The sequence below is a fragment of the Balaenoptera musculus genome, chromosome 9 (assembly GCF_009873245.2).
Source record: "Balaenoptera musculus isolate JJ_BM4_2016_0621 chromosome 9, mBalMus1.pri.v3, whole genome shotgun sequence".
Taxonomy (NCBI): Eukaryota; Metazoa; Chordata; class Mammalia; order Artiodactyla; family Balaenopteridae; genus Balaenoptera; species Balaenoptera musculus.
In genome coordinates, this window is record NC_045793.1 from 21,732,846 (window position 1) to 22,881,151 (window position 1,148,306).

Below are 1,148,306 nucleotides of genomic sequence, written 5' to 3' on the forward strand. Positions count from 1 at the left end.
GGCCAAGGGTGGAGTTCCAAGCTCCTTGCTAGGTACAAATGCTGATATATTTCAGGAGAGACGGATGGGGATGCTGAGGTGGGGTTATTCCCGAGCCCCTCCTGTATACTGTGCTGGCCAAAGCTAGCCCTGCCCACCCCAGCATTTTAGGACTGCAGTGCTTATGCAAACATGAGTTCAAGGACATCTGTGTGCCCTGTGATGGAACCAGCCTAAATGGCCCCAGAGTAAGGGCTGTCTACCTCTGAAGAGCTTGCGTCTAAGTCTGCACACTACCCACATGAACATAATTCTTCCTCCGGGTGAACTGGAACAGCTCTTTGGGTTTCCGTTGTTCTGGGCTCATTAAGCTAAAGCAGCTGCTACCACGTGTGGGGTGGCAGCCTACAGTACATCCAAGGGGGGGTCATGCCAGCTCCCAGCCTACTGGCCTGCGGGCTGGCCAAAGGTCACTGGGTCAGAGGGGTGGCTGGGCAGGCCGGGCAGTCACCCTGCATCCAAAGGAGGAAGGGAAGTTGTATCTCTAGCCTCAGGGCCCAAGGGGTGTCTGAACAGGACAGTGTCAGAGACCAGGGGATTAATACAGCCCTGCGCTCTGTAGGCTGTGGACACAGCAAGATGTGGTTCTCAGCTGGAATGCACTGACAGCAGCCTGAGGGCTTCTGTTGCCGGTTTCTTTCTTTTTTTTTTTTTTTTTAAGCTATAGCACCCACTGCCTGCCTTCCAGCCCCTGCCTGGCTAGCTGGCTGGCCGGCCGGTCCTGGGGATTGAAAGGGACTTGCTGGGACAGGAACAGGTACCAATCGTGATCAGGGCCCTTGGGAACACAGGTTCCCAAACTTACCAGGACTTTTAAAAAATCACCCTGGTGTTTGTGTAAACGTGCACTGCCAGATCCTGTCCTCAGAGATCAGAATTCAGTAGGTCTGGAGCAGGGCCAAGGCATTTGCATGTTAACAAATATGCCAGGTGATTCTGATGCAGGCAGTCTGGGGACTCTGGAGGCAGCCTGTCGAGCGAAGGAGAGGTCCCTCACTCCTCAAACGTGACCCGTGTACAAGCAGCATCTGCATCAGTTCTAAAGCCCCGGTCCCACTCCCGTCCTACCGAATCTGTATCTCTGCTTTAGCATGATTCACAGGCACACTGCTGTTTGAGAAGCACAGCTCTGGAGCAGCGGCTCTCAAACGAGTATGAATCAGAATCACCCACAGGGCCTGTTAAAATGCAGATTGCTGGGCCTCACCCCCATGGTTTCTGATTCAGAAGGTCTGGGGCGGAGCACAGTAATTTGCATTTTTCCCAGTTTCCCGGGGGATGCTGATGGCTCGGGGAACCACACTCTGAAAACCACTGGCCAGTCTAGAGCAGTTTTTCTCAACCTTGTTGCACACTGCCATCATCTGAAGACCTTTCAAAGCTACTGCTGCCTGGGTCCCACCCCCAGAAGCTCTGGTTTCATTGGGCTAGGGCCCTGCCCGGGCATCTGGACATGTAGTAGCTCTCTAGGTGACTTTAATTGGCAGACAACGTCGAGAACCATGGTTCTGGAGTCAGACAACCTGGATAAAAATCCCAGCTCCACCACTAACCAGCCGGTGACCCGAGAAAACTCACCTAGCCTCTTCCGCTGCCCACAGCCCTGCCCCCACTCAGTGGTCTGCCTGGAGACGAGCCTCATTACTCTGCCCACGAACCTAGTGGATGGGGATGGCATGGACATTTAATGCACATGCTTCAAAGGGTATCAAACAAGATAACAGCAGGTGAATCTTTTTCCAGGTCCAGTTCATGAATATCTGGTGTCCTGCCTTCTACTTGTATATCCGCCTGTTTTTCTCGCCAAATTTTAACTCTGCGTATCAAGATAAAAGTGACCCTTGAGCGAGTGCTCACCATGTGGCAAGTGCCTTAAGTGTATCATCTCATTTAATTTAATCTTTACAACAGCCTTACAGGGTTGATACCATTATGTCCATTTTCCTGGTGAGAAAATTGAGGCTCAAAGAGGTCAAGTGACTTACCCAAGCCAACACGTCTAGAAAGTGGAGTGTCAGAATGTGCATTTCAGATAGTTAGACTCTAGGGTTGCCTCTGCTGACCATTTACTACACTGTCTCCCCTCCCCAGGGGGTCTGCTTCTTCTCCACCTAGAAGCTTCTGCAAGGGATTGGGCCAGGGAGGTGGAGGTCACCCCCAAGGACACATTCTCGCCTCCCAGGTGAACCTGATGTTTTGAGCACCACCAGCATGCTTGAGACTTGAGTTGACTTATCATCTTTACCGGCCCAGGGACACAGTCCCAGACACAAATAAGGTTGCATTTCCCGGCAGATATAAATGGATTTTTTTTTTAAGACATCAGAACAAAGCTGCTCTGCTAAGTCTTCCATGAAGGTGCAAATTGCTAAGCTGATCTGAATGTGTCACTGGTTTGCTTGGGCTTCATCAAAAGGTTTTGATACAAGAGTCAAGGAATAATAAATAAAAGCTTCTGATATGAGTTCTACTCATACTTGAGCTTGAGATGAATTCTTAGTTGTCTGTTATGGGAGCCAATTTCTGTTTTAAAATGGGGTTGGCAAGCAAGACAAGGACAAGACAGAAATGAACCAATAAAATCAAGAGGAGGAATTAATTAAGGTCCTGGAGTTTGCCGCAGAAGAGGGACAAAGGAAAGATGGTAACAGTGCTTCTTCTAAGAAAGACAAGTTGGATTTTTTTAAATATAAAAGTTTCTGGAGAAATAATTTAATTCTGAGACCATCTCCACAAATCGACTGGGCTTATCTTTCTCCCATGGAGAGGAAAGACTGCCCTTTTTCTGGCCAGAGGGGAATCTCATTTCCCCTCTCCTTATCATTTATTAGAAATCAAAATATTGTTTCAAAATGGATGTGTTTAATATTTCAGACTATATAATGTGTCCAGAACAAAAGGGCAACATTGGTAGGCAGGTGACAGAGAGTAGAGAGGAGATGAAAAAGGATTCCGAATTGCATGGCCAAAGATTTCTCTCCAATCTCTCCCACCTCATTCTATGAGGCTTGGCTCTTTGGCCATCTCCTTATTCTTGAACTTCCTTAATCCTGAAAATGGAAAAAATAACATGAGGATTTCCTTCCCCTACTCTACAGTATAGATGTGGTCCAGCAACATTGATTTTTAACATTTCCTGCATAAAGCAAATTTCCAATGACTCCAAATGATTTTGGTTGTATAGAAACCAAGATGTTTCCCACTGAAAACCCCCATAAGATAGGTTGAAAATTCTGACAACAAAAACTTAGGACCTTGGTCATATCTATGAGCAGTATGGTCCACCTGAGTGGCTTATTTGTCCTTTGTGGCCCTGTCTGTATCTCAGAGGTCCCCTTGCCCATCAGCTGACACCTTCCCTCACCTCCTCTCATATCTAAACATCTGACGGCACGTCCCCCTAGAGCAGCTCCCCCATGTGTTCTTTCTGGGTATTAAAAATGCCTGATGGAGCCACCCCCCAGTTTTGTGCTTCACAGGTACTGTCGCCACTGAACACCTGATGAGCCCCAGACTCTGCGATCAGTAAAAATGTCATTCCTCCATGTCAGCAACATGGCAAGTTTAAAACCCAGTGCATCAAGCTAACGTATAATGAGAGACACCTTCACTGACCCGCATGACGGGGTCAGCATGAGGAATAGTGACGAAGCAGCCAACTCAATTACAGGTGTCCTTAGCATGTGAAGTGCTATGTGAACGCTAAGTAATAATGTTATGGCTTCATCTGAAAAATGTGCGTGTCACCCAGGAGCGTCCGTAAGTCAGTAACGTCATTTGCAATAAGTCATCATTAATTAACGCTAAATGACTAGACCCTGACTGGGGAAGCAGCGTATTAAATTGACATCAGTATGTGAAGAGTTCATTATGCTTAATGTTACGAGAACACAAACTAAAGGACTTAATAGTGGATTAGAAGGTGTTCATGGGGCTTCCCTGGTGGTGCAGTGGTTAAGAATCCACCTGCCAATGCAGGGGACACGGGTTCGAGCCCTGGTCCGGGGAGATCCCACATGCTGCAGAGCAACTAAGCCCGTGCGCCACAACTACTGAGCCTGCACGCCACAACTACTGAAGTCCGCGTGCCTAGAGCCTGTGCTCCACAACAAGAGAAGCCACCACAGTGAGAAGCCCGTGCATCGCAATGAAGAGCAGCCCCTGCTCGCCGCAACTAGAGAAAGCCCGCGCACAGCAACGAAGACCCAACACAACCAAAAATAAATAAATTAATTAAAAAAAAAAAAAAAGAAGGTGTTTATGTCCAAACACCTCAGTGTGGGCTCCACAGCTGCCACACACTAGCAAAGATACTGGCTTGTTGCTAAGGAGGAGGATGGGAGACTCGGAGACTTAAGAAGAGGCTCTCCCAGCATGGGATCAAGGGGTATTTAAAGTGCTGAAAAAAAAAAGAGGAGAGGGAGAGAGCTCACCCACCCTTCTCCTCATCCTTTCTGTCTTTCACACTGTTTCCACCAGAGCCTGGGAGAATGAGACGGAAACAACGAGCAAAGAGATGCAAGTGGCAAGTGGCACCTAGGGCAAGTGTCACCTAGGGAACAAGATGGGCATGGGTTTCAGGTGAAGGTGGGAGATGGGATATTCGGAAAACTCTTCAGGTGGGTCAGTTTTGCCACCCTACTTGCCTACCTCTCCTCCCCTACCCCACCTACTGCCATACAGTGGTCTTGCCATGTTTAGTTATTGCTGCAAATTTTAAGGCAAAATGATCCTAACTAACGAAAATGTTTGAGGCACATGATCATAAATCAACACTGCCGTACCTAATATAATCACGAATCTACAGATGCATTATCATAAAATAAAATGAAAGATTGTACGCGACACAAATGCTGACTCTCCACACTTCAGTAGCCATAAGAGGAATGGCAAGAAAAGAGCTCCTGAGCCGCACAGCAGGACGCTGCACACTGTGGCTGCAGCCTTGGGGTCCTCCCCTTAATCCCCCAAAGTGAAAGAACCTAGTGGCAAGTGCAGTTTATTCCCAAGTCTCTTTATTCAACCATAATATAAGTGTTTATTTAAAAAGAGGATCATTTCTTTTGCTACTACAAAACATGAGCATAAAGACAAAATTTACAAAGCCTTTGTTTGAGATCTATTGCTTTTCATGCATTCATTCACTCACAGGCGTTTGAAGGGCACTTTGCTAGCTTTCAAGATATACAAAGGAGAGAGACAAAAGGCTTGCCCTCAAGGCACTTGCATGCTAGAAGGACACAGAGTCTAGGGCACAAATAAGCAAACAGTAACAATGGAGGAGAAGAGGGATCAACAGGTTGTGCAGAGCAGGTAGGGGTGGAAGAGGTGAGGGAAGTGGCGAGGGATGGCCTCTCAGAGAAAGATACATGTGGGCTGAGGATCCCCTGGGGAGTCAAGGCCAAGGTCATTCCAAGCAAAGGGAACAACCTAGGAGGAAATACAAAGGCACAAATCCTACTACACCCTGGAGGAGGAGGCCCTTTCTACCACCAGAAATGACTGGACCGGGTGGACTCCAGTCTAGGCAACAAGGGGAGCCAATCGGTTTCCTCTTCTAGGATAACCAGACTAAAGGAACTGCCCGCCCTGAACCTGGTATCTCAAGTGTCAGTGCTGCCATCTGGGGACATGCATCCAGAGACACAATCAGAGAAAGGGGTCTCTAGAGAGAAACAGTAGTAGGAAATAAGTGCACAGAGACAGGGAGCCCCAGGGAACTGTGTGATCTGAGAGAGAGAGACGGAGAGAGAGAGAGAAGATGTGTTTCCAGGACCCAGTTCCAGACCTTTGTGAAGTTCAGCCATTCTTATGAGTCTTGAATTCTGTGAAGTACTCTCAATTCCTCTGAATAAAGTCCCTTTAATTTAAGACTGCGGGAGTGGGATTGTGGACAGGGCACATGTGAACAAGAGACACTGACGGTCCTGGGTGGAAGCGGACTACCCTGCCCCCTGGTCTACAGCACTGCCAGGGTGATCGCACACCCACTCGTGTCAGTCATCATCACCAGAAGGAAGTCAGAGGACTGTTGGCAAAGGGCTCGGATTAGGGACAGAGGGGCTGAGTTCACCAGAAGGTCTTCACACCTACTCATCAGCTTTTTATAAAGATAAAATCTCTGAAGCACTTGCAGGTTCTCTGAAGAAAGACATGAGATAAATACAACTTATTGTTAACAAAAGGGTCTCTCTTCTTTATTATAAAGCCATCAGAAAGGAATTGCTTTTCCAGGCCACAAGGGAGCTGCAGTGCTATCTCATCAGGTAACCTTGAAAATCAGACACAATAGCTGTCCCTTTGCTCAGTTCTTTCTTCCCTTACCCACCATCCCTCCAAAAGCACACTTCCCCATTAATAGCCTTTTTCCTGTAATGAGACTGATAACACCGCATCCTCTGCAGACAGAGCAATCACGGCTGCCAGCTGGGCTGCACCCTGCCCTGCTGCCGGCTCAGAGCCCCGCCTGTCCCAGGCTGCTGCTGGATTCTGGGTGGGAGCACGTGTGGCAGAGAAAGTGAGATTTCTCACCTGTTCTTCCACAAGGACCAGCCTCCTGAGCTAAAGGTTACCTATAGCAGCTTAAGGAATTCTGCTTTTGAAAGCACAGAGGGAAAGTCCCTCCTGTGTCGTATCATTTCTTCACAATTCTTTCTGTGGGAACAGGACGTTGGTGTCAATAAAACTGCACTTAAGTATTTCAACTGTATACTGTCAACCTGTAGACCTACAGATGGACACAGATGAAGAAGAAGAAAACATCTGGTGTGAGGCAGAGGAGGGTGCCTAAGAGGAAGGCATTGGATACTTGGGCTTCAGAGCTGAGGCCAAAGTTCAGGGAGCAGGGAATGGAGACCTGAATTGAAGAGCCCAGCAAGCATGTTCTTGGTATTCAAGGATGCTTAGAGAAAACTCCACCCTGGGGGCTGCAGCAGCAAGAAACTATCCTCTTGGGACATATTCTCTGACTGTCGACCTGCTCCCCAGTAGGAGAACCTCCTAATAGTTCTGTGGAATCTATTGGGAAACAGGATTTTGAGGAGTCTTGGTTCATGGAGACCTGCGGAGATGCCCTCCCTGTGAAATAGTTTCAGGGAGTGGCTGGGCCACCTGAATGCTCTCCGGATCTCTAAGCCTAATCTTGCCTGCAGTGAGACTCTGTGATGTTGTTAACAGTCTCCCGTGTCTGACTTTTCATCCCACGGATATTCCAGAAGACTGAGATATTCCTGAGGATATTCCTCCGGTCCACAGCAGCCATATGGGGCACCAGCCATAGGGGCCTGACGTCCACGGCACATACTCAGATTCATTGCCATTTGGAGTTGAGAAGGCCACCCAGATTCTCCAAGTGCAACCCTCTACACATCTTAGATATGACAGCACAGGTTGAAACATTTGGCTGTCACCTGTGGTTCTCCACAATGGAGTCCTCCCTGTTTGCATTTTATACAGTTAGGCTGTCACTGTTAGAACCTAACTTCTGCCCAGCTGGCCACATGGGAGACATTGCACTACTGAACTTGAACTTGCCCACCATGCTGGAGGAAGCTTGGCCTAAACAAGTTCTCCAGAAGAGCTCCTTGGGTCACATCACCTCTTACAATTTGTTTTGAGGTGAGTCTGGGTTCTGTGCTTCAAAAACAGCATTATTTAGGAGACCATGTACATATTTATTACCTATTGTTGCCAAATTACCCCCAAACTGCATGGCTTCAAACCGTATCTCACAGCGTGTGGGGGTCAGGAATCCAGGCATGGCTTCGCTGGCTGTTTCTGCCTCAAAGTGTCTCACAGGTTATAGTCAAGGTGTCACCAGGGCTGTTCTCAAGGCTCAGCCAGGGAGTATCCCCAGCTTCCCAAGTTGACTCATGTGGTTGGTGGCAAGACTCATTTCCTCCAGACGGTTGGACGGATGCCTCAGTCCCTTGTTGGCTATTGGCCAGAGGCCTCCCCTAGTTTTGAGGCAGGAGATAGATGGGCCCCGGGCTGAACAGCTGGAGTTTGTCCCCTGTGGACAGATACTCCAAGATGAAGAGGAGGAGGAGCTAAGCCCTTTCCAGATAAGAGACCACATATTTCTCATTCTCGAGGTCAAGGAGAACTTCCCAACTATATACATGCACAGAAAGGCTACTTGGAGGTCAAAAAGGGAGTGATGTCAACCTACCCATAGGCCTCTTCGCTAGAATTCATCTTGGCTAAGAGATGTGCACGCACACATGAGAGTACCCTGAGATAAACCAAATGTGGACTCAGGACCAGGCAAACCAAGATGACTGGCCACAGGAAACCTGGAAGAAATGCCCCGTATAAGTGATTCAAACTACCACGAGGGTGCGACTCTCTCTGAGTCCGCCCATGTGTCTATCCAGTAAACATTTTACTTGCTTCACTACTTTCTGTCTTTGTGGGAATTCATTTCTGCAAAGCCGTATGGGCCAGGGCCTGGTCACCGGCCATTGGTTCCTGGTGGTCTAGTGGCTGGGATTCAGCACCCTCACTGCTGTAGACTGACTTCAGTCTCTGGCCGGGAACCAAAATCCTGCTTCAAGCCGCTTCAGGCCGAGGCCACCCGAGATCAGTTTCTTGCCAACGGGGCCCCCACCAGAGGGCTGCTCACAACGTAGCATTATTTCCATCAGAGCAAGCAAATGACAGCCTCGGAGAGGATTCGGGAAATGGAAACCACAGCCTTTGGTAACCTAACTCAGAAGTGACATCCCATTAGCTGTGTTGTAGCCTGTTCATTAGAAGTGAATTGCTAAGTCCCTCCATGCTCGAGGGGAGGGGATTCAGAAGAACATGAATCCCGGGAGACAGGGATCATTATGGGGCCACCATGGAGGGGGTTTACCACGGACCACCTTACATTATACCATCTCCACTTACATGTCTCAGTTATGGGGATTGGCCAAAAAAAGAAACAAAAATACGTCTGACCAGATTCTGTCTATCTTTGAAGTATTCAACCACCTCCACTAAGCTTGTGCTCAAGGGGTAGGTAGGCCCTGGTGGCCATGTCTGTATACTTGGCCTCCCTTCACACCACGTCCGCTAGGAAATCTGACCAAAGCTGGGCCAATCAGATTCCTCTCCAGGGAATGAGTCATTTAGATACAGTATGAAGTTAAACTGAATGGTCAAGCAGAAGTAAGGCCAGAGCCAGCAGGACGTACTGAACAAAGCCACACTCAGACTGCAGTTACAAGAGGGTGGAGGCCAGGCATGGGCAGGAGCCGGCCTGCAAAGGAGAGGCCAGAGAGACGCATGTGCAGATAGACAAGGGCAAGAGGTCATGAGGCCCAAGGCAGAGACAGAAGCAGGGAAACTGCCTCAAGCCTGGCCTCCTTTCACTGTTTCCTATTTATTCAGTCCCTACAGTGTACCCCCGTCCACCCTCTACTGGGCCAGCCCGAGTGGGTTTTGTTTCTGAGCAATCAATCTCTGCCTCAGCCAAGTCCTCACCAGTCTGTTGCTTCTTCTGGAAAATGGTTAATATCATCAGTTCAACTTCACCCCAGAAACTGACCTTTGAGATATGAAACTGTGTGCAGATTCCAAGCAAAACACATTTTTGTTCAAAGCACAGATGTGATTCAATTCATTCCCATAGGCCTGTATTGAGATGGGGGTTAGAGTTGTCTATGGGAATTAAGGGGGAAACGTAACTACAGGAATGGGAATTTGACTTCTCCATCCAACTGCACAGGGGTCATTGAACTAGAACTAGAGAGCCATTGCACTTAGCCCTCAACACTCACAGTACTTTACCATGTGAAAATATGCCACATGCTTATACAACTGTGCATCTGTGTGCTCACATACATACCTGGCCACAAACACACTTTATAAACTAGGAAATGATTCCCAAGCACATAGCAACCTCTCTTCACTTTTTGTGATGTATCACAAGACAATGTGCACCCCTTGAGTCAACTCCCATATGGATTTGCTTTCCAGGGCACATTTTCGAAGAATTCAACGGTCTGTCAATAGAGAAACCAACTCATACAGTAGTTTACAGGACTCCCCCAGGCAATGCACGTAAATATTGCAAACAGCAAGCTTATACTGCCAACTCACTACAGAAACCCAGAAGAGTAAGATTTTACACACTCTCTTCCCAAAGGAAATCAGACTGAAAACAGAGTGTTAGTAGCTGCTATGGTACTGCCCCCCTCCACAGATGTAGCCTGAAGAAATGTCTTTTATTTTTTTCATACAAATCGTGATTTTTTTTAATTCCAAAGATAATATGTGCTCACTGTGGGGAATTCTGAAATTCCAGAAAGTACAGAAGAGAAAATAAAGCTGCTTACCACCAAGAGACAACTGAGGTTTCTTTTTATATATTTCCTTCTAGTCTTTTTTTTCATACATATATGGAAATATACATATTTGAATAATATTTTTTGTTTTGCTTTTTTTTCCCTAGTATCATACTGCATGAGAGGCATGCTAACGGGTACAAGATTCCTTTTGGTGAGATAAAAATATTCTAAAATTAGATTACGTTGATGGTTCCACAAATCTCTAAATATACTAAAAAACACTGAACTATATACTTTAAACAGGTGAACATCATGGTATGTAAACTACGTGTCAATAAAGCTGTTTTTTAAAAGACCATAATGAGTTACCACTACATACCAATTAGAATGGCTAGTATTAAAAACAAAAAATAAATGAATTTTTTTAAAACCTGAAAATTCCAAATACTAGAAAGGATGTGGCATAACTGCAATTCTCCTGGGAATGTAAAATGGTGCAGCCACTTTGGAAAAGAGTTTGACAGTTTCTTGCAAAGTTAAATGTGTACCTACTATAAGACCTGACAATCCTACTCCTAGGCATTTACCCCGAAGAACGGACAGCGCACACAAAAACCTGTACACAAATGTTCATAACAGCTTCATTAATTTTAACCCCAAACCAACAAGAACACAAAAGTCCATCAATAGGAGAATGGATAAACAAATTTGAAATGCTTACTCAATAGAATACTCTGTAGCAATGTAAAGAGCTACCAATAGCAGCAAGAGCATAGAGGAATCTCAAAACCATTATACTGAGTGAAAGAAGCTCTACAGAAAAGACAAAATACTGGATTGTTCCATGTATATGAAATCCTAGAAAAAGGAAATCTAATCTATCATGACAGAAAACAGATCGGAGGTTGCCTGGGCCTAAGAATAAGGAAAAGCAATGGAGGGCAAAGAAGCATGAGGGCATTTGGGGGAGTAATGGAAATATTCTGCATCACGACTGTGGTGGTGGTTACATGACTGTACACGTTTTTCCAAACTCATCAAATTGTACTTAACATCGTTAAATCTTATTTTTAAAATGAAATTTTATTTCTTTTTAAAAAGAGAAAACTCATCAAACTGTACACTTATTTTTAAGTGCACTTTTTTCTATGTAAATTGTACCTCAATAAAGTTGAGGGGCTTTTTTTTTTTTTTTTTTGGCCATGCGGCATGTGGGATCTTAGTTCCCCGACCAGGGACGGAACCTGCACCCACTGCATTGGAAGTGTGGAGTCTTAACCACTGGACCACCAGGGAAGTCCCAAAGTTGAGTTTTTAAAATAGAAAAAAAATGTATTGTGCTCATTTTCATGGGTCATTAAGTACTTTTCAAAAGTACCTTAGTTCTAGTATTATGCAGCGATACTATTCAATGTTATAGACATGCCACAATTCAATTAGCCAGTCCACTGTAGCTGAATACTTCAGCTATTTTCTTTTCTTTTTGCCACTGAAAAGAACATCAAACATTGGTGTGCATGAAACTTTGTCTGTGTTTTAGATTCCTAGAGAAGGAACGATTGGGTCAAAGAGCAGGAATATTTTCAATGCATTTGGAAGAACGTCTTCTTAAATTTGATTCCCTTAACTGTCGGGGTAGGAAGTCACAGTGATGCAGAGGTTGGTCACTTTTTCTACAGCTCCTCTATCAGTGAAGAGAACTCTACATGGATTCCCAGTGCAAGGAGCATGGGGCTGAAGAGGCCATGGGTCTTTGTCCTGGTCCGGTCACTTGATGTGTAACCTTTGAGTCATCTTCCCTCTTTGGATACTGTTGATTTAATCTCCAAAATGAGTGTAGTGACTTATGGTAGGTAAATATTTCCTAAACAAAGCAAAAAGAGCACTAACCATAAAATAAATAATTGGTAATTGAAAATAAGAACTTGTGTTCATCAAAAGACATTATTAAAAGAAAAGACAAACCACAGACTGGAAAAGGTACTCACAAAACATATATTCAACTAAGGACTCGTATCTAGACTTCCTAAAAGCAAGAAGAAAACAAACGAACAGAAAAAAAGTGGACAGAAGACGTGAACGTGCACTTCACACACACACACAGACAAGGATACATAAATATTCAAATAGCAACTCATGCAGATGAAAACGTGCTCAATACTGTTAGTCATATGGGAAATGCAAATTAACACCACACTAGATACCACTATATATCTAATAAAATGGGTAAAATTAAAAAGACTGACGACACCAATGTGTGTGAGGAGGTGGAGCAACTAGCGCTCTTTTCCATTGCTGGGGGGAGTGTAAAATGGTACAATCACTTTGGAAAACCAGAAGTACCTGCTAAAATTAAACATCTATACCCTTGAACTCAGCACTCCTACTCCTAAATATGCATTTACTCTAGAGAAATCGGTAAATATGTCACTACAATGCATGTACAAGAAATTTCATAGCAGTTTGATTTCTAATAGCCAAAAACTTGAGAAACCCAAATGTCCATCAACAGGATAACAGATCAACTGCGGCATACCTGTATAACAGAATACTACACAGCAAGAAAAAACAAACTTCTGCTTAGTGCAATGACATGGGTAAAGCTCTCAGACACAATGCCAATTGAAAGAAGCCAGACTCCAAAGGACACATATCGACTGATGAGATTTGTATAAAGTCCAACAGGCAAAACTAATCTCTGCTGGTAAAGTCAGAACACTGGTTACTTCTGGTATGGATGGTGATGGTATGGACTAAGAAGGGGCGCAAGGGAACCTTCTGCGGTCAGGATACGTTCTGTGTCCTGCTCCTGGTGGTTGTTACAAAGGTGTAGACATGTATAAAACTTCATTGAGCTGTCTACCTAAGGTGTGTGCACCTTCCTGTGAGTATGCTATAAGCCCCATAAAAATAAATAAATGCAAATTAAATAAAATGAAAGCATTGGACTAGATGACAGCTAAGGTTTTTCCAACCTTGTAGGGTCTCCTCACACCCTAATCTCTTTCCCTTTTTCCTTCTATTTCCCTCTTTCCCAAACTCCCCTACTCTAAAAGCTTCATCACTCCACCTGGCGAGCCCATGTGTTTGCATTTCTCTAGCAGAGCTCGGGGCAGTTCATTTCCTCAGGACGTGTGTGTCCTGCGCCTCACCCACACCACAACTTAGCCAAAACAAAACTTAGCCTCGTCCTCCTCCTCAGCCCTCACCAGAGTGGGCGTCAAGCAGTGTGGCTCCCTGGCTCACACTATGTCCCCTTCTCCGGGAACAGCCCTAACATTCAGGGCTGGGCCACCAGAAAGCAAGTCTGTAAGCCATAAATCGAACCCCAGCCCACAGCTCCTGGCCCAGGAGGAGGCATCTCTGCCAAGCTGGGCCAGATCCTCTCTCCTGTGATTTAAAATCTGCACTGACAGGGCTTCCCTGGTGGCGCAGTGGTTAAGAATCCGCCTGCCAATGCAAGGGACACAGGTTCGAGCCCTGGTCCGGGAAGATCCCACATGCCACGGAGCAACTAAGCCCGTGCGCCACAACTACTGAGCCTGAGTGCCACAACTACTGAAGCCCACGTGCCACAACTACTGAAGCCCACGTGCCTAGAGCCCATGTTCCACAACAAGAGAAGCTACTGCAATGAGAAGCCCGCATACCACAACAAAGAATAGCCCCCGCTCACCGCAACTAGAGAAAGCCTGCTCACAGCAGCAAAGACCCAACGCAGCCATAAATAAATAAATAAATAAAATCTGCACTGACAGCCTAGAGGTTGCTGAGGCATTGAAGACAATGTCACAAAAGAAAGGTCTGCAAGTTCCTTTCGCTGATGTGTCAGAAGCTTCCCTTGGTTGTCCTCTTGCAAATGCAGCTCTTCCTGGTGGTTTGAAGGATTCCTACTCTATATTCTTGCATTAAATATTCCTTTTTACTTCAACTAGCTAGTGTCAGTTTCTGTTGCTTGCAATCCAAAGAATTTAACTATATACCCTCCCCAAAGCCAACCCTTGTCCTCAGGATTTATTCATGACTTTGCCTTCCTCCTGTTTACCTAGTTGTCAACTTGATTTCCCTCTGTTTCCATTGAGTCCTATCTGACCCAACCTGAAACCTTTCTCAATTGGTCCTCTCCTTTCCAGGCCTCAAGACTGATGCCTACATTCAGGGCCCTGTCGTTGCTAATCTGAGCTAGTCTGAAGCACGCTCCTCTCTGCTCACCCTGCAATCCCTGACCTCTCCAATGCATCGTTCACAGTTCTGTTAGAGGGAGCTTCTAAAGCCCAGCTCTGACCATGCCATTTCCTGTTCATCAACCTTGCCAGCTCCCCATCATATACTAGAGAGCACGCGTGTAGGCTCCTTAGTGTGTGGCACAAGCTCTCCACAACAGCCGCCCCAACTTGCCTTTCTAGTCTCATCTCAGGCTCTGTTATTCCTCCCAAGCCATATGTGCCACCTTCCAATTGAACTAGACACTCACATACTCCCAACATGCAAATTCACACCTCTGGGCCTTTGCTAACTCCGTTCCCTTAGTTTCAATGTCCTAGTGCACCCTTCCTACCCTCACATCCTCTGTGATGGTTGAAACCCCACCCCTTCTTTGAGGCCCAGATAAAATGCAGCATGTATATGAAGCGTGCCCTTCGTAGACGTCATTATCCAAAGTGCTTTATTCGTTCCTCTGTTGTGAGTGTGTAATTCCTGACTTGGAGTGACAGCGATTTGCATCTGTGTTTGTCTGTCCCCTCCAGCAGACTTGCTTCTTGTGAGCAAGGACCAGACCTGTTTCCTACTGTAACTCTCCTACCCACCACAGTCCCTGGCATGGAGTCAGTGCTCAGTAAATGGGTGTGGAACTGAATTTTCTGAATCTGTGGTGAAAAACAAATGAAAATGGGAGAGGAGGGATATGGGCAGAGGTGTAGGGGACACAACAACCTGAGAGAATGAAACAACAGGAGCAGAGGGAGAAAATCCTTTGGAAATGGATCTCTCCTCCAGGACAATTTTATGATCAAAGGAGACTAATGCTGCCCAACTCATCTAGCTCCACCCTGACACGTGTACTAACGGGAGATGAGACAAGGTACAGATGCCAAAGCTGAAAACAAAAGCACAGAAGAGAGGCAACAGGCTCCTGTTTCCCTAAGCCTGCCTCAGAAACACCAGGGCCCTGAGGCTAGAAGCACCACTTCAGCTGCTACCTGTCCTGAGGGACTGGTTTGCTCTCCTACGCCCAGTGGCATATCAACCAGCTCTTTTAAAAATCGGCAGGATAAAGCAGAAAGAAATCTTTCCATGGTGTTGCTACCCCTGGCAGAAAAATGATGGAGATAAAAGAAAGAAGAATGGGATGGTAAAGCTAATCTGAATCTCGATAAAATGCCCACGAGGCCTAAGACTTCCAGGTGATGAAGAGTCAGCAAGCACAGTACCAGTCTCCCTGGGAAAGGGGTTACAAAGGGAGAATTAAGAGGGGAGGGAATCGAATGGCTTTTTATAGCCCCTAGTATCTCTTCTGACAGCAGCCCTCACGGCTTCTATGTGCCAGGACGCTGGGAAGATGAATGGATTTGTCTTTCCGTTAAATACCATTACCCGGAGCACTGGGGAAAATGAAGAACGGGTTGCAGACTCACATCCCACCTTCCATCTCTTTTCTTCTAATTAAGGAAAAACTACCAAAACAACTCCCACATGTCCTCCCCAACCCATCCCTGCTACCTACAACACACATAACCTCAGAGGAAATAGGTAGCCCACGGAGCTACAAAGTTCGCCTCCCAGTACCAATGCGCAGCACATAGCTGGTCCTGAGGAGCTGAAGTTCAAATCCAGCAAATCAGCATGGTCAGGTCCACACTAGGTCAATAACATACTTCAAGATCCATTAAGTCCCTTTTAGGAGCCTGTTATCTTTAGAGCCCAATAGCACTTTCCGTTAAGACAAATCGCAAGCCTTCCACTTTGCCACAGGTGCAAATGATTCTGCTTGTTGAGGGGACTCTCAGTTACTTGAGTGATCTGAGCCATCCACATGCATCACAACAAAGGAAGAAAAACAAATACCATTAGTGGTCCCACCTCCAGCAGGGTTCATGATCAGTCTCCGGACCAGTGGTTCTCAGCCTCAGCTACACTAATCAAATTACCTGAGAAGCTGAAAAAAACACTGATGCCTGAGCAAAAAATAATTGGAAAAGAAAATGATTTTAAAAGATTATTTACAGTAGCTTAAACAAAAAATACTTAAGGATAAATTTAAAATATGTGCAAGATCTGTACATCGAAAACTATAAATTTCTCACTGCTGTGAGGAATGTAGAAATATCTCATGTCAGGTAACGGAAGTAATAATGTGAATTTAGCAAGGTCATAAAATACAAGGTTAATATAAAAAATCAATTGTATTCTTTTATATTAGCAGCAATCAACTGGAAAATGAAATTTTAAAATAATCCCATGTAAACAGCACCAAAAACATAAAATACTAGGAATAAATCTAGTAAAAGTCATCTAACCACCCCCCCAACTGAAAATTATAAAACATTGCAAAATAAATTAAATAAGACCTAAATAAATGGAGATGACCCACACTCAGTTTGGAACACTCAATGTTGTTTAAGATATCAATTCTCCCCAAACTAGTCTGTAGCATCAATGCAATCTCAATAAAAATCCCAGCAGGCTTATTTTGTGGAAATTGTCAAGCTGATCCTAAAATTCATATAGAAATGCAAAGGATCTAAAATAGCCGAAACAATTTGAAAAAGAAGAATAAACTTAGAGGTTTTATGCTGACTGATTTCAAGATTTCCCATAAGGCTACAATAATCAAAGCGATGTTTATTAGTGTAAGTATAGATAAAGAGATCAGTGGACCAGAAAAGTAAATCCAGAAACAGACCCAGATATATCTGGTCAATTGATTTTTTTTTTTTTTTACAAAGGTAACAACCTAATTTAATAGAGAAAGGATAGTCTTTTCATAAATGGCTTGGGACAATTGGATATCCATAGAAAAAATAAATAAACCTTGACTTGTCCCTCACACCATACACAACCTTGACTTGAAAAGTTAAACTATAAAACATCTAGAAGAAAATATAGGTTAAAACCTTTATGGTTTGGGATAGGAAAAGATTCCTTAGGACACAAAAAGCATGAATCTCAAAAGAAAAAATTGGCAAATTAAACATTATCAAGGTTTTTAACTTCTGCTCTTCGACACTGTTAAGAAAATAACAAGGCAAGCCATAGGAGAAAATATTTGGGGGTTGTGTGTGTGTGTAAGTGTAAATAGAAATATATACCAGACAAAGAATAATCAAGAATATGAAAAGAACTCTTGGTACTCAATAATACCAAAACAATTCCATTAAAAGAAAGACATGCCACAAAAGAAGATATATAAATAGGCAATAAGCATATTAAAAGATGCTCAATATCATTAGTCATCAGAGAAATGCAAATTAAAACCAAAATGTGCTACCACCCCACACCCACTAGAATGGCTAAAATTTTAAAAGCCTGAAAACATGAACTATTGGCAAGAATGTAGAGTACTCTCAGACAGTGCAGGTGAGAATGTAAAATGAATTAACTACTTTGGAAAATAGTTAGGCAGTTTCTTATCAAGTTAAACTTGTATTTTACTATATCACCTGTCAAGTCCATTCCAAAATACCCAAGAAAACTGAAAATCAATGTTCCCACAAGGTCTAAACAAATGTTGATAGGAGTATATTCATAATAGCTAAAAACTGGGGAAAACCCCAAATGGCCAACAACAGGTAACTAGCAAACACATCCATACAATGAATATTACTCATCAAGAAGGAGGAATGAACACAGTGAATCTCAAAAACATTTCGCTATACAAAAGAAGACAAAGTAAGATTTCATTTACACGGAGTTCTAACAAAGGCAAAACCAATCTAAGCGACAGACAATGGATCAGAGGTTTCCTGGGAGAGGAAGAAGGCGGCCCGGCTGCAAAGGGGCATGACGGAATTTTCTGGGGTGATGGAAATGTTCTATCTTGACCATAGTGGTGATGCTTTCACGAGTATATATATTCGTCAAAAGCCATCAAATCACATGCTTAAAAGGATACATTATATCGTATGTAAATTATACCTCAATGAATTAGATTTTTTTTTAAATATTGATATGTGAGTCCCGGTCCCATAGGTATTAATTGGTCTGAAATGTGTCCTGGGCATCAAGATTTCTGAAACTTTCCCCCAAAGATTCCAAAGTATAGCCAAAGTTGAGAACCACCATTCTGTGGGCTAAGGAGAAAAATGAATGACCTAGTGTTCTGGGACTTAGTATGAGCCAACGTTGGCTGGAAGTCACAGACTACCTGCCACTGTCACAGGCCACCACCAGAGGACCTGTGGCTCCCTTTGCTTTACTGCTGGATAACACAACACTCTCTGCAGAGCCAGGTCGTGCAGTGGCATGGATCCACGGCAGATACTGCCTTCAAAAACCCCTTGTCTTGCCTAAGAAGGCACCCAGGCAACCATCATTCCAGGCACTGGCTAGCAGTGTACATGCAGGCATTAACACTGGGCTCCCAGTATGATACCAAACACAGACCGACAAGAAAACATTGGGAGGGCCTCTCAAGTAATGTGCACTGGGGTTCCCTCCTCTCTGACCTGGCAGACAAAGGAAAAAGGACTCCCAGAAGAAACCGGTGTTCTGAGTGCTGTATTCGGGTCAACAGTCAGAGGCCAAGCTGGAATCTCCAGGCTGGAGCTCACAGAAGGGGCTTTCCCACGCCTCACTTTGCCATCTCTAAAATTAATAGAAATGTCAGTGGCAAGTTCTGGATATTTTGTTTGTAAACGATCAGTGGCCTCTCTAAGGAGGATGCCCCTTTTCTCCCGGTGCAGTGGAGACCATCTCAGACTAGAGCCATGGAACTCAGAATGAATCCTTTCTCTCCCTGCAACATTATAATTTACCCACCTGTTGACAAAGCCAGAGCTTTTCACCCGTCCACCACTCTCTCTGGAACCATCCAGGTTTGCAGTGGGCCACTTGAGACACTTTAGCCCAATGTCCCACCCCGTATCCCCAAAATGGGCCACCTGTTACTCAGGATGCTTGAGTTAGAATGGGCTTTCTGACTCCTGCTAAAAAAAAAAGTCACCAGGTTGGTAAAACCAGATGCTGAGCTTCAGTACCAGCTAAGGAGTGAGCACTATGAAGAAGATCCAAAAATGAATACAGTCAGCTGCCTGCCCTCAAGAAGCTCACAGTCTTGTAAGGGAACTGTGAGAAACAGACGAACCTTGTGCCGTTGAGTGGATCGAGGTGGCGTGCGTGAGACATTTAGGCCTGAGGGGAAAGCGTGCACATCTACGTCGGGGGCCTCACCTCCTTTGGTGGGGCCCTATGTCTCGTAGGGTAAAGCCCAGGTTCTTTAGCATGTGACCCAAGGCACTTTGCGACCCTAAGCTTGCTACCCCTCTCTAGGCATGCCACCCCAAACCACCCCCAGGCACCTGGAAATGGCACTCCCTTCCCTCCAGGACTTCGCATACGCCTTCTCTCTCCATAAAGTATTATCAGCCTTCTTCCCATCTCTTCTGCGTCACTCTGAGATGAAACACAGGAGTATCTCACTTGTGAAGTCTGCCCCGATTCTCCCCTCACAGCCCTGCACAGAATCAGGCATTCCCTTCCCTCACTCCCATAACACACATACCTTCTTCTGTTAGGGCAGCCAGTGATCTGGTGCCTTCTAACACATCAGCCACCCCCACCAGACTGCCACCTTCCAATGGCAGGAACTAGGGTTGTCATCCATGCAGTTATTCACTTAGCTACTATTCACCAAATAGTTAGTGAGGACCTGCAATGTGCCAGGCACAGTTCCAAGCTCTCAAGAGACCACAAGGTCCTTGTTTCTATGGAGCCTATATTATTGGAGGAGATGAAGATAGGCAGCAGACTTCCAAAAATAAGTTAGTTCTTAAGAAGCATCAGAGTGATGAGTACTATGTGGAATATTATTCACAAATACGGTAACCTGACAGAGAGTGACAGTATGGCTACTTTGTATGGGGTGGTTATGGAAAACTCTCTGAGCAGAGGTGTGAATGATGAGGAGTCACTCATTGGGAGAACTGGGGAAAGAGCTTTCTGGATAGAGAGAACAGCCAGTGCAAAGGCCCTGCTGTGGACTGAGTTGTATCTCCCCTAAATCATATGTTGAAGTCCTAACCCCCATTATGGCTGTATTTGGAGTAAGGAAGTAATTAAGTTTAAATGAGGTCATAAGGGCGGAACCCTGACCTGATGAGATTAGTGTCCTTAAGAGGAGAGTACCAATCTCCCATGATGTGCTAGTTCTCTGGCTCCGTTTATAGAGCAGAGAACGGAGTGGAGACTTGGCCTGAAAAAGAAAATGTAAATCATCTCTTTGTATGAGAGGATGATCCCTCCAGTAGCAGGTGCTCAGGGCTGTTTTCCCAGTAAATTCCCATAGCACTCCACCTGGCTCGCTCTGCGGCCAGTGTTCCACATTCCAAATCCCAGAATTTCAGAGGGAGCATCAGCCTAAGAGGTCTTCTCACCCAATTTCTCTGTCTTGTAGATGAGAACCCTGAGGCCTAGAGCTCCTAGTAGGAAGCAAAGCCTGTACTTGAAAACAAGGCTCCTAAATTCTGGTCCATTACTGTTCTACGGAACACGTGGATCCTTTTTTTGCTTTAAGTACATTCCCATTGTTGTGCAACCATCACCACCATCCATTTCCAGAACCTCTTTCGTCTTGTAAAACTGAAACTATGGACCCATTAAATAAGAACTCCCCATTACCCCTTACACCTGGTGCCTGGCAACCATAGTTCTTCTTTCTGTCTCTATGAATGTGAATTGCTCTAAGTCCTCATATAAAAGGAATCATACAATATTTTTCTTTTTTTTTTTTTTTTGACTGGCTTATTTCACTTAGCATAATGTCCTCAAGGTTCACTCATGTTGTAGCATTTGTCAGAATTTCCTGCCTTTTTAAGGTTGAATGATATTCCATTACAAGTAGAGACCACATTTTGTTTATCCATTCACTTATCGATGGACACTTGGGCTGCTTGCATGTTTTGGCTATTGTGAATAATGCTGCTATGAATATGGGTGCAAAAAATGAAAAATAGGTAATTCCCTGGCAGTCCAGTGGTTAAGACTATGTGCTTTCACTGCCGAGGGCCCGGGTTCGATCCCTGGTAGGGGAACTAAGATCCCACAAGCAAACAGGATGCACTGAGGAGGAGAGGAGGTGGCTGTGAGACTTGAAAAGGGTGGTGAATTTAATACTATTTCAAGAGTCCAAGTAAGAAGGTCTAAGACCTTGAACTCTTCCAAGAGCAGTGGAGAGGATGGAAAAGAGGATTCGAGAGAAACTGACATGATTCATAACTGAATGGAATAAAGGGGAGAATATAAAACAACACCCACATTTCTGGCTTAAGTTTGTTTACTAGTTGCCACAGCCAAGGCAAAGAATGTAGGAAGTGGAAAAGATGTGAAGAGAAGATGGTGAGTCCGATTTTAGTCATGGAGTCTAAGGTGTGTATAGGACATACAGAAGGAGATGCACAATATGCAATTAGAAATATGAATCTGGAGCTAAGGAAAGAAAAATAAATCAGAAAAATAACATGGTAGTAAAAGATATGGGAAAGGAAAAGCTCACTGGAAGAGGCTGGTTTGAATGAGAAGGAAGGAAAGCTGATAAAAGAACCTCCATTTAAAACGGGAAGTAGGGGACAGGATGAAGCCCCAGTAAGGGAGACTTTGAATATGAATGGCCAGGGGTTTACCCAAAGTATGCCAACATTTAGTCAGAATGATCAGACAGTGGATAGGGCAACAGAACCCTTGCGGTCCAAGCCTTTCAGGGGAACAGTGAACTAGAATTTCCTTTACACTTTCTGTAAAGGTAGAAAATTCAGAAGTTCCAATTCTCAGCTCCTAGGGATTTTGTGAACATGAATCAAGCCTCAAGAATCTTTTTGGGGAAAGGCCGACATGCGATGGATATGAATGATCCCAGGAGACAGAAGCCCAGAGGACCCCCAACTGTCTACATTTCAGCACAAGACCCCAGAGACTCAAACACAGAAATGTTTCCCCTTTAATTCAGGATCAATACTCACTTTTCCCTCATGGGCCAAATTTCTGTGTATTTTTATTAAAAAGGAAGAAAACGCAGCCCTGAGAATTGTGATTCACCTAAGTGTGAGCTCTGAAGCTTCAGAACCAAGACTAGGAAATCGCCACCTCACACATCTTGAGGCTTGATCACTGGGGCCGCGCAGTGTCAGCATTACCGAGATAGTGACAATACCCGATGACCTGTAAAGTGTTGTAAGAATCAAAGTGTGTCCCCCAATCGGTTATTTTATCTCCTGAATCAGAGAGCAACCTGGTTAAAGTTTTTAGGAAGGGACAAACAGGCCATTTTTCAAATGAATGACAGGGCTCCTCTTCTGAACAACTCAATTAAGAGGGCCAGGGAAACAAATGGGAAAAGCGATGAACATGAAACCCTCCTTGGTCCTGATCCAGGTCCTTGAAGGTACTGAGAAACCCCCATGCGCACATCACCATGACTGACCTGTCAGAAACATCAGAAGCTGAAATGAAGCAGAATAGATGGGCTTCCAAAAAGAAAAATGGTAATAATAATAACAACCTCACACTTTATAAATCTGGAGTTAGGCTTTCAAGGAATAATGTGTGGAGATGATTATTTCACTGAAAAAAATGCACATGGCATATAGCTGGCCAGACTGGCATTGACATGGATATGATGTGGGATTACATATTTATTTGCAAAACACAATATAATAGAAATGGGCATCATACTTTGCATTTATATAGCAACTATTTCTCCAAGGACCTCAAAGGATTCTGCAGCCATTACTGGATTCATCCTTGTTACACGCTTGTAAAATGAAGGAGAGGCAAGGATTACTCATCCCATTTTATTAAAGAGGAAGCGGATGCCCCAAGAGGATACATGGGCTGGCCAAGGGCATACTGTGACTCATTTATTTGCTCAGAACCACATAGGGACTGAAATTAGTCCCAAATTGTCCTTGTACTTGCTGATTTCTCCCTATAGAATCCTGAAGAGGAAATGATTCTGTTTCTCTGCCTTATGATTGTGACTCAGACCATCAAATGGACAGTGGGGTATGAACTGGGGAAGGGAAGAGGTTAGTGAGCGTTTGACATCCCTCTTTTCTTCACTGGGCTGCTGCTGGCCATGTTCTTATGGACAGACCCACAGTCCTTGAAACAAAGAGGGGGAAATCTTCCTGCTGTCATTGCGCTGGAACCAAAAGACATGGCTCCGTATAGTTGACACTTAATGACTGCCCGCTATGCACATTTTTAATGTCCACTCCAATAGATTTTGTCATTTATCGTACAACTGCTATGTCAGCTAGGTATTATATCCTTGTAAAGGTGAGAAACGGGCTCAGAGAGATTGAATGACTTGTCCATGGTCCTATAACAAGTTTAGGCTCGGAATTTGAGCACATTTGTACTAATTTGAATGGCTGTGCACTTCCACCATGTTTTACCGACGTGACTTCACTACTGCACACAATAGGGGTCCTAGACCCATAGCCTAGAGACCTTTAAGAAAACTAGGGCCAACCTGGGGCTCCAGCTCCTCCCACAAATATTCCAAAGGACAGCCCAGGGTGAGTCCTGGTGTCACTCCATTCTCCCTGGACAGATCCATTGGATATGGCCCGGTCTTGGCCACTCTGAGCCCAAGATAGTTTGGGCCTCTCTGGTCCCAGATTCACACCTGTGTCTGCCCCAGACCTGAGCTAGTAGCAGAGCAGGCTGGGTTCCATGAGCAGGAGAAGGATGGGAAGACGGTAACCTGAAGGCTGCCCCAGCGCACCCTTTTCCCACCCGCCCTGAGCACGGCTACTTGGCATCTGAGAGTTCCGACCAGCGCTGGGCAGCGTGAGCAGGGTCTGTCTTTCAGGGGCCTCACCTTCTTCACACAGAGAGAAACTGAGGCACAGACTTGTCCCAAGTTACCAAGGAAATCAGAAAGTAAAAAAGCAGCAGGGACCATTTTCCCTGATGTTTTTCTCTAGGTTTTGGTCACTAGAACAAGATGTTGTAAGTGGTAGAAAAAGCCAGCCTCTGATGACAGGGGTTGGAAGCGAGAGGACCAGTGGCTTTAGTGGGACCTCACTCTGCTGTACGTACTTCATATGCATCATCTCATTTATCCCCACAACTCAAGAGCACAGGCATTATTATTATTCCCTTTCCACGAGAAGCTCAAAGTTTAAATAGTGGAACTAATACATAACAACAAAGCCAGGATTCAAACGTGGATCTATGGGGCTCGTGCCCTTTCCATTAAGCCTTACTAACCTCTCAGGAGTTTCATGGTGTGCCCTTCCCCCGATGGTGGCAGGGAAGGTTCTGGCTCAACACGAGCAAAAATGTGAGTCACAGATGCAGACAAAGCCAAGTGTGGGTGAGATGCCCTCTCTACAAGGCACTGCAGTCACTGGGGCTGTGACTGAGATGCAGCCTCAATAGCACTGAGACACTCAAGTCTGCTTTCCAGCTGGCAACTGATGGTATAGAACAGTGCAGTTCACAAATACAGGTCACATATACAATGTTAAATATAATGTGAGCCACAGACGCAAGCCACACAGGTAATCCTACAATCCCGGCAGTTACCAAAAAATGAGTAAAAAAAAAAAGATGAAGTTAATTACAATTATATATTTTATTTAAACCAATACATCCAACAGATTATCATTTCAACATGTAATCAATACAAAAATAATAATGAGATATCTCACATTATTTTACTTTTTTGGATTAGGGCTTTGAAACCCAGAGTGTATTTTACACTTACAACACACCTCCAGTTGGACAAGCCACACTTCAGGTGCTCAATAGCCACATGTGGTTGGTGGCTACCATACTGGACCTAACACACTGGTCTAAAAGGAGAATGCATGGATGAAGGCTTGGAATGCTTAGATGGTGGGTCCTGATTCTGACCAAACTACCAGGGTTGGACCCTGGAGTCAGGCTTGCCTGGCTCTGAATGCCAGTTTCACCACATGCCAGCTATATGTCCTTGGCCAAGTGACTTAGCCTCTACTGCCTCAGTTTCCTCCTCTGTAACATGGAGATGATAACAAGGCCTACCTCACAGAGTTCTGTGAGGATGGAATAGGAAGTCCTTACAACAGTAATGGGCACACAGTAAACAACATAAAGGCACTGGCTATTATTATTATTATTATGCCCACTGGGACTCACTTTCCGTATCTGTAAAATAAGGATGTTGAAAGCAGATGATTATTGCAGTCCCTTCTTGCTCTGTTGTTTAATGGAAAAGTGGGGTGGGAATCCAATGCCATGTCTTATCTCTGAGCGTCAGTTCTGAAGCCTGCACTGGGCGGGGCCTCAGGTCCAGATTGTTTCTATAGGGGAGACTTGTAAGATGCTCCTATGGCTGCCAGGGGATGGGGTGGGTAGAAAGACTTGCCACCTCATTTGTCATCAGCATTAGAAACTTGATCCCTCCACCCTGGGCTCATGCTGACTTGCTCTCTGGACATACTCCACACTCTCCCAGGTGTCCTCCACAGACACAAAGTCCCCAGTTATAATCCCTCAGCAACTTGAACCTCTGAGCTAGAAGAAATCCAAGTTGGGCTTGCAGTTTGGAGCAAAGCCCATCCTTTACCAAGTGCCTCCAGCACCAGCTAATAGAAAAGGATCCCCCAGGGGATGATGACCCCACAGCTTTGCACCCCAGCTGTCCTTGGGGCTGAGAGATGAATGGGAAGCTGGGTGGTCAAAAGGCCAAACGTTTGAAAAGCTGTGAATGAAGATGCCAAAATCGTAGCAGTAGCTACAGCTCAGGGAATCCTAGCTGTCTGGCTTCTTTCCCCTAGAGACCAAACTTAGGAGTTGTAGAAATTCAAGGTAGAAACAGCCCAGTAGGTCAGACACCTCATGCCCAGGGAGGCTGGCAGCGGAGAGCACGTCCCCACACTCATCTCCAGGGATGGTACCAATGCCTCCTGGAGGGACTTGAAAGCTGGCACCTCTGCTACGTCTCCTGGGGGCGGGAATCTGCAGCCTAAACGTTATCAGCACCAGGAATTCGTCCTCCCCCGGATATCCAACGGAAGGATGACAGGGCTGCTCATTTCAGAGAAAGAAGCACAACAACCAAACCACAGCCCCTCCTGTCGCACAGCGGTTCCTGGCCAGCCGTGCCTGTGGATTTGCTGAGAGTCGCATTCTCCCACGTCAGCAAGCCCTCACCAAGACCTCAGTCCGGAAAGAGACACGCCGAAGAAGTGGGAATCACAGGCCCACCCGTGGGGAAGGAGTCAAGCACAGTCACTGGGCAGCGTAATGAGGACAAAACACCATCCTCAGCCCCAGAGGAAGCAGGAATAGCCCTCCGAGACCCTCACACTCAGACACCTTCGGCTACTGGGAGCACCAGGTCCTGGTCCTCTTCCTTCTCCAGGCTGGACTGAAGGGATTCTTTTGCACCTCCCAGACACATGGACCGAGTCTGAAATATTTCAATATCCTGGGCTGGTTGAGTGCCCTCGACACCCATGGCTAAGGGGCCACGCTCTCCCTTTGTGACCTGCTGAGAGCTCTGTAGCGGCTGAGTTGCACCTGTTAAGACCCCAGAATCCCACCATCTGGATCAGAGGGGCTGGTTCTGGGCTAACAGAGTGGAGTTGCCACCAGGCCTGGATCATGGGCATCACCATCTCACACCCATCGACTTGGACCCACCTGGAGCATCTCCCAGATGAGCCAGACAGACAGGGCTTCTCAACGGCCACGGTTAAACAACGTTACCCCAAACCGGGCCAAAGGGAGTTTCCTGTCTGCCCCATGAAAGAAAATGAAGATTCTACGGGACCTGGACCAGGGAGAACGGGAACATGGAGAAAGACCACATGGGATTTTTCCACATGGCAAGAAGAGCAAGAGTTTTCCGTTCCGAGGCCACCTGTGGACCCCAGCTTCAGTGCCTCTCCAAGCCTGTTCCCTCAACTCATTAGGTAAATGCACCAACGCAAGGCAAGACATCAAGGACGGCTTAGCTTTCCCCACTGGCCCTGTCAATCATTCCAATGAAGACCATTCCTGCCACACAGTCAAGAAACGGGCCCCAACGGGCCAAGGAACAGCTCTGTCCCATAAACGTATTTACACAGCACGATGCTCGTTCTGCACGTTTCGCCAGGAGCTCCCCTCTCCCGAGTGCCCCGGGGAAGTTTTATCACCTGAGAAGGCTCTCAGCTGCTGCTCTCACCAAGTCCCTCCTTGATCATCAGAACAGACAGATAGTCTGGCTGTGCGGAGATGCCGCCTCCCCTGGTGAGCCATCTCCGTGGCTGACAGAAGGTTCTCCAGCCGGCAGGGGCAGGCTGGGAAAGGCGGCCCCCGCAGAACATCCTCTGAACACTCTCTGTGCTCCCCTGGCTGGGCTGCTTCCTCAGGCTGTCTGAGATGCTCTCCTCAAGATGGAGGAAGAAGACGAAAGCTCAGATTACAACAAAGACTTTGTAGAAGGAAAGAGTGAACGAAGGAAGAGCTGCTCTGGGTGGGCCCTGCACTGCCCATAGCTTCCCTCGGTGCCTGTGGGTTTAGAGGTTAAATTCCTCTTCCTCTCTCTGATTACAGCAGATGTGAGCAACACTGAGATGACACCTTTGTAAATCAATGTGCAAGTCAAACTGTGTCTCTTCTGCTCCAAACCCTCCAAAGATGGCCCATTTCTTGCACAGTAAAAGCCGAAGTCCTTCCTGCTGAGCCAGCAGGCCCTAGACAATCTTTAGCTTCACTTTCCTTCACCCCTTCCCCCTCACTCAACTCTTCTCCTGGTGCGACAGCCTCCTTGCTGCTCCTCAAACATGCCAGGCAATTTCAACCTCAGGGCCTTTGCACCTGCTGTCCTCTTACCTGGAATGCTCTTTCCTCAGGTATTCAATTGGCTCCTCCCTCACCTCCTGCAAGCCTTTGTTTAAGCATCACTTTCTCAATGAAGCCTACACTGGCCACTCTATTTAAAATGGTACCCACCTCGGCACTCCCAACTGTCACCCTCTTCAACCCCCGCATAGTATGCATCACCTTCTAACCTACCATGCTCTTCATTTACTTATTACGTTTGTCATGTTGCCACATTATTTATTTCTTGTATTTATTTGTTTATGTATATGGTGAGGGCAGGGATTTGGGTCTGTTTTGTTCACCTAGAACAGAGCCTGACTCACACAGTGAATGCCTCATAAATATTTGTTGAATAAATGTACATGTTAATGTAGCTCTGTCTTGGGGCAAATTAGAATTGCCAATTAGGAAAGGCAGTTGACAGGAAAGGAATAGGATAAGAGTCTAAAGTAACCAGCAATAAAGACAGAAGCATCCATGTAAAGTCGGATCAAGAAAACAGGCATTCTGAGAGAAGACAGAAAATTAATGATCTAAATTTATGCTACACATTTCCCAGCCAGATGAGTAGACACATTCTCTATCTGTTCTATAGGCAAGTGTCATCATCCCAGTCAGTGGACGGGGAAACTAATTCCCAGGAATGGTGAGTCCAATATCTCATATGGTCTTACTAAATGACTCAGAACTTGGCTCTGGCTCAAGGTCTCACAGCCTAAAAGAAGGCTTGTCTTCCAAACCAGCCACCACTGGGGTGATTGCCAATATTCTTCGACCTACAACTTTCTTTGACTGTGTACCTTCTCCTGAGCTGCTCTTTTGCTACCCTTTCACCTATGGGTGGGCACTTTTCAAAATAAGACCACCATGCTGTTGAAAGCAGGAGAAAGGACGTAATATGAACGTGAATGGTCAGGTCCAGGCAATGTTCCCTTCCACTTATATGCCTCAACACCCACAACGAAGGGATGTCTAGGCGACAACGGAATCGATTCTCTGTCCCTAAATCAGCTGGAAATGGTCTTTTTCCTCTCCTGCTGAATAATTTGGAAGTGATTTTGAAAATGAAATACAAGGAGGGCAGTCTTTTTCCTTTCTTCTCGCCTTGAAAGTACACACTGCTTCCCAGAGCCTGATTAATGTTAAATACGACCTTTTGCAAAGTTTCTTGGCAGGTTAATTTATGATACTTCCAGATCCTAATGTATCAGGCAGTGGCTGTTTATGTGTTTGATGAAGTATTCTTTGTCTGGAGTTGATATGTTTTACCAGAACTTCTGTAGCTCACTCCCCCTTTCTCTCTCTTGCTCTTTCCATCTCTCTTTTAGTCTAACTTTGGGTTTGGGTATTTAATCAATCTTACTGGGAAGAAAACATGAATATATTTATGAATTCTCAGTCCCTGAGTTGCCATGCACACTGTATTAGCTTATTACTCTGTCTCCAAGATAATTCTTCCCTCTCATCTCGCTACACCTGTGCTTTTGAGTTCAGGGAGATCTCAGCTCAACCAAAATTACTTTTAATGTTTGGTTTGCTACAAGAGCTGCTTTGAGGGTCTCTGTCTTGAACAGGTGTATCTTCTCCTTACATCCTTATTGTCTTTGCCTTTGTTCTTCCCTGTCTCAGAAAGAGAAATCTAGTGAATTAGATGGGAGTCCCAAGACATTGATTCAGCCCAAGAATATAACTAAGCTTAATGAGCATGTAAATACATTCGTGTGTACCAGGGATGGAGGGGACTCGGGAGGCACTCCACCCCTAGAATGTATGTCATGGATGTCAACTATGACTTACGTGGAAGTTCCAGGATATCAAAGATTTTAGCCTTCCTCCTACAGAGCCTAGAACAATGCTCAGCACACAGTAGGTACTCGACTTTCATTGAAAGAAAGAAGGAAGGTGAGATAGCAAGGGAGCAAAGAAGGCAAGAAGACGACGCTCTCTAATACAAAGACCTCAAATCCTTTATCAGAGGAGTAGGAACAAGAATTTGAGCCCATAAGGCAAGTTTTAGATTTTTATGATAGAGGACCAGGGAGCTGCTAGCACCTCCTTGACTGTCACCACCTGAGAAGCTATTATTGATGCTGAGAACGTCTTTCCCCCAGACCTGCAGCTTCCTCTAAGCTGTCAAAGCCAGCATGTGTATTTGGACCAGCATTTCTGAACACATCATGGATGTCTTAACTACAACAGTGAAGATGGGAAGGAGTTGGCAACCAGAGCAGAACAAAAGGACCATGGAGCTGCATCAAAGGCCCAGATGAGGCAAGAGGACATGGATTGTGTGTTTTCTCCAGAAATATTCTGCTGCCTGGGGAACGAGTAAGAGAAAGGGGAATGGTTGAGTCTGTCTAAGGTCAAGAGTCAGCCAAGTAAGTGCAACACGGGCTCAAGAGGACAAGGAGTGGCTGCAGCTAGATTGAACACGGGTCCAGGCTGCACAGAGGGGGCAGAAAGCAGGGGCTCATGGTCTCAACATATCATTCGGTCCACAAGTTTTAGATTTCGGGATGTACAAATCATGGATGGGAGTTTATTTTCTAGCCATTTTGGCATCAATTACATACATCCAACTTCTTCTCCTCCCAAGGAGAAAATGAAATAGAGCTGGGCCAAGCTTCCATTCACACTACGGACCTTTGGAGGCTGCTTATCCCGTGTGACAGTTCCATTCCAGGACCCTAGAGCCGATGAGCCTCACTTGTAAGAGAAAGAGACAGATGTCACCTCTATCGTGTGATTTGAAGGGCAAGGGGAAAGCTGCAGGGCCTCCCTACCCCATGCCTTCTGTCAGCCTGCCACAGTGCCTGAAATTTCCCTGTTATTCACTGCTTAGGTTTACTGTACAGAAACACTAATAAGGTGCAAATTTTATCTGAAGGGAGTCATGCAGCTGAGATGGTACAAAAAAAACTTGAGAAACAGACAAAGCTGGGTTCAGATCCCAGTTCTCTCTCTATAGCAGTGTGATATTCTGGCAAACTGCTTAGAATCCAAAGACCCTCTATCCTTATTTATAAAAATGTGAATTCTATCAACCTTGTAGGGATGTTATAAGGATGGACTGACATAGAGAGCAACTAGCATGGAGGGTGACACACAGTGGGGACTCATTCTCTTTACCTTTATTGCTGTGAAGGTATCGTAGGAAAAGCCCTGGACGAGAGTCAGAAGCCATGGGTTCTACTCCCTGCTTTTCCATTAATGAGCTCTGTGACCTCTTCAGGGTCACTTTACTTCTCTAGGCTTCGGTTTCCAGAGGAGCTTGAATGGATTCATTCATTCAACATTGTTATTGAGCTCCTGACATGTGGCAGGTACTGTTCATCTGCTTGCATGATCAATAAATAAATAAATATGTACGTGACATAGTGGTAGTAATAAGCAGATCATTAAAATGTAGTCTTATGATGGAGAGGTACGAGTACTTTAGATTAAGTACTCAAGGAAGACCCACACAAGGAGGTGATTTTTATACTGAGACTTCCGACAAGAAGGAGTCAGCCATGGGAAGATCAAGGGGAGATGCTGAACAAGCAGAAGAAACACAAAATGTAAAGGCTCCTCCAAAGAAGCAAGCTTAGATGGCTTCTAAAGTTCTTTTTAGGTCCAATCGTCTTTACCTTATGTTCTCTATGACTTTTGTGTATGACACTGGGGTAAGTCAAATGACAGTTCTGTGATGGGTTGATTACTGTCATTAAGAGGTAGAGAGTGATACAGTTAGACTAGTTCTGCTAGGGCCCAATTGAGCAATGGGAAAATCAGAGCCAAGACTGCAAAGAGAAAAGCATGGCTAAAAAGGCAAAGACATAATTGGGTGGTGGGCTAAAGGGGGTCTTGTGGAGACTGGGGCCAGCTCCTTCAGAAGCGGCCTGCAAGTCCTTATCATAAGACCTAGAAAAACAATGACAGAAGCTGGTTGCTTGGACAGTTGCTTTTTTGAAGCCCCTTCACTAAAGCTGAAGGAAGATGGAACTCAGTGAGGAAGAAACTCCTTGGATGAACCTAGAAGTAAAGGCCTAGGCTAGGGAAACTGGTCTCAGATGACAGACTAGAGATATTCATTCATTCACTTACTCATTCATTCATTCAACAAATATTTACTGAGCGTTCACTCCTTTAGGCCTTGTTCTAGCTGCTGGGGCTACATCATTGAACAAAGCAGACCAAAATCTCTAGCCTGCATTCCAGTGGGGGAGATAGATGGGTACTGAGAGGCCAAGATCTTTAACATGAACAAATCTGTGCCTAGTGCCAGGTTAGTTGCTGGGCTCTCTGTGGGCATGTGAACACATCATAACATACATTTATAGAGAGTTTCACTGCTCTCAAAGCACTGATCTCCTTTCATCCTCGTACCACCCTACAAACTCACAAAGGTAAATGGGCCTGCTCAGGCTCAGCTCACAGAGAGTCTGGACTCCAACCCGAGTCATCTTGTCTGGTGGTCTTCCAGTTCTACCCTTTCTTACTTAGGACAGCAGATGTCTCATTCTGTTGAACTAGCCTATATGATGCCTCCCAGACTCTAAACTGGAAGCAAGGACTGTGAAGAGGCAGGAGCTGAGAGACCCAATTCTGTTCGCGTATGGCAGCAGCTATTTCCAGTTTCCCAAGGCAGCACCCAGTGCTGGTGATACCTGCAGGGCAATCACCAGTGGCAGCGCCACCAGTGGCATCTTTGCTGCCTTACTTTTGTTGCATGAACTGGAACATTATTCCCAAGTGTGTAGCCTACAATCCAGGTACTACAGGTCTGAAGTTATTTTGAACTACCCGATGTTCTTTTTAATAAATTCCCTTTCTGCTTAAATTAACGAGATTTGATCCCTGTTGCCTAAAACTAAGAGCTATGACTGCTACACTTACAAAAAGCTTTGCCCCCATTTACCTACAAGATAGGCTAATTTTCCTACAGTTGAAATAAAACCCTTAGTGACTTAAAACAACAGTGTTTTCTATCTTGATCACACTTCTTGTGCATCAAGTTGGCTGGATTTTCCCAAGAGAATTTTTAAAATATTTTGAACTGAATGAAGATACAGTAATTTATCAAAATTTGTGGAAAGAAGCAAAAGCAAGGTTTAGAAAGAAAATTATAACATTGAACGTATATATCAGAAGAGAATAAAGACCTAAAATCAATCACCAAGCTTCCACTTTAGGAAATTTGAGAAAAAAAATAACATAAACCTAAAGAAACAAAATAAAAGAAATAATAAAATTAGAGCAGAAATCAATAAAATTGTAAATAAAAAAACAATAGAGAAAATCAACAAAACCAAAAGCTGGTTCTTCAAAAGATCAATAAAACTGATAAACCTCTAGTCAGGCTAACCAAGAAAAATAGAAAGAAGACAAGAAGTATTAATATCAGAAATGAAAGAGGTGTTATCTCTACTGATCCTAATAACATTTAAAGCATAATAAAGGAATATTATGAACAATTCTATGCCCACAAATTTGATAACTTATATGAAATGGACCAATTCCTTCAAAGATATAAACTATCAAAACTCATACAAGGAGAAACAGATAACATGAATAGACCTATATATATCAAATAAATTGAATAATCTTCCAAAAAGGAAACTACCAGGACCAGATGGTTTCACTGATGAATTCTACCAAATATTTAAGGAAGAAGTGATACCAGTTCTCTATTATCTCTTCCAGAAAATAAGAGCAGAGGGAAAAATTTCCAACTCATACTATGAGGTCAGCATTGCCCTAATACCAAAACCAAAGATAAACATTACATGAACGGAAAACTACAGACAAATATTACTCATGAACACAGATACAAAAATATTAGAAAATCAAATCCAACAATGTAAGAAAGAATTATACAGAATGATCAAATGGAACTTATTCCAGATATGTAAGCCTGGTTCAACATTTGAAAATCAATTAATGTAATCAACTAATGTAAATATCAACAGGCTAAAGAAGAAAAATTATATGATCATATCAATAGACGTAAAAAAAAGCATTTGACAAAAATCCAACACCCACTCATAATAGAAATCCTCAGCAAATTAAGAATAGAGGACAACTTCCTTAACTTGATAAAGAACATCTACAAACACCTACAGTTAATATTATACTTAATAGTGAGAAACTAGATGCTTTCCCCCTAAGATCAGGAACAAGGAAAGGATATCTCCTCTCACCACTCTATTCAGCATCATACTAGAAGTCCTAGCTAATGAAATAAGACAATAAAAGGACATCAAATTTACAGATATAGGAAAGGAAAAAATAAAACTGTCTTTGTTTGCAGATGACATGATTGTCTATGTATAAAATTCCAAAGAATTGACCCAAAAAACAAAAAACACCTCTGGAACTAGTAAGCAACCACAGCAAGGTTTCAGAATACCATGTTAATACACAAAAATTGCTTTCCTATATACCAGCAATGAACAATTGAAATTTGAAATTAAAAACAGAATATCATCTAAATAAGCATCAAAAACTTTAAATACTTAGATATAAATCTAACAAAATAAGCACAGAACCCATATGAGGGAAACTATAAAATCCTGATGAAATAAATCAAAGATCTAAATAAATGGAGATATACTCCACGTTCACGGTTTGGAAGACTCAATATTGTTAAGATGTCAATTCTTCCCAACTTGATCACAGATTTAATGCAATCCTAATCAAAAGTCTAGAAAGTTATTTTGTGGATATCAACAAAATAATTATCAGCAAAATGATTCTAAAGTTTATACAGAAAGCAAAAGACACAGAATAGTCAACACAATACTAAAGAAGAACAAAGTCAAAAGACTGGTGTTACCTTACTTCAAGACTACTCTAAAGTTACAGTAATCAAGAAAGTGTAGTCCTGGAAGAAAAACAGACAAATAAATCAATGAAATGTAACAGAGTTCAGATATACATCCACACAAATATAGGCCACTGGTCTTTGACAAAGAGCAAAGGAAATTCGATGAAGAAATGATAGTCTTTTCAACAAATGGTACTGGAACAATTAGACATCCTTATGCAAAAATTTAATCTAGATACAGACTTTCTACCTTTCACAAAAATTAATTCAAAATGGATCATAGACCTAAATGTAAAAGGCAAAACTATAAAAGTTCTAGAAGATAACACAGAAGAAAATCTAGGTGACCCTGGGTTTGGATATGAGTTTTCAGATACAACACCAAATGTACAATGCATGAAAGAAAAAAAATTGATGAGTTGGACTTTGTTAATATTAAGAGCTTCTGATCTGCAAAAGACACTGTTAAGAAATGGAAAGACAAGCCACAGATGGGGAGTATATATTTGCAAAACACCATCTGATAAAGGTCTTGTATCTCAAATGGAAAAAAAGCTCTTAAAACTCAACAGTAAGAAAGCAAGCAACCCAATTTAAAAATGGGTGAAAGATCTAAACAGACATCTTACCAAAGAAGATACACAGATGACAAACAAGTATATGAATACATGTTCAACATTATATGTCATTAGGGAACTGCAAGTTAAAACAATGAGATCCCAGTACACACCTATTGGAATGGCTAAAATCTAAAACAAACCGGAACAGGGAACTGTATTCAACATCTTGTAATAAAGTATAATGGAAAAGAATCTGAAAAAGAATATATATACGTATATATACATATATGTGTGTGTGTGTGTGTGTATATATATATATGTGTGTGTGTGTGTGTGTGTATATATATATATATATATATATATATAATTGAATCGCTTTTCTGTACACCAGAAACTAACACAACATTGTAAATCAACTACACTTCAATAAAATTTTTTTTAAAAATCACAATGTAACTTACAAAAGAAAATAAATAAAGGTTAGTTTGCTTATCCACACTGCCCCCCCCCCAAAAAAATAGTACAGACAATCTGATTGACAGGTTAGCAGTTTCTTACAAAGCTGAACATAGTTTTACCATATGATCCAGCAATTGCACTCCCAGGGATTTACCCAATCAAATTGAAAACTTATGTCCAGGGACTTCCCTGGTGGCACGGTGGTTAAGATTCCGCCTGCCAGTGCAGGGGACATAGGTTTGATCCCTGGTCCAGGAAGATTCTACATGCCGCGGAGCAACTAAGCCCGTGCACCACAACTACTGATCCTGCACTCTAGAGCCCGCGAGCCACAACTACTGAAGCCCGCGCACCTAGAGCCCATGCTCTGCAACAAGAGAAGCCACCGCAGTGAGAAGCCCACGCATTGCAACGAAGAGTAGCCCCTGCTCGCCGCAACTAGAGAAAGCCCGCATGCAGCAACAAAGACCCAACACAGCCAAAAATTAATTAATTAAAAAAAAAAACTTATGTCCACACAACACCTGCGCAAGAATGTTTATTTACATTTGCCAAAAACTGAAAGCAACCCCGATGTTCTTCAATAGCTGAATGGATAAGCAAACTGCATTCCATATGACGAAATATTACTCAGTGATAAAAAATAAGTGAGCTATCAAGCCATGAAAAGACATGAAGGAAAGTTAAATGCATAGTGCTAACTGCAAGAAGCTAGTCTGAAAAGGCCACATACTGTATGATTCCAACTACATGACATTCTGGAAAAGGAAAAACCACAGAGACATTAAAAATATCAAGGACTTCCAGGAGTTCAGGGAAAGGGAGCTAGGATAAATAGCTGAAGTATAGGGTTTTTAGGGCTTTAGGAAACTATTCTATATGATAGTATAATGATGGATGCATGACATGCATTTGTCAAAACCCGTAAAACTGCACAACACGAAGAGTGAATCTTAAGGTAAACTAATAAGATATCAGTATTGGTTCATTAATTGTAACAAATATACTACACTAATGTATGGTGTTAATAACAGAGGAAACTGTGAAGGGGTGAGGTATATAGAATTCTCTGAACTATCTTCTCAGTTGTTTAAATCTAAAACCGTGCTAAGAAATAAAGTCAATTGATTTTTTTAAAATACCTTAGTGGCTAAAACAACAATGGTTCCCTTCTTGCTCCCACTTCATGTCCATATCAAGTTGGCTGCCCTTTTCTCACTGGGGATGGCCTGTTTGGTGGAGCCTGCCCATCTTGAATATCACCAGGTACCATGGCAAGAATAATGCAAAAAATCATGCAATGGCTTTCAGTGCTTTGCCCCAGAATGGGTGCATCAATTCTGCTCATATTTCACTGTGATCAAGTAATTTAGCCACACTCACCTTCAAGGGGTGGGTAATAAACTCTTACCATGTGCCCAGAAAAAGAAAAGTCAGAATACCAGTCATTAGTCCTACTGACTACCATTTCCTGCTTCCTATTCCTGTCCCCGCCCGATGTCATCAAAGGACACAGGGCAAGACCCCTGTGCACAGGGAACTTCAGGCCAGTGTGCAAGAAAACACTGGTGCTCTGAGACAGAGGCTACGCCAGCCCTCTCATCCCTGCTGGTGGCATCACTCTACTTCAAGCAGGCTCCACCCGCTTAATAGCTCCTTCACTCTGAAACTCCTCCTGAAAAACCTAGGCCTTTATTACAAAGATCTCCCTCAGCTTCATATCCTCTGTGTCAATTTACAAGAGGGAAAAAGTCCAAAGAGAGACAGAAGGGAGGCTGAGAAAAGTGTGTGTTTCAAAAGCCTTTGTAGGTGAGGAGATCAAGGACCTTGGCCCCAGACTTCACTCCACTGAGTACTGCTCAGCAAGCGGCTTGACCTGTCTCTTCACCTGCCACCACCAAAGCAGATGCCAGGTGACAAAAGGACACATTAGTTGTAAAGAATTGTAAAGTTTTGTTCTGTTCATGGTGGCCAAGAATGCCTTAAGCAGTCTAAAGCCGAGATAGGTAGAAGAAAGGGTATTGCTAAGGACTACTCGATGTGCATGTGACAAAAATTTAATTCCAGCCACTTGAAACGAAAAAAGAATGAGCTGGTCTATGTAACCAGGAAGTCCAAAGGACAGGCCTCATTTCAGATATGTCTAGATTCAGGAATTGATTTGAACAATGTCATCAGATTTCTCTCTCTCTCTGTCTACTAACTTTGCTTTTCTGTGTTTATTTCATTCTCAGGTAATTTTCCCCCATATGCTACAGAATTGGCCACCTGCACCTCTAAACTTAGGGAGTTCAATCTATCTCAGACAGTTCTGTCAGGACAAGAGAGAAACAGAGACAGAGACAGAGAGACAGGGAAAATATTTCTGCCACTGGTTCCAGCAAAAGTACAAGAAGGATGTTGACTGATCCAGCCTAGGTCATGTGGCCATCCTTGAACCAATTACCATAGCCACTGTATTTTTTTTTTTAGATTTAATTCTATTTTTATTGTTTTGGCTGCGTTGGGTCTTTTTTGCTGCAAGTGGGCTTTCTCTAGTTGTGGCAAGCGGGGGCTACTCTTCGTTGCGGTGAGAGGGCTTCTCATTGTGGTGGCTTCTCTTATTGCAGAACACAGGCTCTAGGCCGGCGGACTTCAGCAGTTGTGGCACTCAGACTTCAACAGTTGTGGCTTAAGGACTCTAGAGTGCAGGCTTCGTAGTTGTGGCCCACGGGCTTGGTTGCTCCGCAGCATGTGGGATCTTTCCGGACCAGGGCTCGAACCCGTGTCCCCTGCATTGGCAGGCAGATTCTTATCCATGGCACCACAAGGAAAGTCCCACGGCCACTGTATTTTGATCTCACTGGATTAACATGGACTAGACTTCTTGTTAGAAAAAGGATTTCACTATCCATAGGAAAGGCCAAAGGGAAGAGACTAATGCTACAGCTACCTGAGCCTACCACAGTGGGGAGACAGGCTCAAGAAACACACACACACACACACACACACACACACACACACGCACACACATTCAGGCAGCCCTTCCATCCTCAAACTGCCCACCTTGAAAATGGGTGATGGCTCCAGAATCACCTAAGGCTGAAAAAGACAGAATGGCTCCTCCAGAGCTGCAGCCCTGCCCCCATCCTCCAAGAAGGTGGGACTAGCTGTGGACACACTTTCAGCCTTTCCTTGGTTTAAGAGCTTTGCCATATGCATACCCACCCCATGCCCCACCAAGAGCCTGTGAGTATCTTGAGGAAAATGCTGGTCTCTATTTTTCTTTGCATTCCATCAGGTGGCTCAGGAATAGTCATTCAACCAGTGTTGAATGGATGCCTGGATCTACGGATCCACGGATATACAGAATAAGGAGTTTCTAAGAAAGTAGAAGACATGATCCCTGACTCTGATAATTTTTACTTTGTCAAGGACAATTAGAATACCTTTTAACATAACAGAACAGATTTACAAATAAAAGCAGCAACAAGTGTAAATTAACTCCATGTGATTTGAGTCAGAGAGTGATCAGAGGATGCCAAGTAACAGAGTAAACAAAGTTGGGTTTCCAGAGTTATGGAGTTCACTAAGAGACAGATTTTGCTTCTTGTCATTTGTGCGCAAAACTTAATCACCTTCAGTAATGTGATCCTCAAGTGAGAGGGACACATGGTGGATGCAGAGAGCAGCTTGGATTGGAAGGGCCCACAGCGCTTTGATTAGTACAGAGGAACAAGCCCTAGGGCTCTAATTCCTGCCCAAGTCTAGAAAACTCTACGGCTATCTCCCTTCCTTGGCCGCTGGTGCCCCACTCATCTTAACCATCTTCCATCTGGGATTAAGTAACTTCTCCATTTGCAGGGAGTCGAAGTCCCTCCAATCCTCTCCTCCTCTGACATATGCAGTCTGCACATTAGCATGGTAATGCCTCATGCCATTAGTGAGTAACGTGCTGAATAATTAGGCTATGGAAATCTAACAGCAGGGATTTTTGTTTTATTAGCAATTTTCCATCCTATTGTGTTAATTTCATCTCATGTCAGCTGGCTTTCTGAGTAAACAATGATCACAGGCAGACATCATTTCCCAGCACATTGTGCTGCCATGGGTGACTTAACAGATCAGAAAATGGCTTAAGTTGCCTTTTGTCTTGCAGTCTCTGCCTTCTGTTGATGTCACAATATCCGTAGCCCCTGGTTTCTTAGGCCCTGGAATATTCATTTCCTTTTCATCAGTGTGTGTCTGCCTCTGCCTGTCTGTTCTCAGTCTATCTCCATGTCCCTCCTTGTTTTTCTTCTTCCTCTTTCTGCCATCTCCTCTCCCGTACCTCTGTATGCCTACCTGTAATGATATTCCACTTGTCTGGAATCTTATTCTATTTAAAGAGTTTTCACATCCATCTTGCATTCTCTCCCTTCCCCCTTCATTTTTTCCATACACCTTCTTTCATTTCTTTCACTTTCCTCCCCAATTCATCTGCTATCTTCTCATCATTCCCTCCTCCTCATCCCCCCTTCCACTCCTCGTTCTACCTAGCTCCTGAAATGCTATCTCTCAGCCTCTCACCCCCTCCCGAACTCATTCTCTCCTTCCTGCTCGCTGAGATTGCTGGGTGACAGATGATTAATATTTGGCCCAGCCATGTTGGAAAGTTTAATGCTTTTTTCTGTGATATCCCCACAGTCATCAAACATCTGCAAGTTTCTCCCAGAGCTGAGAAAAAGTTCTGTTACTGAGGACGTCGCTGCTGTCCAAGTTACAAAAGCAGCGGCCAAGTCCCTGAGAAAGATGGTGGAGAAAGAGAAGGGCAGCATTTACCTGGGTCACCATGTGGGACGGACCTGATAGGGGAGGGGTCGTGCTGATCGGGAGCCCTTCCGCTCTGCTCCTTTGTCTCTGACTCCAGGAGGGTATAAATCTGAATTCCTCCAAGGCAGCATAGTGCTTACTGGCTCTACTCAAATATCCAGGTCAAAGAACTAAAACAATGAGGTAATATCTACTTTCTTTTTAATATGTATTGGAGTATAGTTGATTTAAAATGTTGTGTTAGTTTCTGCTGTACAGCAAAGTGAATCGGTTATACATATACATATATCCACTCTTTTTTAGATTCTTTTCCCATAGAGGTCATTACAGAGTACTGAGTAGACTGCCCTGTGCTGTACAGTAGGCCCTTATTAGTTATCTATTTTGTACACAGTAGTGTGTATATGTCAATCCCAATCTACTTTTTTAAAAGATATGGCTAAATGCCAGTTATTCAAGTGCCTGACCTACACATCCATAGAATACCAATAACCTGACAGGCTGCCATCTGGGACAGCAGTTTGAGACAAGCCAAAGTAATTCATGGTTTTCATAATTAACCCACAAAATGAAACGCAGTTATTCTCCCTGCTAAGAAGCACAAATACTATCCTTTTTGTTTTGCCCACCCTTGAATCCTCATCATTCAGCCACATTTTTTTATCCCTCCTCTATAATGCCCAATACATACATGGCTATTTGACTTCTTAAAAAATCAACTGGCTTAACAGATGAGATTTTAGCCCTACAAAGCATGGCATGACTCTTGTGCAAAAGAAATCCAGGAAAGTACAAGGAGCTTTTGAAAGACACCAAGACCAAAAAGGATCTAATATTTTCGTGAACCCATCATATACCCAGAACTGTGCAGTGAAGGTACAAAAGATATGAAGAATAACTTCTGTGGCCTCAAGAAAATGTCGATTAGACAATAGACTAGGAATAGGTGACTGTTAGACTGTGTGACATAAGCTACACATATAATTGTACTTCAAAAGGGAAATAGGTAATGTGTTTTCAAGAAGTCAACCGTTATTTAAGTCAGGTTTTAAACATTCCTGGATGGAAAAACGAAACAATCAAAGCCAAAGGTGGAAAGGTACATGGTCTGGGATCACAGAAAAAGTAGCTTTGCTGATGGGAACAGTAGTCACTACTGGGCAGTAGGAGGCTGGTGGGTGCTCCCAGGTGTGATCCTGCCCAGCCACCTAGCAACCGTCCGACCAGGACTGGACCACTAAGACAATTATGTTTAGTTCACCGTGGACCAATCTTAGAATCAGAAGTGGGCTAGCCACCCCTTACTCCTGCCACACCTTCTTTCTTTCAGCTCTCACCACCTGTCCACATCAATATCCTGCGTCAGGCCCACAAACACCCCCTACGCTGACCGCTGCCCTAGCTAAAAACCGCCAGCCACCGACTTCTCCCTGTGCTCAGCGCATCAGCATTCAGCACCACGGCCAGCGCCTGAGGCAGGAGAAGGGAGAGAAACCCAGAGGGGCAGCCAGGAAACTATAATCATTCTCTTGCAGTCGGCCATGGGGCCCTTGGTTTCTTCTCCCTTTGTCTCTGATGCTTCTTCCCTAGTGTCCACTCTGGACCACTGTGTTGGAGTGTCCATAAAGACCGTGTTATACTAACATATGCACTGATTAACCAGTAGAGGAAGAGAAGAGAAATCTACGTGTATACATAGATCCCTCCCCTCCCTAAGAAGCTGATCGCATTGGGGAAGAGCGGCAAAACCCTCCCCATCCTCTTCCATTTGGTGACCAAGAGAGCAGGCCCTGGAGTCAAGCTGTCTGGACTGAGCTCCTCCACCTAGCAGCTGTATAACCTTGGGCAAGTTACACAGCCTCCTTCAAGTGCAAAATGGAGATGATAATAGTATCTACTTCACTGGATAGGGTGTCTGCAAACCACTTAGCAGGGTTTCAGGAACATAAACAGTACCCCATAAATGGCTTTGCTGTTATTATTGTTCCTCTTGTTGCTATTATCTGGCCACACTGGTCTCCTTGCTCTTGGATAAGCATACTTCTGCCTCAGAGCCCTTTCAGTTGCTGTTTCCTAGGCTTCGAAACTTTCTCCCAAAATCTCCGCACGGCTTGCTTCCTCACTTCATCAGGTCATCCGTGAGGCCTTCGCTGATCACACCCTACAAAACAGCCCCTCCCTCTCTGCTAGGCCCTACCTTCCATTCCTGCTTTGTTCCTCTAACTAAAACATATCACATTCTGACATAGTAAATATTATTTTTATGTTTTTTACTTTCTCCTTCCCCTCCCTTTGTGGAGGCTATAAGCTCCACAAAGGCATGGATTCTGTTCATTTCTGTATCTTAGAGCCATTGAAGAGTACTGGCATGTCACTGGTGCTCACAACGACTTGTTGAAAGCATTATTATTATTAATATCAAGATGATTATTTAGAGATTTTTTTTCTATTTTACATGGGCGCAAACTGAGACGTAAAGAGAATGTGGTCCACCTACTAAATACAAGTCAGTAGAAGACCAGAAGATAATGACTTGAGAGCCAACCCTTCAATCTATTTCACCAGAACAATCCATAAGCCGACGTGGTGTTCAGACACAGCCCTAGAGGGAGGGCCCCTTATCTCCAGGAGAGTCCTTGGGTAACAGTTCCTCATCTCCATGCGCACCCAGAGACCAGCCCAGGACTCCAGGGAGACTGCAGAAGGCTAGCAAAGCTCTAAGGACATCCTGGGAGGCACACTTAAGAATCCCTGCATTGCATGGGTCTGCCTGGCTTCAGACCTTTGACATGGAGACTTGGCTAAAGCTAGACAGGGCTCGGCACCAAGAAGGCCGTGCCAGCAGGGTTCTGATACATCAGGGCTCATCCTCTCCTCTTCTCCTGCAGCAGACAGCGTCTCCATGATCCACCGTGTCCGTGAACCGAGGTGCTACCCTTCTGCCCTTCTGCCCTCCAAGGAGGAACCGTGGATGTGAGACCTATGCTCCTCCCTCAGCCAGCAGGTTATCAACACGGAAGGCATAGGGCGGGGATCATTCTGAATCTCCTGCAAAGGAGTTTGCTTCCCAAATGGCCAGAGTCTTCAATGTAACCTGTTTATGTAGTAAGCCCTTGTGTCAGAGCCAAGACGAAAGAGGAGACAGGCCTGACAGGGAGGAACTGTCCCAGCTAACAAGGGACTCAGTGCGGACAGAAAAATCCAAATTTGGGCTGCTATAGCCAGCCTGGGCAGTTACTTTTTCCAAACTCTGAGCCTGGGGGTGAGATAAGAGCACTCAGGTCAGGACAGGTCGGGGAAGAGATGAGTGACAGAAGCCCTGGTTCTGCTACTGGAAGGCCTTTAAAACCAGGCACAATCCAGAAAAACTGAGTCCTATGAGAAGCAGGAAGACAAAGTCACAACCCACATCCCTCCCCCCATGCCAGGCACGAAGGACACCTTCCACTAATGAGGAAGTCAAAGGAGAAGCCCCACGGTCCCAAAGCCAGGGGCTCCATATCACAGGAAGGAATGGCACGCTGTGAATTGCATAGCACCAACTGGAGAGCTTGTTCAAAACGCAGACCAGCTGAATCAGAATCTCTGGGGATGGGCCCAGGAATGTGCATTTGGACACTGCTCAAACAATTCTCATTCTCTGAGTTTTGGAAGCACTGCCATAAATGGTTTGCCCTGTTGAAGCGGAGCAATTCAAATTACCCAGTCAACTCTTTGTGAGGTCTTCCATGCTCTGGACTCTGTGCTAGCAGCTGACCTTCTTGGTATATGCAGTTTGGGAAGCTGGGGGGATGACTTGTGTGGCCTCCTATCCATACAGTGGTAGGGAGTAGACCCTAATCCATGAAGCATCAGCTGAGAAGCTGTTGCTTAGTCCAGCAGAGCTGACTTCCGAGTTAGAAACTGGCCTTGGCCTTTGCATCAGACTGGAGCTCATCTTCAGTGCGCTGTGGGGGAGGCAGGTGGGTGAGAGGGAAAGGCCGGGTCACCCTGGGAACCTGGTACTGTCCCGCTCCCACATCTCACTGCATACATCACTTTCATATTTACCTCTCTCTTCCTTCCTACTCAACTTTTTTACAGATTCCCAGAAGCACAGATGCTCATGTGTAGAAGAAATAGTAGAGGTCATCCAGCTTAGGTCCCACCTGATACAGTCCTGTCATTCATTTCTCTGCTGTCTTCTTCTCCCTGCTAAATTGTGAGGTCTGCCCAGGGTCATCCCCAAAAGGCACATGCTTGTCTGCGTTACATGGCAGCTAAAAGGTTGTTGATCTATATCCCAGAGCCAGTAAAAGCCACACTGAGGATCTCGTATATCCAAAATCTGGCACTTAAATGGCTGGTAGAACTGCCTCTACTTCCCCAGGAAGGCCTAAAAAGACTATATGGAAGTCCAGCCTCCCCCAGAGCATACTGGGGGCATGTTGCATTCCCTTACACTATGTTGATGGCATTCGATCTTGCTTTCAAACTTTGCTTCCCAAAAGGCACTAATACTGGAAGTAGAGTTACTTCTGATTTCAGCTCATCACCTCTAACCACCCTCAGGAACCATGGTGTCATAGAAAAGTCACTGCTCATGGTCCTGTTGGGGGGAGGTGCGTGGAGAGGGAGTGGTCAGAGATCAAAGCCCGGCCACCTAGTCAACCTTGGCTTTCATCCCTGCAGGTATGTCTGATGTCCAAGTCATGTGCTCTTTTGTTCAGAGCACCCACTCATCAAGGGCAGGGCCATATCTGTTTAGGCCATGGTTGGATCCTTTACAAATACTCAAAGAAGCCAATATGCAAGAGCCTAAGAGGCAGAACTTGGCAGGCAGGCTCAGCAAACAGTGCAGAAGCCATAGCTTAGACCAATTTCCCACCTGAGCCATGGAGGAAAGACTGTGAGCCACCATAGTTGCTTCCACGACCCTCACAGACAACATCACCATCATCTGGCACCATCAGTAGTTTAGCTCCCACCATGAATAAGAACCATCTGCTGTGCATGTCCTGGTGAAACAGGGCCTCTTGAAAGAGGTTTAATTCAAGATTCTATTGAGTTAAGGAATTGCAGTGCAAGAGCAATGGCTTGCAACCAGAAACCTGATTTAGCCATTAACATGCTGTGATCTCCCTGGATTCTGTGTCTGAATCTGAAAAGTGGGGGGCTTAGTAGTGAGGATAAATGAAGTCATGCCTTTACTGCTATCAGAGCTTCCTGAAGAAGAACCTGCATGCAAGGCTGTGATATTAATGACATACTCAGGTGCTCCCTAAAGTTTGGAACGAATATTAAAGGGCTGGCTGTTTCAACTCCTCAAGATTACATCAAGCAGAATGTCCTGGCATTAAAGGAATGCCCTGCTCTCATCTTTACCTGGATTTTCACCATTTGCATTGGCTTCCTGATGGCAGGAGATATTGCTAAGTCACTTGGTCCCAAGGATATTAATTGACTTCCCAGTTTGGTGATGTTCACTTGCTCACTTGCGCTCTCTCTCTCTCTCCCTGTCCCTCTCCCTCCCCTTCTCCCTCTCCCCCTCCACTTTGTGGAGTTGACACAGACAACACCCTCAACAGCTACTGCCTCAACTGCCACAGCAGCAACAGACAACTGCAGCCTCAACAGCGGAAGAGGCAGCGGTGAGCAGAGCATCAGAAGCTTTCCCTTCTCTTCACTTCAGGAAGCGAGAAAAGCTATGCCAAGGGATGGGGAGGCGGCTGGCTGCTCTACTATCTCAGCTCTCCTCCAGGAGCCCGGCACCGGGCACGGAGTTGCCATGAACACACACACCAGTGGGGCGGCTTCCCGCTGGCGCGGGGAGTGGCACCCTCAGCATTGCTGGGAGGAGCCAGGAAGGAAGGGGCCAGAGCCGGCTTCCGGCTGGAGCTGAGAAGCAGCCATGACAAGAGGGGCGGGGGATCTCAAAGCCATGAGGTCGCACCGTGGAGTTGAACACAACCCCTAACAAGGAAATCCATCTGTCTCTGAGACTCAGGGAGGGAGAATCCTTTCCTGAAGGTCACAGGGTAATGGAAAGGCCAAACTTTTCCAAAGGACCCAGGCTCTGCTTCAGAGAGTTGGAAACAGAGACGGTCGGTAAATAAACACAAGACACCCAAGTAAACAGGTTCTCTCAGCCCTCTGAGCAATGCCAACCTGAGCCATGCTTCTGAACAAAGCACCCAGCCAATAATCCATGTCCTCATAGTACATAACATTTGGGTGAGACATTAGGTTTGCAAACACCTTTTAGACGAGGCTTTACGTGTCAGTACGTTTGCTCAGGACTGCAGACCCTGCTCTCCACGGAAGCATCTCCTGTCAGTGGAAGCCCCAGTATCTCTTTGGATCAAACTGCTTCTCCATTCCTTTCCCCTACATCACACCCCTGGGACTTTGGGCTCCAAGAGTGGGAGCCCAGCCCCTCCCCTAACCCAATCCAGACCAAGAGGCCTCCTCTCCTCTCCCAGCAGGCACTCGGCTAAAACATCTGAGAAGCCAGCACCCAGAGCAAGTGCAGGAAGGAGAACAGTGAACGCTGTCTCTGATAAACAAGCAAGGGGACCAACGCAGGCAGGAGTTAAAGCAAGCTCTGGAACCAGATGGCCTGGATTCAGAACTGACTCCGTTCCTACCAGCTACATATTCCTGCACGTGTTTTTAACCTCTGTGCCTCAACTTCCCCATCCAGGAAACAAAGATGGTTACAGCAGCACTCATGCCACTGTTGAGGGACTCGGGCAAAAGAGTACAGGGCAGGGCCTAGCACGTTCCTGGCCCCTAGTGAACGTGTAGTAACAAATGGTACTATAATGGGGCGGTGGGGTCAGGGCGGGTGGCATTTCCACAGGACAGGTGGAGACGTGCAGTCAAGGAGGCAATCTGGAACTGCACGAGGTACAGGAGACACGCCCTTCCTATGCCACTTGGTAAATTTCCTACAAAGAAATCTGCCTGTGGACACACAACTTGCACTGACTCGAGGTTCCCATTACCTTATTGAAATGTCCCTCCTTCCTCTGGTCACCTTTTTTAAAGTCCCTGAATCCTAGCCCAGAGGGGCCCTCTGGGAGCCCTTGACCTCTGGGCTCCTTGGTGAAATCAGACTCCAAGAAGAGCAAGCGGGAAAGGCAGGTGAGTCTCTCCTCTCCCTCACCCCTCCTCCCTCCGCATCTTCCTCCCCCAGGTCCCTGACACCTGTTGGGGTGAGTGCCAAGTCTTCCCCAGCGCGCCCCTCCCTCCATCCTGGGATTCCCCCTCCCGAGCCCACACCTGTATTTGTTAATCAAGCCGAGGAGGACGCAGTAATTGCCCAGCAGAAAACACGGGTGCAGATGTTAGGATGCGCCAGGGCAAAAGCACTAAATGAGATTCTTGTTTTCCAAACAGAGCCCGACATTTAATTACAGCCTTTCCCACTGCTTATTAAAAACCCTTATTTTTTTTCCTTATTGTTTTCCTGCATGGCGCATATTGAATCAGCCACTGCTGTTGTCTTGTTTTAGGAACGTTCATAAAAAGAACTGATGTGGAAAATTGCAAACACAGATTGTACCCAAACAATATCTTCTCCCTTTGCTTTTCTTTCTGGTCTTTCTTCCTCTGAATAACAACACCGGAGGTTGTATGCAGCGCACATCCAGGCTCTTTCCCAACAGCCAACAGCCAAACGGGGTCTTTTCGACACGCAGACACCACCCCTGCACCTGCCTGAGAAGAGTGTGGAGGCGACTGAGCCTCGCTCTGAGACCAGGAGGGGCAGGAACACACATCCTGTGGGAAAGGGGAGGAGACAGGTGAGAGGGGGGCCTGGAATCACAGACCATCAAAGCCAAAAGGGCGGAGCTGGAGGAATCAGGCTCCCTGACTTCAGACTTTATTACAAAGCTACAGTAATCAAGACAGTTTGGTACTGGCACAAAAACAGAAATATAGATCAATGGAACAGGATAGAAAGCCCAGAGATAAACCCACGCACATATGGTCACCTTATCTTTGATAAAGGAGGCAAGCATATACAGTGGAGAAAAGACAGCCTCTTCAATAACTGGTGCTGGGAAAACTGGACAGGTACATGTAAAAGGATGAAGTTACAACACTCTCTAACACCATACACAAAAATAAACTCAAAATGGATTAAAGACCTAAACGTAAGGCCAGACACTATAAAACTCTTAGAGGAAAATACAGGCAGAACACTCTATGACATAAATCACAGCAAGATTCTTTTTGACCCAGCTCCTAGAGAAATGGAAATAAAAACACAAATAAACAAATGGGACCTAATGAAACTTAAAAGCTTTTGCACAGCAAAGGAAACCATAAACGAGACCAAAAGACAACCCTCAGAATGGGAGAAAATATTTGCAAATGAAGCAACTGACAAAGGATTAATCTCCAAGATTTACAAGCAGCTCATGCAGCTCAATAACAAAAAAACAAACAACCCAATCCAAAAATGGGCAGAAGCCCTAAATAGACATTTCTCCAAACAAGATATACAGATTGCCAACAGACACATGAAAGAATGCTCAACATCATTAATCATTAGAGAAATGCAAATCAAAACTACAATGAGATATCATCTCACACCGGTCAGAATGGCCATCATCAAAAAATCTAGAAACAATAAATGCTGGAGAGAGTGTGGAGGAAAGGGAACCCTCTTGCACTGTTGGTGGGAATGTAAATTGATACAGCCACTATGGAGAACAGTAGGGAGGTTCCTTAAATAACTACAAATTGAACTACCATACGACCCAGCAATCCCACTACTGGGCATATACCCTGAGAAAACCATAGTTCAAAAAGAGTCATGTACCAAAATGTTCATTGCAGCTCTATTTACAATAGCCAGGACATGGAAGCAACCTAAGTGTCCATCATCAGATGAATGGATAAAGAAGATGTGGCACATGTATACAATGGAGTATTACTCAGCCATAAAAAGAAATGAAATGGAGGTATTTGTAATGAGGTGGATGGAGTTAGAGTCTGTCATACAGAGTGAAGGAAGTCAGAAAGAGAAAAACAAATACAGTATGCTAACACATATATATGGAATCTAAGGAAAAAAAAAAAAAAAGGCCATGAAGAACCTAGTGGCAAGACGGGAATAAAGACACAGACCTACTAGAGAATGGACTTGAGGATATGGGGAGGGGGAGGGGTGAGATGTGACAGGGTGAGAGTGTGTCATGGACATATATACACTACCAGATGTAAAATAGATAGCTAGTGGGAAGCAGCCGCATAGCACAGGGAGATCAGCTCGGTGCTTTGTGACCACCTAGAGGGGTGGGACAGGGAGGGTGGGAGGGAGGGAGACATAAGAGGGAAGAGATATGGGGATATATGTATACGTATAGCTGATTCACTTTGTTATAAAGCAGAAACTAACACACCATTGTAAAGCAATTAAACTTCAATAAAGATGTTTAAAAAAAAAAAAAAAAAAGCCAAAAGGGCCCTCAGCAGGAGTGGCCATTAAGTCCCCAGTCAGGTGTGCAAACAGCTGGCCCAGAGAGGGGAAGTGATGGGACGAGGACAAAACCAGTTCTCCTGCCCAAATGGACTGGAGAACTTTCCACTAAAATACACAGCCCCCTCTTGCTTCTTGGGAGACTTGTATCCAGAAAGACCCTTGGACTCTTCTTTCTAACCCATAAAGTTCCACATCAGAAAAGCGGGGGTGGTTTCTGGATGCCTTCTCAAGTGGAACATCCCACCTTGGGAACCAGCAGCGCTTCCTGCAAGTCCCATCACTGTTCCAAGGGGACCAGGTCCAGGTCACAGCCAGATATAGTGCCACCCAGGCGCTCAAAAGCTTAATGGCCCACTCACCACTGAATGCTGCCGCCTTTTGAAAAACTAGCCTGTTTCCCAGGCCCTTCTGCAAAAGTTTCCAGGGACAAAGTCCTAAGGACACACTGGGGAAAGAGACTGGATCCCCTGGGGTGTCCCCAGGTCTCCACCGGAGCCACCCCTGCCACCTTCTCCTGCTTTCCCCACTCGCCGCCACCAACTGGATGAGGAGCCCAGCTTTTGAAGGAGCAGCGTCTCCTCACTCCCTGGCATCTTCCCTCCCTGCTGCTCTCCTGACAGGCGTGGGGAGGGAGGGCACAATTAGTGCCAATTTAGAGGAGCGATGTAGGCACGGGGGGGTTTCTCACTGAACAAGGAATAAAATTCTCTTCCTTCTCCTGTCCCCTGCTCCCCATAACCCACCAGCAGCAGCTAGCCTCCCATCCTCCATTCTGCTCAATATCCCTTTCCTGGTCAGGAACGCAGGGGAGAGCAGGGGAATGGAGCTGGTGCCCGCTGTCCCTGCTCCAGGCAGAACCCTGCTGAACTCAGACTCTGCCACACTCTGCCCACCAGGACCCTCCCAGCTGAGGAGGGGGCTGTCTGTCCTTAGATGATGGGGCCGAGGCCTTAGCCACGTGACTACAGAAGAGGACTCTTGATTTCCTCCTGAAGTTCCTCCTAAACTTCTTGGTCCTCCAAATCCAATTTTTCAACCTCACACGAGGAGAACAGGAGTTGGGGCAGAAGGAACCACGGAAAGAGAAGGCAACTGGCACTTTCCTCCCTGACCCTCCCACCCCCACGGAGAGGGGAGGTCAGAAGTAGACCTCAAGGGGCATCCGAACCCAGTGCCCTGGTGTGCACGGCATCTCGTCCCTTTGGGGCTGGGGGCCACCCAGGAGCCCGCGTGAAGTGTGGCAAAGCCAAGAACAACTTTAACAATCTGGTGTCTCTGCTGATAATCTCGCCAGCAGAATCATGAACTTTGGAGCAAAAGGGCTGGGCCAGATGCTCTAATTGATTCTCCATTTCACCTTCTTTCTCCAGAGCTGGCAAAGCTAGAAACTACACTTCCCAGACCATCTTGTAGCTCAGTTCACTTTCAGCCAATTAGATGCATTCCTGCCAGATTTAGAGAGAGGTGCCCGGGGGTCGGCATGTCTCTGCAGAGCTGTGGTCAGACAAGCAGGGCCAGGCAGACACAAGGGCTGGTGATGCCTGGGCTCGAGGGTCCAGGGTCACATGACTGGCTTCGTGGAGGAGGCAGGGTGGCCGTGATGGTGATAGCAGAGGAAACCGTGATGGGGCAGTTTCCCTACCCGTAGCCTTCAACTTCATTTAGCTCTTCCAGGGATTTTGTAAAGTCCTCATTCTCTGTATAAAATCCCTTTCTGCTTGAAATACCTAGAGTGGTTTCTGTTTCCTGCCTCAAAGACTGACTACAACATTACATACACATAGGGTCTATAGAGATCTTCGTATCCATTTTGCATCTGAAGCCCAGAGAAGAGAAGTGACTTCCCCAAGGACCCACAGCAACTTAGAAGCAGATCTGGGACTGGACTCAACCTTCCCCACTCTAACCCAGAGCTCATTTCAGCAGCAGGTGACGAGGAAAATAACTGTCCCTTTAAAACTGCCTTTCTTCTCTCCCCTAAGCCGTGTCCTCCCAGCCCCCATGGGTGTGTACATGTGAGTCCATGTGTAAATTCACAGGCATAGCCACGTGTGTGCCCCGGCACACATTAACGTACCACACACCAATACTGAGGTGTTTTGTCCCTGGTGCCACCAAAAGTCCAAGTGGCTCAGCTGCAACCTCTGGGCTGTGGTTCTATTAAAGTTCTTTCAGGGAACAAGCTTTCATTTCATGGACAATTCAGAATCTCCATTCAGAGGAAATGATGTTTTGCCAGGCATTTTCCCACTTGAGAGATGGTCAGAATTCACGGTAAGAGCTGATAAAGGCAATGTAAGTCAGCAGCTTAGAACAACAAATAAAAATGCTGAACCAATAAGAAAAGTCTCTGAAAGTGATGCAGCTGAAAACGTGTCTCTCCCTGGGGAATCTACTAACAGCCTGTCACCTGGGGCCCAGAGCAGAGATCCACCAGCCAAAGACACACTTACAGACAGGGTTCACGTCAACCGGCTCCCCGGAGCTGTGGGCGTGGGTTTTTCAGTAGGGCTCCACTGGGACTTTAGGAAGTTGTGGCCACGCCTTTGGCTTGGGCAGAGCTTCCTTCCAAGAATGGAAAACTCTTGGACCTCAGGGAGATGACAGTGGCCATTGGAACAGCAAACACGGGAAGGGCATGTGGAGGAGGAGGAGGGGGAATGGAAAGAGATCCCCCCGGGGAGCAGTGTATTTGAACTTCAGAGGGTCCATTATTATTCTCCCCCTCTTCCAGTTCTCCTTTCCTGAGTCCAAGATGAGTTGCATTATAAGAATCACTGTGGCCTGCTTGGAGAAGATTCCCCAGCTCCACCAGCCCCCGGGGGCTAGGGCAGGCCAAGGGGTGCCTTCCTGTCGCAGCCCTCCCCATCCTTCTCTACACCCCACAGCTCGGTGAGCCACAGAGTCCTTTGCCCCAAAGCTGGTCCACAGACCTGGCCCACCCATGGGAAATGCTTTTATCAGGCTTTATCAAAACGAAAAAATAAAAAGGATCATGCAGGATATGTGCGTGTGCGTGTGTGTGTGTGCGTGTGTGTGTGTGTGTGCAAGGTTGCCAACTGTCCTTTCTTGGGCAGAGTTACCCTTCGTTCTGAGATTATTCCCTTCCTGGGAAGAGTCCCTTTTTCATGTTAAAACATCCTTTCTTTTACGTATTGATAATAATAGTAACAGTAGTTCTGTTGTTGTTGTTGTTAAGTCAGTGTTTCTTTTCCTTTTCTTTTTTAACATTCTTGCTTGACAAAAGAAGTCAGCTCCCTCATGTTAGCTCTGGTTGGTTGGTTTTTCTTTTTTACTGGTCTGTGCAGTACAGAGGCCAACACCTCACCCCTTCCCTCCCCGTCACCTTTGCAAGACTCAGGCACAGAGGCCGAGCGTAGGTTCTGCCCTTCTCTCCTCTCAGGGGCCCCCCTTCCAATGCAGCCAAATGAGTATGCAAAATAAGCCAAAGAGAGAACCATTCTTCGGGCGCACGCACACACATACACACATACACACCCATCTCATCATAAACTGCAGCCCCTATCTCTGCAGGCCTCCACTCAGATTGCGCTCCCCCATCACCCCAGGCCACAGGAATGGGCTCTCCATACAGAGGGGCCCCGACTAACCGAGTTTCTTCCACCTTCACCCTGCAGCCAACCACCCCAGCAAGCTGCAAGCTCACCCACTACAAAAGGAGGAGAGTGAGGAATGAGGTGGGTTCCCTGTGGGTTGGGAGTGGGAAGAGATTCGGGGACTTTTTTGGGGGTTCTAGCCACTGTCTGCTTCTTTTCCCCAGGCACTGGGGGGAGCCTTCCCACCAGGATGTCAGCATAGCCAGACAAGGGCCTGATGACCAACGGGGGCGACAAGGGAGAACGACACGGGGAGAAATCCAGCTTCACTAGCAACCATCACTGTTGGAGCAGAGCAGAGTCGTGCACAAGAACAAACGGAGACATGGAGGCTGAGGAGGGAGGGCAGGGAGGACAGCTTCGCCAGGACTCCATCCCGGAAGTTTACTAGGGAAGCAGCAGACGATCTGAGGAGACCCCACGGAGTCAGGGGCCCAGGGTGTTACGATGACATGACCAGTGGGCAGCACTGGGGTGCCCCTCACAAACTCCCCAGCCCCTCCCAGAACACTCTCTCCTGGCTCCAGAGACAATGCCTCATCGGTCTATCACCCGTCTGCTGCCCATCCCTGGGCACCTTCAGATCTCAGACCACAGGCCGCCCTAATGTACCCACAGGTCAGGGAGGGCCTGGGCTCACTCTCCACGGAGTCATGCACTTCCGGTTACCATAGTTACCACAACCCCTCCCGACGCCTCCCACGGGTCAGAACTCAGACCTGGCTTCCCTTCCCGGGCAGCCTGGCCTCCCTGTGGAGCCTGGCAGGTTGTCCTCAGGCATACAGAACAGCTCCCTTCTCCTCGGCCTGTTAGGGCAGACTCGGAGCCAAAACTCCTTCGCTCGTCACACCATTTTTGCCTCCATCCCTCACCTTCAATCTGCCAGGCCAAACCCAAACTTGCTCTGGGTTGCCATGGCAACTCATCTCATAATCACATATGCCCTGACCCCAGAGCTAAGGGACTAGCATCTGTGCTTATAAATCTTTGGGGTGGCCATGGAAGAGGACAGTAGGCATGGGGACACCGAGGTGAGAGCACAGATGGAGGGGCTCTTTCTACAGGAAAAAATGAGCATACACAGATAAGAAACAAGACGTTTCTTGAATCTGCCTACTTTTTCTCTGGTCTTGACTGGCCTTAGCCCAATCCAGGCCACCAACTTCTCTCCCCTGAACTAAACTAGTAGCAAACAGGACCAGAGAAACATGAGAGCAGCCTCCTAGCTGGTCTCCCTGACTCCGGGAGAGGCCCCTATAACCCACTCTCTGCCCGCAGCCAAGGGTTGTTTTGTAACTAGGAAACAGGTTGTTATCAGCCCCTACAAGACAACCTCCAGGGACTGCCTCTTGCCCTCAGGATAAAGTCCCCTCCTGCAGCCAGGCCCTTTGTGATCAGGCTCCAGCCACCACTCTGGTCCCAGCTATCGCTTCATCCCTGGGCCCTCAAACCCTGCCCTGCTCTCTATGATCCAGTCACCCTGAACTGCCTGTAATTCCCCAAATGGACCTTTCTCTGCCCTCTGAGCCTTTGCATATGCTGTTCCCTCTGTAGACTGCCGATCCCCTTTGTCTAGCTAATACCTGTTCAGTCTTCATGGCATACCTTAGTTACCACCTACTCCAGAAAGCCTCCCCTGATACCCGCACCAACTAAGCTGGGAGCCCCCGCATGTTCTCTCATGGCCCTCCCTCTCTTTGAGGATTATCGTATGTATGAGCCAGTCTACCTCCCCACCCAACTAGAAGCTTTCCAAAGGCAGATGATTGTCTTTACTCATATCTATATCCCTAACACTAAGCCCCTTGCACAACACAAGAGCCAAGGAATTCAATGTGAATGAATGAATGAACAAATGAATGACATGAAGATGGGAGGGGAGCTCCTGTGTGTACTGTCAATATATCACTTCAATTACAGAAAGCTAATGTAAGATATGCTGAACGATACCTCTCCAGTTGCCCTGGCTTGCAGAATCAGAGCTAAGGCCTCAAACCTGAAAATAACAGGCATGAAGTTACTTCCTACCTTCTTACAGAAGCTTCCAGAAACTTATGAGAAGGCTCTAACTACTCTCACATCTTCTTCCCCAAACACAGTTTATATGAGCAGAAGACAAGAGAGAAGTCAAGATAATTTTCAGAAATCCAGAGTTAAAAGCCCTGGGGCAAAGAACACTGTGGACTTTTCCTCCCTTTCCCGTGGGGAGGGGAGGAAGATGCTTCCCTGAATCTGAGTCAAGAGAAGGCAGCTCCAACAGAATCAACTGTAGATGCCAGAAGTGCCTGCAAGAAGGAGATGCTGGATCTCATTCAAGCCTAGCAGAAGGGTTGGGTCTGCCCCTGGTCCATTTGGACACCTCTTGCCTCTCCTCCCCAGCCCCCAGGGCACGGACAGCCCAGAGCGTACTCCTACTGCACTGCTAAGGACGAAGACTTCTGCTCCTAAGAGAGCAGCTAGCCCCTGACACTGCACAGAAGCATCTGGAGGAGAGCAGAGGAGCACTGACTCCGATGGGTAGTGGAGATGAATGGTACACCAGACCGGACCAGGAGCCCTTTATTTCCTCAGGGGGCCGGAAAGCCAGGGCTCTGAGATGTCACTAGGGGATGGGAAGGGAGACTCGTCCTGTATCCCTCTTTGTACCCCTCTCAGTTCAGACTGTTCAATGACCCAGTTTCATCAGGAGAGAGAGTAATTTGTGCATCATTTGGGTCTGGAGAAATAAGGGCACTGGGGAGTATAACCACGGAAGAGTTCTCCCCCAGGGCTGGAGATGAGCTTCCAGGCTCCCCATTCCCGTTATTTCGATTATAAAATATTCAGTTTCTGGATGAAGGTTGGCATTAAGGTCAGTCATGTACATGCTGAATCTACACCAAATGCTGCTTCCAGACAACCAGAGAAGAAGACAAGATGGGTGCAGCATGGGGCTAAGACGTTTCCTCCATCATTCATTGAAATGTGTGCTTTGGCATCCTGAAGCAAATGCAAAACAAGCCCAACTCAGCCAGCACACATGGCACCCCTGGCTCTACTCAGCTTTGGACAAGAACAGAACTCACACCTCTGAATCTTGAAATCGCATTTCTTCCCAGCCAGCCCCCATCCAAGAGGAAAATTTCACCCCTTTTGGTTCCTAAAATGATCTGTTCTCCTCTCCCCTCCCCTCTTCCCTGCCTCCAGCTCCTTCGGTCTAAATATTCATGACGTCATGAGTCATTAACATGCCTCCCAGGATATCTTTAATGAATACGCTGAGGGGGAAAGGCTCCTGCTTGAATATTAGGTATGAAATTTATAACACAAATAATTCTCCTAATTAAGTTGAATTTAGTCTTGTGCATTAGATTAAAAGAAAGAGAAAGAGAGAGTAAAAAGGGAACAGTGGCCACCAAAAAGCCCAGGGACCCGGCAGCAGAGCTGAGCTCAGCCATTTTAAATTCTAGCAGTTCATCCTCTGCTCCTTGGGACAGACAGCTCTGCAGCATCTCTGGGGCCAGAGCCAGGTAACCAGGCAGGGCTCAGAAAGTATTCCTTCTTTTACCCCATCCCCGGTCCCTGCACAGAGGCCAGACTACAACGCTTGATGTCCATCCAGAGAAATGGGACCTCTAGAGCATTCTAGCGGGCCTGGCCTTGCAACCCCCAGCCCAAGGGTGAGGTCCCCAGCCCCTCGGCCAAGCCATCCTATCCAAGAGCCATCCTCCAGGACACTCATTCTCCATGTTTCCTTCCCACGGGGGTCCTGGGGTGCCTGTGAGTTTCTGTAGCTCTGGGTTGATTTCACGATGAAATGTGCCCAAAGCATTTTCACTGCTGTTAAGGCCTGTTCCCCCCTGGCCTGTTCATTATCCACTAAAAAATAGTCCCTCCCGGGACTTCCCTGGTGGCGCAGTGGTTAAGAATCTGCCTGCCAATGCAGGGCACACGGGTTCGAGCCCTGGTCTGGGAAGATTCCACATGCCACGGGGCAACTGGGCCCGTGAGCCACAATTACTGAGCCTGTGCTCTAGAGCCCACGAGCCACAACTACTGAAGCCCGTGCGCCACAACTACTGAGCCTGTGCTCTAGAGCCCACGAGCCACAACTACTGAAGCCCGCGCGCCTAGAGCCCGTGCTCCACAACAAGGGAAGTCACTACAATGAGAAACCTGCGCACCGCAACGAAGAGTAGCCCCCGCTCGCCGCAACTAGAGAAAGCCCGTGCACAGCAACCAAAACCCAACGCAGCCAAACAAACAAACAAAAATTCCCTCCCACGGTACCCCTTCCCACCTCTCACACCTCCTGGGACAGCCTGTGCCACCTGCCTTTCTTCGTAGAAAGGCTCACACCCTGAGCATCACTCTCTTACTCAGTATTTTTTTTTTTCAAAAAAAATTTTTTTTTTTTTTTTTTTTGCCTGCATTGGGCCTTCATTGCTGCACACGGGCTTTCTCTAGTTGTGGCGAGCGGGGGCCACTCTTCGTTGTAGTGCACGGACTTCTCATTTCTCATTGTGGTGGCTTCTCTTGTTGCTGAGCAGGGGCTCTACGCGCGGGCTTCAGTAGTTGCAGCACACGGGCTCCGTAGTTGTGGCAAGCAGGCTCAGTATTGTGGCTCACGGGCTCTAGAGCGCAGGCTCAGTAGTTGTGGCGCACGGGCTTAGTTGCTCTGCAGCATGTGGGATCTTCCCGGACCAGGGATCGAACCCGTGTCCCCTGCAATGGCAGGCGGATTCTTAACCACTGCGCCACCAGGGAAGCCCTCACTCAGTATTTACTGAGGCCCCACACATGCCCAGTCATCGTTCAAATTCTACAAGGAATAAAGTGGGTCCTGAGAGCTGACTGTCTACAGGCTGCCTCCAGAGTTGAAAAAAAATGGGCGACCAGCACTGTGGCCTACTGTGTGCCCTGTGGAAGCATCATGGCCAGGGAGGACGAGAGAGAAGCCTTCTGAGGCAAGGCCCAGAGCAGGGGCCCTGGTTACCTGGCTCCCAGGGTGGTGCCGTGTGGGCTGGCTGTGCTGAAGGAATTCAGAGCAAAGGGTCAGCAGTAGTTAGGGGCAGGCTGCTAGAGGGAGGGGGCAGCTGAGCAGAGTGTGCGTGGGGCGGGGGGACGCGGTAGGACCTAGAGAGACAAAGAGGACAGAGGGATTCCAAATGGGGTCAGCTGGCGCAGAGGGAGAAATCTTATGCTGACATGCCACAGTCAGCTCACTCAAGGGGAGGCTTATATTCCACGTTAGGCAGTACCATGGGGCCAAGGAGTGGGGCAGATGCCTTCCTTCTGCATCTTCCAGCACTTCAGTCACTGCCGGAGAAGAGACTGACTCTGTAAAGAAAAGCCCTTGCCTACCTGGGCCCTCGTGTGACACTGCTGGGCTGGCGGCTGCTTTCCTTGTAATCGATGGGAAGTGGCTGCTAGTGTAAGCTAGCTTTCACTGGTAATGGGAGAGAAAACAGCCTCTGGCCCTTTCCGAAAAGGAGAGAAAAGCAGAAAAGTGCTCTGAATTCCAAATGGAAAAACAGATCAAAAGAAGGTGGGGCATCCCTAAGACCAGGAAGAGGATCTGCCTCTGCTCCCGGGGACACGGGATCCAGGAGATCCTCGCTGCTCAAAGCCAGGCGGGGACAACGCTGCTGCACTCGGAATAAAGCCAGGGAACAGAAGCGCGACAGCCCTCCTGGGGGCAAGCGAGTGCAGGCAGAGCTCGGCCCAGGTAAGGGCCTGAAGATGATGAAGCCCAAAGAAAATACAGATTTCTCAGTGCAGCAGAGTGACGGGCAGGATCTGGTCTGGGATGGGGCTGCCTTAGAAGAGCTGGACCAATGTTCCAGGAGCTGAGGCTTCTCCGCACAAGGATGCTTCTCGTGCACCTGTAATGCCCACCCAAAAGCAGCCTGGGTGAAAAGTGAAATCAAGAGTATATGATCACAGCAAGGCTTTATAAATATGCACAGAACAAACTGGAAGGAAACACAGCTAAGTGTTCACAGTGGTTATCTCTAGGTCATAGAATTGTGTGTGATTTTTATGCATCTTCCCCATCAGCCTTCCCCCTTAATTACTCTATTATTCTTAAGCATCTGTATGCTATAAATCCTTAAGCCTGCGGGCTCTTGTTGCATTTTAAATAACCAGTCTGAAAGCATGTTGTCAGTAACTTCCTACAAGAGAGTAAGGAGCAGACAGACACAGGCTGCGACCGCAGGTAGCAGCTCCAGACAGACCCACAGGAGACAAGAGGCTGGTGGCTGGACACGGGGCCAGCTGGTCAATACCCTTGGAGCCGGGCCCAGAGCTCTATACCTGGAGGATCGCAGGTGGAAATCACATCAAGAACGAGAACGGGGAGGAGCCAAGAAGGCCAAGAAAGCAAAACACTGATCTTAAGAAATTCTGCTTGAGGAGCTGAGCTCAGTCTAGAAAGGGAATCTGGTTTGGGAGGGAGGTGAGCAGAGGGTAGAGAATTAAAGGGGCACATGCAGAAGAGTGGGGTGCACCTGGCCTTGGTGGGGTGCCCAGTAATTAACCCTGGGAAAGGAGAGCAGAATATGGGGGTGGGAAGGCCTGAGGCAGAGCTGGGCCATTCTCAGGTTCATCCATCAGGGTCAGGGACGTGCTCATTTGAGCTGGGCTGCGTGGGGGGCTGGAGAAGCCAACCCGAGCCCTTCTGGCATTTCCTCTGGCCTCCGCATCCATTATGTTTGCTGGTGTTCTCAGGAATTGGATTTTAGACTCCTGGGAGGGAAAGGACAGGGATAACAGGATTACAGCACTTCCTGGGCTTTCAACACACACACGCCACACAGAGACTCACAGCAGGAAGGTGAGCTCCGGAAGGAGCTGGCTCAGGGCAGCAGCTGAGCCCCCTCCCCCAGAGTGACTCCACCGGGGACATGTGAGTGGCCACCCTCCGAAGCTGCTGTGGCCTCTGCAGTCATCCTGCAGGACTTCTGGTTCCTCTCAGCGCCCCCCCTCCCAACTTCCACACCCAGGAAGCAGCTTCAACATACATACAATGGAAGGGGATGGGGGGATGCCAGAGTGCACCACCCACATCAACTCAGGACTGCAGGTCTGGCTTGGCTTGGATCCGTGGCACCCAAGTAGGCAAGCTTGCCAGCTCCCCCTTCACCATCAGAGATCACATGGCGGGTATAAAGCTTTGCATTCCTTCATCCTACAGATTTTTACTGAGTAGCTAGTACTGGGCCACAGACACAAAATGTCACTACCCTCACTGAGCTTGCATTCCAGTGGAAGATGGAAAAAAACGGAACAAGCACAGACATGCACAAAATCTTATCTCCCCAACCTCTTAAGTTTAGAGTGCCCCAGGGCTCAGTCCTTGGACGTCTTCTGTCCTCTCCCATCCCCTCCTCTCCTCTTCCCTTGTCCTGTCCTCTTCTCCGCTCTCCTCCATCTATACCCACTGATGACTCGCATATGTACATGTCTAGCCTAGGTGTCTCCCCTGAACTCACACCTATATCCAAATGTCTACTCGATATCTCCACTTGGATACACACGTATAACCTTAAATTTAATATATTCAGGACTGAACTTCCAATCTTCCTCTCCCCAACTCCAAATTTGCTCCCCGCTAAATCCCCCATCCCAGTTCATGACAACACAATCCTTTGCACTTGCACAATCCTTGCACAATCCTTGCCCAGGCCTAAAATCTTGAAGTCACCCTTGACTACTCTTCTTTCTCACACCCCATATCCAGTTTGTCAAGAAATCCTACAGGCTCTGGGCTTCCCTGGTGGCGCAGTGGTTGAGAATCTGCCTGCCAATGCAGGGGACACGGGTTCGAGCCCTGGTCTGGGAAGATCCCACATGCCACGGAGCAACTGGGCCCGTGAGCCACAATTACTGAGCCTGCGCGTCTGGAGCCTGTGCTCCGCAACAAGAGAGGCCGCGATGGTGAGAGGCCCGCGCACCGCGATGAAGAGTGGTCCCCACTTGCCGCAACTAGAGAAAGTCCTCACACAGAAACGAAGACTCAACACAGTCATAAATAAATAAATAAAAGAACGTGAATTTCTTTAAAAAAAAAAAAAAAGAAATCCTACAGGCTCTACCTACAGAATTTACTCAGAATCCAGCTGTTTCTCCCTTTACCTCTACCATCTGAGGTGAACCACCACCACCCTTTCTCACCTGGATCATTGCAATGGACCCTCAGATGGTCTCTGCTTCCAGCCCTGGCCCTAGAGTCAGTTCTCAACTCAGCACCCAGAGGGATCCTAGGTGGTGGGCATCACACCTCTGGCATTTCCCAGGCATGGACAGTCACCTGCAGATGGCCAGACAAACCAGGAGGGCTCAGGATCTAACACTAAATCCATCTAATGGGGCAGAGCAGTCCCAGGGAAAGTGCTCCCTGTTTTAGGGACCAACAGAAAGAGTTCTTGTGTCCACAGGCAAGCTCCGTATCTCAGGGACAAAACAACCTCTGGCAGAAATCCAAATAATAGTAAGCAAAGGAAAGTCTGAGACAAAGATATGGGATGTTCTAGGGGAAAGAAAGGTACAACAATGGGACACTTGCTCGGCTGATTCTCAGCGGACAGAAAGCAGCCTGGAGTGGAAGAGGGTCCTCCAGAAAACCATTAGCCTGAGATTGGAGCTCCTAAGGAAATCCTCTGGGTCTCTTTAATACTGACTTACTCAACCCTGAAGGGGAACCAAGATGCTCCTTCTGCCTCTGTCTCAAGGAACCATAATCCAGACTGAGACCAACGACACCATCAGGCCAAGGGGCTGTCGGGGGGCGGGGTGGGAATGTGATGTGGGAGGAGGTAAAAGGCTGGCACCTGAAATTCTGACACTCATTCTTGAGCGCACGAGGGTCTGAGCCTCTTGGCCTTTCCTTTAAGATGGTTACCTGCACCTGCTCTTCCCTCAGCCCACCAAGAGGGCTGGTGCCATGCAATGGGCCCAGGACTTCCCCCAACTCCTATTCCCATGCCCCACTCCCTAAAAAACTAAACAGGAACCAAGGTGGGCCCAAGAGAAAGGAGGCGTGAGCAGGAAAGCCTGGGCTTGGATATGAGGGAACCGACACCCACCTATGGTCGGACTTGATTTCCTAGGACCTGGAGTTCTACAGAGGGGTTTAGGGCCAAATCCCTGTCATAGTGACCAACAGTCTGTACTTGTGGGTTATACAGTCAACGTAGCTTTCCCTACTGAACCTGACATCCAGCTAGCTCTCTCTAGAGTTACAACTCATGCTTGCAGTATAAGGCATGGAGTGTATCTGGTGTGCCAACAATCTGATTAGAAAACTAGATGATGGAGAATGAGTCTGCGGTCTCTCACTGTCTGACAGTCAAGGCCACATGCATTTGCATTGGTTTAAACTCCCCTCTGAAGCACCAAACGCAAATATAGAGACCCTGGAAACCACAGCTCCCAGGAGTCTGTCTGCCTCTGTGTTAGCAGTAGCCTCCGCATGTCCACACCCAGCACCACCCACAGAGAAAATGCAGTGTCCCTTTGCTCCTACTCTCAGCTCCAAGGTTCACCTCCCCTAACCGCCCCCCCCAATCTCACCATCCTCTAGTTGCTGCTTCTTGGGTTGCCCAGAGCGACACCATCGCATCCAGAAGCTGCCTCAAAATCTCCACCTCTCGAGCATCCTAGAGAGGACAGGTGGGTAGGGGATTACATCTGGCAGCTGCTTGCTCTGTTTTCTCTCAAATCTCCGCTCTGGCTGTCTTGGAAATCTCTGATTAAACTCCCACAGTGGTTGGCAATTAACCAGTGAGGCCTGGCAGAGCCTCAGTACTGGATGTCGCCTTGCTCTGCTTGGTGGGGGAGGGAACCCCATAGGAGGAGGTTGCAGGAGGGCAGGATGTCATGCAAGTGCCCATTTCCCAAGGCCTGTGTACACAGCAATGCCTTCCTTCTGGGCACGCAAATGCCTAAAGACAGCTGTAATTATGTTCCCAGAGGGGGAGCACGTGTCTAATATACTCTGTGTGTGATCAAATATGTAAGCTCAAGGGTAGAGGAGGGGGTGTGGAACACTGTTGTTAATACTGTTTGCCATAATCACGTTGCACTGGTATCCAGTCTACAAACAATAATGGAATTCGAATGTCCACATGGAGACTTGGCCCAGGAAAGAGGTCACCAAAATGGAGGGAAACAGCCTTGCTAGCCACCTGATTTTTTACCTATATGCCAACATTAGTTTGGATGTAAGGAAAGCCTTCACACTCACAAAGTCAGAAGAAACTTTTTTGTGGACAAATAAGAGCACTCTAATCAGATGTCTGCTTAAGAAGTTTTTAGATTGGTTGAGACATTTTATTTATCGATGTTCAGAAGTGAGCACAGTCTTGAAAGAATAGCTAATGACATGCTCTAGATAAACTTCCTATTTCCTCATTTTTGAAACAATTATTGGCACTTTATACCCAGGCATGAGAAATACAAAGATAAATATGATGAGGTCCTTGCCTTCACTATTTTCAGCCTTCAAAAATATCAGTGAAAACTTTTTTTAAAAAGTATTCAAATGAGATATTGGACATCATATAGATGCTCCCTAAAAAGATGACTGAATTAACATCAATTTCCAGCAACGTGAGAGATGAGATAGCTGAAAAGCCTCCTGTTAACCAACTACTTAGAAATGCTGGATAAAACAAAACAAACAGTGTTTAAATGCTTGGCTGATCTCTTAAGAAAGCAAGAAAAATCTCTAGAGGGGAAAAAAAAAAAAAAAAAAAGGAAGAGGAAGCTGAAAACCAGAGTGGGGGAGTGGGACGTGGTGCTGAGGCTGTGTCTGCACTCGGAGCACTTTCTGGTCTTGATTAAAAGAAAAATAAGAATCCTGGGCTTGAATAGCCATCCAGGTACAAGAGACCAAAGCCATGGGCCGGGATGAAATGGGGAATCACATCTGAAAAACCATAACACTTTGAGGGCTATGGTCTTTGTGCAAGGGTGAACTAGAAAAAAAAAAAAAATCTATGCACTGTCAAAGGAAAGTGGCACAGAAGCCCATCTCTCAGGGCCTGGGGGCTGGGTAGCCAAAAAATGTCTTCTTAAAATTTCATAACCACAGGCCCACCTTACACTAACTGCATAGTCTCAGAACCTCTCAACTGAGAAAGTCACATAGAAGTGGCCGCTCTGGCAATGCTCTGAGCCCGTGATGGAAACAAATGTAAACACCCTTCTCTAGAAGGGTACACTCTGATAAACACTGCACTGAATACCACTGACAAAGCTCCATTACATAAAAGCTGATAGCCCAAATTACAAAACATGTGAGGAAACAGGATAAAGCAAACAAGAATCATTGGAAACAACCACCAGCAGAATCTGACCCACAGGAGTTTTAGTTCATAGAATTATTCAATACAGGCTGTAAAATCAAAAATTCAAATTCATTTGTAATATAAAATAAAGTGTCAGAAACAAGAAAGGAATAAGATAATGTTTTTAAATGGTGTGGAATTTCTATAAATAAATTTTGCAGTCATTAAATTTTAAAACTCAATAAAGTCTACTGTTTCCAGTATAAGAACTTGCAGGATGGTTGGATAGATTTTCCTTCTGAAAAGGAAAAAATGCTAGATAAGATATTTAAATTTTTCTTTAAGAATCTCAAAGAGCTGACAACTAAGAAACAATCAGGTCAAAAAGCTATGTGACAAAGGGAATCAAGAATCCTGAAGTTACATTTGTCCTGAAGGCATTTGCCAAAGTAAAAGAACTTGAACCTTAAGTTTGCTCAGCCTCAGGAGGCTTACAAGATAAAAGACAAAGCCCAAGACCTGCCCAACATGGAAAGTCCAAGAGTGAACCTCCTCCCATAAGTGTGGGAACCCGAAAGGCTATACCCTCAAGATAAGGAGGCATAAGCCCAGCCCACCCTCACGCTCCCAGGAACTACAAAGAAAGTGGCCTTGGGACAAAGGAAAGCAGGAAGGAAAAAAAAAAAAAAACTATCACTGAAAAACTGTAACCACAAGTCAGATTTGTAGCCCACTTGGATTGTCTAAATAAACTCAAACAATTAATTCAGCTTAACTAGGTTAGGACCAGTAGAGCCCAAAGGCATATGGAAGAACTAAACAAAATCTTCTCTGGAAGGATGGATCTTTATCCTAGGACTCAAGAGAAATGTCACAAATAAGTACCCATAAAAATATTGCAGCTTGCAGTCAAAAATAACCAAGTAGGGCTTCCCTGGTGGCGCTGTGGTTGGGAACCCACCTGTCAATGCAAGGGACGTGGGTTCGAGCCCTGGTCCGGGAAGATCCCACATGCCGCGGAGCTACTGGGCCCGTGTGCCACGGCTGCTGAGCCTGCGCTCTAGAGCCCGTGAGCCACAACTACTGAGCCCTCGCGCCTGGGGCCCGAGCTCCACAACGGAAGAAGCCACCACGGTAAGCCCGCACACCACAACGAAAGAGTAGCCCCTGCTTGTCGTGACTGGAGGGGGCCCGAACGCAGCAACGAGGACCCAACGCAACCAAAAATAAATAATAAGTAAAGAAACAAAAATGGTATAAAAATTAAAAAAATTAAAAAATAACCAAGTACACAAGGGAGCAAAGCACCATGAATAAAAATAAGCAGAAACAAAATGCAGCAGAAACAGACCTGCAAAGGCATCATATATTGAAATTATAGTGTTACATTATAGAAGAAATATGTATTCTTTAATAAAAGCAAGCTTGAAAAAACCTGCAGGCTAACAGAAAACTATTTTCCAAATGACCAAGCAGATTTGAGAAAGAACCACATTGGGAGTCTAGAATTAAAGGTAAATTAGAATTAAAAACTCAGTGGATGGATTTAACAGCAGTGTAGACAAGCTGAAAAGGGAATGAGTAAAGCAGAAGATACATTAGAAGAAAGCAACTCCATGGAAAAATGGGACCAAGATATAAACAGTTTACAGAGAAAAAAACAGAAGGACTTCAGACTTCTGCCTAGGATACAGAAAGTTGGAAAAAAAGCATCATTCCCACATTTACAATCAAAAATCACCATGCAGGGCTACCCTGGTGGCGTAGTGGTTAAGAATCCGTCTGCCAATGCAGGGGACATGGGTTCGAGCCCTGGTCCGGGAAGATCCCACATGCCGCGGAGCAACTAAGCCCGTGTGCCACAACTACTGAGCCTGCGTGCCTAGAGCCCACGCTCCACAATAAGAGAAGCCACAGCAATGAGAAGCCCATGCAATTTTTTTAAAAAAAATCTGAAAATTGACTACTTTTGTTGAGTCCATCAGAGAGTTGAGGTCACAGGGTACAGGAGGCCGTAGGAAATAGGAAGAGCCTGACAAAAGGGTACAAATTTTCAGTTATAAACATGAATAAGATCAGAAGAGCTAATGCATAACATGATGACTATAATTGATAATACTGTACTGTGTAACTGAAATTTGCTAAGAAAGGAGAACTTAAGTATTCTCACCAAAAAAAAAAAAAAAAGATAAACGTGAAGTGATAAATTTAGTAATTCACTCAAATGTGAGAATCCTGTCACAATGTATACATAATAATTTTATTTGTCGATCATATCTCAGTAAAGCTGAAAAAACAAAATATTTTTAAATAAAATAATTTAAAGTGAAACTTTTTTTGACAATGAGAACACTACAAATCAAAAGTCCTGGAAACTGTGCCAGGGGGACATTTCTAGACTTAAATGCATGTATCAGATAAGAAGAGAGGATGAAAATTTTATAACCACAAAATTGAAAGTCTAATAAATAAAATGAACAATTTTTTAGCAAAACGTATAAAAACTGACCCAAGAAAAATAGAATATACACTAATTGTCAAAGTAATTAAATCAGTGGTTAAAACCCATTTTGGGGGTGAGTGAATCCCCGGGCCAGATTGTCTTATAAGCATATTCTACCAAACCCTCAAGAATAAATAATTTCAACCTTATTCAAAAGGTTTCAAACAAGAGAAAAAGGAATAAAACTCATCAACTTATGAGGCTTCCAAAACTTTGATTCCAATATCAAACAAGGATAATACAAGAAGGAAACAAAAAGAGATGTAAAAATGTTGAATAAAATTTTTTTAACAAACTGAATCAAATAATGTTTAAAATCATAATACATCACAACCGTGTAAGATTTATCTCACAAAGGCAAGGAAAATTCAATACTAGAATATCTACCAACATAATAAATCACATTAAGAAAAGGTAGAAAAAGTACATAATGAACAAAATAGAGACATAAATCTTTTGATTAAAAAAGCATTAGAAAAAAAAAAAAAGCATTAGGTACTTCAAAAATCTTATCAAGTGGAAATACAAGGGACCTTCTTAATAGCCACCAAAAACTTTATCAAACATTGTTCTTACGGTGAAATAGAAGTATTTCTTTTTAAAATCAGGAACAAGGTAAGAATACCACCTTCATTGTCTCTATTAAGCATTTTACTAGAAGTATAAAACTGTGATTATCCACAAATAATATGATTTCCATACAGAAGATCCAAGACATTTTAAAAATAATTAAAATTAATAAGAGAATTCAGTTAAGTTGTGGGATATAAAATTATTATACAAAAATCAATCATAATCCTACACATCAACATCCAACAGCTAGAACATTTAATTTTAAAAATACAATTTACAGGGCTTCCCTGGTGGTGCAGTGGTTGAGAATCTGCCTGCCAATGCAGAGGACACGGGTTCGAGCCCTGGTCTGGGAAGATCCCACATGCCGCGGAGCAACTAGGCCCGTGAGCCACAACTACTGAGCCTGCGCGTCTGGAGCCTGTGCTCCACAAGAAGAGAGGCCGCAATAGTGAGAGGCCCGCGCACCGCGATGAAGAGTGGACCCCGCTCGCCGCAACTAGAGAAAGCCCTCGCACAGAAACAAAGACCCAACACAGCCAAAAATAAATAAACTAATTAATTAATTTTTAAAAAAAATACAATTTACAACAGCAAATAAAACTACAATGTATCTAAGACTAAATCTAAGAAGGTGTGCAAGATCCTTATAGATAAATTATAAAACACTATTTCATGCCATTAAAGATGATCTAAAAAACTGAAAAGTATTCAATGTTAAAGGATAGGAAGACTAAATATCATAAAGATACTGATTTTCCCCAAACAAAAGTATAATTTAGTGAAATTCCAATCAAAAGTCCATAGAAACTGATAACTTCTAGGAGAAGTAAATGACCAAAAATAGCCAAAAATTTGAAAAAGAGAAATCAAGTGGATAGACTTGCCCTCCCTAAAATCAAGACTACTAATAAGGTTATAAGGTTATAGTAATCAAGGTTATAGTAATAAGGTTACAGTAATCAAGACAATGTTGGCATAGGGAGAAACATTAGATTAATTAGGGAGAAGCAAGGGTCCAAAGAGAGACTTACGCATATAAAAATAACTTGATATATGACAGAGGTGGCACTGCAGATCAGCAGGGGTAAGAATGGAATATTCAATCAGTGGTCCTGGGACAACTATCCATATGGAAATATAATTGATATAGTTGCTACCTCACATCTTACACATCTTACGTGCTTTTCACGTGTAGGTCTTAATCCACTTGCCGCAACTGGAGAAAGCCCTCACACAGAAACGAAGACCCAACACAGCCAAAAATAAATAAATAAAGTGTAAAATTAAAAAAAAAAAAAAAATAGAAGAGTGGTCACTTTAAGGAAGTGAGCAGAGGAAGGGGAATGTGATCTGGCGGCTGGGGGGTATCCACAGGGAGCTCTGTAATGTTTGGGGGTCTCTTTCATGCTGGGTAGCGGGCACACAGCGTTTTTTGTACTGTTCTCTATATCTTTTAGCATGGCTGAAATAACTTTTTAGGTTTGCTTTTCTTTAACTTTTAATCTAGAAATAATTACAGCTTCACAGGATATTGCAAACATGGTACAGAGTGGTCCCTTGTATTCTATGCTCAGTTTCCCCCGAATGGTTACATGTTACGTAACTAAAATGCAATATCAAAATAAGGATACTGACATTAGTACACGTGTGTTACAGTTCTTTGTCTTACCACATGTGTAGATTCAGGTAACCACCACTGGAATCAAGATACAAAACTATATTATAATCACAAAGATCTCCCTCACACTATCCCTTTAGAATCACACCTTCCCTCCCCACCCTAATCCCCAACATCCCTAACCCCTGACAACCACCAATTTGTTCTCCAATGCCTTACTTTTGTCACTTAGAAATGGTATACGAATATACATTTTGAAATTGGCTTTTTTCACTCAAAATAAATGCCCTTGAGATCCACCCAAGTTTTTGTGTGTATAAATGGTTCCTTTTCATTTCTGAGTATGATTCCATGGTATATATGTCCACGGTTCATTTAACCATTAGCCTATTGTAGTGTATTTTGGCTGTTTCCAGCTTGGGGCTATTACAAACAAGCTGCTATAAGCAATCATACAGAGGGTTTGTAGGGACATAAGTTTTTCATTTCTCTGGGATAAATGCCTAGAAGTGTAAGTGCTGGGTTATATGGTAAGTGCATATTTTTTTTCTTTTTTTTATTATTTTCCATTATGGATTATTACAGGATATTGAATATAGTTCCCTGTGCTATATAATAGGACCTTATTATTTATCCATTCTATATATAATAGTTTGCATCTGCTAACCCCAAACTCCCAATCCAGGCTTCCAAGCCCCCCTACCATCCCCCGCTTGGCAACCACAAGTCTGTTCTCTATGTCTGTGAGCCCGTTTCTATTTCGTAGATAAGTTTATTTGTGTCATATTTTAGATTCCACATATGAGTGATATCACACGATATTTGTCTCTCTACTTCACTTACTATGATAATCTCTAGGTCCATCCATGTTGCTGCCAATGGCATTATTTCATTTCTTTTTATGGCTGAGTAATATTCCATTGCATATATACACTATATCTTCTTTTTTTTTTTTTGGAATTCCTTTATTTTTATTATTTATTTATTTTTATTTTTGGCTGTGTTGGGTCTCCGTTTCTGTGCGAGGGCTTTCTCTAGTTGCGGCAAGCGGGGGCCGCTCTTCATCGCGGTGCGCGGGCCTCTCACTATTGCGGCCTCTCTTCTTGTGGAGCACAGGCTCCAGACGCGCAGGCTCAGTAGTTGTGGCTCACGGGCCTAGTTGCTCCGCGGCATGTGGGATCTTCCCAGACCAGGGCTCGAACCCGTGTCCCCTGCATTGGCAGGCAGATTCTCAACCGCTGCGCCACCAAGGAAGCCCACACTATATCTTCTTTATCCATTCATCTGTTGATGGACATTTAGTTTGTTTCCATGTCTTGGCTGTTGTGAATAGTGCTGCTATAAACACAGGGGTGCATGTATCTTTTCAAGTTACAGTTTTTTTCCAGACATATGCCCAGGAATGGGGTTGCTGGATCATATGGCAACTCTAGTTTTTTTGAGGAACCTCCATACTGTTTTCCATAGTGGCTGCACCAACATATTTACTTTTTTAAGAAATTGTCAAATTTATAAATTGACAATTTATAAATTGTCAAATTTATATTCCAGAGTGGCCATTTTCCTTTCTCATCATTAATGTATGAAAGACCCAGGTTCTCCACACCCTCAGCAGCGTCTGACCCTGTCATTATTTTTTATTTTAGCTGTCCTGATGGATGTGTAGTGATATATCATCATGGTCTTAACTGCATTTCCCTGACAACTACTGATGTTGAACATTTTTTCATGTGCTTCTTTGCCATCTCTGCATCCTCTTTGGTGAAATGTCTCTCCGTGTCTTTTGTCCATTTTCTAATTCTATTGTTTGGTTTTTTTAGTGTTAAGTTTTAAGATTTCTTTATATAGTCTAGATATAAGTTATCTGTCAGACATGGGGTTTGCAAATATTTTCTCCCAGTCTGTAACTTATCTTTTCATTCTCTTAACAGGATCTTACACAAAGCATAAGATTTTAATTTTGATGAAGTTCAATTTATCAATTTTTTTCTTTTATGTATAATGCTTTTGGTGTCACGTCTAAGAAGTCTTCACCAGGTCCTATATTTTCTTCTAAATGTTTTATAGTTTTATCTTTTACATTTAAATCTGTATATTCCACTTTCAGTTAATTTTTGTATAAGGTGTAAGATTAAGTCAAGGTTCTATTTTTTTTTTTTTTGCTTGCCTATGGCTATCCAATTACCCCAGCACCAGTTGTTGAAAAGACTATACTTCTTCCATTGAAATATTTTTGCACCTTTATCAAAAATCAGTTGGCCATACTTGTGTGGGGCTATTTCTGCGTTCTCTATTCTATTCCATTGATCTATGTGTCTATCCTTCTCCCAACACCACACTGCCTTGGTTACTGTACTATATAGTAAGTCTAAATATTGGGTTGGCCAAAAAAGTTCGTTTGGGTTTTTCTGCAACATCTTACAGAAAAACACAAATGAACTTTTTAGCCAACCCAATATACGCAAGAGTGGTTCAAAATTTAAAAGTCAATCAGTCAATGTAAATAATTCACATACAAACAGACTAAAGAAGGAAAATCACATGATCATATACATTGATTCACGAAAGACGGTGACAAATTCAACACCTGTTTATGATTAAAAACTTTCAGAAAACTAGGAAGAGAGGGCAATTCCCTTGACATCTACAAAAAAGATACAAATAATGTACATAATAATGAAAAACTGAATGCTTTCCTTCTAAGATCAGGATCAAAGCAAGGCTGACCACTCGCACCACTGCTATTCAACATAATACTGAAATTTTAACCAGCACACTAAGGCAAGAAAAGGAAATAAAAGCCATGCAGACCAGAAAGAAAAAAATTCAGCTGTCCCTATGTGCAGATGACATGATCATCTGGGCAGAAAATTACAGAATCTACCAAAAAACAACAACAACAACAACTAGAACTAATGAGTTCAGTAAGGTCAGAGGATACAAGATCAACATATGAAAATCAACTGTATTTCTATATACCAGCAATGAACACATGGAAACCAAAATTAAAATTACAATGCCATTTACAATGACTCAAAAAGAAATGAAATACTTAGGTATAAATCTTTTAAAAACGTACAAAATTGTATGCTGTAAACTACAAAACACTAGCGAAAGAAATCAAAGAAGATCTAATTAAGTGAAGAGACACATTGTGTTCATGGATTGGAAGACTCAATATACTAAAGATGTCGACTCTCCCCAAATTGATATTCAGGTTTAATACAATTTCTACCAAAATCCCAGCAAGATTTTTTGTCCACGTTTTATAATTTTTAAAATCTTAGATCAACCAGTTTTTATGGATTTCAACTGAAAGAATGAATATCTGTGTGCATGTGTGCACATGTATGTGTATGTGTGTGATTAGGCCTTAATTCAATTAGCGCAATACAACACATTGCTGTGCTTGGATATTTATGAAGGGCAGGTGGGAGTGGGAGTCGAAAATGTCCTCCCCAATTAAGTTCAAGTTATATGAAATACAAAATAGAACCACAGGTAAAACAAAAAAGTACATGGACCACTGGATGTTACAGCTTTAGTCCAAAAACACTTTTACTTTGCCTTTTCTTTCTTCACTCTCATCTTAGGCCAAAATGGGAGATATTTCTCTCCCTCTTGGCTGCCTTTCAGAACAAAGCTGAGCATGACAAGGGCCTCAATAAATTCCAGATTTGACTCTTCCTATAGCCACTTTACTGCATCACTTTCCTCTTGGCCTCTGCCAAGCTAAGAGAGATCCAAAATCTACTTGGGCCATTTTAGACCCACATAGCCCTCTTCCTTGCCTGCATCTTGCCCAGCCAACAATGCCATGTGTTCTCTTACCTTCCTCTAACTGTTGTTCTCTGCCTCTACTTTCCCACTGGCACACAGGTGTGCCGGTCTCATTATGGAACGCTCATTAATATTCACCACGGGTACCCTTGTGGGTGTCCTCCCTACCCACAGATGTGTCTAGACTTTCATGAATATCAGCACTGAGAAAGCAGATTAAAAATCAGTGGTGAGGGGACTTCCCTGATGGCACAGTGGTTAAGAATCCGCCTGCCAATGCAGGGCACACGGGTTCGAGCCCTGGTCTGGGAAGATCCCGCACGCCACGGAGCAACTAAGCCCACGCGCCACAACTACTGAGCCTGCGCTCTAGAGCCCACAAGCCACAACTACTGAGCCCGTGTGCCACAACTACTGAAGCCTGCGTGCCTAGAGCCTGTGCTCCTCAACAAGAGAAGCCACCGCAGTGAGAAGCCTGCGCACCGCAATGAAGAGCAGCCCCCGCTTGCCGCAACTAGAGAAAGACCGCACGCAGCAACTAAGACCCAATGCAGCCATAAATAAATAAATAAATAAATTTATTTTTTTAAAAAATCAGTGGTAAATCAACAGGGAAGGCACAGAGCTCTGAGGTGGGGCCCAGAGCGATGGGGCTGAGGGGGCACCTGTTGTGGCTTGACTATTATGCCACTCACAAATCAGTTTGACAGAAGATCCTACGAGAAAGTCAAATGACATTAAACAACTGCTCTTGGTAGTGCCTGGGAATTTGGTTGGTTGATAATCCAAACATAACTCAGCAGACTTCACTGTTCACACGTCAATCCAGACATCTTGATGCTATATAAACTTAGCCCTGATTGGACCTCACTGAGTTCAACAACTCTGCCAAATTCAGGGCAAGCTGAAATGCTCTGCAATTGTTCACATGGCATTCGTGGCCGAAACACTGGCTATGGCTTCACTGCCAGTGGTGGGCAGGGTGGCCTACAATTAACAAATCAATGAGTATTTGCTGCCTGAGCACCCTCTAAGTGCCAGGCGCCATACTAAGCACATTGGCTGGTAAATGTCAAACCAGCTACGGCCTCTGCTTTCCAGGATCTTACAGTCTAACGGCAGGGGAGAAGAGCCATCACATACGAAACTGAGACCTCTTCAATACGGTATTGATGACTAATTTGCAGGCAGATTAAAAGGGGAGTGGTCAGAATAAACAGAAACATCAAGGAAGAATTCACGGCCAGGAGGAGATTTTTTTCTGGGTCTTGAAGGATGGCTAGTGATTCGGTGTGTGGAGAAGAAAACAGAAGCTATTTGAAGCAGAAGGAACTCACCAGCCCCACAGAGGGAGCCGGCCAACCAGCTGCTGTGCCCACAGCCAGAGCTACTTTGGGTTACCCTTCCACAGTGAGCGGGAAGTACCTGGAAATGACAGCCACCAAGACTGACCCAGACGGATGCCCACCTCACCAGTTCTCCCTGGAACTTAAGGGGACCAGCCACTGACACTTCAGAAAAGCACAACTGAGAGAAACAAAGTCTTGGTCGTAAGACCGACTCAAGTTCAAGCAAACTACTTTTACTCTCTAAACCTCAGTTTCCTTGTGTTCCAAATGGAAACCAAACTCACAGGATTGTTGTGAAGAATAAAAGAATGCGTGCACATTGCCTGAAACATAATACACACTTCATAAAAAGTAACTCTTGTGATTGTTTTAGTTTTATATGGTCAGTATTCATGTAGATTTATTTACCTACCCCCTCACTCTTCATTCCTTCCTATATCCCTGTGCTTCCTTCTGGAATCCTTTTCCTTCTGTCCTAGGAATTTTTTTAGTATTTCTTTTAGGGTAGGCCTGCATGTGAAGAATTCTCTGTTTTTGTTTGCCCAAAGATGCTCTATTTCACTTTAACTTTTGAAGGGTGTCTTCAATTGGGTGTTGAATGCTAGATTAGCAATTATTTTCTTTTAGCACTTTAAAGATAGCCTTACACTGTCTTCTGGCTTTCATCATTTCTGGTGAGAAGCCAGCTGTGGATCTTATTGCTGTTTGTTTGAAGGTCACGTATATTTTCCCCTCTTTGGCTGCCTTTAAGGGTTTTCTCTTTGTCTTTGTTTCTGCCCATTTTACTCCAAGGAGCCCAGATACATGGGTTTTCTTTGTATTTATCCTGCTTGAGGTTTGTGGTGCTTCTTGGGCCCATAGCTTGATGTCTTTCATCACTTTCATAAAATTCCTGGTTATTACTTCTTTAGATATTGTTTGTGTCCCATTATCTCTCTCCTCTCTTTCTGGGATTCCCAATGCATATATGTTAAACCTTTTCACCATATTCTTTCTCTTATACTCTTTTCTGAATTTTACATTTTTTTCTTTAGTCTGGATATTTTCTTCTACTTCCAGATCGCTATTCTCTTCAGGTGTGCCAAACCTACTGTTAAACCCATCCTATGGTGCGTTTTTCACTTCCAGAATTTTTCTCTTTTCTGTTCATAGATTCCAGTTTTCTCTTGAAGTTCTCCATCTTCTCATGTAACTTCCTTTTAATGTCCATTTCTACTCATTCTAAGATCTGTATCTTCTATGGGTTTATTTCTATTATCTCTTTTTTCCTCCATGTTTTTGGTCATGTGGTCTTGCTTCTTGAGATGACTCAATTACTTGAAGCCCCACAACTGCACAGTTATCTTCCAAACAAGGCCCTCAACTCTACCCATTTCTCTGAATTTGGTTCTTAACCTCTCTCTCTCCTTACCAAGTGGTTCTAGAATTCTAGCAAGTTTATGTCCTGATCCTTTAAACATAGAATAACAGTGCTATACTTATTTCCTCAGAGCATCCAAAATAGTATTTGAGGACCTCACAAATCAACCTAACTTTCCACCCTTCCCCTCATACATCCTACAGTCCAATGAAGTAGAACCAGTTACCACTGCTGTTTCTTTGTTTTTTCTACCCCAGTGCACATTTCAGCTATTTCCAGCAGGATGCCCCTTCGTTCATATCCAACTATCCAAACCCTATTATCTAAGTCCCAGATTAAATGGCATCTCCCATAATTAAACCTTGAATCCTCAGAATCTGTATTAATCTCATCCTCCTCTGAACTCCCAGCGCCTTCTACTGGAGTGTTATTTATGCCCAGGTCCTATTTGCAGCACCAGCTAACTGAGGGTGGTAGACAGTCCGTGTCTGTCTTCTGAGGATCCACTCTCCCTCCCCGTGGCACAGTCACAGGCCCCTCTGACTCTCCTCTCAGCAGCCACCTCTCCCCACTCTCAGACCAGGCGGCTCCAGCAGAACTACCTCCCACCTCTGACTCCCAGGACCTGCCAACTTCAGCCAGGGAACTGGTGTGGAATTTGGGGGTGGCTAAGCTGAAAAGATGTCACGTGATGTCATTTCTCTGCCTCAAACCCTGAGAAGGCTCCCGTTTCACTTAGAGGACAAGCCGAGAAGGCTCTAGATAGAGCGTGCCCTCCCCTCGTCCTCTTTGACCTTTTCTCCTGCTGTTCTTCTCCTCGTGTCCACTTCAGCCACACCGGCTACTCTGATACTCCTCAATCACGCCAGGCTTAATCCCGCCTTAATTCCTTTGTTCCATCTGGTCCTTCCACCCTGCCCACAGACATCAATTTGGCCGACCTCAGATGGAGACCTGAAGGAGGCTGTGCAAATCTCACTTTCCTGGCAAGGCTCATCCTGACCCCCATTTACAAGTAGCCCCCACCATCCAGCACTCCTGATGCCCCTCTCTCTGCTTACTCTCTCCTTTCTCTCTTTCTAACAGACTCTATATTTTGTTTATTCACACCTTTACTTATGTTTACACCTCATGTATGTAACACTGGAATCCAAGCTCCCAAGGGCAGGAATCTGTGTCTGCTGGGCTCGTTGGTATCTCTCAAGCCCTAGAGCAGCGTCTGGCTCAGAGCAGGCACTGCGTACCTATCCGCTGACTGCTGCATCAACTTGGTATCGTCTCGTTTCCATAAGCAGCATCCCTGCATGGCATGCTCCACCTGGACACCCGAAAGATGCTGATGCTCAGGTAGGGTGAGTGTTCTGTGAAAATGCCAACTTCAGGGGCGGCTGTGTCGGCCCTCATGGGCGGAGACACCCCCCTGCCCTGCAGCCACCCGTGCCCCCCTCCCTCACTTGGAGGGAAATTCTATTAATCAGGCAGAGAAATCAAGTCAGGGAAACACAGACTTCATTTGGACCCTGGGAAGCGGAGATGGGGCTAAATAGAAACTCTTCGTAAAATAAATCTGTGGAAGCGTAGTAAAATAAATCTAGGGCCAGAGTAAATCAGAGGCTCAGTGCAGCTCAAATGGCCTCCTGATGTCAAAATGTAAACACTCACCAAGCATGTCATGCTTTTGCACTTCGCAGACCCTCTCGTATCTATTATTTTACATTCTCTTCAAAACGACTCTCAGAAACAAATCATTCCTATCTTAGAAGTTGAGGAACTGGTGCTCCAGGAGAAAAGATACCTATAAAGCTGTCCAGCTATGTGGTGATGCTAGAAGACAGGTCTCAGGACTCAGAGAACAGAAATTTCCCTCTGGGGTGTTTGAAGCCCAAAGGTGCATGGGGGTGTGCCCTGGGGACCTGAGGCCACAACGTAGACATGGCATGTCTCCCCAGAGCATCAATTCTATCCTGAGGTTCATCGAAATAAAAAGTGTTATTCTTACATTAAAACAACTGTGGGTTTTGTATAAAGCAAAATGCAAAATATTTGCATGAATTATTAAGGTTTTTTAAATTAGACTTAGAACAAATTTCCATATTTACAAAAGTCAGCTTCGAGCTCTGTAGCACCCTCCCCCAACCCCTACCTGGCTCTTACATTAACTAGTGTGTGACTTTGGACAAATGACTTCAACTTATCTGAGCCTAGTTTTTCTCATCTGTAAAATGGAATCATAATGCCTTCCTCATAGGCCAGCTGTTACGAAGATTAAATTAAGATACATACAAGAAGCCCTGCAAACAGAGCCTGACACAGGAGGAAAAATGAAAACATTCACTTCTTTATTATGTTGGAATATTAGATAAGAAGCAAGGAGCCATCACCCCATTAAAACTCCCCAAACTCCTAATGTGTCCAATTTAAGGTTTCACTTGAGAAGCAAGAACTGGAAAAGATTTAGAGGACAGAAACTGCAGAAATGATTAGGGATTAAAGAGCAAGAAGCTTGAGGAAAGGTTAAAGGAACCGGATTTTCTTTGAACTTGAGGAGAAAAGAGCTGAAAGAGAGAATCAGAAAGAACCTTCACAAAATAAAGAAAAAAGCTCAGCTGCTGTCCACCTTCACCGGGGCTGGAAGAGGATGCCGCTCAGACCTCAGCTGGGGCGGAGGAGTGGCGGAGGGGGAGGGCCTTTAGGCATCAGGGCATCTGTGCGGTTATTAGGAACCTTAGAACCAATGAGAGAAGAGTAGAACCCACTTCCCCAGAGATTTCCTTGGACATCGTAAAAATGGGGTACTGATGTATGGATAAGGAGGAGCTGGTCCTCTAAGCAGATAGCCTGGCCATCTACAGGGTGGGGTTTGATGCCCCTTGAGTCCAGATTTCCCCCATTATCCTCCCACTGGCTCTGCCTGGCTGCCTGTGGTCCTGTTTTACTATGTTGCCTTAAGCTATTTATGGCTCCAAAGAATAAACGCTACCTGGAAGGCATCATCCATTGAGTCAGTAAGAGTCTTTAACCCCATAACTTATTAAAGTTGCTCCTGACAACCAGGAGAACAGTCAGGAAAGGGACACAGAGCTAGTATGTTTTGAAACTTAGATGACAGACAGGCAGACACAGCCTAGCTGAGGACCACCAGGGGACGGGGCTGGCAGCACTGTGGAGAGCTCTGCTGGGAGCTCGGAGGGGCCAGAGGACAAACCGCATCTCGTCACCAACCCCGCACTCATTCTGCTTTTAGCTGGCTCTGGCCACGCAGCGGGAGCTCCCTGAAGGCAGGGGCTTTGCCTGTTGACGCCACTATTCCCAGAGCACCTGGTCACCCACCCCTGCACAGCACACGGACGAGCTGGCTGCCAGGGATGCACCCCTCACCCCCCGACGCGGGCTGCCAGCCACCGGTGGCCAGCTCTGCGGCTGCAGCTGTGTGACCTCTAGGCCCCCGGAACCTGGGTCTGAACTGTGCCCCATCACTTCCTGCTCAGGGATTCCAGTCCCAAACCTGAACTGCAGACTCTCTCCTGAGACCATGCCATCCTCTCACCCCACCCCCGGGGCCCCTCTGCCCAGTGTTCCTCACTGCCTCTCCCCAAGCCGTGCCCCTTGCCCCCTCCTCCCCGCTCCTGTCTCTTTCCCTCTCCCTGTCCCCAGATCGGCCAACCCATCCATCTTGTCTCCTTCCCCAGTCTGTCCTGCCTCCTACCCTGATCTGTCCTCTTCTCCCCCAACATCTGTCACATCTCTTCTCCCTCCCAGTTCTGCTTCGCTACATACGTGCCCAGCTCTTTCCCCCGGCTCCGTCCTGCTCACCCCTCTATCCCCACATCTGGAGCCACAGCTGCGTTTCATTAGAAGAGGGTTGGGTGAGACTATTCACGGGGCCTGAAATGGGATCTCAATCCCCCTCCCTAACTTTAAAAAAAAAAAAAAGGCACTTGGTGCATAGTAGGTGCTCAATAAATACCAATAAACCAGTGAGTGAGTGAATGAATGTTACCGAATGAATAATTTAATAACAGCAACACTGGAAAACATCAGAGTGGAGAAAACAAGACACCGTGACACCCTCATATCAGAATACTCCACGGCACCGAGTATTTCTCAGGTGTAAGTAGACAGTGTGTGATTCCTGCTTTCTGGGGAGATGGGTCCTGAGAGAGAGATTCCCCCATCACCCACGGGAAGCCAAGTGATTGCCAAGGGTCAGGACGTGACTGGCTCTTGTTTCAGATGGAGGCGGGAACAATAACAATGGGAAACACTGACACTCTACCTGCCTTAAGGCCCACCCCCCCCCCCAGCCCTCAAAAACTCCCTATGGGCAAAACACAATAGATACACAAGATCCGTGTTATTCTTCTTCCCTCAGAGGCCAGGAGTCCCTAGAAACCCTGGAACAAGTCCCCTGTGCTCAGTAAGCATCATCCTGCGACATCATCCAGATGTTGGGTGAGGGGGGGTAACTGCTGGGAAAGGAACCTGGTACCCACCTTCCACCTCAATGCAGCGGTGCCAGGGATGCAGAGGAGAGGAGGAGGCTGAGTGCAGGAACCGGGCCCCAGGAGCTGGGCCAGGAGGCGCCGGGGCTCATGTCAGGAGCGGCGGCTGAGGGCAGAGGTCCGGGCAGAGGGCAGGGGTCCAGGCCAGGGGACCTGCCTCAAGGCCTGCTGGGGTGGGCGCACCCTCGCTGCCATCACCACTTAGGCTCAGCAGGGTGCCCCGGAGGGTGCCACCAAATGACCCACCTGCCTGCTCCCAGCCCATCCTCTGTGCTCATCGGAGCCAACCCTGCGGCCCCTCCCTCGGTGGACACAAGCAGCCGCTGAGGACGGCGCTGGGGGCCTCACCACTGGTCAGCATCACCCAGGACATCACACCCGAAGCTCCTGGTCCCACAAGAAAGTCAGCGCTTGGTGCCACGTCTGGCTCTCAGTGGCCCTGCCACACCCATCGCACGCAGCCCAGGTCAGTGACTCACTCCTGACCTGCCTGCCGCACACACCGCTCGCTGAGGTGGCCTTCTGGCCTCAGTGGGGAAGCACAGGTGAGGGTCAAGGTGTGGGGTGCTACTGCCCCCTGCTGGCAGCTTCCAGAACATTCCAGGCTGATGTCAAAGAAGACAGCACAGGCCGGAAGGGCGTCCTCCCTTCCTCCACTGGGCGCCACACCACGGAGCCCGCTGGGTGGGTGGCTCCCACGGGGGCCGTGGGACTGGCCGCATCCGGGGGGTGGGGGGGCGGGCAGCTCGCAGGGCGGGAACAGGCAGCACAGAAATGAGAGGGGGAAGCAGAGCAGAGAGAGAGAGCTCGCCAACCTCCCCCAAAGAATAACCATAACAGCAACTCCACTGACACCCTCCTTCACGGGACACAGAGAGACTCACGTACACTAAACGTCACCTCGAATCCAAACAACCTGAAGGGCGTGACAGGGCAGCTATGGGTTTCCTGCCACTTTGCAGATGAGAAAGGACGAGGCCCAGGGAGCTGTGACCCTCACCCATGTCACACAGCCAGGTGGGAAATGAGACCCCCAACAGGGGGTCTGCCTTCCTTGCCCAGGACTCTGATAGATAATATTAAACAACTGTTTCTGGGCCCCTGTGACAGGTCCCAGAACATCTGCTATCACGAGAGCTCACTGTGACAAAAACACATGCCCAGCAACACCAAGACCTGGCTTGTGATCTGGCGACAGCCAGGCGTGGTCTGGCCACGGTCTGTGTTCTCTGTAAGAGGCTGAAAAGTACATTAAACAGGGATGAGCAAATACCAGAGAAAACAGAAGCATCTTAGAGCCTGGAGACGCCCCCCAGCGTAGCAGGCAGACGGCCCGTAGGATGCAGACACGCCAGGCTAGCGGCTGCAAGGCCAGAGCTCCAACGGTTTGCTTGCTAGACATGATGCTACTGTAACAAGTGACCAGCATGGCCATCACCAAGGAGGAGCCGAGCTCCTTAGGTAAAGGTAGCCAGAGCTCTGGGCTCTCCGCAGGCCCATATCCTCTTTGATTTGGGAACCTTCTTCCTCTCCTCCCCTGGGGGGCAGAGCATCCCCTGGTCAGTGTCCCCAACCTTCTATCCCCTCTCCCCCCTCCTCCCTGCTTTTGTCTGGTCTCCTATGGCCCCTGCCTGAGCCACTGCCCCGCACGGCCCTCCCCCTCCTCCTGCATCTCTCCCAGCTGCGACCAGGCCAGGGTCAAGGGCAGAGCTGGCCCTTCCAAGCAGGATTAAACCAACTGGAAAGAAACAAGCACACCCTTCATCCTTGTTTCCCTGAGTTGGCCACAAGCAACAGCAAAATGTGTCCCCTGGTCTGGATGGAGGAGCCGGTGACAGATGGGTGACTTGTTCTTCCTCTGGGTTTTTTCTTTTAGTGCTCAGAGAGGAGAGGAGGAATATTTATTAGTAAGGAAATGGGACTTGTCGGAGCCTGTGAATGCCCCACACACATCTGCTCTCCAGAAAGAAGGAAGACAAGTTAAGGAATCCAGGACCCTTGTGAGCTATGGAGCGGTCTCTCCTGTGCACCCAAGGGGCTGCGATCAAAAGCTCTCGCCAGCTAGAAAGGGGAGCGGCCAGAGAAGAAAAGGCAGCCCAGCTCCCAGCGCCAACGGCACTGGGGCTCGTTTCCAGCCCTCGACCTTGCCTGCCTGGCCTACTTCTGCCATCCCTGACCCCTCCCTGCCACCCTGGGCCACGTGGCGTTACATCAGCTTGCAAATGCGCCCAATCTGCTCTAGGAAAGCTTCCTGTGGGAGGCGCCACCTCCATGGGGACTCTGGAATCTTTAGCCCCTGTCCTCAGAGCATCCACCGTCTCAGAACAGGTCGGGCCTGGGCAGCAGCCTCTTGGCCTCATCCACTGCCCCATCGCGCCCTGTCCTATAAGGAGCCGGTGCTGACCAGGACGGCACTCACTGCCCACCCCTTCCTCAGGGACCGGCTTTCCATCCACAAAAACAGTGCTCAGCCCCACAGAGGCAGAGGGATGGATAAGACCCCCTCCTCGTCCTCACAGAACCTTCATGCCTGAAACAGGTGATCAATGACAAAAAATCACATTTCTGTATCTCTTAACTATTCAGAAGAGGGTTTATGCAATTACCTCATTTCAGATTCCTAACAGCGCTGGGTAAGAGCTGGTTTTCAAATCTCTGCTTCTCGGAAGCGAAAACTGAGTCTCAGAGAGATGAGGGGAGGTCCCAGCCAGAGCCTGACCCCAAGACTTCGGCTCAAAGCTCTCCCACTTGACTGCCCACAACTGGACGGCAGGACGGGGTCCTTCCGCGGTTTCCAGGGATGGGGAAGGGTTTGATTGATGCCGTGACAGAGACACGACCCCCCCTGAGGTCTTGAGGTGTGGAACTGAGGATGCGGGGACGTCCACCCACACAAGCCTCTCTCACAAACCAGATGTCCTGACGCAGGAGCAACACAGGCCAAGGAGAGGGGACAGGTCATGCCCGCTTCTGAACCGTGGGCTAGGAGCAGAGCGGACAGGCGAGGAAGCCCGAACCAGAAGTTCAGAGCCAGGTCCTGGCGGGTGCTGCCTGGGGTCACCTTCTAAATGAACCCTCTGCACGGGCCACCCCGTGTCACAACTTCCGCCCAGCTCTGTAGAAACCAGGGGCTGGGAAATGTCCGCCTAGAGAGTCTTTCTTGGAAAGAAGACTTGGGCCTAGCTTTTCCTCCCCATCCTTTCTCCCGATCTTCCTGACCTCCCAGCCCCTGCAGCCCATGCTGTCCGAGCCTCATGCGCGGGCCTCTCCTGCCCTCTGCTGGACAAGCTGCAGCAGTATGACCACATCCCTGTGCAACCCAAACGCAAAAATCGCCTTTCCTCCCATCACCTCTCCAGTCTTTGCTCTTTTCCCACAGGATGCTGTGTCTGGGCCCTACACCAGGGCCAGACTGATGGGAGGAGGGAGCCTTTCTCTCTGTTCCCTCATTCCTATTCCACTTTCCTCCTCCTGCAAATGAGGATCCCTCCTTTCTGACCCCAGCACTCAGGGATTGCCGGGCTAGCGTCCAGCGCCTTCCACGGGGCTCTGATACGGGTGGGCTTCCCCCGCACCGTGACCCCTTCTCCCCCGGTCTCCCTGCCTGGATCTCATCTCTTCCATCTGCCTGCCAGTCTGGTCTCCTCACCCACCAAAGGCTCTGACCTCAGGTAAGAGTTGACTTGGCCCCAGATGCCCAGCTGTGAGCACCAGCTCCAAGGCTCTGGGATGCCTGTTTCTGAGCCTCTGCTCCTCTGGGTTTGTGTGACTTGCTTCTTGGCCCCGGTTCAACCCACTTCAGGTTAACCGACACTGACCTCTGCTTTAGCAGGCAGCGTGCTGCAAGCAGTGGGGACCACAGAGTTCAGTCTGCCAGGGAAGGTGGATGTGGGTAAAAATCATCGCAGTAGAGGGCACGGGGTGCTGAACCAAGACCTTACGAGGACAGTGACATGGGAACCCCTAGAGGGAGGCTCTGTGGGGAAAGGATCAGAGTCACAAGCTGATGGGGGAGCAGTTTCACCTGAGGGGAGCGGGGCGAGGAGGTTGGCTGTAATGACTGACATCTACTAGGCACTGTCTTTACCTACATTATCTTCTACCCTCGCCCTCAAGTTAAATTATTATCCAAATTGTACAGACGACAGAGCCTCAGAGCTAGAATAGCTTACACCTGATTCCAGAGGCACAGAGTTATTTGACTCTGGTCTCACGTGCCTTGCACCATATTCTGTTGCTTCTCCAGCAGAAGGCAGAGCCCGAGCAAACTTGTGGAGCCTGGAGACTCACTCAGGAGTGAGCATGTTCCCAGACAGGTGGAGACAGAGCTGAGTGAGTGTGGTTTTGTAGTAGATGGGGTACTATGACCTACACCTTCAGAGCTTTGCAAACAGCTGGCAAAGAGGGCAAGACTAGGGGTGGGTGACCAGATGTCCCTCAATAACCCTTCTCTCCTTTCTCTATGGCACTTGAACCCTTGGTTTATTGCTTAGTTTTTGGTCACCCTAAATAAAAACTACATTTCTTGGCTCTCCTTGCTGATAGATGGGACCATATGGCTAGGGAAATGTGAGCATAACCTATGTAAACAACTTCTAGGTGATGCTTTTAAAGGAAGGAGCATGCCTTCCCTTCCTCTTTTGCTTCTTCCACTGACTGGACTGCAGCTGAGCTGCTGCAGTACGTGGGATCCTGCAAACAAGGGCAAGAGCACAGGAACATCAAAGCAAGGACCCAGAAGACACTTGTGTCCCAGGCACCACGGAGCTGCTGTGCTGTCCCAGCAGTTACTTGTGAAAGAGAAATGAACTTCTCTGGTGTTCAAGCTGTTATTTGTGGTCCCTCTATGAGGGGGGTCTCAGCCAGAGAGGATGAAGTCCGAGGCCATGGCAGTGAACATGAAGAGGAGGGGTGAGGGTGGGTTCTAGGGGCATCATGGAGGCAACTCCAACAGGACTTGGTATCTGATTGAACGTGGGGGTGTGAGGATGGAGGACCAGCCTGGCACTGAGTTGACAGCACAACAGAGGAATTTGAGATAGGCTGTCCTTTTCTGTTTCTGTCATTTCACTTCTGCATCTAACTTCCTCCTCAGACATCTCCTGTTCTTCAGGACCTCTCCTTTCCCTGGATCCAAAATCACTTTGCCATGACCCCTCCTGCCTCTATCCCTCACACATGCTTCTCTCTTTGCTGGAACAACACCTCCAGCCCGCATCACCTTTGCCTGACTAAATCATAGCATCTTTTATAGACTCAATGCCAACACGCCTCCCCAGGAAGCTTCCCTGACTCCCCTGAACTGGATAAGGTCCCCGCCCTCTGTACTTTCACTATGTCCAACACTCCCTTCTGTGTCACCATGGACCTCTCTGTGCTGGAAGCATTTGCTTCCTGGTCCATTTCCCTCATTTAACCAGGAGTTCCTTGGGGACAGAGACCATATTCATCTTTGGATTCCCACTGCCTGGTACAGTGTCTGGCATAGGATGGGTCTCCAGGAAATGTCACTGTGCAGGATTTTCCTTTATCCTTGCTCCCCAAAACCACCCTCTGGCTCCCCCCTACCATCGCCCCACGCAGGTTCCACTGTCTGGGTTGCAGCCGTTAAATGAATCAAAAGCAAAACAAGCCAGCGATGTCAGGCAGCTTCCTGCAGCCGCCCCTCCCCATGCTCTGACTCAGAAGTGCCATTATCAAGAGGTAACCGGTTTCTATATTCTCACTCCCCATTTGGGCAGAAAACAACATGAAGCAAGCTTTCTCAAGGATGGTTAAGTTGAAATGTTCTGCGCCTTAAAATTTAGGTCTCCATTTCACAAATGATTCAGCCTTAGATGAAAGAAGACAAATGTCGCTGTTTGATGGAGAGAAAGTTATGAAACACCACACACGTCAAATCTCCATATCCCTTTTCCTCCTAATGCAGCAAAATGATACCTGTATCGCCGTTCAATCAAAGGCTTACCAAGGGAGATGGGGCTGCAGCGGTAATCATCTGATGTTTCTGGCAACCCCTCGCACCAATCTACTGCACAGCATCGCCATTATAAACCCATGAAAGGCTTCCTCAATTTCACTCCCCGTCCTCATCAGCCACAACAGATATTTATTGACTGCCTGTTATACTCAGGACACTTTGCTAGGTGCAGGAAAGGAAAAGCTGAGGAGAGACTTCTGGAGGATTTTGAAAAGGGGCACATCTGTACCTCAGAAGTAAGTTATCTGCCTCTGAGATGAGTTGCACGTAAAAGGAGACAAACGCAGTGGCTTTTACGAAGAAAAATGGTCTAGACCAATGGGCACCGTCAGACTGCTCTGTGAGCAGTTTTGACCGAATGCAGAAAAATGATGCCATCATAATTATTCAGTTGCACGGTAACCAGGTCGATACGCTGCATCCATTTACCTCCTGCAGCCTTGCGCCGGCACTGCCAATGCAAGCCAGTGGGCAAAACGGTTTCCGCGATCCTGTTCTCCATTTGGTCATGAAAATGTGAAGACTGAATCTATCACTGTTTTGAAGTCAAGATGATCTGCACTCTTGAAAAGGGCTGCCTGTCTCCAAAATCAGTCACGCTGAGAATTAAAACAAATGCGACGCTTTTAGGGAGAAAAGACAGAACTCTGTGGACCCAGAATCTCCACATGCCTTTTTTAATGAGCATGAGAAAATGACAGAAACATCATTGTCCTACAAATGCTCACTGAGTCACTCAGCTATATGAAGCCTTTATCTGTCTTTTCTGAGCATTTCTTAAAATCTCTTTCCACATTCCAATCACCTAGCGTCATTATTAGCAAAATATTAAAATTCAACTGTTACTCATTTGTGCAAGAAAATTTGAAGGAAAATTATTCAATATTTTGAACCACGGGAGTTTATATATTTGACATATACCATGTGTATATCAAGAGTCTGTGTGGGAGACTAGAGGGAGGTAGGTCTGTCCCCATTGAGAATGCAGAGCCTGAGACAGACCAAAAAGCAACGTCATCTCACTCCAAAAGATGAGACGACTGAGGCCCAGGAAGGGGCACGGCATCACAGTCACAAAATGGGATGCAAGGGGCAGGACTGTCATACAGTGACCCCAAGACCCCACTCTGGGTTTCCTGGGCACCAAGCCAGCTGGAAAACCCCCTCCCTAACTTCTCCCAGTGCAAAGTGCTGCACTCAAGCCCACTTCTCATTGGAATGGTGGGTATCCTCCCTCTCTACCCTCACCCTCTGCAGAGGAGCTGCCACTCCCGAGGGGCCCCAGATCTCCAGGGGCTGAGCAGCTGGTGCTCCCAGAAAACTCTCAGCAACAGCTGGAGCTGGAACCCAGACGCCCTGTGCCAGGCAGTGAGGGCTCCCTTCCCTGGTATCAAGTCACTCTCACACTTGCCCCCAAAATGAGGCAGACCGCTGCCACTGGAATGCAAACCCACACTGCGCATCCAGCAAAGCCCTGCCCTGGCATGGCTCTCTGGAGGGATGACGGGAGGGTAATGCCAACTCTGCTCTGGTAGGCTCCCTTTCCCCCCACCACCCACAGGGAAGTCTGGTTCTTAACCTATGCCACGTGACACTGTGGGATGTGTACCAGTCCTGTTGCATAACAGGTGGGTGCCTAGATGGGACCTCTCTGTGTGACCATGGTTGATACTCACAGGACCACTTTGTGGCATGCAGAAGCAGTTGGCAGCAATAGTTGGGAAGAAAACCTAGCACCCATCTCCCAATCTGCTACCTTGTTATAACTTACTTCACAATACTTCTGCACAGATGATAGTACATACATACCTGTATTGGGGCTCTCCAGACAACCAGAACCAGTAGGAGATATATACATACATAGAAAGAGATAGAGAGAGACAGATATTTATTACAAGGAATAGGCCCACACGATTATGGGGGCTAAGAAATCCCTAGATCTGCAGGCAAACTGGAGACCCAGCAGATCCTATGGTGTAAGTTCCAGTCAAAAGCCAGCAGCCTCAAGACCCAAGAAGAGCCCATTTTTCAGTTCCAGTCTGAAGGCAGGAAAAAAATCAATGTCTCAGTTCAAATAGTCAGAAGTTCCCTCTTAGTCAGCCTTTTTGTTCTACTCAGATCCACAACAGATTGCATGAGGCCCACCCACCTTATGGAGGGCAATCTGCTTCACTCAGTCTACTAATTAAATATTAACCTCATCCAGAAACACCCTCATGGACACACCCAGACATAACGTTCAACCAAATATCTGGGCACCCTGTGGCCCAGTCCAGCTGGCACATAAAATTAACCCCCACAGTAACATATAGCATTGTTATCCATGGATAGCCCAGAGGAGGTTATTTAACATTTGAAGTTCCTTAATGGGGATACACAGCCCAGGCACAGGCAGTTAGTTAGCATTTGGAATACTCTCATGAAAATCCCACACCCAACAGGCAGCTACTGACAAGCATTCCAGCCAACTTTAATCTCTGATCCACACTAACCACTTCTGTTAATTAGCAGAATGGATGTTAGAAAATATTTTTGTTGCTGAACTGAATGCTGTTCAAGATTCATGGATTGGCTAAAAGATTTCACAGGCATTCTCACCCATGTGTGAACGGAGTGGAAAAATCCACCGAGCCTGTAGCCCACGCCTTTCGGAGTAGCTCCCAGGCCTTAGGATTCTACGAGTGTTTGTGGAGGTTTGTCACCTGGTTCCAGTTAGATAGTTAGCTGAATCCTCTGCTCAAGCATTACTTCATCTACCCCGAGTATGCAAAGTGCAGAGAAGAATGCCCAAGGGACAGTTAGCTGGGACATCATGGAACTTACAAGAGTGCATTTAGTAGGGGGGCAGGGAAACATATCCTTCACCTATCTCTCAATAATAGAAGGGATTGCTATCAAAGAGAAAGAACCTAAAATAGTGATGACCCAATTGGCTTGGACGTCTGCAACACCATTCATGCACGGCTCTTTCTCCTAAGCCACTCTGTTCACCTTGCACCATCATGCGTTGTGCTCTCCTCCTCAATGAACAGAATCAGGATTCAAAACCACTTGGACAAGCTAGAATATGGACTGTGGGCAACAAAATGAAATTTCACAGAGGTAAATGTAAAGTCCCGTGTTCAAGGTTACAAACTGTCCCCTGCAACATTGTAAGATGGGACGAGAGATGGGGTTTGCAGCCGACTTGCATCCTAATCTGTGGATGGTGACTTAACAGAAGTTTACCGAGTCAACAGTGAGGACGCTTAGGAAAAATCATTAAGTGTTTAGATGACATCTAAAGATCCAGGGAAAGAGCAATTTCACAGCATTCTGCCCCAGTCAAACCACATCTGGAATATGGCGATAAAATCTGGGTACCATATTTTTAAAGTCATTTTGACAAATGAGAATATATCCAGAGGAGAGTGACCAGGAAAATAAGGAGTCTTAAAATTATAACTTCCATTTAGACAAAGGACTCATGAGATTTATCCTGGAGAAGAGACAACGAAGGGAATAGGTATTTAAACAGCAAATAGCTGAAAGCTTGTTATGAGAAAAGTGTTTTGTAGATGAGGGGATGGAAGACAGATGTTTGCCTAAACTAAGAAAGAGCTAAGTGTCCAGCAGTGGCAGGTACTGACTATGAGATAACTGCTCCCTTATGCAGTAGGAATCGCTGCCACCCTCATCATCCCCATCCTCATCATCATCATCCCCATCACCATCCCCATCACCATCATCATCCCCATCATCCCCATCACCATCATCATCACTATCTTCATCATCATCATCCCCATCACCATCCCCATCACCATCATCATCCCCATCATCCCCATCACCATCATCATCACTATCTTCATCATCATCATCCCCATCACCATCCCCATCACCATCATCATCCCCATCATCCCCATCACCATCATCATCACTATCTTCATCATCATCATCCCCATCACCATCATCATCACTATCTTCATCATCATCATCCCCATCACCATCATCATCCCCATCATCCCCATCCCCATCATCCCCATCACCATCATCCCCATCACCATCATCATCCCCATCATCCCCATCACCATCATCATCAACATCACATGCCTGTTTTACACATGAGGTACTAGGACTGAGAAGAGCTAACTCACCCCATAGCAGGTTGCTCATTTAAAAAGCCATTTCCAACACTACCATTCTATTATTTTTAATTATCCAAGAAGCAATCTCTTCTCTTCTCTCCCTGACTGGAGAGAAGGGAAGGGGAGTCAGGGGGCCACCCTGAGGCCTCACTTTGCTGCTTTGATATTAGACAGACTCTTTAGGATTGAGGCCCTAGTTCTACTATGTACCACTCAGGCACCTTTAGAATGTTCTCTGCCCATCTGGTCTTCAGCACCTCACGTGTGAGATGGAATCAGCGAGAACGAACTCCTCACGGACTCACGTGTGGATTGACTGAGCTAAGGGAGGTGCCAATGTGACGGTAAACACACAGTAAATGTTAGCTTATTTATCGTCCACCTTGAACTTGCCGAGCACCACCCAGACACAGATGTGGTCCCTCTTCACAGAACTTACAATCCAGCTGCAAAGCCCTCTTCTTCCAGGAAGACCTCCCTCAAACAAATGACTGAGGGTGTGGAAAACTCTCCAGGGGGTGCTCAGGCCTGGCAGTCTCAAGGGGAACTGTTTTCCATTCCAGATCCTCAACTTCCAAAAGCCCTCCCCACTAAAGCTGATCTACCTGAAAACACCTGCAGCAGAAGCCTCCCACTCAATTTCTGTCCTCCGACTTTACGAAAGAAAGGCACACCTCCCACCCACCCAGAATCTCAATGTGCCACTTGATTCCAGGTGTGAAAATCTCTGGGGCGCCAGACCAAAGAGCAAGTTTCCAACATTGGTTTACGTGGTGAGAAAATAAGTGACTCCATTCACTTTTTGCAAGTCATGGTTTTTCAGTTCTTTGCTTGCTAGAAAATCCGAAGGGAGCCTAATCAAACTGTTGACTGATAGGTTGCGAAAAAAAATTTTTGATGCTAGATCACCATGTGACCATGTGATCTGGGGCTTAAAAAATTAAAAGAAAATTAAAGAACTGAATAACAGGTAGAACAAAACTCCTTCTTTTCCAAATCCTCTTATTTATGTGAGCAAAGCTGTTCAGTGCTCATATCGATAAAAATCAAAATAAGAGTGGGGCTTCCCTGGTGGCTCAGTGGTTAAGAATCCGCCTGCCAATTCAGGGGACATGGGTTCAAGCCCTGGTCCGGGAAGATCCCACATGCCACGGAGCAACTAAGCCCATGCACCACAACTACTGAGCCTGCGCTCTAGAGCCCGTGAGCCACAACTACCGAGCCCGTGTGCCACAACTACTGAAGCCCACATGCCTAGAGACCTTGCTCCACAACAAGAGAAGCCACCGCAATGAGAAGCCCATGCACCGCAACGAAGAGTAGCCCCCGCTCGCCGCAACTAGAGAAAGCCCGCGTGCAGCAACAAAGACCCAATGCAGCCAAGAATAAATTAAAAATAAAATAAATAAATTTTTTTTTAATTAAAATAAGAGTGAAATATACTGACTCCTGTCTCATTTAAGCAATAGTAGTATTTGCCCAGAGAGACTTAATCATCCCATCCACCTCATGAAATATTTCTATTTTTTAAGTATTTAAGTATTTATCAAATTTTGTAATGTATTTATGTTATTTTGAGCCATAGCATATTCATAATAATTGCAAAAATAACTCAATCCAGAGAAATGTGTTCAACGCTTAAGGACTTACGATCAAAAAAAATAAAATTTAACTTTATGTTGCTTTGTGTTGCTGAGAAGTATAAGAAGACAATTTAAAATACTTTTAAAGGCAAAACATTACATCATAAAATTATTTAAAATGAGTTCAAAGAGAAAATGATGTAAAGTTTCAAACATTTAAAAAAAAGCTGTAGGGGAATTCCCTGGCGGTCCAGTGGTTAGGACTCCGAGCTCTCACCGCCAAGGGCCCGGGTTCAATCCCTGCTCGGGGAACTGTAAAATCCCACAAGCCACGTGGTGCAGCCAAAAAAAAAAAAAACTTGTATGTGCATTTTGAATAAATGATGGTAGGTATCAAGTCACTAACATTTTAAAAAGTGATATAACTATTTTTTTAAATGAAAATATTTCAAATACACTGGAGGTTATATCTTTTGCAATTATTTCAACTTAATTTGAAATTACTCGTAAGGGAACTTAAAAATGTGCTACAAGGCACATTGGTTTTCAAAATTCTTTTTTAAGTAAAAGAGGGTAAAGACCACTGGAGTAGATGATATTCACCTGTTCCAAAAAGGCTACTAACACATTAAAACAACCAATCTGGTCCTCTCTTCCCTTCTCTCTTATTCAAGAAGCATAACTCCTATTCGGTAGACAGGAGGGCCTAGGAGATTCAGATTCCAGCAAGACCAGTAACCAGGACCATCATCTATCCAAGCATAGGAAATGAGACTTAATCTGGTACAAGGCAGGGATTTGGAACCAAGATCCCTACATAAAGCCAGAACTCTCAAAGAGATGCAACCTCAATAAAGGGGTGGATGAGAAAAATTCATTCACTAGTACAGGGAGACTGCAAGGAAACTTATCTGCTCCTTCCTACTTTATTAGAATAAAGAAGTCTCTGCTGAGAATTCTAGGCACCAGGGCTATGACTCACAAGGGTTTGGGATCTGAAATTACACTATGGATCTGGGACCCTCCAAGAAGAGAAATTAACATGAAATGGATCCATGACAAGAGATAACCCAGGAAGTCCGGAAGAAGCAAATGCAAAACTTCCCAGAAGGAACGGGTACTTAACCCACAGATAAAGCCCCCCGAAGATGAGAGCTCACAATCCAAAATTACAATTCCAAATTATAAGGAAACAGTCACCTCCAGCAAGAACCAGCAGACAAAACAAACAAGAATACTAGAAAAAAAAAAAATTTAAGATAAAGGAAAAACTGACAATAAAATCAGAATATTTAAAATAATGAGACATAAACAAAATAGTTAAAAGTATAAAGGCAACACACACCACAAAAGAAAAACGAGAATGAGCTATTTTGGAAAAGATTCCAAAGAAAACTCATGCCAGAGTGATGGGAAGTGCCTGTACACTGCCTGGCAACTGTTAGGGCCCCCAGTCGGATAAGACCTGCAGAGGGTCTAGAGAATGTCCAGCCAGGCAAGGGAAAAGCCAAATTGTTGCAAGCCTGCTTGTGTCGTGTAGATGCCAGGGTGCACCAAGGCTGCCCCCCGGAGTGCACCCCTCACCCTGCACTTTGGAGCAAAGCCTGGTTCCATCTAATGACCCGTCAGCAGTCCCTTCCTAGGTTACCTCTGTTGTTTGCAGAGTTAATAAGAAAAGCCATGGCTTGTTGTTTTGCCTTGTTTTTAAGATCAATTGTGGGACGCAGATTAGTTTTCAGAATAGAGAGCCGCAGTGCTGAGCCAGCAAAACACCGAGACTGAGAAAACTGTTCTGCAGTGCAGAATCTGCAGAGAAAACGTACAGACTCACCACGCGACAAGGGATCTTGGAGATCACCTTCTTCAACCTTTGTTTTCCATGAAAGGAAACAGGCCCAGAAAGAAGTAACTTTCTCCAGGCTCTGCACCCAGTTTGTGAAAGAGCTGAAGCTCAGACTTGGGCTTTCCATCTCCGAGGCCACAGCAGAGCTGGCCGAGAGCAGTCTTGTGCCAATGGCCAACTTGCCCTTTCTGCTGGCTCCCTCTGGTGAAGCCCCTCCTTGACCTCTCTCAACTCAGAGCCCTGATGCTCTCTTCCTCCATCAGTGCAGCCATCTAAGGGGGGAGGAGCGGGTGACATGGGCAGGAGGGAAGAATTACCCTACATCGTAGTAGAATCATATGAGAATTCTGTGTGCATTTTTCAAATATGCTGTCTTCAGGGGGAAATCTGAAAAACTGTACTGATAAGACTTTACTTCAAGTTGCATTCCAGTAAAAGAATTAACCTCTAATGGTAAAACTTCCTAGGGACAAGAAGAGACGAAAGAGAAATCTGAGCACCCACCACCACCATCTTTCAGCCCACATTTAGGCCACTCCATCTAGCCTCTCAGCAAGCTAGCTCTAGCGAAAGAACCTACGAGGGAGGACCGGAAAGGGGAGAAAGGGACAAAACAACACCTAGGAGATGAGCCAGGCAGCCTGCAGCAAGCCCACAGAAGATCTGGAAAAGAACAAGGCTAATTTAGGCTCTGAACATGACTCGGAGCCACCAGGAGCAGCTGTTATCCTGCTCTGCTCCCTCCTCCTCCCCTGCCTTGCCTATCATTCACTCCCCCAGGGTCTGCAAAAGATTCTGTCTGCACCACGGGACCTGCTGGCTCCCGAGTAAGGGAGCTGCTCCTCTTCCCTTGGTGACACTTCCATGTGGGTCGCTAATCATTCGTTTAAACATGCCATGCAGTACTGGGAAAAAAGAGGGTAAGGCTTGTTCCACGAGGACTGTGGTCCCACCTGAGGGAGCAGGTGAACCAGAAACTGGACCAGCGGTAGGTCCCGCCCTATGCAAATGATCTAGGGATTGCAAAGGGGACTTGAAGGGCAATGACGTGAGATGGAAGGACACCCGTTCACTAACGAGAACAGATGCAGTGCCGAGAACAGATGCAGTGCCGTGGTTAGCAGCAAGGGCTCGACAGACAGACAGACTTTCTGCTCATGTGGTCTCAGGTAAATGAATCATCTCTCTAAGCCCCAGGTTTCTATCATCCATAAAACAGGAATACTAACAGCCATCCCAAAGGGGTACTAAGAAGATTAAATCAGATAGTGCCTATAAAGCACCCAGAGTGCCTGCATGCAGTAGGTACTTCATAAATGTTACTTCCCTTCCCTTTCCTTCTCCCCCAGGGGCCAGGTACCAGTGAAGATTTAAAGAATAAAAAAATGGTGACTGCAGAGAAAAGTTATCTGCAGAGGAGAAACGCTGCAGCCCCAAATGAGGATTGGACCAGATGGGTCAAAGAAGGAATAGCAGCTAGACAGGACCGATCTCAGCCCCTTTCACTAAAGCCTGGAGAAACCTCAAAAGCATAACTGCAAGTGAAAAGGGCAATTTGCAGAATACACGATGCTATTTGTGTAAATTTTTAAACATATACCGCATTATTATATACTGTTGATGGAAGTATACGTAACTGCTGAGTTGGACGAGCAGGGCACATGGGTATGACCAGAGAGCAACTTTATTGTTGTCTATTAATGTTCCTTTAAGTTTAGTTGGTTAGGCATGGTCTTCTCCCACCCCAGAATGAACTCTAGGCAGTTCTAGTCAATAAAGAAGGTCCTCCAGTCAACAAGTAATGTCTACCTTAGTGTAATCATCACAGTTCTCAACTTTATTTGGTAACTTCTTATGTCAACTGTTGTCATAATAATGCCACATAATAAACCACCCCAAAGCTCTGTGACACACAGAAATAGGCATGTGTTTCTAGCTCGTAAGTAGGGGGTGGTTTGCTGATCCCAGTCAGGCTTGCTCCAGGCTGTGAGCACTGTTTGGGACTGTTCCACGTCTTTCATTCTTTAGGAAGTGCACTCTACCTGGGCCATGTTCTCCTGATGAGGACAGAAATGCAAGAGGAAAGTCCTCAGTGCAAGCATACTGCAAGCCTTTATTCACGTAACATCTGCTAACATCCCACTGGCAAGTCACGTGGCCGAGCCCAATACCAGCCCAGTGGGGAAATACACTCCACCACTGTGGGCAGGTGGCAGGTGGCAGAGGGATGTTTACAGAATCAGAGCCACTCTCCCCAGTGCCACAGCCGAGCCACCCAGTGGGGAACAAGGCTGGCTTCTTCCCCCCATCCCCCCCTGGTACTTTTGCCCCTCCTCCCCCACTTTGCCAACCATGGTTCCTGACCCCTCCAGGTCCAAGAAAAGGGAAACAGGAGGAGAAAGGGGCAGGAGAGTTCTCAATTTATACGGGCATCACAGTCTCTGAGCCAAGAAACATTCCAAGGTGACCTTCACGAACACTCCCCAGAGTTCAGGGATCTAGAGTTCTAGGGCTCCTGGTGACAGCCAACACATGTCTCATCTGGCTGTCACTTGCTCCTTCTTCGGCCTCTGGGCATCTGGAGATGTCCCAGCTTCTATCTGCAGAAGACTCTTCCCCCGCTTCTCCCCCAGGCTCTCCTCTTGGCAGGTTTGGAGGAGCCCATGCACCTCTCCTGCACTTGCAGCTCCAACTGGTCTCATGTTCTTCACACCAACAAACTACGGGAGTGCAGGTAGCCCCCAGTGAAGCCACCTCTCCTTTGCTCCAACTTCAAAGCAACTGGTCATCACTACCTCCCTCACACCCTTTAGATTTCTCAAGTGAGAGGCTGTCACCAGTCTACCAAGCACCCCAAAGTGCAGAGGACGCTCATCAAAGCTTGAGGTGAGATGCAGGCACCTCCCACCCCTCCCCTTGGAGTAGGGGAATGACTAGATGAGATTAACATGTGAATCAAGAGACTCTGAGGAAAGCAGATTGCCCTCCATAGGGTGGGTGGGTCTTGTCCAATCAGTTGAAGACCTTAATAGAAAAACAGTGCCCTCCCACTATGAAGAGGGAATTCTGCTAGCCAACTGCCTTTGGACTTGAACTACAACATCGGCTCTGCCGTGGGTCTCCAGCCCGCTGGCCCACCCTGCACATTTTGGACTTGCCAAACCTCCACAATTGCATGAGTCAATTCCTTAATATAAATAAATAAATAAATACATACATACACATCCTGTTTTTTCTGTTTCTCTGGAGAACCCCAATACCAGGACTTCTCTGGAGATGGGCGAGATGAGCATCGTAGTTGGGGGGAGTTTTCTCTTTTTCTTTGAAAACCTGCCGGGGCAGTTCCTGCCTTTTGCCACAGTGCATTTTATCTCGGGGTCAAGTTATGTTGCTTTTGGCCAAAGACCGCTTGGAGACAAATGCATTCCTGGAAACTACGTTGTAAATCCAATTGTCAAAAAGCAAACTGGACTTTCCCATGGAAACAATGTTACACTGAATAGTAACTGTAGGGATAATACTCTGCACTCGTGTAGAACTTTGCAGCTTGGAAAGGCTTTCCTACATCACATACCCCGCTGCATTCAGTCATGGAAGGCAGGCTCTGTGTTCTCTTCATCGCACAGATGGGTAAATGAGACTCAGAGAAGTGTTTTGCTCAGGGTCACAGACTATTAGGGACAGAGCTGGGACTTGATCCTAATTCAGTAGCCTCTCCAGCATCTCCTTAACCAAGTAAGGTCTCAGGCTCAACCGAATCATACACACAACAAAAAGTCCTCCAAATGCAAAGATTCCAGAACTCTAGCCTCCACAATTGTTTAAAATTATAAAATGTTGCTCTGAAGTCACATAAAACAGGCAAATGGGGGCTTCCCTGGAGGTGCAGTGGTTAAGAATCCACCTGCCAAAGCAGGGAACACAGGTTCGAGCCCTGGTCCGGGAAGATCCCACATGCCATGGAGCAAATAAGCCCGTGCGCCACAACTCCTGAGCCTGCGCTCTAGAGCCCGCGAGCCACAACTACTGAAGCCCACATGCCACAACTACTAAGCCCGCACGCCTAGAGCCCGTGCTCCACAACAAGAGAAGCCACTGCAATGAGAAGCCCGTGTACCGCAACAAAGAGTAGCCCCCGCTCTCAGCAACTAGAGAAAGCCCGTGTGCAGCAGCAAAGACCCAATGCAGCCAAAAATTAAATAAATGAATAAATTAATTAATTTTTTAAAAAAACAGGTAAATGAGCATATGGATTACCCAAGAGACCCCCAAACTTTAAAGCGACATGTAACATGTAAATAATCATCACTACCCATGCCAAGCTGCTAACCCGAGACTCCCACGCATCGCCATTCACGGAAACACCTCCTGAGCGATCATTCACGTAACTGAACAAATGTAACGAAATGCAAGACTGCACGGGGGCCACCTGAATCTATTTTTTCCAGTCCCTTCTTAGTGCCCTTTGTGTTACTTTGATCTTCCTGAAAACAGAATTAAAATTCGCAAACGGTGTGGCATGTGTCTGTCCAGGTTGGGGGTGGAGCCAGCAGGGGCCAACCTGGTTAGATAAGGGCTGGGCTAAAGGCACCATCAAGTAGAGGCAGAGAGGATGTGGCCGGTGGAGCTGGGAAGAGGGGAAGGCCAGGCGGACCCCTCCCCGCTGGGGCTGGAGGGCTCCTGGCTTCCACCTCTAGCACTGCTTCCAGCCCCTTCAGGAAACATCCCTGAGGCCTCGGTCTGCTCTGCCCTGCCTCAGCAGGGCTGCTTTGCTGACTACAGGACCTGCCTGGCTTCCTCCCATCACCCCTCCCTGGGCCCCTTGCCACGTCTGCAGATTCGGCCAGGTGCCAAGCTCTGGAGCACCCCTGTCCCTGGTGGGCCGGAAATAAACGAGACCCTCTGGAGGCTCAGCGTCAATCAGTCTTGCCCTGCCTTGTTCCCCTACCACTTCCCTCTGCAGGCTCCACGCCCAGTTCCTGCTCTATCTCCGTGTGGAAGGAATGGCTGGGGAAACCAGCTGGGCTCTGGTGCTCCCAGACCTGGGGCCAGTGGCTCTCACTGCCTGGGGGAGCCTATAGTGGCCCTCAGCCTGCCGCCTCCTGCAGAGACCATCAGCCACGGGACCGGGACGCCAGCTCATCCGTGTTCCTGGTCCGGGAGCTGCCCAGGCTCTCTGCAGCCCCAGCTCCGGATGGCCCCCCTGAAGCTAACTGCCTACGGGCCTTAAGCCATCGGCACCCCCTCAGGCCACTGGGCTCACCCCCATGGGCTCCTTCCATCCTCACCTCCCTGTGACCCCGGGGCTGCCAGCAGAGGCTGAGGGGTCAGGCACGGAGCCCCACACGTCATACTCTGAGGACATCTCAGACCCAAAATGCCTGGGCAGTGACTCAGGAAAGCAGCAAGAAGGGAAGGAGGGACTCCAGTGGCTGGAGCTGCAGAAGACCTAAAAGGGATGCACGTAAAAATTAGATTTAAACCACCAGCCCCCAACCCAAGCCCACGGCTAAGGGAATAGAACTGCCTGGACTCTCAAATGGCCTCAGATTTTTGTCCTTGTGTCTACGTGAATTTCATACATCCTGACACATGGAAGGGGGAACTCAGCACCTAGCGAAGGGGGTCACCTGGATGATCTCCTCCAGCCCTGGACCGTGAGGGCTAATTCCAGCATGTCTGGGATTCACCTGACCTGTGCCTGTGAAATCAGCAATGTCCTCAGGACTGACCCTGGTCGAGGCATGAAGCACACTGATTAATGGTGTTGCTTTGTAACAACGCCCTGGAGGAGTTGGGGTGGTGTGTAGCAGCTTGTCGACTTTGTGCTTTGGTAGCAATGAGATTGATGGTTTGCACCTGGTCTCGGGGAGACCCTGGAGGCTGTGCCACTGGGGGAGGTTGTGGAGTGAGGATTCTTAACCACTGCGCCACCAGGGAAGCCCGTGACTGTCATCTTTATAAAAAGGGACATTTGAATACAGGGAGAACTCCATGTAAAGACTGGAGCTAGGCTGCCACAACCAAGGAATTATCAGAAGCTTGGAGAAAGGCCTGGAGCAGATCCTTCTCTAGTGCCTTCAGAGGGAACATCGTCCCATACACCTTGATCTCAGGCGTCTAGCCTCCAAATAAATTTCTGTTGTTTAAGTCACCCAGTCCGTGATGCTTTGTGATGGCAGCCTTAGCAACCCAGTACACCTCTGAAAGGCTTTATTCCCTCCCTCTCCCACCTGCAACAAACGCTGTAGTCAACTCAGTTGCCCCAAGATCTTCCCCGTCCATATGGGACCTTAAGACTTTCATTCTCTTACCCCTAAGCAAATGTGTTCTCTTTTTAGCCACAGGATAGAAGGAGTTTGTCCATAACATGGGGGAGTGCTTGCCCGGAGCCTTGCATGCTCTGCTCTCCAACAAGACATGAGGGCCAGGTTCAGAATCAAAGTTTCAGGGGGCTTCCCTGGTGGCGCAGTGGTTAAGAATCTGCCTGCCAATGCAGGGGACACGGGTTCGAGCCCTGGTCCGGGAAGATCCCACATGCCGCGGAGCAACTAAGCCCAGTGCGCCACAACTACTGAGCCTGCACTCTAGAGCCCATGAGTCACAACTACTGAGCCCGTGTGCTGCAACTACTGAAGCCCACGCGCCTAGAGCCTGTGCTCCGCAACGAGAAGCCACCGCAATGAGAAGCCCACGCACCTCAATGAAGAGGAGCCCCCGCTCACCACAACTAGAGAAAGCCCACGTGTAGCAACGAAAACCCAATGCAGCCAAAAATAAATAAATAAATTAAAATAAGTAAATTTATTTAAAAAAAAAAAAAAAGAATCAAAGTTTCAGACGAGCCAGGGGCCTTAGGAGTCAGGTCATAAGCCTTAGAATTTACAGGTGAGGATGAGGAGAGAAGAGTAATTTTGGGTCTCACACACTGCTCATTACTAGAAGTGTTGTGACAACAGCCCAGGAATTCTGATGTTCAATCCAGTGCACTTTTCGTCAGTTCAATCCTAGATTTCTTCCCCAGGGATGACTTTTGTCACCAGTTGCCCTACACTGTGGCTGTCTTGCTCATTAGACGTTAACTGCATTTAGAAGAGGGACCTTGATTGAGTCATCTTGGTAACCCCTTCTGTCCTCCAGTGTGAAGGTGTTGAATAAATATTTTGATTGGACTGATCAGAACACACTTTTCTGGGAACTCCCTGGCGGTCCAGTGGTTAGGACTCCACGCTTCCACTGCACGGGGCACGGGTTCGATCCCTGGTCTAGGGTCTAAGATCCCGCAAGCCGAGGCCTCTGCTGACTTAGCTTTAAGTGATGCATTTGCAGCCTCCACTGCAGACGGAGCACTGAGGATTTCTGGGGGTGAGGCCGGAAGGGCTTTAAAATCCAAGATGCCTCGGCCCCGCCCTGAGAGTCTAAGTTACTGGGTCTGAGGGCAGCTTAGGCCTGGGGATTTTTAAGAACTCCCCCAGGTGATGCCCTGTGCGGGGAGGCTTGCACCCATGGTTCTAAAGCTGTAAGAGACTTAAGCATCTTGTGTTAAGGAGAGGGTGACCCGATAGTGAGAGGCCCGCGCACCGCGATTAAGAGTGGCCCCCGCTTGCCGCAACTAGAGAAGGCCCTCGCACAGAAACGAAGACCCAACACGGCAAAAAAATAATAATAAAAATGAATAAAAATAAACAAAAATAAAGGAATTCCTTTAAAAAAAAAAAGAGGGTGACCGACTAGTGAGTTTGCATAGGACTTGCCCACTTTGAAAACTCGAAGTTCCGTGCCCCCTTCAGTTCCCGAAACACTGGGACTGCTGGTCACCCTAATAAAGACTTGCATGTGCGTGCAACTGGAGATCAACGGGGCACAGAGACGCTGTATTAAGCCTAAAGCAAAGCAGCGAGGCTAGTGTTCCCCAGTTAGGCGCCCCCTCCCCACCCCACCCGAACTCCAGCTTCCCCAGCCAGTTCCTTCCACGGAGAGGCCTCACGGGAGCTGTAGTACTGCTGCAGGGTGTGGCTGCCCCCGACGCTAGTCCTGGTTTCCTGATAACTCAGAAAGCATTTCCCTGTTGGCCTGCACTTTCTGTTTCCTGTTCTCTCCCACACTATTTTTAGGCGCAGCAGACAGTTCCTGCCTGGGCCCGCCCCACCCACCTCGGTGTCTATCCCAGCCCCTGGTGTCCAGCGGGGGGGGGGCCTGCAAGATGAAGGCTCTGATCCTGGGGCTCTGGGGCCCTGCTGTCCAGGGGGGCAGTGGAGTGCCCAGCAGGTGGTACTGCAGCCACCCCCATGGCCGGCTCTGACTTGGTGGGGTGCCCCCAGGCTAAACTGCTTTTTTTTGTTGGTCTTACAAGCTTTAAAATAGCATTTTCCCATTTCCCTTTCCTTAGGACTGGCTGTTGCAAGCTTCACGTATCTTTAGGCATCAGTCTACAGCCTAAAGGCAGAGAAACCTTACAGGAGGGCATACGGGCTAACCCTGCTGCAGTCACCCAGGCTGGAGAGCAAAGTTTCAGGCCTGAAGGGCTGTCTTTAGTCTCCGTTTGTCAAACACTTCCTGTGTGTTAGGCACTGTACTCATCTTCTTAGAGTTCACAGCAATCTCATGAGATGGTAAGAATCTCTATTTCTGGGTCAGGAACCTGAGGTTCAGAGAGGTAGACAACTTACTGCAGGTCACACAGTGGCAGAACTGTCACCTGACTCCAGTTTGACTGACTGACAGTCTGCATGCCAGCATTTCCCAAACTTTTTTTCATTACTGCCCTTCTAAGGAGACTTTTTAGTCATTTTTTTTCCCTAATCACTCCCATGAAATTTTAATACCACAGATATACTGTATATCTGTTTATGTACTATGTGGCTATCTGTGCATAGTACACAGAGGAAGATTTGTTTTCCTCTTCAAGAACCATTTCATCCCCTCGGCGGTGATATCACTCCTGTAAGAACACCAGCAGGGGGACTTCCCTGGCGGTCCAGTGGTTAAGACTTGCTTCTACTGCATGGGGTGTGGGCTCGATCCCTGGTAGGGGAGCTAAGATCCCACATGCCTGGGGTCAAAAAAACAAAACATAAAACAGAAGCAATATTGTAATAAATTCAATAAAGACTTAAAAAAAAAAAAAAAGAATACCAGCAGGGTCTCAGGTCTGACTGATTCGTTCCCTTAGTATTGGATGTAGGTGGAGAAGAAGAAGGGTAAACCGGTAAAGAGGGTTCTCCCAAACTAATGTTCCCCAGAACTCTAGTGTGAAGAGAAGAGCTGGTTCACAAAAAGAGCTCGATGCCAAACACGTCTGGAAAAGGCTGAACGCAGCATCACTCCACCTCCTGGAAAGTCATCTTATCAAAATCTGAGTAGCTACTTAAAAAAACACCAGTTTAATTATTTTTACACCAATACACATTAACTTAAAGTTGATCACAAACGTCTCCTCTCTCTCTCTGCATTTGAAATTCATCTTTACACATTAATATTTATAAATTTTTTTGTGTGTGCTTCAATTTTCTTTTTTTCCTTTGGCCGTGCTGCGCAGCCTGTGGGATCTTATATGCCCAACCAGGGACTGAACCTGGGCCCTCAGCAGTGAAAGCGCAGAGTCCTAACCACTGGACCTCCAGGGAATTCCCTTATAAATTATTTTGAATTCATATTTCTAGAACATACTTTTGGAAATGCTGCCATAGATGCAGAGTTGCATTCTTTCCTGTAGTGACTCTTTCTGGTGATGTTTGGCCCAGAAGGTCAACAAACAGCTTTTTCTGTGATTCAGTCAAGCCAGGACAGCCGGTCCACAGAGCTCTGACCGTCAGTTCCGAGAACACACAGCGCAGACCCAGACCTCTGTGCTGGATTCCAGGCAGGAGCAGGCAACAGAAAGACATTATGATGAGGTCATCAAATCCTCGTTTATTTGACACAAACATGCAGCCCACTCACTTTGTGCCAGAGGACAGAGCTGCCATGGGCGGGGGCCCCACCATCTGTGTGGTGGTGGCTGCGTCCTGGTGTCACAGTGCCTGGCGCATGGCGTGGGCACACTGAGCCTCCCAGAGGCAGGTCCAGCTCTGCATCACTGAGCTACCAAATCTGGAATGCCACCGCCCATGCCAGAACCCTACGGGGATCACAGCAGGGCTACAGCCTGGTCGGAGCACTTCTCCTCAAGTGGCCGCTCGGCTTGCTGGTCAAGACCCTCGGGGGCAGGTGTGTGTTTATTTATCTTGTTGTTCCCTGTGTCTAGCATGGTGCCAAGTGTGTTCTGAGCACTTACTTAAATACTTGTTGCATCAGTAACCAGATGCGCACATGAGTGAAAGAATCACCACCTGAGCAGGGCAGACACCAAGCCATTCAGCCGGCTGTGTCCAAAGGACCAGCCTGTGTCCAAAGGACCAGGACAGCTCTGTAGTGAGCAGGGAGCAGTAGTTAAAACCAGAACAACACCTGTATAGCACACCTGCCGTTAGTCACAGTGTTTAATTGTCTAGTAAATCTGCACTAGGTAATTTTGTTAGTCTCGAATAATTCCGTTGTTTTTAAAATCCTTATCAGGAAAAATAAAGCAGCTGGGCATGGAAATGTCTGCACCCCGTGACCCCTGTCACCCAGGCAATGCCCGAAGTGATGGAAATTCCACTGGGGTCCTGGAGAGACTGTTCCACAAACGGCCACTGGGAACGCCAGGTCGCACGCTGGTGTCGCACTGATTCACCCGGGGCCCCTCCGTCCACAAAGTCCTTTCACAGCACCCACCCCCCATCATCCGTCTCATCCTCACATGGCGCTGGGAAGCAGGCAGCTTTGGAGTTATCACCCTCACTTACGCTTGAGAAGTTTGGGAAACCTGGGGAGAAACCCAGACGCCTTGGGTACAGAGGCGGGGGAAGAGGAAGGAGAGGAGGTAGAGAACAGAGGCCGGCAGAGCAGAGCAAGAACGGGGTGGGGGGGGCAGCGTGCCCGAACCACAGCCCGTCACCCTGCCACGCTCAGCCACCAGGGGGCAGGCCCAGGCCGACTGAGCTGACACCATGCCGGGCGGCCGCCCACCCAGAGGGCAGCCTGAGCAGAGGCAGAGGGAAAGGGGTGGGGAAGAGGTCAAAGGACACACCACACACATCACACACACACACACCACACTCTGTGTACACATACACACACACACACACCACACACACCACACTCTGTGTACATATACACACACACACCCCACACCTACACAACATGCACACACCACACACAGCACACATACACCACACTGTGTACACACACACACACCCCTACACACACACACACACACACCCCACACAGCATACATACACCACACTCTGTGTACACCTACACACACACACCACACTCTGTGTACACATACACACACACCCCCCACACCTACACAACACGCACATACCACACACAGCACACATACACCACAGTGTACACACACACACTCCCACACCTACACACACACACAGCACACACAGCACACATACACCACACTGTGTACACACACACACACACCACACCTACACACACACAACCACACACAGCACACATACACCACACTGTGTACACACAAACACACCCCACACCTACACACACACACCACACACACCACTGTGTACACACACACCCCCCACACCTACACACACACACACCACACATACACCACACTGTGTACACCTACACAGACACACACCACACACACAGCACACATACACCACACTCTGTGTACACCTACACACACACAGCACACACAGCACACATACACCACACTGTGGACACACACACACCCCACACCTACACACACACACCACACATACACCACACTGTGTACACCTACACAGACACACACCACACACACAGCACACATACACCACACTGTACACGTACACACACCTACACACACACACACCACACTCTGTACACACACAAACACACCGCACACCTACACACACACACACCACACACAGCACACATACACCACACTCTGTGTACACACACACACACCCCTATACAACACACACCACACACAGCACACATGCACCACACTCTGTGTACACCTACACACACGTGCCTATACAACACACACACACTACACACACTGCATACATACCACACATGCACACACCACTTAGCACACACACGCATACACATACCACACACACACACCACACAACACCTATACAACACACACACTACACACACCACACATGCATACACCCCTTGCCACACACTATACCACATACCACCTACACAACACACACACTGACGACACACTGTGCGCACATGCACACACCACTGCTCACGCCATTTTGGTAGGTGCTAGCGTCTACTTTTTCCAGCTTTTCTACCCTCTTCTCCTCCCCCTTTCTCCTCAGTGTCTACAAATTCCAAACTTCTCGTCATTATCTTTTCCCAAACACTCCTGTCTTGTGCCTTTCTCTCCCCCATCCGCTCCCCAAATAGCAACATTTTCTTTCTCTCCACCACCCATTCCTCAGAGGTAAAATCAAACCTCCCACCAGCAGAACATTTTCTGCTTTGTCAAATGCTTTCTCACCTGCTTTCTCCTCTGTCTCAACACTCCTACGAGCTAATTATTATTATTACCATTTCAGAACCAGGAAAGAGAGCCTCGAGGGCCAACTGCTCAAACTCCCCGGGTGTCCCGTGGCCTCTGCAACTCCCACAGCTGACACCCCATATTCTCACCTACCCCCCCACCCACCTCCTGACACCCGGAAAGCCTGCCCTCCATGCGGAGATGGAGGGTCTCTGCCCCGCAGGACGCCGTTCATTCGCGGGACAGGAGGCTCCACTGAGAGAGGCCAAGAGAGGTCAGGCCTGCTGCTCCAGAGCCTGCACCCTCCGAAGGGCCGAGCTCAACTCTCTGGGGCCCATCATGGACGGAAGTAGAGAAGACCGAGAAGGTCACCTGAAACTTCAAATATGGGTGTTGCTGTTGAAACGTGTCCCGTGTGTTTATGCCTCAGCACAGAGGTCCCAGGCACCAGAGGTCCCGGCGCACCCTGGCCACACAGCACAGAGGCCGAGACCTCCACCCACAATTCCTGGCTTCAAGCTGCTGTCAATGCAACGGAGGGGCCCAAGCCTCCTTTTGGAAGCACGAGGCATCTGCATAAGCCCTGCCTGGACACGGGTTTCTTCATCTGCATCTGTAGACCTTCAGGTGGCACCTCGCAGGGAGGCTGAGAAGCAGGAATCCACACTGAACACCTGAGACGCGGACAGGCAGAGAATGGGGACGACAGGTGACACTGCAGGTCCCAGGGCTCTGCCTCTCTCAGGAAGCCCGGCTTTCCAGGCGCCCGGCCTCCAGGGGCTTCCCCACTTCCAACCCAAGCCCCTCGCAGGGTGAGCCCCTTCAGGGTGGCTCTCAGACCTTAGAGTGTAGACGGCTGCTCCTGGCCTTGGGGAGGCCTCTCTCAGGCTAGGCCTTCATCCCAGGGCCGGGGCTAGAGTGGGATGAGCAAGGCACCCAGGGCACAAACATAGGGGGGGCTCCCTCTGGGTGGGTGCTCACTTCGGGCACCTCTCTAATGTCACCCTAGTCCCAGACGAGCCCCAGCCACACGGCCACCCTCCCGCCTTCCCGACCTTCATCCTCCTGCTCTGGATCTTACTACTTCTATTTCCGTCTGAAAAATAGGAGGCACAAATTTCACACAGTTGGTACGATGACCAAATGAGACAAAGCTGAAGTTTCCAAGCCTTTTTTGGCTATAAAATTCATTGTTTGTTTTTTATTATTTTTATCTTTTGGAACATTTATCAAAGCCCTACAGGTTCATGGCTGAATCCTTTGAGAGGCTGCTCTGGTGACACAATAGGGTTCTTAAGGGTCAGGAAAGTGAGAAAGAACAAAGACCCTACTTGTGTCCCTCTTCAGGGGACGTTCCCCAAAGTGAGTGAGAACTTCTTAATGATGGGCATCCCAGATGCTAAAAGAGCCCTCAGCATAGGGTGGGCACTCAGTAATGGCCAGTTAGATCAGAATCAGAATCTGAGCTGAACACGCCAGTGACAGAGGAATGGATAAACAAAATGTGGTATATCCATACGACAGAGTATTATTCAGCCTCTTAAAATGGACAACCAGTCATACACAGCAATGTGGGTGAAACCTGAGGACATCATACTAAGTGAAATAAGCCAGTCACAAGAAGACAAATACTGCCTGAGTCCACTGGTAAGAGGTCCCTGGAGTAGTCAAGTTCACGGAGAAAGAGAGCAGAATGGTGGCTGCCAGGGGCTGGGAGGAGGGGGCAGTGGGAAGTTGATGTTTAATGGGTACAGAGTCTCAGTTCTGCAAGACGAAAACGTTCTAGAGACCTGTTGCACAGCAATGCGGAGATGCTTACTACCGAAGTGTACGGCTAAAACGGTCAATTTTATGTGGTTTTTTAACCACAATTAAAAATAAACAAATAAAAATAAAAGAATCCAAGTCAAACAGGGACCAAGAGAGTGCTGGGTTAGAAATCTAAGACAGTGCAGCCAGAAGCATACCCCCATGCCCATCCCACAGTCTCACCCAGCAGAAACCAAATTTCTAGAAACCACCACGCCAGCTTCAAAGGGAAAAGGAAGTCACAGAGCGCACTGTGGAGGAGGTGGAAGGGAGTTCGCTCACGGGATGCTTGAGAGAATTTATGAGTTAACGGTCTGTTATGTGGGTTGAAGGCCAGTTTAAATATCAGCTGAGCAAGTCCCTCCTTCCCAGCCTCCAAACTGCAGACATCAGCTCGGTGCTGGGCAGACCTTCATCTAATGATTGTCTGGATCCCTGGTTCCTTGGCCTGTGCAAGCCTGGGGTGCACAGCCAGGGCTCCCCAACACACTTCCAGGGCCAGAGCTCCCCCCGCAGCAGCTACCCAGGGAGCCCCAGACTGTTGGCAGCCAGATGGCGCCCCCTGGTGACTGCACGGTTTCTGCCTGCAAGAAGCTACTGCCCTCAAACGTGAGCACCGTGACCTGGCTTTGGGAGAGCAAGTACCCTGGCCAGGTGGGAGCAGAGTGGACCTATCGGGGAGACAAGTGGTAAAGACATTTCTGACCCCTTGGGCAAAGAGCCCATGCATAAGCTTGGAGAGGCGAGCCCATCACGGTAGTCAGGGTCTGGAGATGGAAGCCAAGCACCATCACCAGCAGTCCCGGTTCTACCACTTAAGAAGGAAATGCTTCCTGAGCTCATGACGTATGGCAGACACTTGACTCAGCTGATCTTAGTTAGACCTCATAACACCCTAACAGGTGGGTACCAATACTCCATCTCATAGAAATGGAGACAAAGGCTCCAAGACATTGAGAGTCATATGGTCAAGGGGGCACGGAGGAGGGACTGGAAATCAAGTCTGCCTCTGAAGTCTCAGCACTGTGGTCTCCCACTCCCCACCTCGAACTTGGGCAACCAGCCGCCATGGTGATCCACAGCCTCAACACAGTGACTTCACCAACTTGGCTTCTCCGACCAGGTAAGGCTCGGCTCAGGAAAAGCATCCTCCAACCACTGAGCAGAAGAAAGTGTTAAGGTGAGAGGGTGGCGACCAGGCTCTCTAACACCTGCTCCCTAACTCCCTACCTTTCCCAAAGGCCAGCTGGTTTCCAAACCTTTTCTTCCTGCCTTTCTAACCTCAGATTCCCCCGCCCCCCTAACCCCCCCTAACCCCGGGTCTTAGGGGAAAAATGACCCCACACATTGTGTCCTGACCAGCTGGCCTGTCTCTTCTGCTCCAGCCCTGTTTTCTCAATCCTCCCTCGTTTCTTCCCTTCGCCAGCCTCTCCTTACCAAACTGTAGGACTATTTTGTAATCCTGCTCAATTTTCCTACTAGGGACATATTTATCCTCCTCCATCTCTCATTTTCACAGAAGAAAAACACAAAACAAAGCAGCACAACTACCACAAACAGAGACAGAGGATTCCTGGGCTGGAATCCTCCCAGAGGTGGGCTTGGGTGAGGTAAGGAGACATTCCTGGGTTGGGGGCAGGGAGTCGAGGGGTTATCTCTGAGCTGATTGCACTTAAAAGTGGTGCCTCACTTCAAAGGGGCTTTTAGTGCTAGTTGTGGGTTCTGGCAATCAGAGCCTGTCCCCTGAGTGGGCAGAAAATCTGTGAGAAGGAACAGAGCCTGAGGCCCCGACACACCAGCCAATGCAGATCCCACGCACAGAAATGAGGCCTTCGGGACAGATTTCAGAGCTATTTCCAGTCATGACAGGTAATCTGTCCTCTTCCCAGGGTAGCCCCTTATGTGACAAAGGGAGAAACTGAGGCAGAGGACAGGTGGTGCCCAGTGCTCACGGAGCAATGAGGAGACCCCTGGGACACCTGGGCCTATCGCCCTGCTCTTCCCACCCCCAAGGTCCCTGCCTCCTTTGCAGGCTCTCGCCTCCCTGGCCAGAGGGACAGTGTTGATAGAGAGTGTTACCGGGGGTACCAAGCATCCAACAGGGATACGAGCAGCACACGTGGTCCTTCACACATGCCTCCTCAGGACCTGCACTTTGGGCCCATTCTCTAGGATAAATTAGAAAGAATAATAATTGATGGCCTTTACTGAGCACTTACACCAAGGATTTTCCATACATTTTTCTCCTTTAATCCTCCTAGCCACCCTGTGAGGTCGGAGTTACACCCATCTAAAAATGAGGAAAATGTCTCAACATCACTAATCATTAGGGAAATACTAATCAAAACCACAACGACATACCATTTCACGCCCTTAGGATGGCTACTATCAAAACAAAACAGAAAATAAGTGTTGGAAAGAATGCAGAGAAATTGGGACCCTTCGGCACTATTGGTGGGAATGTGAAATGGTACCGCCACTGAAAGAAAACAGTACCGTGGTTCCTCAAACAGCTAAAAATAGAATTACCATATGATCCAGCAATCCCACTTCTGGGCATATACCCAAAAGAACTGAAAGCAGGGTCCTGAAGAGATATTTGTACAGCCATGTTCATAGCAGCATTAACAACAGCCAAAAAGTAGAAGCGATCCAAGTGTCCATCAACAGATGAATGGATAAATCATGGTATACACATACAATAGAATATTATTCAGCCATTAGAAGGGAGGAAATTCTGACATCTCCTACAACAGTCACAAAAAGATAAATATTGTTGGTCAATTAATCTACAACAAAGGAGGCAAAAATATACAAGGGGAAAAGACAATCTCTTCAACAAGTGGTGCTGAGAAAACTGAACAGCTACATGTAAAACTATGAGATTAGAACATTTCCTCACACTATATACAAAAATAAGCTCAAAATGGATTAAAGACCTAAATGTAAGACATAAAACCATAAAACTCCTGAGAGAGAACATAGGCAAAACACTCTTTGACATAAATTGTAGCAATATTTTTTTTGATCTGTCCCCTAAGGTAAAAGAAATAAAAGCAAAAATAAACAAATAGGACCTAATTAAACTTAAAACCTTTTGCACAGCAAGAGAAACCACTGACAAAACGAAAAGACAACCTACAGAACGGGAGAAAATATTTGCAGGCGATATGACCAGCAAGGCATTAATCTCCAAAAATCTATGAACAGCTCATACAACTCAATATCAAAAAGCCAAACAACCCAAATGAAAAATGGGCAGAAGACCTGAATAGAAATTTTTCCAAAGAAGACATACAGATGGCCAACAGGCACATGAAAAGATTCTCAACATCACTAATTATTAGAGAAATGCAAGTCAAAACAACAGTGAGATATCACCTCACATCTATCAGAATGGCCATCATCAAAAAATGTACAAAGAATAAATGCTGGAGAGGGTGTGGAGAAAAGGGAACACTTGTGCACTGTTGATGAGAATGTGAATTAACACAGCCACTATGGAAAACAGTATGGAGGCTCCTCAAACAACTAAAAATAGAACTACTGTATGATTCAGCAATTCCACTCCTGGGTATAAATCCAAAAAAAAACAAAAACACTAATTTGAAAAGATACATGCAACCCAATGTTCACAGCAGCACTATTTTACAATAGCCAAGACATGGAAGCAACCTACGTGTTCATCAACAGATGAATGGATAAAGAAGGTGTGGTATATATACACACATACATACATATTAGGAATTCCCTGGCGGTCCAGTGGTTAGGACTCCATGCTTTCACTGCAGAGGGTGCGGGGTCGATCCCTGGTCAGAGAACTAAGATCCCGCAAGCCACACTGTGTGGCAAAAAAAAAAAAAATTAAGTTTAAAAATGAGGAAAATGAAGTATCCAGAATTAGGAGACTCTCCCAAGAGGCAAACTGAGATTTTGAGCTCACATCTACCAGGGACCAAAACTTGTGCTTTTAACCACCCAACCTCCTAAAGCCAAAGGCTTCTATAGCGTCAGCCACACTCTCTTGCTTGGGCCCTCGGTGACCACAAGCACTCTTGTCCTAGGTGATACCCCTGCTCATGACACAGTCAGTGTCGGGCATATGCGCCAGTAATGAGCACGTCTTTGCTGAGCGCCTGTGCTCCAGGCTCTGTACCGGGCACAAGGGCATAATGGTGAATAAGACAGTCCCCATCTATCGCTTACATCCTAGGGAGGGGAGCCAGACGGTAGGTACATAAACAGATAAATGTCTGAGAAAATTACAGACAGTGGTAAGAACTGCTAAGGAAATAACCATGAATATGAAGGAAAATAATTAGGGATAGGAGGAAAGAATGGGTGGCCTGAGTTAGATTTGTCAGGGAAGGACTCCCAGGGGAGGGGACATCTTAGCTGGGTCCTACAGATTGACCTGGGGCGGGGGGATATTCCAACCAGAGGACACAGTTTATACAAAGACCTTGAGCCGGGAACAAGCTGCAAAGTTGAGAAACGGATGGCCAGAGTGGCTGGCACAGAGGGAAAGAGGACAAAGGAGTCAGAGACAGGGGTGGAGAGGGCAGGGCTGGGTCACCAGGGCCCCCGTAGGACTTGCTGCACAGCTTGGGTTATCTAAGGGCCAGAGGAAGCAACTGGAGGGTTGCAAGCAGCGGGGTGAGGGGGTTTGATTTTTTGCTTTAGAAATAACTCACGGGTGTCTTCTACGGAAGTTAACTTTTCCTTGGGGTCATCTAGCCTCTGCTCCATCAACCAGCAGAGCTCAGGGCTCAGACCAGGACCTCTCAGAGTGACGTGCTCACACTGCCCGGCTCCTCTGCACATCTGCCCCCTGAGGGCAAAGTGACACTTCTTTCCATTTTCTCTTGGAAAGAAGAGGGGCTTGGACACGGCACCACCACCCCAGAGCAGCTGAGAACGGCTCTGAGCCAGCACTGCAGGGTCCTCATTCTGTCTGCTCCCAGCCTTGGCTTCCTCTGTCTATAGTACGGAGTCAGCGTGAATGAATTCTCCGGATTGCTCATCTCTGACCAATTATGATTTAAGAAGGGACACGGGCATTGATTTCCCTGAGCTACAAGGTGCTCTTTCACTGAAATGCAGAGTTTTCAGCATCGTCAGCTTGAGTTTCCTAAGAAGCTCAGGAGAGTCGGGAGCTGTTTACATACAGAGAGCCAGCAGGTGCGCAGAGATGAAGTTTCTGAAGACCCTGACCACTGACAGGATCACAGAGAGACCCCAAGGGTGTCAGCCCGGGGTCCCCTGTGCCCACCTCGTCCGTGGGCAGGAGCCTGGACTCCCAGGATCCGAAGACTCGTGATTATCACACCTGCTGCCTTCTGAGGCCCATCTAGGACTTTCTGAACTCTTTACCAGCTCCTAGGCCTGACATAACACCTCTCTCCATCTGCCCAAAAGGTCAGAACTCCATGGGGAGAAGCGATGCTTCCAGTCAGGGGGCGTTGATCAAGCTCCCTGTGTGCTCGGACTGGGCCAATCCTTCACTCTTCTCTGAGCCTCAGGGACCCCGTCTGGGCTCTCCTCTCTTTGAGTCCCCCAGCCCTCCTGCCAACCCCATTCTCTGGTTCCTACAATGGCTGCCCTTAAAAGCTGGCGTATGGAAGGCCGCCTCTTCAGCCCACCGGTCCCCTCGCCCTACACTCCCCTCGGGTGTAACCCTCACCCCTCTGCTGACGGAGCCCAGAACACACCTCCAGCCCTCATCTAGCTCCTCCTGGTCAGGGAAAGTCCTACAGACACCTCAAGCTTGACTGACATGAAAGTAATCATTTCCCGGGAATTCCCTGACCGTCCAGTGGTTAGGACTCTGCCCTTCCACTGCAGGGGGCACGGGTTCTACCCTGGTCGGGGAACAAGGGTCCCGCAAGCCGTGAGGTGCAGCCAACAAAAAAAGAAAGTAATTATTTCCTTCCCCAAACTGGCTCCTCCTCCTGGGTTCCCTATCTCCCTGAAAAACCACATCAGGTGGCAGCCAGACATCCAACATCTTGGACTTCACCCCTGCTCACCTCCCGTGAGACATTATCAGTTTCACTTCCAATATGTCTCTCACCTCTTTCCTTTCCTCACCATCCCCACCACCATGACCTATTCTCAGGTTTTCATCATCTGTCACCTGGATTACTACAGTATATCCCAAATGGCCCCTAAACTCCCAAGCCCCCCCGAACACCTACCACCAGAGGTATTCTTCCAAAACACAGGTCTGGTCATGTTACTCCCTTACTCCAAAATCATTCCTGGTTTCCCATAGCCTTCAGGCCCTTCCTAATCCAACCTCAACCACCATTCAGCGTCCTCTCTCACCACTCTCCAAAAGCACCCTACTCTTCAGCAAGTCCACACTAGTCTTTCCCTAAACATGCCATGCACTTTTCAGGCATGTTTTTCATGCTGTTACTCTGCCTAGAATCCTCCTCCATCCTTTTTCCACTAGGCACAGTCTACACTCCATTCAAATGCCTTCTCCTCTGAGGTGCTTTCTCTGCCCCTTCCAGCTCCATTCTGAGTGGTCCCTCTTTCCTCTGGACTCTCTTCACCTTGTCCCTGCCTTTCAGCAGACTCGGTCCTGGTCCCTTTGTGGTGGCCTGCTCCACCAGCCTGGGAGCTCCTTAACAAGGCAGGTCCCGCCTCTGCACCCCTAGCCCCTCTCACGGTGTTGAGCGCATCGGATGTTCAAACAACGACAGAATTCGATTGATTCATTCATACACTCACTTATTCAGTCAATAAATGTTTATTTAGACTTAGCTCTGGGCAAAGCACAGTTTAAAGCCCTGGGAGGAGGGAGGCGTGCAAGGACGCTTGACCCGGAATATACCTGGCAGCTAGGATGTGTACGCTCGTACCTGTGCTTCCGGACAACACGTGAGAAGGGCCGTGGGAAGGCTGCAAAGAGCACAGGGGCTCCCTAGAGGGAAACGTCCCAGCACAGGTGCAGCCTTCACCCTAACAATCCAAGTGGCCCACTGGGACCCAGGCAGGGGCTGCTGGCAGCCAGTGCTGAATACCAGGCATCATCAAGCTTTCCAGTTCAATTCTGTTGAATTCGCTGGGCACTGTGCTGGGAGCCTCACAAAGTTGCCTCAGTTCCCACCACCCAGGTCCCAGATCCCGTGACCTTTGAGAATTCCTCCCTGCCGGCCCCAGGCCACATGAACTCTCACTCCCCCAGACTCCTAGGCGCACACACTCTTCTGCCTCAGGTACAACTCTGCTCCACTGGTTATTTTCTATCTATTGGTGCTGCTATTTGTATAGGTCAGCATCCCGGCAGGAAACAAAAGCATGCTCTCACTAGGATAACTGTGGGAGAGTTTTTTAAATAAAGGTTCTATTTACAAAGGTGTGGGCAGGTTCGAGAGGAGCCAGAAGAGATAGGGCTCTACCCCAGGGCCACCAAAGGACACCTGTCACACCCCTACCTGAAGTGGGGAGGGGAATGACCATCACTGCACCCTGGAAGAAGAAGGTCAAATAGGGTCCCACACAGGCAGAGCTGGCTTTCCTAGCCAGCACCCAGGCTCTACTGCCACCGTCTTCCCCTCACCTTCCACCCCCCAGAGCATCTATCTGTGTCCAATGTCCTGCACCTTCGGAGCCAGAGAGGTGACCTGGGGCTGGAGCTACTTCCTGCGAACGCCAGTGCTGACCCAGACCCTGATGCTCATCGAGAGGGGCCCGGCCGCCCAGTGCCAAGACCCAGTGCTGGCCACGCAGATGTGTTTGAATTCATCGTCTTCATCCCCTAACTCACGTAGACACTCTGGGGTCTCCCCCCAGCACTGCCCCAATGCCTGGCTGTGGAATACAGGGGCCATGTTCTCCCTTTCTGGGGGTGCCCGTGTTTCTTTTTCCACGAGAGTACATCACTTACTTGGCTTGTATATGTCCAGAGAGGGAGGCTGGGGGAAAGGGGCCGCCGGAATTCCAGGGCTCCTTACCAACACCATTTGACATCACTCCCCAGGTTGTACCAGGAACGGGGAAGCCCGTAAGTCCACTTGAAGCTTCTCTAAACAGCAGAGTTCTGGATGCAAGGCAGCTCTGGCCGCAGCCCTCACATGGGATCTTGCAAGGGGCCTGGAGCTTTGCCCTTCATCATCATGTCAGCCTGCTGAGAGCCCGGCCTCAGCAGAACCATAATCAGGGAGCGGGAGTGGAGGTGGAGGGGGTGATGGACTGCTTTTTCGGCAGCACAGCCAATTAATAAGGAAGTTTAAAGGGTCATTGTGTTATTCCACTTATGAAAAGAATGTGACCTGGGGCCACGGTTCCAGGTACCTGCTCTCAGCGGCTCTGGTGTTGCTCTGGGTGATAAGGGCGGCTCTGGGGGAGTGAGCATCTGTCTGGCCTCCTGTGAATGGTTATGCTAAGCAGCCCGCGGAGCCCACGACAAGGAAACTGTAGTCAGCAGGTTCATCTGAGGCTCTCCCCAAGCCCTCTGCTATTCCCCACAAGCCCCAGGCTGCCCCTTACAGGTCAAGCCCCCTGCCCCAGCAGGATTCCCAGGCCTCTGTGGCACGTCGCCTCCTGTCTACTCTGGGTCCTGTTCTCTGTCCTCTAAGATACGACCAAGCCCCATCTGGTTCCCAGCCTGTGCAGATATGGCCATGCCAGGCATGAGGTTTGAATGGATGGGCTACACTACACCAGCATCAGCACCTGTGCCAACATCAGTACAGAAGCCCAGGACTAGGCAGTTGCTTGAAGGCACCGGAGAAAGAACACTCTCACATATGGGCCAACGCCTGAAATTCCACCCTTAGACATTCATTCCTTTAACTTAAACACCGAATCTACAGGAGTCTCTGTTCTGGGAGAGAGGAGTGACCCTGCCACCCCTTCCTGCCAGGTGGCCACACGTTCATTCCAATGGCAGTTTTCCAGAGACAATGGCCTTGTCCTTGCCTGGAGTACCTGAGTCCAGGCAGAGAGGGGGTGTGGCCTGCTAAGGAGGAAATGCTGCCATAGGCTGGCCCTGTCAAGACCAAATGATTCTGCGGAAAGAGCAGTGGCCCGAGGATCAGCAACTGTGGATCCTCAGCTATGTGAGCTTGAGAAGGTCACTTCTCTCCGAGTCTCAGTTTTCTCAACTCTAAAATGAGGAGGAGGATGAGTGGTCCCCAAGCTTCCTCCCAGCTCAGAAATACTCGGCCGTGCGTGGGCCCGATGCCCCAGGACTAGCAGGAAGCCCAGCCCTGGCAGGCCCCGCGACAGGCTGAAGGCTGCTCTCCTGAGCAGCTCAGGTTTAAAGTATCCATCAGCTGCTTCCAGGCTTCTCCCCAACTCTTCCCTCCGGCCCCCAGCCTTGGGTTCCATTCCTCCTTCTGGACCACGCTGATTTGGCCCTCATCCCAAATGAGGTCTTCCAGCCTTCTGAGTTCAGACAGGAGCAAGGTCTTTTGCCACCGGGGTCTGTCTTTTGCCTTGAGGTTGGACCTGACCTTCCCAGGAGCCCCCTCTAACACCTGTGGCGAGCCGACCCCTGAGCGTTACCCCAGAGCCACGGCGGCTCTGCCCCTCAACTCTGCGCTCTCGTCTTCTCTCCGGCAGCCACTCCTGAGGCTGAGGCCTCCTTGCAGCCCCTCCCGGCACTCCCGTGGGCTTTACCTCTAGCAACTCCAAACCCCAAGCCCTGGGGCTGTAAGAACATTGCCTCCTCTGGGTGGGAGAGCCCCACTTCCCATGTGCTCCTCGACCATCACCATCCCCCCCCTTCTGGTAGTTCAAGGTCACATCAGTCAGGACCTTGAAATATGACGTTTGTTTCCTCATGCTGGTCAACAGCTCTGACCACTTTGGATCCCTGTTCCACTCCCATAAAAGCTCCTGACTCACAGGAGAGAACGATGTCGACCCAAAGCCACCCTAAGCTCTCTACGTGAAAAGGCTCAAGGACAGCCCTTGGGCACACCATCAAGGTCCTCCAATCACCCCCCGTCCAGAGGCAGCTACCATCAACCTCAAACCCCAGGACATCCCAGGAAAACCCTAAAAGCCAGCCTTTCTCAAGCACATCTGGCCCCATCCCCCCGGCACTCTTTCATCTAGAATCACTTTGGCAAAGGGGAGGCCAGCGGGTTCTTTTTTCTTCATGACTTCCGTGGTCTTGCTGTGTCCTGGGTTGCGTCCTGTCCCTTTGCCACACGTTGAGGTAGTGGGTGGAGGTGACTGTCATTCAGGGGAGGGACGCTGAGCAAGGCTGATGTCTGGGAGCCGTGTCTGCAGGTGTGTCCCCCGCAGAAACCATCGTGCGCAGGTGTGCCAGCGACACAACACGGTTGTGATTTTGTGTTTACCAGTGATTCATAACTGAGCGTAATTTAGCTCTTCTAAAGGACTTAACGCTTAAACAAAATTACTTCTCCAATGCCACCTCAGCTAGAACCCTCTCCCCAGGACGAAGGGAAGCGGCTTGACCCCAGGTGTAAAGTATCTACATTTAAAACACAGATGCGATGCCTCTTAATCAAATATATATATTTATTTAGATCTTTCTTCCTTCCCTCCTTCCTTCTTCCCTTCCTTCCTTCCTTCCTTATTTAATCTGTCCAAACAAGGAGGCTATGATCAACAACCCAGCTAGCTGGTTCTCCAAATTCCAGAGCACCAGCAGGAAGCTTAGAAAGAGGTAAGAACAGGAAAGAAAACACCACTTGAGTCACCACTACTCTGAAGAGACAGTTCCAGGTAGTTATATAAATTGGTACCAAAAGTTTAGGATAAAATCATAGATAGTCTATCCACGGTGGGATATTAAGAACAAAATGGCCCGTGGAGGCTAAGTGCCTGATCTTAAGGGTGACATCGGGGAGAACGATCACCCACAAACCCAGGGCGCTCCTCATCGGACACACAGCCCCTCAGCTCAGCGGACCACAGACCCAAGCCAGGGCGGTCTTTCCTACGTCCTCAAGGACACCTAGAGACCCTCCAGCCTGACGCAGTCAGAAATCCCCTCTTCCAAACAGCTGAATATCCACCAAATGCCTCTGCCTGGGCCTGACAGTCAAAGCACAGAGCGTGGTATTTTTTCATCTCGTTGCTTTTCCGTCTCTTTGTTCTTCCCTATGCCTCATTATCTTGAGACATCTTTAATAACTGAGGAGGCCTGGAACAATCCTCCTCCCCTTCTCCCACATGGGTTTTTGCCACCCCCTCTGTGGAGGAGGACTGCCGGAGTCCCAAGCTGCCCTGAGTATCTCCTGCCAGGGCAGCTGGCTCACGGCCCCCGGTCGAGAACTGGGAAGAGGGGGTCCTGGAGCGTCCACAGAATCCATCAGCCACAGGAAATGAGATTTTAGCAGAAAACAAGGTCTGTCCGCCAACACTTCTGTCCTGCCCTGTGCAGGCAAGCACACACATACACACACGTACACACACATGTGCATACATACATACACAAGTACACCCATGAGTCCTCCAGCTAGCGATGCCTGAGTCATTGTGTCCCACAAGTTGCTGAGGGGTTTTGAGAGAGGCATTCTAGGTTGGAACACGCCAAATCAGGCGTTTTTTCCTACAGCTCAGGATGACGCTAGGAACACATCCCCACGAACAGGATATTACTTATGCGAACAGAGAGTCCCCAGCTGGTCAACGTTCAAGTGGCAACTATAGCATAGAACATTCCAGATCTCCCGAATGCTTCTCAAACCATCAGGTTTCCTGTCAGTCCAGGTGCAGGGAAGGGAGGTTGGTATGGTTGAGCCCACAGGTGGGACACTGTGCTGGGAGGGCGGCACCAAGGAGGAAGCTGGGCCCGACCCCAAGGGGCCCCCATACTTTCAGAGGGGCTACTGCATACTCAGCAGGCTGCCAGCGGGGCCCTAACAAACTAAATCCTGTGAGAGCACCAACAAGGGGCTGGGGGGGGGGGGCATCCCAAAGGAGGTGGCACTGGAGTGGAGCCTTAAACTCGGAGCGGCATCTAAGTTCTCTTCTACTGCGGCAGGCACAGGAGTGCAAGCCCAGGGTATGACTGGCCTGGCTGGGAGCGGGCCAGAGCAGCTGGACCGCAACTACTCGAGGGCTGATGAGGCTAGAAGAAAAAAGCAGGGCCGGGTCACAGAAGACTTGAACGTTGTGGTGAGAGTTTGAATTTCATCTGCTCTAGGAAATGGGTTTTCAGCAAAGGCTTTCTAGGAAAGCACAGACCCCAGAGGCTGACTGCCTGGGCTCAAGTCCCAGCTCCGCCACTTACTAGGTATGTGACCTTGGGAAAGATGTTTAACCTCTCTGTGCCTCGGTTTTCTCATCTGTCAGATGGGATGACATACTTCATCAATTACAAATGCACCTTTTTTTTCACATTTTAAAACATCTAAAAATCATCTTAGAGTCATTGGCTAGGTGGCAATAATGGCACAGTTGTCTTCAGCTATGTGTGCATATCAAATATTGCAGAATCTACGTCAGTCATTTGAAAGAAAATCCACACTTTTAAGAAATCCTGCCTCACTCTTAATGGCACGGAGAAATTATGTGAGAAAAAAACATAGATACTGATGACTCTGAGTTTAAAAACAATTCAGAAGGGTGGAACTCTGAAGATGTGGAATTTTTAAGAATATCTAATTTATTTCACTTATAAACTTCTTAAGTATGCACAGGAGCTCCTTCATTAAACACAAAAGAAAAACTCTAAGTGATAAGAACACACTGCATCGTAATTTTTCTTTTTTGGTGCTACAGAAAGAAGATGCATCTTACAGTTAATGGCATCTTCAAGTCTGTGAGATACGGTTGTAACCATACATACCTCATAAGACTGTTTGGAGGATAAAATGAGTTAATATTTATAAAGCACTTAGAATGGTGCCTGGTCCATAATGATTCCAATATACATGCTGTCCAGTAAATAATCTGATTTGTGTTTTAGAAACGTTCCTGGCAGGTCTGTACTTTAAAGGAGGACACCAGGAGCACAGGGCAGGAGACCCCTGCAGTGGTCTGGGAGAGAGATGGTGGGAGCCCGTGTTCATCATGGCCATGTGGGTAGAGAGAAGTGATGGGCGGACTGGGAAGAGTTTTGGAGGTGGTCCTCACACATCCTTTACTGGACGTGTGTATATGAGGAAGACGGAGGAAGTTAAAACAACACCAGAGGTTTCTGGCTGGGGCCACGGAGCGATGCTTTCATCTGAGATGGGAAATTAAGAGAAGCAGGTATGGGGACGAAAAGACTGAGGTGTGGGGGACATGTTGGGCGGGGACAGCCAGGTGGAAGTATCTGGCAAGAAGCTGGAAATTAAGGCTCAGTGCCCAAAGGGCAAATCCAAGACCGTGGAAAGAGCGAAGGAAGGGAGGGAGGTAAGGCGAGAGGGAAGAAAGGAGGAAGGGAGAGAGGGAGGGAGGAAGGAACAAACCAGTGAACGTGCCAACCAACCAACCAACCAAAAAACCGAAGGAAAGAAGCGGAGCTGAGCCAAGTCCCTCCCACCATACGCGGCTTAGGTCACCGTCACGGTTGGAGCCCTCACCCCATTCTCTTTAATACCCGAGTTACTTGTACAGTCCTCAGTCTCCCCCACGCAACAGTGAGCTGAGCGCAGGGACCACGTCTCCTCCTGGCTGTAACTCAGCGCTCAGCCCGGCCCTAGCACACGCTGGCTCTGCCATGGGTATCTGTGGGTACCACACCCTTCAAGGGGAGAAGCCTTGAAGCCTCGTCCCCTGGTTCATTTGCCCTTCACTCTGCTCCCTCAAACCGTGCTTGGCGACTACGAGACAAAACTGGTTGGGAACCAGAATGGATCAGGAGGAAAAATGCAGGCTTCTTGCCAGCATCCATGCCCAACAGGACGAGGAGGCAGGAGAGAGACCCAACCAGCGAGGAGAAGACAACACAAGACAAGTTGGGTGAACACAGATGACGAGAGAGAAATAAGAACATTCCAAGGGCAGGCCAGTCCATCCATCTGCCACGAGTCCCTAATTGCTGTCCCCTGCGGTGATCTCAGTGTCCCAACACCAGGAAACCCCACCTCCCGGCTCCCAGCTCAAGTGCTTCACCCCCCAGGCACTGTCTCAAGGTGGGTGGAAAGAGCCATGACCAGGAGCTTAGCTGCAGGGCCGCTGGCCCCCCGTGCGGCTGGGGCATAAGACCCGAGCCCCTCTCCTCGCCGGGTGGGCTCGGTTTCCTCGTCTGGGCAGCGAGGGGTGGGCGGAGTGGATGCCGGCTCCTCCGTGACTCGGAGTCTCTGCTTCTCTCTGCCCGCTCCTCTGCATCCCTCCAGCACTCAGGGGGAGCTGGCTGCACCTCACCAAGTCGCCTTCCCCCAGGTGCTTTGCCAGCACTTTCCAGAGGTGCCCTGTGGTTGGGGACTGGCCATCCTCTCCCGGCCACTGTGTCTCTAATGTGTTTCTTTTGTATCCGCCGCCCCCCTCTAGGCTCAGCAGCCCAAACCTCAGCTCGGCCTCACAGGGTGGGTCTCAGCCAGTCATCGGGGTCAACACGCTGAGGCCTTTCCTGAGAGCTCCAGGGCACCCCCCCACCCCATGACCCAGAGGCCTGGCCGTCAGCCCCAGGCATGCCCCTGTGATCACGTCATTGCTCTGGGTGAATCACTACCCAGTTCAAGGAGAAGGTCTGAAAGGGAAGTTGGAGGCCACCCCCTGGTACACACCCTCCAGCAGAATGGGCTTTCTGACGAGCCCCTGCTCTCAGGGGAAGGTCCAGCCTGCCCTGCCTGCACCCTGGGGCTCAGGTTGACAACACAGGCAGAGAAAGGGGCAGCCCGCAGCAGGAAGTGAGCCCTGATAAACGCTCAATGACAAAAAGCGCGGCTGGGGCGGCCCTGAACCAGGGGAGGCAAAGGAAAACAGACGCTGGATGAGATCAGGGAAATGGCGTCCCACTCTGCTCCACACCAGCACTTTCCGTGGGTGCCCCAGGACGGATCCAGGTCTATTTTTGGTCACTGCCCACCCCCTTCCCGTCCCAGGCCCATTCCAGAAATGCTGGGTCTGCTCCCCAGGCGGGCACTCCACCCCTGCCCCCCAGAGCAGCGAGACCTTCCAGAACGCCGTGGAGTGTTCCACGGCCCCCCTCCATGCTTTGCTAGCCCCCGCCAGCTGAGAGGGTGCAAAGCCACCTTCCTTCATCAGAGCTGGAAAGGAGGAGCCAAGAGGCTGAAAAGTAGGGGACACCTGAGGTCACTGGAAGCCCACGGAAGGCCGGGGCCTGGGAAGCATGGGGTTGGGCCTGGAAAATAGTGGCCGCTGGCAGCCGTGACAGTCCCCAGAGAACTAAGGGGCTTTACAAAGAGACCATGGAGCAGAATTCGAGTTGGAGGGACGTTCATAGCAGGGTGGAGCAGGCCGGAAGTTCCACAGAGACATTCAGGAAGCCAAAGGTTGTAACACAAAGTTTCCTAGGGAGGTGGAGGGGAACAGCATGAATGGTGGGTCTGAGGAATGAAAACCCCACAAGGCCCTGAGATTTGCGAGAAGGGCTCCTTGCAGAGCAAAGGTGGGCAAGCCAGCCCAAGCACCAGTTACTCTGAGGTGAAAACCCTGGGGAGACCCAGAAGAAATGAAAGAAAGACAGTCCAGACTTTGGAAATGGGGCAGAGGGACTAAGCAACATGTGGGTTCAGCTCGGGGAGATAAACATTAGCGGAAGTTGTTTTCATGCACTTTATGTCTTGGCGCTTGGTTTATCCAGTGGCCAAAACTTCACCCTCACCCAGGCACGCTCCTTGAGGGCAGAGAACATCTTCTGTTCATCCTTGTTTCTAGCAGTGTGATAACTTGAAATACGTAGAAACCCCCGTCAGAACAGCTATCAGCCAGCACACCACACCCAGGACCACCAGCTGGGTCTGTATCCTAATCAGCACCCGGTCCCAGGAAAGGATGCGTGTGAGCATCAGGTTCATGAAAGAAAAGGGCAGTTTCGTCAAGTCACGGGATTGACTTGGGGACGCAAGTGACTTTCTTCTCCCCGGATTATGGTCCTAACGAGGGCTCTGGGCTGGCACCCAGGTGGAGGGCACTGTCCTGGCTGCCGGCTGTTTCCTGCCCACTGGAGAGCTGACTCTCCACGGGGGAGGCCCAAGGGGAGCAGCTGGGCCCCGCTGTGTTTTCAGAACTCAGGATGGCCTCCAGCGTCAGCAAATAACACCAGAAGGTTTCATCAGAAAATCAGAAACCAGGGACTAAATAAAGCAAGCAAGCAAGCAGCAACAGCTGCCTGCCATCACTCTAATTAAAAAAAATACGCAGCCCACCCTGGTCAGCTTTCTGCTGCTCCCAAATGTCCCTACACTCACAGGGACACACACACACACACACGTGTACACCCACACACACACACACGTGCGCACACACAGGCCACCTGCATAGGGACAGAGGTCATAGCCTGGGGCCAGGGGAGGCTCCTCAGCCCCAAGTGTGGCCACAGCTCCTATGCACCCTCTCCCCCTTCACCCCATCAGCACTGGTTTTCATGCTCTTTCTAGAACCTGCCAGACTGGGTCTCTACCTCGGAGCCTCCACGCCCGCTGTTCTCAGTGGCTGGAAAGCTCTCCTGTCGCGTGTTCTCACCGGTCACTCCTTGACTCCATTCAAACGCTGCTCAAAGATCATCCCTTAGAAAGGCCTCCCCTACAGGCCCAATCTAAAATAGCACCCGTGCGGCCTGTCACCATCTCTTCATTCTATTCTCATTTTCTTCAAAGCGCCCGTCTCTATGTGAAGTTATATTCTCCTGTTTGGCTGGCTTGTTATCTGTTCCCACCCAGCCCCCCAACTCATCCCCACCCCCACCTTCACCCCCGAGCCCTGCGCATCTGAACACCCTAAGGACAGGGACTCCCTTGCTCACTGCTGTCTACCAAGCTGCTTGAACAGTATCTGGTACACAGCAAGCTTTCAACAAACAGGTATTTACTGAGTGCACTGGTATTCCTTCCATGCCAAGATGCCCCAGCTGACTTACCATCAGAGTTTGAGCTGCTGTTTCCAGTGAAGAGAGTTCCTACCCACTGTTGTCACAAGGCCACCTACCAGACGGCAGCACTGGAAGAAACATCATGCTAGTTTCCTTGTGCCAGGCCCTCTGCTAGCTTCTCTATGTGTATGAGATCTTTTATTCCTCACGATAACCTCACGCATTCAGCATTTTTAGCTCCATTTAACAGGTGAGAAACCCAGGGCTCAGAGAAGGAACTTGAAGTTGCCCAAGCTCACTGGGGTAACTCCATGAAACAGCCTGGACTTAAACTCAGATCTGCTGGACTCCAAAGCTCAGCCACAAAGAAGCTTTTTCCTGGGACAAAACGAGAGCAACTGAAACACCCCTACTGAAACTGCTCCCTCCCTCTAGCCCTGCATCCATGAGTTATCAGCCTGCCCAGGCCCAAAGAAGAGCACTTTTCCACCTTCCCTCCCCACAGCACCCAGGGCGCTGAACGGGTTAATGAGGCTTGTCCAGCTTCATACCCAAACTCCCAACAAGTGGAGGTTAAATGATCTCTTGTCTAAGAATTGTGTGCCAGATATCCCGGGGCAGGGGGCCTCGGCTCAGACCCTCCACCCTTTCCCTGAAGCCGATAGGCATCTCCTGAACTTATCTAAGTCAGAGGAGGAAACTGTCAGCCCAACGTCAGCCCAGCACAGCTGGGCTCCACAGAGCCCGCCGCCTAGGACAATGGGGCGGGGTTTCCGGCCAGGGCGGCTGCAAGATGGGGGGGAAGCAGGGCCCCAGGCCGGCCAGAGGAAGGCAGACACTCAGTGCACCGGCAGGGAGACGGCCTGGCCTTCGAGGGCTGAGCTGTGGACTCACTGCAGGTCTCAGGGACAAGTCACTTCCCCCAGGGGGCACCTTTGTCTCAAAGGGAAGGAGCCAGGAAAGGTGGTTTCTCAGCCTTAATGAGTTTCCCGTGCCCAGCGCTCTCTCGGGGCACTTCTTAAATATCATCTCAGCAAGACCTTCACCACACTCTGTGAAGTAGGTACTGCTCTTGTTCCCATTTTACAGATGAGGAAACTAAGGCTCAGAGGGGTCAGACAACTCACCCCCACCCCCGGTCACTTCTATGCTGCGCTTTTTTTTTTTTTTTTTTTGCATTTCTAATTTTAAGGAGCATGAGTTCAGTTCTGCCATCTCACATCCTTTCCCCTTCCCACCAACACAACCAGGGGCCCCGAGCTCTCCAGAACCTTCCCCGGGAGAATGAGGATATCTGTGTTGTCTACAAGGCCCACTCGGCCACGTGCAGCACAGCACCCGCACAAACATATGGAGATGTTGTCCTTTCCAACCCTAGTTATACACTTCGTGCTTTACACAATCTCCCGTTTCTGGAGATTCTGGAGTCTTTGGGCACGGCCATCTCACCACCCACATCTCACTCCGCGGGGATGGATGGGCTGGGGATCTGGAGATTTGAATTTCAGGCTCAGCTCTGCTGCTCCCAGTGGTGCGATCTCTATGTGTCGGATGTTGGGAAACCTGCTCACTTAGGGGTCCTGAAAAGGCCCACGGTGAGCTAGAGACCCCGACCCCCCCACCAGGGCCACTGTGTGTAAGGTGCCCAGTGCTGAGTTGCTGGAAGGGCAGTAGAAAGAAGAACACTCTCCAGAGGGTGAGGGAGGACACGTGTGATGTCAACACTGGCTCACCATCATCCTACTGGGGACGCTGAGGCAGAACAAGTTCCCTGAAAGGCCCCAGGTTGAATCCGGCCAGAACAAGTCATCCTGGGGTCCAACCTACCCAAACATAAGTTATGCCATCAATTCCTTGCTCCCTGTGGTACACTCTCCTTGACCAAGCAGACACTTTATTTGAACTTCATATGCCCCAGAATCTAGCTTATCAGCCAAAGAAGCTCAGAAAACACAGAGAAACCTCTAGCACTGCTTCCAGCAGAAGGAACAAAATCACCTTCCTGTAAGACAACATCACCTTCAGAACCCTGTCTGTCAAGAACCTGTGCGGACAGATTCCAGGGGTCATTGCTGAGGCTGAAAGTTCAAGTGTTGGTGCATCCAGACCAAAGATCCAGTTGATTTTTGTAGGTGCGACCCTGGTACCCCAGCAGACCCTCTGAGGTTCCTGTCAACTCTATTTTTGTCCCTGTGTCTGGGAAAACTGACTAAATTTCCTTTTATTTGGAACCAAGCCCAACTCTGAAGTTGGGTGGATGTAACCACACTTCCGCACCCAAGTTTCCGTAGGTTTGAAAACAACGCTGGGTGTTGCAGGGAACAGCTGTGCTAACAAGCACAGCTCTTATCTGTCCCAGCCTAGTCCTGCCGGGGTGTCCTGGAGAGCCAGGGCACTGACTGAAGAGCGGCCAGCCACACCCGCCGGGGCCAGAGTTACAAAGAGGCTGGGTCATCAGATAAGGGCCTCAGAGAAAACCCTTAGAAAATGACCACAAGAGCCACTTCACCAGTGGGAGGGACTCTCCCCCCAAAACTGCCTCCAGAACGACCGGCCTGATTATCCTCATGCCACCCAGATCACGTCCCTCCTCAGCATTTCAACACCCAGGTCTGAACTGGCACAGGTTGGACACGGTGGGCTTCACTCTCAGTGTCCCTGTCCCTCTGGGCACAGGTTCTGGCTTTCTCATCAACTACAAGCCCCCGGAGGGCAGGCACCTATCAGCTGCGTGTCCTCCTCCATAGCGTCTAGTACAAATCCACGCTGGCCCCCTTTGTCAACGCTGGGGCCTCTCTGCCTCTGCCCGGCTGCCCCAGTGGTCCTCGACCCTGGCTGCACATCAGAGCATCTGGGGAGCCATAGAAACTACCCCTGCTATGGGCTCCCCCCAGAGGTTCTGATGCAACTGGGGCAGGACGCAACTCAGACCCTGGCATTTTTTAAGTGTGCAGCCAGGGCTGAGGCTCTCCCCTCTAGAGTGTGGACACCGACTTGAGAGTGTGGACACCGACTTGAGAGTGTGGACACCGACTTGAGAGTGTGGACACCGACTTGGAGGGAGAGATTGCTAACTCTACAGGCTGGGAGGCTGAAACAGAGAATCCAGGAGGGAAGTGAGAGAACCTCCTCACGTAGCATCTTCGGAGGAGCAAAGAGATTGATAGAGTCGATCATCAGACTGGCGCTGCTGGCTTGGGGAAGGGTATTGGTCCCACATTAGAATCTTCCTCCCTTGCAAGGAAGAGATTATGACTTCTGGGCGGGGAGAGATTAAACTATTTATCAGTGCATGTGGCATTAGAACTGATCAGTCAAAACAGGTCACTGACCACCAGGATGGACGCCTGCTGAAAGCCAGCCCAGCTCTGAGCCTTGTGTACTCATCCTTTCAAACTCTTCTCCACAGTCACTGCTCAACAAAATAGTCAGTAAACATTTGATTTTTTCTTCTTTTTTGAGAATGTAAAAGTAATGTTTGCTCGTGGTAGGAAACCATGGAAGCAGGAAAGCATAACAAGAAAACCAAAATTGTCCATAGTCCACTGTCTGGAGACAATCACCATGAACACACAGGGTGCCTCTCTCCCCTTGTGCTCAGGAAGCCCACCTATGTCTCCCTCTGCTCAGCTCTGGCGGGTGCCTCCACTGACAGGCCAAGCGTCCTACCTGCAGTCAGAGGAGGAAAGTCCCGATGGCCCCCGAAGCCTCTCCAGGTCACTCCCCATCACTCATTCCTCCTGAGGAAGTAGGAAAGGGCAGGAAATCTCAGCGCCCTTTGAAGAGAAAGGGAAAAGTGAGTAACCGGGGTGGGATGGGACCGCCCAAGGGCAGACTGAGTCAATCAGCAAATATTCCCGGAGGGCAAGGAATCTGGGGGATACAAAGACATGACACCCCAGTCCACGCCCTTGAGAACAGTACCTAGAACACAGTAAGTGCTCTCTAAATGTTTGCTTAGAGTCTTATTTTTATTACCCAGGAAGTTTGGCATGTAGGTTCCAAGACAGTGATAAAGATCAAAAGGGCTCTTTGTTTGGAGGGAAGAAAGACTACTGAGGGTTTGCGGGGGCGGGGATGGATTCCCAGATCCTGAGAGTGGACAAAGACCCCAGCCCTGAGCTTCCCTGGTGGCGCAGTGGTTAAGAATCTGCCTGCCAATGCAAGGGACAAGGGTTCGAGCCCTGGTCCGGGAAGATCCCACATGCCGCGGAGCAACTAAGCCTGTGCGTCACAACTACTGAGCCTGCGCTCTAGAGCCCGCGAGCCACAACTACTACTGAAGCCCGCACACCTAGAGCCCGTGCTCTGCAACGAGAAGCCACTGCAATGAGACGCCCGCGCACCGCAACGAAGAGTAGCCCGCGCTCGCCGCAACTAGAGTAAGCCCGCGCAGCAACGAAGACCCAACGCAGCCAAAAATAAAATAAATAAAACAAATGAATTAAAAAAAAAAAAAAAGACCCCAGCCCTGAGCTTTGGAAACACCCTAGGAGCAGAGCCAGGGCGCACAAGAACTTGGGCAACCTACAACCGGTCTCTCTTCCTCAAGCTCTTTTCTTCTTCAGCAGTGGCGGGATGAAGCAGGCAGGATGCACCCAGGCAGGTTTAAGAAACTACAGGCAGTCACAGAACCCCTTGTTTGCTGGGTGAAAGCTGCTGTCTGCACACTGAAGGGGAATCCGCAGGAGGCCTGCGGGGAGGATCTGGGAAAGGCCCCACTGCCCTGGAGAGCAGAGGGGTTTTTAAGAGTCTGAACAAGGAGCAGCAAGGGAAGCGGGCACTGGCAGCCCGGGGCCCGGGAACAGGGATGCAGAGAGGGCCAGGATGTCTACTGGGCAGGGAAGCCTGACGCTGTTTTGCTGGGTGATTGGTGCGTGACCTCTAGAGAACCTCCAGGAGAATCCACACTTCCCCCAGGGCTCAGGGGCTGGATCAGAGGCTGTGACGAAGTGCCAGCTGACCCCAAGCCTGGCATGGGCGGCCACAGGTCCCCCAGGGCTCTTACTGAGGCTCACGGAAGCTGCTCTTGGTGTTCATTTCAAGCCAATCTGGGCTCCAAGGGATAAACCAGCAGAGGAAGCAGAACCAGCCTGACAGGATGGCCTGCGGGGTGTAAGACCCAACACCAGTGGGGTAAGGGGGCTATGCAGCCGAGGTACTCGGGCTGGTTCACACACAAGATGTTTATGCAAAGGACTTCAAAAGGAAACAAAAAATCCCCTCTATGTACATATATTATCTCTCTTGTCACTCCAGCCACTCGCTGGGTGGTGGATCCTGGAAATTGTGCTGAATGAGGGATGGGCCTACAAGCAGTGCCTTTGATCAGTCCTTATCTACCCTGGAGGGACGTGAGGCCCAGGGCCCCCTGCTCAGCCCCTCACCTATAATTAATACACTCTGGCCTCCTGGCTTTGGAGGGGCTTTGGTGGTGAAACCACAGTCCTAGCCTGTACCAGCCCCGCCCTCCAGCCAGGCCCTGGGGATTAGGGCATGGGGGACTCCTGCATTCCTGTGGACCACCTCCCCTCCAATCCCCTGCCTGTGGGGGGCCTCTTGGGCTTCTAGGCGCCCTGATGGCCCCCAAAGCAGGTCGCATAGCATTTCAGCTAGAGAAGTGAGGAAGTGAGATTGTTTCTCCCCTGGAACCTCAGGCCTTCTTCCTCTGAGACAAGCCCTTTCCCGGGGCATCCACCTGGTACAGCTGTGAGTCAACCCCAGTGCCTGCAGCCAGGAAGCACCCTCCTCAGTGCCTGGCAGACCTGCCGCAGCAGCTCCAGGAGAAAAAGAGCCAGGCAGCAGCCCTGGGACAGGCCTGCCACCCACTCCCTGTGTCCCCAACAAACCTCAGCTATCACTGCTCCCTAGCGAGGCAGGGTCCTCGCCCAGAATAAGGGAATCCACTCTATCTCTGGTTCAACCCTAAGTTCAACTAAAAGCTGTGCCTTTAGTCCTTATATCCCCAGCTTGGGCAAAGGTGTCTGCAGGGAAGGGACATGAGCATTGCCAGGCTGCTTTCTGCTCAGGACCTATCTCTTTCATTTGTTGTTGGCCGAAGGAGAACCTGTCCTGGGACCAGAGCTGATCTGGGAATCGCAATTCCTGGGTCTAACCCGTCCCGCCCTCTGCATCACCTGCCCCCTGGGCCAACCCCACAGTGGGGATAGTGGTGGGAGATGGGCTGGCCCCTCGGCTGCCCAACACACCCCACACCTGCTGGAGGCGCTGCTTTCCGAAGCCGAGGAGACAGGCCAGCTCCACAGTCAAAGGGCTGCCTCCCTTGAAGCGGATCCCAGTTAACATTTCCTCTCTCTAGGAGACGGACTGGGCTGGCGACATCAGTGTGGCCAGCCAGGGCTCAGAGCTAGGGCTGCTCAGGGCGCCTCTGAATTCCGGTTTGTGCTTTGGTGCTTCTCTATCAGTAACATCAATGCTCCCCTCCACTACAACCTGGAGAGGTGGAAAGGGCAGGTACTACTGTCTCTATTTCGTCCACGAGAAGATGGGAGACGGAGAAAAGTTTCGTGGTTTCCCCGAGCTCACAGGGCCACCAGGTGACAGCCAAATTAACCTGCCAGCTCCCAGCTCCTGTCTGTGAACGGCATGCGCTAGGGAAGTGAGGTTGCCGGGCACAGGTCTCTTCTCTGGCCCCCCGGGCCTCTTTGGGCAGGAGGGAGGGCCCAGCTGCTCCATGGACCCTCGAGGATGCGGAGGCACCCCACACCCACACCTCCCGACAACTGTCAGCCGTTCGTTCACTCATCGAACACTTACTAAGCACCTACCTGGTACCAAGTACTGTGCCAGGAGCTGGCGCCGGAGACGCTGCTACTTTCGAGAGGGACGTGTGAAAACATTTCCACCTAAAATGGAACCGGAGGATAGAAAATGGCGAACCTCACGCGTGCGCACTCGGAAAAAACAATACTTGAGAGCTGGGAAATCGTAAATGCCTGATTTACCAAAACACGAGGCTTATCTCCTGACCAATGAGCATCCGCCACGAATCTCTCCCCGTCCTCAAGCCAATGAACTCGCTGCTGGGACTCTGGCTGGACCTCCCCCTTTTTGTGCTCCTTGCCTATGAATAAAGTCCTCCGAACCCTCCACTGATTGCCAGTAATTTGCTGCAGACGGCGTTTTGCAGATTGCAAGTCCTCTGCTATTCCCGAGTAGCACAAACTCACTTTCTAGTCATTTGAGCTTGCCTCAGTTTACTTCTTTATTTAGACTGATGGAAGAGATAGACGTCAAATAGCTAATGCCAATAAAGCCTTTGCTATGGGAATCTGGTCTAGGAGCCCGGGAAGGATTCTGGGAAGAAGTCCATTTCAAGAGACACCTGAAGGATGAATAAGAGTTACCAGCCCAGGGCTTCCCTTCCCTGGTGGCGCAGTGGTTGAGAATCTGCCTGCCAATGCAGGAGACACGGGTTCGAGCCCTGGTCTGGGAAGATCCCACATGCTGGGGAGCAACTAGGCCCGTGAGCCACAACTACTGAGCCTGCGCGTCTGGAGCCTGTGCTCCGCAACAAGAGAGGCCGCGATGGTGAGAGGCCCGCGCACCGCGATGAAGAATGGCCCCAACTTGCCGCAACTGGAGAAAGCCCTTGCACAGAAACGAAGACCCAACACAGCCATAAATAAATAAATAAATAGATAAATAAATAAATTTTTTAAAAAAGATATTCAATAAATATTTAAAAAAAAAAAAAGTTACCAGCCCATGAGGAAGAGTACAAAGTACACAGTATTCATCATCCAGGTGGAGATCTTTCACAGACAGTTGGATGGGAGAGGGGTCTAGACTGCATATAGAGACTTGAAAATTATTAGCCTAGTGATAGATGACATTAGCCTTTCCATGCCCCAAATCCAACAATCTCCCCGAAGAAACGGACCCTAAGTAAGAGTAGCATGCAAACAGTTTTTTAATAAGTTCCCTGTTTCCGTTACTGACCTGGGTTCTTGGACTCCTTAATCAATAGAAATTGATAAGAGGCCAGACAAGAAATTGAGGAAAGGCTTTATTTGGACTCCTGCTGCAGCACGAGGGGGTGAAAACAAGTAACAGTTTCCCTTGCTCACTTCCTGAGGGGACGGCAAGCTGGTCCTTTAAGTAGGGTGAGGGTAGGGGTGGGTTCATGGGTCAGGCCGGAGGGGTGGCTTGGGTGGTGGTCTGCCCACCCCCTTGGTGGTGCTGTGTGCAGGGATCATGCGCAGGTCCCTGCTTTTGCTCCTGGCACCTGAGAAGTGGCAGTTGGGTTTTAGCCTTTTTGTATCTTGTTCATAATTTGTCCTGTGTATGCATGCAGTTATTTTCAGTCCCTTATAGTTTCTTTTTTTTTTAATTTTTTATTTTATATTGGAGTATAGTTGATTAACAGTGTTGTGTTAGTTTCAGGTGTACAGCAAAGTGATTCAGCTATACGTATACGTGTATATCTATTCTTTTTCAAATTCTTTTCCCATTTAGGTTATTACAGAATGCTGAGCAACATTCCCTGCGCTAAACAGTAGGTCCTTGTTGGTTATCTATTTTAAATATAGCAGTGTGTGCATGTCAATCCCAAACTCCCAATCTATCCCTCCTCCTGGTAACCATTAGTTCCTTCTCTAAATCTGTGAGTCTGTTCTGTTTTATAAATAAGTTCATTTGTATCTTTTTTTTTTTCTTTTTAAGTTTCTTTGTATTCTGTTGCTTGAGGAGACCTTTGTCCAGGTACAAGCACTGCAGCAAAGGGTCCCAGGTCCCAGCCTATCTCATTTCTCGTTCCGATCAGCTGGCCCTACTAAGCCCTTTCCATAGGGAAATTCTAGATCCAGTGGCCCCTATCTCCAAGGCCAACATTCTGCCTGGAGTCCACCGTCTCCCCCTGCTGCCCTTATCTCCACCCAGACTGGGTTTGCCTCTGTCATCCTCTGCTTTACCCTCACATCAGTATAAGAACCTCCCGTCGTAAGCCGACTTTTCTCATCCTTGTGGCTCCCTTGAGCCAGCATCCAGGTTCTCTCCTTCCTTTTCTGAGCCAGGCACGTGCCTGTTGCTCTCAGATCCACGTGTAGCCTTCCCTGCTCTCCTCTGCTCTGTGTTGCAGTAGGACTGAGTCCTGCAAACTATGTTTTCCAAGGTCTGTTAAGAACTTCCGGACCTGGTTGTCCAGTGAAATTGGAGAACAAGACAGAAGAAAGAAAGAAACAAGGGCATTTCTCGCGCCTTCTCTCTCCTCTGGGTGGGGTGTCCAGCAGGGGCTGTGCCTTATTATTATTTTCAGCTCCCATCAGGCAGTCCTGTTACCCAAAAAAGCCGGGTTTGCCTCTTGATGGGTGTCTAAAGACACAACCAAGTCAAAGATCAGAAGGATGGATTTATTACTTGCAGCAAGTAAGGAGAACACCGGGATCTTTCCCAAAGCAGTGTCCCCCTAAGCAGCAAAATTAGGGAAGTTTTAAGCTAAGAGTACAGGCATATCCATGAAGGGGCTTAAGCAGAGGAGAATTCAGCATAGAATCAGGACAAAGATCCACAGAGTCCAAGCTTTAGTCGGTTGTTGAAGTCACGAGGGTCAGAAAAGGTCAACATCATCATCCCTTAGGTTCCAGTAAATCTGGTGGTTAAGCTCTTCAGACTAATCTTTACCATTGAAACAGAACTGGGAGTCTTGAAAACTGATACATTATCTTTGCTATTGTTACCTCTCTTGCCTGATAACAGTCAGTTTGTTCCTGCATTCTTTTGTTCCGTTAAGATCATTAATTACTGAGACTATTCAAGAGCAAGCATTGTGGCCAGACTCAGATCACAAAATGGCTTAGGCCCAAAATGGCTTCTCTTATGTCAAGAAAGCCCATGCCTGGCTCCTTTTCTCCAGGGACCCCCTTGCATAACTGCTTACGGCCCCTGACATGATTCCAGTTCCCACTGGAACTGACTCTGGTATTGGTATCCCTGACTCTGTGCTCTAATTCTGCCAGATGGTCCTCCTTCATGATGTGGGGTCCCAAAAGGAAGCTCTGGCTCATGGCCGCTGGAACACCACCCCCGTGCCTGTTCTTGCGGTCTCCAGGGCAGGAGCAGCTCCCAGTGAAGCCACCCTCCGGCTTCCTCACCACCGACTGCTTGGCCTTTCTGCAATTCCAGCAACCTTGTGACTGGCTACCTGCGTTATGTTCCTTCTGTTGCAGTGTTTCTCAAACTTTTTGGTTTTAGGATCTCTTTACATTCTTTTTTTTTTTTTTTTAATAAATTTATTTATTTATTTATTTTTGGCTGTGTTGGGTCTTCGTTGCTGTGCGCGGGCTTTCTCTAGTTGCGGCGAGCGGGGGCTACTCTTCATTGCGGTGCATGGGCTTCTCATCATGGTGGCTTCTCTTGTTGCGGAGCACGGGCTCTAGGCGCGCAGGCTTCGGTAGTTGTGGCACGTGGGCTCAGTAGTTGTGGCTCGCGGGCTCTAGAGCGCAGGTTCAGTAGCTGTGGTGCACGGGCTTAGTTGCTCCGCGGCATGTGGGATCTTCCCGGCCCAGGGCTCGAACCCGTGTCCCCTGTATTGGCAGGCAGATTCCTAACCACTGTACCACCAGGGAACCTCTGATGTCTTTACATTCTTAAATATCTTTTGTGATCTTGTACTTTATAATAAATATATATTTGTTTTTCATTCCCAATCCGGGCAAAGAGCTTGGAATTTCCTACGTGAAGAGAGTGCTAAAGGTATCTTTTGTTATGGTAATGAGATGACTTTTGGAAAACCCCTAAGGATGGGGGCTGGTTGCTAAGTTTTGCTAGCGGTCCAGGTAGGTAGGCTATGCCAAATCATAAATACCACGCACAGCCTAATGAGCATCAGGGGGTTCTACTTGGCACTTCTAGGCTACTTCCAACTTGTGAGGCTGTCACCTTAAATATGATCTAAGAGGATGGAGCATGGACAATACCACATCAATTCTGCCCACATCCCATTGATCACTCCTATGGCCCAAACCTAGCAGCAAGGGTGTCTGGGAAACGTAGTCTGGCTATAAGCCTAGGAAGAGAAGCCTTAGCAAGACCGTGAACACATTGTATTGTCTCTACCTCGCCAATATATAAGTGTTCCCACTGAGGTACTAGGCTATTTGCTCCTTACAGATATGGGTTGTTTAGTATATCTCTATCCCTCTCCTAGAAAGCACTAATCACATTTTAACTGACTCTTCAATTCTGGACCCACAGGAAAAGACCATCCTCTGTGACTGCATGCTCCAGGGTGACTAGCACATGATATCATCTCTCTTTCCCGGTCTCCTCTCTAATGTTGTAATATGTTTCCTAGACCCAAGAAAGGATTGGGTCATCTACTGACTTTAGACTTTACATGTGGGTACAAACTTTGACCTTTAAACAGCAGATGCTCTTCAGACAGAGAACGGAGCTACGGGGAAGTCTGAGAGGCAGAAGAGTAGAGCAGAACTAGTCCTGGACTGGGAGGCAAGACAGAGGTCTCCTAATTTAGGGAGCCGAGATGTATCGCAGTAGCCAGAAACACAGGGCGTGGAATCAGCGTCTTATTAGCTGAGCAGACGTCACCTGAAAAATGAAGACTCACTTCATAGGTTTGTTGTAAGGGTTAAATTAAATAGTATAAATAAAGCACTTAGTACAATACGTGTTGCAATGTGGAAGACTAACATATGGTAGTTATTTTAGTGGTTAATTCTGTTATATTGATTTAATTGTCCTGTTGTTTTTTACAGTGATGTACCGCCAATGCCTTGGAAAAGTGCTGGCACGTAGTAGGGACTCAATAAATACGTGTCCAATGAATGAATAAATGAACTCTCAGCCCTGTCAAGGACGGACAGTGTGATCTTGAACAAATGACTTCATTTGTTCTGTCTGGGCCTCAGCCTGTCCTGCCGTAAATAAGGGCATGAGCAGGGCACCATGTGGTCCCTCCCAGGACCAGCTACCATGTCAGCAGAGGAGTCCTGCCCACCAAACAGGCAGCACTGAGGGACAGAAGGAGAAATGAACTCAGTGCTCCGGACCAGAGGAGGGTGGGCATTGGTGGAGGACTCGAGAGACAATGCCAAGACTGCGGCAAGAGGGTCTGCACGTCTCTCCTTAGAAGGTAAGGCAAGCGTTAGGGCCTGACCCCAGTGCTTTGTACCCCCAAACCTCCTTCTGCGGCTCCCCCAGGCTTAAAAGAAGTGGTTGCAGAACTGCAGTGGGCTTTCCCCAGCCCCAGGTTCCTGGCTGTCTGTCCAGGAACCTTCCAAACACAGAGCTTGGGCACTGCCCAGCGCTAAGTCACCAGAGCCTGGGGCATGGGACCGAATATGTGACCTCATTCATTCACTCATTAACTATGATGCACTGGGCACCCTTCTAAGTGCTGGGGCATAATTAGCCGTGAACATAATAGTCTGTGCCCTCATTCCATTCAAGTCTGGGAAACAAGCACAAACCAGGTGATTAATTTCAGGTGGGAATAACTACCACAAAGAAAAACAAAGCAGCTGCGGTAGTTAAGGGAGACTTGTCCGCCAGCTCGTCATCCTCTCCTGGGCTAAGATTCAGGGAGGGACGGGACGGGACGGCCAACTGGGGAGGAGAGAGAAGGAAGGGGAAAAGGCAGAGAGAAAGTGGTTCGCAGAGTGGGGCGGGGGGAGGCCGTGGGGTCCCAGCACGGGCAGCGTCAGCCTGCTCTGGTTAGCTGAGCCCTGTCCCAGGCCAGGAGCTGCTGCTTCCCTGGGGCTCACCTGGGGGTCATCCCCTCTGCCTCCTGGCTTTTATCCAGGGGGCCTCCTGCCCTGAGCCTGTGACCTTGTGAGAGGCTGCCGGCTGCCTCAGAGGCCTGGGGAGGCCTCTGAAGGAGAGAGATGGACGCCCCAAGGGTGACAGCTGAACCTGAACCCACCAGTGTCCCAAGATGACCTGGTTGGGATTATTGGTTTGCTTCTGATGAAAGAGTGAAAAGACAACAGCATTTTCCCTGGAAATCAAGCCCCCGCCTCCACCCCCCGGTCATTTTGAGAGGACTCAGCATGCGAGGCCCCCAGGGCTGCTCCCCGACTCTCCCGGGCCTGCCTGTCAATGAGCTCAGGGAGAGACCTGAACTCCAGGGGTCGGTGAGTCACCACTGCATGACACCAGCCCTGAGAGAGCAGACATGGAGGAGGACTGACGCAGGGCTGCTCTGGAGACGGGGCGGGTGGGGTGGGGAGGAGGGACGGAGGCCAGAAGGAATGGGCCGTGGCTCTAGCTGGGGTCCCAGAAGGCCACCTGCTGCTGCATCTCCACCTCACAGTACCTAAGTCAACCTTTTAGGCTCCTTTGTCTTCGAAGTCTTCCCAGATTCTCTCACCTGGATGGGAATAATTTGCTCTTTTGTTCATTGAACCTTCCATGTAGCAATGGATACAGAAAACTAAAACAATCCTTTCTTTAAGAGGATCACATTCTAGTGGAGCAGGTAAGGAAAAGAGCTTGAAGAGCGTTATATGCACGTACGTATGTATGTCTATACGTCTCACATATGATGTTGGGAGCACACGGGAGGCCACGTCATGCAGCCTGGGCTGTTTTGAGAAATGATGGGACCTCCAGGCAGAGGGCAAGAATCCTTACAAAGGAACAAAGAGACAGGGACGAGCGTGTCCACAAGAGCGAAAATGGAGAAAGCATGGCCACCTCCTCAATCTAATGTGTCCTAAATAAACCATCAGCCATAACTTGCTTCCCCATTTTATCTTAACCAAGGGCTTCAACATACCCACCATACCCACATCCAATACACCATTAACCATGATTGCATGTGGCAAAATAGAGGCCTAGCCCCTTGTTTTCAGTCTCCATCTTATTATCAAATTTAGTGGGGGAGATAAGTATAAGAAGCATTTTTTTTTTTTGGCTGTGTTGGGTCTTCGTTGCTGCATACGGGCTTTCTCTAGTTGTGGCATACAGAGGCTACTCTTCGTTGCAGTGCACGAGCTTCTACTGTGGTCGCTTCTCTTGTTGCAGTGGCTTCTCTTGTTGCGGAGCATGGGCTCTAGGCACGCGGGCTCAGTAGTTGTGGCTCACGAGCTCTAGAGCGCAGGCTCAGTTGTTGTGGCTCACGGGCCTAGTTGCTCCGCAGCATGTGGGATCTTCCCGGACCAGGGCTCGAACCCGTGTCCCCTGCATTGGCAAGCAGACTCTTAACCACTGGGCCACAAAGGAGGTCCCAGAAGTTTCAAATGTAGTAGAAGGTATCAAAGATGGAAGTAGGGTGACCAACTGTCCCAGTTTTAGCCCTGAAAGTCCCACATCCCCGGAAACCCTTTGGTCCTGAGTAAACCAGGACAGTTGGTCACGCTAGAAAAGGAGACAGGAGAAGAGAGGAGAGAAAGCCAGGGCGAACTGATGTACTAAGCTCCTTGTTGAGGTGAAGGTCAGCTGTAGGTGGACAGAGAGAGGGTGTGTTTATATATGGGGAGGGAGACTCTTCTCCTTTGGAAGCATTAAACCCACCATGCCCCCAGCCCCACTGTCACCCCCATCCTGATTCCTCCTGGGCAATTGTCATCTGTCACTGACTTGTAGCCTCCAAACAGCCCCCCAGCAAGGCTGCACTTCTTCCTTACCTCCCACTGACCCCTTGGAGGGCACGCTGGGATTCCACGCCCCTTGGACTGATAGAGTGCCTCTGGCATCTCCTCCCCGTTCTTGTAGCACAGGTCCCTGTGGAGTTGTCTCCAAGCAGCTGTCTTTAACCCGTTCCCGTTCAGCACGCCAGCCCACTCTCTGCACGCAGCGCCCCCTTTGCTCACCTCCTGCCCCGCCCCTCACTGCAGCCTTGAACGCTGAGAGGGGTGCAGGGCGGCTTACACTACGGACAACGTGACTCTGCGTCTTCCCCTCTGAGAGGAGACCTCTAACAGCCCACACCCCACCCCAGCCAAGGCAGGGGCAGGAGGAGCGGCAATGTTGTTCCACTGATGCCACGCGTCCGCCAGACCCCACGTCTGCCCGCGAGCCACCAGTCACGCTCAATGCCGCCTCTGTTGCGAGGTTGCTCGTGAAAAGCCCCTGTGTTGTGGCTCCCGGCTCCAGCGAGGTCCCCGATACAAGGTCTCCATTCATGTCAGGCTGGCCCTCCTTGGCCACACAGGCAGCCCCTGCTCCTTGAGGAAAGCTGCCCGGGGTAGGGGTACAGGGTGCATCTTCCCCCCCCCCCCACACTGTTTCCACAAAGGCCCAGCGCACACCGCCCAGGTTCCCTCCCTCCCTCTGGTGCTGCCTGCCGTCCTCCACCTGGGAAATCCTCAGGGCAGCAGGGCCCAGGAGCACACGCCAGCCAGTGGGCCTCTGGGGAGCCCATCCCTCTCTGTCAGCAGCCATCCAAACTCCGGGCGGCCATGACATGTCAAGGAAAGGATGGGCACAGCAGAGCATACAGAAGCAACTTCCTTGTTTCCTCTTCCAATGAGCAAAGGGAAGAAAAACTGCTGTCTGCAAGGTACCTACCCCTACAGACTGAATGGAGTCAGTCAGATCTAAGGGATGGGGTTGCTGGCCGGGGCCATATCAGTTAGGGAGCCAGCTGATGGGTTTTTGAAGCTCATGCAGCGTGGTGAATCCCCTACTACTGAAACCAAGCAGAGGCTGTGAGGCCCTCTAGGGTACAAAAGCCTTTCCGTGTCCCCTGTTTCTTGTTTGTAGGAAAAAAGCTTCAGCTTCCTAGACTTTCCCTGAATTGCAAAAGGCAGATTCAAACAGTTACTAATTAGGGGAGGGAAGGAATGCAGAAACAAAGGAAAAGTTGTCAAGAAACAATCATGCAGCTTGGGGCAGGGTCCTGGTTCCTCCTCAAGAGATAGACAGGATGATCTAATGCAAATATCTCTGAGTTCTTCTACAGGAACTAAGGCCCCCAACCAGGTGGAGGAGGGTAACTTTAGGCTGAGCGCAAGCACATGGACCCCAGACTAGTCGGAACCAGAAGGCTGATGATGAGATTCCTGGAGCATCACCCTGTTACCTACCCACCAACCAATCTGCAGAAAGTCACACAACCTGCAGCCCTCATTCCAAATTTGTCTTTAAAAACTCTTCCCTGAAACCCATGAGGGAGTTTGGGTCTTCGGGGCATGAGCTGCCCGTTCTCCTTGCTTGGTCCTTGAAATAAACCTTTCTCTGCTCCAAATTCTGACTTTTTGGTGGGCCTCACTCACTGTGTGTCAGGCACATGAACTTGGGTTCCACAACACTACTCTGCAGAGCATTCATGCAATGGTTCTCAAACTGGAGTGTGCATCAGAATTATCTAGAGGGCATGTTATAACACAGATTGCCAGGCCGGCCTCCGGTCACTGGTGCGTTAGGATGGGGGTGGGGCCTGGGCATCTGCATTCCTAACAAGTTCCCAGGCAATGCTGATGCTATGGTCAGGGACCTCACTTTGAGAACTATTGGGAGAGGGTTTCCCCTGACCTCAAGGAAGTTACCCATCATTTGAGGCCAATATACACCTGAGTTCCCAAAGACAATCCAAAGCCAAAACTACCATGAATACAATGCAGGGCTCTGAGGCGGGGTCTGTCTGACACCAATGGGGAGGTGGGGCTGGTCAAAGAAGCTTCCTAGGGAAAAGGGACTCAAGCGAGAAGGTGAATGTGATAGCGGGGAAGAAGGAGCAGGGAGTCTGTGAAGTCCCATATTGAAATGGGAGTTGGGGGGAGGAGAGGAAGGGAGGTGTCCTCCATGTTGGATGGGATAAGAGTCAAGGGGTGAGAACACTGTTTAGGGCGCCAGGTGGGATAAAGGGTGGGCGAGGGCGGCCATGTTGAAGGACAATGGGCGGGGTGCGTTGTAGAGGCTAGGAAGAGGGGACCCTTGAGTGCCACGCCAAGACCCCTGGGCCAGATACCGTGGCCAGAGAGTGCTGCTGTGCGTTTTAAAGTTGCCATTGGCATGACCAAGCCAGTGCTTGAGGAAAGTTATTCCGGCAGCCAGCAGGGAGCATGGAGAGCCTGGGCAAGTCTACCAAGTTGGAAGGTCAAGGCAAGCAATGAGCGAGGTAATTTCGCTTATCGTGTCATGTGATAATTGGTGTGGTCCTACGTGGGTTGTGTAATCCAAAGTGTTATCACTACCAACCCCTCCTGCAACAGTTATCTGTAGGTTGTTATTTTTTCTGTTTTTTTTCTCACTTTCTGAGGGATCGCAGTGACCCCCAAAGAACCCAGCATCCTACCGGGGAGGGAGGCGAGGTTGGTGTTAAATAAACAGGTAGTGAGGGCTGGCAGGCGGTCGCCCAAACTGCCAGGGGCCCCAGAGCATTGACTATCACTCTCTGTCTCAAAGATGTTTTAAAGTGAGAACTCCCTGGGCTCTTTCCCAGTTTTCTTTACTCCCTGTAATGTTCTGGAAGCTTATTCCCATTCATTCAGCCTCCAGAGAGGAAGGAGAAAAGAACCCTGAGCCAAATGAGGGTTCCTCTTAAAGGCCTCGGTCAGAAAGTGAAAATGTTCCCATTGCCCTGGAGTGGGTGGGGTGCGTCCGTCTCTTCGACCCGCCATTACAGCGGCTATGGACGAGGGGGGCGGCCAGGCAGAGACTGGTCTGCCCAGTGGAAGCCACTCCCCAGGCCCATCCTACCATCTGGGTTCACAGAGATGTCTTCTTACAGGAGCATGAGAGCAGAACGCTGAGCGGGGAGATTCCTAATTTCCTTTCTCCTCAGATACGAGCTTTTAGCGAGTGGGCCGCAGGCCAGGAGAAGAAAGCCGCCATCCCCATCAGCAGTGCCCGTGGAGCTGAGCCAGAGGGTGGGGGAGATGCTGTTTGAAGGAGGCGCTTTGGAAATTCCTCGCATTTTTTTGGCCTTTGTCTCTGGGCATTGAGATGAAGATCCATGTTTGACTCTGAAAGAGCTCCCAGTCTCTCCTTTGCATTCAAAAGGAAGATCCTAGCCGAGAGCAGAAAGAATTCGGTGGCTGTTTTCTCATCTCAAAGACCAACTGAGTCATTTGGGGGTAGGGGGTACAGCGGGGGAGACCGGTTTTCTTTTGCTCCTTCTTCACCTCATTTTCCTCTCTCACCTCTGGCCCCGGCCCCAAGCCCAGGTCATCAGTGATGTCAGTATGGTGCTGCTTTCTGAGAAGAGCTGTCCTCCAGTACTCTCTGGGTTCTCAGGGAGCATCAAAGGCACCTGTGTGCTGGCAGAGACGACTGGGAGACAGGATGCCCGGGTCCTGACGGCTCTGTAAGACCTCAAGCCAACCACTGTGGACCTGATGTCACGTTTCTCCCACCTCCCAACACAGAGACGAGTTTGGCCTTGTCCTCCCACTTCCCATCCCCGGAGTGGTGAGGGCACCAAAGGGGACAGTCAGACCATGTTCAGTGCAAGAACAGCATTCGCAGGGGACAGGGACACGATGGCTAGGTTCCATCAAGAGCTTAGCCGGAAGCCCCCTTTGGCCGGTGATTTCAGACTCCAGGTACGGAGGTCCAGCACGGCTTTGGCAGTTGTGAACAAGATCCCTCCGTTACCAATTTCAGATCTGTGTCCTCTCATTCCTCCACTGAACTGGCGCCCCTCTCCCACCAGATGCCATTTTGCATCCAAATCAACTGATTCACAAGCAGCTGGGGAGGAGAGGAAATTGGGGGGCTCCAGGCTGTGACTAATCCCAGCCTGCCCCTGAATACCATCAGTTGCCTTTCGGTGCTCACTCCTTTCCTGATTCCAGGACTCCAGATCGCCTATGCTCTGAAGCACTTGAGTTACCGTACCCCTTTTGTGACCAAAATGAAGTCTTCATCAAGGGACAGCTGGCCCAGAAAGAGGGGAGATTCTGCAGATAAAATGAAGCAGAGGGGGCTTCCCTGGTGGTGCAGTGGTTGAGAGTCTGCCTGCCAATGCAGGGGACACGGGTTTGAGCCCTGGTCTGGGAAGATCCCACATGCCGCGGAGCAGCTGGGCCCGTGAGCCACAACTACTGAGCCTGCGCGTCTGGAGCCTGTGCTCCGCAACAAGAGAGGCCGCGATAGTGAGAGGCCCGCGCACCGCGATGAAGAGTGGCCCCCACTTGCCGCAACTGGAGAAAGCCCTCGCACAGAAACGAAGACCCAACACAGCCAAAAATAAATAAATAAAATAAAGAATTTTTTAAAAAAATAAAAAAGCATGTCCTTTAAAAAAAAAAAATGAAGCAGAAATTTCTTTGACAGCATTTTCTCAACCAACCCCTCTCAGAGACCCTTGGACCTGTTGTCAGGTTTTGTCCTCACCAGCCCTCCCCCACAGACCTGATCTTCCTCTAAGAGGGAAAAAACAAAAACAAAACCTAAGTTAAGGGCAGCAGCTGTTGGTAAATGAGTTTGTCAGGTCACCACCAACTCATTGCATGACCCCAGGCAAATCAATTAATCTCTGAGCTTGCATTTTCTCCTCTAAAAAACAAAGGGTTGGACAAGAAGACCTCCGAGGTCCCTTCCAGACATGACAGCCCAACTGGGAGCTCCACATCTTACCACAGGGGCAACTCATCATCCTCCCCCTTGTGCTGTTCAGGGGCTGGGCCTCCCTCCAGGACTGGCTGCGGCTGGAACCCAGTATCCAGTTCCTTCATGATCTCAGTCCCTGTGTGGGCGGCTGCACAGTGAGAAGCACGGGCAGAGGACAGCCATCCTTCCGTGCAGCGTGGGCTCCCTAACCAAACTGACAGTTTCTCCAGACCCTGACGGTATCACAGTGTTCCCCAAGGGGGTCCCTTTCTGAGTGCTGGGGCCACAGGCTAAACAGACACTTGGAACCCATCTGGATTCTGGCAACTTCTCCAAAAGCCTGTCTACACCTGCTTTTGGGGGTTTTGTTTTTTTTTGCTTTTCAACTTTGAGGGACATATCTTCCTATGAAAAGGGATTATATTGAATCACCCAGCCATACCACTCACCCTGTCCTCTCCTGAAGATGAGTTCAGCGACTACTTTACCATGACCTCCTGAGCGTCCAGAAAGATGGTTCTTTTCTTCTTTTTGTGCTAGACAGCCCCGCCCTCCTGTATGCAGTGTTCACTTCCACCACACTTGAGCCGTAAGCTGTCTTCAGAGCTCTCCTTGTTTCGGTGGGTGTGAGTGTGCCGCTATATGGCTATATGTGTTGTGTCTCTCTGGGTATGTGTCTTTTGGAGATCTCTATCTCTGTCTCACTGTGTCTGTCCGTGTGTACGGATGATCCTGATACTTCAGTAGATTGATCCTATTTTCTCCTTCCATTGGCTGCCGAACTTCTCACGTTTTTCTATAGGTAACAGATTGTGGCTGGGCCCCTGGGGGGCAGCTTCTGTTCTATATCTGTCTTCCTGGAGGTCAGAGTGAGCACAGCCAACCTTCAAAAACACATGTCTAGTGGGTGAGGGGGAGGAATTGGGAGCTTGGGACTCACACACATGCACTATTGATACTATGTATAAAATAGATAACTAAATGAGAACATACTGTAGAGCACAGGGAACTCTAGTTACCGTACTGTGGTGACCTAAATGGGAAGGAAATCCAAAAAAGAGGGGATATATATATATACGTATAGCTGACTCATTTTGCTGTACGGTTGAAACTAACACAACATTGTAAAGCAACTACACTCCAATAAGAATTAATTAAAAAAAAAACAACGCATGTCTAACACCAGAAGCATTGGTGAGCAATGTACATTTCACCAAAGTCTCAGTGGGATGACAGAGAGATTATATCATACACCACAACACACCACAAAATTCGATCAAGCCTCCTCATTAGATATCTTGCTTTCTCCCCAGAACTCTTCTGAAAGCATCACTTTATCGTGTAGCTCACACTGGGCGGATAAACAGGCCTCCGAAGACCTCCTATAACTGCAGCTCCCTTTAAAGACGCCATGCTGCACCACATGAGCTATGGTAGGTGGGCCACAGCTGATTGGACCCAAGGGTGAGCACCTGACCAGGGGCTGCCTCTCTATTGGTCAGCCAGGTGTCTTATGAGACAGCTTAGGCTTAGAGTTAGTGATACTTGAACCAATCAAATTCATCAGCTTAGGGAGTTTGGATGCGACACAGAGGGGGAGCCAAGTGGTTGTCCGTGAGAGAAGCGGAATGACAAAGAAAAGCAAGGACCGAGAGAGAAATCATTCCGTCAGTGGCAGCAGAGCAGAGTCGGATCAATGCTCCTGCTGGTAAGAAGCTGCAGATCCAGGGCTATGCACACTGTGTCCCCAGTACCTACCTCACAGGCCCTCAAGCCACAGTGGTTTCCTGATAAAGCTCGTTAAATGGGGCTGTATGTGCTCCTGAAACACCTCTGCGCCCTGAACCACATCCTATGTGTTTTCACACAGGTTAGGTGTGCTGCTCGTGGGATTTCAGGTACCCTTCCTAGAGTCACAGTCTGTGAAATCGAGGCCCCGAGGGAAGTGTGATTTCCAGATCTGAGGCTGGGAGGGAACATAGCTGAGAGGCTTTCCTTTCCCACCATGCCCATCTCAGACCCTCAGTGAGGACAGTTATCGCCCCTGGTGCCCCGTCAAGAGAAATCCCAGCTCTCTCTTTCTCTCTCGTGGGTGATGAGGACCATTCTCAAGCACCCATTATTTTGTTGGGTCCCATGAGTCCACTCCACCCAATGTGCTCCGCTCTGACTGGGCCATACAGTTCGAGGGGAGTGAAACTGGAGAAGAATGTGTGGAAGTTTGTGGCTTTCATCTCTTAAACAAATAGCAAATTCCTTGGGCTGCTGCTGCTGGAATTAAACAATGATGTATTGGGGGGAGGCTCTACAGCGTTACCTTAGCAACGCCCAGGCTGTTTTCAGGCAAGGTCTAGTAAAAGAGGAAAGAGAACAAAAATAATAAAGGGACGAGTCTGGATGGGGTCCAGGAATGGGGGTCTTTTGGCTGAATGTGTTTTGTGCTCTGCGGTGTTTACAGGCCTCCTTTCAGCTAAGTTTCCTCTGGGCTCCCCCAGTGCATTCCACCATCAGTGAGGCCGTCCACTAGAATACTAATGTGAGGCTAAGAAAAGACAGCGTGCCATGTGAGGAACGGGTTAGGTAGGGAAAGACATCACAGCTGGGACCACCTAAGTGGGAAGTGACACGTGTGAAGCCTTCCAGGCTGGCTCTTGAAATCATGAAGGTCATGGGAGAAAGAGGGCGAGGTTCTTCAAAGGTGACCAATGCTTGGGCCTTAGGCAGAGCAGAGGCCTGTATGGTGGCAATCCATCAGACCCTTGCTACTCACGGCGTGGTCCACGGACCAGCGGTAGAGGCGTCACCTGGGAGTTTGACAGAAATGCAGAATATAGGGCTGCCCCAGGCCTACTGACAGGGGTCTGCATTTTTACAAGCCCCAGGTGGTTCATGTGTGCACTGCTGTTTGAGAAGCGCCAAGCGGGACCTAAGTCTTGTCTCTCCCAGGTTCCTGCAAATCTGTCACTGCCTTTATCATGTCACAGCAGACTACCACCCACACAAAAACAGGCATATCCAGTTTGCTGATAATGCATTTTGGTGTTTTTTTTTTTTCATGACAGATCTACTTGAGATCTAGAAAGCACTTTAATACTCTATCCTTCTTCAAATGATCAAGAGAAATAGCAAGTCCTGTATTTAAAAAACCGATGAAAATCACCATGTAATAATCAGTGGGTGCAGAACAACCCCACAGATCTGTCTTTCCAACTTTTTCCACCATGATTCTCCATCAAGGTAAAAAAAGATTTGTACAAATCCCAGAAGGACGTAGAGGTGGCAGCACAACTGCCAAAGATGGTACAATGACTTACTACTGAAGCTGGTGATGGGACACAAGGGGAAGGAGGGGCAGAGTCCTCGAGAAAAGAACTCTATTTAACACAGGCGGCTCTAGTCCGTGGTCGACCTCTGGTACCAAAACCGCGCCCCGAAGTCGTTGCTGCAGGTCACAAAGCCGGGGTTGGTGGGCGAGTGCACGATACAGTGCACGATGTTGTTGTGGCCCAGGGAGAGCAGGTTCCGGCTCTCGGCCGTTCTTGAGTCCCAGCAGCAGAGGCTGATGGTCCTCTAGTCAGGCAGCAGCACGCAGTCCTCCGTGTGGTTGAAGACGGACTACGTCCGGTGCACCTGCCGTCCGCTCAAGCCAGCACCTGTGTATCTGACCAGGGGTCGCCCTGTTGATATTTCTCAAAGTTTAGCTACAGTCTTCTTCACTTGACAGAATGTATTTTGAATTTTTGGAAAAAATGGCAAAACAAACTTCAGCATCATCGTGTGCTTTCTCAAAAGTTGTGATGCATCGATTTGAAACACCATCCCATAATTTGATGCAGCTGTCCTTGCTACCAGTCACATACATATTGGCACTAGGATTGTAATTAACGGAACATATGGCATCAGTATATTGATCTTGAGGACTGCAAGAGACAAAGCACTGAAATATGTTGATATCATAAAGTCGAAGAGTAGGCTGCTGAGTCCCAACAAGTATAAAGTCTCTAGAAGGATGAAAAGAGATGGAGCGTAACATTTCAGCCTCCTGAATGGATTTGAAGCCTCTTTTTGCAGATGGTTTGGAATAATCAAATAATTTAAGAGTATAATCACTTTCACTAGAGGCGAGGATCTGTTCTGTTGGGTGGAAAGCGAGACACGTGACTTCATCCACGTGGTCGTAAAGAGTTGGAATCACTGGGTGGTTTTCCATGTTCTGCTGTGCAGTCTCGTTCATCATGACCTCTACTGGCATGGCACTTTTGGCCAACATTCTTTCTGTGTCAAGTATTTTTATGGAAGCATCAGCAGATCCAGTAGCTATTAATTGCCCGTCTCTATTATAGGTAGCTACACGACATGGTCCTTTATGAGATGTGACATAGCATGTTTTGTACTCTTGAAGCCTCTGGGGACATAGTCTGGACATCTGCATCAAACTCCAGGTCAATTCCTGTGCCAGGGGCAACTGTATCTGACGGACCAATTGCATAGTGAACTGCAGTATCATCGTTTTCCATTCCTTGTATTATATCACCTAGAGATACTGTTAACATGGTGGTATGAATTCTTCTGGACCTTTCTCCGTGCACACAGTTGTTTCATTTCTAGTTTGATGAATGCAGGAGCTGCTCCGAGGGTGCACAGACAGACTGAGGCTTGATTTCATTGATGAGGCCATTAGCAATGTTGATGTAGCCGTCATAGAGCAGCTGCTAACGATCAGCTTGTAGAGCTGCTGGCGATCCTTCAAGCCCACTTTGGTTCTGTGCATCGGGGAGAAGAGGAAGATAATTTCCCTGCCAGGGGCGCGTTCTAGAGATTCGTTCACCTCCTCCGACTTTATCTCCTACGCGACAACACAGACGCCAAGGAACTGCTGCCTCACGGACAAATGTCAGATCCGGAGAGCACCGCAGGAGTGGCGGCAGGTGGACTCCACCACTTCAGGGGCCTTACGGAGCAAGTGCGCCTGCGCACCGTCTCCGCTGGGGCGTGACCCAAGCCCTGGTGTTTGTTTGTTTGTTTGTTTGTTTGTTTTTCTGGTGTTTGTTTTTTAACACTGATTTTTTTCGTGATGATTATGACAATGATGATGCTGATGATGAAGATGACATTAGATACTGTTCGGGGTTGAATTGTGTCCCCCGAAAAGGATATATTCAAGTCCTAACCCCCAGTACCTGTGACTATGACCTTATTTGGAAATAGGGTCTTTGCAGATGAGATCAAGTTAAGATGAGGGCATTAGGGTTGCCTTAACCCAGTGACTAGAGGAACAGATTCTTCCTCTGAGCCCCTAAGGAGGAACCAACCTACTAACACCTTGATTTCAGACTTCAGGCCTCCAGAACTGTGAGACACGAAATTTCTACTGTTTTAAGCCACCCAGTTTGTGATACTTTGTTACAGCAGACCTAGAAAACAGAGAGAATTTTCTCTCTTTTTTTTTTTTTTTTTCTGAAACTTTCCTTCCTTCAAGCCCTTTCACATACAGTATCTTGTGAAAGCAGAGGCAGGCTAGGCATTTTATTCAGTTTTTCAAAGAAGAAAGTCCATTTGTTACGTGAAGAGGTCACAGGAGTGAGGCGGTACTACAGCTGCGCCTGGCGGGCCTGTGAAAAAGGGCTCAGCAACAGGGGATGTGGGCCTCTGCATCTGTCCCTGGGCCTGGACAGCTGCCACCGCCCCTGAGGACACTGAATAAGAGGGAAGACTAGCGCCACGGGGCTCACCCATCACCATCTCCACCATCTCCATCCCATGGGCTCAAAGGTGCCATCAGCAGGGTGTGTCCCAGCCCCACACTGGACATGGCCCAAGTATGCATCTTTCTTATTATCCTGAAGTTTGTATCTGAGTTGTCAAATGTCACCTCCTTTCTCAAACCCCCCCAGTTTTATTTTCCTCACAACACTTAACATCATCCATAATGCTGCTGCTTATTTATTTAATTACTTTTATATCTCCTGTCTCCTTTACTAGAATGTACATTCTGGTCCCCAGAATATAGCCTTGCCCGTGACAGTTTCTCAATAAATAATGGGAAGAGAACTTGTTCAAAATATTACATCACGTGCACGTACTGACATTTAAAAGAATGAGTCGGGTCCATACACAGTCCACGGAAAGGTGGCCGTGATATTATTGAGGTGAGGGAGCAATTTGCACAGGGATACACATCGTATGCTTCTGGTTTTGAATATATATCACAAATACATACCGCTGTTAGCCGTGGCTACCTGTTGGAGGTGGGGTTGGAGGGCAGGGGTGAGAGCCAGGAGCCTGGGACCAGGGCCGGCTGAAGGAGGTGGGCCATAAGGCAGTTGCTTGTGGGGACAGAGAATTTGCTGAAGTCACAGGAGGGACACGCAGGAGGGAGACCAAGGACAAATCATACCTCCAACGCCAAAGGCCAAGGGCCAACCAGGCCACAGGTCAGGGGCTATCTCCTCTCTTCCATTCCTGGTGCCATTGAATTGTGAGAGCCCCGGGAGGGTGGCAGCTGGTAGGAATCTACAGAGAGAACAACCCTTCCGCTCCTACGTGACGCCATAGAGGAGTCCCCAAGGACTGTTAGGCTCTTTGCTGAAAACCAATAATGGAAGTGATGGCAAGTGGGTGGAGCTGCCCCTTGAGCTGTGGGGTGAGGGTAGTCTGGTGGGTGGGTTAGGATAGGAGAGAGAGTGTAACCAGGGGATATGCTGAAAGGGCCAGCCAGGAGTGGCCACCACCCCGGCTTATCTTTCCACCCACCACGTCCATGATGAAGGGCACACACACACACCCATGCACACGGCCGGGAGTGGGCAGGGTGTGGGGGGAGGCGTCTCTCTGCTTCTCTGTCACACAAAGAAGGAGAAGCAGGGGTTCCTGCCCTCAAGGAGACTGCAGTGTGACAGGGGTTTTAAAAGTCCAACACAAGCTCCCCCACCCACTGCCAACTAGTTGTAGAAAAAAAAATCACCCCTGCTGCCACGTCCTCCCCTCACCCCTCTCCAAACGGCAACTCTTTTAGGAGTGCCACCCACAAATTTTCGACACTTAGCCAAACTGCTCTTCCTTATACAAGCCCAGGCTCTCCTGCCTCTGGGCCTTTGTTCAGCTTCTAGCTGTTTCCTCTGAGTAAAGGACGCCTCCCTCCTGCTTCCCGCTGGTCTCCGTGGTCCAGACAGAAGCAGCTGGGGCTCCCCCTTCAGCCAGCCCTGAGGAGGCTCTGGGCCCCTGTACAGCGCCAGCCTGGATTCTGACCTTAGCTCTGTTGCACTGGTCCCTAAACCCCTTAGCCTCGATGTCATCATGTGTAAAGCGTTAGCACAGGGCTCCCACTCGGATTAAAGGCATCGGCACACGTAGAGACCACCCCTGGTGCCAGGAGCAGAAAAGGCGGGGTTGTTATAGCAGCACACTGGGCATCGTGGAGGAAATAAAGACTAATGAGCCGAGGTTGCACCCACCTACCAGAGGCCAGCTGTCTGCTTGGAGAAGAAGTGAGACAGGCCTGCAGGGAGAGAAACTAGGAGCGAAGTGCCAATGGTAACGACTCCGGGCAGCACCTTGACCTCACGTGCTCTCCGCCCAGACCCAACCTTGGCTGCAGCACCAGCCTTGCCCAGGTGGCATCTGACAGCACCTGTCAGAGGCACCTGTGACCATTCTGCCCCAGGGCTCCTCTGTGACCAGGGCAGGCCCTCCGGACACTCACACAGGTGATAAGATAAGCTTTGCCACAATGGGGGAGGGGAGCTGCTTGATAAATGCTGTCCTTTTGTTCCTGGGGATAATTCGGAGACCCATTCTGTGTGCTTCTCAGAGGCTCCCAGCAGGACGGAGCCCCGGCTGCCACAGCAGCGACCAGCCTGAAAACTCATCCTTGGATTGGCCTGTCCTCCTTCCCCATTCACTCTTTTCAATCCCCTCCTCCTGTGCTCTGGGATCACTTCCCAAAATGCACCACCCAGCTCCAGGTCTCAGGCTTTCCCAGAGGGACTGAGGTTAAGACAACAGTGCAGTGGCTCAGGGCACAGCTTGGGGCTGCGAGCTGGGGCAGGTGCTCCCCTTTCCCCAGGCGTGGCCCCCTGCTCATCTTCTCTCAGTGTATTAGTCAGGATGTCCAGAGAAATGGAACCAATAGGATATATAATGTATATGGAAGAGGAGATTTATTCTAGGAATTGGCTCATGCCATGATGGAGGTCGAGAAGCCCCATGATCTTCTGTCTGCAAACTGCAGAACCAGGAAAGCTGGTGGGTAATTTAGCCTGAGGCCGAAGGTCTGAGAATGGGGGTGGGCGGGTGCAGATGGCCCAAGTCCTGGTCTTAGTCTGAAAGCCTGAGAAGTGGGAGCACCCGTGTCCTGTGTCCAAGGGCAGGAGAAGATTGATGTCTCAGCTCGAGCAGAGACAGCAAATTCGCCACCTTTTTGCTCTCTCCAGGCCCTCAGATGGATTGGGTGATCTCCACCCACACTGGTGAAGGCATTTTCTTTTACTGAGTCTACTGACTCAAATACTAACCTGCCACTCTCTTCCAGAGACATCCTCACAGACACACACAGAAATACAGTTTTACTAGCTCTCTGAGCACGCCTCAGCCCAGTCACTTTGGTACATAAAATTAACTACCACGCTAGGGGTTGCTGTGAAGGTCACATTAGAGAGATGGGTTAGCGTAGAGGTTGAGGACACAGTCTCTGGAGCTAGGCTCTCAGGTTCTTCAACTTGTGTGTTACTTAGAAGTTACTTAACCTCTCAGTACCTCAGTCTCCTCAAATGTAACATGAGGATGGTAATAATAGTGCTGACCTCCTAGGGTTGTTGTGAGGATCCAAGGAAGTAATACATGCAAAGTACCTAAAAGAGTCTCCACCTATTAAGATAGTGTCTGCAAAGCACTTTGCAGAGTGCCTGTCACTTTGGAAAATGCTAGATAAAGATAAGTATAAGGTTAGTACAAGAAAACCTAGGAAAATGTTTTTGCGACTTAGAAACCGGAAAGGACATCTTAACACTTCAAAAGCACGCACCAGAATTTAAAAGATTGGTTTTGATCTTGACGACATCAAAATGAAGGATTCATTGCCATTGAAGGATACCAGGAACAAAATTAGTAGATGGAGGACAGTGGGAGGAGGTCTAAAACCGACATAGATTTTATTCTAATTCTAGGTATCCTCTGATGTCAACAATATACAAAGGACTTCTAGAAATCAGTGAGGAGGGGGCTGCAGTCCCACCAGGAAACAGGCAAAAGTGAGGACAAACTATACAGAAGAGGAAACCCCCAAAGTTCAGAAGGACGTGAAGCATGCAGAGGTGGGTAACAGAGATGCACAAGCTGGGAATTCGAGTGGTGCCGCCCTTCTGGAGAGCAGTGTGGCAGGCCGGCAGGCCCTGGGCTCGGGCTGCTGGGAATCCAGCCCAAAGGAGATCTCACCCAGGTCTGTGGGGTGCCACGCTGACCACTCTCTTCAGTGTCCTCTCCTGCAGGGCGAAGGGGCGGGAGGGGCTGGATTGATCCCCCTTCTGACTCTAAGTCTATACTATGCTTTGTCAGTATTTGCTGCTGCTACTGCAGTCTAATCCAGAGGCAAAAAAAAAAAACCTGCAGAGGGGAGGGAGGGGGAAGGAGCAGAATGAACGAGGTCGGTGCCTGGGGGCAGGGCAGCTGGAGGAGGCCCGGTTTTGAAGCCCGGGTGCAGGGAGCATGGCGCTGCCCTCAGGAAAGTCGAGAACCGGGGCACGAGGCCTGGTGTGACCATGGGGGTGTTGTGAGGTCCCGTCAAGACAGCGGTAGAGGACTGCGTGATGACTGGGGTCAGCAACACTCTAGCGCATACTTGAAAGCTGCCAGGAGAGTGAATCCTAAAAGTTAACTCGCTAAGGTGATGGATGGTAACTAGACTTACTGTGGTGATCATTTCACAATGTATACAAATATCTGAATTGTTACCTTGGACACCTGAAACCAATATAACATTATATGTCAATTACACCTCAATTAAAACGTTAAAAAAGACAGTCCTAGGAAAATGTGCCTGCAGCAGTACAGACCAGGGAGAGAGGGCCCTGCGGGATGGAGCTCAGGCCTCTGGGGGAGCCCAGAGAGGACTCCGAGGGTGAGCGTGCAGAGCCTGGGCCCGGCTCCCCATCCGCGTCCTTGGGGCGTTTCAGGGCGATGGTGGCAGCCCAGACCGCACCTGCCTCCTCCCACGACGAGCTGTGAGGGGGCATCCGTGCACGGTGGGCAGCTCTGGGGCGCGAGCTGGTGGAGGGCAGCGGGTAGCGGGCATGGGCGAGGATGGCTCCAGCCATACGTCCTGCTCAGTGTCTGGGAGCTGATCCTTCAAGGACGAACGTACTTTCTGAGGTGGGGAGGATGGGCAGGCCCTTCCACAGAGAGGAAACTGTCTGAACGGGGACTCAGAGACAGGAAAACCCACGCCTGTCAGAAGAGACGGGAGGTCCCTGGGAGGGCAGGCTGGCCAAGGGGGCTCGAAGGGCTTGAGCTGAACCCTGAAGGCCTCCCGGGACATCTTGAGGAGTCTGGACCACGTCCCACGGAGCTGAGAGCCTCTGCCCCCACAGGGCGGTGAAGGCTCAGCTGCGCTTTCAGGAGGATGGGGGGGCAAGGCCGGGCCGGGAGACGGCTCCACTCACACCTCGAGCACGCGCTGCGGCACACCCGTGCACTGCACACACCACCCCTGGACCCGCACTGGACACACACACACACATGCATCACACCCACCCGTCACGCACACTCCACACCCACAGCCACCAACCCCACACACAGCACCCACACGTGCACGTACCCACCACATCACACGCACCCACATGACACACCACGCGGGCATCGTGCCTCCAGTAAATGCAGGTGGGCACCTGACTCTTGAACAGCCTGAAGGAGTAAAACGTAAAAAGCCTGCCGTCTCCGGGGCTGTTGTCGGGCATTCAGACCCTGAATAAGGTCTGGAGCTCCTGAATTTGGGGTGACCTCAGGGAACTCCGGTCTCCATCTCCCATCTGAGCCAGAGGGACTTCTGTCTGCCGCCCAGGGAGAGACTGGGCCGGGCCGTGAGGTGCCCCCTCCCCAGCTGGAGCCACAGCCGCTGGTCCTGCTCCCACCCCCTGTTCTCCCTCTGATGCACTTTGGCACCTTCCCGTCTCAGAGGACACGGTCCCCAGAGGGCCCTCTCTCGCCAGTCTCTCAGATAAGCCAGGTTATCTGTCCATCTGCTGGCCACTGACCTCTTTATCTTCTTAGGGCTCTCTTCCTGAAATAACCCGGGGTTATCTTGGCTGCCGGAGCACGCAGGCCTCCTGACAGCCCCCCTCCCAGGGAGAGTGGCCGCTCGTCACGGGCAGCTTTCAACGCCCTTCATCCAGGCCTGAATTCCACACACTACTAGGCCAGACTGCAGACCTTCTGGGAAGGGCTGGCACCTCCACCCCCATCAGATACCACGACTGCAGCCCGGGCTCACGAGAGCACAGGTGGCCTCTCCCTCCCCCCAGGGGAGGGGGTGGTCTGCTGCTCCCTGGTTCTCTCACCCCAGCCCCGGGCAGCTGGACCCTTGTACTTGTAACCCCAGTCATCTGTTCAGAATTGGCAGACCCAAAGCCAAGCTCATCCTCTGCCTAATTCCAAACCTCCCATCTCTGCCACATTTCCATCCACTCAGTCATGTCAAAACTTTCCGAGACTCCTGGATTAAAATCTCAGGCACAGTCCAGCACCCTTCCCATCCTGGTGGCGCACCTCACCAGCACCACAGCCCAAGCCCCAGCCCGCTGCCCTCGCAGGCTGGAGTCCTCGGACAGCTCCCCTGGGTTCTGGATCCCAAGCCCCCTCCACGCAGCTGCCAGACTAACAGTCTTCAATTAACATTTCACCCTGGCACTGCCCTGCTCAAGATCCTTCCATGGCTCCCTAGTAATGGCTGCCTCAAATCTAAACATATTTGTCTGGCTCAAGGTACACCTCCACTTACCTAACATCACAGCCCACTACTCCGGTTAGGGTTGTCTCTGCTCCTGAGAGGAGGCCAGCCCCCTCTCAGCCCCCTCACACACAGGCTCTTTTGGGCCTCCATGCCTCTACCCGAGCGGACCTGCTGACCAGCAACACCCTTCCGTATCTCCTCCCCCTCGGCAAGACCCTCCCAGTCCCATTTTTTGCTAAGTCCTCTTCAGTGCTTTCCAGTCATTCATTTATTCAGCCAATGTTAATTGAGCCCTTACCTCAAACAAGGCTTTCGCTGACCGGTCTCCCCTCTGAGCTCTAACAGCACAAGTAACATCTGCCCCAAACCTCTGCACAGAATCCCTTGAGATCTTGCAGGGCATCACCATTACAGGCCTGTAACCCTCCACCAAGTCGCGGGCTCCTTGAAGGCAATGCCCAGTCTCCTGCTCCTTGCATGTGCCCTAGACCATGGCTCATAGACTTGGGAACATTACAAGCTGCAGGTGGTGGTTTTTTTGTTTCTGTTTGGAGGGCTAGCACAGGATTGTCAGCTTTTTGTTTCATCAGATAAAAATGTCTTTTAATCACCGTGATGTCATAAACAAAAGCACATTTTAACACTCACAAAGTAGCACTAGGAAAGTAGGAAGAATGCCATTCCAGAATAAAGGACAATCCTAGCAGTATGGAAAAATTCACCGCATTTTTCTTCTTCATTTCAGAAATAATCTCAGAATAAAAGGACAGTCCTTTCAAAGGAAGAAATTTAGCAAGCTGAAAAATTCATTGTTTCTTTTTCTTCAGTTCACAGGGGACGGGTGACTACTTTATCAATGTCCGTTCCAGTGTTTGGGAGCCCCTGTCTACAGCCCCTCGCCAGGTGAGCACAGCTCAAGTGAGTGGAGTGAGGGGTTGATGTCTTTGCTTGGTTGTTGCCTGGGGAAGCCTCCGTGAGTCTCCTCTCACAAGATCCAGCCTGGGAGCCAGGGACATGGCTGGCCGGGCAGTGGTGACCCCACGCCCTCAGCTCTGTCTCAGACACAGTGCCTGAATTTTTGCTCCTCTCTAGGCAGCCAGGTATTGTTGACACTGATTGCATCCCATTCTTGGGCAGTAAAATCCTGGAACCTCAGGGGAGGCAGGTGGGATGGGAGCACCTGGGGTGCTGGATAGGAGAAAAAACAAATAGGTCACAGAAACAGTCACCCACCCAATGGCCTCATGGTTCCAAGCTGGTCAGGAGCAGGGCTGGGGTGAGGCCCCAGAGCCTCTGGCCTCACAGGCCTGGGATCCTGACCTCTCCCTGCCCTGTCCGAGCTGGGCTTCTTCAAGAGAGAAATACAACCGAAACTTTCCATTTCTCAGCCCGGGACCCTCCCACTCCCACCCCAGCCATTTCCATAAAAAGCCACTGCGGCCTCAAGGGGAGAGAGAGAGAATTTTTCCAAAGGATGCATGTGTGTATTGTTGGGAGCAGCAAGCATTTCGGTGAACTCCAGGTCACGGCACAGCCTGACAAATGGCAGGAAGTTCGGGACTTGGGCCTGACATTTTTCGCACAAAGGCCCTACGGCCCAGCCAGGTGAGCTGGGCCTGGGGACGGACACGGGGCCACCGCCCAGCATTTCCTGCCCTTTGTTGGCCCATGTGACAGCCTTCCCGGCGCTTGAAACGGCCTTTCTTTTGTGCCTGACTCCTGTTCTTTATTTATGGAGAGGAGCGTCTCGATATAGAAACGGGTGGGCCCCGAGTCGGCAGCAGGATGTGGGAATGCAGACTGGCAGCATGCCCACCAACAGGGGCAGGATCGTCGAGTTAAAATAACGTGGCCGTACACTCCTGGTAATAAGCCTGGCTGGCATTTATCTGCCTGAGGAGACGCTGCACAGGCTCCGCTGGGATCAGGAGGATCCCAGGGGATCCGTTTCGGGGGATCAGGAGTCTGCCCGTCCACTAGCCCGCCTGTCGGCACCACACTCTGTCTCTCCTGCCTGGGCTGCCTTCGCTGATCGTGAGTCAGTTCTGCCCGGCCCGACCCTCCAAGTCAGTGTGGGCTCCTAGAAGGAAGGGACCCTTCCTTCTCCCCACAGGGAAACCTTTCCTGTCAGCTTCATCGGGATTAGACTCCTCTCCAGACAGCTGGCAGTGTGTCTGTGGGCATCGGTTCCCCAGGGGACCTCCGTAAGCTCCCGACCTTTTCTTCATGGTCATCGTTTAAGATGGAATTCTTTCTAAAAGGAATCACACACTCCTGGTGCTTCAGAAGACTTGGAACAGAATTTGAGTTTTTCTTGGGAACTCGGGGTCTTGGTTAGGAACCCTGTGTGAGCAGTAGAAAGGACCCCGGGCCAGGTAGCACCAGGAGAGCTGGGTGCCATTCCTCACCCTGCCTGGCTAGCTGTGCAACCTTAAGCAAGTTCCTTCACCTCTCTGGCTCTCGGAGGTTGGCCTGATGACACCGAGTGTTCATCTTAATTCTCATGCTCTGTGGTTCCATTTGTTTTGTACCATGCGGTCATACAGTGATGTCAATACAAAAGTTACTGAGGTACATAAGGCCGTTTATCCCACACAGGAAATCAGAGCTGACTTTGAGTTCTCGTCACCATTTTTGGTAGATTTCTTTCTGGTCTACCTTGTTTGAAAAAAAAAAAAGGAGGGGACTTCCCTGGCGGTCCAGTGGTTAAGACTCCACGCTTCCACTGCAGGGGGCATGGGTTCGATCCCTGGTTGGGGAACTAAGATCCGACATCCTGCGCGGGGTGGCCAAAAAAAAAAAAAAAAGGTAGCCTAAAGGCTAATTTTAGACCACTGTTTACAGACCCACCAGTAGCAGCAACTCTTAGCCTTTCAAGTTCATGACTTCTTAATCTGCTAGAACTATGTGTAAATGAAGAATTAAGAGGCTCAGAGTAAATATACAAATGCATATGTGTACTTTATGACATATTTCTGATAATCAGTGAATTTTTTTTCCTTCCTTGACTATTCCAGAGGGATGACGTTATCAGAAAGGTGAAACCTGGAACAGTGAGGTACTTCTGTGCCTTTCTGTATATTCCTATGGTGCCTTCAGGGAACATAGCAGAAGTTCAATATATTCTTGTTGAACAAGATAACCTCCCCTTCTACTCAAAATTCACCTAGAATAAAAGTCTGCCTCATCCAAGTTTATTTCTGAGCTAAAGTGTGGGGGGCAAACTGGCCTGGCCTGGCCTGCATGTTTGTTTGACAAAATCCTACTCCTCCTGCTTCCTACAAAACAGAGTGTCCCCTCTCTTCCTCATGGCCTCCTTCTTCCTCTTACATGGACCCCATCCCATCACTCCCCCAGAAGGAAAGGCATGAGGCACTAATTAGATTTTGCCCCTCCTCAGAGTGAGATTTGGAAAATCTGGACATTTCTAGAGGCCACACAGAGAACCTCTAGGGAGGCAGAGCTCTAAAAATGATAATTAACATTTGCATAGACTTCAAAATGTACAGAGCACTTTTCCTTACTATATTTCACTTAGTCAGCCCTCCAGTCCTGAGGTGGTATCACCTGCACGTGGCAGATTAACTGAGACCAGCTGCAGCTGAGTGATTTTGCAGGATTAATTTGGAAGCCCGGGGCTTTTCCCAGTGTATCCAAACTTTTTGGTGGAAGGGCTACAGGGATGGTGAGAGTTGGCGTTGGGGGTCACCTTCTTCCAAAGGGGAAAGACAGTTATCTTTGAGTAGAGAGGGAGGTGAGGAGGAGGCGGGAGGGGGTGAGCACATGTCCCAAAGAAGACAAGAGCTTCCCCACTAGAATAAGGCAGTTTCTGGTGGATTCAGCACATTTCTTTGCCCTCAGGGTACGCTGGGAAGAACCCGGGCTTTGGGATCAGAAGATCAGAAGACATGGGCAGGACCTTGAACTCTTCCCTTCATGGGAAAAATTAAACTCTCTGATCTCCCTGTCAATTCTGTCCTCTGCCAAAGGAGAATGATAACAGTAACACCACCACCCCTACCGATGCAACAGCAGCGGCGAGAATAGCTGCTCCCGGCCCTCCTCACAAGGTATACGTGAGGATCGAGGTGAGCTGAGCACGTGGAGATGCTCTTACAACACAAACCATAATATTCTGGCGGGTTGTCTTGTTTTCATTCATTCCACAGATACTTATTGAACATCTACCATGCTCTGGGCTCTGAGGTAGGCCCTGAGGATTCAATGATGAAAAAAAAAAAAATGGTACCCATGACACGTGTCCCTGTGGGTCTGTCTACTGTACCCCTTACTGCCCCTGCTTTGGTCCTGCTAGCTATGGAACAGTGCAGGCCACCTCTTTAGGCATCAGGGTCCTTATCTGATGTAGGAATTAAGTGACTTCATTTATATGAAGCGTCTACATCTAACACCGTGCCTGTCACAGAAGGAGCGGACACTCTATAATCATTTTCTCCAGAAGTGCCCTTTAATGTCACATCTCTCTCTAAACAAGATTAGGATTCTTGTGCCCTGAGCTTAGTCACCAGCTAAAAGACCTCCCTTTGCCCGCACCACCACCCCCAACCCCATCAATGCAAGTGAAGGCAGCCGTCTGAACTCTGATGCATTCGTTCAGTCTTGGGTGTGTGTGTGTGTGTATGTGTGTTCTTTGTGCCTTACATCTCCAAATAGAACACGGTTCCTGGCAGGTAGACACTCACTCAACCAGCCTCTTCTCCTCCCCCCGGGGAACCGGAAGGGACAGGCAAGCTGTCCATCTTACCAAGTCAGTGAGAAATCCCTCCCAACTCTAGTTCTATCGACTTTCTTTCTGGCTCACTACTGAAGTGTGAAGTGTTCTGACAGCACAGCAAGGAAGTGTCAGGAAGTTCCTGCGACACTGAAGGTGAACGCAGGATAATTTAATAATCTAAGGAACATCCGCTACTCTGTTTTCTCAGACACAACGAGTCCAGGGGTAAAAATGGGCCACAGGGACTATAAACGGGCCAGTATTTTCCTGGCTCCCTGCTCCCAGGACCCACCCTCCTGGAGTCCCAGTCTATAACTAGGGAGCCTGCCATGTAAGAACACAGCTCTCCAGTCTGGCCGCCCGACGTCCTTACCACCTGCCCTGGTGCCGGCCCAGATGGCACCTTTGTGCTAATTAGGAGAGGGCCCTCATGTTCCGGGCAGGTCACGCCCACACCGGCTTAACTTCCCAGGCTACACGGTAGCCCTCCAGGTTCCTGCCGGGATGGCCGCTACTCCATGCTGTTGATGCTGCCGCCGACCGTGCTGTTCTCTGCCCCGATGGAGCCTCTGGCCATCGCAGCCTGGCCCACTGATGCTTCCTGCTCTCTCGGTGCCTATGTCTCTTTGCCTTTATTTTCTTTGTGATTCAGCCCCCTCTGTATGGGAGCTGGGCCACCGCACAGCCTTGGAAACAGATATTTGCTGGCCTCAGAATTGAAACTTCTCTCTGGCCTTGGCCTGTTGTTCTAGAACCTGAGAGATGTGCATGATTCTATCCTTCCTTAGGACCAGTTTCCTGCCAGGAGGCTCCTGGACTCTCACGCCGGTAAAGGCCTCTCTTTATTAGACCTGGGTCCTAGTGGAGACACAGTCTGACTACCGGCAAAGCCAGGCTCGGAGTCTCTAGGGCTTTAGTCTAACTGCCTTCCATGCCTGCAGACCCACTTGTAGTGCCTCTGTTGAATCCCTACTGTGATAGATAGGTCCTCCTGGGGGCATCCATATGATCTTTTAAATTGCTTTCACTGCTAGAAAGTTCTTCCTATGTTCATTTGACAAATCTTTATAGAAGCCATTCCTAAGTCCCAGACCCAGCCCTTTATTCTGGGGACAGGCCAAATGGGGTCTCTGCTCACACAGAGCTTAAGTTTAAGTTGGGCTGCGGGGCGGGGTTGGGGGGGGGGAGGTAGAAAACACAGAGCATACAAATGATAATGAGATGGTTGAAGAAAACCCGAGCTGCACAATGAGGAAACTCCAGGGGGCAGAGGGTGGTGCCTCTGAGTATCTCCAGGGTGGAGACCTGGGGACCAGAGGGGTCAGCCATGGAGATGGTGAGGGCAGAGGCTCCCAGGGCAGAAGAGCAAGGCTGGGAAAGAAGGCCAGTGGGGCTGGAGCAGGCACTGGGAATGGACCTCTGCCTCCACTACACGAAGGAGGTAGGAGAGGTGGAAGGAAAGAAATGGGGACTCAGTCCTCACTTTACAAGGAATCCTTCCTTTTTAGAGCAAAAGCTGCCACCACCTCTACCAGCAACACAAACCTTCCGTCATCACCCCCACTCCCTCACGTGCAGCCACTTCTCACCTCTCACCTGCGGATCCTTCTGCCCAGCACGCCCTTCCACCCCACCCTTCAGGCCCTGGAAAACTCCTCCTCAACCGATGAGATCCCGCTCAAAATTTCCTTCCTCTGAGAAGCTTTCCCAGACTCCCGCCTGCAGGCCGGGGTGACCGCTCTTCCCTGTCCTCCGAGGAGCTTTGTCCCCTCTGCGGGATGCTGAGAGAGTGGGCTCAGGAGGCAGACCCAGCCAGGTTCCACCGCACCAGCTGTGTGATGTAGGGTATTCATTTCCTAGGGCTGCTCTAACAGAGGACCACAAACTGGGTGGCTTATTTTTATTTCTTGTCTCACAGTTCTGGAGGCCGGAAGTCTGAAATCAGGGTGTTGGCAATGCTGATTCTTTCTGGGGACTCTAGGGAAAACCTGTCCATGCCTCTCAGGTAGCTTCTGGTGATGGCTGGTGGCCTTGGCCTTCCTTGACTGGTAGACACATGACTCCAATCTCTGCCTCCGCCTTCACCTGCAGTCTTCTCCCTGTGTGTCTATCTTCACCTGGTGCTCTTCTCTCTCTCTCCTCTTCTTAAAAGTATATCAGCCATATGGGATTAAGGGCCCACCTATTCCAGTGTGAACTCATTTTAACTTACCTACATCTGCAACGACCCTATTTCCAAATAAGGTTGCATTCTCAGATACTGGGGATTAGGACTTCAACATAGCTTTTTGGAGAACACAATTCAACTTACAGCACCTGGGTTAAGTTTAAACTGTTTCCTCCTCTCTAAAACACATTAAAAAAGGATCTTCTGGGGCTTCCCTGGTGGCGCAGTGGTTAAGAATCCACCTGCCAATGCAGGGCATACGGGTTCGAGCCCTGGTCTGGGAAGATCCCACTATGCCACGGAGCAACTGAGCCCGTGTGCCACAACTACTGAAGTCCACGTGCCTAGAGCCCGTGCTCCGCAACAAGAGAAGCCACTGAAATGAGAAGCCCGTGCACTGCAATAAAGAGTAGCCCCTGCTCGCCGCAACTAGAGAAAGCCCGTGCGCAGCAGCAAAGACCCAATGCAGCCAAAAATAAATAAATAAAATAAATAAATTTATTTAAAAAAAAAGAAAAGGATCTTCCTTCTAACACGAAGATTAAATGAGCTAATGGGTATCTAAGGCTTGCCATGGCACATAATAAACCTTCAAAAAGGTAGCTGCTAATGTTAATAATAGCTGGCCAGTCCATTATGAGTTCTTCCAGGTAGACATCATGTCTTATCCCTTTTTCTTTTTAATCCTCAGTATCTAGCACAAAGTTTGTGGCTCAAAAATTTTTGCTGTCTGAATGAGCTGCTGCCATTTTAAAGGCAAGGTTAAGGTCAAGGGAGTGATTTTGAACATCTCTGTCCCCATCAAAGAAAATGTATTGGGAGCATTAGGCAATGGTTCAAACTTTCTTGGATGAGTGTTCAATGAGCTCTGGATGCCTAAAAGTCATCTCAAAATTTATTATATTATTAAATCAAAAAAATGCCTCCAAATGATTATCTCAGAATATCTTCAAATTATTCTCAAAAAGCCTTTTTAAAAAAATTCTATGAGGGGCAGAAAGAAATATTGTTAATTAATCTTTTAATTAGTGCTTATCATACACAATATATGTCCTAGGGAAACCTTATGAGGTGGCAATGCTGTGTTTTTCATGTGCTGCCTGTACATTTTATGATTCACTGGGGCCCTCTGTGTAATCGATACGATCGGTACATTTACGTACACTTGTAAAACGCTTTGGAGCATAATGTTATTGTTTTAAGTGATTATAAAGGTTTATGGTTCTTTGCTCTTATGACATCTCCAGTCATATCTGTGTCTTTTGAGGCCAAGTCTTTATTTCAGAATGTAACCTCCAACTGCAGCATTATTTTTATGGAGAAAATGTGATCTGCTTCACAATGACTCACTTTATGGTTAGTTTCCAGGGACAGAAAGTAGAGAAAAGTGATGAATTCTCTTTTAAAACTTAAGTCCACCCCACCTGCTCCCTTTACCTCCCTATCCCTCACTCCCCACCCCAGCCTGTCTCTGGGTGCAGGCTGGATTAAGTGAAATAGGATGCATCTCAACCCTAGGCCAAGTGGGAGCTCTTTTTGAGCAGGATTCAAGGTTTCCGTTATGTTCATCTTGAGGTCCAGTTCCTATCATATAGTGGGCTTAGTAAATGTTGGATTTTAATTTATGGCCTGCTATATTATTGAATATCCCGGGCAAAGTCAATCCATAAAAAATATATATAATACATATTAGGCATATATTACATAATTTACCTATGATATATATATATAGCTAATATATTTGTATAGCTAATATATACTTAACGCATATACACATATATGTAATATATATTATAGCGAAAACATGTTATTTTTTTCTTGCATAAGATATCTCTGGAAAAATACAAAAGAAAGGAATAACATTGGTGGCCTGTGGGGAGGAGTATGAGTGGCTGGGGGACTGGGTGAGGGGAGTAGTCACTATACTCCATTTAGACTTTTTGAATCATGTGAATTGTTACCTATTCCAAAAAATGTTTTAAGTTCATCTATGTCCAGAATCGATAGCTAGATATGCATTAAATATATATATATATATATATATATATATATATATATATATATATATATATATATATATATATATATATATATATATATATATATATATATATATATATATATATATATTTGGCTGCCCCGGGTCTTAGTTGCGGCATGCAGGATATTTGTTGCCACATGTGGGATCTTTGTTGCTGCGGGCGGGATCTTTAGTTGCGGCATGCATGCGGGATCTAGTTCCCTGACCAGGGATTGAACCCAGGCCCCCTGCATTGGGAGCGTGGAGTCTTAACCACTGGACCACCAGGGAAGTCCATAGATACGCATTTTTTGCCCTTGCTGATGTGTCTCTTCATAAAGCCATATGTTAAGGGTGCACAGAGGATTTCCCAGTTATATCATAAACTTCTAAAACTCTAGGATTACCACTTTCACTCATTCTTTACCCTCCAAGAACCCAACTAAGTGTGCTTCTTGCCCTGGTCCCCAGAATTTCTTCAGACAGACGCCACCACCTTAGTGTTCATCATTGTTTCAATCAGTGAACATTAGTGGAGGCTCTTCTAGGAGATGGGGAGGCGGCAATGGATATAAGGTGACATCCTCCCTCTAAAGCAAGGGCAGAGGTGCGGGCGTAGGTGGGACGGACTCAGGTGCCACCATTTATCATAGTTTGGCAAAAACCCAACGATGGTACGAATAAAGTGCCACAGGGGAGAAAAACTCAGAACACAGACTTCATAGATGGGGCGCTTTTGAGCTGAGCCTTGAAGAATAGAGGATGGTCCGGTAGAAACAGCTTTCACTGGAGGGGCGCATCTCTTCCCACTAGCTGAGCAGAATGGTTAAGAGCACGTGCAGTTGACTGCTCGGGGTTTTGAAGCCAAGCCCTGCCACTTACTAGCTGTCCGCCTCTGGGCAAGTTATTAATGTTGTTTTCTTAAATGTAAAATAGGAAGAAAATAGTTCCCTCCTCACAGGTTTGTTGCAAAACATTAAATTAGAGGCTGCTTGCAAAGTACTTCAAACACGGCCTGGCACAAAGTAAGTGCTCAGCGAACCTTAGCTATATAATTATAATTACTGAGTTTACCTGGCGCAGGAAGGAGACATCTTCAAGGACTGAGTCCCGGGTTAGAAATCTGGGCAGTTCCAGGCTCGCTGACTCCCAATGGCCAGAGGAGTCCCCATGTGTTCAGTGTCTTATAGTTCCCAAGGAAAACCTCGCTGCCTTGGGGGGATTTTTGGTTTCAAAAGTGGAGAGGGAAACGCTGATGGGTTACTGGAGGGAAATGAGGAGACCGAGCTTGGGGGTGGTCCTCAGTGTTGAGGCCTGGGGCTTGGGAATGTGGGGCATTGGGCAGAAGGGGGAAGCCTAGGAACCTAGGTCTGTGTATTCAGTAACAGTTGGAAGACAGCACTCAACAGCTGCAGAGACAATGCAGTCTTTTGGTGCTGCACGAGGTGATTGCTATAGAAAGGCACCCTTAGTCATCAGAAGGTGAAAGGGTATGATTTTTGTGAAAGATGGACCCCAGGGAGATGTTCTGACTAACCTTGGGCCCAGGCTTTCCTCTGAAGAGTCTGAACTATTTTACCCAGTAAGCTCACAGCCTAGATAGAGCTCAGAGGCCAGGACTCCTTGGACACAGCGACTGTTGAGAGCCTTCCTGAGAGGAGAGGGAAGCTGTGAAATTCACTCTCCCGGGGCTCCCTATGAAAGGGAGGGGAGAAAGCTGCTTCATTCAGAAGCAACTAGGTACAGTCCTACCTTGAGACAGAGGGACGAACCTCTGGGTCTTGGCCCTCACACCCTCCTACATCTGTCACTGTCTCTGGGTCTAGGGGTTGGACCCAGGGCTCTGCTAAAAACAGCACAGAAAGTGCATCTATAAACTGTCCCCCAAAGGTTCAAAGGTTTAAAACAATCTTGAGGCGCTCCATGATATAACATGGGGTGTTCATTCCTGGAGTTAAAATGATTTGCCACATCAACCTGTGCAAAGTCCAGGAGAGACTGATTGAATAATAATAATGAGAAATAGCTACAGAGAGGTTTGTATTTTAATGAGAAGTAGCTACAAAGGTTTGTATTTTTCAAACTGCAACAACTTTTGCCTCCAGAGTTTCGAAGCAACTCTGAAAAGGAGTTAGGGCTGATATTTTCCTCCCATTTTGCAGATAAGGAAACTCACACTTCCTGATCAGAGAGTTTCCTGATATCATGAGCTAGTTGATGATAAAACAAAGAATAGAAATACAATTTTTGTTTTAAAATTATCTCTGGAATTTGATTCATTTATCCAACCAGTCTTTATTGAGTACCTACTGTGGCCAGGCACCGTGCTCGGCGCTGGGATGTAAGAGTGATCACAGAGAGTGCAGCTGGGGAGCCCAGAACTGCACACAGAGACATAAATCTAGAAGTGCACGAAGCACCCCTGCTATGAAGGAAGAGGACTCAGGAGAGCACTCTTTAAACTCTAGGATTCTCTGAACCTGGGATGTTATTCAAGCCTCCGAATAAATGATTGTCAGGATTCTTTCCAATTTGAGCAGAGGGGTTTGCACTGTCTCCCTGCTGCACGGGGCAGACCCTACAACCCCGGCTGTGCACTCTGAGTGTGTAAGTGTTATCAGAATGCTCTGGTAACAGGGGGAGAACAATGCTTCAGAGGTTGATGAGGTCATGGGAACCTCCAGAGCTACATCCCAGCCCCGCCGTTCGTCCATATCTGGCCAGCTTGTTTATCTTTGCAGGTCTCCAACCGTGCCCCTGTAGTCTTAGTCACCTCTTTAGCAAGGAAGAAGGACACCTGGGCTAGATACCTTCCCCCTAGACCTACGTCCCTGTAAATGGAGTGTGTCCCCCAAGAGCAGAAGTAATAATGGGGTTGGATAAACCTGGGTTTTATGAATCAAGCTACCAGGAAGAGTGAATAAAAACCTTTAACAAATACCAACCAGTTAAAGCAGTTTAGAAGATCCTTCGGAATGAGAAATAGAGAGTTGGGGAGCAGTGGTATAAAAACACTGTGGGTGGTACAGCAATTCTGACTTTTGCAGATGGAGCAAGCAGCCCAGAGACGTGAAGAATCTGGTGATTAAATGAAAAGTTCTTGCACGTGTTTAACTTAAATGCAGGGCGTGGTCTACGGCTCATGTGTATTGTATAATGAGGTTTCAGTAACTGAAAACTGTAAGGCTAAATCCATGCCAATTTTTATTTGAATTGGGCAGGCTTTCTGGGGGTACAGGGAGTGTGGGTTTTGACAAGTGTAGGAGGGGTCGCGTGGTGAACCAATCATTTCCTGAATTGAGGAAAACACTAGTCGCCTGCTACATCTGCACTGTATGTTTTAGATTGCTCCTAGGGAGAGCTATTTCATCTTAACAATGTTTATGAGACACAGCAGGCAAAATTATAGTGCAATAAATATCACTATTCATTCACGTATTTATTCACTCTCTGAATAGTGTGATGATTTTAGGAGTCAGGCTGCTGGATTTGAATCCTGACTCCACTACTTAATATCTGTGTGATTTTAGGCCAGTTACTTAATTTCTATGAATGCCTCAGTTTCCTTGTCAATAAAATGGGATACATAACGGCACCTCACGAGGTTGCTGAAAAGACTAAATGAGGCTGTGCACGTAAAACCCCTAGCTCAGTGCTAGCACATGTGGTAAGGATCAACAAACTCTAGATATTACTCACATTGTTTTTGTTATCAAAAGCCAACTTCAGCCATGCTGAGTATAGAATTGACACACAAATAAAGTGAGGTTCTTGCCCTCAAAGAAAGAACTCATTGTGTTTGTGTATATAACTAACAAATAACATGTGAAATTAGACAGCGAATTAAGGTACTAACTCTAGGCCAGGGGAACAAAGAGGAGGAAGTGATTATGACCTGAGAGGTGGGGAACAGATCTGAATAGCCTGCACCAAATCTGAGCCTTCAAACACTGACAGGTGGAAAGTAGGTTAATCCAGGCACAAGGAGAAGCAAAGGCAAAGACTTGAGCATGACAGTGAGTGTCACAGTTGAATCTAAAGAGCCTTCTCCCTCTCGGTGGGAGAAGATGAAAAGGTTAGTTGGGGCCAGAATTTGGAAGCCTTGAATGCTGGGTTTAGGAATTTGGGCAACAGGGAAGCAGACAAGAGCTTGAACAGGTGAGGGACAGGATCTATCACATCTGATTCCAAGGATAACACTCTGGTGGCAGGTGGAGGGAAGGCAGGAGAGGAGGGAGGAGACAAGATGCTGAACCAGGGACCGCCAAGGGTACAAAGCAGAACTAGACACAGCTCCTTCCTCAAGGAGCTCGGGGCTTACGGGGGAAATTAGACACACACAGGTCAACATCCTGAGAGGAGGGACATGAAAAAAGCGACATCTACCTTCAGGTGGATGCAGGGAAATAAGGTGTTTATTTCCTCATCTGCAAAATGGATTAACGGTAATATATTTACCTCTCCGCATTGTATGAGGATTAAATCATGTGAGGAAAGTAGTGTTTAGCACATGCCCAGAATACAGGCAAAGCTCCAAGCAATCCTACTCAAGCACACATTCTGGTCCTGGTCGGCCTCCAGGTAGAAGAAGTTAACTGCGTGCTGTTTTATTGCACCGAGCAGAGGACTTAGCAGGAGGGGGAAGGATGGTCAGGGGTTAAGTGGGAGATGAGACTGGAAAGCAGATTGGGCACACGGATCAGGAAGACTGAACCAAAACCCATGCCCTGGGCTTCTTTTATTTCAACTTAATTAGGAATTGATTGTTATCTCCCTCCCCCAGCCCCATCTCCACTGCACATCACCTTTTGTTCCTGCCGTGGGACCTGTGGCTTTTTGACCCAGCTGCGTGAGTGTGGATACTTCATGCCCAGGCCATGGGCTATGTTAGAACAGTGGCTGGAGTTCTAGACAGGATCTGGAACCAATGCTGTTTACCAGCTGTGTGAGCGGGAACACGTGAGTTCAACTCTCCAGGCCTCAGTTTCCTTCCCATGCGATGAGGGTGTTGGGCCCATGATCTGGACCATCCACTGAGCCCCGGGCTGTCTCTGAATCTGAGGTGTTTGGGAATCCCGCAGATCATGGTTAAGTGCTAAGCCCTGTCTCGAGGGCCCTCGTACAAGCAGCTCCATTGCATTTGATGAGGAGAGACACCCTGATTTTGTAACCCCCAGCCCTGGCCTGCGTGGAGGCAGCCATGGTGGGAAAACCTGCCGTTCTGGGGCACGACCTGCTTTTCTGATCCAGAATGAGGGCTTCTGGGAGGGGAAATGTCTGCTGAGGAGCAGCAACAGGAAAGAGCACAGAGTAATTGTCCTGTTGCCCCTGCTTCTCACAGGAGAGGCGGGCAGTGGATCAGTTCTTTCGTGGACACAAGACTACGACCCTCCACTTATTGAGTGTCAGTGAGGCATTTATGCACTCCCTCACATTCTCACGGTGATTCTGCAAGATTCATGCTGTTATTTGTTTTATAGAGGAGGCGCCTCCGGCTCAGAGAGGTTAAGTAAAAGCCCAAGGTCACACAGCTATTAAATCACAGAACAAAGATTCAAATTCCAGCTGACTCACTCCAAGGCCATTCCTCATCTGCTGTGACAGAGAGTGTCCCAATCCCCCAGCTTCAGCAACGAAGTTCCTTTGCCTGAGATCAGTCCTTCCATCTCTGCTTCACATCCCATCTCCTGTAACTTCTCCCTTTTGACGGCTTCTTCTCTCGGTTCGCACTCATGGGCATCTCTCCAATTCTACAGTGAACCAATACACACAAACCTTTCCCTCGACCTTATGTGTTCCCTCCTTCCTTTCACACCCACACTCAATGCCTCTCTTTCCTCATCTCCATAGACTCCCCCAAGTTATTGCACGTCATTAAAATCACTCCGGGTGAAATTCCCAGTGACCCTCTCATTGCCAGATTCAATCAGTAGATTTCAGTTTTCGCAGCAGGTGACACCAGACCGCCTTCTTCTTACTAAAACCCTCCCTCTGTTTCCATGGCGCCCTTCTCTCTTGGTTACCTCCTAGGCAGCTCCTCAGTCCCCGTCTCCACTTCCTCAGCCCCTTCCGTGAATGTTGAAAGGCTCTGCCTCCAGCCTCTTCTCACTGCCCAGCATCCCAGGCTAATCATGCTCTGCCATGGCTCCAACCCCGGCCTGCACATGGATGGCTCTCCAATCTCTATTTCTTGTCCTGACCTCAGATCTGAGCTTCAATGTCACAGATATAACTTCTAGACCTGGCCCCGGAGTGCCCCATGGGTCTTCAGAGTCAACATGTTCAAAGTAGGATTCATCATTTTCTACTTCCAAACTTTCTTCTATGTTCTCCATCTCAGTTAGTGACATTCAACCTTGGCACTCAGATAATCCACGCGGTAACCCAAGTGGGAAGCTTAGAATCCTAGACTCCTAGACTCCTTCCATGGCTCCATGCCCTCAACACACCACACACGCCACATGACACACCACGTCCACATCCAGTGTGTCACTAAGTCCTATCCATTCTGACCCCCAAATACCTCTTGTATCAGGCCCTGTAACTGAACGCACAACAGCCAATAAATTGAGGGGCAAGCTTCGCAGAGAAGAAAGATGCTTTATTCAGAAAAGCCGGCAATCTGGGGAGAAAGTGGACTTGTATCTAGAGACCAACTCCAAAGATTCTGTTCAGCCATGACAATTTTTAAAGGGGAAACAATCTCAGTTAATCATTAAGGCAGGAGGTCAGATTCTCCGTCATCTTTCCATTACATGCAGGCCTGATGACTTCTCCCCATCTTCCTTGGGACTCTGTCTTGCTCACGTGATCCGTCTGCAATTGGAAGTTCTCTTGCCCTCGTGGTCCACCTGCAAATTTACTAAGGGGAAGCTGGGGGTAGAGAGTCAGTCATTCTTTTTTTTTTTTTTTTTAGTCATTCTTTAACTACTTAATTCTTCATTCTTATTCCTTCTAATCCAGGAAAGGAATCAACAGGTTAGGTAAGGCCTTGTGTATGTTTAGAAAAGCAGAAATCAGGAACTTAGTTAAATGTTGCCTAACGATCTCATCTTTATGGTTAAGGTCTAACGAAAATAGGGATGAACAAACAAAAAACAGGCAAAGGAGCTGCTTACAGCCCCTCCTCTTTTTTCCCACCGCCATTGTCTGAGCTCAGGCCCTTCAGGGACAGGAGCCTTAGCCTCCCAAAGCACTGTGCTCACCTCCAGTCTCGCATCTGACCCCCGAGCCTTCAGTCCACTGCAGCTAGAATGATCTTGCTCACTGGAAAGCTGGTCTTGTCTCCTCCAGCTTATGACCCTTTGGGGATTCTCCACTGTCTAAGGATCTCACCCCACCCGCCTCTCCGGCCTCATCTTCCATCCCTGCCTGCAAACCCTGCACTCTACTTAGGGCAAAACACCTGCCTACAGTTCTCAGGTCCCCTCTTCACTTTCACATGTTGCTCCACCTGCCCGGAGTGCTGTTGCTTTTGTTCTTCCCCCGGTGAAGTCCTACTCCTTCTCCGAGACCCTGTTTCCTCCTCAGGAGCCAGCCCTGACCTCCCCAGGTGAAGCTGAGCCTACCCTGCTCTCTGCCTCCCCGTGCCTGCTCATGACACTTGTTACAGCCTCTACGGCACCTCAGTTATGTTTGTGTACAGGTGTGGCTTCTCCCCTGAGAGGGTGGAAGCTGTATCATCCGCGTCTGCATTCTCAGCACCGTGTACAGGGCCTGGCATTCTATGCTGTCAGAGTAGATGCTGTTGAATAATAATAGGTAAGTGTATGACTTTGGGGAGAGGTGCCCAATTTGAACCTCAGCTGATATTCATAGAATCACAAAGCTTGGCAGTCAGAGATAAAGCCCAGCCTTGGAGATAAAATTCAACCACTTCTTTATCTATTCAGCCTTTGGGTATTGAGCACCTTCTTGGGGGCGGGCACCACTGTACTGGGCACTGAGATTCCAAGATGAAAGAAATGCCATCCTGGGCCCCCAAGGAACTCAGAGGTCAGAGATTAGAAAGCCAAAGTAAGAGCATCCTTGGCACCTTATGAACAGTGATGTGGCCCCAGGATGGATACGTGGGCTTTTATTTTTTATTGGGGGATGTGGTGCTTGGAGGCTCTGTCCCACCCCTAGATGTAGATGTTGTGGATGGAGATTAAAGTTATTAAGGATGCGGATCAGGAGGACTTTATCACATCTGCATTTAAGGATGAGTCAGCAACATCACCAGATTGCAGGTGAGGCCAAGTATCATGACTGCTCGCTTTGACTGACAGCGACCAGGGGAAAAACCATGGATTTTTAAACCTGTGCCATAGATTCCTGTGTAATACCTACCAGTTGGCATTCATGTTTGCATTCAGTATCTACATCTGTATCTGTATCTATATGATGTGACGTGCTGTTCCGGGTGGTTTGAGGAAGTAGGTGAATGAGAGAGACCCCACATTAAGAAGTTGAAAGCATCTGTCAATGTCATAAAAGACAGAGACTGAGGAACTGTCATCAACTGTAGAAGAAATTGGACAGGAAAACTAGATGCAATGTGGATCCTGGATGACTTCCTGGGCTGGAAAAAGTACGTGAGAAAAAAAGGTTACAAAATTTGATTGAGGTCTTAAATTAGTAAATAGTATTGAATTGATGTTAATTTTTAAAATTTTGGTCATTGTGCCATGTTTTCTTCAGATGCTAACCTTAAAGGAAGCCATGTAAAGGGTATACAGGAACTCTCGTAGTCTTCTTGCAACTCTCTGTAAATCTAAAATTATTTCAAAATAATATGTTAATAAATATAATTGTCTAAAGCAAAAAAAAGTTGAAAGTCTCCTAGGGGAGCTAATGCATGCATACATATAAACAAAGTGTAATAAATCTCAGAAGGATTATGGACTAGCATCTACAAAGTGCTACGAGTTTTGACTATAAACTCAGGTGTTCTGGGCCAGTGAACTAGCTAGTGGGAGTGCTGTGTTAAAGGGGGTCCAGGGCACAGGCCAGGTACCTGGGGCAGTTCTGCTCACTGACCACAGGTGATCTCTCAGCCTGGCCAGCCTCATTCCTGAAAGCTCCATCTGCAGCAGGTGGGAGGATGATGGGGTGCTGCTGGCTACGGGGGAGGGTCCAGGGCATCTCTGATTCTGCTAAGTCTTCAGCTACAAAGAGCTGCCCCTTTCCTACGCTTGGATGTCTGCCCTCATTTTAATTTTGCACAATCTGGTAATGGGACCAACCCCAAATCATGTGAATTTGAAGTGTACACTCTCCCTTTGCAAAGTTAACACGATCATTTCTAGATTTTTGGAGCAGTTGATTGAGTGCAAAACACTTGAAATCAGAGAGCACACAATACAAAAACTTTTAAATCCCAATTTTTAAAGCGTATTGCTTGGTTTCAGAAAGAGAAACAAGCCCTCTTGTTGGCACGGATATTTAGAACAGTACCAAAAAATATAAAAGATAGTCACACACACACACATCCCACAGTATTTATAGGGAACACACTGTCTTTCCCATATGCGGCACGGAAAACGGGGCCAGAATGATCCTGCAGAAACTTCCTGATGAAAACAGGCAAGTCAGCCATTCCCAAGCCTGAGCCTGCCGCCGCGGAACCCCAGCCAGGGCACCAGCGCTTCCTTCGCTGCTCCAAAGATGCTGTGCCTTTCCGGCAGCGCCAGCGTGTAGCCCACTTAAGGGGCTCAAGGAGTCCACGGCCTCTGACACGGAGCTGAGTCCTGGGGACACCCCTTCATTCTCCCACCCCTCGACCAGAAAGACTCCAAATTATCAACGCAGGAGTCACGTGAGCCAAACCTGGCGCCCCCCGCCCAAGAGTTAATCCCCCCTCCCCCCTCCGGGTCTGCTTCCCTTTCCCCGGCGCCACCCGTGCGCCTCCTCCGCAGGGGGTTCCAGGATCTGCATCCTCCCAGCAGCTTTTGAAAAACAAAACAAAACGAAAAACAGAGGGGTACTTCTTTGTTCTTTCACCGGGTTTCCTCGGTTTACGGAATTCAATTCCCACCCCCATCTCAGGTCGGCAAATTTCTCCTTCCAGTACTGGGAGCGCCGGCCGCTTCATTCCCGGACACTTTCTATGTTCCTGGTCCTGTGCTAAGCGCTCGTCCTGCATTTTATCTTAGTTAAGTCTCATAGCAACCCTCTGAGGTAGGTGTTGTTATCCCTATTGTACAGACGGAAAGAGCTGAGGTACATGGAGTCACTTGCCCAGAGTTTTACAACTAATACATGAGCACAGCTAGGTTTTGAGCTCAAGTCGGTTTTGATCCCGAAGCCCTAAATCTTTATGGCTGTTCTTGATAGAGTGAGAGTCAGAACAACAGCTAATACTTACTGAGCAATTACTACACGCCAGGCACTGCGCCAAGTGTCTCCAAACTTGATACTTTCAGAAGCAGGCCTGACAGTTACCAGTTATGTGATCTCTAGCAAGTTTCTTAAACCTCTTTTTCAGTCAGTTCCCTGCCTGCAAAATGAAGCCGAAAACATGGCTGTTGCGGAGAGTAAATGAATTAATATATGCAAAGCACTTAGAACACAAAGTGGCACATATTAAATCCCTCAAAAATTTGTCTTGTCTTTTTTTTAACGACCACCTCCATTCACAGGTGAGGTCGGTTCAGAGAGGTTAAGCCACTAATTAGTCCAGATTGCCGGGTGCAGACCCTACGGCGCAGACCTGCTCAGAAGGCCCGCCCGCAGGTGAGTTGCACCTGGCAAGTGGGAGACGTGCTTCTCAGGCTTTGCAGCAAAACGCGCTGCAGCTGGGAGGCCTGGAATGCTCCTTAGCGAACACACAGCCCTGGGGGCCTCCTAGCTCCGGATCTGGGCGAAGAGGACCCCGGCAGTGAGGGGGGTCCCGCCAGACCCCCTCAGAAGCACCGCGGGCGACACCTGCGCTCCCGGGCGGGCGGCCCCGCGGGCAGGGGGCAGTCCGGCGCCTGGAGCCCCCCGGCTACCCCTCCTCCCGGCGCTCACGCTCACACCCCCGCCCGCGCGGGGGCCGCCCGCCGGGAGCCCGGAGCCCGCCGCCCGCCGCGCTCCCCCGCCCGCCGCGCGCCAGGGCGGAGTTTCCTCCTCTGCTCATTGTTCTCCGCCCAGCACCGCCCCGCCCGGCCCCGCCGCCCCGCCCGCGCGGTCCTGGGGGAGGGGAGGGGGCGGGGGCCGGCGCGGACGGGACCGGAGTCGCAGCAGCCGCCGGCAGGGCCGCAGCCGCGCAGACGCCGCCCGCGACGCAGCCGCCCGCCGCTCCTCTGCCGCCTGGCTCCGCGCCTCGGCCCGGCTCTGCCGCAGCGGCCACGAGGAGGGGCCTGCGGAGCGCGACTCGGGAGTCTCGGGTCAGCGCCCGGCCGTCCGAGCCACCGCCAGGCCTCCCCGAGAGGCGCCCACGCTCCTGCCGCCCGGCCGCCCGGACCCTCCGCCAAGCCCGCAGCCACCTGCTCCGGGTCTGAGGCCAGGACACGATGCGCTCCGCGCTGGTGCTCTCGGCGTTTCTGCTGCTGCTGCCGCTGTCGCTCTCCCAGGATGGTGAGTGGTGGCTCGGGCTCCGCCGGGACCTGCGTCGTGCCCATGCGCCCCCGGCCGGGCCCGCCGCTGGGAAACCCGCCGCTCCTCGTGGCGGGACCGGGAGCAGCCCCTACGCGCACCACTGGCTGGGGCCACACGCGGAGCCCTGACCTTGCACCATCCAAGTCCCTTCCCACCCCGAGAACGCCGCAGGTGCCGGGCTCCGAGCGTGGGTCGTCCGGGGCTCCACCGGGGTGGAGTGGCCGTGGATTGTGTTGGGGCAAACAGGGGCGCGCGGGCGCTGATTGGGTTTGCGGTCCTAGAGCGGGGAATTAGGGCACCGCGAGGCTCCACGCTTCCTCTGGACCCCCAGGGTCTGATCGCTCTTTTTCTCCGTGTTTGTCCCCGAAGCAGGTGACAAGCCTCCAGTAACAGCCCTCGTGGCTATGTGTTTCGCGTTCGCAGAGAGGTTTTTCCAAGCATTGTGTGCCGGCTTAGCTCACCCGAGCCTGTGCTGGAGCGGGTGGAGAGGGGGAGGGAGTAAGGGGGTCATCCACAATCCCAGACTCACCTGAGTGGGGGCTCTGCCTCCATGTCACCAAAGGAACAGCTCCCTTCTCAGTGCCTGGCCAGGAAGGTGAGATTCCCTTCCAGCCCCTTTGTAGAAGCAAGAACTTCTCTCATGAAACAGGCTTGGGCTGTGCCTTAGAAACATCTCCCATATTTCTTTTAAAGGTGAAAATCTGGGGGGACAGGTAGCGTCCCAAAGCGCCTAGGAACAGCTGGAGTCTCAGCCCCAGGAGAGAGATGCATTTCTTTCTTGCCCACCTGAGCAGGTGTCTGCAGGGAGAAAGAGTGATGTTTCCACTCTAGGGTCAGGAGGACTGTGGTGACAGCCCAGACAGGGAAGGGACCCTGCTCCTGGTAGGTGCTGCTGTTTGGGACTGAAGTCTTAGGGGAAGGATGGGGTGGGATGGCAGTACAGTCTCTTCTCTGCGTCACAGGGAACTTTGCTGATGGGAAGGGGCTGGCGCTCAGAGAGTGAGTAGGTTTGGGCATCCTCCGGTGGGCGGCCCTGTTACTTCACAGCCTGGTCTGAAAGGGATGGGCACAGCCAGTGGGTGAAGGGTGTGCACCCCTGGAGGAGGGGTCGCAGTGTGGGGATCGGTCGGGACAGCTCTGAGGATGGCAGCCACCGCGGATTTGCACAACCTGCAGGGCTGAGAAGATGCTTGATTGTGGCCGCTCTCCTCAGCCCTGCTCCCAGGAGGGCAGACTTCAATTTGGGCTCTGAGCACCATCCAGAAGGGAGGTGGGCTGTGTCAGGAGGGATGCGCTATAGTTCCCAGTGCTTCTGAGATTCAAAAGGCTGAGCTTGGAGGAGAGGGTGGAGGTTGTGGGACAGGAGTCCTGCTGTTCTGTCCTAAGAGGAGAGACTCCGGAGCCACCCACGGGAAAAGCTCCAAGCCCATCTCCCTGCTGGCTTCAAGGCTGGGACTGTCTTCCCTGGCATCTGCGTACTGCCCCCAAACCCCGTCTCTTCCAAAATCCCTCCTCAAGACTAGCATGGGGCATGGCGCATGGTAGGAGCTTCGTATGTAGTAAACAAATACAGTAAAGAAAAAAGGAACCATAACCCTGCTTCTGCCCCCACCAGCAAGTCACCTGAGCCCAGGTGCCCAGTTTCTAAAATGCTATTACAATATGTTGTGATAAAGGGAAGTGCTTTGAAAAGTGTAAACCGGCAAGGGAGTATTACTGTTATAATTATTTGCATATATTGTGGCCAGAAAAGGCTGAAGGGCACAGGCTCGGTGTTTAGTGGCTATGGTAGATTTCACACTCTGCTATAGGGACTCAGTAAGGACTGCTCCATCTCTGCCCTTCTGTAGGTTGTCATCTGGGATGACGAACCCCCAAACTGCTGGAATCCTGTGATTTAGTTCTAAGCAAGGTTTATAGTGGAACAAAGGAATTACCCCCGACGGGGCCCTGGGAGCTTACTTTCTCATATAGGTGGATCACACAGCCTACAGCGTCAGCAGCGTTCAAACCAGGGCCAACAGCTCATTAGACCCCTTTTCAGTGCTTTTTGGTTTGATATACATTTGGTCAAACCATATGGCAAGTTGCACCTCTGAACCTGTTTCCTTATCTGTAAGATAGAAAGGGCAGAGGGACCTCTAGTTTCACTGTTATAACATTTCTGGGCTTTTGCTCGAAAGGACAGGCTGACTGAGTACTCTGTCTTCTATGGGTCTGATTGAGTCATTTGATGGATGAATCCTAGGCAAGGGAAAGGCAGCTTGAGGTGGTGGAAAACACTCAAACTTTGGATCAGACAGACCTGCATGACTGTAGACCAGATAGTGAACCTCTCTGAGTCTGTAAAAAATGACAACAAATCTCCACCTTGCAGGCTGCTCTGAAAATGAGAGATAACATATTAATGAGTTTGCCATTGTGCACAACTCATAGTCAGAGCTCAGAAAATCCTAGCTATTATGATTAGTAAGCCATATGTGTTGAGCACTTGATCGGTTTAAGGTGCCCCCAGCATCAGGATTCTGCTAACGTTTGTGGGTGTCAATTAATTGCTAGGTAGTAATAAAAACTGAAGCTTAAGTGCCACACAATGGGGGAAAGGGAGGCACATGTGAGAAAGCGGTAAGATTTGGGAAGGGGCGATCTGGGCGAGGTGAGGTGGGGTTATACAGGGATTTTAAAATAAAAGGGTCAGTGTGGAGTAGGAGACCCTTCCTCGGGTGGCCGAGGCGGAATGAATTCCAGGGTGTAGCAAAGACAGAGATCATAAGCTGGGGGCGTGATGGGGGTTCTTCAGATGGGATCAGTGAGCTGCAGGGGGGCTTTGGGGAGGAGGTGAACTTTCAGAGCCTGGAAAGAACATTCTGTGGGATGGGGTTAGGGGATGGTGGGTGTTCCTAGTGTGGTGCTGCTTGGGCTTGGCTTTGAGGCAGGAGTGAGCAAGACATAGTGGGGCGGTACCAGGAGGAGACTGGTTTAAGCAGGCTGAGAAGAGGAGGAGAGGACGGGCTGGGGCTGGGAAGGATGAGCGAAGACTCCGAGGGACACCAGGTGGCAGCTTGGCCCAGAGCTGCAGGGTGTGGCCACCCAGGGAGGGGCAGAGGAGCGGAGCTTGGTGAGCCCAGGAGGGTCCTCTGGGGGTCGCCCTGGACCTAGAGAAGGCAGGGCGCAGAGGTAGGGGACAGGCAGCCCCACGCATCTGCTCTTCCCTCAGGAATCTAGGTTTAAAGGGAGAGGAGGGGCTCCTGCTGAGTGCGGTTTGGATATCTCTGCCCTTTGGAAGCTGAGAGAGGAAGGGGACTCCACCTGGTTTGAATTCCCCTGGGCCGGCGGGGGCGGGGAGCTGGAGAGTTAACTCTATCCGTCCTCAGGTATCTTCTCTGCTGAGAAGCCTTCCCAGGTTTCCTAGATGGAACCCAGTTCTGTTCCACAGTCTGTGTGGGTGTCTCCCCGGCTGCTGAGTGGTAAGCCCCTCGGGGCAGGGCCAGCGCAGCTCAGGAGATGTTATCTGGACTGCGGTTCTCTGGGGGAACTGGCCCTAGCCCCTGGCTTCAGGCTGTCCGGAAGTGGGGCACGAGGCCAGCTCACACCCTGGCAGTGATGCTGGCCACTGGGCTCTTTCTACAGCAGCCAAGAGCCGGTAGGAGCACTGCGGAGGGTCGGGGCTTCTGGGCTTGGGAGTCTGGACCAGACTGGCGGCTGCTGTGAGGACAGCTCAGCTCCTCGCCCTCGGCTCCTAAGGGAAGTGGGAGGAGCCCTTCGGACAGCTCTCTGCACTTGCTGGGAGGAGCGTCGGGATTTAGATGACCCCTACCCCGGGAAGGGCCGGCTTCTTCACACCCCGGGGGCCCTCTGCAGGTCTGCTGAGTGCAAGCTGGAGCTCAGGCCGGAACGGACATCCTCCCGCATCACTGGAGAATGGGAGTGACCGGCCTCTGCTCACCCCCTGCCCAGCAGCCCGAGCCTGCCTGGAGGCTTCATCAGGAGAGGCCGGGAGCTCCGTCCTCAGCTCTGGGCGCACTTCCTATCTGTGCCCATGGGGTACGATGCAGGGCAGGGAGCTCGGCTGGGTGTGTTGTGTGTCCTGTGTTGTCCCATTCCCAGGAACACCGGTGCAGTTGTGCGGGTCTCTCCTTGTCTTGTGTCCTTGCACTTTGTGGGGCTGTTAGAAGATCAGATCAGGTGGCAGATCTGGGACTGTGGCTCTTCGGGCCATACTAGCCTCACGAGTGTAGGCGTTCTCTTTAAGGCAAGCCTTCGAGAAAATCTACACAAAACATCCACTATAAGTAGCCTCTTTATATTTGCAACAGCGTTGACCATAAGATTCATTTAAGTAGGCAGCCGCTGGCTGTTCAAAACAGAATTCAGTTGACAAAGGGTAGTTTCCACACCACTTCTAAATAACCCGGAAAATCAGAGAACACAGAATTTTAGAGCTGGGAGTGTTCTGGAAATCATCTTCTACACCGCCCCCCCATTTTTCAGATGAGGGGATGCAGACCAGGGGGTTCACTTGCTCAGGTTCTCGGGGACTCCCGTTGGCGGCTTCCCGGGGATGTGTGTGCACGTGTCCGCAGCCGTGGTACTAGTAACTGGACTCAGCCTCAAGGCTCATTCTTCCCTGGGCATCAAAGAAACTCACTCCAACCCTGTTAAGAAAGGGTTGCATGGTGGTGATAACTCTGTAGTGTGCCCAGATTCTCTCCCCACCCCTCCACCGTCAGGGTAAACTGAGGCTTGGAGCCACTTTGTTACTCAAGAGTTAGGCTCCCCGAGTACCATGTCACAGCGCTGGCCCCGTGCGTCGTGACCGTGTGTCTTGTCTGCCATTGCCTGTGAGCCTCTGGTGTCCACAGCCTGCAGTCAGAATCTGGACAAAGGGCTGGTGCGAACCTCTTGTTGGAGGACCAGTGCACAAAGGCAGCATCATCTGCAGGTTCAGGAGCGGCCCCTCCCCACGTGTCCCCACCCCATGCCCTCATATGGCGCTGAGCCCCGCCCTGGACCACTCCAGCGGCGGCCATCGTCCTCCCAGCCACCCATCCTCCCGCCGGCCCCTCCCCTCTCCCTGAGCGCACCACCACCACCACCCTCTCTTCCTTTGTAGCCTTATCCCCCTCGGGTCAGCCACCTCCAGCTTCCCTAGGGCCAGGGCGCAGGGTGGCACCCCGTCCGCCAATTGTCACGGCCGGAAGGCTGTGGGCCTCAGCCCAGGGGGAAGAGAATGCGGAGGAACGGCTGCGCAGGGCTTGCCATGCAGTTCCGGGTTGGGGTGCAGGGAGCCTCCCAGAGCCAGGCCCCTGGAGGCGCGTGGGCTGACCCAGGAGCCATCAGCTGTCTGACCCCTAACCTTCCAGCTCCCTGATCCAGGTCAGCGTGGAAGGGACAGTGGGAAGGTAAGGAAATAGGGACACTTTTTAATTCTTCAACTAAGAGTAAGCTAGGTGTGAGCCGAAGCCACGCCCCCTTCGTAGCAGAAATTCGCGAGCTCTGTCCGAGGGGTTCCTCTGTCCCCATCCGGTCGGACTCCTGTGCTGACCTGCTCTGAACGTGCTGCTTGGGGCCAGTGTCTCCAGCCAGGGTAGCACGAGGTTACCTGTGGACAGCCTTTATCTCACAGACCATTCCAGAGAGGGGGAGACGGAGGCCTGGGCGCCAAGGGCCACGGTAAAGAGCAGTTCTTCTCCCAGATGTCCCCATGCCTCACTCCTCATTTCCTGCGGCTCTCCGCTGGAATGCCACCTTCTCAGAGAGGCTTTCTGGGCCTCCACACCCTGGACCCGTCTCCCCCTATCATTTTCTCTGTAGCATGTATCCCCTGATGGGCACTCATTTCTTTGTCTCGCTCTCAAGTGGATTGTAAGCTCCACGAGGGCAGGGACTTCTGTTGGTCAGTGCTGTAGCCGCAGCACCTAGAACAGTACCTGGCACACAGTAGATGGTCCATAAATATTTGCTGAATGAGTGAATGAGCAAGTAGGTGGCAGAGCAAGCTGGTTTAGAATCCGAAGTCTTGTCTGCCAGTTCTGGGCTCTCCAACTGCAAGGCTCCAAATCTGATTCCAGAAGAGAGGCAAGTGGCAGGGGGGCTGGGCCTGTGCGTGGAGGAGTGGACACAGAGGCATGAGGGGGAGCTGCCTTGTGGTCCGAGGTGGCTACTCAAGCTCCAGCTGTCAGCAAAAAAGAACAAGAAGCCTGCAGCTCCTCTTCTGAGGTTACCTGCCAGAAACCACACACACCTGTCCGGTTACGTTTTGTTGAATGGAACTTAGTCCTGTGGCCACACATAGCTGCAAGAGAAGCAGGGAGGAGTACTTCCTTAGGGAAGAGTGATCTTTATTTCAGGCACTCATATGCCTAACCAAAAAAGAGTGGTTCGGTTTTGAAGAAGTGAAGGATGGATATTGGAATAGGTCCCTGGCACATGCTACCGTAGTCCTGGTCCCTGGTTTTCTCTGTCCTCAGTTCTCACCTTGCCAGTAAGATCGACTTTGCATCTGCACGAGTGAAACAAGGAGTTGTCCCCCGTGGCCTGAGGCTCTGCCACCTTCTGGCTCAGCCAGGTCCAGCTTGACCCTTGTTTTTTTGTGGCTCCAGCCTTTTGGCGCTGATGGAGCAGCTCCTTGTGATGCTCAGGGAAACTGGGGTCCCTCCCTTTCCGGTCCCTCAGCCGTGAGCTGCACCAGTGAGCCAGGTGCCCAGGAGACTTCCCATGAGCAGGGCCTCAGCCAGGGCAGGCATAGGGGAACCTGCTGTCCCCCACTTGTTTCTGGATGGGAAGGAAGAATTTCTGCACCCCATCTTCCTCTTCGCACCTCAGCAGGGCAAGTACAGGGCAGGGGGAGATACTGTTCTTAGGAGTTTGGTCCATGGACACTTGTGAGAGCAGCAGCTGGAGGCCAGTGGCTTTTAAACCCAGTGGAGATGTTCTGTGAGCTGTCTTAGGGGCCACCGAGAGCTTGGGGTGGGTGCACACCTGGAGGGGAAAACTAAGAGTAGGCCAATTTTGGGGGGGGGCAATTCACATCCCCTGCACTTCGTGCCACTCTGCTTTTACCTGTTCTGTATGGCAGGTAGGTCTCCACAAAAGAATTCCTTTGAGAGGAAAGTTCTTCTGTCAAAGAGGAGGGAAGAAAAATTGAAATCTCTTGGCACGATGCCCCAGGCTTCAAAATTAGAAGCTTGGGTTTTGGTTCAAGCTTTGTCACTTACTACCCTTGTGATTTCAGACTTGTTCCCTGGCCTCTGTTTCCCCAGCTGTAAAATGGGCATCATGCCTTCCTCAACAGTGAGGGTTAACTATGAGCATGTAGGTGGTGTGCCTGACACATTTCAGTTTTATTTCTTTGATTGGCTTCAGTTCTAGCCCAGTACGAGGTGTGATGAAACCGACCCTGCTACTGCCCCCTCCCACGCTGCTGCTCCTTGCCGGCCTGAGCTTCCTCCTCCATGGCCCTCTCCCCTTCAGTCACTGCCCCACAGCCAGGCCGCTCGGGATGAGGGCCCTAGTTCTGGGAGGTTAGTTCTACACCATAGCCCTGGATGAGGGTGGTTAGGGTGGGCTCAGCTAAGGAGGGGCTCCGATGGCCAGGCCCACACCTTCCTGGTTCCCACCCAGGTGCTTCTCACCCCACCCGCTAGGGGCACTGCCCTTCGCTTTGGGGCTTCAAGTCAAAACAGGCTTTCCTGAAGCCACCTCCAGACCCTGACCCTGGCAGCCCCTGAGGTTCTGCCCATCACACTGGGAAATGGAGTTTCCCCATCCCACAGCTCTTTCTCTTTTTCTTCTTCTTTTTTTAAAAACATTATTTAACTATAGTTGATTTACAATATTGTGTTAGTTTCAGGTGTACAGCTTCAGAGTCTTTTCCATTATAGGTTATTATAGAATACTGAATATAGTTCCCTGTGCTATATATAGTAAATCCTTGTTGTTTATCTATTTTATATATAGTAGTGTGTACCTGTTGATCCCAAACTCCTAATTTATCCTCTCCTCCCTGCCTCCTTCCCCTTTGGTAACCATAAGTTTGTTTTCTATGTCTTTGAGGCTGTTTTGTAAATAAGTTGATTTGTATTATTTTTTTAGATTCCACATATAAGTGGTGTCATATAGTAATTGTCTTTCTCTTTCTGACTGACTTAGTATGATAATCTCTAGGTCCATCCATGTTGCTGCAAATGGCGTTATTTCATTCTTTTTTTGTGGCTGAGTAGTATTCCATTGTGTGTGTACGTGTATGTGTGTGTATATATATATATACACACACACACACGCACATACAGTGTGTATGTGTGTATATATATATATATATATACACACACACATACACACACACATACACACACACACCACATTTCCTTTATCCATTCGTCTGTTGATGGAAGTTTAGGTTGCTTCCATGTCTTGGTTTTTGTGAATAGTCCACAGCTCTTTTCTACCTGGATAAGTGCCCCTCTGGCCACCGCTGCGCCACTGGCCACCCCTGCTGCGCTGCCCCTGTCCAGCATGTGGGTCTGAGTCTCCCCCTCTAAATAGCTTCCTTTCTCCTCATCCAACCTCACCCTGAGTCTGCACCAAATTCCCAGTGACACCGTCCAAGCCGGGCAGCGAAGCATGCTGCTGGTCTTTTCACAGCCACCTCTACATTTTCTTTCTCCGAGAAGGAAGGAGGGGAGAGGAGGCACATGAGGTTACAATCCAGCGTCTAACGTAAACCAGGGAACTGAATATTTCCTCCCGAAGTGAGATGTAGGAGGAAGATAGGAACTCCTCACAGAGCTGCCTTTGGTTTTCTGCACCATAAACGCCAGTGGGGCATTGCCCTGTGCCTCAGTTTACCCAAATGATAAATTTGGACTAGCACCATATGGGTTTTTTTTCTTTTACAACTCAGTGAAATGAGCTGTGTCCCCAACAGTCCAAAGAGAACACGAGTAGTCCTCAAGATATTAATAGCTTTGCTCTCAGTAAATGTATGATAAATGAATAAAAAATTGTTTTATGAATAAAAGGGAACCATGATCCAAAAAGTTTGGGAAATGCTACCTACTTTTTTCCCCTTCTTGGAAAGTCAGCACATGTTAGGATTTTCAGTGGTCCGAGATGGCCTTCATTACCTTTGTCCACGCCCGCATTGCCCAGATGTACTTTAACTGTGGAACCTTTTCCTTTTCTCTTTTTGGTAGAACAATCTATTGGGGAGCTGCTGATGTAAACATAATGACCAACTGTCCCAGTTTGCCCAGGACTGAGAGATAGTCAGGGATGTGTGACTTTCAGAACTAAAACCCAGACAGTCCTGTGGAAGGACCTGGACCAGGATGAAAAAACACCCAACGTAAAAATACAACCGGATGCATCTGCAGCGTTGCTAAGCGAGATCTTCTTGATGTGGTGATGTAGCTGTAGCAGGCCCTCCTTCCTTAGGGGCTTCATAGGAAACTGCCTGGAAGGTTGTGGCCACTAGGAAAGCTGCTTGTACCTGAGTGTGGGCAGGAATGAGTGACATTCAAGGCTAGTGGCCCCTCTTGGGTGCTTAACAATAAAAGTGCTTCTCCGATGGAAGTTGGAGCCATCATGAGGAGAACTGCAGCTGTGTGTGTGTTTCTGACGGTTGATCTTTCGGCTCCGATGGGAGCAAACATGGTTTGCCGGTTGCTTCTGGCTTCTTTCCTGTTGTGCCTCCGCCCCTGCTGCTTTGAGCCCCTGATCCTGACGGCATTGCATGTCTGTTTTAAATTCAGTCTGAGTCTGTCATTCTGCCCCAGGCCTTAGAGAAGGGGATTCCAGAGCCAGCACCCTGCAATGGCTCACCAGACGCAGTGGTGTTTGGGGCTTTCTCCTTAGCGCTAGATAAGCAGGGTGCGCTGAGATACATGGATCTCATCCACCCTCAGGCTGTCATTTTCCTGGGATTCAGGGAGCCAGATGGCAAAAGGGGTGCATCTTGTTTGCTGAGTCACCAGCTTGCCTGTGCTTCCCAAGCTGTCACTGGTAGGTAAGGCACCTACCTTCTCCCAGGCAGGTCCATGAGCCGGGGTCCCCTTGCTCAGGGAGACATAGTCCTGCACCCCAGCTCTAGGGGACACTGCCTGCCAGCTGCCCTGTGCTGTCAGCCCACTCCCCAATATGCCGCTTCACCAGAAGACCCCCAGAACACCACACAAGGTTGCTTTCCCGCCCTCAGGTCATCCTGGTGTCAACTTCTCTGCGGCTACAGTGGGCCAGGGCACTAGAGAGCTTGTGCCATGGACAGCTGGCTCTGGGGAGAGGCAGGTGGGAGCTGGTCCGCAGGCTCTTGTTCCCCCCTTGGCATCCTGGGAGGTTGCAAGTAGGTGGAGAAACACTTTGGCTTTGCTCCCCAGCCTGGGGGGAATCTGGCTCCAATCCCCTGTATATAGTAAATCCTTACTATATATAGTAAGTCCGATCCTGACCACACAGATTTGCATCTGTGGATTCCCTGGGCACTTCTGGGCAATTGTTTCTACACACCAGCTATACCTGGCCCTGGGGTCTCCTGATAATTAAGCTTTGGGTCTCTGTGTGTGTGTGTATGAGTATGGGGGCGGGGGGCGGCAGGCGTGGAGCACATGCCCAGGAGGCTGTGTCTGAGTTCGGTGTTGAATGAAGAGCAGGGAGGAAAAGAAAACAGGTTTGCAAGGGGAAGATGCTCCATCCACTCGGGGCCAGCCATCCTCCCCGTGGGCCTCACTTTTCTCATCTGTGAGGGAGGGGCTGCTACTGAGTATTTCTCAGTGGTCTGAAAGGCCTGACTTGCCTGATGATCTCGGCCCCAGAACTGCCGGCCTAATGGGAATGGATTCAAGTTTGTGGATCCATCCAGGAGGGCCTAGGGGAGTGGGGAGACTGGGGGGAGCCTAGACTTGACAGCGTGATGCTTTGAGCCAGCAGGGATGGCTGGGCGCGGGGGATGCTGTTCTCATCCCAGCTGGCTGCTGTGGACAGCCAGTGACACCTTGAATTCCTGGAAAATGTGAGCCCCTCTCTGCTCTTCATCTCACCGCAGGTCAGACGCCTCCCCCTCCCTATCTAAAGGCAAGGGGGGGAAGCAGGTGCTGGAGCCAGGAGCGTATGGGCACATACCCCCCAGGATAGAGAGCCGCACTGGGAGTTGGACCACAGAGTCCTAGATACCAAAGGAGGTGTGACCTGGTGCCCGGGACTCTGACCATCTGTTTGCCCGTCTCTCCCTTGTTGGAGGGGGATCCACGATGTCTAGGGTCCTTCTGGTTCTGACATTATGATCCAGGGATGCAGAGGAAAGTGATGTCTGCCTGGCTTCTAGAACAGGGGACATACCCAGACTAGTCATGGAGGGCTGTGTACTGAGCCACATCTGGTTCTGGCTGCTCAGTAGCTCTCTGCCTCTCTCTGACCCCTGCTTCCCCAGCCTAAGGGGTGGGCATCAGCTCCTCTTCTGGCTGCATCTTTAGGCATGATGCTACCACTATAAAAGCAAAGACCAGTCTGTAAGGGACCAGCATCTTTGAAATCCTGTGGCCCTGGGTCCAGAGCACTGCACCCACTTTGCAGATGGGAAATCCAAGGCAGGAGGATCGTGGTGGTTTACGCAGAGTCTAGTCTTCCACTTGAGCACTTCCACCTCAGTGCTCGGAGCATAGGGGTGGCCAGGTACACTTGGCCCAGATATCTGGGCTTCTGCACCCACTCGGAGGGTAGTGAGATGCAGTGAAGAGAGTGGGGAAAGGTAGGGACAGGAGCATGTGAGGCCGAGGACAAGAGGTGGTGCCTCCCCTTCTCCAGCCAGGAGAAGGAGCCCTGGGTCTGACTTCAGAATCAATCTTGTGTGATCCAAGCAACACTGACAACCTGTCCTGACCTGCAGAACCTCAGAGGGAAACATTTCATTTTGCTTCTAGTTTCTTCTGAAGAGCTGTGAAATCACTGCGTGTGTGCGTGTGTGTGTTTTCACACCTTCTGTTGCCCACTTCAGGTGACATGGAGCCTCCTCGACTACTTTTCGGGGGTGACTTTTCAGCCGTTTGGACACCTGGCTCCGGCCGGGCCTGGCCCTGGGATTCCTGATTCACTTCCCTAGGCGGAGCCCGTAGGAAACTGAGCTTCCTCCACTGGCTCTGAGGTACCAAACATGAGGACCACTTAGCTTTGTTTAAAAGGAACATGGCTTTTAACTTTCCCTGCAGGCCTTCGGGAGGGGGGACAAGGGAGCCAGCCCTCAATTGTTTGTCCATATTCATTTAGGAGGTTTGTTTGTTCTTTTTAAGCAACACCCTGACGAGACCCCCACTCCCCACCAGCAAGCAGAGCTCCCCTGTCCTCAAACACCAAAGAAATCCAGATTCCCTGCTCTGCAGGGAGCAGGCTGACAGCCTCAGTTCCCACCCGTCCCCCTCCCCGAGCGCACACACATTTAGTCTCCTAAGGTGGATTATTCTGCAGCAAGAAGGATGCAGGTGTTATTCCTGGAAGGGGAGACTTCTCTCCAGGACAGAAAAAAAAAAATGTTTGGAAATTTGGAAAGCTGAGCTTGGGGCCTTAACTCAGCTTCCAGCAGGCGGAAACCGGTCATCGCCTGGGAAAATCGCAGGCCGCGTTTCACAGAGCTCTCTCCCGGCAGCCACCATCCCACCGTCTGTGCGGGACTTCCCTCTGGCTCCTGGCCCTTGTTTGTTTTCGGCCGGGAGTGGCGACTGGTCCCTGGCGGAGGTTTCTAGGGGCAGCCGAGAAACCCGTACACATCTGGCGATTTTCACGGCTTCGGGAGGGGAAGGGTGGCGTGGGAGTGACAACGTGCTCCTGCGGAAAAATATTTACCGAGGCTGTTTTTGAACTGGCTGCTAAGGGAGGAGCGGGAGGCCAGACGTGCTCCCGCGTTGGCTGCAGCTGTGCGTGCTTCCCGGGACTTCCCAGCGGCAGGTGCGCCTGGGGGAGGGACGCGGCCGCCAGGAGCTGTGCCGGCAGGTGGTTGGTTGGTGCTGGGAGTGGGGCAGCCGCCTCCACCGACAGCCCCCCCCAACTAAAGTCCTGCCCCCCGGTCTGTGCCTGTGTCTCCCCAGCCCAGCGTCACGAGGGCACCTCCCCCCAGAGGGTGTGGGAGACCCACATGCGACCCTGGGTAAAGCTGGCAGCTCAGTGTCTGGCCGACGGGACAGGCCTCAGTAGTGCTACTTATAAGCTTAAGAGTAATGAGGATAAACTGTTTCTGATCGGTGGTTGGTGGAAAACTGCACCGTGAGAAGAGAGAGGAAACACATACCCACCTGTGCCCTTGGCCTCAGACCTGACACAGGCACAGCGGGACACGCAGCGCCTGCCCTCCTTTCCGCAGCCCTTGGCCCAGACATTGGCGTCTCCAGCTCACAGCAGGGTGTTGGCAAGGTTGTCAGCCCGCCTTCCCATGGGCCAGACCTGCCCCTCGGAAGATTTGGAGTATTTTGACATTTTCCCCCAACGCTTACACATTTTAAACAATGTTCATTTTGTTCTAAGGTAGATATTTCTCTTTCCCCTGACTCACAGGGAGACCAAGGCCCCAGGAGGCCCCAGGCTCATGCAGGACCCAGGTCTCCCACCCCCAAAGCTCGTTCTTCCTGTGGAGGCTGCCTGTACATCACACAGGTGGTCCTTGAAACAGAGCGAAGGCTCTCTGCCTCCTTCCCAGGGTGCTGTCCTGTCGCCCTGACCTTTGCACAGGAGTCCTTCCCGGCGGGTGAGGTGAGTCCAGTCAGCCGGGCATCACCCCGCCCACCCGTAGGCCAGGGGCTTGGCCGCTGCTGGGCTCACTGCCGGCTCAGACAGATCCGGATTCACATGGTCAGCAGCAGGCGGAAGGATTAGGAGGCCCGGGGAGGGTGTTGTTTCAAGGGGGTTAGTCGTCTTTCCAGTACGGGGAGCGCGACACACCCGACACACCCGTCCCCAACCTCAGGTCAGCATGTGCACGCGCCTCTCATTAGGCACAGCGGCGACAGGTGGCTCAGAGGCAGGAGGCTGGTCCAGGACTGGCACGTCCTTGTGGGTGGGGGGAGGAACCAGGACAGGGGCCGCAGGGGGCTCGGGTAGAGGCAGGACCGAGATTCTGGGTGGCTCAGTTGATGAATTCCAAGCTCTCCTCTTACCTCTCTGCCTTCAGCAACAGAATTATGATAATGAGTAATCCAAAGAATGTATTTAGAAGCTTCCTGTTTCAGGGTAGGGCGGGGTTCTGCCCTCTGACCCCACCTGGAGAGCTGGTGGGGGGCAGTGTGTCGCCAGTCTGGCCGGTGACTGTCACTAGGAGGGATTGCAGAGCTCCTTGGAGCCCCTTGTGAAGGCCCCCCCCCCCCCCGCCCCTGCAGGCCCGGGGGAGGGGGTGGGGCAGGGCTGGCGAGCGCAGCCCTTCCACCTCTTCCAGGTATGTCTTCTTTGGAGAAATGTCTATTTAGGTCTTCTGGTCAGTACTTTTTGTTTTAATTTTTAATTTAATTTTATTTATTTATTGTTTCTGGTTGTGTCGGGTCTTCGTTGCTGCACGTGGGCTTTCTGTAGTTGCGGCGAGCGGGGGCTACTCTTCGTTGCGGTGCGAGGGCTTCTTATTGCGGTGGCTTCTCTTGTTGTGGAGCACGGGCTCTAGGTGCGCGGGCTTCAGTAGTTGTAGCACGTGGGCTCAGTAGTTGTGGCTCGCAGGCTCTAGAGCACAGGCTCAGTAGTTGTGGCGCAGGGGCTTAGTTACTCCGTGGCATGTGGGATCTTCCTGGACCAAGGGCTTGAACCCGTGTCCCCTGCACTGCCGGGTGGATTCTTAACCACTGCGCCACCAGGGCAGCCCTGGTCAGTACATTTCAATACAAGAGTTTCCCCACCTTCTTCACCCAGAGTCAGACACTTAATCAGATCCTTTCATCTTCACCCACACCCCGCAGGGTGGGATGGGGAAGGACGCAGAAGTGAGGTAGCTTCAGTTCACCGAGGAGGAAGCCCAGACTGAGAGGGAGGGGCGCATACCCAGCATCCCCTCCCGGGTCCCCGCCCCCCCCCCCATGTGGTCCCTAACACCAGGCCCTGGTCGCGGAGCCCAGCGCGGGCCTTAAGCAGCTCTCACAGAAGGGAAGCTCAGGCTGCCCAGGCTTTCCCTGCTGACACGGAGGTCTGGGGTCACTGGGCTGCCCCCAGGAAAGCCCCTCCCTCCCTCCCTCCTCTCCGCGTCTCTGCCCCACCTCTCCCCCGGGCTTCTCCCAGTTGGTGAGGAAACACTTCCTGGAGCCAGGATCCACCCAGGCCTCCGGTTCCTCTTCCTTCCCCAGGAAGATTCTGGCTTACCCCCTTGTCTGGGAATTCGCTTGGCCACAGTCACCCTGGTGCTGATCTCCCCCACCCTCCCCTATGAGGCCATGCCTCACCGGGGAACCTGGGAAGAGCCTCGTGTGCCCCCTCCCCTGCATCAAGGCCTGTACAGATGTGAGCATCCCAGGGGAAGAGGCGAGTTTCCGCATGGCTCTGTGATGGGGAAGATGCGGCAGGGACCCGACTCGGGGCTGGCGTGGAGGAACCCTTCCCCCTCTCCCTTGGAATATAATCGTGGGTGACGTTACCTGAGCACTTTCTGTGTGCGCTCACTGCTCTGAGTGCTTAAAGGTGTGAGTTAGTTACTGTTATTACCCACCTCTTCACTTTTGACGGAAGCGGAAACTGAGGCATAGAGTGAAGAGCCTTGCCTGGCACGTGACCAGCGCGTGGTGGAACGGGGCTTGAACCCAGGTGGTTGGGCTCCCGAGTGCGCGCTCTTAACCCCTACCCTGTCCTGCTTTCGTGGAGAGGGATGGGGGTGGGGCGGGAGAAGGGGTCACACGTGGGACTGGGCAGGGGTGTGTGCACATCAGATCCGCGTACCTCGGGCTCTGGGCCACACTCCAGGTGTAGGGGACAGGAAGGAAGGAAGAATTGCTGGCCTGGAGAAGAAGAGGTGGGGCAAGGTCCTCTGGCCACAGCCCCCTCCCCCGTGGGGAGGAAGGTGCCCAGGTGAAGCCTGCCTTTCTCCGTGGCTGGGAGATACCCGTGCTGGACAGTGGCAGCCCTCTCCCGCCCAGGGAAACCGCCAGACAGGGCCCTGCCCTGGGAGCAAGTGTCGGGCAGACCAGCTGAAACAAGCTGATAAGGGCAGAACAATTCCAGATTTGAAGAATGCCCAGAATGATCTCCCCCGAGGGGGCAGCTCTGGGCTCCTCTGGGAGAGGCAATGCCCAGGAGCTGGGCCTGATAACCCCCTGGGGTGCTGTTCTCCTGTCCAGAGGCACCAGGAGGGCAGAGCTGCCAGGCCCTGGGGAAGCGACAGGGCGGCTGGAGCAGGACCAGAGCCTGTGGCCACACTCGTCCGCCTGACCGCGCGGCCTGACGGGCGGCGGTGAGGGCAGCTTGGGACCCTGCCCTCCCGCAGACACTGGAGCTGTCCTTCCTGCCATTTCTCTTCTCGTTATTAACCTCCACCTTGGGTCCCTCAGTCAGCTCGAGCTGCTACAACAAAATACCACAGACGGGGTGGCCTAAACAGCAGAAGTTCCTGTCTCACAGTTCCAGGGGCTGAGAGTTCTGAGATCAGGGCGGCAGCAGGGTCGGGTTCTGGTGACCCTCTGCCATCTTCCCGTGTGTCCTCACGTGGCTGAGAGAGAGAGGAAGCTCTGGGGACTCTTCCTCTTCTTCTAAGGACACTAATCCCATCACGGGGCCCCAGCTCCTAACACTATCACGCTGGGGGCTAGAGCTTCAACACATGAATTGGTGGGGATACAAACTTTCAGTCCATAACTCCCCTTATGCCAGGAAAGTTGACCAGGCGCATCTTTGGGGCCCTCGGCCCAAGCAGGGGGCCGTTTGGAGAGGTATAGAGAGCAGTCCCAGAGGTCATAATCCCCGTTTTTTCAGATGTGGACCATGGCAGGCTGAAATATCCACCCTTCCCCCAGCCCAAAGATATGTACAGTAAATCCCTGAAACTGATTATCCCCTTATTTGGACAGAGGGTCTTTGCCAGTGTAACTAAGCCAAGGATCTTGAGATGAGGTCATCCTGGATTATCTGGATGGGCCCTAAATTCAATGACAAGTTTCCTCATAGGAAACACAGAGAGGAGGCAGCAATGTGGCCCCTGGTGCCAGAGATGGGAGAGATGCTGCTGCCATCTAAGGAATGCCAACCGCCGCCAGAAGCCGGAAGAGGCAAGGATGGGTTCCCCTTGGAGCCTCCAAATGGAGTGTAGGCCTGCCACACTTTGATTTCAGACTTCTGGCCTCTGGAGCTGTGAGAGAATCAGTTTCTGTGGTTGTAAGTCACCCAGTTTTTGTTATGGCAGCCTGAGGACATAGGACATAGGACCCAAGGCACAGCGAGGGTCCAGGCTTTACCCAAGCCCAGGGCAGCCCTGGGAGAGCGCCGTAGCCGGCTGGTAGCGGTGACGCGAGTCGGCCTCCCTGTCCCTCTCCCCAGGCGCCCAGCCCTGACCCCTTTCCCCAGCTGCTGTCCTTTGATGCTGTCCGCCCAGGTCAGGCTCCCCCAGCCTCCCTGCCCGCACCGGTGCCTGCTTAGGACCTTTTTTTGGGGGTGGGGTGAGGGCAGCTGGCTTTCTTAAAGCCACAAGGGACAGGCATTTACAAGGGATGGGTATAGGACTAGTGAGGTACCCAGAGCAGAACCCCAGAGCAAACAGCCTCCAAGGACAGGACCCACAGTGAGGCAGAGGGGGGTCCAGAAGGGCCTCTTGGTGGAAGGCCTGGAGTGCTCAGCTGTGCAGGAGAGAGGTAGGTGGGGAGGATGGCCAGACTCTGCTGGGGTGTGGGACTTGTAAAGACCCACCTGGAATGAGGGGTGCGGCTCTTTTCCTGGGAGGGAAGAGGCTCAAGAAGCAGATGTCACGTACTGGGAAAATGAGTTTCAAGGTCGGGCGGCTGATTTAATAAAACCCAAGAAGCACGGAGGTGGGGACATTACATGGGGCGGGGGGGGGGGGCATCAGATTTTTCAGAATGAAGGGAAGAGGGCGAGTGAGGGGGCTGAATGCAGGGTAAAGAGAGGACATCTGATGAACTGGCCCTGGGGAAGAGTCCTGGCCAGGCCAGCAGTGGGCCTGCAGCCCCTCTCTTCCTGGGCAGCCCCAGTTCCCTTGCTGACCCAGGAGTTTGGGGCGTGCATCCTTCCACAGCTCCCCCATCCTGCCCTGCCCTACTGTAATTAATTCCCAGCTGCCATCCAGAAGCCTGGCAATAAACGGACCAGTTTGAGATGGGCAACAGGATGTGGGGGCTGAGAAGGGTGGGCCCTAGAGAGCTGGGAGGGGCTCAGATTTCCACCAGGCTGAACCTGAGGCAGCATCACCTGGCACCCTTCCCCATGACGCGCGGAACCTGCTCTCGGGAGGTAAGAGGCTCTTGAAGCGGATGTCACATGCTGGGAGAATGAGTTTCAAGGTCGGTCAGCTCTTGGAAAGGAGGTCCAGAGCAAGGCCTCTGAAGTGACTGTTGTCACAGCAAAAGCAGACTTAGCTGTGTTCACGGCGTCATGCTTGGGAAAGTGCCAGTACACCCTCGGGGACCTTAGAAGTCACCTAGCCCATTTCGCAGATGTTTCGAGAGGACCAAGGACTTGGCCGAGCCCTGGGGGATTAGAGGCAGAACCAGGACTCGAAGGCTCCTCTGTGTCTCCTCGCCTGCCTTTATCACACCCTTGCACGAAGACGGCATCTCATCCTGCCTGACTTCTGCCCTTTCACCGCCCATCCCCCGCCCGCCCCCGGCCCGAGCTTCTTGGTTCCAGCTACACTGGAGGGTGGTGAGCTGGGGGTAACCAAGGAAGAAGAGGTGGACACTGGTGTCCAGGCCTGGATGCTCCCATCTCGTGGCCTTCCTTCCACATGCCCTCTTCCTGGGGCATTCTTTAAAGAGTCTCCTTTCCCACTATGAATAGTCAAGAGTCAATCCCAAGCCTGAAAACGGCCAGGAGCAGGAGGAAGCAGGCCCTCACTGAAGGCTGAGGGCAGCGTTCTTCTCATCCCAGGGGAGAAGAGCGAAGGCACCCTTCTCCTCTCGCTCCCCTCCAGTCCCCCCACTGGAGGTCAGCGTGTGGAGGAACTGGCACCTTGCTGGTGGGGCCCCCTGCAGCAGCTCCCTTCAGCGCAGCCTGCAGGACCAGCCTCGGTCTCACCTCCTCACTGCTGCTGTCTGTTCACCTCTTCACTGCCTATCACTCACTGAAGACTTTCTTTTTTTTTTTTTTTTTTTAAATTTATTTATTTATTTTTGGGCTGCACTGGGTCTTTGTTGCTGTGCGCAGGCTTTCTCTAGTTGCGGCGAGCAGGGGCTACTTTTCGTTGTGGTGCGCGGGCTTCTCATTGTGGTGGCTTCTCTTGTGGAGCTTGGGCTCTAGGCACGTGGGCTTCAGTAGTTGTGGCATGCAGGCTCAGTAGTTGTGGCTCGTGGGCTCTAGAGCGCAGGCTCAGTCGTTTTGGCACACGGGCTTAGTTGCTCCGCGGCATGTGGGATCTTCCCAGACCAGGGCTCGAACCCATGTCCCCTGCATTGGCAGGCGGATTCTTAACCACTGCGCCACCAAGGAAGCCCACACTGAAGACTTTCACTCCTTCCTCACCATCTCGATTTCCGTCCTCGTTCCTGGTGAGCTCAGTACCCATTTGGATACTAAATACCCTGGCCTCCCATTTTCTTGACCTTTTTCCATCTCTGCCTCATTCAGTTATTCCCATTTCACACCCTGAACTTTATCACCCACATACCATGCACCCCCTCTGCAATCTAAGTATTTCATTCCTTGATCACTGTTTCTCCACCTTCCAATTCATTTGCTCAAGTACACCTAGACCATACTGCTTGAACTCAAGGCAGCCAGTCTAATGACCCATCACTTCACTGTTGCATATCAGCCCCCCGTCTGTCTTTATCTGTCCTATACTTCACTATCTACCATTATAACCCCGACCTTACAAGTATCCTCACGTCTCTTGCACCCTCTCCCACCATCATAACTCACCTAGCAAAACCCTTTCCTCAGGTGAACGCTGCCTCCACTGTGCTCCCATGCCTACCGGCAAGCAGCAGAAAGGAACACTGCTAAGGTAAAATCACACACTGGCTGATTGGGTTAATTTTAAATTCATGATTTCTGGCCCAGTTTGGCACCAAATACTAATTGGCAGTCATCCTTTATCTCTCTAGTAGAGGACCGACAGCATCAGAGTCATTTGGGAACTTGTTAGAAATGCAAATTCTCATGCTCCATCCCAGACCTGCTGAATCAGAAACTTGGGCTGAGTTCGTAAATGGTGTTTTAACAAGCCCCCCAGGTGATTCTGATGCTTGCTAGAGTTTGAGAACCACTTTTCTAGTAGGCTCCCTTTCCCGTTTCCAAGATGAGTATTTCATACGTTCGCCTTCCACATAACTCCTCCTCTCTTATTTCATCTCTGTAGGGTATAGCTGATTTCATCTAGACTCGGCTGAGGGAACTGAGGCTGTCAAATGGAAACTTGTCTTCCCGTTACCACTGTTACCAATGTACCAATGTCGGTGTCCACCTTCTTCCTTCCAGTTTCAGAGGCAGCTGTATCCTACCGTCTCACATGGGTTGTCTCCCTCTGTATCTTAAGGAGAGGGAACAAAACAAAAGGAGCATTCTTACCAGCTCTAGCATCTCCCACCTTCGGAAAGAAAAGCAAAACTTTCTTGACTACGGCCGCTCCCTCCAGCGACTGCCATATTTCCTCTGCTTCTTTTTATAGCTAATATTTGAAAAAGTTATTTACACACACAAGCTCACTTCCCAACCATTCACTCATCTTCTATCAGCCTGAGTTAGGCTTCCACCTGCACTGTTCCCATGGAAACTGCGAGTTGAGGTTGCTGGGAACGTCATTGTTGCCAATCTCATCATCTAGCACCATCAGCCACTCCCTCCTTGGGGGAAAGAAAAATCAGAAGGCCCTGTTGCATCTCCCTATTTCCCCCTAGAAGTAGCTGTTATCCTAAACTTAGTATTAAATTCTCTATATAATGTGAATAGTGTTTTCTATGTTTCTATCTCTAAAACTATATTGTTTAGTTTTGTAGATTTTTAAACCCTGTAAATAAAACCATATAAACTTTTGGTTTTGTTTTTTTTTTAGCATTTTTTTTTTTTTTTTAATTTATTTTTGGCTGTGTTGGGTCTTCGTTTCTGTGCGAGGGCTTTCTCTAGTTGCGGCAAGTGGGGGCCACTCTTCATCACGGCGCGCAGGCCTCTCACTGTCGCGGCCTCTCTTGCTGCGGAGCACAGGCTCCAGACGCGCAGGCTCAGTAATTGTGGCTCATGGGCCCAGTTGCTCCGCGGCATGTGGGATCTTCCCAGACCAGGGCTCGAACCCGTGTCCCCTGCATTAGCAGGCAGATTCTCAACCACTGCGCCACCAGGGAAGCCCTGGTTTTGTTTTTATTGTTCAGTATTATTTTTAGATGAATTCATGTTAATACGTGTATTATAATACATAATATGTATATTACATACATACAAATATATATAACAATATAAAACTTGTTCATTGATTTTCAGTGCTGTGTGGTATTCTAGTACGTGAATATACCATAACTTATTTATCACGTCAGTTTTTTTTTAAATTAATTAATTAATTTATTTTTATGGCTGTGTTGGGTCTTTGTTTCTGTGCGAGGGCCTTCTCCAGTTGCGGCAAGTGGGGGCCACTCTTCATCGCGGTGCGCGGGCCTCTCACTATCGCGGCCTCTCTTGTTGCGGAGCACAGGCTCCAGACGCGCAGGCTCAGTAGTTGTGGCTCACGGGCCTAGTTGCTCCGCGGCATGTGGGATCTTCCCAGACCAGGGCTCGAACCCGTGTCCCCTGCATTGGCAGGCAGATTCTCAACCACTGTGCCACCAGGGAAGCCTATCACATCAGTTTTAACAGACATTTGCTTGTTACCTATACTAACCCATGTATGCACACAAATCTATACATTTCTTTATATGTCTGTGTATGTGTATATTTATACACATACACACACATGAATTCATACTGATGTCTCTCTAATCAAGCATCACAGGGTTCATTTAGCCTCATCCCCACGCACCTTATTTATTTGTAACTTCTTTCTCCAACAGTGAGAACTCTGGCTCATGTTATTTATAATTTATTTACTTATTTGACCAACCTTAGTACACAAGTAAAGTAGATTTAAAATTGATAACCCGTACCCTTGTGAGAAACAAATTTACCACTTGGAGTACACTGTTTATTATATAGAGTTCTTTTTTTGTTGTTACCCTTACAGTATCCAGTCAGAAAACTCTTTTCCAGTTACTTTGGTCAACTTCTTTCCCCCACCCCTCCAGTGAGGTATGTTATACATTTGTAACATAGTTTATTTTCATAGTCCCTGTTACATCCTGGGATTTTTCTGAACATCTCAGTTTTTTTTTTTTATTTCTAAGTTTGCAAAAAATAAAGTTAATTCTTTGGTGGGGGGGTACTGTGGGTTTCAACAAACGCGGGGTCTTGTATCCATCACCCCAGCACCGTATATAACAGTTCCATTGTCCTAAAAGTCAATTCCTCCTCCTTCCCTCAACCCCTGGTAACCACTGATCTGTTTTCTATCCCTATAGTTTTGCCTTTTCCATAAAATCATATAAATGAAATAAAATACTATGTATAGCCTTCTGGCTTTTTTCACCTAAAATCTCTTTAAGATTCATCCATGTTACATGAATCAGTAGTTCATTCCTTTTTATTTCTTAGTCACTGTATGGATATATAACAGTTTGTTTATCCGTTCACTTGTTGAAGGATATCTTGGTTGTTTTCAGTTTTTGGTGATTATGAATAAAGCTGCTATAGACATTTGCATATCGGTTTTTGTATGACCACAAGTTTTCAGTTGTTTTGGGTAAATATACAAGAATGGAATTATTGGATTATATGGTATTGTAATGCTTAACTTTAAACTGCTAAACTGTTTTCCAAAGTAAAGTGACTGTACTCTTTTGCATTCCCACTAGCAATGTATGAGAGTTTCTGTTTAGCATTTGCTATTGCAGGTGGTTTTGGGCCATTGTAATAGATGGGTATTGATATTGCATTGTAGCTTTAATTTGCATTTGCCTAATGACTAAAGATGTTGAGTATCTTTTCACATACTTTTTAGCCATCTGTATATTTTCTTTGGCAATTCTTCCTTGTAGATCTTTTGCCTATTTTAACAAATTGGGTTATCTTTTTCTGTTTTTTCTTTTTTTTAAATTATTTATCTATTTATTTATTCATTTATGGCTGTGCTGGGTCCCCGCCTCCGCGCGAGGGCCCTCCCCAGGCGCGGCAAGCGGGGGCCACCCCCCACCGCGGCGCGCAGGCCTCCCACCATCGCGGCCCCTCCCGCTGCAGAGCACAGGCTCCAGACGCGCAGGCCCAGCAACCGTGGCCCACGGGCCCAGCCGCCCCGCAGCACGCGGGGTCCTCCCAGACCAGGGCCCGAACCCGCGCCCCCCGCACCAGCAGGCGGACTCCCAACCACTGCGCCACCAGGGAAGCCCCTGGGTTATCTTTTTATTGTTGTTTTAAGAAATGTTTTTCCCTCCTTAATGAGCTGGCTAGAATTTCTAGTACAATGTTCAATAGGAGTGGTGAGAGAGGACATCCTTGCTGTGTTCTCAAAATTAATGGCAACACATTCAATCTCTATTACGTATGATGTTAGCTGTAGATTTATTTGGAGATATCATTTATTAGGTTAGGAAAATTCCCTCTATTCCAAGTTTGCTGAGAACATTTTTAAAATCATGAATGAATGATGAATTTTGTCAAGTGAGTTTTCTGCATATATTGAGATGATTGTATGTTTTTTCTTATTTCACTGTTAAGATGAATTGCATCGATTGATTTTCAAATACAGAACTAGCCATAAGATGAACCTCACTTGATCATGATGTATTACTCTTTTTTATATTTTATATATATATATTTCATTCGTCATTAAGGAAATGCAAATTAAACCACAGTGAGATACTTCATGCCCACTAAATAACTGTAATGAAAGAGACAATAACACTTGTTGGTGAGGATGTAGAGAAATTGGAAGCCTTATACACTGCTGGTGGGCATGTAATATGGTACAGCTGCTTTGGAAAACAGTTTGGCAATTAATTCCTCAAAATGCTAAATACAGAGTTACCATGTGACCCAGAAATTCCACTCCTAGGTATATACTCAAGAGAAATGAAAGCTATCCACACAAAAACTTGTACACAGGTGTTCACAGCAGCACTATTTATAATAGTTAAAAAGTGGAAACAGCCTGAATGTTCATCAGCTGGATGTGTGTATAAACAAAATGTGGTCTATCCCTACAATAGAATATCATTCAGCAATAAAAAGAAATAAAGAACTGACACGTGCCACAACATGAATGAACCCTTAAAAATATTTAAATTAAGTGAAAGAAGCCACACATTGTATGATTCCATTTATGTGAAATGTCCAGAATAGGCAAAATCCGTATCACGACAGAGATTAGATCAGTGGTTGCCTAAAGCATGGCTTTTCTTCTGCTGCGTCTTCATTGTGAGGATTTGTGTTAATCTAGCCAAGAGCTGGTCAGGGTTTAAAACTTGATGCTGCACCGGGGGCTGCAGATTTCTCAGCTGAGACCTTTGTGTCCCTGCTTGCCTGTGGGTCTTGCCTTTCTGCTGCTCCCAGTGAGCCAGTCTTTGGCAGCCGCTACCCCCAGCTATATTCCACTTATTTTTCCTTCACACTTGCTAGCATTTTGAGTTAAAGGCAGGGTAGAAGGACATTCTCTGATGTTTTGCACAGGCACTGGAACCTGGGGCTTGGGGGTGTGGCCTTCGCTAGTGTTCCTGTCTCTTTTCTAGAAGTTACGCTGGACTTAGCGCATATTCCTGCCCTCTGCCAGGGGTAAAGAGCTTTTTTATTTGTCTGTTCCCTTTCCCAGCTGCAATGGATTTCCACCACTTCCTTCAGGCTATCCTTTTTTACCTTTCTCCTGCAGCTGAATGCTTTTGTTTCCTAGCAGAAGTAGGGGAGATGGATCTAGGCAACATTTCACTGCTGTTTCATTGGTGGCTGTCGTTTTCCTTCCTCAGCTGTGGTGGGGTTTCTACCAGTGCCCTCAGGCTATGGATTTTGTTGACTTCCACTGAAAAGTCAGGCTTTTTTTCCAGGGGAGATGAGGCTATGTAGAGTTTCAGCAGTCACTGCTGTTTCCTTCCCCCAGCCAGCCACACGGGGGAAACTTTCTCAAGGCTCTCCCCAGGCATCCTTAGGAACCACAGGTGGGGTTCCTGGGGGGAAAGGTCTACACAGGGGTCTGAACCTTTCAATTTCCGCAGTTTTCAGGTCTCCACGCTTTCACATTAGCCCATGCTCAGCCTTTAGCAATTCACTGAACATTTTAACTTTAATCTTCTTACCGAACTCTGTCCCATGTAAGCAAATGCTTGAGTCCAGTTTCTCCTTGTGGTTGACTGTCTCCAGTTTTCAGGCGAGTTGTTTGCTCATGACCTCAGTTCTCCAGTGGGTTCAAGAAAAGTCATCAATTTTCCGTTTCTCCAGCTTTTTTCTTGCTGTGAGGGTAGGACATATATTCTTTCCAGCTCTTTATTCCCATTGGCTGAAACTAGAAGTCCTATGGTTTCTTTTGATAAACATATTCTTAATTTTGATGGAACCAAATCTATCAGTCTTTTTCTTTGGTTTGTACTTTTCATGTTTTGTTGATTGACAATTGCATATGAACTGATTTTTTTTTTTTTTTTTTTTTTGGCTGCGTTGGGTCTTCATTGCTGCGTGCGGGCTTTCTCTAGTTGCAGCGAGCGGGGGGCTTCTCATCGCGGTGCCTTCCCTTGCTGCGGAGCGCGGGCTCCAGTAGTTGCAGCACACGGGCTTCAGTAGTTGTGGCTCGCGGGCTCTAGAGCGCAGGCTTAGTAGTTGTGGCGCACGGGCTTAGCTGCTCTGTGGCATGTGGGATCTTCCCGGATCAGGGATCGAACCCGTGTCCCCTACGTTGGCAGGCGGATTCTTAACCACTTCGCTGCCAGGGAAGTCCCGAACTAATTCTTTTTACAGACACATATTACGGCAGAACAGACTATGCTATATAGAAAGTTCATGTAAAGCTAGAATTATTTGATCCTTGAATCCATGTTTGGATTTTCTTTATGAGAAAAGTATTAACGACTAATTCAATTTCTTTATATGAATGTGGGACAAATTATTATTTCTATTTCTTCTTGAGTCACTCTGTTAAGTTGTATTTTCTTAGGAATTTGTCCATCTCATCAGCTTCAAATTTATTAGCATTTGCTCATATGGCCTATGTTATAACTATCTGTTATTGTTTTTATACCTCATATTTTACATTTATGCCTTCTGGGTTGTTTTTCCCTTTGGTCATCCTCACTTAAGGCTTTACTATTTTATTAGCCTTTTTGAAATATCAATTTTTGCCTTTGTTGATATTTGCTATTGTCCTTTGGTTTCTATTTCATTGATTTCTGCTTTTATCTTTATTATTTCATTCCTCCTATTTTTCTTTGGGTTTATTTCGCAGCTTTCCATTATCAAATTGAAGAGTATATAGAGAACCAGATCTGAGCAGATCCTAAAGAGAGATGCATGTCAATTGCAATGTGGCTCACACCCTCAGCACACCTATTCACACCACACCACCACCTTCCAGCCAGCTCATACCTAAAGGGCTTCAAGTGAGTTAGTTCTCTGTGATCTGTTGTCTGAGGAATGAAAAACCCAAGTTATGTTCATGTATATAACATGCTGGAGCCAGGCCAGAGTGGACTGCTGTGGGATAATAGCCCTTTTTAGGGGGAGACCCTGAAGGATAGTATAGAAAGAAAGTTCTTCCAATGAGCAGAACTTGAATAGTACCTTTCATGGTCTTCTTTGTGTGTGTGTGGCGGGGGAAGGTGAGCTACACAGAGGTGAGGCTCTGACCAGATTCTTAGGCAGTAGCTAATGATTTTTAGGAACTTAGAAGAAACAGGAATGAAGAATCAGTGCAAGGAATTTTATGGAAGAGGCATGTGGATGAGCTTCTTGGGATGATCTGGAGTATGAGAATTTTTGTCTCACTCTCATTAATCAGGTGGACAAAATGACCCATTGTGCCCATCAGTTAGTTTCTCTCTCCCTCCACCTAGTGACTGCTCTGTGGGCTCATGAGCAAGTGGCCATGGTGTAGGCAGGGAGCTAAAACAGACACATTCTGGGTTTGAATGTGTTTTCTCAGCTGCCCTGATCTGTCAGCAACTCTACTCATGGACTTATATAGAATGCCTTCTTCACCATGATGATATTCCACAGAGCACAGGGCTGCACCAAGGAACTCACTCGAAGGCAGAATAAATAGAGCATTAACCTTAAAAGATTTACGCATCTTACTGTGATGCCTACATGCCGCTACATAATGAGGCAGGGAGGAAGATGGACAGAACCTAGCGATTCCCTGTGGTGCCTCCTACTACTCTTATGTCCAGTTGTAAAAGTAGATGCAAGGACCTCTCACTGACAGCATCCCTAAGGCCTCAGATCTCTCAGAAATGAAATCCAATATCCAGGACTAATGGTGTCAGTGGTGCAAAGTGAAGCAACCCTTGCTCATTGGTGGTGGAAACGATGTACTCATCAGAGGGGTTCAGGAGAAGGGTTCTGGGTGCTGTTTCTGACTTAAACCTGATTCTCTAGCCATCTCAAGTGATTTTACTAGCTACCTGATTATCTTTTTAATAAATTCACTTCCTGTTTAAAGCAGAGAGGATTGATTTCTAGTATTTGACAAGAAGAACCCTCGTTTTTATAGTGGAACAAGTGGAGGCGGGGGAGCAGATTAGGAGGTTGAATTGTGTCCTCCTCACAAGACGTGTTCCGGTCTTAATCCCCAATACCTGGTACTTGTGGATGTGACCTTATTTGGAAATAAGGTCTTTGCAGATGTAATCAAGTTAAGATGAGATCATACTGGATTAGGGTGGGCCCTCAGTCCAAGGACTAGTGTCCTCATAAGAGAAGAGACACAGAGACACACCGGGAAGAAGGCCATGTGATGATGGAGCCAGAGACTGCAGTGATTATAACTACAAGCCAAGGAACACTATGATTGCTAGGAAGAAGCAAAGAAAAATTCTTCCTTAGTACCTTCAGAGGGAGTATGCCTCTGCAGATTTCAGATTTCTAGCCTCTGGAACCATGAGAGAATAATACAATTATGTTGTTTGAAGCTACACAGTCTGTGGTCATCTGTTATAGCCACCTTGGGAAACTAATACACACTTCATTCAAGGTACCCTGAGTCTGTGAAAAGATTCGGTCCTGGGAATTGGATGAGTGGCTGGCTGTGTTCTCTACTGTGGTGATTCAGCCCAGGTCTCAGTTTGCCGGGCTTGTAGGTAAGGCTTCAGTGGACCACCCATCAATTTTGATCCTAAAAAACACATGATTATTAGCCAGTGTCCAGAATTACCCTCGTTAGACTATTTGATTACCATGCTGCTCCTGCTGCCTAGGGTATCGTACCCACCTTTTTTCCTGGAAATGGAATTCTGCTCATGCCCTACTACCCAACGAACCTGCTGTCCATTCCCCCTGAAATCGGCAGCATCTCTTACCAGCACACCTGGCTGATGAAGAACAGCCAGAACAGTCTCTTAGAACACGCTCCTAGTCCCCTCAACAACATGCCAAATAATCCAAAATAAGATGCACTATTATTTTATGAACCACTTGGGGGAAAAAAAAAAACACTGTCAAAATGTGACTTATGATAATTTATAATACATCCTCATCTCAGAGACCTGAAAAGATGTGCATCTTAGAACTCCTGAAATATAGTATTTCTCAAAGCCTTGGTGAAGGGAGTGTCATTTGAGCTTTCTTTCTTTTTTTTTTAAAAATAAATTTATTTATTTATTTATTTTTGGCTGTGTTGGGTCTTCGTTGCTGCATGCGGGCTTTCTCTAGTTGCGGTGAGTGGGGGCTACTCTTCGTTGTGGTACACAGGCTTCTCATTGTGGTGGCTTCTCTTGTTGCGGAGCACGGGCTCTAGGCACATGGGCTTCAGTAGCTGTGGCTCGCGGGCTCTAGAGCACGGGCTCAGTAGTTGTGGCACATGGGCTTAGTTGCTCTGTGGCATGTGGGATCTTCCCGGATCAGGGATCGAACCCGTGTCCCCTGCATTGGCAGGTGGATTCTTAACTACTGCGCCACCAGGGAAGTCCCTGAGCTTTCTTAAGGAACAAAGAGTGTGAACAAGCAGACCGTACGTGATAAACCACTCGGACACTTCTATCTCTCTAAGACTTTGGATTTCTTCCAAGGAATTTCTGGCAACTTAACTTTATTTAATATGCGGACTACCACTGAGTCCAGGTTTCAGTCAACCAACTAAGAAAACAATTAGAACGACTTCTAGCTGCTTGAGTCAGCATATTGATCCAAATCCCTGGTATGCATACCCATATTGATAAATTCAACCTGATAGAAAACTATGATTATCTCTCTTTGATCTAGCACCCTCATATTCTGTTAACCATACATATTTGCTAGAGTTTTTGCAGATATTTTTTAGGGTGGAAGCCTTCTTCTGGGTCAGACTCAATTGTATTTGACCTCGTGGGCATCTGTTATTACAGGTTTGAAAAAAATGAAGAGTGGTGGAGGTGATGAAGGGAAGGGATATGGCTTTCTGTGTCACCGAGCTCCAGTGAGGTTATTGAGAGTTTTCAAGCAAGGTGGGAACTGCGTCATCAGACAGGAGAAGAGTGGTTGAGTCTTCCGACAAGCGAGTTCTATTGCAGATTGAGCTTTATCAATACTCTGACTCATCTGCACCTTCTCATATGTAACCGCTACACTTCTCAAGGTCCTATTTTCAAATAAGAGACCTGGTGAGGCTATGAATTACACTAACGCTTTAATTTGGCAACTCCTGGGATCAAACCTGTAAGTTTGTCTTTTGGTCTTCTCAGCATTTTAGCTGCAAGCAATAAAGAGATTCCTTTACTGTAGCCTTAGAAAATCTCTGATTTTCCAGTCTCTGCTTTGATAGGAGGATTGAGGAATTAGAATTTGTTATTGTCTCCCTTTAAGCCAGTAGTTTTCACTGGTAGTGATTTTTGTCTCTCTCAGGGGGACATTTGGCAATATCTAGAGACATTTTTGGTTGTCACAACTGGGAGGCATGTATGTGTCTTACTTGGATTTAGTGGATAGAGACCAGGGGTGTTGTTAAACGTCCCGTAATGCATAGGACAATCTCCCGTAACAAAGAAGTATCCAGCCCAAAATGTCAGCAGTTTTGGGGTTGAGAAACCCCGTTTTCAGCTCTTCGCCATATTAAGAAGTAACCACCCCACCCAACCTCCCTTGCTGATATTCCCCTCTGCAATCTCATTTTTTACCAGAAAGATACTCTGACATGATCAGTTATAAGAAGCACCATTATTTTATGAACTACTAAGAAGGAAAAACCACCATCAAATTGATTTTTAACACACGTCCTTTTCTGTGTGCTCTTCATATTCTTCTATGGCAGTAGCCACTCCGTCCTGCCAAAGCCACTTTATGGGCACTTCATTCTAGATGGTAGGTGCTACTGTGACTGCTTCTCCATGAGATGCTGTAGGATAGTAAAGTCATTTCCCTTCATACTTGCAGAATTCCAGTTACCTTTTTAAAAAATATTTATTTATTTATTTATTTATTTTTGGCTGCTTTGGGTCTTCGTTTCTGTGCGAGGGCTTTCTCTAGTTGCGGCGAGCGGGGGCCACTCTTCATCGCGGTGCGCGGGTCTCTCACTGTCGCGGCCTCTCTTGTTGCAGAGCACAGGCTCCAGACGCACAGGCTCAGTAGTTGTGGCTCACGGGCCTAGTTGTTCCGCGGCATGTGGGATCTTCCCAGACCAGGGCTCGAACCCGTGTCCCCTGCATTGGCAGGCAGATTCTCAACCACTGCGCCACCAGGGAAGCCCCTTCCAGTTACCTTTAACTGCAATAAGGTCCAATAACTAACCCTCGAATTTCTGTTGCCTTCAATCATGCCTGATTCTCATTAGCAAAATGTGTGTGTGCGTGTGTGTGTGTGTGTGTGTGCGCGCGCGCGCGTGCGTGCACACACATGTGAAAGATATTGGGACACTGTCTAGCTTATGGAGGAGCTGGGATTGCTGAAGTCCACATTTAGGGCTACCTTTAATATCATCCGAGTCAGGCTTATGGAACTTGTGTGAAGAGGCCAGTGCTGCTCACCAATGCCAAGCTCCAGGTGCTGTAGCTTTGGCTGTGGACACTCGCTCTCGCATCACCTCCATGGCTGCTCACTCGTGAGCGTGGTTCCACTGCTCCTGCCTCAGCGTTCCCCATAGTCTGCTGCCTCTTCACTCACTGGCTGGGGTGGAGGTGTCTCATTCACGGCAGCTTAGTGCATGCTTGTGCTCCGGTCACAAGGGAGGCTGGCATTTTCAGCATCTCTAATAAGAGGCAAATCCTGCTTCCATCAGTCTTGCTGTGTGGGGAATTCCCCAAGCATAGAACGATGTTACAGATTCTGATTGGCTACGAAGAATGGCCAAAGTCCCCTACGCCGATTCCCACCATTCTCTCCCTTCTGCTCGAAACAGAAAACCAGGAACTATCCTGGCTTCTCCTCTTCCCCTCCCTTAGTACATCAGCAAGTAGTTGATTCTACCTCCAAAACATAGTCTTGAATCCATCCTCTTTTTGGCTCTTGTGTCAATGACTTAATACAGCTGACTATTATCCACTTCATCTGGATTACTGTAACAGCCTCTTTTCTTCCCATCTCCATATCCATGTTCCCCAAAGCAGCAAGAGTATGTTTCTTCGTAAATCACCCTATAAAACTTGTTTGCTTTAAAGCCTTCAGTGGCTTCAGTGGCTTTTTTTTTTTTTCCCCACTTAAAATAAAATCCCCTATCCTTATTTCGGTCTAAGGAGGGTGATCTTTTATCTCGTTTTACATAGGATACAATTTTTAAGAGCGCTTCCTTTTTATTCTCAAAAGGGTATGGTTTAGACAGCACGTTAGTGTCAGTTTACCTATGAGGCCCTGAGTTTTCTGAGCCCTGCTCCTTCCCCCCATCACTCACTGAACTGCTCTCAGACTTGTCTTCTCTGAGCTCTTGTCCCTCCTTTGGGGACTTGCAGGTTCTTTCCTTCTTCCTGGTACACTTTTCCTCACATTCTTCACACAGCTCTCACCTCGTTGTCCTTCAAGTCTTAGCTAAGTGGTCATCTCTGAGAAGTCCTTCCTTACCTCTCTCTCTAACAGCCCTCTCCCCCTGTTCTCTGTATCATTTCCTTCTTCATTTCCTCCATAGAGTCACCAGAATTTGACATTGAGTTGTCTGTCTATTGTTTAATCTCTGTCTCTCGCACTAGAATGTAAGCTCCCTGAGGGTATGGATTACATGTGTCTTACCGTTGTATCGCAGGGCCCGAACCTGTCACTTAATGGTTCCTTCAATCAGTCAATAAAAGGCCTTCCTTCCCCGACCCCTTGACAAGGTTTGAGCTCCCATGCTAGGCGCAGTCAGGGCGCTGTGTACTTTTCTTCCTCAGCGCGTCTCACAGTTGTACTTAAATGGTAATTTGTGTAATTTCACTTTACCAGTTTCTCCTTCTAGATACACGTCCAGGGGAACAGAGGCATGTTCCTCTTGCCATGCTGAGAACAGGGCACTTCAGTACGCGTGGGTCTGTTGAGTCTTCTGCAAGCTCATGGGTCTGGGAGAAGGAGGTGATGATGGTTCTCTGCTGGGGTAGGGAAGCCTTGAAGGGCGAGTGCCTGGGGCCGGATGGGAGAGCAGAGCATTCAGTGCAGGCTCCCACACGCAGCCGGACTAGCTGCTTAGTCTTTCTCTTGAGCGGAATTTCCCTTGACTTCCTCTGCTTCCCTCTCAGTCTCCCTCTTAGAGGCTTCTTGAACCCCAGAAAAATCTGGGCACATCAAGGACCCAGACCCTTCAGCCAAGACAAATGGCAGCGATGGGAGCAAGGCCTCTGGATCCTGGGGAAGAGTTGGAGAAACGGGGAGAGAAAGACTTCCAGCTAATACCCTAGTTGATTCTGTGTTGTCTTTGTAAACAGAAGTCAAGCCTGTTGGTGAAACAGCTGCTGAAGAAAGCAAGCCAGACACACTTCCACCATCCAGTGCTCAAAGCACAGTCAAACAAAGCACAGTCCCACCATCCACCGATAAAAGTGTGACTGCATTGGAGACCAAGGGAGGCACACCCACAACGCCTAACACCTCAAGGGCAGCGCCACCCTCAGCCCAGCAAAGCACAACTGCAGCAGCCAGTGGCAAAGATGAGAAACCAGCCACAGGCAACTCTGCTGTAACTACTAAAGACTCGAAGGATTCTACAACCACACCAACCACTGTCTCGACAAAGCCTGAAACCACAAGCAGCCAGAGTGGAATTAAAAGCAATTCAGCTAAATCTGGAACCCAGAGTAGCCACAGTGTGACCACAAGCAGTGTGATCACTAAGGAAGGAAATCCGGCAGCCTCTGACCTTCCAAATGTGGGTACCACCTCAGTCATCACGCCTGCTCTTCCTTCCTTGCCCACCCCAGCAAGCACTCACCAGCCCAGCACGGTCCCTGTGACTTCGGTCCCTGTGACTTCGGAGCCCGCAGGGAGCTCCTCCGAGGGACCAAACAAAATTACAGCAGCTACAAGTTTAGGCACAATGGCGGGCCCCACCTTCACGACGCAGGGGACGCTGACCACACTAAGTAAGTAATGCCTTTCTTTTTTCAAGCAAAAAGAAACTTTCAAATGCTTATGTTCTGTACAGTCGCTGGAGGTTCATGCATATTCATATTCATGAATATGCGCCACCTTCACTCAGCCGGTTTCCCGTTTCGGTGATGAGCACTGGCCAGTGGCCGGCACAGCTGTGTGTTCTGATGAGAGCTCAGGGTTCTGACCTGCCTAGTGGAGCATTTACTTTTTTTTTTCTTAAGTGCTGGTCTTAATCCAGTAAATTAATTTCAAAACTCTCTGATGGATCGTGAGCCTCAAGATCATGACCCAGGTCAGATCTATTGAATCAGAATTTCTAGGTGTGAACCTGAGCATCTGCGTTTTGAGGGAACCTCCACCCCCCACCCCCGCAGGTAATTTGGGTGTGTGGTGAAGTAACTAGATAGCCACACCACAAGAGCGCGGTCGCCTCCTGCGTAAGAGCCGGGGCTCTGAGTTGGATAAACCTGGATGCCAGTCTCTGCTCTGCCACTTGTTAGCGTGTGACGTTGGGCAATTCATCGAGTTCCTCTGAGACTCAGTTTCCTTGTTTATAGAATAGGGATAATTACAGTACCTTCCTCATAGAGTTGTTGTGAGGATTGAAAAAGAAAGTACCTTTGAAGCACTTAGGAGCCTCGCAGAAGTAAGTACTCAGTTAACGTTAGCTTTGCCGCTGGCATTGTCACTGCTGTTGATACTTCTGTCGGGTTCCTACACTGGCTCATCCAATCTGCTCATCCTGTATGTAATAGGTTACGGGAATTGACTTCATCTGCCTGCCTCTTCCTCCTCATAGTCTGCCTCCTTCTGCTTGTGGTCTAGGTGGGGGGATAAGACCAAAGAACCTCAGAAAACTAGGAACAAGAAAGCCTATCTTTTTGTGTTAAAGGTACCACTCACCTTTTCTCATAAACTTTGTTTTACCAATTATAGCACCATGGGTTACCTCACAAGGAACTCAACACACCTCCAGCAAGACGCCAGCTGTCACTGGCACCTCTGGGGCTCTGCAGCCTACAGGCTCTTCATCAGGACCTGGGACCACATCTCCTGCCAGGGGACCCACAAGCTCCATCACTCATTTGGAGTCAACTGCCCCCCAAGGCTCCAGTATCCCTTCTCCCACCTCAGTAATTCCAGCAGGTGTGGGACAGGTGAGAGAGCCCAGAGTCGGAGAGAAGGGACTCCAGGAAGAGCATTTCTACTCTTCCCTTCCCAGGGCACCTGCGGGGGGGGGGCGCTGTGAGGAGCCATCATCATTCACTCACCCTCTCTGGCTTTGCTGGACTCTGGCTTAGACGGCAGGATAGCCAGTAACACACCTGGCTCTCAAACTCCAGCCAGCCGCACTCCCAGCTTGCCCCCAACTCCTTATTTGATGTCACCCACCCAAGGGAGGGAGGGAGAAGGCAAAGACAAGACCTCGTCAGGCTCAGCCTGACCCTTAATCCCAGTGGCTTCTTCCAGATACAGTGCGATTCTCCCGAAAAGCTGAATGAGAAGATGCTCGTCCTGAACATCTCGAAAACTGATGTCTCGAAAACCAACATCTGTGTGAGTACCTTGCTCATCTGAGCCCCACTGTGATCTACGTCCCCAAAATGCGGTTTAGCAGCAGGGTCACGGAAGGTGGAAGGGAATGAAGTGTTCCTTCTAGAAAGGAGCAGAGAGATGTTTTCATTTTCCTGCTCTTGTTTTTTCCTAGTAGGACAGGACGTGGTCCCTTCCCATCTTATGGAGGGTCAGAGCCAGGTTCAGACTTCTCTAAGGGAAGCCCCGCCCTCAGGGCTGCTGCAGGGCCAGGAATCTGGGCTTTCACTTCTGAGAGTCTGGAGACCCCAATCCTGGTTCCTGTTTGCTTCTAGTTCAGGATGTGACTTTGTTAAGTCGATCTCTTTGGGCTTCAGAGGCCTCAGTGGAAAATGAGAGGCTTAGTCTGCCTAACTCTCCCTCTTCTAATAGTCTGTGGTTTTATATTTCCTGGTCCATGTGTTACCTGATGGCCACCCTCTAACCTAGGGGAGCTGTTGCCCACAGTTGTCCTTCCCCTCAGCGGGGGTTGTTTGTGTATTGTTTGCGGGAGATGATGTCAGCACGTGTGTGAGTAAGTTTGCATGTGTAGCAGTGTGTCCACTGCCTTCAGACTGCCAGTCTCCCTAGGGTTAAGGGCTTTAGTCTGGGGATGTCTGCCGCAGAGCTTACTCAGTCAGTAGCTGAGGCCCGAGTGAGTGCTGGTCATGGATGGCTCACTGCTGCCCTCTCCTGGTCAGTGGCTATTTTGGCAAACACCCCTGGGAACTAGAATAGGATGGAAAACTTGAGTTTACAGTACTCTTATACCACCTATTTTCTGCAGTTGTTTCCTTTTGGGTGTCCATTTTGCTGGAATTTTCCAAGTGAACTATAGAAGAGCTGGAGTTTTAAAAGGGAGCAGTGTTCCCCTAGGGTTGGGCTTATTGGACAAGGCAAGAATCACACTGATGCTTGCTCAGCCTTTCCCCCGGCTCTCTTTTTGGCTGAAACTTGGCAGGGGCGTGTTTGGTGGTAAGAAGCGTTCTTTTCCTTTGCTGTGAATGGAAAGGGGAAAGCCCTGGATCTTTACCTGGTAGCAGGTTGGGGAATTAGTAAGCCTAAGGAAATTCCAGGTAGAAACCCAAGGGATGGTTTGTGGGACAAGCCATATGGAGTCCTTTTCTTCATCTCGGTACCCTTATTCCAAACTCTGGTCAGAGACACATCAGTTTGGGGTGTCTCTGGATGATGTGGCAGGGCTGGGTAAAAGCTGCCCACACTTTGCTTCCTCACCCTCAGCCCTAAAGCCAGCCAGCCACACTCTTTCTGCTGAGAAATACAGAAGACTCCCGTCTAAGACGTCCTCGTGCATCTTTAAGATACTCCCAATTTCCCCTGTGCAGTGATGGCCTCGCCTTTCTCCCGTCAGCCTATTTATGGTTTCAGGGTCTTAGCCTAGGGAACGGGCACATGTGTTTCGACTTTGGGATGGATAACCTTGAGCTGAGAGCCAGGGCTTCCCCTCCTGAGGTCTTTGAACTCAGCATCAAGGGCTGGTAAATGGTAGGTTCAGAGAGGACTGGCATCTTCCCCACTGGCAGTGCCTCCTCAGGTCCTTCTGGGGAGATAGATGATGAGGGGCAGGAGGTCGTGATCCTTAAGGAGCTCTGAGGGAGAAAGCAGCACTAGGGCGAACGGTATTATTCAACCACGATGAGATAAACAGGATAAGGAGACTAGGGGGAGAGCTCCACGTGAGGCAGAGAAGGCAGGGGCTGGCCCAGGAGGACAGCACATAACTCACCACTCCTGGCAGGCCTGGGAATGGCACCAGCTGTGGCGGGAGAAGGGAGTAAGTTCACAGCCGGCAACAGCGTTCTCCTGACCTTAGCTTCCAAGGGTGGCCCCACAAGCCTAGGCTGCTGTCATGATCCCTGAGGAATTACCTGTGCTCTCTCCACAACAGAATGCGACCGCTTCGAATGACAAACTGGTCACACTTTTGTGCCGAGCAGCAAAAGCCTCCTTCAACCCAGCTCAAGATCAGTGCCATATACAGCTGGCACCTGTTCCAGAAATCCAGGCAGTGGCAATCAAACAAATCACTATCTGCAGTGAGTTGAGGGCCGGGGGGGCGTTGAGGCCTGTGTGGGGTGGGAATGGGGCAGGAGGTGCAGGAGCACAAGGATGGGTCAGTTGTCAGCCCCTGGCCACCCGAGAGAGACACCACTCAGGAGACTGAGATTCAGGATGTCCTCCTTTGTCCCTTACCACGTCACTCTGAGCTAGACCACTGAAGCGGCATCTCTCCCTCTCCCCCCCAGCAAACCTCTTTCCCACGGACGTTTATGAATTGCTGAAAGACAAATGGGATGACCTAAAAGAGGTAAGTGGATGCCCCCCATGTGCTGGGACAGACTGGGTCAGGAGCCTGTCCCTTGGAAGTCCACGGTTCCCTGGGTCCACTGTCTCTCATTGTCAAGGAACCTCTAATTTGCAAGCATTTAGAAGATAGGAGGATAAGAGGGGACAGCAGGGCGGTAGAATGGGTTCCCCTCCAAACCCCAAGTGGATGAGCTCATAAGTGAATGGGAGTTCTGAGAGAGGGTGACCCGGAACCTGTTTTCTGCCATGTAACTTTCTCCTTCCTGGCCAGGTGGGAGTCAATGACATGCAGTTTGAGGGTCAAGGACCACCAGAAGAGACCGAGGACCGGTTCAGCATGCCCCTCATCATCACTATTGTCTGCATGGCATCCTTCTTGCTCCTGGTCGCGGCCCTTTACGGCTGCTGCCACCAGCGCCTCTCCCAGAGGAAGGACCAGGTGAGGACTTCGTTCCACTAGCCAGGAAGCAGTCCAGTTCACTGGATGACTCTCACCCCGTTATTCCTATATTAGAGAAAAGCGAGGGGGCCATGGGCCCTTTCTGATAGGCAGAGGTCATCCCTTATAGGAAATGGAAACTTGCCTGGAAAATTAAAGAGGCAGCGTGGTGGAAGGGAAGAGCATGGGCTTTGGAGTCAGGAAGACTTGGGTTAAGCCCTAGCTCTGCCTCCCATTATCTGGGTGACCTTGAGCAAGTCATAATCTCTGAGCTTCAGGTTTCTCATCTGCATAGTGGGCATAATATCCACGTTGCAGAGTTGCTCTGAGGATCCATTGCTATAAATGGGCTGAGGCATACCTGTCTAACCAGAAGTTCTTTCATTTTCCTTACTAGAATGCCCTCATTACAGTTCCACCCTGACCCATGGTTCTCAACCCCGGCTGCACACTGTGGAGAGCTTAAGGAAAAAAAAAACCCCATGCTTAGCTTCCTCACATACCAATTGAAACAGAATTTCTGGATCAGTATATTTGTCAAAAGCTTCCTGGGGGACTGTCCTGTGCCACCTAGATTGTATCTTAGGTAAAAATGGAGAGAAAGTACTCTCTCTAGATAGTTCCCATCTGTAGCAGAGATGGCTAGAAGTTGTGCTGTACCCATCTTGCTCAGACTTAGGAGGTCCTCAGTCACTCGGCCAGATGAAAGTGATTTTCTTACAGTTCGTTCCAGTTCAATGCTGCAGGGTGAGGAGGGTCCTGGAGAGGAAGGTTTGGTGGGGAAGGAATGGAGGAAAGAGGAGATTGGAAGACTCTGGAGGACAAAGTCCATCTCCACTGATGTCACGGATTTGCCACCAGGGCAAAGGTGAAGCGAGATGGGCATTTTAGGATGTGGGGCAAGTTCTTATCTCAGACTAGCCCCGAGGCAGGCCAGTAGTCAGGAAGGCCTCCAGGACCACCTATGGTTCACCTTAGCCAAATCGGGGTTCCTGGATTATAGGGGTACAGGTGTAATATTAAGGCTAGAGCAAGGCTAACAGCCCTCAAATATTACCCCTTTTTCTTGGGTCATCTCCCTCACTCTAGCAACGACTAACAGAGGAGCTACAGACGGTGGAGAATGGTTACCACGACAATCCAACCCTGGAAGTGATGGAGACCTCATCAGAGATGCAGGAGAAAAAGGCCGTCAACCTGAATGGAGAGCTGGGGGACAGCTGGATCGTCCCTCTGGACAACCTGACCAAGGATGACCTAGATGAGGAGGAAGACACACACCTCTAATCAGGTCTGCTGGCGGCCTCCGACGGTGCACAGAGCTCCAGCCCAACCACCTCAAGTGCCATTTGGACAGGGGAGGAAAATCCTTCCCCTTCGAGGGAAAGACTGGGGAGGGAGAGCAGACTCGGAGGGTTCCCTCCTCCCAATCCCCACAGGCCTTAATTTTTCCCTTTTCAAGCTGAACAAATCACATTCTGTGTAGAATCCTCTTGTAAAATAACCCACTAGTGCCTGAGCTCAGTGCTGCTGGGAGATCAGGAAAGAGCCATATAAGGGACTTCAGAGACCATCTAATAGAATCCCTTCATTTCACAGATGAGATGACTGAGGCCTAAAGAGGGTAAAGTCAAGGTCACACAGCCACTGGGTGACAGAGTCAGGATGAAAACAGAGATCCTTCACTCAGTGCAGTGCCCATTGCCACCATGCCACGCTGCTGTGATCACCTATGCCCTCCCTCCAGAGCTGCCCTGGGCAGGGGGGACGAAGCTGCCAGTCAGTGGATGGGATGGAGGGGAAAGCAGGGCCAGACCCTGTCGCAGTGGGATCTGATTACTTGAAAGGGTAGGTCCCGTTTTCTATCTCCTACGCCAGCCTTGTCTGCCAGTGTTCCTGTCCTCTTTGTTCTCCCCCCTCCCTTCACTCAGTTTTCACTCCCACTCTGTCCCAGGGCCCCTGGGACTAACACAGGTCATTCATGATCTTGAACCCCTTGTTCTGGAGTCTAGTTTCCTGGCATTTGCTTATGAGATTGGGACTGACACAGCACACAAGCCTCCCAGTGTGAACAGGTCTGCACATGGGTCCATCTATAGGTGAAGAGAGAAAGGGAAGCCTTTCCTCCCAGGATGGGTCCCGGCCCACCACCAAGGCACTCCTTGAAGAGGCTCCCCGAGTGCTGCTTTGGTCTCCCATTCCCACCGGGGACTAAGGTCTGCAGCAGCTATTGAAGGCAAGGTGTTTCTATTTCGTTGTCACTGCTCAGCCAATGCGATGGGGTCTTTACCCCCCAGCTCGGTCATCCCCGAGATCCAGCGTGAAAGAGCAGCTTTAGGACAGAGCTTCCTGGTGCTCTGGTGCCCAGTCAGCAGAGAGGTGTCTGAATAGACAATCGATTGAAACAGCAGGAAGGATAGGCTTCACTTCCCATATCATAGGAAATTCAGGGGCTTTGCAAGTTGCTGAGAGTTTTTGTCTTCTGTGTTTTTTAATCCAGAACTCTGCTGCCAAAGGCCAAAGCTCACATCGTTGAGACATTTTCAGTTAGATTCCATTCTTCTGTGCACAGGGCAAGAAAGGCCTAGACGCATGGTGCACTGCAAGGTGCATAAGGGGCAGCCCGGGGTCCTGGCCTTCTATTCCCAGTGACCTCTCACTGTCGGGGCACGGAGCTAGCACTTGCTGTGTCCCCTCCTCTGTATTCCTAGTGGGGCTGGCTGCCCAGCGCTCCTGTAGGTTCTGGTGGCATCTCAGGGAAACAAAATGCCGACTGTTGCCCAGTGGAGGGGTTTTGAGGGAGCTCAGCAGGTAGCTGCTACGTAGACGGCAACTGAGGACTGGGCATAGCGAGGTTTCATCTGATTTTCTGAGAAGGAATCCTGTGTGGAATTTTGAACTCTGCCCATGTTCTCTATTGTTCCTGGGCATAAATTCCCTGGAACCTACTAGGAAGATGCTTAGGAGAATGAAAATGGTCACTTCAGGGCAAAAAGCCAGACCCCTAGAACCTAGGGGCAGTCTAAGCTGCAACAGTTCTGATAAAATAGGCTATCTGGTTTGGGATAGGTTATTTTTTTAAAGGAGAGGATCTCAAGAGGAAGATCTATGTCCTTCCTTTGCTGCCTAATTCCCTCTTCATAGCCTTTAGCCATTTGATACCTAGGAGAAAAGGAAGGCCAGAGGTTCAAGTAGGACCCCTGAGTTTCCCAAGAGCTAGAAAGATGCTAAGCTAACAAGGATCCTAAAGTATTTGCCCTGATTCTCTACTATTTGGAGGTTGGCAGGATGGAGGATACCAGTTTGAGAGAAAAGAGAAGAAATACTGTTTCACTGGGAAAAGATCTGTTTGCTTCTTTCCTACCCAGCATTTGGTTCTTTCTACCCATTCTATCGTGGCCACTGTGGGAGAGGCCAGACTAGATTACTCCTTTGCTGATTCTGGGTCACATTCCAGCAGCTAGGTTTAGACAGAGAGAGCAAATACGTCTCTGCAAACCAATCAAAAGCCACAACCCCCAGGCTACTTGGGGAGAGAGATGGTGACTGGCAAGGACCAGAGAGTAAAAATTATGCTTGGTCAAGAGGAATTAATGTGGCTCTGTCCAGAGAGAACCTTGAAAAGCTTTGGGCTGGTTCAAAGGTTCCTTCTTTAGATGCATCCAAATTGTATTGCTCCAGCCTTTTAGGACAACTTGCTTTGGCTTGCTCTTGACGCTAGACACCTATATCAAAGACCGTTATCACCATGTATCTGTAAAGGTCATCTTCTTCCCACATCTTTACTGGGTTCTGATGCTATCTGGTAATTCAGATTCTGGGGCTGAGAAGAAGAGAAGAGAAGAGAACCAGGAACTCAGCATGACTTGAAACAAGTTATGCCATAGAGAGATTATAAACTCTATCTCAGTGGCACACTGGTTTCCCTAAGCTTCATAAAAGACCAGAAGCTATGAATCTGATGACTGGACAAAATCCAGTGGGAAGCACACTGTTACGTGAGTGGGGAGAGACGCAGCAATGCTTATGAATGGGGTACAGAATATTCTTTGCATCGTAGGACAAAATACAGGTTTAATCTAGTCTAGACACAAGATTCTTCTTTCTCCTCTTGATAAGGAAAGCTAGCAGAAAATTTATTTAAACCACTTCTTGAGCTTTATCTTTTAGACAATATACTGGAGAAACTTTGGAAAGCAAGTTCAAGCTGATACACATATACGTATTTTTTGATAATGTAAATACAACAGCCAAATGTTAATCCACCCGGCACTGCTCTGAGTGAATATACTTTGAAAAACCATTTGTTAGCTAAGAGAGAAGGCTTTTTTTTTTTTCCTCTAAACAGGAATGTAAATGTCTATTTTACTGGAAATAAATTTTTGTTTTTCTTTGATGAAGAATGAAATATAAGACAGGCTGATGACAAAGTGTCTGTCTTGCAGATTGGGCATTTTTATTTTTAAATATGATCCTCATCCCCTCTCCGTAAAGTCCCAGCATGTTACAGTAAGGGTTGGAGTCAATACGCACTGGTTGGAAAGTGACTCTCTAGTCATAGGGAGAGGGTTTTAGAACCCAGTCCAATCTTCTTTTTTTAAAGAAAAAACAGAAAAAGAGCCTGAAGCCCAGAAAAGTAAAGTGACTTGGCCAAAATCACATTTAGTGACAGAAACAGGCTTAAAACCTGGGTTGGAAGACCGTCCAGTGCTGTGTGCCTCAGGAAAAATCAACAAATTAAGGACTGCTAATTAAGGGCAGGCACCAGAATGACACAAAGGACAGAATTCCCTTCTGGAATCTGCAGCAAGGCTAGGGAGAGCATGAAGACAAAAATAGGAACCTTCCTGGTCTTCTGTACTTCTGAGTTATTTAGGTCTAAGACTTAAATGAACAATTCTTTTCTGCTAAGAAATAAGTTTTGAATGAGCTTTTACATATAGATCTTCTGAGTAGGACTAAGGATCAAAGGGAACAAGACGGGAAGGCAAGGGGGCAAAAGTAAAGCAATGTCTTTCATCACTGTCATTAGCTGATTCACTCAGGTTTGGTGAAAACCCAACACTGAGTGAAAGGAGGGGATTACTATTTGCTCTGGGTCTTTTTTAAAATTAGTGAATGTTAAACAGTTTGCCCAGGAGACTGGGGGAGCATGTGTCTTAGTGGACAGGGGTCTAAAGTACACTGGAATTTACTGAGAAACTTGTTTGTAAAGACTGTACTTAATTATTGCCGTTTTCTTACAAAAATATATTTTGGAAAATTGTATACTGTCAATTAAAGTGCTTTTGTCTAAGCTGGTTCAAGTCCTAGTATTTTGCTCTGATTGGCTTCCATTCTGCACTTGTGCACGAGGCTCATCATTGAAGCCCCTGAGGACATAGTGCAGCAACCTCTGCTCTTGGTTATGCCTCTTAACTAGGCAGGTCCAGACACAAAAAGAGAAGGACGGAAGCTGAAAGGAAAAAGGGGATCCACAAGTTCTCCAGATTATCTCAGGCTGCTCTAGTGATCGTAACTGAAAGGGCCTCATTTTCCCTCACAACAGTTTTACCAATGCTTTACCCTCTTCCTTCCCTCTATTTTGGCCTCAGATAAAATTGTGACTCACCCACCACCAAAGATCCCAAGGGGGCTGCTGAACCCTGGTCAGGTATGAAAACACTGGTGTAGAGACAAGGCAAATAAAAATACAAAAAATAAACAAACGATTCTGTTCTGGCCCTGTTACGCCAATAAAAGGATCTGTTTACTTGTCAGAAGAAGCCTCTGCCTGTCCCTTACCTGCAGACATAGTGAAGATGAAGGAGGTTCAGGAAAGGAATCGCTCAAAGACGATTCTGATTCTCTTCATCTCCTGGGGTGGTATTATCTATTTACATGTTTCTGCACTGCAAGAAGAAAACTTTATCATTCCCGACCTGCAGAAGGGAAACTGTCAGGTGAATCTGGTTCACATTCATAATTGGTATACAACAGTCTCTTCTTGCCTGGCATCTTACAGTTCACAAAACATTTTTACACGTCTTATTTAGGAACTGTCACCACTCTACCAATAGGGGAATTGGGTACAGAGATTAAGGATTCTCTTTGAGATCACACAGCTACTTAAATGGTACTGCTAGGCCTTGAATCTACATCTTTTCCCTCTTGAGTCCTACATTCTTTTCTCAACACCACATTAATGCTCGAGTTCCAATAACAACAAAGTACGTTTCTAGAATGCAACTACTGTTACAATATGATTTTCCCTTTATACAGCAGTTCTGAAAGCAGTTAACATCCTTAAGGGTGGGCCAGAGGTATTTTGAGGTTAACTTCAAGAGTGTGCCAAGGATACAGAAAGGAGTACAAGCACCAGGAACTCAGGCAGGCCTCTGGCCATGCTCGAGGCACACTGTTCTGAGAATGACTCATAGTTTATCATGGTCACAAAGACCTAAGACTCCATTCTTTTCCTGAATAGGTCATTCCCCCTGCTCCCTGCCCTGCCAACCAAGAGGCACTCTCAGTTGTCATTTTTAATTTGTTATGCCTCTGTCACTCATAACCCCCCATTTTACAAGCTCCCTCCCAAACCACACATTTATTTTGAACCCCAAGGGAAAAAGATAAAGAACAGGACTGGCTACTATAATGAAAAGGAATGACACTGAGATGGCTAGTTATTTTTCAATGACCTTGGCATTTTATAGATTAAAGTCACTGGGATCCTAGCAAACAGGATCTGCTGCCAACACTTGCTTAAAACTAAGAGAGAAAGGCAAAGGGGTTGAGACTGTGCCCAATGCTACACAGAAGTCACTGGTGGATCTGGAAATAAGCCTAGGATTCCTGACTCCTGCCCTGGGTTACCCATCCTTATAGCCCAAGTTCAGACGGCAGGTATACAACATGTGCTACAGACATTACCAAGTGTCCTAATCTCCCCTTTTAGGTTTTGCCAAACATCAAACTTACTAGCACAGTGGTGGCCAGACCACTTCTACTATAGCTTTTCTCTCTTTCTTCCTTGTAATGTTTCTGGAAAGGATATAACTGAAAGCCTTTGCTTTTCCTAGGTGAGAGCCCAATGGGAGGAAAGTCCCCTGTAGGTCTCGACACTCACTTGACGTGGGAGCAGCTGGCATCTCAACTGTGTTAAATACAAAGCCCTCTTTCCTTATTGCTCCCTTCCCACCAGATGACAAATACATCAAGGGAGAGGAGGTGATGACCCACATTTCCATCCTTTTGAGTTAGTTCTCTGGAGGATTAACCCAGGAAAGGCCAATTCCTTACCTTATCACTGCACATCGTTTTCCTGTTTTGAACACAAAGAAATGTTACTTATGGGCCATGCTCAAAGCACACTCTAGAAATGAAAGCTATGCAGTAAGATGGATTATTTGATTTGTAAAGTGAGAAAACGTAATCCCTACTTTGAATAAAATCACTTGACAACTAACTTACTGCAGAATGCAGGGTCACACACAAAGCCAAGAATATGTAAATCAGATCAGGAGATGAAAAGGGCCAAGAGGAGAGCTCCTTGTTATTGAGAGTCCGTCTGGAAAGCTCACACAACTCAACCCGGACAATCAATTATCTTTGTTTGGCATATTTCTGAGTTTATTTTTTTTCAAGGTTCAGCCCTTAAAATTTCTTTCCCCTTCTTTGGGGACAGGGATCCAGAATTTTCCCAATCTCTGCAACACCTCCAGGTTCTCTCTCTTTACTATCTTTTCTACAATTAATTTTCTATTTCAGTTCAGTTTTTTCTTCTAGTTCCTATCCTGTACAAGGTATGCCCCCCCTCAAAGAATATCTGGGAAACACAAGTCCAAATTTACAAAACAGATGAAATAGGACTGGTCATTAATAGCAGATTAAGAAAACACCATTTTATGAAATCACTTACCAGTGCTCTTTTTTTTTTTTTGATTGATTGATTGATTGCTATGTTGGGTCTTCGTTTCTGTGCTAGGGCTTTCTCTAGTTGCGGCAAGCGGGGGCCACTCTTCATCGCGGTGCGCAGGCCTCTCACTATCGCGGCCTCTCTTGTTGCGGAGCACAGGTCCCAGATGCGCAGGCTCAGTAGTTGTGGCTCACGGGCCCAGTCGCTTCCGCGGCATGTGGGAGCTTCCCAGACCAGGGCTCGAACCCGTGTCCCCCGCATTAGCAGGCAGACCCTCAACCACTGCGCCACCAGGGAAGCCCACCAGTACTCTTTAAAAATGGAAACTTCCCCTAGAAACTTTGTAAGATCCACCAGAACTTCTTTATTTCAACACTGTCTCAAAGAAAACAAGGTCTTTCTACAGTACATATTGTTTGCCTGAATAAAAGTCACCTTTTTGAGGGAAAAATATTAACTGCAAAGTATGTAAACATTTAAAAAGCTGACTTCAAAAGTAGTTTTATGAAACACAAGAGACATCTTGTAGTGTCCATATATAACTTTTTATTAAGAAAATGAACAAAATACATTCTTTCTCCATATGTACATTACATACAACATAATTCTACAACTGCAATTGTTCAGCAGATCACTTATTTATTCACATAGCAGTGTTAACACATTCACCAAACCTGGGATCAGAACATTACTTGTACTAAGAAACAAAACAAACAAAACCCTAAAAAGTCCATACAGATAGGGCAAAAGTAAGATAAAACAGAGAGGATGATGAGCGGAATGGGGAAGATTACGGAACACACTCCACACAGCCCAACGACGACTTAGAACAATAATGATGTTAGGGGACACCTGATGCCCAAAAACATTTCTGTTTAAAAACTACAACTAGCTTATACCAGCTGTTTCAGATTTCCCTCATGATTTCCTTTCTGATTTAGGTACTTGAGGATACAGAAGAGGAGGGTAAAGGAAGGAGTAGAACCCTGAAAGGCTGCAGTTTTTTCCTTCACATATTAAGAAAAGGATTCTCATGAAATATAAAACTCTAAATCTTAGCTGGTAACCAGAGAAATACATTTTTTGGAGAGACATTTGCTAAGCACAGTAAGGGAACTCTTGTTTCAAGGACTCCTTATTTATATACTTACGTTCATTTCATCTGTTTTGCTTTGCTCTTCTCTGCTTTTCCTTTGGCCTTTGAAAAGTACCTCATCCTTTTTAGGTGTGAGTTTAATTATGGTTATATTAAAAAGTCCATCTAAACAGAAAGCTCTTCATGGGTATGAATATGCTCCAAATGTCTATCATGGTGCATAAAGGGCTTAAAAATTCAAATTAATCGTAGAGATAAAACTTCCAATGACCTGAACAAGGCAGACCCCTACAGCTTTTGGGTAGTATCTTACATCTACAGTTTAGGCTTAAAAGATACATATCAACAGAATTATTTTCAGACTGTTTGTCTAGAAAAGGGCAATGCTTTAAAGGAATATAGTAAGGGTAGAGAAAAATGCTTGCGGACAATGAGGAATGGCTGTCAAAATTTTTTTTTTTTTTTTTTTTTTTTTTACTTTTTCTGGCCTTTACCATGTTGGATAACAGAAGGAAGTCAGGAAAAATAAAATAAGTAAGTCTCACCGGTTAAATACTAGTGGCTTTCCTTCTTCACACTTAGTAATTTCCTAAATTTCTATGATAAACATTTTCATAACTACAAAAATCAATAAATGTTATTATTTATTTAAAAGTCCCATAAAAGATGTTTAACACTCTCCAACTTTCAGATGAGCTGGATGCTGTGACACCATGTTTCCAGTCCAGGAGATGCTCTAACAGAGAAGGAGCTATCCATAGCGTTAATAAGCAGACCCAGAAGGACAGACAGAGTCTACTGGCTATGGATGGAGCTGTACCTTCCTCCTCAACCTAATTTGCAGTCCAACTTTGGTTTTGAGGATCTATCTCTACCTAAAGGGATCTCAATTTCAGGCCAATAAGTATACACACACACACACATACACACAGACCCACCCCATCTTTCCATTGAAAAGGTGGAATCATGTTTGTTGCCAAGAACAACACAAGAAAAGGAGGCCCTAAGCTTTCCTGTACTCTTCTTCTGAGGCTGCAGACTCAGCTGTACATAGATTTTGAAGTGGTGACAGGGAAGAAATCTCATTAAAAAGAAAAACCTATCTCCATAAAAGAATCTGCTCATAGAAAAATGTCTCATTATTTTGCAATTTCTAAATTGAGCTATACCTAAAAGAAAATTAATACTATACTATTTAATTCATTCAATTCAAAAGACATTTTATGACAAGTCAAAAAAGCAAGCTGGCTTGAAGAATAACACAATCACAGCATATCTTGGTCAGGCTAAATGTAATGCTTAAGAAAGTGAGTCCACTTTTATTTCTCTAAATGGGTGGTTTACAATTGAGGGAGAAATCAGTTTACAACTGGTCACCAAAATCATTTTTCTGGGAAAGGAAAAAATATCTCAAAAAGGAGACCATGTGCATGACTTTTAAAAACATATACCTTCCCCATAGAAGACTACTTGCATTTAAACTTTTGGACTTTGATATCCTACTATCAAATTTGGGGTTGGGTAGACAATTACTTTAATATGTCTTATAACTTTCTATTCAGTGCTCTTACAAGTATAGCTAATCTGTATGTGTAAAATTAAGCTAAGCCTTTATAAAGGTGCAAGTACCCTAAGACTTCTAAAGTAGACAATTAAAAAAATGTAAAGTTAGTATGCTAACACATATATATGGAATCTAAAAAAAAAAAATGGTTCTGATGAACCTAAGGACAGGACAGGAATAAGGACGCAGATGTAGAGAGTGGACTTGAGGACACAGGGAGGGGGAAGGGGAAGCTGGGACGAAGTGAGAGAGTAGCACTGACATATATACACTACCAAATGTACAGTACATAGCTAGTGGGAAGCAGCTGCATAGCACAGGGAAATCAGCTTGGTGCTCTGTGACCACCTAGAGGGGTGGGATAGGGAGGGTGGGAGGGAGACACAAGAGGGAGGAGATATGGGGATACATGTACACATATAGCTGATTCGCTTTGTTATACAGCAGAAACTAACATAACATTGTAAAGCAATTATACTCCAATAAAGATGTTAAACACAAATAAAAAAATAAATATAAAAAATAAAAAATGTAAAGTTATACATCTCTGTCCTCAGTTTTCCCTTTTATCTTAAGAAGGAAAAAATAGCAAACTACAAGGCAATGTGATAAAACAGTCACTTGCCAAAATCTGATGGCATGGTCCTGATGGTATAAGATCCTCTCCTTTGTTGCAAAATGAATTTATACAGCTCTGCCAGTTGCAATGGAATTGAACTTATTCTAAATACCTTCTCTAATTTAATTAATCACTTCACAGATGTGGAGGAAACCTAAAGAATAAACCAAAATTATTAAATACTTCTACTGCCAAGCCCAGAACTCATGTATTTCCTGGAAAAGTAGAATAAACAGAGACCCTTTGGATTATGTATAATTAATTTATTTTAAAACATGGAAACTAAATTGATGTCAGTTCAATTCTGTATGGGTTAGAAGTTAAACACGAAATGACAATTTTCTTCCTATTTTAAAGGGTTAGAAAATGAACACCAACCAAATGACACTAGCTAAATTGTAACAAAGCCTTTCTTGAGATTTGTTAACAAAGGAGAGAAATTAAGCTCAAAATTGGCTACTTGAGTAACTCCTTAATCATGCACACAGGCCTGTTCCTATATCACACAGTGTTTTTCCTTCCTGCCAATTAATTTGGCATTCATTAAGCACTGAATGAAACTGAAGAATGATGATCTCCTTGGGCTGGTATTTGCATGGCAGACAGCTCAGATATCCAAACTAACCGCTGTGAATGCTAGCATCCCAGATGGTACAGAGCTGTGTTGCAGCAAGAGCTTAAACTCCATGAAAAAGCAAGTCCCCTGGGAGCCCCAAAACTGCATGTTAAAATGTTTTATTGCTGGTTTTCCCTCTGAATCCTTATCAAGGAATTGGCTGTACATAAGAAACTGCTCACCTAGTTTAAGAGCTAGAGCCCATCACACTGGGTTTTCTGTTTTGAGATCTCTATCAGCTACTTGGGAGACAGCGAGGAAAGCAACTAACCAAGAAATGCTGCTTTCCAAAGACTATTCAGAACTGAGCTTTGATCCCTCTTGATAGTCTTCTTCTCAGCACTGCATTAAATTAATTTAGGGTTAGAAATGAAGAGCTTTCTTTCTCATTTAGATCTGTGGACCTTCAAATCCATGAGCAAAAAGCTCCTATTTTTCCTTCTTTAACATACCCTCATTCTCCTCTCTAGCTCTGTTCCTGAGGTTCAATACCTCCAAGTGAAAATGCCACAGACAGGCAAAACAGAACATTGTGTACAAATGTCTAACATTGTGTACAATAATTCATTGAGACTAAACAGCAGATAAAAAGGTAAAAAAGAAGACAAATTAGTTCATAATTACAAGTGATGCCTTACAACTGGTCTACTTCCCTACTAAACATTTCTCCCTTTTTGTTGTTGACCCTATAGCTCTCAGATAACATCCACATAACATTCTGTTTTCAATCAAGCTAGGCAGTGTTTGAGGACATGATAGTATATATTTGTAAAAATTATTTCCAAATAATGACTATTGTGGAAGATAAACTAGAACTACCCTTTGATTTTCAGGTTTTTAAGTTCTGAATCGGGATCCAGTTCAAGATCTATAACTTTAGAGTTCTACCTAACAGAAAAGACATAGTGATATGGTTTCCCACAAGGGCATCTCTCTCTGCCCCATGAGAAAATCTGGTTTACTATAACCTCTAATGACTCCTTAGGTTAAGTGCTATAAATCTATTGTCAGAGGATTTAGCTAAGAAAAATAATGGAAACAATTCACAGTATTTGTGGGATAGGAAGAAATCAAGGTTTAAAAATTATGTATAAATAAAATCTCTTAAGATAGCGGGTTTTTTGAAAGATAAAAAGAGCATCTGGTGAAGAAATCAATAAACTACAATCATGAGTCCTCCCCATCAAAACAAATGGTGGTGACATCATTCAGCTGATCTAGGTGGCTCCTAATTAATTATTTCAACAAACTTTGAAACTTCCATCTTCAACTGAAATACCTCTAGACTAGAAGTTTTGGGCAGCCAATGTCATTTCAGCAATAATACAAATCACAGGGACATGTAGGCCATAGTCAAAAATCACAAAAGAATAATGTTATTTGACTAATAAGGAATACAAAAATTTTGAGTGGAAGAACGCAAAGATCTAAACTACAACTACTGTCATATGCAGACCCTCTATGATTACCCCTCTAATAACTATGAACTTTTTCTGAGGGAGCCTGCATATCTTAGATTAAGGACTATCTTAAGAATTTAAAAGTTAGTGAAAGTTCAGGCCAGAATTTCTGCAAAAGGATGAAATTACATATGAACATGTATTTTTTCAGAAAAGAAGGGTTACAAAGGGAATATTTTTTACAGCTAGATGACGTTGTTTAAAGTACACATTGTAATGATCCTCTCTCACAGAAATCACTTCAAACCATAATTCTCAACTGCTTTGCAACATTCAATCAGCTAGAGAGTTAACACAACATTCACCCAGGAAAAAATTAAATGACCCACAATTATCCAATGAATTTCATATTGTGTTAAGAATAATTATAGGGTAACTCCTTCCATGACACTGAGTTTAATTCAGAAAATAAAATCAGAAACATACTCCTTTCTAAGTGCTTTCTGATTCATTAAGCATCATTCTCAATCTCTCACCAATGATTAAGTACCTCAAACTAGTTTTTGTTTATAAATTAGATTTTAAAACTGTTTTATTACATGAAACTCTGCTAATGTATCTCTAGATAGCACTTTTAAGGCAGATGTGAAAAGATCCACTAGAAAGATAAGCTAGCAAACCATTTATATTCAAGACATATTTCACCAAAGAATGCAGTTTACAATCTTAAACAAATCACTGAGCTCTAAAGCCAACAAGCTTTTCTGTGATAAATCAGTGTATTAACTTTCTAATGTTTTCTATCAGTTTTTACTTATTAGACATGGATAAGTCAGTTTTAATGAAAACCAGGTCTGAAAAGACAATCTTGCTAAAGGTTAATACTGTCTGCTTTAGCACAGAGTTAGGCACCCAAATCTGAATTCCTTTGCTTCACAGGAGATTGATATATGTGAATTAATCAAGCTGGCCACATGAGGTCTCTGTCATTCCACAAAATGCAACTGCATTTTGAAAGTATCTTGCAAATCAGATAATTAATTTCTCATGACGTATAAGCACTGAAAATGTTAGAGATCTAGTTTATTTCTAGTTAAATTATTTCTAGTTTATTATTCTGGAATAATATATTCCATGGAAAAAGGAGAAATGGGGATGAAACTGAAGCTAGGGATAGTGACACTGAGCAAACTGTACCCTAACTAATGCACTAACTAATGTTTCAATCTGGGGCTAAGCTAGAATGAAAGAATTTTTAAGTAGTAAAGCATAGATATTTGGCTAAACAATGTATATAAATACCAAATTAGATTATTTAAATTATAATATAGTGCTGGAATACTTGGAAATACATGTAGCTCCTCACTAAATATATAAACAAGTTTCATATCAGGGTTCTGATGTCGAAAGTGAGCAATGTGTCAATCTTGGTCACGGATATAATGAAGCCTGCATTCTCCTGCAATCATTACCAGCAGTGCCTCATTAAAGCCCCAGGGTACAAATTTTGACTTACCTAGTCAGTAACTTCCTAAATACAGTCTATGTCACTTAAGCAACACTGAACAGTTTGCTATGACTCAACCCCATTTAAACATGTTAGTGAAAAAAAAAATTCTGTTAAGTGAAGAAAAGGGAAAAGGTTCCACTTCAAGTGAGGAAAGATGAAATTAGAACAAGCATGTTTAGAAAACAACCAGTAGAGAGTCAGAGAAAAATAAGAACAAACAAAATCACTGAGTTCAAGAACTGAGTTTCCTCCAAATATGGAATCTAAGGAATGGAAAAAAATGACCAAAAAAAGCACTATAAAAATAAATGGTGGAGGGAAGCAGAATTTCATTTGGTTAGGGTTTTTGAAGTGCCAGAATTCACAGTGAGCAAAACTAGAGCTTTTACATTTAGAAATTCTTATCAAGTTCTTTCCTATCAACCTGTTTCCATGAAATGAGTTCAACAGGCTACAATATTAGCAATATTAATATTTTATGTTCTTGACTGTCAGGGAAATCTTTTAATGAAACTGCATAAGTATGTAGGCAGATTCTATTTGCTCACCTGTAAAGTCAACTGGTTATTCTGCAGCTACACAACTTGGTACTTACTGAATTATGTACTGTATCTTTCACAAGGTAAGGAACAAATCTAATTGTTTAATAAATCACTACTGATTGCTTTGGGATGCTTGGAAAGCCAAGCAGTCCAAGATTCAAGCCTAGAACTAGGACAAATATACTTCTGTCCTTCCCCCAAAGACGTGAAACCATGCAATAATGACAGACTGAAGAGGGACCTCAAAGTCTCATTCCTATACATGAGACTTTTCAAAAGTGCAATTCAATTTCTTCTTTCTTTGGTGAAGCCTAATCTTGCTATTCGGGGACACAGTAAATTCTCTAAAGTCATTCACTTGGAAGAGCCACTGGACTGATGGACATTTATTACACTTAGCCTGCTTTAAGCATGGTGGGTATCAGTTGCATACAGCACACTTTTTGAGCAAATGTAAGCACTGGCCAGGTTTAAATTTCCTATGTTGCATTCCACAGCACCTCATGGAACAATACATACCACCACTCCTCACAAAAAAAGGAACAGTGGAAAAGCCCATCTGCCTTTTAGTTTAATAAAAAATATTTGCACCATTATTTTTCTTTTTCTCCATTAAAAAAGCCTGGTCTATGTGTTTAATGAAATGCCTGTCAGCTGTATTCCACTGGACAATTACAAACCATTATTCTTTAAAATATCAGTATATAGAAGCAGATGTAGGGAGCTAATGTGTATGAAAATAAACAAAAACGTAGCTCTGGAACCCATCCTCCCAAATGAAAATGCTATAAAGAGATAGCACAAGGAAGAAATCGAAGCCCTGGTCCTGCACAGCTCTACCAGGGGAATGAGTCATTTTCTTCCAAAATTACTACAGAGATATCAATGAACATGCTAATCACAACTAGAATCCTCCTGCTGGTAATTTTGAGAATGGCTCTTAAAGGTTCTGAACTATATTCTCTCCTCAGTTTAAGGTTTCTGTGACTCAAAGCTTTGTAATACCCACTATAAAATATATCATTATAGAAATACTATATACCAATCTCAGATAAGTGTGTGGATCAATCTCAGGTTTCACTTTTTAGTTCTATGACAAGGAGCGTAAATTAGAGCCCTCTGTTCCTCCTACTGTTTAATGTAATACAAGACTCTAGTCAACGGAGACACATATATCACTTAAACATACATCAATTGCCCTACAGAACTATATACTGTTAAGAATGAAGAGGTAAACAAATGATACATATCACTTACAAGCAGCTGTGTGATTCAAGGTAAAGTGAAATGGGAAGGAGAAAGAAGAAAGGCCAAACAACCCAACAACAAAATTCCAATTCTTGTAGCACTGAGTCTGTGAACAGTGCTTACTTGCCCCAATTTTATAAAAATGAAATAAAAATCAGAAAAGGGTATACTGCCTGATTTTTTCTTTTATACTCATGAATTCTTAAAAGTTAAAGTAATAAAATATATATATATATATTTAAATGGAAAGTATACCGATTTCACTTTATTAGCCTAATTTAGGAATGGGATGAGGACTATGGGGTTGAGGTCAGGTGTGAAGGAAGAGGGTTAAAATTTGTGACAGCAAAGATCCCTTCAAAATTCTGGTGCAGTCCTCAGTCACTGCAGCCTAATTGTCAGTCAATAGAGTTGAAATCCAGAATACTGAAAGCAGACTCCTGTGCTCCATTTCTGTCCAGGTACTCTTCAGTCACAGTGTGATGAGGTCCACCAGGTTGCCTTTAGGAGGAGTCATGCTGTCAGGAAAGAAATTTACTAAGGTGTCAAAGAGCTGAGTTCTTTGAGCATAGGTGTGATCCACATCGGAAAAGCCTGGTGAAGGAGAGATATAAAGAAACTCATCCACTGTGTTTAAAACTCAACATGTAACAGAAAAGCTAGTTGAGAAAAGCAGCAATGTATAATGGAAAAACCAAAACCAAATCAGGCTTTGAAACCAGACAGACATGGGTCCTGATCCCAGTTCTACTACCTAGCACTGGTATGATCTCAGGTAAGGTAATCAGCCTTTCTTCAACTGTTTCCTCAGCTATAAATCTGTGATAATCCTGTTTATGTCGTAGGTTTACAGTGCAGATTAAATGCAATTATGTGACAATCACCTAGCAGAATGACTAGTACTTTAGTAACTAATATTGATTTCTCTTCTTTTCCTTATAAGCATTTTCCTCTTCTAGTCCACTAAGGAATTTTCATTCCTCTTTTCTGACTTTTTAATGCTTTTGAGCACTAAAAATTTTTTGATAATAAAAATATAATCAGAATGAAAGGGGTCTTTAGAAAGTAGTGTAAAATCATTAAGCCCCGGAGAGCTGCAAGAAGTCTCAGAGAACTGAGTGAAAATACAGACAGCTGAGGTTAAGAAATATATCTATAACACACAGAACGATACCTGGCACATAGGAAATACCATGTATTTATGGTACTATGCATCAGGCTCTATGCTAGGCACACATCATGTGAAAAATAGAGAGCAATGAACTTTTATCTAGATGAATGTTCTAGTGAAAGACATTCTAAAAAGGCTAAGATCACTGAACCATAAGATTTTTTCCCCCTTAATATCTAGTAAACACTTAATTTTCAAGTTTACTCCAGCCAAGGAAATATTCAGTGAGATGACTCTTTCCTTTAGTCAGCCAGTAATAGTATTGCTCCCCCAGCTGTTTCAAATTTCTTATGCACATATGAAGAATGAAAATGAAAAAATAAAGTAGTCTATTGATTGTCCCCATTCCTGAGATGGCTAACTGAATATGAGAGGCCTACTGAATGCCATCAGAAACAGAAATAGTGCCAGAAAGTTCTTTATGCCATGATAATCAGTGAAGACTATTTCAAATTGGACTGATTTTCAGTTAACTTAGAATACAGTTTTAGATGCAATCTGCCTTTTAATCTTGTAAAGACCATGAACAGAACAGAAAGAACATTGCCAAGGATACCAGTTTCCTGGAAGGAAAATAAACAATGTCTCAAGAAAGGTACATTCCTCCTTATTTAAAAAAAAAAAATTATTACTATTTTAAGTGTGAGGGCAAATGTTTACTTCTTTGAGATGAGTTTTAGATTTAACAAAGCCTACTACTATATCACAGAAATGAATGGAAGGAAGTAGTCCAAAATGTAAGCAAAGGTTACCCCTGAATGGTGAGATTGTATTTTTTCTATTTTAAGTTTTTCTGAGTTTTCTAAATTGCTTTATTTTCGACTTATTTTGAAAAATTTCAAACTCACAGAAAAGTTTCAAGAATAGTACAACAAACATTCATATACATATATCCTTACCTAGATTAACCAACTGTTAACATTTTGCCACATATTTTTTCATTCTCTCCTGTTCTCTATGTGTGTTTGTATACCCCACTCATACTTTTTTTGTGGAACTACTTGGGAGTAAAGTGTAGACATCGTCACCCCTAAATACTTGAGTTCATTTCACCTAAGAACAAGAACATTCACTTAAATAACTACTATATATTAAATTTAGGAAATTTAACATTTATGTCCTGAAAATCTTTATAGTCATTTTCCCCACTAATCTAAAATTCAAGATCAAACACTATATTTAGTTATCCAATCTCTTTAGCTGGAATAGTTCCTCAACCTCTCTGTTTTTTTTTTGTTTGTTTGTGACACTGTTATAAAAAAACCAAAGAGCAGTAATGTAGTAGAATGTATTAAATTTGAGGTGTCTGATTGCTTCCTTATGATCAGATTCAGTTTATGAAGTTGGCAAGAACACTACACAGAGATGCTGTTTCCTTCCCAATGCATCATCTTAGGAGGCATGTGGTATCAGTTTGTCCCAATACTGAGGATGTTAACTATGATCATCTGGTTAAACTGGTGTATGACAGATTTCTCCAATGTAAATGTGTACTTTTCTACCTTTGCAGTTAATAAAATATTGATGAGAAGATAGTTTGAAACTGTGCAAATATCCTGTTCTCCAACAGATCTGCACCCAATGATTTTAGCATTAACTGATGATTCTTGCTAAAACAATTATCATGCATATGATGGTGATTTCCTAACTCGACAATTCCTTCTAGATTCATTGGATGACATTAATTGCAAAGAAGAGTTTTCCTTTTCCTTCCTTCATTTTATTTCTCTATTTGCATTAGTATATACTCATGAGTCATTTTCTTGTTCAAAAGGTTATATCCATTCCTGTCATTATTCATTTTAATACTCATATGTTCTCCCTCTGTATCTTTTTGAAATATCCCCATTACTTTTTGAGTACCTCCTTACTTTCTGGCACAGTAAGATCTCCAAGCTTATATTTACACAGCTCTGGAGTCCGCCATTTTCCCCAGGAACCCTAATTCCTTTCAGTGGCGAATGATATTTAGAAACCAAGATCAGTTGTGCTAATTGCCAGGGGTGGTGTTGTTTCTAGGTCTATACATATATTCACACATATTATACACACATCTCTTTAAAAATACCCAAAATCATTAGTCCATGCTTTTACTGCTAATTCAGTTTTTTAAGAACCTCACAGAGTTCTTCCTCTCCTTATTCCATTCCATGTTTATAGCTCCTTTCTCCTACTAGGAAAACCTACTCCCAGCAATATCATCATACTTATTCATTTGTTAAACCTAAAACACACAAAACAAGTTCCAGAATTACTATACCCAAACCATTACCAGCAAAATTCAAGATTTCCTTGCTTTTATCGTCTTTAGAATATACGTCACTGATAGTATATAGTCTAAGCTGTATTTAAAAAGGTTTAATTCTTTTTTCCCCTACTGTGCAATTATGTTACCAACTTGATAAACATGTTTGTTTCTGTTCCTATTCAACTTTAGGGCTTCTCACATCTTTTATTTTATTTTCTTTATTTGTAAAAATGCTGTGGTACATTATATTTTTAAGAGAAGCTACTGATTCTGTGATAGTACTCTGTAAAATAATACCATTTTCATGAGATCAAATGATTTAGGAGGGAAGGCAACAAACACCGAGTCTCTACTACATGCTAGTTTATTTATGTATGACATTTCATTGTCACAAAAATAACCCAACAAAGCAGTTACCATAAACTCCAATTTCAGATGAAACACTTAGAGAGTCAGTCATTTAATAAGGCATCACAGTTGGTGAGGAAAGCGAATGGAGTGTGAACCCAGGTCTATCTGACTCCAAAGCCCATTTATTTTTATTAACTGAGTGCTTATTAAATTGTAGGCAATGTGCTAAATTCATTTAATCCTCAAAAGAACCTTTTATTTTTATTCACCTTTTACCAGTAAGGAACTTGAAATTTACACTCTCATTAGATGAATGGTTAAATTATGGTAGAGCCCTATTATGGGATATTGTGTATCACTTACAAATACAATAAATCTAGTATAGTTTCATGTAAGCACCTCCAAGCCACATCATTAAATTTTAAAGTTATGTGGAGAATACATGTTTTTATATTGTGTAATAAATAAAACCAGAAAACATAAAACCATACGTGTGTGTGTGTGTGTGTGTACATATATACCGTTGATCCTCATTATTCACAGATTCCATATTTGTACATTTGCTTACGTGCTAAAATTTGTAACCCCCAAATCAGTATTTGTGCCACTTTTGTGGTCACTCACAGACATACACAGAGTGGCAAAAATTTGAGTCACCACATGTAAATATATGTTCTCAACTGAGGTCAGCTAGGTAATGCTCTGCCTTCTTGTTTCAGCTCTCATACTATAAACAAGTGTCCTTTTCACAGTCTACTTGGTGTCACGTTCTTCACAGTCTGTGTTTTTTGTTGGTGACTTCACTGCTTAAAATGGCCCCCAAGTGTGGTGTTGAAGTGATGGCTAGTGTTCCTAAGGCAAGAAGGCTGCAACGTGCCTTATGAGGAACATACACGTTAGATAAGCTTCGTTCAGGAATGAGTTACAGTGCTGTTGGTGTGAGTTCAATATTAATGAATCAACAGTATAAATACCCAAGTAAGGTGTGTTCCTGTTGAAAGAAAGCAACATTATGTTATTAATCAATTGACAAAAAGTCTGTGACAAGAGGCTTACAGGAACCTATCTCTGTATTTTCCATAGGAGCAAAGGGTCAGTATTCACCAATTCAGTGTTATAGGTGACTTCATAGACTATTACTGTGAATAATGGGAATCAACTCTACCTGTATGTTGGTGTATAAAGATCTGCCAAATACAAGTGGTTACATTTGAGGGGAGCAGGCAGGCACTGAGGGAAGTTGTTCAAACAGAATCTTAATATTTAAAAAAAAATACATTAAAAATGGGTAGGGCACCAGGAAACTCATCAACAGCAACATGACTACTTAAATGGTAGAGACAGGACAAAAAAGGTTGCATTGATTTTAAATCTCATGCTCCTAACTACTGTTTCTCTCACTTCATTTTCACCATACAGTGGAATGAGGAACTTATCGCTCAGAGTAGTGGAAACTGGTAAAGCTCAATGAGAGGTAGTACAGTTAGTGATTTAGTTCTGAAGCCAAACTACTAAGGTGTGAATCCTGGTTTTGCTACTCACTAGCACTTTTCCTGGGCAACTTACTTTAGCCTCTCTGTGTCCCAGTTTCTTCACATATAATAAAAGGGGATCATACTAGTGCTACTTCATAGGGTTATTATGAAGATTAAGTGAGTTATGACATGTAAAGTGTTTAGAATAGTACCTGGTCCCACAGTAAGTGCTCAATAAATATTAGCTATCACTTTATCATTACTACTGTGACTGAAGACAATGACTGCTCTAAAAGAAAGTGACCTATTAGGAATATACTTTTTAAAAAATTTATTTAAAAAATTAATTTATTTTATTTATTCTTTTTTTTGGCTGCGTTGGGTCTTCATTGCTGTGCGCAGGCTTCCTCTAGCTGTGGCAAGCGAGGTCTAATCTTCGTTGCAGTGCATGGGCTCTAGGTGCTTGGGCTTCGGCAGTTATGGCACGTGGGCTCAGTAGTTGTGGCTTGCAGGCTCTAGAGCACAGGCTCAGTAGTTGTGGTGCACGGGCTTAGTTGCTCTGCGGCATGTGGGATCTTCCCGGCCCAGGGCTTGAACCCGTGTCCCCTGTGTTCGCAGGTGGATTCTTAACCACTGCGCCACCAGGGAAGCCCCAGGAATATACTTTTTTGTTTGTTTGTTTGTTTTTGTTTAACAGATTTTTTTTTTAATTAATTAATTTATTTTTGGCTGTGTTGGGTCTTCGTTTCTGTGAGAGGGCTTTCTCTAGTTGCGGCAAGCGGGGGCCACTCTTCATCACGGTGCGCGGGCCTCTCACTATCGCGGCCTCTCTTATTGCGGAGCACAGGCTCCAGGCGCGCAGGCTCAGTAATTGTGGCTCACGGGCCCAGTTGCTCCGTGGCATGTGGGATCTTCCCAGACCAGGGCTCGAACCCGTGTCCCCTGCATTGGCAGGCAGATTCTCAAACACTGCGCCACCAGGGAAGCCCCAGGAATATACTTTTAAGTTAACATCCTATACAGGCTAGGTAGCTTTTCCTATTTATGGTAATAAGGAAGAAATAGCAAGAATTCTCATTTTTCTCCTAGATAGAAGTTTCTTTGTGTTTACATTTCTTATTTCTAAAATAAACTCATTATTATATAAAAATCACCTGTAAACATGTGGGCTAAAGACAGGAGGCTGAAGAAAGTCTCTTGGTGGATTTAGTACAAGTATACAGGTTAAAAGGGCACAGTAAATGCTGTGAAACCCCTAAGGTTCCTCATTCACGAATGTCAACACACTGCCAAAGAGCACTGCACTTTAGACATAAAATATTTTAAACAGTTGCCTGAATTCATACTTGCACATCACATACGGACTATAAAACTTCTAAAGAAAGGTGTGAAGACCAAGAAAGGCAATATGCTTCTACAGACCAGATTTTCCCTGTCACATACCTTGCTGAAAATATGCTCTTAAAATTAGCAGAAAGCCCAAGTTCAAGCTTCAAAGTGCCCACAGCCACAGACACAGACACAGTAGCTCTAAGCTAAAGATCCCCAAAGGTTATTTTTCTCCGAAGTCAGTCATTTTTCAAAACTAAGATAATGCCAGCTGTTTGCAAATCATTTTCCATCTTTCTAAATCTTTAAATTACATATAACATTAGTAAATACTTTAATTCTAAGAGGTTAAGATAAACTGGATGAATTCTGAAGGAAGTCAGACAGTTTGGTTGAGCCAAATTTGGCAGGACATAATTTAGAAAACAAAATATTCAGTTATCTATACATGAAAAGTGTATACATCTATACATAAAATAACCCATTAGATTTCAATTCTAAGTGGCATAAAGGTAAAACAATCAGACAGAAAATGAATGAGAATAAGAACCAGGAACTCTAAATAGGCATGAAACCTTTTGAAAGGTACTTTTTGTTTATAAATAATATATCAAATTTCTCCTTATTAAAATTAGCATATAACCTGAATTTGCTCCTCATCCAAATTCACCAATGTTACAAAGATTACATTTATAAAGAAGGTAGTAATACTAGTACCTGAATGGAGCACTTACTAAGTATTTCATTTTGTTGTTTTTCATAATTACTTAATTCTCTCAACAACTTGAGGTAAGTACTCTGCTTACCTCCATTTTATAGATGAAGAACTTAATGCTTAGAAAGGTGAATTGTTCAAAGTCACTTTTAAAATTAGCAAGTGGCAGAGCTGATATCTAAACCTAGATTCTGACCCTTAACCACTATACTACACTCTTATCTCTTAACTACTAAACTGCCTCCCTTCAGACAGGTAGGAAACAAAACCCCACAGAAAATTTCCCTTTTTGTATTTTTTTCTGTTGTGTTTGTACGGATCTCAGTGTAGCTGAAGTTTAGAATCCAACTAAAACAAACTGTTCCTGACAAAATATATTAGCTGACAGTGAATAGGGCAGAGAAAGAAGAAGAGAGTTAATAAGCTAAAAGTAAAACATTTGCTGACACCAGTCTAACATATTCAAATGACTGCCAAAAAATTCTTGTTCTAAAGGCTAAATATAAGTCAGCCAGAGATATTTCAGTGCTGTCCACCATTAAAATAAAAATAATGGCTCTGGGCTGCAGTATCCATACTTAACAAGGCACACATTTATTCAAACTGAGTATCTATATGCCAGGCTCTCAGTTCCTGTATCACTAAACCTGTTACAAATGATAAAATTCAAAAGGGTGTGAACTTTCTAAAATAATGCCTATAACTAGACTCTCCATCTCAGGGTTGAGATTTCTAACAACCTGAAAACATTTTTTAAAAGCCCTTTGAGTGTATGGAATAGTGGTAAACAATTATATAAATTTTTAGGAGAACCTACTGGAGTTACGTTTTATAGCAGTCCTCTTGCCCTGTGGAAACCTGCATATTCTGGAATTAGAACTCAGGACTGCAGTTGCCTTGATCAGTAGAGTAGCCTCAATTACTCATTAAGAAAAAACAAAACAAAGGGCAAGACCCCAAGAGACACTGCTACTATTTCCCATCCCAGTGAGAAACACCATCACTGTATGTCTCTTTTTTTTTCCTTTGAGGTATGTTTCACCTTTAAGAGACAAAAGGTCAAACAATGAAGAAATTAAACTGATATTCCAAAGTGTTATTTAATTCCAAAGATAAAGAGAAGTACTTATATTACATATGCTGGAAAATTTCGGTACTATTGCTCGACTCTAAGGCAAACTAAAAATAGCACCAGCATTAATGAGATTAATATGCATTCACTGTGTGACTGCATAATGACAAGAGGAAAGCTGGAAATTCCCATACTTCAAAAGGCTACTATCTTGTTGAAAAACTGAAGCTATAATGACTTATCCTAACTAAAAGATCCTTGAAAATTCACCTGACTAAAGCTCTGGATTCTGGAACTTCTACAGACTCCCCACTTTACTACAATCTAGTTTAACTACTTTAATAATTCATTAATACTAAATGAGAGTACTACAAAGTGAAAACTGATGCCCATATCTGGGATGCTTGAGAAACACTTGAACAATTAAGATACCAACATACAAAAATACCCATTATCAGGAAAGAGGTAATTCGTTCCTCTGCTCCCAAACATTTATTTCATTGCCCACTCCATCACCATTCTGTTGACACCACACAATTTCACAAAGAACAAACTGAGAGGAAAACCATTCAACCAACAAGTGTTAATTCATGGTAAGTATATCAGTAATACAGTCTGCATTCCAAAACAACATTATACACATTAATTTATTTTGATCAGGCTTCTATTGCCATCTGTTTGCATAATAACCCAGCAATTGGTGTAATAGGAACTGCAAACTGATCCATGACCTGGTGACTGATGCCTGGAAAATAACCTTGTAGCAGGTTATTAGAAATTTTGCATGCTACCTTGAAACTTGCATCATTTGTTTGGATGACATCTCATCTGATGTTTCATTTAAAAGAAATCAAAATCCAACCTCCCAAATTCTAGGGCATATGGCCGGATAAATTACACTGGAATACTTACCTAGAGCTGTGAAATCTGAACCAGATTTAAACAGAGCTGAAGCTAGGAGCTGAAACTGTGGAGGGGAAGAGAAAAAAGCAAATTAGCTAGGTAAGCACATTGGAGAAAAAACTCCTATAATTTCGACCATTCATTAGCCACTGGATGTCTCCGCACATGTGTTGCATAAGTCTATTCACCAAAAAGTGGCTAGAACAACACCGTATTTAGATTAAACAACATGCTGACTTTTCTAGTGGACTGCTATTATCATTTTCCAAAATACTAGACCAAGTCCTGGAATTACTTTATTTTAAAAATATATTAAAGTATGTATTTATTAAGGAACAATAGGTCAACTGAAATATAAAATATTACTCACTACCATATGATCCAGCAATTCCACTCTTGAGTATACATCCAAAGAAAATGAAAACACTAATTTGAAAAGATACATGCACTCCAATGTTCACAGCAGCATGATTTACAATAGTCTGATATGGAAGCAACCTAACTGTCCATCAACAGATGAATGGATAAAGAAGATGTGGTATATATATATACAATGGAATACTACTCAGCCATAAAAAAGAATGAAATAATGCCATTTGCAACAACATGGATGGACCTAGAGGGTATTATGCTAAGTGAAATAAGTCAGACAGAGAAAGACAAATACTAGATGTTACCACTTATACGTGGAACCTAAAGAATAAATGAATGAATAAAACAAAACAGAAAGACTCACAGATAGAGAGAACAAACTAGTGGTTACCAATGGGAAGATGGAAAGGGGTAGGGGCAGGACAGAGATAAGATTAAGAGGTACAAACTACTATGTATAAAATAAATAAGCTACAAAGATACATTGTACAGCACAGGGAATATAGCCAGTATTTCATAATAACTTTAAATGGGATATAATCTATAAAAGTATTGAATCACTATTTTACACACCTGAAACTAATATAATATTGTAAATCAACTATACTTCGATTAAAGAAAAAGAAAATTACTCATTTGGGAATCTATCACATATAGAGAGACTGATGCCCTGTGTACACAGTTATTGAACTTCTAGTAAATATGAATTCTCACTTCAAAAATAAATGCATGCTGCTGTAAAACACCTGATGTCTCTGTGTAAATCAAACTCTGAGAAAAAAAGCATGGTTATTATGCATAAGCCACCCCTAAATTACAACTTAGATTGGTATTCCATGGTCATATATAATTGTATTATTATATAATTATAAAGGCTCAAAGGTCTTTTTTACATTGAAAAAATGTTGTGTTGATTAGATTCCCAGGCTAGCCAGAGTTAGTTTAAATCAGACAATGCAACTGAACAATGACAAAATAAGATAAAACTATTGCATCACTGGTACTTTAACAAATTGGTAAAGAAATAAAAATTTAGGAGAACTATTCATATTTATCTTGAATGAGGATATTGGAAAACAGGTCAGTTAAAGGAAGGAATAAGAGTATACAAATGAGTAGAATCTCAATGGAGTTTACTTGGCACTTTGCGAGGCTTGAGCAGTTGATACCACTGATTCTTCAGGACGTATTTGACACTTAATACTTGTAGCCTTTAAAATTTCAGGTATCAGTCACCTGATTAATGATCCTTTGAATGTAAGAAACTGGACAAATTAGTTAGGAAAAAATGGGATAAAAGGAAGAGTTAAAAATGTATGAAACTACTTCATATATTCTGGGTATCAGTCCTCTGTCAGACGTATCTACTGCAGATATTATTTAGTCTGAGGCTTGTCTATTTTTATTTTTATTTTTTACTTGTGGCCACATAGTGTGGCCTGTGGGATCTCAGTTCCCCGACCAGGGATCGAACCCAGGCCCTCTGCTGTGAAACCCTGAAGTCCCAATCACTGGACCACCAGAGAATTCCCTCATCTATTTTTTTTGATAGTGTCTTTTAATGAGTAGAAATTTTAATTTTGTTGAAGTCCAATTTGTCAACTTTTTATGATTAGTGCCTTTTGTGTCATGTCCAAGAAAGCTTTGCTTATCCCAAGGTTGTGAAGATAATCTGTTTTCTTCTTAAAGTTTCATTGTTTTGGGTTTTATACTTAGATCCATAATCCATCTTAATTTTTGTGTTAAGAGTGAAATAGGGGATGGAGTAGAAGGACGTGCTCTCACTCCCTCTTGCGAGAGCACCAGAATCACAACTGGCTGCTGGACAATCATTGACAGGAAGACCCTGGACTTCACCAAGGAGGATACCCCACGTCCAAGGACAGAGGAGAAGCCACAGTGAGACGGTAGGAGGGGCGCAATCAGAGTAAAATCAAATCCCATAACTGCTGGGTGGGTGACTCACAGACTGGCGAACACTTATACCACAGAAGTCCACCCACTGGAGTGAAGGTTCTGAGCCCCACGTCAGGCTTCCCAACCTGGGGGTCCGGCAATGGGAGGAGGAATTCCTAGAGAATCCGACTTTGAAGCCTAGTGGGAATTGATTGCAGGACTTTGGCAGGACTGGGGGAAACAGAGACCCCACTCTTGGAGGGCACACACAAAGTAATGTGTGCATCGGGACCCAGGGGAAGGAGCAGTGACCCTGGGGGAGACTGAACCAGACCTACCTGCTGGTGTTGGGGGGTCTCCTGCAGAGGCGAGTGGTGGCTGTGTTTCACCGTGGGGATAAGGACACTGGCAGCAGAGGTTCTGAGAAGTTCTCCTTGGCGTGAGCCCTCTCAGAGTCTGCCATTAACCCCACCAAAGAGCACGGGTAGGCTCCAGTGTTGGGTTGCCTCAGGCAAAACAACCAACAGGGAGGGAACCCAGCCCCACCCATCAACAGTCAAGTGGATTAAGGTTTTACTGAGCTCTGAGGCCACAGCAACAGGGAGGGAACCCAGCCCCACCCATCAACAGTCAAGTGGATTAAGGTTTTACTGAGCTCTGACCGCCACAGCAACAGTCAGCTCTACCCACCACCAGAGCCTCCCATCAAGCCTCTTAGATAGCCTCAACCACCAGAGGGCAGACAACAGAAGCAAGAAAAACTACAATCCTGCAGCCTGTGGACCAAAAACCACAGTTACAGAAAGATAGAGAAGATGAAAAGGCAGAGGGCTATGTACCAGATGAAGGAACAAGAAAAAAACCCAGAAAAACAACTAAATGAAGTGGAGATAGGCAACCTTCCAGAAAAAGAATTCAGAATAATGATAGTGAAGATGATCCAGGACCTCGGAATAAGAATGGAGGCAAAGATTGAGAAGATGCAAGAAATGATTAACAAAGACCTAGAAGAATTAAAGAACAAACAGAGATGACCAATACAATAACTGAAATGAAAACTACACTAGAAGGAATCAATAGCAGAATAACTGAGGCAGAAGAACGGATAAGTGACCTGGAAGACAGAATGGTGGAATTCACTGCTGCGGAACAGACTAAAGAAAAAAGAATGAAAAGAAATGAAGACAGCCTAAGAGACCTCTGGGACAACATTAAACGCAACAACATTCGCAATATAGGGGTCCCAGAAGGAGAAGAGGGAGAGAAAGGACCAGAGAAAATATTTGAAGAGATTATAGTCGAAAACTTCCCTAACATGGGAAAGGAAATAGCCACCCAAGTCCAGGAAGCGCAGAGAGTCCCATACAGAATAAACCCAAGGAGAAACACGCCGAGACACATAGTAATCAAAGTGGCAAAAATTAAAGACAAAGAAAAATTATTGAAAGCAACAAGGGAAAAACAACAAATAACATACAAGGGAACTCCCATAAGGTTAACAGCTGATTTCTCAGCAGAAACTCTGCAAGCCAGAAGGGAGTGGCATGATATACTTAAAGTGATGAAAGGGAATAACCTACAACCAAGATTACTCTACCCAGCAAGGATCTCATTTAGATTTGATGGAGAAATCAAAAGCTTTACAGACAAGCAAAAGCTAAGAGAATTCAGCACCACCAAACCAGCTCTACGACAAATGCTAAAGGAACTTCTCTAAGTGGGAAACACAAGAGAAGAAAAGGACCTACAAAAACAAACCCAAAACAATTAAGAAAATGGTCATAGGAACATACATATCGATAATTACCTTAAACGTGAATGCATTAAATGCCCCAACCAAAAGACATAGACTGGCTGAATGGATACAAAAACAAGACCCATATATATGCTGTCTACAAGAGACCCACTTTAGACCTAGGGACACATACAGACTGAAAGTGAGGGGATGGAAAAAGATATTCCATGCAATGGAAATCAAAAGAAAGCTGGAGTAGCTATACTCATATCAGATAAAATAGACTTTAAAATAAAGAATGTTACAAGAGACAAGGAAGGACACTACATAATGATCCAGGGATCAATCCAAGAAGAAGATATAACAATTATAAATATATATGCACCCAACATAGGAGCACCTCAATACATAAGGCAACTGCTAACAGCTATAAAAGAGGAAATCGACAGTAACACAATAATAGTGGGGGACTTTAACACCTCACTTACACCAATGGACAGATCATCCAAAATGAAAATAAATAAGGAAACAGAAGCTTTAAATGACACAATAGACCAGATAGATTTAATTGATATATATAGGACATTCCATCCAAAAACAGCAGATTACACGTTCTTCTCAAGTGCGCACGGAACATTCTCCAGGATAGATCACATCTTGGGTCACAAATCAAGCCTCAGTAAATTTAAGAAAATTGAAATCATATCAAGCATCTTTTCTGACCACAACGCTATGAGATTAGAAATGAATTACAGGGAAAAAAACGTAAAAAAGACAAACACATGGAGGCTAAACAATACGTTACTAAATAACCAAGAGATCACTGAAGAAATCAAAGAGGAAATCAAAAAATACCTAGAGACAAATGACAATGAAAACACGACGACCCAAAACCTATGGGATGCAGCAAAAGCAGTTCTAAGAGGGAAGTTTATAGCTATACAAGCCTACCTCAAGAAACAAGAAAAATCTCAAGTAAACAATCTAACCTTACACCTAAAGAAACTAGAGAAAGAAGAACAAACAAAACCCAAAGTTAGCAGAAGGAAAGAAATCATAAAGATCAGAGCAGAAATAAATGAAATAGAAACAAAGAAAACAATAGCAAAGATCAATAAAACTAAAAGTTGGTTCTTTGAGAAGATAAACAAAATTGATAAGCCATTAGCCAGACTCATCAAGAAAAAGAGGGAGAGGACTCAAATTAATAAAATCAGAAATGAAAAAGGAGAAGTTACAACAGACACCGCAGAAATACAAAGCATCCTAAGAGACTACTACAAGCAACTTTATGCCAATAAAATGGACAACCTGGAAGAAATGGACAAATTCTTAGACAGGTATAACCTTCCAAGACTGAACCAGGAAGAAACAGAAAATATGAACAGACCAATCACAAGTAATGAAATTGAAACTGTGATTAAAAATCTTCCAACAAACAAAAGTCCAGGACCAGATGGCTTCACAGGTGAATTCTATCAAACATTTAGAGAAGAGCTAACACCCATCCTTCTCAAACTCTTCCAAAAAATTGCAGAGGAAGGAACACTCCCAAACTCATTCTGTGAGGCCACCATCACCCTGATACCAAAACCAGACAAAGACACTACAAAAAAAGAAAATTACAGACCAATATCACTGATGAATATAGATGCAAAAATCCTCAACAAAATACTAGCAAACAGAATCCAACAACACATTAAAAGGATCATACACCACGATAAAGTGGGATTTATCCCAGGGATGCAAGGATTCTTCAATGTACGCAAATCAATCAATGTGATACACCATATTAACAAATTGAAGAATAAAAACCATATGATCATCTCAATAGATGCAGAAAAAGCTTTTGACAAAATTCAACACCCATTTCTGATAAAAACTCTCCAGAAAGTGGGCATAGAGGGAACCTACCTCAACATAATAAAGGCCATATATGACAAACCCACAGCAAACATCATTCTCAATGGTGAAAAACTGAAAGCATTTCCTCTAAGATCAGGAACGAGACAAGGATGTCCACTCTCACCACTATTATTCAACATAGTTCTGGAAGTCCTAGCCACGGCAATCAGAGAAGAAAAAGAAATAAAAGGAATACAAATTGGAAAGAAGAAGTAAAACTGTCACTGTTTGCGGATGACATGATACTATACATAGAGAATCCTAAAACTGCCACCAGAAAACTGCTAGAGCTAATTAATGAATATGGTAAAGTTGCAGGATACAAAATTAATGCACAGAAATCTCTTGCATTCCTATACACTAATGACGAAAAATCTGAAAGAGAAATTATGGAAACACTCCCATTTACCATTGCAACAAAAAGAATAAAATACCTAGGAATAAACCTACCTAGGGAGACAAAAGACCTGTATGCAGAAAACTATAAGACACTGATGAAAGAAATTAAAGATGATACCAACAGATGGAGAGATATACCATGTTCTTGGATTGGAAGAATCAACATTGTGAAAATGACTATACTACCCAAAGCAATCTACAGATTCAATGCAATCCCTATCAAATTACCAATGGCATTTTTTACGGAGCTAGAACAAATCATCTTAAAATTTGTATGGAGACACAAAAGACCCCGAATAGCCAAAGCAGTCTTGAGGCAAAAAAATGGAGCTGGAGGAATCAGACTCCCTGACTTCAGACTATACTACAAAGCTACAGTAATCAAGGCAATATGGTACTGGCACAAAAACAGAAACATAGATCAATGGAACAAGATAGAAAGCCCAGAGATTAACCCACGAACCTATGATCAACTTATCTATGACAAAGGAGGCAAAGATATACAATGGAGAAAAGACAGTCTCTTCAATAAGTGGTGCTGGGAAAACTGGACAGCTACATGTAAAAGAATGAAATTAGAATACTCCCTAACACCATACACAAAAATAAACTCAAAATGGATTAGAGACCTAAATATAAGACCGGACACTATAAAACTCTTAGAGGAAAACATAGGAAGAACACTCTTTGACATAAATCACAGCAAGATCTTTTTTGATCCACCTCCTAGAGTAATGGAAATAAAAACAAAAATAAACAAGTGGGACCTAATGAAACTTCAAAGCTTTTGCACAGCAAAGGAAACCATAAAGAAGACGAAAAGACAACCCTCAGAATGGGAGAAAATATTTGCAAATGAATCAACGGACAAAGGATTAATCTCCAAAATATATAAACAGCTCATTCAGCTCAATATCAAAGAAACAAACACCCCAATCCAAAAATGGGCAGAAGACCTAAATAGACATTTCTCCAAAGAAGACATACAGACGGCCACGAAGCACATGAAAAGATGCTCAACATCACTAATTATTAGAGAAATGCAAATCAAAACTACAATGAGGTATCACCTCACTCCTGTTAGAATGGGCATCATCAGAAAATCTACAAACAACAAATGCTGGAGAGGGTGTGGAGAAAAGGGAAACCTCTTGCACTGTTGGTGGGAATGTAAATTGATACAGCCACTATGGAGAACAATATGGAGGTTCCTTAAAAAACTAAAAATAGAATTACCATATGACCCAGCAATCCCACTACTGGGCATATATCCAGAGAAAACCGTAATTCAGAAAGACACATGCACCCGAATGTTCATTGCAGCACTATTTACAATAGCCAGGTCATGGAAGCAACCTAAATGCCCATCAACAGACGAATGGATAAAGAAGTTGTGGTACATATATACAATGGAATATTACTCAGCCATAAAAAGGAACGAAATTGAGTCATTTGTTGAGACGTGGATGGATCTAGAGACTGTCATACAGAGTGAAGTAAGTCAGAAAGAGAAAAACAAATATCGTATATTAATGCATGTGTGTGGAACCTAGAAAAATGGTACAGATGAGCCAGTTTGCAGGGCAGAAGTTGAGACACAGATGTAGAGAATGGACATATGGACACCAAGGGGGGAAAACTGCGGTGAGATGGGGATGGTGGTGTGCTGAATTGGGCGATTGGGATTGACATGTATACACTGATGTGTATAAAATTGATGCCTAATAAGAACCTGCAGTATAAAAAAACAAACAAAACAACTAATACTAAACTTTCATTGGGTTATTTGTATGGAAATATGTTAATATAAATGTTTCAGACATTACATGAAATTTCTAAAAATCCTATATTTGTATGGAAATATGTATGGAAATATGTTAATATAAATGTTTCAGACATTACATGAAATTTCTAAAAATCTTATATTTGTATTTGTATGGAAATATGTATGGAAATATGTTAATATAAATGTTTCAGACATTACATGAAATTTCTAAAAATCTTACATATTCTGGTATAATGTTATAAGTAATAATCCTAGTTATTACTTTAAAATGTATATCTCAGAAATAACTAATTTTCTTGTCAACTGCATTATTATGAACTTTCATCAAATCTTTAACCGTGGTCATTTTTAAGTCTTTTGTCATTTACAGACAGTTCTGGGTGTACTCTGATGATTTTGCAAATATGTTCCTATAAAAGGCTTTCATCTTCAAGAAATTCATGGAAAAGACTCTGACAAGTACAGGTTTCTGGTAACTGACTGTACTGCTGAACTGAATGAATAAGCATTTTCAGAACTCTAATGAAAAACTGATGAACTCATAAAAGTGCTAACAAAAGATCAAGATGAAAAAAAAATTAATTACATGGGACTGAGTGAGCTGATGAGGATGAGCATAATTTTTGTGACTTTCTGTCTGAATTAAAAAAAAAAAAAAATCCCCACAAGGACTCAGAGGCAAAGAATATACAAATCAATTTTCACTGCAAAGTAAAGGAGCTGTTACAGTGGAGGATTACTGGACTGCATGTCAATATTATGACATAGTATGAGTGTGTTTCATGTTTGGTAATTGCAATCATTGTTGCTTTTGTTGTGGTCATCCATGTACAATGCTTGGTGTCAGTCTATTTATCTCTTGTAAAAATAAAATACAGTGTGTGTGTGTGAAAAAATAAAAAAATAAAAAGAAAAGAAAAGAAAAAAAAAAGAGTGAAATAGGGGTTGAGATATCCAGTTATTTAGCACTATTTGTTAAAAAAAGCTTTCCTTATTGGACTTGGTGCTCTGGTCAAAAAAATAAACTGACTGCATATATATGAGTCTGTTTCTGAACTCTATTCTGTTCTATTGATCTATTTGTCTATCCTTAAGGCAGTACCACACCACCTTGATTACTATGGCTCTATACAGAGTCCTGAAATCAGGTAGTATGAGACCTCCAACTTTTTCTTTTTTCAAGATTGTTTTAGCTAGTCCAGAGCCGTTGCATTTCGACTAAATTTTAGAATAAGTTTGTCTATCTCCTCAACAACAACAAAGAAACCCAAACTGGCTGGAATATTGAAAGGAACTGCATTAAATTATAAACCAATTTGGGGAGAATGGGCATCTCAACACTTTTTAGTCTTTCAAACCACAACTGTGATTTATTTCTCCATTTATTTAGCTATTCTTTAATTTCTTTGTCATCTAAAAATGCAAACAATTTTACTTCCTCCTTTCAAATCTATATGCTGTTTCTTTTTCTTACCATATCGTACAAGCTAGGACTTCTGGCACAATGCTAAATAGAGGTGTTGAAGCAGACAACCTTTCCTTGTCATAATCTTAGGGGAAAGGGTTTAATGTTTTACAATTAACTATGGTACTAGCTGTATGTTTTTCACAGATGTCCTTTATGAGATTTATGATGTCTCCTTTTATTCCTGGTTTGTTAAGAATTTTTATCATCAATGGGTTTTGCATTCTGTCAAATGCTTTTCTTCACTTATTGAGATGATCTGTGGTTTTTCTCTTTCATTCTGCCTATGTGGTGAAATATACTGATTTTCAAATGTGAAACCAACCTTGTACTCCTAGCATAAACCCCCTCTTGGCTACTGTGCATTAACCTTTTTATATATTGCTGGATTCAATTAACTAAAATTTTCTTAAGAATTTTGTATCTACATTCACAGGGGTATTGGTCTGTAATTTTCTTTGCTTGTAATGTCTTTTTTGGGTTTTTACATCAGAGTTAAGCTGCTTCATAAAAGGATTTAGAAGGTGTTCTGTCTTATTCTGATTTCTACGAATCTATACCAAATTGGCATTTTTTTCTTCCTTAAAGGGTTGATAGAATTTACTGATATAGCCATCCAGGCCTAGTATTTTCTCTCTTGGAAAGTTTTGAATTACAAATTCAATCTCTGTAATTGATATGGAGTTCCTTAAGATTTTCTAATTCTTCTTGTGTTAGTTTTGGTAAGTTGTATCTTTCAAGAAATTTGTCCATTTCATCAAGTTGCTGAATTTGTTGACAAACTTGTTCATATTATCTCCTTAGTACACTTTTAATGTAGGTAGGGCTGTAATGATCTCCCCTTTTCATTTGTGATGTTGATAATTTATGTTTTCATTATTTGTTTCCTTGGTAAGTCTTGCTAGAGGTTGACCAATTTTAGCCACTTTTTCAAAGAACAAACTTCACTTTTTACATTTTTTCTACTGTTTCCTATTTTACTAATTTCCTATATTCTAGTGAATACTTATTTGGGGTTAATTTGTTGCTCTTTTCTAACTTCTAAGATGAAAGATAAACTTCATTGGCTCTAAACAGAAGGATGGGGAGAAAACTGTTATTTTAACCATCCAATTAAATAAGTGGCATTGCGATGTACTGGCCTAGAGTTTCAACAGGTACTGAGTAATAGCACACAATCTGAATAAAGTCAGTCCTCTCTCCCCAGCTTCAGACTTGAATATCCAACTATCACTTCAACATCTCAAGCTGGCTGTTTCACAGGCATCTCAAACTGAACATATGCAAAATTAAACTCCTGATTCCAGTCAGGAGGCTCCACCTTCTCATTTCAGTTGACAGTAACTCCATCCTTCTAGTTTTTCAGGCTCAAAACTTTGGAGTAATTTCTTTCAAACCCTACATCCAATCATAAAATTCCGTTGGTTCTACCTTTAAAATACATTGAGGGGACTTCCTTGGTGGTGGAGTGGTTAAGAATCCGCCTGTCAATGCAGGGGACACGGGTTCCATCCCTGGTCCAGGAAGATCCCACATGCCTCAGAGCAAGTAAAAGCCTGTGTGCCACAACTGCTGAGCCTGCACTCTAGAGCCCGCGTGCCACAACTACTGAGTTCACGCACCGCAACTACTGAAGCCCGTGTGCCTAGAGCCCGTGCTCCACAAGAGAAGCCACCCAATGAGAAGCCTGCGCACCGCAACGAAGAGTATCTCCCGCTCGCTGCAACTAGAGAAAGCCCACGCGCAGCAACGAAGACCCAATGCAGCCAAAAAAGTATATACATACATACAAACATATATATATGTGTGTATATATATGTATGTGTGTGTATATATATATATAGAGAGAGAGAGAGAGAGAGAGAGGGAGGGAGGGAGGGAGGGAGGGAGAGAGAATCTGATCTATTTTACTTCTCACCATTTCTATTGCTACTACTTTGCTCTGAGCAACAATCCCCCTTGCTTAGATTTCTACACCTCCCTCATAGTTCTCTTTGCCCCCATCCTTGTTCCCTTTTAGTCTATTCTCAATAGTCAGAGTGACCAAATTAAAACATAAAGCAGATGATATCACTCCTCTGCATGGACAATACCCTGAACCGGCTCCCTATTCAGAGTAAAAGCCAAAGTCCTAATAATGACTTACAAAGTCATTCATAACCTGTTCTGCCAATCCCTGCTCTTACCTCTTGGACCTCATCTCTGACTACTTTCACTCTCCTTACCTCTACTCCAGCCACAAGTATCTCCTTGCTGTTCTAAACAAAGCCAAATATTCTCATCCCAGGGTCTCTGTTCTAGCCCTCCCTTTGCTAGGAATTATCTTCCCCAAATTATCTACTTAGATCACTCCCTCATATTCTTCAAGTCTTTGTGCAAATCTGATTTCCAAATGAGGTCTATTATGATTATTCTATTTAATACTGCAACTGCCCAATTCTTACCCCTTATATATATATATATATATATTTTTTTTTTTAAACGTAGATTTTATTTATTTATTTTTGGCTGCGTTGGGTCTTCGTTGCTGCGCGCGGGCTTTCTCTAGTCGCGGCAAGCGGGGGCTACTCTTCATTGCGGTGCGCGGGCTTCTCATTGTGGTGGCTTCTCTTGTCACAGAGCACGGGCTCTAGGCACGCGGGCTTCCATAGCTGTGGCTCGAGGGCTTCAGTAGTTGTGGCTCGCGGGCTCTAGAGCGCAGGCTCAGTAGTTGTGGTGCATGGGCTTAGTTGCTCCGCGGCATGTGGGATCTTCCCGGACCAGGGCTTGAACCCGGGTCCCCTGCGTTGGCAGGCGGATTCTGAATCACTGCGCCACCAGGGAAGTCCCCTTATATTTTTGATCTCTTTTTAACTTTCCTATAATACTTATCAAATTCTAATGCATGGTATAATTTATTTAATATGTTTATTGTTCCTCCCCACTAGTATGTAAGTACCTCCTGGGCAAGTATCTTGTTTGGTTCACTGGTATATCTCTTGTACCTAGAAGAATGCCTGGCATATTGTAGGAACTCTACACAATCTGTTAAATAAATGACACCGGTACTTTGGAAGCTCAGTAGAAAGATAATTAATACAAAGTGTGCAATACTGGCTGAAAACTTGTTTTTCTTGTTCCTTCTCTATTACAGAATCCTCTCTGAAAATGGTAGAATCAGTTTAGGCATCCTTTTCTTGGCCCTTTTCTAGAAAAAAATATAATGTTCATAAACTTTATTATAAGCTCATCACCAATTTAGAACCCATGCTCTGGAGACTGGAAGAAAGCAAAGAACCATTATTAGTTGATAGTCCACCAGCATTTTGTGACTAACAGACACAATGATGACGCAAAAAAGGGGGAGAAAAATCTAAAAACCACTTCTGGTTGCTGACAAAATCATTTAATATGATGAAAAATTTGTAAAACATACATAGAGAACAAAACCAAGCTACTACAGAAAATGAAGAGCAGTAAGGCCTTTCTCAAAAAGGGGAATGATTTCTTACAATGAAAAGCGAAGCTCTATATGCCTCACTAACAGATACTGTAAGTACATATATATACTGGCGCTGTCACCAAGGGATTTCTTTCCCAAAACGAAATCTGTTCACACATTTTTAAACAAAAGAATAACCTTACAGACCAGTAATTCTCAATTTTTTAGGTGTGTTTTCAGTTTTCCATTGTAAAAGAGCAGACAGAGGAGAATCTTAGGGTGAGGGTACTGTTCTAAAAAAGTTTCTAAAGTGATTCTGATACTGACATGCACATGAATAACATCATTTTTACTAACTTCTACTAGGGTTAAACAACTCTTGATAGATACAGCTTTTCAGAAATGGAGTGGAAGTCTGTGGCATACAAAATCACAATTTGATACTCTTCAGGAAAAGAGAAACCCACTACCAAAATTCTTAAAATGACTGTTTGAACTTGAGATACTTCCCTGTCCTGGACTTTCCTACTAGCTTAGCTTTAACAGCAAACTGTTTTCTTTGGCCTACTTGCAACTCACACAGCTGAAATTATTTACTTTGAAATATTTTGTTTTGGTTTGGTTTTAAAAAATAAAAGAAAAATGAATGTTCCCGGATTATAGCCATTTTAGACAGACTATGGTGAAAACACAAGAAAATCCATTTATAACTCTCAAATGCATGGTCTAACAAAATGAACATTAATGGACTCTTCACAACTATGTTCAGTTTATAAGCCATAACAGATTAAACCAAATATATTCTGCTACTTGGCAAAATCGTGACAATTCTCCCTATTTCAAATAGTATCATGAACTGACTGAAGACTCAAGAAAAGACAATTAACTGTCCTTTTTCAGGGGGTTTTAAAGTGTGTTCTGCTGATTCTCCACCTACTGAAGGGTTGTAACCAATACTGAGTAAGAGAACTAGGGCTTATTTTCACAGTAGGCAACTATGAAAGAGTATTTCTTTGTTTTGGTGCCAAGGACATACAGGCTCTTCTGCTTGAAAGTACAATGAACCTGGTGCCTGAAAGTCATTCAGTCTGATACCTGTGTCAATGCTGAACAGAGAAAAACACTGCTTGATGTTGCTATTACAAGGCCAAAGCACAGCAACAGCTAACAGGGAAATAGATGTAAGGAACAGAACTACATATAATCACCAATTCTGAGAATGGAAGGTAAAATGGATTGCAGTTCAGATGTTGCTAGATGAACTATGAACAAGAATAGTTGGCAAAAGGAAGAAGTGACAAAAGGAATCTTAGAAGTTGGAAGAGAGGTTGTAAGACCATGAAACTCATTGCAGGTACATTCACACACTGTGGATATGCAAATATGCCCTAAGAATATTAAATCTTAGAAACAGTTGCTTCCATCCCATGTTATGTATCAAAAAAACTGAAAAGTAATGATCTGTTACTAAGTTCTCAAGCTTAGGGGCTACAGATGAACAAAGTTAGTAGCCTATGGTAAAACTGTACTGCTACAACATTCATATAACTAAATATCAAGCCAGCAAAGATTCTACTCCCACCAACCTCTCTTCACTTTCTCCTTACAATAAAGGAGAGTTTTCTTTCTTCTTTTAGGGGATTTTGGAGTATCAGTAGAAAAAGTTTATACTGAACTTTATGTAACCCTTAAGTAAAAGAAGTATGGAACTATGGTAGAAGTAAAATTTTCTATTTCCTTCCCAATACAAAATCTAATGACTACTTAAAACTTTATACCTGAGAATCCTTTTGAGTGGATCACAGGTTTTTGTGTGACCTGAATCTTAGATTACCACATGCAAATATGTCTACTCAATTTTTATTTCATCTGCTCTGTACCATTTTTAAGATTTTTAGTGTCATCATATTTTCCTCACTTTCCTTTAAACACCCAAGAGCAAAGTCAACAAATATAAGTTAGAAAGACATTTTTTTAAACGTTCAATTTCTGAAGTTTATTACCACCTTTACCTCTTTTGTCTCTTCTGGGTCTGAATGATCCACAGTTATATAAAGATCATTTTGTAGATATTTCAGAGCACTAAGGGGATCCATTTGGGCCTTCTCTTCAAACCTAGAAAATGTAGACAAGAATAATAATTGTCTAGAGTTATGAAAAAACATCAGAAATGTCTTTTAAACCCAGAGTGGAATACTCTGTATCTGAGAAGATATTGTGGATATCTAAAAAACCTGTGTTTAACAATCCAGAAGTAAGAATACTGACACATATATAAATAGTGTACACGTGGAGTCCCTGGAGATGTAATGGTAATGTCAGGCTGTGGTGCTAGAGACTGGATAAGAGCATTTCCGACCCTCCTCTTAGAACTATAAGCTAAGATTAAATCAACTACAAAACATAGTGAATATGTCAAATATTTTATATAACAGAAGTGCAAAATAGCCAAATATGTTTCATAAAAAAACAAGTAGAGATAAAATAAAAATACTTTCCTAGATTTGTGTCATATACTTTCCACTGGAGGTGTTTAACAGATACGTCAGAAAGTGAAATGAGTATAGTTTCTTTTAATGAGTATCATTAACACTGATTAGATATTTTTAATGAGACTATTTCCATGTCTCAGTCAGTAATAACAATAACAACTGTAGCAATGATTTATCAATCATTTGTTTTGTGCTAGACACTGTATCAAGTATCTTACATATATCATTTCATTTATCCTCCCATAACTCTATGATGACAAGTTTATCATCATTTAAAAAAAAAAACAGATGAGGAACTGAGCCTAGTAAATGAACTTGGCCAAGCTAAGACCTAGTAAGTGGCAGAAGTAGAACTAAACATGAGTCTCTCTGATTCCAAAGCTGAAAGGAAACAATGAATTTTCTTAAATTAAAAAAGTCTGCTTGGGACTATATATCTATTTAAATAATGATAATTCCTTTTGTAACAGCATAATTATATATGTATTTATTTCTAATAAACTGGTATGCTTTTCAAAATATTATACAGAAAGAAGACATTTAATTTCATTTGGGAAAGGAAAATAGTGAAGAGCCTTTCACAACTGTGTTCAGCTGATGGCATCAATAATTTCCTATCTTTAGAGCTAATCTCAGTGATAGGGTACCTGGAGGGGCAAAGACTGGCAAAATATTACAGTTTTCTTGTACCAGATAGTACCCTGATTGTCAGCCAGCCTTACAACCCTCAGATGAGAGTCTTAGGTGCATGTTACTCTACCATCTTGTCCAATATGAATTAGACCAGAGTTTTGGCACCTGAGCCAAAAGCAATCGTCTTGAGCTTGATGAGCAATTTATAAAGTGGCCTGGCAGAATTCTTTCCAATAGGGATACTCTCTCTAGGGAACTCTCTCTAAGAAGATACATTTAGAGAATCTGAATGTGAGATACACAAGGACACAAAAAACATGCAAAACACAGAAGGCAATAAGCAGAAGATATGAGATGACAGATTCCTTCTCTTCCTATCCTTCTCTCCCTTCCTTCCTACTACCTAGCTACCTAGCCACCTACCGAAGCCGTTAAGGGAAAGCAGAGTCAGGAAGTAGAACAGGAAAAACAGACAGAAAGAAGCAGAAAGAGAGAGGCTCAGTTACAAGGAAAGCTACTTCAGTAGCTCCTAGCTATCAGAATTGTCTCAGTATCCTAAACAATTCTCCACCAGGCCTCACTGTTCAAGTGCTGAGGAAGCACCTTAATTCTCTGGATAGTCTCATAATAAATTCTTTTTCAGTGAGCTATCCTAAGTATGTCTTTATCCTTGTAACCTGACAACTTAACCAACACACACCTACTGTACTATTAAATAAATCCAGCAAAGGGATCCATTTTCCTGGAAAGTGTGTTCTCTCTTTTCTTTTTTAAGCTTTTTTGTTAGCCTGCAAAAACTTATTACTGGACTTGTGTCTGCAGTCTAGAATTATATTTCAGCCAACAATTCTGCCCTCTACCTAAAGGAACAAGGAACTAATCGTATTAAAATTTTTTTCTTTTGCCCCTTTCCACCCCCAAATCATCAATATATTTGGAAACTTGAATGCTATAGGAAAAAACAGTGGCACTTTATTTTCTGTATTATGTGGCACCATTAAGAACAAAGACACTTTCTTGGCATTCAATATACTTCTCTCCCTCCAAATTTATATTTTAACTAAAATTTATACTTTAAAATTTATATTTTAACTAAATAGTAGCAAATTTCAAAGGTCGATTATTTGCCCAATCACAGAAACTTGCTGCCTTTCAACTTCAGTCACTTTATTTCATGAATCATTCTCACACTCACAAGATTTGCTAGAGTCTTTCATAATGTAATTAAAAATTTAAATAATTTGTTACTGATTATTATTTTCCTTATCCACTTTCATTCTTCACTTTGTGCCTTTACTAGCACAAGTCACTAATGATGTTTTGTACTTGAAACTTAAAACATGCCGTAATATATATTTCAGATTCCTATAAATTGTCATTTCACCTGTCCACTGATAGATTTTTTTTTTTTTTTTTAATAAATTTATTTATTTATTTTTGGCTGTGTTGGGTCTTCGTTTCTGTGCAAGGGCTTTCTCCAGTTGCGGCAAGCGGGGGCCACTCTTCATCGCGGTGCGCGGGCCTTTCACTGTCACGGCCTCTCCCGTTGTGGAGCACAGGCTCCAGACACGCCAGCTCAGTAGTTGTGGCTCACGGGCCTAGCCGCTCCGCGGCATGTGGGATCTTCCCGGACCGGGGCACGAACCCGTGTCCCCTGCATTGGCAGGCGGATTCCCAACCACTGCGCCACCAGGGAAGCCCCACTGATAGATTTTTAAAGGAGAAAAATGACTGCCAAAGATCAAAAATAATAATACTTCTTAGGATGGGTTGGTTGTGGGAAAATGAATAATTCTACTTACTTCCAGAAGGAATGAAAATTAACTTTCTGGAGGGCAACGTATAATTCATCAATTCTATCGTTATCCTACAGAAATTTTGGATAGGGGTGCATATGGAAGTATATAACATTAACTACAGTGTTACTTATAATTGCAAATAAGTTGGAAATAATCTAAATATTCAACAAAAGGAGACTAGTTAAGTAACTTACACAGAGTAGAACACTATGTAGCCATTATAATTATGATTTGTATTTTTATTTTTTACTATGGTAATAAGATGTTTATAATACATCACTCATTAAAAGACATAAGATTCAAAGCAAGATGATTCTTATTTTTTAAACAAACAAAAATTCTGTTTGTGCACATACAATTCAAGGGATACACACCAAAATATTATTTCTGAATGGTGCGATGAGGGATGATTCAATTCTTTGTGGTGGGGAGAGAGGACTTTTTTTTTTCCTTTACTAACCATGGATTACTTTTCTAATTAAAAGCCAGAGGAAAGTGTTTACAAGTAAGTTCGAATTCTTTACATACAGCACTAGACAACCTTCTTTAATCTCTAGTGGGCTTTTGGTCAGGAAATTTCTTTTAAAAGCTCAACTCAACATTCTAACTATAGTTGTTGTATCTGAAGTAGGAAAAAAAAACCATTATGATTGAGAATAATATGCAGGATCTAGCACACAAAATTGCTCATAAATGGTACCTATTATCATCATTAAAAGATAAACTTCTCTCCCTCCAAATTGTAAATTTTTATTACGATCTAACACTACCAGTAACCAAAGGGATAGATGTATTTTTCTACATTTTTCAGCTTATCACCTGCTAAGGCTAAAAAGCAAACATGACCGAGGAGATATATGAAAATGTTTGATTACGTGATTTTGCAATTAAATGGCAAAAGTAATGATGTAAAGCTATAATCATATTTGAAGTTGCATTCTGAAATATCAAATTATAAAGAGATTATTTACTCAACTATATCATCACATTCACTGTTAAGAGAGTTATCAATAGGTCAGTCACATGCCAATAATCTAGAACTGATATAATCTGTAGTGGTTAGGCCTTGAGTTACTTGAAGGTAGGTTCATCACGTTCATAGAAACTTTTTCCATTAACAGCTGCAAAATATCCTTGCTCTATCTTTAATAATTTTTAGCATCAAGATCTATCTTCACTTTGTACCGTCCTTTGAAAGAAGAAAGCAAAAATAAGGAGAACAGGGCATTTACAAAAGTCATGATCTTCACAGTACTTACAGTGTCATGTCACTAAATTTCCAAAGACAAAGTCACACCTCCAAAGCTTAGGTAATACCAACAATAGCTGATAATGCTAAATAAAAGTTTTCAGTGATTTATTTTTATACCTGTGTTTTCTTATGAGGTACTTGCAATGCCTCAGTAAGTAATCTTTTGAAGGCCTACACAATTTCAGTGACCAGAAGTCATCTAATCTCATCTTTGGGGAGCAAGATTTTCCTGGATTCCCACCAAATAAATAATGAACCTGTAATAAATAAAACAAACCAGATTTTTAAAAAATGCATGCATACTCAAGAAACTACGAAAGTCAAAGTAAAATTTCTTCATTTTGGTAGTAGTGTGTAACAAGTAACTTCTTTAGCTTTACTAAAGACTAAAACATTATTACATGTCTACTAAAGGCTGCTTCTGCTTTTCCTCAAGTTTCCATTTTACTTTAAAGTACTGTGACTACTTCCTTAAATTACATTTTCTATTAAAATAAGTTGTATCACCACAGTTACACTGACAATGGAAGACATAAAACAAAAGCAATGATAGTAAGAAGCTATTCCAAGATACTGAGTTTGCTTAGGGCAACAAATAATGGGGATTATCAAGTTAATCAAGTGTTGATCATAATAAAAAAATGATATCTTTTAAAAAACTGACACACAAGTTGAATCACTGAAGGTCAACAGTAACTAGAAACTTTAAAAATTTTAGCATCTTACTTTTGCTTTAGCCTTAATGCTGAATATTTTTAAATGGCATATATGATTTGTGAAATAACTTTTAAAATATTTTTCTATTATTCAATTAATATCAAATAAGAAATGTAAAAGGAATACTATAATGATTTCACTATTATAATTACAGCTTTAGTAATATTCTGTACTCCAAGTGTTAAAGCAGTTCTTGAAATTTTGAAAACATTTATAACCAGTAGTGTTATACAACAAAGATATTATTTATTTCTGTCCTATAGATGGAAATTCACTTATCCTTTAATTTGGGAGACTCTCAGAGAAAGGGCTTTTATTTACTCCCATGGTATCTTTTACCTAAAGTTCTCAAATGATAGAGGATTTAAATAATCATCTATGGCCTAAACAGAAAGAATACAGGTTCTGTCAGTAATTTACTATGTAATCTGAGCCCAATCATTATACAACATGTAAAATTTAAGGAAGAAATAGCTTAAGAAACCACTCTGAACACTTAGGGACACTAAAACTTCAGAATTCAGGACTGTTTTCATAGGCTGATGGAACAGATTATGTCAATCATAGATAGGAAAAATAAAGATAAAAAGACTTCTTACACAATGGGAAAATCTAAAATCAGGAAGTTATATATACCTTTTCATATCATGGAAAAAGGTATACAAGTGCTGAAAACTGTACATCTTCTACTTGAATATTCATATTGTATTGACAGAAACAGTAGGCCATGCTACGTATCAGATCTATGCAGCTAAGAAGCAGCAACCACTGACCATTTTCATAACAAGAAAAGTGTCAGGAACTGTGGACTATGCAAAAATGTTTATTCTCTTAAGGAATTTTAGGGACAGTGATATCAAATGTCTGCTACGTATTCTAGTAAATGTCAGTAATTTTTATTCAAATCTACTTAAAAATAATCAGAAACATATATTTTGAGATTCTTTCCAATTGTACATCACAGAAAGTTTACAGGTCAATGTAGTTAGTATACCTTGTGTAACTCATCGTATACAAGCTGATGGGCAAATCTTGGACATGGTTCTTCCTCCTGAAGACTTTTACTTGGATTATCCTTTGCAGCTTGATCATTCTTATAGACGCAAGACCTGAAAGACATTGCTTTTTAGGCATTCTATCTTAGAAAATTAGCAGCAAACATAATGTTAATACAATTGTAGCAAGGAAATTAACACAATGTCTAATTACCAACAGAAAATTATAAATTTGTTCACATCAAATCTTAAAGTTCTGGTCACCCTCATAAAATAATCTGAATTTGTTAGAACTGAGTTCTGAAGTTCTTTAATGTCCATCAAAAATCTCACTTAAGAACAACCTACTTCGTGTTATAAAACAGGTTCAGCATATATGAAGGCTTAAATCAACGGCTGAAAGAGATACCACATTTATCTATTCACAATAAAAAAGCTCACAACAGACTTCTTTCATTCTTACTGTAAATAAATGTCTTATTTAGAAAATAATAAATTCCTTAGCTGCTGAGCACCACCCTCCATTACTGAATGGAGGAAGTTCTCTGAAGTTCCTGTTTTGGAGAATATTCACTTATGTAGTAATCACAGAACATTAGAACTGGATCCTCTATGTCAGTGTTTTTCAAAGCAAAATATGCAGCAGTTCTGTGAGATACTCTGTGACAAAAGGGTCCTAGTTTGAAAATGCTAAATAATAATGCTCCCCACCTTGCTCTAGTCAAACTGCTTCATTTTATTAAAAACTAAGAAAAGACCTGGGAACATTAAAAATACATTGTTCTCAAGTTTACAAGTAGCAAGTTTTACTTGGTAGCAAAAGCTAGAATAAAATACAATTCTCTTGACTCTCAGACCAAGAAACATCTACTAATTGAAATAATTCAGCGGTAAAATCCATTTGCTGAACATCGCTGTATACACAGGCACCAGTACTGACTTTTCCACTCCCCAATATTGATATTAAAATGTCTGACATCACAAATTAACATAAGCTTTCCATCTCTCTCTTCTTTTGAATAAACCAACAACCTCAAATAAATGTTACACTGTGATTGCAGCACAGACAAGAGTTACTTACCAACTATTCCTTACAATGTCATAAATCCAGAATGAATTTCTGACATTCTCTTCCCTCTTTTCCTTGTCTTTGCTGAGTCCAGATAAGACATGTATTTCATTCAGTTCTGGATCAATGGTTGCTCTCTGTGTGAATCCTGTCATTGGAACTATAAATTGAAAGAGAAAATAAGATGACAGTATTAACATTAGTTAACAGATTAGTACTACTCTATAAAAGATTACTACATCCTTACCCTGCTCTACTTGTGTCCACAGCACTTACCTTCTAACAGACTACATAACTTTTATATTCAACAATAATCAATTGTTTATTGCCTTCTCCCCACTCGAACATAAGCTCTATAAGGGCAAAGGTTGTTTAGTTCACTGTTTTGTTCCCAGTGCCTAAAACAATTGCCTGGCATATAATAGTTACCCAACTATTTGCTGAAATAAATGAATGCTAACTACCAGAATGGAGTTAGAAGGAGGGAAGAGATAGAAAGAGGTATGCAATGTAATCATTTTTATTGAGGAAAAGGGCAATGCTTTATTTAACTGATTTATTACCTGGGTCAGCTCTAATTTAATAGCAGAGACAAAATATTCAAATCTCGACTGAGAAAAACAAAAATTTGATACACAGGTTTCTTCAATAAGGTCAAAGTCATCTAAAATACCTGTTCAAGACCTACAATGAAATGACATAATTTCCAAGAAAAATAAAATAAAATAAAACATTTGGGGCTAAAATATGCCATTTTGTTTTCCTGAGTGGCTCGAATTCCCCAGAGTTAATTTTCTGAGAAAATATTTTATTTCCTGAGAAATCCATTAAATGAGTGATGGTCACTCGGCATTATCCAGTAATTTGTAAAGCACTGATATAGCAAAGGCAAATTTTCTCACTATTATTACTTGGAAATATTAGTTGAAATATAATTTTATGATTCACAACATACTTGCCACAGATCTAAAAACAATGCCACTGTTTCAACACTACATTTGTTTTATACACAATTATCATATGCTGAAAAAGCTAAACAAACATCAGATTGAAGTAAAACATTTCAATCAATCCAGAATACTATGGGAGGAGATGCTAACCACATTGATATTTATTCATCTTTAACTACTTTCGCAGGGCCAAATGATACAATATGTATTTTTTCCTAGTTTAATTCATGGGTCCTTTTACATTCATATTCAATAAATTTGTTTGGAACATTTTAGAGACTATCCAAATGCATCTCACAGTAAATATATTAAAAAATTATACACACATATATAACACAATACATAATTTGTATGCATCCATACACAAATACATTTATCTTTATACACACACATCAACCTAATCTTAACAATAACCTCAACCCTCACAATACATAGTCTTTAGTGGTTATGTAAAACCTGGTATTTTCTAATTAAGCCTTGATAAACTTTCAAAAGTGCCCAGGTTCTGACCTCTGTTCCTCAGATAACCTTGGAAGAAAGATAAAACAGTAAAGAAATGAAATCATTTTCATTAGTGGTAGAAGTAGAGGACATAACTGCCTAAATTTATTGCACTTAAATTTCTTCATCCCGTGTAGAATTCTATAACATGGGTTGACAAACTATGGATTGATCTGACCTGCCTAGGGTCAAATCAGGCCTCAGTCATTCATTTACATTTTGTCTGTGGCTGATTTCACCCCACAATAGCAAGGCTGAGTAGTTGCAAGGGCAATATTACATCTGGCTCTTCATAGAAAAAATTTGCTAACCCCTATTCTATAATCTTTTAAAATGCAAATATCAGAGATGTATGACTTATTATAAATGAATGCAACAAACTGCTTACCTAAAATAAGGACCCACTTAAATATCTTAAATAAGGAAACGGAAATTTCTGAGTGGAATGGAAATCAGTGCAGAGGGAAAGAGATTCCGAATTCTATAAAACGGGGCTGGGTCACCGAGAGGAGAATAAAAGAGTACTGGGCTAGGGGAGGCATGTAAGAATGTTACATGCTTTCTCTTCCATACTGTCACATTTTACCTAGAAGCAGCTTTGTAGCAGAAGAGAAAAATGACAAGTGTTGCTTCTCAAAAATGAAAGCAGTGGGCAGGTTTACAATACTCAGGGAGGTAAGACTACCATGTTTATAACATCTGTACTATAAGTATTATAAAAAATTACTTTGATTATAAAGCGGATTAGAAAGTATACACTTCCCATTTCTTTGATCTTTCATATACAATATGCCTTTTATTCTGCATAATGTTGACTTTTGCCTCAAAGTTATACATTTAAATCTTTTATTGGCTTTTCAAACAGCTTTACAGAATATCATTCACATACCATATAATTCACCTATTTAAAGCATACGGCTTGGGTTTTTTTTTTAGTATATCCACTATAAAACCATCATCACAATCTAATTTTAGAATATTTTCATTACTCCAGAAAGAAACCCTGTACCCATTAGCAGTCATTCCCCATCCCCTTTCACATCTCCCCACAGGGTCACTGCATCATTTGACATGTCTATCAACAATCAGTGTGCAGCACAGACAGGCAAAGTGAGAGGCTCGTGAGATACAAAGATCAATTAGGAGGCTGTTAACAGTACAATGGTGTGGACTGGACGAAGGCAGTAAGGAAATATTAATAAAGAAGCACGGTTTCTATCAGCAAAAAAAGGGAGGAGATGTTATGTCAAAAGTACAAAAATCTCTGGACTGGCTTAACAGAGACCAAGCTTGGAGCAGAAACTTGTGAAAAATAAGAGTAAAAATGTTTCACTGAAACTTTTTCGAGGTATCCAAATATTTTACTCTAAGAATATTCAAATGTAAAAATCTCTCAAGGACAGAATTTCTATTACTCCTTAAGTTTACATACCCTTACAAATATAATTTTTATTGCATACTAATGACAAGGAAAAATGTTTATATATATGTGTGTACGTGAATTGAAGAAACATAAAAGAACATACACCAAAAGATAAATAATAGTTATTGGAGAGGGGGAAGTTAGAACATTTTAACTTTCTATTACAGAATATGAAAAGTTTCAATATATATTGCTTTTATAGTTATAAGAAAAGAAGAAAAATCTAAACCAAAACACAGAAAAAAAAATACATCTGGGTATAAATACTGGGGACTATTAGTAATAAGTGAAAAACTCTCACACATCCTCCCAAATTTCTCATGAACAAAATTTTACATTAATATTTGGAATGCTGTTATTTAGATGGAAAGGGAATTCATAAAATTGTCAAAAGACAGTTTTACTGACACTAAAAACACCAATGTTTTTAAATCATTTAGTTGCAAAACTAAAACTAGGTATTAAAAAGTATTTTTGATTTTTTAATCTAAAATATAAAAATGAAAACTTACATCTGAAGAGTTCCTAAAGATCAGGTGGTTAATTCAAACTTACACTGAATGTATCCATGTTAATGGCTTTTTGCGTAAATTTTACAAATTGTACTGAAGTTTAATTCCTATTTCCACTCCATTTCACATACAGTAACAATTCAAAAAACATTTCAATAAAAAAACGAATAAAAATAATTTTTTCCTCTGATTTGAAAAGATAGATGCACCCCAATGTTCACAGCAGCACTATTTACAATAGTGAAGACATGGAAGCAACCTAAATGTCCATCAACAGACGGAAGGATAAAGAAGACATGGTGTGTGTGTGTATGTGTGTGTGTGTATAAAATGGAATACTACTCAGCCATAAAAAAGAATGAAATAATGTCATTTACAGCAACATGGATGGACCTAGATATTACCACTAAGTGAAGTCAGAAAGAGGAAGACAAATATCATACATCATCGCTTATACGTGGAATCTAAAATATGATACAAATGAACTTATTTACAGAACAGAAACAGACTCACAGACATAGAAAACAAACTTATGGTTACCAAAGGAGAAGGTGGGTGTGGATAAATTAGGCGCTTGGGATTTGCAGATACAAACTACTATATACAAAATAAACAACAAGGTCCTACTGTATGGCACAGGAAACTATATTCAGTATCTTATAATAATCTATAATGGAAAAGAATATAATGGAATCACTTTGCTGTACCAGAAACTAACACAACATTGTAAATCAACAATACTTCAATAAAAAAATAATAAAGTTTTTCATATCTACCTTCAAAAGCAGTCTGGATTTCTCCAAGAAACTATTAAAAATGTCCATTTTCTGTAATACTCTAAATCTAATTTGTTATCTCCTTTGTAAACAGAAGGAAAAAACCCATTTTTCATTTTAAATGAAGATTTTATGCACTTATTAAAGAAAATTAAAATGTAAAAAATTACATGTACACATGCATCAAAGAATTATGGTCTAGCCCTAGTAAGCATTTTAGACTTGAATTTTTACTACTGACAGAAGCTGCTTATGAAATCTAAAGGTTGGGGCTTTTGGTTTTAGACAGAAAACTAAACATTAACTACATTATCCCTCTTTCCCATCATCCCGCTTGAATTGGCAGAAACAATATTCTAGCAAAAAGAAAAACAAAAAAACAGGTCTAGCTAGAGAAGAAGAAAGTATGTCAAGAATGTATCAATAGATAAGAAATTTTGAGGAATCTTGAGAAATAGAAGTTGGGGTTATATGACAGGAAATCACAGCCAAGGAAAGAGAGCCCAACTCACCAGAGATAAAAGATGGAAAATTTCAGAGTAAGTCATCAAATACAAAAAGCAGGAGTAGACCTTGAGAAGCACTCCTGTGGGAGAGCTTCTAATAAGGACACAGGGGTCTAGTCTCAGTTTACGCATCCTATAAAAAAGCCTGCATGTACCATGCATTTATACAAAACCCTCAGTCAGTGTCTGATTTAAGGGAGAAGGCTACTGGGAGAAAAAGACATACAATGCACAGGAAACCACTATCAACTACCTTTCTTAACTGATACAGTCCTTTATTCATAAATTTTAATGTTTAGACAGGAATCACGTGACAATATGAGAAAAAAATCAGCAATGTAAGGAGAGGGACCTAGATGAACAAACAGAACAACAGGAAAAGATAAATCACAGAAAAGAACAGAACTTAGAAGAAAAAACGCAAACTCATTATCCTTGTACAGAGTGAAGAGAACATTACATGTGTAAAACAAAAAGAAGCAGAGTATGAAAAGATATTAAAAAGTAAAACTATGACAAAAAAATGAAATAACAGAATGAAAATAAAATGTGCATAGTTAAAAACAAAGTCAGTCATCTCAAGATAAAATTGATAAATTACCAGAATATATAGCATAAAGATATAGAAATTATGACAGAAATGTTAAGAGATACAGAGGATAAAGCCACTGAAGTAAAAACTTTGTCTGAAAAGAGCACCAGAAGGAGAAATGAAATAATGTAGAAGAAGGAAATAAAGAAAATTTTCCTGAATGGAAGAAAAAAAGTGGGCGTCCTGTTTGAAAGAGCCCGGGGCACTAAGCACATTTTATTAAAAAAAAAAAAAAAAAAAAAAAAAAAAAAAAAAAAAAGGGCTTCCCTGGTGGCGCAGTGGTTGAGAATCTGCCTGCCAATGCAGGGGACACGGGTTTGAGCCCTGGTCTGGGAAGATCCCACATGCCACGGAGCAACTAGGCCCGTGTGCCACAACTACTGAGCCTGCAGGTCAGGAGCCTGTGCCCCGCAACAAGAGAGGCTGAGACAGTGAAAGGCCCACGCACCGCGATGAAGAGTGGCCCCCGCTTGCCGCAACTAGAGAAAGCCCTTGCACAGAAACGAAGACCCAACGCAGCCAAAAATAAATAAATAATAAATAAATTAAAAAAACAAAAACAAAAAAAACTAGCTTGGCTATTAAAAAAAAAAGACTTTATATACATATCTCCTAGTGAAACTTCAAAAATTCAGGAATTAAAAGAAAATTCTAAAAGCTTCTAGAGAGGGGAAAAGTAGGTTATTATATACAGAGGAATAAGTATCAAACTAACATTAGACCTTTTATCAATAACAAAGAATGCTAGAATACAAAATGGAGTAATAACTAAAATTCCTTGGAATATAAAAAGATATGGAACTAAAATTCTATTTCCTGTTAAACTAGCAACCCCAACAATGAGGGCAACATAAAAGAACTTTTGGATCAGCAGAAATATTAAAGTTCATATCAATGACTGCAACTGAAAAGATTCTTTCAGAGCTATTCCAACAAAACAAAAATGAATCCAAGGTAAAGAATGACGTGGGATATAAGAAACCCTGGCAGTGATATATGACACAGGAAAAAGGAAGCTTGAAAGAAAATAAAGACCCATTAGGTCTTAAGCCTTGTATAAGACATTTTGGAATAAAAGTTTTAATAATACAGAACATGTTCTTCCCTGTAAGTCCAATCACAACACCTGAATTTATACGGTGCCCCATTCCCCTCCCCCATCATATTTTCACTGCTTAGAATCGTCTTCAGTCAACAATAAATTTCCTCAAGATAATTTGATCACCACCTCTCACTTCTAGATTTCTCATGAATCTTGCTTTCAAATGGGTTTCAAATATGGGTTTTCATATGTAAAGCTTTGAGGCAAAAATACCTGATAATATTTTATTTTATCCTTGTATGAAAGTTAGGAGGATATAAATTGCTTGGTTCAAAGACATTTTCCTTGAGTATTTTAAAAATTTACTATTTTCTTCCATTCACTATTGCTGTTGAGCTGATACCTAGCTCTCTATCTTCTTGTTCCCTGCAGGTGATCTGCTCTTTCTCTCTGAAATCTTTCAGAATTTCCTTTATGTCTTTAATATTCTTAATTTTACTTTAATAAATATGCCTAGGTATGTGTTCCCCCTTACTTTTCCCATTTAGCATACTATAAGCCCTTTCACCAATCTGAAGCCTTTCATCTTTTCTGAATTCTAGGAAATTTACCTCTTATTTCATCAATTATTTCAACTTCTTATATTTTCATTTTTGTCTTCTCCTGGAATTGCTGTTAAGTTGTTGGTACTTGTACAACTCTTCTCCATATCCTTTGTTTTTCTTTTTTTTACATATACAAGTATCTATTCTCTTTCAAATTCTTTTCCCATTTAGTTTATTACAGAATATTGAGTAGAGTTCCCTGTGCTAAACAGTAGGTACTTGTCGGTTATCTATTTTAAATATAGCAGTGTGTACATGTCAATCCTAAACTCCTCACCTATCCCTCCCCACCACCCTTCCCCCCTGGTAACCGTAAGTTCGTTCTCTAAGTTTGTGAGTCTGTTTCTGTTTTGTAAATAAGTTCATTTGCATCCTTTTTTTTAGATTCCGCACATAAGCAACATCATATATTTGTCTTTCTCTGTCTGACTTACTTCACTTAGTATGATAATCTCCAGGTCCATCCATGTTGCTACAAATGGCATTATTTCATTCTTTGTAATGGCTGAGTAACATTTCATTGTATACATGTACCACATCTTCTTTATCCATTCATCTGTCGATGGACATTTAGGTTGTTAGACATTCCACATCTTGGCTATTGTAAACAGTGCTGCAATGAACACTGGGGTGTTGCTCTATTTTCCATCTCTTCATCTTTTGTTTTTCTTTCCTGTTTCTTCCTGGAAGAGTGCTCATTCTAATCTTTCAACTGATTCCACTAATTCATTTATATCTATTCTATTTATAATATTTGTTGCATTCCTCATTTCAAACATATTTTTCATTTCTAATATTTCCATTTGGTTTTTATGAATTTTAGATCTTATTTCATATTACTAATATGTTCCCTTATATCTTTAACTATACTGATCATGGTTGTTTTAAATTCTTGGTTCATCTACTGTAATAATGCTGCTTTAGATCATGTATGTTGTCAGTTTATTGATTTCTTTTGAGATGTAGTCCTCAAATGTTTAGTTATATTGGTCTGTGAGGTAATGTTTTTCAGGTATCAGCAAGTCCTTCTATCGAGATATGTATTAGGGGACACCAAAGGCCAGGCCTTAACTACCATCAGCACCAATGAGTTTAAGAAAACTGGAGGGGAAGAGTCATCAGGTAGATAGCGAAGCCTAGAACAGAGAACCGGTTTATCACTTCCATTTACTACCACACCTCTATGCAAGGGTTTCCTAGCTTTAAACCCTTTGGAGGAAGTAGAAGGTAGTCTCCCTGGACTTGAAGGGAGAGGAGAGGAAGAAATGAATTACTGAGATGATTACTGAGATCTACCATGTAGATGGTCAGTCCACATCTGTTTTCATCAATCCTTAACTCCACTAGAGTTTCTGCACTGCCATAATGTTGTTCTTTGGATTCTGGTGTAAGTGGTATGGGCTACTATTGCTAGTTTCTACAGTGAAGGAGCAAGAATTAACTCAAGGTATTTTAGTGGAGAGACAGCCTGTATCTCAAACAGTTCCTGGAGGCAGCTGCCTCTCATTTTATTTTTTCAGGATTGATTTTGGGGAAGGGAATCAGTAGCCTGTGTCAGTTTGCCACTTTGCCAGAAATACTTTTCACTTCATAGCATTTTATACTGTTTGAATTCTGCTTTATTAATTATGCACATTGCACTACTTTTGTAATACTTTTATAAAATAAAAACTGGTTGAACAAAAATGGCATTATCAAAAACTAAAAAGACCTAAAGGTCAAAACCAAGAAAGAAACATGTCATATGTCCAACATGTCATAATGATGAATACAGTTTTCTGTATTAATTCTCTTCCCAATAAGAAAACAAGCCTATCTTTTCAATTTAATAGTTTCTAATGGGCAGTATCCACAGGAGGGGGAAAGGATAGAAGATTTGCAACATAGAATATTTTAAAACATTCCAGATTCAACTGCCAAAAAGCTTGACTGAATGCCAAGAATCTTAACCAGTCTTTATAAACTGACTCACCAAGAAAAATTAAGCAAACAGATCAGTAAACAAGATCATATGTTAATCAGGAACACATTTTGAAAGGACAAAATGTCTGAGAAAATAGAGAGTAAGAATCGTACAACAAACACTATTACTGCCAACCTGTTATTTTTATAGTTTTTCCAGGAAATTACAATGATAATCGTTCAACTCTCCTATTTTTTCTTCAGCATCTTTACAACTTGAAATAGGACAGGTAAAAGGGAAATTAAGTAAAATATTTTATCTGACAGTCTGAATCACATTTTTTTTTCCCCTCCTTTTTTGATTTACCTAATAGGAGGAGATTACAAGAATTTGTAACATAAGGAAACCCTATTGGGAGGATAAAAACGTAACAGAAATATATATATATATATATATATATTTTTTTTAATAAATTTATTTATGGCTGCGTTGGGTCTTTGTTGCTGCATGCAGGCTTTCTCTAGTTGTGGCAAGTGGGGGCTACTCTTTGTTGCAGTGCATGGGCTTCTCATTGCGGTGGCTTCTCTTGATGCGGAGCATGGGCCCTAGGCACGTGGGCTTCAGTAGTTGCGACATGCGGGCTCAGTAGTTGTGGCTCACGGGCTCTAGAGCGCAGGCTCAGTAGCTGTGGCTCACAGGCTTAGTTGCTCTGCGGCATGTGGATCTTCCCAGACCAGGGCTCCAACCCGTGTCCCCTGCAGTGGCAGGCGGTTTCTTAACCACTGCGCCACCAGGGAAGCCCAAGAGAAATATTTTTGAAGGCATTTCAATTCCTGAGGAAGATACCTTTTTGCATTAATTCATGAACTAATCTGAACTCTATTTCTGCTTCATGATCCAGTGGACATACATATTCATTATTATGACTTTAATTAAGATAGAGGAAAAAATAATTTTTAGAACTCACAGAAATATGAAATTTAATAAAAACAGATTTCCACAAATTCTCTATTTGTTAGGATATTTTCAGCTTCAAGTAATGGAAAACCTGAATAATGGTAGATTAATTAGCAAATAAAACAAATTTTTGCAAGTAGACAGTTCCAGCATGGTTTCAGCAATTCAACCAAATAACAGTGATAGGTGAACAGCCCTACAATTCTCTTGGCCTTCCACTCATTTCTGAAAGTTGCCAGTACCAGCTCTAAGCATCACATTGTTTTGTAGAGTATTCAAACCAGGGAGGGAAAGGACTCTTTCAGCATCTATTTTCTTAGGGAAGATATTTTCCTCAAATGTCCTCCAGGATACTTTCCTTATGTCTCATTGGCCAGAACTATGTCACATGGGAGGCAGGGAAAGTGAAATAATCTGGCAAAGGATAACAATGACTGTTTTAGACTAATCACTATTCGACCCCTGGGGCTGGGCAACTTGCCAGTAAACAAAATCATGGTTTGGTTAACAAGAAAGAGCTAATGATTATAGGGTAGTAACTGATAGTGTCTGCCACATTCTTATCTTCTAATCTGGGACATTTTAAATGTTGAATGAGATCCTACTCAGCTCTAGCAGTAACTCTAGTTTGGAACTCCTACTATTTATTTTCACTGAAATATAGTTGATTTACAATATTGTGTTAGCTGCAGGTGTACAGCATAGTGATTCTTTTCTTTGCAGATTATATTCCATTATAGGTTATTATAAGATATTGGGTATAATTCCTTGTGTTATACAGTAAATCCCTGTTGTTTATCTAATTTATGTACAGTAGTTTGTATCTGTTAATCCCATATTCCTAATTTGTCCCTCCTCCCCCCTCCCTTTTGGTAACCAGAAGTTTTTTTCTACGTCTGTGAGTCTGTTTCTGTTTTGCATATAGATTCATTTGTATTATTTTTTAGATTCCACATATAAGTGATATCATATAGTATTTGTCTTTTTCTGACATTTCACTAATCATTATATTCTCTAAGTCCATCCATGTTGCTGCAAATGGCAGTAATTCATTCTTTTTTATGGCTGAGTAATACACACACACACACACACACCGCCCGCACCTTCTTAGGCCAATCATATGTTGACAGGCACCTGGGTTGCTTCTATGTCTTGACTATTATAAATAGTGTTGCTATGAACATTGGGGTACATGTATCTTTTCAAATTAAAGTTTTTGTTTTTTCCAGATATATACCCAGGAGTGGGATTGCTGGATCATATGACAGTCCTATTTTTAGTTTTTTAAGGAATCTCCATACTGTTTTACATAGTGGCTGCACCAGTTTACATTTCACCAACAGTGCATGAGGGTTCCCTTTTCTCCACATCCCCTCCAACGTTTGTTATTTGTAGACTTTTTGATGATAGCCATTCTGACGGGTGTGAGGGGATACCTCACTGTGGTTTTGATTTGCATTTCTCTAATAATTAGCAATGCTGAGCATCTTCTCATGTGCCTGTTAGCCATCAGTATGTCTTCTTTGGAAAAATGTCCATTCAGGTCTTCTGCCCATTTTTTGATTGTTTGTTTTTTGATATTGAGTTGTATGAGCTGTTTGTATGCTTTGGATATTAACCTCTTGTTGGTTGCATCATTTGCAAATGTTTTCTCCCATTCCGTAGGTCGTCTTTTCGTTTTGTTGATGGTTTCCTTTGCTGTGCAAAAGCTTTTAAGCTTGATTAGGTCCCATTTGCTTATTTTTGCTTTTATTTCTTTTGCCTTGGGAGACTGATCTAAGAAAATATTGCTACGATTTATGTCAAAGAGTGTTCCACCTATGTTTTCTTCTTGGAGTTTTATGGTGTCCTCTTACATTTAGGTCTTCAAACCATTTTGAGCTTATTTTTGTATATGGATGAGTTTGAGTTTATTTTTGTTTATTTTTGTATGAGGCAATGTTCTAATGCCATTGTTTTACATGTAGCTGTCCAACTTTCCCAACATCACTTGTTGAAGAGACTGTTTTTCCTCCATTGTATATTCTTGCCTCTTTTGTTGTAGATTAATTGACCATTAAGTACGTGGGTTTATTTCCGGGCTCCCTATTCTGTTCCATTGATCTATATGTCTGTTTTGTGCCAATACCATGCTCTTCTGATTACTGCAGCTTTGTAGTATAGTCTGAGGTCTGGAAGGGTTATACCCTCCAGCTTTGTCCTTCTTTCTCAGTATTGCTTTTGCAATTCTGGGTCTTCTGTGGTTCCATATAAATTTTAGGATTATTTTAGAACTTCTATTATTTTACCTGAACCTGGGTTTCTACCACTCATTATTTGCTTTTTGTAAAATTCCAACTAGCTTTTGACATTCAGTGATGTAGTACTTACTGATCTATCTCAGTTGCATTAAGCTACAAAGAATTCATCTCACTGAATAGATCAACCACAATTTATTTAACTGATTACCTATTGGTGGATAATTAAAGTTGTTTCCAGATTTTTTAACTTTTGCAAACAATACCACAATAAGTATCTCTGTACAACTTATTTTTTATGCGTCTGTACAAGTATGTAAGTAGGATAAATTCCTTGAAAAAAATGCTTGGTCAAAGAGTATATGTATTTTGGGCTTCCCTGGTGGTGCAGTGGTTGACAGTCTGCCTGCCAATGCAGGGGACGTGGGTTTGAGCCCTGGTCTGGGGAGATCCCACATGCCGCAGAGCGACTGGGCCCGTGAGCCACAACTGCTGAGCCTGCGCATCTGGAGCCTATGCTCTGCAACGGGAGCGGCCGCGATAGTGGGAGGCCCACGCACCACGATGAAGAGTGGCCCCCGCTTGCCGCAGCTGGGGAGGGCCCTCACACAGAAACGAAGACCCAACACAGCCAAAAATAAATAAATAAATAAATAAAATTTTTAAAAAGAGTATATGCATTTTATATTTTACTAGATATCAACATTCAATAAGTGATCTTTTAATTTACATTTAAAAATTTTTTAAAACGAATGAAGCTGAGCATCTATATAGAAGTAAGTTTGCCAGCTATTTGAATTATTTTTTTCTTTGAACTACCTAGTTATGTCGTTTGCCATTGTTCTACTAGAAAATTACTCCTTTTTTTATTGATTTGTAAGAGTCTTTTGTTTATATAGTAGGATATTAACCTTTGTCTCAGTTGCTAGTTTGTCATTTATTATTTGACATTTAAGTATTTTTCCATATATAATCTTTTAATTTGCAAAAAATCAAACTGAATCTCTTTCTTTATAACTTCTGGGTTTTGTGTCATGTTTGGAAAGGTCTCCCAATCCTAAATTATTAAAAACAATTAGACTTATATTTTTATTTCTTAAGTATAAAACTTGAGTCTACCTAGCATTTTTTGTGATAAATATACATCAATTAGAGTCAGGGTTTTACTTTTTGCTTATTGCCAGGTCTTAAGTGACATTTCAGTGTCATTTATTGCATAATCTGTTTTCCTTCTCTGACTGGAAATGCCACTTTACCATACACTAAATTCTCATATGTACTTAGGGATATTTTATATTATCTGTTGTATTCCATTCCATTAATCTGTACAAAATTGTAGCTTTATAAATATTTGGTAGTATTACATTACCTTTCATTTTCAAAATTGTCTTTAGTGTTCTCAAATGTTTGCTTTTACAGGTGAACTTTAATTCACATTTACTATCGAATAACCTAAATTTTATATTAAAAATGAGATACTTTTATAGGCTTATAACTAGCAAAAACACCCCTGTGAGAGTGAAAGGGGGAAGTTACGGAAAGTTATTATTACCAGTAATGTTGAGAAGAAAAAAAGTACATAATCCAATTTATCAGAATAATGGCACACCTAATATAAAAGATTCTAAATAGAAAGCAATGAAGCCTAGTTACATTAAAAATAAGCACTACCATTTCCTAGCTCAGTAACTAATCTATGTTAATGATAGCAAATTATTAGCTTCCGAGTCTTCTATGTACTGCTGAATTGGCCTTATTTAGTTAATTTGTAGAAGTCTAAAAGGGTCAAAAACATAAGAACTTATCTCTCTCTCTCTCTCTCTCACACACACACACACACGCACACACAGATTAAGAAAAAGAAAAACAAAAAAACCCCAATGTCAATAAGCACAATAAGCACATTCCCAGGGCTGAAATGAAAATCAGTAAGATTTTGCTTTTAAGGTTTTCATGAAAATATGTTTATAGATAAATCCTATCTTGCAGACATAACTAACATAGCCCTCATTTGTTATTTTCACAGCCTGATAACAGCAAAAAGGAATGAAATTTAACTGTCAAAATTCTGGAGCCAGATGAGGCCTTAAGATCAACTGGTCCAATCCCCTCATTTTCAGATGAATAATCAAGTCCAGAGAAGTTATACAACTTTGCCAAAGCTACAGAAGGATGAGTGGCAGACCCAGATGAAGAGAGACCAAATCTTCTGACTCTGAATTCACTATTCTTTCAATTATACCAATCTGCCACTATGCTCAGGACAGAATGGAATAAACAGTGGCAGATGTGGGAAAATACAGTCCACAGGATTTAAGAAACACAACAAGTAAACACATTAACTACTACAGAACAGGGATTAGACTGTAAGAGCTCTGTATTATCACTGCCCAACTTAGTATCTGGCAAATGTTGAAGACACAATATATGTTTGTTACCTTGAATAATACAGATATGAGAAAATAATCCCAGTATAATAGACTGAGTATAATAGACTGAGTTTCTTTAGCAAACCACAAAGTTCTGGTGGTGTGACAGACCTTCTAAACATAATTTTCAACTAGTATTAAACAGAGCTTACATATGGGGAGTGTGCTAAACCCCTTGTGTTCACATACTTATTGCCAAAAGTTATTCAGAAATAAACCCAAATTTTAGATGTGCTGAATTTTGATGTAATTATGTATGTGTCAGACGCAATACTAATAAATCCCTTCTTTCCAAGCAGCTGTCAATCCACTGATTTAAATTATAGTTTGCTTCTGAGGGGAACATAAAACTGTTACACTCTAGTTAAAAAAATAAGAGTTGAAAAAAAAAAAAGAGTTGATGTTTCTTCGGATCTTAAAATGTTAAATCTGAGATAATTCATTTAAGTAATTATGAAGAGCAATCATTTAAGATTTTACAGTATCTGACTCAATAAAAAATTATAACAAGCAGCAGCAATTTTATAATTAGATATACCGTCTCTAATTGGTGGTCTCAACAGTTCACACAAATTTCTTCTAAGATTGCAAACAATCCAATTTGAAACTCACATAAAAGCAGTTTTAATCAAGTAACCCACATTACTGAACTGCAGATAAACACAGTAATTATGTGTTAAGTCCATTTCAAATTATAGTAATTAACTGTAATAAAACAGATTTAGAAGAACAGTTAATAAATAGAATGTTTAAATAAGCTACAGAGCATCCATATAATAAAATTGGTATTTTCTAAGAATACTTAATAATGTAGAGGTTTAAATAGTACCGTCTTGTCCTTAAAAGGATTTTGAATGGCTTACAAAATAAGTAATAATCTAGTAAGATAAAATTAAAATTTAAACAGACTTTTAAAAATCAGGTAAAAGTAACTCTATGGGAAGACAATACATATACCATAGTTCTGACATGAGGTTTTCTGATTTGTCTAACTTAATCCAGTGAAAAAACTTTTAGATCTAAAGTACTGAAAAGACTGAATGTTCTTTAGAAATCCTAAATAAAGTCTGTGTATTTCAGCTGAGTTTTTTTTTACAGGTTTTGAAAAGCAGAGTCAAAATTATACTGCCAGATGAATATTCAGAATCGTGCTAACAATTAAGGTTAGAACCATATGCTCTGATTCCTAACTTGGGTTTGAGGAGTTAAACAATTTCAGGAGACAATGATCTATAAGCTAAGATCTGAAAGATGAGCGCAAGTTAGCTACATTTTGGAGGTAGGAGGAAAGAGTGATTCAGGTAGGGAAAAGAGTATGGGCAAAAACCCAAAGGCCTGAAAAAATATGCTATCGATAGAGAATTAATATTCAGTGGTCATAAAACAAAGAACTGGTGGCAAGCTGAGGGTGGACACCAAGAATGGGGAACTACCTAAGCTGAGGCATATCATAAAGGAATCTGAGTCAGGCTGAGTTTAGACTTAATCGTGAGGGCAAAGAGGAACAATAAAAAGATTTTAAGCAAGGGAGAAGAAAAATCATCAGGTTTATATTTTTTAAAAGATATTTTCTGGGAATTCCCTGGCAGTCCAGTGGTTAGGACTTGGTGCTTTCACTGCTGGAGGTCTGGGTTTGATCCCTGGTTGGGGAACTAAGATCACATAAGCCTCGTGGCATGGTCAAGAAAAAATTTTTTTTTCTTATCTTATTAGTACTAAATCAAAAGGTAAGGTGTCAATCTACTTCTTTTTCCTCCCTATACACAACTGTAAGATCCATGAAGTTAGAGCTTTTATTCACAGTTGTAACCCTAGTGCTTAGATTATTATCTGGCACCTAGTAGGTGACCAAAAAGTATCTGTTGAATAAATGTTGAAGTGTATGGTTCTGTACTTAATTGGTAACACGGAACACCTGTATTCTGCTCAAAGTGTGGAGAATGGGTTGGGGGAGGGATGGGGTACACAGGAAGAAGACGACTAGAAACAGAGGCCAAACAGGTGTTGGCCGTCCAAACTAGTGAAATAGCAATGGGAATAGAGAGAAGATAGGAAGTAAAATTAACATGACTTGATTACTGGATAGATCAACCTGTAGGCAGTATTGTCATATACTTGTGAAAACTGACATACCCAACAATGACACCAGCCCAAACTAGAGAGTCAAACCATCTCTACTCCTAGAGTAGCCATAAGTGAGATACTATTTTACTTAAAATATAATTTGGGTCACTTACAGACATGCAAAATAAGGTGAGACATTAAGTAACTTGCCGTGGGTTATTTGATCAAGGACTGAGATAGGCTCTGGAGAGCTAGAACAGTGATCCTCAATCCTGGCCACTGTTCAGAAACCCGTGGGGTAGGAGTGGAGGGTGCACAGGAAAGACAGACAGAGAGAGAAAAGGAGGCTTAAGGAAGAGAGCAGAGAAGGGAAAAATGGGAACGAAGAGAGGGAGGAAGAGAGAAGAGTAAAGGAAGGAGGGATGGAAGGGACTTAGGGGAAGGAGAGAGGGAGAGAGAAAAAAATAGGAAAGAAAAATGAAAAGAAAGTAATTTCAGTTTCACTCTAATATGCCAACAGAGCCACTGAGGTTTCACAATTCTAAGTAATAATGGCAACATTTTTAGGCAGGAAAATTTTCCAAGTAGTTCTAACCAGATACTCAATTCTGCCATAAAAATCCTCAGTTAAAGGACTGGTTGTACATATAGGCTTTAGACAATGCAACTTACAGGCATACTGTCAAAATTAACCACTTGGAAAATGTACATTTAGACAAAAGTGATACTTTCAAATTTTAATCAGATCAAAACCCTAGCATTCATTTGCAGCAACATGGATGGACATTCTAAGTGAAGTAAGTCAGACAGAGAAAGACAAATATCATACGATACCACTTACATGTGGAATCTCATGTAACAGACTCACAGACATAGAAAACAAACTTATGGTTACCAAAGGGGAAGGGGGGTCAGAGGGATAAATTAAGAATTTGGGATTATCAGATACAAACTACTATATATAAAATAGATAAACAACAAGGTCCTACTGTATAGCACAGCATACTTTATTCAATATCTTGTAATAAAGTACAATGGAAAAGAATCTGAAAAACAGTATATATACACATATATATGTATTGGGTTGGCCAAAAGGTTCGTTCGTTTTTTCCCATATGATGCCTCTAGCAGCAGTTAGCTGTCTTTAACTTCATTTGAAACAATTTTGTTAGACTGTGACAGCTGTCATCTCAGTGTGCATTTAAAAAAAGACTTATCAAAACTGGTGAATTTCTGTGTAGCCATTTTAATATTAAAGATGGAAGAAAAAAAGCACCATCTTCACCATATTATTTCAAGAAAGGTAAAAACACAATTGGAACGCAAAAAAAGACTTGTGCAGCGTATGGAGAAGGTGCTGTGACTGATGGAACATGTCAAAAGTGGTTTGCGAAGTTTCGTGCTGCAGATTCTCACTGGATGATGCTCCACAGTCGGGTAGACCAGTTGAAGTTGACAGCAATCAAATCGAGACATTAATTGAGAACAATCAATGTTATACCACACAGGAGATAGCCGACATATTCAAAATATCCAAATCAAGCACTGAAACTCATTTGCACCAGCTTGGTTATGTTCATCGCTTTGATGTTTGGGTTCCACATAAGTTAAGTGGAAAAAGCCTTCTTGACTGTATTTCCGCGCGCGATTCTCTACTTAAATGTAATGAAAACGTTCCGTTTTTAAAACAAATTGTGATGGGAGATGAAAAGTAATAATATGGAAGGGAAGAGATGGTGGGGCAAGCGAAATGAACCACTACCAACCACACCAAAGGCCGGTCTTCATCCAAAGAAGGTGATGTTGTGTATGTGGTGGGATTGGAAGGGAGTCCTCTATTATGAGCTCCTTCCGGAAAACCAAATGATTAATTCCAATAAGTACTGCTCCCAATTAGACCAACTTGAAAGCAGCACTCGATGAAAAGCGTCCAGAATTAGTCAACAGAAAAGGCATAATCTTCCATCAGGATAACGTTAAGACCTCATGTTTCTTTGATGACCAGGCAAAAGTTGTTACAGCTTGGCTGGGAAGTTCTGATTCATCCACCGTATTCACCAGACATTGCACATCTGATTTCCATCTATTTCGGTCTTTACAAAATTCTCTTAATGGAAAATATTTCAATTCCCTGGAAGACTGTAAAAGGCACCTGGAAGAATTCTTTGCTCAAAAAGATAAAAAGTTTTGGCAAGATGGAATTACAAAGTTGCCTGAAAGATGGCAGAAGGTAGTGGAACAAAAGGGTGACTACATTGTTCAATAAAGTTCTTGGTGAAAGTGAAAAATGTGTTTTTTATTTTTACTTAAAAACCTAAGGCACTTTTTGGCCAACCCAATATATACACATACTACAGAAAACTGAATCACTTTGCTGTACACCAGAAACCTACACAACATTGTAAATCAATTATACTTCAATTGAAAAAAAAGAAAAGAAAAGAAAAGAAAAAACCACCTAGCATTAAACCTTTCAATAACCTTCTATGTTATTCAGGGGGGAAAAAAAATCCAAATTTCTTGTATTTGTATTGTACAAAGCACTGAATAATCAGACTTAACTATTTCTCTAACCTCATTTCACATCAACTTGCCTCACCCTCGATCTGTACTAGCCCCCCCTCTGTTCCTGGAACACATTAAATTCTTTCCTGCTTTGAAATCTTTGTACATTCATTTCTCTCAGTTTTTAACATGGTTCTTCCTAATTCTCTACTTCTTTTCTTAAATCTTAAAGATTATGTCCTCAGAGATGGTTTCCCAACCTGCTCTACCTAAATGGGACCTTCCATGATACTCATTATTACAGCATCCAATTTTTTTTCTTCACAGTACTTAGAAGGCAAGTGCAGGTCTCTCTGCATTAGAATGAGTCCTTTGAGAGAAGGGATCTTGTCCCCTAGGTCCATAGCTATGGACCTAAACATACTTGGCATATACAAGGCGCTGAAATATATTGGGAGAAAGGAAGGGAGAAGGTCAAACTTAGATGCTAGTAGGTGACCAACAAATACTATTAACCAAGGAACTTGTCTGCATTGTGGGATAAATTACGATATCAATTAAAAATTTAAAAACACATAGCAAAATTGGTGATTCTGATTTTATAAAAGTTGATTATAGCAGTAATTAAGGAATGAATCCACTTGTCTTAGTAATAAAACCATAGTGATAAAAAAATTACCGCAATTTAAGTTTAAAAATAGCAGAATATAAAATTGTGCTAAATTTTATAAAATAAATACGTTTAAAAGACTAGAAGGAAATACATTAAAATGTTAACAGATTATGTCTGGATGGTTTGATATATTTTCTTTTTTGCATCTTTCTGTATTTTTCAAATTCTCTACAATGAGCATATTATTACTCTTATAATCAAAACAAAACTGAACAAAAAGAACAATTATCATACTATGCTGGCTCTAAAGCTATCCATAGCCATGAATGAAATATACTGACCAATTTTGCAAATTACTAAATAATAATATCTCATTTTAAAAAAATCTTCAAATGACAGTCATTAAAGTCTACTTATTATTATGGTGCATTTTTTGCTAAATCTTTACCACTATCACTCTGCCACTTTTTCCTTTTAAGTCTTGGAAGTAGTTTAGTATGGTCAAAAACAAAGCAAACCAAAAAAACCCTTCTTTGCACTCCAACTTCTAAATCTCAGCTCTATCATTATCTAGTTGTGTATTACTGAGATACTACTTCACTGAGTTCAATTTTTCTCATCTGGTAAATGAGAATAATACCACCAATTAGAACTATTTCTAAAGCTCCATGCCTAGTGACTGGCTTTTAGTAGGGTCTAAATAAAGAACAGCTACTATAATCCATCAGAATATTACCTAGTAGATAGATTATAAGCACTCTGAGAGACCATGACCATCTAGTTCCACTGTATCCCTCCCTAGTCTAGCACTGAGCCAGTATGTAGGAGTTTTCAACACATACTTGTCAAACCAATTACTATCTTCACTACCTTTTTCAGATAGAGCTGCATTAGGATTGTAGGGGATTATTACCTCCATCTGCCTAGTTATTTTAATGGAAAATTAGACTAAATCTTAAAAACTAGAGGAAATCAAAGATTAAATCATATACCTCCACATTATCCTATGGTAGTAGAAAATAAATGAGTAAACAAATAAGACAGACAATTTTAGATAGGATAAGTAATGTTATTAGTCATTTCTTATAATATTTCTTTCCATATTTTTACATAACATCACCACCTACTGACCTCCTGTTATAGTAGATGAAGAACTTTATCAATACCACATTGACGCTATCCTCCCACTAAATTTTATCCCAAATTTTGGTTAAATTGATTGTAGTTTTTGCATTATTATGATTAGGAAAATACTGCTCACTGTAGAGCCAAGAAATGTATTATGATGATGCCTGCTTTCTAAAAATTTTTCTTCTTTTCCTACTATGTTCATATCCTTACTCTTTTACATCAGGTATTATTTACTGATTAACACCTTTTTATTCCAATTGCTCAAACATATCTATTTAGTCTACTTTTATCTGGAAACCTCACTTTTGGTGAGGAAGAGAGGTCTACTTTCCTGTGTCCTCCTGCTCCAATTTGAACTGGATGCTCATAGCTTTGCTGTGCAGGTATCATCTTGGGATGGTCCTTCACTGCTTTCCTGTGTTAGATTCTCTTTTCCTCAGCTCTCAGCATGTTTTCTTTTTAACTACTTTTACTCCCTTTTGTTAGTGTATATGGTGTACTAACTTCCTAAAAAAAGAGTGCATAAAAGATCTATCATTTTTTTAATCTTGTGTGGCAGACACTCTTAATTACACGATCCAACAGCCATTTCCAAACCCCTTCCCCTATGTACTATATAAAGGCTGGAAAAGCTAATTGCTTGCTTTCCCAGACTCTCTTGAAGCCAGGTTTCACAGTTCTAGTCAACGAAATATAAGTAGGGAGCTTTCTGGGTATGTTTTGCTCTCCTTCCTTTTTTTCCTATCTGGAATGAAGACATGATGTTTGAGGTACTTCAGCCAACTTGCCACCATGAGGCTACAGCGAGTTAAAAATAGAAAAACAAAGATTAAAAAGAACCTGAGGGCCTTCATGACATTTCTTGAGTCACTACATCAGTCCCAGATTATCTACATCTGGATTTCTTGTCCAGTGAGAGAAAAGATTCCCTAATTTTTAAGCCATTCTTCTCTTGGTTTTCTATTACTTGCAAAGAAACACATACCCCACCAATAAACCTGTTATATCTGAAAATACTATTTCTTCCCTCTTGGCTAGGAATAGAATTCCAGGTTGATGATAATTTTCCTTCAGAATTTTTAAGACCTTGTCTCCCCTTATCGCTTCCAATGTTGCTGAAAATTCCTATCATTCTAAGACCTGTTCCTTTGAATCTAACCTTATTTTACAGTGGCAGCTTTTTAGGTATTCTTTTTATGGCTGATACGTAAAATTCCACGGTGAACAATGATGCGCTTTCTGATGGAGAAGGTTTTTTTTTTTTTTCCTAAATTCAATGTACTGACTTCCAAAGGGGGCCATTTATAATTTGCAGACCAATACTTTCCAGTTTAGGAAAATTTTCTGTTAATTCTTTGTTTTATAATCTAGTCTCCTCCATTTCCTTGTTCTCCATAGTTGGAGAAACTGTTATGAGTTCAACACTGGACCTCCTATATTGATTTTCTAATATCCTTATTTTCTCCAATTTCCATCTCTGTCTCTTTGTCTATTTTTAGGGAGACAGATGTCTTACAACTCTTCTACTTTTTATTTTAACAAAATTTATTTCCAAAAGTCTCTGATCTTTCATTACATCCTATTATTGTTTTATGGATGCAGTATCCTTTTCTCTACCAAAAGTGATCTTGATCATTATTATTTTCATGTACTTGTGTTCAGTGCATTAGTCCAGATTTCTGTTTTCAGGTTTGATTTTTTTGTCTCTCTCTTTCATAGGGAAGGTCCTAATACAGAAGATACTTAACTGACAGTTCATTAAGAGTGAAGAAATAAAATTTAATTGAAAACAATATGTGTACAACTGTAGGCAACACAGTAGGGGGACTGGGCCATGAACGTAGCCACTGTACTGGTGGCCAGCCAGCAAGATTAGACATTTTATTGGAGGGGGGAGGGTATCCCCAAACAACAGTATCTGGAAATCTTTTTTATGAGGCCATATTTTTCTCCAGAGAAAGTGATACTAACCTTTTGTAGGAGACACATGCCTAGCATCATGAGAGCAGGGAAATGGTTAGAAGTTCCACTGTTCAGTACCTGGACTTAATTCTATTTTCTACCCTGTTCCCTCTGCCTCAACAGAGCCTCTATTTCCCTCAAAAAATAAAGCTCTAGCCTCTGCCTAGTAGGAAGTATGGGCGAAAGATCCTGAGGGTCAAACTACTTCACATGCACTTTTTTACGATGGTGCTATCTTTTGTTTTTTAAAAAAAATTCCGCCTAAATATAAACAACTATTTTTAAAAATATACATATTTTTATAAATAATAGATAAAAGGAAAAGCAAGCTGATCTAATTTCTCACCCTATTGCTCTAATTAGGCATTTTAAACCATTGGGTCTTAAACAAATACCATTCTTCTGTGTATACCAATCACAGGCAAAGTGACTACTAAGCAGGGTAACTATGTAAATTATCCAAAATAAGACACTTTTGAGAGCGAATGGGGCACTATTAATAATTATACATAAACTGGGATTATCTCAGGCAAACTAGTTACCCTATCACCAGGAGAATAACTTCCTGGATGCAGAGCTTGTAAAGCTATATGGCATTACCAATGAATTATGTGAAGTCTTCCCTCAGAACAAAGACATACTCTACTATATGTGCCTAATATACAAGTCACTTTAGTGAGGTGGAAAGAATTAGCAAATACAGGATAATACAGTTTTTAAGTTATTAATTCTTGCAATCACCCATCACAAGCACACACGTAATTCCTTTAGAAATTCACATATTGTCTTTCTGCTCAAAGGAAATCACAATAATAATAATTCATATAGTATTTTTAAACAGGTTGAATTAAATAGTTTAGCTGGTAGAGGGTTTTCTTCCTCTTAGAATCACTTTAGTTAAACAAATGGGAAAAGGATAAAGAATGGTTAGAAAGAAAAGAAAATGGGCTATAGTCTTCTACCTAAAGTAATTAAGACAAGAGAGAAGAATCACTAAATGCCTTTACCCATTCCAGAGTCTTTCTTGGTACCATCTGATATTATGTCTACATGATCAGAATCCACATCATAACTAAAGAAATCATTCAAATAGGTCTTTGATCGCTGGCCACCAAATACATATAAGCAACGATTTTTCTGAAAAATAAGAAAAAAAGGGCAAAGAAGAAAAAAAAATAGTCATTTCCACGAAGAATTCAGAATGATCCTTTTAAAATTTAAACCTCTAAAAAAGTAATTTCATGAGAGATTCCATGCAATGGAGTACTATACTGGTACAAAGCAGAATGAGGAAGCTCTCTATATACTGCTAAGAGGTAATCTCTAGGATATCCTATTAAAGTAGAAAAAAGCAAGGTGCAGAATAATGGCTATAGGGTGCTGCCTTTGTGTAAGAAAGGAGAAAAAGTAATGTGTGTTGTGTTTGTTTCTTTCTTCAAAAAGAAACAAAGGAAACTAATACAGGACAGCTATAGGGGAAGGGACAGAACAGGAAGACAGGGATAAAAACCATATATCTCCAAAAGGATACTGACTTACGGTTTTGCCTTTAGAACTATGTATATGTTTTTACTTAATTAGAAAACAAAATTAACTTAAAAGAAAAAATAATCTTTGAAAAAAAGTGAAACAAGCCTACATACAAAGCCTGTATACAAAGATATGATCACACAGAGAGACATGATCACACAGAGAAGTAGTATTTCTAGTGATTTTAATTCTTGTTTTTGACTCCCATCCTTAGTGGGCTATATCCTAAACAGAAAAATAATCAGAAAGCAATCTTAAACAGCACTCAGTGATTTTGTTGTTAGTTTTGCTATTCTGTAAACTATTATAGAAAGAGCAAGTAACATATCGTCACTAGGAAGCAGGATTTTAACCTTAAAAGATACACAAAAACAAAATCAAAGATATTAAATTTTAAAACTCTATGATCTTAAATTTGACTTGGACATATCAGTATGAACTCATGATTTTTCTCTTACTAAAAAGGACATATATACATATATGCGTGTGTCCATATATGCAAAGGTATACTGGGAGGTGGGCACTCCCACTGGCCAAAGATAGAGAAAAATTAGGGGATCAAAAAGAATAATGACAGCATTGGATTAAACACATCAAGTAAATAAAAATCCACAAGTTCATAATAATACTTAAAACAAAAAAAAAACCATTGGTAAACTCTGGAGCTTCAGCTCATTAACATGAAAAGGTGATAGAGGAAAAGAATCAAACATTTATATTACCTATCCTGTGTGTTTTACATATTAGGGTAGCCAATTAGTTAACGAGGATAAGCTTTTACAGTACAATCACAGTTAATAAATGAAGAAATGATGTAATTAGAAAAATGACCATTTTTCAAACCCTACTAAAATCTATGACTATAGACTAGTCTATGACTATAGTCACTATAGTCTATGCCTATCAGCGGCTGCTAAACTCATCAGATAACAAGTTGACAGGAAACTTTATAATTGATCAATCAGGCTGTTAACACCTAAACCCACCAGAACAATTTTAACATCACCAAAAGTATGACAACTACACATTAAATGTCTCTTTATATCTTGCAATCAGACCAGCTGTGAAGTATTCTTGCAACTCCCCTTTTGGACCACCCTAAAAAGGAGAGTGAATCTAAATTCTAGCCTCTGGATCTAAATACCAGCTCACAGGAAATACCGAAGATAGAGGATCATGTTAAATGACACCATGAGTATAAAATCGGTCAAACTAAGAAAATGGGAAATTCTAGATTTACTTGCTTTAACAAATAAGTGGTATACAGAGAAAAAAAAAATAGGAGAGGGGAGTACTGTTTTGGATTAGAAGAAATTTAAGAGCTATAACAACCAAATGCAATACATAGACCTTTTCTGGATCCTGACTTGGATAAACCAACTATGAAAAGGTATTTTTCAGTATTTTAGGGAAAAAATGAATGCAATATTAAATGATATAAAGAAATCGTTTTTGTCAATACTTTGGTTGGGTTTTATAATGATACTATAATTATGTTTTTTAAAAGCCCTTACCTGTTAGTGATACAATACGGTATTTATAGGTGTAATGATACAATGTCTGGAATTTGCTTCAAAATACCCCAACACAATAAAATTTAAGAATAAACTTAAAAATCAAAGAAACATTAAAAAAAATATATAAGTGGGTTAGATATATGAAAAATGAATAGTCAAATAATGATAACTGTTGAAACTGATAAATAAGCACACGGGAATTTATTATACTCTTCTCTCTACTTCGGTATATGTTAAAAATATTCCACAGTATATTTTTAAAGTTATGTTCACAGCAAGAAGCCCAAGTTTTCACTATAGCACATAAAAAGGTTAAAGAAATGTCTGTATGCTGGTTTTTGCTGATAAATTTTAATTCTAATTCTATTAAGTCAATTCTTAATTCTTTGCACTTAATGGAGAGTAGCAGAGGGGAAAATAAGAACAGATTAGAAAACTGATCTTCTAGACACTAAGAGAAAACAGTAAGTAGAAAGGTATATAAGAAAGAGAAATAGCTACTACATATAAGCAGTGAAGTGAGTCATAAAAGTGCCTAGATTAGTACTCAGCTGATAACTACTTAGGAATTATTAGGTTGACAGAAGAATCTTATAATTAGCAAACAGTTCTGTGTTAAAGGTAGCTTTGTTTTTGTCTATCATTGCCAACACATCATTTATTTCTAATGAAAAATTTTGCTCTCTTACTGAAGAATTAGATTTCACCACTTCTTTTCCTATTGAGAGATACATGACACAGTAACATAAGACAATGTACAGAATATTCTTACTGAGTGGAATAGCATGCAGTGTCCTATACGAGACTGGATGTCCTCAGGCCCAGCATTACAGGAGTCCTCTCGAAGAAGTTTCCAGGTTTGACACTGACAGTTGAAAGCAAACAATCCACTGAATTGTGGTTCACTGGCTCTGCTGTCGTCTACACTGCCATTACATGTCAAAATTCTACCACCAAAGGTGTAGATCATATGTTTTTCTGAGTCCATACACATCTACAGAACAAGGCAACAGATTGAATAGTTTTAGATTGTTCCTATCATATATGCTAAAATGAAACCAATGCGTGCGGTTTTGGAATCTCAAAGAAACTGAACATTGTCTTAATAACACCAAATACCATCCCTGATTATCATAGGCACTTATTAAAATACTGCTCAACACCTGGCAGAGATTCAGTATGGATTTCTAAATACCTTTTCAGGTTTCCATTTTTTTTCCAGTGAGAATAAAATATGCTGGGTTAAGGAGCTTTATGCTTTCTTGAAGCTGCATAATTTTTACCAAATCAACCAATAATACATTAGGTACCGACTTACACCTAAGAGTAAATACTGATCATACTCTGTGGGCAAACAGTGATCACACCCTCCTTATAAAAACTCCCTTCTCTCCATTCTAGGCAAGCATTCTATTCCTCTTGCTACCATTTAATAAGAGAGAAGATATGTGAATAAGAGTGATGCAGCTTAATTCAACTCTCTGCATTTATTTTACAAAATTCTTCAAATTATGTTGTTACCAAATAGCAAAACAAACACAAGACATTTGCAGCAATCAGTCTCCAGGTGAAACAAATTCTATTTCGAAGAATACGTAAGTCCAAGTTGGTAATTAGATGCTGAATACAAGTGGCATTTATGTTTAAAGAATAAAGTGTACGTAAAACACCTATTTTTTTATTGTTGTTGCTAAAGCACAAATACTAGCCATTATATGTTCAATTCTCTCCTCGCATCAAATTACTCCTGCTATTTATCTATTTTTTGTATTGTTTTTAATAAAAAACTATTAAAATAATTGCAAAGCTTATTTTAAAATTAATATTTAATATTAAAAAGAAAGGATTCTAGCGCCTCCTAATCTTTACCTACCACTAAAAAGATTCACTCACTTGCCATTTCCCAGGTTTCTGGCAGACTTCCATAAATTAAGATGAAAACCTACAATTCCTTAAGGGTGAAATCTTTGGGAACATGGTTGAAAAACTGAGATGTCAAAGTTTTCATGTCCCTGGTACTACAAAGAAAAGTGATCCTACCCTTTAATCTTAAATGATTATATCATGAAAAGCAATCCATACATTGTTGAGGGACACACATAATGTGAGTCTCTTTACATTTTCCTAAATTCACAGATTCATACTAATTTGGTTCAATCTCTGTTATCTAGCCCCTATGGTTCTACTTCATATGGCTACAAAGGGAGTTTCTCTTTCCTTTTGGGGATATTTAAATTTCATTTTGATATAGCTATGCTCATTTGTTATCAGGGGAGAGGCATAAACATCTTCATCTTAGTAGCTCTTTCTTGCATAGGGGACCAAACCAACCCAAAAAGGGAGGAAGATACTCTTTAGCTTGATTCTTTCCCATATCTTAGAACAATGACACAAAACAGAAACAATTTTATTCCTTCAGCTTGGTTCTTCCCTGGATAAGATAGGTAGTTTCAATGAGGCTCAATTATCAAATAACAAGTTTTAATCACTCTAGGAAACTTTATGTTGTTCATAACAAGTTTTAATCACTCTGGGAAACTTTATGTTGTTCGTCAGTTTATGGTTTCCTTTTAATTTTTAATCTCTGAAAAATGTTTGAAAATCCAATGGCTTATTAAACTCTGTGTGATCATAGAATCTTTTCCCTCAAGACTTGAAGAAATCTTTTAAGTCTACTCTGTCAGGTTAGGTATTTAATTTCTAAAAGCAAATAAACAGGACTTCCCTGGTGGCGCAGCAGTTAAGAATCCGCCTGCCAATGCAGGGGACACAGGTTCCAGCCCTGGTCGGGGAAGATCCCACATGCTGCGGAGCAACTAAGCCCCTGGGCCACAACTACGAAGCCTGCGCTCTAGAGCCCGCAAGCCACTACTGAAGCCTGCGCGCCTAGAGCCCGTGCTCCGCAACGAGAGAAGCCACCACAATGAGACACCCATGCACCTCAACAAAAGAGTAACAAAAGAGTAGCCCCGCTCACCGCAACTAAAAAAAGCCCGCGCAGCAAGAAAGACCCAACACAGCCTTAAATAAATAAACAAATAAATAAAAATAAAATAAAAGCAAATAAATAATGGATAGCCACTTATTCCCCACCCCATCCCCAACTGTTTTTTAATTTGAAACCGTCTTTTTATTTTATCACATGAACACAAAATTGGCTAGGGTTAGGTTGGGTTCATGATAATTTCCTACTCACAAAATTTGAAGCTATTGCTATAAAGCCTTCTAAGTAGTATTGTCCAACCCACTACCCTACCTCCCGCCAACCTCCAAAAATGCCTCATGTTAATCTGATCCTTGCTTACCTACAAAGGTAACCAGTTTTTGCTGTAGCTTTTAGGATTTTCTCTTCTTCCTTGGTTCTGAAATTTCATTAAGGAAGTATCTAGGTAGGGATATTCTTTTTTCATTCATTCTGATCTGCACTTGGAATTTCTTTCATTCTGAAAACGATCTTTCTTCAGCTCTGAGAATTTTCTTCATTTTTACCTTGAGTGGTTTGTTCTTGTTGTTGTTTTGGCCTCCATTCTCTTTCTAGAACTCCTATAAGGTGGATGTTGGAACTTCGGATCCTTTTCTCTGTTTAACTTTTCTCTCATAATCTTACCTCACTAATTTAGTGGCCATTTAGAGGTATGTCCACACTGCTTTTTTTTTTTTTTTTTTTTTAAGGAAAGGTTGTATTTTTAATTTATTTTATTTATTTTTGGCTGTGTTGAGTCTTCGTTTCTGTGCGAGGGCTTTCTCCAGTTGCGGTGAGTGGGGGCCACTCTTCATCGCGGTGCGCGGGCCTCTCACTGTCGTGGCCTCTCCCGTTGCGAAGCACAGGCTCCAGACTCGCAGGCTCAGTAGTTGTGGCTCACAGGCTTAGTTGCTCCGCGGCATGTGGGATCTTCCCAGACCAGGGCTCGAACCCGTGTCCCCTGCATTGGCAGGCAGATTCTCAACCACTGCGCCACCAGGGAAGCCCCCACACTGCTTTTTAATCTATTTACTGAGATTTTAATTTCACTATCAAATCTTTAATTTATAATTTTTCTATGTATTTCCTTTTCATGAATGCAATAGCCTCCTGAATTGCTCTAAGAAATCACTTAAATTTATCTTAAAGACTTCTTCAATTCACACTACAAACTGTTCTTCTTTGTTGATTCTTAATCTGTTGAGTTCAGTACCTCATATCTCATAGTATTAATTATCTTCAAATATTTGGATTTGGGGGTTATTGTTTTAGTCTTCTTTGTATCTGAGAATCCCTATTCATCTGCCTGTTGCATATACAGTAGTCTACCTCAGGGGATTGGGTAAGGCAAGATGAGACATGATGCTGTGAAAGGTTCTGCAGCAGCTCTCCAGTGCCTCTTAGGAGTATTGCTCTATCTGTCCAGCTCCAATGACCACACTGAACACTTGACCTATTAATAATTATCACAGCTCAGTGCTACTCAGTCAAACTGGAAAATGTCCTGCTGTTTCATCTCCAACTGATAATCTACTGTTTGCCCCAACTACATACTTTGAGACTCAAGTTGCTGCTATCTTACAGGATGTGGTTTCTTCTGGTTGGATCTGATCTTACCTGCTTTCTATTTGAGAAATTCCCTCAAATATTTTAAATTCCCTAAGGGCATTCTTTCTTGTTTTTCTACACTATTACTAATGTATTCTCTTGTCATTTCACAGGATGTTGGGCAGGAGGAGGGTAAAAATATATGTTCAGCCTGCCAATGATCCACACTGACCCAGGGAGAATGTCAATGAGCTGAGATCTCCAATACGGTGATTAAAGTTTCTCCTGTCATTTCTTGATTAGCTCACATTCCATTTTCTAGCAATTTCCTCAAAATGTGCTTATATTTGAAGGACAGTTTGGCTAGATATAAAATCCTTGGCTCACACTGTCTTTTCTTTGAATACCTTCTAGATACTGCTCTATTGTCTCTTGGCACTGAATACAGCTGTAGAGAAATCTGTTATCAGTCTCATTTTACTTCTGGATCATTTCATCTAGTTGCCCACCAAATGGCCTCTTTATCTTTGAAATTCAGTGACAGTAATATATATCTTAGAGTTGAATGCCTAGGTCAATTTTCCCTGAATTTATCAATATCAGGTCCTCTTATACTACGTGCAATAGGCTTCCTTCTTGAGGAAAGTCTTCTTGAATTTTATGTATAAATATTTCTTCTGTTCCATTGTTTTGGTTTTCTTCTTTAATGTCTCCAATTACATGTATGTTGGCTCTCTTTTGCCTGCCTTCTCTAGCTATAATTTTCTGGCTAGCCCTTATATCTATATTTGTTTTCTTTACCTGCCTTTCTTATTTCTTATGACCCTAACTTATTCTTCTTTATGCTCCTTGTAAACTAGTCTTCATTTTTTGAAGTGTTACTATATTTTTCTTCAATTTCTTTCTTGAGATCTACCAGGTCCAGTTACACCTGCTCCTATTATTTGGCCATCTCATCTGCATTCTTGAATGTACGCCTTGTAGTTTTCTTCAGAGTTTCAAGCTTCATTAAGTCAATTAATTTATGTTAGAATATTGGAATATAATTTTCATCTGCTGTTGCATGAAAGAAAGTTTTTGCTATTCTTTTTCCTTTTATTATTTTTCTTTAGAGTACTTCTCTAAAGATTTGGTGTTTACTGCTTTTTAGTTTTTCATATTTAAATGAGCTGAATTCCCCTGGACCAGATAATACAAGGTCCCTATGGAAGTGTGACATTCTTGCTCAAGGACTTCCTCCTCTATTGCTACTGAACTGAATGGCTTCTTCAAAATATGGCGCTTCTGTGAAGCCATCTTCTCTAACTATGAACCTCATCTGGTTTAGGGGGCTTCTATCTCGAGCCTTGAGCTCCCCCAGTTCCTTCAATGGACATGCAAAAAGAGCTACTGTCCCCACTTGTCATAGTGTTTCCTTTACTTTTGGAAGATGGTGCTTTCTGATATCTACCACTTATGGGCCTTGCTAGGCACCTTCCACATGTTATTTAACTGACTCCCCCAGTGGCTGCACTGGGTTCAATTTCTGCTCTGCTCATGACACTTTCATTATGATGTACCTCTGCTAAGCTTCCTCTACATTCCCAGTTCTCTCCATTACACTGCTGTGAGTTTCAATACAGGTTCTGGGTATTCCAGTTGTTTTTGGCTAAACTTACAAGGAATTGGGAGTTGTGGGTTTTCTTTGGCTTCTGGTTTTGCTGAATATGTGACTTGTGTTTTGTTAAAATCTTTTTGTTTGGTTCTCATTGTTCCTGAAAGATCACACAAAGCAACAACATGGAAAGCTTCAGAACTAAGCTGCCACTATGTCCTTAGGAAATACAAATGTCTTTGAATTTTAATTTTTTTAATATGTTAAAATTCAAAATGGCAAAGTAACTTTTAACCATATCTTCAGGCCTCTAACTTTCTCATGTTCCTCTCAAATTTGAATGTTAAGTGTCAAATCTTAAAGTGTCACAAACAACTCCAAGTAATTTTTGGAGTAGGTTCCAACTTATAACTTTATCTGCATGAAACAGAACAGAAAATGGAGGCTTATACATTGTGTTAATTGTTCAAGGTAACAGAAGCAGCTGTTGGCTGAATTAGCACTGAAATCCTGGCTTCTTCACCCCTAGTGTTCTGTTAATAACACCTAATGAGTTGAAAACCAAGCATTATTTAACAGAACCTAGGCTTCAGGGAACATTCTGTTTTACCAAAGTCAAGAGAAACAAAGGCCCCACACAAGGACAGCATATGTGCTATACTCAGACTACCCCTAAGTTATTCTTTTTTTCAACCCATAAAAACATAAGTCTCTTTTGGAAAAGAAATTTGTAACCAGTTGGAGGCAAGAAAATAAATTGTTTCCCTAACAACGTTATCTGCTGATGTTCTGTTTTTAAAAGATCAGAAGAAGTCTAACCTTTTTTGGAGTTCTTATTTTCCACATGAACAACACCGAGGATGTCAGCAGAGAAGTGCAAAGCTTTACAGAGCTCAGTTATGTACAGCCAGCACAAGTTCCAAATTCAATCTAGGGAGTACTCTGAAGACTAATGTTTTTGATTTTCCACCCACCACATACTCAACAGGCATATAAGCCACTCCTCTTTCCCTTACCATTCTCCTATAAAAACTACTTGTTAGTATAAATATGGCAGGAGGAAAGTTTTAAAGCAAAGAATTAACAAAAACTGGTAAAGAAACAATAAATACAGAGGGGTTTTAATGCCTAGATATTAGGTATAAGCTAGATTCTGTCATAAATTCTAGCACTACCCCCCATTTCTCAAGTAATACATAATGCTTTGTTCATCAATAGTGTTACAGATTTTTTATAAGTCTTTTTCTTCCCCATACTCCAAAAACCTTTGGACATGGGTTAAGCCAAGCAAAACTGCCTACAGAATTCAAAGTGGCTACTCTTTTGTTTGAGGTAGTACTAACCTGTACTGAACTGATATAAAATAAGTTTTCAAAGACAGATAACAATAATAATGGGGATGATGAGATGACAGCTACATACATATTAATATTTAAATCGTTTAAGAGATTGCTGTATGTAGTCTTCTTGTCTACAACATCATTCTATGACTTCTATTGGTGCTGAATTTAAACTTCATCTAGTACATGCCAAATTCTCATCTGTTTTATACTAAGTTTGTGATTATATACAAAAGTAAATATATTTCACTCACATTGGAAGAAAAACTCTACATTTCAAATTCTTGAACTCATTATAAAATAATTTAAAATTTTCCAGGAATGTAGAATAAAAAGTTTTAAAAGGGCAAGTTGTTATTGGTATGATTTATGAATATCGTAAAACTAAATTTGTTTTTCCTAATATGTACTGCTCCATCTACTCTCTATAAATTTTTTATAAATTAACAACCGTGTTTTGAGATCTTAGTATTTTATTCTGCACCAAACAGGAGAAAAAAATTTTTAAAGAATAACTTTATACCTACTGAAACAGTAATTCTTTTTATTATCTGTCATAGGTATTTGTAGTAGAAATCACTAATAGAAAACTCAGCATAACATGTGAAATAAACTCTAAGAGCAAGAGTCACTGAGCACTAATTAATTCCACCATACAGTTATCTGTGCACCAAACCTGATGATCAAACACCAGTTTCGGTCCTCCATCAGCAGCAGTATCCTCACTGAGTAACATCCATGTGTTTGTGTCAATGTCATAACGATAGAAATCACTTTTCAGAGATTTGCTGTTCCTCACAGAGGAATCCAAATAACGCCCCAGTGTGTAGATTTGCCTCCGTTGAATGTCAATGCACATTTTATGACATGATCTAGCACTAGGACCATTCTGTGGAGAGCAAAAAAAAGAATGAAAAGAAAAAAATTCAAAGAATAAATAACAGAAGACAAAATTAAATGCCCTTTTTTGTTTCCTTTCACGAAAAGGTTTGCTCAGAATCTTATATCAAGTCCAACTAATATGTATGTCCAATACTAGGCTTAAATCTCTAGGGGAAAATAAAAGAAGCAGTAGGAGACACAAATCTTACCTTAGAAAAGCTTAAACTCTACCAGGAAAGATGAGATGAACTATTCTCTATTCTATGGCACTCTGTTTATAACACTTATATGGCTTTTACTGTATACTCCATTACATTTTAGTCATTTGTGTATAGACCTTAACTCTTTTGTACATGTCAATCTACTTAAAGACACATTTGGTTTTTCAAAATAATTTTGTACGCTTCATCAGAATCTAGCATAAAACAGGCACTCCAAGAATATTTAGAATTTCATAATTGGTAGGAACCTTAATAAAAGTGTAGTTTAATGATCTCCTTTTAAAGATGAGGAGATATAAGCTCAAAGAGGAATGATATCATCCTGAAAGCTAGTAAGCTAGTGACAGAAGCAGAATGAGAATCCAAGTCTTAACTTCTTCATCCAGCCTTTACATTATATAAAATTGACTCTCCTGACAGAATGACTCGGCTGCATTAAACAACTAGGGAACAAGATGAAGAACAATATATTATCAATAAAAATTAATTAGTTGAGATCACTTGTATCACAGGACAGAATAAAAGGTAAAAAAAACAACAACAAAAAACTGTAGTATAAGGCCCAAAAAAGGAGTTCATGAAAAAAAAAAAAAAGGAACTTCAATTGGGTAGGACTGGATTAGCTGAAAGAGAGGAAAGGAAGAGATATTTGTTAAATATCTACTAAATTCTGTCTATATTATTACTATGTATGTGTGTATATATTTCATTTATCCTTGTAACAATTCCATAAGGAAATAATATCACCATTTCACAAAGCCTAAGTAATCTGCCTATAGTCACAAAACTAAGATAGAGAATCTAAGCCCCAGTGTAACCAAGCCAAACACTGTGTTCTTTCCACTCTTCCAGATTGCTTTCTCCCGAAGATAAGAGAAACAAAAGCAAAAATACACTAAATACAACGTGTGGGGTTATGACTGAGATAAAGAATTCCTGCCACAGAAATAACAGAGTTGAAGTATAAGGTAGAAATAGAAAGCCTGTGAATGACTGACAGAGGAGAACTGAATGTAATCTTGCAAGCATTAAAGAACTATTATAGGTTTCTAGAGAAGGATATAAAATAAAAAAGCAGTATTATAGGAAGAGTAATCCAGCGTTATTTAGATTAAATGAAGGAATAAAAATATTAGACAGGAAGAACAGTTTGACATTAGTGTTATTAATCCAGATATTAAGTTGATTTGAATCTGCAATTTAGTGTTCACACTAATTACTATTTTAAAAATTATTTTTAGAGATTTTTGTCAAGGAAAATCTTCAGCAGATAAGGTAGAAATGTTACTTAAGAAAGAATTTCCGCTCTAGCTCCCATCTTGTGTCCCTGTGTGTGTGCTCCTAATCTCAGCTGGTCTGCCCGAGAACCCCTAAGTGCCAACCCTAGCCCCCTACACGGCCCCATTTCCACTGCAACAAGATGAAAGAAACTATCATGAACCAGGAGAAACCTCGCCAAACTGCAGGCACAAGTGCACACTGGTGGGAAAGGAACTGCTCGCAGAAAGAAGGTGGTTCATAGAACAGCCACAGCAGACGACAAAAAACTTCAGTTCTCCTTAAAGAAGTTAGGGGTAAACAATATCTCTGGTATTGAAGAAGTGAATATGTTCACAAACCAAGGGACAGTGATCCACTTTAACAAACCTAAAGTTCAGGCATCTCTGGCAGCAAACATTTTCACCATTACAGGCCATGCTGAGACAAAGCAGCTGACAGAAATGCTACCCAGCACCTTAAACCACCTTGGTGCAGACAGTCCGACCAGTTTAAGGAGACTGGCTGAAGCTCTGCCCAAATAACCTGTGGATGGAAAAGCACCACTTGCCACTGGAGAGGATGACGATGATGAAGTTCCAGATCTTGTGGAGAATTTTGATGAGGCTTCCAAGAATGAAGTAAACTGAATTGAGTTAACTTCTGAAGAAGATAAATCTTGAAGAAGTTACTGGGAGCTGCTATTTTATATGACTGTTTTTTAAAATTTTGTTTATGGATCTGATAAAATCTAGATCTCTAATATTTTTAAGCCCAAGCCCCTGGACACTGCGGCTCTTTTCGGTTTTTGCTTATATACAACTCATTCTTTGCAGCTAATTAAGTTGAAGAAGCCTGGGAATAAAGTTTAAAACCAAGGTTAATAAAGTTCTTTGCCTAGTAAAAAAAAAAAAAAAAAAAAAAAGAAAAAAGAAAGAGTTTCCTCTGCAATTAAATAACCTGAAAGACAAATATCAGGTAAGATATAATGTATCTATGCCATATTTCCTACAGTGTGAAATCTGAAGTTTTAATAGGAGAATAACAGAATTTCTTGCTTCAGCTTAATAAGCACAAGTGCTATTAAAATGATGAGCAAATTACTTCCTAACTAAGGAGAAAAAAGGGAATAAAGATAAGACTAGAAACCAAGAGACTACAGAACAGACAAAAAATAGAGAAAATTAATAAAGTTGTTTTTTTGAAACATTTATAGAATTATAAACTACTAGCAAGACTAATTTTTTTTAAAAGGGAGAAAATACAAATTGCCAGTATCAGAAGTGAAAGCAGTACTATCAACATAGGGTCACTAGAAATTAAAAAGAAAATAAGGAACTATCATGAAAAACATAGTAAAATTTGACCATGTAGATAAAATGGACATATTCCTTGGAAAAAATATAACTTACTAAAATTGACATAAGATGAAAGAGAAAATCTGAAAACTTGGATTCATAATTTTAAATCTTTCCACAAAGAGACGGCCAGCCACAGATACCTACACTCGTAAATTTTATCAAATACTTAAGGAAAAAATAGTATCAATTTTACACAAAATTTTTCAGGAAACAGAGGAAGAAAAAGACCTCCTTTTTCAAACCTGTATTCTATTCATTCCTAACTTACATATTTTATGAGGACAACATAACATTGAAACCAAATAACAATATTACAAAGGAGGAAGAGCAGAAGTAACATACAGGTAGCTAGTATACCTCATGAATACAGACATAAAACTAATCTTTAACAAAATATCAAACAGAATACAGCAATATATAAAAATAATATTTCATAACTAAAAGGGTTTTATTTCACAAATGCAAAGTCAATTTTACATTTGAAAATCAATCAAGGTAATTTGCCACATTAAAAGAGTAAAGGGGGAATTCCCTGGTGGTCCAGTAGTTAGGACCCTGCGCTTTCACTGCCGGGGCCTGGGTTCAATCCCTGGTCAGGGAACTAAGATCCTGCAAGCCACGTGGCGTGGCCAAAAAAAAAGGTAAAAGAATAAAGGGGAAAAATACATGATCTTATCAATATATATATTGTAGAACAAGCACTTGATAAACTCAACAAATATTCATGAGGAAGAACTCACAGCAAACTAGGAATAGAAATGAACTTCCTCAATCTGATAAAGAATGTATGAAAATCCTAAAATCTAATTTTCCCTTTAATGGTGAAATACAGAATGCTTTCCTGCTAAGATGTGAAACAAAATAAGGATGTCTGTTCTCATCTCTTCTATTTAATACTGTACTGGAAGTGCAATAAGGCATTAAAAAATAAAATTAAAAGTTATGACAGAAAAAGAGAGTGGAAAGAAAGAAGTTAAAATTGTCTCTATTCACAGATGACAGGACTATTTGTTTAAAACATCCTAAGAAATCAACATAGAACAGAAGAGAAACCGTTAGAAATAATAAGTGGACTTAGAAAAGTGACACGATACAAACAAGTTGAAAATTAAAAATGTTTAAGTTTCATTTACAATAGCATGGAAAAATAAAATACACTGGGATCCATTTAATAAAAATAAAAAAGACCTCTAATCTGCAAACTCCGAGTGCTGGGAGGTAATGAATAAGACTGAAATAAATGGAAATTTAACCCTGTTCATGGATTAGAAGGCTCAGTATCATTAAGACATCAATTATCTCCAGATTGATTTATAGACTGAACACATTTCCAATCATAAGTCCAATAGTTTTAGAAATTGACAATATGATTCTAAAATTTATATGAAGATGTAAAGGACCTAGAAGAGTCAAAATAATTTTTAAAAAGAAGAACAAAAATGTCTTACATTACTTGACCTGAAGGAGTGTCATACTGGAATATGAATAGACCAAAAGATCATGGAGCAGATTAGAGTGTCCAAAGAGAGACATATACTTATATGCTCAATTGATTTTTGAGAAAGGTGCCAAAGCAGTTCAACAGGGAAAGAAGACAGGGAGCGACCAGAACTCTCATACATTTCTGGAAGGAATATAAAATAGTACAACCACTTTGGGAAAAGCTTTAACAGTTGCATCAATGGATGCTAAAAGGGCAAAAGTTTGATGAGTAACAGAATATTTTCATAGTCTCAAAATGTCTCCCCACAAATTACTTATTAATTATGGAGTGGGAAATCTGGTGAGCATCCTTCTTAAGCAAGTGATCAAAGCTAACATCAGACAAACTGACATGATGTGCCTGTCTCCTGAAAGGACATACTTAGGAGGACCCGATGTCCTCCACATGGCATTCCTGCTAAAAATGCTTAACCTATATCCAATGCTGGGGAAACACCAGACAGACCACATTGAAGGATAGTCTACAAAACAATTGCCCTGTATTCTTCAAAAATGCCAAGGTCAAGAAAGACAAAGAGAAGTCAAGGAACTGTTCCAGACTAAAGGACACTAAAGAAACATGACACTGAAATGTACTGCATGACCATGAATTGAGTCCTGGGTCAGGGACAGAGGTTTGGGGTAACAGTAAGATACCTATAAAGGACATTACTAAGGCATTATTTGGGTAACTGTTTATATGTGAAAAGGGAATGTGGATTAAAGCAGCAGTTCTCAGTGCAGTCTGGGGTCTTCAGGGATTCTACAAAGTCAAAGTTATATTCATAACAATACTAAGATAAAAAAATGTGTCTTTGCACTCTTACTCTCTTATAAGTGTATGTGATATTTTCCAGAGGCTACATGACTTTTGATATAGCAACTGAATGCAGAAGCAGGTATGAATCTGGCTGCCTTCTATTAAGTCACAATTAAAGAGATTCAGAAAACTATAAAACAGTGCTACTTGATATATGATGGTTGTCTCAAGGAAAAGCATCTATGCAGTTGTTTGAGTTGCAAGCTGACGTAGCTGCCTTTTCCAGGAAACATGATAATTTACTCAAAAGAAAACTAACAATCCAAGTATGGTTATTCAGACATTTTCTGAAAAATAAATGAAGTAAGTATGTTATTTTTGAAGAAAAACAACTGATAAAATTTGTTGCCAATAATAAAATGCACATTTTTAAGCAAATTTAGAATTTTAGAAAACTTCTACCTGACACTGTGATCTTGACACCTTCACAACACTTAAAAGATTTTTCTAATAAGAGTGATCAAATGTGGTTTGGGGGATACTGTATAATAATATGTCAACATTTGAAGACCTGCATAACTCAGGGAACCAGTATTTTTCAGGTGACCAACACACTGAGCAAAAAAACAAGCATGGGTAAAAGATCCATTCAAAGAGCAACACAGATCAGTGGATTTTAATGTAACAGAATTACAAAACATTAGCTGATATAGTTTCAGAGACTACAGTGCAATTATTTTTAAGAAGCAAACAACAACTTGTCAATTTGGGGTATAAGATCAAAAAAGAACATGTGCTATTATATAAAAAGGCTACTATTAAAATAATAGTTTCCTTTCCAAGAATGTATCAATATGAGGTCCAATCTTCTTCATATATCTCACATAAAACAACACGTTGCAAAAGATTAAATGCAAAAGCACATATGAGAATCTAGCTGTCTTCCACTAAGCTAGATATTAAAGAGATTTATAAAAATGCAAATCTAAAAATACAATTTGTTTTGAACTGATAAAAACTTACATGCATATCTACATGAACATTTAAAATAATTATTCTAAAAACTGAGCCATTCTATTATCTTTCAATCTACTACATGAGCTATTAGATACATTATTTAGTCTAAGTAAATTAAAGTGAATTAAATTAATTTTGGTTTTTCTGTGTGATTCGATATTTTTATAGATTATACTCCATTTAAAGTGAGTATCAAATAACGGTTGTATTTCCCTGTGCTGTACAATATATCCTTGTTGCTTAATTATTTTATACATAGTAATTTTGCTTTTTAATTGCATATCATACTTTTAAAACATATGCACTGGGGTATCATCAAACAATAAAACTTGTACTTACTGGTGTAAAAAACAAAATGAAACTCTGTTCAATTTTGGAAGGAATGAGCATTTTGCTGGAGCCATATATCCTCATTCACTTCACTGCTGGATCAACAAAAGGTTTTTAGGTGTTTAAATGAAGAAAGTAGTAATAAATTATAATAAATCTGAATTCCAGGACTGGATCACCACTTTACTTATCTCTATGGACTTCAAAATAACAGAAAAAAAGTGTTCTCATCAAAATAATTTCTGTATTTTCCCAGTACTAGTTTTAAATAATTAATTGCATTCTAAATATAACTTAGAATATTACATTAACATTACTTTTGAGGACCCCTGTAATCCATCGCCCTTTCCTGCCAAAAGAGCCACTCTCCTGAATTCTGTATTTGTCATTCCTTTGCTTTTCTCCAGCATTAATTTTTTATTTAACTTATCTGAACTATTTACTCACTAAAGAGTAAGCATATGATCCACGCCTTAAGGAATTCAGAGTCTCCACAGGGAAACAGAAATGTAAACCAATGATTACAGTAACCCATTCAAGGAATGTAAGGGGTTAAGTGTTCACACCAAAGGAAGCTTCTAATTCTGGTTAGGGAAGTCAAGAAAGGCTTCACAGAGGAACTGAAGTCTGAACTGTGTTTTAAAGAGTAAGTAGGCATACACTACATAAAAGCTGGGTGCATGGGAGGAGCAGCCTCTGTTAATTCCAAACTGGGAAAACACTATTACAAAGAACACAGGTGAGAACGTTGAATAATTCTAGCAACTATAAGTATGGCTAGCACATAACGTCAAACAATGAGGCTAGAAAAGTAGATGGGGACCAAATTATGATGAGAAATTTGAAGTTCTTACTCTAAGCAAAAGGAACTAAGGTAGATAAACTTCTTTATTATTGTTGTTGCTGTTATTACTCACACTTCCCTGTATCTATGCCCTTGGACAGTGCTGCCCATCACCCAATAACTGTGGATTTGGTCCCATGACTTCTTTTGGGAAAATGGGACAATAACAAATCTAATTGAGCGCTCATGTCTACTTCATCCTCCTTGCAGCCCTGCCCCTACATGAGAATAAGACTCATGCTAGCCAAGAGGAAGGTGAGTGGCTATGTAGAACAGAGCCAAGTAGTCTCAGAAGCTAATCTAGACTAGCTGACAGTCAGCTGACTCCTAGCACATGAGTGAGCACACCAATCTACAGACTTGTGAACAAAATAAATGCTTATTACTATATGCCACTAAAGTTTTGTGGGTGCTTGTAATGTAATATATGGAATGCAGTAGATAACAGAAACAGGGACTGAGGCTAACCATAGGGTTTAAGCAGAGGCGTCACATGGCCAAATTTTTTTTTTTTTAAAGACTGTGGTAATGAATGGACAATAGATCTGGAGATCAACAATGGAAGCAAAAAAGTTTAAGAAAGAAACCACAAAGTTGGAATTAGTGCCAAAAGGAATAGAGAGGAAGAAACATCTGAAACGCAATATTGAGTGCTAGAACCAGTGGAACTTTAGGCCCTAATTAGATACCCTCAATGAAGAAGAGGGAGGATTTCAGGATGAATTGTAGGCTTCTTGCAAGAAAAATTACAAATACAATTAACTCAGATTTAAAATAGTTTAAGAGAAATCAGATATGTATTCTTTTAAGATCTGTCTTTATTTTTGTTGAGGATAAAAATAATCATTTCAGAAAATGGTACTTTAATATTGAAAAGGCAAAGGCCATTTTCACAGGGATAATAAATAGAAATCAGAATTTTAAGATCTCTTTAAAAAGATAAAAACTACCCAAATGATTAACAAAGGAACACACCAAGTAAACAAGGATCTAATTTCCTAAGATTAAAGACATAGCACCAGATTTTTTAAAAATGGCCTTCCTAGATTAAAATCAGTGGTTTTGAATTACGTCTTTTCCTCCCCTTTTCATTGCTGCTATTACTGTTTTGTTTTAGTTTATTTTTCACCTTGTAATCTGAAACTGCTTAGAGGGAAAAAAGTACAATAAAAAATTCTATAATGATTAAAAAAATAATATATGAATATGTGCTTTATATCAGGGTATAATTAATTATGCACTTATTTAATTCAAAAAGTTAAATAAAAGAACGCCGTAAATCCAAGACATCCTATTCACTATGGAAAAGCTTTATGTATATATGTCTCAACAGACAGACTCACATATGAATACATAAATACAATTTTAGTTAAAAATAAAATATACATCATTTGTGAAAACTGATAAGATAGTCAAATAGTGAGGGGCCAAAATAGTAAGATAGTGAAGAATCAAAAGCACATTTTTCCAGAGGAAATAAAAATAAGATAAATGTTCAAAATAAGAGTAGAGGTGACAAGAACATGAGAAAAAAAAATAGTTACACAGTTACATTTTAACTAAAGTGGTTAAAAACTAAATTATATTAGATACCCATTTCTATTTATCTCTATAAAACAGATTTGTTCATGAACCAATAGTTGAAGAACCAGGTATAGAAGCTGGAATGCAAGAATACTTAAACCAAACTTGTCACCACAAATTATTCTGCTACCACTGCTGATAGACATTTACAAAGAATACAAATCATTCAGAAAAAGAAGTGTACGACCACACCCCTATCGTAATACAGATGGATGAAAAGTCTGAGAACTTGCCTCTTTCTCAGTGTCTCTAGAGATACATGTCCATTGGTTCTCTTTCACACTGTATGCCCAGAAGTCAGCAAGATCTTGTGTTCCATCCCAGCCACCAAACAAATAAACAGTCTCTGTGAAAATTAGAAAAATACGTGCAAAAAAAATAAACTTAAGAACAAAATTTAAGTACAGGCACACAAATCAAGCCATTGCTTCTAAGATCATTTAAGAAGGTACATCTAAGTAAACTTAAAAATGAGATTTTTAAACTGGTTAACATTCCAAAATAAATACTAGTATTTCCTAAATATAGGCATACGGAAGGGCTGCTGCAGAACCACTATCTTGAGAGATTTATAAATATAAAGATAACTAGGAGGCATCCCCTAAGATTCGGATTCCATAGGTCTTCAGTGGGTAAAAAGATTCAGTACTTTTAAAGTGTCCAGGGGGAATCCTGATGTGCAGCCAGTTTAGGAGTTTCTGTGTCAGGCCACAAAAAATTTACATTTACCAGCTTCTTAACAAAGCAGCTTCAGATAGTTAAAAAAAGGGAAAAGAAAAAAAAGAAATCCCAGAGGAATATACAGTGCAAAATATAACATAAAGCTATCTAGCTACTTCTGAAAAAACTTCACATTAAAACTGTTTTCTATTACAATACAAAAAACAATGGTTAAAACTAGCTGTGAGTTAAAGTTAGATATCTTTTTTTTTTTTTTTTTTAAATTATGAGTTTAAATTTATTTCTTTATTTCTTTTTGGGTGTGTTGGGTCTTCGTTTCTGTGCGAGGGCTTTCTCCAGTTGCGGCAAGCGGGTGCCACTCTTCATCGCGGTGTGCGGGCCTCTCACTATTGCGGCCTCTCCTGTTGCGGAGCACAGGCTCCAGACGCGCAGGCTCAGTAATTGTGGCTCACGGGCCCAGTTGCTCCGCGGCATGTGGGATCCTCCCAGACCAGGGCTCGAACCAGTGTCCCCTGCATTGGCAGGCGGACTCCCAACCACTGCGCCACCAGGGAAGCCCAAAGTTAGATATCTTAAGAATAAAGTGATGCATAGCCTTGATATTCCCATGGAAACTGGGGGAAATTTTTCCGAATATATTGTGGTAGATTTAAATCCTCAGAAATCAACTTTTAAGTCATTCCAGGTATCTTGAGAATTTGGTTTCTTCTAATTCTGAAATGTCTATTATACCTATGGACTTTATCACGTGATAAAACATTTCTTGCTCCGTGACCAGTGAAAATTTTTACCTTGCTTTATAAAATAATAGTGCCTTTCCTTTCTTCAAATATTTCTTCCCTTTGTAAATATCTTATGTCTACTGGTTATACATGCCTACCATTTTTTTAAGTTAAATATAATACATTACAGGAAAACTATAAAGCCATCTACTCTCTGACATGCCCTAGGCCAATATATGCGGAGACTGTCATCTAAATTACATCCCATCATGAAGGGTTGAAATGCACCTGGAAATATTGTAACACTACTTAAGAAAATTCTTGCCATTCATAGAGATGTCTTATAAGAGATTTTTGTCATATTTTCATATAATTTCAAACTCTAAGTGAATTGTCTAAGTGAAAGAACCTAGGGGAAATTAAAACAATGCTTCCGGATAAGAACAGACCACTGGAACAGTTCTAGTGCTAAATGGGTAATCAGGTATAGGTCACTTAACTTGCCTGGGTCCTGATTTTTTCATTTACAAACTCTCAGTGTGGTGGTAAAGTTCTTCAGATATAAGTTACATGAAAACATTCTGAAGGCTGTCAAGCATGAACAGCATTTCTACCTTTAAAACATGCACATATACACAAAATACTTTGTAGTTACTAAGTACCACTGACGCAATGAAAACAGTGTCATTGTATGTTTCCATGTCTAACCCAGTACCTTGAACACTTTTGGCTCTGTACAAATGTGAAATAATGGAAACTATTAAAAAACTGCCATCTCTCAGAAGTATAAAACAATCCATTATCATTAGTTAAGTAACATTCTGTTTCCCAAGTGGCACACAGTAATACCCAGATACTGAGAATTCTACGGAAAAAAATTAAAGAATTTTCATCTGACTTAAAAATTATTTGCCAAGGCCTCACTATAAATGCAATTAACCCCATTAAATTCTGAAGCCTGGAGAGGGAAGGGGTATATAACTGAAATAGCAATAGCAATTGACCTTTTGTTTTACAGTGTTTCTGGGCACCCTTTGGATAAGGTTACCCTGGTTCACTAACTTTAATAACCCTTCCTCTTGGGATCTGGGTTCTCAATGTTCTTTCTGAAAAGCAGGTCTCTTTGTACGCATAAATTCTCACAGCAAAGAAAACCCACATTTCCACAACAGCCTCATTGATAGCTGAGCAAAATAAAATCTGGCACAGAGCAAGCATCCCAATGGAATTAATCCAAGATGTCATTCTTGTTCGTGAATGCTTTGTGGTCCCAGTTAAAGTTTAATAGTAAAACTGAATGAATCAGATGGTAACAGGACCTTTTGACATACCTGAATGAAATGTATAACAAAATTTTAATTAAATCATCTAATCATTTAAGTTAAATCATTCAGGAATGAAATATTATCTAGAAACAAACACCAGCAAAAATATTATTTAATGCATAAAGGATACCAAAAACTTTTAAAGATTATAGAAATAATCAGACAAAACTGTAGTGAGAAGAAAGTAGAAAAAAGAAAATGCTATTATTTGCAACATGGCAGTAGCCTGGTTTACTGGATGTCCACTCTCATGCTTATAGGTTATATAACAATTCATGTACATCCCTAGGGCAGTACAATCCTCCTCATGCAGCAGCCCTTTCTCTGTATTTTTTCTTAAAGGAGCACAGGCTACAGAGGCTATTTCTCCCAGACTCACTGAAATGTTCACTCAACATTTTTTGAGTACTAATCTGAATTGGCAAGGCACTTTAGAGAATAAAAATAAAGAAGACATCATCCCTACCCTCAAGGAGCTTACAATTTAGTGAAGAATATAAAACAAGTACATTAATCACCATAATGCAATGTAGACTAAGTGCCATAAGAAAGGTAAAAAGCACCACAGGGGTTCAAAAAAGGGAAAGGAATATACCAGATTGAGGGGACTCAGGAAGATTTCATGGTGACAGTGGTATCTGACCTATGCATCAGAAAGTGTCTTTGTTGGTAGAATGAAGGAAAGAGAAGAGGACTTTTCAAGCAGAGTAAAAAGTAAAACAAGGGTACAGAGACAGAAAAACACACAGAAAGTGTTTTAAAAGACACAGAATCTAAAGTCAGGCAGATCTTGGATGGAACTGCAGCTCTATCACCACAGCTGTGTGACCAACACCAAATTCCTTAACCACTGGTTTCCTCAGCTCTAAAATGGCACAGAGTACCTATCTCCTAAAGCTACCATGAGAATTAAATAATGCATGCACAGTGGTGAAAACTGTGTGATGAATAAACACACTGTTCATTTTAAAAGAACAAAAAAAAGTAGTGGAGTGGAGATAAGTTAAAAAGACAGGTAGTGGCCACATCATGAAATGGGTTAAATGACAATATAAAGGTTTTGAACTTGACTCCACAGACAGTATAGTATTAAATAGCAACAGAAGATTTTAAGCAGAGATGTGACATGGTCAGATCTGAACTTGCAGCATATAGGACTTACTGAAAAGGAGGAGCCAGGGAAACAGAAAGATCGGAAATAAAGTGACCAATAATAGCCTATGTTCAAGATATCAAACCAATTTCATTCTCAGAGACTAAATGAATCAATCACCAATCAATCAATCAGTTATTACTCAGGCCACAAAAGCTAAAATGCAACCAGTCTTTTTTACAGGTCTTTTTTTGTATCAGTATTAAATAACCCCTACAACTACTTACTACCAATAGTACTAATCTATAGATCTTAAATACACTAAGAAAAAGGTAGAAATGTTAACACATCAGTTTCTTCACACCATTTTGCACAAAGAAGCAGGCTTTTTATTTTATGAGCCCAACTGCAATATCTATCCTCCTCCTCTGATTCTTAGGGGTAAATCAGACTATGCTGATTGCATAATCCTCCACAAGATGGCACACTATTTTCGTAATTAAATCCATCTTTCCACTTTGAAACAGTATAGAATGCATATACTATGCACTGACATAGCATGGGCCCAACCTTATATAAAATTCAAGTGTCAAAAAGAAGAGGTAGGTGGAGGGTTACTAGGCTTGTAACAGAGGTTAGCTTAATTCCTAGTTTAATGTAGACACGAAGAGAAAAACAAATGAAATTAAAAAAAAAAAACTTTTAAGAAACACAAATTTATATTCAAAATAAAAATGAACCCTGTCAGGACATTTAGTTTAAGAGTTTAATCCTTCTGAAAGTGTAGTTAATAGGACATTAGATTGAAATTAGAATTTTTGAAGGGAAGAATAAATTAGAAGGGGAAAGATATTTTATATGCTCTTTAACCTTACCTTCCTTAGCCATTCCCTTGAACTCTCAAGACCCAGCGGATTATCAACTGGATTCATCTGTCTCTCTTTTTAAAAAGAGCTATATTTCTTTTTTTTTTTTTTAATTGGTGAATTTTTGTGTAGCCTTTTTTTTTTAAATTTATTTATTTTATTTATTTATTTTTGGCTGCATTGGGTCTTTGTTGCTGCGCGTGGGCTTTCTCTAGTTGCCCTGAGTGGGGGCTACTCTTCCTTGTGGCGCACGTGTTTCTCATCGCCGTGGCTTCTCTTGTTGTGGAGCACGGGCTCTAGGTGTGCGGCACGCAAGCTCAGTAGTTGTGGCTCATGGGCTCTAGAGCGCAGGCTCAGTAGTTGTAGCACACGGGCTTAGTTGCTCCATGGCATGTGCGATCTTCCTGGACCAGGGCTCGAACCTGTGTCCCCTGCATTGGCAGGCGTATTCTTAACCACTGTGCCACCAGGGAAGTCCCGAGAGCTATATTTCTTACATAAGGCTATGATTACAAAACTAGAGACTGATCTTTTGGGTGAATTCAACATATGGCTGTAATTTCCCTGCTAAAAGGTTGTATTTTCTGCCTATGACAATATACTTTGTATTAGGGCTATATTTTAGAATTCCTTTCTGATAACTGTATGAAAGAAAAAGATTCGTGTCATACGTAGCTACAAAAATAGTCATATGAATATATTTGTATTTAAAAACCAAAACCCATGTTTACCTACTTTCTTCAATAGCTTCTTTAAAGAATATCAAGGAAAACCATTATGTGGCATTAAAAAAAAATATGAAAGCACTTTACATATAATTGGTACAGTCAGAGAGGTTCAGATTTCCACAGAACAGTTCTTTCAAGTGACAAGCAACTTCTTTTATAGATACCAAATACTGGGGTTTTGCCTAAATCTTACTACCTATTCTGCTTGAGAGAGGGAAAAAGGCTGGTACCGTAGGTTCTTAAAATTCAATGAGAGTTGAACAAAGAATTGCCTGGTACCATGGATATTTTAAGTTTTCATCTGGACAGACTTCCACACTGAAGCAAAACAGACATGCCTTTTTCTCTTTCTATTTGCCTTATTTTACCCAGAGTTGAAACCCAATTCAGAGTTGAATAACCTAAGTAGAGAAATGCCAGGTATAGGAATTATGATCAATAAAATTGACATATATTCCCAAGTAGGACAAAATACTACATTCCTTCTCTACTACATTCAATACAATACTACATTCTTCTCTGGTAAGAATAATAGAATTCACTTAGGATAGAAGAAAGCTTTGAAAAATCAGAGTAAAATTTATGCCACCATGTACTTTTTAAAATGGTGAGTCTATCCTTAGAGCTGTAGCAAAATGAAAAAAATATCTACAGACTGAAAAAGGAAAAGAAAATTCAGGGACTATTAATTTTTTAATATTTAAGAAAACAAGATAAATGAAACACTGGGAAGCAGTAATTGCTTCGAAATACAAGTCACTTTAAAGAAGCTGAAACAAGCTCTATGAAGTTTTAGTCTAGTGAAATACCTGGCACATTGGAAGCACCCAATAAATGTTAGCAATTATTAGGTCAGCTATTGTTCCTTACTCTTTATATCTGCAATAGCTTTTAATAAGGATGTAAAGGAATCAACTATGTTTTTCAATTTCACTTTATGGTATTTTATAAGTGAAGTGATATGCTTTATTAGTATTTATGTATTTAAAATTTGCTGAGGTCTCAGGACTTACCTCACAATCTACTGTATTTTCTGTTTTCACCCATCACACCTGAGATTTTCACTGTATCTTCAGCATTAGAAAACTAAGGACCACTATAGTAACAGCAGCAAAAACATGGGCTTTAGAGCCAGACAGTCCTACAGACCTGTGTTCAAATCCTAGCTCCACAGTCCTGGACACAGCACCACCTATTCTGTAAAATGAAGGTATCTACCTTTTCAGTTGTAAATGAAACGTATAAACATATAAAAGTGCTAATCCCAATCTCTACATGTATTAGGTATTTAATAAATATTACTCCTCAGGTAAAAAAAAAAGTTCTAGTCTAGTGAAGATGTTCTTAACTCGTTGATGATCTGAATTCATGGATTCTCTTCCAGAAAAATGTACATACAAACAAAATTTTGTATATAACTTCAACAGATTAAGAGTCCTTGCTTAGGAAACCTTCAAATAGCATATTTAAAATAAGGAGTGGGCTTCTCTAAACTATATTTCACTACTTAGGCACCAACCTTATAAAGACATAACTTCTAGTTTCTTCAAATTCTACTTGGGGAAAGTCACTCTACTACTAAATCAACCTAATCCTTAACGAAAAAGTTCTTAAAATGAGTTTTAATATTTTTTCCTAAAAATCTAAAAGTGTATTTATCCTTTCCTTTCTAAAACATCAATAAGGGCAATATATACAAAAGATGAAACAATTATACCAAAATAATATTGGTTAGTTAGAACGTGGAATTATGGGTGAGATTTTTTTTTCCTCAACACAGCACTGCTTTTCATGTTGTTTTAAATTGCTTTTCAAAAATTTTTAAATTGTTTAAAAATATTTCCACTGTGAGATTCTGTCAAAAAAACAAACACAAAAGAAAGATCTCTAAATTTACATCAAATTCTCTCAGTGGAACTAATCAGTATACATTTGTAGATTAATATGTTGCATATAAAAATACATATTATATAAATAATATATATCGATACTTACATATAAGACATTATTTCATTTAACTCTCACAGCAACTTAATTTATTATTCCTGTTTTTATTGTCATTATAACTCATTCAAGATCAAACAAAAAGTCGGTGGTAAAGTCAGGATTGAAATCCAGATATGTCTCTCTCTCTTTCTAACACACACACACACACACACACACACACACACACACACACACACACTTCCTTACCACACACTCAACCTCCAACCACTATATTTAATTGTTATATCAGTAAGACTGGACTAGAAAAGGTTCTTTCAGAGACTTAACAAGAAATACAACTTTGAAGATGATTAAAATCAACCTGATGATAGCAGTTATAAGACTCTGGTGCATAAATGATGAAATAAAAGTATATGAAACCACCTTGGTAAATTATGCTATTAATAATTTTACAACAGAAGTAGAATTTCTAGAGAAAAAAATCCCAAAGATATCCCAGATTCTGCTCCTACACCCAAATTAAATTCAGAAAGCACCAACTGTTACCCTAAAAAAATGCAAAGTCTACATAACATTTAATTTTTCTACCTAGGTCCCAAGGTAATAAGAACTACAGCTTTAAGGAAATATAGTCTATATACTAGAAAAGAACAAACAGAATCACCAGAAAATTTAAATATATTAGAGTATAACCAATAACATAAATTCACCTCAGAAAAATATCAGCATATTACAACAAATGACATCATGACACAATCCACCCATCAAGGTTTAAAGCAATATCAGAGTGTAGTTTCCAAGTAAATATTTTTCAACTTGAAGGAAAATGGATTTTAAAATTTTGATTCAGTTCAACAAATATTTAGTACACACTTACTCCATACCAGGCTTTGCGGCCATAAAAATAAATAATGCAAGATTCTTGTCTTTCTCCCATCAATAAGAATATTGGGTATGGGAGGTAGAAAGGAGAAAGCTGAATAGAGAGGAATGGGATACATAACACCTACACAAGCAACTCTAAAACAATTTGGAAATCATTATAGTAAAAACCATAGTATGAACAAAGTGCTATGTAAATACAGAAAGGGAAATGCTTATTCTGCCTGGACCTGTCTCCTGAACCCCAAACAATATATCTAACCACTTACTTGACATATCTATATACGTGAATGTCTAACTGGCATCTCAACCTGTCTAAAAACAAGTTGCTGAACAACCCACCATATTTAATCCACTTGTTTTACCTATCTTAGGGAATGGCTATACTATTTTCCCAACTACTCAGGTCAAAACCTTGAGTCATTCATTACTCGTTTCGCTCACACCTCATATCCAATCCATCAGTAAATCCTGTCAGCTGTATGTGACATCTTCAAAATACATCCCAAATCTGACCAATTCTCAACACTGTGATCACCACTCTAGTAAAAGCCAATGCTATCATCACTTCTCTGGTAAGGAACTGCCTCCTAAAAGGTCGCTCTGCTTCTGCCCTTCACCCAATTTGTTTTGTTAAAATGCAAAGTCAGTAACATTTCTCAAAACCCAACAATATTTTCCTTTAATCATCTCACTATGAGTAAAGGTTAAAGTTCTTACAAAAGAACTCAACACAATTGCCCCTCACTATCTCTCTGACTTTATCGCCTTTACTCTCTTCCTCACCCACCTTATATCTAGCAACAAATAATCTGGAAAAAAAACAAGAGTAGAGGAAAGGTGGGCAAGAGTTTACTTTGGAAACACTATTATTTTAACAATGAATACCACTTACACAGAGCAAGGAATTTCATTTGAAATTTTATATGAATACCAGCAGTATTTACTTACCATGTAATGTCAAAACTTAATAGAAATATTTAACCCTTTAAAAAATACATAGGTAATGAATCTTCCCAGTAAACTCCACAAAGGCAGATAAAAATATTACATACCATTTCACGAGTATCATGGGCCTCCTAAAAGCCCATTCATGAAGCCTCATCTAAGAAAACAAGGAAATACTAAGAGGATAGAGCATGGTGATAGAAAGGAATATAGACAGCAATGGTTAGCTGAAACAAAAGAGTGGGAATGCCAGGGTATGGCAGTTACTAGACTTTTGAATGGCATTTTTAAAATTCCTTTTGTTTTCTCTTGATATAGCAGATTCCTGGATTACCCACCCTCACAACCAGATACCTGTTTAAACGTAACCTAAACCACTATTCTAGAGTCTTATGAAAGTTCAAAGCTTTTTCTGACTTGGTTGAGTCCTAGGGCATCTTTCCTTACATTTCTCTCTGCTTCCAGACACCTGAATCCTCAGAAGCTGCATTTCTCCTCTATCTCAATCTGGATCCCAACCCTAATTGCATCACCAGTTCATTTATATATATTTATAAAGAATTCCATACCAATATGTTTTACACACCATCCCTATAACTCATACTCCCTATTACTCATACAAAGGATCATCTGAATGTGGTTAAACCCCTTCAACTTCACCGTTCACATAGTTATTAGTGTTTCCACACTATAAGTGGTAATGGTAACATATTGACCATCAAGCTCACTTGAGTTATGGACAACTTTATATTAACTATCATGATTATTTAGTTTTACCAGACTTTAAATTTTTGGTTCCTGTTAAAGGCTCAAAATCTCGTTTAATCATCACACATGAACCTAAATAAAGCTTGACCCAGCATTAAGAAAGTTTGGGGGGGGTGGGAAAAAAGCACTGAAACAGATACAAAATGGCTCTAAATAAAAATCCCTCTATTGGGGGGCTTTCCTAGTGGCGCAGTGGTTGAGAATCTGCCTGCCAATGCAGGGGACAGGGGTTCGAGCCCTGGTCTGGGAAGATCCCACATGCCACGGAGCAACTAGGCCCATGAGCTACAACTACTGAGCCTGCGCGTCTGGAGCCTGTGCCCCGCAACAAGAGAGGCCGCCACAGTAAAAGGCCCGCACACCGCGATGAAGAGTGGCCCCCGCTTGCCGCAACTAGAGAAAGCCCTCGCACAGAAATGAAGACCCAACACAGCCAAAAATAAATAAATAAATTAATTAATGGAAAAAAAAATCCCTCTATTGATGGCTAAGCCCCTAAATTTCCTATAGTAGAAATATTTGCTTAAAAATATATTCACAAAGTACTTTTATTACATTTTTATCAACTAGTGCTCATACAGAAGTATGGATACTGATCAATTTTTCATTGTAGACCTTTGTCAACCTATAATAAATCCTCAGAAACTATGAGAGATTATGCCTTTAAAGATTCCATCTGGAATATATCCCATGCCTATAATAAGTCATTCTTACTTAGTTACAATGACTTACTTTAAGTCATTGCTTTCTTATAATTATTGTTTCTAAAGCAAACCAAGTAAATACTGAAACAACTCTTTTCCTCTCCTTGAAATATTTTTTTAAAGGGAATGGGGATAAGGACCTTGAGTCTGCTGAAACCCTGCCCTTAATGCATAAAACCAAGATATTACAGAAAAATATGTGGACCTTTATCACTATATGCTGTAAGTATTTTACTTCAAGGATCTCTGACCTGAAAAGTCAGCATTTAATCGTCAATGACTCTGCTCACACAAAGTTCTGTCAGGATATTTGCCTATCATTTGAATCTTCTCATTTTCCATTCTCAAATATCATGGATTACAAAAAAAGAGAAAAACTTTCTCTTTCCTTACACATTTATTTTACCTATTTTATACAGTCCATATTCCACAATAAGCAACACAGTAAGCACTATGAAAATTCCTTCTGCTCCCTGATAAGGTGAACTTTAAATGTTAAAGTAAACCACATTACTTTCGCATTTAAAGAAAAGAGCATTTTGTCTAGAAAATTAAAGGAGCTTTTCAACACTCTTTTTTAGTATTTTATTAGCAATTTTTAAAAAAAGAATTTAATAATATTTTCATCATGACTGAGAAAAAGAAGAACAGCATTATAAATTCCACTGTATGTTCAAAAGAGGAGAAAAGCTACTGTAGACGATCTAAACACAAATTTTCAACTGTTTTTTTATACTGTATTTAATTTTGGATTAAAAAAAATTTCTGTATAGATCTGGTTCTTTGAGAAATAAGCATGTGCGTATTTACTGAACTCTCAGGTAGAAAAAAAGACGCTTAAGACTCTACAGCTGAGTCAAGCCTATTTTTGTGGGAAGGAAGGGGTCTGGGAAGAGGGGCCAAGATTAGGAAAGCAAATTCCTATGCCTCAAAATGAACCTTTTCCAAAGAGACCCTAATAATACTCCCAAACAAACTCACAGGTTACTACACAAATTTAGCAGTTAATTTTAAATATTATAATTCCTCCTTTTACTTATAAAACATTTGTGAAAATACATTAATGCCTAGATGATTATCTGCATTGCAATAATCTTAGTAATTATAATGAGTCAAAAAAACTTTATTCCTGAAGCACTACTGTCAGCATAATACAATAATAGAACAGAGTTTTTATTACACTTGGAAAAAGTAAAATATTATTTGGGTGGATACTGGCATTGTATGTGGTAAAGTTTTCTAAAACCAAATAATAAAATAAAATTATACAAAATTCTTGGTATTATTTGCTTTTCAAGACGGTAGTTTGAAACCTATTATAATTTTAGCATTAACCTCTAAATATAACGGTATTTAAGCTGTTCTAGGCTGTAGAAACCTAAGGAAAATTTTCAGTATCAAGTTGCAGAATAAAATTAAAAAGGCAGCAAAGAAGACTAACTAAAACAAATTACTTATAGGCTTGTGGACAGTGTTTAGCAATTTATGCATCTACCAACACTTAGGCTACTTAATTTTACATTCTCTCCCTCTAAAATATATCTTAATTCTCTTTTACTGCAACAATTCCCATATTATGGCATTAAAATATAAATGCACTAAAAATCCAGAAATACTCCACAGTATACTATGGAAATCAAACACATATAAAACTACACACACACACACACACACACGGCTCTAAAGGGCTGCACGTTACATTTCTTTTAGGTCATCTAATTTCATTTGTGCAGCAGCCTCCCCTCCCTGACGTGCCATTGCTTAGTTTAGGTTATACCTGTAGATAATGCCTATTTTCTTTGCTACTTGGTTATGGCCAATGACACTTAACTTGGTAAGGAATGGAAAGAAGCACATTTATGAGTACCTGATATTTAATAATGTATAGTTTTTTAAAGAATTTGCTTTCCATTCCAAGTAGTCCTCACCTGTTTGAACATCAATAACCATCTGATGGCCTCCTCTCATTCCTGGTCGGTTATCTTCTCCATCACCTGAAGTAGAAACAATATTTTCTTTAAATGAATACCATAGAACAACTGCATATCCAGAGTAACTTCATTCATAAGTCTGTAATGAGTAGTGAAAATAACACACACTTATTCTTTCAATATTAAGAATAAGAGGACTCGTAAGAGACATAATATGACATAACTAAGTTTATAATAATTATCTTGCTCCTTTTTTCTAATTGCTTTCAGGCTCTTAATGCAACTGGAAGCTACTTTCAACTTATTTAGGACCAATGCCATAAATCAGCAAAGACACAGGATATTCCACAAAAATGTAAAATCTCTAAACTAGTGAAGTGACAAAGTGAAGATGGAAAACAATCACAGAACTAGATCACAGGTCTATAACTCCAGGCATGGTTTATTAGTATAATGAGCATAAAACTAGCTACTGAAAACTAAGATGCTAGCAAGTTTTACATTAATGATAATTTCCTCACTGTATTAATTTTGTGCCAATATTTCAGAAATCATCTCCCACATAATCTACCAACTATTTTATTTGAGTAGTACTGTCTGACAAAATGTAAGATTTGCTTCCCTTTGATTCTTATTTACATCACAAAGCTTAATAGGCAGGTTTAAATATAATCAGTGAAAATTTTAAACCTCTGAAGGAGAAAACTATTGTTTAACTTATATTTATCTTACTTTATATCAGATCTTTTATATATGAAGATATAACAATTTCAACGGTTCAAAAGGTTACAGGATTCTAATGCCTTACTTGATGTAAACCAGAAAACCTGAGGTTTTCTTTGTAACTCTCCCATTAATTGAAATACTTTACTTTAGGTAATAACTTTCCCTGTATCAGCTTTCTCCTATGTAAAATAGGGAACATCCAAATTTTTTTTTTAATTGTGTTTTTTAGGTAAAGGGCATTTTTATTTTTATTTTTTATTTATGTATTTTTTGGCCACGCCCTGCGGCATGCGGGATCTTAGTTCCCCAGCCAGGGATCAAACCCATGCCCCCTGCACTGGGAGCCCAGAGTCTTAACCACTGGACTGCCAGCAAAGTGCCGGGAACATCCAAATTTTTACTAATTCCACAGGGGTATTATGAAAAAGACTGAAATGTCAGTTCTTGTATACTATAAATAAGATGCAAAACTGAAGCTGTATTCAAGCACTAAACATTCAGAAGTTTCCTGCAAATTCTTTCTCCTTTTTAATAGCTAGGTTTAGAATTTACAGCTCATTATTATTGAAGTTTCACCCTTTTCTTCCTTCTTCCCCCAATTAGTAAAGTCAGTATTACCACTTTCAAGAACAGATTAAGAGGGACTTCCCTGGTGGCACAGTGGTTAAGAATCCGCCTGCCAATGCAGGGGACACGGGTTCGAGCCCTGGTCTGGGAAGATCCCACATGCCGCAGAGCAATTAAGCCCGTGCACCGCAACTACTGAAGCCCGCGTGCTCTAGGGCCCGCATGCTGCAACTACTGAAGCCTGAGCGCCTAGAGCCCATGCTATGCAACAAGAGAAGCTACCGCAATGAGAAGCCCGTGCACTGCAACGAAGAGTAGCCCCTGCTCACTGCAACTAGAGAAAGCCCGCATGCAGCAACGAAGACCCAATGCAGCCAAAAAAAAAAAAAAAAAAAATTAAAAAGTAGGGACTTCCCTGGTGGTGCAGTGGTTAAGAATCCAGCTGCCAATGCGGGGGACACGGGTTTGAGCCCTGGTCTGGGAAGATCCCACATGCCGCAGAGCAACTAAGCCCGTGTGCCACAACTGCTGAGCCTGCTGCGCTCTAGAGCCTGCAAGCCACAACTACTGAGCCCATGTGCCGCAACTACTGAAGCCCGCGCATCTAGAGCCTGTGCTGCGCAACGAGAGAAGCCACCGCAATGCAACAAAGAGGAGCCCCCACTTGCCGCAACTAGAGAAAGCCCGCACGCAGCAAGGAAGACCTAACGCAGCCAAAAATACGTAAAATAAATTTTTAAAATAAATAAATAAAAAATAAATAAAGAAGACAGATATTTGATCATTAAAAAAAGAACAGACTGTCAGTATGTTTGCCTTTTATATATTTAATTAATCCATTAGTTTTCAAATATACTAGTCTGTTTGCTACAACATGCACTTCTGAAGAAAATTACCTCATATATGACTGATAAAGCAGGAAAATGATGCTTATATAACTCAGAAATTATGGAGGTTCATAAGCAATTTTCTCCAGTATATTAATGTTTAACACTATTTGAGGAAAGCTTTCTCACACTTAAAATGAAGGCTTTAGCAATGTATGAAGACCACAGGAAAAAAGCTGACCATCCACAGAACTGCCTTCCTTTAATGCAAATAGTTGCATTAAAGAACTGCTACTCTTTCCACTGTATTAACCATCTGACAAAGCAGTGAGTGCAGATGAAGACGTGACAAAAACTTCCCCCATATGAAAAGAAAGATTAATGAAGAATACCACACCCTAGGTCAGATTTTAAGTTTTGATAAAAATAGTCTTCATCAGAAGCAAATGTCCTTGAGGGTCTATAGCTCAAAGAAAGAAGAATGAGCCCCAGGGTTTAAAGCTCCAAAATCACTGTGATGCTCAATATAAATGCCTATAAAGATTTAACTGTACTAGTATTTATTTTTATTAGAATTGTTATTTTTTATTATTAGTATCTGGTTATATTAGTTTTTATCATTAGTATCTGACTATAAAGTTCCACAGATTTAGAATGGTATGTCCCATTTCTACTTCTCTCATAAGCCCTATTAACTTTTGTGAGCAATTTTGCAGAACTTTAGGTTTTTCAGGGACATGTTTGGGATTACAACACAATAGCCTATAATTTTATAGTGTCTCTATAAAAGCAGTTTATGATGGTATTCTGTGTAAAAAATGCCCAACCTTCTGTTATAGCAATAAAACAAAAAGGTTTAAAAGAAAAATTTAATATAATAAACTTCCTCTGCCATCTAGTTGAGGAACCTATGTCTTGTTTTAAACACCTGCTTTTCATTAATAGGGTACAGTTAAACTTGAGCTACCTTCGGATACATGAAACTGGGACATTAAAGGAAAAGCACCCACAACCTAGAAGGTAGGACTTGCCTTTGGTGCTTTTGGGAATGATTTGACTCCATCGTGGCTTATATTCCTGTTGACTGATATACTGATTGAACAAGCCATCTGCAAATACAAAAGAATGAGAGAGAATTACACCTTAACAGCTTACACTTTTTATTACAGCAAAAAAGACCAAAATGTAGACGCCTGCATTAAAGAAAATTACTAATATGTCACTAATACAATAGCACATTTTCATAAAATGTGTCCGTTCAGTTTTTATGCTACCTCAAATATAAATAGCAAAGTATCAGTTGACACAACCATGTAAACGAATTGTTTTAGTGGCAGCTCATACTAAACTTACTAAGTTTCCCCCATTTTTGTACTACTATACAAAAAAGCTAGAGAAGGAAATGGGAGCTCCAACAACTTTGGTCGAGGCCCTTGTCTTCAGGAAAAAAAACAACTAATCCTTTAAAGTGAAAATACCATTTTTAGAGTTTTCTTTGAGTACAAAACTACATAAAGATAAAAGTACCAGTAATAGTAATAGTATATTTATTGAATACTATATGTTAGAATCTGTGCTATCTTACTTATCTGATTTAATTCTAAAAACAGCCTTATGAATTGGGCATTATCATCTTCATTTTACAGATGTGGAAATGCATATTTAGAGAAATTAATGAATTTAACCCAAATCACACAGCTCTTGAGTGGTGGGGCTGGGACTCATGTTTCACTATGCTTTACTTACTTCATTAATAAATTCTAAATCTCCTTCTTAAGAGGAGTTGTTACAGTACAGTAACTAGTTGTTACACTAGGTACTACGATGGTCATGGAGACTGAACTCCCCACATACATCCATTCTACCCCAAATTATTATCAAGTCCTAATCCTGTGCCCCTCAACAAAGATTAGTTTAAGAATGGTATGAAACCCAATTCTGGCTAATGAAACATGAGGATCTCTGGCGGGGGGTCCGGGGGCCTTCAAGGAAATGTTTCCTTACTTTTAAATGACTCTACAGAGAAGAAAAATGTACTTTTGTTCCCCTGGAAATGTTCAGAATCTGTATGCAAATATACATCCCTGCTATAGCCCATTTGTAGAGGTCTGATAATGAAATCAACTCTATAATGATGACAGGGCAGAGAGAGATGAAGAAACTGGATCACTGAATTGACTAACCATGAAATTTACCTTATCTCTGGACTTCTTGTTATATGATAAAATAACATTTCCTTACTTTTTAAACTAGGGTTTGCTTTTACATGAACCCAAACAGATTATAATTTATAAAGTTACCTTTACTATAAATTGTCACTTTACTCTGATTTCAATCTGAATAAAGGATTCCCTTTTGCTTCATTTAGTCACTGAAAGCAAATACTTTTCCAAAGATTTTAGAAGTAAAACTGTCTGTTCTCTGTGACTTGTGTACTTGCCAGAGACTGTGTAATTTACAAAAACCTCCCTAATCTCTTTCTTTTCTGGGTAATTATGAAACTCAGTCTTAACCACACCCTTCAGCTTTCAAGTCTTTCCAGATGGCTTTAACTGAAAACCTCTATCCCATAAACTCATCTAGTTTCTTTTTTTCTTTGCCTGTGGGACTTTAAAAAATTCTTGCAAAAAGAAAGTTCTCTCCTTCTTAAATTAGCACTCACAAATTAGCATTTATGTTTTAATTGTTAAAGTAAGGGGAACAAGTGGATTCACAACTTATTTTTGTGAGAGTGTTTCTATCATATCACCTACTCCCCCATGGGCTTTTCTGACAATTCTTGCCCCATCCAGCCTACTCTGGCCAATACTGGTTTACCATTACAAGAGCTGGAAATCTTTTCTTTTTTCAGATAAAATGTTGTGGGGCTCCTATTACTAGTAATGATAAGATGATAATAAAATATTAATCATAAATTTAGTATTATATAGAAGTAAAACACAGTAATTAAATTTCATTCCATTTTGTGAAAGGCACATAAAAGTTAAATGATCCTTTTTAAAAACCTTAAACAGAGAAGATAAAATTAATCAATATAAACAATGATTTTAAAATATTAATTCCACATAATGGCTAACTGAAGAGGAGAGAGAGAAAAAAGTAAAGATGGGAGTATATGGAGATGAGTAGAAAACTGAGGGAGATAAGAAAACTCAAGACATGAAAAATACAAAGCAAAAATAGAGACAATTAGAAAAGTAATAAATTTCATACTTTTTAATAGTGCCCAATTGCCATATTACCAAAGTGTCCCATACTAGTTAGTTACATGACTTTTGATAAGTTAAGCAAGTTCCTCATCTGCAAAACTGGTGTTTAAGAGTTGGATAGCGCCTGAGGTTCCTTCCAAATTGTGGCATACTAGGGTCCCACCACTGTTAGAACCAATATATTTACTCGAACTGTGTGTGTCTGGCTGATTCCACCTTATGTTCATCTTAGAAAAGTCTCCATCTCCTCTTTCCCCTTAAGTCTTCTGTGACTATTCTGAAAAAGAAATCACAATCCACTGGGGGAAATTCTTCTAAGAGCTCCTAAGGCAGTAATCACAGGAACAGTTACAATCTGATGAATGACCCCATTCCTAATCTTTAAAGTCATTCTGAACACTGCAGGTAAAATTAAATTCTCTAACTGTTTCTTCAACTAATCCTTCTATCCCCACTCTTAACTAACCTGAAAAACTTACAAATACTCTACCCATCAAGAGCGTCACAGTTTCTCTTCTAACAAACACAACTGTCCTATGAAAATATTGTCAGGAATTTTCAAGTAAAAAAAGCAAACTCTCAAACATTATACAATTTTTGTAAAATCATTTTGTAAACACACACACACAGATGAAAAGAAAAAACACTGACATACATCAAAAAGTTAAAAGTGATTTTCTTTGGTTGGCAGGATTAGGATGATTGTGATTTTTGGTTTTGGTTTTTGCCTTTGTACTTTTTTGTTTTCCCAATTTTTTTGCATTGAACTCTATTATTACTGGAAGAAAGGTCACAAAATAACTAGATATGTGGAATTCTTTTCTAAACTTTGGAAAAACTTTGTAACATATTGTTATTACCAATATAAACCATTTTCACATACTTTGTTACCCCTGAAATGTCTCTTCTTCAAGGGTCACTAGACACATTCACGTTTCTACAAGCAGTGCTTTGTACACTGACATTAGCTTGTTTTAACAAGGACAAAGAGAGCTAAATATGCACAAAGGATTTATGATCAAGCATGCAGAGGAAATTACTTCCAAAATTTAAACATTAAGTAATCCAAACTTAAAATATTAGAAATTATGATGATTTTACACTAGATACAATTAATCTTCTCTTGAATAATGACAGTTAATAGCATAACATCAGAGATGCTCAGTATATAATAAATGTTTAGATTGGAAAAAAGAGCAGGGGGTGGAGGGACTTTCCTAGCCACATGGTTGACATTTCCTTTGAGTCATCTTAATGTTACTAAGTTCCTTACATTACAACAAACTGTACATAAAACTCCTACCTCCAATAAAGCATATTCCTCGTACATAATGGCACCCTGACAAGTCACACCAATCTTGTACAGTAGTCAAGCAAACATTAAAAAAAAATTGCTTGGGGAACTTTTTGCCTCCTTCTGTCTCAAGTAAATTCCTTTTCTCTTCACTAGTCTAAAGTTCACACAATTCTCTTTGATATCTCTTACTTTTCCTTGGAGACTATTAGAAAACCTGAAGAAAATTATTTCAATATAGCATTATCAAATCTGGAAGTAACTCTCTAAAAAGATCTCACCAAAGAAGAAACAGTTGACTTTTACTGCATACTTACTGTGTGCAAGACATCACAAAGGTTAACTCATTTACTCCTTAAAATAAATCTACACAATGGTCATTATTAATTATTGCAAAGATTAGAAAATCAAGGTTCAGAGAAATTAATATCATGCCCAAAGACTCTAAACAAAAAGGTATAAAGCCCAATTCCAAAGTCTAAAATCTTTTCAACTCTTCATAGAATGCATGTAAATAAATATAAACACACACATATAACTAACACACAAATAATAGGTTTTAAATTACAATCTAAGATTACACACTATAATAACAGATATAGCAAAATTTACCTATTCAATAGCACTTCAATAGACAGCAAAATTTACCTATTCAAAAGGAAGACTGGGAAACATAACTCACCATACCAGATCATTCTACTGCAATATTAAACTGATTATAATAAAAGAGGGATAAAACTAAAACAGTTGAAATATATCAGAGTTTATTATAATTTAAAGGAAAAAAATGTAATCTCCCTCTTAAATAAAGACCTACTGGTAACTGTGGCTAAAGTTTACTTTTTATGTTTCGTTTCTTCTCTGGAACACTGGTTTGTCACTACTCTAGATCACTTTCTTACCTTAAGTATTCATGTCATCTGGAAGTTGTTCCAGACAACAAATGGCTAGTTTGAGAAGCTAGCTGTTCTACCAAAAACCAAAATAAAAACAAAAACAAAACAAAACACCTCTTTTGGAGAAATCCTGGCTTACCTTAAGACACAAAAGCTAGAAACATAAATTCCAGCCTTCTCACACCTCTCTACACCACTATTCAACTCTATTTAATTAACTTCTTGATACTTTCATTTTATAATATTAAACCATCTAATCACTCAAAATAAAAAATGACTTAAAAAACTATGTTGCACTTTGCAGAGAAACATGATAAATTAAAGATTACCCTCATTTAATCTATTACAATACATGTTATTGCCTCTTGCCAGGGAAACTGGGTTGTCAATAAATAGTCCAGATCAGATCTGGAGCAAGTTATATTTAGTAGCTATTTTCAATGAAATAACATGCTTAAGAATCTACTTTCATGCTCTCAAACAGAAAAGTAGTAATATAATGTTTATTAATATAATGTTTTCTTGGTGAACAGTCATTTCAAGTGCTAAAGAAACTTTATTTTTTAATAGAACAAATTAAATTTTTCAAAATCAAACAGTCATAAGCTTGAAATCCTTGAGGTGATCAATAAAAATGCTACAAACATTAAAGCAGGGTAAAGATTTTTTCAAAATACATTGCTTTCAGTTCCTTGTTTTAATGTTAAAGAACTCCCTTTCAAGGCCTAAAAACAAATGAAAAGCTGACACCTCTGCAGCCCAAATAGTCTCCCCATGTTCCCTATATTTCTAATTCTTGAAAGGTCGCCTTTTGTTTGGTATGCTTACTTCCATATATTCTATATGATTCAGCAAAAAAACTGAGCTTTCTATTGAAACAATGACATTCTCATCTACAAAAATATGAAAACACCTCTTACATTGTTTTAAAAGTCTCAAAAGCAAAAAAGTAAGGCATTTAAATGTTTATGAACTATTTAAAAAAATTACTTCTGTATTTTAAGAACTCAGGCAGTTGCTAATATTTCTGTATGTCTACTTTTGACAAAAATCTAAAGCAGAAAATCAGAAGGGTCTGCCAAAGTAAAACCATCCAAAAGAACTGAAAATATGACTTAGGAGAAATCACACTAAGACCTAGTTGCTAAGAATTTTCAAACTACTTAAAAGTCTCCCAGTCCAATACCATCTCATTTTTCCCCTATGATTATGACTATAATAACTAAACACGTTTCATACAGTCCTAATTAGGCACAAGCTGTTCTTGTCTCTAATGGTGAAAGTACATGATTTTTTTAAAGAAAAAAAATATATTCAAGCCTCATCCAAGATTAAAAAAAAAAAAACAGCACAGAATACAGTACTGCTGCCTACATCGAAACTTTTATCAAACTGATTTTTCACCAACACAGAGATTTTTTTTTAAAGAAAAAACTAAAAATTCACTTACAGGTACAGCATAAAAAAGTTTTTTATAATTCAAGAATAATAATGGCTGGGTAAAAAAGATTTTTTTAAAAATTATGCATTTCAGCAGTTTGATTAAATTCTGAAAAGAGAAATACATGAATTATAACAATTTACATTACAACAATAAATATTGGGGAAACTGAACCAGTAAATATTTACTTGGATGGTAAAGCATGGTGGTAAGATGAACAGATTCAAATTTTAGCTCTGCCACTTACCAGCTATGCTGTCTTAGGCAAATTACTTAATCACTGACATTTATTAAATTGAAATAACAATAATATTTACCTAGAAAGTAGGTACAAGAATTAAATTAATTCATATATAGTGTTTATTAGAGTAGATGGCATATTGCCTTTGAATATATGAATAGTTATAATAATAAAGTAATATTTGGAACTATACTTGCCAAAAAACTAATAATTTTTTACGCACAAAATGAGAAATATGGTACAAAGGCAAACAGGAATTAAGAGAAGGAGGAGCAACTGAGGGGCAGGAATAATTTTTAAAAACTAGCTTGAAAGAGCTAGCCTTGAAGAATGAGTTGTAAGTGAATGGTGATAAAAAGGAAAAGTAATCAGGGAAGGGAATACAACATAAACAAAAGCACAAAGCCATGACCTAAATGGGAAGGAAATCCAAAAAAGAGGGGATATATGTATATGTATAGCTGATGCACTTTGCTGTACAGCAGAAACTAAAACAACATTGTTAGGCAACTATACTCCAATTAAAGAAAAGAAAGAAGCACAAAGGCATGAATGAACAGGAATTAGGGAAAGAAGCCATCTTTCAGGAAGCAGTCTGGTGAAAAAAAAAAAAAAAGAGAGAGATTTTGCATTAGGAGTACTGCTGAGAAGAAACGGTGTCCCAAGAGAAAAGCAATACCATAAGGAAAAATCTTGCTGTTCTAGAACACAGTCTTAAGAACCTATTTAAAACAGGAAAACCTCATTTCATTCAAAGATTAATAAAACTCAAAAACAACCAACTCAGAATTTATATAAAGATATAAAAAGGAAAAGAAAAAAAAATTTAAGTGGCAAAAGAATCTGATTCAACAGAAAAATGTAGTCATGTAATTGATGAAAATGGCCAAATACTTTTCCATGAATATAAAAGTTAAGTAAGAAACTCCCTTTATAAAACATGAGCACAAATTAGAGATATAAACAGAAAACAGAGATATAAATAGTTGGAAGAGATATGGTATGACAACAAAGATAAATAAAACATGAATGTCAGAGTTGAAGGAAAAGAGGAAGAAAAACAAAACGAATACATAACAGAAATGAAGACCAAGATAAGAAGGAAAGAGAACACTATTAACAATATAGTAATGGAAAAGAGAGAAAGAATTTAGAGAAGGTTGAAAAATTAAACATAAATGTGCAATTAAAATGAGAAAATAAAAGATATACATCTAACTGAAAGAAAACAAAAATACATAATAGTTAACAGGGTCACCACACTGGAGTTGCCCTGTTTATAGAACTATAAAATAATCTAAAACGAAGATATGTTTAATATATTTAAATATTTAAGCAGCCATAGGCAAAAAGAGAGATTGCATTCAAAAGAGCAATAGTTGAAACTCGCAACAATGGAAACTGGTTAACAGTGAAATGACATCCAAAATGTATTTGGGGAAGATAACTGTCAATCTAGAATTCTATACCCAGCGAAAATATCCTTCAAGAAAAGAGACAAATTTTCAAGCAAACAAAAACTGAGAGAATTAATCTGCATTAGAAGAAATGCTAAAGGATGTGCTTAAGGCAGAAGGAATATGATCTTAGGTATAAAATCAAAGATTCAAATAGTAGTGAAGAGCAAAAAAATTAGTAAATATTTGGGTAAAATTAATGGACACTGTATAAAACAAGAATAGTAATATCTTCTAGGGTCTTTGAATATGGTATCAAAATAAAGAACAACAATAGCATATGAGTTGGAAGGTAAGTAGATGGGAGTTCAAAGTCCGCTAAGTCCTTGTACTGATAAATTTTGTTAAGTATGTATATTTGTGGTTATTTATAGACTCACCATAAGTAAAATACAGAGTGTGTTACTTCCAAATAAATAAAGAAAAAAATGAAAAGATTAAAAAGTTTAAAAAGGTAAGAGACAACAACCAAAAATAAGAAATAAAGGACATGACAAAATATATTAAGTAAGATGGTAGGTTTGAACCCATATATTTACCAGTAATTCAATCATGTAAATGAAATAAATGTTCAAATCAAAAGAAGCAGAGTTTTTAAAAAACAACTAAATTTACAAGAGACACTTCTTCAAAAAAAGGATACAGAAAGCTTGAAATTAAAAGATGGAAAAAGATATGTTATGTAAATACCAAATGAAAGCAGATATATTAATGTAAGATAATTTACAACTTAAGGCAACAACATTAGTAGAGATAAAAACACACTTAAAGATAAAAGATTTCATTCAAAATAAAAGAATTTAAAATTTGTATGCATCTAGAAACATAGCTTCAAAATATACGAAGCAAAAACTGACAGAATTATAAGAAGAGAAAATTCCATAATCATAGTAGGAAGTGTTAACACATTTTTCTTAGTAATTGAGAGAATGACAGAAAACATTATTGGTAAAGCAGATTTATGCAACATGATTAGCAAACCGGACCAACTGGACATATATAGAACATTGCAGTAACAACTAAAGAACTGGATTTCTGTCTAAGTGTACCTAATATGTTTATAAAAATTGACCAAAGTGGGCCATATGGTAAGTCTTATCAAATTTCAAAGAATTGGAATAGTACAAAATATGTACTCTGACCACTATGCATTTGTGCCAGAAATTAGTAATGAGGAAAAGAGCCAGAAAATCTTTATGTATTTGGAAATTAAAAACTATATTTCTATATAACTATGACTCACAAAAGAGCAATATCATTTCCTAGTGAAATTACTGAACTGGACAAAAATGAAAACACTTCATAGCACAACTGAAAAATAAGAAGAAGGAAATTTATATCCTTTAATGCATATATGGGGAAATAACAAAGTCTGAAAATTAATAAGCTAAGCATCAATCTCAATAAATTATAAAACACATATTAATCTCAAAGAGAGAAAGAAGACAACATCAAATACAGAGCATAAGCCAAGGACATAAAAGTTAACATAAAGAATCAACAAACCAGAAGTTGGTTCCCTCAAAAGATCACTGAACTTGCTAAGCTTATGGTGAAAGCAATAGACTGGGGGGACTTCCCTGGTGGAGCAGTGGTTAAGAATCCGCCTGCCAATGCAGGGGACACGGGTTCAATCCCTGGTCCTGGAAGATCCCACATGCCGCGGAGCAACTAAGCCCATGTGCCACAACTACTGAGCCTGCACTCTAGAGCCTGCGAGCCACAACTACTGAAGCCCGCGTGCCTAGAGCCCGTGCTCCGCAACAAGAGAAGCCACCGCAATGAGAAGCCCGTGCACCGCAACAAAGAGTAGCCCCGCTCGCCGCAACGACACCCAACACAGCCAAAAATAAATAAATAAAATAAATAAATTTATTAAAAAAAAAAAAAGAAAGTAATGGATTGGGGAGGGAGAAAGAATTCATAAATAACCAATATAAGGAATGAAAAAAAGACACATCTCAAGAAATTCTACAAACATTAAACAGATAATAAGGGGATATTAGGTACAGTTTCACATCCATAAGTTTGAAATTTTAGATGAAACTGAAACAAACTACTAGAAAACTGTAATTTGTTAAAGCTCAATCAACCAACCAAACAACTCTGAATAGTCCTACGAAGTTTAAAGAAACTGAATTGGTAAGCTAAAAATATTTCTGAAAGCAAATCTCAAGCACAGATAGCTCAATGGTAAATTCAACCAAGCATTTAAGAAAGAAATAATTCACATTTTACATTTATTCAGAAAATAGGAAGAAAAGGTTAACTCCTCAACACATTATGTGAAATTAGCCTAATAATGATACTAAACCTGAACAGGAAGGTATGAGAAAGAAAAGCCACAAGGTCAACCTTACTAACAAAAATACTTGGAAGAATTCTAACAAAACATTAGTCAATCTAAACCCAAAATAAATTTTTAAAATACATAACAAAGTTAAGTATATATGGGGTTTAACATTAGAAAATCAATTACTATGATTTCATATATTAATAGGGTAGGAAAATCATATCACAAAAGGTAGAGAAAAAGTGGCAAAATCCAATATCCATTCATGACACAAACTCTTAGGAATCTTGGAATCTGATACAGAATCTCCAAAAACCCCAGATCAAAAATATATTTAACAATGAAATGTAAAAAGCATTTCTTCTGGGATCATGAACTACACAGGGTTATCCACTATAATTATGCCATGGCAATCTTTTACTAAAGATCCTGGCAGAGATTAAACACAAGGGGGAAAAAGGCATCAGGGTTGGAAAGAAAAATGTGTCATTATGCCTAAGTACAGCTGACCCTTGAACAAGACAGGTTTGAACCGCACATGTCCACCTATATGTGGATGTTTTTTCCAATAAATATATTAGAAAATTTTTTGGAGATTTGCAACAGTTTGAAAAAACTCGCAGATGAACCACACAGCCTAGAAATGTCAAGAAAATTAAGAAAAGGTGAGGTAAGTCATGAATGCATAAAATATGTAGGTACTACTCTATCCATATTTATACAGGCATAAGGTGAGTGCTATTTAATATAAAATTAATAACGTGTTGGTTTTCCTACTGGTTTATAACTTTGTTTTCAAAGAATTACGTTACTGTACAGTATGCCTCCCTCCCACCCTCTCTCAACTGGAGAAACTATCAGCCTATCATCAGAGGTAAATAGTTTTTAGAAAATATAACAATGTTTCCAATACTGTATTATAAATATGACTAATACTGTATGCCATAAAAATTTTACAATTCATTCATTAGCATAAAGACTAAGCTATTGTGAAGCAATTGTATCAATTACACTAGACTACAGTAAAGCAATCATATTGCTGCTGCTTCATTACCAATGCATGAATTGTTAGACCTGTAAACAAATATGAATTTCTTTTTCCACATTAAAACTTTCATCTTTGATGTCTAGTGTTAGTAATACATATAATACTTACACAGTGTTCTGTATCATTAAGACAATATTGACAGAAGTACTGACAATTTATCTTGTAAACAGATAGTGTAAACTTATGATATTAATAAACATAGTACATACTGTAAATGTTTTCTCTTCCTTATGATTTTCTTAATAACATTTTCTTTACTCTAGCTTATTTTATTGTCAGAATACAGTATATGTATGTAACATATAAAATATGTGTTAATTGACTGTTCATGTTATCGGTAAGGCTTTCAGTCAACAGTAGGCTATAGTAGTTAAGTTCTGGGGGAATCAGTTACACGTGGATTTTCAACTGTGCAAGCAGTAGGACGGGGGAGGGAGAGCTGGTGCCCCTAACCCCCACGCTGTTTAAGGGTCAACTGTATTTTAAACTGAATGAAAATGAAAACAACGTAGCAAAATTTGTGAGATACAACTAAAGCAGTGCTTAAGGGAAATTCTTAACACCAAATGCTTACATTAGAAAAGAAGAATCTCTAATGGCTTCAGCTTTCATATTAAGAAACTAGGAAAAGAAGAGCAAATTAAAACCAAAGTATGTGGAAAAAAGGAAATAATAAAGATACAGAAATCAATTAAATAGAGAGAAAAGATAAAACAAAGAAACCAAGAGCTGTTTTCTTAAAATAAAACTGATAGATCTCTAGCCAGACTACCAAGAAATGAAAGACAAAAATTACCAGTATCAAGAAGATGATATGACATAAAGGACAATAATGGAATATAAACAACTTTATGCCAGTAGATTCATCAATTTAGGTGAAATGGGCACATTCCTCAAAAGACACAAACTACCAATATTCCCTTAATAAGAAACAGAATATAAATAGCCCGATATCTATTAACAATACTAAATTTGTAGTTAAAAACCTTGCCACAAAGGTAACTCCAACAAGATTTGAGATCTCAGAAAGATTCTAAGGAGAGGGAAATAGGCCTACCATATAATTAACAACTATGGCATAAAGCAAGGTATGGGAAGGGAGAGATACAGGGTGGGGTGGGGGTGGGCAGGAGTGTGGGGTGGAGTAGAGAAAAAAGAAAGGAGGAGGGGAAGAGGGAAGAAGGGAGGGAGGGAGAGAGATAAAGACCTCAAGTTTAAACTTTAGGACTACTTTATTAAACTTCAAACTTTATCTCCCCCTTGTCTCACAAAAGCAAACTTTTATTTCATTAACAAATAAGATAAACACTGCAAAGGGAGGTTTTCTTTAAGTATTTTCTGTTCCTGGGTGATTACTTTTGCCTATCATCACTGGATTCTACCTTTTTTCCCTGGCATTGTCAAAGAGGAAGTAGCAATGATTGGTTCAGGCATCACCTCTAATGAAATTAAACGTAAATGTAGGGATGCTTCTAGGCAAATAGGAAGCATATTAGAGAAATAAATACAGCCCAACACTTTCTTAAAATATAGACCATACTTGAAGAAGAGCACACTAATATACCAAATACACTAAAAGTAGTTTTTGTTTCCTCCACTGTAAGAAATTAGAAAGATGCTTCTGATTCCCTAGACTTTCTTATTTACCAGGCAGGAACTTCTTACCCTTCTCTTCTATGTTTTTAATGGAGCAAAAGCCAAAAAACTTTGTAGTGTTTACTTCCTTATTTGTTCAACAAATCATCATCAGTGCAGTCAGCAGCAAACTGAACAACCCTGGAAGGAATGTTTATTAACTAAACACTGTTCCAAGCCAGTGAGGAGTATAAAAAGTATGACTTGGCTGTTAAGTCTCAAGAATAGTTACTATCAATTTTCCTAAACTTGGTTTCTTCCTAGAGTCAGAAGGATAAGTTAAGTCTCTGCAGTAGCAGAGCTGCACATGATGTTAACAGCTTCTCGTAAATGAGTATATTGCTAAAGAGACAGTTTTAAAACCTGTTTTTAGCTAACTAATTACACAAAGTTGCTGATGGTTCTGTTCTTTACTTTACCTTAACAAAATATTAAATGCCTTAAAGATTTAAAACAAAACAAAAAAACCATAAAATTACTTGTGCCTTCTTCATCCTATAGTTAAAAAATACAGAATTCATGCTCAGAAATGGCACACACAAACATATATACTTTCATTAGTGGCATTTTGATGGTTTGGTAAGAGATTATTATATATGTTCTATTTGGGTATACTCCAAAGTATATTCTATTTCAAACACAGTAATCATTTATTTGCAAGTATCATCATCAATTAAATAAACAGTAACAATATACAAGGCTGAGAGGCAGGTTTGTTATTATAACACAATGGAGCTGCAAGCAATTCATTTTGAGTTAACTTTAAATTTATAAACTCAAAGAAGGCAGTACTGGTTCTGTTTTCTCTAGCTGTAAAATATTCAACCAATATCTGATAAATGAGTAACTAATACTAATAAATGATAGTGATAAGACTAAAATATATGAAAACAGAGCACTGAGAAAGTCTATTATTCTTTCTTTCTATAAAAAGAATAGAATTTCTATACAACTTTGTATCATTCTACAAGTTTCATAATTCAGCATTAAGCTGTTTTCACTCACAATGCTTCTGACACCAAATGTGTGGGTCTTCTCCTTACACCAACCATTTCTCCAATTCTCTGACTCCAACTTGGTATCCAACCGAGAATCAATTCAATTCTGACACTGTCTACCTGGAGTCAGTGTCAGATCTCACAAGTTAAAGGGCTCAGTTCCACAAGACTATCCCCACTTCAGATGCTAATCGCAAACCCCGAGCCACTGGTACTTCTGACCTACCAGCTATAAATTGGGGGTTCCCACAACCCCCACTCAGGTTCGATAATGCTAGAGTAACCACAGATTTCAGGAAAGCACTTTACTTACTATCACTGGTTTATTATAAAGGATACAAGTCTGAAACAGCCAAATGGAAGAAAGATGTAGGGCAAGGTACAGGGTGTGCATGTGTGTGTGTGTGTGTGTGTGTGTGTGTGTGTGTGTGTGTAGGGCAAGGTACAGGGTGTGTGTGTGTGTGTGTGTGTGTGTGTGTGTGTAGGGCAAGGTACAGGGTGTGTGTGTGTGTGTGTGTGTGTGTGTGTGTGTAGGGCAAGGTACAGGGTGTGTGTGTGTGTGTGTGTGTGTGTGTAGGGCAAGGTACAGGGTGTGTGTGTGTGTGTGTGTGTGTGTGTGTGTGTGTGTGTGTGTGTGTGTGTGTGTGTGTAGCTTCCATGACCTCTTGGGGCAAGCTCTCTGAGCTTAAGTTCTCAAAAAGCCCTCGGTTTAGGGCTTTCTTAGAGGTTCCATTATGTAGGCATGATTAAGACATGGTTTTAGGTGATTGAACACCATCTCTGACCCTGCTCCTCTCCCCAGAGGTCAGGGGTGGGGTTGAAAGTTTCAGCCCTCTAATCACATGGTTTGATCTTTCTGGAGATCTGAAGCTATCTAGGGACTCCAGCCACCAGTCATCTCAGCATACAAAAGACACTCATCACCCGGCAGATCCCAAGGGTTCTAGGAGCTGTGTGCCAGGAAAGAGAAAAGACCAAATATTTACTTTTTATTATACCACAGCACCTATTCTGTTCTTTGTTACTATGAAAGTGTAGATTTTTTTAAAAGGATGCTACTCTATACAGCAACAACAGAGTTCCTTATTTTAAATAACAAAACATACCAGACCTTAATTATTCAATTGGTGTCATCCTCCAAAACAATTACTTTGGGAGATTATATTATGTTCCAATATTCACATTTCTTTCAGAGCCAGAATACAGGCTACCCAAGAAAATCAGCAATTATGTAGCATCCACATCACACAGACGATGTTTCCAATACAAATCTCCTCATTCATTAACTGTACACTAATAAAATTTTTTGGCTTATCCAAGCACTCCTCACCCCCAAATTACACTATTAAAAAAAATGACAATTTGCTATCAACAAAAATATGTAAAGGAATAGGTCACTGATACTGAAGGCAACATTAAAGGACTTTTTCTAAGTGGTTCAGTGCTAATCAATGTTAGCATTTGTAAGTGCATGGTTTTCCAAGATGACAACTTAAATTTAGATATGTGAGTTCAAGTATGTTACTTTCTTATTTTTCAAGTCTCATTATTACATTATGGACCTGTCTTACATAAAGTAAGTCCTTAAATCAAGGAGCTAACATCTTTACAGAGTAAAAAGATGGGGGGGAAAAAAAGAAAGAAAGAAACTAAGAACTGGCATAAACCTATATTCTTTTAAAACACCTGTTTCTTGTATATACTTAAAATCACCCTAATAACCAATCTAAGTTTACATGTTTATGACATACCATTTACAGCTTTTTCAATCAATTCTTCACAAGCATCAAAATCACCCTTCAGTACCAACTTATCGTGCAGATCTGTTAACATGGGATGTTCCAGGGCAATCTTGGTTTTCTTTTGCAGTGATTCAAAGGCCTCTGTATAGTTATGTTGTCTGAAGTGTTTTAGGCAAAGGCGAATAGCTTCCTGTTCACGGTACTACTGGAACACAAGAGAAGGTATGAAAAGAAGAGATTTGGTTAGTTATTACCGTAGGAAACAGTAAGTGATAATTACTAACGTAAAGTGAGCATTTACTAAGCATTAACTAAGTATACTAAGCATAACTAAGCACTGTACTAACCCTATTCATTAGTATCATTATTATTTCCACTATTAAATGGCAAAACTGAAGCTTAGTCAATTGTAATAACTCACCAAAGGTCACAAAGTATATAGCAGAAAGATATTAAAGAGATGAACGTATACAGATATATCAGGCATATATTTCATGAAGATAAAAGATATTAAAAGATGAAACCAGGCCTAATTCTAGAGCCTGAACTTTCAAGAAAAGAACCAGAAAAACTATTTATCAAAGCTTACTTAAGATGGTAAAAATGATAACTTCCAAGGCTTTTACTAATCAGATAACAATGTTGGTACTGAATGCACAGAAACCACTAAATAATATACGTAAATGTTTATGCTCTTTGTTCTTGGTTCTTAGTAATAAGTTATTACTTGAATGACAAATATTACAAATGTTCATGTATTTCAAATTCACAAACAGGTTTTATGATTCAAAATCATCAGAAAGAGACTATTTAAAGTTTTATAATTTTTTTTCTAAACCTGGGCTACGTCATCGATTAAACAGCTATAAAGTAAAAATCTCAGTTAATTACAATCCCAAAAGAAATATTCAATTTACTAAATCTCCCCCCTAAAAGGACGAATGCCAAAAAACAAGCTCATATAAAGAATTTAAAAGAAAATTTAATTCAAGAATATGTTATGAGATTTCTACAATTTCCTAAGAATTAATAAAATAAACTGATGACACAGAAGCAGTGCAAAATAACCAAGCAAAAATACAATTTACTTGTAAGCCTTACTCTTTAATAGGCAGGAAAATTTACAAGACTTGAAACACTAATCACTTTATAGTCTCTGATTTTTTTATTAATAAAAGGTCATCAAAACATTTTTCCTTAAACACTCTAGTTAACTAATATTTTCCCTCATCAAATAACAAAAGAATGATTCTATATCCAAACTGACTTCACATTAATAGTTTCTTATGCTTGGCCTCTAAATAAAGATTTATCCTAACTATCTGGAACCATATTAAACAATAATACCTTTTTATCATGTTGACTTTAGGAGTATGAATCACATCCGCATTTTAAATTTTCTATCAGGCTGCATACAGATACATAGTAGGAGAGGATTTATGAAACGAAATTATAATGCTTTGAAAAAGGGTTGAAATTCAAAGAGGGTGAAGACTTTAATTTCTAGAGGTTCACAATAAATAGAGAGAACTTGACAAGTGAATGATTGAACAATTTTAAGTTCTCAAATATAATCTGTCCACAATATTGGGGGGAAAAGGTGAAATTTGCAGCTTCCTACAATATCAAGAGATTTGTGAGTATATTAAAGAAAACACATGTACACATCATAGACTAAAGAGAAAAAAAATCTTTAAGTATCAGAAAAGCTTACTCATTATTTTTTTAAGAAGAAACAATAGAATTTAGAATATTATAAGTATATACTAAGCACTATTATGTGTATAACACTGTAAAGGTGATTTTTAATGTTTAAAAATATCATCTCTACCTTGAAAGAATTTACAATATTACAGGTAATCCAAGAATATATATAAAACATATAGAAAATACAAAAAGCCAGCATCTATTTTAAATTGAATATAACCGAATGCCAAAAATAAATCAGTCAAACAGAAAGTTCCTCAATTAAGCTGACCAGAAAAGGGCTGAAATTCTATACAAAAAAAATCTTAGGAAGAACCTATATTGCTTCTCAATTGCCTATGAGTTGACAATTCAGCCCTATCTGCTAATAAAGATATCAGGAACTAGTGATTACACTAAAGCTTTATCATTCCCCTAACAAGAAATAGTCCTCCCCCCAGAAACACATAGCCAAAAGAGTCAAATAGATATACGTCAGAAACACAGGTGAAGCATTAAAGGTGTTCAAAAAAATCAAAGACCTATTTCTCAATAATTTAAATTCACATTTTTCAGGCTGCATTTATTGTATAAAATGACCTATGAATAAAATTATTAAATATCACCTTTATACTCCCTGTAAGAATAAGATCATAATATTTATAGAAACTATTTCAAATTTTAGTTAAAAGGAAAAGTAAATATTCCTATTTTACTCAACACAAACACAATGGAGGAATATATAATAAAAGCAATCCGGAACCAAAACTATCCCACTAAAAACTATCTTTAAATGTTTCTATCAATATAGGTTAAAAACAAAATTCAGAGACAGATGGGTATAATAATGTAATAGCAGACTCTGGTGCCAGACTGCCTCAGTTGATATACTGCCCTGAGCACTTTACAACTGTGTGGCCTTAGGCAAAATACTTAACCTGTGTTCCACTTCATCACCTGTAATATATGGATAATAACTGTACCTATCTCATAGAGTAGCAATGAGTAAATAAGTGATAAAGAAGCTTAGAACCTGGAAAACGTAAATGCTTAATAAATGTTGATTAATCTTTATAACTATTATTACTATTCTCAATATTTTAAATTATTCTCAATTAAGACAAGAGAGTGACACAATTCTCTCTTTATTATAGGCACTTGAAGCATGAAATCAGGATTTTAAAATACAGTCCTACCTTACTATACCAGTTGAGACAGGGTTGTACTACATCGGGATCATCAATGCCACTAAGTTCAACATACCAGATGCTAAAGTTAAAGCTGGGTCCCCACGATAAGAGTGGAACTTTGAGGAGAAAAAAAAGAAAGAAAAAGAAAAAAAATTAACATAGTTCAAATAAAACTTTAGCAAAGTAAAATCACTATTCAAACTTATTAGGATTCATTCAACAAATTTACTGAATACTTTCTCTATCCCCAGCACTGCACTATTGGGCACTGGGGCCACAGTAGCAAAAAGAAACATATGATCCATGCCATCATGAGGTTGCTTTAATTATAAAAACACTGAAGATAAATTCAAAGTGGTCATTTATCTATCCCCCAAAAAACAGGACCAGGGTTAGATGATTTAGCAGGTAAATTTTACCAAACCCACAAGAAACAAATAATTACTATATAATTTAAACTGTATCACAGCACAGAAAGAGACTGAAAGGTCAATTACTTATCAAAGTGGCATAACCTGGAAAACAAAACCAGAAGAGAAAGGTTTTAAGGACAATCTCAGCTATGAGTATATATTCAAAATTTTAAAAAATAATAATTTTTTTAAAAGGCTGCAAAAAAATTCTATCAGATTTTCACTGTAACTAAATAGAGTTCATTCCAGGAATGGACGGTTGGTTCAACAGGAGCAACATTAATGTAATTCACTATGTTAACAAAGTAAAAGAGAAACACATTTGATTACTTCAACAGATGCTAAGAGCAAACTAAAAAAATTTACTTAAAAAAAAAAAACTCAATATATAAGGAATAGAAGGCAAAAGAAAACTTTGTTACCTAGATTTTTTTTTAAGTATCAAAAACCTCAAAAAAACCCAAAAAACCAAAAACAAAACTAATGGAGAAACATTAAGTATTCGCACTCAAGTCAGGAACAAGACAAAGAGGCCCAATATCTGTATTACCCAACGCTATGTGGGAGATCCTAGCTAATGCAATCAGGAAAAAAATTTGCAAATTAAGAAAAAATATTATCACTTGAAGATGGTATAGCTTATCTACCTAAAAGATTCAAGAGATTTAACTGAAAAACTTTTAAAGTTTGTATGCAAGGTAAACATGAAAATCAACTTTCCCTGTATCTAGAAAACCCAACTAGAAAAGGTAATGAAAAAAGTCTCCTTTGTAATAGCAAAAAAAGCTTAAAATATCTTAGAATAAAGTTTAAAATACACAAGAAAATAAAATTTTAAAACATAAAAATTTTACTTAATATGTTCCTAGATGGGAAAACTCAGTTGTAAACATATTAATTCCCCTCAAATTAATTATAAATTTAATGTAGTCTCATAATCCTAATGGTATATATCCAACTTTTTTCTTGACATGTAACCAGACAAGCTGATCTGAAAAAAATCAGTAACACAAAATACCTAAAATAATATAAATAATAAGAAAATAAACATACTAAAAGATACAGTAATTATAAGTTTGATATTAGCAAAGGAAAACAAAGTAAAATCACTGGAGCAGAAGAGTGTATCCAAAAATCTCTCAAGGATCCAGAGGAATTTAACATAGGATGAAGATAACATTTCATATCAGTAATGACAGGATAGAGTAGAGGTTTTTAACCTGTGATCCATGGGCTCCTGGGGATCCCCACAACCCTTTAAGGAGGTCCCATGTGGTCAAAACTATTTTTCATAATAAGACTAGGGCTTTACAGCCTTTTTTTTTTTTTAAACTGTACTGACATTTGCACTCATGGTGCAAAGGCAATGCTGAATAAAACTGTTGGCATCTTGGTAGTGCCACAAAAAGTAGCATGAAAGTGTCCCAGTATTTCTTAATACAGTATGAATTGAACTGTATTCCTTACCATCACACACCTGCAGTTAAAAAACAAAAAGACAATTCATTTAAGAATGTCTCTGATGATGTGTAAGAATTAATTTTAGTAAATTCCTATCATTAAGTACACATCACTTTAATATTCTGTGTGATACAACGGAAAGTACACATAAAGTACTTTTGCTGCATACCAAACCATGAAGGCTGTCTCAAGAAAAAGAACCTGTATAAGCTGAGTTGTGAGCTGAATTAGCCACTGAAATAGCCCTTAAAAGAAAAACTGACAATCTATGATTATTTAGATTTGGGTATTTGACAGATGTTTACCTGTCATTTCAAGGATAACAAATGACAGTTTTGTTGCCAAGGATAAAATTCAAACCTTTGAGGAAAAATTAGAATTTTGGAAAATTAGTATTCACCATTGTGAACTTAGCTACTACCCAGTACTTTTCTGATGAGATTGGTGGTGATAATAACATGTGATTTTTAAAAAAATATTATATAATGAAATGTTCCAACATCTGAAAGATGTGCATAACTTAGGGAATCATATTGTCTAAATGACCAACGAATGATTTTACAAAGCCATGCATGGATGAAAGACTGATTCTAAGTACAAGACAGGCCAATGGATTTTAATATGACATTGACATGGTTCAGGCTGAGAAATGCAACTACGTTTAAGAAACTAACACTTGCCAATTTTTGATTAAGTATCAAAACAGAATATCCACAATATCTGATATCAGGTCTACTTATTTCCAAGTCCAATGCTCTTTTCTAGCATATCAGACTCAGTGAAGAGCTAAGATGTACTAAGTCAGATGCTTTCCTATTCTGTCCTCTAAAGGAAGCTGTGTGAGTCAAGACAGAAGCAACAGGAACCAGTCATTAGGATATATGCAGGACTCCTGGGATGTTTAATATGGCCTTCAGTTTATATGTGCAAACAACACAAATTTCAAAAAGGTTTACACCAACGAATACTGAATTATCATCACTGTTTTGGTGTTCATTTCTTCATGTAGCAGTACCATTTAAAAAGTGTACTACTATATCACAGCAATAACCATTAAGTAATATAAAAGTCAGAATAAAACAGGATTCGAAACCCAAGGCCCCAAGAACACAGTCTGTAACTGTGACCAGAGACATATAATATTAGTTAGTGATCTGAAATCCATTCTCAAGTTCCAGGTCCAAGTTCAATAAAATTAGGAGGAAAAAAAATCTTCCTACTATATCTATTCAAGTCAGTAAAACGTTCATTTATTAAATCCTTTGAAGCAACTGTGGGAGGGACGTTAAGTAGGCAGTCATCTCACAATATCATATATTAGATGAATGAAGAGTATAGTTAATTTTTAACAGACTGAAGGCATATATACAGAATGAGCAGAATGATATACACCCATTTCAAATTTTACCAATGATTTTTGATGGCATTAACAACACTAATACTGCATATTAGACATACTCCATATTATGTATCAGAAACCTAAATGTGAATTGGAGCTCCAAGCACACCTTCTTCGCTCCCTAATGAAAGATGCCTTTGCTCTCACCTCAAAAAAAAGATTAGAAACTCTTAATACACATCCCAAGGCTAAGAGTTTGTATCCTAAGAATTCAACCATCAGTTTTTCCAATGGGATAATCAGACAAGGACACGATCAGGATCAGTGCCTCTCATACGTTTTCCATAAAATGGCATGCATAGAAAATGATAAGATATTTAGTACACAAGCATACTAGGCTGCAGGATTTGGCAACTGTACGATTGGTGGGGGTCAACATCTCAACACAATTAAACATATATGTGGTACATTCAATATGCTTTGGTATTATCACTTGGGACGCTACTGTCTAGACAGCTAAACAGCTCTTAGAAGATGCTAGTACTTTTAAGATCAGCTTCTGGAAGATCTTAAAAATTTAAGATTAACCACTCTGAAAGAGTGCATCTATTCTACTTACAGATTAATAAGTACACAAAGCACTTAGCACAGTAACTGGCACATGGTAAGTACTCAATAAATGTTAGCTATTATTATTAGCTCTTATTACTATATTAATTTTCTTCCTTTTTAAATTTATTTTTTTATTGGAGTATAACTGCTTTACAATGTTGTGTTAGTTTCTGCTGTACAATGAATACACTGTATGTATACCTATATCCCCTCCCTCTTGGACCTCCCTCCCTGCCCCCCATCCCACCCATCTAGGTCATCACAGAGCACTCAGCTGAGCTTCCTGTGCTATATATTTATAGCATGTTCCCACTAGCTATACTTTTAAAATGTTACCTTTCCACATGCTCTCATGAAGGCCACCATCAGGGCACCTTCCCGCTGCCCCTCCCCACCCCACCCCCCCACCCCCAGAAGATACGGTACTCATCCAGCCAAAGCTAAAGCTTCTCTGAAGCTCCCACACCCATCCAGGCTGCAAAAATCCAAAAAATTCATAGAAATCCAAGTCATCCCTCTACCAAAAACCAGGACTCCTCCAGAATCCTTCCAAGAATCAGTACCTCCTTCTGCCTTCAAATCACCTTCTTATTTCCTGATATAACTTTTATCTTGGCTATGAATCAAGATATAAACCTTCCTAGTCATCTATAACCAATACTCTCATCCCAGTCAACTTTATGTTTTCAGTCATCTGATCTAATCTCCCACTGAGGTTTTCCCTTCCAAACCTTTAACTTGCTCTCTTGAATCTGGTCTCCCAATCAAAACCCTCCTTCTTTACTAAGTTTTCTTTTTACTTACAAACCTTACCCGAAACCAAGCTTCTTCCTAAGGCCAACTCTCAACTTCCACACTAAGCCCTATCAAAGATTTCACTCCAACATGGGCTCTTTGGCTTTTTTGTGTGGTGAACCCCCCTTGGCTATTCAGTGAACCCTGTGACCCAATCCCTCTAAGATTTAAATGTAAAATGAAAAATACATAAGATTACAGAGTAAGCAAACTGTATTGAAATATACTTATAAAAATAATGAAGATACAAAATTATGATATAGAAATATATATGCTTTTTCATTAACACATTAGATAAGAAGATCTAGTGGCAGGTCTAATAATTATCATAATTTCAAAGTTATGATGATATTTGCCACAGTGTAATGTGATGGGAAATATTTATAACTTCTATCTGTGACAAGTCACAGGTATTGCTGATACTATGAGTTATTGCCTATATTCATAATTGAAGAAAATGCAAAGTACATTTGTTAGAGGTTAGACACCATAAAGATGTAACTTTTCCTCCATTAAGTTCACACAGCCACTGATTAATCCCTATAAATTTCTGTACAATAAACTCAAAAAGTATATATACGATGTCTCTAATGAAGCAAGCAGTTTGTTTTTTGCTTCTGAAATCTGAGGAGTCTGAAGGCAGTTGCTATCCCCTAGGATTTTACAATCTACCTGAGGAAACAAAACTTACATATATCACACAGTAAAAGAACTCAACATTCGTAAAAAGACAGACTTAAGTTTGTATACCATCTCTACGTTCTACTACCTGTAAGGTCTTGGCCTAATCATTTAATTTACCTCTAAACTTCAGTTTCCTCATCTGTAAAGTGAGGGTAATAATACCTATTTCACAGAGTGTTAGGCAGATGCTTCATAAACAATATCTATTATACTACTTTAAAGCAATACAAGCACATATCCAAAAGCATATACCAAATGCTATGTCTCTGATCCATCACTTACTAGCTATGTACCCTGGGACACATCATTTGACTTCTACTCTCATTTTCCTTAACCAAAAAAGGAAAGATTTCTTTTTTTTTTTTTTTTTTAAAGATTTATTGATTTATTGATTGATTGAGTGATTGCTATGTTGGGTCTTCGTCTCTGTGCTAGGGCTTTCTCCAGTTGCGGCAAGTGGGGGCCACTCTTCATCGCGGTGCGCGGGCCTCTCACTATCGTGGCCTCTCTTGTTGCGGAGCAGAGGCTCCAGACGCGCAGGCTCAGTAATTGTGGCTCACGGGCCTGGTTGCTCCACGGCATGTGGGATCTTCCCAGACCAGGGCTCGAACCCGTGTCCCCTGCATTGGCAGGCAGACTCTCAACCACTGCGCCACCAGGGAAGCCCCAAAAGGAAAGATTTCTATCTTACAGTATAGTGCTCAAATGAGATACCACATGTGAAAGCACTTACAAATGCAAAAACAATAAAAACATATAAGAAGTTCTAAATAATGATTGCTGAAATGACATGATGGTTCAAATTATATTTGTGCATGTACTTTTTCTATAGTACTTAAAATACTACATGTAAGAAGGCATGTAATCAAGAGCTCTATGAATATAAATATATAAAAGAGACATTCAAAATGAAAATATTTCCTTCATAAATATGATCTTAAATTAAAATTCATAAGACTACCACTCATCCACAAACTACAAAAGAACTCAAGAAAATGTCCAATATAGCTACCTATCCTATCATTAGACAGAGGAAGTATTATCATACTCATTTTATACAAAAGGTAACTTAAGAAAGGAAAGTAAAATTTACTTAAAGGTCAGTTCAGCTATGCTGGCACTGTGGATTATCCACAACAGATCTTAAAAACCTAACCCCTGCCATGCAGTAAAAATGAAGGCTTACTTTCCTTGTTAATTTGTAAACAAACTTACTTAAATTGGGTCTAAGCCAAATTTAATGAATAAGCTATACTCTTTATAAATGCAAATTATCATATTTAGATGTCAGTGCATGATTTGGAGATTATCCGCCATTGAGTTAAGCCTTGCTTCTGTTCCCCTCCATTACTATGAATAACTGAAGGTTGACTATATTTAGAAAGTGTTGTTTAAGAATAAACTTTTTTTAAAAAATAAAGCAAGATCTTTCAAACATATCATTATAGAACATAAATGTGAAGTATTCAAAAACATTTTTTCTTTTAAGAAGAATTCCAACAATTTATCCCAGCCAGGTAAACAAGTATCTGTGTGAATCACCACCAAAAGAAAGCTACACATCACTTAAGTGTTTTATCGAAATTATTTTTAAAGAAAACATCAAACTAAAAAAACTAGTTTAAAAATATCAAACTAAAAAAAGCCTAACACAGGCTTTAAGTTTCACATTTTCCTTATCTCATTTTAAAAAAACAAAACTTATCAAGAGAATGTGGGGAAAAGGTTGAAAAGCAAAAACACTGCAGACCACTATTAACATTTTTTAACAGAAAAGTGAGAAATATGAAGTTATCTAACTATTAATACCCTAAATATCAAATGAGTTAATAAGTGTCTTCAATTATTTGGAAAGCTCTAGTTAACATTTTGCCTGAATACCATAAAACTAACCCACCAGGGTCAAGTAAAAAACATCATCATGCCCTACAACTAGAAGGCTGATAGAAAGGGCCGGAAAGAGGTCCAACTTCTTGTTTTCAGGCAGCTGAATGTCTAACTGATCCATAAGAGACCTCTGTTCTCTTATAAATTTTTAAAGGGAAGAAACTATTCAAAATCCTTAAACAGACTTTTATTCATAGTTCTAATGAATAATATTAGAGGATTAAGAACTTTAGAAGCAGTAGTAGTAGATATTTTCCTTCAAAGAAAACTAATGACTATAGGAAATGTACCCAAAAAGTTCAAATAAAAGAACTTAAAAAAAAAAAAGAGAACATTTCATTTTGCATGACTAAGCAATTAGAGGTTGAATAAGTACTTTAAAATTATAAAATCTAAACTTATTACATGAAAATATAAGATATTTTCACTGCTTCTCCATTTGGAATGTTAAGACCATAGAATTGTTCAAGCTATGCAAGAATCTATAAGAAATGGGTGGTCTGCATACTGAGGAAAGAATTACTCATTAGCATGAAAGAAGAAACAATCAAGAATTTATTTTAAAAATCTGCTTGTTCCTAAATTCTCATAGGTAAACAGGATACAGGTTTTTTATTTATAATTAATTATAACAAAAGCTATATTTATAAAAGAAAGTAACACACCAAACAGCCCAATGATTCTAAAAATAGTTTCCCCTCTATAAGTAGTCTTCATTAAGATCTCAGATATTCTTTTTGTCTAATGGAACTATTTGACTCAATGAAATGAACAGGCCAACTCTTGATAGACTGGCAAACAATGACTATGGAGCTGGTCCTTCCAAATGAGGAATTTTTCTCCCAAATCAAAACATGGGATTCTGGCTTTTATTATAATTCTTAAAGGGATATGACTCACCTTAATCTCAATTTTAACATAATATTTTCAAAGGTATGAAATATAGATGGAAACTAAAAGAGTCAAGTTCTCAACCTTCCTACCTTCTAACTAATCCATCTTATAGATAAACAAAAAAATCCTAAAAACACTAGTTTTGAGGAGGCATTACACATACTTTCTTAACCTAAAACACTTGCTAAATAAACACAATAAATGCTTAGGTAGCATTTTTCAAACATTACTTTGAAACTTATTAATGGGTTATGAAATTAGTTTTATGAGTTTGACCAACATTACCACACACACACAAAATGAAATATAAAAGAAAAGAATAGAAAATAACCATAATATATGGTCTTAAGGAATACGTCAATATTTGGTTTTAGAATGATATAACTTCAGAACTGACAAACCTTCCATAAAACAATAAAGGCAATCAAATCCATATATCTCATAAAATGAGAAAGTATTTAGAAAAGGTTCTAAGAAACTTTCAAATGAGAAAGTAGAAAAGGTTCCATTTGAAATAACTGTCACTTAGTTATAGATTTATAAAGTAGGGGGTCAGCCAAATAGTAAACATTTTGGGCTTTGTGGGCTAGGTGGTCTCTTGCAACTACTCAACTTTGCCATGCAGTGCAAAAGCAGACAAAGACACTATGTGAACAACTGGCATGGCAGTGTTGCCATAAAATTTTATTAAAAAAAAAACAGGGAACCTGCAGGATTTGGCCCACAGGCTGTAGTTTGATGACTGATGGTATAAAGAATTTATTTCTACTCCAGAATGCTGAAAACCTTACCTATTTTAATGAATCGACAAGGAAACATCTGTTCATCAATTTTATGCTTCAAGGTAAATGTTTCTTTGTTATAATCATTCTTTAAGCCACTGTGAAAAAAAATAAGGTTATCAAATCTGATTTCATAATTTAGTAAATGCACTAAAACAGAGATTAATATCATACTCCGATTTTAAGGTCAACGAATGCTTAGAATATATGACAGGGACAATGTAACAAAGTAGTTGAACATGAGAATATAGGACAAAACTTGTACATTCACATCAACTGCACTATACTGTATTCTCTTAATTAAATGAGGACTAATGAAAAAATGTTCAGTGTTAATTAAAGAATGTGACTACAATACATGAAAATGTGTGACAAGACCTAGTGTCCCTAATGTATAACTGAATACAATATAAAATATTCAAGCAGTAAGAAGAAAATTTAAAAACAATTCATACTCATATCTTACAACTTAAACAGAGCCAAATATTAGAATCTGTCAAAGAATTAAGTTATTAAATTCTGACTAAGATGCCAATGTTCCTTTTATAGCTCAATAAATTTTCAAAGACAACCTTACTCTGTTGGTTTAATAGCATCCGCTTTATCCTACACAAAAATAAACCCATATCACTTCTCTACTTAAACAACTTGGGCTGACTCAAGTATTTATGGGAAAGTCACTTACCGTCAGGTTGCCTTATATTCTGATATACTTTCATGACTTAAATCAAATGCAGTCTAGACGTAATACATACTTATATAAAATATTGTACTAAAGGGACATACTATGTCACAAATATATTCTAAAACTGCATGGCTTTATTTGTCCACTCCATTTTCTATCCCATTTTTCATCATCTAGAGGGCAAATTAACATTCATTCCTGGTGATCTATGTTGTCAAAACTCAAATTTACTGAGCTCCTTCCAAGAGGTAGGCACTGCAGTAGGTGCAGTCACATACTTTTACTCTGTTTAGTTTCCAATTTATACTAAACTCCCAGAATATTACTTCCAGATTAGGGCACTCAATCTTAATGTTCTGGACAGATTCTATATTTTTACATCAAGGATTACAGCAAAGATTTTTATTATAGCTGACAAGCATATGTGAAGTCATTAACAATTCAAAAATAAGATTGAAAAATAAGAAGTAGAAAAATACCCCCAAATTTTATTCTTTCTGCTTTGGTAACAATATTAATTAGTATCTGGTGGGAAAAAGCTAACTAAAGCACAATATTAAAATGAGGCACTAGAAATAAAATAGTAGAAATACTCTTTTCTCCTTTGCAAGAAAAAACAAACCACGCAGATTTAGCTACAAAGAGACTAAACTAAGACTGCAGATTGTTTAGAAACTCTCTCCTCCCCATAATCATAACCCACCTGGACAATAGCTCTGTCATGTTTTCTTCATTCATTCCACCAAAGACTTTAAATTTCTTCAAATTGCAGACATGAGTTTTCTCATATTTTCCAAATGTGATATTCTGGACTATAGCAGGCCTTTCAAGCTTCAGAATCAAGTACTACAAAAAGGAACAACCAAATTATATCCTCCTCCATTTAAAACAAATCGTTAGACAACATGAATAGTTAAAATTTTGGACAGTTAACTCAAGAACGTATAATGTTCATCCTGTCCATCCTACACTGACAGATTTTTTTATTTTTATTTTTTATGCTAAAGAATAGTACGCAACCGTCAGGCTACCATAACATCACCACTTTCTCCCAGGAAACTACATCATTCTCAACAATGTAGATGGAGGGAAAAAAGGACTAGTGAGATAGCTTCTAATCAAGGAATGACATTCAGTAAGATATAACAGACTATGAATAATGAAATAAAACAAAATTAGAATGCAAAAGTAACAATTACATATTCTCACTGACTACACTTCAATAATAAATGCAATGTTCAAAATCAGTGGTAAAATTTTAAACCTAGAAAAAAACAGATTTACTATTCACCCCTGCCAATTTTATAAATTAAAAAACTCAGACCTACCATAGATATATCTAATATAGCTCAAGTTTTGCTACTATACACAGGATAAAATGGCGCCAGTTCATTAGGGAACACATTTTACATTATGCAGACTGTCTTCAATTATAAAAATTAAGACGGAAACTACTACTTGTCAAATACATAGGGAAAAAGCTATTTAGAAAACAACTCATGTTACATGTTGGAGTGGCTTCATGCTTCATAATAATGGGTAATACTCATGATAAAGGAGAATAGAATGAAGTTGGTGGTCCCACTTTGTACCATACCATACACAAAAATTAACTCAAAATGTATCAAAAGTGATCCAAAATCGAACCAATACAATCAAATGTAAGACATAAAAGTAAGAGGTAAAACTATAAAACTCTTAAGATGAAAATAGGGGTATATCTTCATGACTCTGGATTTGGCAATGGATTCTTAGATATGACTTCAAAGTACAAGCAACAAAATATAAAATAAACTGGACTTCATCAAAATTAAAGTTTTGTGCATCAAAGGACACTATCAAGAAAGTGAAAAGACAACCTACAGAGTGGGAGAAAATACTTGCAGAAATGTATCTGATGAGGGTTTAGTACCTAGAATATATAAGGGATTTGTACAACAAGAAAAAGACAACCTAATTTAAAAATGGGCAAAGGACCTCAATAGCCCTTTCTCCAAAGAAGATTAAACAAATGGCCATCAGGCACATGAAAAGATGTTCAACATCATTAGTCATCAGGAAAATGCAAATCAAAACTACAATGAAATATAACTTCACACACACTAGGATGGCTATAACCAAAAAAAAACAAAATAACAAGTGTTGGCAAGGATGTGAGGAAACCAGAACTCTTATACATGGTGCAGACAAAGTGGAACACAGTTTGGTAGTTCCTCAAAAAGTTAAACATAGAATTACTACATGACCCAAAAGTTCTACTCCTAGTTAGTTATATAATAAAAATAAATGAAAAAGGTATTCAAACAAACACTTGTACATGAATGTTTCGAGCAGAACTATTCACAATGGCCAAAAGATAGATACAACCCAAATGTCCATCAACTGATGAATGGACAAACAAAAAGAGAGTATGTCTGCACAATGAAATATTATTTAGCCATGAAAAGGAATGCAGTACTGATACATAGATAGATAAACCTCAAAAACGTGTTAAGTGAAAGAGGTCAAATGCAAAAGTCCATATATTGTTATGACTCTATTTACATAAGATATTCAGGTAAATTCACAGACGCAGAAAGCAGGTAAATTCATAGAGGCAGAAAGCAGATTACTGGTTGCCAGGAGCTGGGTTAAGGGTGAAAGGAGAGACTGCTTAATTGGTACCAGGTTTTCTTATGGGGTAATGAAATAACTAGATAGAAGTGATGGCTGTACAACATTGTGAACGTACTAAATGACACTTAATTGTACACTTTAAAATGGTTAATTTTATGATATGTGAATTTTACCTCAATAAAATAAAAGAATGAAGCTGGTGGTAACATAAAAGATGATGATATAATTAATATCTTGTGAGTACTAATGCCCTTGTCTGACAAATTACTCAGATTTTTATGTGTATTATCTCATTTTAATAGGAGTAGGAGGAACAGGAGTAGTATTTTAATAACAATAATCATCCTCTTCATCCTCATTTTAAAAATTCTGGCTTAGAAAGGCTAAATAACTTACTACAGTTACACAGCTAAAAAACGGCAGAGTTTAGATTAAAAATCAGTCAATCTGCAAAGGAGGCAAGAATATACAATGGAGAAAAAAGACAGTCTCTTCAATAAGTGGTGCTGGGAAAACTGGACGGCTATATGTAAAAGAACAAAATTAGAACATTCTCTAACACCATATACAAAAATAAACTCAAAATGGATTAAAGACCTAAATTTAAGACCAGATACTATAAAACTCCTGAAGGAAAACATAGGCAGCACAGTCTTTGACATAAATCACAGCAGTATCTTTTTTGGATCAATCTCCTAGAGTAATGGAAATAAAAACAAAAATAAACAAATGGGAGCTAATGAAACTTAAAAGCTTTGCACAGCAAAGGAAACCATAAACAAAACAAAAAGACAATCTACAGAAGGGGAAAAAATATTTACAAACAATGAGACCAACAAGGGGTTAATTTCCAAAATATACAAACAGCTCACATAGCTCAACATAAAAAACCAAACAACCAGATCAAAAACTGGGCAGAAGATCTAAATAGACATTTCTCCAAAGAAGACATACAGATGGCCAACAGGCACATGAAAAAATGCTCAACATCGCTAATTACTAGAGAAATGCAAATCAAAACTGCAATGAGGTATCACCTCACACTAGTCAGAATGGCCAACATCAAAAAGTCTACAAATAATAAATGCTAGAGAGGGTATGGAGAAAAAGGAATGTTGGTGGGAATGTAAATTGGTACAGCCACTACGAAGAACAGTATGGCAGTTCATTACAAAAAATAAAATTAGAGTTACCATATGATCTAGAAATCCCACTCCTGGGCATACATCCGGCCGGAGAAAACTATAATTTGAAAAGATACATGCACCTCAGTGTTCACAGCAGCACTATTTACAATAGACAAGACATGGAAGCAACCTAAATGTCCATCGACAGATGAATGGATAAAGAAGATGTGGGGTGTGTGTGTGTGTGTGTGTGTGTGTGTGTATATATATGTAATGAAATATTACACATCCATAATAAAGAATGAAATAATGCCATTTGCAGCAACATGGACAGACCTAGAGATTATCATAAAGTGAAGTAAGCCAGACAAAGACAAATAACATATGTTATCCCTTATATGTGGAATCTTAAAAAAAAATGATACAAATGAACTTATTTACAAAACAGAAATTGACCCACAGACATAGAAAACAAACTTATGGTTACCAAAGGGGAAAGGATGGGGAGGGATAAATTAGGAGTTTGGGATTAACATATACACACTACTATATATAAAATACATAAACAACAAGGACCTACTGTATAGCACAGGGAACTACACTCAATATTTTGTAATAATCTATTAAGGGAAAAGAATCTGAAAAAGAATATATATATATATATATATATATATATATATATATATATATATAAATAAAACTGAATCACTGTGCTCTACATCTGAAACTAACACAACACTGTAAATCAACTATAGTTCAATTAAAAAAAATTTTTTAATCAGTCAATCTGATTTTGTCTGATACTGTTGGTTGGCTGACCCAAACTCCATTCTCAATCCAGTTCTTCCTAGCCACCTTCCGGCCAAAAATAGATACATGGCAAAATTCTGGTCAATGAGATATTAAGCAGAAGTTTGTTGTGGGATAAGTTTTGCTTTTTGAAACAAATGCTACCTCTTTACTATCTGAACAATTACAGCTGTAACATCCACTGTGCAACAATGAAGAAAAAGATTAAGAGAACCTCACAGACAGCCATCCCTGAGCCACTCAACTTTCACCAGTAACTGCCTAACTCTAGTTTCCTAGTGTGTGGCAGGGACAGAGATGGGGTGATGGCGGAAAAGAAACTCTATTTGTTTAACCCACTGTTATAGGACCTTCTATTATTTGGTGCTAAAAGCATTCCTACTGATTCACTAACCCCACAGTCGAAACTTTATTTAACGACTACACAGTAACAACTGTTTAGGTTTATATGAGGTTTACATTCTAAGCAGCTATTAAGATTTCTTTATTATAGAAATTGCCATAGGAAAATTGAGATTGCTATTCTTAAGTTATTAATCCTTTTTATCTATATCAAATTAATAGGTGTGGTAATATGATTTTTGGTAACTGAGTTTCTTAAGAATACAGCTGTACATTAGAGAACAGACTACACAGCTAGGCAAGGGACTATTTACATCTCTTTGTCTTTCTCATGAACTCCCACTTCCTCCCATCCCTTCCTCCTTCTTTCTCTCTTTGGTCATTCTTTAAAGTCTCAGTTTACAAGTCAGTTTTCTCTGATAACTGGTTAGTTAGATACAATGTTGTAACTAGTAAAAATGGATCTTTATACAATCTGTTGTATACCATCCATCATCCCACATACAACACCTCTGAATACAACAGAAAGCATTTGTCTATATAAAATTTTATTTATAACCAAATAGGATTTTGTTATTAAAAATTACATAAGTAAAATGTAAATTCTCTAACTGAAGTAAAGCACAATGATCTGACAAATACGTTTTAGGTAAAATTTTTAATGTTTAACCACATTATTGATAAATTTTATAACTTCATTTTTCAAACTCTTGGGCATCAATGCTGAGTACTGTTACTATTAAACAGTGTTATCCCATAGTTAAAGAGGTTTCCATTACTTTTAATTTGGAGAAATAACTGCTGTAGATTTAGTAATAGAAACTGTAAAAAAAAAAAGTCATTAAGAATGAACATTTTAGAAAAACTATTTTAGATCCTCTATTATCAACCTTTAAATTCTGTATATGTGAATATTAATAAATTAATTTTAAAATAAAACATAATGACTCACAATCTCTTTATCAAAGCAGAGGGTAAGCTCATAGAGGATCAAAGAACTATCTATCACATGGTTCTTAACTTAGCCACAGAATTAAGAAAACAATGAAAAAAATTTAATGTTCAAAACTGTTCACAATTTCAGCCCAAAGAGAATTTTTTCAGCATGAAAAACAATTTAAAAATCATTTTTAATCATATGGATGTTAACAATTTATAAGAAATAAAGATGATATAAAGGAGAAATGGATGATCTATCAGCATGCATTAGATTAGATGGATCTATCAGCAAAAGTATATCCCAGGAGGTGAGTGTTAAAGGATGAGACAGAGTGCATTAGTTTCCTCAGGCTGCCATAACGTATTACCACAAACTTGGTGGCTTAAAACAACGGAAATTTATTCTCTCACAGTTCTGGAGGCCAGAAGTCTGAAATCAAGATGTTAGCAGGACCATGTTCCCTCCAAAGGCTCTAAGAGAGGATCCTTCTTTGTCACTACCCGTATCCAGTGGCTCCTGGTGTTCCTTGCTTGTGGCAGCATAACTCCAATCTCTGCCTCCATCTTCACATGACCTTCTTGTGTCCCTCTGTATTTTCTCCTTTTCTGTGTCTAATAAAAACACTTGTCATTGGATTTAGGGCTCACCCTAATCCAGGATGATCTCACTCTAAGATCTTTATCTTAATCACATCTGTTAAAACCTTTATTTCAAATAAGGTTACATTCTGAGGTTGCACATATCTTTTTTGGGAGGGAGGGGCACTAATAAGCTACTACACAGAGCTAGCCAGGCAAAAAAGCTTATGAAAAATGAGTTCTAAAAGCTGTTAAGAGGCCAGCATGGTTGGAGCCTAGTAAGCAAGGTGGAGAATGGTAATGTTGAGATTGAAGAGGTAAGCAGTTACCATATCATGCATTATAAATGCAATGGAATCCATTAAGCACAATGGAAAGCCAAGATCTGATTAACATCACACACACACACACACACACACACACATGCACACACAGAGTCTGCCTTGTAGAGAATGGCTTGGAGGGACTGGCAGATGAGTTAGGATAGTTACAATAATTCTGACAAGAGATGACATGAAGGAGACGTGAACTAAGGTGGTGCAGAGATAGAGAGGATTAGACAGTTTTGACATATATTTTGGAGATAGAATGAATGGGGTTAAGTGATAGCTGGATATAGGGAGGGGAGAAGGAGGTATCAAGATGATTTAGTTTCTGACTTGAATAACAGGGTAGTTGAAATATCATTTACTCTGATGTGAAGGACTGACAAAGAAACAGGCAGCATTAGAACAGGAAATGACACTAGAAAAGTCCAGACTGTATATCTATGTAAATCTCAGACTGTGTAATAAATCACCCAGTGTCTTAAAACAATAGTGATTTATGATTTCTCATGATTCTGTGGGTTCAATGGATAGTTCTTCCACGATATCTTCTGGACTTATTCATGTAGCTTTAACAGCTGGTGGGACTGGACCTAGTTGGGGTAGAGAGTGGGGAAGCTGGACTTAGCTGGGATGACTGGGTCCCTCCATATAGGCTTTTATCCTCAAGGAGGCTAGATGGGCTCTCTTCAGAGCAAGTGGTCTCAGAGTTCAAGACAGAGAGAAGAGAAGCTACAAGGCCTCTTGAGGCCTTGCTTAGAAGTTGCAATAACAATTCCATAGAATTTTCTGTTGGTTAAAGCAAGTGACAAGGCCAGCCAAGATTTATAAGGTAGGGGAACAGACTGCACCTCTTACTGGAAGGAGCTGTAATATGTGACCATATTAAGAAATTTGGACTCTATCCTAGGAGAAGTAGAGAAACATAAAAGTGTCTTAAGATGTGGGAAACAATAAAATTCAATACCCATTCAGGATTAGAAATTCTCAGAAAACTACAAATAGAAGAAAATTTTCTCAAACTGACATAGGACATCTATAAAATATCCATAGCTAGCACCATACTTAATGAAAATTCCCCCTAGTATTGGGACATAAGAAAAGTTGAGGCTGGGGAGTCACAGAAGGGGAGGAAATATTTGCAAACCATGTATCTGATAAAGGACTTAACAAAGGCTCTCAAAATTCAATAATAAGAAAGTAAACAAACAAATGCTAAAATGGACAAACCTTTTGAATAGACATGTCACCAAAGAACATTGAGAGGCAAACAAGCATATGAAAAGATGGTCAACATCAATAATCATTTTTAAAATGCAAATTAAAACCACAAAGACTTGTTCATTAATTTTCAATGCATCTTTATTTGTAATTGCCAAAAGCTGGAAAACAATCCAGTGTCCATCAACAGATAAGTACATAAACAAACTGTGATATGCCCATATGAGAGCATTCAGTTGGGCAACAAAAATGAATGAATTATTGACGCAAACTACAACATGGATGAATCTCAAAGTAATCACTTTGAGTGAAATAAGTCAGACAAAAAATGCATACCATATTTCTCCATTTATATAAAACCCTAGAAAATGCAAATGAATCTACAGTGAAAGAAGCGTGGTACCTAGAGATGGGGGATGGAGGTGAGTGGAAGGGATTAAAAGAAGACATGGAAAACTCTGGTGGTAACAGACATGTTTAGTATTGCAGGAGTGGTGGTTATTTTCAAGAGTGTACACAGATGTTCAAACGTATCAAATTGTACACTAAAAATATAGTTTATTGTATGTCCATTATACTTTAACAGATGTTTAAAAATAATAAAGTTAGTGTTAAAGAAGTGAATAAGCAAGTCACAGACTGGGAGAAAATATTCACAATACATAACTTACAAGGAACTTATACCCAGAATATATATAAACAACTTCTACAACTCAGTAATAAAAAAAGAAAACAACCCCACTTTTTTAAAGGAGTAAAAGAATTCACAAGAAAGATAAATGAACAGCCAGTAAGCAAATGGAAAGAAGTGCTTAATATAAAGAGTCATCAGGGAATTATAAATTAAAACCATTTTACACCACCAATAAACACTAAAATTAAAATGTGTGTCAATGCCAAATGTTGGTGAGGCTATGAAGCAACTAGCAGTCTGATAATTTCATACAAAGTAATGTACAGCTGACCCTAAACAACATGGGTTTGAACTGCACAGGTCCACGTACATGCAACATTTTTGCAGTAAATACCTTGGAAAATTTTTTGGAGATTTGCAACAATCTGAAAAAACCTAGAAATTTGAAAAAAACTGAAAAACAGACAACTTGGAAAAAGCCTAGAAATATCAAAAAAATTAAGAAAAAGGTATGCAATGAATGCATAAAATATATGTAGATACTAGTCTATTTTATCATTTACTACCATAAAATATATACAAATCTATTATAAAAAGTTAAAATTTATCAAAACTTACACACACAAACCCTTACAAACTGTATATGCTGCCATTTGCAGTGAAGGGAAATGTAAACAAAGTTGCAATATTAAATCATAACTGCATAAAATTAACTGCAATATATACTATACTACTGTAATAATTTCATAGCCACCTCCTGTTGCTATTGTCGTGAGCTCAAGTGTTGAGAGCATCTGCCTAAAATGCCATGTGATGCTTATCATCTCCATGTGAGCAGTTGTGATAAATTGCATATCACAATAAGAAGTGATCTCTCGCAGTTCTCACGTATTTTTCACTGTTTAGTGCAATACTGTGAACCATGAAATAAAACCATGAGACCCACACAAAGCGCCACTAGTAATGCTGGAAGTGCTCCCGAGAAACAAAGAAAAGTCATGACATTACAAGAAAAAGTTGAATTACTTAATATCTACCACAGATTGGTGTCCGCAGCTGCAGATGCCCACCATTTCAAGATAAATGAATCTCAAGTAAGGCCCATTGTAATAAAAGAAAAAGAAATCCATGAAGCCATTGCTACAGCTATGCCAGAAGGCACAAAAACCTTGCAGTTTTCGTGAAATACCTTTTAATCTTATTTTGAAAATGTAGCTTTTATGTGGATGCAGGATTGCTATAAGAAAGGCACTACCTACAGACTCCAATGATTCGAGAAAAAGCAAAGTCATTATATGACAACTTAAAGCAAAAGGAAGGTGAAAGATCTAAAGCTGGAGAATTTAATGCTAGCAAAGGACGGTTTGATAATTTTACAATAGAAAAAGGTTTGGCTTAAAAAATGTCAAGGTAGGGCCTCCCTGGTGGCACAGTGGTTAAGAATCTGCCTGCCAATGCAAGCGACAAGAGTTCGAGCCCTGGCCCAGGAAGATCCCACATGCCACGGAGCAACTAAGCCCATGAGCCACAACTACTGAGCCTGAGCTCTAGAGCCCGCAAGCCACAACTACTGAGCCCACGTGCCACAACTACTGAAGCCTGCGCACCTAGAGCCCGTGCTCCACAACGAGAAACCACGACAATGAGAAGCCCGTACACCACAACGAAGAGTAGCCCCAGCTCGCCACAACTAGAGAAAGCCTGCGCACAGCAATGAAGACCCAACGCAGCCAAAAATAAATAAATAAATTTTTAAAAAATGTCAAGGTATCAGGGGAATCAGTGCACCAGCCAACCTAGAGGCAGCATATGAGTTTCCAAATGCCATTAACAAAATCACTGAGGAGAAAGAATAGCTGCCTGAACAAGTTTTTAATGTGCCATATCCTGGGGAAAAAATGCCACAAAGGATATTTAAGGAAGGAAGTGAGCACCAGGATTTAAGGCAGGAAGGGATAGGCTGACTCCACTATTTTGTGTAAATGCACTCGGGTTTATGATCAGGACTGCCCTTATCTATAAGGTTGTAAAACAAGAAGGCTTGGGCGAAAACCCTTTTTCTGGATTGGTTCCATTGATGCTTTGTCCTAGAAGACAGGAAGCGCTTTGCCAGTAAGGGACTGCCTTTTAAAGTTCTTTTGATATTGGACAATACCTCTGGCTACTCAGAACCCCATGAGTGCAATGTCAAAGGCATCAAAGTGGTCTACTTGCCCCCAAACACAATGTCTCTAACTCAACCTCTAGATTAGGGAGTCATAAGGACCTTTAAGGCTCATTACACACGGTACTCCATGGGAAGGATTGCCAACGCTATGGAAGAAAACTCTGATAGAACATCATGGAAGTCTGGAAGGATTTCAACACTGAATATGCCATGGTTATTGTAGAAAAAGCTGTGAAAGTCATTAAGCCCAAAACAATAAATTCCTGCTGAGGAAAACTGTGTCTAGATTTGTATATAATTTCACAGGATTTATGACAGTCCATCAAGGAAATCCTGAAAGAGATAGTTGATATGGCAAAAAAGGTAGGGGGTGAAGGGTTTCAAAATATGGATCTTGGAGAAATTCAAGAGCTAACAGACACCACACCAGAGGAATTAACAGAAGATAACTTGATGGAGATGAGTGCTTCCAAACCAGTGCCAGACGATGAGGAAGAAGACACAGAAGAAGCAGTGCCAGAAAACAAACTGACATTAGACAATCTGGCAGAAAGAAGGGTTCCAATTATTCAATACTGCTTTTGACTTCTTTTACAACATGGACCCTTCTATGACATGGGCACTAAAACTAAAGCAAACAGTGGAAGAAGGATTGGTACTGTATAGAAACATTTTTAGAGGAATGGAAAAGCAAAAAAGTCAGAAATTACAGTGTATTTACGTAAGGTTACACCAAGTGTGCCTGCCTCTCCTGCCTCCTCTTGGAACTCCTCTACCTCTTCCACCGAGGCCACTCCTGAGACAGCAAGACCAACCCCTCATCTTCCTCCTCCTCAGCCTACTCAACATGAAGACAACAAGGATGAAGACCTTTATGATGACCCACTTCCACTTAATGAATAGTAAATAATCATCATGCTGTACAATTAATAAACCTCTCTGTTGTATATATGTGTGAGTCTTCATGTGAAAATTTAGTAAGAGTACAGCAAGAACTATATGAAACGTTTCTGTGTCATCATCATTGCCTAAGTATTCATTGTGTAGAACACCGTGTATAAGACTTGTATTGAAGTGGATAGCCTATCCTTACATAGGCATAAGGTGACTGACATTTCATACAAAATTAACAATGTTAGTTTTCTTACTGTTTGATAACTTTGTTTTCAAATAATTACATTATCATACAGTATGCTCCCCTCTCTCTAGTAATTGGAAAAACTACGTGTCAGCCTATCATCACAGGTAAGTAGTTTTTGAGAAAATGTTAACAATGTTTCCAAAACTGTATTATGAATATGACTACAATACTGTATACCATAAAAATTTTATAACAACTCATTCATTAGTGTATAGGGTAGGGTACTGTGAAGCAACTGTATCAATTACACTAGGCTACCAGAAATCAACCATATTGCTGCTTCTTCATTACCAATGCATGAATAGCTATACCTGTAAATAAATATGAATTTCTTTTCCACATTTTACCTTTTCATTTTTAGTGTCTAGTGTTAGTAATACATATAACATCTACAGTGTTTTGTATCATGTGTGACGATATTGATGTAGGTACCGACACACAATTCATCTTGTACACAGACAACATACACTTATGATATTGATAAACATAGTACAGTACAGTAAATGTACTTTCTCTTCCTTATGATTTTCTTAATAACATTTTCTTTTCTCTAGCTTACTTTATTGTAAGATATAGTGTATAATACATATAACATACAAAATACGTGTTAACCGACTATTTATGTTATCAATAAGGCTTTGGATCAACAGTAGGCTATTAGTAATATTTGGGGGAGTCAAAAGTTACATGCAGATTTTCAACTGCATGGGGGTTGCCACCTCGTCACATTGTTAAAGGGTCAACTGCATCTCTACCTTATGATGCAGCAATTCTATCTCTAGATATTTACCCCAAATAAGCGAAAGTATGTATTATTTTTTAAATCTTATAAAAGAATGTTTATATAAGCTTTATTCATAATCACCCAAAACTGAAATATTGCAAATGTCCATAAACAGGAAAATGGATAAACAAATTGCAGCATGTCCATAGAACAGAATGGTATTCTGTAATGAAAAGATATGAAATATTGATGCACATAAGACATGGACAAGCATCCCCCCACCCCAAAATTCTGAGTATAAAAAGCCATATACAAAAGAATATATATATACTCATTTCTATTGAATTTTAGAACTGGTAAAACTGATCTACAGCAAAAGAAATCCAAACAGTGGTTGCCTCTGGGTAGAGGGTGAGAGAGTTAAGGATTCACTGGTAAGGGACAGAAAGGATCTTCCTGACCCGATGAAAACATTTTTTATCTTGATAGGGGTGTAAATTATATTAGTGTGTGCATTTTTCAAAATAGATACTATACACTTAAGGTTCATGCATTTCACTATATGGAAATCATATTAAATAAAAATGTATTATTCAAAACATACAATGCTCTTTTCACACACTTGGGCAAAATACCATAAAGAAACTTCATAAATTTACTGGTATCCTGTTTCCACAGATAGAAATTACATTGAAATGCATATATTTTCTACTTTTTTCCTTACTTTGCAAGTAACTCTTATTCCTATAATATTCTTGTTATGGTTCATCAAACAGAGAAAGAATAACGTAAGTGTACTGCAAAAGCTGTAACACACACACACATACACCCAACTGTATTAAGTAATCACTAAAGTTTTTTTTGACCTGCAAAATCAGAATGCCTGCAGTTTGTTAAACAACTTTAACTGCTCTCTCTCTAGCCCCAGAATACAAAGAATATTACCTAATACCATACTTTTATTTAAACTACCTTAGAAGGAACTTATAATTGTAGTAGAATTATGATCTAATCTTTCTTAAAGCAATTATCAAGACATACGTAACTGCCTGTACATTTCAACCAACCCTAGGGTATTCCCCAGTCACCTTGAAAGACATATTTTCCATGGCAGTATCAGTAACTTCTATAAAACATATCTGATGTGGGAGAAGGGTGAAATTACTGTCTTAAAGTATTTATAGGGTTTTCATTCATGCTACATTTACTCCCTCCCAGTACAGAAAGAGAATCCAGAATCAACAGCAATGTTTTCTCATTAGGTCTAAAAATATTTGCTCCCTACCACAATGAAAATGGCTTTCATTTTTTTCTGTTTATATAAATTATAAATATAAATTGAAAATGAGAATCAAAAGAGATAAAAGTATAAGAATAAAATTGAAAAGAAATTTAAAATTACCTAAATTCCATTATCCTGACACAACCACCACCATTTTGATGATGATTCATTTGAACTCTATGCACACACTCACACAGACACATACTTTACATAAGTCGAATATCAAATACGTTGTTTTTGACGGGAATAACTTTTTAAAATAATTGTTTTATCTCTTTTTCCTATCTCATCTCCTCCTCTCTTAAATAACCAATGCCAACAACCAGATGTATATCCTATCATATCTTTATCTGGGCTCACTGTATCAAATAAAAATATACACATGTACATACACATATAGTGGTGAGGGAGGGAGAGTTATTATTCAGGTAACAACAGTAGGATCTTATTATAGATGTTTCTCTGCATCATGCTTTTCTCATTTTATAGTGGAAATTCCTCCAAGTCATCTGGTATGAAGCCAGTTCATTTTATTTAAATGGCTGACAATATTCCATGAAAAATGTATTCAAGCATTCCCCAGTAGATGGGTTCTCTTTTTTTCTCCTGCGTCAAAATCTGACCCTCACTAACAGGGTGAAATAATAAATGTTTGTTTTTAACTGCTCATTTCTGTGGTCATTTGTTACACAGCAATTGATGACTAATACAGCACCCAAGGTCAAAAGAAATATCAACAGTTCTATTTCTTAAGTAGTTAGGTCCAAACAACTTAATAGGTATAATACTTATGCCCTGACAATTTAGTAACCATCCAAAAAAAAATAATCAACATATATTACAAGAAAAATATTTGTATTTTTACCTACCCCACTCATAACCCAACGCAAGCTTTAGAGAGAAGTGTTTAGGGTTCATTCACTCTCAAAACATGCCATACATCCTAGCATTCATGTACACACTTATAGTCCTTCCTCATTATGGGAAAAAAAGGAGTAGCTGAGAGGCTTTGATTCTGTTTTCCACCCCTCTCTAGATAACTGCACCATTAACTTCCTTATCTGCTTAAGCTGCATATACTAAACATAATTAAAATTTCTTACTGACAGAATCAAGCACTGTGAGCATCAAACAGTATATCCTAATAACAGCGATGCCTTAGATCTGTGCAGTCTAATACATAGCCACTAGCCACCTGGGGCTATTTAATCTAAAATAATTAAAATTAAGTAAAATTTAAAATTGCATTCCTTAGATACACTAGCCTCATTTCAAGTACTCAATAGCCACCTGTGGTTAGCAGCTGCCGTATTATACAGTGCAGATTACAGAGTATTTTCATCACTGCAGAAAGTTTACTAGAAACACTATCCTAGAGGTTAATGAAATAGAGTATTCTTGCACTAAAGACCCCCTAAATGTTATACTTTTGGTCTTCTATTTGTTACTTAGATTTTTCTGTCTTCTCCCTTATGACACTTTGTCAGTTGTCAACTTGCTGTTAATGTGCCTATCTTTCACAGCTATGCCCCCCATGCACAAAGCTGCTTCCAGTTGCTGAAACCGAAAGAAACAATCAACCAATCAGAATAACATTATATCCGAAGTGGATTCTTAAGAAAAGGCCCTTAGAACCTAAAATCTCATCACAATGCTTTTGATTTTTCAGAGTCCTCTTTTCCTTTCTTTCTAATTCTCAGACCTGTTCAAGATATGGTAAATGAATGGTTAGTTACAGTATAGTTGCTCCTCACTATTCATGGGTTTTGCACTTGCAAATTCATCTACTCACTAAAATTTATTTTATTTGTCACATCAAATTAATACTCTCAGTCATTCCTGGACATGCACAGAACAGCAAAAAATTTAAGTTGCCGGAAGCACACTCTCCCAGCTAAGGTCAAACAATGGACCCTATACCTTCTTGTTTTAGCTCTCTTACTACAAATAAGTTTCCTTTTCATGGTCTATTTAGGCACATTTTAAAATATTTTTGTGTTTTCTGTTGGTGTTTCACTGTCTAAAATGATCCCCAAGTATAGTGCTGAAGTGCTGTCTAGTGTTTCTAAATGCAAGAAGGTTGCAGTGTGCCTTACAGAGAAAATATGTGTATTAGATAAGCTTCATTCAGGCAAGAGTTATAGTGCTAATGGCTGTGAGTCCAATGCTAATGAATAAACAATATACACAAAGTAAGGTGTCTTTAAACAGAAATGCATATAAAGCAACATTATGTATTGACTGGTTGATGAAAATCTGTAACAAGAGGCTAGCAGGAACTTAACTCTGAGTTACAGTGAAAGATCCACCAGACTGGTAAAATCTAAAAATCATCCATAGAAGTGATGGGAAGAACACAATGCACAACAACTTTCATACAGTGCCAGTCAGAGTATAAATTATACACCCATTTTGTAAAAACAGTTTTGCATTACCAGATAAAAGTTGAACACACATATCCTCTATGATCCAGCAATTGTACACCAAGGTATATACCCTAAAGAAACTCTTGTATGTGTGTACCAGGAAAAAACATAGAAGAATATTCATACCATCTTGTTCCTAAGAGCAAAAACTATAAAAAACTCAAAAGCGTATCAACTGAAAAATGGATAGATATATTTTGGCATACTTATATACTGGAATACTAAACAGTAGTGAAAACTAACAAACTATAATTATACTTGGCAACATTAATATCATAATGTTAAGCAAACAAACAAAAACCTAGCCACAGAAGATGTATAATGAGTGATTCAATATATATTATATTTATATAAAGCCAAAGCCAGACAAAACTCAAATCACAGGAATTTATAAACATATACATATATAATACTGTGCGAATATGCTTAACAAATACGAAATAATAATTACTGGGGTGGGATTAGAGGATAGATATAAGATGGCGCTCACAGGAAGCTTCAAAGGTTGTAGCAGTTTTCCATTTCTAAAGATGGTTAGCAAGTAAACAGGTATTTGCTTTATTATTCTTTATATTTTATATATAAGTGTGTGTGTATGTGTGTGTATTCTTTGGATATATATTTTGCAATTAAACACTTAAACACCAGGTGATCCAAAAAGGTTTGTAAACAGTAAAAAAACAATTAAAAAGGAAAAAGAAGTACAGAGACTAGGTTTCCAAGAATTACACTAGAATAAAAAAAAATAAAGTAAGTTTTATTTACCCATCTTCTTTACCTATCAGAGCATTAATTTCCTCAAGGATATGGACATAAGTGCTAATGCTGAAAGTGTAATATAACTGAAAAATGATTATTTTTTTAATTCAGATGACATCGGACACCACTTGTCAAGGAAACAATTTAGCTCATGGTCCTGATGTCATCTAAATATACTAGTTTAGTAAAATAACAAACTGTATTAAGCTTATTTTCCCTAAAAGGCAGTTACTGAATCACTGAGTCAAAGTTGAATTTACTAACATATCCTTAAATATTTATAGAATGACTTGAGTTTAAGTGCAGTAGAAGTCACAACCTCTGCTCAGATCAGTACTCTGATCAGTTTCTACTCAGAACACTAACAGCACCTTAACCAGTTCTTTTTAGTTAACATTTTCCTCAAAACGTAACAAGAAACTTAGTTTTGCATCATTAGTAATCCAGAAAAAACATAAATTAGATTTTAAATGTTCCAGTAGAGAGAAGTATAAAGTCTATGCTTCATCAAATTCCACACTGTATTTGCCTATGAAATAAAAATTCTTCTAAAATGTAAACAAACAAAAAAAGAGGAAATAAAAATTTACCTCTGGGACTTCCCTGGTGGTCCAGTGGTTAAGACTCTGCGCTCCCAATGCAGGGGGCCCGGGTTTGATCCCTGGTCAGGGAACTATATTCTGCATGCTGCAACTAAAAGAGCCCAAGAGCCCGCATGCCACAACTAAGATCTCACACAGCCAGATAAATAAATTAAAAAAAAAAAAATTTACCTCACAATTTCAAAGACTGAATAAACTATTAATGGAATCTAGATAACTGATATCAGTTAAGTGCCTATTTAAAATCTGACTTCTGAATGGTATCAAGAGCTACACATAATCTTACCTGGGGAGGGTAGTTGCTCTCTGAAGACCACCTTGAAGACTGGTCATTTGGCTTATCCACTAAAATGTTCCTGAAATAAAGAAACGAAAATTATAGCAATTAATTAAAAGAATAAGTGAACAGGAATATGCAAAAAGAGGAATAATCTACCAGATGCTAAAATTATCACAAAGTTATATAATGTCTGGAACTTGAATAAGAAGAGAAAATTAAACAGAATAAGAAACACAAAAAATGTCTAGTAATTTAAAAATTTTAAAATATGATAAAAGTAGCATTTTAAACAATTGAAAAAAGTACTATATATATATGCATATATGTGTGTGTGTGTGTGTGTGTGTGTGTGTATAGCTCTACTTCACATCAAGTGACAAAATGAACTATAGCTGTATTTAGGAATTTAAGGTAAATAAAGTAATAAAATATCTAATAATTAATAAAATACTCTCTCTCTCTCCCTCTCTCTCTCTCTCTCCCTCCCTCTCTCTCTCTCTCCCTCCCTCCCTCTCTCTCCCTCCCTCCCTCTCTCTCTATATATATATAAAATCAATCTTTGGATCAAAAAGGTCTTTTAAGCCCAACACCAAAAACAGAACTGTGAAAAAAGGAACTGATATAAGTAACTTTGGAAGACAGTGCTCTCACTGGGAACTGTAAAGCTAAAGACAAATAGAACCATACACAAAAACTGTATTTTAAGGACTCCCCTGGTGGCGCAGTGGTTAAGAATCCGCCTGCCAATGCACGGGACACGGGTTCGAGCCCTAGTCCAGGAAGATCCCACATGCCGTGGAGCAGCTAAACCTGTGCACCACAACTATGGAGCCCACGCTCTAGAGCCTGTGTGCCACAACTACTGAGCCCACGTGCTGCAACTACTGAAGCCCAAACGCCTAGAGCCCGTGCTCCGCAACAAGAGAAGCCACCACAATGAGAAGCCCGCACACTGCAATGAAGAGTAGCCCTCACTCACCGCTACTACAGAAAAGCCCGCACACAGCAACAAAGACCCAACGCAGCCAAAATTAAATTAATTAATTTAAAAATACTGTACTTTATTTGATAAAGTTATTTCTCAGAGGAATATCGGTTAATTCTGAAACACTTTATATGTATACTGGGGTCAAACAAATAAGTAAATGAACGGTAGATGATGGGAGTCAAGCTTCTCACTTCGGAGTGGGAAGCTACAGAAAAGCAAGGGCAGGGAGATTGGAATGATCCTGATGGTACTGAAATAGAGTCAGAGACATCAGTGTGAACTCATATTTAGGTTTATATAGATACAGGTTCAGAAGTAATTGTATGTGAATGTGCGTACATATACCTATGCACACTGACACAAATAGTATTCCTAGCTCTGTTCACTAATAGAGACTAGAAGCAGTGACACCCCCAGTAGCAGTGAGTACACCAATGCCAAATCTTGGTTTCTACATACCACAGTCCAATAGAAGGAAACAGGGATTCTTGGGGAAGTAGCTGATTCTAGGGTTAGAGCAGGGAATTCAGAAGATTAGCCTAGAGCATGTTGTAGTGCTCAAAACAACAACAGCAAAAGGAAGGCGGGGGCATGTCAAAGGGACACAGAGGAGCCAACATGAAAGAATGAATGGCCAAAGCTAAAATAAACAACAAAATAAATAACGTAGTATTGGATTAGAACCCAAAGTATAAATACCCCTGAGTCCATACTGATATAAATAACCCCAGCCTAACAATCAGAAAAACATCAGATCCAAATTGAGGAATATTCAACAAAATACATGACCAGTACTCCTCAAAACTCTCAATATATTGAAAAACAAGGAAGGACTGAAAAACTGTCACAGACCAGAGGAGAGTAAAGAGACAAGACAACTAAAAGTAATGGTATCTTGGATGGGATCCTGGATGAGAAAGAAGACGGTGGAAAAACTAATGAAATCCAAATAAAATGTGGCATTTAGGTAATAGTAATGTATCAGTGTTGGTATCTTGGTTAGGACAAATGTACCATGGTAATATAAGATGTTAGCAATAGGAGAAACTAGGTGAGGGGCATATGGGAACTTTGTACTATCTCTGCAACTTTTCTGTAAATCTAAAATCATTCTAAAATAATGGGCCTTCTCAAAGGCCCATTTATTTATCTATCTTAAAATATAGATCTATACCTGTCACAGAGAAAGTACTTAATAAATGTCAAAAAAGAATAACTTTTTTTAAAAGGCAATACTATAAGGAAAAGAATTTTCTTTACATATACATCTCACAAAGGTAAAACATTAATACATAAAATAACCTCAAACAATACTAAAAGGTAAAAACCAACTAGAAAAATATAGGCAACATAAAACACAAAAGGCTAATTAAAATTTGAATGAAGAGCACTTAAACATAAATAACCCATATGAAAGCAGGCAAAACCCAAACATTCAAAATCAATAATAACCAAAAATTAGAGATTAAAACAAAGATATATATTAACCCTATAAAATTGGGCCTACTCTCAAAACAACATGTGTTTTAATCATAATTGCAGCTGTTGGCCAGAGCTGGTAAAATGGCACTCTCATATTTTGCTGGTAGAAACGCAAATTGATACAACTTTTCAAGAGAGAATTTTAATGTAATATATATAAAAAACATTTCAAATAGGCATATCCTTTTAAATAAAAACGATGATGACATCAGCCACAATGACAGTGATGATGTTTGCATCTAATATTTCTAACCTTTTATGACATCTCAGACACTGGTCTAAGTGCTTTCCATACATAAACTATTACCGTCAAAGCACAGATTAAGAAACTGAGAGAGATAAATTAATTTGCCTAAGCATACACACCTAAGAAATAACAATTTGAACCCAAGGCAATCTGACTCTAAAGCCAACACTCCTAATCACCATACTATACAGCCTCAGAATTATTCCACTTCTTGGAACTTAACCTAAAAAATAATCCAGGGGATTTAAATCATCCGCATTCATCACAGTACAATTTATAATAACAAACTGTGAACAACCTAATTGTCTAACAACAGAGGATGCGTTAAACCAAATTATGAAATATCTATGTTATAAAATACCATGTAATCATAATGTATTCTACAGCCTGACTTTAATATTGTTGGAAAATATCCATTACATAGTGAGTGAAGGGAAAAGGTAGTTTACAGTACATATACTGTAAATCAAGTGTTGTAAGTAATAATAATATTCATGCATGAAGAGAAAAGACAAAGAAGATATAATAAATTGTTAATGTAGTTCTCAATGGTGAGATTTCAGTGACTTTTTTCCTTCTTTGTGCTTTTTTGTACTTTTCAAATATTCTAAAATTAACGCATCTGACACATTATCAGAAAAAAAGGTGTGTTTTATTAAGAATGAATTACAAAGCAAAGATGAGAACTCTATGAAAAGACTGCAGTACAGTTAAAAGCTAAAGCTAAAAAACTAGGAAAAAAATCACTCTGACATGAATGTTATAAAGCATGAAAGAAAACCTAATATATTATAACTATGATAAATTGGGACCACAAAAATCACAAAGTATAATAAATTGGAGGAGGGGAGATCAAATGACATGTAAGTGAGTTAATTTCATCATTTTTCATAGCTCCTAAGAATAATGTTTCTGAAATTGATAAAAAGAAAGAGACTCAAGCATACTTAAGTTTAGAATAAAAACATACTACATATCTTATAAATTATTTGAGACAGAATATCAACAACAAAAAATAGCAAAAAGAAGGAAATAAAAGATTAAATGAAAGCAGGACACATTAAAAACAGAAAATTTTAAATAAAGTGACAATATTAATACCAGGCATCTAGTACAGTCAAACATATAAATGGTCTAAAATAACGTAGTAAGATATCCTTTGGACTGGGTGAATAGTAGTAACGTTACTATTACACGAAGGCACATACACAATAACAGTGACTCATGACAGATAAAAGTTATATAAGGCAGACACAATCTTTGTAAAACTAGGAGGAAGTTAAAGAAAAAGTATTAACTGGGATTAAAGGGGTCAAAGGTAGAGATAAAAAATACAATTTAAAAAAGTATGAACTGGATGAAAACAATAACTATAAAATTAATAGTTCAAGCCAAGATTGTGAGTCTTAACGAATTAAATGAAAACAAAAATAAAGCAAAACACAGTTAATATCAGAAGAAACTGATAAAAAAGAGTAGCAGGAGATTAAAGTCTCTCAGCAACTAAAAAATTAATAAACAAACAACTATATAATGTCAAAGTAGTGGTAAGGATTAATAGCACTATGAAGAAAAATAAAGCAAAGTAGAAGAGAAACAGACCTGAACGATATGAGGGAGCTAGCCATATCATAATCTGAAAAATGAGCAGATGGATCACTAAATGCAAAGTCAAGGGGGCAAACAGTTACAATATGTTATGGTCTTGTGAATTTTGAAATGCCTATTAAACAGCCCATTAGAGATCGAGCAGTGGGATCATCTGAGGCTGAAATTCAAGGAAAATGCCAGAGCTGAAAAAAATATAGAGAAACATCAGTGTATCAAATGCTAAAATATTTAGAGCTATGACACTGAGTGAAACAACTCAGGGGATAAAAGAGAGCTAGAAGAGAAGCTGAAGGACTGATTAAGCTCTGGGGGTCCATTATTTAGGGGGTCCAGAAGAGAAAGATCAAGCAAAGGAGACTGAGAAGGGCCAAAGGTGAAGAAGATGAAAACCTAGAAACTGTAGATGCCAACTGAAGAAAGTATTTTGAGAACAAAGACGTGAAAACTATGTAAAATGCTGCGAAGAAGACAGGGGCTGGGTGGTATTCACCCTCATATGCCTAACTCGAAACTTAAATGCTGCCAAACAGAAAGTGCCTAATAAATATTTGATAGATATGAACAAATAAATAAACAGTACTAAAAGGAAAATAATTAAAGTGGTTCCATCAAAACATAGAGTATATTAATCCTTACTTATTATCTGTAATTTAAAGCTTATACTAAGATAAAAGAGAAATATGTATACTGGAAACTAATATAATATTGTACATCAACTATACAATTTAAAAAAAAGATAAAAGAGAAATATGATACAGACCAGAAACAAGGCGCAGCCTAAGGGGGCTTGGAAAGATGGAAGCTTGAAGATATTCCTGATGATCTCCAGGCCAACACTAAGTCAACTACTAAGTACCTCTCTTAAGCCCAGAAGGTGACAGAGGCCAGAACCAGAACTTTAAGAATTACCACAAAAGCTTAGCCCTAGGAGGACCATGAGATCCATGGATGCCTCTTTCCCCAAGAAAAAGGCATTAACCAAACGAGCATTCCTGGGACAACAGGCTGTCTCCCTGGCCCACAAAGATCTTCAGGAGAGCTTTAGCCCTGAAGATGAGAATGTACTTGCCCTCTTAGCTGAGGACATCTAGTTGCTGAGAGGTGTCTCCTGGTGACCTACAGAGAACTAACAATATAGGAAATGGTATATCAAAAGCCACAAGACAAAGACTGCCAGACTGCCCACTCTCTCTGAGGTATCAGAAGCCTCGCCCAAAGAGTACACAATACAAAAAAGTTTGTATAGAAAATTGTACAAAAAGAGCCAAGAAAATTTATGAAAAAGAATAGTGAGAAGAGATCATTTTATCAGCTTTTAAAACACTTCAAATCCTCTATAATTGGGGTTTCCCTGGTGGCGCAGTGGTTGATAATCTGCCTGCCAATGCAGGGGACATGGGTTCGAGCCCTGATCCGGGAAGATCCCACGTGCCACGGAGCAGCTGGGCCTGTGAGCCACAATTACTGAGCCTGCGCGTCTGGAGCCTGTGGTCCGCAACAAGAGAGGCCACGACAGTGAGAGGCCCGCGCACTGCGATGAAGAGTGGCCCCCGCTTGCCACAACTAGAGAAAGCCCTCGCACAGAAATGAAGACCCAACACAGCCATAAATAAATAAATTTTAAAAAAAAATCCTCTATAATTAAAAACAGGAGGGATTGGTATAGGAACAGATCAATAGCTAAGAAACAAAAATCCAGAAATTGAGCGCTGTGTGGATGAGAATTTAATATTTGATGAAGGTGATATTTTATTTCAATGGGAAATGACAGTTCATATTTAAGAGACGCTTATACAACTGAATATCCACTGGAAGAAAATAAGTTAACCCCTATCTAATATCATATACAAAATTCCAATTAAAGATTTAAACATACATACATACATACATAAACATATTAGAAAAAAATGTGAGGGCCAATATGTAAAACCAAAAGCATTAGTGAGATCTTTTTGCCAAGAAACACAGAAGCTTTAAAACGAAAAAGTTATTTGATTACAAAAAACTTTTGAATTTTGTATTGTAAAAAAACACCATAAAGAAAGATAGGAAACAAGCAATAGTTTAGGGAAAAGTGTTTGCAACCCATATGACTAATAAAGTATTCATACCTAAGATATGCAAAACACTGTTTCACATTGAGAATAAGATGAACAACAAAATGAAAAATGAGCAGAATGCATGTCACTGAAGAGTCATTAAAATGGCTAGTAAACAGCAACAAAATTTTTTTTTCCTAAATCCCTGTGTATTGTTTGTGTCAGGGAAAACAAATTAACATAGTAAGATATCTTTTTTCACCCATCAAATTGATGAAATTAAATCTCTACTTAACAGGAAATCAGGGAGAAACTGTGGACATGTCCATTACTCCAACCTTGATGGAAAGTCAATTTGCAACATCTATCAAAATTCTAAATGTACATATTCTTTCACCTAGCACTCTCAGAATATATCCCATAAAAATAAGACCATCAGTACATAAAGATCTATGTATAGAGACTCATAAATGAGTCTGTCTAATGCAGCATTTTTTGTAGTAGCAGGGAAATGATTAAATAAATCATAAAACACATATATCATGGAACACTATACTGCCATTATAAAGAATACTTCAGATCTACACCAGGTAACTTGGAGGGATTTTTGCAATATAAGATACAAAGAAGCATGTATGATTTCATTGTTAAAAAAAAAAACTATTATTTATATATATATTTGTATACAATTATATTAACAAGCATGTGTAATATGATCTAATTTATATTCAATTATATAAAGCAAGCACACATATAAGCCAAAAATGAAGCATAAATATCATTAAGGGGTTTAGCTTATCTTCTTCTATTTGTCGTATTCAGATTTTTATAATAAACATTATTTATATAAACATTAAATTATTGTAAAAATATTACGGTTGAGATGACAACAAGCTTTCCATATTTATGGCAAACTGACTACATTATCATCAGATGATCAAATCAGGCTCAACTTTTCTTTCTTTTTAAAGACATAGGAGATGGAGAAGCAATTAATAAAGGCTTATCGCCTCTTAAAATTTTTAAATGACAGATGATCTCTCAAAGCTTAGTCAGCTGTAGACTGTTTTTAATTCTCCCTCCCAGATGTTCCTTCCTGAAATCCATTTCCATTCTCCTGGAAAGCAAATGAGAAACTAGTTGAGGGCAGAGACTATTAACGTTAGCCCTTCATCAACAGAAACACAGCCACTATGGTAGCATTCTATAAAACATGTTCTTCTTTATTATCCTTCCTCATACTTCCCAAAGAGATATAAAGCCCACCATCGTTACTGGTATAGCTTTTCCTTCTTCTCTCAGGAGAGACATTAACCTCTTTTACTACACATTGTTAATCAAGATACTAGTTCACTATCCCTGACCTCTAGTTCACTATCCCTGATCTCTAAAAGGGGAAATATCCCATCCACAGCCTCTGCTGAAGGAGCAATCATAGACACTGATGTTTTGTACTTGTGACTCTCCCTTACAACTATCTCAATGACAGCTAACCTAGGCTAGCTAATGACCTATGATGGGAGATGGAATGGGCCAGTACGAGAATAAAATTATAAGACAGAAAAATGTATAAGTGAATAGAACCAATGAAACAGAGAAAAGATATACAAAATAAGTATAAGAGATACAAGAGAAAGAATAAGCCGGTCAGTAGTAAGATAAGACTGTAGGAGACATAAAACAGCAGAGACTCCAAGGAATAACAGAGAATAGAAATTAATGGCTTTTTAGTTCTAGCTGCCAGGAGGCTCTGTTTCTGGCAACCAAAAGAATGTGATCAAAATACCCCTGTAGGTACTCCATGACTAATTTTAACATTTTAACTATTGTCTGGGAAAATAAATAAATGATAAGCAAAAAAAAAAATGTCATACAAGACACAATTCATATAGTTTCATATAGAAACTATATGATCCAAATAACAAAGATTAATCTACTAAGATTAAGCTCAATATATGCCATTGTAAGATATATTTAAAATGCAAAATGCAAAATGCAAATAATAACTAATGGAGAACTGGTCAAGAAGAACTAATAAAAGAGATGGGCTGGGCTTCCCTGGTTGCGCAGTGGTTGAGAATCTGCCTGCTAATGCAGGGGACATGGGTTCGAGCCCTGGTCTGGGAAGATCCCACATGCCACGGAGCACCTAGGCCCGTGAGCCACAACTACTGAGCCTGCGCGTCTGGAGCCTCTGCTCCGCAACAAGAGAGGCCACGATAGTGAGAGGCCCACGCACCGCGATGAAGAGTGGCCCCCGCTTGCCACAACTAGAGAAAGCCCTCACACAGAAACGAAGACCCAACACAGCCAAAAATAAAAAAAATTTAAAAAAAAAAAGCTTCTTTAAAAAAAAAAAAAAAGAGATGGGCTGAGGAGTAAAACGGTTTCCTTTTTTCATCAGGGTTAATTTAATTTTAAAAAGGTACATTTTTATTCCTACCAATGCAGTATAAAAACTGAAGGTAATAAAAATGAGCCACATTAAGTCTCTTGAACATAGACAGACTACAAAGGCAAGGCTGTGAGTAATTAATTTTTTCAATTAGGACTATAAAAATTTATAGTGAAACACATGGACGACTGAAATATGGAATACAATGTTAACTTTTTCCAAGTTACATGTCTGTATTTTGCCAAATTTTTAATGTAGTATATCTACATAAACTACCAACTGTCAGGAACAAACGATTAAAATTCATCATGAGAAGAGAATTTATTGGACATTTTGGGTTCAAGTCAGCAAATTAAAAATCTTTTTTTTTATTAAACATGCTCAAATCCCAAGTCTGCTTGGCAATATCTTTTAAATTGCTGCTCTTAAGAATACTTAAAATAAACATAAAAAGCAGCACTTAAGCAAAAAAATGGAGCACTTCACGTTTTTTTCTGCTAATGGATGCTCAGGATACTTAACAGTAAATCCAGTCAATTTTAAATCGAGAGTTTTGGATACTCAAAAGCTACCTCTAATTCTGATGTGAAGAAGTCAGTCAAGCAGAGTATGTAAAAGAGTGTGGAAGGATTCAATCTGTGAATATCTTCCTTTTGGTAGTTTTAAAACACCCTACTAAAACCTGTGCCCTTCTGTTGAATGATGTGATAAAATGCATCTAGAAGAAATCAGCTTTGACTAGGAATCATAAGACCCTGGAGCTTGGCCACTAATTGGTTGGATAACCTTAAGCACATCATGTAATCTCGCAGGACTTTAATTCCTTTATCTGTAGTGTAAAAGGAAAAGTTGAATTCCTTGATCTCAAGTTTCTTCCAGCTCTAATCAGGGCAGTGCATTGCACAACTCTGGAAAACACCATTCATGAGGCCATGTTAACATTCTACAATTCCATGAAAAGATTTCACATCCTTCATTCAACGTATCATGTAAAATCCTCCTCCTACACAGCAGTCAATAACAACACACAAGCCATTGATTATAATACAGCTTCCATTATGTGTAAACACTCTGCTGGGGTAACACCACAGAAGTACAAGAATGGGTACCTGTGGCCAAGGGGATTATGATCTATTTTTTAATAAGTAATAAATGTACTTAGCATAAAATTTATGACACAAAAACATATACAATAAAAAGCCAATTCAAAATGCAAAATAGAAATCAACTCAAATCAATTCTGAATAGCCACAGCTGTACAGTGTTAAAGAGTATACTATAAAAAGTATAGCTTCTCCAAAAATCACTTGTACACTCACTTTCAAATACTTCCCAATTTCCACTCCAAATACTTCCAAATTTTCACACAGGAGCATGGTAAAGAGGGGGCCCTACCATAAGCTGGAGTTATTCAACAAATATTTACTGATCCCTATATGCCAGACATTGTGCTAGGCTCTGGGAGTACACTGATATTTAAGATAGAAAAGATCCCCACTTGCGATGCTAACATTCAAATGAGAAGCAGCAGAAAGTTAACAGGTACAGCTGCAAACGAGGTAATTACAGATTGTGATAAAAGCTATAAAAGAAATAAACAGGGATCTGCACTAGGACAGGGGAGTTCTTTCACTTGAGGTGGTCCCCAAAATGCTAATTATGCTAATTAGAAGGATGCACTCATGGAAAAATGAAGGAAAAGTCAATTCTTCACAAAGAAACCAACATGCTCAAAATCACAGCAACAGGAAATAATCTGACCATGGAAATCTGCGAACTGGATAAAGTCAGATAATGTCCTCACAGGTCCCAAGATAAGGTAAATGCAAAGAAATCATGAAATCTCTAAGGGGGCCTGAGAACATTCATAAAATGCTGAGTCTAGACCCTAAGAGGATTTCAGAACTATCCTGCAGATATTTTCTTACTTTTAGAAGGACAGAAACCCACTCTGAAGAGAAACTGCAGGGAATAGAAAATAAATTAAGCAAAGCATAAAGAATGACAACCCCCAGGAAAGGTAAGATTCATATTCTAGGTGGGCAAAGGTCCAAGCGATACAGAACTCAAAACATATCACACGGCAAAATACATTTAAAGGTTCCTCTCCAGAAAGCAAAATACTTGCAAAGCATAGATATAAAGACAAAAAGCTTTACTACATCTCAGAAGTCCAAATTTAAAAAATATTTCACAAAGTAGAGAGATTTTGAGCCCCAAAGCTCAGAACTACACTTGTCCATCTCTTCTGCCTACAGTTCTTCCTTCTAAAACTACTGGAAGGGAATTCCCTGGCAGTCCAGTGGTTAGGACTCCTCGCTTTCACTGCTGAGGCTGCAGGTTCAATCCCTGGTCGGGGAACTAAATCCCGCAAACCACACTGTGCGGCCAAATAAATAAATAAATAAAATAAAACTACTGGAAACCCGTACTTGCTTAAACACTAGAAACTTAAAATGAAAGCACACACTAAGAAATTACAGGAAAAATAATATATGTGAAATAAATAACATTCTAACAGATAATAAAAACGCATGAGAAAAATGTGGCCACAAAAAAAGATGAACATTATTAACTATTATTTCAACATGAACTAAAAGAAATTACGAAAATAGCTGAAGCTTTATTAAGCAGTAATAAATCAAAATTACAACAGTTCAGAAATAATATGACTAGACAGTAGGAAGAGCTAGTAAGACTCACAAATGAGGGAAAATAGGTTTCTTCAGAGAACAGACTACATTAGAAAGAACTAATTAGACGAGACTGTTAACTAGACTTATTGTGGTAACCATTACACAATATATACAAATATCAAACATGTTGCACACCTGAAATTAATATAATGTTGTATGTCAACTGTACCTCAACTAAAACACACACACACAAAGAATATACTCCCTCCTCCCCCAACCCTGCCCAAAAAAGCCCAATGAAGAAAAAACAGATTAGAAAGTGAGTAAAAATAATGAAACAGATACAAAAGAAAGCAACAGTAAGTAGGTGATCCAATAAATATGTAATTGGAACCAGACGGTATTTCAAACTGTGCTGCAAGCAAATCTTCCTAAAATAAGACCTGAATCTACATACTGAAAGGATACATGGTATATTAGGGAAATTCAACTGAGAATATTCCTACCATAAACTATTAGATTTTAAAGACTTTAAGCATCCAGGTAGAAAGACCAAGTCTCTTATAAGAAAAAGAAAATTATAGTTTCAAGAAACTTCACAACAGCTGTTTTGTACACAAAACAATGAAACAAAAAGTTGTAAGATCCTCAAGCACAAAAAGATGTGAGCCTGGGACTTTATATACGGTCAAACTGTCCTTCAAGTTTACAGGCATAGATAGTTAACAACATATAAAAGTTCCTTGAGCCCTTCCTGAGACCTACTAAAGAACAAACCATACATATTCAAGAAATGACTTGAAAAGCTTCAAAGTAAAATCAACTACAGAACTAAAACTAACCATGAAGATAAGGATGACCTAACAATATGTATGTTCTACAGCAATGTAGAAAGGATAGATCTATGAAAAATGGGAGAAGAATGTAGAGAATAAGTAGAAGTCCGAATAGACTTGTTAACTGCTTCACAAATACTAACCCTTAGAAGGAAAGATCATCATTTACAATTAGATGCTGGGATAGAGGGAAGAAAGAAGAGGAGGTTCCCAGCTAAGTTCTTCAGCGAGACTTAAGTGTTACACTAAAAGACACTGGATTGAAGGAAACCAAAAAACAAAAATGCAAGCCACCCTAAATGCCAAAAGAAACTTGTTTTAATAAGAAAAAGATCAAAGAAAAAAGACAACATAGTGAAAGATTCTGCGTGTGCGCACATTTGTGTAAAATATGCCACAAAACATCAGAATTGACATCAAACGTATCAATAAACATAAATGGCCTTAACACAACGTGTTTTCTTAATTTTTAAGATCAGTTAACAAGGCAAAAATCTAATTCTGTAACATATACAAGAGACATAAGTAAAACAAAGTGATTCCAGAAGTTATATATTTTAAAAGGATTAGCAAAGACACATCAAGCAAATGCAAGTAATAATAAAGCAGGGTTCAAATTTAATTTCACATAAGATGAAATTCAGAGCCTTAAGCAAAAATAAAAGAGTACTTTATCATAAAATACTATATTTTATAATACACATTAATGGTAGATATTACTAACAAAAATTTTTTAAAAACACTGAAATCAAAAAACACCACTTCAACTGAAAATAAAATTTCTATTAAAAATTATTGGGTCAATGGGACTTCTCTAGCGGTCCAGTGGTTAAGACTCCATGCTTCCACTGCAAGGGGCATGGGTTTGATCCCTGGTCAGGGAACTAAGATCCTGCATGCTGTGAGAAGCGGCCAAAAAAAAAAAAAAAAAAAAAATTATTGGGTCAAAGGAGAAATACAAAGCAAACTACAAAATTTCTACAAAATAATGCTAATAGCAATGTGACAGATAGTATAGCAGCAGTTTCCAAGAGAACTTTCTGTGATGATGGAAATATTCTATATCTGCACTGTCCCATACAATAGCCACTAGACACGTGGCTATTGAGTACTTAAAATGTGGCTAATGTGACTAAGGAATTGAATTTTTAAATTTAATTTAAAATCCATTTTAAGTTGCTACACATATCTAGTAATTATCATACGGAATAGTGTAGCTCTCTACAGTACACCAAAAATTCATAAAATTTATTAACTCTGTCAATATAAACTAAAAATTAAATATTTGAAAAAATTAAAGTGAAAAAAACAGGGAGTAAAATCCAAGTATCAAAAAAAATAAAAATAAAAAAACCCTGCTAGGCAGAGACTATTTTAAGAATCACACAGCTATTTTGCAAAAGTCTATGGAGATAAATTTGAAAACTTAGATGAAATGTATAACTCTCTGTGGAAAAAAAATGTACCAACCGACCCTAGTAGACACAGAAATGTGAAACAGAGAAATTTCCCTAGAAGAAAAAAAAGTTATCAGAACCGAACCATCAAAAAACACTAGGGGGCTTCCCTGGTGGCGCAGTGGTTGAGAATCTGCCTGCCAATGCAGGGGACACGGGTTCGAGCCCTGGTCTGGGAAGATCCCACATGCCGCGGAACAGCTGGGCCCGTGAGCCACAAGTACTGAGCCTGCGCTCCGCAACAAGAGAGGCCGCGATAGTGAGAGGCCCGCGCACCGCGATGAAGAGTGGCCCCCACTTGCCACAACTAGAGAAAGCCCTCGCACAGAAACGAAGACCCAACACAGCCAAAAATAAAAAAAAAAAAAAAAAAACACTAGGTAGGTACAAATGGTCCCAGCAAGGAAATCTTACGAAAACATTTAATAAAGAATGTACTCGCCAGTACGATTTGAAAAAGGAAAGCAAAGGGACTTCCAGATTCAGCTCCAAAATGTTAAGAGCTTAGAAGCTGTCTCTCACTCTCATCTAGACAACAAGATGAAAGCTGAACAAAGTGAAAATCAACAAGTTTCCTTATATCCCTCAAAGAGCTGAGGTTACTGGAGAAACAATCACCCTGTAATCTGGAGAGATGGGCAAAAGACAGAGAATCACAGCTGAGGTCATCTTACCTGAGGCAGAAACCACTAGAGCCAATAATTGGTAGGAAAAATTACAAGGTCATTTTGACAAATTTCTGGAGACTGAAAGTGGACTAGCTTGAGAGTTAGATACTCCTGGGGGCATAGTTTTAGGGATCCCCCATATTATTGTGGGTTTTATTTCCAGTAAAAGAAGATGAAAGGAAAAAACCCTGCCTGAAACAGGGTAGGGGAAAAGCAACCATTTTTCAATATCCACAGAGCGTTCTTCATAATGAAAGCCAGCCTTCTAAAGGCAACTTCTTTACCAGAGCCTTATCCTACCTGGGAAGTAATAAGCCAACCCCAGCCCCGTGTAGCCTTCCTTTCTCACATTAGAGGAGAAAAAGAAAGGCTAAAAAACACTCTGCAAAGTAAGAGTACAGGGACTCAGACCCAGTAAAAACTGAGATTTAATCATAAGATTAAAGAATGCTTCCCCTCCTTCACATCTAGCCACCACAACTGGGGTAATGTATAATTACAGTAGACTACAACTGAGAGCTTCAAGACACAAACTATTTAAGAACTTCTTAGGGACCAGCCCGCCAGCCCAAAAAAATGGAGAGAGAGAAAAAACATGGACACTAAAGGAAATGAAGCCTCTGGCACCTTGGGCTACATCAAACACTAAACAGCCCAACTTCTAACCTGATGAACATAAAACTTCAAACTGAAAAGCCTAATTGATTACCTCTCTTCCTATTACCTAATACATCCTAGCTGGCTTCCAACAAAAAACTTCAGCATGCTGAAAAACAAGAAAAAACACAGTCTGAAGAGACAAAGCAAGCATCAAAAGCAGACTCAAATACGAAACAGATTTTGGAATTATCAGATAGGGAACTTAAAATAACTATGATTAACATATTAAGGACACTAATGCAAGATGGATGGGTGATGTACCAGGGAAAGAATCAGGGAGCTTGAAGTTAAGTTAGCAGACAGTTCCCAAAGTGAAAGAGAAAAAAAATTTTAAGGAAAAGAATATCAAACAACTGTGAGAAAATTACAAAAGCTATTACATATGCATAATTGTAATAACAGAAGGAGAAGAGAGTAAGGAGCAGAAGAAATATTTGAAGTAATAATGACTGGAAATTTTCCAAAATTAATGACAAACACCAAACCACAAATCCAGGAAGCTCAGACAAAACCAAACAGGATATATGTCAAAAAATCTACACAGAGGTATTATCATATTCAAACTCCAGAAAACCAAAAAAAAAAAAAAAAAAAATTTAAGCAATGCCAGTGGGAAAAACTCCTTACCTACAGAAGAACAAGGATAAGAATTATGTCAGGGTTCTCACCAGAAACCATACAGTCAAGAAAGAGTAGAACAAAATACTTCGAAATGTTGAAAGAAGAAAAACTACCAACCTAAAATTCTGTATCCAATGAAAGTATTTTTCAAATGTGAAGGAAAAATAAAATACCTCCTAAAACAAAAACTGAGAAAATCTGCCACCAGTAGATCTGCCTTACATTAATGTTAATTTATTTGAAGGAAAATGACACAGGTCAGAAACACAAAGAGGAACAGAAAAGGACTATATGAAGCCAACATAAAAACCTGTATTTTCTTATTCCTAACTGAGCTAACAGATATGTGTTCAGAGAAATAAAAGCAGTAATGTATTGGGTGATTACAGCATATGGAAAAGCGAAATGAATGAGAGCAACGTTATAAGGGAGGGAGGAATTAGAAATACTTTGGTATAAAGTACTTGAACCACCCATCAAGCAGTATACTGTCATTTAAAGCTGGACTAAATTAGTTGTAAATATAGTATTGCAAACTTTGGGACAACTACTAAAAACATGTTTAAAAGAAGTAAAGCTGACATGCTAAAAAGGAGAGAAAATAAAAGCATACTGAATGTTCATTTCAAATCAGAGAAGGCAGAGAAAAAGGAGAAAATAAGAAAACTAAAGAACAAGTGCAAAGAATGGAAAACACAAACATGGTAGATGTCAATAATCAATTTAAATGTGAATGATCTTAATAACCCAATTGGAAGACTGAGACTGTCAGAATGGATTAAAAAAACAAGGCCTGAATATGTTGTCTACAAGAAACCCACCATAAATATAAAGACACAGATAGATGAAAAGTAAAGAAATAGAGAAACATATACCATGCTTTCAAAAGAAAGCTGAGGAAGCTATATTAACATCTAGCAAAAGATTTAAGAACAATGAAAATCATCAGGGATAAGGAAGGGCATTACATAATGAAAAAAGTGTCAATTCTCCTAGACATAACAATCTTTAATGTGTCTGTACCCAAAAAAAAAAGAGTGTCAAAATACTTGAGGGAAAAACTGACAGAAATGCAGGAAGAAAAAGACAAATCCACTATTATAATTGAAGACATCAACATCTCTCTATTAGTAATTGACAGATCCAGGAGGCAGAAACTCAGCAAGAATACATTTCAATTGAACAGTTCCATCAATCAACTGGACCTAATTAACATTTATAGACTATTTTATCCAACACAGCAGAATACACATTCTCCTCAAACTCACATTGGAACATTCACCAAGATAGACCATAAAATACATGTTAATAAATGTAAAAGAAGAAAAAATTATACAAAGTATGCTCTCAGGCCACAATGGAATTAAACTTAATTGAACTTAATGAGTAAAATTAAACTTAGTAACAGAAAAATAGGTGGACAATCCCAAAATATTTGGAGTAAACAACACTATTCTAAATAATACATGGGTCAAGTCACAATATAAATTTTAAATTATAGTGAACTAAATAAAAATGGAAACAAAAAACCAAAATTTGTATGACACAGCCAAATCGAAGCATTGAATATAGCACTGAATGCACATATTAGAAGAGAAGATAGATCTAAAATCAATCACCTAAGCTTCCACTTAAGGAAACTAGAGAAAGAAGAACAATTTAAGTATAAAGCAAACAGAGAAGATAAATAATAAAAAAGCAAAAATTAATGAAACTGAAAACAGGAAATGAAAAGAGAAAAATCTATAAAACCAAAAGCTGGCTATTTGAAAAAACAGTACAAGTGACAGACTTCTAGCTATGCAATCCAGAAAAAGAACAGAGAGACACAAATTACTAACATCAGATGTGAAAGAGGGGTCATCACTACTGATCACCTGGATACTAAAAGGTTAATACAGTAAATATCATACACCATTCTATTTCTACAACTTTGTAAGAGATGAAATGCGCCAATTCCTTGCAAGACACAAACTACCAACACTCAAGGAAAAATAGATCTTCTGAATAGGCTGACAGCTACTAATGAAATTAAATCAATAATTAATAATCCTCCAAAAAAGAAAGCACCAGGTTCAGATGGTTTCACTGGTGAATTCCACCAAACATTTAAAGAAAACCACTTTAAATACCACTTCTCTGCGACTTCTTCCAGAAACTAAAAGCAAAGTGAAAACTTCCTAACTCTGTATGAGGCCAGCATTACTCAAATATCAAAACCAGATAATGACATTACAAGAAAGAAAAACTCCAGCCCATCTTATGAATATACATGCAAAAATTCCCAACAAAATATCAGCAAGTCAAATCTAACAATGTGTAAGACTAATTACACACCACAATCAAATGGTATTTATTCTACATAAGCAAGGGTAGTTCAACATTCAAAAATCAATTAATGAGACTCCCTCTTGTGAGAGCACTGAAATCACAACTAACTGCTGAACAATCATCGACAGGAAGACACTGGAACTCACCAAAACAGATACCCCACATCCAAAGACAAAAGAGAAGCTGCAGTGAGATAACGGCTGGGTGGGTGACTCACAAACTGGAGAACACTTATACCACAGACGTCCACCCACTGGAGTGAAGGTTCTGAGCCCCACGTCAGGCTTCCCAAACTGGGGGTCCAGCAACAGGAGGAGGAATTCCCAGAGAATCAGACTTTGAAGGCTAGCGGGGTGTGACTGCAGGACTTCGACAGGACAGGGGGAAACAGAGATTCTACTCTTGAAGGGCACACACAAAGTAGTGTGTGCATCAGGACCCAGGGGAAAGGAGAAGTGACCCCATAGGACACTGAACCAGACCTACCCACTAGCGTAGGAGGGTCTCCTGCAGAAGCGGGGGATGGCTGTGGCTCACTGTGGGGACAAGGACACTGGCAGCAGAAGTTCTGGGAAGTACTCCTTGGCATGAGCCCTCCCAGAGTCCGCCATTAGCCCCACCAAAGAGCCTGTAGCCTCCAGTGCTGGATCGCCTCAGGCCAAACAACCAACAGGGAGGGAACACAGCCCCACCCATCAGCAGACAAGAGGATTAAAGTTTTACTGAGCTCTGCGCACCAAAGCAACACTCAGCTCTACCCACCACCAGTCCCTCCCACCAGGAAGCTGGCACAAGCCTCTTACATACTCTCATCCACCAGAGGACAGACAGCAGAAACAAGAAGAACTACAGTCCTGCAGCCTGTGGAACGAAAACCACATTCACAGAAAGATAAGACAAAATGAAAAGGCAGAGGACTATGTACCAGATGAAGGAACAAGATAAAACCCCAGAAAAACAACCAAATGAAGTGGAGATAGGCAACCTTCCAGAAAAAGAATTCAGAATGATGATAGTGAAGACGATCCAGGACCTCAGAAAAAGAATGGAGGCAAAAACTGAGAAGATGCAAGAAATATTTAACGAAGACCTAGAAGAAAGAAAAAACAAACAAAGATGAACAATACAATAATTGAAATGAAAAATACACTAGAAGGAATCAATAGCAGAATAACTGAGGCAGAAGAACCGATAAGTGACCTGGAACAGAATGGTGGAATTCACTGCCGCGGAACAGAATAAAGAAAAAAGAATGAAAAGAAATGAAGACAGCCTAAGAGAACTCTGTGGACCTTCTCTAAGTGGGAAACGCGAGAAGAAAAGGACCTACAAAAAAACCCAAAACAATTAAGAAAACGGTAATAGGAACATACATATCGATAATTACCTTAAATGTGAAAGGATTAAATGCTCCAACCAAAAGACACAGGCTCACTGAGTGAACACAGAAACAAGACCCATATATATGCTGTCTACAAGAGACCCACTTCAGACCTAGGGACACATACAGACTGAAAGTGAGGGGATGGAAAAAGATATTCCATGCAAATGGAAATCAAAAGAAAGCTGGAGTAGCAATACTCGTATCAGATAAAATAGACTTTAAAATAAAGAATGTTACAAGAGACAAGGAAGGACACTACATAATGATCAAGGGAGCAATCCAAGAAGAAGATATAGCAATTATAAATATATATGCACCCAACATAAGAGCACCTCAATACATACAGCAAATGCTAACAGCTATAAAAGATGAAATCGATAGTAACACAATAATAGTGGGGGACTTTAACACCTCACTCACACCAATGGAAAGATCATCCAGACAGAAACTTAATAAGGAAACACAAAATTTAAATGACAGCATAGACCAAATAGATTTAATTAAAATTTATTGGATAGTCCATCCAAAAACAGCAGATTACACTTTCTTCTCAAGTGCACATGGAACATTCTCCAGGATAGATGACATCTTGGGTCACATATCGAGCCTCAGAAAATTTAAGAAAATTGAAATCATATCAAGGATCTTTTCCGACCACAACGCTATCAGATTAGAAATAAATTACACGGGAAAAAAACGTAAGGAACACAAACACATGGAGGCTAAACAATACATTACTAAATAACCAGGAGATCACGGAGAAATCAAAGAGGAAATCAAAAAATACCTAGAGACAAATAACAATCAAAACATAATGATCCAAAACCTATGGGATGCAGCAAAAGCAGTTCTAAGAGGGAAGTTTATAGCAGTACAATCCTACCTCAAGAAATAAGAAAAATCTCAAACAATCTAACCTTACACCTAAAGGAACTAGAGAAAAAAGAACAAAGTTAGTAGAAGGAAAGAAATCATAAAGATCAAAGCAGAAAAAAATGAAATAGAAACAAAGAAAACAATAGCAAAGATCAATAAAACTAAAAGCCGGTTCTTTGAGAAGATAAACAAAACTGATAAACCTTTAGCCAGACTCATCAAGAAAAAGAGGGAGAGGACTCATATCAAAATTAGAAATGAAGAAGTAACAATGGACACTGCAGAGATACAAAGAATCATAAGAGACTACTACAAGCAACTCTATGCCAATAAAATGGACAACCTGGAAAAAATGGACAAATTCTTAGAAAGGTATAACCTTCCAAGACTGAACCAAGAGGAAATAAAAAATATGAGCAGACCAATCACAAGTAATGAAATTGAAACTGTGATTAAAAATGTTCCAACAAACCAAAGTCCAGGACCAGATGGCTTCACAGGCGAATTCTATCAAACATTTAGAGAAGAGTTAACACCCATCCTTCTCAAACTCTTCCAAAAAATTGCAGAGTAAGGAAAACTCCCAAACTCATTCTACGAGGCCACCATCACCCTGATACCAAAACCAGACAAAGATACTACAAAAAAAGAAAATTACAGACCAATATCACTGATGAATATAGATGCAAAAATCCTCAATAAAATACTAGCAATCAGAATCCAACAACACATTAAAAGGATCATACACCATGATCAAGTGGGATTTATCCCAGGGATGCAAGCATTCTTCAATATATGCAAATCAGTCAATGTGATACACCATATTAACAAAATGAAGAATAAAAACCATCTCAACAGATGCAGAAAAAGCTTTTGACAAAATTCAACACCCATTTATGATAAAAACTCTCCAGAAAGTGGGCATAGAGGGAACCTACCTCAACATAATAAAGGCCATATATGACAAACCCATATACAGCAAACGTCATTCTCAATGGTGAAAAACTGAAAGCATTTCCTCTAAGATCAGAAACAAGACAAGGATGTCCACTCTCACCACTATTATTCAACATAGTTTTGGAAGTCCTAGCCACAGCAATCAGAGAAGAAAAAGAAATAAAAGAACTACAAATTGGAAAAGATAAAGTAAAACTGTCACTGTTTGCAGATGACAAGATACTACACAAATATAATCCTAAAAATGCCACCAGAAAACTACTAGAGCTAATCAATGAATTTGGTAAGGTTGCAGGATACAAAATCAATGTACAGAAATCTCTTGCATTCTTATACACTAACAATGAAAGATCAGAAAGAGAAATTAAGGAAACAATCCCATTCACCACTGCAACAAAAAGAATAAAATACCTGGAAATAAACCTACCTAAGGAGGTCAAAGACCTGTACTCAGAAAACTATAAGACCTGATGAAAGAAATCAAAGATGACACAAACAGATGGAGAGATACACCATGTTCTTGGATTGGAAGAATCAATATTGTGAAAATGACTATACTACCCAAAGCAATCTACAGATTCAATGCAATCCCCGTCAAATTACCAATGGCATTTTTTTAAAGAACTAGAACAAAAAGTCTTAAAATTTGTATGGAGACACAAAAGACCCTGAATAGCCAAAGTGGTCTTGGGGGAAAAAAAGGGAGCTGGAGGAATCAGACTCCCTGACTTCAGATTATACTACAAAGCTGCAGTAATGAAGACAATATGGTACTGGCACAAAAACAGAAATATAGATCAATGGAACAGGATAGAAAGCCCAGAGATAAACCCACACAACTATGGTCAACTAATCTATGACAAAGGAGACAAGGATATACAATGGAGAAAAGACAGTCTCTTCAATAAATGGTGCTGGGAAAACTGGACAGCTACATGTAAAAGAATGAAATTAGAACACTCCCTAACACCATACACAAAAATAAACTCAAAATGGATTAAAGACCTAAATGTAAGACTGGACACTATAAAACTCTTAGAGGAAAACATAGGACAGAACACTCTGACATAAATCACAGCAAGGTCTTTTTTGACCCACTTCCTAGAGTAATGGAAATAAAAACAAAAATAAACAAATGGGACCTAATGAAACTTCAAAGCTTTTGCACAGCAAAGGAAACCATAAACAAGAAGAAAAGACAACCCTCAGAATGGGAGAAAATATTTGCAAACAAATCAACCAACAAAGGATTAATCTCCAAAATATATAAACAGCTCATGCAGCTCAATATTAAAAAAACCAACAACCCAATCCAAAAATGGGCAGAAGACCTAAATAGACATTTCTCCAAAGAAGACATACAGATGGCCAAGAAGCACATGAAAAGCTGCTCAACATCACTAATTATTAGAGAAATGCAAATCAAAACTACAACGAGGTATCACCTCACACTGGTTAGCATGGGCATCATCAGAAAATCTCCAAACAACAAATGCTGGAGAGAGTGTGGAGAAAAGGGAACCCTCTTGCACTGTTGGTGGGAATGTAAATTGATACAGCCACTATGGAGAACAGTATGGAGGTTCCTTAAAAACCTAAAAATAGAATTACCATATGACCCAGCAACCCCACTACTGGGCATATACCCAGAGAAAACCATAATTCAAAAAGACACATGCACCCCAATGTTCACTGCAGCACTATTTACAATAGCCAGGTCATGGAAGCAACCTAAATGCCCATCCACAGACGAATGGATAAAGAAGATGTGGTACATATATACAATGGAATATTACTCAGCCATTAAAAAAGAACGAAATTGGGTCACTTGTAGAGACGTGGATGGACCTAGAGACTATCATACAGAGTGAAGTAAGCCAGAAAGAGAAAAACAAATATCGTATATTAACGCATATATATGGAATCTACAAAAATGGTACAGATGAACCAGTTCGCAGGGCAGAAATAGAGACACAGATGTAGAGAACAAACATATGGACACCAAGGGGGGAAGTAGCAGGGCGGGGGGCGGTTGGTGGTGGTGGGATGAATTGGGAAATTGGGATTGACATATATACACTAATATGTATAAAACAGATAACTAGTAAGAAGCTGCTGTATAAAAAATAAATTTTAAAAAATCAATGAAATCCATCACATCAACAAGCAAAAGAAGAAAAGTCATGTATCAACAGATGGAGAAAAAGCATTTCACGAAATCCAACACCCATTCAAAATTAAAAATCTCTGCAAACCAGAAGTAGAAAGGACCGTCCTCAAATTGATAAAGAACATCTAAAAACACCTATGGCTAACATAATGGTGAGAAATTATATGCTTTCTCCTTAACATCAGGAAGAAAGCACTCCTATTCAACATCATACTGGAAGTTCTAGCTAATGCAATTAAACTAAAAAAGGAAATAAAAGGTATACAGATTGAAAAGAAAGAAAGAAAACTGGCATTGTTCACAGATGACATGATTGTCTACCAAAGAATCAACAAAAAACCTCCTGAAACTAATATGCAATTATAGCAAGGTTGCAGGACAGAAGGTTAATATACAAAAGTCAACTGATTCCCTATATCCCAGCAATAAGCAATTGGAATTTAAAAGTAAAAACACAATACCATTTATATTACCACTTAGAATAATAAAATACTTAAGAATAAGTCTAACAAAATATGTATAAGATTTACATAAGGAAAACTATAACTACTAATGAAAGAAATCAAAGAAAATCTAAATAAATAATGGAGAGATAGTCCATGTTCATGGATATAGGGCTCAATATTGTTAAGACACTAGTTTTTCCATGTTGATCTATACATTCAATCCAATCCCAAACAAATCCCAGCAAGTTATTTTGTGGATATCAACAAACTGATTCTAAAGTTTATATAGAAAGACAAAAGACCCAGAATAGCCAACACAATACTAAAGAAGCACAAAGTTGAGGAATGACATTACCTGCCTTCAGGACTTACTTAGAGCTACAGTAACCAAGAAAGTGTGGTAATGGTGAAAGAACATAGATCAATGGCAAAGAATATAGAGTTCAGAAATAAACCCAAACAAATAATCAACTATCTTTGACAAAAGAGCAAAGGCAATTCAGTGGAGAAAAGAGAATCCTTTCAACAAAAGGTGCTATAACAAATGGGCATCCACATAGTAAAAAAAAAAAAAATGAAGACCACACACCATTCACAAAAATTAACTCAAAATGAATCTTAGAGCTAAATGTGAAACACAAAACTATAAAACTCCTAGAAGATAATACGAGACAATTAGGTGACTTGGGTTTGACCATGACCTTAAACACCAAAAGCACAATCCATGAAAGAAAAATATTGGTTAAGTCGGACTTTATTAAAATTAAAAACTTCTGCTCTGCAAAAGACACTGTTAAGAGAAATAAACAACAGACCACAGATGGGGAGAAAATATTTGTAAAACCCGCATATGGTAGAGGTCTGTATCCAAAACCTACAAAGAACTCTTAAAACTCAGCAATAAGAAAACAAACAACCGAATTTAAAAACAGACAAAAGATGTGAGCAGACATCTGTATATAGATGGAAAATAAACATATGAAAAGATGCTCAACATCACATACCATTAGAGAATTACATATTAAAACAGTAATGAGGGACCCTAGCAGTCCAGTGGTTAAGACTGCAATCCCAATGCAGGGGGCACGGGTGCGATCGCTGGTCAGGGAACTACAACCCGCATGCTGCAACTAAAAGAGCCCTCAAGATCTGCATGCCGCATGGCGCGGCCCCCCCAAAAAAACCCAAAAAACAGTAATGAGATTATCACTACACACCTACTGGAATGCTAAAATCAAAAAAAACCTGACAGTACTCGCTCATATGTGGAATCTAGAAAAATGATAGAGATGAACTTATTTGCAAAGCCGAAAGAGACACAAAGACATAGAGAACGGACGTACATATGGATACCAGGGAGGGAAGGGGGAGTGTGGGATGAATTGGGAGATTGGGATTGACACATATACACTACTATGTATAAAACAGATAACTAATGAGAACCTGCCGTATAGCACAGGGAACTCTACTCAATGTTCTATGGTGACCTAACGGGAAGGAAATCCAAAAAAGAGGGAATATATGTATACGTATAGCTGATTCACTTTGCTGTACAGCAGAAACTAACACAACATTGTAAAACAACTATACTCCAATAAAACTTTTTTTAAAAACCTGAGAGTACCAAATAGAATTGAGGATTCAATTCCCACAGCTGGTGGCAATGCCAAATGGTAGAGTGATCATATCTTACCATACGATCCAGCAATCAGACTCCTAGGTATTTACTCAAATGAGTTGAAAACTTACGTCCAAACCAAAACATTCACGTGAATGTTTATAGCAGCTTTTACTCATAACTGCCCAAAACTGAAAGCAATCAGTATGTCCTTCAATAGGTGAAAGGATAAACTGTGGTATGTCCATAAAATGGAATATTATTCATAAATAAAAAGAAATGAGCCATCAAGCCATGAAAAGACATGAAGGAATCATAAATGAATGTTGCTAAATTAAAAAATTATATGAACATCTGGAAAAGACAAAACTATAGGCAGTAAAAAGATCAGTTTGCCAAGGGTTAAGGGGGAGAGGGGAAGGAACGAACAGGTGAGACAGAGGATTTTTTTAGGGTGGTGAAACTATTCTGAATGGTTCTGTAAATGGCAGATATATAACATTATACATTTGTCAAAACCTATGGAACTCTACAACATTAAGAATAAACCTTGGGCTTCCCTGGTGGCGCAGTGATTGAGAATCTGCCTGCCAATGCAGGGGACACGGGTTTGAGCCCTGGTCTGGGAAGATCCCACATGCCACGGAGCAACTAGGCCTGTGAGCCACAACTACTGAGCCTGCGCGTCTGGAGCCTGTGTTCCGCAACAGGAGAGGCCGCGATAATGAGAGGCCCGCGCACCGCGATGAAGAGTGGCCCCCACTTGCCGCAACTAGAGAAAGCCCTCGCACAGAAACGAAAACCCAACACAGCCATAAATAAATAAATAAATAAATAAATAAATAAATCCAAAGTTTAAAAAAAAAAAAAGTATAAACCTTAACGCATACAAGTTAAAAAAAAAATTAGGAAGTTAGAGGCTTCCATGAAAGAATGCAAACTGTGACAAGAAAATCTAACTATATTACAAATGTATGAAACAACGCCACTTAAGGCAATGGGGAAAAGGTACTGACCTAAGTAACTCTGTAAATGAATGGAGTATGTAAGACTAAAGGCAGAAGAAACTGTACATGAGTTCTGTACTCTAGTTAATAAACCTGAGTCCTACAAGGTACAGATAAACAATTCTGATACTGGTATACATGTATACTAAAACTGAAAAATTAAGATGCTTTGCAAATGGTTAGAGCCAGGTTTATAACTACTGGAGTGGAAATTTACAGATCAGCAAAGGGAGGAATCTAGAATTATCCATGTAGTAATGGAATAGAGTAGGAGACATCAGTAGAAACTCATGTTTAATTTAATATAGATACAAATGGTTACACATAGAAATATTTTTAGATATGTGCATATAAATTTATTTCTATACATAAATTTATATTACTATACATAAATTTATTGCTTCACTTTGTCAGCTGAGAGTTACTAAAATAAACAACACCCCAGAAGCAAGGAGCTTACCTAATACCCAAATCTTAGTTTCTGATATCATTTTCCAATAAAAGGAACCAGGGCTCCATGAAGAAATGGGGCAGGAAATACACAAGATGAGTCTGGAGCATCTTGTAGTACCAGAAAGTAAAGAAGTGCTTAAAAAGAAATCAATTGATGTAGGTTATGTCAAACGGGCACAAGAGCCAAATCTGGAACAATTTGAGCCACAAAATAAACTAGTATTAGATTATAACCCAAAGGACAAAATAAGTATACATGAAGTCCAAATTGATATAACTTACTGAATAAATTAATAAATAGCAGAGACTAATCTCCCATGCAGAATTCTGAATAAATTACATAGGTATTCTACCCTAAAGGAGGAGAGCATAATTCCCCATTCTATGTGTGGGCTCTACAGTGGGTTACACATAGTAATTTCCTTCCAAAGAGTACAGTATGCAAAGAAGAAAAAGAAATAACTTTACAGTAGAGAAACTTGACGAACACTATCTCGACCAGGTAATCAAAGTCAAAATCAATAGTGAAAAATCATGATAATAGTTATGTACATAAAGTGATGAAAGTGGCACTTTATCTCTTTGATCTTTCTCCCAAAACACCATAACCCATCTTAATCAGGAGGGGGAAAAAAAAAATCACACAAACTCCAAGAGAGGGGCACCCTGCAATACACCTGACCAGTCCTCCTCAAACTATAAAAGTCATCAAAAACAAAGTCTGAGAAATTGTCACAGCCAAGAGGAGCCTGGGAGACACGACAATTAAATACAATCCTGGATGAGATCCTGGAACAGAAAAAGCACATTAGGCAAAAACTAATGAAATCTGAATAAACTATAGACTATAGTAATAATAATGTATCAATGTTGGTTTATCAATTGTAATAATATAGTACGTAATCATAATCTTAGTTATATAATTAATAATAGTAAAGACTGCTGGGGAGTATATGGGAACTCTCTGTACTATCTGCTTCATATTTCTGTAAATCTAAAACTGCTCTAAAAAATAAGTTTATAACTTAGTAAAAAAGAGGCAAAGTGATTACAGCATACATATTAGAAAGGAAAATGAAAAATTACTTGCTTGCAGATAAGATTACATTATTTAGATAACACCAAAGAATCAACAGAAAAAAAATATAAACTTAGTTTGAAAAAAATATATCAAGTTAAAATACAGAAACCAGAGCCTTCAAACTTAAAAGCAAAAAGCAGTTAGAAGATATAATGGAAGAAAAGACCCCACTTACAACAGGAACAAAATAAAATATTAGGCATAAACTTAAAAAAGAAATGTGTAAAACCTATGAAGAAAAACTTTAAACAATCCTAAAAGGTACATAAGTAAGCCTAAAATAAACTCAAAGGCATAGTATGTCCCTATACAAGAAGACTCATCATCATAAGGATGTCAATTCTCTCCACATTAATTTATAATTTAATTATACCCAAAAATAAGAACAAGTATTTCCCTGAAACTAGACAATAAATAAAGGTGATTCATGCAGCTCGATATCAAAAAAAACCCCAAATAACTCATTCAAAAAATGGGCAGAAGATCTAAATAGACATTTCTCCAAAGAAGACAAACACATGGCCAAAAAGCACATGAAAAGATGCTCATCATCACTAATCAGTAGAGAAATATAAATCAAAACTACAATGAGGTATCACCTCATACCGGTCAAAATGGCCATCATCAAAAAATCTACAAACAATAAATGCTGGAGAGGTTGTGGAGAAAAGGGAACTCTTCTACACTGTTCGTGGGAATGTAAATTGGTACAGCCACTATGGAGAACGGTATGGAGGTTCCTTAAAAAACTAAAAATAGGAGCTTCTCTGGTGGTGCAGTGGCTGAGAATCTGCCTGCCAATGCGGGGGACACGGGTTCGAGTCCTGGTCTGGGAAGATCCCACATGCCGCGGAGCAAATAGGCCCGTGAGCCACAATTACTGAGCCTGCGCATCTGGAGCCTGTGCTCCGCAACAAGAGAGGCCGCGATAGTGAGAGGCCCGCGCACCGTGATGAAGAGTGGCCCCCACTTGCCGCAACTAGAGAAAGCCCTCACACAGAAACGAAGACCTAACACAGCCATAAATAAATAAATAAATAAATAAATTAATTAATTAAAATAAAAAGAACAGAAGGAAAAAAAAAAACTAAAAATAGAACTACCATATGACCCAGCAATCCCACTCTTGGGCATATACCCAGAGAAAACCATAATTCAAAAAGATACATGCACCCCAATGTTCACTGCAACACTATTTACAATAGCCAGGACATGAAAGCAACCTAAATGTCCATCAACAGACGAATGGATAAAGACGTGGTACACATATACAATGGAATATTACTCAGCCATAAAAAAGAACAAAATAATGCCATTTGCATCAACATGGATGGACCTAGAGACTGTAATACTGAGTGAAGTAAGTCAGACACAGAAAACAAATATATGATATCACTTATATGTAGAATCTAAAAAAAAAGGGTACAAATGAACTTATTTACAAAACAGAAGTAGAGTCACAGATGTAGAAAACAAACTTATGGTTACCAGGGGATAAGTGGGGGGAGGGATAAATTGGGAGACTGGCATTGACATACACACACTACTATATATAAAATAGTTAACTAACAAGTAATGGCCAAAAGAATCTTAAAAAAAAAAGTTGATATATGTATATGTATAACTGATTCACGTTGCTGTACGCCTGAAACTAACACAACATTGTAAATCAACTATACTCTAATAAAAATTTTTTAAAAAGGTGATATAATTCACATAAAGTTTATATAAAAAATCAAGCCAGCCCCAAAACCCTGAAAAAGAACAAAAGAGCAACAAGGGAGGACTAGACCCTACGAGATGTTAAAGCAGATTATGAAGTCTTTATGATTAAAACAGTGGAGGATTTTATACATAAGTAGACATTTGGGAACAAAAGAGAATTATCAAAATAAACATTCATAAAAGTCAATAAATAAGCAAGGTAGCACCACAAGTCAGTGGGGAAAATATGAAATTCATAATAAGTGATGTTGAAATAACTGGACAGCCATTTGGAAACATGATTAAATTTATACCTCACTTTTGTATATCAGATTAAATTTCAAATGGATCAGAAAATTAAATATAAAGTACAAAAAACATATAAGTACTAGAAGACAACACATGTAAATCCATTACAACTTGACACTGAGAACACATCCCCTATATATAAATTCAAAATCCAGAAAAAAAAGAAAATAAAAGTAAAACCTGACAATTCAACTAAATAGAAATACAACTTTCAGAAAAGAAAAAATGAAACTGTCCATATTTGCAGATGGCATAATTTGTCACATGGAAAATCCCAAGGAATTTACCAAAAACAAACAACAAACAGAAAAAACTTCCTAGAACTTGAGTTCAGCAACGTCACAGGATACAAGATCAACAACAACAGTCAACTGCATTTCTACATTCTAACAATAAATAATTAATAAATAAGTGGAACCCAAAATTAAAACCACAAAACCATTTACAATGGCTTCAAAGGAAATAAATATAAATATAACAAAACATGTACGGAGGCTCTCTGCCCTAAAAATTACAAAATGCTAATGAAAGAAAGACAACCTAAATAAATGGAAAGATATATCGTATTCATGGACTGAAAGACTCAACGTAGTAAAGATGACATAGGAAAAAATAATAGAATTGTAAAATTATGGAAGTTACAATCCATCCCATAAATCAAATTTGAACTGGAAATAGCAGTATGAACTCAAAATATTTTTCTCTTAAAAAAATATTTATTTCCTAGCTATGTCCCCTAAAAGGGTCTAAAAGAAATGACAATCCAGTAACAACAAGCATTCCTAGTTTCCAGTTGTGAACTCTAAACATCATTCCCTCATCAGGGCATGATAAACAAAGGATACCTTGCCATACCAAAAAGCAAGAAAACAAATAAAGATTAATGAGGTCATGTCAAAGGAACACAGGAGCAGCAAGCCTGAAGGGGCTCCCATTTGCCAAAGACGGAACAATCTGGCACCAAAAAGAATGACTACTGAAATTTAAAAAAACACAATGAATACATAAAAAGCCTAAGGTTCATAAATGCTTTTCTTTTTAAAAAAGAAAAAGTCAGACACCTGGAGGTATATATCAACACATTACTTTGAAAATTGGTCATGAAAAGGAATAAAACATTTATCTTGCTTTTCCAATAAAACTATTTCAGAGCAACCAAAAAGCTCTGATGAATGAAGGAGAATTCTATACAAAAAAAATTCCAGCTAATAAATGTGAAAGGAATGACAGACTCAGAAAAATCGAATATTGGTAACTTTAACAAACTAGCTTATTCTAACAATGGTTATCTTTGGAGATTAAAACCATTAATGAAAGGTGGATGGGAAACTCTACCATAAAGGGATCAAGTTGTCACCCCCAGACTTTGTGTCTCTTGAAGTGATACAAAAACAAAGTACGTGGCACCACCTAGGGAAGAGTCTTTAAAAAAAGAAAAAATTGATCCAAAATCTAAGGAAGTCCTTCCGTATAACTCCCAATCTATACAAAGTATGACAGAGGAATTAGTCAAATGCTACTACAAAGAAGCAACTGGACATATCCAGAATGTGGGAGCCTGTTCAGAACAAACGACCTGGTTTCTTCAACAAATCAATGGATGAAAGAAAAATGGTTGGAGAATAGTAAGAATAGTTAAGACTATTCTTGATGAAAATAACTTTAAAAGGCTACAGCAACAGATACAATGAGTGTTTGGATCCTGATTCAGATAAACTATAAGAAGGCATTTTTTTAACAGAGAAAACTGAAAATGGACTAGGTATTAGGTATTACTAAAGAACTACTGCTAAATGTGTTAGGTAAAATAAAGGCATTGTGGTTCTAAGAAAAATTGTCTCTAGCAGGGAAATTCAAAGATGGCCCCAAATGACCCCTACCTCTTGGTATTCCATGCCCTTGTGTAATCCCTAGTAACTTGCTTCTAACCAACAGAATATACAGCAAAAGTAATGGGATATCATTTCTGGGACTAGGCTACAGAAAATTGTGACTTTCATCTGTTAGCATACTCTTCCTACTCTCTCCCTTGCTGGCTTTGATGAAGCAAAACACCACATGCAGAGGCCCACATGGCAATGAAAAGAGGCAGCCTCTGGCCAACTGTTTTCAAGAAAATGAATTCTGCCAATAATCACATAAACTTGGAAACAGATTCTTCCCCACTCAAGACAACAGATGAAACCCCAACCCTGGTCAACACTTTGACTTAGGAGCCATATAAGAAACCTGAAGCAGAGGGTTCATCTAAGCTATTACTGAAATCTTGACCCTATAAACTATGAAATAATAAATGTATTGTTTGAAGCTGCTAAGTTTGTTGTACTTTGTTAGGGAGCAATCGATAACTAACATAATGTCCTCTTTTTAATGCACACCAAAATGTTTAAGAACTAAATGACATAACTTATATTTATCATAAAATATACCAGAAGAAAGAAAAAGAGGTGGTGGAAAGAGACTGAAGAAAAAAAAAAAGGCAAGCAAAATGTTGGTAATTGTTGAAGGTGGAAACATTAGAATTCACTTTTCTCTACTGCTGAGTATGCTGGGGAAACGTTCATTAAAAGGTTTTTTGAAAGAATGAATAAGTGAGGTAGCCATGACAGCATATATACCCAACTCTTTGGAGTTTAGCTGTGTAGAGAAGCAGATAAATGGGAGACGTGGGGTTAACACAAAGTTTTTAAAAGATTGGTGAAAGTTGGTCTGATGGACACTGAATGATGGGCAGGGGTAGGAACTGAGTGGTTGATAATATAGGAAAGAAGAGTTAACTGAATGAACAAAATGAGAACAGGATCTAAAGTATAAGAGAGAAAACTAATCTAAAATGATCTCTCCCATTTTAACAGATAAAAAGATGGAGAAAATGACAACAGATCAATTTTATAGCACTAAGTATAACCTGGACATATAACAATTTCACTTTCATTGACAACAAATTTATATTAAGTCTAAATGAGATCTAAAATTGTCTCACATTGTTAATATGCTCTAGTCATGTAGAGAATATGACTGAATTTATAAAGATGTGGATTCTAAACTCAGCTCTAATGCTTACTTCATAAATGACCTTGATTAAGCTATTATACTCTTATTGGCCTTAGTGTGCATTTATAAATTAATACCTACACTACACTTTGAAGAGTCGTTGTTGAGAATTATAGGATGTCAATGATCTAGTAAATGGTAGGCCATCTGCTTACCATCACCCAGAGAAAAACTCTACTCTGCTTATTACCAAGCACTCGAAAATGTCTGAGACTATAGTAGTTATCTCTAAGGACTCAAAGCACATAGGGAACATATACCTACATACATGCTCTACACAAAGAAATGCGGCAACCATGGGGGAAAAGAGAACGGCAACAAAATAAACATTCCTATATGGAAGAATGGTAAACTAGGAAACTCTCACTAGCCAAAAATTAACTTGGAAAGCTAGCAAATATGGTTTGGTGTCTGCACCCAGCCCCCAAAACAAAAAAATTTGCTGATACATTCATATAAAAATAGTTCTCGGGCTTCCCTGGTGGCGCAGTGGTTGAGAATCTGCCTGCCAATGCAGGGGACACGGGTTCGAGCCCTGGTCTGGGAAGATCCCACATGCCGCGGAGCAACTAGGCCCGTGAGCCACAACTACTGAGCCTGCGCGTCTGGAGCCTGTGCTCCGCAACAAGAGAGGCCACGATAGTGAGAGGCCCGAGCACCGCGATGAAGAGTGGACCCCGCTTGCCGCAACTAGAGAAAGCCCTCGCACAGAAACAAAGACCCAACACAGCCAAAAATAAATAAATTAATTAATAATAAAAAAAAATAGTTCTCATTTGTTGAATATCTGAGAAGGCTGACTCATCAATTGTTTCTGAAATTAAACATTAGCACCTTCAGAATACATTTCAAGACTAAGAACGGCTCCTTTCTACCTAAAGCAAAGACTATTAAAGTTGGACACGATCTGGGAAAGGTTTACTGCTGCTTAATATGCACACTCTTCAAACCTCAAACAAAATAACAATATACCCACAAAGGAATCAGAAAGATGTAAGATATCAAACTGTTTGCAAGCACCTTCAAAGGTTTCATTTATATGTAAATAATTTTATGGAAATAATCACTATCATCTTCTGATAAATGAAGTCCTCAAAATAGCTTTGCTGGGCAACAATTTAGCTTAATTTGAGTCACTACATGTGTCATTTATTTTTAAAAACTATTCTGTAATATTCCATGCTATCCTGTGCAAAAAAGACCTTAAGCATCTGATCCTCTTGGTTTGTATGAAAATAAATAAAAGGCTAGAGAAACTAATGACTGATCCAAAAATACCAATTAATTGATGACAGAACTGGGATTAGAGCCCCAATCTCCTGTCCTTGTCCACTGTTCTCTCTATACTACACAATTTCAATTTTTTTCATGTTTTCCTTTGTACCAGATCTAACTTTCTCCCCCCAGCTTAATGTAGTGATTTAAACTGTACTAATGGTGAGAGGTCAAACCAATATTAACTAATCCAAAACTGTCCGTTTTGTGAGAATTCTCCCCTCTCCTCGTAACAGGTTAACTTTGACCAAGGCCTAAGTCCTATGGCACAGCATTTTTCAAACTCTGTTCCTCAGAGAGACTCCACAGGATCTGAGCTTTAAAAAAATATTTTTAAAATATTTTATACTAATCTTAAAACTATGAAAAAATTCAAAAATATTATAGGCCAAATATTACTACAATGGATACCACCCTCCACAAAAACTTGTCTACCTTGTTTTTGTGCCAACTTTAGAGTAAAATTTCTCCTGACATCTCTGTATCTCTAGAACTTTTCAAAGTACGTCACTTATTAATACTGCTGTAATTGTATGCCAGTATTTTAAAAATTCAGTTCTACGTATGTCTGTTATGTAAAATTCACAAATAAATTAACAACTATAACATAATTAATAATTGAACAAGGTTCAGAACTGACTGGTTTTTATGCTTTCCTCAAGGATTAGTAAGATGTCATATGGCAAGTCACATTACAGACCACTGTAGCACAGAATGTGAATTAGAATGCTGTTCTTTTTAAAATTATTATATGGAATGTGAGCAGTTTGGTGGTATTAACTTTGAAAACAAGTTTATTGGGCTTCCCTCGTGGCGCAGTGGTTAAGAGTCCGCCTGCCAATGCAGGGGACGCGGGTTCGAGCCCTGGTCCAGGAAGATCCCGCATGCCGCGGAGCAGCTAAGCCCGTGCGCCACAACTACTGAAGCCCGTGTGCCACAACTGCTGAAACCCACGCGCCTAGAGCCTGTGCTCCGCAGCGGGAGAGGCCACTGTAATGAGAAGCCGGTGTACCGCAGCGAAGAGTAGCCCCCACTCGTCGCAACTAGAGAGTCTGCGTGCAGCAACGAAGACCCAACGCAGCCAAAAACAAATAAATAAAATAAATAAATTTATTTAAAAAAAAAGAAAACAAGTTTATTACAGGTGATAACCAACTTTCCTCATTTAATTTTCAGACGACCCACACTTTTGTATCTTATATGCTTAGAGCTCTGTCTCTCCTTTATCAAATTCAGAATGCTCATCAGTTGATCCAACCAATAGTTCAAGCTATTGTGCCAGCCGATATAATGCATGCCGACATGCCCTGTATGCCAGCCAGCATTTGTTTCCAAAGCACTGCCATCTTTATAGTTCAGTGTCCATTTTTACAATCTTTAAAATATTTTATTGCGTTTCTCCTATTATAAGAATGGAAAATGAAAATACAAAAGCCTACTAGTAACATTAATTCAACTGAAATGATAATGGGCATCATAAGGTAATCCAAATGAAGAAAACTTCAGACACTAAGTAGACACAACTAGCTTAAAAATAAAGGCAATGCTGAGAACAATAGTTAAAAGATCATATCAAAAGCTAAAGTATAGGTGTGCCAATTATGGATTTACTCACTCTCACTTCTAAACTCATCCTTTTTGCCTTTTCTTGGAAATGGATATGGGCTCTTTAAGTATTTTTCCTTGGCCAGCTGGCACAATGTTAAGTTTTGTAAGTAGAGGGGGGGCAGGAGAGTCATCTCAGGACACAGTGGGTATCTTTGCTTCCTCCCTAATGAACTGAGGGGTGTTTCTGTTTCCTAGTTCAAGTATCCTTGCCCAAAAGACTCCCTCAGCACATGTAGCTTCTCCAGCTCTCAGTTTCTACAGTACAGATGCTTCTCTAGCATCCTACTCCTAGAGTATACACGGCTCCCCCAAAGCCCAGCTGATGTGTGCATGCAAGCAGCTTCTCTAGCAGCAAGTTCCTACATCAGAATGTATATTACTTGTGGGTACTTTTTTTAGTCTCTTCACATTTAGTAGGCCTTTTCAAACTAATGAATGACTTGAACCTTTCTTGAGCTCAGAAATTTTTTCTTTTCTTTTTTTTAATTTCTCCTCTATTTTTTCTGGTATCTTTCTAGACTTATTAGGTAGAGGTGCTGGGCTGCTGTATCACGTTGTACTTTGCACAAGATCCCACTGAGGAGTAAAAGCTGAAATCCAGCCTGAGTCCCATTTACCAAGTCCTGCATCCTGATTAAAAACCATCACTTTCTCACTAAGCCATGTGTTGTGAAAATGAGCAAGTGGACCTTCTGGATCAAGGCTAACCTCCACGTCTCAAATTTTAACTTATTTTCCTTATCTTTTTCCTTTTGTTCTACATTTCAGATCACTTGCTATCTGTATGTATGTAATTACTGAAAAAACACAGATGTGTATGTACATAACTATAGAAAAATTACCATTTTTGTGGGAGCTTCATCCTAAGTCTAGTATCTTGGGCCTAGGCCCAAAAGAATAGATTGTTTTATGACCTGAGGGCATCAGGATTTTTTAAAGCTCCCCAAGTAATTTGAATGTGCAAACAAGATTGGGATCTACTGCTGTCAGTTAATGGTACTCAAGCTTTTTTGCTCAAATATTCCCTAAAATAATTTTGAAAATCTACTCATATTCTTACCATTTTTAAGTTGGCAAGCAAAATTTTTCATAGCTTATGATTGTAAAACTTGTATTTTCCAGTGTACTCTAAATATTGTCATTTTAAATAAAGCTGTTATGTTTGTTCTTTCAAAAGTACCAATAGAATATCATCTATTTTTTAAAAGTACAGCTTCTTCCCATACAGTCAAAAATTTATATTATTCTTGCTTTTCCTTAAACTTTCCCTATAGAATTTTAACTAATGTAATAATTCTTTTATGCTGCAGGGTCTTTTATATTTCACTCTATATGACCTCTCTGGAAAAAAAAGAGTATAAATTAATTAAACTTTTTTGGCTTTGATCAAGAAATTTAAAAAATTTCTTTTGGATGCTATTAGAAGTACACTATTGACCAAAACAATATGAACATATTATGCACTTTGACAGATAATGATTAAATATGGAGCAAAATGGTATTAATAGTGATTCTCAAAGATATGGGCAGGATTTTTTCTGTTTTTTACAATTATTTCATGTATATACAGATGAATATCACTGCTAGAATAAAAATGAGATTCAGCATCAAGTCTGTATCTGTTTTTATAGATGTATGCATTGAAAACCTTGCTTATACAAATACATGGGAACAGAAGGAATTTCTGCTAGTACTATTTATTTTTTGACTACCTTCTGAATTGTATGTCAAAAAATCACATAATGAGCTATCATTAAAAATTACTTTTTATGATCTACCAACAGACAAGTTGATTACGTCTTCCTTCTGTTTTCTTTAAAAAGAAAGAATTGAGGACGTCCCTGGTGGTCCAGTGGTTAAGACTCCGTGCTTCCAATGCAAGAGGCACAGGTTCAATCCCTGGTTGGGGAACTGGGATCCCACATGCCGTGTGGTGTGGCCAAAAAAATAAATAAAAATAAAAAAGAACTTGAGAGCCACCTATTTTATAAGAGGATTTTTGTTTTTCCAGTCATTCACTTTCTCAATTTCAATATCAACTTTTACAACAGTCCTTTGCACTCTGAAGATTTTTTTTTTTTTTGGCACTCTGAAGATTTTTACACTCCATGGAATAGATGAGAGGCATGCCTCTTTTGCAATCATGAAGTAGGATATGGGACAGCTAGAAGTCTTCAAAGTGCAGGCAAATCACCTGGGGTTCTTGTTAAAAATGCAGATTATGACTCAGTAGGTCTGGGGTGGGTCTGAGATTCTGCATTTCTAACAAGCACCTAGTAAAGGCAATGCTGCTGGTGAGTGGACCACACTTTTGAGTAGCAAGGGCCTAAACCACAGGCAAGTTCTCAGGCTGATCAATTTTTAAGAGAGAATACACAATAACAATAGATCAGGAAATCGAATCCTTCAAAACTATTTTTGCCTATGTATCCCTTGGAAAGTGTACATGTACTCCCAGGGATAAGCATGCCCCAATTTGAAGACTGCTGCTCAAAATTAGCTACTAAAAATGGAAATTACTGGCTCTTAAGAGTGTTTAAAAAATATTTTTTTAGTTTAATTGAAGTATAGTTGATTTACAATGTTGTGTTTAATTTCTGCTGTAGAGTAACTCAGTTATACATATATATATATATATTCTTTTTCATATTCTCTTCCATTATGGTTTATCACAGGATACTGAATATAGTTCCCTGTGCTATACAGTAGGCCCTTGTTGTTTATCAAGAGTGTTTAAATTTTTAAATTTTAAACCACTGACTTTAGTCACATCACTTTTCCACTTAAAATTGTTTGATGGCTCCTCAGTTTCCAAAAAATAAAATTCAAACTCACTAACATGGGATTAAGATCCTTTAATTTGTGTTTATAATCGAACAAGCAAATCATATACACTCACACACAACCTCTACTTTTTTTGTTGTTCTTTAAATGTATTATTTATTTGTTAAAATAAAACAAAATTTAAAACTTTGGGCAATGTCCAAAGAAAAGGCATTAAAAAATAGAAATCAACACAATTACTACATCCCAGAGATAATCACTGTTATGACTTTAGTAAATTTCTTTGCAGTCTTTTCTATATGCATAAGCATACAAAAGGGGGTGGGTGTGTGTGTTTAAAGATAAATCGGAGCAAGCCATTTAATAAGGCATTGTTGTTCTTTTTTTTGATCTGTGGGTCTTTTATATGCTATTATATCTGGAAGATTTTCTCTACATAATTAAAAAACATTCTAAAACTTACTTTTTAATAGCAGCCTAATAGCCCATCATAATTCAAGGACATCTCAAAAAAATTGTTCTATTAAATCTAGTAAATCTAAAGGCAATAGTAACATTTCTATCAATAGTATTAGATACTTGCTAGAGGATTAATTTGCAATCCATGCATTACATTTTAGATAAATATAAACATAATTACTGCCCTAAATGCCCTGGAAAAGCAGGTTAGAATACCGTAAAAAATTCATAATATCTTACTAAATTTCCTCAAAAGAATAAAATAAAATTCAAAGAGTTTTGTTTTCATTACACTTAAATTTCTGCAATAGGGAGCGGCAAGTCTCCTAAATGTACATTGATAAGTTAATGCTTATTTCTCCTAATATGCAAAATCATAAAGTATAAATAAATAGAGCAGAGGAGTTCACTGTCAAATAATGGGTAGGATAAATGTTAGCTGTTCAGAGGGGAATAGAATATAGCAAGTGAGTTTGGAACACCATCAGCCAAGCCACCTTCAGTAAATAGTACCTTTTGTAACTGTATATATGAAACAAACCTGAATAAAAAGAAAAAGATTTACTTAAATTACTAAAAACTGGTGATTCTGGAGAGAAATATGGGCAGGGACACCAGTCCACATATATAATATATAAGGAAGAAGTACCTGACCAATGATCCAGACTGTATCAACTGCCCTGTATACTGTCTGGGAAAAGTCTACCTCCAAGCATCTTCCTGGTTCTGATATGCTACACTAACAAATGCCAAATGTTAACCTGATTTCCCAAATAGGAGTTGTTGAATATGCACAAGGGTAAAGATAAATTCCTGCGTTCAAGAAACATGAAGGATGGTAAAATAAATTAGATCTGTACACAAAGGAAATCATAGCTCATTTACCTCTTCCAAGAAGTCTCTCCTCAAGCCCATGCCAACAGTAGAAGCTCCATTCTCTGAATCTCACCTCTAATTTCTATAGCATTTACTGCTTTTATCACTCATCTGAACTCAGCTTTTCATACCTTCTATTGTACTATTATAGGTACAGATAGTTCATCACCAGAAATTCTCTCTCATAACTTCAAATAGGCTTGGCTATTATTCAGGAGTTAGAGGCACCCAATAATTTGTTTATGGCACAGATAGCCAAAAATGTGAAAAGCCATAATTGTGACTCAAATACCACAATGTAGCAATAAAAATAAAAAACAAAGTTTTCTTTAACCTGTCACCCATAGTAGCATTTTAGGTTGTAGAAAATGGAGATGATAGATGTCAAAGACTTAAACTTTCAGACCTAGATATGTGAATTTTCTAATCATCTAAAATTCTAAATTCTAGAAGAAACTATTCTGTCAAACTTGAAGTTATTTTCAGCTCTTTTAAAATCTATGCCTCAGTTTGTTTAAGGAAAGAATTCATAAACAAGTTTCATAAATATCTTCCAGTCAATATTTCACATGTTAACTATACAAATTTTAGGAAAAAAAATACCAACTTTCAACTAACATCCCCACCATGAACTACTTACCAAAGTATGTGTGAATGTATGTATGTCTCCATGTAAGTATGTACACTGATAGGTAGGTAAATAACTTAAAAAATGAAGACATGGAGCCAGTCCATATACATGCATTCTGAACAAAAATAAAAGAAGATAAAGGACTAGCTCAACTGTCACAGAAAGTTCTCAGAGTAAAAGACTTGAAGTCAAGTGATTTGCTATCTAATTCCAGATGGTCACTTTCCTTACAGGGCTTCAATTCACATGCACTAATCAGTTTGACACTACCTCAATAACAGAGGGGGGAAAAAAAAAATCAACCAAGAACAGCCTGGCAGTTCCTTAAACAGTTAAACATAGAATTACTATACGACCCAGAAATTCCACTCCTAGGCATTTACCCAAAAGATATCAAAACATATAACCACACAAAAAACTTGTACACAAATGTTTACGGCAGCCAAAAAAGGGGATACAACCTAAATGCCCATCTACTAATGAATGGATAAAAATGTGGTATACCCATACAATAGAATATTACCTGCCATAAAAAGGATGTAGTACTGCCAAATGCTACAACATAAATGAACCTTGAAAACACTACGCTAAATGAAAGGAGCCAATCACAAAGATTACATATTCTATGACTTCATTTATATGAAACGTCCAGAATCTATAGAGACAGAAAGTAAATCAGTGGTTGCTCAGGGATAAGAAAGTAAGCAGATCATAACAAAGGGTATAGTTTCTTTTTGAGATTATGAAAATGTTCTAAAATTGACTGCAGTGATGGTTGCACATATCCATGAACATACTAAAAACCACTGAACTACACTTTTTAAGTAGCTGAATGCATGGGATGCAAATTACCAGACCAAAAACATTACTATGTTAAAAAGTCAACCAACTTTTTATATTACTTTTCCTATTTTCTATTAAATACTTATATTTAAGGAATTGGAGGAAATGATCCTTATCCTAAAATTAATCAAAATATTGGCAATATATTCTAAAACTATTAAAAGCTATTAGCCAAATCAGATTCTGTAATAAACTAAGCTTTAAAGTTCTCAAGGTCTCATTAGAAAAACTGCCCATAATAATATAAATAACCTTAATAATAAAAACTTTTTAAAATAGCAAGATAGATAAGAAGCTTTCTCTTCCAAGTTCTTCCAAATGCAATATCCCCACCCCAAGATAACCAATTTCACTTAAAATATTCTCTGAAATTGCTAAAAATTATGAAAACCATGAAAGTTTATAGCACGGATTTAAAACTTATTATTAAAACTAAATATTTTAATATTTTTAACATAGCCAGTGTATGACTCCATCTAACCCAAGAACAAAACTCTATTAAAAGAAGAAAAGTAGTCTAAATGCTTAATTAACTCATGTATGCATTTAATAAACACTATGCTGGATTACAATGATGAGGGGGGAAATTTTCATAGTCTTTATGGAGTTTGTGGTCTAGCTGGGGAACAGCTATTAATCAAACAATTATACAAATAAATGCATAATTATAAACTATATAAAGTGATATATGAGAAGGGTATACATTTGTATGAAAGCATTTAACTGTAGGGGTGGGGAAGGGGTGTCAGACTTCTTTGGTTGGACAGGGGTAAGTCAGACTTTGCTGTGAGAGTGACATTCTAGCTGACAGCTGAAGAATAAGTAGGAATTAGGTTTTAGGGCTCTTTTGATCAAACTACTTAGATCAAAAGGGAAGAAAGGGGACAATGAGAGGAAGGGGAAAGGAGACATACTCAAGGATACTTAAAATAACTTAACATTTCTATTTATATAAAACAACATGCCTTAACAAGTACATAGGTGATAACTATAATAAATATCAGTCATATTGAAGACATGTAAGGATATTTAAAAAGTATTAAATACTAACAATATTTACAAACCAAAAAATTTACATTACACCCAAGTATCTTCCTTCTGAACAATGCCTTCACATAAATATTCCCATGAAAGTTATAAAAAAAAAAAAAGGTAAATAATATAAAAATCACATTATAGGAAGGGAAAATAACTATATACTATGACAAAGATAAAACTCAATTTCTGGACCTCATAAACAAGTCTCAAAAGAGAATTATGAATCATCAATAAAACCAAGAATAAATCTCATTTTAGTAAGTATTTAAAACAATTGCTAACAAATATTGTTATTCATAGTCCCTAATTTTTCCCATCAGATATTAGGAATAAGCAGTTAAGGTGTCAAAAGGCAAAATGAAGGAAAACACTGTGCAAAAAAATCTGGGGCCCAAGTGTTAGGACAGTACATTAACATAACCATGAGTAATTCATAAGCCTAGAAAATATAAGTCTATTTCATAAGAACTAAACACAGAAAGATTTCTGCGTTTTCTGCGATTTGACAGAATAGCCTGCAGCAGACCAATACATTACCTCCTACAACTAGAAAAGCTGTATAAAATAGAAAAAAAAAAGTTCTTAAGGTATCAGAGACTTTCTGTGGCAGTTAGGATTTGAGATGCCAAAGAACTTTGTTAAAGGGAGCCCCACATTCTGGGCAGCTTTCCCTCTCAGGACGTTCCACCTATTTCTTTAATGGTACAGGAAAGGAGCTGAGAAGCCAGGAAAAGACAGCTACTAAAGGGCAGAAAAGTCAGCAGAGCTTTTGGCAATTTCAAGGGGGTAGGGGGACAAAACTTGGTAACTGGGTCTTGCCATGACATCCAAGACCTGAGGGGTTAAGATGCTATAGAAAAGGTAGGTACAGAAGAACAAACCTGACACTGCATACTGATTTTCCTCTTAAAGCATCTGTCGATTCTTAAACTACAAAAAGCAAGAGGCTAAAAAGCCAGCAGAAAGCAACTGAAAGCAAGGAGCTCCTCCTTTTAGGAGTCTCATGCTGCTGGAAAGGCAAAAATAGGAGAGGCCCTAGAAACACCTCGTCTCTCAGTTGGGTTCCCTGGAGGGCTACCAAAGTTGTGCAAACTAGATGTTCACAAAACCCAAAACTCAGCCTCAAGTCAGCTCAGTTCCTGACTGTTGAGGTGATCTACCTCTATTTTATCTGCCTCACAGAAGATGGGTGAATCCTCTCTAGAGAAATGCTATAACATTAAGCAACTAACTGTAATTTGTAATTGTATCTAAAATTCTAAATATAATGTGTGGTATTCAGTCAAAAGTTACTCCCCAAAATAATGGTAATAATGATAATAATAATAATTATTATTATTATCATTATTACCAGACACACCAAGATAAAATGTGTGTTAAAAGACAAGAGAAAGAGACCTACAAGAGATCCAGATATTGCAGTTTTCAGACACAGACTTTTAAGCAACTTGATTGATGTCACAATGTGTAGATTTTCACCAGAGAATTAGAATCTACTTTTAAAAAGAGAGAGAGAAATGCAAAGTCTAGTCTAGTCTAAAAAATACTAAAAAATAGCTGAACCCAAGAATAAAATGGATGGAATTAAAAGCTGACTGGACATACCAGAATAGAGAATCAGTGAACTGGAACACAGGCAAGTAAAGCCTATCCAGAATGAAATAAGGAGAGGAAAAAAAATGATTAAAAAAGACAGAAAAAAGCATAAAGGACATATGGGACAGGACAAAAGGTAGAGTATGGATTTAATTGAAGTCAGAGAGGAAAGGAGAAAAAGAAGGGTGTAGAAAGAATATTTGAAGACTCTCAAAAATTTTTCAGAACTGATGGGAGTCATGCTATAAATTCGAGAGGTGCCAGAAATCCCAAACAGAGTAAATACAAAGAAAACCATTCTTAGGTGCTAACAGCTACATCTCTAAAATTAAAATCTAGAAAATCTCTCATATTTCCAAAGATGACTTCTGAATGACTGACATATAGCAAAGTCAGATCACCACAAACAGCTGAAATGCATCTTATCAATAGTAGAACATCACACAGTCCCTGTATCAGTCTCAAAAAAAGTTAATGCAAATAATAGAGCTATCTGCCTATCTGCCAAAAAAAAAAAAGAAAGAAAAATTAAACATAATATTAAACCTCCCAACATTTGATCAAGATAAAAAGTATTTCTACACAGAAGGAAAGTGATGATGCTCAGAGAAGAATCACAACTTGGTAAAGTTCACAAAGATCCAACCCTAGGAGCCAGCTCCACAGCTTCAATCTCTAGTCCTAGACCCACCTCAAACTCTTCCTCTATCCCGGGTATCTTTATTTTCCTAAAGTTCTAATATCACCAGACTGAAAATATCAGTCTTAGAACTTTCACTGGCCAGTAAGGTTCCCAAGCCAAGCCAGTACTAACCTTAGTTTAGGGAAAGGGAAAAAAGGGAAGGAAAGAAACAGCATGACAGTCTCCAGTCTCCAGGGCGTTGAATACCTCCAACTAGTGAAACTAGTGACTCACAACTCCTGGGTTTCAGATGCCTTTGGGATTGTAAAAAATCCTCAAATTCATATGCATAGTAATCACTGTCTACACACCAAATAAATAATAAATCTCACAAATGTGTTCTATTTTTCAAATGTATGTGATTAATAAAATAAAAATCCATTTAAAAGCTAAAATTGGGGGCGAGGAAAAGAAATGATAAGGAACGTCACTTTTGAATTATGTAAGCACTCTCCAGACATCTCTAAGGACCCATCTGACCAAAACCACATTCTTAATCCCAAATTACTAAGGATAATACCAAAGTAAACCCAGGGTACATAGAAACAGAGTTCCCTACACAGACAGTAGGAAAATAAATTGATACCTTTAATCAAACAATTCAGCATCTCAGAACTCATCATAAATGAGTTCAAGATTTGTTTCTGTAAGGCAGAATGTCTCATTACTAATGAGACATTAGTATACTTGTCAAATTATATCACTTTTACTCCATGTTGTTCTAATGGCCGAAGAACAACAAAAACAAAACAAACCCAGAAAGACTAAATGTCCCAAAATAGGGGGCCGATTAAATAAAATGCCATAAAATCATTATATGGATTATAATGTATCCATAACAAGTGATAATGTAGAAAAATATTTAATAACATGAGGAAATATTTATCATATATTAAGAAGGAAAAAGACTACAGAACAGCAAACAGGACAATATCAAATTGGAAAATAGATATAGACACAACAGAATATCTGGAATGATATATATCACAGGATGATTAGTTATCTTTGGGTGGTGGGATTAAGGGTAATTTAAATTTTGCTTCTGTGGGTCTATATTTTGCAAATATTCCTCAAGTAACTTAGGGTGGGGTTTTTTTGGCAATTAGAAAAGATATATATTCACTTTTAAATGTGGAATTTTAGAATAGTTGAAATAGGTTCACCTCCTAACCTACTTGTCAAATTATATCACTTTTACTCTGAACCATGAATCACATATTCACAAAGGTACAGTTTTAATTACTGTCTGATTTTAAGTAATAAAGTAGACTAACAGGAAAAAGGTAAACACTTAAAAATGCATCCAATTTTACTATCTAAACTAATGAAGTCTTTCACTAACATGTAAACAAAAGAAGGATAGTTCTACAACAATAAAATTACCTGATGCATAAATATACTTTCAAAGGTCCTCCCAATTTTTATATTAATACATTAAAACCTTAAATGTTGAGATAAAATATATCTAAATATCTTTCCCTCTCTCCGTTCTCACCTTATAGCACTTTTTATCTGTATTCCCAATTAGGAACATATTACAGCCATGTAAAATACTGAAGCAGCAGTATTCTTTGATAACAGAAGTCAGGAGGTCCAAGATCAGAGTCCTATCTCCTACCCTTTCAACTCTTAGACCTGGACAATTTAACTTAACCTCTCTGAACCTCAGTTTCCCTAGCTGTAACAGAGAATGATAATATTTATCATAGAGTTTTTATAAATACGAAATCAAAAGAACACAAGCTAAGTCCTAAGCATGGTGCCTGACAAATAGAAGGTACCCAAGTGGTGGTTGTTACTAGAGGCACACGCAAGAGTTTTTAAGTCCGAGAACTTGCCAAGCCTCCTGAAAACTATATGACCTTGGGTAAGTTACTTAACCTATATGGACCTCAGTTTCCTCGTATGCAAAATAGATACAATACCTATCTTGCAGGTTTGTTGTAAGGATTAGGTAAAACTATATACAAAAATCATCTTGCACACAGTAGGTGCTCCATAAATTGTAGTTAGTATCACTATTAGCTAGAGCAATAAACATTTGAGTATAGAGATTAGCAGTTTATAAAATATTTTTACATATAAGAGTGCATGTAGGACTTCCCTGGTGGTGCAGTGGTTAAGAATCCGCCTGCCAATGCAGAGGACACGGGTTCGAGCCCTGGTCCGGGAAGATCCCACATGCCGCGAAGCAACTAAGCCCGTGCGCCACAACTACTGAGCCTGCACTCTAGAGCCCGCGAGCTACAACTATTGAGCCCACGTGCCACAACTACTGAAGCCCTCGCACCTAGAGCCCGTGCTCTGCAACAAGGAAAGCCACCACAATGAGAAGCCCGCACACTACAATGAAGAGTAGCCCCCTGCTCGCCGCAACTAGAGAAAGCCCGTGCACAGCAACGAAGACCAAACACAGCCAAAAATAAATTAATTAATTAATTTTAAAAAAAAAAGAGTGCATGTAATTCTAAGAATTAATCATCATTTAAATAGACACATTTCTCTTAATTCCCAAATTAGTTGTAAACTTCAGAAAAAAGTAAAATACAAGCAAACTTTTTTAAGCACACTTAAAAATAAAAGGCCACTTCATTAGTTTCAAAATAAAAATGTGTTATCTGTAACTTGATCTGCTTTAACATTTTTAAAGTCCAAATAAATCTAAAAGGGTTAGAAGGGAAAATGTTCTTTTCTGACTTTGAGAAGGAAAACGTTTTTTTAAGTCTGCAGGAAAAAAAAATAGAGATCTGAATTTTTCTTTTTTTCATGACTTCATGTCTTTCACAACTAAAATGTAAGTGCCTTTAACACAAGAACTCTTTCAAATCTCTGAATTCCTGTCTCTACCTTTGTGCAGAAGCAGAGCAGCTCTACAGTTAAGACCATAGAATCTGGAGTCAGACTACCTGGGTTCAAATCCTGATTCCATCCAGCAGTGTGACCTGAGGTAAGTTTTAACATCTCCCTGTCTCTTCAGCTGGAAAATGAAGATTCCTCATATAATTGTTTTGAGAATTAAATGAGATAATACACTTAAGTGTTCATAAGAGAGCCTAGCAAATGGAAGGCACATTATAAATGTTTCCCATTGTTGTTACTGCTTTATTATTATCCCCTCAAAATGCCTTGATCAGTGACTTGTAATCAATAAATATTTGCTATTCTGTAGATAATTTCAACAAAAGGCTTTACTTAAAATTACGCCTGTTTAAGAAGTACTTTAAGGACTTCCCTGGTGGCGCAGTGGTTAAGAATCCGCCTGCCAATGAAGGGGATACGGGTTCGATCTCTGGTCCTGGAAGATCCCACATGCCATGGAGCAACTAGGCCCTTGCGCCACAATTACCGAAGCCCGCGCCTAGAGCCTGTGCTCCACAACAAGAGAAGCCACCGCAAGAGAAGCCCGCGCACCGAAACGAAGCATAGACCCCGCTCGGCGCAACTAGAGAAAGCCCGTGCACAGCAACAAAGACCCAACGCAGCCAAAAATAAATTTAAAAAAAAAAAGTACTTTAACATGACTGTCGCTGCCAGTAAAGATACAGCAATTGCTGTTAGGATTTTAGGGCAAAACTAAGTAAAGTCAATCCCTTTCTCACACTTCCTATTATACAAAGTTATAACATCCTCACTTCCTAATAGAAGTTCAGTGCCATCCTTACTTGCAATTAGAAGTCCAGGCATGGCACACACCAATCCAGCAGACACAAAACTCTCAAACTCAAGCTCCATAATACTCAACTATACTCCTTTAAAGAAAAAGTTCAGATTACTCCTCTGTTATAATAGTTTAGTGCTTTAAAATAAAAACTATACTGGATAAGTGAACAGAATATTATAAAGACTAAAAACACTGTAAATGAAAGTGTTTGAGAGTTAAATATGCACTAAATACTAGTTTACAAATATACTTGAGAAAACCGTAACAACAGATTTCTCCTATTTCAAACGGCTGCCTTCTAACTCCAAAACTAGAATGCTGCCCACTTCAAATCTGGCGCCAGGATAACGAGACATAAGTCAAAGTAAAGTTGCCTCTTTATTCCTGTCCTGCCCCTAGGTTCATCAGAACTCTTTTTTGTTTGTTTGTTTGTTTTTTTAGATTCCATATATATGTGTTAGCGTACGGTATTTGTTTTTCTCTTTCTGACTTACTTCACTCTGTATGACAGACTCTAGGTCCATCCACCTCACTACAAATAACTCAATTTCATTTCTTTTTATGGCTGAGTAATATTCCATTGTATATATGTGCCACATCTTCTTTATCCATTCATCTGTCAATGGAGGACACGGGGAGGGGGAAGGGGAACCTGGGATGAAGTGAGAGAGTGGCATGGACATATATACACTACCAAACGTAAAACAGACAGCTAGTGGGAAGCAGCCGCATAGCACAGGGAGATCAGCTCGGTGCTTTGTGACCACCTAGAGGGGTGGGATGGGGGGGGTGGGAGGGAAACGCAAGAGGGAGGAGATATGGGGATACATGTATACATATAGCTGATTCACTTTGTTATACAGCAAAAACTAACACAACATTGTAAAGCAATTATACTCCGATAAAGATGTTAAAAAAAAAAGTAAAGTTGCCATCCCACTAAATCATTTCCTGCTTGAAATGTACTCTTTCTTTTTTATTCATAACTCGGATGGGACTTGTGATATCCAAGTCTCACCCCTACGACAGAAATTTAAGGAGTGAAACCCTGGAAGTAGTCTAACTTAAGACCAGGAAAATATCTCCAGAGTTATTAGATCAAACAATGCCCTTCCAGTTCCCAACTATCTGTAATCCTAACCTGGGTATAGAAAAATGTTGATTACCTTCAGACTCAACAACTTGTTAAGCCCTGAAAATCAGAAGTCAAGTACCTAGGGCCACATTTCAACTCCAGCTGAGGGCTAGAATGTTTACCTGGTTCACTCTCACATTAAAAGCTGGATGCCAGCATCAATCAGGGACACAGCCATACAGCCGCCATCAGCAGGCCACACAGGCCAGATTAGGCCACAGATCACCTGGCACCCGTCACTGAACCACATCCTACTGAAGGCCTGACTGCCAACCCTTGACCTGGAGAATAGGACAATGGGCTGGCAGTCAAGAGAGTTAGATTCTCCTGGTCACAGCTCCATTTTTAGATTTTTGACTGATTTGACCAGAGAAATCAAATTGGAGAAAATGTGAAGAATTTTTGAAATATAGGTGGAAAACTTTTGAGTATGCGTCACATATCTAGTCACTTTGTTCAGTAACAAAAATATATTATTTGTAACTTGTTTTGTTCATAAAATCATTCCTGGACTTGTAAAATGACGGTCCGGGGGACAGCTAGCACTTTTCTTCAGGGTCTGCACAGATCTTAAAACTCTACTAAGCCAGTTTCTCTATCAGTATGTAAAAGTGGAGTTCGATCTGCTCCTTCTCTCAGACATAAGCAAATACTGAATGAAAGTACTGTCAGCATTTCAGAAGCAATTTGCTACAGAAAAACGCACGGTTTTTCTGTAACGCACTGGAACTCTTTTTAACACCTAAATTGGGGATCCAGACCAAACGAGTGTTGGAAGTCAAATTCATTAAAGTCATACTTTTCTGTCTATATCTGAGTTTCCGGGCTGGGAAACTGGTCTGTGTCTACATAAATCCATGCTCTGAGCCATCATATAATGGAACTCCTCTGTAATGTCCCTCCTGCTCTCTCTCTATCCTTTTTCAGAACTACCAGCCGGAAAAGATACCCTCCGCAAATCCTACAACGTCTCCCCACTTGCACAGATAGGTTCCACAACTCCTCAGCCGTCGGTGACTTTTACCACTCCCCTGGAGCTAATCGCTTTTAATGACCACCACCCCCCTCCCCCAGGAACAGTCACTCTTCCTCAGCTTTACACTTTGTCCCGGCAGCAATCGACTGAACCGTCCCCCGTCTCCCACCACCTCGGACGCCCTTAGACATCTTCACCAGTTTGCCCGCCGTCCAGTCCCGAAAGCCCCAACTCCTGCTCCACCTCCCTGAGCCGCCCGCCCCCAAGCCCTTCTCAACCCCCAAACCCGGCCGCCGCATCACCTGGCTCCCCGTTGTCCTACGCGCCTCGGCCCCGCCACACACCTTGCCCCTTCCACCCGAATCTCGCACTCTGTATCCTAACCCCTCCCGGAGGCGGGGGCGGGCAACGCTCTCGGCGGCTGGACTGAGACTCCGGAGGCCGCGCGTCCCCTCTCACCAGGCCCTGCCTGGGCCTCTCGACGCGGCTGCCCTCCACGGCCCCCCTGGCCCAGCCGTGTTTACGCCGAGGAGTAGGGCAGCCCGAGCCCAGGGCCAGGCACTTACTCGGGAAGGTAGGTGGAGGAGAAGGAGCTCCACTTGTGTAGCGCGTAGGGCAGAAGCCGGCACTCGGGCGCCGCAGCAAGAGCCCCGCCAGCCGCCATCTTGTCAGCACCGTAGCGGCCGCCGCCGACCGCCAGCCGCGCCGGGAGGGGGAGGGGCGGGGCCTGCTCTTAAAGGAGCCACGGCCCGCCTGGGCCGTCAGCTCTCCCGGTCTCGCGTCGTTACTCCTGCGTGAAGCGGTGAGTCGCGCGCGGGTCGGCGACTCACTCTGGGGGTCTCCACCGCTGAACCCTCTTGAAAGACTGACTGGCGGAAACTGGGACTGGAGTGTGAGCATCTGAGGGGCTCTCCAGTGGGGCTTGGAGAGGAATGTCTCAAATGACTTTTCTTGAAAGCTGAGGTAAGGGGAAAGCCAAAAACATTATGAAAAAAATAAATTGTAGTTATGGGCCAGGAAGGGAAAATGAGAAGAAGTTGGAGAAGGGACGCCTTTGAGACTTTGGAAACCACTGCTCTCTCCAGTTTCTAAATTGTGTAAGGAAACAGCACTGAAGGGAATGGCAGTGGAATAGCTAATGGCCTTTCCTTCTGGAGTTGTCCTGGTTTTAAACGTCTTGTCCCCCCCCCCCCGCCCCGTTCCAGAGTCACATGGAGACAGGAAAAGGAAATGCTCGTGTGTCCTCTCGTCCTGTTCAGTTTTCAGTCTGTGATGCCCTTCGTTGTAAGCATTTGTTGTGAGCCCTCTCATACGCATCTCGCGCAATTGGTTTGCTCAGTCATGACATTCACCCACAGACCAGAAAAATCCTAAAGGAGTTGGGAAGCTGGGTGTCATCATTCTTACAGCTGGTAAATCTACCTACTTTTAACTGACTGATATTTAGCCCCCAAATTCTGAAAGAGCAAGGGACAGAGAGTTTCAAGAAAATGACCACAGAGGGAATAACAGCCCATGTGCTCTGAATGCCATATGGGCATCATACCAGCTCCTTATCTAAAAATGAACACTTGCTCTAAATATCTAGCAGCTTTAGATAATGTTCCCATCAAATACCTGTTGGTCAGCATTGTGCATGTTTATTCCTTGGCTTAGCCACTGCATTACCAAAGTACCCTTCTCTCGCTAAGTGGTTCTACCCCTGGAAGCCTGCACAGCGTCTTCATCTCCACCTGACCAACGGAAAAACTCAAGCAAAGGGTTTTTTTAGTGAATGACCAAGTGAGTTGAAACACCTCAGTCCTATAATTGTATTCTTTTTCCCGTTATAATCATTAACCTGCCCAAACTTCCTCAGATCCTTTCCTGACTTCCTGTTTCCACAGAGAAAAACTTAGTAGTAGCCTCCACTAGCATGTCAGATGGAGAATGCCAAATAGAAAGCCCACAATATGTTAACCTTTAAAATCACATGTGCTTTTTGTGTTCCAGCATGCTGGGAAAGTATTTGTTCCTTGAGGGAATGCTATAATCCCAGCAATGAAGTTAGGAGTCCAGAGACAGTGGAAGAGGCCAGAGAAGGCTGATTAGTTCCAAAGATGATTAGTGGTTATTTGGGGGGGGAAAGAGATACTTTTAAGGGGAAGAGATTAAGATGGTGACTCGGTTCAATTAGTTTGGGGCTCCAAATTTGCTAATTACACCTCTTACCCTAATGTAAGTCGAGTCCTTGTTCTTTTCCAGACACAGAATTATGGTCCCTGAGTGATCTTTTTTAGAAACACACATAAGTCAGTTCTTCCTAAGATGACTCTCTCGGACTTTCAGTGACTTTCTGTTCCCTTTGGGTAACACTGCAAGTCCTTAGCATAGGCCTTTCATATCCTGCCTTGATTACCTCTCTAGCTTCTCTCTTCTCTTTCTCCTCTGCACTCCCTACTCCAGCCACACTAAACTAACACACTGAATTGGCTCCTATAAATTCTGTGCTCTCTCTGGTCTCCAGGGCTTAGTCTAAACCAAGCCAGGAATACTCTCCCCCATTCTTCACCTGGCTAACTTCTGCTTGTTTTTCAGATTATTTCATTCTGGAAAATCAGTCCTCATCACCTATTTCGGGGTTAGGTGCCATTTTTTTTACATTTCCCTTGTCCCCCTGAGTTTCCTTCCTTATCTTAGCAAACATCACAATATATGTTTTCTAATTTTTTTTTTTTTTTTTTAGATTTTATTTATTTTTGGCTGCGTTGGGTCTTTGTTGCTGCGTGCAGACTTTCTCTAGTTGCGGCCATTGGGGGCTACTCTTCGTTGCGGTGCGTGGGCTTCTCATCGCGGTGGCTTCTCTTGTTGCGGAGCACAGGCTCTAGGCGCATGGGCTTCAGTAGCTGCAGCACGCGGGCTCAGTATTTGTGGCTCGCGGGCTCTAGAGCACAGGCTCAGTAGTTGTGGCTCACGGGCTCTAGAGCACAGGCTCAGTAGTTGTGGCTCGTGGGCTCTAGAGCGCAGGCTCAGTAGTTGTGGTGCACGGGCTTAGTTGCTCCACGGCATGTGGTCTCTTCCCAGACCAGGGCTTAAACCTGTGTCCCCTGCATTGGCAGGCAGATTCTTAACCACTGCGCCACCAGGGAAGTCCCACAATATATTTTTATTTCCTGTTTATTTCTCATTCTCTCTCCCTAAACTGTAACTCCCATGAAGGTAGGAGTCATGCATATCTTGTTCACAGTTGTATCCTTAGTCCTTTTAGAGTGTCTTGCATATAGTGGATGTTCAATAAATATTTACTGAAGAATGAATTAATTGTGCTAAAAGAGTACTTGGGTTGCAAAGGAAAAAAAATGCCAGAACTTCTCAGACGACAAAAATGTATCCCTGAGGTATGATTGCCACAGAGAATGTAAAGACCCAGGATAGCGTGGCTTTCCTGCAGCACAGATTTTACAAATGGTAAAATAATTTAAAGCATTCGTATGTTAACATAAATACAGATAGATATGTTAACATACAAATGCTTTAAATTCGTAGATATATTATGATACTGAACCCCAAATTTGTATAAATGTTAAGATAAAATAGAAGACTAAAGAAATTTTAAAATCTTCAGGAGTCTGCCGTACCTCAGATCTCCTACGGGTACACATTTACCTCCACTGCCTCTGGGGCATTGCCTTAGTCTATGGGGTTTATTGTAAGGATACATGGGGAAGGTCTGGAAACTGTCAGCAGCCATTTAATGTCTCTAGTTCCCCTACATTAATATATTGATGGCCTCATGGAGAACTGGACAATGGATCATCATTTTTCGGGGATCAACAGCTCTAGTAATCCAGTTATCTTGTCATCTAAAAGAAACCACCTTTTACTCTCTGATGATGTCTCAACATGCTTCTCCTAGTAAACACTTCCCAGAGAGAGTAACTGATTATATTCGGTTTGTCCCCATTCACTATCTTTTCCTGCAATAAAAGATTTATTGAGAGGCTGTGACATGCCAGGCCCTGTCCTAGATGCTAGGGAGGCAGGGACAAACAGAAAAGCCAGACAAGGGCCCTGCTTTCAGGGAGCTTACATTCTGGCAGGGCAACATATAATAAATATAATAAGTCAACTAGATAATTTTGGTCTGTGCATTTTAGGTGCTAGGAAGAGACTACACTGGAGTAATATTTAGATTGGATGGTAAAGGAAAGTGTCTCTAAGAAGGTAATATTTGCGCTGATACCTGTTCAGTGAAAAAGTGCCAACCATGCAAAGGCTGGACAAAAAACATTCTGGGAAGAGAGAATAAGCAAGTGCAATGGGCCTGAGGCAGGGAAGGGGTTGTTAAAGAAAAGAAAGAAGAGAGTGTGGTGGGAGCGTAGTGATGAAGAGGGAGACGGGAGTCAGAACAAGTAGGGCCCTAAGAGTCACGGTAAGGAGTCGTGACGTGGAAATGTGAAGGGGAGACCTGTGCGGGGATTCAAGCCAAGGAGTAGCGTGATCCATTTTACATTTTGTAAAGATCACTCTGCAAAACAGAAAATGGGTTGGAGAGAGGGAAGAGTGGAAGGGAGGAGACTCGACAGGAGGTTAAGCCAGGCAAGAAATGATGGTGGCTTGCACTAACAGGAGATGGAGAGGAATGGTTGAATTGGGCTGTATTTTGGAAGTAAAGTCAACTAGACTTGCTGATGAGGGAGGGAAGGCAGGAAGAAACGGAAAGAATTAAGGATAACTCCTGGGTTTTGTATTTGCACCACTGAGTAGCTAGTGGTGCTTTTATTGAAAGGGGAAGATTTGGGGTTAGAACAGTTTTGAGGTAGGAGAAATCAAGAATTCCGACTTCAATGTGGTATATAGGGGATACCTAATAGATATCCAGGTGATTGTCAAGCATCTGATATGGGGATCTATATTGGTCAGAGACTTATATCAAACCACCTCATAGGCATTTGACCTTCTTCATATATACCCAATCAGTGCTTTTTTTTTTTGGCTTACTCACTGATTCCTGGGTCAATCAGTTTTCCCCTAAACAGCAGAGTCAGCATAGCTCTGAGTATAGCAGCTCTAGAAAGAAGAAACCATCTGTGGCAGCCTTCTGCAGAAGGGGATCAAGGGGTACAGAACAGTCTAGTGAAAGAAACCCAGAGTATACTCAAAAATCTTGTTTGCAGTCCCAGTTCTGATACTTTTCTAGCTATGAGACTTGGGAAAGTCACTTAACTTCTCAGCGTCTCATTTTCCACAACTCTAAAGTGGTTTTAATAAAATCTGTCTACTTCACAGGGAGGTTTTGAAGATCAAGTGAAGGAAGAGGGCCTAGCTCGTCTACTGTAAGTTCTCATTTAATTCTCACAAAAACTCTGAGAAATATTATTATGCCCTTTTTCACAAATGAGAAATATAAGACTCAGAAAGGTTAAATAATTGTTTGTTATCTTTGGTTTGTCCCTCCAGATACATGGGAGGGAAGAGCGTGAGGTTGGGGTATCCCTTCCTCTGACTCCCTGCCTGTATACACAGTGGGCTGACTGGCCCTTTCAACCAAAGGTCACAAGTCCTCCCAAGTGGCCTCTCCACACTACTCTCTCTGGTTCTGGGTTCCAGTAACCACCCCCTCCCCTGCTCCCTGTGGTTTCCCAGTATGTTCTCACATCTTTATAAATAGTCCCTTTATTAAACCTCTCAAATTACCCAATTTGAGAATGCCATCTGTTTCCAGCTGGGACCCTAACTGTTACAGTAACTTATCCAAGGCAATATAGCTAGTCAGTAACAGAGCCAGAATCTCTCTGTTTCAAAAGCCCATCCTGTTGGATTGCATCCCATTCCTCTCAGGTGGGAACAGACTTAGTAAACTGCAAAGTGCTATTCAAATATAAGATATGGTCAAATAAAAAATTAAAAAAAAAAAGATATGGTCAAATAATAGTTAAAAAGCAAAGCAAATCCAGCCGATTTTATTTATTTCCAGGCAAAGGAACATACCAGTTGACTGAGGGGGAAAAGAAGGTGTTTTTAATTTTTAGGAAGGGGTATCATGGTGTGTTACACTAATTAAAGATTAAACAAATACTCTAAATAGGCTGGAATATATCCACAGCTTTGTACATGATTGCTTAAAACAAGCCCCATACTTCATTGGTCAGGAAAAAAAGTCCTCAGATAGGTCCTGTAAGGGTCTTGCTTTAGCTCATTCAAAGGATCATTCAAAGTTCATGGTTTCTTTAACAACTTCCAGCTGGTTAGGAGAGTTGACGCACAACGCAGTACTCAATGTGCTATGTCCTAGGCAAGTTCTGCTGTAAAAAGAAGAATTTCCCTTCACAATATTATTATGCAACAGATGAAGAAACTAATATCCAAATATGTCCGATGTCACATCTAAGGTCATTTGTACAACTGGGCTGTTTGCAGATCTGAATCTAGAACCCAAGTACCTAATTCTCAGTCACTTTTTTCCCTAACATAATTAATGGAAACTTTTTAGGTCTATACCTACATCATTCTTCTTTAAATCCTCTATAACTAGCACATAGTAAATACTCCAGAAATATTTCCTGAATTGAATCTCTTAGTTCCTCCTGAATTTCTTCTCACTCACTGTCTTATCCAGTTTAGGTTGTTATAACAAAAATACCATAGACTGGGTGGCTTAAACCACACACATTTATTTCTCACAGTTCTGGAGGCTGGGAAGTCCAAGATCAAGACATCAGTAGATTTGGTATCTGGTGAGGGCCCTCTTCCTTGTTTGTAGACAGCCAACTTCTTACTTTCACCCCTGGCCCCCAAAATGCATGTCCTCACAGACAAAATACATACAAAATACATACATAGTAACCCTAACCCATTCCATCCCAACAGCCCCAAATGTCTTAACTTATTCCAGCATCAACTCTAAAGTCTAGAGTCTCATCTAAATCAGATATGAGTGAGACTCATTCTGAGGCAAAATTCCTCTCTAGCTATGAACCTGTAAACCAAACAGACTAGGATAGACATTCCCATTTCAAAAGGGAGAAAGAGGAAAGAAGGAAGGAATAATGAATCCCAAGCAAGTCTAAAACCTAGCAAAGGAAACTCCATGAGATCTTAAGGCTAGAGAATAATCCCTTTGGCATGATGCTCTGCCTTCTGGACCCCCCTGGAGTAGTCCTGCCCCAGGAGCTCTGCCAGGCCAGAGACACACCCACCCAGGGCTCTACCAGGTGGTGGTCACAGCTTGTAGGCTCCAGGTGGCCTCACTCCCAGGACTTTGGTTGGAGGCTGTCTGGCCTGTTGAAACTGAGGTGATTCCTCCCCACACACCTCACCTTTTGAAACCCTGATTGCTGAATTGCCTTCAGTGTCATTCTTTCCTTGTCTTGAAGAATAGCTTATGTGCCAACTGAATAGCTCTGTGTAAAATCCAAGAAGTCCGTCAGTCATGCTTTCTCATTTTTAGTAGTATGGACAGGCTGAGAATTTTCCAGATCTTTAAGTTCTGGTTTCTTTTTGCTCAACAGTTCCAATTCATTTCTCTCTTCTTACATTTTGCTATGCAAGCAGTCAGGAGGAACCAAACAGCTCCTTCAACACTTTGCTTAGGAATCTCCTCAGCTAGATATCCAATTTCATCACTTGCAAGTTCTTACCTTCCACAAAATGCTAGAACATGAACATAATTCAGCCAAGTTTTCGACACTTTATAACAAGAATCATCTTGCCTCCACTTTCCAATAACATGTTCCTCTTTTCTGTCTGAGACCAAAATGGCCTTTATTGTCCATATTTCTACCAACATTCTGTTCATGGTTATTTTTATTTTCTGAGGAGATGGAAGCAGTCTCTCCAGCTCTCCTCTTTCTGAGATCTCACCAGAATTGCCTCTAGGAGTCCCTTCATAGCAATACTGACTTTGTGTAGCAGGCACCTCAGAAATCTTCCGCCTCTGCTCGTTACCCAGTTCCAAGGCTGCTTCCATAGTTTTAGGTGTTTGTTACAGCAGCACCGCCACTCCTACGTACCAATTTGTGTCTTAGTCAACTTGGACCGCTCTAACAAAAATATCATAAACTGGGCAGTTTAAACAACAGACATTTATTCCTCACACTATTCCTCAGGTGAACACTGAGACTAGCTTCAGGTATGAAGCTCAGGTCTGTCTTCTCCCAGAAGGTGGCAGCAGCAGCCTCAGCTTGCTGGAGAAATCAGAATTCATCCTTTTGCCTGTTGGCATCCAAACCTAGAAATTCCTGGTTCCAGAGACCACTTTATCCCTCCCTTGGTTTGCTGAGCTTGGTTGAAGCCAGGGCACAGGGAGTGCAGGAACTGGCAATGAATCCTCTCATAAGTGCCTAGTTTTTTTGTAAACACTTTGATCTGGGCTGTGACCTTGAAGCATGTGTGAAGGAGGACCAGGAAGTCTCTGGTCAGGGAAAAGAGCTTCAGAAAGAAACAAATAGTAACTTAAACACTTACATCCACACAGGCGTAAATCCAGAGGACCCCAGCTCACAGTTTGGTGCCACACAAAGAAACAGATTCTAGACCTGGCCTCCCAGCTACCAGCAACTGACCTTGTCATTGAATCTGTCAGAGCTGCAATTTCCTCTTCCACCAAGTGTGGACTAGATGATCTTTAAGCACCTGCTAATTTTTAAATTATGAGTTAGTATACTTCCATTTTTTGGATTAAGTAGGGTTGGGCCTTCACCCTTTCAGAGTTTTAAAAATCCCAGACACAAGAAAGCACTACTGGCTCCAAGTTAATCCCAGGTGAGCACAGATCCTGGCGAACACTGCCAGCTGCCTAGGCGGTGGGCAGGAATCCCAGGAAATGTCTGAACACCACACAGCTATGGATGAACTGTCAACTGCTGGGGGTTGCTTTGCAAATTACCACATCTAAACGAAGCTGACAAAATAATATTCCAAAAAGCAATTAACACTGATTCCTAGTGTATTTGGAACCAAAAGGCCTTTTGCGGAAAGTGAAAGTGGCTCAAAAAAGAAGTATCCCAGCCCTCTGGGTAGAAACGTTTGAAGTTAAGGGGATTCATCAAGTCAGAATCTTTCAGTGCATTTGTCCCATCACCACTGTCGGGGCTCAACCTGGTCTTTGTAAAGGAGGAGACAGAACTTGCTCCTCTCATTTTCCCCCTGCTTCGTCCTGCCTGCTCTCACTTTCATTGCCTGTACTGCTTAAACTTTCATCCATCCATTCAGTAAACACTTGTTGGGCACCTCCTATGTGCCAGGTGCTGGCATACACCTAGCTATTAAGGAGCTCACAACCAAGTAGTCAGATATTAAACAGGTTAATCCACAAAGCATTCAGAAAGAATTAGCCTATAAAATATAAGGTCATAATGATGGTCATAGTCGTGGTTAGCAGTAGCATTATCTCCGTAAGGCCAAAGGCCAAATACCGTATTTCCTTATTAAAGCTATCTCCAGAACATAGTAGAATCATCTAGAGATAATCCCATAGGTCTAAAGGCGTTGGCTCCTGTGGGTTTTCTTTCTATTTCACGTGAAAGTCATCCTGTTAGGATCCCTTCCTAGGTTAGAAAGCTTTGGCTCCAGAAGGACACTGTAAATGGAAATATAACTATGTTACCTGGCATGAAAGGATGGGGCTGATTGGGGACGTCCAGCTTCCTCTACCTTTTCTTTTTTTTAATACATTTATTTATTTATTTTATTTTTGGCTGCGTTGGGTCTGTTGTTGCGTGCTGGCTTTCTCTAGTTGCAGTGAGCGGGGGCTACTCTTCGTTGCAGTGAGCGGGGGCTACTCTTCGTTGCAGTGCACGGGCTTCTCATAGTGGTGGCTTGTCTTTGTTGTGGAGCACAGGCTGTAGGCACACAGGCTTCAATAGCTGCGGCATGCGGGGGCTCAGTAGTTGTGGCTCGCGAGCTCTAGAGCGCAGGCTCAGTAGTTGTGGCTCACAGGCTTAGTTGCTCCGCGGCATGTGGGATCTTCCCGGACCAGGGCTCGAACCCGTGTCCCCTGCATTGGCAGGTGGATTCTTTGCCACTGTGCCACCAGGGAAGTCCCTACCTTTTCTCCTTAAGAATATTAACATAGGTGATGGGCAGGTTAAATAAGTTCTAGTGTTACTGAAACAAAGAGAACTGGACAGAGGGAACTGGGGAATAACAGAAATAAGAGAACATGGTGATAGCAAATTCTAGGTGGCTGCACACTAGAAAAGAGAACCCGAACAAGCCAAAAAGTAAGGGAGCACAGGGATGTCCAGCGGGACAAGGGACTGAACTGAGCTATATCATAGAACAAATGAGCAGAAAAGAAGCAAACTATTTCTCCTGGTTCCCCATCTGAGATCCATCTGAGGATATCAACTGAAGTTTGTCTTCAAAGAGACACCAGCTGTTGGAATCAGGTCAAAGTATTTATCAAATGTAAATTTTTATAGAGACTTTCTTACCATGTTGATCATTTTGATTTATTTTCTTCCAGTATATTTCCAAATAAGTTCAAAATGATCTCCTTCTCCCCCCACTTCCACAACCAATTTTTAGCAATGCCACTTACTAAATATATAGTACAAAGTTTGAGAACCTCTGGCCTTTGGCCTAATTTTATCTGATTTATTGTTGGAGACACTGCTCTCATAGCCCAAAAAATAACCAGCCTTACAATGGGATTCTCTGATGAGCACATTTCTATGGTTGAGAACTTTTTCCCCTTAAATCTTAGGAGAGTGGCAGGCAAGAAGCTGCCTATAACTGACAGCTGAGCTCTCCTCCTCCCTTTGGAATTTCTCCTGAGAAGTCAGTCTCCAAAAATCAGATACTGCAATGGCAGCTAGCTTGGACATCCACTTTGTAACGTTTCCATTTCAACTTTCCCACCTTATCCACCAGGTCTACAATTAAAATGATTTTAGTGCTTAGAGTTGTGAACAATAGTGAATCAGCATTTCAAAGAGAATTGGTAACAGGTGATGGTGGTATAAATGCCACATTCTAGAGGTCCCACATTCATTTTAAAAACAAATCTAAATGCTTTTTTCAAAACCCCCTACACTACTCAGTCTGTCGTCCCCTTTGTTTATTCATCTTTCTCCTCCCCTTCCTCTCTCTTCCTGCCTAGCTATCTCCTTCACCTGTTCTCCCACCTTATTACTGTCTTTCTGTCTTATTCCTCTTACCCCTTGTTTATCTGTCTTGGCCCTCTGCATCTTCCTGTTCCTTCTCCATCTGATTCCATTTTTTTTACTCTGTACTGTCTCCTGCTTACCCACAACACATACTTCTCTCCTCTATTTCACCATCTTTCCCACTCCTGGCTCCTTAGTTGACTACGCTATAGAACAAAACCATTGTCAGCTATTTATAATTATTAAATAAGATATTTTGTTAATTTTAAAAGCAGATAAGTTCTGAAAATGCTATATTTTTTTCCTCCAAGGAGAAAAAAATTCTTGCTCACGGTTAGCAGTCCTTACATGCTAACTATAATAATTATTTTTCTTATAACTTCCTGTGTTGGCCCCGGATTACTTTTTTCTTGTAGTTCGGTGACCCTCAATAGAAAAATGGTTCTCTGTTCTTCAATAATCCTGACAACAGCAGCTGACATCAATGTAGAAAGAAAAGCAAGCTAAAAACAGTAGTTGAGTGTATGCATCCTGAATTGCATATTCAGTTGCAAAATCATCATCATCATTATTATTATAATTGCAGAGGGGAGGCATTTAAATAATTGTTCAAAGTGTCTTCTTGAGGAAATAACTAAATCAGGGCCAGCTGTCACAAACCAACCTACAATAATAATCCCGTATGTGCATCTTCAGTATTCATGGCAACTGTTCAATAACAAATTTAAGCATTCATCTAATGTCCTTAAACAACCTAGAAAATAACAAACAAACCTTGATCAGACCCAGTGTCTCACTTGGTAGTGACCTGTGTTTTTAAGCAGTGTCCCAGAACAACCTTAGAGTCATAAACCACAAAAGAAAAAAATGCACCATCTATTCAATGGCAAACTGGGGCGGGGGTGGGTGGGTGGGCCCAGCATCCACCTGCTATGTTACAGCAATAAATCTAGGCACACAAGTAGAGTGGAAATCAGGTAGGTACATCAGCAGAGAAATATCCACAAAGGTAGACATGTTTTATTGACTTGAAATTTGTAAACAAATGGGAACTGTGAGAAAAGAGGGATGGTTTTTTTAGTTTACTTGTGAAATCACCCAAAAGTATTTGAGATTTTTCTCTTCCTAAGATACAGCTATGAAATGACTAATAGGAATTAAGTGAGCCTGCACCAGGAACTGAATGTGCCACTTCACTGGGAACAGAAAATGTTCCCCTGATAGAGGCTGTCCTCTCAGATTAGTACCTGGGGTGTTTTAAAAAGAGACTCAGCCAGTCGCAAATGTGGAGCATTTATAAAGAGCAAGAATCATCCAAATGCCTTTGCAAATTTTCCCCATATCTTAGTACTTTTGAGTCATGTTTATATCTTAACTTGTACGTTCCTGAAAAAACTCAGGAGAGAGGGAGAAAGAAAATTTCCTGTCACACTGTTTTTTTCTTGCTGGCTATGGTGGCTTTCCAACAGGAGTCTTGCTAATGGCTTGGCCTGAGCAATTTTAGAAAGGTGAATGACCCAAGACGGCCTAAGAAAGTTGCTAACTGCTCTGATCCAGCCTAACTAGGTTCTAAAAATCATATACCTAGTTGCAGTGGTTCAATACTATTTGCATATTTGCATCCCCAGCTAAAATCAACTTGCCTATACACGGCCTCATCCTGTTTCAGTAATTTAAATATTTTCTACAGAAGTATCAGAAGGGGCACTGATTGACATTTTAAAAGTTGTTTCAAGGCGCAATCTGTGTATGTTTTTTTAATTGTAAAAGTAAAACACCACCATAATGAAAATAAATTCGAACTTCAAAAAGGCTTAAAATGGAAAGAAAAATCTTTCCACTTTTATCCCAAGGTAAGCACTGTTAACTATTTCTTGTATATTTTTTCCACATAGGGATATATAATATATATACACCATTTTTCCACAAAGCAGATCATATACTATACAGTGTCCTATTGTGAGATAATAGAAAATAAATACATTGAACTGTGTATTTTAGGAGCTCTGTGCCACAGTTCCAGCACAGAGCTCCTAAAACCCTTGTAAAGCCTAAGTGATAAGAACACTGGGAGCATCTTTTGTTCTAATATTTGGTCTTTGACCCTGCTTCCTGACACAGAGTTTCTAAATCTCTGAATTTCCTGGGGGTTTGTAGCCTCTTTTGTTCTAGTGAGGTGAGCGATTGGATGGCTCCTCGATGAGGGCTGGCCCCAGAAAGACCAAGCCAGGATTAGAAGCTTGGAATTTTCAGCCCCACCACCCATTCTCCAGAGAGGGAAAAAGGAATAGCAATAGTATTAATAATCGATCATGTCTATGTGATGAAGCCTCTATAAAAATCCCAGGGGCTTCCCTGATGGCACAGTGGTTAAGAATCCGCCTGCCAATGTAGGGGACATGGGTTCGAGCCCTGGTCCGGGAAGATCCCACATGCCACGGAGCAACTAAGCCCATGGGCCACAACTACTGAAGCCTGCACTCTAGAGCCCGCGTGCCACAACTACTGAGCCCACGTGCCACAACTACTGAAGCCTGCGTACCTAGAGCCTGTGCTCTGCAACGAGAAGCCACCGCAATGAGAAGCCCGCACACTGCAACAAAGAGTAGCCCCTGCTCGCCACAACTAGAGAAACCCCACGCGCAGCAACAAAGACCCAATGCAGCCAAAAATAAAAATAAATAAATAACTTTAAAAAAATCCCAATAGTATGGGGTTTGGAGAGCTTCCAGATAGGTGAACACAATCACGTAATTGGAGGGTGAAGCACTCCTGCCCTCGGACCCTCCGAGACTTTGCCCTGTGTATCTCTTCATCTGGCTGTTCATCCGTATCCTTTACGTTGCACTTTATTAGATAATAAACTGATAAACATAGTGTTTCTCTGAGTTCTGTGAGCTGTTTTAGCAAACAATTCAATCCAAGGGGTAGGAAGTCATGGGACCCTCCAGTTTGTAGCCAAGTCAGACAGAAGTTGTGGGTGAGCTGGGAACCTACTACTTGAGACTGGCATCTGAAGTGGCAGGGGGTGGCAATCTTGTGGGACTGAGCCCTTAACCTGTGGGATAGTGTCCAGGTAGATAGTGTCAAGATTGAATTAAATTGTAGGACACCCAGCTGATGTCACAGAGAATAGCTTGGTTTGGGGAAAACTCCCATATCTGGTGTCAGAAATGTTGTAAGTGTGGTAGTGTGAGAGTGAAGGAGAGACACACAGGAGGAAGAGTGAGTTTTTCCTAAACACCTATACCTTGCTTTATTCATTTAATAATATTCAGAAGTATTTCCATGTCAGCATATGTAGATCTTCCGAGATCTTTTAATCATTGGATGTGCCATAATTTATTTAACCATTGCCCCATTGATGAACATTTAAATCATTTCCACTTGTTATGATAAACAGTGTTTCCATGAACATCTTTATATGTGTCATTGGGAATTTGTATGGCTCTATCTTAGGATAAATTCCTATAAATGAAATTGCTGGGTCAAAATATATATATATATATATATATATATATATATATATATATATATATATATATATATATATATATTTAAAAATCAGGTTAGATGTCGCCAAATTGTAATCTCCAAATAGCTGTTCCATTTCTGTCAACAGTATGAGTTCACTTATACCCTTGTCAAAACTGAGTTTTATCAAACTTTCAACCTTTTGTCAATCTGATAGATAAAAATGGTATCACATTGTTACGATTTGCATTTTTCTAAGCACTAATGAAGTTGTATTTTTTCCCACGTAGTTCTTGCCATTCTTATTTTCTTTATGAAATATCTGTTCATATTCTTTGCCCTTTTTTCTGTTTATTTTTTTCCTTGTAAAACTGCAAGATCTCTTTATATAATAAACACTTTTTCTGTTGGGTTACAACTAATTTTTTTCTTCTGTGCCATTTGTCTTTTAGCTCAGTTTATGGTATTTTCTTGTTGTTGTTGTCATATTTGTTTTTACCATTAAAAAGTTTTAAGTGTTTTACACTAAAGCATTTATCAGCATTTTCCTTTTTGGTTTCTGAGTTTTGTCTATGTTTTAAATATTAGCTCTCTTACAAGATGGGTCTCTTTACAGTTGCCTAAACTTTAATGCACCAGGGCATGATTTGAATTTCACTACATCATAGGTACAGGTTCAAAAATTTAGATTTTACTTTGGAAAAACTTACAAAGTGAAGGTCTTTAAGAGAAGGGAGGGCTGAGAGACCCTTTCCTCTTAGTGTCCCTGGCTGACCTGTTGGCCTTACAGAATGGTCTTCTAGAGAAGGGAATTCTGCCCCTCCTTTGGTCTCCTTCTAGTATACAGCAAGTTTGAGAGTAGCCTTATCAGTGAAAGGAATAACCAGACTGTCTTGGCACCAGGCAGCCTGGATTTTGGTGCCAGCCGTTTACCAAAGTTGTCTGGGAAACACACACAAGCTGCCCACCACCTAGACTTTTGGTTCCATGGGATGTTACACAAGAGAAAGGAAGCCAGTGGTCCCATGAGAAGCTGAGCTTGTGTACAGTTCCTCAGGCTAGGAGAAGCCCCCTTCCTCAGCTTCAACCCCTCATGCCCTGGTTTGAGCTAACTCATTGTCCAGGCAACACAAAATGAGCACCCAGATTCATTTAGAACAAGCCTGCTCTTTGTATCATATTAAGTCAGTAAAGAGTCAGGCAGTGGAGGTGATACTAACACTTTTCACCCTCAACGTTTTATTTAGAAAAATTTCAAACCTACAAAGCTTAAAAGAATGATACAATAAATGCCCGTATACTCTTCATCTAGATTCACAAATTGTTAACATTTTGTCACCTTTGATTTATCTCTCTAAAAATACATTTTTATCCATTGAAGCATTTGAAAGTAAGTTGAATACTTTATGAAGTTTCACTCAGATTAATTAAGCGTACATCTCCTAAGGATAAAGGCATTCTCCTACATAACTGCAATACTATTTTTAGATCTGGGAAAATTAATGATTCAATATCTTTAATTCCACATTCAAATTCTTATAATCATCCAAAATGTCTTTTATAAACATCTTTTTTTGTTTGATCCAAGATCTTAACAAGGTCCATACATTGCATTTGATTCTGTCTCTCAAGTCCAGTGCCCCAAGGTGGACATTTAGCAATGCCTGGAGATATTTTTGATTGTCATAACTATGGGTGCTACCGGCATCAAGTGGACAGAGGCCAGGGATGCTACTAAACATCCTAAAATACACAGGACAACCCCCCACAACAAAGAAATATTTATTCCAAAATGTCAGTCAGTGCTGAGATTGAAAACCCTTGTTCTAGTCTACCTAGGACAGTCTCCTCACTTTCTTGTTGTTTTTCATGATACTGACTTGTAGTATTCAGACCAGTTGTAACGTAGAATGTTCCACACTCTAGGTTTTTCTGATTCTTTCCTCATGATTAGTTTTCCATTTAAACATATTTAGCAAGGATATAACATAGATCATTGTAACAGTTAGTTACTACCGCATAGCAACCCACCCCCAAACTCAGTGGCATAGGTAGTTCAGCTGATCTGGGCTGGGCTGGGCTCAGCTGATTTTGGTTAGACTCATTCATGGATCTGCAGGCATTTGACAGATTGACTGGGGGCTGCTGGTCTAAGATGACCTTAGCTGGGATGACTGGGCCTAGCCCCATTCATCTGTCACACTTAGCAGGCTAGCACTGGCCTGTTCTCATGGAAGAGGCAAGGGTCTGAAAGAGAGTGGAAGTGTGCAAGGTCTTTTGAGGCTTAGAACTGGCACTCTATCACTTCAATGGCATTATGTTGGCCAAAGAAGGTAACAAAGCCAGCCTAGACTCAAGTGGTAGAGAAATAAACTCTACCTCTTCATGGGAGTTGCTGCAAAGTCACATTGCAAGGGATGTGCCTGTTGCACTCAGTTTATCAAATTGATATTGTGTACATTGTGTACCTCTAATTGCATGATATCAGGAGGTATATACGTCAGGTTGTCCCACTGGTAGTGATGTTAAGTTTGATACTCGATGTTAAGTTTGATACTCGATTAAGTGGTAACTGACAGAGTTCTCCTTTGGACAGCTCTATTTTTCATATATGCAAGGTGATACTTTGGTGCACTGTGTCTATCCTGCTTGCCATTGTATTAGTTTCCTAGGGCTGCTATAACAAAGTACCCACAAATTGGCTAGCTTAAACCAACAGGAATTTATTCTCACAGTCTGGAGACTAGAAGTATGAAAACAATGTGTTGGTATGCTCCCTCTGAAACCTTAGGGGAGAATTCTTCCTTGCCTCTTCCAGTTTCTGTTAGCCCAGACATTCCTTGGCTTGTAGCTGCAGCACTTCAATTCAGCCTCCATCTTCACATGGCATTCTCCATATGTATCTGTATCTTCACATGACTATCTTCTTACAAGGACACCAGCCATATTGGATTAGGATCCCACCCTTCTGCAGTATGACCTCATCTTAACTAATTACATCTGCAATGAACCTATTTCCAAATAAGATCACATTCTGGGAGCCTGGGGGGGAGGCTCCATTTTTTGAGAAACATAATTCAACCCTTGACACCCATCAACCCTTCACCAAAAGGTTTTATCATCCACTGATAGTCCTTGATTGAATCAGTTATTACATTGAAGATTGTACAACAGTGTTTCTCTTAAGCCTCATCATTTATTCAACGTTTATTAGCTGACATTTTTCTGTAAAGAAGGTTTAGTTTTCCTGTTTCTCCCCTATCTCTTCTTTCCTCCCTCCCACTTTTTAAATCACTTTCAATGTGTGACTTTTTCTTTTTTTACAACCATCATTTTTATACAACCATACAAACAATATTTTGGTGATCGAATTGTCTCAGATTTGGCTAATTAGAGCCCATAAAGTCAACTCTTAACAAATAAAAGTACAATATTTAAACTTGTATTAAATTTTAAATTCTTCTTTTTTAAAATGTGGCTACTCCCACTAATCTATCCCATAGGACCTACTTCTGATGTCCAAATAAATCGGGGCTCATATTTTTCTCCGTGGAGAGGCTATATGATTGTTCTCCATGGGAAAAGTCTCATCATTATTCCCAAAGTATAACCATTTTAAAAAGCTGTCATTTATTGAGTGCCTTGCTTTACATATGTTATTTTCATTGTCATAATAACTGTGCCTTAGTGATGTTACTACATATTACAAATGAGAAATCTGAGGTTCAAAGTGAGATACTAGAAAGAGCATGGATTTTGCAAGCTCGTCGTTTGAATGCTGGCTCTATTGCCTATTAGGTATGTGATCTGGGGCCTCTGTAGGCCTTGGTTTGTTTATCTATACTATGGGGATGATGATATTTTACTCACAGATTTGACCCAGCAGCTCATCTAACCTAGAGCAGGTGTTTATTAGTTCTCTTCTTTCCATATCCTGATGATAGGCCATGACTTCTAGGTCATGTTGGATAAATGACTGTGCCACAGAGTCCACTGGCAATTAATCAGGAGTTGATCAATTTTATTAATTCAGAATATGGTCATTACTTATTAGATAGCTTTACCTAAGTTCCAGCTAAAGTTTACCTTTAAATATCTTTGGGGGGGGGGAATACAATTTCTTAAATAATATTGTGGGAAGGAGATCATATCTATATCATAACTTAAGAGAACAACTTTGGGGGAGATCTTTTGCATTTGCATAGGAATCTTATTTACAAATCAGTTTCATTTACAAATCAATTTTCAAACTATGTAGGCTCAACTTTCTTTTTGAAAACAGTGCATTCGTTCATTCCACAAATAGTATTGAGCATCTACTATGGCCCATGCAATGGTCTAGGCATTTGGGATACATCAAAGAATAAAATAAATATTTCTGCCCTTGTTTACCTTCGATTTGGGGGAGATAGGTGAAAAACAAATAAATTTGAAAATTGTACAGAGTATTAAAAGTAGGTAAGTGCTAATGAGAAAAATAAAGCAGGGGTGTACAGGAGGGGATTGCTATGTTAAGTAGGGTTGTCATCATTTAAAAGGTGAGAGCTGAGCGAAGACTTGAAGGAGGTGAGGAAATTGGGCATGTGGCCATCTGGGAGAACAACAAATGCAAAGGTCCTGAGCAGGAGTGCGCTTGGCCTGCTGGAGGCACAGTAAAGAGGCCAGTGCGGCCAGAGTGCAGTGAATGAGAGGAAGTATTTTATGCAGCTAACACTTAGATAGCCCTTACTCGTAGCACTATGTTAAGCACTTAAAAATATTAACTAATCCTCAACAACTATGTGATGTGGGTACTGTTTTTTCTCTTTTCCAGATGAGGAAACTGAGGCACAGGAGGGTTAAATAACTGCCTCCAAATCACATAACTAGCAAATGATAGAGGTGCAACTGGAGCTCAGGTAGTAGGTCTCTAGAGACTTTTGGTGCTCTTGAGTACCCAAGTATGCTATCCTGCCTCCTGGTTCCTAAGAGGTGAGGTCCAATAACTGGAGACTAGATCCCCTAGGTCATTAAAGGCCATTGAGGATTTGAATTTTTATTCTGAGTGATACAGGTTTTGAACAAAAGAGTGATATGTCTGTTTTTGTCGTCGTTCCAGGAATTTCTGAAGTAGTTACCTACTTTAGGTATGTGTTACTCTGGGCATTTAATATGCCTATGTAAAGTCAAAAGGATTTCAATTTATGGGAAGAAAGAAATTTTGATATGTATAATTTAGAGATGATGTCCCATCAAATACCATTTGTGTAAGAGTGATCTCTTCTGTTTTTAAAGTCTTACAGGAACCTCTTTATTGTGTGGATCTAGCAATACTTATGTATTTGGCTGTGCTTTCTTGGGGCACCAAGGCAAAATTTTGACCAAAAAGCTTTGTTTTTCTATTTTGAAGGGAAAAAAAATGTATAGGAGCAAATGGTTATTTAAGATATGTCCTATCTACATACCAAAGGTGATGGGTTAGTGGTGCTGCCTTCGGGGACTTAATGGGTCAGCACCCTGTAAGGGGCCACCCACCTTCTTTGGGGCTTCATGACCTCAAGTGTGGAGGACTCTAGAGGCAACTGCCCCTGAGAGTAACTACAGGACGCAGGCTCGAGCCACCCAACCTGCTCAAGATAGATTTAGGAGCAGCACATGGCAGAGTCAGCCTGGAGAAAAGAAAGCATTGGGAAGTTTACACAGTCATCCAAGAATGATATTAATGGTGGTAATTGCCATAATGTATTTAGCATTTACTGTATGCCTAGCGTCATGCCAAATGCTTTACAAACATGAGCTATATAGTATCATCATCCCCATGTTGTGCATAAAGAAGCTAAGGCTTAAAGGGATTAAGTAAATTGCCTAAAATCATATACAGCTGTGACTTAAGCGCAGCTCTGCCTGTCTCCAAAGCCCATGTTCATACTCATTTATTCTATGCTGTGTAGGAATATAATTCTCTATGGTTATTCCTTCTGTAACCCTCAGAACACTATCTTCCTGGAGGTGGTTCTGTCTCTGCCACTACTGCAACTGACTTGCTTTGTTTGGGCACATGTAGTCCTGCTACCTGGGGCTGGAGCTTATCTACCACTTTCCCAGCCTGGCCTTCCCCCTGATTGCCACTGAGCAACTAGGCTCATCAGCAACACTCCATGAATTTCTGGCTTCTCTCTCTACTCCCCAACTAGGACTGAAGGCTATACCATAGAGCACTGGCTGTGGCTTGCTAAGAAACTAACAATGGGAACATATGATGACATAATGTAGAAGTATGAGGAAAGAAACTACTGGTGTGGTAAATTTTGATCAGTGGGAAATAGGAGATGGGAGAGAACCATGAAGATGGATTACTTTTCCTTTCTCCTTCCCAAGAACTTACCTGAGCATGTTTTCGCCATGCAGCATGTCTGGAGATATTCTGCATGCACATGCAGGTGTACCTACTGTCTCTGTAGACTGTTCAAACATCACCTTGCATTGCTTCACCTCTTTCTCGGTCTCTCTTCCCTTTTTCTCTCACTCTTACTGCCCTGGGATTACATCTCCTAAATAAAATATTAGCCTTAATTCTTGGTTTGAGTTCTATTTTTCCAGAAAACATAGGCTAAGACAGGGGTCCCTAACCCCATCCCTCCCACCCCGGGCCACACAGCAGGAGGTGAGCGGCAGGCAGGTGAGTGAGGGAAGCTTCATCTGCCGCCCCCCATCGCTCACAGTACCGTCTGAACCACAATCAGCTCCCCCGCCCCCCACTTCCGTGGAAAAACTGTCTTCCACGAAACTGGTCCCTGGTGCCAAAAAGGTTGGGGACCACTCGGCTAAGATATTCAGACCCAATTTCTCTCAATGGAACCACCACTTCCTACATTCCCTTGGCTCAGAGCCAAGCTTCCAAAAATGTATTCCAAAAGATAATAGCTGGAAATAGTATTGTCAGTCTTATTAGTATGCCTGATAGAATTCATGTATTCCTCCAAAAAGGTGTCATTTATTTGGAAGAAAATAAAAAATAATTAAAAGGATCCTTGGTGGTAAAAAGTTTCTAAACCAGTAGCTCAAAACTAGCCTCAATCCTAAATCCACTTATGCTCTGAGGTTCTCACAACTAGCTTTCCCTTCTAGTCTTGCCCTGGATTGGGTCCCCATTATCCTCTCTTAGACTATTATAACACCTTCCTAATTTGTCTTTCTGTTTCCACATTTTCCTACTTCTGATCCAATCTGAATACCACTGCCATCAGTTAAATAGCCCTAAAAGCTGATTTTATCTTGCTCTTCCATGTTCAAAAACCTTCAGTAACTTCTCACTGCCCATAAAATAATGTCTAAAGTTCCTTCTAAAACAAATCTTCACTCAAGGCCCTCCACAAACTGTTGTGACCTACATTTCCAGCTTTAATACCAATGTTAGTGTTTCTCTATTTGAATTATACCACCAGCTACACTGGGCTGCTTGCTTTTCCCAAACATGTGTTGTGCTTTTCTGAGACCACCATGCCTCTGCAATTGAACTGGACAACAGAAGTACTTGTGGGTTTTGATAACCCCCCTGGGAAGTATCAGAATGCTTGCCACACCCATAACCACTTCCCAGGAATTTCTAATTGACAGGACACCAAATTATGTATCAACTTATTCTGCCATTCCAAACAAAACCATTTAGTCCAGGAGCAGGCACCTACCCTAGGCCATAAACTTAGGCTCATATGATGACTTGTCAAAGGAAGCTCTGCCTAATTGCCTATACTTGATGGTGAGCAGCCAAACCAGTCAGGCCCTTTGGAGGGGTTGGATATGAAATACAGAAAGATAGTCAGGAGTTAGCAATGGGGAGAAAACTGAAAGATCCACAGAGGGAAGAAAGCTGACATCACATAGCAGAAACCATGAAGCAACAGAAGCTGTGAGATAGAGAAAAGAATAGAAAATACTTAGTAGGAAGGGCAACAGAAGCAGAGTCACAATAACAGCAGATAATTAGAGTACAAAGCAACAGATACTTACTGCCAAGAGCCCACAAGATAACCCAGCTGCTATGGCTGTACTGTGTGCTGAATCACCTTCCCATCCCCACTGGTCATTACTTAAACTTAGATCGAGGCAACCTGAGTCTATCTCTGTTCTGGAAATTAAATTTTTGCCTCTCAGTGTCTGTATCAGTCAAGATTGTGGCTGGAAACTGAAGGCACACTCAGCTGGAATTTTGAACATAATTTGATGAAGACACTATTTACAAGGATGTAGGCAGGGTTTCTGGAACTTAAAAAGTATCGAGGCACCCAAGGACTAGCAAGAATGGAAGCCCAGGGCTGAAGAGACAAGGCACGGAAATGGTGTTATGGGAGTCCCGAAGGAGCTCGAGCTGTGAAAGGGCATAGCTACTGCCAGAACCCGGCGCTAAAGCAGAAAAGTAAGAAGAAATACCCCAAACTCTTTTTTCTCCTGCCCTCTGATACTTGCTGATGCCTCCCATTGGCCAAACCCAACAGTAAGCCAGAGGGCAGTGGGCCCAGGTGAGTCATCTGTGGATAACAGCCTCACAGGGCACAGAGCAGGGCAGAGCAGGATAGGAGGCTGTCGTGGACTACCTAGTGGCACCTCAAAAAAAAATATGTCCACAGGCTACTGCCTGGAACCTGAGAAAATTATATTATATGGCAAAAGATGTGATTAAGTTCAGGATCTTGAGTGGAGGAGCATATCCTAGTTTATGTGGGTGGGCCCTAAATGCAATCACATGTATCCTAATAAAAGAGAAGCAGGGGGAGTTCTGAGCGAGAAGAGGAGAAAGCAATGTGTCCATAGAATCAGGATTGGAGTGAAGTGGCCACAAGTCAGGGAAGCCTGGAGCCATCAGAAGCTGGAAGAGACAAGGAACAGATTCACCCCTAGCGCTTTCGGAGGGATCCTGGCCCTGCCAAAACCTTCATTTCAGACTTCTGGCCTCCAGAACTTTGAGAAAATAAAATTCTGTTGTTTTAAGCCACCCAGTTTCGTAATTTGTTACAGCAGTCACAGGAAACAAATACAGGAGCCAAATGGAGAATAACCAGCACAAAATCTATTCATCTCAAATGCCATGTTGACCACAATGATATCCCTGATCACCTTGGCTGAAAATTCTTTTGCCTACCTTCTGTATTCCCTATGGTACTTCTTTTTGGACCACTCAAATAATTCAAATAAAATGCTCCCAAGTTATAGTTACTTTTGCATACAAATATCTTTTCCTCCTAACCAGATTATAACATTCTCCTTTAGAACACGAAACTTGTCTTGCACATCTTTGTATCCCTTGAAAATCCTAGCACAGTACTTTGAACAGAGTGCACATTCTGTAATTGGTAAATGAGCAAGAAAGCTTCCATTTGTCCATCTGTAAGTGGAAAATAACAATTTCCACTGACTTGCCTTTCAGAGATAATAATGGCAGTGTTCCCTGGAAACAATTTTTGTACCTGTAACAGAATGATATATCTGAAACACCCATTCCTGCTGGAGCAATTCCTTTAAAAAAAAAAAATTTTGGTTTTAGCGTGTCCTCTGTTCCATGTGGAGCTAAAAATGCTTGCAGTTTCACCCCAAGGAGGAAAAGGCAGGGGATAATTAAGAAAATATAAAAGCTCAGTATTGGTGTTTTCTCAGGAACTTTGATTCCTCCAGTAAATATCGAAGGACTATTATGTTTGGGGCTTCCCTGGTGGCGCAGTGGTTAAGGGACACGGGTTCGAGCCCTGGTCCGGGAAGATCCCACATGCCGCGGAGCAACAAAGCCTGTGTGCCACAACTACTGAGCCTGCGCTCTAGAGCCCGCGAGCCACAGCTACTGAGCCCGCGTACCACAACTACTGAAGCCTGCGCGCCTAGAGTCCGTGCTCCGCAACAAGAGAAGCCACCGCAATGAGAAGCCCGCGCACCGCAACGAAGAGTAGCCCCTGCTCTCCGCAACTAGAGAAAGCCCATGCGCAACAGCAAAGACCCAACGCGGCCAAAAAAAAAAAAAAGGACTATTATGTTAAAGTACAGTCCATAAATGGCTGGGGAGACACACACACACACACACACACACACACACACACACACAAACACATAGAATAAGATGTAATTCCAAGTTAGTAGTTATCACACAACATGATGAGTGCTTTTTATAAAAACTTGATGCTATGGGACCAGAAGGAAGGGAATGATTAACTCTATTGATAGAAGGTTTCACCAAAAAACGTCACATTCAAGCTGGTCTTTTAAGACTTTATCAGGCAGAGCAAAGTCAAGAGCATTTGGGGACCAGGAGAAATAACTTTGCTTGAGCTGTTGCCAGGCAAACCACACCCTCAGTTCAGCCCTATTGTATCCACAAAGACCTATTTTTATTCATTATCCTCATAGCTACTTTTTAAGAGAGGAAGAGAATGCCGAGTACTTCCCTATTTTGCACCTAGATATTTTTTGTAATAATTTAATTTAATTTATTTAATTTTTGGCTGCGTCGGGTCTTCATTGTTGTGTGCCAGCTTTTCTCTCTAGTTGCCATGAGCGAGGGCTACTGTTGGTTGTGGTGCGCGGGCTTCTCATTGCAGTGGCTTCTCTTATTGCGGAGCACGGGCTCTAGGTGCGTGGGCTTCAGTAGTTGAAGCACATGGGCTCAGTAGTTGTGGCTCACGGGCTCTAGAGTACAGGCTCAGTGGTTGTGGTGCATGGGCTTACTTGTTCCGCGGCATGTGGGATCTTCCCGGACCAGGCGGGTTCTTAACCACTGCACCACCAGGGAAGTCCCACACCTAGATATTTTATATGTCACTGACAGGAGATTATCAGGAGGGAAAGCAGAGGTTGACTTCTGACAGGCCCAATAATGATGAGTCCAAGTAGCCATCCAATAATTAGTTAATGAAAACTCTTACCTTTCCTGAGCTTCTCCCTCATTTCTGAAAATTGCGGCAGGCTATGCTGTGAGAGTGTGTGATACCAGGGCATGAATAGCTCTGAGGAAAGCAGGTGAGGAGTGAGAGCACTCCCTGGTCTTACTGCCCCAAACCAGGAGGCACTTCTTTGTGGCAAAGCCCCGTTGAATGGGGATTATGGCTGAAGCCCTTTGTCCTCCCCTAGGCTGACCTTCAGATGGCTCCTTGAGGAACAGCTCTGTCTGGGGCATGGCCCAACTTCTCTCCCAGCCCAGCCCTGTTGGGCCTCTGAGACCAGAACAGTGCTGCTTTGAGTAGGAGGAGAAAACTCAGGAAAGCAGCCAGGAGAGAGGGAAAGACCAGCCTAAACCCACCAAGGGGCAGCAGGTTCCCCATCCTCACCCTGCAGCTTCCACTGGAAAATTAGGAAGCTGGGCAACCAGAAGTACACATCACTTGTCCTTGTTTTCTCAAGAAGCCTTCACCTTCCAGACCTTGCCAGGAAGCTGGCGGCATTTTCATGAAGCAGTAATAACAAGGACAGAGCGTTCTAGCCTGCTGGAGCCTGCTGGCTGGTCACTCTTTCCACTGTCTTTTGTTTTCATGCAGCATTCCCTCACTTGCTTCTCAGATTCCTCAGGGCTTTGAAAAAGCCACAAGTTCTCCATACAGTGACACCACCCAGCGGGCTGGCAGACATCGCTGACCCGCACCCTGCCCTAAGCAATGGCACATAGGCAAGTCCCGACAACTGGCACCCAGCCATGCACCTAGGAAGAGGCAAGACAGCTCCCAGAAAGCCAACATTGTCCCCCATCAGCCCAGCTCGCAAAGGTGGGACTTTAGATTAAGTATCAGCCAGTGGACTGGTCAATCACATACCCCTGTTTGATTCAAAACACATCTGCAATGTATGTTAGGAGGTTGGTACTTCTCTACCTATCTTCAAGGATCTAAATGCAGCCAACATAGATGTTACCAACAAAGTGCTAGGGCACTTTCACCATACCAACTCACATACCAATGTATTAGATTGTGTATACATACATACGAGCTGATGCTCTCAATGATATGAAGTCATTCATAATCCCCATTCATTTGTGTTTCAGTATCACCTGTGGCCTGTTTCAAAACCACACTCCAGAGCTACCCTAACAGAATCTATGAAAATAGGACCTAGATATGTGTATTTTTTAAAAAACCTGACAGTGAAAAAAAAAAAACAAAAAACTTGACAGTGTTGGTTAGAATATAGGACGAGAGAAATTCTCACATATCATTGATGGGAGTAAAAAGTAGTTCAGCTACTGTGGAGAGTAGAGAGCAATCTAGTGAAGTTGAGAATGTGCACATTCTATTCCCTAACAATTTCTGTTCTAGATATATTCCCTAGAAGAACTCTCACACATGCGCCCAAGGAAGCATACACCAGAAATTTAATTACATCATGATTTGAAATAGCAAAGAACTAGACATAACAACTATCCATCCATAGAATAGATTCTAGAATATTTATGCAATTGGTCTATATTGCAGTACTATATAGTATACTATTACTATCTTATAGAATGGACTAGCTCTACAAGTGTCACATGGATAAATCTTAAAAACATGATGTTGAAAAAAAAAGTTTCAGAAAAATATGTACACTATTTATATACATGCTCAAACATCCAAAACATATTGTCTAGTAAAAATATAAAAGCATATGTGGGGGGCTTCCCTGGTGGCGCAGTGGTTGAGAATCTGCCTGCCAATGCAGGGGACACAGGTTCCAGCCCTGGTCTGGGAAGATCCCACATGCCGCAGAGCAACTAGGCCCGTGAGCCACAACTACTGAGCCTGCGCGTCTGGAGCCTGTGCTCCGCAACAAGAGAGGCCACGATAGTGAGAGGCCCGCGCACCGCGATGAAGAGTGGCCCCCACTTGCCGCAACTAGAGAAAGCCCTCACACAGAAACGAAGACCCAACACAGCCAAAAATAAATAATAAATAAATAATAAATTTAAAAAGTATATGTGGGAAGGATTTCCACCATCTTCAAGAGATCGGTTATCTCTGAGGAAAGATGGGATGGAAGGGCCTTTTTTTGTAACTAAAATGTTTTACCGACAGTCCCCTACATATGAACGAGTTCCGTTCCAAGAGTGTGTTTGTAAGTCCAATTTGTTCGTAAACCCAACAAAGTTAGCCTAGGTACTCAACGAACACAATCGGCTATATAGTACTGTACTGTAATAGGTTTATAATACTTTTCACACAAATAATACATTAAAAAAAACACAAAAAATATAGAAAACATTTTTAATCTTATAGTACAGTACCTTGAAAAGAACAGTAGTACAGTACAACAGCTGGCACACGGGCTGGCATCGAGTGAACAGGCAAGGAGAGTTACTGACTGGAGGAGGGAGAGGAGGGGGGAGATGGCAGAGCTGAAGGATCGTCAGCAATAGGAGACGGAGGGCAAGCTGCAATTTCACTCACTCCTGACGTTGATAGCACAGGTTCTGGTTCCTTGCTGGATTCAATTCTCTCTTGAAAAAACAATCCAGTGACGTCTGGGTCGTAGCTCTTTTTTTCTCATCATAGATGACATGGTAGCATTCTGATGACTGGATTGCATTCTGAACGGCTGCTACAACCTTCTTGTCCCGTTCTACGTTCCAGTCCTGTGCCTCAAAAATTAACATTGCCTCCTCAAATAAAGACCCTTGCCATTTCCTGTGCCATGAATCTCTTCAGTTCTTCAGTTACTTCTTCTTCCTCTTGTCTCTCTTCATCCTTTCTCTGGGCCTCCAATTTCTGGCTCTTCTTAGCAGTATGAGCTACATCACTGCTGCTTTTACGGTTGCTCCCGGACATCCTGGGCTTGAAATAAAGATACTGTACTACTGTACACTATACAATACTGTACAGTAAAGTACACAAAAGCACAACCACTTGTAGAGGATGCACACACATGACAATGTACGCCAGACATGTGAACTAACTTACGTGATAGCAGTACGAGCTATATCACTGCTGCTTTTACGCTTGCTCCCAGACATCCTGGGCTTGAAATAAAGATACTGTACTACTGTACACTATACAATACTGTACAGTAAAGTACACAAAAGCACAACCACTTGTAGAGGATGCACACACATGACAATGTATGCCAGACACATGAACTAACTTACGTGATCGGACATGTGAATGCATGATCGCGTCTTTGAAAGTTCGCAACTTGAAGGTTCGTACGTAGGGGACTTACTGTATTTATAGTTTAATTTAAGCAAATATGGCAAGTTGTTATAATTTATTAAATCTGGATAATGCATATATGTTCCACTGGTAACTCAGAGGGTCATCCATAGCAGAAGGATCTCTTGAGATTTTTAGGATTACTGAAATTAAAAGTTTGTTTATGGGAATGGCTCATATCAGTGAGCCTTCAGATCCTTTCTACTCTGTTTTTCCCAGACCTCTCCAACTTTTAATTGTCTCTCTACCCCCGAACTTTGCTAGAGCTCTAATTATCTGTAGTGTTCACTTGCCAATTCTGTACTTTCCTGTACATTGCTGAAACAGGCTATTATTCACTCAATAGGTTTATGTCTTATTTCTTGAATTAGGCTATAAGCTTCTTCAGAACAGGGACCATATCTTGTTCATTTTTGTATTTTCTATAATATCTAACACACAGAGTAAGCAGTAAAGCATCGTGATTAAGAAAATAAGATAAAACGAGTTCAGAAATGTGGCAGGATATAAGAGCAATATACAAAAATCAGTTGTATTTCTATACACTAGCAATGAATAATCAGAAAATGAAATTCAAGGCAATCCTATCCAGATCCTAGCACTCTTTCTATCTTTCTTTTTTGCATAAATTGACAAGCTGATGCTACATTTTATATAGAAATGTAACCCAGAATAACCAAAACACTTATGAAGAGGAAGAACAAATTTGGAAGATGCTCATTTCCTGATTTCATAATCTACAATGAAACTACAATAATCAAGATCTAAGGCATAAGGATACATGTTTAGACCACTGGAATAGAATTGAATGTCCAGAAGTAAACCCTCACGTATATGGTCAGTTGATTTTTTGACAAGGGACCCAAGACAATTCAATAGGGAAAGAGTAGTTTTTTCAATAAATGGTGCTGAGACAACTGGCTATCCACATGCAAAAGAATGAAGTTGGGCTACACCTTACACCATACAAATAAATTAACTCAAAATGGATCATAGACCTAAATTAAGAGCTAAAACTACAAAACTCCTAGGAGAAAACATAGTAAATGTTTATGACCTTGGATATGGCAATGGTTTCTTAGATATGTTGCCAAAAGCAGATGTGACAAAAGAAAAAAATAGATAAATTGGACTTTAAAATTAAAAACTTTTGTGCTTCATAGGACACCATCAAGAAAGTAAGAAGACTACCCACAGAATGGGAGAAAATCTTTGCAAATTGTATATTGACAAGGAACTTATATCCAGAATATATAAAAAGATATTACAACTCAATAATAAAAAGACAACACAGTTAAATCATGGGCAAGGAATTTGAATAAACATTCCTCAAAAAAATTTATACAAATTGCCAATATGCACAAGAAGAGATACTCAACATCACTAGTCATTAGGGAAATGCAAATCAAAGCTATGATGAGATACCTCTTCACACCCACAAGGATGGCTATAATAAAAACAGACAATAACAAGTGTTGGTAAGGATATAGAGAAATTGGAACCCTCATATATTGTTGGTGGGCATGTAAAATGACGCATGTAAAACTTTGGAAAATAGTTTTGTAGTTTCTCAAAATGCTAAACATGGAATTAACATAATACTCATCAATTCCACCCCTAGGCATCTACTCAAGAGAAATGAAAACATACCTCCACACAAAAGCTTATACATGAACATTCATAGCAGTATTATTTACAGCAGTTAAAAGTGGAGACAACCCATGTCCATAAGTTGATGAATGGATAAACAAAACGTGGTATATCCATACAGTGGAATATTTTCAGCCATGAAAAAGAATGAAGTACTGATGTATGCTACAACGTGGATGAACCTTGAAAACATTATGCTAAGTGAAAGAAGCTGTTCATGAAAGACTATATATTATAGATAAGGTCTTTAAAGAGGTTTAGTTAAAATGAGGTCTTTAAGGTGGGCCCTAATTCAATATACCCAGTGAGACACCAGGATCAGCCATGCCCAGAGAAAAGAACATCTGAGGACACAGCAAGAAGGCAGCCACATGCAAGCTAAGGAGAGAGGCCTCAGGAGAAAGCAGACCTGCTGACACCTTGATCTTGGACTTTTAGCCTCCAGCACTGTGAGAAAATAAATTTCTGTTGTTTAAACCACCCAGTCTGTGGTATTTTGTTATGGCAGCCATAGCAAAATAATACAGTGGTTCTTTTGAGTGTGTAACAATGATGTGTTGTATAAGAAAGGCCTATGCTTTGAATTATTGTATTTTGCAGGGTGGCATCTTCTCATCAATCCTGTCATCAATTGCTAGAAATATGAGAACTCTCCAGAAGATCAAGTACCGTGTAGTAGTTACCATGCACAGGCCCCATAGAGCCCTGGCCTTTGAGAATGCCCTATTCCCCAACCCAAAAGAAGGTAAACATTTAGAAGATTTCTCCAGACCCACGGGATTTTCATAAATTGGTAGAGATTGATCCAGATGTGCTTAAAACCAGGGAAAATGTCATTTTAAATGATGTTAATTACTGAGAACTTTTAATAACATGGGGAAATGATTATATTATAATATTGTTAAAAATTCTGCATGCAAATTTAACAAGTATAGATAAAATCACCTTATCTGTATAATGATATGCATAGAAGAGAGACTGAATAGAAATATAGCTAAAGTTAATATTAGTTCTTCTTTGTGATGAGATTTGGGGTTATTTTTGTTTTTTTCTTTATACCTCTCTGTATTTCTGAATTTTCCAAATTGAGCATGTATTGGTTTTATAATCACAAAATATGCTTATATTTTAAAGATTAAAAATTGAGGTAGAGGGTATATAACCCAATGCTAGGATTGAGAGTCATCTCCAGGAGATGTGGTTCCAGGACTCAGAGGTCAGATATGTTGGAACCCTGATGCCTACTTGTCCTCTTGGGATCTGGCCACAGTGTGCTGCCCCACGCCTAGAAATTCTGATTATGCTCCTACAGTGCCCTCCTGTCTAGTTCAGGTCTCTGAACACTGATCCTCCCTCCCCTCAGACCTCTAACTCCTGACTCTGAACTTAGACTTTTCTTTCTGGATTTATGTGGCCACCCCTCTTTCTCTACTAATGACTCAACACAACCTCTCCCTCCCTCTCCCACACCTTTCTCCCAACCTTTTGTATTCTGAGGCTACCCACAGTACTGACAGCTGTGTCCTTCATGAGCAGGGTGGCTAAAAAGTAGCGGCACAAAATGAGAGGAGGGGGACAAGAGAAGGGAAATGCTGAGGGAGATGCTTCTGAGGTTTCCTTCCTTGTGGGCGTTTGACACTCCTGGCGTCTGTCTACTTCTCTTACTCCTCCTCCTTAGCGGAGGGGCTTAATCTGCTTTGAGAATTGAGAAGTACACAGGGCAGGCTCAGCTTAGCTCCTTCTTTCTTCCACTTAGGCATCACCTGCCCACAGTGAGGATGTCACCTTGGTCTGCTCCTCTGGGAGCAGGGTCCCCTTCCTACTCCCACTCCTACTCCCAGCGTGAGAAGTCCTGTCCTGGTCAAATGTTACTTGTGACTGGGTGAACAAGTCGACCTAATTCTGAAACTCATTTAGTATTTAGTATCCCGTTATCTCTCACAATAAACAGACTTTATCAGCAATCAACGTGGTTTTTCGGTCTCCATCTGCTCACTCTTTTGTTTCATTTCACATCTTGACCAGAACCCAGGATAGGGATTGAGGAAAAGAATAGGAACTTCTCAGAGACCTGAAAAGGAAATAACACTTGTTAAGAGCCAACTGTGTGCCCAGCACCAAGACAGAAGCTTTATGTATGTTCATTCATTTAACCACCCTCATAGTTTGCATTATTTTCCCATTTCACATAAAAGGAAACTGAAGCTCAGAGACGTTAAGAACTTGCCCAAAGTCTCACAGTTAGAGAGTGGCTGATGTCTCTTTGACTTCAAAGCCCAAGCACTTTCCACTGCATAAGACGTTGTCTTTGGGTGCCACCAAGGCACTCCTCAGGGACTGAGGCAGCATCTCATCTTTGTTAATACTTCATCCCAACCATCTGCGCTATCAGTTGAGCAGCATGCAAGGGAGAAAACCAGGATACATCCAAAGGATAAGGAGTGAGGAGATTATAAAATGCTAGACCAAAAAACATCAAGGAATGTATTTTTCCCCAGATTTCTTGGGGACTTTTGGACAAATGACCTCCCCTGCCCCCCAACCTGTGCTCTGGCTTCCTCAGTTGTAAAATAATTCAATAATACCGAGTCCTCCTTAAGTCAGACCACATGTCATGCTTTCCTGAGACTGGCCTCAGCACAGTTGTCCTTTTGCCCCCACTTGCTATTAAAAAACAAATGTATGTCATATTGCTCTGGGTGGCACATGGAGTAAAAATAATGATAATGAATAATGAATCAGCTTAACAATATATGAAAACCAGAAGTAATGAACTGATGAACAGAAAATGATATTAAAATGCCAGCCATAGGGGCTGACCCTTTAAAGAGACAAGCTGACGAAGATGTTTTGATGTGACCCCTGAAGGACAGTCAGCTGGCAGGCTAAACCACAGTCACTGAGAGGGCCAACAACTCCCCAGATGCCTAGGGACCAGGAACATTTCCAGGAGCTCAAACCACTGCTACCTTCTTCTCCTCCTCCCCCAAAAAGCTCAGAAAGTGCAAGGGCACCCCACAGGCCACTAAGCACATTCCCAATTGTCCTCTAGGGAAATCTGATGCTGAAAAATGGACCTTGTCCAAAATAGTGGTTCAAGCCAGATGAGGAATTACAGAGAAGACAACCTTCCATGGTAAATACCCTGCCTCCAAATCCCCAATGTCTTCATTAGGGAACTGAAAACACAGGCACACCAGCTGGTCTCAACTGCTTTGAAGCACTGTGGCACAGTGGAAAGAGCAATGCTGTAGGGCTGGCAATAAGAGACTAGCCTTCTAGTCCCCACCTCTGCCCAATTCTAGCTGGGTGACCTTGGCAAAGGTACTTAACTTCTCTGGACCTCACTTTCCTCATTTGTTAAGTGAGGTTTGATTAAACCATGATGTCTTCTGGTTCTGAAATCCTATCTTTCATCTTTGGATTCACATCTTACATTTAAAGAAAATTAAAGCAGGTTCTTGGGTGTTGTGTTTCTCAGAGATCTTGCCTCTCACCTTTTAAATTTTCTTCATTGGCTTTCCTATCACAAGATTAAACCTAAATTCTTCAGCGTGACATTCAAGGTTCTTTGAGATCAGCCCATGCCTATCTATTGTGCCACCCTCCTCTCACTCCCACCAATCATGTATTTTATACTCTGGCTATAATGGACTATTTGTACTCCCCCATAACACTTTTCCTGCAATTTCAAATACTTACTGAGCATGTACTCTGTGCTAGACCTTACATCAGTAAGCCTTTGCACATAATGTTCACTTTGCTTGAACTGCCTTATATTAATTAAGGTAGAGCTCACTGTTGTAACAAACGAGTTATATAATATCAGTACATTAAAGCGCTAGAATGTTATTTCTTAGTCATATAACAGATCAGTCTGGCAAGCCACCTTCCACCCAGGGTCCTTCTATTTTGCAGCTCTGCCATCCTCTAAGCTTTAGAGTCCTTTATTTCCAGAGCTAACAGCTGGGAAAGAGAAGGAAGAAAAGGCACACCTACTTCTTTTTTTTGGCTGCGTTAGGTCTTCGTTGCTACGCGCAGGCTTTCTCTAGTTGCGGTGAGCGGGGTCTACTCTTCATTGCGCTGCGCAGGCTTCTCATTTCGGTGGCTTCTCTTGTTGTGGAGCACGGGCTCTCAGTGCGTGGGCTTCAGTAGTTGTGGCTCACAGGCTCTAGAGCGCAGGCTCAGTAGTTGTGGTGCACAGGCTTAGTTGCTTTGCAGCACGTGGGATCTTCCAGGACCAGGGCTCGAACCCGTGTCCCCTGCATTGGCAGGCAGATTCTTAACCACTGCACCACCAGGGAAGTCAAAGGCATACCTACTTCTTAACCTGGTCTAGAAATGATGTACATCACTTCTGCTCACATCCCATTAATGAGAATGGATCACCTAGTTCCACCTAGTTGTATAGGGGATTGGAAATTGGTTGGGCCAATTCCCAGAAAAAGTTGATGCTATGGAAGGAGAGAATGAGTCTCTGATGGTCAACTAGCCATCTCATGCCCTTCCTTCATTTGTCTTCTTAGCAAAGTCTTATTCACCTTTAAACCTCAGTCCAAGTGCTACCTCCTTTGTGAAGTCTTCTCTGACCTATGTAGGCAGATCTAGGTCCTCCTCTTCCTATGCCTCACTGCACTTTTCACATTTCCATTAAGTGAATTATGACAATTAACATAGTGTTCTGTGTGGTTTGCATGTCAGTCTGGACTATGAGCCTTGAGGGCATGTATTTGGAAATCTTAGCATAGTGCCTGGTAAATAGTAGTTTTACAATAATATTTAATGAATTGATGAATATTATCAGTGAATGAATGACTGTTACCCTAAGGAAAAGAAGCTGGTTTTTACAGAGGAACAAAGACCTCAGTTTAAAAAAAAAAACAAACAAAAATTATTGGTGATTCAAGATTATCCATAATGCTAAAAGGAAAATAAGCTTTCCATACAAATGTTACAATTATAATTAATATTTTGCATTATTATTTACTTAGAGTCTGTCTCTTGCATAAGCTCCGTGAGAGTAGGGACCTTATACGTATTGTTCTTTGCTCTGACTCCAGCATCTATCACACTATCTGGCACACAGTAGGTACTCAGTAATTATTTCAGAAAGAATGAATGGATAAATAAATGAATGAAGACTGCACCCTTAATCCCATGAGCCATATAATAAGTGCATGTCTTACATTACAAGAGGAAAGTGTCGATGGGGTGGTGAAAACTTACACTACAACTAGAAAAGCAGAACAGAATCAGGACTTTACCATTATTACCTTGTACAATCTATGTCATCATCCTCTTTATATAAAAAGATGAACAGGGCTTCCCTGGTGGCACAGTGGTTAAGAATCCGCCTACCAATGCCGGGGACACGGGTTCGAGCCCTGGTCCGGGAAGATCCCACATGCCACGGAGCAACTAAGCCCGTGCACCACAACTACCGAGCCTGTGGTCTAGAACCTGCGAGCCGCAACTACAGAAGCCCGTACACCTAGAGCCTGTGCTCCACAACAAGAGAAGCCACTGCAATGGGAAGCCCATGCACCGCAACGAAGAGTAGCCCCTGCTCGCTGCAACTAGAGAAAGCCCATGTGCAGCAACGAAGACCCAACACAGCCAAAAATAAAAATAAAATAAAATAAATAAATTTATTTTTAAAAAAAAGGTGAACAAACAATATTGGAGGAAACTAAAATCTCAATGGCAATAGTTGCCTGTGAGTAAATGAGGACAAATGGATGTCTCCAAAATGGTTGCACTATGAAATAGCCTTTGTAAATTGGTTAATGAGAGAAGCAGGAAGCAAGAGTGCAGACAATTACAGAGTTGTGACAACTGAAAAATACACTGATTGAGAAGAGACAAAAACATGTTTTTCATAGTTTTTGAAGAGGTATGGAGACACTTTTTCAAATGTTTATAACACATTTATTCTCCTCATAGGTCCCATGTGACAAAGTTTGGATTAGACATTACAAATGGCTTCCAATGGACTACTTGCCAGACTTTGTCATGGGAACCATCTGACGAGCAGAACAAAGTGCAAGTGCATAAGCAACTTCCAATGAGAACCTATGTATGGGCTTGGTCCAGGTATCTTGAAACCCTGGGAAGACCTAAATATAAACAAGTAAGTTTGCAGTGTGGACTGATTTGTGGTGGTACCAAGGTTGATGCTGATCTTGACAGGTGGACTTTTTCCAGGTACTGACCAAGATGTTAATGGTAGGTATAGGCATTAAGTGACCTAAAAATAGGACAGTACACTTATTTTGCAGACCTCTGATGATATACAAGCATGGAACCATTGGCCTGCCCTGAGGAGCTATCTGTCTCCCCTTGTGGCAGAAACTGCTATGAGCTCAGCTCATAGCTAGACTAAACTTCTTAGCCTCTCTTGAAGTTGGGCAGAGCCATGTGCCAGAGTTCTGGCTAACAGGATGTGGATGGAAGTGATGGGTGCCAGTTCCAGGTCTGGTGCATGAAAAGCCTCCTGTGCAATACACGGCAGGCTCTTTCCCCACCCACTGGCTGAATGGAGAGGATTCTGAGAACCTAGAGGAAGCTAGAGCATGCCTTGGAAGAAGACCGTGAAATACTGCATAGGATTGACCACTACATTCCATACATCCCCACCCCTCCCAATCTATATTGTACTATGACCAGAGCGATATATTTTTATTGGGCCAAACTGTTATATTGAAGTCATTTGTTATAACAATTAGCCTATCTTGACTAACACAACCCTATTTCCCAACTTTTTTCCTGGTCACAAGTAGGAAGAGAGACTAGGGTGAATTTTGGGAGTCTCAGTCCACAGCTACAGAGGATCAAGACAAAAGAAGGTATCAGAGACAAAGCTCAACATCAGGGAATATCACATTTAGTGGGATTCTGGAGTTAATTTTAAAGCTTAGGCATTCCCACAGAGCTGAAGCCATGCATGTGAGCCTCTGCTTATCTAACCAGTCCCTTCTGGACGTTTTCAAACTCTTGGGAGAACAGTGAATAACCATTTCCCGACCATAGTTATCATATGAACCCCCAATATAGTCTGTTCGATTTTATATGCTTAGGGTCTAGTCAGATAATACCACATTTAAAACCTGTTTTACTTTTGCTTTTTGCTAAACATGGTAATTAAGAAGAAAAAGAAAAAATCAATTAGTAAGTAACTGTGTTTGAAGGTATATTTTTTATGTGATTATGCAAGGTTTGGTTGAGCCCAGTACTAATGGACAATTATGGGGGAGCCAACCAAGCACTGTGGCAAAAAATGAGGTCTTTTGGTGCTTGCCTGAAGATGTTATTGGGAAACTTTTGTTTACTTATCAGACTTTGGAAATTAAATCCTTCTTCAAGTAGCCTCGGGTCTTAAGGACAATAAATAAAGATGTGCTGACTGAAAACATTTTAAAAAACAACTTGTTATAGCTTTTAAAATAACAAGGGATAAATTCAGCTTAAAACAGGATATTCCAAAGTCATTTGGCCTGCTCAACAGAAACACCAAGCTTAAAAGCTGGATTCTATAGTTCATCTTTGTGCAGATGCTCTACCAAGTGAAATTTAGCAGGGGCCTGGGACAAGAGTCCTAGAAAATGCTAGATAGCTTCTACCTGTAAACCTGATCCCATTATAGGAAAGAGGCAATTGATCTCCCTATCCTGGGAGTGCAGAGAGAGAGGGATGAACTGGGAGAGAGTTAGGGCCCAGGGGGATGAAGAAGTAAGAGATTTAGGAGAAAGTCTCATTTTTTGTAAGAGTCCCTTAGGGCTGAGATGAAAGAGTCAGTCTTGGGATAGTACTTTTCTTTTCAAGAAATATATTCTACTGCCCTATTTTCAAGGGGTGCAAACTAAGCTATGATGATCCTTATCTCCTCCTGAAACTTCATCTTCTATCCATCTTCCCAAGGCGCTCCATTCCTTTGTCTTCCCACCTAAAATCCCTGGCTACAGTTAGATAGCCATGAGCAGACCTGGTACTTCTTGAAGCTCATCACCAGAGCTGTGTCAAAATCACGTAGGAATCCAGCAGACAAACAGGTGGGCTTAAGGAAATGTTGCTAAGGTATGGTTAGGCAACTGAGTATCCCCCTCAAGATAGGATCTGTTGATTAACACAGAGGATGTGCAACCTCCTTGTATATCCCCTAATCAGAGCCCTCAGGACTTGGCAGGAGTTCTTAAGGGATCTGTGTGGCCATGTAGAACTATGTTATATGAGTGCTTCCCAGCCTCTTCTCTCAATGATCTCATTTTTTCCCCCAAAGCTATATGCTTTGAAAGATTTTTAACTACTAAATAAATCACATTCATAAAGAAAATATATTAACTATTTATTAGGTACCAGGAATTGTATTAATGAGTGCTTTACATAGATCATCTAAAATCCTCAAGGAGTCTGAAAAATAGAAATGAATAGCCCCATTTTACAGATGAGTAAACTGAGGTTCAGAGATGTTAAATAAATAGCTCAGGTCTTATTGCTAGACACTCAAATTTTTTTTGGCCATACTGCATGGCTTGTGGGACCTCAGTTCCCTGACCAGGGACTGAACCTGGGCCATGGCAGTGAAAGCCTGGAATCCTAACCAATAGGCCACCAGGGAACTCCCTAGAGACTAAACTTTGATTGGCCTTACCTCCATACCCACATTCTTTCCAACAGACTTTCTCTACCTTATAGACAACACACACACCAACCAGAACTTCTTACTGTGAAGATACAGTCTTTACAATGAGTTTGTGTGGCATAATCTCCCCCCATCTTCCAGCCCCCTGCTCCCCCCAAGAATAAAGTAGCTTTGCATTACTTAGTCAATCTGTTCAGGCTTTATTGTGAATAAATATACAATGTCTTCAGACTTCCCTGGTGGTCCAGTGGTTAAGAATCCACCTTCCAATGCAGGGGATGTGGGTTTGATCCCTGGTCGGGGAACTAAGATCCCACATGCTGCAGGGCAACTAAGCCCACAGGCCACAATTACTGAGCCCTCACGCTCTGGAGCCCATGGGCCACAACTAAAGAGCACACAAGCTGCAATGAAGACCCAGCGTAGCCAAAAATAAATAAATTTTTTAAAAAAAGTATATATACATATATATATATATATATATATGTATATATATCTTCTAGGCTTTTTTTTTTTTTTTTAATGTATTTATTTATTTATTTTGGCTGCGTTGGGTCTTTGTTGCTGCGCACAGGCTTTCTCTGGTTGCGACGGGCGGGGGTTACTCTTCGTTGAGGTGCGCGGGCTGCTCATTGCAGTGGCTTCTCTTGCTGCAGAGCACGGGCTCTAGGTGCACTGGCTTCAGTAGTTGCAGCACACGGGCTCAGTAGTTGTGGCTCGCAGGCTCTAGAGCGCAGGGTCAGTAGTTGTGGCGCACGGGCTTAGTTGCTCCGCGGCATGTGGGATCTTCCCGGACCAGGGCTTGAACCCATGTCCCCTGCGTTGGCAGGCGGATTCCCAACCACTGTGCCACCAGGGAAGCCCTAGGCTTTTTTGATGTATTGGACATGGTTCAAGTAATTTCATTACTATCCTTATAGAACTCTGAGATCCCAGAAAACCAGAATGGAAACTGGCAGTTCAAAACAAATGGAAATTGGACAGAGGGAGTTCCGAACACAGATCCAGGCACAGACCTCCTCTTCTGGGATTCTCCCACCCCTTTGATTCTATTGAGTATTCAGTGACATACCACTGGCTGGTGTGAAGCAGGGAATCCTTCGGGAACACAAAATTTGGTGGGAACTGGGGAGTCATTAAAGTATGCCAATCTAGAATGAGTGGCAAAAGAAGGGAAGAAAAATGAAGAATGAGTGAAGAGGGACAGGAACATGGAGAGAGGCAGAAGGAGGAGGAGGAAGGAAGAGAAAAGAAGAAAAGAAGGGAGGATATGTATAAAGAGGGGGGAAAAAAAAAGAAGAGAAAAGGAAAAGAATGGATGACCGTTCACATTGTCTTTTCTTGTAACTACTGGTGAGGTCTTCATCACCAAATATAGTAACCCCCAATGGAGGTAATAGGCAAGTGTTGCTAGGTCCACCAGTAGTGCTATTGTGGAAGAACTATTTCCTCAAAGGGACCTTTACCACCTCCCCTACCCAACTGGTAACTTGGAAGCCAGAATCTTTGAAAATTACAGTATAAATGGAGAAAAAGGATATTACTAATTCCAGTAGTAAAATGAAAACTGTTAGTCCAGTATCCTAAGGTTAAGTTCTGTCCTGCTATGCAGAAAATTCACAACAACTCCCTTGTCTTTGTGCTAGCTGAAAAACAAAATAACAAAAACAAACAAGCAATAATAACAAAAAAACCCCTCTGGGTATCCAGAAATACAGGGCAACCTTGAGCAAAGTTTAACTGACTTGGGTGCTTAATTGCTGTAAAATGAGAGTGTTTATTTGGAGATTTAAAAAATAACTCATTTTCCTTAGAAACCCAAATTCTTATTTTTAATAATGAAATCCTTTAACCTAGTTGCTTATATTTTCAACGGATTATTTAGTTTATGATAGCTAAAAGATAAGAGGTAAACATCAACCAAAGAGAATAGATGCATACTTTTTCCTCACTCTAGAATTTAAACAGTACTCAAGAAACATCTAAAGATCCGTCTATTCTGCATCCAAAGAAAATGCTCTTCCTTAATTTTTTACTCTAAGAGTTTAAAGTGGGGTTTTTTTTGGCGGGGGGCGGGGAAGAATAGAAGGTGAAGGGAGAGTTATTTTAAAATGCCATAAAAGAGTCTTCTGTATTTGAACTCTCAAAATGTTCTGACTGTCTTTAAGAAGTGTTAGCAAAAAGATCTATTTATTCATAGTTAAATTCTGGCTAATGACCAGTTTCAGAGTACCTTCTTCAGGGCCCAGTCTCTGCTAGACTTCATATTCCAGAACGTTCTGCCCTGATTGACCACCCTCAGAGATAAACATGAACTCCTGCATCTACTCCATAAAGAGGACAAAGCCTCAGTCTTAATCCTCTTATCCTTTACTCAGGATAAATGCTGTCTCCTAGGTGCCAGGCAACAACTCAGAGCCCCTTTATCTGAACATTCAAAGTAGGGATAATCATTTTAAAACAGTGCAAGTAGTCAAGCTCCCATTTTAAAAAACCCATTTTTAAATAGGCTGTCATCACCTTCACCCAGTGATCAGTATTAACTTCATTAGTAGTGAGACAACCAGACATTACGTAGGGCCTAATACGAGGCAGTAGGAAGTATACAGCATTACCCTATGAAGAATTCTTACCAAAATGTTTAACCTGATTCTTATCAAGCCTTGATCTAACTTTGAGCTTACAAGAAATACAGAGGACAGAAGAACAAGTTTAACAACACCATGAGAAAACAGACAAATCCCGCAGGTGGGACACCGTGCAGAACAATTAGCCCAGAATCGTCAAAAACTCAATGTCAGTGGGGGGTGGGGGGGTGGGAGGTGGTGGGATGAACTGGGAGATTGGGATTGACATATATACACTAATACGTACAAAATAGATAACTAATAAGAACCTGCTGTATAAAAAAATAAATAAAATTCAAAAATCAAAAAAAAAAAAAACAAGATTACTTAGAGATAATGGAGATAAATCCAAAATACAGTCAGCTAAAAGAGTTGAAAATGGATGCCTCTGCGAAAGTGGAAATGGGGGAAAAGGTAGTGGACTGCCTTCTGTTTTCATAGAAAACCTTATAATACCTGTTATTTCTTTAAACCATGCATATGTATAACTTTTGTTTTTAAAAGAATATGTTTCCTGATGGCAGGGACCATGAGAGTCTTGTTCTATTAAAATCTCCAGTGCTCCACCTGAAGTAGGTGTTCAAAAAGTATTTGTTATTCAAGTAACTGAAGTCACTGTTCTTGAAGCTCTAAATGGCTCCTCGTAAGGCACAGCATTAAGATCACAATGCTTGTGATGCCTCCAGGGACTGCAGGCAGGGTCTGGCCCCTGCAAACTCCTCTCCCCGACTCTTCCTCTAGTGCCTCTTTCAGGTGCTCACATGCACATTGTTCCTTCCTGCCTCAGGAAATTTGCACATGGTGTTCCTTCTACCTAAAAAAGCTCTTCACTACCATCACCTAGTTCTCTCCATAAATCGGTTAGACTTCAGCTCAGATGTCACTTCCTCCAGGGGATCCTCCCTGTCTCCTCTCTCCCTCTCTTCACCAGCCTGATGGGGCCATGGTAGGCCTATCCCAGGATCCCCAAGGACCTTGTAGGTTATGTTAAGGCATTTACTCTTCTATCTAGAAGAGAATAGGAAGCCACCAAAGTGTTGCCAGCCAGGAAAGATAAGATCCAATATGCTGGTAGGTCTGGGGCTCAGAGAATTATGAACAGCAGCAAGCAGCTTACCTGGGACACAGATGACCCTTGCTCAACAAGCAGTGGCCTCATCCTACCTCCCCAGGGTACCCCAGTAATTCCCTATGGTAGTGTTTTCCAGAATGGGGCATGACTATCACCGGGGGCTCTAGGGATAATTTTAGTGGCATATAACCAAATATTTTTCAAAGATTAACATATTTATTTCAATGGGGATTCAAAAATAAAACTTGCATTCTAACCACCACCCCCCCCAAAAAAAGAAGTCAATGTCATAAAAATAAAATGCATGTGGGTATGGTGTGAGGAGACAGGTCTAGATTAGGAGCCTTAAGAAACATAACAACCAGATAAAATATGTTTGAATTAACCATCTTTAAAAGTCATTTGGGAGGAGGGGGAAATGGAGAGTTATTCTTAAAGGATATAGAGTTTGTTTGGCATAATGAAAAAGTTCTGGAAATAGCGGTGGTGATTACACAATATTGTGAATAGACAATGCCACTGAATTGGACACTTAAAATGGAAAATTTTACAATATGCATATTTTGCCACATATTTTTTAAAAAGACATTTTGGGAACAAGTAGGGAATATTTGAATGTGGGTGGGTATTACATGCTATTGAGAAATTATAGGAATCATGTGAAGTGTGAGAATGGAACTGTGTTTACCTGATAAAGATGTGTTTATTATTTAGAGATAAATGTTGAAATATTTAGGAGGGAAACATATATGTTTCTATAACTTGCTTTAAATTACTTCAGCAAAAAAAAAAAAAAAGAAAAAGGAAAAATGGAGAATATATGGAAAAATTTTAGCAATTGTTTGATCTAGATGGTAGATATTGGATGTTCATTATATTATTCTGATTCCTTCTATGTATTAGAATTTTGCAAAGGAGAAGGGAATCGTGAACAAATCACCTTTCTATAAGACACCACAAACGATGACTGGAGATCTGAATTGGAAATGTAAGTTACTCTAAGGTGATGCTCTCTGGAAGGCCAGACTTTCCAGAGTAAGGAGGTGGGTGGCACAGGAAGAGTGTTGGTGGTCAGAGTCACATAACCCTAATAGAGGTGTTACATATGAAAGGCAGCTGAAGAGAAAGTTCAAAAAGATGAAGAAAAAGTTTCAACCCAAAATGGGAGGGCAGGAAGTCTGTACAGAGAATCATTGCTCTCAGCTGTAACTGGTTTTCCTGTTACCCCTGTGTCCTTCTTTGGGGTTTGGGCTGCTTAATTTCACTGAAAGGTCAAACTGTTGCAGTTATGGGAGCTAAACAGAGAGGAAAAGGATTGTTTTCACCAAAGACACTGCAGGTCATTTTCCTTCTACAAAACTATGCACCATAAAGCAAGTCACTAGGTTGTATCTCTTCTGTACAGTTTTGAAGTTCATCTCCATCCTCATTCTTCTTCGTGAACAGAACTTTAGTGTACCCTGACTAGAAATGCATTCAGAAGAGAAGGGAAGAAGACTTTGAAAAAAGAACCACCCAAGGCACTAATACAGTAAATGCATGGCTTCCCCTGCCTAAGATACCTGATAACATCTGCAAAGCACTTCATTTATACCAACAATTGTAACCTTGCCATAAAACACAAATTGCTTTAATAACTCTGCAATTTCTTTATGGGTTAAAATCTTACTCAGCTTCTTCTAATGGGTCTTTGATTTTCATGGAACTGTGAAACATTCTTACTCACCAAGGCATTCTGCTCAGGTTTGGTTTGACCCTGTCTTCTCCACTACCTGCATCTCTATACATATCTCTGTCAGGAATCTTCCTCCAACTACAAGCTTAAAGGAGAGGAACATCAACCTTCTCTCTATCCTCTCCTTCCTATTCTGCAAGAGGAGACAGTACTCTAATTGCAGGCAGAGATCCACATTTACGGTGAGTAGGGTCACCGGGCCTTCTGCATCGCCCTTCTTCTCGCCCATCCCTTTCCTCCTTCGTGGTGGCCTCAGTGTTAGGAGGGCAATTCTCCCTCAGACCATGAAGTTCAGCTATTTGGTTCTCCTACATTCTCTCAGATGCTCTCGACTGCTCTCTTATTACACACCCAGTGGAGGGTGATAAAATTGCAAGACTCAGGTTTGGGCTTAGGGCAAGGAAAAATGCCCCCTAATCTTCTATCTTGGCTATGAGATCTAGGCCAGTTTAACAGAGAGCTCTGCATTAGCATTTTAGGTGCAACCCGATTAACAAAATGTTACATTATTATTGACTCAACTGTCAGGGCTAACAGTGGTACCTGGGCTAAGCCTGGGTTTAGGCATTCTTTTATCCCTTGTCCTAATAATACCTTTATCTATCTATCTATCTATCCATCCATCCATCCATTTATCCATCTATCTATCATCCATCTTTCTATATATATCTAACAGCTTTATTGACATATACATCACATACTATACAATTCACCAATTTAAAGTATACAGCTCAATATTTTTTAGTATTTTTACAGAGTTGTGCAAACATAACCACAGTCAATTTTAGAATATTTTATCACCCCCAAAAAGAAACCTTGTACCCATTAGCAGCCACTCCGCATTTCCTCCTAACCTCCTCCATCAAACCTCAGCAATTAGGCAATTGCTACTCTATTTTCTGTCTCTATAGATTTGCTTTTCTGGACATTTCATATAAATGGAATCAGGCCTTTTTCACATAGCATAATGTTTTCAAGGTTTATATCCATGTTGCAGTACTTCATTCCTTTTCATCGCCAAATAACATCTATTGTATGGATATACCATATTTTATTTAACCAGTCATTAGCTGAGAGACATTTGGGTTGTTTTCTCTCTTTCTCTCTCTCTCTTTTTTTTTTTTTGAGACTGGAACAGCACAATCTGTATTCAATGGCCAAAGAATGGAGAAGCAGGAACGTAGTTTGCAAATCAACTTCTCCAGATTGTTTCTAATTTTAGACTATTATGACTACTGCTGCTATGACCATTCATGTGCAGTTTTTGTGTGGACATATATTTTCATTTCTTTTGGTTGTATATGTAGGAGAGGAGTTGCTGGGTTATATAGTAACTCTATGTTATAGTCTTTTGAGGAGCTGCCAGACAGATTTCCAAAGTGGTGTATCATTTTACATTCCTACGAGGAATGTATGAAGATTCCAATTTCTCCACATCTTCATCAACCCTTAATACTATCTGTCTTTTTGACTATAGCTATCCTAGGGGGTATTAAGAGGTATCTCATTTTAGTTTTGATTTGTATTTCCTTGACAGCTAATGATGTTGAGCACCTGTTCATGTGCTTATTGACTGGCCTTTTGTATATCTTCCTTGAAGGAATGTTTATTCAAATTCTTTGTCCATTTTATTTTTTAGGGTATCAAATGTGATTGGCTTTAATTGTTTTTATAAGCAATTTAGGGTCTTCAGGATATATCCATTTTGGGAGGAAACCAGGTTGCTTTTGTAGAGCATGCCTGGTGTGGTCCTAAGATCGGTTCACATGGCTTTATTTACTTATTTTTTTAAAATTTTTACTGGAGTATAGTTGATTTTCAATGTTTTGTTAGTTTCAGGGGTGTGTGTGTGTGTGTGTGTGTGTGTGTGTGTATATATCTCCATTCTTTTTCAGATTCGTTTCCCATATAGGTTATTACAGAATATTGAGTAGAGTTCTCTGTGCTATACAGTAGGTCCTTGTTAGTTATCTATTTTATATATAGTAGTGTGTATATGTTAATCCCAATCTCCTAATTTATCACTTCCCCCATGTTTCCCTTTTGGTAACCATAAGTTTGATTTCAAGATCTGTGAGTCTGTTTCTGTTTTGTAAAAAAGTTCATTTATATCATTTTTTATTAGATTCCACACATAAGTGATATCATATGATATTTGTCTTTCTGTCTGACTTACTTCACTTAGTATGGTAATATCTAGGTCCATCCGTGTTGCTGCAAATGGCATTATTTTGTTATTTTTTATAGCTGAGTAATTCCATTGTATGTATGTGCCACATCTTCTTTATCCATTCATCTGTCGATGGACATTTAGGTTGCTTCCATGTCTTGGCTATTGTAAACAGCGCTGCAGTGAACACTGGGGTGCATGTATCTTTTTGAATTATAGTTTTCTCTGTATATATGCCCAGGAGTGGGATTGCTGGATCATATATGGTAGTCCTGTATTTAGTTTTTTAAGGAACCTCCATACTGTTCTCCATAATGGTTATACCAATTTACATTCCCACCAACAGTGTAGGAGGGTTCCCTGTCCATTTTAAAATTGGGTTATTTGTCTTATTATTGAGTTGTAAGTGTTCTTTCTATATTTCTAGACATAATCTATTTTTTCTTTCGTTACCTATGCCTTTGGTATCATATCCAAGAGATCACTGCCAAATCCAATGTTGTAAAGCTCTGTCCTGTTTTCTTCTAAGTGTATAGTCACTTTTATATGTTGCTGGATTCAGTTTGCTAGTATAATGTTGACAATTTTTATTCATAAGAGATATTGTTCTGTACTTTTCCTGTGATGTCTGGCTTTGGTATCAGGGTAATACCAGCCTCAAAGAATGAGTTGGGGGCTTCCCTGGTGGCGCAGTGGTTGAGAATCTGCCTGCTAATGCGGGGGACACGGGTTCGAGCCCTGGTCTGGGAGTATCCCACATGCCGTGGAGCAGCTGGGCCCGTGAGCCACAACTACTGAGCCTGCGCGTCTGGAGCCTGTGCTCCGCAACAAGAGAGGCCACGATAGTGAGAGGCCCGCGCACCGCGATGAAGAGTGGCCCCCGCTTGCCACAACTGGAGAAAGCCCTCGCACAGAAACGAAGACCCAACACAGTCAAAAATAAATAAATTAATTAATTAATTTAAAAAAAAATTAAAAAAAAAAAAAAAGAATGAGTTGGAAGTGTTACTTCCTCTTCTATTTTTTGGAAGAGTTTGTGAAAATTTTGTATTAATTCTTTAAATTTTGGTAAAATTCAACAGTGACCTCATCTGGGCCTGACCTCTTCTTTGTGGGAAGTCTTAAATTCCTAACTCAATCAGTTTATTTGTTACAGATTTATTATGATTTTCCGTTCTTCTTGCATAGTTTGTGTAGTTTTTTTTTTTTTCAATTTATTTATTTTAGGCTGCATTGGGTCTTCGTTGCTGGCACAGGCTCTAGGCATGCGGGCTTCAGTAGTTGTGGCTCATGGGCTCCAGAGCGCAGGCTCAGTAGTTGTGGCACATGGGCTTAGTTGCTCCGCGGCATGTGGAATCTTCCCGGACCAGGGCTCGAACCCGTGTCCCCTACATTGGCAGGTGGATTCTTAACCACTGTGCCACCAGGGAAGTCTGTAGTTGCTGTCTTTCAAAGAATTGGTCCATTTTATACAAGTTATCTAATTTATTGGCATACAATTGTTCATAGTATTCGCTTTTTTATCCTTTTTATTTTTGTGGAGTTGGTAGTAGTGTCCTCTTTTATTTCTTTTTTTTTTTTAATTAATAGCTACTTTATTTATTTATTTATTTATGGCTGTGTTGGGTCTTCTTTTTGTGTGAGGGCTTTCTCTAGTTGCGGCAAGCGGGGGCCACTCTTCATCGTGGTGCGGGGGCCACTCTTCATCGCGGTGCATGGGCCTCTCACTATCGCGGCCTCTTTTGTTGCGGGGCACAGGCTCCAGATGCGCAGGCTCAGTAGTTGTGGCTCACGGGCCTAGTTGCTCTGCGGCATGTGGGATCTTCCCAGACCAGGGCTTGAACCCGTGTCCCCTGCATTGGCAGGCAGATTCTCAACCACTGCGCCACCAGGGAAGCCCCTCTTTTATTTCTGATTTTAGTAATTTGAATCTTCTCTCTTTTGTTTCTTGGTCAGTCTAGCTAAAGGTTTGTCATTTTGTAGATCTTTTCAAAGAACCGGCTTTTGGTTTTGTTCATTTTCTCTATTGTTTTTCCTATCCTTTGTTCCATTAATTTCCACTCTAATCTATTTCCTTCCATCTGCTTGATTTGGGTTTAGTTAGCTCTTCTTTTTCTAGTTTCTGAAAATGGAAGAATAGGTTATTGATTTGAGATCTTTTTTCTTTTTTTTTTTTCTTCAATATAGGCATCTACAGCTATACAGTTCTTTCTAGGTACTGCTTTGGTACATTCCATAAGTTTTGATATGTTTTGCTTCCATTTTCATTCATCTCAAAGTATGTTCTAATTTCCTTTGTAATTTCTTTTTTGACCTATCGGTTATTTAGGAGTGAATTGTTTAATATCCACATATTTGTGAATTTACCAAATTTCCTTGTCTTACTGATTCTAATTTATTTCCATTGTGGTCAGAAGTCATGTTTTGTATAACTTCAAATCTTTTAAATTTATTAGGGCTTGTTTTATAATCTAGAATATAATCTATCCTGGAGAATAGTCCATATTCATCTGAGAAGAATGTGTATTTTGCTGTTGGTGGTTGGAGCATTTTATAGATGTCTGTTAGGTCTAACTGGTTTATAGTTTTGTTACAAACCGAATAATACACTGTCATAATTATTCATTAATATAATTTTATGTCATTTTTTAAGGTTGAGAAAAGAAACGAAAGCAAGTTATATTTAGAGTTTTTTATGTCACCTTCTTATTTACCAATTATTGTTCTCTTCATTTGTTCCTGCAGATTTGAGTTACCATCTTGTAACTCATTTCTTATTCCACTACAGCTTTGTTCCCACCCACCTCCATTGTACTGTCATTATCAAATATGTTCTTTTATACAACTGCTTTCTAGATCATTTAAGAGAAAAAAGGGAGAAAAATATATACTGATATACTGTCTTTTATAATTACATAATTATATTTACTAGTGCTCTTTGTTTTTTTGTGTGGATTTGAGTCAGCTTGAAGAACTTCCTTGTTTCTTGTAACTCTAGCTAGCAGTGAATTCTCTCAGATTTTGTTTATCTGGGATTGTCTCTGTTTCACTTTCATTTTTGAGAAATAGTTTACTGGATAAAAGATTCCTATTTGACAGGGATTTTCCCCTCAGCATTTTGAATATGGCATCTCACTGGTTTCTAGCCTCCATTGTTTCTGGTGAGAAGTCAATTATTAATCTTATTTGGGTTCCCTTGTTTGTAATGTGTTGGGTTTTTTTCTTGCTGTTTTCTAGATATTCACTTTCAACGTTTTTACTATGATGTGTCTGAATGTGGATCTCTTTGTGTTTATTCTACTTGGGATTAGTTGAGCTTCTTGGATGTGTAGATTAATGTTTTTCATCAAATTTCAGAAGTTTTCAGCCATTATTTCTTTAAATACTTTTCTGCTACTCTCTTTCTCTTTCTCCTTCTGGTACTCACATTGTGCATGTGTTGATGTGCTTAATGATTCTCACATTCCTCTGAAGTTCTGTTCATATTTCTTCATCCTCTTTTCTCTCTGTTTTTGAGATCAAATAATATCTATCTATCATCTATCTATCTATCTTCAAGTTTGCTGATTCTTTCTTATACCAGTTCAAATATACTGCTGAGCCCCTCTAGTGAATTTTTTTTCTATTATCACAGTTTTCAAGTTCAGGATATCCATTAGGTTCTTTTAAAAACAATAATAATTTCCATCTCTTTATTGATTATCTTATGAGAGATTGTTACTCTACCTTCTTTTGATTCATTTTTTTTTTTAATTATTAGCACCTTTAATTATTTATTTATTTATTTATTTATTCATTCGGCTGTGTTGGGTCTTCGTTTCTGTGTGAGGGCTTCCTCTAGCTGCGGCAAGCGGGGGCCACTCTTCATCACGGTGCGCGGGCCTCTCACTATCGTGGCCTCTCTTGCTGCGGAGCACAGGCTCCAGATGCGCAGGCTCAGCAGTTGTGGCTCACGGGCCTAGTTGCTCCGCGGCATGTGGGATCTTCCCAGACCAGGGCTCGAACCCGTGTCCCCTGCATTAGCAGGCAGATTCTCAACCACTGCGCCACCAGGGAAGCCCTCTTTTGATTCTTTAAGCATGGTTTTCTTCAGTTCTTTCAATATATTTATGATAGCTGCTTTGAAGTCTTTGTCTGCTAAGTTGGATATCTGGGCCCTCTCACAGGGAGTTTCTGTTGATGGCTTTTTTCCTCCCGTGTATGGGTCACATCATACTTTCCTGTTTCTTTGCATGTCTCATAATTTTTTTGTTGAACACTGGACATTTTAGATAATATATTGTAGCAGGTCTGGATACTGATCCCCTCATTTTTCTGAACTGTTCAGAATTTGGGTTCTGAACCAAGTATGATATGAAGACTAAATTGGAGGTGAATTTGAGGTAAAGGTACTGATAGATCACTCCTGACCAGATGAAAACTTCACAGAGAATCTCTGAGAACCATCTCCCTTATGCACTCCAAGCACAGAATACCAGCAGATACTAATAAAAATAAACCACTAAACCAGGTATCAGGAAACAAGTGTACTAAATCTTAGCTCTCTTCTTGGATTTCTAGGTGATGCAGAGTAAGCCAGTCAACCTCTTCTGAGCTCCAGTTCCCTGGAATAGCATATTGTGTTCAAGTATTTGTCTCACCGCTGGTCCCCAAATAGGGCATGTAGTTTAGCTTGTATTTATGGTGGAGTGATTTTCACGAAATCTTCCCTATTCTTTTTCCATCCTCCTATTTCTTGTGACTGACATCATGCATCTGGGAAGTATCTGCCTGGGCTTTGAGAGTTATTGCTGCTTTGGATTTGTGAACTGCAGATTGAGTCTTGTCTAATAAGCATCATGTTGTAAACACCTTGAACTTGTTGGATGAAGAAAGGAAATCACAAAGTTTATCCCTACCCTCACTAAATGTTTTAATTTGTGAAAGAAAAGGCAGTAGGAAACTTGGAATTTCCGGTTCTGATCTTTTGGTCCTAGTCTACTGTTCCAAGCCAGAATCATGTCTCATCCTCCCCAGGCACTATTATTTTTGGTCACTTAAAATGAAGTTGTTCCTAGACAGTTCATCTTCCAGCTATCTTTGGAACAAAGTTTGCCTCCAGTAACATCTTTACAAGGGCCTGTGGCCCTGACTTACTTTTTACTGACTTCTTAATAAGCACTGCCACAAGCCATTTGAATACCTTGGAGATCAAGATTAGTAAGTCCTATCAGTCATTAAGGTGGTTAAAATCGGTCTCCCTCCAGAGATTAGGTTTAAGAAGCTCATCCACAGGGCGAGGACTCTTTGGCCAAAAAACCCCAGATCTAAATTGAAAGCGACTGACCAAACCAAGATCGAGCTAGTTTTCTTACTTGCAGCAGCCAAACTATTGTCCTGACTGGTAGGCAGAGTTTTCACAGCACAATAAAGTTGTTAAAAAACATTTGGGGCCCAATAGGGAATCATTGCTTAATGGTTATAGAGTTTTTGTTTTGGATGATGGTAAAGTTTTGGAAAGAGATAGTGGTAACGGTTACACAAGATTATGTATATACTTAATGCCACTAAATTGTACATTTAAAAATGGTCAAAATAGTCAATTTCATGTTATGTATATTCTACCACACACACACACACACACACACACACACACACACACACACTCCTTGGGGCCCCACTGCTGCTGGCTCTCTGTCCAGAATGTTCCTCAAATTGTTTAATAATAACATCTAATCTGAGGCTTTGCCAGCACCTGAGGTTCCTGAAGAGCTCCAAAGATTTCCTGAGTATTACTGCCAACAGCATGGCAAACGGAAAAAAAATTAACTTCCCATATCTCTGCCTGTTTCCCCAGAAACTTGGAAATAATATGTAGCTACTTAGAGTCCAGGGGTGCAGAAAGGCTTAAGAAGGGTGTATGTACATTTGGAGTTAGTCTGAGTTGGCATCCACTTCTGTGTACCCTTATTAAGTGGTACCTGAAATAACTAGCAGGATCATTAAGTGGCTTACGCTAATCCTTCTAAATTGTTAGACTTAATCTAGAATTATGATGATATAACCCCAGTTAACTGCCAATAGTTTTGAACATCCTTTTCTGATTGACTATGTCTTTTTCCTGTTCATCTGTTAGGCCACTGCAGCCCTGTGACCCAAGGCTCTGGAATGGATCAGCCCTCCTACTCACTCCCTCCTGCACACACCGCGTCTCCATGGAAACAGCTTGTCAGGCCCTGTTTGGCTGCAGGTTCTGAAGACCTCTCATCAGCAGCCCCAGTCCTGCACAGATTCAGTCTTAATAAGCCAGGCTTCTAAGGAGGAACTTGTACTAGGAGGCCCATCCTCTCTAGCTGGTGAGGTCTGGAATTGTCCTTAAGTCTCCTTTGGGGTATACCTGGGGAGTCCTGAATGTCACTGAGTTGCCCTGACCTTCCAACACTGATATTCAGGTCAATGGCAGGGTTTCCATCCTAGGTTCCTGCTTCAACCTGAACTCATCATCTCCTTCCAGCAAGCCTTCTGCTCCCATCATCTCTCCCCACCCACCAAAGGTGAAAGTCATTCTGAGCTCTACAGGCCCCACCTGTGGCTGATCACCAAGGTCAGTTGGTAACTACTTTTGTATCACTCAGCCTCATCTTTCTTGCATCCCTATTGCCTCTGCTATAGTTCAGGCCCACATTATTTTTTTCTTCAATTACTGCAAGATCCTCCAACCTGGTCCTCCTACTTCTATACTTGCTTTCCTTACATCCAATCTCCATATTACAACCAGTGAGAAAACTTCCTAAAAAAACAGATCTGACACGTCCTTCTCCCACAGAAAGTCAGTGGTTCCCATTGCCCTCAGGATAGAACTTAGGCCCTCTTACATACACACAAGATTACACCTTTAATCTGACCCCTGCTCACCTCTCCAGGATCATCTCTTGCCCCTTCCCCTGCATATTCTGATGTTGGCCACACCAAACCACTTACCTTCTCCAATGAACCACCTGTTCTCTCTTGCCTCTGTGACTTTTCACTGTTGCCTCCTTCACCTGGAGTGTCCCTTCTCCATGCCCCACCCCCCCCCATAAACCTTTCACATTCTTGGGGAAGCTTTTCCAACTGTCAAATCTTAAGTGCCTCTTCTATGTTCTCTTAGAGCTCCTATGTTTACTCCCTTTCTGCTGAACTGTCAACTCCCTGAGGGCAAGGAATATGCCAACCTCTAGTTCAGTGCCTAATATATTCACTCAAATGTCTGTTGTATATGTGAAAGAATAAAGACTAAACCTCTGGAATAAAAATGCCACCACATGCTAATTACAAGTATCCTTTTCCAGAGTCTTCTGTTGTCGGGCATCATTCATCCATCAGATCGGATCAGGCATTTGCTACACTGCCAGGACACTGCGACTTGGACTGCTGGCCACTGTCCTTGGGGGTACATCTACAAATGGGTCAGTTGCCCCAGTTCACTCTGGCTAGTTCTGGTTGCCTCTTTTTTGTTAGTCACTGGGGAGGTCCCTGCCGGCCTCGTGGCTGAACCCTTGTGGCCTCAGTCAGCAGCTGGAGAGCCATTCCTAAGAGCTGAGATAGTGACTCAGCCCTTCTCTCATTACCGAGGGAAGATTCCTTTCTCACTGGTTATGCAATGTCACCCAGGCTATGTTTTCATTAGTGGAGTCCAAAATTTGGAATCATGGTAAGAGGAGAAAATAGCAGTTAATCTCAGGAATAGATAAGATCTGTCATGTTTCTGCAGGAGAGATTTTCTTTTTTTCTCTTTTTGTTTTTGGTGGGTCATGGGTGGGTGAAGGAGGTGGTAAGGAACCTGTGTTCATATATAAAGAAATAAATCAAAGGAGGAGTTGGATGTATATGATGCTTTTGCTCGGAGAGTTCAATGGATTATCTGGGAAAGAAGCCAGAAAAAGAGAGACTTCTCATCAGAGGTAGGTACCCACCCATGTATGTAAAAGAACATTTAGCCCTAAGCCCTGTTCCATTCATTTTTTCCTAAATCAACACATCTCTCATCTCCCAGAAATGAGAAACCAGTCAACTTTTTGCTGTGGACCTGGATGAAATGAAAAAAAAGAATGGATTTTGCTTCAAACTGGGTTCCCTTGATTGCAGTGTAAGGCTTACACAGAAGAGTAAGGACGCTAGGAAGAGGAAGTAGCAAAGCAAAGGCACAATCTCACCTTCTCCCCTGCAGTAAGAAAGTAAAAGATCCATTAGATGAGAAAATGTATGTGAAAGCACTTAGCACAGTGCTTGGCAAATGGATGGGATTCAATAATATTGACTCTTTATTTTATCTATGCTCAGTGTAGAGACTCATAAGGCAGATTTTGTGTAGGAAGAATATAGGGGGAACCAGTGGGAGTGTGGGAGTATGCTCTACCTGGATGATAGTTAAAATTTTGCTGTTAGAGTTTCTTTCCTTTGACTGTATCAAAAAACAAACACCAACTAGAGGCAAAAGACATTGTCTTCAGACATTTCTATTTCTGTTTTACTATTAATGGTTCATTATATTCTTTCTGTCTTGTCTGTCTTTTTTTTTTTTTTCAGGCAGTAATGGAGAGAACTTAAAGGCATTAAACATCATAGATGAGGGTGGAAGTACACGTTTTCTGTTTCTTTAAGCTAGACAAAAACCTAACAGTCTGAATTGGAATACTATCACTCATAACTTCTACTATATAGATTAATAATTTTAACACGTATAACGTTCTAGTGGACATGAGACAGTTAATGTAGAGACCAAGGAACAACTGGGTCATTTGCCTCAGTACTGAGGTAGTTTCTTAATTGGACGTGTTAGGAGTGGTAGAAGATCTCGTCTGCTGACAACTTAGAAAGTTGCAGTTGAGGAGGCAAAAGGAAAACAGAAATCATAAGCACTTTTACACATATGAAGTTGTTAATAGGCAGCTTCTAACTCTATGTATGTTCGTGTTACTAAAACCTAGAACAGCACTCAAAGTACTTGTAAGTGCTCAACAACTGTTTGTTTAACCAAAACCAAACTAAAAGCAAAACAAAATGAAACAAACAAAACTGGTACTTGTTAACATCAGTCAGCTATGTCCTACTCTAGGTTCAATAATACTATCAGATTAATATAAACTCTGAAACCAAAGTAACCATGTCCTATGATTGTATAGCATCATCCCACATGTATTTCCTTTTCATACTCAACAGTTCTATACTCAACATATACTCAGTATGTAGTCTTTATTGCCTCCATTTACAAGTAAAGGAACCATGTCATAACAGGTAAAGGGGCTTGCTCAGATAAGCAAGAAAATTAATGTTAACCTAGAGTCTAAGATTCTTAACTCCAAAATGAATAGACAAAATTAAAAGACAAAAAAAATCCTTTATTAGGGGCAAAGAGATCCTCCTTAATATTTTAATAAAGAACTATCACAACTCAATAATGAAAAGACAAAGACCCTAATAGAAAAATTGGCAAAGTACACAAACTAACAAATCATAAAAGGAGATCTCTGTAGTAATCAAAGAAATACTTTATTGTTAATCAGGCTCTGCTTAAAATGTGAGTTCAGAGATCGCTGGTAAAATGGCCTAGACTAGATTTCAGAACAAAGGTTAAAGATAAATGGGCCTTGGGGCTTCCCTGGTGGCGCAGTGGTTAAGAACCTGCCTGCCAACGCAGGGGACATGGGTTCGAGCCCTGGTCCGGGAAGATCCCACATGCTGCAGAGCAACTAAGCCAGTGCACTACAACTACTGAGCCTGCGCTCTAGAGCCCGCAAGCCACAACTACTGAAGCCCGCGTGCCTAGAGCCCATGCTCCGCAACAAGAGAAGCCACTGCAACGAGAAGCATGTGCACTGCAACAAAGAGTAGCCCCCGCTCACCACAACTAGAGAAAGCCTGCGTGCGCAGCAACGAAGACTCAATGCAGCCAAAAATAAATAAATAAAATAAATAAATTTATAATAAATAAATAAATGGGCCTTGGACTTTCCTGGTGGTGCAGTGGTTAAGAATCCGCCTGCCAATGCAGGGGACACGGGTTCGAGCCCTGGTCCGGGAAGATCCCACATGCTGCAGAGCCACTAAGCCCGTGCACCACAACTACTGAGCCTGAGCTCTAGAGCCCACAAGCCACAACTGCTGAGCCCGTGTGCTACAACTACTGAAGCCCGTGCTCCTAGAGCCCATGCTCCACAACAAGAGAAGCCACCACGATGAAAAGCCCATGCACCGCAACGAAGAGTAGCCCCCGCTCGCTGCAAGTAGAGAAAGCCCACACGTAGCAACAAAAACCCAACACAGCCAAAAATAAATAAATAAAATAAATAAATTTATAATAAATAAATAAATAAATGAGCCTTTTCCTTGCCCTAATCCCAATTTGAGTTTTGCAGTTTTAATACCTTCCACTGGGAGTGAGGACATGAGAAAGCCAAAAGCATTGGGAAGAACAGATCAGCATTGTCTGGGCCTCACAGATAATTATCAGCAGCTGAGGAGAAGGAATTCATAGGGCAGCATCCCAGAGCCTGTGGGCCCCCGATGTTCCTCAGGGACAGAGTCAAGCCTTGTCTGGTTCTATGAAGAGCCCTGTAGTCTTGCTCCTCAAACTGTGGTTCGTGGGCAGCAGCGGGGACATCTCCCCGGAGCTTACGGAAATGCCGAACCTCGAGCCCTGACTCCAGGCCTCTTGAATCAGAATCTGCATTTTAGCAAGTTTCCCAGGTAACATACACACACAGTGAAGCTTGAAAAGCATTGCCCTGGGGGGCGTGGCTCAGGGTCTGCTCATTGCAGGTGCTCAGTAAATGCATGCCCACTGAATGAAAGACTGGACAGGGTGATCTCTGCGGTCCCTTTCAAAAGTAAATTCATCTGATTTACTGAAAACTAGTCACTATCCAGTTGAGTAAAGTATCAACCATTTTACAAAGGGCTTTAAGTAGATTAATGAATTAATACTGGTGTTTTGGTGTTGACGTTTTCTACCGTGAATTCAGAGTTTATTATCAGTATCATTTTACTAGGCTTCTTTATATGCCCAGGAGGCACCAACAAGGCATAAATCCTTCTCTTTTGTCCTCTCTGGTCTACCTCTCACAAAAAGGAAAGAATTGGGAATGTAAAATAGAATGAGTAGAAATGAGAGCAAGTCTGAAAATGCTGGAGAAGAGAATGCCCACCAATGTAAGGACATTGCTCTTTTATCTGCCTTTCCAGTGAGTGGAATCTCTAAGCTTTCACCTTGTACCATATGGGCATGTGTGTGGAGGAAGTGGTGGTGAGGAGGGAAAGAAGAGACAAGGAAGAGAAAGAAGGGACCAAGAATTAAGGACCCCTGTGCTGTCCAATGAGCTGACACAGGCAAAGGTACCAAATCTGGCCATTAAAGTGCATCTGAAGCAACTGTGTGCACCATCATCATTATCGTCATTATCATCATTTTTAGTTCTACTTGCTGTCTGCCAACCTCTTCACAGAGCAGACCATCTTAATAGTGACCCAGCCTATAGCTTCAAGGTTGTCCACAGACCTGATGCTGCCAGAAAACCAGTTACAAGAAGGGAGACGAAAGGGATCCAGAGAATGGAGAGGAATTCTGAGTTCCATTAATGAGTGAGGTGACTCACGGCTGACTCAGACAAACGAAGACAAGCCTGGAGAGGGGAGACGGTGGGGGGCAGACCTCAAAGGAGCCCTGCCAAAATGTTCAAATGGGAGCTAGGAGGCCAGGGACACGGTGTTATTTAGAGAGCAGCCTGCAGCTCTGGTGTTGAAGGGAGGAGCGGATCTGAAAACAGAGGGAGAAAATTGCATTTGAGGCCAAAAACTGAGTTGTGACTCTGTAGCTTTCTGTGCTTTGACAAATGTGTAACATTCTCTGGTGACATTGACCTGCTCCTTGGCAAATCTTAGAATACTAACTCAATAGGAATTAATTGTCATCAGTTTCCTGGGAAGTAGAGGTAAATCAGGTACCACTCTAATTTTTCTAATGATCTCAGTGAGAAAAATAAGCCTCTTTCTTTAGTATTTTACATTTGGAGAACACTGTGATCCAACCTGTGCTTATAGATGATAGATTTTTTTAAAAACTTGAACATACGACTAAAGCATCTTCTCTCTGATTAATGGCTAATTGAGGTTTCAGTTTGAAGATTCCAAAGTTAAATACCGTTATGAAGGTTCACAACTGCATTTTCCTATATGGACTGTACTGAAATGACATGTCTCACCACACACTATATCTAGGTCCCCTAAAGCAGGCGTCCCCAACCCTGCCAGTACTGGTCTGCAGCCTGCTAGGAACTGGGCCACACAGCGGGAGGTAAGTGGCGGGCAAGCAAGCGAAGCTTCATCTGCCGCTCCCCATTGCTCCCCATCACTCACATTACCACCTGAAACATCCGCCCCTCCGTCTGTCGAAAAATTGTCTTCCACGAAACCGGTCCCTGGTGCCAAAAATGTTTGGGACCATTGCCCTAAAGATCATGCATTTGCGAGATGGCTAGATGTAGGTATAGACTACTTGGGTGACATGGTTTTTCTCTGTGTACTAAAAAACCCACACAGAGGTCAAACCCATGACCTCAGCCTCATTAAGACAATGCAAACCAACTGAGCTATCTAAAATTAATTTTGGTCGATTACATATTTATGTATGATTTGATGACTACTGTGTCAAATGTACTTCACCAGAATTGCACGATGGTGGAAGAGACAGGGGTTCTTTGCCAGCTTGGCCACCCGTGAACTTTCACTAAGGTGAAAAATAAGTTGCTCCAAACGCAGAATTTTTCAACTTTGCCTGCCCCCAACAGGCGGCAATGGCAGTTGGACGCAGTTGTTTTAGTCTTGGCCAACTAGTTTTCTACTATCAGCAGGTTTACTGTATTTAATTTGGGGTGTTTTGCAACATTATTAAGCCCAGTATGTCTGACAAGTGCAAAAGCAATAAGAATGTTGAATGTGCTATTAAGAAGAGGCTTATGATTATGATGAAAACAAAAAATGAAAATGAAAGAGATTAACAAAATGAATATTAGGAATGGTAAGAAAAATCACCAGTGTTGCATGTGGGTAAGAGTTAGATCATTAGTCAATAGGGGTGATTCTGAAAGACAAAGAGAGCTTCAAAACATGTGAAAAATGCTGGCTGGGTCAATGCAATGAACATCACAGTCAGCAAGAAATGAGGAAAAGTAATCCAAGAAATGGAAACAATTTGGAGTTTGTGATTAGAGACCTGGCATCAGTTTTGAATGCCTATAATCCAAATATTAATTCAGGTAAGGGCTAAAAAATATGTTCAAGCATTTAAAAGCCAGGTGTGGTAAAAGTTCTCATTCTGGATCCTTTGCTGAAAACCAGTGATAGTTCCATAGATTCAAGATCTGTTAGATCTACACAACATTAAATTCCCTATGGAAGCTGAGAAGGAGTTTTATGACACTTGGCAAAGCCCACCAAAGGCTGCCTTGACCGCCTTTCAATTTATATGGACGGGTCTATTTTGGATAAAGAAGCCCAGTAGGATGGCTATCAGCAAGGAGATTAGAATGCTCTCTAGTCTTAAAGCTTTGAAGGACCATCAAGCCCCTTTTTGGTAGAGACATGTCTTCCTAAGCTTAATCACTAATAGCCAGTTTTGTCTTACTACAGTTTTTCAGAATTCACCTGTTTATAAGATATATAAATGTGTGTATACATTCCTCTGTACACTTTTTGGATCTTGCTTCTTTATTTAACATTGGACAGTGGGATTTTCCTTTAGCTTTTAGCTAATTGTTTAACATGGTCTTTCAATGGAAGCTTGGTATTCCATTTCCTTACTGTCATTTGATCCACCTTTTGCTGAGTTCATAAGAATGCTATGATATTAATATCATTTGGCATAAATTGTTACATTTCTCTGATTATTTCATGAGGATAAATTAGTAGACTAAAGTTACTAGGTCATAGTGTTATGAATATGTTTAAAGTTTTAATATATTTCTAAATTTTCCTTCAAAAAGATTTTGCCAACTGATATCCCTTCAAGAAAAATATCAATTGTTCCTGTTTCCATGTACCTTTGTCAGTATTAGATACTATTTTTCTTTTGCCTCTACTTATTTTGAGGAGAAAACATTTTTTAATGTTTATTTATTTGTTATTGAGACCTCTTTCTAAGATTTTTAACGCATGTCCTTTGCCAATTTTTCTACTGGAACACTTTCCTTTAATTATTGATTTGTAATCATTCTTTATATATTAACCAATTTTTTATTTGCCTTTTAACTTTATTTTTAATAGTCACCACCATTGTTTTTCATCTCTAAAGGTAATACCAACTGCAGTTAATTCACATGGCTGATGGGAAAACTGAATGAGAAAATATTTGTGAAAATGCTATAAAACATAAAGGATTTTAATCACATACTTCTAGTGTTGATGCTATCCAGAAATCAAGAGGACTGGACTACAAATCTAACATGAATTTGTAGACAAATAAACTCCTATTCTTGACTCTGACAGTATCTTACGAAATAAGAATTATATGTTTTGTATCATAGTTATTAGGAATGCCATAAAAATAAACACAGATATCAGGTATCAAAACACTCTGAGGGACTTCCCTGGTGGCGTAGTGGTTAAGAATCCACCTGCCAAAGCAGGGGACATGGGTTTGAGCCCTGGTCTGGGAAGATCCCACATGCTGCGGAGCAACTAAGCCCATGCGCCACAACTATTGAGCCTGCGCTCTAGAGCCTGCAAGCCACAACTACTGAGCCCACGTGCCACAACTACTGAAGCCTGCGCACCTAGAGCCCGTGCTCCGCAACAAGAGAAGCCACTGCAATGAGAAGCCCACCCACCGCAATGAGAAGCCTGCGCACCGCAACAAAGAGTAGCCCCCGCTCGCGGCAACTAGAGAAACCCACTTGCGGCAACAAAGACCCAATGCAGCCAAAAATAAATAAATGAAGTAATTTTTTTAAAAAAAGAACAACACTCTGAGACTTTTAGATGAATCCATAAAACCAAGCTGTTGCACTATTTTACTTTCTTTTGAAAAAGTTAATTAATCCAGTATAGGCCCACTGTAACAGGAAAGACACCATAGTCATCCCTATTGTTACCTCAGGTTCATAAGTTATGCCTGCTCACCTTTCCAAACAGTCCTTTTCTCAAGTTTTTTTTTTTTTTTTAATATTTATTTATTTATTTGGTTGCACCAGGTGTTAGTTGCAGAAGGTGGGCTCCTTAGTTGTGGCACATGGGCTCCTTAGTTGCGGTAGGTGGGCTTTTTAGCATGTAGCTTGAGGGCTCATTAGTTGTGGCATGCGAACTCTTGGTTGCGGCATGCACGTGGGATCTATTTCCTGACCAGGGATCGAACCCGGGCCCCCCTGCATTGGGAATGCAGAGGCTTAACCACTGCACCACCAGGGAAGTCCCTCAAGTTTTTTTTTTAACTTGAAAACAAAAAGAGATTACTCAGAGAAAAACTCTTCTCCAACAGAAAGAAAGATTTTAAAAAAGTATATAGTTTTATAATTAATGAATTAAACAATATTTAAAGGCACACACGAAGAAGCTCGCTCCCAATGATGTCACCATCCTCCCTCTGCCCACACCCTCGTCCTTATGGCTTCTTGTGTATCCTGCCAGTGTTTCTGTATACATATGCAAGCAAATACAAATAAATATTGTCATTATAATTCCTCTTTTCATTCACAAAAGTAGCATACCATATACATTGCTCTCTACCTTGCTTTTTAACTTAATATATTTTGAATAGGAGCCCTCAATAGGAAGACATTTAATGTAAACATGAGACATGATATTGGCATTAAACAAGAAAATTTTTAAATTCCTGTCTTGGTTCTGTCACCATAATTATATAAGCTCAGAGTTGGACAGTGTGCTGGAAGATTTGCTAGTCAGTCATCAAACCATTTTCCTCTTTTTCCTGGGCACAGGACTGCCTCCCCTGCAGTTAGGTGTGGCCATGTGACTGAATTCTACTGGATAGAAAGAATGCGAGCAGAGCTGATGTGTACCACTTCTAGGTCCATCCCCTAAAAACCTCCCCACACAATCCTCCACAGTCTTTCCCTGTCTGTCAGCAGGATGTCAACACCTAAAGCAACCTTATAACAGCATGTTGAAGATGGCAGAATTATGAGATGGAAGGGCCTGGTTCTTTGAACTACCACTTGGAAGAGAGCCACCCACCATCAGGATCACCCATTTTAGATGTTATATGAGTGAGAAATAAATTTCCTGTCATGTCTGAGCCATGAGACAGTTTTAGGTTTGATATACAGATTTAATACAGCAGCTAGTATTGCCTTAATTAACCCAGATAACAACCTCAAAGTCCTTCTAGTCCAATGACTGGCATATAGCAGGCACTCAGTAAATGTATTTGGATGCATGAATGAACATTTGAACACTCTGGAGATAGAGAATTAATTCGCTATCCCATTGGTCAGTTTAATACATTTGGATCAGCTTGAATGATTGGAAAATTACTTATATGAAGCTAAAACCTATCACCTTCTAACTTGTACCAATTTGTAACTGCCCTTCGCAATCACACAAAATAAGTCTGAGCCCTCTTCAAAACAGCCTTTCAACTATTTGACAATACCTCCTTCTATGCTCTCTGTGACAAACCCTCTGGTCTCCAAGCTGAGGAACCTAATGTTTTAAGTTTTTCTTCTTAGGTTATACAGTAGTTACTAAAGCTCTTAATACCATCTTTACCCTCCTCTGGGCACATTAGGGTTTGTCATTCTTCCCCATTCAATGGGTACTCAGGACAGAATGTCATATTCTTGGCAACACTGACCAGCCTGTGTGGGTACCAATTGCCCCTTTTAGTCAGGACTCCGTACCTCAATTAATGCAGCTTAATATTATAACAGTCTCTTAGGTGGCCATATCACCTATTGACTCATTTGAGCTTGTGGTCAAGCTTCCCACCTCTCTTCTCTCCTCTTCCTGGCCCCCAACATACACATTAATTCACTAGATGACCTTAAACAAATCACCTCTCTGGGACTTATTTCTCACGTGAAAAATGAGGGGGTTGGACCAGGTGATTTCTGAGTTGTTTTTCTTTCCTGTTCTAATATTCTTTGAGTCTAAAACAGGAAGTTCCAGGAGAGCTCACGTTGTACTTTTATGTAGACTCTTTCACCCATAGCAGTATGAGAGTGTAAGTCTGCCTGGAAACATTAAGCTTGTCAAACAACTTGAAGCTCCACAGGTACTTTTTCTCAGCTGCATTAAGCTTATATTCATATGCTTATATAAGATATGTGGACAGTGTGTGGTAGATTGTATTTATACACTAAGGCAATGGACTGTGCTGAACTATAGTAGTGAAGGAGGGAGAAAATAAGGCTCAGGCAGAAAAAAAACAGTGAGAGCATGAGGGCAAACAAGGTGTGGTTTTCTCTGATGGAACTCTCCATAACTATTTTAAGGGAGAGAGACCATGATAAAGAGGATATACATTTCACTCAGCTGAAAGCCTGGTGTGATGTCTTGTCAGTTTCCTCATCTCACTTCACACACTGTCCTAACGTACAAAAAAAAAAAAAAAAAAAATTACTCTCAGCCAACTGGCAAATAAATGCGTTTGCTGTTTGGGGTAATCAAACCATATCTCCATACCCCTTGTCCTTGGCCAATTTCTTATAAAGCAGACATTTTTCATGATTTTAGCTGACTAATTCCTCCTGGTATTTCTGCCTGACAGTCCTCTATCCATGCCTAAGAGTCTGGATCCACTTCCTACCCTAGACTAAGATTCTACCCATTATTATTTGACCTCTTTTGAAAAACTCATTGCCAGCTTTATAACCTGATCTGGGCATACTCCCCATTGGGGCCTGCATTTCCTGTGGATGATGCATTGGTTTCCTAGGTGACGGCAGGAAGGAACAGACCTGTTAGCTTGTGGCTTCTGACTCACTCGCTGCAATGGACGTCACAGAATCGTGGCTGAACAAGTGGATGCTGATAAAAGCATGTGCTTAAGCGGGGCACTGGTGGTTAAAAACCATCCCATTGTACCAGCTCTCCCTCCCACTAAGCAAGCCGACAGACTGACATAAATACCAGATGTGAAAAAACAGTCAACAGATTCGCAACCTCTCTGAACTCCCAGTCCTATAAAAGTGCACAGTGGAGACCTATTTACAACCCCAATGTTTTGTTCCTTTCCCTGTTTAGAATTTCCTCTTCTTTTCTGGAATGTGTAAGTACCAGGATTCTCTAATGAAATGTCTGATGGAGGCTGAAGAGGGGGAGGTGGAGACAAGCCAGAAACTCACCAGAAGCCTGTTTACTAAGGTGACATCTCCTTTTGATCTTTCACATTTGTTCCCTGAGAGGGGAAGTAAACTCACAGTGGACTAACAAATTATCAGAGTCCAGAATAAAAAACACGTTCTGTTGGGCAAATTTCATGAAGCCTAGAGACAAGGAGAGACACGCATGCGCGTGCACACATACACACAGACACACACGCACACACACACAGAGATTAACTTTCTAGTTACCTCTTTTGCTATCAACTGATCCCAGCAACGTACAAGTCAAAGAAGACTGCCTGGGATAAAAACCACAAAGAGCTCCTTTGTCCTTCACATCTGAACTACTGAAGACTGAATGGATTCTTTCGATTCTTGAATTCCTTAAATGACCAACAAACCTAAAGTTTCCCTACTGGGAATAATGCCTCTTGTTTTCCACGGAGCCTTAAGGGATGCTTTAAATAGCATCAGCAAGCATCCGAATGAATTAAGACAGCAAATGTAGGTTAGCTTTATTTAGACAGATAAAGACAAGCAGAGAAAGTTGTCTGGTTCAAGGGCAGTGCAGCCTTGCTGACAGGACAGCATTTCTCAGAGGAGGGGAAATTGCTTTGGGAGAGAGAGAGATTTTGGGCAAAGAGCAAAGTTCCTTGGATCACCATGGGAAGTGATGCTAAATTCTTCCATAAAGAGGAGCAGGAATCAAGAATGTCCTGCCACTCGTTGAAGGAAAGATCTATGGATTTAAAATGTAAAACAGAACTTGGCATCCTCCTCTCTCTTTCCCATTTCTTAGGCAGACCATCAGAAAGGACATGTTTCCCAGAACATAAGCTGGGGTAGGGAGTTTAGGAGACTACTTCAGACTGGGATTTGAGAGCCTCAGCAAGTTCTGAGTCAGAAAATGCATCCAGTTGGAGGGGTCCCTGGAGATGTGGAAGCCCAGAAAGCAGGGAAACTGGCAGATATGGGGGCATTCACTCACTAAACAAAAATGTAGATGCTTGGAAAAAAGTTGCAGTCAATAGCCATTATCTTGTAATAACTTTTAAAGGAGTATAATCTGTACACTGAATCATAATGCAGTATACCTGAAACTAATATAATATTGTAAATCAACTATACTTCGCTTAAAAAAAAGTTGCAGTCAGTGAGTTTTGTTTATTTTATTCTTCCTTTGCCCACAACCCTTAGATTATTTCCTGAAAATGAACTCCTTATGGAAAGAAGTGGGTCTAGAAAAATATATAAGTTTCTGTGATGTTTATGGTTTCTTCACTTTCTAAATATTTGCTGGTTTCTTCTCAACTGAAAAAGCCAAATGAGGGACTTCCCTGGTGGTCCAGTGGTTGGGACTTTGCCTTCCAATGTGGGATGGAACCCACACCCCTGGTCGGGGAGCTCAGATCCCACATGCCTTGAAGCAAAAAAAAAAATCCCAAAAGCGTAAAACAGAAGCAATATTGCTTTGTGAATAAACCAGTTTATACATAATATATTATTATGTTCCTAAAGTAACACTGAATTTAGACTTGTAAAAAATATTCAGAAAATCTAAAAGTTTAGATATGCATTGATTTCTATTTCCCCCAAATCTAATTTTTAGAAGTTTTCTTTCTCAAGGGTCTCAGAACTTCTAAAAATTATACACCTTTATATATCACCAAGGCACGTATCATAGGGGAAATATGTTATAACCCTGTCACAAAGCAAAATTTAAATTTCATTTTGGATTAGGTGTTTATGCCACTTTCTTTATACTTACTATTCATTCACTCATTTCATTCTTTCCGTCCTTCAGCAATTATTTACTGACTACCTACTATGTGCAAACAGAGTGAGCATCAGACTTACTTGCTTTGCTTCTTCTTCACCAGGTACTTTTCTTTCCCTAGTCAATTATTCTCAACTCTGTCCGCCCCAAATCCATTCACTAGTTACCTGGTAAAACAGCATATGGACTAATAGTTCATCCAGTTGGGAAGTACTGTTTCACACTATAACCAAAGCACACACAATTTCCCTAGTTCACTGCCCAAAACGGCACATGCTTTTTTTTTTTTTTGAGGTTGAGGTATGGTTGATGTTTGATATTATCAAAGTTTCAGGTGTACAACATAGTGAGTCACAATTTTTAAATATTATATTCCATTTATAGTTATTATAAAATGTTGGCTATATTCTCTGTGTTGTACAATATATCCTTGTAGCTTATTTATTTTATACATAGTAGTTTGTTCCTCTCCATATGCTTTTAACTCTTTGTGAGATTGGAAAATCAATCATTTGAAGCCATTATAATTCTAGAAGGTGATGGAAAGCCAATTCCTTTATTTATAAAGTAATAAATTCAAAAGACTCATACGAGATCTGATGCCAAGCTTATTTCAGTATTATATTAACTTCTTATAAAACCCCCTCACCTAAAGCCAATTCTATAAATTTTTCATTTGTGTGGTTACAAGAATCTAATCAAAAGGAAAACTACTCTTTCACTTCTTTTTGGTAAAGAGACTAACATGAATGGAAACGAAAAACTTAACATCTCTGGGATCTACATTTATTGCTCTGACACCTTTAGTCACTTAACTATTATTAGAGTATCTTTATCAAAATAGTGTGATTTGTGCTAATAATGAGACTTTTAAAATGTTCTTCAGTAAGTCAATCTCAGAACTTGTTTTTAATATTTTTTAAGTGCTAAAGGAAAAAACCAACTTGTATATGGAGGTAGAAGGCAAAGTTATAAGCAATCACTGATCCAAATAAATAAGATACTATGAATATAACTTTAAAAAATTACAGCAATTTGTGTTTTTCTGTGTTCTCCATGTTTGCTGCACTAAATATTACTATTTCTGTAATTTTAATAATGCGCTATAAAGAAGAAAACATTGTAATAGTATTTGACTAAGTAAAATAAGAATCCCACATTTTATTTTTATTTTGTGACATTTGTGGCTCTTCAGCATGACGCTGGCATTTTTCCTCTTCTGATGTAACTTCCTTCTCTGTTTCGTTTTGTTTTGGTCGGGGTTATTTCAACCTCTCCCTTCTCTGAGCAGTCTTTCAGCTGTCTGTGAGATCCCAAGCTGTCACTTTGCTTCCTGAATATCCACTTCTGTTTTCTGTGGCAACACCTGCAGATAAACATCTAGCCGGCCATCCAGATGGACACACACCTCCACACTCTCAAACTCATACATACACAGACACAGGTATACGCATTCATGCTCAACTTCTCCACCCGCCCCCAGGGAGCTCAAACTACTCCAGCTGTTTTTTGGCATTGGCAACAAAAGCAGCAGCAAAGCTTCTAATGTCAGTTCTCTGATCAGAACCAGCACTAATAATGTTGTTTCTGCCAAGGAAGAACTTAAGTCCCCTAGACCAAGAAGAAGACAACTGTATAGGGTAAAGATGGTAGAGCCAGATGAGTCAGGCTGCATACAGTGATCAGAGGGAGAGGAACAAGAGTTGGGGTTCCTCTACCTGAAGTGCTCTGCCTTCATTGTCTGTTGACAGCCATGTACTGATTTTTCAAGACTCGGCTGAAGTATCACCTCTTTCTGAAGCTTTTCCTGACTGGTTGACTGTCCTTTCCTCTGTTCCCATACAATCCTTGTTTGGTTAGATGCTTATCTCCTCCCCCACTCCCCCAAAACCCATTAAATTGAAACCTTTAAAGGCATGGACCTTGGCTGATTCATCCCAGTACCTGACACACAGCAGGCATTCAATAAATGCTGTATGGATGAACAGAGTCCACTGCTCCCCTCCCATGGGTGAAAGTAGCAACTGACTTTTGGTGGAGGGGGAAAGAGAAGGGTGTCCTAATGGTGTGTGTTCTCCTCTTTAAAGTTAACATTGGAAGTAAAGAGGGCAGCGTGATGCTGTGAGGATGACCCTCCACGTGTGAAAATAACTGAGCAACGAGCAGAGCAGCTGTCTCATCATTGTCCCTATCACTGGGATTTCTTCAGGTGACCAATAGATAAGTCCTATTCTACTTACAAGGTAAGCCTTTGGAAAACCTGCAAGTGTGAATGAGGAGAAAGTGTTGTATCAAGGAAGGTTGTATTAGGAATGGGAAAATATGGCCCATATATGTTAAATTGATGAATATGATTCATGTTCCAGAGTGAAATGTTGGAACATTTTAAATGTTTTAACATCAAGGGAGGGTAAGGATAAGACAGAACTGTGGGGCTTCCCTGGTGGCGCAGTGGTTGAGAATCTGCCTGCTAATGCAGGGGACACGGGTTCGAGCCGTGGTCTGGGAGGATCCCACATGCCGCGGAGCAACTAGGCCCGTGAGCCACAACTACTGAGCCTGCACGTCTGGAGCCTGTGCTCCGCAACAAGAGAGGCCACGATAGTGAGAGGCCCGCGCACCGCGATGAAGAGTGGCCCCCACTTGCCGCAACTAGAGAAAGCCCTCGCACAGAAACAAAGACTCAACACAGCCAAAAATAAAAAAATAAATTAATTAATTAATTAATTAAAATAAAAAAAGACAGAACTGTGTTGGGTTCTTTACTTGCCTGATCTCATTTTAATCCTCACAAAGAGATCTTATTGTCTTTGTTTTATAAGTGAAGAAAGTGAGGCTTGGAATGGATTAAAATTGGGAAGCCACCTTAGTACTAATACTTAGCAGAGCTTAGATTAGAACCCAAATTTGTCTGACTCCAAAATCCTTCTTACTGTTGGTTCCTCTCAAGAGCTATTTTTTTTTAAAATTTTTTTTTAATTAAAAAAAATTTCTTTTTCTTTCTAACTAAATTTTTTTAAATTATTTATTTATTTATTTTTGGCTGCGTTGCTGTGTGTGGGCTTTTTCTCTAGTTGCGGAGAGCGGGGGCTACTCTTCATTGTGGTGCACGGCCTTCTCATTGAGGTGGCTTCTCTTGCTGCAGAGTACGGCCTCTAGGTGCGTGGGCTTCAGTAGTTGTGGCACTTGGGCTCTAGAGTGTGCGGGCTTCAGTAGTTGTGGCACACAGGCTTAGTTACTTCGAGGCATGTGGGATCTTCCCGGACCAGGGGTCGAACCCATGTCCCCTGCATTGGCAGGTGGATTCTTTTTTATTTTCTTTTTTCAATGATCAGACATTGAGGATTCTTTATTTTTTTAAAATTAATTAATTTATTTATTTTTGGCTGTGTTGGGTCTTCATTTCTGTGCGAGGGCTTTCGCTAGTTGTGGCAAGCGGGGGCCACTCTTCATCGCGGTGCGCGGGCCTCTCACTATCGCGGCCTCTCTTGTTGTGGAGCACAGGCTCCAGACGCGCAGTCTCAGTAGTTGTGGCTCATGGGCCTAGTTGCTCCGCGGCATGTGGGATCCTCCCAGACCACGGCTCGAACCCATGTCCCCTGCATTAGCAGGCAGATTCTCAACCACTGCGCCACCAGGGAAGCCCCAGCAGGTGGATTCTTAACCACTGTACCACCAGGGAAGTCCCTCAAGAGCTATTTTTAAAATGTTGACTTTAAGTTTTCAGAGAGGTTGAAAAATATATGTATTGAGCACTGACGATAGGCCACACACAAGGCAGGGCAGCATGGGGGTATAATAAACCATCCTCCGCTCAAGGAGCTGAGTAGCTAGTGCAGGAAGCTGACACATAAACATGGGCTGAACAATAGATGATGAAATCAGGGCTACTGTGAAGGGAGGTGTCACGAGCTGCTTGAGAACTGAAGGAAGGAGTGGTTGGTCCTGGTCATGCGTGGAGGGCGAGGAATGTTCCACAAAACACAGGAAGATGGCATTTTGAGGAGGCCAGGGAGGACTCAGCAAGCGTTGGGGTGCTGCAGAGTAAGGAAGGGAACACATAACAGGAGTGGAGTGACAAGTTCAGTGAGGTCGGTGTACAGGGGTGTATGGTTGGAATAGTGGAGGGTGAAGGTTGGTTGGACCCAGACCATGGAAGGCTTTGAATAGGAGTCTGAACTTGAAATGAGGAGTTACTGAAGGTTTTTAAATAGGGGAAGCCAAGGATCCAACCAAATCCTTGACTAAAACATCCGAAAGTATTGCTGAATCCATCCTGACACCTAATCACAAGTATACAAAGTACACAAAACAGAAAAATATAGAAAATCAATATTCTTATCAAGACTCAACAAAGTGGCCTGCTTACTTCTGAGGAAACAGCAAATGAAGGGATATGTGAGCAAATCACCAGCTCAAACCCCACCTGCCCTCTTCCTTCTGCTTTGGCCAAAGGTGGTCCCGTTCTCTTGATTCCTAGAACTACCTCATCAACAAGAAGACCTGGGGCAACAAATACAATCCCTTCCTCCCCCCCAAAGGAAAAATTCCCACAGGGAAATGAAAATTCCCTTCACTTCCTTCCTTTCTTCAGAAGCCAGCCCATGAAGATTGCTTAACTGTTCTGTCCCCTCAATACACCAGACAAACATCCTAGAATGGGAACTGGATCCTGATGGCTTAATTGAGTTAAAAGAAAAAGGGTAGATCTTCTAAAAGCCTGTCAATGGTTTCAGAGTGCCTCTCACGTCTCTGAAAGCCTAGTGGCGGTTCTCAGTTCCTTGGTGAGAGTGAATGAATTTCCTAGCACAGAATTCAAAAGCACTGGAAGTCAGCAGTTCTGAAAGACTGCAGAAAGGTCTTGTTTACATTTTTCTCTTGGGCTGAAACCCATCTATTTAAACTTTAACCAGAGGCAATTATAAAACCGTGGTGAGGGACTTCCCTGGTGGTGCAGTGGTTAAGAATCCGCCTGCCAATGCAGGGGACCTGGGTTCGAGCCCTGGCCCGGGAAGATCCCACATGCCACAGAGCAATGAAGCCCATGTGCCACAACTACTCAGCCTGCGCTCTAGAGCCCAAGAGCCACGACTACTGAGCCCGTGTGCCACAACTACTGAAGCCCGCGTGCCTAGAGCCCGTGCTACTCGACAAGAGAAGCCACCGCAATGAGATGCCCGCGCACCGCAACAAAGAGTAGCCCCCACTCACCGCAACTAGAGAAAGCCCGCGCACAGCAATGAAGACCCAATGCAGCCAAAAAATTAATTAATTAATTAAAAAATAAAAATAAAACCTTGGTGAGCCAGAGATGGGCAGCCTGCACAAGATGGGGAGACAGATGCCAACAGGCTGGCATTGAAGGAGGAAAGAGAAGGAATATGTTGAGAAAGGAGTCAAGGAAGAACTACAAAGAAGGTTTTGGAAACAAAAGATATCACCTAGGAAGCTGCTTTTCAGGAGAATAGGGAGAGAAGTAGTGGGCGAGGGGAGGGAAGAAGGCAGGAGAGTGGGCAGGGAAGAGAGGTAGGTGGGTAGGACTAAGGTTGTCACGATCCCACCGGTTCACAAGTGCCACCCTGTAAGAGCTGACTGCTGTAGCTCCTACTGTTTATACCGTTTTTTTCCCTCTTGGGTCAAAAGTACATTAACCCAGGGCATCAGTGGCTCTGAGAGGCCTGCCTGGAGCAGACACACCCGGCTGCCAGGACACAGGCTCTCTTCCCCGAAGGCCAAGCCTCCTCTTCGATTCAGGTTTTCCTGGCAAAGACCCACCTTGGAGCTGATGAGCAGTCCAATGACGTCAGAGGAAATACCCCACTTGACAAAGGACCCTGCTGCCAATAAACTGAACTCATTAGCATGCCCTGATCTGGGCCCTAAGATTTGGTGAGTCCTAAGAACAAACTCAGAGAGAAATAGCTGTTGCTCCAAAGTGAATGTTTTTATTCTGGATTTGAGGATGTCTGTGGACCTGACATTGACACTAGGGCCAGTTTTAGATGCATACACAAATATGGGGAGATCTACAAGACACAAGCACCCCCACCCCCCACCGCATCAAGCTCTCTGTGTAGAGGAGCCTGACATTCTACCCCTAGATAGTCACTCCTTTGAGTTTCTTAACTTTTTGGTTTTGAATGTCCTTATTAATATGCAAACGCAGTACACAGAGGAGAGCCCTTGTCTGAGATGTAATCAGCTAATTTTTTAGCAGGAATTCACTTTCTATCGATTCCATCCAGATTAGAACTAGGGCTCTGTGGGAGGAAGATCCAGACAAGCTTTGTGGAGATGGAGAATGGGCAGAGCCTCGGAAATTATAAGCAGGGAAGCTGGCAGGCGTCACAGAAGATGCCAGAGACAACTGAGACCAGCACCTCAACATAAGTCAGCAGCTGAAAGCCAAGCTCATCCTAACTTTTTGTGAAACTTTCTGCTCTGCTAACCCAGCTCTTAGCAGGGAAAGCCATTTGGGGCACAGCCAGAGGATGACAGGGAAGGTCAGAGGATTTGCAGATATTCAGGGCCAGGGCCATGGTCTCCCAGGGCAAAGAGGCCAAGGTCGTGGGCTTCTCTCCAGACTAGCTTGCTACTCTCACAAGAAGATCTGTCCTACAGCTCTGAGCTGCACTCCCAAGTCCAGCCAACCATCTAAAAAATTCATGATGCTGTTTGTAAGGGCCTGGGTGGAGAATGTGGGGATGGCCCCCTGCAAGCTCCCTCTGATTCAGGACAGACAGATCCCAGAGTAAGATTCTTGCTTATGTGTGTGTGGGTATGAGGGGAAACTTCATAAGAGGACTACTGATATTTTATTTGTATTAAACATACACTGAAATTTTATTTCTTAAAATTTGTATGAGTAGAAATTGCTTTTTTGCACCCTTATCCCTAGAGAGAGAGAAGGTCTGCTTCTGATGTCTTGTTCAGGAGGTAACCTGTGAACACACGACTGCTAGCAGATATCCCAAGAGCTGCACAGAAATTTCAAAGGGATACACACCTTGCCCAGCACCTACCAGAGGGTGTTATACCTTGGAGAAGATATTTTGTAAAATCACACATGAGATTTTCAAGGGAAATCCTGGGGGACCGTACATAAAACCAGACAGGAAACATAGTATAGTGGTAAAAAACACAGATTCAGGAGCCAGGCTGGCTGGGTTCAGATCCTGCCACTACCACTTAGCTCTGTGACCTTGGGCAAGTCACTTAACCTCTGTGGGCCTTAGTTTTCTCATCCATAAAATTCAGATAATAGTAGTTCTCAGTTCACAGGGTTGTTATAAGGATTAAATGAGTTAATATTTAAAGGGTTAAATGAGTTAATATTTAAAAGCACTTAGAACAGTGTTTGTCATAGCAAGAACTATTTAAGTGTTACATGTGAAAAGTAACAAATCAAATCTCCAGGCCTGGAAACCTCACTTGGTTCTATGATTGACCCTGTCTCCAAGAAGGGCTTTGGTTGGCTCTGGCCTGCACTTACCCTCCCACCATACCAGCATGAGGAGACAGAAGAAAGATACCCTGGAACCTTTCACCTCTGGGCTTCCCCTCAAGCACTAGGCAAGGCACTTGTGTTCTACTCTGAAGCCTCGCAATGTGCATGCCCAGGGCTGAGGCCAAGCCAGAACCACCAACGGGGAGCTCTGTCTGGTGCCTGGGCCAGAAATGGGAGCTCCTCATTGCAAACCCCTCAAGCCCTTGGCAGGCTCCTTGCTTGTGCTGTCACTAAATGCTGCCCCAAGCCAGGGTTACAGAACACAAGGAAAAGCCCTAATTGAGAAAGATAAGAAAAGCAGAGAAACAAGCAGGTGGAAGGAAGAAGGATCAGGGCAAGAGGAGACCTAACACACACGGAAAAAAGTAGAAAAGCTATAGTAAGTGCAAGGAAACTTTTTTTGTCTATTTTTGATCAAGTGAAAAACATAAACACAAGAGAATAAACTGAGCAACTAGAATCAGACTGAGCCAGTGCAGGGAGGGAAGAGGCAGCAGAACTGCAAATACATGCTAATTACTTCACCCTTCCTCTGGGACCTGCAAGCATGGCCCCAGAGCCATTTGTACCACAGCCTAATAATGATTTCATTTCACGGACTTGCTTCCACTTTTTTTCTTAACAAAGTCCATCACAACTCTGTTTTGGGAAGTAGAAACAGTATCTATCTTTAGGAAACTTAACTGCCAAAAAAGCTCAGATAAGCATAATTAAGAAGTAAAGAATAGTTGGATCGTTGGTGTGACTAGGACAAATACCAAATCACAAATATTTTAAATTCTTCCCCTTCCGGGCCCTAAGTAGAGAGGTGCCTTTGTTTGCTGAATTGGCTCACAGATGACTTGGCTTTTGTGTGTTGTGTAGGATGTTGAATGGGGAGGAGAAACCAGAGGAAGGTCAAATATTTGTCAAGTGCCTACTATGTGTCAGGCATTCTGCTAGGTGCTAGAAATTCAAGAGTGAACAAAACAGACAGGCCCCTGTCCTCATGAAGCTAACACTTTTTTTTTAATCGTAGTAAATTATACATAACATGAAATTTACCATTCTAGCTCTTTTTAAGTGTATAGTTCAATAGTGTTAAGTATGTTTACACTGTGGTGCAAATACTCTCTAGAATTTTTCCATCTTGCAAAACTAAGACTCTATGCCCATTAAACAATCCCATTTCCCCTTCCCCCTAGGCTGGGGCGGCCAACATTCTTTTTTTTTTTTTTTAACAATTTGGGGTGTTTTTAACATTTATTTATTTATTTATTTATGGCTGCGTTGGGTCTTCGTTGCTGCACGCAGGCTTTCTCTAGTTGCATTGAGCGGGGGCTACTATTCATTGCGGTATGCGGGCTTCTCATTGCGGTGGCTTCTCTTGTTGCAGAGCATGGGCTCTAGGCGAGCCGGCTCAGTAGCTCTGGCTCTCAGGCTCTAGAGCGCAGGCTCAGTAGTTGTGGCGCACGGGCTTAGTTGCTCCGCGGCATGTGGGATCTTCCCAGAACAGGGATCGAACCTGTGTCCCCTGCATTGGCAGGCAGATTCTTAACCACTGCACCACCAGGGAAGCCCCGACCAACATTCTACTTACTGTTTCTATGAATTTGATTACCCTAGATTCCTCATATAAGTGGAATCATATAACATTTGCCTTTTTGTGACTGGCTTATTTCATAATATCCTCAAGGTTCATCCATGTTTAGCATGTGTTGAAATTTCATTCCTTTTTAAGGCTGAATAATATTCCATTGTATGTATAGACCACATTTTGTTTATTCATTCATCTGTTGATGGACACTTGGATTGCTTCCACCTCTTGGCTATTGTGAATAATGCTGCTATGAACATGGGTGTAAAATATGTCTTTGAACTAACATTCTTTTAAGGAGCTTATCCCATCATATTTGGATTATTTATTTGCCCATTAGTTGGGCCAACTAGATGGGTAGCTGCACAAGGACCTGTGTTATTTATCTTTGCATTCTAACTTCCTGTATAGTGCTGGCACATAGTAGGAACTCAATAAATATTTCTTGAACACAATAATTTATTTTTACACTTCTTAGTCACTACTGCGGCAGCTGTTTTACATATCTTAATAAATAAGTTTTGCAATTTTAATGAATGCTATTTTGATTATATTTACGTACTAAGCTAGTTTATGTAAGGGGATTAGTATTAAAGAAATCTAAATCTCAATCAAAATTCACTTTTTAGATGAAATGCTACTGACAGTTCCTTCCCATTCACTTTGGTTAAAATCAACTCTTGCTGCTCTTATTTTTCTCCTTCCTTTTCTTTCTTTTCCTCAAGTCATAGCATTGCATAGATCTTGAGGACTTCATTATGGGTCTCCTTAATTCGGGGGACATCCTGTTGAATAGAGCTAGGCATGGGCCTAGAGTTTGGTTTTCTCAGCTCAAAACGTTGCACTGAGGGTCATTTTCTACAAGGCACAGCATGAACAAAGCACAGCCCTACCTCTGGAGGAATCTATCTTATTCTTGGCCACAATTAAGTAAGAGGCCTCAGTTTTCTCGGGTGTAGAAAATAGTGTTTACCTCCATTCCCCATTACCCACGTGACAAACACAGACACAGCTCTAACATTTACAAAACACAAGGAGCTGAAAGACACTGTGAAAATTCTGAGTAGCACTGTATTTGATGATAATTACTATAAATAGTATCATCAGTTTTAGAAGCTAGCTCTGTAAATCCTTTACAAAATAGACATTTAGAATTATGATTTCTGGTCAAGGTAGCATTGTTGTACAAATCTTTGGGGTACTTGTTCAGCTCCAAACATAAAGCAATGGTTTTTAAAATGTAAAAGAGAAAAACGAAAGACACAGTTGGCCCCAAGTATAAACTTTTCTATGGACCAGAAATGCAAAGCAGCGAATGAGAGGAAAGACATGGGCCTGTTGGCCTCCAGGTATGAAAGGAGGTAGAAAATGCTCTAAAGGGGCTTCTGCAGGGGAAGGGAGACTAAAAGTGATCTTCATGGGGTGAGGGAAGTGGGTAGGAACCAGACAGATTCACTGCTTGAAACTATGGACTACACTGTGAACCCTCATTCCCATACTCACAAACTAGCTTGTTAAAGAACTGACCACTGCCTAATGATGGGCCTTTCATGAGGGAATGATGAGGCAGGAGGACAGGACACATGATAGGAAACTGGATCAAGCAACCACAGACCTCCATGACTGACCTATGACATCTCCATCAACACAGTAAGGGAAAAGAATAGATAAACTCTTTTTATAGATAATATGATTGTCTATAAAGAAAATCAAACAGACTATACTGAAAAAAATATTATAACTAAAAAGACAATTCAGCAAGGTTGCTGGGTATAAGATCAACATACAAAATTCAATTGCAATCCTATACCTCAGTATTTATCCAAGACAATATTTAATAGCAAAAAAAGACACCATTCTTAATACTAATAAACAATAAAGTGCTTAGGAATAACAAAAACGTAAAATGTGGATTTATGTATAAAAAACTTTTACGGAAAAAGTTAACTAAGATTTAAATAAGTAGAAATGTACCATATTCATGAATTCAAATATTCATTATAATGAAGATGTCAGTTATCCTAAAGTTAACATTTAATTTCAATGCAAACCCAATTTTAAAAATCCCAGGGACTTCCCTGGTGGCATAGTGGTTAAGAATCCACCTGCCAAGGCAGGGGACACGGGTTCGAGCCCTGGTCTAGGAAGATCCCACACGCTGCAGAGCAACTAAGCCCATGCACCACAACTACTGAGCCTGTGCTCTAGAGCCTGCGAGCCACAACTACTGAAGCCCGCGTGCTTACAGCCCATGCTCCCCAACAAGAGAAGCCACCACAATGAGAAGCCCGCGCACCGCAATGAAGAGTAGCCCCCGCTCGCCACAGCTAGAGAAAGGCCGCACACAGCAACGAAGACCCAGCGCAGCCAAAAATAAATAAATAAAATAAAATAAATACATTTATAAAAAAAAAAAATCCCAACCTGCTTAAGTAACATGGAACAATGATCACAAAATTCATGTGGAAGAGTAAAGGGTCAAACTTATTATAGTAGTTGGGGATTCCTTTGACTGCAAGTAAAAGAATGTAAAACTTAAAGTGGCTTAAATAATAAGAGGTTTATTATTTTACATCACAGGATGTCCGCTGATAAGTGGTTTCAGTATTGGATAATTCAGCAGCACAATGACATCATGGGAATCTGGGACCTTTTCATCTGTCTGCTTAGCCATTCTTGGTGTGCTGCACTACACTCCTCCCTTCAGAGTGGCAAGATGGCTGCCACAGTTGCAGACATTACATTTTCCTCCAAATCTATATAAAGAGATGCAGGGCAAGTCTGTTCCTTATGTACATTTTTAAAATACTTATTTATTTATTTATTTATTTATTTATTTTTGGCTGCGTTGGGTCTTCGTTGCCATGTGCGGGCTCTCTCTAGTTGCAGCGAGCGGGGGCTCCTCTTCGTTGTGGTGCGCGGGCTTCTCATTGCGGTGGCTTCTCTTGTTGCAGAGCACGGGCTCTAGGTGCGTGGGCTTCAGTAGTTGTGGCTCGCGGGCTCAGTAGTTGTGGTGCATGAGCTTAGTTGCCCCACAGCATGTGGGATCTTCCCAGACCAGGGATCGAACCATGTCCCCTGCATTGGCAGGCGGATTCTTAACCACCGTGCCACCAGGGAAGTCCTCTTATGTACATTTTTAAGTGAGAAGAAAAGTTACCTATCCCATCCCATCTCCACTCTAGCGCAATTCCACTTAGGTCTCATTGGCAAGAAATGCAACATATGCTTATGGCCAAACCAATCCCAGTGGAATGAAATTACTTTAATGGGCTTAGACTGAGTACTATAAGATAAGTTTCATGGACACCTGAAAACAATTTAGGTTCAAGTTAGAAAGGAGAAAGAGACAATATTCTTTGGTCAGATAACCAACCGCAATACCCAAGGCAATTTTGAAAAGGAATAAGTCGGGGGTTGCCTTACCAAATATCAAAGTTTTAAGAAAAAATTTTTATTGGAATATAGTTACTTTAAACGTTGTGTTAGTTTCTGCTGTACAGCAAAGTGAATCAGTTATATGTATACATATATCCCCTCCCCTCTTTTTTAGATTTCCTTCCCATTCAGGTCACCACAGAGCATTGAGTAGAGCTCCCTGTGCTATATAGTAGGTTCTCATTAGTTATCTATTTTATACATAGTACTCTATATATGTCAATCCCAATCTCCCAGTTCAACTCCCCTTCCCCCTCAAATATCAAAATTTAAAACCAGAGGTGGTATAACAAACCAGGAGTGAAAAGATGAACTATTTAGGAAATATGTATTGGAATAATTTTATGTGTATTTTCTCTTTCATATCACAAGAAGTTTAAGTTGGTTTAAAGACCTAAATGTGAATTGTCAATTTTTATACTTCTAGAAAAAATATAAGAGATTATCTTTACGCCCTTGGGATAGAAAAATTTATTAAACAAAGCATAAAAGATAAAGGAAAAGATTGATACATTTTACTGATTTAAAATAAGAAGAATTCATCAGCAAAGTGAAAAGACAGTCTTAGACTGGGAAAACATATTTTCCCAGACATAAAACAATCAAGGTATTAGTATTTAAAAATTATAAAGAACTCCTACAAAGCAAAAAGAAAAAGAAAAAGAAAAAAAACACCTAGAAAGAAAAATTGGCAAAGGATATGAATAGGCCAATTAACAGAAGAAAAACCCTAATGGTCAACAGACATACAAGAAGATGTGAAATCTCAGTAGAAATTAAGGGAAAATGAAATAAAATAATAAAAAGTTACTATTTCATATCCATAAGTAGGCAAAAATTTTAATTCTGAAAATACCAAAAGTTAGCGTGATGTGGGAAAACAATACTCTTAGAAAGCAAAATGATGATACATGTTAGTAGAAATTGTAAGACCCAGCTGTTCCTCTTAGGTATATTGCCTAGATTAGTGCTTCTCAGCCAGCAGCGATTTTGCAGTGTTTGAGGATGTTTCTGTTTTTCACACCTGTGGCGGGGTTGGGGGGGGGGGTGTTACTAGTAACTAGTGGGTAGAGGTGGGGGAAGCTGCTTAATATCCTACTCCACAACATAGAATTATTCAGCCTAAGAGTTCAATAATGCCAAGGTTGAAAAATCCTGGCCTAGAAAAACTTTCATATGGTGTTTGTACACCAGCAGGCTGCTATTTAAGCGTTAACTCCAGCATTGTTTGTTACAGCAAACAACAATAACAAACTAAAAACAACCTACATGTCAATAATGCAGGAGGATGGATAAGGCACTTGTGCATATTCTAACAAGGGAATAATGTACAACAGTTATAATTAATGAGTTAGTTCTTCAGGTTGCAACATGAGTAAATCTAAAAAATAATGATAACTAAAAAAGCATTGCAGAATGTTATGTACAGCATGATATAGTATTCCTTTACATTTTACAAATACAAAGCAATACCATGTTTGTTTATGAATATATACATATAACAGAAAAGTATAAAAACATGCATAGGAATGATTTATAGTAACTTCATGATAGTGATTACTTTGGGGAAAAGAGGAAAGGAGAAAAACAGAGAAATGAATGGGATCAGGCTTCAAGTTGTACTTAAACCTTTTACAAAAAAGCAAACAAAAAACCCTAAAGCAAATAAGTCAAATATTGATTTGTTAAGTGTTGTATACTCAGATGTTTGTTAAACTATGTTCACTATTTTTCTGTTTGTTTGAAATATTTTATAATGACAACATTTTAAAATATTTTATGAGCTGCATTTGCAAGAATGAGTATTCTTTGTGTGTTTCAGGAGCATGGAGATGGTAGAGGGAACCAGTGTTTCCAGAAGAAACTGTGTCGCTCCAAAGGAAAATTAGAGAAGGGGAAAGTGACCCTTGAATAAAAAAGAGTCTATTCATCTAAAGACCCCTCCCAGGGATTCTTGGCAGGATGAGAGCTGGCTTTCCTGCTGTGCCAGTGATTGGTAGGCTATACCTCTGTCCATGGTCCTATTCCTCTCTCTCAAACAACCTTAGAAGAATTTAGAGGGAGGTTCAAATTTGCCTTGTAGGAAGACATTAAAGTGTTCTAGATAAAGCTAAGAAGCTGAGAGAAGAGGAAATATTGTGGGTACAGCAGATCTTGAGTATTTGGAAAAAAGTTCTGACAGTCTGCCATAGACGCTACCAGCAGAGGGAATCCTGCTAGACAGCCATTCTTTGTAACAATGATGAAAAGCATCTATCAGAGGGGTGAGCTCCGCTCACGCTGAGGTCTGCTCAATAAGGGTGATACTGTCATCTCCCTAGCATTTCATATTTTTAAAGAAAGTTTCTTATTCCTAACGCTTTTCGTAATTTCTTTCCAATACTACTGTAAGACCGGTCGATATCCACCTCTTGCTTTTACAGAGATGGGGAGAGACTAGAAAAGCTTCTCCAAAGACTTAGGTTCTTTCTATTAACCAATATTTTTACCTAAGCCACTAGGGATAAATAAACAGTGAGAGTAACTCAACTGAGAAAGATATTTTATGGGCATCCCAGAGTAATCACCTATCTTTCAAAAAGAAACAAGATTTCTTGAGATCCCAGGAGGTGTCTGGCACTACACAAAGTGATATGAGCGTGAGAGTGCAGAACATAATGTTTGGGAACATAATGTTCCTCTGGGGACTTAAAAATTAATGCAGATCCAAAACCGTTAAAAAATACAAGGGTTGGTTGTAATAAATTATGGAAAAACAAAATGAAAGGTGTAGGGGCAAAAATCCCAAGCACAGTGATAAACTAGGGAACATGAAAGCAGAATATGATGAGCCAATTAACCTCAGGAGAACACAGACTCCCAATATGGGCAGAGTAGAAGATACCCTGTGAAGTCCATTTTGCAGACTCAGTTACTTGTCCATACACACAAAATCAATAGCTGTTTCTGATGGGCCACTGGCAAAAAAAAAATGTACTCTTCTCTTCTATAGATGGGAGTCCAAACCATCCAGCATACAGTAAAATGTTTAGGAAAAAAAATATGTGGGTTGGTAAACTTTTAATCTACAAAACTATATGTCTAGTGGTGGATGATAGCGCCAATGGAAATATGTGCAATTGGGTTTGTAGATGCTGATTTTTAGCAGCAACTAGAAACTGTGCTAAAAGCTCAATTTGGCCTACTTTTACATTCCCTGGGTAAGTGAGTGGGGAAATTTTCATGAGGCTATTTGTTATATTCAGAAGAGGGAATAAAGAAATACATGAACACTGTGATACAGAGGTAAGAAAGTATCTTAATAGAAATATGTACTCTAGTCTAGGACGTTTCTCCACCAAAGTGATGGAAAGTACTTGGAAATGCAGGGACCTAACTGGTCCTGAAACTGAGCTTTCTCCATCACCCCAGCTTTCCTGTTTTAACAACTTCTACCTTGCTAACCTATCAATGCTAGGAGTCAGTTTTATATATTGATGGTCAGCTTTTGATTTGAGCTCCCACATGGTCACTGCAACTTTTTTCACTTTTATACTTATCCTTTCACATTTTCTAGTATTACAGTAATATGAAAAGATAAAAATGTCTAGAAATTTTTATCCCTTGTATTAGGCAAGAAATTACACAGTCACATCCACATGGATATCTAATAGACATCTCAAACTGAAAATGGCCAAAAGAGAACTCTTGATTTTTTTCCCTTAATCTTCTTATATCAAATAACAAGAGGCTTAAACAGAATTTTACTTTTCTCATAAACAAGATGTCTGGCACTAGATGATTGCTGGTGTTGGTTCAGCTGCTCAACTCTACCATCAAGGACCCAGGCAATTTCTATTTTTTTCCTGCTTCACCATCTTTAACATCATCAGGTCTTCTGTCTTGTACTCATAAGAAGCCTGCTGTGACTCCAGGCATTGTGATGGTGTTCAAGATAGCCATATCTATTCCCAGAAGGCTTTCACTTAGGTCTCATTAGCCAGAAGTGAATCACCCCTAGCTGCAAAGAAGATGGGGGAACTGAATATCTAGCAAAAGAAAATGTGATTATTACGATTGAATTACACCACTCATGATTCATCACTTGGGGCTGGACATCTTGTCTCCTCAACCAAGTCAGGGCTCTGTTAGCAAAGAGGAAGAGAGGAATGGCTATTGGGGAGGGAATTAACAGTCTGCCACACTTCTCATTCCCAGCCTACCTGTCTCACTAAATAGCATCACCATCCACCCAGTGCCCAAGCCAATAATGGAGGAGAGAACTTTGATTCTTTCTTTGATGTGCCACGTACAAACCACCAGAAAGCTCTGTTGACTCCACCTCCCATATATACCCCCAATCCACTGTATTCTCCCGTTCACTGATACCATCCTAGTCCAAGTCACCACTGTTCACCTGAATTATTGCAGTTGCCTCCTAAAGATCTCTGTGCTTTCATTCTTGCCCTGTACAATTCATTGCCCATACAGAACAACACTGCCTTGCTTGAAACCTCCTATTGGCTTCCCATCTCACCTAAAACTCCAGATTCCTTCCTTTGATCTTCCGTGCCTAAAAGGTCTAAGCTCTACCTGTCCAACTGCATCTTGTAACCACTTTTCTGTCTGCCACTAAGTTCCAGCCACTTAAGCTTTCTTTCTCTTCCTCAAACTCAAATTCGTTACCATCTTGGGGACTTCTGAACCAACTATTCTCTCCATCTAGGATGCTCTTCATTCTGATCTTTTCACCACCAGTTCCTCCCTGTCATTTATTATTTTTTATTCTTTTTTTTTTTTTGGCCACACAGTATGTGGAACTTCCTCAACCAGGGATGGAACCTGTGCCCCCCGCATTGGAAGCACGGAGTCTTAACCACTGGACCACCAGGGAAGTCCTCCTCCTTGTCATTTAGATCACTGTTCAAATGTCATCTTTTCAGAGAAGTCTTCCCTGGACATCAAAACTAAAATAGTCCTCTAGTCATCCATCACTTCATCCTATTTTGTTTCTCTGTAATGCACCTATCACTGTCTAACATTATCTTGTTTATCTCTTTATGTATCATGTCATGAAATACAACTATTTCTTTATTTTCCAACTCCTCCACACTAGAATATAAGCTTTATGAGAGCAGACACCTTGTCTATTGTGTTCACTGCTATAGTCCTAGCACCTAGATCAAGGTACATGGTAGACTCTCATTGACTATTTCTGAATGAATGAATAAATGAAGGGAAAGATTTATAAGTGGAAACTTTAGCAATGAAAACAACATCTGTAACATATTATCAACATCCTGAGAGTTATCCTTTATAGAGCAAAATCACTTTGTTAGTTAAAGAACATAAAATGTGTTATGCTTTAAAGAGATCACAATTAATAAGCAACACTAATTTCTCCCACCCAGCCTCTTTCCTCCTGTGTCTTCCTTTCAAAAGCTAAACACACCACATGTACTCTTAACTTAGCACTCTTATCAATGCAGTTATTGAATACCTTCTCCCCTGACTTCTTTCCTTTTGCCTAATAATATGATTACATTTTCTCACTATTTTCTGAAAGTCTGGGACAATTTAAAAGAAACATTTGGGGAACATCCTTCTCTCCTTTAATTTTGGCCAGGATTTCAAGAAGGGAAAAACCCAAATGTTCTTGGAAAAAGAGAGAAATACTTAGCATCTGAAATTTCTGCCTTCTTCTGATGTTTTTACATTTCTATATGTGTTCTTTCTAAAGGCTAAAATCATTTCCACTCCCTTCACCAGAAGACCAGATTTTTCATCAGGCTGTCCTCCAGGTAAAATGCTAAAGTCAGAGAAATTAATATGCAATCCTCCTTCATCTCCCTTTCTATGATCCACTCAGCCCTTTCCACACCATCTCAATCCCAAGGTGACCCTCTGCATGTGTAGGCTTCTGGATCAGCAGCTGGCTGGGCCCAAGGCTCAGCCTGCATTCTAAGCCTCCTGTGCATCTGGCAGGCCATGGCACATTGAAATTGTGCAACAAAAACTTTGGGACATTCACATTTACACTAGGGACACAGCATCCTAGTGATGCTGATCCAGTATATTCCAAAATGCACCTGTGTTTAGAAATATCTTCAAATACTGCTCATAAATTACACACAAAGAATCCCTGGGTTTTTGAACTTCCAGACTTGCCAACAGAAAATAACAAAAGGATTCTCATCTTCAAAGTTCTTCAGTGAATATATTAAAAACAGGAATAGGGACTTCCCTGGTGGTCCAGTGGTTAAGAATTGGTCCTGCAACTCATGGGACACCAGTTGGATCCCTGGTGGGGGAACTAAGATCCCACATGCCGCGGGGCAACTAAGCCCACGCACTGCAACTACAGAGCCCACGTGCTCTGGAGCCCACATGCCACAACCAGAGAGCCCGTGGGCCGCAACTAATGACCCTGTGCGCCACAATTAGAGGGAAGCCCGCACACTGCAACAAAAGATCCCGAGTGCCGCAACTAAGACCCGATGCAGCCAAAAAATAAATATTTTTTTAAAAAAACAGGAATAAACTGGTCCTCTGTACTCACTGCAGCCTCAGCCCCACCCGCTTCCTCACCTACCATCACCATCTCCCACCCCACACCCATGTCCAGCTCCACGTCTACACATTACAATCTCTTGAACATTGACAGGCTCCTGAAACACATGTCCCCAAACAGCCTGGCAACATTTTTGATCATAAATCAGTAAAAACTGTGGGGATGTGTAGCACCAAAATATGTACATTAAAAAATAAACCACATTCATATATATATTTTTTTTAAAGAAGGAATAAAATAGAAAATAAATTCTTTGATTCGATACTGTTGGGAACCTATATCCAGATCATATCTCAGGTTAACTGGGAAACTCTATTTCCTCATGGTTATCTGAATTCTAAAGATATCTTCCCAAGATTACCAGGCCTGGTTATTCAGTCAAACACTAATCTAAGTACTGCTGTGAAGAGATTTTGCAGATGTAAAGTCCCAAGTCAGTTTACTTTAAGATATGATAATCCAGGTGGGCCTGGCCCAATGAGGTGAGCCCTTTAAGAGAACTGTTTTCCTCAGTTGGTAGCAGAAGAGGAAGTCAAAGAGATCTGAAACATGAGAAAGATTCCAAGGTGATCGTTGGCTTTGAAGACAGAGCAAACCAGTGAGAAGGAATGTGTGGGGCCTCTAGGGGCCAGAGGAAACAGGGACCTCAGTGCTCCAGGCATAAGAAACTGGGTTCTGCCAGCCGTCTGAGTGAGCTTGAAATCAGACTCTTCCCCAGAGCCTCCAGATAAGAGTCCAGCCTGACTAACACCTTGACTTCCGCCCCATGGGACCCCAGGCAGAGAACCCAGCCAAACCTACCAGGTCTTCTGACCTACAGCTGTTGTTCCAACCCTGAAGTTTCTGGTAATTTTCTACAGAGCAGTAGAAAGCTAACACATCCCTTTGGTTTTCACATCTCTAAATAAAAGTAATAACGTCTGGCTAGTCCAAGAAGCACTCAGAAAACAAATATTAATAAGATTAATATGTTTTAAGTTGAAAAGAAATATATTGAATTATTTCCAAGAGGCTATGATTTTTTAACTAATTATAATACCCACTGAGGTTCAATCCAGGGCAGTTGGACTCTTTAATAGTAGTTAGGTTTGTTTTCTCATATTCATTGCAGTTGCAGGACAGGGCTAACTTTAGAAGCCATGTCATATGGGTTTAGAGCTTGGAATTGTTGCTTCAGGGGGACAAGATTGAACCTGCAGTGTTTTCATTTCACAGAACAAAGTGCTGCATTTTATAGATGCTCTACTGGATACCACATCTACATGTCAAATATAGGGATTTTTTTTTTTTTTTTTTTTTTAGCTGTAGTTCCCTTTCTAAAAATCTTGACCTCCACCTTGACAAATACGATGAAATTCAGCAAGCTATATTCTGATCTTGAGAAAATTATAAGAGAAGAGGCAAATGATGATCATACTTGTTTTAATAAAATTGATCACTGAGATAAAAGAAAACCAAAAAGTGGGGCAAGAACATTCTGACCACATAATCATGCCCTAAGTAAACAGAGATACAAATGGTGCTAAGCCTGCTAACCCAGATTTCTCCTCTTGAGAATCACAGGTAACCGTGGCGTTCTCTGATGAGCACAGCCCCACAACCAGATCTAATTTAAACAAAGTGATCTGGAGAAGAGGAAGAGGAAGGGGGTCATAGTTAAGTAAGTGAGAGGCTGTGTACAGGGTAAGGACATTCCAATTTGGGGGGGAGACTTTATATACAAAATGAGAAGTATAGCTTGGTAATTAAAAGCCAGTATAGCTTGATAATTAAAAGCTGCACAACCCTAGGCAAGTTACTTAAATTCCCTGAGCCTCAGGTTCCTCATGTCTAGGTCAGGATAGTTTTTCAATGTTCTTAGCACCTGGCCTAGGACATGAAGTCCTCAATAAATGATGGCTGCATTAAGATCATGCAATCTCATCTTTCCGCCCTTGTCCAAAAATCCTGGATAATCATCTCTATTCTAATGGATGCTAATAGCCCTGCTGGCTAGTCCGAAACATCACATTCAAAGGGAAAGACTATAGGCCAATGTCCAGGCCAGAAGTCTAATGCAAACACTCCCTTAGGGCAGGGAGGGACAGAGAGAGTGGGTCTGGCTAGGGGAAGCTGATTACCCAGGCAAGGGCAGGGTACTTATTAGAGCCACAGAAGGAAGGACCGGTAGGCAAATATCCACAAATACAAATCTTTTTCTAAAACAATTTTCTGGCCAATCAGTTGACAATGACTTGGCCATTGAAGATCATATTTTTCCAACATGGTCCATTCTCTTGGGTTTCCTAAGTCATTAATTATGACCATTTTCCCCAGTGTGGAAATTCCCCTTGTACAGATGCCGCTGCTGGCCAATCCTTCTTTCCTGAGAAGTCTCCACAGTACAAAAATATTTTTGTTTTCCCCATTTGCCCACAGGGAAAATTTCCTCACTCTTTTTTTCTCTCCTCCCTTAAAGCCCTCTGGCAATTTCCCGGAATCTAAGTAAACCAGAATCACTTAGATCACAAGAGAGCCTTTGAGATGTTCTACTTCCAGCATAGAAAAAAAAAAATCCTGAACTTTAAATTTAACATTATTAAACCAATCTTAAATTAAGAGTTTTGTCTTTTTTTTTTTTGGTTTTAATAACCAAAGCGATGCCACTGAAATCAAAATACCTCCCACTCCTGCCTGAGAATATGTTCTGGGACATGGAAGCTTGAATTATAAACAGAGGTGATTATTTTTGTATCTGGATCAAATGCCATTATGTAAAATGTGCTTCATACACATTAAAGCCCTATACAAATGTAGGCATTTGGCACCAAAGTGGGGATATGTGAATAGGGAGTGATTATTCAAATAATAAAAATTCGTTAGATGATTTGCGCTGGTTACCTATTCATCTTCTGGGTTTACCAAAGTGCTTTGTGCAGGGCTGACAACAGTATAGGTACTCCGGAGATATTTTGTTCTTTACAGAACATTCATCAGGAAGCATTTCTGTGCCAGAAACTAAATTTAGTTGGTGGGGAGAGGGCGGTAGAGTGGTGAATCAGACTGGGTCTCTGCCCTCAAGGTCTTTATAATCTAGTAAAGAAGGTATAAAGTACATACTAGCTCAATGGTTCTCAACCAGGGACAATGTTGCCTTCCCCCTCCACCCCAAACCCCACCCCTGGGACATGTGGCAATGTCTGGAGACGTTTTTGATAACCAGAACTAGAAATGGGGGTGCTACTGGCATCTAATGAAAAGAGGCAAAGGGTGCTGCTAAACATCCTACAATGCACAGGACAACCTCACACCACAAGAATTATCTGATCCAAAATGCTAACAGTGCCAAGCTTGAGAAACTCTCAACTAGCTAAATTACCTAGAACAAAGGGCTGGTTGATTGACTGATTGATTGATTGATTGATGAGTGTTGGTGTTGGTCCACATGGTAAATGACTTTCACCCTAACAACCCCAGTCATTTTGAATTTGTGCCTGTGCCTAACCCATTATAACTGTTCAATGTCTTTTGAATGAATGAGTAAATTTAGACAGGTGGTGAATAAAGCATGAGATACAGTGTCACTAGGCAAAATGAATGATAATTTAGAGTGAATTGTTAACTCAAGAGGACAAAATTTTTCTAGCATGACGCCAAGCATATAGTAACTGCTCAGTGAATGTGAACTGAACATATTCAGATAACCTAGCAACACTCATTTGCTTAAAGCTTAAAGTGCACAATATTGAGGAATCTTATCATTAAAGCAGTCCTAGCAGTAGCTTTTCTTCTTGGAAATACTTCACTACAGACGGCTTGAGTGGCATATTGTACCATAAAGGGATAAAAGTATGTATTTTTATAGTGCAGCATTCAAATTTTTCACTAATTCAAACTGGTCCTTTCTCTAATCAGCTAATGTTAATGAAGTATGAAATTTCAAACATCCAAACATTGAGGAGACCACTTAATGAATTTAGGGAAGGAGGAAGAGTTCTGAAATACGGCCTTAACTCCTTTACATAGAATGTGGCTCCTGCTCTTTAGATACAATAAAAGTAAAAACGAGTGGCACAGGCATGGACTTTGAGCCTACTGCCTGATTTACACAAGTATCAATAGTAAAAGAATGGTGAAGTGCCACTCTCAATTAAAATGAAATTATATCTTTAAATTAGAATATGTCAGTGAAAAACATATTTAATTTACTAAAACTGCTGATACTTTTTTTTCTGGAAAATGGATCAGGTAGTCTTATATTCTAGTGTTTATGAGATAAACAGAGCTATTACTAGATGAAAAAATCTGTACTTTTGATTAAGCAATTACCTTCAATTGTGATATGCGGGTTACCAAGGAAATATATTGGCTTTCCTCTTCCACCTATTTGACCTGCATTTTCTCAATGTAAGTTGGTGAGTAAGTCAGGAAATGGCATCTAATTTTGTATTAGCATTAGTCAAATGTAAGTAGGAGGGCAGTGCTAGCATAAAAATTTTAAATAAAAATACCTGGGATAATCTGCCATTTGGATAATCAGCATCAATGTTCCCTGAATTTAACGCACATAATGGAGACCACAATGTCCCTGATTTTTTGCAACATAAAGGAACAAAATTTCCTTCAAATTTGAAAATTTCCAGCTAAGTCTTTGCCCAAATGTGAGTTTAATGAGGTAGTTTAGGAGTAGGGGAGGAGGAATTTTACTCCTCCCTTTCCATAAAGAAACAATTAAATAAAAATTACTTCACCTCTGCAAGAGAAGGAATCTTATGGGATACGCTCACTAATAGATAAAGTTAACAGTGACACATTTTAAAAAATAATCAAAGATGAGACAATTAAAAGAATAAACCTTGGCTGAGGGAAATATTTAGTACGCTCAGAAAAAGAGGCATAACCAGTAAAAATGGGCCTTGATGTGACATATAAAGGCCTCCCCATTATTGAATAGTTTTACTTATAATGAAAAGCAATCCCTTCTTTATTCTTCCTGTAGGGGAAGGAGGGTTGGCTAAGCAAGAATAATATTCTTAGAAGGGTTCTAGATCAAGACGGCAGAGGAGGATATTGAGCTCACCTTCTCCCTTGGACACACAAAAACTACAACTATAAAGACCAACTATCTCTGAAAATGACCTGAAAACTAGAAGAACAGATTTTCTAAAACTAAGGATATAAAGAAAAGGCCACACTAAGATGGGTAGGAGGGACAGAGACGCACTCTAGTCAGAATCCACTCCCCTCGTATGGCGACCCACCATCAGGAGGGAAATCACAGAGCTCCCTCCCTGAGGAGGGAGGGAGCCAAGCCCCCAGGGGACCTCCACCAGGAAGATGAGCCCCCATAATGTCTGGCTTTGAAAACCAGCGGGGCTTAATCTGGGAGAGGCAGAGGGCTGTGGCTCTATAATACATGACTATTATTATTATCCAGCTATAAAAAAAAGATGAAATCTTGCCATTTGCAACAACTTGAATGGACCTAGAGAGTATTTTACTAAGTGAAACAAGTCAGACAGAGAAAGACAAATACCATTTGATTTCACTTATATGTGGAATCTAAAAAACAAAACAAATGAACAAACAAAACAAAAGAGAAACAGACTCATAGATACAGACAACAAACTAGTAGTTGTCAGAGGGCAGGCAGGTAGGGGGTTGGGTGAAAAAGGTGAAGGGGATTAAAAGGTACAGACTTCCAGTTAAAAAACAAATGAGGGGTGGAGTGATTGGGAATCCCTGGTGGCGCAGTGATTGGGAATCCGCCTGCCAGTGAAGGGGACACGGGTTCGAGCCTTGGTCTGGGAAGATCCCACATGCCGCGGAGCAACCAAGCCCGTGCGCCACAACTACTGAGCCTGCGCTCTAGAGCCCGCGTGCCGCAACTACTGAAGCCCGCGCGCCTAGAGCCCGTGCTCCGCAACAAGAGAAGCCACCGCAATGAGAAGAGAAGCTTGCGCACCGCAACGAAGAGTAGCCCCTGCTCGCCACAACTAGAGAAAGCCCGCGAGCAGCAATGAAGACGTAACACAGCCAAAAAAAAAGAGTCATGGGGATGTAACGTACAACATAGGGAATATAGTCAATAATATTGTAGTAACTTTGCATGGTGACAGATGGTTAACTAGGCTTATCGTGGTGATCAATTCGCAATGTTTATAAATGTTGAACCCCTATGTTGTATACCTGAAACTAATATAATATTGTTTGTCAACTGTATTTCAATTAAAAAAAAATATTCTCAGGTGAATATTGAAGTGGTGGGTTTGGATTGAAGAGTGTGTATGTGTATTTGCCTTTACTGATGAGCAGGAACTTAACTATAAGAGCAGGCAGAATCTCCTGTGCCAGGAATAATGTGATTTCCATAAATCCTGGCACCTGCTGGACTGAGCTCCTGCTACAGCCTTTCTGGCCTGAAGCAAAGGCAAAATGACTGGTCCCTCACCTGGGAAGACCAAGGTACTGTGCATCTGCCTTTTCTTTTCCCCACCCCTGCCTCATGGAAAGCTGTTTTCATGGGAATGAAATATATTGCCAAGATATGGAAATATATTTGTGTATTCAAAGAACCACAAGTAGATGGTTTTGCTGGAGTACTTGCTACAAGGGAAAGAATGGTGAGAATGTAGGCATCAGATGATAAATAAGTAGAAGTGTTTTTCAAACTAAAAAGTGCTAGACAAGATTTTAGGTTTGCCTATCATTTCCTATTCCAAAGGTGATGTACAAAATTTTTAATAACTGGTAGACCGCCAGCGCTGGACAATCAAAATAGATGTCCAATTAAGCAGAATGGACACTTCGCCATAAACAACTGGAATGGCCAAACTAGTACATACCAGCTTAGTATCAACTCTGATTATTTTATATGGTCATGAGAGTCAGCGTAATGTTGATTTGTAAACTGAAAGCATTATGGAAACCTATCTTGTTGTAATATGTTTTAGATGCAGCCAGATTGAGGGTCAGATCACAGATATATAGATGAAATAAAAGTATCTGCTTATTTCTATTGAACTCACATTCTTATAATTGCTTATGGACTGATCATTCTTCCTCTCTTCACTTCTCATCACTTTTCAGATGAACTAGACATTTTTAAAAATCAGGTTTGGGGTCTTTTTAGACCATCATTAATAAGATCATGTTTAGCTGCCTGAGTGCAAGTTGCTTTTTAAAATTCTAAGATATCTCTTATTCCCATGTCTGGAAAAATATTCCTGTAACATTTGTGACAGTTATTTTTAGGTGGTGGGATGTGGGGTGGTTTTTGTTTTCTTTCTTGTATTTTTTTGTGTGGTTTGAATTTTTTAATAGTTTTTCTTTACAATTCATTAAAATAATAATCATTAAAAGAAACCTATCCATTCTATTTACTTAGCCAAAATTATAGTTCACAGTCTTCTATCCTGTCTATTAGCTAATTGATTTTCTAAATTTGCTTCCCTAAAACTCAACAGCATTTTCACCATTGCAATTCAGCTTAAAAGACTCGCATATGGCCAATGTAAAAAGGCAGGATATCTGTTTCTGGAGGGCACACTATCTTTGAAGGATTTTCTTTTGTTATTTTTGTTCTTTGTGTTGTCACACCTAGTTGTTTCAAAATACTGCTGAACTCTCCAATTTCCTTTGAAAAGAATACCATTATATGGTACAATTTAGGCAACTTGGGAACACATTTCTCAACTTAGATAGTAGTTGTAAATTTTGGAAAAATCTCTCAGTAAGGTAATCTGAGGAATTTTCTTTTGTTGTATGGGTGTCAGAGTGACAAAAGGGGATGAATTAGGAAGAGACTCGGGAAACACTGTGCTACTGAGGCTTATACATTTTTTTTTTAATTGGGGTATAGTTGTGAGGCTTATAAATTCTTTACACAATTTTCCTTTTCAAGGTCTGACTCTTATGGTGTGATTGATACCGTGGACAAATAAAATCTCCAAAATGTCTTTAAGCCAAATGGTTCAGCCTCTCTTTACATTCCTTGTGGACCCTGAAGGGTTATATTTACTTGAGACTGGGGGGTCCTGGATCAGTAACAGAAATTTTAAAATAGTTGATTTTTTTTTTTTTAATAGTTGATATTTTAAAGGGTGGCAGGATTAGGAATAATTCTTTTTCTTTTTTTCCTTTTTGGCCTTGTGGTTGAACGCTTTTTGTGCTCTAACTACTCGTCTATTGGTATAAAAATGAAAAAAGTAAGACATTTTCGATATTGGAAAATTTCAAGGTCAGGCTGGATGACTATCAGTTATGCTCTGCAAGAGACACATACATTTAAAGAAAACTTGATTAATGTGTCCTCTTAAGTTCCTTTCATCTTTAAATTCTGTGCTCTGAACTTCACCCTTTAAACTTAGGGTGGTGATGCGCCATATGGAAAGGACAGGAGTCTCTTCCGGCCACCTTCCTCACTTTGTCTTGAACCAGCAGCTTCTCAGAAGGTGGCAGCTCCGAGAATTAAACAGGAGATGAAGTGGGTGGGAAAGTATTCCTAGGAGACTCGGAGCTGTCCAGCAGTCAAAGGACCAACTAATGAGGCTTAACGGCAATTTGGAGCAGAGATTCAGCTACGTGTACATGTATTCAGTATGCTTACATGTATGTAGAAGTATATGCTTACCCAGCTCCATCCTGAGGAGATTTTTCCTGCTTTCTATATTGCTTTTCATTTTAGATGAGGTCGGTTGTCTTTTAAATTGTGTAGGAAAAAGGAAAGTAATAATGTACAGGGCAAGATAGAAGAAGAGTTGAAGAGGAAGGCAGGCAAAAATAAGACTATTACACTGTACAAGCAGTCTTTCAGCTTGTTAATTTAAGCTCTTTAGACACACACACACACACACACACAATATGTAAACATGCCTTATAAGTATTGAACCCAATAGATGGGTTCAATTCTATAGCAGCTTCATTATTTATATTTTGCAATCAGTAATACAGTCATTGTATCACACCATTTGAAAAAAAAAAAAAAAAAAGAATATGTCGAGTTTTAGCTTACAAAGACTTTCCAGAGTGTATAACTTAAAAAAAATCTTAAATAAAGTAAATTTGGCCTAAAAAGGTTGCCGTCTTTTTCCCTTTGCAAGTGGCAGATGCGTTCACTTTGATGAATTCCCACTTGATGGAGGTTTTGAAGACATAAAAATCTTTAAGCATGTTTATCATTTTCTTATAAGTGGCTGGATACTATTCCTCTTTTTCTTATATTTTCTTCTGAAAGGAGGAATCAGTGTTTCCACAGACATCCCAGATTTGAGAAGAAAGGGTGTTGGGAAAACATCTCATCCGATTCCCATATGTTAGGCAATTAAAAAGTAACCCAATTTTATAGGTAAAATAACTGAATGTGGAGAGGCTAACTGCTCCGCAATAATTTGTAATAATTTTAAAATTTACAGAGTAATACATATTCATTGTAGAAGATTTGAGAAATACAAAACAAAAAAAGAAAATCAAAATCATCCTGGCGTAACTATTCAGATTCTGATGTACAGCCTCCTAAATACATATGTATGGTCATATACATATTTCATGCTCAGTATCTCTTTAAGAGAAAAAAGAAAAGGCAAAGTGAAAGAGCTGTTTGTCCATCTGATCCTAACCTGAAATTATCCTCCACATATTCTAACCATCTTCTTGATCATGTCTCCTCTACCCTTGGGCTCAATCTGACATTAGATTTAAATCAAGTGCCAGATTTCCTATTTAGAAAATAGCAGTAGGCTTGTAGGCAACTCCTTACCTTTCTTTTCCTGAATAGAGACCCAAGAAATTGTAAAGGAAATATGATACTGCAAAAATGACTTTATTTTTGTGAGGTAACATTGGAGGTCCCCAGGTTGACAGCTGCAAAGGCAGTCACATGTTTAACAGAGAGAAGAGCCCTGCAAGGGAAAAGTTAACTTTAGCTTTAAAAATCCTTTTATCCTCCATGATTTCGATGGCTTTAAATTTGTCACCTGAATGCGATATTAACATAATCGTCTGCATTTCAGCTAATGAATGCACCTGCTTTTAAGACTTTATTTTAGCAGTTTTAATGAGCTCTTCAAAAGAGTTTGCCTGGACTTACTGCACTACTAGAGAAATAGCAGCTGTAAGCAACTAACAACACATTCAGTATCTGAATCAAGCTCTGTGAAGTTGTTAAACTTGAGAAGGAGTATCTATCCATCTGTCTGTGATAAGGGAAATGAAGCTGAGATGTAGCTGTGGCATTTGGAAAAAAGCACTAGAGTAAGTGGGTTTGGCCAGGGACCCTGTTTGGCCATAATGTATGGATCCCAAGCAATTCATTTAAGCTCTCTAAATCCCAGTTTCTCATCTATATAACAATGGTACCCATCTTATAAGCTTGTTGTAAGGATCAAATGCCTCACTTGTTGTAAGCACTCCATAATATTAAATTTTATTATAATTATTGTGTTTGTTAAGTGGATGTGACTTTAGGTGGATCAAGCAAGTTCTATTTGATTGGCTATAGGTTGTAAGATGACTCTTAGGTGAATAATTGCTCATTGAGACCTATAGTAAGAAAAAATCAAAACTGATCTCTTTTGCTTAATTAGGAAATCTATTTCAATGCTGAACCATCATACCTTAACCCCACAGTGAAGATTTTTTAAAATCTCCTAGAAATTCTAAAAGTCCAAATCCCTAAATAATCCTATAAGCCATTTAGAATATATAAATATTATGTAATGATAGGATACTAGCATAGGTATTACTTTTAATATATATTTTAATACTTTTTAATATCAAATTCATTTCATGCTTGTTACACTCTGATTTCAACACTACATTTTCATGATGGTAATCTCCCTCCTCTTTTTTCCCCATATGCTCCTGTGTACTTTATTTGAAAAGTAAGTAGTAATAACCCATCCAAAACTCAATTGAATGGAAAATGAAAAATAGGACAAATGTTGCTTTAAAGATACACACAGCGGGTACATTACAGCTCAACTGGAGGTAACACCCTGGAATAAAGATTCCAGATCTCTCTCTCTCTCAGTCTCTCTCTCGGTCTCTCTTTCTCTGGCTCTTTCTGGAAAATAGGTAGCACAAAGGTGAAAATTCTCCTATTCCCACTTTATTTTATTTCAATTAAAAGTGAGACAATTACTCTGGCTGGGATGGATGTAATTTATTTTACAGATTCCTTTCCCCCATTATACCCTTCTGGCCAACAGTATTCCCTCAGTAATTGCAGCTAGTTCATCTATGTTTCACCCCATATGCCACAGTGCTGGAGAATCACTCAGGAGACAGGACCAGCTTAGGGATCTTAACCAACTTCTTATAGGGATTTCTCTGGAAAGGCACTGAGTTCCAGAAACCACCAACTTGAACCTGCTGGAGTAAGTAGGTTTCTGGTAACTGCTTGCATCCCCACACTTTCAAAATATCCACTTTATCCAGACTTGCATGAAGCATCTTTCCAGAAGACATTCAGTTCTTCTCTTAGACCGTAGCTTTGTAATCTGAGAAAACAACCCCAAGGGAGCTCACTTCCAGCTGTCCTTTGACTGTGTTTTGCTACGGAAGGCAAGCTGGCCTCACACTGATGAGGACCTGTTGTCTATGGTCTGGCTACTCACAGAGTGGTCCTTAGAAGGGCACCACTGAAGGGCAGCAACAGCATCACCTGGGAACCAGTTAGAACCATAGAGTCTCAGGTCCCATCCCAAATCTACTGAATCAGAATCTATAGCTTAACGAGATTTCCAGGTGATTCATATGCACTTTTAGGTTTAAGAACCAGTGGTCGAAGAGATCTGCCTGAGATTGTTTTTTTCAGCAACAGGACTCACCATCTCCTGTTCAAAGCTCTTTCCATTCACTTTCCACTTCCAGTCTCTAAACAGATTTCTCTGCAGTGCTACTGGGCAAACTATCTCTATTTTGGATGAGTTCCCAACCAGTGGGTCTTGTAGCAATCTGCATTTCTATGGTTCAGGTGGTCAAACGCCTATATAGCACAGCCTCCCACTAACCAAACCATATCCATTCCCCTCCAAGTCATCTTGCCCTCCCTATTCCCACAGCTGTAGTGTTACCATGTTCATAAATTATTGTTAAAGAAGGAAATTACCAAAAGAAAAAAACTGTCTCTATAAACCTGCATAGTTTAGAGCTAAAGAATATGTTAAAATTTTCCATTGTGGAAATTTCCCAGCTACTGGGCTCTTTAGATTTTTTTTTTTTTTTTTTTTTTCAGAGCTGCAAGCAAAGAATGGAAATTTCCAATTGCAGCATCAAGGGCTGCTGTTCTGCTGACTGTCTTGCTCAGTCGGGGTCATCTGTTTCTCTAAGACATCAAGGAATGCCAAGGTAGGTCTGAGAGAACACACACACTTCCTCTGCAGGAAGGAAGGAATGTCTTTGTGCTGCCTCCAGGCTGTGATGAGGAGAGGGGTAGGAAAGGTGACATGCTCTGCTCCGTCTACCTGAGTGTGAATTTTGTTGATTGTTAACCGCCTATCAGCAGTTTATCCTATTGTTCCAATGGCAGCTGGCTGGCAGGTCTTTTTTAAGAAATCTCTCAGGTGGAGGGGAGATACAGAGAGAGCAAAGGAACCAACATTTGTTGAGATCTACTTTTCTAAGTACCCTGCCAGGTATTTAATATGTTATATCACTTAACCTTTCTGTGGCCCGCCCAAGGTTAACTTCTGATTTTCTGCACACCAAATTTTGAAAGCTTCATCTGTCGTTCCTGAGACAGCCTTACCTCTCCCAGACCCGCCCAGAGGCTGGTTATCTTCAAGCATGCTGAAAGTTTCGTCCCCATCTCTTCAATAATGTCAACAGCTCGGTTCTTTTTCACTGTATCTAAGTTGAAATAGATTTCCCTTCACAGCTGGTCCTGATGTCTGAGTCAACAGGCATCTAATAGTTCCCTAAATTCTGTCATGTACCTCCCCATGCACTACTGCTGCTGCAACAGAAGTCTGATGGTGGCAGCTCCATGGAAGGCCACATGTAAAGGTGTCAGCTTCTTGTGAACAAGGCTTAAGCACGCTGACTGGCTCTAGGCCAGAGAGGATATTCTCAAACCTAGGTTGTGTGGCTTTGTCTGAAAGGGTTTGGGAGTTTGAGTTTTGTTTTTAAGGCTTTGCCTTTTATTTTTTTTGGAGCTTTGGGATATTATGAGTAGAGTCTAAATAGACTCTAAGGAACGAGGGTTACCTATGTTCTCTTCTTACTGACAGCCCATGGTACCAGGAAAAGAACCATTAAGGAAGATTCCTGACATCATTGTTGCTATTTATATTTAACATTATTTATTAAGGCAACTTTGGTAATAATGAAGATATTCCAGCAATAAATTTTTAAAAATCAACACATGGCTAGTGAGATATTTTTTATTTTTATTTTTTCCTTTTTTTTAATTAAAAAAAATTTTTTATATCTTTATTGGAGTGTAATTGCTTTACAATGTTGTGTTAGTTTCTGCTGTACAACATAGTGAACCAGCTATATGCATACATATATCCCCATATCTCCTCCCTCTTGAGCCTCCCTCCCACCCTTCCTATCCCACCCCTCTAGGTCGTCACAAAGCATGAAGCTGATCTCCCTGTGCTATGCAGCAGCTTCCCAGGGTAGTAAGTTTTTAAAAGACTGTTTATTCCATCTTTTCAATCACATCCATATCCATAGATAGCAATGTTGCCTTTGACAGTGACCAATTTTAAAACCACCTGATAATGGAAGTGGAGGGGCATAGGAATGGTCAGCAAGAATACTGTAGGTCTGCAGTCTCAAAGGCTAACGTTTGGTTTAGCCATTGGTTACTTCTGTGATAACGATTTTCCTTATCCCCTTAACTTATTAAAACTGAGTCTGATTCCCTGGTGAAATTCATCAAGATGGTATTTTAATATGGGCCTGGGTCTCATATGGTATGTGCCACATTTCTGACAAGCTTCTTTCCACTCCTCTGCATCTGTCATTAGCAAGAAGATATTGGTCCTCTTAGTTAAAGACAATGATGATTCATATCTGTGGGTGGGGCTGAAGAGACATATGATGAATACTCCTTTCCACTTTAGACCACAGAGACAACTTTGTCTTTTTTTAATTTATGGTTGGAATACATGCGGGCTAAGATGCCGATCAATTTTAATCATGGCCTCAGTTCTCTCCCTCCTGTTCCCCTGCCCCTTGCAACGTGACTTTGCAGCCCCTCCCTTCAAGAGTTAGAGTCTATTTCCCCACCCCTTGAATCTGGGCCGTTTGACTTGCTTTGGCCTCTGGAATGCAACACCAGTTACAATGTGCCAGTTCCTGGCTAAGCCTCAAGTGTGCAGTACTATTTTCTTTCTTTCTTGGAAACTGCCACTGCTGTGTGAAGAAGCCCCAGCTAGGCTGCTGGAGGATGAGAGATCATGTGGGGTAGAGAGGAGTCATCCTACCTGAGGCCATCCCAGACCAGCCAGTCCAGAGCTAACACTAGCTGATCTCAAATGCATGAGCAAGCCCACCAGGATCAGCCAGGCCCATGCTAGATTAACAGAACCATTCAGCCAACCCACAGTCTCATGAGAAATAGTAAATGGTAGCTATTTTAAGCCACTAAGTCTTAAGCAATAAGTTATGAAGCAGTAAGTAACTAATACAGATAACCAATTCCATTCTTTTTTGTTTTTTTTCCTTACTGCCAGGAAGCTCAGAGTCAAATTTGAAGACCAGTCACAGAATCTATGTTCATTGATTTATTCATGTTTATTGTACCCTTTATGGCTAACATATTTGCAATCTTCTCTCTTCTTGGTAGTGAATTTAAAAAATTTAATAACCTATTGTTTGCCATGTTGGTTCTAAATCCAAATCAATCCCCTGTTTTAAATATTTAGGTGGTTTTTATTTATCAGATTAGAAGAGATGACTCTAGAGCAGGACTGGCAAACATTTTCTGTAAAGAGCCAACTAGTAAATATTTTAGGCTTTGCAGGCCATGCAGTCTCTGTCACAACGACAACTCTGCCGTGCAGTGCTAAAGCAGCTCTAGACTACATGTAAACAAACGGGCATGGCTGTGTTCCAAAAAAGCTTAATTATAAAAACAGGCAGTGGATAGGATTTGACCCTTAGGCCACAGTTTGTTAACCCCTGATCTAGAGCAATCTATGCTACTATGAAAAAACATCTTCACCTACACCATGATCCCATCAACTTTATTGTAATTCATCTCAACTACTTTGAAAAAAACAGGTAAATTAAGTGACTTTACTTCCTCTATCAGAAGACAAGAAGGGGCTGACAATAAAGCAATGCTGTATAGACTAACAGCATTTGTACCAGGGGAAGGACTATACTGAACAACTTAAAATTCCCTAGCCACTTAGTCCATAACTGGTTATTTAGTTAATGCTAAAGGCCAGGGTGACACAAGTGATGTCTCATTTGTTTTGTTTCATTTCCCAGCCTCTAATCTCAAATACTCGATTAACAAATGCACACTGTATGGGGCTCCAGTCGTACTTGCCTACTCGGAGCTCCCTGAATGTATTGTGCTATTTCACGCCTCTCTAGCTCTGCACACAATGTTCCTTCTGCCGGGAACACACTTAGCCCTCTTCTCTTACTGGCTAACACCCACTCACTGATCAAAACTCAGCTCAATGATACTGCCTCTTGGAAGACTTCCCTGAGTGCACCTCCACCTCCTCACCCTCAGCCTCCAGTCCGCACACTCAGTCTCAGCATTTATTCTACTAAATTAATAATTAAAATAGTTTATAATGCATATATGTTACCAGGCACTTTCTATGTGCCAGACACTGTTAAATAAAGTCACTTAACTGAAATTAGTGGTATTCTTGCCTGTTTCCCCAATCCAATCACACATTCAAAAACATATTGAGTACCTCACAGCTCTTGTGCTAGGCACAAAAAGATAAATAAAACACAAGCCTATACTATAGAGTAGAAGCCCACTAAAAGCACACTGTGTCTTATTTGTTTTTACTTCTCAACACCTAACAGTGTCCAGAGCAGAGATTTTAAATTAATATTAGATGAACGAATGAAAATAGCTAACACTTATGCAGTAGCTAATATGTGCCAGGCAATGTTCTAGGCTCTTTACATGTCTAAACTCATTTAATTTTTATAACGACTTATGGGGTGGCTAGTATAATTACCACCCTTTCACACATGGGGAATTGGAGTCATAGAGAATTTTTAAGTAACTTGCCCAAGGTCACACAGCTAGCACGTGACAGAGCTGGTTCCAGAGTCCACGCTCACAACCACTGGATGAAATGAAAGCTTGAGTGACTCAGCATAAATCCATTGCCACTCCTGGAAAAGGAATTCAAAGGGTACATGTTTGATGACATGGATGATCCGGTGGTAGCAGTTATGTGCTTGGACCTAGGAGTCAGATAGAATTGTGTTCACATTTGCCCCCAGGTGCTCAGTGTAAGTGACCAGTGCTGTTGGAGGTGCTGGTGGTGCCTCCAAAGCACACCCTCACGTTCACACACAAAACGTTACAGCTGCATCCTGAACTCAAAGCTGATTTCTCCCACCGCCTCTCCTCCTCTGAGTGGGCAAGCGTTGATGCTTGAGGGACGACTCCAGTACAGCTCTGCCAGCACGTGACTGCTGTTTTGACTTTCCCTGTGGCAAGCAGGATTATAAAGTATACAGTTGGCCAAAAAAGTCCCTTTGGTTTTTAAGTAAAGCAAAGACACATTTTTCATTTCACCAAGAAATTTATTGACCAATATATTCACCCCTTGTTCCACTACCTTCTGCCATTTTTCAGGCAACTCCATATTCTGTCTTCCCAAAACTTTTTATCTTTTTGAGCAAAGAACTGTTCCAGGTGCCTTTTACAGTCTTCTAGGGAATTGAAATTTTTTCCATTAAGAGAATTTTGTAAAGACAGAAACAAATGGAAATCCGAAGGTGCAATGTCTGGTGAATACAGTGGATGAATCAGAACTTCCCAGCCAAGCTGTAATAGTTTTCGCCCGGTCATCAAAGAAACATGCGGTCTTGCATTACCTGATGGAAGATTATGCATTTTCTGTTGACTAATTCCGGATGCTTTTTGTCGAGTGCTGCTTTCAGTTGGTCTAATTGGGAGCAGTACTTGTTGGAATTAGTCGTTTGGTTTTCCAGAAGGGGCTTATGATAGAGGACTTCCTTCCAATCCCACCATATACACGTCACCTTCTTTGGATGAAGACCGGCCTTTGGTGTGGTTGGTGGTGGTTCATTTCACTTGCCCCACGATCTCTTCCATTCCACATTATTGTACAGTATCCACTTCTCATCACCCATCACAATTTGTTTTAAAAATGGAACGTTTTTGTTACATTTCAGTAGAGAATCACATACGGAAATACGGTCAAGAAGGTTTTTTCGCTTAACTTATGTGGAACCCAAACATCAAAGCGATTAACATAACCAAGATGGTACAAATGATTTTTCAATGCTTGATTTGGATATTTTGAGTATGTTGGCTATCTCGCACGTGGTATAACGTTGATTGTTCTCAGTTAATGTCTCGATCTGATTGCTATCAACTTCAACTGGTCTACCCAACCGTGGAGCATCGTCCAGTGAGAAATCGCCAGCACGAAACTTCACAAACCACTTTTGACACATTCAGTTGGTCACAGCACCTTCTCCATACACTGCACAAATCTTTTTTTGCGTTTCAGTTGCATTTTTACCTTCTTGAAATAATAAAGCATAATATGCCGAAAATGTTGCTTTTCTTCTTCCATCTTCAATATTAAAGTGGCTACACAAAAATTCGCCGATTTTGATGAGTTGTTTTTTTAATGCACATGATATGGCAGCTGTCACAATACAATCTAACAAAATTGTTTCAAATGAAGTTGAAGACAACTAAGGGCTACTAGAGCCAGTTTATGGGAAAAAAAATGAATGAATTTTAAGCCAACCCAATAGATCCATCTATGCTGGCCTACTCCAACGGACACTTAAGCAAATTAGCATTTTTAGGAAGACTGCAGAGGAATGTCCAGAATTCTGGTAAATCTGAATTCTGTTTACCAGAATGCCATGCGCATTTTTTCTAAAGGATTGCTGCCAGTCACTCACTGATGCTTTTGGAAGTCCCCATAGGGCCTCCCAGGCAATACACCCCTCAATGGGGAAGACATAGACAGGGACTGGCCTGCAGCTGTCTCTGAGGACAGCCTTGCTCTGCTGAAAAAGAAAGAATAGGTATTTCCAATAGAATTTTGCTTCTGAAACAAACATAGGTTTGGAAAGTTTTAGGTTTGAACATTAGGACATTAGAAAGTAAAAGTGATCACAGAGTCCCTGCAGACCCTTGATGTCCATGGTCCCTCTGAGTGTAGAACAAATGTGCCCCTTCTCCTGCCTCCAGGCAGTTTTCTTCAAAATATAAGACTCTCCCCCTTTACTTCCTTTGCAGTCAGGTAAATAGGAGGAGGCAAAGAGGCAATTTGCTGGTGGCCTCCACTGATGGCTTAGAGGGCCTACAGAGATATGCCAGGGCCAGGACTAGCTCTCACAAGCCTCCAGTTCTCAGTCTGAGGCACAACAGAGGCCTGAAAGAATTTGACAGTTTAAGAATCGTCTCTTACAAACAACCATGTGACACTGCAGAGCTCTGCAAAGATTGTACCCACAAGTACATGATAGGTATGAGAAGATATTCCTCTACCCCTTTCTCCTCTACAGGCTTTCCTCCCAGTTAGGAATTAATTATGGGACTTCTCCAGAAAAACTGGAAGACTTGAGAAACATCTAGTTGACCGGTGTTCTTGGGCACTCACAAACACATTTTTCAGGGCTTGGGTAGAATTTATAGCATCTTATTTTCCAATTAAAAGAATCCAGGGGCCTCCCTGGTAGCGCAGTCGTTAAGAATCCGCCTGTCATTGCAGAGGACACGGGTTCGAGCCCTGGTCCGGGAAGATCCCACATGCCACAGAACAGCTAAGCCTGTGTGCCACAGCTACTGAGCCTGCACTCTAGAGCCCACGAGCCACAATTACTGAGCCCGCACGCCACAGCTACTGAAGCCCACACACCTAGAGCCCGTGCTCCACAACAAGAGAAGCCACCGCAATGAGAAGCCTGCACACCGCAACGAAGAGTAGCCCCCGCTCGCCACAACGAGAGAAAGCCCGTGCGCAACAACGAAGGCCCAACGCAGCCATAAATAATAAATAAATAAATAAATATTTTTTAAAAAAAGAATCCAAATGTTACTGTATTTATAGCCCATTTCATACAATTTAACACTTAGTTCTCTGCTTGTTTCATTATGTAAAACTTGCATTTTTCCAATCTGATCATAAACTCACTGAGGGCAGGGATCTTTACTTCTTTTGAATCCCCCACAGGACCAAACACAGAATGGAGGAGCACAATACTGGTGGTCAGTGGAAAATGACCACAGGACCATGTCTGGAGGCCTGGGTAGCTTCTCTGCCCCTGCACATTTCAGCTGGGAATAAGGGCTGCAGGAAGCACATAAGCCTCTGAGATGTAATTTCCTCATCTTAAGATTGCCCTGCTTACCTTACCGGTTTGTTGGGAGGATCAAATAAGATAACGTATGTGAAAGTATTTTGTAAACCAAGATTTGCTAGCTACAGAAATGTAAGAAATCTTCAGAAGAGGCACTTAGTAAATATCTGATTAATTTTTAATGATAAGGCATTGTCTTCCCTTCTCCCCTACATTCTGTTCCTTTAGGGGGGCTATTTCTCAGGATTTATTTTTATTTGAGTGGCAAAGCCACTCCACATCTTCCTGAAGCTGTGTGAAATGTCCCTTACTGCAATTCACCCCATAGTTACCTTAAAATTTGATTGAAGTCTAAGCAAACCAACCAAAAAAGTCACAAAGCATGCCATGGTCACATCTATCACACAGGGCTCCGGGAGATCAATGCATTTGTAACCCACTAGGGTTTCAGAGCCTTCCTTGTGCTATATTGGCTCACTCAAATTGTACCCAAGGCAAGGATTATGTATATTTCTATATTCTCGCACATACTTGATACAGGTGACTGGCAGATCATTGCTCTAAGCCCAGGCCAGCTGAGAAGAAAATGAAAAACATGACACCTTGTATGAGAAATTTTACAAAGAGATGACACTATGAAACAGACTTTTAGAATTATTCATTCATTTATAGTCTTTATTTTCTATTTATTCTTAGCAGAGGAGACAATCTCCTTGTAGTAACAGAATTCTATATGATACATTAGAAAAATCTTTTTTCTAAACATCGTTATTCCTCAAATGCTTCTGGAAGATATAAAGTTTAGTTGCGGGGTTTCTTCTCATTTAACCGAGGAAAAAACGGAGATGCTAAGACATAAAATAAGTTGTATATTCTAGGGATTAGCTTATATAGATTTCTGATCCCCTATCTAATACTCTGGATCCACATAATGTGAAAGTAAAAATAACTAGAGAACTGATGACTTGTTTCTGGTAAGTATTGTCATCTCTTACTGAAATTTTAAAATTTTATTATCTTCAATTAATTCATGAAAACTATGTGAGCCTATTTTTTTCCAGGTTCAATCATGGAGTGTCAACTGTAGGACTTACATACAGGGTTGAAGCATTTTATTGGCATATTGAATCCAGACCAGTTCTGAACTCCATTGATGAAGATATTTATGATGCTCTTTTTATGCAACATAAAAAGAGGAATCTCTTTTTCAGAACTAACCAATCTAGAACAGTTTTCTGAAACCTTATTTTCTTTCCAAGTGTTTTTATCATGGAAAGTTTCAAACATATCCAAAGGTAGAAAGAAGAGTAAAAATGCGCCCAACTTCCACTCTTATGAACCCATCATCCAGCTTCAACATATGGTCAATCTTGTGAAGCCTGATGTTCACTCAACATTAGTAGCCAGTAAAATTAAACTCACATTATATGCCAATAAATTTTAATGCTCAGATACAATAACATGTTTATTTACATATATTTTCCTAAAATAATTTTATTTTCATCACACATTTTTCTTTCTCAATCTTAAGTTTCTCTCACTTCCCCAGGGCTGAAGTGAGGCCAGCCCCTTCCATAGTCAATACTAGAGGAAAAATACTTAAGAGAAAGAAGTGGTAGATTTTAAGTGTATTAATCTGTTACTTATTCTCTTCCTGTGACACCGTGCCGTGCTCCCCTTGCCTGAAATGTTACAGGAAAATAGTGATGATGGAAAGGAAGCACTTTCAACAACAGAACTGATACTTTGTCACTTTGCTCCATCACTATATAACAAGTGGCAGAATGAGGGGGTCATTCCATTCTTGATACTGAAGGGAGTGAGAGCCCCGGGGGCAAATATTACAACCCAAATGTTTCAAGGTGGAGAGTTTCTTGTACCTAACAGGTTACTTATTTATTTGATTATATGAATAAATAAATTTTTGCAGAGTACAGATAGTTTGCTGTATAGAATTATTATTCTAAGATTTATCAAAATGTATACAATTTGTAGCCAAATCATATCCATAGGGAACCTAAAATAATAATTTTTTTAAAAAGACATAAATTAGAGAGGGCAGACAGCAGAAGCAAGAAGAATTACAATTCTGCAGCCTGTGGAAGGAAAACCACATTCACAGGAAGATAGACAAAATGAAAAGGCAGAGGACTTTGTACCAGATGAAGGAACAAAATAAAACCCCAGAAAAACAACTAAATGAAGTGGAGATAGGCAACCTTCCAAAAAAAGAATTCAGAATGATGACAGTGAAGACGATCCAGGACCTCGGAAAAAGAATGGAGGCAAAGATTGAGAAGCTGCAAGAAATGTTTAATAAAGACCTAGAAGAATTAAAGAACAAACAAAGAGAGATGAACAGTACAATAACTGAAATGAAAAATACACTAGAAGGAATCAATAGCAGAATAACTGAGGCAGAAGAACGGATAAGTGACCTGGAACAGAATGGTGGAATTCACTGCCACGGAACAGAATAAAGAAAAAAGAATGAAAAGAAATGAAGACAGCCTAAGAGACCTCTGGGACAACATTAAACGCAACAACATTCATATTATAGGGGTCCCAGAAGGAGAAGAGAGAGAGAAAGGACCCGAGAAAATATTTGAAGAGATTATAGTTGAAAACTTCCCTAACATGGGAAAGGAAATAGCCACCCAAGTCCAGGAAGCACAGAGAGTCCCATAAAGGATAAACCCAAGGAGAAACATGCTGAGACACACAGTAATCACTCTGATAAAAATTAAAGACAAAGAAAAATTATTGAAAGCAACAAGGGAAAAACGACAAATAACGTACAAGGGAACTCCCATAAGGTTAACAGCTGATTTCTCAGCAGAAACTCTACAAGCCAGAAAGGAGTGGCACGATATATTTAAAGTGATGAAAGGGAAGAACCTACAACCAAGATTACTCTACCCGGCAAGGATCTCATTCAGATTCGACAGAGAAATCAAAAGCTTTACAGACAAGCAAAAGCTAAGAGAATTCAGCACCACCAAACCAGCTCTACAACAAATGCTAAAGGAATTTCTCTAAGTGGGAAACACAAGAGAAGAAAAGGACCTACAAAAACAAACCCATAACAATTGAGAAAATGGTAATAGGAACATACATATCGATAATTACCTTAAACATGAATGGATTAAATGCTCCAACCAAAAGACACAGGCTCGCTGAATGGATACAAAAACAAGACCCATATATATATGCTGCCTACAAGAGACCCACTTCAGACCTAGGGACACATACAGACTGAAAGTGAGGGGATGGAAAAAGATATTCCATGCAAATGGAAATCAAAAGAAAGCTGGAGTAGCAATACTCATATCAGATAAAATAGACTTTGAAATAAAGAATGTTACAAGAGAAAAGGAAGGATACTACATAATGATCAAGAGATCAATCCAAAAAGAAGATATAACAGTTATAAATATATATACACCCAATATAGGAGCACCTCAACACATAAGGCAACCGCTAACAGCTATAAAAGAGGAAATCGACAGTAACACAATAATAGTGGGGGGCTTTAACACCTCACTTACACCAATGGGCAGATCATCCAGGCAGAAAATTAATAAGGAAACACAAGCTTTAAATGACACAATAGAACAGATAGATTTAATTGATATTTATAGGACATTCCATCCAAAAACAGCAGATTAAACTTCCTTCTCAAGTGCACACGGAACATTCTCCAGGATAGATCACATTTTGGGTCACAAATCAAGCCTCAGTAAATTTAAGAAAATTGAAATCATATCAAGCATCTTTTCCGACCACAATGCTATGAGATTAGAAATCAACTACCGGGAAAAAAATGTAAAAAACACAAACACATGGAGGCTAAATAATAAGTTACTGAAGAACCAAGAGATCACTGAAGAAATCAAAGAGGAAATTTAAAAATACCTAGAGACAAATGACAATGAAAACATGACAATCCAAAACCTATGGGATGCCGCAAAAGCAGTTCTAAGAGGGAAGTTTATAGCAATACAAGCCTACCTCAAGAAACAAGAAAAATCTCAAATGAACAATCTAACCTTACACTTAAAGGAACTAGAGAAAGAAGAACAAACAAAACCCAAAGTTAGTAGAAGGAAAGAAATCATAAAGATCAGAGCAGAAATAAATGAAATAGAAACAAAGAAAACAATAGCAAAGATCAATAAAACTAAAAGCTGGTTCTTTGAGAAGATAAACAAAACTGATAAACCTTTAGCCAGACTCATCAAGAAAAAGAGGGAAAGGACTCAAATCAATGAAATTAGAAATGAAAAAGGAGGAGTTACAACAGACACCGCAGAAATACAAAGCAACATAAGAGACTACTACAAGCAACTCTATGTCAATAAAATGGAAAACCTGGAAGAAATGGACAAACTCTTAGAAAGGTATAACCTTCCCAGACTGAATCAGGAAGAAATAGAAAATATGAACACACCAATCACAAGTAGTGAAATTGAAACTGTGATTAAAAATCTTCCAACAAACAAAAGTCCAGGACCAGATGGCTTCACAGGTGAATTCTATCAAACATTTTGAGACGAGCTAACACCAATCCTTCTCAAACTCTTCCAGAAAACTGCAGAGGAAGGAACACTCCCAAACTCATTCTATGAGGCCACCATCACCCTGATACCAAAACCAGACAAAGATGCTACAAAAAAAGAAAATTACAGACCAATATCACTGATGAATATAGATGCAAAAATCCTCAACAAAATACTAGCAAACAGAATCCAACAACACATTAAAAGGATCATACACCATGATCAAGTGGGATTTACCCCAGGGATGCAAGGATTCTTCAATATATGCAAATCAATCAATGTGATACACCATATTAACAAATTGAAGAATAATAACCATATGATCTTCTCAATAGATGCAGAAAAAGCTTTTGACAAAATTCAACACCCATTTATGATAAAAACTCTCCAGAAAGTGGGCATAGAGGGAACCTACTTCAACATAATAAAGGCTATATACGACAAACCCACAGCAAACATCATTCTCAATGGTGAAAAACTGAAAGCATTTCCTCTAAAATCAGGAACAAGACAAGGATGTCCACTCTCGCCACTATTATTCAACATTGTTTTTGGAAGTCCTAGCCATGGCAATCAAAGAAGAAAAAGAAATAAAAGGAATATAAATTGGAAAAGAAGAAGTAAAACTGTCACTGTTTGCAGATGACATGATACTATACATAGAGAATCCTAAAGATGCCACCAGAAAACTACTAGAGCTAATCAATGAATTTGGTAAAGTTGCAGGATACAAAATTAATGCACAGAACTCTCTTGCATTCCTATACACGAATGATGAAAAATCTGAAAGAGAAATTAAGGGAACACTCCCATTTACCATTGCAACAAAAAGAATAAAATACCTAGGAATAAACCTACCTAGGGAGACAAAAGACCTGTATGCAGAAAACTATAAGACACTGATGAAAGAAACTAAAGATGATACAAACAGATGGAGAGATATACCATGTTCTTGGATTGGAAGAATCAATATTGTGAAAATGACTATACTACCCAAAGCAATCTACAGATTCAGTGCAATCCCTATCAAATTACCAATGGCATTTTTTACAGAACTAGAACAAAAAAATCTTAAAAATTTGTATGGAGACACAAAAGATCCCGAATAGCCAAAGCAGTCTTGAGGGAAAAAAACAGAGCTGGAGGAATCAGACTCCCTAACTTCAGACTATACTACAAAGCTACAGTAATCAAGACAATATGGTACTGGCACAAAAACAGAAATATAGATCAATGGAACAGGATAGAAAGCCCAGAGATAAACCCACGCATCTATGGTCAACTAATCTATGACAAAGGAGGCAAGGATATACAGTGGAGAAAAGACAGTCTCTTCAATAAGTGGTGCTGGGAAAACTGGACAGCTACATGTAAAAGAATGAAATTAGAACACTCCCTAACACCATACACAAAAATAAACTCAAAATGGATTCGAGAACTAAATGTAATACTGGACACTATAAAACTCTTAGAGGAAAACATAGGAAGAACACTCTTTGACATAAATTACAGCAAGATCTTTTTTGACCCACCTCCTAGGGTAATGGAAATAGAAACAAAAATAAACAAATGGGACCTAATGAAACTTCTTTTGCACAACAAAGGAAACTGTAAACAAGATGAAAAGACAACCCTCAGAATGGGAGAAAATATTTGCAAATGAATCAACGGACAAAGGATTAATCTCCAAAATATATAAACAGCTCATGCAGCTCAATATTAAAAAAACAAACAACCCAATCCAAAAATGGGCAGAAGACCTAAATAGACATTTCTCCAAAGAAGACATACAGATGGCCAAGAAGCACATGAAAAGCTGCTCAACATCACTAATTATTAGAGAAATGCAAATCAAAACTACCATGAGGTATCACTTCACACCAGTTAGAATGGGCATCATCAGAAAATCTACAAACAACAAATGCTGGAGAGGGTGTGGAGAAAAGGGGACCCTCTTGCACTGTTGGTGGGAATGTAAATTGACACAGCCACTATGGAGAACAGTATGGCAGTTCCTTAAAAAACTAAAAATAGAACTACCATATGACCCAGCAATCCCACTACTGGGCATATACCCAGAGAAAACCCCAGTGTTCATTGCAGCACTATTTACAATAGCCAGGTCATGGAAGCAACCTAAATGCCCATCGACAGACGAATGGATAAAGAAGATGTGGTACATATATACAATGGAATATTACTCAACCATAAAAAGGAACGAATATGCGTCATTTGTAGAGACGTGGTTGGATCTAGAGACTGACATACAGAGTGAAGTAAGTCAGAAAGAGAAAAACAAATATCGTATATTAACGCATATATGTGGAACCTAGGAAAAGTGGTACAGATGAACCGGTTTGCAGGGCAGAAATAGAGACACAGATGTAGAGAACAAACGTATGGACACCAAGGGGGGAAACTGGCGGGGGTGGTGGTGGTGGTGGGATGAATTGGGAGAGTGGGATTGACATATACACACTAATATGTATAAAATAGATAACTAATAACCTGCTGTATAAAAAAATAAATTTCAAAAATTCAAAAAAAAAGACATAAATTATAATGATGAAGTTAGGTAGAAGTTATATGGTTTTAACAAAACTTTGGTTTCTTCTTTTATACTGTTCCCATGGTAAAAACAGCAAAATTCCTACCTAGATGGTAACACATACCATTCGTTCAATTTTAAGATCCTTGATTGCTCTTGGGAACAAGTATACTGCTGTGGCATGAAGTGGAAGGTAAAATTTGGAGCCAGATGAGAGAAAGAAGGCTCCTTTCAGAGGTAATATGTTCATGTAAACGTAAAAGTTATCAAAAAAGACTTAATAATCTCATCAAGTAATCTAAAGCTAAATTTCATAGGCAAGTTCCTTATAGAACTATCACAAACTTTGTAGAACTCAAGCCTTCCATGGTAAAAGGTTTTAAAACTTCTTTTAAAACAAATGCAATGGGTTTAATCTGTTTTGGTTTTATTTTATTTATTTATTTTTAATGCTTTTTTTTTAACATCTTTATTGGAGTATAATTGCTTTACAATGGTGTGTTAGTTTCTGCTTTATAACAAAGTAAATCAGCTATACATATACATACATCCCCATATCTCTTCCCTCTTGTGTCTCCCTCCCTCCCACCCTCCCTATCCCACCCCTCTAGGTGGTCACAAAGAACCGAGCTGATCTCCCTGTGCTATGCAGCTGCTTCCCACTAGCTATCAGTTTTACATTTGGTAGTGTATATATGTACATGCCACTCTCTCACTTTGTCCCAGCTTACCCTTCCCACTCCCTGTGTCCTAAAAAAAAAAAAAAAAAAAAAAAAAATGCAATGGGGATAGCAAGCCACAAAGTGTAATGCAATGTTACTCATTATTGTTTGCTTTATCACCCACGGTAACTTGTTTTGCATCTAGCAAAGACCCAGAAAAATGTAAGGATGAATACTTATCATAATTCATTCCCATGTGGACTTTTAGAATCCAGGAAGACAGCTTTCCTTTTTGCTTCAATAGTTAGACTCTGAAAGGAATCTGGAAAGTGCTGCACACAGGAGTGGCTCTCAGTTGAAACTGGGCTCATCTCCAGCTCTGCTTAAGAGAGTTCATGCTGTCTACATGTGATATTGAAGGGAATGAGGAAAACAAACTTCCTTAATTAGTGTATGGTGCCAATGACCTTACTTCACTATGGAAGAAATAAATTGCATGTCTTCCTCAGCATATTCACAGTGAATCTCTGAGATACAGGGAGATATGGTTACTCAGTCAGAAGCGAGCATTTATTTATTTAAGAGAAATAAGCAATTCATAGGAAAACTTTCAACTTAACAGAGGGAGAAAAAAACTTTATAAAAAGGTCAAGCCAGTAAACTTAAAGAAAGCAAAGGGAGTGAGGAAGAAACAACAATGAAGTATAATAAGTAATAAAAATAAAAAGAAATGGATAAAAATAAATATATCAATTACCACTAAAAATTTGAATGAGTTGCATTTCCCCTTTAAAAGACAAACTTTCAGATTGGGCTCAAAAAAACCCAAAATTAAACTATGTATAAGAAATTCACTTCAAATAATGTGACAAAGGAGGTTTGAAAATAAATGGTTGGGCAAATCCAAAAGCATGAATGGCAATATTAATAACAAATTCAAGGCCAAAAGCATTAAGTAGGAACAAGAGGATGGAATGATCAAAGGCACTATGGCAGAGATTGCTAGATGCCTATGCCCATTCCTTGTCACCCTTGCTAACAAAACCTCATTTTAATTTGTTACAGCAATCTGTCTTGATACAAATTATTTTTCCCATCCTCCTTTATAATTAAGGGTGGGTAATAAGTTGTAAGCAGAGGTTAATGGGTGGGGCCTGTTGAAGTCTAATTCAGCTGGAAGCTATTCCTTTCTGCCTTCTTCTTTTTCCTCCTTCCTGACTGGAATATGTACGTGATGGCTGGAGCTTCAGGAACCATCTTGCAACGATGACTTGGAGACGAACACCACTTACTAAAGGTGGCAGAGCAGAAAGACACACAGAGCTTGCATTCCAAATGACCACGAAGCCCTGCTACCAGCCCTGGACTTCTTTTTACCATCAGGTATCTTCCACGTTTGAGAAAAACACATTTCTATTTATTTAAGCCACTATTATTTGGGTATCATTTTATATGCAGCCAACTCAATTTCCTGCAGTACAGATATAAACATGAAAAAAATATAATAGTTTTGGCTATGAAGAACTAAAAAAAGTACAAAATTTAAAAAAAATCAAAACTGCTAGAAAGACAAGCAGAATTTGATGAGATGACAACCATAGTAGTAGATACCTCTTTCAAAATTTGATATAATATGAAGTCAAAAACAAGTGAGAATATAGAAGACTATAACCTATAAGTTTATCATACATGAATGTATATGAGTATATGTGTGTGGTTGGTATACAGTAAAAAACTATAAATTTTTACCTTACAAAAAGAGAATATGCAATCTTTTCATATGTGTATGGAACGCTTACAAAATCAATCATGTATTTGGCCATAAAAGGTGAAAGCATATTGTGGTTTGGGTGCAGAAGATGTTGGAACCAGACAGTCTGTCCTACAGCTTGCCGGCAGAGTGACCTTGGTCAAGATACTTAACCTTGCTGGGCTTTCTATCTTTATCTATAGAGTAAGACTCTTAATAGCTAGAAATGTTATCTTCTATAATTATTATTATCCCTCCTGGCCTAGCATTTTCCAGGTTGATGTCCATTTACCTACATAAAGCTGCTAGTGCTGCATATAACCAACTCTTGGTAGAGGTGCCAGGCCATCAGATGGCTGTCATTGGTCATAGCTTCCACTGGGAGGGTCAGGGCAGGATAGAAGGTTAACATTTCTCCATTTGGCCTCAACTGAACAGTGAACACAATGCTGTCTAGCACAGAATTCAAGAGCACCAAAAGAATGTTAAATGGATGAATTGTTACTTGCAGGAAAAGAAACAGGAACCATGTTTCCAATTATTCTTCATTTCAGACAACAACTAGCTGTTTCCATTGGCCGGCACAGTAGCTGAATGGGGAACACTATTGAGTAAACTCTGCTGAAAAAGGATGAATGTGGTCCAGTGAATTTTTTTGACACAGTCCCAGCTTTATTTTTGCCTATTACTGGCAAGCTAATATGGAGGACATTAGGAAACAATCAACAAAAACTTCGTAAATAAGGCTTAAAAGACAAGAATTATCTATGGCCCCCAATACATAAACTTTTTGTACCAACAAGGATCATTTGTGACATAAGGCAGAATCTCTAAATTTATCTACTAGATACAAAAAGAAAAAACACGTATCAATCTTTTTTTTTAAACCCACCAAATAAAACATTTTTTAATCACAAAAGCAAAATATTGAAGTATTTATAATATTTTAAAATAGGCCAAGAAAAGATAGTATTTTCATGAGCAAGTACAGTAATATATGAAAATAAGAACACTATTATAAATACAACAGAAAAATATTATTAATTGTATATTATAATAATTATTTCATAGAAGTAAATTATAAACATATAGGCTATGTTATAAATGATAAGTATTGAATATGTTTATATATTTTTAATAAAATTAAATTTAATGAAAAATATTATATAAATAAGAAACTTCAAAGTTTTATCTCTGAACTTAGAGGGAAAGCAAAAATGAACTGAAGATAGTAAGTTTATTTTAGGTCTCAAACCATTGATAAACTATCTGATGTCAACTGGGAATGAATGGGGTATTTGTTCCTTTGTTTTTGGGGACCTGTAGTACCATCATCAGAGTGGTATTTATGTTTTTGCATATTTTCCATGTTTCATCTCAAATATGTTGATGTACAAATAGATAAACTGAGGGTGGTTAATTTTTTGGTCCAAAATATTTCCTAACTCTCTGGCTGGTGCTAATTTCTCTCAGCATTATCTTAGTGTATCAATTCTTCACCAATCCCCACTCCTTCCTCTCTTTAAAAAAGGTTTTGTGTGATTACAAAATCAGTTCCCATTTTTCTGCTTAGAATGACCTTCTGGCCAACTCTCGCACTCATAAATATCCTTTCTCTGCCTCTGCTTAAGCTGTTGTCATTCACAGAAGCTCCATCTTCTTTCCACGTGTAAGAGAACATCAAACTCAGGAAGCAATTTTTTCCACCTATGGGGTTTCAGACTTACTCAGATACAATTCAAACAACGCATTGCTTCCCAGACGAAGATACATATAGGGTGCCCATCTATCAGGGAGGAAGACAGATTGGGGAGGAGAGACAGAGAGACATTGAAACAGAGAGGAGAGAGGCAGAGAACAGACTTCCTCTGTCTGAACTGTACTAGAAGTTGAGATTCTGTACTCCTTCTGTAACCCTGTTGATTAGCACAATTCTATCAGGACTACATGAATTTTTAAAAATTCAACTTGGTAGATAGTAGTACATATTTACTGGATTAAATTGATAAAATCAATGTTAAGAACTACGTCAAAATGATGAGAAGTTTTTTTTCTAGTCTAGAAGATATTTTGTAAGGATTTTTTTTTAATTCCAAAATTTGTCTTCCTAAAATTTGTATGAGTCTATCTAATCATGAAAGGCACGGGATCATCTTGCATTCCTGCCTGCTCCCAACACACAGAGGTCAGATACCTTGTGCTGCCCTCATCCTCATGATGGGAAGAGATGCCACAAAGTAATTTTAAAGGATAAAGAAGGATTAAGAAAAAACAGAGAAGAGGCTCTGACAAAAATGCAACCAACATATGAAATCAGCAATCTTTCTTTCCACGGAATTTATAAAGCTTCTTTGGATCTTTCTTGTCCCCTGGTACTTGTTTTCCCTTCACCAGACAGGGAAACTCAAATTTGCCTATTAAGAATGCCATCTGCGGGCTTCCCTGGTGGCGCAGTGGTTAAGAATCTGCCTGCCAATGCAAGGGACACGGGTTCGAGCCCTGGCTCGGGAAGATCCCACATGCCATGGAGCAACTAAGCCCATGCGCCACAACTACTGAGCCTGAGCTCTAGAGCCTGCAAGCCACAACTACTGAGCCCATGTGCCACAACTACTGAAGCCTGTGCGCCTAGAGCCCGTGCTCCGCAACAAGAGAAGGCAGGACAGTGAGAAGCCTGCGCACTGCAACGAAGAGTAGCCCCCGCTCACCGCAACTAGAGAAAGCCCATGCACAGCAACGAAGACCCAACACAGCCAAAAATAAATAAATAAATAAATTTATTAGGGGAAAAAAAAAAAAAGAATGCCATCTGCCTCTCTAAAAAAGGACAGACTGAGTGGGGTGGAGATGGTGAGGGGAAAGATGGGGGATTAAAAGTTTTTGAAGTTTGAAGAAGGAGGAAAGTGAAAACTGAAAAAACTAAATTTAATTGTCAGTTTCTTCTTCAAACATCACTTCTGGTTACAAGATAATTTGCAGTAGATGAAGACCATGTTTTTACAAACCTAACTCACATCATCATTCTAGTCTCTGATATATCTCTCTTCCATTTATTGGTCAATAAAGAAATTCATCTCACCCAGAATCCAATCATTTAAAATAAGTCACAATGCATGACTCAAGTTTCCACTAGCAACAGTATTTTTCCTCACATTAGATTTAATGTTTCTTTAAAGATTGGCTTGTAGGTTAGTTTCTTCCCCACTCCCAGGTAGCTATAGATTTTTGTTACACTGTGTCTGTTGTATAAATACGTTTGTGTGTGTGTGAGTGTGTGTGTGTGTGTGTGTATGAATAAAATATAATATGTACATATATAGTGTTTGAATAGTATTATAAACACATGTTTAGAGAAAATATTGATTTATCCAATTCACCCAAGGAAAGGACAAACTAAATAAAACAAATACCAAATTATAGAATACATCTGCCTTTCATTTTTAAAATCAAGTAATTTTTACTCAAATTTTACAAATCTGACTCAGTCATTTCTCATATGCTAGGGATCGAAATCTCCCTCATACATTTGAATTATTCATCATAGATGTCAAACATTACACAAAGATTTATGGTGAAATTAATACTGTGGATCAAGTATAAGTGGCTGCTCCCCAGTTGCATTTGACAGCATTTCTATCTTTCAGTGGTTCCTGAAAAGTCTAACAACAGGTTTGCGGAAGTCAGAGCCTTTCTTGCTACAGTTACTGTAGGAGACATTTTCATGGCCATTCATGGTGTACAAGATAGGCAGACTTGAATTCATACTATCTAACTTTCTGGGTCATCAATTATGCTTACTGTTAAATTAATCCTTGTGCAGCTATATTAATCAACCCCAAACCAAATCCTTCAAAGGTTCTTCATTGCTTCTGGTCAAAGGTGAAAGGCTCATACTCCTAGGTCTTGCATTCATAGCCTTTCTCCACTTGCCTACTCACTGTTCGCCAAACGTACCCCGTACCTTTCCGCCTTCAGGCATTAACTCAAGCTGTTCTTCTCATCTAGAATATCTTCTTCCTTTTTCTCTACAAACCCAAGACTACTCATTTGCTTTGTAAATTTTGTGCATTTTAATTAAACAAAATAATGCATGGCAACATTCTTTTTAGGAAAATATTCGAACAATATAGAAGTATACGTACAGCAAAAACTGAAAGTCCCTATGAATTCTAGCCCTCCCTTCGCCTCCCCCATCACCTGCTGACCGCACTCCCACCTCCCAATTTGCTGGTATCTTTCCAACAATTTCTCTCTGCATTTAATACACATATAGTTTTTGTTTATTTCATTTTTTGGTAAGTGCAGTTAAACTACATACTCTGGTGGCTAGCTTCCTCCTCCTCAAGAACTGTATTAGGTTTCCTCTCTCCCCTGGAGCCCCCCTCACTGCTTTAGCATCCTCCCCCATCCTTCATTACCCTGCTTGGAACTTTTAACTCTTGGTATCCATGGCACTCTTCTGATCCATCTCTTTATGACATTGGGTTTTTAAACTATGTTGATTAAATGTGAGTCTTATCACTGGAATGTAAAGTCTTTGAGGGCAGGAACTTACCTTCATCTTTTGTGGTGTTCAGAACTGTATTATGTAGGTATTCAAAACTATTTTCTTGAGGTAAGTGAACTTTAGGTTCCCCATTTCCTGATCTAAGGTGGGAAAGCTCTGCTTAAGTGGAGAGAAAAATAAAAATGTGCTATAATGAAGTACTTTAGAGTTTTCATGGTCTCTCCTAAGAATTCTCCCAATCTGTTCTACATGATGGGTTGGCAGGTTTCTACAAATCAACTGAGAAGCCCAGCAACTTTGTGAGAAGTCAGAGACCCCAGGCAAAATATTTCTTCTCTGATCTTTCAGACCAAGGACAGCTCCACCAGTAAAAAACCCTCAGAGATGAAAACATTCTTATAGTGAAGGGGCATTTTCAGCACAGGCTGATGGGGGAAAGAGTTGTAAGGCAAGCACAAACTATCCAAGGAAAACACACTCTCTCAGACTTTTAGATCTAAAATTTCAACTCTCACTGAACCACTTCTCCAATGGAATTAATCACTGGCATAACAGCCACAGTAATTCAAAAAGCCTTTCACTCTTCCTTTTAACATAAAAGCTGTAAAGTCACACTTGACATTCCTTTTAAAAATGTTATTCTCTCAGATCACAGAGAAGGCAAAATAACCAGTAAAACAGATCTTCTCTTTTATTTTCAAATACTGTTTCTTCAACAAGTTACTTAATACTTCTATGCCTCAGTTTCTTTATCGATCTATAAAATGGATATAATAATAGTGCCTACTTTATTGGATACTGAGCATTAAAATGAGATAATCAAGTGCAGTATGTAGCAAAGTCTGGCTCATAGTAAGTCCTCAAAAATATTAGCGATGATGAGGATGATGGTGTTATGGCTTCTCACATCTATGTCAGGAGCTGAAAGGGTTTTCTACAAGGGACTTCAGCCAAAGAAGGGAGACAAGAAAGAACACCGCTGAGATATTATTATAATGGTGAACATTACGAGTGACATTTCTTGGAAAATTCTATTCAGTTCCTTCAATCTCATTACAACAAATTTGCTTAGAATCTTTATTAAACTGACTGTTGCTCGAAATAAATGGGTTATTAAATGGAAAATCTATTTTTGTTAAAATTTCCTCTGAAACAGTATTAGTCATAACTGCATTTTATATTCCTTTTGACATCTTACATGTCTTCTATTAATAGTCTCAATTCTTTAGTCCAAATAACCAATCGAAAACATCTAACTTAATATTTAATAACCAAAGATTTTATTTTATCAAAAAAAGTTGCTATTGGTCCCAAAAGAAAGCTTCTAAATCCTCCAATGGAGGCCATGAATCAAATCACGTAAAATTATTTTGGTTAATATGTAAATGCTTAGAATACTGCAGATATCCAAAATACTTCAAATTGATAATTTTAGGGTCTCTAATAGTTATTGAGACACTGTGGACATACACAGAGAAAACCTAAAGCAATGAGCTGGTTAATTTAGACACGAAGATTCTCAACATCAATTAATTGAGAGTTTCAGTTTGAATTACTCAATTATTCAATTGCTTACTTCACCTGGGCAATGTGTATATAATAAATTAACTTAGGCTATCTTAATGATTAATGTGTGTTCATCGATGTACAGGCTAAGGGAATAAGATTTGAAGTCAGAAAGATGAGGGTTTAAATTTCAACTTGATAACCTCCTAGATCAGTGAACTTGGGCAAATTGTTTAACCTAAGCCTCAGTTTTTTCATCCCTAAAATATGAGAAACATTTATTTTGCTGATTTATAAGGATAAAATGAGGAAATACATATGAGGAATAAAATGAGGAAAGAGCTTAACTGACACTTAGTAGGTTGACAGGGTATTATTTCTTTTTTCTTTTTTTAACCACTTCAGTTTCTAAGCTGTGATAATAAACAAGTAAATACATAATATATCAGATGGCGATAAACTCTGTATAGAAGAGCAAAATAGGAACCCTAAAGGTCTACCGATGGGGGAAGTGGTAGTTAAAAAAAGAAAAAAATAGAAGGAGACATAGATCAGGTGACTTAGCCTCACTCCATGCATATAAACATCAAGAAGCAAAGGGCAAGTTATGTTCTTTCCGCCTTTGTTGTTTCATGACTGTGATCGTCATAACCAGGAGGACACAGGCTAAAATTATGCAGGCAAGTGGAGAAGAGGAAGAAGTAAGGAGTGAGGAGGTGGGGGAGCTGAGAAACTCAGACTTCCCATTGATACCCGACAATGCAGTCGAGAGGATGAGTTGACTTGTACCAGCTCAGTTTCTTTTGATCATTTAAAAAATGATTATTTACAAAATAACATAACCACATTACAGAAAGGATATAAGCTAAATACAGAAAATCTGAGATTTAGAAAAAAAAATAAGCCTATAATCCCATTAGCCTAATGTATTTAATATCAGCACTTGCATTCATTTCCTCCTAGTCTTTTTTCATAAGCATATTTTTAATACATCTTTATTGGAGTATAATTGCTTCACATTGCTGTGTTAGTTTCTGTTGTACAACAAAGTGAATCAGCCATATGCATACATATATCCCCATATCCCCTCCCTCTTGAGCCTCCCTCCAGCCCTCCCTATCCCACCCCTCTAGGTGGTCGCAAAGCACCGAGCTGATCTCCCTGTGCTATGCTGTTGCTTCCCACCAGCTATCTATTTTACATTCGGTAGTGTATGGTACTGATGAACCGAGTGGTAGGGCAGGAATAAAAACACAGACATAGAGAATGGATCTGAGGACATGGGGTGAGGTGGGGGAGGGGAAGCTGGGGCCAAGTGAGAGTAGCATTGACATACATACACTACCAAATGTAAAATTGTACGCATATTTAAAGATAACTGATCATACTGTATACAATTGTGGATCCTGTTCCTTTAAATATAACATTGTTTCATAAGCATTTTCCTTGTTGCTAACCAGCTTTTTATAACTATCTTTTTAACAGTGAATAATATATCATTTAGTAAATGAACAGTAATTTACTTAATTTAACTATCTCCTTATATTGTTAGATGTTTAGAATCTTTCCAGTTTCTTGATACTATAAATATTGTATCCATATACATTTTCCTGCCTATTTTCTTTTCCATATATTATCTTCTTAGAATTGATTTTCAGAATTTCCAAAACGTAAAATGTTCCAGGACATCACCATTTTATGACTCTTTATATTTATTGCCAAATTGCTTTTCAAAGGGATTATATCAATATGCAGTCCTAAAAATAGTGGGTGAGAGTACCAAACCTCACTGCACCCTTGAAAACATTGGATTGTTTCATTATTAGTTTGTTTTTACTGCTTCAGTTTCCAGGCTATGATAATAAACTAGTAAATACATAGTATGTCTGGTAGTGATAAGAGGGTTGGAGAACAGCAAAGTGGTGAGAAGGAAAGTGCCAAGGAGGGGAGAAGAGTTGGTGGGAACCCAACCCTAATTTTTTAGGGTTTTATATAGGATGATCAGGAAAGGCCTTGAGGGTTCCTACTTTACTCCTCTACACAGGTATTTGAGTAAAAGCTGAAGAAGGTGAGGGAGTAAGGTATGAGAATGGTCTGAGGAAAGAGGGTTTCAGACAGAGAAAACACCAAGAAAGGCCCTAAGGAGAATTCATGCTGGATAGTCTTGGAGGAACAGCAAGAGGGCTAGTGTGGCTCCTGTGTATTGAGAAGAGGGGGGTGGGGAAGGAGATGAGATCAAAGGGAAAGTGGGCAGCCAGGACATGTACAGCTTTATCAGACATTGTGAGGATTTTTCTTTTATTTTGAGTAGGATGGGAAGGCATTGAAGGGTTTTGGAAAGAGGTGAGTCAGGAATTGATTTGTGTTTTGTATGATTAGCTGATCTGTTCGGAATGGATTAAATATGCTCAAAACCAAACAACATCTTTCCCAGCAAACCTCCTACATTCTCAGCATCTCCGTCAATGCTCTCACCCATCAGTGCTCAAAACCGCAGTCATCTTTCGCATCTCAAAACCAATCATGACCAACCCCAGTCAATTCTGCCTCCAAAATGTCTCTTGCATCTGCCTTCTCTATCCATTCCCATGACCTGAACCCCACCATGACAGTTTCTAACTCATCCCCCAGCCTTCTATTTTTCTGCTCACCACTCATACTACACACACTGTCAGAGCAATCATCCTAGCAAAGCTGATCATTCATTGGTCTGCTCTTTATCTTTCTGCCCCTTCCTCCTCCTGCCCAAATAAGGTCCAGATTCTTCAGAAAGGAATTCGAGCCCTACCACAACCTGATTCTAATCTAGTGGTCAAAGATTATCTCCCATTATTATTCAGAATTAACTGTGCCTTCCTGTCTGACAAGTTTCCTGAACCAGCTCTGCACTTTCTTACCTACACCTTTGCTTACATTGTCTCCCCTTCCCTGCACCTTCTGTTTAAAGCCCCCTTCCCTTCCAGCCCCCATCCAGAAATCCTAGCCCTACTTCCAGGACCACCCCAATCATCACCTTCATCCCCAAACTCCTTGGCTAGAATTATGCTTATTTCCTCTGTGCTCCCATAAATTCTACTCCATTATCCACACATTCAGTATCATATAATACCATAGTTTTGTGAATATACTTTCTTTCCTACTAGGTGGTAAGTTCCATGTCTTGTTTATCCTTGTAACTCCGACAGTTATTTTACATTATTACAATGCCTTGACCTTAGTAGGTGTCCATTAAATGTTTGTGGAACTTAAATACCTAAAAGCCTTGTTGTTGAAACAGAACTAGAATTCAGGTCAGCTGATTCCCAGCTCCATATTCCTTTCCCAATACCATTCTATCTTTCTGACTTCTATGGTTCATTGTCATCCCATCTGAAGTATATTTGAAACCGCTAAGGAATTTTAAGGAAGGATGACTAAACAGAAAACAAATGCTGAAATTTATTTTCCATGTAGCTATTTAAGCCAAAGTGAATCTAATTTAGAGGCACTAAAATTTTGACTCTGAATTAAAAAACAAAACAAAACATGGTGCATACAGATCTAGAGACTTTTTTTAGCTTCTTAGGGTTTGATTTTTGAGCTGCGCTTAATCTTTTAGGAGTCAAGTTGCCATGTTTCTCGGTATGCTGCAAATTTGTAGTCTGGGGATAAAAGAAAAAAGTGTGTGTGATTTTGCTTAATGGCTGACAGCAACATTTCTAGCCCCTAAAAATATGAGAGGGTTTAAACATTTGGGACGAGACCCTGAGACGAAGCATAATTCCTAACTATCCCAATCCTTCCCCTGCCTTCCCATCTTGAAAAAATATCTTAAGGAACTAGTGCTCTAAACTGGGCTTCCCCTTTGGTATTTGAAATTAAGTAAGTGAATTATACTCATGATACATGTTATACACAAGTATATGTAAAATGAGAGTAAAATTAAGTTACAGTATTTACAATATAGCAATAGCTAGTATCAATATGCACACATGAAAATTATTTTTGAGTGATGAACACTGATGTCTTAGGAAAAGGAAGATTTGACTGAGTTAAAACACATATGTTAGAGAACGGTTTAAGGTGGGGGCTGAAGGGAAGGAAATGGAGTGACTCTTTCTCTGCTAAACTAAGAAGGTGTTTTGCCACCTTCTCGTCATTGCAACCTAGAAGAGGGTAGCATTGCTATGAAGAATGTCCCATTGAGGTTTTCACAAATTTAAATGAAATGGGATGAAATTAAAGCCTTACATTTTACAGGAAAAAAAGGATGAAACTGAAGCACTAATTCATCTCCCTCTACTCCATCTCACTCTGAGCCTTACAGCAGTGACTGACCTGTGAATCTGACATGAATTGTAATATAGGATCATAGAAATGAAAGTAACCTCTGAAGTAGTTTCATCTACCTTCTATCCTTGGCAAGTAAGCCCCAAACCGTTACAAACAAAGAACTAGTATTTCAGAAACTTTCCCATAGGCAATTTTCCCCAGCTACAACCTAAATTCTACCTTACAGAATGGCATGGGCAATTTTTCTTGTGCTCCACAATGGAGACGTGAAAACAGTTTTTTGCCATAGCTAATGATCATAACCATTTCTGTATCACATGGGTTATATTTCTGGACTCTGGGGAGACAGCACAGAATAATGGGTAAGAATTCAGGCTTAGAGACAGATTAGTGCTTAAGCTACAGCTGTATCACAGGCAATTTACTTAAGTTCTCTAAGCCTCAATTTCCTCACCCATAATGTGGGGATGATAATACAGTCCAGCTGATCAAATTACTATGAAGAACAGTCTAGAACAAATGCTGTCCAATAGAAATATAATGCAAGCTGCAAATGTGAGTCATATATGTAATTTTAAATTTTCTAGTAGCCCCATTAAGAAAAGTAAAAAGAAACAGGTGAAATTAATTTTAGTAATGTATTTTACTCAACATATCCAAAATATCATTTCAACATGTAAAAAATATTAGTGAGATATTTTATTCCCTTTTTTGTACTAAGTCATCAAGATCCAATGTGTATTTTTTTTTAAATTATTTATTTATTTATTTATTTATTTTTGGCTGTGTTGGGTCTTTGTTGCGGTGCCCGGGCTTCTCATTGAGGTGGCTTCTCTTGTTGCGGAGCACGGGCTCTAGGCATGCGGGCTCAGTAGCTGTGGCACGCAGGCTCAGTAGTTGTGGAGCATGGGCTTAGTTGCTCCATGGCATGTGGGATCTTCCCGGGCCAGGGCTCGAACCTGTGTCCCCTGCATTGGCAGGCGGATTCTTAACCACTGAGCCACCAGGGAAGCCAACCAATGTGTATTTTACATGTACGGTTTGACTCAACTCAAACTAACCACATTTTAAGCACTTAATAGCCACCTGTGGCCAGTGGCTACCACAGTGGAAAGTCCAGGTCTAAAAAAAAGCTGTAAAGCATTTAGCATTATGCTAGGAATGTAGTGAATGCTAAAGTGTTGGGGCTTCCTTTATTATCCTTAATATTCTTAGAGAACTTTGTAATCTTCCCAAAGCCTTCACTTCTCCAGACTGGCCCTGGCTATGATGCTCTTAGGAGTACCTGGATGGACTAGGTTACTCAAGCTGAGCCTTTCAGTTACTTCAAAGACCACTTCCTCGTGGCCACCCCCAACTATTGTCAGGAGAGGGCCACAAAAAGTGGGATCTACATGGAGAATATATCCACTGAGTGCCAATGACCTTTACATACTGACATGTTAAACCCCAAGAAAGAGGCACCACCACTAATCTGCCGCCTTCTCATATAAATGGGACAGGATAGGACATTTGCTAAAGCAACCACGTGCTCCTATAATTTTCCCCTTGTAAGGATCCAGGTGCTATGCAATACATTGTGCTCAAAAGTTGGTTTGATAAATTAAACATATAGTTGGAGTGTGACCCAGCAATTCCACTGGTATACCCAAGAGAATTGCAAACATGTTGACACAAAACTTGTAAACAAATGTACACAGCAGCATTATTCATAACAGCCAAGAAGTGGAAACAACCCAAATGTCCATCAACTGATGAATGGATAAACAAAATGTGATAAATCCATACAATGGAATATTATTCAGTAATAAAAAGGAATGAGGTACTAATTCAAGCTACAGCATGGATGAACCATGAAAACATGATGCTCAGTGAAAGCCAGACACAAAAGGCCACATATTGCATGATTCTATTTACATGAAATACCCATAATGGGCAAATCCATAGAGACAGAGAATAGATTAGTGGTTTCCAGGGGCTGGGGGGAGGGGAGAATTGAGAGTGACTGCTAACAGGTATGGAGTTCCTTTTGGGATGCTGGAAATATCCTGGAACTGGATAATGGCAATGGTTGTACAGCACTGTGAATATACTAAAAACCACTGAATTGTTAAAAAAAGAAAGTTGATTTGTTGTCCTAGGGAAGCATGGTCAGATACACAAGTACTGCCAAATCCCCAGAATAGAGAAGTATTTGTAAGACTTTAAAAATAGAAGAGATCACCTGTGCCCAAAATATTATTTGATAGGATATCATCTTTAACTACAGCACACATAATATCATCTTTTCTCTCCTTACTCTTAAATTAAAATTGTTTTACATTTTAACATTAAGCATATTAACTACTAAGAGAGCACAAACCTCAAGGACACACACACATGTACATAAATATAAATGCATGTACATATGTCAGAATTTTCTGAAAGAATGTACCTGTCACTCTTCTGTTCAAGGCTCTCCCATCACCCCCATCTCACCCTCACGATGGCCCCACACGTCTCCAGGGCCACCTGCCTACCGTGTGGCAGGAGAGTGCAGCAGTTAAGACATGAGCCAGCCTGTGTAAAAGTCCAGGTCTCACTACTCACTAGCTTTATGACTTGGGCAACTTTCCTAACTCTTCTGTGGCTCAGTTCCCCTTTACAGTGAGGAATGTAAGAGTGCCTGGGCTTGTGGCGAGGATTAACATAATTAACATATATAAAGTGCTCAGGAGAATGCCTGACCTGTGGTAGATACTTTATAAGTGTTTTATAAATAAAAGTAAATAAATATTTAGAACCCTGTCCCGACAGCATGCCAACCTTGCTATAGAGCGTGCTTTCCCTCTGTCTGGAATATTCCTCACGATAGCTCCTTCCCTCTTTCCTTGTGCAAATATCACTCTATTCCTCTCCCTTGCTTGTTTCTGTTTGCAGCATTTATCACTTTCTAATATTCTATATGATAATTTGCTTTTGTATCTTCTTCGTGGCCCATCAGCTCCTACTAGAAGGCAGGGATCTTACCTGTCTGTTTGCTACTCGCCCCTAAGCATCCAGGACAGTGTCTGCTGCAGAGAAGGCACTCCACCATGTTTTCTGAATGAATGAATGGACAGTGGTTACTTCTTGGCCGTGGCACTGGGGACGGGGATGGGAATGAGATATACTTTTCACTGAACATAAGCAAAAGGGTGCTTATGTTGTTGTCATAACAATGAAAAGTGTGAAATAAAATACTGAAAAATAAAGAGTATGTGGACCTGAGGAGAAGCTGGTAGCATAAAACAGGAAGACTTCAGGTATCTGTGATCTGTGTAAGGATGCTCCTGCAAGCCACCTTTAGACCTTACCCCTGAGTAAAAAGTGGAATGACACCTCAGAAATGGCGCACAGCCCTAGGCTTGAAGCACAGCATGCACACAGGTTAGGAAGAAGTCTTAATAAGACCTTCCGTATTGTGTAATATGTACCCTGTACCTATGGGTACAGTGAGAAAATTTTCCATGGCAAGAGGCCTGTTTCCAGCCACAGTAAACAGAAGAATTCGCTAAAGGTTGTTTGCCCTCTTCCACCCCTGCAGCCTGGACACGCAGGTGGCCATGGTGCGTGGGACTCCTCGGGCAGCGACAGACTGTCTCCACGGCCTGGGAAGAGTGGTCTTCTCCACTCCCTAATAGACCCTCTGGAAACCTGATAAGGATTACAGGATCCCATAGAAGAGCACTGGACTTCAAATGAACTGTTCTGTAAACTTATCCCAACTAGTTGGAGGTAAAACTCTGTCTTCAGGGTCTCCCACCTCTCTTTTCCATATCTTCTTTTCCTTCCCCGAGCTCTACTACCTCTGCTCTCTCCTGTCAGGAGAAAAACAACTAATGAGTCACTAGCCCCTTGAATAATGTATTACCCCTTCCATAGGACTTTACATTTAAAAAGTGGTCAATAGGAAAGAAATTATGATGATAATGTTAATAATGATATTACTAATATTGATGATGATGGCAATGATAGCTGATGATAGCAGTTATTGCTTATTGAATATTTACTGTGAGCCAGGTATTCTACTAAAAAGTGGATACAATTTATCTTATTTAATCCTCCAATAATCCAATGAGGTAGATATTGTCATACCCACATTATAGATGAGGAATGAAAAGTCGCATAGTCATCAAGTGGCAGACAAGGGGTTTAGGAGAACTGTCTCTAAAAATTTTTGCCCTAAGGAATTCCATCATGTTATTCAAACAAATGGATTTCTAAGGTGGAAACTTTGACCCTATAAGGAGAGAGCTGGGGAGAGTCAGGCAATCACAGCACCCCTTAGTAGCAATGAAATTGACCATTGAGGCTTGAAACTGCAAACAATCCACTGTGTCTATGACTGCCTGGGTTCAAATCCTGACCCTGACACTCACGAGATTACCTGGGGCAAGTCGCATAACCTCTGCACTTGAGATAATTGTTAGAATTCAATGAGATAATGGCATTGAAGTGCTTGCAATAGTGTGTGTGTGTGTGTGTGTGTGTGTGTGTGTGTGTGTGTGTGTGTGTGTATAGCATTCAGATACTGTGTATGTTGATTGTTATAAATCCCTACTGTTAGAATAATTTATTTCTAGCTTCCAAATAACAGAAGTTCTCTTTCACCTGATTTTATAATGTAGTTGTTGGTCTATTTTCTACAGTTTTTAATTGAAAAGGTAGTGTAACAGTAGAATTTCAAAGCACAATACCTCAAATGCCATTTCCCTAACACAACAATTATTTTAATTTAGCATATTGCCTTCAAGTTTTGCTAATTCTGAGAAGCTACGTGGAGAGGGCACTATATTGAATCAGATTTGGATTTTTATCTTACTCTATCACAAATTAGCTGTATAACCTCAGGGAAGTTACATAACTGCCCTTTGCCTTAGTTTCCCAAAATATAAAGTGAAGTGGTTAGACCAGATCACCTTTAAGATCCTTCTAGCTCTAACAGTCTGGATTTTTAATCTGTAATCTATTTTTTTTTTTTTGCTTTCATGATTTATATGAAATTGTATACATAAGGTACATGTAAGCAATGTTTGCAAGTTACTTAACTTTCTAAACTATATCAGGGAAATAAAACTTTACATATAATGAGTTCTGCAAAGGTAAGGTTATAACTAAAAACCCTAGAAATTTTAAAAGTAGCTACCGAATTACCAAAAAGCTATAAAAATTAATATTCAGTCATTATATGTATGTTTGCAACTAAAGTATTACCAATTCCACACGTTAATTTATAAGTAATACATTTAGTTTGATAAGGCCATTCTAATCTTTGTTGATATACAGTTATTAAATCATAATATAAATATGAAAATGTTACATTAGTGTAGTTTTTCCATGAAGTATTCTTTTTTTTTAAAATAAATTTATTTATTTTATTTATTTATTTTTGGCCGTGTTGGGTCTTCGTTGCTGTGCACAGGCTTTCTCTAGTTGCGGCGAGCAGGGGCTACTCTTCGTTGCAGTGCGCCGGCTTGTCATTGCGGTGGCTTCTCTCGTTGTGGAGCACGCGCTCTAGGCGTGTGGGCTTCAGTAGTTGCGGCACGCGGGCTCAGTAGTTGTGGATCGTGGGCTCTGGAGCACAGGCTCAGTAGTTGTGGCGCACGGGCTTAGTTGCTCCGTGACATGTGGGATATTCCGGACCAGGGATCGAACCCATGTCCCCTGCGTTGGCAGGCGGATTCTCAACCACTGCGCACCAGGGAAGCCCCAACCATGAGGTATTCTTAATTTTTAAAGTTTCTCTACAAGAAAACCAAAGAGGGAAGAACAAAGAAAAAACAGGGGTGACTCTACCTGACTTAGATCATACTGGCAGAAACATGTCAATGTGAATGTCTATAACTATTCATGGGATGAAGCAGCCACTCTCCTGCGCTGCTGCTTGGTGTGTAACCTGGTATAACCCTTCTAGAAGCGACTGGACAATACTAATCAAGAGCTTAAATATGTTTCTACCCTCTGGCCAGGTAATTCCACTTATGGGAATTTGTACCAAAGAAATAATAATATGTGCACAAATGCTTTGTTGCAGTATTATACATAACTATAAAGACCTAGTCTAGACCATCTTATTATACCAACTAGCAGAGGCACTATCAAAGACTCCTAGGGTCATGTCAAAAGAAGTCAGGAGCTAATTTGAAGATGCTGTCACAGGCCAAATAAAGGTTAATTTCAGCATTAATAAGAATAATAAATAAGATGTGTTGAAACAAATTAAATATGTTTCAATTAATGAGTTTGAATGATAATTTAAAGACAAACATAAAAAGCAAAATCATAAAACATCTATTTAGCCACCACTGGCACATGCCAGAAAATCAACTCAAGGAATAATAGGATTAAAAATATAGCCATTTTGGGCTTCCCTGGTGGCGCAGTGGTTGAGAGTCTGCCTGCCAATGCAGGGGACACGGGTTCGAGCCCTGGTCTGGGAGGATCCCATGTGCCGCGGAGCGGCTGGGCCCGTGAGCCACAAGTACTGAGCCTGCGCGTCTGGAGCCTGTGCTCCGCAACAAGAGAGGCCGCGAGAGTGAGAGGCCCGCGCACCGTGATGAAGAGTGGCCCCCGCTCGCCGCAACTAGAGAAAGCCCTCGCACAGAAACGAAGACCCAACACAGCCAAAAATAAATAAATTAATTAATTAATTAAAAAAAAAAAATAGCCATTTTGCAATCCTTAATAAACTAATGACTCCAGGTAACAACATAAAAGAAGAGATTATTACACATTATGCACCTCTTAATGGCAAAACACATTACCTATGAGGCAGTCTTGCCAAAAAAAATTAAGAAACCACAACTGAATCTGTTAAACCCTGTAGATAGTTGCAGGTAATATAGAGGACAGAGGAACATGTTAAACTATACCATGAAGATGCAATGAGAGAAATCTAGGCTGTGGGAAGTTCTACAGGACAAACAACTTGGTTTCTTCAACAACTAAAGTGGAAGGAAAAAAAATATTTGAGTGGAAACCCATTTATATTTCAAGAGATTTAACAGACATATCAACCTTTAACAGACATATCAACCAATCTCATCATGTGAACCTTATTTGGATCCTGCTTCAAACAACCTATGAAAATAAATTATGGGGCTTCCCTGGTGGCGCAGTGGTTTAGAGTCCCCCTGCCAATGCAGGGGACACGAGTTCGATCCCTTGTCCGGGAAGATCCCACATGCCGCGGAGCAACTAAGCCCAGCGCACCACAACTACTGAGCCTGTGCTCTAGAGCCTGCGAGCCACAACTACTGAGCCCGCGTGCTGCAACTACTGAAGCCCGTGCGCCTAGAGCCCGTGCTCCGAGCAAGAGAAGCCACCGCAATGAGAAGCCCGCACACTGCAACGAAGAGTAGCCCTCACTCGCCGCAATTAGAGAAAGCTCACGCGCAGAAACAAACACCCAATACAGCCAAAAATAAATAAATAAAATAAATTTATTTTTTTTTTAAATTATGACATTCATGAGACAATTGAAATTCTGAACAATGACATTTCATATTAGTAACATATCATTGTTAATTAGTTTAGATGTGATAATGGTTGTTTTAAAAAGCCTTATCTTTTAAAGATCCATATTGAAATATTTGTGGATGAGATGATACAATTTCTGGAATTTGCTTTAAAATAGAATAAGTGGGAAAGAAGAGGGAATTGATGGGTTGGTTTGGTCATTATAGGTTGATAGGTACAAAAGGTTCATTATGCTCTCTGTCTACTTTTGTTTATGTTTAAAATTTTCTATAATAAAACATTAATATACATTTACATATAATGGGTTTGTGTGTGTGTGTGTGTGTGTGTGAACACCCATTATAAGGGATACAGCAAAATATTGATGGTGATTATCTCTGGATGATAGGATTGTGGGTGATTTGGTGATTTTTATCTTTTTGTTTTTACTCTACTGTATATTCTATATTTTTTACACTGCACTTATATTCTATATAATCAGGAAAAAATTATTTTAAAAGAAAATGTTTTAAATTGTTTAACAATACCATTTTTACCATTCAACTAGACTTCACTTCTGATGTAATGAATAAAATAACTTTGTACTTTTAAAATATAATTGGGCAAGGCAAATTACTTAATATTTAATTATATTTAGTTTTGAGAGGGTACAGAAAATAGTTCATGAAAATATAAGGCTAAAGTAAAGTTTGAGGTCTGGAAATTCTTTCATTTGGTGTAATAGGGTAATCTTAAATTTATAGCTTAGGAGGAAACAGTTAATTTTTTTTCTCCTTCTTACATAACACAAAAACAACTGATCCAGTTTGGCACAAACTTTCTCCTCCAAAGTCACCTTTGTGCTGAAATTCAGCACCTCAGGTTTCAGTCAAACAACTTGCAGATGAGAAAAGGTTTCTTAACAAAATTTTCTTGTAATTTTACTATCGTGTTAGTTCCTGGCAACTTGGGAGAGTCCTTTTTTCATAGTTAAGTGGGTCGGGGGAATGCTTCTTTCTCTTACTTTCTAATATGCAGAAGAGTAAGCAGTTTAAATCATTCCTTTTGTATCGCTTAAATAAATGTAAGTCCAAGACAGTAGTTGCAATTAAGAAAAAGATAGTTAATGGGTATTTTTAGCATATTAATAGTTAATACGAGGTACTGCAGAGTTTTGTCATTCAATTATGAGAAAATTAGTCCTTTAAGATCAGAAAAAAAATTTAAAAACTAACATAAATACAATTATATTTTGTAATTACATGTAGACTTACAATAATTATACCATGATCTGAATGTTCTATAATCAGATAACTGTCCCTTCTTCATTTATTTTGAAATAAAGACTTTTCATTTATCTAATTTTCCTTCTTCCTTTTGTTCACATGTAATTTTCTCCTACAGAAACCACAGTCAGCTCCTGTTATGAAATATATTAACAGATTATCACTTAAATAACATTTTGTTCTGAATGTAGGCTTTAAAGCAAAGTCATTGGTAGATGTAGTTTATTCATTTGGAAGTGAAATTTTCTGACTTAAAACTGGCTAGAGACAGATAATGTCAATTTGGGTTCATTTGTCCATTTGAGGTTCCACGGGTAGTTAATTATACGCTTCACATAAATTCAGCCTTCACTTGCAACTATGTGCCAGGCTTTGCACTAAGTATTTTCATATATATAATCTCAATTATTTACATAATTATAATAACACTGTGAAATAGTTATTTTGGAGAGAGGTTAAGTTGTTTGCTCCAGGTCAGACAGTAATCTAATTGATTGCAAATCTTATGTCACTACTTTTAAGTTATGAACATTGGTGATTGAGAGCATTTGTAGCAGTCTTTGGTGCCTAGTATGGAGCCTTGGACTAGAAAGTATGTCAAGTCAGTTCGAAAGCTGATATTCACTTGTCTCATTGTAAAAACAGAGTTCTCTACCTCCCCCCGCACCCCGACCCACTCCGGAGGATGTGCAGGAGATGCAACGTGCTTCATACTGCTTCATGCATGGAGCCAGCTAAGATGGGCCATCTCTCATGAAGAAGAGGCATCAAGAAGAAGGGAGAGGGCAACCTGTTCACAGCAGCAAAGCAGTGCTAGCTTTCTGCCTTGATCTTATAACAAATTTAACAAGGTACAGACATCTTTAAGCCTGGGAATACACAATGTTTTGATTCGTTGACCAACAAACTAAAGGTCAACCTGAGAAAGTTGATTCTTGACATATTTCCACCAAGGGTCACTTGTTTCCATCCCAATGGACTCAAAGTTAAGAATTAAAAACCTCAACATTAGTAAATTATATGTTTGGAATACTGAGACTTCTAATTAGACGTACATCCCCAGTGCCAGTAGAGCCCACTCTGTTCGTTTACTCATTACTCATAACCTCATGTAAAACTGTTTGTTTGGGATGTGGTTTTTTTTAAAAAGCCATTTACCTTCAGGCTTAGTTAAAGAACGGAATATGTGAGAAAAGAATTTTCCAACTTTTGTTGACTCAGTGATGAAAAGGAAAAATATGTTTATAAGAATTTGGCTGCTTCGTAACTCAAAAATAATTGATCTAAGAAACTTGAAATTTCACATGTTAAGTGCTAAATCCAATTATAAATTTCAAACACAATTTTCCAAAGCATATCCTTGTTCTAGCTTGTTAATATTACAGAATCATTCTGATGGGCATCAAATTATTAACTGTTTTTATAAGAGTGTACTAGAAATTACTACTAGGAATATTTTATTTGTGGAAACATAAATACAGCTTATATAACACCTTGTAAGTGGACTTGAACTAAAGGATCTTAAAAATAAATAGGAACAACAAAAATAAAACATGACTAACTCTCCAGCCACCATCAAAACAAATGTTTCCAAGGACCTGAAGCCAAGAAAATAGAAATTTATAAACACAAAGGCTAAGATAAATCAGTTGCATCTCCTAGGTCTCCATACATGACAAAACAAAACACTGAAAACCAACCAAAACCAAAAAACCCCACTTGCTGTGAAGGAAAGAATGTTGAAGAACATTGACCTTTTCTGCCCTCTGCCTACCACAGAAATCCCCACCCATTGCTGATTTTTATTTTTTATTTATTCTTGGCTGTGTTGGGTCTTTGTTGCTGCGCACGGGCTTTCTCTAGTTGCGGCGAGCAGGGGCTACTCTTTGTTGTGGTCCTTGGGCTTCTCATTGCGGTGGCTTCTCTTCGTTGCAGAGCACAGGCTCTAGGCACGCAGGCTTCAGTAGTTGTGGCATGCGGTCTCAGTAGTGTGGCGCACGGGCTTAGATGCTCCGTGGCATGTGGGATCTTCCCGGACCAGGGCTCGAACCCATGTCCCCTGAATTGGCGGGCGGATTATTAATCACTGTGCCACCAGGGAAGCCCCACTGCTGATTTTTAGATTATTGAATCTCCAAAAATTATGGGAGATGGATGTCTTAAAAATGCAGTAGATTCAATCACATAGGTCATATCCTTATTAGCTGAAGTAGTAATTACTGAGGGAAGGCTAATCTACTTCATTCATTTTAATAACCAATTCTTTCTCAGATTTACCACAGAGCCAAATCAACCTAATTATTAAGGTACAGTAATATTGTATTGAACTATTTTTCAATCCAAGAATTTTTATTATGGAGAGAAAACTTGGATAATTTAAGCAATTATGTGCTTCATTTCTCCTTTTCTGTAACTCCATTCTTGCTTATGTATAAGGTATTGAATTTAACTTGCTTCATTCTTGATGTTTCACATCTTGTCATCTTCTTTTAGAAAAATTTAAACTAAAGTTTAAAAGGCTACAGGGTAAGTGTTGGTGGCTAGTTCCTATGTATAACAAATCATAGTACCTAGAGCCCAGACTGCTGCCCTGGAGAACAAGAGGCCAAATTCTGGCTGCCCTGAAAAACCCTGCATATACAACTAATGCATATTCTAGATTTTACCATACCTCTCCCAAAACACTTTCAGGGATGCCTGACCTACACAACCTCTCCCTGCAGCCAGGCACACACCATTTCTCTCATTTGGATGTAATATTGCTAAAGAGCAAGGTCACTTGAAAGAAAGCTGAACTTGCAATCAGAATCTAAGTGTGAGTTCCAGCTCTTCAGGGCACCAGTTACAGGTAATTTAGTGCACTGGGTAAGTGCGTGCCTGCTAAAGCCAGAATGGGTTGGTGCAAATCCTGGTTTTTCCACTTTCTAGCTATGTGACTCTAGGCAAATTATTTAAATCTTGTGCCTCAGTTTTCTCATTTGTAAAGTGGTAACAATATTAATAATGACCTCGTAGAGCTGTGAAAATGAAACATCTTAATATGGCTTAGAACAGAACCTCAGGTAGCCTAAGCACTCAATAAATGTCAGCAATTATTATTGCTAGCTGCATGACCTTGGGGAGCTCACCTAACCTCTATGATAACTCTATTTGATCTCATGTCCAAAAAGGGATCATGACTTCATATGGTCTTTATGAAGATCAAATAAACTCATGCAATGTATGTGACAGTCATTTTGAAAACATAATCAAGTATTGGACAACTCCTTCAACCAAGCAGAATCAGTTCCTTTCCGCTCTGTCCCTGTAATACTTAAAACATATGCATACACCTGCTAAGCACTTGTCACACTGTATCATAAGAATTTGCTTACCTGTCCATCTCCCCCACTAACAGTGCATCCTCTGATTCACCTCTGCACCCTCAGCACGTTGGACATACCTGGCACAGGACAGGTACTCAATAAATATTTGTTTAAATGAATATTGTCCAAACAACTGAGCAGGAATTCATAAGGCCTCTGGCAGGAATGATGGATTATCACTTTTTGCCAAGTATCCTCAGTAGACCACCCAGAAATGTGCTTGTTTTTCGTCAGACACAATATATTGAGATTCTGTCATTTCTAATGCAGCTTGTGTGGTTGCATTCACTCATTCTTTTCCTTTAATAAATACGCTGGGCTCCATACAGTGTACCACAAGTGGCAACTGTCCAGGTTAATTTAGCGCCGCATACTATGCAGAAAGAACCTATTTAGTACAGAATCATTTACAAGTGGAGATAATAAGCTCCTCGGTTTGATTACTTCATTAGAGTGGTAGAATCTCAGGGTGGGAAAGAGTGGTTTTTTAGAAGTGGGAGTCCTTATAGAACAATAAGTTAAAGTTGGGGATCTGACTACCTAAGTTAAAATCCTTCCTCTGCTATGTACAAGGTGTAAGACCTTGGGCAAGTTACTTAACCCCTCTAAGCCTCAGTTTTCTCATCTCTAAGATGGAGCTAGTAAGATTGATATATTAAAAATAATAACCCAGGGACTTCCCTGGTGGCTCAGCGGTTGGGAATCCGCCTGCCAATGCAGGGGACATGGGTTCGAGCCCTGGTCCGGGAGGATCCCACATGCTGCAAGCAACTAAGCCCGTACACCACAACTACTGAGCCTGTGCTCTAGAGCCTGCAAGCTACAACTACTGAAGCCCGCGCGCCTAGAGCCCGTGCTCGGCAACAACAGAAGCCACCACAATGAGACGCCCACGCACCGCAGCAAAAGAGTTGCCCCCGCTCGCCGCAACTAGAGAAAGCCTGTGCGCAGCAACGAACACCCAACGCAGCCAAAAAATAACCCACATTAATCACTTTTTATGGTACCTACCATAGAGTAAGCACTTAGTATGTGTTTGCTATTGTGATTAACCCAATCCCTCACCGCAGTGTTTGAACTTCCATCACAAGTGTATTCAGGACATGAGGCATGAGTGCCCAGCTTTTGCTTGAATACCATCAGGGTCAGGGAACTTACAACCTCCACCAGTTGTCCACTTGATTACTGGGCAAAACAGAATTGTTGATAAATTCTAACAGGTTGTAATATACATACTTACATCTTCTACTCAAGGGTCTTCCATCTGTCATTTGGGATTACCCAGACGAAATCTAATCTCTCCTTGCAGGACAGCCCCTTTAACTTTGGAAGGCAGCTACATGTGCTAGCTATCACCGTCCTCCTCACACACCCACACCGACTCTTAGATCCTTTAATCATTTCTGATATGACACTGATTACAAGATCCCATTTTACCCTTTTTACTCTTCTTGAATAACCTTTTGTTTATCAGTCTTTCTTCAAGGCTGAAGATCAGAATTCATAAAACAGAGCAAATGTGACCTGATCACCAGTGAGAACTAGAGAACTACTCCCCGACTTGAACACTATATTTCTATTAATACAACAAAAGATTGATTTTTGTTTTGTGGAAGTTACATCACACTGTGTTGACTCATCATCTACTCACAATCAACAGAAGGCTCTAAATCTTCCTACGTGAGCTATTGTAAGTCACCTTGTCCCCAACCTGTACTTGTACAATTGAATTTGGAGATCTTTGAGTACTTTATATTTGTCCCTGGTAAACTTTATATTGTTAGATGTGATTCATAATTATATTTTTTCAGGATTTGATAAGGGGGAGGAGAATCCTGATTGCATCATCCAACTTATTTGTTATCTTTTCTAGCTGTGCGTCATCTGTAAATTCGTTCAGCGCTCAGTCAATGTTATCATCTTAGCCATCAATCAAAGTGTTAAGGGGAACAAAGCTGCAAACCAGATTTGCATTAGATCCCTAGAGGCCTGGGTGTGCATCAGCCTCTTAAAATTTTTTTTTAAAAGATACCATTCATTCAATCAACAATATCTATTGAGTGCCTACCATGTACCAGTTATTGTTCCAAGTGCTGAGCATATATAGTGGTGAACAAAAAAAAATCCCTGTCCTCATAAAGCTTACATTCTAGTTAGGGGATAAGCAATAAACAAATATGAAGATAAATAAATAATAATAAGTTTTTTTTAAGTGAAAAACTAAAGCAGGGAGGGGGTTCACGAATGTTGACAGTAGAGGTGGAGTGAGCAGTTACCCTTATGCAGTGTGGCTAAAGCAGAGTTGTTTTTGAAGTTTGATTGCACTGTTCATGCCCTGCATTCTTATTGTGCATCTGGCCCAAAAGGTGTCCCAGAGTGGGAAGCAAGTCTTTCTGGTTTCTCAAAACTCACTTTTTTCTGTGTGGAATCATATTAGGAAAAAATCAATAGAACGATGATAAAGAATTTAGATAGCCATGAAATAAAAAAGAAAATATGAAAGGACATAATACCTCAAGAGACTTTGCAACATTTCTTCATATGCATAGGATATTCAAACATTGTGAGGCCAGCTAGACTAGCAGGGAAGCTGGTCATACCTCCTGATCAAGACTCCAGAGAGAGACTAAAAATTATTGCTCTACAAGTATAGTATATGGTTGAAAATGAAACAATAGAGGAAAAAACAGAAAAGCTAACACTTACCTTATTCCAATCCCCATGTTCTCAAGTATGGAGTGGGTTATGAATCCAAAAGTTTATGGGAAGTCAGGAGGATGGAATGCTTGGGTGACCCCAAAACATGGCTCAGAGAGTCTGGATATTGAACTCTGGAAAAGAAGCCCATAAGGGACAGATTTGAAATCTACCTCTATTAACTACTCTCTGCTCATGATTCTAATGTTGATAAATTCTTCTGAATAGTTTTAGATAATCTTCAAATCCCTTTGATGTTAGAGGGACTTGATAAATCTTTGTTCTGTAAAATCCTAATTGCAACCTCTGATTGGAAATTTATTTTCTACTCTCACAGTGATACTTCTAATATTTATTTTTATTCACTGAGCATCTATTTTGTACCAGATACTTTGTCGGTGCTACGAGTACAAAGGTGAATAGGATAAATATGGTTCCTGCTCACAGAAACCTTCCAGTAGAGCTTGCAGTAGAGGGCAAGGTAGAAACGGGAAAGGCAGCTCCGATAAAGCAGTGTGTTATGAAGAGAAGAGTACCAAGAGCTCTAGGAGGGACATCTAGCCCGGAATTTGGGAGAATTGGAAGTTAGTGACTTCTACGTGGAGACTTACAAGGTACGAGGAGTTAGTCAAATAAAGAGGTGGGGCAGATCTGTCTCAGTGGAGGAAGAGTGGATGCACGTTTTGAAGGTGACAGAAATCACTGATTATCTGAGTACTGAAAACAGTGCAGGATAGCTGAGACAGAGTGGTCAGAGATGAGACTGGAAAGGTAAACAGAACCAATTTCTACAGAGCCTTACAAGCCAAGTCATAGAGGAGGTACAATCTACTGAAATCTGTGATTGCTTGAATGCTGGAGTTTTGAAGGGAAGAAGTCAAAGCTGCCCCTCAGGTTTTTGACTTGAACAGCTGGGTGGACAGTGGCATCACTCACTAAGGCTCTTACTAAAGGGATGAGACCAGCTGTGGTCATGTTTGGTTTGAAATGCCTGGGGAATACTCTCTGGGCACGAGTAGGCAGGTTGATCTTGAAGTCTGAGAATACAGGCTTAGGAAGCATCAGTACACGGTAGGCAACAATAGAATCCAAGGGGATGAAAGCGATACACTGGGAGAGTGTCACCGAAGAGAAAAGGGCTCAGAAGAGAACCCAGAGGAGCACCAAAACTTAAAACATGGGCAGAGAGGGACTTCCCTGGTGGTGCAGTGGTTAAGAATTGCCTGCCAAGGCAGGGGACACGGGTTCGATCCCTGGTCCGGGAAGATCCCACGTGCCGCGGAGCGACGAAGCCCGTGAACCACAACTACTGAGCCCGTGAGCCACAACTACTGAAGCCTGCGTGCCTAGAGCCCGTGATCCTCAGCAAGAGAAGCCACCGCAATGAGAAGCCTGCGTACCGCAATGAAGAGTAGCCCCTGCTCGCCACAACTAGAGAAAGCCCGCGCGCAGCAACGAAGACCCAACGCAGCCAAAAAATAAATAAATTAATTAATTAAAAAAAAAAACAAAAAAAAAACATGGGCAGAGAAAGGATCCCTGAAAAAAGTACAGCCAGAGGGACAGGAGGGAAACAAAAAGAGTGAGATATCATAGAGAACAAGGGAAAAGCACATTTCAACAAGTAGGTTATGGTCAACAAAGGTAAATGCTGTCAAGAGATCAAGTAGGAAAAGCCTGAGAAGCACCTATGGAGGGAGCACCAAGGAGGTATTTGACCAGCTGGGTGACAGCGGGGTCAGTGGAGGCAGAAGGCAGGTCACAGCAAGCTGAGGAATAAGTGGAACCAGTGAATGTAGACAACTGTTTCAAACAATTTGCTTTAAAAGTAGAAGATATAATCCCTAGATTTTCTTCCCAAAGGTAGGGAAATGGTGCCACTACGAAGGCTCCCTCACCACCTTTACATTAGCTCAGTTACCACATGGCAATGCTCTTGGTAGGCATGGCCTTTGTGTTGGGCTGTGGTCTTGCAGCTGGTGCTGGAAGTGGCTAAAACTGTCCAGTAAACCAAATCTGCCTTTCGTGCTCTCCTCCTGACTCCTCTTCTGCACCTGCCCCTTCTCTAGGCCTCTAAAATTCACACAGGCTTCCTGGGCTCTGACCTCTCTGAGCAGCCCACCAATGAAATGACCTTCATGGGTATTGATAAAAACCTGATCAGACACAACTGTCACACCTATTGCCATAGCTCATGTATTGGGACCAGTCAGAGGGAGGAGAGAGGAGTCTGGTCACCTTGGAGCAGACAACTGGCCCACAGCTGGCTAGGCAGGGGTCATCTCTGAGAGCAAAATCCAGCAGCCAAAAGCTCTGGATTTGGGTTGGGGGAAAACAGATGATCACAACTACCAGCAGTGCTGAGGTTGGTCCTAGGGAGTGAAGGTGAGCCTAGATACAGTGGGTGAACACTGTAAGGGCTTTGGATGAGAGAGGAGGAGCAGGGAGCAGTCAGAGAACAGGGACCAGGAACTAGAAGTAGGCTGGAGCTATTATGCACACAGAGGCCAGGCACAACTGTGCTGGACAGGTGGCCCTGTCACCACCGGCTCTGTTATCCTGAATCCTCCACTGCGTTGTTTCAGTTCTCACACCTTCATGACAACGAAGTGACGTTTCTGACGTTCACGACGACTCCCAAAATCTTATACCCTCAACCCCTCTTAGTAACCTGTATTCCAAGGAGAAGATAGGGAAGCTCTGGCCTGGATAGTGCAAACAGGGAGTGCACAGAGGCAATGGCAGTAACTAACCCGAAAAGGTTGCAGTAATAGCTACCCCAAACCTAAGAACTAGTAGCTGAATTAGCCCTAAATCAATAGCAAAACTGGCTGCACGGCTTGATTAAATGAAACATTATTTCTCAATTGTAATCATTCCAGGATATCTATGTTCTCTAAAATGCGCACTATGACTGAACTGAAAGGCTTAACTGTCTTCAGTTTGTGATTACTGCACAGAGAGGAGATAAAAAGCAGTGGTAAACATCAGATAAAGACAATATTTTTGTCTTGTGCACAGACTAGCTAAGCTGCACAAACTGACTTTTCAGCTGAAGATTTTTTTTTTTTCATTTTACTCGACTCAATAATCATTTACCCACTGGATATTGCTTAAGGGGCAGAGTTTTCATCTAATTCTCATTTAACGAGATTGAAAAGGAAAAACTAAATAATAATATCCCATTTGCGTATAGTGCTTGTCTTTCAAAGAAGACATCATAACCCATTTTATACTATCTAATTTACATTAACAACCCTTTTATAGTGTAAATACTAGTAAGGGCTATTATCATTTATTATTATCATGCATACAAAGTATGCATAGAAGAAACTGAGGTATGCGGGAATGAAATGACTAGTTCAATGTAACTTCCATTTTAAAGGTGTAATAGCTGGTTTTTCCTTTTCTTTTTTTTGTTTTGTTTTACAATGAAGCCATGCTTTAGATAAACATACTTATAAAGGTGTACCTTGCCCTTAAATTTTAAGATGAAAAATACCTTGCTTAAAAGAAATCACAAAGGGTTTCCCTGGTGGCGCAATGGTTAAGAATCCGCCTGCCAATGCAAGGGACACGGGTTCGAGCCCTGGGCCAGGAAGATCCCACATGCCGCGGAGCAACTAAGCCCATGTGCCACGACTACTGAGCCTGCGCTCTAGAGCCGCGAGCCATGACTACTGAGCCCGCGCGCTGCAACTACTGAAGCCCGTGCGCCTAGAGCCTGTGCTCCGCAACAAGAGAAGCCACCACAATGAGAAGCCCGCGCGCCACAAGGAAGAGTAGCCTCTGCTTGCCACAACTAGAGAAAAGCCCGCGCCCAGCAACAAAGACCCAACGCAGCCAAAAATAAAATAAATTAAAAAAAAAAAAAAAGAAATCACAAGGGCCAAAATGTTCATTCTGTTCCACAGATCAAATCTCTCTCCCAAATCTAGATGAAAACCAATCAATTCCTATCACCCAACTCATTTTAATCAGCACAGTTCTCACCACCTTGTGCCACACATGTTACGAGTCGTTTGTGTGTATCAATCTCCTCTTTACATGCATTATGCTACAGTAATCTTGTCATCTCAGTTGGACTTGGAAAGTACCATTCCATGGCTAATTCTGTGTATATGTAAAGTCACTGACACTTTCATGTTTGTGTGAGCTTCCATCTGTGGGTAACATTTTTCTAATCTTTTCATGTATTCATCCACTCACTCATTCATTTATTCATACTCTCAAGCACTCATGCATCCATTCAACAAACATGGATTGTGTGTCCAAAATGTGCAAACACTACTCTAGATGTAAAAGATAGAAATAGGAAGACAAAATCACTGACTTCAGGAAACTCAGCCCAATGAGGGAGCCAGAAGAGTAAACAGCTGTAGCTAAGTGTGGTTGGTGTAGAGATGGAGTGACACTTGAAAATAGTCTGGGGAGCACAGAGAGGGGATTGATCTCTGTCTGAGAGAGTGAGGAAGGCCTCTTAGATCTGAGCATGCCAGGAAGAAGGGGATTTGGGTATCCCAGGTAGAGGGCACAGCACAAGCAAAGGCACGTATAAGAGCATCCTGTGCATTTGGGGAACCACAGGAAACATGGTATAACAGGAGGTTCTTCAATATTCTATAACTGGTTCTATTCCATAATCCAGGCCCTAGATGTCAACATAAATAATTCTATAAAGGGAAATATATGGTCCATGGGTTATCTTCAGTCATGCAAGTAAAAACACATTCTACATGGGATCTGTATCAAAGTACTTTTTGAAACTCTGACAATTTGAAAAATGTCACATAGGTAACAGCACAAAATCAAAGCTTGGGTCTGGTCTACCCAAAGTTTGTATTCTCCATATTTCATCTCTAGGAGGCGGCAGGTAAGAACAGCCTACCTATTCATCAAATACAGGTAGGTGAATACTTAGTCCACCTCCATTATGATTTCAGTATAAAATTTTTATATAGAAATACTTCCAAATACAGCATTTCCAAATGCACTACATTGTGTGAGTCAGATATTTCCTGTTTACCTCTTCCCAACCATTCAGCCTTGGTGCTGCCCAGCCTCCAAAAGCATGACAGCCAGCCTTATAGACTTCTTATCAGCACCTCTACACACCAGCAAGAGGTGTTGGAAATAGTCTCTGAAAATTCTACACCCAAGTGCCTGCAGGGACAGCTCTTCCCTGAAGCTTCTGAGAAGTCCTGCATGAAGGCCTTTGTGAACCAGGTCAGTAATAGATAAAATGCAACCATTACAGAGAACTCACATAGAACCTTCCCTAGACTAACTCTACTGCCTTGGTAATCCTACTCGGAATTGCCTTGTCACTTAAGAAAAACTTTGCACCACCAAATTGCATCCTTGTTTCTATTTGGAAACTTTCCAGAGACTCTAAGAGTTCAAAATAACTAATCTATTTTGGTTCCTGACCAATTATAGAATCCTCTCTAAGACATCTTTTTTTTTAACTTGGTCACGCCACACGGCTTGTAGGATCTTAGTTCCCCGACCAGGGATCGAGCCTGCGCTCCCTGCATTGGAAGCACGGAGTCTTAACCACTGGACCGCCAGGGAAGTCCCTCTAAGACATTATTTCTTCATTCATCTACTACTTCACCCATTCAAAGAACATCAACTTCCTCATTTCGGACTCTCCTGAAGCCAATCCAGTCAGCCTTTGTCCCCCATTCTTCTACTGCAAACACACCTGTGAAGGTTGCAGTGACCTCTTTGTTGTCAAACCTAATGGTCAGTTGTCCATCCTCACCTTACTGCCCTCTCAGCAGCTACTTGGCAGTAATGATCAGTCCCTTTTTGTTGAAACATTTTCTTCACTTTACTTCCATCACACCACACTGGCTTTCCTTCTACCTCATTGTTTATTCCTTCTCAGTTTCTTTTGGTGGATCCTTCCTGATTTCTGAATGCTGGGAGCCCCCTTGGGCTTGGTTCTCTGTAATTTCCCATCCAGTCCATTGCTTTATTTTATTTTATTTCTTAAATTTTTATTGGAGTATAGTTGATTTACAATGTTGTGTTAGTTTCAGGTGTACAGCAGATTGAATCAGTTATACATATACATATATCCACTCTTTTTTAGATTCTTTTCCCATATAGGCCATTACAGAGTACTGAGTAGAGTTCCCTGGGCTATACAGTAGGTCTTTATTAGTTATCTATTTTTTATATAGTAGTGTGTATATGTCAATCCCAATCTCCCAATTTATCCCCCCCGCCACTTACCCCCTGAAAACCTTAAGTTTGTTTTCTACATCTGTAACTCTATTTGTTTTGTAGGTAAGTTCATTTGTACCTTTTTTTTTCAGATTCCACATATAAGCCATATCATATGATCCACTGCTTTAAATACCATATCTTTTGTCCTAATGACTTGGAAGCTGCAGAGGGGGTTTCTTTTCCTAGAGGCAGTGAAGTTTGGGTTGGGCACTGAAGGAGGAAATGAGTTGGCTGAGGAGAGAAGATACTTAGGTGAATAGGATGGGGAAAGGCACAAAAGTGTGAAAAGGCAAACTGTGTTCAGAGAAGAGAGGGAAGTCTGGTGTGGGCTGAAAATAACTGGTAAGGTAGGACGTAGCCATATTGAGAAGAACCTTGATTTACAGCTAAGGAACTTGGACTTTACACTGAAGACAATAAGTATGAAAGGTATCAGAGGTTCCTAAATAGGGAAGGGATGTGATTATTCATACTAAAAATAAATACATAAAAATTTAGTAGCAAGACGACGGCTGAACTAGAGTAAGGGGAGACTGGAGCCAAGAAAGCCAATTAGAAGGTCACTATAATAGTCTAAGGAAAGGATTATGGTCTGAATCACCATAGCAGCAGCAGGATGAACAGTAGTGACAAATCCAAGGGAGATTTAGAAGTAGCATTGAGGACATAGTTATTGATTAGATAGGCATTTGGGAGTAGGGGAGAGAGGCCAAGGTTGAAGTGTAATGATATTAACTAAGCTAAATAGGAGAAGGAGAGCAAAAGGGTGGGGGGAGGAGGATGAGTAGCATATTAAATTTGCGGTGATTATAGGATATCCAATGGCAAATGAAAGACACGTCTGCAGATCGGGAGAGAAGTTTGGACTGAATACATAGGTTCAGAAGTCAGTGTCCACTGGTAGTTAAGTCCTCAGAATGGATGGGATATCCTGAGGAGGGCATAGAGTGAGAAGAGTGCCAAGACCTTGAAAAAAAAAAGCATGCAGGCAGCTGTCAGAGGAAGAGGAGCCAGGGGAGGAGACTGGGAAGGAGCAGAGAGATAGCATAAGAATGGGACAGAGGTCTGCAAGTAAAGGGAGAAGAGACCTTCAAAGAGGAAATGATCAACAGTTCTCTCTGGGGTAGGATGAGTGATAAGGTTTGGTAATTAGATCTGATGAGCACAGTTTCTACAGCGTTAGAAGGCAGACTGGAATGGATCAAGTGAAGACTCCTCTTGGAAGGTTGGCTGTTAAGGGAAGCAGGTAATGGCTGGGAAGAAAATGGAGTTGGGCAAGGTATAGAAATTTTTTTTATGAAATGGAAGTCTTTAGTATAACAGACAGACAGCTAGTTTCTGCTTAAACAACTCTTGTGAGCTCACTACCCCACAAGGCAACCTTGTTGCATTTTTAACTAGCAATTGATCATCCTGCACAGTTCAACATATATTTGTTGAGTGCCTGCTCTGTCTAAAGCACTGGGCTTGGCATTTCAGTATCTAAAAAGATATTCAGACACGGTCACTTACTGAGGTGGATTTAAAATATTCAAAACTCATGAAGAAGAAAATCAATTGTAAGTCCACTATTGAGATATTACCACTAACAATATTTTTCTGTGTATCCATGCAGTCTTTTTTTCTGAGCAGATATATTTAAAAATAAATTACCAACATTTTCTGATATCATGACATCTTCCATAATCTTCTTTTTACTGGATGCATAGATTTCATCAAAGGAATATATTACAATTTATAGAATACTTCTTTTTGGACCCTTAGGTTATCTCCAAGTGTTCAATATTATAAAGAAGGCATGCTCTACTAAATATTCTTCTACATTAAATTTTGTGAGTGTTTCTGGTTATTTTCTTAGGATAAAGTCTTAAAAATGAAATTACTGTATTAAATAGTTTGCACACATTAAAATTTTTTTATACACAATGCCAAATTGCTCTCTAGAATGCTTGAAGCAATTTACATGCCCCATATTGTATAAGCGTGTTTATTTCCCTGAATCTTTATCCATGGAAGTTATCATTTTAAAGTTCTTGACAATTTGTTAGGTACAAAGACATCTGGTTTTACTTTATATTTCTACTATGGAGTCTTCACTTGATCCATTCCAGTCTGCCTTTAATTACTACTAAGACTGGACCAATCGAATTCCTTTTTTTCTTTTTGCCTTTTCATGTTCTTTACCCACATGGCTTTCGTGTTCTTTACCCACACTTCTTTTGAAATGTTGTATTATTCTTATAAATTTGTAAGAGCTCTTTATATATTAAGGACACTACCCTTTGTCACATATATATTTGGTTGCAAAAGTTCTAGTCTCTCATTTATATTTTAATTTTGTTTATGGTACTGTTTCATCTACATAAACTAAAAAGTTTTAAGTAGTCAAATCTATAAATGTTTTTCTTTTACAAATCATAAACCTTTATTTTTTCACTCAGATTTTTACCACTCTAAGGTCAAGAAATGCTTACACCACTTTCATCTTTTCCAGACATATCACTTCTCTTGTGTGGGTCATTTTTCATATTTAACTCTTTAATCCATTGGAAATTTATTCCATTCCTTCTTTTTTTTTCTTATAAATTTTATTTTATTTTATTTATTTATTTTTGGCTGCACTGGGTCTTCGTTGCTGCACGCAGGCTTTCTCTAGTTGCGGAGAGCAGGGGCTACTCTTTGTTGCTGTGCGTGGGCTTTCTCTAGTTGCAGGGGCTACCCTTTGTTGCTGTGCACAGGCTTCTCATCGTGGTGGCTTCTCTTTGTTGTGGAGCATGGGCTCTAAGCGTGCAGGCTTCAGTAGTTGTGGCACTCGGGCTCCGTAGTTGTGGCTTGCGGGCTCTAGAGCACAGGCTCAGTAGTTGTGGCACACGGGCTTAGTTGCTCCATGGTATGTGGCATTCTCCCAGACCAGGGCTTGAACCCATGTCTCCTGCATTGGCAGGCGGATTCTTAACCACTGCGCCACCAGGGAAGTCCCCTATTCCTTCTTAATCATGTTTGTTCTATCCTTTTGAATCAGAGATGATGCTTTGGTTTCAAGAAAGAGAAATCTAACTCAAATTGGCTTAAACAAAATATTGAATTTATTGCCTCCTGTTAGTAGAAAAGTTCAAAGGCTTCAGGGCCATGTATGGTTAGGTGGCTCACACAATGTGGAGAGGACCTTATGGTTCCCTCTTCATTTCTTTGCTTTAGTCCCTGGTGACAGCTCCATTCTCCCAAGAGACTCTCCCCTCCTGGTCCCTAAATGGTGTCCAAGAACTCCCAGGTTACATGCTTCTGCATTCACTTCTAGAGGAAAGTGTCTTTGTCTTAGCACAAAAATCCTGACATTCCCTTTCTTTGATTGGACTGACTTAGGTTACATGCCCATACGTGAAGTGGTCACTGGGGCCAAGGGGATGAAATTCACTCATTGACTTAGTCTGGACCACATGCCCTATCTCCTGGAGATAAAGGCGGAGTCAGCTTTCTCAAAACTACATGGATGTCCTACAGAAAGGGCAGCTGAGAAAGAGGGATTCATGTGAGAAGACAACTGAGGTAAGGACTACATCTTTAAGTATCAAGATCATTGCTTTTGATAGAAAATGACAAATCCTCTGCCATTTGAAAACATTTGTTCTACCACCATTAACGCAGTAGAAACTAGAGTTAAAATCATGAAAGGACATGGTCCCTTCCTTAGGTACTAAACCCCTTACATTCAAGTTGCATAGGGACCACCTGGGCACATCACAATTTCTAAAAGTCTAATCATATGTGACTGGAACAATTTCCTCCATGGGCAACTAATCTATAGGTTCTCTGAATTCCTTCTTTTAAACAGGTTACATAGACTCAGTGGAAGAAATAAGACCATAGCTCCAATTCTCCCCTGAATTCATTCTGGCAAAGTCTCTGTCTCCTGGCTACTTTGTTTTCTGGTTACTTATTTGGACCATTCCTGTCTTTTTTTTTTTTTTTAATCTAGAAGTCTTATACCACTTTGCAATGTCTTTTCCTGGTTTGTGACCTGAGACCTATATCTTGACCTAAATATCTTCTTAGAGGAGCCCTCCAAGGGCTAACTATAGCTAACTAAGTTGGACTTTGGAGCACTGGGGCTTTAAGTCGACTACAGCAGTGATTCAGAAGAGGCAGGACACAATAGTACCCATGTGCTGTGTGCCAGGCACAGTTCAAAATGTCCTGCCCGGGGCAAGCCATTATCTGACCCCATGAATGGGATTAGTGCCCTTATAAGGAGAGATGGTCTCTCTCTCTATGTGTGGATACAGCAAGAAGGTGCTCATCTGCATCAGATAACAAATCTGCTGACACCTTGAGCTTGGACTTACTAGCCCTCAGAACTGAAAAATAAATGTTTTTTGTACAAGTCACCCAGTCTATGGTATTGGTTATAGCAGCTCCAACGGACAAAGACATCATCCTCCCTGCCTCTGTGACATACCTGTACAGTGACTTGGCTTCTGTGGGCCCAGAGAAGTCTCTTTTTACCCTTTCTTAGAGGTTTTGACCACAGTTTTCCTCTCTTGTCTCAGTCCTGTCTCTAGTACTTGCTGCTCTTCCATTCTTCCACTCCTTGTATGATACACCATCACTTACTGTTTTTAGAGCCTTCCCCACAAAACACTACCACGTTAAATACATCTATTGAAGACACTTTCTGATTTTAGAATTATTAAAAATGTGTGGGAAAAGCCTTGTACCTTAGCATCTAGGAAATGCTATAGTTGAATGATTTTGGTTTTTAGCTACCTATTAACATCAGACAGTCTGCCCCATTCAGTAGCACTACCCCTTCTTTATTTTATTTTATTTTTTTTAAAATTTTTTTATTTTACTTATTTATTTTTGGCTGTGTTGGGTCTTCGTTTCTGTGTGAGTGCTTTCTCTAGTTGCAGCAAGCGGGGGCTACTCTTCATTGCGGTGTGCGGGCCTCTCACTGTCGCGGCCTCTCTTGTTGCGGAGAACAGGCTCCAGACGCGCAGGCTCAGTAACTGTGGCTCACGGGCCTAGTTGCTCCGCGGCATGTGGGATCTTCCCAGACCAGGACTCGAACCCGTGTCCCCTGCATTGGCAGGCAGATTCTCAACCACTGCGCCACTAGGGAAGCCCCCTTCTTTATTATTATTCTTACTATATCCATAAGCAAAAAACAAACAAAAATTGTCTTCAGTAATTTTCCCAGAGTCTAGTTTTCTCTGGACTTTAAGTCCTCTGGCATTATTTTCACAGGTCTGAGTCCTTCTTTAGAGTGAGGCCTCCCCCTCCTGCTCTCTATTTTTGTACATGTCCTTTAAAAATACGAGCTAATCAGAACACTTCTTGAGCAGCCACATTGATCTTTTTTAGATGCTCCCTTTTCTTTATTGAAATCACTGGCTTCAAAAGAATTCAAATTTCAAGTCGCTTTACTCCTCTTGAGCTTTCTTTCCTAGTTCCTGGCCACATAGAGCCTTATGTCCATATATTCTCTTAACTTGCTCAAGTTTTCTTTGTATCCTGTTAGCAAGTGAAGAATTGCCTTCTCTGACTACTACAAATTCAAGGATACTGTGGTCACTTACTTTAAGTTGTCTGTCACTTCCACTTCACCAACACATTCTTCTTAGCTGGTTAGAATTAAGCATAGAATAGTACCTTTTCAATAAGCAATTAGTTTAAATTTAAGTCATGCCAACTTTATTTGACGTTCATTTTTCAGCAGAATGAGCTTGTCAGTAGATGTTGAAGTTCTCCATTACCCCTACATTGTGGCCCTGTGCTATTAATTCTGTCATTTGTATTGTGAAAGCATTATTGATGTGGCCATAACAGGATCACAAAGCATGCTAGAACTAGCTGACAACACATGGCCAGTGGAGAGAGAGCATGAGCCCCGAAGGGAGTGGAGAGCTCTCCCCAGGGCATGGGCTGTGAATACAGACGCTGGCTTGGATTAGGGCAGCTGGTCTGTTCAAGACCTGATGTCTCTTACCACGGTGAAGTTCAAGAAGCTATTAATACTAAGAAGTCCAGCATGAAGGGTAAGGTATGGGTGTATCATAGTTTCAGGAGATCACGGCAGGGGTGTGAATAGCAGAATACAGCCCTCTGGAAAGAGGACTGGTCAGAGATAAGCTTAAACAAGACATCAGAATCATGGTCAAAAAGACCAGGGTTCAAGAGAGTGTCCCAAATCTACAGGAAGCCTGGGTGCAAGGCAGAATGAGCAGAGACTGAAGGTGTGGAGGTTAAGGTGGAAGCCCAGAATTGGACAAACATGGAGTGGGAGGCACAATAGGAGGGACCTACGATATCCAAAGCTCACAGCTCACCTGGCTAGAAGGAAGCACGACACTGGGGCTGATACTGATGACACACTTTCTGGCATTTAAGTCTTGGGGAACTTGGAGAGCTAGACCTATAGGCAGAGCTCCTTAGACAATCCAGCAGCTGGTTCCTAGGGAAGGCAAAGGCAAGACAACTAGCCAGCTGCCTTATTGTAAGCTCCTGTGACAATGTCACTTCTGCTTTTATTTTCACCCAAATCTTCTCTACCAGGCATCAACCTTCATGTTTGTGGGTTTTCATTTGTATTCATAAGTTCTTGACTCACAGGGCTACTCTACTTTGCCTTTGTGTGCTTCTTTTGAACAAATTACGTACCTTCATATTGGTGTAATACAACAGCTATTGTTTACTGATTACCTATCATGTACAGGTACCATGCTAGATGATTTACATACACTATGTCTTATTTAATTCCCATGGCTCCTCCTTGGGAGGTGGGTATTATTATGCCCATTTTAAAAAGAGGAAACTGAAGCTTATATGGTTTATGTCATCAGCTCAAGGTCACACATCAGGGAAACAAAAGAGCTCAGATTTAAATTTAGTTTTGTCTAACTACCTATCTGTGGCTTAAATGACTACATTTATACTGTAATACAGTCAAACAATTCTCACTGACACCTATCAGCCACTAGATTTTTCATCTATCTATCTATCTATCTATCTATCTATCTATCTATCTATCTATCTATCTATCTTCTCACCTCTTTTATCTCTAACTCCCTAACACTCAGTACTGCACTATGTAAAAATGATTATTAATAAGTACTTACTGAGAGGTGGAGTCAAGATGGTGTACTAGGAGGACCCAGAATTCGCATCTCCTCACAACTAGGGCACCTACCAGGCACCAGTGGGGGACCACGGACACCTAAGGGGACAGGAGGAGACCCCAGAGACCGGGTAGGATGTGGGGTGTGGGGGGAGTGAAGGGGGAGAAGTGGAGGTGGGACGGGACTGGTGCCCCTGAGGGGCGGCTAGTGGAGGGGAAGGGATCCCACGCCTGAGGGGGGAAATTGGGGAACCATTGGGAGGGCAGATCAAAAGGGAGCGTGGCCAGGTTTCCCCTGCCCACTTGGACCCCCAGGAACCTGCTGAGATCCCCGGCCTGATCCTCTGCCCACCTAGACCCCCTGCAGCCATGTGGGTCCTGAGGGAGTGGGAGGGAGAGAAGGGGGAGCAAAAGTAAAGGCTGGACCTCCGGGACCGGCACTCCTAAGGGGTGGCTAGGGGAGGGAAGGAGTTCCTGCACCCTTGCGGGACCCACCCATGGTTAGGGGTCCAGCGGCTAGGGGTCCAGCAGGGACGGGGGAGACCCTGGGGGAGATGGTGGGGGGGTGCGAAGGAACGGAAGGGAAGGGGGCCAGCACTTTCACTGTCCGCTTAGGCACTGGCGAGCCTGTCAGGCTCCAAGGCCTAATCCTCTGCCCTCGGAGCCTCCCTCCTGCAGCGCAGAGCTCAAGCCCCGCCCCAGCAAACCCACCCAGAGCCCTACCTCTACACTCGGAGACCCCCTCCAATGCGCTGGGCCGAAACCCCACCCACACACCCACACGCAGGGCCCTACCTCCAAACTCCGGAACTCCACACTCCAGAGGCCCTACTTTCCACATGCTGCCTCTCCCCTTTGGGCCGGTCCTAAGCAGAGGCCCTACCCCACGCTTCAACGTTGCCCCGCCTAGGCCCCGCCCCATGCTCAAACGTCACCCCCCAGGTCCCGCCCCACCCTAAACCCCACCCCTGCCTAAGTTCCACCCCCCACCTAAGCTCCACCCCCATAGCCAAGGCTTTTTTTTTTTTCTTTTTCTTTTCGTTTTTCCTCTTTTAGATTAGGGTTCCATTTTACCTTGTTGATTCATTGTTGTTGATTCTTTTATATTTTTATTTTTCCTGATAAATCTTTTATTTTTCTAATTTTATTTTATTCTTTATACTTTGGTAGTGGGCTCTCCTTTTGGCTTGTTCCCCCCCCCCCCTTTTTTTCTTTTCTCTGTTGTGGTTTTATTTTACCTTGTTGCAGTTGTTTCAATTATAGTTTTATTTTTCCTAATGTATTTTTTAATCTTTCTAATTTTATTTAGTTTTTTATTCTTTGATATTATTCTGCTCCTTTTTTTCTTTCTTTCTTCTTCTTCTTCTTTTTTTTTTTTTTTTTTTTACCGCACCAGAAAGCTTGTGGAATCTTGGTTCCCAGGCCAGGGGTTGGGCCCGAGCTCCTGTGGTGGGAGCTCCAAGTCCAAACTGCTGGACTAACAGAGAACCTCAGACCCCAGGGAATATCAATCAGAGTGAGGTTTCCTGGAGGTCCTCATCTCAGCACCAAGACCCAGGTCTATCCAACTGCCTGCAAACTCCAGTGCTGGATGTCTCAGGCCAAACAACCAGTAAGACAGGAATACAGCACCACACATCCAAAAAAAAAAAAAAAATGAAATGACAAAAAAATATGTTACAGACGAAGGAGCAAGGTAAAAAACTACAAGACCAAATAAATGAAGACGAAATAGGCAACCAACCTGAAAAAGAATTCAGAGTATGAGAGTAAAGATGATCCAAAATCTCAGAAACAGAATGGAGAAAATACAAGAAACATTTAACATGGATCTAGAAGCACTAAAGAGCAAACAGTGATGAACAACACAATTACTGAAATTAAAAATACTCTAGAAGGAATCAATAACAGAATAACTGAGGAAGAAGAACGGATAAGTGACGTGGAAGATAAAATGGTGGAAATAACTGCCAGGGAGCAGAATAAAAAAAAAAGAATGAAAAGAATTGAGGACAGTCTCAGAGACCTCTGGGACAACAGTAAAGCACCAACATTCGAATTATAGGGGTCCCAGAAGAATAAGAGAAAAAGAAAGGGTCTGAGAAAATATTTGAAGAGATTATAGTCGAAAACTTCCCTAACATGGGAAAGGAAATAGTCAATCAAGTCCAGGAAGCACAGAGAGTCCCATACAGGATAAACCCAAAGAGAAACACACCGAGACACATTAATCAAACTACCAAAAATTAAATACAAAGAAAAAATATTAAAAGCAGCACGGGGAAAGCAACAAATAACATACAAGGGAATCCCCATAAGGTTAACAGCTGATTTTTCAGCAGGAACTCTGCAAGCCAGAAGGGAGTGGCAGGACATATTTAAAGTGATGAAAGGGAAAAACCTACAACCAAGATTACTCTACCCAGCAAGGATCTCATTCAGATTCGATGGAGAAATTAAAACCTTTACAGATAAGCAAAAGTTAAGAAAATTCAGCACCACCAAACCAGCTTTACAACAAATGCTAAAGGAACTTCTCTAGGCAGGAAACACAAGACAAGGAAAAGACCTACAAAAAACAAACTCAAAAACAATTAAGAAAATGGTAATAGGAACATACATATCAATAATTACCTTAAATGTAAATGGATTAAATGCTCCAACCAAAAGACATAGACTGGCTGAATGGATACAAAAACAAGACCCGTATATATGCTGTCTACAGGAGACTCACTTCAGACCTAGGGACACATACAGACTGAAAGTGAGGGGATGGAAAAAGATATTCCATGCAAATGGAAATCAAAAGAAAGCTGGAGGAGCAATTCTCATATCAGACAAAATAGACTTTAAAATAAAGACTATTACAAGAGACAAAGAAGGACACTACATAATGATCAAGGGATCAATACAAGAGGAAGATATAACAATTGTAAATATTTATGCACCCAACATAGGAGCACCTCAATATATAAGGCAAATGCTAACATCCATAAAAGAGGAAATCAACAGTAACACAATAATAGTAGGGGACTTCAACACCCCACTTTCACCAATGGACAGATCATCCAAACTGAAAATAAATAAGGAAACACAAGCTTTAAATGATACATTAAACAAGATGGACTTAATTGATATTTATAGGACATTCCATCCAGAAACAACAGAATACACTTTCTTCTCAAGTGCTCATGGAACATTCTCCAGGATAGATCATATCTTGGGTCCCAAATCAAGCCTTGGTAAGTTTAAGAAAATTGAAATCGTATCAAGTATCTTTTCTGACAACAGCACTATCAGACTAGATATTAATTACAGGAAAAAAACTGTAAAAAATACAAACAAGTGGAGGCTAAACAATACACTACTAAATAACCAAGAAATCACTGAAGAAATCAAAGAGGAAATCAAAAAATACCTAGAGACAAATGACAATGAAAACACGATGACCCAAAATTAGAGAAAGAAGAACAAAAAACCCCCAAAGTTAGCAGAAGGAAAGAAATCTTAAAGATCAGATAAGAAATAAATGAAAAAGAAAGGAAGGAAACAATAGCAAAGATCTATAAAAGTAAAAGCTGGTTCTTTGAGAAGATAAACAAAATCGATAAACCAGTAGCCAGACTCATCAAGAAAAAAGGGAGAAGACTCAAATCAACAGAATGAAATGAAAAAGGAGGAGCAATTACTGACACCACAGAAGCACAAAGGATCATGAGAGATTACTACAAGCAACTATATGCCAATAAAATGGACAACTGGAAGAAATGGACAAATTCTTAGAAAAGCACAACGTTCTGAGACTGAACCAGGAAGATATAGAAAATATAAACAGACTAATCACAAGCACTGAAATTGAAACTGTGATTAAAAATTTTCCAACAAACAAAAGCCCAGGACCAGATGGCTTCACAGGCGAATTCTATCAAACATTTAGAGAAGAGCTAATGCCTATCCTTCTCAAACTCTTCCAAAATATAGCAGAGGGAGGAACACTCTCAAACTCATTCTATGAGGCCACCATCACCCTGATACCAAAACCAGACAAAGATGTCACAAAAAAAGGAAACTACAGGCCAATATCACTGATGAACATAGATGCAAAAATCCTCAACAAAATACTAGCAAACAGAATCCAACAGCACATTAAAAGGATCGTACACCATGATCAAGTGGGGTTTATCCCAGGAATGCAAGGATTCTTCAATATATGCAAATCAATCAATGTGATACACCATTTTAACAAACTGAAGGAGAAAAACTGCATGATAATCTCAATAGATGCAGAAAAAGCTTTTGAAAAAATTCAACACCCATTAATGATAAAAACTCTCCAGAAAGTGGGCATAGAGGGAACTTACCTCAACATAATAAAGGCCATATATGACAAACCCACAGCCAACATTGTTCTCAATGGTGAAAAACTGAAACCATTTCCACTAAGATCAGGAACAAGACAAGAAAGTCCACTCTCGCCACTATTATTCAACATAGTTTTGGAAGTTTTTAGCCACAGCAATCAGAGCAGAAAAAGATATAAAAGGAATCCAAATCGGAAAAGAAGTAAAACTGTCACTGTTTGCAGATGACATGATACTATACATAGAGAATCCTAAAGATGCTACCAGAAAACTACTAGAGCTAATCAATGAATTCGGTAAAGTAGAAGGATACAAAATTAATGCACAGAAATCTCTTGCATTCCTATACACTAATGATGAAAAAACTGAAAGAGAAATTAAGGAAACACTCCCATTTACCATTGCAACAAAAAGAATAAAATACCTAGGAATAAACCTACCTAAGGAGACAAAAAACCTGTATGCAGAAAACTATAAGACACTGATGAAAGAAATTAAAGATGATACAAACAGATGGAGAGATATACTATGTCCTTGGATTGGAAAAATCAACGTTGTGAAAATGACTATACTACCCAAAGCAATCTACAGATTCAATGCAATCCCTATCAAACTACCAATGGCATTTTTCACAGAACTAGAACAAAAAAATTTCACAATTTGTATGGAAACGCAAAAGACCCCAAATAGCCAAAACAATCTTGAGAAAGAAAAATGGAGCTGGAGAAATCAGGCTCCTGGACTTCAGATTATACTACAAAGCTACAGTAATCAAGACAGTATAGTACTGTCACAAAAACAGAAATATAGATCACTGGAACAGGATGGAAAGCCCAGAGACAAACCCACGCACATATGGTCACCTTATCTTTGATAAAGGAGGCAAGAATATACAATGGAGAAAAGACAGCCTCTTCAATAAGTGGTGCTGGGAAAACCGGACAGGTACATGTAAAAGAATGAAATTAGAACACTCCCTAACACCATACACAAAAATATGGATTAAAGACCTAAATGTAAGGCCAGACACTATAAAACTCTTAGAGGAAAACATACGCAGAACACTGTTTGACATAAATCACAGCAAGATCCTTTTTGACCCACCTCCTAGAGAAATGGAAATAAAAACAAAAATAAACAAATGGGATTTAATGAAACTTAAAAGCTTTTGCACAGCAAAGGAAACCATAAACAAGATGAAAAGACAACCCTCAGAATGGGAGAAAATATTTGCAAATGAAGCAACTGACAAAGGATTAATCTCCAAAATATACAAGCAGCTCATGCAGCTCAATATCAAAAAAACAAACAACCGAATCCAAAAATAGGCAGAAGACCTAAATAGACATTTCTCCAAAGAAGATATACAGATTGCCAACAAACAGATGAAAAGATGCTCAACATCACTAATCATTAGAGAAATGCAATCAAAACTACAATGAGGTATCACCTCACACTAGTCATAATGGCCATCATCAAAAAATCTACAAACAATAAATGCTGGAGAGGGTGTGGAGAAGAGGGAACCCTCTTGCACTGTTGGTGGGAATGTAATTTGGTATAGCGACTATGGAGAACAGTATGGAGGTTCCTTAAATAACTAAAAATAGAACCAGCATATGACCCAGCAATCCCACTACTGGACATATACCCTGAGAAAACCGTAATTCAAAAAGAGTCACGTACCACAATATTCACTGCAGCACTATTTACAATAGCCAGGACATGGAAGCAACCTAAGTGTCCATCGACAGATGAATGGATAAAGAAGATGTGGCACATATATACAATGGAATATTACTCAGTCATAAAAAGAAATGAAATTGAGTTATTTGTAGTGAGGCGGATGGACCTAGAGTCTGTCATACAGAGTGAAGTAAGTCAGAAAGAGAAAAACAAATAATGTATGCTAACACATATATATGGAATCTAAAAAAAAAAGGTTCTGATGAACCTAGGGGCAGGACAGGAATAAAGACATAGACGTAGAGAATGGACTTGAGGACACGGGGAGGGGGAAGGATAAGCTGGGACAAAGTGAGAGAGTGGCATGCACATATATACACTACCAAATGTAAAACAGATAGCTAGTGGGAAGCAGCCGCATAGCACGGGAAGGTCAGCTCGGTGCTTTGCGACCACCTAGAGGGGTGGGATAAGGAGGGTGGGAGGAAGATGTAAGAGGGAGGGGATATGGGGATATATGTACGCATATAGCTGATTCACTTTGTTATATAGCAGAAATTAACACAACACTGTAAAGCAATTATACTCCAATAAAGATGTTTAAAAAAAGTAAGTACTTACTGAATGAATTAATACAGTTAAAAAATGTGATTAGAATTACTATATCCTCTCTTGGTTTGGGTATTTTCATAGTCAAGCTGTAAGAATTCTTCAGTTTACTCTATAGAAACACTGCATTCATGCATGTTGAATCATTACATAGATGAGAAGGGGCCAAGTGTTAAATGAATACTGAACTGAGGAGACATACTTTATTCCCAACTAAGTCAGATGTAGGCAAATGTGTTTATATGTTCCAATAAATTTGAGAAGTTAAAATAAAGGGTATATATGAAACAGATTGTTTTCCTCAGAACTCTCAATCTGAAAATCTTTTTCACGACATGATCTTCTTGTTTGTCTGAATCAGAGGTTGCCAAACTAGTGTCCGTGGGCCAAATACAGCCCACCCCTGTTTTCACATGGCCTGTGAGCTAAAAATGGTTTTCATATTGTTAAGTAGCTGAAAATGATCAAAAGAAGAATGATACTTCATGACATGTGAAAATTATATGAAATGCAAATCTCATTTTCCATAAATAAAGTTTAATTGGAAACATAGCCAAGGTCATTCATTTACTTATTGTCTACGGCTGCTTTAGCACTACCATGGCAGAGCTGAGTAGTTGGGACAGAGACTGTGTGGCCCACAAAGCCTAAAATATTTCCTTTTACAGACAAATTTGCTAGCCTCTGGTCTAACTAAATAATACAGGATGTCATAATATTTTAAATATTGTTTAAACAGCATCTATTATTTTGGTTTCTAACTAAAGGACACTGGACTCAAAAGTCATGACATCTCTTTTGCTGTGTAGAAGGTTTCCATGTTCTCAGGACAAAAGCAAACCCTCTCCTCCTTTGGTATCCTCTATATTCTCTCCTGATAGCAGTAGCACCTTTCTGCAAAAACAATAACAGACTGAGAAGCTGGTGGTTTCTCTAAGAGGTGATATGTGTCTTCCTGCCCAAAGTCATCTTTCTCTTTGATGGGAAACTGGGGCATCCTTATGAGTGGTTACAGTGTATTACAGAACTGTAGTGGCACCAAAATGGATTCTCCAGACTCCATCAACTGCTTCAAGGTGGTATGATGGAGTCACATAGGTGAGGAAAAGCAAATTGCTCTTTTTGTCATCATCCAGGACCTAAATAAAGACAAAAATGACTCAGAATGACGAGACACTGGTGAATATTACTTATCAAAATGTTTTCATGACGCTCTTAACATCCCAGCAACGTGGAATTTTGAGAGCTCAATCAATGTGTTAGCTCAGGAGTAAAAGCAAGGGAGTAGAACTTCTTACTTTTCCTAAGATCAGGTTTGGTTTGCAGTACAGTTCAAGGGAATATGCCTTACTTACTTATTTTTCGAGACACAAAGACACATTCTGTTGTCTTTTTGTATCTCTTTCTGTCTCTCTCTCTCTCTGTATCTTTGTCTCTCTATCCAATTTAACAAAAATGTACTGATCATTGATTATATGTGTGAGGCACAGTACAAGCCCTGAGGATACAAAAATAAATCAAATAATCCCAACTTTCAAGGAGCTTAGAGTTTATGAAAGAAACAAGTTAAAACGATCTTCCTGGACTTTTTGGAAGCATTTAACATGAGTTGATCCTCCTTAATATATTCCTCTCTTGGTTCCTTTGGCTCCATAGTCTCCTGGTTTTATTTTTCTGGTTTCTGATTCTTGGTCTCCATTGCCAGCTCGTTTTTTTCTTTTTTCTATCCAATCTCTAAATGATCAGAGTTTAGTCGTGGGCCTGCTTTTCTTTTGATTATATCTACCCTCCTTAGGCAATCTTCTCCCCAATTTATGAATCCAGTTCTAGCAACTCTTCTGAGCTTCTAATCCATATCACAGATCTGCAGTAGACATCTCCACTTAGACAGAACTTCTGATCTTCCCCTGCATTTCTGAAACTATCCCAGGATTCTCCATCTCAGTAATTGATGTCTCTGCTCATGCATTGGATCTTGGAAGAAATCTCAAGTCAATCACGGTATTACCTCCTTCTCCATAACTCACCATTTCCATTGAACTGTCAAGTTCTTTAAAATAACTCTTGACTCTGATCATTTCTCTTCCTCAGCATGCTACCACCCTAGACCAGGAAACCATCATCTCTCACATAAATCACTGAAATACCTTCCCAGTTGGTCTCTCCACATCTATTCTTGCCCTGCTTTATTTTATCATCTCACAGTTAATGTTTTTCAGGCAAAAAACCAAAAATGTAAATAGTCTTTAGAAAGAAACACAATGCTAGCAAAATCCACATGTTGTTCTTCATCCTAATCTTTTTTTTTTTACTTAGTAATTTATCATGAAGATCTTTTCACATCAGAACACCTAGAACTGCCTCACAATTTTTAGCAGCTGACTACCATTCACTTGTATAACTGTACCAAAATTTATTTAACCATTTCTCTATTGATGGACACGTAGGTTGTTTTCAGTCTTTATCTACCATAAATAATGCTTCAGTGATGATACTAGAAGAGTCATTCTTCAATATGGATGAGTACATCTATTGGATAAATATAGAAAAATGGAGTTTCTAGGTCAAAGGCTTTGTACATTTAGAAATTTGATAAATACTGCCAGGTTGCCCTCCTCAGAAGCTGTACCAATTTTCAGGCTATTGACAATGTAAGAATTGCCTGCTCCCCAGCCTGGCAAACCAAGTATGCTAATTAAACTTTCTGATTTGTGTCAACCCGATATGTAAAAAGTATATCTCATTGCAGTTGTAATTTGCATATCTCTTGTTATGAGAAAGGGTGGGTATTTTTGCATATTTTTAAGACCCATTTGTATTTCCTTAACTGCTATCTATTTGTCATACCCTTTGCCCAATCTCCCAGAGTTTTCGATGTTTTTCTTATTGATTTGTAGGAGTGCTTTGATTTCTTATTAAATAATCTAGTTACCGGATTCTTTCAGAATCCTAGTGTTTTAAAAAGTCACAATTTTGTCAAATTTTCCCTAATAATAAGTAATCCTCAAATGTTAACTCCATTATAGGGGAGCCCACATGAAAAGCTCAATGTAGAAGTTATGAATCGATTTGCAGAAGTCCAGACTCCCTGAAAATAGACTGACAGACTGCCTTATACCTATACCTATATTATTTCATTTAATTTTCCTAACAGCCCTGTGAAGCATGTATTATTACTAACTACAAAGTAAAGCTCAGAGAATATGAATGTCCAGGGTCCCACAGCTAATAACTCTTCCACTTCTGGAACCTTGAAAGCCTAGTAATCCATCATCACTGGCCATTCTTCAGCCATACCAGGCTCTGGTCCTTGATACCTCTGATTTCTAAAAATCAATTGCTCTTCTCTTTTGCCTTCTACAAACAACCAATGAACATTTTTAAGTGCCTACCATGTGCCAGAAATTCTCATGGGGTTTACATTTTAGAGGGGTTCACATTTATAAGCAATAAAAACAAAGTCATAAAGTTTTACTACTATGAAAAATATATATAAGATTGGTAGGAAGGGGAAAGGAAGGATACTTTCAGCAGGGGGGGCAGGAAGGGCCTCTTTGAGGAGGTGACATTTAAAAAGAGATCAGAATAATCAAAAGAGTATTCCAGGAAAAGGAAATATCTAGGGTAAGTCCTTTAAAAACAAGAGCAAATCCAATGTGTTTCAGGAATAGAAAAAAGACCACTGTAACTGGAGCCAGGGGAGAGTGGTGGGAGACAAGATTAAAGAGGTGGTCTGGGATGCCACATAAGGCTTTCTGGCCAGCAAAGGAGTCTGGACTTTATTCCCAGTGCGATCAGAAGACATGGAAGGATTCTAAGATGGGAACGATATGATCTGATTTATTTTTTATGATTTATGTCACTCTAGCTGTGCTGTGGAGAAAGGAGGCAAAAGTGGAAACAGGAAAACCAATTAGAATCTATTACAGGAGCCCAGAAGATGATGTTTGTATTAGGGTGATGGCACTGGAGATAGAAAGAGACAGATTGTGGAAATGTTTTGAAGGTTAAAGTTGACCTAAATTCTTCATGGAGTAGACATGAGAACTGAGGAAAAGAGAAGAGTCATGAACATCTACATGCTTTTTGGCTTGAGCAAATGGTAGATGGTGATGCCATTCAATTTGAAGAAGGCTAAAAGAATCCAGAACTTTGTATTACTATATTATTTCTTTCTTCCCCTATGCATCCTTAACCTCACAGATCATGATTTTCTCTTCCCAATACTTTCATTTTCCTTCCCTACTTGGACTTTAGTCCTTCTTATCCAAAAGAACTTCCTCTATATACCTCCTCTGCTCCTATCCACTCCTCAATCCACTGCAATCTGGTTACTATCCCCATTATCCCAATAATTTCCTTCTTGCTAAATACAACATTGACCTTGCTGCTAAAACCAAGGAATTTCAGTCTATTTTTCTTGGTCTTTCTGTAGCATTTAATACTATTGACAATTCCTCCTTGGCTCCTCTGAAACTACTTGTTTCTGGTCCTCCTACATCTCTGGATGTTCTTTCCTGTATCTTTGTTTCCTCACCTTTTAAATGTTTGCATTTTCATAAGGTTCCAGTGTCGGTCCTTTTCTCTTCTTACTCTATACCTTTTCTCTTGGGGATTCCATCTACCTCCATGGACTGTCACTCACTCTGATGATTCCAGCATAAATCTCTCTCCTGAGTTCTAGACTCCCCTGTGCATTTACATAGTAGAAAGCTTCATTTTGATATCCCATGGACACTTCAAACTCAACATGTTTCAAATTAAACTAATTACCTTCCCTCCTCAACCCACATCTCCTCCTGAAGTCCCCAACCTAGTGAATGGTAACACCATCTTCCCATTTACCTGAGCCATAAATCTCCTCCTATTCCTTAATTCTGCAGATATAACCAATAATAAAATTCAGTTGGTTCTATGTCCCTGATATTTCTTGAATCCTTCTCCTCTCTCCATTTCCATTCTTGTTGCCTTAGTTTAGACGTCCATCATTTCTTTCCCCATAATGCTGAAACAGCCTCCTAACTAGTCTCCCTGCTTACAGTGTTACTCACACTAATAAATTCTCGAAACTGGAGTGATCTTTATAAAATGGACATTTGATTGCTTCACTATGCTCCTTAAAATTCATCAGTAGTTCTCCACTGGCCTTAGGATAAGTTGAAACTTCTTAGGAAGACATAAAAGACTTTTCATAATACAAGACCTTGCTGATCTTTCTGGGTTCCACCACGCATTCATACAAGACAGAATCTACTACTTGCTGAGCACTGTCCTTCACCTTCAACTCTATGGGCACACTTTTTTACCCCCAGGACTTTACACATAGTACTTTCTTCGCCTGAACTACATTTCTCTTTAACTTTCTCACTTGTCTGGATTATCCTACTTATGCTTCAGAACTCCTCTCTGAATTCATCTTCTATGGTTAGGGACCCTGACTATGCCCAGTCAAGGTTAAGTACCTTTCCAATGAGCTCCCCTGTTGCTAGCATCTCACTGTTGTGTGATCAACTATGTACTCATCTGTCTCCTCATTAAACTACAAGATCCTTCAGAGCAGACTGTCTTATTCATCTTTGTATTCCCAGTGCCTTGCTCAGTACCTGACACACAGCAAGCACTCAATAATGAATAAATAAAGTGGAAGAGTTGGGTTTCAAAGTCAGATCTTCTCTCTCTGGCACAAATCTCACATTTCTTTATCCTACTTCTTAACATCTTGAATCTGAAAATTTCAAGAATCCATGCTACATTTTTGCCTATCACTAATTAAAATACAGGCAAATAGATTACTAATTCCATGAGGGTTCGGTTAACCATGTATTTCTTGAATAGCCCTTATTCATCATTCCACTGTTTTGCTCATCAAAGTACTTTGGGTTAACTATATCTAAAATGACTGAAAGATCTTTCAATACACTTTTATATCCTTTCTACCTTTTATCCTGTTGCTTCCACAGCACCAAAAAGCAAGCAGAGAGTAAATACATTGGGAGTCGGGTCGATTTTATTTGCCTGGCAACTGACACTAAAAAGTGATGTGTCAACAGCAAACCATTTCCCATTATCATTTCCTCCAAGGTCTCTATGGGTATTAAAGTTTCAGTGTGAAAATTTAACATTGCAAAATTCAGCTAAAATTGGAATTTTTATGTAGTGAGTTCAATATAATCACAGAGTTTTGTAAATGGAAAAGAGATCTCTAAGATCTCTAATCTTAGAGATCCTTTAGCCCAGCACTTTTGTTAAGCTTCCATGAGGTAACAGACACGAGAAGACCTGTAATAGCTCACCCAGGGTCATCCAGTCTATAGAATTTCCTAACTTTCAGTTGGCCGATCTTTCCTCAATGCCATAGATACCCTATTATTTTCCATCTAAACAAATTATCTACATCGGAACCTATCTAACTATTTACATAGTGCTTATCTTTATGATATTGCCTTTGTGATATCCTTGTTATAAAGAGGAAGGAAATGAAAAATAAGCAAGGCTGTCTTATCCAGGAACATGAGAGAATTGGTAAAAGAGACAATTAGTACAAAGAAATGGGCTCCTATTTGTAGTGTAGTCTTGTAATCACACTCTGTTCTCTGAGTGCCCCAATGCTAAACCAAGCTTATTTGTGCTTCTGGGGCCTGGATTCTATTCAGTTCTATGCCTTATTTAGTCTAAATGATTTCCTCAGCTTCAATGTGTACTTTTTGAGCTTTATTTTATAAATATCATACTTAAATCTCCTCTCAAATTGGGTTTGTTTTAGTTCTAATGCTGAGGAATCAAGATTCTGGGTAAGAGAAATAAAGATGATGGGTTTTTCTAGGCTTTACATTTCAAGAATGGTTTTCTCAAATGGCAACTGGCAGTCTACTTTATTCCTCAAATGATGACGTTTTCCATGGGAATTAGAATTTAATTGGGATAATTTGTTTTCACGGAAAGCACAGATTTCTTTCCAAGAGGATCAGTTTGATAATGTTTTACCAGCTAAAGCTACGAGACCAAATATAAACCAGTTCTGAGAAACAGGAAGTGAACCTGACTGGTCTAGTCTGCGTGTCCCTGGCAGTGACGCACATACAGAAATCAAATTAGGAAAACAAGATATGTGGGTGTGAGGCAATCGATAATAATCCAGGATGCTACAACACAAGCGAGAACGCCTTTAACCAAATGCCATTCATTTTAATAACACCCTGAGAAGTTTGATTTCCACATAACATGCTAGTGATTAGAGAGCAGGATGAGCTTGAGTTCCCTAGCAACAGCATGTGCTTTTGAGACAGTCATTAGCCTTTCAGTTAATCCCGCCATCCCCTTACTGCTAATGTATGACTGACATTAAAGAGAAAAAAAAAAAAAAAAAAAAGCTGTTGCAGAAAGTGCTTTGAAATTTCCAAGAGCAAAATGGAAAAGAATAATAATTTTTTAAAAAGTTGTCCTGAGAATTGTACTCAGGTAAAAGAAGTAATGTTCCTATATGCCCAGCCTGTCCCCTTGTTCACTGCTTTCAGTTCTAGGTCTCTGAATCCCCTCCCGGTAAAGGGCAGCAGAGGTGAAATTGTGCACAGGTGAAATTGTTCAGAGTTTAAGGCAGTCCCCTTAACCAACATAAATCACAGTCTGAAAGTGGAGTGAATAGTGGGGTGGGCAGTTGGTGTAGGACCGAGACTGACGGGGGTGGGGCTGGGGGGGAAGGGTAGTGGGGGAGGGAACGCAAGGCACAGTTTTCTTTCTCCTTTAAGCAGAGTAAATTACCCTGGTTGAAGCTGCTTGGGGAAGGAGGGTGGTGAAGGGAATGAAGCTATTTTTCCTATTGATTGTTTAATTGCACCAGAGGCTGTTTGTCCAAGGCCACTGGCCAAGAGCATTATGTTCGTGGCTAAAGTGAGATTGCGCAGGTTTCCATACCTTTTCCTAGTGTTAAACAAGACAACCCATAAAGCTCAGCCAGGCTATAGGAATATGGTGTATGTTGACTTTTGCTAGTCAGCTGTACCCTAAAGCGCCAGGGCTGATGGGATGATGGTTCTCTAACTCTGAATCATTGCCTCTAGCTCGGTCCTTGGTTCAGGATGCACAACTCCTCTATGTAGCCTGGGTCAACTGCGGGGCTTATTCGAACGGTAACTATTGCCGCGGGTCATCCTTATCGTGGCCTGGGTCCCTTTCAGCTGGACACTGGACTCCTTCAGTTTGGCCGGGGTGATTCCTAGTTCTCCCCGCCTCCCCACCTAACCCCCCTGCGCACTCCCTTCCCAAGGCGACCACCTGCGCCGCCCCACTTACCATCTGCCCCGCGGGGAGGGCTTCCCGGGGTAGCGGAACCCTCCCTGCTCCCGGGCGGCTCTGGGGGAACTCGGTGTTTGCCTCCAGCCCTTCGCTGCTGGAGAGATCAGGTTCCTCCCCTCCTCCCCCTCCAGCTCCGGCCGCCGCCGCCGCCTCCTTCTTGCATGACACAGCAGAACCGCAGCTGCCGCAGCAAGTCCCAACCATCCGCCCAGGAAGCGCCGCAACCCAGACTCGGGAGGGGCGGAGAGGGAACCAGGCTGGGGCCACCGCCGAGGGGGATTTTTGCCCCCACTTTGCGCCACACACTCTGTTCCCAGCTCAGGGGCAAGGGAACAAAATCAGGCTAAAACCGACCAGGCCAAGCCCTTGAGGGAAGCTGGGGTTCGGCGTCAGCAGGGATGGGACCAGAGAGAAGGGTGTGAAGGAGACCCCAGTTGAGGCAGGACATTGCAGGTAAAGAAGGGGAAGAAGAGGCCGAGAAGTCGAGGGCCAGACTGTGAAGGAGAATAAAGGAGGTCAAAGAGAGGTAAGGAGGTAGAGTTGCTGAGAAGGGAGAGCGAGCAGGGAAGGGGAGGAGGGGACCTGCTGGGGAAGGAGGACTGGGAGGGAATATTTGGGGAGGCTTGAGCTAAGTATCCAGGCAGCACAGGGCTGAATTGGGAGGCAAAGGCAGAAAAGGGGAAAGGGATAGAAGAATTAGGCGTTAGATAGGAAGGTAAATATTGGGGGACATATTAAGGAATCAGAAAGGATGTAGTGGAGATCATGCATCATGGCTGATGAGGGAAACTGATGAGCTGGAAAGAGATACAGTCAAGGCAAAGCCAAAAAGAAAGGATGATCTTCCGTTCCATTTTTCAGTTTCCTATAAAGTTTTTCATAATTTTGCCAAACCAACAGGGAGTTTTCCTTATAAATGGAAAAGCATGAACTGAAACATAGAAAAAGCCGTTTAGCTTAGATTTACAGGATAAAATCTCATGGTCCACCCAATCTTTAAGGCAGAGATATAGGATTGGGGGTTGTGATTCAATAACACTGAAGGCACTCAAAACTGATATTACAGTTTCCACATCACTGGACTTAAGTCTTTCAAAGTTTTTGTTAAATGCTTCAGTTAAATGCTAGAAATGATGACAAAATCATTGGTTCAAAATATCATAAAAAGGCATACACTTTACTTTTTTCTCTATACACACATATACATGTATACGTAAATCTATATGTAATTTCTAGTGTCTAGCATGTCCGCAATGATTAAGGGGAAAATGTGTTTTTCTGATTATTTGATTTCCCACCAAACACACACTACGCATTTTACAGCAGATCAGCTGCTTCTCACCATTTGAAAGAATGTGGTCAGAAAAGTAATGCAAAAACTGCCACTTTGGTTTTGTCTGTACCTTCCAGGTCATATCGTCGTACCTCACTTCCTGACACAAACAAGTTTTTACTGTTGTCAGCAACAAAGCCCTAATATAGCTGCGGAAGAGAAAAACTGCATTGCATTTGCCTCCTGCAAGCATCATCAACACAGTTACCGAAGGAATGTAATTCCAGAAAAGCTTTAAAGCTGGTGTGATGGTAATTATGTATCAAATGCCTGATTCTATTTCTGCTATTATTTTGTCATTTCTGATCTACTCAAGAGCAGGCTGAACTCGCAGAGGGACAAATCCAGTTTTTCTTTTTCCCTTGGTAAAATTTAATCGGACCCGATACAAAACTCATTGCTCTTGGGGAAAATAAAGTAGGAGCCACGAAATGTAATTTTAACAGAGCGTGGGTTTTGTGACTGTAGGAAAGGATTTAAGGACGCTCCTTCTGTTCGGTTTCCTATGTAATGAGCGAAGGCTACACGCACGCACAGACGCCACAGCTCCCGGATGCTGTGGCTCACTTATCTGGGCTTCTGCAGCGCCAGAAGCCCCTCCGGGATGCTGCGAGGGGCTCTCGGTGGGTGGTGGTACAAACGCTGCGGCCGCTGCCGCCAGTCCTGCCGCTGCTGTTGTTGCTGCTGCAGTCACGTGGGAGGCCCTTTAAGTTTCCATAGAGAGGCCTCTCCGGTGTCACATGATGGACATGATATAATGAAACAACATTGTGGAGAGGAAAGCATTAGGGGAGCCCACGGCTACAAAAACAAGTGAGTGAGAAGAGGTGGGAGGAAGAGAAACTACGCCACCTCCCCTGCAGCCGAGCCGCACGCAGCAGCAGCCCGCGGGAAGTGGGCGACGCCGGGGGGGAAGGGAGACCCGGTCCCCAGCCCCGGCTCGGGGACCCCGCTGCCCACCGCCAAGAGAACAACTTTTAGCCGGCAGCCTCGGCCAGCACTGCACCTGTCTCCGGAGCCTCCATCGCTCCTCGTGATGACCAAAGGGGCATTCTAGAAGAATATGTTCTACAAATATACATGCGCATCATTTTCCCCCTTGCGTCTCGCTCCGGAGGAAGGAAAGAGAAAGGGATTTAAGCAGCAGCGTGTGTTCAGCCCCAAGGTAAGTTCTGGAGGGTGGGGAAAGCCGGCCCAGCCGGACTTTGGTATGGGAATTTTGTTCTGTTTGGACCTCTCGAGGTGAGCGAGGCATCCTCTCGCTGCTGGCGAGGCGGAGGGTTCGATGGTCCAGCAGAAACATTTCCACCGTGGACTCTGTTATTTCCTCTTTAGCACGCCCGGCGGTCCCACCCTGGGACTCCCCGGGGTCCCTCGCCTCTCCCCGGAAGGGGCCGCAGGTCCCGGCCGGGATGTTGGCGAGCCGCGCAAGGGAAGGTAGGGGTTGTGGCGTTATCCGGGAATGCCGAGGCGATTTCGCCATGTTTGTGTTGCTAAGAGCACTTTTTTCCCCTTTGAGGTGGCTTGATGCCACATGGCTCCTCCGGAGCTGCTGCCGGTTTGAGAGTGTGTGTGTGTGTGTGTGTGTGTGTGTGTGTGTGTTTTTTTCAATGTCCGCATTCCAGCTAATGTTGCGCAGATAAAATTCAAACTTGAGGTAAACAGAAGAGGAGGAGGAGGAGGAGGAGGGGAGGGAGGGGGGAGACTGTTTCCATTTCGAGATCCCACCTCTTCACTCCGCGGAGACTAACATCCTGAACCTCGAGAGCACTCGCTCCTTTCTCCCCCCTACCCTACCTTTGCTGTCGACCAGAAATAAGGCGGCGGCGGCGGGGGGCGGGGTGGGGGGGAGTGCTCGTAGAGGACGCGGTGTCTGAGTTCTAAAGGCAAAAACAGCCCCTGGCACCCAGGCCTTTGGCCACCTCCCTCGTTCTGCCGAGAGGGACGGAGGATGCAGTGCTGTGCTCTGGAGCTGGGGGACCGGAGGACCGCTCTCCCGGGCGGGGCCGGGGTGCCTGATTCCCCTCTCACTCCCTCTTACTTTAGGGAACCGGACGGCGTCGCTTCCAACACCCCCCCGCCCCCCCGGCGCAGGTTCCAGAAGGCGGGCTGGGTGGGTCTCCAGGTTTCCAGAGAGCGAGTGGCGTAGCAGGTGTGTGGTGGGCATTTCTATTCTACAAGTCTTGCATTTGGTGGGACGACGTGGGAAGTCTTAAAGCGAGTGGATGGGCAGAGCTGCGTCTTTTTTTTTTCCGATTAGGGAGAAAAATCAAGACCACCCCCCACCCCGTTTTAAATATCTGATTCAGCTCGAAGCTAGGCTGAAGGGTGAGTGGAGATGTGTAAGGGTGAGGGGTGAGCTTCGTCATGTGGAAAACTAGGCTTCTGACAGCTTGTGGCTACCCCCGCCCCCGGGGCGGAAGATGTGGGTTGGGGGGCTCCGAGAGGGGTGACGTCCCAAGGGGTGGGAGCAGCTCGGGGTCCCAAAGTGCGCCAGGGTCCGCAGCCCAGTCGTGAGGGAGTGCCGGCGCCGGGAGGAGGCGGCCACGTGAGGAGGGTCTGCGGAAGCGCCGGAGCTGAGAGATGGGGGTGAAGTGCGTAGCAGAGTCGTGACCGGGGCTGACACGAAGCAGCCGTGGGCGGCGGGCCGAGGAGGAGCGGAGACTCGCGCGGGCCCGACCCCAGCGCCGTGGCGACGGTTTTATTCCGAGCCGCGGCCTGAGCCTCCCACGCAGGGCCGGCGTCCCGGCCGCGGGTGGGTGCGCACGCCAAGGCCTTTTCCCGGGAGACCGTTTCCGGGCGGGGTCCCGGGCCCGGAGCGACGGCTGTAAACAGGGTGGCGCCCTCTGCCCTCCCGCCCCCGGCCGGCCGGGGCGCGCGGCCGGCGGCGCCAGGGGCGGCGGAGGCGCGGTCGCGGCGCCGGGCAGTGGCGGCGGGGGCGCGCCCGCTCCCCGCCGCCCCCGCGCGCCCCCGCTGCTCCCGCTGCCCCCGCTGCCCGGCCGGCCAGCCCTCTCTGTTTTTGTTTTGATGGAGCCCGCGTGCAGCTGGCGCGTGTCGAGTCACGTGCCGTGGGCGGGAGGGGGCTGGGGCGCGCGAGGCGAGGGCGCGGTGACGCACGCGTCTGGAGGGCCGGCAGCCCGCGGGGGGCTGTCGCCAAAGGGGCGAGGGGGCGTGTGCCCCAGACAGATCCGGACCGCGCCGGGTGTCAAGGCCGCATCTGGTGGAGTTTCTGGGAGTTGATCCTCGGTGAGCAGTATGCGGACGTGGGTGTAAATCCCACCGCCCTTTGAGTTCGTCGTCACAGCATCTACGCGATCCTGGTCCGTTCGGGCTGGGGGGCCTGCCTGCGCTGATTCAGTTAGAAATCGAACAGACTTTGGCGGCCTGTGTATCGGTGGTCATATAGAGATTTATATGTGGTTCTCAATCCAGGCTGCACGTTATAAGCAACTGGAGCGCTTTAGGAAGAACTCCGATGCCCGGCCCAATCGAAACCAAATCCAAATAGATCCTAAACATAGTGTATTGGAAAAAAAAAAAAATCTTCCTAAGTATTTTTGATGCACGGTGAGGGATGAGAACTTGCGGAGGTAACTAGCTTGCTGGATGGAATAGATAGCTGTGAAACCATCCGTCTTTGGGGATGAAATAGCTAACACGTATTGATCTGTCACTAGATAGGGCTAACTCTGTGCAGATGTGTGGGGACATACTTGATGAAACATTGTAACCCATGTTTTACAGTTGGCGAAATGGAAGCTCAGGAGGTTAAGTAAGAGTTGGTCAGTGACGACCCATAACTAGTACCCAGGGAGGCTGACTCCAGAACCCATTCTTTCAATCATTACATATGCTGCACTGGAAATCTCCCTTTACCTAAGGGCCACGTGTTCATGCGAATAGGAATACTTTGTGTTTTCCTAAGGACCAGCCAGTTTATCTACATATATTTATATATGTATTTTTATCTGCAAGTCTTGCTTGTACCAAAGGGAGGAGACTCACTTGGTAAATTCGTTAAGGCCTCTAGGCTGCTAACATTTTCTAGAAGTTTATTGTGAAGAGAGGAGAGAGGATCCCAGTAATTTGAAGAGAACTGATTCCATGGAAGTTTTTGGTTTTGTTTTGAGACTTGAACATACGTGTAAAGTGAAGGGGAGAGTCCAGAAGATGCAGATAATCTCCAAGGGTTTACCTGAGCAGCCACAGAAGTCCTTTAGGTTGCTGGACACGATATAATTTTGTTGGTCATAGGCTGGTTGTAGCAGAAAGTGCAAGGCAGTATACAGAGTAGCAGAAGTTTTGCTGTGAAAATTTGGGAGGAAAAAGCAACTACTCTGGTCTGGAGTACAGAAGTGTTGCTTCTGCGTCCTCCTTTTATTTATTTCATTTGCTTCTCTGTCAGATAAACTCCTATTGGGAATATTTAGATGCGGGGGTAATCCATCTGTTTTGAAAATGTGTTCATTGATATATACTCTAAGGATATTCCAAATAAAACTCACAGGCAACAGAGGTTTTCCCCTGAAAACAAAGAGTTCCAATTACAATGTTTTTGTGACCAATACGTATTATTAAATGGTACTGTGTAACAAAGAGACATCTCTTTATTCCTACTAATGATTGCTGTCTAATATTGTTAGCTGTATGGCAGACATAGGCAAATTACCTATCAAGTTTTTGTGATTGGTTTTCACGTTACTTGCAGTTTTGGTGAGGAAAGCTTATAGACCCATCAGGGCAAGCTTGACATAACCGCGAGTGTCACGTTCTGGCATGGAAATAGCTCTCTAACCCCATCTCCCTCCCTCCGTTGTCGTCTCCATCCCTGTTGACCACCAAAGATACTTTAATCCAGCATTGCCAAACCACTTGTTCCTTTGCACAGCGTTGTCTTCTGCTCCTAGGGTGCCTCCTTTAGAAAATTTCCCCTGATTTCTCCTCGGAAGACATTTAAAAATATTCTCCTGTGTCACCTTTACGCCTTGCACGTACTTGTCTCAGTGCACTTTTCACAACATATATTGTTTTTATTTATACGTTGGACACCTCTACTAAGTTGACTTCATAAAAGATTGAATGGTGATTGTTTATCTGTGTATCACTGGTACACAGTAGGCACCCAAGTTTGTTGCGTCAGTCTAAATTGAATTTGAGTTGCATTATTTGGGTTGATCTCCCATCTTCATTCTTAACTGTCCTCACGTCTGCTAGCTACTAGGCTAAAAGCACACGTCCTTGCACAGAGAATTCAGAGTACCACCAACACATTCTAGTAAAAAGAATAGGAAGGAAGGGGCTAAATGTAATCAGCTTTTCACTTGTTTCCCAATTTTATTCTCAATTCGCCAATTGTTTACTCATGTACACTAGGAGAGATGTTCAACATTATCATTTTTCAACTTAGGAAGAAAGAAGTGGCACTATATTACCGATGAACATGCTTTTTATGTGTAGTAGCAGAATACGGATACATCATCACATTTCATTACACTGTAATTTTCAGATTTAGTATTGCAGAGGTATTTGTAGAGCAGCACTGTCCCATAGAGCTTCTGGGATGATAGAAAGGACTTACAATGATATATGTATAATGACTTATAAGTGGTAGCCACTAAGCATTTGAGGCTAGTGAGCCACTTTAAATGTGGCTAGTGTGCCATAGGAACTGAACTTCTCATTGATTTAAATGCAAATAGCCACAAGTGGCTGGTGGCTACTGCATTGGACAGCACAGTTATAGAGGATTTGCTTAGGTTTAAGTCTAGTGTTTGATAGGTAAACATTAGCTTACAGTGTTCTGCCTTTAAAAGAAAAATTTTAATTCATTTTATAGGGCATGGCAACATGCTTCCCGTTCATAGATTATAAGGTGTTTCCAGGGTGATATTTTTGACCTTTGTAAGGCCTTCATATTGTAGAGCATCTGTCTGTGTGTTCTGTGGGCTTTTCATGTAGTTCATGTGGTCTCCCATTTTTAGGAGCAGAGTGGAGTGATTATGAGTCATTATGATTTTGAGTAATTATTTAAAAAATCAAATGGAATTGAGCCCTTGGTGTATAAACGGATTGGAAGTCCTGTGAGCTTAATCAACATTTCCCTAAAAAAAAACCAAACACTGCCCTAAGATGTTTTTTGAAGAGCAGGCGCTACGTTTGTCTTACTGGCCATTATATTCCCAATGTCCTTGTATAGTACCTGACACATAGCAAGTGCTCAGAAATATTTGTTGAATGAAGGAATGTTCAAATAATTTAACCCCTCTAATTTAGCCTCAGAGGGTGTGTTGTGGAGCTGAGGAGGAGGCCTAGAATCAATAACTACACTGTAATTTACAATTCTTCCAAGGAATGAATGCAGTCTCTCCAGGGGCACTCTCCTTGACTCAGTGACTTTGATTCCTCTTCTGTAAGTATATATATAGCTGGAATTGTTACCCCTAATTAATGACAGAGAAAAATAAAGTCACAAGAAGATTTGGCGCTCAGGTCACACAGAGGGGTTTGGAAGTGTAAATCAAATCGAAGTAGTTGTTTCTGTTGCTTTGTGCGCTTGTCCGTGATTCTTCCTGAAAGAAATAGTCATGCGCTGAGCCATGTTAGTTGGTTTGTGAAATCGAAGGTAATTATATATGTTAATAGAGTCTGAAAAGAGGACTGAAAATAGCTCTTGTATGGCATGACATTGAGAAAACAGCTTCTATATGAGAAACAGGAATGGAAACCTTTAAACCTCTAAATCTCAGTCTGTGGTAATCCTAACACCCAAGTGATAAACGTCTCAAAGAGGATATTTTAAAATGTAAATAGAAACAGATGTTTAGTTGTGCAGATAACCACTAACAGACTTTGAAATATTTATATAAAAAGGTATGAGATACATCAAACATCTGTTTAGAGCGAGAGCCCTAAGCGGAAAATTATAGATTTCATTTCACGTGGTAGATGCTATATTGGTGGGTTGATGACGCAGCCCCATATGTGGTCTGGTACTTGGAGAAGATGATACAGACTCTCCTCTCAGTGCTGTGCGTCAGACTTACCTAGTTTATGGGGTTATGTGTGGCTGGATTATAGCCCTGTCATCATTCCTAGGACACAGGCTAGCTTCCTATCATTCTGCCACTATGTGTTGCACATATGAAAACTAAGGTAAGTAAAACATAATTGAAAATATAAATCTGTTGTCTAAAAAAATAATATGATACATTCCAAGATAAAATGTAAAGTTTTTTGAGGGGGATCTTTTAGCAGTTTCTGGCCTCTTAGTCCTTTATGACTGCTTTCAAACGCCTTTGGTGTGTGAACCTCTTTGGTGGTGGTAGTGGGGAGCCCCCAAACCAAAAACAAACTATCAACCATGTGTCCCATAAATTCCTGCTGTTGCCCTCAAAACGGAACCAAACACAACCATAACAAGACAAAACCCACCACTGCTGTCAGCAACAAAAGTTAGCCCACCCAACCAAACGAACAAATAAGAAAGCCTATGAGATTTGAGTTGTTGCTTTTGTGGAGAGGCCAATAATGTGAAGTCTTTTTTTAGGTATTAAATATGAATTACTCGTGACAAAAAAAATTTATATCTGCCTAAGTATTTAGCAGTGATATAAGAATTCCTGCTTGTGGTAGCTCAAGATGTAGTCAGCCTAGAAGATCCTGTGTGGCTACTTGGATTTAGGTGTATAGTTTAAGAATCGTTTTGAAGGTTTATTGAGAACTGTCTTTAGTGACCTCGGTCACTAGCTTTGGTGTAAGAATTGAAGGAAGTTGCTAGCTTCATTTCTTTCTCATCAGTGGGGTGGTGGGATTGGGTCAGTGGTTCTCAAACTTCAGTGTGTGTAGAATCACTGAGGGCTTGTTAAAACCCAGATTGCTGGAACCCACCCCAGAGTTTCTGACTCAGTAGGTCTAGCGTGGGCCTAATGATCTGCGTTTCTTACAAGTTCCCAGGTGATGCTGGTGTTGCTGGTCAGAGGACTACATTTTGAGAACCATAGGATTTGATCATCTACTCTAAAGTTCTATGATTCTATGCCTGTTTTTTGTACCTTTTCAAGTTATAGCACCTACCCTTGGACTTCTGCAAAATTATTTCATTTAAAGATTGCTATATGGCAAACTGAGGTTTAAAAGTTTAAAATGGATTAAATTAATTTTATTTTGAGAGTTCAGAATTCCATATATTTTGCAAAAACTCTTGAGTCTGTTAAAACTCACATTGGGATTCTTAACACAATAGTGGAAGTCTCCAGTTAAAACATATTGAAATGTTACTGATGTTATTAAATGACAAAACTGTTTGCTGCTCCCTAAACCTAAATGTTTAGGTATCAAATCTAACCAAGTGCCTCTTAATATACAGCTATGGAGCATGATACATCACATTAGATAATTGTGAACTTACTAAATAAATGGTTTTTATGAGATGTAGTTCTTTTCCTAGTTAAAGCTAGTCTGTGGGTCCATAGTGGGTTCTGATAGCGTTAACCTGGGCATTGTCCTCTGAAGATAACTGCCTCGTAGAAGACTCCTGGTTGCAGGAATGAGATACGCATCAGGAGATGAAGAGTAAGCCAGGGCACGGCCCTTCCCTATTTTGAGGACTTGGGGGAAGAGTGGAGGCTCTGCAGTTTCTCAGTGAAGGGGCTCTGGGTCTGGAATCTGGTAGGAAGGCAGTGGAGATGCCAGGAGATGTCTTAAAGCAGCCCTTGCAGAGCAAGCACACTGTTCTCACCCAGAGTATATGTTTATTTTGCTAGGCTGGGGTCCGGGTGGAGGGGGAAGAAGGGGAGGATTGAGGGGGAGGACTTAGGGGAGGGGTTCACGGAGATGCCAAGGCATCCTAACAGGTGGTGCTCTGGAAGCATTCCAGATTAAACTAGACTCCCAGAGTCAGAATGATTCAAGGCTGAAGTGACTAGAAGTGAGGTTTGACAGTACATTTTAATATGAGTGAATTTATTGGAGAAGAAAGAATAGTAAGATTTGGGGGAAAATATAATCTTATCTGAGAGCAAGGAAATAAAAAAGAAGAAATGGGTAAGGAGTAAGGAATGGGAGGATGAAAATGAAAGGTTTTAAGTATTAAAAATGTTCTAAACCTTATTGTGGATATGTCAAGGCTAGGTAATAGCACAGGTTTCTTTTGTTAGAAAATAAATTAATGAGTTTTCCTTTTCATTTCCGGTGAATCCTTCAAATTATCACCAGATGCTATTACTTGACTTAAATCAAATGCCTTTCCAAAGTTATGCCCAGAATTCATGCAGTGCTTACAATTTTAGATTGCTTTATGATCGTTAACTAGTTTAAATCAAATTCCTGGAAGGCACACGTGGTGCTTATTATGGATGTTTTTTATGGATTAGGAAACATCATTTGTGTAGCACAGGCCACAAAGCTGGGCTGAGGCCACGAAATCTCCCTGCTTTGCACATCTAGCAGTTTAATTTTTTCTTGAAATTCTTTATTTTCTGACTTCTTTTATAAAATGGTTGCATATTAAATCTTAGAGTTGATTTAGCATCCATATAATTGATTTTAGACTATATTTCATGGATGCAGCCTTAGATTTTGATCTACTGCTGATTTCTTTGAAAAGAACTGCATGTGATTTGCTATTTAGATCTGCAGTCATTTCTTGACTCGAATATCTGTGGTATAATCTTCATAACTGAATCTGTGAAGCAGTTTTGGATTCTTTAGACTTGGCAGTTTGAGGCTGGGATTGGCGGTCTGCATGACAAGAGTGCTGGGGAAGGCCCATGGGCCCATTTTCACTGAGCAGCCAGAGGGAGGGAGGTGCAGCTGTGTGATCCCCACTCTCCATCTCTCTTCATTGGTTCTCCACCCCCATCCCCACCCCCAGTACCTTTGAAAAACTTCCTGTGCTTTAGGGAGTTAAGACACAACACACTAGCACTTGGCAACATCTGTCTTTGTCTTCCCACATCTCTTGAGGTTCCTGTCTTCCAGCTTCTGACATTTCTGTTTCTCTGACAGCCAGGTGCCTGGCCTCTAGTTGACCGAAGTCACCCGTGGATGTCCTTTATGGTCCTACCTCCATGTGCTTCTTCCTTTTCCTTCTAGATCTGTGCTGTGGCGGATCTTATTTAGTTCGGTGGAAAGAGTATTGAGGTTAGACTAGTGTTACTATCTCTAATAATAATTAGCGTGTACCTGCCTCTTTGGATGCTGTGCTAGGGGCTCTATATTCTTTCCACTGGGGTCTAGTTCCCACTTGCTACAGAACTTGGGAGAGTGTCCAAGTCTGTGCCACAGGCTGCTTGTCTGTAAAATGAGGGCTTGGTGGAATGTGGAGTAAGGTGTTTCTGGCCCTAAAGTGCTATGATTGAGTTTTTTCCCATTGTGGTAGGATGGTAAACCCTCACAGGAGTACTTTAGCTTTTTGAAAGATCCATGTTCATCAAGACCGGCCTCAGTGTAGGGGCGTTGCTTCTGAGTCCCAGGATCAGGAGATCTGGGACTCCTTGAAGTTAGGGATGGGTCTCGAGGGCACCCTTCCCCATACTTGTACTATCTACATCAGAACACCTGGAAATTAATTGAACCTGAACACTCCAGTTTGGAAGGGTTGTTGACCCCCAATTTGGAAGATTCTTCTGCTTCTTTCATCTCCATGATAGAGGCACTGGGCGATATTTAGACCACTAGGGGAGTTTCTGGGAACCTGCTTAATACTTCTGTTAATTCTTGTACAACTCATTAAAAAAATGCTACCCCAGGTCTTTGTCTTGCAAAATTGTACATGGTCTGTGACCTTTAGTGCCTGTTTCCTATTTGCAGGGGAATTTTTGTTAGTACTGAATCTTTTCATAATGTTCACAACCACACTTATCTGTTCATTGTCAAGGCCATTGACAACTGTTTTGCTTTCTGCTTTTATACTGATGTATCATGCATCCATTGCACATATTGTCCATTTTCTAAAAACCTACGATTATCTTTTTTTGTTTCTCTGTGTTTCCAGAGAGATTAATCATTGTTAGCTATGCTAGGAACACTTACTTCGTTAGCTTTGTCCTTAGTGTCACTAATATTTCTTCAGCTTTTTCTAATTTTTAGCTCTTCAAAATTGTGTAATACCTACTTTTTGTAGGCTCTGCCCCAAAAGAATTTGTGAGGGCTCTTCAGTCTTTAGTGATTATTGCCTGAAAACGCAGGTACTTGATAGCAACAGGTGAAAAGTATTTTTAAATAAAATGCCATTCATAGCCTTTCTTTGGATTTCATCTTTGAAATGTGTTGTCTATTTTATGCCTTTTAGTTGTTGAAGTTACTATGCAGGCTTCTCCTATTTTTATGGAAAAAGATGCCAAAATCCTCCTTTGCGCCAACTTTTAAAGGGTTCAAAATTAAGATTCCTTCTGCTATTAATTTAATTCTTCTGAAGAGCAACAGAGGAGTTTGCCCTTTGCCGTATGTATATCTTTGTTACTACCTAACTAGCAGTTTTGAACAAAGACTTCATTAGCTTTGTGAATCAATAATCTGTTTAGTCATTTCATGTCAACTGCAGAGTATTTTGAAGATACATATTTTTCGTAATAGAAGATCATTTGAGATCCTAAAAAATATTTCCAACAACAGATTTGCTTTAAAAAGATTTTTAAAGAGATCATCTGTATAAGAAACCATGCCTTATAATAGCTGCGTTTGCTTGTGTGTGGGGAGCATGATGGTGGCCTGATAGCCTAGGCTCCTTCTGTGTCCGAGGTCCCAGCCCTTTGATTGAGGAAGGGGCCCGTGTGGTTGAGGGACGGCTGCAGTGGCATCCAGAGGATATGACTGGAAATGCCCTCCTTCGGACTGTATTTCGTTGTTGTCTCTGGACAGCACCAGTTGTTTGAAAGCACTGAATTGCATTTGTATAAATATACATAGTACTTGGTAAAACATCTTTTTGGATCATTGTGCTCTTTCAGAGTTGAGATACAAGCTCTGGAAAGATGACTCATCAGGAACATGTCAGGTCCCGGACATTCCTGGTAAACAGTGTAGTGTATTTTGGATCATGGCTTCTTCTGTGTTACTGTTCATGCATTGGAATCCTCCTGATCCTCGATGTGGAGACTAGGAGCAGGCACAAGTAAACATGTCTTCTCTGGGCAAACTTTCTGTCCAGAACTGAACAAAAGAAAACAAACGGGCTTCCCTGATGGCGCAGTGGTTGAGAATCTGCCTGCCAATGCAGGGAACACGGGTTCGAGCCCTGGTCTGGGAAGATCCCACATGCCGCGGAGCAGCTAGGCCCGTGCACCACAATTACTGAGCCTGCGCGTCTGGAGCCTGTGCTCCGCAACAAGAGAGGCCGCGACAGTGAGAGGCCTGCACACCGCGATGAAGAGTGGCCCCCGCTCGCCGCAACTAGAGAAAGCCCTCGCACAGAAGCAAAGACCCAACACAGCCAAAAATAAATAAATAAATAATTTTAAAAAAAGAAAGAAAACAAACAAGAACACTTAAAGGTGTCTTCAGTCTGTCTAAAGGCTTGTGGATGCCGGCACCCCGTGGCCTTGGGGTACTGACAAGGCATTTTGGGCCATTCCTCTCCTTGTTTATCTCCTCTCTTTCTGTTTTCCCATGTTCTTTACTCTCTTGATTTCCTTCCTTTTTTTTTTTTTTTTTTCCTTCTTGGGTTCTTTTCTGTTTCTTTTGTTCTTCCTTTCCCTTTTGTCTTTCCCATTCACCGTATGAATAGCCAGTAACAGCTGACAGTTCCCACAGGCACTTTTTTAGCCTGACTAAATGGCAGCCCAGAGCCAAAGACAGGTTTTACTATGACAAGATGCTGGTGCAGACTCTTTCTAAAGATTTGAGTATGTTTATACAGCGGATGCCATGCTGAATGGAAAATATATGTGAAATGTATGACTTCCCAAACTCTTTAGGATATTTAAATAAGCATTCAAACAGGTTTTAGATTGAAGTTTAAAATTTTGTGCTAAAGGACATCCTGCCAAAATTCAGGTGATAATAATCATATAGATAATGAATTTCAGGATTCTTTGTATTTTTGAAATTTTTGGTAAACAAAGATGTGGTTTGGGTTACAATAATGTTTTAAATTGCTTAAGCTGTAACTAAGTTTGGTATAAAAAATGTGACTGCATCAAATTTAAATACACAACTATTACTTACGCCACTGTCAAGGATCAGAGTATATTCTAGCTCTGCGGGGGCTTGAGAGCTAATTTAATTTAGTCTTCTTATTCTGTAGATGAGACAGTTTACTTAATTTTACACACCTGGTTAGTGGCATAGCTGACCACAGTTAGGCCTTCCACTTCCCTATCCACTCTGCTTTTTTTGGACAGAAAGTTAAATTTATGAAATTTAGAGGTAAAATGGACAGAGAAGCCTGGGAAGAGTATATGAGTTCTAAACCTAGCTTGACTTTCATTTGCTAGTGATGGGGTGTTGGACTGGGTGTTTAAGCTCTCTGGATCTCATTTTTGGAGGGTTGAACTTAAAGATCTCTTCCAGGTCTGTGACTTGTACTCAGGTGAGAAAAACGAAATAGATTTAGAATCTTCCTATTTTACATTTGTAAAATTTCAATTTGTGCAATTTCAATTTGAGTCTTATTTCAAGAAGAAGCGCTCCTATTTTTTAGTAGGTGTCATTTGTATATTTTCCTATTATCAACTTTTCCAAAGTGTATTGTTGTTAGACACAGGTTGTTGTCTTAGTCAACATGATAGCTGCCTCTGGCATCACCTTGATTAACTGAAGTAAATACACATTCAGAGGCTGGTCTCCCTTAGTTTCAAACTGGTGGGAGAGTACCATGCAGGAATATTCCATAGGTGACTGAGAGGTGCTTTTTTTTTTTCTCCAAATCGTTGACAGTTTATGACAGCGTTAGAGAGTAATGTCAAATAAATAAAATGTAAGAGAATTGGCTATTCTGACTTCTAGAGTTACTTTATTTGGGATTGTGGAACAGGTTTTTCCATTCTCAGTAGGATAATCTGTCCTTGTGTTAGGGCGTAGACAGTTGTGGCAATCTGAAAGGACAGGAAAGATGAGATGAGTTTTCATAACATATTGGAGAAAAAACTGAGGAGACTGGAGAAGCTTTTCTAAGAAGACTGAGCTTTGAGACCTTTCCCTCATTGCTTAGCGGTGGTTCCCTTGCCCCTCTTTGTTTGGAGAAACCTGTTCTTTCAATAAACACTTTTTGAGCTGGGTGCTGTGGGAATTACAAAAGGATTATTCATCCAGAGCTTCATCCTCTAGGTATTTACTCTCTCGCTGGGTTCCCAGTGCTTAGGCCGAGAAAAGATGCAGTAAATGTCTGAGTGCCCCAAAGAGTGGCTAGACAAGGAGAGAGAAGGGAGAAGGACTCAAGCAGTAGGGGAAGACCCCAAGGAGCCGTGACATTTGAGCAGTTTGAGTTAAGAATAGCTAAAGAACTTGTTTTAATTTTCTTTCGGAAGAAGGTACGAGGGATGAGATTGGGTTAGGTTAGGATATAGGCCTGGTAGTTGGGAAATGACAATTTTATGGTTTAAGGTAGCAAATGAGGGGACCCTATGGGAGTGCCAGAGCCTTTTTACTCCCTTTTTATTTTGAAGATGTCAAACCTTTAGGAAAACAGTACTGTGAACACCTATTTACTCTTCTTCTAGATTAATCAGTTGTTAACATTTTGCCACATTTGCCTCATGTTCTGTGTATGTATGTTTTTGAATCAAATGTGGTATATACATTTGTATTATTTTGCTTAACGACTTGAATATAAGTTGCAGATACTATGACATTTCACCTCTAAATACCTGCTAAAGAGGACATTCTTCTGTATAACTACAATACAATTATCACACCCAACAAGTTTTGCATTGATATAACAACATGGTCTAGTATATAGAAAATATTTACATTCGGGGGTGGAATGTGTATTTATTTATTTATTTAAAATCAGGTGGATTTGTCAGGCACAATGCATATTTAATGAATTTGTGGGACAAGAGAATAGGGACACAGAAACTGGTTTCTGCATATTTTAAAATTCCTGTATAGCCATTAAGATAGAAGGAGGAAGCTCATTGTATTCTGATACGCTAGATCCTTGAAGACACCATCTGAGATAAGAACAAGGCCTAGGGGCTTCCCTGGTGGCGCAGTGGTTGAGGATCTGCCTGCCAATGCAGGGGACACGGGTTCGAGCCCTGGTCTGGGAAGATCCCACATGCCGCGGAGCAGCTGGGCCCGTGAGCCACAACTACTGAGCCTGCGCGTCTGGAGCTTCTGCTCCGCAACAAGAGAGGCCGCGACAGTGAGAGGCCCGTGCACCGCGATGAAGAGTGGCCCCCGCTCGCCGCAACTAGAGAAAGCCCGCGCACAGAAACGAAGACCCAACACAGCCAAAAATAAATAAATAAATAAATAAATTAATTTAAAAAAAAAGCCTTTAAAAAATAAAAAACAAGGCATAGAAGAGCGTAAAGAAGAATTTATAAACAGCTGTGAATGGATGGGTGGATGGATGGATAGATAGAACATCTCTGGAAGGATAAAAAATGAACTATAACATTTCATGCCTTTAGGAGAAGGAAGTAGGTAGCTGGAGGACAGGGAGACTTTTCCCTGAATACTCTTTTTTACCTTTTGAACTTTGAACATATTATTTATTCCAAAATAAATAGTAAGTAAGCATAGACTTACATTGGCACTGTTATTAACCTTGTAGGGTGTAGGACAATACTTCTCTTTATGTCTTAAAGAAATTTGGAGAATGAGACCTGATGGAGGAAATTTTTTATCTTTTAAATTTTGAAGTTTGATGTTTGTGTCACTTAATGGAAAAAGATGTTCTTGGTGTAAGAATATATTTTTTTCAGGAACTGCTGGTGTGGAGAGGAGGGACTTGGTGGGGGTCTGGCATCCAGAAAGTCTGGGAATGCCATAGAGGAAGCACAAAGGAAGATGTAGAAGGAGTTTGTTTATTCCTCTTGAATAATTTTTTCCTCCTCTAAGAATGGGAAACAAGAAGAGAATTTTGTAGTTTGTTTCAGTAGAAAAGTACAGAAGATGGCAAAGGGGACACAGAGTTTACATTTCGTATATATTCATGCTGCCTTTGATGATGAAAGAAGATAAGTACATTTAAAAAGCTGCTAAGAGAAAATGAACATTTAGGAATAAGGGCTGGCTATTTTCTTTATTTTTAAAAGAGATTCTTGGGTTTTACTGAAGATTATATGAAGATTAAAAGAAAGCCGTACTGAATAAGTACTAGAAATCTATGTTATTAGTAAATTATTTCCATTTGATAGTAATTTGATTATTTCGTGTGATCGTTTTGATGTAATTATATGGTGAATTTGATATTTATGCTTAAAAATTACTCTTTCGAAGCGTTTTGAAATATGTTGCATGAAAGTTTACATTTAATTTGAGTTAACTCAGCCACAATTTTTTTTCTGTTTTTGAATGATTAACACAAAGGTATCGACTGGTACTCAGTGCTGTTTCTCTTGAAGGCCAATGTTTATTAATCAGTGAGTGTTGAATTGCTCTCAGTGTCCATTATGCATCCTGTGGTTAATGGAGACAGATGGTCCACCCTTGATAGATGCTTCTGGAAAGTTAACATGTCAACAGTGGTAGTTACATTCCTGTCAGGGAGGGAAGCCGCTGACTGCTCAGGCAGGCCTTCAAGAGGAGGGAAACTCTGCATGGTTTGTTTGGGTGTCTAGGGTGTGACCTTGCAGGTGAAGAATTTTGATTTTTATCAATTCATTCAGAGTCGATGAGGACTGTGAGACTGAACGATGTGATAAGTAAGCTAAGCAAGCTTACAAGCTTCCAGGAGATTGGATATCCCAGTGAGGTAACTTGCCAAGGGAGGTGTACTGTGGTCAGTTGTAGACTGGTCGAAAGGATAAAATTTGGATCATAACTTTACTTGGGAAACAGAAATAAGATGGGGAAGAATGGGATCTTTTCAACTGATATTTTCATCAAGTCATGAGAATTTGATAGAGGACTTTTTTTTACTCCAGGGGCTGTTCTACCTTAAAAACTGGGCCTTAAAGTCAGAGCATCTTTACTGTGTGGTGCTGGCTAAAAACGAATTCTTCCCTGGTGTTCTTTGTAATTAGTTACCAAAAGCCCCATTACCCTGTGGCAGATATGTTACAATACAAAGGAGAAATAATAGTAATGATACTAATGAGGGCTTACCATGTGTTGGGCACTTTGCTCAAATGTGTTGTTTTTTTTCCCTATTATTCCATTAATTGCACAACAGCCCTAGGAAATAGATAGTATCATCATTCCCACTTTATAGAAAATCAAAGGTTAGGAAAGCTCAGGGCTTGGAGCCCAAGTTCAGAGCCAGGTAGTCTGACTCTAGAGAAGGTTATGATCTTAGCCACATGTGATAGAATTTCTTTTGCACGTTTCAGCTTCTTTCCAGTTGTGTTTTCCTTAGGATATAGCATGGCCATTTTGAGACTCCTTATCTCTCAAGTGAACACTTAGGAAATACAGTTATTGTTAAAATATTTAAGCAGTAACTGTTAGCGTAGTTTCTTTTTGAAGATTGCTGGTCTTTATTTTATGGTAATTCTGAGTAGTAGTTTCATTTAGAGGATGAACCATTAAAAATGAAGAAGGTTGGAAAAAACCCAAGGATAATGCAAAGAAAAACTATTTTTACTTAGATTCATTTACTGTTAACATTTCCCGCATTTACTTTATCATTTGTGCATATTTTCTTGCTGTGTATTTATATATGTATATGTGTGTATGTGTATATATTTTTTTCTGAATGATTTGAGAATGTTACATATATCATGGCCCTTTACCCATATTTTAGTGTTTATTTCCTAAGAACAGGAATTTTCACTTACACAACAGTAACTATTTTATAAATTTGTGTTGTTAAAATATTTTCATCCGATCTGCTATCCATATCACAGTTTTGTCAGTTGACCTAATACTGTCCTTTATAACATTTTTTCCCCTGTGGTATAAGATCCAGTCTAGGGTTATATATTACATTTACTTGTCGTATCTGTTTACTATCCTTTCTTCTAGAATATTTCTACAGTTTGTCTTTCATCAGATCGACATTTTTTGAAGAATATAGTGCCTTTTTTTGGGAAATAGTAGAAAATTCCTCCTTTTGTGTTTGTCTGAAGTTTCCTCGTCGTTAGATGCAGGTTATGCATTCTCAGCCAAATTTTCCTTTTCTTTCTCCTTATTTATTAAGTTTATACTTTTTCAAAATCAGGAAATTACCACTGATACAATAATATTATCTAAGTATAGATCTTAGTCAGATTCCATCAGTTATTCCCCAAATGTCTTTATAGGAAGAAAATCCTGGGCCATACATTGCATCTGGTCGCCTTTCATCTGGAACAGTTTCTCAGTCTTTCTTTGTGTTTCATGGCATTGACAGTTTTGAAGAGTGCTAGCCAATTATTATTAGCATATCCTTCAATTTTGGTTTGTTTGAAGTTTCATCATGTTTATATTCAGGTTTTGCATTTTTGGCAGAAATGCTGCACAGGGGACATTGTGTTCTTCTCAGTTCATCATATTCAGAGGCACACAATGTCTGTTTGTCCCACTTCTGGGCATGTTGACTTTGATCCTTTGGTTAAGGCCCAGCCTGCCAGGTTTGACGAGTGTTACTCTTTCCCCCTTTTCAGACGATAACTATCTTGTGGAGTGATGTTTTTCATTAATAACCTGTTGTTACTCCTCAGATTTTTACTTGTAGGCTTTAGAATCCATGCATGATTCTTGCCCGACTCAATTAGCCTTATAATGGTTGCCCAATCGGATTTAAAATTTCATCATTCCCTCTTCATTTGTTCATTGGCTTTCTTCCACAAAGAGTGTTCCCTTATCTCTCATTTATTTATTTTTTTAAAATATCAGTTTAGACTCATGAATTCTTCCTTTATCTTATGATCCTTACTTATTTTGAAGCTCAAATTGTCCCAGCTTTGGCCAGTGGGAGCCTCTTCAAGCTGGCTCCTATGTCCTTTCGGCATACCCCCACCGTGCTTTGACACATCCTTACTTTCTGACACAGAATGATCCTCCTTGTCTATTTTCTCTGCCTCAGCCCTGGAAGCGGCCATTTCTCCAAGGAGCTCTGCATGAGAGTGCCTAGTTCTCCATATCCTGGCCAAGGGTGACTTTTCACACTGTTTAATTTTTGCCAATCTGATAGGTCAGAAATAACATGTCAGTGTAGTTTTAATTTGTATTTCTTTTATAAGTGAAATTTAGTATCTTTTCATATGTTCATATACATGTGTGTATCTGTAATGTGTATACATGTATATGTGTCTGTATATGTATGTGTGTGTATATTCATGTCTATTCATTGCCTATTTTTCTGCCAAGTTACTAGTTTTTTATTTCCTCAATTTTAAGTGTTCTTTATTTATTGTGGATATCTGATATGATGCAAATATTTTCTCCTATTTTATCTATTGTCTTTGGTTAATGATTTTTTTGCCATGCAGAAAAAAATTGTTAAACATTTTTATGTAATCAAATTATCAGTCTTTTATTCTTCCTGATTTTGAGTCATAGTTAGCACGCCCTTCCTTATATCAAGGTTGGAGAAGAATTCACCATTTCCCCACCTCTGGTACTTGTATGACTTCATTGTTTTACATTTAGATCCCTCATTCATTTGGAGCCTATTCTTGTGTATGGTATGAAGAATGGATCTAATTTTATGTTTTTCCAAATGGCTAATCAACTGCTTTAACCATTTATTAAAAAGTCAGTTTTTGCCCCAGTGATTTTTAGACGCCCCCTTTATCATACACAGTACTAAAGTTCTATCTGTACTTCAGTCTGTTTTTGAACTTTCCATGCTACTCCACTGCTTTGTCTGTCTACTTGTGGGCTAGTAGCGCACTTTTCATGGAGAGGCTTTATAGTATAATTTAATGTCTGGTAGGACTAGTCCTCCCCTCTCCCGTTTGGTGTTTTCCTGGCTGTTCTTGCACATGTTTTTTTTTTTTTTTTTTTTAATTTATTTTATTTTTATTTATTTTTGGCTGCGTTGGGTCTTTGCTTTCTCTAGTTGCAGCGAGCGGGGGCTACTCTTCGTTGTGCGGGCTTCTCATTGCGGTGGCTTCTCTTGTTGCAGAGCACGGGCTCTAGGGGCGCGGGCTCTAGGGGCGCGGGCTTCAGCAGTTGTGGCTCGCGGGCTCTAGAGCGCAGGCTCAGCAGTTGTGGCACACGGGCTTAGTTGCTCCGCGGCATGTGGGATCTTCCCGGACCAGGGCTCGAACACGTGTACCCTGCATTGGCAGGCGGATTCTTAACCACTGCGCCACCAGGGAAGCCCCTGCACATGTATTTTTAATATGCAGTTCAGTATCAGTTTTCCAGCTTCAGTGAAAAGAATTATTGGTATATTTGTGGGGATCGCATTACATTGATAAATTAATATACAACGAACTGACATTTTTATGATGTTGGCTTTTTCTCTTCCAAAATAAGAAATGTCTTTCTATTTGTTAAAGTCTTCATTTGTGTCTTTTTTAGGAATGTTTTAAAGTTTTCCTCAGATGGATTTTATACATTTGTTGTCAAATTTATTCTTAAATATTTTATTTTCTTTGTGAAACTTGAAACTTGCTTTTTTTTCACTTATTGTATCATGGCAATTTGAACAGGTCAGTACATGTAGACATGTTTCATTTTTTGAAATGGATCTATGGTAGTCTGTTGTACCCTAATTTAATTTTTTCTCTGTTGATGTATTTTATGTTGCTTTTTGTTGAGTTTTCCCTTTTATAAACAATGCTGTGAAAAATATCTTTGTACTTTTGTTTTTGCTTACTTGTATAATTATATCTGTAAAATAGATTCTTGGAAATGGAATTGCTTATTCATAAGCCATGTAGATTTTTTTGGTAACATATTCTACCAAATTATACTCTCAAACTATTTGACACTTTTTAAAGTTTAAACTTTATTGTATATGCCCTCTTTTAAAAGACATTCAAAACTTTTTTTTTGAAGGAAGGGTCATAAAAGTTAATTCTAAACAAAAAGTATATCTATGTATCTGTTAATATGGGGAATATAAAGATAGCAAAGTCATGATTTCTCCCTTAAATAACTTACAGTTTTGGAAATCAGATATATGTTTATTTATATGCATTAGAAAATAGAAAAATTTCTTTGGTAGGTGGACTTTGAATTGAGCCTAAAAGGAAAGTGTTGAATTTAGATTAGTAGGCAGGGACTTCCCTGGTGGCGCAGTGGTTAAGAATCCGCCTGCCAGTGCAGGGGACATGGGTTTGAGCCCTGGTGCGGGAAGATCCCACATGCTGCAGAGCAGCTAAGCCTGTGCGCCACAACTACTGAGCCTGCGCTCTAGAGCCCGCGAGCCACAACTGCTGAAGCCCACACACCTAGAGCCCATGGTCCATAACAAGAGACGCCACTGCGATAAGAAGTCCGCGCACCCCAACGAAGAGTAGCCGCCTCTCGCCACAACTAGAGAAAGCCCGCGTGCAGCAACGAAGACCCAACGCAGCCAAAAATAAATAAATAAATAAATTTATAGATTAGTAGGCAGAATCAAAGAAGGACGTTTCATGTCAGACTAGCATAGGCTAAAGAAGCAGAATTTTACCATGTCATGTTAAGTCAGTGAAATAACTGGCCTTAGACTGAAGCAGGTGTTTGTATTTAAAGATAAAGTCAGTTACTGGAAGACCTTGGGTGCGCAGAGAGTTTGGATTTGATCCACTCGGCAGCAGAAAGGCCTTCTGAATTAATAATCTATTGCCATGTAACAAATTACCCCCAAATTTAGTGGCTTAGAACACCAACAAGCATTTACGATCTCTTAACAATTTCTGTGGGTCAGGGATTTGGGAGCAGTGAGCTCTCTTGCGACATTCTATTCCTTAGAAGCAAGCCAGTAAGTTCAGCACATATTCAAGGGGAGGGGCATTAGTTTCCACCTTTTAAGGAGAGGTGTGTCAAAGAGTCTGGGAGCATTTTAAAACCACCACACCATCTGTCTTCTGAAGAAGAAGAATGGCAGTATGATTTTGAAAAAGAAGAATACCATGGTATCTAGCAGAAGATTAATCTGGTAGCAGTGACAAAGATGAATTGAAAGAAGGGAGAAATAGGAGGTAGACCCGAGTGCAGTAATCCAGCGGTAGAGTACTGATGGAGTTAGTCGGGGGAGATGAGAGAGGAGAAGGTAGGATGCACACGAGGGGTGCAGCAAAAAGAGAGTAAGATGTGAGTAAAAAAAATGCCTGCAGGATGATCAGGCATGTAATAACTGGTAAGAGAAACCAATTTTGAGGAGATAAAGGTGCTCGTCTGGTTTTAGATGTTCAAGGGGAAATTCCTAAGCCGTTGAAACATGAACCAGGGCTCATGTTGAAATGTCTAGCCAAAGAGGGAAACTTCACATTTGTCATCCCAGAAGTGAGGGTTAAATTCTTCAAGGGATGCGTATGCAGGGAGGCAGGCCAGAGCACTGAAGACCAAGCCTCAGGGGGAAACCGTGGTTTGGAGTACAGTTAGCAAGAGGAGCTAGATCTATAGTGTTAGAGAAAGAGCCCGCTGTATTCCTGGCAGGAACAAAAAAGGTGGAGTGATCGAGAGCTTCAGATACCGCAGAATCTGAAGAGAATGATGTTTGAAATGAATGCATTTGCCTGTAAGATTATTAGAGGTGACAGCAGTTTAAGTGGAGTAGAACAATTTTGGAAATTGGATTATAACATTTAATTCGATGATTAACTTTTTTTTAAAAAGCGCCTGAAGTGGGAGGATGAATGGCTGGCGTGCCTTTCATCACTTAGATTTTGAGATCTCACATCCTTCTTGCCTCCTTTTAGCACCACCAAGCCTCCCTGGAAGGGACCTTCTGCTCAGTTCTTGGACTGAGGGATGGAGTAGGATTTTACTTCACTTGTTTTCAGGGACTCTTAACTGTGAGTGAAATCAACTTACTTTATAATTTTTTTACTTCACACACTGTTTTTAACTATTCTTATCTGTGCTCTTCCTCCTCCTTCTTTCCTTTCCCTTCCCCCTGGTTAGTATGACTTCAAGATCAGAACCAAGACAAAGGATCATCTGTTTTCCCTCTTCCTTACCTCCTAACTTTAAGTGCAGTTCTATTATTCATAGGTTTTGTTTACTGAACTTGCAGGGATGATTAGTAAATATGATTAAGATAGCTGCTGACAAATGTAAATACTAAATTGAAAGATGATTTTGTGTTCTTTTATGTTACGTTTCTGTACATGTATTTAATCAGTTTTCAAATTAGTAAAATAATTGTAATAAGATGTAACAAAAACGTGAAAATATTTTAAAAATTACTTTACATGAGATAGTATATATCAAGATTTCTACAAGGATTTGAGATCAGATGGACCAAGGAATTATGTAGTAAAACACCGACATAGCCAGAAATGAAATCTGAGTTTTCTCTGCTATATGATGTGATGATTATTATTTCAATTTTTTTTCTGATAGGGCTATTTTTCCTTTAAGAATAACTTTGGGTCTTCTAAAGACTTAAAGCAACGAAACCAGTATATCGATAGTAACTGTGGTTCTAAATTAAAGTGTAGACTTTATGCTATGAAGAAAGTATTGATAAATTCTTTTTAGCACAAAAAGATCTGACTGACATGGTAACGTCATATTTGAATAAATAGGGCAACATTAAATGATGTAGCCTAGTTCTGCATTGCGTATGGAAGGTGAGCACAGAAAGAGCTGAAAGGGTCAGGGAGGGGGGCGAAGGCCAGCAGGAGTGAGGGAAGTCTGAGAAGCTTTGGCGTGGAGAGCACAGATAAGAAGTGACTCTTGAAGCGGCATGAAAACATGGGCTCTAAACATGTCAATACTGCCATGACCGGTCTTACATATACTTTTCATTACATGTATTAAGTTTTTCTTGTGTCAGTGGGTATGAGAGAGAGGGACAGACAAAAAGGGAGTGAGAAGGAGTGTCCTAGGAGGTTGACAATTTTGTTGTTTGTTTTCACAATTAAATGTCTGGATATATTTGCAAGGACTGTCTTATGACTTTTACTACTTGTACTTGGGCAGCGGACAAGAAGTTAGTGTGGTTAATTGCTGTATTTTCCTTTTCCTGTCTCCCACCTGCCCTATCCCTTCCTCTTTCCCTAATGTTCTCTGAGACTCACTTTGGGCACCATCAGTCCCAGAAGCTTCATCCAGTGGCCTTTCTCATAGCCAGTTCCCCCCACTTGCTGGGTTCATTGTCCTCCTCTGGGCCCCTCTACTCCAGAATGTCCTGGGAGTCACTCTGTCATTGGGTTCCTCCAACATGTTATATAAATGTCTGTTTACGTGTTTGTTTTCCCTACTAGAGCGTGAACTCCTTACTGGAACGTGTCAAGTCTTAGTCATCTGTGTATCCCCATGTCTAAAAAGTGTTAGTGGAATGAACAAATGAATGATTTCCACGCCTTGTAGTAGACACACTCACCATGGTACAGCAGCATGGCAGTGGAGCCGCTGCGCTTTGATGGTCAGGAGATCCGGTGACTAGGGAGACAGATCACGTGAGCCATAGAGAATCTGGGGTGGACTGAAAAACGAGTGGGGTGGAGTTCCTAATCTTGAGGTGCTCCACCAAGTAGGTTTCAGCGATGGCTTGGGAGCAAGAGCCAAGGAAATGAGACGCTGTGTGTTAAGTGTTGCAGCAGAGGCCTCCCAGACAGACTGGAAGCCTGTGATCAGTTCGGCCCGGGGAGGCTGGGAAGTGGAAATGTAGCTGCTCACCACGTGCAGAAGGAGGAGGAGCATGCGCCAGCCATAGAGGTCCGAGGATCCTATTTTGAGCAGTTGAGAAGGAGCTTGAGGCTCATGGGAGTTGGGGAGTGGGCACGTGGTGGGAAATGGGATTGCAAGGAGCTGTGTTTGTAGTCCTAGTATCTGGTCTTTGCCCTGTTGACTGTGGGGAACCATTGGAGGTTTTAAAATCAGAGGAATGGCACAGATTCACATTTTAGAAAAATGCCCTGGCAGCAGTGTGAAAATTGGACTGGAAGGGAAAAAACTAAAGAGAATAGACTGGTTAGGAGACTGGTGCAGTGAGCAGCGGTCCAGATGAGCGAGATAAAGGGCCTGGATTAAGGCACTGACAGTGGAGATGAGGAGGAGGAGACAGTGTGGAGTATGCTTTGGGAAGTAGAATTTGTGAGGCTTATTGACTGGAGCTCCATATAGCAGTTGTGAGAGAGATGGAAGAATAGCAAATGGCTGTAGATTTTTTTAATCCTCTAGCCATTGGATGAGAGAGTAGAAAGGAAGCTTGGATTTGGTTTTGGACATCTGAGAAGGGGGCATCTAAATGGCAACAACTAGCAGACCGTTGGAAGCGTGACTCCAAAGTTTAGGAGAGAAAGATGTGGAGGGTGGAGTCATACGTGTGTGAATGGGTGAGATTACAAAAGGGGAGCTACCTGAGCAGAATGAGGACGGGCCAAGCAGAGGACCTCTGGACATTCCAGCACTTAAAGGGCAGGAAAAGCCCATCGATTCAAAAAGGGAAGTAGTCAGTATCAGATGCCACTATAAGAGGTCAAGTTGGGATGAGAGGTAGAATGAGGCCATTGGATTTGGTCAAGTCAGAGGCTCTCAGTGATTAAAAATTGTAATACTGGCATTAGAAACTTCATTCCAATGGCTAAGTGCAGTGGGCATTAATGAGTACAGCCAGTGAGTATGTACAGGCCATCTTAAAAAACAATTTGAAATAGGAGGTAGATTAGTGAAAAAGGGTAGAGGGAGGGTCTTTATTTTGGCCTAAGGTAGTATAGGTATACTTCGACGGTCTGAATGTCTACACATGCTTGGAACAGCAATTGTAGAAATCAAGAGATAGCTGACTAGGGACAGGTTGTGGACTATTGCCCAGCAGCGAGGACCTGGCTGAAGTGGAAAGCAAGTTTTTCCACCAAATGGGAGAGGTACTTGAATTTTCTCCCATAGTGCTCTCCTTAGCCTGGGAGCTGGAACAAGTAAACTACAACATGACTGTTTATTTAACTATAAATAATTCTTTTGTCAAAAAAACTTATTGTAAGGTTCTTTTAAATAACAAGTACTTCTCAGTAGTCTCTGTGTGGTAAAATATATATAGAATTGATCATTTTAACCATTTTTAAGTGTATAGGTTTGTGACATTAAGAACATTTAGATTGTTTTGCAACTGTCACCACCATCCATCACCAGAACCTTTTCGTCTTCCCCACTGAAACCCATTAAACACCAACTCATTTCCCCTTGCCCCCAGTCCCGGGCAGCCACTGTTGTCCTTACTATCTCTATGAATTTAACTACTCTAGGGACCTGATATCAGAGGAATCATACAGTATTTGTCCTTTTGTGACTGGCTTATTCCACTTAGCATGATGTCGTCAAGCTTCATCCACGTTGTAGCGTGTATCAACATCCCCATCAGTATTCTTAAAATATGATTTAAACACATTGGTTTTTTTTAAGAACACAACTATATTCCATGGCCATTCTAAGTTCTCAAGACCCGCCGCATTGGTTTTACAGGGGAGAGGCAGGCAGAAGAACGGAATTCGTTGCATTTACCGTGTGTCAGGTGCTGTACTGGTTGCAAATGCTTTGTCTGACTCAGTCTTCCCAACATCTCTGGGAGGTGGATACTCCTGTTACTCTGCAGCTGAAGAAACTGAATTTCAGAGAGCTGAAGAAGCTTGGGCAAGGACACACAGCTGGCGCGTAACTGAGCCAGGATTCAAATCCTGGTCCTCCTGATGCCAGGCTCCATGTTCTTTTTAAAACCCTTCAGTCTCTCTGTAGTCCTGTCTCCAATTCTATTATTCTAAAGGAGTCAGATCTCTTTGCTTTGAACTTAATGAAGATGTGCTTTTTAAAGTTTTCCTGGTGTTCAGCAAATGTCCTTGGCTCCTCATAACATTAAACTATTGCTGTTTTGTATTTAAGCTTTTAAGAACAGAATCAAACATTTGCCAAAAGTGGAGACTTACTGGTATAATTAATATAAATAACATAGTTATTTATTGATGTTACCTGGTGCATTTGTCCAACTTATAATTTATCTGAGGTAGTTTACAGAACTAAGTTGATAGATTTATAGCTTAGATTTTTGAAGGAAAATACTTTTTTTGACTGAATTTATATTTCAATCCTAATCACAAGTAGGAAATGAGAAAATTTATATTTAAAAATGAAAAATGTATAACCATTCGTTTTTAAGGATCTCACAAAACATTATTGAAGAAATCTGACTACAGTATTTGATGCTGAAAGCCACAATGTGATACACGCCTTGCTGAAGATACTTTCTTTTAACCTATGAATGTTTTTCTGAATTCTTGAATCTCCTATCCTGTGCCAGTGAAAAACATTTTTTTTTAAGATCTAAGCACTGACGGTGACATACCAAGGTTGTTTGAGTGGATGATCCTGACAAAGTAAAAAAAAGTCATTTACAGAATGGTAATTTCTAGAACTCGGGAGTTTCATGGAAGTAAGTCAGTGGGCTTCGGTGTCATTTGAAGGCTGTGCTTATTTCTGCATCTTTGTTCATTGTTTTGCTTTGAAAAACTTTGAGAGCACCACTGAGTTTTTGAGTTTCATCTGCATTCTGTGACCAATTGTTATAGAGACCCGAAGTCTGAAGTTTGTGTTGACTTTAGAAAAGTCATTCTCTGAAGCCCATTTTTGGAGTGAGTTTAAAGAAAGAGGAGTACCAAAGACAGGTTCAGTCTTATAGTGGATGCTTGGAAAAGGATAAGTGGTTCTCTGGGACCATTAGAGTGGATCAAATTACCTTCTAAAGTAATGATGAAAACAAGAATAAGTCAGAGGGACTATGAAACACTCTAAATTCTTCCTTCAGGCAAATGATACCAAATCATCAAGGATAGATAATTGTTTTCTCTCCATTTAATTTTTATTTTTTTCTTGAAGATTGACAGAATTAGAAATTTTACAACCCCCATCAGTGGAACATTTAAGTGTTTTAGTATCCAGGTGATTAAGAAGTACCTGATCTCTTCTGCTTTATTTCAAGGCTCTTCTCTTGTTCTGACTGCATACATTTAAAAGTAACTAATTAATATCTGTAGCAAAAAAATTCTCATCGTAAAAGTCACGGATAAAGCGGGCACTTCCCTACCTAGAGTCAGGGACTTAAACTGTAATCAAATGTTCATGCCTTACTGTTTTGTTCAGATGTAAAAGAAAGAACAATGCTCAAGATAGAGCAGAATCTTTAAAGTATGCAATTTGTGTGACCCTTACTGAGTCAGGTGAGTGGGTGATGCTGGGAGGAGAGAGTTGTAGAAAAAACCGACTTCTAGCAAGGACCCAGGCTAAAGAGAACAGGAGTGGGGCTGAGAATATGCTCAAGGAGAAGGAATTCTTTGGAAGGGGGATGCCCGAGTGGTTAGGTGGTGGGTCCAGTGGCTGAGGAGAAAGCTTTTGACCTGAGAGGACTAGATCTGGGGTCCAGAGGAAAAAGGACTCGTTCTCTTTACCTCGGGACTTGAGAGGAGAGCTCAGCCTGCGTCTGGGAGTGGAGGTAGAGTGGCCTAACAGAGAGTACTGACTCCAGGGAATTGCTGCCCAGAGGGAAAGGAAGTATCGTGGAAGGCCTAGGAGAGTCTTTTTAAAGTTCTAAACCTACCATGAAATTGCGTACTGTGAGACTATTGTGCTTGAAACTTAATCCAAATGGATAGCATTTGTATTCCCGAGATACACACGTAGTAAATATTTTTGATGTATATTTTTGATGTATTTGAACAGACTCTCAAGTCTGTTATTCACTACGGAGTACCAAGTAGGGGATTCCTGTTAGCAGACAAGAGAGAGCAGGATATGATGTTTTCACAGGACAAAACTCCGATACATTTAATTCAGGTAAGGTGACAAAACCCAAGTGTGAAATCTCAGGGGGGCAGAAAAGTACCCTTTTTTTGTATAGCATTTGATCCTTAAAAATTATTCTCTAATTATAATCTCTCAGAACATGGCTGGATTTGGCCCACTTAAACTGCCATAGGTCCAGGAAGGGTAGAGATCTGGAGTTTATTCATTCATTTGGGAAGGAACCCCAGTGGGATACATAGAATGTAGAACCTGGAGATATGATAATATAATGTGATTGTCCTTAGTGTAGGTGGAATCCTAAACACTGGGATAAATTTGAGGTATAGAGGTTACATGACTTTAGCTTATTATCCTCTGGTTTTTGTCTTCATTGTCTGCACTGTTGTTATGTTTTATGAAACTTAGAGCATTCTCTAATTTGGAGCAGGGATTATTCTTTGATATCAGGCAACACCTTAGCTAACTTCCTCAATCAGGATATGTTTAGTCAACAGATAACTTTTTTTTTTTTAATAAATTTTATTTATTTATTTGGGCTGCCTTGGGTCTTCGTTGCTGCGCGCGGGCTTTCTCTAGTTGTGGCAAGCGGGAGCTACTCTTCATTGCGGTGCACGGGCTTCTCATTGCGGTGGCTTCTCTTGTTGTGGAGCACGGGCTCTAAGCACATGGGCTTCAGTAGCTATGGCACATGGGCTCAGGAGTTGTGACACACAGGCCCTAGAGCACAGGCTCAGTAGTTGTGGCTCACGGGCTTAGTTGCTTCGTGGCATGTGGGATCTTCCTGGACCAGGGCTCGAACCCATGTCCCTTGCATTGGCAGGCGGATTCTTAACCATTGAGCCACCAGGGAAGCCCCAACAGATAACTCTTGACGCATACTAAATACAAGTGCGTTGCCTGCTTTGGGTGGATACTACGATGAAATCAGAGGCAGACATTATTCTCAAGTTGATCTAGCGGGAGGGGAGGATGGACTGAGGGTTGGGAACTTGGGTTCTGCAGTCAGACCCAACCTGGGTTCAGATCCTGGTTTTGACGTATTCTAGATACATAACCTTGGAAAAAGTTGCTCAATTTCTCTAAGCCTTCCAAGGTTACACATCTAGTACATGTCAACACCAGCATCTGTGTAGTAGTACCTATTTCATAGGAGTGCTGGAGATAATAGTTTGTAAACTCAGGAACTTAGGAAGTCCTCTGTAAACACTGGTAACACACACAGTTGAACAGAATGCTGCCCTGTGGGTCTAGGGCATTATGACTTTGCTGGAAGTTCAATGTTAGAGATAGGACTTGGAGGGTTATCTATATGGAAGCAATCATCCAGACTGTATGACTTTGAATGACATTGCCAGAGATAAGCACAAGAAATAACAGGACAGAACACAGAATCTTATTTTTTTTTTAATCCACAAAAGTGGACTAGCAATTATATTTCTTATCTTCTTTGATGTTTTGTTTTATTACCTTGTGGTAACTCAGATGCTACAGGAGTTGAATCAGACTGATACCAATATGAAGGTGACTTAACTCATCAACTCTTTTTAACACACAGCTATTGAGCCTGTTGTATACACCTGTCATGGGTTCTAGCACTAGATCTACTTTTTCAGTTCTGAAAACAAAACAGACTAAGAAGCCATCTGGGTGGTTAGCTCTCAAACTCAGGAGTTTGGCTGCCTATTAAAGATAGGTGGCTATAGATGTTGGAGAGTTTTCATGCACCGTGAATGAAACTGCTAAATAATAATTTGGTAAATAATAAAGAAGTGGTGGAGATGGATTTCTTAGCTCACTATTTTGTTCAGACATTGTGGTTTCAACTTATTTAAATATCTGTAAATATTTAATATCACTGATTACCCTGTCACGTGCTTTATTCTTTAAAAAAAGTTACGTAATATTTGATACATGCAAAAGGTTATATAAATCTATAAATTAGTAGAACATTATCAATACATTGAAGCTACTGTGTGAGGAGGAGCTTAACTCGTTTACTGCATTATTACAGCTTACTAAAACATTATTGGTCAATAATTAAATATTTCCAGAACGCCACCTCTCTGTCTCCTGCCAAGCGTCTGGTGTGGGCCTGGGGTCTTTGTTGGTCAGTCAGTTTAGTGTTTGGGAAAAACAGCTGGACACGGACCAGAGGGGTGTGAGGACGAGTTGGCATCGGTGTCTGTCACCACGTCTAACCAAGAAGAGAGAATCAGCGACTGCCGCAGTTCCTCCTCCTCTGTCTGAAGTGAATTCCTCTTTTGGCCAACTCTGCGTGGAGCCATTTGTGGCCAGGGATTCTGGGAAATGTAGTTCCACCTACGTCGAGTCGATACAGTACAAACCAGCACACGTTCCTGTACTTGTTTGTTGTACTGTCAACAAGAGAGACATTCAGAATTATTTCTGCTTAGAAGATATCAGAAGTTATTTAAGATACCAGAATAGTTTAAAAATAGAGTTTAACTTGAATATATCATTGTTTCCTTTTCCATTAAACTATATCTTTATTTTCAAAGCCATGAGATAACTTAAAACAGGAGTAATATAATCTTACCTTCTTCTGTTGAAAGAATTCTTTTAATTTGTTAAGTAATTTGAACCTCGAGCTAAAAGAAACAAAACAAAATTAAAAAAAAATTATCCAGTACAGTGCCATCTAGTGATAAATAATTTACTTTCTGGTTGAAGATCAGTACTACATTTTACTTCTTGATAAATCAAGAACTTTTTTTTTTTTTTTTGGCTGCGTTGGGTCTTCGTTGTGGTGCGCGGGCTTCTCATTGCTGTGGCTTCTCTTGTTGCAGAGCACAGGCTCTAGGCACGTGGGCTCAGTAGTTGTGGCTTGCGGGCTCTAGAGCTCAGGCTCAGTGGTTGTGGCGCACGGGCTTAGTTGCTCTGTGGCATGTGGGATCTTCCTGGACCAGGGCTTGAACCCGTGTCCCCTGCATTGACAGGCGCATTCTTAACCACTGTACCACCAGGGAAGTCCCAAGAACTTCATTTTTAATCATGCCAAATAATTTACTTTCTGGTTGAAGATTGCTACTACATTTTGCTTCTTGATAAATCAAGAACTTCATTGTTAATCATGCCTAACTCCTAAGACATATTAGGGGACTATTCCTAAATAAACCAAATATTTGCAAATAATTAAAAATAACCAGAAAAAAAAGAGCTAGGAAAGTTTTTTTATCCTCAGATTTTATTCTACATCTACATCTGCATATGTAATGAGTCACAATTTGTCCATTTACTGGATACCATTTGGAGGAGAAAAAATTTTTTGTTTTTGAAAAGAATAGGATTATTTTAGAAGCGTGATGTAGTGGAATGAACGTGGGCTTTAAAATCAAGCAGGCAAAGGTTTGTCTTTTGGACCTTATTTTTCTTATGATCTGCCAGGCAGTGTTCCAAGAACTTTTTTTTTTTTCCCCAAGAACTTTATATGTACTGAATCATTAAATATTCACGAAAACCTGATGAGGCATTTTGCAAATGAAGAAACCAAGGCTCACAGAACAGTTACGTGTTAGGGTGCTTATCTCATTGCTTTTGGGTTATTTGTGTGTTTGTTTCTCTAAAACAGAGTGACTCTTTGCAGGGAAGGTCTTATTAGTATTTGTTTTCCCAGCACCTAGTACAGGTTCATATGTCTCCAATTCAGCTGGTGAATATTTGATATATTGATTTTTTTTTTTTTGCTTCCATAAAATGAAGACACAATAGCCACAACAAGACAATATAAAATTAAATTGTTTAGTTAAAATATCAGTGTTTTCTCTGAGTGAAAAAAATATGTAATTTAAAAAAATATTATACAGTGAGAAATCCTAGGTTCTAGTCTCTAGATTTAATTTTAATCTCAGTTATACATGCACAGAATTCAAAGAGTCCAGGGGTTGTACAAGGCTTGTTACAAAACTCAGTAGTCTCCCAACTCTTACCCCCACCCCAGTCCCTGCTCTCTGAAGTTCAACTCTGAGACCTAATTGTTTTGTTATTTACCTCCAAATCTCCAAATAGCATGTTGCTCTTTTTCCAGTTTTTAATTTTTCAGTCTTAGGCATTACCTTTGACTTCTCATGATAGGGGAAGAGGATTTATCTTTCTTATGCACCCTCACTCTATGTGCAGAACCCTCCTACCTTCTCATTATAATTAAATTTTGAATAATAATCAGTGTTTACATTATTATGACCATGAAAACATTATTCACAGCTGAGGCATATAATCCATGGTTACTTTTTCTTTCCAACACAGCTTTTTGTTTTCCCTGGTGTTAATAATTGTCTTTTTTTGGAGAGAAGACGTTTGCTTACTTAGATTTTATGTATTTGTCACTTATTCCTCCCTAAACTCTTCCCCAGATGTCTAAATATAGTTAGGGTATGTGACCTTGACCCAGTTGTTTAACTCTTCAGCTAAAATATTTTGTCATTTATGGTGTGAAAGGTCCAGACGACATGAAGACTTATGCTACTTGTATCTTTAAAACTTTATGGTTGCATGAAACAGACATCTGGATATTTTGTGCTGATCACATCCGTAGTGGACAGCACTGCCAGCCAGCACACAGCCCTCCTGTCTGACCTTGGTGGTCTTTTCTCGGGTAGCTGGAGCGTCTCTGCTCCAGGGCGGCATGGGACTCAAGGTCTGGCTGGAAGTGGAGCCCCACTTGTGTGTGACCAAGACTGCTAGTCAGCAAAAGCTGTGTCAAGCATGCATAATAAGCTAGCAGTACCCTCAGTCCATCCAGAAGATCAGAGATTCTTTGATTACGGAAATTTACTTGAGTCTTTCGACAGGTGGAAGCACTGGTTATCTTTTATAGTGAATAGTCATAGGAGAGTGGATAAATAAAGTTGCCAGGGTGAAATAAAGAATAAATGGCATAGAAGATATGACATAGAAGATATTAACTAAAATTTTGTTTGAAACAAAAATAAAACAGAAAAAACCCTTGGCAGTAGCTTCTCAGATTGTTTTAAGAAATAATGTTGGAGACATAAGCATGAATGATCCAGTGACTCTAAGCTTGTAGATGTTTTGTTTACCTCCGTCATAGACCTAGTATGCTTGTGAATAGTGTCTGAGATGTTATTTGGGGGGATGTCATAATTACTTTATCTATGTGTAGAAGAAAAACTAGAGGACAGAATGAGTCTGTCCTGTTTTCATAGAGAATTTGCTACAGAAGCTGTCATTATCGACAGCCAGCACTAGGAGGCCACAGAGACCGTGATTCTGAAGGACTCAGGTTCATGCATCTTTCCTGTTGGTGTTGAAAAAGAAACCTAGGGTAAAAAGCCCAGTTGATGTGCTGTAAAAACTTAAAATTTAGGAACAGTTAAACTAGATAGTCATCCTAGTTTTCATAATGCAGTGATAAATGAGTCGAAAATATGCAAAGCTGCTTCTTTATATGCTTGTGACGTTGTTTGTAAATAAAATAAGCAAAGTGTGTATTCTTACGAATGCACTTTTAAAAATTGTACTGCTGGTTTTTAGTTCTTGAACCTCTGGATCCAGGCCCTGACTACCTTAGGCTTGGATGATTTCAGTAGCTTCTTTTTTTTTTTTTTAAATTTTTTTTCCCATTGCTGGTTTTATTTTACTTTTTTTTTTTTTATAAAGTCTCTTTATTCTTTTTTTTTTAAAATTAATTAATTAATTAATTTATGGTTGTGTTGGGTCTTCGTTTCTGTGCGAGGGCTTGCTCTAGTTGTGGCAAGTGGGGTCCACTCTTCATCGCGGTGCGCGGGCCTCTCACTATCGCGGCCTCTCTTGTTGGGGAGCACAGGCTCCAGACGCGCAGGCTCAGCAATTGTGGCTCACGGGCCTAGTCGCTCCACGGCATGTGGGATCTTCCCAGACCAGGGCTCGAACCCGTGTCCCCTGCATTGGCAGGCAGATTCTCAACCACTGCGCCACCAGGGAAGCCCTCAGTAGCTTCTTAATTGATCACACTCTTGGTCTCATTTTCCTCTAGTCCATTCTATTTATTGAAAACTAGAGTTTTCATCAGAAATAGTTTTGGTCACGTGTGTCCTCTGACTAGAAACCTCTTTTTCAAACCCAAAAGACCCAGACAAATGTTCATGGTTTGGAAGACTCAATATTGTTAAGATGCCCATTTCTTCCCAACTTGATCTATACGTTGAAGGCCATCCTAATCAAAATCCTAACATGCCTTTTCTAGAAATTGACAAGATCATGCTTAAATGCTTATATTTATGTCAAAATGTATTGATCCTAGAAGAGCTAAAACAGTCTTGAAGAAGAAAAATAAAGTTAGATGAGTTACACCCACCTAATGTCAAGACAATATAAAGCCACAGTAAACAACATGGTGTTTATGTAAGGAGAAACATAGAGCATGGTGTTTATGTAAGGAGAAACATAACAGAAGAAAGAGTCCAGAAACGGAGCTATACATATGTAAGCTATCGATTTTTTAACAAACTTTAAGGTAATTCAATGGCAAAGAGCTTTATATTTTTAATAAATGCTTCTGGAACAAGTAGACATCCTATACCAAAAACTAACAAACAAACAAAAATCCTCCTCCCCCATGCCAGACATAAAATTTAATTGAAATATACCATAGACCTAAACATAAGGGCAAAATCATAAAAATTCTAGAAGGAAACAGGAGAACATCCTTGTGGACTTTGAATAGGCACACTTTTTACAGAAGACCAAAAACACTGAATATTAAGCCTAATTTATATTTTGGTCAGGATTAAAATCATCTGTTCTTCAAAAAGCTGTTAAGAGAATTAAAAGATAAGCCATGAACTAGGAGAAAATATTTGCAATATATTTATCTGATAAAAGAACTGTATCCAAAAATAACCTATATAATGCCTTAACTGTAACCTAAGGAGAAGTAATTTTAAATAAATAATTAATTTTAAATGACGTGTTACAATGTATAACTGACATAGTAAGATGCTTACAATTAGAGAGAGAATTATTCTGAAGGGGACAGCTGGGAATTCAGAATGATACCAGGGAGAGGGTTGCTGTCTATAACGTGAAGAATTGTTGTAAGTCTCTGAACAAAGCTATTTTGTTTCCATGGTTTTTGAATATATATTAAAACTATGCAAAATGTAAAAAAAAAAAAATAAGGTGGTCTTTTATTTCTTTGCATTTCCTGTTAGTGCTAAATATAATATTCTAAAAAGGGAAATATTACCTTAATGACTGTAGCACATCCTACTGGCCGCTTTCCCTGCGACCTTTCACCACTCTTCTTTTCTAACAGAATCTCTGTTTGGGGATTTTCTCTGATTTGCAGACAGAGGCATTTGGCTAACTCCTCCTGCTTCAGTCTCAGTTTAGATTCTCCGGTCTCTCACAGCTCCATGTACATCTCCTGTCGTGGACTTGCTGTACTGTGCTGTGGTGGATCATTGTTGGACCACAATTGACCACAAGCTCTGGGAGAGCAGGAACTTTCTCTTACTCACAGTTGTGTTCTTAGGAACTAGCCTGGTGCCTGGTGACTGATAAGTTTTTAATATCTATATTTGTTCATATTACCCTGAAAGTAGACACAGGGTTTCTGAGGCAGGGATAGATTATTACTTACGTCAGTAACCTAAGACAAGAGGCTCTGAGTTTGTAACTCTGGAATGTCTCCATGACCCTGGTTTCATCATCCTGAAATGTGAACACATACCTCAGGGGAGATCAATCTTTTACTATCTATTTAGTCATTTTTTAAGTTTTAAGGCTTGTCCTTTAACCCAGGTCCCAGTAAAATTTCGCAGAAATCTCTAACTGTGCAGAAGTACAAAAATACTCGCTTCATGACAGTGATAGAGTAGGTGCTCAATAAACTATTTAAGTGTTGAACAATTTAAAAGAATAAATTCAACCCAGTGATCTCAACTGGGGCAGGGATTGGGGGCTTTAGTGGTGGGATGTGGGGAAAGTTTAGCAGAATCATGTGGGGGAATTTTTTCTCAACAATGTACTTCCTACCCCCAGATTCTGACCTGCTCCTGTTAACTGTCATATGCCTTAGGCATTTGGTTTTTCTGTGGCCAAAAAGGAGGTGAGAACCCAGACATAGCCTGCCCTGTGTTTGAATCCCTTCTGTGTAGCCTTTCCTATTAAAGTTAGTAATGGAACCATTTGTCTTGACACCTGATCCCAAGGCTGCTGTGTCAGTGTTTACATTTATTCCAAATGATTCTTCTATTTCATGTTTTTTACGTGGATTTGGTGGGATTTCTTAAAGGGTGTTTCTTTTTTTATTGATAGCTTGCCTTTCTTCAGAGAGAGTCTGAGGCAACTCTACAGCAAAAATACATAAAATGAAAAAGCATATAACAGAAAATTGGAACTAAGAAAAAGATGAGAAACAGGCTGATTGATTTAAATTCAGATTTGGTTCTGGTTTTTTTTTTTTTTTTGAGGTATAATTGACAGACATATTAATTTCAGGTGTACAACATAATGATTTGATATTTGCATGTATTGGGAAGTGATCACAACAGCAAGTCTAGTTAGCATCTGTCACCATACAGATTTTTTTTTCTTGTGATGAGAACTTTGAAGATTTACTTTCATAGCAACTTTCAAATATGCACTACGATATTATTAACTGTGGTTGTCATGTCATGTACGTTATCGATACATCTTCAGTGCTTATTTATTTTATAACTGGAAGTTTGTAGCTTTTGGTCCCCTTTACCCATTTTGCCCACCCGCTGCCCCTCACCTCTGGCAGCCACCAATCTGTTCTCCGTATCTGTGAGCTTGTTTTTTGATTTTTTAGATTACACATATATGTGAGGTCATGCAGTATTTGTTTTTTTTAGATTGCACATATATGTGAGGTCATGCGGTATTTGTCTTTCTCTGTCTGACTTATTTCACTTGGCATAATGCCCTCGAGGTCCATCCATGTTGTCATAAAATTTCACTCTTTTTCATGGCTGAATAATATTACATTGTGCGTATATACTATTTATTTATTTTCTTTATCCATTTATTTGTCAGTGGACACTTAGGTTGTTTCCATATCTTGGCTGCTGTAAATAATGCTGCAGTGAACCCAGGAGTACATCTATCTTTCTGAGTTGGTATTTTCATTTTCTTCAGATGGTTCAGATGGTACCCAATGGTACTATTTTTTTATTGTCTCCTGCTGGAAAATGGCAGGTATCATCAATTATGTTCGTGGTTCTTAACATTTTAAGTCACAGACCTCTTTGATGAAATCTGTGGCTTCTCTTCTGAGAATAGTGAACACACACACAAACTCAATTTTGCTATAATTTCAGGCCCATCCTTCCCCATGGAACCTTTTGTTATCAAAGAAGACAAACTATACCCATTCCTTAAAAAGGAAGAAAGTGTTCTTCGTATTTATTAGGTTCTAAAAAATTTGTTTCTGTAATAACATATTTCAAACATACAGAAAAATAAATAGAAAATAAAAATAAATTATCAAATGTTATCAGTTATAATATTTGCTTTAGTTTTAAGTAATAAAATATTACAGACAAAATAGAAACTTCCAGTTTAGCATTTTTGACCCTATTCTCCTCTCTTCCTCCTTAGTAGAAACCACTATCTTTAATTTAGTGTTTAACATTTCCACACGTATTTTATACTCTTACTGCCTTTGTATACAACTGTATACATACATACATACAATATTATTTTATATGATTTCAAACATTTTTTCTTTATTGTGGTAAAAAACACATAACATGAGATGTTCTTTCTTAACAGATTTTTAAGTGTATGGTACAGTATTGTTAACTCAGCACAGTGTTGTCCAGGAGAGCTCTGGAACTTCTTCATCTTGCATGACTGAAACTCTATACCCACTGAACAGCAACTCCCATCTCCCCCTCCCCTCCAGTCCCTGGCAACCACTGTTCTACTTTCTACTTCTATGAGTTGGACTGCTTTAGCTACCTTATTATATATAATAAGTGGAATCATGCACTATTTGTCCTTCTGTATCTGGCTTATTTCACTTAGCATAATGTCCTCACGGTTCATCCATGTCACATATAACAAGACTTCCTTCTTTTTATGGCTGAATAATATTCCGTTGTATGTTTACACCCCATTTTCTTTATCCATTCACCTGTTGATGGACATTTAGGTTGTTTCCACCTCTTAGCTGTTGTGAATAATGTGGCAGTGAACATGGGAGTGCAGATATCTCTATGAGATCCCAATTTCAATTCTTTTGAATAAAGATCCACAGGTGGGATTGCTGGATCATATGGTAGTTCTATTTTTAATTTTTTTAAGGAGCAACAATTACTGTTTTCCACAGCAACTGTACCATTTTACATTCCCACCATGCACACAAGGATTCCAGTTTATATGCATACTTGTCAGCACTTGTTAATTTCTGTTTTTTTAAAAATAATGGCCATCTTAATGGGTGTGAGGTGATATTTCATTGTGATTTTGATTTACATTTCCTTCATGATTAGTAGTGTTGAACATCTTTTCATATACCTGTTGTCCATTTGTATGTCTTCTTAAGGAAAAGTCTATTTAAATAGGGGGTTACATGATTTTTTTTGCTATTGAGTTGTAGAAGATACTTATATAGTTGGGATTTTAACGCCTTATCAGATATATATATGCAAATATTTTCACTTATTCTGTGGGTTGCCTTTTCAGTCTGTTGATTATTTCTTTGGCTGTGCAGAAGCTAACATTGGTTTTTTTGGTAGCATTTATTTATCTTTGGTATTTGTAGCTGTCCTTGATTCTTTTAAATATATGTAGTATTTCGTTATAAGCCTATATTACCATATGTTTATCCATTCTCCTGTTAATTCATGTTTGAGTTGTTTCCAGTTTTTTGCTGTTAACAAACAGTGCTAACAAATACTCTTACATATGCCTCCTCATGGGCATGTGCCAGTTTTTTCTCTAGTGCACATATTCAGGAGTGGAATTGCTTGGTCACAGATATGAGCTTCTTTACCTCTATTAAATATTGCCAAATTGCTCTCCAAAGTGGCTGAATATGTTAAAATTTTTGTATTACTATATGATATTTTGCTAGTCTGGTATGATATCGTATCTCATTGTAGTGTTAAACTGCACTGTACTGAGTGTGGACATCTTGTGTTTATTTTCCACTCAGATTTCCTTTCCATTAGTTGGCTGCCCACAATTTTTCTCTATTTTATTAATTCAGTTGTTTATGTTTACTTCTTGATTTTTAGGAGTTTTTCTTGTATTCTGTAAATTAACACTTTGTTGGTTATTAAACTATCTTTTCTCAGTCCATGGCTTGATTTTTCATTTTGTTTAAAGAATCTTTTATTGTTTAGAATTTTAAAAAATTTTAATATAGTGATATTTATCAGTCTTGTACAATTTCTACTTTTGTATCTTATTTTTTAAAGCCCTCATTATAGCAAGGATTTTTTTTCTAAAAGTTTTCAAAAATTTTTTCACATTTATGTCTTTAATTAGCCCGATAATGTTTCTCAATGGTGTGAAACATGGATTTAATTGTACTTCCTTACAGATGACCTATGTCCTAGCACCACTGTTCAATAGTTCATCCTTTCCCCACTGATTTACAGTACTACCTCTATTACATATCAAATTTCCAAACATATATGTCTTTTTCTGGGTGTTCTGTTGCTTTCATTTGTCTGTACTCTGTTACCGTGGTTTAATATGTCTTAACATTTTGGAGGGCATGTTGCCTGTGTTCTTCTTCAAGTTTGTCAAGGCTATTCTTGGCTCTCTTTTTTCTTAAGAAGGACCCTGTAGAGAGTTTTATTAGAATCAGATTGAAATCCCACTCCATTTAAGGATATTTATCAGGTCTTCCATCCACAAACATGGTTTGTTTTTTTCATTTACTCAACTTTGTAATTTTCTCTGTAAAGTGCTTGAAACTTTCTTGTTAGATTTATTAATAGAAATTTATTATTAGAAAGCTTATAGCCTTTTAATTGCCTTGTTTCTCTCTCCTTTTCTTTTTTCTTTTTTCTCTTTTTTCTTTCTCTCTTTTTTATTGAAGCATAGTTGACATAACATTATATTTGTTTCAGGTGTACAACGTAATGATTTTCATTTTTTATGTATTGGAAAATGACTACCACAATAAGTTCAGTTGACATCTGTCACCATACATTATTACACAATTCTTTTTCGTGATGACATCTTTCAAGATCCATTCTCTTACTTTCAAATATGCAACACAGTATTATTAACTGTAGTCACCATGCTGTACATTACATCCCCATGACATTCATTTTATACCTGGAAATTTGTACTTTTTGATTGCCTTCACCCGTTTTGCACCCTGCTCCCCCCCGCCCCTGTACCACATGCAGCCACCAGGTCTGTTCGCTCTATCCATGAACTTAGAGTTTTTTTTAAAGTTGCCATTTATTTATTTATTTAATACGTATATTTTATTTATTTATTTATTTATGGCTGAGTTGGGTCTTTGTTGCTGCGTGTGGGCTTTCTCTAGTTGCTCTCAGCAGGGGCTCCTCTTCGTTGCTGTGCACGGGCTTCTAATTGCGGTGGCTTCTCTTGTTGTGGAGCATGGGCTTTAGGCGCGCAGACTTCAGTAGTTGTGGCACGCGGGCTCAGTAGTTGTGGCTCACGGGCTTTAGAGCGCAGGGTCAGTAGTTGTGGTGCATGGGCTTAGTTGCTCCGCGGCATGTGGGATCTTCCTGAACCAGGGCTTGAACCCGTGTCCCCTGTATTAGCAGATGGATTCTTAATCACTGCGCCACTAGGAAAGTTCTGCCATTTTAAATGGTAGCTTTTCCTAATTAAATTACAAAGTGGTGTTTTTTGACTTCTAGGAATTACATTCATTTCTGTATATTGACCTTATATCCAGCAACATTGATGAACTTGTTTTTATATTACTTTTAATAGCTTGCCTTCATAATTCTCTTTATAAATAATTATCACTTGGAGAAATTTTGTCACTTCATTTAAAATTTTATATCTCATTTTTATTTCTTTTATTACATTGATGACCTCTATGCTATTGAATAGAAGCAATAGTTGTAGTCTTCTTGGTCTAATTTCCTGGCTTTTAAAGGGAATACTTTATTTAATCATTAAGTATGGTTTTGTTATAGGTTTTTGGTGAAACTAAGGAAGTTCTTTCTATTCTTGATATGCTAGGATTATTATTTTTTTAATCAGGAAGGTGGGTAAAGAATTAACCAAACCATTCTCATTCTCTAAGGACAAACCTGACCTTGAATGAACTTTCTACTTAGTTTCTCTGAATCCCGATAAAGGGGAAAGTCAACCATGTTACTAGGCAACACTGCTTATGGTAAAAATGATCTTTATTTGGTAAATATATTTGGACTGGGAGGAACTATACATGAACTCTAAATTCTTGATTAGAAGCAGTAGCTTTGAGCTTCCCTGGGGCACTTTTCAGAGATGGGTATGAACTTCATGGGGACCCTGGAAGCTGTGGCTGGGATCGTTATTTGAGGTATTGGTTTCTATTTGGGACATAAGGCTTCTAAGCCAGTGTGACTCTGCACTTACCCTGTGATTCTCATTTCCTTGCACCTGAGCTGTCATCTGAATGCCCAAGAGAATAGCTCCTGGTTGGCCATGTGGACTCTTAGGTGGACTCTTCCCATGAGGAGGAATACCTGAAACTGCCTTGCTGGCATGCTGTGTTTTCTTCTTATGCTTTCTGAGTAGATGGCTGCTACGTGTGGCCTTTGGTAAGTGGTTAGCTCAGAATGTGTAGAGAGAAGTCCCACATGGGCAGTGCACAGTGCATCCAAGCAAAATACAGAAGTAAGTGTTTACTGGGGCTGATCTGAGTTTATTACTCTCACTTATAACCTTCAATTTCTAGTTTCCACCCATTGGAAAACTCATATTCACATTGACTACAAATTAATATTATAAATTTGAACTTACAATAATAAATATATGGAATATACCATTTTAATTTTTTATGTATTAGGTTTGGTTTATGTTTGCCAACTCAGAAATGGTTCTGCTACTAAAAAAAGTTTGATTAACTTATGTTTTAGACCTGTATGGTCCAATGGGTAGGTATTTGCCCTTCTAATATAGCTTTTAAAATTAAATAAAATTTTTTAAAATTAAAAGTAAATATAATTAAGAATTCAGTTCCTTGGTTGTACGAGCCTCATTTCAAGCGCTCAGTAGCCACAATGTGGCCAGTGACTCACGTTCTGTTAAGACAGACTTTCTAGCTATTATTTTTTACTCATCCAGATTACCTGAGAGCTTTATATTTTTACTGTATATGTTATTTGCTTTAAGAAACTGCCGGATGAACCAGTCAAGATATCTTATCAGGGGCAGTATTGAAGACCGCAGTGTATTGCTGTATAATGATCTGCTAGAGACATCTTTCTCAGATTGCATACCAGGACAAATTCTGTTTCTCCTGAGACTTACCATTGCATCATGGCTAGTGTGGATTTTGTAATTGATTGGCTTACACTATCTGGTTGATAAAGCAAAAAGTGAAAGCCCAAATTTATGGCCTACATGATTGCACGCTTTTTTCTCTTATTTGAATTTTTATATTTGTAAAATATAATTTTATTGTAATGTCCGCATCTTTATAGGTTGTAACAAATGCTTTGAGAAAAGAGGTAGAGTATAAAAGTAGTAACAAATAAGTACCTTCAAGATTTCGATGGATACTTTTGTCACTTATTACTTTATTGACTTATTAGGAGCCACTTATTACTGAACCTCAGTACTGAAAAGACGTGAAGGAGCTATAAACAGTTCTTGGCTGATTATGATTACAGTATGTGCACATGTAATCTGGACTGCTTTACAGATGAAGTGACTTAGCATGTACACTTGTCATAAACCCAGTTTAATTCACTTTTCTAAAACGTTTTTATTTTTCAAAATAATGTTTGAAGAACTGTCTTACTAAAATACTTCGTAAAAATTTCAGACTTTTTAGTATTGCTAGGGAGGTTCAACCAAGAACCTATTTGAGTATTCAAACTGGTTAACCGGGCTTAAACAGAGACTAGAGGACTGTTTTGTTTCTTTGTGGAGTCTTCTGTATCTTTTAGATAACAGAGAATTTAATTCTGGGCGTTTGTGGCTTCTCAGTGTTCTTTTCTCTTTTTTTAAAAGTGTATTCTGGAACTTATAAGCAGGTCAACATTAGATATGTCTTTCCTGTTTTAAACATTTTGCAACTTTCCTTGCTTCTGCAAACACTTAAAGCAACTTACAAATTTCAGGCCAAAAGTAAAGTAACTTGATATAAAAATAAAACCAATCTCACCTGAAAGAAGTTGAAGGATTAAGTATTTCCATCCGTCAGTGTTGAGAGATTTGGACAATATATTTGATTTCACATTTTCTAGTTGCTCAAGTAAGAAAAAGAAACACAGAATTCTATCGTTTTCATGTACTGACAACCGGAAGCATACAAACATCTGCAGAAACCAAACATTTCCTGGAACTAAACTCGAGCAGAAATTTATCACGTGAATCATTGTTTAAAGAACCTTGTGAAAAATATCTTCAACCACAGTTATGTAAAAGACCCAGGGGTGCAGCTCACGTGGACTGGGCTCTCCAGAGTCTGAGGAGGCTGCGGGAACCAGGGCTGGGAGGTGCGTGCGCCGCAGGGTTGGGGGCGGTGGCTGTGGGAGCGTGGAATCCAGCACCTCTGCTGTGGGGAAACGCCGCTAAGGAAGGGGCTTAAGAAATCTCGATCGTCAATAGCACCTTTCCGTTGTTTGTTTCTCTAAATAGTTGGTGATGTCAGCGTGGTTTTTGTATCAGTGCTGATTTTATTCTTCTGTTCGTCCTCAAGTTCTCTGACAAATGCTTTCTTTCAGTGGAGATGTTTTATTCTGTAGATTAATGTGACGCTTTTAAGCTTTGAAGGACGCAAGCAACATTTCTTATGGAATTCCAAGAGCTGGGCTTGTATTTTTGACCATTCAGAGGTCTAGTTCACTTCAGAGTGAAGGTCAACAAGGGAATCTTTTTTTTTTTTTTTTCCCTCAAGGAGCATCTGCTCATTAATATAAGTTTTCATAACAGAGTAATTTGTGACTTCGCAACTTATGTGACATGGAAGAAACAGCTTTTGCCTGAAATATGTAAGGGCCAGATATAATAAACTATTCATCTTTTCCATGAAAAACTTCAGTATCGTCATCATAGTGCAATTTCTTTAAAGAATGCTTGTATGCCTTGGATCTGCTAGGGTGAATTAACTGAAAAAATTTTAAAACACTTAAGCCTGTCCTGTAGGTTATAAGGTGACCTTTACATGTTTACCAGATATAATAGTTTTAATATAGATGTTGATTATTAGCTGCTCATTTTGGTAAAAACTGACCAATGCTTCTTAAGATTGAGTCACAAGTGTTTGGCACGTACGAAGATGTGGTACTGGGCTTTAGGAAGGCGTCTTGGGGGGGTTTGAAGTCTGTTGATACATACCTATCATACAAGGCTTATTATAAGGATTACATATGATAATATGGATAAAATGCCTGGTACATAGTAAGTACTTAATAAATGTTAGTTCATCATCCTCCCATGTTATTGATGATGGCCATACGTTAAAGTTCTTCCAGAATTTTTATGCTGGATCATATAAATATATATTTTTAGGCACGTTGGGATCTATCCTGATTTTAGCAGTGTTGTTTTATATTGATACTTAAGAAAAGCACTAATAACATATGTTGAAAGTGTATAGTTTCTCATTAAATTATAGAATGATGATAATTTAAAAAATAATGCAAATGGTTTTGAATTTCTTGGTGGAATGAGACAAGGTTTAACAGTGTTCGAGAGTAGAATAATTGTATCAGAATTCAACTTGCTCCAGGTTTATCTGTGAAATATAATTTATCACATAAAGATACTGCATTGATAAAATATTCTTACGTAGAGTCCAGTAAGAACCAAGAGGAGGTTGGAGTCTGGGGATTGGAAATGAAAGTGTGTGCAGGCTGATACAGCCTGTAGGAGTCATAGAACTCTTGGAAGACAGGCTTACTCATGAAAAGGACCTTGGAAACATTTGGCTATCGGCTGAGAAATGCCTGTGCGAGAGTTAAAGCATTAATAGATATACTCCAGAAGTTGAAAGAAGAACTTTGTAAAAAGAAAGCAGCCAGAGCTGGGCTCTCAGTCACTGTTTTTCCTGCCATCCAATCTAAGCCCCCGCATGGCTATGAGGTCCCCCTACAGACGGTGCAGCAAATAACGTAACAGTGAGAGCTCCAGAGCAACTGTCAAGACAATGCTCACACAATGCAGAGCATTAATAAGTAAGCATATACCTCCCCGGAGGAGGAAGCGGCTGGGTAGTTGCAGTGTAAGTTGAGGGAGCTGGTATTGATAGTTGAGACCCAGATGTCATATTTTAAGATGTTCTGCTTAACTTTTAAAGTTAGTGACATTCATATAATATAGGAAACTAAAATTTCAGTGGGAAATACAACATATCAGTGATGAAATTATATTAAGACTTTGTGTGCAAGTTACTGTGCCAAATGTAATTGTAACTGCATGGCCCATGCTCTCCAAGAGCTTGCTGTTAAGAGCAGTAGAGTCTGGAGATTTAGTTAGATTGCCTATCCATGATATTGTTTTCACCCATTTTTTATTCAGTAAATATATATTGGAGACCTGTTAGGTGCCAGGCATTTTCATGCCACCGGAGGGATACAGTATTGAACAAAACAAAAAATTTTCCCCTTAAGAAGCTTAAATTCTACAGGCGGAAGAGAAAAAAAGAAAAATGATTTTTATTCTGATGAGAAGGGAAACAGTTGGTGGGTTTTGAGAAGTGGCATGATCTGATTTTTTTTTTTTTTAATCTATATGACTCTGGCCTTTTGTTTTGAGAATAGTATTCAGTGAGGCAAGGAAAGAATCCACTGGGAGACTATTGCAATAATCTAGATAGGGATGGTGGAGGCTTAGATGGCAGTAGTGGTGGTGGAAGTAGGGAGAAGTAGGCAGAATTTAGATATATTTTTAAGATAGAGCCAATGGGATTTGCTGATGGATTGGATACAGGGTGTTAGGGAAAGAGAAAAGTCAGGGATGACTTGGAGGGTTGAGTTGTCATTTACTAACATGGGGGATCCTGTAGGAGCATCAGCCTTAGTGGGGAACATCAGGAATTTGTCATGAGGTGATGTTAAGTGTGAGATGTCTATTAGACATCTGGGAGTGATGTCAAGCAGGCAGCTGAAAATATGAGCCTTGAGTTCAGGGAAGAGGTTTAGGCTCTTGTAGGTGATATTTAAAATGATGAGACCCATTGGGACGACCAAGGGGAGGGAGTATAGATAGAAAAGAAGACGGAGAACTGAGAGCCCTGGGTTACTCTAACATCAAGAGGCTGAGATAATGAGAAGTCTAAGAAGGAATGGCCAGTGAAGGAGGAAGAGAGGCAACAGTGTGGTGTCCTGTCCTGGAAACCAAACAAGAAAGTGTTTAAAAAAAGAGAGGATCCTCTCTCTGGGGATAGCAAATGGTACCTGCCTCAAAGGTGGCTGTGATGAACTGTTTAAATGGATGAGAGAATTCATTAAAGTGCCTGCCTCAGTACCTGGCTACTGGGTGGTTCAAGGTGGAAGTCATTGGTGACTTAACAAGAGCAGTTTCAGGGAAGCAGTGGGGATAAAAGCCTGGTTGGAATGGGTTCAAATAAGAATGGGAGGAAAGAATTGGAGACAGCAGATATAGTCAGCTCTTCTGAGTATTCCTATGAAATTGCATTAGAGAAATGGGGAATTTATTCATGGGAATGTGGGGTCAGGAGAAAGGTGTGTGTGTGTCTGTCTGTCTCTTTTAGGTTGGGAGAAAGTACAGACTGTTAAATGCTGATGAGAATAATCCTGTATAGGGGGAGAGCTTGATGATGTAGTTGGATTTAAGATAATGAGTTGTTTTGATCATAGGTAACAGGTTGGTGGAAATAACTAGATTGTCCTTTGTCTCTTTACCTTCTCTTCTCTGTCTTTCATTTATCAAATATTTACTGAAGGTTCACAAGGTGCCAAGGATCAAGCCAGGGGCTGGGTAAAAAAACAGTGATTAAGGGGTGAATCAAACAAACAATCTATACACTCTCTGGTGGAGTTTTTACTGTCTGGTGGAGATAGGCTTCCTAAAAACACACAAATAAATAAATACAGATTTCAATGAATGCTTCGTAGGAAAAGTATGGAGTACTTTTGAGAGAGAGAGAATGCCTTGGTGTACTTTAGATTGGGTAGCATTAGAAGGCCTCTCAGATAGGAAAGATGGTCCTAGAAGAAAAGACGGACTGAAAAGAAAAACATTCCAAGCAGAGGGAACAGAGCATGCAAAGACCTGGAGCAGGGGAGAACTTGGTGCTTTGGAGGATTTGAGAGGTCATCAGTATGGCCTGAGAGGTAGGAAGGGACCAGGTTGTGCAGGACTTTGGAGGCCTTCTAAGATTTGAGATTATATCCTAATAGCAGTGGGAAGCTGTTGAAAAGTTTTTAGGTGGGAAGTGACATAATAAGTTTGCACTGGTGGAAAAAACTACCTGTGCTGCAGTGTCACGGTGAATCGATTGGAGGCGGCAAGAGTGGGAAAAAACAACTCCAATTTAGGCAAAAAGGGAGTATCTGTAAAATAGTGAGACTGAGATATTTACAGTTTTCTTATAAAAAAATAGAATTGAGAATATCCTCTACTTAGCAGAATTTGCTTTGAGCTTACCAGGTTTCTCAGCACCTGCAAAGAGAACATTTTCTTGTTAAAAATAATATCAACACAGAAGAGTCAGATGAAGATGTCAGTGATTTGAGATTGCTTAACATAAAATGAAACTTTAAAAAGATTGCAGTAACTTGGTGAAAAATTTCAAATAATAAACTTTTTTTCCAAACTTTTTTTTCCAGAAAAAATACCAGTGACACAATATTAGAGACAGACTCTTTAAGAAAATGGGTTAAAGTACTGAATATACACCAAGAATACTTAATCTACTTACGATATTTTAAGTGTTCATATAATATAAAGAAACCTTAAATTTTTTGCTTTAATGTAGCGGATGTACATTATTTTTTTTGAGAAAAAAACCTGTATAATAAAAACAGTTTATTGATTAATAAATAAATATTTCAAAAGTTCCCCTTTTCACTTTCAAAAGTATCTTAGTTTTTGGTAAATTATGTGATTAGAGAGAGAGGATCTCTCCAGTTGAAGGGTCAGACTGGTCAGACTGGTAAAAAAGCTGTCAAGTTACAGTACAGGATGCATATTTTATTGAGCTAATTTAGACTTCCTCCTAAAGAGCTTTCTTAAAACAGAAGGGCAGTTGTAATACCAAGTATCGCTATATCAGGTCACCCACAACTCCAGGGCCATGAATTAACTTGTTGTGAGCTCTCACTTAAAAAAAAAAAAAAGAAAAGAAGAAACAGAAGTTACTCCCTATCTAGACAAGCCACTCCTGAGAGTTCTATCTTGGTTGTAACTCGAGTTTTCTTTCTCACACTGGCATTTTATTTATGCTTTTCAGGGTGAAAAGAGTTGGGATATTTTATCATCTGGAGTTTCTCTGCCTCGCTGATGATCTAAGCTCGAACCTGCCAGTTTATGGGAGATGATAGAAAACACCCTCTAACATCTGAGTAAGTAGATGCTGTGGTGTGTTTTGATTTACTGCTTAAAAAAAAAAAGGAAAATTTTATAACTTTAAAGTTTTAAATTATCAGGTACTTTAATTGGGTTCTTTAAATTTTGTTGCTGAATAATGATGTCAATTATTATAATTCCAATAAGTGAATATTTTTAAATAATGGGATTCTGGAAGAAATTAATCCCCTGATGATAAAAAAAAAAGTTAATGAAAACATTTTCCATGCGTAATAGTTTAGCTTTTACGGAACATATTGAGGACCTAAATGTATATATTAAAAATTTAAGAGCACTCTCCTTAGTGCTTTATTTCACTTTTATATTATGAATGCAAAAATATTGGTAAGACAACTGTTATGAATTTTTAAAATGCAACTCTATATAAAAATTGTATTTTAATACGGAATGTATTTTGGCTAACTTGAAATAAATACTGGTTTGTTTCTTGGAAGTAGAATTTTAAAAGTTCTTTCTATTTGAAAATAAAGATTTTTTTTCCTTCTAATATAGATAAGATTACAAAATTTCCCTGGATTTCGACTTTGTTTCTTAATTAAAGAGACTGAGAAAGAAGGGCATTCATTCTTTCTAATTAAAACTTCTGAGTGAAGTTTAAAGAGTTGAGTCAGTCATTTTGATATAAACTCTTTTTCAGAATGAAAGCTACTAGTTCTCTTGTTATATCCATTGAATCTGTTTTGACAAAACTAGGAAACGATGAGGCTGTACCAGGGCCTTTTTTGGAATGCTGAGGTGAACACAATTAATAAATACACAAGATGCTTCCCACTACAATGGGGTTATTTAATTTTGGTCTGTATCTGAGCTGTTCAGTATAGTAGCCAATAGTAGCTGTTGACATTTGAAATGTGGCTGGTCCCAGTTGAGATGTGCTGTGCATAAAATACACACCACATTTCAAGACTTAGTATGAAAAAAAGACTAAATATTTTATTAATAATTTTTGTATGAATCATGTTGAAATGATAATATTTTGGATATATTGAGTGAAACAAAATATTATTACAATTAATTTCACTTGTTTTCTTTTACTTTTTTTTTTTAATGTGGCTGCTAGATAATTGTAAATTACTTGTGGCTTACATTATATTTCCAGTGGACAGAACTGGCCTGTTGTATATGATCAACATGCTTAGTCATCCATTACTCAACATTCTGTAAGCCTTGACCCTTCTGGGCTGTGTATGGATCAATTAATATAAATCTATATTGTTTTAAGAATATGATTCTTTGATTCATCAAATATTTACTGAGTACCTGCTATGTGCCAGACAGTCTTCTAGGTACTGGTGTTACAGTAGTGAATAAAATAAACAAAACTTCCTGCCTTCATGGAGTTCACATTCCATTAGTGAAACTAGACTAAAAACATAAATAAGTATTGAAGGCAATAAGTGCTTTGGAGAAAATGCAAGGGAGGGGTTCAATTCTAAATAGATTGTTCAGGGAAGGCCTCACTGAATAGGTGTTATTTGAGCAAAGACGTGAAGAAGGTGAGAGAAAGAGCCCTGTAGATATTTGGGGGAAGAGTGTTCTAGGCAGAGGGAATAGCAGGAGTGTGCCTGGCTTGTTTGAATTGTAGGAGGCGAGGTGATTGATTGGAGGGAAGTGAGTGATGGGGAGAGAAGATGAAAGGTAATGGATGGTAACATCATGTGAGCACTGGTTATTGTCTATGCAGACACAGAGGTAACCTCTAGGGAACCAGGCCAGAAAACAGAAATAGGAATTTTAAAAACAAAGCAAAGATATCAGAGGCTACACTTCATGGGGAGAAGACAGATTCTACAGTTTAAGTTCAAGCTACTTACTAAAAGAACCATCAACCCTTAGAAAACTGAGATCTGTCAACTGATGATTGGATGAATAAAATGCAGTATATCCATGTAATGGAATACTACGGGGCAGTAAAAATGAATGAAGCACTGATGCATACTACAACATGCATGAACCTTGAAAACATGCGAAGTGAAAGAAGACAGTCACAAAAGGTCACATACTGTATGATTCCATTTATATGAAATGCCAAGAACATACAAGTCCATTCATATAGCATCCAAAAAACCAAAATACTTTGGAATAAATTTAACAAGAGAACTGTAAGTCCTACATACTGAAAACTACAAAATTTTGTTGAGAGAAATGAAAGTATCCCTAAATAAGTGGGAATAAATGGAAGATTCTGTATTGGTGATGTGGCAGTTTTCTCCAGATTGATCTGGAGGTTCAACAAAGTCATTGCCAAAGTCTCAGACAGGATTTTTGTAGAAATATATTTATAGAAATTGGCAAACAGATCCTAAAATTTATATGGAAATGCAGAAGATCTAGAATAGTCAAAGTAACTTCAAAAAAGAAGAAAGTTGGGAAAAAAAGAAGAAAGTTGGAGGACTTATATTACCTGTTTTCAAAACTTATCATAAAGCTGTAATAATAGGAACAGTGTAGTATTTGCATACGGATAAACATATAGATCAGTGGAACAAAATATCTAGAAATAGATACATATGTGGTCAGTTGCTTTTCAACAAAGGCACTAAGGTAATCCTATAGGGACAGCGTAGTCCTTTCAATAAACAGCGCTGCAACAATTGGATTTCCACGTGAAATAAAATGTACCTTGACATTTACCTTACAACATACACAAAAATAACTTAAAATGGATCATAGACCAACATGTAAAGAAGCAAACATAGCAGAAAGTCTTGTGTCCTGGGTTAGACAAAGATTTAGTCAATAGGATATAAAAAGCATGAAGTATTAAAAAAAAGATAAATTGGACTTCATCAGAATTAAAGTTTTACTTTTCAGAAGATACCATTCTTAAGAAAATGAAAAGTCAAGCCACATACTAGGAGAAAATATTTACAAAACGTATGTCTGATAAAGGATTTGTATGTAGAAAAAAAATAAAGAACTCTTAAAATTCAGTCATAAGACAGCAATCCGGTTTAAATATATACAAAAGATTTGAAGAGTCATTTCACAAAAAAAGATATATGAATGGCAAATAAACACAAGAAAAGAATTTAAACATCATTAGTCATTAGGGAAATGCAAATTAAAGCCATAATGATATATTGCTGCACACCCACTATAATGGCTAAAATTAAAAAGACTAACAATCTGTGTGTTGACAAGGATGTGGAGAAACCAGAATCCTCACACATTGCTGATTGGAATATAAAATGGTACAGGTATGTTGGAAAGCAGTTTGGCAGTTTCTTAAAAAGTTCAACATACACTTACCAAATTATCTAGCAATTCCATTCCTATAAATATATTGTCAGGAGAAATAACAGCATATGTCCATACAAAAACTTGTATACAGTGTTCATAGAAGCTTTATTTGTGATTGCCAAAAACTGGAAATAATGTAAGTATCCATCAGCAGATGAATATATAAATCCATACACTGGAATGCTGTTCAACAATGAAAAGGATTGGACTATTCATATATACAATGGCATGGATGAATCTCAAAATAATTATGCTGCATGAAAAAAAGCCAGATTCCCCCCACCCCCAAGTGCCATACTGTCTGATTCCATTTAATTGAAATTCTAGAAAATGCAAATGAATCTATAGTGACAGAGAGCAGATCCATGGTTGCCTGAGGATGGCTCGGGCGAGGAGGGAGAGAAGGATTCCAAAGGAAGGGGCACAATGAAACACTGGGGTGATGTATATATTCATTATCTTGATTATGCATAGTAGCTTCATGGGTGTATACATACATCAGAATTCATCAAATTGTATACTTAAATATGTGCAGTTTATTGTATATCAGTTACACCTCAATAAGGTTGTAAAAAAATTATGTCCATTCAAAAACTAAGCATATGTTCATAGCAGCTTATTCACAGTAGACAAAAACTGGAAATAATCCAAATCCATTAGCTGGTGAATGGATAAACAAAATGTGTGATATCCACACAATGGAATATTATTCAGTCATGAAAAAGAATGAACTCCTAATTCATGCTACATAGTACAACATGGATGAACCTCAAAAACATTATGCCGGTTGAAAGAAGCCAGAAACAAAGGGACTGTATGTTGTATAATGCTATTTATATGAAATTTTAAGAAAAGGCAAAATCATAGATTAGATCAGTGGTTGCCTGGGGCCAGAGGTGGAAGCAGAGTTTGGTTGTAAACAGGTAGGAGGGAGCTGTTGGGATGATGGAAGTATTCTTATTGACAGTCGTGCAGCTGTTTATGTATAAACTTACTGAAACTCTTCTGATTGTACCATTAAAATGGATGACTTTCATGGCATATAAATTATACCTCAATAAAGCCATTAAAAATGGGTGGCCACTCAAAATTCTAAATCCTCTTTAAGAGGATTGTTCAAGAAATGGGACAGTATTGCTGATTTCATTGTACTCTATTGCTTTGGAATACTTTGGTGAGACCTATTGAATTAATTTCTATGTCAGATGTTCTTTGAATTCTAATTGTGAAACAGAAATCATTATTAGTAGTCTTTCCCAGAATTTAGTGACCAGTAACAGCTGCATTTCCCTTGCACGTGAACATTGATTTAGAATGATTGGCTTTATGTTTAACAACTATTAACACCCCCCTGGCCAGAAGAAATGGTAGTTTCTTAGATTGATACTCTATTCGTGCACAGTAGTTCAAACGTGTAGGTTACCCTCCACCTCTCAGTTCTTCACGAAGGAAACTGATGACAGCTTAACACCTTTGCATTTTTTACATGCAGAGAAGCACACCCTTCTAGTGCCCACCCACCTGTCCCGAACACCATATATGTGGAGACAGCAAGTAATCTGGACATAAGGTCCTTGGGAATGGGAGGTAGAGTGCAACCGAGAGAGCTCCCCTGGAGCACTTTCCAGCTGGGTCTGGCCATGTTCTGCACCAGAGTACAAATCAAGATCTCTGGGGAGACTGAATTTTACTTCCTTAGATAAAATCAGAAAATGACCTAATTTTAATGAAAAAATTAACAACTCTAGAACATCTTGCCTGTGATTCTGCCTAAGTCTATTCAAATAGAAAAAATTTATTCTGGAAACAACCCAATTCTTTACCTGAAATTCATTCAGCCATTTTCCCAAATAAAGTACCAGTTATTTAACCAAATTTTTCTTTTTCTTTTTTTTCCTCCCCCCCCGCCAAAGCAAATCCTTTATTCGACAAAGATTTATGGAATACTCATCTTTGTCAAGCACACCAAAGATAATACCTACAAGGATAAAAGAAGCATGGAATTGAGGGTGGGGGCCTGATGATATGTAACCTGCCTCCTTGGAAGGAGGGGCGTTCAGAGAGAGGTTGGGGAAGCTTTGGAGCAGGGAATGTAGAAAGCTGAGATTTGGAGGATGAACAGGACTTGGCTGTTAGCCAGGTTGTCGGGTGTGTGGCGGGGGGAGTTGCGAGGACCTTCAAGCTGTGGCATTGGGTTTAAAGAAGAGAGAATAGGGTCAAGAGATGCAATGAGTCTGAGTGACGTGACTTTGTGACTGGCAGAATTTGAAGAATGTAGGAGAAAAAGACATCAAGGATTAGTTCAGCTTTGCCGTTGGCCATCTCAACAAGTGGTGATACCATTCACACCAGGTGAGAATACAAGACACCCAGGAGGTTTATTTGTTTTGATTGTTGCTTTGGGAAACCAGTAATTCACTCTAGAGGTTTTATCAGAGGAGTGCAGCTATTTGCATACACCTGATTGAACTTTAAAGATGCCCCTCTGTGACCCATCATCCACTGGGGGAACACACATGGAGCATTAGGGAAGAAAGTGAAAACTGACGTGGTCTTGGGGGTGTCTGTGTTTGTTCATTATCTCGGGCTGTAGTGGATCTCATGTTTACAGGTAAAATCACTGTTGAAAACTTCAGGGCAATTACAGAGTGGAATGATTCTTGGACATGAAAACCTATCACGTTTAAGAATTTAGTAATTCCTTTTTATTACTTTTAGCTACTTGACCTCTTGTCTCCACATTTTTATCATATATAAAGTACATTCTTTATACTTCTTTGGTACAAAGAAGATTAAAAGGGTAAATTTTAGAAAAGACTGTTCCATCCTTTATATGTATTAGCTCATTTAACTTTTAAAATAACCCTGTAAAGGAGGTACTTTTAATCCTATTAATTCTTGATAAAGATTAATAATAAAAGTATTTGGAAGTCAATGGGTTTAAAAATTTTTGATATGCCTAAACACAAGGCATAAATTCTTATTCATATCCATTGGCATTAGCATGTAAATGAGGATGACAAATTATTATTTTGGAAATTCTAATCATTTCTACCTTGTCCTTTTGAAAGAAGTACACTGGTAACAAATAAATCCATGGTACAGAAAATAATACTCTATACTTTTTGAGGATATTGAAAAATAATTTGGAAAATAACTCCTCTTCCTTCTGAAAATTTTTGCCCACTCTGCACTTTCCTGTCTTTTTTAATGATCATGAATATATTACATTAAGCCAAAGATACTATGTAAACGGTTGCTTTGAAACTACATAAAACAGAAGTTAAAATTAGGTTTTACTTACTGCTTCCAACTTATCTTTTAATAATATGTGGTCAGATCCTGCTTTAAATGTACTCTTTGTTGAGGTACCTTGAGGAAGTAAGTTGCTTGACCTCAGTGAGGCTGTTTCCTTGTCTATAAAACACAGGCAATGAGGTACATGCTCCAGTGCTGTGAAACTCAGAAATAACTTCTTGGGCATGAGTGCCAGCTGTAAGCAGGCAGCTTTCTTTTGTGCCACAAGAGGGCGTGCCTGTGTTGTTGCTGACCTGAGGTGAGGCCTGAATTCCTTTGCAAGATGTGGCTGAAAAGTTAGGGACGAATAGATTGCTGGGAAAATGTGAAAGAAAAAGATTTTTTTGACAGTGTCAAGGGAAAGAGGTACTCGAAACATAAAGTGATGTAAAGGGAAGGATTGTGAATAAGATCCCTTTAAGATGTGAAAACTTTCGTGACATAGATCATTACAGATTTCCATTGCCAGTCAACAACGCTTTTTTCTTTTTTTGCCTATAAGAAGTTTTATTTATTTTGTTTTCCTCCTTCTTTGCAAATGTGTTTATAAATCGGTTATATCAAACAAATATAGAACTCAAAGTTTAGTTTCTTAGTAGTGGTCTTGAGTGATTAATGTTGGTTAAAGATAAGTTGGAGTGTTTGTTCTTAGTGCCTTGGATATGTACAAAATCTGTTTGCCCCAAATTAGGAAAATTTGAATTTTTTCATCCTGCCTCCCTCCATGGACTTTTTTCCTTTTGTTTGAGTTTCTGAGTTCTTTGATGTTTTGCTGTCATACATAGCTCAGAAAGTTGGGTGGGGGACAAGGAAGAACATTGTTCTGTGAACCAACCCTAGGGACGTGGAACTAATTTTAATATACAGTGAAATCTTTACAATTGACAAGATCAGAGCTATACAAATACAGTGACACTGGCAGTTGTGGAATTTTTCTGATAAATATAGGGAAATCATTTCATCTCAGCTATGAGACTGTTTCATGTGAATGTGTTCTTTGATTTAAATTATCCAGGTAATCCCTTTATTTTGCTAGTATTTTTTATTATAAATACAAAAATCATGAGCATGTTGTGTTTTACATAACTGTAATTATACTTTTAACACTTTTTGTATTGGAAAATGTTCTGAACTTAGAAAGAATGATCCATAGGCATCTCCTTTTACTCTGAATCCTACTTTAAGAAGTTTTCTCTGGGATTTGTTCCTGGTAATAAACACTGTCCAAGTTCAGAGACAGACTGCCCAGGTTCAAATTATTGCGCTGCTGTGTTTGAAATGTGACAAAAGCAAAGTTAGCCTTATAATTTGTCTCTCATTTGAATCTGATAGTTTCTTGAGCAGGAGAAAGAGAAGTGGAAATACTGTAGAAAATGATGCACTTTATCTGTGTGGCAGCCAATTTTAAAGGATCTTCCTGGTACACTCTAAGGAGTTAAAAACATGTTAAATACTTTGAGATTGCAACATTTTAAAAAGAAAGAATATAAAAGAAAAAAGAACTCTGTAGCTCTGTTTTCTTTGCTCTCACCATGAAATGTGATCTTGTTTCAAAATGTGGGAACACCCGGTGATAAACTCTTGTCCTCTTCTTTATTTTGGTAAAAAGAAGGTAGAGAACAGCTGATAGAGGGGCAAGATGTTCCTTTAAAGTTACTTTTAAAAATTATGGAATATTTCAAGCATATAAAGAAAGCATAAGGAATAGTATATAATTAAAGTGTTCAGTACATTATTAACTGTAACTGTGTTGTCCAGCAGAGCTGTAGAACTTTTTCATCTTGCACAACTTTAACTGTACACACTAAAACAGCAGCTCCCATTTCCCCTGACAACCATCATCCTACTTGGAACTTCTATGAGTTTGCATACCTTAGGTACTGCATACAAATGGAAATCATGCAGTATTTGTCTTTCTGTGACTGGCTTATTTCACTTAGCATAATGTCTGCAAGGTCCACCCATGTTGTCCCATATGACAGGATTTCCTTCTTTTTTAGGGTTGATTAATATTTTATTACACATTTTCTTTATCCCTTCATCCATCAATGGACATTTAGGTTGTTTCCACCTGTTAGCTGCAGTAAATATGGGAGTGCAAATATCTCTTTGAGATCCTGATTTCAGTTGTTTTGGATAAATATCCAGATGTGGAATTGCTGGATCATATGGTAGTTCTATTTTTAATATTTTAAGGAACCTCCATACTGTTTTCCATACCAGCTGCACCATTTTACATTCCCAGCAACAGTGCACGAGGGTTCCAATTTCTTCACATCCTTACCAACACTTGCTTTTTTTGGGGGGGGTGTGGGGGTGTGTGTGTGTGTTTTTAATAATAGCTGTTCTGACAGGTGTAAGGTGACATCTCATTGTGCACTTGCATTTCCCTGAAGATTAGTGATGTTGAGCATCTTTTCATATACCTGTTGGCCATGTGTATGTCTTCTTTGGAGAAAAGCCTATTCAAGTCCTTTGCACATTTTTAATCATTTAACTTATTTATTTATCTATTTGTGTATCTATTTATTTATGCTATTGAATTGTAGCAGTCCTTAAATATCATGGATATTAACCCTTTATCAGATATGTGGTCTGTAAATATTTTCCCTCATACTGTAGATACTCCTTTTCACTCTGTTAGATTGTTTGCTGTGCAAAAGCTTTTTAGTTTAATGTACAGATATTTGTCTATTTTTGGTTTTGTTGCAAGACCAGTGTCATGAAGCTTTTCCCCTATGTTTTCTCCTAGGAGTTTTACAGTTTTGGGTCTTAATGTTTAAGTCTAGTCCATTTTGAGTCGACTTTTGTATATAGCATAAGATAAGGGTCCAATTTCATTCTTTTGCATGTGGATATCCAGTTTTCCCAACATCATTTATTGAAGAGATTGTCTTTTCCCTTTTGTGTATTCTTGGCACCCTTATTGAAGATCTACTGACCTATATGCATGGATTTATTTCTGGGTTCTTTCTTCTGTTCCATTGGTCAACGTGTCTGTCTTTATGCCAGTACCAGTTTGAGAAGAATTAGCTTTAATACTTCTTTAACTATTTGATAGAATTCACCAGTGACCATTGGTCCTGAGCTTTTCTTTGTTGGGAAGTTTTTGACTACTGATTCAGCCTCCTTAACACTATTCAGATTTGGTCTTCTTCATGATTTGGTCTTGGTGGGTTGTAGGTTTCTAGGAATTTTTCTGTTTCTTCTGTGTTATCCAGTTTGTTGATATATAATTATTCATTGCGGTCTCTTACAGTCCTTTTTGTTTCTGCGGCATCAGTTGTTATGTTTCCTCTTTCATTTCTGATTTTATTTATTTGAGTTTTCTTTTTTTCTTAGTCTAGCTAAATGTTTTGTCAGTTTTGCTGATGTTTTTCAAAAAGCCAACTCTTTCGTTAATTTTTTCCTATTGATTTTCTGCTCTCTATTTTGTTTATTTCTGCTCTAATCTTTATTATTTCCTTCCTTCTGCCAACTTTGGGCTTAGTTTGTTCTTGTTTTTCTAGTTCCCTGAGGTATAAGTTTAGCTTGTTTATATGGGATCTTTCTTCTTTTCTAATGTAGGTGTTTACCACTATAAACTTCCCTCTTAGTATTGATTTTATTATATCCCATAAATTTCAGTACATTGTGTTTTCATTTTTGTTTTTGTTTGTCTCAAGATATTTCTAATTTCCCCTTTGATCTCTTCTATGACCTGTTGGTTGTTCAAGACTGTGTTAATTTCCACATGCTTGTGAATTTTCCAGTTTTTCTTCTGCTATTGATTTCTAGTTTTGTTCCATTGGGGTCAGAAGAAATACTTGGTATGATTTCAGTCTTCTTAAATTTGTGTGGTACATGTTTTCAAACAAGATATAAATTGTATCTGTTGAAAGGAGAGTTCCAAGGAAAGCAGACTCTGAGAAGGAGATTAACAGGCAGGAGGTTTATTAAGGAGATTTTAGGATTAACACCTGTGAGAGAGAAGGACATGGGATTGGGCAGAGAGAGAGAAATTAGGCTGCAGTGCAGTCACAGGAAAGGCCTTAGCCGATCCCAGAGGGAGCACTGAAGGTGGGATAGCCCTTCAGAATTGTCCTAAATTGGGGTGAGGAGCCAAGCATTCATAGCCTCACTATGACCAGTTATTAGGTATAGGCTGCCCCCGGAGAGGGGACCTGACTTTGACAAGGTGACTCTTTTCAGCTGAGGGCTGTCAGCCTGCAGCACTCCCAGTAGCTGGGGGAATAAGCCCTTCATCGATAAAGGGAGACCTAAGCAGCACATCTCAGCATCACTTAGTACATATCATGTGCATCATCAGAGCTTGCCTTTTTGGTCCAATATTATGTTTTTGAGATTTACTCATGCTAATATCTATAGCTGTAGTCACTCATTTAATTTGTTTTTACAGTATTCTGTTTTATAACTACGTCACCTTTTTAAAATACATTTTCCTATCGACAGGCATTTTAAGTTTTGCAATTTTTTCACTATTGAAAAATGTGGCTGTAAGCATTTTTTTGTATCTCCTTAGTGCATGTACTTAGTTCATCTGGGGTATATAACCAGAAAATTCCTGGGTCTAGAATGTGCACCACTTTAAACTGAGTGACTGTAATGAAACTGCTCTCTACAGTGCTTGTACCTTGCTCCGTATCCTCACAAACACTTGGCATTGTCAGATTTTAATTTTGTCGTTTGATGGGTATAAAATGGTATCTCACTGTGGTTTTAATAAAAATTTTGTTGATTACTAGTGAGATTGAGAATGTATGTGTTTATTAACTACTTGAGTGTCTTCAGTGAAATGTGTATGCCAGTCATGTCCCCTTTTCCTATTGGTTTCCTTTTCTTATTAACTTAAGCAATCTTTATATATTTTTCTTACCCCTTCTTTGCTGTCTATATGTGTACAGTTATCTTCTCCTGGTTTTGGGCTTGATCATTCACTTTTTAAATAATGTTTTTTGTTGAATAGGAGTTTCCTTTTATGCAGTCAAATTTAATCAGTCCTTTTCGCATTGTTTCTTTGTGTCTTATTTGAAAAATTCTTCCTTAGGCTGAGGTCATATAAAAATATTTTCCTCTGTTTTCTACTAAAAGTTTTAAAGTTTTGCTTTTCACAGGTTCACCTGCAATCCATCTAAAATGGAGTTGTGTGTATATTGTGAGGTGTAGTTACCTCATTTTATTTTCCCGTGGACAGCCAGTTTTCCTAGCAGCATTTATCAATGGTGCATCTTTTCTCTACTGATGTGCAGTGCCATCTTGCCACGTCAAGTTTCCATCTATATAGGTCTTTTTTGTTTTATTGGGGTTTTTTTCTTGCTTCAGTTCTACACTTTCTTTATGATATCTTTATTTCTTTATTGTATCTTATTGTCTGGTAGGGTAAATCCTCCCTTCTCCTTGTTCTTCTTTAAAATTGTCCCTACTTTTTCCTTTTGTCTGACATGCATTTTAGACTTACATGAAGAATCTTCCTTGGATTGAGTTCATGCATTGACTTTATAGATTAATTTGAGGAGTCTTGACATCTTTACAGAATAGATGTTTCCTGTCAATGTCATCTTTAATATCTATATCTGGGTATTTGTACTGCACACATAATTTTTATACCTTACCTTTTTACTAAATACTGACATTTTGCATGTTAATAAATACATTCCTTAATCAACAGTTGTAAGGTCTACGTAACCATCCATTTATTTAATCATGCCCCTGTTGACATTCAGGTTAACACAGTTCACAATGATTATTCTTGAACTTACATCTTTCCCGTCACTAAATTATGTATAAATATTCACCTGTGTTTTATTCTTGTAATGCCAGGCTGTTATATAGTTAAACATTTATCTGGAATAGATTTCAGATGTAAGATGTGAGAAAAACGTCTAACTTACCGCATGGGGTTGGCCGTATTCACATACTTTGTCCTTCTGGTCTGACTTTGCCTTTTTTGTTTCACTGTCAAGGAACCATCAGTAGTGCCCATACCGCGATAGACGTTTGAGTAAATGAACCAGTTTTTAATATTTGTTGTATTTTCGGGCATGTTACTCTTCCATGGGTCCGTCTGTTGATTCCAGGTATATACCACACTGTCTTAACTACGAGAACTGTTAGAACACCCTTCTTCATCAGCAGCAGCACTATTATTATTTTTCAGATTTGTCTGGGATATTTCTACATCATTTCTCTTTCAGATAAACTTTAAATAGTTGGTCACTTTCCCTCTAGAACTGTTATGATTTTGATTGACAGTGTGTTAGTTTTCTGAAAAAAATTTAGTCATTTGTATTTTAATTTTCTGGCCTAACGAGTACTGCATATTCATCCAGCTTATGAATTCTGGAACTTTTTGGTTAGAGAAGATAAATCCCCAGATTTCTTTTTCGATTAAAATTCAAGGCAATGAAGGAAATCCATCGCAGCAAACGGAGTCATGCCGCATGTTTATTCTGTAGACAAGTGTCTTTCTACGTTGAGCAGCACTTCAGGGGCCTCACCTCCCCCCTGCAGAACATGGCTCACACCGGACCATGTGCCCTGGCTGGACAGATTCTTGAAACTAGAGTTGTGTACTCCTTGGCCAGAAAAGTCTTTTAATGGTCTTCCTCCTACAAATCTTTAAAGGAATTCTGTGCCCCCCCTTCTCTGATTTACCTTTTTTATGGTAAGGAAATAGGACACAGAGCCTGTAGGGTATGGGAGGGAAGGCTGCATAACTCTTTTTTCACACCTGCTTGGATTCTGGCAGTGGTACTTGCTAAGTGAAGGCTAGAGGCTGGTTTGTCGTGTGTTTTCACAGAGCACTGATGGCTCCAGGCCAACCCATTTAGCCTTTGTCTTTTTCTCTTGCATAAAATTGCCTGTTTTTCACTTCAAATGGGGGTGTTAGGCACTCAGAGATGTCTGTTCCTGTTTCACATGCACACCATCTGTGGTCCCTGGCATCTTAGGTTCCCAAATTGGCCGAAGTCGGTCAGCATACAGAGTGGCCGGGGTCCTAGCCTGTGTTTGTCCCTGTTGGTGCAAGCCAGTGCTGCAGCACCCACCTGAAGCACCAGGCATTGGTGCCATGGACAGAGTTTTTAAAAGTTTGAATAAACTATTTATTTAGAATACTTTTAGAAAAGTTGCAAAGATAGTACAGAGAGTTCCCATACGTCCCCCACCCAGTCACCCCAGTTGATAGCTCTTACCTTATCATATTTGTCACAATTAAGGAACAAACATTGGTACATTAGTATTAACTAATTAAAATCCACATTTTATTCAGACTTCACTAGTTTTTCCGTAATACCCTTTTTCTGTTCCAGGATCCACCCAGGATATCATATTACATCTTGTCATCATGTCTTCTTAAGTTCCTCTGGTCTGTGACAGTTTCTTAGATTTTCCTTGTTTTTGATGACGTCAGTTTTGAGGAATACTGGTGAGATGTTCTGTAGAACGTTCCTCAGTTCAGATATCTCTCATGTTTTTCTGATTATTAGCCTGGGGTTGTGGAGTTTTAAGAGGAAGACCACAGAGGTGAAGTGACATTCTTACCACGTTGTGTGCAGGGAACATGCCAGCATCATGACTAACCCCTGATGATGCTGACCTTGGTCACCTGGCCAGGGTAGTGTTTGATCACCTGGCCAGGGTAGTGTTTGCAAGGTTCCTCCACTGTAAATGTATTTTCCCCGCCCCACCCCTTAGCATACTCTACTCTTTGGAAGCAAGTCAGTAAGCAGAGTGTAGTCCCAATTTAAGAGACTTGATAATTGTCCTATCTGTCTGGACCCTGTTATATTTAAACCATGCCTATTATTTTTTGTACTGTTTTTTGTACTTTGTGTTTAAAGCCTTAAGAATAAATAAAAACTGCCTAGGCCTAAAAAGGACTTGAAGTAGTTAGTAACTATGTTTCTCCCAGTCTTTGTATATTTGCTTTATTGGTTTTATTTAAAAATCTTCATATCCTGTGTGCTACATTCTCGTACCACGTGGGCTACTCCGTTCGAACCTTAGGAGTTCACATTACAGATTGCTTGTTGTGTTGTTTGTGGGGTGAAATTCTCAATTAATTTGATTTTTTTTTGTCTGATTAGTTTTTTGGACTCAACTCAAATGACTTTACATTTTCGCTTCGAGTCCATTTCTAAAGAAGAATGAAAGAAGAAGAATATTGTATTGTTTTGGCATATAATAGGAACGTTCTTGAAATGATATATATAAAAATTGTTTTTGTTCATCAAATCATCATTGTATGTGCTCTTGAGGAACGTACTATTTCAAAAAAACCCTGTAATAAGTTTGTGATGCAAAAATGACCGACTTTGCAAATCCACATTTGCAGACACTTCATTTCATCCATAGGTGCGCACGCTTCATTAAGGTGGACTGGTTAAAGTGTGTTTTCAGAACATTAGAACTTCATGTTCCTTCTTCTTAAGACTGTGAACTTACTTAAGAAATTGTTTTGAGTGTGTTAGAGGATTTTGTCTTTAAGTCCATCTTAGAATCCAGTACTAGAAGGGAAAGTTCAAAAAGTACATTTTAAGGGGGCTTTTGTTCACTTCATGGTCAACTCGGTATGACAGCTCAAAAACAGAATAATGTTTTTAATCAACGGCAGGGGAAGTCCTTTCCCTGGCCCCTCAGTTCTACTTTCAGTCAGTCAAAAGAGTCCTAGATTCATGTGGGGAATTCCCACGTGTTCTATAATAAGTCTCTTTAGAAGCTTTCATATATGTGTGGAATGGAGGACAGTACTGCATACATTTTCTATCTGTTGTGTGAGTGCTGTTCAGCGTACTGGTACTGTGTTTTAATATTACTCATTCTTTTTTCTAAGTATAGATGTGCAAGAATGAGAAAGGCTGAGCTTTATAAAATGAAATAGAAAAAATTAATTTGTTCTCAGGTCGGTTAAAGGCTCGTTAAGTGTAAGATCTTTGGATATACGCTGGCTCTTTTTTCTGCAATAAGTAAAGAAAACTCTACAGAACTTTGGAGACAGGAGGCCCCGTCAGCTGCCTTTTGCTGCACGAACCGGCCCCTCTCTGGTTAGCTGCAGGCTCTCCTGTCCTTCATGCTCAGAGTCAGGCAGATTTTTACTGCTCAGATCTGGCAGGTATGTGTCCTGCAGTTACCGTCAGGTCAGATTCCTATGGACTAGAAGTGCTCTTCAAAAAGATATTAAATGTTGAGCCATTTTGGGGAAACTCTACCAGGTTGAAGATCCATGACATACCATAAGTAATTGGTATACTCTGAGGAAGGCAGTCAGAGAACGTGTGTGTGGACCACCTGCGCTGTGCTGCACTTTCCCGAGCTGCACGGGCGAAGCCGTGGCTTCTGGGGGAACAGGGTTATGTTTACACTCCCGTTGACTCCATTACCTTGTTCCGCCAGGGACATGTGAGAACCCCAGCAGCAAACAGGAGGCGGCCGTCCACTCCACCACTCTGCACGCGCACTTGCAAAAACAATTTAGTACCGAATGGAAGTTGTCTTCGATGAGAGGAAATCTCATAATTGGTACACAGGAGGCAGGGTGCCTGGGCGTCCTCTGCCTCGTCCTCCATGCCGTGCCCGGGCCTCGGTGGGATTTGTTGTTGGGGAAAGAGCTATGGAGTATTGTGGGAGGTGGGCATGAAACAGAGGCTGTCTTTCCCTTAGGCATTTACAAGTCCTCCCAGCCCCATCCAAAAGCCAACCAGCAGTAAACAACAACAACAACAACAAAACTTTCTCCTGAGTTTTCCTGGTGCTTCCGCAGGTCTTTATATCTCAAAACCCTACTTAACATATTTTCACGAAAAACTGAATTTTGGTGTTTCTATGCCAGGAAGATTCCATCTGTGAGGGTGCCTTGAAACTGTTACCCATCTTCTATTGCCCCCCTTTTTATTTTGCTTCTCCTCTAAGATCCCCTGTGGTTTTCCTCTGGTTGCGAAACTTTGGGGAATTGTGCCTTTGAACCGCCTCCTGCTGAGCTGTCTGTGCGCTCCAGCAGACTTGGGACAGTTCTTACTGTCCTTACGTGCCTGCTCTGAGCAGGTCTGCTGGAGAGCGCTGCATGGGCTGCCTTGTGGAGCCCAGCCCCCCTCGGTCCAGAACCACACTGCATCTCAGGGGCGGTTTTGAAGCTGCACAGTGAATACCTCTTGCAGTAAAAATTTTTTTTCAGCTTCATCTCTCTCCTACATTCATTCATTCAACAAACATTTATTACGTGCTCATTTTGAACCAGGCTCTGTGATAAGGTGGGAGATAACAGAAATAAAAAGGCACAGCACTGTCTTCAGTAAGCTTCCAGTCTAGGGAGATAAATAGAGTGCAGTGTGGTAACAACTCTGCTATAGAAGCGCCTGGGAAAGCCTGCAGTCCAGACACTCATGGCAGATGGTTCTGGAGAAACTGACAGATGACCTAGGTTTGGGAGGCTGGAAGATGGGGGAGAAGACGGGGGTTATGGTAAAGGAAGGAGAGTGAGAGCCAGGGGATATGTAGGCTCTGGAGGTGCTCCTGGGGGAGGTTGCTGCCTATTCAAAGGCCTATAGAGTCTAGAGACTGAGGAACATGCTGGAAACTGCAGGGTGTTAGGACCTGCTTGAGGTTAGTGTTTGTTAAAGAAAACTTCTCAGACAGTTGAGTTATGAGCACGTGCCAGCGTTTTATTACAGTTTTGCAATGCAAGGAAGAGACCCATGGTAGGTGTATTCAGAGAGTCACTCTTGGTAGGAAGAATGATTAAATCATCATTGAAAAGAATGTCTGGTTATAAGTCCTTAGACTCTGATAGTTGACAGTCAACTGGGTGGGTGGTAGTGAGTTCCCTAGAACAAACCTTAATCTTCTTAAAGTTCATTAGAAAGTTGCACAGAAAAAAGCATTTTATCTGGAATGCTGTTGATGTCTTTTCACTAGGATGTTGTGAATTTTACAGTAGGCAATTTGGTTCTGTTCCAGACCAGGTTTGGGGCAGTTTTTCTTTTATAGGTTCAAGGTCACAGTGGAGTGCCCTCGAGTTTTCAGGGATCTGCTGGTGAAGAGCTTTGTAACCTAAGCTGAGGAGAGTTTGGATTTTTATCCTGAGGGCAATAGGGAGTCACTGAGGGAATCTTCAACCCCACCCATCAGTGTGGGGAGGGGATTAGATTAGCTGCAGTGTGAGGCTGGAGCAGCAGGGGTGGAAGTTAGTAGAGTATTTTAACTATCCAGGGGAAAAATGAGAGCTTTGAGTTCAGTCTGTCTCCTCCTTAGCCCCCCTCCTCCCCAGCCCCTCCACCTGCAGCAGCTCTGAGACAGAGGTATAGCTGGGGGGTGGAGATGGGAATTAGCAGTTGCTTTTCCTCCAGAAGAGTCGGTTTTAACTTTTTAAATTTAAGTGAAAATTTTTCTTACCACAATAAAAGAAAAGATGGTTATGTTAGGATGAAGGTGAAAAGATTTTAGAGGAATAGCTCAGGGAGGAGAGCCGAGACCCTTCCAGTGGGAGGTGGACCCCCTCTGCCTCCAGCCCTGGGCCTGGTCCCCCACCCTCTCCTTCCAGGCCTGGTCCATCTCTGTCCTGAGACACCAGAAGCAGTGTCAGAACCCAGGGAATCACCTGGACTTGGCCTCGGCCTTGGGGCTGTTCTCAGCATTTCTGCCCTAATATGCTGTAATTACATAAGGTTCTGTCCTTCCTCAGAAACCTGCAGGCTGAACCTACTACTTCAGCCTGCTTCAATGCATCTGCTGTGGTTAAAATAGAACCTTCAGAAGTGCCCTTGCCCCAGGTTGCATACCTGTTGGCATGTGACGATCTGCGCTGTGTTTTCTTGTCACTATTTAATGATGTCACGGTGTCATTCTGTGCACAAGTGTAGCTAGGTTGCAAGAATTCTCAGGGAACCTGAACTTGGGCTAGGTCTCAGTGGTTTGTGGGGTCGTACCCCTGTAACCGGATTCTTCTTTGGCAGGTGTCTCTGTGGTCTTACTGTTCCAGTGTTTTCTCTGTTCTCTCTTATTATAATGTTTAATCACTGTGTTGTTAACATACTGCCATAAAAATAACCCTCCATAACTACCTGCTGTAAATTGTACAGGCATATTTGAGAATACGCACTTCTCTTCTAAACTTGATGTGAATAGGGACTTGCCCTTAACTTTTATTCCTGTTAGAAACATATATTCAAAATAAATAATTATTCTCCTTTTTTAAAATTGTCATCCAGGTTGCAAAAATATCTGCCTCTAAGAACTCAGGAGGACCTACTTTGTGGGAGCAAAGGTAGTGAGTCATACCTGCAAGCCTGGAAATGAGAGTTCACTTGCGCCTCTTCATCCAGTTGGGACGTTTCCTAGGCAACCATTTATGCAGCAATTAAAAGATGAGTTAAGAGGTATGTACTTGGACATTTTAATCCTCAGATGCAATCCCTGTCAGATTGAAAACCTCAGTTTTCATTTTTTTCATTTAAGATAAGTAAATAAAAGTGCTTAATACTTAATTATAGAAAAACACACTATTAAGATATGTGTATGTTTTGTGCTATGTCTTTTTTTTTAACATCTTTATTGGAGTATAATTGCTTTACAGTGTTGTGTTAATTTCTGCTGTATAACAAAGTGAATCAGCTATACATATACATATATCCCCATATCCCCTCCCTCTTGCGTCTCCCTCCCCCTCTCCCTATCCCACCCCTCTAGGTGGTCACAAAGCACCGAGCTGATCTCCCTGTGCTATGCGGTTGCTTCCCACTAGCTATCTGTTTTACATTTAATAGTGTATATATGTCAGTTGTGCTGTATCTTCTTGATGCTCTTTCTCTGATGGGAGTGTTTATATATATTAATGCTGGCTTATTTGGGAAAGCAGAATAGAAGGTTACTGCTTGAAGTGATTTCATTTAGCTGTGAAGTTATTTGGAAAAGCAGATAATCTTCTCACATGCCTGTATCTGAGTTTGTTATTATCAGAATATCAGTATGGGGGCCAGGGAAGTCTATTAATCATTTGTTTCTTCTTTCAATGTTCACTCTTAAATTTATATCTCTCCTTATGTGTTAGTTGTTTCAGTCTCCCTTAGATGGTTGCTGAAGTGTAATGCTCTGTGGCTTGAGGGAAAATGTGGAAGGGAGTGAGGGACTCTTCCACCAAGTAGACACAACCTCGGTTTGCTAAAGATTTTCCTCCAACTCTTCACTCTCATCCTTCTTAAATAGGTTTCTACTTGGGTGTCCATGAGGATATGATAAATATTTCTCTTCCTCTGTGAAACACTAACGCTCCCAGACTTTCTTTAACATGGACTTGCACTAATCAAAACTACAATGAGATAACGTCTCTCACACCGGTCAGAATGGCCGTCATCAAAAAATCTACAAACAATAAATGCTGGAGAGGGTGTGGAGAAAAGAGAACCCTCTTGCACTGTTGGTGGGAATGTAAATTGATACAGCCACTATGGAGAGCAGTATGGAGGTTCCTTAAAAAACTAAAAATAGAACTACCATACGACCCAGCAATCTCACTACTGGGCATATACCCTGAGAAAACCATAATTCAAAAAGAGTCATGTACCAAAATGTTCATTGCAGCTCTGTTTACAATAGCCAGGACAGGGAAGCAACCTAAGTGTCCATCAACAGATGAATGGATAGCCATAAAAAGCAACGAAACTGAGTTATTTGTAGTGAGGTGGACGGACCTAGAGACTGTCATACAGAGTGAAGTAAGTCAGAAAGAGAAAAACAAATACCGTATGCTAACACATATATATGGAATCTAAAAAAAGAAAATGGTCAGAAGAGCCTAGGGGCAAGATGGGAATAAAGATGCAGACCTACTAGAGAATGGACTTGAGGATATGGGGAGGGGGAAGGGGAAGCTGGGACAAAGTGAGAGAGTGGCATGGACATATATACACTACCAAATGTAAAATAGATAGCTAGTGGGAAGCAGCTGCATAGCACAGGGAGATCAGCTCGGTGCTTTGTGACCACCTAGAGGGGTGGGATAGGGAGGGTGGGAGGGAGGGAGATGCAAGAGGGAAGAGATATGGGGATATATGTATATGTATAGCTGATTCACTTTGTTATAAAGCAGAAACTGACACACCATTGTAAAGCAATTATACTCTAATAAAGATGTTAAAATAAAAATTAAAAACAAAAACAAAACATGGACTTGCACTAAATTCCATTTTAATGAATAAGGTGGCTTATTTTCATGCGCCAGTGAAAGAGGAAAGTCCTACTAGTTATACGACAGGCTCGTTTTCAGTAGTGTCAGAGGTAATCTGAAGAGAACCATAATATTAAATCATTAGCGGTGCTAATTTTAAATAGGGCTATGCTGTGATCCTAGATCAGGTGTTCTGTAGAAATGTTAAACCCAAGATGAAGTCTAGCGATTGGCTGTTTTCTAACTGGAGACTGAGAGAAGCCACCTCCCCACTCTGAGGGAGGACCTGAGGGCTTGATGAACGTTTTCAACTTTTAGCCACAATAATTTGAATTTTCTTTTGGATACCTCAGTCGATTCCCTTCTATTGCCAGCAACTTTGAGACTCTTACTGCAGAAATGTGACAGATTAAGTAGGTGAACTTCGTTGTTATGGTTTTTTTATCTCCTCCCTGGGTACCTAGATCTGTGGAAGAAATTTTAACAAATCCCTGGTCTAGAGTCAAGCCTCTGGACTCTTTTTTTTTTTTTTTTCCTATATTGAAAGTGAAAATTTACTAATTCTTAGAGTCAAAATGTATCTAAGCTACTTAATTCTTAAGCCCATTTTGACAATGACCTTTTAGTGGTACTGATGATGCAGTTCTACCCTTAATATTAACTTCTTTCATTTAATTACATATTTGAAATGTCAGGCTGTAGTTCACGAGCTTCCTTAAGTTATTTTTACACTGGGGTTGTAAATAAGATAATACTTTGGCTTATTATTTTTAATATCTGTGACTTTTTTTGTGAAATAAAAATTGATTTATCAGTTGATTCATGGCATTCATTCACTGAATGTCTCCTATTTGCCGGTCACTGTATTAGGTGCTGGAGATACAAAGATTAAGACCTAGTCTCTTACTTTAAAGGTGCTAACAAGTACACAAGGAGAGACGCATAAATAAATATTGTTATAAGAATAGCAAACACTTCCGTAGCGCTTACTATATGCCAGGCACTGTTCTGAGTGCTTTCTAGGCATTAACTTTAACTCATGAATTGATAAAAAAAGCCCTATGATGCTCTTACTATTATTTTCTCTATTTTACATACAAACAAATTAGGGCCTGGAGAGGTTAAGCACTTGTCCAAGGTCATAAAGCTTGTTTTGGTTGACAGTCGAATGTAGTTAAGTGCAGAAACAGAGCTGCCTATGGAATGCTCTGGCAGAACCGGGGAGCATCCAGCTGGGGAAATGGGGAATGGAGATGTGGTATCAGTGACATCTTCCCAAAGGAGACAATCCCTGAACAAGTGGGGTGGAAGAGCCAAATTTCTCTTTGAAATATTTATTAACATAAATGCTGCATCATAAATGAGTTCATAGGTCAAATCAGTGACAAATACTGGAAGATGAGGAGATAGTAAAAATATACCAGATCCCTGCATCTTCAATTTAAATGACAAAGAAAAAGATTTCCAATTTTGAGGCAAACGCTTATTTTCAATTGGTATAAAGTACGGTAAAAACTTGGCATTTAAAAAATCTAATAGAAATGTTAATTTACTTATACTCTGTAAGCATGTGGGATAAATGTGTGATCCTTTTGAAGATTCTAAAATGAATGCCCAATCACTGAAGACTTTATCTTGGGAAACCTGTAGTAATCTAATAGTCTACTACTAGTATTTATTTGTGTAAACGCAGGGGAAAGATTGGTTTACATCTTTCAGATTAAAAATTGGCAGAACTACCTGATTAGGTAGGTTAGTTTCATCATTACAGAGATGAAAAACTATTCGGAAGGTGGGCTGGTGGCACCCATGCCTGGCCTGGCTGTGCTGCGTCTTTGCTTTTCCACCTTCCTGTCCATCCCCTACTTTTCTGAGCATCAGCTGTGTGTTTAACCATCCTTCTGCCCCCCACCCCCCTATAAGTTTTATCTGCTGACTTCCTCATTCCTCCCACTCATCACTGATGACTGCCTCATTGTTCTCCACCCTGCCCCAGCTTCACGGGATGACCCACCTCCTTCCCTGACTGCATGGGTTTTGGGGCTTGTCTTCACCAGTGATCTCCCCAACTCCCCTCAGTTCCCCACTTCCTAGACCTTGTCTACTCATGGCTCAGATCAGTAAGTCAGAAATTCCCTCCTTGACCACAGCCTCCTCTCCATCCACCTTGTCCCACAGAGTTACACCCTCTGCCTCTCCTCTGATCTCACTGAGACCTCCCTAATCGGTGGACTCCTTTGCTCTGTACTTAGCCATTAGTTCCTTCCTGTCTTTATGTCCCTCCTTATCCACGTAGAATCCGTGGTCCAGGTTTTAAGTCACTCTCTTGCCAAAAGCTTACACCTCCTGACCTTTTTGTCCTTTTGCTTGCATCCAGGCTGCTGAGCAGTGTTGGAGCGAATCATACGATGAGGTAGATTGGTACCTGTTTGCATAAATTGAGGTGTTGCCCAACACTGCACAGCACTTGCATGATTCTGGTTAACTGTCCTTCTCGTTCTTCGTGGTGCCTGTTACTAAGCTAGTCCAGTCCTCAAACTCATGATCCTTCTCCTCCCCACTTACTCTCGTCAGCTGAGAGTAAGCCGAGTTCCTGCAGTGGAACTCTCTGTCCCACCTGCCACGGAGCCTTCTCTGGTCCTGATGACCTCCTGGTTTTTCATCCACCTTTTATACTGTCTTAATCGTCTTTGTAGGTTTCATTTCCATCAGACTGACTTCTGTTATAAGACGAGTACAGACATCTGTTTTCTCTCCTAAGTACAGTAAAACATTTTTGTGCTTCTGTCCTTTGCCTTCTGCTGGAATTTATTGGAGGGTGGCAGGCCCCTGGCTTTCTTGTGCTGTGTGTGTGTGAGCACTCACGTGGGCCACAGACCTTCATTCTGTGACCTTAGCCAGATGCAGTGCCAAGCCTCACACAGGAACCACCTCCCTCGGCTGCTGGATGGTTCTGTGCTCTGCAGAGATAGTCCCCTAGGGTTTATTCTGCATACATGCAGTGGAAAATTTGATTGGCATCTTTCAGATTAGAAATGGGCAGGAATTTCGTAGATAGATCAGTTTTATTATTACAGTGTTCTAAAAGCGTTGTCTTCAGCGTGGCTCACCTTTGCAGATTATCGAGGTGCAGTGAGGTGAGGGATTTGGCCCGCACTTCTGCCAAGTCAGCCTCAGCTGTGTTCTCGTCTACGCCTCCATGTGCCGATTCTCTGATCCGCTGTTGGAGGATCGCTGCCCACTCTCCTGCTGCTCCTCGGCTCTTCGCTTCTCTCGTTTTCTCCCCCTTCTCTTCTTTTGTCTCATCTCTTTGGTTGGCTTCCACATAGAAACGGGAACATTTAGTAGGCATTATTCACTGATTTATTAATTATTTCATTCCAGAGCCGGCATTCAGGGCTGCAAAGCTTATGAGCATGACATAGTACTGCCCTTGTGGTGATCATAGGGAGAAACATCTAAATGTGACATTCCAGTATATTATAATAAAGACTATTAAAGTCTGTGCTGAGCGTTACATTTATGGAATTTCATACAGTCTTTAAAAACATCCTGTTTTTTTCATACCACCTTTGTTCAGTTTATGGTGCATTTGTTATCACTGTGATTCTCAGGTGTAACGTATTCTCACCAAAATATTTTATCTGCCCCACTGTTACCGTCTAAGGCCAACTTCAGACTTATGCCTTGACATACTTTACCACAAGCCTGATATCTTCAGTGGCTTATGTCTTAAAGAGAAAAAAGATAGGTTATCTGTCGCAGAGGGTATATCAGAACCCCTTTCAGATGACTGAAGATGATAGTTCAGTCCAGTTTTATGTGTCACGGGCAGCTGGGAACTAGCCCCTCTGCCTCCTGCTGAGGAGCCTGAGCTGCTTCTGTCCTGTGCACGGACGTGCCCTGGCCTTCACTTCTTTGCGGAGGGCTCCTGTGTCCCGACGTCATAGTTCCTCCCCTCTCTCCCAACTCAACTCCTTTTGTTTTTATTATTTTACTCTAGAGAAGCAACTCACTGATTATTCTGAGAGACTGTTCTGTAAGAACTAGTTATTAATTTGTTCAGTAGACGTTTATTGAGCATTACTACCAGCCAGGCATCACTCTTGAGTGCTGGGGACAGATTAGGGCACAAAGTAACACCTCTGCCCACTTAGAGCTTTTGTTCTGGTGTGGGAGGCTCCCAGGAAACCAATAAACATGCGTTGTGAAGCCAGATGGTGGTTGATCCTGGGAAGAAAGTAAAGCCGAGTAAAAGGGTGGGAGAAACGGGAGGGGGGATGTGCTGCTGTATTCACTATATCCCGGGCCTCTCTGAGGAGCTGACAGTTAACCATGGACCTGAGTGTCTTGGTCAGTTTGGGCTGCTGTAACAAATACAACATAGATGGGCGGCTTAACGACAGACGTTTATTTTTCACACTTCTGGAGGGTGGAAGTCTGAGATCAGGGGGCCAGCATGGGCAGGTACTTGGTGAGGACTCTTCCTGGTTTCAGACAGCTGCCTTCTTGGCTGTATCCTCAAAGGGCAGAGAGAAAGATCATTTCTCTTGTGTCTTCCTATAAGGGCCCTAATCCCAATCATGGGGGCTCCGCCCTCATGACCTAATCACCTTCCAGGGGCACCACCTCCAAGTACCATCACAGTGGGGATTAGGGCTTCAACATATGAATTCCGGGGGAAGCAAGCATTCAGTCCACAGCACTGAGTGAAGTGAGGAAGAGCATTCCAGGCACAGGGAATTGCAAGTTCGTAGGCCCTGGCATGAGACTGGGCTTGGCTGACAGCTCTGTCAGAGCAGAACAGGCAGGAAAGGAAAGAGCATTTGGAAATGAACTTGGACAGAGATGGAGGTCCAGTCCACGTAAGGCTAATAGCTGTGGTGGGCAGTTTAGATTTGATTCCCAGGCATGAGGAGTCTTTCTGAACAGGGGAAAGACGTGTTAGGACTTAGAATTTTAAAAGGTCACTTTGGATGCTGTGGGGTTGAGGGTCAAAAGTAGAAGCTGGGGTGGTTTAGGGGAGAGCTGGTGTGCCTGAGATGGGCTGGTAGCTCAGTCTGGATTAGGGAAGAGGTGCTTGGACTGGGGACATTGAAGGTAGAGCTGGTGCATTTTGCTGATGGATCATTTGTGGGGTATGAACGAAAGAAGAGCCAAGGAGAACCCTGAGATTTGTATACTGAGCAACTAGGTGGAGGAAGGTGCCGTTTACTGAGATGGGGAAAGTAAGGGTTGATAGTGAAAGATGTTGATGTGAAAAAGGATCTCATAGTCAAATACGTTTTGGAAAAATGGTTCTAGAGCATGATCAGGGGAACTGGAGCAGATATGACAGAATACAGGGAAGAGGCTAAAGAAAACCATTTTTCTTTATTTCCCTATTTTTTCCTCCTAACTATCCATATTCCCAACAACAGTTACTGAATGTTGGTGTGGTACCTAGAAAAAAACCCAGTTAATTCAGTCCAACCATTTGTCAGTTTATTCAAACAACTGATTTGACATTTTAATTAACCACAACCATAATGATTGCACTGATTGTTCAGACAGAGTCAGCCACTGTGTTTGGTTGAAGCCAGAGCAATCAAGAGTGCAGTCAAGGTTTCCTGAGGAATTTTCTTACCACTGCAGAGCAGGAAGATGGCATTTGCCCTCAATGTTAGATTCTGGTAGAATGCTGAGTGGGAGGTCCTTAGGGAATACGTGTAGGAAACAGCAGAACAAGATGAAAAAATACTAACAGGGAATAACCTGAGAGCAACAGATAGATCAGTGGCTGAGTTAGAATACAGAGTGTTGGAGAGGATGCACTTAGACTCTCCAGCGAGGTGCGTTTCCTCATGGGCCCTCCCAGGGTTTAGGGCACATTCTGCGGTGTCAGTGAGCATGGGTAAAGGACAGAGCTTTGTTGGGGGAAGGGAGAGCTCACAAGGCTTGGTTGAGAACGGAAAGGAAGGGGGTCCACCAGTGCCCATCGTCCCACAGAGAGATGTGCGGGGCCAGTGCACCCTCAGTGTAGTGTAGGTCTGTGTTTGAGTGATGGGATGGTGCCCCCTTCCTATGTTTTTAAAAATAGATTTTGGTTATTTTTTTGTTAGTCTTTCTAGGTGAAGTTCATAACATAAGGTTAGCCATTTCAAAGTGAAAAGTAGCATTTAATACATTGACGTTGTGCAGCCACCGCCTCTGTCTAGTTCCAAAACCTCTTCATCACCTCAAAAGAAACCTCTGTGTATCCGTTAAGCAGTCACTCCTTATTTCCCCCTCTTCCTAGCCCTGGCAAACATCTTCACATCTTCACCTTTTTTACGGGGCACAAGAAAGCACCTTTCATGGTGGGTGAATACACAGGCTGCTTCGGACCAGGGAGCCTGGATTTGGGACACCTGCTGTTTACAGGCATTGTTTGGGAACACCAGCTGCCCCCACCCCGACCCCGTACCTGGAGACCTTGGGACCTGTGGGAAGCTACAGAAGTTCCCCAAAACTCAGAGAGGAGAAGGCACTGGGCCTGTGGGAAGCTGAGTTTGACTCTGTCCTCTCCCTTGCAGAAAGGTACCTTCCCAGCAAATGATCTGGGAAAAACGAGTGTGTTGAGGTGACCCAGAGGGTTTAAGGCAGTTCTGCTCATTCTGGCACAACTATGAACAAGCACGGTTACAGGTAACATGTGAAGTGTCCTTTGCAGCTTTGCCTGTCGTACATCTGGCACCACCATTCAGTTGTTGAGGGCATCAAGAAATTACATAAAGAGATGAGAACATTGAATCATTAATGTGTTCTTTCAAACGGGAATTTGTAAGACCTTAAGGTCTTGAGACTGGCCACACTCTTCTCAGTTGAAAATGCCGTTGTCCCAGCTGTTCAAGAACCAGATATCGGAACCTAATAGTACGGATTCTAGGGCACCTGCTGAGCTAAGTGAATGGAGTAGAGAGATGCACAAAGTAGAAGGAATTTTTCATTCTTCCCTGTGTCCTTCTATTACGGACTGTATGTTTGTGTCCCCCAGATTCATATATTGAAGCCCTAATAACCTGCAGTGTTTGGTATTCAGAGGCGGGGCCTTGGGGAGATAACAGGTTTAGAGAGTGGTGTCCCCATGAGGGATTAGTGTGCTTGTAAGAAGAGGACGACCAGAGCTTGCTCCCCCTACCCTCACTCCCCCGTGAGGACACAGTGAAAAGTGGGCTGTCCCCGAGCCAGGAAGAGAGCGCTCACCAGAGCCCGACCATCGGGCACCCTCACATTGGACCTAACAGCCTCCAGAACTGTAAGAGAAAATTTTCTGTTGTTTAAGCCACCCAGTCGGTGGAATTTGTTACGGAGGCCCGAGCTAATGAGACACCTTCCCTTAGTATTTATTCATTTGATGAGCTATAGGTGCCAGTTGTACAAAGGTAGATAATTAAATCCAAACACTACAGTGGTGTATAAAGTTTAAGTAAAACTTTATCTTCTTCCCTCTGATCATAAGACCTTTTGAAGTAGCCTTTGAACAGTTTGAGGTTTATTCTTCTAGACCCATGCCATCTAACAAAGTTGCCATTTGCCACCTGTGGCAATTTAAATTTCTCTTTTTTAAGACTTTTTTGATGTGGGCCATTTTTAAAGTCTTCATTGAATTTGTTACAATATTGCTTCTGTTTTATGTTTTGATTTTTTGGCGGCGAGGCATGTGGGATCATGTGGGATCTTAGCTCCCCGACCAGGCATCGAACCCATACCCCCTGCGTTGGAAGGTGAAGTCTTAACCACTAGACCACCAGGGAAGTCACTGTGGCTATTTAAATTTAAATTAATTAAAATTAAATATAAGTAAACGTCCAGTTCCTCAGTCATACTGGCCATCTTTCAAGTGCTCAGTAGCTGTGTATGACTAGTTGCTACCATGTTGGACAGGGTAGGTAGAGAGCATTTCCATCATCACAGAATGTGCTGTTGAACAGCACTGTTTTAGATAAGTTCTATTCATACACAAACATGTATATATATAAATATATATATTCATATATATATATATATATATATATATATATATATATATATATATGTGCAGTTGGCATAATATTGTACATATGCTTCTGCAATTTGTTTTTTCCACCTAACGGAGAAACTGTTAATTTAGTGTGATGCACACGTAACATCATGCCAGGAAAATTATAAAACAGAGTGCATCATCAAACATAGAGTTTCAGTAAATTAAAACTCTTTCAATTTCAGATCTTAAAGGTAGTTGCAGCATAGCTTTAAGGCTCGTTCCAACTTTAACTAAAGAAATTATTTTTTGAAATAGTCCACTCAGCCTTGGGTATGTAAAGAGAGAAGATTCAGGAGATGTAGCTTGAGCTTAATCTACCATGCTTACCATACATATTCATACACACACGTTTCCTACTGTCCCTGTTTTATAACAGGGATTGTACTCTTTTTCTGTTTATCCACTATTCGGTAGACCAGGACTGTCCAAAATGGTAGCCACTAGGCACATGTGGTTATTTAAACTAAATTAAACTAAAAATTCAGTTCCTCAGTTGTACTAGGCACGTTCCAAGTATCCATTTAGCCACATGTGGCTGGTGGATATGGGTGTTAGGCAGCGTGGATATAGAGTATTGCTAGTTTGCAGAACGTTCATGTGTGCAGTGTTGCACTAGAAGCTTTCTTCAGATACCTTTCTCCTTAAATTCAGTGAGTTTTCCACAGGTGATGGATGGGGGACTCTGCCCAGGGGGACATGCAGAATTTCTGGGGGTGGGTGGAGAGCTTGCTCTTTCATGCCCTTCCCATTCAAGATTTTAATTCTTCCCTCTGAAGGCGCATGTTCTTCCAGCTATTTGTTGAGAATTAGTGTTCCATAGAAGTTAATTGTGGGAAAGAAAATTGGTACCAAGAGCTTTTCAAGGTTAGACTATTACCTTGTGATAATTGCTGGTGCACACACACTGTTAAATAGCACCTGTATATACAGTAACGTCACTGTTCAGTTTAGAATAGAAAGTAAATTACAGTGAGTGCTGACAAAAAAATATGTTTAAGCTTTTTAAAATGAGAAAAGAAGAGAATATTGGAAATGCAAAACGGAATGTGTTTATGTTGACATTCATGTTAGAAAATACATAATTTGGACAGATTCACAGGAAACAGAATAGTTCCCTTTGGGAAGGGAAAATAGTGTAAGGGAAACAGATAGAACAGAGTGACTTTTTCACTGTATATTCTTTTCTTAATGTACCTTGTAACTATGTGCTTGTTAGTAAAAAAAAAAAAAAAAAATCAATAAAGTAATTAAGGAAAAAATAAAGCACATCCTTAAAATGTGCAGGATGGAGAACAGATTGTTTAGGAGGTAAGGGTCACTTAAGATAGAAAGAATTAAATAGTTGAATGAGAGCAGAGGGCTGGCCAGAGCTTTCACAGCACACCAGGACCTAGGGTTGGTGCACCATTTCTTACAGGCTGGTTATTTTACAACAATTAAAGCTATTTTAAACTGTTTCTTATTACATTTAATTTAATACATTTTAGAAGGAAAAATATTCCTAATACTGAATTTTTTTTTTTTTCATGCGAGTTTTCTTGACACCTGTAGAACACAGTTTAGGATTTAAACTCTTGGAAATTATTATCCCAGAAAGATCTGGTCTGGGGCACTCTGCTTCAGCTCCAGTTTTTCAAGATGAATACTGGTGTTAACTGGGTTTAATTGGAAGGATGAATGGGGTACAGTTTATTCAGCACATGCCGCCCACATATGTCACATGTGCACTGAGTAGGGATTTAATAGTCTACACTGCTCCTTCTCCTTGTCATCCTTTGCTTACAACGACTACCAGTGACCAGGAGGTGACGAGGCCCAGCAGCGTGGGGGGCATGGGCAGTGGGGATGGAGCTGCTTTCTTCCACCATCAAGTCTTTGTATTTCAGCCTTCAGGAGACTACGACATCAAAAATGGAGTGCCCACCATACACAAAAATAAACTCAAAATGGATTAAAGACCTAAATGTAAGGCCAGACACTATCAAACTCTTAGAGGAAAACATAGGCAGAACACTCTTATGTAAAACAGATAGCTAGTGGGAAGCAGCCGCATAGCACAGGGAGATCAGCTCGGTGCTTTGTGACCACCTTAGAGGGGTGGGATAGGGAGGGTGGGAGAGAGGGAGACGCAAGAGGGAAGAGATATGGGGATATATGTATATGTATAGCTGATTCACTTTGTTATAAAGCAGAAACTAACACACCATTGTAAAGCAATTATACTCCAATAAAGATGTTAAAAAAAAAAAACAACCACCCTATCATTCAGCAAAATTGATCTTTTTCTGTTAAAGCAAGTTGCTAGGATATGTGCTTTTTTGGGAAAGAAACCTAAGGGGAAAATAACTAGTTAGGGGAAAATTACGTCCTAAACTGCATGTGTTACAAAGGAAATCTTTGTTGTGGAGTTTTAAGGCACAGCTTCCCAAAGGCAAGGGTAGTTTTCAAAATAGTTAACAATCAGTGCGGCGTGGGAATCCAGACCTTCAGAATGGATGCTAGTCTTCGCTGGTGTGGCTGTACCCACGTGTACAGGCTGGATGTAACTCCTGCCGAAAGGCGAAGCCATTTGCGATGGGAGGTGAGCTGTTCCTGGGTGCTGGGGCAGAGCCTGCTGGCTGTCCCCCCGTATCCATGACCCCCTCTTTATAGAACCACGGGAGCCTGCTTCACAGCTGGAGCGTTGGGCAGCTTTCTGGCCATGAGACTAAATTCTGGTTAATTGGAAGTGTGTTACTATGTGATCCTTTCCAGAACCTTCTTTAAGGGACAGTATGTGCCCCTCTTGCCCTCTCTTTATTTATATCTTTCCCAGTCTGCTGTCTGGAATTTAGATGCCACCATCTTGGACCATAAAGTTGGGTCACACGTGATAGAACAGCAAAACAGATGAAGTGCCCCACTTGCCTTCCTGGACGTTTTCCTGAGAGAGAAAGAAACCTCTCTTGTTCAAGCCGCTGATACTTTGAGCTTCCTGTCATTCTCAGCCAAACCTAATTCTAAGTAATGTAGCAGGTCCGTAACCTGCTAGGAAGATTCAGTTTTATCTTACTTAAAACTCCTAATTAAAAACAAAAAAACAAAAACTCCTAATTATCCTGTGAGCTAGGTATTCTTGTTCTCATTTAATGGGTTAGGAGTCTGAGGTTGAATAAAAATTAAGTAACTTGCCCAAACACACCCAGCTAGAGCCAGCATTTGAATCCATGTCTGATCTTCCTGACATCAGACCACCAAAAGCTTAATCCTTGCTTTAGTAATTCATACGAAACATAGAGAAGGGCACGTGGTGTATGGTTTTGTAACATTCATGCTTTGGCACAGACCCAGTTTTGTGGATTTTTTAAATAGACGTTCGGTTTTTCAGAGAAATTCATTTGTGGCTTTTTGAATGTGACAAACATGTCAACAGTTTTTCAGTCAATAATACTTATCAGAAAAGCTTTTTTTTTTTTTTTAATTCAAAGAAACCTATGTTGTTCCTCTAATTACCAGTGTTTGCTTAATTGTAATTTGCTAATTGGGACATTTCTGTGAAAAGAGAAGAGTTCGAAAAGAGATTTGTAGTTCGTTTTCTTTAGTTATGTCTATGTGGAAGAAAATTGGGGATTTTTTAGAATTCTTCTTACTCTGCAGCAACTCTAGACCATTCCCCCATATCTTTTATGTGATAATGTAGAAATTAGGATGACGGTGGAATGAAGGTTACAGGTTATCTGGATGATCACGTGGAGGCAGCCTCTGCAGCCGGCATTTTCTGCGGTGTAGATACAGAACAGAGACCTGGGACGGCTGCATGCCGAGCTGCTCCCGGCTGGGCTGGAGTGGGCAGGTTGGCAGCTGATGCCTGGAGGGCAGGTGGGGCCCAGCGGGTCTGGGGAGGCTGGTGAACTGGGTCCAGTGCAAACAACCACTTGGCAGCAGAACCTGCAGTAGAGACAGGAGTCTTGACCTGCTGCCCAGGCTCCTGTTGGTGCCCTGGGTGCCGCTCCAAGTTCATTCACTCATCGCAGGGCAGACATTTAATTGGTTCAGAACAGCAATCTCTGAGCGTATTCCTGGGAACACTGGATCTGTAGGATTTGCTGTATAGAAGAGGATTCTGCGGCAAATAAAGTTTGGGAAAATGGCTGTGTTCTGATAGCTCTCCTGGAAACTCACAGTGCACATGCAGCATATCAAAGTCTAAGACGTTGAGAAATCTATTTAACTTTACAGAGTTTCTGAAACTTACTTGAAAATAGAAATTGTATCTTAAAGTTTAATGTCCTGTGGAACCTACTTCATGATTCTTTCAATAAGCAGTTAATAACGTTTTTGGAAGTTGCTGTTTGAGTGGTCTGAGTCCCTGAGAAAATACAAGATTTGAATCTAACAGCATGGGACTTTTCTTGGTGTCCTGTGTGCTCTTATCTGCCAGGCCATATTCTTTAAAGTTCAGTGCATCTCTGCTTGTGTATATTTCACAGAAGCAAAACTTGAGTGCTTGAAAGGCCCTTTGAGGTCATCTAATTTGGCCTCTTCATTTGCTAGTTGAAGAAAGTAGGATTTAGAAAGATTAAGTCACTTGCCAAAGGCCAAACAGCTAATAAATCAGTGAGGATGCTGGGGCCAAGATCTCTTAATGCACCATTAGTCAACTCCTAGTGGAAATTACTTGAGGTATGTAGTTCCTTACTTTCAAGACTTCTTTAGTGATATCTTTGGATTAGGATGGGAGAAGACCAAAAGAGTGGATGTTTGCTTTCCTGTCAAGGCTTGGGAGAGGTAAAGTGAGCAAAAGAGGGGGCAAGCCCATGGAGGCAGAGATGGAGCTCAGTAAAAGGAGTCCTGCAGAGGAAAGCAGGAGCCCGGCTCAGGAGTGTTCTGAAAAATTATCCTATTTGTGTGGCTGAGAATGACTTAAAATAAGCTCTCTTTTCGAGTTACTTCCACGTGGCTCCTAAGCAGTAAACAGAAGAACGACTCAACAGACAGTGTTGCCGCTATTGTCATATTTTATAGGGTGGCAGCTGCCTTGAGCCCATCAGGAAATGCTCGTCAGCTGCCAGAGGTAACACTCGTCTGTTTTTCATGGAGTTAAGGATTTGGAAAGAATGACTTCTGGAAATTTTTTTTCTAACAAGGCCTAGGGTATTGACATCATTAGGGTCCAAATTATTTTGCTTTGATTTAGATTTTTTCTTTCATGGTGAAGTTAGTAGACCCTGAAATTTGAATCCTTTATTGCTGTGCGAGGTTCTTTTTCTGTTTTATTTATTAAGTATCAGAATGTCACCTGTCATTAATTTTTGTGGAGCTCATCTTGAGTATTTTTCTTACGTTTTATGAAATGCTATCTCTAGTCATACAGTGAAACAACACTATCTTATCTGTTATAACCAAAGCTTTCTGTTTACATGTCCCCTTTTGAAGGTGCTACATTCAGAATAAAAGCTGCACATCTGACCTCAAACTGTAAGGATATTAAGTTTTCTTCCTGACAGCCCAGGCAAAGAAAAAGAATCCTAAGACTGTAGCATTGCTGTGTTTCTGTTAAATAAGTCAGGAAAATTCCTATAATGCCAAACTCTGGGACACAATTTCTGAAGTCTCTAGTCCCTGTTGCAGCCTCTCCTCTCCTGTAAAGAACTGAAAGAGAAGATTTGCCTCAGTAAAAAGAGGCAGTAGCAATCAATATTTATTGAAACTCTGAGAATAAGTTTAAATTGAACCAAACATGCAGAAGATAACAGAATAAGTCTTATTTCTAAAAGTATTAGTTTTCTTCCCATGGCTGTAGATCTGATGGCTTTTAGCAAGTAATAATGAACATTTATGATTTTATATGTATATATGAATTCATCTTAGAGCAGTTTTGGGAACCAAGATTTCCCATATACCCCATACATCCCGTCTCCCCAGGCACAGGTCCCCCCATTATCAACATCCCCCACCAGAGCAGTACATTTGTTACAGTTGATGACCTACAAGGACAGATCTTAATCACCTGAAGTCTTGACGCTGTACATTCTTTGGGTTCGGACCACTGTATAATGACGGGTGTCCCTCATTATAGTATCACATAGAGTATTTTAACCATCCAAAAATTCTCTGTGCTCCACCTGTTCATCCCCCTGCAACTCTCGCAACCACTGATCTTTTAACTGTATCCATAGTTTTATGTCATATAGTTGGGATCATATGGTGTGTAGCCAGTAACTGTATTTCGAGTCAGACAATTTTTCTCTTATTTATGCTTCAAGGATAATACATGAGGGCCCAGCATTTTAGAGGCTTTTTTGAAGCAGAAAACTTGTCTGATTTTTTTTTTTTTGTCAAGTGATTCTTGTGAGGATTTTACAATTTGGAGGAAAAAGTTATTCTTTTACACATGAGTATTAATTTTACATCCGTTGAACAGGAGCCCAGGCCTGATGAACACACAGAGCTGCTTTTGCCTCTCCTTTTTCACAGGCTGGCCCCTCTACCTGGTGTGCTCTCTCTCTCACTCCTGGAATGCCTTGTCATCTCTCCGAGACATCTTTGAAAACCTTGTTCCAACAGTACCTGCTTGGGAAACCTTATTCGACCCTTTTCCGTCCAGACAGGACTTCCGCTAGTGTCTTTGTTCACAGTTTAATTACCACACTTTTTGACTCTAATGTAATTATTGACTTACATGTCTGTCTCCCTTTTCTAGACACTGAGTTTTCTGGAGACAGGGCCTGGGTCGTCTTCATGTCTGGAACCTAGTAGGTCTTCAATAATTATTTCTGGAACTGAACTTCTCCATGTAATAAAATTGTGTTTTAGAATTTCTTTTCATTATATCAAAGTGATTTTATCTTTTTGAATTAGGATGAACTCACTCACTATCCAAATTGAAAAAATTCATGATAGTATTCTTCTGAATTTTATGAGTCCACTGGACTCTTCGGTCATCGCAAAAACACCACTGATATTTTATCTTAATGTTGTATAAATATCTCTAGATTGTGTGTTGCTAATTCTGTGATCAACCCGAGACTCTGAAGTTTATTTGTTGCAAGGAGATTTAAGAAGAAACTAAGACAAGACCCTTCTGTGCTTTGTAAGTATGTCTCTTCACGTCCTCGTGGTATGAGGTGTCTTCTTAGATTGAGTTCCCCCAAGAGAGACATGGATACCTGCGCCTGTAGTTTATTTGCAAGGTGAGGGCAACACCAGAAGCACCAACAGTGTGTTACCAAGCCAGTCGCCACTGTGGGCAGCTGGAGCCCAGCTTTGCTGGGCCTCTGGGAGGCAGACTGGGGAAGCTGCCTCACTGGATCCCACCTGAGGGTGGGCTCACCTGAGGGTGGGCTCACCTGAGGGTGTAGAAGCTGGATCATTCACACATCCGCTCTGGTCAGCCCCTGTTTGAGGGCAGGAGGAGGGTGCTGCCACTCATTTCTAGTGCTCTTCCTGCCCCGCGGGCCCCCTGTCCATGCGTGTGGCACCGCCCTCTGGCGGAGAGGTGCAGTGATGGGCCGGCGGTGGTGGGCGTAGCAGGGAGCCCAGAGGAGAAGCCCCTCTGGGGAGTGTGGATGGGGGCAAGTGGTACCTGGTGCAGACAGAGCCGTGTGGCTGCTTATTTGACAGTTCAGTCCTTTGCATCATGAAATGTCCAGGTGGAGAGAGAAAGATAATTAAGCACAGTATTTTCTCCTGTTTGAACTAGGATAATTCTTCCTATGGAAGGGAGATTTATGAAAAATCCTTTTGATTGAGTAGGCCTTACAACCCCCTGCTTGAACTTTGGTACCTAACTGCTCCTTCTGTCTTTGGATTGCTCTAATTATTATATATAAAGTTCTTCTTTATACTCAGTAGGCGTCTGTCTGATGGTGACTTTGGCCCGTGTTCCTGGTTTTGGAGCAAGGCACAAAGCCCCACTGCATATGCTTGTTCTGTACATTCTCGTTGAATCTTCAGAAAAAGCCTGGCAGGTGGGTATCATTTACCTCCCTTTTACAGATAAGGCGACTGAGATTTAGCAACTGGAGATCCTCAGTGTTTTTAGAAACGAAATGATTTGCCAGGGTCATGATGTAGCAAGTAATGCTGACTGTCTACAGTGGCCCTTCAGCGGGGGGAAGGGAAGCAGGATGACACTTGATAGAACAAGTTCCAGGATCCTCAGTGCTACACAGAAAATCTACTCTTCATCTCCCTTAATCCAACATACACCTTGAAATAGGGTGGGAGGAAGGGACAGGAAGGTTGCCTTCTTATCATATGCATACCTCCTCCCTTCCTCCTCTTCTCTGAAAATGTCACCGACTTCAGACTGGAGTTTCTTATGGCTGGTTAATTGTAATCTGTTAATTAAGGCCTCTTGGCGTAGAACACTCATTGAGTCTGTGTAGGGAAAGCAAATGGTATTCAAGCTCTACACATACACATGTTGGGTCTCTGTGCATTGCACAGAGTAAAGACTCAATAAATATTTGCTGACTTCTGAAGTAGCAAGCAGTGGTCTTTGAAACTGGGAAATAGGGGTAACTGTAGGAGTGCCTCTCACACACCATGCACTGGCTGTGTGGTGAAAGGGTCCTGAGGCTGGATTGGATGGAGACAGCATAGCTGGAGTAGTACCTAGTGATCGATGATCAAAAAGGGGAGGTAAAGTCATACAGTAAAAGCCAGGCTGAGTGTTAAGTATGAAGGACAAAACTATAAATGGGACAGGGGAGGTAAAGTCAGAGACCAACAGGAATTGGAATTAAGAGTGGATTCCAATGCAAGAAGCCATTCTGGACCAGAGACATAGACCAAGGCATTATAGTAAGGTTAAATCTGGGCAAACCCCCTATCTAGCCTCTCCACTTACAGGAATATACCCTAGAGAAACTTTGGAACATGTGTATAAAGAGACAAGTGCAGGAAGACACCACTATTTAACTTTTGTGGATGCAGAAATAAGTGGTAAAAATATGAAGACATTCATGGATTGATAAATGCTAAATTTAGAATAGTAGTTTGAGCTGAGCCCATTTTTTCTTGCTAATACGTGATTTAATAGTCCTCAATCATCTTTAGAGGTGACACTGTCTAGGATCCTATTCTCAGTAATAGATATGGGTTTTGGGTTTTGAGTGTGTGCTTGTTTTATTGGCTAATAGGGCTGATAGAAACTGGCAGGTGGGGCTGGAAGGACTAATCTCCCTTTGACGACGAGGTGATTGAGAGGCAGGGATGGAAATCCAGGTTGCTGGTGATGGGACTGGGAATAAGAATCAGGATTTTCTGACTGCTTGCTCAGTACTCCCTGCACCACACCGTGTGTCCTCCCCTAATGAAGGATCTTTTCTGTAGATTTATGTCACTGGTACCATGTCCTTAACTCTTTTTGGTATCCTCCCATTAGAGCACTTCAGAGGACTCTGGTGCTTTAAGGTATCATTATTAAACCATGGCAATTGCATAGATCATCAAACCTTAGTGCATTTTTCTTCTGTTAAAATATATTAGGGTCAACCCACATTTATTTTTTTTCCCTCCGAGGTGTTTTATAAGTCGGCCTCAACATTATGTGGGTCATTTGTTCCGAAAAATCGCTGTAGGATAAATTCTTAAAAGTTGTCCAGTGGTTAAGACTCGCCTTCCAATGCAGGGGGTATGGGTTCAGTCCCTGGTTGGGGAGCTAAGATCCCACATGCTTCGAGGCCAAAAAACCAAAACGTAAAACAAAAACAATATTGTAACAAATTCAATAAAGACTTTAAAATATGGTCCACATCAAAAAAAATCTCTAAAAAAAAATTGTCCATAATTAAATAATTTCAATAGGAAAAATGTTAGTGATCCTAAGCCCTCAAGCTGACATCCATTTCTACTAACACAACACTGCATTCAGTTAGAAACTGACATAACTGCTTCAAGGAGTAGCATAGTTACCATAACATGAGGTAAAAAGACATTACGTTCCCTGTAATATGGCTCTTTGTCCACTTTTCTTGAGCTTTTGTAGCCTCTGTACACAGAGTTTAAGACCACAATCAAAAACAAAAAATACCATGATTCGGTAACAAAATATCTTTTTTAAAAATAAATTTATTTATTTATTTTTGGCTGCATTGGGTCTTTGTTGCTGTGCACTAGTTGAGGCGAGTGGGGGCTACTCTTCGTTGCGGTGCGAGGGCTTCTCATTGCGGTGGCTTCTCTTGTTGCGGAGCACGGACTCTAGGCGCGCCAGCTTCAGTAGTTGTGGCACACGGGCTCAGTAGTTGTGGCTCGCGGCTCTAGAGCGTAGTAGGCTCAGTAGTTGTGGCGCACAGGCTTAGTTGCTCTGCGGCATGTGGGATCTTCCCGGACCAGGGCTCAAACCCGTGTTCCCTGCATTGGCAGGCGGTCTCCTAAGCACTGCGCCACCAGGGGAGTCCCCAAAATATCTCTTAAATTCTGTTTAATGCAAAACAATCAAATAGTATATAGACAAATCAATGGAAACCATGTATTTTTGAAGGTATTGTGAAATGAGAACTTACAGACAACATGCTCCAGCTCTAAAACCACAGTGATGTCCACTGGGTACTTTCGTCCTTTGGTGTGTAGCTGGCCTTCAGATGCTCCATATACAGATACATAGTAGTACTTAAATGCTAAGAAATGCCGCATACTGAAAATTGGGGTATTGAAGGAAACTGCCTGTCACGCTGAGATGTCTTATTTCAGCTGGGAGTATGGGTGTATTTGAAATGGAAACAGGTAGAGGGTGTGTGTGTGTGTGTGTGTGTGTGTGTGTGTATGTGTATTTGAAATGGAAACAGGTAAAGGGTGTGTGTGTGTGTATTTGAAATGGAAACAGGTAGAGGGGGTGTGTGTGTGTGTATTTGAAATGGAAACAGGTAGAGGGTGTGTGTGTGTGTGTGTGTGTGTGTGTGTGTGGTGGCCAGGTTAATTGAAAAAAGAAAAGAAAACCAGTTTGTTACAATTTCTTAAAGGTGTACATGCAAGTAAGCCCCTCTTTCCCTTTCTCCTCAGCTCTGGGACTTATCATTTAGTTTTAATTTTATTCACAGCCACTGAGCTTTTACTTCTTATAATTTGTTACACCTTTTTGTACCATAGAATGAGTAATTGATACATTGCTTAGCTAGCTTGTAATCAGTGGTGAATAATGTTCAACATCCTATTTGTAGAGAATGATCATCCTTTAGTATTCGGTAGTCTTCTGCTGTTACAGGTGTGCTTAAAATTTAGATGACTGCTTCTAACCAAGGAAATCATCCCTTAGCTGACTCTGCCTGGAAAAGCTGAAATATATCATTGGGATATTTCTAGTTCATTCAGTGTTAATACTCCTCTGATGCCTAAAATAGTTTCCGGTGTAATTCTGTCTGCACTCGAGGAATGGTGGTCTTTATAATTTGATTTAGTAGTAACAGTAAATTTTTAGGACATGAACTTTACAAATGTAAAAAAAATTACTCCACATATTTTCATAGTAACATTTTCTATTTCATGAGGATGACTGGAAAACTCATTTGACATTTTTTCAATCACACTAGTCAGGAAGTGGTGCTCTCAAATTTCTTTCCCTTTTTTTCTCCCGTTTGTCAGCAGATGGCGCCTTACCGTTTCCTATCTCTTTTCCGCTTTCTTTTCCTTTTTATTCCTTTCCTTCCTGCCCGCCCCCCTTGGCAAACATTTGTCACAAGAATGGATGCTGTTATTTAAAAAAGTCTTACTGTGACATGTTGTCTTTTCAAAAGGACAAGAAGGAAATGAGGAAACAGGTTTTCATTGCTTAAGGCATAATACAACTGGTTAATTTTCTCTGCCAACATATCCTTTAGAAGCAGATGTTGCATTTAAGTTTGGCTTTGTAATTCTATTATGTTGCTTTGCATGTAGATGGCTCCTCTTTTCTCTTTTAGGTAGACGGGCACCTTTTGTTAATTTTTACCTTTTTTTAAATACTAGGCTATTTTCCAAAGAAAAATTCTTTGATGTACAGATAAATAGATTAAAATACATTTGTGCTTAGTTTTGGGAGTAAAACTGATAACAGTGATTTGGGCTAGTCATTATGAATATGAAGTACCCATAAAGACTTATGATCGGGTAGAAAACATATACAACTTAGTGAAAGATTGTTAATGACTGGAATAGGATTTAATTAATATGTATTATAAAACCAGACTGCATGTCTGGGACAGTGTGTCTGAGTTAATTAAATATTCTAAGGAATACTACAAACCCCACACCCTTTATCCCTTTTCCTGTCCTTTCTCCATCACTAAATAGTTATTAAATGTTTCCAGAATGAATATTACATAAAAAACAAGTATATGACATTGTCTTTGCTGTCAAGGATACAATCTTATTGAATATAGTTTGTTAGTCCACTTTCCTGCTTTAGGAAGAATATTAGGGTGAGCTCATTTAATCTTTGACATACTATTACCTCTCATCTCTGCTTGTCTAAATCCAAGTTTCAGGTCTGCCATATTCTTCATGATTATCTTAATTCTACCCCCACCCCTCTCCACTTACCTGCTCCACCTCCAAAAAAAGTGGTCTCATACTCCTCTGAACATCCTTAGTGTTTATGTAAACCCTTTTCTTGGCCTTGTTACTTACTACTTTGTAGTATAGTTAGTTACAGTTGCTGAACTTAAAGCATCTTGATTCTCAGTAGTTCTCAGCACAATACCCTGCATAGAAATGCTTTTCATTAAGTGATTTACTGAATGCTTGTTGGATATTAACTTTATAAGTGCATGGGCTTTTAGAATCAGTCAGACCTGGGTTTGAAACTCAGCTCTGTGATTTTGGCCAAGCCTTAACCTCTCTGAATTTCAGTTTTCTCATCTGCAAGCTGGGGCTGATAAGGACTACTTGATAGAGATGTTGTTAAGATAAAAACCAATGGTGTGGGTAAAACACAGTGCCTGGGACATAGTAGCTGCTCAGTAAATCTTGGTGTGTGTCCATGTGTCCTCCCAGGACATACACACATATATACATACACGCATGGTGTATGTGCAAGATGCTGGGCACTAGAAGAAAGTCAGAACCATACAGATCCTATGCCCATGTAGCTTAAAGAGGAAATAAAGCCATGCAGGTAGAAAACGATGGTGCTATTTGGACATTAGAGACAGAGTGCCGTGGGAGTTCACTCCTTTCTCCCTGAGAAGAATGGATATGGTTTATGGAAAGTTTCGATACAAAAGGTGGCAATTGTGCAGAAAGTAAAAGAATGAGTAGGGCTTGAATGGGTGGAGCTGGAATCTAGAGCGGTAGATAAATATTTTAGAAGGTGTGTCTTTTCAAAAACTATTGTTGTGCAGTAGAACTTTCTGGTCAAAGACTGAGATTGGAGATGGATATCCCTACTGATCTGCAAATAGTTTTCTTAGAAACTTGCCAGGTGCCTATGTGTGTTCTCAGATGGCCTATTCTTTTTGGTTCAAGTGTGGTAGTTGCTACCAGGAATGTTGGAAATGATAAAGTAGCTTGGCAGCAACTTCACTAGTACTCTAGCTTTGGTATTTTATAGTGCTACATTGGGCATACTACCCATGGATGTGGAGAAGGAGAAATTAACTTGGTGACTGTCCCTAAAGAGGTGTGTGGTTCACCCCTCTCCTTTTCCTCAACCCCTGCTTAGCCCTGCTGCTCCAAGGAGAACCTGCAGGAGCTGGAGGGGGTGCTGCACTGCCACTGGGGGTGCAAGAGAGGATGCTAAACCCATCTACTCTAGAGCTATACAATAGATGAGAAATTTCTGTATAAAAATATGTTTAGCAGAAATTGCATCTGAGGACAGGCACTTCTTTGGAATTGGCAGGTGGCTGATGTATCTTATATAAAGTAATGAGGTTCCACTGACCTGTGGCCAGGAAGGGGCTGGTCTCTCCTGGCCAGTCACCTTTCTTTCCCCCACCTTCAAATGCTCTCCATTTCTTTTACTGTTTAAATAGTAAATCAAGGTGCTAGAATCCCCCAGGGTTATGGGTATGAAGGTTGTGGGCGTGTGAATGGGTCAGGGCTCTGCCCTTATGGAATCCTAACCCTTTCCTCTCCCAGTTTTGGAGAAATCATCCCCAACGGTTAACTCCCTTTTTCAAGACCACAAGCCCGCAACCTTCATACCCATAGCACTGGGGAATATTCTAGCACTTAATTCCTTTTGTCCCCACTTTAAGAATGCAAAGGTTTTCCAGGGTAGTCTACCCCATGCCTGGAGAATTCTCTTTTGTTCTAAAACTCCAGCCAAAAAAAATGTGTTTACAACTGCTAACATTTATTGTGTACTTACTTGGAGTCAGAAGCTTTTCCAGAAGACCATTAAGTATCTTCATTTTAATATATCTAACAACCCTGGAAGATATAATTCCCATTTTAATATCTAAGTAAATTGTGGCTTGTGGGGTTTGACCAAGACGCCTGCAGCTAGTGAGTAGAAGAATCTGAATGTGAACTTAGATCTTTGATTACTAAACTGTGGAAGGTGGGTGCTGAGTTCTCACTTTGCCAATGACTGTTTCATCTTGGGGATGTTTCTTAAATGTATTTCCCTTATCTTAAGAAAAATCAGTGTAGTAGAGTAGTTACATTAAAAAGTATCCTTCCGTGTAAAAAAAATCTGTGATCTTGCTGAACTGCTGTTTTTACTTCCAATCTTTTCCAGCAAGAAAAATGATTTTGAAATTGTAAAGTGTACAGAACTGCAGCAGTGTCTTGGGAAGTGTAGCTCAGTGTGGAGGAGATAGCCAGTGATGACTGTTAAAAATTAGTGGTTCTCAAACTCTCTAGTTTGCTGGAGGAACTTGCATATATCTCAAAACACCTCAGTGTTTACTAAATGTCGACAAATCATACAGAATTTAAAAGGGGTTGAAGACAGGAGAAAAACAACCTTTTTCCAAATTTTAAATAAAGCAAGAGGTTCTAGAAGCCAAATGCATGCTCTGGCTATATTGATCACCAATGAAACATAGAGTTAAATAGTTGATTTGTGAACTTTTTGAAAAGTATATGGTATTAGTAGGTCCAGTATGAGTTCACTAAAGGACAAATAATATAAAACTAACTTTGTTTCCTTTTGTGAAAGAGTTCACATATTAAGGGTATGTTGTTGACTTGTTTTGTCTTGATTTTACTGAAGCATTTGACCAAAAATTCTATGAAGACAGTTGTGTGTTGATTAGATCAGTGGTTTCCTTTTTATCCCCCCTCCCTGCCCCTCCCCACCCCTTGCCATATTTTCACCTCACTTCATGCCTATCGGAACTACTGAGAAAAGAGCCCAGGAAAAACCATATGGTAAAAAAGCTCATCCAGGTCTACTGCAGCTGCTCCCTAGACTGGGATTTGAGAAAAACTAACAGAAGTTTTTCAGACTTTTGCGGGGGCAGGGAATCCTTTCATCAAATGAAATTAAACTCTACCATATAAAACAGATAAAGTGACATTTCCTAGTACTATAAATGTTTTTGGAGTTTACATTTATGATGTTTACTGAAGAGTCAGCAAGAGCAATGAAGCTCTTAAGATATAATGAAACACTTTAAAAAATCTGGTGTTGATAATAACTGTATAATAATAGCTGTATTCACATTATCAGCTGTGTTTAATAAAATTATATACTTTGCTTTAAATGCATCATATATTTTTTAAAAAATCTGTTCTCATAGATAATTACTTGCAAATTATAACAAGAGTTTTTTGTTTTTGTTTTGTTTTTAAATAACTTGCCTTGGGATCCCAGGATGTTTTTCAATTGAGCCAATCTAAGGTAGGGAATATTTGTTTCAAAATCGTAACCCTGTAACTAAACGTATGGAAACAATAGCTCACATTCCTTATCATAAATCTAAAGTCATACAGGAAACATCTAATTCTTAGAATAAATATTTACCCTCTCTCAAGTAGGGTACTATCACAAAGGACTTTCTACTGTGATGAAAGCAAGGCCGACCAGATGCCCCCTGTGCCTCGCCCGCATTTAATGGCAGCGGACACTGGGGTGCGGTTTGTATTCATGTGCTTACTTGAACAACCTCTTGAGAGCAGACTGTGCACACAGTATTTTTCACACGACCGGGTGGAGCTACAGCTTCCCTTCCCAGTGTCACACTTACAAGAAGTCCACATGTGCACGTGGAGGTGGCAGGGGAGCCTACTACAGGGACCGCCTGGATCTCCCAGACAGGATCTTTGGCACATGACGCTGTGTGTCCGCAGTGGGTGAGAAGCTTGCGTATAAACCAGTTCAGTGTCATTTAAAAAAAATTACAGCTTTTAAAATATCTAAAATGTATTTGAACATTAGAAACAGATGGTGGTGTATCCTTGGAGCACTTCCACAGGAGTCTTTTTAAAAACGTTAGTCTGATATTGACTGGATGCTGACTTATGTTAGGAAAAATGTTTGGTTTCCTGTGGAATACGGAGATAGAGTTGGGGATAGCCAGGTAGTACAGATGAGAAAAATACAACAATTCAGGAAGTGCATTTATGTACACAAAAGAAAGAACAAAGTAACTTTGAGTACAAAGCGGGGGATGACCTCTTCTGGCCAGGAACACAGGGAAGGGTTCCTGGAATCAAAGACATTTGTGGAGGCCCTTGAGGACATATAGGACTTGGGTATGAGAATATTAAGGAGAAGAGATGTTGTTCTAGGGCACCACATCTTTTGGGAAAGTGTAATTGTAGAGGAAGATGATGTAGATATCACTACCCTCTTAGATTACCTTCTTCATTAATAAATTAGCTCTATATACATTTAAAGATATAATCCATTCTTAATAAATTCAAAGAGAGATCCTTTTCATATATTTAAATATGCCTGGGGTTTCTTTCAAAGTCATTACTGTGAGACAGTGATTTACTTGTTCTTTAGACCTTGCCAGTGATACTTTGCCCAACCTGGCTACCACTTTAAGACCTACCTGCATCATAAATGTGCCCTAAAACTGACCTCTGCAAGAATTACAGCCATTCATTTGTTCAGTTGTTCACCCACGCTGGTATATTGAACAACTGTTAATGTGCCAGGTCCTGGAGAGTTCTAGGCAGCCAGCAGTGAACAGGTCCAAACTGGACAGGTGAATTGGATGCCTGGAAACCACCTGAAGTTCTTATCATTAAACTTACCATTAAAAAGATAACAGTGCAACTTTCACTACAAACTGATAACAGCATAAAGAGTACACCTCCCAGAGCTTTTACATTTTAACAGGGATCAAAGCTTTGCTTCGAACTGCTTCTAATCAGGCAGCGTGTAAGGGGAATTGTGGTTTGAGCTCTGGGACTTTTCCAGCTTATACGGCTTTTTTGAGCAGCAGGATTAAAGGTGGGGGCTGGCTCTGATAATATTCCTCCCAGAAAAGTAGCTTAAAGAAAAGAGCCCTGCTGCACGGGGAGAGTCAGTTAGATATCCCGTAGTGGAACAGAGCTCTTGTTACGATTTTGCCTTTTGGGGGTGCCAGAGAGCCGAACACAGAGAAGGAGTATATAGCATAGGGCAGGCGCACAGGGTGCCCTGCTGCTGGTAGCCGGGCAAGTCACTTACCCTCTGGATGCAGCTATAAATAGGGATGATAATGATAATAGTACCCACCTCAAAGAATTGTTGAGGGTCAAATAAGTTAATATATACAGAGCATTTAGAATTGTGCTTGCCATAGAGTGTAAGCATTATATTAAAGTTAGCTGTTATTTCTTTTAGCTATGCGTTTTGGCAGTTTGTTGATTTTCTGAGAACATACAAGAGATACACAGTAAGAGTGGATAAGAAGATAGTTCAAGTGAGGATGGTTAATTCCTTCTTCCCCCTCCTCCTACTCCACAGACCCTAGAGTTATTTGTCTTGTGAGGTAGTAACATCATATTTGAATGTATGACCTTGAAAAATTATAATTAAGTAGTTCTGGGCAAAGCTCTAATGGTTGGAAAATAAACCAGGCCTCCCACACATACCTGCTCAGCCAAGAATTTGTTTGCCCCAGGAACCGTGGGTGGGCGGGAATGGAAGCAAGCACACACCCGGGCTTACGTGAACTCTCTCTCCTGGTTTGAGACCGTGGTGTCACCCTTCTTCCTCTGCTCACCAGTGCTTTCTGGTCATTTCTCTTCATTCTCAATTCTAGAGAAACAAATATTTTTATTTTTTTAAAAATGCTTTTCTCTCTCTCCTTTCCCCGACTCCAGGGAACTTCCACCCCGCCCCCCCCCCCCTTCCTGCTTGTTTGTTCGCTAAAGTTTGGGTCTTTATTTGTCCCTTGGTATTGCACTTGTGCACATTTCTCCCAAGCCCAGGAAGGCAACGTGCAGTGTAAGATGATGAGCTGTAGGGCTCCCTGCGTGGATCCCGAGTTTCAGGGTCTGGGGCAAGGCCCTCCAGAAATGTCCTGGAATTTTCTGTTAGTTCTTGTAACCAGGGATAGAGGCCCCCTGCTTTTGCACTGGGGCGTATCACAGGTACTCCTGCAGGCTGTCTCTTGTCTGTATCTTGGGGAGACTGGTGAGGGGTTTTCCGCACAGCACTGCAGAGAGGGGCTTGTTTTCCCGTTCCTGTAAAGTGCACCACATCAGGACATGTGGTCTGCATGACCTTCAGTTATTCCTGGCTTGGTTCGTGTTTTTATTGTTAGCCTATTTAGCGTTCAATCCCATTGTCCTAGTTAAGTCCTGTCATTAGAGCAGGTGTGTTCTTTTTCTGAGTGTGAGAGGGGGCCTGTTTTGGGGCCTCCCCTGGAGGAGGCATCCTGGGAGAGGGTGGCAAGAGACCTCTCAGGCCTCGGGAAATCTCCTTGGTGGGAGCTAGGCTTAGAAGGTTACTTAACCTCTCTGAGCCTACATACTCACGTCATACTACGTCCATTTAAATCTACCCATGGGTTGTTCTAAAGGTGAACATGGGGACTTCTCTGGTGGTCCAGTGGAAAAGAATCCACCTTCCAATGCAGGGGACTCGGGTTCGATCCCTGGTCAGGGAACTAAGATCCCACATGCTGCAGGGCAACTAAGCCTGCGTGCCACAACTACTGGGCCTGCGTGCCTCAACTAGAGAGCCCACGTGCCACAAACTACAGAGCCCACGCACCCTCGAGCCTGCGCGCCACAACTAGAGAGAAGCCTGGGCGCCGCAACCAAAGGTCCCGCATGCTGCAGCTAAGACCCGACACAGCCATACATGCATGCATACATACATGCATACATACATACACAACATGCACACATACATACATGCACACATACATGCACACATGCATACACACATACATACATGCACACATGCATACATGCATGCACACATACATACATAACATGCACACATGCATACATGCATACATACATACACGCATGCATACATACATGCATACATACATACATACACAAACAAGCAAACTTTTAATAAATAAATAAAAGGTGAACGTGAAACTGTGTGGGATGTAGCCAGCTCTCAGTAACGGCTCCTTTCCCTCCATTCCATTGTTGGACTATGGAACCCAGGCTTATTGTGGGGATAGTAGGTATTGGGCAGATTCTTCCTGATGACCTGACCAGGTGTCAGGATGGGGGACTGATATTTGGGGGGCCTTTGCCCTTCAGTCAGGGTCCAGGTGGGTCTTCCTGAAAGAAGCATCCTTCTCCCTCGTGGCCGGCTGAGGAATTGGAGCGGGGGGGCGGGCAGCAAAAACCCACTTTGAATTTTGCCACTTTATTTCCCCTCTAGTTTGCTCAGATATAAGGAAGAACTGGCAAAATTAAAAATAAAAAACATTTTGTTTTGAAAATTCTACTCTATTGACAAACAGCCTCAGATCAAGAGTAACCACCAGACATCCTGTTTCTCAGCATGTTTGCTGGTCGCTCCTGGGGCAGCCGCCCTGCTCGGGTGTTGCTGTGCTCTGGGTTCTGCTTGGGCATTTTTCACCTTGAAGCAGATCCGTGTCCTCTGTCACTCAGCCCAGGCCACTTCTTACTGCCACTGTAAAACCTGTAGGATGAAAAGAAATCAATATGATCAAAGCTGCATGTGGCCAGTCTGTTGCACCATCCTGCCCTTTTCCATTTTACAAATCTAGCATTTTTTTTGGTAAAAAGATATGCTAATATAAGTTTATCGATTGTATGACTTCATGTTAGGCCAGAAGACTTCTGCTGTCCTCTGAAATACATATATATCTCAAAGCTATTTTTTTAAGTCTCATGAAGTGCAACAAAGACTTCATTCACTCCTAGGGACTTCCCTGGTGGTGCAGTGGTTAAGAATCCACCTGCCAATGCAGGGGACACGGATTCGATCCCTGGTCCAGGAAGATCCCACATGCCGCAGAGCAGCTAAGCCCGTGCACCACAACTACTGATCCTGTGCTCTAGAGCCCGCGAGCCACAACTACTGAGCCCATGCGCCGCAACTACTGAAGCCCACGTGCCTAGAGCCCATGCTCTGCAACAAAAACCACCTCAATGAGATGCCCGTTCGCCGCAACTAGAGAAAGCCTGTGCGCTGCAATGAAGACCCGACGCAGCCAAAAATAAATAAATAAATAAATTTATTAAAAAAAAAAAAAGACTTCATTCACTCCTAGACTAACGTTCTCATGGAGACGGTTCACTGTGCCTCCCTCTATAAAAAGGAAACAGGGCAGCAGTTCATATGCAGATACCCCGCCACCCACTGCGAGGAGGTCAGCATCCTCCTCAGCCTTGCCCCACAGCCGCGGGAATTGGCCGGGTGGGTGCCCACAGAGCCCAGACCCGTTCTGTTGCCACCCAGGGCAGCAGCACGGGAAAGAAGGTGGGACTTAACGGAAGCGGGCTGTGCGGGAGGCAAGGGTGGCAGTGTGTTCATAGTTGTCTGTTGGGGGAAGATGGGGCTGATGCAGAGCCAGGCTCTGGCGGACAGTTTTCTGGTCTCAGGTGTGGGTTCACCTGTCGTCATCTGTTCTTTGGGAAGGGTGCTGGTGCAGTTTATAGAAATCCTCCCAAAGAGTAATTATGGTCATTAGCAATGGTTCTGTAGTTCCCAGATGTATTCACTTGCCTGTCACTGCCCTGTCACTCCCCTGAGGCCATCAGAATGGCCCTTCACATACTTGTCATGTTTTGAGAATTGCCACTGGTGGTGTACAGAGCAGATTAATTGGGTGTAGATGCTTAGGAAAACGAGAACTGATGGTAAAGGCTTGCATGAATTAGGAAAAGTTTGAAGACAGAGTTCTGTTTCTGGTATGCAGAGTTTTAGCATAAAGGCTTACAAAGTATTGCTGGGGTCTTTTGCCAGTAGTGGCCCTGTACTTGCTTTAGTGATATACTTATTCCAAACTTGAGGGAAATGGCATGGACGCATTTTCTGCAGGCTTCCCAGTAACTATGAAAGATTTTTTAAAAATATTTTTTAAACTTTTGGGAAAATTATTTGTATTATTAAATAGCATAGTAAATATGTGTATTTAGATACATAAATAAGAGCAGAATATTGGGACTGTTTCTGAACAGCCATTAACAATAATTAGATCAAAACATACCTAAAATGATAAACCTTAAAGCCACAGCAATTCATGTCTTTCTATGTAGAAAAGGTTCATTCAAATTAACTTCTCTCCCAATGTCAGAATTCCTTCTGCAATGTACATAAGATGTGATAATTTAGGCATCATCTTCTCTCTCTCCACTTCCCTCCTCTCCTCTTCCTTCCTTCACCTTCCAGCTGATGCGTGCTGTGTCCGGGTCACTATGGCAGGCACTGCAGATACACACATCAGTACTCATAATCCTGCCCTCAAGGCCTCCCAGTCTAAAAGTATATACAGCAGGATGAGGATGTGCAGGGAGGAGGCGTGTGAGGTTACCTGCATGAGGAGCAGGCTGTCAACCTGTTGGGAGGAAGAGAGGCAGCGTACGATGCACAGAGGTTACGTGGAAGCTGAGATTCCAAGCCTGAAGGGGTGGCCTAGAAATGAAAAAGCACCCCAGGCGTGGTACTTGCGTGAGAGCCGTGAGACCATGTGTGGGGAGTGGCATGCAGCCTGGCATAGCTGTGGTGCTGGATGCGGGGGAGGCGCAGGGTAGCAGGATGAGGCTGTCTCAGCAGTGATGGGAGCTCGCTGCTTTGCAAAAAAAAAAAAAAAAAAAAAAAAAAATGAAAGAAAGAAAAATAGTTCTGTGGCTGAGAATTGTATTTTGTTAGAAAGTGTTTCCTTGTATTGTGCCAAGTCTGTCTCCTTTTCTATTTTACCTTTGAGTTCAAGCCGCAGGAGCAGCACAGAATGAGCCTGCCTGCTCTTTGCCACCTGCCTTTATGTGTAAGTGGTGTTTTGCTTCTTTAAATCTTGCCCCAGGCTGGGTATACCTTTGTCCTTCTTAATAGGTTTTGGTTAGTAGTTTGTTTCCTTAGTATAACCCAATGATAATTCCAGTTGGTCCTTTTAGAATCTACAAACAATTGATTGTGATTGCCTAGATTGATCTCACAGATCTCCAAAGCAGCTGTTGCTGCGGTACCCTCTTGTCTGTCGGCCTCGTTTCTGCCAGGTTCCTCCCTCTGTGGTTTCACAGGATCCCAGAGGGCAGGAAGCAATCAGAGGTGTTAGTGCAGCATCTCCTCCGCTTCTTCCCCACCACACCGTTTCCTTTTGGTCATCTTACGGCTTTAGAGAAACAAAAAGTAGGCCTTTCTCACACATATGCCGGGATCCTTGTCCTAGAGGAACAGTATTTGTCTTTACAATCTTATAACTATTATCTTTTACTTTAGAAGCAAACTAAGAAAGAAATACTTACCTGTGAAATGTTAATAAAAATGAATTAGGATTGAACTAAAATAGCTTAGAAGTTAAGGGTTGAGAGAGGCATGTTAAAGCTCAGGTTACATTTTCACATGAATTATCTGTAATTTGAAAATATCAGTTATGTTCTGAATGAGAGATTTGGCCAGGTGTGTAATATGAGACCCCTCTGTCTGAAAGTGCAGGGTTTGGGTGGGTCCTAGAGAGAGATTCTCAAAGCCTATTTGTTGATGGCAGCCGGTAATGTCAGTACCTGTAAGCAATCATTAGTCGACCACTCTTAACCCCTTGATAAAAATTCTGTACTTTCCAAGCCAGTGCCATGGTTGTCTATGGATTATCCTCTTTACAAAAAAAGGACGAGATGGAAAAGGTTCAGTAATTTTGGTTCTTTCACACCCTCACCTAGTGCTGAAGCCGGGAGCTTACCCTATGGCCGTGATCCTTTGTGCGGACCATTCTTCCATGTGGGGAGAGGATGAGTGAAGAAAAGGGAGAATAAAAAGAAAACCATATGTGGTTGCTCACGTAGAAGTTTCAGATCTAATCAATTAGCTAAGGATGCCCCAGAAGAGACTGTTTGCTTATTGCTGGGATTTAAGTATCCTACGCCGTGGAGGGCAAATTCTTATTTTTAATGTAAGGGTAATAAAACAATTAGTCTTCAGTGCAGTAGTTTCAGTCTCCATCAGTGGTACTTATCGAGGGAACAGTAGGGAGAGGGGAAGGAAGGAGGATACTAAATATTCTGCCACTGTGTACTCAAATTATGGTCCATAGACTGGCGGCATCACCAGAGAGCCTACTAGAAATGCAGAGTCTCAAGCCCCAGCCCAGCGCTTCTGAATCAGAATCTGCATTTTAACAGACCCCCTGGCAATTCCTGTGCACATTGAAGTTTGAGAAGGACTGCTCTAGTGGGTGATGACAGTACCTGATTCACCATGAGCGATTCACCTGTCTGCACAGTTTGAGAAAAGCTGAACAAATAAGGCATATCCGCCAAAAGAATTAAATGTTGAGAATCAGAGTTTAATTTTGTTTGTCACGGTTGACTAAACAGCAAATCCTGTTCAGGGGAGGACGGGGTTCTGTTTACAGCACAGATGACGTGCCCCATGGCTTGGATAGCAAGTGAAGAGCTGCTTCCCTGCCCTGGAGTGGAATTGTTTCCATGACGACAGTTATGAGCTGTGATCTCCCCCTACCTCCCCCCCCCACCCCATTAACCAACAGAGCAGAGAATAAAAAGAATACTTAAAATTTTTTTTTTTTAGAATTCGTCATGTCCATTTTTTACATCATGTAATCATCGTGGGTTTCTCAGGGGAAAAGTCTGTGCAGAAAAGCGTAGCTTCCTCAGTGATGTGCAAACATTCCTTCTGGGCTAAGCTCAAACTGGCACAGCTGACAGAGGTCAGCGTTGGACCATGTTGGCCTAAGCCTGATTTTAAGAAGAATACTTGTGTTTGGGGTTTATCCTGCTGTACATCAACAGATCTTCAAGTGGAAAATCTTCATGTTAAATAGTCATTAACTCCCATGGCCACATGTATTCAATGATCTTTCTCCTCACTTAGAGGAGCCTTTTATTCTCAGAGTAAACGAAAAATGCTCATACACAGTGGTGACCAGTGTCACAAGTACTTGAATGTGCAATTCTTTTGTAATGTGGTGTGGTGATGTTTTGTCTGTTTGATCTTTTCCACTGTCTGTGATGATCATATATTACTTCTTCATAGCTAAAAATCCACTAAGTTTTCTTTTATAAAAGTAACAATTGAAACAAAAAAACCCCTTTAGTGATAAAAAGATTGACTGCTAAAATCAGCCATTAAATGAGTTAGAGCTAATCCTAGGGCATTTTCTTAAAGTTCCACGAAGAGTTTGTCAGCTTTTTAGAAGCACTGCTGTGCGTCACTGCTGCACTCCAGTCCAAGCCCCTGTAATTTCTTGCCTGGGCTGTTTCAGAAGCCTAATAACTGGTCTTGCTGCTCCCTCCCTTGCTCTCGCTTCAGTCTGTTCTCAACCCAGCAGCCAGATCATACTTGCCTCTGCCCCAAACACCTCTGTTGCATTGCAGGGCCCTCAAAATAAAAGCCAAAGACCTTTGGGTATCCTAACAAGGTCACTGTTTACCTCTCTGACCCCACATCCTACTACTGTCTCCCATGCATGCCCCAGGTCAGACAGGACACACTTCTGTCTCAGGGCCTTTGCACTTGCTGATCCTCTGTCTGGAACTGTCTTTCCCAAGATGTCTACATGACTCTTTCCCAAAAGAGTCATGGTCTTTGTTCATATGTCAGTTTCTCAGTGAGGCGTTCCTTGACCATCCTATTTAAAATTTAACACCCCCCCGACATATTTTACATTTTACAAACATACCTCATTTGATTGCACTTTGCTTTATTGCATTTTGCTTTATTGTGCTTTGCAAATGTTGTCTTTTTACAAATTGAACGTTTCTGGCAACTCTGTGTGAGATGATGGTTAGCATTTTATTGCAATAAAGAATTTTTAAGTTAAAGTATGTATTTTTTTTTTTTTTAGACAATGCTGTTGCACACTTAATAGACTACAGTATAGTGTAAGCATAACTTCTGTATTCACTGGGAAACCAAAAAATGTGTGTGACTTGCTTTACTGCGGTCTGGAACCAGCCCTGCAGTGTCTCCAAGGTGTACCTGTGCTTAACATATGTTCATTGTTTGTCTCCTCCTAGAACGTTACCTCCTTGAGAAGCAGGGGTTTTGTCGTGTTCATTATGTGTCCACAACACCTAGAACCATGCCTGGCTTATTCAGGTGCATGCTGTTTGTTGAATGAATGAGTGAAGTTGGCCCTTTCTAGGCCCCGATGACTAGATGTGAATGTAGAGCCAAGGGCATTGTGGAACTTCTTCCTATCAGTTTTGTTCTCATTCTCATTACATAAGAGAACTGAAATGTTAGAACATCTTTAAAGTGTAAACCACAGCTGTGAGCCATTTAAAACATTCTGTGCAGCGAGTTAGGAAATGTCGATTAGTTGTTGATTTGTAAGGCAAATAGGAGAATGACACAGTCAGTACACACCAGGTCTCCTGTGTGCCAAGTGTGCAGAGTCAGGCCCCAGGGACAGGAGGAGGTGCAGCGTATGGGGCCTCCTTCAGAGAGCTGCGCACTTTGTTGCTGTCGGCCCCGTAGTCACGGAGGCATCCCACAGCAAACTCAAAGCCTCTCATGCCCCCCTCCGAGGACCACTGCTTTGGGTGCTTGTGCACATGCGTGCATGTATATTTATTTGTTTTCCAGTGTTGTCTCAGCAAGGGTTTCCTTTGGCCGCAATTTATGTTTTCCTTTTTGTTTATCGTGTTTCTTAGTAGCCCACTGCCACAAGTCCTGTCTGCAGAGGTGCTACTCAAATGTATCTTGAACTTTGTGCCGTTTCTCTTTTAGTATCTTAAGATTTATTTTGGCTGTGGAAGTCTAGGAAACAGTAAAGTTACGGAAGTGAGTTAGACAGTGCCCATCTAATTATTGACCCCCCCAGGGGCAGGACACATCAGGGAGGATGGAGCCCATTCAGGAAAGCCATATGGTCTGCCTGGCAAAATGATCCCTGTTTTGGCAATGGATACAGCAGGTTCTAACGGCCCAAAGCCATCATTCATTCATTAAAATATCTCTTGAGTGTCCACTGTTGTGGAACATGCTAATAAAATGAGCAAAGTATTCACCTTTATGGAGCATCTTACAGTCTAGTGAGAGAAATAAACGTAAATTAAATAATCACATAAATGTGTAATTATAAACGGTAGTAAGTGCTTCAACGGAGAAGATCAAGATGGTATGGGAGCTTAAGATAAGGGAATGTCCTAGTCTGGGGTCGTGTGACATATGAGCTAGGAGCTGCAGACGACTAGGCACGTATGTGCTTTGTGGGGAAGATGCAGAGTATGTGCATTAGTTTCCGGCCAGAGGAAACGAGGTGTGCAAAATCTCTGAGGTGTTGAGGGATCTGTGCGTTTAAGAGAGTAAAAGGAGACCAGTGTGGCTGAAGTGTGAGGGTGACAGGAATAGTGTGCATGGAGGAGGCTGGAGGGGTGAGCTGGGCCAGACCAAGGCTTGAGAGTCAGCTCTCGGGTATTTATCTTTAGACCCGTGCAGAGCATTAAAGGAGTTGAAGTAGGGCTGAGCCATCACCTGTTTTCTATTTTTAAATGTTTACTCTGGACACTTTGTGGATAATAGATTGGAAGGGAGGAAGCGGAAGCTGGGAAAATAGCAAGAGGTGTTTCGTGTTTGTCCAGGAGAAGGCTGATAGCAGCTTGGACTAGGATGGTGGTGGTGGAGGAGGTGGGAGAACACTTGTCTGGAGAGAGAATATCGGAGGCCACTGGCGTCTGGACTGTCATTGCTCTGACATGCTCACCCAACAACCTGCCGTTCATTTGGCTTGATCTGCCTGTATGGTACCCATACCTGGGATTTCAGGAAGTATTTATTGACCAAAGAAATGTGAATATGTTGGTCAAGCTGGATGGAGCAAGTGTCCAGGCTGTCTGATTGACATATTTTTCATTGGAAATGAATCCATAGGCTTTGTGGCTTATCTGTCAATCTTTTATGAGCTTTGTGAACATGAATCAGTATTGATAAACATCATCATTTTTGGAACCTTAGTGAGATAGACTTTTGGAGCCAGCAGAGGGAGGGACAGAACCTGGACAGTTGTGGGTTCCCCGAGGTAAATGTCACCTGGTGGAGACTCTCTGAACTGCTACCTTTCCTAAGCAACACCCTCTTTTTTGATGAATGCTTTCCCATTATCATTTTAAAAATTTTTAAGTAGATCTGTAATATCAATAGCTATATTCACCAATTGTTTCTATCTTTAGAACAGCAATTATTTCACCCAGTGGGGAAGGGTGCTGCCACCTTAAAAAAGAATTTCAGAGGGAACGTAGTTAGGAAAGGCATATTAAATGTAGAAGGATTCAGAGTCAAGGAGAATCTTACCCTGCATTGTTTCCCTGTGCATCTATCTTTTTATTATTATGCCATGTTGATTTCTTTTGAAATCATAAAATATTTGTTTTTCAAATCTCTTATTATCGATACATGTAATGATATTGTCTTAATGGTTTTATTTAGGAACTCAGTAAAGTTAGGCAGTTGAAATAATTCACTAAAGTTTAATGAAGCCCCGTTGGTCCTCTCAAGTCCAGAAGATATCAAACAATGATATAAAACATTATGTGTGCATTTGTGACCACTCACTAACAATATTTTCCTCATCTTTTGCAGGAGAAAATGGAAAAAACAGAGGTACTTTAATGGAACTGAATAAACCACTGAACAGGTAACTACATTATCAGGGGTTGTGTACACATTAATTAGAGTTAATATTTGTGAAGTCCTCAGAAGGTTACCTGGCACGCAGTAAGTAACTACATAAGTGTTTGCTACTATTAAGTTCCTTTAGCTGTACCTGAGCCTAAAATAAACCAGTCATACATCCAAAAACTACCCAAAAAAAACAAACCATTTGCCCCTAAAGCAAGTGTGAACATCACTGGTAAGTTCTGACATGGTCTCTGTGTGACCTGTTACAGTGGCCTGAGAAACTTAATTTCTTAATCTTTGAGCACTCTTAAGTAGTTGAATACCCATTCACTTTTGCTTTTGAGCACTCAATTCATGATGACCTTGTGTCAGATCAGTTTCAGTTTTTTGAAACAAAACAAGCTTCTTTACAACTCTTGAAGAGCTTATCATTTGTGGAGATGGCTTCGTTTACAGGTAGCCACTGAAATGGCTTGTGGATAGTTAGTAAAGGTAGAGAGGATGGCATTAAGAACAGAACTCACATTTTCTGATGATGCGGAGATTACTTGGAATAAGAAGTTTCAAACTATTGACCCTGCCCAGGCACTGCCTTCACATCACAGAACTGTCGGTGTTATTAAGACCTACGGACACCTTCAACAAACATTGATAAGGGGCCTATTATGTGCCAAGTGCTGTGCTTGGCCTTGGGATTGCAAAGTTGAACATGTCACCTTTCTCCTCACCCACCCCATCTCTCTGGATCTGTACCGGTTCCTGCCTTCTTTACCTCGCTGTGGGGGAGACTGGGGTCTCCTGGCCGGAGTGATGCTCTAGATCCCACCTTCCCTCTCACCTTCAGCTCTTCTGTCTCCCCCGGCTGCACTCCCTCCACTCTTTATTCAGGGTGGGGAGAAAAACTCTGGGAGTGGAGACCCCGCAGTCTGGTTTGGTAGTGTTAGACATTTCTCTAGAAGGCCTGCTTTCCCTGGACTTCTGTGTCATAGTTCACATAGTTCATTTTAAATATTCCGTGGTTTTGTGTTTTGCCATGCTTCCCTTCTGGCATTTGGGGATATTATTATCTTTGGAAGTTAGTTTTCTATTCAGAAGTGTGACATTATTAACTTGAGGGAGGTGGGCACTAGTGGTGTGCTCATGTGTCAGTGGTTCTCATACCTTTTTATTGGAACCCACAGGAAGAAATACATGTCACGTTAGGACCCAGTGCACGCGCTTGCACACATGGATGTATGGTTTCCTGATACATCTTCACTATATGTGAGTATGATAGAATTTTCTAGTCTATTGTATTCTCTATCACTTTTTCTTTTTTCTCTTTTTTCCCCTCTTCATTTTAACGTTGCTCATAACCTACCAAATGGGTTTCATAACCTACTAGTCAGTAGTGCTTTGACAGACTTGCAGTATTTTTGTGCTGTGGTAGGGGCACCCGCTTTCTTGCCTTTCTGTCCACATTCTGTGGTAAGGTGGGTGTATCTTTTATCCCTAAACGCCCCGCCCCCCAACTTGCCTTAACTTCTTTTTTTTTTTTTTTTTTTTTTTTTTTAAAGTTTATTTATTTTTGGCTGTGTTGGGTCTTCGTTTCTGTGCTAGGGCTTTCTCTAGTTGCGGCAAGCGGGGGCCACTCTTCATCGCGGTGCGCGGGCCTCTCACTGTCGCGGCCTCTCTTGTTGCGGAGCACAGGCTCCAGACGCGCAGGCTCAGTAGTTGTGGCTCACGGGCCTAGTTGCTCCGCGGCATGTGGGATCTTCCCAGACCAGGGCTTGAACCCGTGTCCCCTGCATTGGCAGGCAGATTCTCAACCACTGCGCCACCAGGGAAGCCCCTAACTTAGTTCTTTATGTGCGAAACTCTCTCCGTTTGTAACTTAGCTTATGTTTCTGTTTTGTCACATACCATTCACTCCTCAACTTTCTTTCTGTTTGAACTTTGACATTCCTCTCCTGACCAATAGACAAGAATTACTATTTCAAATGAAATAGATACCTCTGTGCTATTCGATCTCGCATATTAAATATAATTTTTAAAAAGTAAAACACATGTATTTTTCATTAATTTCAGTTTTTACTAAACTTTCATAGTGTGCAGGAAAGCTTGTATATTGGAATGCATTGAAGTTACCCACTTTTTTTTTTTATTTATTATTTTATTTTATTTTAATTTTGGCTGTGTTGGGTCTTCGTTTCTGTGCGTGGGCTTCCCCCAGTTGCGGCAAGTGGGGGCCACTCCTCATCGCGGTGCACAGGCCTCTCACTATCGCAGCCGCTCCTGTTGTGGAGCACAGGCTCCAGACGTGCAGGCTCAGTAGTTGTGGCTCACGGGCCCAGTTGCCCCGCGGCATGTGGGATCTTCCCAGACCAGGGCTCGAACCCGTGTCCCCTGCATTGGCAGGCAGGTTCTCAACCACTGCACCACCAGGGAAGCCCCAGAAGTTACCCACTTTAATCACTTAATCTCCTTAAGTATTTTTAGGATTTCTGGCTCAGCGTCTAATAAACTGAAATGCATTCATGCTATATCACTCAGTCAGGGAGCTGATATGTAATGAGGGAAAAGGATTTCATGGTAAAACTTGATTCCTTACCTTCATGTGTTCTTTCTTAATGGGACTATAAAATGATGGTTTAGTAAAGCACCCAACAAGCCAGGATCTATTCAAAACTTTTGGAAATGATAATTCACTCTTCCAAGATAGTTAAGAACTTCATTTTAAATGTAGGTTTGCAGCTTGATTCGTTAGATGAGAGATACATTTGGTTCTAGTTTTAAGGCTAGTGCTGGAAAAACAAGAAGCTAAAATCTATTGCTTAATCTGTTTTGAACCCCTTATCACAATATCGTGGTGACTTCTGTGCAGTGCTAGCAAAATTCTCACTGATTTCAGAGACAAGTTTATTTATAAAAGCATCATAATTATATACATCTAAGATTACTCAGTATGTACAATAAATTTTAATGGTTATAATGTGCAAAATGGTTCTTTTAACCTAAGATAAACCAGTATTCGCCTGTCTTTGAAGATTATTTCTAAGGTTTATAGGCAATAAATGAGACAGAATATCCCAGTTTGCTGAGTTAAAAAGATCTCTTTTGAGTAGTCACAGAAGTTTCTAAATATTTTGTTATTGAAGCCAAGCCAAAGTTCATTTGGGTTCTTTGAGTATGTTCTTATTTCAGTCATGATTAATGAAGCCTTTCCATATAATTATAAATATAGCATATTTGCCAAAATTTAGCCAAATGTTAAATTATTATATTGTATTATTTTATATTATTATAATATTACTTAGCCGAGTATTATAGGTGAACACATTCCTATACTTTACAATGATTTTAAATGCCATATAGCACAATTTGGATTGCTTTGTTTTGCCCTATCTAGGGTTTGAAAGTATTGTGAGAAGAGAATAAAGCAGACTTTGACAGCTAGTAGATGTTAAGGTATATTTACCAAAATCCTTTGAAAAAAAGCATTATCTAGGATTTCATTTTGATTTCCCTTTCTTTTTTACTTTCTAAGGCAATTTTAAATGAATCATAAAATATTTTTTCCATTAAATAAATAGAGCACGCACAACAGTAAAATTTTCTGATGTGTTCTTCTTAGTCTTAATTAATTAAGGGGCACTAACTTCTTCCTGGACGACTGTTCCTCAGATATATTCTTCCTTCTTTTACTCACTAATTTCTTTGAAGATTGATTAAATCGGTGCAGTATTCTACAGCCATGTGCATTTATATCATTTGGGCTAGGACACAATTAATGCATCATCTCTGCATGGAAGAGGACCTAGGTGCAGGTGATGCAGTGGTACCTTTCTGGCAGTCATATCGTCTCCAGGCAGTTGAAGGCCAGTCCTAGTAAGATGCCAGAGGGGCTGGACTGGTAGTGATCCAGAGCCCTCTGTAAATTGAGGAAAAACAAAAGGGAGTATGCATAGAGCTAATGGAAGATCCTGTCTCGGAAGAACTGAGTAAGCAGCTCATATATAAATAAACCACGAGGACAAATCCTTCCAGCCTCTCCCAAGATGGCAGTCAGTGCGCTGTAGTTCCCTCATCACATCCCCATCGCCACCGAGACTGTGCCAACCTCGGTCTTGTATTTACCGTTACAGGGGGTTATTTTCATTCCTTTCCATTCTCTGTCCTCTTGCCTTTTGAGACACCTACTACATGTTCTCTTACCTCCCCGATGATTTCTTCCAAGTAACCTTATAAGCAATCCTAAAACTTTGGTGTGAGCCCTGGGTCCTCCCTTTGTCCTGTTCCGTTCCTGACCAGTGAGCTCACAGCATTAGCACAGCATAGGCAGGGGCAGGTGCTAGAAGGTAGTGAAAGAGAGAGTTCAAATAAATACTTTAAAACTACTTCACTTGAATCCCTACTTTTTGAAAAAAAATTAAGAAACCATAAAAGGCCTTTAACTAGGAAAAAACTTTTTGTTAAGAGTGAATTCTAGTCTGTTTCCTAGCCTGCTCTTGTTTAGTCCTGGTGCACAGTACATGCCTGGAAGTCAGTAGAAAAACACCAGAATGTATATTTGTTAGTCCCTTTAACCAGCAGCTTTGAGAGTATACAGAAGCAGGAGTTGATCCCTGCCCCCTGCCTGGCTCCGTTCATAGGCATTTGTGCCGCCCCCGCCCCGCCCCGCGCCCCCATTTCAGAAGGTAAACCACGTTACCATCGGACAAGGTTGTACTGGCTTCACAGAATGGCACAGCTGAAAAGGATATTATTGATGGTTCAAGGGGACAAATTACAGCAGAAATCTGAACAGTATTTGGGAACATGAACTACCGTGAGTATAATAACCCCCAAACAAGAACAACATGTATTTTTAAAAGTATTTATTTCATACTTGTCCAGTTTTTCTGGCCATTTTCCTTTATTCATTTTCTGTGAGGGGAAACTGAAGTGAAAATAGAAACTATTTTTATCCCCTTTATTAAGGCACCTACTAGATTGATCATGAAAAGCATGAGAAGTCATGTCAGGTAGCCAAGCACTTCTTTTAAAAGCATGAATAAAAGAAAAAGAAGACAGTAAAAAACAAGATACGACATAGTGTGTTATGGGTTGCTAGTTTTGAACTTCAGTCCTTCACAGCACTAGAGCCTAAGTATTTATGTTGTCAAGAAATAAAGTAAGTGTGGACTTCCCTGGTGGTCCAGTGGTTAAGACGCTGTGCTCCCAGTGTAGGGGGCACGGGTTCAGTCCCTGGATGGGGAACTAAGACTCCGCATGCCATGTGGTGTGGCCAAATAAAAAAATAACAACAACAACAAAAATAAAGTAAGTGAAATGCTTGGTTCATTCTAAGTGCTAAGGACGTGCAGCTGGTATTGTTGACACATACAAAGATACTCGGTGGTGCTCTCAGGACATTCTGTTAGTCGTGTTTCCTATAGTTCAGGATGGGTTTGTTTTGATCTATCCTATTTTTTTGTGATAATTTGTGTGGCAAAGAAAACAGTGAGGTTAATAGCCTTTATTATTTCCTACGTGCTAAGCATTGGGTGATGAGTGTGAGGGGAGACACTGCCACCATCCCAGTTTTACAGAATGTGTTTGATAACAAGGTTCTAGTCAGTTCCCAGCAGAGACCATAGTCTCATCAGAACCAAATGGTAGTTGGCTTTAAGTAATGTTGCAGCAATATTTAAAGGCTTAAAAAGCTTTTTTACATTGTTGATTAGCTGTGATAGCCACACAAGGAAAGTACTCCTTATTAAAAGAGGGGGTTTTCACAGGGTAAAAAAGTAACTCAGATTTTCCTAAGTTTGTAGCATTACTTTCGTATTCTTGAGGTTAAAGATTTTTAAGTAAATATTTGCAATTTACAATCTATTGTTTAGTCCTCAGGGATAGAATAGTGTAACATAAGAAAATTGAAAGTAATATTCCCTTTTTAAATGTATATAATCAACATGTTTCATGTATTTCCTGAATATTTGCTATTTTCAGTTGTACACGATACATCTTGTGATTTCAGTAGGAAATGGACCTTTTAGGCAGACAGATTCCGAAGGATTTCCATATTGGGGGTATGTTATGTCCACATCAATAATTGGAAGAAAATAAATCCAACACCTCTGATTGAAGCGGCAAATAGTATATATGTAAAATCAATTTTCAGTTTACCACCTTAATGGAAGGGAACATTAGCGTGGGCAATCAAAAGTGTTCAGCAGCCAACTCAGCCAGCTTTTTGTGTGTAACAAGGAAATAAAGGCTTACTTCTCTTTAAAAAAAAAAAAAAGTTTTCTCTTCACAGTAACTTATCTTCTTGTTTAGTTTTGCTTTGGGTTCGTTGCTTTCTGGAACGCACAGCAGACAGCAGTGGATTTGGAAGTGGCTCAACATATATTTGTAAAATAGAGGAATATCCCTATAATCTAAAATAAGTTGTAAATATTGCAAAAAGTTTAAATTAATACACAATTAAATTATGGATTTTATTACATTTCCATTGTAGATTCAAATTCATTTGCCTATTCTTTTTTTTTTTTTTTTTTTAAAGCTGCGTTTTATAGCTACTTTATTTATTTATTTATTTATTTTTGGCTGTGTTGGGTCTTCGGTTCGTGCGAGGGCTTTCTCCAGTTGCGGCAAGCGGGGGCCACTCTTCATCGCGGTGCGGGGACCGCTCTTCATCGCGGTGCGCGGGCCTTTCACTATTGCGGCCCCTCCCGTTGCGGGGCACAGGCTCCAGACGCGCAGGCTCAGTAGTTGTGGCTCACGGGCCTAGTTGTTCCGTGGCATGTGGGATCCTCCCAGACCAGGGCTCGAACCCATGTCCCCCGCATTAGCAGGCAGACTCTCAACCACTGTGCCACCAGGGAAGCCCCATTTGCCTATTCTTAAAACTATAAATGTCCAGGGTAAAACAGGTTAATTAACACTTGAATCTATCTTAACAAGCCCTCCTGTCTCCCATCCCCCACTATTCCTATCTTTTTAAAGGTGAAATTAGTATAGAATGAAGATCAAAGATATTTGAAGGGGAGAATAAGTCACAGAATAATTTAACCATTTGAATTTGGAATGGGAAGGAAGGCCAGAAGTCATTTACCTTAACCTTTTCAATTTACAGACAAGGAAACTGAGTTTCTGAGAGCTGATAGGACTGCACAAAGCCACAGAGTTATTAAAGGGCAGAACTAATACAGGTAGATAGCACTTCAACCGGGACTTTTAATGATTTTTTTTCAGCTTTATTGAGGTATAATTGACAAATGATATCATAAAATGTTTAAAATGTACAACATCATGATTGATGAACATATACCTTGAGAAAGGATTCTCTTCACTTGAATAATTTTCAAAAATTAATAGTAAACCGCAGTCTTTTTTGTCTTTGCTTTTTATTTTTTAACACACTACTTGGAAAGTGTGTGTCTTAGGAAAAGGTAGTGGAAAGCAAAGCCCACTGATACTGTGGGTACTGTTTTTTCCACTCTGCTCGATTGGGGGCAGCCTGATGGGTACAGATGGGAAAGGAAGAGAGAGGCCCAGTCGTCACTTCAATGACAATGAAGGTTTTATGGGATAATTTTTAAACCTGGAACCACCTGCTTTTCTAGAAATAGTTGCTCCCTGAGAAGTTCCATGTCTTTCTCAGCTGCTTGTGCCCCTGTCCAACCCAGAAAACAACACCCCCCTAATTCCTGTATTCTAGGGAGGTCTCTGGCAGATCCCCTCCTGTTTAGAATATTATTACTTGTGTGATTTTTTACTGGTAGAAAGGCAGTTTTAGTGTTGTCAATTAACTTACTGTGTTAGTGCGCTGAGCTTGCTGAGGCTACAGATTTATGTTGGATTTCTTTCCCCCTACCCCGTAAATCATTTTGCTTCCCAATTTAAAAAAGTCGAATTCTTAGAACCAAGTACTACTCTCATTTGCATGGGACCAAATGAATGCTCTTGGTTCCAAGTACAGTTAATGAGACAGGTTTAAATGGGGCAGGAAAATGAGCATCATCACCAAAAAAAAAAAAAAGAAAAAAATCCCCATGTGTAATACCACTAGTCAAAAGTGTCATGTTTGTGGAGTGCAGACCTTACCACTCTTTTATCCAAAAGTGTATCTTTCTTAGAAGCTGATTGACTAGATTGGTATATACTTGACTCATCCTTTTTTTTTTAAACTACAGCAAATGTACCCTCTAACCCATGTGAAAAGTATTGGTTTTAGACACAATACCTGGTAGAAGTAAACAGTTTAATCTGACCTGGAAAAGAAGTAACCTAAATATACCTAAAATTAACCTAAAAATTGTGATAGTGGTAAATAGTAAAATCATATTTCCAGCTTCTAGTATTGTATTGACACCGGCATATACAGTTATTATTCAGTTAGAAATTTTATTTTGACAGCACTCTACCTCATATGTATTTTTCAAAAGGGTGTTAAACCACTGCCTTACTTTTGACAGACTCCTTAGAGAATGTCTATGTAGCACAGTGTGGTAAATCATTTTCACAATACACTGAGGCCTCAGAGTTTGTCTTAGTTATCTGAGTGTTTCACTGCATTTTGAAAGAATCCTGAATTATTCTAATAATTTAATCCTCCACATCACAATGTACAGTACTTCATTATGCATTAATTTTTTTATAACTTCTTTAAGTTTGAAAGATAATGATGTTTGTTTTGTCACAAGATGCTTTCATGAGAGGTTTCAAATTGTGTGGCCAGGTGTAGTTGTCAGAGACCTAAATGTTGTTTCGCTTTTGTTCCAGAATTCATTTGCACTGGCTGTTTTAATTCAGGTTAAATAAGAGGAGGAATAGTACTGCCTTCTCCTTTCAATATGTGGAAGCATATAGTGTTTACTCAGCATTTAAATGGTGCTGTTTTGGGTTCTGAGGTAGCTGAGGAAGGGTAACCATGCTACCAGGAATGATGTTGATTTTTACTTATTTTATTATCTGTTTAGGCCCTACCTATAGGGCTTAGTATATAACCGGAAGACAAGGGTGGGTAGACGGGAGGAAAAGACATCTTTAGTACATAATTCTTTCATATTTTTCTGAAACACGATGGTTCACTTGCCACAGTGTATATTACACCTGCAATTTCTTTGGATCTTACTTAAAAACCAGTGAGGGGAGTAACACAAGTGGGTGCAAAGAAAGAGGTACCCCTACGAGCTCTGTATCACCCAGACTGGCAGTGCTCACTGCAGCTACAGGATTCACTGGTTTGTGGAGATAAGACATGGAAGATGTGTCAGAAATGTTCGGCTAATAGAAAAGTTTAAGTGCCAGCACCTGAGAATGAATTCTTTTTAACTTTTAAATAAATGAGAGTTAGATTCATTACAGAAACGTAGGGACCTACTCAGTCGCATTCTTACATGTTTTCTAGGGAAGGAGGAAAGGATGGAGTTTGAACTGATTTGCTGGGAATCATGTTCAGAATGCATCCAGGATATCAAAGTGTAAGAGGTGAGCTACCTCTGGCCTAGACTGTGGCTTGTACTTTAATAGCAGGAGAAATGAGGACAGACAGCAAAGCCTGGGCAGTAGTGTTAACGGCGTAAGTTTGCCTCTGGGCTCCCGTTTCCCCAGTGCCACAGTCTGACTCTCTTAACTGTTAAGGATTCTGTACATTAAGAGGGAGGAGTCTGGATCCAGTCTTCCTGGGTTCAGATACTGACTTCGCCTCTTAGGCAACTGACTTAATTTCTCAGATGCTTCATTTGTAAAACAGGGATATTAGTATTTACCTTTCTGGGGTTATTAAGAGGATCAGATGAGTTAATGATATGTAAAGTGCTTAGAACACTATCAGGCACACAATAAGCGCTGAGTATGTGTTAGCTGTTATTATAATATGTGACCCTATTTAGTTTTTAAAATTTCATCCTCTCTCCATAACCCTCATGTAGGGAGAATAGACACTTAACTGGGTGAATGAGTGAATAATGACTTGCATGGTATCTTTAGAATTATTGATTGGTAATGTAAGTGCATTTTGTAAACTAACTTGGTTAGTTTTCAACATAAGGCCATGTAGGCACCGCACTGATTAAATTACATCCAAGCATGATCCTCCCACCTCATCTCAAACATGGTGCTTTTATCTTCTTTCTAATAAACCATTTTCTTTCCTGGAACTCACGAAAAGGATTATATTTTACATCATGAAGAAGTACACACAACACACATAAATGGAGCGGTTAACTTTATGAAATAATAGTTACACTAAGTTCAGTGAGCTCTTGTTTTCTGTTTTATTCTGTTGTTTCATTTTTGTAAAAGTGCTGCTTGCAATGCATTGAAATTATTTCACAACCCACTAATGAATTACCCTACAGTTCGAAGAACACTGCAGTAAACCTGTTTGACTCTTGTCTAGAACCAAAGGGGGGATACCTTTGATTATAACCAATACTCCCTTCCTTTTCATTCTCTTTCCTAACTTCCCCTGAGAGTGGAGCTGGGATTCACCAGCTGTAAATAGCCCCCCGCCCCACCCCCCCCCCCACATATTTAAATGCCACCAACCTATTTAACAAGGGCAAAGTTTGTGTTCTCATTTAAAAGGACTTTAAGTATTTCTGTATTTCAGATTCACTTTCAGCACATTTGTAATATTAAAAATACATAGAGCTCATATCACTATAAGATAGGATCCAATAATCGTTTTTTTTATACATTTATTTATTTATTTATTTTTGGCTGTGTTGGGTCTTCGTTTCTGTGCGAGGGCTTCCTCTAGTTGTGGCGAGCGGGGGCCACTCTTCATCGCGGTGCGCGGGCCTCTCACTATCGCGGCCTCTCTTGTTGCGGAGCACAGACTCCAGACGCGCAGGCTCAGTAGTTGTGGCTCACGGGCCCAGTTGCTCCGCGGCATGTGGGATCTTCCCAGACCAGGGCTCGAACCCGTGTCCCCTGCATTGGCAGGCGGATTCTCAACCACTGCGCCACCAGGGAAGCCCGGATCCAATAATCATTTTTAGGAAGGCGTTTAAGGTTAGGTATGACAAGAGTAACAGATTTTTCAGATTGTGATACCTAACTTCTCTGCCCCACTCCTCTCCAGTTAAATAAGGCATTAAGAACATCATGCAGAAAAGTGACTTTATTGGTAGAACAGAGCTCTTGAGAGCTGTTGGCGTCCGGAGCTGTCCATAGTCTCCAGTGTGTTCCGTCTTCGGCCAGCACCGTTTGTTGGGCACTTACTGCCTAGAGCTGTTCATGCCCTGTGACCATGAAGCTGAACATACGCCACTGCCCCTGCTGAGCCCTGATTCTCTGTTCTCACCAACTGAGCCACCAGCCAGACCAAACAACTGTTGATGCTTCTTTGAAAGATTGACAACCAGATTCTGACCAAGTTTACCACACAAGGCCTTACACATGACCAGTTGCACGTTGCCTTTGGTCAGCCTCCCACACCCCTGCTCCACACAGCAGCCAAGCTGTCCTGGCTCAGGTGCTGTGTCTAATCCAGCACCTTTTCCATCGAACTTGGTGAAAGTCTGAATATTACATTCTTTTCTTTTCCTGCCCATCCCCCTTTAGGTCGTAGTCTTTGTTAAATCCATACATACTTTTTTATCATATTTCCCCCATATTTCAAGTAAATCTCTCTCTAAGAGTTTCTTCTTTCTTCCCCCTGTTTGATTTTGGAGAGCCCGCAGTGGTGCTAGTCATAGCTGATAAGTCAGGAGTAGGGATATAATCATTATCAAGAGGAAAGAGCGTAGTATATTTGGAGGTAGAATAAAGCATAATAGTCAGTGTCATTAACTTTCAGATCTCTTAAGTGTCTTAGTCTGGTTCATCCTCTTCTGATTATACCTTCTTACACACTTGCATAGAGAAATAAACATCATTCTTAGTTTATTTTATTCCTCATATAATTGTTAGTATTGCAACGCAGTTGCAGTATACATATCATTTCAGGTGTGTGTGTGTGTGTGTATATATATATATTTATATTTATGTAGTATTGTATCACAGATACATTATGAGTGAAATAAGTTTCTGTGGAATGACCTCTGGGTACTCACTTTCATTAACAGCATCAATCCTAAGGGAAAAGCGGCACCAGTTCTAACCCACCAACGTAAGTACATTTTGGGTATGTAATCCAGGTATTTGAGGACTACTTAATGTCTTTATTTCTCTTAGCCATGCTTCTGTTCATGGAAAAAGGTTGACTATCTTAAGTACTAGAGTAGTAGGAGTAGAGTAACTTCCATAATTATTTTCAATAACAAATTAAAATAGGAAAATTTAGAGTATTCTGAAAATAGAATATGTTTAAGCATGGATTTTGAAATGACATATCACTTTTATCACTTTTGTGTATGTAAGTGTTTATGACACTCTCTTGTACATAAAGTTTACTACTTTCAAACACTACGTTTATTCTGAGGGACAGTTGAATGAAGAACATTGGGGCCTTTCCCCAGTTCAAGTTGGTGGTCCCAGGTGACTCAGGACAGCCCCTTCACTCTGGCCACTTTCTCACATGTACACTTGAAATGTGATGACTTTGGCTGATGAAACACATTATCTTTTTGAAGACTTGGAAACAGCAGTCAGAAAATGTTTAAAAAGAAAAGGCTAGTACACTTTCCTATTAGTAGAATTTTAAAAGTTTTGGGTCTTCATGAAGGCATTTCAATCTTTGTTCTCTCTGCCTACCTGGTATTTTACCTTTTAAAATAATGGTTACCAAACAACTCTTCAAATTCATTATTCATTTTTAATCTCAGGGTAATATTTTTCTTTTGCTTGAGTTTTAGTATATAGTCTGAAACTTACTGTACTGTAGGTAGCAAGCTAAAGGCCACTGGTGAAAGTGAAATCATGGCAAGGGGTCTTGTACATCATGAATATGTTCTCATTCATTGAAGATGCATTATCTTGACACAATTTTGTGTTTATAAAATGACCTTGAACTTGCAGATATGCTAAGAGTATTGTTGACAAAGAGATACCAGTAGAGATTATAATCGTTCTGTTTGGGTCCACACAAGCCAAATAAGCAACAGAATTCCTAAGCTTAATGTAGTAAATAAGCAGCATTTGAAATAGGACTTATGGCTTTTAACAATTTTTATATATGCCCAACTTTGAGACATAAAGGCATACATAGAATAAAATAATAAAGTATACATTTTAAAAAATCATCAAGGTCTGAGAAAAGATAAAACAGAGCCCCTGGGGTTTGGCAGTGTTGCCTCGGTAGCCACGCCGAGGGGTGAGATGAGTCAGCAGGCCCAGATCAGGAGGGCTTTGCATCCTCTAGGCCACCACATCAACCGAGGATGCTCTGCTTTCATCTAGTGCCTATATTGGGCTTTCACCTAAGATTTCATTTGGGGGAGGGCTTCCAGCGCTAACATACAGTTTGAGAACCGGTGCTCTGACAGATGCAAATTTTACCTATTAGGCAAAATAGTTGGAACACCAAATACACTAGATCAGCTCATAGCAAAATTAAAGATATAAAGTCGGCTTCCTTATAGCCCTGTCTGTGTTAGGATGTCAGGGTGTGTAGTCATCCTGAGACACAGAGGTGGCACTTGGAAAAGCTTGTTCGTAAGCACACTGTTTTCTAAGTTGGGCTCCCCTCATCCAGAAAGTTTCCTTAGAAACTTTATGTATGTTGGAGGAACAGGTAAACCCTTTTTATTTAGTGAAACATAATTTTTATACTCGTTGGTGATGTTCAAATCACATTTCTCTGTGCACGTTGTAATGATGGTGCTTCCCCACCACCACCGCCACCCCGCCGCCCAGCACTTTGGACTGAAGTGAACTGACTGCTTAAAATGGAGAAGAGCTGATGGAAAAGGACTGTGAGTTTTCTGCAAGTTCACACAGTCTTGCGGTGGATAAAGAAGGAACCAGGAACAAGAAATATGGAAAGGTGATATCATTTTAAGTGCATTTCTGACAATGTTGTTCAGTTTCCTTTTTAAAAATCCTTTATGTTCAGAGGATAATGGGGGTGGAGGTGGGCACACAGGGCCAACGTGAAGTCTGACGTAGAGAATGCGTTGCTGGTGGGTCCCTGCCGTTAGACGTGGACTCTGTGTGTTCATACCCTTGTGAAGCAGGGTTTTTTGTTTTTGTTTTTGTTTTTGTTTCGGTGAGACTTCTGTGGCAAGGAAGACTGTCTATAACGTTCTTGATGTGGTGCCTGCAACATCGTGAGCAGTCAGTAAACGTTAGTGTCCTGTCTCCTCATTTTCCTCCTCTTGTTTTTAGCAGCGTGTTTTATTCTGGTAACGTCTTTTAATGTAATGTTCACATTCAACATCAAGTACTGTGTTTTTCAGCTCCCTCAGCTTGAGCTTTTGTCTCTCAGGTAGAGAGGTGGTGGGGAGGAGAGGCCAGGTGAACCCAGGCAGGCTGTCCTTTCCCCTGGAGTTAAAGCCTCAGGACTGAGGTGGCTTTAGCGTCCTTATCGCTCCTGATTTCAGCAGGAGTCAAAGACAAAATAACTGAATGAAAGGGAAGATGGCAGCAGCTGTAATCCACTGTTCAGTTCCACTGACAGGAAAAAATCATCTTCCAACTTTAAAGGATTTAAAAATAACCTGGAGTGCTTCTTAACATGCAGATCCCTGGGCTCCACCCCAGAGTTCTGAGTCAACTTTAGGTCATTCTGATGCACGTGGTCCAAGAGCTGCGTGTTGAAAACCCCTAATTCTAAGATCAGTTACACCACTGCTCCATTATTCTTGGTTGATCATCAGTGTAGCATAAAGACTAAATTTCTTTTGAGAATTTTTACCACTTCTTGGTAATTCTGAGCCGCAAAACCATGGCTCAGAATTCTTGGCTTAAAAATATGTGGACCGTGCCTATACTTACGTATAACTCTTAGGCAGCTGCATAACACAGAAAACTTTGGCAGTGGCATGAGATTTATTTTTAAATTGCAGCGTCGACATAATTCGTTCTTCATTGACTTTGCCTGATGAGGGACTCCTGTCTCACTGTGGTTTGTTCTCCCGGTGGTTTCCGTAGGGTTAGGGAGAATGCTACAGAAAAAAACGAACCCTGTCTAGTTTTGACTCACTCAGACGTGGTGTGTCTTTCGTCTTTCTGAGCTGGGATATGAGGGGCATGCCCCAAAGGTGGCAAATCAGACTTCCACACGCGTTGCCTTCACTTAGCCAATAGCTTGCTCAGAACGTGTATATTACGATGTGCAGTTTCACTCATCAGGCGGATTTCGGACTCCAGCAGGAAACAGCCTTGAGTCTTGGGTGACTTCTGGGCTTTGGGCTTGGCACTGACTCCTCCACAGAAGCAAGGGGTGCATCTGGCTGTTAGAAGAATTAATGGGCATCCAGGTAAGGGTAGATTGGAGAAATCGTTCCTTGTTTTCCTTTGGGTGGATTTGAGATTTTAGAAAAATTAGTCCTCTGAGAAGAGCTCAGAACTATTTGTCTTAAGTTTTTCCCTCTGAGTTGCTTTTTAGGATTACCCTGTATGTCATTATCCCTTTCATGTGAAATCCACCCTCTTCAAAATGTAGTTTCATTTTCAAATCTTTTAAGCATAGGATTCCATTTCTCTTTCTGTGCATGAAATTTTTAAATAATATTAAATTAATATTTAAATTAAAATAAAATAACTCTAGTTGCTAAGATGCTAATTACACATAGGTTACTAGTTCATAACTTAAGTCTCATGTTTTTTTAGGAAGTATGCTTTAAAAGTTGGGCGGGGAAAATCGGTGTTTGCATATGATTTATGAAACAATGATGTTACAAATGTGTCAGACTTTTCCCTATGTTAAAGGCCAAATTTTGAGGCATACTGCTTAATCTGTTCTGAGGAAGGAGCCGTGAGACCTCTCTCCCTGCCACTCCCCCATGTTTACTCCTGGTGGGACCAGCTCCAGTTCTCTCCTCAGGCAGGGGGTTCCAACTGTGGATATTCAGTGCACTGGCATTTTTCTTGAAGAAGTGACTAAGCCTTCTTAGATGAATTCTCTCTTTGAGAGAGGTGGTAGAATTGCATCAGAAAGGCATTTACAGTAAATGGCTCCCTCCCCCCTTCCTGTAATGACCACATATGAAAGAATGCATTAATTCTTGTTTTGAGGAAATGAGAGTTGTAGAGTTCTATGGAAAACTCCCTGTTCATCATTAATTAACTAGATTTGAAAGTTAAAAATTCTAAAGCCAGAATCACTTTGTGCTATCTAAATAAATGTCACAGAGATAACAGCTTTTCATTCTATATTCTATATGGAGTAACTAGTTATCTTGGATTCAAAAAGAGGAAATAATGTTGAATATGGCTATAGTTAATGGCATAAACCTAAACTAATTTCTTCATAGTCATTTTCCTTATTAAATTAATATTTTTCTTAGGTATGTTACTGATTTTGTTCTTTAGGATTCGATTCTCTGTGGTAGAATATGAAGGCTGGAAGGAAACTCCCATAGGTCATCAGCCAGGGGTTCTCATGGGAACAGTGCTGCCCCCTAGAGGACATAGGAGAAATTTGGTACGGTGTTTGGTTCTGCAGTGAAGGGCCTTGAATCAGAGATTTTAAATGTCCTGCAGTGGAAAAGACAGAAAGAACTGCCCTGTATCCCACATGACTTTCAGCTATCCTGTTGGATATTCATGCAGTGAAAATTAGTTTATAATTATCCGAGCTTAGACCTAAATTCATTTTACATAAAAACACAAGATAACCTTGGCATACTTTAAATATACACAGGATATACTCATTTTCATTCACCTGTACCTCTCCTCTTTTGTTTTCCTGTACTTTTAATATGAAAAGCTTCTGATTTGACTTCTATTAATCCAAGTATTCTTTATAAGTAAGTGATAAGCATCTATTTCATTACATAGTTAATGGGACCTGAAAGTCATGTACATATTGAAATATGTCTTTTTTTTTTTTTAATAGGATTTATCCTAGAATTTTTATTTATTTATTTATTTATTTATGGCTGTGTTGGGTCTTCGTCTCTGTGCGAGGGCCCTCTCCAGTTGCGGCAAGCGGGGACCACTCTTCATCGTGGTGCGTGGGCCTCTCACCACCGCGGCCTCTCCCGTTGCGGAGCACAGGCTCCAGACGCGCAGGCTCAGTAGTTGTGGCTCGCGGGCTCTAGAGTGCAGGCTCAGTGGTTGTGACAGAGCCAAAAATAAATATAAATAAATAAAAATTAAAAAATAAAAAGAACGATACTGTGGGAGCAGATTTATTTACATGAAAAGATTAAAAAAAAAAAAAAGATCTCCAGGGAAGATTTCACATGTACTACATTAATATGTTTTAGTATCTTGAGGTCTTCACGTTAAGCTAGTTCTTATTAGTACTTTCCAGGAGTCTTTATTATGTCACTCTAAAAACACCACCTTTGGTTTCTCCCTTCCTGTAGGAAAGGACAGACAGATATGGAGAGAAGCTTACAGGTCATCTTGCAAACGAGCAGAGGAGTTAAAAACAGACTCAGATTTTTTTGAACAAGGGGGCTTTGTGTCACTGTCTTCTTCCCAGGAACATGTTCTGCATGTGCCATTTTAGACTTCTGACTGTGTGCTGTAAATATAGTGCATCTTAGGTAAGGTATTGTCTGTGACACAGGATTATGTCATCAGAGTCACAGCTGTGAGGTCAGGGTACCCAGGCACATGCATGCAGTGCTCACTGATATTTGTTGTTTGGGGCCACATTTTTAATTCTGTAGACCTTTTTCTTGGATTGCTATTTCTTGTGCATTTTTTGGTTGTTGTTATTCTTATATGTGGATGTAATTATCGCTCCTCAAATATTTTGTAGGGACACTAATAAAAGTTGTTTTGACGGTTCTTGACGAAATATCTTCACTCTTTTGAATTTTCTGTTTCTTCCAGGGTCTTTTTGTTGTGTATCTTGGTTTTCCACTTCCACATGGCAGGCTTTCTTTAACTGTATGTTTATGCTTAACTCTTCACTCATATAGAGATGAGGTGGCCTTAAGGCTGCCAGGGCTCGTTAATGTTGGGTGCATCTTGCGTGCCTCTGGTGGCACAGAGCCAGCCCTTGTCTGGAGAGTCGCTAAGTATCCGAGTGAAGAGGGCTTGACTTTGGGGTTTTCAGAACCACACTAGCTGTTTAGTTCTCACTAGACATTGTGTTTAATTTCTTTAGAGAATCATTTCCCTTTTTTAATTTTTAGTTTTTACCTGGGTGGGGGGCTGTAAGGTTTGTTGTTTCTCATAAAGATAGCAATTAGGCACGGAAGTAACAGTTGTTGAGGCTTAGACTTTTCAGTTAATCTTCTCCTTTCTACCCTTTTTGTCATCTCTGGCCCATACGGTCCTTGCTTTTTCTGAGTCTGGAGCCGCTTTGGGGTTTCACTGGGTTGTGGCCTTCCTCAGCAGCAGCCGTCTCAGAGAACCTCCGGGGCTGTGAGCTGCCTCTGCTCAGCTTCGTCCGTCAGGACTTCATCATTTTATGGCTTCCAGATGTTTGTGGAAATCTCTCAGGCCCATGATAGTCTTTTAATTGTGGTGGGTATGTATACTTTTTTTTATAACTGTAATGGGATCTTTCATGTGCCCTGACCACCATTTTGAAACGGTATCTTAGTTCAGGCTTCTGTAACAAAGTACCATAGACTGGGTGGCTTATAAACAATGGAAATTTATTCCTCACAGTTCGGGAGGCTGGTTTATAGAAAGCTGTCTTCTCGTTGTGTCCTCACACGGTAGAAGGGGCAGGAGAGCTCTCTGGGGTCTCTTTTATAAGAGCACTGATCCCATTCATGAAGGCTCCACCTTCGTGACTTAATCACCTCACCAGAGCCCCACCTCCTAAAGGCATCTTATTAAGATTTCAACATGTGAATTTGGGGGGAAAACAAACATTCAGTCCATAACAGATGAGAAGTCCTTTCATTTGCTGATTTGTCAGAAGCACATCTGAAGAATTAAGTCAGAAATGCATTTAGCCAGGAAAACGTTTAAATGAGGGCGTGATAACTGCAGTGGGTATTGGGGTTTGGAAACACTAACCCTCAAAATAACTTGGCTGGGAGGGATAAATTGGGAGATTGGAATTGACCTACATACACTACTACATATAAAATAGATAACTAATGAGGACCTACTGTATAGCACAGGGAACTCTACTCAATACTCTGTAATGACCTATATGGGAAAAGAATCTAAAAAAGAGTGGATATATTATATGTGTAACTGATTCACTTTGCTGTACAGCAGAAACTAACGCAGCATTGCAAATCAACTGTACTCCAATAAAAATTAAAAAAAAAATAACTTGGCTGGGAAGAAACAGTGAGCTGACATTATTATACAAAGACATGCTTTCCAGCTGTGGAGGCTATAGTCATTCATCATAGAACACCCCAAGACACTCTTCTAGCTTTGTTGCTAGAAGAAAAGATGCATCTTGTGAAACATGCAACTTAGTCATTAAAAAAAAAAAAATCTATAGAAGTAGTGGTAGCTGTTCCTGATCTTTAATACAAGTATAAATGTGCATATGCTTACTTTTTAATTTCTTGTCTGCCCTTAGACATAGGAATTTCTGAAAGAATCTCCTGTTCCTTCATTTCTATAACTTTTATTCCTTAGCGGATAGACCCTCATACTTCTCCCTGTTCTTGTAAGAAGCATCTCATATTCTCCCTTCCCATTTCCTTTGTGGAAAAAAGCTCCAAATTCTTATTGATCATCCCTTTCTCGTATTTGTCCCATAGTTCCTGAAAATGCATAGTAGATACCATGAAGATGGGAAAAATCAGATGTTAACTAATTAGTCCTTTAACTTCCCTCACACAAGGGGTATCCATTTGTATCTCAGAAGAAACTCTGAACTGATGTTTCCAGTCTTACCGTTCCCTCATTTTACTCGGAAAAAGCAGCTGTTTCCCTGTGATGAATCCCTGGAGATCTTCCCCAGAGGTCCCCACAGTTAGGGCCGGTTGCTCCCATGTGATTGAACCTAACACAGAATCTTCTCAGTCTATCCTGATCTCTAGTACAATACTAGAAGCCCCAAATCTATCTTGAGAATTTGCAAAGTAGTACTGTTGCATATTAATTATCCTTTGTGTAATGGCTTAGATGTAATTGAGGAGAGTAAAGATCCTCTGGTATCTGACCTCTGTATTCTGTAAGTTGTTTACCAGTTTAGAGCCTCTGGACTGTTCTAGATCAAAGAGCAGGCCCTCTGAGGCCATGTCCTAGAAGCAGATGTGGAGAGTGCTGAAATGTCCTGAGCTCCGAGGATGCAAGCTCCCAGAACATGCTTGTAATTTATTTCTGGTATTGGTCAGAACAAATATCATCAGCTTGTTCCACGTGCCCTTCTGTCCATACCCACTTGGAATGTGTTGAGTGCGGCTTGTCAGTAGTCTACTGAAAAATGATGGGCCTAAAAGGACACTATGACTGAGAATTTAGAGCACCGTCACACTGGTTCTGGGACCTGTCATATCAGTTGACTGCTACTGTTGGATGAGAGAAAAATCAGCAAGTTTTATCTTTTCCTCTGGAGGAAATACCTTGTATGGATGGTCCCAAAGAAATGAGACGGTCATGGTGCAATGCTGGTGATGTTAAGTACACTCATGTAACCCAATGCTGGTTAACACGTAGAACATTTCTTCACCTAGGTTTTCTCATGCCCCATCCAATCAGCCTCCACCCCCATTGGCAAACACTTTCTGATTTATATCACTGTTTTTTCCTGTTCTTGAGCTTCATCTAAATGGGATCACAGAGCATGTACTTTTTCGTGTCTGGCTTCCTTCGCACAGCAGTTTCATGTTGTTGTTTGTACCCTAGTTCATTCTTCCTTTATTGCTGGATAGTGTTCTGTTGTATGAATGGACCCAATTCTTTGATCCATTCTCCTGGTGATGGATGTTTGGATTGTTTTCACCTTTTTGGCTGTTATGAACATTAAGCTACTATGAACAAGTCCTCTCTCTCTCAGTCTCATTCCTTTTTGGATTTAGGCTTAGTTGATGGACCAGACAGTAGATCTGTGTTTACCTTTATAAGAAACTTCCAAACAATTTTCCAAATAATTATACCATTTTATACTCCAACCAGCAGTGGATGAGAGTTCCAGATGCTCCAATTCCTTCTTAACAATTGTTGATTGTCAGTTTTTCTAATTTTAGCCATTCTACTGGATGGCAAGTGGTATCTCTTTGTGATTTTTCATGTGCATTTCCTTGATGACTAACATGTTCTTATTGGCCACTTGTATACCTTCGTTCAATCTTTTACCCATTTTTATTTTTCTTGTGGCCATTTTAAAATTGGATGATGAGGACTTCCCTGGTGACGCAGTGGTTAAGAATCCGCCTGCCAATGCAGGGGACACGGGTTCGAGCCCTGGTCCTGGAAGATCCCACGTGCCACGGAGCAGCTAAGCCCGTGCGCCACAACTACTAAGCCTGTGCTCTAGAGCCCGCGTGCCACAACTACTGAAGCCCGCGCCCCTAGAGCCCTTGCTCCACAGCAAGAGAAGCCACCGCAATGAGAAGCCCATGCACTGCAATGAAGAGTAGCCCACGCGCAGCAACGAAGACCCAATGCAGCCAATAAATAAATAAATAAATTTCTAAAAATTGGATGATGATGATGATGATGATTGGCTGCATGGCATGCGGGATCTTAGTTCCCCAACCAGGGAATCGAACTTGTGCCCCCTGCAGTGGGAGCTCAGAGTCTTAACCACTGGACCGCCAGGGAAGTCCCTATTATTATTGATAGGAAGGAGTTTTTTTTCCTATGTATACTCTGAGTAAAATTCTTTTGTCAGAAACTTGTAATGCAAATATATTCTCCCAGTCTGTATCATTTTCTTAAAAATGTCTTTTGATGAGCAGAAGGTTTTAATTTTGAAGTAACTTAATTAATCAAATTTCCTCATATATTATCAATACTTTTTGTTTCGTAGGTAATCTGCCTCTTCAAGATTGTAAAGATATCCTTCTGTGTTTTCTTTTAGAAGCCTTATAGCTTTAGCTTTTATACTCTGGTCTATGATCCATCTCAGATTAATTTTTGTGTACTGGGTAAAGTAGAGGTTAAGGCTCATTCTTTTGCATATGTTTCTTCAGTTGTTCCAGCATGATTTGTTGACAAGACTTCCCTTTCCTCATTGAATTGCTTTGGCACCTGTATTGAAAATTGGTTATCCATGTATGTGTGAGTCTATTTCAAAGGAACCCTAAAGAATGTTTGTGCAGACCACATGTGGCATGCACTTAAGTCTAGGAAATAACAGTTCACACTGGTCAACCTTAATAAGCCTCAAGTGACTGACAGTCTTGAACTTACATATCATGGAACATTTGCATCAAAGGTCACTAACAGAAACTTTGCAGGGGCCATTTTGGGGGCCATTTTTTGTTTGTTTTATAAAGCTAACCCAGCTGAGGCCTCTAGAAGTTCCAGCATTCCCACACTGAAGGTCAGGTTCTTATCTGCACAGAAGTATACCATCAAATCTGTGCGATCCAACCTGAGCCTGCAGGCAGCTTCAAAGAGAACTAAATATTTGAACTTCAGTTTTCTTATTTGAAAACTTGGATATGCATGGATTCAAAATGACTGATTTTGGAACTCATTATAATTAAGTGTGGGTCAGACAAAAAAATACTACTCTTAAGAAAATTTTTCGTAACATAAAGAAACTTGTGACGAAAAAGTTGTTTTGCTGGTTTGTGCATATTGTACACTAAAATAGATCTGCTGACTTTAAATAAGTCTTGTCTACGAGTAGAATCTCTGCTTGGAAAGGTTTTTGTAAACAGTTTTATCTAGCGTTTTTACTTGAATATGGTTAAAAACCATCTTCTTTTCAGAGAGTCCTTGATTTGAAAACCGAAGGATGAATAGAGTAGGAAACACACCGCATTATTCCATTAGAGGGGTAGAATAAATGCTGCTTATCTCTTTTTGACACCCTGAATTTTCGAGTACTAGAATTCGTGTTTTCACGGTATGGCAGCGCAGGAAAGTGGCTGAGCGCAGGACTCTGACGCTGGACGGCCTGGGTTGGAACACCAGCTGTGCGGGTCCCCATAGGCGAAGGAGTCAGCCCCTCTGTGCTTCTCCCTAAAACCGGCAGAATCAGAGCGCCTTCCTCAAGTTCAAGGAAGGCAGGAGGCTCAGAGCTGTGCCTGAGTCAGAGTGAGCACCATGGGGACTGTTGGCTGGTAGTAATATGATATTACTTTTATAATAAAGGTGCACAAGAAAAGGAAATCTTTTTAAAAAGAAGAAACTAAAAAGCAAAAGTACATTACTCCCCTACGGTCCGGATATCTCACTATTTGTAGCACGCTCCCCAGTCGATTGAACTGGTCAGGTTTTACTGTTAATTTCCATTCTCCCCCCGAAAAGGATGCTGAATTAAAGGTTTTTCTTTTGAGCTTCTTGGGAGGTGTATGCCCTGGAAATACAAGAGGTGCTTCATACTAATTACTAGAATTCCTTTTGTCGCTACAAAGAGACTTTACAGGGAAAGATATTCTTTGAGTTCGCATCTTCCTCTCCTCCTACTTTGCTTTGAGCTCAAGTAAAACACAACAGTTGCTCACTTGAAATACCACCTCCCCTAGCCTGTGTTTGGACTTGTACCGCTGTGCTCAGTTCCTGGCCCCTGTTTTTGCTTTCTCTAGCAATTTCCTGGCCAGAGCAGGAACTAGAGCCGAGTCTGGGAGAAGCGACTGTGACAGGCCTGTTTTCCCACCCGTGCTTCCCCGCACGACTCTGGAAGGAGGGGTGTGTCCGACCCTCAGTGTAATCCGTGTGCCCATTTAGCAGGGTTGGAGATGCCCGAAAGCAAAATCCAGCTCAGACCAAACACGAAGGTTGCTAATGTGTTGTTAATGGTGTTGAAATATGACATTTTGGTTATACCTACAAACCAGGTTTGACTATAGACTGAAGTGTGAGCTTTACACACATTGTCACAGGAAGGCCGTCATACGCCTTGGAAGCATCTGTCTTCGTTGTACCGTACGTGGTTAAGGCCTAAGGAAGACTGATGTTATTACAGCTGACTTACCTGACCCTACTGTATTGAAAGATGGACTTCTCACGAGGTCCACTCGGTGTCGTCGGGTTTGTGTTTATGTTCCCAGTGTTGTTTGGTAAATGCCGCAGAGGCGCAGAGCAGTGGCATGTGGCTGTCATGATTTGACGTCCGGGAGGTCACTTTCTGCTGAGCGTGGCTGCTCCCTGCCGTGCCAGGCCCCTGTCACCTCTCGGCAGCCCTCTCCCTGGTGCTCGTTCTCACTCCTCGGTCTCCGTAGCTGTCCCAGCCTCCCGTGCACAGAGAAAACAGACACCAAAAGGTGAGCTCACTCAGGTTCTGGCCCCAGTCGACACTTCCTCTGCACCCGCCTTGCTTTCCTTGCCTCCTGCTCCAGTGGAAGAGGAGCCCTTCTCCGTGTCCACGCTCTGGACCTTATCCCCTCTCACCTCCTCAGAGACTTTCTGTCTCTGACCTTTACCTGCCATCCACCACTGACTTTCTCCCATGAGCGTGTAGACCTACTCAAGGCTTACCAATTGAAAACAAAACCACTGGCTTTCATATTGCCTTCCCTTTCACTTACTTCTCCATTCACTTCTCCTGCCAGGGCCAAATTTCTTGGAAGAACTGTGTGCATTTGCTTCCTTCATTTCCTCACCCTTGCCCCCTTCTCAGGCTACTCCAGTGTGGCTTCTGCACCTGTGACCAAGTTGATATTGCTCTGGCCAAAGCTGATAGTTGTCTTCCTATCCTTCTGTTGCCGCGTTCGCCAGATATATTTAGCATTGTATCTACCGTGACCTGTTTGATGTCCTCTCCTCTCTGGCTTGCCCTGCCCCTCTGCCTTTTTCTCCTCCTTGCCCTTTGCAGGTTCTTTCTATCCACCTCTGAGCGCCATGCTTTATATTCAGATGCCAGCTGGACATTCCCACTTGATATCTTGCTAGTGCCTCATAGCCAACAGATTCCAAACTGATCCCAGTTACCCAAGCTTGAAACCTGTGATTTACTGCGCCTTTTCTTTCCTCATCTTCCAAATCCACAAAGAAACAAAATCTGGTCAAAATTCCACATCTCAACCATTCTCAAATCCATCTACTCTGTCTCCAGTGTGTCCGTCTTGGTTACCATCACCTTTGACCTAAATTACTGCATTTTAGCATCCCTCTCCCTGCTTATTGATGTTCTTCCCCAATCCATTCTCCCGACTGCATTCAGAGTGATGCTTCTGAAAAGCAGCCTCATCGTGTCACTTCTCTGCTTGACTCTCACCCGATTCTGTGATATCCTGTACCCAACTTGATCAGGGCCGTATAGAGTATGTGTCCTCGTAAACAAATCATCAAACACTAGGATTCACAGGGGGACGCAGAAGAGAGTTACTTCCCCCTCCGCACAGCAGAACCTAATGAAAATCCCGACTGGACATCACTCACCGCTGCCCTCCAAGGTTCCTGATCGTGGGCTTCATATTCCCGCCACCCTCCCCCATTCACCCGGTCATGCCTCCCAGCCCCATCCGCTCCTACCTGTGGTACTCCTACTCCATTTACCACCCCCGTATTCAGAGAGCGCAGCTCTTTGCTGAATGTTCTGATCCTTGAGTTTCATCCCTGTCTTGTCTTAGTTTGGGTTCCCCTCAGGGCAGATTCTGAAAAGGATACAGTCTGGTCTGACTCCACTATGTAAGAACTGGGTGACCTCTCTGTGCCTCAATTTTCTCATCTTTAAAATTCCACTTTATAAGATTTAATTTCCACTTTATAGTGAAAATTAAATTAATTTGTGCATGGAGAGTGCTTTTAAAAGTCTATCTGAAGTGAGAGAGTAGCACTGACGTATATACACTACCAAATGTAAAATAGATAGCTAGTGGGAAGCAGCCGCATAGCACAGGGAGATCAGCTCGGTGCTTTGTGACCACCTAGAGGGGTGGAATAGGGAGGGTGGGAGGGAGGCTCAAGAGGGAGGGGATATGGGGATATATGTATATGTATAGCTGATTTACTTTGTTATAAAGCAGAAACTAACACACCATTGTAAAGCAATTATACTCCAATAAGGATGTTAAAAAAAATGTAAAAAAAAAAATCCCCAAAACTCGATCTGACCTATAATAGTAGTCAATCAAGTTTGCAACAATGATAATAATGACTACTACTGTTATTAAAAATGTCACTTCATACAGGTTTCCATCCTCAACCTACGTAGACCATATGGGAGCCCCCTCTTATGTGTGCCAATAGCATCCTATGCCTCTTTTAAATCATACTTGCTAGCTTGGTGAAGGAAGGATGATGGCGTCCTGTTCACCATTCAGCGCTTAGCCCAGTGCCTGGTATTATAGTGTACGGTATGTACTGCGTGCTCAATAAATATTGTTTGAATGGAATTCAATGACTTGTAAAAAGAGTATTCCAAATATTCTCTACTTCTTACCTTTAATAAGCTGCCTTTAAAATACAAAGCATGCCTGTTAAAAAATAAAACATGACAAACAAAACGTAACTGTGCTCCAGGGGTTTGTCTTTAAATCCAGCATCACTGAGTGGGCCTGGGCAAGCTCTCTGGGTGTCGGTGTCTCTGGAGCAGCTCTGCCTGAGAGCCTTTGTCCAGTTCCAGAATTCTTCAGTTCTCTGATAACAGTGGGCAGTAAGGATAGAGTACGTTTTTAGGACACTCAGGGTTTCCCTCATAGTTATGTTTTTTCCTGTTAGCTGGTGGGAAAATGTCATCTTGTTTCTTGGGCTTGCAGGTTCTTTCCTAGTCCTGGGGAATTTTTCAAGCTGGCTATAATGAGAGGGTCTCAAAGAACCACAGAGAGGTCTGGTATGTTCTTTTCAAGTTAAACATAATGTCCCTTCTGATTTTCACTTCTGATCGTCTCTGTTTCTGAGCTGACTTCTATAATTGTATTTAAAGATGTATCAGAAATAAGGTCTATTTTATTTTGATGCCTGCACCCTTGACATCCTTTAACCTGTGTTTCCTGCCAAGTCAAAAGCCTTCTTCAGAACTACTAACTCTAATGACTTCTTTCTTTCTTTATTCTCTCTTTCTTTTTTCCTTTAATGGTATGTGTACACACACACACACACACACACACACACACATATTATTAAATTGTGGTAGAATACATACAATGTAAAATTTACGATCTTAACCACTTTTAAGTGTAATGGCATTAAGTACATTCACATTATTGAACAGCCATCCCCATCCTCCATCTCCAGAACCCTCTCATCTTGCAAAACTGAAACTACATTCCCATTAAACACCAACTCACCATTCTCCCTTCTCGTCAGCCCCTGGCAAGCACAGTTCTTTCTGTCTCTGTGAATTAGACTACTCCAGGAACCTCATATAAGTAGACTCAGACAGTATTTGTCTTTTTGGGACTGGCTTATTTCACTTAACATGATATCCTCAAGGTTCAACCATGTTGTACCACGTATCAGAATCTCCTTCCTTTTTAAGGCTGAGTAACATTCTGTTGTACGTATAGACCACATTTTTGTTTATCCATTCATTGGATATTTGGGTTGCTTCCACCTTCTGGCTATTGCGAATAATGCTGCTATGAACATAGGTATACAAATAATTCTTTGAGACCCTTCTTTTAATTATTTTGGATCTAATGATTTCTTGAACCTTCTTTCTTGATGCTTCTGTTGTTTTCACAAACTCTTGCCTTCCTCTTTTGGCCATTTATCACCCCTCGCCCATCAATCTTCTTTGCCATTTTGCTAATAACGAACATCCTACTGTCAAGATTCTCATGCTTCAGTGTGGCCCTCGCAGAGCTGCTGCTATGTGGAGAAAACAGTTTGGCAACTAAGAAGTATTATTCGTTCCCACCTCCTGGACACCCACCAATTCCTGCTATTTTCTGAAGACATACCAGTGGTTCCTAAATTTTTTAAAAAAGACACCTTAGTGACAGGGCAGATTTTTGTGGCTATTGACCTTCTGTATTTTGAAATTTAACTGTTCATAGTAGCATCTTCTTGATGTATCAGTCCTATAGTTGTGATATTGATATCTGGTTTTCCTCATGAAAACAATATATGACAATCATAGAAAACTTGTATAGAAAAAATGTTACACACAATAGCACTATCAAAAAGCAGACACTGTTAACATCTTGATGCATATTCTTCTGGTCTTTTTAATGTGAATTTTTATCTATTTAAGATCATATTGTCTTGCACTTCTTTTTTGCACTTAAAGTGTAAGCATTCTCTTGTTAGGTATTTGTAAATAGTTTAATTATTTTATATGACTGAGAGATATTTACAGGGTGTTCATTAGGTTAAATAACATTTTTCTAATTATAAAAATAATGTTTCTCATACGAAATGTCAGATATCTCAGTATTGCAAAGAAGTAATGAAAATCTAAGTCCTCTGCCCACCCCTTCTTAAGCTTTTTAAATGTATTCTTTTCCAGTCTCTGTCTGAGATTAGCTTCTCTTCACCCCCGCGCCCCCCACCGTTTGTCTGTCCCTCTCTCCACTGATATCATATTTATATACAATTTTATATCCAGCATTTTTACCTAATATTATATTTTGTGATTTCCAGTGTTGTTAAGTATTCTCCAAAAACCATGATTTAAACATATGAATTCGCTAATTTATTTAGTCACATGCTTTCCTCCAATTTCTGATGTTTAGGTTGTTTCCCGTTTTATGTTATTGTATGTATGTCCTTGTATAGTTATCTTCCTGTGTATCTGTGATTGTTTCTTCAGGAGATATTTATAGACATGTTATCAGTCAAAACAGTTTGAGGGTTTGTAAAAAGATATTGCTGATTTCCTGAAATGATTGTCTCGCCTCACTTCACCTGCTTTGCTCTTTTTGTTGTGCATTTTTGTGCATCTGATTGATGAAAAAAACCTTGGTGTTTGCTAGTGAAATTCAATACTTTTTCGTGTTAATTGACATTTTATATTTTGGGGTGAATTGTTTGTTAATATCTTTTACCTTTTACATTTATAATAATGTAAAATATATTATCCTCTTGCAAGTATTTTATTTTTTGTTTACCTTGCAGTTTTGTCTGCTGGTTTTGAAGCTACAGATTTTAATATTTTAATGTTGTCAGATTGAGTTGATTACCTTGCCTTTTGTTGCTTTTTTCTCCATTGCTTTTGTAAAGCTAAGACTTCTTTTCCTATCTCAAATTCAGAAATATATTCTTCTAATTGTTTCTTTTTCTCCCCTTTTACATTTAACTCTTAATCTCCACAAAATTAATTCTGATGAAGGTTACAAAGTGGGAGCTAATTTTATTTTTTCAAGAATATTATCTTGTTCTCATGTTTGTCCAAAATCCCAGTAAAATTGAGATGAGAACCAAAACAAGTGCTTTTTTCTTATCTTAGTGCCTTGCTTTTCCCACTGAGAAGAATGAGGAGGCTGCGATATACCTGTGGACAGGATCAGAAGCTTTACTTCTCAGCTCAGAACTTGCCGTGTCTCTTGCCAGCTCGGGAAGTGTGATGCTCCACACGGGTTGGTGGGGGACAGTGACAGCAGCGGTAATAAGGGATGGGGGCCCATGAGCTGGGGACTAAGTAGCCCAGAGTGAGCCTCTCAAAGTCTTGACCCCATTTCAGTTTTCCTCGACTAAGATAAGCTACCAGGGCTCAGCTCATGGGAGGCTTACTTGAACCTCAGGTTATAGCTGTAAGGCGGCATGTGGTGAAAAGAGAGTCCTAGCCTGGGAAAGTCAGAGAGCTTGGGTCCAGTTTCAGCTGTCAGTCAACTATCTGTGTAACATAGGAAAGTCTCTTAACTTCTCTAATTTCCTGATTTATAGAATAAATCTGAGATTTAGTCTCAATAAGTTATGGTCTCGGCAAGTGGCAGAGCTAGGTTGTGCTATGACTTTGTTGGGGAACATTTCTTGGTAACTAGTTCATCTTTCCTTATTAATCCAGTCAGCCAGTATGGTACCAAGTTTAGGAAGAATATCACAGTATCACGTAATACTCCACCTTGGGGTGTTTCTGCTTCTTACCATTCCTGACCGTTCCTAGTCTATTTCAAGCTTCCCTTCTGAGAGTCTTCTGTCTTCCCTAATAATTTCTTCTCCAGCTACCTCTTGTGTTTAAGAATTAAAAAAGATGAGCTAGTAATGAGGAAACACTCAGAACTGATGTTTGTCACTGACCTTGCCCTGCCACTTGCCTGGGGTATAAATTTTTTTAAAAAGCTGAAATAAAGATATGAAAAGCATTTTGAAAAATGTGAAGCATTAGGTGATAAAAGTAATAGTTATGAGGTACAAATACCTGCTCTCAACCATGTTAATTGTTTTTATTGGTATTAATAAATTATTATTTATTAACAAATTAATAACAGAAATTGCGTTGAGAAACAAAACAGTCACAGGCCAAACCTTTTGAATTTCAAATATGTTTATGTTAACATACTCTGTTTTAGACAACCAGCAGAGAGACTATGGTCAGGTAGTTTTTATATGATGAAGTCATCTATCAGTCAATCCATTACACTTTTTAAGGTGTTTTAATGTTTATCTCCCACTTTTTGGCTTCCAGAGTAAAATACCTCAGATGAAAATTTCTGTGGTGTTGACGTTTTCCTCTTGAGAATGTATTTGCTGTAATAAAATACAGTAAACACTTGAAATCTATAAAACTTGTGTGAAGTCTGGATAAACCTAAACAGTTTTTTCTTTGTGCTCCAGGAGCACACAGCACTATATATTAAATAAAGCACAAATATTTATACATAGCTGCAACTGTGTTTCGTTTCATTACAATTATGTCTTGCCTGATCTTCAAATAACATGCAAAATCATCTTTAAAATAAACCTTGAATGGTTATGATCTTCACAGAAACAGTTTCTTTATTAATTAAACTTTTGTTTTTCATAGTGCATTGCTTTGATCTCGTAATATTTTTTAAAACATCCTGAGGGTTTATTTTCAAGGCTTCCAAATGAATTTTTATTTCTTAAAAGCCATAATATATTCATGGCTCAGTGAATCCCAAAGACAGTATTTTTAAACTCCTGTTAAGTTTATTTTTCTTAGCATGCTAGTCTGCTGCATAATTTTCTTTGCTCTATGGGTCACGTGGTTCCTCCCGTCCATAACACACGCACTTAAAAATTTCACTTCCTGATTGAGCCATCAAGATTATGTAAAATGTAAATCAGTCTGAATACCTAAGAGCAGGAATTTTAAGGGAAAAATGCTGGTTTCTTTTTCTGTTTCATTATTGATGCCTAAAAAATCGGAGTGTGTGTTTGCCTATTTGTATTTGGAAACTAGAGACTGTTAGGGTGGTTTTTTGTTTTTGTTTTTGTTTTTGTTTTTGTCCCTTCCCTTTCAGATTGCATCAGAGTTTGCTTTCATTATAAAAATAAAGTACCAAGTAGATAGAACGTAGGAGTGGTGTAGTTGCAGGACTGAAATCAAAATGGTTCCGATTCCTGAGAGAGCTGTTCATTTACTTATTCTTTTCATGATCTGAATGGAGAGTGCAGCGTCTCTCGAAAGGTAACGATTTGATATTTCGGAGTTGTAAATGGTCATTTAGCCTTTCTGCGGCCTGATATAAATGAAAGTAATTTCTAGCAGGCCGGATGACACTTGGTTTATCATGAATCTAAAAATCCCTCACATTTTCTCAAAGCAGTTTTGAAGTTGTCATAGTAACGGCATGATATTTGGAGGGTCTTTTTAGTAGTTCTTTAGCTAGAGTTAATTAATTTTATTAACCCTGGACGTTTTTCTTTTTATTCTTCTCTGACAAACAAGGGCCATAATTGCTCAAGTATGTATTTGGTGTTCTTTATTTCTTGGTGACTATAGTTTGAGGACTTGATGTTTTGCAAGTTGTTTCAGGAAAGGAACGAGAGTGTTATCAATTGATTTCAGATAGTTTAAACTTGGGTTTTTAAATACTTCTCTGTAAAATTGCACGACCGTTGTAGGACCAGAATTTAGTTTTATTTAAAGAGATGGGTTATGGGAGATGTTCGCTCAAATTTTATTGTGACTTACACAATTAAATTGTGTTGCAACTATCCTCTTTTTTTTTTAATTCTGCTAGGTCCAGAGTAAGAATTGAAGAACACAGAAGGGAAATGTCAGACTTACAGGAGAAAATTATTTCTTTAAAAATGCAACAGTCAGATACAATACCAAAATTGTGTTCCACAAAAGAAAAAGAAATGGATAAATCTGACTTTATCAAAATTGAAAATGCAACAACAACAGTGCTCTTTGAAACTCTAAAATACGCTAAAATAAATTATCCTCTAGGAAAGTTTGTGGGAATTTTTTTATTGGGAGAAAGTAAGTCAGGATCTTCTGTTAGCAAAGCTCTGTGGCAGAAATTCTTGCCAATATGGCGATTGGTGAGGAAAGAAGCCCCTCTTGGGCAGGGAGGGGGTCAGAAGAAAGAATGGTCTGTACTGGGTCTGAATGCTGGGACTTGAAAAAGTATCAGATGTTGGATGCTTTTGTTTTCTTGTAAAGGTGATCAGAGAGATGTGACACAAAAGGTATCATGTGAGTTCTGTGGGCTTAATGCTAATGCCAGTATCCCTACTGTTGTGTGGAGTATTTGTTCAACCAGAGGTGGTTCAAGACAGTCAGGGTAGCAGCATGTGCAGCCAACAGCAGTAAAGGTGCTAATACACGTCCAGTGATGTCAGGAGTTACGAGACAGCAGTTTCAAAACACTGCAGTAAACAAGGTCATAGTGTCCCGTTTTGCTGGAAGAAGGTTTGTTTTTATGAGCTGGACAGTACATGGATGAAGTAATTTTTCAAAACAAACATCAAATTTATATGTTGGGTTTTTCTTCCTACTTTTTGGATTTAAAAAAAAATTAACCAGGTGAGATTTAGTAAGGGTTACATTTTTAAGCAGAATTATACTTTTTTCCTGTTTTGTTTTGTTTTGTTTTTTTAATTGATTCTCTGTAGTTTCCACAGAGGAAATGAAAATACTTCTGATCTAGGATTCTTAAATGCAGTTTTAGAGAGCAAGATATGACCCAGCACACGGCAAATGCCAATCACCATCACCAGTAAAACACTCCTTCTAATTTTGTACCTTTCGCTCTTACTTAGGCGTCTACGTAGGAGAAAGTTAATGGCGCAGAATGCTGCTGACCGCGTGGTTCTCGTCTTAATACATTTTCCAACCTTGAACCTGAGACTGCCAGAGGCTCAAGTCTCTGAATGCTCGTCTGAGCCGTTATCTGCTGGTGGCCTGGTTCCTGAGCTAACAAGTGGGTGTCCCAGGCGTGCGTGTGGTAATAGCAGCAGTGGTGCCACGTGGCGCCCAGAGGTCGCCTTGGTCTGTCCTGGAGATTCTTGGTCCTCGCTGAAGCTTCTGAGTTGAACTGTGAACTTGGGGCATCCTGAGAAGCGCAGGCATTTTGGAGTTCCACAGCAAACCTGGATGTTAAGTGTCAACACAGCTTATAAAGTGAAAGCAGAGACCTTGAGGAAGGGAATTACCCTCATCTCGTCCGGACCTGCTTACTGTGCTGGAAAACAAAGTAAGTTTTGTTTGTTTTTAGTCAGTCTCTCCTACATGTTTTTCTTGCTAACATTATTAAACACTCAGTATCTGGTAAATGCCAAGGTTTTTTTTTTTTCCTTTTCATTGGGAAGTAGGAGATGAAGTTTGTTAAATAGCTGATTGCTTCTTTTATCTTTTCTGTCTCTCTTCCTGTATCTAGCGTGCTGGCTGGCTTGTTAAGAGGTAGAAAGAGACTGAAATTTATCATCAATGAGAAAACAAAAAGTTCTCTTTTTTTCTCTTTTTAAATGGTTCAAGAACTTTGCCATTAATTTAATGACGGTGATACAGACAAGGCTTTTTACGAGGTGCAGCCAGGAGCACATCTAGCAAAACAGCCCCAGTTCACTGCCCTTATTTCCATTGGGAAGCAGGAAGGGTGCGTGTACAAGACAGGTATGAGGACGGGGGTGTCTGCACGTGGGAACTGCAGACACTAGGTGGGAATGAATGGCTCTTGGATAAAAGGCTGTAATTTTAAAGCCTGTCAGGAAATGGAAAGGACCTGAAGAATACAAATTATTTAACGATGTTGGGAAAAAAAATTTAATATAAAAATGGGCTAAAATGTATAAAGTCCTAACTGAATTTTTCCTTCATGTTAGAAAGTTTCGTGCCTTGCAGATTTATAGAAAATATGTTTAATAACTTTAAAAAATAATAATTAAGAGGCTTCATCTCCTACACAGAAGATTCTGTGACATCAGCCTAATTCTGACACTTGGCCCCTGTCTTACATTTTTGTTTTTTTGTTTTTTATGCTGATCCTGTCTTCAAAGATGTTACATGGCTTGATAAATTTTTAATACAAAGTTCTGTGGTTTTGAAAATGCAAAACGAATAGAAATGCAGAGTGGTTTGTGATTTGTAATTAAAATTATCCTTTCTCATAAAATGGACTGCTTTTACCGGAGAATTTTCTTGACTTCTCTGAACTTAAAGAGTGACACTTTGAAGGTAGAAGGGGGCAGCATGTCTGTAGTGTGGCGTTGGAAAGCAGAAGTCAGGGGTCTTACTTTTAAATCTAGTGTGGAATACAGTGTGAATTTAAGTTCGGGCTTCTGTGCCGTGGGAGTTCCCATTTTATCTCAAAGTGGTGATGGTAGGACTTGAGGTGTCTGTATTTCATTTGAAACACTCCAGGCTCCCTATATGAATGTCTGTGAATTATTAATTCAGCAAACATCTTTAAGTACCTTCTTTCTGTATAGTATTGTGCTCAGAGCTATAGTTTTTCACAATTAAATTTACAGAGATTTGGTTTATAAATCAAAGATTGAGAACAGTTTGAAACAAGGGTGAATGAGCAGAGCATTACCATCGAAACAGTTTGTTAAAGATGGTGCCAAGTGAGCAGGGCTGTCCCCTTCTGAGCTGCCCCTCCTAATTAAAGGGGAAGGTGGCTGCCATCTGTCTTCTTTCATTCAAGGCAGTAGGGGGTCTGGGGTGGAAGGAAGCAACCCCCCCTCTTATTTTTCTCCCACTCTTTTTTATAGTCAGCTTTCTCTCTAGTCAGTGACCCAGAAGGTCATTGATGATCTGTCTATCTCAGAATGAATAGTAACATAAGCATGCAAGGCACTTGCAAAAAAAAAAAAAAAAAAAGTTTATAACATGAATTTATCTATTTAGAATTCTGCTTGAATTATGTCTGAGAGTATTGTAATCCCTTTGTTGGTGTCATTGCCCCTTTTGTCGCTGAGGGCACTACTGGCAGAAAAAGTGGGGGGTTCTACTTTTATTGATTTTGTTTTTTCATGAAAAATTGTTTACACTCCACCAGGCATAATGTAGAAGATGGCAGCATGTAGCTCTCCAGTGAGGATGTACAGGAATATTGTTTCTTACCAAAACCAAGGACACCTGTTAATTATTATTATATATGTATATACCTATATATATATATAATCTCAAGGGAAGTTGTGGACAAAGAGGTTAACAGATCTCCAAGATACTCAGTGGTCTACTGGTCTACTGCAGCTTTTTTGGTCCAGTCATTGAAATAACTTAACACTGATTATCCTTCAGTTAAGCAATAAGCCTTTCAAACCTTTTCTCATGAGAATAGGTTATTGGAGAGTTTAGTTGTAGTTTGGGGTCATGGCTTTAACTGCTTTTGAAACATAGAGTATTCTAACAAAATGATTGAGCTTTCTTGCCTCGGTTTCCACACCTTTAAATGGAAGAAATATGTGCTGCTTTTAAAAATATTTAAGAGAATATGAAATAATACTTTCTGTCTTTGATAGAAAATTTATTATAACTGAAAAATTCTAAAATCTTTGGTTATTTTTGTTTTCAGTTTTCATATACAAAAACTAGCAAAGTGCCACCAGTTATCTAAAAAGATTTGGTCCTTAACACACTCTGTTAAGCCTCCCCAAGCAGTAGATAATGGACTTCTCAGAATATGCTGACTTTTAGAACTCTCTGTGATGTGGAAATGTGTTTCTTAAACCCATAGCAATATGTTTGGAAAGCCCAAATGTCACAGTCATTGTCTGTAATTTTATTTAGAGTATTTTTTCAAATTTGTCATCGACCTGTAATGAGGTTTCTTGGAAACTAAGATGTGCTTATGTTGTTGAATGTTGGAAAGAGCAGTCTGTAGATTCTGGAGACACTGACAACAGTTTGTATGATTGGATGATACCTGAAAAGTAGCTCATTTCCTAATCACTGAAGGATACACGGTGCTGAGCGGGCGGGTCTTTTTGGCTTTTTCATGTAATTTGGACATTGAACTAGATGCTTCCCTAACTATCTTTTTAAAGTTGTGATTTACACTAATTTGTTTTTACCCATCAGTATATATTTCAGGGCAACTAAATAAACGAATTAAATGAAGCACATGTATAAGGTGTGACTCTAAAGTAATGCAATTAATATTTTAACTCACAGAGCAAAAGACACATAGACATGCAAATGGATGTTGCCTCCTTAAAGTACTGTGTTAGCTGGGAAGAACTTAAACTTCTCCTACAGCAATGCCATCTTTGCCAAGGACACATTCAAAACTTTTTTTCGCCATTGCCTTAAAAGCCTCCCATCCTTTTTTATTATCCACAGTGGTGGGAATTCTCTGGCCTTGGAGGGTAGGAAGGAGCCAGTAGTTAGGTCTGATGAAAAGGTTTATGATCCACTAACTGATTTGAGTCATTGATTCATGTAAACATTTACTGAGCCACCGACTACATTCCAGCAGTCAGCACTGCAGATTCAGAAACGGGCATGTCAGGGGCCTGCCTCCAGGAGGACAGTTGAGTGGGATAAATGACATATAAAGAGGTAACATCACAGATTGACAAGTACTATAACAGAGATACACACGGTGCATGGTGTTGCCAGAGCCCGGCGGGGTTGGAGGGGGGGGAGTTAAAACTTGATGGAAAAATGAGGATTGTTGTGTACATGGTTTATAAAGTGGCTTACATAATAGAATTTTGGAAATGAAAGCCCTGAAAAACACCTTCTACTTTAAGGATAAGGAGATGGGAATTTTATTTCTGAAATTCTTTAATTCTCAGCTAGTTGAAAGCCTTATGAAAAAAGGTGTTCATTCTGTAATAGACATCTTTTTTTCTTTTTTTTTAAAACAAAAGAAGTTGTGGCTATATAAAAGGTGAGGTCTGAAAAAGATTTTGGACATTGTTAGAATAACTCCGTGTTCTCCAAAGGAGATTATGTTTGAGGAATGATTCTTACTTACATGTTAAAATTGAGTACTTTTGACACATTAAATATACCAAAGCATGACATGCCATATTGATTCCTGAGAGTAGCTGTCTAGCTTTCGGGAGACAGTGAACTTGAAGCTGGCCTGCATCCTAAGTATATGGTGGGAGAGAAGAGGCTTCCTCAGGTCTTCTTTCGTGTTTTATTCCGCAGGGACAGAATTTCTGTCCCACAGCCAATAGGTGATCTCCCTGTGGATAAGTTCACTTAACAGTTATTTGTGGAGTGCCGCTCTATGCCAGGCACTGTTCTAGGAGCTGAGCAGAAGCTTGATGATTGCAACCCCCCCAGGTGCTGGTACATCCTCAGCAGGACCCTGTGGGTGTGCACATTCAGCTGCTGTTTCCTGGGTGCCTTTCCTGAGCATGACAGTGTGGGCCTGGACATCATGCTGCCCGCGGAGAGCTTGCAGCTAAGGTTCCCTGCACAGATAAACATAGAGAAGAGAGATAAAATGTATAAAAGAAAAGAGATAAATCAAACACACTACACATTTGTAGAAGAGATTTTTCTCAGGCTGGGCCATCAAGAAATGCATCATGGATCGAGGAGGCTTTGGCCGGACAAAGAAAGGTGGTGTTGGACTTGAGGACTGCGAGGGTCTGAGTCCGAGGACACATGGGCAGAGACATATAGAAAGGGATGGGAAGTACTGGTGCGCAGAGTGGGCAGTGACTAATGTGTTGTTGCTGGGCAACAGTGTGTGTATAAGTGACTAACGGGAAGAGAAGGCAGCAAAGGTCAGTTGAGGCTGACCCGGGAGGGCTGTGAAGGCTTACGACTAAACGATTTAGACTGGATACTAAGTCATGGGAACAGTTGAAGAATTTTGGTCAGGTGAATGACAATAGGATCTTCTGGAATCAGTGTGTGGGGTGGCCTGGACAGTGAGAAAACCATAGCCAGGGAAGCCCAGCAGAGCTGCTGTGATAGTCCAGGAGGGAGGTGCAGGGGGCCTAAGTGAGGGGGCACGACTGGAATGGGCCTGGATGAGAGGGGTTGCCTGGCGGGGAGGAGGATAGAAGCAGAATTGTTCCAGATTTTTTTTTTTAATATTTATTATTTATTTATTTTGGCTGCACCAGGTCTTCGTCGTAGCATGCAGGTTCTTTAGTTGTGGCATGCATGTGGGGTCTAGTTCCCTGACCAGGGAGGAAACCCAGGCCCCGTGCACTGGGAGTGCGGACCCTTAACCACTGGACCACCAGGGAAGCCCCTACTCCAGATTTTTGAACTCAGGCGCCATTTGTTATTTCTATGTCATTTGCCAGGCATTTCACATACATTATCTCATTCAATCTTAGACTAATTCTATGAGGTTGGTATTTTTGCCCTTATTTCAGAGATGAGAAAACTAAGGCTCGGAGAAAGATCTGTCTAAAGCTGCCCAGCTAATAGGATATAGAGCAGCATATTCCAGGCATCCCTGATTTCCATGCCTGTGCTCTTTCTACTGTACTAGGTTTTGAAGAGAGCAGATGTGAGAGAGAAGATGATCCCTATCCACTTTGTACATGTTCAGTTTAGATACTGGTAAGACATCCATCAGGCAAATGGAGTTGTGGAGCCGAATCTCAAGGACAAAGTTAAGAGGATCGGAGACAGGGATTTAAGAATCAGCTGCGTGCTCCTTTATTCAACACATACTTGTTGAGTGTCCTTATGGACGAGCACCGCGTGGCAGTGGGAATACAGTGCTGAACGAGAGAGCCATAGTCTTACCCTACAGAACAGGCTCGCGAGGGAGACTCCATACTGTGGGGTGACTGTAATGCAGGGGGGGAGTGCAGATTTGCTACAGGAACACCAACCCGGGGGACCTAACCAAGTCTGGGGACCAGGAAGTCTCTGAAGGAAGTTATAGTACTTAACACGACACTCGCATGATGAGTGCCAAGGTAAAAAGGAAGAAAAAGGCATATTCCGGGTAGGGGAACTAGAATGTACCAAGACCCCAGAGGCAAGAGAGACGCATGATACATCTGAAGAACTGGAACTTACGTGGCGCTGAAACGGAGAAAACAGGAGATAAGGCCGGAGAGGTGGGCAGCAGCTAGATCAAGAAATGCCCCATAAGCTGTATTAGGGGATCTGATCATCTCTTTAAGGACATGGGAAGTATTCATGGGTTTTAAGCACTGGGGTGATGTGATTAGACTCATGTTTTAGAAGGACCATTCTGTCTGCTGGAGAACAGATTTTAGGGAAGCAAGTACCGGAAGCAGGAAAACTGGTCACGAGTTCATTGGAGAGAGGATTCTAGATGAGAGGTGAGGGTGATCCGGATAGAGAGACTCTGGTTGATGTTTAAGAATGGTAGACATATGGAATTTGCGGGGTTGTTGGATATTGGGAGATGAGGGAGAGAGAAGGATAAAAGTTAACATGTAAGTTTCTAACTGGGCCGCTGGGTTGTTGCTGGTACTTTCCTAGGGGACACGGTGGAAGGATCAGGTGTGGGGTTTAGGATTATTAGGTTTGGTTATCCTAAGTAACCATCTGGTATCCTAAATAGTAAAGGGAACTGAAGGAGAGGGGATCGTGGTCAGAGAGAGGGACATCAGCATGTACTAGTTCAGAAGTGAAGCAGTTCAAGTGATAGTAAGAGAGCAAGGTCGTTGGAGTGGACAGGTCCAGAGGAGGGGGGAGCTGGCCGTGGGATGTGAGGAGGTTAAGGAGCTGACAGACCCATGCTGGATGGGTGTTCATGTGGAGGTTAACGTCACACAGGTTGCTGGCAGGACTTGGAGTGGAGAGGGTCAGCGTGGAGGTCGGTCACTACCTGTGGCGTAGGTATGGCGGTTGGGCACTGAGGTGTGTGAGTTGCAAACGTGATTTCCACAGACTGCGTGCACAGCGTCAGAGAGAGAAGGGAGCTGGAGCACGAGGAGAGAGTGAATGGGACCCAGGACTCACCTCTGAGAGGCGTTAAGGGGTGGGAGGAGACCACGGAGGAGCTTTCAAAGGGGAAAACGGGCAATTTCAGAGTCTTAGAAGGCCAGTGGACGTTGGTGCTGGGGAGAGGAACTGTTGAGAGGTGCCCCACTAACGCAGGGGTAAGGAGGGGAGGACTGTGAGAGGCCTTCGGATTGCTGAGCCCAGAGTCATGAGTGCCTTTAGGGGAGAGGTTCATGGAGTGATGGGGGTGGGGCATGCAAGATGTGGAGGAGTGAGTGGGAGTCAGTGGGTACCGGCAGCAAGCATCACCTACACTTGCAACAAATTTTAGGTTGAAAGAAAAGACAAAGAATCTTCTGGTAGCTGGAGGGATAGAATCTATTATAGCATCTAATAGTCCTCTTGTTTTCTATCTTTTGACAATCTTCTAGTATTCTCTGCTGTGTGTCTTTGGTCAAATGATTTACCCTTTCCCTGCTTCATTTGTAAAATGAGTACCTGCCTCGTGGGGTTGTTGTGAGGATTACATGAGTTGCAAAGTAGTGCCTTGCACATAGTAAGTGCCATATAAATGGTGGTTAATAAAAGCAAAGTAGGAAGCATGTATATCAACCGTCACATTTTGGCCGCTTTTCCCTGAGTGTTCACAATAATTCTGTAGTGTAAGTGGCAGTGACCTCATTCTACAAACAAAACAGAGGCCTGGAGAGTTTTAAGGAACTTATTCTAGGTCATGCTGCTAATGAGTGGTAGAATAGGGAGACAGGGCTCCTTTGACCTGACCGAAAGTCGATGGTCCTCCCACTGAATCATGCTTGTGTGTGCCCCCGGGCTGTTGCAGAAAGCAAGTTGGACTTGGAGCCTTCCTCGGCCAGAAGCTGGGGAGCAGTTTTACATGGGTGTGCACTCTGCATGTCCCCCACCCTGTTCGTTTCACTCATTTGTCTTATCTGTCTGGCCCTTATAGGTACTGAGTTTGCAGCCCTTGTTCTAAAGGCTTGTCCTTTCTGTGGACTGGAGTACATTCTCCTGACTCTTCCTACTTACTATTCAGGTACCATCTTCTATGTCTGCTTTCAAGGTTTTTCTTCAGCCTTAGAATTCATCTCTAAAGAAATGGTTGCCTCATCTGAATTTCTTGCCTCTAATCTGGTCTCAGAAAGTGAAGTTGCTGTGCATTCTTAGAGGCTTTTCCTGCAGCAAAGAACCATCTGAACACCATCTCTTCTGAAAGGATAGTGTGACGATTAATTTTATGTGTCAGCTTGGCTGGGTCACAGTACCCAGGTGTTTGGTGAAACACCAGTCAAGAAGGTGTATAAAAATACCTGTTGAAGGTATTTTTAGCTGAGATGAACATTTAAATCAGGGGTGTTGAGTAAAGCAAATTATCCTCCATAAGGTATGTGGGCCTCATTCAATCCACTGACGGCCTTAAGAGGAAAAGATTGTTGTCCCCCAGGGATGAAGGAATTCTGCCTCCAGACTGCCTGCCGGCTTGAGACCACAGCATCAGCTCTTCCCTGGGTCACCAGCCTGCCCTGCAGATTTCGGATTTGTCAAACCCCACTGCAATTGGCCTAAGCCAATTCCTTAAAATTCCATCTCTTGATCTCTGTCTCTTTCTCCCCCGCCCCCTCCACACCACATCCTACTGACTCTCTTTCTCTGGAAAACTCTGACTAATATAGACAGGAAGATACAGAAATTTAAACTGTTCAGCTGCTGTTGATATTAGCAAAAAACGGCATCAGGCCTCTCTAGGCATTCCTGGTGGAGATGTATATTGCTTGTCGTGTAGATGAGGAAAGTGAATTACAGAAGGGATGTGGTGCACCCAGTGTGATGCAGAAAGAAGATGTGAGCGCCAAGGAGAGAACTCCCGACTCCTCGGGTGTGGCTCAGTTGCTCTCTTGCTATTTGGCTCTCACATGCTTATTAGCAGCATAATGAAGTTACTGGGTTTGCCAGGCATAATTATTGCTAACATTTATGGACTATTTTCTAGGGCTCAGGTCTATCGTAATTGCTTCACAGATGTTAGCGATTTTAATTCTTACAACTACCCAGTGAGCTAGGGACTGATATTAACCCCCTGTTACCGATTTTAAACACCGAGCCCCAGTGAGCAGCATGGGCATTGCTGCACGGCAGGTGAGTGAGGGAGCCAGGCGTGGGGCCCAGGCAGCCTGGCTGCAGAGGCGGTGCCCCTAACCCTTCTGCTCTACTGCTTCTCAGTCTGAGATGTCCTGAATGTGGCCTCTCATCTGTCCCTTTGGAGCCATCATCTAGAACCTTCATCATGGTTAGTGGTGCTTTGGTAGGGCTTGTTTTAAAAGAGAAATGCTCTAAGTGATTTTTCAAGAGGCCTTCCAATGATACTCCCTTGCTACCTCCTTGAGAAACAGAAAACATTCCCATTACAGCAACAGTATGGGGTATATTCTTGCTGGGGTATATTTTTAGCGACTAGACTTTCCTGTCTAGCTCAGTGACACTGATGGCTACCTGATTTGCCAAAAGTCATACAGAAATGTGATCAAGTGGCGATGTGGCTTAGTTCCTTGTCCAACAATTTGGGGTGTGTTCTGGGGAAGAAGATGGCAAACTTCTTTGTGTGGGTCCTTCAGCTCTGTGAGGAAATAACCTTCCTAACTGTCATTAATGGGGCCTTTAGTGTGCCAGGGACTGTTTGAAGTGCTTTACAAACATGATCTCGTGGAATCTTCTCAACATTATCATCCCATTTTACATATAAAGAAAGCAATAATTAGGGAGTTAAACAGTGTTTCCAGGGCAGGATTTAAACCTCAGCTAATGACCCCAGCCGTGTTCTCAGTCACTCTGCTGTGCCTCTGCTGCCAGCTCCCTGGTGTCCATGAGGGCAGGAACTTTTTTCACTGAGTTCCTCATCATATTTCTGCATCTACCAAGTGCAGTGCCTGACACGTAGTAGGTTCTTATACATGTATGTTGAGTGACTGACGGACTCACTCACTCTATTCTCTGAGATCACTCCCAAATAGCCATGGGGTTGGGGAGAGAGGGTATTACAGACGCATGTGGATTTAGCCCTCAGGCACCTATTGGAGGATGTTTTCTCCTCAAGATGAGCCTATCAGCCTGGGCTTCAGTCAGTGCCACATGGCTCTGTCAGTAACTCTCCTTCCCAAAAGAAATCTGCATGATACTGTGTACATCCCTGTCATTAGCGTTCAGGACCGACTTTTCATAGCTGGTATGCCACACTGGTCTAGGGCAACATCTAAGTAATTCTGGCGCTTTTAAGGAATCATCAATTATGTATTTTTAAAACATTCCTTAAACTCTCTGTTTCTTTAATTATTCCAGGTTCCTCTTTGTCTCTCTTTCTGTCTGTGTCTTTCTCTCATGCTTTCTTGGTCTTGCACACATGCACACACACACCCCTTAGTTTGTCACCTACCTATCTCACAAACATATATATCTCCTTTCTTTTTTAGTGAAATATGTGGTATACGTGGAAAACCACTTTGTAAAATGAAACTGTATGATTTAATATTTATATTTTGTCTCATTTTTTCTCAATATTCCTTTCCTTTGCTTCTCATAAATGAAAACTAGATACTGTATTCAGTACCATTTATATAAGCTTATTTTTCCTCTTGGAAATTGTAAGTTATGATGATGTTGACCGAAAAATTACTGTTAATGTAAGAAGCCTTAGGATTTACATCCTACTCAAGGCCATGCAAAAATGCAGATTCACTCAGTAAACACTCACTGACAGCCTGCTTTGTGCCAGACTTCACCTCCTCTTAGCTTTGGAAAGCTTCAAAGTGGGGCAGTTTATGTTTGGGAATGACCGGTTAAAATAGCAAGACAGATAGGCAAGAATCTAACTTTCAGAAATTTAAATGGGGGGGGCGGGGGGGCGGAAGCATGCATCAAAACAGATCACAATCTTATCTTATTGGAGCTCCAAAATTAATAAGTACATTTGAAAGATGTACTCTGTCAACCTTCTTAACAGAATTTTTGCTGGCACTCCTCTTTTTGAATCTCTGTTCTGAATCGTTTATTCTTTTTTTTAGTAAGGAGGAAGAAAAAGTTCTCCTTAAGAATTCATTAGAAATTAACATTAATCTCAGCATTTAGTGTTCTTCAGAACATGATGATAAAGACTGATTTGAAAGGGCAGTGCTTAGTTTGATCAGCCGTGGAAAAGGAGGACAGGCCATGGTCCTGGCTAGCGCATCTTCGCCATGGTGGAAGAATGGTGTTGCTTTAATTGTAATTCTTTCATTCCCTTCCTTGCCAAGCCCACTGACTTCTGTTATAACATGTGGCGACTTCTCCCTTGGAGACTAACTCAGTCCAAGTTGCCATAATATTTAGGACCAGTTACAAAGACATTTCTTCCCCTAAACCCATGCCAAATCTAAATCAAACTGTCTTCTCCTCCCTGGCCATTCAGATAGATCCAGTTCCTATTTGAAAAGCACAAGAAATGCACAGGCCTCTTTTTGTTTCATTGCCTGTTCGAACAGATAAATAAACAAGGCACATCATGCCTAGTGCTGCTTTGAGCTTGGTCACTTCCTTCTGAAATAGACTCTGATGCTGTGTTCGTTTTAAGAATTGCAACTTAGATGCTCTAGAAAAAAGAAAGCATATATTTTAAGTCTGTCTACAATAAACTGCCGCTATCAGTGCTGATGGGGGAGAGAAGGGTAACTCCAAAATCACGGGCCTTCACCAGGTGAGGTGCTGAGCTTCTCCTGGACAAGCCTCGAGAGACCCAAGCCCGGGCAGGACAGGGAGATGTTCTCATCCTTATCGGCCTTGGATCGTCCACCTGCTAAACAGGGAACACTAAACAAGTAATATCAATCAATCCATTTTCTTTTTAAGAAAGAAAGCCTAGCGAAATAGAAAAAAGATCTCCAATAAATAAATTTGTTCTGACCTCTAAACCTAGTCATTTTTTCCCTTGGCATTTGATCCATGTATTACATATGTGTTTTATTCATCCTTGTAAAAATAATTATATTCCATAACCCAACTTTATTAGTATACATTAATTTCTTCATATTTTTACCAAGATTTACTCTCCTTCACCGCTTAGTTTGTTTTAAAGTATAACTTTCAACACAGTTCATTTTTACGGGTTGTATTTCTGTCTTTTTAATTTGTTGATTATTTGATATATACAAAAGATTATGCATAACATACAAGTAAGCTCTAAAGCACAGTTTTTAAAAATGTACTCCAGTGACCCACCACCTACTTTAAGAACTAGAACATTACAGATGCTTCTGGATCCCTCTGTGAGCTTCCTTCCCACTATTCTCCAGCTTCCTTAAAATTCTGAAATTTGTGTTTTTAATTCCCTCGATTTATTTTAAACAAACATATAAATTTTATCACACAAATGTGCGTTGCTAAAGGTATTTTGAGATACGTAAAAAATGGTGTCACACCATGTGTAGTTTTTTGTAGCTTATGTTTTTCCCCCATATTATGTTTATAAAAGTCACCCATGTTGTTGGGAGTATAGCTGCAGTTCCTTCGTATACATTGCTGCAGTGTTCCAGAGGTGTGACTGTATCACAGTTTACCCATTATCTTGTTTATGGGGAGAGGGGAGAAAAAGAAGGGGTTCTGTTTTAGTCGTGTTGACTTTGAGATGCCTGTTGCAATTCCAGTGGAGATGTTGAGTTGGCAAGTGGATATTCAAGTTTGTAATTCAGGGGAGAGGTCTCAGATGGAGATACCAGCATGCAGATGGCCTCTAAAGCATTATTTCCCCAGCCGTTTCTGGAATGCTATTTAACCTATCGATTGAGATTTTTATTTTAAAAAAAGTTTTTAAGTTTTATCTTTCTTTTTGCTTCTGGTCTTTCCAATCTGCCTGGTCACTTTGCTGAAGTGTGACTTGTAAGAGAATAAATGAGGAGAATATGAGCCTCAAAGAAAACAGGGGAAAGTGTCTTGCAAACTCTAAAGGGGTGTAGAAGGTTAGGTATTTTACTATTACCTCTCTCATGGAGTTTCATTCATTCCAACTGAAACTCTATATAAATTTGCTTTGGAAACTGAAAAAAATATATACTTAATAAATTATTACATTTGATTTTAATACCTTGTTAACTTTTAGCTAATAGCTAATGTTCACCTAGTGTTTACTTTAAGAATTAACGCATCTAATCCTCACAACAGCCTGTGACAGGTAGATGGTATTTATTCATATCTTACAGACGAGAAAACTAAAGCTCGAAAGTGGTAGACTCAGGATTCGAATCCACAGAGTTGGCTCCTAAAACCTGTGCTCTTACCTAATATGTGGGACTGCCCCTCTTTTCAAGGACAGGTTTCAACCAGTTCCTTCAGCTTCAAGCTTTCAAAAATTTTATGGTCACATTTCAGCGTGGCCACCTTGAGCCAGCTACAAAACAGCACTCAAGGCCCTGGGCCCTGGCAAAGGGCCTCGTCTGCACTGACTTAGTTGCGCCACTGGACCAGCCTCAGACCTCACAGGGCACTGCCCACTTGCCAAGTGTCCACTCTGTGCCCGTTTAAAACGATGCAGTTGATTTAAGTTCCCTGCCTGAAGCCACCCAGTGAATCAGTAGTGGGCCAGGAACTACAATCCGGGTCTCCTGCCTTTCAGGCACCGCATTTATTTTGTGTTAATAAACCGTATTTCTCCAGGGGATCTGGCAGGAATTTGCAAGTGCTTAATTTTACTGCAATAAATACTGAGAATGCTTTTTAAAGCATAGAAACCAAGCCCCAGGCAGGGAAAACATAATTTGCTCTCAGGGGCTTTGACAAACTCACCTTGGCACTGGGATTAGATCATAGATCGCTGGCCTTGATTCCATCTCCCAGTGGAGCTGGCTGAAGGGGTCAGGACCTCTGCTGTGGCCACAAGGCGGCAGTTGGACCTGGAAATACTCTTGCAAATGAAGCTGGAACGCATGACATCCTACCCACAGAATCAGCATGTCACAGCTGATTGCCATCGGGGGTGTGATGGGGGGAAGGTTATATTCCTGGGACATTGGTGATACACAGGTCAGGACCCAGGTGAATTAGCCCAGCGGTCAGAACTGACACCTTTCTGCCTTTCTTGCTCTGTGATGGGTGCCGTGCAGTTAACTTCCTATGGTTGTGAACGGGCCATATTTTCTAAACCCTAGTCAGTCAAGGAGAAATCATAGGCATCCAGAAGGGAGAAAAAAATTCTGAATCATAAAGTACTTGAGTGCAGAGTGTACAGGGAGTGATTTTTTTATTTTGTCATCAGAAGAATGCTAGATGTATTGTAGACCGTCAACCAATAATACTTTGTGATAAATTGATAGAGAAAAACTGAAAGGATTGAGCAAGATGAAAGCTGACTTGCCAAGGTTGGTCTGGTTGTGTTCAGATGGGAGCTGGGGTTGAATGTAGTTTTCGCAGGAGACCCACAACGTTAAGGTGCACAAGGGCGTGCGTTATTTCTTTTAATTCTCGTAATTCCCACGGCAGCCACAGATGGTGGGAGTCGAGGTTCGTCTCTGCCCTGACAGAAGGGCTTTAGGCATTTGTGGCAAAAACGGACCCGATTAGGTCTGCGCTTGGCTCAGCAGGTTAACTTTCCTGTCGGAAACTGTTCCTAGACAAAATGCTTCAAAACTACGATGATCAGTTTGGGCTTGTCTGTGTTCACACTTTCTCTGCGGTGCAGATGATTTTGTTGCCACTTCCTGTGGCCCTGCCGGTTCAGAGCCTGAGCAGTGAACAGCCTGGTGGCCAGATGAGGCAGCAGACGCAGCCTTTAAGACCTGGGGCTGCATCCTGACTCTGTCAGTCACGGGCTGTGTGAACTCGGGCGAGCCCTCCTCAGTCCTGTGTTGATGACGGTGCCCATCACACCCTCATAGGATCTGCTGTGTGAGGAGAGGGCTCCTTGGACGCTCGCCCTGGAGCCGGGTGATGGGAGGGATCACGAGCATCCTCTTAGTGACACCACCTGCCTTGCTGGCTGTCAGGTCTGATGTTGTCCTCTGCCCCCAGTGACCCTGCTTGTTATTGGTAAATGATTTCCTCATTGAGAGGCATCCTTTACCAGAAGCTACATTTCTATGTAGGTGGTAAAAATGAGAAGAGTTGCTTGAGAACTAGTTCTGCCTTCACACAGATATATCCAGAGTTAAAATCGGGCTTTGTGTTTCCAAGAGATGTTGAATGAATAAAAAGGGAAGAAATACTGGACCTTGGTCGCAGTTCTTAAACTGTTCACTTCAGAAACATAGCTCTGTATTTACACACAGATAACCTGGAAAGTCAGTGAGCAGAACGACCTGCTGTAGTGGCTGTTGTACAGATAAAACATGAAAGATCTAGGAGCTAATTATTCCTTATTTTTGTGCCTCCGTGTCATACGTAGTAATTTTAATTTCATGCTAAAAGATCACCTGGGGTTATTATGAGATTTGATGAGATAATAGTTATAAAGAATTTTAAATTCTATAAATGAAAAATCTGATGAAACTGTAAAAGTACTCCTTGTCTTTGCTAAAACCAGTGTAGCTGCTGCTGCAACGATTTTCTTCCTTTCCTTCCCTCCCTCCCTTGTTCCTCTTACTACTTCTTTCTTCTTCCCTCCCCGCCCCTTCCCCACCCTCCTTCCATCCATCCCACCGTGTTTATATAAGGATAACACAGACACTAATCCTGCCTTCATGGAATTTACAAACTAGTGGAAGAAACAGGCAGTGTACAAATGCACAAAGGCAACTGCAGGTTATGATGTGCTATGAAGAAAAGAAGCATGTACAGTAAGAGTCCCAATAAAACCTTGTGTTTGCCTCTCCGTTTACATATTAGAAATTAAGGAGAGTGACAGAGCTGTTCTGTTGTTACCTATTGGAGGGTAGATTTATAAGCATAAAGACTGGTTTTAGAGACTTCCCTGGCGGTCCAGTGGTTAAGACTCCTTGCTTCCACTGCAGGGGGCACAGGTTCCATCGCCAGTTGGGGAACTAAGAAGATCCCACATGCCACGAGGCATGGCCAAAAAAAAAAGGGGGGGGGGGCAACTGGTTTTATAAAGCTACCTACCACGGAATCACTCTTGGAGATTAGTATTATGAGTTTGTTTCCATATAGGCAAAGAACAGATAGAAAGTTAGTTTTTCCTAACAAGTACAAAAGACAATTTGTGAAAACCGATGTCTCGTGTACATTATAGGGTTGGATGATGACTGTTGGTTGAGTTGTAATAACCTGGAGGAGAAGCTTTTATTTTATTTTATTTTATTTTATTTGTTACAAATAAGTTTAGAGCAAGGCTGTACATATTCTCTGCCACTTTCAGAGGAATTTGGAAAGGGAGAGCTCATTTCTGTGGTGTTTACGATAGCTGTCTGTTCCTAAAGAAGATTTCATGGAAAATTCCCATCAGTGTCCTTAGACTGAAATCAGGGATCGGGTCTGCTGTTCATGTAAGACTCAGTGGGCAACAGAGCGTGGAAAGAAAGCCACCACCCTGCTGAGGGGGGCCACCCTGGCCGGCAGGTCGGGCAGCTCAGGCTTAACTTCTGAACGTGGATACCTCTGCGCATGTGCTGGGAGCTGAACGTGGATACCTCTGCGCATGTGCTGGGAGCTGCTGGAATCAGTGCACTTCGTACTTCCTGTCACCTGAAGAGAGGGCTCTGGAGCTCGGGTCCTTCCCAAGTCTCACCACTAAAGCGAGCAAAGACAGTGCCTTCAGTTCAGGTAACATGTCCAGGGTTTAAATTCTCAACGATCCATCTTTGAGTCCCCTCGGGACAGACCTTGTCTCTTCTTCTTTGGCCCTTCTTTTATTTATTTATTTGTTTGTTTGTTTGTTTGTTTATTTATTTATTTATGGCTGTGTTGGGTCTTCGTTTCTGTGCGAGGGCTTTCTCTAGTTGCAGCAAGCGGGGGCCACTGTTCATCGCAGTGCGCGGGCCTCTCACTATTGTGGCCTCTCTTGTTGCGGAGCACAGGCTCCAGACGCGCAGGCTCAGCAGTTGTGGCTCACGGGCCTAGTTGCTCCGCGGCACGTGGGATCTTCCCAGACCAGGGCTCGAACCCGTGTCCCCTGCATTCGCAGGCAGATTCTCAACCACTGCGCCACCAGGGAAGTCCCTTCTTTGGCCCTTCTGACTAAAAGCAGCCAGGATTTTTAAACCCACTATCCTTTAAAGATTTCCGAACAGAGGAGAAAATTAGAGCAGAAACCTATTAAAGCTGAAAGTTATCTTTAAAATTAGCTTTTCTCATTAGGAGTAGAACACTAGATCATTGAAAGTTTGTTCATGTTTGTGACTGATTGTATATTTAAATAATTTAAAAATCAGTACCTCATTTTAATGTTGAGTTCCCTTCATGTCCATATCATCATCATCATTTCCATGAGGTTCTAGGTCTTTTGTAAACAAATTAAACAGTACTTTCTTTATGACATGAATTAAATCTAGATCCCAATGATATTTGGCACCTTCTAAATACCCAGATGGGCACAGCGTTTGCCTTGAAGTGAAGACGTGCGTGGGGTTTTAATCACATCATGTTTTATTTTTTCTCCTTTAAATATCGCCTTTTCAATAGTTGCTTCTTAATGAATGACTGGTTGTTTACTGTCGTTTATAACCAAGAATTTGAACATTAAAAAATTCTAATCAAAATACAGATGGAAAAAATTTTCCTTTTCAGTCTCTCATCTTTTATATTAGAATAAAAATAATTTGTCTTCCTTTTGGAAACTTAATAGTTTAAGAAATCCCATCATTCTCTTCTTGAAAACTTAAGTTTAATCAGTTCTGAGGAAATTTAATTACAGTTCTTAAACTATAAAAAGCTCATAAAATAAAAACAAGGGTAAGGCTAGAATAAGTTTCACCTCTTGAGCATAACCGTCATTTGAAAGAAAATGCAGTTAACAAATAATTTTTGCTGTATCTTCTCCATTGTTTAATCACTGAAAATACTTGGATTTTTTTTTAAACAGCAGAAACAAGGCATGGAATTTGTTCTCTACCCAGGTAAAGATCATTTGAGTCCAAAGACCAGATTGCAAAATAGGCCTCAGATACCTACAGAAGACGAGAGATGTTCAAGACAACCTGAAGTCAAGAAGGGGTGTGTTCTGTTGTAGGGGGTCTTAAATGAGAATTTTGTATCAGAATTATACGCTCTTTTATCTTTGAAAGTGAGTATATCTTCATGGCAGATGATTATCTTGAAACAAGATGGACCCGATGACCACAGGGAAGTGATGCTTTGGGAGTGCTCATCAAATTGAGAAAAGAGTGACTTCCCTGGTGGTCCACTGGTTAAGATTCCATGCTCCCAGTGCAGAGGGCCCGGGTTCGATCCCTGGTCAGGGAACTAGATCCCACATGCTGCAACTAAGAGCATGCATGCTGCAACTAAGACCCGGTGCAGCCAAATAAATAAATATTTTTTAAAAAATCAAGAAAATAAAGAGCTTATAAAAGGGGCCAAGTAGCTCAGAGGTGTTGTTCCTTCTGCTGAACTTCTCTTCTAAATACGAGCACAGACGTCATAAGAGCAGGTGTTTCCATTGCCCTCTGTGTGTTGTGCTGCTACAGCACACACACCTCAAAGACGTCCCATCAGCTCCTGGTTTTCGAGCTTTGGCTGTCCCAAAGGACCCCGAGCACTGTGGGTTTTAGGCTAGTTGGGGTTTGGTGAAAGTTGTTATTGCTTCAAAGGCAGAGGGCTGAACTTGGGCAAACATGTGGCAACAGAAAGCTGTTCTCTGTTCCATGAAAGCAGTGGCATGATGCTTTCAGATCCTGCCTGCAGATTGCCCGGTATGTCTACAGTTAGCATTGCATTTATAACGGAAATAAGTGATCCGACACTCACGTAGCTAAATATAATTTATAATTTTGATGTAAGGTTGAAACATGAAAGAGTATGCTTTTCAAACTGCTGTGATGACTTAGACAGACAACTCATTTTAGATAATGGTGAATTAAGCCTGCCAGCCATCTGAACATTTTTCACCCATTTGTTCAAACACCTGCAGTTGGGTGCTGAACGTGCATGTTTAATTGCTTGAACTTAAATTATAAAATCCCTAAAGGATGTTTTTATCGTAGAAAATAAGTCTCTTGCAAAAACTGTCTGCCTGCTCTCCTGAGCTCCTTGCCTCTCTCAGGACGTTTGTGGCAGTCCCCCTTAGAAGAGGTCCGCTTTGAAATACAGGAAGTTCAGCTCTTTGGGGAAAATGCAGAGGTCTGAACCGTGAGCAACATCACTCCAGGCATTCCCTGGGGAGTCCACTTGGTCAGAAACAAGCTTAATGCAAGAGCTGTGGTTTACCCAGGTTTCTTGAAGGTGATGATTAACATGGTCAAAGGTCTGTTTTATCAGCCCAGAGGCCGCCTCTGTTTTTAAGCTCCAGCCATTCACCTCTGCTCTTGCTGACTCTCTGCAGCCACAGAAGATACCAGAACGGGATGAAAATGGCCCTGCAACAGAGCAGGGCGCTCTTGGCTTGAGCCTTTTTATTTGTTCTTCCAGTGGTTCCTAGCTGTTGTGACGTCAAGGCTGCCATTCAAAGCAGAGAAAAAGGAAACCGTGGCCTCTCTTCGCATCAGTAGCCTGGACAAGCCGTTGTTTCTCAGGCATCCACAACGCTCTCTGTCTGGCAGAGCTGTGCATTCCATGCCTGGGTGACCTGGTTAAATGGAGGAAACCAAATGCTCTCCGTTGAATGCTCTCCAAAACAAGCATTCCACCCTGAGCTTCTGAAGCACAGGCTTCACTGCGTCCGAGGACTGTAAATGGAACTGCAGCATTGCTCTGCATTATCTGCTTGCATGTTCAGCTTCTGTGTAGTCTTAAAAGAGAGCATATCATTAACAATGGCCTTCATTAACATACACTGCAACAACGACATTATGCTGCCTTTGGGGTCAGTGCTACAAAACCCTTCTTGGAAAACCAGTGCTGTGTTAAAAATCTTTCGGAATCACAGTCAGAAGTTCAAAACCGCGGAACTGCCACTGGTTCTTCCCATCCCACTTCTGCTCACCCTGTTCCCCGATTTCAGATTTCTGAGTTCTAGAAAGCCTCTTGTATTTACTTACATATTAATTTCTCATGGTGCATTTTTGTGCTTGTATAGCCTCTGCATGTATGTGAAAAAGAATCTCTACTATAAGGTATAGATCACAGGCTCTGGATTTTTCCTTATGAAGAGGAACACCTCTTGCTTTTCAGAGAGAAGGAGCTATTTCAAAGTATCACAAAACCGCTCTCTGTTTAGTAACAAGCCAAGATCCCTACAGCAAACAACCATCTTGCAAGGCCGAAAGCTCACTAATAATGTTCTGATCGCTTACTTACATGCCTCAGAATTCACCGACTTAAGACTCAGTCTCCCGAGGGCGTGCCTTCTTGGGTTTCTCTGGCACCAGAGACAACGTTATTTTATTAGATTCTTGGAGGCGGACATGACAGTTACGAGAAAAAGCACAGCAATCACATTTTGTATTCCAGCGTTGTCTTGGTTAAGTCAATAATATGCTTTTGAGGTTTTATGTTACAAATCCCATTAAATCTTTCTCAAAACAACCCTTCTCTGAACGCTTGATTGAAGGATATTTGCAGAAACCAAAACCATTTAATTTTATACAGAGGTGTATATACACGTGTCATGCGGGATCTTGATACACGTTGAGGCCTTTATAACCTGAGTTATTATAAGACAAAATTCTTCCAGATTATAAACTCTTGTCTTCTGGGGAAAAAAGTAGAGATCTTCAGGTAACTAGATAAAGATAGACTAGGTGGAGTGAATCTTGTAAAGTTAGGATTTACACAGTTTACTAGACTGCGGTCTAGTTTTGCCTAGACAATCAGACTTGCCCAGAGGCTAGCCTAATGCCATATGAATGCTGTATCTATGCCACCATAGATACAGTGGTGGGACCAGGGCATGGAGCTGATGAGCAGGTCTTCTTTATGGGTGCTTTGGGCTGGGTAAGCCTGAGAATCTTGAAATGAGAGGAAACCTAGGACATTACTTTCCATTTGTGGGCTGGAGAGTTAGTTCTCTTATTGTTCACTACTATTTGCATATCAGTAATTCTTTTATTCTTCCTTTTTCTGTTATTCCCATTTCTAGAGGTCCTTGTTATCTGAAGATAACCGCTCTGAGAAAACTGTTACTTTTAGAGAATTGACTTAAAACTGAATCAGATATTTTAAACAGTAAAATTTTTTAAAAGATTTTATTGGGATTAAGTCTTGAAAAGTTAAAAAAAAGATGAATCAGTTTGTTTTACATTATATAACAGAAATTTGGGCTATGATGCAACAATATACTATTTCTTAGACCAAAGATTGTTCACTTCTGTGGCAGAATCATAAAGAAGGTGATTTTTGTTATAAGCATTTAACTTCCTCAAGGACCTGTCTTAATCTTTTGATACACAAACCATTCTCTTGAAGAGCCTACCTCTCCTATAATCATCTCTGTTGACTTTTGCTTCCTCAGTTGTTAACTGTTCAAACTCCCTTTGATCCTTATTTGTCAGTGACTATGTGTGACTCAGGCAGTTCCCCAGCATCACTTTTATCAGCTATGAGTAAAACTGCAGTTTCTGTTACAAGTGAACTACATTGTATTTGCATTTTTAGTCTGTAGTACTGAGCAGCCAAGAAAGTGAGCAGGAATAGATGCTGATGTTAACGAGGACTAAACACTAAGTGATCACTTTGTCATTGTTTTTTATATTCTGATGATCGGTGCTTCCTTTTGCATCCTGGTAACTACAGGGACTCAGAGAATGATCATTCAAGTAGTTAGGGACCCCCCCCCCCTTCTCGTATTATGGTACATTTAAAGCACTCAGTATGGCTTAGTGGGCTTTATAATCAACCACATGTAGATTTGTATGCCATTCCTGGCACTTAATAGATTTTATAACCTTGGGTGTGTTATTCGCAGAACCTCAGATTCTTGGTGTGTAATGTAGAGTCATAAAACCAACCTTGTGGAGTGGTCATGGGGATTACAGCCCACATATATAAAATTCCTGGGTAATGCATAGTGCATGTAGCTCAAGAAATGATCCCTGTTTGTTAGGGTCACTATTGCAGTTGTGCGGTGCCGTACATGTTTTGAGACTTTCACATTCAGTTCAGGCTGAAGAACTTAAACTTTAGCAAAGTCACTGAAGATTTTTAAGGTGTGCATTTACCTGAGGAAACTAAGTTTCAGAAGGTCATATTGGGTGACTGTGTATGTCCCAGATTAGATCATATCATCTGATAGCCATTTTCTTCATGCTGTAGATGAGAACACCAAGTTCCAAGGAAACCGCATAACTTTCTCAGGACCACATGGTTTGCATCTGGCAGAGCCAAACCTAGAACCCAATCTTCCTACTCTTTACTGTGTTTTTCTGCCATGCAGTTGCTCGTTGGCAAGTGAACCAATTAAAAAGGCTGTCATAGTTGTCCAGGAACAAAGTGATAAAGGTCCGACATATTTTTTAGAATCGGGAATGGGCGGGAGAGGACAAAGGCAGCAGTCACTGGAAACAAGTGCTGATTAGACTTGGCGACCGATTGGCTCAGCTCTGCTCCCTGAAGAAGGGTTAGGGTCCAAGTTCTCAAGCCTGGTCCTATGGCCATACAGTTAATTAAGCTAATAGACGTTGTTGGTTTTGTTGTTTCCTGATGAGTTTGAAAGGACCACCCTGTCCAGATGGAAGTATGTAGGATTGAAGGTAGGAGAAGACGCCTGTGTGAAGAAATAACTTTGAGATTCTGATGCCAAAGAAGGAGCGTTGAAACCACTGTGCTATATAGAAGTATACACACCTCTGTGTGCATGCGCGTGCATGTGTGTGTTAAACTGGATTTTGTGACATATTCCCAATTCAGGACTAAGCCACGTTATAACTTACTGCTCAGTTATAATTACAAACTGTTATACCTTCATCAGAAAGAAGAGCTATTCCCATAGATTCTTCTGTGTCTGTGTGTTTGTTTTGTTGGATGGATCCTGCTGTGGCATGGAGAAACAGACTTTGCTGGGCCCTGTTTTGTAAACAAATCTGCTCACACACACTTTCTTCTATCATTGTATGTGTACACTGGCTCTGCTTTTCCCATCAGACACACGGAAGCCTAGGAACTTAGAAGCTTGTTTTCTTTTAGAAATGTGCAGCCATCAAAGAAAAATGTGGGCATGCATTTAAAATGTGCACATCTACCCTGTGTAAGTTTTTGACTCTTCACGATTCTAACTCTGGGCCATGAACTCCTCAAGAACATCGCAGCCCTGATACACATACAGTACCCCTGGGAGGCATCCTACAGCCACCTTAAAACTATTGATTGAGCTCAGTAAATGTAGAGAAAGCTTTTTACCCTCCAAGTTCATTCTGTGGGATTGGTCAGCCAAGATGATAAAGTATAATACTAGTTTTTCCAAGAAGAGATGATTCGTCCCTTTCTTAGATTGGAATATGAACTTATCATAATACATATTTATACAGTCACTTCCTACCTGTAGTTTTTTGCATGTTTTATTTAATATTCCAGCCAAGTTCAAGTTTTTATGACAGGAAGTATGTGAATGGTTATGACAAGAGTAAATAACATTTGATTTTATGATTACAGGGAGTAACTTTTCATGCCAAATAAATCTTTGGGGGGGAAAATGCCCGCTTATAAATTTAACGTACATAAATTTCCCAGAATCTTTGCTCTCTTAAGCGGAAATAAAAGCAGAATGTGATCTTATTTATTTCTCTTCTTAACTTTTCTTGTCAACAGATGTCTTTGTTTTAGGATGAGGTATTTTTGGGTATTTCGTTGTGACCCAATATGACCATTAAAAAACCATTTTAAAAACTCTTAAGTGAATATAATAAGGCCAAACGTTATAGAATAAATAGCATGAAAAGTTTGAATACCCTAAGTAGGAAATTACTTTTTCCTTGAAGAGTAAATGACCAAATTATCAATCACCATCGAAGCCGAGGAGGCCCCAGCTTCCAATTCCTCTGGTTGCCATGTTCCATAAGCACATGGGAAAGATAGTTTGTTTAACATCAGGTCTGCATATGAGCAAGTTTACAGAGAAAAGAAAGAATTGGATAGAACTTAAGTTATGTTCATCATAGGAGAACTTTAAAAGAGGCTTTGTGTTTCCCTGACTTAAAAAAGAAGAAGAAAAAACAGGAAGAAAAGATTTTTTCCCCTCATCTTTCTCTTTTCTTCTTAAAGCCTGAGGAGCTTGTAGTGAGAAGAAAATGTCTGACACATTTCTGAGGACTGATGTTACACATGCATGCGTCACATGAGTGAATGAATGCCTGGACAGATCAAAATAACACTCAAGAAGTGCTTCCCAGTTCCGGGCGGCTGTGAGGCAGTGGTGCAGCGCCTTGTGATGGAGGGGCAAACCTTGCCTCTGTGCCGGGGATCCTCACTTCACCACTCTGATTGAAGGGATCTCTAGATCCCTTCTGCCTCCAAAATTCAGTATCACAAATTTTGCAAAGTGGTAGTTTGCAAATTATACGAAGCTGTTCTCAGAGAACAAACTGATGTGTTAGAGTTAGCAGTACTTAGTTGTCATTAGTTTTCTTTCAGTTCTGCGGAGAATATCTTTGCATGTGACATGAGTAAAAATCTGCCTCGAGTAGTAGTTTTCAGGGCGGCTTTACTTAGCACGCACCGCAGCCTGGCGTGGCGGGCGGACGTGCTGATGGAAGGCTCCGAGCAGAGTGGTCAAGGTGAGCCTCCCTGGCTTTGAACCCTGACTCCACCACCTGCCGATTGTGTGACCGTGGTCAAACCCTTAAAGCCCCTGAGGCTCAGTGTCCTTATCTGTAGGATGGGAATAATCAAAAGAACTAAGCTTGTAGGGTTGCTCTGAGGATCGAATGAGTAGATCCGTGTAGGTGCCTAAAACGGCTCTTGTAGTCAGGTTGCTGTCACCATGGGCAAACTGGCTGAAAGAGGCTGGGTCATCTGGACCAGAGCAAAGCATCACAGGGGGAAGAGGCAGAACTCGAATGCGAGGCCTCCCGACTTCCCGTGTTGGGTCTGGTGCCCTTCCTGTGTGAGGCCACACCCCAACGTTTCTATAAAAGGGCCACTAAAGAGTGCACTCCTTTCCGTTGTTTAAAAGGAAACTTTGAGTAAACGTTAGCTGTGAAGAACATTTGTGACAGGGTTTTGTTTTGTTTGGGGGGCACGGGGGGACAATGGGCCCAGAGGTCTGGAGAGCAAACACTGATTCTGTAAACTTGGGCTTGCAGGATGTCCGCAGCATAGCAAATTAGAGCAGGACCTGGATAGTCCCTGTAGCTTAATCACGTTCTGAATACCCACCCTTAGAAATAGTCCCCTCAGCCTTCCCCACTTACAGGAGTTCCTAGAGGGCAACAGCTTCTCGGCAGCGGCCACGTGGGTTGGGTTCATATTCTCCATACTGTCCCCGCATGTATTTTTATGATCTTTATTCTGTTTTGTTCTACTTTTCCTTTCTCTTTTTGAAACCTCTGCATTGGCCACCCAGGACTTAAGAGGAACTTTCATAAGGCACAGTCTGAAACAGGAACAAACTGCACAGAAGCTTTGAGAACTTCGAGCATGTGTATGAACATGACACAGTGGGAGGGGAAATTAGATATTCTAACGTTTGAGTAAGTGTCTGGCCTCTAATCATTCACCAAGCTCGGTATCAATAGGAGTTTTTTAAGCTGTAGATATTTAAAACTGCACTCTCTCTAGGGTTCCTGTTCTTTAGACATCATACAGAGAGGTCCTCTTTACATTGAGCAAGTTCATGGTGAGATCTTGGGAGTGAGGACAGAGGGATGACTGTTGTGTAGTATTGTTGGTTTGAATCAAATCCTTAAGGACATTTATTGGTGCTGTTTTTTACTCATCCTCAATTTGAAGGTTATATTCACACCATGAATATGGTTTCCATACTCTTCTTTTTAAAATATCAGTTTTGGTAAAATTATAAAAACATTTCACATTCGTGAAAATTTCCTTCCAGAGCATAAAACACAGATGGTTTTATTAAAATTTTTCACATATATTCTTTATGTTTATCTTGAGTGTTCAAAAATGAGAAATACAGGAGCTGGGGTCGAAGGTGTCACCACATTAGAAATTAAGGGCTGAGCGGTGCCGTGTAACAAATAACGTGAACACATTGGATCTGTTTGTTTTTATTCTTCAGTCCCATTAAGTGGAAGCTCGTGTTTTTCTCTTTCTGCCTACATGAACTCCTCTGCCCCCATACCCCACCATTCCCACCCAAGATAGAAGCACATAAACAGCCTGAAAATAAAGGACAGGTTTTTTTTTAAGCTCCTCATTTAGCAAAATGTCTACAAGTCTCTTCAGAAAATGAGCTGTGTCACACTGATGCTCTTTAAGATGGGATAAAAGCAATTTTTCTTAGTTTGCCCAGTTATCAAGAAATTCTACTCCTCTTTAAGTGATCAGGTTTTGTTAAAGCCAAGAGAAATACAAAAGGTCACATCTTAGCCCTTTGTGGTTGGTTTTCAAGGGGCGCTTTGGTGCGAAAATCACGTGGTCACTGTTCATGTGAGGGGGTGTTAGAAATAGGTGTTTTTCTGCCCCCATCACAGACAAATCTGAAAATGTTCCCTCTTCTCCCAAACCCCGGGGATGGCACTCAGAGGCTGTGTCTTCAGTGTCTCAGCACCCAGTGGGGAAGATGATTTCCATATTTGAAATTCAGGGACAAACGAAAATAGCTCTTTTTCCTTGAAGGGTTAATGTTCTAAACAGCTTCAGATTGGTTCACTTGAATCTTAAAATTACTTTTCTGGTCACGCGCACTGAAGGTCTAAGCATTTGTGAAATGTCTTTTTTTTTTTTTTTTTTCCTTTCTCCTGATGCTGTTCTCTCTTGGCTGTCTTAATTACACAGGGGTTGAAAAACCAAATTAAAATTAGGCGTGGCTGGTAAACAGCGATCACGTTGCATGCTTTTAGCTTTGAATGCTTGTTGGAGTTACTTCTCCTCCCTGTATTGCTTTCCTCCCCGCTTTTTTTTTTTTTCCAAAGGAAATATCATAAGCTCTTTTAGAAGTACTCACAGGAAGTGAGTATCCATATGCTGGTTACTCGCCAGCAACTGAGCGTTGACAGGTGGAGAGTGCTGCTGTCCTCCTCCCAGATTTATTTGAACCTTTCTGCCAGAGCCCGGGAATATTCAGGGTGTACAGACCAGAGGGTTTTTGTGTACTGAGGGAGTTACAAGAGGAAATTGGTCATCGCGCGTCATCTTGGTGGATGGTGATTCAGGGAGCCGTGACGGGGGTCAGCGAGGCACGTGGCTGCCGCCGTCTCTGAGGTTTCTGCTCACTTCTCAGAGGGCGGGCTGTCTTCTAAAAATTAGTGCTCCCTCCACCGCCAACGACGATTCTTTTGCAATGAATCACTTCCAGAAATGAATAGCCACAGTTTTTTGGAATGAAGGTTGTGAAATCCCTCGCTTATAATGGCAGGTTTTCAGTTGGTGGTTTTATCAGAGAGAATTTCTCAAGATCAAAACGAAACTTCCTCTTTAAAAGGAAAGAAAGTACTCTCAATACAGAAAGCAAAAGTATTTCCAGTCTCCTCCTGACGCACTGTCACAGAAGATCTCTGTACTTGTATTTAGAGATACACGTCCATATATTTGCCTGAACGTGTGAGTCCTTGGAATTACGGATTCATTGCCGGTAGCTGGTGGTCTCCTACGCAGAAGATCGCTAACTACAAGAAATGCTACGTGCGGTGAGTAGGTGGTAGATTCTGAAGATTATTGCTAACCCCATGCTCATCCTCTTGAGTCATGGATTCAGAGGACTGCTAGCAAGCTCTTAAATACTTCTGCTTTGTATGATTTAATGGATGGAGCTGCAGGACTCATGGAAGCCTGTGAAAGGTTTTTCAGAGCATGGGTTAATTGCATAATCATTGAATCTTTTGAATATACTAGTCCTTTTGAGGAAGAAAAGATGTTTTACAGAAGGAAGCAGTTTTTGGGGGTCTTTTAGCGATGCAATTACTTCTCTTCTGTATTTATTTTAAGTATCACTCCATCTTCTTGTGTGAAAGAAAGAAATGACTACACGGTTTCAAACAGAGAAAAAGTTACGCCAACTCTTTTTAAGTGAAGAAACTTCATCCACGTGTTACTCCTAACTGGATTTTTGTCCTCCTGACTATTCACAAGGGGAAACTACCCCATGAAAAAGACTAACCTTCTGGCAGTATCTGCGATGTGTCTCACCCAGAACCCGGTGGGCTCTCCATAGATTATTGGCAGCACTTTTATCGAGGGGGCAAAGAGAGGGAATCCAGTTACTGGAAACAGTGAGTGCAGCTTCAGAAATTGTTCTCTCTCCTGAGCGGAGAAGTTGTTTGACCTACTGACTCATTTCATAGGAATTGGGGAAAACAACCTAGTGTGGTTTTCATTGTTAGTCCTGGAGGATTCCAAAGTCTGTGTGTCTGCAAATAAGATGAGCTGGAGAAAGGTAGTGTTGCCACTTGCTGTTTCTACTTGCTTGTTCTCCTAATGGAATTCAATCCCTTGCTTCCAGGACAAGTCTAGCCTGTGCTTGGGGATCCTTTGTGTGGCTGTTCAGTGGTGAGTACAGATGACAGCAGTTTCTGATTTTTACTAGTTTTTGCTTCTCAATTTCTGAAGGGCATTTTATCCAAGTAAACGCTTTAAAGAGCATTTTTTCCTGGCACATTTATGCTACGTTTTATGTTGACCTGTAGAAAATACACTAGGTGTGGTGATAGTTACAAAAGATAGCATAACTGTAGACAGCAATGAAAGTTAAGATTTAAGATATATTTTGATAGAATAGATTTTTGCAACTTAATGACATGAAGGCAGTTTCGATTTTGACATAATTAAGTGATATTTTTTTGGTAATGTTATTTAAAACACCAGTATGGAAGGTAACAGTATATTCTAGCAAAAATAATATAATTACTAATAGTTCATGAAAGGCATATATTTTTGGCTACTAACATAATATTTATGTGCAAAGAAACTTTTGATTCTTGATGTTTTGGTTTTAAAGTAAGTTTTATCGAATCAGCTAAAAGTATCAAAAGAGGACAAAGAAAGTATACTGTACTTGGATAAAAGTAGAAGCTGAGGGTGTTTGAAGTGATTGGTATTTAAAGTGTTAGATTATGCCCTCTGTATAATTTCATATATGATGGGTCCACCAAATCACACCCTCAAGTTCTGTTCTTCACTAATGCAACAGATGCTTAGTGTATAATTATTACAGAGTTTCTCATTCTCTTTGGAGATGGATGAGGAGAAAGTTGATTCGGTCATGCTGGCGCTGTTTATCCAATTTACTGCTTTATGTCTGAATGCCTTAGGATGGGGCTTTTACCCTTTCCAGGGTGTTGGACCCCTTTGAGATTGTGATGGAAGCCACGAATCGTCTTCCCACACTAATGCACAAACACTTGCCCGCATTTTCGGCGCTTTTGCAGCCACGGTGGGGCTCATCCGCGGGCCCCGCTTAAGGGCCCCGCCAAGAGCAAGACCTCACCATTGACTCTGCCATTCCCTCGCTTCCCAGCAAACACTAGAATTTAAAAGAGAAGGTATCCAAGTCGGAAAGAAGTCATTCTCTGTGGTTGCTGGGTGGGGATAGATATAAGGTAGTTTAGCTGAGTACACAAAAAAATGCCATTAAAAAGAAAATGTAGCCCTTATTGGCCGTCAGCTAAATTTAAGTCAGTATTGTAATGCTGTTGTGGAAAAAAAATAGACATGATTCTTGAGTGTATTCAAAGGAGTATGACATAAAAGTGTAAGAAAATAAGACTTGCATTAGTCAGACTCATTATTATGTCCAATCTGAGTCACATTTGAAAAAAGATTTTGGGTAATTGTGAAGAGCTCCGATATACAAGCAACAGAAAGTTATATACCCTTCTAACAAAAGAGAAAGTAACCGGAGGTTTTAGTCCCCAAAAGACTAAAGGATTTCTTGCTAAAGGTTTTTAAGTAGTAACAGTCTGATTTATCTTTGTAACACACTGCCTGCTTTCAGCAAATTGCAGTACTTTAAATGGCTGTCCTGTGTAGGGACATTTGTAACACTTCTGTGATAGCTTTGGCAAGAGTAAATTCAAATAAAACCAAAGAGATGTCGTCAGGACATAAAGTATATAATAAATACACTTCTTTGTTGATTAATAGATAAGAAAACCTCGATTGCCAAGATGATAACGTAAACGAGTGGCTGAGGGAAATTATGAAATCTCTGGGATCTCTTTCAAGATGAGAACAGGGAATTCTGTTTTAGACGGCGGAAACATTTATTAATTCCTTCTACAAGCTCTGAGGGCCTCCTTTGCTAGATGCTCACGATCTGATCAAGGAGGCAAAGGTACAAAAACAGATTCACAGTGTATGATTAGTGCTCTGGCGGCAAGAAAACAGCACATGCCGCAGGACCTCAAAACACTCAGCCACCATCCGTGAGTCTTCCCAGCGGAGGTGGTGTCTGAATTGAGCCTTAAAGGACAGCCTTCAAGGAGTTAGCTGGACCAGGGAGGCAGGCGTTGTGGTGAGGGCTTCAGGCAGGAGGAGCAGTGTAGGCACAGGCTCAGAGCAATAGGTGGTATGGTGGAGGGTGTGGGGAAAGGAATGATGAGAGAAGGTGAAGCAGAAGGAGTCACTGATAAAGGGGTCTAATGCGCTGTGCCGTGTATGCCTGAAGGTGTCCACCTAGGAGGGTAATGAGGCCAGATGTACTCTTCAGAAAGATCACAGGGCTGCCCTGGAGGCAGTGGCCTGTGTGTGTGTGTGTGTGTGTGTTGGGGGCGGAGGGGATGGGTCGGGCAAGGGGCAAGGAGACCAGATAGAAAGAAAGCCCTTGTCATCCAGTGAGGAAACTACGAGGACACTGATGGCTGTGGATTTCAGAGAGATTAGCGAGGTGAAAATCGGGAAAAGGTGAAGTAAGGTTAGTGGCTTAGGTTATTAGTTGGTATCGTTCACCACAGAATGAAATCTGAGAGGAAAAACAGTTTGGAGGGGGAAGACAAGGTGACATGGATGGAGCAGGCCGAGGTGTAAGAGCCCAAGTGAGCGGGAAGGCGGTTTCTATGGGTGTGGTCCTTGAAATGTAGGTTAGCAGCAACAATTCAAAGTGGTGGTGGCCTTGACCTGTGTGAAGACCTGTTTCTAAAGCAGTGGGTCACTCTTCCAAATTGTTTATATGGTATTTAAAATTTTTTCTGACTAACTTGTAATGAAACTTTTTAAAAAATATAGAATAAGATGAAGATGAAATAAAAATTACCTCTGATTCCATCACCCAGAGCTCTGTTAATATTTATGTATATTTATTTCCTTCCAATATTTTCCTGAATATGCACACGTGTGCGCACACACACACACACACACACACAGTTGCAAGATCAGCATCATTCTGTATAGGCATTTTTATATCTCACATTAAATGCACGTCTTCTCCACATGCTTTAAAATGCTTTAAAAACATTTTTAAATGTTTTAAAATAATGGTGCATTATTCTCTAATTTGGGAGTGTTCAGTTTGCTTCCATTTTTTTAAAAGCTATTTTTACATTACAATAATTATCCTTTTTTTGTTAGTATAAAACTTTTAATTATATTTTGGCTAGAATTTTCCTGAGAAGTTTTTTTTAAATTGATTTACAATATTATATTAGTTTCAGGTGTAGAGCATAGTCATTCAACATTTTTATAGATTTTACTTCATTTAAAGTTATTACAAAATAATTTTATAAAAGGTAGTTTGTATCTCTTAATCCTGTACCCCTGTTTTACCCCTCCCCCCTTCCCTCTCCCCACTGGTACCCACTAGTTTCTTTTCTAAATCTGTGAGTCTGTTTCTTTTTTGTTATATACATTCATTTATTTTTTTAAAACTTATTATTATTTTTTAGATTTATTTATTTATTTATTTATTTTTTTGGGCTGTTCCAGGTCTTAGTTGCGGCATGCGGGATCTTTTAGTTGTGGCATGCATGCAGGATCTAGTTCCCCAAGCAGGGATCGAACTCAGGCCCCCTGCATTGGGAGCTCAGGTTCCTACCCACTGGACCACCAGGGAAGTCCCTACATTCGTTTATTTTATTGTTTTAGATTCCACTAACATACAGTATTTGTCTTTCTCTGTCTGACTTATCTCACTAAGCATAATACTCTCTAGGTCCATCCACATTGTTATAAATGGCGGAATTCCACTCTTTTTCATGGCTGAGTAATACTCCATTTTGTGTGTGTGTGTATGTATGTATACATATATGTGTGTATGTATATACACACGCACGCGTGCACACCCCCCCCCCCACATCTTCTTGTCCACTCATCTGTTGATGGACACGGGTTGCTTCCATGTCTTGGCTTTTGTAAATAGTGCTGCTATGAACATTGGGGTGCATGTATCTTCTTCAATTAGTTTTTATTTTTTATTTTTTTGGATATATACCCAGGAGTGGAATTGCTGGATCATATGGTAGTATTTTTAGTTTTTTTGTGACACCTTCATACTGTTTTCCATAGCGGTTGCACCGATTAACATTTCCAGCAGTGTACAAGGGCTCCCTTTTCTCCACATCCTTGCCAAAATTTGCTATTTGTAGATTTTTTGATAATAGTTGTTCTGACAGGTGTGAGGTTATATCTCATTGTGGTTTTGATTTGCATTTCTCTAATAATTAGTGTGTTGAATATCTTTTCACGTGCCTATTGGCCATCTGTATGTCTTCTTTGGGAAAATGTCTATTCAGGTCTTCTACCCATTTTTTAAACTGGATTGTTTGTCTTTTTGATGTTGAGTTATATGAGCTGTTTATATATTTTGGATATCAATCCATTTTCAGTCATATCATTTTCAAATGTTTTCTCCCATTCAGTAGATTGTCTCTTCATTTTGTCCCATTCAGTAGGTTGTCTTTTCGTTTTGTCGAAGGTTTCCTTTGCTGTGACAGTAATTAACCTTTTAAATACATGCGTCTTGGACATATTTTTAATGATTTCCTTAGGATAGATTCCTTGCAGTATACTTATTAAGTCAAACGAGCTGAACTCTTTAAAGATTCTGGATACCCTTTGCCTGTTTGTTTTCTAGAAAATTTATATCAAGTCACACACATTCTAGCAATGGATGAAATGCCCATTTCACCATAATCTCTTGAGTTTTACCTATTTTTAAATCTTTAGACAAAAACATTACATTATTTTTGGTTGATTTATTCAACAGCTATTTGATGAGTACCCACTCTGTGACAGGCATGTGGCATTTTTTCATGGCTATCCGTAAAGTTTAACTTCTTTATGTGTTTATTAGTCCATTGTTTCCTTTTGTAAATGTTCTGTTCATGTCCATTACCAACTTCTCTGTTGGAGTGTAATTATTCTATAATGTATTTGAACTGTTCTGTAATTTATTTAGTCTTGTGTGTGTGTGTGTGTGTGCACGTGATATTTGCAGAGAATATTTTTCCCAGCTTCTTTGATTTTTAATTTTGCTTATGATTTTTTAAGATATAGAACCTTTACATTTTATTTAGCTGAAAATGAAATGATTTTTGTCTGTTTTTTTTTTTTTTCTTTGTGACTTCTGTTACCTTGGGCTTAGGAATTCCTTCCCACCCAGAAGTTGGAAAATATTCATCTAATTAAAAATTTAGAGAAACATTTTTTATGGAAAATCCACCAAATTAGAAGTGAAGTATGAGAAAAAGATCCAAATGGGTTTTTTTTTTCACGAAGTAGATCCCTCAACATTGTGTGCTGAGTCATCTGCATTTGCCCAGTTAATCTTTGGTGCTTCTTTTGTATTTCAAGACCCTGTACTGTTATATGTAGCTGTAAGAGTCCATGAGTTTTGGTGGATATTAGCACCCAAGCGGAGATATGAAAATACTTTTTTCCAACATCTTATTATAAAAAATCACAAGCACACAGCAAAGTTGAAAGAATTTTACAGTGAACCCCCATATATACACCTACTAGATTCTGCAATTAATGTTTTAGCACTTTTTCCTTTATCATTTATCTATTCATGTAATACCTTTTAAACCTCCTGAATCATTTGAATTCAAAACTGGGCTCAAAGACATTTTCCTTCATTCTGTTTTTTCTCTAACTTGTAGGCTTGATTTCCAGGAAACTTTTAGCAATTTATATTAATACAGTAAAATAGTGAACATCCTAATAGATACCAAGAGAAACTGCTTGGTTTCTCTTAATTTCATGGATATGGTTTGATTTGTCAGCGTTATGATGATGATTCACATCACGATGGGTTTGTTTTTCAAACATCATTCTCTATTAAGGGCTCCGTCCTCCACTACAGTACAGTTGCTTTTTGTTCTTTTCGGATGGAACTGAAGAGGACATTGAAGAAAGGGATAGAAAGGCCACTCAGTAGACACCGTGATGCTTGTGGAAGTCTGTGGTGGGTGGGCCTTGCCAGAGCTGGCAAGGGGGCTGGCTGGGCCTCAGTGGGCTTTGAGAGAAGGCTTTTGCCGGAGTCAGCCACGTTCCCGAGTGGCTGCCATCGGGCTCTGCCGCTTGAGCCCTCAGCATGAAGGCTGCTTTGCCCAGGGCAGCCTGTGCCAGACCTGCCCTGCTAACGTTTGGCTTTGAATGTCCCTGGTTCACAGCGAGTGATCAGGATGAATAAACCTTAGGTCAAGGAGCTTAGTCACCTCTTTCCAGCCTAAATGATGAGCACCCTAAATTCCCATGAGTTTTTGGTGCTTGAAAGCATCTCAGCTTAGAGATGGGTTTGCAGCCATGTCTTAACAGCAGACTGACCTACTGCGTCTGCCTCTTGGTGCAGCATACACTTAGATGATGGAAGAAGGCACAACCTGCGTTAAAAGACTCACCCGTGGTCACCGCTAGAAATTAACCATGGTTTAATTTTTGTACTTTTTTTTCCCCATCCAAGCCTCAATTTCCTATATGCAGAATAAGGTGATTTCATTAGATTATATAGAAGATTTTTTTTCTTTATCCTAAACCTTTGATTTTAATCTAGAGCATTAAATGTAGGTCAGTATTCACCCCTTTCTCAGAAATCTGGGAAGACAGTTTTGTTTTGTTTTTTTCCAGTTTCTTTGAATAATACTTTCCAGGCTGTTAAGACCATCGATGAAGCTCACCAGACTCTGGATCTAGGGCTAGAATTGTAAAGCCGTTAGTTCCTTGTGAAAGGAATGAGAGGGCATTCCTGAGACGGCGCACAGGGGGAAGCCTTACTCACAGGAAGCATATTAGCTGACTAGCTGCTTACAGAGCATGTTCCCTCCTCGACCTCCGGGAGACTCATCCTGTGGTCCAGTGTCACCTTTGTTCTAAATTTTCTGCTCGTAGCGGATGATGCAATAGTATTTTAGAAGTCTAGCCAACGAGTGCTTTGAAATGGAAGGATAGCTATACTGAAAAAATTTAACATAATCTAAATTGATATTCTAGTAATATCAGTATTCAGAAGAGGCATCCTATTTGAGGGATTTTCAGGAAAAAGAAAAGTTCAAGAACCTGAGTTTTTCCCATGCCACTGTCCCCTCTCGCCTTTACACTCCAGCAAGACTCAGCTTGTTGCTTCCCAAACCCGCTGGGCCATTTCCTGTTACCCTCCCTTTGAACACGCGGCGCCTCCAGCCTTACCCCTCTGCCCACCTCCCGAACACCATCACGCCCCACCCAGCCCAGTGCTGCCTTTCACTCTACAGATACACAGATACTAAAGTATGGAGTTTATTTGGCTTTCATTAATTTGCCAGAAGCAAGGGGAGGGTAGTTACAAAGCACTACTCTAACCTGTTGTTTTCCACGCTATTAGAATGTAAAGCAGACTGATGTAAGAACCGGCTGTCCCCATCAGTCATCACCATGCTGTGCATAGGGTTTATGAATCGTCTTCTAAATCCACAGCTAGTTTTAAAATCTAGTTTCCGGGCTAGGTCTGCAGGAAATACGACTGTGAGATCATAAATGCTATGGAGTGAGTATGAAGTTATTTACCAGGTCCTGTTATGTTAGCACTTGGGAATCGTACGAAAGCTGCTTTGTAAGTTGGGTTGTACCTGTTTGGAACCTAGCATCTCCAAAGGGGTTAACATGTCAAAAATATAACTGGCTTTAAAATGAGTTTAAATTAAATTATAAAGTTTTTAAACATAAAATAAGGTTTGGGGTACATTCACAGGCAGTGGGATTATATAACAGGTTTGTAAGGAAAATAAGATATGTGAGGTACATCCTTAACTTTTTTTTTTTTAATTTTATTTATTTATTTATTTATGGCTGTGTTGGGTCTTCGTTTCTGTGCGAGGGCTTTCTCTAGTTGCGGCAAGTGGGGGCCACTCTTCATCGCGGTGCGTGGGCCTCTCACTGTCGCGGCCTCTCTTGTTGCGGAGCACAGGCTCCAGACGCGCAGGCTCAGCAGTTGTGGCTCATGGGCCTAGTTGCTCCGCGGCGTGTGGGATCTTCCCAGACCAGGGCTCGAACCCGTGTTCCCTGCATTGGCAGGCAGATTCTCAACCACTGCGCCACCAGGGAAGCCCCATCCTTAACTTTTAAGATAGATGTCTTGAAGAGGAAACTCTAATGAAATACCCTATGGTGTTACACTCAGGGATTTAAAAAAACAACAGAGGGCACAGAAACAATGTTTTAGGTAGATGGGGGATATTTTCCAGTACAGAATCTTTCATGTACTGATTTAATTGAGAGCCCTCTCATTTGACACTGAAGTATGAATATCATCACCACTGTGGTGATAACAGTGTCAGTTAGCTGTGACCTAATCTGTACCAACCATGACTAACCAAGGATTCCAGGTCACTTCGGTTGTATTTCCTATGGCCTCACTGTTCCGGGGGCAGGATTAACAAGGAATAACTCATTTCTGTGTTCAGGCCTCTAATTGTTCATTCATGTAAACAATAGGTGAGAATAGACCTGACCCAACACAGGTGCAAGAGATTAGTAATACTAACAACAGTAGGTAACACTTTTAGCTGGGCCCCATATGTCAGGCACTGGGCCGAGTACTCTACTTGGTTGTCTGTTTTAATAAACAATCCTGTGTGGCAGGTGCTATTATTATACCCATTTTACAGCTAGGAAACTGAGGCACAGAGAAATTAAGTTTTTTCTCCCAAGATTACACAGCTAGTAAGTGGAGGAGCCAGGATCAAATCACAGAAGTCTGGCTCCTAAACCCAAGCTCTTAATTTGTATCCTATTCAGTTTCCATAAACGACTCATATTTTGGAAGTATTTTTATCCTTTGGGGCCACTCAATTTCATTTAGTCAATTATCTTTTGTAGTGGTTTTCATATATTAGGGAGGATGGATGCAGCCCCCAAAGCTGGGCATTATCGTGCCTTACCTTGCCCTGGATCTTCACCTGGTTACAGCTTGTCATTAACGATGCACGTTACCACAACCTGCCCCCACGGCTCCAGCCAACGCGCTTTTGGTAATAAGAGAGTAGTATGTCCAAAAAAGGTAATTAACAAAGCAACTATCCCAGCTACCAAAAAAGCGATGAGGTGTGGCCCATGATGGAATCCCCTTTTCTTTTATTACTGGAAATGAATAGAATCATTAATATTGTGCCTTCCAGTAAGTTCAGGCCCTATAATTTAAGCGCACTGTCAGGACGCAGAAATCTGTCATCTTGTGAGACTATTATTGCTTGGTAGACTGGACTACATAATGCCTCAGTCAGGAAGAGCGGGTTTTCCAGTGATATTGCACAAAGGCCCTTCATGCGTTGGTCTCATCTTTTGGCATTACCCCATCCTTACCTCTATTCCATGGTCTCTGGTCCAGCCAGATGAAGCTGGTCATGTTTGCCCTCTGCGTGGAAGCTCTTTCCTTCCCTCTCTTCCTAGCCGACCACTACTGTTCTCTTCAGATGAAACCAACCTCCTCCAGGCAGCCTTCCCTGACTGCTCAGGATCAGGTCAAGTGCCCCACATGCTTCCACAGCACCCTCTGCTTACCCTTTTGTGCACACATCATACCAAATTCTAACTTCCTGTTTCTTGTCTGTCTTCCCTGACTTGCGCTGGCCCTTTAAGAGCCAGGATTGGTATTGTTTACCTTTGGGTAAACACCCTGACACACAAGACAGTGCCTGACACATGGCAGGTACTCAGCAAATGTTCAAATGAGAGAGAGGTAGAAATGACATACTTGGTGACAAGGGAAGCTAATATATGAAATATCCAGTGTTGACAGTTCCTAAGGTACATTCATGATATTACCTGACTGAATCCTCACCGCAACTCTGGGAAGTCAATTTCTTTAACCCCGTTGCACTGACATGGAAACATCAGCTTACCCCGGTTCATATACACAGTTTGTAGGTGGGAAAGCCAGGACTTGAGCTTAGGTCTCTGACGCCAGGTCTTACGTTCTGACATACCATGTGAATATTCCAAGGCCGGTCTTAGTTCAGGTATTAGACTCTGTAACAAAGCAGTGTGTCATTCTTGTCCTCACCAAGTAGATCCAGAGGGAGAATCAACAGGTTTTAATTTCTCTCCCTTTTAATGTCTTCCTTGGCATCCTCCTACCCCCCCATCCCCACCCACGTTTCCAGGGAAAGCTTTACAGTGACCTGTGATGGATCCTTTCCAAGTTTCTAGGTGTTGACGGTGAATCTTTTGTATGCAGACCAAGCTGGCTGCTGCTCTTATTTGGAGGAGGGGAGTAGTAGAGCTTTTGGAAAGATGGAGAACTGCGGGGGTTCTGGTAAAGCTCTTGAGCAAATTGAGTAAGATCCTGGTGTATTAGGGAGTACGAAATGAGCAGGGTGGGAGGTGTGTGTGTCTGGGCACCGAGAAAGTGAGCAAGAGGATATGAGTCGGGGGCTGGTTCAGTTGACAAGTTAAGAGGCTGTTGAGAGGTTGCTGGCTGTGTAATTGACCAGTTGAATAGATCTTAATGTCAGACTGGGGTGTTCTCCACGGGCCTGCCGGCGGGGGCGGGCTGGGGCGGGCGGCAGGGCAAGCTAGTGAGCTGGCAGCATCTTGGACACACAGAGCTAGGTATGACGGACTCACCTGGAATGCAGGGCCTGTGTCATTTCCATAAGCAGGTAACCCGCGGAATACAGAGTCAGACAGAGAGATTTGGGCAACGTTTCCTAAACTTTAAAAGTTCAGGATTTAATACTCAGCCCTGCTCTGTTCTAGGTACTCCTGGGAATGTTGTCAAAGGGAGGAATTTTTAATTTCACACAGAAATTAATTTTGCCACCACGATAGAACGTTAGACAAAGTTCATAAATTCCTCCAGCGGTGGTTTGGAGTGTCAGTTATGGACGTCTCCTTTTGTACCTGGTTATCCACAGTAAGAAGCCATCCCAGCATTTTATTATGGTTTAACTGGGGGGTGGGCAAGGTCAGGATGAGATGGCGATGCAGTTAGAAGTACCTTCTACAGGACATTCACAGATGAGAGTGACTCGGAGGTCAAGGCAGTCTGGCGTCATTGTTCATTCAGTCAACAAAGATTTCTTGAGCAGCTGCTGTGTGCCAGGCACTGGTCAGCACTGAGAAGATGATGACAGTGATCTCTGTCACCATGGAACTTGAGTAAATGCACAGAAAAGCAGTCTATTAAAACTCAGGCTCCATGAGACGAGGGGAAAGGTGCTCTGTGATGCAAGAGGGCCTTCCTTTCAAGTGGTTCTGTGAGGAGGTGATCTCCAAGGTTAGAGCTGCAGGATGGGAAGGAATGTGTGGGCGGAGGAGTTGGGGGGAAGGTTCCAAGCGCCGAGATCAGCACGTTTAAGAGGCTCTGGAGTGGGAAATGAGTCTGGCCTTTGAAGATCAGGAAGAAGGCAGGTGTGGCCCAGGTGAGAGAGGGGCAAGCAGGTGCAGCCCCTCAGAGGCCTTCAGCTTGGTCCCTCCCTGCTCTGGAAGGTGTCCATCCCAGAGGTCTCAGGGACATGCTCAATGGCCCCCGGAAGTGTCCGCGGCCCAGGCACCCAGGCTCTTAGGAGAGCCCTTGTCCCCCTTGCCACCTTCCTCTCCTGATACTGTCACTTGTTGAGGGGAATAAACAAGGATATACAGCAAAAGCAGATTTTAGTGAAACCAGTAGTCATATCAGGTGCCCCAAAGTGTGAGAATATGCCCACAGGACTATACAGTGACTTTAAACGGAACTGGGTTTAAACCGATGATCTGCCCGCCGTACCGTGGGTCACATGTGCCAGTCTTGTGAGCGGGAACACAGCCAGGCGGCAGGATTTAAACAAAAATCTTGGTCAAGGCTGCAAAGTGAAACCTGCGTTCTTGGCCCCCAAGGTTCTGGTGGTCCGCCGAGCGGTGGAGCTGTTTCCGTGGGCGGGGCGGGAGAGGCCCTGTTCTGACGTTAAACCTCCTCCCGTCTGGGCCTCCCCAGCGAGCAGCCTGGCGGCCTCCTGCTCAGCGAATCCCCCCCTCCCGAGTCCCGTGTGGGAAGGGAGTGCTCCCCTGCGCTGCCCGTGAGGTCGGGGCAGGCCTCTGGCCACGCGTCCCTCCTCTTTCTCCGCGCACCCTCGCCCTTTGAATCACCTCGCCCCCATTTTAGAAGAAATGAACTTCGAAGCTGGGGGGTGGGGTGAGGCCAGGAGGAAGAGAGCGCTGGGACGTGTTGTGTGAGCACTGGTCCTGATCCTTTTTGTCTTTTACTACCTGTAGGGGCAGGTGGACGCGGAGAAGCTGCTGGCAGGAAGGGCTGATTGTTCTCAAGGTTATGGGTTATGCAACAGAGCAGAAGAGCTTTGAGGATGCAGGAGGAGGTCAGAGCAGCTTGTCCACAAGGCATTTTACGCAGAAGTTTCCCTTTATATAAGATTTTATTGGCTTGACTGTCATTAAGAATTCCTGTGCCCGCATTTAGCTGGATCTCTGGGGTGAGTCGTTATTGCCAGTCTGCAGTTAAAGTAAGTGATTTCCTTTAAAGGACTCTACTTCCAAAGTTTTCCTGAGATGCCAGGCTGAAGCAGGTACCCTTGGCGCCTGTGTTTGAATAGAATGTCATTATATCCTAGTCTGTAAATTTGTACTCGAGTCCGTGAGAAAGAAAAAAAGGAGACTATTCCGCCTTCTTTATCCAGTTACGAAGTGCAGGTAGACGGTGATGTAATAGATTCTGTGGACCAGGCTGTGCTGAGCTTGCGTCTGGGACAGGGGCCAGACGGACGAGAGTAGAAGCACAAGGTATTTTTAGTCTGTCAGGGCTGCTCTGAGACACGGGTTCCTCCCCTACCGCAGCACTTCCCAGCGGGAGGTTCAGTGCCAGGCGCACTTGCTCTGGTTCACTTCACTTCTATATTATGCTTTCAAATATTCATGAGGCCTGGCGGGCTGCCGATTTGATGAAGCAGCTTTGAAACCCACACGATTCAGCTCGAGGCTGTGACATTGCTTAGAGGGCCTCTCAGAGGGCTCTGTGTCCCACCCAGGGACCAGTGCCTTCCCTCTGAGGTGTGGTTTTCTCTGGAAATCGGGGCCTGGGGACATAGTTCACTCTTTTTCTCTTTTCCTACACTGAGGTGATTCAGGCACACGTGGAAGTTCTGATGCTGACATGACCTCTACAAGTAGGTTCTTGAAATTTGGGGTGAACCGATTTAAACCACTAGCAATGGTAAATCAATTGAACGCTTCAGTGAGGTTATAAATCAAGTACAACTTGCAAAAAGTGATAAAAGGAAGGGATCCTGTCTGGAATGTACCAGCTGTCTCTAGAATCACTTTTGCAAGCTGAAGAGCTTCTGCCTATAGTAAGAAAAGTGTAGGTCAATTTCCATACAAGGGTTTTTGCCTCTTTGGTAAACTTCTGCTTGGCTGGTCGTTGTTTTGATTGAGGGCCGGTCCGTCTCTCTGGCCCTCTGAGCAAGTGGTGCCAGTAAGAGCACAGAAAGCACCACGTACTGTATGGAGGAAGCACTGGGTGGGATTAGGAGGCCGGATCCCTGTCTCTTCCATCCAATCCCCGCCCCCTCCCCAATATCCACGCCAGCCCGTGAGCACCAGTGACCCTGGGAGGTTCCCGGGCCCCTCCCTCTCGCTCTTGATAAGACGAGACAGGATATAACCTACAGGCCCTGAAGTCAGGCTACCTGGGTCTGCAACCCGCTTCTGCCACTTGCTGGCTGTGTGACTCTGGGCACGTTAACGTTACTTAATGTCTTGGTGCCTCAGTTTCCTAGTCTGTCAAATGGGAGTAGTACCCACCTCACAGGCTGCTGTGAGGCCTGAATGGGTTAAAGTGTGTGGAGTGCCTGCAAGGTGGTTTGCCTTTCTTGGGAAGGATCACAAACGCTGGTTCCAGTGATGGAGTCTCTGTTACTTTCTCCTACCTCTTCAGGCAAATAGACCTACGTGGTCACGAGAGCCAGTCAGAGCAAGTGACAACCCAGGAAGCCCGAGGGGCCCTGGGTTGGGGTCTTGGTGCCCTCTCTGTGCCTGCCTTCCTCCCCGGCTGCTTACACAGCAGCCCTCGCCTCCCCAGGAAAGGCTCAGCCCCACGCAGAGCACAGGCCCCAGCAGCCCCCGCAGATAACTGCGCAGGGGGACATGGGGTCTCAGGTGGGCAGTGTCGCTGACCTGGGGACAGTGCCCCTGGGCCTGTCGAGGTCCCGGCAGCATGTGCCAGTTTCCTGCAGTTTCAAGGATCATTGTCAGACTGGGTCATGGGGCCAAGCTCTTTACTAGCTGGTTCTCCTTGGTGAAAACTGAAAACTTTTCCTTCTCAGTCTACGTTTTCAAACACCCAACACACTTCTCTGAGGGCTTGGCTGGCTACCCTTCAGATATCCCAGTGAGAGACAAGACCACCAGTTTTCATGCTGCCCACACCTCTCTACCCCCCAAATCACCTGATACTCCATGCTTTCTACAGAGGTTCTCAGTGGGAGAAAAGTTATGTTTATGGGGCAAGTTCAGAGAGCTTGTGTCTCCTTTCCAGAATTTACTTGGTGGCTCTGCCCTATGTGGTGGAGAACCCTGTTCTCTTAAGTTTGGGTGGTTCCACCCAACCTCCACCGGGAATTACATCTTTAAAGGCTGCCTGGGCAGGAGAGTCCGGGACTCCCTTGGGGATTGGCGAGGGGCAGCTATGAATCCAAGGGGGGAGCTGAAGAGGTGAGCAATCGGGGAAGAGAAAGCCAGGTCGAGGGCAGGTGAAGTTGTGCTGATTGCCTTGTAAGTCACAAACCTGAAGTTTTGTCAGATCTCTGGGTAAGGAGAGAACCACCCTGAATAGATAACAGTGTCTTAAATCGACTTTACAAGGAACTAAGCTGAGAATGGTAGATATTCTTCATCACTCAAAATTGTTAGTCCAAAAGGCCTAGAAAAGGCCAGCCCCTTCTGGTGGTTAAAACCAAGTGCTCCCAGTTTTCTGCACAAAAACCTGGAAATTCTCTCCCGGCATCCTGAAGGGTCTGGCCATGGAATGGCTGTGTGAGGCTGCCCCCTTGGGGCCAGCATCAGCAGTGCGTGTGTAACCTGTTGATGGAGGCTCTCTGATGAAATAGTCATTTTAAAGGTCTTTTGAAAAGACTTTTCTCAGTCACTCTCTCTCTACACGTGTCACTCCATATCCAGGGCTTAACCATTCTGCTTTGTTATCTTTCTAATCCGTACTTTGCCCTCTTTGAACTCCAAGGTCACTACTTTCCAGTAAGCTCTTCCACTGGCCTCCCAACTGATCTTTTTAAAATGTAAATCTGATTGTCTTTCTCTTACTCAGAGCCCTTTAATGGCTCCTCCTTTTCCAGGTTCCAGTGCCTCTCTCAGAAGATCCCTGAAGCCCGCTTCTCTGCCCCGGACCACGTCTTTACCTGTGTTCCTCTCTTTTCCTCATCCGTTCATCTGCTGACACCTGTGCATTCTTAGGAGTCGTCTCAGGTATCACCACCTCCAGGGAGCCCTCTGGATTACATTAGATAATGTGATGTAGTAAGAGGGAGGAGGGGAGGGAGAAAACGTGAGCACACTGGGTTATAACCAAGTGCTTTTCTTCCCCTCCCACAAGACATAAGCTACCTGAGAGGGGAGACTTTTTTTCTCTGTGTCACAGTGTCTGGCATATCACTGTTGCTCACCACTATAGAGGGAATAAATGGAGGCAGGATAAAAGCAGGCGAAGACCCAGATCACTGACTAATTCCTCTTGGGCGTGACGGAGCTCGGGAAAGAACTAAGCTAAGCTCCAGGCCCGAGAGTAAAGGCACAGCCAGTCAGTGCGGGTGAAGAGAAGTCCATCACCTCGCGGAGCAGGCCAGCTAACCTCTCCTTCCAGCCCGCCCTCCTGCTGCTCACTCAGAATGCTTCTGTGGAAGAGTCCAGACTCCATGGCAGGACCCACCCACCTATACTGCACGCCTTTTTGATATGTGCCCAAAGTACCATCCAGAGTCTAGGTCTCAAGAATTATTTGCTGATGGACTTAATTACTTATTTGACAGGCGGCAAGAGCACATCCTGAAGTGTCAATTAAGACCTGTGTTAAATCAAATGTACTTCATTCAATTTAAAAAAAAAAAGAACAGGGGCTTCCCTGGTGGCGCAGTGGTTGAGAATCTGCCTGCCAATGCAGGGGATATGGGTTCGAGCCCTGGTCTGGGAAGATCCCACATGCCGCGGAGCAGCTGGGCCCGTGAGCCACAACTGCTGAGCCTGCGCGTCTGGAGCCTGTGCTCCGCAACGAGAGGCTGCAATAGTGAGAGGCCCGCGCACCGCGATGAAGAGTGGCCCCCGCTTGGCGCAACTAGAGAAAGCCCTCGCACAGAAACGAAGACCCAACACAACCAAAAATAAATAAATAAATATTTAAAAAAAAAAAAAGAACAGGGAAGAAAAAAAAAAGGCGTGTGTTTCTGACCGTCTGTGGGTATGAGGCACTGCGCTGGCCACTGTGGGCCAGCAGAGAGAAGGCATTGTTCTGTGCCTGCAAGGAGCTGACCGTCTAGCTGGGGAGAAGACAGAGCATGCAGGCCACGTTAGGGAACGAGATAGCAGATGTGAACGGGTCACAAGGCAGTGTGTGATTAATTGCCAAACAAAGAGCTCAAGAATGTGGTGGTGACTGAGCAAGATAATGTATGTCCAAGTGCCTCAGCCCTTCAGCACTCCTGACCCCAGCCAGCCCTGCCGTCCGCCTCTCTCACACCCTGTTGATCCACCTCATACAATGTAGGTACTCGGCCAGTGCAAAGCCCCTCATGCCCAGGCCCCGGCCCACCTCCCAGCCCCGTGTGCCCCGCAGCCCTTCAACCCAAAGCTGCAGAGATACCGAAGAGAACTCGCCATCTTATTTCTGTAGCACCCGCCTTCCTTCCTTGTCCAACCTTGTCCCTCCGTTAAAACCCTCCTTTTCCTTCAAAATTCAGCCTAGAGTTCCTCCGTAAAGCCTGCTGAGTCTGCAGGCAGCGCTCCTTCCACGTGCTAGGTGGCGATGCTCGCGTGCTTCTGTCCTGCGAGGGATGTAAACTCCTGCTGCAGGGACGGTGTCTTTTCCCTTCATACTCGGAGCACCTGACATGCTGTCTGACATGGAGCACACGTCCCTTAAGTGTTTGTCGTTGACTGAAAGGACTTAACACATTGGAAGGACTGAGTAAACATCGGTTGGCTTTGCACGGTTAAGATGTTAAGTGCTGTGAGTGCAGGAGAGGGTGACATGCCCGAGTGGTCCAGGGAGGCTCCGTAGAGCGAGAAGGGAATATTGAACTGAACCTTAGCGGTTTTGTACACCTGAAACTGGCAAAGAATGAGAAGGATCCCAGGTGGAGTAGCTCAGTGTCTGTGGCTGCTGGCAACCCACCCGGCCTCTCAAAACAGAAAAACAGACCAGAGGGAGGGAGCCCCGCAGAGTGGGGCGGTGGAGGCAGCCGATTTCAGTTGGAGCAGAGGGTTTACCTAAAGCAAGTCGAGAGGATGCCCTGGAGAAAGTTTTGACTTAGGCGGAGGAAAGACCTCAAAAGCAATGGGCTATCTTGCTGGCAGCGGATGCCCTTTGTTACTTTTGAAAACCATGGTGACTTGATCAAAGTGGTGTTGAAAGTGGGAGCTGCCCTGTGGCCCTGCCTTCATTTTATACCACAGCCAGAGGCCCAGGTGGTGGCCAAGATGCTTAGCCCCCAGGTGTGAAGCCCCTCTACTACACAGAGCCTCACCTGGAAAGGCTGGACTTTCTATAAACAAAGGTTTTCCTTCTGACGCTGCCCTTGACCTGGCTCTGAGCTGTTGATTCTTTGGGTCCATTCAGCTCTGTCCTGTCCTTCTACCCTCGTGACTGGCAATGACCCGGAAAGTGGCAGCACCCCTGCAGCAGGTGGCCTCCAGAGCTGAGTCACCGCCCTGGGAACGGTGCCCTGGCACACCGGGAGTTCTCCACCTCACCCGGCTCTGCGAGGCTCTCAGGGCACCGCCAGAGCTGCGGAGAAAGCTTTATGCATCTAGAGTGTCACCGAGCTGATAGGAAAGTGAAATACAGGCAATTGAAGACCAAAAAGGAAACTGTCCTAATGGTAGTTTCTAGCTGGTATCTTTGGCAAAGTACAAAGAGTTTTTCTCACAATTATACTTATGGGCTGTGGTTGTTTCATTTGAACGTACCAAAATTATCCATTTACGGATATCTTTAAGAATGGAATGAAGAGGATTTTAAAACGATGGTTTAAGATTCTGTTAGACCTTGTAAATTAAGAGAGCTTAAGGAATAAAATGATATGAAGAGATATCTTAAGCTGTCGATATTCTCGGAAATGAGCAAATGAGGTTTAAGGTTTTTTTAAGTTTTCTTTATCATTCATAGATACTCTGATGGCTATTGTTTTTAAAAAATTATGGTGCTTTTAGTTCATCCCAGAGAAGATAAAAATGTAGTGTTGTTCTTGAAAGGAGGGTTGTTTTTTTGTTTGTTTTTGTTTTTGGTGTTTTTTTGTTTTGTTTTGTTTAAGTCTGGCTTGTTTACTACACCAATGAATAGAGATGACCTCAGTCTAAAAAAACAAGTTAACCATAATCTCTCTCCTTGCCTGGCAAAATAAGCCTTTTTCAAGTAGCAAAAGAAGTGCAAGTCTGACTACCAAGTCATCATTTTAGCTGATTAGATTTTCCGAAAGACAAAACAGAAGGCCCTCTACATTTTCACAACTGAATAGCTCTTAGGAAATACTCCCGGCTTGCTCAGTTCCTATAAGGCCGTAACAAGTCTGGTGACAATCAGACAGTTGCCTGAATGCGAATGCTCTGTGTGGTTAACTGTGCTGTGGCCACTGTGAGCTTTCAGAATCGGAGAAAACAGCATCACGTCTCTTGCTTTTTGAGTATGCAGTTCTTTAACTTAAAAAAAAAAGCTTCATTTTTTAAACTTCACACATCGTGTGCCCAGCTATTCTCTACAGCTGAAGTGTCCCTGAAGGCAAAAACCCAGTCATTTTCTTGGGCATATTGTCTTGAGCACTGGGTGTATGCACATGCTCTGACCACCCTGGGGCAGTTTTCAGCAGGGCCAGGGAACTCGCTACTTAGTTGCCAAAGATGCTGTGAGCTGTGACCAGGAAGTTGGGTTTTCTCTGTTATTATATTGTTTACTTTCCGTGAGCCACACAAAACTATGGACGGTCCACAGTGTTCCCAGTTTCTCGAAGGCAGGAAGAATTAATGCAGCTTCTACTAGCAACCAGAGCCATATCCTGATTCCTACAACCTTTATGATCTCAGATCAATAAAGGCCAAATTGAAATGCATTTGGAAGTCAGAGGTCAGTTGGTTCTAGAATCCATTCCAATCTAAAGAATCTCTAGACTCACTGGATTTGAGCGTGCAGTTTGGAGAGAGGATTTTAAAAAGAGGGCAGCTTTATTCTTTATTTTTTGACCTGTGTTGGGAGGGAGAACTAATCGGCTTTGGGGGTGGAAGTTGCAAAAAAGCCAATCCCAGTGACCATACAGAAAGATTAATGAGCATTCGCCCCGGACTTGGCATGGCTGCCTGTAAGGAAGCCGGCAAAGGGTACCAGCCTGACGGCGTTGAAGCATCAGAGCGTCAGAAGGCTCTTGAGAAGCACTCAGGCCCTGAGGAGTTAAAAAGGCAGAGACAGCCAGTCAGCAAGTGCCCGTCTGGGCATGGATTTGTTTTTCCTGCCCTTCTGAAGTCAGAGCCAACATTCTTCATGGTTTTGAGTGATTCAGAATGTCTCTTTCTTGGCAGGGCCACTTTCCACTCATGGGCTTACGACTGAAGCCCCTTAGGTGCCGGCCAGAGTGGAGACCAGCCTCACACTTCATGTCACATCTTAGAATCATTTTAGAGCACAAGGGAAACTGTCACAGACAGCTGCTTGTTTCAGAGATGAGGAGACTGAACCAGGGGCCGTGGTCGGCCGGAGGTCACGGCGCGGGAAGGAGAGGCCGGTGGGAGCCGGGGCGCCCTCCTCTGTCCACACAGCTCGTGTCCCAGCCTGGCGGGAGAGGCTGCTGCTGCCCTTGGATGATGCTTAGAAAATGGCTTAGGTCAGAAAGGAGAACCTCATTTGTACGGAATGAAACAAATCAGTTACTTACTTGTGTAGACAGCTTCCGCCCGACCTCCTTTGTCAGCCTGGTGAATTTATTAGCTCCTGGGCTTCCAGAAATAAGAAGGATAGAATTTCTATCTATGTGCCGAAATGGGAGACTTGATAGACCCCTTTCTCCTTCTTTTTTTGGATGAGAATTAACTTATTTCACGCTGGTTCTTTTTTCACGCTGGTTCTTAATAAACAAACGTCGACTCCTTCCCACAGGAGACAGAATTGAGCAGTGTTCTGAGAGCACACTGTGCTCCGCGGGGCACTGAGTGAATGTGATGTACAGAAGATGCTCTAGAAGCTTGCACGTGTCTCCTGGGAATAGAAGGGCGGTGGAGATGGGGCAGGGGAGCCGCCGCTGGAGGAGCAGCGACTCACCCTCCCTGCTTGGCCAAGGACTGCAGGCCAGGCCTCGAGAAGCCCACGGGAAAGGACTCGGTTCCCCGTGAGCCCCGGCGTGAACCAGTGACCCCTGCTGGGCCCACGCGCCACCATGTCCTCCGACACCCCCCTGCCCCACTTCCGTGTCCACAAGAGCTGCAGAGAAGGACATGCCAGGTCCCTAGTTCTCTGCCAGCGGCTTCCCCGATCCCCTAGGAGGACGATGTCGCCTGTCTTTGTATAAGGACAACACCCTGAACCAAGAGAGGGATACAGTTACTCATCTGAGGAGGAAAACCCAGTCAAAGGAAGTTTCCCACCCAAGGCCTCGTGGGGTGGGGGGCGCGGGGTGGTGGTGGTGGGGCAAGTGCTGCAGGGTCCTTCCAGGTGGCGCGGAGGCAGCTGTTACGGATCGCTTTGTTGTGTTAACCGCGCGATGATTGCGTTAACTAAACATGTCAGAAGTATCAGTGAAGCACATCCGACAAGATGTTTTCGTGGGAGGAGCCATCCCGTAGTGCCAACAACAGTAAGTGCCGCCTTCCGTCCTCCCAGCCCTGGGAGACAGCGCGGAGGGCAGTCAGCTTGTGTTTTGCTTCTGAGCATGATTTTACGGGATGAATAACAACGTTTTCCTCCCCATCGCCTATATTGTCTTCATTCTTAAGGTAGACAATGTATTTTAAAGAGAGGTGGGAAGAAGCGTTTGGCCGTGTCCCTGCCAGCTTTCCCGGGCATCGCGCTCCAGGGCGCTGGGCCGTTCCTCCACGTGCTGCACACAGAGGTGGCCCCAGGGAAGGCCTGGGCGGTGGTTTAACTACGTCTGCCTCGGATTTTTTAAGTACTGGCTTTATTTGTATGGGCTTAAAAAATTATAATCTAGCAAATGTTTCAAATTTAAGCCGTGGGTAAAATTTTCCTAGCAGAAAATTACACGGTAAGCTGGAGAAACGGAATAGAAAGCTGCACGGGGTTCTCCTTAAGGTTTTTGTATTCTCATGGGACTCGAAGGCGCCTCGGGCCTCGTGAGACCGTCGTGAGACGAAGGGACTGGGGCGGAGGGTGTGGAGCTGCCCCTCCCCGAGTGTCTTGCGCACCTGCAGAGGGCAGCATCTGAGCTGCGCAGGCGCTGCATCTCCCGCTGATGTAACCCAGCGCCCCAGATGCCCGCATTCCCCACAGACGGGTACCCGTATACCCTGTTCATGAAGGCATCCTGAGAAAGGGGCTCCCAGTCTCTCTGGGGAACCCAAAGGAACCGACCACCCTAGTATATTCTTGCCCACTCCTCTGCAGACGTGGAGGAAGTTAGGAGGCCCTGGGAAAGCTTATTATCCTGACCCCAAAATCTGGTGCCTCACCTGTGGGCCCCATAACCCCTAGAGTTTCCCCTGTCCTAGAACCTAACCCACTGTCAGAAAAACTGCCTGCTTGTCTGGACCCCTGCTAGCCTGCTGAGGCCGTGAGGACTGGCGCCCTGTCTTGTTCACTTTGTGTCTCCAGCATAGCGCTTCCCACGTAAAATCCAACAAACATCTGTTTCTTCTGTTCTTCATAGATTTCGTGTGTTTTCTCATCTCCTGCCACCCCAGATCTCAGTTAACTTTCACTGTGTGAGTGTGCGCGTGTGGGGAATACATACGTGAGCTCACGCTCACACACACACACCCCGATTGCAGTCCTGTGTGGCCTCAAATCCCTGGCAGTCTAATTTCCCAAAGGCCCCAAATGCAGTGGCATTCCCCCATTCTCACTGATTTCACCCCCCCTGCTACGTTTAACAATGCTAGCATCCCCTCCCGGAAACCCTCCCGTTCTTCCACCTGCCCACGTCACGCCTGTGGAGCCCAGCTCAGGCCCCTTTCCGCTTCGAACCCCACCCTCCCCGCCTCCTCTAGCCAGCCCCACACTCACCCAGCCCTGAATGACTGCTGTGCTCTCCTCTGCGTGCACCCTGCAGCAACTTACCTGTTCTGTGTGTTAGACGTCACTCCACTGTTCGATTGTAAGGTCGTGTGCAAGTGCGTCCACGTCATCTCCTTACCTGGTTTTCTAGTGTCTAGCCCAGTGCCGGGCTCTTAGGAGGCAATCAGTGAGTGCCTGCTGATTGATTTTGAAGCATCTGTCTTTATCAGTAGTACTGAGAAGTGACTCGTGGCTCTGTAGCACTGCTGTTGTTAATCCCTCAGTGAAAGCCATGACTGTCCCAGCCCCTCCCTGGACGTGGCCCTAAGTTGGCCCCCATACAGGCTGTTTCCCTTTGGAGCCCTTGTTACATCCTATCATCATCTGTTTATTTGTTTACTTACACTGGACTCACCTGCCTTGCTTGCTCTTGTGTCCTCCGAGCCTCATTCAGCTCCTGCTACGTTGTTATCTCGGTGAATCCGTGATGCGTGAATAGATGGCGGGACATGGTTAGAATATCCTCATCCCAGTTTCAGATTGTATCTGTCTTGTCTTTTCTTGGACTCTCGACTCCTTGCTGCAACATCCCTTGGCTTATGTGCTACCCTTTCCCGCCAGAGAAGCCCCCAGACCCACAGGTTCTATGTACTGATGGCCAATATTATTTCAGTCTTTCACACCAACTTTAACATATTGATTATAATGCCTTAGGAACTGTTATCCAGAATGTTAGATGAGCCATCCCCTCACGGGGAAACTTGGGGGTGACGGGGTTAGTTGACATTTATTGAAGGTCTGTGTACCTACCATGTGTCTCATTTGAGTTAGTTATATTTTCACAACTCTGAGAATTAACATTATTATTTTCACTTTATAAGTAAAGAAACTAAAGCTCAAAAGGGTTAAACAGTGTGCCCAAGCTGTGTAACAAGTGACAGAGGGAAAATCTGAATCCTAGTCTTTCAGATCTCAAAGTTTATACTGCTCGTCTCTCTGTTCCCAGTTAAATGGGCCATTAAATGGGAGGTTGCTTAATAGCACTTGAGGTTAAAAAGGCAGCGCATAAGTACTAACTCAGATAAGCTAATGCTCATGAGGAAAGGCAGAGATAAGGAAAAGATGCTCATTGGTAGGTTGATTCTAAGCAGGGATTGACAAAGGTCGGCTTCTAACACCTTAAAAGTTCAAAAGGGTGACCGCTGAGCACCTAAGAAGACCACCTTTGGGGGCTCTGTGACGGGGCTGTCAGTGGAGAGTGTAGGTTGACCCCTGACCCCCACCCCCACCCCGAGAAAGCAGCAGGAATCCCGTTAGCCAAGCGTGCTCACTGGCTCTCGCTCTCCCCTTTGGTGATGGGCTCAGTACAAGCCTCAGCACCATACTTATTAGATTAGAGCAACTGTAGAAGGCACAGACTTCCAGTGCTCATGGGAAGGGGGGAGGGCAGAGAAGTTATGGGAAGCTGAAAATGCCTCTGTCACACTTACATCCTCATAGTTAAGAAACCTTAGCACCAACTCATACAGTTTTCTTGACCAGACCTTTCTGTGCTCTGGTCTCCCCAAGAGCAGATGATGTCCGTGCATCTAAGTCATAAGAGGCTGCAGGCACAGGTCCCAAGTTCCTCAAGAGAAGTGACAGCAAGGATGGAAGAAGCATAGTGCAGAATTAGGCTTTATCACATGCTTTTACAAGAAAAGGTTAATTGAAGGAGGACTTCCGAGCAGCTTAAATGAACTATTCCAAATACTTTTCCAAAGACTGAAAAGCTCCCAGAAAACAGCAGACTGGCATTCCCCACAGTCTGATGCACGTCTCAGCCACTGTCAAAAAGGGAAAGAGCTCCTCCTCTCTGACTTGGGTCCTATCCTCATTTTTATGATCAGACAATTTTGGAAACATGCTATCATTTTATAACGTTGTTTAAATATTCCAGAATCGTGTGTGACTCCACGTCGGCTTGAATTGTGTGTGTTTACCCTGATAGATCTTCCTTCCCATGTGTACTTCTCCACTTGCTTGATTTTTTTTAGATTGATTTTTCTGTTGTAAGACACTACTGAATATACCTGTTGGTTTTCTCAACCGTTTCTCTTACTGGTCAAGATCCTCTTGAATTTCAATCCCAACTCTGAAGAATCTCCCTAACATAGTGTGTCCCTGTTGTGACGGCATCTTGAAGCACCTGAGCACAGTCCCGCTCAGTAGCGCTCGGCTGAAAGGTCACGCCTGTGAACCAGGTCTGACGCGTCCGCTGGTGAGCAAGCCTGCTCTCTGGCCTTGGCTGTGTTTAAGTTCCTCCTCCGAGGGGTTGTAATCATTAACTTAGACATTTCAATAGGCAGTCACTTGACAGGACAGACTTTCCTGCATGGCCCTGCTGAGTCACTCAGCCTCTCGCTGGCTGAAACGTGAGCGTTTGAGAGCCAGGCCTCCCTAAGGAACCTTCCTTGGAGCTGCTCCGAAGCCCTCCCAGGAGCTGGGCAGGTCCCGTGTGCGGAAGACTCGAGCGTTCCCTCGAACAACCAGCTTTCAGGAACGAAGACCTCGACGACCTGGGCTCCCGCTCCTGTGATGTGGTGAAAGGTGCTTTCCACCTTTAAAGTTAGACCACAAAGGAGAGAGTGTCACCCGGATCCTGTTCTAGATTGTCCTCCGCCTGATTCCCAAGCAGGAAAAGGTCAAATTTACAGACTCGTGCTGCCCTCTGCTGGCCCTCTGGAGTCTGTGCCGCTGCGGCAGGAGGTTGCGAAACCAGTTTTGGAAATAGAAGCCTCCTGTGCAGGCTGCTTTCATGCCTTTCTCCGTGACTGGAAGTATAGGGTCCATATGGTGCTCTATTTCGTAAGACGTCTAGCTGAACACGCCTTGAGGGGCTGTGAAATGCACGCAGCCACACCAGCTTCACACAGAGAGACCTCCAGCTTGAGGAGGCGTGTGCCGCTCGCTGGGCAGGAACTTTCCTGACCTGTGTGTCTTAAGCAGGAAAGAGAAGGTGCTCCTTTTCCCTCCTTCTAAAAAATTCATCTCTTTATCACACTGGTGGAGTAATGAGAGAAAACAACTGACTTTGTTTCCTCTGTCAACTCTGGGATGTTTCCTAAGGGCTCATACTGTCCTTTAAATTCCAGGTGCTGATCTTGTGAACAAATGCCCCCTGAGGATTTCTGTGCCTGGAAAATATCTGTCTACAGATTTCTTTGACACCCTATGTAAGTAGAGGCTTGTGCTCAAAAATCAGTCTCAAGGGAGCTTTGTTTTATTTTGTTCCTGGAGGATCCCCCAGTAAGTTTTTTTAGGTGGTCATCAGTGTTTGATCTTGGATTTTTTTTCTCTGAAACACTCAACTTCCAATTTACTATCAGAAAAAGTCTATAACATGAACTTCTGCTTAAAATCAAGGGTATGGATCCCATATTGAGGTCTCAGAGTGGGAAGAGGAGAAGGCAGAAAATATTAAAACCATTCACTTCGGTCAGTTCAGTTGGAGATGCCATTCGTAGATCCGAGGGCATCTTTTCAGGGTTTAGTATTCGTCAGACTCCTCTGTGGTTAGCGGCTGTGGAATGTGCCCCGTACAGCTCAGGGTGTGGGCGTGGGATCCGGGAGCCCTTCCGTTTGGGAGCCGTGACAGATCTCTTAGCCACATCTGTGCTTAGAACAGGCTGAAGGAAAACCGATTTCTTATTTTTATCATCATAACCATCATTTATTGAATGTGTACATGTGCTATTTCTAGTTCCACTTGCTTCTCCTTCTCTGTCTTAATTCTCACAACAACCTTACGTGGTAGGTCTTGTTATTACCCTGATTTCACAGGTGAGGAGACCGAGGCACAGAGAGTCAAGTAACTCCCCCAGTTTGTGCGGGGAGCGAGTTCCAGAACTTGACGTTCCAGCCCCAGAAGTCTGCGTTGGACCATCCCACCAAACTGCCCCATAGAAACGGGCAGCTTTGGAGGACGAGCTGGCGGGCTGTATTTGGAGACGGTGTTTTAGCACTGCCACAGTCCCATGCGGGAGGGGGCTGCTGGACTTAAAAAGACTTGAGCTTGCTTAAGGCTAGTAGGAGAACAAGGCTTTAGAGACGATGTGACTTGCTTAAGGTCTCTCTGCAAGTCAGAGTGTGGCGGAGGGTCTGGGGCCAAATCCTACCGGTTTCCAAGTTTTCTCCTTCCTCTTGGTTGTTAGGTGCCGCTTCTGCTGTTCGGGACCAAAGCTGGTTTCAGCGGTTTGCTCATGTGCTTACTGACGAAACCCTGCACCTCAGAGCCTGTTTATCTTCAGAGGTCCACATGGCCATGTGAAGATTGGCCGTTACAGTATCTATAAAGCACCAAGCAGCAAAGAATGGTGAGTAAGAGCCTGGGCCTGGAACCAAGCAGAGTGGAGTCTGAATCCTGGTCTTGCCATTCCTAAACTTTGTGACCAAGAGCAAGTCCTGTACCCTCGCTATATCTCTGTTCCTTCACCTGAAAAATGGAAATAGCGCCACTAGCCTTGCAGGTGGTTGTGAATGATGAGAAAATGCACAGAAAGCACGTAGCACAGTGTTTGGCACAGAGTAAGTCTTCCAAAGATGGAAGCTGTTATGATTTATCAGAGTACTTCTCCATCCACTTCGCAGTTCATGTGGCCTTCACTCTGAAAAGGCACTGCAGCGTCCTGATCCATCGAATAAAACAATATTTGTGTGTAGTGCTTTTTAAAAAATTACAGTTGTTGCCATATACGGAATTCCATATGCCTCTAAGAACCACTGCAGGATAGGAATTTGTATCTCCATTCTCTAGATTGGCATGCTAAGGCTCAGCAAAATTAAATGATTGCCCAAGATCCCATAGCTAGTCAACAGCACAGCCAGGACTTCAGCTTAGAGCCGGAGCTCCAGATCCTGCGCTACTTATTTATCTGCTTCCTGTAAGAAAGTATTCATTAAAGGCATGTAAGTCAACAGAGAACTACTTCCCACTGTACGATCCAGCACCTTCCAACCGATAACAGTTGCATCTTTAGCCTGGCCTGAATATTTGGGTTAGGACTCTTGTATCCTGAAGTCTGTAACGTTCTGAAGCTACCTTCTTTAAAGAAGCGTCATAGTCAGATGCTGTCTCCTTGTGAAATATCCTCAAGCCCCAGGGGACGTTATCTTAATCCGGTTTGCTCGTGCAAGAACAGACTGGCGTTTCACTTCAAGGAAGACAACGTGTTTCCACTGTTCCGCTTTTGCCACACAGGAGTTACCGGTGTGGCTTATTGATTCACATTTCAGGCTCTAACTTTCCTATCAGATCTGGAAGAAAAAAAACAAAGAATGGCAGCTTGCTCCAAAACAGCATGAAGTAAAGAATCGCAGGTGGGATTTTGAAATAGAAACGCATTCTTTTAGCCTGTGTGCTGAGAGACACCAAGGAGGGATTTTGTTCTTGAAAGGTGATCACTTTAATGTGGAGGTGGAGAGTTTAACAATGTTACGTGTGTGTTGTGTGTGTAAGAAAGAGTTGTTAAAAAATAACATTCCTTTCAAACGATGCAGTACCTTAAAACTGTCAGTGGTTAAAATAGAGACACCCTGCGTTAACAGAAGTTCAGCCCTGCCGTCTCCTGCCCTGAAAATACAGAACAATCAGGTTGATTGTTGGAGGTTGGAGGATGGGGAGGAGTGGAAACACGCTGATGTGTACTGAGTAAAATCTTTCCTTGCAGTTGACTGTCACTGAAAGACTCAGCGAAGTAAGCAGATACCACGTGCTGTCGTCCTGTTTACCTGTGTACGTCCTGGAAAGAGAATGAACGAGCCCCTGTTAATTTATCAACTGTTTTTTTTTTTCACTTCCTACTAGTGAACAATGCGATTTTTTTCTCTGTGTTAATTTGATAGCCAGTCTGCCCATGCAGACGGCTTTGCAGGAAACCGACCTCTTGCTGGACGATTAAACACAAACAGAGGTCCAACTCAAGATCTCTAATTCACTGTATTTTGTTTAAAGTCATTTCACAGTCACCAACTAAATACCTCAGTTTCCCCCCAAGGGCTTACAGACTTCGGAGAAGTATACTACGTGACTGATCCCTGTGCTAGTAATTACTCTTTGTCTGCTGAAAATGCCTCCTCGTGTGAAGAGACATACATGGGAAAGAATATATCCACCTTCGTTCTTCTGCTGAATTTTTTGAAAAACATACTTAAAGGATACTACAGAAAACTTACCATATCTCTTTGTTTCTGCTCAGGTAACGGAACGGTATGGTTATAGATATATGTGTGTGTGTGTGTGTGTGTGTGTGTGTGCGCGCGCGCATACATGTGCATGTGTGGGTGTGACATATTTTAGTATGATCTTATCAGTCATAAGTAAAAGGAGAAATTCACTCTTCAGGGAAACAAAAGAAAAAAACAACAAAACAAAAACTTCTAAGTGGCAGTAAGCAAAAGCTGTAACTAGTCATTTGTAACAAATAAGCAGACCTTTGTTCTGGATTTTGAATTTTTTAAACTAATGAGAACAATCTGGCTGCATCTTGCATACTTCAGTCGTTGTTATTATCAATTACAATAGCATATCCAGAAGGATACCAGAGGGACCCCTGAATTAATCACAAAATTTGTGAAATAGTTATTTGAGAGTGCCAGTGATTTCTTGGCACTTTTTCAAGTTTAAATGCTTGACCTTTACTATCCAGTTGAAATATTTAACTGCCTGTCACCTGACAAAATATGTGCGTTTCTTTGCAGTTAGTGAGCTACTTTGATGAAGTTAGCGATTGCTGCCCAGTTCTGCAGCCCATAGTGTTCTATTTCCTTACTTAAAGAGATGAAAAAACTAGCCTAGTAGTAGTAGGTACGTGCAGTGATGCTTTTCCATTGTGAAGGGTGAGTCTGTGTTGGGATCTCCTATTGAGGGGTAACTGGACAAGCTGTCAGGGATAGAATGGAATCAGGACCTTGAGCTGAAGCCACTCTCCCTCCTGGCTTATTAACATCCTGCTGAACCCACCTGAAATCCTCAACCACAGGCACATTGTAATTGGCTGTTCTTCCCACAGGCATTTGATGTATGAGGAAAGTTAAAAAGAAAAGCTAAGTTTCTGTTAATTTATTTAAGCAAAGAAAGCAGAATAAGTGAACGGTACAGCCAAGATTAGAACCATTCTCACAAGGTGACGCTATCATGATAAAACCAAAAAAGGGTGGGGAAATGTTTTAGGTTAAAAGAAACCAAAGAGTCTTAATGAGTGAACCTCATGGGATTTGGGGTTTGAAAACAAGCCACAAAACCACAAAGAAATTTTTTTGGAGAAAGTGGGAAAGGTTGTGATATAGGGTACGTGTTAGATGATGCTAAGAAATTGTTAATTTTCTTAGGTATGAATAAGATATTGTAACTATATAGAAGAATGGCCTTATTTTTTTAGACCTGTTCAAGAAGTTAGGAAAACAATGTCAGGATGGTTGTTGATTTACTTCCAAATGATTCAGCAAAAAGTATACATATGTGGTACATGTAGATAACATCACTAAAGCAAAAGTGGCAAAAATGAACAGTTATTGAATTTAGACGGAAGAAATTTAGGAATACATTTATTGTCATTCAAAGTTAATGTATGTGTGAAATTTTTCATAACCATTTTAAAAAAAGAATGCACATCTCTTTAGTTAGGTGTCCCAGATGCAGTAAGTATCTTCTTGAATCCCTAGAACCCTGAAGGGAACGGGCAGTAGGCTTCCTAATAAAATGATATCAAGAACCATAATGGGAAGGAGAAAAGAACTGCAGCAAAAAAATAATTTAAGGAGAACTGGGAGTGCAGTGAGCGGAGGGGAGCAGAATCTTAAGTAAAGCCAACAAAAATCCTTTACTCATAGGTGCAACCGAAGGAATTCCATTCTGGAAAAAAACATTAGGATCTCATTAGCATCAATATATTACTTTGCCTCTGAGCTATTCCATTGTCCTCCTTAGACCCCCAAATCATAGTCATCCTTTGAATCAAACAAAATTATCTTCAAACGAAAGCACCAGGTTTAGGGAAGCGTTTTCTTGAACTCATACCAGAGCGCCTGCTTACTTGGTACCATTTACATGTATGTTGTAGCACTTTGACTTATCCTGCACCTGGGCACTCTGACCCCTGGATCAGCTCTGGCCGATCTTCTCCCCAAGGAAAGGATTTCCCTGGACCTCCCACCGGGAGTGAAGGGGTTGACGTGTGCCGTTGCCTCTAAATGATGAAACCGAATCTTTGTCTGGGCAGCTCAGAATAAAGAGTCACAGGCACACGCCCCCCCACCCCCCGCCCGCCCCGCTTCAGATTTGGTGAGAGCAGCACGTGCACAGAGATTTGCTAAAGCTCGATTTAGACCACAAAGTAAATACCTCACAGCGCAGGTTTCAACTTTTCCTTCTAGGTTGTCTTATTTATTGTAAGAGAGCACTCTGAAGGAAGAACAGATTCTAAAGCTTCTTCAGGAAGCTGGTTTCACATGGTGGTTTAGATTTAAATAGTGATTGTCTAGCACCATTTGAAATCAGTGTTCTTGGGGGAGACCAGCTGCGCTGCCAGCGGCAAAAGGAACGAATGGGACCAGCCTGAGACTTTGAAAGCAAAGACCAGCCGGTGAGGAGAGCCCACCTGGCGCTGCCGCTGCAGCTGGTCCATCCTCCCTGCCGTCACCGCCCCCCACCAGCTCCCCGCCGCCAGCGGTGAGCAGCGGTGTTACAAACAACAGGTTAATTATGCGACGTCTCACTACTAGAACTTCACACTCATTTGTACAGTAAACCTTCTATAGTACTTTTCCTGTAACACAGACTCCGTCGTGCATGGGTTAAAAGGCTGAGTGTATGGTGGATGTATTAATCTTTGGGCCCTTCCCAACCCTCGCATCCTCCTATGACCCCTTAGAGGATGACTGATTTCTTTTGGTGTTCAGAGTCAATATAATTTTCTAGCACCATCTGAAATCGGTTATAATGATTGGGGAAGAGCACCGTGCCGCCGATTGAGAAGAGAAAATGTATTGGTGACCTTTGGGGCCATGAATAAGAAACAAGAAAACAGAAATACCAAGGTGGTTTTTCTTCTTTCAGTTTTTGAGTTTCATTGCCCTGAATTACATGTGTTTTTAATGCTAATAAATGGTTAATTATTAGCATATTGCTAACGGTTGTATTTTAGAGGAATTCCACAGAATTTGTGGGGATATTCGTTTTGATGCTGGATACCTAGGAAAAAGTGGGTGAAGTCGATGCCTTGGGTCACTTGAAAGGCGTAGAGCGGGAGTACATCCCGCTCCCAGTGAGGAGCTTGTAGACCTCACCTTCAGACAGACGCTCCCCTGCCTCCGTGGAGTGGAGTGGATTCCGTGGTCCACCAGGCCCTCTTCTTACAGGCGGCGCCAGGCTCAGGTGGGCTGGAAGCCAAATCTGACAAGGCACGGGAGGGAACATGGCACAGACGACTAGGTTTCTGTGTCCAGGACACGACAAAGTTAACGTTTCCATTCGGTTTAGAAAGCAAGGTGAAGAAGGCCCCCGGGTCCACTTGAACTACTTTCCTAATTTTACCTGCTTACTATGGAAGGGAAGTTGTTAGACCGAAAACAACGCCTGGTTTTCTAGGTCCGAGCGGGGGCGGGGGGGTGAAAAGGCTCAGGAGGGAGCTGTCTCAGCCAGCCCACCTCCCAGGGCTCCTCTGCCGCTTCTTTCTGCCCCAGGCCTGACTGAGCCGAAGGTCAGCCTGCCACCCACCAGCTGTCTCCACGTGCCATCCCGCTGCATGGAAGGGGCCCCTTCGGAAAGTCCAGGCCTTGTCCTTCCACTTTCCCTCCGGCCTGGAGCAGCTCCACAGCCTGACGTCAGGTGACAGCTCGCCCTGCTTCCCAAAGCTCAGGCCTCCACCTCCCTACCCTTCTCACACCCGCCCTGCCTCTCCCCACTCCTGCTTATAATTTGTCCGGGAAAGTCCTTTCACCTCAGGGCTAGGACTTGGAATTTCTGTCTGCCACGCAAATCAAATGAGACCATTTCGCTTCCTTTTCTGTCCTGTGGTTATTATTTCCCCAGAACTCTGTCTTTTGCTTTCTTACTTACTCTGTTTTCCCTGAGTAACCTTACTTACTCCCCTGTTTCCAAATACACCTGCTACGTGATGACTTTCCTCACCTAGAGCTCTAGCCACGGATATTCTTCACAGCTCCTTGTTTCCATATTTCTATTTTTTTCATACAAAATCTTTAACTTTTAAAAGAAAGGATCACTTGTTCATTCAGACAACTTTACCAGACTTGGCCACCCAATAAGTCACACACACACACAGGTATTTGGAAGATAATTTGCATGACTCTTCAACTGGTCACGTCAGGACCAAGCAGCCACTTTCCCTGCAACCTTCTTCCACGAGGACGCCTTACTCAAAACAGGCTATGGGGCAGCTGTACTTGAACCTTGCCTCCAGAGGGTACTAGATAGTTTAACGTGCTGTTCTAAACCTCTTTCAATTATAGTGCCAAAGCTGTGCTCATTTTCATTTCCCAAAACCAGCTCTCCCTGCTCTCTGCCGTGGTTAAAGCTGACCACCTCCCCTGCCCCGGCCTCACCCACACTCTCCAAGCCTTGCCTGTCTTCTATCTTAACTTCTTTAAAATCCACCCCTTTCTCTGCACCCTCAGTAGCCTCCTAGGTGGCTTTCTTGCCCCACCTCTTAACCTTTAGTCCAGCTTTTGTGTTGCCTCCAGTTATTCTTCTACTGACATGTGACTTTGCTCCCTCTCCGTCTTTCGTGGGTCTCACCCCTGCCTAGGTGGCCACCCTCTTCTCCAGACACCTACCCCCCCTGCCCGCCCCCCCCCCCCCCCCCAGTTAGGACCTGGCTTCTGAGCTCTTGCTCAGCTCCCAGCTGCTTGCTGCTGCTGACCTGCAGGCACCTGCACATTTCCAAGCGTGTGTGTAATATTCCCTCTGCCCAGATCTTCCCTCTCTTCCTCCTCCTCCTCGCCTGAGAACTCCAGCAATTCTTCAGTGTCAGGCTCAAGTGACTCTAAATCAGATAAGAAACAACAATAATGATGACAACAGTAACAGCTAACACTGAGCTCTTATTTTGTGCTAGGCACTTGCTCAGCATTTTACATGAATTATCTCACGTAATCTAACTTTCAAAATAGTCCCATGAAGTAGGTATTAATTCAGATTTCTGCACGTGAGAGAACAAACAGAAGAATTAAATAATTTGTCCACGATGATGTGACTGTAAGGTTTTTGCGTAGGAGTACAAACCCAGATCGCTCTGATTCCAGTGCCTCTCTCCTGATCAGTGCTGTTCTCTTCATTGTGGATGTAATCATGGGGCTGCTCGTTCGGTAGACGGCCTCTCAGCTGGCCCCCACGGATCCCCACCTACGGGTATTCATGACCTGTGTAGTCCCCTCCCCGTGAGCATGGGCTGGACCTAGTGACTTGCTTCTTCCAGATAAGATGCAGCAAAAGTGGATGTCTCTTTAGAGATAAGGTTACAAATGGACTGCGATTCTTTCATGTTTTTGCACGTGCTGTCTGTCTGTCTGTCTCTCTCTCTCTAAGGAAAGACACCTGCCACGTTGGGATCTGCCCAATGGAGAGGCACATCTGGCGAGGAATTGATGTCTTCAGACAGTAGCTCATGAGGACCCGAGGCCTTCCAAGAGCCACATGAGTGAACTTGAAAATGAATCCCCCTGCAACCAGCCTGGGGATGACTGCAGCTGCAGCCAAACCCTTGACTGTAGCCTGTGAGAGACCCTGAGCCAGAGGACCCAGTTAAAATGTGCCCAGATTCCTGACCCACAGAAATTGTGACATAATACATGTTTGTTGTTTTAAGCCACTACATTTTGGGGTTATTTGTTATGCAGCAGTAGATAACTATACAACTCACAGTACTCATGTCTAGACTCAAACTTTCTGCTTACAGCACCTAACTTTTTAGATAAACTTTTTGTTGGAATAACTTTAAAGAAAAGGTGTACAAAGAAGTTTTCTATCTCTCACCCTCTGTTATATTGTATGTAATCATGGTACATTGTCAATACTAACAAACCAACATTGGTACCTTATTGTTAACTAAATTTCAGACTTGATTCACATCTCACTAGTTTTTCCACTAAGGTCCTTTCTCTATTCCAGGATTGGGGTCATATTTGTAATAGCCTAATAGATATCACACCCGATAACTCTTTGTGTTTGTGTATGTGTAGAGAAAGAGAGATGAAATATATATGTGTTTGCCAGAATTTGGGAGACCTACCCATAGATAAGAAAGGAATATTACCAAAGTCTTTAATCAGGGATCTTCTTTATAATTATTTGGAAAAATAACCATTACATTAACTTAACTGAAAACTATTATGTGAAGTTACTGAGGGGAGAGGTGGGAGTGGCTCCAGGTAATAAATGATAAGGCTGTAACAAGTCACAAATACTTTAAAAAAATAAAATATACTTTACTAAAAAGCAATAATATTTTAATAAACTAAAACTTTTAAAGTTTTCATTTATTAGTAAGCATGTCAGATACTACAAGATTCACAAATGGTTCTTTTGCCTTTTGATGTTGGTATAAATTAATTTTTATTTATATAATATGCAAATACCTAATTTGCTTGTAACTATTTAAATGGCAACTATTCAACTAAAAGTACTAATCTGCATTTTTCTTCATTCCTGTGCAGTGTGATCCTGGCAAGTCACTTGGTCTTTCTGGGTTTTTCTTTGGAATGAATTTATATTACTAGAATTTTACCACAAATTAGTCATGCACTACAACCACTTAGTAGCTGTAAACATTTTGCAAGCAAAACTCTGTGTACAAAGTTTAATAAAACTAACCACTCTCTAATTGCTTAAACATTTAGCTGCATTATTTTGCAGCATTGTTCCAAGTGATTCTTAAAGAACAATCCACATAAAAGTAAAACTTTTAGGAAAGAATGAGTGATGTTGCTTAAAGGAGAAAAGACATCCCATTTCTACATACACTCTCGTGGTTGAGTTTTTTAAGTAGGGTGTATAAATGAGGACATCAAGTGACTTAGGAGAAAATAACAAGCATAGCGAAGCTTTGGATAGATCCTAAAAAGCCATTAAGTGAGATAGGATTTTTCAAATCTTCTTGGTGACCTACAAAAAACCCAAATAAACAAACCACTAAAAAATAACAACAGAAACAAATTTGAACTCTGAAAATAATGCACACATGAAACCCCAAGTCTTAGAGGCCAAGGTTTGCTTCTTGGCTTGTCTCTTAAGGATCAAGCTCTTCTTTGTGGTCAGAATGACTGACCTGATTTTCAGTAATTGACTATTGAATAAAACACAATAGAAGATGTTGCAGAAGGAAGGGATGCCAAAGAATGAGACATAAATATGATGGGAAAAAAAGGAGCAGAATACAATGTAACCTCATTCACAAGCCGTCACTTCCCAGAACTCTGAATTCATTAAGTTTTCCGCACTTCTCTACTCTGAAAGTGTCAGATGACAAGAAAGCAAGCTGTTAAGTTTACTGAAGAACTGCATGCATAAATATTTCTAATATTATATTTTGAGGTTAGTACATAATTCATTTCTGTCTAATGTGCCTAAAGTATAATCTTGGCTATGCAGGATGATGACTGATCCTCAGAAACCGTGGAAACCATAAATCATCGAAGGCTTCAATCATATTCATCATCCTATGCTTACTAAAGGCAGAGGAATGTAGAAATATGTTGCAGAGACTTTGTAAACAACTCTCATTTAGCCAAAAATAAAATCTGTATACTCTATAGACAGAATCCAGTATTCTTTATATTTTATTACTGAGATACAAGTCACCTAACAAAGTTCACCATTTTAACCACTTAAAGTGTACAATTCAGTGGCTTTTTGTACATTCACGACGTTGTGCAAACTTCACCACTATCTAGTTCAAGAACATTTTCATCACCCCCAAAAGAAACTCCGTAGCCATTAAGTAGGCACGCCTCAGTGCCCCTCTGCCACCGGTCTGCTTTCCGTGGATTTGCCTATTCTGGGCATTGATCCAAATGGATGTGCACAATATGTGCGCCTGGCTCCGCTCAATTGGCATAATGTTTCCATGTTGTAGCAGTGTCTGTACTTCATTGCTTTTGTGGCTGAATCACATTCCACTGTATGGGTAGACCACATTTTGTTTATTTGCCATCAGTTTGATGGGCATTTGGCTTGTTCTTTACATTTACATTTTTATTTCTATCAATGGCATACATGTCCATAGACTATGAAGTCAGATGGTGCTAGTCCCAGAATAACAATGAGCCACCCTCTGCCCTCCCACAAGCAACCACTTTCAGCCCATTTGTTTCTTTTTTTTTTTAAAGAGTTACATTTTATTTTATTGTATTTTATTTATTTTTTATTTTTGGCTGCGTTGGGTCTTCGTTGCTGCGCGCAGGATTTCTCTAGTTGCGGTGAGCTGGGGCTACTCTTTGTTGCAGTGCACCAGCTTCTCATTGCGGTGGCTTGTTGCAGAGCACGGGCTCTAGGTGCACGGGCTCAGTAGTTGCGGCACATGGGCCCTAGAGCATGCGGGCTTCAGTAGTTGTGACACATGGGCTCAGCAGTTGTGGCTCATGGGCTCTAGAGCGCAGGCTCAGTAGTTGTGGCTCACAGGCTTAGTTGCTCCACAGCATGTGGGATCTTCCCGGACCAGGGCTTGAACCCGTGTCCCCTGCATTGGCAGGCAGATTCTTAACCACTGTGCCACCTGGGAAGTTCAGCCCATTTTGTTTCTTCTGATTATCTTCCTCCATTTAAATAGCCCAATCTGTTTCTTCTGATTTTTTCCCTCCATTTAAAATGCTCATATTGATACTTCTTCATTTTGGCTTTTTTTTTTTTTTTTTTACTTTTTCTACTATGTGAAATGAGGATTTAGCTCTAACATCACCACTTAGGTATACTACTCCATTTACTGTCACAATTTAGTTATAGCACGATTTTTGGTTAAATCAAAAATTAGTGTTGTTAATTATATAAATACTGTTGACAGCATAGCCACATAGTTTTACATTTCCTTTTAAACTTTAATTCTGAAATAATAATTTCCTCATTTTAATTTGCTTAATTTTCTTTATACTTAATCATTTCCCAGTCTTTACTATAGAACCGTAAGGCCATGTCAGCATCGTTTTCTCGGAGCTGTGTCTCCTCCTGCGGTGACCTGGGCTGGCTGTTCTCTGGGCGTGGCTCCCAGCCATCATCCCAGGACTTAATTCCATTACCATCCTGGAAATTCTCTATCTTTTCTCCTGGGTTGGATTCTCCACCCTGGATCACAGAATGTTTCTTGCTTTACTTTTAACTCTCATCCTCTTCCCCTTTTTTTTTTTTTTTGTGCCCATCCTTCAGTAGTTTCCTAAGAAAGGATGACAAGGAGGTAATTTTTTGAGGCTTTTCATTGTACTCTTGTATTTTATTGATAATTTGACTGGAATTCCTGATTGGAAAACAGACGTTTGTTTTCTAGCCCCCCGTGTTGCTGAGGAGCCTGATACAATGCTGATTTCTGGCTCCTTTTCTCTGGAAGTTTTCAGGAGATTCTGTTTCTCCCTTGTGTTGTTTAAATTTCATCATGTGTATGACAGGGGTTTTGTTCATTTATTTGACCAGGTATTTAATATCCCTTTCATTCTGGAGGTTTATTCTTTCAACTCTCAAAAATATTTCTGTTATTTCTTAGGTAATTTCCTTTATTCATTTTCACTATTCTTCCTAGAACTGTTATTTTTCCTATACTGGACCTCCTGGACTAACCCTGTGATTTTTCTTATTTTTTCCTTTCCAGTTTCCTACCTTTTTGATCTTGTTCTACTTTCTGGGAAAATTCCCACCTGTATTTTCAAAACTTAATACAGAATTCTTATTTCTGCTAACGTGTGTTTAATATCTGAGAGTTTTTGTCTTTATTTTTTTAGCCTTTTGTTCCTATTTTGAGGATTCACAAATGCCTCTGAAGATGTTAAATAGGTATTCCCCTTTCCCCTTTTTAAAGGTTTCTGCTCCCTGCATTGTTGCTGTTTGTTCCAGGTTCTTTGTGTTTTAATTTTTGGTTTTGTCTTTCATGTTAGAGGCTTGCTCCGATGTCTTGTGATCCTTGACTATCCGTTCATATTTAAGGATGGGGATCTTAAAACTGTTAGAAACTCTCTATACATTGGCAGGACTTCCCAACTGGTGGGCTCATCTTAGGGTGGGTGATAGGCAGAATAATGACCTTCCAAAGATGTCCACATCCTAAACCCCAGAACCTGTGGAAATGTTACCTCACATGGCAGAAGGGACTTTGCAGATGAGATTCAGGTTAAGGCCCTTGAGATGGGGAGAGTAGCCTGCATTACCCAGGTGGGATCAATCTAATCACAAGAGTTCTTAAAAGCAGAGAACCTTTCTCAGCTGTGGTCAGAGGGAGTGACTACGGGAGAAAGGTCAGGGAGATGCCACGTTGCGAGTTTTGAAGGTGGAGGAAGGAAGCCATGAGCCAGGAATACAGTCAGCCTCTAGAAGCTGGAAAAGGCGAGGAAAGAGAATCTCCGCTAGAGCTTCCAGAAGGGAACGCAGCCCTACTGACACTGCTTTAACCTCGGTGAGACCTGTATCAGACTTCCGGCCTCCAGAATGGTATGGTCATAAATTCGTGTTGTTTTAAGCCACTAAGTTTGTAATAATTTGTAACAGCAGCAATAGAAAACTAATATAAGGTGATTGGAAGGACAGTCAGCTGCTTCACTGAGGATTCCCAGTGTCGTTATTTATAAAGTTTGGGGTGTTTTTTTTTTTTCCTCTCTTGGTCTGGTCAATTTCCTCAGAAACGAACCCTTCATTCTCCTGCTGGGGGTCTGTCAGTTAGACTCGGTCAAACAGAATCACCATAGGTTTCACTAGAATAAATTAAGGCATTAGGGCCTTCACAAATGTGGGAGGAGGCTGCTGAGGAAGGGAAGGGCTTGAAAGCTGCGGCTAGAGGTTTAGTGAAATTGTCACTGAAGACTTGAGCCTGCAGCACTGGGGTGGGAGAAGCTGGAGGTACCAGGAAATTCCAAGAAGCCACAGCACCTACCAAAAGAGGCCGCGAAATGCGAGCTTGTGGGGAGAGATCCATGAACCCGCCACATCTGACCATTGGAATGATGGCGTTCTCTCCACTCAGCCGCCCGAATCTTACGCACGTTCCTCTCACTGGCAGACTGAGCCTGGAATCATGCCGGGAAAGGGGTTCTGGGAAGCGTGGTTCCCAGCCATAGACAGGCATGGTGATGGCCGTGAGCTGACTGACAGTAGACAACCCAGCCGGAGGTATATTGTAAGCCTGGCTGCCAGGTTCTGGAAGCTGAACTAAAGAAAACGGCTGGAAGCTGAACAATGAGGAAAGCTCACTGTTCACAACATGGACTTAAATCTAACCCTCTTTGTAGTAAGGCACCTAATCCTCCCTTGGCTGTGCCTGAGATTCCTAAGTCCAGAGCTTCTCTGGAGAATGGAATTTGTGTTGGGGAGGATGGGAGAGAAGACTGGAGTTTAACTGAGCCCTTACCCAGACTCCCAGTGAGACCGGTTTTCGGTCCCCGTCTTCAGAGGCGGCTGGCTGCACTTCGACTTTCCCCCGATCTGCACAGGAATCAGATTGCTTCTTGTGGGCTTTCTTCTCTGGGGTCTTAGGTTTTGGCCTAAGTTTCCTTACCACAAATCTGTCCCTTCTCTAAGATTTTGTTGACAGCCTCACGGGCTGCTGTCTACTCTCACATTCTCTTTGTCCTTATTGCTTCATGCTTATTTTACCCTTTATCAGCATATTAGTGGGATTTCAGAAGGAAGTCAGCAAGCCCATGAGTTCACTGTGTTTAACTTGAACGTCTGTAAGCTTTTTAAGGAAAATTGTATAATATGGTGCAAAGAGCTCAAAGCCAAGTGGCCTAGGTCTACTTACAGCTATCTTACCATTTTAAGGAACCACATTTTCTCATCTCTAAAACAAGGTGGTCCCAGGACTTCCCTGGTGGCGCAGTGGTTAAGAATCTCCCTGCCAGTGCAGGGGACACGGGTTTGATCCCTGGTCCGGGAAGATCCCACATGCCACAGAGCAGCTAAGCCCATGTGCCACAACTACTGAGCCTGTGCTCTAGAGCCCGCAAGCCACAACTACTGAAGCCTGCGCGCCTAGAGCCTGTGCTCCGCAACAAGAGAAGTGACTGCAATGAGAAGCCCGTGCACCGCAACAAAGAGTAGCCCCTGCTCACCGCAACTAGAGAAAGCCTGCGCACAGCAACAAAGACCCCATGCAGCCAAAAATAAATAAATACATAAATTTATTAAAAAAAAAAAAAAACAAGGTGGTCCCATCGAGGTCCTTTTTTAAGGCTCTAATGACAGCTGTGGTCCCTCTCCCTTAGAAGAAAAATAGTACACATGCACAAACACACAAAATTGAGTATATTTTGGAAGGGTCACAGGTCCCTGAGGGCCTTCCAAGAAGGCTCCAAGGATATTAACCCCCAAGTTTAGAACCCCTGGCTCAGATCACCTCTGAGGTCACCTGACATTCTGATTTTTCAAAGCTGTAAGGTTTAAATGTAGTATATTTCAAAGGTGACATTTCAAGGCCTTTTTAAGAGTTAATGAAATCGTTTTCAATGTGCTATTTATCAGGAAACCAAAAAATCTGGAGTCCAAGCATTAGTCTGAATTCAGTTCAGAGAGGTCAAGGGGCTTTATCTGCAGCAACATGGATGGACCTAGAGATTATCATACTAAGTGAAGTAAGAAAGAGAAAGACATATACCATATGATATCACTTATACGTGAAGTCTAAAATACAACACAAATGAACACATCTATGAAACAAAAACAAATATAGAGAACAGACTTGTGGTTGCCAAAGCGGGGAGTGGGGGAAGGATTGGGAGCATGGGATTAGCAGATGCAAACTATTGGGTTGGCCAAAAAGTTTGTTCGGGGATTTCCGTAAGGTGTTATGAAAAACGCGAACAAACTTTTTGGCCAACCCCATATATAGGATGGATAAACAACAACATGCTACTGTATAGCACAGGGAACTATATTCAATATCCTGTGATAAACCATAATGGAAAAATATGAAAAAGAATATATGTATAACTGAGTCACTTTGCCGTACAGCAGAAATTAAACAACATTGTAAATCGATTATACATCAATAAAAAAAATTTTTTTTAAGTAAAAAAGGGGGCTTAGAGTTTAAGTGTCTTGTGGACTTCTAGATGGTTAGTCGGCATGGCTGGTGGAAGAGGGGGTCCAGAAGTCTCTCACTTGCTCATCATGAAAAACGCCATGGAATCACGGTGAGAAATCTCAGCAGAGGCTTTGCGAGCAGCCAGTGGGGGTAGTCCCGGTTACGTTAGCAATGGCCTCTCTGACCGTGCACTCTTATGGCACAGTTTTTAATAATGATGTCAAGAAAACAGGCTCAACTGAACTGCAGACTAGGTAAAACTACAGATGGTAGGTAATAGCATCACTATGTACCCAAACGACTCTGTATTAGTTTTGTTTTTTTTTTTTAAAGATTTATTTATTGACTGATTGATTGATTGCTATGTTGGGTCTTCATTTCTGTGCGAGGGCTTTCTCTAGTTGCGGCAAGCGGGGGCCACTCTTCATCGCGGTGCGCGGGCCTCTCACTATCGCGGCCTCTCTTGTTGCGGAGCACAGGCTCCAGACGCGCAGGCTCAGTAGTTGTGGCTCACGGGCCTAGCTGCTCCGCGGCATGTGGGATCTTCCCAGACCAGGGCGCGAACCCGTGTCCCCTGCATTAGCAGGCAGATTCTCAACCACTGTGCCACCAGGGAAGCCCTCTGTATTAGTTTTGATCTTTATTTCCAGCTCTTTAGGACCTGAAGGGCAGCATAGCTCCTGGGATTCTGTGCATGTTATGCTGTGTGTGGATAAGGAGCAAGATGACTTGTTTGGGGCTGCATGTAAGTGGCTGACAGAACTGTTTTTCTGTATTTCTGAGAAAGATGAAAGGAATGAGGGCAGTTTTTGCCTAGGTCAGGAGGAGTTGTGAAGGGAAGGATATCTACTAACTGTCCTCCAAGAAGTCAGAGCAACACTGCAGTTGCAGTTCTTTATCTCTGGACCCGACACGAGCTTAGATCAGCCCTGCAAGGCTTAATGTCTTCATTTCTTATCTGGTTGAGGCTACTTGGAAACCCAGGTGTACGGCCACAGTAGGATTATTATTGAGTGGATGGATGCCATACACCTGTAACCTTGGTGCTATCTTCCTTTGCTTTAGTAGTTTTGTTCACCCTCTTTCTTTTGCATGCTGTAAGTTTTAGAAAGTTGAGTCTGCTGAATACAAGTAATGTTTGATCATTTCATACAGCATATAGTTAAAGCAGTAGCTCCACCAGCCAATCATTCCTTTTTTAAAAAAGACTTTGAAATGAGTTTTAACAGTATGTACCCCATTCTACAGTTGGTAAAACAGAGGTATGCAAAGGGAGAACCGTTGTCTCAGTACCCACACGGTGGGTCAATGAGGGATGGGAAGAGGCACCCGCATCCCCTTGTTCTACCCTATCTAGGCACAATGGCCACCCATGGCCGTGAGTTTTGATTCTCCTGAGACTGGAGCTTAGAACCCCAACGAAATTGTTTTAAGTTGATGAAAGGATTTTTTGGCATTGATTTTTAATTCCCATGACCGGATTCTAGAGAAGTTCTGAGCTCCGCCCCCCTCATTCACTCTTTCTCAAGGCCAAGGAACAAACTGTAGCCAACTGCTTTGGACCCACCCTGCTTTGAAAAGGTTCGTTCCACCCAGGTGGCCTTAGTACCCAATGGCCAACCCTGCCCACTGTGTGGAAACAATAGATAATTGCCTTAGCTGGCACTGCCCTGGTATGTGGGTGCGGTTGCGAAGCCTCGTGGCCGAACTGTGCAGACTTGCTGTCTCACAATTAGCACTTTCTAAAGCTAGAGAAGAGATGAGTGGCGGTAGACACGTAATTCTTCCTTCTGGGAGATAAGAGGGGTCTGTAGGTGGGCAGGGAGCTTGTTCATCAAAAGTCCTAAGAGGAAGTCAAAGAGGAGGAGGAAGGAAGGGCGATGGTACATCTACTGCTTTTACAAATCCTGTCTCCAGGATTTGTAAAAACAAAAATCCACAGAAGTATGGCACTGTACCAGTCTGTATCAACCCTGAACATGTTGGATACCACCCGCCATGGTTTGGGCAGAGATGGTACAGGCCTGGCAGAGGTTGGGTAGCCAGTCCTGTGCCAAAGGCTTGATGTGGCAGGAGGTGACAGGACAAAGGTACTGGAGTGTGCCAGTTGGGCACCAGCCTTCTTAGCTGTCAGAACTGGTCTCGGAAAAAAGCACAGCCCTTGGGTATACTTTTGTAAGAGGCAGTTTTACTCTATGAAAACAGCTGCCCCTCCCTTCAGGCTTCCTTCCAGTGACTGAACAGGCCAGAGGGGAAGGTCAAGGGGCAGGCAGGAGAACAAGGGCAAAGGAAGAAGGTGTGGATTGTATATGGAGCTGTGTTCCCATCCTACCTCATTGACTGACTTCCTGCAAAAAATAGAGTTGGGTAGGGAAAAGACTGGGAGAAATATAAATGAGCAGAGATTCAACAACAAAACAATGAACAGTTACGAGATTCTTGGGAGGACCCCACCTGTGAATGACTTTGAAATGACTTTGGAAAAGGTCCTGTTTCCACACTGATGGAATGAAAGAAACCACTAGCCCCATTTTTCCTATCTAGAAGGTAAGGTCAATAGCAATACCTCATTGAGATATCCTGAAAATGAAAGTGGCAATGGCCATAAAGAGAAAAAGAGGGATTGTGGACATGTGTATTGGCCTTTTTTATCTGAAGATGATGTGGCCGGCTGGGATAGGCCAGATTCCAGGTCCTTGGGTGAGCTTTTCCTGAGCTCATGCCTCTCGTCCCAGCAGCAAGAGTTCTCCTCGGTGCTGTAGAATGTGAGGATTATGGTCTGCTGGGTTGTGGGAGTGTCCCAAAGGTCCAGAACACACGACTACTTCCTGTTTGCCTTCTGGAACACAACACTGGCCCCGGGAAGCAGCGGTCCCCCCATTCCTTTAGTATCTCAGCAACAATTCAGTTGAATAAAGATTTGTTGAGCACCTACTATGTTCTAGGCACTGTCTAGGCCTTGAGAGGCGAGTTTCTCTGTAACGTGCCCAGAACTCTACTTCTCAGGCCATTTCCACCTCAAGATATTGGTAAACTGATTGCAAGTGCCATCTTTTCATGCAATTAAAATCCCATGCTGCTCTCCCCATGCTGTTCCCCCAGCATGCCACAACTTTCTCTCTGAAGTACTTTTTTAAGTCCTGAGAAAGAGACCCAAAGAAGGGCAACAGGAAAACCTGCTGTTTAATCAGGTGAAAGACACTGTAATCCTGTTGCTGACCAGGGTCCTCCCAAATCAGTGGAGGAGAGCCTGATCGTGTGGTTTATCCTTGCTGAACAAATTCCTGTGTGACCCTTTGTTTACACCACCTCCGCACACTAATCTCTGCCTTGTCTGTTTGCAGAGAGCTGGTGGAGATGGAGCTGCAGTTTGTGTCCATGGAGCAGATTAAACACTATCTGCCCCAACCTGCCTGAGACTATCCGCTCCCCGGTTGGCAGTACTTGAAGGAAAAAAGGCAATCCACCCAAGCTCCCAGCAAGCGGGAGTCCCAAGAGTCATGACCAGGATCTCGTAGCAAAGTGGAATTCATCTCTAACAGGAAATTTATGGCTGACCGGACTTCGTCAATTCAGATACGTCTGCCCCTGGCCTGGAATGGAGGGTAAGTGGAAGGTCAAGACCAGAGCTCAGGACTCTGGAGAACTCTCTGCTTAGGTTTTACATCAGGAAGGATCACTGTCCTTTCACAATTCTTGTAACACATGGTGTCTCTGTTAAATCACATAGTACATTCTGCCTTCCATTAGCATCACTCACATTCATGTTTTTCTCACCTAATAGACTGTAAGCTTCTTGATGTCAGGGTCCACATTTCCCAGCACACGTTTAGCACAGTGCAGGCACTCAGCATTGAACTGAATTGACATGAAAAGTGCTATTTCCCGCAGATTCTGTCTTTAGAGGATTAACCTATGATAAAGCTTTACGTAAACAAAAATTTGCTGAATGTCAGGAAGGCAGCACCACAGTGAAGTTGGGAATCCCCACTCTGAGAAGCAGAAGGCTCTCTGTGGTCGTTATCTTAGGAACTGTGGCATAGCTGTTGTTATTCCATTAGAAATTGAAGGGGAAATACTGTACTTGACCTGCATTCCATTTATTTTGGCACTGGTTGGTTTTCTATTTAAAAACTTTATTTCTACTCATGGGACTTCCCTGGTGGCTCAGTGGTTAAGAATCCCCCTGCCAGTGCAGGGGACACGGGTTCGATCCCTGGTCCGGGAAGATACCACATGCCACGGAGCAGCTAAGCCCGTGTGCCACAACTACTGAGCCTGTGCTCTAGAGCCCGCAAGCCACAACTACTGAGCCCACATGCCACAACTACTGAAGTCTGCACTCCTAGAGCCCGTGCTCCACAATAAAATTCACCGCAATGAGAAGCCTGTGCACTGCAACGAAGAGTAGCCCCCGCTCACCACAACTAGAGAAAGCTTGCATGCAGCAACAAAGACCCAATGCAGCCAAAAATAAATAAATAAGTAAACAAAAACAAAAAAATAACCTTTTACTCATATTCAGATGGAGTTCAGGAACTGGGAGCATCCTAATCTGTAAATTTTAACCAGAAATTCTCCCCAAATCTTATATTCCTTAAGAGGAGCTCAAGGGAGCAGATGAACTCTATAGCTTAAATACATAGCTTCAGGAGGGGCACATGCTTCCTTATACCACTTTTAATGCATCCCACAGCCGTGAGAGCGTGAATCTACTACCATTGCAGGAGCTGAATTTTCAAGATCAGAGGATTCAGCACCATGGTCAGAGCCAAAGAGATAACAAATTTGGGCGTAAAGTAAATCCTCTCTGTAGGAGGAAAATAAAGGGAATCTTTACCTGAAGAATTCTCCTTCTAAACAACGATGTGATACCACTATACACCTATTAGAATGGCCAAAATTCAGAACGCTGACAAAATTAAACGCCAACGAGGATGTGGTGCAACAAAAATTTTCATTCATCGCTGGCGGGAATGCAAACTGGTACATCCAGCCACTCTGGAAGATAGTTTGGCGGTGTCTTACAAAACTAAACATACTCTTACTATACAATCCAGCAATTGTGCCCCTTGTATTTACTCAAAGGAGTCGAAAACTTATGTCCATATAAAAACCTGTGCATGGATGTTTACAACAACTTTATTCATAATTGCCAAAACTTGGAGACAACCAAGATGTCCTTCAGTAGGTGAATGGATAAATAAATGGTGGCACATCCAGACAATGGAATATTATTCAGTGCTAAAAAATGAGCTATCAAACTTTGAAAAGGAGACTTAAGTGCATACTAGTAAGTGAAAGAAGCCAATCCAAAAAGGCTACATACTGTATGATTCTAACTGTATGACTTTCTGGAAAAGGCAAAACTGTGGAGACAAGAAAAAGATCAGTGGTCACCAGAGATTAGGTGGGGAGGGAGGGATAAATAGGCAGAGAACAGGGGAATTTCAGGACAGTGAAAATACTCTGTGTGATACTGTAGTGGTGGATATATGCCATTATAGATTTGCCCAAACTGATAGAATGTACACCACCAACAGTGAACCCTAATGTAAACTAAGGACTTTAGGTGATAACAATGTGTCACTGTAGATTCATCAGTTGTAACAAATGTACACTCTGGTGGGGGATATTGTAATGGGAGAGGCTGTGCGTGTGTGGGGATGGGTTACATGGGAAACCTCTGAATCTTCCTATCAATCTTGCTATAATCCTAAAACAAATCTAAAAAAAATAGTCTTTTGTTTTTAAGAAAAGAATTCACCTTCTTCCCGGACTCTAATGGCCGGTCAAGCCAATGCTCAGGTCAGCAAGAGAAAAGGCACTTGAAGCCCCAGTGCTGCACTCTGATGGGCACCACTCTGTCCTCAGGTGTTGCCCGGACAGTGACCTACACCCACAGGTCTCAATCTGAACTTACCCCATTAAGTGTCTTTCTGACTTTGGAGGTAGCCGTTTTCCCCCTGTTGATTTTCGGTGTCTGCTAATCTGTGAAACGGAAAGAGCCATTGTTTCTCTTAGCTATGTTAATCCAGATGTCTGAGGGGTCCTCCAAAACAGAAGGTAGGAGCTGACCTCAAGGGCCCCCCCAGGGGCCTCCCCAATGATTCTGGGGAGGAAGGTCTGTCCCTAGAACCATTCCTTTGCCCCTCCTAATGGCTCTTCGAAGGGAAAAGCTAAATCTATGCAAGTACAGACAAACTTAGAATGCAGATGACCCTGGAGGACAGAGGGGACGGGAACTAACACCTCATCATCCCCTGTGTGCCAGGTGTGAAATGGAAACTACCTCCATCCTCACAGCAGCCTGATGCAGATGCGAGTCTCAAACTTCCTTTCACAGGAACCTGTGCACAAGCATGGATGCCACACACAGCCGTGGTGGAGAAAACCATTCTTGTTAATAACCTGTGTGCCTTGCGTTATGTGATATATGCACTCCTGACGAGGCATATGAGTTCAGCTTCACATATGCATTGTGTTGTCTTAGATCAGAGAGCACATCATTCAAGTTTTTTCTTATTTCAGAAAGTTTTGAATCCAGAACTAGAATTGAAGTCCTTCCAGTGGGAATATAAAATGTTAAATGAAACACTTGGTAGTAGATGACTAATTGCTTCTCTGATCTATTCTAGCATGTATAAAATTGAACAATGTAGAATATATAAAATTGAGACCTCAGTAAATGAATATTACAACGTAACATGGACACACAGGCACACCCACTCTCTTTAGGTCCTAATGGTGATACACTGCAGGTATGATCTTTATTGAGGTGTCCTGGTTATCCATTTTAAATATAGCCAACAAGAACCTACTGTATAGCACAGGGAACTCTGCTCAATGTTATGTAACAACCTAAATGGGAAAATGTATAACTGAATCACTTTGCTGTACACCTGAAACTATCACAACATTGTTAATCAACTATACTCCAATATAAAATTAAAAGTTAAAAAAAAATAAATAACAGATGTCCTGGGAAGTGGAGCAATGATTACGTTCCACAGCTCAGCCTTTCTTCACAGGACTTAGTAGTTAATTACTGTTAGTTGAGTGCCTAGATGCTTTCTTCAAGATCTCCTTCAAATTCTCACTTTTTATTCTTTTTGCAAGTTCTAAAACCAGATGCTTCTTTTATGCAAAAGTCTAATTGCTGTGGAATCTAATGTATTTCCTCCTTTCATATCCAAATATCCTCCTTCCTGTTTAATTTACAACCCTTCCATGATTCACCTTTTGGTAATGGTCTATAAGGAACCACACCTTTTTTGGTCCTGCCTACACATATTGCTAAGAGTCTTCAACTTTGGGAGGAAGCATTCCTGAGTTATGTTAATAATATGAGACATTAAAAGGGACTTGTCTACAAACACAAAACGATAATGACAAATCAGATTTTTTGGGCCCCATGTGATTCTTTCTCATACCCCACAACCTATACTTATAAAATTTCTGCACTTTTATGGCATGAGGCATGCCTGGAAAACTCATCATAAGATAACATGTGCCTGGTTAAATATTAAATTCTTTTTGAATTAGTGAAAAGAGACAAAGGGAAGTGAAACCTAGATACTTAATGGGCAGTGTAAAATGAACAAAACAGTGATGAATAAGGCGATGAAAACTGTGTGTTCTGTGTTTTTTTGGATAGTAGAAATTTCTGAACAAGTTCCCAGCATTTACCCAATTTGATGATACTAGGAAAAAATAACGCATATAAAATCCACATTCAAATAACTTGTGGCATGCATCACCCTCTTTTCCCATCCTAACAGAATGCCAGCTTTGTTCAGAGGATGAGACATAACTTATCCCCCACTAAAAATACTTGCCTACCACATGAGATGGTACTGTGACAGTTCTGGTCAATGATACTAACAAAAGTCCTCTCGGTATTTATGTGAAAGCCCTTGTTTTCCTGAACTGGGCACTGCTCCTTCCTCCTGCCTTGAGTGCTGATGTGAAGCCAGGTACTGCAGCAGCTATCTTGCAACCATGAAGTGATGAGTATGAGAATAACGGGCCACGGGCTAAGGATGGCAGAGAAATATCGTGGGAATCTGAGTCCAGGATGGTCTATTGCCTCCTTTACCAGCCCTGAATTTCTTATTGCTTGAAATAAATATTGGCCACACTTGTTTAAGCCACTGTTAATGTGGTTCTTCGCTGCTTGCAGCCAAATGCAATACTAACCAATACAACTTTGCACACACATCTTAGCTTCTCTTTCTAAATCTCCAAATTGAAGTTTTACATTTCTTTTAAATTCATAGAGAAGCCAAGGAGCCACGTTCCCTAGTTTTGAGCTTTGAAGCTCTACAATAACCTATTCTATTTATTATCATCACTAGAGATAAATGCCAGAGTTAAGTGTATAAAAAATAGGAAATGATAAATATATAAGTAATTACATATAAATAGGTGCTGGATCTCAGGATGAAGGACAACTATGTATGAAATCATTGGAATTTTACTTTTAGGCCATCATTGAAAAGTCTACAAATAATAAATGCTGGAGAGGGTGTGGAGAAAAGGGAACCCTCCTACACTGTTGTTGGGAATGTAAGTTGGTGCAGCCACTGTAGAAAACAGTATGGAGGTTCCTCAGAAAACTAAAAATAGAACTACCATATGATCCAGCAGTCCCACTCCTAGGCATATATCCAAACAAAACTCTAATTCAAAAAGATACATGAGGGCTTCCCTAGTGGCGCAGTGGTTAAGAATCCGCCTGCCAATGCAGGGGACACGGGTTCAAGCCCTAGTCCGGGAAGATCCCACATGCCGCAGAGTAGCTAAGCCTGTGCACCACAACTACTGAGCCTGCGCTCTAGAGCCCGCAAGCCACAACTACAGAGCCTGCGTGTCACAACTACTGAAGCCTGGGTGCCTAGAGCCTGTGCTCCTCAACAAGAGAAGCCACTGCAATGAGAAGCCCACGCACCACAACGAAGAGTAGCCCCCTCTCGCTGCAACTAGAGAAAGCCGTGCACAGCAACGAAGAACCAAAAACAGCAGGGAAAAATAAATAAACTTATAAAAAAAAAAAAAGATACATGCACCCCTATGTTCATAGCAGCGCTATTCACAGTAGCCGAGACATGGAAACAACCTAAATGTCCATCGACAGATGAATGGATAAAGAAGATGTGGCACATATACACAATGGAAGCCATAAAAAGGAACGAAGTAATGCCATTTGCAGCAACATGGATGCAGCTAGAGATTATCATACTAAGTGAAGTAAGTCAGAAAGAGACAAATACCATATGATATCACTTATATGTGGAATCTAAAATATAACACAAATAAACCTATCTATGAAACAGAAACAGAATCACAGACCTAGAGAACAGACTGGTGGTTGCCAAGGGGGGAGGGCAGGAGTTGGGGGAGGGATGGAGTGGGAGGCTGGGGTTAGCAGATGTAAGCTATTGTATACAGGATGGATAAACAACAAGGTCCTACTGTATAGCACAGGGAACTATATTCAGTATCCTATGATAAACCATAATAGAAAATAATATAAAAAAAGAATGTATGTACGTATAACTGAATCACTTTGCTGTGGAGCAGAAATTAACACAACATTGTAAATCAACTATACTTCAAAAATATATTGAAATCAATGGCATTTTACCCTTTAGAATGGCAAAAATCACCATCTGACAACACCAGTGTCAGCAAGGTTGTGGGGAAGTGGGATCTCTCACGTACCACCAGTGAGTGGGTGAACTGGTGCAACTACTAAGGGGAGGAGTTTTCCACATCTAGCAAAGCTGATGATGAACATACCTGGTGACCTAGAAAATCTTGCACATGTGCACAAGAGAGATGTAGAAGGGTGCTTGCTGCGGTGCTGCTTTATAACAATGAAAACCTGGAGACAATCTAGGTGTCTGTCAGCAAGTGAATGGATAGAAACATCATGACACAGTCTTACAATATTAAGATGAAGAACAAAAGCAGAACCCAGATCTACACATGGATATGGAAAATTTAGTGGAATGCTGCGGCCTGGTCTCAAGAGCTGATTGTTAAAATTTCAGGAATTTTGCGAGCTGGTTGATATTACATCAGTACTTTGAGATCAGCCATGTTAGGAGTATTTACAACATTGAAATTAGAAAAAGCTACAAATCACACCCCCTTTCCCCCCACACAAGAGCTGGTAGTTAAATATCTACCAGCACATCACTAGATAGACTTCAAAAACAGCGTTTATTTTAAAAGGCAAGTTGCAGAATATGTGGTGGCATATATTTAGAGCTCAAAAACATATAGAAATGTTATATATTTATAATATTTATCAATGGTAATAAAATGTAGTCTAGAAGGATAAATGCCAAATTTGTGGTAACAATTCTCTCTGGAGAGGGGGGTCTCCCTCTCTATGTAATAGGTGTGATGAAGGGGAAAGGGAGGGCTTGAACTCTTTATCTGTTACGATCTATTTATTTTTTTAAATATCTAAAGTCAAAAAGTGAACAGAAAGTTAATTTTTGTCAATTATGGGTGCTAAGTATAAAAATGCTTATTATTCTACGTGCTTATCGCTGTTATTTAGATTTTAAGATAAAAAAGGCAAAAAATGAGAGTCCAAAGAAAATTTGCATATCATATTTCATTGACTCCATGACCCTGACTAAAAGATGCACTATTATTTTATACACCACTAAGAAAGAATTTTGAAATTTGCCATTTAAACCATGTTGGTGAGGGCATGTGGAATCATACATTGCTGGTATGAATGTAAAATGGTGCAGCCACTGTAAAAAAACGGCTCAACAGTTCTTCAGAAATTTACACAGAATTACATATGACCCAATAATTCCACTCCTAGGTATATACCCAAGAGAACTGAGAATGTAGGTCCAAGCAAAAACATGTACACGAATGTTCATAGCAGCATTATTCCTAATAGATAAAAGGTACAAACACTGCTGGTACATTGCTGGTGGGAATGTAAAATGGTACAACCACTTTTGTAAAATAGTTTGGCAGTCCCTCAAAAAGTTAAAAATAAAGTGACCATATGACCCAGAAATTCCACTTGCCAGTATATAGTCAAGAAAACGAGAACACACATCCTCAAAAAAGACTCTACACCGACAATCATAGCAGCGTCATTCATATAGCCAGAAAGTGGGAACAACCCAAACACGCTTGCATACCTGAGGAAAGGATAAACAAAATGTGGTACAGCCAAACAATGTAATATCAGCCATAAAAAGAAATGAAGAACTGACATGTACTGCAACATGGATCCAACTTGACATTATGCTAAGCAAAATAAGCCAGACCCAAAAGGCCACATGCTGTATGATTCCATTTATATGAAATGTCCAGAATAGGCAAATCCACAGAGCCAGAAAGCAGGTTAGTGGTTGCCAGAGACTGGGAGGGAGGGGAGATGGGGAGTGATACTTAACAGGTACAGGGTTTCCTGTTCTGGAACTAGATGTGGTGGTGGCACAGCATTGTGAATGTACTAAAAACAGCTGAATTGTACACTTTATTTTTTAAATTTTTTTTTGGGGGCGGGGCGGGCACTGTACCACGCAGCTTGTGAGATCTTAGTTCCCCAACCAGGGATTGAACCCGTGCCCCCTGCCCTGGAAGCGTGGAGTCCTAACCACTGGATGGCCAGGGCATTCCCTGAACTGTACACTGGTGACTTTTATGTTACATGAATTTCACCTCAAAAAAAGTCATTTAAACTGTCTTTCATTTTAAGATGATAGTGATTTGAGACACTGCATTGTAGAAACAAAAGCAAACATGTCTTAGAGTTGATGAAATGTGATATATTCTATTATGTAGAAATTTGCAGGCTCTATACAAATAGCATTGTATCAGTTAGGATATATTTTGTGCCTAACAGCATAATAACAGTGCTTAAACAGGTTAGAAGTTTATTTTCGTTTCACATAGACGAAGTGATGTGGACAGCCCAGGGCCCATAAACTATCTCTATGTTTTGCTCAGACACCCAGATTTCCTATATGTCATCCTGTATTCAATATTTGGCTTCCATTTTCAGAGTTACAGCAGTCCAAGATGGCTGCTGGAGTGCCAGCCATTATTTCACATTTCTAGGTGTACAGCTGGAAGAGGGAAAGGGCGAAATGCCTTTCTCCCAACTCAGCTTTCTTTGAGCAGAGGAAAGGTGTGCTTAAGTACATGTTCATATGTCCATAAAATGGGAAAGTCTCTATGAATGCAAGACTCCTGTCTATTTTACCAGTGCATTCCCAGCACCTAGCACAAGGCAGAGCACGTTGAAGGCACTAAAAAACATGTGAAAAGAACGGATACATGCATGGAAATGGATAAATGCTCATAACCATTTAAATATTTTCATAAGTAAGAAACAGGGAAATGTTAATTACAATATAATATGTGAAAACAGACTATAGTGTAATCCTAATTTTACTGAAAATGTATGCCTAGAAAAAAGAAATATACTAACCTATTAACAAATTTTCTAAATATATGGTGAAATTTCTCTGATTTTTAATAATTTTTTTCATACTTTTATAAATTTTCTAAATGTATTCAATAAGCCAGAATATTTTTCTAATTAGAAAATAAATCAATACGCTTAAAAATCAACCAATCGGTCAATCAAGAAGAAGACTACTTCAGTCTAAGTGTTAAAACCAGATAGTGAGTGTATAAACCAAAGAAAGTAACCAACAGCCGCGTATGCTGTGGAGAGTCCAACAATCCTGCTTCTCTCATCCAACAACTTTGTTTTACAATCGGGGGAAGGAGATGTTGACATCTGCAGATGATGCCCATTTGGAGCCATGCCTATCCTACATTTTAGGGTAGCAAATTGATCTCCTCTCCCATATCTCAGTTTTTTCAATCTAACAGTTAGCATATAAACACTCATTTTTAAAACGGGAAGACCATTTTAAAGCTTACCACAGGGAAGTTATCCATCCATCAAAGTAAACTGATTATCTGCTTCCAGATCCACCCCGATCACTTGCAAACGATTAAATCGAACTCAGCACTTCTCAGCACAATGGAAAGTCACCACCACCCCTGAATTTTCTTACTATTATGGGCTAAATTGTGCCCCTTTCCCCCCAGATTTCATGTGTTGAAGTCCTAAATCCCAATACCCCAGAATGTGACTATTTGGAGATAGTCTTTATTTTTTATTATTTTTTAAAGGTTTTTTTTGATGTGGACCATTTTTTTAAAAGTCTTTATTGAATTTGTTACAACATTGCTTCTGTTTTATGTTTTTTTTGGTTTTTTGGCCACGAGGCATGTGGGATCCTAGCTCCCTGACCAGGGATCGAACCCACACCCTCTGCACTGGAAGGTGAAGTCTTAACCAGGGACCACCAGGAAGTCCCTGGAGATAGTCTTTAAAAGAAGTAATTACATCAAAGTGAGGTCACAGGGTGGACCCTAATCCAATATGACTGGTGTCCTTAGAAGAAGAGGAAATTAGGACACAGACCTGTACAAAGGGAAGACAATGGTAAGACACAGAAAGAAAACAGTCATCTACAAGCCAAGGAGAGAGGCCTCAGAAGAAACCAACCCTGCTGACACCTTGATCTCAAACTTCTAGCCTCCAGAATTGTAAGAAAATACATTTCTGTTGTGTAAGCCACCCAGTCTGTAGTACTTGTTATGGCAGCTCTAGCAAATACACCCACTCATCATGTTAATTACATGTTTAGTGACTGCGATGGTTAAGTTTATGTGGCAACTTGGCTAGGCTATGGTATCTAGTTGATCAGATATCAGTCTAGATGTTGCTGTGAAGGTACTTTTTAGATGTGATGGACATTTAAGTCAGTAGACTTAGACTCTCCACAATATGGGTGGGCTTCATGCTATCAGTTGAATGTCTTAAATAAGAAGACTGAGATCCCCCAAAGAGGAAGGAGTTCTGACTCCAGGCTGTCTTTGGACTCAAGATTGCAGCATGAACTCTGGCCAGAATTTCCAGTCTGCCTTCCCTGCATATACCAGACTGACCAGCCCCACAATTACATGAGCCTATTTTAAAAATACACTCCCACCACCCACACACATCCTATTGGTTCCGATTCTCTGGAGAACCCTGACAAATAACAGCGAATAGGGACTGATATTCCATGTACTTAACTCCATGCTTTTGCACTTGTTTTATGCAAAATATCTATTTATTTCCAAATTTGTGACTGGAAGAGCTAGTCAAATACTTGCAAATTAATTCATCAGTGTGCTGTTCTTTCTTTTTAAAGATGACATTGAGCTTTGCTAGAGGATGTCATCAGAGAGCCAGAAGGAATGAAGGACGATCACTCATCAAAATGCCTAACAATTTACACCCACAGTGTGCTGACAGCCAGTAAATTCCAATAGGATGAACAATTATGGTTATAATTTTTAAACTGTCTTTGTTATGAGCATCCTGCTCTTGCCTTTTGATCCTGCCTCATCTTGTTCTACCCTGTACATTTGCAACCTCACTTCTTTTTTCAGAAATGACAAGTTTTCTTTCTGCTCTGTTAAGTACATAAACTGAGCTGCTTATCCAGAGAGAAATCGGATAAGATAAATTGGATAAATGCAGAGGGTTTGGCCAGGGAAGAAACAAAGACGTGAGACAAGGAAGTCTGAGGAACATCGGGGAGCAAGAAGTGCCTGGAGGGCAGGGCACCTGGGGGAGAGGGGATGGTGAGGAATGACCCCATGCTCACCAGTAACCAAGAATACTTATTTGTGACACCAGCCAACAGAAGATAGCTGGGTGACCAGGCGGATCAAGAGCTAAATAAAGCCAACAGAACTACATAGGTTGCACTCATGAGACTGGCATTCTTGTCTCCTTGCTCTAAAAAGTCATTGCCCAAAAGTTTCCTTCCCTAATACACCTGTGAATTAAATTGGAAGAGGCTTTCTGTGGAGGTGAGGGAATGCAGAAACAAACAAGAGGCACCTTGGCCCTCATGGAGAGTGATATGTGTGGGGTAGAGCAAATTAGAGGCTGGGCTTTGAGAGATCTGAGACAGCCCGCAAGGAAAACACCAAAACCGTTTGGGAAATCTTGCTTACCAGGGCACTAAGAAGAAGCCCTGTCCAAGAGGACTTTCTGCAGTGATGGAAGTATTTTACATCTGCACTATCCAATGGGGTGGCTACAGAGCACTTGAAATGTTGCTGATGAGACTAAGCAACTGAATTTTATGTTTTATGTAATTAAAATGTAAATAGCCACATGTGGCTAATGACTACCATATTGGATAACACAGCCATGTGGTCCTCATAACACACTGATTGACGTGTCTGCCAACACATCAACACATCAACAGTTTGGGAAAGGATTGTTCCAAACAAATGAACTCAGTGATCCTCTTGCTATTGAGTGCTCCATACTTAAATTACTACCAATCTGAAGAGTTGGGGGGTGGGGGCCAAAGAGAATGATGGCACCTCCTAGAGACCCTAAACCACTGGTTAGCCACCAGGCAGGATCTAATCTGTTAAACAATGAATTAGAGCATCTTCTGCAGGAAACACTAGTATTTATGTTCGCCAAATGTGTACAAGATAAGCCCCTGCCTAGTAGTCACTTATAACTAAAAAAACAGAGCTAGAATTTCCCACCTTTGGTTTCCTTCCAAAGGTGGGATTTATCTTTAAATTTACTTCAATTTGGGGGAGATTTGGAAGAAAAATCCTTCCAGCTATTAGGGAGCTTTCTAAATAGGAGAAATAACATTTGTCAAGCTTGTCTTGGGAGAGTTTTTGTTCAAGTGATTAGAAATGAAATGAACTAGGAATGTTGAAATTTCTCATGTTTGACATGATGGCAGAAGAATATTGAGCAAGAAAATAATTTGGCATTTGGTCCCCAGCATGAGTTCATACACGCAACCCCATTAAATCATATTAGGAAGGAAATGTGCTTTACTGGGAAATGTGCTGGGCTAAGCCAGAGACTCCAAAGTTCTGGGGCAACAGCGTGACTTCCCCTCCTTAATGACTGGGGGACACTCAGCCTTGAGTGGGCCTCTTCTCCTTCATCTACAAGGATGGGGAAAAATGCTTTCTCAGGGTTTCTTCAAGGAAGAAGACTAGAACCATAAATCATTTTAACAAATGCAAAGTACCCCTCAATACAAATTATTTACAGAGATGTTATTTATTTGATTTCGTTTTTTGGGGAAATGAAGCATTAGTTGAGTATAATATGGAAGTGGTTCAATAGCACCATTACAGGTGAGTTTTTTAAAGAGTAGGGGACTTCACAAAATGATCTCAAGGTATAAAAAGTACTGTTTGGTTTCATATGCAAGTTTTTAAAAGAATTATTACAGATTGAGAGGGAAGTAAGCGGCTGCAGTATACACTGTGGCCAACTTTCAAATAATGATTGTGACTTGAGTCATTTCTCAGAAATAAGTAAACAAATTCTTTTACTTTGATGCTGAATGATATTGATCAAGTCCATCTGCTTGTACCCATTAGAAGGCACCATCTCACATTATTTTGGAAATGGTCATCCTGAGTCAGACTGAGTAGTCATAGTTAATACATTTGATTTCCCTCTGATTTGTTTTTTGCTCCATCCTCTGTATCTACCCAAATTTAGTCTTCTTCCCTCAGAGCCGCTTGACCACATGAGTATCATCCTTAATCCTGAAGAGCAAGAAGGGAATTTCCATGTTAGTAGAGGAACTCAACTAAGAATAGAATGCTGCATAATTTATTGTCCAAACTGAGATGTTAGAGAACAAAGGGAGACTTTTTAATAATTATGCTGGAACAACAAACATAAACCAATCACCCTAATTAAAAAAATAAACAGAAAACATATGTAAAGGTCAGCCTCATTTGTATCAAAGCAAAAATAAAATGAGACCATCGTAGACCCACCAGATTGACAAAAATGAAAAAGTTCAACAATCCTAAGTGTTGGTAAAGACATGGAACAACTGGAACTCATAGTGTTGGGAGTACACTTTACAACACTTTTGAAAACAATTTGACATTATCTAGTAAAAATGAACATCTACGTATCCTATAATTTAGCAAATCCACTCCCACAAAATATGTACTAGAGGAGGACTGGCCAAGATGGTGGAATAGGAAGACCCTGAGCTCACCTCCTCCCACAGACACACCAAAATTACAGCTATTTACAGAGCAACAAACAATGAGAATGACCCAAAGACTAGCAGAAAAGATCTTCTACAACTAAAGATATAAAGAAGGACCCACAACAAGATGGATAGTAGAGCCAGAGATGCAGTATAGTCAATACCCATACCTGGGTAGGCAACCCACAAATTGGAGGATAATTACTATTGCAGAGGTTCTCCCCAAGGAGCAAGGGGTCCAAGCCCCACATCAGGTTCCCCAGCACAAGGGTCCTGCACCCAGAAGATGAGCCACCAGAACATTTGTCTTTGAAGGCCCCTGGGGCTTACTTTCAGGAGAGGCAGAGGGCTGTGGAAAATAAAGACTCCATTTTTAAAGGGCACACAAAAAATCTCACACACCCAAGACCCAGAGCATAAGCAGTAATTTGAAAGAAGCCTGGTACAGACCCACTTGCTAATCTTAGAGAGCCTCCCAGAGAAGCAGGAGGCAACTGGGAATCATCTTGGAGACAGATGCTGGCAGCTGCCATTTTGGGGAGCTCATCCTACCATGAGGATGCTAGTGTTGCAAGTGCCATTTTGGGATCCTCCCTCTAGTTTATTAGTGCTGGGACCCAGCCTGTCCACCAGCCGGTCAGCATCAGTCCTGGGACGCCCCAGGTCAAGCAGCTGTCCAGGCAGGGACACAGCCTCACCTACAAGCAGGTTGGCTGCCACAGGATCCCTGAACCACAAGCTGCCCCAGGACCTGGCCCCACCCACCAGTGGGCCAGCACTAGCCTCAGGACACCCAGGGCCCTGAGCCAGCCTTCAGGACCTGACCCTTCCCACCAGCAGGCTGACACCAGCCACAGTATCCCCTGGGCCCAGGCCCCACCCACCAGCAGCTGGCAGCATTCACACTAGGCAAGGCCTGACAACCCACCTGACAAGGGGCTATCCACACCTACCAGCACACCCACAGTAGTCAGCCCACTACAACAGAAGGGCACATGCAGCACACGTAGAGGGCACCCCCAGAGCATATAGCTCTGGTGGCCAGAGGGAGAGTATCCTGCTGGGGCCTAAAGGACATCTCTTACATAAAGCTACATCTCCAAGATCAGGAAATATAACCAACCTACCAAATACAGAGAAATATAAATAGAGAATTAGGCAAAATGAGGAGACAGAAAAATATGTTCTAAGCAAAGGAACAAGATAAAACTCTAGAAGAAGAACTAAGTGGAGATAAGCAATCTACCCAATAAAGAATTCAAGGTATAATTGTAAAGATGGCCAGAAGAATTCAGAAGAAGAATGGATGAACACAATGAGAAGATAGAAGTTTCTAACAAAGAGAAAATATAAAGAGGAACCAAACAGAGCTGAGGAATACAATAACTAAAGTGAAAAATACACTAGTAGATTAGAAGATAAGAGAAACAGATTAGTAATCTGGAAGACAGAGCAGTGGAAATCACTGAAGCTGAACAGAAGAACGTAGAAGAATTTGAAAAAATGAGGACAGTTTAAGAGACCCCTGAAACAACATCAGGAATATGAACATTTACATTATAGGGGTCCCAGAAGAAGAGAGAAAGGGGCAGAGAACATATTTAAGACATAATAGCTGAAAACTTTCCTAACTTGGGAAAGGAAACAGACATCCAGGTCCAGGAAGCACAGAGTTCCAAACAAGATGAACTCAAAGACAACCACACCAAGACACATTGCATTTAAAATGACAAAAAAATTAAAGAGAGAATATTAAAAGCAACAAGGGAAAAGCAACTAGTTACATAGAAGGGAACTCCCATAAGACTATCAGGCTAGAAGGGAGTGGCACAATATATTTAAAGTGATAAAAGGAAAAAACCTACAACCAAGAATACTCTACCTGGCAAGGCTATCATTCAGATTTGAAGGGGAAATAGTTTTACAGACAAGCAAAAGCTAAAGGACTTCAGCACCATGAAACCACCTTTACAAGAAATGTTAAAGGGACTTCTCTAAGTGTGAAGGAAAAGGCCACAACTAAAAATATGAAAATTACAAAAGGAAAAATCTCATTGGTAAAGACATATACAGCAAAGGTAGTATATCAACAACCTATAAAGCTAGTAGGAAGGTTAAAAGACAAAAGTAGTAAAAATCATCTATATCCACACTAAGTAGTTAAGGGATACACAAAACAAAAAAATGTAAAATGTAATATGAAAAACATTAAATGTGTGTGAGAGGGAATAAAAATGCAAGGTTCTTAGAATGTGTTCAAACTTAAGAGATCATCAACTAAAATAATCACATATATAGTTAATATGAACCACATGGAAACCACAAACCAAAAATCTACAATAGATACACAAAAAAGGGAAATGAATGCAAATGTAACACTAAAGATTGTTATCAAATCACAAGCGAAGTGAACAAAAGAAGAAAGGAGCGCACAAGAGAACTACAAAAACAACCCCAAAACTATGAACAAAATGCCAATGTACGTATCTACCAATAATTAGTTTAAATGTAAATGGACTAAATGGTCTAATCAAAAGATATAGAGTGGTTGAATGGATACGAAAACAATACCCATATATATGTTGCCTACAAGGGACTCACTTCAGATCCAGAGACAACACAGACTGAAAGTGAGAGGATGGATAAAGGTATTCCATGAAAATGGAAATGAAAAGAAAGCTGGGGTAGCAATACTTATATCAGACAAAATAGACTTTAAAACAAAGACTGTCACAAGAGACAAAAAAGAACATTACATAATGATAAAGGGTTCAATCCAAGAAGAAGATATAACAATTGTAAACATACATGCACCCAACATAGAAGCACCTAAATACATAAAGCAAATATTAATAGACATAAATGGAGAAATTGACAGTAACACAATAATAGTAGGGGGCTTTAACACCCAACTTACATCAATGGACAGATCATCCAGACAGAAAATCAATAAGGAAATGCTGCCTTAAATGACACATTAGACCAAATAGAATATATATATATATATAAACATTGCATCCAAAGGCAGCAGAATACACATTCTTTTCAAGTGCACATAGAACATTCTCTAGGATAGATCACATGATCACATGCTAATAAGCCATCAAACAAGTATCAGTAAATTTAAGAAAATTGAAATCATATCAAACATCTTTTCTTACCACAGTGCTATGAGACTAGAAATACACTACAAGAAAAAAAAAAAAACTGCAAAAATGCAAACACGTGGAGGCTAAACAACATTCTACTAAACAATCAATGGATCACTGAAGAAATCAAAGAAGAAATAAGTAGATACCTGGAGACAAATGAAAATGAAAACAATAATCCAAAATCTATGGACGTCAGTAAAAGCAGTTCTAAGAGAGAAGTTTATAGCAATACAAGCCTGCCTCAGGAAATAAGAAATATCTCTAACAACCTAATCTCACATTTAAAGGAACTAGATAAAGAAGAACAAACAAAACCTGTTATTAGTACATGGAAAGAAATAAAGATCAGAGCAGAAACAAGTGAAATGGAGACTTTTAAAAAATAGAGAAGATCAGTAAAACTAAGAGCTGGCTTGTTAAGAAAAGATAAACAAAATTGATAAACCGTTAGCCAGACTCATCAAGAAAAAAAGAGAGAGGGCCCAAATAAATAAAATCAGAAATGAAAGAGAAGTTACAACTGACACCACAGAAATACAAAGGCTCATAGGTATTACTATTAACAATTATATACCAATAAAATTGACAACCTAGAAGAAATGAACAAATTCCTAGACATGTACAGTCTCCCAAGACTGAATCAGGAAGAAATAGAAAATATGAATAGACCAGTTACCAGTAATGAAATTGAATCAGTAATAGAAAAACTCCCAACAAATAAAAGTCCAGGACTAGATGGCTTCACAGGTGAATTCTACCAAACATTTAGAGAAGAGTTAACATCTATCCTCTCAAACTATTCCAAAAATTGAAGAGGAAAGAATGCTTCCAAACTAATTCTACAAGGCCAGCATCACCCTGTTACCAAAACCAGACAAAGATAGCACACAGAAAAGAAAATTACAAGCCAATATCACTTACGAACATAGATGCAAAAATCCTCAGTAAAATATTAGCAAACCAAATTCAAAAATACATTAATAGGATCATACACCATGATCAAGTGGGATGTATCCCAGGAATGCAAGGGTGGTTCGATATCTGCAAATCAATCAATGTGATACACCACATTGACAAATTGAAGAATAAAAATCATATGATCATCTCAATAGATGCTGAAAAAGCTTTTGACAAAACATCCATCTATGATAAAAACTCTCAACAAAGTGGGTACAGAGGGAACATACCTCAACATAATAAAGGCCATATATGACAAGCCCACAGGTAACATCATACTCAGCAGTAAAAAATGGAAAGCATTTCCTTTAAGATCAGGAACAAGACAAGGATGGTCACTCTCACCACTTTTATTCAGTATAGTATTGGAAGTCCTCGCCACAGCAATCAGACAATAAAAAGAAATAAAAGGAATCCAGATTGGAAGAAAGTAAAACTGTCACTATTTACAGATGACATGATACTATACATAGAACATTCTAAAGATGCCACCAAAAAATTACTAGAACTCATCAATGAATTCACAATGAATTCAGTAGAATTACAGGATACAAAATTAATATACAGAAATCTGTTACATTGCTATACACTAACAATGAACTATTAGAAGAGATATTAACAAAACAATCCCATTTACAATCACATCTAAAGGATGAAGTACCTAGGAATAAATCTAACTAAGGAGGTAAAAGACCTATACTCAGAAAACTATAAGACACTGATAAAAGAAACTGAAGATGACACAAACAATTGGAAAGCTATACCATATTCGTAGACTGGAAGAATTAATATTGTTAAAATGACTATATTCCCCAAGGCAATCTACAGAGTAGATACAATCCATATAAAAATACCAATGGCATTTTTCACAGAACTAGAATAAGTAATTCTAAAATGTGTATGGAAACACAAAAGACCACAAATAGCCAAAACAATCTTCAGAAAGAAGAACAAATCTGGAGGTATCATGTGTCCTGATTTCACACTATACTACAAAGCTACAGTAATCAAAACAGTATGGTAATGGCACAAAGACAGACACATAAATCAGTGGAACAGAATAGAGAGCCCAGAAATAAACCCATGCACTTGTGGTCAATTAATCTATGACAGAGGAGGCAAGAATATACAATGGGAAATACAGCCTCTTCAGTAAATGAAGGTGGGAAAACTGGACAGCTACATGCAAAAGAATCAAACTGGACTATTCTCTCACACCATATAAAAAATAAACTTAATATGGATTAAAGACTTAAATGTAAGACCTGAAACCATAAAATTCTAAAAAACAGGCAGTATGCTCTTGACATCTGACTTAGCAATATTTTTTGTATATGTCTCCTCAGGCAAGGGCAACAAAAGCAAAAATAAACAAATGGGACTACATCAAAGTAAAAAACTTTTGGACAGTGAAGGAAACTGTCAATGAAAAGGCCTCCTACTAGGAGAAGATATTTGCAAACCATATATTTGATAAGGGGTTTATATCCAAAATATACAAAGAACTAATGAAATTCAACGTAAAAAAAAACAGATAAAAAAAATGGGCAGAGTCAAAACTACAAGATATCACCTCACACCTGTCAGAATGGCTATCATCAGAAAGTCCGCAAATAAATACTGGCTAGGATGGGAAGAAAGGGACCCCTTGTGCACAGTTAGTGGTAATGTAAATTGATACAACCACTATGAAAAACAATATGGAGGTTCCTCAAAAAACTAAAAACACAACTACCATATGATCCTGCAATCCCGCTCCTGGGTATTTATCTGAAGAAAATGAAAACACTAATTTGAAAAGATATATTCACCCCCTATGTTCACTGCAGTGTTGTTTACAATAGCCAAGATATGGAAGCAACCTAAATGCCCATTAATAGATGAATGGATAAAGAAGATGTGATATATGTACACACACACACAATGGAATATTACTCAGCCATAAAAAGAATGAAACCTTGTTATTTGTGACAACTTGGATGGACCTAGAGGGTATTATGATAAGTGAAATAAGTCAGACAGAGAAAAACAAATACTTCATTATTTCACTTACATGGGGAATCTAAAAACAAAACAAATGAACAAACATAACAAAACAAACATAGTCATAGATACAGAGAACAAACAGGTGGTTGCCAGAGGAAAGGGGAGTGGGTGGAGGAGAGAAATAGGTGAGGGGGATTAAGAGGTAGAAAATTCCAGTTACACAATAAATGAGTTATGGATATGAAATGTACAGTGTGGGGAATACAGTCAGTAATTATGTAATATCTTTGTATGGTGACAGATGGTAACTGGACTTATTGCGGTGATCATTTTGAAATGTAGAGAGGGACTTTCCTGGTGATCCAGTGGTTGAGACTCCACGCTTCCGTTGCAGGGGGCACAGGTTCGATCCCTGGTCGGGGAACCAAGATCCCGCATACCACATGGTACAGCCAAAACAAGTAAATAAAAATAAAAAAAATTTTTAAAGTTAAATTTTAAAAAATGTATAGAAATATCAAATAACTATGTTGTGTACCGGAAACTAACACAGTGTTATAGGTCAATTATACTTCAAAAACAAATAAACAAACAAACTCAGAAAAAGAGATCAGATTTGTGGTTACCAGAGGTAAGGGATGAGTATTGAATAAAGGCAGTCAAAAGGTACAAACTTCCAGTTTTAAGATAAATAAGTGCTAGGGATGTAATGTACAATATTTTATATATATATATATTACATGTGTGTATGTATATATGTGTGTATATATATATAATTAATACTGCTATATGTTGCATATGAAAGTTATTAAGAGAGTAAATCCTAAGAGTTCTCATCACAAGGAAAATTTTTTTCAATTTCTTTAATTGTTTTATGAAGTGTAGTTGATTTACAACATTGTGTTAATTTCAGGTGTACAGCTAAGTGATTCAGTTATATATATATATATTTTCAGATTCTTTTCCATTATAGGTTATTGAATATAGTTCCCTATGCTACACAGTCAGTCCTTTTGTTTATCTATTTTATATATAGTAGTGTGTATCTGCTAATCCCAAACTCCTAATTTATCCCTCCCCCCCTTTCCCCTTTAATTTTGTATCTATATGAGATGACAGATGTTCACTAAACTTATTGTGGTAGTCATTTCATGACGTATGTAAGTCAAATTATTATGCTGTTTACCTTAAGCTTATACAGTGCTGTATGTCAATTATATCTCAATAAAACAGGAAAAAATAAAGATATGTACTAGAATATTCATAGAAACATTGTTTATAAAAGGCTAAAGGTAGAAAAAACAAATATGCCTAAACATAAAAATGGATACATTGGACTTCCCTGAAAAATGGATACATTGGACTTCCCTGGTGGCACAGTGGTTAAGAATCTGCCTGCCAATGCAGGGGACACGGGTTCAAGACCTGGTCCGGGAAGATCCCACATGCTGCAGAGCAACTAAGCCCGTGTGCCACAACTACTGAAGCCACATGCCTAGAGCCCATACTCCGCAACCAGAGAAGCCACCGCAATGAGAAGCCTGCACACTGCAACGAAGAGTAGCCCCCACTCACTGCAACTAGAGAAAGCCCGTGCGCAGCAACAAAGACCCAACACAGCCAAAAATAAATAAATAAATAATTTAAAAAATGGATACATTTAAATAATAACTACATTCATCAATATAGATTAACTTAACAAATGTTACATTTATTGAAAGAAACAACTCCAACTACATATGGCCATTTATATAAGTCCCAAATAGCCAAAACTAAACAAGGATACATGCTTATATAGTAAAACTATAAATAAAAGCATAGATATTATTAACCCAAAGGTTAGGATGGAAGGTGGCTCCTTGAAGAACACATTAAGGAGGGGTGTCTAAGGTCTTGGAGTTATTTATTTCTTAATCTGGGTGATAGATACACAGAGATTTATTTATTATCCCTCACACTTTACATTATGTAATGTTCATTCTTTTTTGTTGACATATAACTGACATATAACGTTATGTAAGTTTAAGGTGTACAACATGTTGATTTGATCCATTTATATATTGCAATAAGATTGCTACAATAGCATTAGCTAACACTCTGTTATGTTACATATTTGTCATTTCTTTTTTGTGGTGAGAACAATTAATATCTAGTCTTTTAACAACTTTGAAGTTTATAATACAGTATTGTTGACTATAATCACTATGCTGTACATTAGCTCTCCAGGACTTATTTATCTACTAGTTCCCAGTTTATACCCTTGAACAACATATCCCCACTTCTCCACCCCCCCCACCTCTGGTAAACACCACTCTACTCTGTTTTGTATGAGTTTGTCTTTTTTAGATTCCACATATAAGAGAGATCATACAGTATTTGTCTTTTTCTGACTTATTTTACTTAGCACAATGCCCTTGAGGCCCATCCATGTTGTTGCAAATGGCAAGATTCCATTCTTTTCGTGGCTGAGTAATATTCCAGTGTGTGTGTGTGTGTGTGTGTGTGTGTGTGTGTGTGTGTGTGTGTATAACATCTTATATATTGGGTTGGCCAAAATGTTCATTCGAAACCCAGACGAACATTTTGGCCAACCCAAAAAATATATATATGTATATATCTCACAATTTCTTTATCCATTTATCCCCTGATGGACACTTAGATTGTTTCCATATCTTGGCTATTGTAAAAAATTGCTATAATGAACATGATCTTTTTGAATTAATGTTTTCATTTTCTTCAGATAAATCCCAGAAGTGGAATTGCTGGATCATATGGTAGTTCTATATTTGTTTTTTGAGGCACCTCCATACTGTTTTTCATAGTGGCCGTACCAGTTTACATTCCCACCAATGGTGCACAAGGGTTCCCTTTTCTCCACATCCTCACCAACAGCTGTTGTTTCTAGTCTTTTTGATGATAGCCATTCTAACAGGTGTGAGGTGATATCTCACTCTGGTTTTGATTTGCATTTCTCTAATAATTAGTGATGTCGAGCATCTTTTCATGTGCCTGTTAGCCATCTGTATGTCTTCTTTGGGAAAATGTCTATTCAGATCTTCTGCCGGTTTTTAATTGAATTGTTTATATTTCTGCTATTGAGTTGTATGAGTTCTTTACATATTTTGTATATGAACCCATTATCAGATGTATGATTTGCAAATATTTTCTCCCATTCGGTAGGTTGCCTTTTTATTTTGTTGGTGGTTTCCTTTACTGTGCAGCTTTTTTGTTTGATCTAGTCCCACTTGTTTATTTTTGCTTTTCTTGCTTTTGCTTTTGGTGTCAGATTAAAAAATTTATCACCATGACCTATGTCAAGGAGTTACCACCTATGTTTTCTCCTAGGAATTTTATGGTTTCAGATCTTACATTCAAGTGTTTAATTCTTTTTGAGTTAATTTTTGTGTACAGTGTAAGATAGTCCAATTTTATTTTTTCATGTGGCTGTCCAGTTTTCCCAACACCATTTATTGAAGAGACTGTCCTTTCCCCATTGTATATTCTTGGCTCCTTTGTTGTAAATTAATTGACCATACATGCATAGGTTTACTTCTGGGCTCTATTCTATTCCATTGGTCTATGTGTTTATTTTTATGCCAGTACCATACTGTTTCAGGAATTGTGATACCTCTGGCTTTGTTCTTGTTTCTCAAGGTTGCTTTGACTATTCAGGGTCTTCTGTGGTTCCATAAAAATTTTAGGATCTTTTCCTATTTCTGTGAAAAATGCCAGTGGAATCTTGATAGGGATTGCATTGAATCTATAGATGGCTTTGGGTAATATAAACATTTTAACAATATTAATTGTTCCAATTCATGAACATGAGATATCTTTCCATTTGTGTCTTCTTCAGTTTCTTTTATCAGTGTCTTATAGTTTTCATTGTATAGGTCTTTCACCTCCTTGGTTAATTTATTTCAAGTATTTTATTGTTTTTGATGCTACTGAATCAAAATGTTTACTTCTTTTTCAGATGTTTTGTTGTTAGTGTATAGAAATAATTGATTTTTGTATGTTGATTTTTTTTAAAGATTTATTGATTGATTGATGGCTATGTTGGGTCTTCGTTTCTGTGCTAGGGCTTTCTCTAGTTGCGGCAAGCAGGGGACACTCCTCATCGCGGTGCACGGGCCTCTCACTGTCGTGGCCTCTCTTGTTGCGGAGCACAGGCTCCAGACGCGCAGGCTCAGCAGTTGTGGCCCACGGGCCTAATTGCTCCGTGGCATGCGGGATCCTCCCAGACCAGGGCTCGAACCCATGTCCCCTGCATTAGCAGGCAGATTCTCAACCACTGCGCCACCAGGGAAGCCCGTTGTATGCTGATTTTATATCCTGCAACTTTGCTGAATTTGTTGATTAGTTCCAACAAACAGTGTTTTGATTGAGTCTTTAGGATTTTTTATATATAGGATCATGCCATCTGCAAATAGTGACAATTTTACTTTTTGCTTTCTGATTTGGATGACTTTCATTTCTTTGTCTTGCCTAGTTGATCCTAAGTAGGAGTACCATATTGAATAAGAGTGGTGAGAGTGGGCACCCTTGTCTTATTCCTGATCTTAGAGGAAAAGCTTTCAATTTTTCACTGATGAGTACAGTGTAAGCTGTGGGTTTATCATATATGCCTTTATGATGCTGAGGTATGGTCTTTCTATACCAAATGTGTTGAGGATTCTAATGATGAAAGGATGTATTTTGTCAAAAGTCTTTTCTGCATCTATTGCGATTATCATATGATTTTTGTCTTTCATTCTTTTAATATGGTATATCACATTTGCATATGTTGAACCATCCTTGCATCCCAGAGATAAATTCCTCTTGGTCATGATGTATAATGCTTTTTTTTTTTTTTTGGCATATGGAAATTTATTACTATCATGCTTTCATTATCAAAACTTATGATCTTGGTCTTTCCTTCCTGCCTTTGTATAAGGCCAAAAGAGAGACATTGGCTACTTTGACAACCTTAAAGCGGACTCCAGGAATGTCACCAACAGCATGACCTTTGCGACCAAATCCAGCAACCAGAATTTCATCATTTTCCTCAGTAAAATTCAAACAACCATCATAGGGTACAAAGGTTGTGATTTTTTTTGCCATTCTTGATGAGCTGAATCCTGACACCCTTCCTGATGGCAGAATTTGGCTGTTTGGCTTCAACCCTACTTTTTCAAGCACAGTTCCCTTGGCATGAGAAGCACCTCCAAAAGGGTTGGCCTTCAGGGCTGTGCCCAAATGGGCTTTCTTGTACTGTTTATCATGCCACTTCTGGTCTCGTCGGTGGCTACAGAGCTTCCTGGCAGTATGAAGACCGCGACACTTGCCCATCCTGCCGGTGCCACGGGCCTGAACGAAAGAGTATAACTCTTTTAATGTGTTTCTGCTCTAGGTTTTTGCTTTGTGGTTACCATGAGGCTTACACAAGACATCTAACAGGTAACACAGTGCATTTTAATTTGATAGCAGCTTGACTTCAGTCATCTACGAAAGTTTCACCCTTTTACTTCTCCGTTTTTATATTTTTGATGTTGCATTTTTATATTGCGTATTCATTAACACATTATGGTAGCTATTGTTACTTTTAATACTCTTCCTTTCACCTTTATACTAAAATTATGTGGTTAACAAACTATCCTATTACAGATTTAGTTTCTAGGTCTGACTGTATATTTACCTTTACCAGTGTGTTATATACTTTTGTATTTTTTGTCACTGCTTAGCTTCTTTTCATTTCAGCTCAAAGAACTCCTCTCAGCATTTCTTGCAAGGCAGGTCTAGTGGTGATGAACTCTCTCAGCTTTTGTCTAGAAAAGGCTTTATTTCTTCTTCATATCTGAAGGATAACTTTGCTAGATAGACCATTCATGGCTAGCAAGTTTTTTCTTTCAACCCTTTGAATATGCCATTCCATACTCTTGGCCTGTAGGGTTTCTGCTGAAAAACCCATTGATAACCTAATGGGTGTTCCTTTGTAGGTTACAATCCTTTTTTCCCTAGCTGCTTTTAGAATTATTTCTATATCCTGAGAAATATTAAAAATATAAAAATGGAGAAGTAAAAGGGTGAAACTTTTGTAGATGACTGAAGTCAAGCTGCTATCAAATTAAAATGCACCCTGTTATCTGTTAGATGTCTTGTGTAAGCCTCATGGTAACCACAAAGCAAAAACCTAGAGCAGATACACATTAAAAGTGTTATACATCATGACCAATAGGATGATCTATTAGCATGTATTTGGGTGCCCAATCCTCTCCTCAGGTTTAGGAAGTTCACAGCTATTATTTCTTTAAATAAATTTTCTGCTCCCATCTCCCTCTCTCTCTTTCTGGAACACCAGTTATTATATTTGTCCTTTTGATGGAATACTATAGACCACGTAGGCTTTTTTCACTCTTTTCATACTTGTTTTGTTTATTTGCCTCTAACTGGGTTATTTCCAAACTCCTAATCTCTAATGCACTTGTTCCGTCTTCCATTTGCTCTGCTCTACTGCAGATTCTACTGCATTTTTCATTTCATATATTGAGTTCTTCAGCTCCAGAATCTCTGTTTGGTTCATTTCTATGATTTCTATCTCTTTGGGGAAATTTTCATTTTGATCTTGTTTTTTATTTTTTTTGAGATTTCATCAAACTGTCTTTGAGTTTTCTTGCAGCTTGTTGAGTTTCTTCAAAACAGCTATTTTGAATTCTTTTTTGGCTAGATCACAAAATTCTGTACCTTTGAGCTTTGTTATTGGAGAATCATTATTTTCTTTTTGTAATGGTATGTTTCCTTGATCTTAAATGTTCCTTGTAGTTTTGCATTACTGCTTTCACATTTGAAGTAGGAGATGCCACCTTAAACCTTTGTTAGTTGGTTTCTGATGGACTATCCTGTTCAATAGTGTCGTTATTACCTGGGGTTTTATCTGTCTTTGTATTGGTACTCTTACTCCACTTCTCTTGCTCCCTCGTGTGGCAGGATTCTTAAACTTTTATGTCTTCTCTGATGCTTACAAGTCACCAGGCAGGCTCCTGGAAACCTCTCTTTTGTTTTCCAGAAGGTGGTGCTATAGCTTCTGTTTGTGTTTTCTCCCTTGTCCACACTATGTGGCCTGTTTCTGAGTGTGCTTCCTAGCCACAGGAGCTTGCTTTCACTACTGCAGTAGGAAGCGTGCACATGGAGATGCCACAGACTAGGGTGAGGTGTGGGTTTAGCACTGGCCCATGGATCTAGTAGGGAGATCCTCAGGTGTGGTACTCCCAGGGGTTTGTGGGTGGACTTCCTGCTGAGTGCAATCAGCAGGAAAGGTGTCCCTTCTCTGCCTCTTCCTCCACATCCAGTCATGAAAGACCAACCTCAGAACTCTGGGTGCTATTGGAGAGAAACAGGTTTGTCCCACACAACTGAGGTAGCTGGGTACTCACCCCAAACTATCCTTCCCCGCCCCTAACGAGGGAGAGGGCACCGCCACTGGATACATCAGCCTGGTACAGTGTTTCCTTGGGGGAGGGGACACTGGGAAAGTTCCTCTTACCACCCCCTCTGCTATGACCAAACTTGTTTTGTTGTTGTTGTTGTTTCTAGAATGGTGTGCTGGAATCTCCCCTCAGGAAGGCTGGACTTCTGCGAATTCCCTCTCATGCATGAGTATCTGCCCAGGTCAGCACTCTCCAGTTTTGGGTTTTTTTTTTTTTCCAATCATAGCAAGAGGGGGTTCTGGGCAGGTTCACTGGCTCCCTTGATTCTGCAGCCTATACCGAAATCTGTCTGCCTATTACTGGATGCACAGGTAGGTGAGATTCCTGGATCCCACAGCTCCCACAAAGGTGCTTTTGTTTGTGGATGGATGTCTATTTTGTTGTTTTAAAAAGGGGACAAAAAAGAGGAATGTTTTATGCCGCCATGATGCTGACATCACTCCCCTGATGTAATGTTCATTCTTTATGACATATTTCATAACTGGAAAAATATTGTGTAAACAACATGATATGATAAGGAGTTGATAACTATTCGAGCTGCCACCTTCTGGGTACACAATGGGATTGTTCTCTGGCTCTTTGTGGTTGGGCAAGGGCTAAAGCATGTAAAAATTGTAGACTATGGTGCAGAGTTTGGACTTTAGTACAAGGCAGCCACTGGTGGGTTTAGGAGAATGATATGATATGGATCACATTTTAAAGGGATAATTCTTGCTGCTGTACGGAGGATGTATTGTTGGGGGCAAGTGTGGAACCACAGAGCACAGTTAGAGAACTAGTAATGGTGAGATGATGGTGACTTGAACTTCACTGATTACAGGCAAAATAGAAGTGGAATTTTTTTGAATGCATTTTGCAGGTGTATCTGAAAGGACTTACAGAAAAGTGGGGAATAGGGGTTGAAGGAAAGAGGGGGATTGCAGATGATCACTGTTTTGGGTTGAACAACTGAATATATGGTAGGGCCATTTACCATAATGGGAGCAAATGAAGGATTAACAGGTATGAAGAGAGGGAATGGAGCTTATTTTTCTCTGTATTAGCTTTAGACAGCTATGTGCACATGTTAAATAAACCACTAGAGAGACAATCCCATCTCTCAAGGGAACACCCAGAGTCAAAGATGTATATATTTGGAAGTCAGTAGTATACAAATGATATTTAATTCAAAGGACTAGATTAGATCATCCAGAGAGAATATACATAGAATAAAAGATGTGAAGACAGGAGAAAAACCAGGTTAGTATGCAGTCATAGAAGCCAAAAGAAGAAAACGTGTTTTGAATGCTGTTGAGAGACTGAGCGACATATTAAGCAATGATAGTATTTGACAAATGGAGCTAATTGGCAGCTTTGACAAGGGAAGTTTCGACAGAGTTCTGTGTGGTGGTGGGGAATGGGGGAGGCAGATGGAGAGGGTTGAGGAGAAAGTGGAAGAAAATGAAGAAAGAGAATGAAGGGAATTTTGGTCAGTTTCCCTCTGAAGGGGAGCCAGACTGGGCTTGGAGGAGATATGTGGTGAAGGCAGATTTTCTTTCTTTAGGATAGGGGATGCTAGAGTGTGCTTGTTTGCTGATGGTGATTCAGGAGTGAGGAAGAAGCTAATGATGCAGGAGATGAAGAGGTTACTACACCGGGGAAGAGAGTGTTCTGATCCAGGGCACAATGGAGGGGCTGTCCTTTCACTAGAAGAGAGATCCTCCATCCAAGGATGGAAAGGCAGGTAGATGTTGGTTTTAATGATGAAACTACGAGGGAGGGAGTGCTCCTTGATTGTGGCTCTTTTCATTGACTTATGAACAAAATAAGTGGAATAATATTTGATGGAACTGAATAAAGACCCCACTGCACATCAAAAAGATTCCCATGAAACAATAAATTAATGAAAATCAATCAACCCCTGTATATTTCTTGGTTAATCTTAAGATTTAAGGGTAAAGAATGAATTCTATAAGCATGTAAGTGGAAAATAAAATTACAAAAAAAGCAAAAAGGCAGGCTGTGCTTCTGGTCCAGCCATGATGGAATAGCTAATATCAGATGAATTCTCCTGCTGAAAACAACTATAAAAGATGTACAATGTACATTTAAAAACTGTTTAAAATATTTAAAGAATTATGTAACTCAGGCAGGATTTGAGGAGTTACAATATGTGAAACAAAGGAAACATAGTGAGGTGGACTTCATATTTCCCCTGGCTTTTCCCTTGAGGGCATTTGCTATTTCACAGTAAAGCAGGGGAAAAGAATCCTAGTAGAAAGCAGCAGACAGAATGTTTAATTCAGAGATGACACAATCATACATACAGAAAATTCAAAAGAATCATTTATCATAATTAATAAATGCATTAACAAGGTCACTAGATACAAGATGGATATTAAAAAAGCAATTGTCTTTCTATATACCAGCAACAAAAAATTAGACAATGGAATTTCTGAAGATGTGCTGGCTTTGACTCACAGATATAGAGAACAAACCAGGGGCTACCAGTGGTGAGAGGGAAAGGGGGAGGGGCACTTTAGGAGTGAGGGGGGAAGGGGTTATTATGGGATTATATGAAATCGTGTGTGAAACTTCTCAAAATTGTAAAGCACTATAGAATTTAAAGAATCTTTCATTTAATTTTAAAAATGGGCTGACTTCATATTATGACAAATATGTGATGGCAGAAAATAAAACATTGTCTAACAAGTTTTGAGGGGAAATGTTATTTATTTATTTATTTATTTATTTATTTATTTATTTATTTTTGCCTGCGTTTTGGGTCTTCGTTGCTGAGTGCGGGCTTTCTCTAGTTGCGGCGAGCAGGGGTTACTCTTCGTTGCGGTGTGCAGGCTTCTCATTGCGGTGGCTTCTCTTGTTGTGGAGCACGGGCTCTAGGCACGTGGGCTTCAGTAGTTGTGGCACGCAGGCTCAGTAGTTGTGGTTCCCGGGCTTAGTTGCTCCGCGGCATGTGGGAGCTTCCCGGACCAGGGCTCGAACCCATGTCCCCCGCGCTGGCAGGGGGATTCTTAACCACTGCACCACCAGGGAAGTCCCGTGGGGAAATGTTTGTGATGTGCCAAATTTTCTTTTTCTTTGAAGCAACAGAAAGACAATCTTAAATATGCAAGGCTGTGCTAGTTTTAATGGTGAAACTGTGAAGGAGTGTTATTTTCCACTAAAAACTATTTGATTTTGTACTTCAGCTGGAAGATGAATCAAGACAGAGAATTCATGATTGCTAAAGACATAGTTTGAAAAAAACTGGCAATGAGCGTCAAATGATCTAAAAACAAGTAACTTTAATATGCCATTAAGTGTATTCATAAAATATACCTTTTAGGCATATATGCAAGGTATAATTTTTAGAGTAACAACTGGACAAAAATAGTAGGTAGGTTATAACAAAAGTGGAAGATAGAAGATAGTTTTCTGAAACATACTACCATTTCATTATTGACATTAGTCTTTAGAGAATTATAGACTTAAGTGTATTTTTAGCTTTTTATTGAAGTGTAATATGCATATATAAATATGTACATATCGTAAGTATACAGCTCACTGAATTTTCTCTAGGTGAACACACCTTGCAACTATTCCAGACATCAAGAAATAAAACCTTGTTAGGACCTCAGGAAGTTAAGCATATTTTTAAAAATAACTAGTAATAACTGGTAGAACAAAATGAAAGACACCAACCTACCCTCCAAAAAGTGTAATTATTAAAGGAACTACAGTTTTCTAAATAAACAGAAGAGGGCGCACGTGAACTGTGAAATACAGTGAGCTGTCTGAAATCCTTATCCTTGCCTGTTATTGCTAGTCCAAGAAAAAACAGAACATTTCCAAATGAATGGCAAATGGAAGGTAACATACAAACAAAGCCAACATATAAAGGTAACATAAAATAAAAATCATAACATTTCAGCCAATAAAAAATCCCTCCCAAAAATGAAGCAGAAGGAAACACGCACAATAACCAAACTAAACTAAACATTGTTAAACATTTGCAGATGTGAAAAACACCTAGTCACAAATTCAAACACTCAACCCCTCCCCCCCAAAACAAAACAAAGCAAAGCAAAACCCAAGATAACATAAAATGAGAGTCTCGCAATAATGGTGGAAGAGTTTGTTTGCGCCAATCCTCCTACAAATAACAGCCATGAAATTCCTATCAAAATATAAAAACAACCACTTGAAGGCACTAGAGAACAACCAAAAGGAAGAAGAAACAAGAGGAGGGGTTGACACTTGGGAAGAGAGATCAGACTGGGTAAGTTTTCCCTTTTGATTGCTTTTAGACTAAGGGAAGCCCACAGTCCTCCTCCAAGGGAGCTACTAAAACTTAGATTGCGGTCCAGTGGTTAAGAGTCAGCGGTTGAGACTCCACGCTTCCACTGCAGGGGCCGCGGGCTCAGTCCCTGGTCAGGGAACTAAGATCCCACATGCCATGCCATGCGGCCAAAAAACAAACAAACAAACAAACAAGCAAAACTTAGATGGAATCTCACAATCTTAATAGCTTGAAGAATCAAAGGACAGAGTTTGAGGCACCACAGCAGCTATTAAGATGGGAGTTGTTAGTGTTGAGTTGTGTCTCCCCAAAATTCAAATGTTGAAGTCCTAATCCACAGTATCTCGGAATGCGACCTTACTTGGAAATAGGGTCATTGCAGATACATTTAGTTAAAATGAAGTCATGCTGGAGAAGGGTGGGCCCCAATTTAATAGGACTGGTATCCATACAAAAGGGCTAAACTTGGACAAAAACACACACAGGCAGAGTGACACATGAACATTGGAAGGTGACTACAAGAACAAATTTTCCAATTTTTCTGAACATCAAAAAAATTTTAGAGAAAAGGAAACATACTATACAGAGAAAGGAACATATTAAATAAAACAAAATGCACAGTAAATATAACATTAAAATAGATATTAAATCAAGCCTGTCACTCATTTCAATGCATGTAAATGGAAACTTACCTACTAAAAAGATTTTCAGATTGATTCACAAAGCACAACCCTACTCTGTGCTCAGGAGATACAACTAAATCAAAGTGATTCAAAATGGCTAGAACGAGGGAGATGTGTAAAGGTATAGCAGGCAAATAAGACAATAAGAAAGCAGAGACTGTGATCATGATATCAGAAAATGTTCAATCTGGACAAAAAGCATTAAATGAGACAGCAGAATACTTGATAAGGCCAAGAGCTTAATTCACAATGATAATACATCAGTTGTGAATATATGTAACACAAATAGCACAGAAACTACCTTTATAAATCAGAAAGTTAAGGATATACATACATAAAACCACAGCAAAACTAGGAGATATCACTTTTGGTCCAACACAGGACACAGGTCAAATGGACAAAAAATAAGATTATAGAAAATCTAACCAGCATAATCAATATATAGAATATATATATCATGCTAATAGGGCCCCACCTCAAGGGCATGCCAGGCGTTTCTGCTTTTCTGCCTCAGAGCCTTCTGAAAGGCACTGAAATTTGCTGATATGGACTGAATGCTTGTATATTCCCCCAAATCCGTAGGCTGAAGCCCTAACCCTCAGTGTCATGGTATTTGGAGGTGGGGCCTCTGGAGGTAATTAGGTTTGGATGAGGTCATGAAGGTGGGGCCCTCGTGATGGGATTAGCGACTTTATAAGAGAGAAACCGGTGAGCTTGTGCCCTCCCTCCCTCTCTGTCTCTGTCTCTCTCTCTACCGTGAGATGACACGGTGAGAAGTTTGCTACCGGCAAGTCAGCAAGACAGTCTCCCCCAGAACCTGACCATGCTGGCACTCTATTCTCAGACTTCCAGCCTCTGGAACCTGAGAAAATACTTTTGTATTGTTTAAGCCACCGAGTCTATGGTGGTTTGTTATTGAGTTGACTAATATACCTGCTCAGCACATGAGCTAGCCTAGAAGAATGGAGAGGAGAATTAATGTCCCAGTGCCTTTCATCAGCCATGGTGGATGAGAGCTGGTGGATAAAAGTGAGAGTTACAGAGCTGCAGAGGCTAAATTCCTGGGGAGTATGGCTGAGAGATCAGGGCATCCTTCCTCCACCCAGCCTAGGCTCATAGTATAGCGGCTCTACCACAAGCACAGCCAGTAAAGAATATCAGGGCCCCAAGTGCCCTTGCTCCAGCTTGCTCATAGGGCAGATGTTCCATGCCAAGAGAGGCAAGCCACCTACCCAGCTTCCTGCACCTAAAGCAGGGTGTCTCTCCAAAAGAAGCCAGTTCCAGAGATTTTGCCAAGAAGGAAAGACAGTCTACAGGATTAGAGAGCATCCAAGCTCTCCCCAAAAGAACTGACTTTATTTGAAATAGTGTGAGAACATTCAAGCCTAAGGACACTCTCAAAAACAATGGAGATTTTGTTGGTGAGCAACTAAGAGGAGGCTGGTAGCTTCCTTAGAGCAACATACTAAATCGTGGGCCAGCTAGCCTGACCATAAAAAAATCAGGGAAAGAGACAGCTACAAAAAACACTTCTGAAGTCAGAACAAACCTCAAAGACCTGCCTCAAAAACAACCCCTGCAGAGTGGCCTGATGTAATCAGGTCAGACTGAGGAGTAATGTATACCCTAGGGCATTGAAAGCAATAGACCAATCAGCTGGCAGTTAGTGAGCCTAACAGCTGGTGAGAAGGAGACAGTCCAAGGGAGTCCTGCAAAAGCCATGGTCAGACCAGGATGACCCTGCACAGGCCCAAGGCTGCACCCACTGAGAAGCAACATCAGAGGCTTCACACTGTGGGAATAATAGACTTCACTAAAATATTGCAGCCGGTCACTAAACAAATGAGCAGACAACAAGCCCCAGCATGGGAGGAAATCAGTATCCAGAGGTGCTACAAAATATTCCAAAATGTACAACTTTCAACAAATAATTAGTACACTTTCAACAAATAATTATGAGACATGCAGAGAGACAGGAAGGACCATACACAGGAGAGAAGCAGGCAACAGACTGCCTATGAGAGGGCCCAGCTGTTGAATTTAACAGATAAAGCTTTCGCAGCAATCATTAGAACTATGCTTAAAGAGGTAATGGAAACACTTCTTAAAGAAGTAAAGGAAGAAAGCAATTATACTCCAGTAAAGATGTTAAAAAAAAAAAAAAAAGAAGTAAAGGAAGGAATGATGACAATGTCTCATAAAATAGAAAATATCAATACAATAAAGAGATAGAAACTATAAAAAAGAACCAAATGGAAATTCTGGAGACAAAAAGTATAACAGAAATGAAAAATTCACTAGAGGGTTCAATATTACATTTGAGCAGGCAAAAGATAGCGTTGACAATTTAAAAAGTAAATTTATAGAGATTATGTAATCTGAAGAACAGAGGAAAAAATGAAAAGTGAACAGAATCTCAAAGAAACGTAGGACACCATTAAGCACATCAATATACACATAATGGGAAGGAGAGGAGAGAGAGAAAGGAGGAGAAATAATGGCTGAAAACTCAAGAAGCTCACCAAACTCTTAGTAAAATAAACACAAATGCTGAAAGTCAAAGATAGAGAGAAAAATTTGAAAGCAGCAAGAAAAAAGTGACTCATCATTTACAAAAGGATCCCAATAAGATTAACACCTGACTTTCCATTAGAAACAGCAGAGGCAGTGGGGTGGCATATTACAAAGTACAGAAAGAAAGAAAAATTGAAGGGAGAGATATACAATTCAACAATAATATCTGGAGACTTAAACACGTCGTTTTCAATAATGGATAGAATACATATATAACATTTTCTCCTATCATAGGACCCAGCAATCCCTTTCCTAAGTACATTCCCAAGAGAATTGACAATCGTCACAAAACAACTTATACACAAATATATGTAGCAGCTTTATTCATAATATCCCAAACCTGAAAATACCCACATGTTTAACAGGAGAATGGACACATTGTGCTACAGCCTCACAATGGAAAACTACTCAGCAATAAAAAGGAAGAGATTAATTTCCTAGGCAACAGCATGCGTGAATCTCAGAAACATATGGAACATATGGAATTGGATCTCAAACATATCTCCCATTATGGTGAGAGCTAAAAGGGGAAATAACTAGAGGGAAATTTCAAAAGGTATAGAAAGAAAGATGTAGGGACAGAATCTAGAAAAATTCAGTCAGACTTTCTGTGAAAGACTTGCATAGAAAACTGAGTCAGTAATTTTCTACATGAGAAAGATGAGTTAGTAATATACTCATGGAAACAGAGTTTACACCGACTGGCCACTTGAAATTATTTATGGACCAAAGATATAATGGATATGTACATAAATAAATGAATAGTACATAAATAAAAATCTGAAACCCTCCCTTGATTTACTCATCTCTGCTTTACCCTGAGAGGCAGTGTGGTAAAATGGAAAGTGCACCCAGTGTCAAACATACCCAGATTCTAGTCTCTGTTCTGTCACTCACTACCTTTGTAACTGAGCTTCGGTTTCTCATCTGTAAAATATTAATAATAGTACCTACTTCATTAGGTTGTTGTGATGATTAAATGAGATAATCCATGGAAAGCAGGTGGAATAATGCCTGACACAGTAAATACTCAATATACATTAACTATTGTGGTGGTTATTATCACATGGTTTTAGAATCCTTGCTCTGTCACACTAGCCATGAAATCTTGGGCGACTTATGTAACCTTTCCAAGCCTCTGTTTCCTCATCAATAATATGCAATTCTACTTCACAGGATTTCTATTAAGACGGGAGATAATGTATCTACAGTTAATATAGTGGCGATTCTTTTTTTTTTTTAACATCTTTTTTGGAGTATAATTGCTTTACAATGGTGTGTTAGTTTCTGCTTTATAACAAAGCGAATCAGTTATACATATACATATGTTCCCATATCTCTTCCCTCTTGCGTCTCCCTCCCTCCCACCCTCCCTATCCCACCCCTCTAGGTGGTCACAAACAGCCGAGCTGATCTCCCTGTGCTATGCGGCTGCTTCCCACTAGCTATCTATTTTACGTTTGGTGGTGTATAGTGGCGATTCTTAAAAGTGGAAACTGTTATACTTGACAGCAGACAGATCAGTAAGAAATAATGTTATGTTAGAAAATGATTTCCAAATCATATCACCTTTGTTCAAGTAGGACATCATTTAGGATAGAAAATGAGCTGTGAAATATATCTGGGACTAGCCAATGAAAGGACATAAGTACACAGATGTCAGTTTTGGTACATTAGCAGCTGAATCCAGTTGAAGGTATTTGACATAGGAGAAGATGTCAAGTGTAATAGGACACACATTTTTGAAGATGTATGTGGTAGCCAGCCTCTAAGAGAGTCCCAAATGCTCCCTGCCTCCTGGTATTCACATGCTTGTGTCCCTTCTCACACTGTATCATGGTTGGTCTCTGTGACCAATATATTCTATGAAGTATGTCACTTTTTATATTGAGATATAATTTACATATATAAAAGCCATCCTTTTAAAGTATGATTTGGTGATTTTTAGTATATTCACCAAGTTGTACAACCATCACCACTATCTAATTCCAGAATATCCCCCAAAGAAGCCCTGTACCCATTAACAGTCTCTTCCCACTTGCTGGTCTCCCCCAGCCACTGGCACCTCTAATCTACTTTCCATCCATTGTATAGATAACCACATTTTGTTTATCCATTCATGAGTTGATAGACATATGGGCTATTTCTACCTTTTGGCTAAATAGTGCTGCTATGAACTTTATTTTTATTCTTTGTTGTTCATCTATTTTAGTATTTATGACTGTGGATTTTCTAGATTGTGATACTCATTTCTAGCTTTATTGTACTATGAGTGGAATCTGTGATATTGCTTTTTACATTGGGTTGATATTTTCTTTGTGGCTAGTACATGGTCAATTTTAGAAAAATTTCCTGGGCACTTGAAAACAAGATGTGTGGTTTTCAGGTGTGGAGCTTTTTATATCCCAATTAGATATACTTAATTATCTTATTTATCTTATTAATTATCTGAGACGTACTTGACTGAAAGCCAGAGGTAGGGTGAGCCTCAAGTTGACTTACCCAGAGGCTACAGCACCAGATCATTTCCCATGATTCTCTTGAGCTAAACCCTCTTGTTTGTCAGTGCTTTGTAAAGATGGCTGAGTAGTGCCAGAACTCACATTCCTACGCAACAGCATTCTGAAGACAGATGACCATGTTTCTTTTTTTTGTAGAATGTGGAAATTTTGCCTAGAAGGCCAGCGAATTTTCCAACTCTTTGGCCTAAATTGGGTTATTTGCCCATGTCCATTCCTACGTAATCACAGGCAAGGGGCATACTGCACAGTGACTGCATAGGCCTGGTTTGCTGAAACCATCACTGGGAGGCCTGACAAGATGGTCCTGATTAGGTTAAAACAATGAGGTGCTAACCCTGAATTCTAGATGGGATTAATTCCCTCTATCACTATTACCCCCACTCCAAGTGCACCTCATGCTTCTATTCAACGGGGGAGAGGTAAAAGAATTCCTGGGAGACATCCACAGCTCCCACTACAGTTTTAAAATCTATTCATCTATCAAGAGTAGCAAAAAGAATTTGCATGTTCCTCCAGATTTTCTTTGTTTTATTTGGTGTGCAAATGTGCATGACTGTTATGTCATGAATGTAGAATGGCATGTTTATCTCATTTGGTGAACTTTAATTTGTCTTTAATTTGCCATTGTCTGATATTAAGATCTCCACTTTCACAGATGAATGGATAAAGAAGATGTGGCACATATATACAGTGGAATATTTCTCAGCCATAAAAAGAAACGAAATTGAGCTATTTGTAGTGAGGTGGATGGACCTAGAGTCTGTCATACAGAGTAAAGTAAATCAGAAAGAGAAAAACAAATACCGTGTGCTAACACATATATATGGAATCCATAAAAAAAAAAAAAAGGTTCTGATGAACCTAGGGGCAGGACAGGAATAAAGACGCAGACGTAGAGAATAGACTTGAGGACACAGGGAGGGGGAAGGGTAAGCTGGGACGAAGTGAGAGAGTAGCATTGACATATATACACTACCAAAGGTAAAACAGATAGCTAGTTGGAAGCAGCTGCATAGCACAGGGAGATCAGCTCGGTGCTTTGTGACCAGCTAGAAGGGTGGGATAGGGAGGGTGGGAGGGAGGGAGACGTAAGAGGGAAGAGATATGGGGATATATGTAGATGTATAGCTGATTCACTTTGTTATATAGCAGAAACTAACACAACACTGTAAAGCAATCACACTCCAATAAAGATGTTAAAAAAAAAATCTCCGCTTTCTCTTTATTTAATTTGCCTCGTATGACTCTTCCTATCCTCTTATTTTTCTAATTGAAGTATAGTTGATTTACAATGTTAATTTCTGCTGTACAGCAAAGTGATTCAGTTATACATATATACATTCTTTTTTTTATATATTCTTTTCCATTATGGTTTATCATAGGATATTGAATACAGTTCTCTGTGCTATACAGTAGGGCCTGGTTGTTCCTATCCTCTTATTTTTGAACTTTCCGAGTCACTTTGTTTTAGTTGTATCCTTTATAAATGGTTTTGCTTTCTGACCCAATGTATTGTTTTCTTATAATAGCAAAATTAATCCCACAGGTTTTAAATATTGATACAATATACTAAGCTTCTTTTACTTTACAGTTAGATTTATATTGGATTCTCACTTTGAAAAATGAGGAAATAGATATAATTCTACATTTCACTGCACCATCCTCCCCTTCACACTCAAATCTGACTACTCAGTATTACTGTTATACTGTTAAATAATATAGTTCTCGTATTAATTTATCAACTCTGAAAGGCATCTACTAACTCATCATAGAACATGAGCAAACTGACATATTTACACTGTCTTCCACTGTTTCTCCTCTTCCGTCTCCTGACTTTAGATAAATCATTTTTCTACCTTAAGAGTAAACACTTACCTGCAATTTTCTAACTATTCCCTCATTTGTAAAATCTTAGTTTTGCATACAATGAATTCAATGCCATCAGTTGTTTTTTGACCCAAAACTTTTCCATTCACCATTTGATTCACAGAAGTTCAACTTCTAATACTTTGTTCAAGAAATACACCAGGAAACTGTATTTGAAAATATCTGCCTTCGAACTTGTATAAAAATTTGGTAAAAATATTCACCACTTTTTTCACTAAGAATACTGAATATTGCCAGGTAGAAGTATGAGGCCAAACTGATTCTCCTTTAAAAGTGTCTTATTTTTTTGCCTGATGCCCAGCAGATTCATTACGCATGTTTAACTTTATATTATATAGAATATGTTAACCAGAATATGTCTTGTGTGTATTAACATATGTAGTATTTTCTTAAGATATAATGTGTACCCTCAATCTGTAGATTCACGTCTATTTTAAGACCTAGTCCTTAATTTAATCTTTGAATGCTTTTTTTCTTGTTCTTATGTTCTTTTTTCTATGGTCACTAATTTTGAGTATGTTAACTCAGCTCTCTCTTTTCAAAGCTATCATCTTCTATCCAGTCCATTTGCATTCTTTGTTCATTTCCACTTAATAGTATTCAATTTTCTTAAGATTTTATCCCATGACCCCAGGTGTGTATATTCAGCAGTATATATTCTCCTCATTGCTGATTTAATAGTGATTTTAATTTTCATGATCATTTTAATTTTTCTCCTCTTTCGTTTTCTAGATCTCTGCTAACTTTAATAAGTTAAAAATAACTTATTTTTATTTTCCTGTACTGTCCTATCATTTCTTTCTTGAGCCTCTATATATCTTATTTGAACTTACTTTTCATGGAGATCATTTCTTCATTAAATTATTTGATTTCATAAAGAATTCTTTGATCTCAATTTTTACTGGATCATGAGGTAATTTTTCTAGTGTGTGTATTTTTTTCTGTCTTTTATTTATCATGGCTCTTTTCTTTTTTTCTCGTGCATTTTTACATAGGTTCCATTGTGGGTTTTTGTTTTGTTTTGTTCTATTGTTCTTGTTTGTTTGGTTGGTTTTTTGGTAGTTGTTACCCATCTTGAAGTGAAGGGAATTATTATTGGTCCAGCTATTTGCAGAAGGATAGTATAGGGGCGGGTCCAGGGGCAAGAATTGGAATACGCAGGAGCTTGAGTGTTTGTTTGTTTTTGTAAGTATACAATTCAATTTTTTTTTTAGTAAATTTATTGATATATCAATTTAACTATCACATAATTTATAATATTTCCATCAGCTCCCAAATTCCCTCATGCCTATTTGAAGTAAATCCTCACTTTCAGTCTCTACAGATTTGCCCTTTCTGGACGTTTTATATAGATGGAATAATAATTATGTGATATTTTATGTCTATTTTTTCACTTAGCATAATATTTTTGAGATTTTGAGATTATCCATGTTGTAGCATTTATCAATAGTTCATTCCCTTTTATTGCTGAGTAATATATGAATATGTACACTTGTTTATCCATTCACCAGTTGATTAACATTTGGATTGTTTCCAGTTTTTGTCTATTGCAAATTATACTGCTATGAACATTCACTTAAAATCTTTGAGTAGACATATATTTACATTTATGGTAGACAGATATGTAGGAGTACAATTGCTTCATTGTATGGTAAGTTTACAGCTAACTTTTTTTAAAATAAATTTATTCAATTAATTAATTTATTTATTTTTTGGTCATTGGGTCTTTGTTGCAGTGTGAGGGCTTCTCATTGCAGTGGCTTCTCTTGTTGTGGAGCACAGGCTCTAGGCGCGCGGGCTTCAGTAGCTGTGGCTCGCAGACTTCAGTAGTTGTGGCTCGTGGGCTCTAGAGGGCAGGCTCAGTAGTTGCAGCGCACAGGCTTAGTTGCTCTGCGGCCTGTGGGATCTTCCTGGACCAGGGCTCGAACCCGTGTCTCCTGCATTGGCAGGAGGATTCTTAACCACTGCGCCACCAGGGAAGTCCTACACCTAACTTTTTAAGAAACTCCCAAAACGTTTTCCAAAGTGGCTATACCATTTTACATTCCCACTAGCAATGTATGAGATTACTGTTTATTCACATCCTCACCAACACTTGGTATTGTTTTATTTTTATTTATAGCATTCCAATAGGTATGTAATAGTGTCTCATTGTAGTTTTAATTTGCATTTCCCTAAGGTGTTGGGCATCTCTTCATGTGCTTATTAGCTATTCATATTTTTTCTGGTGAAATGGGTATTCAAATCTATTGCCTATTATTTAATTGTATTGTTTGTCTTATTTAGTTAAAGGAGCTTTTTATATATTCTGGATATAAGTCCTTTATCAGATATGTGATTTGCAAATATTTTTACCAGTTTGTGGTTTGACTTTTAATTTACTTAATGCTATCTTTTTTTTTTTTTTTTTAATTGTCACTATTTTTTTTTTAAATTTTATAGCTACTTTATTTATTTATTTATTGTTTATTTTTGGCTGTGTTGGGTCTTCGGTTCGTGCGAGGGCTTTCTCTAGTTGCGGCAAGCGGGGGCCACTCTTCATCGCGGTGCGCGGGCCTTTCACTATCGCGGCCCCTCCCGTTGCGGGGCACAGGCTCCAGACGCGCAGACTCAGTAGTTGTGGCTCACGGGCCCAGCTGCTCCGTGGCATGTGGGATCTTCCCAGACCAGGGCTCGAACCCGTGTCCCCTGCATTAGCAGGCAGATTCTCAACCACTGCGCCACCAGGGAAGCCCAATGCTATCTTTTGAAGAGCAACAGTCTTAAATTTTGATGAAGTCTATTTGATCAATTTGTTCTGTAATGGATCATGGTTTGGGTATCATATCATATTAAGCAAAGAAATCTTTGCTTAATCCAAGGTCACAAAGATTTTCTTCAGTGTGTTCTTCTAGAATTTTATAGTTTTAGTTCTTATATTTAGCTCTGTCATCTCATTTTAAGTTGACTTCTGTGTGCTATGGGTTAAGGGTATTTTTCTCTTTTCCCTCGGGACCACTTGTTGTCGAAAAAACTATTCTTTCCCCTATTCTGTTGCCTGGGCACCTTTGTTGAAAATCAATTAACCATAATATAAGGATTTATTTCTTAATTCTGACTCTCAACCCTGCTTCATTGATATCTATATCCTTACACTAAAACCACCCAAGCTGTACCTTTATAGTAAGTTTTAAAATCAAGTACATAAAATCGTGTTCTTACTTTACAAAATCGTTTTGGCTATTTCAGGCTCTTTGCATTCCATATACATTTTGGGAACAGCTTGTCAATTTCTATTAGAATGCTTGCTAGGATTTGGATAGGGATTGCATTGAACCTATAGATCATTTTGGGGACAATTGCCACCTGTTAATTCTGAGTCTTCCAATCCATGAACATAAAATGTCTCTCCACTTGTGTAGCTCTCCTTTATCTTGTCTTAGCAGTGCTTTCTAATTCTCAGTGTACTTGTCTTTTATTAAATTTGTTCCTACGCATTTTATTCATTTCAATACTACTGTGAAAAGATTTTTTTTTTTTAATGAGGTGCGTTTTTAAATTTTATTTATTTATTTATTTATGACTGTGTTGGGTCTTCGTTTCTGTGCGAGGGCTTTCTCTTGTTGTGGCAAGTGGGGACCACTCTTCATCGCAGTGTGCGGGCCTCTCACTGTTGCGGCCTCTCTTATTGCGGGGCACAGGCTCCAGACGTGCAGGCTCAGTAATTGTGGCTCACGGGCCCAGTTGCTCCGTGGCATGTGGGATCTTCCCAGGCCAGGGCTCGAACCCATGTCCCCTGCATTGGCAGGCAGATTCTCAACCACTGTGCCACCAGGGAAGCCCGAAAAGAATTTTTAAATTTTGGTTTTGGATTATTTGTTGCTGACATATAGAATACAATTGATTTTTATCTTGATCTTGTATTCTGCATACATGCTAAACTCACTTATTTGTTCTAGCAAATTTTTTTGTTGACTCTTTAGGATTTTCTCCATATAGGATTATGTCATCTGGGAATAAAGACTCTAACATCTTCCTTTCAACCTGTATGCCTTTAAATTTATTTCTCTGGCATTATTCCATTTCTCCAGTACAATGTTGAATAGGGGTGGCGAGAGCAGATGTTCTGCCTTATCTCTTATATTAGAGAGAAAGCATTCATTCTTTCATCATTAAAAATAATACTAGCTGTAGTTTTTTTGTAGATGCCTGTTTTATAAGGCTGAGGAAGTTCCCTTCTATTCCTATTTTGTTGAGAGTGTTTATCATAAATAGTTTTTGGCTGTTGTCAAATGCTTTTTTTTTTGTTTCTATTTAAGTGATTATGTGGGTTTTGTCCTCTATTCTATTAGTATGGTGTATTATTACATAAATTGATTTTTGGATGTTAGATCAACCTTGCATTCCTGGAATAAATCACACCTGGTCATGGTGTATAATACTTTTTATAAGTTGTTGGATTTGGTTTGCTAATATTTTGTTAAGGAATTTTATGTCTGTGTTAATTAAGGATATTGTTCCGTAGTTTTCTTATCATGTCTTTTTCTGGCTTTGTTATTAAGGTAATACTAGACTCAGAATGTGTTGGAAAGTGTTTCCTCCTCCTCTATTTGCTGAAAGAGCTTGTGTGAGATTGACATTATTTCATCTTTAGATATTTGATAGAATCCACCAGTGAAGCCATCTGGGCCTAAGCTTTGTTTGTAGGAAGATTTTTAATTACAAATTTAGTATCTTTGTTATAGGTCTGTTCAGCCTTTCTGTTTATCTGTTAGTCAATTTTGATAGTTTGTGTCCTTCTAGAAATTTACCATTTCATGAAATTAAGTTATCTAATTGTTGGTACAAAGTTGTCCAGAACATCCCCTTATAATCCTTGTTATTTTTGTAGGGTTGACATTGATGATCCTTTTTTTAAACTCCTGGTTTTGGTAATCTTGGTCTTTTTTTTTTTTTTCTTACTCTAGCTAAAGTTTATCAATTTTGTTGAGCTTTTCAAAGAACCAACTTTTGTATCTACTGATTTTTTTCTAATTTTTTTTTTCTGTTTTCTGTTTCACTGATCTCCACTCAAATCTTTATTATATCCTTCCTTATGCTTGCTTTAGGTTGACTTTACTTGTCTTTTTCTAGTTTACTAAAATTGAAGCTTAGATTATTGATTTGAGACCTTCCTTTTTAATACAGGTGTTTAAAGTTACCAATTTCCTCCAGATATTAATATAGCTAGCTATTCCAGCTTTCTTATGATTCCTGTTTGCATAGTATATATTTTTCTATTATATTTCTTTCAAGCCATTTGTGTCTTTGAATCTGAAGTGTGATTTTATAGTCAGAACATAGTTACATCTTGCTATTTTATCCATTCTGACAACATCTGCCTTTTGACAGGAGTATTTAGTTCATTCACATTTAATGTAATTATTGATGTGGTTGGATTTACACCTGGTATTTTTCTATTTGTTTTCTGCATGTCTAAAGCTTTTTTGTTACTCTGTTCCTCCTTATTGTCTTCTTTTATGTTAAGTAAAAATCTTAGCGCACCCTTTTAATTGTTCTGTTGATTTAACTATACATTTTGAATTATCTTCTTAGTGGTTTCTGTAGGGATTACAGTATGCATTTTAACTGATCACAATCTACTTCAGATTAATATTTAGGTTATTCTGGTAAAACAGAAACTTTGCTACACTATAGCTCCATTTCCTTCTCCCTCCTTACATCTGTACATCTATAGATGCTGTTTATATATTTATATTTAATATATTTATATTTTAATGTATTTATATTTATATAGTTTATAACACATATAGATATAGCATATAAATATGCTATTACATCTATATATGTTATAAACCCAAAAACACAATGTTAATTATTGCTTTAAACAATCTTATGTCTCTTAAATAAAGAAAAAAAAGAAAAAGAAAAATTTATACAATTATTTACATTTACCCACAGATTTATCACTTTTTGTGGTCTTCATTTCTTCCTTTGGATTTGAATTTCCGTCTGGCATCATTTCTTTTCAGCTTGAAGGACTTCTTTAGTCGTAGTATAAAGCAGGTCTAATATCAATTCTCTCAGGCTCTGTTTATCTGGGAATCACTTTATTTCATTGTCAGTTTTGAAGGACACTATGGTGATTAATTTTAAGTGTCGACTTGACTGTGCCATGAAGTGCCCAGATTAAACATTATTTCCGAGTCTGTCTGTGAGGGTGTTTCCAGATGAAATTAACATTTGAATTGGTGGGCTCACTAAAGTAGACTGCCTTCCCCAATGTGGGTGGGTATCATTTAATTCACTGAAAGCCCAAACAGAACAAAAGGTAGAGAAAGGAAGAACTCACCCCTCTTTCTTCCTGCCTGCCTGCTGAGCTGGGACATTGGTCTTCTCCTGCCCTTTGACTGGGATTTTCACCATTGGCTCTCCAGGTTCTCACTCAGACTGGAATTATACCATCAGCTTTCCTGGGCCTCCAGCTTGCTTTTGGTATATCATGGGACTTTTCAACCTCCATTACTGAGTGAGCCAATTCCTCATAATAAATGTCTCTAGATATAGATATAGATATAGATATATAGAGCTCTGTGTCTCTCTAGCTCTCTCTCTGTGGCACTTATAATGTACCACTTCAATGAGTTCCTTTCATACCTGGTACTCAGATGAAGCAGGCATGCTGACCAGAATCTACCCACACTAATTAAAACAAGTGCATGACTTAAAAGAAAAAAAAAGATCTTGTAGTTCCAATGGATATCATGGCAGGTAAGTTCTTCCGTCAGACAGACCCATGGAGGCCCTTTCAAAAAGGCATCTCTTTATCTTGACATTGCCAGCTGAAATGTGTAATGAAGAGAACTTCTCCTTGACCACAGAATTGAAAAATTATAGAAGAGTTAGCCTGGCACTGATTGTAACAGAAACCACAGTGTCCTCAGATTTACAGATATACTATTTAGAATTTACGTAAAAGAGCTGCAGAATGCTTTCTTTTAGTAAGAAGATTCCAAAGACCTGTTGCATGCATATTATTATTACTATTATTTTTAGTATTGACACCAGCAGTGCAATACTAGCGTACTTTAAGGGTTAAAAACGTCATGTAAACATTTCTGGATATCAGAGCTAGGTGATACAGATTAGACAGCAACAAAGTGCCTGCATTCAGATCATGCCAATTCAAACTCAACCTTGAATTTGGCTCTACATATTTCATAAACTTGCCTTGCCTGAATATAAACAGAGTACCAGGCAGCAGTGAAATTTCCACACCATTTTCCCTCTTTTTGTTCCATTTACAGCAAGAAGCATTTATTTTTCCCTGCAGGCACATATTTATGTGTTCTGCTCAGCAGGGGAAGCTCACACTACCAGCGTGAGCTTATTTTAAACATGCAAACGATGTTTTATATGTATAGAAAGGGAACTAGCTAATAATCACATCAAGGAGGAGAATTGGGGGAGATACTGACTGAGCATAGTGGCTGCATTGAAAGCATGAGGGCTCTTACTAGGTGAAGAGAAAATCTCGTAACCTCAAGTCAACTTGTAGGGGAAGGAACTTGAGAGAGTATTGTTTCCAGTTAAAAATATCTTAGTTACCTTCCCTGGAGTAATATTAGTGCTGAATTTGCTCCCCTACCTGGCTCACCTGCGTGCCACTATTGTGCTTATAATACGAGGCTTCAACTTTAGGACGGCCTTTCTATCCGCCAATGACCACCATGAGTCGTTCAGGACGGGATGACAATTTAAAGCTATATATATATATGATTTATAATATTATATTAGTTTCAAGTGTACAACATAGTGATTCAAAATTTTTATAGATTACACTTCATTTAAAGTTATTATCAAATATTGGCTATATTCCCTGTGCTATACAATATATCCTCGTAGCTTAATTATTTTATACATAGTAGTGTGTACCTCTTAATCCCATACCCCTACCTTTCCCCTCCCCCCTTCCCTCTCCACATTGATAACCACTAGTTTGTTATCTATATCTGTGAGTCCTTTTCTGTTTTGTTATATTCATTCGTTTTATTTTTTAGATAACATACCGTATTTGCCTTTCTCTGTCTGACTTATTTCACTAAGCATAATATTCTCTAGGTCCATCCATGTTGTTGCAAATGGCAAATTTTCATTCTTTTTATGGCTGAGTAGTATTCCACTGTATGTATATACCACTTCTTCTTTATCCATTCATCTGTTGATGGACACTTAGATTGCTTCCATATCTTGGTTACTGTAAATAGTGCTGATATGAACATTGAGGTGCAAGTATCTTTTTGAATTACAGTTTTTGTTTTCTTTGGATATATACCCAAGGAGTGGAATTGCTGGATCATATGGTAGTTCTATTTTTAGTTTTTTTAGGAAACTCCATACTGTTTTCCACAGTGGCTGCACCAGTTTACCAACAGTGTACACGGGTTCGCTTTCCTCCACATCCTTGCCAACATTTTTATTTGTGGTCTTATTGATTATAGCCATTCTGACAGATGTCAGGTGATATCTCATTGTGGTTTTGATTTGCATTTCTCTGATGATTAGCAATGTTGAGCATCTTTTCATGTGTCTATTGGCCATCTGTATGTCTTCTTTGGGAAAATGTCTTTTCAGTCCTTTTTCCCATTTTTTAGGGGTTGTTTGTCTTTTTGATATTGAGTTGTATGAGCTGTTTATATATTTTGGATATTAACCCCTTATTGGTCATATCATTTGCAAATATTTTCTCCCATTCAGTAGGCTGTCTTTTTGTTTTGTCAATGGTTTCCTTTGCTGTGCAAAAGCCTTTAAGTTTAATTTGGTCCCATTTGTTTATTTTTGCTTTGGTTTCCTTTGCCTTAGGAGACAGATCTAAAAAAAATATTGCTATGACTTATGTCAAAGAGTGTTGAAATCAATATTTTTAAAGTAACTCAAATAAATCTAGTCTTAATGCACGTTGGCTGGGCCATGGGCCCAGATGTAGCAACTTAATCCATCTTCCCAGATGGGAGTCAGGTTGATCTGAGTCAGGTTGAGAACCTGGTTACCTTCCTAGTATCCTCTGGCTGTGAGCTGACTTTGAATGTGAAAACTCCTAAAGGGTTTATGATTTAGTTAAAATTTATGAGTTTTTTCTTTGCCTTAGTTTTCTATCTTAAGTTTCCTAATATATTCAACAATAACTATAATGTGGGGTTAAACTCAGTTATTTTGGTATGGTATGTTCTATTCTCAATAAAAAGAAACCTCTAGATTTATGGGTATCTTGCTTTGACACAAGTCCATCTAGTGTTACAACAACATAGCTACTATTTTCTTCGAAATACTGTGTTTTTTCTTAGTTCCCCCTGCACTTTGAGGCTAGTAAGTACAAAAGTCGTTAGGCACTAAAATGTATTTATTTGATTTATCCCCTGACCCATTCTCCCTAACAATGGAAACAGACCACCTCCAATAAGGAATTAAATCATTCAAACATGTCTTTGTAACTGCAGATGAATTAGCTCTTTTATAATAAGCTGCATCTATATATCTGGAAAATATATAGTCACTACTTTGGGAAACTGAAAGAAAACCCATTAGAAAGTTTAGGAAAGGACACAGCTGTCTTCCCAGGATTCTTTACACTGTGAACATAAAATAAGGCATGAGAGGTAAAAGTCTTGAGAAAGGTGCTTAATACTTAGGGCAAAACAAATGTTTTTTAGCTGATTTATTATCTCCCCTTCTCTCACAAGCAGCAAAGAGCACCAATATAAGCTGTAAAATGGAGAATAATCTGAAGGGCCACCAGACAGCCATCTGTTATATGATCCAGATTATTTACTGCAGTGGTTCTCAAAGTGTGTCCCTGGGCCAGCAACATCAGCATCACCTGGAAACATGTCAGCAATGCAGATCCCCAGGCCTTACCTCAGACCTGCTTCTGGTGTGTTTTCCAATACCACCAAACAATCCTCCAATTCTAAGGGACACAGACTGTGTGTCCTATAAATTTACCTCAATTCTGACACCATCTACCTAGAGACACTGTCAGACTCCACAGGTTAAGGGCTCAGTCTAGACTTCAGACACCGATGACAGACACCAATTACAAGTCCAGGTTGTCACCTGCGCTTCTGACCAACTGGCTATAAATCTGAGTTCCTGCAACCCCCTCCTTGGGTTGGATAATTGGCTCGAATGGCTCACAAAGCCCAGGGAAACACTTTCTTACATTTACCGGTTTATTATAAAGGATATTATACAGGATGCAGATGAACATCCAGATGAAGAGGTACACAGGCGAGGTCTGAGAGGGTCCCTAATGCAGAGCTTCTGTCCCATGGAGTTGGGGTGCACCTCCCTTCTAGCATGTGGATGGGTTCACCAGTCTGGAAGCTCATCAAATCTTCTTGTTCAAGAGTTTGTATGCAGCTTAATCTCTAGCTCCTCCCCCCACCCGCACTTCCCAGAGGTCAGTGGATGGGGCTGAAAGTTCCAGCCCTCTAATTGCTTGTTCTTTCTGGTGACCAGCCCCATCCTGAGGCTACGTAGGGGGCCCATCCTATCACCTCACTAGCATAAATGCTGGTGTGCTCAATAGGGGCTCCTTACAAACAACGAAAGACACTCCTACCGCTCAGGAAACTCCAAGGGTTTTAGGAGCTCTGTGCCAGGAACTAGGGACAAAGACCAAATATGTCTCTTATTATACCACATACTGAATCAGAAACTCTGGGGATAGGCCCAGCAGTCTTTGTCCTAACAAGTTCTCTAGATGACCCCATTGCTCACTAAAGTTTGGGTACCACTGCTCTATGATATTTTTTTTCTAATTCTCGGGCCTGGCTTTGTAAATTTGCCACATCTCAAAAAGACAGCAGTGGGAAAGTCAGTTTTAATAGAAAAACCATTTCAAACAGAGGAAATAACAGAATAAAGACTGAAGGCCATTGCCTTGGCTGCAGAATAAGCTAATGCATTTTATTTTTAGACCTCATCAGTTATTTTTCATTTATTTCCTTTCAATCCCAACATCTTGGAATTAGGTTTTATTGTACCAAAAAGGGCTAATATTCACCCAGAATGTACTAGAACAACACACAAGTCAGCGTCTACCGTACAAGGCTTTAAATAAATCTCTTCAAAAGGCACATGGTAGAAAACACAAACACACGGAATAACTGTTCTTAGAACTACCTTCACAATTAACAGAAACACATGGAATAACTGTTCTTAGAACTACATTCGCAATTAATAGAAAATACAAATGAAAGAACATAATATGAATGTATCAGGGCAGGATCTCGACAGAGAGAAGAATTCACTCCAGATGGTTCAAATGAAGAGACCGGAGTGAGGGGGAGATTTTAGAGGGGTGGGCAGGGTTACGGGAACAAATGAAGCAAAGCCAGGGCCCCAGAGACTAGCAGCAGCGTGGAGCCACTAGAATCCCTCGGAAGGAAGAGACAAAGGGAGAAAACAACGTCACTGGGGAAGAAGTTTGCCCAGTGGGAAATGTTTTCATGGAAGGATCCACTTACTGCCCAAGATGTGACTCCAAAGCAAGGAAGGAAGGGGGAAGAAGTATCCAGACTTATCCCTCCTGCCCCACAATCTTTTGCCTCCCATTTGCCAAACTCAACCAGAAGCTGATGCAGAGGAGCTTGGTGATGCAATCACAGAGTCCAGCTCTCAGGTCATGGTGCAAAGCAGAGAAGAAAGAGAATAAATGGGTGCAGTGAGGTAATAGAGAATAATGAGAAAAACAGACCAATTAGGACTCTGAGACTTTGACTCTCATTTGACTCTATTTTTATGGGAATCAGTACATTATTTATTTTAGAACAGGTAACTTTAATGTTGAACTCCCATTTTTATAAGATCTTTAAATAAGTATTTACTGTCTCGATGTTGCATTAACTCTAACGATATCAGCAACTATCACCAAATTAATAACCAGAATTATCACGGATTTTTAGAACTTTTGATCCAGAAATTGTCATTGGAACAATTTGTGTAGGAAAACAGCTTTAAAACATTGTTGATATTCCACAAGAACTACTCAAAAGACATTAGCATATTTTAATTAACATGTTTTAGTAGCAAAATTATGTTTAAATTACATTTTGTTATCCTCCTAATAACTTTACAAGTAATTTTCAGACACATTTGAAACCCTGCCAGAGGGTTTTATTTGATATAAAACAACCAAAGAATTTCACAACATTTATGGAAAGTTTTGATTAACACCCAAATTTCCAAAGCACATCAAGCTCCAGTTTTGCACTCTGTGGTGAATGTGTAATCAGTGGAGGGGGAGGGACACAGAGTCACCTTATTATAGTTGTCTTTGCTTTATGGATGAGGACAAAGCAGACTCCTGAGTTAGGGCAGACTCAGTGGTGGGCTGCGGCTGGATGATACTGGCCCAAGAGGGTCACTGCTCTGCATCTCTTATCAACTCTGTGCAGTGACTTCACACTGATAGTTCGAAACCTGCCATGATGGGAGTATCTATGGAGATACCATAGAAGTCGACAACAAGTACAAATAAGGGCTTCCATCCTCCCTCCCTCCCTTCCTTCCTTCCTTCCTCCTCCTCCTCCATTGATTCATTCATTCTTTCATCCATCCATTTATTTATTTAAGCACAGAGGCCCACCAGGTTCAGCTTCTGGCTAGGACCTGGTTGAGGCCTCTAATTTATTTTTGCTGTCTGGGATTTGCTGGTGATAGCCCCTGCCTATATAATTCCCATTTGAAATAGTTTATTCAACATTAAAATCTTTGTTTGGAGTGATAATACTGGAAGTTTCCACCTCCTATACCAGTTAGTACCTGCATTGCGATGGGGGAGACACCTCCCTCTGGGGCCTTCAGTGTCACTCTACTCTAGGCCTTTAAACTCTCCAGCTCCGGGTGAGGAAGCCTCTTTGGGGACACCGGCTCCCCTCCAGTCTGCCTAGGAGGAGAGCTGAGCCAACTCCTAGCAACTTTCCCCTGAGCCAGCATCCCCCTCCTCCACTTGGGAACCACCTCTGTCTCACCAACATTCTTCTACTTCCTGTTTCTTTCGGTGTCCCCTGCAGCATGCCTAGGCCCCTCCAGGGACGTGGTAATTGAGGTCCTGATTTTGCTCATTTTAATAATATGCACTTTTTCTTTGATTAGTAGAATCCCTTTCCCTTCTCCTCACACACTCCTTTTACTAAAGGAAGGAGGTGGAGTGAAATTCAGCTCACCCCTCCCCCGCTCTCAGTTCAGAAGCTATATAAGCCGTGGCCACCAGCCAAGATCCCAAATTAACCTAAACCATAATTTTTCTCCTAATACTTGAATGCTTGGCAAGTTCTGGGCATAATGCCAGATGCTTTCTATCCCAGGCTATGAAGACCATCACTACCTAAATAAAATTGTGCCTGAAATAGAAAAGTCAGCTAAGTCAGCTCTTTAACCCTTTAGTGACATTTTCTTTAAGCCATTAGAATTTACTATCCTTGGGAGCTATGGAGCACCCTCATGACAATGAAGTTTCTATTCAACACTTTCTTATTTGTATTTAACCCAAATGTTACATGGTTTTACCAGACTCACGTAACAGGCAAATAGAAGTTTAAAGAATAAATTACTTTCTGTACTCTTGACCAAGAGAAGGTCTATGTCTGAGTGAATATGAGCAACGGCCCACCTCTGCAAGTTAGTTTCCCCATTTGCAAAATGGGAACCACAATGGTGCCCACGCAGTGAGGCTCAGGTAAGACCTAAAATAAAGCTTGCACAGCGCAAGCATCCAAACATATTCATCACCTTCTTCACTATTACTGCTAGTGTGAAAGTCCATGTATCTCCTTCCATCTAAATTTTAAGTTACTTTGAGTACATAGGATCTTTCTGAGTTCAAAAATAGAACTCTGGGAATTCCCTGGCAGTCCAGTGGTTAGGACTCCATGTTCTCACTGCTAAGGGCCCGGGTTCGATTCCTGGTCGGGGAACTAGGATCCCACAAGCTGCGTGGCCAAAAAAAAAAAAACAAACAAACAACCTCGGGCTTCCCTGGTGGCGCAGTTGTTAAGAATCCGCCTGCCAATTCAGGGGACATGGGTTCGAGCCCTGGTCTGGGAAGATCCCACATGCCACGGAGCAATTGGGCCCGTGAGCCACAACTACTGAGCCTGCGCGTCTGGAGCCTGTGCTCCGCGATAAGAGAGGCCCCCACTCGCCGCAACTAGAGAAAGCCCTCGCACAGAAATGAAGACCCAACACAGCCAAAAATAAAAATAAATTAAAAAAAAAAAAAAAACCTCAAAATAGAACTCAATTACTCAAATTTTTCAAAAACTCAATGTTTTTAAATGTTTCTATCTAGAATAGTTTGGGGGTTTTGTTGTTATTTAGTTTTCTTCTGTGAAGAGAAATAATATAAAGGGGCAACACGATTAATTAAAAGTAATTTTCTTATTACTGTTTGGTAAAGGCCTATTGTGCATATAAAAGTTGTTTTGGGACATTATCCAGTCTGCTTTTCTAGGTAGAGTTCCAAACACATTGAAGAAATTGCCACCTGAGAAACGGGGAGAAGAGTCATGAGTTTAATGTGGGGTAGAGAGAAACATAGCCATGGAAAGGATTTTATAATGAGACAAAATTTATCACTATTGATTCTGGTCTTGTCCTCCCTCTGTAGAATTCTCTCTTTTTCTCATAACAAAATAACATAAATGGTTTGGTGTAATCAGAGAGAGCTTTCAAAGCAGAATATGCAGAGGCTGGGGGAGGGAGGGATGTTTCTCTAACTGAGGAATGCACTTTATTGGTAGTGCTTCATCGAGTATCCATTTTATTATCCTGCAAAATCTAGTGTATTATGTTGTAAACATTTAAAATTCCTCGAAGTATTTATGCACTTAACGAAAAATAAAAAACAAATAAATATGAAAATAAGAGTTCCACAGATACTTAAATGTTGATTACAACTTACATTTTTCAACATCTAATATATCAGATTCTTGTAAATCCTTTAACACCCTTTAAGACTAGGTATAGAGCAACACAATAATTACAAAACAGATGCATTCATGTACACTCTCACTGGTTATACAAGTGTTAATATTGTCCTTATCTTTTTACTCCAATAGGGAGATTTGTATCATAAAAGCCTGGAATGTTACTCACCTGAACTCTCATCTTCTCAAATCTAGAACCTTGGCATCCATCCAATTTTACTTGCTCGATTAGGATTCTTAATCATTTAAGACCTTTTTGTGTTTTAAAGCTGAAATGAGGATTACTAGTTCATCTCTATTTTTATTATAAGTAATGCATTTAGTTACAGAATAATCGAAGGTTTGCAACTCCTAAGCTTTTCAGATAGAAGCAGATTTGCCTGAATTTAATAGCCTAGTAAGGAGAATTATCATTTAGAATTATCCTGGATAAAGAAATACCAATTAGCCAAGTAAAAATTGCTGGTGTGACTGTGCCAGTATCTCATACTCAGGGCTCTTATTCCCTCTTTTTTCTTAATCTTTCTTCCCCCCAAATCAAGCTCTACTAAGAGTATAATTCTCGACTATAAGCGAGATTAGGATATAAAGGTATAGGATGTGCTTTGGAACAACTTCCTCCCTTCACCATAAAGACAGATGGTACCCTCAACATGCTACAATTCCTGTTCCCAGGAAGGACTGTCCCTCTTTGGAGATCTGGGCTTATACGTACCTATCCTCAGCCTATAAAGATCATCTTGCCAAACTCCTGATGAAATGGCCTGTTTGAAGTAGAGGGAGCTATTACCCAGGATGCAAATGAACCAGGTGTGCTTTTCAGGAACTACCAGAACAACCAGAAACTAAAGTGACCAGGATCACAGGGTCTGGATAGATGCTGGTGCAGGGCAACTCCCTCTGGCAGGTGGACCCAAACAGAGCTTTTAACTGCTGACCATGAATGGGTGGGGAACCACTCCTCACCCACTCTGCCAGCTGTCACAGAATCCAGACTGTACTCGAACATGCAAATGAGTATATCATCTGGGGTTATTTACAAGAGCAAAAGAAGGCCCTCCTTTGGTGAGAGGATTCCAAAGAGTTATTAAACACATCACCATTAGTAATGAAAGAACAGTGTGCTTTAAGGGTGAAGAACCCATAAAAACATTTTTGGCTATCAATGCAGATGTGAAGACTTTTTGCTTTTAGATAAAAACTACTGGCATGGAAAATTTAGGGACAAAATGGAATAGCGGGCAAGGATCATCAACTTTGAGGAAAATATGCAACCTGGAAGGAAAAGAACAGAATTAACAGGAAAAAAGTCCCCAGAAGAAACAAATAATAAAGTGAAAAATCTAGAACTGGAAAAGAACATCTGGCATTTCAGAGAGATTGAGGGGATATTTAATCCATGAAAAAAAAAGAGGAACCCATAAAAAAGAGATATCAGAGAATATGAAAGAACATTCAGTAAATAAAAATGTGATTGTCCAAAAAAAAAAAAAGAGTGGATATATGTATAACTGATTCACTTTGCTGTACACTTGAAACTAACACAATATTGTAAATCAACTATGCTCCAATAAAAATTTTTTTTTAAATGTGATTGTCAATATGGAAAAAAAAAATCAGTGTAAAACATGAAAAGTACAGTCTAGGAATTCTAAGCAAAAGTAAAACAAAAAGTCAATAAACTGGAACATGTGAAAAGAAAACCAGTAAAAAGCATCAAAATGAGTTAGGGAGGCCCACATTTGACAAACAATATTCTGATAAGAGAGAGCAGAGAAACGGAAGGAAGGAGAGCCTTAAAAACCACAAAACAAATAACAAAGGAAAGTTTCCCCGGACAGAAGGATATTGGGCTTCATGTTGGAAGGACTCACCAAGTGTGCTTAACCAAAAAGCACCCAGGCAAAGACTGATCCCAGGTCATTAGTCCAAGCTGGCATTCCCCACCGTGTCCTCCCTCTCCAGACTGCAAGGCCTCTCTAGGTTTTCAAAATAGAATCCCACCACACACAGAAAAACTAACAATAAGAAACTATTTTAAAACTATATATATACAATATATAATATATATATGCTATATATACATATATAGTTTATATATATAACATACATATACATACATAAAATTCTAAAGTTCCTTGAAAAGATGTACGGAGTACAGTGGGAAGAGAACTGAGGGCATGTGTGGCTGAAATTCAGATACACCTTTCCTGAATGAACCATGGCATGGGAAGCACCATGGAAAACCAATCACTTACCAACAGACCAATTAGTGTAATACAGGCTCGAGAACTAGATATTTCTGAAATAAAGCCTATGGCTGCTTTTACACTTTTATACCAGAAAGCATCCTCTTATAACAGCTCCACGATGTTCACTCATCATCCCCGTTTCATACCATGTAGCTGTTATCACTCTGACATTTCCTTGTTTACTGCTTGTTTCTTTGTGTGTTGCAGGTTCCACAAAAGCTGGGGCTTTGCATGTCTTGTCCATCTCTCTATTCCCACTGCCTAAAACTGTGCCTGGCACATTGTAGGTACAATCTTAATGCTGAATGAATGAATGAACAAAACTTCCTGGGATGCAGTTTTCTCTGTGCCTCAGGAGACTCTTACAGTCCAGCCTGTCATAGTTGTTGTTGATAATGAAGGTTCTCCTCAGTGCTCATCCTGGTTCCAATTCAAGGACTTCTAAAGAGAGCTTCTTTCAAAAAATGTCTTTCCTGGGACTTCCCTGGTGGCACAGTGGTTGAGAATCTGTCTGCCAATGCAGGGGACACGGGTTTGATCCCTGGTCCGGGAAGATCCCACATGCTGCGAAGCAACTGGGCCCGTGCGCCACAACTACTGAAGCCCGCACGCCTGGAGCCCGTGCTCCGCAACAAAAGAAGGCACCGCCATGAGAAGCCCGCGCACCGAAACGAGGAGTGGCCCCCACTAGCCGCAACTAGAGAAAGCCCGTGCACAGCAACAAAGACTCAACGCAGCCAAAAATAAATAAATAAAACAAATAAATTTAAAAAAAAAAGTCTTTCCTGTTGTTGTCAACCCCATTAGCATAGACAAAAAATGTGGAAAAGGCAATATTTGCTGTGACAAAACATAAATGTCCATCAGTCGGGAATGGAGAAATGTTGGGATTTGAGGTGGGCAAAAAATGATACTGCTCTCTCCCTCTTGAGAGAGAATTTTTTCTTTTTCTTTTTTTTTTTTTTAAGGAAAAGTCATAATTCAAAGTCCACGTTGAGCTTCTCTGGGGAATGTGACTGAAATGTGAGGCCACAGGTGGGCCTTCTTATCTCCACTCTCCAAGAGTGGCCCACCTAGGACTTCAGTCTCATGCCTGCTGGAGCAAAGGCCCCCTGGTAGGTTCAATGGGGGAGGAGGCCACATGTGAGCATCTCCCAGGCCAGCCCAGAAAGGGTGAGGCCGCTTATGCCCAGTGAGATAAACCACTCTGAGTCTCATCAGTGAGATTAACCACTCCTACCTAGGGGGTGGGATCATTCATACTGTTACACCCTGGGAGTGGAAATTCCCTCATGAAACAGGAAGGGGAGGAATAAGATTTCCCACCAGGTAAATCATTGGTGGAACACCCAATGTTATAATATGCATCCATTTACATGAATAAAGTGAGATCTGCTTATACTGACACAAGAAATGCTCCAAAGGATATTAAAAGTGAAGGAAAAAATCACAATGCTATGCATGACATTTTTGTAAAAATAAATGAATAATTCTAGTAGATATTAGCATATGAGTAAATAAGGAAAAAAAGAGGACTGTGTATCAAACTTAGTGATGGTTATCTTAGGAGGGAGAATTATAAGGGATGTTATTATTGTATTATAATTTGATGATACCTGAGTTTTGTATAATGGAAAAGCATTTCTTCTACAATTAAAAAAAAGAGTAGAAAAAAGGGAATTAAATTAGTGAGTAGAAGACTTTTCTTTTTTTCCTCCCTAAAATTGCCTAGAGAGCAACAGTAAGAGACAAACAAAATGGGTGTCTCTAGAATAATTGGCTCAGCAGATGGCCTTGCCCATGGGTGCCAGCACAAACGGGGAGGGTGGGGAGTTCCAGCCAACCTGTGACCTTAAGGCCTCTCCATGCTGTTGTCCCCAGGGTGGGCTTACTGCTGCCTAGTCCCCACTACCTCCTGATACACTGGGATAGGAAACCACAGTCTGGGGCCTGGACATTACTGCCTCTGAGGGCACAGAGGGACAAGCATGGCCTTTGGCAGTAGATGCTGGTGCTGCCATGTCCTCAGTGTTTGGGTTTGGGCAAATTACATAACCACTGAGCTTGACCAAAACTCATCAAACTGCACAGTTAAAATGGGTGCCTTTTATTGTATGTAAGTTCTGTCTCAATGAAGTTGATTTTATTAAAAAAAAAAAAGTCAGATCACATCACTCCTCTGCTCAAAACCTTGCCATGATCTCCCTTTCACTCAGAGTAAAGGCCTTTCTCTGGCCTCCAAGGCCCTTCACAGTCAGCACCTTCTCTTACCACAATCCAACCTCGTCTCCTCAGTGTTCTCCAAACAAGCCAGCACACTCACACTGCTACCTCAGAGCCTTTGCACTGGCTGTTCTCTCTGCCTGGAATGCTCTCCCCCAGATAGCCACATACGCCTTCTTTTTCTTAGGCTCAAATTCCATCTTCTCAGTAAGATCCATCCTGACAATCCTATTTAAAATTGTACCTTCTGGGCTTCCCTGGTGGCGCAGTGGTTAAGAATCTGCCTGCCAGTGCAGGGGACACGGGTTTGAGCCCTGGTCCAGGAAGATCCTACATGCTGCGGAGCAACTAAGCCTGTGCCCCACAACTACTGAGCCTGTGCTCTAGAGTCTAAAAGCCACAACTACTGAGCCCGCATACCACAATTACTGAAGCCCGCGTGCCTAGAGTCTGTGCTCCGCAACAAGAGAAGCCACCGCAATGAGGAGCCCACGCACCGCAACAAAGAGTAGCCCCTGCTCGCCACAACTAGAGGAAGCCCGTGCGCAGCAACGAAGACCCAATGCAGCCAAAAATAAATAAATAAATACATTTATTTAAAAAAAATTGTACTGTCTTTCTCTGTTTTATTCATTTTCATCAATATGCTGATCCTTCCCTAACTGCTGGTGGTATTATAAATTGGTATAGCCACTTGGAGGGACAATTTGGCATTGCATATTGAAATATAAGATGGGCTTATCCTACAACTCAGTAATTACACTCCTCTGTTTCTATCCTAGATAAACAACTGCATATGTGCATGAGGAGGCAAGTATTAGGATAGTCACTGCAGTGGAGTCTAAAATAGTGGATAAATGAAAATCATTTAAAAGTCCATCAGTAGGGGGGTGGTTAAATATACTAAGATGTATTTGTACCATGAAGTTATATTCAGCATTTAAACGGAATTAGGTATATGTACTAACATGGGTGGATCTCCAAGACATATTGTTGAGTGGAGGAAATTAAAATTTTTATCAAAAAAATCAAAGAATGGGTGTGACCATAAAGAACAGCACCAGGAATCTTTGTGGTGATGGAACAGTTCTGTATCTTGACTGTGATATGATTACATAGATCTATACACACACAACTGAGTGCATGTAAAAGTGGTGAAATCTGGGTAAGTTCTGTGGATTGCACCAATGTCAGTGTCCTGGTTTTTATAGTGTACTATAGTTATGTAAGATGTTGCTTTTGGGGGAGGCTGGGTGAAGGGTATACAGGGTCTCTTGTACTATATTTGCAAGTTCCCATGAATCTATAATTATTTAACAAAAAAGTTAAAAAAGAATAAAAAATAAATATTGATGTATTAGAAGATACAACTTGATGATATCAGTTCTCCATAAATTGGCTAGAGTCAATGCAATCTCAAAACTTTTTTAAAGTAACTTGACAAACTGGTTCCAAAATTTATAAGGAAATGCAAAGAACCAAGAATTACAAAAACATTCTTGAAGAACAAAGGAAGAGAATTTGCTCTATCAGACAAGAAGATTTATGATAAAACTATGGTAATAAGGAAGTATGGTATTGCTAAAAAGGTAAGCAATTTGATCAACGGAACAGAATAGAGCATCTGGATATGGGGATAGGGAACCATGAATGTAAGAATGCTTGATTAATGACTAAGCTGGCACTCTAAAATAAAGAGAAAGGATGTACTTTTCAATGAAAAAGTGCTGGGAAATCTGGGTATTTGTACATAAAAAATAAAATCAGATCCTTTCTTCACACCTAACACAAAAATCAACAGAGACATCATATAACTGCTTCAATGAGAAGTTAATGCAAATGAAAAAAGATTCAGAAAACATATATAAAGCAGAACTGAATGGCAGTTTTATGACAGAAAAATGCAATAACCTAACTTTTAAAGCTCAACAGATGGTCTTAATAGCGGAATGAAGAGGACAGAGGAAAGAATCAGTGAACTTGAAACAGAATTCTACCAGTTGTTTAAAGAGGAGTTAATACTATGCTCTTCCAGAAAATAAAAGAGGAGGAAATACTTCTCAACTCAAATTTTGAGGCCAGTATTGCCCTGATGTCAAAACCTGACAGAGACAGCACACACGCATGCACACACACACACACGTACACAGAGAGAGAAAATTACAAACTAATATCCTTCATGAGTATAGATGCAAATTTTAAAACAAAATATCAGCAAATGGAATTCAATAATATATAAAAAGGGTTTATTCCAAGTAGGGTTTATTCCAAGGATGCAGGGCCAGTTCAACAATTAAAAATCAGTGTATTCTACCATATTAATAGGCTAAAAAATAAAATTCACATAATCATATCAATTGATGCAGAAAAAATATCTGACAAAACTCAACACCCACTCATGGTAAAAACTGTAAGAAAGCTTGAAATAGAGGATAATTTCCTCGACTTCATGAAGATCATATTTAATAGTAAAAGACTGAACACCTTCTCACTAAGGTTGGGAATAAGGCAGGAAGCCCACTCTCATCACTATGACTCAACATAGTACTGGAAGTCCTAGCCAGTGCAATGAAGAAAGGAAATAAATGACAGATGAACTTTATATGTGTATATATACACACACACACACACACACACACACACACACACACACACCCCAAAACAGCAGAATATACATTCTTTTTAGGTGCATGGGGAACATTCTCCAGGATAGATCACATGCCAGGCCACAAAAGAAGTCTGAATAAATTTAAGAAAACTGAAGTCATATCAAGGATCTTTTCTGACCACAGTGGTTTGAGACTAGAAATTGACTACCAGGAAAAAAAAAAAAAAAACAGCAGAAAACACAAACACATGGAGGCTAAACAATATGTTACTAAACAACCAATGGATCACTGAATAAGTCAAAGAGGAAATTAAAAAACACCTGGAGACAAATTAAAATGAAAACACAACAATCCAAAAATCTATGAGATTTAGCAAAAGCAGTTCTAAGAGGGAAGTTTATAGCAAAACAAGCCTACCTCAGGAAACAAGAAATATGTCAAACAACTTAACCTTATATATAAAGGAGATAGAAAAAGAAGAACAAACATACCCAAATAGAAGGAAAGAAATAATAAGGATCAGGGCAGAAATAAATAGAAACTAAAACAAAACAAAACAAAAAGAAAAGATCAATGAAACTAAGAGCTGGTTCTTTGAAAAGATAAACAAAATTGATAAACCTTTAGCAAGATTGATCAAGGAAAAGGGAGGACCCAAGTAAATAAAATAAAAAATGAAAGAGGAAAAGTTACAACTGACACCACAGAAATACAAAGGATCATAAGAGATTACTATGAACAATTATATGCTAATAAAATGGACAACCTAGAAGAAATGAACAAATTCCTAGAAATGTACAATCTCCTAAGACTGAATCAGGAAGAAATAGAAAATATGAACAGACCAATTACCAGTAATAAAATTGAATCAGTAATAAAAAAAAACAACAAATATAAGTCCCAGACCAGATGGTTTCACAGGTGAATTCTACTCAACATTTAGAGAAGAGTTAACGCCTGTCCTTCTCAAACTATTCCAAAAAGTTGAAGAGGATGGAATGCTTCTGGACTAATTCTACAAGGCCAGCATCACCCTGATATAAAAATCAGACAAAGATATCACACAAAAAAGGAAATTACAGGTCAATATCACTGATGAACATAGATGCAAAAATCCTCAACAAAATATTAGCAAACTTAATTCAACAATACATTAAAAGGATCATACAGGGAATTCCCTGGCTGTTCAGTGGTTAGGGCTCTGCACTTCCACTGCAGGGGGAATGGGTTCAATACCTGGTTGGGGAACTAAGATTCCGCATGCCACGTGGCATGGCCAGGAAAAAAACTCATACACCTTCATCAACTGGGATTTATCCCAGTGAGGCAAGGATGGTTCAATACTCGCAAATCAATCATATGATATACTACATTCACAAAATAAAGGATAAAAATCATGTGATCATCTCAATAGATGCAGAAAAAGCTTCTGACAAAATTCTGCATCTATTTGTGATAAAAAAATTCTCAACAAAGAGGGTATAGAGGAAGCATAGCTTAACATAATAAAGGCCATATGTAACAGGCCCACAGCTAACATCATACTCAATAGTGAAAAGCTGAAAGCATTTCTTCTAAGATCAGTAACAAGACAAGGAAGACAACTCTCACCACTGTTATCAAGCACAGTACTGGAAGTCATAGCCACAGCAATCAGATAATAAAAGGAATCCAAATTGGAAAGGAAGAAGTAAAACTGTCACTGTTTCCAGATGACATGATACTATACATAGAAAATCCTAAAGACACCACCAAACACTACTAGAACTCATCAATGAATTCAGTATAGTTGCAGGATACAAAAATGCAGATGTGGAAATCTGTTGCATTTCAATACACTAACAATGAACTATCAGAAAGAGAAATTAAGAAAACAATCCCATTTCTAACTGCATCAAAAAGAATAATATACCTAGACAGAAATCTAACTAAGGAGGTAAAAGTCCTGTACCCGGAAAGCTATAAGACATTGATGAAAGAAACTGAAGACAACACAAACAGAAAGATATACTATGCTCATGAATTAGGAGAATTAATAGTTAAAATGACCATACTCCCCAAGGCAATCCACAGATTCAATGCATTCCCTATCAAAATGCCAACAGAATTATTCACAGAACTACAGGAAATAATTCTAAAATTTGTATGGAAACACAAAAGTCCCTGAACAGCCAAAACAATCTTGAGAATGAACACATATATGGTCAATTCATCTATGACAAAGGAGACAAGAATATACAGTGGGGAAAGGACAGCCTCTTCAATAATTGGTGTTGGGGAAACACCTATTTACAAAAGAATCAAACCTGACTACTTTCTTACATCATAAACAAAAATAAACTCAAAATGGATTACAGACTTAAATGTAACACCTGAAACCATAAAACTCCTAGAAGAAAACATAGGCAGTATGTTCTTTTTTTTTTTTTAATTTTTATTTATTTATTTATTTATGGCTGCGTTGGGTCCTCGTTTCTGTGCGAAGTCTTTCCCTAGTTGCGGCAAGTGGGGGCCACTCTTCATCGTGGTGCGCGGGCCTCTCATTATCGCGGCCTCTCTTGTTGCGGAGCACAGGCTCCAGACGCGCAGGCTCAGTAATTGTGGCTCACGGGCCTAGTTGCTCCGCGGCATGTGGGATCTTCCCAGACCAGGGCTCGAACCCGTGTGCCCCGCACTGGCAGGCAGATTCTCAACCACTGCGCCACCAGGGAAGCCCAAGGCAGTATGTTCTTTGACATTGGTCTTAGCAATATTTTTTTGATATATTTCCTCAGGCAAGGGCAACAAAAGCAAAAATAAACAAATGGGACTACATCAAACTAAAAATGTTTTGTACAGTGAAGGAAACTACCAACAAAACAAAAATACATACTACTGAACGGGAGATATCTGCAAATGATATATCCAGTAAGGGGTTACTATCCAAAATACACAAAGAAGTCATATAACTCAACATCAAAAAAACAAGCAACCTGATTAAAAAATGGGCAGAGGACCTGAATAGACATTTTTCCAAGGAAGATATACAGATGGCCAACAGACACATGAAAAGATGCTCAACATCACTAATCATTAGGGAAATGCAAATCAAAATCACAATGAGCTATCACTTCACACCTGTCAGAATGGCTAGTAGCAAAAAAAGAAGAGGTAACAAGTGTAGGCAAGGATGTGGATAAAAGGGAACCCTTATGCACTGTTGGTAGGAATATAAATTGGAACAGCCACTATGGAAAACAGTATGATGGTTCCTCAAAAAATTAAAAATAGAACTACCATATGATACAGCAATTCCACTTCTGGGTATTTATCTGAAGAAAATAAAAACACCAATTTGAAAAAATATATTCACCCCCTATATTCACTGCAGCATTATTTACAATAACCAAGATATGGAAGCAACCTAAGTGTCCATTGATAGATGAGTGGATAAAAAGTGGTATAAAAAAGAATGAAATCTTGCCATTTATGACAACGTGGATTGACCTAGAGGGTATTATGCTAAGTGAAATAAGTCAGACAGAGAAAGACAAATACCATGTGATTTCACTTATATGTGGAATCTAAAAACCAATACAAATGAACAAACATAACAAAACAGAAACAGATGCATAGATGCAGAGAACAAATAGGTGGTTTCCAGAGGGGAGGGGGGAGGGGGATGAGTGAAATAGGTGAGGGAGATTAAGAGGTATAAGCTTCCAATTACAAAATAAATGAGTCACGGGGATAAAATGTACAGCATGGGGAATATAGTCAACAATATTGTAATAACTTTGTATGGTGACAGATGGTAACTAGACTTATGGTGGTTATTTTGTAATATCAAATTACTATGTTGTGCACCTGGAACTAACATAGTGTCATAAGTTAATTACACTTCTATTTAAAAAATGGATAAAGTAAAAAGCCAGACAAGGGTCCCCATATTATTGAATATAGTTATGGATGTTCCTCTCAATGCAATAAGAAACATGAAAGAAGATTAGTTATTGGGAAGGTGGTGGCAAAAATGGTCATTATTTCAGGTGTTGTGACTGTCCATATGGAAACTCAAAGCAATCAGCTAAAAAAAAAAAAAAGATTAAAATTCAGACATTAGTAAGGTTGCAAATATTTAAAAATCAGCTGCATTCTATGCCTACACCCATAATAATTACTTAGAAAAATAATGAGTTGAGAAAGATCTAAATGCTAATGCAATTATTTAGAGGTTAATGCAACCTCTAAATAATTAAAGGTTTAGAAATAAACCTTTAAATTGAGATGCTAGACCCTGATGATGAAAATTATAACATTTAATTGAGGGAACATAAAAGAAAAATCCAAACAAATGGAGAGATCTACAATATTTCTGGATCTAATATTTCTAAACTCAATATGATAAAGCTATAAACTCTCCCCAAATAAATCTCTATATTTCCCACAATCTAAACACCGGTGGGATTTTAAAAACTGAACATAATTATTCTAAAGAACATCTGAAAAAATAAAAGTGGGAAAATAACCAATATTATTTTGAAAAAGAGTAATAATGTTGCATTAGTACATATAGTAAGAAAAATTTCAAAATATATTAGCTTGTTTATGGCAGATTGCAAATGGCAGTTATATTTACAATGTGGCAGATTACAAAATGTTATGAGTATAGTCTGTTAAAAAAATAAATTATGCATAAAAAGGGGCTTGGAGTAGATATGGCAAAATATTGTAAGTGGTTGTCTCTGGGTGATGGAATAATGTGTTATTCTTTTTTTTACCTCATCTGCATTTCCTAAATTTTCTACAACAAACATATATAGATACTCTAAAGAGGAAAATGTAGCATTTATTTCATCAAATCTCAGATCACATCTTTACTCCTTCAGGAAGTCTTCTCTTATTTAACCCCATCCCTCCTGATATGGGCTATGTAGTTTCACATTGTTATTTTTATTTGTAGATATAGTATATCATAATTCTTTGGCTTTCTCTCTTCTAGCCTTGTGAGCTTTTGAGAAATGAAACTGTGTCTTTTATCTGTTTATCTATAATACAGAACCTAATATATAGCAGGTCCTCATTAAATATTTGTTGACTGAATGAATAAATAAGGAAGAAAAGAGAAATATACAAAAAAGAAAATTTGCAACTCCTTCTAGCACCACTAGAGGGAACTACGTCCCCACCAAGATTATTCTTGGAGTTCATGGATTTTTTTCTTTTTCTTTTTTTTCCCTTCTTCTTCTTCTTCTTCTTTTTTTTTTAATAAACAAGGCTATTCAAATCTGAGAAACCTTCCAGACCACATTATCGAGCCCACCCAAGGGGACTGAATTTAAACCATTCCTAAGAGTGAAATATGTCTTCTGTGATTAGATAGTCCCAAGATATCCCATCTTATCCAAACTCACTGTACTTCATATGTGCTCCATTCAGTCTGACACTGATCAAAAGCAGTTTTATTGGTTATCAAAGCATATCCTGTGTCTGTGTCTTGTCTCCACAACAAGCGAGTAAGCTCATGTTTAAGCTCAATTCTCTCTAATTAGCCAGCTCAGTTCTCATCACTAAAGGTGTGCAAAAATATTTTTTAATTGAATGAAAAGGTTAACATTCTCCCTTGAATCATGTGCTACTCTAAGAAAATCTAATATGCGAAATTCCAAATGTCTAAAACACAAAAATTATGTGCTTATAAGAACATTCTCAGATTTATAGAAGAGTTCAACACAAAGTTACAATAGAAAGCCTCTCCTGATATACTTAAAATATGATCTTGTTTTTAGAATTAAAGTGGCAGCCACTTTTACAAGGGAAAATTATGATTTAAATAGTGACAGGCTTTTGCTGATGAGACTTGAGGGGTAGACAAGCCCACTGAAGATGGGCAGAGGTGCTTCCAGAGGAAGGCGTGACTGGAATGCGTTTGATGTTTAAAAAAAAGAAAGAAAGAAAAAACAACAACCGTGAGGGATCTACTTAGTTGCAGAGCTGCTGTGTCATAGAGGCTATGATACATGCGAGTCGAAAGAAAGGCAGCAGTGGGCAATAGCTTCTCAGCCTCCAGCAGTGCCCATGAGAGGCATGGTGGCTGCTGGAACTCAAATCCCAGCTCTACCACTTGCTAACTGTGTGACGTTGAATAAGTTACTCAACCTCTCAATGCCTCTGTTGCTCCATATGAAAAATGGGGATGATAATTAGAACCACTTGCTCAGATTCTTATGAAGATTAAATGATATAGTATATGAAATAGTACCTGGTACATGGAAAAGCACAAACTAGTCACTATTACTCATAAGCTCATTCAACAAATTACACAGAAAATTGTCAACAAATTGCACCTGGCACAGAGTAGATACTAGGTAAGTGCAGGGTGTTATCATATGAGAACAAGACACCCAACAGCCCATAAGTGTTTTGATCCTCATGGAAGGTGTGTTCCCATCACATGTAGGTGGTCATGAGACTACACTGTAGCTTGATAGCACCAGCTGTAACGATTAGGCTGGTACCTCTATTCTGATTCATTTCAATAAGTAACTTTTTGATAGTAAGTTAGCGTTCTATGTAAACATTTTGCTAAGGAGAAAATGTGCTGCTGAGCTGGTGCTAATATAACTAATATGCCATATGTTATCAGTTTAGGATACAAAATAAGGGTATATTTCCTTTAATGTTCAATTTTGGACTCTAAGTCCCTTTGTGACCAAATTAACAGGAATTAAGACTTTCCAGGGATCTTTCCCTGTAAATATTCTTAAGGAAACAGGGTTCATTCAATTCAATCAACAAGTATTTATTAAGCACCTGCTATGTGGTAGGCACTACTGAACACTGTAGTTAAAGCAGTAAATAAAACAGCCCTTCAGAGTCCCTGCTTTCATTAGGCTCACATTCTAATGGCAGAGACAAGTGAGAATTAAGGAGGGAATTAAATAACATCATAGCTGGATATTGATAAGTACCAAGGAGAAAAAGAAAGCAAGCATGAGGGATTTATGGGGAAGGTAGAGGTGGAGGTGATGTAATTTTAGGTAGAGAAGCAGGGAAGTCAGGACCTGAAGGAGCTGAGGGTGGCATCCATTGGTCTAAGAGCCAGTTAGCCTTGTAACTCATCCACTGTGAATTTTAGGGACTCAAGTGTTCGCCAATCTGGGTCTCCACAACTGCTTACCCCAGGCCATCTCACCTGCTGAACTCACAGGCATCAGGGATACACCACGACTGCCAGGACCACTTCTCCCACATGCAGATTCATTCTCTTCATCCTAGAAGTCCTCACGCCCTGTATCCCTTGCTACTGTTGCCTGTGACAAAGATGATGAAAGCCAGTGGACCCATGGGCCACATCCTCCACAGGGCAGGAGTGGCTTATCCTCCACCCCACACCTCTCTGGCCTCCCCATACCTCTCAGTTGGGTCCAGTGACCACAGAACATCCCTCCCTCTCTTGCTTTCAACCACAGAATTAGCCACCTCCTAAGATGACAGGCAGAAAGGTCTTCATGGCCCAAAGAGATAATCCCCAAATAAAATACTTCAACACTGATCTGATGCCTAGGGTCTGGGGTAGTCCATCTCAGCCACAGGCACCTTCTTATAAGAGGATTCTGATCCTGAAGTCAGCCAGCATTTTCTGTAAAGGACCAGGTAGTAAATTAAATATTTCAGGTTTGTGAGCCACATAGATTTCTGTCCCATGTTCTTATTTTTGTTTTACAATCCATTAAAAAAAACTTTTTTAAGGTTTCTAGCTCATGGACTGTACACAAACAGACCACAGGTCATAGTTTGGCAATCTCTGTTCCGATCCCTTTGTTGGTTACCAACATTAAAATTAATAGATTTTTTCCCTTGGTTTATCAGTCTTTTGTTGATTTATTTTTGTTGGTTCATTTAACAGGATACAGTTATCTGCTGTATCAGGTAATGTATCATTTGTAAGACCTGATACATAGTAGGCATTCACTTTGTTGCAGGGTGAAAAAAAAAAATGTATCATTTGAATGGCAGGTACTGAAGTTCCTGGTGAGGAGGCAATGGTCTTCTCTGAGAGGACCTTGATAGATAGCCTTGGATGTGGAGGGAGACACTCCACGGCCATGGCTGGGGGGGAGACTGTGATACACTGCTCTGCAGGAGACATCAGTGAGCAAATGAATGTTGGGGGGAAAAGTATAATAGATGGGAGGAAAGGGGGAGGGAGAAAACGGAGGTTGGACAACATGTGAAGTAACTGAAGCCCATGAGGAAATGTGGACAGAGACACAGTCCTGTGGCAGAGTGGCCAAAAGACTGTTTTTTTTCAATCAGCAAGGCTGAATAATAGCTCATCTTAAGTTATTTGTACTGCTGTCATATAAAACTCCTTCCAGATTCCAGACCTCCAGTTTATGTTTTTTCTTTTTTCTTCACAAGCAGGAATGTGGCTAACTTCAAAACAGGATTTATTTGAAGATATAGAACAGATCAAAGATCTGGGCTTAGCAAGCAGTACTGGTGATCTGACCAGCCTGCCACTCTTGAGGTCGGCAGCAGCCACTCCACTCCAGATTCCAAGTTCAGGGAGCCAACTTCTGACTGGCCTGGCTTGGTAGGACACTACATAGCCCCTGTATCTGTTTCCACTAGGGGAGGGGTAACTCCCCAGAGCAGATCAGGGCACTATGACCAGGAAGATGGGGGCTGTTGGACAGGCAAAACAACAGATGTCTGCTACACCCGTATCTCCTGTGAGTGGTATTTGAGGAATGAGGGAAGAGAGCAGAGACCCACATTCTGGTCATGTGCAGTATGAGGAAGGGAACAACAGCAGAAGATGAGAGCTCAGGGGAGACAGGCGCTCAGAACCAAAGGTGTCCCTGAGAACATAAATCCTAGGGAGGCCATTGGGATTTCCCCAGGATGTCGAAGGGGCTTGAGCCAATTTTATGAAAAATCTAGATTGCATATTATTTCCCTCACACCATACCTTAATTTGTGGCTCTACTGAGCCTAGGGGATTAAGGATCAGGCTTGATATATGGGACAGGGACAGGGACAGCACCTCCAAGATCATTCCCTGAGCAGCCAACCAGCTTCTCCCATTTAAATGTAAAAAAGGGTCCATTATTTAACAACCCTTGTATCAGAAAGTCCTTCAATACATGAATCCTAGGATTTTGTAATTAAGAAAGGGTCTTTTGAGATCTTCCATTCACTCACTTTATTTACCTGCTTATTGGGGTTCTAAGCCAGAGGTTCTCCAGTGTGGTTCCCAGACCAGCGGCATCAGTATCAACCTGGGAACTTGTTAAAAATGCTAATTCTAAGGTCCATCCCTGATCTACTGAGTCAGAAATTCGGGGGGAGGGGAAGCAATCAGTATTTTCTTTTTTTTTTTTTAACATCTTTATTGGAGATGTGGGAACGTGTGTGTATGTATAGCTGATTCACTTTGTTGTAAAGCAATCAGTATTTTAACAAGCCCTCCAGGCACTTCTGATGCAGGCTCAACTTTGAAAACCAGCAGTCTATGGGATTTGCCACTAACTGTTACAGACAGTTAGTGAAAGAGCCAAGAGAAGATTTCCAGTCCATGTATCTTTTATGTCTCGTTCAAATCTCTCTACTGAAATTCGGTCATTTCCTTGCTTAATGCACTAAGTAGTAATATTTCGTTCCAATTAACCCTGCATCTGTGCCCTGGAGTAGTAGACTTCGACACTCTACCCCTAGAATTTTGTCACTGTTGGAAAGATTTCTTTTTCCTTGTTTCGACAAAGTCACCCCTGACTTATTTCCTCTGAGGTTATGAGGGGGGACATCAGTCAGGGTCTAGTTTCTTCCCCAACCACTCTCTTGCCAGTAACTTTGATTCCCCTGTCCCTACTGGCATGAGTTTCAGGACACCTCTTAAATTTCAGTGCTTCAAGGTCATTCAGAGAAGGACCTAGGGACATTTTCCGGCCTCAAGATGCTGCCCAGCATCATGGAAGAGGCAATGTATCACCTCAAGCTTAGCCCAAAGGAGTGCATGCTGACCTAGGTTTAGATCAATCAAGTCATTTCTTCCATTGCAATATCTTCTCAATTTTCTCCGAGTTTATTCCCTTCCCAGCACTGTGACAACCGAATCCCCATGAGAAGCAATGAAGATGTTTAGGAGAGACAGAATGAATAAGCCTTCCAACCGGACCTCCAGGACTAATGCAGATATTTGTCCTCAAAGGAATCCACAGTCATCTTGTTCTTCTTGTTGGATTTGGCCACCTTGTGACATACAGCACTTTCCTATGATCACTTAACTGCTTCTAGGTCAATCTGGTCCCTCCTAATATCTTGGCACCCCTCAGGGGATATCCTACAACATTCATAGTGGAGCCAAATACCAAAATCACACAAATCATAGGGAAAGTGTGACGGCTCACTGTGGTAGATACCAGTCTCAGGAAAAGTGATTACAAGCTATCACCAGGCACCCCTGTTAGGGGAACCAAGAAATTCAGGCTGCTAGAAAGCTGAGAAACAAAGGGAAGAGAGATATCAGCCAAAGCTGGTTTAAAGGTAGAGCTGTCCAACCCTCAGGCAGAATACCCAGTATTATGTCCTTGCGTGTGGTCAAGTGTCCTGTTTTAGGACTGCTTCACAGCCTGTTTGTCCTTCCTCCACACTACACCTGCAAGGGACAGCCCTGACACTGTGATCCTGCCAGCCCTTTTCCTCCTTTTTATAAAAGTTTACAACAATTTGAGCTCATACAGTATTTACAGAATATGTTCTTCCCTTCACAATTTATAACATATTTTCATGTCGCTGTATATTTATTATTGCCCACGTAGAGTTTCACTGTAAATAAATAGGTACCATAATGTAACCAACCAATTCTCTATTTGGAGACATTTACATTCTTGACTGTATTGCCTTTGTAGTGCATTCTATCATTTATCAGTATGAAATTAATTATATTTATTCCATTTAATATTCTGGTCCTGAATCCTATTTTGTATGATTTTAAGCTTAGCACATATGACTGTGTTCCCTTTGATTGCATTTGTCTCTGATATTTCTGCCCATCCCATTACTTCTCAACTTTCTCTGTCATTTTCATTTTGTGTTTATTCATTTATTTATATTTATTATATGATATCTATCAGATATATTCATTTTATACGGCCAAATTTCTTTTTTTTTCCCCACTTAATCTGAGAGTCTTTTGTCTTTTGATAGAGCTCTTAAAGCCATTCACATCTATCATGACAACAATTTTACCTGGTCTTTGTTCTGTCAATTTATTGTATGATTTTTATTTTTAATGCTTCCTGGTTCTTTTTTTTTTCTCACTATAGTAGACAAGTTTACCTTCTTTTCCCACTGATGACTTGGAAACTACATACCTTTGTGTTTTCTACTTGGGTTTATTGAATTTAAAATGTATAGATATATTTGAATTATACCTCTTTGTTTCATTAATTAAAAAAAAAAACTATACAAGTAAAACATAGATACATTTGCATTTTAAAAGTTCAAATAAGACCAGAGAATGTAAAGAGAAAAGCGAGTTCCCCCAATCTCATTGCTTTCCCCACAGAGAACCACTACCCTGACTCTGTTGTGTATTTCTCCAGACCTTTCTCTGTGCGTGTGTGTGTATTTATGTGTACAGAATTGTAGATTTTTAAAAAATACAAATGGGAACACTATACATTCATTACTACTTGCTTTTTTCACTTAATAATGCATTTCTTTGTAAATAAATATACAGTGCTATATCAGTACTCACATATGTGTCATTTGTCATAACAGTCCATTATATGGATTAACCTCGTTTATTTAACCACTCCTCTGCCCACAGACATTCAAATTGGTTCCTATTTTTCACTACTACAAACAAGACTCTAATAAAAAATTCTTTCATATACATCTTTGTTCACCTGTGGAAGTATTGCTATAGTATTAATACCTAGAAGTGACATTACTGAGTCAAAAAATATGCATATTTAAGTTTTTGATAGCTATGACTAAATTATCCTTCACAATGTACCGTTATATGCTCTTAAAAACTCCACAGGAGTATGTGTAGCCTCACATCCTTACTAATGCTGGGTTTTAACAATCTTTAAAAGATCTGCTTATCTGATGGCTGAAAATGCTATTATAGTATTGCTTTAATTCATAGCTCACTGAGTGACAGTGAGGTGTGAATCTTTTCATGTTTATTGACCATTGGTTCTTTCTGTGAGCTCCCTGTATTTTACCCTGTACTTCATGTACTTTGCCCATTTGTCTTTTATAATATTTATCTTTCTTCATATTAATTTGTAGGTATTAATCCTTGGTCTGTTATGTATGCTGAAAATATATATTCTCTAAGTCTGTGGCCTGATTTTTAAATTTATGATGATGTTTGTCCTATAAAAGCTTAATATTTTGTAGTAATCATATCTGTGAGTCTTTTCCTTCAAAGCTTCCTTCCCTATTGCACAACAGTTTTAAAAAATTCATACAGCCAAGTAACCACCACCACAAAAAAGATATGGAACAGTTCTATAAACCGCCAAATTCAATTATTCCCTTCTTCCCACACTCAACCCATGGCAACTATGGATCTGTTTTCAAGGATTTCTCATACAAATGGAATCAGGAAGTACATAGCCTCTTACTTGACTTCTTTCACTTAGCATAATGCATATGGAATTCATCCATGTTGTGTGTATTAGCTGTTTATTTCATTTAATGCTGAATAGTACTCTATTGTAAGGAAGTACATTCATCCCTCAGTAACAGCGGGGGATTGGTTCCAGGACAGCCCAATACCAAAATCCAGGGATGCTCAAGAACCTTATATAAAATGGTGTAGTATGTGCATATAACCTACGCACATCCTCTCCTATGCTTTAAATAATTTCTAGATTACTCATAATAGCTAATACAGTGTAAGTGCTATGTAAATAGTTGCCAGTACATGGCAATTCAAGTTTTGTTTTTTGAAATTTTCTGGAATTTTTTTTCTTGAATATTTTTGATCCTCAGTTGGTTGAATCCGCAGATGCAGAGCCCATGGCTACACAGGGCCAACTGTACCACAGTTTGTTGATCCATTCACCAGTCAAAGGACATCTGGGTTGTTTCTGGGTTTTGGCTATTATGAATAAAAATATTATGAACATTCACATAAAGGTCTTTGGATGAATATAAGCTTTCATCTCTCTTGGCTAAATACCAGGAGAGGGATTACTGGATCACGTGATAAGTGTATGCTTAACTTTATAAGCTATCAAACTGTCCTCCAAAGTGACTAAACTATTTTGCATTCCCACCTGCAATATATGAGAGTTCCAGTTGCTCTGCACTTAGTATTGTCAGGTTTCTAAAAAACATTCAAATAAGTGAATAGTTGTACCTCATTACGTTGTTTTTTTTTTAATTAATTTATTTATTTTTGGCTGTGTTGGGTCTTCGTTTCTGCGCGAGGGCTTTCTCCAGTTGCGGCGAGCGGGGGCCACTCTTCATCGCGGTGCGCGGGCCTCTCACTGTCGCGGCCTGTCCCGTTGCGGAGCACAGGCTCCAGACGCGCAGGCTCAGTAGTTGTGGCTCACGGACTTGGTTGCTCCGTGGCATGCGGGATCTTCCGAGATCAGGGCTCGAACCCGTGTCCCCTGCATTGGCAGGCAGATTCTCAACCACTGCGCCACCAGGGAAGCCCCCTCATTACGGTTTTAATTTGCATTTCCCTAACAACGATGTTGCGTATCTTTTGGTATATTTGCCATCCACATGTCTTCTTTGATGAAGTGTCTCCTTAAATCATTTGTCTATTTTTTTTTTAGTATTGAATTTTAAAAGTTCTTTATATTTTTTTCAATACAAGTCCTTTGTCAATGCAAATATGCAAATATTTCTCCCAATCTGTGTCTTGTTTTCTCATTTTCATAGTGTCTTCTGCAGAGAAATTTTTAATTTTGATGAAGTCCAATTTACAATTTTTTTTCTCATGGCTTATGCTTTTGGTATTGTATCTAAGAAATCTTTGCCTAACCGAAGTTCACAAAGATTTTGTTTTTCTAGAAATCTTATGGTTTGGGATTTTACATTTAGGTCCATGATCCATTTTTAGTTAATTCTGTATAAGGTGAAAGGTCTGGATTGAGGTTGTTTTTGCATAAGGACTTTGAATTGTTTGAGCACCAACTGTTGAAAATGCTATTCTTTCTCCATTGAATTGTGTTTACACCACTGACAAACACCCAATTGGCCAATTTGATCTATTTCTTGAATCTCTCTTCTGTTCCATTAATCCTGTGGTCTATCTTTTCACCAGCACCACACTCTCCCAATCACTGTAGTTTTATAATAAGTCTTGAAATCAGATAATATGTGTCCTCCTACTTTGTTCTTCTTTACCAAAACTGTCTTGGTTATTTTAGTTTCTTTGTCTTTCCATATCAGTTTTTTTTTTTTTTTTTTTTTTTCCCCCCACACTGTGCGGCATGCAGGATCTTAATTCCCCAACCAGGGATCAAACCCGTGCCCCCTGCATTGGGAACGTGGAGTCTCAACCACTGGACTGCCAGGGAAGTCCCTCCATATCAGTTTTAGATATGATATCTAACAAAAATAATAATCCTACTGGGATTTTGATTAGGGCTGCATTGAATCTATACATCAGTTTTTGGAGAATTAATATCTTCCCAATATTAAGACCCCCAATCCATGGAGAGAGTATGTCTCTCTATTTATTTAGGTATTTGCTGTCTTTCATCAGCATTTTATAGTTTTAAAGAAAATGCATATTTTGTTAAGTGTATACTAAGTATTTCATTTGGGGTGTACTAAAATGGTAATATTTTTAGTGATAAATAATACTTTAAAAAATATTTGATTTTTATTTGTTCATTGTTAATATATAGAAATACTATTGATTTTTGTATCCTACAATCTTATTAAAATTACTCACTAGCTCTGGTAACTTTTTGGTAGAGTCCTTGGAATTTTCTAAATAGACAATCATGTCTGAAAATAGACAGCTTTATTTCTTCCTTTCCAAGCTGTATGGCTTTCCTTGCCTTACTGTGCTAACTAAATCCTCCAGTATAATGCTGAATAGAAGTGAAAGAGTGAAAGTCCTTGGCTTGTTTCCAATCTCAGGAAAATCATTTGGTCTTTCATCATTAAGTACAATGTAGGGTTTTTATAGATGCCCTTTATCAAATTAAGGATATTCTTTTCTATTGCTAGTTTTCTAAGAGTTTTTAATCACCAACAGATTTTGAATTTTGTCAAGAACTTATTCGACCTCTATTGAGATTATTATCCCAGTAATTTTAATTTTATTTTTATGCTTAGATCTCTAATCCACCTAGAATTTATTCTTTATATTGTATGTGGAAGTGACTGAACTTTATTTTTCCCTAAATGATTAACTAATTGTTGAAACCCTTTAATAAATTGTCTATCATTTCCCCACTCATTTGAGATGTCACATTTTCATACACGGAGCTCTCATAAATAGCTCTGTTTCTGGACCATCTCTTTTGTTCCATCAATTTATTGGTCTACTCCTATGCCAATCTACACTGAATCAATTACTAAACTTGATGATACGTTTTAATATCTGCTAGAAAAATGTTATTCCTGTCATTTTACTCTTCCAGATTCGAATCAGCTTGCCGAATTCCATACACAAACTTGTTGATATATTGTCTGGGATAGCATTAAATTTATAAATTTGGGGGAATAATTACCTTATAGCACTGAGCTTTTCTGATAAGAAACAGATGTATTTCTCCATTTATTCAGGGCTTGATTTGTGAACTTCATTCTCTTGTATAGTTTCCTTCATGAAGATCTTTATATATTCACCTTACCAATATCTTACTAGTTCTAAAGTTTCTGACACTTTGCTTGGATTTTTCCAGGTAGATGGAAATATTTGCCAAAAGTGACAGTTTTGTATCTTCCTTTCCAACATTTATATATCTTATTCTTGTCCCCTTCCCTTTTATTTTCGTATTGCATTGAACCAGGACATCAAGTTCAATGCTAAATGGTAGTGGTAGGGGCTACACCTGGACTGTTCCTCATTTTAATGGGAATGCTTCTAGTATTTCATGAATTAAACATTATGTTTGTTGTAGAGTTTTGGTAGAGACACCTTTTCAAATGTAGGACGCTTTCTTCAATCACCTGTTTACAAAGATCTCCTTTTTAAACTAGGAATATGTATTGCATTTTACCAACTACTCTTTTTTTTTTTTTTGGCACCTGTTGAGATAATCATCTTTTCTTCTCTTCAGTGAATACAATGAATTCTATTAATGTATTTTTTACTTTCCAACTACTCTTCCTCCCCTGGGATAAGCTCAATTTGGACAAGATGCAGTATTCTTTTAATACCCTGCTAGATTTCAAAGGCTAACAGTTTATTTAGAAATGTTGTATTTATGTTCATAAGTGAGATCAACTTCTTCTCTTAGTCCTATGTTCATCTGATTTCAGAACTAGAGTAATATCTACCTCTTAAATGAACTGGAAAGCTTCCAATCTGTTTTATGGGCTAGAACCATATAAATATAACATGAGAAATATCTGCTCCTTCATTTTGGTAGCTCTAGATTGCAAAACTACTTGGGTCTGATGCTTTTTTGGCGGGGGAGAGGGTAAATTTAAAATTATTTTTCCATTCATTTTAGGTGATGGTCCATAGTTTTTCTCCTTATTGAACCAACTTTGGTGATTTGTACTTTTATGGATCAAACATTTCATCTTAATTTTAAATTGCATTTATTTAAAGTTGTACATAACAATCATTCCGTTTTTTCCACATTTCTTGTTCCTTATATTATTTATATCTTTTTTTTTTCCTTAATCCAATTGACCAAGAATTTATCTACTTGACTGGTCTTCTCAAAGAGTAGTAATGGGTTTTAGTAACAAAGCCCAATTATTTAAAATTTTCATTAATTTCTAGTTTTATTCTTATTCTCTTTCATTTTATTTCTTTGGGTTTATTTTTCCTGTTCTTTTTCTAGCTCTTCAGTCAAATGCTTAGTTTGTTTATTTTCACAATTTCTTTTTTCTACAAGGACTTGAAGCTGTAAACCTTTCCATTTGAACCACTTTGGCAGCACTCACAGATCTTGAAATGTAATGTGCTCATGTGCTCATTTCCAAGTAGTTTGTAATTTCAATTTTAATTCCTCTTTAATCCAAGTTAATTAGAAGTGTGCTTTCTCATTTTCAAGAGGATAGTTTTTGTCTGTTTGTCATTTTTACTATTTTTGTTGTTGTTGTTTAATAATTTTATGCATGTGGTCAGTGAATGTAGGTTTGAATGATTTCTACTTTTTTGAATCTATTGAAATTTTCTTTGTAAATATTCCATGTAAGTTTAAAAGATATGTATATCTCCCCATTATTTCTTGAGTATAAAGCTTCTTAACAATTGAATCTCCCATATCCTTATTTTTTTTTTCTACTTGAAATGTTAATTTGGTTATCTTTGTTCTGTCTGTTCTATTACTTAATTCTAAATTACTGGGTCATTTTGTTTTAGGTATTTTAGGTAGCCAGCATATAGCTCTTTAGGGCTTGGGGTCTTTTCTTTCTTTCTTTCTTTTCCAATCTGTGGGACTCTGTCTTTTCATACAGTTACTAAATCCATTCACATTGTGATTACTGACACTTTTGGACTAATTTTTGCATCTTCTTTTGTGTATTCTGTTTACAATACTTTGTTATTGTTTCTCCTTTTTTCTCATTTCCCCTTTTGTTGAAAGGATGGTGTTTTCCTATTTAATTTTTTTTTCTTTTAATGGCTAGGAAGTTAGATATCCTCTTTCAATTTTTCCAGTGTTTATTTCTTAAGCATGTACTTAAACTTGTCTTATAAAATCAATATATTCAATTACTGAATATAACTAGTTTCTCTCCGAACAAGTCAAGAACCTCTTCTTGCTTTTATTTTTCTCCTTTGCCCCTGCTACCTCCCAAGTAAAGATCATTAAGGATTTTAATTCCAGATTGCTTGCTTGCTCTTTCTCTCTCTCTCTCTCTTTCTTCACTCTCCTCAATCAATAATGATTTTAAATTTTGCCACAAGTTTTGCTGCATTTTGTCACCAGATTTTGTGTTCCTCCCACTTTCCTCTTTGATTCATTTTTCATTTTCCTGAAATACATTGTTTAGTTATTCTTTCAGAGAGGGTGCTTGAGTGGCATATTTTCTGAACCCTTACATTTCTGAAAGTGTTTTTATTTTGTTCTCACACTTGAATGATGGGTTCACCTGGGTATAGAATTCTAAGTTCAAAATAATTTTCCCTCAGAACCTTGAAAGCTTTGCTCTACTGTCTCCCTAAATCCACTGTTGCTGAAGAGAAGCTTTCCCTCCTAATGGCCACATACCCCACTGCTCTCCTCCTCAGGGACCAGAAAGCAGAATAAAAGGGGAGTCCAATTGGATGTTCCCTGAGCTGCTTCCCCAACCCATGCCACTTCTTAATCACTCATTCATTCAGCAAGTATTTCTTGTGCATGTAATGTTCCAGGCTCTGTACTGGGATGTTTTAAATAAAATACTTCATGCACGTAGAAAAGTATAGAGAATAAATAACACAGCAAACAGCAGCGTACCCACCACACATATTGACAAATCTTACCATTTTGCCTTATTTAATTCAGATTTAAAATAAATAAATAAAACACTAAAGAGTCTGTTGAAATCTCATTCCCTTTCCTCCCACAACAGAGATAACTACTGCCTAAAATTTGTTGTTTATCCCACCCATTAATGGATTTTATTTTTAATATATGGATATATATGATGGATAATATATGGGTAAACAAAAATTAATAACTAATATAGTGCTTACTACCTGCCTACGGATGGTCTGATCACCTTACATCTATTAACTGGTTGTCACTACAACCCAATGAAGTAGGTATTATTATTATCTCCTTTTTATAAATGAGAAGTAACTTAATAAAGGTCACATAGCTGGTGACCAGCTAAGTGACGGCACCAGAACCTGGCAGCCTGGCTGCAGAGTTTGTGCTATTAACAACTATAACATGTTAATTTAGAAGTAATTTCCATGTACTTAACCTTCATGTACAGGTTATCATATTAGACAAATTCTTCTAAAATTGTGAGGTTTTTTTTCCCCTGCCCTATTTACTGAGCATAAAATATTATCCATGATCTAGCTAGTTTGGTTCATCATTTATTTTTACCACTGTATAGTATTGCCTTGCATTTTTATGAATATTTAGATTGCTTCAAAAATTTGCAGCAAATGTTGCACTGAACATATTTGTAGCTGTCTTCTAGGGCTAAAGACAAGAGTTTCTCTAAGGTATATGCCAAGGCATGAAATTTCTAAGTCACAGGGTATGTACATCGTCATCTTCACAAATTATTGTCAAATTGCCGCACCAACTTATATTCCTCCTCGTGAAAGGGGAGGGTCCTACGTCTTGTGCTGGGACTATTGGGCCATTACACTATAGAACCTTTTATCACCTACTTTTTTCTGTCTTAATATAGACACCTCAGTCAAGCTTTTGCTCTCAGTCTCATTATGTAAAAATATTTACTGATTATTTACTATGTGCTAATTCTTCCTGTCACTGGTTATTTTTTAAAGCTCACAACAGTACAGGCACTGAAAAGTATTTGAAATTAGTCAAATAAAGGCTCACCTGTTTTTCATAAGGTCATGTATACTTAGCTTAGGCTTGTAAATTAACATGAGCCTGAATGTAACATGAAAGAAGTTCCGCTGGATCTAAAATCTAAAAGAAACTGACAGCTAAGAACATAGGGGTTTTATTAAGAATTGAAATTGAATCTAAAACATTAGATTTAAATTATTAGATTATATCAAATAGAAAGCATTCAATGTTTATAAGTTAATATAAACTGTTAGTTTAAAAATACTTTGATAATGACTTATTATCATTATACTAAAAATACTAAATAAAATAATTATATATGGCATTTGAGAAACTACCAAGAGTTGGAATTCCTGTCCTCCAGGAATATACATATAAAAATATATAACACTTTTAAAAAAATCCTTTTATCCTGTTGCTCAGCCAGGAAAGCAGGCCAAACTGCAAACTGCAAAAGCATCAGACTCATAGATCCAAATGCCTATTCAGCACCTCCACCATGTCTACAAGGCACCTAAAAGTCTCCAAATACAAAACCCCCACTTTCCACCTCCTATATCCTGCTTCTTCTCAAATCTTCCTCATCTCAAAATACAAAGTATATTCTTCCAGTTGTTGGGCTGAAATCTTAGAGTCATTAGTGAGTTCTCACCATCTCTCCTACCCTATGTCCAACACATCAGCAAGCAGACATCCCTCACTCTAATGCAAAAGACATCCAGACTTGGACCACATCTCACCACCTTCACTGACACCACTCTGGTCTAAAGCACCACTGTCTTTTGCTTGGATTTCTGCAGTGGCTAACTAACCTGTCACCTGCTTCCAGTATCGCCCGCGCTCTAGTCTATTCTCCACACAGCAATCAGGGTGAACCTCTAAAAAGTAAGTCAGATCATATCACTGCTCAAAATCCTCCCTAAAACTTACCATATCATTTTTTATACTGGTTTTCAAGGTCCTACATGACCTGCCTCCCACTCACCCAGATCTCAGAACTCATTTAACTCTTACTATGCTCTTACCATCTCTTCCTCTTCACTTACTCTGCATCAGCCTTGTGTTGGCAGAATAATGGCTCCCCAAAGATGTCCACATACCCAGAACCCATGAATATGTTACGCTATTACAGTAGCTAGACCAAAAGATGATGGTGGTTGGGATTAGGACACTGGCAAGGAAAATAGACAATTGAATGGTCAAGGTACATTTTGAAGGTAGAATTAACAAACATAAGGATGAATTAGATGTGGGGGCTGATGGAGAGGGAGGTGTCAAGAATGACACCTGGTTTCCTGGCTTGAGGAACAGGATGTATGAAAGTGCTATTTGCCGAGACAGAGAAAAATACAGGAAGATTTGATTTGGGGGTAATAACCAATAAGTCAGCTTTTGAATATATTAAGTTTGAGACATCTATGAGACATCTCAGGAGGGCTGGGTAGTTGTCAAGTAGTCACAGGGATATAAAACTACCTGACATCTCTGGAAAATATATCTGGTGTAAAGATTATAATTTCATAAATTGTTGGTATATAGGTGTACTTAAGTCATGGAAAATGTTAAAAGTGGGTAGAGAGAATGGGTAGAATTGAGAGAAGAGGGCATTGCACAGAATTCTGTAGAACTTTAAATTTTAAAGGTTAGGTAAAGGAAGATAAATGAACAGTTAAGACTGAAAAGGAACAGCTAGAAAGACGGAAGAAAGCCCAAAAGAATGTAGTGCCACAGAAGCCAAAAAAAAGTGTCTCAAGGATGACTCAACTGCTCTGAAAGATCTATTAATTTGATGATTCGATTTAGCAACATGGGCCAATGTTGATCTTTTTTTTTTTTTCTTTTTGAGAAAAGAGATTTTTTACTGTGATAAAATATATGTAACAAAATGTACCATTTTTAACCATTTTTAGGTATACAGTTCAGTGGCATTAAGTACATTCACATTGTTGTGCATCAATATTGATCTTAACAAAAAGAATTTCTGTAGCAAAGTAAGGGCTAAATATTGGAGCGATTTTAATAATACATGAGGGTATGGAAATGGTGACAGAGGACAGATAAGATATCCATCTCTTGAGAAATTTGGTTTTAAGGGGAATATGGTTATGTGACAGTAGCTAGAGGAGATGGAGAGTCAAGGGGGGAGATTTTTTTAATTGGAGATATTAGTCCATTATTGAATGTTGATTGAGATTATTCTGTAGAGAAGGAAAGACAGAAGATGATGGAGAGAGAAGAGATATGTTATCGATTGTGGACCTTGAGAGACAAGAAGTAATGGGGCTATAACTCATGAGAATGGGCTGGCCTTTGCCAAAAGGGAGGAAGGAGACTGGCACAGATGCAATGGGTTTGCAATCTTTCTGGGAATGTTGAATGTCTATTTGAGATTGGCAATCATGAATGAATAGTGATACTAATCTGTCAGTTTATATATTCCTATTCATTTATTCCATATATATTTATAGAATGCCTACTGTGTGCCTCCTTTGAACCACTTGTGACCAAAGGGGTAGACAGATCATCCTTTCCAGGCTTTCAGGAACATCTCTTTGATGTTGCTCCTGGAAGCTTCTGAATAAGCTTGGGAGAGATATCATTTCTGTAACATTTACTTCAAGCTGCAGTAAACACTACATTGAGGAATTACCCTTATTCTACTTTCCATTTCAAATAATCCTCCATTACTTCCAGAGCAAATTCCTAAGAGGTTACACAATATGCACTGGTTACAGATCAGCTCAAGTGACAGAACACCACCTGTATAGAGACCCCAAAGTCTTCTCATCAACTTAAACAACTGACGCTCTGTCCATTAGCCAGTGAATTCCTCAGTCCCAAGAAACAAGAAAACTCCCCTCCCTATCCAGAGAAACTACCTACGTATAAGGCATCTCTTCCCTGCAACTTCCTCCAACTATGCTTCTTTTCATACAGAGGAGTCTCTTGGGAGGCCCTTCCCAGAGGTTGAAGGCTGTGTGTCTTCCACTGGAACTGGAAGAGCTCCTTCAGCAACCTCCAAATCAGTATTAGCACCCCAACCCCAAGCCCCTCATTTGCATTGCTTTTCCAAATTTCAAGAGGATCATCTAGACAATTTGCAGTGTAAGCGCCACATCCACAAATTAAGAAAAACATAAGCAAACACTTACCTTAAACACAGAGGCACCTCCTTTTTTTCAGAAAGAGCTTCCCTTAGGTGATCATCTACACAAAAGTAAATGTTACTTTTTCTGTACTGTTGGTAGGAAAGATCCTGTCATCTATGGAAAGCACCCTTCTGAAAATTTAGTGTCTAAGAAGTCACAACAGAATTATGATGTAGGACTGAATGACAATGAAAGCATATTTTGAAACCTGTGGAATAGAGATAAAGCATGGGAAATTTCTCTTCAAGGGGAATTTATAGCCCTAAGTTATATCTTAAAAAAATAAGAAAGGGACTTCCCTTGTGGCGCAGTGGTTAAGAATCTGCCTGCCAATGGAGGGAACATGGGTTCGAGCCCTGGTCCGGTAAGAGTCCCACATGCTGCAGAGCAGCTAAGCCCATGTGCCACAACTACTGAAGCCCACGAGCCTAGAGCCTGTGAGCCACAACTACTGAGCCCACGTGCCACAACTACTGAAGCCTGCGCGCCTAGAGCCTGTGCTCCGTAACAAAGAGAAGCCATCGCAATGAGAAGCCCGCACACCGCAACGAAGAGTAGCCCCCGCTCACCGCAACTAGAGAAAGCCCGCGCGCAGCAACGAAGACCCAACGCAGCCATAAATAAATTTATTAAAAAAAAAAATAAGAAAGATTGGAAATTAATGTGTTAGGTATTTAAGTTGAAAAACTTTTTTTTAAAAAGGTGTAACATGCTAAACTAGACAAAAGAGTGCGCGATTAATAAAAATAAATATAGAAATTAAATATATTTTAAAAGAAACGGATATGATCAGCAAAAGCTGGCTATTTGAAAAGATTATAGACAAACTTCTATAGGTTTGTCTTAAAGTGTAGACAAACCTCTGTTGTCTACATTTTAAGACAAACCTGTTAAGACAAAAAAAAAAAAAAGAGAATTCACAAGTATGTAATATCAGGAATGAAAAGGAGGATATAACTACAGATACTGTAGAGAATTTTTAAATAATGAGGGAATGTTGTGAACCACATACCAAAATTTTAGAGGCTTAAATGTAATACCTAATTTTTAAAGAAAAAAAAAGTGAATTAACAAAGTTGACTCAAGAAGAAATAGAAAATCCAAATAAACTAATAATCATGAGGGAAACTGAACTGAATTTTCAAAATATGATGGTTTCACAGATGAGACTTACCAAACATTCAAGGAACAAATAATACCTGTCTCATACAAATCGTTACAGAAAATAGAAAAAGGGAAACTTCTAAATGCATTTTATGAGAGTGGTATAAACACGGACAAAGGGAGCACAAGAAACGAAGATCATAAGCCAATATCATTTAGGAACATAGATCCTAAAATAAAAAGCACTTGCAAATTCATGAAGTAGTGTATTAAAAAAATAATAGTACATTATGGCAAAACAAGGTTTATGTCAAAGAATGCAAGGATAAATCTACGTTAGAAAAATCTATCAAAGTGACCTGTTACTTTAACATATCAAAGACAAAACTGATAATCATCTCAAAAGTTTTAGAAAAAGCACTTAACAAAATTCAATGTTCATTTCATGGTTTTAAAATATTCCTACTTTAAACTCAACTGGGATAGAAGGGGACTCCCTAACCTTATAAAGGGTTTCTACCAAAAACTTATAGCAACTACCATAAATAATGATGACACATTAGAAACATTCTCAACGAGATAGAAATAGGAAAACAATGCTTGCTCTTATTCTTGCTATTTGATGTTATATTGGAGGTCCCAGCCCATCCAATGACATAAGAAAAGGAGAGAGTATTAAGAGTATTATTTAAGGATAATATTATCTACATAAAAATACAAGAGAATTTGCAAATAAACTTAAACAATAAGAAAGTTCAGCATATTTGCTAAAACAGGATTATTCCATGAGAATTCCCTGGCGGTCCAGTGGTTAGGACTCTGCGTTCTCACTGCCAAGGGCCTGGGTTCAATCCCCGGTTGGGGAACTAAGATCCCACAAGCCGCGTGGCACAGCCAAAAAAAACAGGATTATTCCAAAATCAGTAACATTTCCAAACAGCAGCACTAACCAATTTAAAAATTTTTTAAAGGATCCCACTTGAAAAAGCAACAAAAACTGTAAGGTACCGAGGAATAAATCTAACAAAGAGGTACAAGAGTTTTATACGCAAATTATAAAATGTTATGGAAGGATATGAGGAAATCAGAATAATATTAATGTACTGGATGACTCAATTTTATAAAGATGTCATATCTCCCAAAATTTAACCTACAAATTTAACTCAGCAAAATACCGAGAAGATTTTTCAGTGGAATTTGACAAACTGATACTAAAGTTAGTATGGAAGAGCAGAAGTCCAAAAAATAGCTGGTACAGTTTTTTTTTAATGAACAAATGGAGGAAATGCCCTTCTACAGGTGAAGACTTATTATAAAGCCATAATAATTAAAACTTTGTAGTACTGGCTCAGAATTGGTTTGATCAGTAGAAAAGGACAAAGTAGGGAATGTATCCATGAATGTACGGAAATTTAATTTATAATCACAGTGGCATTACAAATTAATGGGAGGAATGAAAGACTGTTTAGTAAATCAGGTCATGACAACAGGTTTTCCATGTCTGGGGAGGGAGAATAAAATTAAATTCCTACTTCACACCATTCAAAAAAATAAGTCCTGGATGGATCAGTTTTACAAGTGTGGAAAACAAAACTTTAAAACATTAAGGGAAAAAACATAGGAGGCTATCTTTGTGGCATCATGTGTGGAGAGTTGTCTTTAATATGACACAAATGACACAAACTATAAAGAAGATCAGTGAATATGACTACATTTTAAATTTTCTATAGTTCAAAAGTTATTGGAAGTTAAAAGAGAAGTCACAGAATGAGACAATATAATGTTAATATATGTGAACTCCTACAAATCAAGAGGGAAAAAGATGAAAACATACACAGCCCACTGGATAAATGGATGAAGACTATGAAAAAACAAACCACAGACTCAGAAACCTTAATAGCCAGTAAATATATGCTCAACCTCATTGGCAGTGAGGGAAATTCAAATAAAGCAATGAGATACTGAGCTTTAAAAAGAAAAAATCAAATTGTCAGAAATAAAAGTCTGAATCTAGAAAGTAAGGGAAGGTCATGTGAGGGAAACAAGAACTCTCATACACTGCTGATGGGTGTGTAAATTGGAGAACCATTTGGCAGTCTCTAATAAACTGAAAATGTGTGTGTAACCTAGCAATTCCCCATATAGGTAGATAGAGAAATTCTATCTACCTATAGAAGACACATGTACACATATGTTCATATTAGCATTGCCCTTAATACCAAAGTATTGGCAGCAGCTTAAATATTCATCAATGGGGGAATGAATAAACCCAGCACATTCACATGCATGGATCTACAATATAGCAATTAAAATGAATGAACTGGATTTATATTTATCAACATGGAGAGAAAGAATGAAAACATACCATGAAGGAAAAAAAAAACAAGTCACAGAATATGCATAGTCCAACACCACACCTGTGCATTTAAAAAATCAAAACAGTACTCTGTATGGGTTCATATGTAGTAAAAATATAAAACCTAGATTTAAAAGTTACATACCAAATTCGTGATAATGTTTGCCTTTGGAGAAAAGGGTGGAGAATGGTTTTGGGGAGGAGTGCAAAGGGACTTCAATTTTATCAGAAATGTTGAATAGTTCAATTAAAAAAAAAAAACAGACCTGAAGCAGATATGGCAAAATGCTACCATTTACCAATTACATGAGATAGGTGCATGGGTGCCTGTAATACTCTCTCTGCATTTTAAAATAGCTTTAGATTTTTTTCTAAATAATAATATTTTTAAAAAACAGCTAGTAAAGAATTCTATCTGATAGAATTTTAATATGTGTAGACTAAGAGTTAATTGTCTAAAATTTTGAAGCAAGCAGCTTTATAATAATTATCTGTTTTAGAATAGAATCTCCATAAAGATAATAAAGCTGACAAGATCATAAAACTACTGAAATGAATAAAGCAGATTCTATAAGTGTCAACATGGATAGTTCTCAAAATCATACTGAGGGGAAAAAGTAAGTTGCAAAATGATATGTACACTACTGTACCATTTATAAAGAAAATTTAAAATATATAAGCATGGACATATATATTTACATATAAATATATATAGGTAATTAGGTAATAAAGAATAATAACAATGCTGGAAGAATACACACTTTATGATACTGATTACCTAGGCAAGTAAGGAGAGAGAAAGGTGAATGAAACTGGGGAGGGAAATAAGGTGACATTCAACTCTATCTGGAATTTTTAATAAAAATAAAAAACCTGAAGAAAATGTGACAAATATTTCACATTTGATTACCCTAAGAAGTAAATACATGAATGTTTGTTATTCTTGAGGTATATGTATTTTTAATTTTCAAAAGAAAAAAGTACTGAAGAATTGCCAATAAACTGCACATAATTCAAAAATATATAAGTAAAACTTGTATACATCAAAAACGATGCTATGACTATTTTTAGAAATTATCCTGTTTGCTTTTGTGTTTTAAATTTTTTTAAATTCAAAAGAAGAAAAAAATGAAAGCAGCGAAGAAATGTAAACATATACATACATATATCTGATTATATAAAGAGAAAAACCTCCACAATCACAAAACACCATATGAGCAATTCTATATAAATTGCTGCATTTTCTTATTTTTAATTTTTGTCAAGAGAAAAATAAAAGATGTTGCCTAATTGGAAACGTGATTTTCTATTATTAAAATTGTGGGAATCCATTTTAATGTGTTTATCTCGCTGCTAGTCTATAATTTATATTACAGCGTGGAAATTTGTTTGTATGCCTGTGACAGGTTAAAGCAGTTTAAACATGCATTTTTCTTTCGTTGGTTGAATAGTTAAATCGTTACTCAAAGGATTTTAAGTTTCAATTTCAACCATGAGGGGATTCTTTGCTTTTTTTCAAGGTTAAAAATGTTTCTGGTTCAAAATGCTATTAATTAATGGCTACGTAGTGGCTCTATTTAGGGAATTGGTACCGACCCTGGGTTAGCAGTGGAACTGTTAGATGAGAAAACTTTTTTTGATGAAGACTCGGGGATATTTTAAATTCGATCTGACAGCGGTAACAGAAGTGAAATGTAATTCCAGCCCGCTTAAGTAACAATCGTAATTATGAATCGAAAGACATGTCAGGTATAAGCATTTTTTTCCCTTAAAAAAAAAAAGTTTCTCGGACTCCGCCGGACACCCAGCTGGCGGAGGACCAGCGGGCGAAGGGGGGGCGAAGCCGGCAGGCTGCCCAGAAGTTACGATCGGGGAGTTTTCTCTTTATTAAAATTACCTGGCTCACCAGCAGAGGCAAGAACGCGAAGACAAGATAATTTCTTAGGCTGTTAAAAATGACTTAGCCCGGTGGGCCGCGCGTTCCGAGTGGGTGTCCTGCGGCCGGGGCGGGTCCCGCCGCCCCCGCGGGCTCCGGTGCGTCAGGGGCGCGTCAGGCGGGGCGGGCTCCGCGCGGGCGGCGGCGGCGGCGGCGGGTGGCGGGCGGCGCGCACCGGGCCTCCTGCTTCTCGCTCCGAGGCTGCGGGACGGACGCTCCCGAGAACTCTCTCGCCCGCGGCCGGCCGCGCTCGGACGGCGTGCGCCGGAGGCCCGGCGGTGCCAGCATGTCGGCTGCCGTGGCGTGCCTGGACTACTTCGCCGCCGAGTGCTTGGTGTCCATGTCCGCGGGTGCCGTGGTTCACCGCCGCCTGCCGGACCCCGAGGGCGCGGGCGGAGCGGCAAGCTCGGAGGTGGGTGCGGCGCCGCCGGAGTCCGCTCTGCCGGGTCCGGGGCCACCGGGGCCCGTGTCGGTCCCCCCGTTCCCCCAGGTCCCCGCCCCCAGCCCCGGCGCGGGCGGCGCCGCGCCCCACCTGCTGGCTGCAAGCGTCTTGGCTGACTTGCGCGGCGGCTCTGGGGGGTGCTTTGGAGAGTACTCGGGGGAAGCTCTGCGCGCCTCATCCGGCTCCTCCGACCCGACCCCGTGCTCCGGCCCGACCCTGTGCTCCAAGCCGACCCCGGCCACCAGCGCGGCCGAGGTCTCCGGACCCGTGCACTCCTCCGGCGCGCTCGCGGTCCCTGGCGCGCCAGCCGTCCCGGGAGTGCCTGCCCACCCTGGCGCGGTCTCTGGCGTGGCCCCTGGGGCGGGCCCCGCCCCCGCCACGGGTCCAGGCCCCCGTCGGAGGCCAGTCACACCTGCTGCCAAGCGCCACCGCTGCCCCTTCCCCGGCTGCAACAAAGCTTATTACAAGTCATCGCATCTGAAGTCCCACCAGCGCACCCACACGGGTGAGCGCCCTTTCTCCTGCGACTGGCTCGACTGCGACAAGAAGTTCACGCGCTCCGACGAGCTGGCCCGCCACTACAGGACGCACACGGGCGAGAAGCGCTTCTCCTGCCCCCTCTGCCCCAAGCAGTTCTCCCGGAGCGACCACCTGACCAAGCACGCCCGCCGCCACCCAGCCTATCATCCCGACATGATCGAGTACCGGGGGCGCCGTCGCACTCCCCGCGTCGACTCGCAACCCGCCAACCTGGTGGACAGCTCCGGCTCCGTCCCCGGGCAGGTGCCCAGCTTCACCACCTGCTTGTCTGACAGTCATTGCTGTTAGTTGTCCCCTCAAGGACGATCCCCCAGGCCATTGTCCTTGCTTTCTCTCTGCCCATCCCTCTTTCCCAGAGTGATTAGAACAAGGCACAGACTGGCTTCTCCGCTCTGAGGGGGGGTCCAGGCAGGCACGTTGGACTCTGGGGAGGGACTGGGGGCCCGAAAATAGCAGGAATTCTTACAACACGTATATCATCCAAAAAAGGGGGGTTGCCTCAAGACAGCCCCCAGGAACTGATAAGAAGGGATGAACCCCGGTACTCTCCAGAGTCCTGAAGAGTCTCCCTTCCATGGGAACCAGAGATGTGAAACTGGAATTCTCAGGTGCCTGAGGAGCTCTCAGTCTCAAAGGACTCTAGTGTCTTACCCACCCACCAGGGCGGACCTTGGAGAGGGTGTCAGGGGTGGCAGTCTTGGAGATGTCCAGGACTGGGATGGTGAGAGGCCTTTGGAAACAGAAATGATTTCTATTTCTGTAAACAGCAATGTTTACTAATGTATTTTTAGTGTATTTTAAACAGGGATCCCAGGTTGATAGGAGGTTGATATCCCCCACTCCCCAACTGCCCCAGCTACCTCTGCTAGGAGAGGCCATGTAAGAGTCCACGTGGATGTATGGCTGGGAGATGCTTCTTGGTGTCTGGGGGGTGGTGCGAGCCTGTTTGCAGGTCCTGTTGCAAGGGTTGGAACCCTGTACTTGTGTCGTAGCTTTTCTTCTAATTTGAAGTGCTGCTTGGGGAAGTAACTTCCTGGCTCACTCACAATAAGATTGGTTTAAAAATTTGGAAACAATCATAAACGCACCAGAAATAAAAGGGTGATCCAGGCTAGTTCCCACTTCACCAAGAGGGCAAACCCAAGTGACGGTGGGTGACATAGGTCCAAACCAAGACCTTTCAGAACCATTGTTAACGTTCAGGGAAATAAGGGTTTTTGGTCCCAGCTGGCCACACTCCCAAGTAACCTCAGGTGTGGTGGATTCTGTTCATTTCTTAGTGGCTAGCTAGGGGGTTATTTCCCTTGGGGTCTGTGCATTTTTGTTTCTGCAACAGGTGAGTTGGTGGTTTGGGGAGGGGAAGGTGGGAGTGGCTTCTTTCAAAGAGCTAGCTGCTCTGGATTTGGGGAAGGGACAGCAAGGTGAAAGTTACTGTCAAATAGGAGGACCCTTCTCCCCTGACCTTGGAGCCCCTCCAAGTTACATCCTCAGGAACCCTCTCCCCCAGTGCAGGAATTGAGCATCACCAGTATTTATTTTTCTCTGTAAGTGTTTCTGCTGCTATGGATGAAATTGTCGGCCACTCTGCTTATGTATGTGTGAATGTGTATACATGTGACCCTTTCACTAGAGATGGGGCTGAAAGGCATTTCCTGCTCTGGTAAAATCCTCTTTAGCCCCCTCCTGAATATCTTGTCATAGTCCATCAATCACATTTGTGGAGGATGCCATACTCTCAAAGGACCATAATAGGCATCTAGTTAAACAAACCTCTTTCCCCTGTTTTGCAGATGAAGGTACTGAAGGCTAGATAAGCTCAAAGTCACATGCTGAGTTGCTGGCAAAAGCCATGACTAGAACTTTGTTATCTGGCCTTCTAAGTGACTCTTTCCCTCATGCTTAGATACCCCATCTGGGCCCTTAGTCAAAGGGCATCACTCTCCTTTACTGCCACCAGGATCCCCTCCTTCCCTATTCCCTATCATTTCTACGTTCCTTCATCTGTCCAGTCCCCGCTGAACCCTTTGCCTGTTGTGTTTAACCCAAAAGCCCTTTTCTTAGCAGTTTGAGTCCTTTCCCTCCTTCCACACCATGTGGACTTAAAGTGGGAATGCCTCTTTAGCATCTTGGGAGAAACTTTATCTTTTGATCTGGTAGATTAATTTTCAATGCCAGTTTCTAGTCCTGGGCACTCTAGCTTCCTTGAGAGAGTAAGTGATATGAACGCTGGGACTCTACTAAGTGCTCCTATACTAAGTGAAGGAAGGGTATTTAGGAAGGACTCAAAGGGTATGAAGAGGTTCAGTGTTTCCTGATGAGGACTAAGCAGGGTAGGTGGAGCTTTCCTTGAGTTACGTGTGGGAATAGGAGGAGCAATTGTGAAGGTGGGTTTTGGTGGTGGAAAGAGTCCTCCCTTTGCTCGATTTGTCTCCTCAGCTGGGACTTGATAGGAAGGGCACTCTGGGGCCCCCTTGAGGACTGTGATTTCCCTTTTGTCCCCTTCAGTAGAAGATCTACCATTGGGTAGGTGGACCAATGAAGCTAACAGGAGAGAGACTCCCACTGACCATTCTGGAATTGGGCTCGAGAAAGCGTGACTTTTCCAATCACTCTCTGATAAATAACTTTTGATTTTCAATCTCCCAAGTAGTGTCCTTATTTGAGTTCTTGTACCTTGGGGACTTTTGTCTGGGAAAGGCCTCTGACAAGGTAAATGTAGCATGTCTTTCAGTGACTTCTCCAAGGACTTGGGGTGGTGGGAAGGGAGACAGACAATGGGGGTAATATTTGTAGGCTGATCTTTCTTAGCTTTGGTTATTGTTGTTACCCTTTTCACTCCAGTGGCCAGACAGCTCTTGAGGACCTGTTATTAGTGAAATACCTTGAAAGGATCTTCCTAGTTTTATTAGTGTTTCTTTTGCTGCTTTTTGTTAATTAGATGGAGCTCAGCAAGTGAGTATGTCTGGGGTTTGGTTGTGGTCAATCTGAACCTCTGGGCTCTTGCCCGACTCCCACCATCCTGAGTTCTGATGTAGGAATGACCTAGTAACAGAATCTTTTAATAGAACTCTTCCTGAAATCTGGGTTGGGACCTGGGATTGAATTCCAGGTCAGACCTTGGGCATGAGAGAATTGAATCCCCTGCCCCTGCTGGGAGAAGATGAAGAGTACAGGCCTTGCCCCACCCACAGGGACAAGAATCTGTCATTTGTCCCTATTTCCCTATTCTCCTCCAAGTAGGAAACTGTATTGGAATATCACTCTTGGCCTCTGTCTCTACCTCTTACTCACTTAATCTCCAAAGGAAGATTGTGTTCTCTGATGGAGACATACAGAAGAGGGTCATCATGTACACACACACACACACACACACACACACACACACACACACACACTCTCTCTCTCTCTCTCTCTCTCTCTCTCTCTCTCTAAGCTCTCTTCTCTCTTTTGTACCTCTGCCTGCAATATGTACCCACTCCACTCGGATCCAGCTTTCATATGGTAAGCACACCTGCTGGGGCCCAGGCCTGCCTTCCAGAGGCAGGTCTGAAGAGCACTTCTCTGTGTCTCCACTTTTGGAACAGCCATGCCCCCTTGCAGCTCCCCAGGTAAGTGTTTTCTTTGTATATTCTTTGGGTGAGTAATACCAATAGGAGGAATTGGGAAGGGTGGGAAAGGCAGTGGAGGGTTGGTATTAGAAAGCCCAATTTTGGCTATAGGTACAGCCTCATCAACAAAATGCTGATATTTTCATCCTCATTGGTCTGATTCTTGTATCTATTACCTAGTTGACTGAGAACTTAGAAAGGAAATGGATATGATTAATTTTTCCCCTTAAGCCCCAACACATGCAAATATGCATTGGCTATTAAGTCTTGAGAAATAGGCACTGTGACTGGAATTAGGGGGCCAAAATAAGTTATGTAGAGATGGAACATCTGGTTTGCGAGGGCACAGGCTTTAGTGCTGTAGTGATCTTGGGCCTTTTAGTTCTTTGGCCTTTTCAAGTTCTAGCAGCGTATGGTAGCTAATATCCATAGACAAGTCATTATTTTTTTAGAGGTACTGGACATAGGGCTTTGCAAAAGTACAGGTCACTGTGGCTGATCTTGATTCACATAGATATAGTTGAGACAGGCTTGCTGCAGAAGGGAAAGGCACTATTGAATGGAAAAATTTGTGCTGCCTTTTATTCTCAGCCAGAATTGCAGACGAGGACTTTAAGGAACTTATGGCATAAGTTCCATGTGTACTTCCAACAAACTTGGGAGAGTCTAGCCCTTAAATTGTGCTGGAGATTAGCAGGTGGCATTAGGTTAGTTTCACCTAATTTGGGCTAATCTTGATGGAAGGGGCCAACTTCTTTAATTCACATGGGTATTCAGAGTCACCTTCCATTTATGTCCCAAGTGCCTGATGTGTTGACTATATGAGCCCTGACAGGGGAATTTCAAGAACTCAGGTTGTGTGTTCAATCACAGAGGAATGGTGGATTTTAATCATAAACATAAAAAAAGAAATGCAAATGTTTGTTATATGGGGGTTTGGGGTAGAGAGAAGCAATGCTATTGTAATTCCAAAGGCTTGGAAGAGTATTAAAAAGAGTTGTGCCTGGATTCTTCACTTCCTAGGAAGCAGGTCTATTCAGGAAATCAAGTAGGAATTGTATTTGTTTCAAATACATGTTCAGGCCTTGAAGTCAAAATAGAAGCAGTGGGAGGGTGAAAAGTGAAGGAAGACAGGCCAATTGACCTGGAGGAAGAAAAGAATTTCTTTAGAAGAAAAGTTGTGTTCTTAAAGGACACAAAAAATTGACAGTACAAATGGGAAAATGAAAATGACGCAGAGCCAAATGATCTTACGATGGGACTAAAGAAGAGGGTGGTAGTTTAGTCATTACTAAATTAGAGGAGGTAATTGGAACCCAAAGAGATATAACAGAAGAATGGAAGCAAGCTCTCAGAGAGAAAACAGAAATGCCCACTTCCACCAGGGATCTCAGATCCAGGGAAATATTGAGAGGTACCTACCTGAATCTGTAGAGAAAGCAATGGGAAATCATCCCATGAACGCTAAGATGGGTATATTAGAAGGTTAAAGAAAATTTAGATGTATTACTTCCAACATTTTTAGCTTAGTCTCAGTGATATTATCATTGTAAATGGGAACACAAATATGCCTTGGAGAATGTACAGAGTTAAGCCTATAAGGGAAAGCATAGGGTAGATGAGACACATGAAATATATTAAAGTAATTAATCAAATTAATACAAATTAGGAAGAAAAAAGCACGATCATCTCAATTGGTTCCAAAATAAGTATTTGTTAAGACTCAACACCAATTTGTGATTTAATTTAAAAACACCTTAGCATGCTGTACAGCAGTAATTAACACAACATTGTAAATCAACTATTCTTCAATAAAAAAATAATTTAAAATAAATAAAAAGTAAAAACACCTTAGCAAACTGGTAACAAAAATAATTCTTAAATTGATAAAAAGTATCTACCAAAAGCCTACAGAAAACATCAAACTTTGAAAGACTGCAGGAATTTCAGTTGACCATATGGTAAGATAGAGAGTTTCAACAAACTCCAGGTAGGCAGTCACATAAAAATACAATAAAAATCTTACCCAAAAATCCATGTATGGGGAAATATAAAAGCAAGCCTCTACATAACTCAGATAAAAGTGGCCATTACAAAAATTTAGAACTGAATGAAAACCAAAAGTACAAAACAGCAAAACTTCTGTGATGCAAGCAAACAGCACTGGGGGAGAAAGTACAGTTTATAGCCTTAAATATTTTACTTAAAAAAAAAATTGAAAGTGAATGAACTAAGCTTTCAACTCCAGAAGAAGAGGAAAATAAATAAACCCAAAGAAAGTAGAAACAGACATTACCATGGGCAATGCATTCTCAATAGAAAAGATATTGCCCCCAAGGGAGCGAAAATTGGTTCTTGAGGGCTGAAAAAAATGTTAGCTATTACAATGGTTGTGGCTCTTCAAAAGACCATACTGCATAAACAGATACATACTATATGTGTGGTTTAAGGTTGGGGGTTGCAGGGGGAAGAAAGTAGTGATTAAGGGAAAAAAGGTCTAAAAAGTTTCCTAGAGGGGTAATAATGAAAAAAGGTTGAAAAAACACTGCCATGGATAAAAGCAGAAGTTAGTGAAACAGTAAAAGAAAGTGAGTAGAGTTGTCTGAAACACTTTTTAAGAGCCTACTAAAAATATATTTCTTTGGCAAATATGATTAAGAAAAAGGAGAGAAGGCACAAAAAATTATCAGGTATAAAAAAGGACATAAAATCATAATGCATGGGGCTTCCCTGGTGGCGCAGTGGTTGAGAATCTGCCTGCCAATGCAGGGGACGCGGGTTCGAGCCCTGGTCTGGGAAGATCCCACATGCCGCGGAGCAACTGGGCCCGTGAGCCACAATTACTGAGCCTGCGCGTCTGGAGCCTGTGCTCCGCAACAAGAGAGGCCACGATAGTGAGAGGCCCGCGCACCGCGATGAAGAGTGGCCCCCGCTCGCCGCAACAAGAGAAAGCCCTCGCACAGAAACAAAGACCCAACACAGCCAAAAATAAATAAATAAATAAATTTATTAAAAAAAAAAAAAAAAAATCATAATGCATGAGCAGATTTTTCTAATTATAAGAGAATAATACAAACAACTTTATATCAATAGAGTTGAAAAATATATGGCTAATTTTACAGGAAAATATAAAATTTCAAAATAGTCTAAGAAGATGTAGAAAATCTGAAACTGAAACAGTAGTAAAAGATCTATCCCCAAAAAAGGCACTAGGTCTAGGTGGTTATATAGGCAAGTTCTCTAAACCTTCAAGAAACAGGTAACTTCCGTATTTTATAAATTGCTTTAAATCATGGAAAGAGAAAGTTATCCAATTTACTTCCTGTTATATAGTTAAGCTAACCTTAATACCAAAACAAGATATATAAAAGATAAGAAAATAATACACAACTTTCTATTTATAAAGATGGATGCAAAAATCCCAAGTACAATAAAATACTAGAAATTGTATTTCAGCAGCAAATGAAAATAATAACGCAACATGATAATGTTAAACTTATCTCAGAAATGCAAGATTAATTCAATAATGGAGCTCTATTGATATAATTCACTACATTAATTGAAGAAAGGAGAAAATGACTTCCTATATGCCAGCAATCATCAATCAGAAAATGTAATAGACTAAGTGATTCCATCCATATACAGTAGCAATGAATAACATAAAGAACCTTTATAGACAAGACTATAAAATTTTGCTGAATGATATAAAAGAAAATATGACTAAATGGGGATAAATAATGTTCCTGTAGATGGTAAAACTCAATACTATAAAGATGTCCATCCTTGGGACTTCCCTGGTGGTGCAGTGGTTAAGAATCTGCCTGCCAATGCAGGGGACACAGCTTTGAACCCTGGTCCAGGAAGATGCCACATGCCATGGAGCAACTAAGCCCATGCACCACAACTACTGAGCCTGCGCTCTAGGGCCTGCAAGCCACAGCTACTGAGCCTGCGTGCCACAATTACTGAAGCCCGTGCTCTGCAGCAAGACAAGCCACTGCAATGAGAAGCCCGCGCACCGCAACATAGAGTAGCCCCCGCTCACTGCAACTAGAGAAAGCCCACACACAGCAATGAAGACCCAATGCAACCCCCCCAAAATTAATGAATTAATTAATTAAAAAAGAGATGTCCATCCTTTTCTCAAATTTATGTATTTAATGAAATTCCAATCAAAACCGCAAAAAGATTTTTCATGAAACTTTTTCAAGGAAATATTACAGAAGATCATGGGAGGTGGGGGGGAGAGGTAGGGAGGGAGAGTTGATTTGCCAGATATCAAAATACTACAAAGCTATGGTCATTAAAACAGTGTGGTAATGTGCAGGAATAGACAAATAAGTGGATTGAATAAAGAACCCAGAAATAGACTTGTGACTATAGAATTTGACATATAAGAGATAAGGCACTTCACATCAGTGTGGAAAAGACAAACTAGTCAGTACATTTTATTGAGACAATTGGCTCTTCACTTAAATAAAACAACAAAATAAAACACAGGATTACATTCTATCCCAAATCTTTCAGAAAGATAAATCCCAGATGGTAAAGACCTAAACATTTTTAAGCTATACAAGCTTATAAAAAAGCTGGAAGATATCATCATTGGATAAAGACCCTCTTGTTTAGGACACAAAAATTTTAAAAACAAAAATTTAAAGAAGGAAAAGACAGATTTGAATGTATCCAAATTCTAAAATGTTTTACATCTGAAAACCTAATCAAAGTTAAATATCAAGCTACACTCTGAAAAAAAAATTTAACAGGCACAGGATTAATATCCAGAATATATAAAGAATCAACAATTTAAGATATAAGGACAAAAAAAAAATAAAGTGGTCAAAGGATAATAACAGGCAGTTTAAAGAAAGAACCAGGGTTGAGAGACAGTCAGCGGATCTTTAGCCTTGTATATATAATACTTTTTCTCTTTTAAAGTGAGCATATCTCCATGTATTGCTTGCATACATTAAAAAAATTGAAAGATATTTTAAAGGAGGGGAAAAATACTATTGATTAAAAGACAAAAGCAGATGGTAGGGTAGGAAAGGGTATACCAAGCAAATGTTAATTAAAGCAAGCAGGTATGACAAGATTAATATCAGAGTCAAAATAAAATTCAAAGTATAATACATTAGTGGGACAAATATAGATTATTTTATATTGAGAAAAAGTATAGTACCCTAAGAATCTAAAGTAGTTAAAACCCTTTTTGCCCATATATTAGAGATGTCAGCTCAGGAGCTCTAATGCCTATTCCAGGATTTGGACAGGGATTTCTTCTCCCATCCCTCTCTAGAAATTCAGAGACCCGTTCCCATTTTCTAAGCTCATTGCAGGGGTGGGAGGGTGGGGGTGTGGTGCCAACAAAGGTTAAATCACATAGGAACTGAGCCCAATCTAAATTCCCTCAGGAAGGTCTCTCCACCTCCCCAGGTCTTCCTTCCTTTCTCCTCTTCCTGAATACTCTTTGTTCCTCTCATTTTTTTACAAAAAGCTCTTGATGATTCAGAGCTTGACCCAGAATGCTAGTTCCCCTTTCAAAATATTTAGTTTAGTAAAGGGGAAGAAAAGAAAACCAGTCAAAAACGTGCAAACATTTACAGAATGGTAGCATCCTGTATTATCTATAGCTAATTGTATCTTACTAGCAAGCTCCCACTCCTGTTAATGACAGAGGAGAAATTTTAGTTTGTCAAACTCTCTCTCAGGGCTGCCTCCCTCCAAGGGTCTCTCCGATCCTTCCCACCATGGTTTCTGAATGCCAGGAACCCATGGCAGAAGGGGAAACAGTCTCAGTGCTGTATGCAGTGCTGTTCTCTGGGTCCTCACTCATTTTCCATGCTGTGTGGCTATTCTAAGGATCTCTGGGCATATAGTGCTTATGCCCAATGAGTTAACAACAGGTCCTGTCTGGTTCTTTGGCTGCCTTTCTCATTTCTCTGCTGGAGCCAATGGTCCTGCTATAGCCTCTAGTTCTGAGGTCTCTGTTGAATGCAACTTTCTCATCCCAAATGCAGACTTCTTCTGGACCTTGGGTTCTCTCAGCATTTTGGCACCCTCTTGCTAAGACATAAAATATGTTCTGGTCCCTCTCCATATCACACCAAGGCCATAAGACACTGGGTTACAGACACAGGTCCGTCTGCCTAGATATCTCTCAGCCATTTCAGAATTACTTCTTGATGACACCATGTTGCCCTAGCACCACGCTGAACTTGCAGTGGAAGTGGAGGGTGAGCCCAGAAGTTCCAGATTCTACCTCAACTTATTTGGGTTCCTGATGTCGTGTCCATCTTCCCCTTTCTGGGCCAAGACCCAGGGAATGAGGGGGCTGATGGATTCCTTCTCAGGGATACAAGCACCAGGCAAGTCTTGTCTCAACCCCACTGACCTTCCCCTTATCCTAGGCTCTTCCAGCTGGAAGAACACTTCACTTCCTCTCTCAGTAGGTGACAACTTCCCACTGTCATACTCTAAGTTTGCTTTGCCTATGATTATAGTGAAACTTTTTGTCCAGGCTTCATGCTTTGCTCTTAGTATTTAAGAATGTTTGAAATTTGGAGCTTCTTTTACTTTCCCAACAAAGCTTTCAAGATTGCTATTTAGCTATAAGCTTCAAAAGCGGAAATAGAGTCATTGTTTACCTTTGTATTCCTGCTATAACTATCATGATGTTTTTTGAGGCAAATGGATGCCTTTGGTTAAAAAGGTAATGGTTGCATGGAAGGAAATAAGAAAAAAAATCACATTAATATTTTTCAAAGCATATCTCCCTATCACCAATTTTAGTCTGGTTAAAGATTAAGTTATTAGTTCTTGGGAATTCCCTGGCAGTCCAGTGGTTAGGACTCCGTGCTTTCACTTCTGAGGGTCTGGGTTCAATCCCTGGTTGGGGAACTAAGATCCCAGAAGCTGTGTGGTACAGCCAAAAAAAAAAAAAAAAAGGATAAATTATTAGTTCTGAAGGTGTAACTAAGAGCAATTGCTCCCACCCCTGACTAATGGGGTCCTTACAAAAGAACAAACTTATTAAATATAAGTAAAACAAAAGGAAGCTAAAGTCTATCTTCTGCAGACCCCTGGAATCAGGAAAAGTCCAAGGAAAAGGAAGGATTATAGTTATTACTGCTCCAAGCAGGATGTGTTTATGGCACAAATAGATGGCAGAGGGGGTATCAGCAGCATCCTGTCACCCAAGGAGTTTTGAGTCCACTTGTGCAGTCAAGGGTGGGACAGCAACTTGGTCAGTGGGTTCCAGCAGGGGTCAGCAATGGATTGGACTGGAATGCATCTAGCAGCCCCAGAGGCAGTGCTAGAGGCTTTCCTTCTGGGGCTGTGTGTATTCATGGCTTTTACCTAAAAGAACGAGGCTTTCATGGACCAGGACATACATTTCAACAAATACTTATTGAGCACTTAGAATGTGTCAGGCACTGTTATAGGCACTTAGGATACAAAGTGAATAAAACAAAGATCCCTGCCCTTATGATCTCATATTTTAGCAGAAGGGATATAGAAAATAATAAGTATATAGTATGTTAAGTAATAAAAGATATGGCGTTAACAAAAAGTAGAGCAGGCTAAGTAGGATCAGGAGTGCTGGGTGGGAGTAGCGGTTAGATTGAGGTAATAAACAGGGTGATCTGGATAGGCTTCATTGTACAAAAAAGATACGAACAAAGACTTGAAGGAGGTGAGAAAGTTAGTCGGGAGCTATCTGGGGGGAAATTGTCCAGACAGAGGGAACAGCTAAAGAAACAACCCTAGAGGATGAGATCAAGAAACAGAAAGGAGAACAGGATGGCTGGAGCAGAATTATGATCCGAAGGAAGAGGGGATGCCAGATCATATGGGTCTTATAGCCTACAACTTTGGCTTTTTCTCTGGGTAAAATGGAGAGTCATTGAGGACTTTGAGCAGAAGCATGATATGATCTGCCTTATGTTTAAAAGGATCATTCTGACAGTTATGTTAAAGGAGCTCAAACAAGGTGATATGTTAGGAGGCAGTTTCATTAATCTAGATGATGGTGGCTTGGACCAGAGTGATGGTAGAGGAGGTGGTGAGAAGTGGTCAGATTCTAATACATTTTAGAGGAAAAGCCAGTAGACTTTCCTAAAAGGTTGGCTATGGGGAATGAGAATATGAGAAGAGTCAGAGTGATTCAAAATGCTTTGGCCTGAGCAGCTAGGAGGATGGAGTTGCCATAAACTGAATTGAGGAAGTCTAGATATGTGGGCAGGTTTGTAGGGGAAGAACAAGTGTTTGGTTTTGGACATGTTGAGTTTGAGATGTATGTTAGACAACCCAGTGGAAATTTTGAATAGGCAATGAAATAAGTCTGGAGTTTGGGAGAAAGGTCTTGGACTAGAGATTAAAAAGATGGGAGTTAACTGCATATTTAAAGCTCATAGTCTGAATCAGATCAACAAGAGAATGAGTGTAGAGGGAGAAGAGAAGAAAAGCTAAGACTGATCCCTGGGACAATCTTAAAGTGAAGAACTGAGGGAGTTGAGGAGGAACCAGAAAAGGAGCTGAGAAGGCGTGACTAGTGAGGTAGGAAGAAAGCCAACAGCGTGATGTCCTAGAAGCCTAATAAAGAAAGTATCCAAAAAGGGAGTGGTCCACTTTGTCAGACGATCATGCTAAGTCAAGTAGGATGAAGGCTGGGGAGCTGGCCATTGGCTCCCGCCACTCGGCGGTCATTGGTGACCTTGATAAGAGCAGTCGTGGTAGAGTGGTAGGGGTCAATGCCAGATTGCGGTGGATTTAGGAAAGAACAGGAGGAAAGAGCCTGGAAACCATGAGTACAGGGAACTATTTGAGACATTTTTCTGTAAATGGGAGCAAAGAAGTGGAGTGGAAATTGGTAGGGGAAAATGGGGTCAAGAGAACTGATTGCCTTTTTTTTTTAGATGGAAAAACAAACAAACAAACAACCCAGCCTGTTTATATGCTAATGAAAATGATCCAAGAGGGAGTAAAAAGTTGCTAATGCAAGACAGAGATGGGGGAGAATTTCAGGAGTGATATCCTTGAGAAGGCGAAGGCAATGGGATCTAGTGCACAAGCGGAGGGATTGATTTTAGCTAGGAACATGAATATGTAATCTGTGAAGCAGTTGGATATTCAGATCTCTTCCCTAGTAAGGCCTGCTCCGCATTATAGTGACCGTTTAATTACTTAATTACCAGCACAAAATCTATGATGGGACATTTGCTTCCCCGATGAATTTTCAGGTTGGACAGTAAAAGGAAAGTGTCCACCTAGAGTTTTGAGGTGTTAAATTCTTAGTTTCAAATCATACATACCTTTTTCCTTAGATTGCTAATATCACATAATTTCTTGTCTCAGAAAACTGTTTTTAAGGCTGAGTGGGACATTTTGATCTCCTTTATAACTGGAATGACTGAAACAGATGGGGTCTTCTAGTCCTTTTTGGTGACATGTTGGCCATTAGCTATATTAACATCTTTGCAACAGGCAATCTTGCCTTATTGCCCTGAACACGTATTCAATCATACTCAGAGGGCCACTATGATTGTGCTCAGAGTCTGGACTATCCTGATGTAGTTCCTAGGAGCTATGGTATAGAGGTTGTTCTTGTACAATATGTACATCCAGAGGTTCAGAGACTGTTGTTTTTTTTAAAAAGACTCCACATTCTGCTAGAGTTCTTGGAGGCCCATCATCTAACAAGGAAGCCTCAAGGGAAAGTAACAGTCACTCCAGTCAGAGTAACGGAAACCTCAAGGCCAGAATGACAGTCCTCTCCTGTGTACTGACTTGGGTCCCTCCTGCTTCTTTGGCTTCCCACTCAAGGGAGCTCCGAGGTAGAAGACTGATGGGTGACTGACTGTGTATATAAACTGGAATAAGATGCAGGTCACTAGACAAGTTGACAAGGCACTGAATCTCCTTCTTGGAAAAAGACACCTTCAGGGGAAAATCTATTTGACAACAGACATTTAATGCTCAGAAGTCAGGTACTGACATTCTGGAGCTTGAATATGTGCAAATACCTCTGAATGGGCTCTAGATAAGGACATCATTGATACAGTCCTGCAAGAAAATTCTTAGGGAGAAGGGAACACCAAGGAAAGGTCTTGCCACATCACAGAGTAGTACAAGTCAGGAGAATTAATGCAACTATAGTTAAGTATGCTGAGAGTGTGTCACTGTGCATCACAAGTGAAAGGAGGGCTGCTGGCTGGAGTGGACAGAGATCTAAAGGAAAGCGTGGGCCATATCAATGGCAACAAACAATTGTGGTAAATGTTATATCTGAGCCAAGCTAAAGACCCACACGACAATCTCTATGAGTCATCTGTGGCCAATCTTTTTAAGAGGCCATATGAGAGAATCAAAGAGATGAGTGGTAGGAAAATGGCCTCACTGAAGGCTATCAGGCATAGTTGATGAATTTTCTTTTAAAGCCACAAGGCACCAGATATTGCCATGTCATTTGGGGTCCCAGCAAGAAACATCTGGCACATTCAGTTGGGTCAATAGAGGGAAGTTTAATAAAGGCACTGTCTTCAAAGGTGTGAGTAGAAGTGAAGCAAGTATCCTGCAACTACTAACTTGAGGTACCATTACCATTCCTAGACTTGAAGGAGCAAGGGCAGGGGCTTAGCAGCAGGTTACCACACCTGAAGAAAGAGAAAGAGAGAGCTGTGTAGAGAGGGTTGCCTGGCAGGTGCAATGTTCTTCAGTTAAGGGGTGAAGCCAGCTTGTACAAGCCTGCCAGGAGGGAACTAAGAAAAAATTACCCAGCTCTCACTCTCCTCCTTCCCATGGATCTCTTCTTACTTGCTCACCATTGGCCAAACCTAGCTGGAAGCCAGACAACAAGACAGTATTTTGACTGGGTCAGACTTCTGAGGATAAAGAAGAGCAGAGAAAGGTAGAGAGTGGATATGGAGGGATATCAAAAGATATTCAGCAAAATATCAATAACTTTAAAGGGCTAGAGGAATGCCAGTAGTCCTTTTTTCTTTTTAACTTGTTTAGATGACAGAACAAAATATCTATTCACTCAAAACAGGAGACCTAGACTACACATTATGGAACTCTATGTCTACGTTACATTCCTCAAGAAGAGCAGTAACTATCATGTGGTTGGCATAGCCAATAAGATCATCTTTGAAAAACATTACCTTTTACCAATTTATGATTTTAATGCTCTTTTACCCTTAATACAGAGCAAGAGCAATACATTTCCATTGTAGAACATTTAGAAACACAGATAAACTGAAAAGAGAAAACAAAATTTCCTGTCATCCCACATTTTAGCAGTACTAATATTATGGGATATGTTTCTTAAGTTTCTTAATCAGACCTTACATATGTATTTGTATACTTTTTAAATTTTTATTTGGACATAATTCTAGACAGAAGTTTTGTGTAACAGTACGCAAAATTGCCATATACCCTTCACAATGATCGTCCAAATGTTAACCTTTTACCACATTTGCTTTATTCATCTCTCTCTCTCTGTGTATGTGCATGTGTGCACATATATACATACACAACTATAATTTACACACACATAAACATATTTTTTTCCTGAATCATTTGATAGTAATCAAATTTAAAATCTAACAGAAGCAAGTTATGCCAATAACCTCTAAACCATCAATATCCCCAAGTGTACTGGGAAATCCTCAAAATTAAGAGAATAATAATGATAACAGAATGCTTATCAAGGAATTTCCATCAGATCAGAACAGAGTTATCCAGTAATTGAACACCCTCAGACATTTGTAAATACCCTGCCATGATATTGCAATCCTGAGACAGGCTGTGAAGGGTCCTGTGTGACAGATACCCAGCCATGTTCCTATTTATGGGGATGAGACTCTTTAAACCGGGTTAACCCAAGAGAAATATTAGAGGGCTCAGAGAGGGACCTCAGGAATTCACCTTTGAGCCAGATCATGGACAGCCAGGTAACTGATACTCCATTCCAAAGATTTTGTTGCTGGCATCCCATCTCATTTAGAGTGTATCATTGTGGAGAAGTCAGTTCCGGGTGTCCAACTGTAAATGCTTGCTATAGAAGATAAAGAAATTAGTCATTTCTGCCAGGACATAAGCAACCTCCCCAACTGTGGAACCACTAGGGAAAGAAGAGAAATTACCTTCTGTTTCATGTTAGGTCCTGATGTAAGGATAATATGTTAGGACTTTGTTAAATAATTTTTTTTCCGCATAGCATATCACCTTGAGAATTGGCATAAAACAGAGCCAGATGCTAAAATGCCTTCCTGGATAGCTTTCTAGAGTTGGGCCCGTTCCCCTGAGGCGTACAGTTGAAGATATCAGATGGTCCAGCCTTCTAAAAGCCAAACAGCAAGAGGCTTAGCAACAGGGTCAAAGCACAGAATGGCAGAACAGCATTGAGTTGGATGTCAGTTGACAGGAGCCAAGAGAGTCCAACTCAGGCTTATCAAGGAGCAGCACTTGCCTATCTGATCCCAGACTTGGCCCTATTTTAGAAGAAAAATTGACACAGGTTTCAGTTAATTTAGGAGACTGTCACTTGACCAAAAAGAAAAAGACTATTTTAACATAGTAATTCCTTGCAGAGTGATTTTCCTGAGGATACCTACCAGTGTCCTGTAAAGGAGGCTAGCAATTGGTAGTACAGGTGAATGTCTTCTTAGCCAAAGGACTGCCAAGGAACCTGCCCTGTTCTTTGAGATCAGGAGGGAAAAATGGAGGAAAGATGGTATAGGAGGGCTAACAAGGAAAAGAGAAATCCAGGGCCACTCCCTCACCAAGTTCTCAGTTCCTGGTAGGAACTGCACATGAATCCCTCAAATGCCTGTGGGCCCAAGAGTTAGCTGCAGAGGGTGGATGAGATTGGGGGCTACAGTCTTCAGTGGGATTAAGATGCACACATATAAAAAGAATGTGATGGGAAGACCCCAGTTGGAAGGTAGCCAAGGGGAGAACTTGAGAACAAATCTTCTCTCAGTGGAGCCTGTTGAAACTACAACCTTCTCCACACTATGCCCATAGACAGTGAGCCAAAGAGAGACATAAACAAGCTCTTTGTGGACAACCCAAAAAGTTCTACCTTTGCTATCCTTCCTCCCCACTCCATAGTCAGAGGGACATGCGCCAGGGAGAGAGGGGTGAGAGCCAGACTGCTCTGAATAAGGGGTTTAGGGGAGACCTTAAAATCACATAGAAGATTTAAGTTGTGAAATGAACAGCAAGGAGTCATAAGAACCGGAAATGACTGTTCTAATAGATGAATCGCCAGAAATTGACAGGAAAGGAAGTTTCAGAAGAGTAGATTATGGCAGCCGCTAGGGGGAAAATTAATTTTATACCCAACAGTTGAGATTCTTCTCCAAGACATTAAATTTAACATCCAGACACTTATACCCTCCCTCTCCTAAGACCCCTAGATTCCACCATACTCCTCCTCCATTTCTGCCCTCTTATTATAGCAGCAACATTATCAAGGATCAAATGTACACTAACCAACATCATAACCTCTCTTTTAACCTGTTTTCCCAGTGGCATGAGGAGCCCCAAATGGTCAAGAGGTAGCCTCAGCTTCTAATTCAATGGGACCATTGTGGGACTTTTAGTATTAGGAGCTTTAAACAGGCAAAGCCCAAAGCAGTGGAGAAGGGAAATAAGAACTTTGTAAGTGATGTGAGAATCCCACTCCTCCAACATTTAGCCTGATCCATGTATTCTGGCTTTGGGAGAAACAGCCCCATATATAGTCCTGGTTCAGAACATATGCCCTGAAAAGCATCCCTACCTTATAAGTGCTCTCAATCATATAAGGTGTCCCTGCTGACACCGAAAATGAATCTTCAAAAACCTTTCTACCCAGTGACTTCTGATGATGGTAAAACCAGGAGATCCCATGGGCATAATCAACCTTTTGCTCTATTACTTTTATGAAGTGTGAATTTCTTGGTCCAAAATAAAGTTATACGAAATATTGTGTTAGTGAATCAACGCTAAGTCCAAAAATGATGCTAATGGGAGAGAAAGAGCAGGCATGGAAAACAAATTCATATCCAGAATAAGTGTTTATTTCAGTATGGGGAAAGAGAAGTCCCTTCCATGACTGAAGGGATTCAGTGTAACTCATTTACCACCACTCACCTGAGTGTGAAAGTTCAGAGGTCATTACTGTTCACAGGTTGATAACCTGAAAAGAAAGAAAAAAATCATGTTATTGAGCCTATGTATAAACTTGAAATCTGCCACTATTTCACTTTGTTTATGAGCCCATTAAACAAGCTCTCAGTGCTGGGAAAGAAACCAATTGATATCTACAGGAGAGGTCATTTTATCTACCTGACAATTCAGCCATCTCTGCAGTAGGAGCCTTTTGTTGAGCAGCCACAGGGGATATGGATATTCTTACACTCTGGGTTCATTCTGAGCTGTTCATTCATTCATTCTCTATCACTCAGGGTCCCAGCAGAAACAAATGGTACATGCAAATTAAGGTATTTCAAAGAGGTAACAAGGGTTATTTACAAAGACATAGGCAGCATGTAGCACAAAGGACAGTATAGTACCCTAGCGCTGCTTTCACACCTAGACCCAAAAGCAGAGGGAAAAAAGAAAACCCAGAAAGATAAAGTCATATAGAGAGCGCTACCTGGAGGAAAGCTGTGACATTCATTTGCGATAACCCAATGGGGAGAGAGTCAAGGGACTATATCATTTGACTTAAATGTCCTTCTTCCCTCTCATCTCTTCCTAGGGTTCCTATTTACCAAACCCAACCAGCAGCCAGAGGACAAAAGTTGCAGACCAAACAGGTCAGCTTCCCAGGGCAGAGAATAAGAAATGGGCAGAGAGGTGGATAAGAGTGAAGAGTGGATCTAGAAAGGCACACAGGAGATATCCAGCACACATTAATTCAAAAATTATTTATCAAGTTTACCTACTATGTGCCAAACACTACTCCAGATGTTGGGAACAGAACAGCCAAAAAACAGACAAAAACTCTTAACCTCATGGAGCTCATAAAATATATAGTATATAAAATATGCACAAGTACCAATAATAATGAGAAAATAAAGCAGGAATGGGATATAGGAAATATTGGCTGGGGAGGATTATCACAATCTTAAATAAGATGACAGAGAGGGCTTCAGGGAAACCTGAAGGAGGTCAGGAATTCATATCTGTAGATATCTTGAAAAGCATACCATACACAGGGAATAGCAAGTGGAAAGGCTCTTGTGAGTACACGTGGCATATCTGAGGAACAAAGAGAAGGCTAGTAGGTGAGTTGGACTGAGCAAGAGGGATATAGTATTAAGAGATAATAGCAGAGAGGTGAAGGAGTAGTGGAGGCAGGGTGGAGACCATACCATGTATGTAAGGCTTTGTAGGACATTGACAGAATCTTGGCTTTACTCTGAGTGAGATGGGACACCATTGGAGGATTTTAAACAGAGGAGCAGCATGATCTGACATGTGCTTACATCATTATTCTGGCTGCTATGTTGAGATAGACGGATGTGGAGAGGGGGATCCAGGTTAAATAAAGGAGGCCAGTTAGGATAGGAGGATATTGCAATAATTCAGTCACGGGACAATGATGGCTTAGGCCATGATGGTAGCAGGGACAGTGGATGGTAAAGGTGACAGGATTTGCTGAAGGATTGTATATGGATGTGAGAGAGAGCGAGGAGGTTGACTCCAAGGTTTTTCGGTTACTGGAAAAAAGGTAATTGCTATTTATTGAGATAGAGATTGCAAGAAGTTTGAGTTTGGTGTATTTTGCTCTGGGTGGATTTTAGGAGCTCAGTTTTGGACGTGTTGTTTGACATCCCAGTGGAAATGTGAAGATGGATATATGAGTATGGATTTTAGGAGAGAAGGGGAGATTTAAACATGCATGGATATTTGTGTGTGGTGTGTGTTGTGCCCTGGAAACCAAGGAGAGGTAATCAGCTATGACAAATGCTGCTGATAGTTTAAGTAAGATTTGAACCTAAAATTACCATTGGAAGAAGCAATGCAGGTGACATTCATAAGAGCAGTTTTAGTAAAGTATGGGGATGTAAGGTGGTTTGAAGTGGGACCAAGAAAAATGGGAGGACGGGGAGCTATACTCAATATTCTGTGATAGGGCTTCCCTGGTGATGCAGTGGTTAAGAATCCACCTGGCAATGCAGGGGACATGGGTTCGAGCCCTGGCCCGGGAAGATCCCCCATGCTGTGGAGCAACTAAGCCCGTGCGCCACAACTACTGAGGCTGCACTCTAGAGCCCGCAAGCCACAACTACTGAGCCCGTGTGCCACAGCTACTTAAGCCCACGCGCCTAGAGCCCTTGCTCCACAGCAAGAGAAGCCACCTCAATGAGAAGCCCGTGCACCACAATGAAGAGTAGCCCCGCTCACCGCAACTAGAGAAAGACCGTGCACAGCAATGAAGACCCAACACAGCCAAAAATAAAATAAATAAAATAAATTTATATTAAAAAAATCCTGTGATAAACCATAATGGAAAAGAATATAAAAAAAGAATGTCTACATGTGTATAACTGAGTCTCTTTGCTGTACAGCAGAGATTGGCACAGCATTGTAAATCAACTATACTTCAATAAAAAAAGTAAAAAAAAAAAAAAAGAAAAATGGGAGGAGAAATATTGGAGATAGTAAATATAGACAAACCTTTCAAGGAATTTTGCTGAAAGGGAAGGAGAGGAAATTGGGGTCAATATAAAGTCTTCTGTCTCAGTAAAGACAGAAGAAATTAAAAGTCTCTTTTTCAAACCTCATTGTCACCAATTGTCCAATCTTGGTCAATTAAAATTTATCTCAGGGACTTCCCTGGTGGTCCAGTGGTTAAGAGTCCACACTCCCAGTGCAGGGGGCACGAGTTTGATCCCTTATCAGGGAACTAAGATCCCACATGATGCACGGTGCGGCCAAAAAAAAAAAAAATTATCTCAGAAATTAAGGTATGAGTCTATATAAGAAAAGCTATCAACAAAATTTACAACATCAACCTTATACCACTAGTCACCAAAAACATTTGATTTTTGATAAACACCTATTTATGATGAAAAAACCCTTAAGAAAATTAGGAATAGAAATAGAAGGAAATACTTCACCTTGGTAAAGTTTATATGTCAAAACCAACAGCAAACATAATTAATGGAGAAACTTCAGACCCAGAGCAAGATTAAGATGCCCCCATCTCTGCTATTATTTATACTCAAGGTCCTGGCCAACTTTATACGGAAAGAAAAAGACATAAGTAGCTGAAAAACTGCCATTATCTGCAGATGATAGAATCATTGATCTAGAAAAACCAACAGAATCAACAAACTGTTAGAACTAATTTCTCTAAATCAATAATAACCAACTAGAAAATGTAATAAAAATAAAACACTATTCACAGTAGCAACAAAAACTGTGAAGTAACTAGGATTAAATTTAATCCAGTATGCTTAAGACTTCTATGAAGTAAACTTTAAAACTCTAGTAAAGGATATAAAGAAAATCTAAGTAAACAATTTTACCCTCTTAAATGGTACAACTCCGTAGAATAATAACTTATTTTGGAAAAAACTAATAGATGATGTAAAGAAGATCTAAATAGATAAAATTTCATGCTTTTGGATGGTACAACTTTATATTATAACAATGTTTCTCTATATTCATCTATAATTTTAAGTAATCCAACTCAAAATTCCAGTTGGACATTCTGAAGAAGAGGATAACTTGACTCTTAAGTATGAATAAAAATCAATTTAAAAAGTACGAGTATTGGGAATTCCCTGGCGGTCCAGTGGCTAGGACTCTGCACTTCCACTGCAGGGGGCAAGGGTTAGATCCCTGGTTGGGGAAGTAAGATCCTGCATGCTGTGAGGTGCTGCCAGAACAAAAAAAACAAACAAGCAAAAATATGAGTATAGAGGTAGAATTTGCCATACCTGATATTAACAGAATTTTGGCGCTTAATACCTGATGAATAAATTTTTGGCTCAAGAACAAACAGACCAGTGGAATAGAATAAAGAATTTAGAAACAAAAATTTATCAGAATCAAATGTATACTAAAGAAGGCTCCAAAAATTCATTGAGAAATGAAGATTGCTTGCTTGCTTGATTGATCAATTGATTTGTAGATGATGTTGAGGAAACTGGCTCACTCTGTGGAGCAATATAAACTGAATTATTACCTAACATCGTCACTGTATTGAGAAATACAAACTGGATCATTACCTAACATCAAATACAAAGTGGTATTCTAAATGGGTTAAAGACTTAAATGTAGGGGTAGGGGGAAAGTCATAGAAGAAAAATTCAGAGAATATATTTATGTCCTAGGAGCAGGGACAGACTTTTATACAAAATTTAGAAAATACAAACTATGAGGCAAAATGTTGATGAATTTGATTACATCAAAATTAAAGCTTTCCAAAACTCCAATGAGGTACCACTTCACACTCACTAGAATGGCTACAATGTAAAAAAAATGGAAAATAATGAGCAAAGAGGTGGAGAAATTGAAACCATTGTACATTGCTAGTGGGAATGTAAAATGGTTCAGCCGTTGTGCAAAATAGTTTAGAGGTTCTTCAAAAAGTTAAACATAGAATTACCATATGACCCCACAATTTCACTCTTAGCTATATATTCCAAAGAATTAAAAACAAGTGCTCAAACAAGTACATTGACATGCATGTTCATAGCAGCCCTCTTCATAATAGCCAAAAGGTGGAAACAGCACAAATGTCCGTCAATGGAAGAATGAATAAACAAAGTGTGGTCTACCCATAAAATGGAGTATTACTCAGCCGTTAAAAAAATGAAGTAGTAATATATGCTATAACATGCATGAACCTCCAAAACATACTAAACGAAAGAAGTCAGACACAAAACCACGTATTGCATTATATGACCTATCCAGAATAGAAACATTCATAGAGATCAAACAGATTGGTGGTTGCCAGGGCTGTAGGGGAGGCAGCATGGGGAGAAACTGCTTAATGCAGAAGGGTTTTACTTTGGGCTGATGTTTGCAACTAAATAGAAGTAGTAGTTGCATGACATTGTGAATGAACATGTCAGTGAATCGCTCACTTTAAAATGGTTAATAGGGACTTCCCTGTTAGTCTGGTGGGTAAGACTGCACGCTCTCAATGCAGGGGATCTGGGTTTGATCCCTGATCGGGGAACTAGATCCCGCATGCATGCCACAACTGAGTCCACATGCCGCAACTAAAAAAAGAAAAGATCCCGCATGCCGCAACGAAGACCCTGCGTAGCCAAAATAAATAAATAAATATTTTTAAAAGATAATAAGAAAACCAAAATGGTTAATAAAAGTCTTGGTGGAAGTATTAAAAAAAAAAAGCTTTCTATCCAGAGAAAAAATTAATAGACAAATAATAGAATTAAAGAAGATTACTTGTACTCATAAAAACTGACAATGGATTGATATCTAGAATATACCAAAAAATTTTGCAAATGAACAAGAAAAAGAGAGCAATCGTAATAAAACAATGGGCAGAAGAAACCAAACGTTGATAAAGATATGAAGAAATGTTCACACTCATTAATAATCAGCAAAATGCAAAGTAAAACAGCAATGAGATATTAATTTACACCTATTAGGAAGAAAATTAGAAAGTTGAATGTGTACTAAGTATGTGTATGGGAGGATACATCTTAGATCATGTTCCACAGAAGCAGACGTTGAGATATGGACTTATTTGCCAGTGATGTAAACACTAAGGAAGTCTTCCCAGGATGAACTGGTAAAGGAGTGGGGGATACAGGACAGAAAAAAGAAACCAATGCAGCCAAAAATAAATAAATAAATAAATAAATATTTTTAAAAGGAAAGAAAGAAATGGGACCTAATTAAAAGCTTTTGCACAGCAAAGGAAACCACCAACAAAGTGAAAAGACAACTTATTAAATGGGAGTAAATATTTTCAAATGATATGACCACTAAGGAGTTAATATCCAAAATATATAAATAGTTCATATAATTCAATATCAACAAACAAACAAACAAACATCCCAATCAAAAAATGGGCAGAAGATCTGAATAGACGTTTTTCCACAGAAGACATACAGATGGCTAACAGGCACAAGAAAAGATGCTCAAAATCTTTAGGTTGTTTCCATGTCCTGGCTATTGTAAATAATGCTGCAATGAACATTGGGGTACATGTGTTCTTTTGAATTGTGGTTTTCTCAGGGTATATGCCCAGTAGTGGGATTGCTGGGTCATATGGTATTTCTATTTTCAGTTTTTTAAGGAACCTCCATACTGTTCACTCCACAATTGATATTGGCTGTATCAGTTTACATTCTCACCAACAGTACAAGAGGGTTCCCTTTTCTCCACACCCTCTCCAGCATTTAGAGTCTGTCATACAGAGTGAAGTAAGCCAGAAAGAGAAAAACAAATACCGTATATTAACGCATATATGTGGAATCTAGAAAAACGGTACAGATAAATCTACTTGCAGGGCAGGAATAGAGACGTAGATGTAGAGAAGGGACATGTAGACATGGTGGGACGAATTGGGAGATTAGGATTGACATATATACACTACCGTGCGTAAAATAGATAGCTAGTGGGAACATGGTATAAAGCACAGGAAGCTCAGCTCAGTGCTCTGTGATGACCTAGATGGGTGGGATGGGGGGTGGGGTGGGAGGGAGGTCCAAGAGGGAGGGTATAGGGGTATACATATAGCTGATTCACTTTGTTGTACAGCAGAAACTAACACAACATTGTAAAGCAATTATACTCCAATAAAAAAAAAAAAGAAAGGCTATCATCAAAAATTCTACAAATAACAAATGTTGGAGAGGATGTGGAGAAAAGATAACCCTTATACAACTGTTGGTGGGAATGTAAATTGGTGCAGCCACTATGGAGAACAGTATGGAGGTTCATCAAAAAACTAAAAATAGATTTGCCGTATGATCCAGCAATACCACTCCTGCGTATATATCCAGAAAAAAGGAAAACACTAATTCGAAAAGATACATGCACCCCAGTGTTCATAGCAGCACTATTTACAATAGCCAAGATATGGACACAACCCAAGTCAACAGACGAATGGATAAAGAAGTTGTGGCTTATATATACAATGAAATACTACTCAGCTATAAAAAAGAATGAAATTCTGCCAATTGCAGCAACATAGATGGACCTAGAGGATATTATGCTTAGTGAAATAAGTTAGACAGAGAAAGATAAATATTATATGATATCACTTATATGTGGAATCTAAAAAATAATACAAATGAATGTATATGCAAAACAGAAACAGACTCACGGATATAGAAAACAAACTAGTGGTTACCAAATAGGAGAGGGGAGAGGGGAGGGGCAAATTAGGGGTATGGGATTAAGAAATACAAACTGCTACATATAAAATTGTTAAGCTACAAGGATATATTGTATAGCACAGGGTAATATAACCATTATCTTGTAATAACTTTTTTTTTTGGCCGCACCATGTGCAGTTTGCGGGATCTTAGTTCCCCAACCAGGGATTGAACCTGGGCCCTCGGCAGTGAAAGCACCAAGACCTAACCACTGGACCACCAGGGAATTCCCAACTTTTAATGGAATATAATCTGTAAAAATAGTGAATCAAAAAAAAAAAAAAAACTGAATCACTAAGTGGTATACCTACAACTAATATAATATTGTAAATGAACTATACTTCAATTAAACAAATAAAATAAACCATTATTAATAAATTATAGCACCTTAAAAATAATAAAACACATTTTTTAAGTAGTATTGAGTTTTGTAGAATGAATATAAATTTTTCTTAGATAAATAAGGATGGAAAATATTTTTATTGAGTGATATAGTTCTATAAAATTGGTATTTAAAAGCAAGGAAACATTCATAATATTAACAAGCAAGATATTCTGTGGGACATATCTGCATATTCTTCTAGTACTTATCCTTAAAATTTCAATGTGCAGTTTTTACAAATTTAAGAAATATACTCCTGAACAGATGGAGTTAAAAAGGAAGACTGTTTACTTCTGAACTCTTCCCTGCCACCTTCCCTGCTATCAAACAGTATTTTGGTTACATCTTGTCTTTTTGGTAACTATTCATTTTGATAGAATTTAAAATTTAGAGAAAAGTTGTAAGAATGGTATCTACCCTTAACCCAGACTAAACAATTGTGTACATTTTCCCCCTTTGCTTTATCACAGGTTTTCAGAAATTTGAGCATAATGTTTCTCAGTTCCATTTTCTTTTGTTTATTCTGCTTTGGGTTTGTTGAGCTTCTTGAATCTGTTGATTGATATTTTTCTTCAAATTTGGAAACTTTTCGGCCATTATCTCTTAAAATATCTGCCCTTCCCCACTTACCAGGGCCTCCAATTACACATCGGTTAGACCATTTGATATTGTCCTACGGGTCATGAGGCCTTGTTTATTTTTCTTATGTATTTCATATGTTCTCTATATGCTTCAGTTTGGATAGTTTCTTTTGTTATGTTGTCAGATTTACTGAGATTTTCTTCCTTAGTGTCTAATTTGCTATTAGGCCCTTTAGTGTAATTAGATGTTGTATTTTTTTCCTATGGAACCTGTTAGACTCACGACATTCAGTGATAAAAAGCCATACAAGCGTTTTTACTATGCCAAATATTCAAAAATTAGTGTTATTGAATGTTTTAATTGTGTGAATTGAAGTATCTGACCAAACAGTTTTTGAACAGGGTAATGTGTTTCTCTTCCATGTGTGGATATTTTCCCCTATATTAATTGAGGTTTTGATTGGGTTAGGTTTTAATCTCATATAGTATATGCCTATATGTTTTTTCTTTTTATAAATTGAGTTATGAAACTTCCCAGGAGAACTTCCAGAAGTGCTCATGGACCAACATAGAATCTCCTACATCCCCTAAGGGTTATCTGTGGGCTAACTCTAGCACCCCGTCAACTGGTGTCTCTCCCCTAAAGTCAAAGTCTCAGGTAAAAGTTAAAGTCTGTACGTGTTGAGGAGCTGCCTAAGACTATGCAGTAAGAAAGAAGAAGGAAGACTGTTCTCTACTCTGATCTCCAGCATATTGGTAACCACTCAAAGATGTCTGGACATGTAAGGGGTAGAGGCTAGGCACTGGGGAAATTGATTGGATTCCTTGCAGATCCAATCACGTGAAGTGCAAATGTTGTTTTAGTCACTACTTAGAGGCTATTTTCACATCCCAAATTATGAATTTGAGCACCTGAAATGCATGTAATAATGTAATAACTATTAATTTGATCAGCTTTCCAATAACTGTTTAGCTATATTGGCTTCCTCAAATCCAAATCAATATCTTTTCTCCTTAGCTTATATTTACACTGGCCCTAAAACTCAAAGTTTCTCTGTATCTGCTTATGGATTCCTGAATCCTCCCTTCCCCAAAGTTTTTATTCCCAGGAATCATCGAAGTCCCCCAGTTGTTCTCATTAAGGACTTCCTATTTGTTACCATCAGAGGGCGACTTTCAATAATTTCCTGGATCCAGGCTCCCTCTTGGGGTATAATTCTAAATTGTTCCCTAATATCATTCTTTTTCTCTTCCATTAAATCTCTCTAGGACACAGTCATTTTCCCAGACCTACTATCATCAAAAACATCTCCCCAACCTTTTCCTAGCCTAGTCCCAAGTGTAAAAGCAGTTAGGTCCATATAAAATCAGAGAGATATTCTTCTTTTCTTTTTGTATAAGACTAGTTTTGACATTTCAGATCTCATGTCTTCCCCTGAGTATCAATCTCTCTTGATTCATCTACTGATATGCCACTAGTTTGCCTTCTATCATTTCTAAAACGAACATTTTCAAGCCATAGTTCTCTCTTCATTTGAAACACCCAGTGGGTTGGCCCTGCCTGCTGATCAGGGCATGCCCACTGTTTCTGGACCAGCCTAACTCCACAAGTAAAGGCATACCAGATGCAGGCTTCCTATAGTGAATTTTCAGCCTTTCCAATGGTATTGTTTCATTCTTCTTGTAAGAATAGACCTCTTCCTCTTCATCTAGTCATGGCGATACTGCTATGGTATTCACAAATGTGATTGGGTCAAAACTAATAGACATATCAGAGCCAAACTGAGAGCACAGAGCAGAGGTGGGTCGGGAGGGAAATGCCTCAAGGAGGCTGTTGATAAGCCACATAAAACCCTTGATTCTGGTTCCACGCTGATTTTTCCTCGCACCTACTTCTTCTTTAAGAACAAGATAAAAAGGAAGAAGGTTTGGGCTGGCTATTTAGTACCACCAACAATGTGTAGCAATAATAAATCAAGCCCCAAAACTCACATAGTCTACTTGGAATTTTTCAGCGGGGTTTTCAGTTACTCATTCAATCAACAAATATTTGCCGAGTGTCTACTGTGTATCAAGTAGTACTCTTCCAAGCACTGGGGAGATAGTAGTGAAGCAAGCATGCAAAATCCTTGCCACATTACAGTGTACATTCTTCTAAAGGAGATGGATAATAAATTTAAAAGTATATAAATTCAGGTAAATCTAAGGGCTTTGAAGAATAATAAAGCATAATAAAGAGATAGAATTTCATTGGGAGAGAGTACCTATTTGGAGTGGCTAAGGAAATCCTGTCTTACAAGGTGACACTTGCCCAGAAAAATGAATGGAGTGAGGGTGTAAGTTATTGGAAGTTCTTGGTGAAGAGTGTTCCAGAGACTAGAATTAACAAAAGCCCTGAAAGGGAATGACCTTAGCGTGTTCAAGGAATAGCAAGAAGTCCAAGATGGCAAGAGTTGCTGCCGTGATGGAGAGACTAGAAGGAGATGAAGTTAGGGAGAAGGTTGATCTTGTATAATATAGTAAAGAGTTTGGGTTTTATTTTAAATGCGATAGGAAGTATTGACGGGGTTTGAGCAGGAAAATTCTGTAATTCTTTTATTTTTACATTTAAAAAAGATCTATCTACAGAAATACATTTGCTTCTTTCCTTCCCCTTCTCCTGTGTGTTTAACACTGTCTCTGGGTTTAACCAAGTGTTCATGAGGACATACGAGAAGCAGGCCCACCATGCAAACTCAGGGAAATGGAATACTTGGACCATAGTTCATAGTCTCTTTCTAAAAGCCTGAGAAAGATCAATTAGAATTCTTTCTTACCATATGTCTTTGATTTCTTAAGGGAAATAGAGCTGATAAGAACTGCCAACAGGCATCTAATCTCTGCCTGACATATTGTTCACTCCCTAACATTACTTCCCCTTTTCCGCATCTCCTGCAAAGGAGATTCATCACAAAGAAAGCTGCAATTGTGTTTAAGCAGCCCATAGTGAAAGGAAGTTTTGGCTTGGACCAGGGTGGTTGAAAGGCAGTCAGATTTGGAACACATTTGGATAATGGACTCAATAGGTCTTGACGATGAATAGATTGGATGTGTAGTTGAGGGAATAAGAGGAATCAAGGATAACTCCAAAGCTTTCTGCCTGAACAATAGAATAAATGGCAATGCCACCTATTGAGATGGGAAAGACTGAGGGAAGAATGATGGGGAGGGAGAATCAAGAATTATTTTGAACTTGTCAAGTCTGAGATGTCCGTTAGCATCCAAGAGCAGATGTAAACTGCAATTGCATCTGGTCCCCAACCAGAATGTAAGCTCCAAGAGGATAGGGATTTTTGTCTGTTTTGTTTACTACTGTATTCTTGGAGCCTAGATGAGGCCCTGGCACATAGCAGGTTTTTTTGTTTTTTGTTTTTTTAATAAATAAATAAATTTATTTATTTTTGGCCGCATTGGGTCTTCGTTGCTGCATGCGGGCTTTCTCTAGTTGCAGCGAGTGGGGGCTTCTCATTGTGGTGGCTTCTCTTTGTGGGGCACGGGCTCTAGGCGTGTGGGCTTCAGTAGTTGTGGCACGCGGGCTCAGTAGTTGTGGTGCATGGGCTTAGTTGCTCCACAGCATGTGGGATCTTCCTGGACCAGGGCTCGAACCCGTGTCCCCTGCATTGGCAGGTGGATTCTTAACAACTGCGCCGCCAGGGAAGTCCCACAGCAGGTGTTTGATAAATATTTAGTATTTGCTGAATGAATGAACAAATAAATGAATAAATGTGAGTCTGAAGCTTTCATAGTTTGAAGTCCTGGCCTGTAGCCATTGCTGAGCAGAACGATAAAAAGCAAACGGTGGCAACAAATACCATATATTAATACCTAAAATAGTGAGAGAAAGCCGTGTCTGAGGGGCCTCTTCCCTCTATCAGAACTCAAATTCAAATTTCTGGATTGGCCTGCCACATGGAGAAAAGGGAGACATGAAGAATAGAGGGCCAGAGCCTGAACAGAAGAATGAGTGAAACCATTTATGTGAACTTTTAATGAATAAGATCTCTCCAAATACAAAGGAAGCCCCAACAGTGATATCAATTTGCTTCTTGAAGGAAAACAAAGCGGAAGAGTGAGAAAGAAGAGGCTTCCTAAAGAGATCCTTCCGCATTCCCAACCCCCCTCATCCTAAGTCTACAATACAAAATATTGAAGTTTTTAAAGTTTTTGCCAGTACTGAAATTCAATATATGGTTTGGTGTGAAAATGTAATGTACAGGAAGACATATAGTTTGGCATGTATTATCCTACATCACTGTTGCTGGCTATCACACTATGAAAAGTCTGATGTTATTTGAAAGAACTGGAAGGATCAAGAAAATAAAAAAGTAAGAGGGTGGGAGAAAGCTTGTTGGTTTCAGTCTACTGAGATGCCAATAAATCAGTGCTAATTGCCCAGAGTCTACCTTTTGTGGGTGAACTCAATCTTGACAATCAGTTGTGACGCTGTGTCTCCCATATCAGGGTAGAATTCTGTAATACTAACAAATATTCTTCTCTCTTGGAGAGAGGCATCTTTATTGATCACATCTATTTCCTGAACCATTCTGTCTTACAGTTGGGTCTTTGATGCTTGGACTTACAAGCTAAGAATCTGCAACCTTGTTCTCTGGTGCCATTGAGCTAGATCAGGAGAAAGGCTCTAAAGATACAAGAGAATGAAATGTGTCAGTGGGGTTGGGAAGGTGCCGTGAATGGGAAAACACATCTTCCGCTCCTCCAAATAGCATACCATCACAACATTTAGAAACTTGCCATGGTGAGTGGCTTCAGTCCCAAGGTTTTTCCTGAGACCACCTTCTATCCCTTACTGTCCATGTTGTATATTTTAAAAAACCCATTTTCTTCCCTTTTGTTTCTCCTTTGGCCCCCATATCCCTTACACTCCTGTGCTAAATTGAATGAAAGCTCTGTGTAGAGAGACAGCTTCCAGTCTCTCTTGTGAGTAGATATCCCCATATTTTAAATAGACAGATCTACAAACAAATCTCATGGCCTTGAATTTCCCAGGTTCCCAATCTCCTGATCTTCTTCATATGTCTCTATTTCTGGTAGTCTTTCTTAGCTCCATATTTATTCCACAGTGGCTATTGCTGCGGCTACATTCTCCTCCTCATAAAATTCATTAACTCTGAAAGTCATTTTCCATTCATTCATCGCTGAATAATGCTAGTTCTGTTCAGATTTGGTATTGATCAACAGATGAGATGAATGAATGTTTAAACCCTGGTCCCACTCTGCCCACAGATGTAAGGCAGGTTGCTAGGCAAAGCTTTCTGCCCAGGCTCCAGTTTCTAGCAGGCTTTCATTTTTGCTTTGCCATGGAGATAATTTCCTGAAATCCCTATTTCCTAGTTCGCTGGTATCTGAACCAATGTAAAACGTTCAAACTACAGCTGCAGCATTCACTGCAGCCAGGATGTTGAAGTATTTGAGGTACCAAATATACCTCCTCCCCCTACAGGTTCTGAAGCAATTTTTTTAAAAATGCAAAAATCAAATAATTTCGAAGTATCTGTTTTTGCTAGAGGCTAGTTTGGAGTCTGTGGCTGGGACCTGAATATAAATTTGGCTTTTTAATACATCCCCCTAGCCCCCAGGTAACTTAACCACATGTTGCTGGCAGGTTGTTTGGGAAAGCAAGAGCCAAAATTGGGATTACCTACCCTTGCTCAGCACTGTACGCCATAGTTTTTCTTTTCAGAGAAGAAGGGAGGATGCTACCGTACCAATACTTTTAAAAGGATAGAAGTTTCTGTTTTATAAGCAGTTAGAAATAGGAGGAGAGGAAGAAAATGGTTCCACAAAGAGTTCTTCCTGCCTCCTGCCCTCACCTAATACTCCCAAAATGCACTATGCCACCCCAAGCACCCCATCCTTACTACCCAGTGTTTACCTGGGCTGTGAGGTCTCCATCTAGACATAGAAAGTTGTGGAGATGAAGGGATGAGGAGGAACGATTCTTAGGTCCCATCATAGATCAACACCTAAGGGGTAGTAGAAAGGGATGACCAACCTGAGTTTTGGTGGATGCAGCTCCTGTGTTTGGAAAGAAGACAGTCAGGGGAGAATGTATAATACATTCACATTATCTTCTCTCAGATGGTCTCTGTTCAAGCAAATCCTGGCTTTGCCATGAACTCAAGCCTAGCAGATTTTTAAAAATCTGATTTATCTGCCTTATAATTGGTAGCATGGGCTTGTTTATTAAGCTTTGTTACTTTTTGTGAGTTTTTAATCGTTTTCTGTACCTTCAAAAGTTGCAGTTTAGATGCTTTAAGGAAGAGGCTCTCCTCTCTTTTCTCATCTCTTCCCGTGATTTCTGGGGCTCCTTTCTCCTGGTTCTCCGACCTCTGGCCACTCCTTTTTGGCATTCTTTACACCATCCACTCATGATGTTTTTCTTTTAGCGTTTGCTTTATCTGAGGCTCTGTCCTGTGCCTTAGTGTCTTTTCAGCCCACCGTTTCTCCTGCTTAAGCTCATTGACTCCAATAGTTTCAACTAGCATATATACTTGATGCTGATTCCCAAATGTGTAATTCTTTCCCAAAAGCATATTTTAAGCCATTTACTCGACACTGTCCCCACCTGCATCTCATACTCAGTGGACCAAAACCAAAATTCATCAACTGACTCCATCTTCTTTATGCTACATTTTAGTAAATTGCACCCACATTCACTCAGGTAACTGAGCTAGAAATGTGACTATAATATTCATGAGCCCATGGATCCAACTGGTTACCAAGTCTTATTAATCCCACCTTTCTAACATCTTTCAGATCTCCTTCTTTTATCCTTCTTCATTGCCACTACCTTATTTTAGAACTTATATCAGTTCAGGCTTTTTTGGTTGCAAACAACAGAAACAAACTGACTAATTTAAGCAAAAAAGGGGTATTTATTTGAAAAGACATTGGGAAAGCTCACAGAATTGGAGGGAAAACTGAATAACCATGCTTCAAGTAAAACTAGATCTGAGGTGTTTCAGGGGACCTTAGCAGGTGGAGCTCAAACTTTCTGTCTGGGACACTGGGTAAGGTAACTCAGCTACAGTCATCTTTCATCTCTCTGTCTTTATCAAACTTCCACGTTCCTAGTAGAGAGAATCTGGTTGGCCATCTTTGAATAAGTCATCCAGGGCTAGGAAACAGGGGTGAGTGGCAAAAATTGCCATAGACCCTTCTCAACCCTTCCTCAGTACTAACTAGCTTTCTCAAATGCCTCTGCATCTTTCCAATCTATAGTTCACATGCCCACCATTTTTGTATTTTAAAAATATATACTGTTCAAAGTATCCCTACTTAACATCCCTCCATAGTGCTTCATTATTCATATAATAACCTACAAGCTTCTTCTAGGAACTTCACTCTAGGATTTAGACCCTGGCTTCCTCGCTAGTCTCATCCCTTGCTACCGTTTCATTAAATCTTTTTTTAAAAATTAATTAATTAATTAATTTTGGCTGCGTTGAGTCTTTGTTGCTGCGCGGACTTGCTCTAGTTGAGGCGAGTGGGGGTTACTCTTGGTTGCGATGCACGTGCTCCTCATTGCGGTGGCTTCTCTTGTTGCGGAGCACGGGCTCTAGGCACGTGGGCTTCAGTAGCTGTGGCACGCAGGCTCAGTTTGTGGCTCGCACGCTCTAGGGCGCAGGCTCAGTAGTGGTGGCGCTCGGGCTTTGTTGCTCCACGACATGTGGGATCTTCCTGGACTCGAACCCGTGTCCCCTGCATTAGCAGGCGGATTCTTAACCACTGCGCCACCAGGGAAGTCCCTTCATTAAATCTTATGTTCCAGGCATACTGTGGTTACTGGCAATGCTCCTAAACAAGACATACTTTACTCTATGCTCATGTTTTTGCTCGTGTTGCTCCCTCTTTCTCAAATGCCCATTTCCTCTTCTTTTCACCTGGTTGACTCATACTCATCTTTCCAGGCTCACTTTAGGGATTAGTTCCAAACCTCTCCCTGTCTCTTCTCATCCAGGTTAAGTGCTCTTCCTCTCTACTCCGCTAGCATCCTGAACTTCTCTCTAACATGCCCACTGCAACGTGTTGCATTCCACTCTTTCCTGGTCTGTCTTCTAGGTTAAACTGTGAGCTCCTTGAGGTCGAAGACTACATCTAATTTATATTTGGTTCCCATTACCTACGACAGTGCCTAACATGTCATAGATGTTTGGCAAATATATTGAAATAAACAAATCTTGATTTTGAATGCCTAATGTATAAAGCACTGTGGGTGGAACAAACATAATATATATATAATTCATATTTCACTTTCAAGGAGCTTACTGCCTAGGGAGCAAACAACCTGCATATAAGAAAAGTATACGTAGAATAACAATTTACTATATAATTGCATGCACAAAGAAACAGTACCTGCAGGCTAGAATTTGGGATTAGATTGATGTGGAAAGTCTTCCCTGAAGAAGAAAGGCCTAAGCAGTAACATAAGTAAAGAAGACTCAAATGGTTTGAAGAGGTTGGGGAGAGAGTTTTAAGTTTGGAGAATAAGAGAAATAAATGTTCACTATGTCTGAGGAACAGGGTAAAAACATTGGCTAAGGCAGAGGTTGATTAAGATAGTGAAAATATATCCTTACTGTATAGCACAGGGAACTCTGCTCAATACCCTGTGATAAACCATAATGGAAAAGAATATGAAAAAGAATGTATATATATATATATATATATATATGTAAACTGAATCACTTTGCTGTACCGCAGAAATTAACACAACATTGTGAATCAACTATATTTCAATAAATTTTTTTCAAAAAGATACAGTGAAAGGGTCAGTGTGTGTGTATGTTGGGGAGTCATAGGTTAGAAAAACAAACTGGAGCAGATTGTAGCAGATTTTGTTTAAAATCTTTGGACTTTTCATTCTCTGACTCCAACATAGAACACCTCAGCATTCTAGATTGCCTTTTCATCACAAATTCCCTGTGTCTCCTCTAGAATATTTTCAAAACGGACAGTTTCCATGTCAAGGAATTTCCCCTTCTTCCCTGAACTAAGCTTTCCTAATGTCCTTCAAGGTATTGTACACTCCATCTTTTTATTCTTATTTTAGATGTAGTTTTTGTGTTTGTGTGATGTTTTTCCCCACCCTGGGTTGCAGACAAGCAGCACAAGCCTTATATCCCCCAATTTGTTGGCTCCTACTTATTTTAGTTTCAATATACACGTGAGCTGGACTCACAATTCCAGAAAAACTAAAGGTGTGAAAAGCTTATTAATCTATTTCCCTTGAAGGGAAGTTTCAGAGGTTAACTCAGTCTAGTGATAAACTCTAGATAGTCATATTTAGCGTTTGTGTCTAGACAATCAAACTAGACATAAACCCTGAGCAATCACCTATCAAAACTATTAACATTAATATAGATCTTTCCTCCAAACCCATAGGCTTTATAGGAACTTGGGCTAATAGGCCTTATCAAAGCTCTACTTAATTGTCAGGGCCCCCATAATTTGATCTCATCCTACCCCCCCACTTTTATGTCTTACCACTTCAAACAACAACAGCAAAAAAACAAAAACAAAATAACCTTCCAGTCAGGACTAATATCTGGAAAAGTATGATTGTATTGAGAGGGGAGGTATACACTAAAGGATGGCTACTCCTCCAAATTTCTCCCATAACTGACACGTGAATTAATTTTATTTCAGGTCTTTATATAGGTAAATCTCACCACTGTCGTGGAATTAGAATGTCACCTTTAAATCATTTGGTTAACTCTATTTTTACAGATGAGGAAATTGAGGCCCCAAGAAATGAATTGACTTACCTAATATGTTATCATGTACTTGTCATTATTGTTTCACATTTAACAATCACTTTCTCTTCCCTCCCCACATTTACCAACTAAACTTAAGTTCTTGAGGGCAAGGATCATCATGTCTTGTGCATTTTCTGCCTTCACAACAGCATCAATAAGTCTCCTCTTGTTTCCCACACAGGATCAAGAATGGGGCTGAGCACACAGAATGTGCTAAGAAAAGAATGTTTGGATTGAACTGAACCCCTGCAGAACGTGGACTATTTAGAGGCACTGAGTTTGGCCTCTGGGTGAATATTTGCCTTGGGTTGGCCCACTTAGCGCTGAACAGTAATGGGCCAAAGGAGACAGGCCAAGTGTGTAGTCTTGTTTGCCCAACTAAGTTATGAATACCTTCTTATACAGACTCATTTTGTAGTCCATATCACTCTGAACAGTACTAGTCACAGAGTAGACACTCATTAAAAACATTTTAATTGACTTACTGTCCTTGGATCAAAAATCAGATCTTGATCTGTGCTTCATACAGCAACTAGAGTAGCTTTACCAAAAGAAAAGTGCCGGGCTGTCAAAGATGGACACTGCTGGGCTGAAGAAGCATTTTTCATGCAGTTCTATGCCTTAAATTGGCCTTGAACAAGAGTATCTGGGATCCTGTGCTGCCTCTTAGATACCAAAGAATCATTTTGAAAAGTGCTACAATAAAGCTTATAATATAGTGTTGATTATTAGATAACTTAAGGTAATAGGACACATCAAAAGGGCACCAACTCTACGATGTTAAGTGGAGGTGAATTTATTTTGGTCTACCCACAATGTGTCACCCTCTCTCCTGGGGACTATTTTTAAGACCTCTGGCCCGAGTTAATGATGCAGCTGGTGGCCAGCAATAGATGGAAGTGAGCCATCCTTGGATGGGATTTGATCCTGGATTTGGGATTATTTGTACCATGCTATAGCCCGTTGACCTATCAACTACATAGCTTGGCTATTTCTACTTTTCTTATTTTGGTCTTTACTCTGCCACCCTCATTTTTAAAGGAGAGAGGTTTAGTTGAGGTAGTTCCAGGATCCTACTTAATTTAAGCTAGTTTAACCTCCAAAGAGAAAGCAGGCTATTTATTTTAAGTAACCCAGTCTTACTGATGAACATCTTTCGCTATGTTAGGACAGTAAATAGGTTTAGTAAGAATTGGTCAAGGAATCCAAAATACTTTGTTACTAAATATTGCAACTTTTGCCCTTTTTCCCCAAAGGGAACTGGTATCTGGTGGAGAGGGAGATGGGAAAGTAAATGAAAGTTTAGATTATGAGAATATTTGCCACTGATGATTGTTTTTATTACCTTAATTCTAGGTAGGGAAACTTAGATGTGGTTAGGTACATGAGGGAACCAGTAATCCAAGCATGGTCATTAAGAACTGGAAATTTAGTTGTGAAGCTCCACTAACTGTATCCCTTCTCATGGAATCATTGGCTAATTATTGGCAAGGGCAGAGCTGTTTCCATGTGGAGAAGAGTATGCAGGTAGACATTCAAAACAGTAGGTGGTCTTTAAGGGTATTATGATTGTCCAGTTGCCCAAAAGAATTTGCTTAAGCAGTCTACTAGACCAGTTCCTTGAGTGGTCTAAAACCCCTATATTTTTTTTTAAATTGATGTATAGTTGATGTACAATATTATATAAGTTGCAGGTGTACAACATGGTGATTCACAATTTTTAAATGTTATATTCCATTTAAAGTTATTGTAGAATATTAGCTATATTCCCTGTGTTGTACAATATATCCTTGTAGCTTATTTATCTTATACATAGTAGTTCGTACCTCTTAATCCCCTACTCCTATCTTGCCCCTCCCCCCTTCCCACTCCCCACTGGTGACCACTATTTTTTGTTCACTGTATCTGTGAGTCTGTTTCTTTTTTGTTATATTCCCTAGTTTGTTTTATTTTTTAGATTCCACATATAAGTGATATCATATAATATTTGCCTTTCTCTGCCTGACTTACTTCACTTAGCATAATACTCTCCAAGACCATACATGTTGTCGCAAATGGCAAAATTTCATTCTTTTTATGGCTGAGTAGTATTCCATTGTACATACATACCACATCTTCTTTATCCATTCGTCTGTTGATGGACCCTTAGGTTGCTTCCATATCTTGGCAATTGTAAATAATGCTGCTATGAATATTAGGATACGTGTATCTTTTTGAATTAGTATCTTCAGGTTTTTTTGGGATATATACCCAGGAGTGGAATTGCTGGGTCACATGGTAGTTCCATTTTTAGTTTTTTTTTAGGAACCTCCATATTGTTTTCCATAGTGGCTGCACCAATTTACATCCCCACAGTGTATGAGGGCTCCCTTTTTTCCACATCCTCTGCAATAATTGTTATTTGTGTTCTTTTTGATAATAGCCATTCTGACAGGTGTGAGGTGATAGCTTATTGTGGTTTTAATTTGCATTTCTTAAAACCCCTATTTTAGAAGAAATCAACTTATCAGTTGTCACCATGTCTTCAAGAGGTCCCACTTGATTAACTCTTCAAACTGAAGAGTCCAGGATGCGGGCTGAATAATGAGTCCTGTTCTTTACTACCCATACATATGCAATTAGTGATCACCCAAATTGGGCTCTTCTAAGTCATGTCCCCAAACTTCATTGAGGGAGGTTGAGAACATGTAGAAGACCAAGACTCTGAGTAAGAAAAAAATAATTCGATATTCTGCCTCTTTTTCAGGTTTCAGTATGGCAAATCAAAGACTTCAAGAACTAGCCCAGTTAAATTTGAGAAAGAAACAATTGTTGATAGTGATGAGGTAAGAAAGAGCATTAGCAATGTTCACTTATAATCTTTCTTTGGAATTGCGTAGACTGCTTTATAAGCTGGGTCTCACAAACTTCCTGTTGAAAAGCAAAAAAGGGTCAAGATTTATATAGAAAGCAACATTAATTTATCTAATTTTATGAAAGAGGAACAGAGACATAGAAAAGGGAAGAGACAGGGACATATCAGCAAAGAATCAGGGCTCAAAACCCAGGGACCAGAAATCTATTTTAGGGCATGAGTGAGTGTTAAACCCTGACTTAAACTTGATTTTGTGGTCACTTCTTGCAACAAAACTCCTTTGGATAGCTTGGTTGCTTCCCAAGGTTTATCATATTCAAGTGAATTTTCCAGGTCAACTTTTATTTCATCAGCCAGAGATAGTGCAATTCAACATAAAGCTAAAAACATACTCCAATTTGGACATTCTTACGGATTTAGTCAACTACTGGAGACTAATTTGGAAACAAGATGCAATACCTTAGAAAAATTTGGGAGTAAAAACATTTTTCCCAGAGACTTTCCCCAAAAAATTAATTAAAAAAAAAACAACTATAAAGGAAAAGTCTTCACATCTTCTCCCAAATAAATTTTTCCGAGACGTCTGTGATTCTAAATATATATGTCATATCTGTGAAGCAGGTTTTTCAAATGTATTTTTGTTTTGAACAAAGGGACTTCAGTTTTACAAAAGGTAACAGAAATTAAATCATTGCATCTTTGGATTTGTCCCCTATTTCATCCCACCATTCCTAAAAGAATGTATGGCATATCTCTGCTAGTCCTCCTCCAAGCCCTGGAAATTGCCAACTCCTGGCATTTTCCTCCCTTCATCACACAGTTCTGTCCCACTCTTACTATCTCCCTCTTCTCCATTCACCTTCTTGCTGTATTCACCTGTTCAGTGTGAGTTCCCTTTCTTCTGAATCCCAGCTTACTATATCACCTCCCTGGGGGCATGGCAATCTTTAGAAATGCTCATCCACATACAGGACTGTGCTCTTTATCTGATTCCTGATTAGGCCAAGCCCGAAGGAGGTAACTCAGAGCTTTTATCTCCTTGTGTTCTTGTCCCTTTGATTTATCCTTAGATAACCTAGGGCTAAGCTAGAGGCCAGGCAACAGCCCGGGGGTGGGGGGGGGGCGGTCAGCAGAAGGAGATGGAGGAGGCCCAGCAACTCTACCACCAGACACGGCACTCAAGCAATCCACCAATCACCAGCACCACCACCAGCAGAAAAATACAAAGTGGTAGACAGAAGGGTTACCAAAATTCAATTACTTTTTGCCACATTTCTGGAAGAATCATATATCACAGAAATATTCAAAAATGCAGACTGCACCATTGTTTCTCCCTTCCTGTGTGCCGCCCCCAGCCCCGAAAGCAGCTATCCTCCAGGCTTCCTTTCACTGACAACCCTGAAGTTACTGCCCTTCTGTAACTTGCTTTTCTCCTTAAAGGTTGTTTTGTTTTGTTTTTCACCTGATTCTGCATGTTTTGTTTTGTTTTTCACCTGATTTCCCTTCTATAGAGATGGAAAAGGCAGAAGAAAGAGGTGTGAGCTCTAGGGGTGATTTGTCCCGGTCTAAACTTTGATGCTGCCCTTGTCTATTTCACCCCTTCACTTCCTAACAGCTCCTAACATTTCACAAAGCTGGTCCACATTTCCATGTACAAGCTACCCTGTCAGGATGCCTTAGAACCTAGCTCTCCATGCTATGGTTCTCATTCCAGAAACCCAGGGTGCAGAGCATGGAGTTCTTCTCACTTAATTTAAGTTAGAGACCAGATTTTAGCCAGACTAAGATGAGGTAAGGAATGGAATATTGTTTAGAATAGGTACAACTTGAAACACTAATTTTGATTATTGTCTCTAGATTTTTGATGCAGTCGGGCAATCAAAATTTGTTCTAGAGAACCTTCACCATTACACAGTCCATCCAAATTTGGTAGGTGATAAAAGCATTCCCCCAAGATCTCCAAGAGCAAGTTTCAGCTGCGGTGCCGAGGCCCACTGCAGAGTATCCCAAGTGCCTCCAAGTGCCACCAGCTTCTGTGACTGCATCCTCCTAGGACAGGGAAGCAGAGCTGTCTCAGGACACTGTTGGGAATGGTGGTGAGGGAGGAGGGCGGGACTGGGAAGAAGGTGGTCCCTGCAGCTGATATATTTTTTTTTTTAATTGAGAAAACATATTTCGAATCAGGAAGTATTCTGTTCTCTCCCTCTCCCATCCTCTGCCTTCCTCCTACTGATGGAAAGGCAAGTTTAGTGGGCATGCCCCTTCCCCCACTACATCTTAAGTGACATGCTGTCTTTTGTGACTGCTTTTCCTTTTTTTAACTTTGTGCTTATTCTGCATATTAATGTGGTTGTGCCTGTGGAGAAACGTTGGTGGGTGGGAAGATGCAGATAAGGGCTGTGTTGGCCCCCTCAGGGCTCTCTGAACTAGGAGATTTGGTTCCTGGGAGTTTCTTCCCTCTGCCTCAGAGTGAGTTGTAGAGAAGGCCGTTTAGGTTGAACATAGAAACTTCTGGTTGCCCTATTTTGTTGGGCACAATGTTGGGCACAACTTTTTCACAAGAATTAAGTCATCTCGCTCCTTTTAATGTGGAAACTTTTCCATCTCATTTCCCCAGCCCCTTGGTCTGTTTGCAGGGAAAAGCTCTGAGAGAAGAAAGGGACAGAGAGCTTCAGACATTTTCTATTAAACCCAGCCCCTGTCCAGCTTCTGTCCCTACCCCTTAGAGGCAAAAGATTAGCCAACTGATTTGTTAATCTGCTCTTGACGTAATCCCTTTGTCTCTCTGGAAATCTTTCTGTCTGCTCAGGCCCAGTACTATGAGCCTTTGAAGCCCACTGCACTGCATAAATTCCTGGCTCGAAACAGGAGAATTCAAAGCTTCACATTGAAAGTAACAGAGTATGATCAGGATAAGACCTTACTGATTATGACCAACAACCCACTTCCCTGCCCAATCGACCATCAAGGAAAGGACATGACATCAAAATACTTTTCCAGTGAGTTACTGCTCAAGGTAATGGCACCTGGGGAAGTTTCCTGGTACCCTGAGTAAGGATCTTGAAGAATTAGGAGTTAGCTTGAAGAAGGGAGCTAACCTAACATGGAGGATGGTACTCAGGACCCAACCTCTTCCTTCTTATTCTTTGCCATATGCTTCACCAAATAGAATCCGAGAGCCTGGGAAATACTCAGAATCAGAGTTGTACAAACTTCGGTCATGAAACTTCATTACACAGAGAAAAGAGGGTCTTAATTCAAAATTGTTCCTCCTTGGTCAAAGATATTTAGTTTGTAATTAACAAAGGGTAAACTAGCCACTGGCTTTCTAGTTGAGTATGAAGTAGCAACAGATAAATCAGGAAATGACGAACAAGGAACAGAAACGAATATCAGATTGGGAAAGGGGTAAAGGGTTATGCTCTATACCCACTGCTCTTGGGTGTCAGAAGGGGAGAAGAGAAAATTTACTATCACAGCAGCCAGATGTTTGGGACTTTGTTATACACTAGAGAAGTTCAAATTCAATTCAATAAACAATTGCTGGACATACAGTAAGCTAAGAACTAAAATATAAAGATGATTACAGGACAGTTTCTATCTTGAAGGAACTTGGAGTCTAACAGGAGAGACAGATCAATAAATGAGATATAAAAAGTAATTATTATATACCAGGATATATGAATAATAAAAGAATATACAAGGTACACTAATATACAGTAGAGAACGTATCTTTGTTGGAGGAAAGGAAGTAATCAAGGAGGTTTTACAGAAGAGGTGACCCCTGTCCAAAAAAAAAAAAAAAAAAAAGGAGAATATTCCAATCAGTGGGAAGGGCAAAGGCATACAGACATGAGAAAGTGAGATGCATTTAGGGGGATGTAAGAGAGTAAATGGCAGGAGATAAAAGGTAAAATCAAATTTGCATTTTAGAAGAACTTTTTTGGAAGTTGAGAGAAAGGTGTATTAGTTGTGGAAGAGAAAAAAATCAGTAAGACTAGTTAAATTGTTACTACAATTGTCAAAGTGAGAGATGCTGAAGAACTGAATAAATCAATTACAGAGGAAATGAAGAAAATCAATTAAGAGATATTTAAGCATATGATCTAAAAAAGATCTTGACAGCCTTAAGAGTGGGCCTAATATAACAAGAAGAAATTAAATAAGTGAAAGTGCAAATTAAAAAAATCTAATTATTACAGAAATTTGATGCTGGGAGTGGAATTATCCAAGACAGACTGTTATAATAAAATGTGGTCAATATGGAATTAGTATTTCCTTAGCTGCTAGATGGATGGCAGTGAGAGAGATTCCTTTCCAAACGGATGATAAAATGCTAATATCCAATGGTATATGCTGACAAAGGAGTTAATGAATTCATTGCCTATGGTTTCTTGGGTCTCAGAATTTGTGCCATTTGAACATAACCTCAGTGGTTGTTTCTCATGGTAGTGGATAATATACACTGAGAGGAACAAATGTCAAGCCAGGGTTGCCTTGCTCAAGGTAGAGAAGGAAATACAAGACTATCATGTAACCTTGGTGCAAGAAGAGCTTTCTTCCAACAGCTGGCACTTTGTGAGCCTTCCAGGTCACATGTGGGACCTGATCATATTCATGAGTAAATTGTGGTACCAGCCAAATTGTATTAATAGACAGTATTAAGGCTCTGATTGTCAAAGACTGGCAGCATGGTAATTTTATGGGGCTATCTGGAAAAAGTCCAAGAAGATGGAAATGCCCAATATCTAGAATGCCTCTTTAATATTCATGCTGCATCCCTTCCTCTTACTATACAAATGTTACAATCTTTTGTGAGCCTAAGATTATGCACAAAAGAAGCATTCTTTTGCTACACCCAGACATGTGTATAAGAAGAGTGTGGGTACCAGCAATCAAATTGAAGAATGGACCAGACATGTCTATCACAGTGATTGTTATACTCACAGCCCGTTCTAAGTGACATGGCCCTACCACAGTTTGTGAAGAATAGGATGCCCCAAAAGGTCCTATTTTGAATAACTAGACTCAATTCTCTATGCCTACCTAGGACCAGAGAAGGCCACCTGATCCAGTGAAGCAAAATTCATAGGCTGGTTAGTGACCTGTGGTGTAGATCGGTACCCCCAAGTCAAAGTAAACAAACAAAACCCAAGAACCAAACCAAAACCAAAACCAACTAACTGATGCCAAAATGTTGGCCTCTGTACCACCAGCACTGAATTAAATCTCGGAGACAGAGTTTTGGGTGAAGTGGAAAAGAATAGCTTTATTGCTTTGCCAGGCAAAGGGAGACACAGTGGGCTCCTGCCCTGAAAAGCTATGTTCCAACCTGGGAGGATTTGATGAGGAGTTTTACAGTAATGGTTCAAAGGTTACTGATAAGATTAGGGTGTGTGCAGGGCCTGCACTCCTTTAATCTCGTCTCAGGTGGTCTTGATGAGCTTCTCTGGTCCCTTTAATCTCGTCTCAGGTGGTTTCTTGACTGCTCCTCCCTTGATTAGCGACTGTTCGAATCTTCCCTTTGGAACTCAAGGAAGGTCATGGAGGCTGGAGTCCATTCCCTATGAACAAGAAACGGGGGACAGAAAGGCTTCTGTGCCCAGGAGCCCCACAGGGTCCTGCTTGGTTTTGTAACTTATCAACAACCAAAATCCCTGAGCTAATCATATTCTTGCTTCCAGGCATCTGAATTGGGAAAGGAAAAGATTGAGGCTGTGGGAATAAAACCTGAAAGGGCATGCAGAGGAAGGCCATAAAAAAGTCAAACCATGAGGAAGAAGGTAGGGGCAGCTTGAAGTAGAAATGAATAAGCAGAAGCTGTGGGTAGAAAAAAAGATATGCAGGGTAAAGGTAAGGAATGAACACTAGAGACAGAAGGAAGCAGACAGGGAGAAAGTAGGAAGCGTGTTAATGACATGATGCTAAATGATATGAGACAAGATAGACAAGCTCATGCAGTAGTGGTCCTAGATAGTGCTGCCTTGGATTCCAGATAAGTTTTTTATTTTTGTTTTTCTGCTCTAAGGTCTAGCTCTGCTAAGGTTTCTGCTCTTTTGTGGCCAGATTATTAGCTGTGTCTTAGGTCCTAGGCACACATGCTGCTACCGTAAAACCCCTATTAATTGAGGTAACTTAAATGAATTCCTGTTCCTCAAAACTGGAAGACTTTAAAAAAAAAAACTGGAATACTTTAAAGAGAATGAGTACAGAATTGAAAAGACTTGGTTCAGCAGTAAGCATTTTTTAAAAAGAGGTTTGAAAATTCTGAGCAAAAACGTTCAGTATGGGTCAATTAATTAGTTTGGTTATTCATTCATTAATTGTCATTCTTTTATTCATTCAAGAAATATTTATTGAGCACTTACTATGTACCAGGCAACGTTATGGGGTAGTAAGGATCTATCAGTGACTAAGTCAAAGTTTAATTCCAGTGAGGTAGAAGACCATAAGCAAGCCAACAATCGCACGGATAATGTATAATGTGATAAGTGCCCAAAAAGCAGGATAAGGGAATGGAGAGTGATGGGTGGGAGCGGTGATTTTAGATAGTGTAGTTAGGGAAGGCTCTCAGAAGCAGCAATGACATTTGAATAGAGACTTTAATAGGATGTGTCCTGCAGTTGCTACACCTAGCATATTGTTTTCCTTTCAGATTGCCACACATGTAAATATAATTATAATTATAAATATAATGTGTAAACATAAGTTGTAACTTTCTCAAATGAGTTAAAATGAGAGAAATCAGGAGAACAGTGAACCCAAAGCCATGTCATATGAAAAAAAAAGTTCAAAATGTTGGCAATGTTGAGCCTGGAAGAGAGAGGGCGCTCAGGAGGAACGTGATCGATTTCTTCAAATTCTTTAAGGATTCTGTGGAAGAGACACTAGATTTATTCCGTTTGGACTGTACGGTAGAAGTTACAGGGGAGAGCAATCAGCTGATCAAAGATTAAGTAGGCTGGGTTTTTAGATATAGGAAGATTGACCACTTGATAATGTTACTATGGAGGGAATAAGAGTGTCAGATGAATGGTTAGACTTGATGACCTTCCAGATCCTTTCTGAAAGTCTTTGATTCTATGACTTTAATAATGACGAAATTATTACCTCACAAAACATCCCATTCTGTGGCCTTTTCACTGCAGACAGAGAATGGGATGTGAATGAGACAGCCATCTCCAAGAAAGGTGGGTAGAATCCCGTGGATCTATTTCCCAACTTATTACCAAATGTTTGGTTTCCTAAGCAATTCACTAATTGAATCCTTCTCAAAACCTGGGAAATTTTTCTGCCATTTACTACAAAGGGCTAGTAGGCAAGCTTAATTGATTACTTAGGAAACTGACCTAACTTTGGACAAATCATCTGGCTGTGAAATGAACAGGTATTAGCCCACTCAGGGAAATGTTTTCTCTTCTTTGGGTTTCTGCGTCCCTACTTCCCTCTTCGGCAGGTTTTGCTGCATGATTTTAGGGGAACTGGAGCTTAGTCCAGGAGCTTAGGTCAGTAAGTCCAGGGGACTTAGCTAACTCCCTCAGTTACTCTTCTTCCCTTTGCTGCAGGAAAGTCATCAGCACAAGCCCACTGAGAACTTCTTCCTACCTCTGATGTCTCAGAAAAAAAAGTTAAGATCTGGGCTGAAACCAGTCTTCCCTGTGACACTGTTGGAGGACCCTAAATCCAAGAGAGAACAATGGTTTAGGTGAAGTCCTGGCTCTTTCTTACCTTTTCCTTATTCGTGTCACTATCTCTTTTCAATATGATTTAACAAACACTTTCGGTTGTACAGAATGCGGACAACTGTATAATAATAGGACAGCTTCCCTACATGATCCCCAACCACACTTCTACCTTAGCAACAGAGAAACAGTAATGCAAAACTAAGGTTTTTCACAAGAATGATTTTCAAGAGTGAAGAGAAGTATTCAAAGGTCTATGCTTTGAGGAAGCAACAAAAAAAAATTTCCCTCAGTGCCTGTTAAGGGTTGTGATATAGGAACAATTTGCTATGTATGAGATTTGATTTGAAACTGGTTATAGGAGCAGCTTATATCTTGTTTGGAGAGGAGAGAGGAGATTCTGGAGTTCCTTTATAGGTTTACAATGCTAGGTTCTAGAAGCATCCCTTCCACTGCACAATACTCCCACTCTGTACCAATGAACACCTTCAAATCCGACTGTCCTTTCTTCTCCCCCAGAATCTGAGAATGCAGTGAGTGGTTCCATTAATCCCTCACCCTAGGATCTACTAAATGAACTTTCTTTGTTAAGGTTTTCCACGGACAAGGATTTCAAGAGTGAAGGGAAGTATTCAAAGGTCTATGCTTTGAGAAAACAGAAAAAAATGTACCCTCAGCTCAACTTTGCTCCAGTCTGTAAAAGAGATCTGAGGAGTGACGGTAAGGTCGTCTCTATCAAAACAATGGTTTATGGGATGGAGATGTGGGCAAGAGGGACAAACTATGGGGACGAGAGATAAGGGCAAATCTCTCTTGGAGGTTCTGGAGGCTAGTTTTCCTTTTAGCATGGAAGCCAAGAACTGATAGAGGCCCAAGTGGTGCTAGGCTTTCCACCCTGTTTAAATCCTCACATTTCAAGAAAACTCTAGCATAGTGTTTTCCAAACTACATCACCTACCACTTTACTAGTTTTGGTCAATGTGTTATTTGCCCTGTTATTTACTTAATGGTTTTCTTTCAAATTATTTTTTTTGTCCTAATTAATACTATATCATTGACATCATGGGTTTGATATACTAATCACATGGGGTTTTTTTCTCTTATACATTTCTCTCATTTAATCAAATTCATAATAATTACATTTTAAAAATTAATTTATTTTGGCTGTGTAGTGTCTTCGTTGCTGAGTGCGGGCTTTCACTAGTTGCGGCGAGCGGGGGCTACTCTTCGTTGCGGTGTGAGGGCTTCTCCTTGCGGTGGCTTCTCTTGTCGCGGAGCACGGGCTCTAGGCGCGCGAGCTTCAGTAGTTGTGGCGTGAGGGCTCAGTAGTTGTGGCTTGCAGGCTCTAGAGCACAGGCTCAGTAGTTGTGGCGCACGGGCTTAGTTGCTCCGCGGCATGTGGGATCTTCCTAGACCAGGGATCGAACCCATGTCCCCTGATTTGGCAGGCGGATTCTCAACCATTGCGCCACCAGGGAAGTCCCATAATAATTAAAATTAAAAATGTTTATCTATGTATCACCTAAAACTACCCAGTGGTATGCATATCACACTTCGAGGAAAACTGTTCTAGAAGGGCCAAAGGATAAGCTATGAGTCTCAGAGGTCCATGAGTCTCTTTGGGGTTGAGGCAGGACATGGCGTGGAAGAGGTTTGGGATAAGGTTGTAAGGAAGGGGTACAACAAAAATGCTCCTCACAAATTGTCATTCATTTAGCAACATTTATGGGGCACTTACTAGTGTTGTATATTTATCAAGCACCAATAATAATAGCACTTTCCATATGTAAGACATGTGGATGGGCCAGGTCATGAAGGGCTTTGTATATTTGTATAAATAAGGGCTTAGGTTTTATCCAGCAGGCAGTTGGGACCCACTGAAAAATTTCAGAGCACTCAACACACATTTGTGTATTAGAAGTATAATCGATGGGTCCCCAGACTTCACCAGCCTATGGCTCCAAGATAAGGTTCATTTCTCCTACGGGACTGCTCTCCTCGAGCAGTTTCTGGAACTCCCTAAGGTACGCTTCCCTGTTCTACAAGGCCATCCTAGTGATTGCCAGCCATCCTCAGCTCAAACAGTCACAGTTCCAGAGGTATGAGGTCATATCGTACCATCCCTTACCTGGCTTCTTCAAGTGTTTCTGCTCCTTCTGTACCTATCTGCCACCCCACCTGACATCCCTCCTGCCTCTCTGAACTCCCCATATACAGCTAAAACCAAGCTGTGATATTAAATAACACTTCATAGATGTGAAGAAAAATTAAAGGATGGCAGAGAATCATTTATCTTGCTTTAAAAGGGGACACTCTTAGGCTCAGCCTCAACCCCCCCTCAGTCCCTTCATACTTCCCAACAGGCCCCCAGCACATTATCCATTCTTGGGAGTCTCTTGGCTTACCAGCACTGTCTCTGCCTAGGCTCCCAATACCCTTGGCCCAAGGAAGGGGAAAAGGTAGCTCCTTCCCCTAAGCCTGTTTATTGTCAGCCCCCAGAATAAATAAGTAGGAACATCTATTTCCTTCAAGGGAAACTCCACATGGAAAGCAAGCTTTGAGCTTTATAAGCCAGATAAGGCAAACATAATAGTACACTTAGTATACATAATAGTACATTTAGTACATTTAGTCAGAGTTAAATCTTAAATGATACCATATGCAGGATATCAGCAGTTCAGCTTAAATCTATATTGGAAGGAGGAATTTCTCCAGTCTAACCTGGTTTAGAATTTCTCTGATTTTTCAAGGGCATGATTCTGCTAAGGTATCCCAGTTTACATTTCTAAACAGAACACTTAACATCTCAGTCTGCAGCATTTATTAGAATTATGGTGACTTTACAGTTTCCCTCAAGAAAAATGAGTGGATATTTACTTATGTATCTAAAGGGCCCATTATTGTGCTTTTCCTAAACAAAGACAATCTACTGTGAAGTTGAAACAGTGTCTCTACTTCAAGTAAAAGAGAACCTAGCAACTCCTCCTTCCATCAATAATTTTCCATGTTTACCAGGCATCCAAATAAAGAAAGATTACATAGAGAATTGCTTGGATGGGGGCCATGAAGGCTGGTTAGGAGGCTGTCCAAGAAACAAACAGATAGGACCTGAATTAAGGTGACAGCAGTAGGAATAAGAAAACAAATTTAAGGGATATTTACAAGGCATAATGCTTCAAAATGGGGGGGGGGAGGGATGGGAGCAAGAAGAGCCTACAACGGAGGCGTCCAAGAAGGGCAGAAGTTGAAAGAGAACCTGGAAAAAGTGATGACAGTGAAGCCAAAGGTGGAAACAGTTTCTTAGTTACACTCTCAGACAGGAGAACTGAAAAGGCTAAGAGGAATATGAATATACAAGTGAAAGTACCTTCACTTAGTTAAGCGTTATGTAAGCGTCAAAATGGCCACAGATGGAATCGTTTGAAAGGGGTGGGATTAAATAGGGAAGACCCTAAACTGGTGGGTGTTGATGAAGGGAAGAATTATAAAGAAGGTTGGAATGGTAGTCCGTGGTCCAAAACCTATCCTCTTGCTCAGAGTAAAGACCAGCTTTCTCGGCCCTCCGAGCGGGTCTCTTTTTACGTCTCACATTAAGTGTCCTAAACCCTCTGGAAATCCACATTCACGAAGGTGCCCTGTGCTTTGTTGCAGTCTCCAAGAAGTCAGGGAACGACCTGCCAACTTCCCAGATGATTTGGGAACCATTAACCCTTTCATCACTCCTGGAAGAGAAGCCCACCAGAACTGCGCCAGGAGAGAGCGCGTTCCGCAACGGAAGGGCCCAGCAGTGGATTATAAAAAACGATGAAAGCAAACCCTACATGCCCCTCGCCTCATCTCCAGAGACTGAGGGGCCTGGAGAAGTCGCCATTTAGGGCGTGCCAACCAAATAAAATCTCATTCTGCCCTCTCCGGGCGTGGGCTGCCGGATCGCTTGCAGGGTGGGCCGTGTGAGCCCCCTGCTGCGACCTGTCACCGTAGGGGCGGGGACGCGGCCCCGGGGAGCCCACCCTTGGCCCCGCCTCCGCCCGGCTTGGGGAGGAGGAGAGGGAGTGGCCATGTCCCCTGGGGTTGAGAGCGGCCGGCGACTGCCGGGGAGGGCGGGCCTTCTCTCCGAGTGACGGGACCGCGGCCCAACCGGCGCCAGAGCACGGGGTCGGCCTTCCTGCAGCTTCTTCCGCTTGCTGGCTGCGGCGCCTGGGACGGTGGCGGTGGGTCTGGGCGCTGGGAAGTCATCCAAGATGATTAAAAAATTCGACAAGAAGGACGAGGAGTCTGGTACGCGCGGGGCGTCTGACGCCCACCCTCAGCCGCGGGGTCCCCTTCCCCTGCCCGCCGCCACCTGCTCTCGGGAACAGCGGACCTGGGGGCGTGGGCGCCGGTGTGCCGGAGGGCCGGAGTTGGAGCCCAACCCCTCCTCCGACCCACTCCGCTCCAGCCGGGGGCCTGCCCCTAGCCCCTCCCCCGGGCGCCGGAGCCTCCCCTCAGGTCGCGCGCGAGCGCCCGGGAGCTCGCACGCAGCCTCGGGCTGCTCGGCGGCCCCGCCCCCAGCCCCCTCCGGCGCAGCTCCGCGGAGCCACCTGCTCCAGTTCGCCGGGGGTGGGCTGCCCACCAGAGTCCGGCCCATGGCAGGTGGCGGAGGTAGTGAGTGTGCGCTTGCGAGAGGCGGGGTGGGGTGGGGTGCTGGTAGTGCAAGGCCCACGGTGGGTCTGGGATTGACGGAACTGAGTGTGTTTGTGAACTTTGTGGTGTCTGTACCTTGCAATCTCCCTGGGGACCTCTGCTTTGTCCGCTTCCGTGCGGGCAAGCCTGCTCCGTGGTACCTAGCTCGTTTAATACTCAAGCATCCAAAAGTGAGTTGCATCTTGATATCCGTCTTTGGTCCAGAGTAAATGAGGAAGATGCCAAGTCACCTCAAAAAACAAAAACAAACAAACAAAAAAACCCCCAAAACCCTCAGTGATTGATAGCTGCTCTCAAAAAGTGTGGTGGAGGGTTGGGTTAGTAAACCTCTATGGCCCCTTCCAGCTTGACATGTATCTAATTCTCTGGTAAACTCCTCACAGTAAATGTTAGAAACACATAAAATAGTGCTTTCCTTTAGGGAAATCCAAAGGACCCTACCACAGTCTCATTAATTTTAGTTGTATGGACATGACAGATATTTCTAACATTCATATAAAAAGAAGGCAGGGAAAGAATACACTCATTTCAGGCAGGGTTTCTGCAAAAGAGAAGTACAGGATCTTACAGGATAGCAGACAGAGCTAGTGTCAGAATCAGAAGGATTTTAATCAGTTTGTATGCATATTAGTAATGATTATCACTGTGAAATCCAAGTGGTCACCTCACTTGGGTGAGATTTCCCAAGCATTCAATACCCTTCTGTAGAAAGTAAGTTTGTGTAGGACAGCTATTAAAGACATTTTTTTTCCCCCATAACATAGGTAGTGGCTCCAATCCTTTTCGGCATCTGGAGAAGAGTGCTGTCTTACAGGAGGTATGGCTTGGAAGTATAGTGTGTTTTTTTCTTTTCTATTCCATTTTAGAATGGGGGACAGAGAGCCCCGGAATGCTCTGATCCAAAATAAGAATTAAGGAACGTAGCTGAGTTCAGAGAATATATACTTGAGGGAAAAAGAAGAGGGATTACTTGTCATAGGAGAGTCTAGAGCTTATAGAAATGCAAGAATATGTAGACTCTGTCACATGCTGAGAATTTTAAATAAAACACCAAAGGAGGTGTTTAGTGCAAGGTTATTGAAGGAAGTTATAGATATTAAGCCTATTGTATTCAAATGATGTAGATAAATATTGTGATTCTTACTTAATAGATAAAGCCCACAAGTTGAAGTAGCAGACCTAAGGGAGTGAGTGTAGAATGGAAAACCTAGGCCACATCTAATAATTTATTATATACCATAATAAGTTGAAAACTGTAAGCAACATTATTTGGATACTGTGATTAAAATGTATAATAGTCTTTATTAAGTTGATTTTCTGTAATCTGTGATAGCAAAGATAGAAAATATATATAGCAGTGTTTTTTGTTTCCACAGGCTCGTATATTCAATGAAACGCCCATCAATCCAAGAAGATGTTTGCATATTCTTACAAAGATTCTTTACTTATTGAACCAGGTAAATTATTTTGATTTTCCTCAGATTTGTGTCCTGGAATAGAAATATATAACATGCAGTGAAGTACTTTCTGGCAAGTGTAATTATTTATTTTTTAAAAATTCACTTAATTTTAAAATTTACAGTGTTTGATTAACATAATAATATGTAAAATTTCTTGAGGATGAGGAGTATGACAGACACTTCTTTTTTATTCATGAGGTACCAAATCAGCTAAGCGCATAGTAGGATCTCAACTTTGATTTGAATTTAACAAGTATTAGTTAATATTAAAACATGTTGTTTAGATATGTTCAGAAAATAAAAATATATTGCAAAATCTTAGACAAATTCCAGATAGATATTTTATCCTTTTGGAGGGAGTATATTATATTAATATTTTAAAGCTTTGATTTTAACATTCAAATTTTATACAGGCATACCTCATTTTATTATACTTTATTGGATTTTTTTTTACAAATTGAAGGTTTGTGGCAACCCTGCATTGTTAGATGATGGTTAGCATTTTTTTAGCAGTAAAGTATTTTTAAATTAACGTAGGTACATTGTTTTTTTTTGACGTAATGCTATTGCACAGAATAGACTACAGTATAGTGTAAACATAACTTTTATATGCACTGGGAAACCAAAAAATTCCTGTGACGTGCTTTATTGCAGTATTCACTTTATTGCTGTGGTCTGGAACTGAACCCACAGTATCTGCAAGGTATGCCTGTATTTATTTTCCCTACTCCACCACTAGTAGTATGATTCTGCGCTTAACTGTTTTGTGCCTTAATGTCTTTTTCTGTAAATGGGGATTCTGATAATACCTGTTTTATAAAGTTATAATGATTAAATGATACAATAAATGTGAAGCACTGAGAATAGTCCTGGATACATAGTAAACATTCAGGAATAGTTTTCATTCGGTCATTTAGCATATATATTTATTACATACCTGCTGCGTTCTATGCACTGTTTTAGGCACTGGGGACATAGCAGACAAAACCAACAAAAATATTTGCACTCATGAAACATAGATCCCACTTGTGCTTTTTTTTTTCTTTTTAAATTCATTAATTTATTCTTGTCTGCATTGGGTCTTCCTTGCAGTGCACAGGCTTTCTCTAGTTGCAGCGAGCGAGGGCTACTCTTTGTTGTGGTGTGCGGGCTTCTCATTGTCGTGGCTTCTCTTGTTGAGGAACACAGGCTCCAAGCGCGCAGGCTTCAGTAGTTGCGGTGTGCCGGCTCAGTAGTTGTGGCGCACGGGCTCTAGAGTGCAGGCTCAGTAGTTGTGGCGCTTAGTTGCTCCGCGGCATGTGGGATCTTCCCGGACCAGGGATCGAACCCGTGTCCCCTCTATTGGCAGGCGGATTCTTAACCACTGCACCGCCAGGGAAGTCCCCCACTTGCTGTTATCGTTACTTATTTAATTTTTTTTTCTTGTGTGTGGTTTTATTTATTTATTTATTTGTTTGTTTCGTGTGTGTTTTTTTGGTTTTTTTGCTTCAGACTGAAAAATCTCATGATTTTTAGTCTAGGGCTTTAGAAAATTTGAGTCTGTTTCTTAGACACACACACACACACACACACACACACACACACACACACACACACACACACACACACACACACACCCCACACACACACACACACCCCCACACACACACACACCCTACCTCAGGTGGTTTACATATGGTGCTAAGAAGACTGTGGTTTCCAATTTGAATTCCATGAGAATATTTTTACTATGTTTCATGACTGAAGACCTCATCCAGAGACATGAAGTTTTGTAGCTTGCAAATGGAGGCAGAGCAACAAGAACATGCTTTTAAATAAAATATATCTATTCACAAACATATATCCTTGTGTGGTATTATATTAGAAACATTTAATGCAAAGTCAGTTTGATTTAACTTTTCATAGCATGCATTGTGTCCAAGTTGGGGAACTCCAGTCTGTAAACAGAATTTTGAGTAGTTAAAGTTGGTTCAGAGTAGCATATATTTTTATATTGACCGATACTGCTTTTATGGGCAACTCATGTTTAAACGTATAATTATCTTGATAAGGAAGTTACCCACACAGTCTGATAAACACAGTCAACTAGGTGAACAGATTTGGGAACTTTAGCTTTATCTTTTGCCTAGTTCTTGGTAGTGCTTTATGGAAAAATACTTCTAAGTTTCTACCAGAGTTGACATATCCGTATATTCTCTGAGTTTCAAGTCAAAAAGTAGGGACTTCGGATTTACTGTACTAGTATGACTGACAAGTAGATGGGCATCTGTATATTCTCTAAATATGAAAGAAAGTAAGGGAAATCTGTTGCTGATGAGCAAGCTGGGTACTCTGACTTAAGTAATTGTAAACTCTTATACTTTGTCTTTCATCCTAAACTTTCAGGGTTTTTCATCAAAATTTGTTTATTCTTATACCCATGACAAATAGATTGACTAGTTATCTAGTTATATTTTTTATGAGAGCTGAAGCCCTGAAAAGTGATTGAGCCTAACATATTATATAGGATTGCTTTTAATGAAGAAGTTAAATATTGAAATGGTAATGTTTCAGGTGGTCTGTGGTCTGCAGTGTTTTGACTATTAATAAAATATTGGGTTGGCCAAAAAGTTTGTTTGGGTTTTTCTGTTACATCTTACAGAAAAACCCAAACGAACTTTTTGGCCAATCCAATAGGTTATCTAACACCTCGCTACTCAAAAATACGTGGTTCCCAGATCAGCAGCATTCACATCACTGGGAGCCAATTAGAAATGGAAAATTTTAGGGTTCACACCAGAGCCACTGAATCAAAATCTGCATTTTGGGAAGATCCTCCGATGATTTATTAAGCACGTTGAAGTTCTGATCCAAAGCGTGTTTTTAGGGGCTTGAGCCAGTGTCTTGAGATATATTAGCAGCCCTATAAGCCTTACTTTTATATAACTAATCTGATTCCTGCCCTTTTGGTTGGTCCCTTTTTGCCATGTTTTCTGGGATTCCTAATAGATAGTTCTTTACAGTTTAATATTTATTATGCTCCTATGATATGTCAGGCATTGGATTATAGAAATGTAGAAGGTATGATCTCTGCTCTTAGGCAATGTAACAATAACATCCTGTTCTGATTAGGAAGTCAACTTACTATCATTTTCTATCTCCTTGTAAATCACAATTCTTCAGGGAATTTAAAATAGTTCCTGCTAAAAAGTTAGATACCACTGTTCTAGAACTTTCATAAAAGCATGGTGTATGATAATGAATTGTTTTAAATAAGGAATGGATAAATGGCTATGTAGGTTTATAAATTAAAAGCCAGAAAAATAGCAAAGAGGCACAATGTTTATACAGAGAGTTTTTCCTGAGTTCTAAAAGATCTTTGCAGAAATAAATGGAAAATCCTTAATTTTTTTTGAATTTAAGAAATTGTTTTAATTTAAACTTAATTTAAATTACTTAGGGTGAACACTTTGGAACTACGGAAGCCACAGAAGCCTTCTTTGCAATGACTCGATTGTTTCAATCTAATGATGTAAGTCTTTTTATTTTTTTTTAAAATTCTTTTAGGCTATAAAAAGCTCCTTTTATCTGTTTTCCTTGGGGGAACTTAGAGTGCTCCAAATTAGGGAAAGTTGCTTGAAATGTTTAAAATTACTTAAAAATTTTCTCTTCATAAAATTTATAAATGTTCAGTAAAGGACATATGAAAATGAAAGAATGAAAGTATATAGTTTAAAGCTGTTCACTCACAGATCTACCATGCTGTCATAAAAACTGCTAATATCCAGCTTCTGGCGTGACACTGCGAAGGTGGACTGGTATAGAAGTCAGAGGACATAGCTATCACATCTCTAAGTTCTTAGTCAAGTTTCTGGTGGGCCTGGGGTTGCTGTTGGCAGATGAGAAGAAGAGCTGGATGCAGAGTGGGGAAGAGGACATGGAGTAGGGAAAAAGAAGAGTGAGGACAAACTAAAGCTGCCAGCACCCCTGCATCTGTCTCTCATTACCTTCGACCACCCTGACTTTCAAGCATAATGTCTGCTTCACTTCTGTCTTCCAAATGTGGCACATACTTCCTTTTTGCCCAGCTCTGACTCAGAACCATCAGAGAAGGGGATTGTGGGATCTGTATTTCCCAGCTTTCTGTTAACATAAATTGGCCAAATTGTACAGTTCTTTTGGTATGTATTGCATATCATCACAGGCCACATTTTGTGCCTGACCCTGAGGACTTTATAGGATTTGAGTCTGGTTATGTGTCTAGATAGTGAGCAGTTTGGGGATTAGGTCCTCAGGAACATTGGCGTCCCATGTAAGGCAACTATCTCAGGGAAAGTCAGTGCACATTCTTCAGGCAAATGGAGCCTAATTTCCTCAGACAGGGTATGAAGGACTGCTTCTACTTGCCCAGGAGGCTTGGAGGAATTTAGAGGTTCAAGGTACTTTGCTTCATCGGAATCTGCCCATATATCCCCATTCCAATTTTCAGGGCCCCACTCCTTGCCAATCATGGTCCTAACTTTAACATAAAATGGCTCACAAGGGGGTAAATTGAAGTTGCATTGTAATTCAGTCACCTGCAGGATATACTTTTCAGAAATCTCAGCCCTGTGTCCACATGGCATGAGGCTTTCTATTAAGGCATTATGGACATTTTCTAGTCCCTGACGTAGACCTTAAGCTGCGAATTCAAAACTCTGAGCTTAGCATTTTCTTTTACCTAGTTTGCCAGTGTACTTAGAAGGAAGTAGCCCATTATACAACTCATTTTTACAAAAATGTTCTATGGCAGCAACTAGTTGATTACCCAAACCTTTGTCTTCTATAGTCCTTGATTATACTTGTCTGCAGGTGATGATTTAAGTATTTTGCCACGGCATGCCATGGATGACTAGTGTCCCCTTTACCACTGGAGACAGGGTCATTAATTCCTTTTATCAAATCAGAAAAGCAATTTCAGATTCCTATCCTTAACGCCCTATTTCCCTTTAATCACTTCCTGTACCAAAACTTGGGGTTCAATCAGGGAAGCAGAATTACTGTGTTTATTTATTTTTTATTTTTTTAAAATTTATTTATTTATTTTTGGCTGTGTTGGGTCTTCGTTTCTGTGCGAGGGTTTTCTCTAGTTGCGGCGAGCGGGGGCCACTCTTCATCGCGGTGCGCGGGCCTCTCACTGTCACGGCCTCTCTTGTTGTGGAGCACAGGCTCCAGACGTGCAGGCTCAGTAGTTGTGGCTCACGGGCCCAGTTGCCCCGCGGCATGTGGGATCTTCCCAGACCAGGACTCGAACCCGTGTCCCCTGCATTGGCAGGCAGATTCTCAACCACTGTGCCACCAGGGAAGCCCCACTGTGTTTATTATTGAATTATTTATTAGAGGAATTAAACTAGAAAATGAGGCATTTCAAGCTGCTGGAGAGTGGGGTCACGGAGAGGGACTATCATAAAAGTTATGGAAGGCTGCTCCAGGTGTCTTGGGGTAGGCCAGAGGCTGTCGTTGCTCACAGGGCTGGCAGTTGGGAAGAAGAGCTGGACATGGAGCAGGGAAGAGGATGCAGAGCAGGGAAGAAATAGCGTGAGGACAAACTCGAAGCCTCTAGCACAGAGGTTGTATTAAGAGAAGAAGACATGAAATAGTTTTCTAGGAAATGGATTGGGGAAATGTAGGATTGTTGGACAGGACGCATGGCCCCTTCAAGTTAGTGGTCATGAATTTAAAGTATTCCCAGGTAGCATGGAGAATGTTTTTCTCTAGCTACAGGCTTCAGGTTAAGGCATGGAACAGTTAAAGATGGGATTTAATCAAGATTGGGGTTTTGCCATGTTGGTAAGCAGAGGGAGGAACAAGGAAATTGAGTGATTGAAATATTGACTGTGGAGACTATGTTTGGTTCGGAGGCGAGTAAGAACAGGGGCTGATTGGGACAGTAAAGAGTTGATGGAATCAATGGCTTGTAGGTCATGGTGGAGCAAAAGAGTTGAGTCAGGAGTGGTGGTTGGAGAGCGAATGCTTGGAAATGAAATACAGAAGGGGTACTGTTATTGATATAGGCTGTGACAATGGAAGCTGGTAATTGCAATAGGAAGGACAGGATCATTGGAGAAGAAGAGGTCAATTCCATGGAGTATTCAGAGTTTTAGAAATTCTGTCTGTATGGATATTAAAATCACCAACAATTATTACTGGGGTTTTATTGGAAATAGTGATAGTAAACAAAGTACTAATTTTTTTTTTAAATAAGGGAAGTAACCTAGGGTCTATATATGCAACCAGCAGTGGTGGCAAGTGCTGCAGTCTAATGGCATAAGCTTTTTTTTTTTTTTTTTTTTTTTAATGGCATAAGCTTTAAAGCCAGAGTTTTTAGGGATGAAAGAGGTACAGTGAAAGAAGTCAGTGCAGTGATTTTGCAGAGGCAATGAGGATCAACTTGAACAGCTTCCCTACCTGTTGGTCTGTTGGCACGAGGGAGAAATGGCCACCATTTGAGAGGGCTGCAGGCGAATCCTCAGGGGAGAGCCAGGTCTCAGTTAGAGAAAAGATGGGAATGTTTAGAGAAGAGTTTAAGGATATAAGGGGTTTTGCTGTTGAAAATGCTAGAGAACCTGATTGAAGGGGTTTGGAATTTGTGGAGGGATGGAAGATGGAGTCAGATTAGGTGCTCATCCAGTGTCCAGGAGATGAGTAATGACCAGGATATTTTATTTTTTTTTGTAGTGACTGAGGTTTAGTAACCATGTACAGCATGATGTGATTTGTTTTGATGGTCCCTTAGGCAGAATATGGAATTGAGGATATGATTTTTTGTGGGGAGGATGAGGGGGTTTTGCCAGCAGCATGTGGAGCTCCTTCCTTTCCCAGCCTTCCTTTACCAGAGGGTAATTATTATTTTGAGATTGGTATCCTCCTATGTTTATATATTATATCTGTTTGTATCCATAATCTATACTTAGTATTTTAAAATATAATATGAATGATGTCATCTTCATATTATTTTGCAATTTAAAAAATTAATATATTTTTGAGATCTGCCCACTTGCTACAAGTACTTTTACTTTATTCTGTTTTACTGCTGTATGGAATCCCAGTATGTGAATATACAGTATTCTTATTTATTTATCCATTCTCCCACTGGTAGATCTATAAGTTGCTTCTACTTTTTTGCTATTACAAATGACATTACACATAATGTTTATGTACATGTCTTCTTGTGCACATAGAGAATTTTTCTGGGGTAGATACCTCTAAGTGGAATTTCTAGGTAATGCTATTTATACGATCTTGCCAAATTGATCTTAAAGGGTTGTACTAATTTACACTGATTTGCTTCCAAATCCTTACCTGCTCCAAATAATAATTTCTTATTATCTGATCTAAATATTTGCCATTCACAAGAAGGTGATATGGCATCTCTTTGTGGTTTTAATTTGCATTACCATATCACTGCTGAAATTGAAACTCTTTTCGTATAGTTAGTGGCCATTTTACTTTTCCTCCTCTGTGAATTGTCTGTTTATATTCTTTGCTTATTTATATTCCTTCTATTGATTTATAGGTTTATAACTTTATTTTAGCCTTTAAAAAATCTGCTTTGTTTTTTTAATTTTAAAAATCAGCTTAAATATACAATAAAATTCACCAATTAAGTGTACAGTTGTGTTTTGACCAGTGTATAGAGTCATGGAACAATTACCACAGTCATGATATAGAAACTTTTCATCACCCCAGAATGTGCCCCCATATTTCTTAGTTGTCTATCTCCTCCCTCAGCCCCTAGCACCTGGCAATCACTGATTTACTTCCTGACAACATAGTTTTGCATTTTCTAGAATTTCATTTAGATTTAATAATATAGTATATAGTCATTTATGACTTTTATGTCTTGTTTCTTTCCCTTAGCTTTTGAGATTGATCCAAGTTTTTGTATGTATCAGTAGTTTGTTCATTTTTATTGCTGAGTAGTATTCCATTGTATGGAGGTAGTCTTTATTTATCCATTCACAAGTTAATGGATATTTGGGTTGTTCCAGTTTATAGATATTATAAACAAAGCTGCTAAAAATATTCAAGTACAAGTCTTTGTGTGGACCTATGTTTTCATTTTCTTTGGTTAGTATCTAGAAGTGGCATTCTTGGGTTTGCATTTCCTGAATGATGAATGTATTAAGCATGTATTAAGCAAATATATGCTTATTGGCCATCCGTTTATCTACTTTGGTGAAGTGTCTGTTGAAATCTTTTACCTTTTTTTAAAAAAAAAATCAGGTTGTTTATCTTCTGCTTATTGAGTTGTAGGTGCTTTTTTAATTTTCTGAATACAAGACCTTCATCAGATAGGTGTTTTGTAAATATTTTCTCCTTCCCAGATCCCAGTCTGTGGCTTGCCTTTTCATTCACTCACCACTGCATTCTTTTTCTTTTTTTTTTTTTAAGTATAATATACAAATGGTAAAATTCACCCTTTTTAGGGTATAGTTTTACGAGTTTTGACAAATGCATACAGTAGTATTATCATCACTGCAGTCAAGATTTAGAACATTTCCATCACTCCAAAAAGTTCCCTACTATATGATCTATTCCTCGCATCCTCAGGCCCAGGAAACCAATAATCTCTTTTCTTTCCTTATAGTTTTGCCTTTCCAGGAAGTCATAAGAATGATATCATACTATATGAAGCCTTTTGAGTCTTCTTTTCAGGCACTTAGCATAATTCATTTGAGATTTTTCCATGTTATTTTTTGTGTCAGTTTACTCCTTTTTATTTCATTGTAGTAATTTGTTGTATGGATGTACCTCAGTTTATTTGTTCATTAGCTGAAGAGCATTTGGTTTGTTACCATTTTTTGGTGGTTATGAATAATGTTGCTATAAACATTCATGTATAAGTTTTTAAATGTAAGTTTTTATTTCTCTTGGGTAAATACCTAGGAGTGGAATTGCTGGGTCATATGATAGGTGTATGTATGTTTAACTTTGTAAGAAACTGCCAACGCATTTTCCAAAGTGACAGTACCATTCCCCCCATTACTGTATGAAGCTTCTAGTAGCTCTGCATTCTGGCCGGCACCTGGTATTATATGTTTTTTTTGTTTTTTTGTTTTTTTTTAATTTTAGTCATTCTAATACGTATGTAGTGGTATCTCTTTGTAGTTTTAATTTGCATTTCCCTAATGACTAATTATCTCAAAATCTTTTTATGTGCTTTTGTTGCCTTCTATATATCTTCCATGATGAAGGATCTGTTCATATCTTTTGCCTATTTTTAATAATTTGGTTGTATATTTCCTTATTATTGAGTTTTGAAGGTCTTAATGTATTCTGGATAGAAGTTGTTTATCAGATGTTTCCCAAATATTTTCTCCTAGTCTGTGTCTTGTTTTTTCACTTCCTTAGTCTTTAAAAGAGCAGAAGTTTTTAATTTTGATGAAGTCCAGTTTATCAGGGTTTTTTTTCCTGTTACGGATTGTGCTTTTGATGTGTATTATAGAAATCTTTGCCTAACCCAAGGTCACAGAGATTTTCTCCTCTGTTTTTTCCCTAGGCATTTTGTAGTTTTTGTGTCTTAAATTGCTTTAGGATCATTTTGAGTTAATTTTTGTACATGATATAAAGTGAGGGTTGAATTTCTTTTCATCTCCTTCCTCTTCCTCTACCACCCGCTCCTTTTTCTCCTCCTTTCTTTTCTCATCAAATTCTACTGGAATAATTGAATATCAGTATGGAGGGAGGAGGAGGAGGAAGAAATAATGATGATTGCGTTACAATGGCACATTGGAACATTCTATTTTTTTTATTGCTATATATATCTGTTCTTATTCCAGTATCACACTGTCTTGATTACCGTAGCTTTATAGTAAGTTTTAAATCAGGTAGTGCATGTTTTCCTATTTTATTATTATTTTTTTCTTTTTCAAAGTTGTTTTGGCTCTTCTAAGTTCTTTGCATTCCTCTATGCATTTTAGAATCAACTTGTCCATTTCTATCAAAAAAGGCCTGCTGGAATGTTGATGGTGATTGCATTGACTCTAAAGATCAATATGTTCAACTATACTTCAAGAAAATTAAAAAAAAAAGATCAATTGGAGGAGAATTGACATTATAACATTATTGAGTTTTCTACTCCATAGACATGGTATATATTTCCCTTTATTCAGGTCTCTAATTTCTGTCAGCAGTATTGTAGCTTTCAACATACAAGTCTTATACACATTTTGTGAACTTTATCCCTGAAGCAGTTAACATTTTTTATACTATTGCATTTGTATTGTTTGTAGGTAGTCTATAGAGATTAAATTGATTTTTGTATATTGACCTGTTTCCTGTGATCTTGTTAAATTTATTTATTACTTCTAGGAGTATTTTGGGAGATTCCTTAGGATTTACTTTTTTCAGTCTGTATGCTTTTTATTTGTTTATCTTACCTTTTTGTCTTCTTGCACTATTGTATAGTGTGAATAGAAGTGATGGTAGAGGACATCCTTGCTTTGTTCCTGATCTTAGAGGGAAGGTATTTAATCTTTCACCATTAAATGTGATGCTGGCTCCAAGTTTTTCATAAGTGACCTTTATCAGGTTGAGGAATTTCCTTTCTATTCCTAGTTTGCTGGGAGATTTTTTTTTTTCCATAAATGGGTATTGAATTTGGTCAAATGTCTTTTCTATATCCATTGAATTATTATGGTTTCTCTTTTTTAGTATATTAATATGGTGAGATGCATTTATTTTCCTGGAAAATATAAAATCTTTGTTTTCTGTTTGTTAAAATTTGTTATGGATTTTGAGTCTGTGGTCATGAAATATATTTATGTATAGTTTTTTCTTGGGTTTTGTATTTGGGTAATGCTGGCTTCATAAAATGAATTGAGAAGTGTTTCTTTGTCTTCTGCTCTCTGGAAGAGTTTTTGGAGAATCATTATTAATTTTTCCTGAAATGTTTGATGGAGTTCACTATTGAAACCATCTTTATTGTAGGAAGGTTTTTGATACTTAACTACTTTAAAAGGAAATAGATATGCTGCTATTCAGATTATTTGTCTTCTTGAGTGATCCCTGGTAGTTTGTGTCTTTCAAGGAATTTGTCCATTTCATTTAAATTGTTGAACTTCATTGGCATAAAACTGTTCGTAATATCTCCTTATTCTTTTAATGTTTGAGGATCTGTAGTGATATCTCTTTTTTCACTTTGATATTGGTAAATTTTATCTTCTCTCTTTTATTCCTGCGAAGTTTGTCTAGAGGTTTATAAATATTATTGATCTCTTCACAGAACCAGCTTTTTGTCTCATTGACTTTTCTCTATTGTTTTTCTCTTCCAAACTGTGCACTTAATTGTGCAAAACAAACAAAAAACACAACACACACACACACACATGCTAAAAAATCAAGCCAGAAGAAGGAAAAGAAAAGAATGATAGATCAAGCAGGACAAACATAAATTATATAATAAGATGGTAGATATAGACCCAAATACATCATTGTCGCATTAAATGTAAATAAACAACATAAAGAACATTTACAGAAATTGACTATATACTGAGCCATAAAACAATATGCAACAAATTTCAAATGAATGAAATTGTGTATCTTATGTTCTCTAATTACATTGGATTAGTGTTGGAAATCAATAATAAAAGAGTAACTAGATAATTCACCATATTTTTTGATATTAAGAACACATTTATGGAAATTCCTCAGCCGTCCAGTGATTAGGACTCCATGCTTTCACTGCTGAGGGCGCAGGTTCAATCCCTGGTCAGGGAACAAAGATCCTGCAAGGCACAAGGCCAAAAAAACAAAAGAACACATTTCTGTTCTGTTTCCAGCCATGATGAAGTAAAGGGGCTAGATTTATCCTGCTACCATAAATACCTAGAAAAAAAATACATATATATATATATATATATATATATATATATATATATATATATAAAACACAGTAGTTTTTCAGAAATTAGATTAACAAGCATTCCAGGATTATGATCTGAAGAAAGAGAAAAACCTAGGGTTGTGCTAGTTCATTTCCTAGGGGCAGATTACAGTTCTCAGGTTAGGGAGGGCATACTGAAAAGGAGCCTACCTATCTCTCTGAGCCGAGAAAACAGATGGAGTTTGGGAAAGCCAAGAAATCTTAAACTTGTAGGGCAGAGTACTAGAGAGGAAGGAGGTGTGGGGAGAGGGAAGGAGGGAAGAAAGAAAGAAAGGAAAGAGATAGTTCCAGCAATCTGCTGAGGGTCTCCCCTTGAATCTTTAGATAAGAACTGGCCTGTGCATACGTAAAAGGAAAGCTACCTAAGGCCAAAGAAAGAATCACCAGGACACAGTGCTGAGAATAATTCATATTCCTACCAGTGAGAGTGGGAAGACCTTGTCATCTTGTATAGTTCTCAGAAAGGTACACCCTAGTAATGGGAATATATTAGCCTTAGACTAAGGCTTTAAAAAGCTTATACACAAGCCTCAAAAGTGAAAAACTGATCCCAGGTAACTTAACCTCATGACAGAGTAAAGTGCAACACTATATAAAAGAATTCAACAAAATCCAGCTCCTAACAACATAAGCTTCATAATGTACAGCATTCAATAAAAAATTACCAGGTATGCAGAGAAGCAGGAAAATATTATCCAGACCAGGAGAAAAATGGATCAACAGGCACAAGCCCAGAAATGATAAAGATGATGGAATTAGCAGACAGTGACACTAAAACAGCTCTGATAAATCCATCATAAGTTGTTCTAATAAACCCGTTGTAAGTTGAAAATATCGTAAGTCAAAAGTACATTTAATACATCTAACCTACCAAACATCATAGCTTAGCCTAACCTACCTTAAACGTGTTCAGAACACTTACAGTAGCCTATAATTGGGCAAAATCATCTAACACAAAGCCTATTTTATAATAACATGTTGAATATCTTATATAATTTATTGAATACTGAAAGTGAAAAACAGAATGGTTGTATGGGTACAGAATGGTTGTAAGTGTATCAGTTGTTTACCTTTGTGATTGCATAGCTGACTGGAAGCTGCAGCTAAGTGCCGCTGCCCAGCATCACGAGACAGTATTGTACAGCATATTGCTAGATGGGGAAAAGATTAAAATTCAGAATTCGACGTATGGTTTCTACTGAATGCTTATCACTTTTGCACCATCGTAAAGTTGAAAAATCATAAGTTGAACCATTGAAGTTGGGGACCATCTGTAATCTGCATGTGTGTGTGTGTGTGTGTGTGTATATATATATATGTATATATATATATATATATACATACATATATATATATACACACACACACATACACATGCACATTTACATATACATATATTTATATATCATACATTATTTTTGTGCGATTTTTGTTGTTATTGAGATTTACCCATGTCTTTACCACTTTTTTAAAAAAGACTGTTTTTTTGAGAAGTTTTAGGTTCATAGCAAAATTAAGAGAAAGGTACAGAGATTTTACCCACACATGCATAGACTCCCCTATTATCAACATCCCCACCAGGGTGGTACATTTGTTACAATTGATGAACCTACATTGACACATCATTATAACCCAGAGTCCATAGTTTACATTCACTCTTGGTGGTGTACATTCTGTGAGTTTGGACAAATGTATATGACATGTATCCATCATTAAAATATCATACAGAGTATTTTCACTGTCCTAAAAATCCTCTGTACTCTGCCTGTTTATCCCTAACTCCCTCCCTCCCCCAACCCCTGTCAACCACGGGTCTTTTTACTGTCTCCATAGCTTTGTCTTTTCCAGAGTGTCGTTTAGTTGGAATCATACAGCATGTAGCGTTTTCATATTGACTTCTTTCAGTTAGTAATATGCATTTAAGTTTCCCCCGTGTTTTTTCATGGCTTGATAGCTCATTTCCTGTTAGTACTAAATAATATTCTGTTGTCTGGATGTACCATAGTTTATCCATTCCCCTACTAAAGGATATCTTTGTTGCTTCCAAGTTTGGCAATTATGAGTAAAGCTGGTATAAACAGCTGTATGTAGGTTTGTGTGTGGACATAAGTTTTCAACTCCTTTGGGTAAATATCAAAGGACACAGTTGCTGGATTGCATGTTCAGAGTATGTTTGGTTTTGTAAGAAATGGTCAAACTATCTTCTAAGGAGGCTGTACCATTTTTATTTCCCAGCAACAACGAATGAGAGTTCCTGTTGCTCCACATCCTCATCAGCATTTGGTGTTGTTAGTGTTCCTGATTTTGACCATTCTGTCAGGAGTGTAGTGGTATCTTGCTGTTTTAATTTACCTTTCCCTGATGACATATAATGAGGAGCATCTTTTCACATACTTATTTGCCTTCTGTTTTTCTTCTTAAGGGAGATATCTGTTAAGGTCTTTGGCCCATTTTAAAATTAGGTTGTTTTTCTTATTTTTGACTTTTAAGAGGTTTTTTTTTGTTTTTGGGGGGGTTTTTCTTGGTGTATTTTGGATAACAGTCCTTTCTCAGTTATGTGTTCTGTAAATATTTTTCCCAGTCTGTGTTATCTTCTCATCCTCTTGACATTGTCTTTTGCAGAGCAGAAGTTTTTAATTGTAATAAAGGCTGACTTATCAATTATTTCTTTCATGGATTATGCCTTTGGTGTTGTATCTAAAAAGTCATCACCATACTCATCATCATCTAAGTTTTCTCCTAGGAATTTTATAGTTTTGCATTTTACATTTAGGTCTGTGGTCGATTTTGAGTTAATTTTTGTGAAGAGTGTAAGGTCTGTGTCTAGATTCATCTTTTTGGCATGCGGATATCCAGTTGTTCTGGCACCATTTGTTGAGGAGACTGTCTTTCCTCCATTGTATTGCCTTTGCTCCTTTGTCAAAGATCAGTTTACTATATTTATGTGGGTATATTTCTGGGTTGTCTTTTCTGTTCCATTGATAAATTTGTCCATTCTTACGCCAATACCACTCTGTCTTGTTACTGTTTACCGCTTTCTTTTTTTTTTTACTCTTCATTCTTTACTGTATTTCTGAGTTATTATCTAGAATAATTTTCCCTGTGCCTGAAGAATATACCTTTTAGAATCCCATCTTTTGTAGACTTTAGATACTTTATCCTGTGCAAGACCCTGGGCTTGTACTTCTGTGGCTATGAGTTGTGTGTTTTTCCATTTTTGGCACCTGTGAATTTCCCTTCATTTTCCCTTGGCTACGTATTAAAATTTTTTCGTTCCTGTTTTATTCAGCATTTCTGTGTATTTGTTTAGGCAGTATAGTTGTTAAAAACACATCTTTGTCAACACTACATTGTCACTCTTTTTAATTTTAGCCAATTTGGTGGGTGTGAGGTGGTATATGAAATGTGGTTTTAATTTGTATTTCCCCAATGACTAACAGTGTTGAGCCTCCATTTTTTGTGCTTTAGCTAAATTTTTTTGGATGTCCAGTTTTTTTTTTCTTTTAATTTTTTAATTTATTATTTATTTATTATTTTTATTTTTGGCTGTGTTGGGTCCTCGTTTCTGTGCGAGGGCTTTCTCCAGTCGCGGCGAGCGGGGGCCACTCTTCACCGCGGTGCGCGGGCCTCTCACCGTCGCGGCCTCTCCCGTTGCGGAGCAGAGGCTCCAGACGCTCAGGCCCAGCAGCTGTGGCTCACGGGCCCAGCCGCTCCGCGGCATGTGGGATCCTCCCAGACCAGGGCTCGAACCCGTGTCCCCTGCATCGGCAGGCAGACTCTCAACCACTGCGCCACCAGGGAAGCCCCGGATCTCCAGTTTTATTCTGCTTCATGGTAGATTTTTATTTAGGGGGGAGTGTAAATTTTCTTCTGCTCTGAAGTTTTGATTGTCATTTTTTTGCTTCTCATAGTAGCTTCATATGGATGTGATATGCCTCATTATCTGCCCATGCTGCCTTTCTTATTCTGGGGTGATTTTTTTCTGTGTTTAATCACCATGAGAATCCTCACTCTGTTCTGCCTGTTCCTTAATAGGCTCAGTAGTCTCCAACAGATCCTTTGTACAGCTTGGACTCTGGAGCTGGGTCTGATGTATTTGAGTTTCACTACTTATAAGAAATTTGAAGTTACTTGGTAGAGAATGAGGCTAGACAGGCTAGAGGAACCAAGGCTTTGAGCATTGAGTATGAGTGTTTATGAATAAAATTGGAGATCCAGGTGAGGAGAAAGGGTGGGCGAAACTTTATTTAACACTTCTTTTGGATCCAGATGTCCATCTAGAAATCTTGATAATTGAAAATAGTAGTTGTACAACCACAAATACCTTAAGGAAAAATATGCTGAACTGAGGAAAACACAGAGTCTGCATGTCTCTCTGTATATATTTTTAAAGAATTTAAAAAATACATTTTCTAGGACAAGCCTTTAGCACTTTGAAAAACCTGTCTTTGGACTCACATTGTCAGAGTCACAGTTTGGGTCTTTCTGTATAAAGACCCATATAATTAACTGAATTTTTGAATTTTCATCTAGGTGTTTTCTACTGTTAGTGCATCAATTACTTGTGTTTAGGAAATACTAGAATTTTGAATATTTTCTCATCCAGGCCTTTTTTTTCTTTTTTTTTTTTCCTTGGCCATGCCTTGCGGCATGCAGCATCTTAGTTCCCTGACCAGGGATTAGACCCGGGCCCCTGCATTGGGTGTGAGGAGTCTTAACTACTGGACCACCAAGGAAGTCCCCTCATCCAGGCACTTTTAAAAGGACTTTTTGGGTAGATGAGAATCTTTTTAAGAATAGCTTTCTAAATATATTTACTTGGGGTCCTCACTTCAAACAGTTTAAAAAACCATTTCCTTATGAATAACCTGTTGCCTTTTATAAATAATTTTTCAGCAAACATTGAGAAGAATGTGCTACCTTACTATCAAAGAAATGGCTACCATCTCTGAGGATGTCATAATTGTCACAAGCAGGTATGTGAATAGTTAAAACCTAGGATGCAATACTTACATATTTAGTGGAGTATTTGTTGTTCTGTTTCTGTTAATTTTACTTTTTGACTGTAAGAAAGCCAATAGGAATTTAAAAGAACATAATGTCTTAAAGCATTCTTTTCTAAAATGTGGTTGTCATGTGAAAACCATCTCTGTCTAATAAAGCTGAGAAGTCACAAAGGATAATACTAATAGATTTGATTACATTTTAGAATGTCATAAAAATATATAAACAAAACTAAAAAGTAAATGATACATTGAAATAAAATATTTATTTAAAAAATTTTTATTTTATATTAGAGTATAGTTGATTTATGAAAAAAATATAACAAGTACATCAAAAGGCTAACATCTATAATATATAAAGAACTCTTATACTTCAAAAAAACTCCGAGTGATACTTCATAAAATAATCAGTATAAAGGGTCTAAATATCTTTAAATAGTCATTCTCACTAGTAACCAAAAAATGTAATTAAAAATTCAAGAATGAGTTACAATATTTTTTTGTTTTGTTTTTTGTGCTTTTTAAGTTCAATTTATTTAAACTAAAAAAAAAAAAAAAACCCCGAAACAGCTCCCCCATTTCTCCCACTCCCCCAGTCCCTGCCTCTGGCAAACCACTAATCTGATCTCTGTATCTGTGTATGTATGAGCCTGGTTTTATGTATGTATTTATTTATTTAGATTCCACATATAAGAGAGATCATATGGTATTTGTCTCTCTCTGTCTGACTTATTTCACTTAGCATAATGCTCTCAAGGTCCATACATGTTGTCACAAATGTCAAGATTTCATGCTTCTTTAACGGCCAAATAATATTCCAATGCATATATGTACAACAATTTCTTTATCCATTCAACTGTTGATGGACACTTAGGTTGTTTCCATATCTTGGCTAATGTAAATAATGCTGCAGTGAACATGGGAGTGCATATATCTTTTTGAATTAATGTTAATGTTTTCTTCAGATAAATACCCAGAAATGGAATTGCTGGATCACATGGTAGTTCTATTTTAATATTTTGAGGAACCTCCATACTGTTTTCCATAGTGGCTGTACCAATTTACATTCCTACCAACAGTGCAGAGGGTTCCCTTTTCTTCATGTCCTAAACAACACTTGCTGTTTCTATCTTTTTGATAGTAGCCATTCTTAGAGGTGTGAGGTGATAGCTCATTGTGGTTTTGATTTACATTTTCCTGATGATTAATGATGTAGAGCATCTTCTCATGTACTTGTTGGCCATCTGTATGTCTTCTTTGGAAAAATGTCTGTTCACATCTCCCCATTTTAAATCAGATTTTTTTTTTGCTATTGAGTTTATGAGTTCTTTATAAATTTTGGAAAATTATAATATTTTGCCAATCAAATTGGCAAAAAGGAAAAAAGGCAGTCAGTACTTGTAAGGGATATTGATATTCTTGTATACAGGAGGTAGAATAATAAATTGATTCAGTTTTTCTAGAAAGCAGTGTGGCAGCATTTGTTGAATGTTTGAAAGGGTTTATCCCTTTGATCCAGTAATTCCACATCTATGGAATTATCCACAGAAAACAATCAGAGATAGCACAGAAATACTTATATACAATGATGCTTATTGCAACACTGTTTACACTAGCAAAAAGGAAAAAACAACTTGAATGACATTGTTAAAAATGATCTAATTAATCATGTTATAGTCATATTATGAAATATTTTAATTTTTTGAATATATTTTTGAGACATCTTTAATGATATGGAAAAGTCTTCAATAAAGTGCTAAATGAAAGTTGGATTCAAGTCTGTGTATTCCCTGTAGTCTCTTTTAAAAATATTCTAAGTATGTATATAAAAATATATGATTGGATATACACTGATATATTACCAGTAAGTTATCTCTGGGTGTTTGGAATTGTGGCTATTTATTTCTTTAAAGTTTTGATAATTTCCAAGTGTCCTAGAATGAGTATGTATAATTCAGAGTCCTAAGATATATAACAAATGTTATTTAGAAAATAGTTATTAACAGTTATTAATATATAGTTGTTAATAGTTACTAATTATAACTCATTCAAGTGAATCTGGTATTTGTACAAGAAAATAAATTTTGGAGGAGGGTACTTACGTTTAACCAGCAGTTGTGTTGAATGTAGTTTCATAATATTAGTAAAGCTTTCAGCTGAAAATGACACAAAGCCAGAATTAAATAGTAAACAAACAAAATAAGCACAGAGTAGCTGGTGTTGGTTCAGTAGTTCAATAGTGGCAGGGCTGGTGTCTCTTAAATTCTTTGGGACATCCTCACATTATTGCAAAATAAGATGCCTGAATTACTGGCAGTGCACCATTCAAGGTGGGAGGGGTACCGGGAAGGGGGCCAGAGAGAGCCAGCGCCGTCTGCCCCTTTTATCAGGTATGCAAAAGCTTTTCCCAAGGCAATTTTTAGATTTTATTTGGCACAGCTGCGTTATGACTAACCTTAGGAGGCCAGGAAAGTGAGTATATAGCTTTTATAGCCCAAGGGGCAGGCTTGGGAGAAGGGATTAAAAATGGGTATTGGATCAGTCAGCTAACAGTGTGTGGCACAAATACAAAACAAAACAATCTTCACTTAGATTGCTAGATTCACTAAATATTGGAAAAATTAAAAGTAGATTAATCAACTGTTGATTGAGGGTTTTTCGTTCCTTTGTTTAGCTGTTAATACTTCCATCTGAGTCCTGTTAGGCCGCTTTGAATTATGGTTTGCTTCTCGTTCGTTTTAAGTGATTAGTAGATGTAGTAGGCAGAATAATGCCCCCTCCACCCCCAAGATATCCCTGTCCTAATTCCTAGGACCTGTGAATATGTTACATTACATGGCAAAGGGGAATTAAAGTTGCTAATCAGCAGATAGGGAGAGTATCCTGGATTATCCAGGTGGGCCCAATATAAGGATAAGGGTCCTTAAAAGTAGAAGAGGGAGACAGAAGAAAAGGGTCAGTAAAGAGATGTGATGATGGAAGCCAGGTCAGAGGGATGCACTGTCGTTGCTGGATTTGGAGACGGTGGAAGGGGGCCATAAGCCAAGGAATATGGGTGACATCTAGAAGCTGGAAAAAGCAAGGAAATGGATTTACTCCTACAGCCTCCAGAAGGGAATGCCATGCTGCTGACACCTTGATTTTAGCCCAGTAAGACCTGTGTTGGACCTCACCTTACAGAACTGTAAGGTAAAGAAGTGAATGTTGTCTTAAGCCTCTAAGTTTGTGGTAATTTGTTACAGCAGCAATAGAAAACTAACAGATTTTTGCAGTATTTAAGTGTATCAAATCAATACATTGTATACTGTAAAGTTACGCAATGTTATATGTCACTTATATCTCAAAACTAGAAAAAAAACTAATAGAGACTTTGGTACCTGGAAGTGGGGTGCTGCTGTAACAAATACCTAAACATTTGGAAGTGGCTTTGTAATTGGGCAGTGAGCAGGTGCTGGAAGAGTTTTGGGGAACATGATAGAAAAAGCCTACGCTGCCTGGAACAAACTGTTAGTAGAAATATGGGCGTTAATGACTCTGCTAGACTCAGAAGGAAGTGAGGAGCAGGATAGAGAAAACATTTATCATATAGCATTGTGAACAGACTGTTGATAGAAATATGGACATTAAAGGTGTTGCTGGTGAGGGCTCAGAAGAAAATGAGAAAGGTATTAGAAACTGGAGGGAAGGGGATCCTTGTTATATTGTGGCAGAAAGCTTAGTGGCATTGTATCCTGCAGTTAGGTGGAAAGCAGGGCTTGTAAGCAACGAATTTGGATATTTAACTGAGATTTCCAAGCAGAATGTTGAGGTGTGGCTTGGTTTCTTTTTGCCACTTGTAGGGTAATAAATTGAGGAGAGACCTGTTAAACATGAACCAGGAGATCTTGATAAATACTAAATCGTTAGGTTGTACACCTGAAACTAATATAATGTTGTATGTCAATTACACCTCAAAAACAAAACAAAAATAAACCAGGAGTTGTTGATTTTGGAAATTGTCAGCCTACCAAAATGTCAAAGGATGCTAAAATCAAGAGATGTGTGTTGGGAAAGCCTTCTCTAGAGAAAAAATCAGTTACTCTACAGCCTTTTCCTAAAACCTCAGAAAGATTAAAAGGTCAGTGTATTCACTCACACAAAACACTGAGAGATGAAGGGTGTGACTCATAGATTCCCTCAGCATCTAAGCAGAAGCCAAAAATAGAGATGGGATTATCTAGGCAAGATCTGTGGAGGAGCCTCTTGTCTAGTGGAGTGAGTCTCTCTGTACGTGTATGGTAGTCCCACAAGACTCTTGAGAATCTTATACCAGCAGAAACACTGCCAGGTTGGACTGAAAGGAACAGAGAGGTGAAGTGAAAGAAGGCTGTCAGAGCCCCAAAATTCTACAGGCAGGAGACAGGCTGATAAGACTCCTCAGCTTTAAACACAAGCTGCCCTTTATAAAAAGGAAGGATGGCTCAGAGGGCGGAGGCCCATAAGGTAGAGCTGAGAACCATAGTGAATTCTGCCACGACTTGAAACCTCTTCCAGTTTGCCTGGCTGGATTTCAAAATTGCTTGGGACCAGTAACTCTTTTTTATCCTTTCATTTTCTCTTTTTGAACAGGAACGTCTGTATGTGTTATCCTATGGCAGTCCCATCTTTGTGTTTCAGAGCAGGGAACTTGTTTTTTAGTTTCACATGTCCATGCATGGAGAGGAATTTTGCCTCAGGATAAATTATACCCAATCTCACCCATCCCTGATTTAGATGATTTTTGATGATAAGATTGGGACTTTTGAGTTGGGTGAGATTTTGGACTTTTTTTTTTTTTTTTAATTTTTGACTACACCGCACGGCACGTGGGATCTTAGCTCCCCAACCAGGGATTGAACCTGCGCCCCCTGCATTGGACGATGGTGTCTTAAACACTGGACTGCCAGAGACGTCCTGAGATTTTGGACTTTGAGTTAATGCTATAATGTGTTGATTTGGGGGAGCTCTTGGGATAGGGTGAATATATTTTGCCTATGAGATGGATGCAGCCCTGCTGACACAATGATTTTAGCCCAGTGAGACCTGAGTTGGAATTCTAGCCCATAGAACTAACTGTAAGATAATAAATACATTTTTGTTGTTTTAAGCCACTAATTGTGGTCATTTGTTGTAGCAGGAATAGAAAACTAATATATTAGATGACCATTCTGCATACATAGACAATTGTGTTAGCTTGGTAAGAAATCATGGATATTGAGAAAACCTGAAGGCAGACACTTCACAAAAGAGTATATACAGATAGCCAATAAGCACACGGAAATATTCTCAATATTATTAGTCATCAAGGAAATGAAGATTGAAACCTCAGTGAGATACCTTTTCATACTCACTAAAATGGTTAAAATAGAAAAGCCTGACACTACCAAAATCAACAAACCTGCTCCAATACCAAGTATGGAACTTGGTGTATGGAACAGCTGAAGCTCTCCTACGTTGTAGGTGGGAATGTAGAATGAATGATACAACCACCACAGAAAAAGTTTGGCAGTTTCTTATAAAGTTAAACATATACCTACCCTGTGACCAGTAATTCCACTGCTAAGTATTTACCCAAGAAAATGAAAATCTTTGGCCACAAAAAAGACTGTATAAGAATTTCATAGCAGCTTTGTGATAGCCCTAAACCAGAAACAACCCAAAAGTTCATCAACAGGAGAATGGTTAAACCAACTGTGTTATCTTAATACAGTGGACCACTACTCAGCAATAAAAAGGAACAAATTGCTGTTTCAAGCAACAACACAGATACATTCCTAAAATAATATGTTGGAACAAAAGAAAACAGACACAAAAGAATGCATGCTGGATGATTCTATTTATGTAAATTCTAAGACCAGTCAAAACTCAGTTGTGGTGACAGAAACCAGAAGTCTGGTAGGTTGGAGGAGACTGACTGGAAGTGGGCATGAGGGAACTTTCTGAGGTGATGGAAGTGTTCAGTATTTTATTTTGGGTAAAGGTTACATGAGTGATCACAATTGCCATCTAACTGAACACTTAAGCTGGCATTTTTATTGTATATAAATTACAACTCAGTTAACAAAAAGAAAAACATGAAGAGATTTAGTTAGTGGCGTAAGGATGGTCAAGTATATTGACAATCTGGTTATACTGTTCTACCCCTGTCTGATGAGACTCACCAGTGAAAAGCTGCATCTGAAGATTGCTTAGAATTCTGGAAATGAGTCCTGAGGAATGACCCATCACTCACATGGGGAGTAGCATGGGGGAATGGGTTTCAGTATGTGATTAGTTACATCCCTAGTCTCAGAAAATCAAATGAACAGTTCATAGGCCATGGTTTAGGAAGAAATGAAGGGGCTGTAGAAACGGCTGTCTGGCAGGCAGTTTTGATATCAATTGTGGGAATAATGTGAGGATTTGGGCAGGGGGAGGATAATACTTAGCTTCCTAAGGGAACCAAGAAGCTAAGACCATCCACAGACTTGGTAAGAAATATTCAAGCCTGAAACAGCTTTTCTACTTGAATGGTGCTGCTGTCCTTGACGTTATGTCTGCCAGGACTTGGTGTAGAGCGAGAAAGGAAATGAGATACTATTCTAATCTGACTTAGCCACCACTGTAGTGAAACTTCTCTCAAAGATTTCCAGTAATCTTTTTTTTTTTTTTTTTAATTTATTAATTTATTTATTTTTGGCTGTGTTGGGTCTTCGTTTCTGTGCGAGGGCTTTCTCTAGTTGTGGCAAGCGGGGGCCACTCTTCATCGCGGTGCGCGGGCCTATCGCGGCCTCTCTTGTTGCGGAGCACAGGCTCCAGACGCGCAGGCTCAGTAATTGTGGCTCACGGCCCCAGTTGCTCCGTGGCATGTGGGATCTTCCCAGACCAGGGCTCGAACCCGTGTCCCCTGCATTGGCAGGCAGATTCTCAACCACTGCGCCACCAGGGAAGCCCCTCCAGTAATCTCTTAATTGCAAAATCCCAAAGCTGATTTTTCAGTCTGTATTTTAATTGACCTCTCTCTTAGTTTTAATATGGTTAAACACTCCCTGAAGTTCTACCGTATTTGGCTTTCAGAACCATAGTCCTGAATTTCCTCCCATCTCTGATTATTCCATTTTATTCTTCCACAGAAGAGGCTGTTTTATTCTGCCTGTCACCCTAAATATTGGCATTCCCTGGGGTTCACATCAATGCTTTTGCCATTTCCCAAACTCATCATGCTATTTGATACCCTGTATCACTGTACATGTTTCTCCCTGTGCCTGCATTTATCCTATTTCCTTTTCCACAAAGCTCAAACATCATTTTACATATTGATTTTCCTGTTCTTGACAGGTTAGTCATTGTCTCCTCTGCTGTTCTTATAATACTTCGTTTTAACCTCTATTCTAGTGTTTAGTACATTGTGCTGTAATGATTTGTTTACATGTTTTTCTATCCTCTGTACTGTTAGTTCCTTGAGAGCAAAAATTATATCATATATGACTTTGTATCATTAATTCTTAGAAAAGTGCCTTGCATGTATTAGACACACATTAAAAGTTTGTTTCATGAATTAAGCACAGGATAATCCATTTTCTCACTTCAGTTAAGGGAGCTGAAATCATAAGGATTATTTGTCTTTCTCTATCTCAAGACAGCACTCACACATATGAAGAAGTGGAGAAATATGGGTGTATTAGTTGGGTTTCTCCAGACAACAGAACTAATAGGATATATATAGATATATAGAAAGAGATTTATTATGAAGGATTGGCTCACGCAGTTATGGGGGCTAAGCCCCATAATCTGCTCTCTGTAAACTGGAGGCCCAGCAAAGCCAGTGGTATAGTTCCAGACCAGACCTGAAGGCCTGGGAACCAGGAGTCCTAATTTCCCAGGGCAGGAGAAGATGGATGTCCCAGCCCAAGCAGAGAGCAAATACTCCCTTCCTCTGCCTTTTTATTCTATTCAGGCTCCTAACGGATTGCATGATGCCCATTCCTATTGGTGAGGGTGATCTTCTTTACTCAGCTTACTGATTCAAATGCCAGTCTTCTGGAAGCACACTCATAGACACACCCAGAAATAATGCTTTACCAGTTATCTGGGCATCCCTTAACTCGGTGAAGTTGACACAGAAAATTAACCATCACTGTGGGTTTAATGGGAGTTGAGAAACCTTTCTGTATCCTGCCTCTTTCCTGTCCAGTTGACAAGCAGACTGCCCTGATTTATTTGGATTCATACTTATTCTCTTTTAAAATGAAATTGTGGAAAACATTTGAGAGAAAATCATGAAAATGATGCCAAGTCATAAAACTCCTTTCTCCAAAGCCTAATAAAATGAACACCAGTGAGTAAAAGGGAAAGTCAGGGTACTTCTGATTCTGGCCAAGATGGAGTAAGGCCACGGCAGGCCATGTCTCCCAATGATCACAACAAAAACCTGTGGACAAAAGTACAGAAAGTGACTACCTGAGGCCTTTGAAAACTGAATAATAACAGTGAATTTGAGGAAAGAAAACAGTAATTAATGAATAACCAGTGTGGTAACAGTGAGTTTCATGTTTATTTTTCCTCTTTATACCCCGCGTTTGACCCAAGAGCAGGCTAATTGGAGAACTGTACAGTGGGACGAGTCAACAAAGGCAGAAGCCCATCTCTCTAGCCTGAGCACAAGTTAAAGAAAAGACCCCTGCAATCTGGAGAGCATGGGGGAGAATCCTTGTTTGTTTGTTATTGTTTTTTTGTTTAATTTCTGGTTCTGCCTTGAGGCCAGTCCTAGTTGTGGAACACTACTGTGACGTGACAGCAGTATTTCAGACACCTGAAACCCTGAGATAAGACCTGTCTCTGAGAAAAGGGGCCCCTGGCATGTGAAGAGTGGGGGGAAATCCACGTTACAGTTGACCCTTGCAACAGGAGTTTTGAACTGTGCAGGTCCACTTACACATGGATCCTGAGGAACCATGTATAGGGAGAGCTGAATATAAGTTATATTCAGATTTTCAACTGTGTGGAGGGTTGGCACCCCTAACCCCTGCATTGTTCACGGGTCAACTGTATTTTTTTTTTCTTTCTTTTATCTCTTTGTCTTAAGGGCTCGCTTCCAAAGAATTGTGCAGTAGCACAGGGAGCTAAAACTCTGAGAGAATCTCATATTTCTGGTGAGAAGAACTGGGAAAAGGAGTCCTTGAGAGCCAGAGAGTGTGGGAGAAATGACATGCACGGAAGGCCACGCAGAACTTGCGATCTGAAACTGCCTTGAGTGCTTGGTAAAACAAAAGTCAGCATTCCTCAGAGGCTTTTAACAGGACTCAGAGTCTCATGACATAATATTCAGAATCTGCAGATACAATCCAAAATGAGTCAACCAGGAAAGTCTGACCAGTTCTCAAGGGGAAAGATAATCAATAGATGCCAACCCTGTTATTACCTAGATGTTGGGTTTATTAAAGAGTTGAAAGCAGCTAATACAACCATGCTCCATAAAGGTGAACACTCTTGAAATGAATAGAAGAGTAGAAATTCTCAGCAGAGAACTATATATATAAAAAAGAACCAACTGAAAATTTTAGAAATGACAAAGTACAACATGCAAAATAAAAAATTCATTGGCTGGGCGGTCTAAGCCTCTGTAGGCTTGTTGGTTCTTCTCCATGGACCCAACCGAGCACTTATAGAGCATTTGGGAGAGTCCTGAGGGAGAATCTCCCTCAGGGTAAAGAATTGGGAGCAGGGAATAGCAGCTACCCTGGCAGGGATATTGACCTGCCCTTGGATCCTTTTCCTCCGTTTCCCCTCTGAAAGAAAAGCCTTAAGCTGTAGGAGGAATGGCAACACACACTCATCTTTAGATCCTGGTGAAAACTCATTGCAATTGTGGGAAGGGAACAGGGGGAAAACTTTCTACCCCTGGGGGAGTGATAAGACTATGCACTGAGTCAACTGCAGTTCTAGAAGGGGCAGAAGTGAAGGCCACAACCCTAAGATCCAGGAACAGGGTGCCTGCCTAAGACAGCCTTAATTAGAACAACAAAGAACAGCCTCCCATCCCTACCCGCCCACTGCACTGAGGGATAAGTAAGTAACCTGCAAGAGACCAATCCTCTCTGAGGGGCTGGGGGAAGAAAATACCAAAAGCTGAGGGTAATCATTGAAAAAAAAAAAATACTCTGTCACACCAGCCCTCAACCTAAACGTAGGATATCACTAGAGGAATTTGGAGCCAAGCTTGTGGAGCACTGAGTGTTACAAGAGCAACAAGAAACCAAACCCAGTCCAACTCCCAAAGAGATTAATTCAAACCCCTGAGCTAATGGCTTAGCAGGAGGAAACATGTCCCCACTTCAAGGCATGTAAACAATTTACTTCATCTTTCCTGTCCTACACGAGATGTTTGGCTTTCAACAACAAATTAGAAAGCCTAAGAAAAAAACAAGAAAAAAAGAATACTCTCAAGAGACAAAGCAGTCAGCAGAACCACAGTCACCACTATTCAACATTGTACTAGAGGTATTAAGCAATGCAGTTAGACAAGAGAAACCAATTCGACACATAAGAGTAAATTAACAAAGAAATAAACTCTCTCTGTTTTTAGATGATGTGGTAGAATACCTGGAAACCCTAGACAATGATAAAATGAACTCAAACAATAGAAGAATTGAGTGGGGTAGCAGGATATAAAATTAACACATAGAAATCAGTAGCTTTTATGTAAACAAACAACACGCATAGAACCCCATTGCAACAACAACAGAGATTGAATACTTAGGAATAATTTTGCCAAAAAATGCACAAAACTTAGGAAGAAAAAATTTGAAGCCCTGAAATGCTCAAAGTATACTTGAACAGATGTAAAGGTATCCCCTGTTTTGAATAGGTCAGTTCAACGTTATAAAGATTTTAATCCTCCCTAAATTAATTTATAAATTCATTTCAATCCCAATAAAAAATCCAACAGGTTATATTACAGAGTTAGAAAAGTTAATACTAAAGTTCATGTGGAAAAACAAACATGTAAGAATAGCCAGGAAATAACTGAAAAAGGGAAAACCGTGAGGAAGGACTAGCTCTACCAGTCAGTGAAATACTAAGGGCTGTACAGTTAGAACAGTGTGGTACTGACACGTGTATAGACAAAGAGACCAGTGGAGTAAAATTGTGTGATGACTACGTAAAGTGTCAACTCGGCCGTGCTGATCTACATTTTTCAGAATTCTCTGATACAAATGGAAAGTACAGAATTAGACCCAAGGACACATGGAAATTTAGTATATGACAAAGGTGGCATCTCTAATCACTGGGGTAAGCATGTACTTTTTAATACATGTTGCTGGGACAACTGAGTAGCCACTTAGAAAAAGATAAAATTAGATCTGTATTTCGCATCATATACATGAGTAAACTCTAAAAAGATAAGGAGTATAAATTAAAAAAAATGAAATCATATAAGTACTAGAAGAAAACATGAGTATATTCCTCTTTATTCCTCTTTGGTGTAGGGAAAAGTTTTGTAATTATGACTAAAATCCAAAGGCAATACAAAGGATTGATAAATTTGACTACATAATTTTTTAAAATTGCATGACCCAAACACCATAAAATATAGATAGAATAAACCAGGGGTTTGCAGTAGGGCCAAGTTGTGGTATAAACAGTTATTCTTAATTTATTGTCATGGTATCCTACATGACATTGCCATTCATTTTATGGCAAAAGCGGAGTGATAGTGGGCTCGTGACTAGGAGGGAGATGAGTAGGAGCAGACAGCCTGATGCTATGATGAGATGGCCTATTGAATGCTCAGCTGAGGTAGTAGGTTGGAGGAAGGACTGTGTGAGGTTGGGGAATTCTCCTCCAAGATGCCATATATCCATTGAATCGATTGCCAGTGTATGGTACTGTCACCAAGAAATAGAATAGGCAGGTCCAGAAATCAAGAGGTGGAAGTAGGACTGGCCCCTCTAACCCTCACTCCCAGTGACTCACTTGTAGAATTTATGCTTCCCATTCTCACCCCAAATGTGTATTAGAGGTCCCGGTTCCCAGGGGACAATGTTTTCAAGGGGTGAAAAGGGGGAAGCATTTAACCCATTGACTCCTGGTTCCCGTGGGTGTGGATTGTCTCCAGCACAGAAACATCCCACACTTCTGGATTCTACATGTCTGAGTAACAGGTTGGCAACCTAAGGCATCCCACACTGCAGAAGCAGAGCAACCCTGGGGCAGGAAGTGAGCCAGTTTGCACACTTGAAATGATGACTCCTATTGGGTCACTTTGTGTTCTTCATGCTAGTGGACCAGCAGGTAATGAAAGGAGCTGCTATACTCGTAGAGGTAACTGACCTTGATCCCTATGAGGATCTAGGGTTGTTTCTATATAAAGGTGACAGAGAGGACTGTATCTAGAATTCAGGGTATTCACTTGAGTATATTTTTGTGTGTTCACGCATGGGAAAATGTTGACTAGGGACTAGGGAACAACCAACGGTCCAACCAGGGTAAATCCAACAAAGGGCTCAGATCCCTTGGGATAAAGGTTTGAGTCACCTGCCAGACACATAACCAAGATGAGATGAAGTGCTGGCCAAGAGTGAGGGAAATAAAGAATGGGTGGTTATAGGAAGGAGATGATGAATATCAACTATGGCTTTGAAATGAGTTGTAGCAGTATGGGTTGTACCATGTTCTACTCATCTTCCAGTCTCTTGTAGAAATAGTGGATGGTTACCATCTTGAAGACTCAGTAATAGATTAGATTCAATGGAAGACATGTTCAAATGTGAGGGGTGCAAAGGATGGGCTGTATTGGGTGCCACTTTTGAGCAACCTCCCGTTTCCTCAGCCTCATCTTTGGTTCCAGCTGTGGCTGTGGTCAACATTGCCATGTAGGGTCCAGCTCACTAGCATCGATAGTGCCTCACTTCAAGCATGTCCTGTGCGTTTTGCTTCCTGCCCTGCAATTCTTGCACACTCACTGAACTCACATGTGTGAGTTAACATGTGAATGTTAAGAGAATGGGGAGTTAACACTCTGGGGTTAAATCTCTACCAGGGGCTAAGAGCTAGTGGATAAATTCTTTCCTTTTCATCCCTTGAATGTGTGGTTTCTGAGATGTATTTCATTAGGCTTCTCAGAAGATTGGTCATTAAATAACCAGTTGCTTGTGGCAGTGACACACTAGAGAAAACTTCTTTGGGTTGACTTTCCCTCCTCCTTGGTTTACTTCCTTATCTTTTACTTCTCCCTCAGAACACACTCCCAAATAAACTATCTGTATGTAAGCCTTTGCTGTCAGGGCAGCCCAAGCTAAACAGAAGTACAGAGCAGGGGTTGGCAAACTATGGCCCGTGGCCAAAACTGTTGCCTCATTTTGTAAATAAAATTTTATTGGAACGTAGCCATGCCTTTTTGTTTATGCATTACTATGGCTACTTCCGTGCCATCAGCAAGTCAAGGAGAGAGGACTCAGGAACCAAACCTGCCAAGCCTCAGTTTTTTAATCTAATTGGAAAATGCAAATATTTGTGAAAAAGACCGGTTGATAAATTATTTATCCCCAAACAATGGAAATCTGTGCTACCATTAAAAAGATATTTTAGATATACTATTTAGATATTTTAATATATATAAATATCTAAAATTTTAAAACATCTGCCTATAAGGAAAGATTTTCAAGTTATATTATTGAGTAAGATTGAAGGTACCAGAAGAGTGGTGATCCATTGGCATGCATTTTAATAAGTCTCTGTGGTTGCATGTATTTTAAGAACTTCCTTAAGAAAACATAAGCAACTGTTCACAATGGCTGTCTCCAGTTGAGTGGCACTACAGGCTAGGGTGGGTGAGGAGAGACTTAGACTTTATATTTTATACCTTTTTGAATACTTCGAAAATGGATTGTTATATGAGTGAAATACTCTACCTAATAATTGAAAAATGAATGAAATTGAAGGACTGTCAGTTATTCACAACTTTCTCCTCTTGGTGCCCTAATGGAGTGAGTTGGAGTTGGAGGCCATTTTGGATTATGTGAGGGAAGTTGAGTGAGGGAGGAGGTGGATAGTCAGTTTGAGGGTAGTATAAATGCACAGAGGACAAGAGAAGGAAGGGTAAAAGAGTGAATAATCTAAAGGTTAAAAACCTTTTAAAATTACGGCCATGAAATTTTGTAGCTCAGTCCACACTCCTCTGCCTGTTTTTGCAGCTCCACAGAAAGGTCTGAAACCATTGACAATTATTTTAGAAAGCCATTCCTGAGAGAGCGAGACCTCATGAAGTAATCATTTTAGTCAGTTTCTTTTAAAGAGTTATTTTTAAGTCTGATGAGTTTTTGGGATTTTGGGGGATTTCAGCCTGAGGCTCTCTATATCATTGTCTGTTTTTTATGCCAGTAATCAGTATCTAAAATTATGTATATATTTAGTTTATGTGATTAATATCTCTTTTCCCACTGGAATGTAAGCTCCATGAAGGCAAAGACTTTGTTTTGCTCACTGCCGTATTCTTTTTTTTTTTTACATCTTTATTGGAGTATAATTGCTTTACAATATTGTGTTAGTTTCTGCTGTGTAACAAAGTGAATCAGCTATATGTATACATATATACCCATATCTGCCTCCCTCCCACCCTCCCTATCCCACCCTTCTAGGTGGTCACAAAGCACTGAGCTGATCTCCCTGTGCTATGCGGCTCCTTCCCACTAGCTATCTATTTTACATTTGGTAGTGTATATATGTCCATGCCACTTTCTCACTTCGTCCCAGCTTACCCTTCCCCCACCCCATGCCCTCAAGTCCATTCTCTATGTCTGCGTCTTTATTCCTGTCTTGCCACTAAGTTCATCGGTACCAATTTATTTTTTTTTATAGATTCCATATATATGCGATAGCATACTGTATATGTTTTTCTGACTTGCTTCACTCTGTATGACAGACTCTAGGTCCATCCACCTCACTACAAATAACTCAATTTCGTTTCTTTTTATGGCTGAGTAATATTCCATCGTATATATGTGCCACATCTTCTTTGTCCATTCATCTGTCTGTGGACCCTTAGATTGCTTCCATGTCCTGGCTATTGTAAATAGTGCTGCAGTGAACGTTGTGGTACATGTCTCTTTTTGAATTGTGGTTTTCTCAGGGTATTGCCCAGTAGTGGGATTGCTGGATCATATGGTAGTTCTATTTTTAGTTTTTTAAGGAACCTCCATACTGTTCTCCATAGGGGCTGTATCAGTTTACATTCCCACCAACTCACTGCTGTATTCTTAAGATTTAAAATAGCCTTCTACCCAATAGTTTTTATATTTATCCAAGAAAGACACTCAGTAAATACTTGTTTGTTTGTTTTGTTTTTTTAAAATAAATTTATTTATTTATTTTTGGCTGTTTGGGTCTTCGTTTCTGTGCGAGGGCTTTCTCCAGTTGTGGCGAGCGGGGACCACTCTTCATCGCGGTGCACGGGCCTCTCACTGTCGCGGCCTTTCCCGTTGTGGAGCACAGGCTCCAGACGCGCAGGCTCAGTAGTTGTGGCTCACGGGCTTAGTTGCTCCGCGGCATGTGGGATCTTCCCAGACCAGGGCTCGAACCCGTGTCCCCTGCATTGGCAGGCAGATTCTTAACCACTGCGCCACCAGGGAAGCCCCAGTAAATACTTGTTTAATCAGTAGTTCCATTAAGATAATTATGGGGACAAGTGGAATTAGCTAGGGGTGGCCTCCACAAAAGAGAAAACTTTAATCTTACGGTAACCAATTTGATTTTTCTCAGTCTGACTAAGGACATGACTGGAAAGGAAGATGTGTACCGAGGCCCAGCCATCAGGGCTCTCTGCAGAATCACTGATGTAAGTTCTTTGTTTTACTGAGGTGTCAAAGGGGACCTATGTTTATCTGCAGGTGGCCATGTAAATTTAGTAGGATTCCCTGTCTGACTTTGTGAATCATCAGCAGAAGAGAAACATGACCACCAGAAAGGCTTTTGTGGCTCCAGGTTTTTTTTCTTTTAGATTGTTTTTTCCTTTTGTTTATTTAGATTAGTCTATTTCTCTCTATATTTACCCTCATGGACTTTTGTCATAGGGCACATTGCTTGCAGGAGACAAAAACCCATGTGAATTTAGCTTAAAAAAAAAAAAAAGCTTTATTTCAAAATACAAATCTCTCAGAATTTGAGGTAAAGCTTACAACCAGAACAAGAAATAGGGTGGCTCTAAGGAACTCAGCAGCAAGATTCTCAGATATTTACTATTATGATCCATCGTTTACCAGGCTCAAGCCCTCTCATTTAAGTATTTAAGAGAAACAATCTGATTAGCCATCAGCCAGCCAGTGGCTTGTTGTCGACCTGGGTCCAAATGAGGTGTTTAACCTTGACTTAGTCTGTTGTATTGGGAGGGATGAGGTTATAGAGTATGTTAGGCTGCCCCTTTCTTGGAACTCTGAGAAGGAAAGGTTAAAATGAAAGACAGGCTGGGCATTGCCAAGCAAATTGAATAGTATTTCAGCTATATTCATGATAGGGTGTATTTTATGTATATGTTTGCAATCTTCTCAAATTTCAAAGGTTGAGCAGGATTAAATGGTAAATCTGGATCCTAGGAGGAGTAATAGAAATGGTTTAGTATTTTTCAATGCTCAGTTACTTTATTGTGGTTGCTTTTGTTTTTAGCATTAAACTGATACCATAAGACTTGACCATTCTAGGGCTAGCTAAGACTCTCTTCATCTAAGTATTGATCTTGGTGTATTTACGCATCCTTACTTACCTGCCACCACCTTCCCAGTGTTAAGCTTTCTTCCAGATAAATTAAAAAGAACTTTATTTTCAGAGGATTTCCTATTGAGGACTCAATATAGTAGCATATTGCACATTTAATTTCTTATGAATCTAAAATAATCAGAGATTACAGTTGATTTATAGGACTCTCTGGGATCCATATAAAATACATGCCCCACACTTAGAGGTATCTTCAGGACTTTAAAAGCATCCCCATTTAGGAATTTCTTTTATAATATCCCTGATAGGTTCAGCCTCTACTTGTGTATTTCTTCCGAACTGGGATTCTTCACTTTGAGACAGTTTATTTCATTGTGGAACAGTTATTCCTCTTCCTTACAAATGTTCCTTCTTGAAGCTGCTGCTTGGTTGTCTGGGTTTTGCCCTCTGGAATCTGATTATTATATGATAAGCCTTTTAATGCATTCCAAATATTTGCACAGAGACAAATATGTGACTTGTTTTTGTAAATTATTTTGAAGTGGTAGTTTTGGATGAAAATGTTTTGCTTCAACTGCTTTTTCTTTATGAATGTTCTCAGGGAACAATGTTGCAGGCCATTGAAAGATACATGAAACAGGCCATTGTGGATAAAGTCTCCAGTGTATCGAGTTCAGCATTGGTATCTTCCTTAGTAAGTGAACAAGTAACTGGTTCTCACGCATGGTACAGTTTCTAGTTGCAAAAACAAAGTATCACTATGATTCTCTCACAAATGAAACATTTTGAAATATGTATACATTTCTGTTACTTTATACAATAATGCTTTATCTGAAAGAGGAACATTGAGCAATTAAAATGGGCAGTTAAAAACATGAAATTTTCATATGTTTGAAAGGTTTTGGTAATCAGAAAGCTATGTTGTGCATATAATACAGGTGGTGGTTTAGGGTGGGATGGGGATCAGGGAAGAAACTGAGCTAATCTCTTTCTTTAAATCGTCCTTTATGACCTGCCCTTCTACCTCTTGTCTCTTTGTCCTCTGCTTTTGTTGGTGCCCTGTGTCTGCAGTGTCCTTCAGTCCAAAGTCTACTGTCCCATTACTAAATTTCCTCCCAGGAAGTGCTGTTTGTTTTAGTAATATCTTTTCTTTCTCTTTTTTATCAAAACAAAATTTATTCATGACAGCCTATCACATTGTATTTGATTAAAATTGGTTACTAATGTGTGAATGGATTAGATCATCTGAATCACGAGAGTTGCTGGTTCTGGAATATAATTGGTCAAGTTTTACAGCAGGTACTCTACTTTTTTATGGTACTCTGTTTTTTCTTCCAGGTGAGTTTCCTGGAAGTAAAACCTATAATGTTAACATTCTTTAAGTACCATCCTATTAATTATCCATTCCCTCCCCGTCCTTCCCCTCTCATTACTTCCCTTTATACACCTTTCCCAGCCACAAACATATGCTCACCTTTGCAAAGGGGTCTTGGAGAAAGTGTTTCAGGTTTATTAGTTGTCTCAGAGACTTGAAATAGACTTATAAAGCTATAACATTGTTTCTTTTTTTCTGGAAATGTCTGTTAGTGATTTTCCAAGAAAACTAACTCATGTTTCTAAACTTTTAGTGATTATGCATGATCTGTTCTCAATTTTTTCTGTATTTAGCACATGATGAAGATAAGCTATGATGTGGTTAAGCGCTGGGTCAATGAAGCCCAAGAAGCTGCTTCAAGTGATAATATTATGGTCCAGGTACTGTCATTGAATCACCTTAGCTTATGTCTCCAGATCATCTTTCTTTAACCCTACATTTTAGGGGCAGTTTATTGATTCCCCAGATGAGTATTAGCTAAAGGCTAATATTAAGCAGCATAATATTAAGTATATATTAGTGCATATTCCCAAGTGAGTATCCCACTAATTATGATTACCACTGTAGGCCCTGCTATAGTGTTTAGTAGAAACTGTAAGAATATTTGAGAAGATTCTTATATTCAGTGGTAGTTTGAGATGCTCGTTCCAAAGGTCATAATTCATTTCAGTCCTTTGTTTGAAAAATAATTTGTGAAGAAGGATGTTCAATTCCAAGCTTTTCAGGCCTTGATTATATTAGACATCAGAAAAACAGTAAAGAGTAATTATCACTTTGTGAAGCTTTAACTGTTTTGTTGGAAAGATCTCCTTTTGATATTCATTACGCTATTCTTAATTAAAAGGAACAAGATTAAATTCTTAACTGGCAATTTTATGTAAAGTACTCCATTTATATTTGAGAGGGTACTTATTTATCCTCTTTTAATGTTTACTTCTCATGTTAGCATATTCACTTATGAGGAAGTAGAGTAGTAATTTTTCCCTTGGGAAACATTCTCACCTTCCTAACTCTGATCATTGTGTTTTCACACAAAGTGCCATGATAATTACATGCCATAAGCCTACTTCAGGAGATTAATCCTTTAACCACTAACATAACCACAGATGATTTAAATCCACTAAGCAAGACCTGTAACACTGGTAAAGCCTTGGACCTGAGAGCCTTTGTACTAACGATGGATGGGGCAACGCTGAACCTGCTAGAGCCATCTTCAGATTGTATGTCACCCCCTTAATACTTACCTAATCTGTATTAACAACTTATGAGGGTAAATTAGAAACTCTTATCCTTTCAATCATGCCTGTGTTTGATTCAGTATGAAAAAGATATTCTATTTGTATACATTAAACTTGGGTATCTTTTTACTAAAAATGTATTTCCGTATGATTCTATATTTATGTAAGTTTTATTCTCTTCCTACTCAGCCTTCTCTCTATATCATATTCTTTTTCTTGTTCTTTAGTACCACGCGTTGGGAGTTTTGTATCACCTTAAAAAGAGTGATCGCCTTGCTGTTTCTAAGATGTTGAATAAATTTACTAAATCTGGTCTCAAATCACAGTTTGCCTACTGCATGTTGATCCGAATTGCCAGTCGCTTACTAAAAGAAAATGAAGAGGGGTAAGTGTTTTCAGCTAAACCTAAGGAATTTTCCATTTGCTGGTTAACATACCTCAGAGTTTATTTCCTTTATGAATATTTTTTGGGCAATGCCGACTTTACAGATGGATTTGGTGTTTTCCAAATTAAGAAAAAAATTATGGGATTCCAAGAATCACAACTTTTATTTTTACTTTAATGTATGCTCCAGCATATATACTTAATAGATTATGATTGCTAATAATACAATAAATAACAAACTGATATTGAACAAAAAATATTTATCATAGGTTATATAGTAACTAAATGTGAAAGCTGGAAGTGACATTAAGAATCATCTTGTTTATCTTTTTTATTTTTATAAAAGAGAATGTTGAAGTACTGTATTTAATAATTTATTTATTTAAAGCACATGAGGGAAGAAGCTAGTAGAATTACACATTCATAAGGTTCTTATACTGTTTATGAAGTCGTGTTATAGTATCTGATGGTAGACTGTGATAATATAAGGATGAATACTGTAACCTCTTGAGTAATCACTAAAAAAACTAGGAGATATAAATGTCAACAGAGAAGAAAAAATGGAATATTAAAAAAAATATTCAGGGCTTCCCTGGTGGCACAGTGGTTAAGAATCCACCTGCCAATGCAGGGGACACGGGTTCGAGCCCTGGTCTGGGAAGATCCCACATGCTGCAGAGCAACTAAGCCCGTGTGCCACAACTACTGAGCCTGCACTCTAGAGCCCTTGAGTCATAACTACTGAGCCCATGTGCTGCAACTACCAAAGCCCATGTGCTTAGAGCCTGTGCTCCGCAGCAAGAGAAGCCACTGCAATGAGAAGCCCACGCACCGCAATGAAGAGTAGCCCCCGCTCACCGCAACTAGAGAAAGCCCGCGTGCGGCAACAAAGACCCAAAGCACAGCCAAAAAAAAAAAAAAATTTCAGCTGAGCTTCCGGCTTTCAGTAATGGTAGAGTAGTTTGGTTATATTAGCCCTCCTGCAAATAATGATTATATCGTTAGTCCAAAACTGTGCTTCCCTGAAACAAAAAACCCCACACTCTTTGAAAGTACTGGTGAGTGGTGAAAAGCAGGCAAAAACTGGAGGGAAATTAATGCCTGGAAGACAGAAACTATACTGGGTGAGATTTGTGTATATCTGGCTCGTCTCTGAGGGCACTCCACAATTTTTGGGTGTGGGATCATAGAAAGCCATAGTATTTACTGGACAGTGGGGACAGAACACAGTTTGAAATTAGAAGAATGATGAAAATTTAGGGTGGAAATCCTGGGAAAGAGGGAGCCACAGATACAGTGAGCCTCAAAATCAATTTTAAACTCTGCAAAAATCTTTGGCTGACTACTCAACTATGCTTATACAGGGGACAACGCTAGTAAACCTGGCAAAAAGCAGTAGCTGTCAGCTGAAAGAACTGAATGGAGAGTTCACTTGCAACTCACCATGGAGAAGATAACGTTTGGAGTTTGATCCCAGCTATGTTAACTGCCTGCTACAGGAACATCTTAGATTCTAGAGTGTTTGCATTATATCATTCACAATGTCTATATACAGTAATAAAAAAATAAAATAAAATAAAATTGCTAGAAGTGCAAAGAATTTGGAAAATGTAACCAGTAGTCACATTTTACTATAAGCAGCAAGAGGAAACCAGGTCATACCTTCACCACTTTCCTTGGAAATTCCCTCAAGTAAATATCCAAGTTTGTTTACAAATTCTGCTTTCCACATAACTGCAGGACACAGTTTCACAGAGCTCTGTGCCCATACATAACAAGGATCCACCTTACTTCAGTTTACAATAACAAGTTTCTGACTTCCTTCTGATCCTCCAAGACCAGCTTTCTACAAGCAGTCTGTGAGCCCTCACTGCCTCTCCTTCAAGACCAAATTTATAATAACAGTCCGTCAAGGCATTTTAGATTTTCTTCATTATGCTCACTAGAATTCTTCCAGCCTCTACCCATTGTCTGGTTCCAAAAGCAGTTCCACAATTTTAGGTATTATAGTGGCACCTCACTTCCAGGTACCAAAATCTGTATTAGTGTTTTATTGCTGCCATAACAAATTACCACAAATGTAATCACATCCATGATCTCACAGTTCTGTAGGTTAGACATTGGTCTCATGGGGTAAAGTTAAGATGTTGGCAGTGTGCTGTTGCTTACTGGAGGCTTTGGGAAAAAAATCCACTTGCAATCTCAGTTAAGGTTGTTGGCCAAATTCGTTTCTTTGTGGTCATAGATTGTAAGTCCCTATTTCCTTGCTGGCTGTCAGCCAGGGGTTGGTCTGTGCCGTTTAAGGTAACATATTCACAGGTTCCATGGAGGAAAGCATGGACATCTTGGGGAAGCCATTTTGCCTGCTACAAGTACAGTAACTGAAATGGATTATTTGCTGGATGGGCCTAACACCAAACTAGAGATGGCTGAGGAGAGTGAAAGTGTTAGTGAATTTGAAGATAGTGCTATAGAAAGTAACTAGTTTGAAGAACAGAGAGAACAGATTAAGGAAAAATAAACAGCTTCAGAGAACTGTGGCATAATATCAGGTGGCCTACCACTTGATATATAATTGGAATCCAGAGGGAGATGTGAGAGAATGGAGCGAAAAAGGTATATGAAGAAATAATGAACAAGTATTTCCCAGTATGCATTTATTCTGGAAGTGCAAGGTTGACCTAACAGTCAAAAATCAACGTAATATTTCTCATCTAAAGAATAAAGGAGATAAATCTTGATGCTAAAAAGCACTTGATAAAATTCAGTGGCAATTTGTAATTAGAAATATCTTTTCAAAGCAAATAATAGAAGGGAACATAATTATTCTGATAAGAGTACCAAAAAATCTACAATAAACTTTATACTTATTGGTGAACAATTAAAGGCTTTCCCTTGAAGACTGTGAATGAGACAAGGATGCTCACTAATCCTGTTTTTTAAGTAACACTTTACTGGAAAGCCCTACTTGGTGCAATAAGTTAAGAAAAAAATAAAATATCTAAAGATTTGAAAGATGACATGAAAGTATCTTTGCAGACAACATGATTGTGTATATAGAAAATGCAAAATAATCTATATATTACCTATTAGAATTGATACATGAATTTACCAAAGTTACTGGATAGGCTAATATCCAGAATCAATTTTATTTCTACATACCAGCAACTGATCAGTAAGATACAATTTTGAGAAGATGGTACCATTTTAATTAAAATCAAATCATTAGGAATAAATCTACCAAAAATTGTGTACATCTCTACACAGAAAATTATCAAATGTTATTTAAAGTAAGACTTGAATAAATGGAGGGATATATCATGTTTTTAGATTAGAATATTCAATACTATAAAGATAGCACATCATCTTATTTTGATTCATGAATTCATTGAACCCTCAATCAGAATTTCAATTGGCTTCTTTTAAATACCAAACAGAAATGCATACGTTTGTGTGTCAAAAGACATACCAAGGATACCTTTAGTACTGTTTTTCATAATAGCCCTGAAATGGAAGCAGGCCAAAGGTCCATCACTGGTAGAATCAAAAAATAAATTGTGGTATATTCATATAGTCAACAGTATGCAACAGTGGAAATGAACGTATTACCATTGTCAAATGTAACCACACAGATAAATCTCAAAGAAGTCACATACTAACAAATACATTCTGTATAGTTTTGTATAAATTAATTTCAGACTTAACTGGCACAGCTAATCTATAGTATTAAAAGTTAGGATAGTGTTTATCTTTAGGGCACCAGCATGGTCGTGCTTGGCATGTAGGGGGCTTCCGAAGTGCTTGAAATATTTTCTTTATCATAGTAGGTTTGTTGTAAGTCACTTATGATTTGCACATACAAGTTTGTAATAATTCACCTATGATTTAATTATCTATTGTATACCAAATTACTACAAAACGTAACCAGATTAAAAGGATAATAAACATTTATTTTCCCACACAATTTCTGTAGGCCGGGCATTTGGGCGTATCTTAGCCGCATGGTTTCTGCTTGAGGTCTTTTGTGAGGTTGCAGTTAAAATGTTGGCCAGGGTTGCAGTCATCTGAAGGTTTGATGGAAGCTGGAAAATCTGCTTCCAGGTAGCTTACTCACATGACTGGCGCCTTAATGCAGGCTGTTAGCAGGACACCTCAGTTCCTTATTGTGTAGACCTCTCCATGTTGCTGCTTGAATGTCCTCATGATATTGTAGCTGACTTCACCCAGAGCAAGTGATACAAGAGAGTACAAAGTGAAAGTCACAGTCATTTTTATAACCTAGTCTTTGAAAACACATCCCAACATTTCTGCAGTCTTTTGTTGGATAAAAAAAGGTCAGCTCTATTCAGTGTGAATGAATAGCGGGAAATAGTCGCGGGGGCATCTTTGAGGTTATCTACTGTATTAGTTTTCTAGGGCTGCCATAACAAAATACCACAAACTGGGTGACTTACACAACAAATTTATTTTTTCACAGTTCTGGAGGCTAGGAAATCAAGGATCAGAGTGCCAGTAGGGCTGGTGTCTGGTGAGAGCTTTCCCTTGGATTGCAGATGGCTGCCTTCTCAGTGTGTGCTCACATGATATTCCTTTGGTGCATGTGCAGAGAGAGAGAGAGAGAGAGAGCACGAGCAAGCGAGCTCTTTGTTGTCTCTTCAAGGACCTTAATCCTAACAGATCAGGACCCCACCCTATGACCTCATTTAACCTTAATTACTTCCTTGGAGGCCCCATCTCCAAACAGGGTCACACTGTGGGTTAGGGCTTCAATATATGAATTGGTGGGGGGGGGGGATGGGGGAATACAAACATTCAATCCATTTAACAGTTACCTCATGTATTTTTCTATATTTTTGTTATAATTTAATACAAAGTTAACTTTTAAAAATGGCTGATAATTTCTCAGGCCTGTACAAAGAAAGATATCTTTAGAGTAAAAAAACAAAACCAAAAAAAAGCACCAAATGCTGAGTAGAATGAAGGACAAAGATAAGCAAGCACATTCTAACAGTGAATTTTTTTAAAATATCAAGAATAAAGAAAAAATTCTAAATTTTATGTAAAGTAAAGATCATTTGACCCATAGTTTTACTTCAGGTTTCTCTCAGCAGCATTGCACGCAAGGCAGCAATGGAGCATTGTCTTCATAGTGCTGTAGGAAAATAACTGTCAACCTGGAATTCTGTACCCAGCCCAACTGTCATTCATCAGTGAGGGTGAAAGAAAGGTAGTTTCAAACATAAGGGTTTACCATAAATAGTTAACCAATCACTTTGTAAGAATTATTCATATTTATTCCAGCACAAACAAATAGAAGGCAATAGTGGAATTTAAGAAGTAATAGTGAGCAATGGAATTCTCACTGTTTAGGTAATTCTAAATTGATGTTGTAAGTTTAAAATTTAATAACATGCTCAAAAATTCCAGGAGGACAGCACCGTGATAATTTTTTTTTTTAAGGGAGCTTTATTTTTATTATTTTTGGCTGCATTGGGTCTTTGTTGCTGTGTGGGCTTTCTTTAGTTGTGGCGAGTGGGGGCTACTCTTTGTTGAGGTGCGCAGGCTTCTCATTGCAGTGGCTTCTCTTGTTGTGGAGTACAGGCTCTAGGAGCGCGGGCTTCAGTAGTTGTGGCACGAGGGCTCAGTAGTTGTGGCTTGCGGGCTCTAGAGCACAGGCTCAGTAGTTGTGGTGCACAGGCTTAGTTGCTCCGTGGCATGTGGGGTCTTCCTGGACCAGGACTCAAACCCGTGTCCCCTGCATTGGCAGGTGGATTCTTAACCACTGCGCCACCAGGGACGCCCACCATGATAAATATTGATGTTAGATGTGGGTAAAAGCATGTTAAGGTTTTTGTGGTTTGTTTTTGTTTTTTTTGTTTTTGTTTGGGAGGAAGATATTGTTAGTGATATTAAACTTTGTCAAAAAAATATATGGGTTAGTAACTAAGGATATAAATGGAATGTAAAGCTTTAATAATGTTGAAATAAAAACGGAACAAAGAAAAGTTGATTGAAGGTTGGTAAGGAAAAAATAATAAAGACAAAGTATATAAATAGAAAAAAGAAAATAAATTGGATAGAATTAAGTGTAAATGTGTTAGTTATCTCTTGCTGTGTGACAGATTAGCCCAAAACATAGCTGCTTATAGCAGACGTTTATTATCTCACAGTTCCTGTGGTCAGGAACCTGGAAGTAGCTTAGCTGTCTGGTTTTGGTTCAGGGTTCTTCATGAAGTTGCAATCAAGTTGTCAGAGCTGTAGTCATCTGAATCTGGAAGATTCACTTCCAGTTTCATTCATGCAGTACTTGATAGGCCTCAGTTTCTCCCTGGCTATTGGCCAGGTGCTTCGTTTCTCACTTTGAGAGCCTTTCTCTAGGCTGCCTGGATGTCCTCACAGCCTGGCAGCTGGCTTCTCCAGAGTGAACTGAGGGAGAGAGCCTAAGATGGAAGCTGCAGTGTTTTATAACCTAATCTTGAAAGTGACATGCCATCACCTCTGATGCTTTCTCTTGGTCACACAGACCAACCCTCGTATAATGTGGGAGGGGACTACACAAGGATGTAGATATTCAAAAGTGGAGATTTGGGAGGACCATCTTGGAGGCTGGCTAGCAAACAAGATATTTCAATTATAATAATAAATGTACATGGGTTTACTTACATTATTAAAGGATTACTTATTAAAAGAGTCTCAGATTGGGTAAACAAAATAACAGACCTACTATACAGCCTTTTACATAAGACACTTCCAAACAAAATGACGAGGAAACATTTCAAGTAAATATGTCAAGAATATATGCTCGATGTATACTAACACAAAAAAATGTAGTTTAGCATTATTAGTATAAGCCCCAATAGGAATCAAGGTTTAAAGCATTAAAAATGACAGTGAGATTTTGTATTTTGACAAAAGTAATGGTCTTAAAAATGGTATAACAGGAGCGATCTTACATATACTTAATAACATTGTTTCAAAATATGTAAAGCAAAATGTTAAATACAAGAAATTAAGGTCTTGGGAGACGTTATTTATTTATTTTTGGATTTTGAATTTTATTTTATTTATTTTTTTATACAGCAGGTTCTTATTAGTTATCCATTTTATACATATTAGTGTATATATGTCAATCCCAATCTCAAGGTCTTGGGAGACTTTAAACACTTCTCTTAGATGGCCAATCAAGCATAAAAACTTCAGACTGTAGTTGACCTGTATATCACTGATAACAAAATTGACCTTGGATTTATAACCCTGTGTCCAAGAGAGAATACATAATACTAATTCTTTAAAATTTTTAAATTGAGAAACGTACATATAGAAAAACGCATAAAAGTTGTAGTTGTATACATTATGTCCACTTTCTATGAGACACTCTTATAATGATCATATACATTAGGTGGTAGTACATTTCTGGTATTTCAGAAATGTTTTATGTATGCTTCTTGGTCATAACTACCCCCAGTAGAAACCACTTTCTGACTTTTATGGTAGTTATTTCTTTGCTTTTATTTAGATTTTTACCCCCCTGCGCATGTATCCCTAAACAGTAAAGTTTAGTTTTGCCTTGTTTTGAACATTCTGTCTATAGAATCATGCAGTATTTTGGGTCTTGTTTTTTTTTTTTTTTTTCCCACTCAGTATTCTGGTGTAAGATTCACCCTTGCTTTTGGTGTAGCTCTAGTTCGTTTTAATTATATTTTATATTTCCTTGATTGAATACTTCCTAGTTTATTTATATTCATTCTACTATTAATGGGCATTTGGATTATTTTCTGTTTGGAGCACTTATTAATAATGAAATGGCTGTAAACAGTATCCCTGTACCTCATACCACACTGCCTCATTACCATAGCTTTATGTCTTTGTATGTAAGCATGCATTTCTATAGGGTATATATCTAGGATTAGAATTGCTAGATCATTGGGTATACATCTCTTTACTAGGTAACGTTAGACTTTTTTTCAAAGTGATTGTACCAATTTACACTCCAGCCAGCAGTGTGGGATTTCCTGAGGCTTGATACTGTCAAACTTTAAAAATTTTACTAATCTAAGGGGTATATTATATATTTTTTATTGAGCTATAACTCACGTATCATAAAATTCACCTTTGTAAAGTGTATAATTCAGTGGTCTTTAGTATATTCACAAAGTTGTATAACCACTACTACTAACTCCAGAACATTTTTACCACCCTAAAAAGAAACCCCCAACCCATTAACAGTCCTACTCCCTGTTCTACCCTCCCCTCAACCCCTGCAAAACATTAATCTGCTTCCTGTCTCTATGGATTTGCCTGTTCTGGACATTTCATATAAGTGGAATCATACAATATGTGGTCTTTAGTTTTTGGTTTTACTTATAATAATCTTTTCAGGGTTCATCTATATTGTAGAAGTATCAGTACCTCATTCTTTTTATGGGTGAATAATATTCCACTGGGTGGCTATACCATATTTTATTTATTCATTCGTCTGTTGATGGACATTTGGGTTGTTCCCACTCTTTGGCTATTATGAATAATGCTGCTATTGGCAGTCATGCATAATTTTTTATGTGGACATGTTTTCAATTCTCTTGGACATTTACCTGTGAGTAGAATCCCCAGGTCATAATGTAACTATGTTTAACTTTTCTAGGAGTGCCAAACTGTTTGACAAAGTGGTTGTAACCATTTTACATTCTTGCCAGGAGTGTGTGAAGTTCTGATTTCTCCACATCCTCACCAACACTCACTATTGTCTGTCTTTTTTCATTGTACACACCATAGTAGGTGTGAAGAGGTATATCAATGTGGGATTTTTTTTTTCCCACTGGAAAAGTTTTATTGAAAAAAAAATTACACAGATAAGTTCTTGGTCTGACAGCAAGAAAGGTTTTAGTTCCCTAACAAGTTTCACCATCTTTTCATGTGCTTATTGGGCATTTGTATATCTTTTTAAAATCCTTTGCTCATTTAAAAAAAATGGGGTTATTTGTCTTTTATTGTTGTTTGAAATAGTTGTTAAATATATTTTGGATACTAGACCTTTATTAGGTATATAATTTGCAAGTATTTCCTCCCATTCTGTGGCCTTCCTTTTCACTTTTTTGATAGTGTCCTTTGAAGTACAGAAGTTTTAAATTTTGATGAAGTCTAATTTGTCTTTTTTTCTTTGGTTGCTTTTGCCTTTGTTATTATACCTAGGAAACCATTATCTAATCCAAGGTCACAAAGATTTACACCTGTGCTTCCTTCTAAGAGTTTTATTTTTTACATTTTGGTCTTTGGTCCATTTTGAGATATTTTTGTATATGGTGTGAAGCAGGGGTCCATTTTCATTCTTTTGCATGTGGATATGCAGTTGCAATATGAGTTTGCAGTTGTCTCAGCACCATTTGTTGAGAGACTGGTCCTTTTCCCTTGAATTGTCTTGGCATCATTGTCAAATCCTTGTGGTTTTAATTTGTAATTTTCTAATTACTAATGAGTTTGAGAACCTTTTTCTATATTTATGAACCATTTGGATATTCTTTTTATTTAAATACCTATTGGAGTTTTGCCCTTTTTTTTTGTTTGGGTTATCCGCTTTATCCTTATTGATTTCTAGTTCTTCTGTATTCTAGATGTGAGTCCTTTGTTGGTTGTATAAGTTGCAAATAGCTTTTCCCACTCAAGTTTGTCTGTTCCCTTTCTTGATATCTTAATGAACAGAACATTCTTAAAGGTAATGTCATTCTTTTACTTTCAGAATAATATTTTTGGTGTCTTGATCAAGAAATGTTTTCTACCCCAAGTTCTCAAATGTATCTTCTGTACTATTTTCTACAAGCGTTATAGTTTTAACTTTCATGTTTTAGGTCTATAATCTACCTGGAATTGTTTTTTGGATATGGTATGAGGTAGCAGTCTTTTTTTCCCATATGGATATCTAGTAGTCCGAGCACCATTTGTTGAAATACTTGTCTATACCCATTGCTATGCAATATCAACTTTGCCATGAAACAGGCATCCTTATATGCATTGGTCTGTTTCTGGGCTCCTGTTCTCCACTGCTCTATATTTCTCTCCCTGTACCAGCAAAACATTGCCTTATCATCACAGCTTTATAATAGTGTAGATATATGGTAGAACAAATCCTCCTCTCTTATTCATTTGCAGTAGTGTTTCTCAGTTTTTGTTTTGTATCCTTATTTCTCTTCTCTCTGTGTATGTATATAATTTTATCATGGATTGTTTAGCTTTCCCCTCAGTTGAGTTTACCTCTTCCTGGGACACTCCCACCAAGACCATTAATAACAACCAAGAAGTTCTAACCTGGGCAATCTTATCCCCCAGATTTTTCATTCATTGGGACTTTAGGGATGTTTTCCACAGGCAGCTAGTGAGACCAACCATCCCAATGACTGGCCATGCTGCCAAAATGAGTCGCTTTTGGTCATGCTGCCAAATGACCTCTCATTCTTTGATCCACTTCCAGAAAGCTACAGTAGAAACCTGGCTTGATGCCCACCTTGCTATAACAATTTTTATGCAAATAAGTACAAATATCCAAGCAAAACTCATACCTAACCTACTGGAGTAACATTCATTGGGCGAAACTCATAGACTGGTGCAATACTAGTTGCACTGGGCTCCACATTGCCTTTTCATCCTAGGACAGTGTGCAGAGGTCTGTCAGGACCATTTTTCTCACCCTGAGAAAGGGATTATGACCCTTGGGTTTTGAGATTTTTGAACTACTGTGAACAATTTTATGCCAACAAATTGGATAACCTAGAACCTATTTTGACGGCTTAACATAAATTTTGAGGGAAGCAGCCCTTCCCTGGCATAATCAAGAGGTGGGTTCCAAACCTTGCCAGATGTATGACATGGCATGCTAGTAGTAGAAATCTCCATGTCCACCTTTACTGTTGGGGAAGCACCAGCCCCTCCTTTGGCATGATAGGAAGGAGCTTGAGTCCAAGCTTTGTGGGTGACCAGAATCGATTACACATTTAGCTGAGTCCAGTTGTTATGGAGGTTCATAGGAATCCAGCTTCTTTTCTGAGTGGCCAAAAGATCAGTTTTGGACAAAATGACCATACTCCTCACTTGTTAAACTCATTTATTAATTTTCAGAATTTCTCTGGCAATTATTTTTGATTTTGTATGTCCATTATTATAGTTGGCCTTTAAAAAAAAAATTACAGTTTTTGCTATGAACTTCCCTCTTAGTACTGCTTTTACTGTATCCCATAAGTTTTGGTATGCTGTGTTTTTGTTTGTATGAAGGTATTTTCTAATTTCCCTTTTGATTTCTTCTTTGACCCATTGGTCGTTCAAGAGTGTGTTATTTAATTTTCGTATGTTTGTGCATTTTCCAGTTTTCCTTTTGTTATTTCTAATTTCATCCTATTGTGGTTGAAAAAGATACTTGGTATGATTTTAATCTTCTTGAATTTGTTAAGACTTGTTTTGTTACCTAACATGTGATCTATTCTGGAGAACATTCCCTGTGCACTTGAGAAGAATGTGTATTCTGCTGCTGTTGGGCAAAAAGTTCTGTATATGTCTGTTAGGTCAATGTAGTTCCAGCCCACTGCTTCCTTATTGATTTTCTATCTGGATGTTCTATCCATTATTGAAAGTGGGGTATTGAAGTCTTCTACTATTATTGAATTGCTCTCTTTTCCCTTCAGATCTGTCAATGTTTGCTATATTTAGTTTTTTGAAAGTTGTTTTGACTATTCTGGGTCCTTTATATTTCCATATAATTTTAGGATCAGCTTTGAATTTCTACGACAAAAAGCCTGCTGGCATTTTGATAGGGATCGCATTGAATAGAATAGATCTATTTTGGATAAATCAATTTGGGAGAATTGCCATCTTGACAATATCTAGTCTTCCAGTCCATGAACAGAAATTGTTTCTCCATTTATTTAGATTTCTCAGCAGGGTTTTGTAGTTTTCAGTGTGAAAGTCTTACATTGCTTTTATTAAATTTATTTCTAAGTATTTTACTCTTTCTGATGCTATGAATGGAATTGTTCTGTTAATTTTGTTTTGGATTAATTGTTGCCAATATAGAAATCAGCAGTTGATTGTTGATTTTTTATTTTCACGTGTTGATCTTGTATCCTGTAACCTTGATATGGTCATTTATTTGTTCCATTGTGTGTGTGTGTGTGTGTGTTATATTCCTTGGGATTTTCATGTACAGGATCATGTCATCTGAGAACAAATTACAGTTTTACTTCTTCCTTTCCAAACTAGATGTCTTTCTTTTTTTCCTAATTGTACCATCTTGAACCTTCAGTACAATGTTGAGTAGAAGTGGTGAAAGCAGATATCCTTGCCTTGTCCCTGATCTTAAGGGGAAAGCGTTAAGCATGACGTTAACCATGGATTTTATGAAGATGCCCTTTATCAGGTTGAGGGCATTCCCTTCATTCTCCAGCTTTTTTGAGAGTATTTATCATAAATGGGTGTTAGATTTTGTTGACTGCTTTTTCTGTATCTGTTAAGATGATCATGTGGTTTCTGTCCTTTTTATTATTAACTTGGTATGTAACACAAAGTGATTTTCTTTTTTTTTTTCCTATTTTAAAAATTGAGGTTGAGTTGATTTACAATATTATGTAAGTTTCAGGTGTACAACATAGTGATTCACAATTTTTAAAGGTTATACTCCATTTCTAGTCATTATCAAATCTTGCCTGTATTACCTGTGCTGTACAATATATCCTTGTAGTTTATTTATTTTATGAATAGTAGTTTGTGTCTCTTGCTCTCCTACCCCTATATTGCCGCTCCCCCTTCCCTCTCCCTACTGGTAACCACTAGTTTGTTCTCTATATCTGTGAGTCTTTTTCTTTTTTGTTATATTCACTAGTTTGTTTTATTTTTTAGATTCCACATATAAATATCATACAGTATTTGTCTTTCTCTGTCTGACTTATTTCACTTAGCATAATATCCTCCAAGTTCATCCATGTTGTTGGAAACAGTAAAATTTGATTTATTTTTATGGCTGAGTAGTATTCCATTGTGTATATATACCACATACTCTTTATCCATTCATCTGTTGATGGACACTTAGGTTGCTTCTATATTTTGGCTGTTGTAAATAATGCTGCTGTGAACACTGGAGTGCATATATCTTTTTTTTTATATAAATTTATTTTTTGTTTATTTATTTTTGGCTGCGTTGGGTCTTCATTGCTGCGTGTGGGCTTTCTCTAGTTGCAGGGAGCGGGGGCTACTCTTTGTCGCAGTGCGCGGGCTTCTCATGGCGGTGTCTTCTCTTGTTGCAGAGTGTGGGCTCTAGGCGCGCGGGCTTCAGTAGTTGTGGCACACGGGCTCAGTAGTTGTGGCTCACGGGCTCTAGAGCGCAGGCTCAGTAGTTGTGACGCACGGGCTTAGTTGCTCCGCGGCATGTGGGATCTTCCCGGACCAGGGCTCGAACCCGTGTCCCCTGCATTGGCAGACGGATTCTTAACCACTGCGCCACCAGGGAAGCCCCGCATATATCTTTTCGAATTAATGTTTTCCTTTTCTTTGACTGTATCCCCAGGAGTGGAATTGCTGGATCATATGGTAGTTCTGTTTTTAGTTTTCTGAGGAGTCTCCATATTGTTTTCCATAGTGGCTGCACCAGTTTATATTCCCACCAACAGTGTAGGAGGGTTCCCTTTTCTCCACACCCTCTCCAGCATTTGTTATTTGTGGACTGTTTAACGATGTCTGTTCTGGCAAGTATGAGGTGATATCTCATTGTGGTTTTGATTTGCATTTCTCTAATAACTAGTGATGTTGAGCATCTTTACATGTGCCTGTTGGCTATCTGTATGTCTTCTTTGGAATAATGACTGTTCTGTACTTCTGCCCATTTTTAAATCAGGTTGTTTGTTTCTTTGTTTGTTTTGTTTTTCTTAACATCTTTATTGGAGTATAATTGCTTTACAATGGTATGTTAGTTTCTGCTGTATAACAAAGTGAATCAGCTATACATATACATGTATCCCCATATCTCCTCCCTCTTGCATCTCCCTCCCACCCTCCCTATCCCACCCCTCTAGGTGGACACAAGTCACCGAGCTGATCTCCCTGTGCTATGTGGCTGCTTCCCACTAGCTATCTATTTTACATTTGGTAGTGTATACATGTCCATGCCACTCTCTCACTTCTTCCCAGCTTACCCTTCCCCCTCCCGTGTCCTCAAGTCCATTCTCTACATCTGCATCTTTATTCCTGTCCTGCCCCTAGGTTCTTCGGAACCATTTTTGTTTTTTAGAATCCACATATATGTGTTAGCATATGCTATTTGTTTTTCTCTTTCTGACTTACTTCACTCTGTATGACAGATGCTAGGTCCATCCACCTCACTACAAATAACTCCATTTCGTTTCTTTTTATGGCTGAGTAATATTCCATTGTATACATGTGCCACATCTTCTTTATCCATTCATCTGTTGATGGACATTTAGGTTGCTTCCATGTCCTGGCTATTGTAAATAGAGCTGCAGTGAACATTGTGGTACATGACTCTTCTTGAATTATGGTTTTCTCAGGGTATATGCCCAGGAGTGGGATTGCTGGGTCGTATGGTAGGGTAGTTCTATTTTTAATTTTTTTTTTTTTTTAAACCATCTTTATTGAAGTATAATTGCCTACAATGGTGTGTTAGCTTCTGCTTATAACAAAGTGAATCAGTATATACACATACAATATGTTCCCATATCTCTTCCGTTCTGCATCTCCCTCCCTCCCACCTCCCCATCCACCCCTCTAGGTGGTCACAAAGCACCGAGCTGATCTCCCTGTGCTATGTGGCTGCTTCCCACTAGCTATCTATTTTACATTTGGTTAGTGTATATATGTCCATGACCATTCTCTCTTACCCTGTCTACATCTCACCCCACCCCCTCCCATATCCTCAAGTCCATTCTCTAGTAGGTCTGTGTCTTTATTCCAGTCTTGCCACTAGGTTCTTCATGGCTTTTTTTTTTTTCCCCTTAGATTCCATATATATGTGTTAGCATACTGTATTGTTTTTTCTCTTTCTGACTTACTTCACTCTGTATGACAGACTCTAACTCCATCCACCTCATTACAAATACCTTCCATTTCATTTCTTTTATGGCTGAGTAATATTCCATTGTATATATGTGCCACATCTTCTTTATCCATTCATCTGTCGATGGACATTTAGGTTGCTTCCATGTCCTGGCTATTGTAAATAGAGCTGCAATGAACATTTTGGTACATGACTCTTTTTGAACTATGGTTTTCTCAGAGTATATGCCCAGTAGTGGGATTGCTGGGTCGTATGGTAGTTCTATTTGTAGTTTTTTAAGGAACCTCCGTACTGTTCTCCATAGTGGCTGTATCAATTTACATTCCCACCAACAGTGCAAGAGTGTTCCCTTTTCTCCACACCCTCTCCAGCATTTATTGTTTGTAGATTTTTTGATGATGGCCATTCTGATTGGTGTGAGGTGATACCTCATTGTAGTTTTGATTTGCATTTCTCTAATGAGTAGTGATGTTGAGCATCCTTTCATGTGTTTGTTGTCAATCTGTATATCTTCTTTGGAGAAATGTCTATTTAGGTCTTCTGCCCATTTTTGGATTGGGTTGTTTTTTGATATTGAGCTGCATGAGCTGCTTGTATATTTTGGAGATTAATCCTTTGTCAGTTGCTTCATTTACAAATATTTTCTCCCATTCTGAGGGTTGTCTTGTTTATGTTTTCCTTTGCTGTGCAAAAGCTTTTAAGTTTCATTAGGTCCCATTTGTTTATTTTTGTTTTTATTTACCTTTCTCTAGGAGGTGGGCCAAAAAGGATCTTGCTGTGATTTATGTCATAGAGTGTTCTGCCTGTGTTTTCCTCTAAGAGTTTTATAGTGTCTGGCCTTACATTTAGGTCTTTAATCCATTTTGAGTTTTTTTTTGTGTATGGTGTTAGGGAGTGTTCTAATTTCATTCTTTTACATTTAGCTGTCCAGTTTTCCTAGCACCACTTATTGAAGAGGTTGCCTTTTCTCCATTGTATATTCGTGCCTCCTTTATCAAAGATAAGGTGACCATATGTGTGTGGGTTTATCTCTGGGCTTTCTCTCCTGTTCCATTGATCTATATTTCTGTTTTTGTGCCAGTACCATACTGTCTTGATTACTGTAGCTTTGTAGTATAGTCTGAAGTCCGGGAGCCTGATTCCTCCAGCTCAGTTTTTCTTTCTCAAGGTTGCTTTGGGTATTCGGGGTCTTTTGTGTTTCCATACAGATTGTGAACTTTTTTGTTCTAGTTCTGTGAAAAATGCCATTGGTAGTTTGATAGGGATTGCATTGAATCTGTAGATTGCTTTGGGTAGTATAGTCATTTTCACAATGTTGATTCTTCCAATCCAAGAATATGGTATATCTCTCCATCTGTTTGTATCATCTGTAATTTCTTTCATCAGTGTCTTATAGTTTTCTGCATACAGGTATTTTGTCTCCTTAGGTAGATTTATTCCTAGGTATTTTATTCTTTTTGTTGCAGTGGTAAATGGGAGTGTTTCCTTAATTTCTCATCATTAGTGTATAAGAATGCAAGAGATTCCTGTGCATTAATTTTGTATCCTGCTACTTTACCAAATTCATTGATTAGCTCTAGTAGTTTTCTGGTGGCATCTTTAGGATTCTCTATGTATAGTATCATGTCATCTGCAAACAGTGACAGTTTTACTTCTTTTCCAATTTGGATTCCTTTTATTTCTTTTTCTTCTCTGATTGCTGTGGCTAAAACTTCCAAAACTGTGTTGAATAATAGTGGTGAGAGTGGGCAACCTTGTCTTGTTCTGGATCTTAGTAGAAATGGTTTCCGTTTTTCACCATTGAGAATGATGTTGGCTGTGGGTTTATCATATATGGCCTTTATTATGTTGAGGTAAGTTCCCTCTATGCCCACTTTCTGGAGGATTTTTATCATAAACAGGTGTTGAATTTTGTCAGAAGCTTTTTCTGCATCTGTTGAGATGATCATGTGGTATTTCTCCTTTAATTTGTTAATATGGTGTATCACATTGATTGATTTGCGTATATTGAAGAATCCTTGCATTCCTGACATAAACCCCACTTGATCATGGTGTATGATCCTTTTAATGTGCTGTTGGATTCTGTTTGCTAGTAATTTGTTGAGGATTTTTGCATCTATGTTCATCAGTGATACTGGCCTGTAGTTTTCTTTTTTGTAGTATCTTTGTCTGGTTTTGGTATCAGGGTGATGGTGGCCTCATAGAATGAGTTGGGGAGTGTTCCTCCCTCTGCTATATTTTGGAAGAGTTTGAGAAGGATAGGTGTTAGCTCTTCTCTAAATGTTTGATAGAATTCACCTGTGAAGCCATCTGGTCCTGGGCTTTTGTTTTTTGGAAGAGATTTTTAATCACAGTTTCAATTTCAGTGCTTGTGACTGGTCTGTTTATATTTGCTGTTTCTTCCTGGTTCAGTCTCGGAAGGTAGTGATTTTCTAAGAATTTGTACATTTCTTCTAGGTTGTCCATTTTATTGGCATATAGTTGCTTGGCATGTAGTAGTAATCTCTCATGATCCTTTGTATTTCCGCAGTGTCAGTTGTTACTTCTCCTTTTTCATTTCTAAGTCTATTGATTTGAGTCTTCTCCCTTTTTTTCTTGGTGAGTCTGGCTAATGGTTTATCAATTTTGTTTATCTTCTCAAAGAACCAGCTTTTAGTTTTATTGATCTTTGCTATCGTTTTCTTCATTTCTTTTTCATTTATTTCTTATCTGATCTTTATGACTTCTTTCCTTCTGCTAACTTTGGGGTTTTTTTGTTCTTCTTTCTCTAATTGCTCTAGGTGTAAGGTTAGGTTCTTTATTTGAGGTGTTTCTTGTTTCTTGAGGTAGGATTGTATTGCTATAAACTTCCCTCTTAGAACTGCTTTTTCTGCATCCCATAGGTTTTGGGTCATCGTGTTTTCATTGTCATTTGTTTCTAGGTATTTTTTGATTTCCTCTTTGATTTCTTCAGTTATCTCTTGGTTATTTAGTAGTGTATTGTTTAGCCTCCATGTGTTTGTATTTTTTTACGGATTTTTTTTTCCTGTAATTAATATCTAGTCTCATAGCGTCGTGGTCGGAAAAGATACTTGATACGGTTTCAGTTTTCCTAAATTTACCAAGGCTTGATTTGTGACTCGAGATATGATCTGTCCTGGAGAATGTTCCATGAGCACTTGAGAAGAACGTGTATTCTGTTGTTTTTGGATGGAATGTCCTATAAATATCAATTAAGTCTGTCTTGTTTAATGTATCATTTAAAGCTTGTGTTTCCTTATTTATTTTCATTTTGGATGATCTGTCCATTGGTGAATGTGGGGTGTTAAAGTTCCCTATTATTATTGTGTTACTGTTGATTTCCCCTTTTATGGCTGTTAGCATTTGCCTGTGTATTGAGGTGCTCTTATGTTGGGTGCATAAATATTTACAATTGTTATATCTCCTTCTTGGATTGATCGCTTGATCATTATGTAGTGTCCTTCTTTGTCTCTTGTAATAGTCTTTATTTTAAAGTCTATTTTGTCTGATACAAGAATTGCTTCTCCAGCTTTCTTTTGATTTACATTTGCATGGAATATCTTTTTCCATCCCCTCACTTTCATTCTGTATGTGTCTTTAGGTCTGAAGTGGGTCTCTTGTAGACAGCAAATATATGGGTCTTGTTTTTGGATCCATTCAGCCAGTCTGTGTCTTCTGGTTGGAGCATTTAATCCATTTACCTTTAAGGTAATTATTGATATGTATGTTGCTATTACCATTTTCTTAATTGTTTTGGGTTTGTTATTGTAGGTCTTTTCCTTGTTTTGTGTTTCCTGCCTAGAGAAGTTCCTTTAGCATTTGTTGTAAAGCTGGTTTGGTGGTGCTGAATTCTCTTAGCTTTTGCTTGTCTGTAAAGGTTTTAATTTCTCTGTCGAATCTGAATGAGATCCTTGCTGGGTAGAGTAATCTTGGTTGTAGGTTTTTCTTTTTCATCACTTTAAGTATGTCCTACCACACCCTTCTAACTTGCAGAGTTTCTGCTGAGAAATCAGCTGTTAACCTTATGGGGATTCCCTTGTATGTTATTTGTTGATTTTCTCTTGCTGCTTTTAATATTTTTTCTTTGTATTTAATTTTTGATAGTTTGACTAATATGTGTCTTGGCGTGTTTCTCCTTGGATTTATCCTGTATGGGACTCTCTGTGCTTCTTGGACTTGATTGACTATTTCCTTTCCCATATTAGGGAATTTTTCAACTATAATCTCTTCAAATATCTTCCCACTCTCTTTCTTTTTCTCTTCTTCTTCTGAGACCCCTATAATTTGAATGTTGGTGTGTTTAATGTTGTCCCAGAGGTCTCTGAGACTGTCCTCAATTCTTTTCATTCTTGTTTCTTTATTTCTGCTCTGTGGTAGTAATTACCACTATTTTTTATTCTAGGTCACTTATCCATTCTTCTGCCTCAGTTATTCTGCTATTGATTCCTTCTAGAGAATCTTAAATTTCATTTATTTTGTTGTTCATCATTGTTTGTTTGCTCTTTAGTTCTTCTAGGTCCTTGTTAAATGTTTCTTGTATTTTCTCCATTCTATTTCCAAGATTTTGGATCATCTTTACTATCATTATTCTGTATTCTTTTTCAGGTTGACTGCCTATTTCCTCTTCATTTGTTAGGTCTGGTGGGTTTTTGCCTTGCTCCTTCATCTGCTGTGTGTTTTTCTGTCTTCTCATTTTGCTTAACTTACTGTGTTTCGGGTCTCCTTTTTGCAGGCTGCAGGTTCGTAGTTCCCGTTGTTTTTGGTGTCTGTCCCCAGTGGCTAAGGTTGGTTCAGTGGGTTGTGTAGGCTTCCTGGTGGAGGGGACTAGTGCCTGTGTTCTGGTGGATGACGCTGGATCTTGTCTTTCTGGTGGGCAGGTCCACGTCTGGTGGTGTGTTTTGGGGTGTCTGTGAACTTATTATGATTTGGGCAGCCTGTCTGCTAATGGGTGGGGTTGTGTTCCTGTCTTGCTAGTTGTTTCTTATGGGGTGTCCAGACCTGTAGCTTGCTGGTCGTTGAGTGGAGCTGGGTCTTAGCGTTGAGATGGAGATCTCTGGGAGAGCTTTCGCCGTTTGATATTACGTGGGGCCGGGAGGTCTCTGGTGGTCTAATGTCCTGAACTTGGCTCTCCCACCTAAAAGGCTCAGGCCTGACACCCGGCCAGAGCACCAAGACCCTGTCAGCCACACATCTCAGAAGAAAAGGGAGAAAAAAAAAAGAAAGAAAGAAAAAATAAAATAAAATGAAGTTATTAAAATAAAAAATATAAAAATTATTCAAAATAAAAAAATAAAAAATAATAAAAAAAAGAAAGAAGAGAGCAACCAAACCAATAAACAAATCCACCAATGATAATAAGCAGTAAAAACTATGCTAAAAAAAAAAAAACGTGGACAGACAGAACCCTAGGACAAATGGTAAAGGCAAAGGTATACAGACAAAATCACACAAAGAAGCATACACATACACACTCACAAAGAGAGAAAAAGGAAAAAAATATATATATAAGGAAGAGAGCAACCAAATCAATAAACAAATCTACCAATGATAATAAGCACTAAGTACTAAACTAAGATAAACATAAAATCAGAAACAAATGAGATGCAGAAAGCAAACCCCATTCTACAGTTGCTCCCAAAGTCCACCACCTCAATTTTGGGATAATTCATTGTCTATTCAGGTTTTCCACAGATGCAGGGTACATCAAGTTTATTGTGGAGATTTAATCCGCTGCTCCTGAGGCTGCTTGGAGAAATTTCCCTTTCTCTTCTTTGTTCACACAGCTCCTGGGGTTCAGCTTTGAATTTGGCCCTGCCTCTGCGTTTAGGTCGCCTGAGGGCTTCTGTTCCCTTTTGGGAAGTCTGAGGTCTTCTGCCAGTGTTCAGTAGGTGTTCTGTAGGAGTTGTTCCACATTTAGATGTATTTTTGATGTATTTGTGGGGAGGAAGGTGATCTCCACGTCTTACTCCTCTGCCATCTTGAAGGTCCTCATGATTTTCTGATGTTAAATCAATTTTGTTTGCATGCTTGGGAAAAATGCTACTTGATTATGATATATAATTCTTTTTATGTATTGGTGGATTCAGTTTGCTGGTATTTTGTTAAGGAGTTCATATGTCTATGTCAGGAGGGATATTGGTCTGTTGTTTTCTGAGAATTTGTCAGGCTTTGTTATCCAGGTAATAATGGCATCACATCATTAGCTGGGAGGTAGTGTACCCTCATTTATGTTATAAAAGAGTTTGTGAAGGATTGGTATTATTTCTTTAAATATTTGATAGAATTAACCAATGAAGCTGTTGTGACCTTTGCTTTTTTTGAGGGAAGATTTTTAAGTAACTAACTCATAGGTCTGTTTAGATTCTATATTTCTTTGTAAGTCAGGTTCGGTAGTTTGGTATTTCTAGGAATTTTGCCATTTCATCTAAGTTATCTAATTTGTTGGCATATAGTTGTTTATAATATTCTCTTATAATCATTTAAATTCCTTTAGGGTCAGTAGTGTTGTCCTTTACTTCATTCCTGATTTTGGTAATTTGTATTCCTTTGCTTTTTTTTTTTTTTCCTTGTTTAGTCTAGCTAAAGTTTTGTCAATTTTGTTGAATTTTTTCAAAGAACTAACTTTGTGTTTCGTTCATTTTTCTTTCATTGTTATTTTTCTGTATTCTAGTCCATTGATCTTTTCTCCGATCTTTGTTTACTTTCTTGCTGTGGACTTGGTTTACTCTTCTTTTTCTAATTTCTTTATTGTGGATACTTAGGTTACTGATTTGAGACCTTTCTTCTTTTCTGGTATAGGTGTTTAGAGCTATAAATCTCCCTCCAAGCATTGTTTTAGCTACATCTCATAAATTTTGATTACTGTGTTTTTGTTGTCGTTCTGTTTCCGATTTTTTCTTGTTTTCCATTTGATTTATTCTGGATACATGGGTTACTTAGAAATAAGTTGTTTAATTTCCAAATATTGGGGATTTCCTTTATTTTCTGTTGCTAATTTATAATTTAATTCAGTCGTGGTTGGGGAATATGCTTTGATGATTTCTATCCTTTTAAATGTATTGAGACCTGTTTTATGACTGGCATTTAATCTGTCTTTGAGAACTGTCCATATGCACTTGAAAAGAATGTATTTTATAGTCACTGGGTTGAATGTTCTAGGTTGAGTTGAGGAATTAAATTGTTCAAGTCCTGTATATCCTTGATGATTTTGTCTAGTTGTTCTATCAGCTATTGGGTAGGTATAGACATCTCCAGCTATTATTGTTAAAAGATCTATTTCTCCTTTAGTGTTAAGTTTTGCTTCATATATTTTGAGGCTCTGTTGTTAAGTGTGTATATGTTTATCATTGTTATATCATCCTGATGTATTGAGCAGCTTCTCATTATGTCTCTTTTTGTCTCTTGTAATATTTTGTCTTAAATTCTCTGTCTGATATTAATATAGCCACTCCTGATCTCTTACGATTAGTTTGCATGGCATATCTTTTCCCATCATTTTACTTTCATCTCATTTGTATCTTTTAATCTAATTTGTATCTCTTGTAGATGGCACATAGTTTGATCTTGCTTTTTTATCCTGTCTGGTAATCTCTATCTTTTGGTTGGGGTGTTTAGACCTTTCCCATTTAATATAATTATTGACATGGTTGTATTTACCTTCGCCATTTTGCTGTTTTTTCTATAGAAGTCTTTTTTGTTCCTCTCTTCCTCTTTGACTGCCTTCTTTTGTGTTAAATAAAATTTTCATTGAATCATTTTAATTTCTCTGTCAATATTTTTACTGTTTAAAAAGTTGTTTCTCTGGGGATTAGAATATGCATTTTAATTTACCACAATCTACTTCAGATTAAGACTAATTTAGTTTTAGTAAAATATAGAATCTTTGCTGCAGTATAGTTCTGTACTCTCCCTGCTCCTGTTTGCTATTATTGTCATGTATATTACATGTATGTGCATTATCCAATACTGCAGTGTTATAATTATTTTTATACAATTTTATGTCCTTTAAGTTAGTTAAGAAGAGAAATGAAAATATTATTTATAGAATCATTTATATTAACTCATATTTACCATTTCTGGTGCTCTTTATTTTGCATTGATTATTCATGTCACTGGAGTCAGTCTTTCAGTTTAACAGACTTCGTTTAGTATTTTTTATAAATCAGGTATGTTAGCAATACATTGTCTCAGTCACTGCTTATCTGGGAATGTCCTTTTATTAGCCTTCATTTTTGGAACATAGTTCTGCTGGATAGAGAATTTTTATTTTTTTATTTCAACACTTTGAATATGGCATTCTCTATTTCATTGTTTCAGGTGAAAAGCCATTAATTGTATTGTTGCTCCCCTGTACAATGTGATGAGTAGCTTTTATCTTGCTTCTGTCAAGATTTTCTCTTTGTCTTATGCTTTCAGCACTTTGACTATGGTGTGTCTATATGTGGATCTTTTTGTATTTTTCCAACTTGGGATTTGTTGAGCTTCTCAAGTGTGTAGATTAATATTTTTAACAAATTTTGGAAGTTTTGGGTCATTATTTCTCAGGATATTCCTTTTGTCCCTTTGTCTCTCTCCTTTCCTTCTGGGACTCCTATCATGAAAATGTTGGTACACTTGGTCGTATTCCATAGGTCTCCAAGCCTCTGTTTTTTTTTTCCCCTTCATTCTTTATTTTCCTCAGCTGGATTATCTCAGTTTAACCTATCCTCAAGTTACTGGCTTTTTCTACTGTCAGTGCAAATCAGCTGTTGAATTGCAGATTTGAATATTTTGAAAGTTGTTTCTGAACTCTCTCACTTTTTTTTGAATTGAAGTATAGTTGATTTACACTACTGTGTTTCAGGTGTACAGCAAAGTGATTCATTCTTTTTTATGGCTGAGTAATAGTCCACGTGTGTGTGTGTGTGTGTGTGTATTATATATATATATGCATATCACCTCTTTATCCATTCATCTGTTGATGGACACTTAGGTTGCTTCCATGTCTTGGCTATTGTAAATAGTGCTGCTGTGAACATTGGGGTGCATGTATCTTTTCGAATTAGAGTTTTTGTCTTTTCTGGTTATATGCCCAAGAATAGGATTGCTGGATCATTTGGTAGCTCTATTTTTAGTTTTTTAAGGAACCTCCATACTGTTTTCCCTACTTACTGGTTGCACCAGTTTACATTCCCACTAACAGTGTAGGAGGGTTCCCTTTTCTCCACACCCTCTCCAGCATTTATTATTTATAGACTTTTTGATGATAGCCATTCTGACTGGTGTAAGGCAATACCTCCTTGTGGTTTTGATTTGCATTTAATTAGTGATATTGACCATCTTTTCATATGCATGTTGGCCATCTGTATATCTTTGGAAAAATGTCTATTTAGGTCATCTGCCCATTTTTTGATTGGGTTGTTTGTTTTTTTGATATTGAGTTTTATGAGCTGTTTGTATATTTTGGAAATTAACCCCTTGTCAGTCACATTGTTTGCAAATATTTTCTCACATTCTATAGGTTGTATTTTCATTTCGTTGATGGTTTCCTTTGCTATGCAGAAGCTTTTAAGTTTGGTTAGGTCCCATTTGTTTATTTTTGGTTTTTTTTCTTTTGCCTTGGGAGACTGGTCTAAGAAAGTATTGCTACTATTTATGTCAGAGAATGTTTTGCCTATCTTCTCTTCCAGGAGTTTTACGGTGTCACATCGTATATGTGTCTTTAAAGCATTTTGAGCTTATTTTTGTATATGATGTGAGGGAGTGTTCTAATTTCATTGATTTACAAATAGCTGTCCAGCTTTCCCAACACCACTTGCTGAAGGCAGTGTGTTTTCTCCATCGTATATTCTTGCCTCCTTTGCTGAAGATTAATTGTATGGGTTTGTTTCTGGGCTCTCTATTCTGTTCCATTGATCTACATGTCTGCTTTTGTGCCAATACCACAGTGTTTTGATTAGTGTAGCTTTGTAGTATTGTCTGAAGTCTGGGAGAGTTATACCTCCAGCTTTGTTCTTTTTCCTCAGAATTGCTTTGCCAATTCAGGGCCTTCTGTGATTCCATATAAATTTTAGGATTATTTGTTCTAGTTCTGTGAAAAATGTCATGGGTGGTTTGATAGATATAGCATTAAATTTGTAGATTGCTTTCAGTAGTATGGCCATTTTAATAATATTAATTCTTCCAGTCCAAGAGCATGGGATATCTTTTCATTTCTGTGAATCATCTTCAGTTTCCTTTATCAGTGTTTTAGAGTTCTCAGCGTATAGGTCTTTCACCTCCTTGGTTAGGTTTATTCCCGTGTTTGTGTGTGTGTGTGTGTGTGGGTGGGTGGGTGGGTGTGTTTAGTGCGATTTTAAACTTTTTTTTTTTACTTTCTGATATTTCATTGTTACTGTAAAGAAATGCAACAGATTTCTGTATATTAATCTTGTACCCTGCTACCTTGCTGAATTCATTTATTAGTTCTAATAGTTTTTGTGTGGAGTCTTTAGGTTTTCTGTATAGAGTATTGTGTCATCTGCATATAATGACAATTTTACCTCTTCCCTTCCAATTTGGATACCTTTTATTTCTTTTTCTTGTCTGGTTGCTGAGGCTAGGACTTCCAATAATACGTTGAATAGCAGTGGTGAGAGTGGGCACCCTTGTCTTGTTCCAGAATTTAGTGGGAAGGCTTTCAGCTTTTCACTATTGAGTATTGTGTTGGCTGTGGGTTTGTCATAAATGGTTTTTATTATGTTGAGATGTATTCCCCCTATACCCACTTCAGTGAGAGTTTTCATCGTGAATGGATGTTGAATTTTATCACATGCTTTTTCTACATCTATTGAGATGATCATATGGTTTTTGTCTTTTCTTTTGTTGATGTGGTATATCACCTTGATTTGCATACGTTGAACCATCTTTGTGACCCTGGTAAGAATCCAGCTTGATCATGGTGTATGATCCTTTATATGTGTTGTTGGAGTTGGCTTGCTTAAATTTTGTTGAGGATTTTTGCATCTCTGTTTGTCAAAGATATTGGCCAGTAATTTTCTTTTTTTGTAGTGTCTTTGTTTTTGGTATCAGGGTGATGGTGGCTGCATAAACTGACTTTGGGAGTGTTTCCTCCTCTTAAATCTTTTGGAATAATTTGAGAAGGATAGGTATACGTTCCTCTTTGTATGTTTGGTTGAATTCCCCAGTTAAGCCATCTGGTCCTGGATTTTGTTTGTGGGGAGTATTTGGGTTTTTTTGTTTGTTTTTTATTACAGATTCTATTACACTTCTAGTGATTGGTCTGTTCAAATTATGTTTCTTCTTGATTCAGTTCTGGCTGACTGTATGTTTCTAAAACCTTTTCTGTTTCTTCTCGGTTGTTCAATTTGTTGGTTTATAACTGTTCATAGTATTTTCTTATGATTTTTTGTATTTCTGCAGCATTGGTTGTTATTTCTCATTTCTTATTTTGTTTATTTGGGTCTTCTCTCTTTTCTTTTTGGTAGCCTGGCTAGAGGTTTGTTGATTTTGTTTATCCTTTCAAAAAACCAGCTCTTGGTTTTATTGATCTTTTCTATTGTTGTTTTGATCTCTATTTTATTTATTTCCTCTCTGATCTTTATTATTTCCTTCCTTCTAATGACTTTGGGTTTTGTTTCTTCTTCTTTTTTCTAATTCTTTTAGGTGGTAGGTTAGGTTATTTACTTGAGATTTTACTTGTTGCTCGAGAACGGCCTGTATTGCTCTGAATTTCCCTCTTTGAACTACTTTTGCTGCATCCATAGATTTTGTAGGTTGTGTTTTCATTGTCATTTGTCTCGAGGTATTTTCTGATTTCCTTTTTGATTTCATTGTTGACTCATTGGTTTTTTAGTAGGATGTTGTTTAGTCTCCATATGATTGTTTTTTCCCATTTTTCTTTCTGTGGTTGATTTCTAGTTTCATACTGTTGCGGTCAGAAAAGATGCTTGAAATAATTTCTGTCTTCTTAAATTCATTGAGGCTTGTTTTGTGTCCTCGTGTGTGGTCTATCCTAGAGAATGTTCCATGAGCACTTGAAAAGAATGTGTATTTTGTTTGTTTTTGTTTTTTTTTTGGATGAAGTGTCCTGTAGATACCAATTAAGTACATCCGTTCTATTGTGTCATTTAGGATCTCTCTTGCCTTATTGATTTTCTGTCTGAAAGATCTGTCCATTGATGTCAGTGGGGTGTTAAAGTCTCCTACTATTATTGTATTCCTGTCAATTTCTCCCTTTATGTCTGTTAGTATTTATTTTGTATATTTAGGTGTTCCTACATTGGGTGCATATATATGTTAACAAGTGTAATGTCCTCTTCTTGTACTAATCCCTTTATCATTATATAGTGTCCTTCTTTGTTTTTCTTTTTGGACTTTGCTTTAAAGTCTGTTTTGTCTGATATGAATATCGCTACCCCTGCTTTCTTATTGTTTCCATTTGCATGAAATATCTTTTTCCATCCCCTCACTTTCAATCTATGTGTGACTTTTGCCCTAAAGTGAGTCTCTTGTAGGCAGCATATTGTAGGTACTTGTTTTTTTTATCCGAGCAGATTTGAAATTTTTATTCTAGTTATGCACTTCCCAAATCCAGAGTTTCTATTTGGTTCCTTTAAAAAAAAAACCAAAATTCATTTTTTCCTCTTTATTGATACTCTCTCTCGGGTGAGGCATGATTGTCATGCCTTTAACTTTTTAATTCCCTTTAATTCTTTAGATATGGTTTCTTTTGCTTCTTTGAACATATTTATATTAGTTGACTTAAAGGCTTTGCCTAGTAAATCCAACATCTGGGCTCCTTCAAGAATAATTTCTATTGACTGCTGTTTTTCACTGTATCTCACTATTTCTTTTTGTGTCATAGCTTTTTGCCAAAAACTGGATATTTAATATACTGTGGTAACTGACAATCTTATTTCCCCCTTTTCCATCCTCAGAGTTTGTTTTTGTTGCTGTTTGTTGTTGTTGTTTGTTTAGTGACTTTCCTGGACTAATTCTGCAGTCCTTATTCTTTATCATGTGTGGCTACTGAAGTCTCCTTGGTTAGCTGAGTCTTCGGATAATGATTTGACAGATTTTCTTAAATGCTTTTGACCAACATGTCTCCCATCTTTTTTTCAGTGGGCATTTTGTGTGTTGGGGTATGCATAACTGTGCCTTAGTCTTCCCTTCCTAACTGTGCAGAAACTCAAAGTTGAGCATGGGTGAGAGGCTAGAGCTCTGTAAGATCTTTCCTGGCTATTTGCACAGCCTTCTAGATCCCCAGGAATAGGTCAGAAATTAAAGCCCCTTAGGGGCATCTCATTTCTTAGATTTTCTTTTTAAGTTTTTTTGGCCAGACTCTTGTTTGCGCCAACTAGAATCAATACCTGTGGCAACTGCAGTGTTAAGCAATTGCCGCTGTTTTTTGGGAGACAAACCTCCTGGGGATGGGGCTTTCCTCACTGAATGTCCTCAGAGTCAGATGAAATAAAAATTAGCTTTGGGGAATTCCCTGATGGTCCAGTGGTTTGGACTCCACGCTTCCACTGCAGAGTGCATGGGCTCGACCCCTGGTTGGGGAACTGAGATTCCACATGCTGTGTAGCACGGCCAAAAAATTAGCTTCATGAATGGGGCTTTTTTAAGGAGCATCATTCAGGTCAAGTAGTGACAGTGCTCTGGGAACAGGGCTTTTGATGGTGCTCCAAATTTATCTGCCTCTTTCAGTGGCTACTAGGCTGCTGGCTTTCATAGCTAGTGTGGTTCTGAGGCCCTGGTTTCCAAGGCTACCATGAAGCTGGGAAGAGGGTATGAAATAGAGCAAGTTAAAATACCAGAAAGCTTACTGTTCTTATGAAAATTCAGCTGTTCCTCTTGAATAAATGTTCCTAGGATTGTTGCAATCCTTTAGCTAACTTCTAGAGTGTTGAAAAAGTTGATTTTGAAAATTTACACGAGTATTCTCATTGCTTTTATGGAAGAGTGTATTTTCAGAGGTCCTTCATTCATAATTCCAAAAGTGCTTCTCATTCTGTCTGTGCTTTTTTTTCAAAAAAAATATTTATTTATTTATTTATTTGGTCGCGCCGGGTCTTAGTTGCGGCTCGCAGGCTTGTTAGTTGCAGCTTGTGGGCTTGTTAGTTGCGGCTCACTGGCTCCTTAGTTGCAGCACACAGGCTTCTTAGTTGTGGCATATGAACTCTCAGTTGAGGCATGCATGTGGGATCTAATTCCCTGACCAGGGATTGAACCCGGGCCCCCTGAATTGGGAGCATGGAGTCTTAATCACTGTGCCACCAGGGAAGTCCCCCTGTCTGTGCTTTTAGCCACTATGCACATAGCCTCTGTTCTTTATGATATCTAATTATGGCCTATGTCTATTTATTGTCAGCCATGAAAGTCCAGTCTTTGATTTCATTGAGAGCTGCTTGCGAAATAAACATGAAATGGTTATTTATGAAGCTGCTTCAGCTATCATCCATCTTCCTAACTGTACTGCAAGGGAGTTGGCACCTGCTGTTTCAGGTTAGTTGTATATTTGATAACTGGCTATTGTTTATTTTCTTATGTTTTTGTTTTAAGTTCCATAGGTCTACAGAATAGGTATTTTTGAACCTTAGCTCTGTATATATAGCCTTTACATTTTGATACGTAAATGATTTATTTTAGCTGTTTTTTAATTACAGTTGTACCTCCATATCCTTGGGTTCCACATCCCACCGATTCAACCCAATCGATTCACGGTTGGTTGAATCCTCAGATGTGGAACCTGCAGATACCAAGGGCTGATTGTGCTACACCATTTTATATAAGGGTCTTTAGCATCCCCAGATTTGGGTATCTGCCAGGGGTCCTGGAAGGTCCAGGGTCCAGTCCCCTGCAGATATGGAGGGGTGACTGTATTTCTTTTTCTGAAGTTATCATTTCCCCATATTAAAAAATTTAAGTTTTTACTTAGAAAACAAGTAACTTTAATGCCTTCAGTTCTCCATGTTTAAAAAACCCATGTACTCTTACAACCATAAATATTAACACTCTTTAAATTCAGATATTAATGGGTATATTACGTTTTTTAGGAAAAAAAATAAACTTTGTTTCCTGTATTTAAAGTTTTTATAGCTCAACAAAAAGTACTTTTTCTATTTTTGATGATGTATTTTTCATGTGAATTTTTGATGCTGTGATCTAATTTCCTTATGCGTATTTTGAATGTGATTCTTCATGTATTTTCAGAAACATGCTATATGTTGAAATGAGCTATGTTCACAGTGACCTTTTTTCTTTCCTAGTTCTTCAGCTTTTCTGTAGTTCTCCTAAGCCAGCTTTGAGATATGCAGCTGTGAGGACCTTGAACAAGGTAGGTGTTCCTTTGCTAACTATTGACTTGTATCAGTGTTCAATTGAGAAACATTAAATACGAAGCATTTGGCTTTCTGTCCAAGGTTAGTAGATATGATTTATGGGCTTCACTTCTGTAGCACCTCACTTGTATTTGCAGCCTTAGATATGGCCATTTATACTATTATTCATGTGCTCAATAGCCACATGTAGTTAGTGACTATCATATAGAATATTTCTATCATGGCAGGAAGTTCAGTGCTGGTCTATAGCAACACTATCCAATAGAAACACTATGTGAGTCACATATGCAATTTTAAATTTTATTGTAACCACATTAAATTCTTTTATGATGAGATTAATTTTAAACATATATTTTATTTACCCTAACATTTATAAAATTTATCAATGTGATCAGTATAAAATTATTAGAGATATATTTTACCTTCTGTTTTTTCATATTAAGTCTTTGATATCCGGTGTATATTTTGTATTTACAGCATACCTCTGTTTGGAATAACCACATTTCAAAGGCTTAGTAGTCACATATGGTTATTGGCTACTATATTGAACAGCATAAATCTAGAGGATACAGTGCAGAAACACAGAAGGAATTAAATAACTATAAAAATTTTATTTTATTTATTTATTTTTAAAAATATTTATTTATGTGGTTGTGCTGGGTCTTAGTTGCGGCAGGCAGGCTCCTTAGTTGTGGCTTACCAGCTCCTTATTTGCGGCTCGCTGGCTCCTTAGTTGTGGCATGCAAACTCTTAGTTGTTTCATGCATGTGGGATCTAGTTCCCTGACCAGGGATCGAACCCAGGCCGCCTGCATTGGGAGTGCGAAGTCCCAACCACTGTGCCACCAGGGAAGTCCCTAAAAATTTTAAATGAAAGTTTAATGTTGTAGAATACTGGTCTAATGTAATATGTGGTTGACTATAAATTAATTGTATTAACAATTGGAGGAGAGAGAAATTTAGAGCAGCCATAGAAGGAGGCTTTATAGAACAATATGGATTGTATTTTGAAGAGTTGATATCGGTTCACATTCCTTCATCTATAATCTTGGGACCAGATGTATCTCAGAAATCAGTATTTTGAGAATTTTAGAGAGGTAATATGGTGCCATCTCTTATATTAATACTAACCCCTTTGGGCCTGGAGCAGTTAGACACATTAGACACGTTAATATTTCTGCTTTATACGTATGACTATCCTCACTACATGGAATAAATTAAGACTCAGTTTTACATTAGTTTGGGTCATTTTTTGCTGTTAAGTGATTTTGATGGCAATACTTTGCTGAGTTTTCAAAATTTTAGCATTATGGATAAAGAATTCTATACCAGTATAGGATTAGGCAGAGAGGTGAACATCATCAACAAAAGCAAAGAAGCAGGACAATGACAGACATGTTTTACTGACCATGAGCAATCCAGTTTGGTTGGAGTTTGCTTGCTTAAATACAGAAGTGTTTTATAAGTGGTAAGATATTACATTTAAGTGTCTTCGAGTAGTGTTTATCATTCTAGGTCCTACTCTCAGAGATTCTAAAATCTAGTGGAATAGGTAACCATGAACACATGTACTATAAGGAGAAACAGGCCAACTGTAATAAAAGGCAGAATATGATATTGTTATAAAGGTTATAGAAACTTAGGAAGATAAAGTGCTGTGCTATACTGTAACTAGCAGTTAATCATTTATCAAATGATATATCGTATCTTATTTATTAGAAACATTCATCTTGAAAAAATTGCTTTTTACCATATGTTGTCCCATTTAGATTTTAAAAAGGCATTTACCTTAATTAAAATTTCTGACCAGTCCCTCCCATCAAGCCTCTTAGATAGCCTCATCCACCAGAGGGCAGACAGCAGAAGCAAGAAGAACTACAATCCTGCAGCCTGTGGAACAAAAACCACATTCACAGAAAGATAGACAAGATGAAAAGGCAGAGGGCTATGTACCAGATGAAGGAACAAGATAAAACCCCAGAAAAACAACTAAATGAAGTGGAGATAGGCAACCTTCCAGAAAAAGAACTCAGAATAATGATAGTGAAGATGATCCAGGACCTCGGAAAAACAATGGAGGCAAAGATTGAGAACATGCAAGGAATGTTTAACAAAGACCTAGAAGAATTAAAGAACAAACAAACAGAGATGAACAATACAATAACTGAAATGAAAACTACACTAGAAGGAGTCAATAGCAGAATAACTGAGGCAGAAGAACGGATAAGTGACCTGGAAGACAGAATGGTGGAATTCAGTGCTGCGGAACAGAATAAAGAAAAAAAAATGAAAAGAAATGAAGACAGCCTAAGAGACCTCTGGGACAACATTAAAGGCAACAACATTCGCATTATAGGGATCCCAGAAGGAGAAGAGAGAAAGGACCAGAGAAAATATTTGAAGAGATAATAGTTGAAAACTTCCCTAACATGGGAAAGGAAATAGCCACCCAAGTCCAGGAAGCACAGAGAGTCCCATATAGGATAAACCCAAGGAGAAACACGCTGAGACACAGAGTAATCAAATTGGCAAAAATTAAAGACAAAGAAAAATTACTGAAAGCAGCCAGGGAAAAACTACAAATAACATACAAGGGAACTCCCATAAGGTTAACAGCTGATTTCTCAGCAGAAACTCTACAAGACAGAAGAGAGTGGCATGATATACTTAAAGTGATGAAAGGGAAGAACCTACAACCAAGATTACGTTACCCGGCAAGGATCTCATTCAGATTTGATGGAGAAATTAAAGTGTTTACAGATAAGCAAAAGCTGAGAGAATTCAGCACCACCAAACCAGCTCTACAACAAATGCTAAAGGAACTTCTCTAAGTGGGAAACACAAGAGAAGAAAAGGACCTACAAAAACAAACCCAAAACAATTAAGAAAATGGTCATAGGAACATACGTATCGATAATAGCCTTAAACGTGAATGGATTAAATGCTCCAGCCGAAAGACACAGGCTTGCTGAATGGATACAAAAACAAGACCCATATATATGCTGTCTACAAGAGACCCACTTCAGACCTAGGGACACATACAGACTGAAAGTGGGGGGATGGAAAAAGATATTCCATGCAAATGGAAATCAAAAGAAAGCTGGAGTAGCAATACTCATATCAGATAAAATAGACTTTAAAATAAGAATGTTACAAGAGACAAGGAAAGACACTACATAATGATCAAGGGATCAATCCAAGAAGAAGATATAACAATTATAAATATATATGCACCCAACATAGGAGCACCTCAATAAATAAGGCAACTGCTAACAGCTATAAAAGAGGAAATCGACAGTAACACAGTAATAGTGGGGGACTTTAACACCTCACTTACACCAATGGACAGATCATCCAAAATGAAAATAAATAAGGAAACAGAAGCTTTAAGTGACACAACAGACCAGATAGATTTAATTGATATTTATAGGACATTCCATCCCAAAACAGCAGATTACACTTTCTTCTCAAGTGCACACGGAACATTCTCCAGGATAGATCACATCTTGGGTCACAAATCAAGCCTCAGTAAATTTAAGAATACTGAAATCATATCAAGCATCTTTTCTGACCACAACGCTATGAGATAAGAAATGAATTACAGGGGAAAAAACATAAAAAACACAAACACATAGAGGCTAAACAATACATTACTAAATAACCAAGAGATCACTGAAGAAATCAGAGGAAATCAAAAAATACCTAGAAACATATGACAATGAAAACACGACGATCCAAAACCTATGGGATGCAGCAAAAGCAGTTCTAAGAGGGAAGTTTATAGCTATACAAGCCTACCTCAAGAAACAAGAAAAATCTCAAAAAAGCAATCTAACCTTACACCTAAAGGAACTAGAGAAAGAAGAATAAACAAAACCCAAAGTTAGCTGAAGGAAAGAAATCATAAAGATCAGAGCAGAAATAAATGAAATAGAAACAAAGAAAACAATAGCAAAGATCAATAAAACTAAAAGCTGGTTCTTTGAGAAGATAAACAAAATTGATAAACCATTAGCCAGACTCATCAAGAAAAAGAGGGAGAGGACTCAAATCAATAAAATTAGAAATGAAAAAGGAGAAGTTACAACAGACACCGCAGAAATACAAAGCATCCTAAGAGACTACTACAAACAACTCTATGCCAATAAAATGGACAACCTGGAAGAAATGGACAAATTCTTAGAAAGGTATAACCTTCCAAGACTGAACCAGGAAGAAACAGAAAATATGAACAGAACAATCACAAGTAATGAAATTGAAACTGTGATTAAAAATCTTCCAACAAACAAAAGTCCAGGACCAGATGGCTTCACAGGTGAATTCTATCAAACATTTAGAGAAGAGCTAACACCCATCCTTCTCAAACTCTTCCAAAAAATTGCAGAGGAAGGAACACTCCCAAACTCATTCTGTGAGGCCACCATCACCCTGATACCAAAACCAGACAAAGATACTACAAAAAAAGAAAATTACAGACCAATATCACTGATGAATATAGATGCAAAAATCCTCAACAAAATACTAGCAAAACAGAATCCAACAACACATTAAAAGGATCATACACCATGATCAAGTGGGATTTATCCCAGGGAGGCAAGGATTCTTCAGTATACGCAAATAAATCAATGTGATACACCATATTAACAAACTGAAGAATAAAAACCATATGACCATCTCAATAGATGCAGAAAAAGCTTTTGACAAAATTCAACACCCATTTATGATAAAAACTCTCCAGAAAGGGCATAGAGGGAACCTACCTCAACATAATAAAGGCCATATACAACAAACCCACAGCAAACATCATTCTCAGTGGTGAAAAACTGAAGGCATTTCCTCTAAGATCAGGAACGAGACAAGGATGTCCACTCTCACCACTATTATTCAACATAGTTTTGGAAGTCCTAGCCATGGCAATCAGAGAAGAAAAAGAAATAAAAGGAATACAAATTGGAAAAGAAGAAGTAAAACTGTCACTGTTTGCAGATGACATGATACTATACATAGAGAATCCTAAAGATGCCACCAGAAAACTACTAGAGCTAATCAATGAATTTGGTAAAGTTGCAGGATACAAAATTAATGCACAGAAATCTCTTGCGTTCCTATATACTAATGATGAAAAATCTGAAAGAGAAATTAAGGAAACACTCCCATTTACCACTGCAACAAAAAGAATAAAATACCTAGGAATAAACCTACCTAGGGAGACAGAAGACCTGTATGCAGAAAACTATAAGACACTGATGAAAGAAATTAAAGATGATACCAACAGATGGAGAGATATACCATGTTCTTGGATTGGAAGAATCAATATTGTGAAAATGACTATACTACCCAAAGCAATCTACAGATTCAATGCAATCCCTATCAAATTACCAATGGCATTTTTTACAGAACTAGAACAAAAAATCTTAAAATTTGTATGGAGACACAAAAGACCCCGAATAGGCAAAGCAGTCTTGAGGGAAAACAACGGAGCTGGAGGAATCAGATTCCCTGACTTCAGACTATACTACAAAGATACAGTAATCAAGACAATATGGTACTGGCACAAAAACAGAAACACAGATCAATGGAACAAGATAGAAAGCCCAGAGATAAACCCATGCACCTATGGTCAACTAATCTATGACAAAGGAGGCAAGGATATACAATGGAGAAAAGACAGTCTCTTCAGTAAGTGGTGCTGGGAAAACTGGACAGCTACATGTAAAAGAATGAAATTAGAACACTCCCTAACATCATACACAAAAATAAACTCAAAATGGATTCGAGACCTAAATGTAAGACCGGACACTATAAAACTCTTTAGAGGAAAACAGGAAGAACACTCTTTGACATAAATCACAGCAAGATCTTTTTTGATCCCCCTCCTAGAGTAATAGAAATAAAAAAAAATAAACAAATGGGACCTAATGAAACTTCAAAGCTTTTGCACAGCAAAGGAAACCATAAACGAGACGAAAAGACAACCCTCGGAATGGGAGAAAATATTCACAAACGAATCAATGGACAAAGGATTAATCTCCAAAATATATCAACAGCTCATGTAGCTCAATATTAAAGAAACAAACAACCCAATCCAAAAATGGGCAGAAGACCTAAATAGACCTTTCGCCAAAGAAGACATACAGATGGCCAAGAAGCACATGAAAAGCTGCTCATCACTAATTATTAGAGAAATGCAAATCAAAACTACAATGAGGTATCACCTCACACCACTTAGAATGGGCATCATCAGAAAATCTACAAACAACAAATGCTGGAGAGGGTGTGGAGAAAAGGGACCCCTCTTGCACTGTTGGTGGGAATGTAAATTGATACAGCCACTATGGAGAACAGTATGGAGGTTCCTTAAAAAACTAAAACTAGAATTACCATATGATCCAGCAATCCCACTACTGGGCATATACCCAGAGAAAACCATAATTCAAAAAGACACATGCACCCCAATGTTCATTGCAGCACTGTTTACAATAGCCAGGTCATGGAAGCAACCTAAATGCCCATCGACAGACGAATGGATAAAGAAGATGTGGTACATATATACAATGGAATATTACTTAGCCATAAAAAGGAACAAAATTGGGTCATTTGTTGAGACGTGGATGGATCTAGAGAGTGTCATACAGAGTGAAGTAAGTCAGAAAGAGAAAAACAAATATCGTATATTAACGCATGTATGTGGAACCTAGAAAAATGGTACAGGTGAACCAGTTTGCAGGGCAGAAGTTGAGACACAGATGTAGAGAACAAACATATGGACACCAAGGGGGGAAAACCACGGTGGGGTGGGTATGGTTGTGTGCTGAATTGGGCGATTGTGATTGACATGTATACACTGATGTGTATAAAATTGATGACTAATAAGAACCTGCAGTATAAAAAAACAAAGAAACAAATAAAAAAACAACTAATACTAAACTTTCTTTGGGTTATGTGTATGGAAGTATGTTAATATAAATGTTTCAGATATTACATGAAATTTCTAAAAATCTTATATGTTCTGGTATAATGTTATAAGTCATAAGTCATAATTCTAGTTATTACTTTAAAATGTGTATCTCAGAAATAACTAAATTTCCTTGTCAATTGCATTATTATGAACTTTCATCAAATCTTTAACCGTGGTCATTTTTAAGTCTTTTGTCATTTACAGAGAGTTCTGGGTGCTTTCACAAAAATGTTCCTATAAAAGGGTTTCATTTTCAAGGAATTCATGGAAAAGACTCTGACAAGTACAGGTTTCTGATAACTGACTGTACTGCTGAAGTGAATGAATAAACATTTTCAGAACTCTAATGGAAAACTGATGAATTCTTAAAAGTGCTAACAAAAGATCAAGATGAAAAAAAAATTAATTACATGGGACTGAGTGAACTGATGAGGATGATTATAATTTTTATGACTTTCTGTTTGAATTTAAAAAAAAATCCCACAAGGATTCAGAGGCAAAAATGTACAAATCAATTTTCACTGCAAAGTAAAGGAGCTGTTACAGTGTAGGATTACTGGACTGGATGTTAATATTATGACATAGTATGAGTGTGTTTCGTGTTTGGTAATTGCAATCATTGTTGCTTTTGTTGTGGTCATCCATTTACAATGCTTGGTGTCAGTTTATTTATCTCTTGTAAAAATAAAATACAGTGTGTGTGTGTGTGTGTGTGTGTGTGTGTGTGTGTGAGTTGTGAAAAAAAAAGGAAACTTTTAAATTCCTGATTCTGGTTTTGCACACCTGTATAATTAATGGTGATGATCATATTATAAGGGGAGGCCCAAATAGAAATTACAAATAAAGGAAATAATATTCCATTTTTTAAAGTAAAAAAAAAAAAATTTCTATTTTCGTCTTCTTTTCTTTTTTGAAGTTCTGGTCTTTATCAGTAGCAATTTGCTTAATTTTTTTCTTGCCCTTTGACAAGGTGGCAATGAAGCACCCCTCTGCTGTTACTGCCTGCAATCTGGACTTAGAAAACTTGATCACAGACTCAAACAGAAGCATTGCTACCCTGGCCATTACTACACTCCTCAAAACAGGAAGTGAGAGCAGTGTGGACAGGCTCATGAAGCAGATATCATCCTTTGTGTCTGAAATCTCAGATGAGTTCAAGGTAAGAGTTTAAATATGAGCATGTTTTCTCCCAGTCTCTGGCTTACCTATTTCATTTCTTTTTTTTTTTTCAATAAATTTTATTTGCTTTTAAAAAATAATAATTCTTATTAAAAATAGAGATGTACATGACATATATATGAAGAATATAAATAAATCACCTAAAAAACAGCTACAAATTACCCAAAATCTCAATATCCCAGAACAACTTTATGATATTTGTTAAACATGATTCCAAATATAGCTCTGTATATGTGCAGTTGGGTAAATGAATAGCTAGATATATTCAGAAAAAAATTAATAGAAAAAAATTAATAGAAATATAATCATACTATGAATATTATTTTAAAATTAACAATATAAAAATATATTTTGAACTTTAAAAAGGAAAATAATTAAAACTGAAGTTAATTGTGAACTTCAAATAAGTATTTCTTTATGCAAGACAGTTTTTTCTTTTTTTTTTTTATTTTAAACATTTTATCAAGAAGGCACATTTTTTTTTATACAGCAGGTTTTTATTAGTCATCAATTTTATACACATCAGTGTATACATGTCAATCCCAATCACCCAATTCATCACACCACCACCCCCACCCCCCCCGCAGCTTTCCCCCTCTGGTGTCCATATGTTTGTTCTCTACATCTGTGTCTCAATTTCTGCCCTGCAAACTGGTTCATCTGTACCATTTTTCTAGGTTCCACATATATGCGTTAATATACGATATTTATTTTTCTCTTTCTGACTTACTTCACTCTGTATTACACTCTCTAGATCCATCCACGTCTCAACAAATGACCCAATTTTGTTCCTTTTTATGGCTGAGTAATATTCCATTGTATATATGTACCACATCTTCTTTATCCATTCGTCTGTCGATGGGCATTTAGGTTGCTTCCATGACCTGGCTATTGTAAACAGTGCTGCAATGAACATTGGGGTGCATGTGTCTTTTTGAATTATGGTTTTCTCTGGGTATATGCCCAGTAGTGGGATTGCTGGATCATATGGTAATTCTAGTTTTAGTTTTTTAAGGAACCTCCATACTGTTCTCCATAGTGGCTGTATCAATTTACATTCCCACCAACAGTGCAAGAGGGGTCCCTTTTCTCCACACCCTCTCCAGCATTTGTTGTTTGTAGATTTTCTGATGATGCCCATTCTAAGTGGTGTGAGGTGATACCTCATTGTAGTTTTGATTTGCATTTCTCTAATAATTAGTGATGAGCAGCTTTTCATGTGCTTCTTGGCCATCTGTATGTCTTCTTTGGCGAAAGGTCTATTTAGGTCTTCTGCCCATTTTTGGATTGGGTTGTTTGTTTCTTTAATATTGAGCTACATGAGCTGTTGATATATTTTGGAGATTAATCCTTTGTCCATTGATTCGTTTGTGAATATTTTCTCCCATTCCGAGGGTTGTCTTTTCGTCTCGTTTATGGTTTCCTTTGCTGTGCAAAAGCTTTGAAGTTTCATTAGGTCCCATTTGTTTATTTTTTTTTATTTCTATTACTCTAGGAGGGGGATCAAAAAAGATCTTGCTGTGATTTATGTCAAAGAGTGTTCTTCCTGTTTTCCTCTAAAGAGTTTTATAGTGTCCGGTCTTACATTTAGGTCTCGAATCCATTTTGAGTTTATTTTTGTGTATGATGTTAGGGAGTGTTCTAATTTCATTCTTTTACATGTAGCTGTCCAGTTTTCCCAGCACCACTTACTGAAGAGACTGTCTTTTCTCCATTGTATATCCTTGCCTCCTTTGTCATAGATTAGTTGACCATAGGTGCATGGGTTTATCTCTGGGCTTTCTATCTTGTTCCATTGATCTGTGTTTCTGTTTTTGTGCCAGTACCATATTGTCTTGATTACTGTATCTTTGTAGTATAGTCTGAAGTCAGGGAATCTGATTCCTCCAGCTCCGTTGTTTTCCCTCAAGACTGCTTTGCCTATTCGGGGTCTTTTGTGTCTCCATACAAATTTTAAGATTTTTTGTTCTAGTTCCGTAAAAAATGCCATTGGTAATTTGATAGGGATTGCATTGAATCTGTAGATTGCTTTGGGTAGTATAGTCATTTTCACAATATTGATTCTTCCAATCCAAGAACATGGTATATCTCTCCATCTGTTGGTATCATCTTTAATTTCTTTCATCAGTGTCTTATAGTTTTCTGCATACAGGTCTTCTGTCTCCCTAGGTAGGTTTATTCCTAGGTATTTATTCTTTTTGTTGCAGTGGTAAATGGGAGTGTTTCCTTAATTTCTCTTTCAGATTTTTCATCATTAGTATATAGGAACGCAAGAGATTTCTGTGCATTAATTTTGTATCCTGCAACTTTACCAAATTCATTGATTAGCTCTAGTAGTTTTCTGGTGGCATCTTTAGGATTCTCTATGTATAGTATCATGTCATCTGCAAACAGTGACAGTTTTACTTCTTCTTTTCCAATTTGTATTCCTTTTATTTCTTTTTCTTCTCTGATTGCCATGGCTAGGACTTCCAAAACTATGTTGAATAATAGTGGTGAGAGTGGACATCCTTGTCTCGTTCCTGATCTTAGAGGAAATGCTTTCAGTTTTTCACCACTGAGAATGATGTTTGCTGTGGGTTTGTTGTATATGGCCTTTATTATGTTGAGGTAGGTTCCCTCTTTGCCCTTTCTGGAGAGTTTTTATCATAAATGGGTGTTGAATTTTGTCAAAAGCTTTTTCTGCATCTATTGAGATGGTCATATGGTTTTTATTCTTCAGTTTGTTAATATGGTGTATCACATTGATTTATTTGCGTATACTGAAGAATCCTTGCCTCCCTGGGATAAATCCCACTTGATCATGGTGTATGATCCTTTTAATGTGTTGTTGGATTCTGTTTTGCTAGTATTTTGTTGAGGATTTTTGCATCTATATTCATCAGTGATATTGGTCTGTAATTTTCTTTTTTTGTAGTATCTTTGTCTGGTTTTGGTATCAGGGTGATGGTGGCCTCACAGAATGAGTTTGGGAGTGTTCCTTCCTCTGCAATTTTTTGGAAGAGTTTGAGAAGGATGGGTGTTAGCTCTTCTCTAAATGTTTGATAGAATTCACCTGTGAAGCCATCTGGTCCTGGACTTTTGTTTGTTGGAAGATTTTTAATCACAGTTTCAATTTCATTACTTGTGATTGTTCTGTTCATATTTTCTGTTTCTTCCTGGTTCAGTCTTGGAAGGTTATACCTTTCTAAGAATTTGTCCATTTCTTCCAGGTTGTCCATTTTATTGGCATAGAGTTGTTTGTAGTAGTCTCTTAGGATGCTTTGTATTTCTGCGGTGTCTGTTGTAACTTCTCCTTTTTCATTTCTGATTTTATTGATTTGAGTCCTCTCCCTCTTTTTCTTGATGAGTCTGGCTAATGGTTTATCAATTTTGTTTATCTTCTCAAAGAACCAGCTTTTAGTTTTATTGATCTTTGCTATTGTTTTCTTTGTTTCTATTTCATTTATTTCTGCTCTGATCTTTATGATTTCTTTCCTTCAGCTAACTTTGGGTTTTGTTTATTCTTCTTTCTCTAGTTCCTTTAGGTGTAAGGTTAGATTGCTTTTTGAGATTTTTCTTGTTTCTTGAGGTAGGCTTGTATAGCTATAAACTTCCCTCTTAGAACTGCTTTTGCTGCATCCCATAGGTTTTGGATCGTCGTGTTTTCATTGTCATATGTTTTTAGGTATTTTTTGATTTCCTCTGATTTCTTCAGTGATCTCTTGGTTATTTAGTAATGTATTGTTTAGCCTCTATGTGTTTGTGTTTTTTATGTTTTTTCCCCTGTAATTCATTTCTTATCTCATAGCGTTGTGGTCAGAAAAGATGCTTGATATGATTTCAGTATTCTTAAATTTACTGAGGCTTGATTTGTGACCCAAGATGTGATCTATCCTGGAGAATATTCCGTGTGCACTTGAGAAGAAAGTGTAATCTGCTGTTTTGGGATGGAATGTCCTATAAATATCAATTAAATCTATCTGGTCTGTTGTGTCACTTAAAGCTTCTGTTTCCTTATTTATTTTCATTTTGGATGATCTGTCCATTGGTGTAAGTGAGGTGTTAAAGTCCCCCACTATTACTGTGTTACTGTCGATTTCCTCTTTTATAGCTGTTAGCAGTTGCCTTATTTATTGAGGTGCTCCTATGTTGGGTGCATATATATTTATAATTGTTATATCTTCTTGGATTGATCCCTTGATCATTATGTAGTGTCTTTCCTTGTCTCTTGTAACATTCTTATTTTAAAGTCTATTTTATCTGATATGAGTATTGCTACTCCAGCTTTCTTTTGATTTCCATTTGCATGGAATATCTTTTTCCATCCCCCCACTTTCAGTCTGTATGTGTCCCTAGGTCTGAAGTGGGTCTCTTGTAGACAGCATATATATGGGTCTTGTTTTTGTATCCATTCAGCAAGCCTGTGTCTTTCGGCTGGAGCATTTAATCCATTCACGTTTAAGGTAATTATTGATATGTATGTTCCTTTGACCATTTTCTTAATTGTTTTGGGTATGTTTTTGTAGGTCCTTTTCTTCTCTTGTGTTTCCCACTTAGAGAAGTTCCTTTAGCATTTGTTGTAGAGCTGGTTTGGTGGTGCTGAATTCTCTCAGCTTTTGCTTATCTGTAAACACTTTAATTTCTCCATCAAATCTGAATGAGATCCTTGCCGGGTAACGTAATCTTGGTTGTAGGTTCTTCCCTTTCATCACTTTAAGTATATCATGCCACTCTCTTCTGTCTTGTAGAGTTTCTGCTGAGAAATCAGCTGTTAACCTTATGGGAGTTCCCTTGTATGTTATTTGTAGTTTTTCCCTGGCTGCTTTCAGTAATTTTTCTTTGTCTTTAATTTTTGCCAATTTGATTACTCTGTGTCTCAGCGTGTTTCTCCTTGGGTTTATCCTATATGGGACTCTCTGTGCTTCCTGGACTTGGGTGGCTATTTCCTTTCCCATGTTAGGGAAGTTTTCAACTATTATCTCTTCAAATATTTTCTCTGGTCCTTTCTCTCTTCTCCTTCTGGGATCCCTATAATGCGAATGTTGTTGCCTTTAATGTTGTCCCAGAGGTCTCTTAGGCTGTCTTCATTTCTTTTCATTTTTTTTTCTTTATTCTGTTCCGCAGCACTGAATTCCACCATTCTGTCTTCCAGGTCACTTATCCGTTCTTCTGCCTCAGTTATTCTGCTATTGACTCCTTCTAGTGTAGTTTTCATTTCAGTTATTGTATTGTTCATCTCTGTTTGTTTGTTCTTTAATTCTTCTAGGTCTTTGTTAAACATTCCTTGCATGTTCTCAATCTTTGCCTCCATTGTTTTTCCGAGGTCCTGGATCATCTTCACTATCATTATTCTGAGTTCTTTTTCTGGAAGGTTGCCTATCTCCACTTCATTTAGTTGTTTTTCTGGGGTTTTATCTTGTTCCTTCATCTGGTACATAGCCCCTGCCTTTTTATCTTGTCTATCTTTCTGTGAATGTGGTTTTTGTTCCACAGGCTGCAGGATTGTAGTTCTTCTTGCTTCTGCGGTCTGCCCTCTGGTGGATGAGGCTATCTAAGAGGCTTGTCCTAGTTTCCTGATGGGAGGGACTGGTGGTGGGTAGAGCTGGCTGTTTCTCTGGTGGGCAGATCTCAGTAAAACTTTAATCCACTTGACTGCTGATGGCTGGGGCTGGGTTCCCTCTCTGATTTCTGTTTGGCCTGAGGCAACCCAACACTGGAGCCTACCTGGGCTCTTTGGTGGGGCTAATAGCAGACTCTGGGAGGGCTCACGCCAAGGAGTACTTCCCAGAACTTCTGCTGCCAGGGTCCTTGTCCCCATGGTGAGCCACAGCCACCCCCCTTCTCTGCAGGAGACCCTCCAACACTAGCAGGTAGGTCTGGTTCAGTCTCCCCTGGGGTCACTGCTCCTTCCCCTGGGTCCCGATATGCACACTACTTTGTGTGTGCCCTCCAAGAGTGGAGCCTCTGTTTCCCCCAGTCCTGTCGAAGTCCTGCAGTCAAATCCTACTAGCTTTCAAAGTCTGATTCTCTAGGAATTTCTCCTCCCATTGCCAGACCCCCCCAGGTTGGGAAGCGTGACGTGGGGCTCAGAACCTTCACTCCAGTTGGTGGACTTCTGTGGTTTAAGTGTTCTCCAGTCTGTGAGTCACCCACCCAGCAGTTATGGGATTTGATTGTACTGTGATTGCACCCCTCCTACCATCTCAGTGTGGCTTCTCCTTTGTCTTTGGATGTGGGTTATATTTTTTGGTGAGTTCCAGTGTTTTCCTTTCGATGATTGTCCAGCAGCTAGTTGTGATTCTCGTGTTCTCACAAGAGGCAGTGAGAGCACGTCCTTCTACTCCGCCATCTTGTTTCAGTTCCCTATTTCGTTTCTCAACAGTGTCTTTTGATGAGCAGAAGTTTTAAATTTTTATGAAGTCTAATTTATTAATTTTTTTCCTTCACAGTTATTGCTTTCAGTGTCCTAAAACACTTTTGTCTATTTCCAAGTCTTAAAGATATTTTCCTATGTTTTATTGTAAATGTTTTACAGTTTTAGCTTTTACATTTTGGTCTGTGATCCAACTTGAATTAATATTTGTGTGTGATAAGTTCAGTTTTTTTCCATACTGATTTCCAGTTATTCTAGCATAATTTGTTTAAAACACTTCTCTTTCCCCATTGGAGTGCCTTGGCATCTTTGTCTAAAAAGCAGATAACCATATAATTGTAGGTGTATTTCTGGGATCCATATCACATTCTATCGAACTCTTTGTCAATCCTATGCCAGTACCTCACTGTATCGATTAATGTAGCTTTATGGTACCTCTCAAATGTGTGGTCTTCCAACTTTGTCCTTCTTTTGTTTAATATTCTAGTTCCTATTTCCATATAAAATTTAGAACCAGCTTATAATTTCTGTAAAACAAAGCCTTCTAGGACTGTGATTGGGGTTGTGTTGAATCTATAATCAATTTGTGGAGAATTGATAGCTTAATATTATTTATTCTTCCAGTTTATGAATATGGTATACCTCTCCCTTTATTTAGGTTTTCTTTGTTTTCTCTGAGCAATGGTTTATAGCATTTATTCTAGAGGTCTTGCACATCTTTTGTTAAATTTATATATAAATATTTTATGCTTTTAAAATTCAATTTTATTAACATTTCTATTTCATTGTTTGCTACTAGTATATTAAAAATACTTTTGTCTTTTTTAACTCTCCCATAACTCGGTATTCTTGCTGAGTACCCTTATTGGTTCTAGTAGTTGTTATATGCATTCCTTAGGATTGTCTATATAAATAATCATGTTATCTGTGAATGGAGACATTTTTACTTCATTTCCAATCCAAATACCTTTCCTTTCTTTTTCTTGTCTTATTAAAATGGCTGGGACTTCCAATACAGTGTTGAAGAGAACTGGTGAGAATGTGTCAGAGATAATCAAAATAGCAATAAATTTCAGTTAGAAGAATTAAAGTAAAAAGATATTATTCCTTCATTTGTATTTAATTCTCAGTCAAGAGGTATAGCTGACTCTATTTACTCTCTTCTTGTATTTATCTACTTTTAAAAAACAAACGTAGCCTGTATATTCAAGTAGACATTTTGAATCTTTGGGAAACCTTGGGAGGTTATGAAAGTCATTTTGTAGTATAGTTTATTGAATGAATCTCCTATGCTTGGACGTTTAGATAGTCTGCAGTATTTTGTGATTACAAATAATGCTGCAGTGGATAACTTTCTGCATGTGTTTTCTTGAAATTTTGGAGGTGTGTCCTCAGGGTAAATTCCTAGAAGTTCATGTACTAGACTGAAAGGTAAATAAATATGTAGTTTTGTAGAGAATGTTAAATTCTACTAGCAGTGTGAAAGAGTGCCAGTTTCCCCATAGCCTTACCAATAGAGTACATATATTGTATTTTGAAGTTTTTCCAATCAGTTGGGTGAGAAAGGGTATCTCAGTGTAGTTTTAATTTGAATTTCTCTTATGTTGAGGGAACGTAAACATTTTTTCATATTTTTAAAGATCATTTAATATCTCTTTTTTAATATTGTCTGCTCATGTCTTTTTCCCATTTTCTATAAGATTTTTGGTCTTTTGTTTCCTCAGGTAAAGTTTTTTGTATATTAGGGATATTAATTCTTTATCTGTGAAATGTGTTATGATATTTTCTCCCAGTTTGTCATTTGTCTTTTGACTTTCCTTATGATGTCTTTTGTCATGCACAAGTTTTTAATTTTTATGTAGTCAAATTTGTTGATCTTTTTTTTTTTTAACATCTTTATTGGAGTATAATTGCTTTACAATGTTGTGTTAGTTTCTGCTTTATAACAAAGTGAATCAGCTATACATATACATATATCCCCATATCTCTTCCCTCTTGCTTCTCCCTCCTTCCCACTCTCCCTATCCCACCCCTCTAGGTGGTCACAAAGCACCAAGTTGATCTCCCTGTGCTATGTGGCTGCTTCCCACTAGCTATCGGTTTTACATTTGGTAGTGTATATATGTCCATGCCACTCTCTCACTTTGTCCCAGCTTACCCTTCCCCCTCCCCGTGTCCTCAAGTCCATTCTCTAATAGGTCTGCGTCTTTATTCCTGTCCTTCCCCTAGGTTCTTCATGACCACTTTTTTTTTTTTAGATTCCATATATATGTGTTAGCATATAGTATTTGTTTTTCTCTTTCTGACTTACTTCACTCTGTATGACAGACTCTAGGTCCATCCACCTCACTACAAATAACTCAATTTCGTTTCTTTTTATGGCTGAGTAATATTCCATTGTATATATATGCCACATCTTCTTTTGTTGATCTTTTCTTTTATTACATTGGGCTTTTGAGTAATAGTTAGAAAGTCTTTCCCTTCAGACTATAGAATCTGAATGGGTGAATAAGAATTCACCCATGTTTTCTTCTAGTATATGTATAGTTTCATGTTTTACATTTAAATCTCTGATCCATTGGATTTTATTATTGTATGTAGAATGAGAAGTGGATCTAATCTTATCCTTTTCCAATGACTATCCAGTTGCCCCCCAAAGTTTTATTTAAAGGGCTGTCTTTGCCCAGTATTTGAGATATTACCTTCATCATATACTAAAGTTCCATATGTTCTTGGGTCTTTTGGGGGGCTTTCTATTCTATTCTTTTGTTCTCTTTACCTATTCATGCATCAGTACTACACACTATTTTAAATATAGAAGCTTTGTAAGGATGTTTTAATATCTGTTAGTCTCCTCTCATAGCTCTTTATTTTCATTGTTTCTCTAGCTGTTCTTACATGTTTATATTTCCTTATGAATTTTAGTATTAACTTGTCTAGCTTTATTTTAAAAAAATCTCGGGACTTCCCTGGCAGTCCAGTAGTTAAGACTCTGTGCTTCTACTGCAGGGGGTGCGGGTTTGATCCCTGGTTGGGGAACTAAGATCCCACATGCTGCATGGTGCGGCAAAAAAAACACAAAACAAACAAACAAAACTCATTGGCATTTTTATTGGGATCACATTAAATTTATAAGTTTTCTTAGGGGAGAACAAATATCTTAATGATGTTGAGATATCCTAATGAAGAAAAGGGATATTTCTTAATTTGTTCAAGTCTAATTTTGTGCCTTTCATGAATATTTTATAGTATTTTTTATATTAGATTTGAATGTTTTAAAAATTCTTTTATGTACTTTATTGTTGTTGCTGTTATAAATCTTTTTTTTACTCATTGTGTCTTCTAACTAGTTATTATTTGTGTATATGAATAGTATTATTTTTGCATTTTAACTTTACAGCCTGCTACCTTGCTGAATTATTTTATTGAGTTAGTTTTATCATCAATTCTCTAGGGTTTCCATGTTATACTGTTATATCATCTGTAAATAAAGATAGATTTGTCTTTTATTTTCTAATTCTTATTCCTCTAATTGTTTTCTCCTGTCTAATTGCATTGGCTACTAGTGCTGGAATAATGTCAAATAACAGTTGAGATAGTAGCATCCTTGTTTTGTTTCTGACCTTAAAGTAAATGACTCTTGGGCTTCCCTATTAAGTAATATGCTGGCAGTACGATTGAGGGATGTGTATGTGTGTGTGTGTATAAAATGGAAGTGTCTGTCCATTCCTGTTTTATTTTTTTAAGAATTTTTATTAGGAATGACTGTTGGATTTTATCAAAGGCTTTTCAGCATCTATGGATATAGTCATGATTTTTCTCCTCAGACTCATTAATATTGATGAATTATATTAATTTTCTAATGTTGAATCATTCTTGCATTCTTAGTATAAATTCCATTTCATCATGGCATATTCTTTTCTTACTGTAGTGTTGGAGTCTGTTAGCTAATGTATCACTTAGAATTTTTGCATCAGTGTTCATAAATGATTTCCATCTGTAATTTTTCTTTTTGTGTGTATACCGTCTTTATTAGGTTTATATATCAATGCTTCATAAATGATTGTGGATGTTTTCCTTCATTTTCTATGCTCTGAAACAATGTATATAGATTTGGGACTATCTGGTTGTTGGCAGACAGTTCTCCAGTTTTCCATAAATTTCTTGCATTTCTGCACACCCTGCAAATTAGGCACTAACTGCCCTTTGTTTCCTGCTATACCAGTTTTGTTCCCTTTGTGTGGTGCAAGATCTCTTCCAGTCTCAAAAGATATAAGCATCTCCCTAAAAGTAGTAAATGGCCAGTTTCCATACAGCCCTAGAAGATACAGCTAGTCCTGCCTCTAGAGCAAAAAGCAAACATGCTCATTGCCCAGTATAATAAAGGTAATGTTTCCCTTCTGAATAGAGGACTGGCATGCTTACTGCCCACTGTAAAGTATTCAAGTCCCATATCTCAAAATCTCCTGTAATGCAGCCTACTGCGGGCTCAAGTATTATCCAGCCCTTTTTGCATTGTCCTATGGTAATTGGGGCTTAGGAAACTGACCCCCAAATGCTGATATCCTGGCTACTGCTTTTGCTGTGATTAAATAACTGTCTTTTATCTCTGATCCAGGATTCTTGTGTATTCTTCTAGCATCCATGAAATTGTAGCAGTCTAACTTGTTAGCTTGCAAGTAGGGTAAAATTTCACACTCTTTTCACTTCTTGACACTGGTCTTTAAAGTTGTGGTAAAAATTTCCTAGAAACCATTTTGTGAAATAGTTCCTTGGTAACTTTCTCTATTTCTTCTATGGAAATCAGTCTTTAAGCTTTTTATCTTTACTGTTCACTTTAAAATTTGTATGTGAAAATTTTAAAATATGCTCAAAGCTTATTTGCTTGGAGCAAAGGGGTGGGGTCTCTCTTTTTTTTTTTTTAATTTATTTATTTTATTTATTTATTTTTGGCTGCACTGGGTCTTCATTGCTGCTCATGGGCTTTCTCTAGTTGCAGCAAGCAGGGGCTACTCTTCATTGTGGTGCGCGGGCCTCTCATTGCGGTGGCCTCTCTTGTTGTGGAGCACGGGCTTCAGGCACACAGGCTTCCGTAGTTGTGGCACGTGGGCTCAGTAGTTGTGGCTCGCAGGCTCCAGAGCGCAGGCTTAGCAGCTGTGGTGCACGGGCCCAGCTGCTCCACGGCATGTGGGATCTTCCCGGACCAGGGCTCGAACCCACGTCCCCTGCAATGGCAGGCGGGCTCTCTATCACTGCGCCACCAGGGAAGCCCTGGGGTCTCTTGAATATACTTCATTTTTACATTGCTTTTTATTTTCCTCTGAGGTCTCTTTTGCTTACCTTTCATGAAGAACCATAATTGTTATTTTAGTTAACTATAGTGCCTTCTTACCTTGCAGTAAATAAGTAGCTGAAGTTATAAAGATGAACGTCCTTTCTGTGCTTTCCTCTAGGTGATAGTTGTACAGTCATTATAAAGGTGCACGTCCTTTTTGTTTGTTTTTCTACAGGTGGTGGTTGTACAGGCAATTAGTGCTCTCTGTCAGAAATACCCTCGAAAGCACAGCGTCATGATGACTTTCCTCTCCAACATGCTCCGAGATGACGTAGGTGCACTACTTTTTAATCGTGCGAAGTTGCTCTCTTAAATTCTTATGCCATAGTATTTAAAGCAACTTTCTTTATCATCTCAGTATGCATCTCAAATACTGTGCTTAATTCTGGTTTCTGTCTTATTACTAGACATGCTATTGCTTTGGCTTTCCCACTTGGAGGAAAAAACGCTTTTGTTTCTTTCATAAGGGAAGGGAAATGAAATCTGAATGTTATAGCATGAGCCTTGGAGAATAAGCATTTCTCCAAAAAGTGTCCTCAGAATGAATGGCAGTTTTCTCTTTTGCCAGGGAGGCTTTGAATATAAGCGAGCCATTGTGGACTGCATAATCAGCATTGTGGAAGAGAACCCTGAGAGTAAAGAGGCAGGTCTAGCCCACCTTTGTGAATTCATCGAGGACTGTGAACACACTGTTCTGGCTACTAAGATTCTACACTTGTTGGGCAAAGAGGGCCCCAGAACGCCTGTCCCCTCCAAGTATATCCGCTTTATTTTTAATAGGGTGGTACTGGAGAACGAGGCTGTCAGAGCTGGTGAGTCATTGGAACACTAATAATGGTGTAACTGCTGATCTTGTGAAATGCTTATTAACTCAAGGCGGGGTGGTAATGAAATTGGAAAATGAAGTTGCAACGTCTGTTTGATGGTGGGATCTTGGAGCACACTTAAGCCCCAGATGTACAGCTCTTTCTTTGTATTCTGATTTCCATCCTGACTTCTGCCTGTATCAGAGACAAATAACCCTTGACTTTCGGTATGTCAGAAGACTGTGATGGCGTCATCCATTTTTTCAGAGTTATGGCCATAAGTATGAATGTCTGTGAAATTTGTGTGTCTTTCTGCCTCTGTAGTTTTTAAGTGGTTTTTTAAACAGGTCTTAGGGTTTTTTTACTTCCTCCTCCCCTTAGTGTATGAACTGGTCCAAATCTCCCCTGTTAAAACTATAAGCCTTCCTTTGATCCATTGTCTCTCACTAGCTACTGACCATATTTCCCCTGTTATGTAACCTTGTAGGAGCTATTACTAGCTGCCCCTATGAACTTATTCTCCATTTTCTCTTCAACTCACTATAATCTTGCTCTCTCCCTTAAAAATCTTCTGAAGCTGTTTTTTTTGGAAATTACTTATAAGCTAGTTGGAAAATCAAGTTAGACACTTTAATGTTCTTACCCTTGTTCACCTCAGTCAATTTGATGTACTGTTGCCTAAACACTTCATGAAACTCTCTTCCCTTGGTTTCCACAATAGCCTGCATCTTTCCATCACTCCTCAGTCTTATTTATAGAGCTTCTCTTCCGTTCCTTAAAACGTTAGTTTTCCTTAGGGGTTTGTCTTCTCAACATACACATTCATTCTGGTGATCATTTCCAGAGCTCTGATATGCTGATATGCTGTGGCACTGCAGTTATGTCTCTTTCGTGAACTTGTATGTCTGGCTATCTAAGGCACTTTAAATTCAGCTTGAAATTCAAACTATCCCAAACAGAAATCCTCACCTATATCATCCACTCAGTTGCAAGGCTAGAACCTTACTCCATTGTTTTATAATCCCCATCTATCCTTTGGCAAAGTTCTTTCCATTCTGTCTCCTCAAAATGCATTTCTTCATTGTCTTTTTTCATAGCTTTCCTGAGGGCTGCATTAGGCTCCCATCCATTTCAGATGCCCAGCTAGTCTGACTGCTTGTAGTCTCGCCCATATCCAGTATATTCTCCACACTCTGCTACCAAAATGGTCGCTGGACACAAAATCTGCTCACAAATTTAGAGTAGCACACTCTGCTACAAATACACAGATTCATCCTGTGTTTAACACCCGTTAATAATAGCCTTGAGGTTAAACCATAACCGATTTTTGTTTTGTCTCTAGTCTCTCACTTTTCTCCTCCTGCTCTCCAGCGCAGGTCTAGTGCTTCAGCCTTGCTCAGCTGTGTCCAGTCCCAGGATCTTGCCACACTTTCTTGTCTGGCCTGAGGGCCTTGGTACTTTTTATTCTCTCTCCCTTGAATGCTCTTTTCCGGCCTTTTCCCTCTGGCTAACTCTATTTGTTCTTCAAACTTTAGCTCAAGTAATAAGTGTCAACTCCTTGTCTGTCTCCTCCTCCAATTCTGACTTACGTTCCTTTCTCTACTCACGTAGTACCCTGGATATAGTCCTACCATGGACTTTCTGTGCTATGTTGTAACTACCTCTTTACTTACCTGTCTTTCCCACTGGAGTACAACTCCTTGATGTCTTTTGTCTTTCTGCCTCCAGCACCTAGCACAACTCCTGACAAAGGTTAAGTAAGCAGTAAACCTTTGTTGATACAGTGAATTTTAATAATAGAGTTTTGGGTTTTTGTTTTTGTTTTTTAATGTGTGGGGCTGGTTGTTTGAGATTAGAGCTTAATTAATCAGTGTGGTATCTAAGGAGCTGGACTGGAGGATAGCTCATATAAGGAATACATATGACCCTTTTTCCTCAATGCGTGGCGGGTTTTCTTACTCAGAGCTCTCTTGGGCCTGCTGATTTCTATTTATGCTTAAATGGATCAAGGAAATAAGATCAAGAAACTCACAATAAAACAATAAGAGTTTATTCCAACTGAACACGGGGAAACTCCTCTAATTTTTTTTTTTTTTAATGATTACTGCTTGACTCTGAGAAGCCAATATTCATGTTGTTTCGTTTTATGCTCCATTACAGCTGCTGTGAGTGCTTTGGCTAAATTTGGGGCTCAGAATGAGAATCTTCTCCCAAGTATCCTAGTACTCTTACAAAGGTAATTAAAAGAATGTCTTTTTCTTTTCTTTTTTTTTTTTTTTAATAAGAATGCCATGTGGCTGAATAGAGAATTCCTCATTGTACCATATCAAAATGCATTGCAGGACCTAAGAGTAGAGCTGATGGAGTCAGGGCAAATGGCATTTTTCTTATTCTTCTGGTAATTTTGCATGTGCTAAGTACATGTAAAACTTGACTTCTAATTTCTCTTGCATGATTTTGAGAAAGTGACTTAAATACATGTGCCTCAATTTGTATAACAGGGGCCAACTTCAAAGAGATTCACTATGTAGAGTTGAAAATACCAGCTTTTCATGGTCTCCTTGATTCCCTGTTTGATGAGGAAAAGACTTGCTTTAGCAAACACTCTGTGATTACATCTTGTAATTGAAGCAGAAAAATTACAAGCCAAAGGCTGGCTGGTTTAAATCAAATAGATTGCCATTTGAGTGATATCAATGCCTGGATTCGGAATGCTTTTTAGTATCCTTGGAAAGCATAATATTACCATTTTTAAATTATATTAGAAGTCTAAATCTTTACCAGGGTCATGTGGTTGCAGATCCAAGAATAGACTCCAAACTGCTCTCTTATGTTATTGTGTCCTTCCTAATTATTTTAATGCCTACTTATGTAGTGCTTCTGATTCATAATGACACCATTTCTTTACCAATTCAGAACAGTACCCAATATTTGTGGAGATTTTAGGATCCACTGTTGGCTGTTGTTGAGCTCTTTTATAAAGGCAGTATCAGATGGCCTGGATTGTGTCCTTTAGGTATAGTGGTAAAGCTGCTGGAAGTCGTTACCGTGCTGTGACATGCATCTTCTGTATCCCTGGACAGGTGTATGATGGATACTGATGATGAGGTACGGGATAGAGCTACCTTCTATCTGAATGTGCTGCAGCAGAGGCAGATGGCGCTGAATGCTACATATATCTTCAATGGTCAGTGAGAGCCAAGAATGGAGACAAGTACACTTTTGTTCCACAAATGGTGTCTGAGAAGCATATCCATGATGATTTGCATATGAGCTGGCTTCACTAGGCAAAATGCTTGGTTTCTGTCTTTGAATGCACTTCCATTTCTAGGGAGACCTAAAGTATGTAAAAGCCCAAAGAATATTGCTTTTTCCTGGTCCTCCTTGAGCTCCCTCTTGGATGGGTTTACCTTTTTTCCCTTATGCATCATCGTTTCCACGTGTCTCCGTTGCTTTGTTTTCTGGAAGATACTTCTGTTTTGTTGAAAATTCCCATGCTCTGCTCCTATGCTTCCTTGGATGAAATTATAAGAGCCTTTATTTTTTATTATTTAGGTTATAAAATCTGTGGTTATAGTTTTCTTTAGAAAGCTTAGATAAATATTACAAATCTGGGCCTGTCTGGGTCCTAGGATGGGCAAGAAGTTATAGTGCTGAGAGTTCTGTTTCATAGGTCTGACAGTCTCTGTACCAGGGATGGAGAAAGCCTTACACCAGTACACACTGGAGCCTTCAGAAAAGCCCTTTGATATGAAATCTATTCCTCTTGCTATGGCTGCTGTCTTTGAACAGAAAGCAGGTAAGGGGAACACTGTTAGTTTTTCTATGTATAAGTAGTTTTACACCAATAAGATATACTGTTAGCATATTTTCTTTAATGTTTCTTTTAATGGTCACTGCTTCTAATCTTATAGAGCTAAGATGGATGATACTTTTTAAATTAGGGTTTTAAAATTTTTTTCCTTGTTTTCTCATGAAAGCAAGAATATGAAATGTGACTCAGATTGAAAGTTTTTTGTTTTTTTTTTAATGCTAAGTGTTACAGCATTTGAAGTTAGTTGTCACCGTGTGCTTCAGAGCAGTAATTGTGCTGTCACCTCTTATTTTTATTTTCTGATGTTAGTTAACTTCTTAGTTAATTAATTTTTCTGTTGGAGGCTTAAAAAAATAAAGGAACAAAGTGTGTAGTGGTTAGAACTGAAAATGAAAGAGCTTATGCTTTCAGCATTTTCAGGTTTTTTTGTTGGTACTATATAAGTAGTTTTTCCTATTTGAATCACGAGATTTGTTTTATAAACTGTTCCTCCTTTTAAGAGTAATTAAACAAAACATTCTGGTCCATTAAAGCAAATTCTGTATTTTTAGGACTTACTTTATTATTTCATAAAATATGTTCACTGAATACATTTTGAGTGTCCCTCCAAAAAAGGTGACAGAGAACCTACTGGTATGATTCAGCAATAGCTCCTTATGTTTATCTGCTTGACGTTTCTGTCCTCATCTCCTGTCTGCATGTTTGGCTTGATAGTAGGAGGGAAGCTCACTTGATTGCTCATACTTGTCTTTGTAGAAATCACACTGGTGGCTACTAAGCCCGAGAAGTTGGCTCCTTCCAGGCAAGACATTTTCCAAGGTATGATGATTTGATGTGTAGAAGCAGTAGCCTAGCACCCGAGGCATTGTAAGACATTTTCCAAGGTATGATGATTTGATGTGTAGAAGCAGTAGCCTAGCACCCGAGGCATTGTAAGTACAATGAAGGCCACTACTTTTGTTCAATTTGATTAATCCTCAGTACGGGAGTTAGTTGTATGGCCGAATATTGATTGTCCTAGCTTACAGTTGCAGGCGCTACCTGGAGTCTGTGGGACTTTCCAATTTCCAGTTGCCAGCTTACGGAGAATGTTATTCTTACTCTGTATCAGGGAACTCAAATTCTATGAAATTAGGAATTAAGTTTGTTTGTCTGTTTGTTGCTTTTAGAAATTGAGTGTATAAACTCTTACTTAAAAGATTATTTCACTAAAGCTTGGGGACACACTAGTTGAGTGTTCAACTATAAGTAAGACTATGGAAGCTTAAAACATTTTAGACACCCAGAGTAATGTTTTCCCTGTCTTCTTACTTTCCTCCTCCTTTTCTTTCCTTTTTTCTTGATAGAACAACTGGCTGTCATTCCTGAGTTTATGAATCTAGGACCCTTGTTCAAGTCTTCTGAGCCTGTTCAGCTTACAGAAGCAGAGACAGAATATTTTGTTCGTTGTATCAAGCACATGTTTACCAATCATATTGTGTTCCAGGTGAGATAAGCGCCAGAACTGGCTCCAGTAAGGGGTTTAGTATTAATCCCCTTTTAGTTTATGATTCTCGTTCCTTTTATAGAGAAGCAAATTTAGCAGCATATCTGGTTTTCTTTCCTAGCTCCATAGCTGTAGAGATGTGATGGGTAGCTTTTGATGATTTAAATTTAAAAAGACATAAAACTGAAATGTCTGGAGAAGTTGGACAGCATAAAGTATAACCTGTGGAAAAAATAATCATCATTTAATATCAGGGTAAAATAGGTGTGTTGTTCCAAGAACTTGGATTTCAGTTTGGTTCTCAGACAGCTATCAGACTTCTACCATCTTGTTTGGTAGAACTCAATCTCAGGAAGGAGGAAAAAACTGGTTAACATAAACAAAAAAGACCTCAAGAATAAGGTTATCCTCATTGCCTCAGGAAAAATCTTAGGGGGAGACATGCGTGGTGTTTAGAAAGTATAGAGGATTCCAGAACTCAGTCGTGGGTTACGGGTGGGAAGGAACAACTTGCTTGAAAACAGTTTTTCTGCTTCATGACTTTCCTATTTGCTGACTTTTCAGTTTGACTGTACCAATACTCTCAATGACCAGCTACTGGAGAAAGTGACAGTGCAGGTGGAACCATCAGATTCCTATGAAGTGCTGTGTTGTATCCCAGTCCCCAGCCTACCTTATAATCAACCAGGAATATGCTACACTCTTGTTCGTTTACCTGATGATGACTCTACAGCAGGTACTAACACACAGAATGGAAGAGATATGATTAAGAGTGCATTACCACTTGAGCTCTTAAATGTCTGGACAGATGTTTGGGGTTCAAGAATTTGTTTCTTTTCTGGAATTAAATGGTGGTATATTTATATTTATAAAATGAGTTACTGCTTACAGAAATATTAATTTTATAACCAAGTTTCTGAGTAAAATATGCTGGACATTTAATTGTAAAACAGAAACTGGATGTATACAGTGGTAGCCCAAAAAGGAACTCAGACTTTCTGTTGGAACAGTGTCACCACTAGTGAGGGTTCATATACCTGATGTCTCCTATGAAGGATCATGGCCTACTTCTCCCTGATGTTTCTTTCCAGGGCATCCTAAGGACTTTTTATTTAGTAGCTCTGTGGCATCATAAAATATATTGTTTTTAAGGGTCCTGTAACATAAGGCAAGTGTCTAAGAGTATGTCTCAGCCTAATGAGTGGCTTAGCCAACATCTGTGTATCCACATTTGAGAAGGGCTTGTAATCTGCTTGACCTGTATGCAGTCTTGGGGGTGGGGTGGAGTGGGGGAGGCCTGTGAAGGAGAGCCAATTGCTAGCGCCAGTGGTATTTACAAATTGGGGGTTTGAGATCTTCTAACCTATGAATGTCAAGTATTTGTTGTACTTGATTTCTTTTCCCCATTTTCCCACCTGAGTTCTTTTCTTCCCATATTCACTGCAGAGTTTTCACAACTGCTACCCAGTTTTCACTGCAATAAGCACACACATCGCACTTACATTTTGAACAATTTTTATTACTAGTACAGGAAAAATCAATTTTTACTACTAATACAGGAAAAAACAATTTTTACTACTAATACAGGAAAAATCAGATAGAAGTTAACAAATATTGGGAAAGTTACAGAGTTACAAGAAATCGTAAAAGCACTAGTAAATAGTTATCCCTGGTCATCATTCAGTTACATTTGGGGCTTAACCTGTCTTCCCTTAGCCCCTCTCCCAACTCCCTTTTTAGATGTCGGTTCTGGGCGCCCCTGCCCAATCTTACCTGTGTTGGATGATAGACCAGGCTACTCAACTCTAGCACGAGGTAGATTCAAGTTGGCACCATTGCTGGGTCTGAACCCCAGGTTGTTCCCTCTGGCCCTGGCTGGACCTGCAGTTGTGGCCACCCTGGATCCATAAGCCCCTGGGTAGGAAGGCACTTTCCTATCTGGCCTCCACTATTTCTCCTTTGAGCATTAGGCCGTCCAACTTTAACCTTTAATTACCTCCTTAATCCCTTTATGAGGTTTCTCTTATTCCATTCTCTTTTAGCTTCACTTTCTTTCCTGGTCTGTTTCCCTCTGGTTAGATTTGGCTTATGTCCACCAGCCAGTAATTAAGCTGGCTGTACTCTTATGTAAATAAAGCTAGTTTTATTTACCCTTATTCTAAACCAGTATCTGGGCACAGTCTTAATGTAGCCCTATGGCTTCTGCCATCATCCTGGGATACGCCATACTTTTTCAGTTTTTTCCAGTAGCCACCTCTCCATATTTCAAAATTCTAACCCCATTTTACTTCCCACTAAGTTTCTGTTTTTTAAGGGATGCCATTGCTTCGCCACTTAATTTTGGAAGCAAAATGCTGAACTCATTGGTTGAAGAATCAAGCTCTCCCCAATTGAGAATACTAGCTCCTCCCATTTCCCCAGGTTCACTGGATAACTGATAACTCAGGTGCCTCACACCCCAAGGAGTGGTTCTAACAGAATACAATAAATACAATTTTACAATATCAAAATACATAAAACAACAATATTGGAATTACAGAAGTTACATATAGTATAGGAGAAAACAACAACAACAGAAAACATTTCTACTAAGACAGAAAGCATAGGGAGGTTTTCTTACCCCTCCTTACTACAGAGTTAATTTCTTTTTAAAACATAGATCTTACAAATTAGCCCAGAGGTTTCAACCTTTGGTCTGCTGGCTGTGGACTCTTTTGCTTGATGGTTGTTAGTATTTTGTCTATAAAAATTTGTCATTTGGAGAATTTTCTTTCTTTTCTGTTAAATTCAAAGGGTTTGCTGATTGGTGTTAAAACTTATAAACTCTTGTGATTGCATCTTGGAGAAAAGAAATGGAATTCTTCCAATGGAAGTCTCAACACTTAGACTTTTAAAACTTTGTTAGTAGTCGATTTACATTTTACCTATCATTTACCTGCTTAAAAAAAAACTCCTTTCTATTCTTTAGTCTTTGTTAGAAACTCTGAAATGTTTAATCCATGGCCAATCCAAAGTCTTTGCTGTGCAATGAATAGAAGTGAAATACCAGGGCATAGGTGGTAGTAAGAGTCTTTTCCACATGCCTTCCTTTCAGCATTTTCCCATTGCAGATATTCTGAATTTTACCAATCACCTGAAGATCTATACATCAATTACCTCTGCTTGTCTCATCTCAAAATATATTTTCCATATAGTCACAGAAAAAAAATAGAAATTCTATAGATTTTGATTTCCTTCAACTTGAAAACTGTATAGAATAGAAAGTAATGTAGGTTTTGGAGATAGATAAATTCGATTTGAATTCTGACTGTTAACACACTGAGTGTGTAATCATAGACAAGTTATTTGATCTCTGTAAACCTTTTAGGATTGTTGTAAGGATAAAATGAAATTAACGTGATTAGCGTGGTGCCAGGCACATAGTGAATACTTAATAGATAGAAGCTATTATTGTTTCAATTCTGAAACTATCCACTTTCTCCTTTTACCCTCTTTAAAAATCAAGTCTTTCACAGTTCAAAGGACACACACCCACCCATCTCCTCAGAAAGTTATTCCATCAACTGTTCTTACCTTTTCTGTATCTTTAAACTTTCGCACTCCTCCTTACTTTATAAGTGTACAAAAAATCTATGCCATCTGAAAAAATTTACTTTAACTCAACATCAAGATATTACCATAACTCCTTCGCTGAAATCTTGGGCAAATTGTGGAAAGAGTAATCAACATCTTAAGTCTCAATTTAGTTAGTCCTACTTATCTTGCGTCCTCCAACAACTACTCTTTACTAAAAAATTTCTAGAAAAGCCTTCAAGGCAGCATGCTTTCTTAGTGTCCTTTCTCATCCAGCAACTTTCCTTCCTCTGAATGTTTATTACACCAGTAACAACATATATATGCAACACTCTACAAATTTTTCCCCACTTTGGACCTCTGTAATGACTCTACCTTTTTGCTTTATTACTTGCTCAGAACCATTCTAATCCCTATATTGTTTTTATTATTGAACTTTCGGTCCTCATTGCATCATTATTTCTCATTTCAACAAATTTAGATAACTCATTTAAATAGCCTTCAATAGAAAATATCCATACTAAGATAAAGTTTAACAGGACATGTATATGAGTTTCTCTTTTTTTTTTTTTTTTCATTAGGGATGCTGCCTTCCATTTAACAATTCATAACTCTTTCATATTATACATACATACTGCAGTTCTTGCAGTTCTACACTTCCTTAAACCTTTATCTTAATGAGCTACCACAGGATCCTGATGGACTCCAATCTCTTCACTGAAATCTGTTGTCTCCACTCCATTATTTGCTGTTCAGTATTAGCCATATTAACTCCTGACATTCTGAATTAAATCCACAACTTCAGTTAAGTAAAATTTATCTGTTGTTTTACTTTGACTCACCTCCATCCACTCACTGGGATCCATATTAATGACCCTTGGTGAAACTTTGCATTCTTCCAAGCTAAGCACATAATCTGAATTTTTACTCAAATGCTAAAAAAGCAGGATAGGTTGAACATTACTATTTAGCCACCATTTCCCCCACCTTTATCACTAGAATTTGTATCAGCCTAGCCGTGGAATCCATATTCCTCCAGATCTGACCCGTTAATGAGACTGGCCAAGATTCCAGTTTGAGACCTCATTCACCTGTTCATTCATCTTGCAACCAACCTCCCTTTCCTCAAACACACTGAAATTTCTAACATTTCCTCTGTGCTGACTTTGAACCTGTTTTCCTATCCTATTTCATGTTCCCGTTTCACACCATCATCGATAGCTGTCATCTTTATTGCTGCCTTTCTTAAATGATAACATCTCTCCAGAATGCAATGTAAACATGGCATATCCACTCATTTCCTTTTTCCCCATCTTGTAGCCTTAGAAAAAACCTCTGCTTGTTGGTACCACCCAGGCTTGGTTCACAGTCTGGCCTTTAAATGGATTCAGTATGTGAAAATGTGTGAAATTACTCCTTGACCTACTCTTAGTATTCAAAACAGCCCCACCCTATGGCATGTATCTTCGTCTTAGGGTGTCAGGAGCCCTAACGTTACGAGGACTGCTGCTGCTGCTCTCCCTGCAGATTTTGTTTTATGAATTTATCTCTATGTGACCATTTATTCTCTTGAATCTACCCACTTTGACATAATTGTCTGACAGATTTTTCAGGCAGCCACTCACCAATTTCCCTGTGGTAATTTCTTTTTATATATTTCTCCCATTTCCCTTTATTCCATTAATTGTGATCAAGTTGAACATGTAGCACTATGCATCCTAACCATTATAATGTTCCTTAATAGTTCCAAGAATGATTTGTATGTATACTGTTGACTTAGTTCCAATTTTATTTTAACCACTTTTTCTTTCTCTTTTTCCTCTGCTCATTTTCACTGGAAAACCAATAAACATGTAAACACTATATCAGCATCTGTAGGAGGCATATTTTACCAGTGCTAAATACAATTCTTTCAAAATCCAATTGATTGCACTATACACCTTTGCTTTGTACTTGGCTATGCTGTAGCCTCTCCCTCTATAAACATTCTACGTTGTCTGTCTTCCCATAAAACAGTGCTTTCCCACAGATATAACAGATAGCACCTGTACTTTCTTTTATTCACTAGTGTACACCTGCTGTCTGGCCTCAATACCACCCCTCCTGCCCCTGAGATCTGCTGACGTCCGCAGATTGGGAGCTCTTGAAGCTGCCTTCCCCTTTTCTGTAGAGTCCCCTTTTCTGTAGAGCCCCCTTTAACTTCCCTGAGCCCTTCACACATTCATGAGGTTCTTCCCCTCATCCATGCTGCCTGTCCCTTTCTTTTCCCATTGACTCCCCAACCCATCTCAATACTGGCTTACCACCTTCATGGACATTCGAGAAGCCAAGGATCTCTCTCTTTGCAGGCTGGGTGTGGACTGAACCTTGCTCAGCCCATCCTCTGCCTTTTCTCCCACTCTTGTCTTTGAGAGCCTCTCTGCTTTATCTTCAACATCCCATCCTACTTCCCCTACCACCTGCCAGTCATGCCACAGATGCAGTGGTCTCTTCTTGACCTGCCCTCATGCTCCCCAGCCGCCAGCTTCTTGGTCTGCAATGTGCTGTAGTGACTCCATATGCTGTCCCCATTCAGCCCTAAGCACCGTGTCTTTTCAGCTCCCTCAGGCTTCTGTCTGACCTTCCATCGTTTTGTCTCGTCTCGTCATGCCCTGCACTGACCGGCTTGTCTCCAACGTTTTCCACAGACCACTACCTTTACCAGCTCATCCTCTTCTCACCTCGTCAACCACCCCCATGTTCCAACCTGGCCTTACCCACGCTGTCCTCTCCCTCCTGCATGGGCTTCCTCACACCCTTGGCCCACTCATGGGTGCACAGCTCCTAGACCCTCAACATCCAACTCCATCCTTTTGGCTCTTTGCTATCACACTCTGTGCAGTGTGTTCCCTGATCCTCTCAACAAGCCTCTCCTGCCCTGGTTGCTGGGCGCCATTGCCTCACCTTCCTCACTCTTCTTAACCATTGGACCTCCTCTTCTCTACCACCTGTTTCAGAATGTTCACCTGATCTCGCCTACTTCCAGGGCCCACCTTCATCATCTCTCCTTATTTCCTTCTCTACTGCATGTATAGCAAAGGAACTGTCCTACCTGAGGCATGTGACATTCTTTAAAGAAGCTACTGTCTGTGCACCTTCCAGCTGGATCCAGTTGTCTCCTCTGCTCTGTGCTCCCTTCTCCGTCCCCCATCCACTGCTCAACTCAGTTGAGTCGTCTCTGCTTCAGGCACACTGTGCTGAATCCTCACGCTCCGCCCACCAACCCACGCTCATGAGCCAGGCTGAGCTTGCCTCCCGGGCCGCACGACCCCACGACATCACTCCCTGTAACCTTTCAGGTTTCCATCCAGACCCCTTGTCACGTACTCTTCTGACACAGCTCTCAGGGAGGCTCCGGCCTCTGATTCTCCGACCTTCTTCTTTCACCGCAGCACTCTCACCTTCTTCCCACCCTCTTGCCCCCGCACCTGCCAAACCCACTCCCGACACCACCGCCCTCAGTCTGGACCTGCACAGAGCCCTGGGTCCTGCTGTCAGCCCTCCCTCCCCACTCCGAGCAGTCATCTCTCTCCCAGACGCTCTCCTGCACTGTCCTCTTCCATCCCATCTGCCCCTTCCTTCTGCGTGGACACCCCCCTCTGGTGCTCTCTGCTCACATACACACAACCCAACTTCCTTTCAGTCACCACTTCCATCTCCCACAGCCTTACTCCTCAAGAGTCCTAAGCTCAGGGACACCATGCTTGCAATCCACTCCCAACTGATTGACAGTAATCCCCCTCCCCCTCCCCCAATCATTCCAGGTGCCTTGCTGGCTACATCCATTTACTCGCGGTCTCCCTGGTCCTGGGTGCTTTTCCTCCACGTCTGACACTCTTGGCTCTGATGCCTCCACCTGCCGACTCGGGCTCATCTGCTCATGCGTCACCTCTCTGCCCGGCTGTCCACCCTGCCCCTTCCACCCAGTGATTCTCACCCGAGGATGCGTGACCCCAAGGCAGCCTATCAGCCTCATCTTTCAGGAATGTTCTTGTGTTTTCTTTTTTGATGTTTTTGTTTTTGTTTTGAGCAGAGCACTGCTCACCCTCAGATGTTCTGACAGGCCTCCCTTGGGGTCCATGCCCACAGCCCCTCTTGGGTGAAATCACCCCCCTCCACCCAGGGAAGAATCACTGCTGTGGAAGCCCAGCATGCCTCCCTGGGTTGCACTTTCCCCTTGCCCACCTCTAGGCTCCCATCGGTTGCCATTGACCCTTGTTCCTCAAGGATCCCAGCCCTGCCCCCCACTCTGACACTGGCCCGGCACTGTCTTCCTGGAACCACCACATTCCCTTCCATATTAACTCACTGACACTTGACGTGCCCCAAGCCCCAGTCTGCATTAAAACACTATTCTTTTCACACACCCCTATATACCCCTCCTGCTCCCCATCCTTTATGACTCTCAGGCATTGGGACAATATCTTTGGTGCTTGTCCTTCTTGGTGCTTGCCATTGTCTATTACCCTAGGTTACCCCTCCTCATATCAGACCCACGACACCATCCCCCTGGAGAGTCTTGCCCCTATTGTCCTCACCTCCCTCTGTGATTCCTGCCAAGCAGACCTTTCCCTCCCTCCCTGCAGCTACTCTCCTTTGTCCTCTCTGGGTGGATTCACTGGTCTTCCCAGTCCTCTCCTCAGCCTGCAGTCATCACCCCAACACTGGATGTATAATCAGTCCAGAAGCGCAGTTAAAGAAGGTTTTCTCAGTGTCTGTAGTTGGATCTCCCTCCCCACCCCACCTCCACTCCCAGCAATCCCAACCCTGTCCTCCCATACAACCCTGTCAAACCCGACCTGCACCCCGACCCCAACCCCATCCCTACTCATTCCCCGAGCTCCTCCTTCCCCGCCCCCAGCTCCCTCCCCGCCCCCAGCGGATCCATAGTAAAGAGCCTGGCGGAAGAGTTGCACCCTTGCCACAACATTCGAGGCTGTAGCAGCGGCCACTGCTCCCCACCCCCTGCCTGCCACCCTCCACTCCTCCCTCCCCAAGGCTCTGCTCCCACTGGCTGGCCCTGTAATTCTGAGGTTCCTTCTGGTTGGCACCTCTGACATCTGCCTGGATTCCTACCTGCCCACCTCCCTCTTGCCGTTGCTCCCCCGTTGGTGTCCAGCCTGGGTCCCTTCTGCTGCGCTCCATTCTCCATCCTCCCCTGGATGCCTCCCATCACCTGGTCTGTCTCTGGTAGGTGACCGCCCTGTCGTGCCACATCAAGACCCCATTTGGACATTCCTTCCTGTGACCTCTCCTCACGTGATCCGTTCCTTCCCTTTCCCTCCCTGGCCCAGGGAAAGTGTCTGCCTCTTCTCTAGGGCCCATGATCTCATCTCAGTGCTCCCTGATGCCTGTCAGCGAGTTGCATTGGGTCATCCCTTCTCCACAGGGGGTGCTCCCTCCTGTGACCTGCCCTCACAGCTCACGCTCTTTCCACCCCCTGCCCTGCCACGTTCTCTCCAAAACCATCTGCTGTCTCTCGTCCAGTCCTTCCACTGGCCCAGGCCACCATTTCCCTTTAGGCTCCCTTTTCCTTAGGCGTGTTCTGTCTCACCTTCCTTCCTCTTCTCTCTTCCCTTTTAATCAAGCCATTGCCCACAGGACTTTACACCAGGCCCCTACTTCCCTATCTTCTCCTTCCCTTGCCTCCACTGCTTTCATCTTTCCTCCTTCAGATCCTGGGGTACACCCCTGCCCATTGCCTTGATCTCCCACTCCATGATGACATGGTCCAGATCTCTCCTTTGCCCTCTTTCCCTCTTGGCCATATTTTAAGACTCTCTTCTGGTTGTCCATCCCATTCTGCCTGCCCCCTCTGTTGTTCCCCAGATCCAGTCTCCTGATCATGAGACCCCACCTCCAACTCTCCACCATTCTGCCCCTTGGTCTCTCTCCCTGTGCCTCTTTGCTGCCCCCATTCTCTTCTCTGACTAGACCTATGGTTTGAAGGTCCCTGGTTTTCCCTGGTTCCCTGTGTGGACTCTCTCTGCCACATCCTAGAACTCCACCCTTTATAGCTCCCTTGTAATAGCAGAAGCACTGTTGATACCACCTGAATTCCTGGCCACTCCTCTGCCAATTCTAAGCATATTTGCTACCAACACACTGGACTCTATCCACTTGAGTCCATCCTGAAGTCCCTGAGGTTACCTGCCAGTCGTTTCTGTGCAGGATGTATCTAATGTGCAATGCTGCCCTGTTTCCTCCATGTCACCACAGTCATTGTGGCCCCTGTCCCCAATTGCTCCTAAGAGCCCTGGGTCTTTAAATGCCCAGGCTTTGGCATCTCAGCTGGGACCTGCTCTGCTCCTACCACTGGGCCTCAGTACTGCACAGACCATTCCTCTTGAGCCGTGAGATCAGTGGATGTCCCCACATTCATGAGGTTCTCTCCCCTCTTCTGTGCCTACTGTCCCTTACTTGTCCCATCGACTACCTGACCCAACCTGCTCCCTCCTTCTCATAGCTGCCCAAGATGCCTCTGTCTCTTGCTATCCAGAGTGGGTGGGGATTGGACGTTACTTGGCCCATACTCTGCCTTTTCTTCCACTCTCTGAGAAACGCTCTACTTCATCTGCAGCATCCGTCCTATTTCCCCTGCCACCCGAGTCATGCGAGGTCTTCACTGCCTGTTCCTCGACATCTGCTCCCTCTCTTCCGACACACGCTCATGCTCCTGACTGCCAACTCCTGGTCCACAAAGTGCTGTCCATGGCCTCTGAAAACAGCCATAAGGACCCTATATTTCGGGTCTGCCATTTTGGAAAAGGTTGTTGTTTCTGGGTCCTCTCTGATGTTTCTTTTTCTCACCATGCCCTGTCTCCAGCATTTTCAGTGGGCCTCTACCTCTACCAGCCCATGCTCCTCTGGCCTCATCCCATCTCTCCCAGTTCCTTGCTTGCCTTACCTGCACTGTGCTCTTCCCCCTGCATGGGCTTCCTCTCACCCTGGGTCCAATTTGCAGGGCAAGGTTCCTGGATTCTCCACATCCACTCTCTCCTGTGGGCTCTCTGCCGTCCTCTCCGCACAGTGTGTTCCCTGATCCTCGCAGCAAGCCTCTCCTGCCCTGGCTGCTGGGCGCCATCGCCCGACCTTCCTCACTCTTCTGGCCCACTGGACCCCTCTCCTCTACCACACTCTCTCACCAGTTGGAGACTGCTCATGTGACCTCCTTGGCCCAGTTTCTAGGTCTCTCCTGCTTTGCAGTTACTGCATACACAGCAAAGGAACTGTCCTACCTGAGCCATGTGACATTCTTTAAAGAAGCTACTGTCTGTGTACCTTCCAGCTGGATCCAGTTGTCTCCTCTGTTCTGTGCTCCCTTCTCCGTCCCCCATCCACTGCTCAACTCAGTTGAGTCGTCTCTGCTTCAGGCACACTGTGCTGAATCCTCACGCTCCGCCCACCAACCCACGCTCATGAGCCAGGCTGAGCTTGCCTCCCGGGCCGCACGACCCCACGACATCACTCCCTGTAACCTTTCAGGTTTCCATCCAGACCCCTTGTCACGTACTCTTCTGACACAGCTCTCAGGAAGGCTCCGGCCTCTGATTCTCCGACCTTCTTCTTTCACCGCAGCACTCTCACCTTCTTCCCACCCTCTTGCCCCCGCACCTGCCAAACCCACACCCGACACCACCGCCCTCAGTCTGGACCTGCACAGAGCCCTGGGTCCTGCTGTCAGCCCTCCCTCCCCACTCCGAGCAGTCATCTCTCTCCCAGACGCTCTCCTGCACTGTCCTCTCCCGTCTCTTTTCATGCCCACAGCCCCACACACCCCTTGTATCCCCTGCGCTTCATGACTCTCAGGCATGTGACAATATCTTTGGTCTAATTCTCCTCTTTCTCAGTGCTTGTCATTTGTCCCTTTGAATAGTTTATCCCTCCTCATTTCAGATCTGTGACATCCCCTGCCCTTACGGTCATAATGTCCATCTGTCTTTCCTGCCAACCAGATGTTTCCCTTCTACCTTCCTGCAGCTACTCTCCTTTGTCCTCTCTGGGTGGATTCAGTGTTCTTACCTTCCCTCTTCTTAATGTAGTCATCACCCCCAGCACCGGACTTGTAATCAGTCCACAAGCTCAGTTAAAGTAGATGACTTTCTCAGTGCCCGGAGCTTGACTCATGTGTCCCGCCTCCAACCCCCATCCCCCCATCCCCACTGATCCCAACCCTGCCCTCCCATCCAACCCAGTCAACCCCTACCTGCACCCCAATCCTGATCCCTGTCCCAAACTCCATCCCCCAGGCTCCCACCCCATCCCTGCCAGATCCGTAGTAAAGAGCCTGGCTGAAAAGTTGCACCCTTGCTACAACATTTGAGGCTGTAAGAGCAGTCACTGCTGCCCACCCACTGCCTGCCACCCCTCTTCCCCTCCTCTTTCCCCATTTCTCTGCTCCCACTGGCTGGCCCCAGTACTCTGCACTTCCTTCCAGTTAGCGCCGCTGACGTCTACCTGGTTTCCTACCTGCTGCCTCCCTCTTCTCATTGCTCCTCTTAGTGGTAACCAGCCTGTCTCCTTCCACCTCTCTCCTCTCTCCATCCTCCCCTGTGCGCCTTCCATAACCTGGTCTGTCTCTGGCAGGTGACTCTCCCTTGGTGCTGCACTGAGGCCCCCATTTGGACATTCCTTCCCAAGACCTTTCCTCGTGGGACCCATTCCTTCCCTTTCCCTCCGTGGCCCAGGGAAAGCATCTGCCTCTTCTCTAGGGCCCATGATCTCATCTTAGTGCTCCCTGATGCCTGTCATCGAGTTGCATTGGGTCATCCCTTCTCCATAGGGGGTGCTCCCTCCTGTGACCTGCTCTCACAGCTTATGCTCTTTCCATCCCCTGCCCTGCCATGTTCTCTCCTGAAATCATGGGCTGTCACTGGTCTGGTCCTTCCACTGGCTTGGGCCACCATTTCCCTTTAGGCTCCCTTTTCCTTAGTCTTGCTCTGTCTCACTTTCCTTCCTCTTCTCTCTTCTCTTTTAATCAAGCCATTGCCCACGGGACTTTACACCAGGTCCCTACTTCCCTGTCTTCTCCTTCCCTCACCTCCACTGCTTCCATCTCTCTTCCTTTGGACCGAGGATGCACCCCTGCCCATCGCCTTGCTCTCCCACTCCCCAATAACATGTCCAGACCCCCCTCTTTCCCTCTAGGCCACGATCCCCTCACAGCACCCATGTGCAGATCTTAAGACCCTCCAATTGCCCCCCCGTCCCATCCGGCCTTGCTCCTTCTGTTGTTTGGGTCCAGCCTCCCAAACAAGAGTCCCTCACCTTCCAGCCATTTAGCATCCCACCCATTGCTCTCTCCCCTTGTGGCCCTTTCCTGCCCACATTATCTTCTCAGACTAGACCTCTAATACCCCACTGGCTTCACAGGTCCCAGCCGTTCCCCTGATTTCCCTGTGTAGAGTCTTTCTGCCACTTGCTAACCTCCATTCTTCAGCACCTGATGAATAGCAGAAGCATGGATTTGGTGATTGATGACAAATGCTGTTTACCACCTTAGTTCCCACCCATTCCTGTGCCATTTCTAAGCATGCTTGCTACCTGAACACTGGATTCCACCTGGTCCTTTCCAGTGTCCCTGAGGATACCTGCTAGTAGTTTGTGTGCAGGGTCTATCTGATGGTACAGCACTGCCCTGTCCTCTGTGTCACCAGTCATTGTGGCCCTTTCCCCCTTGCTCTGAGGGCCTTGGGTCTTCAAAGGCCCAGGCAATGGTGTCTCAGCTCTGCTTTGCTCCTACCATCTGGCATCATTACCACACAAAGCCTTCTTGCCTCCTGAGATCTCCCAAAGTCCCAGACTGGGAGCCCTTCAGGCTGCCCTGCTCTTCTCTGCAGTGCCCCCTTTACCTGTTCTGAGCCCCGAGCATGTTCATGACGTTCTTTCCCCTCTTCACTGCCACCCGTTCCTTTCTTTTCCCATCGACTTCCCTGACCCAGCTCATATCCCGCAGACACCTTTCATGGCTGCCCAAGATGCCAATGTTTCTCTCTTTCCAGGCTGGCTGCCACTGAACTGGCTCGGCCCCTCATCCACCTTTTCTCCTGCTCTTGTCTTCAGGAGCCCCTCTGCTTCCTCTTCAACATCTCATCCTACTTCCTCTACCAGCTGCCAGTCATGTGACACATTCCCTAATCTTTCCCTTCTTCTTTGACCTGCCTTTGTGCTCCCCCATTGCCAGCTTCTTGGTCCCCAGCATGCTGTACTGAACCCAGGCTGTCTGAATTCACACCAAAGCATGCTACTTTTGGGGCCTACCATTTTGGAGAAAGTCATTGCTTCTGGGTGCTCTCTGACCTTTCATCATCTCACCATGCGCTGCGCTGACAGGGCTGTCTCCAAATTTCCAAAGAGCCACTGCTGCTACCATCTCAACCTCCTCTGGCCTCACCCACCTCTCCCGAGTTCCTCGCGTGCCTTACCCTCGCGGTGCTCTTCCTCCTGCATGGGCTTCCTCATGCCCTCGACCCACTTTCGGGAGCACAGTACCTAGATTCTCCACATCCACTGTCTCCTTCTAGCCCTTTGTCATCCATCTCTTGATGCAGTGTGTTCCCAGATCCTCTCAACAAGCCTCTCCTGCCCTGGCTGCCGGGCGCCATCGCCTGCAGTTTCTTACTCACCTGGCCCATTGGATCCCCTCTTCTCTCCATACCCTCCCACCTGTCAGAGACTGCTCACCTGGCCTCCTGGTTTCAAGGTCTCTCCTGCTTTGCTTCTCTACTGCAACACAGTAGAAAACTGTCCTACCTGAGCGTGTAACATTCTTTCAGCTACCATTGTGAACCTTTCAGCTGGATTCAGCTGTCTCCTCGGCTGAGTGCTCCCTTCTTGATTCTCACCTGCTGCTCAACCCAGTTCAGCCCTCTTTGCCTCAGACACAGTACTGAATCCACAGACTCTGCCCGCCAACCCATACTCAGCCCTGTGGACCTGCGCTGTGCTTTCCTCCGGGACCTCGTAAAGGTTGCTCCCTGTAACCTTCATGCTTCCATCCAGACCCCTTGTTGCATACTCTTCTGACAGCTCTCGGGGAGCCTCCCCCTCTGACTCTCCTCCCCTCTTCCTTTCACTCCAGTACTTCGACTTCTGCCTCCCTTCTGCCTGACATCCTGTTCGGTCTCGAACGGCACAGAGCCCTGGGTCCTGCTGTCTGCCCTCCCTCTCTCCTCCTCCCTCTGCAGCAATCATCTTTCTCCCAGATGCAGTCCTCCGTGTTGTGTCCCATCCGTCTGCCCTTTCTTCACTGTGGACATCTCGCCCAGAGCTCTCTGCTCAAATTTGCACAACCCACCTTCCTTTTGGTCGCCGTTCCCATCTCTCTCAGCCCTACTCCTCAGGTGTCCTCAGCTCAGGGACCACCACCTTGTTGCCCACCCTCTCTACCGTGGATGGTGAATCCTAACCTGCCCTCTCATTCCAGGTCCTTTGCTGGCTACATCCATTTGTTTGCTGTCTACTTGGTCTGGGTCCTTTTCCCTTATTTCTGACACTCTTGACTCTGATGCCTCCATGTGCCCGACTTGGGCTCATCTGCTCATGCGTCACCTCTCTGCCCAGCTGTCCACCCTGCCCCTTCCACCCAGTGATTCTCACCCGAGGATGCGTGACCCCCAAGGCAGCCTATCAGCCTCATTATCCCGGCGTGTTCTTGTGCTTTCCTTTTGGGATTTTTTTGATTTCTCTTTGTATTGAGCAGAGTACTACTCACTGTTCAGAGGTTTTCATGGAACTCTCTTGGGGCCATTGCCCACAGCTTCTCCTTGGGTGAAATCCACCCCGCCGTCCCCATGATGATCCCTGCAGGGGAAGCCCAATGTGACCTCCTGGGCTGCACTCTCCCTTGCCCACCTCTAGCCTCCCATTGGTTGCTATTGACACTTCTTCAGAATCCCCAAATGGCCCCAGTCTGACACTGGTCAGTACTCTCAGAACCACCACATTCCCTTACGCAGTTACTCACTGACACCCGCCAGGGCATAAACCTCAGTCTGCATCAGAGTATTGTTCTTTTCACACACACATCCCACACGTCTTCCACCCATCCTCAATGACGCTCAGGCATTGGGGCAATATCACTGGTCCAAATCTGGTCCTTCTTGGCACCTGCCATTGTTTTTTTCCCTACTTTACCCTTCCTCATAGCAGGCCCACGACATTGTCCCCCTGCAGAGCCTTGCCCCAGTGGTCTTCCTGTCCCTCTGTGGTTCCTGCCAAGCAGACCTTTCCCTTCCTCCCTTCCTGCAGCTACTCTCCTTTGTCCTCTCTGGGTGGCTTCACTGGTCTTCCCAGTCCTGTCAACCTGTAGTCATCACCCCAACACTGGACATGTCATCAGTCCAGAAGTGCAGTTAAAGTAGGTGATATTCTCAGTGCCTAGAGATTGGCTCATGTCCCTCCACCAACCCCCTTTATCCCAGCCCTGCCCTCCCATCCAACCCAGTCAAACCCAACCCACACCCCCACCCCAACCCTGTCCCCCCTCCCCACCTCCCACCACCATCCCCTCACACACCCACTGATCCCAACCCCATCACCAACCCAAACCCCATCCCCAGCCCCACCCCCAGCTCCCTCCCCGCCCCTAGCGGATCCGTAGTAAAGAGCCTGGCGGAAGAGTTGCACCCTTGCCACAACATTCGAGGCTGTAGCAGTGGCCACTGCTCCCCACCCCCTGCCTGCCACCCTCCACTCCTCCCTCCCCAAGGCTCTGCTCCCACTGGCTGGCCCTGAAACTCTGAGGTTCCGTCTGGTTGGCACCTCTGACATCTGCCTGCATTCCCACCTGCCCACCTCCCTCTTGCCGTTGCTCCCCCGTTGGTGTCCAGCCTGGGTCCCTTCTGCTGCGCTCCATTCTCCATCCTCCCCTGGATGCCTCCCATCATCACCTGGTCTGTCTCTGGGAGGTGACCGCCCTGTCGTGCCACATCAAGACCCCATTTGGACATGCCTTCCTGTGACCTCTCCTCACGTGATCCGTTCCTTCCCTTTCCCTCCCTGGCCCAGGGAAAGTGTCTGCCTCTTCTCTAGGGCCCATGATCTCATCTCAGTGCTCCCTGATGCCTGTCATCGAGTTGCATTGGGTCATCCCTTCTCCACAGGGGGTGCTCCCTCCTGTGACCTGCCCTCACAGCTCACACTCTTTCCACCCCCTGCCCTGCCACGTTCTCTCCAAAACCATCTGCTGTCTCTCGTCCAGTCCTTCCACTGGCCCAGGCCACCATTTCCCTTTAGGCTGCCTTTTCCTTAGCCTGCCCCTGTCTCACCTTCCTTCCACTCCTCTCTTTCCTTTTAGTTAAGCCATTGCCCACAGTTCTTTACACCAAGCTGGCACTTGCTCCTCTTCTTCCTTCCCTGGCCTCCACTGCTTCCATTTCTTCTCCATCAGCCCCGGTGATGCACCCCTGCCAGATGTCCTTGACCTCGCACTCCCCCTTGACAGAGTCCAGATCCCCTCTCTGCTCTCTTTCCCTCTTGGCCACATTCCACTCACCACGCCTATGTGCAGATTTTTGAGGCCCTCCTCTCACTCTCCATCCGTTCTGCCTTGTTCCCTCTGTTGTCCATCAGATCTAGCCTCCTGAATGAGAGACCTTGACCTCCCAACCCCCCATTATCCCACCCCTTGCTCTCTCCCTCTGTGGCCCATTGCTGCCCACATTACCTTCTTGGACTAGACCTACGACCCCCACTACTAGTGAAGGTCCCTCCTTCCTTGTGTAGAGTCTCTCTGCACATGCTAGACCTCCACCCTCTCCAGCCCCCACCGGAAGAGCAGAAGCACAGATCAGCAATCACTGCAAAATGTCACCTGCACCTGATTCTGACCCTGAGTCCCTCACATGTTTGTGAGCTTCCTCCCCGGCCCCCATTTACTGCCACCGGTCCCCTTCTCTTCCCATCAACTCCCCTGAACCAACATGCATCCCACAGACCACCTTGTATGGCTGCCAGAGACTCTAGGGTCTCTCCCTTTCCAAGCTGGTTGTACATAGAACTGACTCAGCCCCTGTCCACCTTTTCTCCCACTGTTGTCTTCCACAGACCCTCTACTTCATCTTCAGCTTCCCCTCCATCTGCCAGTTCCTGGGTGGATTCAGTGGTCTTTTCCTGGACATCTGCTCCCTTCTGCCATGAAGCTCCACCTGTTGCCAGCTTCTTCCTCTTCAATGTGCGGCTGTGACTCCTTCTGCTCTCCCCCTGCTGTTTCTAGTCCACCCTTTTGGAGAAGGTTGATGCTTCTGTGAGCTTCTCCCTGACCTCTCACATCTCCCCATGCCCTGCACTGACAGAGTGGTCTCCAGCGTCTTCAGTGGGCCAGCATCTCTGTCTCCCACCTCATTCTCCTCTGGCCTCCTCCCACCACTCCCGTTTTCCTTGCGGGCCTTACCTGCTCTTTGCTCTGCCTCCTGCATGCCCTTGGCCCATTCCTAGGGGCAAAAGTTCCTGGATTCTCCATGTCCACTGCCACCTACAGGTTCTGTTCCATCCCACTCTCGGTGCAGTGCTTTCCTGACCTTTTCAACAAGCCTCTCCTGCCCTAACCCTAAGGATCCATGGCCAGCCCTTTCTCACTCTTCCTGCCCTGTGGACTGCCTCTCTCTACCATGTTCTCTCACCCTTAGGAGACTGCTCACCTGACCTCCTACCTCCTGGGCCCAGTTTCTGGGTCTCTGCTGCTTTGCAGTTACTGCATACATAGCAAAGGAACTGTCCTACCTGAGCCATGTGACATTCTTTCAGCTACCATTGTGCACCTTCCAGCAGGATTCGGTGGTCTTCTCTGCTGTGTGCTCCCTTCTTGATCCACCACCTTCTGCTCAACCGAATTCAGTCATCTTTGTCTCAGAAGCAATGTACTGAATCTGCACGCTCCATCCACCAACCCGTACTCACTCCCTGTGGACATACTCTATGGTTTCCTCCTGGGCCCCCAAAATGTCGCTCCCTGTAACCTTTCATATTTCTCTTCGGACTCCTTTGTTGCTTCTTTTTCTGACACAGCTCTTGGGGAGCCTCTTCCTCTGATTCTCCTTTTTCCTTTCACAGTGGCACTTCTGCCCTTCTCTTAGCTTTGCACCTGCCAACCCCACATGCTACACCATGGTTCTCAGTCTCGTCCTGCAGTGGTGGGTGCTGCCTTCCGTCCCTCGTCTGCTTCTCCTCCCTCTCTAGCAGTCGTCTCTCTCCAGATGCTCTCTTTCATTGCAGTTTACTGTCCCACCTGCCCCTTCCTTCTACGTGGACACCCCCCTCCGGTGCTCTCTGCTCACATACACACAACCCAACTTCCTTTCAGTCACCACTTCCATCTCCCACAGCCTTACTCCTCAAGAGTCCTAAGCTCAGGGACACCATGCTTGCAATCCACTCCCAACTGATTGACAGTAATCCCCCTCCCCCCTCCCCCAATCATTCCAGGTGCCTTGCTGGCTACATCCATTTACTCGCGGTCTCCCTGGTCCTGGGTGCTTTTCCTCCACGTCTGACACTCTTGGCTCTGATGCCTCCATGTGCCCGACTCGGGCTCATCTGCTCATGCGTCACCTCTCTGCCCAGCTGTCCACCCTGCCCCTTCCACCCAGTGATTCTCACCCGAGGATGCGTGACCCCAAGGCAGCCTATCAGCCTCATCTTTCAGGAATGTTTTTGTGTTTTCTTTTTTGATTTTTTTGTTTTTGTTTTTGTTTTGAGCAGAGCACTGCTCACCCTCAGATGTTCTGACAGGCCTCCCTTGGGGTCCATGCCCACAGCCCCCCTTGGGTGAAATCTACCCACCCCCCCAACCCGGGGAAGAATCACTGCTGTGGAAGCCGAGCGTGCCTCCCTGGGCTGCACTCTCCCCTTGCCCACTTCTAGCCTCCCATCGGTTGCCATTGACCCTTGTTCCTCAAGGATCCCAGCCCTGCCCCCCACTCTGACACTGGCCCGGCACTGTCCTCCTGGAACCACCACATTCCCTTCCATATTAACTCACTGACACCTGACGTGCCCCAAGCCCCTCTCAGGATTAAAGCATTGTCTTTTTTCACACTCCCTCCCCCCACCCCCTGCCAGTCCCTCCTGACTCCATCCTTTATGGCTTTCGGGCATTGTGAACAACATCTTTGGTGCAAAAGTAAACCTGGTTGTTCTCGGCACTTGCCACTGTCCCTTTCCCCAGGTTACCCCTCCTCATATCAGACCCACGGCACCGTCCCCCTGGAGAGTCTTGCCCCTATTGTCCTCACCTCCCTCTGTGATTCCTGCCAAGCAGACCTTTCCCTCCCTTCCTGCAGCTACTCTCCTTTGTCCTCTCTGGGTGGATTCACTGGTCTTCCCAGTCCTCTCCTCAGCCTGCAGTCATCACCCCAACACTGGATGTATAATCAGTCCAGAAGCGCAGTTAAAGAAGGTTTTCTCAGTGTCTGCAGTTGGATCTCCCTCCCCACCCCACCTCCACTCCCAGCAATCCCAACCCTGTCCTCCCAAACAACCCTGTCAAACACGACCTGCACCCCGACCCCAACCCCATCCCTACTCATTCCCCGAGCTCCTCCTTCCCCGCCCCCAGCTCCCTCCCCGCCCCCAGCGGATCCGTAGTAAAGAGCCTGGCGGAAGAGTTGCACCCTTGCCACAACATTCGAGGCTGTAGCAGGGGCCACTGCTCCCCACCCCCTGCCTGCCACCCTCCACTCCTCCCTCCCCAGCCTCTGCTCCCACTGGCTGGCCCTGTAACTCTGAGGTTCCTTCTGGTTGGCACCTCTGACATCTGCCTGGATTCCTACCTGCCCACCTCCCTCTTCCCATTGCTCCCCCGTTGGTGTCCAGCCTGGGTCCCTTCTGCTGCGCTCCATTCTCCATCCTCCCCTGGATGCCTCCCATCATCACCTGGTCTGTCTCTGGGAGGTGACCGCCCTGTCGTGCCACATCAAGACCCCATTTGGACATTCCTTCCTGTGACCTCTCCTCACATGATCCGTTCCTTCCCTTTCCCTCCCTGGCCCAGGGAAAGTGTCTGCCTCTTCTCTAGGGCCCATGATCTCATCTCAGTGCTCCCTGATGCCTGTCATCGAGTTGCATTGGGTCATCCCTTCTCCATAGGGGGTGCTCCCTCCTGTGACCTGCCCTCACAGCTCACACTCTTTCCACCCCCTGCCCTGCCACGTTCTCTCCAAAACCATCTGCTGTCTCTCGTCCAGTCCTTCCACTGGCCCAGGCCACCATTTCCCTTTAGGCTGCCTTTTCCTTAGCCTGCCCCTGTCTCACCTTCCTTCCACTCCTCTCTTCCCTTTTAGTTAAGCCATTGCCCACAGTTCTTTACACCAAGCTGGCACTTGCTCCTCTTCTTCCTTCCCTGGCCTCCACTGCTTCCATTTCTTCTCCATCAGCCCCGGTGATGCACCCCTGCCAGATGTCCTTGACCTCGCACTCCCCCTTGACAGAGTCCAGATCCCCTCTCTGCTCTCTTTCCCTCTTGGCCACATTCCACTCACCACGCCTATGTGCAGATTTTTGAGGCCCTCCTCTCACTCTCCATCCGTTCTGCCTTGTTCCCTCTGTTGTCCATTGGATCCAGCCTCCCAGACAAGAAACCCCTCTTTCCCCAAGGCCCCACCCTCCCACTGCTTGCTTTCTCCCTCTGTGCCCCTTTGCCACCCACGTTATCTTCTCAGACTAGACCTCTGACACCCCACAGGTTTTGATGGTCCCCCCTCTCTCCCAACTTCCTTGGGTGGAGTCTCTGCACCACATATTAGACCCCCACCCTTTCCAGCCCCCCTGGAATAGCAGATGCATGAATTCAGCGATCATTATGAAATGTCACCTCCACCTTGGTTCCTGCTCACTCCTCCATTTCTGAGCAAATCTGCTGCCTACACACTGGACTCCATCCACATGTGTCCATACCAAAGTCCTTGAGAATACCTGCCAGTGCTTTCTGTGCAGGGTCCATCTTAATGTGCAGCAACTGTCTTGTTTCCTCAGTTCCACCCCTATCACTAGGTCCCCTTTCCCTGCTTGCTTCTGAGGGCCCCAGGTATTCAAGCACCCGGGCTATGGGGTCTCAGCTCTGCTCTGCTCCTGCCTTCTTGCCCCAATACCACACATGCCAATCCTCTTGCCCCCAAGATCTGCCAACACCCCCAGATTGGGATCTCTTCACATGGCCCCCCCTCTTCCATGGTGCCCCCTACTATACCTGAGCCCCTAGCGCCTTCACGAGCTTTTCTGCCCTCTGCTGTCCCTTTCTCTTCCTGCTGACGCCCCTGACACGACTCGCTCTCAGGGTCCACCAGTTCATGGCTGCTCCAGACTCCTGTTCCCTTTTCCCACGCTGAGTGTGGATGGAGCCTTACTTGGCCCGGCCTCTACCTCTTCTTTCACTGTCGTCTTCGAGAGCCTCTCTGCTTTACCTTCAGCGTCCTGTCCTGCTTCTCCTACCACCTGCCAGTCATGCCACAGATGCAGTGGTCTTTTCTTGACACCTGCTCCCTTCTTGACCTGTGCTCATGCTCCCTCCATCGCCATTCTCTCCATCTCCAGTGTGGTGTCCTGAGTCCATGTGCTGTCCCAATTCACCCCTAAGCACTCTTCCTTTTTGGGTCCACCATTTTGGAGGTGGTCATTGCTTCTCTAGGCTTCTCTCTGACCTTCCATCGTCTTGTCACACATCTCCCAGGTTCCCTGCTGGCCATACCCACACTGTGCTCTTCCTTCTGCATGGGGTTTGTCACACCCTTGGCCCACTTTTGGAGGCAGAATATCTGATTCTCCACATCTACTTCTTCGGGTTCTTCGTAATCCCTCTCTTGAGGTAGCGCATTCCCTGAGCCTCTCAGCAAGCCTCTCATTCCTTAGCTGCGAGGGTACCATCACCTGCCCATCCTCCCATTGGAGCCCCTCTCCTCTACCACACTCTCTCAGTGGTTCCAGACTGCTCATCTGACCTACATCCTGGGCCCGGTTTCAAGTTCTGCCTTGCTTCTCTGTGGCGTGCACAGCAATGCTTTCAGCTACAGTCTGCACCTTACAGCTGGATTCAGTTGTCTCCTCTGCTGTGTGCTCCCTTCTCAGTCCCCCATCCACTGCTCAACCCAGTTCCGTCACCTTTGCCTTAGACACTCTGTACTGAATCCTCACGCTCCTGTCCTGTGAACCCAGACTACCCTGTCCTCCTAGGCCCCCCCAATGTAACCTTTCATGTTTCCATTCAAACTGTTTCATACTGACACAGGTCATGGGGAACCCTTCCCCTGACCCTCCGACCTTTACCCCTTCACCACAGCAGTTTTGCCTTTTGCCTTCCCTCTTGCCTCCACACCTACCAACCCCAGTCTCCCCCTGCACAGAGCCCTGGGTCCTGCTGTCCGCCCTCCTTCCCTCCTTCTCCTCCCTCCCAGCAGTCATCTCTCTCCCAGACGCTCTCCTGCACTGTCCTCTCCCATCCCATCTGCCCCTTCCTTCTGTGTGGACATCCCCTCCAGTGCTCTCTGCTCACATACACACAACCCAACTTCCTTTCAGTCATCACTTCCATCTCTCGGCTTTATGTCTCAAGCATCCTCAGCTCTGGGACCACCAAGTTGGCACTTCACTCCTGACCCATTAACAGTAATTCCAACCCACCCTGTATCATTCCAGGTGCCTTGCTGGCTACATCCATTTACTCGCGGTCTCCCTGGTCCTGGGTGCTTTTCCTCCACGTCTGACACTCTTGGCTCTGATGCCTCCATGTGCCCGACTCGGGCTCATCTGCTCATGCGTCACCTCTCTGCCCGGCTGTCCACCCTGCCCCTTCCACCCAGTGATTCTCACCCGAGGATGCGTGACCCCAAGGCAGCCTATCAGCCTCATCTTTCAGGAATGTTTTTGTGTTTTCTTTTTTGATTTTTTTGTTTTTGTTTTGAGCAGAGCACTGCTCACTCTCAGATGTTCTGACAGGCCTCCCTGGGGAGGAATCACTGCTGTGGAAGCCCAGCGTGCCTCCCTGGGCTGCACTCTCCTCTTGCCCGCCTCTAGGCTCCCATCGGTTGCCATTGACCCTTGTTCCTCAAGGATCCCAGCCCTGCCCCCCACTCTGACACTGGCCCGGCACTGTCCTCCTGGAACCACCACATTCCCTTCCATATTAACTCACTGACACCTGACGTGCCCCAAGCCCCAGTCTGCATTAAAACACTATTCTTTTCACACACCCCTCCTGCCCCCCCATCCTTTATGACCCTCAGGCATTGGGACAATATCATTGGTCCAAATCTGGTCCTTCTTGGCACTTGCCATCGTTCTTTTCCCTACTTTACCTCTCTTCATTTCAGACCCACGACACCATCCCCCGCAGAGCCTTGTCCCCATGGTCCTCCTGTCCCTCTGTGATTCCTGCCAAGCAGACCTTTCCCTCCCTTCCTGCAGCTACTCTCCTTTGTCCTCTCTGGGTGGATTCACTGGTCTTCCCAGTCCTCTCCTCAACCTGAAGTCATCACCCCAACACTGGACGTGTAAGTACCAGAAGTTCAGTTAAAGTAGATGATATTCTCAATGCCTGGAGCTTGCCTCATGACCCTCCCCCAGCTCCCCACCCCCACCCCCATTAATCCCAACCCTGCCCTCCCGTCCAACCCCATCAAAGCCAACCCACACCCTAACCCAGTCCCTCCCCGCCCCCAGCGGATCCGTAGTAAAGAGCCTGGCGGAAGAGTTGCACCCTTGCCACAACATTCGAGGCTGTAGCAGCAGCCACTGCTCCCCACCCTCTGCCTGCCACCCTCCACTCCTCCCTCCCCAAGCCTCTGCTCCCACTGGCTGGCCCTGAAACTCTGAGGTTCCTTCTGGTTGGCACATCTGAGATCTGCCTGGATTCCTACCTGCCCACCTCCCTCTGCCCGTTGCTCCCCCGTTGGTGTCCAGCCTGGGTCCCTTCCGCTGCGCTCCATTCTCCATCCTCCCCTGGATGCCTCCCATCACCTGGTCTGTCTCTGGTAGGTGCCCCTCTTTGTCGTGCCACATCGAGACCCCATTTGGACATGCCTTCCTGTGACCTCTCCTCACGTGATCCGTTCCTTCCCTTTCTCTCCCTGGCCCAGGGAAAGTGTCTGCCTCTTCTCTAGGGCCCATGATCTCATCTCAGTGCTCCCTGATGCCTGTCATCGAGTTGCACTGGGTCATCCCTTCTTCGTAGGGGGTGCTCCCTCCTGTGGCCTGCCCTTATGCTTATTCTCCCTTCTTCCCCTGCCCTGCCACATTCTCTCCGGTACCATCTGCTGTCTCTCATCAGGTCCTTCCACTGGGTTTAGTATTGCCTTCCCTTTAGGCTTCCTTATACTCATCCTCACCTCATCTCACCTTCCTTCCTCTTCTCTGTTCCCTTTTAATAGAGCCACTGCCCACAGTTCTTTACATCAGGCCCCCACTCCCCCCTCTTCTCCTTCCATCACCTCCACCGCTTTCGTCTCTCCTCCCACAGGCCCCAGAATGCACCCCTGCCCATCACCTTGCTCTCCCACTCCCCGATGAATGACATGGTCTGGATCCACTCTTTGCCCTCTTTCCCTCTAGGCCACGATCCCCTCATGTACAGATTTTAAGATCCTCCTCTCTCTCTCCATCCCATTCTGCATTGCCCCCTCTGTTGTTTCCTGGATTAAGTCTCCCAAAGAAGAGTCCCTTACCCCTCAAGCCTCTACCATCCCACCCACTGCTCGCTCCCCCGTGCCCCTTTTCTGCGTACATTGTCTTCTCAGACTAGACCTCTGACACCCCACTCCTTTTGAAGGTCCCCCTCCTTCCATGTGTGCAGTCTCTCCACCACATGCTACGCCTGCACCCCCCCTTCCCAGTGCCCCTGGTATAGCAAAAGCTCAGAATCGGTGATGGTTGGGAAATGTCAACACAGCCTTGGTTATCCCTCACTCCCCTGCCATTTTAAGCATATTTGCTACCTGCACTCTGAATTCCAACCACTAAGTCCATCCGAAATCTCTGAGGTTACCTACTAGTGGTTTCTCTGTAGAGTTCTTCTTAATGTGCAGCGATGCCCAATTTCCTCAGTTTTACCACAGTCATTTCAGGAGATGGACCCCATTTGTTCCTGAGGGCCCCAGGTCTTCAAATGCCCAGGCTGTTAGGTCTCACCTCTGCACTGCACCTACCTTCTGGTCCCAATACCACACATCCTACCCCTCTTAACCCTGAGATCTGCCAAAGTCTCCAGATTAATAGCTCTTCAGGCTGCCTTCCCCTTTGCACCCTGAGCCCCTCACACACTCGTAAGGTTCTCTCCCTTCTCCTGTGATGCTTGTCCCTGTTTCTCTTCCCTGCCACCCCCTGAGCAGCTCCCCTACCACTGTCAGTCATGAGAAGGATTCAGTACTCTCTTCCTTGACTAGCCCTAGCCCTCATGCTCCCAGGATGGCCAGTTTCTTTGTCCCCAGTGTGCTAATACTAAGTCCGTCTGCTGTCCAAATTCACCCCTAAACACCCTAACTTTTTGGGTCCACGACATTGAATGAAGAAGGTCATTGCTTCTGCGTGCTTCTCTGTGACCTTTCTTCTCACCATGCCCCATCTCTAGCATTTTCAATGGGCCACTACCCCTACCAGCTCATGCTCCTCTGGCCTCATACCACCTCTCCCTGTTCCTTGCTTGCCTTACCTGCGCTGTGCTCTTCCTCCTGCAAGGGCTTCCTCTCACCCTTGGCCCACTTTTGGGGGCAGATTCTCCACACCCAATCTCTCCTTCTAACTCTCTGCCATCCCTCTCGGTACACTGTGTTCCCTGATCCTCTCAACAAGCCTCTCCTGCCCTGGCTGCTGGGCGCCATCACCTGCAGTTCCTCACTCTTCTGGCCCATCGGAGCCCTCTCCTCTACCACACTCTCAGTTGTTGGAGGCAGCTCACCTGACCTCCTAATCCTGGGCCCAGTTTCTAGGTTTCTCCTGCTTTGCTTCTCTATGGCACACACAGCAACACTGTCAGCTACTGTCTGTGCACCTTCCAGCTGGATCCAGTTGTCTCCTCTGCTCTGTGCTCCCTTCTCCGTCCCCCATCCACTGCTCAACTCAGTTGAGTCGTCTCTGCTTCAGGCACACTGTGCTGAATCCTCATGCTCCGCCCACCAACCCACGCTCATGAGCCAGGCTGAGCTTGCCTCCCGGGCCGCACGACCCCACGACATCACTCCCTGTAACCTTTCAGGTTTCCATCCAGACCCCTTGTCACGTACTCTTCTGACACAGCTCTCAGGGAGGCTGCGGCCTCTGATTCTCCGACCTTCTTCTTTCACCGCAGCACTCTCACCTTCTTCCCACCCTCTTGCCCCCGCACCTGCCAGACCCACTCCCGACACCACCGCCCTCAGTCTGGACCTGCACAGAGCCCTGGGTCCTGCTGTCCGCCCTCCCTCCCCACTCCGAGCAGTCATCTCTCTCCTAGACGCTCTCCTGCACTGTCCTCTTCCATCCCATCTGCCCCTTCCTTCTGCGTGGACACCCCCCTCTGGTGCTCTCTGCTCACATACACACAACCCAACTTCCTTTCAGTCACCACTTCCATCTCCCACAGCCTTACTCCTCAAGAGTCCTAAGCTCAGGGACACCATGCTTGCAATCCACTCCCAACTGATTGACAGTAATCCCCCTCCCCCTCCCCCAATCATTCCAGGTGCCTTGCTGGCTACATCCATTTACTCGCGGTCTCCCTGGTCCTGGGTGCTTTTCCTCCACGTCTGACACTCTTGGCTCTGATGCCTCCACCTGCCCGACTCGGGCTCATCTGCTCATGCGTCACCTCTCTGCCCGGCTGTCCACCCTGCCCCTTCCACCCAGTGATTCTCACCCGAGGATGCGTGACCCCAAGGCAGCCTATCAGCCTCATCTTTCAGGAATGTTTTTGTGTTTTCTTTTTTGATTTTTTTGTTTTTGTTTTTGTTTTGAGCAGAGCACTGCTCACCCTCAGATGTTCTGACAGGCCTCCCTTGGGGTCCATGCCCACAGCCCCCCTTGGGTGAAATCTACCCCCCCCCACCCGGGGAAGAATCACTGCTGTGGAAGCCCAGCGTGCCTCCCTGGGCTGCACTCTCCCCTTGCCCACTTCTAGGCTCCCATCGGTTGCCATTGACCCTTGTTCCTCAAGGATCCCAGCCCTGCCCCCACTCTGACACTGATCCAGCCATCCCTTCTTGGGACCAACACAGTCCCTTCCATCTGACACACCCCAAACTCCAGCCTACTTTACATAGTTATACTTTTCATTTTCTTAGGTCTGTCTTCCCTCTTAGTCAAGAATCATTGTTGAATGTGACTTTAATTCTTTTTACTTAAACTTCCGAAACCATCCCACATTCATTCCATTGTTTAATTTTACTTGTTTTCAGAGTGCTTAGTGTTCACTGTGTTAGAATAGAACCCTGGAAATCTACTCATTGCAGCCCTCATTCTTTTCTATATTTAATATTTTGCAGGACATGCTCTAACCTTTTCCTCTCATCCCTCATTCCTCTACTCTGCTCTCATTGCCAGACACTTTTAATTTCTCTCTCTTCTAGATCTTGTTGAAAACTTGAACCTTCCTTGAACTCAGCTATTAAAAGGTACATATAGCCTTAACCCCCTCTTTTCAACCTGATTTCACTCTCATTCCCATTTAATATTTTCTCCTCTTTCATAAATACTTTGTATGTTTTAAGTTTATATACTATAACAAGTTTGGCAAGATTCTCTGTTCTACCACCTTATTTTACCCACTCTTTGCTATTATCCCCATCATGTGTTGGTTTTACTAGACTCTAGTTTTGTCATTGTCTTTCTGTAATCCATGCAGTTTTCCTCTCCTTTGTTGTTCCTCCATTTCCATTACTACTGAATAAGGTCATTTTCGTCTCATTTTTGTTTCTTCTCATGGAATCCTTTAGTCCTATGTGTAACTCTAGTTTTGCGTATCTATTTTGTTCCTCTTTCTCTTCTCTGCCATATTTTAACCCCCTAGTCAACCCGTCCCTGTTCCGTAATTCGTCCAATACCACTTACGAAGTTATAAATCCTTTCTAGATGTGGATGTGCAGTTTTCAGTTCCATTCCATGACACCCTTTCCCCCCGTCAGCTGAATTCCCCTTTATCCATGTCTTAACTTCTTTTTCCACTTTGCCTTTTTCTAATATTCCACTCTACTGCACGTAGTTGCCTTCTGACTTGTTTCCTTGTTTCCATCTGCCTTCACTTTCTTCAGTACTTTTCGCCTGTCTTTAATCCTGTGTCCATTTCTGCCCTCAATAAAGATCTCCTTATTGTGAAACTGTTTTACCCTATATTTTATCTAGTTACTCTGAAATGTTTTCTTATGCATACAGTGCTCTTTTTACTTGGTTTCTATCACCTATATTCTTCCTTGTTCCATCAGATACAGTTATAGTGCCAAACCTTGTTTTTCAGTATGTCATTCCTCACATGATCTTTCCCATCTAAAGTTAAATTTTGCTTTTCCACCCATTTTCTTCTTCTTTTTTCCCTATTCTACCTTTTATTAACCATCTATATACTGAGTATGTACCATTCTCATATGCTCACTAATACCTCCCTCTTTGGTTCCTCTTTTTGTTCTACATTCATTGCTCAATCCATTTCTGTATTTCTTCTTTTTACATATTTTGCTGAATTGCTTTGGTTTTCCATTTATTCCTGGGTAGGATCGCTGCAATTTGTGTTGTTTTAGGTCCACTTCACTGAATTTATCTCTGACCTTTCTGCCGACTACACTTTTTTATACAAACGTACTTTCCCACATACTGTCCTTCTTATGTCTCATTTCCAGTTATCACTTTATCTCCCCCTTTTCTTCCTTTAATAAATGCCTCACCACACAGTTCTCTTCCTGGCTCAACTGCTTTATAAGTACAAGCAATTTTCATTATCCTTTCTTTAAAATATGCTGAATAGCACTTTTTCTTAGTAAATGGTTATATTGCAATATCTCAAATTTGAAAAGGCCCATAACCATTTTCCTTTAAAAAAAAATCCAACATATTTTCTCAACCATCACAAAAAATGCTATTATAAAAACTTTTAAGTATTTCGTATAATATAAACCATTTTAAAGAACTACATAATTATTTAACATAAAATTCATTCACTAGTGTACATGTTTGTAGTACAAAATGATCCCATACTATGATATAAGACTGTAATTGCATTCTCCTTTTACAATGCATGGAATAATGAAAGGTTCTCAAGAGAAATAACAAATGTATATACATTTTCAAAATGCAGTGTATAAATAAGAAACTCTTGGGAAACATTTACTTACCAATTGGCGAATTGCTGGAGTTGTTCCACACATATTATAGGGAAGATGATAGGAATAATGCACAACACATTTAAAAACCTTGAGCATAGGAAGTAAACCTATAGATAAAAGAACTATGTCTGCAGCAAACATATACTATCCCAAACAGACTGTACAAACTCAAAGTTTTTGCTAGCACAAGAATGCTAACTCACTATACCAAGCACATGGTGATATGTAGGTAAAAACTTCTCATGTTAACAAGTATTTTGGTAATGTGAGTAGATAGCTGGTGATACCTGCATTCCTCATTCTGGTGTCAGTAACATTTGCCATTTTGCGCCTTGCATATTACAAACGCAGCCTAATTCATACATCCCTTCTCTAACCAGCATCTTCTCTCCCTTCCTCTTTCCTCTTTTTTTTTATACGAGTCTTTGCAGTTACTTCTTTCACTTTCAGCCAGTCCTAACGTGACTCCTTAACTTCTCGGCAAACTAACATCACACTTACAGGCAGGTCTTCCATAACTCCTTTTGACTATTTGCCCTACCAGATCTTAAACATTCTCCTTATCTTTCACCCACAGATTCTATAATATATCAATAAATGCACTGTTATTCTCTTGAGATTGCCTCATCATGATCCGCAACCACTCCTCAACCAATAGCATTCATTTGCTCTACTAGAAAAAGTATCCAATCCACACCTTCTAAAAGGTCAATCAGTGGTGATGTCTTTAAGGTTTCCACCAATGCCTTCTTGTCAAGGTTTATCTTAATCCATCTCTTCTAACCTTTCTTAACAAGCGATCACTTCAGTCATAAATTTCCCACAAAGACTTCAAGAGCCAGCCTACCCAAGTCCTGTTCTTTTTCAGGGCCCGGATCCTCTTTCATTCTATATTCGCAGTTCAGGGACCTGAAGGTTCTGTGTTTCTTTCATTCATAACTGATCTGTCTTGTTGCCATTCCATCTACTCAGAACTACTGTCTAATTCACACAATGTCCCTTTACTTACTTGCCATCCTCTCCTATTTTCTTTTTATTCTGTCATGACCTTTGGCCTTAGTATGGAGCAAAACCCATTTCTCCCATCAGTATGACTATTCAAATAATGTCTTTCCATCTGCAAGGAACTTGAACATCGCTCTTCTATCCGTTTTCTCCTTTTCCCCTTTCTCCTTTTGCTGCAAACTCCCTACATTTCCTCCAACATTCCTTCTTCTTTCAGCTATATCATTCCAGTGAATCTAATCATCTTTTCTGGATATGTACACTTTTAATATTCAGCACTCACAATTCAACCTTCATCCATCTTCCTTATTTCCTGCACTCTATACTGAAATCTGTTTCCACCCTCCATTGAGTCTGGATTTTCCCAGGATTTCTGCTCTGGCCCATTTTAAGTCCAATCACATTTAATTGCTCTCTAACCTCTCATTCTATTGACTACACTGATTGCTTCAAATCTTTTTCCAACAAAGCTTTCTGGGCAGCAACACATCATACTGCAGTTCTTATTTGGCGGTATTCTCACCTCTTTCCTTAGCTGGTTGATATCTGGCTTACCGTACAATCTTTCACTGAACTTTTAATTCTGATCTCTCTGTGCTCCTCATCCTGGCCCTCTTTAATGCCCTTCCTTGTTTAACATTTTGCTAAACTGCATGCTCTGCACCACAGCCTATATCCTACACTCCCTCTCCTTACTTAGATTTCAGCCTCCATTTTTTTCTCTCTCTCTTTTTAAAAATACATCTCAGCAGTTTCTCTCACAGCCAGTCCTAACATGATACTTTAATTTCTGAGCACTTTAACATCATACTTCAACAAGCTCTTCCTGAGTTCCTTTGACTATTTGCTCTGTCATATATATGAACATCTATAATATTTTGAGCTTCCATCTGTAATCATAGTGAGGGGTACATTAGTCTTCTCTTGAGGTGCACTCTTGAGGCGCACTTCTACTCACTTCTTACCAAATACAGTTCATCCTTTCACCAGATAAACGACCCACCTACACTCTCTAGTTGGTCAAACCAGCGTCTTTCAGGTTGCTATCGATGCCTTTTCATCAAGGTTCATCCTAACTTCCCCCTCTAACCATTCTTATCAACCAAGCCCTTTAATTAAAATGTTCTGTTCCCCCAAAATTCATATACTTACTACCCCACTTCTTTATATCTTAACTTTATGCTATATTTGGTTGAGATTTTTTTTAAAGAAATAGAACAGTGCACATATAATTGAGACTTCCTTTGTACCACTTAAGAACCATTTACCTCTTTCCCTTCTAAGAGAAAATCACTAAATACTTAAATACTTATCCTCATATATATTTTATACTTTTCATAAATATTCATATATCCATAAATAATATGTAATGCTCTCTGAGGGATATATATATATATATATATATTCATTCTTAAAAAAATTTTTTTTCCCAGCAAGACTTTAAGTGCTAGTCTACTTTCTAACTCCTATTCTTTCATATGCAGGCCTTTACTTCTCTCTAGTTATATACACCACTCATTGTCATCTTTAACTAACACCAAACATTTTTAACCAGTTAGACCCCGTCTGAGATCTGACAGATTTCTCCATTCCAAGTCTCTTCAATTCACATCTTATTTGCCTTTTTGCTACTCTGACTACTGAGAACCCTACTCTAATGCATGCAATGCTCCCATTATTTAGATGAAAACCTCCTCTTCTTTCTTATTCTGTTATGCTCTACCATGTCTTAACTATCCACTTCAGCTACTATCCTATATCATAGCAAAGGGTACAGTAGTTTTCTAGTGAGGTTTACCTCCCTAATGATTCCCAACTACTCCTCAAGAAATACAAATAGTCTTCTCTATAGACAAACCACTGGCCCATGCTCCCTAACTGGTCAATCCTGATGTGTTTTAAGATTACTAACAATGTCTTTTTAGGAGAATTCATCTTAATAAAACTGCCTTAAACCTTATTATTAACCAAGCTTTTAATTAAAAAATTCTACCCACAGCATTAAGAGCTAGTCTACTCTATAATTCCCATTTTTATCCAGGTCCTTGAAACTCTGTTAGATACACCACTCATTACCATTGGGCCTTCCCATCCAATTTGAACATTTAAGGAAATCTCCATTCTGAGTCTCTTTAGTACACACCTGATCTGTATTGCTGCTATTCCATTACTCTTAAGTCTTCTCTAGTTCGTATAATAGTCCTTTATTCAGTAAACAAACTCTCTTTTCCTTTTTATTCCATCACAATCTTGGTCTAAATATGGTACCATAACTACCACCAGTCAATAGATACCATTCTTAAATCATCCGTTCACATCTGTGGGAAGCTTCACTTTGCTCTTCCATTGCTTTCCTCCTGATCCTTATTTTGCCCTAGAGGAACATACTGCCTTGTCTTCTGTGCCCCTCCTTTCAGCTTCCACCTACATTCACATCATTCTTACAGATTCAGCTGTCCCTTTGGGCTAGATACTCCCCTCATGTTGGACACTCACTGCTCAAGCCCTGCTGTCTTCCCTTTGTGTCCTACACTCTTTACTGCATTTGTTTGTATTCTCGGTTTAGCATAAACTTCATAGGATTCCTGCCACTGGCCTGCGTTTTATGTCCATCCCACTTGGCCTGTTTCTGACCTTTCACTCTATTGACCACACCCATTGCGTCTAGTATTTTTCCAAAAAAGCATCCTGGACAGCAAAACTTTATACTCCAATTCTTACTTTGCTACATTTTAACCTCACTTTCTCTCATTCATACACAACTCTGACAAAATTCCAATTCCCATTTCCTAATGTTCCCATTTAGACCTCTTCAGTGTCCTTCCATATTTATTTTTCTACACTGCATGTTCTGCACGCTAGCCTAATTCACACACACTTTCTGCTTATTTAGTTTCCAACCTCCATCTTTTGCTCTTTCCTTCTTTGCTATTTTTTCATACAAGTCTCCTCAGGTGCTTCTCTCACTTACTGCAAATTCTAATATATTTCCTTAACTTCTGAGTATATCTTTAATGTCCCTCTTATGGGACATTCTTTCCAATTTCCCTTTGGAGAATTCCCCCATATATCTTAACCTTTCATAGTGATGAATGCATATTCTTTTTGAGGTTTCCTCCTCTCCTGATCCCCACTCTGTGCCTCACTCAAAACCAATTTTCTACTCTTTAGATAAGCCTTTCCCTTAGGTAGCTTCTAACCTGTCTTCTTCCTTTCCATCGTGGTCTTTGGCCCAGCTGTGGTGCCTGTGCCTCCAGGTGGTATCAGTGACAATTTCTATGTCAGTATTAAGTGATACCTTCTCATCTGGCTGGCAGCAATTTTAACTTTGCTGTTTTACTCCTTTTTCTTTATTTTGCCTTATTAAAAACTGTACCTTATATTCAGCATCCCTCTTTCATTCAGAGACTGTGTATGTACATATCATTCCCATAGATTCAGTAATCTCTTCTAGATAAACGAACATCTCATATTCAGCAGTCACTGTTCAGACTCTGGACTGGATTATACAGTTCCGGCCACGCAGCCTCTCTCTTCCACACAGCTTCCTGAGCGGCTCCCCTTCATAACCTCAATTCTTATTTAGCCACATTCCCTCCTTCCTCTCTCTCTTTGAGTGGCTGCAATCTAGATTAACATAAAATCACTCTATTAAAGTTCCTACTCGCCCATGTGCCAGGATTTCTCACTCTAGCACTCTTTAATGCCCTTACCCATTGGCCATGTTACTCTCCTGCAAGTTCCCCACCCGAGTCTAATTCACATGGCCCTTTTCCCTTTTTTAGTCGCCATTCTCTCCTTGTCTACTATCCTTTCTTACAAGTCTCCTCAGTTGCTTCTCTAATTTTCAGCTAATCCTAATATGGCAGCTTGCTAGCAAAGATTTTTTAATCGGGATTACTCTTAATCTGCCTTTGTCTAAAGCAGTGGCTCTCAAACTTCAGGTTGTTAAAATACAAACTGCTGAGCCCCACACCCCAAATTTCTGATTCAGTAGGTCTAGTGGGGCGAAGAATTACATATTCCTAGGCAGTGCTGATAGAACACATCTTAAGAAGCACTGCTCTAAACTTTCCCCCAACCAAGCCCTTTAATTAAAAATTTCCCACGAAGGCATCAAGAGCAAGTCTACTCCTGACTATCACTCCTTTTCAGGCCTCTATTTCTCTCCCATTATACAGACTAGTCATTGCAGTCTGGCTTACACCCAACATACCACTCAGGCCCATTCTCACACTATAGGCCTCCCCATTCTGGGAATCGTTATGGTCCTGTGGTTTTTCTTATTACCACCCACCTGCTCAGAATCGTTCTCTAGTCTATACAGTGCTCCTCTTAGCTTTACCCTCCGCCCCTCCTTCTGTGTCTTTTGGCCCAAGTATGGGATCCTCTCCCTCCAGTCAATACCTGTCATTCTTCAAATGGCATTCTTTTAATCTGGGGGCACCTGTAATGTTGTTCTCCCATTCCTTTTCCCTTGCTACCTATGTGGCCCTAAAGAAATATGCTGCCTTATCTTCAGCTTCTCTTCTTTTTTTTAGCTACCATCTCTGTTTCATTCAAGTGGATTCAGTCTCCTCCCAAACAGCACTCCCTAGCCAGGTTCTCTCCCCAGGAGCTGTCTCTCCACTTTCAGAAAATCTTCACACGACAGAGTAAATTCTAAGGATAACGTTAATGTGGCATTTGCAAGATATTCATTTGTATCTCCCTTTGGTGGTCTGCCCTCCCACGTCTTAATTACATACAGCATAATTTCATCTACCATCTGTACATGAAAATAACAAATGAAGTTTTACTTTTGAGTTGGGCATGATCGCTAGCCACTCAGCTCTCAGTATTAGCCATCCATGCTATAGACCAGTGCTCAGAGATTTATCCTGGTGTCTTTAAGGTTGCTGGCCTGTCTTTATATCAGAGTTCATCTTAATCCATCTCCTTCCAATCCTCCTAGCTAAAACTTCCCACCAAAACTTCCCATTACTTTTCGGGCCCTGTTCTCCCATTGTATATACTGCTTTTCAAAGTCTGGCGTTAAGACCCATCATTTGACCAGATAGACCCATTATAAGATCTTACAAGAGTTCTCATTCTGGAAAACTGTGTTCCTCATCGTATCTGCCCGTGCCACTCCACCTGTTCTCAACTACTCTTCATATAGTTCTTCCCTTATGTAGTTTCCAGTCTCTCTCTTCTTTCTTATTTAATCATGATCTTTAATACAAGTATGGTACCATATCCCTCCTGTCAGTACCTGCCAATCTTCAAATGACCCCATCTCTTCTGCAGCTCTTCCACTCTTTTCCTTGATTGAACCTAGAGAAACACCTATATTACCTACAGTCACTTGTTTTTTCAGCTCCCATCTTTATATCATTTCTCATAGATTGAGAAGTCTCTTCTTTCATCTTGTTTCCTGCACACTGTTCTGAATACATTTGCATTCTCAGTTCAGTACGGACCTTCATAGGAGTCTTGCCACTGGCCATGGCTTGGATCCATCCCATTTAGACTCTTTAATATGTCACTCTATTGGTCATACTTGTTGCTTCAAATATCATTTGAGAAAAGATTCCCAGATTCTGTTAGTGAGGCACTCCCTCATTGACACCAGCTCTTATTAGCCACTTCCTCTCCACATCCTGTCTCCTCTTTGGCTGTAATCTAGCTTAGCTCCCATCTCTCTACTTAATACGCAGCTCTGCCCTTTTCCAGTGTTCCTCCTTCTGGCCCTGTTTAATGCCCTTCCCTACTCACCTTATATTCGGCACCCCAGCTTAAACCTTCCATCTTCTGTTTTTATGCTTCTAGCCTCCGTCTTCTCCCCTCTCTCCATGATATTTTCATACAAATATCCCTAGGAAATGTCTGTCACTTTTAGCCATGGTAGGGTAACTTCTAAGAGCAACCAGTTTTAATGGCGCACTGCAATAATCTATGATATCTTAGCTATCCATCACCCTTTCATTTACCATCTGTCTACAGAAGGAATGGAGGCAAAGTACTTCTCTTGAGGTGTATTTCCCTCAGAATCTTCACCCATTCTCCAACAATACTCTATCCTCTGGCCAAACTATACCTATTCACACCCTCTGTTAAGTCAAACCTACTCTCTCTAAAGTTGGCAGCAGTGGGTTTTTATCTGCATTCATTGTAAGCAGCTTCCTTATAAACTTCCTGTCACCCAAGTCCTTTAACAGTTTCCCTCCAAATTGGTGCTTCAAGAGCTAATCTACTCCTGCCTCCTACTCAAGTCCTTGCTCCTCACACTTTCTGTATACTTCTCATTGCTATACGGTCTTTACATCCAAAATGTGTCCAGTTAGACCATTTTGAGCTCTGACAGGATTCCCCATTTGAGGTCTTTATTACACACCTGCTCTGCTTTCTGTGCTCTCCACTATACAATATTTCCATTTCTCTGCCTCCAGTCTCTCTTTTCTTTCTTTATTCCATCATGACTTTTGGCCCAGGAATGCTGACTTATCCTTCCAGTTGATGTCTGTCATTCCTTAGCGTCTCCTTTCTTTCTGAGGGCAACTTTAATCTTGCTTTTCTGTACCTTTCTTCCTTTTTCCCCATATTTGTCCTAGAGAAAAACCTTATCTTCAGCACCCCTTCTGCCACATGTGTAGCATTTTCCTGGTAGGCACGTTCTCCTCATTTTTGGCACTCACTGCTCAACTTGCTTTCTTTCATCTGCCTTGATTCCCTGCACACTCCACGCATCCCTTCCTTCTCAGTTTGGTCCAGACCTGTGGGGATTGCTGCAGGTAACCTGTGTTTCAGGTCCATCCCTCCTACCCTTTTATCTTTCGCCCCACTGACCACATCATTTTCTGTAACTATTATTCCAACACAGCTTTCTGGAATCTCCTCATAACCCCACTTATTTAGTCATAGTCTTCCCTCTAGTGGTTGAGGCCTGACAGCTCCCACCAAATCTCCCACTCTGCCATTTGCCACACAGCATGTTCTGCGTCCCGGCCTAATTCACACGGCTCGCTCCTTTCTTAGCTTCCAGCATCCATCTTTTCTCTTTTCTCTAATTCTGTGTTTTGGTAATTTTTTTTTCCTACAAGTTTCCTCAGTAGTTATCTCCCATTTTCAGTCAGTTCTCAGACAAGCCTCATTTCTGGGAACAGTCTTAATGTAGACCTTCAGGGCATTCCTCTTATTCCCTTGGTTATCTGCCTTGCTTCATTCATGAAGCGCTCATCTTTGTTATGGCAGTGGACTTAGTATTGTTCTCTTGCCACGGAAAGGCTCTCTCTCACCCCCTTCTCCTCATCACCCAGTGTTAGTCATCCTCTGTCACAACACTGAGCGATTGCTACCAGTGGCTTTTAATGGAGTTCACCTTAGATTCCGTGTAACCTCTCACTGTATTAACCAAACCATTTAATTGAAAATTTGCCACAAGTTTCAGAAACATTATCTCTATTAATGCTTCCTTATCACTTACTTATATATAAAGTGTCTTCTGTCTTTACTTATACATAAAATTCAACCAGTTAGCCCAGTCTGTGATCTACCATTATTCCTGACTGTCTCTCCTTATTCCTCTTCCTCATTTGCCAGTAGCCTCCATGAACCAACCTGGGGTTCATATAATCTTCTATTACTCAACATCTATCCTGCCTCTCCATTTTTATTTGATCATGACCTTTGTTCATACTGTAATCCCATTCTCTCCTTTCATTTTTTCTTTTTTTAAATACCTCAACTGACACATTCTAGGTTTGTGTTAATTTCCACTTTCTTTCTTCTTCTTCCCCCTTCCTCCTGCAGAAAATCCTACCTTAATTTAAACAAGATCCTTCTTTCATCAACCCCCTATTGCACTGAAATACATTCTGTAGTTTTGATAGGTACACTCTTTCCTATATGGGGCAATCCATTCCCATCATCTGTTTTCGGTATGCTAGAGTGAATTCATTTGCTCTCTGAATTCAGGCCTATTCATAGGATTCCTACCAGTGGCTTTAATTACCTCTAACATTTCAATCTCTTGACTGCCTCAGCTCACTAGAGCCTGCTGGAAAATATCTAGTCTCCTTCCTTTGAAATATAAGGTATTTCAAATTTGTTCCTAAACAAATTCTCTTCTCAGCACCTATGTATTAGCCTCTCTCTTACTGCTTCCAATTACACCACTGCCTTTCTAGCCTCTTTCCTTTAGCTCGTGTACCTTCCTCTGCTTGCCAAAGCTCTTTTGCGTCTTTTGAGATCCAATTAAACTGTACATCCTTTCAAATTTTTTATGATTTTCCCAGGCTGTTAATCCTGCACTCCCACATAGCACTCTATTAAAACTTATATTAAAGAACCTATGGTACTAAATTGTAATGTCACAGGTATATATAGGTAGATCTCTCACACACACTGTTATTCAACTCCTAGACAATCAGCTGTGGGGAAAAAGGTCATGTCTTAGTCGTCTTTTTATCTAAGGATCTGGCATATTCATTTACACCTTTACATTATAAATGTATTGACATTTTCTACATTTTTGGATGGAGGGAGTTTAAAGTTAAAACTGAACAAATGAAAGTCTCACTACCCAACCTGTCATATACGGTCTTTACATCTGAGTCTATTCTTTCCTGTCCTTGCCTATCCCCCAAGTAACTTTCTAACTCCACAGTTTCATATATATATATATATATATATATATATATATATATATACACACACACACATGAAATTTTTTAAACCTATAAGCCTTTTCCAGACCATGGACTAGACCCTTATGTGCCTTTTCTTCATCCATGATTAATAAATCCCCTCCTTCAGACAGTTCAGAAAATCCTATCTTCTTCATGAAGACTTCATTTTCCTTCATTTCTTCCACTGAGTATCTCAAAACATATAATTGCCCACTTGCTTTTCCATTGTATGACACTGACTTCACCAATATTAGAACTTCATTACTGACCTACTCACTAAAGGTTGAAAGTTGACATAAAGCAAGTTCATTCTGGTGATCTCTGAACCCACTGTTGGTCCACAATCTACAGATATAATATCTGTAAAGATATCGAGACTGTGATATACTTAGTATTAATTTAATGATCTGTGTGCTTTTGTACCATCCATATTTTATGCTTTATTTGTCAGCTCCTAAAGTAGTGGTTCTTAACGTTTTGACAGGCATGGCAAAAAGCCCCTTAAAAAGTGTCTCCCCTGCTGCTTTCCTGATCTGTAGTCAGATGCTCTACCACTGAGCTATACCCTCTGCTTTCCTTATCTGGATATAAAAACAGAGTTTTGCCCATGTTGTCTTTTCTGTACTATTCTAACTCGCAGCAGGGGATAGATTTTTAAGTCCAGCCTACCGGCTTCTTTTGAGAACTACGACCCTAGAAAACAGCCTACATATGTGTCACTTGATAATTCAGAACACAGAGCCAAGGGCAGATGGTGCTTCCTAAGTTACTGATGGAAACCGTGTGCTTGTGCTGCCCATTGACACAGGCTCGCCTGCTCTCTCTCCTCCAGCTGCAGGTACCTTCAGCTGCACCATGAAATTCACTGTCCGGGACTGCGACCCTGACACGGGGGTTCCAGCTGAGGAGGGGTATGATGATGAGTACGTGGTGAGTCTCCCCTGAGACGCACTTTGACCCCTTGCACCACTCACTGAGTGACTTCTGTCTGGAGAGAACATTTTCATCTGACGTGAACTTATGGGACTGTATTCTTCTCAAACACATTACAGCTGAGGAGGACCTGGGCTAATCCTCCTCTGTCGTGGGAGTGCATCATGCCAAAGAGAATTAGGATTTACCACTTCATTACTGATTAAAGCAAAACTCACCCTTTTTAATGTTTTTATAATAGGGATAATTAAGAGATGAAAATAATTACATGATTTTCATTGAGATCAGTTTTATTTAAAGTATTGGGGGTAGGGGTTTTTTGTTGTTGTTCAGCAGCTTTTAGTTTGCTTATAATGTAGCCACATCATGGACTGATAAGCCTTCACAGAATGCAGGGAGAAGTTTTAGAAATATCTACCTGTTCGTGAATGCAAAGTTCAGAAGGCCCTGTACGGCTTGAACTCTGCAGTTACGTGTGGCAATGTGACTGCTTTGTACCTACGCCAGGGCTACAGACGTTGATCTGAATATGGCTCTAGCCAGATGACCTGTTTTCTTGCTTTCCTTTGCTAGGGCCTACCTTGTTAGACTTATCCAGACTACAGAACTTCAAACTAGCTTGGTAGTAGAGTTTTTCCTAGGCTCCTGCAAAGGCTATAACACAGGATGATAAAACCAAATGAACTAGTCTCTTCCACCTTTTACTGAACTGAGAGGACTCATTTTCTGACCCCTGTTTGTTAACCCACTAGCTAGAAGATCTTGAAGTGACTGTGTCTGACCACATTCAGAAGGTAATGAAGCCTAACTTTGCTGCTGCCTGGGAAGAGGTAGGCGACACCTTTGAGAAAGAGGAGACCTTTGCCCTCAGTTCTACCAAAACTCTTGAAGGTGAGAACAATTTTGCTATCAGTATATTGCCTGATAGCAGTCTAACACCTAATAGGCATATTTGTTATTCCAAAAGGACTCCCTTTTCTTTAAAAACTCCGTAAACTATTTCACTTTAAAACGCCAGAATGCTGTCTTCATCATCTAACAGAGTCAACCCATTTCCAGTCCAGTAGCCTCCCTCCACACACCACCGCCAACCCCGTGCACCCCCCCACCTCCCAGCACAAACTAGTGCAGAGGCAGATCCCTACGCTGACCTTTTCTCATACGGTTGCATCAATCTTCTCAACACAGAAGCTGTCAACAACATCATCACATTTCTGGGCATGCAGCCATGTGAGAGGTCAGACAAAGTACCTGAGAACAAGAATTCCCATTCCCTCTATCTGGCAGGTAAGAAACTTTCACCAGATTTCTCCTTCATTTTGTTGCAGAATTTGATAGGAAGGGATGTGCACGGGCATCTCATGCCCTGCTACTGTCCCATTATCCCATTATATGAGTTACAACTTGAAGCCCCATCAAAATGAATAATTTGTTTTAGCTGTTTAATTTGCATGCTATTCTTAGATGGTTCTTTTAAGATATGTATTTGGCCCAAGACACTTAAATCTCTTCTGCAGATACCAGTGCCCCCCGCTTAAGTACTCCATATCAATATTATTGAATACCTTCTATGTACCTGGTATTACGGGAATATAAAAGATTATTTAGAATTTGTATGTAGGATTCAATTCCCACCATAAGCACAAATTCTAGAAAAGCTAAACTAAAATAATAGAAAGGAAATGCAGGCAGAGCATGATAAATTTCATTATTCAGAGCTTGTTTTGAGTTCTTAACATGGATTTCCTCACTTTTTTCCTCTCAGGTGTATACAGAGGTGGCTATGATTTATTGGTGAGGTCCAGGCTGGCCTTAGCAGATGGGGTGACCATGCAGGTGACCGTCAGAAGCAAAGAGGGAACACCTGTAGATGTTATCTTGGCTTCTGTTGGATAAGTTTTTACTGGGTGAGATGAAGTTGATGTACCCTTCACTGTCAGTGGGCTTTCAGGCTATTGGCATGAATTTCCCAGAATCATACTTTCAAAAATGAATGACTTCAGAAAAGCAAATTAAATGTTTGGCCCTGAGCCAGCAGATCAAGCAGATGTCTGTCCTTGTGCATGTCTTTGTTTTTGTTCCTTTTTCTTTTTATTACACTTGGTCAGCTTTGGTATGGTAGTACAGCTTTGGGTGATCTTGAAAATCAAATACTATCCTATGCCCCAGCTGCTTAACTTCATTAAATTCTTTAATTCACTGTGTATCTGAAAGCTCCTGGCAATGTTGGAAAGCTTTTATCCCAGAGGGGTGGTGGGGGAGCGGGAGCCAGAGTCCACTTTTGTCAAAATTCATTTTTATTAATAGAAAATAAACACTTATTCCAGTTGTTATACTTGAAGTTGCTAATAAAAAAAAAAGAATTTAAAATCACCACTTAATAATCCTGTTTTAACTAAGACAATGAAACTGTGGCTTAAAAAAAAAAAGTATTCAGCACCATTTGCTCATAGAACCTTCAGACTTTGTTCTTAAAGTTTCTGGAACTTTCCCGTCTGTAAAGTACAGGAATTGCTGAGCTACATGAGGAACCCTCTCTGGGACAGCCAACGAGAAGTTGAGCAATCAGTATATATTCAGCCTGGTAACTTGGACTGTACAACGATCCCCTCCTCTCCACTCTGGCTCAGGAGGGACATGCTTCTAAGCACTGAGGTATGACGAGTCCGACTGTTATTAGCTGGAAAGACCAGTTCTAACAGCAAATAACAGTAAATCTCTGGCACAGAGACTACTGTCCTTAATGTTCTGTGATTTTAGGAAATTCTATAAATAGCTTGGCTTTAGTTCAATTTACTCAGAAATGAAACATGTTTAATAAGGTTAAACTACTCTGCTAGAGTAAGTGTCTGCTGGTTTAGTGTCCTTATAAAATACATACATAATACATGTAGGTAAATCATAGTCTTAAAGTATACTTAGAATACTGCATTATTGAAACCAAAATCTAACAAAATGACTACAGTTAGAAGCAGCTAATGAAACTAAATCCAAAGTTATGACGAGGGAGAGTCATTCTCACTTGAATCTGTGTCACTTAGAGAATTAAAGCCATTCAAGGCAAGGTGAAGGTGGCACCTCTAGATAATTCCAGTCAGGGCCAGAAATTAGCATTTCTAAATATTTCAGAAAAGTCCATAGAAGTGTTTCAAAGGCTTTTATGCAAAAGAAAGAATGTCTGCCTATCTTTCTGCATCAGTGAGTAGTAGTGCCCATCAGAATTTCCTAATAACACAAAGGCAAGTCCATACACTTGACCAGATGTCAAAGGAATGGGAGGTGGACTATTAGGTCACCCTTAGAGCTTCTGCTGGCTTTTTACTATATGCTGTTCACCAGTGTGAGTCAGGTGGACTTTTGTGAGAGAATAGTGTTTGGTGGCCAGGACCTCTTTTGGGCGTTTCTTGCTAAGTGGAATACACAACAGATAAGGGAATAGGGGAGGTAATACAGGGAAGCTACTCTTTCCAGCTCAGAAGGAGTTGATGAAGCCCATATATGCATTCAAGAAGCCCATGGGATCCTCTAGCTGTGGATAGTGGCTAATGTGGTCATCCAGAATCGACACTGTGGACCGCGGCAGCGTTTTCCTAGTGGAAGAGAACAGCATGTAGGTGAACTTGAGGCTGGAGGGAGGGGGAGGGATGTAAGCCAGTGGGCAGCCCTAGTAAACGCCCCTGTGGACATACCACACTGGAAGGAACCAAGAGAGAGCTTATTCACCTTCTACTTTGGAATTATATCTATCTTAGGCAGATAAACTTGCCAATTCCATTTATGATGTATACAGACTAGTTTTTAAATGCTCATATTCCAACAGACAACAACATGAAAATATAACACATATACAACACATGTCAGAGCGGGATGACTTCCAGCTCCTTGGAGAAGTGGGCCATTCAGCAATTCACTGTCCAAGTAAAGATAACAAAAGACCTTGCTTAACCTGAGGAGATGAGAGAGGGTATTTTTGTTTAAAATTAAATGTAAGCCGTTTACTACTGGGCTGTTTCTACTAGGCCATGTGAAGGTATGGAACATTTTTATGTGACATAATCAAGCTCTCATATTCCGACACCTTCCAAATAAATACCTAGAGAGAAGAACAACCTGCGAAGGCACTTTCCCACAGTTCATTCTCCCCCTGCAGTCTCCTCAGCTGAGGCCAATGAGTTGGCTTTACAATCAGACTAAAGCAAACGTTTCTTAAAATATATGCACTTCCATTCCTTGGCTCACGTGATAGCTGTTTCTTACCTGTACATCTCGGAACATGTAGTAACTATGATAGTGAAAACAGACTGTATAAACCAAGAGACTGTATAAACCAAGAGACTGTATAACTGAATTTCTTGATCTTTACATTATGTGAGAGTAAGATTCCCCATTTCATCCTCTATTACGTGTTTCCTAGATGAACAGCCAGTGAGGTCGGAGACAGAGGCTAGAGCAACAGCCCTCAACAGGCAATCCTGTTCACCACTGTCACAGGATGAGGTACTAAGAAAACAAAGACCCCTGAGGGAGACTCACCTGTACAGCTCCAAAAACTCTGGATAGGGATTCACTGGATCCAGTGGCCCATAGATAAAATGAACTAGGAAAGGGAAGAGGAATGAATTATTAACAGCTCTCACATCCATTTTCCTATTCCCACTGTAAAATTAACTACCCCCCGCAAAAAAATTTTTTTTTCTTTAAATAATTTTTTTTATGATAGAAAACCTAGCTTCTTTCAATAAGTAGGTTACAAGGAACATACGGGAATAAGCCTAAAAAATCAGTCCATTTGAGACCTTTTCTCCTGTAAACAACCATTCAGTCCCTTCATCTCTTCTATGCCCTGGACCAAAAGGAAAAAGCCCCACTTCCAACATTCCATTTTTATAAATCCAGAAGACTGTCATTCTTTAAGCCTCTCTCTTCAGTTATAATTGACCCTTGACATTTGAAATCAACCAATGATATCCTGAGCACTAATTACTCTGTGTGAGATAGTGCACTGAATTTCTTTTTTAAATCCGTAAGAATGAAGAGACAAGCAGAGACCACCTATAGCCTCTTGATTAGTAATCTAAACAGCCTGCTGTCCCAGCAATTCAGCATTGAATGTGGCAGCTACTGACAATGCACAGCACAGAAACTGGTCTAACTCTCACTCCTGACAGAGACACCAACTCCCTTTGCAACAGGATCTCAATGTTTTATATACTTCTCTACAACACCTGTCACTGGCTGCCAGATTAAATAAAGGATGGCCAGTTACATCTGAACTTCAGATAATGATTTTTTTTTTTTAGTATATCTCAAATACTGCATAGCATATACTTATCCTAAATAGGTGTTTGTTGTTTATCTGAAATTCAAATTTAGCTGGGTATCTTGTATCTTTGTTTGCTAAGTCTGGCAATTATTTAACCCATAGTCCCTCAGTTTTCCTATCAAGAGGTAATACAGAGGGACTTCCCTGGTGGTGCAGTGGTTAAGAATCCGCCTGCCAATGCAGGGGACACAGGTTGGAGCCCTGGTCCAGGAAGATCCCACATGCTGCAGAGCAACTAAGCCCGTGCACCACAACTACCGAGCCTGCGCTCTAGAGCCCGCAAGCCACAACTACTGAGCCCTTGTGCCACAACTACTGAAGCCCGCATGCCTAGAGCCCATGCTCTGCAACAAGAGAAGCCACCGCAATGAGAAGCCCATGCGCTGCAACTAAGACCCAACGCAGCCCAAGATAAATTTTATTTAAAAAAAGAAAAAAGAGGTAATATAGAAATACTCACTGGGAATAGATACAGAGGCAAGAGCTCCCACCCAGCGTCTTCTAAACTTCTTCCTTTGATTGATGTACTGCAAGAGACTATAGGACAGATAAGTCAGCAAGAGTAAAACAAGAAACTTTTTTTTGTTATGGGGATGCAAAGGCCTGACAGGAACCACAAGGAACACAACCTACTGAACACGATCAATATGTTTTCTTAATCCAGAAGCAACTTGGCATTCCTGGGAATGGCCCACTTAATTTACCCGTTTCTGTTAACCTCTAGAGTTAACCACCATGTAGCTATGGCAGTGATCATGCCTACTATCGATGTTAGAATTAATGGTTCTTTGTGTTTATTAAGCGGGGAATGAAATCTAGGAAGGCTGGAAGTTACTTTGGATTACATGTGACTAAAGTCTGGGTCTAGAGGTCTGATTTTGGCTCCACCACTAACAAGCTCTGTGACTCAAAAGTTGTTGGTAACACACACATCTTTCCTCATCTTTAAGAAACTGAACTACATGATCTCTAAATTGGCATCTACTTCTAAAATTCTCAGTGTAGAAGTTCATGAGCACAAAGCTTCAACCTCTGCATTTCATCTGACCACAGATAAAATGGAGGCAGAGTCCTCATCCTACAGTGTAAGATGTCATAGCTACATTTTAGAACTCAAACTCATGTATTCTAATTATTCTGCCTGCCAACTGCAGGACAGTTATTTTTGTGAACTTCAAATATCACCTCTTAGAAGTGGTATTTAGTTTCTTGAAAGCACAAGGGAATTTTACAAGAGGGCTTTGTTTCTCAGTTTTTTATATTAAAATGACTCTTCAAGGGTCCCATGGGGGTTAGGGAGGCCTGGCTCCCTCGACCTCACAGTTCCCAGCAGAGCCACCAGCTAACACACTGGAAGCTACAGTGACCCAGCTGGCAAAGAGACAGGGCCTCACCCCAAGTAGTTCTGGATACACTATCTCTAGGTCCCTCTGTGAAAGCAGCTACATTCTCGTTTGAACCAAGGCATGGGGATTCTTTGTACAAGATAGAGAAACCTCCCTTCTCAGTCCCTGTTGCTACAGAAAAGATATGAAAAAGGAAACAATCTGTACTTTGAGAGAGGCATTAGGCACCTTTCAGAATTATGATTAGACATTTTGAAACATTTACTATTGACAAAAGGTCCAAAGACGATTTGCCAGTCAGTCAGTTACAGACTAAATTAGTATTAGAATTTGCAGCTGTTTATCCAAACTTATGGTGCCAAATGGCTTAGGCTCAGAGCTCACTCTATTCTCAATTTCTTTCTTCTTAGAAAGTACAGAGCATGACTTTTTGGTTTGCCTCATAGGTCATAACCACTCTTCTTGTGGTTATGAAAGCAAGGAACAGAACACACAATCCCACATCTTTCCCCACGTCCCAAAAAAAGTGTCTCTGGAAACCAAAGCAAAGGGTTATTTCTTACCTGTCGATAACCAAGTTCCCGTCATTGTTGCGTATCCCTGCCCACATGTCCCACAGTTCACTCTCAGAGGGTCGGGTGTATGGCCCAAAGACCGGGGTGAGACTGAATGAGTCCAAAAAATCAGAAAGGTAAGTGTGAGAAGAACTCAGTACATCAAGTATGATTGGAACCTCAGGTCATGTATGTCTGACCCTTGACTAGTTTATGAATTCCTTCTACTACTTGCCTGGCAAGTGGTCAACACCTTTACTTTAAAGGGTCAAACCCTAAGATTTGGCCCAGAACTTTAATGGCAGCAACTTTTCGCTACATTGTTCCCATGCTGAAGTGAATCAGTCTTTGACAATGACTTACCCTCGAGAGAATACGAAGAAGTTCATCAGTCGCGTGAGGATGGGTGACAGCATGCCTCCATCTTTGAGAAGCTATAGGTGTAAAAGTAAAAATCAATAGTCCAAAGAAAGAAAACAACTATCCAGGATAAAAGGTTTTATACTAGGAACTAAAAAAGGACTTTAGCCAAATCTACTGGCTTTTAGTTTCTTGTTTTGCTTACCCACATTCTTCTCCCATAGAAAACAAACCTATTTCTAATTCCCTTTAAGATTACATTCTACACTTCGCTAAATCCCGAAGACTTTTAACTGATATATTCAACTTTAGACTAGGATCCCAATTTGTTCAAACATCATGCTAATGACACAACTCTTTAGATAGCGGTACTTCTCCAAATATCTGTTGCTCTCATTCTCAGAAATAAGCCTTTATTTATCTAGGGGTCACTTCTACTGCTTTATTTTTCCTTTATTAAGGAAAAAATAAACTTCGTTAACAAGAGTTCATGATGAAACAGATTTTAACTACAGCCCATGAGAGCAGGTATGGCCGTTGTAAAGATACCAGCATTATTTATATCAGTAGAAACCTTAAAAACTAGAGATCTAGTCAGTGGAGTAACCAACCTTTTGGAGAAGGAGAGGACGGTGAGTCTCAGGAAATATACCTGTAGGAGAAGAGACTTAGGGTAGTTATTTACCAACAATCTTAGGCCAAACATAGGCCCATTATCGGAGACAATTCACCCTATTAGTCACCTTGAGGGCTTTTACTGCCAAAAACCGAACTACAAATAAAAACTTAGTACTGTGATTTATTATTTCTCCAGGGAATTCTGTGTTTACCGGGTCAAATTCTATCCCACTGGGATCACTTTCCCCACTGTAGAGAGAAGGGAAAAATACGTCACGGTCATCCACACTGCTGACGACTAAACTGGGGCTCCCCTTAGCGTTTCCACCCATTCCTCAGAATACATAATGTTGTTAACTAGTCGGGCTGCAAAGGAAACCAGAGATTTTTCAGAAGTGTAGATCCTTCAAAAAACCTAGAGCTTTTCCGTTTCCATTTTTTCCAGAGTCAGTGGGAGAAAGCCATGAGCTACTGATAAAGGGACAGACAGGCTCCTCTCCCATCTGCCCGTAAGGTATTCTGAGGTATTCGGGGGACAGCTGGATAGTCATGCATTTACAAGCCAGGCTCAATGGCAGGCAAAGAACAAGAAACATCTCCAAAAGTTCTAATCAAGGGCTCACTAATTTCCAACTGAAACTTGGCACTGCTGTGAATTGAGAGTTTATGACACAAACCACAGTAGTAGTAGAAGCACCTGTGGCTTCATCTCAAATGTCTGCAGAACCCACTGCAGTTGTTGCAGAGATTGCGAAATATCATCTGCACTCCCCACTACTTCTAATCACAGTTGTTACCAGACACACCACAAGATCTTGCTGGAAAATGTATTAAATACATTTTAAAAAGCACATCTTACTATAACACAGCTTTTTATTAACTTATGTCAAGATCATCAGTTTCCTTTGTAATCTTACTTTATTTTCTATATTTAAAAACATTATTCTGAGAAAGCGTCAGTAAATCTCATCAGACCACAGAGCGGTTCATGGCACGAAAGAGGTAAAGATCCACTACTTTGCTTGGGTCTGTTTGCAGTACCATCAGATTACCATTTAGACGTCACTGCCGTATCTAAATGTGGCCCTCTAAGCTACACCTCACTTTCCACCAGCCTCCAAGGCAGTTACCTCCATTCGACAGACAGAGACTCTTGATGGTAAGCCGACCAGATCGATTCTGCTTGAACCTAGAGACGGGGAGGGAAACACATAGCTTACTGAGCAGCTGAAGACAAACTCCCAAGAGTGAAAAGGGCCAGAAAGAACCCAGAACAATGTACTTCTCTCATCTTAAACGAGTGAAACCTCTGAATCGTACACAAGTCATGGCTTCACTGACCTATAGAGCAGCTCCTGAGCAACGATATCCCCATAGCCGTGAGACAACAGGTTGATCCTACGGTTCTGGAGCCCCAGATGCCGCAAAAGAGCCTCCACGATGCTGGCCTGCTCGAATATGGAATAGTGATGTGGTCTCTAGGGAAAGGAGAGCCCAGATACACAGGATGAAGTCAAGGGTGCAGGTGTGTCTGCCAGCCTGACCCCTCCCATCCTTGCCTACCCCCATCCCGCAACACTGCCCCATCTAGATGCTGCTTACCGGTTTGTCACTGAAGCCAAAGCCTAGGAAATCAAGGGCAATCACTCGATGAAACCTGAGGGTCAGACCTTCCCAAATCTATAAGAAGGAAAGGGATGGTTTGGTCTTTCTAATCCTGCTCCTCCTCTTCAACCTACAGCAGCAAAGGAGTTTCATCCCTATCTCAGCTTAATAAACAGACTTCAATAAAGGGAAAATCTCATGAAACCACAACAGGCCCACAAATGATCCTCCTGGAAAGTGCTTTATTCCTTATAATTAATCTCCATTGAGGGAGGAACTCCAGCACTTTTTAACTTGGCAATGATCCCTCCCGGATTGCCAAAGACTTTTTTACTCCCTTACAGTAAATGAGCAACAGTTCTACATTTAATCCTATTTTATTAAGCAACTCAAATATGCAAGAGTCTTCCAGTGCTGACAACAAAATCCTTGATTTTGGATTTTTAAAGGCATAGTAGGACCCAGAAGTCTGATTTCCTTACCTTGTACCAGTCATAGCTGGATGTTGGAAAGCCGTGTAAAAGCACAACTATCTCTGGACTTCCAACCACACCCACAGAGTCTGGGAAGAGGAGAGAGATCAGTTAGGCTGATGCCCTAAGAAAATAACCTTGAAGATATGAAAAATCTAAATAATCTGGTATAAAGGACAAGAAACCCTGACCAAATTAATGAAATTAAAATAATAGATTTCTTTTAAAATGCAAGCTTATTGCTTTACGTAATAGCCATTTGATACCTGTTTTCTTTTATTCTGTATATTTAAAAATTGTAAATATAGCCAATATTTTATAATAACTTTAAATGGAGTATAATCTATTAAAATATTGAATCACTAATGTTCTACACCTGAACTAATATAATATTGTAAATCAACTATACTTCAATTTTTTAAAAACGTAAATAGCTCACTTTATATGAAAATACTTGGTGGCAGACTGCTTACTTTCACCTAGATTTTTAAGAAGTATTTCCTCATTTCTCCCTTTATTCTGTATCATTAATATGTAAATTGCTTTTCCACAGTAAAAAGTAAAGCTTCACAGTTAAAAGTATACAGTCACAACTTAATAACTACAAGTTCTTTGTACCTTACTATTAATGGCCTCACAAAAATTCCCTTCCTCAACCCAGTGAGCGCCTCAGTTTATGCCATTTGTCCACCAATTTTATTTCCCGCAGAGGAGACTCAACTGAATATTAAAAGCATAATGCTCAACTATTGCAAAATTCTAACAACTATAAAAAAAGGCTAATCAACATAAACATGAACATTTTTTAATGTATAAACATCTTTTAAGTTAGCCAAACATTTAAACAGTAAGTAGCCTTGCTAATAAAAAATAGTATTAGATTAAAACTGATAGATTCATATACTGCCACTGGCATGAGAATTTGATAATAAGGTTTACAAAAATAATTTAGTTAGAAGCAATGAAAAATTTTATATACTTTAGCCTAGGAGTCTTATTCTTGAGAATCCATGCAAATAAATCATTTCATTTACACGTAGTACTATTTGAAAAAATAAGGAAAAAATTAACACATACATGGAGGTTTCCCTTTAACATTATTTAAAACATTGGAAAACTAGAAACAACCTAAGTGACCAACATAAAGAAAATTATATACTTACTTTTAGTTGAATATAGCAAATGAGAGGAGGTCAGGAGCAATAATGAAAAACGGTTTATGACAAACATTTTTCGTTATTGCTCTTGACCCCCGCCCAAAAGAAATCTTTTCCAATCTCGTTTCTCATTTCCTTTACCTATAAAATGAGGTGAACAGCACCTACCTCCAAGTATTGGTGTAAAGATTAAACGAAATAATGAAGGTTGAAAACAATTCAATGCCTAGCATAAGGTAATTAATTGGTAAGTAGCAGTCATAACAATAATTATTAGCAAATTAACTTAGACAAAGGTATAAGACTTAAATCACATTTAGTTATACATATAACAAATAATCTTTATAGAAACAATAAAATGAAATCAGGGATGGGGGGAACAGAACCAATGGCAGCTGTATCTATGAATGCTGTTTATATTATCTGACACTAGGGGCGCTCACAAAAGAAAGCCAGTACTATCTATCACTGCAAATCAGGCTACAAAGTAAATTATACTGGTCACATATACACTACCAAATCTAAAATAGATAGCTAGTGGGAAGCAGCCGCATAGCACAGGGAGATCAGCTCGGTGCTTTGTGACCACCTAGAGGGGTGGGATAGGGAGGGTGGGAGGGAGACGCAAGAGGGAGGAGATATGGGGATATATGTATATGTATAGCTGATTCACTTTGTTATAAAGCAGAAACTAACACACCACGGTAAAGCAATTATACTCCAATAAAGATGTTAAAAAAAAAAAAAAGTCAAAATCAGAAAAAATAAATAAATAAATTATACTAACAAGTCAGTCTATGGACATTGGAATCTCCATTCCACCACCCTCACCCTCCCGGCAATTTTCTTTGAGTTTCCCTGATATCAAGTTAATGAGGGGAATTAGTCCATTCCTTCAAATGGACACTACACAGAAAAAGAGGGTTTTCCCCTCCATCACTGAGGGGCAACAGAGACCAATGGATGCAAAATAAGTACCTCAGAGGGACCCACGGGACCTCTACATGCAGAGTGTTTCAAGAGCCCTGTTCTTACCTTGGTAGAAGATACGCAGTCCCTTATAGGTAAAAAATTTGCCTGATGACTTCCATGAGTGAAGAGCAGGGGAAAGCTGGGGGGGGCGGGATGTGCAGATAGGCCGCAAGCAGGGGTACAGCCAACAGCCCCACCTGGACCCACCACTCCCTCATCCTGTAGGAAGATCAGAAACCCGGGGTAAGCAGTTGGGTGACATTGTACACGATTCTAACACAAGCCCCAAACTGGTAAAACAGGGTGGGGAATTTCTGTACCATGTGGGGACTACCTTGTCCTCCATGTCAACCATGGCAGAAAATTTACCAAGAATGTAAGTGTACTCTGCCTGCTATGGCAATCACCTTATTTGCTCATCATTCTAATTTTAAGGAAAAAATATACTATTTTCATATGTAATCTTCCCCCTCAACTTCGTCCCACTTTAACCCCACAGCCCCTCCCCTTGTGCTCTTCCCAAGACCTGCTGTAGAGGTTTTATATAAAGTAAAAGGAAGATAAATTACTTAGGTAACTTCATTGTCTTTTATCAAGGCTTCCTGGGGGGAGGGAGGGTTCCCTTCATATTTACTCTAAAAGCTCTACCATCTACCCACCAGCCCCGCACCCAGTAAAATGTTTTACATATATATATATATATATTTTTTTTTTAACTGATGTTTAAAAAAAAATACGTAGGAACATCACATGTCCTAAAGCAGAGAGCTGCTCTTGATTTTCTAATATTTATCAACCCTCTGACTCCAGTGAAGTCCAGTTTGCTACTACTATCTGGATTTGTGCTGAGAAACTGCTCAGGGTAAAGAGTCTGTGAAAGTAAGAAGACAGGTGCCCTGTATATTCCAACGTAAGCAGCTTTGTCATGACCCTGAATATCTAATCTCTTGAGAGGTCAGGGCAGCAGATTATATTTCTGCTTTTCTTAGCAGACTCTTGAGAAAGCTCCCCCATTTATTTAATTTCTTAGGATGCCCCTTCCTTCCCATCCCCCCCAAAAAAGGGGGCAGAGCATCTGAGAATTGATTTTGTTTTGGGGAGGAAAGCACTGATTTGCACACCCAACTTTCCCATGCCCAGGACTTCGAAGGTCCAGATCAATTCATCCACGATGACAAGAAGTGCTAAACAGGAGTTAGAAACAGCTCCCTCTGTTTCTAGCTTATGACTCCTGATGGCCACCAGGGAAAGAACCATCAGTAGAATGGAAGTTCTCTTAAAAATAGCCAGAATGGAAATACCTTCTAAAACTAAAATAAGAATTGTCAAGAACACAGAACTATAAATAAGGGGAATTAATTGTGAAAGCCCTGGTGGAAATGTCTTTGTGTCTGTACCCTTCTACCATATTACCTGTAATCTGGCCACAATCCCTAACAAACTAATCCAACTCACAAGATATTTCAGAGTTTTTTTCAAAAAATAAGAGCCTGTAGTTTAACATCCACAGAGAATCTCAGCTCCTTTGCCTATTTTTAAGGTGTCACAAGGCGGTCTTTCCCCCCTACTCTGAAGTGCATATCCATAAAACAGACCCAGTGATTTGGTTCTACCTTCCAAGGTAGAAAGATTAAAGATTAAGAAATGACTAGAAAAAGTGCCCGGAACATGACCATTATATCACAATACCCACCCCCCACAGTAGTAGTAGCCTACATCCCACTATCTCCTGAAAAGGTGAGATGACAAAAAGTTTTCAGGTTTAGATGATCATTTCTAAGCGCTACCTGTCCTGGACTTCAGCTCATACATTTTCACCTGCGCATTTCATCACTCCTGATCCCCATACTTCTCATGTCATTCACTGACGGGTTCCAGCAGCCGAGTATCTGCAGTGACTCAGCAGAGAGCCGGGGAGGGGATAGAGAGGAGCTGAGCAGGAGAGGCTCCCCCGCCCCGCCCCCCCCGCCCCCCCCCCTCGCCGCCCACCGTGCGGGGTGGTGAGGGGAAGGACAGACACTCTCCGCTCGGGACACCCTCACCCCGCACCTCTTCCTTCTCTTTTACGCTAAGGAAGCGAAGAGGCAACCCCTCAGGAAGCCGCTTTCTGTCTTAATTACTTCAGTAAAAATGCCCCCAACATTTTAGGACTTTTAGTACGTAAGCAATCAGGCAGTCAGTAGGCAAAATAGATTAAACATTTTTTGACCCAAATATCCATTCTTTGATGAGCCAAGAATCAAGAGTACAAATTCAGCAAACCCCAGTAACAAACCTTCCAGAAATTAATGAACCTATCCGAGCCTTTATTTCTTCATCTTGTAAATAGGAAAAATACACACATTTAATACCACCAAACCTGCCCACTTCACAGCATCGCGGTGAGACTATGAACTATTTTGTAAACCAATGCAAATAATTCATGTGTAATATTATGAGTTTGGTCACATCATTCTCACTTGGCTTCCTGTTACTGAAATCTCAAAAATACTTACGCCTCGGTGATAAGACACTGCCAGTTCTAGTCACACCTATGCGGTAACTCACGCCACGGCGACACCAGGGTCTTCAAATCCTAAATCACCGCAGGGCAATACCGGGGTCTCGAAATTCTAAATCGCGCCAGGGCGATGCAGGGCTCTAGAAACCCTAAATCGTGTCAGGGTGATATTCGGATGTTAAAATCCTAATTCACGCCTAGGCAAAACCCAGGTCTAGAAACCCTAAACCGCGCCAAGGCGATGCTGGCGTATAAAAACCCTAATCGCGCCAAGGCGTTACCAGGGTCTAAAAATCTTAAGTCGCGTCAAAGTGAAGCCCGGGTCTAGAAACACTAATTCACACCTAGGGGGTACTGGGATCTAAAAATCCTCAATCGCGCAAGGGTGACACCAGGATCTAAAAACCGTCAATCGCACCAAGGCGATGCCGGGGTCTAAAAATCCTCAATCATGCCAGGGTGATGCCGAGGTCTAAAAATTGTAAACCATATCAGAGTAATACAAGGGTCCAAAAATCCTAAGTCACTCCAGGGCGCTACCAGGGTCTAGAAATTCTAAACTGCACAGGGTGACGCCAGGGTCTAGAAATTCTAAATTGCATCAGATAGATACCAGGGTCTAGAAATCCTAAATCAGGGAGATCCGGCGTTCTGAACATTCTACTGTGTGCAGGCGAGACGTCCCCTTCCAAGCAGGTAGAACAGACTCAGAGGACAGGAATGCATGCCCCCCACCCTCCGGAGATTTTCCCTCCACTACGGGAGTCGCGCTGTGGCAGCCCCAGCTCGGACGGGCAAAGTCCCACCCGCTAGCCCGCAGCGCATCTGGGGACGGCGGCTGCAAGCCAGTCACACACGCCCCCCGCCCCCCCGCGCCCGCCACGCACCCACCTGCGGAGGCGATCTCGGCGCACCATGGCGGCGTCTTATCCCATGCCGCCTGCACACCGGCCCTGAGCAAAGGGCGCGCCGCAGCGCCTGCAGCGGTGCAGGGTCGGCCGGCAGCCGGGCGCAGCCCACAGCCCGCGAGGGCGGTGCGGCCGCGGCAAGCAGCGAGCGGCCACCGGGGCGTGCGCTGCGGCAATGCGCAAGGCGCGGTTGCCGCAGAGGAGGCGCCGCCCGCCGTGATGCGCCGGGATGTGCTGGTGGCCGCGGCAGCGCAGAGTGACTGGGCACCGACTTTTAGAGCCCACCCGCGCCCCGCCCCTGGCCCGCCCACCGCGCCGCAGTGCCCCTCCCGCCGAAGCCACCCCCTTCCCCGCAGCCCCGCTGAGGGCGCAAGGATGGGGCACCCCTCCTACAGCAGCTGCTCCGGAGGGCACCTTCAGGGGTATTGACCCCCACCAGCACCCCGCTGCTCCCTCACGGCCCCCTACCCTGAACCACAGGTTCTACAGCAAAAATCCTCTTCTGGCGAGTTAACACTGCAGAAAGAGACGACAGACTTCCTGAGACTCCATCACCTCCCCCGAGACCACCCATAGGCCCCCCCCCCAGCCCCAGAGGTGGCCGCTCGACCTCAGATGCAGTGGGACCAGGGCTTCCGCTGTGGCGCCGGCTCACATCCCGCTCGCGATCCGCGCTGAGGCGGGGGCTCTGAACCGCTCGAGTGCCCGGGCCAAAGCAGCGGTCCCTGAGCGCCCAACACCTCCTAGGTCTCTAATTACAGGTACCCACCAAGGGCACAACCGAGTGGCTAGGGAACGACAAGCTCGGCTGGGCTACCGCAGAGCTAATCAGCTGATTCAAGGGACGGCCGCTCGAGAGCAAAAAAAGGGGCAAAACTTGCGGCAAGTCTGGGCTCTCTCGGTCAGCCACCGCCGTGGCGCCGGGCACGTTTCCTCTGCGGCAGCGCGACGTGGTCGGCGTGCCAGAGGTCCGCCGCAGCCCTCCCGCGGCACCCACTCCCGGCACTAGCCCGTCCTGTGCCGGAAAGAACGATCGGCAGAATTATGAGACTAAAGCTCCCTTTGTTTATGCATTTATTTAAGATTGAATCACAATGCGAGGGCCCCAGTGGTACGGAAAAGAGAGAAGGATTTTTTTCTTCATCCACAATCCTTTAAAAGGCATCGATCACGCCTTTGAAGAGAAAAGTGTAGAGAATCAGCGTCTGTTCGTTTTCTGGCTGTAAACTGAATTCCTGACGAACGCGTGGGCTGTGAGCGAGCCAGGCGGCCGGAGCGGTGCCGGCTCCCTCCAGCGGGGGCGCTGCAGGCCTCTCTTCCACTCGCGCCCGCCCAGGCCGCCCCGCCACTCCGCTGCCCAGAGCGCGGGCGAGCAAGATTCCGAACATCTGGGCGAAAGGCCGGGCCAGCCGAGCCCACCCGGCACCTCACAGTGTGCCAGGGAGCTGAGGGCCACCAGTCAGACATAGGAGAAACCGCCATCTATGAGCGTGTCACCAAAACATGTGGCGCAGTCCAAGGCACACCTCTACTGGTGTTGATTCAGAGGTTCATGAAACCAATGCTAATTTAGCACCTCCAGAGCGCTAAGAGCCAGGGGTGCAAAGACGAAGGAGAAATGGCCCCTGCCCCCAAAGCGAGCTGCTGTCCATCCGGTGAGGATGACACACAAGAACTGACGCTGCTTAAATTTTCCCTTTAATTTCCTGGCAGCATTTTGTGACAGGATGGCCCCCTCCCCCTAACATGCAAGCCCCTCAAAGCCCGAGCCCAAGTATTATTCACCTTTTGTATCCCCAGAGCCTGCCACGGCGCTGGCCACAAAGCAGACCCCTAATAAATACTGCATGAATAAGTACAAGAATTTGAGGGCGCACAGGGGAGGAAGTAATTAAGGGGAGGGGGGAAGGGTTGTCTTGAATGATGAATAGACATTTACCAGAGACAAAGAGCATTCCAACCAGAGGGGACGGCATTCGCAAAGCACCGGAGGCGCAGGACCGCACAACCTTTGGGGAAAACTCCAAGTCCTTTGGGCCGTGGCGCTGGTAGACGAAAAATTAGGCTAGAAAGAGTATTTCATCCTAAGAAGTTTACAGTTTGTCCTGAAGAAAATGAGGAGCCACCGATGGATTTAAACCCTCTGCGGCCTTAATTGGTTACTTAATGAAATTTAAATTACTCCCCTTAACAAGTGGAAGATTACCTATTTTAACGAACCACCACCTTTTAAGGACTGAATTAATTACTCAGCAAAATTTAAATCGGTCCTTTCAACAGAATAAAGACTTTCCTATTTTAACTAAGACAACAATATATAACAAACTTGGCATTATAGTTTTTCATATTTATTGTCAATGGAACCTATGAGTCCTACAAACAATTCCGCACTTTCATTCTCACCATGCCAGAAGCACCAGCATCCAAGATGAAGGCAATTTTGTATTTAATGGACTGAGTGCTCACAAAGGATCTTATTCTGAAAGCCATGGAACATGTCCACCCACATGGAACAAGTAGGTAGACAGGAGGGGAGACTGCTGGGGGGAAGGGCGGCAGAGGGGACCAAGGCAAGCACTTGAAGACAACGGGAATTCTAAGTCTGATGCTCAAGACAAACCCTCCCAGACAGAGTGCTAGGAAAAACCTCCTTGGAAAACGAGGGATCAAGGTTGAGAAGGACTTCAAACCCGTAACTCGTTTAGGCGAAGGAAGCAATTCCTGTTTGGAAGAACCTCCCAGCACAGAGGCAAGGAGTCTGGAAAATGCAGAGGATACTAACAGAGATCAGCTTGGCTAAAGCCGGGAGAAAATGCTAGAGAATGCCCCAGAAGCCAAACAGTTAATGAGTTTTCTAACTGTGCCTGACTTACAGAGAGAAGCTTCCTCCACCAGGGGAGAATCTGGCCCAAGGTATAAAACATTTGGAGTGCCTGAGAAAACATGTAACCGTACATAAATCCAAAGCCTGCCTCTGGCTGGTTCTCAGTGCACCCTTTCAGTTCTTGGATACAAACACCACACTTGACCGACATCACAGGCAGCAGCATTCCCTCAACCCGTAGCTTATCATACATTCCTGTCACATTCCAATTCTCAGACAGTCCCACATAAAAAGACCTCAGATTTGTCCAAAGATGAGGGTAGAAAGCTCAGCATTTATTAGCTTGCTGATGTGCAACAGTGGTGAGATCAGCAGGGCTGGTACAGTGGGTTCAATAATCATTTTTTCTGAACCCCAGTTTGAGACCCATAATATGACAACAAGGATATTTATGGAGACAACAGGACAGAACTGGGACTGCCACTTGCAAGAGCCATAATTATCGATTCAAATAAGCTAAAGAAGTTCAAGATGGGGGAAACTTGATTGAACAGCAGCACATAAAGCGAGTCAGGATTTTAGTTGTCAGTGAGTCAATGTGATATGGCTCCAAAAAAACCATTGTAGACTGTAGACTGTAATTAGAGAAGCACCCAGAATAAGCTAACCCTGCTCTATTCTGCTAGTGAGAAAGTGTTTTATTTTGTTCTGCAGAGCAGATATTAAGAGACACATAAACAGGAATTTGTGCAGAGAAGAACAACTAAAATGCATTGCAAATTATGTCACTGAAGGTGTAACAGCTGTCATATTTTAAGCTCCTACTATAGCATGGATCTTCACCCAATTTATCCCTAATTCTCATAATAACTCGCTAGATGAGTACTTTCATCCATATTTTTCAGAGAAAGATACGGCAGCTCAGAGCACTGTTAGTATGTGAAGGGACTGGGAACTGAGCGCAGATGCGTCTGGCTCCAAAGCTGGCGTTCTTTCCACTACCCCACACTGCCTCCCTGTTTAAAATAACCGGGCATGTTTAGTTGGAAGAAAAGAAGCCTTGTGGAGTGAGTGGAAGAAGGGAAATGTGTTAGCAGTCCTCAAATATTTGTGGAAGCAGCATTAGACATTTTATTCTGTATGGCTCCAATGAGTGCAAATTGTAGAGAAACAGATGTCGATTCAACATAAAGAATTTTCCAACAGGGTTGTCTAGAGACTGGGTAGCTCAGCCATTTGGGGACGTGACAAGTTCGCTGTCTCTAGGGGTTGGGTAGCCCTGCGGCAGGTATGCAAGGTCTGGATAAATGCATGAATGACCTTTAAGGTCTTTTCCCATCTGATAGAAACTAAGGCTCAGAGAGGCATTGGAACTTGGCCAGGGTGACCCCTCCCTGAAAGGTCAGATCCACAACAAGATCTTTCCTGGGTGTCCCTCAGCCCAGAGCTCTTTGTACAACATGCTATTTCATGCCGAGGGCAAGACAAATTGAAGAAATTATGCATACAATCACATCAACCTCCCTCTCAATCAAATTTAACCCATATATCCAAAAAGTGACTGGTGTCTTCCTTCCTCTTCAGGCTCATTTTTGGGTAAAAATCTTTGGCTGAAAAAAGTTCAAAAGATAAGTGGGAGAGGAGAGAAGCAAGGGAGCTGAATAACCCATTAACCAGATAAGATAAACCTAAGAGACTGTTTCTAGAGATTACAGTATTACTGAGCACCCCTAAAGTATCTTTACACACCCTTTGCATTACTGGGCGCACCCCATAATCCCAAGTCTGGTACTATTCTGCTGTTCCACACCTGGAATACATCTTATGCACTCACACATAAATAGGTTGAAGGATTTGAAATAAAATCATATCTTGCGTTTTTATAGCTCTTTACCCTTTCATGTATATTATCTCATCTGATGCTCATCACAGCCCTCTAAGGAAAACAGCTTTCTTTCGGACGGACAAGCAATTTCCTAGCTGCCTGGGGAAGAAAGGGCTACAGCACACAAGTCACTTTTTTTTTTTTTAAACTACATTCCACATTAAATTATTCCCCCAGCTTGGATGAGTCAACCCAGAAGCAGGTGTTTTGCTTTTCCTCGATTGCTATCAACACCGCACACCTTCAGCTGTCCTCCCCCACCGTGCCCTCCAGTGCCCCCCAGTGCCCCCACCCCCGCTACTACCGCAGCACTTGGTCACCAACCGGTTACTAAGCACTCGCTCGGCACAGCCCCGCACTCGCTGCTCCAACTCCCAGCCAAAACCACGCCCCCGCCCCCCCCGGCGCCTTGCGGCCGCGTCCCCGTGCCCCCATCATTCGCCCAGGCCCGTGTGGCTGCGACCTTCCCAACCACCAATGATGTCCCGAAGCGGGAAGGCGCAGCCTCCCGGGAACTCGAGACCCGATTTCCTGGAGGGATGGTCAAGCCGACTGAGTGACTAAACGTTCTGTGGGGAGTCAAGCCTCGGACGAGCGTTAGGGGACTTCTGTGTTCTCGTCCGACCGCGAGGTTCTAGGAGACGATGACCGAGGACCTCGCCCGCGTGGCCCTCGAGTGGCGCACACACCTCGTGCGGCCACCCACCAACCTCAGCGTAGTCCGGCACGCCCCAGCCGGTCCTCATGGCCTCCCGGGCCACTATCACTCAAAGCTTGGCCCCAGGATTGGTGTAGTCCACGCACACTAGCCACATACCCCGAGTGTGCCCATGCCCAGTCATCCGCTGGGCTAGGAGGCTAAAGGTGGAGGGTCACTCCTTCCCCGCCTGTCTCCTACCTGATTCAGGTAAGACCTGGGCTACAAGACTCCATGTTTGGGGACGCGGTTGCGCATGCGCTTTCCGCAGCCAGAGCTTCTCCGCCTGACCCCAGTCCCAGGGAAGACCCGGCGAAGCCACCGAATACCCGGCTCTGGGCTAGAGCGTCGCCACCTCCGCGCACCGGCCCATCGCCCCCGAGCCCAACCTATGCTGCCGCCTTCTCCCTGCCGGGCGTCAGCGCCACCTATTGCGAAGGGTATGAAACGGCAGGCTGTGCCTTGAATAAGAGGCTGAATAAACGAATAAACTTTTATAGGGCCCAATCTGAGTACATTTTCATGGTAAAACTGAAGGCCAAAGATAGTTATTAACTATGTCGAGATCTTTGGAGAGGCTTCCATATCTCAAGCATTTCCCTAACTTCATAGTTACCCTAAAGACTCCCAAATCTGTATCTCCAGCCCTTCCCTCTACTCCGAACTCTAGATCCATATATTTGACTGCCTTCTGTTCCTCTTCACATGAATGGCCTACACACGTCTTATACTCCACAAGGGCTAAGTTAAATTCGTTACCCTTCCTCCACTACAAACTAACCACCCCCCTTCCCCAGAACCTGTGCTACTTTCTTTGTTCTCTGTTGTGGTTAATGGCATCATTAGCCACTCCAGTCTACTACATTCAATTACCAATACCTGTGGCCTAATGGAATGAAGCTAAAAAGCCAAACAGCCTTGGGTACAAATCCCAGCAAGTTCTCTCCTTCCCCCTCCTCTTCATCTTACCTCCCAAGTATCTTGGATTCATCTTGCTTCCCTCCATTCCCAACCGTTTCCCCTTGTTCAGGCCTCATTATCTCTCACTTGGGACTACTGCCTCCTAATTGGTTTCCAGGTCTCCACGATCACACCTTTCTAATTCATCATTCACACACCTGCCCAAAGTGATTTTTCTAAAATGCAAATCAGATTGCATCTCTTTCTGTCTTCAAACTCTGTACTAACTCCTATTCCCAATGCTAAATTCAAGCTCTTTAGCTGGTCATCTAAAACACTTCCAAATCTGGACCTTCCCTTCCTCTAGAATCTTCTCTCTTACCACCCACACCTCTCCCAAACCTCATAATCTGACTAAATGTTGCTAATTGTAGTTCCTGCCAAAACACTGTGTGGTTTCTATTCTCCATGCCTTTACACATCTTCTTTCCCCCACCAAATACATTCGTCCCCACTTAGGCTACCTAAAAACTTCATTACTCAAAATTCACCTTAGTTGTCACATGCTCTTGCAAGCCTTCCCCGCAACCTTCCTACAGAAATATCACTCCCTCTGTGCTATCTCTGTCCCTTGTTGATCACTATGTGCCAGACACTGTGCTAAACTCCTTATGTACATTATATTATTTAATTCTGATGATAATGCTATAAAAGAACTATTATTATCCTAATTTTACGGATGAGAAAGCTGAGGCTTTGAAAGATGAAGGAGCTTGCCCAAGGATGCGGAGGTGGTAAGTTGTGGAGCCAGGATCTGAACGCAGATATGTCTGCTCATGTTTATCTATTCGTCAAAAAGGTTTGTAGAATTAAATGATATATGAAAAATCATGGATCATCTTTTAAAAGTATTACAGAGTTTATTTTTTAAAGGAAAAACACACAGCTGTTCTACTCTAGTAGATGGAAATAGAGTGTTCTACTTTAAACTAATGGTATCGAAGGCCAAATAAGTAGCCTTGATGTCAAGCTAAATAAGGAAACAATCCTGCTATTATTCTGTATAATTTTTTCTTATGATATGAATGTTATGAATTTTTTTGCCAAGGGACTGATGTAAACCATTAGTAAGTAGATTTTTTTAAAAAAAATCTCCTTCTGGATAAGTGGGGGAAGAGAGATCTATTGATAAATTGAAAAAGTCACCATAGAATGTTCAAAAACTTGCCAAAGATGGGGATACCAAGATATCATGAGGGATGTATGGAGTCTAAATGAGTTAATATGTGTAAAGAGAAGAGTTTCTGGCACAGAGAAAGCACCATATCATTGCTATTGCTATTACTGTTGCTGTTGTTAAGAACTTCAGTAGCTCCCAATTCAGTGGTAAAGACAAACACATAGGCTGATGAGTGAATAATACAGCTATGAACAAAGGTCTGTTGGGAGTTCCCAGAGGAGGAGGGGGTGAGGATCTTCCAGGGAATAGGAAGAGGGGCAGGGAACAAGATGGCATCCAGAGGCCATATGACTGAGAAAGGAGCACGTTGCTGGAACCAGAGCAACACCACCTAACTTCTGCAGAAACATTTTATTTGTTGGCAGATCTTTTACTACTGAAAGCTCTGTTTCTTAGAAACTCTAATGTTTAAAGTTTCCTTACTATTCCAAGCATTCTTTTGCTTCTGGCCCAGCAATGGGACCTTAGCCACTGGGCAAAAGAGCAAGACTTTTACCCAGATGACATGAAAGTATGGAGGAGGGGAGAATAGGTGACTGAAGCTTATGATGGGGTGACCAAGTACTCACGGGAAGTTCCAGCCCCACCCAGAAGTCAGCTGGGATAATCAGGACTCCAGAAGGGGAAAACACATTCCCATCCCCCAGGCTCCAGCCCCTCCCTAGCAGAGGAGAAACAGATGGGCACAGACTTAGTGATGTGTGCCTTCAGCAGGAGGGAAGGGCAGAGGCCATCATCCAACTTGGCAGGCACTGCCCAAGAAGGCCCACCTTTTTCCTCCAAACCCGTGCCAGGTGTCTAGCACACTAACTCAGTGTTTCCCAAGCCAAATGACATGGAAGGCTGCTTAAAAGTCTACATTCTTTACCACAGGCCATTAACTTTCTATGTAGGCAAAACATATTTATGTTCCTCCCGTTCTTCAATAAACAGAGTAAAGAAACTTTCTGTGGGTAGTTCACTCCAGACCAGTGAAATGAGGCCAGCTATTCTGATGGGAATAACTAATGAGACACATACAGAAAAGAAGTTAAACATTAAACAGAGGAACACTGTTGGTAGAATTGAATAGATACAACTTTTTTGGAGGGCGTTTTGGCAATAGCTATTAAAATTGATCCGGCAATTCCACTTTGCCAAATTTATTCTGTGTGTTTACTCCCTGACATGTGTCCAAGGATGAACAATGCTGCATTATTTGGAACAAGAATCTTTTTAACTGAAAACAAGCTAAATATCCATCTATAAGGTGCTGGTTATGAGGCTGTCTAACATGTAAAGCTTTTCAATATACATGAAAAAGCAAGGTTCAAAAGAGTGTGTATATTATAATCCTACTTGTATAAAAACATGTATGTACCATATAACTAAATATGTTGATACTTACAGTATTAATATATTTACATATGTATTAGAAATCCCTGGAAACATCCAGATGTGGCAATGTGGCAGCTTAGGGGCAAATCTGGTCTATGGGGAGATTCGTTTATTGGGCTTTTTTGTTTTAAATTTAAATGTGAATGCCCGCAGAAAGGGCCCTTTACTCTCTAGTCTCACACCCTTCAGTTCCCCCAGCTGTTACTTGGCCTGGTCCCTAAATGCGAGTGAGGATAGATGCAGGCACTAGTGGGGGTAGCTGGAGGCATGCTTTTAGTATTTACTTTCCACTTCTGATCTGTAAGCAAACATGACATTTATGACTTAAGGGAGGGTAGAGTGGGGACTGACGTCTTTCCATGTCGGAGAGAAGAAGGCCTAGAGGAAAATAAGGATCCTGAGACATGAGACACTGACTTGGAAGTTACTGCTACAGGCGAGATAAGGAGCAAGCGGAGGCTGAGCCAGCCACTAAGAGCAAGGATGAATTGTGAAGCCCAGATTTGAAACTTCTTTTAAAATCCCTTATCAGCCACTGCAGTGAAAGGAATGTACAGGCTTCTCTTTCTTCTTCTTCCTTTCCTGTCATGAAAAATCGCAGCCTGTGGTTTATCACATGGGCAGCTGGGCAGGACTCTGTGGGAACCCAGCTCTGCTCATAGCACTCCTGGAGAGTCTCATTCTCCTGTGCCTGTGAGTTAATTTCTTTCCCTTCACCGTGTTGGCACCAGCTGTACAGAAAGCAGGAGTCTTCAGCACCAAAGATACAGCAGAAATCAAACTTGGATGTGCCTGTACAGAGTCTACCAGATAGTACTGTCCTGGCCTTTGTCTACCTGTAGGATCATTGGCTTCCACAGTTAACTTCAAGATAATATTAGAAACCCTAATAGTCTGTAAATAAGAGTAAAGCTTTACCTTAAAATAAGAACAAGGAAAACTTCCAAATGAAACATTCCCTTGTTTTTGGCAGCAGCTAACAGACAGCAGCTGGTGTGAGAGTCCTGGATGCCATACTATGCTCTTTCATCAGTTGAATGAAATTATTCATTTGAAAAGTTTTCATTGAATTTAGGCTGGTATTTCAGGGACTTTCTCTTCTGTAGTCTGAACAGTGGGGAATGCATCATGGTGCTAAATTGGGGAGATTGGGTCATGAATATAGTCCAATCCATGAATTACTCTTTTTTGGGGGGCTGGTTCATTGAGGGAGAGAGAGCGAGAGAGAGGAACCAGAGGTTTTATAACTATAGGAGGGATTACGTCCCATCTATGATTCACTCTACCCCCATTCCCATTATCTCTGTCCACAATATTATGCCTGTCATAGACATTCAGGTGCTTCAATGCAAATCCACAAAGTTCACACAAGTATCCCAAATGACCATCAGCTGATGGATGGATACATAAAATGTGGTATATGCATACAATGGAATATCATTTGGCAACAAAAAGGGTTGAAGTGCAAATACATGATACACCATGGATGAACCTTGAAAACATTATGCTAAGTAAAAGAAGTCAGACACGAAAGACCACATATTATATGATTCTATTTCTACAAAATTCCAGAATAGGCAAATCTATAGAGACCAAAAGTAGATTAGTGGTTACCTAGGGCTGGGGTAGGAGGGGGGAAGGAGAGTGAATGCTAATAGGTATAGGGATTTTGGGGGTGGAGGTGGTGCATCTAAAATTAATAGTGGGACTTCCCTGGTGGTGCAGTGGTTAAAAATCCACCTGCCAATGCAGGGGACATGGGTTCGAGCCCTGGTGTGAGAAGAGCCTACATGTCGTGGAGCAACTAAGCCCGTGCACCACAACTACTGAGCCTACACTCTAGAGCCTGCGAGCCACAACTACTGAGCCCACCTGCCACAACTACTGAAGCCCGTGCGCCTAGAGCCTGTGCTCCGCAACAAGAGAAGCCACCACAATGAGAAGCCCCCGAACTGCAATGAAGAGTAGCCCCACTCGCCACAACTAGAGAAAGCCCGTGCACAGCAACAAAGACCCAACGCAGCCAAAAATAAATAAATAAATATATTTTTTAAAAAATTAATAGTGGTAATAGTTACACAATTCTGTGAGTATAATAAAAACCACTGTAAATTTTAAATAGGTGAATTATATGTTGCATAAAGTGTATCTCAATAAAGTCATTACTGAAAAGGTAAAAGGAAGGAAAGATGTACACCAAGAAAACATTAGTTTAAAAAGCTGAAGTGACTTATAATATTTAAAAAAAGATTTTGGAACAAGGAATATTACCATGGATAAAGAAGGGTTTCACAGTGAAAAAGGAATTAATTCATCAAAAAAAAAATCCTATATGCGTATGCATATGGTAATAGAGCTTCAAAATAACTTAAGCAAAAATTGATGGAATTAGAGGAGAAAAAGTCAAATCCACAATTATAACTAGGGGTTTTTATACTCCTCTCTCAAAAATTTATAAAGGAAATAGTAAATCAGAATATACAACACTTGAACAATACTATCAATCAACTAGAACTAATTGTCATCTAAAGAAAACTCCACACAACAAAAGTAGAACACCCAGTCTTTTCAACCGAACATGGAATATTCATCAAGATAGATCATGCTCAAGATAGATCATATTCTGTACCATATTGGATAGGTCTCAATAAATGCAAAAGGATTGAATTCATTTGAACATATTCTCTAACCACAATGGAATTAAATTATAAATCAATAACAGAAAAATATATGGAAATCCTCAAGTATTTGGAAATTAAACAGTAGATTTCTAAATAATCCATGGGTCCAATACAAATCACAAGTGAAATTATTAAAAATTTGAACTGAATGGAAATAAAAACACAATACATCAAAATTTGTGGGATACAGCTAAAACTGTGCTAAGAAGGAAATTTATAGCAATGAATACAATCATCCCTCAGTACCTGTGGGGGGATTTTTTCCAAGACCACCCCCCCCCATACAAAAATCCAAGGATGCTCAAGTCCCTTTTATAAAATGGCTGTAGTACAGCTGGCCCTCCTTATCCCTGGGTTCCTCATCCTTGCATTCAACCAACTGCCCATCCCACAGATAAGGGGAGCTGACTGTATTTAACAAGAAGAACAGTCTCAGATCAAAAATCTAATCTTCCACCTTAAGAAACTGTAAAAAGAAGAGCAAAGTAAACCCAAGTAAGTAGAAGGAAGGAAATAATAAAGAGCAGAATCGATGAAACTGAAAACAGAAAAAGAGTAGAGAAAAATCAATGAAAATAAAAGCTAATTCTTTGAAAAGATCAATAAAATTAATAAAAGTCAGATGAATCAGGGAAAAGAAAAAGAAGACAAAACTTACCAGTGTCAGGAATAAAAGAGAAGAGAATAAAGATCCTCAGACATTAGAAGGATGAAAAGGCAATATTATGGACAACTTTATGCCAATAAATTCAACAACTTCAATGAAAGACAAATTCCTTAAAAAATACAAACTACCAAAGATCATTCAAGAAGAAAGAAATGAACACAATATCCCTATATCTACCAAATAAATTGGACTCATGGTTAAAAACCTCCTCACAAAGAAAACTCCAGGCATAGGTGACTTCACTGGTGAATGCCACCAAACATTTCAGGAAGGAATAATCCCAATTTTACACAGTCTTCTAGAAATAGAAGAGGAGGCGACACTTCCGAAATCATTTTATAAGGCCAGCATTATTCTGTTCCTGAAACCAGACAAAGGCATTACAAGAAGAGAAAACTACAGACCAATATCTTCATGAACACAGATGCAGAAATCCTTAACACATGTTTTGCAAATTAAATCTAACAACATATAAAATGAATGACACATCATGACTAAATGGGGCTTATCCAAGGAATGTAAAATTGTTTCAGTATTCAAAAATCAATCAGTGTAATTCACCACATTAACAAACCAAAAAAAGAAAAACCATCTCAATAGATTCAAAAAGCATTTGACAAAAGTCAAATCCATTTTTAATGAAAATCCTTGGCAAATTAGGAATAACGAAACTTCCTCAACACAATTAAGGACATCTATGAAAAACCTACAGCTGACGTTATCCCTAATGCCTTCCCTCCTAATATAGGGAACAATGCAAGGATTTCTACTTACCACATTTCTGTTCAGCATTGTCCTGGAGGCCCTAGACAGTGGAATAATGCAAGAAAAAGAAATAAAAGTCATACATATTGAAAAAGAATAAGTAAAACAAAATCTATTTATATACAACATGATTGTATATGTTGAAAATCCTAGAGAATCTACAGAAAATTTACCAGAACCAAGAAGTGAGTTTAGTAAGATTATAGAATACAAGGTTAATATACAAAATCAATTGTGTATCTATTTACTAGCAATGAACAATTAAAAAATGAATTTTAAAATAATACCATTTACAGTAACATCCAAAAATATGAACTACTTGGGGATAAATTAAATAAAACATTACAAGATTTGTACACTGAAAACATCACTGAGAAAAATTAAGGAAGATCTAAATAAGTGAAGAGTTATATCATGTTCATGGGTGAGAAGGCTCAATATTGTTAAAATAGAAATTCTCTCCAAACTGAGCTACAGATTTGACACAATCACAATAAAAAGCCAAGCAGACTTTTTTGTAGAAAGTAACAGCTGATTGTAAAGTTTATGTGGAAATGCAAAAAGCGTAGAATAGCCAAAACAGTTTTTAAAATAGAGAACAAAGTTAGAGGACTTAAACTACCTTATTTCAAGACTTACTATAAAACTATAGTAATCAAGACAAGGTGATATAAGTGTAAAAACAGACATGTAGAGCAATGTAACAGAATAGAGAGTCCATAAATAGACCCACATATGCATGGTAATTTGATTTTCAACAAAGGTGCCAAGGCAATTCAGTAGTGAAAAGATAATATTTTCAGAAAATAATACTGGAACAAGTGGATATCCATATGCAGCACACACATATATACATACACACAAATTGGGGGGGGGGGGGTGAACCTGGAATCTTACCTCACTCCATTTACAAAATTTAATTCAAAATGAATTATAGCCTACATTAAAAAATGTATTCAAAATGGATTACAGATCTAAACATTATGAGAACTATAACCATAATAGTTCTAGAAGAAAACATGACAGGAAAGTTATAGTGGGCTTTGGTTAGGCAAATATTTCTCAACTAGGACATAAAAATATAAAACATAACAGGAAAAATGATAAATTGGACTTCATCAAAATTAAAACCTTTTGTTCTCAAAAGACATTGTGATAAAAATGAAAAGGAAAGTGACACACTGAAAGTATTCACAATACATATAACTTATAAAGGACTTGTATCCAACATATATAAGAATCCTGCAACTCAGTAGAAGACAAACAACCCAATTTTTAAATGAGCAAAAGTTTCCAACAGACACTTCACCAGAGAAGACATAAGAATGGCAAATAAGCACATAAAAAAATGCTTAACATCATTCATCATTAGGGAAATGCAAACTAAAATCACAGTGAAATTCTACTTCAGACCCAGTAAAGTGACTAAAATTAAAAAGACTAACAATCCAAGTGTTGACAAGGATGTGGAACAATTGAAACTCTCATACATTGCTGATGAGAATATGAAATTATATAACCTCTTTGGAAAACAGGCTGTTTCTTATAAAGCATACTTACTATATGGACTCAATTACTCTGATACTGGGTATTACCCAAGAGAAATGAAAATGTATGCTCACATAAAGACTTGTTGAATGTTCAGAGCAATTTTATTTATAACAGTCAAATCTAGAAAAATCCGATGTCCTTCAACTTGTAAATGGATAAATTATACAATATCCACTCAATTGAATGGTACTCAGCAATAAAAGGAAACAAATTATTGATACATGCAGCAATGTGGGTGTTTCTTAAAAGCATTCTAAGTGAAAGAAGCCAGACACAAAAGACTACAAACTATATGATTTCATTTACATAAAATCCCCAAACTTTTGGGGGTGGTGGAGACATTCTCTATATCATGATTATGAATGTGGTGAAATGGCTAATATATACAATATACGGTTGACTCTTGAACAACACGGGAGTTAGAGGCACTGATCCTCTACTCAGTCAAAAGTCCGAGCATAATTTACAGCCAGCCCTCCACATCCTTGATTCAACCAACCCCAGATCATGTAGTACTGTAGTACAAATTTAGTGAAAAAAACTGCATATAAGTGGACCCATGCAGTTCAAACCCATGTTTTTCAAGGGTCAACTGTACACTTAAACTTATTACATTTTATTGTATGTGAATTATACTTCAATAAAGCTGATTTTTAAGGTGATGTAAAAATATTTAGTATAAGTTTAGAAAACGTCTGGAAGAATGTACATTAAATTCTTTACAATGGAGACAAGATTACAAAAGACTTTCAACTTCTATTTCACTTTGTTATATACTCCATAATGTTTTATCTTTTTCCAAAGAGACTTCTATATTAGTCAAGATTCTTATGATTGCTAGTGACAGAAACATAACTCAAACTAATTTAAGAAAAAAGGCAAAATTTATTGGTTTATTGTGTCACTAGTTCATTTATTTATTGTGTCATCTGGGGGTAGATTCAGACATAGCTGGATCTAGGTGCTCCACTGAAGTTTTTGAGAATGAGGCTTTCCTCATCTATTGGTTCTTCCTTCCCCTGCGCTGGCTTCATTCTCAGATTGTCTCTCTCCCTGTAATGATGACACAGCAGCCTAATAGCTTAACAACCCCAGAGGAAAGTCACACCAGGAAAAGTCCTGAGCCAACTCTTAATGACGCAGCTGGGACACATTTCCTTCCCTGAGCCCTGGCACCCTGATGGCCAGGCATGGGTCACGGGACCATGCATGGAGCTGAGCAAGGGCAGGGTGGTCTCAGCCCCGTACTGAAGAGTGGTTCCCAAAAGGAGGAAAAAAAAAAAAAAAAAAAGAGGGTCTGATATCAGAATAAAGGCAGCTTAGCAGGCATAAACAGCAGATGACTACTATAATGTACTGCTTTTGGAATTAAGGAAAAAGTTATTTTGCTTTTAATCTTTAGAATAACAGAGCCCAAGGAAATATCTTCTGGTGCTTTTCTAACAGAGCATAACATAAAGCCCACTGTTATGAACTGAATGTGTGTGTCCCCCCATAATTCATATGTTGAAACCCTAACCCCCCATGTGATGATATTAGGAGGTAGAGTCTTTGAGAGGTAGCTAGGTTTAGATGAGGTTATGAGGGTGGAGCCTCCATGATGGAATTAATTTCCTTCTAAGAAGAGAAAGAGACTAGAACACTCTCTCTCCACCATGTGAGGATACAGTGAGGAGGTGGCCATCTGTAAGCCAAGAAGCAGGCCCTCACAGGACGCTGAACCTGCCAGCACCTTGATCTTGAACTTCCCAGCCTCCAGAACTGTAAGAAATAAATCTGCATTGTGTAAGTCATCCGTTCTATGGTAATTGTTATAGCAGCCCAAGCTGACTACATGACCCACATATCAGCCTTCTCTGATGGATTAGGGAGGAGTTAAGGAAGATGCCATCCAAGGGGAACCCTTTCCTTGCCAAAACAGAGGGTAATTTGTAGAATGGAGTAGAGGTAAGATAGGGCTTGGAGAGGATTTGTGTAATCCCTTGAGGGAAATGACATAGGTGGTTGACTAGAGATGAAAAAAAGGACTTCCAAGTAAAGCCGAGGGTGGCCATGTGACACACCATGTGGCCATTCTGGGATAGGGGGATGGCTGAAACGATCGTGGTGTTGCTTCCATGTGCTACCTGGAATCAAGCTCCCGGATAACGATACTGCACTTCTGAAGTGTCAGGCCACTTGTGCTTGATGGTAAATAATTTTAAATACTTTTATATTAACACAAATAAGAATGCATTATGAAGTAGAATGCAAAAATTGCATGTGATTTTTAAGATAAAATACAAATTTCTTGCTTGCAATAACCCCTTCAGGCTGCCTCTCACTCTCCTTCATGTGAATTCAGGCTCCTCTGCCATTAGAAATTCTTTGGTGGAAAATTTTGAGAAGTATTTCTTTAAGGAATAAGGGCTGGGGATAAAGGACGTTCTTGGGGTTTTTACAGTGTCCAGACACTTTGCCAGAAGAAGAAACCAGGCAAGGATTCAGAAAGATTTGGGATTTTGAGGACAGGGCTAACATCTGGAGGGATTGGCAGAACCAATGCTAGTATATGCATAAGGGACTGAGGTTCAGGGCTGCTCACGTAAATCCTAAGAGCAGCTGCATTCCTGGGTAACATCTCATGTGGAAAGCATGGGATCCTGCCCTGGCTTAGGGTCTGGATTAGCATCTCTTTGAGGAGTAGGAATCTAGTGTTCTTGCAGAGGCACATCCATTTCTGGGGTCAGGGGAAGTTCATCTCCGAACAACAAGCTCTGGTGAGCAGCTTTTTGCCTCAGAATTGGTGGAGAAGAGAGGTGGAGCCCAGAAGGTTTACAGTTCACAGGTTTAATAAGATATGGGAGATCCACAAAGGGTCATAAAAATAACAGGACATTTTAACACCACAAAAGTAAAAAGGACACAATGGAAATGATAGCCCTTCCCCAGAAAAGGACCATTAGCTGGCACCTGGTCTTTTTTTTTTTCTCCTTTCATCACAAGGCAGAAGAAAAATTTTATCACAGATCACAGCATTCTGAGGAACTGAGAATACTGCAGTGAAGGACAGGATGGGTCCTTCCTTTTACGCACTCTGGGATGACTGAAAATTACCCCCAGGAGGACTTCACTAAAAAACAGAGGAATGAGCTAACATTACTGTAGTCATCATATTGCAATATTTAAATGTATCAAACCTACACTTTATACATCTTAAATTTAAACATTGTGTAATGTTATATGTTAATTATATCTCAGAAAAAAAAAAAAAAGACAGGGAGAAAGACAAGCTCATGGCAATTAGCAGGACATCTACAACCTGACCACAGGATAGCAAAGGACACTCCTGCTTCTGTCTCTCCTGGGTGGGGACCCTCGAAATCTTAATAAGTCTTGGCCATTATGGTGAATTTTAGAGGGCAAGGAACAAGGGGAGGTGGAGTGGAATGAGAGAATTAAATTGGAAATATAGATTCTTGAACTGAGGTGGATGAAGAAATTAAATAATTATAAACCCAAAGGCCAAAAAAAGAAAAAAACAATCAACCTGCACCTGGAGCATTAGGTTCTGGAAATCCAATTTGCACATAGAGAGTGGAGGGGGCTTCGCTGAGGGGGGTGTGCCAGGAGCTGAGGCCTCGCTGGTGAACAGAGGACCGTTGCCCTGGAGACAGTCTTAGCTTAGAAATGGCAAACAGGAAAATAACAGGGGCTTAAGGGAGAAAGAAGAAAAAAGGCACTGCCTAGGATGGTTGATATCTTAGAAACCAGACTATACTGCATGAAACAAATGTACTTAAAAGGATAAATACAGATTTAACTGCTTTGAGAAATGAAGATAGGAAGAAGGAAGATATTTTAGTTGTTTCTGTGTTTGGATGGGTGATCAGACACTCAAGAGATTTAACAGAAGAAAAAAGAGAACTGTGTTAGAGCAGAAACTGAGATACACTTGACTATCTCCTAGCCTCTATCCCAGAATGTACTATTGAAATGTGCTTTCAGAGAGCTATTGATAGAGAAATAATAATAAAAATAAATCCAGGGAGCTTCCTTCTTGGTGCCCATGATAATAACTTGAGATGGCAGATTTAAGAGGGAGAAGTCCAGAGCTATTTAGCATAAAATTCAGAGGTAATAATTAGCTAGTTTCAAGGCAAGGCAATGATTGAGGGGAAATGGCTTGGGCAACCATGGCCAGGAGATTTGGGGGTTAAGACTTGGTCAAAGTAGGTCTGGGGGCTTTCCTGGTGGCGCAGTGGTTGAAAGTCTGCCTGCCAATGCAGGGGACACGGGTTCGAGCCCTGGTCCCGGAAGATCCCACATGCCGCGGAGCAACCGGGCCCATGAGCCACAACTACTGAGCTTGCGCGTCTGGGGCCTGTGCTCCACAACAAGAGAGGCTGTGATGGTGAGAGGCCCGCGCACCGCGATGAAGAGTGGCCCCTGCTTGCCGCAACTAGAGAAAAAGCCCTCGCACAGAAACGAAGACCCAACAAAGCCAAAAATAAATAAATAAATAAAATAAATTAAAGAGGAAACATTTAAAAAAAAAAAAAAAGTAGGTCTGGACACCGTCTTCAAAGTGGCTAAGGGTTTTGATACTGAAATAGGAACCCTGAGAGACTGGAGCTAGAGAAGGGACTTCCCGGAGCAGAAAAAGCCAGGAAGATCAGTCAAAGGGCATGGAGTAAGGGACAACTGGGAGAACCAAGCCTGGGATGTGCACAGAGGACAGATGTGAAGCTAAAAACAATAGCCAATAACAAAGGAAAGAGGAATAGGGACAGGTGGATAATATATTGCCTTGGGCAATTGCTGAGAATGGACTACAGCAGTGGTTCTCAACGTGTAGTCCCCTGACCAGCAGTATCAGCATCATCAGGAATTTGGTAAATGCAAATGGTCCGTCCCCCTGAATCAGCAACCCTGGTGGTGGGCTCAGCGATCTGTGTTTCAATAAACCCTCTAAGTGAAAGCAATGCACTCTAAAGTTTGAGAACAACCCTACTGAAGCATCCCTGGCTTGCATTTAATGTCTGCTGAGACCAACAAGCCAGGGAGCGGGGTTCCCTTAAACCTCTGGGTTGGCCTAGATGGGTGAATAAATGGTGAGACTCACTGAAGGGGAGCCACAAGAAGCCATGTCTGGGTTTGACACTGGTGTTGGACTGATGAGAGACGTTTTAAGCAAAACTACATAGCTCATAGAAGAGAGGTAGACAGGGCTAGCCTAAGTAATAGGACTTCAGGAAGAATCAGAATTCACTGATAATTTCTCTTATCACAGAACTAGCTCTGGAAAACTACAGGTTTGTAATAGAATTAGTGAACCCAATAACAGAAAACAAACAAAGGTGACCCTATGATCTGAATATTGAACAGGTATACAGGTTAGAAGGCCCCCAGGAAATGGAAGAAGTACATTTTCAGCTTGGGGAGATCAGGTAGTAAAGCAACAAGAAGCTTTAGACATCAGGAACCAAAAATATGCAGATATAACTGGATGGGGTCAGGGCACTAATGGAGAAGACTGTAAATGACTGTAATTTTCAGAGCTGTGAAGCCATAAATTGCTCTGGGAGGACTGCCTGCTATTAGTGTAGCACTCTCTGCTCTCAAGATGAAGCAGCTGGAGGCTGTGAAATTGGTTAAAATGATTCCCAGAAAAAGAAGGAAAATTGAACATGAAGGAAAAGAGGTCTTCTGCCACCCTCTCAAAAGAGATGGGGCCCAAAGCCCTGGATGTAGGGGCCTGGATCATCTTCAGAGGTGAAACTGTCTTCAAGTTTCTGCAATCCAAGGAAGGAGTTTTAAGGCTAAAAACTCAAGGGCACTAGAAAGTAAACTGACTGCAATTCTTGCTACCATTAAACTTTTAGTTTTATAGAGAGGCAATGGAAGGGCCTCAGCCTATGGGGGCAGAGACTATATACAGGATGTATAGAGGGAACAAAAACCGTTGCTTTGGAAATGGTGTTAGCATTGAAAATGACAGACAGCAAACTAAGGATATAACAGGGGCTTAAGGGAAAGAGTGGAAAGACCCAGTACCATCCCCAAGTTCTAACCCCATAAGCTGCTGATGCCGCAATAGGAAATAAAAGCTAATATACAGAGTCAAAATGAGGGAGGATCAAGGTACTAGGAAACCCAAGAATGAGAACTAGGCAAGTGGGTGAGCCAGAGATGGATGACTGCCAGAGACCAAGTCCACTTAAAAGCTTTCCTCAGCCCTCTCTCTTTTTTGGGGGGTGAATTTTTAATAATTTTATTGAGATATAAATGATATACAACAAATCACATATATTTAAAATTCATGAATTTTGACATACGTATACAGCCCTGAAATCACCACCATAATCCAGTTAGTGATTATGAACATTATCTGTCACCCCCAAAGTTTCCTCCTGCTGTTTTGTGATGCATTTATTTTCCTTCCCTCACCTCTATACCACCCCCATCCCCAGGCAATCACTGATCCAGTTTCTGTCACTATAGGTTAGTTAGACTTTTCTAGAATTTTATATAAATAAAATTGTGAGTATGTACTCTTTTTTGGATGACTTCTTTCACTCAACATAATGATTTTGAGATCTATCCATGTTGTTGTATTGTTACTTTGTTCCTTTTCAATGCTGAATAGTATTCCATAGTTATGTGGAATCAACTATATAGCCATCAACTGTCTATTCATTTACTCATTTATCTAGTCATCTGTACATGGACATTTGAGTTGTTTCCGTTTTGAGGTATTACAAATTAAGCTATTATGAACATTCACATACAAAGCTTTGTGTGGACATATTCCTCTTAAGTAAATGCAAATGATGTTTTATTTGATTGGGGTTTGATTTGCTAAACTTTTGTGAAAATTTTTGTGACTATATTCATGAAAGATATTGGTATCCAGTTTTCTTTTCTTATAATGTCTTTGCCAGGTAACACTGGTCTAATAAGATGCATTAGGAAATGTCTTCCTCTTCCATTTTTGAAAAATTTTGTATAGAATTGGTATTTTTCTCCCTTAAATTGTTGGTAGAATTCATCAATGAGGCTATTTGGCCTGGAGGGTTTCTGTTGGTCAGTTAGTTAGTTTTGTGGGGAAGGAAGATTTTTAAATCTACAAATTCTATTTCTATAATAGATACAGGACTATTCAATTTACCAGTTTCTTCTTGAGAAAGATTTGGTAGTTTGAATCATTGTCAGATTTATTGGCATACATTTTTTCATAAATGTTATTATCTTTCTAATGTCTGTTAGAGCTGTAGTGATATCCCTTCATTTATTCATGATATTGGTAATTTTTGTTCTCTCTTTTCTTTCTGATCAGTATGGCTACAGATTTATTTACTTTAAAGATGTTCCCAAAGAACCAGCTTTTAACTATCTCAAAGAAGGAGCTCTTAAGCAAGTTTCTAGGACCTTGAGCCTTTAATTAATCTCTTATCACAAAAGATTCTAGACCCACGTTTAAAGGCACCCACTTATTGATGCAACTAGAGTAACTCAGGTTGTCAAGGAATTATGCTAGAACATAAATTCACCATTCATCTCAGTACAGAGGTCCCCAGCAGGATCAATAGCACTAGCCCTCCTGATACCAAGAAATTCAATTTTTCATTGAGAGTCAAAAATCTACAGGTGTTCTTAGACCAGTGCTTGAGTTCACTGCATACTGATTTTCTAGGCATGTTGTTGCTCTCTGATGTCCCCTACTCCCCAGTAAGAACCAAATATTAGCACAGCTAACCGAGAAAAAAGAGAGAAGATAAAAACTACCAATATTAGGAATAAAAGAAGAGAGACCCCTCTGATATTAAAAAGATAATTAGGCAATGTTAAAAAAACAACTCTATGTCTCAAAATTCAAAAGGTTTGGTAAAGTGGACCAACTCCTTGAAAGACACACATTGCCAAAACTCACCACAGAAGGAATAGATAAGGATAGTTCTGATAACCTTATATCTATTAAAGAAAATACATTTGTAGTTTAAAACTTGCCCCCAAATAAACCCTATAAAAGACAGTTTCAATGTGACTTCTACTAAATATTTAAAGAAGAAATAACACCATAACTATGCATACTATCTTATACAAAATACAAAAGGAAGGAACACTTCCCAAATTATTTTATGAGACCAGCATTATCCTAAATACAAAAATCAGACAAAGACTGATTTCAAGAAAAGAAAACTATAATATCTCTCATGAGTTAGATACAAAATGTTAGCAAACTGAACCCACCAATAGATAAAAAGGAAAATACATATGACTAAGTGGGGTTCATATTAGGAACACAAGACTGGATCAACACTTAAAAGTCATCAGTATAATAGTAGCTATAATTATTAATACTGTATTATATACTTGAAAGTAGATCTTAAATGTTATCACCACACACACACAAACAATTATGATTATGTGATGGGATAGAGATATTAACTAACCTTATTGTGATAATCATTTTGTAATATATACATGTATCTAATCATCACACTGTACACCTTAAATTTACATATGTTATATGTAAATAATATCTCAATACAGCTGGGAAGAAAATAAATCAATATAATTCACCATATTAATAGACTAAATGATAAAAATAATATGACCATATCAGTAGATGCAGAAAAAGCTTTTGACAAAATTCAACATTGATTCATGATAAAAGTTCTCAGGAAACTAGAAATGGAAGGGAACTTCTTTAACCTAATAAATGGTACCTGCAAAAACTCATACAGGTAACATTATACTTAATGACAAGAGATTGAATGCTTTCCTTCCTAAGATTTGGAACAAGGCAAAGATGTCCTCTTTACCTGTCCTGTTCAACATTGTACTTGAGTTCCTAGCTAGTGCAATAAGGTAAGAAAAATAAATATATACAGATTAGAGAGGAATAAACTAGTCATAGGCAACATGATTATATATCCAGAAAATCCCACAGAATCTACAAAAAAACCTCCCAGAACTAAAAATTGAGTTTAGCAACGTTGCAAGATACAAGCTTAGCATACAGAAGCCAGTTGTATTCCTATGTACAAGCAATGAACAATTGGAACCTGAAATTAAAAAACAATACTATTGACAATAGTACCACCCTCAAAAAGGACTTAGGTATAAATCTAACAAAATATGTACAAGATCTGTATGTGGAAAACCAAAAAACATTTATGAAAGAAATAAAGAAGATCTAAATAAATGGAAAGATGTACCATGCTCATGAACTGGAAGACTCAATATTGCTAAGATGTTAATTCCATCAAATATGGTCTACAGATTCAGTGCAGTCCCAAACAAAATCCCAGTCAACTATTTTGTAGATTATTACAAGCTTATTCTAAAATTCACATGGAAAGGCAAAGAAATTAGAATAGCCAAACAATTTTGGGGAAAAAAAAACCCTAAAACCATGTTACCTGATTTTAAGACTTACTATTACTATAATACTACAGTAATCATAACAGTAATTATAGATATAGATTAACTGGGATGTTGGGGGAATCCCAGGATGGAATGTAAACTGTGACAAATAAGTTTAACTGTATTACAAATGTATGCCATAACCACACTTAAGGGTGTAGGGAGAAAAGGAGCTGACCTTAAGTAACTTTGGAAACTGCATTTCGACTAGAAGCTTTAAGGCTAAAGACAAAAGAAACTATGCATAAAAACTGAATTATACCTGGTAAATTTGTTTCTCATTGGAGTACAGGTTCACAATTCTAAAATTGCTTTACGTGTATATCGAAGATGAACAACTAAGTAAATGGATGGTGGATGGTGGGAATCAGGTTCCTCACTATGACAAGGGAAGTGACAGAGAAGAAAGAAAGGAAAGTTAAAATGAACCTTACAGTGCTGGTTTTGAAGGCAAAGGCATCAATATGAACTCATGTATGTATTATATATATGAACTCGTCTGTGCTTTTATATATATGTATGTATATATACACACATATACACACATGCAGAAACAATTATAGATATACTTGTATTTATTAGTTAGTATACATAAATATATTATGCAGCTCTGTCTGCTGAGAGGGCCTAAAAGCATCCCAGTAGTAATGAATAAACCCAGTGCTCAGATTTTAGTTTCCATGTACCATTTTCGAAGTAAAATAAAACAAAACAGGCATCTTTGAGAAATGACTGATTTCTAGGATTGGGGTGAAGAAAATACAAGAAAGGAGTATCTTGAAGTAACAGAAAGTAAGAAAATTCTCAAAAAAATAAAATGATGGGGGAGGGCCTAACAAAGGGACATAGGAACCAACCTGAAAGTGTTCCCAACTGCCAAAATCTGAAACAATTTGAGCAACAAAATAATAACAGTATTGGATTATAACCCAAGGCAAATATACATGAGTCCATACTGATATAAATAAAATATTGAATGAATGAAATAAAATGAAAGTGACAAGATACTTCCAAATACATTTATTAATTGCCTATGCCACTCCAGCAGGTGAAATATAATTTCTTCCTTTCTGGACTTTCCAACTCATTTCCAAAGAATAGAGTATGGAAAGGGAGAAATATTAACTATATCATGAAGAAACTTGGCAAATACCACCTTAACCAAGTGATCAAGGCTAACACCACCATTGATACCACGTGGACATCGTGTACCTCCTGATAAGATGGGATGAGAAGGGCACTTAATTTCTGTGGTCTTCCTTCAAAAACCCACAACTTCAGTCTAACTATGAAAAAAAAAAAACAAACCTCCAAATCATAGAACATTGAATAAAATATCTGACTAGTACCCTTCAAGCCTGTCACGGTCATAAAACACAAGGAAAGACTGAGAAACTATCACAGACCCAAGAAATCTAAGGACACAGGATTACTAAGTGCAATGTGGCACCCTGGATAGGATATTGGAACAGAAAGAGGATATTAATGGGAAAAGTTCTAAAATTTAGTTAATAAAGATATACCAATGTTGGTTTCTTGGTTTTGACAAATGTATGATGTTAGAAATAGAAGAAATTGTGAGAGACTTATGAGAATTCTCTGTTTTCTTTGCAACTATTCTATAAATCTAGTTATTCCAAAATATAAAGGTTTTTTTTTCTAATGAAGGTGACATAACCCCTTTCCAGACAAACACAAAGCTGAAATAATTTGTCTCCAACACTACTATACTACAAGAAATGTTAATGAAATTTCTCAATCTGAAGGAAAATAATACCTGAAGGAAAATGATTTCTTCCTGAAGGAAGAAACCTCAGATCTACACACACACACACACACACACACACACACAGAGAGGAATCAGAAATGGCAAGTATGTGGGTTAAAAAAAATAAATTTTCTCACTTTTGTAATTTCTTTAAAGCATATTTGACTGTTTAAACTAAAATATTACCAATGTATTGTGGGATTTATATATGTAGAAGTGAAATATATGACAAGAGTGCAAATGACAGGAGGGGTATGTAAAAGTATATAGTTTCATACTTAATATTAAATATAATACTATTTGAAGGTGCAGTGTAACAAGTTAAAGACGGATATTATAAGACATAGGACAATCACAGAAAATAAAAAACAAAGAGGCATAACCAGTAATGCATTAGAGGAAATAAAATGAAACACTAAAAAATATGCAATTAGGGCAAAAGAAGGCAGAAAAAGAGAACAAAAATCAGGGGAAAGAAATAGAAAAGTAGTAGCAAGATGGTAGACATAAGCCAGACAATATATGTAATTAAATTAAATGTAAATACTCAATTATAAGGCAGAGCTTGTCAGAGTGAATAACAGAGCAAGGCCTAACTATCTGATGACTACAAGAAACGACTTGATATACAAAGAAATAGTTAGACTAAAATAAAAAGATGGAGAACTATAACATGCAAACACTAATCTTAAGAAATCTGGGGCTTCCCTGTTGGCGCAGTGGTTGAGGGTCTGCCTGCCAATGCAGGGGACATGGGTTTGAGCACTGGTCTGGGAAGATCCCACATGCCGCGGAGCAGCTGGGCCCCGTGAGCCACAATTACTGAGCCTGCGCGTCTGGAGCCTGTGCTCCGCAACAGGAGAGGCCACGATGGTGAGAGGCCCGCGCACCGCGATGAGGAGTGGCTCCCGCTTGCCGCAATTGGAGAAAGCCCTCGCACAGAGACGAAGACCCAACACAGCCAAAAATAAATAAATAAATAAATAAATAAATAAATAAAAAATAAATTAGATGTCTTTGTACAAAATAGCAATTAATGAAAGTTCAGAAGCTAACAGAAATAACTCAGCCAGAGAACAGAAAAGTGCCTCATCTTAAAAAACAAAAACAAACAAACAAAAAAACAACAAAAAAAAACAATGCTTATGAATACATTTCAGTTGCTGCTATTAGAAATCAGGAGATGCCATTTAAAAAAAAAAAAAAAAGAAATCTGGAGCATCTATATAAATATCAGAGAAAGTAGACTTTAGAATAAGGAATATTGCTAAGAGATAAAGAAGGACCATACTGGTTTCCTGTTGCTGCATAACAAATTACCACAAGCCTGGCAGCTTAAAACAATACCCATGTATTAGTTCACATTCTGTACATTAGAAGCCAAGCATGGCATGGCTGGCTTCTCTAGTCAGGATATCACAAGGCTCAAATTGGCCAGGTTGAGTTTTCATCTGGAAGCTCCGGGGAAAAAAAAATCTGCCTTCAAGTTCACTCTTGTAGTTGGAAGAATTGAGTTCCTTGTGGTTGTATAACTGAGTTCCCCATTTCTTTGCTGTCAGCAAGGGGTCTCACTCAGCTCCTAGAGGACACCCTCATTCCTTGATATGTGGTACCCTCCATCTTCAAGCCAGCAAAGGGCACTGAATCCTTCTCATGCTGCAAATTTCAGACTCCTCTTCTGTGACCAACTGGAGAAAACTTTCTGTTTTTTGTGTTAGTAGGTCAGTCTTACCCAGATAATCTCCCCAGTCTCAGGTCAATAGTGCCAATAAAACATAACCTAATCCATGGAGTAAAACCCATCATATCAACAGCCCTGGAGATTATTCAGGTTATGTGTACCAGAGGGGAAGGAAATTTTGTGGGTCATCTTAGACTTCTTCCTGTCATAAGGACATTTCATAATGATAAAATAATCAAGTCACCTGGACATAGTAAGACTAAATATGTTTGCATCTAATAACAGAGCTTTAAGATATATGAGAGAAAAACTAATGGAACTAAAAAAATTATACGAATTCACAATTGTGGTTATGAATTTCAGCCTTCCTTTCTCAGTGATTAATAGAGCAAAAGGACAGAAAATTAGTTAAGATACAGAAGACCTGAACAACATTATTAACCAAGTTGACCTAATTGACATTTGTAGAGCACTACTTCCAATGATTTTAGAAAAGCTATTCTTTTCAAGTTCATGTGGTATAGTCACCACAATAAACTATATGTTGGGCCATAGAATAAGTTTCACCAAATGTTAAAGGATGGAAATTATAGAGTGTATTCTCTGACTGCAAAGACATTAAATTAGAACTCAATAAAACCCCTATTATAGCAACTCCACCACAACATGGAGACACTCCAACTTTATGTTTGGATGTCAATATGACAGTGATCCTTTGGTATGGTCAAAGAAATATTAATTACTCACATAGTGTAGAAGTCCCAAGGTGAGTGGTGGGGAGGATTGCTCTCTCTGAGTGAAAATCCAGAACAGAGAGAAAGAATGGATAGTGAGTGTGCAATATTTTATAAAGGGAAATACCTGCCAGTGTAAAGTTTGAAAGAGGTTCCACCCAGCATGAAAAGAGGCAAAGAGGTGGCAAGAGGTCCCATGTGCTTGTGGGCCTTGGGCGTGGGTGAGCTTTATCAGGATGCTACAGGAGGCAACAAACACAGGCAAGCAATAAGGCTTAAAGATGTCTAACATTAAATCAAATGTCAATTGGAGTTTGTTTCTTTCATACGGTTATCATGACCCCAAAGGGAAGGAAATTAAACAACAAACGTAAATGATTCTTGGATTAAAGATGCAATCACAGGGAAAATGAGTAAATATTTTGAACTGAATGATAATGAAAATACAACATATTACTAAGGCAGTGCTTATAGGAAAACTTTTACCTTATCAAAAAAAGAAAGATCTGAAATCAATGACCTAAGCTTCCACTTTAAGAAACTGGAATGAGAAGAGCAAAGCAAGCCCGTGACCATAAAAGAAAAGAAATAATAAAGATAAGAGCAGAAATTTACAAATGAGAAAAGAGATAATAGAAAAATTAACAAAGTAAAAATGCTTCTTGGAAAGGATAAATAAAACTGAGAAGCCCTTAGCTAAACTGATCCAGGAATAAAGAACACAAATCACCAAAACCAGCAATGAAAAGGTGTTATCACCACAGATCTAAAGATATTAAAAGGATAATAATATTTTGAATAATTTTATGCCAATAAATTTGACAACCAAGATGAAATGAGGAAAAACCTTGAAAAATACTATTTATAATAATAATTGATACCCCTAAAGGCAAGTATTCACAACACATATATCAGACAAAGGACTTGTATCCAGAATATATCTATAGATCTCTTACAACTTATTAGTAAGAAGACAAAATATCCAATTTAAAAATGGGCAAAGGATTTGAAGGGATCTTTATAAAATAATTAGTCAATAAGCACATGAAAAGATATACAAAAAGTCATCAGGGAAATGCAAACTAAAACTACAATAATTTACAGCTACACACTCAGTAGAATGATTAAAATTTTTTAAAGTGACAATTCTAGGTGTTGGAGAAGTTGTGGAGAAACTGGAACTCATATATTGTGAGTGACAAGGTAGAATGGTATAACCATTTTGGAAAACAGTTTGGCAATTCCTTATTAAGTTAAACATACACTTACCATACGAACCAGCAATTCTACGCCTGTTTACCGAAGAGAAGACTTATACATGAATATTGATAGCAGTTTTATTCATAATAAAGCCAGATATTTGCCCCAGACAAGGAGAATTCCTGTCTGATGCTCCTCTCCTCCAAAAATTTAAGAAGCTACTGAAACATGCTGCCTGCTCTCAAATCAGAGGCATCCAAAATCACCACAGCCAGATTTTGCATTTAACAGCCACCCTAAATCCCAGGAACCTGCTCTCACTAATCTCTAGGCAATAGGATTCAGCTTCTGTTCTTCCAAACCTGATTACTTACCTAAGTTCCTATAGCCAACGTGAATCTCTTTCCCTGCACTTTCAAAGAAGCTTCAGCAAAGCCCCAACACCAAGAAGACCATTATAGCAGGATTTCCTTCACCAGATAACTCAGCACCACAAATGCCAACTCAAGAGCCCATGTGGCTACTCTAACCAGTAGTAAATGGGAAATTCCTGCAAGAGTCTGGAGATGGGCCCAAATTACCCTGTTAGCCAAAGCAGTTGGGAGAAGAATCTAATGATTGCCTTGTAGTAACTCAGGAGGAATCAGTTTGAATCAAGAACTCACCCAAGATGGCGATCCAAGAAATACTTGAGAAACTGTGGTGGAAACCTCTGTGAATTTGTTGGAGAGTCATGCTCAGGACTCTCAACTGTTCATCCCCAGGTCCATTCTTGGTACTAGACTGGCACCCCATGTGCTCTCTTCTTGCAGCAGTTCCTGAGTCATCTGCTGGCTTCCTCACCTGCTGTTGCTGTCAACAACTAGAGTGGCCATAAAGTTTATCATCCAAACTGGGACACCTGAGAATGTAAAGTGGGTGATATTCATTATTACAGTTTGACAACAGGTTTCAACTGGGACTATCCCAGGAAAACCAGGACATACGGTCACTCTAATGATGACTCCTCTGCCCCAAGGAGTTCTCTCTCAAAATTAACTGGAGAGTCACAGTCACCACACCATTCTCTTTGCTGCCCCCACAAAAATGCAAATAGACTTTTCATTTTAAAGGTTCTATTTCTAGTCATTAGAGGTAAATTGACAATGATAACTAATAAGAGAAAATTAAAAGAATATAAAGTACCTAATTTATGGTCCCTAAATAGCCAAATACACTGAGATGGCAACTAAAATTTCATGGACTTTAGTTTTAGATTTTATTTCTTTCTCTTTATGTAAATGACCACCTATTATTGCAGACACATCACATGTGTATTGTGAAAAATAAGAAAATGTTGACAAACCAAAACTACAAAATAAAACACCTTCACCTAGAAATTACTACTACTGAGTGATGTTAGCAAAAATAGTGGGCTAAGAACCTCAAAATTCTCTCCTTCACAAAAACAAAGAAAAACTAGCAAAAATAATCAGAATCAACTTTTTCAGAACTCTGGAAAATAAACAAAGGGTTACAGTAATCCAAAAAGTATTTATTTAAAAAAAAGCTGAATCTCAGTAAGAACTGAGATTTGTATGATAATTTGTATAATAATTTAATTTGCCATATTCCCATGCACTTCTTTCCAGCTCCATAGTTGTCTTGGAAACCAATAGCCCACAATTACAGTGAAAACCAGCAGCCTGGCAGTTATCAGAGGGGCAGAATGGAGTTGGAGCTCCTTCAAAGCTCATTCATAAAGAACTGTCATTATCTGACCTATCTGGTGGCTCCTGGGAGATCCCACTTGCAAGGTTGTCTTTATTTGACTGACTCAGGGTTCATCCAAAGCAAAAAACCTTTTCCCCAAGACAATAGTCAAAAACAATTAGAGGTAATTGTTTAACTTCACAGCTGCCTCACTCATTGGATAATGGTTGGGGCAAATAATAGACTAACCAAAAAACTTAAAAGGAAAATTTGACAATGAAACCATAGGGACTGTAAAAATATCTGCACACTCCTGGGAACCTAGAAGGCCACATGCATATATGGAGCTGTGCTCATGCTCAGGGCTGTACACATAATCAGCAAAGACCTTAAGAACTCATTTTTACTTGAGACCTTGAGTCTCTGTGCAAGCAGGAAGTAAAGACAAAGGAAGAATTTTCAACTGCCTAGCTGAGTGTTGAAGGCATTCCCCAACATACACACTGAGCTCCTCTGCAAAGACTGGAAGACTTATTGGTTCCTAGAAATTTCTGCCCTATTATTAGCTGACCACTAAGCTAAGAAATCAGAGATTTCAATATACAGCAAGGAATACAGACTTTACAGAATTTGTTAAGAAAAGTCACTAAACAAGCAATAACAAACAGGAACAGCAATGACAAACCCTGGGGAGGGGAGAGAATCTGATTTACAGATTACGTTCCAGATTGCCAATCTGAATTCCAGATTACCATATTATATTATTTTAAATGTCCAGTTTCAGTAAAAAATTTTGAGAAATGAAAATAAATATGAACATATGGTCAATACACAGGGGGAAAAAGCAATCAATAGAAACTCCCTGAGAAAGCCCAGATGTTGGACTGAAAGGACAAAGATTTAAATCAGCTATTATAAATGTTTAAAAAGAATGAACTGAAACTTTGTCTAAAAAACTAATGGAAAGTATGAGAACAATATCTCATAAAATAAAAATATCAATAAAGAGGTAGACATTACATTTGAAAAAAAGACCCGAATGAAAATTCTGTTGTTGAAAAGTACTATGATGGAAATGAAAAATTCACTAGAAGGGCTCTAGAAGAGATCTGAGCAGGCAGAAGAAAAACTTTTCAAACTTGAAAATAGTTCAGTTGAGCTTATCCAGTCTGAGGAATAGAAAGAAAAAAGAATGAAGAAATATGAAAAGAATCTTAGAGACCTCTGGGACACCATCAGCAATTCAACAAAAGTTGGAAACTTCAATAACCCACTTTCAATAATGGGTAAAATAATAAGACAGATTAGTATGGAAACAGAAGACTTAACACTATAAACCAACTAGATCTAATAGACATTTATAGAACACTCCACTCAACAACATTAGAATACACATCATTCTCAAATGCACATGGAACATTCTCCAGCATAGACCATATGTTAGAACATAAAACAAGTCTTAATAAATTTAAAAGGATAGAAATCATACAAAGTATTTTCCCTGACCAAAAGAGACTAAAATTAGAAATCACTAATGGAAGGAAATTTGGGGAATTCACGAATACTTGGAAATTAAACAACACACCCCTAAACAACCACCAGGTCAAGGAAGTATCACAAGGGAAATTAGAAAATACAGCTGACCCTTGAACAACACAAGGGTTAGGGTCACTGATCCTCCATGCAGTCAAAACTCCATGTATAACTTTACAGTCAGCCCTCCATATCCTCAGTTCTGCATCCATATGTTCAACAAACTGCAGATTGTAGAGTACTATACTATATATTTATTGAAAAAAATCCATATATAAGTGGAACTGTGCAGTTTAAACCTGTGTTGTTCAGGGTTAACTGCACTTTGATATAAATGAAAATGAAAGCACAACACACCAAACCTTTTGCGATGCAGTGAAAGCAGTGCTTATATGCAAATGTATAGTTGTGAATTGTTATATTTAAAAAGAAGAAACTTTTCATGTCAACAATCTAACCTCCCATATTAATAAACTAGCAAAGGAGAGCAATCTAAACCCACAGCAAACAGAAAGATAGAAATAATAGAGATTAGACCTGAAATAAATGAAATAGAGAATAGAAAAACCATAGGAATAATCAATAAAACCAAAAATTGGTTCTTTGAAAAGATCAACAAAATTGAAAAAATACTAGCTAGATTGACCAAGTAAATAAAGATAGAACACTCAAATTACTAAAATCAAGAATGAAAGACTGACAATAGATGATGGGGCAAGATGGCGGAAGAGTAAGACGCGGAGATCACCTTCCTTCCCTCAGATACAGTAGAAATACATCTACACGTGGAACTGCTCCTACAGAACACCCACTGAACGCTGGCAGAAGACGTCAGACCTCCCAAAAGGCAAGAAAATCCCCACGTACTTGGGTAGGGTAAAAGAAAAAGAAATAACAGAGACAAAAGAATAGGGACGGGACCTGCGCCAGTGGGAGGGAGCCGTGAAGGAGGAAAGGTTTCCAGGCACTAGGAAGCCCCTTTGCGGGCAGAGACTGCGGGTGGCAGAGGGGGGAAGCTTCGGAGCCACGGAGGAGAGCGCAGCCACAGGGGTGCGGAGGGCAAAGCGGAGAGACTCCCGCACAGAGGCTCGGCGCCAACCAGCACTCACCAGCCCGAGAGGCTTGTCTGCTCACCCGCCGGGGCGGGCGGGGGCTGGGAGCTGAGGCTCGGGCTTTGGTGCTAGCCGGGAGGGAGTCCGGGAAAAAGTCTGCAGCTGCCGAAGAGGCAAGAGACTTTTTCTTGCCTCTTTGTTTCGCGGCGCGCAAGGAGAGGGGATTCAGAGCGCTGCCTAAACGAAATCCAGAGACGGGTGCGAGCCGCGCGGCTATCAGCGCGGATCCCACAGCAACAGGGGCGCAGAGGGAAAAACGGAGAGATTCCCGCACAGAGGCTCAGCGCCGAGCAGCACTCACCAGCCCGAGAGGCTTGTCTGATCACCCGCTGGGATTCGGTCGGATCGCAGGGAGAGGACTGGGGTTGGCGGCGTGAACACAGCCTGAAGGGGTTGGCGTGCTGCGGCAGGCCGGGAGGGAGCTGGAGAGGAGGTCTGCAGCCGCCGAAGAGGCAAGAGACTTTTTCTTGCCTCTTTGTTTCGCGGCGCGCAAGGAGAGGGGATTCAGAGCGCCGCCAAGACGAACTCCAGAGGCGGGCGCGAGCCGCGGCTAACAGCGCGGACCCCAGAGACGGGCGCGAGCCGCGGCCATCAGCGCGGACCCCAGAGACTGGTAGGAAACGCTAAGGCTGCTGCTGCCGCCACCAAGAAGCCTGTGTGCGAGCACAGGTCACTCTCCACACTGCCTCTCCCGGAGCCGGTGCAGCTCGCCACTGCCAGGCTCCCGTGATCCGGGGACAACTTCCCCGGGAGAACACACAGCGCGCCTCAGGCTGCTGCAACGTCACGACGCCTCTGACGCCGCAGGCTCGCCCCGCCTCCTCCGTACCGCTCCCTCCCCCGGCCTGAGTGACCCAGAGCCCCCGAAGCAGCTGCTCCTTTAACCCCGTTCTGTCTGGGCGGGGAACGGACGCCCGCAGGCGACGTACATGCAGAGGCGGGTCCAAATCCAAAGCTGAACGCTGGGAGCTGTACGAACAAAGAAGAGAAAGGGAAATCTCCCCCAGCAGCCTCAGAAGCAGCGGATTAAAGCTCCACAAACAACTTGATGTGCCTGCATCTGTTGAATACCTGAATGGACAACGAATCATCCCAAATTCAAAAGGTGGACTTTAGGAGCAGGATATATTAATTTCCCCTTTTCCTTTTTTTGTGAGTGTATATGTGTATGCTTCTGGGTGAGATTTTGTCTGTATAGCTTTGCTTTCACCATCAGTCCTAGGGTTAGGTCCGTCCATTTTTTTTTTTTTTTTTACTTAAAAAAAATTTTTTTTTTCCTAATATATGCTTTCTTAATAATTTTTTCCGTATTTTCTATTTTTAGAAATTAAAAATTTTTTAATAAGTTTTTTCATATTTTTTATTTTAAAAAATTAAAATTTTTTTTCTTAATAAATTTTTTTCTTAAAAATTTTTTCTTATTTTTTACTATAAAAAATTAATAAATCTATTTTTAAAAATTAAAAAAAATTTTTTTCTGAACACATTTACTCTTAATAATTTTTTTTCTTATTTTTTATTATAATAGCTTTATTTTATTTTATTCTCTTTTTTTCTTTCTATTTTTTTCTCCCCTATACTCTGAGCTGTGTGGATGAAAGGCTCTTGGTGCTCCAGCCAGGCATCAGGGCTGTGCCTCTGAGGTGGGAGAGCCAACTTCAGGATATTGGACCACCAGAGACCTACCAGCTCCACGTAATACCAAACAGCAAAAATCTCTCAGAGATCTCCATCTCAACATCAAGACCCAGCTTCACTCAATGACCAGCAAGCTACAGGGCTGGACACCCTATGCCAAACAACTAGCAAGACAGGAACACAGCCCCATCCATTAGCAGGGAGGCTGCCTAAAATCATAAGGCCACAGACACCCCAAAACACACCACCAGACGTGGACGTGCCCACCAGAAAGACAAGATTCAACCTCATCCACCAGAACACAGGCAATAGTCCCCTCCACCAGGAAGCCTACACAACCCACTGAACCAACCTTACCCACTGGGGACAGATACCAAAAACAACGGGAACTACGAACCTGCAGCCTGTGAAAAGGAGACCCCAAACACAGTAAGATAAGCAAAATGAGACGACAGAAAAACACACAGCAGATGAAGGAGCAGGGTCAAAACACACCAGACCTAACAAATGAAGAGGAAATAGGTAGTCTACCTGAAAAAGAATTCAGAATAATGATAGTAAGGATGATCCAAAATCTTGGAAATAGAATAGACAAAATGCAAGAAACATTTAACAAGGACGTAGAAGAACTAAAGAGGAACCAAGCAACGATGAAAAACACAATAAATGAAATTAAAAATACTCTAGATGGGATCAATAGCAGAATAACTGAGGCAGAAGAAAGGATAAGTGACCTGGAAGATAAAATGGTGGAAATAACTACTGCAGAGCAGGATAAAGAAAAAAGAATGAAAAGAACTGAGGACAGTCTCAGAGACCTCTGGGACAACATTAAACGCACCAACATTCGAATTATAGGGGTCCCAGAAGAAGAAGAGAAAAAGAAAGGGACTGAGAAAATATTTGAAGAGATTATAGTTGAAAACTTCCCTAATATGGGAAAGGAAATAGTTAATCAAGTCCAGGAAGCACAGAGAGTCCCATACAGGATAAACCCAAGGAGAAACACGCCAAGACACATATTAATCAAACTGTCAAAAATTAAATATAAAGAAAACATATTAAAAGCAGCAAGGGAAAAACAACAAATAACACACAAGGGAATCCCCATAAGGTTAACATCTGATCTTTCAGCAGAAACTCTGCAAGCCAGAAGGGAGTGGCAGGATATACTTAAAGTGATGAAGGAGAAAAACCTACAACCAAGATTAGTCTACCCAGCAAGGATCTCATTCAGATGTGATGGAGAAATTAAAACCTTTACAGACAAGCAAAAGCTGAGAGAGTTCAGCACCACCAAACCAGCTTTACAACAAATGCTAAAGGAACTTCTCTAGGCAAGAAACACAAGAGAAGGAAAACACCTACAATAACAAACCCAAAACATTTAAGAAAATGGGAATAGGAACATACATATCGATAATTACCTTGAATGTAAATGGATTAAATGCTCCCACCAAAAGACACAGACTGGCTGAATGGATACAAAAACAAGACCCATATATATGCTGTCTACAAGAGACCCACTTCAGACCTAGAGACACATACAGACTGAAAGTGAGGGGATGGAAAAAGATATTCCATGCAAATGGAAATCAAAAGAAAGCTGGAGTAGCAATTCTCATATCAGACAAAATAGACTTTACAATAAAGAATATTATAAGAGACAAAGAAGGACACTATATAATGATCAAGGGATCGATCCAAGAGGAAGGTATAACAATTGTAAATATTTATGCACCCAACATAGGAGCACCTCAATACATAAGGCAAATACTAACAGCCATAAAAGGGGAAATCGACAGCAACACAATCATAGTAGGGGACTTTAACACCCCACTTTCACCAATGGACAGATCATCCAAAATGAAAATAAATAAGGAAACACAAGCTTTAAATGATACATTAAACAAGATGGACTTAATTGATATTTATAGGACATTCCACCCAAAAACAACAAAATACACATTTTTCTCAAGTGCGCATGGAACATTCTCCAGGATAGATCATATCTTGGGTCACAAATCAAGCCTTGGTAAATTTAAGAAAATTGAAATCGTATCAAGTATCTTTTCCGACCACAACGCTATGAGACTAGATATCAATTACAGGAAAAGATGTGTAAAAAATACAAACACATGGAGGCTACACAATACAGTACTTAATAACGAAGTGATCACTGAAGAAATCAAAGGGGAAATCAAAAAATACCTAGAAACAAATGACAATGGAGATACGACGACCCAAAACCTATGGGATGCAGCAAAAGCAGTGCTAAGAGGGAAGTTTATAGCAATACAAGCCTACCTCAAGAAACAGGAAACATCTCGAATAAACAACCTAACCTTGCACCTAAAGCAATTAGAGAAAGAAGAACAAAAAAACCCCAAAGCTAGCAGATGGAAAGAAATCATAAAGATCAGGTCAGAAATAAATGAAAAAGAAATGAAGGAAACGATAGCAAAAATCAATAAAACTAAAAGCTGGTTCTTTGAGAAGATAAACAAAATTGATAAACTATTAGCCAGACTCATCAAGAGAAAAAGGGAGAAGACTCAAATCAATAGAATTAGAAATGAAAAAGGAGAAGTAACCACTGACACTGCAGAAATACAAAAGATCATGAGAGATTACTACAAGCAACTCTACGCCAATAAAATGGACAACCTGGAAGAAATGGACAGATTCTTAGAAATGCACAAACTGCCGAGACTGAACCAGGAAGAAATAGAAAATATGAACAGACCAATCACAAGCACTGAAATTGAAACTGTGATTAAAAACCTTCCAACAAACAAAAGCCCAGGACCAGATGGCTTCACAGGTGAATTCTATCAAACATTTAGAGAAGAGCTAACACCTATCCTTCTCAAACTCTTCCAAAATATTGCAGAGGGAGGAACACTCCCAAACTCATTCTACGAGGCCACCATCACCCTGATACCAAAACCAGACAAAGATGTCACAAAGAAAGAAAACTACAGGCCAATATCACTGATGAACATAGATGCAAAAATCCTCAACAAAATACTCGCAAACAGAATCCAACAGCACATTAAAAGGATCATACACCATGATCAAGTGGGGTTTATCCCAGGAATGCAAGGATTCTTCAATATACGTAAATCAATCAATGTGATACACCATATTAACAAATTGAAGGAGAAAAACCATATGATCATCTCAATAGATGCAGAGAAAGCTTTCGACAAAATTCAACACCCATTTATGATAAAAGCCCTGCAGAAAGTAGGCATAGAGGGAACTTTCCTCAACATAATAAAGGCCATATATGACAAACCCACAGCCAACATCGTCCTCAATGGTGAAAAACTGAAACCATTTCCACTAAGATCAGGAACAAGACAAGGTTGCCCACTCTCACCACTATTATTCAACATAGTTTTGGAAGTGTTAGCCACAGCAATCAGAGAAGAAAAAGAAATAAAAGGAATCCAAATCGGAAAAGAAGAAGTAAAGCTGTCACTGTTTGCAGATGACATGATACTATACATAGAGAATCCTAAAGATGCTACCAGAAAACTCCTAGAGCTAATCAATGAATTTGGTAAAGTAGCAGGATACAAAATGAATGCACAGAAATCTCTTGCATTTCTATACACTAATGATGAAAAATCTGAAAGTGAAATTAAGAAAACACTCCCGTTTAACATTGCAACAAAAAGAATAAAATATCTAGGAATAAACCTACCTAAGGAGACAAAAGACCTGTATGCAGAAAATTATAAGACACTGATGAAAGAAATTAAAGATGATACAAATAGATGGAAATATATACCATGTTCCTGGATTGGAAGAATCAACATTGTGAAAATGACTCTACTACCCAAAGCAATCTACAGATTCAATGCAATCCCTATCAAACTACCACTGGCATTTTTCACAGAACTAGAACAAAAAATTTCACAATTTGTATGGAAACACAAAAGACCCCAAATAGCCAAAGCAATCTTGAGAACGAAAAATGGAGCTGGGGGAATCAGGCTCCCTGACTTCAGACTATGTTACAAAGCTACAGTAATCAAGACAGTTTGGTACTGGCACAAAAACAGAAATATTGATCAATGGAACAGGATAGAAAGCCCAGAGATAAACCCACACACATATGGTCACCTTATCTTTGATAAAGGAGCCAAGCATATACAGTGGAGAAAAGACAGCCTCTTCAATAAGTGGTGCTGGGAAAATTGGACAGATACATGTAAAAGTATGAAATTAGAACACTCCCTGACACCATGCACAAAAATAAACTCAAAATGGATTAAAGACCTAAGTGTAAGGCCAGACACTATCAAACTCTTAGAGGAAAACATAGGCAGAACACTCTATGACATACATCACAGCAAGATTCTTTTTGACCCAGCTCCCAGAGAAATGGAAATAAGAACACAAATAAACAAATGGGACCTAATGAAACTTAAAAGCTTTTACACAGCAAAGGAAACCATAAACAAGACCAAAAGACAACCATCAGAATGGGAGAAAATATTTGCAAATGAAGCAACTGACAAAGGATTAATCTCCAAGATTTACAAGCAGCTCATGCAGCTCAATAACAAAAAAACGAACAACCCAATCCAAAAATGGGCAGAAGACCTAAATAGACATTTCTCCAAAGAAGATATACAGATGGCCTACAGACACATGAAAGAATGCTCAACATCCTTAATCATTAGAGAAATGCAAATCAAAACTACAATGAGATATCATCTCACACCGGTCAGAATGGGCATCATCAAAAAATCTAGAAACAATAAATGCTGGAGAGGGTGTGGAGGAAAGGGAACTCTCTTGCACTGTTGGTGGGAATGTAAATTGATACAGCCACTATGGAGAACAGTATGGAGGTTCCTTAAAAAACTACAAATAGAACTACCATACGATCCAGCAATCCCACTACTGGGCATATACCCTGAGAAAACCATAGGTCAAAAAGTGTCATGTACCACAATGTTCATTGCAGCTCTATTTACAATAGCCAGGACCTGGAAGCAACCTAAATGTCCATCGACAGATGAATGGATAAAGAAGATGTGGCACATATATACAATGGAATATTACTCAGCCATAAAAAGAAATGAAATGGAGGTATTTGTAATGAGGTGGATGGAGTTAGAGTCTGTCATACAGAGTGAAGTAAGTCAGAAAGAGAAAAACAAATACAGTATGCTAACACATATATACGGAATCTAAGGAAAAAAAAAAGCCATGAAGAACCTAGTGGCAAGACGGGAATAAAGACACAGACCTACTAGAGAATGGACTTGAGGATATGGGGAGGGGGTGGGGTGAGATGTGACAGGGTGAGAGAGTGTCATGGACATATATACACTACCAAATGTAAAATAGATAGCTAGTGGGAAGCAGCCGCATAGCACAGGGAGATCAGCTCGGTGCTTTGTGACCACCTAGAGGGGTGGGATGGGGAGGGTGGGAGGGAGGGAGATGCAAGAGGGAAGAGATATGGGAACATATTGTATATGTATAACTGATTAACTTTGTTATAAAGCAGAAGCTAACACACCAAAAAAAAAAAAAAAAAAAAGACTGACAATATTAGTGACCTCATAGAAATAAAAATGATTATAAAAAATTCTATGAATAATTGTATGCCAACAAATTAGGTAAGCCTAGATAAGATGCACAAATTCCTAGAGAGACACAAACTATCAAAACTGACTCAAGAATAAATAGAAATTTTGAATAGACCTATAACAAGTAAAGAGATCGAATTAATAATCAAAAACTTCCTACAAAGAAAAGCCCAGAACCACACGGCTTCACCAGTGAATTCTACCCAATGTTTAAAGAGGAATTAACACCAATTCTTCACAAATTGTTGCAAAAAATACAAGAGTAAGGCACACTTCCCAACTCATTCTATGAGGCCATTATTACTCTAATACCAAAACCAGACAAAGATATTACAAAAAAAGAAGACTATTCAGACTATACTACAAAGCTACAGTAATCAAGACAGTATGGTATTGGCACAAAAACAGAAATATAGATCAATGAAACAGGATAGAAAGCCCAGAGATAAACCCACGCATATATGGTCACCTTATCTTTGATAAAGGAGGAAAGAATGTACAATGGAGAAAAGACAGCCTCTTCAATAAGTGGTGCTGGGAAAACTGGACAGCTACATGTAAAAGAATGAAATTAGAACACTTCCTAACACCATACACAAAAATAAACTCAAAATGGATTTAAATGTAAGGCCAGACACTATAAAACTCTTAGAGGAAAACATAGGAAGAACACTCTATGATGTAAATCACAGCAAGGTCCTTTTGACCCACCTCTTAGAGAAATGAAAATAAAAACAAAAATAAACAAATGGGACCTAATGAAACTTAAAAGCTTTTGCACAGCAAAGGAAAACACAAACAAGACGAAAAGACAACCCTCAGAATGGGAGAAAATATTTGCAAACGAAGCAACTGACAAAGGACTAATCTCTAAAATATACAAGCAGCTCATGCAGCTCAATATCAAAAAAACAAACAACCCAATCCAAAAATGGGCAGAAGACCTAAATAGACATTTCTCCAAAGAAGATATACAGATTGCCAACAAACACATGAAAGGATGCTCAACATCACTAATCATTAGAGAAATGCAAATCAAAACTACAATGAGGTATCACCTCACACCAGTTAGAATGGCCATCATCAAAAAATGTACAAAGAATAAATGCTGGAGAGGGTGTGGAGAAAAGGGAACCCTCTTACACTGTTGGTGGGAATGTAAATTGATACAGCCACTATGGAGAACAGTATGGAGGTTCCTTAAAAAACTAAAAATAGGGCTTCCCTGGTGGCACAGTGGTTGAGAATCTGCCTGCTAATGCAGGGGACACGGGTTCGAGCCCTGGTCTGGGAAGATCCCACATGCCACGGAGCAACTAGGCCCGTGAGCCACAACTACTAAGCCTGCGTGTCTGGAGCCTGTGCTCCGCAACAAGAGAGGCCGCGATAGTGAGAGGCCTGCGCACCGCGATGAAGAGTGGTCCCTGCTTGCCACAACTAGAGAAAGCCCTCGCACAGAAACGAAGACCCAACACAGCCAAAAATAAATAAATAAATTAATTAATTAAAAAAAAAACTAAAAATAGAACTACCATATGACCCAGCAATCCCACTACTGGGCATATACCCTGAGAAAACCATAATTCAAAAAGAGACATGTACCACAATGTTCACTGCAGCACTATTTACAATAGCCAGGATATGGAAGCAACCTAAATGTCCATCGACAGATGAATGGATAAAGAAGATGTGGCACATATATACAATGGAATATTACTCAGCCATAAAAAGAAACAAAATTGAGTTATTTGTAGTGAGGTGGATGGACCTAGAGTCTGTCATACAGAGTGAAGTAAGTCAGAAAGAGAAAAACAAACACTGTATGCTAACACATATATATGGAACATATTTAAAAAATGGTTCTGATGAACCTAGGGGCAGGACAGGAATAAAGACATAGACCTAGAGAATGGACTTGAGGACATGGGGAGTGGGGAGGGTAAGCTGGGAATGAAGTGAGAGAGTAGCATTGACATATATACACTACCAAATGTAAAATAGATAGCTAGTGGGAAGCAGCCACATAGCACAGGGAGATCAGCTCGGTGCTTTGTGACCACCTAGAGGGGTGGGATAGGGAGGGTGGGAGGGAGACACAAGAGGGAGGAGATATGGGGATACATGTATATGTATAGCTGATTCACTGTTATACAGCAGAAACTAACACAACACGGTAAAGCAATTATACTCCAATAAAGATGTTAAAAAATAAAGAAAAGAAAACTAAAGATCAGTATCCCTTAAGAACTTAGACACAAAAGTTCTCAATAAATACCAGAACACTGAATTTTGTAAGATGTAAGAAAGCTTATATACTATGACAGAATATAAGTTTGGTTCAACATATGAAAATAAATGTAATACATTATATTAATAGAATGAAGCACAATACCATATGATCATCTCAATAGACATCAAAACAAGCATTTGACAAATGTCAACACCCTTTCATAATTAAAAAAACCCCAAAAAGTATAAATAGAACCCCCTCAGTCTGATAAAGGGCATCTACAAAAACCCCACAACAGATATCATACTTAATGGTGAAAGACTGAAAGCTTTTCTCCCTAAGATCAGGAACAAGACAAGTGTGCCTGCTCTTGACACTTCTAATCAACATGGTACTGGAGGTTCTAGCCAGGGCAATGAAGCAAAAACAAAAACAAAAGCAAAACAAAACAAAAAAACCTTTGTGCTTCAAAGCATGCATTAAGAAAGTTAAAAAAACAACCCACAGAATGGAAGAAAACCTTGCCCATCATATGTATGATAAGGGTCTGGTATCCAGGATATTTATCCAGTAAAAGAACTCTTACAGTTCATCAATAAAAAGACAAATAACGTAATTTTTAAATTAGGACCATGAATAGACATTTCTACAAAGAAGATATACAAATGGCCAATAAACACATGAAAAGATGCTCAACATCATTAGCCATCAGGGAAATGAAAATCAAATGACATACCACTTCATACACAGTAAGATGGCTCTGATAAAAAAAATATGGACAATAACAAGTATTGGCAAGGATATGGAGAAATTGGAACCCTCATACATTGCTGGTGGGACTGTAAAATAGTACAGCTCCTTTAGAAAACAGTTTGGCATTTCTTCAAAAAGTTAAAGTTACCATATGACCAACAATTCTGCTCCTAGGCATATATCCAAAAGAACTGAAAACATATGTTTACACAAAAACTTGTATACAAATGTTCATATTAGCATTATTCATAATAACCAAAAGGTTAAAACAACCCAAGTGTCCATCAACTGATGAATGGATAAACACAATGTGGTATATCCATACAGTGGAATATTTTTTCAGCCCTAAAAAGGAGTGAAGTACTAATACATGCTACAATATGGATGAGCTTTGAAAACATTATGCTAAGTGAATGAAGCCATACACAAAAGGCTACATATTGTATGATTCCATGTATATGCAATATTCATAAGTAAATTCATAGAGACAGAAAGTAGATTATTGTTTGCCAGAGGTGAAGAAAGGGGGATATATGGAGAGATTACTAATGGGTATGGGGCTTCTTTTGGGGGTAATGAAAATGTTTTGGAACTATATAGTCATGATACTGGCACAAGCTTGTGACTACAGTAAAATCTTCTGAATTGTATACTCCAAAAGGATGAATTTTACGGTATATGAATTATATCTCAATAAAAAAGAGATATGCTACTGCTAATACCCACATTAGTATCTTTTCTAATCTTTCTCTATGCTTATATGTAATATGTAATGTTTTAACCAAAATGACATATTACTAGATATACTCTTTGAAACCTTCTTTTTCAGTCACCTTGCCCTTTCTGTAAGTTTCATTTCATCTACTACCCAATCCGTACTCCAATTTCCCCATCTGTTTAAAAAATGTTCTTTACCGTTGGTTTGCCCAAATCAGTAACCAATCCAGGACCATATATTACATCTTGTTTGATGTCCCTTAAGTCTCTTTGAACATAGCACAGTTCCTTTTCCATGACACTGACTGTTTAAGAGGCCAGGTCAGTTGTCTTGCAGAATATCCTACTGTCAGGATTTGTCTGGTTGCTTCCTCATGGTATTTTTCAACTTGTTCCTCCATCTCCTGTTTTTCACATAAAATAAAACTTATATCTAAACTATTTATTCAAGTTAAATATATTTGGATAGAGTGTGTCATAGGTTATATTGTATACTCTATATGGAGTCACATCATAGGACACATAACATCTGGTTGACTGTCTATTAGGAACACTGAGACTGATCTCAGGATATGAGTGATGACAGTCTGACCCCTTTGCTGTACAGTTTTTCCACCTTGCTGTCTGTGGTGTGTTGCTTTGGTGCTATACAAGTATCAGCTCCCCAAACCCATTCACCAAACAGTCTTTTAAAACTAACTGAAGTACCTTGCCTGAATCAATATTTTCATTAGAGTTTCCCAACTATTGCCTTCCTTATTGTATAATTCCTTCTACATTTATTTGCTGGCATTCTTCTGGTAGCACTTTCCCTCATCGGCTAGGGCTACTTGCTTACCTTGAAATACAGTTCCAACTGGAAAGGGAGGATAAATGCTTAATTCCTCCTATTTAATTACAAATTTTTAGGGTTTTTTTCCTTAAAGTAGGGTTCACCAACCCCACCTTCCTTTCCTCTACTTTCTATAGAGCTTTCCTTCTGCCTGAATATGTATTCAAGGCCTCTCTGCAGCCCAGCATTGATCCATTTGGCATTTCCTCTCAGCAGCCCCATTAACTTAGCCCATAACTTTTCCTAGAACTCAAAAAACCCCACAGAATACCCATAGGACTACCAAATTCATTAGTTGAGGCCCTAGACCTACAGAAATTGTCCAAGCATCCATTTCAACAAGACTAACTCAACCAGGTAGAGGCTGGTCTCCTTTTCCATCTTCAATGATAATTGTGCCTGAGTCCTTGACAGGGTAAGCCCTGGCCAGACTCATATCAACTCTAACTATGTTCTCTGAAAGTATTTCGCCTAATCTCTGGCCTTTGGAAATGATTACTAAGATAAATAAACACATTGGCAAGGAATCATGTATGGGAAGATGAGAACTGTATCATCAGCAGAGGCCAGATTTTTGAAGAGGAGAGAAAGTCCTGACAATAGACCCTGAGCATCAGTATGGACTGTGGGTCCAAAAACACTTTTCTTCTATGAGGAAGGTGTAAGTCTGAAGCAAGATGGGCTCAAACCTGGAGGAGCTATGGCTGACTTGTGATACTTTGTCCTCAGCTCATGCTGAGTGAGGGTGCAAACAAAGGGGAACAGGATCTTGCTGGCAGTCTCAGCAAGAGCTGGGAGAATGAGCACCTCTGCAGCCCCCAGGGGCTATGAACTGACTGATCTATAAACCAGAACACCAATGCATTCATATACAAAGAGGATGCTCCTTGCCAAAGAGACCAGATGTTCATGCTGACTGGTCATCGCATTCTCTCCTGTTGGAAAATCTATATGGAAAGCCAAATTATAATCAAGAGGTTGTTTGTGAGCATGAAATCAGAACAAAAGCAGGGAATTGGATGAGCTCTGTGGCATCAATAGGGATATAGGGTGGACTGCATATTTGTGTCAAATGGTCAAAAAACAACTCTTTCCCTTGACAGGGCTGGAGACATAATGACAAATGTTTGTTCCTTGGCTCCACTTTTCAGCACTCCCTACAGACCACCCCCCTTCTGCTCACATATTCTTTCTTCAGCTGTTAAGGCCATTGATTAGGTTACAGCTTTGCTCCACATTCCATCATGCCTTGATTAAATTTCCAGGCACTGCTATATCCTGTTTCTTAGGATGACATTTGCAAACATTTATTCACATTCATTGTGTGTGGATTTCACTAGTTTAACAATCAAAGGCTGATATTATTTACCAGTTTGGAGGACACTTTACAACTGTGCCCTATGTACTGATATACTAGACAGCAGAAAAAAAGGTTGAAAATGCTCAGTGTGATAAAGGGCGAGCCTTCCTATGGTTTGGTCTCCCATGTGTCTTCATGAGCACTGTCACAGAATTTCATTAATTTGACAAATATTTATTGTGTGCCTACCATATGTCAGCACCATCCCAGGCACTAGGACTATAAAGAATGAGACATGCTATCCCTGCATTCAAGGAGCTGATAAGGTAGTGAAGGAGGCATGCAAAGAAATCACCCATCACAGCACAGCATGGTAGACACAGGGTTCCATGGAACCATTTTGAAAAAGCACCTCCTGAAGTCTGGGATGAAGGTAGGAGTTAGTCCGGGAAGGCTGCCAGAAAGAGGTGATTTCCATCTTTATCCCAAAGGGATAGTGAAGAGTGAAAAAAGGATTTCCCAAACAGAAAGAATAGCAAGCACAAAGACTCATGGCATACTTGAAGCCATTCTGTATGGTAAGAGATTGGGCTGAAATGGTAAGCAAAGAACAGAATTTCAAAGGTCTTGTGTGTCACTCTAAAAGAGTGGATATACGTATATGTATAACTGGTTCACTTTGCTGCACAGCAGAAACTAACACAGCATTGTAAATCAACTACAGTCCAATAAAAATTAATTAAAAAAAATTTTTTAAATAAAATAAAGAATATAGACTTGATGATAAGACTATGGAAAATCACTGAAGGGTTCTAAAGTCTACTTTGTCTAAAATTAACATAGCCAGTCCAGCTATTGTTTTGTTTTTATTGTGGCAAAATATATATAAAAGAAAGCTTACCATTTTAGACATTTTAAAGTATGTGTATACCATATTTTGTTTATCCATTCATCAGTTGATGGGCACTTGGGTTGTTTCTACCTTTTGACTAGTGTGAATAATGCCAGTATGAACATTGGTATACAAGTATCTGTTTGGGTTCCTGTTTTCAATTCTTTTGGGTATATACCCAGGAGTGGAATTGCTGAGTCTTATGGTAATTCTATGTCTAAGTTTTTGAAGAACCATCGACTATTTTTGCATAGCAGCTGAACCATTTTACCTTCCCACTTGCAATGCACAAGCATTCCAATCCACATCCTCACCAACACCTGTTTTCCATTTAAAAAAAATAATAGCCACCCTGCTGGTTACGAAGTGGTACCTCATTGTAGTTTTTATTTGCTTTTCTCTAATAACTAATGATGTTGAATATCTTTTCATGTGCTTATTGGCTATTTGTATATCTTCTTTGCAGAAATGTCTATTCAAGTCTTTGCCCTTTTTTAATTGGGTTGTTTCTTTTGTTGTTGCTGTTGTTGAGTTTTAGGAGTTCTTCATATATTCTGGATATTAATCCCTTATCAGAAGTATGATTTGCAAATATTTTCTTCCTTTCTCTTTATAGTAGTATCCTTCAAAGCACAAATGTTTTAATTTTGACGAAGATCAATTATTTTTTCTTTTGTTGCCTGAGCTCTTGGTGTCATATTTAAGAAAGCATTGCCAAGTCCAATGTTATAAAGATTTCCCCCTATGTTTTCCTCTAAGAGTTCCACAGTTTTACCTCTTACATTTAGGCCTTTGATCCATTTTGAGATAATTTTTGTATATGGTGTAAGGTTCAACTTCATTATTTTGTATGTGAATATCCAGTTTTCCCAGCACCATTTAAAAAATTTTTTATTTTATATTGGAATATAGTTGATTTAAAATGTTGTGTTAGTTTTAGGTGTACAGCAAAGTGATTCAGTTATACATATACATATATCTATTCTTGCTCAGAGTCTTTTCCCATATAGGTTATTACAGAGTATTGAGTAGCATTCCCTGTGCTCTACAGTAGGTCCTTGTTGATTATCTATTTTATATATAGTAGTGTGTATAAATTAATCCCAACCTCCTAATTTATCCCTCTCCCCGCAGCACAATTTATTGAACAGACTTTCCTTTCCCTAGTCCAGCTTTCCTTTGATTAGTGTTTACTTGGTATAGTTTCTTCTATCCATTTACTTGTAACCAACAAGTATTTTCAATTTAAAGTATATTTCCTGTAGGTAACAAATAGTTGGTTTTCTTTATTTAATAAGGAAATCTTTGCCTTTTAATTGGGATGTTTATAGCAGGGGTTGGCTATAAATGTTTTCTGTAAAGGGCCAGATAGTAAGTATTTCAGGTTTGCAAGTCATCCAGTCTCTGTTGTAAATGCTTGACTCTGCCATTGTAATGAGAAAGAAGCCATAGGTAATGCATAAATTAATGGGTATGACTGTGGTCCAATGAAACTTATTTTACAAAAACAGGCAGCAGGCTAGATTTGAGCTGAGGGCCATAGTTTACTGACTCCTGGTATAGACTATTTATATTTGTTTTAACTATTGGTATGGTTGGATTTAAACCTAACATCTTACTATTCATATCCTATTTGTCCCATTTATCCTTTATTCTTTTTTTCTGGCTTATTTGGAGTAGCAGTATTTTTATTAATCCATTTTATCTCCATTATTGTCTTGTTATTCATGACTGTTTAAGTGGTTGCTCTAAGGTTTACAATATACATCCTAAGCTTATTATACTCTACCTTGAAATAACAAACCAATTCATGTTTAGTTTAAGATCCTTGCAACAGTACACCTCAATTTCCTCTCCTTACCTTTGTGCTATTGTTGTCATATATATTTTTTTAATAAATTTATTATTTTATTTATTTATTTTTGGCTGCATTGGGTCATTGTTGCTGTGTGCGGGCTTTCTCTAGTTGCGGAGAGCGGGGGCCACTCTTCATTGCGGTGCCCGGGCTTCTCATTGCGGTGGCTTCTCTTGTTGCGGAGCACGGGCTCTAGGCACGCAGGCGTCAGTAGCTGTGGGACTCGGGCTCAGTAGTTGTGGCTTGTGGGCTGTAGAGTGCAGGCTCAGTAGTTGTGGCACACGGGCTTAGTTGCTCCACGGCATGTGGGATCTTCCCGGACCAGAGCTCGAACCCATGTCCCCTGTGTTGGCAGGCAGGTTCTTAACCACTGCACCACCAGGGAAGCCCTGTTGTTATAGATTTTAATTCTACATGTTATAATTCCCATAATACATTGTTACTATTTGTACTTAGTAAATTTTCTTTTAAATAGATATTATATAAAATAATAATAAATTATTATAAATATAAAAAGGAAAATGTCTTTTATATTTACCCTCATTTTATCCATTACTCTTCATTTGTGTATGTCCAAATTTCCACTAGTATACTCTCTCTGCCAAAGAACTTCCTATTAACATTTTGTGTAATACAGGTTTATTAGCAATGAATTCGTTCAATTTTTGTCTGAAAAAGTCCATATCATTTTCATTTTTAGCAGATATTTACATTGAGTATAGAATTCTAGGTTGACTTTTTCCTTTCTGCACTTAAAAAATGTCCTCCCAGGGCTTCCCTGGTGGCCCAGTGGTTGAGAGTCTGCCTGCCGGTGCAGGGGGCGCGGGTTCGGGCCCTGGTCCGGGGGGATCCCGCGTGCTGCGGAGCAGCTGGGCCCGTGAGCCACGATTACTGAGCCTGCGCGTCTGGAGCCTGTGCTCCGCAGCAGGAGAGACCGTGACAGTGAGAGGCCCGCCCACCGCGATGGGGAGTGGCCCCCGCTTGCCGCAGCTGGAGAAAGTCCTCGCACAGAAACAAGGACCCAACACAGTCAAAAATAAATAAATAAATAAATAATTTAAAAAAAAAAATGTCCTCCCATTGTCTTCTGTTTTGAATAGTTGTTGACAAGAAGTTTGCTGTATTCTTATCTTTCTTCTTCTGTATGTTATTTCTCTTTTTTCTCTGGCTGCCTTTGAGATTTTCTTTCAAAAAAGAGAAATCTTTAGTTTCCAGCAAATTGACTATTAGCATATAGGCATACTTCAGAGATATTGTGGGTTCGATGCAGACCACCACAATAAAGTGAATATTGCAATACAGCTAGTCACACGAGTTTTTTGGTTTCCCAGTGCATATAAAAGTTATGCTTACACTATACTGTAGTCTACTAAGTGTGCAATAGCATCATGTCTTAAAAACAATATATGTACCTTAATTTAAAAATACTGTATTGCTAAAAAATATTAACCATCATCTGAGCCTTTCACGAGTTGTAGTAGTAACATAAAAGATCACTGATCACAGATCACTATAACAAATATAATTTGTTTGAAACAAGTTTGAAACATTGTGTGAATTACCAAAATGTGACACAGAAACATGAAGCGAGCAAATGCTATGGGAAAAATTGCACTGATAGACTTGCTTAATGTAGGGCTGCCACAAAATTTTAATTTATAAAAACTGCAGTATCTGCAAAGCACATACAAAATGACATATGACTGTATAGGTAGATTTTATTTTGATTTTGTTTTGGTTTGGTTGTTTTTATGCTGCTTGAGATTCTCTGTGCCTGTTGGATCTGCAGTTTGTTGTACTTCATTACTTTTGGAAAATTCTTGGCCATTATATATTTAAATATTTCTACTGCCCTATTCTCTATCTTCTCCTTGATATTGTCCTACCATTTCAGTTTTTTGTTGTGTTTTTGTTTTTTGGGCTTTTTTTTTTTGGCCGTGCCATGCAGCTTGCAGGATCTTAGTTCCCTGACCAGAGATTGAACCCAGGCCCGGCAGTGAAAGCACTGAGTCCTAACCACTGGACCTCCAGGGAATTCCCTGGCCCACAGTTTAAAATTTTTCCTTTTTGTACCCTTTTCCCCCACTTTTTCCTCCTTGTGTTTCATTTTGGATAATTTCTAATGTACTATCTTCAAGTTATCTAGTCTGTTTATGATTCTATTACAAGAATTCTTTATCTTTGATATTGTATATTTTTATCTCTCACATTTACTTTTTATAGTTTCCATCTATCTGCAAAACTTTCCATATGTGCATACATGTTTCCTGCCTTTTTCCACTAGATCTTTTAACACATTTTTGACCAGAGATGTATTACGGCCACAGGCATTAGTTTCTGCAAAATCCTGCAGTCAATATGTGTTAATATATTAGTCATAGTTATTTAGAAGTTTCTGTCTGATAGACACATACTGCTGAGATCTGGTTCTGTTGATTGCTTTATCTCTTGATGATAAGCCTTCCCCTCTTTCTCTCTCTCACTTTTTCCTTTTTGTATTGTCATAATTTGTTATTGAATGCTGGACATTATGTGTAGAAGCTAATAGAGACTTAGGTAAACAGTATTTATGCCTGGAAAGAATCATGTTTCTTCTGTTAGGCAACTATTGTGTGGGTTGAGTTGATCTGGTCAGTAGTTGGGCTGGTTTGAGTTTAGTTGTTGCTATCATTACCCTTGGTGCACCAGCAAGTGCCATTACCTTGTGCTTAGTGTGGGATATGGGTTGCTGCAGTATTTTCTCTCACAGTCTTGTCTCGCCCTCAGCAATAGGCTGCTGTTGCTTGCTGCTTGTTGCTAGACTGTGGTGGAGGCAGGTGGTGGTTATTGATTCTCCTGGTACAATCTCAGTCTCAGATAAGGCCTGTGCATCTGGGCCTCGGGAGTGGGACCTTCTTATTGTTCCTACCCTCCTTCCCTTACTTCCCCCATGGTAGCCAAACTCTGCCTTGTATCTTTGGTGGGGCTTGGGCAGGAGAGAGGTACCTGTTTATCTCCCAGTGGTAGTCTACCTCTGCTTTATATTGGTATAGGTTCTTGGACCCAAGAGGTTCCCATGATTTCTCCCCCCCTCCCCCACTCTGCCCCAGGAGCAAACACCTTTTCCTTCTACCCTTCCTCCTGAAGCAACAGATGTCCGCTGGGCTCCAGGGAGTGAGAAATGGTTTCCTGCCCTCCCATATGCAGACAGATTTTGCTTCTACCCCTCCCCTGGTGACTCTGGGGGCAGGAGGGTCTACAGCCCCTCCCCTGGTGGCTTAAAGCTTTTTTGCTTTAATAAAGAAGGGCCAGATGATATGGTGGTTTGTACCTAACCCCAGCAGCAGCCAGTCACCTCTACAAACCTACACCAACAAGGGAGGCTCTCTCTGGTCTCCTGTCCTGCCCCCTATCTTTCTCTGGAGCACCCATTAGACACCCACAGAAAAGACCTTGCAAATGAACATAAACTCCCCTTGTGTCTGGGACTCTGTGCTAGTCAGGGTTCTCCAGAGAAACAGAACCAGTATAAATACATATAGATACAAATGTATATCTATATCTATCTGTCTATACATCTAAGAGAGAGAAAGATTTATTTTAAGGAATTGGCTACCACAATTATGGAGGCTGGCAAGTCCAAAATCTGCAGGGTAAGCTGGCAGGCTAGAGCCCCAGAGAAGAGCTGATGTTATAACTCTGGTCTAAAGGCTGTCTGCTGGCAGAATTCCCTCTTCCTCGGGGGGTCGGGGGGTCGAGATTGCCTCAGTCTTTTTCTCTTAAGATCTTCAACTGATTGGATAAGGCCCACCCACATGATGGAGGGCAATCTGCTTTATTCAAAGCCTACTGATTTAAATTTTACTCTCATTAAAAAACAAAACAAAACAGGGACTTCCCTGGCAGTCCAGTGGTTAAGACTCCATACTTCCACTGCAGGGGGTGCAGGTTCGATCCCTGGTCTGGGAACTAAGATCCCATAAGCTGCACAATGCGGCCAAAAAACCAAAACAAAACAAAACCTTTTCAGAAACATCCAGAATAGTGTTTGACCAAATATCTGGATACCGTGCCTAGTGAAGTTGACACATAAAATTAACCAACACAGGCTCCCAGTTATTCTAAACTGATCTGCTAGCCAAAACTCAGCATTTAGGAATTAGTGAAAATTGTAGCTGATTTCTTCTTACCCACTTCTATGGCCGTCACTTTTTCTTCAGTGATCTGCTAAACATGAAACAGTTTGCATGTCTCTTCTCTCTGCAGTAGAGCTTGTCATTTCTTGGAATTTGGTTATTTGGCTGCCTTGTGATCTCAGCTCTCTGAAGGATTCAAGAAAACATGATTCTGTAGATTATTCATTTTTTCTTATTGTTAGGATGTGAGTGATGTCCTTTGCTGCTTTCTACATCCTAAATGGAAGCAGAACTTCCACTAATGTTTGTTTTTACCATGGGTATGATCTTGATTATTTAAAAACTGTGAAGGACAGGAATTATATTTGCAGAGTGTAGTACAGGGGTTGCAAATTAGTGGCCTGTAGATTTCACATGAAAACCCAGGTTTATAGATTATTTTGAGAAATGTGACATGATACACTTGAACCACTTTTACTGGCCTTTTTATGGGGCACAAGCTCTCCAACTGACCATTGTGCCCAGAGTGACACAGGTACCTCCCAACACTGATTCCTCCTCTATCCCCTTGGGGTGCCATCCCGGGACCTACGCTGGCTCCTCAGAGTTCCTCGGAACTAGTTCTGTGGCAAAGCATTGTTCTATGCAAATCCCAAGCCAGAAGCAGAACACAGCATATGACAACCAAATGCCCTAGGCTCACAAGTGGTAAAGAAGCTTTTAGATCTCCCTGGGAGGAGACATTATACATCATTTCTACCACAGGTAAGAGTCTTACGTGGCTCTCAGAAGTGGCCGCAGAACTGTACATGTGGGAATGCCAATCCCATCAGGTATGCAATCAGCATGCCAATTTCTTTGTTTCACCAGCAAGCAGTGTAGCCTATAATGGTCCCAAAGGTATCCTGGGAGGTAGGTATTACTCCCCTGGGAGGGGCTGCAAGTATGGTTGAGGTCTTTGGGCCCAGGCCAAGTACTTCAACTCTGTCCTAAGCTGGAGGGGGGCAAGGGTCAGCCCTCCACTCAGAGGCTAAAGTGCTCCTTCCCTGGCACATTCCACTGCCAGGTAGAATGACATCAAATTGTTATCAGAACTGCAGAGAATTATCACTGCATGGGGCCTGTGGATCTGTGGGTTCACTGCCTCAGAAGCAGTTCCATTTCTGGGGGCTCAGGGAAGAGACCCAGGGCAGAATTATTTCCTTAAACATCTGGAAGTGCATGTCATTTAGGGAATGAAGGTAAATGAAGCCAAGGAA

At 41.1% G+C, this 1,148,306-nt stretch overlaps 6 protein-coding genes, 4 long non-coding RNA genes and 3 pseudogenes across 13 annotated transcripts; 7 read left to right on the forward strand and 6 right to left on the reverse strand.

Moving 5' to 3' along the window:
* Positions 1-148,693: 148,693 nt before the first annotated feature.
* On the reverse strand, positions 148,694-150,071 carry LOC118901129 (annotated as a pseudogene).
* A 27,314-nt stretch (positions 150,072-177,385) lies between these two features.
* On the forward strand, positions 177,386-221,207 carry PODXL (podocalyxin like). Its single transcript, XM_036864009.1, has 8 exons — positions 177,386-177,704; positions 210,899-211,552; positions 212,499-212,719; positions 213,033-213,119; positions 215,044-215,191; positions 215,402-215,463; positions 215,734-215,901; positions 216,991-221,207. The coding sequence occupies exons 1-8, from the start codon at positions 177,641-177,643 to the stop codon at positions 217,186-217,188; spliced, it is 1,602 nt and encodes a 533-aa protein (XP_036719904.1). The 5' UTR covers positions 177,386-177,640; the 3' UTR covers positions 217,189-221,207.
* A 6,118-nt stretch (positions 221,208-227,325) lies between these two features.
* Positions 227,326-586,796, reverse strand: MKLN1 (muskelin 1). Of its 3 annotated transcripts, XM_036863622.1 has the most exons (20): positions 586,641-586,796; positions 558,354-558,478; positions 546,527-546,598; positions 367,909-367,978; positions 350,631-350,773; positions 349,252-349,340; positions 340,382-340,491; positions 337,509-337,701; positions 322,277-322,354; positions 319,123-319,188; positions 306,764-306,876; positions 297,469-297,681; positions 290,121-290,342; positions 287,309-287,438; positions 263,606-263,753; positions 262,524-262,638; positions 260,930-261,069; positions 256,649-256,751; positions 241,667-241,721; positions 227,326-232,987 (listed from the first exon to the last, which is right to left on the reverse strand). In XM_036863622.1, exons 5-20 carry the CDS (start codon positions 350,663-350,665, stop codon positions 232,866-232,868), a joined length of 1,932 nt encoding a protein of 643 aa, XP_036719517.1. In that variant the 5' UTR covers positions 350,666-350,773; positions 367,909-367,978; positions 546,527-546,598; positions 558,354-558,478; positions 586,641-586,796; the 3' UTR covers positions 227,326-232,865. The 3 variants fall into 3 exon arrangements, with proteins under 3 accessions (XP_036719517.1, XP_036719516.1, XP_036719519.1); XM_036863621.1 differs by lacking the exons at positions 546,527-546,598; positions 558,354-558,478; positions 586,641-586,796 and adding an exon at positions 419,063-419,212; XM_036863624.1 differs by lacking the exons at positions 340,382-340,491; positions 349,252-349,340; positions 350,631-350,773; ... (2 more) ...; positions 558,354-558,478; positions 586,641-586,796 and adding an exon at positions 338,847-338,864 and having other exon boundaries at positions 337,509-337,704.
* On the forward strand, positions 297,744-300,035 carry LOC118900829 (annotated as a pseudogene).
* On the forward strand, positions 419,238-450,910 carry LOC118900831. The gene is made up of 3 exons (XR_005021234.1): positions 419,238-419,459; positions 423,765-423,811; positions 449,443-450,910. It is a non-coding gene; the product is annotated as an uncharacterized LOC118900831 (long non-coding RNA).
* A 24,067-nt stretch (positions 586,797-610,863) lies between the features above and the next one.
* Positions 610,864-772,363, forward strand: LOC118900830. The gene is made up of 8 exons (XR_005021233.1): positions 610,864-610,961; positions 637,463-637,574; positions 656,343-656,510; positions 694,390-694,444; positions 727,567-728,000; positions 747,209-755,478; positions 756,291-756,337; positions 771,535-772,363. It is a non-coding gene; the product is annotated as an uncharacterized LOC118900830 (long non-coding RNA).
* Positions 617,985-624,256, reverse strand: LOC118900832. Its single transcript, XR_005021235.1, has 3 exons — positions 624,110-624,256; positions 619,463-619,514; positions 617,985-619,280 (listed from the first exon to the last, which is right to left on the reverse strand). It is a non-coding gene; the product is annotated as an uncharacterized LOC118900832 (long non-coding RNA).
* A 50,883-nt stretch (positions 772,364-823,246) lies between the features above and the next one.
* On the reverse strand, positions 823,247-826,437 carry LOC118900996 (annotated as a pseudogene).
* A 64,471-nt stretch (positions 826,438-890,908) lies between these two features.
* On the forward strand, positions 890,909-892,167 carry KLF14 (Kruppel like factor 14). The gene has a single exon (XM_036863763.1). It carries the CDS (start codon positions 891,038-891,040, stop codon positions 892,019-892,021), a length of 984 nt encoding a protein of 327 aa, XP_036719658.1. The 5' UTR covers positions 890,909-891,037; the 3' UTR covers positions 892,022-892,167.
* A 34,500-nt stretch (positions 892,168-926,667) lies between these two features.
* On the forward strand, positions 926,668-941,934 carry TSGA13 (testis specific 13). Its single transcript, XM_036863764.1, has 8 exons — positions 926,668-926,749; positions 927,672-927,846; positions 930,237-930,315; positions 932,202-932,273; positions 933,154-933,360; positions 937,910-938,049; positions 938,619-938,746; positions 941,678-941,934. Exons 2-8 carry the CDS (start codon positions 927,824-927,826, stop codon positions 941,899-941,901), a joined length of 873 nt encoding a protein of 290 aa, XP_036719659.1. The 5' UTR covers positions 926,668-926,749; positions 927,672-927,823; the 3' UTR covers positions 941,902-941,934.
* Positions 941,935-942,171: 237 nt separating this feature from the next.
* Positions 942,172-1,079,895, forward strand: COPG2 (COPI coat complex subunit gamma 2). Of its 2 annotated transcripts, XM_036864134.1 has the most exons (24): positions 942,175-942,304; positions 943,474-943,526; positions 944,086-944,166; positions 947,609-947,680; positions 960,971-961,050; positions 976,834-976,909; positions 978,383-978,475; positions 979,450-979,536; positions 980,622-980,779; positions 1,010,176-1,010,309; positions 1,011,074-1,011,141; positions 1,019,073-1,019,261; positions 1,031,147-1,031,242; positions 1,031,540-1,031,783; positions 1,033,938-1,034,013; positions 1,034,861-1,034,964; positions 1,035,451-1,035,576; positions 1,036,348-1,036,410; positions 1,036,938-1,037,077; positions 1,037,642-1,037,813; positions 1,077,466-1,077,563; positions 1,078,319-1,078,457; positions 1,078,755-1,078,853; positions 1,079,332-1,079,895. In XM_036864134.1, exons 1-24 carry the CDS (start codon positions 942,268-942,270, stop codon positions 1,079,460-1,079,462), a joined length of 2,616 nt encoding a protein of 871 aa, XP_036720029.1. In that variant the 5' UTR covers positions 942,175-942,267; the 3' UTR covers positions 1,079,463-1,079,895. The 2 variants fall into 2 exon arrangements, with proteins under 2 accessions (XP_036720030.1, XP_036720029.1); XM_036864135.1 differs by lacking the exon at positions 943,474-943,526 and having other exon boundaries at positions 942,172-942,304.
* LOC118901094 lies at positions 1,038,576-1,063,914 on the reverse strand. Its single transcript, XR_005021290.1, has 2 exons — positions 1,063,662-1,063,914; positions 1,038,576-1,043,784 (listed from the first exon to the last, which is right to left on the reverse strand). It is a non-coding gene; the product is annotated as an uncharacterized LOC118901094 (long non-coding RNA).
* A 171-nt stretch (positions 1,079,896-1,080,066) lies between the features above and the next one.
* MEST lies at positions 1,080,067-1,093,561 on the reverse strand. Its single transcript, XM_036864136.1, is given in 13 exon segments — positions 1,080,067-1,081,156; positions 1,082,100-1,082,163; positions 1,083,350-1,083,426; positions 1,084,799-1,084,900; positions 1,085,153-1,085,223; positions 1,085,761-1,085,801; positions 1,086,898-1,086,956; positions 1,087,109-1,087,245; positions 1,087,370-1,087,447; positions 1,087,855-1,087,934; positions 1,090,038-1,090,122; positions 1,090,124-1,090,193; positions 1,093,366-1,093,561. Coding segments are annotated over 13 exon segments (1,008 nt in total). The 5' UTR covers positions 1,093,392-1,093,561; the 3' UTR covers positions 1,080,067-1,081,038.
* Between the last annotated feature and the right edge of the window lie 54,745 nt (positions 1,093,562-1,148,306).

What these genes read in the sequence shown, in the direction of transcription:
- TSGA13 (XM_036863764.1), top strand. Translation starts at nt 927,824, where the DNA reads ATGGGCCAAAGGAGACAGGCCAA. An exon ending in GGCCAAAGGAGACAGGCCAA is followed by an intron (nt 927,847 to 930,236) that starts GTGTGTAGTCTT and finishes CCTCTTTTTCAG; the next exon opens with GTTTCAGTATGGCAAATCAA. An exon ending in CAATTGTTGATAGTGATGAG is followed by an intron (nt 930,316 to 932,201) that starts GTAAGAAAGAGC and finishes TATTGTCTCTAG; the next exon opens with ATTTTTGATGCAGTCGGGCA.
- KLF14 (XM_036863763.1), top strand. Translation starts at nt 891,038, where the DNA reads ATGTCGGCTGCCGTGGCGTGCCTGGACTACTTCGCCGCCGAGTGCTTG.
- MKLN1 (XM_036863621.1), bottom strand. Translation starts at nt 419,160, where the DNA reads ATGGCGGCTGGCGGGGCTCTTGCTGCGGCGCCCGAGTGCCGGCTTCTG. An exon ending in GGTTATTGATGTTCAAACAG is followed by an intron (nt 306,877 to 319,122) that starts GTGAGGACTACT and finishes TAATTTTCACAG; the next exon opens with AGACTGTTTATTTGTTTGGT. An exon ending in CTAGAGACACTGAGAAAGAG is followed by an intron (nt 297,682 to 306,763) that starts GCAAGTTCTCAG and finishes TGCTCTCCACAG; the next exon opens with AATGGTCCTAGTGCTAGATC.
- COPG2 (XM_036864134.1), top strand. Translation starts at nt 942,268, where the DNA reads ATGATTAAAAAATTCGACAAGAAGGACGAGGAGTCTG. An exon ending in AAATCTCAGATGAGTTCAAG is followed by an intron (nt 1,019,262 to 1,031,146) that starts GTAAGAGTTTAA and finishes GTTTTTCTACAG; the next exon opens with GTGGTGGTTGTACAGGCAAT. An exon ending in GGTATGATGATGAGTACGTG is followed by an intron (nt 1,077,564 to 1,078,318) that starts GTGAGTCTCCCC and finishes TTAACCCACTAG; the next exon opens with CTAGAAGATCTTGAAGTGAC.
- PODXL (XM_036864009.1), top strand. Translation starts at nt 177,641, where the DNA reads ATGCGCTCCGCGCTGGTGCTCTCGGCGTTTCTGCTGCTGCTGCCGCTG. An exon ending in AATGGGATGACCTAAAAGAG is followed by an intron (nt 215,464 to 215,733) that starts GTAAGTGGATGC and finishes CTTCCTGGCCAG; the next exon opens with GTGGGAGTCAATGACATGCA. An exon ending in TCTCCCAGAGGAAGGACCAG is followed by an intron (nt 215,902 to 216,990) that starts GTGAGGACTTCG and finishes CCCTCACTCTAG; the next exon opens with CAACGACTAACAGAGGAGCT.